At 38.4% G+C, this 1,082,219-nt stretch overlaps 4 protein-coding genes, 1 long non-coding RNA gene, 1 other non-coding gene and 4 pseudogenes across 15 annotated transcripts; 7 read left to right on the forward strand and 3 right to left on the reverse strand.

The window, feature by feature from the left end:
• Positions 1–31,970: 31,970 nt before the first annotated feature.
• Positions 31,971–840,744, reverse strand: SUGCT (succinyl-CoA:glutarate-CoA transferase). 7 transcript variants are annotated; one of them, XM_058296754.2, is made up of 16 exons: positions 840,567–840,744; positions 780,069–780,120; positions 779,358–779,431; positions 776,259–776,344; positions 775,701–775,751; positions 768,462–768,582; positions 693,570–693,661; positions 638,991–639,134; positions 587,882–587,977; positions 448,714–448,785; positions 436,986–437,083; positions 399,836–399,938; positions 131,224–131,287; positions 69,192–69,266; positions 68,227–68,834; positions 33,326–33,429 (listed from the first exon to the last, which is right to left on the reverse strand). In XM_058296754.2, exons 1-15 carry the CDS (start codon positions 840,655–840,657, stop codon positions 68,782–68,784), a joined length of 1,272 nt encoding a protein of 423 aa, XP_058152737.1. In that variant the 5' UTR covers positions 840,658–840,744; the 3' UTR covers positions 33,326–33,429; positions 68,227–68,781. The 7 variants fall into 7 exon arrangements, with proteins under 7 accessions (XP_004462618.3, XP_023445738.2, XP_058152738.1 ...); XM_004462561.4 differs by lacking the exons at positions 68,227–68,834; positions 69,192–69,266 and having other exon boundaries at positions 31,971–33,429; XM_004462562.5 differs by lacking the exons at positions 33,326–33,429; positions 68,227–68,834; positions 69,192–69,266 and adding an exon at positions 97,086–100,910.
• On the reverse strand, positions 207,183–207,715 carry LOC101437288 (large ribosomal subunit protein uL11-like). The gene has a single exon (XM_058296758.2). The coding sequence runs from the start codon at positions 207,713–207,715 to the stop codon at positions 207,218–207,220; it is 498 nt and encodes a 165-aa protein (XP_058152741.1). The 3' UTR covers positions 207,183–207,217.
• Positions 471,843–473,183, forward strand: LOC139438943 (latexin pseudogene; annotated as a pseudogene).
• Positions 577,444–577,515, forward strand: TRNAV-CAC (transfer RNA valine (anticodon CAC)). Its single transcript has one exon. It is a non-coding gene; the product is annotated as a tRNA-Val (tRNA).
• LOC105746521 (ras-related protein Rab-11A-like) lies at positions 631,335–632,316 on the forward strand (annotated as a pseudogene).
• Positions 834,123–835,136, forward strand: LOC139438944 (glucosamine-6-phosphate isomerase 1 pseudogene; annotated as a pseudogene).
• A 92-nt stretch (positions 840,745–840,836) lies between the features above and the next one.
• On the forward strand, positions 840,837–842,997 carry MPLKIP (M-phase specific PLK1 interacting protein). Its single transcript, XM_004462566.5, has 2 exons — positions 840,837–841,456; positions 842,490–842,997. Exons 1-2 carry the CDS (start codon positions 841,118–841,120, stop codon positions 842,688–842,690), a joined length of 540 nt encoding a protein of 179 aa, XP_004462623.1. The 5' UTR covers positions 840,837–841,117; the 3' UTR covers positions 842,691–842,997.
• A 28,279-nt stretch (positions 842,998–871,276) lies between these two features.
• On the reverse strand, positions 871,277–996,873 carry CDK13 (cyclin dependent kinase 13). Of its 4 annotated transcripts, none has more exons than XM_023589972.3 (15): positions 995,653–996,873; positions 952,784–953,443; positions 946,690–946,860; positions 945,036–945,175; positions 943,340–943,510; positions 924,392–924,547; positions 919,214–919,403; positions 918,114–918,170; positions 898,478–898,579; positions 898,304–898,381; positions 886,966–887,082; positions 886,298–886,429; positions 880,364–880,569; positions 876,983–877,243; positions 871,277–872,715 (listed from the first exon to the last, which is right to left on the reverse strand). In XM_023589972.3, exons 1-15 carry the CDS (start codon positions 996,864–996,866, stop codon positions 871,865–871,867), a joined length of 4,506 nt encoding a protein of 1,501 aa, XP_023445740.1. In that variant the 5' UTR covers positions 996,867–996,873; the 3' UTR covers positions 871,277–871,864. The 4 variants fall into 4 exon arrangements, with proteins under 4 accessions (XP_023445740.1, XP_023445739.1, XP_004462625.1 ...); XM_023589971.3 differs by having other exon boundaries at positions 876,983–877,423; XM_004462568.5 differs by lacking the exon at positions 924,392–924,547.
• LOC101438163 (caprin-1 pseudogene) lies at positions 964,462–971,072 on the forward strand (annotated as a pseudogene).
• A 44,032-nt stretch (positions 996,874–1,040,905) lies between the features above and the next one.
• Positions 1,040,906–1,066,348, forward strand: LOC139438919 (uncharacterized). The gene is made up of 3 exons (XR_011648748.1): positions 1,040,906–1,041,045; positions 1,064,403–1,064,701; positions 1,065,773–1,066,348. It is a non-coding gene; the product is annotated as an uncharacterized lncRNA (long non-coding RNA).
• Positions 1,066,349–1,082,219: the final 15,871 nt, after the last annotated feature.

A 1,082,219-nucleotide genomic window follows, 5' to 3' on the forward strand; every position in this document is an offset into this window, starting at 1 on the left:
ATTTAGCTAAAAAGTTTGGATTCCCCAATTTATTGGAAATCTCTACTCTTATCGAATGAAAAGTATCATAGTCCCTCGAAACTTAAGTTCTGAGGCACCACCACGTCTGTTCTCTGGTGCTCCCCTGCCCGGGAGGCTCTTTCCTCCTTCCTATCCTTGGAAATCCCTCAGGCTCAGCTGAAGTCCCCATCCTTCACCGAAAGTTCCCACTTGGTGCCTGGCAGTGTTCCCCAATGGGATCTCCCTGCTTCTGAGGGTGACCCATACGTCAGAGACACTGAGTGATTGCTCTAAATACAACTTTGAATTGGTTAAAGCCCTTCCTTGGCTTCCCTATCACCTAGGAGGTAAAGTCCAAATATATTTTAACACAGCACTCCGGGGTCTAGACACCCTGAGTCTTACTTGCCTCTCCACCTGCTTCCTGCTCCACCTGTTCTCCTTATCGTGCCCCATATTATAACCACTTGAGCCCTTTCTTTGCATTCTGACTCAATGATTATGTCTATGCCAAGGGTTCTGTCAATGCCAAGTGACAGACGCGAGTGGCTGCCCTCATGGAGTTTGCCTTCTAGAGGAGAAAAGGGGCAATTCAACACAAATAGAGAAATCATATGGTTGCCTGATAGTTTGCAGGAGAAAATGTGGGGAAAGGGATGGACCCCGCCTCTTGGGGAGGGTGGGACTATTTCAAATAGGGAATAGGCACAGGACTCTGGGCAGATGACCTTTAAACAGAGACCTGAAAGATGAGACGCCAAGATGGAATCTGAGGGGCTAGCATCCCAGGCAGTGCAGACAAGAGTAGGGGCAGAGAAGTGAGAGAGGCAGTCAGGGAAAGTGAGGGAGGGTCAGAGCCCCCTGGGGACCTGGGGTTTATTCCAATTGTCATGGGAAACTCTTGGAGGGTTTGAGCAAATGGAGGTGGTGACCCAACTTACATTTTTTAGAAGATCCTCCCAGCTGCTGTGTGGAGAATAGAATACAGAGGGTGTTGGAGGAGGGTCCCATATTCATTATTCTATGCATTTCCTAGAGGGAGAAGCAAGGAAGACTCCACTGTACTGTAGCCCCTTTCTCACTCCCGCCTTCTGGTGATTTCAGACAAGAGTTTGAGTTGTGGAAAGAGCAAGAAGTGAGGAAGAAGGGACAGCTCTTTCCAGGAGTAAATAGCATTATGACCCATGGACAATAATGTAGGTGAAAGGAGGCTTTCTAGTGGGGGAGAAGTTGATGATGGGGCATTCGTTATAAATACAAAGTACACCTCAGAATCCACAGTAGAGGATCTTAATCTATGGGGACAGGAAGCCACCTCCTGAAGGCCTGGCCATTTGCTCTTTAACTGACTCTGAAGATGGCGGAGGCCTATGGTCAGACAGTGGAAGAGTCCCTGGGAACCACTCTTGATGGGATTTTGGGTGTTTAGAGGTAAGTGTAAGCTTCCCAGGACCCTGTGCCTGGGCCCTCTCCTGTTGCTCTGAGACACCCCATCTCCCAATAAGAAGGTGGCTCCAGCGCTCAAACTTGGGAACTTGCGGTCCTCACAGAGAGAACCACAGGCCCCATGCTTCCAGATTGCCTTGCCCAGCTGGAAACTAAAAACTGATGTCCCATACTTCCCAGACATCCCCATGTGGCCACGGTGGCCAACTGACTGGCCTACCCCATCATCCAGGGATGCCGCTGGCTGGAATCTGCTGTCACCAGCCTGGCCTATCCCGCCTGAGGGCACAGCTCAACTCTTGGATCTCCCCCCCTTCTCCATCAGTCACAGTCAAGCTCCAGCGCGTCTGCATTTGCCTGCCTTCTTTGTGCCAAAATAAAATCAGTGAAATACAACACAATCAGGCAGCATCAGGCCACAGGCTGTTTGTCTCAGCCTAACTGGCTCTGACAGCTCTGGGAGGAGAGCAGAAGAGCAGCCCCAGCTGAACAGCAACCGCAGCTCCAGTTCCAGAAGCAGAAGTGGACACTGTGGCACCCCAGCTGCATCCAAGCTCCCCTCCAATCTGCACATCAGCAGTGGGTGACCTGTTCTCTATTACTCCCTCCCAGCTGGAGATACAGAGACCAGTGCCTGGTCTGTGGTCCCTGAGGTATGAGAACAGGGAGCAACACCAACCCATCACTGGGTTCCCTGCTTAGATGCTCAATGCTCCTTATTTCCATACCCAGTGTTCACCTTGCCTTGGATGTTCTGTGGTTTTCAAAATGCCACTGATCATGCTTTAATGCCCAAGGCTAAGAAGAACATCATTGTTTCCTAAGTAAATCAAACTTATTTGCAGTCTCTGTAAACACTGCTGGAAATCCAGTGTTGGGTGTATCTCTACTTTCTGAGGCTAAGTCTTCACGGAGAGTCATTTCCATATTTTCCGTGTCTTTCAAGTCAGGAGCAGGGTAGGAGAGGAAGGCTGCTGTGGACTTGACACCCCTGGTAGAATTTCTTAATATGGAAGTCTTGGTTCTCTCTGCAAAAGCAGTTTCCCTCCTCCTGTTTTCCATTTGAGTCATTAGCACCACCACTCTCCTCCTGTTTCTTGAGGCCCAGAACTTAACAGACTTTCTTGATTCTACCCTTTCTGCCATCACTACTCTTCTAATCCATTATTAAGCTCTGTGAGTCTATTTCTAAAACACACTTGGAAACCATTCTTGGCACCATCACCTTTGCCATTACCCTTTCAGGAATCTAGATCACCTCTACCCCTGGTCTGAACTAGTACGATAGATTCCTAACCCATTTTCCAGCTTCCAGGCCCACCCGCATCCACATTCTCCAAACAAGTGTGATCTTTCTACCTTGTTGGGAACGGAATCATGCACCCTGCAAAAGACACATACAAGTTTTAATCCATATTCCTGTGTTTGTGCACTCACTTGTAAACTGGATCTTTGAAGATGTTTTATCAGCTAAGGTGTGGACTCATTAGGATATTTAAAAATCCTATGCAGACGAGACCAAACTGAATGAGGTTGGGGTCTTAATCGATTATGCTTAAAGTCCTAATAAGCAAAGGAAATTGGACACAGAAGTACAAGATAGAAGTCGGAGAAGCCAGACAGAGATTGCAGAGGACTGCTGGTAAGCCAACCCCAGGATGCACCAGAATCTGGAGAAAGCCTCACCTTGCTAACACCTTGATTTTGGACTTCTAGCTTCTAAAACTACAAGCCAATTCATTCCTGTTGCTTAAGCCAACCAAGTGTGTTGTGTGTGTGTCACAGCAGCCCTGGCAAACTGAGATATAAGTCATTCAGTTGCTTAAATCCCCCTGGCAACTTCCCATTATACTTAGAATTAAATTCAAACTATTTTCCAGGTCTTAGAATGCTTCTTATCATCTCACCTCCATGTAGCTTTTGAAATTCATCTCTTGCCACTCTCCCAGGCAAGGTTATGCTCCAGTCATACTAGGCCTCTTTCTCACCTCAAGGTCCCTGCAGGTACTATTCCACGGGACTAGAACTTTCTCCCACTTCCTGCTTGCAGGACCTATATCCAACATAGGACTTAGGGGTAGGTCCCTGGGAGGTGCCTTGAAATCAGAATTGCCCCTACCATCTCAAGCTGAAGGCTTAATTCATGTCCCTGGGATGATTATTTTCCCAGGAAGCACCACATTTCTCATGTGAATGGACTCTGCTGTGCCAGTCTTTCCAATGGTCCAGACGTTAGTAGATATGAATCCCAATGGTAGAAATAAGCCTAGGCATATTCAGGGACACCCCTGTATCTTAGGTGGGTTTCTCTGAATTCTCTTGCCTCTTTAACAGTTCTGAGAGTTGGTTAGCCAGCAAGATTGGGAGAAGGGACCGCTATGGAGGCATCCCATTCTGGAGAAATTTTTGGTATGCTACTCATGCCTTCCAAAATTTTAGCCTAATTCATTTTTTTTTCACAATTTACCCTACATACTTTGCCTTCTGCTCCACTAAACCATTCACTGCTTGATGAATTTACCATTCACAGTTCTATGTTCATTCTCTATCCGTGATACACCTCCAGGCACTGCTGGAACCACACGCTCTTCTTTACGGCCCAGACCGAATGCCAGCTTATTAGTCCCCTGAATCCAGGTGTTCATTTCAATAGGTACTTAATTTTTCTCTCCTCAAGGCTCCAAGGCATGATGCTTATCTCTCATTAATTGTCCCTACCCCATCCTACCATGTGTTGAACACCAGCTCTGTACCAGGCATTGTGTTAAGTGCTTTACAAGTTTCATCTAACGTAGTATTTATGAAGAGGTGCCATCAATACTGTATTTCACCCATGAAAAAACTGAAGCTTAAGAAATGAGGCAGCCTGCTCAGTCACAATTCATACCCACTTCTTTCCAACTCTGTCACCCATTATCTTAGCTGTGGCACTCTTTTGCCCATTGAAAGGCATAACTTGTCTGTGTCTTCCATTTTGCTTGAGGCTAGAAACTGATCTTCATGTATCCTACACATCTACAGCATATGAAATACTGAGGCTTTTCAGCCCCGCACTGTTGATAGGGTGGTTTTCTATTCTGTTTCCATAAAAGTCCTTTTAAAAGGGGGGAAATAAGTGAAAGTCCCTTAATAACAGCATGAACATAATGTCATAATGAATGAAAGTCAGGAAATTGATATCTAAATATTTTCAATGCCAACATTAGCGTAAACTCTTATTCTTGTATCCACACCCTTTGCCAAGGAGGGCCACAGCAAGACAAGTCAGTCTGCCCTTTTGAGCCCACTCATTAGACAGGGGAAGTGTTCTCAGCTCAGAGATGATATAATGATTGTCTTTCCTCCCAGCAGGTCTCACCCCAGCTCAGGAAGATGTCAGGGCTCAGCACAAGGCCCTCTGGGTTGATGAGTCATTCTGGGAAAGTTCCAGTCACAGGATGGAGGTTGGCTCCAGGAGATCAGCAAAAGGAAAGGTACCTTTCCTCTGAGGACTGAAGTTGAATCTGACCTCAGTCTGATGCCATGGAAATCCAGTGTGCCCTGTCTGCACAGCTGGCCTGTCTGAACAGGGGTCCAGAGAAGGGAATGGGGTTCCCCAAAGAGGAAGACTCAAAGGTCAGTGTGTAAGCTGGGTTTTTAGGAAATCTTCACTGCCAGTTCTCTGGGGAGTTCAGGTGAGGCAGGTGTCAAGAATAAGGGTCCTTTAGACTTTCATGTTTCCATTTATAAGTCTGGTTCCATTAAAAGCAGACAGAAGTGGTGGAAAATATATTTCAGGAGAGGCAGTAGAGGGTGAGGCCAACAAGCTTTGGTTTCTCAACAAGCTAGCACATCTGCTGTGGCACACTTGGAGGACCGTGGAATCATATGTTGAAAAAAATTAGAGTCTACATGTATTACAGCGAGTTCTTCCAATTGTAATACCACCATTCCCACCACCTCTAGAACCATATCACCACAATACCAACCACTACCAGTAACACCATCTCTACCACTGTCATCATCACCATCCATAATTCAATACCATCAACAATTCTTCTACCATCTGCTCCACCACCACCACTACCACCAACATCATTTCTACTAGCATCACCATCATCATCACCACCACTACTCTTACCATTACTGCTTCTACCACATAATTATCATGACCAATACTACCTCTACCAACATACCATCATCTCAACACCATGTCTACCACCATCACCACTATCTCCTCTTCCACTTCCTTTTTTTTTTTTTTTTTGACTTAAGCACAAAAGGGAATTTATTTGTTCACATAACTATAAAGTCCGGGGAATATACTCGCTTCAGGCATGGTTGGATCCAGGGGCACAAATGATATCAACAGGAACTCAAGTCTCTCCATCTTTTGGCTCTTTCTTTTGCACTGGCTTATTCTCTGACTGGCTCATGTGGTGGGCCCTGTTGGTTCCAGCTTTTCAACCTACAGAGCTTAGCAACCTCAGCAAAGAGAGCTTCTCCTCCTTCAGTAAAATTCGTAATGACCCTTCAGAGTCATTGATTTATTTGACAGTTGCCACACTAAATGCTTTATGTTCACTTCTCATTTACTTTCCATAACAGGAGCCATTTTCTTTAATAATGGACAATTCAAGCAACCTGATCAAGGTCTACCTTTGTAAGTGATAGAGCTAGAGTTCTCACCCACGTGTGCCTAACACTAAGGCTGCACTTTTATCTACTCTGCCAGATAGAAGACTTCCTTTAGAGCAGAAAAGAACAGTTCAGGTTAATAAACAGACAAGCCAAATTGCAAAGACCAGTCCCATTCCATGTCTCACTTATCCCCAACTACTCCTGTACTTCTGCTTACTCATACATTCATTAATTCCATAGCACTCTTTAGAATAACCAGCCCCCCTCCCTCTTCCTTGGGGGTATTATTCCCTTGCCCATTTCTACCAAGCAAGAGGCAGTTGTTATGTTTTTTTCTATTCTAAATTGCTACAGCCATTTCTTGCAATCTCAATAGGTCACTGTGACCTCTGTTTGAAAAAAAGTGCAGGAAAAAATAATATCTTTCAAAAAGCCCCCCATGTTAGCCAACATCTGCACTGCAGGAGAGGTGGACTAAATCTTAACATGTGAGGACTGAACCAAGTCAAAGGGCATCTGTCGGTTTTATTATAATGGCATCCAGAGAGACTACAGGAGTCCACTGAATTTGGGAAAGCACAGCCATAAGGGAAGAAACTATTCCTCCAGGGATTCAAGAGCATTTGTCCCCTCACCAGAAGACAGAAGGTCTTGGGACTTGGCATAAAGAGATGCTTAGAGACATGGGCAAAGGAGACACAGATGAGTCTGGAAGCCTAGCCTATAAGAAATAATGCCAATGCAGACCCAGGCAGAAACATAAACAGTTTATCAAAGGTTCCTAAAGCCTTTTCTCTGCCTATGCCAACAAGAAAGGAGAGGATCAGCTCAGTAACGCTCTACTGTTGCTGGCTTGGAATACTTTCCAATGGGCTCTTCAAACATAAGTCATCTCGGAATGAGACTGATCCTGTGAGAGCACCAAGTGTCAGAAAAACTGAGCATAAATCTTTCCTAGGGAAAGGTTTTTGAGAGTCAGATCTTTCTTCTATTTTCACCAGAATTATAAGAGAGGAAATGTGAAAGGGAAGCTCAGCTTGGTTTCATGAGCCATAGTCATAGTATTCCTCTTTCTGGAATAAACATGTCTTCATAGAACCTTTCTGTTATTTAAGCTTCTGGAAACTGAGTTTACTGGAACCTCTGTCTCTGGCTGTGAATCCTGCCCCCACAGTTGTGTGCCAGCTCAGTGGGACACTCCTTGAAGAAGGTAGATAAGTTTGCCTGTTCTTTCAGGGATAGAATAGAGCTACATCAGTTGCTTATACTTTTTTATTTAATTTCTTTTTTTATAATTTACTTTTTTAAAAAAATCATAGCCGTTGCGTTTTGTAGTACTGTTATTTTTTATTCTTCCCCTCCCCCTTCTCCACTCTGCTGTTTTTGCTGTGTGTGTCCATTCGCTGTGTGATCTTCTGTATGTATTTCTCTTTTTGTCTTCTCTTCTTGTCTTTCTCCTCTAGGACTCATCTGCATTCAATCCTGGGGACCTCTGATATGGAGAGAGGTTCCCTGTCAGTTGCATCACCTCAGTTCCTGGTCTCTGCTGCACTTCACCTTGATTCTTCCCTTTCTCTCTCTTTTGTCACACCATCATCTTGCTGTGTGACTCACTTGTGGTGACACCAGCTCACCACATGGGCACTTGACTTGCTTTGTGGGCACTCCGCTTGCCACGTGGGCCCTGGCTTGCCGCATGGGCACTGGCTCACCACGCGGGCACTCAGTTCACCGTGCAGGCTCTTGGCTCACCACATGGGCACTTGGCTCACCGTGGGGGCACTCAGCTTGCCATGTGGGCACTGGCTTGCCACATTGTCTTCTTTTTCTTTTTCACCAGGAAGCCCCAGGAATTGAACCCAGGTCTTCCCATATGGTAGGTGGAGGCCTTATCACTTGAGCCGCATTCACTTCCCTGCTTATACTTTTGTAGTAAAATATATGGCAAGCTAAATCATAATTCATGTTATAAAATTCATTCAAATCATGTGCATTTTGAAGCATTGAAAGAGATCAAGTACATCCCAGATACCCCACCCTTACCTAATAACAGAATAATTTAATGTTACTTGTAACAATTATAGCAGCTTTTTTGGTGTTGTTGCTATGTTTCTTTTGTTTGCTTTTTTTTTTCTATTGAAGAAGTGTGACTTTATAGAAAAATCATGCGTAAAATACAAGGTTCCCATATATCACCCTATTATTAACACCTTGCATTGTGGTACTTTTGTAACAATTGATGAAAGCACATTTTTAAATTGTACTATTAACTATAGTCCATGTTTTAACTTAGGGTTCACTGCTTGTGTTGTGCAGTTGCATGGATTTTTAAAAATTATTATCCTAGTATCATACATACAAACTAAAATTTCGTCTTTGAACCATATTCAAATACCTAATTCAGTGCAGTTAATTACGTTCACGGTGTTGTGTTACCATCAGCACCATCTACCATCAAAACTTTTCCATCATCTAAAACAGAAATTCTGTATATTTTAAGCCTTAACTCTGTATTCCCTACCCCCACCCCATCCCTCTGTAACGTATATTCTAGATCCTGACTTTTAACAAGGCCCTACTCCGTACTAAGCATTTTACACACATTACCTCACTTAAGAATCCTATGATATCAATAGACTTATATTCTCTATTTTAAGGATGAAACAGACATGGAGACATTCAAACTCATTTCTACATTCACAAAGAGTATGTGTCAGAGCAAATATCCAAGCTTGGGCTCTTAGACTCCAGAGCTCATGCATTAACTCCCATGTAATGCTCCCCATAAAACAAAGAAAGAAAACTCAGTGTCCCATTTGAATTTCTGTGCCCCGCCCCCTCCTCCCCCAGCCCTTAACGCCCTCAAAGTCACACATGGAAGTTGACAGTAGGAATAAATATCAACTGAGTCACAGGGCCAAACTCCTCCACAACATTCTAAATACACATGGGAAAGGTCTTCGCCTCTTGCAGCTCATGCACTGGACTGATACCTAATTAACAAACTCGTATGGTTAAAAGAGGTCTTGGTGAGACCTGGGGTTCTGACCGAACAAACCTATGCCAGAGCGCCAAGTTCTGATTTCCTTGGCATAATTTCTTGCTTCAGTTAGGCAGGACAACAGAAACATAAGGGAGAGAATGGAAGACTGAATTGTGAAGACAATTCTGTGAAACACTGGGCTTTATGTTGTCAGAACCAAGAGGCTTGCCCTGAGCTGGGGCACGAAAAGAGCTCCATGAAGAAGGAAAGGAAAGCTGATTGTTGCATGTATACCAGGAGCGTGGAAAGGTTTTCAAGAATACAAAAGGGGACAGATGAATGTGCCTGCTATATTTCAAGCCCCTGAATCTGCAGAAAATCATTCTAAGGAGCAACCAAGAAGTTGCTGCTTCTAGAACAAAACATGATATGAATCTGATGTTATCTGATAAAACACCAATTCTGATCGCCCGTCTTTCTTTACTTTAAAATTGGACCAGGAAATATATGACCAAATTATTGTTCTCTTTCTAATAAACTAAATGTATAACCATTTCAAAAAGCCAGTGTTCACCTGTAACATCTTTATTATTTGTAATTCAACTCTGGCCTGAAAGCATTACTCTAAGAGCCTTGTGTGTTCTAAGAGTGAGAGCGTCTGTTCTTTTGCTCTATAATAATGGTGGGGATCTTGCGTGCTACTTTAGTCCAACTCAGACACACAGACACAGACATATATGTGCATGCACATGCACGTCCCCCTGATTCTTAAGAGTGGTGCTAAAATAGTGTAAATTCTAAGTAGAATCATTGGATATCACCTTCCAGGGTGGAAAAGAGGGTAATGTTTACAGGACGAAGTGGCTAGGACAGCCTACTCTATAACTGATTCTTTTAGTTTACCCGTGGCTAAAAAAAAATACCATACAATGGTACTTTCATGGGAAAAAATCATTTATACTTCACTGTCTAACTTGGTTTTACCTCCATGAGAGGCCAAATGAATGTTCAGGTTGGCTTAAACCATTTATTGGCTCACAGCTTTGAAGCTAGGAGAAGTCCAAAATCAAGAGGTCAGCAAGGCGGTGCTTTCTTCCTGCAGACTGTGGCGTCCTGGCCTGGCCGCCGGCTATCCTGGGCTTTTCCACCTCATGGCAGTGCACATGGCAACCTCTCCTGCCTCTCTCTGTCCAACTTTCACTCTACCTCTAAAGGACTCCAGTTTAAAGATGAAAGCCAAACCTCATTCAATGGGGCCCCACCCAGAAGTATGAGGACCATGATCAAGAACATGTCCAAACTGGGGTACACAATTCAATCCACCACACTGACCATCAAGAAATCCCATCGGTTGGTGATAGATATCAGGACTGATGAGGACAACCGAGTCATTTAGAAGGACACAGAATTAGGGTGGGCAGTTATGGATTGAGACTGAACCTTCTCATCACCACACTTTACCTTTCCATTTGCAGGGAGGTTAGGGAGCATGTTCAAAGATCTGCCTTATGGCATGAATTACCAGAGGGCAGGACAAGAGAACGAGATAAGGCATGGATAAGTCAGGGTCCTGGCAGGGAAGAGACGGCATGCTCAAATAGGATAAATGAAGGGACTGTTTTACAAGGATGGTCAGGGTAAGGAAAATCAGCAGTGAATGGTGACGCATTCCCAGCTAGCAACAGCCTGGAGACTTTACCACTCCTAGACTTGAAGAGAGGGAGTGGTGACTGGAACCCAGAGGAACTGTAGGGGAACCTAGCATGGACTGTAGTTTTTATAGACAGACACATACAACCTGTAGCAGGGAGCGAGTCTGGAGAATCAATATCACAACCTCACTCTCCTCCTGGTGTTACTTCCAGGTAACTTCTGGTGTTACCTCCTATTGACTCAACTCAACCTGAAGCCAGAAAGCAAATTCATTAATGTATTCCAAAAAGGTCAGTCTCTTGGGGCACAGAATAGGATAGAGAAGAGTGGAGAGTTGATCTTGAGGATCAAATTTAAAATGTCTATCATATTCAAAGAATAGAGCAGCCTTGTGCTTCTGTCTTGGCCCAGACATGCTGATAACTGGACATACCCAGAGTGGTCCCTGCCATGGACTTAGCTTTTATAAGTTATGTGGCACTTTAGCACCTTGGGCAGGTCTCGTAAGTGGAGGTAGATAACGTCATGATCTTTTTCGAAACCTCCCAAATTCCCTTTGGAAACTCAAAATAGGATCTCTGAGAGCTAACAAAGGGTCAATTGTACTTACCAGGGTCCCCTGGGAATAGTCACAGGTACTTTAGAAGAAGGTGAATGTTCCATAGTGGGAAGGTGACAAAGAAGGGTAGATTCATGTTTTGTTATGCATTGTAATCTCAGTTCTATGCCCTACATTTGTACAAGATACACCTAACTGTACAACTTGGTATAATAATTATTCTTCATGACTTCTAAGGATTGAAAGTTGGAGAGTCATTAGCCCTCCACCCTACAAAAAATTTTGTCCAGGGGAATCTTCCATGACTTCATCATAGTTCCATATCCTCTACGCCAGAGGGAGAGTCTAGCTGGCTATCTTTTTACACTCATAACACAACTTCTCTTTTCTCTTTATCAGTTGTACTTCTTTTTCTTGTCATGAAACATTTTTCAGCACAGATCACTGGATCATAAACCATTAGAATTGGAAGGGACCCAAGAGATCATTTGTTCTAAACTGTTTTAATACTTGCAAAAAATACTTTTTTAATACTTTTAAAATATAAAAAAATATAAAATATAGTAATTCTAATTCAATATGGAGGTTGAGCAAAATTTTTTGTTACTGCTGCCTAATAAATAAAGATGGATTGATAGAATTATCAACATCACCATTTTGCAATACTTAATAAAACAATGGATCTAGCCAATGATCAAAAAATGGATGCTTAAATTATAAGGTGAAAGGTTGATGGGGAACTTTATAATGGAGGGATCAAGCTGATATTAGCTGAACTCACTGATTAGACTTAGCATAATGAAAAGGGCTAATCAGCTCTATTGTGCCTCCAGATGTAAGAAGAAGTTCATAGCATGACCTATAAACTACTCTGGCCTAAAAAAAAACTGGAATCCAAATCCAATCAATCCTTTAGATCTAAATATCAGTTTCCAGGAAATATGGGGCTTAAAAGATTAAATAATGCCATGAGGAAGCAATTGGCCAAATTCAGAATGTGGGACAGTCTACAAAATGACCCAGTTTTTCTAATCAATCAAAGGCATGTGTGGTGAATTGTATTATTGCCTTACTTATTCACTCCTCTTTCCTGTAAGAGCATTATACATTCTTGCCTACTGCCTTTCCACTGGCCATTCTCGTCATGGGACAGTATTCATCCCTGACCCACTGATGTTGGGCGGAGCTTATGACTTGCTTTGACAAATGCCACATCCAAGCAAAGTTTTATGAGCCACTGAATGCTATCACCAGCTTTCCTGCCATTTTCCTTCTACCACAAGGATGTCTTGACACAAATAGGGTTAACATCTTCAGCCATGGTCCCAGAAAAGGAAGTCACATGAGGCGAAACTGAGCCACTGCCAAACTGCAGACAACATGTGATGTGAGTCAGAAATAAAACTTTTCATTTTTTCTTGTAGCCATTGAGAGTTGGAGGCCATTTGTTGCAATAGAAAACCTGGCAAACTTAATACAAAAAAATTTAATACGAAAAGAGAATAAAAGAGATTTAAGAAATGTAACCATTGAAGACATGTTGTGGACCATGACTGGATCTCAACCCAAACAATTCAAACTATAAAAATGTCACTTTTGAAACAACTGAGAAAATGTGAATATTGTTTGTATATTATGTGATATTAAGGAGTTGTTAAATATTTTAGGTGTGAGAATGGTTATATATGTATTTATTTCTCAGTTACAGGTGCATATTGAGGTATTTATGGATTAAATAGCATGATTTCTGGATTTATTTTTACTAGTCCAAGAAAAATATAAAGGGATTGATAAAATATTCATAATAACTGATAATTGTTGAAGTTGGGTGATAAGTTCCTGGAGAGTAATTATACTATTATCTCTAACTTTAAGTATGCTCTAAAATTCTCTCTAATATATGATTTTAATACAATAATAAATTAATTAAAAGTCATTAACACACAATGACAGAAAAGAATGATGGGAGTCATCAGAAGACAAAAAATTCAGGAATTTCTTAAAGCTGTAATATGGTTGAATTAGTACTAATTTAGAATAAGGTAGAGAAAGCCTCACTTTCAAGTATGCAAGGGTATAGAGGATGTTTACCAGCTCTATAGAATAAAGGAAATGACTGAGATTAAGAAACACCAGGCCCAACAAACAGATGGCAGAACACAGGCTGAGAGCAAGTGACTTCACTGAAGCTCTACATAAGTAACAGTTGCCTTTACCTCATCTACCCATCCACACACTCTTCCACACAGAATGACCACTAACAAAGTGTTTAAATTCTTTGTGAAAAATGGAATGCTTCTCCACTCTTTAAACAAAATGAAAAAGAAATTGCCTGGGAAAGACTAGGGCAGCTAATGTGGTCTCTGGTGTCCAAGAGCAAAGCACTCCAAAATCTAACATTTGGGGACTTCCAGCATAATGTTCACCTCCCCACATGTTCCTTCTTAAATTACCATACAAGGGGAGAAAATATGCCACAGCATGATAGAGATAAACAAAATACAAAACTGACCCCAGAAAAAAAGGAAATAATTAGGAAACAGAGGGTAATATTTTTAAAATTCAAAACTTCAGAGAAATTTGAAGCAAGAGGGTGTCCAAAAGACAAGAATAAGATCATATTTTTTAAAAAGGGAAGAAATAGAATTAATGGAAGGACTATTGAAAATTGAGATTTAATACAAACCCTCATCCTGCCCCACCCCAAAAAGTCTCAGAACAAAAAAGAAAGAAAGTCTCAGAAGAAGAGAGAAGAAATGATGTAGATGTCGCCATCAGAGAAGGAGGAGAAATAAGACACTTTCTATCACAGGCAAGGAAAAGGTAGTGGTAGGGGACACAAAGAAGAAGGAAAATAACTAAGCTGATAGCAAGAGGGTAGACTAGCCATTTGTCTGAAAGAACAGTGGAACACCAGGGCTCCATTCAGACCTTGAGTGCTTTTATCATGTCTGGTTTTGTCACCATGTATTTTCAGAATACATGAAACACACACATGTGCAGAAACAATTTAATGTGATGAGCATATTTTAGAAATGTAAAATCAAAGAAAATCTAGCATTATAGGAAATAAATCCTTAAGTATTTAATAACACATCCAGGTTTTCATTTCTAAAACTGAAAAATCTCAAAGTCAAATCTCTATACTAACTAACAGCACTTGTTTTGTAAAGGGTAAGATTTTTTTTTTTTTTAATCTAAGCTTCTCTCACAGTGAAGTAAATTCCCTAGAGAAGCTCTGATCATTTTGGTTTCCATATATTGAAAGATTGGGCTATGCAGTTTTTAAATGAGAGCTGTGTTTGAATCTTTTGTAAAAATAAAAGGTTTACATGTTGAGAAGAACTTTCCTCATCGCCACTCACTGAATACAACATCATTACTGCCCTTAAATACATTATTGAAAATCCAGAAAATAAGTCACAGTTTCTCTCACACAGGCTACATCTGAAAAATGCTTATCGAAGTGTTTAGAACACATTTGGTAATGATTTAGGGGGAAAATATCCAATGATGAACCTTGAAATCACATGTAATTTCCAGTAAACACCCAGACATAGACACATTTGGGTATAATATGAAAGATATTTTTAGGAAGCTCTTGCTAAATTGTTCATTATGTTTTATCTAAAGATCATTTAAAGTTTTTATTACAAGCTATATTTCAAGGGAAACTTTCTTGATCTGACCACATCTTTGGTTAAGGGGGCTTCAGTAAGGTGAAAGTGATGAATACAAAAAAGGAAGATTTTCCTTCAAGAAAACATAACTAGATTTCAACTTTTAAGTGTTTTGAACTTCATCCAGACTTTGAGAATAAAGAAATAAAAATTCATATACTTATGAAAAGAAAAGGTTTTAGGAATTCTGGGGGGAGGATACTGTCAGAAAGCAAGAAGGAAAGGAAGGAAGGAGGGAGGGAGGAAGGGAGGAAGGGAGGGAGGAAAGAAGTAAAAGAAATGGCCAATTTCAGGGGAAATTAGGATGATGATGTGAAACTCTGAAAAGGTTCCAGGCTACATAGCCCCCTCTAGGAGCAGCAGTTGCACAGACAGTGACTGTTCAAAGTGGGAACTGTGGCAGTGAGAAACATTTGTCAAGTGTAGCAGTCTTTGGAGGGAAGCACACACTCAGATTCACTTAGCCTGGTGATTAGCTAATGCACCCCAAAATGTTCTCCAAAGTGTTTTACCATCCCCATATACCAGTACTACCTTCCACAGGCCCCAGAAAAACTATGTTGAGTTTGGAGAGAAACCTTTGATTCCTTATGGTAAAGCTTTCCTTCTTTATATAATAGAGCCCCAGCCTGTTAGAAGGAAAGAGGCCAAATTAAACACTCTTCATACATAGGTTTCTAAGTCATGGGTGGCATTAGACTCTTGGTTCATGAGTCAAAATTGGTATAGACACATAATCCCCTTTCCTTTTATGTTAAATTAAGTGTTGAAAACACTTCTAAGAAACTTCAACATGCCCAGTATATACAATGCTTAGCTCTAGTCCTTCTAGTCTTTCCATGGAATAAATTGACAGACAGGTTCACTGTAGCATAATATTTAAGCATGTGGATTCTGCAGTCAGACTTCCTGAGTACAAGTGACTGCTCCAGCACATATGCACTCTTAGGAGTTACCTGAGTAGTCTAGTTCTTAGTTTCATCACCTAAGAAATGGGAATGAAGACAGTGTCAACCTTACAGGGTTACTATGAGGATTAATGGAGATACTCTCCTTAAAGTTAGGATATTTTTCTACCAAAGTTAAGTTTTGTAGCTAAAAGCACAAAAAAACAGTAACTCAAACTGGCTTGGAACCCAGAAGAGTAGACTTGCAGGAGAAAAGGACTAGGTCATCATTTCTCTCTGCCATATCCTATTCTTGGCATTGACTTCACCCAAAATCTCCTTCCTCTCCTGGTCACAAAATGCCTTCACATGGCAACTGAGATCACATTATTTCTTGTTCATGTTCACTATGAAATGGCAACACAAACTTTCCCTGAAGCTCTCCAGTAGACTCCTATGCTCATCCCATTGGCCAGGATTGGATTACATGTCCATTCTAAAATTACTTCTGCAAGAACATTAGACTCACCATGATTGGTATAGACTTACCTTTGAAGAAGAAATGGATGTAGGGGAAGGTCATTTTAGTACCCAGTAAAAGTTAGCTTTTATTAACATTGTTGTCTACGTTAGGTTTCCACTAGACTCTTACAGGAAGTTTTTCCGAAGATGCAACTGGCCATTGCCTCAAAGGTCTTAAACTAACAAATGGATTTTATTTTTTGTGTCAGCCCAGATTCATTTCTAGCGGCTACCTAAACTGCTGCTTAGGAAGAATTCTGAAGCCTCACCTTTGCAGGGAAGGGGAAAAGAAAATGATCAATTATAAGACTTGACCAAGAGTACAAGATATGGTTTCATTAACACCACGGGTGGCATTGAACAACCAGGTTCTGTTCCCTTCACATCCTTTCTTTCTGCCCACTTTTCCAAACCTATAACATTTCCTCAAGTCTTTCATGCTAATCTTTACCACCGAAGAATGAGTTTAACTAATATCTGGTCTTTCAAATTTCTGAGAGAATATGCTTTCTCAACAGCCCAACTCAACAACTATTTATTGAGCACTAATTCATTTTCCTGTTCTGTGCCTGGTGCTAAGCTTAATACAAAAGAAGTGTAAGATACAAAGTCCACAGTAAGGAAATTCTGATCTATCTGGGGAAATAAAATATGTGAATAGTTACATATTAAGTAGTAGAACAAGGTGATACAGAATTCAGGGCCCAAAGAAATAGCTACGACATTGTATTTGGTCACGACTAAACTGATGAGGGAGAATCTCGTTATTAACTACACCCCTGTTTGGCTGATGGGCATATGGGCTCAGCCTAATAGGGACTGGTAGTTTCCATGGAGCAGGCAGAGAAATGGCTTGAGTTTTTCAGACTGTGTCAATTTCTCCTCCCACATGCTAACTGTAACAACTACCATGACCTTATCTGCTTCCAGAGAAGAATGAATCTTGAAGCTTGATGAGGTTGTAAGATTCTAGAGCTCTAAAACTATGGTTGTGGATTCTTGGGTTCCTCTCCATCTTCCAACATAACCCTTAGGACTCACACGTCTAGCATGATTGATCTGACCTCAGTGACTCTGTATCCTTGGCCCTAGAGAGCATATTGTATAGAGAGTATATTGTATATCACAAATTCTTACATAATTATCTGTACAATATTGTGTGCTTCAGTCCATTTGGAGCAGCTAAACCTGATAAAAATTTACAGAGCAATAATAACTCTAACTTTTATTTAGACTTGAGCACCCTATAGGGTAGAGGGGGGAATACTACAAAAACAAAGGGGTGGGGGAATTGCTCTGGCTTGCTTACAAGGCTTTTATAATCTGGTTAGGCTAATTCCAAATCAGATACATGGAACAAATGTGTAAAGCAACATAGACATCTACTGACTTTGGTCTAGACTCTTACTGTCCCACAGCCAGATCCTGACTGCTAGTGGTCCCATTGACTTCAGTCCTTTTTGATTCCAGTGTTCTAAACATAACTACCAGGGTCATCATCCCCAAAGTACAGCCTTGGGCATGTCATTTCCTTTTTGGAAAACTATAATACAGTAACATCCCCATGCCTACAGAACAATTAACATCCTCTGTACTCTTCAACGCCCTCATCTACCCTCTAAAATCTGTCCCTCCCTGGTTTTCCAATTTACTGTCAATATAGTGCCCCTCTTCCACTATTTGAATGCTATCTTTAGCTATGGTGGTTCACTCAAGAGCTCCATTTCCAAATATGCCAATGGCTCTCCTGTCTCCTAATGGCACCCCTCTCCGTGCCATGTTCTTCCTGCTTTTACTTATATAAGTCTCATTCTTTCTTGAAGACAAAGGCTCATCTTCAAATAACTGTTTTCCTAAACACAATAGATTACAGGGAACGCTCACTCCTCTGAACCCCAAAAGTACTAGAATTTCTTATGTAGTAATCAAGTGTATATAAATGCCTTGCTTCACCAACTTGGTCTCAAGTCACATGACATTGAACAACTTGCTCCAATCCTCTCTGTGTGCACAGAGAGTAACAAACACAAGGTCTTCAGCAATGCTATTGATGGTAAAATAAAATCAGGCATCAGTATTGAGCATAGTAAAGCATAATCAGTTATAATCAAAAGGGAATAGAATGGATTTTAAATGATTTTTTTAAGCGCTTACTAGACATGTGACTTCTTAAACTGGGTTTGGAAGAAGGGAAAGGAATGACCGAATGGTAAGAAGGAGAGGAAGCAAGAAGGGCATGAGTTAAAATGGTGGATGAGGACATGGAAAGGAATGGGTGGGCCCAGGAGGCCAGCCATGTCCTGATAGTTGAATAAAATCAACAAACGAGGGCAGAAGTCTGGTTGCCAGTTGACCTTCCCATTGCATATCTTCTAGGTGTAACTTGCTAGGTCTATAGAGTTGACAATTGTGGCCAAGAAAAAGTCATCATCAAACTTAAATTCCATCTTATGACCTTTAAATGTTCTTCTTCCATTCAATTCTTTGAAACATCATTTCCTTTGGCAATGTAATTTTTTCCAGGAGGAAGTTTGTTATTGAGATTTTTGGTCCTCATTTGAACCTTGTCAGAGTATTTGGACAGAAGGAAAAGAATCAATGTTTTGTAAATGTATTTATCTTCCTTTTCATGCCCTCAGGTCGCTCTCAAAAAGCTCTATCTGATAGAGAAGGCCAGGATTTTCTCAGAGGCCCTATGACTTCTGGATCTGAAGGTTTTCTGGGTCATGAAGAATAGTACTGACGCCTATTCACAGGTCAGCTGGGTCCTGCTGAAGCTACAACTAGCCCAAACCCAAGACCCACTCTCAGGCTCAACATTTCAACTTCAGCTTCAATCACACCTCAGCTCTCCTCCAGAACACACATCTGCAGAGCATATACATCAAAGAGATAGGGAGATGTGCCAAAGAATGCATGGATTATTCCACTTAATATGTGTTAACTCTTTAAGCACCCTCTAGTTCTGGATCATGAGAAACCCCAAAGGGACACTGCTAATTTATCATTTAATCAGTGTCTTTCTCCTTTAAACAGCATTGTTCAAAATTGTCCATCAGTTTTGTCTATATTTATGCCATTTTCTGTACAATGACAGCATGAAAGAACTAAAGAATGTAAAAGCTAAAAGTAAGTATCTCAGAAAGTATTTAGTCCAAGCCCTTTACTCTACAGAGAAGAAAACTGCGACCCAGAAGAGATGTGGCTGGGCCACTGTCACCAGGGCGGTTACAGTTCTCTGATTATATTAAGTCTTCGGAACTTTCCTTTGTGACTGTGAAGACAACCACTGAGGACCCTTCATCAACTACAGTGTTCTTCTCCCTCTAGTTTAGATACATGATCACTGCAAAAAGTCAGAACAAGCATTTCATATTTACATCAAAAAAAATTTGCACTTTATTTGGGGATCACAAAAGCAGTAAACCCAAGTTTCTCACCTTTCTCATATAGATTATTAAACAGAGGATGTAAGCTGGCCAGTCAGGTACTTCTCTTCCCCCTCAGGGATCAACTTCCTCTAGAATAGGGTTTCTCAGCAGCAACACCTTTGACTTCATTTTGGGCTAAATAATTATTTGCCATGGGGACTGCCCTGTTTATTGCTGGATGTTTGCTATCATCCTTGGGCTCCACCTATGAGATGACAGTAGTTCTCCTCCTCCAGTTGTTACAAATAAACATTGCCGAATAACCCCCGTGGGACAAAGTACAAACCTCTGCCCCCTCTCCCCAGTTGCGAACCACTGGCTTAGAGCACACTGGAAACATGGTTGTTATTCTGAGGAGGCTTTCAGAAGTTGTTCCTCAATGTTTTGTATTCCACAACCCCCTTCTCTCAACTCCATCATTGTCTTTACTCCCTGGGCCCACATAGAGCAGGCAATACCACCACATCCCCTTATTTTACATGACCCCTCCATACAAAACTGTATAGGTATGCCAGACAAAGCCTGGAGATAACTGAGGGCAATTACAACACTGGAGGTCAAAGCTCAAAGTTAAAAATGACTTTTTGCCGTAATCTAATAGAGAAGTGTATTCATTATTTACTGCTGTGTAACAAAGTGTCCCTACAATAAAGCTAAATTAAACCAAACTAAACTAAAACTAAAGCTAAAACAGCAAACATTATTTCCACGCATCTTCTGGGGGTCAGAAATCTGGAAGTTGCTTAGCTGAACTGCAGTGAGATTGCAATAAAGCTGTCAACTTTGTCTGCAATCATCTTGAGGCCGACCTGGGGCTGGAGAATTGCTTCCAAGCTCACTCATGTGGCTATTGACAGCCTTCAGTTCCTCCCTGGCTATTGACCAGTTCTTTCTCGTAGGGCCTCTCCATAGGGTTGCTCACAACATGGCAGCTGGTTTCCCCCAAAACAAGGGACGGGGCAGGGTAGATAGAGAGAGGGTCTGAAACACAGAACAGAATCTGGGTTTTTCATAACCTAATCTCAGAAGTGGCATACCTTCTACTTCTGCTACATGCTTTTGGTTACACAGACCAATTCTGGTACATTGCGGGAAGGGACCACACACAGGTGTGCCCATGGAGGTCAGGGTTTATTGGGTGATGTCTTGGAGGCTGTCTGCTATAGGAACCACACAGTAAGTTAAACCCTTCCTAAGTTAATACACGTTCCACATCAAACATAATTTCTGATGATAAGTGACCTCAGTTACCTTTGGAGATGGGAAGGAACTTACATTTGGTCAAAATTATGACCCTGAGGCAACTCATTATCAAAAGAATTCAACAGACTCCATTTCTTGGTGGCAACAGTAAGTCAATCCATTTTAGAAGGACTCTCAACAAGTGCAGGTTTTTAGTTGCCTCTTGGTAATCAGTAAACTATGGCAGATTATACTCTATTTTAGTCAGTCAAGATTCCATGGAAACCATTCATCAAACTACATTTATCATGTATTAATTGAGATGCTTCTCTGAGTTAGGCATTGTTTTAGTTTGTTAAAGCTGCTGGGAGCTAAATACTAGAAATGGGTTGGTTTTTATACAGGGAATTTATTAGGGTAAAAGCTTACTGTTCTGAGGCTATGAAAATATCCATTTCAAGGCATCATCAGAGATGCTTCCTCACCAAAGATTAGCTTCTTTATATTCTGGACTCCTGCCACATGGCAAAGGAAAATGGAAGCCTATCAATGCTTTCTCTTCCAGGCTCACTTTCTCTCTAAGTTTAACTATGAGTGGTCAGGCATATGGTTCATCTCTTCCTGGGCCTTGTCTCTTTAGCTTTGGGCTGCTCTGCTGATTCCAGACTCTGGCCTCCCTCTCAGTCTTTTGGGATTTATCTGTCTTTATGCAGCTGTAAGTGATCCTGAGGTCCTTTCTCACATGGCAAGATAAAAATAGCAGTTTTCTTTCTGGGTATGTTTCTGCTTTCAGTTCTCAGTTTATATAAGACTCCAGCGAGAGGATTTGGACCCACTCTGGGCCCCACAATCTAATCAAAGGCCTTAACTAAAGTGATCTAATCAAAAGTTTCCTTAATTAAATTGAACCCAAAGGTCTTAAGTATTATAGGCTTACATGTACAAGAGTGAGTTAGCTTAATATAATTTTCTGGGGTCCACAAAAGACTCAGACCAGGACAGGTATTTATTTATATATTGCTATATATCAAACCATCTTAAATTTAGTGTTTGTAAAAATAGAAAAATAAATTTTTAAAAAAGAGAGAGAAAAAGATTTAAGAAGGTCAGAAATGTGGGCAAGTTTCAGTTGGACGGTTCTGTTCTAAGTGGTATTGGAAGGGGTCAATAATACAAATGTGTTCACATGGTTTCTTTGGTTGGATGAAGATCTAAGAAATCTTTGTTCTAATGTCCGGAATCTTGGTGCTCCTCCAAGTGGTCTTTCCCTCTGTACATGGCTGGCTTGGGCTTCCTCAGAGCATGATGGTCAGGGTAGTCAGACTTCTGTATGATAGCTGGTTTCTAAGAGCAAAAGGGGAAGATGCCAGATCTCTTAAAAGTTTGGCCTAGAATCAGCACAGTATCATTTCCACTATATTCTGTTGATTAAAGCAAGTTTCATCACTTCTTTTAATATGCCCTTTTATATAGTTCTGAAATTCAGAACCACAGTGATGTTTTATAAAATATCTAGCAGATAAGTAGAAAGATGATAGCTAGACAGATATAGGGATATGAATGGATAGATCAAATCAACTAGGATGTGGGAGAACCCAAAATGGAATGCAAACAATAACAAATGAATAACCACAGTGAAGAGAATGAGAAAGAAAATGACTATGGAACTTTGGAAAATAATATTTTCACTATGAAATATAAGGCTAAACACAAAAATGATCTGTATACAAACACTGTACTGTAATTTGTAAATTTGATTTCACAAGGGTATGGGTTACCAATTATGCAACTGTTTTATAGAGGAGAGGAAAATGTAAAGTATTGTGGATAATGAGAGCTAGGTTTCTCGCTGTCAGAGAAAGGAGTTACAAATAAGGAAAGGAGGAAGGCATTTTTGATACCTTCATTTTGGTTCATTGACACAGATTTTGGACTTTTGGCCCCCGTGACAGTTTGAAGTTCTTTTGTGAATTCCAAGAAAAGGTTGTGTTTTTTAACTAGTCCATTCACATGGGTTTGTGACCCTTTACATTAGATTTGGTTAAGGGACCTTGATTAGATCACTTGATCAGATCACTTCTGTTTGGACTATGTCAGTGAGATGTGACTCCAGTTGTGTCTCTACCCTCTTACAAGTGCCTTATGTAAACAGAGACACACAGAGAAAGAAGACACACAGAAAAGGGAGCTCTGTCATTTTGACCTGGCCATGTGAGAGAGAGGACTCAAGGATCACTAGCAGTTGAAGCTGAGACATGAATCCCCCCAAAAGCTGGGGGAACTGTTTAAGGCTTAGGAGATGAGCCATATGCCTGATCGCCCAGAGCTGAGCTACTGGAGACAGTGAGTCTTGAGGGGAAGGCAAGGGCCTTGGCAGAGATCAGCTGCCATCTTGCCTCATCATGTGACAGGACGCCAAGATCACCAGTAGCTGACTTTGGCGAGAAAGCATCTATGATGATACGTTGACTTGGACATTTTTGCAGACTTGTAACTGTAAGCTTTTATCTGTAATAAATTTCCCACTATAAAAGCCAACCCATTTCTGGTATTTTCCATTGGCAGCCTTTGGCAAACTAAGACAGCTTCATAGAGAAGGAAGAGAATAATTTATGTTGTTTTAGACCACCACATTTGTGGGAATTTTTTAATAGCAGCCATGGGAAACTAAGTCTCAAACTATCTCCCTATACTTATGAATTATGAAGGGAAAAGAGCAACTTCACAATGGAGGAAACTGGAAGGCACAATCCTAACCAAACAATCAAAGTTAACATCACTAGTAATACGACATATTAACATCATATACCTCCTGAGGTGATATACTGAGAAGATATCTTTTCTGAAGTTTCTTACCAAAAATGCATAACCTCGATCTAATAATGAGAGGACTTCATTCAAAGCTGAATTGAGGAACAGCCTACAAAACAATTTTTCAACACTCAAGTGCGTTAAGTCATAAAACAAAGGAAGATTGAGGAACTGACCAGATTGGACAAGACTAAGGAATCATGACAACTAAATGCAGTGTGGAATCCTGAATTGGATCTTGGACCAAAAAAGAGGACATTAGTGGGTGTATTTGTTTTGTACTCCAAAATTAGCAGCTTAAAGTAATAGCCATTTATTACCCCATTGTTCTGTAGATCCAAAGTCCAGCACCATATGGTTGGGTTTTCCACTCGGGGTATAGCGAGACTGAAACAAGAGATATTGGCTAGGCTGAGTTCTTGTCTGGAGACTCAGGAAATGAATCTACTTTCAAGCTCATTGAGGCTAGCATAATTCAGTTCCATGCAGTTGCGCAAGTGAGGTCACTGTTTTCTTGTTGGCTGTCAGCTGGGGTCTCCATAGCTCCTAGAAGCAGCCTGCATTTCTTCCCAGGTAACTCTCTCCAGCAATGGAGAAATTTTTGCCTTTCCGATTCTCTACCTCCTTTAAATCTTTGGCTTAGTGTGTCTGACCTATAGACTCAATTTAAAGGACTCATGTGATTAGGTAAGGCCCACCTAGATAAGCTCCCTGTCTTAAGGCCAACAGACTTGGGACCTTAATTATATCTGCAAAATCCATAGCAGCCCTAAGATTAGTTTTTGAATAACTGGGAAAAAGTGTGTATACACCAGGGCCCAGGAATCTTAGAAGAAAATCTTAGATTTCTGTCCACCAAAGTGAGACAATTGGTAAAATTTTAATAATGTTTGTGGATTGAATAAGGTTTATAGAACATTATTGGGGTAATTAACATTTTAAATGCTAATTTTCTGGCTTATATCATTGTAATTCGGTTATATAAGACGACAAGATTAGTAGAAATTGGATGAATAACATATGGGAATTCTATGTACTATTTTCGAAATTCAGAAAATTTTTTAATTAGTTAAAATAAAAAGATTAATTTAAAAAGTCACAAGGCCATCCCAGATTCAGAGGAAGGGGAAATAAAGTCCATCTCTTGATAGAGTACGCATGTGCATACAAGGAGGGGGGAAATGGTGGTGGCCATCTTTGAAGACTATGCACCTCGGGCATTATAGTGATAGTAATACAAAAATGAATATGACTGGTTCCTCTCTCATAGAAGCTGTAATCTGGTAGGTGAAAGAATGTCTATTCGATATATATTTATGGTGTATATATAAATATATATTGCCTATAGTGTGGGCACCATGATAACCACTGGAGATAAGATGATGACAAAGTTACCCATAAGAAAATTATCACTTAATGGGGAGAACAGCTAATGAACAGTTAATTAAAAGTCAATTTATGGGGAGCAGATGTTCCTCAGTGGTTGAGGGCTTGCTTCCCATGTACAAGGTCCTAGGTTCAATCCCCAGTACCTCCTAAAAAGAAATAGAAAAAAAAAAGTCAATGTATGATAACTATCACGTTCAAATCAGTATAGGCAGCTAAAATAGCACACAAAATGAAGCGATCACTTACAATTGTGGAGGTCAGATAAAGGTTCATCATGGGTAAGAGACAAACAAACAAACAAACATTTTCCTTTCCCTTCTGCTCCACTAGTTTGAAAGGCTCCAAGCAAACCAAAGAATTTATCCATCTGATTCACTGCTGAGTGTTCTTAGTTCAAGGGGCGGGGGGGGGGGGGGGGGGGGTTACAATTTTCATTTAATTTATTTATAGGGTAGATTTTTAAATGAGTATTTCTCTTCTAATACAATCTTTTACATGACTGTTAAAATTATATGTATGGTATATATATTTTTTTCAGTTGTCCAAAAAGTATCTCAAATTTAATTAAGAATCAGTGCCACTCATTTTCCAACATTTCTCAGTATCTGATATGCCTTAGCTGTGTTACTGTGGTTGGTCCTTCCCAATCCCCTTTGGGTTTCACCTTGGTCTCTCATCCCAAATTATGCCACCCTAAGTGGCTAAATCCAGGTTGAATCTGTACATGTACACACTGAAAAATCTTTTGGGGGGAACACTTTCAAGTCTTCTTTGGTAGAAATATATATTCCTAGGACTTTTGAAAGATGAAAACTGTAGTACCAGCCTGAGATGCAGTATCTGCGCAGGACATCTGAGCTAAGCTGATTTTCTTGCAAATCCCATTATTTCTGGTGCATGTGCAGAAGTTGCAATGACTGGCTCAGGGCCTTTATGCCTCTGATTTGACTTTCCCTTCCAAGGACCTGTGGGTTTTACAGACACAGCCTGAGGATAGGCGGTTATGGTCATATTGGAGGACTGCACTTAGCCACCCTGAGCACGGGGGACCAGGGGACACGTAAGAGGGGCCATGGGACTCGAGGCACCCCTCAGGCAGGCCCTGCACCAGGCCCTCCCAGGAGATTTCCAGACTTCACACCCACAAATCACTCAGTGCCCTGCACATAAGAATTTAATAAATGTGTCTTGACATTATATTATTATTATTGTTATTTACATCAAACCTAACACCAATCACAGAATTTACCTGCAAGCATTGCTGGTTTTTTTTCCATTTTTCCCTAAGGCAAAGCAAAAGAATGGAATAGGAGTTCTTATTTCACGGGGATGAGAAGATGAAATCTACTTCCATTCTGAGTAGGAAAATAAAAGTAATGACTCTGACTACTCCCCCAATCGGGCCTATTCTAGGGCTGAGCATTCTCTCCACTGAGTTCATGAATCTTCCCCCAGAAATGCACCCACACGAGACCCACCGAGGTACTCACTTTACCTCGTGTCACCTGAATCATTTAAGAGTAGCTGCACGAAGCGTTGGGTTTTCATTGTTGTTTTCTCTTCATGCTTTGTCAGGGAGTTCAGCTAACTGACTCACTTGGCAAGCCCAAGCACCAGCTCCAGCCCTCGTGCTGGGCCTCTGTCCTTTCACTTAGGTTTTCCCAGACTCCAGAGGAACCGAGGCAAGTCGTTTGGGATTCAGAGAATGGGAAGCACGGGTGAGAGGTGGAAGGCGAAGTGACTGGAGTTTCCATCTCTGTTGTGTTTTGACAATGGCAGCCTTCGGTCTGCGGCTGCGCCAGACCTTCCCATTGCCAGGTTCAGCAAAGCAGACTGAGCTGAGCCTCCGGGTGGTGAGTCACTGGGCAGTTCTTCCAGAGGCAAGCCTGTGGGTCCCTGCAGTTTCTGTTGGGTCCTCCTGTATCTGTCTCAATGCCATTCCAAGCATATTTGGTTCCATTTAGGGGAACTCCTGTCTAGCAGGGAAGTACGGTTTATTCCTCTACCTCCAGAAACAATGAACTTTTACTAACCCTCTCTTCCACCCCACAAATGGAGAGCTACAATTTTCTTGAACCTCTCCAAGGAAAGTATCACAATAATGTCCACTCACCATGCATTTCAAAGCTTCCATTGGGAACAGCCGGGAAGTTCTATGTAAAATTTGAACGCCTGAGTTCAAGGCTGTCAGGGCCAATCTGTGTTACACATGTGGCCACGTTTCATACCAAGAGATGCTACAGCAATCCAGATCTGTCTTTAGGGTTCACAGAGAGGTAAAGGGGAGGAAAGAAAGATCTTTTCCCATGGCAGTTTACAATAACGTCTTTCCCCTCAGCAACCTGGGTATGTGTTCTGAAGCTGAAGTGTGAGCTTCCTCGTGAGCATTTGTGCTAAAGTTCTGGTCAAAAGGAAAGGGTGCGGGTGACAGGGGGCGGAGCAGGAAAACACTGTTTCTCCAATCTGTGTGGTCCAGGGCCAAAGAAACCAACTTAAGTTGGACAGACTGTCACGTGGGTGTTTTTCAAAGAAAAGAGAAAGGAGAGAGGGAAAAGGAGGGATGTGTCAAAGTGTTTTTCATCCTGCTGAGAGAGGAAAGCAGGCAAGGGGAGCCATGAGGATCCAATCACCCTGTTCAGCAGATGGCAAAGCCAAGGTGAGGGAGAAGGCAGCATCCTTCTGGAGGCCATTTGACTAAAATGGCCAGGGACAAACTATTAATCACCCCATGAAGGCTGAGGAGACCTTTCTTCTGGGAGGCAGCACAAAAAAACAAAGTCCCAGGCAAGGCTTAGTGCCAGAGCAAAACTGTCAGTGCTCATGCCCCTCCCTCAACCTTTATGAAATAAAACCTAAGTAACCACCACAGCAAGACCCCAGCTGGCTGGCTCCAGGTATCTGGTTGGGGCAAAGCTTCTGACCCCTGCTCTGTAATTCATTCATTCATTCATTATTCTCCTTACATCTTGGGGCATGTGGCAGACAAGCAAACTTGAGGACTCTGGCAGCCCAGAGTGCATTTGAAACACTCCTTGTCTCCTTCCCTGTGAATGTGGCAACCAGCGATAAAAGAAATACCACACCCAGAGTTTAAGTCAAGATTGCTTGTGGAGGTGAAGCCATGGCCAGAAGTACCACTAGTTATCTTCCAAATTACTGAGCAAGTCCTGTTTTCTCAAGGTCAGTCACAGGTTCTGGTATCCACACTTGCATAACGCAGATGTGTAATTCTGTTTGCATTTGTATGTGTGTGTATATCTGAATATCTGTGTGTGGAGAGAGAAGAGAGAAAAAGAAGGGCAAGGAAGAAGAGAAGGAGAAAGACGTAGAGGAAGGGGGAAGATAAAAAAGGGAAAAGATTGCTACCAAAAAGAGAGAAAAGAAGGAGAGAAAGGGTTAAAAAATATATATTAAAAAAATTAGGAAGGGAAGTAGGAAGAAAAGCGAAAGAAAGAAGAGAAAATGAATTGTGAGGAGGTGACAGTTGGTAGCTTTGCAAAGTAGAGTTGCCTGTCACTTTAGATTTTCAAGCAGAGGAGGTACATTTTTTCTACTGGCCTCCTTTGTCAGCTGGGAATCCACGGTGCGAAGTTGGAAGAAGAGGCTGAAGATATGGACAGTCTGTCCAGCACTGGGCCTGCATTCTTTCTCAGACCCTTTTGACCCATTTATTTGAGAATGAGTTCTATGGATGAAGGCAGCATTGAATCATGTGGTAAAGTGGCAAGCAAGACTCACATCTACAAAACCTTTAAAACACACAATATGCCAATGCCATAAGATAGAAGAGTCAGTGACAACATATCAAATTCAGCTGAATAATGAGTTGGTGTGAATTTTCCTGAAAGGCTGGAAGCAGCGATTGTAAAGTGTTCATGCAAATGCCCCATCTTGTGGTACCAACCAGGTTTAGTAGCCTAAAGACCTTGTATGTAAAAGTCTATGTGGGGAGCAGATTTGGCTCAATGGAGAGAGCATCTGCCTACCACATGGGAGGTCCAGGGTTCAAATTCAAACCCAGGGCCTGCCGACCTGTGTGATGAGCTGGCCCACGTGCAATGCTGATGCATGCAAGGAGTGCCGTGCCACGCAGGGGTGTCCCCTGTATAGAGGGGCCCTACGCACAAGAAGTGCACCCCTCAAGGAGAGCCGCCCCATGTGAAAAAAGTTCAGTCTGCCCAGGAGTGGTGCCACACACACGGACAGCTGATATAGCAAGCTGACGCAACAAAAAGAGACACAGATTCCCGGTACTATTGACAAGAATACAAGTGGACACAGAAGAACACACAACAAATGGTCACAGAGAGCAGACATCTGGGGGTGGGGGGGTGGGAAGGAGAGAGAAATAAATTTTTAAAAATCTTTTAAAAAAGCCTATGTAAGGCCTTCTTTGTTTTTTAAATTATTATTGTGCTTCTAACCTGTAGTAAATAATCAAGGACAAGATAATGCCACTTAACTGGGGTAGCTGCACAAAGTAGGTTAATGTTAATTTCTCTTCTGCTTAGGGAAACATTCAGCATATCAGACTATATGCTGGAAAATATTATGCTTGATTGACCAGAAAATCATGGAAGCAAAAAGTTAAGAAAACAAAATCAAGGGAAGGAAGCCCAGTTGCTTATGGACACACCCTTATTTCCACAATGATTAACTCACTAAGTTTTAAGGAGTTTTTTGGTCTCACCTCAGAATGGGAGATAATATTTGGAAACTACATATCTGACAGGGATTGATGTCCAGAATGTATAAAGAAATCCTGCAGTTCAACAACAAAAAGACAAACAGCCCAATTTTAAAAATGGGCATTTCTCCAAGGAAGATAATGCAATTGGTCAATAAGCACATGAAAAGATTTTCACCATGGCTAATGAGCCATTAGGAAAATACAAATAAAAACTACAAGACACCATTTCATGCCCACTAGAAAGACTACTGTTAAAAGAAAATAACAAGCGTTGGAGAGGATGTGGAGAAAAAGGAACACCCATTCATTCATGGTGGGAAAGTACAGCGGTGTATCCTGTGGAAGACAGTTTAGCAGTTTCTCAGAAAGTTAAGTACAGAATTACCATATGGCCCAGCAACCCCACTTCGAGGTATCTAACCAAAAGAATTGAAAACAGGAAACCAAACAGATATTTGCCCACTGAAGTCTATAGTGGTGGAATTAGTCACAATTGCCAAAAGATGGAAGCAACCCAAGTGTCCACGAACAGATAAAAAAACAAACTGTGGTATATATACATATGCAATTGAGTATTACTCAGCCATAAGAAGGAAAGAAGTTCCATGTGACAATATAGATGAAACTTGAAGATACCATGTTGAGTGAAATAAACTAGACACGAAAGGACAAATGTTGTATTATCTCACTGATGTGAAATTATTAGAATAAGCAAATTCATGGTGTCAGAAACTAGAACTCAGGTTCCCAGGGGCCAGAGTGGGAGTAGGGAATGGGAGTTAATGCATAATGGGTGCAGAGTTTCTATTTGAGGTGATGGGAAATGGACAGTGGTGAGTACAACATTGTGAATGTAATTAACACCATTGAATTATATATTGAATGGGGTAAAGGGGAAATTTTAGGTTTTTGCGTAAGTTACTAGGATAAAAATTTAAAAACAACAACGTAGGACTGTACAACACCAACAGTGAACTCTAATGTAAACTACGGACTATAGTCAGTGTAATTATAATATTCTTTCATCAACTGTAACAAAGGCACCACGTTAATGCAAAGAGTTAATAATAGGAAAAACTGCCAGTTTGAGGAGGTTATGGGGACTCTGTATTTTCTGCATGATATTTCTGTAAACCTACAACTTCCCTAAAATCAAGCAATCTAGGGGAGGAAACCCAGTTGTTTATGGACACACTCTTAATTCCACAATCATTAATCCACTCAATTTCAAGGAATTTTCTGGGCTACCCTTAGACACAAACCTGCCAGAAGGCAGGCCTTGACACAAACTGAATTTGAGCATATGGTGCCTTTATAGTATGTTCAGTTTGGGGAATGTGTAAGATAATAGGCCCTGATGATTAAAACAGCACATTTGTTTATAAGTATAACTTGATCTGAGGCATATTGCTAGAAAATTTAGCAAGCAACAATGTCTCTCTCAGGACAAATTATCGATCAGAACTTGAAATCTATTCTGAATTCTTTCTTTCACTAAATCAGAAGAGTAAATACTCTCTGTTGGGCAACGGGTTCAAAGTTCTCCTGGATCGTTTTGAGTTGCGCAGGTAGAAGTCTGGGTAGTTGTATGTATGGTTACCCTTCATAACCTTTGTTTCAACAATGATCTTGCTATTTATGAAGCCTGTGTTCTATGATGAGATGAAGGGTTTATGTGGATGATAAGTATCCTCCTATATACAGCTACTCAGATATTTTGCGTTACTGTTCAGTGTCCAAGCAATTCATAGTTCAAGGTATCTAACGGGGTCAGAATTTTGTATTTACTAAGAAAAACGGTGGAGGCAATTTTAAAAGTACATGGTTCTGCTGTATGTCATCCATTCTTTTCATCGTTTTCCATACTAACTGTATACACATGGAAGAATTTCATTTAGAAACCTGGCCTGCAGTGACTACCTCCAAATATATATCCATAAACTAGCTGGTGGCAGAAAATTACCATGGGAGACATCAAATTACCCTTGTATGATGAATGTCTACTACTGGCATAACAGCAGGAGTTCTTCAGAATAAGAGGGCCACAAAGAGCAAAGAGGAGGGACAATACCTATTTCAGAAATTAGTTGGCATTCTTCTAAAAAGTCCCAGGAGGCTTTGTAAGAAGACAAATTTTCTCTTTATTTGGAATCCTTGACTCTAGAAACATATTGGGCCTACAGCACAGTTCTATGGCTTAGATCATTCTAATAAAAAAGAACACAAATAGAAAACTAGCTCTAAATCACAGTTTGAAAGATGAGCATCTCTACTTGAGCTTTCGATTCCCATTGGGTATGTAATAGCATTGCTTTAAACTATCAGCCTTTGGTGGAAGTTATATCAGGATACTAATGGTTGGGCCATTTTCTTCCCTGGTCTGTACCAGGGCTTGAATGCCTGGCAGTGTCCGTGAGAGACAATTTATCCTGAAACATATCTACTCATCAGTTCTCACCATTTGGACCCAAAGGCATTTTTTTAATACTTTGAATTCCCTGACAAATTAAAATACTTCATACTAATGCATGATTATTTTTCTACAGTGGAAGCACAGACGAAAATGTTTTTTCTTTCTCTCTTTTTGTCATTAACTATACACTCTTTACTATCTCATAGCCATAGTCATTTGACACTCATTGGAAACCGTGTTGCATTTGTACTTAATATATTAAGTGCAAAATAAGACTCAAAATTATAAGGTCCTGATTGAAGAACCATTCCTCCTCTCAAAAAAACAGATATCCACACCCCAGAATGCAGTGATGGAAACTGATTTTCTGCCACATATCATGAAATCACCAGAGAAGTACAATACAAAGAAGTTGGAGGGAGAAAGGGAGCTCCATTTTACAATAGATATCAGCAAAGTCCATGGTTTAAATTACAGATTAACAAAGTGTTCGTGAGCTCAAAATTAAGTTATTCTGTTTAAAATCAATCACAGAGACTGCCATTCTGCTTATTGCTTTGACTTCCTAGCAAAGGTTTAAATGAGAACTTTATGTACAAGCTGAGAATGTCAAGAGATCTGCTCTATTTCAGGCCTGAGTGGGGTGGAGGGGCAAATATTTAGGCTATTAAAGTAATTAGAATGAAGAGTGCATTTTTTCCAGAAAAAAATTAAATCATTAACTGTAACAACAACAACAAAACCCTCACAAATCTACAATTCAACCATTATCTGGGGGAAAAAAGACACGGTAATACAAAAGGTGGAGTACATTTAAATAGCACTAGATTCATTAATACCAGAGCCATTCTAGAGATGTCAGACAAGACATCTGGAATTACTCTAACTTTTTTTTTTCAGTGGCACCATAATTAAGGAGAAGGGTCCGGAAAGAACACTGCCTTGGCCAGCACAGTGCATTCGGATTGCGGTTTTGAGGGAGAGGGCTTTTTTCCTTTGTCACTGGGCTTCGTGTTGGGTCACCACTCCGGCCCTGAGCAGCTCCCCGATGGTGCTGTCATCGTATGCGAGGGTTTCCTTCAGGACATGCACCGTGTGCTCTCCAAGCAGGGGAGGCGGCCTGGACGCTGACATGGTGAACTTACTGTATCTCACAGCCGGGCCTGTCAAAGAAGGAGAAAGCAGGAAGCCTGTTAAAAGACTAACTCTAGGAAATTAGTTACCCAAACAGCCTGGGGTGTTTCCAAGGCATGCCAGGAATATCCCGGCCAGTTACACCCATGCAGATGCACCGTTCTTTTGGGGAAGGAACACGGCGTTTTCGAACATGGCTTGCCTTGACTCACTGTTTAATCAGCCGGTGCAGCGGTCATCTGACATGGCCACACCACAAGGCTTGGAGCGGGCCAGGCCTGTGAGAGACGTTGAGTCCTGTCACGAAGACTCTCAGGGATAGAGACTGGACTGAGAGGACTTTCTGGGTCCAGAAGAAAGATGACTACAGATCCAGAGTGACTCTTAAGCTGGAGATCAGATCCCAGGCGGAAGTAACTGAGAAATTTATTATTCAGTGTGAACCTTATAATTCCAAGATTTAGTTCAACACTCTGTACCAACTAAAGCTTCAGCCAGGCCATGGTAGAAGAGGTTATGTGTAAGAGTTTCATTGTCAGAGAGCCTTGGGTTTGGATTTCAGCTCTTGAAACTTTCTGGCAAAGCAATAGAAGACCAATTACTTAACTTCTCTGAACCTCCTGTCCTACAACTGTAAACTGCCTATACTAATGTTACCACATAGAACCATTGTGAGAATTTCAATGAGATAATAGACCAAAAGTGTTAAGTAAGGCACTCTTTAACTCACAATAATGCACAGAGAGGCTCGCAACTATGATTACAAAGCCTTGTTATACCTTTCACAGCCTCTCGCTTGAAGCTTTCAGATTAAGGAAAAAGGGCTTGCATTACCTGCCATGTGCTGAGCCTCAAGCAACACTTTCAACAACCTTTGAAAATTAATTTTATCATCCCCATTCTGTACACACAAACAGCAAAGCACACAAAAAAGCTAAGCTTTTGCTCAAGGCCACATGTCTAATAATTAATAGGGCCAGGATGCAAGTTCTCATCCACTGGAACTGTCTCATATTAAGGACCATTCACTTTCCATAACATTAGTTGCCTCTTCTTGCTACTCTACAGACAAGCTGAACATTGAGAAACATGTTGTTTCAACAAATTTTACCCTCATTGCCTCATTCAGTAAATGGTATTTATGTTGGCTGTCCTTTACATCTCATTTGATTTGGCTTCAGGGGAACAAATTAGATAGTGGTTGCAATAAGATCTTACAAAAAAGTACATTTCCATCTAAAAAAATTTTTTTTCCATTCTACTTTTGATTTGGGTAGCCCATTGGAAGAACAAATAAAACCAAAGCATATATGGGTAACAAAATATCCGTCAGTAAAGAGGGAAACGTGCCTCCAGCTCTTTGGAGAATTCCATTCATTTAAAGTATTGTAGTGCATGCCATTGTGGATAGAGAGAGAGGACAGATCTCCTAAAACCTTTGTCTGTTACATACCATTCACTATAGATAAACTACTGTTTCCAACTGATGTCTGAAGGTTATTTCCCTTCCCTGAAGATCAGGGCTATTTTTTGTCTTTCTTCATTTCCTTTTAAATGCCCCAGCACATGACTCTTTTTAAGGGTTGGTCCCTATTAAGGTATATGAAGGAACAGAAAAGAATGGCACACACGGGGAGGCAAGGCCCACTACTCTCCTCAGAATGCTGATAATCTGATGTTTTCGGGATCTGATCCTTCCTCATTGTTCTTCCAGACTCTCCTCTATTTTCACATGAATTAAAAGATTTTTAATTTAAAACTTGTCTTTAAAAAGGAAGACTCTGTTGAGGGGATATGGGTCTCCTGAAGTCAATGTCATGTGACTTTTTCCTAACTTAGCCAGCTGAAGAAAGACTATCCACTGGAAAACAGGTACTTGAATACAAGAATCTGGGTTGCAATACAGCTGCTACGGCAGCTGCTTCGCCTTCTTCCCTCTCCTCCTTCTCCTCCCCCTCCTCCTTATTCTCCTCCTCCTTTTCCTCCTTCTCCTCTCCTCCTCCTTTTTTCCCCTCTTATACTTTTACTATTACTACTATTCGAGGCTACAGCTTATAACATGCCCCCCACGGCACCAAGGACTTTAGGTACATTATTTCATATAATCCTTATAATAATCCTTCCTGGTAAGTAGACTATGTTTCCAAATAAGGATATCAAAGGTGAAGGATGTTTAAAGTGAAAGAGTTAGAAAATTAAGGTTAGGAAATTAAAATAACTGCAAAGCTATGATAACAGAGCCAGTATCCATCCCAGTTAAGTTCAAGAACATGGACTTTTAACTTCCATGCACAAATTGTATGAGGGAACACTTCAGGTCCAGCTCACACTAAAGGGCAGTTTAGCTTGTGTCACTCTGGATATATATTATACTCTGCTGGCAGCTTCCAGATCTACACTGAAGACTACACTACCAGCTTAAAACAAATGCACCCCCTCCCGGCAGGCCCCAGCCTGCGTGCCCATCAACTGCCGGTAGGGCCACCCTCCCAGGCCGCGGTGGGTCTTGGCATGGAGCTGCGGTGCAGGACCTGGCAAATTTCACTAATTTTAAGCAGTGGAGTCCTTTCTCCAAGTGAAACTACAACATTTGAAAAAGATACCAGTTTAAAACAAATGGAATTTTATCTATTGCAGAAAACATCTGAATGAATTTAGGTTGGTAGAATGGTATTACTCAGGAATATTTTAGCCTTTCTAAGATAAATATATAAATAGATAATAAAGAGAATGAGAGAGAGAGAGAGATTGCAATGGGAAAATAAAATGCCATCTAGATCTTACGGAAAGCTAAGTTCCCAGGAACCATTTGAAATCGCCTATTCTTGCAACTCTGTGTAATCCCAAGTAGCAAGGACATCTCCCCAAGTCTAGGATTTGTACAAATGGGAAAAATGGTTCAGAAACTATATTTTTTATAGAAGTAGAAAATATTTGTCTTAATTTTTACGTCTATGGTCCAAAAAGATTGAATGACTAATCTAATCTTCCATAATAAAGATAGGTTTAATTGGGCAGGTAAATCTTAAATATTTGTTGATAAAGTATCATCTATATTCTCAAACACTTTCAAACACTTGCAAGCTATGTGACCATGAAAATTCTTAAGATCCCTGAGCCTCCGTCTATATATATATATTTATTTTTTTAGAGAATTATTTTTATGTATTTTTCTCCCCTCCCCCCACCACCTGTTATCTGCTCTCTGTGTCCATTCACTGTGTGTTCTTCTGTGTCTGCTCGCATTCTTGTCAGTGGCACCGGGAATCTGTGTCTCTTTTTGTTTCATCATTTTGCTTCGTCAGCTCTCCTTGTCAGTGGCACCAGGAATCTATGTCTCTTTTTGTTGCATCATCTTGCTGCATCAGCTCTCCATGTATGTGGCACCACTCCTGGGCAGGCTGCACTTTGTTCATGCAGGGTGGCTCTCCTTGCAGGGCACACTCCTTGCACTTGGGGCTTCCCTATTCAGGGGACACCCCTTCGTGGAATGGCACTCCTTGCACGCATCAGCACTGAGCAAGGGCAAGCTCACCACGTGGGCCAGGAGGCCCTGGGTTCGAACTCTAGACCTCCCATATGGTAGGCAGATGCTCTGTCAGTTGAGCCAAATCCACTTCCCACAGTCTATACATTTTTAAAATGAGGTTGACATACCTATGGAGGATAAGTATGAGCATTGCATAATATAATTTGGGTGTATATTCAATATCAGTAATAATCAAAGAAACATGTGAAAATAATAAGATACAATGGCATTTTTGTGTATTTTTTAAGAGGTTAATGACATGTTACTAGTAGAAATGAAATCGGCGCAATTCTTCTGTAATTTGAAAATTAAGCATCAAAAGTTTTGAAAGTGTTCACACATTGGATGGAAAACTTCTGGTTTAAAATTTTCTTCCTATGGAAATAATCAAGAAAGATTTTTTTGATTTTCATATGAATGAAAAAAAACAGCAGTGGTTATCACTAGTGAACGATTGACTTCAACAAATTTAAGAATGACCTGGATGGGATCATGTTGGTGAAAGAAAGAAGTAAAAAAGAATGAAGACCAGAATATCCTTGACAAGGAGATTTAGGGGTGTTGGATGTCAAATGACCCATTTTATCTCTCAAGAGTCAAGAGTCTCTGAGATTAATATTAGTGGTTATGGGAGAGCTAGGCCTGAGAATGGAAGGAGGATTAAAGAAGATTTGAATGTCTGAATGTAAAATAACTGATCTAGTTTGGATACCCCCATAAGCTTTGCATAATCTTTGTCAAAGGCAAGAACAAAGAGCCAATGTTTAATCGCAAGCGAAACAAACATCGACTGTCTCTTTTTTAAAAAAAGTTCAGAAGTGCTGTCCAGGGAAAGTTTTGGTGTGGCTCTCAGGCCTAACCTCCTCATTCTTGCACTAAGGGTCTCTAGCCAGTCTTTGGTTCCCTGTCATGCTACAGCCACTCCACCTACAGTGAATCCTGTCAGTCAGACTGTCTTGACCTACCCATCCAAGAATTTCTACTAAGGGTAGAACTCAAAAGGATAGTAAATATCCTCAACATTAGAGAAAATCAGTGTCAGCCACCCAGTCCTTTTGTTCTGTGTAAGAATGATTAGTCAAGGATCACATTATGAAAACTCCATAAAAGAGGGGGAAATGGAAAAAATAAAGCTAGAACAAAAGAGAACAGAAAGAGAATGTTATACAAAAGAGATAATCAAAACAAGATTTAGCACTTAAAAATTTTAAATGCTAAGAAAATTAAGAATGTAATACAAAAACTGGAAAATAAAGTAAAAGATACCCCCTGAATGTAGGGCAAGAGATATAAAGAGTGAGAAAAAAAAAAAAAACAGTTAGAAAGACACTTAGCATCCTCACAAAATAAACAGGAATCCCAGAAAGAGGGAAGCAAAAATGTAGAAGAAGCTAGTATTTTCAGACAAATCATATGAGGAACAAAGAATAAAGTACATTTTCAGATTGATAGAGTAAACTGAGAATCCAATTAAAATGAATGAAAAAAAATTACATCTAGATATTTTTACATTAAATTGCAGAATATCAAAGAGAAAGAGGTTTGAAAAATTCCCTGGGACTAGAGAAGAGGTGAACAAGTCAGGGAGCAAATAATGGGGCAGAAAGGTAGAAACAAGTCACTTACAAAAGAATAAAGGTAAGGCTATACCAGAATCCTCAATAATACCAAAAGTAAAAAAGTAGTTCTCACTTTCACATTGGCAAAGAGAATTGATGTTAAATCTAGAATTGTGTATTCAAATTATTAGTCAAATGTGAAGACATTTTCAAACCTTCAAAAGACTAAGTTTACTGAGTAAGTTACTTGAGGATGAACTCCAGTAAAACATGGGAATAAATGAAAAACAAAGAAAATTTTGGTAAATATTAAGGACCAATCCAGCGGGGCAGGGAAGGAAGGTACCAGCGTGACAGTTTGGACCTGGGGAACCAATAAAGCACATAGGAAGAGGAGGAGGAAAGAGGCCTCAGAAGGGAAGTCAAAGAAGGGGGAAAGGACGATCATGCTTAACTGGTATAACCGAAAGGGTGAAAACATACTAATGAGAAAGCTATATTATATAAGAAAAAGGAATTAGACACTCTAGAAAAAAACAAAATTTGCATAAAACAATTCAGATACAAATATGAAGCAAGTTACGATGTCACAAAATGTTTAAGTAATTGCTAGAAGAATATAGACAAAGAAAATCCAATTGACCTTGATGCCAAGAACATTCAAGTAACACATATAATTGTGAACCCGTATAATAGCATTAATCACAGTGTAGTAAAATTATTTATTTAGTTGTCTATATTCCCATTTCAATAGATCTTGCTATTTTGAAGGTAATAATGACAAACAACCTTTCTTAAACACCATGATTTTAAACTATGGTTTTTATTTGTATTATTTCATCGGATTTTTCAATGTAACTATATCAAGACTATTATCACTCCCATTTTACAAGTAAGAAAACTGAGGTGTATAGGGTTAATTAATTTGTCTAAGGTTAACTAGCTAATAAGTGACAGAACAGGAAAATGTCTATACTATTAAGTACTTTAATGTTCAATGTGAACTTGTTGAACTGATTGCTAATAACAAAGTACCTTTTAATAAATAGTCTTATATCATCTTAACTAAGTCATTTATCCAGTAATTTATTCTACATATAATTGCTGAGTGTCTATTCTTGTGCCAAGTTCTGCATTATGTGATCTAGAAATATATTAGCAAACAAAACATACCCAGACCTTACTCTTACGGAACTTACATTCTGTTAGATTTGAGAGACAGGCAATAAACAAACAAATAAACAAAATAGTGGGAGCAGATGATAAGGGTTCTTTTTAGAATGCTAAATTTGAGGTATCTATGAGACAGCTGGGGGAAGATGTCAGTGGGCCTTTAGTATGCAAGTCTGAAATTCAGGGAAGAGTTTTGGCCAGTGTTTTAGTCTCCTAGGCTGTTTAAAACAGGTACCATGAAATTGATTAGTTAGACAGTGGGAATTAATTAGCTTATAGTGTGAGGCCGAGAAAATGTCCAAATTGAGGCATCATCAAGGTAATGCTTTCATCCTGAAGACAGGCTGTTGGTGATTCTCTGCCACATGGCAAGACATGTGGTGGCATCTGCCGGTCGCTTCCTTCTCTTCTGTGTTTCATTGCTTGCAGTTTCTCTCTCTCTCTCTCTCTCTCTCTCCCCCCCCCCCCCCATTCCATTCCATTCCATCTATAAAGGACTCCAGTAATAGGATTGATACCCATCCTCAGTGAGGTGGGTCATACTTTAACTGAAGTAGCCTCAACAAAAGGTCCTACTTATAATGGGTTTATCTCCACAGGAATGGATTCAATTCAAGAACATTCCTAGGGTACATACAGCTTTAAACTATCACAACTAGGATATACAAATTTCATTTACCATCTAAATGTCCTCATTCCAAAATAACATATCCAAGTCAAGTGAATTTCCAACACCCCTGAAACTGAATTTTAAAAGAAATTATCTATGCAGCCTTTTCTCTACTATCTAAGCTCTGTTTCAAAATCTCTTGCATCAAAAATGTTTTGGGTCCACAGGAAGCAAATTAAGTGAATGGACAAAAATGATCTCTAAAGCTCATAATTTCGGTGATAAATACATTTCTTTAAAACAGATTCCACATTCTGGGCCTTAAACAAGCAAATCTTCATTGACTTGTGTTGAAATTAGGGCACTTTTATTTTGAAATAGTGGTAGGTTTTGTGCTCTTCCTGAAAGAGGCAGAGAAAGCAACTCAGAGGCTTGTGTGTTGAACCATAGACATGTAGGGATAAACTAAGGTGGATATTTTCCTTGTGCCTTAATAAAGGTAACCAAAGTGAAAAACACTGACATAAATGAACACCACAGTAATCTCAGCACATAGCCTGTTACCAAAACTGAACCCCAGAGTGCTGTCTTGGGAGGGGCCCACTTGTCTAAAGATTATTTTTGAGCAGTCTCATAGCAAGGTATTTAAGAGTGTGGGCTCTGGAATCAGAGTTTTTAGGTTCAAATCCTGCCTCTGTCATTTATTGACTGTATCTCCTTGGGTCATTTTCATTACCACCCAATGCCTCACTACCCATATGTGTTAAATGGGAATGATAATACTACCCAACTTTAAACAATGGCTGCTTACCAATCTCTTGGAAGAGTGCCAGGCACACAGTAAGCACTCAATAAATGTCAGTGCTACTGTTGTTATTATCCTTCTTTCTCTGTTACAGTGCCTATAGAGTTGTATTAGCAAACCCTACATTTTTGTAATGACATGTTAGAGAGCCCAGGCCAGCTGCTAATTTCAGACCCAGATTTTATAGGGCATTGACAAATTAGCTGCATTTCACATTTTTGAAAGCCAATTGGGGAGAAAACGAACTTTTTAAAAAAGTGTTCACTTTTAAAAATCTGTAACAGACAAGAATGGTGCTGTCTACACTGAAGGGGAAAGGGATGAAAGAATGAACCATTTCTTATGCACCTATTACATAACAAGAACATTCAACTATTTATTTTTATTCATTATTACAACCTTGAGAAAGGTATTTTTTCCTGTCCTACAGAAAATGAAAGGAAGGCTAAGGGAAGTTAATCACCTGATTAACCAAGTCACATGTCTCTAAAGTACTATATTCAAGATCTCCAACATCAGAACATATATCAGAGATCAATTTGATACTTTCCTGAATTTTAACTATTAATAGTTATATTAGAAGACACTTTAGAAACACGGGACTTATTTTTATTTACTTAGCAAACACTATGCACCAGGCACTCTTACATGTGCTTAATACATTTGCTTCATTCAGTCCTTAGGTACCTGACCAGAAAGTAGTTATCATGATCATTCACATTTTACAAATAGGGAAACTGAGAGACATCAAGGTGAAGTCAACTTGTTCAGAGTCGTATAACTATTAATAGTAAGGGGCAGAACCAGGATTCACATCCACACAGTCTGGCTCTAGAGTCCTGATACTTAGCCTTTAGTCCAGGCCATGCTGTTTCTCAGTGTAAGGGAGAGAGCAAAACAAGGAGAGAATTCTCTAAGTAGGAAAGTGCACTCAGGGTCCCGGAGAAGAATGTGCCAAGGACAGCTTCAGCTTGCACCTCTGACCAGTCCATTCTCTCTGCCTATCTAGATCACAGCTCTACCACATTTCTTACTCAGTACGTCCTCATTACCACCTCATCTCTTCAGATTAATTTGTCATCTGCCACGTATTTCCTTATAGGAAGTTCTGGGGTCACAGTACCATCGATACTTCCCATTTCTCATGTTTCAGAGTCAGGTAATGCTGTACAGCCTTCCTCTCTATCCACCCAAAAGAAATTAAGACTCTACTGTGCTTTCTGTGGAAAATTATCTGGTTCCAGGCATAAGGAGGGCCCAGTGCCTGTTGTGCCAGAGAATTCCTCAGACTAGCCCTGTAGTGTTTTCCATCTGTGGTTTGAGGCCCTTCGGTAACAAGACCCTGACTACTTTGTCTCACCTCCTTTTAGAAACCTTCCGTGATTCTCTTAGGCTGAAAAAGGAATCTACCCAATCTATGCAAACATCCCAAGCTACTCTATATCTAGAGCTCAAGCTACATTTCTATAAGCCAAACCAACTTAATAATGTAAACAGTTGCAGGAAACAGAGGTAGCCAAAAACATGTGGGAAACCATAATGAATATTCAAGTAATGGGAACATAATATCAAATCATCACTAGGGAAGGGACTTAAACACTCCTTTTTTCCAGAACTCCATGCACCTCCAGTCTTGATGATGCATTTCCAAAGCTATGAAACAACCTATTGCTCAACTTCACAGCTCACTGGGGGGTCAGCACTAAGGGTTAAATTAACACAGCTGGCCAGCCAGATCACAAAGGAAGCAAGAAAGGATAAAGTTAAAGCTAATTAGTGCGTGTGGTTATTCACTCTCTATTTTTTTTTTTTTTAATTTCTGATATGGGTGGCAACCTTTTAAAAATCAAGAATACTTAAAATCCAACATCTGTTTCATGATATATGAAATGCTATAACAAACGTTTTTATTTTGACTTCTTTGGCCCATTGCTAAGATACGTGCTGTAGATACCATTTAATCTTCAAGGCTTACTAGTGTAATAAGAAGCCAAATTTCATTTTGCTGAAAATAATGATAGCTCCAGTACCAAGTGATTTCACAATTTCCCCTCCAGTGCTTGAACTCATCATCATAACAATAACAATATTTTTTAAATGGCGCCTCTCAGCCATAGCATCCAAGGCGCCAAATGGAGCAATGCAGTTAGAACACATTAAACCCATTAGATGTGAGATAAAAACAGATAAAGTCATTGAAACTAGCATGGACATGGTGAAAAAAAGACCATAGAGAATAAATATGGCCTTGGATATCTTTAACAGAAGAACTCAATCTATGGCACTGTTTATGTGGTCAGGCATCCCAGAAATGCAAAGCAACATGTGGTAGGTACAACCATCTTGGATCCATCACCCAGAGTTCAGCAGCACCATATATCACTTCTGCTGTAATGAATTTTAACTCATTTTTTTCCGAACTCAGTAAAGAGTGCCTCAGTGCCTATAAGGTAAGAGTATATTTTTAACCATGTCTATGGCCCTGTGGTTGTCATCAGTGTGGTTCACCAAATTTCTAGTTTCCACCGTCTGGGAACATGGTAGTATTACATGCCCTGGCCCCTTTGTGGTTGGGTGAGGCCATATGAGTAACCAATGAATTGTGAATAGTAAGGATGTGCATGTCACCTCCGTGCCAGCACACTCAATTGCTGGTTTAAGACCCTCGAGGTCTCTCCTTCTCTCTGGCAATGTGTGAGAGTGAGTACTCCACCAGCTTGGGGTCCTGTCAACCCACGATGCACATGTAGTGTGAGAAATACATTTTGGTTGTTTTAAGTCACTGACGGGAAGCCCAGTGTTTTAAGCCACAAGGGATTGCTTGTTAGTGCAGCATAAACTAGCCTATCAAGATTGATCATATGTCTCCATTTTAATATAAAGCCCTATCTGTCTAGACCAGAGGAGGGACTCATTAACCCAGTCCCTCATCACTCCTTTTAAAAGCATTCAGTCCAGAAGTTTCAAACACTTCGAAATTGCTCATTTTGTGTGCAATTTTGGCCAGTGGAATGACGATAACAGCTATTTTTTATTGAGTACTTACATGTGTCAGGCACTTGGCTGAATGCTTTCCATATATTACCTTATTTGATGAGCTAAACAACTTTAACAGGTAGGATTATTATTATACCATTTCTTCAGTGAGGCAAGTGAGGTCCAGTGAGGTTAAGTAATGTTATCAAAATTACACAGCTAGTAGATTAAAGAATTCCGTTAGAATTTAGGCTGGGTAAATACAAAGTGAATGCTCGTTAACACTAGGCTGTACTTCCCCTGCATAATGTGGAAGAAAATCTGTTCTCATATCAGTGGCTGAATAAATACCACTCTTTGGCAGATGGTGTTATAAAGCAGTACTGTATTATAAATACTTATATATTTCATGATTGCTAATCCATTAAGACATTTATCTTTCATTTGAAAAAGAAACAGGGCAACTTGTATTTGATTTATCTATCATATTCCAACCCATTGAAATGTCATAATAGATTACCCTCCATTTCCTCCTGGAAAAATACATGGTCCACAAGGAAATGCTATTCATATTCATTAGCAAACAAGCTGTCTCCCCTCAAAGTTTGCTACCCAAACCTTTGGCTGAGATCTCTGAAAAATGTTGGTCTGGAAGAAGCTCTCTTCTGAACGTTTCCTTCCAACACTTGCGTTTGCTTCTCATTATTTTCAACACTTATGAAAATTCTAGAAAGGGTGAAGAAATACCTTGCTGACAATTGTGCTTGCTCTTTGCCAAAGTAATCAATTCTTCCTCTTCTTTCACTTCTAAAATTCAAATCTTCAATGCAAGCTCTTTGGGCACATTCCCAAGATATTGTTTGGTTAGATTTCACCATGGAAAACAAAATTGGTTCAGCTCAAGCCTGTAGCCAGAACATTTTAAGCTTCATAGACCTTCAAAGTAGTGACCTTCTCCTCACCTCCTCTGCCTCTGTGCTCCATTAAGGAAAGTACCGGAAGAAGTTTCCAGTCAGAGAGGCCAGATTGTATTTTGATTCAATTTTGAGAGGAGGAACTGAATGGAGCTGGAGCAGGTGGTTATTTGTGGTTCTTACTTCAAATAATTTTTGGGAGGTTCTTCTGTAAACCTTTGAAGTTCTTTTGTAATTTAGTAAAAATTTGGGGGACTTTTCAACCTCTGTCTTGAATGAATCAGCCTTATATCCACCATCTTCTTTTTTTCTTTCCCGAGAGTCACACAAATCACAATAACAGTCCCAGTCAATAGAGGATCAAGGAAATTAGGCCCCCAAACATGTTGTTGAGAAAGTGGAGATGTGCTAATTATACATCTTTATAGCAAGAATTAATTTTAGTTTTCCCCTTTCACTTTGCCTGTTCAATTCAGATGAAAAGCTTTTTGGAAATGTCCCTTTCTCTCTATTCCCTTATTTCAGTTTTTGGCATGACCATCCTCTGAACAACTGCTCTTTACTTCTCAGCCTTATCTTTGACACCTGGCTGGCCTAGCAGTCCTATCTCTGAAATGTCTCTCAAACATCCCACCCTTCTGATAATTTCTGCCACCTCTGTGGTTCAAAGAACTCTGCAATATGAGGATAGTTTTCCAGTCTTATTTCTCCCAGATATTCCTCTCCAGTCAAACTGAACTCAGTCCTCCCTGAATCTGATACTGAGCCTGAACATGTGCCATCCTGGAATGTCATCTCTGACAGGTGAGCTTTAAGGCAACATTATTCTCAAAGCTCTGTTCAAGTCTAAGTTGACATTGAGCTTTCTCCTTTCTTCCACAGTCCAAAGGAACATCACTCTCTATTGAAACCCCATTCCTTTGAGTGTGAACCCATTTGTAAACAGTATCTTTAAATATGTTAAGATGACTCAGGGTGTGGCTCATTTGTGCATAGGATCTTGGAAGATCATATTTAGATGAGGTCAAATTGAATCAGAGTGGGCCTTAATCCATGTTACTGGAGTTCCTATAAGCAAAGGAAATTGGACATGGAGGTAGAAGCCAGAAGTCAGTGGAAATGAGAGGAACAGACACAAAAAGAGGCAGTTTGCCAAGTGATGGGGGCAGAAATACAAGCCAAGGAACCCCAAGGATTGCGACAAGCCAATACCAGAATGCTAAAGACTCCAGGAGAAAGCATGGCCTATTGAGACCTTGATTTTGGACTTCTACCCTACAAAACTGTGAGTCAATAAATTGCTGTTGCTTAAGTTAACCAGTATTTGCTATTGGTCTAAGCATCCCTGACAAACGAAGATGCTTACCTTGCATCCTCCAAAGCACCTACTGCGTGTTACATGTTCAATATGTAATTGCTAAATGGATGAGAAAAAAGGGCCACTAGATTCTTAGATTAGGAAATAGGCCACTAGAAATATGTGAGCGATAGAAGTAAAGGAAGATCAAGGCTTTCAGATTATATTTTGCACCAGATTTTACAATGGAGTCATCCTTGCCTCTTTCTCTCATATCCCACATCCAATCCATCAGCAAATCCCATTGGCTCTACCTTCAAAATAGACATTGAATCCAGACACTTCATACAACCAGCCTGGTCCTAGCCTCTATCATCTCTTGCTGGATTACTTTGATAGCCTCCTACCACATCTCCTACCTACATCCTCCCTTGCTGTCTATTTTCAACATGGCAGCCAGAGTCGCCCTTTAAAATCTAAGTCAATCATGTTGCTCCTTTGTTCAAAATTCTGCAAAGGTTTCCCATTTTCACTCTTGACAATGGGCTATAATTTTTAATAACAGTTCCCCTTCCCACTAAGCCTCCCCTTTGATCTCCTCTACAGCTTTCACCCCTCCTAATCCTATGCTCCAGCCACACTGGCCTTGCTGTTCACAGGCAAATTCCTGCCTTGGGTTTTTGCTCCAGTTGTTCCTTTGGGTTGGAACACTCTCCCTGCTGAGAACATGAGAGCTACTTGGACCATTCCCTCAAGTCCTTCCAGTTTTGCTCAAAGGTCACCTTCTCAATGAGGCCTTCCTTAACTAACTACCATGTTCAGCTTTTCACCTTGCCACTTAGAAATCCCCTTACACTGCTCTACTTTTTCTTTTTTCCATAATTCTTTTCACTTATGCCTACTATTCTTTATCTATCTCCCCTTGCTAGAATGTTAGCTTCACGGGGCAGAGACCTGTGCCTGTTTTACTCAATAAGTATTTGCTGAATGTGAATGAATGACAGGTTTATGTCAACTAAGCTCTGAATTCCAATTTCCAGTTTTTGAAAACCATGAAATACAAAGTGTGCACTACCACAGATCTCAAGATTCTAGCAAAAGAAATCCTGTCAAACAAGCTAAAAGCAAGGTGAAGCACTTTTATTGACTTTGAACCAAAATAGATTCAGGCAAAGAAAAACTGTTAAATGCAATATGTTTGTAATCATAGCATCTGATCTACCTTAATGGGCAATTTGCACTTTTGCTACCCATGATGATAGACACTCTGCAGTGTTCCAAGGATGAGATGCTCTAGCCGCTGTATGGAAATTTGGGTATAGAGATTTGTTTTATAAGTTAGGTAAAAACAGGTGTTCAGGAGAAGGTCTCGGCACCCCAGGGACAGAAACCATACCTGTTTTGTTTGCAGAATATGCCCAGATGCTAGTCATTTGGAATGAGCTATAAATATTTCTTAAAAGAATGCATGAATGAAGGGAAATGGTCTCTTTTACCTTAATTTACCTTATTAAGAAGTTTATTTTCTATTATAGCAATAATATGAAAGATTCTTTGAACCATGTAAAAGAAGTCAGGAAAACACTGTCAGATATTTTTTAATGTTTATTATTTCTTCTTGAAAGGACTTAAGTTCTTTTACATTTTTAATGACTGTTTTATTTGAAAAAATATGTTTTATATAAGGCTATTCTTTTTACAATTTCCATTAATTTGACTTTATTTCCCATGTGTTTCTTTACTACAGTGTTGCAAATTTTACATAATAATAATAATAATGCATGTCTGTCCTGATATACCAACATTTTCTTTTATTGTTTCTTTCCTTTTTCCATTTTCTACTTATTAACTATTTAGGTTGTTGCTTATAGAATGCTCTCTAACACATTAATTCTGTGATTATTCTTTCCCAGATATCTTTTGAATTATTTAAAAGCATTTGCCACACAAAGTGAAAAGGGTTAATTGCTACTGAAAATCTAAAGGGCTGTTTCATTTTCACAGTTTCATTGTAAATTTGAAGATGGTCATTTATTTTTTTATGTATTAATTAAATTCATGAGTTATATTCTGTCTCCCCAAGGAGCGCTTTGCACATTTTCCAAAAACATAAACTCGTTTCTCTTCTTCCTCTACGGGTAGAGTTGGTCCTTGCCTATGAAATGTGTTAGGATATCTTCAGTTCATGCTCAGTGGAAAGACATTATTTTCATATTGGGACTTCATTAGTTTTTCCTGGGTAACAATCCATTTTAAGAAAATGAAAACTATGAAACACAATGTTTCTTACAAACAAATGAAACTAGGGCCAGGAATATCTTGTAAATCCTTAATAAGTTTTCTACTTTAATAAAAGATACCAGTGGGCTATAATTAGTGAATCAATTCTTTGACTACAAAGAGTGCTTGTTCTGTTTGAATGTGATTATTCTTAGGAGTAGTTTAAACATTTCCTTTGTAATCATAATTAAGCCAATAATTTTCTCAGGCTTTTTTTTTTAAACAGAGATAGCACAATGATAAACCTCAAATTAGCTGTTCCTCATCTAAATGATCATGTATTCCAAAGCAAGGAGAACCAAATTTAAAATGTAATTGTTATTAGGTCTCTAAGCCCACAAAGTTCAGAAAATCAGAAGACATGGTCCCAGTTAATGATTTGTAGATTATCACAGAAAGTTCTTGATGAGCAAAGATACAGGGATAAGTTGTCATCTGTATCCTTAACAAAACTGCATAGATAAATGAATGAGAAATAGTCAGATTAGAAGACTTTCATGTGACATTTTTAATACCATGAAAGAAAAAGTCTAAATATTAAAACAATAATGAATTTTAAGTTTCAATCTCCATGGAATATACTCTCTCTGAAAGTTTTTGCATGTTAAAAATTACATGAAGAAGTATAAAATAGTTTATGTGAAAAAAGTGACTATTTTTGTACACTGCAAAAGAATCTAGTAGTTGGTATGCTATAAAAAGAGCTGTTATGCTATTATAATGCTAGAAACATCCAAATACATGATATATATTTTCAGGACAACCACAAGTTTGTTCCCTATAAAACCAAAAATTCAAGAAACATCCAAGTAGCCACTCTGGAATGAGCCCTAGTTGCCCAGCCCAGTGGTGTGGCTGTGACCATGAAATAAACCCCACTGATCATGTTAAAGAACCACCCAGCAGGGGAGGGGAATCCTCAATTGCCTGTTTCTCTTAAAAAGAAGAGGTTTCCTTGGTTTTCTCCATCGCTTAGTGGTGGAGCTGGCTTATCGAGGAGAAGATAGTTGCCTCAGTGCTGTGTTTGTCCAAGTGTGAATAAAGTGCTTCTTACCACAGACTTTCCCAGCTTGTCCAGCTGAGAAAGTATATTGCTGGGGCAGACCTTATGCCTGCTAAACCAGAATCTTTTGGTGTAGGGCTTGTTATCTGAATTTGAATAATCACTTCAGAAGTATTTTTAAATTCGTAAGTTGGAAAAGCCATGCCACTCTGTAGGTATGTGAATTTCAGCATTAAGCCTCATCTTTCACATGTGGGTGATAATAGTACCTAGTTTATTAGTTTTTAGGATATTTAAATGAAAGAATGACTGCCAATTACTTAACCAGGGTCGGGCATATGTTACCTCTTAAAGATTGTTAGTTTTTCTGATTTTTCTTATTATAATTAAGGCTGTAATGTCTGAAGGGCAGGTACAATGGCAACTGAGTTTCTTCCTCAGGGTAGAGCAGTGATTTGAACTCATGTTTAGGATTTCATCTGAAATCTGTTCAGAGAGAACTCTTCTTGAAGGGCTGCTGTTCATTTTACCATGAGCAAATAGAAGATGAAATTTTTAAAAAGCTTTATATAAAAAACAATACCTTGAACTTCTCATTATGGAAAAAGTGGAATAGACCCATTCCTTCCAGGCCCATCCTCTTATAAACACATGGGATATAAGACAACAAACATGCATAAGAAGATTTGATTGGTGGAAAGAAGGTAGACTTCCAAGAAATCTCAGGACTTGAGGAATGACACATTCAGTGAGATCCTTGAGTTTTCTTGTTTTCCATATATCCTGGAAGGGCTCTGCAGGAGTCTCCAACCCAAAACCACCAACAAGCACAGATGAAAAAGTTACCCAAACAGAAACAAAAAACTTTTTGGCAATATCTGTCCTACTCTAAAAACACCAGTGGAAACCCCCTCCCCCAACAACCTGTGGTTTCAATGGGGCCAAGTAGAAAGCTGATCTTCCACCCCACTCCACCCCCTGCAGAAGCTGGCATTGCTCCTGATTCCCCCACCTGAACGTGATCACAGGATGAAGGGGAGAGATGATCTTTCATTCTCCCATCCAACTGAACCAAACACTGCTCTGCTCTTATTCCCTGCTAAGGGAGTGTCATGGAAGCCCAGCAGTGAGCTGACATTTCATCCTCACTCAGCAGCAATGAGACTGAATGGGTTAGGGTAAGGTGGAGTTATGCACTACTATGCTTCACCCTTCCTTTCCTATTTCCTTTCCCCATTGTTAGCAGGTCCCAGCAGGGAGCAAAGCCAACACCCTAACTCTACAGCAAAAAAAGTGAATCTGCCCTCTGATTCTTCCCTCCCTGATGTCAGTGGAGCCCAGTGGAGAGCTGAGTTTATATCCTGCTGTGGTTCAGAACTGCATGTACCCCAGATAATCATGTTCTTAAAGCTAATGCATTTCTATGGGTGTAAACCTATTGTAAGTAGAACATTTGGATGAGGTTATCTCAGTTAAAGCGTGAATGGTGTGGACTTTAATCCTCTTACCAGAGTCCTTTATAAGAGAATGAAATTAGACATAGAGAGAAAGCCATGGAAGCAAGAAGCTGAATGCAGTGAAACTCAGAAGAGAAGGGAGAGACTAGCAGATGTCACTCTGTGCCTTGCCATGCAATAGAGGGACCAAGGATCACAGGCAGCTGGTCTTCAAGAAAAGCACAGCCTTGTTGATGCCTTGACTTGGACTTTTTCTTGGCCTCAAACTGTAAGGTAGTAAATTCTCATTGTAAAAGCTAACTATTTCATGGTATCTGCTTTGAGCAGCCTAGGAAACTAAAATACACCCCAGTTTCAGGCAACAACCATTTTTGTTGGGGATATGTCAGCAGGGAAAAGGGGGAAGCTGAACGTTCACTTCACCCATCTGCAATGAGGCAATGTGAGAGAGGGCTCCACTTTTTCTGTGATGGTTTTGGGAAGCTCAGCAGAAAGCTGATCATACACACTTACCTGGCATTTATGCCATACTCCAAAGGGGGATTGCCTGCTAATAAAAAGAAGATTGAATAGGATCCACAGTCTCTTAACATAATGTTCAAAATGTCCTGGATACCATAAAAATAACTCATCATACCAGTAACCAGGAAAATCACAACTTGATTGAGTAAAGACCATCAGCATATGCCAATATCAAGATGAATCAGATGTTGAATTATCTAACATGGATTTTAAAGCAGACAACATTAAAATGCTTCAATAAACAATTTTTGAAACAAATGAAAAAAAGGAAAATCTCAATAAAAACATAGAGATTATTAAAAAGAACCAAATGAAAATTGTAGAATGGAAAGTACAATAACAAATTTTTTAAAAAAAGAAAGAAACTTACTGATGGGCTCACCAGTAGAATAGAGATAACAGAGGATAGGATCAGTGAAGTTGAGGACAGATCAATAGACTTTACTCACCTAACAACAGAGAGAAATTAGAGTAAAAGAAAAATTAAGAGCTTTTCAGAGTCTTATAGGACAATAACAAAAAAGATTTCATGTCATTGGAATCTCAGAAAGATAAGAAAGAGAAAGTGGGTTCAAAATGTTTTGAATAAATAATGGCTTCAAACTTTCCAAATGTGATGAAAGACAAATACACTGATGTAAAAGCTGAAATAAACCTCAAATAGGAAAAAATCAAAGAAATCCCTGTCAAGACAAATCATAATTGTTATGTTGAAGTTCATGGGTCAACTTGATCAGGTTATGGTGTCCAGTTGTTTAGTCAAGCAAGCACTGGCTTGATTGTTACTGTGAGGATGTTTTGTGAATTTAAGTCATTAGTAAACTGATTGTATCTTTGGCTGATTATATCTACAATCAACTGAGGAGATGGCCTTTGACAAAGAGAGAAGACTCATCTAATCAGTTGAAGACTTTTAAAGGTGAAGTGATGATTTCAGTAGACAGAAGGGAGAATTTCTACCCCTACTTCAACCAGCCAGTTTCTCCTGGGGAGTTCACAGAAAACCTTCAACAGTGTTACCAGCTTGCACCTATCCCTACAGAATTTGGATTTGCCCATTCCCACAGTTGCATGAGATGATTCCTATTAAAAAAACTCATACTATCTACATTATATATATATACACACACACACATTTATTACATGCACATATGCATACATATATATGCATATATATACATATATACATATATACATACACATACATATCTTGCCAGTTATGTTTCTCTAGAGAACTTGACTAATACAATAATTAAATTTCTAAAATCTAAAGACAAAAAATCTTGAAAGCAGTCAGGTAAAAATGGTACCTTGCCTATAGAAGTAAAACAATTGGAAAGACAGATTTCTCATCAGAAACCATGAAGACTAGAAGGAAGTGACACATTTTTCAAACACTGAAAGACAAGAGTTGTCAACCATGAATGACAACCATGAATGATATTCCTGGAAAATATATCCTTCAGGAATGAAGGGGAAATCAAGATATTCTCAGAAAAAGGAAAACTAAAAGAACATATTGATAGTAAACCAACTGTTAAAAAATGGCTAAGGAAATTCTCTAAATAGAAAGGAAACTATAACAGAAGAAGGTTTTAAAATTGAAACAGGAGATAAGAATATTAAAATGGATAAAACATGGGAAACGGACTTTTGCCCAGTGGTTAGGGCGTCCGTCTACCATATGGGAGATCCGCGGTTCAAACCCCGGGCCTCCTTGACCCGTGTGGAGCTGGCCATGCGCAGTGCTGATGCGCGCAAGGAGTGCCGTGCCACGCAAGGGTGTCCCCCGCGTGGGGCAGCCCCACGCGCAAGGAGTGCGCCCGTGAGGAAAGCCGCCCAGCGTGAAAAGAAAGAGCAGCCTGCCCAGGAATGGCGCCGCCCACACTTCCCGTGCCGCTGACGACAACAGAAGCGGACAAATAAACAAGACAACAAGACGCAGCAAACAGACACCAAGAACAGACAACCAGGGGAGGGGGGGAATTAAATTAAAAAAAAAAAAAAAAAAGAAAAATAGACACAGAGAGCAGACAACTGGGGGGGAGGGGAGAGAAAAAAATAAAAATAAATCTTTAAAAAAAAATGGATAAAACACGTTATTTAATATGCCATTTTTATTGCCATAGATTTTAAAAATTATATTTGATAATTGAAGCAAAAATTATAATGTTGCCTGATATGGTGCTTGTAGCACTTTAATATTATTGATGAATTCCAAAAAGAAATATTGGATTATGCTTGTAATCTGATCTGTATCTGGGCATGACTGAGTTATGATTAGGCGTTAAGATAAAAGGCATGGCAAAGAACAGAGTTGAGGGTTTCTGCTATTGACCATCAATTTTTATGTATGTATGATGTAACACACAGAGTAACCACTAAGGGAAATCTATACAAAGAGTTATACTCAGAAACACTACACATAAATCAAAATGGAATTCTAAAACTATGTTCATGAAAAGACAAGAAAAGAGAAGCAGAAGGATGAGAATCAGAGGAAAGAAACAGAAAATAAATAATAAAATGATATTCTTCATCTGTAACATATCCTTAATTATTTAAATGTAAATTATCTAAATACACCAATTAAAAGAATGAGATTAGCAGAAAAAAGTTAATTAATACACATGACCCAACAATATGCTATCTAAAAGAAACTCATTTCAAATACAATGAAATAGGTAGGTTGAAACTAAAGGTTGTAAAAAGACATACCATGAAAACATTAATGAAAACAGGAGCAGCTATATTAATATCAGATCAAGCAGACTTCAGAGCAAAGAGAATTACTAGAGACACAAGAGAAATTAAATAATGGTGAAATGATTAATCCATCAGAAAGGCAAACTAACTGTAAATGTGTACACACCAAGCAACATAGCCCCAAATTACATGAAACAAAAACTATAACACTGAAAGGAGAAACAGACAAATATAAGCTATTAATATAATTGGAGACTTTAACAATCTACTCTCTGCAACTGATAGAATTACTAGACAGAAAATCAGCAAGGATATAGAAGATCTGAACAGTACAATCAACTGACAGTACCTCTAGTGAAATACATATTCTACCCATCAAGAACAGAATACACTTTTTTCTTTCAAATACCCATACAATATTCCCCTATGTGGAACTATTCTAGGCCATAAATCAAACCTTAACAAATTTAAAAGAATTGAAATCTGTAATAAACTGTCCGACTCCATTGTTGACGTTTTACTCCTGACCTCTTTAAGCCTCATTCCTCCTCCTTTCCCCACTTCCCCACATCTGGACAAGCTAATAACACAGCTGGAGTGCCCCTCCTTTGGTGCCAGTGAGACAGTCCAACCACACAAGCCCCAGCCCTCACGCATATACAAGAAACTTTGCTCCAGCCCTACCTCTGAACCACCACGAAAAACCCAAACAAATCCCCTTCTCTTATTTCTCAAGCCATTTTCTGATCTCCCCAGAAAGACTCAGTATGTAACAAACTTTTTCATACCCTATGGTGTATGCTTGTTATCCTCATTCCCAATATCTGAATCAAATTTTGGGTGGACCTCAATCCTGTTGGGTAGCCACAACAAAATCTTACTATGTTCTCTGATCCTAATGAAATTAAACTAGAAATAAATAATACAAAGATAGATGAAAAATCTCCAAACACTCAGAAATTAAATGAGGTACTTTTAAATAATTCATGGGCCAGAGGAATTTTTAAAGGAAATTTTAAAAATTGCATGTAACTAAATGAAAATAAAAATACAACCTATCAAAATATGTGGGACACCCTTACAGCAGTGCTATGAGAAGAAATTTATAGTACTATGTGCTTATAGTAGAAAGGAGTAAAGATCTCAAATCAATAATCTAAGTTTTTACTGTAAGAAACTAAAAAAGAAAAAGAAACCCAAGAAAGCAGAAGCAAAGGAATAATAAATATAAGAGTAGATATTGGTAAAATTGAAAATCAGAAAATCAAGTAAACAGAAAAATGGATCTTTGAAAAAGATGAATAATATTGATAAATCTGTAACAAAACTGACAAAAATTAAAAGAGAGAAGATATAAATCACCAATATAAAAAATGAGACAAGGGATATCACTACAGATCCTGTAACCACTAAAAGGATAATATGAAAATTTAGTCTTATAAATTCAACAATTTAAGAAATGAACCAATTGCTTAGAAACCACAGGCAACCAAAACTCAAAAAAGATGAAATAGGCAATACGAATAGTGCTATAATCATTAAAAACATTGAATTCCTAAGTTCAAATCTTCCAAAAAGGAACTTTCTAGGGACAGATGTTTTCACTGAAGAATTCTACCCAACATTTAAAGAAGAATTAATATGAATTTTCCACTATATCTTCTAAAAAATATAAGAGGAGGGACACTTCCCAACTCATTTTATGAGAACATTATTATCCTGATTGCAACACTAGACAAAGACAACACAAAAAATAGAAAACTAGAAATCAACAGCTCTCATGGACTTAGATGCAAAAGTTGTCACAACACATTAGCAAACAAAATCTAGCAATGTATAAAAAGATGTATATAGCAGAGCCAAGTAGGATTTACTCCAGTTATGCAAGATTGGTTTGACATTCAAAAATCAATCAATGCAATCCATCATAATCAATAAGTTAAAGAAGAAAAATCATGATCGCATAAATTGAGGTAGAAAAGGCATTTGACAAAATCTAACACCGAATTGTAAGAAAAATCGAGAAGGGCTTCCTCACCTTGATAAAGAGTATTTACAGAATTCAACAGTTACCATCAGAGTCAATGATAAAAGACTTCCCTCTAAGATTAGGAACAAGGCAAGGATATCTGCACTCACCACTCTTATTCAACAAAGAAGTATAAGTTCAAGTCATTACATTAAGGCAAGGGGGGAAAAGGCATATAGGTTGGAAAGGAAGAAATAAAACTGTTCGTATTTGCAGATGGAATCATTTTCTCTATGCAAAAAATCACAAGTAATCTACGTAAACTCCTTGAACTAATAAGCCCATTGATTGAAGTCAAAGGATATGAAATAAACTCAGGGGAAAAAAACTATCACATTTCTATGTACTAACAACAACAACAAAAAAGTGTAAACAGAAATTTTTAAAAAGACAATGCTATTTACAACTGCCCCAAAGGAAATTTAATTGTTATGTATAAATTTAACAAAACATCTACAGAATCAGTGTGCTTAAAATTACAAAATGTTAATACAAGAAATCAATGAAGACCTAGATAAACAGAGGAACTATGTCAGGAGATCGTAAAGATGTCCATTTTCTTGATGGCACATGCAATTACTAGCAAAGTCCCAGCAAGTTTTCATTGTAGACATAGACAAACTTACTCTAGATTTTATGTGGAAAAGCATGGTGTCTAGAATAGTGAAGACAATTTTGAAAAAGAAGAATAAAGTGGGAGAAATCACTCCACCCAATGTTAAATCTTACTCTAGAGGTCCAGTAATCAAGAAAGCATGGTATTCATAGAGGAATAGAAAATTCAATCAATGGAACATAAGAGCAAACCAAGAAATAGACTTACACTAATATGTCCAACTGATTTTTTAAAAAGATGCAAAAACAATTCAATGGAGAAAAGATAAACTGTAAAAACAACAACAAAAAGCCATAACCTATGTCTCACACCATATAAAAAAATTAGTTCAAATGGGATAACAAAATTAAATGTAAAATGTAAAACTACAAAACTTTTAGAAAAAACATAGAAAGTATCTGGGTTCTAGGGCCAGTGAAGAGTTCTTACTCTTGTACAACCCATAAAAGGAAAAACTGATAAACTGAATCAAAATTTAAAATATTTATACTGTGGAAGACCATGTTAAGAGGATGAAAAGACAAGCTACAGACTGAGAGAAAATATTTGGAAACCATATATCCAACAAAGGGCTAATGTCTGGAATATATTTTTTAAAAAAACAACTCTCGAAACTCAACAGTAAATATCAAACAAGCCAATTAGAAAACAGGCAAAAGATGCAGACATTCACTGAAGAGAATATACAGATGGCTAATAAGCATGAGAAGAGATGTTCAACATAATTAGCCATTAGAGAGATGCAAATTTTAAAACCACAATGAGATACTACTAAACTCATCTCAGAATGCCTAAACTAAGGAATAATGATGATACCAATTGCTGTATCACTCATACATTGCTGGTGGGAATGTAAAATGTTACAGTGGCTCTGGAAAAGAGAACGGTAGTTTCTTTCAAAATTATACATGTGTTTACCATATGACACAGCAATTGCACTCCAGGACATTTATCCCAGAGAAATGAAATGAAATCGTATGGTCATCCAAAAACCTTGTCATGGATGCTCATAAGTAGCTTTAGTTATAATAACAAAAACTGGAAACAACCAAATGTCCTTCAAGAGGTGAATAAGTTCAATTTTATTATATCCATAGCATGGAATACTATTCAGCCATAAAAAGGAATGAAGTATTGATACACACAATCCTGGGATGGATCTTAAGGAAATTATGTTGAGTGACAAATCATAAAGCAAAAGGTTACACACTGTATGATTCCATTAATATAACATTCTTGAACGAAAAAATTGTAGAGATGGAGAACCATTAGTGTTTGACAAGGAAACTAATATGGACAGGGGAAAGGAGTGAAGTGATCATGCTTATAAAAGATGGACCTATTCTGTATATTGACTGCAGTGGTGGGCACACGAATCAACACATGACAAAATATCATAGAACTAAAGACACAAGCCCACACAGAAATGAGTGCATGTAAAACAGGTGAAACCTGAATAAGGTCTGTGCATTGTATCACTGTTAATTTCCTGTCTGTGATATTATACTACAGTTATGCAAGATGTTATCATTGAAGGAAATGGATGAAAGGATGTTTTTTTTACAACTGCATGTGAAATCTACAATTATCTCAGAATAAAATGTTTTTAAAAGGTTATAAGAAGACAAAAGAATCGCATAAATTTATATTTGATTAATGCCTTTGATCTTTTACTCCATATCTTTCCTACCTAAAATCTCATCTCAATAATATGGGTTTCCCCAAATGAAAGACACTGAATATTTCTCTAACCAAACTGAATGGATCTTGAAATTGGAACACAGAGAAGTTATAAATGAATTGCCTGGGCCAGAGGGCTTAATAATGGTATAATAAATACTATAATGACTATTTACATCATGTAATTTGAATATTTACTTCAAATCACAGAAGAGGTTAATATTTTTTAAAGTTTGAAACCAAATAAGAATATACAGTACAACCACTAAGTAAATTCCTTTGTCAAGGTGTTGCACGAATATTAAATGTCATGTTCCAGGTGCTCAAATAGACAAGGCTTATCTCTTCCCTTATTCTGGACGTTATAACTCTATTTTTATAGACTAAAATCACAAACTGATTTTCAGTCACCACACAGATCTGTTCACTTGCTCTGAGTTTTTAGTCAAACAAAACCCTGCAATCTGGTTAATGTGGCCCACTGCTCCAGCTAATTAGAAACATTTTGCATCCAAATTCTAATAATATCCCCGTGAAGTTGGCCATCAGCCTAGTTTTGAATACTCTGGTGGCAAAGTCATCAACCCTCATGGTTTCATGTCAGATGCAAATGTGAAATCTCCCACATAAACTTTCTCCAGGTGACTGATAAAAATGTGGAAAATGCGGATCAAGGATCTGACCTGGGAAAACCCTCACCCCCCCCACCCCCAGCCCACTAGTCATCACGGCTGGGGTTTAATCACTCACAAATCAGCCCAAGAACTGGTATCCAGTCACTGCTTCTCTGTTTTACCCACAAAGACGTATATGGTAATCGAGATTTTATTGAATTTCCAACAATACACTTTGTCTTTCCCAGGAAGTTAAAAGCAGATGCTGGAATTTTTGAGTTTAAGATTTCTAGGGCGGCTTCTACAACACAGAAGACAACTCACCAACCCCAGAGAACTGACAGATGCACTTATAGTCTTGGCACTCACAGTGGGTGACTCTATGCATTTCATATTCAAACAATACTGAAAACGTTTTTTAATGATTCCATTGATTTTCAAACAATAACAAAGGGTGGGGTCCTGCTTAAATGAATTCTAATGAGTCTGGTATTTGCCACAGTCCTCCACCAAATGCACCTCTTATGCAAAACTATTTGAACTGACTGTGGGAGAGAACTCAGTGTTCTAAATACTTCTTTCACCACTGTCCAGCTGGGATGCTTTAGAACTAAATCTCCTCCTGACTCATTCAGTCTAAAGGCAAATACAGGAAAATTTGCCACACCTGATCCCAAAGCAGGTGTGTGCCATGATCCTAAAGAAAGGCTCCTGAGAAATATTGCAGGAACTAATTATTTTTAATGTCCCTTAGAACTTGAAAATGGTTCATGCTCCATGACATCAATTTTCAAAAGATATAATGAAGTATGGAGCTTTCAAACAGAGAATCTGGCCAACTAACTAGTGTCTGAACACAGGTTGAGATGGCAAATTACAAAATAGGTTGCCTTTTCCAATGGACTTGGTCCAGTGGATAGGGCGTCCATCTACCATATGGGAGGTCCATGGTTCAAACCCCAGGCCTCCTTGATCCGTGTGCAGCTGGCCCACATGCAGTGATGATGCACGCAAGGAGTGCCGTGCCACGCAGGGGTGCCATGCCCACCTAGGGGAGCCCCACGCGCAAGGAGCGCGCCCTGTATAAGGAAAGGCGCCCAGCACGAAAGAATGTACAGCCTGCCCAAGAATGGTGCCACACACACGGAGAACTGACACAGCAAGATGACGCAACAAAAAGAAACACAGATTCCTGTGCCACTGACAACAACAGAAGCGGATAAAGAAGAACACGCAGCAAATAGGCACAGAGAGCAGACAACCGGGGTCAGGGAGAAGGGGAGGAAATAAATAAATAAATCTTAAAAAAAAAAAAGGAGCCGGTCAAGTCCATGTTGACTTTCGACATAGGGAACTTTACATCACAGACTGAGGTGAAACAATTCAGCAGTAGGAGGCAAAATGATTTCCAAATAGGGGAGTCCTCTGGTTGTCAATGTTTCCTGTAATATGCAGGGTCTCAGAACTGCAACCTATCTGAGCTCAATGTTCCTACACTCAGAGGTTAATGTTTTCCCCTCCTTTCATGAATCTGAAACAATAATGCAATCCATCTGATTATTATTATGGGGTGAAAAATTAATGATAATTTACTGGGTTCTACTCCAGTGGGACAAAAGAAAGCACAGGCTGCTGGAAGGTACATTTTGATAGAGGGAGGGAGTATTCAGCTAACATGCAAATTGTCTGGGGCTGAAGGGCCCAAGCAAAGAGCTCAGTTGAGCAATGGAGAGGCTGAAGTGGGACGGGAGAGAAACAAAGAGGGCCTGGGACAGGGGGCTCTGGGCTGAAACCTTTCTCTTTAGATCTCCATTGCTGGGAATGTGAAACAATGCAGTTGATAGATAAAAGACTGTAGCTGTTCCTCTTAGTTGTTCTGTCCTAAAGTACCTGAAATATTAATTTTTGGAGAACAGACAGACCAGTATACATGAGTCATATACCTTGCTGAGTATAATATTAATATAGCATTGAATAGGATACAGAATTGTCCCATTTTCACAATCTTCTAACATTCGATGCTCACAACAATCCTGTGATGTGGAGGGTAATTATTATTATTCCCATTTTACATAAGAAGACAATAAGGCTCTGAGAGGCTGTGTGTTACTTAGAGTTACCCACCAAGTAAGGGGGTAAAGCGAGGGTCTAATTCCTGTTGGGGACACTTTTCATGACTCTGCACTGCCACTGGCTTCATCAGTAGTCTCAGAAGCTATCAGGAAACTCCCTGGACAGCCTGGCCCCTTCTGCATCGTGACTGCCGCCCTACCATCTGGACACATCCTTCTCCCATTATTGTGCCTGCTCCTGTTACTGGACCACATCCCCCAAGTCCCCCACCACGGGCTCCCCTCCTGAAACTGGAGCCACATGGTCACCAGGCCCGTGGTCTAAGAACAAGCTATTGCTCTCCCTGAGAACCCCTCCACAGAGAGGCCCTGGAGCCCCCTGGAGCCTCTCAACCAGAGTCAGAGCAATTTTACTTCTCTTCTGTAAAATGCCCAGCGCACTCCACTTCCCTTGATGCCTACAAGCAGCCCTGGTGAATTCATGCTGAGGATGGGAGGGGTGGTGATAAGGAGAATCCCACACAGAATTAGGAGCTTGAGGAGGTAATGTGAGCAGATGTGTTCTTGGTGTCCCCAGTTGGAACTCAAAATTGCATTTTCCCAGAGAATGCTTGTGACTGATGCTGACTTTCTAATGAGGTTCAATAATTCCATGAGTATCTAGTAGTATCTTGGCTGGACATTTACATTATACAGAGTTTCATGAATGACCCCAAGACCCTATCCATCATTGATCATATTGTTTCTATGGGGAAATGTGTTTCAAGTTTCACATGACAGCCCTTCAAAGAAGTTCTAGCAAACAAACCCATTTGCAAGTTGGGCACTGTCTGTCTTCCAGCACTGGCTGTCCTCCCACTCGCTCTCTTTGACCTAACCTGTTTTCCTCTGTCCAACTTCTGGGTGGCCCACGAAAGCTATTGCTCCTCTGAGACCACAGCAGGCATAAGCGATGAGTAGAAGGTGAAAGTTCTGGAGAAAGGTCCCTGCACCAGAGGGAGGGAGGGAGAAGAGGGAAGAAGACAAAGCTGGAATCACACAGAAGACAGCAAACATTGGGTAAGCCTATGCTGGTGACAGGGTAGAAGGCCTTTTAGGGAAATCTAAAAGGCAAGTTTTCGGCAGGCAGGGTGGATGTAACTCAGAAAGTGCAGGCAGGCCAGGGGTTCATTCTCTCACTTTAAGAAATGGTGATTTTTAAGCTAAATCTTCACCTCTTATAAGGTGCAGGGTTCTCTTTGCTAATATGGAGAAAATGTTTATGACTCACACTATTTTTGAAAATCAAGGTAACTGTGTAAATGTGACTAGCTCCATCTCTGGCAACATATAGTAGATAGGTAAAAGTTGCTTTCTTGCTCTCTTCCTTTGAGGGATACAGTGTGGTATAGGGGAAAGATTAAACAGAAATGGATTCACATTTCAGTTTCAGAATCTATACCATGAGGGCCTGTGTAAGCTCTCTAAGCCTCGGTCATTTGTGCTGTTACAATATTACTCCCTCAGAGGACTGTTCTGGGTGCAAATGAATCAATGTGTGAAACCTGGAAGCAGCTGGTTCTCAAAAACAGTATTAATCCACTAATTCAAGAAAGGTGTGTTGAATGCCCACTATGTGCCAGCCATGGTTCTAGAAAAATGAATCTGGGCAAGGGGTGAGAAAGCCACAGGGCTGTTAGATAGGGTGACATTTTGAATAGGTGACATTTGAGCATAGATCTGAATGAGGAGATGGGAGAGAAATGTAGAAATTTCGGGTAAGAGGCTCTGGGCAGAGGGAACAGGCATGCTCAGCCTGGCTGAGGAAAAGCAAGAGGCCATCACAACTGCTGTGGAGAGAGCAGGGAGAGGACAGGCACTGAGGGCACCAGGGGCCCATTTGGGCATACTCTGCAGACCCCTCACAGAACTTTCTACTTGGTTCTAGGGAAGCCCTTGGAGCATTGTGAGCAGAGCAGTTGAGGGTCTCATGAAGCCAGGTGGAAAAAAGACTGAGGTGGCACAGGGTGACAGCAGGGCTCGCATGAGGCGGTAGTGGCAGCAGTACAGGTTGGAGATGATGGTACTGGGACAATGGTAGCAAAAACCAGCGGAGCTGCATTTCGATTTGCTATATATTTTGAATTTGGAGCCAAGAGGATTTGCCGGTGGATTGGCTGTGGAGTGTGAGAGAAAGGACGAAGCGGAGGAAGAAACTACTGTGGCGGTCTCTGGTCGAAAGGTGATGCTCTTTACTGTGATGAGGAACACTGTGGAGACACCGACACTGGGGTGAAATCAGTGTTCTCCTCTGAGCAGGGTGCATCTGAGATAGCCGTCGGGTGACTGTGGAGATGGAAGCCATGCCCCTGCAGCGCAGGGACTGGCCTCCGCAGAGGGCCAGGCTGAGGGCCAGGCTCCGGGCATGTGGGGAGTGGGCATAGAGAAGAGGGAGAGCACTGCACCAGGGGCCCTGCAACATTTAAAGGTCTGCGGGGGCCATGCTCCCTCAACAGGGATTGAGACAGCACGTGCTTTGTGTGCATCTGAGGGGGATTCCAGAGAAATTCTTCATGCAGCTTCTTTCGGTTATTGTTTTCTTTCTTTTTGCTTTTTTAATTAAAAAAAATTAATTATGAACTATTTCAAACATACTCACTACCCCAAATAAAATAACTGACACCCATGTACCCTCCACCCAAATTTTTAACTTGTGGGTATTTGTTTCAAATACAATTAAAGTCATGCTCCTTCTACCCCAAAACTCTTGCCTCTCCCAGGGTTTTGGTGAGTTAATAAGAACAGTTCCTGGCAGCTGGAAAGTTCCCCATACAGTTTAGGTACTGTGGTTGTGGTGGCCATTACCATTATTGTATTAATACATATACTTCCCATGCATATTTTAATTTTTTAAAAAATTTTCCCAAACAAATACCTCCCTTATTTCCTCTCCCCCCATTCTCTGGTAACCTCTAATCTGCTTTTTAGTCCTGCAAATTCTCTATTTCTACTCATCTCTTCTAAGTGACATCATACAATATTTATCATTGTGCGTCTTGCTTATTTCTCTGAGTGTAATATTTTCAAGGTTCTTCCACGCTGCACCATGTCTCAGAACTTCATTCTGTCTTATGACTATTATATCACCACAGTTTGCCCCTTCACTTGGTAATAGACACTGGGGTTATTTTAAGCTTTTGGCCACTGTGAAGAATGCTGCTGTACACCCTGATGTACAGTATCTGTTTGTGCTCCTGTTTTCTCTCCCTTTGGGCATATACCTAGCAGTGGGACTGCCAGGTCATATGGCAACCCATGAAAAATTTTAAACTTTTATTATTATGCATGGTGCTGTTTTGTAGGTATCCTTTTGCATCTGGCTTTTTGCCCTCAACAGGGTGTTCTCAAGATTGCCATTGTTATCTAATGTCAGACACAGCTTAGAAAACAAGAATAAAAGGAGGAGGAGACAAAACTGAGGGCGCTTTGGAAATCCTGACATACCAGCTCTTTGGGAATCCTTTCTTCATCCCTTCCTTCCTTTCATTCTTCTGCTTCTGTTCAGGTATAGGAGAGAAAAGGCAGGAACGTTCCATGCTCTAGCTTTATTAGATGTTGGCATCGAAAATGCTCCGGCCAGGAAGGAACCCCAAAGTACCCCCCGACTCCATCCACTGCTCGATCCCCAACAAGGGCCTTTAAAGGGGGCGCTGGAGTCCTCACCCTGAGGAGTTTCTGGAGCCTGGGGCAGCCTCACTTTCCAGGAGACCCATCCAGCTTCCTGAGATTGGAAAGTATTCATGAACTGCCAAGCACATCCACTTCTCCTGCAAAGTAAAACTGTACACTCGAGCTATTCTTGCTGGGTCCTTTTATTTCCCTGCTCCCTCATTCCCCAACTATCTGCTTTATTTTTATTTCATGTTCTTCACAGCACAGGCAACGTGTGGATTGAAAGCTCCACCGAGATGAGAGTCGTCAGAGGGCGCATTCCCAGTGAGGAGCCAGGCAGGACTCCTGAAGCCACGACCTGACCAGTCTCAGCGGGGACCTTAACGTGAAAGGACGGGATTGGGTTTTAAGAGCCTGCTGCCAGCCTGGCTTAGAGCAGGCAAGGTCCGTGCTGCCGGCAGCGTCCAGGCCACGTGCATCCCCCAGGGGACGAGCGAGGCCCTCTGTGGCTGGATGGTTTTCAGGGCGTGGGGAAGTTTTGCTACTGCTGTGGTGAGGGTTAAGTCCCGGCGGCTCTTTTTCCTCTCGCCAGCCTTGCTGAGGACGGATGGAGAGCCGGATGGCTAAAACTGCCCCTGGCCCTGAGGGTGGGCACCCCAGGAGCAGATCCAGGGTCCCCACCACAGAGACGAGGAGAGGATCAGGACCCAGACTTCAGGCCTGGACATGCCCTTGAGGAGAAACGATCCTGGCGGTTAGCAACAGATCCAGGCTTCCGTTGCCTGATTTCCCTGGAAATAGGAGCTTTGCACATTGCAGCACAGAACGCCCTGGAGCGCTAAACCAGTGTCACCCCGAGGCTGTGCGCAGAGAAACAGCACTTTGGTGGTGTAGGTGGGCAGCTCCGTTTGCCTCTTGTCTGTGACCCGAGTCAGCCTCTTCGCTCACTGCCTCCCTCCTCCCGGAGCTACGGAAGGCTGCTCCCTTCTTTTTCTGAGGCTCCAATCTTAAAGCAGCAGGTGCCTGATGGTGATGGAATTTCCCCATGGCGGGATGTCTCCCAGCGCCTCCCACCCACAGGCCCCATCACCTCTGATCCTTTGCCATTTGCACTTGTGGGTTTTCACTTGACCCGCTCTTCTGAGTTTGCTCCAGAATCTGTGTTTTTGTGTTTTTATTCGCTAGGCTTTTTCCCCTTCCCCACCCTGCTTTTTATGGTGGCCCACGCTGACTGAGCTTCTTCCTTTGTTTGTATGAAGAGTCTTTTTAATTCAACTCTTGTTTCGTTGTTGTTGTTTTGTTTTTAAACTACGCATGACATAAAGATTTGAAACAAAAAGTGCAAGAAGAAAACTAAGATAGGAAAATCAAGAGTATTTGGGGTGAGAGAACACAAATGTGCCTCCCAGTTGTCCAAACCTCAAACACATTTATTTTCTTGGCCAAATTCTCAGTTACTCACCATATTGCTCATATTTTGTGCCTTGAGGGTAGGCGAAGGCTCTTTCCTTCTCAGCACTTACTAAATACTTCAGAGAAATACTCTTTCTTTCTCTTCCTGTGCACTTGTTGCTAAAAGGCAGGGCACTCAGAAGCTAAACTCTCTGGGAATATGGGGCCATTTCTTGGGAATTCTGATGTCTCGTGGGTGATTCGAAAACAACCCCGGAGTCAGAATTACAGCATTCTCCAAATACTGCTTAAATGGTAATTCTTTATCTTGAGCTCTGTGCTTTCTGAAAACCATTTCTCCAGCCTGAAGCAAGCCTGATTTTAGTTGTGAGGCCCAGAGGTCTAGCTTCTTCACTCAATGCTTGCAAAATATTTACAGCAAACTCAAATACCTTCCACAGATCACTCCAAGCCTCCATCTGATTTTTCCCCCAGCTGTTCTCTTCCTGATTCATTGTGCAGATTTCTTTCTAATGTAGTGTATATTCCCTAGTTACCTACCATAATGCTAGGTCTTACAGGTGTGTAGCATGCTTGTAATGCTTGTTCATACATTCCCAGGGAAAAAAATCATAAAACACAATCTTATGTGTAATTTTTCTGAATACTAAATGCTTTGCCCTAAACTTTAAGATACTGTATCAGTTGAAGGATTCCAGGAATTACTTCACCTCATGTATATGTACCTCCTATAGAGTATATCAAATTAATTTCAAAGCCAGCTGTTACTTGCGCTAAAAGTAATCCTTGATGGTGTCCTTTCCCCAACTATCATTTAAAACTTAGAGACAACTGGCTGTGCAATGAGGATTCAAAAATATACAGTGTTTGGATTACTTATTATGATTTTATATTTTGAGCATAAGTTTCCTTCTTACTAATATTCTCTACAGGCACTTAAAAAATGAACTTTTGGGGAAAAATACATAATGCTGAAACTTTTGGATGGCCTAATTTTCCTTATTTTTTTCGCATATAGTTATTTGGTTATCTCTGTAGCAATGCTAACATTTAAAAGCAGGTTCCCACACCTTGGAGGCTTGATGGAGGTTCTAGCTGGGAGGGCAAGTACCTAAGTAATCTTGATCTAAGTAAGAACAGGCTTCCTTTAATGGGGAAGATTAAATGTGTTCACTTTCAGATAGCTTGGATAAGGATAAACATGTGAGGGACCTGCCAAGGCTGTTTACCGACCAGACAATCTACAAAGTGAACCTATATTAGACTCTGTCCCTGGCTCATGTGGAAAGTTAGTATACCTAGCTTTTTTTTCTCATATAATTGGCACAGTGAGGAGATCTAACATGAACAAGAAAAAAAGAGGGATCTCTCTAACCCATGCCATACCCTTCAAATTAGGTTTCCTCAGAAAATTAGAAACCCTAGATATGTTCTTTACTCAAGCAATAAAATGATACAAATACTAAGTGTACGGATTAAAACTCTTATCAATGAATGCTAAATCAAGGCAGCCAGTATTCCAACAAGTGCCAGACCTTACCTGTATGTTGTTTAGGACTCTTATCACTGTCAAACTTGATAAAAGTACTACCAGGTCAGAAACAAGGCCATGTGTTCACCAAATACATTTTTTTTTTCCTTCTAGGCATACAGGAAGACTACGTTTACGAGTTTCCTTTGCAATTAGTTTTGCACCATTAGTCTGAATTCTATAAAACTGAGCGTAAGAGGCTCACATGCCACTTCGAGGCCTGGCAACAACCCCTCTCTTCTTCCAAATTTTGTTGTGTCTCTCTTCCTCTTCCATACTTGCCATTTTCACCATATTCCACATTCACCTTCCATATTCAATTGAAGATGGTGGTATTATAAGACATAAAGACTGGCTAAGAAGATGTCCTCATACATAATGCTGCGCACCCTTTTTTTCAGCTTTGAAGTGGGAAACAGACTCCTTGGATTTTCTTGGTTTGTTTTTTTCTCTTTAGGTACGGGGGCCAGGAATTGAACCAGGGATCTCCCAACCACTTGAGCCACATCTGCTCCCTCCTTGGGTTTTAAGAACATCAGTCAGCTTTATAGCCGTGAGCAAAGTTCTTTGCTTCGGAAACATTTGCTTGGAGACAGAAAATGTTTTGCTTTCTCTAGACAGAGGAAAGTTAAAGATATAGTTAGCTACTTGTAATGAGCCTGAATGTGAGGGTGGGAGAAAACTTTTTATCCACTTCTCATTTCTCTCTTTAAAAACTTCCACATCCCATGAATAGTTGCATTAATCCTGCAAAGACCCAATCATCACCATTATAGTATAAGCTCTTTTAGGGAATGGACTAATGCTTATTCATTTTTTATCCCCAGTACTTGGCAGCCAGTAGGTGCTCAGTAAATGTTGGTTATCATTTAGTAACTAGATAATAAACCAGGAAACAAATTGGCTTTAACTCTGTCAAGAGGCCTTAGAGTAATGTCATGGGACTAGAAAAGCTGTCTGGCTCTTCTCTTATTCCACAGTGATTTGAATCCCAGATCTGAAATGTAAAGGAAACGAAATGTTAAATATAAATACCACCTTTTTACAGATAATGTCTCTTTCCCTTTCCCTTCTCTGTTTCACAAAAACAAATAAATAAATATATAAATAAATAAAATAAAAAGAGTAACAAGAAAGGAGGGAAGGAAAGAGGAGGGGAAAGTAGGGAAGAAAATTTATTAAGAGCCCCATTTTCTTCTCAAAACTGAAACTGAAGGTCTCAAATGCTTACAAAATCTGTCCCTTCCAACTCATATTTAAGCAGTATCGTATAGTAGAGTTGGGTGGAGGAAAAAGAAATCATGTGAGGAGAAATTTCATTTGCTGAGTACAAATATAAAATTACAGTTTCTACCTTCATTCTCCAGCACTCGATTTTGAAATCCCCACAGTAGGAAATCCACTTGAAATATGTTTGCCTGTGGAAACACTATCAAATGAAAAGATCTCAGTGGTCCTGGTATATATGTATATAGGACTTTAAGAGAAGAACCTGGTGATAATTTGTCAGTGTCAGAACCCAGCACAAGAAGAGAAACCAGTGAAATTTTTAACAAAGGTTCTATTTTTAAGACCTAATTGATTTATCCAGTGGGATTATTTCTGGTACTAAAGTTTTTAAAAGGGGGTTGTTCCAAGAAATTCAGACAGGATGTATGGTAAAAATCATCACTAGTGTGATACAACAGCAGAAAATATTTATTGATGCAAAATAAGAAGGTCTAGAAAATCTGGGGGCTTGCCTGTTATGGTAGTGACTTATGAGAAACTTCAAATCAAGGCCTGCTTTTGGCTTTCTCCTTGCAGCCAAAGAAATAAACATAACCCTTAGAGCCATCAGAGCCTCCGAGAAGACTCATAATCTGTCCCTCAGGATCATTTGGTCATATTCCTCCTACCGATTCTTCACTTTCTCTGACCTTTCTCCTACTCTTCCTCTTTTCTTATTCCCATTTGTCTTCTAGTTGCCTACTCCCACTATATTTCTCAGTTTCTTTAACACTCTCACTTCTATTTTAGTCTTTTTTCCATTTCATATCTCTTTCAAATTTTCTCCACATCCAATAAGATCAGGCTGGGCTGCTTCACAAAGGTGGGTCCACGGATAAGTGGAAATACAGATAAGGTGACTAGTGTTGGTTTCCAAGGCTTCCTTCCAGCTGCTTAGGCAACCCAGTCTATAAATCATTTTCTCCCCTACATGTAAATTCTTCCTTTCTCTCTACTCTCTCTCCTAAATCTGTGTAAATATGCTAAAGTATATTACATCTTTAAGAATGATCTAGTCTAGGCAGCATATGTCCTGCACTGTCTCTCTTACCTTCCTTTCCACAAAGACTTGTCTCTATTCCCTGTTTCCACCAGCTCACTTCCCATTTGCTTCTCAGTCTGGCTTTCACCTCTACCATTACATTGAAACTATTTTCCCGAGTACACCAATACTTCCACATTGACAATGTCCATGGTACCTAAGAAATGGCTTTAAAACAGGAAATACCTTCCATGCCAACAGCCCCTTGTTGAGGAAAGCAGTTCTCAGTAGTTCTTTATGTTCTGGGTACTATATTAAGTTGCTTGCCTGACTACAGCTGACTGGACCCCAGGTGGTGGTAGTGGAGTGGGGGCACTATGGTAATAGTGCCAAAGTATACAGACCCCCTTATCAGTTAGTCAAGGGGTGCTGATGCAAAATACCAGAAATTGGCTGGTTTTTATAAAGGGTATTTATTTGGGATAGGAGATTACAGATACCAGGCCATAAAGCATAAGTTACTTCCCTCACCAAAGTCTATTTCACGTGTTGGAGCAAGATGGCTGTTGATGTCTGCAAGGGTTCAGGCTTTCTGGGTTCCTCCTTTCCAGGATCTTACTTCTCTCTGGGTTCAAAGTTCTTCTCTTCCCAGGGCTTGCTTCTTCCTGGGCTCAGTGTTCTTCTCTTCCTAGGGCTGGCTTCTCTTTTCTCTGTGAGCTAACTTTCCAGGGCTCCAGCATAAGGCTTCAGCATCAAACTCCAACATCAAAACTCCAACATCAAAAACCCCCAACTCTGTCCTTTGCCATGCCTTTTATTTGTGAATCCCCACCCACCATGCCCTAATGATGTGGCCCAATCAAAGCCCTAATCATAACTTAATCACACCCAGGTACAACCAGATAACAAACATAATCCAATATCTATTTTTGGAATTCATAATTATATCAAACTGCTACACCCCCATAGAGAAACTAAGAGTAAGGATGATAGTAGGCTACCTGAAGAGAGATCAGGGAGTACCTCCTATTGAGGCAACAAGATATCCTGTTTGCAAGAGCTGTGCTGTGTTCTGAATGAACTTCTAATTTCTGAACTGTGTCCCATTATCTGTGAAGCTTTCTTTTCTAAGACTCCCAAGAACTAGCTACATAAATAAAGTTCCTGTCTACTCCTTTTAATGAGTGTGTACTTATTATAAAGCCACTATTACTTAAGGAAACTTGAATGAACACGTTCATTGGTAGCAAAATCTCACCAAATTAACAGAAACATCTAGCAATCACTATTTTTCATCTGTGATATTTGACCTTGTTGATCATTTCTTTCTTCTAGAAATTTCTCTGTCTTTGTTGATATGATACAACTCCTCTTGGTATTCCTTCTACTTACATGGCTATTCCTCTCTCTTCTTTATCATATCTATTTCTTCATCTCATCCTTTAAAAATGGGTGTTCTCAGGCATCCATCCTTCCTGATCTACTTTTCTTCATGCTATATGACCTCTGAATAAGTGCAGCTATTCTCATGGCTTCAACTTTCATTTAAATGCTAATGATAATTGTTCAATGGACATCATATTTTCTTTTGGTTGGCCCAGAAGATCTTCAAATTCTAAATGGTTAAACCAAACTCATCATTTTGCACAAAACAGCTCTTTGTCTTGTATCCCTTACATCAATGGATGATACCATTGTCATCATAGTTGTCCCAGCCACAAATCTGATTCTAAATCCAATCTCTTTATTTTTACTTACTCTTTACTTTAGTTTCTCTTCAATATGTCTCCACTACTCCATACCCCTATTGCTACCTTGTTCAGATACTCTTCACTTCTTACCTGGCTGACAACAGTCTCATGTTACCTGGCTTCTAGTCTGACTCCTACAATCATTATTTGTCCTATTGCTAAAATCAATCGTTTGCAACTACAAATTTAATCATATAATTGCCATCCTTTAAATTCTGCAGCATCTCTACATAGTTTTTCGGATGAAGTTCAAAGCCTTAAGTTTAGCCAAATAAGTCATTCTTGAACTAATCTGTACCTTCCTCCAACTTCATCCCCTGCCACTCCCTCACTCATTCCACCACTCCTTTCATTCCAGTCATGTGGTGGGCCTTGGCACTTTTAGGATTGGGGTGAGCAGCTTCTTGTATAAGAAGCTTACTCTGCTTAGAATGCCTTTCTCCTGTTGTTTATTTTGTTGTTGTCGTTTAGTTAGCTCCTACTTGCCCTTCTTAATTGATTACAGTTCCACTTCTTTCAGGAAACTTTCCCTGATTCTCCAGTGATTTAGGTGTTCCTCTTTTTTCACAGCACCAACCCACTATATTGTGAGCATTTATTTTCTCATTTGTCTTCTCCAAGAATATAAGTTCCTTTTGGGTAGAAGTCCAGTTTTAGTCATATTTGTACTTCTACCACCAGCACAATACTGGCAAACTGCAGGTACATATTAATGTTTGTTGAGTAGATAATAAGTAAATGAATAAATAAATGTAAAGTCAGACTCACTTGCGCTTTACATAAAAAACAAAGAACCTAATTACATCAAAATCCACTCAACTAAGAATGGGAAATGTAATATTGGACAACAGAGGTGTTGGTTTATGATCCTTAAACCTCTCCTCTCAAAATAACCAGCTGGACACTAAAGAGAAATACTTCTTCCTCATTCTACTCCCATCCACTTCTCAGACTCCTTCTTTACCACATCCTCATGCAGCCTTATTTGACTTCTCATTTGTGTACTCCTACAAAACCAGGACCTGGCTCTAGGGTTAGTGACCCTAGATAAAACTGCAGGGTTGTGGTGTCCTCATATATCAAGATTCTGTACCTTCCATATGTAGAGAGGACCTCTATACATGTACATTGTGGGGTTGTTAAAGAATGGCTGTGGCAAACTCCTTCGCTGGAAAAACTAACCTGCTGTCTAAATGACCTATTGATCCAAGGGAAGGATTTTTGAAAATGTTTGAGGAATAAAATGCTGGTATGATATTTCTCCAACTAAGTCAATCCTAGATTCCAATGACAATGGGAGATCATCACTTTGGGTATGTGTGTGTGTGTATGTGTGTGTATGTACACACACACATTTGTATATATGGAATAAAGTATAAAGAGTTTTACCTTTGCCCATTTTTATTTTCCCACACTGATCAAAAGATCATAGGCTTATGTAAATTTATTCCTGGAAGGAAAATTACAGATGGAAAAAATAAAGCTAACATTTATTTAGCATTTACTTATGTAGACACTATGAAGCACTTTATAAACATTATATTCTGTAGATCTCACATAACCTTGTTTATAGAAAAGAAAACTGAGGCTCTGTTTCAATGAAGTCATCTTTGCAAAGTAACAGAACAGGAAATTAAAATCAGGAATGTTCATCTTCAAATCTATGCTTTTAACAGCAATAACAAACTGGCTGTCAAATTTACCCATTATGTCTAACTTGCCAATTTTCCAGATAAGAAAACTGAGGCTCAAAGATGTGAAATGGCTTTTTTCAAGGTCATACAGTTGATTAGAGACAGAGTTGGTGTTAGATATGAGTTACCTGGGGGCATCTTGCCTTGCCATTGAAATATGTGACTCCCAAGAGATAGACATCCAACCAGTAAGAAATACTGGGCTGGGAGGTGAGCATGATAAAGTCATATGCTTTCCGCCTCTGCCTGACTTTGGAATGGTCTGCATTCTGTTTCTTATAAAATCTCCAAGAGACAACAATTACATTCATGGGAAGGAAAACAATCCGTTTTAATGACACACACAAGAGATATTTTTGCATGAAAGCAGAGAATTGGGCTACTTATAACCTCTTAAAGATCAAAAGGCCCTTGGAGGAATGTTCTTCCTCACCACCAGCTCCTTATCCCAACCCACAGCAGACTGACTTCCTTATTAGGCTTAGACAGTGGAAGGGCAAAGAATTTAAACCAACTGGGCTTTGTGAAACTGCAAAAGAGTAAGGCTTGGGGAATGGAGGCAATGTCCCTAGGGAGCATGGCTGGAAGTAGATCAGTTGGGCAGTTAAGGAGGAGACAGTGCCCAAGCACATGGATGCCTCTGAGTAGATAATCCAGAGTTGGCTGAATATAGTTCTTACAAATCTAAGGCTTCTGAGTTTTCCCAAAGCCATTCCCACTTGTTCAGCCTGTTCAGGCTTCTGCAGCTTGATGTTCTTGATGCTTGATGTTCTCCATCTGCAGGTGAAGCCAGGGGCCAGTTTCAAGAGAAGAGCCCTCCAGATGAAAAACTGGAATTAAGCAACTCTCTCAGGCCTGGAATTTATTGCTGAATTCCTGGGTTGCTTCTCACCCATTCTAGTACTTCCCTTGCTGGCAAACAGGGTGAAGGATGGGGTGACCTAGGGACACATCCAGTGTAGCCAGATGACCCTTCCATTATAACTCAAATTATCCCCAAGTTAGCCTCATACACATTGCTGAGCTGCTGACTGGCCATCCAGCTGCTTCCTGTAGACTCTTGCTCAAGAGCCATAGTCCTTTCCTGAATCTCAGCTCATTGATTAAGCTTTTATTGTTTGGCCTAGCTCTTGGGCAGTTTGCACCATCCTCCTCAGAGGTTGTGGTGATTTCTCCCAAATTCTACCTGCCTTGGTGACCTGGTCGCCATGGATTTCCCCCTCTTCACTGACCTTGGAATGTTGAAGCTACATCATAGGACGCCTCCCACTACATAACATGAGATATCAAATTACATCATTTTTGTGGAAAAATATGAATAGAATTGACATATGACTTGTCGATGACTCTCTTCAACTTGTGAGACTATAAGGAAACAGAGAAATTACTATGGCTATTCCTACCAGTACCACAATGAATCAGCATCTTTTGAATGATGGGCATTGTACAAAATGCTTTATGTATAGATACTCAACCTTTACAACTTTAAGAGGAAAGCAATAGACATTTTTCTTACTTCCATTTTAAAGATCAAGAACCTATTATACAGTGTGGAACAGGAGTTTTCCAGCTGTTGTTCCATGGCACTGTGCAGAGCGAAAGTCATGAGCCTTCTGAGAGCTGGAGTTCCTGACCCAGCAGGGTAGCTGGAGAGAGGCTGGGGCTCTTCCTCAAACAGCCTCATTTAGTTATGCCAGTTTTACCCCAGTATTTGCATAAATATTAGCATTTTAAAATTTATTGCATAACATTAAAAATGTTGGGAAAACTAAAGACAAAGAAAAAATTTTTTAATGTTGGGAAGCACTGGTTTAAGCAACTTAGGTGATTGAGCCACTCTGAATACAGTTCTGTTGAAGTGAAAATCTGATCTGAAGATAAACGTTCATAATGATGTTTTTCCTAACAAAACAACAAAAAAGGGGGTGACAAAATTCCTCAAGAATGGGTATGAGACCAAAATTAGTCAGAACCACAGTCGAACACTCTGCCTAATTTGAGCAGCACATTTTATAAAAATTAGAATAAAGATTAATAGAGACAAGCAAAGAGAGGAAAGTCATATTGAAGAGAGACAGAGGTTACAAAGTCAGTGGCTGAGAAGAGAAGACTAAACCTGTCTTGGTAGAATCTCACTTTTCAAAGAATTCCAAGAAGAACATGATGCTCAATATTCTTAGAAAGATGAGCAGGATAAAACAGATTTAAAGCAGGGTGGTTTTTGGATTGAGCATCTGCAAATCTTGACCATAAGTCTGATAAAACCCTGAAATGCCTACTTAGCACCACCATGGGAGTCTGAATCTAGGGAACCTTCAGGTTCAAAACCCCATCCATCCTGAGGGGCTCAGTCATCCCCCTTCTTAAAAGTAGGAATTTGGTCCCAAATATCTTGCCCTAAAGATAAATTGAAATTTGTTAATTTGTTTTCTTTCACAGACAAAAGAGCTCATTAAATTTAATGGTTTTTACTTGGATGCTTGATGTTTGCAGAGATGGAAGTGTATCTATCCATTATCTCAGGAGATTCTCCAAGTGACTTTCCCAGATGCATGTTCTATTTCGCGGAACCTTTTCTTCTCACTGCTCTACATTTCTGGTCTTTGTCTCTGAAGCATCTTAGATGACATTTCACCCAAAAATGTTTTAAATCAAACCAGAGAACATCCTCATTCTGTGCAACTACAATAGGTAGATAACACATGGAACCACTGAAAACGTTCAAGAGCAAAGCACTAGCATTTTTATATTAGAAAGTATACCATAGGAACATGTATTCTTTTCACAAGGACATATAACAAATGCCAACTACCATTAAGGTCAACTATATAGAAGAACTATTGATTCCTGATAGTAGAAGAATTAACAGTGTGTTAGGCTGGTGTCTTAGCTGGTTAACACCAAAGTGCTTCCTCACCAAATGGTTTAGAGTAACTTGAACTTTGGAGAAAAGCTTCAAGAAGGCTTTGTCACACCTTCAAGGGCTCCACTGCTTGCACATATACCTTTCTATACAAAAGAAAGGCAGCTTATTTTAAGGTATTATCAGTTTGCGAGTTATCAGCTTCGGTTGGAATGGAGAGCCTCAAAAGTATTTTGACTTCCAGACAATGACCAGGCAAACAATTTGCTTTTTAAACCCAAGGAACAAAAATTTCCATGTCTATTTTGATGAATGAGTTATTCAGAAGCAATGAGTTCATCTATTTTGGCATCCGAAAATTGGTGAAGACCCATATAAATAGTAAACAATGCTTTTTTTGGCTCCATGCCCCAACCCAAACATATGTTACATGCAGCCAGCCAGAGTCTGGTTTTGGACACACCCAGATGACTACCACTGCAGTCAATAAAAGTTGCATAAGAATTTCTGGGGAGCAGGATTTGGCTTGGGGGGCTATATGTGAGGCTCTGAGGGTAGAGCTTTTGGCTTAAAGCCTATCTCACTGGGTTGAATTCCTGCACCTTTAAAAGCAATGCCTTTTTTTCTTTGCAGTATATTAACTAGCATGCTTTAGTGGGCATGGGAAAACTGAACCAGGAGCCAGTGAACCCTAAAACTATCCAACTGTCTGAAGTCATACTGTAAAAAGACAGAGTTATTTTACTTCTGAAGTGTACTTTCGTGTAGACATATCTAAGCTGACCACAAATAAAAGTGAAAACAGATCCAGAATAAGTCCAGCAAACAATGGGAAACAAATGGATCCTGGAGTTCAGATGAAAGAAGCCTGGTTTTGCATGTCCCTATATTTTGCTCCCCACCCCCCAAAAAAATTTCTTAATATTTCTAGCGTTATTAATAAAATTAAATTATTCCACATGGGTACAGATTCAGTCCCATGGTGCCAACATTTGTTTTCTACACTCAAGCTGGGAGAAACGCAGGGTGCTTCTATGAGAATGACATTGATGTTTTATTATAGCGACTGAGGGCTCAGTATTTACCCATGGGAACGTAGGCATCATTCAGAACATCGAAATGACAAGCACTTTGCCCTTTGAGTACCTGATCATTTTCTAGCAGATGCTTTCCCTTAAGATATTCAGTCTTTGAATCACCCACATAAAATGCTGACTACACTTAAAACGTGTTTTTTATCTGAGAAAGACAATGGCCTGGAAAATGATATTCTTAAAAAGAGGAAGTTGGACAATCCCACTCCTTCCACTTATAGATATAGAAATAGATGCAGGGAGAAGTATGGTATCCTCTTAATTATGTCCCTTAAAGGTTACATTAAGAAGCATTTCTTAAGCACCTACAATATATATTTCAGGTTCTTTGCTAGACAATTAATTTTTCTTAGAAAATCTACGTATCTGCCTTTATGGAGTTTGTATCCTAGTTGGGTAGGAGAAAATAAACAAACACATAAATACCTTATTGCTCAGTTAAGCATTGGCTTACGCTTTTTGTAAGCATCCCTTTTACAGTTTTATGCCGAATATTATATTTTTGCATAAGATGTACAATGCAGCAGAAATGTGTGAACCTTTGGAAAGCAGGAAGAGGTCGACACCTTTTTGGGGCACTTGTTATTTTTCAGATGACTGTGATCAGATCTTAGAAACAACAACAACAAAATACTATTGTCTCCAAATTCCATGTTCCATTTAGTGAGCAACTATAGTGGACTGATTTTCGTTTCATTTTTTTCAGTGGAAAATGAATATAGTTGGGTTATGAAGTTCATCTTTCTAAATGACAAGGTTAAAAAATATCAACCCCTCTTCTCCTCCTCTTCCAAAAGCAACTTCAATCAATGCACCACCCTTTCCACTATGTATTATAAGAATATACATTATACTTTTGAGTAAAATTAGTATTTGAAAGCAACAAATGTCATAGCACCAATGTCCTGGAAATGGTTTTCAATTTACTATGCAATATTGTTTAGAAGCATTGCCTGATTTCTTCAGATTGCCCAAATAATTTGTTCCTTTTTTCCTGATCATATTATTTTGTGACAAGTTTAATAATTAGGAAAATTAATAATTGTGTCTACCAGTTTTAGGAGGTACTAGGGATTGAACCCAGGACCTCATACACGTGAAGCAGACTTTCAATCACTAAGCTAAACTTGCTCCACTGTGTCTACCATTTTTAACGATCCAAAGATATTTTTTTGAAGGTGGACTTTTTTGTTTCTTTCATGGGGATGGAATACAAAGATGCAATAGGAGTGAAGAGAAAGGCACAAGGAAATAGTTCAAAGCATGTGGAAGTATAATTTCATCCCTATATCTTATTGTAGCTACTAACACAAAATTAGAACACAACAATAAAACAGAAACACCAAAACACACCAGAAAAAATTCTGGAGAATAGCAAAGAAGGGAAGTGGTCATACTTAATTCCCGCTCCAAATGAGTAAGAAGTTAGCTTTTCAATATTGTGATTTTTAGCAGCTGTAGATGAAAAGTGTTATTCCAGGGGCGGGAAGAATGCTCAGTACTTTTCTTACTGGGTATTTTAAAAGAACCTGATGAAATGCACAGCTTCTGTCTATCTTCATTTGATCAGAATTAAATTGTCCTCTTGGTTCTCCAGGGAGTCCCAGAAAGGGAGCACTCCTCTTCACTACTTGCTATCAGTAGGACTCACTGGGGAAGTTGTTTACAAGGCTTTAAAGATGACGCGGAGGAAACTGTAAGGATTTTATTGCCTTAACAGAAAACCATGTCCATAATGAAAGAAAGGGGGGATCGAACAGACAGTGAGTTTAGACCAAGCCACAGAAAGAAGCTTTGGGAGTCTTAAAATGTTATTTTGGCGATGATCAAATTAAAATGTCAGGAGACAATTTGGAATAAGTGACTCTGTGTGTGTGTGTGCGTAAGAGCTGACAACATGGAGGAAATTTCCATAGGGGATAGAAAAAAAAAGCTTTCATCCATTCTCTACAACCCGCTTCTCACAACATATCTTCAACTCATTTGTCTGGTCTAGTTTGAAGTGACTAAGAGATGGGGCCTCTAAAATGTTCCCAGTGAGACTATTCCACAGTCTACAAAATTTCACTGTTTCCTCTTATTTAGCTTAATTTTCCTCCACTTCAATTCACTGTGCTATTTAAGAAGAAAAATAAAAAAGTAAACCTGTACTTTAAATTCATGTCTTAGAAAACAGTTTCTGTTTCCTTTTCACTTTAATTCTTGGACTTCTCTGTGGCTGTGCCTAACATTTGTTAAAAGGGATGCAAGACTCTGTGTAGATTATTTGCCTTTTCATAAGAGCTCTATTGCCTGTTCTGGGGGTCAAAACCTTGCCCAACACAATTCTGAGTTGTGTAAATTTATTTTTGTGTAAATTTATTTTTTACCTATCTTGGCCTACAGAAGTCAGAAGCACATCTCATAAACCATATATTACATAACATTTTTAGCATTATTATTTTCTGTTTTCCCCCCATTGCTATGTCCAAGTTATGTAAAAAAAAAAAAAAAAAAAAAATCTTTCAAAAGGCCAGGCCTGGTTACCCCCAAGTTCAAGGTTCAGCTCAACTTACTCAACTTGAAATGTCCCGTGAGCTTTTATTTCTAAACCTACTTCCTAAGAGGAGTACACTGCCATCTGCTGTACATTGCAGAAGAAGGGGTGGCCTCCCCAGAAACAAAAAAGCAAGTAAGGTCTTCAGATAGGCTTACTATTACCAACTTCTCCAAACTCCTGCTTCATTGCCCAAAGTGAGAACTCCCCATAGAGATGAATTTTAGTGCCAGTAAATTTCTTACCTCATAGATATCCACCAGATCTTAGATGGATGCTTTTGTTTCCCAGCAGATAAACAAATACCATACAGTGGATTGGCTGAAGCAACAGGAATTTACTGGCTCATAGTTTTGAGGTTAGGTGAAGTCTGAAAGCCAGACATCAGCAAGGCAATGCTTTCTCCCGAAGGCTCTCTTCTGGGTCTGGGTGCTGGCGATCCCTGAAGCCTTGACATTCCCATCACATAGCATTGTCTTCTCTTCTCTCTTCTGGTTCCGTTGACTTCCAGCTTCTGATTGCTCCTCATGCCTTCTCCTTCTGTGTCCAATGTCCAATTTCCTTTGCTTATAAAGACTTCAGTCATATTGAATTAAGGCCCACCCACATTCAATTGAGGCTCATCTTAACTAATAAGGTATTCAAAGATCTTATTTACAAATGGGTTCACACTAAAGGACCAGGGTTGGGATCTGAACACGCCTTTTGTGGGAGACATGATTCTACCCATAATCATGGGGAAGATGCTTAATACAAAATTTTAGTTTCTTTCTTTCTTCCCTGAAGTAACCCTAAGTCTATGGTCCGAGGCACACATCTCTAGTGAGATGTTTCTGACAGCCACAGATGCTCTGAATTGTTTGGGAATGCTTACATAAATGTACACAGGGAACCCCACCAAGATTTGCTGAACCAGAAATTTCTGCAGATGGGGGCAAAATTAATAAATTTGTCAGGGGGCAAATCATATGCCTGTTAATGGAGGAATACTTAAAGTTATAATCCTTTCTAAATTTATTCAGGGGAGTGCTCATCAACATTTAACATCCATCCACTTCCTCACATATGTCTTCTTTTTACCTATTTGCATTCACAACTGAACCATATCTCCATGTGGACAAGCTGATCTGGTTCTTAATGTTAAGCACATTGTCTGCTGCCATCACATGACTACTAGAGACAAATGCTGGGAGGTGGTTAGGAACATAAACCCTGGAGCCAGGCTGCCACTTACTGCTTTGTGACTTTGGCCAAGCTGCTTAACTGTTTCTGTCTTAGTTTTCTCATCCCTAACATTGTAGTAGCAATAGCACCTACCTCACAGGGCTGTTACAAGGAGTATGATTAAATTAGCATTTGTAAAACTCTTAAGATACTATCTAAAACATTGCCAGCTCTCATGAATTATTATTATATTTAGGGCACTAAAGCTTCAACTTTTATAGACAGTATGTATAGAGCCCTCTGTATACCTTCCTAGGAGGAATCCAAAGAGAGAAATTTGGGTCGAGGGTGAGGGGAGACAGAAAATAATAGAAACCTAGGTTTCTATGGAATTCAGAATGAGCGGCAACAACCTTAAAAGGCTATGAGTGTGGCTCACGGCCCAAAGCCTTACTACCCCAGGGGACATCCACCCTCAGATAAGGCCACTGTCGCTGTCCAGGGCAGAGAAGATGGAGAAGGGACCCCAGAGAGACACAGCACACATCACTAAGCAGGGAGAGAGCAACAGGTCCTGGTTTTTGACTGGAGGGGGCAAGAATGAATCTTTGGACATTTAAGACAATGGCTCTCAAATATCAGAAATGAAAACTAACGCCCACCTGAAGCACAGTGTCATTTTCCAGTCCCAACTCCCAGGTGACTAGAGTCTCCAGCATTTGTGCTAAGAAAGAATTTTCCTTTATGCAAAGGAAAATTTTCAGAAGGAGAGCCCTCCTGAAAATTGTTACCTGGCTTCGTTTAGGTCCAGGTTTGCTATGGTAATGACTTTTTCTCGGCAGGTATTCAGCATTCTGCTTGTTTCACAAACTTCCTTCCCTGTGTTTTCCAGGCTAGTGCCAAGGATAAGGCTTCTCCATGCCAAGTTTTCTGAAAAACTGAATAAATCTCCTGCCATAATCCTTACTGCCTCAACTGACAAATTTAATAAACGGCAGGATGCAAAGCCCAGGTTTCCTAATGGGATTGCTTTCTTTTCTTTCTCTTTTGACAAGTTTTACAGAGTAGCACTTCTGAGACATGGTCAAGTGCCATAAACCTAATCCTTAGCAATTTCCTCCTTAGCTCAAATAACCTAAATATTTTATGAATGGTAAAGGGTTTCACATGTCTACTGTCAACCTACCCTTGTCTATCCCTTTACTCTGTCTTACTTTTCTTCTAGTTGTTTAGGTAATTTTCTTTAAGAAAACATAACTTCTGTCAGTTTTTCAAACAAAATGCAGAGGATATGTTTAATATGCTTTCTGTAGAAGCTTTCAAAAGGAGAGTGCTAGTCTTAAGCAAAAGAGCGTGCATGAAAGCTATCAACTTTTTCCAATAACTTTGATTGTTGGTTAAATGAAACCAATTCTAGTGTAAGTGTTTGGCTATAGAAGAGAACTGACTCTAGAAATTCCAACAGGCCCAAAGCACTCCAAGATGAGGGGTTGGATCCTCCCTCTCTTCATTGGAGAAGCAGCTCTAGGAGCATTTTGGAGCTTTTTAAATGTTGTGGGAGATGACATTAGGTCCAGAGTCCTCTCTGCCACTCCAGAGTCCCTTTGCCCAAAGTGACTATGACCTTCCCCAGTCCACAGTGTTGGTCTCCAGCAGAGAAAAGCTATTCTTCCATTGACTCCACCACACTCACCCAAAAGCAAAGATCTGTAGGGATGTAGAATGGCCCTAGGATAGAGGCAGTTTAGGTTGTAATCAGGAATGACAGGTTATGTATTGTTAAGTTTGTGAACTTAACACTTCGGGGTAGAGTACATCCAATAAAAATGTGCTCACAGAGGTTAAGTAGCATGCACAAGGCATGAAGGAACGGAGAACATAATGGTGGTATTTAGACCTCACAGCAAAAAAAGCAATATATTTTTATCTAACACTTGAAGCACCTATATTATTTCAATATTACTGACTAGCATTAGGATGTATTACTTACTAATATGGAATTAAATTTACTTATTTCACATAAAGCTATGCCAGCAAGCAATGAATTCTAACTATCATTTTCTATTGTTAACAAAAAATTTCTTTATTTTCTCAATATTTTGATGTTGTAACTTGACAATCCTAAACACATGTTCTTTAAAAAATATTGATTCATCTATTTGGGTCTCCAAGCATCTCAAAAAAAGGATTGTACCATAGAAAACAATAGGATTTATACCAAAGGGACCAGACTCACACTTTCGTCACAATCAGCTAATCTTTTCATATTCATTCATTCATTCATTCAACACATATATTGGTTGTTCCAGGTTTTATGCTAGGGGCTAAGGGTAAGAAACAAATAAAATACAGGTCTACACTCAAGCAGGTCATTGTGGAGGAGAAAAAAGAACGTAAGAAGGAGAGAGACAGCAAATTGTTAGAATACAGTTTGAATAAATGATGTAAGTGTATCTGCAGAGGTGTAAGGCAGCTTGGGAGAAAGTGTGTGGCTGGGGATTCCATCAGAGCTGCTGATGCTTGAACTCTGAAAGAGGGATAGCACTTTCCTGGTGGATAAAATGCTGAGGGTACCACTTCAAGCAAAGAACATGACGGGAAGCTGTGCAGCTGCATAAAGTTGCAACTACGTCTGAGGGACTATGTATTAAGCATAAGTTTGGAAGTGGGGTAAGACAGGCAGGAGAGGTGAGTAGGGTCCAAGTACAAAGTCCTTGTATTTCAGGCTTTGGAATTTGGATTCCTACCTGTATGCATAGGCCATTCAAGGTATGACTCTAATATGGAGAGGCCTCAAATCCTAAAAGAACCTACATCATCAACATCAACCTACAACTTGCATCATCCTTTTCAATGTAGTCTCTTGCCAATACTTTTGGGATCCATGGTTTTGATCATGTGATCCCATAACCTTGCTCCACAATAAACTGAGCTGAGAATTGGTGAGTGACCCAAAGGTTGGATGTGAGAAAGACCACTGGCCTACAAAGTTCTAGGATGGTGAGTTTAGAAAGGGAGAGGAATGGATACATTTGAGAAGCATTTGCAACATGAAGTTGCCGGTTCCCTTGACCAGATGAACACGGGAGATGAGGAAGAAGCAGCAGCCTAGGATGACTACAAATTTTCTAGCAACATTGATCAATGGGCAAAATCGTCCAGAGAGTAAATACAAGAAGAGGAAGAAATTTTAAAGGACAGATAATAATATTTACTTTGAGAAATCTTGAACTAAGAAACTGAAATAACTGAGATTTGTATTATAAGCAGAGTGGTCATATTTTCCAAATTAAAAAAAAAAAAAGGTTAATGAAGACTGCCCACAGTGCAGCTTTCTGTGAGACAACAAGGCAAGTTTCAACGTGGGGTTATTACTGTAACTATGAAATGAACGGTGTGTACTAAGTTAAAATGTTGGTATCAAAGGTCAGTTTCATAGTTTAAAAATAAGTTTAAGTGGTGTTATTACATAATTACTAATCTCATATGATTGAAATTAACTTCTTCTCTCTGTCTTAATAGACATATGGAAATTTATCACCAGGCTTAAACGAGCACTTTCAGTGTGCCCTATAGGCTTTTGATGTGAGGAAACTTGGTTATGGCCACCAGAAAACGTTTTTCTTCAGAGATGCCCTGATCCACTTAACACTTTGTACCCATATCCCGCTCAGTCCTGGCTCTACCTTGCCTTGCTCTTGAACTTTCAGCTTCCCAGCCACTCCTGGCTTATCTCCAGGTCCTGCCACAGGTTTATCTATTGCTGGTCACCAGTTATCCCTTTATCATCTCTGTTCCCTTGCCTCATGCCCAAATCTCTGGGGTCCTCACCTGGCTCCAGACTTCTACTGCTCTGAATTACTGCACAAAAGCAGCTTCTTTCTCCAAAATGTCAAAAATATTAAAAAAAGATACAACCTGTTGCCACATTTGCTATAGGAGGTAATATAGATAAAGGATTAAGGCCTGGGCATGGTGTCAGAAAAAAATCCATGGTCTGTCATTTACAATGTATGACCCTGGGCAAGTTATTTCAGTTCTCTAAGCCTTGTTTGTAAAACAGGAGTGATGGTAGAAACCATATGATAGTTTGAAGCTTTTTGGGACCTTAAGAAATTATGATCTTAAAATAATCCGTTCCTGTGCATATAAATCTATTGCAGGTGGGATAGGACCTTTTGATTGAATTACTTCAGTTAAGGACCTTTGATTAGATTACTTTTGTAAGGCATGGCCCAGAGTGGGTCTTAATCTTCTTGCTGGTGTCTTCATAAATGGAAGACTAAGAGCTTTGGACACAGGAAAAAAGCTGTAGACACAGAGAGGAAACCAGGAGCTGAGAGGGAGAAGGAGCCAGAAGCTGAAATCAACAGAACACAGAAGCTGAGAGGAGGCCACTTTAGCCAGAAGCTAAAAGCAATGAAGCCCAGAGGAGACGAGAGAGATGAGTGAATACCACCCTGTACCTGATGACCTGAGCTTCAGCTTGGGAAGAAAGGATCTGCTGATGATGCTTGATTTGGACACTTTCACTGCTTCAGAACTGTAAGTTTTTAACCTAATAAATCCCTACTGTAAAAGTCAACCCATTTTTGGTATATTGCTCCCAGTAGCTTTTAGCAAACTAAAACAAGTTGCCAAATAACCTTTGAGGAATACATGTAATTCATACAATAATATGTGTGTAATGTTTAACCCTGTATCAGACAGAGAGTAAACATTCAATATTTCTTCTTCTTTTCTTCTTCCTTTTTCTCATTATTATTCATTCCCCATAATATACTTCTTGTTAGTGTAAAGTCTACAAGGTACCTCCTCAGAAATGCTCAGGTCACTCCATGGCCTTCAATTGGAAGTTCTCACCTTTCAATATCTATAATGTTCTCATCCCCTTTGAATACCTTTGTGTATATCCATGAGTTTGTATGGATTGATGACAAAATAGGACACCAGCACTTGGATTCCAAACCCAATACTCACCCCAGCTGTCCTATTTCAATGCTATTTGCTATTATTTACTATTTAGTGAGTTAAAGGCACTGTCTTTTCCCTAGAAAGTATTTGTTGTACATCTACAAACTGAGAAAAGGAAATACTGAAAGAAAAGAATTTAGATGTTTAGAATCCAAAGGGGTTATTATAAACAACAGAGTGTTTTTTAAAAAAGGAACATTTAAGAGAGGTTAAGAAAATACCTGAACAGCACCCTTTTCATATATATTGTTTCAAGTACAAGATCACATGTTCAAAATGTTCCCATTAATTTTCAAATGCTGCACTCACTCAGCATGTTTGACTATTTTACTTCACAATGTTTTGGCACAAAAACATAAATAACATTGCACTTTGCCTTCCCAGGTTCCCACAGTCCATTTTCTGGGTAATAGCTAGAAGAATACACCAGCAGTCAGAAACTGTGCACATTCTGCTGGTTGAAATCCAAAAGTAGCTTTAAAAAAAAAGTTTTCTGTCACAACTTGTTCTTGGGAGTTTATTCCCTGCCAACTAAACGCTATGATTTCAGGAGTGCACAAACCCTCTTAAAAATCAGGCAAGATTACTCTATCTCTGTGTTGATTTGGGTTGAAGTCCTATGAAAACATTGATTTTCTACCTTAGGTCAAGATCTGAAACAGTGCCTTTCTACCTCAGATTTTATTTTCCTTGAAGAACTTCTGGAGCCTTCCTATTTAGCTATTTTCAGGAGAGAAGCCAACTTCCCTTTCATTTAATGAAGGAAAAACGGGCTCTAAATTCCTTCCAATTTGAGGATGGGGTACTACTGGAAATAGTTTCCACACGTTGATAGTTTAAAATTTTTCATTGTAATAATGAAAAGGAAGGAAGAGTTTGGAGAACTGTATTCTAGTCTTGGCTCTCTATTAACTGCCTTTATGATATCAAGGGAATCATGTTCATCTATATGCCAGCTTTCCTCAAGTGCCCCATAGGGAAGATGAGTCCTATGGGTTACCCTCTCTTGGAGATGTACAAGCACCCTGGCACATAATTTCTTCAATAAGGAAATCTGTTACTTTGTTTAATCTATTGTTTCCCAAATTAGAGTTGAATGGAACTCACTTTGGAAAGTGTTACTCTAGGTATATTTTTACTCATCAGAAAAAAAAAGAGGGTATTGGAAAAGATGTATATAAAGATTACTGTAAACTCTCTTTGTACTGTTTGATTGCTCAACATGTCAGTAGTGTGAAATGAGAATTGGAGAGTGAATTTTTTCTTAATTAAAATAAAAAATAACACGGAACATCTGTTTATAGAAACCCTGAAAACTTATCTTGCCTCAAGACATTTAAAATGTTAAGTTATAAAATATTTCATGTATTTAATATAAATATACATATTTTAATATTTACATACCCTAAATATTTTAAATATATGGTTAAGTTAATAGAAAAGTAAAACAAATCCTGAGGGGAGGGGACCCTACAGATGAAGCAAATCAAAAAAGTTAATTAAATGCTGAATCCAGAAGCTGCCACAAGAGTATCTGCCAGTGCTTACTGACCTACAGCTATGGTATAATAACCCACAAAGAACAGAAGACATGGTCTAAGGGCTGTACATGGTGAGAAAACATATTTGAGCCCCCCATAAGGCTGACACCCCCAAAATTGTTATAAGCACAGTGAAATGGTAAAGTTGAAATAAAATTTACCTCACATCATACAATGGCAAGGAACATTCTATGTCTCATTTTGATTCTGGATGGAGGGGGATAAAAAATGTCCACAAATCAGTCCTTGTTCAGTATAGGTCAGGAGATTGAAGTCACACCACTTGGACTGTCACAAGATCTTTGAAGTGCTATGTAGTTTAAAGAGACCCTAAATTGGAAATGCTACAGGTGTCTAGCAGAAAGAAACACAAAGAAATGTGCTCTCAATCTGTGACTTAAAGAACTCTGACAAAGTTCCAATTAACATAATACACTAAATATACCTAGGAAAAAATCACCACGAGCTAGAAAAAGTAAAATAACCAAAAGAAGAATCAGATCCTCAAATATTTTGGATACTAGATGACCAGATTCTATGTGTAAATATATTTAAAGAAATAAAAGGTTGAGTCAAACTAATTAGAAAACAAAATCTACACGAATAATTAAGAATATGTGAATAAATAACTTCTAAATGTAAAAAATGAAATCATAGAATTAAAAACTCTGTGGAAAGGTTAAACATTAGATTAGACACAGTTGAAGAGTGATTTTAGTGAACCGCCAAACAAAATTGAAGATCCTATTCAGAATGCAACAAAAGGAACGAGGAGTTGAAAAATATGAGAGACTTCAGAAGATATGAAGGGTAAAGTGAGAAGATTTAATATACATCTAACTGGAGTTCCAGGAGAAAATAGAAAGTCAACATTTGAAGAATTTTCCAGATTGATCAAAGGTTTGATTTCTCAGTTTCAGGAAGCCCGACAAATTCTAAATATGAGAGTAAAAAATATCAATAAATCCACACCCAGACACCTCTCAAGAAAACTTAAAGAAAACACAATCCAAGATAAAGTTTAAAATTAACATTAGAAAGAGGGTAAAGATCACCAACAAAGGAACAGCATTTAGATAGTTGACTTCTCAACAGCAAAAAATGAACCCAGAAGCATGGATGGTACTAGTCAGGGCATGTGACCTTGTAAGATAGTCTATCATTTTGAAAGCAAAGTAAAAAGGATCATAAACTGATCAACTCTCTTCTTAGAGAAAGGACATCATTAAAGTTAAAGTCATCACTAATCATTTCTGAACTGAAGTCTCTAGGAAAGGAAGAAATTAGCTGGGCTGCCTATTTAGCATGTCAAAGAGGCCATTGACACTTCCCATTTTTGTTACCATTTATCCCCTACCTCTTCCACAAACACAGAGATGTATATTATGGTTAATTAACCAGAAATTCCATCTGGCCTCAGGTGGAATACAATAGGATAATGCATCCAAATAGAGCAACTCACAAATCCAATTATGATTAAATAAAACAAAACCACTTGAAGGTACATCTGAATGTAGTATGGGGGTGGAGTCTAAGGCAGTGCTTCCTAAACAAGGCTATGCATTAGAACAATCTGAAGAGTGTTTTCAAAAATATGAATAGCTGGGCCCTACCTGACCTATCAAATCACAATCCTCACCCTGATAGATTTTGGGGAACTACTTGCCTCAGGGAATTCCAGCTAGATCTGTCCTTGTACCCAGAACCTGGGTCTTGCAAGCAATCAGTCCCACGAAAGCTGACACACTCATTAAGACTGATAGAGACACTGGAATGTCACCCCTTGCCTATTCGCCATCTATAGTTCAAAGTATGTGGAAGTATAATTATAACAAGAATGTACTTCACTGATTTTCATCAGAAATAATTGCCACACGGACCAGATTATTCCACAAAGTCCAGCATATACCATCAGCATATGTTTTCCTCATAGGTCTCCCTACATAGGAATTAATAGATTGCTGATGAATGTAGAATCAGTACAAGGGAGTTAGATAAATTGAAGATCCTTTGAAATATTCATCTCACCAAAGGTAGGTTTTCAACATGATATAGACTATGCAAGTCTAATGACAACAACCAGCCAAATGGACAAGGTAATCTACTTTAGCAGCCCCCCTTGATGCTACTGAGAATACATGGATGAGATTGGGATGTGAAAAACAGCATTCCTCTGCAAATCTCCGTTATGTATGAATCTTTAGTCAACTACCCTACCTCTGTTTCAGGTTAAAATATTTGTAAATATATGCTACTCCTTTCCATTCTACATCTTCATCTTAAGAAAGAAGAGTAGATTTAAGATGATGATTCTTATTAAATCAATAAGCTCCAGCCACTAGATAGGAATTTTTTCTCTTCATTAAAATTGCAAAATTTCCATGGCAATGCCTCCTGTTTACCTATCTTAGCTCATGTCTTGGACCAATCAACCATGATCAGAGAGGAGGTAATTTACAAAATGGTTGCTTATAATATCCATGGGTATGGGAGAGGGTTCCCCAGGAAAAAAAGTCTAGGCAGACAAATGAGGGGAATAGATGTGTATAAGCCAAATAGTTGCTATATTTGTAGTATTCTTGATTAATTCCTAAGGGAGTTTCTGTCGGAAACAAACCAATTCAAGTAACCTGTTTACAAGAACAGGGTGGTAGCCCAGGTGAGATCTTAAATGTATTTTTGGATTGTGTTAACAGTAAGAATTTTGACTGAGGTAAGACAAAATGTAAATGCAGGAATAATATTTCCATTTTTTAATTCCTTCCTGCCTTTATTAAACATTGGCCTTGATTGCAAAAACTTGCCAACATTCTACTGTTTGTTTACATGGGACCTATGGAAACAGCATTAAGCAATTTATTCCTTCAAAATTTGAGGGCAAACATCTTGCCCTCAAATTCTGCAATGCAACATTATGGTTATTCTTTCAAGCAAACCAAGCTGACCTAGTTAGCCAGACTTACAAACCTCTGATAGTTAAAGTAAAACCCACTGACTCAGAATTTATGGAATAAAATATCCAGTATTATGGCAGTCCCTGGAAACTAACTAGAAACCTGGTTAAGTAATATGATGAATAAAACAGTCTATGCCTTTTAATTCTTTTGCTTCAAGTTTTAAGCAAAATTATTTGTCTATACTATATAGAAAGAGTTACAAAGATAGAATTTACAGTAATCGTTCTTTGATGAAGACAAACTTATATTACACTAAATTTTAATCCAGTGGTTTTACCTTATCATAAAAATTTTATTTTTAATTGAAAAAGAAAAAAAGAGATATATTTTATGTAAACAACAAATGCATTTTCTGTCAAATATAATTAATATCTGATAAAGTATAGGAACTTTGAAATTTTTTGTTTGGTTTATGAATAATCTTTGCAAAATAGCTTTCTCTGCTCTTTTGACATCTGTTAGCTCCTCCATATCCTGGAAGCATTAACTGTATTATGCTTTCAGCTGGAAGCAAATAAGAACAAATCTCAGCCACCTCATTTTATAAATCCTTTCAATCATTTGTAATATTCTTTGACTAGTAAAATAAAAGAACTGCATCAAAAAAGCAATTTAACTCATTGCTTGCAGATGGAAATAATGAACATGAGTCATTGTCTAAGGACAGGCTACAACACTACATCCAAAACAGATCACACTCAAGTATTTATTCATCACTCCGTAAGTAAAAAGATGATTCTAAAAAAATCATCTGTAATTCATCAAATTTCTATTCTTACAAGGTAAAGTGATCAGAATATAAATGTTTATGTGCACATAAGTAAACAAGTGGGAGCATGATAGTATTGAATTATTTCACTATTACACTGAAATTAGTTTTATTTGACTGCAAATAATTTCTTCAGCCCATCCCGTTATTATCCTATTACCCATTGAAAATCTGAGTTAGGACTTCAGAGAAAAGACATTTAAATATAACATTCTTCTTTGTATGTTGGCTCACTGCTCAGTATTGTATTTTTCATATTAAGATGTATCTAAAAGTTGTATTACCACTAGTGAAAATTCTGTGATGGAGGAATTATATGCGTGGCCCTTTTTATCTTCCTCACATATGTACAGATAAATCTCATTTTGAAGGCAGCCTTGGGAGCCAGTCATTTCTGGCCTAGAATTTTACTCTGGCATTTACTACACAAGGGAACTTGAACATGTTCCTTGACCTTTCCAAGCTTCCTTCTTTACTCATTCGTTAAATGTGGAAATCACACTCAACATATTGGGGGTTTCGTGAGATCTAGATGAGTTGATATGTACAAAATCTGGTATGGTGCTTTGAAAATAATAGGTATACAATAAACATAATTCCATTCTATAATTTAATCCAGATAATTATAAAAGAGGCTTTTTTTTTTTTCCTCTTCATAATTCTCTATTACCCTTGGCTTTTTCAGAAGCAAGCAACAAAACCTAACTGAAAATGACTTATGCAAGAAAATCAGGTGGATCCAGGTAATCAAACCAGGTCACCAGGACCCTAACTCTTTATATCTACTTCCCTGCCTCATGGCTCACCTCAAGCAGGCTCCAACAAGGGGTGGTGGATCTGACAACCAGGAGCTGGGCTCACATGCCTACAGTTGAGCAAATCAACTGAAAAAGAATATCCCTCCTAATAATTACTGCAAGAATCCCTGAATTTACTTTGATTACCTTGCTCTGGTTATGTTTTTAGGCCCGAACTAAACTTGTTGGCCAGGAGAATGCAACAGATTCATGTTTCCTCATTGAGAGGCAGTGGAAGCTCTACTTGAACCATCATGAGGAGAAGGAGACATGAGAGGGTCAAGCAGAAAGTTAAGGCTGTAGCAGACTTGAGAACTGCCTAACTTGGGATGCATTCTTCCACCCACACAGAGATTCATCTGAAAAGAATAGAAATCTTATAGGCTCAAGGTGTTCTAAAATTTTCATTTGCTGCTTCTTTATAGCTCCTGTTTCTTTGCAGAGAACTTCCATTTCTTTGCTAAGACTTTCTATTTATTCCTTTGTTTCAAGTGTGTTAATAATTAACTGGTTGAATCATTTTTATGATGGCCATTTTAAAAATCTTTCTCAGATAATTCCAACATCAGTGCATTCTAAGTGTTGGCATCTGTTGATATTCTTTTCTCATTCAGGTTGAGATTGTCCTGGTTCTTGGTATGATGAGTGATTTTTTTTATTGTATCCTAGACATTTTAAATATTATGTTATGAGACTCTGGACCTTATTTAGGTCTTCTGTTGTATCAGTCCTCCACTGACTCCCTGCTAGCAGAGGACAGGAGTGCCATCTCATTATTGTGAAGCTAGAGGTAGAATTCCAGGTTCCCTTGGCTGGCAAGGGTGGAACTCCCTAAGCATCTCACTGTGTTTTAGGGGGGGGGGGTTGGGGTGTCACAGATTTTTCTGTGCTGTTTGGCTAGAGTAGAGTAGTTGTAATCTCAAAGATTTGTTTTACTAGGCTGCCACTTTCTTGGCTAGATATAGCAAGCATTTCTTGAGCTTTTTTTTTTTTTTGTATCTCCACACACTGGACTTTCTGAGTTTCTAGGTTCTCCAGCCTTCCATTTGGGATATATGAGGCAAAAAGAAAACCCAGGGAACTCACTGTCACATTGTTCCTTAGAGACCAAGCTCCCTAGCTGGTCTGCCTTCTTCTCTCAAATTTTCAGGGACTATTTTTTGTTTGATGTATACATAATGCCCAGGGATTTTAGCTGTATATAATGGGAAGAATAGGGAGAAGTACCCTTACTCTGGTTGTGCTCAGAACCAGAATCTACCTGCACTTCTGCTGGGTACAGAAGTCTAGGTGGCAGTTACTTTCTTTCAGCACTTTAAATATCACTCATATTTCTTAGAAAATAGGATGTCTAACTCTATTATAAATTTTTAAAAATGCTTTTAATATTTTCTCTTTTTATTCTTTTAATACTTCCTGTTTTCAGCAGGTTAGTTTTGCTATTTTTTTTTAAGGTAACTTAGATGTGGTTTTCTGCACATTTTTCTTCCTTTGGGCTTGAAAGATTCTTGAATTTGTGGTTTGATGCCTTGCATCAGTTTTGTGAAATTTTCAGCCATTATCTTTTCAAAAATTGCTTCTGCCCAATTATTTTATTTCTTCTGGATCTCCAGTTGGATATAAACTGGAACTTTTTACCATATGCCATATGCCTCATGTTTTTTTTTTTTCTGTATCTCCCACCTGCTCTTAATTTTTTAATATTTCTAATTATCAAACTTAGAGTCCACTAATCCTCTTCTCTGTATGTGTCTAAATTTGCTGTTGAACCTACCTATTGAATTCCTAATTTGTTACTTATTTTTCATTTCTGGAATTTCCAACGGATTTATTTTAATAAATTTCATATTCTTTTGGTGTAAGTCCCTCTCTCTTCTACCTTCCTACTCACTTTAATCACAGTTGTTCTGTGTCCACCTACCAAGGATGCACCTCTTTGGATAGCCCTGAACTCCAACTTTTATCTGCCCAGTGCCAAGGGTGCCGAAATCTTTGCTTAGCTTTTTAGCTTATTAGCAGCTATCTCTGTCTCTAGTATCATATATACAAACCTTAATGGTTGGAAAATGCCTTGGAATTGGAAATTACATGTGGCAAGTCAGGCTCACTTCTCTGTGATTCACCTTTTTCAAAGATCCTGGCCTCTAAAATCCTGGCTACCTTAAGTATTCCTGAACCCAAGAGCTCACTTCAGTGTGTTTCCTTGCTCCTTGGGATCTTGGTTCCTGAAGTCCAACTTTCTTGGTAGTTCTTCAATGTTTTCAAACAGATTTCTTTTATCCATTTTTCCTCATTGTTCTTGGTGGGAAGTTTGAGGTGCTACAAGCTAGTCTGTCCATGACCAGAAATGGAACTTTCAAATATGTCCTAAAGGCTTTTATAAGCATTGTATCTGGTGTCCCCTTTTCTTACACCTGTCACGGAATCGGGACAGAGCCCATTTGTACAGTTTAATGAGAATAAGTCAAATGGCTATTAACTGATTATTAGATATTTCCCAGGGCTGATATTCAGATTCTATGCACTGTTTTGCTGCTTCAGTGTCACTGTTTCAATGCCATGGCCAGCGTCCTATAATTTTTTGCAAGGGCCCATACTTAGCAGTTGTTAAGTATTTTGAATACCACTTCTGTATACAGCTGGACCATGTATATCCCAATTGTCTTTTCTTTCATTATAAGAATTAATTACATTTTCCTCTTGGTTATTACCATAGAGAATTGTTTACCATGGGTCTTTCATTTATCTGAATACCATGCACTGATATAATGAGGAAAAATATTCAGAATTGTTTCTACTACTGCATCCTATATTAATTTCTAGCCACGTGAATACTTCTACCTTTCATTAAAATAATTAAAATCAGACGTAATTGCCAGGTTAAGCCAAAGAACTTTGGATAAGGCCAGCCTCACAGCTGAAGTAATAATTTTCTCCTGTTAATTGAGAGTATCTTGTTAAATACATAGACTTAAGAACACTCTATAGGAAATGCCTTACAGAAAATAATCTAGCAAATTCATCAGCAATGACCACCTTTATTCTATTCTTTGTGGCATTATTTACTTTTTGAACTGAAGCCTCCTTATGTTTTTCAAAGTAAATGTGTTCAAATTTCACCTGAACTCAGAAAGTGGGTGTTTTGTGATTCCTATCAGCCTTAATCATATTTCATTTATTGACCTTCAGTAGGGAGAGTCAAGGCATTGTATATGCAAAAATTATTTTAAGCTTAATTAATGATTTTGTTAAAATGTAAAGACAATGGCAAAATCTCTGCTCTCGCATTTTTTTATTCTGAAACCCATCAATTTGTACCACATGCAATTTTTTTATACTTTAATTTTTGTAGGCCTCCTTTTCAACGTTTGAAAATGGTGCTGTGTACATATGCAAGGAAAAGCAAAAGCACTAATGAACTACTATTCCCCAGCTGCTGTGGCCAAGCCTGAAAGGCTTTTCCTTGGTCTTCCTTAAGTTGCTGGTTACCACTTTGGTGGGAAGTAATTTCAGTACCAAATTTATACTCTCTAACCAGGACTAAGCTTCTTTTAAGGGGATTTACAAGACTAAACTATCTCTGAAGATACTCTAAGGATGAAATTACTGGACGTAGAAAGACTGCCAAATTGTCAGAATGTGTTCGTTGAGCCCACTTAGTCACGGTTCCTACCCATAAAGAGTTATTTAAAAAAGGTAGATCAGAGTCAGTCTGAAAATAACCCTCCAGGAACTGGACAACCTAGCAGTTTATACTTCCTAATAGGACAAAGAGTTATCAATTTGTTACATTTTCTGGTTCACTTTGGGAGGCAGTTTTCAGTTGATAAAATTTGAGTAGAAAATGCAAAATGTATAAATGTTGGAGGCAGGTAGGAGAGAATGGTGGCAGGAATTGCCTAGGTTTTCCCAAACTATCTAGCTACTGGCTGTGCTTAGGAGTGTGACTGATCCTTATAATTAGATTCCACAAGAATATTTTGCTATGGAGAGATTATATGAAATATTACTTTGTGTTTATGGGGTCCTATTGATAGTTATATATTATGACTTGTTTTTGACACCTAAATAACATTTTTTTTGTTGTTTTATTTTGTTTTTTATTCAGAGTGAGGAAATGGAGGCTCAACATTAGACTGAGTGACTCCTTTCAGGTAACAAAAGGCACAAGTGGAAAATGCAGGATTCTAACTCATATTTCCACACCCTTTCCACTCCCCATAGTCTGAGTAATACCCGCATATATTCTCATCATGTCTAATAATGCTGTTGAAACTATTCTCAAGGAATTTTCAAGTCATTTTAGGATTGCACCCATAATTGTTTTAAATTTCTTTTCTTTCTCAGTCCCTTGTACAAAAAAAAGAACTAGAGAGGTCAAGGAAGGGGCATTCTCCAGCCTAAGGGATCAGGAATTTACAATGTATTAAGAAGGGATTAGCCTAGCAGCATTCTCCCAGAGGCAAGTGAATCTAGTCCTCTGAATGTAATCCCCCGTAATGTAGAATTTTAATGATATAAAAGTGTTAGAAATAGTTATGAGAAGAGGATGACCTAAGCAGTTCTGAAAGGTCTACTTGAAACACTGAAAATGAGAATGAAAATAATGCTGTTAGCCCTGCCCAAAGGAGACACTACCAGAAGAACTTAAGTCTCAGATAACAACAGAGATAGACTGATGAGGGGAATACATTTTCACAATGTTCTGAAATTTCCCCCCTCCAGCCCTCCTCCAAACCACCTGCTTCTATTTGCTCTGAAACCCAACTCAAACCATCTTGTGAATACACACTTATTACACCAGGCTTTTAGATTAAGAGTAAGGCATTATAGGCAAGGATAGAAATATCCAGAATATGAATTTAAAACCTTCATTTATTTTTTGTTTCATATGCTATTTTGCAAAGGGTGCTGTGTGCTGCAAGTAAAAGGAAAAGTGCTAATATTCATTCAACAAACGTTTATTGAGTATCAAAACTATATACCAAACACCCATGCTCAGCACTGAGGAATCAAAAATGATAAAGATACCCTTAAGAGTTCAAAGTCAAATTGGTTTTTGGTGCAGACTTGTTTTATGTGAGCTTAAAGGGGAGGAATCAATTTTACCAGGGCCTAAAACTTCCTTGGTGGGTAACTCAGGAGACCCAGGTCCTATGTCTGAGAAATCTCTGAGAAGTTTAGAGGCAAGAACAAATCTAGGGACCCAGCATAAATACACCTGCATTCAGTCATGTGGACATGGTTACATTTTCTCAGTAATTCACCAACAAAGATTTCCTTTAATAAAACATAATCAGAGATCTTCAGAGTTCAGCACTGGAAACAGAGTTTAAAACTGGAAAGGAGTGTCTGAGCAAACAGCCCCAGGCTTTTCTTCCGCAACTGCTTCTCCTTTTGGTGCTCACTGGATTCTCAGGCCCCTCCAGCCGGCCCCTCCCTGCCCCTTCCTTTATAAAACGAAATAAACAGGAACACAATGAGATCTTCTTCATTGGTCTCAGCTGACATGTTCAGAACATTTCTTTACTAAATATTAAAGTGGAACAAAAGGGAAATAGAGAGGTTTTACCCACAGACACAGGAATTAAGAAAAACTTTCCGACCCTTTCCAAGTTAACTTTCCCGTGGAGCTTGAAAGTTCTCTCTCATTCTACATAGGCTTCGAAAAGAGGTACGTACTGTGCAGCACTCAAGGACTAAACTTACTTCAGCAAGGTGGCCCCATGTCCTTCTTCCTAATATTAGCAGGCCTCCATGTGGCAAATTTCAGAATGCTGTCCTCATCTAGAGTTTTAACGAAAGATACAGATTCCATTTCCAATGTCTAGCCCACTTATCATTGTGCCAGGGGGAAGTCCATGCACAAGATAAACTTGAGCCAACACAGAATCAACACATACCAATATCTTACCACAATATCACAACCACAGCCTTCGCACAGGCAGAATTACGCATGGGAAGTTAACCCCGCACGCCTGCCCCTTGCCTCTGATTCCTCCTTATGTTTGGAAAGGTTTAGGAGCTCTGTGGTTAGGCAGTTTAAAGCAGCACAGTGAAATTTCCTGAATTTGTTGGACACTCCAAGCTACTATGATGAAAAAGACTTTGTCATGGGATACCTATCTTCTTTTATTCTCATGTTACTTTTGTGTGAGGAGCCCTGCAAAGCAGGGTCCCCGGAAGCCTGCAAAGCAGACTCCAAGGTTCACAAGAAAATTGTAGATAAGTAGCAGGTGCCCCCGGGGCAAGGTTATGTGCCCAACAAAATATGCTGAGTATGGATAAGAATTCTAAGAAAACTGTGTTATCAGAGGGCTAATGAAAACAAATAGTAACTTTTGTATTGGTAGTAACCTAGAAACAAGAACTTCCCGTGAGAAGGCTGAATGCCGCTGTTTGTACTTGCGGTGTAAAATGAAGTGCATGATCAAGCTGGGTACCCGAGGTAGCTGCAAGCTCCTCCTGGTGCACCTGGCCCTAGCTATTTTGTGTCTTTCATTTCTTCAGCCTCGTGCCCCCCGCCCCCCTCCTCGGGACCTGTTCAGCTGAGCGGGCCTCGGCACTTTTGCTAAACCAAAACCTGAGAATTTCATGAGCTGGATTAAATCTGAAAAAGGGAAAGGAATGAGACCAATGGCTCAACCTTCATCCTCAACATGAATGAATTATTTTCTAGATTTGCTTGTTATTGTCAAGTTCAGTAAATTTGTGTGCCACTCCAAATCACGCTGTCCCCAAATGTTTATGGGTAGCTCTTCTGCTTGGAATTAAAGGCAATGGTCTAAGTTTGGTAGCTGCAGAAAGTTAGGCTAAAGACTTTGTTTGAGACTTTTAGTTAGGACAAGGAGGAAACTCATAAAGCCCATGCATTTGCTACCTTACACTGTTTATATCAAAAAGCACAGATAATAGTCTAAATAAACTAGTGACAATATTTAAAATTTTTGCAAATGCTTATCTTAATAGATGATTTGAAACTGAAAATAATGGCAATAAAGCAAAACTATTTATTTTGACAATAAAAGTATTAGAAAGCTAGAGAATTAGAAGTTACCAATAAATCTGTCAGACACATTTAAAAATTAAGGATATATAATAAATGTAAGGATGGAGAAAATATGATTGAAAAAAGCCTTGATTCTCATTATATATGGAGAAAGAAATAATGCATTCAATTTATTTACTATTGTTCCTCTAAAATGCTTTTTTGGGGGAGGTATATTTCTCTAAATATTAAAAATATTATAAAATGTTATAAAAAATAAAAAATGTAAAAATTATCCATAATCTTGCCACCCTGAAAGAATTATTATCCTTAATATTGTAATATTATTAACATTTTGATGTTTTTCCTTCCAGACTTTTTTCTGGAGACAAGAAACTTATATTGATTACATAAAAGCTTGAATATTATAAAACAAAATAGAACTTGAGTTTTAGATAAATAATAAGCTCTAAGGTCATGATAGGAAAGAAGATGAAAACATAAAGATTACCATTAGAGGTTGAAATGTCAGCTAGAGAAGTTGCCACATGGGAGAAGCTCAAAGTTGCTAATTCAATGGTCGGGAAACATCTACTACTTCATCAATGCAACTTTGACTTAGCTCACATCACCCTTTTTAGCTTGATTCTTCCATCAATGGACTCCTGAATGTTTTAAGAATTTCATTCATTTTCTAAAAACAACAATTATTCTTTCCATTTTGGTCTGAAGTCACATAACCTTCTGGAATGCCTGACTCTAGGTACGTGCTGTACTTAAGCTGCTTCATTATTAAAATATATGTGTGGGGAAGCAGCTGTGTCTCAATCAGTTGGGCTCCTGTCTACCATCCGCGAGGCTGTGGGTTCGTGTCCCGAGCCCTCCTTGTGAAGGCAGGCTCGCCTGCAAGCGCAGTAGAGCACCGACTCAGCCAGGTGACACAACAAAGAAGGGACACACGCAAAAGAACACAGAAGAGCACATAGCAAATGGACACCGAGAGCAGACAATAAGCAAGCCACAAGGGGGTGGGGGTGGGGGTGAGGAAAGAAATAAAAAATAAAATACAGATACAGAAGAATGCACAGCAAATGGACACAGAGAGCAGACAGCAAGCAAAAAACTGCAAGCGGGGAATATATGTGTGTGCGCATGTGTGTATTATATGTATTTGCATATATACATGTACATGCACTATTATATCACATCATATCACACCACATCATATCATATTACGTAATTATACATGACCTGCTCTGGAGCATTTTGTCAGAGTGTGGCTGTTAGGCTTTCCTCATCACCAGTGCTCATGAGTTTTTTCCTGAGCACAAAAACTCAATTGTTACTTGCATTTTATTATAATTTACTCAGTTGTCATTTTATTAGGGAGCCGGGGAAGGTTATCAGTCCTGGTAATGTTTTTTTAATTTCAAGGGAAAGCAAGATGGAAATTTGTTGTCAAAGGCCCAAGGCTACCAATACGGAGATAATAAGAAAGCCTTGAAAATAACTATCTTGGGTATATATAAACAACGCTGACATAATACGTGGATAACTAAAGAGAAACAGCTAGCTGACACAGACTTCAAGGAGATTATAACTGCACATGAGGAAGAAAAAGGGAGGTGAGCCAGCTTCCAAAGCCCATGTGATACCAAAACTTGGTAACGTCATCAACACAAGGAGCCCAGGGCCTGAAAGGAATGCAGAAAGATAAAATCAGTGACACTGTATTTTTTCCTTTGGTGAACTTCATTGTAGGAAATTTTTCCTTTCGTCCATTTTGAAGATTTATCACACAGTTCTTTATGCTTTAATGATCTTCAAACTGGCCCCTGATAAATGTTTCCTCAAAATGTTTAACCTTTTCAATGTTGGTCTTTTTAAATTTTTTTAAAGGAAAGAAAATTAAAAAAAAAAAAAAACAAAACAAAAAACATACACACACACACACTAGGAACTCCAAGTCCTGCCAATTTTTTCCTCCTGCCAAGTCCTATTAGTATAAATGAACGGTTTATTTTAAGAAATGCCTGATAAATTACTCTACACAATCAGTAATGAGGGTACTGTCAGCAAAGGAGAATCATTTCCAAAATTTACTTGGCATTAAGGAGCTAGAGCCTTGTAAACTCAAACTGGGTTATGTGGCCCTAGCTCCCGCTGATTCCATAAATCTCCTTCTCAGAGCACAGAGGAATCAGCCGGTATGTATAACTGCTGAGGTTTTTCCATGTCAGCTTATGATTTTTGTAGACTGAAAGAAAACATGGTCACTTTCAAACTTTCCTTGTCAACGGTCTCTATCGCTTTCTACTTTGCTTTGGGTCTTTACTCCAGAGGAGTATATTAAAGACCTCAGGTTATTATAGTACAAGAGAGGAAAAAGAAAAAAACACAGGCCCCAGCAACACAGAATAACAGCCTGAGTTAAAAGGGAAAGGTTAAAGAGCTTCAAATTTCTTTTAGGACATAAACATTCACCCAGGGCCTGATTCACCGCCAATGTGCCTCTGGAGAGAAGCACTCATAGAGATGCAGAGGCTGCACGTCACGAACTCAGACACAAATGCAAAGGTGAGCAACAAATTACCACTTCTTCCAGAATAAAGGAAATATGAAAAACCCCTAATCTGAAGACTCTGTGGTTAAAAGAAAACAATTAGAGTTGCAATTAAACAAGGTAGGGTGGTAATCATTTTGTGGGCTTCCACATAGCTCCCATCTGGCATTGGGCTCCCACCCTTCATAGCCATCCCATGAAATAAGCTGTGGTTGTACTAATGATCTGAGAGCTCAGAACAAGAGGCATGTGATGGTATCCTCTATTCCCAAACCACTCGTGGGAAAGTACCTCATCCTGAAGCTTTATTCCTCGCAAGGGAGAAATAGGTAGATGTTCTTAGAGCAGGGAAACCTCAGCAAAGCTGTTGTGGGAATGAAGAGTTTAAAATTTGGAGTCTGTTATCTGTAAAGCCTTTCTGTGCTCTTTACAGGGATAGTATTATAAAAGTTAATGTGCACATAGAATAAACAAAGGCCTGGCGTCCTTGCCCACCCATTGCTAGTGCAGGCAGTTTCCCCTGAGTTCTCTTTGGTCTACTTATAAATCCCCCAGTGATGGGCTTCTCCTACTTTTGCTGCAAGACTGCTCTCCATCCACTGTCTAAAAGACTTCCACTTACTCTTAGCAGAGTCTGTATAATGTTGGCAGTGACCCTGCATCAAAATCTTGTTAGGCCTCCAAGTAGGAGACAAACGTGTTTCATACAATTTATACTACTCATATTTTGTATTTAATATGTTTAAACACTAGGATCAGAGTTCAGCGTTTAATGCAATGCAGTATGTACACAAGCTGACTAAATTACAGATGAACAGAAGAGATGCCGCATACTTCTTCCAGTCTTATAGCACGAGGAAAGATACCAGCTCTTCTTATGAAATATTTATAAGTTCCAAGCATTCTTAGCAGCATTAATAAGCAAACTTCACAATGGCCTTTAGAGGTCATTGAGGGTAATTAATTCCCACTTTGCAGATGAAGAAACTGAGACCTGGAAAGAGGTTGGGCCAAGTTTTCCAGGGCAGGGATATAAATGGAGCCTGAACAAGCATCACCCAGCAAGGCTTGCAGGGCCCAGAGCTATCCCACCTGCCATATCTGTTTCCCCAAGGCCTCAGCTCAGAATGCTACCTACCTCCTTCTCACTTGGTAGGGATGTTTTTGGTCAATGTCCTTGCTAACATTCCTGAGGTGTCTGGAAGGAAGCCGAAGGGGCTGGAGAAAGGTACTCTATTTTGGCTTGATTCGTACTTGGTACAAGCCACACAGAAAATAACAATTAAGTGGGAAATCTCCTTATCCAAAAGACCATCGGCCTCATCTTACCTTTCACAGAAATAGGCTCTCAGGTCTGATCCCAGGTCAGTACTTTCACCCTGTTTCATTCATTGTAAAAGTCAGGGTAAAAAGAGCATAAGCTTTATGACAAGCAGGCGCACAATACCAACCCAGCTTCCTCAGCCTCTAAGCTACTCTAACTATATTTGGATCATTTACAGAGCACAGAGCAGAATATAAAGGATCCTTTCTTTGTAGCCTCGCCTTACCTTGTGTGTGACAAAGACAATTCAGAGATCATTACATTTTGAAATAAGCTAATGGCAATATTACAGGGGAAAAAAATGTAACATTTTCTCAACCAGAAATGTAGAGATAAATGTAAATTTCACGAGGGTTAAAGGTTGTAATTAAGTGTCTAACCTTAACTTTCAACCTATAGTCAACTCTCTGGAGACAGCTTTGGAAGTGGCTACTGCACTATCACAATATTCCTCAGGTTAAGTCAAGTTGATTCTTAAAATTCTACCTCCCAGTTCGGTCATTCTATTCTCATACCTCCAGGGGGGCTGAAGACACAGGTATACAGAAGAGGCTGTAGAAGGAGGCTCTGGTTAGTCCATTCCTGATTCTGCAACCTCTGGCTATAGCTAATTAAACCAATAAGATTAAACTCAAGGGCAGCTAATCCTTGGATTTCCATCTCTGAGCCATTATGATCAATGACCTGGCCTGGAAAGATAAGCCTCGCTCAATTCCTCCCCGTGGAATTGTGAATTAGGAGGCTAAGCCCCTGCGTCAGTTAGCTGGGGCCATTACAGCTAACAGGTAATGGTGAGGAGAAGCAGGGTGGCCGTTTGGGCCAAGTGGATGCTGGATTTATGAGGGAGTGACTGCAACACAGAGGAAACCAGTTAGCAAAGAGAGAGGAGAGTGAGGCGAGGCACTGTGATTCAGGGAGACAGAGATGCGAGGGCGGGGGGCTCAGCTCCTGTCCTTGCTCAGGGTGGTTGTTCAGTTTCTTCCGTGCACAAACCCAATAAATCCTCTTTCACGTGAGGCAGCTTAAGTGCATGTCTGTTTCTTGTAACCAAAAGCGCCTTAAGAAGAACAAAGGCCCCCAAGAAAATGATTAAAGAGCTTCTGGGGCAGTCCAACCATTGCATTGTCCAGCCCCACGCAGGCAGGCCCAGCGCTCCCCAAACTAACAGCCAGGCCAGGATTCCTGCAAGAGGGTGCCCCCTAGCCCCTCCCCTCATGCCAGGATTCCTCAGAGGGGGTTAGAGCACTCCAGGCAGGTCTGTCATTCTTCCTCCAAAATTAATATGCAGTATCACTTGGATCTAATATAATTCACATTTAGATAAAAAAATGACAGGAGCAAGGTGAACTGGTAAACATAACATAAACAGCAACAGGGCCATTCAGTTTGGATCTGATGTCATTTTACTCCAAAACTGAAGTTATTAGGAAGGAGTTACCTATCACTAGTTCATCCTGATGATCACGAAAAAGGTCACACCCTATCAGATGCATAACTCTAGAATGTGACTTTCTGTTAAATCTATGGAGAGAAAAGTAAGAACTATCCTTAGAGGCAAAAAAAAGACTATATCTGGGTCCAGACACAAGTCTCTGAGTTCTTTCAGAGTTTGATGAATATGAACCTGAGCGCTAGCCACAGATAGAGGGTAAGAAGCAGCTGTTTACAGAGGAGAAGCAAATTCTCCCCCATCCCTGCCTCTGGCAGTTTTGCATTCAGAACCTCATTTCTTTACAGCATATATTCATGTGTGAGATCCCCGTTATGTTAGTAATGACCTTATAAGAATATTAGAAAAAAAAAAAAGAATATTAGGGCCTTCACCATCATTTACCAGTACAGTGCAAATTATGTTTCCATTAACATTCAAAGTGCTCCTTGAGGAGAAAACTCTGTGTTTGTCTTGGTTCTTATTACATGGAGCATTGTCCCATGGAAGGCAAATCAGTTTCATTCTGCACACGAAATCCAGATTATTGTTAGAGCCCTCTACCAATGCAGACTTTCTGAAGCCAAATGTCCTCCGAGCTTGGTGGGAAGAGCCCATGATTATTGATTTGCAACGTCTGCACAAACATGAGAGGAAAATGTGTAAGCATTCTTAGTATTGGTCAACTTAGTTGACACCTTAAATAGGTGCTTACATTTAAAACTAAAATAATATATAGAGAATAACAGCAATATGAAACTAGTTCCATTATGGTTTTGAAAAAAAGTAACAGCAACTAATTAATAACTGTGAAACCTCCAAAAGAATATGAAAACTCAAATCCCAGAAGATGGATTTTTCTCTTAAAGTGAAATAACTATAATAATGACAAAAAAGAGTGATGTAATCGACTTGGGTTTAAGTCATTAAAAACTCAGTCTAAATGAGGCTGGAGTCTCCCTTTAGAACACATGTGCTTGGCCCCCGAAAGTGGAAGGCCTCAGGACATCTGGCAGGATGAAGTCAACCACTGCTCACCTCACCACAAACTGCAGTATGTCCCAGTCATCCATCAGCAGATTGGCAAGGGGGCAAGAAGGAGGCAAGCATGATGGGTAGGGCTCAGGTGAGTAACCAGAGGATTATGTGACATTAAAAGACAATATAGGGAAGTGGATATGGCTCAACCACTTGAGCACCGGCCTACCACATGGGAGGTCCCAGGTTTGGGTCCTGGTGTCTCCTAAAGAAGACAAGCAGATGCTGCCTCCCACGACAAAGCTGCCTCTGCAGCAACGAGCTAGAAAGCCACCTCTGCTGCAAGGAGTTAGACTCTGCCCCTGCAGCAGTGAGCTAGACTCTGCCCCGGCTACAATAAGCAGAGGTCACAAGCCAGCTGACGAAGCATCTAGCAGGGAGCAGATGTGACTCGGTCTGTTGGACACTCACCTCCCATGTGGGAGATCCCGGATTCAGTTCCTAGTGCCTCCTGGAGAAGGTAAGCAAATAATGAGCAGACAGATGAGAGAACCATCTGGGGGAAGGGGGGATAAATAAAAATAAAAATAAAAAGTAAATGAAATGAATAAATAAAGACAATATATCTCAATTGAATAGATCTTTAGAAGAGAAAAACTTGGAAACAGGAAAAGAAATGAGGTAACAATGCCAGAAGTTTAACCACTCTTGTTTTAATGTCCTAGATTGCTGAAAGCAAATCCCATGAATTGGTTCTGTTTAAATTGATTAGTTAGAATTTCGAATCCATAAAAATGGCCAAATCAAGGCATCATTGAGGTGATGCTTTCTTTTTGAAGACTGTCTGCTGGCGAGGCTTGGCTCCTCTGTCACATGACAAGGTACATGGTGTCATCTCCCGGTCTCTTCCTTCTCTTCTGTGTTCCATTTCAACTTCTTGCTGTCTATGACTTTCTCTCTGTGTATTCACTGCATCTATAAAGGACTCCAGAATAAGATTAAGACCTATCCTTACCCCTAGCTAACATCTTACTTACTGGTAGAACACTAAAAACTTTCCTCTAAGACCAGGAACAAGACAAGGATCTCCACTGACACCATCGCTTTTCAACATCACACTGAAAGTTCTTACCAGAGCAGTCAAGCAAGAAAAAGAAATAAAAGACATCCAAACTGGAAAGAAAGAAGTAAAACTTTCCCTATGTGCAGAAGACACAATCCTATATAGAAAAAATGTGGAAAAATCCACAGCAAAGCTCCTAGAATTAATAAATGGATTCAACAAAGTGGCAAGGTATAAGATCAACACTCCAAAATCCATAGTATTTATATGCACAAGCAATGAACAATCAGAAGAAGAAATTTTGAAAAATAATCCATTCACAATAACAACTAAAAGAAATAAATATCTAGGAATAAATCTAGCCAAGGATGTGAAGGATTTGCATATAAAAAATGACAAAACATGGCTAAAAGAAAACAATGAAGACCTAAATTAAAGGCAGGACATTCTATGTTCATGAATTAGAAGACTAAATACCATTAAGATGTCAGTTCTTTCCAAAGTAATTTAAAAATTCATTTCAATCCCAATAAAAATTCCAACAACCTTTTGTGCAGAAATGGAAAAGGCAATCATAAAATTTATTATGAATGGTAAGGGACCCTGAATATCTAAAGCCATCTTGAAAAAGAAGAATAAGTTGAAGGACTCATATTTCCTGATTTTAAAACTTATTACAAAGCCACAGTAATCAAAAGAGCATAGTATGGGGAAACGGACTTTGGCCCAGTGGTTAGGGCGTCCGTCTACCATATGGGAGGTCTGCGGTTCAAACCCCGGGCCTCCTTGACCCGTGTGGAGCTGGCCATGCGCAGTGCTGATGTGCGCAAGGAGTGCCGTGCCACGCAAGGGTGTCCCCCGCGTGGGGGAGCCCCACGCGCAAGGAGTGCGCCTGTGAGGAAAGCCGCCCAGCCTGAAAAGAAAGAGCAGCCTGCCCAGGAATGGTGCCGCCCACACTTCCCGAGCCGCTGACGACAACAGAAGCGGACAAAGAAACAAGACGCAGCAAATAGACACCAAGAACAGACAACCAGGGGAGGGGGGGGGAATTAAATAAATAAAAATAAATCTTTAAAAAAAAAAAAAAAGAGCATAGTATGGACACACGGACAGATAAATAGCCCAATGGAATGGAATTGAGAGCACAGAAATCAACCCTCACATTGATAGCCAACTGATTATTGACAAGGGAACAAAGACCACTCTATTGGGTAAGAATAGTCTCTTCAACAAATGAAGCTGGGAAAATTGGATCTTCATTTGAAAAAAAAAAAAAAAAAAGGAAGACACCTACCTCATACTTTATATAAAAATCAACTCAAAATGGAAAAATGGATCCAAGATCTAAATATTAGAACCAGAACTAGCAAACTCCAAGTAGAAAACATAGCGGAGCATCTTCAGGACTTTGTGTTAAGCAGTGCTTTCTTAAATTTTATGTCCAAATCCACAAGGAGCAACAAGAAAAATATCAATAAATGGGACCTCATCTAAATTAAAGACTTTCGCATCTCGAAGGACTTTACCATGAAAGGAAAATGACAACCTAACAATGGGAGAAAATATTTGGAAAAAATAAAGGTTTAATACCCAGAATATATAAAGAAATTCTTCAACTTAACGACAAAAAGACAAACAACCCAATTACAAAATGGGCAAAAGATCCAAATAGACAATTCTCCAAAGAAGATATAAAAATGGCCAGAAAACATATAAAAAGATGTTCAATATCATTAGCTTTCAGGGAAATTTGCAAAAACACAATGAGATACCATTTCATACCCATTAGAATGGATGCTATTAAAAAAAACAAAAACAGAAAATAACAAGCGTTGGACAGATGTGGCAAAATAGGAACATTCCTTCATTGCTGGTGACAATGTACAATGGTGCAGGTACTGTGGAAGACAGTTTGGCAGTTCCTCAGAAAGCTAAATGTAGAACTAGTATATGACCTGGTAATTCCACAACTAGGTATATATACCCGAAAGAACTGAAGGCAGGGACTCGAAAAGATATTGTCACATCAATGTTCATAGCAGCACTATTCGCAATTGCCAAATGATGGAAGCAACCCAAGTGTCCATCAGCTGATGAAGAGAAAAATAAAATGTGGTATATACATACAATGGGATATTTTTCAGCCATAAGAAGGGATGAATTCCTGATACAGCAGACAACATGGATGAACCCTGAAGACGACATGTTCAGTGAAATAAGCCAGATACAAAATTACAAATATGTATCAGCTCATGGATTTGAAATAATTAGAATAGGCAAACACATAGAGTCAGAATCTAGAATAAATGTTTCCAGGGGATAGTGTGGGGATATGGAATGGGAAGCTAAGGTTCAAAATATACAGGGTTCCTATTTGGAATGATAGAAGTTTTGATAATGGATGGTGGTGATGGTAGCACAACATTGTGAGCATATTTAACAGAACTGAAATTTATATCTGAATGTGATGAAAAAGGTCAATGTTAGATTGTATATATGGTAACAGAATAAATATTTTTTAAAAATCCATTGGAGTACATTATATGGTGTACCCTAGGTTAAACCATGGTCTATAATTAATAGTACAACTATAAAAATGTGCTATCATCAATTGTAACAAATGTTCTACATTAATAACAGGGTGGTATATGGTATATGGGAATTCTGTATTTTATGCATGATTGTTATGTAAACCTACACTTTCCCTAATAAAGTGAAAAAATAATAATAAATGACCCATCCTGAATGAAGTGTATCACATCTTAACTGAAGTATCTTCATCAAAAAGTCCTGTTTACAATGGGTTTACATGTACAGGAATGGGTTAAATTTACAAACATGTTATTCTGGGGTACATTCAGCTTCAGACCACCACAATTCTGAAAGACTGATCTGTGTTCAAAATATGTTTCAAGGGACTACATCTCACCTTAAATGGTGTCTTGATTGTTATGTTGCTTTTTCTTTAAAGGAATTTGGAAGACTGTACCTATTTATGCTTCCATGAAAAGAGATAAAGTGCAGAAATAATTTACTCACTTTACACTTAAGCCAGGGACAGTTTAATATCTTGCGTCTGCCCTATAAAAGGCATAAAATACAGTCATCTAAAATCAGGTCAGATCCTCTCTCCTGGGGAAGCAAAGCTAAAGAGTGATTCAGTGAACTGGTTTTAGAGTCAGACTCATTTCAATTGAACAGTAGCCCTACCTCTCACCAGCTGTGTAGCCTTAAGCATGTCCCTAATCTATAGGAGCCTTAGTTTTCTAATCTGTAAAACAGAGAAAATAATGGTAAGATTGATGAATATTTTTAAATAGTGTAGATAAATCAACTCATACAGTGTCTGACAGAGAGTAAGCACTCAATACACATTAATTATTAGTTAATTCATATCATTCTTAGTATTATTAACTGAGAATCCTTGTGGATGTTTGCTTTTCCAGTAGAGAAACTGGGACTCCAGGTCCTTACGTAAAAATCAGTGGCCAAGGTCAGAAATAAAATGCATCTAGTTCTAAGTCAGGGTAGGTTTACTGGACCAAGGATATTGTCTTTTTATGAACTAAACTCATTACCCCACACTGGTCTTTAAGACCACATTGTTTTGGGCAAGCTACATTTATGGTAACAGATGATAAAGCAGATTTATCTTTCAAAATCTTCAGATTTGTCTCGGCAACTTTTATGGCTCATATAAATAAGTTTGTTTGTTTTTTTCAATTCCTTCTGTGCAGAAACAAACCCCAATAATACCACAGTTGAAGAGGCACGGTATGGTAAGCAGTCACCAGAAATAAGTATTAAATCCTACCGTGAAATGGACATTTCCCAATAACAAGCATTTAGAGGTTTTTGTTTTTGTTATTTTACAATTATAAGGATGTGAATCATTTTATTTAACTTTTCCCCCTTTTTATTGCCAACTAAATATTACTAGTGGGAGAGCACTAGTGGCCATAAAAACTCAAGATCCATTATATCTTGATGTTTTGACGAATTTGGTTTTTTTTTGCCAAAATGCCTTAGTCAGTATATTTCACAGTGGCAATGTTTGGGGTAGACTGAAAATACAAAACTTGGGGGAGAAAATTAACATATAATCAAAACCTGTAAGTCTTTTAAAAAGCTTTATAAACTGTACACAGATGTCATCAGCACCAGAAATAACTGTGTTAGGAAATATAATTGCATTCCTGAAAGGGACAGTGTCTTTGGCCTAGCAGGTACTAAGTGAGCATCTGAAAAACAAAATGTAGCAAAAATTGCACAATGGGTAATGAGAAAATGATAGATTAAATTCCCGGGACACTGACGTCTGGAATCTTTTTGGGGTTCATTTTAACATCTATCGCTAAAGGGAAAACAAGAGATATGAATGTATTCTGGTACTTACTGAGATCTCTTTTATGTTAATCAGAGAAAATATTTCAGTTTTAGTTTGCCTGCTGTTTTTAAAGGCAATAGCAACTTTTGGTTTTCTCTAGGACAGATAAATATTCTTCATAGAATCACATGTCTTTCCTCTGACCTCGCTGAGAAATTGTTTTCTATCCTTGATAAAAGGGAGGGAAGATTGATCTCCACAACTCTGAAATAATCACAAGCTTTTTACACATTTTGTTGAGACTTAAATTAAGGAAAGAAAGAAAGGTAACAAAAGGAAGATTTAGTTTCCCAAACGAATTCAGCAGTATTGTGGAATCCTAAAATCTGATGTGGTGCATTTGCCCTCACTAAGAGTTGTTCAACACATTTCTGTACAGAACAGATTTACAGCGTCCATTTTCACTCTGGTTTCCTGTTACTCTGTCCACTCACGAAGCAAGTGTTTGGAAGGCTGAAATGGCTATGTGGAGAGTTTTAAGAGCTGACCTAGGAAGCGCGCACCCCTCTGGGAGCCATTTGATTGGTTAACACTAGTTCTGAGCCCGGTATGTGAATCTTTATGACTGCACAGCTTCAGGAATGAATTACTTGACCTTCGCTTTCTCCATGGGGGTGCACACCCTAATTTTCCACATGAATTTTCAGATGGAATTACAAAACTCTTTATTTATCTAGAGGTAAACTCTTCTGCAAACTTAACTATGTGGAACACAGGCCAAAAGCAAACCAAAAAAAAGGATCGGCAGCCAAAAGCGACGTCATTGAATCTCATATCTTTTCCTCATAGACTTTCTAATCATTTAGAACCTTAATTTTATTCACCATTCTGATCACTAGAGCGATGTCATTTTTTAGCCCACAGAAGATTGTAAGATCAAGTCATAAGTGGCAACACACTGAGAACAATATGATACAATAACTAAAACTAAAAAGAAAAAAGACACTAACTCAAAAATAATAGTGTAAGTTCAAACAACCCCATATATCTCCATAGTCCATGAAGACATCACTTATTATAAAACAAAACACTTAAACTTCCCTAATGAGTACAAAATAAAAAAGTTTTCATTGTATTCAATCCACATTAATTAAGAAAGTGAGGGAAGTATTTAAGTCATTTAATAAAGCCTTCCATCAAACAAGGACAACATTTCAAAAATTGGTGCTTAGAAGGATAAGCTCTGGTAATCGATTATTATCTATCAATCGATCCATCTATCAATCATATGTGCCTATTATCTATTTATCTATCATCTATCTATCTCCCAATCTCATTCTACCTATCTATCTGATCGATCTATGTATCCATGCAACAGGAACAACACATTCCTTCAGAAGAAAGCATTTTTGAGACACCAAACATAAATTAATTACAGCAGAACAAACTATTTAACTTGAGAAAGCATATAGACCTTGTGCTGAATCCCAGAGTAATTTAAAAAGTGCTGCTGAGCTCAAACATGGGAATCTGTCTTTTTTTTCTTTCTTTCTTTCAGCTAGACCCATGTTCTCATCCAAAGAAGAAACCGCAGGCACTTGAATCAATCTTCAAGACTTGTGTATGGGCTGAAATTCAGCAGGTAATAACGGGGATATAGGAACTGAAGCCAGAAACTGAGTTTTGAGGAGAATAAACTACCCTTCTTCCCACTCTCACATGCATTTGGTGTAGAAAGTGAAGGAGAAAGGAGGAGCAAGGGAAAACACATACTACTAAGGCTGGCCGTTTAATTATCTCGACTGGGGTACTTCAGGGGAAGGAAGAGGGGCACTATTAATAATTATGCTGGGGCAACCAACATAATTCTGATCTGTATCAGAAAAACTGGAACATAGATGGTCACCCTGATATTAAGGAGGAAGGTGAAAAATTCTATACTGATTAATAGTTCTTAAACAATTCTTGAGGTTGAGGATGGTGGGAAAATATGAAATGATATTCACAAAACTATTCTATAGTATACCCTGAAGAAATGATCTTCCCAATTCTTATGGCCATTCATTCATTCAGTTAACCTCAATTATTATAATAGCAACTTTAACACATTACAATTTTTAATGTAATTTCTCTTCCCTACTAGATTATAAGTGTCTCAGCAGAGACACTTATATTATTGTATTATATTATTGTATTTCAAGTCTCATTTGTTTTATTTCAGGAGACACTCAAAAAAAACTGTTATGTAATTATCAAGAGTAACCTTTAGAAAAATGGAAGACCAACACATTGAAAATAATATGAATAACAACTATGCTTTTATTCCCCATCTAATCTTAAATTAATCTTATTAGAGTAAAACTAATAGCTTGAATTTAAAGAGTGCTATAAAATTCTGGATTTCTCTGAACCACAATACTTAATTCCAGTATTGATAGCCTCATGGCACTGTTAAAATACATTACAGAAAAGATATATAAGAAATAAAATTGCTAGAAAAGAAATTATGTATTTTATTACTCAATAGATTTTTAATATTTAATTTGACTATTAGTCAACCTGATAACTTTATAGTTATCTCTGTAATGTGTTTGCATAGATAATGATTGTGGGCTACATGCAATCTGCTGCATTTTACTTGATTAAATTTACATACACTGCCTCAAATCCATTTTTTTCTAAACAAACTTTATAGAGAAAGGTGAGGATGAGAGTATAGGGGGGGATTCTGAATGTGTCTTGCTATATGCAGAATTAGAACTTTCTTCGCCATACGATACATACACTCACAATGCTACAGTTGCTATTTATTTGGCTATACACTATTCATTTCCTAGGTATTTCCAAAAAACTCTTCTAAGCATTCAAAACACAGTACACATGAAATTAAAATAGTTGCTCAAATATAAATATTAACATATATATAATATAAAATATCTAATTTAGTATTAATTAATTTTAATAGCTATCGTACTGGGCAATGCAGTAATCCTCCCCTTCTTTGGGGTGCAAATAAAATTCCAGGCAGAGTTTGGAGACAGGCAGGTACATCGGGGTCCTCTAGTTTGCTGTAAAATATTACCACAAACTCAGTGGCTTAATACAACACAAATTTAACTCTGGTAGTTCCAGAGGTTCAAAAGCCTGAAATTTCACAGGGCTAAGCTCAGAAATTTTACAGGGCTACAGTCAGTTGTTGGCAGGTCTAGTTTCTTAGGGAGGTTCTGAGGGGAGAATCCATTGCCTCACCTTTTTCAGCCTCTCATAGCTACCAGCATTCCTGGACTTGTGGCCCCTTCCTCCATCTCCAAAGTGCATCACTCCAATCTCTGCTTCTATCATCACTTCTCCTTTTCCCTTGACCCTCCTTGTGTTCCTCTTATTAGGGCCATTATGATTAGTGCATTAGGCCTACTTGGTTAATCCTGGATGACCCCCCTATCTCAAAATCCTTAACCACATCTGACAAGTCCATTTAGCCCTATGAGGTGACATTCACAGGTTCTGGGAATTAGGGCATAGATATTTTGTGGGACCATTATTAAGCCAATCACAGCAGGGAATCAGGTAACACCCCAGATTAGGAAATGGGAAATTTCAATTTTGATTGTAACTCAGCTCCTAACTTTAGAAGCATTTAGGTCAATTCTCTGCTCTACACTTAAATATAATATCCCTGTTAAGTTCTCACCCACTCTAAACTTTGGTTGAACTCTATTGGTTCTGTGACGTTCACCATTTCACCAGGAAGATCAATGTCCCCTTTGCACCTTATTTTTCTTTATAGTTCCACATACAAAAAAATCTGTCCTTATATTAAGGCCCAATTCCCTTTACTATAACATCTAAATAATGGTCTCAGGTCTGTCCTCTGAAGGCATATTCCTCACTACATTGACCACTGCATCCAAGTCTTCTATTAATCATGCCCATGTAGGACATGCTTTAAAGACTCTTCACTCTGCTGGTTACTCTCTCCTTAAATAACAATCTGTCATACATATACATCCCTTCATCAAAGGATGAACGTATCTGAAGGCAATAGTCTGATAATCAGGGCACTGATATTTGTACTGAATACCTGATTATGTGTTTACACAGTAAAAGAAAGGGTATAAACATATTAGATGTGCATGCCAAGCAGAATCAGTCATAACATGAAGGCACTTGGGTTGCAATATGGCAGACTCAACACTCAATTTTTAAGCATCCAGCATGATTGTTAAAGCAAATATTCTTTATAAATTTTTCTTATTTTTAAGAAGCTTTAGATTACATAAATGTTATATTAAAAACATAGGGGATTTCCACATGCCCTATCCCTTCCCCTCCCACACTTTCCCAAGTCAACATTTTTCATTACTGTGGGGTCCATTTGTTACAAATGATGAACACATATTGAAGACTATAGTTTGCATTATAGTTAATACTTTGCCCTGCACAATTTTAAAGGTTATAACAAGATGTAAAATGTATAATGGCCTGTATCTGTCATTTCAATGTCCTGAAAATGCCCCATGTTACACCTATTCTTCCCTCTCCCTCCCCTCAGAACCTCTGGTGGCCACTGCCTTTATATCAATGATAAAAGCAGTCTTGGTCTTGGTCATGTTGAACATACCTTATTCCTAGAAACAATGATAGAAAGATGGGATACATCTGTGGGCAGTTGTTTAAAGTATATATATGATTGCCACCTAGTTATCCAAATAAAATAAGCAGGTTCCTGGGTTGCTTTGACCCCAAAAGGTGACTTCCACAGGTCGCCTGGAGAAGTTGAAACATCACCCTATTGCCCATCACAGAGATGAAGTGTCTATGGTGCCATAGAGGCCTCCAAGAAACTCCTGAGAAGTTCTCCAAGAGAAAAGGAAATATTCTAGATTTCCTACACATTGGCTGTTCAGATTCTTCCAGGACCAGTTACTGCCTCTTCCACTAAAGATGTGGAAAGTTCTGAGAAATAAGCAGTGTGAAGTCACTACTTATGGAATCTCATCTGTTGAACAGAGAGAGAAAGATGCCCCAACACTTGAGTTGAAAACCTCAGGGTAATATTCTGCTTGATTTTCTGCTCCTTGTTACTCTGCCCCTGCTTCTCAGAGCTAAGTCTTTGCAGCCCACATGTGCAGTGCCTGGAATGCCATGGGAGTGTGAGGAGCTTGACCAAAGCTCGGATGTCTCAGGGCAGGTAGGTCCAATCCTTACCATGTACCTGAGGACAACCATGCTAGGCCTTGTTCTGACACTAATTCCAACCCTTTGATCAAGTTTTGGAAAGTAGGTTCTATCTTTTTCCCTTGGGCCCAGTCTGGTAGCCTTGTCCTTCCAGGATAGGGGGAAATAATGGTTCTATCTTATTCTTGCCTCTTTCTTTCTTCTTCCAGAAATCAAGTTCTGCTAAGGCCTTGTCATGTGGAAGGATTTACCTCAAGTCCACAGCATACCTATTTGCTAAGGTTCTGTGGTTTGCCATTTGTCTCTCATTCCTCCCACCCATGACTGATCAAAATTCTATCCATTGGCCACAGGTAATGGATCCGTCATCCTCTGATTTACCAGTGGGTACGTCCAGTTCTAAGTTCTCACATCCATGGTCTGATCCATCCTGCTAGGGTAACTAACCCTACCATTCTCCTCTGTGGCTTGAGACGAAACCTGGTGCTCCCATGAGAGATCCTTTCACCCAATTACATTTTACAAAAAGCCCCACTAAGGTAGTTTTCCTCATACTCAGGTTTAGGCATGTTTTCTTCTACATCATGTAACTTATGTCTTATACCTTCTGGGTACAGAAGTCTATAAGGAGACTTTTTTCAAGTACTGGATTTAACATTATAACATTTTTAAGAAAATTCTGTGAAAAGACCACCTATGTTTAGAAAAAATCAGGAGGCCAATTTCTACTAGACTGTTTGTTTTTAGCGTTGTGGCTTAAGTAAACTTTTCTTTACAAAAGATAAGCTTAAAGTTCTTAACTCATGGGAACATTTCCAAAAGCACCTAATAAATAAATAAGCCAGACAATACACAGCCAAACATTTCTTAGGCTAAATGTAGAGCTACGGCTGTCATATAATCATCATCATCAAAATAAGATCTCCTTAACTGTGTACTCCAGTTTTCATGCCTAGTGATCTAAAATCACTAAATTTTTCATTTCCATTTTACATCTCACATTTGTAGCATACTTCAAATATTTGCCATGACATTTTATTTATTTATTTATTTTTATCAGAGAAGTTACGGATGTACAGAAAAATCATGCATAATACAGGGTTCCCATGTACCACCCTATTATTAGCACCATGCATTGGTGCGGTACATACAAATCACATAAACACACATACATCTAAAATTGCATATATAGGCCAGGATGATAGGATTGGGTTGCTTATACTAAAGATATGTGTATATCCTAAAGTCTAAAATTACCTAATTTTCAAATTATCCAGCAATTCTCTATATTTAGCCTAATGAAGTGTTGTCGGAGAAAAAAATTTTTCTCAAAGGCTTAATTCTCACTAACTGATATTTGATTTACACTGCAAATTTGCTTTGGGATTTGCAGGAATTTAGGTATGAATAAACCTGAATATACTTATTTATAAAGATAGAAGTTTAACTTTTGATATAATACGAATACTGACACCAAGATTTGTGTATGGATTATATATATAGCTTTTTCTACCCTTTTTAGGGGATGATGGTTTCGACTATATTATACTGGAATGTAAAAATAAAAAATTGGGAAGCAGACATGGCCCAGTGGATAGGGCGTCCGCCTACCACATGGGAGGTCCATGGTTCAAACCCCAGGCCTCCTTGACCAGTGTGGAGCTGGCCCATGTGCAGTGCTGATGCGCGCAAGGAGTGCCGTGCCACACAGGGGTGCCCCTGCGTAGGGGAGCCCCATGTGCACCATGCAGGGGTCCCACGTAGGGGAGCCCCATGCCCAAGGAGTGCACCCCGTAAGGAGAGCTGCCCAGCGTGAGAGAAAGTGCAGCCTGCCCAAGAATGGTGCCGCACTCACGGAGAGCTGACACAACAAGATGACGTAACAAAAAGAAACACAGATTCCCCTGCTGCTGACAACAACAGAAGCGGACAAAGAAGAACACACAGCCAATAGACACAAAGAACAGACAACTGGGTAGGGGGGAGGAGAGAGAAACAAATAAAAATAAATAAATCTTTAAAAAATAAAAATAAAAAATTATAACAGAGTTCCATTGTGTTTAAATAAATGAGCACCAAAACGAATCTTTTCCTTCTCCCACTTCACATGACAGGTTAAATGCTGACATTTCCTTTCACATACATGAAGTATTTAATAAGGGTAAAGAAGAACAGTCCAAGGAAAATACATGACTGAAAATTTAGAGGGTGATGTTTGATATTCAAGAAAAGTACAGGAAGAGGCCTTGTTGTCAGAGGATTTCCCTGGGTTTAAGAGAAGGTGTGCTGATTGCACTGGAGGGAAAGATTCAGACCATTTCAGATACCTCCCCAATGTGAACACTTGTATTTTTTTCCACTCTCGATCTCCAATTTTTTCTCCTTTATGTACCCTTTTACTAAATACTAAAATCCACTTCCTCTCATCATTTAGTCCTCTTCCTTATCTCCTATACTCCTTAAGTAAGGACCAAGGTAATTTCATTGATAAAGAAGTTTCAAATTTCTCTTTTTGCTCTATGAATCCTTAAGTTCTTGAAGTCAAGTAAATGACTTGAAGGCATAAAAGTAACTTGATTATTTTTTATTTCAGGAGAAATACAGTGTTTTTTTTCTTTTTAAAACTGCATTTCCTTGAAAACATTTATATTAAGCTATGTGAGTCCCAGGACAGGGAGATTGGAGGATGATTGAATGCAAATAGCCCAAGAATCATCCTCAAGGAAAGCTGTATTTGTTTTGTTTTGTTTTAATGAAAAGAATCCAGGTTCACAGAAAATATCTTGGTATTTCAACCCGAATAGCACCCTCTGATTGGGAGCTTTTATAGTATTAATCTGATTCAAGGACAAGTGTGTTTAAATGGCAGTTCTTTTTATTTGTCTGACTGGAAAATTTCCACAATTAAAGATTTAGAAAAAACAGATCAGAAAGAAAATTGTAATTCACTACAAACGAAGGGAAATCAACTAAATAAAAGCTGTTACAGGATCTAAAAAACCAAATATGGAGTGGACTGTCATACTTTCTGTGGACTTTGGGACCCTCCCTCCCTCTATACATGGGCAAAAGAGATTTACAAACACTATGGTCCACGTCCGATTACAATTTGGGCTACCATAAACACGAATAATCTCTAAAATTAGAATAATAGAGAAAGATGAGCCTCCAACACCACGAGAGAGAAGCTCTTTCCTCAGAGAGCACACTGCTCTAACCTGAGGCCTACTTTGGACAGCCCGGTATGAGTCCCAGCTGTAATCTCGCTCCCGTCCAGGAAATTGTCAGCTCACCTTGGATACCAGGAGGCAAAGGGAGGAAATAGGATTGGGGTTATTGTTGTTCAGAGTGTTGTCAGAGAAGATGCCTTAACCAGCGCAATACAGTAAAACAGCTCAAATTAAGCTACACTCAAAAATACAATCATCAGGATGCTGAGGAGAAAGGGGTTTTGTTTCTGCGTCTACTCCACCCTATTCTCTTGAAAGATTCCAGAAGAGTTGTTTAAGTAACTGATTTTTTTTTTTAACCTTCCTGTCAGATCTGGTTTTTCCATCAGTACTAATATACCATTTATATATTTTTTAAAGAAAAGAAGAAAGTATTATAAAGATAGCCAAGCAAGATGACATATATCATCTCGGCTAGCGTCCTGCTATGGAACTGAATTCCTCAGATTTGAGATGCGTCCCATGAATGTAAAAGACATAAGCAGCCAGTCCTGATGGCTAAAAAAGGCGAATGAGGTAACGGTAACACTGATGGGCTGTTTGTCTCAAATGTCCCATAAATAGGAATGTGAAATTAATTTTTTTCAATCTACGTTCCCTAGCTCCAACGAAACCACTCCTCCTTATTAAGCTGAGGTAAAGCATTGAATGGAGAATGGTTGGAATTTGAATTGTCACTTTCATATCTGTAATTTGGGACTTCTTAATGAAACAAAAAGTTTACCAACATACAAAATCCCTAAATTTCCTGTAAAACTCCTCAGTGCAGACAATACTTTTTTGGGAAATATTTTTCCCATCTACTAATCAGGCCTCCTGGAACGATCTCCCCCTGCTGTACGGACGCTGCAGGACAGTTGGGAAGAGAGGGCTTCACCCTAGGCCTGCTGTTGTAACAGCTGGTGGCTTTGGCATTTTCATTTAAAATGCAAGCCAAAGAGGAATTTCTCCTTTATAATTGGCCCCATTTCCCCCTTCCTGGGACATTCTGCAATGCCACCAACAATGAATTGTTCAGAAGGAGGAATCATTTCTGTTTATGGGAAAATAGATCTCAACTCCAGGAGGCAAGGGAAGAAATAACAGAAAGCTTCAAAGGCCACAAAGAGAAGTTATAATCAAATCTGGATGCTGTTTTTGAGATCTGGCAGTGTTCCTCCATATACCAGCTATAAATGCTTGGGACATGGAGCCAAACGCCCTCTCTTTTAGCTTTGCCTGCTTCATTCCCTGCGCAACCTTGGGCAAGCTGTTTGCTTAAGCTGTGCCAGAGTAATATCTGGGTTAAGTGTGTGACCACCCACTCTCAGACACAAGCAAATCATTGCACTGTCAGAAGGACTATCGTATACACTAAGCCATTGGCCTGAACTTTATAAAAGTGATGATCAAAAATGCCTTCAGGAGGCAGCATAGCATCGCAGTACAAGGGCATGGACTGCTGAATAACTCAGGACTGAAGGCAAATCCTGGCTCTGCAAGTTATTGGTTGTGTGCGCTTGTGCTGGTAATTTAATTTTTCTGAGGCTCAGTTTGCTCATCTGTAAAACAGGGATAATCATATATCCCTCAGAGTGCTGATATGATGATTTGGTACTATATAGGTAAAGCAACTAATGCATAGTCATGCTAAGTGTTAGTCTTACCAAATGTTCCTACAGTAACTGTCCTTATAGTTTAAGCTCTAAGCTGGGGCTCCATATACATTGTAACACAGTGCATAGATTTTTTATGATTCTTACCACCTGTAATTCAGCTTAAGGGAAAAATGTATCCAAGCTTTGTCTGCAGTTCACAATACTCTGTATTTTCTCTATTCTTCCATTTATACTCCTAAAAACACAAAAAACTATGCATTCTTTTTTAAACTGTCTGTTGACATCAGGATATTATAAGGAAGAAAAGTATCATCCTGAATTTTTATTCCAATAACTCAACTGATTTCCTATATGATGGCAGTCAAATCACCCTTACTGTCAAATACTGTTTCCCTAATATACTTCAATTTGAGTTTCTCTTTTGGTGGTTAAAGCCTGTTTCTTTTCATTTGCCAGGTTAAGCAATTAATTGGGTATTTATAGGCAGCTATCATATACCCCCATTGTCATGGTGCCTCAGTCATACATTTTCAATTCTCCACATCTTGCTACTTAAATCTTACCCTTTAATCACCTCATCATCATTGTCACATTTTTTAACTTCCTTTCCATTTAATCAACTCCATTTTCTAAGCTACAGTATGAAATATTGCATGGAATTCTCCCAGTGCAGCTTTCCTGAGGCTCAATGAAGAGAAAGTGTTTCCTTCTTAAGTGATTTCTTTAGATCCCAGGATAGTTTTGCTTCTAGTGCAAGAGCATCACCGTGTGAGCTATTTCTGATTTGCACCTCAGTGTTGCCCTCAATCCATTTCCTTTATTAATGCCTTTCAATGTCAAATGAGGCTCTCACTGGTGAGCGGCCGGCTGGCCCCTTCCCTCCCCTCCCCACGGCCTCTCAGCCACCCAGGCACCGATTCTGATCAACCCTCTCCTGCCTAGTGCACAAGGGTGCTCAACCCTCTGCAGAGAAAGCCCCCTTCTGATATTCCTCAGGACTGTGGACCCCTAAGCTGAAAAAAAAATAAAGACAGAAAAATCCTAACTCTGAAAGGGCAGTCAGTTTTCCCACTTGTTTTCCCCTAACTTTTGTCAGTGTACATCAACCAAATTCTCCAATAAATGACTATTTGCAACTTGTCCAAGGGATACATAATCTCCACCGGGGTGTCCCACAAAATGCTTTTCCATGAGATGCTAATGAACTCTGGAGAGAAAGTTGTCCCCCTGGCAAATAGGAAATATGTCCCTATTTCCCTCTTAGCGACTTAATAGCCAAGGTTCTGAGAAATGCTGAGGTCATGAAAATTCACTGAACATCTTTGAATGCAGTTTCCCCAAATTAGTTTGACAACAGGATCATTTCTTAGTGGGGCAACTATTTGTATTTCAAGAAACCAGAGGGTTCCACAGAGTACTTTTTGGAAATGCTGCACTGCCTGGTGGTCCTTCTCTAAATTCCCTGCATGAGCCGTTACACTGTCATCTGTGGTATCTGAATTATTATTTTCACCTGCATGATTTGTCAGAGAATAATCATTTTTCTTTTTTTGGAGGGTGCTTTCACACTGCATGGTATCCACCAGCTTTAAGCACAGCATATTTATTTAAGAGATCCTAGTTGGAAAACAGGTAAAGGGGTTGATTTGGCCTAAGATACACACCTGAAGAGCAGTCCCAGCCTTGCCCTGTCTCTACTGCATTTCCTTTGGTTGGTCATTGGGACTGACCCCTTTAGACTGACCTCCTAGTTAGTTGTATTTGTCACAGAGTAGGTACTAGACAAACAATCGTTAAACAAAAGAATGATTTGTTTCGGTGTTTCCCTTAGAGAAACATATACAAGTAATGTAAGTTTTTAATGTCTGAAAAATAACTATAATGTGGCTAGCTTTATTTTTCTCCAAGAGGCTTTGCTACTGTAGATGCTGTTAGGAGTTTTGAACTTTCCACAATGTACTTCCACTAACTTCTTCTATGTGATGGGCACTTGATATATATTGTCATTTAATTATTATAATTTGCTTGGAGGTAAGTATTTGATCTCCATATCACAGATAAGGATGATGCCACCAGATTAGGAAGATTGTCTATTAACTCCAGCTATAAATGACAGAGTAGGGTATTGAGCTCAGGTCTCTCTGACGAGCTTACTTGCTCATCGCACATACCGCATGTATACATGAAGACAACACAGGAGTTAGCTAATTGCTTTGTAAACTCTTGCTCTGGCCATAACATCAGCCACGCATTTGAGAAACAAAAAACATCATCTTAACTTTCTTATACCAGCACAGTATTGTTTGCAGTTTAATCATCATTGCTAGAGGAAAATCGGGCTCTAAATTTAAAATAAGCCAGTCCCAAGTGAGCTGGAGGAAATTTTCCTACATAGCACTAGAGACATGGAAGAAGTGACAAATCAAACCTGGGCAGATAACTGCCAAGATGAGAAACCGGGGTAAATCAGGTGGCAGCTCAATCTCTTAGAACTTTTTAATGATTGAAAGCTATGTACATATCTCTAATATTTCTCTTTTTTCCCCTTCCAAACTGCTTTTCTGTTAATGTGTGAAAACAGTATGACTTGCAGGAAATGTAATCCACATGTTTTGGTGCATTTACACTTATATGCTCTTGAGAATATCAAAATGGCTTAAGAATACATTTCTGGTGGCTTTTTTTTTTTTTTTTCTCCATAGAAACACAATTATAGACTTTGTAAAAAATATAAACTTAATTCTTAAAGGAGGTAGGCTCAATCTTAGATTCAAATCCTTGAAATTTAAGCATTCTTTAAATTTCCAAAATGATCTTCAAATAAAAGTTAAAATAAATTAAGCAGCAGACTAAAATTGTAAGGTTAAAAACTCAAAAGCAGGCTCAACTTTACTTTCTAGGCTCAACCTTGGGAGACAATAATAAATAGAGCAAAGAGGACACATTTTAGAGGTTCCCAAACACTTGGTTGGTGCCCAAACACTCAATATGCCTCAGTTTCCTCATCTGCAAAATGGGCATAATAATGTATGGCCTACCGAATTGTCCTGGAGATTAAACAAATCATGTATATAAAGTGCTCATATATATACTATAAATAGAAGTTCTCAACAGATGTTCGTGTACATTCTGCCGTTTCAAATTTGAATGATGCCATTAATATCTATTCACAAAATCTATTTATAGTCATCAGAGAATTGAATTTTTCTAGTAAAGCCAAAGAATGAAAACACTGATCCCATTAGAATGGGAAGACAAGGCACTAAACATGTGAGTAAGTTATTTAAGGTCACACACCAACTCAGAAACCCAGCGACAAAGAAAAAGCAGTTTCAGTGTTTGAGGAGTTTATGGGAAATCACTGTGCTAAGGATATTCTTTAAATCTATGTTGGGTAGTTCTCCAGTTTTTTGGGGCTACATGTATCTCCTTGGTACCGTTAATTTCTTTTTTTCGTTAAGATTTATTTTTTTTTAAGATTTATTTTTTATTTATTTTTTTCCCCTTCCCCCCCTCCCAGCCCCAATTGTCTGTTCTCTGTGTCCATTTGCTGCATGTTCTTTTTGTCCGCTTCTGTTGTTGTGAGCAGTACGGAATCTGTGTTTCTTTTTGTTGCATCATCTTGCTGTATCAGCTCTCCGTGTGTGCAGCACCATTCCTGGGCAGGCTGCAATTTCTTTCGCACTGGTCGGCTCTACTTATGGGGCACATTCCTTGCGCATGGGGCTCCCCTATGCGGGGACACCCCTGTGTGGCACGGCACTCCTTGCACGCATCAGCACTGCGCGAGGGCCATCTCCACACGGGTCAAGGAGGCCTGGGGTTTGAACCGTGGACCTCCCATGTGGTAGGCGGACACCCTATCCACTGGGCTAAGTCCGCTTCCCCATAAAGATTTATTTTTTATTTACGTCTCTTTCCTTCCCCTCTCCCCGCCCCCCCCCAGGTGGTCTGCTCTCTGTGTCCATTCGCTGTGTGTTCTTCTGTGACCGCTTCTATCCTTATCAGCGGCACCGGGAATCTGTGTTTCTTCTTTTCCTTGCATCATCTTGTTGTGTCAGCTCGCCGTGTGGGCGGCGCCATTCCTGGGCAGGCTGCACTTTCTTTCGCGCTGGGCAGCTCTCCTTATGGGGCGCACTCCTTGCATGTGGGGCTCCCCTACGTGGGGACACCCCTGCGTGGCACAGCACTCCTTGCGTGCATCAGCACTGCGCATGGGCCAGCTCCACACTGGTAAAGGAGGCTCGAGGTTTGAACCGCGGACCTCCCATGTGGTAGGCAAACGCCCAATCCATTGGGCCAAGTCCACTTCCTGGTATTTTAATTTCACCACACACTCTCCTCAAATCCCCAAATTGTCTTGGGCTAACTTTTTTTTTTCATTTTTAAATTAACAAAAAATAATCTTTGACTTAATCTTTTGAAAGCGTATGGCTTGTTGAAATAGTCAAGGGTATAGAGTTCATGGGAACACTTCAACGGTCTCAGGGATTCTGGGTAGGGTAGACTACAGGTTGTTGGCTCTGAGCCATGTGGTCCTCTGTGGCTTGAGAAATGTTCAGATAAAGGACAGGCAAAGCATTTCAGGGCCTCTCCTCCCAACCCTTTATGTTGTATCCTAGTTTTACTCAAAGGATGAACCCACAGATGCAGTGACTGCTAAATACCCAGATAAAGATATGAGGACATGGTGGTATGGTTTCATAGGAGCTGATACAGAGAAGACAGATTGTGCTCCAGCTTAGAAGGACATAAACACCAACTCAGTGCCAAAGAAACCCTGAGAGGTACGTGATCAATGGAACATTGCACATGATGCACTGGTTTTGTTAGATATCTGGAGGTTTTTAATTCAACTACATACTACCATTTCTTCACTGCGACCAAAACCTCCTATTAATATTAACCAAATATGGTATATCTACTCAAAATTAGACCATGATCCTTTTAAATAAGAAGATGGCTTGCACCACTGATATTTTCTCTTACTATGTCTTCTCAACAAGAACGTAGCTTGGCATCTTAAGAATCCATATTTAAAGAAGAAAAATTCCCTGTGCCCAAGTCTCCTCCTTCCCTGCACCAGAGACTGCCTCTGAGGTAAAGCTAGAGAGGCAGAGCCACTCCTCTTTCAGTAAGGACTAAAGTAACCTCCTCTCCAGCCATGAGTAAACCCAGCATCGAAGTCAGTCAACCTCATTCTAGGCTGACACTGCTTAGAGACAGAGATGATGTCACTTCTTGATTAACCAAGCTAACTCTGTAATAAGGGTCTCTGAAACTGGAAGATAATCTTGAAACCTGTGCATTTAACTATTACATAGTTCCTACTTTTGCATATCCAGTCAGTTTACTTTCCTAATTATATTTAATTATTTTTATTTATTCCTTAATAACATATCACAAAGTCAGCACTTAAATTTGATCCAGGAAAGAACTCAGCTGGGCACCTGAAGTTGACCTGTTGCGAATACAGCAGAGAGTCAAGAATAAATTCCATAAAATTTCTGGTCCACTCTCTAATCCGTATCTAAAACTGTTTTACCATCATTGAGCTCTTCTAGTGTTTTGTTTTCTAGGTTTGGTTTGACATTCAGGGGTCTACTCAGATTATTTCAGACATACCTCTAACATCAAGGATCATTCTTTATGATGATACTTTAAAAAACATACCAAGAAATTTATAAATCCTATAAAATATTCAACTTATAAAATTCTTTAGCATAAATATCACTTTTTCACATTGAAAACTTACTGTGTGTTGCAGAAATTAGTTGATAGCTTGGGGCTGATTTTCAGCAAGAGTTTCTTATTATTAGATAGATTCACTTATCAGGAAACCTGCTTAGGGTCTTAGCTGATGAGGACATGTTGAAGAGAAACAAATGAGTTCTTGGCCACCTTTCTACTGCCAACTAACAGAAGCATGACTTTCCTTAGCATGAAAGCTGGGTCTCATGAAAGATTTCTTCTTGCTGGCACCGATAAACATAGTTGGTAGAGAGGTCTAAGTCATACCAGTGATGGTAACTTGGCTCTTAGAGCTTCTCAGGTTCCTGATGGAAAGATATACCTAGGGATCCATGCCTTCTGTTTCCTCCCTGCTCTCCCGGGAAGGGAAGTCATTGTGATGTTGTTTCTCATGGAACAGAAACAAAGTCCAGGATCCTGCATCATTGTAGGGACTTCCAGGGAAGAATGCAGGTATTCAATATCAAATCATCTGAGAATACATTGATTTATTTCACTTTCAGTGCATTGTCTTGGGTAGAGGTTTAATAAAATTAAAAATAATTGAAGACTTTGGGAAGTATCCTGGCTAGTCGACTTGAAAATTCCCTTCCCTGCCAGCTTTCTCTTGTTCTGTTGACAGAATATAGAACTCTACTTTCATCTCTTCTCTCTTTTTGCAGCTTAACCTGGTCCCTGAAGGAGTATGCTCTTTCTAGAAGATAGATTATACACTACACACAACATGAAAACTTTACACACTCTTCCTGTTGTCATCTGAAAGGCTTTTCTACCTTGAAGATATAACTTATCCCACCTTTTTCACTCAGATTGGTTTTACTTAGAATTCCTTATGAAGATGAACATATTTAAACTCTGTGATGGGATATAAGCTGAAACTCTGGTTCCTCTTAATTTTTCTTTTTCCCCAGTGAGATTCATGACAGCTTTCCCCATCGCTGTTATCCATTATGGAAATTTAACTACGCTTTGAGGATATGTGATTTCAGAAACACCATCTAATTTTCCATGGAAAGGGAAGAGAAAAACTGAAAGTAACAGGGCAGGGTAAAAGTTTGAGTCACATAGAAGAGGAAGATTTGTAAACCACGGGAGAGATTAAGTGGTCACTCCAGTCATTCCATCTAATGTATATGCTTCAAACTGAAAATAAACAAATTAGTAAATCTTCCTCAGATATAATTCATAAGTAGCAAGTCTATTCATTCAAAAGGCAACTCAAGATTTTGAAATGGATACTGTTTAAATTTGTCACAAATTATCTCTTTAATTATTTTTCATCTCATGTTGTTGTTTTTTTTTCTAGTCATTATCCTGAAACTTTTTTTTAGGTGCTTAGATGATCTAAAGGATGCTGTTTAGATTTAAATGATAGCAGATTTGTCCTCCAGGAGCTTACAAAAGCATACTGTGCTGAACCCCAGAAAGGTGTTTTAGATAATCATTATTAAAATGTCTTACAAAACATTCAGAAATGTAGTATGTCAGGTAATTAAATAAAGAAGCGCATTCGACTTTTAAAAATTCACGAGAAAGTCTAAACAGTAATATTCCAATAAATCGGTTTGTGCTGCATTAATCCATAGTAGTGAGTGCTCTTCCTACAGCCAACACCCACGAGCTAAAGACTGGTACAGGTTCCAAACGTGAATATTAAAATACTATGGGGAAAAGACTCAAGAAACTTTCTATATAAAAGACCTTGGAGCTGCTTTCCAAAAAGCACAGATCAGTGGACCAGAAGCAAGGGTAACTCAATTGAAAATCATTTTGCATGCATAGAAGACTGCTTCCCTTTCACAGCCCGGACACACACACCACTAAAACACGCTCCAGAAGTGCTGCTGGAATCCAATAACCACAACCCACATTTATGGGGAAGTATCTGGAAAAGGTTATGGCAAGGAACTTGAGAGTTGCATTTCAAACTCTATTTCAGTGACATCCTTGGAAGTTTGGAACTCAGCAGCAAGGATATTTTGGCACCTACAAAGTACATGGAAGGACAGCGTGTTCCACTCTGGCTGAAAGTATTAGAAGAAGAGGCAAATGGTGACTGGATCAGTGGAATCTGGCAGCCCTTTGGAATGTGATAACTAATGCACAATCTTCCACTAAAATCACAAAGGAGGGGGTTATATAAGGCCAGCCTCTTGTTGGGGAAATATTATGGGATGAATGTTAATGTGCCTTTTCATCTTGTTTTCCCATAAGTAACAAATTGCAAATTTTATCAATGTCAAAGCCTAAACTTCAGGATACCGTGTGTTACAAAAAACCGCCAACCAACCTAGAAGTTCTTTAGAAATTACCCCTAATCAATCAGTGAGAACATCTGCTAAACCAGCTTCTAGATTCCTACTAAAGCTCCACTTCCAAGTCCCACCTTCACCACTCAGATAGAAGAAATCTTAGAAGCCTCAGCGTAGATCTCCTTTCAATATTTGATTTGTTTTTTAATTTGATCATTAGCTCATTGTTTTAGGTCTTCTTCATCTGGCCTCTGCCTACCTCTCTAGGTTAGCTAAGAGACTGCCCTCCCCTTTCTATTTCTCCATCTGATCCCTCTCTCTGCCCTTCAGAGCACATATGCTCCTTCCTCCTTGAGGCCTCACCACCTCCTCTTCATCCCACAGCTACTTAATCTTTTGGGAACCTGCTTACTTTTTCCCTCCAAGGGAAACCTTTCCTGATCCACACACTACATGAATCCCCCTTGTGTTATCCCACAGGAACCTCTGGTTTTCCACAGAAATGCTCAACCTTCTTCTCCATAATTGTTCACAGCAGCTTTCCCTGGCAAACTGTGCCTGCCCTGCGAACAGCTCCATTCCCAGAGCTTCACTCAGCATTTGGGGCTTAGTACATTTAGTTAGATTAGGTGTGTGCATGGAGAGGGTTGCACTCCATCAGCTCCATCAGCTTAAATTTAATATTGGGCACACTGTACTGGTATTCTATCACTAAATTAAAGGTGAGATAAACCTAATGACTACTCCCTTCACTGGGGACTCTTAGGACATCAGACTATTTAAGCCTAGCAAAGAGAGACATGATAGGTTTTCTCAATTTGTCTCCCCATCAATAGCTAATTTTTTGTAATCTCCTACCACCTTTAATATCTGTGTGATATGCTCTAAAGCGCAAATGAGAGAGTAGTTTAATGAGCAGTGTATAAGTAAGGAATAATATTAGCATAACTGCCTGCAACTTATATTTAGAGATAATTTATGAGCATTGACTGACTAGGTTGTATGATTTAAATATGTCTTTTTTATATACACAAATAAAAGCCCTTATTGTTTATTATGGATTGGAGGTGGTGGGAATTGATATGAAAATGTGGTATATCACAATAGACATAAATTAATACAGCGATTGTTTAAGGCATACAACTTGCTGTATTTTACTATTGATCTTGATTACAAATACTGAAACAATTAAGTGGTTAAATAGCTATTTTTTAAATTTTTAAGTGGCCAAAAGAAATTTCCCCTCCCTGTTCAAAGTATATTGAATATTGGTCTACTGAAAATCTTTATAGGTATTAATAAATTAGCGGTCTCCTATACCAGAACTCTAATTTGAGAGAATGCTGCATGGATTTATGTATCTGTGAAGAAGGTATTATAAATACTGCATAAGAAATAATTATTTCTATTCTTCAGGAGAAAAATTTCCAGTAATGATTAAGATAAAAACTGCTTCAGGCAAATTAACACAACACATAGAAAATTCACAAGTCATAAGAAGTTCATTAATAATAAAGGAAATATAAGTACATAGAATTTAATAATGGGAACAAGGATTTTTGCTGTAAATACGGAGATGCAGGTACATTTGTGCTAATCTGCAGAACCACATTGGGTGAATTCTAACTTGTGTCTTCACTGGTCAACCAGAAAACAGGGTAGTATGAATTCACTTTTTAACTCGACGCTGCATTTCCTATTTGGGCAGACTCGCCTCACCGAGGCACTGCGACAGAACCTGGGTTCTAGCCACAGCATTAGTCCTGAAGACCGTATGCCATACAAAGTAAAGCAGAAATATCACAGGCAGGTAAAATCAACGGCGGCAACCCAATGAAAAAAAGGTTACTTAATTGGTGCTATATCCCCTTCACATTTAACATCTCTTGTCCTGTCAGAGGGGTCTCTTGCTGGAATACCCCAAAATAGGAGATACAATGGCAACTTTTTATCTGATTTCTAGAAGCAGAGTTGTCATTCACCATGGTTCCCCTTTGACGAGGAGTCTATCTGTGCTGCCCTCAAGAGACACTCAGACACTAATTTCAAAAATAACGTGGACATACCCATTTCATCTCAAATCCGAGACCTCCTGTATTGATCATCTTCTAGAAAGATTATAGGGAAAGTCAATTCCATAGCCTCAGCACACATCCTTGTGAGTAAGGGCTGAGGGTTCCTTTCTGATCTAAAATGAATACAAGTACCCGTGTCTTGACCAGCCCTTTGGGGATTCATCAGCTCCCTGCAGCAATCACTACATGGCAGAATTAACAAAGGAAGATATTAAGAGAAATAGCAAAAATTTGCAAACCTGGGACTGATATCTTCCCCACGGTAGGATGCTTCATCTCCATAATGAGGCCATTGTGTAATACCTTAAAATATAAACAGAGAAAAATAATTCACAAAATAATAGTACCTTCAATCTCAAAGTAGACTGAGAGCCACTTATTCAGTCTGTAGTGATGAAAAAATATTGCAAAACATGTTTAAAACTTTAATTTCCAAATATTTGAGATAAATAATGTTCCATCTTAAAATATACCAAGAGAAGCCAGAGGAGAGTAGAAGACACAAGGACTAACAAACTTCATTTCTGTTAAGTCTTCCCACACTTAAAAATAAAATTTGCTTCTAAACATGGGCTCTATTTCTCCCTTTCATCTAGGTATACACCTCTAAATATTAAAAGTCAGCCTCTTCTTGCATTACCTCATGGCAGGACTGGGAAATGGAAACATCACCTGCAGAAGGACAGGGTGGGAGGGCGGAAGGGGGACCTGGAACAGAAGAGCCTGCTGGCAATTTAATGCAAGACATGGAGAGTCAGTCCAATTCAACAGGTGAATCAGAGTACCTAGAAAGCCCAGAGACTGTAGATGGATTCAAGGTTGCTTGTGGCAGGCAAGCAAGCAGAGCTGGCTAGACAGAGAACTCAGAGAAGGAAAGCTTAGAGACCTGAGCAGTTGGTTGATACCAAGAATGTTTCAGCAACCTATTTCAACAATTAAAATATCATAGGGGGAAGCAGATGTGACTCAAGTGATTGAGCTCCTGCCTACCACACGGGAGGTCCCAGGTTCAGTGCCCGGTGTCTCCTAAAGAAGACAAGCATGACAACAAGCTGGTGGTGAGCGGACACAACAAGAGACACAAGGAAAACATGAGAGACACAGCAAAGCAGGGAGCAGAGGTGGCTCAGGCAATTAGGCACCTCCCTCCTACATCGGAGCTTCCAGGTTTGGTTTCCAGTGCCTCCTGAAAAGGAAACCAGCACACAGCAAGCAGACACAGCAAACGCAAATAACAATGGGATGAGGAGAAATAAGTAAACAAGTTTTTAAAATCTTTTTTAAAAAAGTAGCACAGGGTGAAGTTTCGGAACTAGGAGTAGGAAGATAAAACAGCTGAGAAAAAGTCAGAGACCTCATCCAAGAGGGCTGATGAAGATGAAGATGGTAGTCAATATTCCATCAAGAATTAGAAGGTAGAGACATGGTTTCAGGATTGAGATCCCAGGCCGGTTATGTGACTTGATGATAATCCCTTGACTTGAAACAGAGCTACTTAAATCGTTGGCAAATAGAGACTAGAACTTTTCCTGAGGTGTGGGCAGGAAAACAAAGTCTGTCAAGGACTAAGTACCCTCCAATTGTAGGTAAAGGATGGGGTAAGAGCATGGAACCTGGTTCTAGAACATGGAAGTTGAATTACTGGGGATAAAATGTTCTGTGATACATGCATGAAAAACGCTACAAAGGTTTTTTGGTTTTTTTTTTTTTTTTTTACAACTGGGGGCTACCTGGGTATACTGTCTCAAAAAACCCAACATCTATTTCGGATCTGCAGTAAGATAAATATGAAAAACCCATGCAAAACCTGTGTTTCACCTGAGCTATCTACCAAATGGACAGCTGCTCTCTTCCTGTCCTGCAAGTGCATCTAAAACACAGACGTATTTTAGTGGCACAATAAACTAAAAAGCACACATTCATGATAACATCCCAAAGCTTGGCATTGGTAATGATTCTATAGCAATCTGATCTTCAGGTAAAAGCAAGGTTTGCACATTCAAATTCTTATCACAATCTATTCACAGAACAAAAGAGCACAGAAAAGAGAAGCTAGAAACTAATAATGTTTCATTTTTTCACTTGAAAAACTCAGAGAAAGAGGTCAAATTTCTTGGATTCCATCCATTTCTAGTGAGTGCTTTGTTCACATTACAGGGCAAACCATCAGTAGGACAAGCTCGTGGGTGACTTTTTGAGGTTAGAATAACTCTGTTCTGGCTGAACACCCTGGCTTCCACTGTGCTCTTTGGAAATGGTCACCAATTTTGGGTGATGCCCTTTAAACAGCCTTGTCACCCACCCTCATTGAGGGTGATGCCCTCGATCTTTTCTAGGAAAGCCTTGCCTCTCTGTTGGGATCCCCAGGTTTGCACCCTCAAGCGGGCCAGAGAAAATTCTTGCCGCATTGGAACTGTGCTGTAATTCCATTCTGGAGTGGCTCGTTCTCCACACCCGCCCAGCACAGCCTCCTCCTATGTGGGGGTGGGGGCTAAATGCCAACGGGAGGTGCTAAATCTCAGTTCTATTAAGGACAGGAACAAAAATACCGAGCTAAATTTCACTCGGAACAATTATCTGCACACTGAATCATTCTCTGCTCGTATCTCTGTTGCCCTCCTGACTACCTCTTTGTAATAGCACTGCAGTGCTACTCACAAAAGACAAAAGTGAGTGTTCTTAGCTAAATATAACTCAACTGATGGTGCTGAAATCAATTAACACTGAATTTTAATCATGTAGCAAACGTTAAGTGTCAAACGTGAAAGGGTAGTTGCTAAAGGTCAAGGGACATACGTCAAGGTTTTGTGGAGCAGAAGCTAGCAGTTGACTGAAATTTTTCACAGAAGTAGCTTAAGGAGCATGCTTCCTTCACCCTTACCTGCAGTGCTGTCCACATATGATATTTCCAAGAGGAAAGTTTCTTGCCTGAACTTTTTCAGGTTTTGCATTGAAAATAGTCCATTTCTAAGCAGAAATATAATTTTTTCTAATGTGTGGCAAAGGAAGCTAACTGCAATTTCTCATTTACTGTCATGTTTGTACAATTGTAAGGCAAATGGGCTGGTCTTAAGAAACAACTTATTTCCTTGCTTGGTTGCCATCCACCTTTTCATGGAAACTCTGAAGTGGATAAGATTCCATAGGCTTTCTTCGTAATCAGGTCAGATTGTCAGATTATCCCGGAGAACAATTGGGGCTATGGCAGTGCTGTCCCTGGAAACCCTGCCTAATGACTTGGAATCTTGGAAAACTCTCTTGCCTTCTTTGTGGGGCAAGTCCTGCTCTGCTTAGTAACATATTCGAGGATCTCAGAACCAAGAAAGTCTGTCTGAATTCTAACATAAATCTCTCCTGTTGTATCTGAGGCGTATTGTCTCATCCTAACTTCATTGGAAATGGAAGTGCTACTGCTTACCACCATTTATATAACATTTCTTTGGGAATGATTACTAAATCTTCCTTTTTCCACTTCTCATCCAGACTCACCACCCTAACCTCTATTACCTAAACAGAGAAATTCAAAATAAAACTGTTTAATTTTCTGGCCACTAACTAAGGCCAAGGACCTGATTTTCAGGATCCATCAACCACTATTTTCTCCTAAGGAGAATTTCATGCCTTGAACCTTGAGTCTTGTCATTCAGGGCATTCTTTGTTATATATTTAACAATTCTAAAATAAGGCAAAAAACTTGCCTAGAACTTTATGATGGTTTTTGTCTATTGGTGATGTCTTTGGGTTTTACTGTTTTCTCCCTCCTTCATGCATTTTATCTTCCCTAGATCTTTCATGGGTTGATAGCTCTTCTTAATTTCATTTCTTCTCCTTGAAATTTCAAAAGAATATTCCTGACAAGAATAGAATTGTAAATACTCACAAACCTCTAGCAAAAATATATGGACTACTTAAAATAAGTTCTTTCTTCCTCAAGAATTTTGCAGAATGACAGCCTAATGCCAGAGTCAAATGGTGCTGTATTAATGATTTGGGGAGGGGCAAAATGTATACCTTAAAGTGATGTGGAAAATAAAAGTTTAAGTGAAAGCAAGAAAGTCTTTTTAAAAAGTCCAATGGCAGGAATGACAGAAAAAGCAGCCTGTAACGTAACACTAGCAAGACATAAAAAAAAATGCAGAAAACAAAAATTCGTACCCTCTATATAGGCAGTGAAAAAGCCTCACAGGAAACAAGAGATATAAGTCACGAGCAGAAGTCATATCCATGAAAAGAGATTGAAACAGTGGAATTCACCTGAGTTGTCTTTGTAATATAATGCCATCAACAGCATTAGCATTGTTGTACAAAACGATGTATACTGTGTATAACAATGTACAAAAGAGCGTTGACCCATCCATTCAATATGCCTAGGGATATGACCTAGTCATTCAATTTAATGAACACCGTAGAGCACATATGTGCTAGTCAAATGGTGGTGACTTGTGGTAAATAGATGAATGAACTTGCATTCAAGGTGCTTATAATTAGAAAAGAGGAAAGTGAATCAGAAACCTGAGCCAATTTTTAAAACACACCATAAGTTCCATAAGAAAGAAGCAATGTACAATTGAAGGTGCAAGCACATAACTGCTCCTATCTTGGAGGGAAGCTAAAGGAAGCTAAAGGGTCAAGGAAGTCAATAAAAATCATAGCAAAAGATGATATTGAAACTGAATGTTAAGGCTAACAATAATTATGATAAATTTAATAACAACAGCTACTGCTCAGCAAAGCTCCTTAAGTGTCAGATATTGTGTGAGGAGTCAATGCCTAACTAAATGCATTATCTCATTTAATCCCCTCATTAACCAGACTAAGGTAGGAACTATTATTATCTGCATTTCTACTGTTAAGGATACAGCAACCTAAATAGGTTAAGAACTTGCTCAAGGTTATACAATTCATAAATGACTAACCTTGGATCAAAACTGAGGTGTGTCTGACTTTAAACTTGTAGCCAGGTTCCTGGCAGACAGAGACTTAGTGGAAGAAAAACTAAACCAGGTTAATTTGATTTGCCATTAAAATAACTAGATGATGTGGTCAATTCTGTAAAACAGGTTAGTCAATTCAGGTAGGGAAAGAAAATCAGCCAACCTGATTGTTTGGCACAATGTGGCCCCAATAGTTGATAATCTGAACTGCCCTTGTAGGCAACCAAGGGTATTCTGGCATCACAGATAGAAAGGCTGCAAAAAGCGAAAGGGTTCGGTACTGGTCTAGCAAAGTAGTTCCCAATTCAGGTTTTTTAGTGGTAAGGCCCAGTGGGTTACCTTATGGCACTGAGGTCCTTTGAACCTCAGAATCCTCATCGGTAAAAGGGGAAAATATCTCTTTCTGAACTGTTTGTAAGAATTACATGAGATGATGCACGCCAAGCACTGAGGACAGAGCCTCGGCCTCAAAACAAATCACAAATGTTTGCATCATTTTCATTGATGGGCTAGGTTCCACCAAGCCCTAGCTGTGTAGCTTTCTGGGCAATTCATTCAGGCAACAAACACGGTAAGTGTATTAGTGGTAATAATCACTAAGCAATAATAAGTAGGACATACCTATTAATGAGTAGCATTGTTAAGTGCTGAGGAAAAACTGAGGTACAGAAGAAAAATCCTTGCCCTTAAGAAACTTCCAGTACTGAAAGGAGACTTTCCAATTGAATGGTAGCTCTCGGTCTGAACGTTATTGTTACAAAATAATATCTGTTTTGTTCTCTGCTTTATCTCCAGTGCCTCTAATATTTTCTGGCACTATCTGGTAGATGCACAATAAATATTTACTGGATTTTTAAAAAATTATATTGAATTAACTGAATAAATTTGCAGGTAGTTTGGTTTGTTTCCTAGGTGTTTTAACTCCTTTCGGTTTCATCATTTTACAAGGGTTGGGGAAGTAGGGTGGGGATGGTTACTCTTTGCTTTCAGCTTTTAATAAATTCCTAGAGTTCTCTAGAAACAAAACTGTTTTCTTGCATTTCCCCAAATACATTCACTTTTAGTAATTTAGTTATCATTTTCCAATGTTGCTTTGCAATTCCCTTGGTCCTCTAGAGCAGTTTCCAGCTGACCTTGAATCTGTCATTGACACTGCACATATCTGAAGACATTCCAGAGGGCATGCTGTGAAGTTCTGCAAGGACTATGGCCATTAACATCTAAGAAAAGTCAAAAGGTGCCTATGAACCCAACAGAAACAGTGGCGAACATATTGTACATGTCAATGAAACTACCAACCCTGAGGAAAATAGTCACAGCATTCTTCTTTATTAGGAAAAATCAGGAAACCATTTCCAAAATATGCAATAATAATTTACAAAGCAAAAAGAGTTGGAGTAGTGTCATATAGCATTTTGTTCATTTTATCAATTTATTCATTCCTTTAGCATAATAGGAAAACACTTTTGAATAACATTTCAAAAGTTACATAACTAAAGGCATAATTTACAAATAATATATTAAAAGCTAACTGAACTTTCTAAAAACTATGACCAACAGCAGAAAATAACATATACTCACATATAAAAACTTAACATATAAGTCCCTGATTTTTCTTAGATAATGGAGATCAAATTAAATGTTCACCTTTGTGGGTTTCTTATTCCTTTGAGAACAATCACTGTAACTAAATTTTCTTCTGGGGCAAATGCACATGGTAGGCTTTTACCTTCTTTAGTCTAAATTTTAAAATAAGCTATGGATATTAGGCATACAAGAGGTATTATAACATATATGCATATTTTAAAGTGTACTAATAAAATGAAGACCCATGCACCCAACACCCAGTTAGAAATAAAACATAATCTTAATGTTTAAAGTATGCCCTAATCCCTCCATCTTTCAACCCCAAATAAGCACTCTCCTAAATTTTGTTATTCATTACTGTGCATTGTCTTCATACTTGTACACTTGTGCATTTCTAACAATTTAGAGCTTGCTTTCACCCAATTATAACATCTATGTAAATGAAATCATGCTGTATGTGTGCTTCTCTGACACTTTTTTTGAAATTCATCCATTTTGAAGCATGTGACCATGGACATTTCATGGCCATTAAAGTAAAGTATATCCATATTTAAATATACCTTAATCTACTCTGCTCTTATGTTGTTTGCAGGAATTTTACTGACGAGTAATGCTGCTATGGACCCATCTCTCCATGCATCTATTTCTCTTGGGTATATACATAAGGGTAGAATTGCTAAGACACAGGATATATGTATCTTCAACTTGTTAGGTAATGGAAAATTATTTTCCTAAATGATTTACCAACCATCCCCAACAGTAGGGAGTACTATTTTCAGTTGTTTCACATCCTCCACAAAATGATATTATCAGAGTTTTAGGATTTGCCAATCTGATCACTGTGAAAGAATATCTTAATGTATTCCCTTTATTACCAATGAGGTTGAGTATACTTTCCCTTCTTTATTAATAGCCATTTATGCTTCTTCTGCAAGGAAATTCTTATTCAAGTCATTTGCATGTTTTTATTGCCTTAATTATCTTTATTTTATTATGCATAAGGTTTCTTAACATATTCCGGATATGAATTCTACATTGGAACATGAAATGAAAATATTGTGACTTGACTCTTCACTTGCCACAATATAGTATGGCTTGATTTTTCACTTGCTTTATGGTATTTTGATGAACAAAAATTCTTAATTTTGGAATTCTCAAATTTGTTGAATTTTTCCTTTGTGTTCTGTAACTTTTGTGATACATATAAAAATTCATCCCTAACGATTTTCTCCTAAATTTTCATGTAAAAATTTGAAACTTCAGCCCATACATAATAAAAAGCAAGTCAGGAATTAAGGGAAATTGCCTCAACTTGATAAAGAGATCTACAATAACCTAAAACTAACATTATGCTTAATGGTGAAAGACTGAATGCTTTCACTCTAAGATCAGAAACAAGGCAAGGATGTTCACTCTCATCATTCTTATTCAACAAATTACTAGAAGTTCTAGCCACTGCAATCAATCAAGAAAAAGAAAAATGTTTAAAAGGCATACAGATTGGAAATCTGACATGTTATACAAAAATTAACTCAAAATGGATCATGGACTTGAATGTAAAATATAACCTATAAAACTTTTTTCAGCTGATGCTTAATGTTATAAGATTTATTGTAAAGGTGTGGAAATGAATAGAGTTGATGTTAGCACATTATAGTGAGTAAAACTAACAATGATGTATAAATGAGATTGTGGCTGAAAGGGGAAATCTGTGGACGTAAATGTCATTTGAAAAGAGCTAGAGGATAATGTAGAGACTATAACAGTGGTTTCGGTGGTGGACAAAGATTATAGTTAATCATACGTAATGTAACTTTTAATTTGGATGATAACAGTAACATTGTAATATTTTTGCAGCAATGACAAAGAAGACGTTAATATCAATTCTAAAGGACAACGATAGGGAAGTAAAAGGTGTAAGGGGTTTTTCCTTTTGGTATAATGAAAACATTCTAAAATTGATGGAGATGATGACAGCACAACTCTGTGATGACAATGAGAGCCACTGAGTGTACATGTTGAATGGATTGTACAAGGCATGGGACTGTACAACACAGTGAATCCTGTGGTGGGAGATGGAGTGTGGCTAACAGAACAGATATGAGAATGTTCTCTAATGAACTACAACAAATATATAATAATAATTCGGGGTGTTAATAATCAGGCGGGTTGGGAGAAAAATACACCAAATGTAAGATACAGGCTAAAGTCATTAGTAATATTTTGATGATGTGCTCCATAGTTTGTAACAAATGTTTCACAACAATGCAAGGAGTTGGTAGTAGGGTAATGTATCAGAGCTCTATCTGATGATATGCATGTTTGTTCTGTAAGTTAACAACTTTTACTATATAATTATTGTTTATGCATGTTCATGCATGAAGGATATACCTCAATAAATTTTTAATGAAAACAAAAACAAGAAAAATCTATGGAATCTAGTGCTAGGCAAAGAACTCTTAGACTTTATACCAGAATCACAATTCATAAAGAAAAATTGATAAATTGGACTTCATTAAAATTAAAAACTTTTGCTCTGTGAAAGATCATGTTAAGAGGGAGAAAATATTTGCCAACAACAAATTAATACTTAGAATTCATACAGAATTCTCACAACTCAGTTTTAAAAAACCACAACAATCCAATCAGAAAATGAGCAAAAGAGATGAATGGCTAAAATAAAAAATAGCAACACCATTAAATTCTAGGAAGAGTACAGAGAAATTAGATCACTCATACATTTCTGGTGGAAATGTAAAATGGTACACTTACTCTAGAAAACAGTTTGGCAGTTTCTTAAATAACTAAACATGCAACCACCTTGTGATCCAACAATTGTATTCTTGAGCATTTAGCCCAGATAAATGGATAGTTATGTACATGCAAAAACCCAAGGTGAATGTTCATTGCAACTTTATTTGTAATAGCCCCAAATTGGAAACAACACAAATGTCCTTCAATAGGTGAATCATGGCGCATACTGTGGTACATCCACACCACAGAATATAACTCAGCAATAAAAAGAAAAAAACTATTGATGCATGCAACAACTTGGAGAAATCTTGAGCAAAAAAAAAACGAACAAAAAATCCAATTCTAAAAGGTTATATCCTGTATAATTCCATTTACATAGCATTCTTGAAATGACAAAATCCTAAGAATGGAGAACAGATTAGTGATTTCTAGGGTTAGAGAAGGGATTGGAGGTTAAAGGGAGAGAGACGGGTGTGGCTTTAAAAGGGCAACAGGAGAGAATTTCCTGGTAGCAGCAAAGTCCTGTAGCTTGACTGTATCAATGCCAATAATCTGTTTATTATACTGCACTAACTGTACTATAGTTTCTCAAGATGGTATCACTGGGGAAACTGAGCAAAGACTGCATGGAATCTCTCCGTACTATTGATTACAACTGCATGTGAATCTACAATCTACAATTAATTTGATATGTTTAAAAAAAAATGGAATTAACTTTTGTGTCTTATGTGAAAGGAGATTCAATTTCATTTTTCTCCCCACAGAACATTTTTGAACAGTCCCTCCTTTTCTCATGGATCTGCAATACCAGCTATGCTGTATATCATTTCTATACAAACACGTGATGGTTTCTGGGCTCTTTGTTCTGTTTCATGGGTCTGTTTTTCTACCCTGTTGCCAATACCACACCAACTAAATCACTGTAGCTTTATAATAAGTATTGGTATTTCATTTGGCAAGATCCACTCCTGCCTTGTTCTTAGTCTCCAAAGTTGTTGGCCTTTTACTTCTCTGTAAATTTTAAAGTCAGCTTGTCAAGATCCATGAAACCATGTTGGGCAGAATTAATATCCTTTCCATATTATCTTCCTTCCTATTAAACATTTATTTTAATAATTTCCATTTATTTCCTTCATTTTTGTATTTTTTCTATAAAGTTTTATTACTTTTCTCATTAAACCTTTGTACATTTTTCATTAGATTTATTCCCAAGTACCTTACATTTCAGCTGCTAAGATTAAATGGATCTTCTTTTTCAAAACTTTGTTTATTTCTGGCATACAGAAATACACTTGACTTTTACATTGTGATCTTATATCTGGTACTCCTATTAAATGAATAATTCTGTAGATTCTGTTGTTTTTTCCATGAAATGAACTATATCATCTCTGAGTAATTATAGTTTTATTTTCCATTCCAATTTCTACACCTTTTATTATGTTTTCTTATAATAGGACCACCATGCATTGGTAAATGGAAGTGCTAATGGACACTATTTTATCTTGTTCCTAAGTTTAAAGAAAATGCACTTAAAGTTTCATCATAGCATATGCTTGTTCCATGATACTGCACATATACTTCATCAAGTTAAGATATCTATTCCTAGTTTGATGAGAACTTTTTATCAATATAATGTTGACTTTTATCAAATACTTTTTATCCATCTATTGAGAGGATCATAGAATTTTTCTCCACTAATTTGTTAATATGAGTAATTAATAAATTTTCTAATGTTGAATCTACCTTGAATTTTAAGAACAAACTCATCTTTCATATCCTGTTATTTTTTTCCTATTAGAGAAGTTGTGGGCTTACAGAATAATCATGCAAAAAATACATGATTATATATCCCACCTTATTTTTTTAATATACTTTTTACTGAAGTGTATCATTCATACATGAACATACATAAACAATAAGTGTATTGTAAAAGTTGTGAACTTACAAAATAAACATGCATAACATTGCACAGGGGTTCCATACATCACCCCTCCACAAACACCTTGGATTGTTGTGATACATTTGCTATAAACTATGCAAGATTATCATCAAAATACTACTACTAACTATAGTCCATATCTTACGTTCGGTGTATTTTTCTCCCAACCCACCCAATTTTTTTTAAAAAATCAATTTTATTGAGACATATTAATAAAGCATACAGTTTATCAAAGTGTACAATCAATGGTATTTGGCATAATCACACAGCTGTGCATTCATCATTTCAATCATTATTAAAACATTTTCATTTTTTCAGGAATAATAACAATAAACAAAAAACAAACAGACAAGGAAATTCCTCCCTTAGAAACCCTGCTGCACATAGCTGCCATTTCCGGCCATTCCTACACAATTATTTATTTGTTTGTTAAGCAGTTTTATTGAGATACACTCACATACCATATGATCTATACGAAGTGTATAATCAGTGACATTTTTTCAGCCCCTAAAAAGACCTTTAGGGAAGCGGACTTGGCCCAGTGGTTAGGGCGTCCGTCTACCACATGGGAGGTCCGCGGTTCAAACCCCAGGCCTCCTTGACCTGTGTGGAGCTGGCCCATGTGCAGTGCTGATGCGTGCAAGGAGTGCCGTGCCACGCAGGGGTGTCCCCCACATAGGGGAGCCCCACGCGCAGGGAGTGTGCCCCGTAAGGAGAGCCGCCCAGTGCCAAAGAAAGTGCAGCCTGCCCAGGAATGGCGCCCCACACATGGAGAGCTGACACAACAAGATGATGCAACAAAAAGAAACACAGATTTCCGTGCTGCTGACAACAAGAGAAGTGGACAAAGAACACGCAGCAAATAGACACAGAGAACAGAAAACTGGGGCGAGGGGTGGGGAAGGGGAAATAAATAAATACATAAAATCCTTAAAAAAAAAGACCTTTATTGTAAAATTGTAAAATAAAATAGAAAAATAGATTGAAAGAAATTACAGGGAAACAGACTTTGGCCCAGTGGTTAGGGCGTCCGTCTACCATATGGGAGGTCCACGGTTCAAACCCCGGGCCTCCTTGACCCGTGTGGAGCTGGCCATGCACAGCGCTGATGCGCGCAAGGAGTGCCGTGCCACGCAAGGGTGTCCCCCGCGTGGGGGAGCCCCACGAGCAAGGAGTGCGCCCGTGAGGAAAGCCGCCCAGCGTGAAAAGAACGAGCAGCCTGCCCAGGAATGGCGCCGCCCACACTTCCCGTGCCGCTGACGACAACAGAAGTGGACAAAGAAACAAGACGCAGCAAATAGACACCAAGAACAGACAACCAGGGGAGGGGGGGAAATTAAATAAAATAAATAAATCTTAAAAAAAAAAAAAAAAAAAGAAAGAAATTACAAATTCTAAAAGAGAGTGTAAGGTCAGGTTAGATTTAATATAATCAATTATAAGAGATAGTATAGCAACAAACATTTATAAATGTAAATAATAATTCTAATATAGGAATTAATTATAACATAATTCTATTTTTTATCTTACAGCTCTAACTATTGGACATAATAATCTCTAAGAATGAAATAAATTATTGGTTTAGTTATATAATTTCCATTTAGGCCATAATTGTTTCTGAATAATCAAATTACTATTTGGAAATTCTTCACATCTTATTGGAATGAACTACTGCAGATAACAATATGCCAACTCATAATTTTATGAGACAGAAAAACTCAAAATCTTCTTCAACAGTAGTCTTGCTGAATCATTATTGATCCAGATGGAATATTTGAATTAATGAGTATACATTAGAAAGGGTTAAAGAAAAATGAAGTATCCAAAAACCTATCTCTTCTTCTATCCTCCTCAGTTAAAAGCATTTTACAGAATACTGATCACAGGAACAATTTGTCAGTTGGACTGAATAATTATTGTTCATATACTATATTGTTGTTATTTTACATTTATCTGGTCTACTCCAGCTCTGTTTTGGTTACAGTTTGCATGGAATAACTTTTACCAACCTTTAATTTAAAAAAAATTTTTTTTTAATTCATTTTTTAAAAATATTACATTCAAAAAATATGAGGTCCCCATTCACCCCCCACCACCCCCACCCCACCACTCCCCCTATAGCAACACTCTCCCCCATCATCATGGCACATCCATTGCATTTGGTGAATACATCTCTGGGCATCGCTGCACCTCATGGTCAATGGTCCACACCATAGCCCACACTCTCCCACGATCCATCCAGTGGGCCATGGGAGGATCTACAATGTCTGGTAATTGTCCCTGCAGCACCACCCAGGACAACTCCAAGTCCCGAAAAGGCCGCCACATCTCATCTCTTCCTCCCATTCCCCACACCCAGCAGCCACCATGGCCACTTTTTCCACACCAATGCCACATTTTCTCGATTACTAACCACAATAGTTCATGAATAGAATATCAGTGAGTCCACTCTAATCCATACTGTATTACTCCATCCTGTGGACCTTGGCTTGGTTGTGTCCATTCCACATCTATGTCTAAAGGGGGCTTAGATTCCACATGGATACTGGATGCAATCCTCCTGCTTTCAGTTGTAGGCACTCTAGGCTCCATGGTGTGGTGGTTGACATTCTTCAACTCCATGTTAGCTGAGTGGGGAAAGTTCAATAAATCAGAGTGCAGGAGCTGAAGTCTGTTGAAGCTCAGGGCCTGGCTATAATATTGTCGGTCCAGAGATTCAGATCCCCTATATATATCTTAAATCCCAGCACCAACTACAATTCTGGTAAAGTAGCAGGAAAGGCTTGTGAAAAGAGATCACATCTGAGTCCAGCTCCATCATGCAGAAACACCAACTCCAAAGAAGGGCCAACTGACATGGCAGTGAACTCCATCTGCCATGACCATAAAACCTGTGGGTCTCTTTAGCCCTCAGAGAACCAATATCTGGGGTTGTATGTACTTTATCTGTCTCTGGGACTCTGCTCAGGTGTGCATAAGGGCAATCCTTCTGATAACCTCCAGACTCTTTTTTAGAGACTCATAGCCATATAAACTCATTTGTCTTTTCTATTTCCCCCTTGATTTAGGTCAAAAAGCTTTTTTAACCCCTGTTATTATATGTAGACAGGGATATTCTGCTTGTCCGAGTTGAACCTTTAATTCAAGGACATTTTCTAATTACGTCATCAGCTGGTACTTGGTAGTGATCCCTCGGTGCCAGGGAGGCTCATCCCCAGGTGTCATGTCCCACACTGGGGGAAAGGCAGTGCATTTACATGCAGAGTTTGGCTTCGAGACTGGCCACATTTGAGTAACACGGAGGCTGTCAGGAGGGAACTCTTAGGCACAGTGCTGCTCTAGGCCTTGTTCTTATTTCAGGTGTATAGGCTCACAAGCATAGTCATTAGTATCAGGGGCTCACTGTTGGACCCTCATTCCTTCCTGGTCCTTGCCCTTGCACCGGGGGATTGCCGCTGCTCCCCTAGGGACCACGAAAGGACCCCTCGGCCAGGAACTCAGCACCCGCCCCCAGCTGTTGTTTTTAATTGTTTCCATTGTGAATATATCCAAACATTTCCATGCACCCTGGACACATGCCCTGTATAACTCCCTGTCAACCATATGTCCCCTGTCAATAACATCCCATAACAGTATTCCTCCGCTGCCATTGTTGAACCACTCTGTGATCCAAAACTTCCTGAAAAGTGAAGCCCAATATAATGCCAGGTTCCCTTAATAGTAAAATGGAATACAGTGATAAGTTTAAAGGTTAGATATAGAATACATATTGATTTGGAAAAATTCTACATCCTATCTTTTTCTTTTCCTTTTTCCTAATTATTAAGCTTCTCTTCACAAGAGTTATAGATCACAGTAATTCATATGTACAATATACAGTACTCCCACATATCCAATATAAAACCTTTTCCCTTCCACAGCGATAATCTTTTAACATATTCATATCATATTTACTGAAACTGATGTACAGATATTGAGACAATAGCTTTCAAACAAGGTAACATTTGTGTTACATTGTGGTTTATACTTTAGGCTATACAATTTTCTAAATTTTTAGTTATCCTATGTTTTACATTATGATTTACATTATTAGTCTGTCGCCCCTATATGTTTTTGGTGTAATATTACATGTTTTATATCCATCCTTGTGTACTCTTGTGAAATACTTCTATTGCCCTCACAGTTACATTGGTTCCATCTATTCAATATCTATTTCCCCCTCCCCTTGGGGCCCACAGTGACAGTCAGTCTTCATTTCTTGAGGAGCCATGTTCAGAGATACTTACAACAGTGTTGAGGGCTTGACATGCTCAACTGTCCTAATGCCCTGGGAGCCACTATTTCTCTTGAGAGATACAGTTCCCTCTATTTGATGGTATTAGTCCTCCCGAGGTTGTGGGTATACCTTCAATCTCATTACATGCGTCTCTACCCAATGATATAACCCACTCTGGCAAAATGAGCATTCAGATATTCCCTACAAGTCTGTCCTACATCAGATTATCCCCTTTAAGTATCTTAAACAGGTAACTTTCCTAATTATATTTTGAAACGGTTTTCTCAGCATTATACTCTCAACCAACCCCTGACAATCTCCTATGTTCATATGTTGCCCCACCCTCCCCCCAATTTCTTGGGCAATATTACACATCCGCCCATCCCTAGCCCCCCTCAAGCCTGCAAAGCCCCACCCAAAGGTAACCCTATGCCCCCATTTTATCCCTTCCTTGTACACATACTTTACTTCCTCCAGCTTATCATAGATTTCACCCATGTAGATGTCAGCTTACATCCTTCCTCTACCCCCCAATTTCCTGTAAGCCTATCATCCAGTCTCTAGGTCTCTGAGGCAGCTTGCCATCCTTTAATTTTTAACCTGGTTATGTCCTTATGTAGGAGGTGGGTCTCTTGTAGACAACATATAGGCAGCTAGTATTTTTTTTTCCAGTCTATCAGTCTATGTCTTTTTATTGGGGAGTTCAATCCATTAACATTCAGTGTTATTACATAAAGGCATTACTTACTTCATCCATTTTATCCTTCAGTTCTCTGTTGTCATAAGTTTCTATTGTCTGTCTTCTTATCCTTTAATTTACTCTTCCTAATAATCTTCATTTCTAAACTCTTCTCCAAATTTCTCACCCTTGTTTTTTCCTTTCAGGCTGCAGCACCCCCTTTAGCATCTCTTGTAAATCCAGTCTTTTGGTAACATATTCTATCAGTTTTTGATTGTCTGTGAAGACTTTGAGCTCACCCTCATTTTTGAAGGACAGTTTTGCCACATACAGAATTCTTGGCTGACAGTTTTTCTCTTTCAGTACCTTAAATACATCACATCACTTTCTTCTCTCCTCCAGAGTTTCTGACAAGACGTCTGCACTTTATCACACTTCCCTTGTATGTGAGGCTTTGCTTTTCTATTGCTGCTTTCAGAATCCTCTCTTTATCTGTGATATTTGTTATTCTGAATAGTAGATGTCTCAGGGTAGGTCTATTCAGATTTATTCTGTTTGGGGTGCACTGTCCTTCTTGGATATTGATATTGGTATCTCTCATAAGGGTGGAGAAGTTTTCAGTCATTACTTCCTCAAATATTCTTTCTGCCCCTTTTCCATTCTCTTCTCCTTCTGGGGCACCAATAATGTGAATGTTTGTGTGTTTCATGTTGTCATTCAATTCCCTGGGACTCCATTCCATTTTTTCCATTCTCTTCTCCTTCTGTTTTCTGATGTCTGCCTTCAAAGTCACTAATTCTGTCTTCAAGCAATTCAAATCTGCTCCTATGTGCCTCTGATGTATTTTAAATCTCATCCATCATGTCTTTCTTTCCCATAAGTTCTGTTACATTTCTTTGAAGGCTTTCAAATTGTTCTTTATGCTCTTCCTGTGCCTTCTTAATGTACTTTATTTCTTTGGTCATTTTTTTAAAAATTCTTTGAGAAGTGATTTAGGAGAGTTGTGTGATTACCACTGACTAATTTTCTTAAATCCTGTATCTCTTCAGTATATTTGGTTTGTTCTTTTGGCTGGGCCATCTCTTCCTGTTTCCCATTATAGATTGTAAATTTTTGCTGATGTCTAGGCTTCTGAATATGTTAGTGAATTTATTTTGATGGCCAATTTATTCTCTTGTCTATTTTTTTCCCCCAGTTTTCCTGTGATATTTGGTTCAATTTATTCTGTCTTTAAAATTGGCCAGCTTAAGTTTCCAAAGTTAGACCAGAGACTCACTAGTTGGGTGCAGATGTTCTTGTAGGGATTGGGTACAGAGAGCGCCAACAGTGTTTGCCCGTGCAATTTCCAGACTGGCCAGAAAATGGCATTAATCAGCACACCTCTCCACTGAGGTGTTTCAGTCTTAGCTTTCCTGCGTTTCTGCGTTGAATCTCCAGTTCAGAGATTCAAAGCTGGCTCTGCTGACCAAATTCACTGAAGAAAAGCACCCTGACCTCATCTCCCTTTTCCCTTGATATAGCTGACAGGGAAGAAGATGTCTGTTCCCCTCTAGCTACAGTGAGCCAGGGGTTTTACCCCATCTTAATACCTTGGGATATGGGGAGCGGAGCCCTTCCTGGCTGCCATGAGGACTTGGTAAATTATGTTTGTCATTTCAGCTTTTCCGTCTTTCTGTCCCACACTCCTACTAGTTGTGTAGCACTATCCTGTCTTCTGACCCCAAAAGCAGGTCTCTCAGACAGCTTTTGGTTCTTTTTCCATTGTTTTTGTGAGAGCATTCTGCTCTGCCTGTCTATCGCCACCTTCCCACAATTCTCCCCACCCTATTATTAACTCTTTCCACTGGTATGTGTATTAGTCAACCAAAGCAGAGCCGATGCAAACTACCAGAAATTGGTTGGTTTTTATAAAGGGTATCTATTTGGGGTAGGAGCTTACAGATACCAGGCCATAAAGCCTAAGTTACTTCCCTCACCAAAGTCTATTTTCACATGTTAGAGCAAGATGGCTGCCAATGGCTGTGAGGGTTCAGGCTTCCTGGGTTCTTCTCTTCCTGGGGCTTGCTTCTCTTTCCTTACAACCAAGCTCCTCTCCGTGCTTACTTCCAGAGTTCCAGCTCAAGACTCCAACCTTCCTTCTCTGTGGTGCAGTTTTTCCGTGAGTCCCTGCCCACTAAGGGGGTGGGGACTGAACATCCTACTAACATGCCTACCAAAAGCCTTAATCATTATTTAATCAAATAAAAGTAAAATCCCTGAATCCAATACACTCTAGTATGCCCAGAGGAAAAGACCAGTTTACCAACATAATCTATTATTTCTTCTTGGAATTCATCAATAATATTAAACTGCTATAGTGTGAAACATTTGTTACAATTAACAAATTCGTTTCTAAGTTCTGTTTGCTGCATGTTTTATTAAAATTTTTATTGCACCTATTTTCATGAGTGAAATTGGCCTACACTTTTCCTTTCTCATGGTTCCCTTGTTTGATTTAAATATCAAGAGCAACTTCATTTCACAAAATGAGTTAGCATACTCCCTCTTTTTCTATTTTTTGTGTTTAAGATTAGAGTTAGAGAACAGATGTGGCCCAGGGAGTTGGGTGCCTGCTTCCCACATGGGAGGTCCCAGGTTCAGTTCCCAGTGCCTCCTAAAGAAGACAAACAAACAAGCAGACAACAAGTAGACATCAAGAAAAACAAAATAAGCAGACAAGAAAAGACAACAAGCAGACAACAAGCAAAATCAATGAGCAAGACAACAAGCAATGAGCAGACAGCAAGCAAAATTAAAACAAACAAATGAAAAAAAAAAAAAAAAAACCCAAAGGATCAGGGAGCAGATGTGGCTCAAGCCGTTGGGGGCCCTCCTCCCACATGGGAGGTCCCAGATTTGGTTCCTGATGCCTCCTAAAGAAGCAACAAATAAACATCAAGCAGACAATGAGCAAAAAACCCAATGAACAAACAGATGAGGGAGCCATCTTGGGGAGGAGAAACTTAAAAAAAAAAAGACTAGAATCATATGAACCTCCCATATTTGGTGGAAAATCTCCAGAGTTCCACCTTCCTTATCTGGTGGAAAGAGCCCTATCAGGGACTGATGTTTTATTAATGAGAAACTTTTAACTTATTAACTAATTCATTTAATGGATATTGGAAATTAGGAATTTCTCTTTTCTCTTGAGTAAGTTTCAAAAACCCATATTTTCTAGGAATTTTATCATTTTGCAAAGTTATCAAATTTTTTTGGCTTTTATTTTAAACTTCATTTTAAAAGAAGTTTTAAATTAGAGAAAAGTTACATCAAAAACATAGGGGATGAGTGAGTGCACCTTAGTCTCTCCTGCAAAGAAGCGGTTGGGCAGCATTAGAAATTCTTTAGGACCAGGCTGTTTCAGGATATTGCTGGGCAGGAGGTGTCTGGACATTGATTTGGTGGGAAGGTAACAGAGAAGGTTCATGTAAAAGATAAAATTGAGGCTCTCTTACACGGAGTTAGGGGCTGCGCACAGGACGCTCCCCGCGGGGTGGGCGGCACCGTGGCACCGGCACCACGGCGGCAATTCCTGGAGGCTCTGTGGTGCTGGGGAATTCATAAGCGCTCAGCGGGCTATTCAGGGGCTCGCAGGGCAGGAGGCCTTCAGAAACCGATTTGGTGAGACAGACGGAGTTTTTTTGTGAGGCGGGAAATTTTTGATTTCTGACATGAATAATAGTGCTTCTGGCTAGAGCCCCGCCCCCTAGGCCTGGCTGCCCATCTGCAGCGTCCTTAAATCGCTCGCAATAAAGAGGCGTCACCAAGAGGCAGTTTCGGGGGCTTGCAGGGTGGTAGGCGTCTGGAAGCCGATTAGGTAAATCTTTTGAGAGGCGTGGGATTTTCGGTTTCTGACACTGATATCAGCGCTTCCAGCTAAAGCCCCGCCCCCTAGGCCTGGCTGCTGATCTGCAGCATCCTTAAAATGGCTGCAATATAGAGGCACCCCCAACTGGCTGTTTTGGGGGCTTGCAGGGCGGGAGGTGTCCTGAAGTCAAATTGGAGATACAGCGACAGAAGAGACCCTAGTGAGAGGAAGAATTGTAGGTTTCTGACACATAGGTCAGAGTTTGCAGATGTGATCCCCCATAGGGCTGGCACCCAGCCGTGGGGGTCCCTGAAGGCTGTATTGCACTGTGGTGCTTCCAGGCTCCCTGTTAACCAAATTTGAGGTTGCCAGGTCTGTGTCCCCTAAACCGTGGTGCCCACACCCCAGAGACTCACACCTCTTGAGTCTGCAATATCACAGACTTCCCATCCCTGAATCCACCATGCCCTGAAGTCCATCTGAGGTCCTTGATTGTCCTAGCCCTCAACATTTGCGTTTTTTTTTTCTCTTTCCTTTATCTTTTTCTTATTTTATTTTTTATTTTATTTTTTTATTTTTTATTGTCCTGGTTGCTAATATTGCATTATCTCCTAGTCTTTTCTCCCATTGTATCCCCCAAGGTCTTTTTTATTCATTTATTCAGGGTTTTTGTTGTTGTTCCTGTTGTTGTTCTTCTCTATCTTCTTTTCTTTTCCTTACTTGTCCCCCTCCCTTTTCTTTACCCCCCCTTTCTTTCTTTCTTTCTTCTCTTTTTTTTTCTCTTGTCCCTCATTTTCTTCTTATTTTATTTTATCTTAATTATACAATAGGTGCTGCAGGGAACACCTCACATTTGCTGGGTTTCCTCATCTTCCATCGCCTCATTTCTGTGTGAATTGATTTTGGCTGCCTACACTATCCACTTTCCCCCACATCTTGATTTCCTCCATCATCTACTGTCTCTCCTATATTCCACCTCCCTTTCTTTGATCCCCAAATTGTCTAACTTTTAATTCCTAATACCTTTGTTTTGTTTTCTGTCTTTTATCCACTCTTGAAACTATTGCCTTTCTTTTCTCTTTCCCTCTCTCACAAAAACACTAGCTTTTTAATTCATACCATATTCCTCCCATATTCAGTCGACTACCTCATTATAGGTACTCTGCTTACTGCTATAACTCTACACAACTTACATGAATCTAATATCCATCCTCCCAGATCTCATATTGTTGCTCTGTTAACATTTATTACCAATACTACTTTACACATTTTCCTTTCTTACACAATTGCCTTTCCCTGGCCCTAATACTTTCCTTCAAAGTGAACTCAGCCAGCAATAAGAAATTAGAATAAGAAGAACAAAGTGACAAAGAGAAGATATAACACTTACGCAAAAACAACAGCTAATTAATCCCCAAGACTAGACAAAGAAGCTAAGGAACTGATTAAACCCGTCAAGATAAAATGATGACCAGACAGCAACAAAAAACTGCAAACCAAAGCAGTAATCAGGAAAACATGGCTGAATTCAATGAACAAACTACGAACCAGGAAGGGGAGTAGAACTTCGCACAAGTAATTAAAGATCTCAGAGCATATATCAGAGATAAACCTAATGAAGTAAAGGAAGAGTTTAACAATATGAAGAAAACAATTGGAGAGGAAATTGCAGACATACACAAAAAGATAACGGATATGATGGGAATGAACACAGTTCAAGAAATCAAAAATACACTTGCAGCAAATAGCAGCAGATTAGAAGAGGCAGAGGAGAGAATTAGTGATATGGAAGACAGTACATCGGAAATCAAACAGATAGTAGAATTGATCGATAAAAAGATAGAAAAAATCCAGCTAGGATTTAGGGACCTGAATGACAATGCAAAACGCACAAACATGTTTTATAGGCATCCCAGAAGGAGAAGAGAAGGGAAAGGGGTCAGAAGGAGTGTTGCAGGAAATAATGGCTGAAAACTTCCCAAATCTACTGAAAAAGACAGATGTACATATCCAAGAAGCACAATGCACCCCAAACATCATAAACCCCAACAGGCCCACCCCAAGACATATACTTGTCAAATTATCCAATGGTCAAGACAAAGAGAAAATTCTAAAAGCAGCAAGAGAAAAGAAAACCATCACATACAAGGGAAGCTCCATAAGATTAAGTGCTGATTTCTCATCTGAAACCATGGAGGCAAGAAGGCAGTGGTATGATATAGTCAAGGTACTAAAAGAAAAAAATTTCCAACCAAGAATACTCTATCCAGCTAAACTAGCATTCAAAAATGATGGAGAGTTCAAAATATTCACAGATAAACAAAAATTGAAAGAGTATGCCAACAAGAAACCTCCCCTTCAAGAAATTCTAAAGGGAGTTCTGCAGGAAGAAAGGGAAAAACAGGACAGGCAGAGTTGGAGGAGAGTGTAAGAGCAACAAAAAAGATAAAAAGAGAAGAAAACAAACAAACAAACAAAATATGACAAACACAAGTCCAATCAAAATATGGCTAACATAAATAATTCCTTGAAAGTAATAACACTGAATGTCAATGGATTAAACTCACCTATCAAAAGATTCAAGACTGGGACATTGATAAGGAAATATGACCCATCAATATGCTGTCTACAAGAGACACATCTTAGACCCAGAGACTCATGGAGGCTGAAAGAGAATGGTTAGAAAACAATCTTACAATCAAACAATAACCAAAAAAAGGCAGGAGTAGCTATATTAATATCAGACAAAATAGACTTTAAATGCAAAACAACTGTGAGAGACAAAGAAGGATACTACATATTAGTGAAAGGGACACTCTCTCAAGAAGAACGAACAATCATAAATACTTATGCTCCTAACAAGGGCACCTCTAAATACGTGAGGCAAATGTTGGAAAAACTAAGTGAAAGAATAGATGCATCTACAATTATAGTGGGAGATTTTAATATACCACTATCAACTCTGGACAGAACATCTCAAAAGAGAATCACTAAAGAAACAAAATATTTGAACAGTATATTAGAGGAGCTGGATCTAATAGACATATACAGATCATTACACCCAAGCACAGCAGGATATACATTTTTCTCAAGTGCACATGGATCATTCTCCAAGATAGACCATATGCTAGGCCACAAAGAAAGGCTTAATGAATTCAGAAAGATCAAAATCATACAAAAATAATATCTCTGACCACAGTGGAGTGAAGCTAGAAATCTGCAAGGGCCAGAGGCCCAGATTTCACACCAAGATATGGAAATTAAACAGCACACTCTTAGAAAAACAGTGGGCCAAAGAGGAAGTCTCAAAAGAAATCAATAACTACCCTGAAACAAATGATAATGATAACACAACATACCAAAATTTATGAGATGCAGCAAAAGCAGTACTGAGAAGGAAATTTAAACCATAAATTCATACATCAAAAAAGAAGATCAAAAATTGAAGAACTAACGGCACATTTGGAGGAATTAGTAAAAAAACAACAAAGTAATCCCACAGGAAGAAGAAAGAAAGAAAGAACAAAGATAAGAGCAGAACTAAATGAAATAGAAAATAAGAAAGCACTTGAAAAGATAAACAAGACCAAGAGCTGGTTTTTTGAGAAGATCAATAAAATTGACAAACCTTTAGCAAGACTAAGAAAAAAAGAGAGAAGATGCAAATACACAAAATAAAAAATGAGAAAAGATTTATCACCACTGACCCCACAGAAATAAAGACTATCATAAGAGGATACTTTGAAAAACTATATTCCAACAAAAATGACAATTCAGAGGAAATGGACAAATTCCTAGAAGTAAATAAGCAGCCTATATTGACGAAAGAAGAAATTGATGATCTCAACAAACCAATCACAAGTAAAGAAATAGAATCAGTCATTAAAAATCTCCCAACTAAGAAGAGTCCAGGGCCAGAAGGCTTCACAGGTGAATTCTACAAAACATTCCGGAAAGAACTAACACCAGCCCTGCTGAAACTCTTCCAAAAAATCGAAACAGAAGGAACATTGCCTAACTCCTTCTATGATGCCAACATTACCCTAGTACCAAAGCCAAACAAAGACACCACAAGAAAGGAAAATTACAGACCAATTTCTCTAATGAACCTAGATGCAAAAATACTTAACAAAATACTTGCTAATCGTATTCAACAACACATTAAACGAATTATACACCACGACCAAGTGGGATTCATTCCAGGTATGCAAGGATGGTTCAACATAAGAAAATCAATCAATGTAATACACCATATAAACAGACTGAAGGGAAAAAATCACATGATTATATCTATAGATGCAGAAAAAGCATTTGACAAAATACAGCACCCTTTCTTGATAAAAACACTCCAAAAGATCGGAATACAAAGAAATTTTTTGAACATGATAAAGAGTATATATGAAAAACCCACAGCCAACATCATTTACAATGGAGAAATCCTAAAATCCTTCCCTCTAAAGTCAGGAACAAGACAAGGATGCCCACTGTCTCCCCTTCTATTTAACATTGTCTTAGAAGTACTTGCTCGAGCACTGAGGCAAGAACCAGATATAAAAGGCATTCAAATTGGAAAGGAAGAAGTCAAAATTTCATTATTTGCAGATGACATGATCCTATACATAGAAAACCCTGAGAGGTCTACAACAAAGCTTCTAGAACTCATAAATGAGTTTACTAAAGTCACAGGTTATAAGATCAGTGCGCAAAAATCGGTAGCATTTCTGTACACCAATAATGAGCAAGATCAGGAGGAAATCAAGAAACAAATGCCACTCACAATAGTAAATTAAAAAATCAAATATTTAGTAATAAATTAACTAAAGATGTAAAAAACTTATACACCGAGAACTATACAAGACTGTTCAAGGAAATCAAAGAAGACCTAAATAAACGGAAGAATATTCCCTGTTCATGGATAGGAAGACTAAATATTATTAAGATGTCTATCCTACTAAAACTGATCTACACATTCAATGCAATCCCAATAAAAATCAACACAGCCTTCTTTAAGGAACTAGAAAAACTATCTATGAAATTTATTTGGAAAGGAAAGAGGCCCCGGATAGCCAAAGACATATTGAAAAAGAAAAATGAAATTGGAGGAATCACACTACCTGACTTCAAAACATACTACAAAGCTACAGTAGTGAAAACAGCATGGTATTGGCATAAGGAGAGACACACAGACCAATGGAAACAAATTGAAAGTTCTGATATAGAACCTCACATATATAGCCATATAATATTCGATAAAGCCACCAAACCCTCTCAACTGGGAGAGAATGGCCTATTCAACAAATGGTGCCTGGAGAACTGGATAGCCATATGTAGAAGAATGAAAGAGGATTACCATCTAACACCTTATACAAAGATCAACTCAAGATGGATCAAAGACCTAAATATAAGAGCCAAGACCATAAAGACCTTGGAAAGCAGTGTACGGAAACATCTATAAGACCTTGTAATAGGAAATGGCTTCATGAACATCATACCAAAAGCACGAGCAGTAAAAGAACAAATAGATAAATGGGACTTCCTCAAAATTAAAGCCTTCTGCACCTCAAAGGAAGTTTGTCAAGAAAGTAAAAGGGAGCCTACACAATGGGAGAAAATATTTGGCAACCATATATCCGATAAGAGACTTATAACTTGCATATATAAAGAACTCCTATATCTGAAAATAAAAAGATAAACAACCATTTAAAAAATGGGAAAAAGATTTAAACAGACATTTCTCCAAAGAAGAAATACAAGAAGAAAAGCACATGAAAAAATGCTCCAAATCTTTAGCTATCAGAGAAATGCAAATCAAAACTACAATGATATACCATCTTACTCCCATAAGATTGGCAGCTATGAAAAAAACAGAAGAATACAAATGCTGGAGAGGATGTGAAGAAATGGGAACACTCATCCACTGCTGGTGGGAATACAGAAGGATCCAACCATTCTGGAAGACAGTTTGGCAGTTTCTCAAAAAACTAACCATAGATTTGCCATATGACCCAGCAATTCCACTGCTGGGTATATACCCAGCAGAACTGAAAACAAGGACACAAACTGATATATGCACACCAATGTTCATAGCAGCATTGTTCACTATCGCCAAAAGTTGGAATCAACCCAAATGCCCATCAACAGATGAGTGGATCAATAAAATGTGGTATATATATACAATGGAATACTACTCGGCTTTAAGAAAAAATACACTACAAACACACGTGATAACATGGATGAATCTTGAGAACCTTCTGTTGAGTGAAGCAACCCAGGCATTGAAGGACAAATACTACATGACCTCAATGATATGAAATAAGCAAGTTGCCTCAGAGAGCTAGAGACTGGAAGATAGGCTACAGGAAATCGGGGGGTAGAGGAAGGATGTAAGCTGATATCTACATGGGTGAAATCTATGATAAGCTGGAGGTAAGTATTTGTACAAGGAAGGGATAAAATGGGGGCATAGGGTTACCTTTGGGTGGGGCTTTGTTGGCTTGAGGGGGGCTAGGGATGGGTGAATGGGTAATATTGCCCAAGAAATTGGGGGGAGGGTGGGGCAACATACGAACATAGGAGATTGTCAGGGGTTGGTTGAGAGTATAATGCTGAGAAAACCTTTTCAAAATATAATTAGGAAAGTTACCTGTTTAAGATACTTAAAGGGGATAATCTGATGTAGGACAGACTTGTAGGGAATATCTGAACACTCATTTTGCCAGAGTGGGTTATATCATTGGGTAGAGACCCATATAATGAGATTGAAGGTATACCCACAACCTCGGGAGGACTAATGCCATCAAATAGAGGGAACTGTATCTCTCAAGAGAAATAGTGGCTCCCAGGGCATTAGGACAGTTGAGCATGTCAAGCCCTCAACACTGTTGCAAGTATCTCTGAACATGGCTCCTCAAGAAATGAAGATTGACTGTCACTGTGGGCCCCAAGGGGAGGGGGAAATAGATATTGAATAGATGGAACCAATGTAACTGTGAGGGCAATAGAAGTGTTTCACAAGAGTACACAAGGATGGATATAAAACATGTAATATTACATCAAAAACATATAGGGGACGACAGACTAATAATGTAAACCATAATATAAAACATAAGATAACTAAAAATTTAGAAAAGTGTATAGCCTAAAGTATGAACCACAAAGTAAACACAAATGTTACCTTGTTTGAAAGCTATTGTCTCAATATCTGTACATCAGTTTCAGTAAATATGATATGAATAAGTTAAAAGATTATCGCTGTGGAAGGGAAAAGGTTTTATATTGGATATGTGGGAGTACTGTATATTGTATATATGAATTACTGTGATCTATGGCTCTTGTGAAGAGAAGCTCAATAATTAGGAAAAAAGAAAAGAAAAAGATAGGATGTAGATTTTTCCCAAATCAATATATATTCTATATCTAACCTTTAAACGCATAGCTATATTCCATTTTACTATTAAGGGAACCTGGCGTTATATTGGGCTTCGCTTTTCAAGAAGTTTTGGATCACAGAGTGGTTCAAAAATGGCAGTGGAGGAATACTGGTATGGGATGTTATTGAAAGGGGACATATGGTAGACAGGGAGTTATACAGGGCATGTGTCCAGGTGCATGGAAATGTTTGGATATACTCATAGTGGAAACAATTAAAAACAACAGCTGGGGGGGTACTGGGTTCCTGGCCTGGGGGGGAGGGGCTCTGTTGTGGTCCCTAGGGGAGCAGCGGCAGTCCCCCGGGCGCAAGGGCAAGGACCAGGAAGGAATGAGGGTCCAACAGTAAGCCCCTGATACTAATGACTATGCTTGTGAGCCTATACACCTGAAATAAGAACAAGGCCTAGAGCAGCACTGTGCCTAAGAGTTCCCTCCTGACAGCCTCCGTGTTACTCAAATGTGGCCAGTCTCGAAGCCAAACTCTGCATGTAAATGCACTGCCTTCCCCCCAGAGTGGGACATGACACCTGGGGATGAGCCTCCTTGGCACCGAGGGATCACTACCAAGTACCAGCTGATGACGTAACTAGAAAATGACCTTGAATTAAAGGTTCAACTCGGACAAGCAGAATATTCCTGTCTACATATAATAACAGGAGTTAAAAATGCTGTTTGACCTAAATTAAGGGGGAAATAGAAAGGACAAATGAGTTTATATGGCTATGAGTCTCTAAAAAAGAGTCTGGAGTTTGTCAGAAGGATTGCCCTTATGCACACCTGAGCAGAGTCTCAGAGACAGATAAAGTAGATACAACCCCAGGTATTGGTTCTTCTGAGGGGTAAAGAGACCCACAGGTTTTATGGTCATGGCAGAGGGAGTTCACTGCCATGTCAGTTGGCCCTTCTTTGGAGTTGGTGTTTCTGCATGATGGAGCTGGACTCAGATGTGATCTCTTTTCACAAGCCTTTCCTGCTACTTTACCAGAATTGTAGTTGGTGCTGGGATTTAAGATATATATAGGGGATCTGAATCTCTGGACCGACAATATTATAGCCAGGCCCTGAGCTTCAACAGACTTCAGCTCCTGCACTCTGATTTATTGAACTTTCCCCACTCAGCTAACATGGAGTTGAAGAATGTCAACCACCACACCATGGAGCCTAGAGTGCCTACAACTGAAAGCAGGAGGATTGCATCCAGTATCCATGTGGAATCTAAGCCCCCCTCTTGACATAGATGTGGAATGGACACAACCAAGCCAAGGTCCACAGGAAGGAGGAATACAGTAAGAATTAGAGTGGACTTAATGATATTCTATTCATGAACTATTGTGGTTAGTAATCGAGAAAATGTGGCATTGGTGTGGAAAAAGTGGCCATGATGGCTGATGGGTGCAGGGAATGGGAGGAGGAGATGAGATGTGGAGGCCTTTTCGGGACTTGGAGTTGTCCTGGGTGGTGCTGCAGGGACCATTACCAGACATTGTATGTCCTCCCATGGCCCACTGGATGGAATGTGGGAGAGTGTGCGCTATGGTGTGAACCATTGGCCATGGGGTGCAGCGATACCCAGAGATGTACTCACCAAATGCAATGGATGTGTCATGATGATGGGGGAGAGTGTTACTGTGGGGGGAGTGGTGGGGTGGGGGCGGTGGGTGTGAATGGGGACCTCATATTTTTTTAATGTAATATTTTTTAAAAAATGAATAAATAAAATAAAAAAACAAAAAAAGGCAAAAATGGGATATTTTGTATTATATATGTTACCATAGTGAATGTTTTAAAATGAAATAAAAATCAATGTAATCACAATATTAAAAAAAAAAAACAACAACATAGGGGATTCCCATATGCCCCACCCCCTCAAGGTTATCAAATTTATTGCTTTAAAATTGTTCAGTGTTTATCATATACTTTTAGAATTATTATATCTTTCTGGTGAATTAAAATCTGTCTTGTTATGTGGTGACTAGTTAGATATAATGCATTTTGTCTGTAATAGTGTATAATACTTCTAAAGGTACACCAGCTTACTTTCAGTTTGTATTTTCTTCATTTATCATTTTGTGGCTGGATAGTTAATCTTTATAAGTTCTTAAGTTTTATATGCATCTCTTAAAAGTAGAAAATCACAGGATTTTTCCTGATATATCTTTGCTTTTTAACTGGAGATTTAGTGCATTTACATGTATTGGGATTAGTGAAATGTTTGCATTCATTTCCAGCATCTTATTCTCTTCCTCCTACTTTTACAAGATTCTCCTCATGGCTTCTTTGGGACTGACTGAGATTGTAGTTCCAAATTTGAGTTTTCCCACTTTTACTGGTTTGGAAGTTACAACTTCTATTTCTATTTTATTATTATTATTTGCCTCTAGAAATTTCACACTGCATATTTAAGTTAACATAATCAAAATTTGTGTTGTTACCTATGGAGTTAGCCCCCGCCAATGACAGATGTTCCCAAACTTTATCAGTTGGTGGCATTCTAACAGTCTCGGATATTTTTCTTTGCCTACAAGCACTGTGAAAAATTCTAAGTTTCACATTTTAAGTAATTAAGTCCAAACAACTTAATAAATATTATGTCTAGTAACTTATTAGTTATTTGGAAAAAATACTAGATGCAAATTCATATAAAATACTATTTTTTATTTCATTCTTAAATAGCCACAATTACTTCCTTATAACATACATGTACCTGTCCAGCATGGCACAGCTCAAATCTTGGGATGAAATTAGGTCCCTGTACTCTTATTTTCTGTTTCACTTTGATTTTCTTATGGTACTTGCTTTATTTCACAGCAATGTCTGAAAATGTTATAAGATATGATATCATCAAAAAGAATATAGCAATATTCTCTGTAGTTCAAACTGTGAACAATCTTGAGCTACAAATTTATGCTGTATCCGACAGATGTCACAATGTTCCCCTTGAAATTTAAAACTTCTGTGGTGCTCATGTGAATTCACTGGGGTCTATGGGCACCTCAGTATATGGATGGGAAGTGTAGTTATATGCTATTGCTGTTTGGTATTTTGGTTCTATCTTTTTTAATTCAAAAGTTAGTATCAATAATATGTTTTAATGTCATATTTTATGCCCACCATTTATTTTAGATTTTCCTTCAGTAGTTATTCTCCATATTCCTTCACTACTTATTTACATGTTCTTTAGAGTTTCCTTAGTGATATGTTCATAGTAAATCCCATTGATTTTTGTCTTTCTGGAAAGTACTTTATTTCCCCCCATTCTTAAAGATAGATATAATTCTGGCTATACAAGTATTTTCTCTTGGCACACTGATGATACTATTCCACAGATTTTTGATTCTCACTGTTGCTTTCAAAAAGATAGTTATAAGTTGAATTGTCATTCCTTTAAAGTTAATCTGTTTTTTGTTTTTTTTTAACTTTTGGCTAATTTTAATATTTCTCAATTGTTTTTTGTTTCCTAAAGTTCAACCATCTTCAGTTTAAGCTTTGATTGCTGTTTATTTAATCTATTTGAGTTTTTTTGGACTCAATGAATCTGAGGAATTATGCCTTCAAAAGTTCTTGAAAATTCTCAGCCATGTTCAAATATGGCTAAGAACTTCAATTAGATATACATTAGACCCATATTAGCTGTATATTTGACTTGATCACTCTGTTTTTTTATCTTTCTTATAATGGTTCTCTCTGTCTCTCTAGGATGAATTCTAACAATCTCTTCAGATCCATGTACCAGATCATGCATTTCATTTTCAGATGTTTCTAATCTATTAGACTGTCTGTTGTGCTTCTAATTTGAATGACTAGGATTTTTACATCTAAAATTTTTTTCTGCTCTTTTTTCTCCCTATGTCCTATAGATAAATGAAAGACAACTTTTTATTTATTTCAACATACTAATTTTATATTGTGAATCCGATCATTCCAAGTCTACAATATTTGTAGATTTTTTTAAAAGTCCATTGTAATCCTAGGAACTTTATTCATGGAAAAACTTTTAAGTCTTGCTCTAAAGTATGTTCTTCCAGAGATGTTCTGCATTAACTTCTTCCAAGTGCTCAAGGGCAAACATCAAAATGGGAACACAAACTAAATTTGCTATTCTGTCTCTTATGGGCCCCCAAGTGGAATTAATTCCTTCCTTCCCTAATATGCAAGATAATAGTGGGTTTGTGTCTGGGACATCTCACGGGAGATTTCCTCTTTTTCTCTTCCCTGCAAAAGCAAGGCTAATACAGGTCAGAACCCCTACTATCTCCCTCCCTCTTCAGTCCTCAGGCTAGGTTTCGTTTGTTTTTGTTTTTTGTTTTGTTTGTTTTCCTTAGGTTTTGTATTTTGTTTGATTTTTTTGCCTGGGTTACCCACTGAGAATTTTAACTTCAGAGGACCAAGTTTTATTCTGGGGTCTCTATGTGACCTCTTGTCTTCTGTGGGCCTGAAAATTTTTATTCTGCATCTAGTATTTATGGGCTATAAAGTCCAAGCTCTAAATGAACAGGCATTGGCAAATTATGATTTTGGTGCATACTTGTCTGCATGCATGTTAACTAACCAATATTGTACCAAAAGGATTTTCTCAGTCATCCGCTCCTCTTTATTGCAAGAAACACAGGTCCCCCAAATATCATAGTGTCCTATTTAGGCTACATTTTTGAGGCATAATTTGGTGCTTGAAACTTTCTCAAGATTAATTAGCTAAGAAAATAAGAAAAATCATAACTATTACATGAAAGGGGTAATATAATAGAATCCAGTGAAATATAAAGTTGATTTATGAACTTTAAAGTCAGAATATTAGAAGTCCAGAGTCAAAATCTTTAACTCAATCCTCCTTAAAGGCAGTGGGGCCTTTAAGTAAATTATCCCAGAACCAGTTGCTACAAACTTCGGTGAAAGTTGAGAACGCATTCTTTTCCCTCCAGCACAGGGGCCTGCAAAGAACTGAGAAAGGAACTGTTCCAAGATGTGGTCAGCAGGGTGACTGTGTGTGCTGTCTTCACTTAGTGAGAATAAAATTATTCCTTGGGTCCAGAAATTTTCCAAATTCCCAGTGGTAAAGGTGTGAGTTTTGGTTAGCTCTAAAAACTGGTCAGGATGCTGTAAATATATGTTCTTTCTGACTGGATTTAGGCCTCATCTATCACAGAGACTCTGAAGATGCTAAGAAAGTATTGTATAGTTCAGTTGGAGAAGCAAAACCTGATCTACTTTCTTTGATGAATAGTTCCTGATATTATTCAGAAACCATTCAAGTAAAAAATGTTCTTTATAATATCTATTTGTTGATCAAGAAATGCACACTTAGATATGAATCACTGTAGTCTACAGATTCAATGAAGTCCCTATCAAAATTTCAGCAGCCATGTTTTTTATTGTTGTTGTTGTTGTTTTGGGGTTTTTCTTTTTTTGCAGAAATGGAAGTTGATTCTCGCACTCATATGGAATTTCAAGGGCCTCGCATATCCAAAACAATTTTGAAGAACAGAGTTGGAGAACTCATACTGTCCAATTTCAAAATCTGCTAGAAAGCTACAGTAATCAAAACAGCATGGTACTGGCATGAGGATAGACAGATGGAAAAATGAAGTAGAGCTGATAGTGCAGAAACAGACCCATGCATCTGTAGTCAATTGATTTTCAATAGAAGTGCCAAGTATATCACAGTAGGGAAAGAATAGTCATCTCAGCAAATGGGTTGAGAAAACTGAATATTCACATGCCAAAGAATGAAGTTGGACCCCTACCCTATACCAAATAAAAAATAAAAAATGGATGAACAACCAAAAGTTAAAAGCTAAAACCATAAAACTCTCAGAAAATAATATAGGTACAAGTTTTTTTTGTGACCTTGGACTCAGCAACGGATTCTTTGATTTGATACCAAAAGCACATGCAACAAAAGAAACAATAGATAAATTCAACTTCATCAAAATTAAAAACTTTTGTACATCAAAGGACATTATCCAGGAAGTAAAAAAATGACCTGTAGAATGTGAGAAAATAGTTATAAATCTTATATCTGATAAGGGCTTAACATCCAGAATATATAAAGAAAATCCTCCAACTCAACAACAAAAAAACAAAAATCCAATTAAAAAACCTGGGCAAAGGACTTGAATAGACATTTTTTCAAAGAGGATATACAAATGACCAACAAGCACATGAAATGATGTTCAGTACCACTAGCCATCAGGGAAATGCAAATCAAAAACACAAAGAGATACCACTTCACGCCCACAAAGATGGCTATTATTAAATAAATGGAAAATAACAGGTGTTACAGAGGATTCAAAGTAATTGGAACCCTCATGCATTGTCGGTGGGAATGTAAAGTGGTGCAGCCAAGTGCAAAGTAATATGGCATTTCATATCCTCAAAGAGTTAAATGTAGAATTACCATATGATCTTACAATTCTATTCCTAGGTATGTATGAGTATGTGTGTGTGTGTATATATATATATATATATTTTTTCAAATATTATATCCTCAAAGAGTTAAATGTAGAATTACCATATGATCTAACAATTCTATTCCTAGGTATGTATGTGTATGTGTGTGTGTGTGTGTATATATATATATTTTTTTTCAAATACATTTATCTGAAATATATAAATTGAAAACAAGGACTCAAATATTTGTACCCTGATGTTCTTAGCACATTATTTTACAATAGCTGAAAGGTGGAAACAACCCAAGTGTCCATTGACAGGTGAATGGATGAACTAAACATGGTACATGTACAGGATGGAATATTCTTTCTCCATAAGGACAATGAAGTTCTTCCAATACATGCTACAGCATGGATGAACCTTGAAAATGTTATGCTGAGTGAAATAAGCAAGGCACATAAAGGACAAATACTGTATGATTTCACTTATATGAAATATCTGGAAATAGCAAATTTGTAGAGACAGAAAATAGGTAAGTTATCAGGGGATGGGATGAGGGAGGAATGGGGAAAATGTTGCTTGGTGGGTATAAAGTATAAATTTTGGAAATTTTTAATAAATAAACAAATAAATAAATGGGAATGCCAGTCATATTACACTTGCAGGGACCTAAGTAACATAAGAGTATGAAAGCAAAATGGATGGATAAAATTACAGTACGGCAAAAAAAATATTGAGGACTCTGAGTGGGTAGTTTTCTAAGCAACATGTTAGACTCTAACCATCTTGAACGTAAAGAAAGGGCTAAGATGAATGTGAGAGAAATAATCTTACAGGATATTTGCCTACCATGTACTGGGCAATTTGCATGTCCTGGCTCCTTTGCCCATACCAAGACCCAGTGAAAGAGATATTATTTCCTTTTATAGATGCAGAAACTGACTGGGAAGATTAAATGCCTAATATAAATAGAGGGGGAAAGTGGCATATTCATGTCTATCTGACTGCAAAACCACAATCTTTCTATCACACTACAGTGTCTCAAATTATTTAGTATCACTTTCCACTCCAATAAGACTCTAGAGCTCCTGACATGGCTGCAACTATGACACAAGGATAATCACTGGGGACATTGACTATTTCAAATGATTGCCATTAGCAATTTGCCATTTCTTCTGGTGATGCAAGTGCTGCCTAAGAAGTTTGTATAGTAAGATGCATTATATTTAGGGCTTGCTCTCCAGCTCCTTAATGGTAGTGTGTTGTAAACTCTACTGAAATTAATTCTCCTTTGGGATTCAATTAGAGTAAGGCATCTCCTTATTTGACATGGTAAAGCTTTCCATTGGTCCGTGAGAATATGAAAGACAGCAGGATGTAACAAAGCTTCGACATCTGCTTCCTTAACAATTTCTTCTTTTTAATAAAGTCATGCATATCAAATGTGCTTAAGACGCATTATCACTTTTGATGCATTCTAATATAAGTCTAACTAGGGAAGATTTTCAGCATTAGGAAACCACAGAGGAAATGATGCCCTGGCACATACCATATCCAAACAGCCACAAACCAGAACACCAGTTGATAAATGTGATGATTACTGGGTCCTCAAACATAAGGAAGCAATATCATTTGTTTATTTTATGTCAGCTATTCTAGAGAACCAGAACCACCCAAGAGGCAATCAAGCAACAGTGCTGTGCCTACAGAAAGATCAGGGACACTGCAAACTACTTCCTCCTTGCACCTGACTCATTATGCAAATATAGATATACATATATGGATACACTCATAAAAAGCCAGAACCATTGTAGTAATGCTTCTAAGACTTAAAAGCACTAGGGTAGTGATTTCAGAATTCAATAAATGCAGTTTAGGTTTTGGTTTGCTTTTCACGGGAATTTGTGGGAAATTCTCTGCTTGTGGCAGGCAGATGTATGTTTTTTCTAGGGCAAGCCATAAGGAGATCTATATTAGGGGGAGAAGCTGAATGACCAGGGATGGGGGAGATAATATTAATAAGTATGAGCGGGGTCACTGATAACTTTGTGGGCAAATGACCCTTTGGATATGACAAGGGATTTTACCAGTGAGAAAGGGCTGGGTCATATACGTATTTGAATTAGTTGGAGTGGAGGGTGGAGGGGTGGAAAAGGTAATACATGGAAACTAAACTTGAGAGACATGACCCAGTCAAGAGTTAGGCCTGAGTCTCTCCTAGACATGTTAGTTTTCCCAGCTGGCTTTTTGCATCCAGTGATTCATCATTTTAACCATGCCTTATCAACCAGCCTTCAGCCAGGATATTCACGGCACAATCACATGTCAATGGGGGAGCCAGAGAGGTGGTTTCTGCCTCTGTTTGCTTTAATTTTAGTATCATGGGAGACTTTGGTTTCTGAATTCTAACTGCATCATTTATCTTCCTATTTGCAGCTGAGCCTTATCTTGTGGACCTGACACTGCAAACTACCACTCTGGTTTAGACATTTTGCTTGTGTTCACAAGGAAGACTTTCCTTGCAGAAGGACCCTTGAGTCAAATGCACATATTATTTGGCCTAGTCTTTGTATCAAACCTTAAGCTGTAGCAGCAGTGCTCAGAGTTGTATTCACCAAGTGCAATGACTGTCTCGTGATGATGGAGGAGGTTGTTGTTATGGGGGAGGAGTGAGGTGAGGGGGGTGGGGGAGTATATGGGGACCTCATATTTTTTAAATGTAACATTAAAAAAATAAAGACAAAAAAACACAAAACCTTAGGCTGTATGTTGTAGGTTGAATACTGGCCACCCAAGGAGATCAAGTCCTAATCCCTGGGAGGGATTTATAAATGTTACTTTATTTGGAAAAGGTGTCTTTGCAGATGTTATTATGTTAAGGATTTCGAGGTGAGAAGATTGCCCTGGATTACTTGGGGGGGCCTTAAATGCCATCATAAGTGTCCTTATAAGAGAGAAGTAGAGGGAGATAATACAGACACACAGAAGAGGAGGTCAAATGACCAAGGAGGAAGAAGTTGGAGTCCTGTGGCCTCCCAGACAAAGAACATCTGGGACCACCTCCCTGGAAGAAGCAGGGAACCAATTCTCTCCCAGAATCCTCAGAGGGAGCGTGGATTTGCCAACACCTTGGCTTTGGACCTCTGGGCTCCAGGCATGTGAGAAAATTAATTCCTGTTGTTTGGAGCCACCGGGTTTGTGGTACTTTGTTACAGCAGCCCTAAGATATACTGTATCCCATCTCTTGAGCTACATCCAGTAGATCATCAGAGGCTAGATTTATCATTTAAATTCATGCACCCCTATCTCAACAGACACATCTCCCATCTACCCAGGGGAAAACAAAGCAAAACAAACCCTGCCTAATTCCTGTAAACCCAAATGAGACTCAGAGTTTCTATATGCATAATAGAGTAGGACTATTTTAAGGAACATACAATCATGCTTAAATCAACCAAAAAGTATTTTATTGTAATTTTCTTGGTGAAGGAATATTATTTTTTAAAATCCTATTTTTATACCTTTTTGGAACTAGCTTTGCCACTTTCAATAAACTGGTAGAAACTTGAAACCATTTTCACATCAAATTTACCTTTCTTCCACTTTGATGATTTGTTATGCAAATCATCTGAGCTCAGGCCCAGGTTGAGGCTGCAAGGGGAAAGCACACCAAGTAAATTAAGATGCCCAACATCCTCACAACTTTGGCTCATCTGTAAGACCGAATTACTTGCTGGCAACTAATGAATACTGACCTCAAGGTTTTGTTTTGGTTTTTGCTTAGTATGAAAGCATGGTTTGTGAATGTCATGTATTTTCCTATAACATACTCAGGACCTAAAATAAAGAGATGAGGAACATTTGACAGGTATTTCAGAAGACCCTGGTTTTATCAGAAGTCAGCGTTGACCAATAGAAGGAACACTCACCAATTTTGCTTCTGCCACTAACCAGATGAGAAGGCTTGGGCAGAACTCTTTAACCTCTCTGGACTTCAGTTTCTGTACTGTCAAAAATTCATCTGCTATGATCTCCTCATAGTATTGTTCAAAGCATTAAAAGAATTAAATTGGTCTCTACTTGGAGACCCTGAGAGAACCTCAAACTCAAAAGTGCCCCTAAAACTGTCATCCTACCCCAGACTTGCTCCTCTGGGACTCCGCACCATTTAGTGACACTCCATTTACTTGGTCAGGCAAGTCTCATCACTGGAAGTCTCCTTGACTTTTCCCAATTTCTCTTGACTTCTACCTACGATAGTTAGCCTCCAGTCAACTTGGCCAGATGCCCAGTTGTTTAGTTAAGCAAAATGGGCCTGATTTTTACTGTGAGAATATTTTGTGGACTTAAATCATCAGTAAGTTGGTTGTATCTATGACCAATTACTTCTGCAATCAACTGAGGAGATGGCCTTGAGCAATGAGGGAAGCCTCATCCAATTAGTTGAAGGCCTTAGAGGGAGAAGTGATGATTTCAGCAGTCAGAAGGGAGAATTTTCATCTCTGCTTCAGCCAGTCAGCTTCTCCTGGAGAATTCATGGAAAACCTTCATGGGAGTTCCCAATTTGCAGCCTGACCTACGGAATTTGGACTCACGCATCCCTACATTCATGAGAGACAATTCCTATTAAAAAAAACTCATAATATTTACAGATACATCTTGTCGGTTCTGTTTTCCTGATAGAACCCTCCCCCCAGCCAAGTCCAATACCCAGTCAAGTCCTATCGCTTCTCAAATATGCCATTTCACTCCCCTCTCATGACTACCACCACAAGTCAAGACCTCAGAACCATTTCTTGGACGACTGATAAGCAGCCTCTTAACTGGTCTCATACCATTGCCTCATCCATCATCAGGAACACCATCTGAACTGACTCTCTCAACTTCAAGTCTGACCACATCACTCCCCTGCTTTATCATCCTTCCATGGCCCCGTTGTGTTAGCAGAGGGTACATCCTGGTACTCCAAGGGCACTATTTATGCTTTCTTTGGCCTACACGGTATTTTTTATCATCATTTTCAATAGTTTCCAAGATTTAAAAATTTGGAAATTCACATATATATCTGGGTTAACTAATATTCCTTAAAGAAAAAAATCAAAAAACTGTAAGATCTAAAAACCCTGGATCCAGACTAAGTAAGCTGAGAGTTAGCTGTTCTCTTTAGCTGGGGCATGTGTTCTCCTGTTTTCCATAGTCCCCAACATTCCCTCCTGATTTCCCAGTCTGTCACCCATTAACTCTCTCTGCCTGGTACCTATAGGAATTTGAGCTTGTGACTACTGGTCTACAGGATAAATCAAAACTCTCCAGCATGGACAAAAATGTCCTCATACTCTTACCCTTGAACTATCTTTCTAGTCTCATTTTGCTCAAATGCACCATCAAACACTTGTAAATTGCTGAATATCACAGTCTTTTGAACCTCTTTGTCTTTAATATGCTTCAACTACCTGCCCCCCTCCCCAAAATGCACAATGTTACCTTCATTGCAAACCCATATCTTTCGTGATTCTATTCAAACAGCACTGCCTTTGCAAAGTCTTACCTGCCCAGAACAACTTAGGTGATTTTTATTCTAATCTTATGCCTATTAAAGCTTGCAACACATTCGTTCCTAATTATACGTGAACATATAAAGCATGAGAAAAGGGACCATGCTTACTTACCTTTATATCTCTAATTTCTAGCACAGTACTTGGTATTCTTAAGCATTAATAAATATTAGCTAAAAAATTATTACGTTGAAGTGATTATCCATTGTTTAACACATAATAAGCACACAGTAAGTTTGATTTGATTTCAACTGAAGTAAGTAGTATTAGGTACCAGACAATACAGGTTAATATGAATGAAATTGACACTGACTCCATCAAAAGAGAAAGTAATAGTATTTAGTGTAGTGGCTAAGAGTGTGGGCACCAGAGTCAGGCTTTCTGGATGAAAATTTCAGCTACACTACTTGGTAGCTGCTTAATGTTTGGCAAGTATCTTAATCTTTCCCTGATTTGAATACTGAATATTCTATAAATGGTCATTATAAGAGTACCTGCTTCAAAGATTGTCAAGAGGATTATATAAGATATGGATAAAGCCATGAACAGTTTTAAAGCATAGTAAGCATTAAAGAAATTTAGTTGTGATTATTATTATTTTGGTGTATGACTTTCCTCATCAGAAGTCTGCCATGTAGGCCAACCTTACAACCCTACAAGGGCTTGTAGAACATGGTTCTAGTGAGATGACTCTATTCTGAGGTCTCAGATTTTATTCACAGAGGGTAAAAATATATATTCAGAGAAGCTATAAGCCCTCTTTTCCCATAGATGTTGTCCTTCAGGAAAATCCTCTTCTCTTTAAACCCCCATTTAATCCTAAATAAATATATTTAATTAAAGTAAAGCTACTGAAAACAATATCAAGTAATAAAATACTATATGCCTACAACAATAATGAATTGCCATCTTTTACTTACAACATTTGAAAATATGTATATAGCTTTCAAGGGAGAATGGAGACACACAAAATTTTACCCTGAAGAAAAGGCATAAATTTATAAATCAATTTTAAGAGGGGTTAGTTAATATATATTAAGAACTTTAAAAATATGCCTTTTGAACAAGTAGGTCTTATTCTGATTCCATTCTAAAGAAATAGTTCCAAAAGAAAAAAGGCTTATATACACACACATATACCATTCTCAGCTCACCCATATTTGTAGTATTATCAAATTGGTAATAACATAAATGTCCAAAAATAGAATGATAAATAAGTAATAATATAGTTAGTTATATGGCAGAACAGTAAGGAGCTATTAAAAATTATGCTCACAAAATTGTTTAACAACATAGGAACGTTGTTCACTAAAAATTCAGGGTACAAATGTGTATGAATAATATAATCCCAAATATAAAAGGAGAAAAGGATGAAAAGAAATACACCTCACCTAAAGGCATCTAGAACTACAACATTCCTAGGGGTAGGAAAAATTTTCTCTCTGCTTCTAGTAACTAAATATGTCACCCTTATGACCCATGCATTCAGAACTAGACCAAAAGAGTTTATATTAAATTGATAGCTACTTATTTGTCAAGGATCAAAGTTTGAAAAAGTCAGCTTGAATGGGGTAGCTGAATTTGGAAGAAATCATGCCTACATGAGAAGATATGGAGGTATCTTATTGAGTCTCAGTCCAGATATCAGATATGAGGGTCACAATTGAATGTTTTAAGTGGAATAGTCTTCATTTTTCAATAAATAAGTGTACATGATAGAAAAGAATTATAAAGGCCCTTTGGACTTATCAAAATGGAAAATGCTTATAAGAGAAGAGAATGGGCCAGTGAGTTACAATTCATTGCCAAAGATGAAGACGGGTGCTTGGCAAACAGTTTCTAAAATGCTAAGGCTGTATATCACCTGAGACTAGTGAACCAACAATTGTGACTTGGAAATACAAAAGTGAATTTATATTTCTTGGATAAGCTAAAGAATAACTTCCAAGGGATATCAATAATAGATTTCCTACTGTAGAAATCCTGACATCTTTGTGTATTGCATGGAAAAGTATACTTGGGGAAACCAAAAAAGGAACCTCAAAAGTCAAAAAGCCTTGTAGAGAGAAAAAGTTACTGCCTTGGCTAACAGTAAGCACAGGAATCATTCACAACACAATACCATCCCTACTAATATATCACTCAGTGTTTGACAGTCCGTGGGGGCCTCACCTGTTTCTCCAAACACAATATACGTAGTCACTGTAGCCTTTTCAATCACACACACTACTCTGTCCCGAGAGCCTTGTTTAAGTACCTCATTCATCTTTCACCTGCCATGCAAGTGGTGCGCCTTGTTTATAGGTCATTCTTTGTTTCTTAGTGCACAATCCTTTGGTTCTAATGCTAATCCCTCCCCTGATGATCCAACCTGTTCCACTACATGGAAGTGCCCCCCCACCCAAGTGGTACCTGTGTGGTCTGTCACAGTGTATATCCGCGTGATGGCGGTGAGCTAACCCATTACCAATGCCTTCCAGAATAAAAACCTGGCCACGGGACTCAGCTTGTCTCTCACCCCAGCCCCAAATGTAATCTATCTCCATGAGTTATTATATTGGAATAAAAGAGGTTGCCTTTTATAGACCTCTAAGGAAGTGTTAAGTACCTGGGATAAACAGATTAGTACTCATTAAATAATGATTGCCAATATTTTTAATGAGTGCTTACAATGTGTCATGCATTTTATATGGGTTATTTCCTTTCATTCTCTATTAGCCCCAATTTATAGAGAAAGAAACTGAGGCACATAGAGGCTATGCAATTTGCCAAGGTCACCTAGCCAGTTAAGGGGCAGAGCTGGGGTTTGAACTGGGATAGGTTGGTGCCATGACCAAAACTTTCATTCTATACAGTCTTCTCATTACTGTCTGCCTGATTATTAAGTTTTCTATTACTTTCCTAGTCACTGACTGCTGCCACTCTCTACTAAGTCCCAATGGCTAGTCTTTGTCTAAAAAAAAAAAAATGTATCCTTACAAATAAAGCCTGTAAGTGGGTTTGAGGCTGTAGAAATAGGAAAAATCCAATTTCTCTACAGAGAGGATCTGAGACCTTCATAAAAAGCACCGTGATTCTGGGAACTAGAGACTTTTGAGTTAAGCCTGCTGAGAAACAAAATTTCAAGGTCAGTATAAACAATTAATTGTAGTGATTCAAGAGATTTCCACTAGGAGGAAGCATATGAGCCAAGTGTAGGGACAGAACATTCTGATGAATTCCAAGAGCTGAGAGAGAGAAGAGAAAATGGGGGTGGGGGCGGGAAGAAGGCTTGAAAAAGCTGCGAGAAGGGAAAGTGGAGGTTCCTACTGCCTAACCTCTTTCTAAATTCTTAATGAGTCATGTTGGCCACATATATAATAGGTTGGCTTTTGTCTAGAAGAAAAAAGTACAAAGAAAAGTGAACAAGCAGAAAGTTAAAAGGTTAAACACAAGTGAGATTTCTACACCATCTTCTTTCTACCAGGACAGAAGATACATTGTATCATTTGGATATTAGGTTTCCAAGAAGATAGTTTCAAAAAATACAAGTATGGAGCTCTTATTTTTCAGTCACTCATTCACTTTTCATTTACTCACTCATTCACTGAAAATATAACATCTTCTATGTCAGCGCTTATCAAACTCTAGCACACATAAGAATTCCCGGTAGAGCTGGTTTAGGAGTTTTGCAATTTCTGAGATTTTGCATTTCTAACAAGATCTTCAGGTGATGCTTATGCTGCCAGAATATACTTTGAGTGGCAAAACTCTACATAACATAATGCCTGAGAAGACGATCAGATGCAGAAATCCTGGGAAGGGAAAGCAATAAGAATTTCCAGAGATTCTCTCTGAGAGAAGACTGCTCTGATTCAACATTTCCATTCTCAACTATTCTGAGTACTTCTAGAGTTTTACATGGTTATAAAACTGGGCTACTGGAAAATGCAGTCAAAGGACCCTTTTATAGCGGCATAATAGATGTTTAAAAGTGTATTTAACTTTTTTTTATTTTTCAAACATAAAATAGAAATGTGTGTTAGCATTTTATTTATTTCTAAGTTGATTTTCTTTAAATAAAAGTATATAGAGTTGGTTTCCATCCCAATTCAGATTTCACTAATATGAACTATATCCATCTATATTTATATCTACCATCTCTCTAAGTATATAATCAAATTGCACTGCAACTGACATTAAAGGAGAAATCAGTGATCAGTACACAGCTTGATATGCTTGGACCCCAGACCATCTTAATGGGACAGAAGGCTGACCAAGAAAGCCAGATGGGCACTAATAGGGCTGGATGTGGTAGCAGCCATCAGCAATGTCCTCCCACCTGCTAAAGGGCCCATGTGAGGAAGTCCCTCTTATATGGTTTACTTTTTCAGATTAAGAGAACAATATAATCAATTATGTTTTTGTTTCACATGTGCTGTGTTATAAACTGCCTTTAATTATTTTCGGAAATAGGAGAAATAGGCAGGAAATGTATAAATATTGATCCATTCATTGATTCAACCAATAGTTGGTAAGTGTCTGTTAGGTGGCAGGCACTGGGGATCGAGGTGAGCAAGGTTCCCATCATGAAGATTCAAATGGTAAATAGACCACTGCAGTGTGCAGTAGCTAAGGACTGCGTATCCTCACTATCCTCGATATCTGTCTGAATTAATGGGATGTAGTAGTAAATTAAGCAGCTCTAGTGTTTCCTGGAAAACCACAGTACGTTTTTTCACCAAAAAGTCAACCTCCAAAACCAATGTAGTCAGATATTCCCTCTGGTTTTATGATTTAATGGAAAGAAAGTAATAATCAGAATCAGAAGTCTATTACCTGGAAGGAGTATCAGAAACTATTCCTGTTCAACCAAAAGAAAGCCTCATTTTCTTTCAAAGAACTGTAAGTTCAATGAGATAGGACAATCCAATGGTCTCCTGCACAATGATCAGTTGAGGAACCTGCACATTTTGTACCTTTCTGCAAAATGAAAAGCAGCAGCAGCAGACCCTATGCCTGCTGGGAAGGGGAGAAGGGAAAGAAAGTAGCACTGCTAAGCCCCACGAAGGTCAGGCTCTGTGCCAGGAACTCCACAGAAAACATCAACTCTCAGACCCACGTCAACTGCTAAGGGCACTAGAGCCCAGAGAAGTTAAGTCGGTTCAAAAGTTACAAAGGAAGTAATGGAGCCAGCATTTCTTGTATTCGCTGACCCTTTTAGTGCCTAAGGTTGGCCTCACGGAAACGCACCTGGTGAATTCCATGACGTGGTCCAAACCCAATCTTCACAAAGTGTTTCACAAGCACTCAACTTTTTTAGTTATCTGCAAGTTTCAATAGTCCCATTAAAACTTCATAGAAAACTCTGCCAGTTTGCTTGCTGTATTTGGACCCCAAGCCAGCTGATCTGGAAACAATTCACTTCCACAGCACTACTGCTAGGTGCATTTCAGATGGCAAACATTACTTGAGAGTGAAAATGTTGTTTATGATTTATACAGTTTATAAATAACTTTATCAGATTAAAGGATATCACCTTAATGTGTCACACTATCTCATTGACCACCACCACCAACAACAACAAAAGGGAATATTCACCTCAGACACGTTGAAAATGTGAATAGAAAAAGTGAGGTAGGAGCACGGTAATTCAGATAGGGAAGAAATATCTATGTATTGAACATTATATGAAAATGTATTATGAAACCCTTTACTCTGTCATCCACTCAAGAGTTATTTACTATGACTGTTACTATGTTCAAACTGAGGAAAAATCCCTTTCACAGAAGCATAATGTTTAATAATGTATCAGTCAGACATCTATTTTGGAGATGTCCCTCAAGGAGCTTTGCTAATCCATATTTCTGGCAATGTGTTTCTAAACCTACTGATTTATTTATTTACACCCAATTTCCTTCTATTATAATAAGTCTAATATCTTAAGAATAAAAATTATAAAAGATAATCATTGACTACCCCTCTTTGACAAACTGCATTTGGGCAAGATTTATGTTATACTAGAATTTAGTGGGGATTCTTCATGTATTTCCTGTAACCTTCTTAATTTCAGACTTCTACTCCAGGGACTCAGGAGATGAGAATTTTGCTAAACATTATTTTCAATATAAGTAAAGCAGGGTACTATATAATTTTTCTGAGTGGGTACAACTAAATAAACGCAGACTCCCAAATGTGAGTTTTGTGAAACTAGAAGCCAAGCATCTTCTGGGCATACTTTCTTCTTTGTTTCTTCTTTGGCGTGATAGCTTAAGTATTAGCAACAGTTTTGTAAAGTGTACAGAACTATCAATATGCATATTATTATGATTCTTAGAATTTCTTTCCTCTCTATGCCAATAAACTTTAAAATGTTGACTTAGGAGGATTAAATTACCCATTGTGATAATTTCCCCATGGATAGATGTAAAGCAGAAGTTATAAAGAATTTGTGATTTGTTTTTAGGTTGTCTTGAGGATTTCTGGTTGTTTTATTTCACTTTGTGTTTTGAACCCCAACCTAACCTCTGCTGGTTGAAGCAAGCCTAACACCAAAAACCCTCAGAAAGAGAGACTAGCTGCTGAAATGCTGACATCTTCACTTACCTGCCAGGAGCTTACTTATTTTATTCGGACTTGTACTCTGATACACTGTTCCCAAGCCCATGGTTTCTAGTAGGCTGGACCCTTTTTTTTACTTTTCAGATTTCTATTTATCTTATTCATTTGGTGAAGGAATCAATGAATTTGGTAAAGGAATCAATGAACTGAGTCTCACATCCATTCACTGCAGGAAAAGGCACTTCTAAGCGGTTAGTCACCAAGGCTGACATATTGAACATAATTGTCTCTTCAACCACCACTTGCCAAAATGGAGACACCAACAAGGTTTATGCGCAAAATAAAGTGCTGACCCCTGAATCTGACTTAATTTCCTCAGGAGGTCAATTCCTTGTAAAGAGAAACTCTTGCCTTGGCAGGAAGACTGCACATAGCCTGTGTTCCAGACTCCTCAGCTGCACAGGAGTGAAAACTCTGTGAACAGGGTGATGGAGAACAGCACACTTTCTGACTCTGTGCCTCTGCGCCCCACAGATCTTCCCAGCATCTGCACTACAACTAATTAGTCAGAGAGTACCTCCTCAGAGCTAGCCTTCTAGAAGGTCCTCTTTAGAGGACCACAAGCATCTGAAAGAAATGCAGATTCTTCAGAGATCTTTGAAGGCCGTGATACTGTGGTTATAGAATGCTCCTTGCATTGTCTATGTTCCTGTGATTCCAAAGCGATCAGTTGAGATGTGAAAAAACTCATTTTCATGCAACTGGTTTGACTGCTTTTCAGAATTGACTGTATTTGGTCTAAAACAGACTGTTTTTGCATTGAATGAGTCCACATTCCCAAGTAGTATTTAACGGAGTTACAGAGTCACAGCATAGGTACGGCTGAGCATAGCACCAAGGTCTCTTTCACTTAATTACATGTATTTATTATGTAAAAAATTGAACAAAAATATGGTTCTGCCAAGAGACTCTTCTATATTATAGTATGAGCTAGGATTTCTTTAAATTGAATAGCTGCATGCTTTGTTTTGTTTATACAGCTGTCAGTCTTTTTTGTTTAATTTTTTTTCCAATTGGTTATTATTCATCATGCTTATTATTTAGGGGAATTTACTGGTAGCACAATGTGCTTGTTGGTAACCCCAAAAGAGGAAGTCCTCTACTCTGTCAATTTGTGATGGATGGAATCATTTAGATAAAATAAAAACTGACTGGGAAAATGGCCCAAAACACAGACCAGCTTTCCTTATATCTAAGTAGATAGGTTTTCTTCTCTTGGTCATAGACTTCTATGAGATTTGCTTTCATCTTACACCAGAATATATGTACAGTACTAAAATCCTGCATGAAAGGACATTCTTGAATTGCCTCCAACTCTAGAAATCTCATTGGGAATCATATTTTCTGCTTCTACTTCAAGCTATCTAAAATAAAGTTTCAAAACCTACTGTCCCGTCACAGACTGTGCACTAATGCAGGAAGAGGGATAGAAAGAACTTTATCCCAATTGCAGCAACTTCAAACCAGAGGACATATTCCCCAGAGGCAAAGAGCATCCAGATTATAGGAATGGAATGAAATCGCTTAAGAAAATGGTCAGTTATGGAATGTTCTGTGCATAAGTATGTCCATTAATTAAGAAATGAACCACAATTACTAACGGACTTCGTAATGGCCCCCAACAAGCTGCCAGTTGGCTGCAGCTTGGTGACAGATGGCAGTGACTGATCTGGACTAGATTTGACCTAGAGATAGCCCATCATTTATTAAATTGCAGCCCCAAATAAAATTCCATGCATTGCAGTATTTCACCATTATGTCTCACAGTGAGATGCACTGATAGCATTCCTTATCTGTCGCTCCTGTTGCAGACAGCCAACTATTCAAGGAGTGTAAATAAAACTCTCAGGAAAAAAAGTCCATACTAGCACTCAGGAGAGGAAAACTGCGATTTGAATGAGTATGACTAAGGACTAGTATAAAATCGGAGCTCCACTGTGTGCGAATGTGGATTGTTCCCTCCCAGCATTGAGATGTAGCCCCACTCCTTTTTTTTTTTTTTTTTTTTTTAATAAAGGGAGTCACATTTACACAGCAATTTACAGCTAGTGGCTGTTGGGGTTTTGCCTTATTCCATCAACACATCCTTAGAGTGAAGAGAGCCATTACAGACTGGCTCCAGAGCCAGCCTCCTTGAAGCTCTTGCATAAACAAGTCACTGGAGTGAACACATCAAAAGCCCCAATTACTGTCACCAGCCTCTGTTTCCTATTGTTTGAGTATGAGGAAAGATTAACCCCTCAGCCACGCTTTTCGACCATAAAGTTCATAAAGAACAATAACTAAAAAAGAAAATCCCACCAGTTATAAATTCAGGTTGAATTTAGAAAGACATGGAGAAAATAGAGGTCAGTGTTTTAAAATCTTATATGCCACATGCTGCAGAGAGTCCTTTGTGTTGTCAAAATACCATGTAGCTCTCGTCCCACTTCAAAGATTAAATATAAGAGATACACTTTAGCACAAGATATATACCTTCAAGAAGCAAAAACATGACACAGGGAAGTGGCATTCGGTCATATTAAGATTATTATTTATTTCAAAGAGGCAGAATACTAATATTAGTAAAGTTCATATTTAACACATTAGACTAGTCTTTTTTGCATAGAACTCATTATCTGAATAAATTTCAGTGTCATTATTGGAGAGATATGTTTTTACACGACATTAGCTGAAAGGAGCCTGAGTGATTCTGTGGGTACAGCTCCTCATGCATACCCATGAGAGACCCCAAAGAGAGAGGGGAATGAGCAGAGATTCCTCAGAGATTTGGGGAAAGAACATAAAGAGGCCTGACCATAGATAAAATTTCTTTGTATTCTCATATTTTATCCTAGCACATTCATTTTTCTTTGCATTAAAAACATGTTTTAAAATTATTCATCATGTAAAACCAATGCTCCAGAAAGATGTGACATTTTTTATCCTATAACTTTCACAATCCCCATCACAATCCCTTGTGTCTCTGGATATTTGTCAACACAATTCGACACATGTAAATCTAACCCAAATTCCTCAGTCAGTGGTTAAAAATACTCAGACCCAGAGAATTTGTGACTTGGCCAAGGTCATGCATGAATCCAAGTTTTTGATTGCCACACTGAAATCATATGTGTTTTGTGTAATTGAATGCTGTCTAGACATTTCATCAGAGCTTGCCATGTACTTACACTAGTGTTCCAGGCCTTTCTATTTCACCCAACTTGATTGCCCCTTGCCTCATATTGCCCATTACATTCTCACATTCACTCCCTGAGTTGACCCAATTCTCAACCTTGTTCTGCTCTTGAGTTCTCTGTTGCGGGCTTCAGTAATCCAGTATGACATCTGCCCATCAGCATTGCTGTTCTAGAGTTGGTGGCTTGTTGAGATTCCACCTGATTCTATAGACACATTTTGAGGCCCCAGGGCACATGGCTCTCCAGGGCTTGCTGTAGCTTGGTATATTGCCAACCGAATCCAAGTGGAAAGAACAACTTGAAGCAAAAGTCCCTGAAAGACAGCAGAGTCAGGAGTTAGAGAACCTGACCACTGCAAAAAGTAGACAGCTAGAGCAGCAGTAGAGTAACTAAATAACCAAGAGATGAAGCAAAGAGCCTCAAAGAGAACAGGAAATTGACTGGAGTGTAGAGGTGGGAGGGCTGGAGAACAGGGAGGGGAAACGAAGGCCAGTTTCAGAAAGAACAGCATTCCAAAGGTCAATAAGCCAAGAGCAGGGGACGCCCAATACTCTAAAAGACGTGGGGCCTGGCCCAAGGGAGAAGAGGATGGGGGTGGTAGAGAGAGCAGAGCTTGGGGAGGTTGGCAGGTACCAGGTCACATATGGCTTTGTAAGCTATGTCAGGGGCTTGGACTTTATCCTAGGGACACTAAGTGAAGAGACACTACTAAAAGGTTTAAACAAGCAGTACCATGATGAAATATGCATGTTAGGAATGCTTGCATAGGAAATCTCCAAATTGATCATAATAGCTGAAGGAACTAAATTCAATTATGTCAATCGCCTTTTCAAAGTGGTCTACTTTCACATCTGTGGTTTTTATTTTACATTATATAGTCTTTGGGAAGAAAGACTATAAATAAATATTTTTATAGCCTCTGATAGTTGAAGAACTTGTTCCCAGAGTTTGTGTCAATAGCATAGTCACTGGCTCTGATACAAGTATATGGGATCCATTTCAATAAGTATTGTTTAAAATGCTCAAAGTTTTTCTCATTGGGAAAAAAAAATGCCACTGCAGAATCACTTAAAATGTTTATGTATATACCTAAATCTCTAAACTGCTGATAGCAATTTTAAATGGAAGGCCAAAAGCTGTTTCCCTCCCTTTTTATTAGACTATTATTAACCAGTCAGAAAGCCTAGCAGTTCATTTATCAGAGGAAAAAAAAAAGTACGAATGCTTGACAGATGAAGGCAATAGCCAAAATGTTATGACTTGATTTGAATTATATTATATAGACAAAGCATGCCAATCCATCAGCTTCAAGTTACTGCCCTGTTACCTATGGTAACCGTAAGATATTTTCCTCATTCCTTAATAATGCCAAATCTCAAATAAGTATCACAACATGAAAAACAGATGTTAAAATGGGACACTCAAGGTCAGGTTACACTGCATACTTGTTAATTTTTAAGTGCCTCAAAATGGTTTCTGAAAATTTTCATAGAATTTTGTTTGCAGGGCATTAGACACAAGTTTAGAAATAGGAACCTGATTGTTACACATCAAAGGAGCAACAAAATGAGAGAAACGAGTTTGTAATACTAGAATGCTTATTACTATACATGAAGTATGATTTTATACCAAAACGACCAAAATTAAGGGCCTTGTTTATATTTTTATTTCAATCATTTCCATTTATATACCCCCTTTAATGTGTCAAATAATCTTTTAAACCTATTAAAGGCAAATATTTCATTCTAAATAAAAAATAACTTTTTATTAGTATGCTATTACAGATTAATTTTTTAAAAGCTAAAATACATAAATAAAAAATAAGAAAATCTTTATCATTATGGCACCACCCTTAGTAACCACCTCTAATATTAATTCAGTTTCAGATTGATTTTTCTCCTTATATATTAATATGCCTATATCGATGACTAGAATAATAGATTTTTTAAGAAAAATGACATCAAAATATACACTGAATATCCTTCATGCTAATTACATTTCATACAGGATCATTTTTAATAACTGAAGATGATGCCCTGATACAGATATGCCATAGTTTATTTAACTAATCACTGATATCTAAACATTTAAAGTTTTCCCTATGTTTTGGTTTTATAAATATTATGGCAATAAACAAATATGTATCTTAATCTTTCTGCATATTCTTGATTATTTCCTCAGCATAAATTCCAAGAAGTGGAATGTCTGGGTCAAAAGGATGCATGCTTTAAATTTTTTGGTACATGCTGCTAAATTGCATTCAGAAAGATTATACCAAATTACATTCTCAGGAGAGATGAGTAGATGATATTTTTGTCTTATTTTTTCTAGTTTGCCACTATACTTCCTCCATCCTAAGAGGCACATTCATTTTTTCCCACATTTCAGCATCTTTAAAATCAACTTATATCTTATCATCAATGGGACATCATAGTGCATTTATCCTGTCTTAGTGATACTAGTGATTATATATGGCATTATACAATCAAGGGTATCTTAAATTCCATAAAGTATGGTATTTCCCTTTATACACTGTTGCATTTTATAGACACAGAAGTTTTTGGTTTTTATGTAGTCAAATGATCTCTTCATTGACTGTCTTCATCAGCATTTCTCTAATTTCACTTAACAAATACCTATGTTTTCTATTATTTTATATTTTATATTTAAATTTTTAATAAACTTGACAATTACTTTTCACAAATTATTAGCCAACTACCCTAATGATAGTTATTGAATAATTTGTTTGCTCACAGATCACATTTAAAGCTTATTGTGTTTAAACAGAAATACTCATCATTACATCAATGTTTCACAGCAAGCATTTAAGATTTCCATTGATTAATTGCATTTGTAGGAAAAAAGTGTAGACTTTGCCATGAGTTATGGTTTTGAAGTCATAATTTAGGGCTTGAAGCTCAGTTTAGGGATGAAATGCAAATCAGTGTTTCATTCACACTACACATTACAAGACTCAGCAAACTAAAAACTAGTGTCCCGGTGTTCCAAGTTGCTAGCAACCACTCCTTGGGATGACAGGGAGAAGGGATGACTGCACAGAGCTACAAAGTTTCTCTGCTCTGGGGCGCAACTCAATTCCACAGGAATTTATTGAGAGTCCACCAGGGCAAGTAACATGCCAAAATCAGGGACCCATCCCCCACCCAGGTCATCCACTGAATTCACAAGTTTATCTTCTATAATGCCCAAGTCCAGTCATTTCACTCAACTAGCCCTTGACACGCAGCTCTTCTGTGGCCAGCACCAATGCCAGGCAGATGGGTGGGTAGGACAGTGTTTCCACCCTCAGAGAACCAGTCAGTGGGTAGAAAGGTAAGTCAACAACAAGCGCTATCAAGTCCAGTCCTTAGTTTAGAGCTGAATCCTGGAGAGGCAAGCAGTGAACAAAGAGGAAAAACAGAGGTCTGAGAGGAAGGGGCAGGCTAGAGAAACAACACAGAGCAGGGATCTGGCAGAGGAAGGATGTGGGGACAGGGGCACAGCCCAGCAAGCATATGGGAGTGTGGAAAACAGCCTGTTTGGTTGGGGAAACGGAAAGCAGATCCGTCCGTGCACTCCAGCACTGGGATGCAGTGGGGGTGTCAGAAGACATTTGGAGAAAGAGAAAAGGAGAAGACAGTGAGGAGACAGGGCAGATTGACTCAGGAGGTGGAATTTTGCATAGCAGGAGGCAGGACAGGAAGCGGTCAGGGCTGCCTCTCCATCTTGTCGCTGGATGGACCCTTGTGCCATCAATTGTGACAGAAGGCACAGGGGGAGGGGCAGAGATCGACTCAATGTTAGGTTATGCTGAGCATCCTGGTGGCTAAGACCAAAGCATAGCTGGATACAGACAGATCAGAGGAGCGCCAATCCCATCCGATCGTAAATTGCTCCAGTTAATTTGCTTCCCCAGTGAGAGCTTCCTTGCTGGGACTTGGGAGTTGAACTTGTTTGTTTGTGGAAAACAGGGAGAGTTTATTTAAGGAGCATGTTGTAGAGTGACGATTTTTCACCCTCCAGTCAAAGCCTGCAGGGTGGGAAGGGCAATGCTGGGAAATGGGAACACTGGCTTCGAGAAGGGGTAAAGTCTGGTGAGATGTTCTTTACAATTGTGCAGACTAGGTCAGAGCGCAAAACTCCCTCCACAAGCCTACATCAACCATTCTGTTGGTCAGAAACTGCTCATGCTTTGCTCTGCAATTTGAGAATGACCGACCTGTGCTAGGCGTGTCTACTTTAAAAGTGAAGGAGAGCTTCTGTTTATTTATTTATTTTGAATACTGTGTATATTTTTAAATGTGATTTCCATAATCTAGGTCACACCCCTGTAATTCTTTTCCAAACTATCTTTAATTCCTGGCAAGTGGAAGGCAGATAACACCTTCACAATTCACTCATTGTACAGCCCTGTGATTTGCATCCTGACTTCTGGAATGTGATATAACTTCAGTGGGAAGCAGCTTTTTCTACCATTAAATCAGGGTTAGGCGTAACACTACCCGACAGGGGAGTTTAGGCTGATAAATTGCCTTCGTGAAAGGAGGAGAGGGTGGAAAGGAGTTGCTCAAGTATTAATTTTTTCATATACATATTCTTTGTATGTGTTGTCCCGTATAGTTTGACTTGTAAAAATTCAAAGAGTTGCTGGCTTCCTCCCGGCTGTTACGATCGGCTTTAAACACGTCCAGAGTTAAATTTGCTTCTGAGCACAAGTGCTTGTGCTAATGTGACTTAATTGATAACAGCCAATGTGAACAGTATTATTTAAGACCTATGCATTACTAAATAGTTTCATTAAATAATGGAGGAGAACTTTCCAAAGAAAAACAAAGAAAACCCACACAAGCACATGGTTTTCATTTTGGCAGTAGGGGCTGGAGAGGGGCCTCTGAGGTCGACTTCATGGCTTCAGGCAAAAGTGGGAGATTAAACAGAAACTTCAGCAGAACCATAGCTCTCCGTTTGTAGAGACACTTAACTCAGTGTATAAGAAATCCCAGGGAATCTTTCAGGGTCTTTTGAGGGGGGGAGGGGAGGGCACAAATTGAGTAGTTGTGCTCCTTTTGTTTTCCTTTTCTGTTTTGTTTTGCTTTCAATAATTAACCTTGATTAAATAATTACACCACAGAAAGTGACGCAAAGTTTAAAATATTTCTAAATATAATAACTTTTGGATAGCTTTAAATACTGCAAAAGGGAGAAGCTAGATGCCAAATGATGTTCCTAATGTGGTCAAAATGATTTTTTTTCCCCCAAAGAGAGAAGATCATATGAAGAAAAGTGTAGAACATGTTGAGGTACAGGTGGAAAGAAGAAAGAGGAAGACTATTACAAAAAATCCTATATTCGATTGATATTTCCCAGACAAATACTCACATGGACCACTGCTGGATGCCTAAATCCAGAGCCGAGTTTGCATGTACTACTGGATATTAAAATAGAATAACTTCTGCCTCTATTTTGATTAAGGCTCAAAGGTTAAAAGCAAAATAACATGTGGCTGTGGTTCTAGATCTCCTTTGTAGGGCTTGCAAGGAGGTGGTGAAAATTGCTTTTGTAACTTTTAACTCCACACCCACCTCTTGGATATGAAAGGATTGAGGTTGAAGATGCAGGAAAGATTTCTGATGGAGAAAGTTACTGGAGTACTGTGCCATTTATTATAACTACACCCCTGGCTTTGGGGTGGGCATGAGAGTACAGGGGGAGGCAAGTGCTTCCTCCTGCCCTCAGGGTTAGTAAGAGAAGCTTGAAGAAGACAACTCAGAAAAGATTGGAGGTCTAGCATGTCAATAGGACTCAGAGGAGCTGTCACCAGCCCAGGTGCAGGAAAGTCAGGGTCAGAGCCAAAGGAATCTGCTGTCAGATTTTCTGAGTGGGAGAATCTCAGAGTAATTCATCCGAGTGCACCGTAAGAGGGTCAACCTTGAGTAGCCTCCAAGCCCAGTAAGGGTCTATACCAGACCACCCCCACACCAGTCAAGTGAGACTTTTCCTGCCCCTTATTTCTACTCTCCTTGGGATGAGGGGTGGGGGGTGAGAAAGACATGACAGGTAAGGAAATGGAACAGAAGCAAACCATCCTTCAATGTACTTTCTGAAGCAGGCCAGGGCTGGGGAAAAAGAGGAGATTTCACTGTAAAAGAAGTTGTGAGGTTTTATTATTCCATTGCAATTGACAGATGAATTACAGTTTAGACAAGGTTTATTTCCCCAGGATACAGTATATAACTGATAGTTCCAACAAATAGGAGAAAAGAAACAAATATACTTCTAATTAACATGGCCGATATTCCTTTACAAGTAGGAATTGCATACTCAAACCAGTTTTATATGATTCGAAACTCTCTTTTCCTCTACAGAGGCAACTGGTAGTTTTCCTTCCATCAATACTGCATTATGATTTGGGAGGTTCCTACAATACCCTACAACCAGTTATGGGGAGGGGCAGGGATCAGCTGAACACATGTAATATACAGTATGGCTTTATACTGCTTCCCAAAACTACCTGATGAAACAAAATATGCTTTATTTGGCTGGAAAAATACTGCTGAATCTATCCTGATTAATTTAGATGTGGGCTAAAAGGAGGTAGGCTGTATTTTTTTATCAGACCTTGCCCACCAGTTTTTCTGTTAGTATTCCCCCTCTAACAAATAGCACTACATAAGAGCTACCATCTAGTTGGAGATATGCAGAGAAATAGTAACAATGATTTGAAAGTTAAAAGTAAAAGCAGCATTTGCAAAATCGTATAAAGTCAAATGAGTAGTTCAAAGAGAAGTGGGTGTGGGAGTGTTTCATACAGACAGGAGCATGCTAGTGGCTCAATTTTTGAGAGTCACAGTAGAGTTAAGATTTCCAGGTTCCCTTTCAAAGAGGGAACAATCCACGGGCTGAGTTCCAGTGGTCCCCTTGGAGAGAAAGTGTGCCCTCTCTAGGTCCCCATGGAAGTATGCTAACCTCTTTGGCCTTAGCTTCTTGATGTTCCCTGCCTGGCCCTGGTAATAAGCATTTGTGATTCTACCCCCAGGTTAGAAGTTTCACTGACCTTATTTATTAGCTGTCTGAACCTAAATGAACATCAACCTACTCAGGCAACCACAGATTAAATTAAAATTCTATTTTAAATTTTTTTTTAGCTTATTCCACTGGCAATAACTTATTTTCTAACACCCCAAGAGCTGCATTCCACTTGACCATAGAAAAATGACAGGCAAATCTTGAGTGTATTGCAGACGGCAACTTTCAAATTCAAACTCCTAACAGGAGATTTTCTTAAATTAAAATCCCAGGGGAAAAAGAAAAGAAACAATATGACCCTTGGGAGTTGGGACTGATCTTTCAACAAATCGATGATTCTTTGCTAGGCTTCTCTGCTTAAATAAAATCATCAGTTTAGCATTTCCCTCTCCCTACCCCCCCCCCCCACCTCCAAGAATAGTTCTTAATTTTTCTTATCTCACTTTTCTTAGGCATGATCTTAGAAATCCTCTCTCTCTCTCATGGACCTCACCCTAAAACTACCCCTTTTATCAAGACCTAGAGGAATGAGAATGGAGGGAGGAGAGAGGGGGTAGAAGAAAAACTCCAAGGGTCAGGTCTCTGTGGTAAAGCATTAAATGCCTCACATCTTTGGTGCCTCATCTATAAAATTAGGATGGGGACCCTCATCTGTATTATTTCCATAAGCTTTTAGATGGACCACAAATAATTTGTTCCTATTAGTTGTAGATTTAAAGATTTGCAAATGGTTTGTTTTCTCTGTAAATTAAAGCAAACTCAAGATTATGATGTTAGTCTTGCATTCTACATTTTCTGGAATGGAAGGGAAAGAAGTAGCCCACCTTATAGCTAACATCAAGAGAATACTACAAAACCAGGGAAGAGATGTGTAGTTTTAGCAAAGAGTGAAACTATCCAGAGAGGACAATGTCTAAAAATTATTAGTATACATTACACATATTAGTAGTATACATTACACCCTGGCCCACTCCTAAGGGAACAAAATTAAATAGGGATCTATATTACTTTCAAAATTTTGGGGAGTAAGATGTGTGTTTCCTTTGTCCACAAGGAATTCTGAGAGTCCCTGGTTAGCATCAGCACCATCTGAGAATTTGATAGAACAAATCCTTGAGCTTCATCCCTGACCTACTGTATCAGAATGTCAGGCTTGGGGCTAAGCAATATGTGTTTTAGGGGTCTTTCAGATAATTCCCATGCATGCTAAAGTTTGAGGACCACTGCTATAATCTATAGTGTGAAGCATTACTGAGCCACTGTCTATGGTAGATGCTGTTGGTCTACCAGATCCCCTTGACTGGCCCTGCACCCACCCTCTGCTGTGAACACTACAGGCTTATACCTGTAATTTTCTCCAGTGATTTTCCCTTGGCTATCAGAACCACTGGAAAGTCACTCACCACCACCCTGACATGGGGTACATCAACCTGGACATATTGCAGGCAAGGCAGCCCTTTGAGTCCTGTGGACCAGGTCAAAACTAGACTTACCCTAAGACTGCATTTTTGTGGGCACTCCTCTGTCCTCATCTTGCTCTCCTCATTCTCTTACAGGTTTTTCATTAACTCATGTGCACCCAAATCCCTTTCCCAGTTTCTTCTTCTAGAGAACCAGGCTAAGGGACTAGTAATAGTTGTAAGGATTACAAACGATTGTGATGCTTTATTAAAGCAATGATGGTTGGTGGTAGTAATTGTTTGGTAGGGGAATGGGTTCCCCAAAATGGGGATACCCATGGGAATCTTCTCAAAAATGTGCATCAGACCATACTGTGTGTTTCAGCACCAAACAATTAAAGGTTGAAAACCTTTAATTGGCCCTTCAAGTTCTAAAATGTGTATGTGTAAGACTCATGCCCCACAATTCCTGAGTGGAGAAATTCATTGTACAATTTCATGTGTGTTCAACTGTATGAAGAGCCCCAAAGAGGGGCTGGTAATCATGTTCATGAATATAAGATAATTCATCCAATGGATATTTATTGAGCACCTATGTCCCAGGCACTGGGGCTTCAATAGTAATCTCTACAGGCACAGCCGCTGTCCTCAGGAACCTTCCATTCTGATGACATAGACAAGCAATCCATAGCCGCATACATGGAATAGGATGCCATGGAGTGGAAATACCAGGAGGTGAGGTAGCAGAGAGTGATAACTGGAGGAAGGCAGGACCTCCTGAGGAGGTGCTATTTCAGCAGACCCAGCGGAGGCAGCAAAGCAAGTCATGGGACTAGCTAGAGTGTCCTAGCCAGAAGCAGCAGCAAGTGTAAAGACCCCAGAGTGGGGGTTTGCTTTGCCAGCTTAGAACAGCCATGAAGCCTCTGTGCCTGGTGTCTGTGGGCAAGGAAGTGGGGGAGGAGACACATTCGGGAGGCAGCCAGGGCCCTGATCATGAGGTGCTTGTAGATCATACTGAGGACCTAATGTGATGGGAAGCTCTCAGGAGTGTTTGGGCAGGCGCGGCATGATTCCACTTAAGTTTTCAAAGTCTATTCACATAGTGAACAGACTGTAGGTGGGGCCAGAGAATCGGGGACCACAGTTAGGAGGCTATTGCAGTAGGCCAGGAAAGAACGACATAAAGACTTTTAGGACCCCCATTTAAGTCTTTAGTTCCATGAGAGCTCTGAGAGGCCTTGCCAAATGCAACTCTCATTCCATGTTTGCTTTACCTCTAACCCAGAATGGAGAGGAGGGATTTAGGTTGAGTCGCAGATACTCAGACTGAGGTTAGCACAGAGTGTCCAGAAAATGCTCCAATCCCCCAGCGTGACCCACATTGACACTAGTACTATTACATTTCATGACCCAGCTCCCCACTTCCATTGGTTTCACATGGTAGTGGGGAAGGCTGGAAAGTTTCACTGAGACTCAGTTCTGTTCTCCAAAGCCATAGTGGAAGGAATAATTTATGTCCATTTCATTCTATTCAAAGTGTACAAATATGTTATTAAACATTACCATAAAGGAAGAGATTTTATATCAACTCTGCTAACAACTAAAAATCTTTACTTCATATTTTCTCCCCAGTAAAATATTCTTTCATTGCTAAAATTTTATTATCTGTCTGGCTTTAAATGCATGGAAAAAAGGTTTCAATGACAATTTATAACTTAAGCAAGTTTTAACATAGGAAGTTAATTCTTTTGAAAGGAACAAAAACCCACCACTGCTTATAAAGCAATATCTAAGGCTTAAATCTTTGGAGATTTCTAATACTCCTTTCCTAAGTAGAATTCAATTTTCCCATTTGTAAGTTTCCTGATGGTGTGGTTGTGATGTATTTGCCTGTGGTAAAAGGGGTTTAGGGAAAATGGGATATGGGAAAAAGGAAGGTGCTGGAATTAAAATTAAACCTGAATCTTTCATATGCCTGAAGGATCATTTCCCAAAAAGAAATTGCCTTCATTGGGACCAAAGGTACTATCTCACCACTCAAATGCAAAAAGCCAGAAGATTATTTATACTCTCTCCCCTGATTTCTTTCCCAGATTTAGCTTTCTACAAAGCACTTCCTTCAGGAAAACGCTCTCTTTTCCTCTCTTGCATGGCCATTTCCTGTAGGAGCACCTCTTCAGGAAATGACAGTCACAGTGTTAGTTTGTGTTTTATGGTGACAACTTAGAAACGAAACATGACCATATACACATAGAAAACACCCCCCAAAACAAAACGACGATGAACAGAGAAAGGAGAGTAAAGCATTCTCCTTCTCCCACTCTGCTCCTTCTAGTTGCAATAATGGCTCTTGCAGGATTTTCATAGCTAATGTTGGAAATGCAAATCTATCCCCCCTCATTTAAATTAAGTCAGATCCTTCTTTTAGTGTTAGGTTTAGATTCGTGTAATTTGAGTCACTATCAAGAGTTCGACCACGGACACAGTAACAGAGAGGTGCTTTCGTATTCCGAGAGTGACGGTAGACGATGACAGTGAGAAGCTCTGCAGTTATCAGAGCTGGGTCGTGACCATCATCTCATAATGACCCCCTTACGGAGTAGAACTAAGTGAAGGTCTGTTGGGCTGTGCCCCCAAAAGGGAGAAAATGGGGGTAGCAGGGTTATATGGCTTTGCTTCCTGAACACAAAGCTAGCACACGAAGCTGTCTTGAAAACCCTCGGCAGTGCTGTGGGTTCCTCTAGATTAAGATGCAGCAAAGTCCCTGGGGACAGCTGCCCACTGGAGGTGGTGCTGGGAGCAGTGCCCACATGTCAGGGTAGAATGTTCCTGTCTAGAATGTTCCTGTCAGGAGAAGCTGCCCCCATGAGAACCACCAGTCAAGGGCGGAGACAGGACGTATCCACTTATTGATCAGCAACTCTGTGCATGGAATCTTGCAATGACTACATTTCCTCAATTCTAAGACTCCATCACCACGGCTTTTTTAGGAGGGAATAAAAAAATGCCATCATAGTTGAAGACACATACTGATAAAACTACTTAAAAGTATATTAGTTTTAGAACACAGACAATATTATATTATCAGAAATGATAATGATCATAAAATCCTGGACAATGTCTTGTCCTTCCTAGGTTATACATTTATATTATTTCACTTAACCCTCATAAAAATCACAACCCTATGAGATAGAAACAGTTTTTCTCATTTTACAGACTTTAAAACTGAGGCTGAAGAAAGTCAGGAAACAAAAAGTGATGAAACCTGGAGTTGGATGACTCTGACCTCTTGTTCTTTGTACTACTGCACCAGCCCCCTCTGAGACCTGCCACTAGAGGCTGCAGCAGATGGCACCACGTGGGTAAAAACCCAACTTCGAAATCTCCAGTTCTCCAGTGAGAGCTAGAGATGAGTTTCAAGGCGATTGTCTAAAAATATAAACCTTATTAAGGACAAAGAGAATAATTTCATACCAGTAGCACAAAGTGGTCCAAGATCCTGGTCAAAGCTCTGTTGTTTCTGATGGCATAAAGTCAAATCCCATTGCTGTCATGACCCAGATTTTAGGAGGCAATGTAGTGAATCAGAAATCAGACAGAGCATCGACCCTGGGGTGTATGAGATTCAAGTTCTTAATAGTATAGTGCCATTATCTGGGATCCACTTGCAATAGTTAGGACAGTAGTCTGATAGATGGCCCATGTTTCTGTCTGAGAATATCCTGTGTCTATGAATGCCCCACCTTTGACCACCTGGAATTATGACTATGGAAACCTGAGTATCATTTATCCTGGTACCAAGGAGGAGAAAGAGGGTTTAATTTGTTGCTAGATCTTGGAGCTAAGAATGGAATTCTCTTAAAGTCACTCTTCAGGATGACCTTGAGCAAGTGAATAAACTCTACTGGATATTCTTGCATGCTTGTAAAAGAATTTCTCATTTTTTTAGGAATTCTACTCCAAAAGATTTCATCTCCAGTCCTTCCAATTGCCTAAGAAATTTGAGTATGTATAGAGAAGTGAAGGGAAGAGGAGGAAAGGGCTCGTAGGGGTCTGGGCTAGAAAAAAACACATTCTGAGGGGATGCAATGGAGCTCCACCTGTGCTGAGGTATCCACAGCAAGACTGTCCCATGGCCAGTGGACCCGCAACAATCACCACACACAGAGAAGTCTGGCAGACACACATATACGTTTCTCTCTCTCTTTCTCTCTCTCTCTCACACACACATACATTACACATTTCTCCTGTTATAATACTCAACGCGGATATCATTAGGTGCTTTTCCTTGGACTAGCAAAAGGGGGGGAGGGGTACAGGGCAGAATGGCCCTATTGCCCATACAGAACAGAACCACTGCTAATCAAACTCTTCTTGCACGCCCCCAGGGCTGATTTAAGAGTAACTTTGTTTTTGACCATGAGTTTCATGTTCACCTCTGGTTTATAGGTGAGGGTTTGGCAGAATAAGAAACTGACGGACGAAATGCATTTCAAGGATCTTTTATTGAGGTGGAAATCCCACCCTGGTGCTTGCAAGGCATTAACAAAAACACCTTGTTACATGTTTCTCTCAACCCAGAAAGCATGCAGGAGACTCAAGTTGATGGATCAGTATGAAACCGAAAGTAGCTTTACAGGAGGTTGACCCCTAAAGCAGAAAGGTTTAAAGTGAGGTGGACTCAGTGCCTTTAAAACAGACATAAATCTAATGTACCAATACCATCTGCTCAAGACGTCATGGGCGAGCACACAGGGGAGGAAACGGCAGACAGATGCCCGCCGTCTAGGAAGCCAAGAAGGTAATCTGTGGCTCTCAGAGGTCATGGGTAACGATTTAACTTGGTTTTCGTGACTTTCATGTTTTTACAAAAATAGTCATGTGAAAATGTGTACTTTCCACTGTATTATTTCCCTCATCTGAAATAGTGCCAAGTTTCTTTCACATTAGGAGAAGTATCTCCACTGAGTGGAAGGTTACAAACTGGATTTTAAATCTCTTCTAAGTTTGTTCCACAGCCTGCCTGCCTGTCCAGGACAGGGGTTAGGTGCGCTGAGTCTGACTTTTGATAATTACCTCTTGCCCCACCTAGACAATCTGAGGAAGACCCGGCTGTCTTCACATGGCCGTGCCTCAGGCACAACCTCCCACAGCTAGCCTGGGGCCTCCTGTGGCAATGGGTGTTATTTTGGGAAGCTGGTCCTTGGCTGGGTTACAGAAAGGGCTGATGACAAAGTGAGAGTTGCATCCTGGGATGATGTAACCCAGGTAGATCTCACACTAAGCTGTGGAAAACAACAAGAGTTTCTTAAGCATTGCTTCACCTTGGCACACGTGTGTCAGAGAAAGGTCATAACCGTGGCCCCGGGGAAGCCAGGGACTCCAAACCCGAGGCTCAGGGTTTAGAGCTCGGCTCACATTCACTCCCTGTCAGGCTCCAGGCTACCCACACACACACACAAACGCTTCTACAACTCGGTTTCCTCAGTTAAAAGGTAAGGGAGAAAGCCCCACCTACTTCACAGAGCTTTCTGTGGAATTGCGGCACATGAGGATTGCAGAACCTGTTTTATAATTTTAGATTTGCTCTAGAGATCCCCAGTAATGAAAACATATTAGCTACCAAAGGCAGTGAATGAGAAGAAATTTGACAGAAAAGAGATCTGGAAATTCACCTTGTCTCTCAATACAGACGGCTGTGGACTTTGAACAATTCCTTTAATCATTATGTATTTCTCTTTCTCCTCAAATTATTTCTGCTCATTGCAGATGATGATCTGGCAAGTACTGTGCATACGCCCAGCATGCAATCACTGTTTGTCAGGACACCTGTCTTCTAAAAGGCAGGTAGCGGTGACCTTCGAAAACCAGTGTTGGGTTTAGGAGCAGCCGTGGGGCATTTGGCTGAGGCCGCACTGGGCCCTGAGGCCACCCAGCGCAGTACACAAGGGCGCCAGCGCCCACAGGGCTTCTGAACCCCAGAGCCACGGATGCGCTCCGCTTTCCTGAGGGGCTGGGGTGGCTGAGAGCGCCTGCCACACTCACTTCCTAGAGGACAAGTTCAGCCAAAGCCACATGAAAAGATGGCTGCTCGGTGCTGGCAGGACTTTTCAGGAGGCACGGAACAAGGGTGCGTCGTGGGATGACGAAGCCGAACAAATGTTTTATGTCTCCACAGTTAAAATCTCTGGTGGGGGTGGAAGCCAGCCTCAGAGGCCTGGGGCTCTCCTAAAGAAACTACGGAAAGGAAAGGATGATAAAGAGAGCCGGGTTTCGTCAGGACCCCTACCAACCAAAATAAGGAGGGGGAAGAGAAGGTCCACTCTCAACCCCCATCCTTGCTTATAATTTTCAGACTGTGGCTTGCTACAGGAAGCTATTCGGGAGAGACACGAAATTTGGTTTTGTTTCTGCGGTGGCTCTCTTCTCGGTGAGTGATTGTGGGTTGTATCTAGTCTTCTCATACTCCCACTACATATATATTTAAGAAGTCAAACAAAACTCAGTAGCTTCTTTTTGCACCGCACACCTCCTAGTGGCCTCTAACAAAACATACTACCTGCTCAGGAAGTATCCTTGCCAATGCACATTCCTGCTGGCTGAAGTTAGGAAAAGAAGAGATTCGAACAGCAGTCAATACTTACATACAACACCATCTTCAGAATCAATAAATGTGCTTCTTTTGTTTGATTTCCAGGGCTGTCGGAAAATCATGGCTCATTCGCTCTGACATTTGTCAATTTTCAATCAGGATAAAAAAATAAAAACTATTGATTTAAAAGTAGGACAAAGGGAAAATTGTCCAAAGTACCGAAACACCATTATTGGACTGTTTCCTTCAGCTTTCCGTGTTACTCCAACAAGAGTGTATCTGGGAAGTTTCCCATTATAGATTCCTTGAATAGATTCAATGCTTTGGTCTCTCATTTCATGCTCATTTAAATCCTACAATGTACGATTCCCCTCAAGCAAGGCCTGAACAGATCCACCTCTCCTCCCGAATGCTTTAAGGCTCTCGAGTTCCTCAGATGAGACTGCAGCTGTGAGAGTGGGCCCATTTAGCTAATATATGCTACATTCTGCAATTTAAAACACAGCATGTAAGATACTCTTTCAAAGAGGTTCCAAGAATCTTCAAAGTCCCAGGAATTGTATTTGACTCATAAAATTTAGAATGCCTCCCCCCACACTTATCAATGTCATCTTCTTCCTCCTTGTCCTTGTTCAATCCTCCTCTGTAAATCAAGAGCACATGCAGTTGCCTACAGCAACCACCAAGATTTCTTCAATAAAGTAAATTCCAATGAAAAGGGGAAAAAAAAGTTTCAGAAAGTCTCACAGACTTTAGGGGTTCAGGAGCTATATCAAACAGCCTGGGTTCCAATTTTAATACTGCTACCTGCTAGCAGTGTGACCTTGGATAAGTTACTTAGCTTCTCTGTGCCTCGGTTTCCTCAGTTGTAAAGTGGAGGTGATGAGGATAGCATCTACCTCACCAGCACTTGATGTAACGATTAAATGAGAGGATGTGTGAAAAATGTTAAGATAGTAGCCGACACATAATAAACCCTCAAAATTGGTAGTTGTAAAATAAAGACAATTATTTTTAAAACAAAATAAAATAAATAAAGAAGGGGAAAAAAAGGAATTATTATCCTTTAGGCCCTGTGCATGATTACATTTAGGCTGTTGGCTGGTCATAAGAAAGACTTTAGTGCTGACAATGAAGCACACTTTACATATTATATCTCAAGTTCTCTAACATTAATTAATACAGTCTACCTTCAGAGCCCCTAAGGGAGAAGCCCTATCTCATAGATGAGCAAGCCGACTCCTATGGCTGCAGAACTAGGCAAAGGCTACTTTTCTATAATGGCAGTACCACTGTCGTACACAACCTTCTCACTCAGTGTTCATGGCACTGCCATGTGGCTGAGCTCCCTTCTCACTTCCTCTTCTATCCTCCCCACATCCCCACCCCCACCTTTTTCTTCTCTCCGTGCTCCTTGGCGACTTGGCTTATCTTGCTGCAAGTTGTCATTATCATTATTTGTATATTGATCTTAGAGGTCCTAATGGCTAGGAACCTAGTGGAAGTAGAGGGGCACGTCGAGCCCCATCTTCACTGGCACAAGGACACATCATTGCCTCTTGTAGGCAGGAGGTGCTCCATAAATATTGGGTAAACTGAATCAAACTAAACCTGACAGCAAATTGCAAACCAGGTGACTTTTGTGCCTCCCCCACCCTGCAACCTCTAGTTCTCAACCCCAACTCCCACCTATCTAAACCTACACCCAGATCTTTCAAACATGTAATAGACTGTGATTGATAGATGCTTAAAATGTTAGTCATCCCGGCAGGTAATAAAACATGAATCCAAATGGATGTGGCTCTCACAAACTTCAGGCATCAGCCTGAAGGTCTTCCATAACTTGTGAGGGGCAGGGCCAGCCCAGCAGGCCAGAAACCACATTTAGAAATCAGCGGCACTTCAGCCTGCACCCAAATCACAGGCATCCACAGTCACCCACCTTGGTTTTTCTCATCTATGACTTGAAAAGTATGAGTCATAAACTGTTGGAAGTATTTTTAACTCGCCAATTATTTGGATAGTAAAATGCAATGTTTCAACCCTAACCGAATGCTAGTCCCAATCTTAGCAACCAGTTAGACAAAACTGACTTTGAAATCAAAGTAAAAGTCCAAGAGCAAAAGAGCAGATATTTAAAAAGATTGCAGCTAATGTCTTGAAATGTGTAACTCAAAGCCTTTGTGAATGCTTCAGTGCGAAAGGAGGTGGAGTGGAATCGCTTCTTCCTCAGTGATGCTGACCACTTGTGGAGTCCTAATCCTAAAGAGAAGGGCATCCTCAGCTCCTGCAGCCCCAAGTTTGCACTCCAGTTACAAACGGACCCATGCTAGGGCATCTACAGCCCACCCTTGAAGACTTCTGCCACGCAAATCAAAGGTGAGGATCCCAAGTCTCAGCTTCTAGGTTTATGCTTTGAGCCACTGAATCCTTTCCATCCTACCTCCACCTACCCTTTAACAGTCTTGGTTCAGACTGCCTGTGATACTCACCTGCATTACTGCAACAGCTTCCTGTCCTGTCCCCTCCATTTCTTTCTGTGTATAGTAGATTAAATGGACATTGCCTTTACCTCTCCAAGGCACCCTTGGCCACTGTGACCCCATGCCCCAGCCATGCCAACAACTCACAGGTTTCCATCTCACCGAGCTCTCTTTCTAGCTCCAGGACTTACTCATGCTGGTAGCTCTAAGTATGCCTGGTAGCTGTACCTGGAATGTCCACCTGAGTATTTCCCACATATCAAAACTCAGCTCAAGGGAAGTGGATTTGGCTCAATGGATAGAGCATCCACCTACCACATGGGAGGTCTGAGATTCAAACCCAGGGCCTCCTGACCTGGGTGGTGAAGCTGGCCCATGCACAGTGCTGATGTGCACAAGGAGTGTCATGCCATGCAGGTGTGTTCCCGGTGTAGGGGAGCTCCATGCACAAGGAGTGTGCCCTGTAAGGAGAGCCACCCTACACAAAAAAAATGCAGCCTGCCCAGGAATGGCGCCGCACACACAGAGGGCTGATGCAGCAAGATGATGCAACAAAAAGAGAACAGACTCCTGGTGCCACTGACAGGATGCAAGTGGACACACAAGAATACACAATGAATGGAAAGGGGAGGGAGAGAAATAGATTAAAAAAAACACACATAAAATAAACTCAGCTCACATAACCTGGGAAATCTACTGATCTCTAACTAGGGTGAGTTAGAATCCCTTCTTCTCCGTTTTCCAGAAATCTCTGGTGTTTACCAAGCAGAACATTTACAACATCAGTGACTGATTTCTGTTAATGTCTCTGCCTTGTGTCCTCAGAGGTCCAGCAAACATCTGGTACCTTGTAAGCACTGAAAACACAAGCTTGTTGACTGATGAACTGAATGAATGGAACAAGTGATATTCATCATCTCAGATCACTGGGAAGAAAGGGCTGCAATTCCTACAAGATGCTCCCGTTCCTCAATATCTGACACATTGCCTGGTACACATTACCAGTTAGTTAAATGAAATTGAACCACACGACTCTTATCTTGGCCAATCGTTCATTCAGCCATCGTTTAATGACCATCCTCTACATCCACACTCGGCACTATGGAAACAAATTCAGGTAAGTCAAAATTCCTTTTTCTAGAGTCAACAGGGGCAGTAGAGTTACAAACAGATGGGAGTCTTTGAGGTCTCTTCCAAGGGTAGGTAGAGAAGATTTAACCCCAGAGATGAACTAGATCTTAAATGATGAATACATGAATATATACATTTCCGTTTTTCATTTTTGAGCCTTTTAGCTATTTGTGTGTTTTCTGGCTACCTGCTACAATAGGCAAAGTACTCTGATGTGAATATTTATGCAAACGTTAATTACACACTAATTACTATAATCTAAAACTCCCCTCGGTTGTTTTCTGCCAACACAGTGCCCTTTTGCATGGCTGTAACATTTTAGTTTGTCTTCAGATGACAGTTATTTTAACATTCCACAGACCCTGGTTTGCCGTCCCTGAACTGCTTACTCTCCTGAGTCCGGTTAATCTCTTATGTTTATTATCATTTTTTCAGCTGCAGTCATCGTGAACAGTAGTGTGCTCCCTCCCCTACAGCAATAAATATTCATGTATTTACGAAGTACTGAAGAAAATGTTGTTGAGCATGAAAGAGACGGTGTCAACAGTCAGGAGACACTGAAACACAACATTGGAACCTATTAACATTCTCGCACCTCCCTAGGGGCTCAGTTGCTTCAGATGGAAGAGGCTGGAACTTGGAGTTTTGAGATTTGGATAATGACCACAGGATGAGAAGGGAAACGATACAATTGGCTACTCATGGGTCTGGGTGTGATTTCTATTTCAAAACACCACATGGGTGAGAAGCACTTTTGAGTGTTTTCACATTATTTATTTATCCCTTGGAGGCTGGGATCATCTCCTTATCCCAAATATAAGATACAGCCTGGGTGGTGGTAACTGGAGTTGCAGACTGCTCAGTCCGCGAGGACGTGAGGGGTCTCCTGCAATGGAGATTCCTACTCTGAGCTCATGCTGGTACTCCTGACCTCCGACCGCCACCCCAATACTCCTGCTGGCTCAGACGCAGCTGCTGTAATGACTCAGGGGTCAGTTTCCTTTTCCCAATTCCTATCGATGGGTGTCTGAGGATTAATCCATATTTAGTTTGAGTGCTTTGGTATCTTAACAGATATTGGCTGCCATGGGTGCATGAAGTGAGCACACAGCTGTTAAACAAATGTGCACTCTACATATGCTGGGAGACACAACAAGGAAAAGAAGAAAGAGGACAGTTGGGTGGCATAGTAGTAGGGGGTAGTAGAAAGGGCTTTGCAGTCAGACAAGCTTTGCAGATCCAGCTATGCCACTTACCAGCTCCTCAACCTCTCTAGGCTCTAGTTCCTGATCTAGTTAATGCAGTGGTAGTGGTTCTTAACTGGGGTGGAAGAAGCAGTTTTGCCCACCAGAGAACATTTAGCAATGCCTGGAGACATTCTTGATTGTCAAGAATGGAGAAGTCCTACTGGCATCTAGTGGGTAGAGGGCAGGGATGCTGATACACATCCATCAATGCACAGGACAGCCCCACAACAAATCACCATCCCTGGCCCAAAATGTTAATAGTACTATGGTTGAGAAATCCTGCCTTAACAGGACAGTAATAATAATACCTACCATAACGCTCTTGGAGGATTAAAGGTGATGACTCAATTAAAGTATGTGACTCTCAATAATGTTTGCCGTTGGTACTATTATGATTGTCATGCAAACCTATTGTCACTTCCTGAGAAGCTAACGGAACTTTTTGCCCTACTAATGATGGGAAAGGAAACTAACACTTATTAAGAGCTGATTATGTGTCAGGGACTTTGCTAACTTATCACATGTAAACAACACAATAACTCTGTAGCCATCATCTCCAACTTACAGCTGAAGAGGCTAATCCAAGACTTCTCTTTATCAAAATGAGCCTATACCAATATCTTTAAGCAAAAGAAGAAAACTATCATGAATGAGGAGAATGGCATAAAATGTTGAAAAGTGACTCTTAGCAAGGCTGTGAATCAGGTGAAGTTTTTCTTTTCAAACTCTCTCAGCATTTCCCTCCCTCCTAATCACTTAAGAAATCCTGTTCATGTCAAGCTGAGTGCTACCATCTTCCCCACATCCCCTCAAAACCTAGGACCCATTCTTTCTTCTGCCTCCCCTAAGATCCTCTTTTTGACAGTATGATGGAATCCACTCCAAAATTCCAATGTATCCCTATAGGATAACATGCTAATTTTGCCAAGAAGCATGTCTGTATTTTAATAAGTGTCTGGGAGATAATATTAATCAAATAAATGATTAAAATGGTCAAAATATAAGGCTCCTCCAGGCAATTCAGTACATAGGCTATTTGGGAGCAGGTGGCAGTTTCAGCCCCTCTTAGCAATGCCCGATAAGTACTCATCCTACGTGCAGTGCTGATATGATCATTCCTGAAACTGAGACTCACATCATAAAATGCAGGAGCAGTCAGTACAAATGTTCTACTCTTTAAGCCGAGAGAACTAAAATTGACCACGTGACCAAGAGGCATAGGGCTAGTCAATCCTCCCACCCCCCTCCCCAAATGCCTCTCTCTATGAGTTTGATCCAGATTCATCCCATTAATTCTTGAGGCAGTGTGATAATTTTATCTGCAAAAGTACAGATCCATTTCCTAGGCAGTAATACCTTACAAAATGAGAGATCTGGCCGCTGATGGCAAGAATCGTTTTATGGCTTCTTTGGTTGGTTGGTTTAGCCAGACAGAAAGAGGAGCAAATCACATCTTTCCCACTGACTTAACCAAGGCCAAGGTTCTATTTAGAGACCAGAAAGAAGAATAAAGAAATTGTTCACTAACACTGTGAATCATTTTCAGACAACCTTCAGAAAATTCTGGGGTAAGTTGGGTGGAAAAGCAATAGATGACAGTATGCAGAAGAGCTTACTTATGATTGCTAATAACATTTCTATTGCAAAGGAAATACAAAAGACAAAACCGAAAATTCCTACATGAAGAATGAAGCTTATTCCAGGCCTGACTCTGTATTTTTTTTTAAAGATAGATTACACAAAATGTTACACAAAAATATATAAGGGATTCCCATATGCCCCACTCCCCACACCTCCCACCCTTCCCCACATTAAAACTTCTTTCATTAGTGTGGTACATTCATTGCAATTGATGAACACATTTGGAGCATTGCCACTAAGCATGGATCATAGTTTATGTCATAGTTTACCCTCTCTCCCACTCAATTCTGTAGGTTATGGCAGGATATATAATGGCCTGTTTCTGTCATTGCAATGTCATTCAGGACAATTCCAAGTCCTGAAAACGGAGCCCTATTACACCTCTTTTGCCCTCTCCTGCCCTCAACAACTCCAGTGGCCACTGTCTCCACATCAATGATGTAATTACTTCCATTGTTAGAATCACAGTAAGTCTGTAATAGAATACCAGTAAAATATGGATTTACTGTAATCCATATTTTATTCCCCAATCCTGAGGATTCTGGGATGGTGATGCCCACTCCACCTCTAATTGAGAGGGAGAGACCAAGTTTGAGAAAGGGATGACAGGCCAGAGCGACACCTTGAGAACCTCCCTTCCTCAGGGTTTGGCTAAGAGATGGGTCACATACTTTGCAAATCATGTGGATACCTTACACGTAGACCTCACACCCTTGCTGAACCTTCTACACATCAGCTTTGTGCAGGATGGAAACAAGTTGATAGGTTTGGACTAAAGACTATCCTCCTTATTCATATTTTGGGGCCTTTGGCAGGAACTTTCAAAATGGACAATGGAAATGGCAGCCAGTCAAATCAAGATTTTAAGATTTGGGGAGCGGGTGTAGCTCAATGGTTGAGTGCTTGTTCCTATGCACAAGGTCCTGGGTTTAATCCTGTACCTCCTAAAAAATTTTAAAAGAAGATTTTAAGTTTTAAAATATCTGAACTATCTGGAGATCCTTTTGAGGACAATAGCTGATAAAACCAGAATGAACTTGAACTTATGTGAAAATGCATCCCAAGAAATGTACAGATGCATGTTGATTATACAATGGATACTGATAGCTTTGACTTGTTAGAGCTGTGGGAATGCTTTCAGAAAGTATGGTGAGAACATGGGGCAGGGCAAAGTTTTTGTGAGAGCTTGGTGAGCTACTTTCCATTTCCATAGGTTGGAATTAAATTGTTTTGAAACAGTAGTTGAAAGAAGTGCCTGTTCTTATATCTTTCTAGGCCATGGAAATAGTAAATATTTTAACTGCAAACATGTCACTGGATTTCTGAAGAAATGAAGGCCATTTACTTTGTCATCAAGATAAGATAAGGGTGCCAAATCCTAAGGCCAAGGAATATATACTGAATATAAGGCTCAAATAAAAAGCCAGGCTTTCTTTAGTTGGCTAATATTTATTCCACAATTACATCTGTTGGGAAATGTACCCACATGCTTCCCATGGCTTGAGAGGCGTACAGCAAAAGAGCCAAAGAGTGTCACCTCTGAATCCCAAAGGTCTGGGTTTAAATTCCAGCTTTGATACTTGCGTGATTTGGAGAAACTTACTTAAGCTCTCTGGCAACTTCCTCATGTGTTAAATGGGGATAATAATTTGGTACCTGCCTTTTAAGGTAATTGTTTTAAGAAATAAATGAATGAATACATGTGAAGCACTTTTTAAAAAGTGCCAGGTAGACATAAATGTTCCATCAATTACAGCTCTTATTATCTAATTTCATCTTCATAGAGCTCCTGTGAGGTAAGTGCCTTTGCCATTTTTCTCATCTCACAGATGAAGAAAGTAAAGCTCCAAAGAGTAAATTAATTTGCCCAAGGTCAGACAGCTCATATGTAGTGGAACCAACACTTGAAACCACTTCAATCTCAGGCCAAAGCTCAAGCTCATAACCATTCACTTTATAATGTATTGGGGGAAATGGCAGGGAAGAGGAGGAGTCAGTCTTTCCTGCTAAAGGAAATAAACCTGCTAGGGTAGGAATTAGGAACTTTTTAGTCTTGGCCTGTATCTTGATGACCCTCAGGAAGCATCTACAATTCCTTTCCCCTCTCCAAAGCCTGTATAAAAGGGGTCATATGCTATGATCTCAAACATGATCCCTGCTACCCCAATTAATTCTTTTTCCCCAGTGTAATCAGGTCTCTTTCCTGACACTTGGCACAAAGCTTTTCCCTTACCCTTACCCAGTAAAAGTTTCAAGAATATGTGCCCCTCAACTTTACAGAGTTTTTAATTGATGGAATTTTACTGACTGTGAGCCTATTTCAGCAGGCTGTGGGGTGAGGGCAGGGGGAGCTGGTGGGTCCTAGCAGAATTTTAAAATGAAGTTTACTGTGGCCAAGCCTTTTGTATACCTATTTTTATTATGGAATTAATTCTCTCTTCTCTACCACCATCCCTATTCCACAGAAATCATGGCTCTATGTGTTATTTTTGGGTTAGTGAAAGTCTCCATCTTCACCCCCCATCAACAAAATGTATAGTCCATTTTTCCATCCAGCTTCCTGTCAATGAAGACCTCCATTCTCTTAGGAGAGATAAAAAATGACCCTTTCTGGGAGCAGACTGGCTCAAGTGATTGAGTGCCTGCTTGCCACTTGGGAGGTCCTGGGTTCAGTTCCTGGTGCCTCCTAAAAAAACAAGCAAACAAATGAAAAAACTAACTCAGGGAAACTGAGCTCAGTGGTTGAGTACTGATTCCCACATACAAGGTCCAGAGTTCAGTCCCTGGCCCTGGTACCTAAAAATAAAAAAGCAACCCTTTGTATTTTCAGTAACTATACTGTAGAAGTCCATAAAATTAGAATTTCGAACTTCCCAGTTTTCTTTCTGCTGTTCTGTTACTTCCTAGATCTGAAATGCCTTCTTTTTCCTGTTTCATCCCTCTACACTTTAACTCTTGAGGTGGATTACAGCTGTATGTACCCAGAAAAGCTTAAATTTAATCCATTCCTGTGAGTATGAACCCATTGTAAGTAGCAACCTTTGATAAGGCTACTTCAGTTAGGGTGTAGCCCACCTCAGTCTAGATGGGTCTTAATGCTATCACTGGAGTCCTTTACTGGAATTCAGATAAAGAGACAGAAAGTCCATGGAAGCAAGAAGCTGAAATCAAGGAAACTGGAAAAAGAAGGGAGAGACCAGCAGATGCCACCAGTGCTTTGCCATGTGGCAGAGGACCCAAGGACTGCCAGCAGCAGGTCTTCAGAAAGAAAACATCCCCTTGAAGATGCCTTGACTTGAACTTATTTCTTATTCCTGGCCTCAAAACCATGAACAAATAAATTCCCATTGTTTACCTGACCCATTTCATGTTATTTGCCTTGAACAGTCAAGGAAACTAAGACACTCTCTTGACCTGGCATACCTCTACCCCTACTCTGAGGGGAAGATCCAAATGCCATGCCCTCACTGTAGTTTCCTCAGACCACATGTACATCTCTTTCCCTTGCAAGGGAGAGTTGTTACTATGTTTGCATTTGCCAATTTTTCATAGCCTTCTTTACTACCATTACAGCATTTCAGCACCTAGCATTCTTAGGACATTATAGACACTCAGTAGGGTTTATTGAAACATTCAAAGGTGAGACAAAGATGGTATAGTTAGAAAGCACATAGTTTTTTATATCAAAGAGATGTACATTCTAATTCTGTCTCTACCACATCCTAGCTATGTGACCATGGGCAAAGCATCTATGAATCTCTACTTTTTCATCTAAGAAATAGATGGAATTGTTATAAGAATTAAAAGGGAAAGGGAGAAGTGGATGTGGCTCAAGTGATTAGGTTTCTGTCTACCATATGGGGAGTCAGAGTTCTATTCCTGGGGCCTCCTGGGAAGGCAAGCTGACCCCACAGCGAGCTCACCTGAGTGGAGAGCTGGCCCATATGGAGTGCTGGCCCATGTGGCAAGCTGGCCGGAGAGGAGTGCTGGCCCACACAGGAATGCTGGCCCGGGTGGAGAGCTGGCACAGCAAGATGATGCAATAAAAAGAGACACAGAGGAGAGACAATAAGAGACAAAGTAGACAAGGGAGCTGAGGTGGAACAAGAGATTGAGCACCTCTATCCACTCTGGAAAGTCCCAGGATCAGTTCCTGGTGCTGCCTAAAGAGAAGACAAGCTGAAACAGAAGAATGCACAGTGAATGGTCATAGAGAGCAGACAATGGGGTGGGGAATAAATAAAATAAAAAAGTAAATCTTGAAAAAAAAAAGAAAGGGATATAAACATTTTGCTATATGGCACACACTTAAATGTTTGTGTTTCTCTTGAATTTTGAGCATATTGTCTTCTCTCTCTATTCCTTCCCCTCCCCACCCTCTTTTATACTTCTTAGAGCCAAGGTAGTTGTTGAAAGTTTGGAAAATGCCCAGTTACAATGACAAGCTTTAGGAGAGTCTATCTAAGCACAGTTTAAGAGATGGAGACATCCATTTGAATTAAATACTATAAACCTGAGGTCAATTATGGCTCTAGTAGAGAGATGAATAGATGACTCTTAAGCCTACAGAATTTAATAATTTCTGGTCCTGCTGATAAAGTCATTACCACCAAGGAGTGGATAACACAGGCCATCTTGGTTTCACTCCATTAAGCATTTGATATTTCGAGTATGGTTATTCTGATTCCACACTCGCCAAACAGCTAGACCTGCCTTCTGGGGAGATTTATCCATCATGTTGATTTTGACTCTTTCCAGACCCTATTGCTGCGACATCTCATGAACAGGAAACAGCATGACTTCTTATTACGACCTCACTTTAAGTGTTATTTCTGGTCTTATTTCAGTCCCAGAGACAAGAAAGTCCCTCAATATAGATTAATCAATTAGTTTTCTAGAGTCTACCACAGTCTCATATACATTTCAGCCTAGCATGAGACAATACTGATTTACCTTGAGCACAAAAGCAATCTCTTGCATCTTCGAGTAGAGAGACAGATCACTCCAGAAAGTCATCCAGCTTCATTTGCTTTCTTGTTTCTATCGAAAAATACATCTGCATTTTTCAAGATTTTCAGTTTCTAACAGTAGGGATCCTTAACCTCAGTTTTTCTTAGATTCCCCTCTCTCTCTCCCAGAGGAAAAATCAGAGAATCCGGCTCATGTTTATTTGGTCTTGATGGGCTTTTGCCTTTTCCAATGGAGGAGACACAGACCTTGTCATGCCCTTCCGTGGCTTTCACAATCTTTAGGTCCATCTCAAGATTCACGCTTAAGAGCAGTGCTCCTGTGGCTCAAACTTTCTCTTGCTCTCCCACTAGTCCATTAATGTTATTTACAGCAAGACTTATGAAAATGTAGCTTTTCAGCAATGAAGATATAACAGTTGGGTATGTGGAAGAAAGCAGTGTTTAGGAAAGATTTGCTTTGCTTTATAGAGCAACATCTAAAGGTGACTTGATAGGAAGTCTATTCAAAGTTCTAAAATTTTTTGTTGTTGTTGTTGTCAAATGATAGTTTATTGAAATATATTCCTTTGTAGTTCTTAACTAGCTGGGCATTCCACTGCACCACTGTTGATGTCATCTATGATGTCATGAGGGGGGCGGCCATCCACATTGCAGCTCACAGAGTGGGCAGTCCCCAGAATCTCTTTAATGGTTCCAGAGAGTTCTCTGGCCAAAGATTGGTGACATGTCTGTTGGGCAATGCTAACAATCTCATCAAAAGTGATATTTCCACTGTGCTTAATGTTTTTCTGCTTCTTCCCGTCTCTGGGTGGTTCCTCAAGGGCTTCGATGGTCAGGGCAGAGGCAGAAGGGACCACCTCGATCTGGGCCTGTCGGTTCTGGATGGTCAGGTTCACTGTAATCCTTAGGCCTCTCCAGTCATCAGTTGCCTTGGCAATGTCATCACCAACCTTTTTTGGAGACAGACCAAGGGGCCCGATGTTGGGGGCCAGAGCAGATGTGGCACTGACTTCCCCACCAGTGCACCTCAGGAACATGACTTTGATCTCGTTGGGTTCCAACTTGGGCGGCATGGTGGCCACAGCTGGTGTTGGATGAACCCAGATGAAGAAAGTTGCACCCTGGCCTCCTCCAAGCCGAAAGATATTTTCTTTTTTAAACTCTCTTTTGAACAGAAGTCAACTTACGTCACAAAAATGTTCCTGTTCATACATATAATAATACTGCATATACAAGTTTAAAAAAGAGCTTTAAACACTCACAGACAACGAAATTGTAAACCATTGTGTTTACCATCTTGGCTCATGGCCCAAGTTCCCCATGTTTTTGGTATTTTTTAAAAACTCAACAATAGGGCCCAAGTATGAAGATTCCTTTTTGTTGCTATTCTAATGGCATAAGAGAAAAAATCCATTTATCTAAATATGAATTTGGAACTCTTTGTAATATGGTGACCATATGCATCCATCCTCACTCAGAAAGTAAAAGCAAAATATTCCTTTCCCTTTCTTTCTGTTGGAGCACTTTAGTTTTCTGACATGAGGAACTGATCCTATTAAGTGGTAATTTATAGTGGCTACTTATTGCTTAAATGTGGAAAATCCACAGGGGTAGACCATGGGAATTAAGAAAAAGTGTCCTGAGTAAATAATATGCACAGCTAATCCTCCTCATTCATTCTATACCTTTTCCTCCTAGTCCCCACTTTTTAAGCCTTTGGACTCAATTAAATGAGAAATTCCTGGCAGAGTTTGACTACTACAAGAATTTGACTTGCAGCAAATAGACTTGTTCTGGGGGAGGGGAGGTATTAGCAATGAGCCTTTTGCTATGGTTTCGTATCCTGCATACCAGCATTCCAACATAAGAATCCCTGTCTTTGCTATATGATGCCCTTCACACCGTATGAAGGAAGGAGTTGTAGGTGAGGGAAGAATTTTGTTTTTATGGAAGGTCAACAGGCCAGTAGCAGAAAAGTTCCATCTGAAACTGGAGCTATTCTGTTAAGGTTGCTAAATACTCTCATTGGGAAATTACTCATGGTAATCTTCCTATTCCTTTGAGAGTCACAATCTCAGCAAATATACTCCTCTCACTTTGCTTGGGAATCTATGATTTTGTTCAATTTAGACATAAAAGAGATATGAAAAACTGCCTTTTTAGTTTTATATTCCCTAGAGTTTGGCAGGGGGGCTCATTGCTTGCCATCAAATCTAAACCTTCTCTAAAACAACAAGACCTCTGCTAAGTGAAGTCTGCTTTTTCAATTTCTTGGTAGGCTTAAAATGAGTAAATACGAAGGGGAAAATGCAGAGGAGTGTGGACTGAAACATGCGTTAGTCTGTGGCTTTCTGAGCATCTCTTATTTATGATGTTTTAAAAGAAATTTGAAGTGGGGTTTATGCCTCATGGAATTAAGTAAGTTTCTTTCTTTCCTTCTATCATTGTCAAAACTATACCAGGAAGAGCCAATGGATAAAACTCCCACTCCAGTCCCATCATGCCTCCAGTTGGCCCTTAAATAAATCAACTCTATGTCAGAATTCAGTAGGTTTTGGAATGCTTACACCACCAAAGTTTCTTAAAAATATTAATAAAATTTAAATATAATTTTTTCCACAAATAAACCAGTTTTAATGTAATTTACACTTATTTCTATATTGTGCCACTAGAAATTAATTTTTCTAACTCAAAAATAAAAAGTTCATTTGGGAAATTTGGAATATGAAGAAATATTTTTAAAAGAATGGAAAAAGTTACCCATGGTGCCATTCCCAAATACAAACAGTATTGACATTTGAGTATATTTTCTTCCAGACTTTTGTTTTGCATGTTACTTGAATATAATTGTGATCAGAGTTTAGAAACGTTATATCTTGATATCTCCTATTTAAATTCTATAGAAAATTCAATGGTTTGATGATAATCTGTAATTAATATACAACTGCTCTGGATTTTGAGTTGTTTTTTTATTTTTTTAATACAAGCTATGATGAGAAATGGTATCTTGGGGACAAACATAATTTCAAGACAAAATTGCCATAGCAACTATTCCCGTGATTGGTAACAAGCCCAGGGCTGTGATTTCCTGGGAAAATCTGAACTCAGAAATACAATGGCTAGTAGAATATGAAGCATCTCACTTTAAATGTCTAACAAGAGATACCCTACTCTTAATCCTGCAGATCCAGCCAGAATTTAGGTAAGAGAGGGAGATTGGTGCTCTAATGACATCCATTGCAACATGGATATAAGCAAAAAAAGGCTTGGCCTGTTGGGCCAGGATTCACTGTGCCATGGGGATCCAAAGATTGCTGCTCATCATAACACCAGATCTTGCCATTCCATTAAGAACACAACCAAGATTTCACATTTCTATAACACTTTCCAGATTGAGACATGTTTCAAACCAGTTATTACACTCCTTGAATGTTTAATAAGCTTTACTGAAGGATGAATGGCCCCATACTACTCAATTATTTCATGATCAATAAGTTGATGGATAAAAGAGCATTTTGGGCTTGTAATTCTCAAATATACCTAAAAGAAATGGACAAGAATAATTTATCTCCATCATTTCCAAATATAGCTAACTCTCCTCTGCTTGTTGTTTGCTAATTTAGATAACCTAGATGTCCCTCAGGGGTTGTCATCAGAGGAAACTTGGGAGAAAGTTCCTAATGGGATTGACTTAAGTCTTGTGAGGTATATGTGAGTGGGGGTAGAAAGAATTGAAAAAAGAGGCTACTGCTTGCTTCTCACCTACAAATTTCTGAAGGGGGTAGCTCTGTTGGAGTAACACATACCAACAGGGCTGAGTATAATATAATATTTGTGGAAAGTAAAACAAGTGGTCACCCCCATCCAGTTCTCCATGTTCCTCCAAGGGTGTGGAAGAGCAATCCAGTGGTTCTTGAGCTCGTCAAGGAGGAACACAAACAACAGCCCCAGAGAGGAAGTATGGGAGCCTTGGGGATGCCAGGTGGTCCACAGAACTAGCTAAAAAACACTGCAGTTAGGAAAAGGATTGGAGCATGAGCTACTGATGCAGCTGAAGGGAAATTGACCACCACACCGACAGAGTTCTATGAGTATTAGATAAAATGAGACTGAATCTGAAAAAGGAACGTGCTATCACAACCAACAATTGTCCATTGATGTCTGCATCTTCATTCCTGCACAGATGCCAATGAATTGAGGATTTATTTGGAGAGGGACAATTAGACATGGTATGTTGAACACAAGTGCTTATTATTACTCCCACCTAATTATTCACAAACTGACAGTAAAGCAAAAAAAAAATTTTTTTTAATAGGATAGCTCTAGAGCAAAGAAGAGGAGCAGAAACAATGGAAGATAAGATATGGTAATATGTTGTAAGATGAAAATGCAGGGGATGAGTGGTAACTGATTTGAAGATGAGAAAGCTGAAATTGTGGCTTGAGAAGAGAATATTAAGCCAGTTCACACTGAATAATCCTGAAACTGGAGTCACCAGTAACCTCAGAAAAGTAGGGGTACAGGGTAATGCTGAAAACAGGAGCAGTGACTCAAAGTTTGTAAATTTTACTGCCTCTCCACCATGCTTTCTGAGGCATATAAAGAATAAGTAACTTGCCCTAGGTTAAAAGATACTAAGTCATATGGTTCATTTCAGAAAACTTTCAATTCAGATGAAAAGACAATGCTTTTAACCTCTATATTACACTGCCTCGAACACGAAAGTAGAGAGTAAATTAAGTAAAAAGGAAAACAAGGGAAACAAATTTAATACATTTACTCAAAGAAGATATTGCATCCATGAAAAGTTTAAAAAAAAAGGAATGCTATAAAAAGGAAAATTCAGAGAAAAAGAGAAAATGGGAGCAGAAATAGAAAATTCTAATGAAGAGTTATAAAATAGAAATGTAGAACTAGGGTAAAACTAAAGACAAAGAGATAGAAACTAGGAAAGAGAAAAGATGATCCATCTAAAAGTAAAAACAGATTAAATGGTAATTTTGAAATTATCAAGGAAATAATACAAGAAAATTTCCTTACTGAAAGAACCCTGGGTACGTAAATAGCACAAAAAATAATAAAAGATTCATGATTCAAACTAACATACGTCACTAAGAAATACTCAGTCACCAGATACAAAAAGATGATTCTAAACATTTCTAGCAAGGAAAAAAAATCACAATCAGAAGATTAAGAATTAGAATGGCATTAGGCACCTCAACAATAACTCTGGAAGGTAGAAAACAATGTGTGGCCAAATATCAATCAAAGATAAGAGCAAAATAAAGAGATTTTCCAATATGCAGTCTCAATAAAATTATGTCTGGACAGAGACCTAGAAAATTTCCCCACATTGATGGTGAAGGGAAGCTTCACAAAGATAGCCAAACAACTGAACTAGAAAGAATTAATCCAAGTGGAAGAAATAAGATAGAGGGTTCCAGGAGTGATGTCTTCAGGTAAAAACACCAACTCACAGATTACCCAATCTGTTTGATCTTATAGTGGAGTATTACAGCTCCTATGGAGAATTTAGGTATTAATTCCTAATATAAATATAAAAACTAAGGAGCATAAAAGCAATGCTAATTTAAAATAACATAATGGCAGTAAAATTAAAATAAAACAACATATACTCATAAAAACTATGTCTCAACTGTTATAAGTATACTCATAGTAATACTCATAGTAATAAACTATTACTTTAATAAAAAATGGTGATATACCCAATTACATTGGAAAGGGAGGAGAGAGAAGGTTATAAGTTGTATAGGAGATAATGGAACAGAGCTAAATCCTTGTTGCCCACAGGACAGAATAAATACATCTATTTTTTAAAAGTTAGGAGATAGCAGTATTAATTATACAGTTTAGAAATATGAAGGTAATGGGCAGAACAAAGAATTTTAAGAGTTTTCAGGAGACAAGAACCTGGAGAGGAGATAGATGAGAAAAGAGGATGCTGCTTTTCTTTATCAACCAATGAGTAGTACTTGTTTCTTCAAATCATATATATGCATGTACTTTGATTAGAAAGGTTTTTAAAAACTATAAGAAAAGATACAGAAAGTGAGGTGCAGGGTCTCAACATTGGATACCATTCTTAACCTCTCCACTAAGAAGTCAAGATCATAGAGCATGCCTACTTGGGAGGCCAAAACAGTGTATCTGTAAGCCAAATCTTGCCCATCCACTGTGATTACTTTTATATCACTCAGTCAGTGGTATGCAATATGATCTGCATATGTATATTTCTGTCAATTTAACTCGACACAAAGAATTTTGACAACCTCAGCAAAGATTCCCAAACAATAAGGACTGCAGCTTCAGCTGTTGTGCTCAATTAGAGAAGTTTGGAAAGCATGACTTAGAGAAATTAAAAGAGAAAGACAGTCTTTCCTATACACTTGACGTGTTTTACCATTGCCACACATTTGAGCTCTGGATTGCTCATTTGTTCTTAAGTTCCTCTCCTGGGTCTGGCCTTTCTGATGTGTACCAACTACCAGAAGAATACTTCCTAAGACTAATTATATCATCATGAAACTTTAAAAACCAAAACGGGAAGTTTCTTCATGCACCACATGAGTTTCTCCAGGTAGAGGTAAAACTAATAGAGACTACCAACTCCTAAGCCAACTCATGAAGTTACAATACCTGGGAGAATCTTAAACAACAAAGTCTATGAAAAAATATGGATGCTCAATAGGCTCAATAAATACAAAAACATAAAGTTCACCAGCAAAATTATCTCATCTTCTCAATACAAGTGAGAATACAATACAATTGACCTGAGTCTACTGAAACTCAAGCAATGGGGAATCCATCTACTCATCACACACTAATCAATAATTCTGAGCACAACCAAGAATTCTGATGAAACACAGTGGGAAAGGGAACTTCAAACAACCAAATTCCTTCCACATTCTTCTATTAGCTCCATTGCTCAAATGCACCCAAGCCAGTGAGTTGTGTTTATGATGGAATATAAATACTCGTAAGCACTGGGATAAAAGCACAGGCTCTGACTTCACGCAGAGTAAGCCCTGCAAAAGGAAGGAGTTGGTCTTGAGCACAGGTGAGAGTATGGAAAAACTGACCTGCTCTAACAGCTTTCTCAGCAGTAACACGAACAGCAGTTTCACGGTTATATATGATTTAACCAATGCTCTAAGCTGCCCTTTACTTCAACCTGACAGCCAGCAAGCGAGAAAAACCACCCTGACCTGGCCTTAACTGGAACATTGATGCCTTTTGGAATTTATACAGAATAATTTATACAGAAATTGCTTTGCTTAAAATTTCTATTCACAGAAAAAGCCTAGGTTCCTTCAAGCAGAAAAGTAATCTAAAGTAAAATTTAATGGATACATTATTGCTAGAAAGGAAGGAAAGCAAATTGATAAACCACAGAATGTAAAAGAATCCTATTCCAACTACTGATGTGATACAAAACCCAAAATTTGTTTAAAAAAGAATATTAATAGAAATGGAATTGACCTTTTCAATTTTCTATGCTGCACACTGACTCTTTGGTCTCAGATCCTTTCCTGTTGGAGAAACCAAAAATTAAAATAGAGTGAGATGAATATAACTTAGGTCCACATTAGCAAAGCAAAACAAACAATAAAGACTTTTCAAGCTATGTAAAACAAACACAATATTAACTTCTCCTCCTGCTTCCCAGGAAATGTAGGGAGAGTTTTCGTGTGCTTTTCTTTTTTATGTTGTTTGTCTCAGTATTCTGTGTAACCTTCTCAAAGTCCCCAGTGTCTGAGGTGTGTTCACAGAGGAGGGTCAGGATTTATTTTTGTTTTTGTTTTTTTATTAGCTAAGTTGCAAGTTTACAGATCCTGCACAAAATATAGGATTCCCATACATCATCAAACCGGGCATTGGTGTGGAACATTTATTACAATTGATGACAGTACATTTTTATAATTATACTATTAACTATAGTCCATGGTTTAACTCAGGGTTCACAATGCTTTGCATTACCACCATCCAGTACCAATGTTCTGAGGTTGATATCCCACAGGGAGAGGGGTATCTTCCCTGCTGAAGAGTTGTCCGTCAGTGAGTGGAACTTGCTCACACTTAGTTTTGTTCAAGTTTAAAGAAAGTGTGTGAACTTTCCTAATGTAAATGTGGATGGTACTCAATATTGAATGGGTCATATCAATATATTGGACAGGGGACGTTATCCTATTACTGCCTCTGGAACCTCAACTACTTGACTAACTTTTTGGATTGCCAGCCCCAGCTAGAATGGTTATGACTGTGCTAGCTACACATCCCAGATTTGGACTGGGAAACCATGGTCATAGTAACTAAAGGGAGCACAGAAAATGTAGGATGGAATATGTGCAATTCCTGATTACAAACAATGTGAAAATTCCTTCCAGGGGAGCAGGGTAGCTCAGTGGTTGAGCACCTGCTTCCCATGTATGAGATCCTAGATTCAATCCCTGGTGCCTTCTAAAAATAATGATAATAATTCCTCCAGATGAGGACTTCAACAATGTGAAATATACTGTACTTTTTTTCCTTATAACTCCATGAAAGGAGAAGCAATTTTATCCCTGGTGGGAGTGGAGGAATATACCTTTTGACAATAGAGTGCACCCCGGGACTTCCAAGGCAAAGCTATGAAGCCTTTCCGTTTTCTTTTAATTCTTTGGTGGGTTTGCAATCCTTTCTTAACATTTGGTCTACATATGGGTAGACCTGTGATTTTAAATGGTCTAATGAGCCTTAGACAGACTTCTAAGTAACACCCGTGAATAAGCCAAAGAGACTCTCAGATGCTAACATTTACTGTACGAAGAATGTTTTTTTTTCCTTGCTTGCTGATTTTTTTCTTTAAAAGTTAACACTTATTGAACATAATATATTCTGAATCTTTTGCAGGTGTTAAACAGCTGACTTTAATTTTTTAAAGAACCAAATCCATCAATTACCAACATCATTTCCCACCACCCCCCCCCACCCAAAAGAGATCTATTTATTTAGGTTATTTGACAGTAAATCCTTCCTCTCTATTCTGTCCTAGGAAAAGGATTGCGTTTCTCTGTAAAAATAAACTTTCTGTGAAGATTAAGATGTGACCTCATCTGGGCTTACTCCTTAAAAAGCTGAAGGGTCCAAACTGTGACACTACATTTTCTTTCTTATAACCCTTTAATTTAGGATGTAGGGACATATATTAGCAAAAATGAAATAGTATATCTTCCTATAATGACAAAGAATGCTTTGGAATGGTAAGTGGCTTTATATTAAGGCATTGTCTAGACTGGATATGAAATTCCCATCGTGGGAGAACACTGGAGTAAGACGGTATCAATCACAGGATAACAAATGCGATTTTAAAAAGGGAGGGGGAAATTTAACAAAGAAATCCACTAAATTTTAATTCATTAGGGGTTTTGCCTTGGACTCAGGACTCTACCCGAACATCTGGGCTTTTTTACCATGTTTTCCAATGATGAGTTATCACTACTGTATCAATTAGGTACCTTCTGTCTATCACATCAGCCAAAATAGGAGCCAAACCATCAAAACTGGAGCAGAGGGAAAAAATTGCCTAGAGTACTAATCATTGTTGATAAATACCTGGACTTTGTGGACAAGACAAAGTATGAAAAGCACAGCTGTGTGTAGCAGAATACAAGCTTGCCCAGCTCTCCAGTGAGTGGTGGTTGTGGAGGCATTCTTCAAAAGACTCCAGGGTGCATTAGTTTTAGTCCACACCCTTGGGCTTATCATCTGCACTAATCAGGACTATGCCCACGAAGGGTGTGAGCTAGTATGGGAAAAATCTCAATCAATAGGCCAGCTCCAGGTACAATTAACATGTGATAGGCCTCAGCTATCTTCAAATCTGATAAACATCAGGGGCTTTTGGTCACAACTACCATTGATACTAGAAATGCTCTTTCATCAATGAAATTAGTGGCAAGATATGTGAACTGGATAGAAATATTGTAGAGACATTCCTGCTGTTGCATAAATGAGGCGTATGGTGCGTCAAATAGCCTGCACCCTTCTAAGCAGTGCCCTGACTTTCTGAAGTAGTCATGTATCTGGTCTCTGTTTTGAAGAATTCTCGGTCAGAACAGCCTTATAAGGTTAGCTGACTTCCACCTTTAGAATATTGTCAAATTTGTCCTAAGGGTATCATTCATACGAAGTGTAGTAAAGGCACTTGAAAAGACAGAGAATGGGTCTTCATAAAGCAGGTAGAATGTGTTATATGACTGTTTGGGGTCTGCCTGCTAAGAGATGTTAATATATGTGGCAAAATCCATCTATCTCTTGCTTTCATAGTACTCTAGTAGTGAGACTGTGGTTTAGGAGTCTTATAGCCCCTCCCTATCTGGAACCATAGGAGGCTACCAAAGTCAACCAGAAAGAACCAAAAAATCATGAAGAGCCATATGAGATAAACAACGGGCAGGTAAACTAAATTGATTATAGTGTGGTATTTACTGGATCAAATTATCTGTATTTCCTACAGCCAAAATTTGTATTCAAAATGCCACAGTTACATATCCCTGTTTCTCATACAAATGTACTATATCAGCAGATCACAACTGGAAAGCCAATTCACACCACCTACCCCATGTTACTATAGTAGAATTTTTGTGTGTGTGAATTTGTTGAAAATCATGCAGCTGATGTTCTGGCTTTTATCCAGGAAATTTGCTTAGGAAGGGAAAGTGGGAGTTACCATGTGTGCCCTATTTGTGGATCATTTTCTTTCTTTTGGTTGGTAGTTGAGAGAGCTTTTTCTGGGGAGGTTGGGGAGATAAGGTAATTATTTCTTGAGAGCTAAATATAACTTTAGATGAAGTCTTTTTATCACACATTCACTATGCTTCTGGATAGAAAGCATAGAAATCTTTTAAAATGTCACCATGGCCACCAACAAAATGACAATGTGTGAGGTAACAGATAAAAAATAGGAGCAGTACCTTAGATAGTTGTTGCTATGGTAGCCAGCCTCCAAGATGGCGACCAATGCTCCTTGCTTCCTGGTATTCGTGTCCTTGAGTGGTCTCCTACCACATGGAATGGGGATGATCATTACAAAAGTAATGGTGTGTGACTTCTGAGACTAGGTCATAAAAAGCATTGCTGCTTCTGCTTTGGTCTCTTGTGTCATTTGCTCTGGGAGAAGCCAGTTGCCTGAAGCCTCCTGCCAGGAAGCATCAACTAGACTGCCCGGTCAGTGAGCCAACCACCTTAGAAGCAGTTCCTGCAGTGTCAGTCTAGCCTTCTGCTGGCTGCAGCCCGGGATGACATGTGACGGTGACCTCAGGAGAGACCCCCAACCAGAATCATGCAGCTAAGCTGCTCCTGAGTTCCTGACCCACAGAAACTGTGAATGATAATAAACTTTTATTTTGTTGAAACCCACTATTTTGGAGTAATTTGTTATGTAGCAATAGATAATACAGCTGCTAACCCAACAGTCACTTCTAATCCCATTCTCTTTTGACTACCTCCTATTGTAGAGGTTTTAAAAAACCAAAATACTGATATTCTCAGGCTCCCTTACAGCTAGAGGTGACTATGGAACTTACAACCAATGGAACATAACAGGAAATCTACTAAAGGCTAAAGGGGCTTTCTTATTAAAAGAATAAGTAAAATTTTTTTAAAAAAGAGTTCACTCACACAATTCCCCCCATAGTTCTGTTTTGAACATAATGATGCCTGAAGCTGAGACAGCTGCCTTACAACCGGGAAGTATAATAGTAATCAGGAGGATAACAAGCTAACAACAAAGAACTGTGGAATGAACAGAAAGAAAGAGGCTAGGTTTCTGATAATACTGTTGGGCAGGTGAACCAGTGCTGACAACCTTCTACCATCAGATACCTTAGTAAGTGATTAAAATAAATTCTATTTTTAAAAACCCCTATTAGCTGGGTTTCCTATTACTTGTAACTGAAAGCAATCCTAATTGATGCATTTTTGGGACCAAAAGCAGTGCTTTAAATAAGAGTCAGGAAAGATAGAATTGGCTGAGTGGAAGAGATGAAGCATTAGGTTGTGGGGTTCTTACTATTTCTGTGTGGAAGAAGGAAAAACTTTGTTCAGAAGTAGTGAAGCATTTGTTTAACTGTTGCCTGATGAGTTGCAAACTGCATACTGAACAGAGCTGTAGTACATGGGGGAAATGTAGTTATTTATGATAGCTTATTTTCCATAATCCCTGTCTTTGTATGTTTCAGAATATTTAGAAAACTCTTGTGGGGAGGCAAATCTCTTATCTGGATACTTTAGCACATAACATTTCAAAGAGTGGGAACTTATTTACATCTGGTAGTTTAATACACACACATACACCACACACATACATTGAATAGTCATTCTGAAGATTATGAGATGGTATGTTTGGTTTCCTATAACAAGTTTTGCATGAAACTTAACAGGCAACCTCATAACGTGGGATTTTTGCCATTTTGATTTTCCTCTACTTTGATAAATCTCAAACAAGTAAACTTTTTGTATATTCTCATATACACTTTTCCAATTTAGTCCACAAACGGGAAATAAAAATTGGCTTTGCAGAATATCTAGGCAAAGAATCTCACAAACATTTTCACGTTTGGTCCGGCCAATAATTTGATTAGAAAAGTAACAGCAACCATATTTTATTCCCACACTCAGTTTTCAAGCACATCACATACATTATTTTATCTAATCTTCACAGCAACCCTACCTTACTGGATGAAACAACTGAGCATGCTCCAAAGCAGCTTTCCTGCAGTCACATGCCTAGAGCTGGTCCTGGTCAGTATCCAGCATTGTTCGACTTCAGAGCTTTCATTCATATCATATGTCATCAGGGCTCCTAATGTTTTTGCCCCCCCCACACACACACACACACATTTCCCCATCCCCACCACTAATCGATTATCAATCAATTATGTTTTTTATTTTTTTTTCTGAGGTGGTCTTCTTCCTGGAACTAGTGCCTCACCTCATCCCTCGTCTCCCTCAGTCCCTCCATTTTAGTCACCTTCCAGTCTGACTATAGCCACGACATCTTTCTCAAGTCCCTCAGAAAAGACAAGTGTTCATGGTTCTCCACTTTTGTTTAAAGAATGATGTCAAAACTCCTTGACACTTCTGAGGTTTGCTTCACTTGCTGCCCAGACTCCTCTGCCAGCCCTTTGACACTGCTCTGTCTCCTACCTCTCAAGACCCCAATGATGCCTAGCCATGCCCTAACCATGCTCTAACCATGTCGAACTTCTCCCCGTTCCTTATGACTTTTCAGTAGAGACTTTTAGAGCTAATGTGCCCTCTTCCTGGAGCATTTATCAGACTCTTTGTACATGGCTAACTCCCACACGTCCTTTATCTCAGGGATCACTTCTGACTCCCAACTCCAGCTTAGGTAGCCCTGAGATGTGTTCACAAACCACCTTGTGCTTCTATAAATTCAGACCTCACCATTTTGTATTTGGTCATCTCTTAGTTTTGACTTTGTAAATATTTTTCACCATTGCATCCCCAGAGTTCAAAGTATGCTCAATTAACTCATTATTTTTTAAATGTTGGCCTGCTCGTTTAACTAGAAATTGATTCAAGACACAACCCATTGGAAAGTGAGAACAATTTTTAAGGAAACAAAAGTGCAACTGTTCTATATTACAGTAGCACCATATTACAAAAGTAATAATTTGTTGGTAATCTACATGCTACCGACACGCATATAACTACAGACAACATTCTGCTAGTTCCACACACATTAAAAAGAGTCCAGGTATCTATTCTAACTCAACCTGTTCTTTTAACTATTCATTCTCCTCCCTAAACACATTACATTTTCTGCATATGTGAACATACATGTAAATAGGCAATGTATGCTTTATACATATATTGTATATTATATGTAATTAAACATTAGAAGATTATATATACGTGTGTATATATATGCATATTTATATGTATTTACAATTAAGTATTTTTATCTAACAGAATAGATTCTTTCCCAACTTTCAAGCCAAAGTAGCCTAATTCATATCTTCCATCACTTTTCTTGACCCACTAAGTAGACCAGATTCAATAAAAAATTCTTTATCATAAAAAAAGTCCTTCTCTAATATTTAGCATCTCCCTCCTACCTTCTGTACTCCTGTTACCTTTGAGTCGTGCTTCTTGTTTTGCTGTTCTAATGCTAGCTTCTCATGGTCTTTCACAATTTAGTTTCTTCTTCTTAGATGCTATTCCATCTCTTTGCTAACACTCCCCTGAACCATTGAGTCACTTCCTCTATTTAAATCTTGCCTCAAAGCCCTCTTTTCCTTTTTTATTTATGAATGAAACTCTCTGTGAGGAGTTTTGTGATTCTATTTAAGGGCACTGTGTAAAGCTGAAGAGTATTTTATAACCACCCATAAAATGTCTGTGACTGAAGTGCAACATATAAATGGAGGATATACAATTCATAAACCTCCTTTACAGTCACCTATCACTTAATAAATATCTAAGGAATTAACTGCAGTACATTTCTTCATGCACAAAAACCAAATTTTTAAGACAAAATTACCTATGCTTTGGAGCCCATTTTATGTTTCATGACCCAAAATTGTGTGCATTGCGAATTTATTTATCCTGTTGGAGACAAATAATTCCTCTCTCAATTTTACAAGGGTTTTTTCACTACCTTAAAATATGTTACAGAGACTAGAAACTCCTTCTGCTCCCCAACCTCATTACCTGACAAAGTCTCTTAAAACAACAACAACAATAACAATAATAAAAACAACTCGCTGATTTTACACATTCAAAAGATCTACTAAAATTAGGTGGGGAGAAAGGGAAGCTAAAAATTGAACTAGATTATTAAGGAAAGAACTGTAAAAGGCTTAAAATGTGAGATTGTTCTTTCTTTTGTCAAAAGAGCAGTTTTGTTTTTATTCAAGTACCAAAAGCAATTTCTTCTTGGAAAGAATGAATTTTCTACAAGGAGTGACTGGATAAAATGGAGACTTACCTCAGGATATAGTCTGTGGAAATTTCATTTAAACTTGTAGTGCACACTCCCTATTGCAGCCTATTGCCTAATTTGACACTTCATTTCCAAGAACACAGCTGGCTAGTGCCACTTAAGGCAGAAGGAGAAGTCCTTCAAAGGAAAGGCAGTGCTTGCTTGTTCAAAAGATCACCAGAGTCACATTTCATGATACGCTCTTTCCTAAGTCTCTATTAAAATACTCCTGAAGACATAGAAAAAGGAAAAACAATTCTGAAAAACAAAATAGTGAGCCATTTGAGAGTCACAGAGGAATTCCCACCAACCACAAAAGGAATGAAGCGGGATGGAGATCCAAAACTGTGACCTTGGCATGCAAGTTTCTACCTCTGAAAAATAACTTAGTTCAATGGGAAATAAAAAATGAAAGGAGTGGATTTGTAACAAATGACAATAGTTAAAATGACTACAGTTTAAAAATAGATCAGAAGAGAGCCAGGAAGGTTGACTTTTTTAAAAAGTGGGAATAGGGGCACTTGGTATACAGGGATATAGTGTTCCAGCACTACTTAAGAATATAGTAGTGTTAGAATCTATTCTGGTGAACAGAAAGAACACACCACTCTACAGAACATCAAATCAGTAATTTAGGTGAGACGTTCTCTCATTAAATAGAGGAAAGAAACAAAAGAAATGAAAACCAATGTGAGAGAAAAGACAATACATACGGAGGACAGAGATTCAAGTTTTAATCTAAAACGAAAGAGGGTTTTTAAAAGAAAAAAAAAAAAAAACAACTGGGCAAATGGAGCCAAAGCAGTTTGTCAGTAATTGTAGAAATTCCTGCTGCTCTGACTAGAGCTCTGAATATGAAGTTTAAAAGCAATTGCAGAAATTTCAATTTACAGTGACAGCGAGCAGGTCAGTGGTTGCCAAGGGCTGCGGTGGGAAATGCACAAAGGGGAATGACAGAACTTTTGGTAGTGATGAAAATACTCTACATCTTGATTGTGATGGTGATTACATGGTATATGCATTTGTCAAAACTCATCCAAGTTTACAAATAAAATGAGTAAATTTTACTGAACATAAATTAGGTCTCATAAAGTTTATTTTTATTAAAATTTTATTTTGAGATCATTGTAGATTTACATGCCTTTGTAGGAATTAATATTTAGAGATACCATGTACATTTCAGCCAATATTCCCAATGGTAATATCTTGTAAAATGATAGTACTATATCTTAACCAAGATATTACATAGTTTGAGGTTTATTTTTATGCCTATGGATATCCAGTTGCTCTATCATTTGTTGAAAAAGTATTTTTCTTCCCATGAATTACTTTGGCATCTCTGTCATACATCAGTTAGGCATATTCGTGTGGGTTGTGGTTTTATTTCTGGATTTTCTACTCTGTTCTATTGATATATGTGTCTACCCATCCACAATTCCATGTAGTCTTGAGTACTACAGCTATATAATAAGTCTTAAAATTGAGTAGACAGATTCCTCCCACTTTATCCTTTTTTTTTCAGAATTAATTTAGCTATTCTACATTCTGTGCCTTTCCATATAAAATTTAGAAAAAGCTTGTACATGTCTTTAAAAAGTCTCACTAGGATTTTGATAGGAATTGTGTTAAACCTATATATCATCTGGGGAGAACTGACATATTTACCGAGATCTCCACTTATTTAGATCTTGACTTCCTTCATAAGCATTTTGTAGTTTTTAGCAGACAAATCCTGTATATGTATTGTTAGATTAACACCTAAGTATTTCATAGTTATTTTTTAAGGGATTATAAGTGGTTATTGTATTTTTAATTTTGGTGCTGCTATACAGAAATACAATTGATTCTTGTATTTTTATACATAACCCACTACTTTGCTGTTTTCATTAATTGGTTCTAGGACCTTTTTTGCAGATTCTTCGGCATCTTCTGGGTAGTCAATCATGTTTTCTGTAAAAGGCAGTTTTATTTCTTCCTTTACAGTTTGTATGTCTTTTATTTCCCCTGAGAACCTTACTGCATTGGCCAGAACTTCAAGCACTTTGTAGACGCTCTTTATCATGCTGAAAAAATTTTCCCTCTGTTCCTATTTTTTTGAAAAAATGTTTAAAAATCATGAACGGATGTTTAATTTTGTCAAATGTTTTTTCCTCGTCAATGATACAATCAAGTGATTTTTCTTCTTTAGCCTATTAATACAGTAGGTTGCATTGATTGATTTTTTAATATTGAACCAAGCTGGTTTATCCCTGAAACAAAATCCATTTGGTGATGGTATATAATTTTATATAATGTTTATGTGTATAGTACTCATAGTCTTCCTTATTATTGCCTGGGTGCCTGCAGATCTGTGGTGATATGATAGCCTCTGCTTCATTTCTGAAATTGGTAATCTCCGTTTTTGTTCTTTTTTCTTTTGTCAATCTTGCTAGCAATATGTCAATTTTATTGATCTTAAAAAAAAAGAAAAAACAGCTGCTTGTTTCATTTATTTTCTCTATTGTTTCTCTGTTTTCAATTTCACTGATTTCTGCTCTTCAGTCAGCTTTCTTCTGGTTACTTTTGCTCTTCTTTTCTAGGTTAATAAGGAGGGAGTTTAGTTGTTTTGATTTTTCTTCCAATTTTTTAAACTTTTTATTTTAAAATAATTTCCAACTTACAGGACAGTGCAAAAATTAACACAAAAATCATACCCCTGCACCCAGATACCTAGATTGACCAACTTTAAACAGTTTGCCACATATGCTGTGTGCCGATCTCTCTTTCTCTCTAATCTGTTGATTTATATATTTATCTATTGTCTAAACATTTGAGAGCAAGTTGTTTATGTCATGCTTCTTGATAATAATTCCATGTGCATTTCCTTACAAGGATATTCACTTATACAAGCTCCTTAAACATAGTTACCAAGAAATTTAGCATTGATTTAAAGCTTACAATCTATATACCAATTTTTTTATATGTCCTAATAATGTCCTTTTGAGATTTTTCTTCCTCTACTATTAGATCCATTCAAGGACCTTATATTCCATATAATTGTTATTGTCTCTTTAGTCAACTTCTTGTTTTTAATTACAGAAACATATATATCATGGAATTAATCACATTTGAAATATTGTGCTACTCAAACCACCATCCACTACCAGAACTTTCCCATCATGCCAAACAGAAACCCTGCAGGTATTATACATTAATTCTCCAGCCACTCCCCAGGTAAACTGTGCTCTACTTTCTCTCTCTATGAATTTGCATATTCTAGTTATTTCACATAAGTGAAATCATACATATTTGTCCCTTTCTGTCAAAATTATTTCACTCAGTATCATGTCTTCATGGTTCATCCAAGTAGAAGCACCTATTAGAATTTAATTCCTTTTCAAAGCTGAATAATAGCCCATTGTATGAGTGGACCTCATTTTATTTATCCACTCGTGCGCTGATAGACATTCTGGTTGCGTCTACTTTCTTGGCTATTGTGAATAATGCTTCTAGGAAACATTGGTATATACATATCTGTCCCAGTCTCTGCTTTCAATCCTTTGGTATAAATACCTAGATTTGGGATTGCTGGGTCTTACAGTAGTTCTAAGTACAAGAGACCACCCCACTCGCAGAGAGCTCCCAAGAGGGACATGGAGAAGGAGGAATAAACCCTTAGGTAACCAAACACACATTTATACCACAGAGTGTATATGTTGACAAGAAAAGACAAAGAGCCAGAGATGCCGACTGACAGGAGAAAGAAGAATTGTACCAAAACATTAGAGATCATTTTCTCTAGGTGACTTTCAAAGTGCATATTACTTTTTTTTAATTGATCACTCATATATTTCTTTTTTTCTTCCCCTCCCCCCACCATCCCCGCCCTGCTCTTTTTTCTGTGTCCATTCGCTGTATGATCTTCTGTATCTATTTCTCTTTTTGTCTTCTCTTCTAGTCTCTCTCCTCTAGGGTTCACTGGGATTCATTCCTGGGGACCTCTGATGTGGAGAAAGGTTTCCTGTCAATTGCGGCACCTCAGTTCCTAGTCTCTGCTGTGCTCCATCTTGACTCTCCCCTTTGTCTCTCTTTTGTTGGGTCATCATCTTGCTGTGTGACTCACTTGTGCAGACAGTGGCTCACCATGCAGGCACCCACTTGCTGCGCAGGCACTCGCTTGCCATGTGGGCACTTGGCTCACCACATGGGCACTCGGCTCACCGCACAGGCACTTGGCTCACCATGTGGGCACTGGCTTGCCATGTAGGCACACTTTCTCTTCTTTTTCACCAGGAGGCCCTGGGAATCGAACCCTGGTCCTCCCATATGGTAGGCAGAGGCCCTATCACTTGAGCCACATCTGCTTCCCAATATTACTTTTACATCGTTTTCTTCTGACCCTAAATTTTCCAAATTTTCTGAAATAAGTAGGTATTATATTAATAAGCAGAAAAAAAAAGTTATTTTAAAAGAATTACCATTAACTTAAACAAACAGAAGCAATAACATTACCAGTTTTATCTATCTTCATGAAAGAGGCCAATAATTCATAACTGCCGTATGGACACTATAAATATATATATATATATATATATATATATATATATATAAAATACTAACATGTTGCCATTAGTTGCACAACATGCTAAAGGTTTTATTATCATGTAAAGTACTAACTCTTCCTTGTTTTATACACAGAAGCCAATATCCCTGCTATAATAATATTGTTCCACTGAATTATGATTATAACTGGAATGCCAGAAATTGTGAGTTATTCAATCCACAAATATTTATAAGCATCCAATATATGCGAAGCTCTCTTCTAGGCACTAGCAATACTGCAAAAAAACACAAAAATGAGGACTTATTCTCAAGTAGTTTAAATATTAGGGCATGAATGCAATTGATTAATAGTAAGTTTATAGCCTGAGAAACTGGGCCTTTGATAGGACCATTTACTGATACAGGAAAGGCCTGCTTTATGATGGAGAGTAGAGATTTTGGAAAAATGTATAGTTCTGTTTTGTTATTTTAGTTTTGTAGTTTTGGGATGCCTATCCAATATCCAAATGGAGATGTCACTTAAGCAGTTGGAGTTAAAGGTCTGAACCTTGGGAGCAGACTGAGCTGAAGATTCATATTTGGAGTCATCTGTGCATAAATGGTAGTGAAAGATGCAAACTGGATGAGATCACGGAGAGAGTGCTGAAGCACTGATATTTAAAGCCATGGTAGAGATAAAAAAGCAAGCAAAGAGACTGAGGAGGAGGAAATCCAAAAGGATGCTGTTTAACAGAAATCCAGAGAAGGCAATGTTCAAGGAGCAGTTCAACCACAGGGGCTTCTGAGAGACAGAGTATGAAAAGACAATTTACCATTGGCCTTGACAAGACATAGATCATCAGTGATATTATAAAAAGTATTTTATTGGAGTTTTGAGGTCAGAGCCAAATTTCAGTAGACTGAGAAAAAATGAGAAGAGATAGTGTAAGAAGCTTCTCTGTGAAAAACAGCCAAGAAATGAGGTAGTATTTGAAACAAAGTAGATTTTGGTTTTGTTTTAAGATGATTTGCCAGTGAGGATGACCTTGTAGAGAGGGGAAAATTATGATGCATTAGAAAAGGAATAATCGTAGCAACAAAATCCTTGAAAAGATACATAGAGATGGAATCCGAGGCAAGAGTGAAGAGGTTGATGAGAAGGAACCATTTTCCACTATAAGATAATGAATGGTGGGAAGTCAGTTCTTTTTTTTTTGGTAAAGATTTATTTATTTATTTATGTCTCTCCCCTTCCGCCCCAACCTCCGCCCCGGTTGTCTCTGTGTCTATTTGCTGCATTGTCTTCTTTGTCCGCTTCTGTTGTTGTCAGCGGCACAGGAATCTGTGTCTCTTTTGGTTGTGTCAGCTCTCCATGTGGGCAGCACCATTCCTGGGCAGGCTGCACTTTCTTTCATGCTGGGCGGCTTTCCTTATGGGGTGCACTCCTTGCACATGGGGCTCCTCTACGCGGAGGACACCCCCACATGGCATGGCACTCCTTGCGCGCATCAGCACTGCACATGGGTCAGCTCCACACGGGTCAAGGAGGCCCAGGGTTTGAACCCTGGACCTCCCATGTGGTAGATGGACGCCCTAACCACTGGGCCAAGTCCGCTTCCCTGGAATTAGTTCTTGATGGATTTCATCATGATGGAAGAAGGTGTGAAATGAATGTCTTTGACAATGAGAAAGTGAATTTTCTGGGGCATTTTAATGGGATTATCTGGTAGTGTGGAGTGCCCCTTTGAGATTTTTAGTCATGAAACTGAAGTGAGTTAAGTCAGTAAAGTTTTATGCTTTTTCACTAGCAGTGTTGACCTGCATAGACACAGGTATGGCATAAGTAGGCAACTGGTTTTTACCAGTCAAGTAAAATGAAAGGAGAGATGAACAAGGAACATGAGATGGTAAGAAATGCTTATAACTGTGACCAGTGGAATCCAGGCCAGTCAGCAGGTAAGTGAGGACACAAGAAGACTGATAAACAGTTGAAAAGAAGTACGGTTAAAGATCAGAGGGACAGTTCTTGAAAGGTAGAAACAGAGTAAGTGAGCAAGAAATAAAGGAGGTGATGGTCAGAGACTTGGTCTTACAAAATCAAGTTTTCTGAGGTGGCACAATAAAGGGTGATTATAACTTTTAAGATATTACTATCTGAGTGAGGTGACAATGTGTGAGAGTACAGAACAAAAATAATGAAGCCAAAGAGGTCGGAGAATCAAGGAGTCCAGGTATTGTTTGAATTATCTGCTTGGATGTGGAAGTTGCCAAAAGGTGATATGAAAATTGGTCAAGAGGTTAAAAAATGATCCAAATTCTAAAGTCTTCAGTAAATGAGAGAGACCAGAAGGTCAACAGATGACAACAGAGATGGCTAAAGGTAATAAATCCATGTCAAATATGGAAGAAGGAAGGACAATTTGGAATTTAAAAATAGAGAAAAATGATATGTAGCTGGTCTACTAGCCCTGAGATATATGGAATCTGGAAGAAAACTCAGCTATTAGTTGAGAGGACTGTGGGAACAACAGTGTTCTCATGAGAGATCCAGGTTTCAGACAGAGAAAGAAAGTGAATGGAACTACCCAAGAAACTGTTGAGGTTGAAGGGAAGTTGACTGATGACAAAAGGTTATGGAGAGCTTTGGAAAGTGAAGGACTGCAAGTGGAAACTGGGAAAAGATGAAGGTGGTTACTAAGCAGCAGAGGAAGCAGAAGGCAGGGAGCTCTGACTGTCCCTGAGGATGTCAAGAATGATGTCTGAGTACTCAGTGACTGTATCTCAGAAGTTGATGCGGCTCCTAGGCATTAAAGACCACAGTATGATTCCCGCAGGGGGAGCTCACTCTCATCGCACTTGGGTATGCTCTTCTCACATGAGTCATGCATGCTTCATATGCATGGCATGTTACATATGTGAATGTCACACTATGGCTTCGATGGCTAGTTGCCTACCAAAGATTTGGCAAGCTGCAGCCCAAACTATATTTCCACGCCATTGCCTCCTATATCCAACAGAATGGGAATAAGAGTCATGAATGCCACTTTAAGCCTGGTCCATAAACACTCCTTATGCAATCTCCCATGCTCTTTACCCCTTTCACTGGCTGGATGTCAAGGTCAGGGTGACATTGGGAACTTCATGTTGAAAATGACAGAACTTCTGTCAACCTGAATGCCTAAACTGAGCAACTTGACCATGCTCCCAGGATACTTTATGTGAGAAAAATAGAAATTTACATTGAATTAAGCCACGAAAATTTCTAGTTTATTGGGTTTGGCAGCTAGAGTTAGTTTAACAAATACACATTTATCATGTGTCTCATAAATTGGAGCTCAAGACCTCTTCAAAAAATTACTAAGAAGCAGGGAGTGTGTTATGAACCAATCATTACCTCATACTTTCTCCATAGACTAAATAAGGAGAGGACTAAGAAGAAAAGAGAGGTGAGTTTTTGACTTCATAAGTAGAACAGTGCACCTGAGGAGGAGGGGAGAGTGGTGGTGTCTCCTGCTCAAAGCCAAGTGAGTTGGTGGGCTCCAAATGAGTCACTGGTAGAAACTGGGATATAATGCAAGAGGGTAGACTTCTGTAGCTGCTGATCCTTTCCTCCTCCTCCCTTTCCTCCTCCTTCTCCTTTTACTCTTCTCCAAGGTTCAGAAACCCGAGACCCACTGTGCAAACCAGGTTCTAACATGGCCCTGACAATCCTCACCTCCTACTATTCACATCTTTTTGTAGTCCATTTTCACTTTCAATTAAGGCTGGTCTGTGTGACTAAGAGAATATGATGGAAGTGACACTATGTGACTTTTTTTTTAAAGATTTATTTTATTTCTCTCCCCCCCCCCATTGTCTGCTCTCTTGTGTCCATTTACTATGCATTCTTCGGTGTCCGCTTGCATTCTCAGTGGCTCCAGGAATCTGTGTCTTTTTTGTTGAATCATCTTGCTGCGTAATCTCTCTATGTGTGCGGTGTCACTCCTGAGCAGGGTGCACTTTTCTCACACAGGGTGGCTCTCCTTGTGGGGCACGCTCCTTGTGCGTGGGGCTCCCCTACGCGGAGGACACCCCTGTGTGGCACGGCACTCCTTGTGCATAGCAGCACTGCACGTGGGCCAGCTCACCACATGGGCCAAGAGGCCGTGGGTTTGAACCTGGACCTCCTATATAGTAAGCAGATGCTCTATCATTTGAGCCACATCTGCTTCCCAGTATGTGACTTCTGATCTGAGATCATAAAAGTCCTTGCAGCTTTTGACCTGGCATCTTGGATCACTTATTCTGGGGGAAGGCAACATCATGCCATGAGAATCTAGAAGCCCTGTGGAAAAGCCTACTTCAAGAGAAACTTAGACCTCTGTACAGCCAATACCAGTTGAGCTGACTTGTAAGTGAGCTACTTTGGAAGCAGATCCTCCAGCCCCAGAGAAGCCTTCAGATGACTGCAGTGCTGACACTGACCCTCCAACCAGAACCACCCAGCAAAACTCCCAACCCAGGGAAACTGTGAGATGATAAATTATTTATTGTTGGTCTGGCCACTAAGTGTTGGGGTGATTCATTATACAGCATTAGATAACTAAAACTTCAGAACAGAGCATGGTAAGAGTTTTCTGTAGAAAGTCTAATGTGTCTCCTGAAAGTGTAGGTGGATTCATAAACAGAGGCTCGTGACCATTCCTTTACTAGAGACTTCTGGATGTAAGAGCCTCTCTGGAGCAGCCGGGCCAATGGAACTTGAAGGGACACATGTAGTTGTATTCCTAGGAAAAACATGGGGCTCAACCTCTGCACCACACCAGTTTCCCGGAGTCCCCAATGAACACAAAAGAAAATCTGCAAATTTCTTCACTTTTGTGATAGTGAATGGAAGTGAAAGTTCGGACAAAAGCAATAGAGATATCCAGGGGCCACCAAGTCAAGAAAGGGAGCATCTCAGTGAGTGAAGGGTATGGCCTTTTATGGCTAGAAGTGCCAACAGGGGCATGCAAATCAGAGTAGGCTAGAATAACTTGAAAATTTCCCCCCTAGAGTTAATCACCTAAAATACATTCATAAGCTTCAGACAGAACTTGACTAAATCAGAAGACAGACAGGGGCCTCTCCACACAGTGACATGCAACCAGAGTAACATAAGAAAATATCTGCCTCTGCTATTTCTCTTCTCTGCCCTCAGCAGAGGAGGATGTAGGCTTGAAGCGGACTGGGAAAAGGTAACTCACAAGCAGGCCACACAGCCCTCCACTCTGAGATACTCCAACCTTTAATGAGACAAAGAGAGGAGTTTGAATAGAGTGTGGGGATTGCTAACGAAATATAAAAAGACCTAATTAAGTATATTATATAGAATATGCTCTCCTGAAAGATAGCTAAAGCCAAATCTGACAACTATAACGTTTTAAGGTTGGGGTAGGCTACCTTTTATACTGACCTTATCATCAATGTCAAGTATAGCATAGAAATGGCACTAAAATACTCCTATTAATATATATGTCAAATTGTTCCTGGGCTTACAACAACAAAGAACATTATTTCCTCAAAAAGACTCAGCAAACATACATAAAATATGCAATAGGTATATACATGTGTGTGTGTGTACGCACACATACTCATGTATATATATAACTGTTTTCATGGAAATTTAATTTAAAGCTTTAAAGAAATAACCTCAAAACCCTGTAACCCCTAATGTATCCTTTCCCTTAAGCCATAAACACACCTCTAGTTATTCCATCCAACAAAAATATACCACAGCAGGTGGAGTCACACAAAAAAGTAAATGATTTCAATCTTTTCATTCATTTCAGTCTATTCCCTCAACAAAAACTTCAAACTGCAGGTGCATGAAGCATACTTCTGCTATGACAAGAGCAGTGCGTCTTTGTAACCGGGGCTTCACCTAATGATGTGTGAACTAAATGTTAACTGCAGCAAAATGACTCGGAGCCAAGAAAGCCCCAGCTGAGGGTCTTGCCTGGAAGAGGGGCTAAGCCACAGGAACACACCAAAGAGCAGGGTTGGCTCTTTGGTCCTTGGGAGATCATCATTCCTTCCTTCTCTTCAACTTCTAATGTTTCAAAAACAGTGTGTAAATTAAATTGGAATTTTCAGTTTGCCAACATTCCTCATTTTAGGGCCCAAATTTGATTTCAGTCTGGAAACCAGCATCTAAATGAGCTTGAGAGAGGAGCAGGTTTTAAGAAAGGTCAAGCCAGTCAAAGTAAAACACTAACCAATTATTGTAGGGAAGCAGATTCACATCTGGAATTGGTTACATGTGGAACAGAAGGAAGAGTTTTCTTAGGACAGTTGGTTTAATTACATTTTTAAAACAGAAAAGAGCAACCTAGGAATGCCAGCTGATCTGAAATGCAAACGGGCTGCCTCTAGCTAGTGAATATATTTGCTTCTTATTTCCACCAGAATCGTTAATACTATATCCATAACTAGTTTCCTTCCTTACTCGTCAAATAAGGCAAACCTTCAAATGTCTCTTTCAGGTGGCCATTCTGCCTGGGAGTTCCTGTTTGCTAGGTATTCAGACATCTTATCTCTATAAACATGATGCTTTAAGAATGAGCATGGCTTTTGGCATCAAGTCTGACCTACATTTTCATTTACTAGCTGTGTGATTTTGGAAATGTTACGTAATCTTTCTTTTCCTTTTCTGGGAAATGGGAATGATTCTTATATTGAAGAGCTCTTTGTTCTGATAATTAAGTTAAACTATACAGCATATGTCAAACACTTATGTGACTGGTTATAGCAGGTACTCAATAAATGTTAACCCTCTTACCCCTCCCTTTCTCTCTTCCTCTCTATTTTTAGCAATTCATTTTCCTAAAAGCAATATACTTCAGGTAAAGAAAATGAAACAGGAAGCTGTACATGCCCTACATGCTAAAATGTCAGTAGTACAGTATGATGGTTGATTTCATGTGTCAACCTGGCAAGGTAATGGTGTCCAGCTGTTCAGTCACACACAGGCCTGCTTCCTACTGTGAGGGTATTTAGAGATAGGATTTGAAGCTACAATCAGTTGATTACATCTACAACCAACACAAGAAATTGCACTCAGCAATTGTGGGGGTTCTTCTTATCCAATCAGTTGGTGGTCTTAAAAGCCAGAACTGAAGATTTTAGAAATTAGAAGAATTAGGACTCAACTTCAGTATTGGTTCTTGCTGGAATTTCCAGCCAGCTTCCCCTGGGGAATTTGAACTATAGATTTTGGAATTACCTTTATTGCAGTTTCTAACTTGTGGCCTGCCCTATGGAGTTGGGATTTGCCCATCCCCATAGTTGTGTGGGTCAATTCCTTGTAAAAACCTCTTTTTATATACATACCTCCCATTGATTCTGTTTCTCTGGAGAAACACTAATATACACAGCAGAGAGAATACAATAAATTAAACATATACATGGATTTCAAAGTAATCTCCATTGAATATCTCAGATATGTTACAAGGATAGTATTATAGTTAAAAGTATTTCATGAAATGTATCCTGACAGGCAGTTTTATGATTTGAACCTTTACGATTCCACGTCCCACCCTTCAGAAAAAAAAAAAAAAAGTCTGCCATAATTTATTTTTATTATCTTGCACCACCATAATCAGGATAATTGAAAACCCTGGAGTTGGAGTACATCCTGGATCATTTGTAACAGATCCCTTTCTAACATGCAGGGTTGTCGATGGACAGCTTTGCAAACTAGTACTTTGCCCAGAGTGGAGGAGAGAATTCTGCTTTACAATGAAGAAGTTTAATGTAGCTAGGAATGATGCTGAAAGCAACATTTTACTCCCGAGGAGCAGGTTATGACCTTCCAAGTGAAACTCAGCCAGAACATTTATATCACATTAACACCAGTGAATGGGAAAGAGAGAGAGAGAGGATATAGTCATTTGCAAAAGTACTGTGAGATTGGTTGGTTTAATTGTCTGCTCCATAAGCTTTTCTGAGGTGTATAATATATTTCATGAAATTAATAATAATATTGAGTCCCTCTTTACTTAACTGTCTAATTTCTTCCACCATGAGCCCAGGTGAGGGTATAAATCTGTGAGAATGGATTAAGAGATGGAGAGAATGGAAGAGTGCTGATACTAGAGCTCTACAATGCGATCAGGGTGACATCTAAAGATGATTTCAAAAACACCAGATGCTGCAGTTCCAAAGTGGTAGAACAATGTATCATATGTATCAAAAGAAAAGAGAGTTGTTTGTGCACATTTTTAAACCCCCTAGGGACTCTTTTCAGGCACTTAGTTTGGGTCTTTTTGTGTATGAAGCACATGATGCACTGGAAGACAAGGGAGCGGCTTGATGTGGTTGAGCATTTGCTCTCCTTACACTCCGTTCTGTTTATAAACATTCCAGCTATGTGAATAATAAAAAGCCAAGCACAAGCCTTTTGTCTTTTCTGCATGCTCTTTCTGGTACTGGAGGGGTTTGGGAGGAGGTGTTGAGATTTTGTGTGCTAAAGCTTGTCAAGGGCACATCAAAATGGAAAAACGAAATCAACCACCAGACAGATTGGATGGCAGATTTTGGCAGCTAACAAGGAGCTTTCTTGTTATAGGATGTGCAAGCTTGTGGGCTGAACTGCAATTAGAAATATATATATATTTTTTGCCTGAGTTCTTCTTATACTTTTCATTCTCATAAGTGACAACACCAAAAGACTATTTCTCACTCCCTAATGTACTCTATCCATCTCCCTGTTGCTAAAGTAACTAGTATCTTAATTTAACATCAATTACCAAAAAAAATCGGATCAACGCTCTTCAGTGTTTGAGATATTGATACCTCATGGGAAAGTGAGTGATTTATTACTTAGAACTAATTCTCTTGAATTCTCTCTGTGTTTGCAAAATAATCCTTTTCGGTGCTTTTTTTTTTAAAAAAAATTGTTGTTGTTGTGGTTTTAACCATATGTCTCCAGTAGGAAAGCAAGATCTTTGTTTCTTAACAGCTGATGTGTACTTGCTACTGTGTCACAGAGGAGTCCATAATACTGTTAGTAAATCATTTCCACAGAAACTAAAATTAGCATCCAGGAGGGGAAAAATAACACTACTTTTCTGTTACTCAACATGTTGATTTCATATCTAACAACCCAGTGACCTGGGCCAACCTGATTCTCAGAGGTTAAAGGTGAAACACCCAAGGGGAAATGGCTGCAGCCTGTCAGGGCAGGATTAGAACTCCATGCAGCTGACCAGGCAACTCCCAGATTATTTTGGTTGTTGAAACCATAAACAGTTATGGAAGGGAGTGGCCTGGGAGCTGGAAGGGAGGAAAATAGAGCTGAGTGATTAAATTCTGCTTTTTAAAATACAGCCAGGGAATGTTTCATTCAAGAGTAAGCTGCCCTGTCTAAGCCATGGCTCCCAATAGGATGATATATGTACCCAACTTTCAGAGTAGAGGTAATGGACAATAAAATAACAATGCAGTCTGTGATTTTTTATAGGTTAAGAGGTTTTTATTGGGCAAAAATAATAAGCTCAAGAACTTGGTTATAAGTACTTAAGAGGGGAAAAAAAAGGAACTAAAGACAGAAACTAGTGCCCCATATTCACGGTTCTTTTTATTTTACTAAGAAGAAAAAGGCAATGCACTTGTAAATCCAAGTACTCCTTGAATCAGCAAACTTTTTTTAATGATTTAATATGTGCCAGGCACTGTGTCAGGCTCTGAGGATACCAAGGTAAACCAGAAACCTCCTCTGCTCAGGCATGAGCAAATCAAAGTAATAAGGAGGTAGAGGTGCTGAGATTGATTTATGCATAGGACATAACAGAGACACAAACATGGAATTATCAAACCTCCCCTTTCTGTAAACAAAGCTGGAGTGACTCTTGAAAGCCCAGGAGGCTTTTGCAAAACAAATTGGGAATACAGGATTTAGTAGGCAGAGGGAATATCACCAGCCATTTAGGTTTTGGTTTTTCATGATTTACATCAATTTTTCAAACCAGAGAAACAAGAAGTCAGAGCAGAGAAATAAGAAGTCAGGACAGGAGCAAGTTGTTCCTTCAGTAGCAGAGAGGCATGCTATCATTTAAGCCCGTTAGAAAATGAAAACTCCAAGAGCACATCTAAGAAAGTAATTCAACGTCAGGGTGTATAAAGGACATTCTAGGCACCTGGTCTATTGAAAAATACCTTGTTTGAAGAGGAGTAAAAGAAAAACCAACATGGAGAAAAATATGACAATAAAGGGAAGAAGCAGCAGCATCCATAAGATAAAGAGGAATAGCACATTTAATAACATTATGTAGTTCAGGACCCAGAAGAAATTTCAAGAAAATGTTTGGCCTTCTACATTAAAGAGAGAAGATTGTGAAGAAAAGATGAAAGGATGAAATAAAAAGAGTGAGGATACAATTAAAAAAAAAAAAAGAATTGCAGGACACTAAATCACATTATTAGAATTAAAATCTACATTAAAGGTAGGGCAGAATCAATGGTGAAAGCACATCAGTCAGTGATGTGGTGGTGGGTATAGAACTTTTCTTAGAATACAAAGAGAAAAATTAAGCAGGAAGATGGAAATAAGAGCCACAGAGGATCAAAATCACAAAACCAAGATGATGCTGAATGGCATTCCTGAAGGAGAGAATGGAATGAAAGAAAAGTCGCAACAATCAGAGATATAATAGAAAAAAGTTTCCTTGAGATGAGGAAAAGCCTGTGTAAGCATATTGCAATGGTTTATAGCTTCACAGTTCACAGGGAATGGTTCACAGGAAAACCAATGAAAAAAAAAATGCATGATAATATTTTTAAAGCACAAAAGGGGAAAACATCTCCAAGTTCAGGAATACAAAGCAACAAATTTTGATCACTCTTAACATCTCTTCTGCAACATTAAAACCAAATGACAACTAAGGAACATCTAATTTGGCTGAAATTGCTGAAATTTGGCTAAAACATGTCACATATGGTCACTGCCAACCATTTCTGCCGGAGACAGATTAAAAACGGAAGTAGAACACTCCTCCCCAGAACTAGATGCCCACTGGCAGGCCAAACCCTCTGTGTCAGGCTCCTCTAAAATATCTCAGAAGTAGGATTAGGGAAAAAAAAAAAATTTACAAGCAGAGAGCAAAAACCACCATGTGGTGGGCAGCTTCTAAGATGGCCCTCAATGATCCCCACCTGCTGGTAGTCATGCTCCTGTAATGCCTCTCCTAGAGTGTACACTGGATTTAGTTACCCACTTCTAGCCAATAGAATGTGGCAGAAGTGAAAGAATATCAAATCCAAGATTAGGTTACAAAAAGACTGTGGAATCTTTCTTGGGCGCTCTCACGCCCTCTCTGCCATGGACTCCACTGCCATGCTGTGACCTGACCAACTGAGAGGCCCACATGGCAAGGAACCAAGGGAGGTCCCCAGTCAAGGGGCCTTCAACCATTTGTGAGAAACCAAATGCTGCCAATAAATTCCCCCAGCCAAGCGTTTGGAGGAGAACACAGTCCCAGCCAGCATGATGACTGCAGCCTTGTGAGTATCTTCAGCCAGAGGCACCCAACTAAGCGACACTCAGATGCTTGAGACAAAAACTATGAGATAATAATTACTTTGTTGTTTTAAGCCATAGAGTGATTGGATGATTTGTTATGCAGTGATAAACTACCAATATACAATGTGCTAATACTAAAGAAAGTAAAGAATAAAAGGATAGCAGATAACACTTTGACTGGTCCCTGAGTCTCTTGGTGTTCAGGAATTTCTACCATATGGCCTATTTTTAAGAAAATTAGTTTTGGCTTGGAGATGGGAGTTACCCCTTGTTTTAGTTTCCTGGCTGCTAAAACAAATACCATGTAGTGGGTTGGTTTAAACAATGGGAATTTATTCACTCATGGTTTTGAGGCTAGGAGAGATCCAAAATGAAGGCATCATCAAGGTGATTCTTTCTCCCAGAAGACTGCACCATTCCAGGGTTGGCTGCCAACAATCCTTGGCCCTTTCCTTTTCTCTCACATGGCAATGTATATGGTGGCCTCTCCTGGCTTCTTCATTCTCTTCCAGGTTGCTTCTGGCTGCTCTGTGTGGCCTTCTTCTCTCTCTCTCTCTTTCTTTCTCTTCTCTCTGTATATATATATATCTTTCCCTCTGAACTTCCCTATAGGACTTGCAATAATAGGATTAAGACCCACTCTGGGGATGTGGCTCAACTGATAGAGCATCTGCCTGTCAGATGGGAGTGTCCAGGGTTTAATACCCAGGGCCTCCTGACCCGTGTTGAGCTGGCCTACGCACAAAGCTGCCGCATGCAAGGAGTGCTGTGCCCCATGTGCATGGACTAAGCCCTGCAAGGAGAGCTGCCCCACGTGAAAAAAGTGCAGCCTGCCTAGGAGTGGCACCGCACACTCAGAGAGCTGACACAGCAAGCTGATGCAACAAAAAAGAGACAATTTCCTGGTGCCACTAAGGATGCAAGCAGACATAGAAGAACACACAGCAACTAGACATAGAGAGCAGACAACAGGGGGCAGGAGGAAGGGAAGAGAAATATATAAAATAAATCTTAAAAAAAAAAAGACCCACTCTGATTCAGTTGGGCCACACATCATCCAAAATTCTATTTAAAAGGGTTCACACTCAGGAATGGATTAAATTTAAGGACATATTTTTCTGGGGTACAGAGTGCCAAGCCACCACATCTCTGATTTGAGCAAGCACTTAGTAAAAGTACTAAACACCATCAAGTCTCTGGTCATGGAATACACAGACTTAGAAATCAGCTAAGCCATCAAATAATCCATCAATTATTCCATCTTTAATACTAAAATAAGATTTTTAAAAAACACTTTCAAATAGAAGATATATGTAATGTAGAACATCATGATTAGATCTAAATCACCAGAATTTATTTGGAAGACTTGGTGGTGCATTGGTAGGGAATATAGACTCTAGGAGTCAAAGACTGCGGTTTCAGTCCCAGCTCCACAGGGTTACCTGGTAACCTTTGGCAAACTACTTCATCTCTCAATGCTTTGATCTCCTCACCTGTAAAGTGGAGATAAAAGCAGCACCTCTCTTACTGGGTTTATTGGGAACATATGAGCTATGACATGTAAAGTCACTGGTTTGGTGACTTTCTATCAGTTCAGTAAATGTAAAGTTTTATCACTATTAGTATATATTTTAAAGAACTACAAGTGGGAAAGAGAGCTCTGAGCCCAAGATGAAAAATGGAAGTTGGCCGTGTAAATGGACAGACCCTGTGACCTGGCTCCCACTGAGACTAGAGCTAAGGCCTGGACTCTGGTTCGGTTGCCTGAGGGGCCAGTCTGCTACCTGTTCCTCCTCGCTGAGGCTGGACCTTGCAGCAGCCTGAGGTCAACCCCGGGAAGCTCCTGAGTCTTACCTGATGGACATCTAAACTGCAGTGAACTAGAGATGTCCCTGCCGGGCTTCTGTACCCTGGATCTGCCTCCCCCCACCTGAATTCAGTCCGTACTGGGACACGTGTCTGTGCATTGCCATGTGCTTGACTTTTAAACAGCTATTAGTGGAGATGCGGTATCTCTCCATGGAAGATAAAACCACAGAGCTGCAAGGACAATGGGATGGAAGAAATGGGATGGATAGGAGGCCTTCTTTGAGTTCAACTTAATAGGTATTTGCTTATGGGGTATGGCTTGAAGGGGAGACAAGCTCTGATAACATTTCTTTTGTGCATACTTTGTCCCTGGCCCTTGGTACATGCTGGCCCTCCCATACCACACACCAGTCCAGGAGAGAGAAGAGAGAGCAGCCAATTGCAACAGGCTCTGATATTCTCCTAGGACTGTCCTCTCACTCTCTAGATCTATGATTCTCTGGTCTCATCTTCCATTTACTAATTTCTCCACACGATCTTTCAATATTTGCTTCTGGTCCTTCTTCCCAGCTTCCCGCCCATGCTGAATCTCTCTCTTAACTAATAATATCTTCCACCACCTTCCCCCATCACCACCCACACTTTAGACTCTGGGTTCTGCACCCTCCCTTAATTAAAAGAGTCAGCTCATGTGGCTCTGTGGGTTCTAGGCTTCCAACTCTAGAAAGCACTATTCGTATTTCTAGTATTTGCAGATTTCTGTATTTTTTATTAAAGAAACTCTTCAGGAGATGGTAGTAAAATATTTTGAGGAAGGGGTGCCTTTTAATTTCTACCAAGGTGCCACATGGGCTAGGCAGGCCTGCTGTGACTTCTATATAATTTGGGGGCTTCAGCTCAAACTCATCTAGGCCCAGCCTAACCACAGCCTAACTATCTACCCAGGAGCACAGTGACTTCTACTTAGTGGCAAATTCATTCATTTAACAGGCACATATTAAGTGTTCTGTGTGTCAAGCACTGCGATGGGCTGTGGAGGCAAAAAGTGACTAAAACTTACTTCCTGTCCTTGAGAAGGTTATCATCTGTGGGGAGGCAGACAGAACTATCGAGCGCGAGCGCCGTGGTGAGCGCCTAGAGGTTATGGGAACAGCTAACAGAATCCCCTTACTACCTAACCCCCTTGGGGTGGGGACGGGCTAGTGAAGCTTCGTGGGGAAAGAGATACCAGATGCCCTAGGAGACAGTAGGATTTAGACAAAGGAAGGGAGTGGAGGGCATTTTAGGCAGAACAGCCAATGGGAGCTCAGGCAGAGAGGAGAGTGCAGGGTGTGTAGGAGCTTCCGGCAGAAATTCAGCATCTCTCTCCCCTAAGGGTACCGACCACTAGATGAAAAGAAGCAGGGCATAGCGTAAGACAGCAAGGGACAAAGTACCTTCTTTTCAGAACAATGTCGACACAAAGCTGCTCCAAGACATAACTCTGCCCCTATGACTTGGCTGCAGTAAATTCCACATGCCAATGGGAATAGAAAACTAACCAGGGGCAGGAAGAGGAGAAGGCTGGAGAATATTTTGAATTCCATCATGCACTGGAGAAAAGTTGGGAGAGAAACCCAGTGGAAGTGCAGCGGAGGAAAGGCTGCAGAGCTGCCTTCCACAGGGACCCCAGTGTGGAGATGAGGCCTGGACTTCCCCGGGGACCCTCGGGGACTCTGTGAATCAGCCAGAGGAAGGCAAGTTGCTGTGAAGGCAAGCACCACAGGGAGCCTGCCCCACAGGGAAATCAAGAGATGACGGGTTGACAAGGGCTTCCCCTGCACCCAGAATTCCAGGAGCTGCCAAATCCCATGGCAGGCAGCACGGTTCCCTGGCAGCTTGGAGCTGGCAGCCCCATCTGATGGGGACGGAACAGAAGGGGGACACTGAGATTAAAGGCCTCAGCACAGAACACTTGTGGTTTATCTAAGCACTCTTGTTAACCTGGGCTGATTTCTGAATTCCCTGAATGGTTTCATGGGATCAGCAAATGCAGCTATAGGAAGCTAAAAAAATTAAAAATTAAAGATAAAAGGATAGCTTTCTTGCAAAAACCTGATCCACCTATGGTAGCTCCCGTTTTGCAAAGTAAAGTGAACTGCAGAGGCAATGTGAGGACAAAAGAGGCTCACTGACCCAAAGAACAATCTTGTGCCCACAACGAGCATGGCTAGATCTGGGAAACAGCCCAGGAGAGAAGAGACATACGAGAGGACGGTTTCTTAGTCTGGGACACAGAAGACACTGTCATATGCATGAACAGAGCAGAAGAGGGGTCTCCTTTACATTGGGGGAATCACTAATTAACTGCTGAGGAATAAGAATTTCGTTTGTTGGCGGTTCTTGGAGGACACTTTCTCCATCTCGCCCCTACAGCTTCAGAACTCATTGAGAAATTGACTCAGTTGTTACCGGTGAAGCTGGATTAGAGAGTGTGGCTTTTACCTGAGAACCCAGTCAGACTTCCTACTTCTCACGCCCACCCCAAACTGCAGGTTTCCCCCAAAGCAGGGGCCCAAACTACTCTGTAAGATTCCCACAAGGGGAAAAGAACATGTCCTGCCTGCAGGCAAACTGGGCTGACAAAGAAAACCCAGAAAGGGCTTAGCCACAGAAAGGCAGTTGCTTTTCCCCCAATTAGGCAATCAGATAAGAACCCCTTTTCCTTTGGGAGGGGGCTGGAAGGAAGGGTGAAAGTTTCCTCCCTTCCGAGTATTTCCAGAAGGACAGATGTTTCTATTTTATGGGCCTCAGTAGGGATGTCTGGAAAGGAAGAAAATTATTCTCTTTGCATTGTACTGGCATCTACTGCCAGATTGTACATTTCGATATTCAGAGACGAAAAATTCTATTTTCTCAAAAAAACTAGAAGACCTCAGGGTCCTTTGGTCCAGTTGCTTCCAAACTTTTTTCTTTTAGCAATAGATGTCTTCCTTCAAATATGAAACACAAAAGACAGAGCTGCCCGGTTGACAGAAACAAAAGGTGAGTGGTGTGGAAAGCCCAGGCTCAGCCATGAGGCTTCCGGATTCTTCCCCCCTCCCCAATTCAAGAGGGACCCTAGGGCTTTACACTATAGTTTTGAAAACCTCTGATTCAGTCCTACGTCCTGGAAAAATGCTAGCCAGGTAAGTTACGTGGCTGCCCAGCCTGCATAGCTAAAGTCGGTAATGGAGATGGGGTCGCAAGAATCAGGACACATCATCTTGAAAAGGGCTTGAAATCAACACAGAGAGGTGATTCAACTCTCTGTGGGAGGGACTTCTATTAATATTGGTCTTAGTTACTTTTTCAACTTCCACACACTCCATCTAATAATTTCCACGGGTCTCATTGGAGACTATCCCTACCTGGGGATTGACACAGAAAAGCATCACCGAGAAGAGTTGGAATACCCTTTCTTGCCCTTGATGCTGGTACAAAACTTTAGAAAGAGGCGGGCGACTAGTCATCAGGGTGGTTCAATTGGAGGAAAAGGGATGGACTAGAGGGGCTTCAAAGGGTACCTCCAGCGCTGTGATCTGAAGAAGCATCTCTTTTTTCTCTCCCTTCCAGAAGAGAGCAGTCAACAAGTCGGCTGAGGATTGTCACAATAGGCAGCCTGTGGCCCTCACTCTAACTCAGGCCTTCCACGAGAAAGGAGGTGGTGAGAAGGGGGTTTCAAATCAGAAGAGTAAAGCCACTTTGGCTAGCGAACATAGAATTAGTCGAATCGGATGAAATTGCCGTTTTTGTAGGCATTAATGGCCAAGTATTGGCACTTTTATGTTTCAGCCTGTGACACACTGGCCTGGTCCCAACAGACCCAGACCTTCCAGGTAACAGGCTGCGGTGGCTGTTCACCCCTAACCTTTATCTCAGGTTACCGAGGGTCTGCCGTGGATCAGTGGGCATGTTCCCGGAGTCAGTTGTGTGGTTCGTACTGCTGCTGTTATTTCTATTAGCTCCTAACGCACACCTAGCCCTCCCTAGCACCAGCTGCTGTCCATTCCCCTTCTTTCCCCTGCCCTCACTCCCACAGCATAGAGCCTGGGCTCAGACGCTCAACCGATTCCATCCTGATTGCTTACACTACGGACCAATTTTCATTAACTGTCAGAGCGCACAGGAGGCCAGGAACCAGGCCCTGGTATCTCTGCATTTGATCACTTATCCTTCCCAAGGGCATTATCAAAAGTATGTAAGAACATACTTATTTCTCTTATCCCTCTCATAACTATATCCATATTATAATCCCTGCAGAGCAGAAGCACGGTTTAAAAGCCACTCGGTGAATGTCAGGGGAACTCATAGCATCAGACATCGGCAAGTTAGAATATCACTATTACTAAACTCACTTTACAAACAAAGTCGGGGTGAAAAACAAGAGAAGGGAAATTCTAACATCAAACAGGATTGATGGGCTTATCGTCATCACACTGCATTACAGGGTGACCTCTGCAGAAGGGAAATTGGGTTACATCAACAAACCTTCCACTTTAAAGGGTGAGATGAAAGAGTGCCTCCCCAAACGTTTTGCAGTATTACTGGCTCAGGTTTAAAGAAAGTATGCAGCCAGGTATCCCTATCACGTTTCAATCTGTGATATTGACATGGATGTGAAAACCCAAGCCTTTGAAACTGAGCCTTTCATATGTCGAACAAAAACCTGAAACGCACTCTGCTGCGAAGACCTGAAGGAGAGAGAAGGTAAGATGATAAAGGGGAAACCTTTGCACATGGAACACTGCTGAATTTTCCTGCCATGGGCTGTAACTCAAATCTGCTAAAGCAGAGCTTAGTTCAGGTAATTGACATCGTTTTGTTTGGCTTTCCTCGATATCAAGGCTTACCTGTCTTGTAAAGATTCCACAAAGTCAGTGATGTGTTGCCAAAGTAAGGAAAATTATTTAACAGAACCAGAGTCCTTTAAGTTCTTTTCAATTATAGTCCCTCAACCCCACCCTACACAATCCCACTCTCTTGTCATTTATTTATTTGGCTAAACTGATTTCTCTTTTGGCTCAGCAAACTCCCAAGTAAGCAGTGAAGAGCTGAAATATTAAATGGAAGCTTTGTATAATCCAGTACAAATGGTCTTCAGACTTTTTTTTTTTTTACTTAATGTTCCAAAAGGAAAATGTCTTTTCCCTGTACTGTAAATTTCCAGTCTTATATTTTCAACCTAGAGATTAATAGATACTAAGCCAAACAGCACATTCTCTGGCTTAATCAATAGGTATGTATATAAGAAATGGAAGGACTGCAGACAGAAGGGTTTCTCAGCTTCCCAGGAGGAGTTTTAAACACGGTCCTCAAATTCTGCTCAGCTGTGACCTTCAGGGTAAGCTATAGAAGAGTAAGAGTTGCATCACAAAAGGCATTTGAACTGCTTGTAATGAGGGATAAAAGGCTATTTGCTAATATCTGATCATGCAAAACCAAGTCCCTAATAAAATGAAAAAAAAAGCCCTATTATTTTTTAAAGCCTTGCAAATATCTCCAGAGCCAGGTCTTTTCTTGGCATTGTGCCAGTCCTGGACCCCTTTACCAGGAAAAGGACCCCAGCATGTATCATGCTTCCTACTTCTTCATAGTCTGTTTCATTTGGCAAAGGACCTAAACCTAACCACAACAGTTAAAAAGACAGGCTTACATTCTACTCTAAAATATACAAATCATGAAATGTATACAACTAACAAAAACAATTTCAGTACTACTTGATGAGAGGAATTTTGTGTGTGCCTGTGCGTTGTTGTGTTTTTTTTTTAATTCAGCATTCCAGTAATGTGAAACCACTGTTTAAGGTAGAAAATCATTTTTCAATCTCAGGAAACATCGTTACTAGCTGCCAAAAGTCGATCCATATAATAAGAACTATTTGCTAATGCTGAACACCTGCACTTTTATAGATAGCCTCTCAGGACAGCTGGAGCTGAGTCTTCAAGTCTACTGATACAGCAGCCAAGCAAAATCCAAATTTTTCGATAAGAATCCCTGTTGAATTTGCCATGCATGTATCTACACTAAGTCTGGTATATTTATTGGTGGTCTCTGATCGTCATTAGGTACAATAAAGCACAATACAAAATATGTTCAGGATAAAGTTCCCAGCTGCTAGAAGCTTATATCTCGAGGTGGTAGGATACACAAATCAAAACATACTAAAGGTATAAACATATATCATGCTTATGGAAGCCATGTGTAAATATTTATTTCACTTCCCAGGGTTAGTTTTGGCTTTTTTTAATTTAATTTTTTTATTTTCTGACTTGCTCGATTTCATAGAAAAAGGCAGCCACCAAAAGTTTGAGGGAAGGATTCATTAAGAAGATTCAAGCATTGCTTTTACAGCCTTCTGAGTTGAAGAATTTCTAGCAAGTCTCTTATGGATAGTTTACATTCTTAAACAGTCATGGTGAATCTTCACACATTTCTTGCTGCAATGGACTCCTCTAACCAAGCAAGAACCAGAGGAAGATGCCTTTAAACCTTGTTACTATTAATAAGAAGCCTTTACTGAGCACCTACTGGAGCCAGAAGCTGAATGAAATCCTTCACATGTGTTTTCTTTATTCCTACCAACAAAAAGCACCTATTAGTACCATTTTCCAAAGAAACTGAAAATCAGAGTAATTAATGGGACTGGCCCAAGTTAGATAACAGTAAGTAAGTGGGAGAACTAGAAACCATACCTCAGTTCATCAGGTTTGAGTGGCTCTGGTCTTTCCTTATAATGTGCTGTCTCTTTTGCCAACATTTAGTTATTGCAGACTTTTCCCCCTTCACTGTACTGGGAATTAAGTGGTTAATGAGGCAGATGTGGTCCTGTCTTCATAAAGTTTACAATCTCGCCAGGAAAATAGACATAGAAGGGGTAGTACAAAGTGAAATATGGGCTTTTATAGCCTCATCTGGGCACACGAGTAGGACCTGGCTAAATGGTATAAATTTTGCATCCTGTACAAGAAAATACCTACAAGAAAATGCCTACTTAATTATTACTTTCATCCCTATAACTTCAAGCCATTCTACTGTTTAGTCGATTCAGTCTTGAGATCTTGATATTTCTATTTAAATAGAATATCATCCAATGAAATTTCCTTGGTTGACTGTGATTTCAGCAGGCCCAGATAGAAGAATAGGAAAAAATTCCTGGGATGTTCTTAAAAGCAAAGCAAAGAAAAATTGACTTGTTTTTTCTTGGTTTTCAAATTTTTATAGTACTGTTATCTATTACAAAAAAAAAAGGCAGGACTTTCTGCCATCAAAACAAATTCTTATAACTCGTCCCTCCCCAGCACATACCCTATCTATGTAGTCTCTGCAATAATCCTTTACTCTAGAAGCTGATCATGACCCTTTTCTCTCCATCACACCTTCCCAAGGTTCTCTCAGGTCATAGACAAGGCGTCCCTACTACATTTTCCTAATATACACACCTCCCCGGTCCTCCCTTACTGACCTCTGCAGCACCTTTGCATGCTAGGAATGAACCACTTCCCAAAGGCAGAAGGGAGAAGTTTACTTCATTCTGAGATAGTAAGTTCTCTCCTCACTCTGAGCAAAGAGTCTAATTTTTCTGGAAGCAGTCTAATCCAGACTTTACCTGCACATTGGAACATGTGCTCAGCCACCTTTGTCCTGAGATTTTTCAAAAGCACATGCCAGCAAAGTGCTAAGATGAGCACATTGGATCCAGGTAGAGAGACAAACATCCGAAAGGTGAATGGCAGACAAAAAATGGGCAGTAAGGCTAAAGGAGCCCATCCATGTATAGGTTTCCCTCTGTCAAGAGTGAATTAACATTTTCGTCATTTTATACTTTATGCCAGAACCCCTCAATATGCACAGGAGGGATGGCATTTACTTGCTGGATATTCTCACATGGGAGTGATCCAGTCACTTCCTTCCACCCAGAAAACATTTCAGAGTGCAAGTGAGAGTGATATTGTTAAAGGCTAAACCTTGAATCTGCTCTAAGTTTTTAAAAATAAATTATTCAAAGGTTTACTCTTAACTAGTAATAATTATCTATGCTTTACAACACACCTCACAACCAAGGCATCATGGTTATACACCCATCACCAAACATAATTTCAAGATGTTTGAAGTCAATGCTTTCTAAAGGCAACTCACCTTCACTGTTAAGGTCAATTGTTGATCGGTAAAGGTAAGCTACAATAATAAGATCCTTTTGACATGATTTCTTATGGCAAAGTATCTGAAGTTATGAGTAGTTATGATCAAATTTACCACTTATGCTCAAATATTTCCACTGAGCATTTTCTGAAAACTTCAAGCAGTATTAGGATAAGTAACAAGAATACTGTCAAATACTTCCAAATGCCCCCAAAAGTCATAACGAGCAACACTATAACACTTAGACCAAAGCTTTCCTTCCATATTGGCGTGTGTTGAAATTTTATGCCTATTAAATCTTCCATTTTAAAGAACCTTCCAAATACCATATCACATTCTCAAAGGGTTGCATTTCACACTTTCAGCATAATAACCAATTAGTTAGCACATGGATATTTTCACTGTTATAAAACTAAGAGAAGTAAATATATTAGAATGTTTGTCAGGTCATCAATTAGTGGCAAAACATGGAGAAACCAATCTCTGGTTTTCCAAATGAAGGACCCCATTGAAATTGGGGTAGTTAACTTTCTAAGACTAGAAAGCCATGTGCTATGGTAATTTGTTAACTAAGGCCTGATGTTAAAGAAAAAAATATATATACCAGAAAAACATTTCTATTCATGGGACTCGCCTAGTGCTTGGTGCTATACCAAACTATCCCAGGCCAAGTGCCCCCATTCAATATTAAACACTTCTAACTTTCAGAAATGCTAATTCCTATTTCTCATACTCACTTCTCTTTGATACCAGAAATTGAATCCAAGTGTTTTCATAGAGGTTGCCATGTTTAACAAGACTACATGGGTTCTGGGCCTGCTGTTGACTAAGTGGGCAATCTTAACCCTCTTCTCACTAAGAAGTGCCCCAGTGTGGCACTGGGAACCATTGAGCATATTAGATTTTTCCAGCCATTGATGAGTAGAAACAGAAAGCTGGATTTAGAATGGATTTAGTAGATATTTTTAGTGAGTTTCCCCTGGAGTGAAATAAAATTACAAGTTTGTCAAACAAAAATTTAAAATGTGAACTTCATCAGGCATTCCCGCATATTAAAGATAGCTCCCCTGTTGGGTTGCTTATCAAATAAAATTGGAAAAACTTTATTCCCAATCTTTCCTAGATCTTACAGACCCACCAGCACATAGCTAACAAAAGTTACCATTCCTTTCATAGCAATATTTACCTCTGTTTTATGAAATTCTTTCCATTAGAGGAAAAAGTTAACAGTCCATATAATTCCTGGAATATCTATATATCCAGAAGGAATATTCAAAATACTTTAAGACCAAAATAGGCACTTATTAATCAGGATGGACAGTAACTATAGTAGTTTCTTTTTTTTTTTTTAATTTTATTTTATTTATTTCTCTCCCTTTCCCTGCCAGTGTGTACTCTCTGTATCCATTCGCTGTGTGTTTCTCTGCATCCACTTGCATTATCCAGTGGCACTGGGAAACTGCATCTCTTTTTTGGTTGCATCATCTTGCTGTGTCAGCTCTCCATGTGTGCGGTTCCACTCCTGGGCAGGCTGAGCTTTTTTCACGCGGGGTGGCTCTCCTTGCAGGCGCAATCCTTATGCATGGGGCACCCCTATGCAGGGAAGGCCCTGTGTGGCACAGCACTCCTTGCATGCGGCAGCACTGCATGTGGGCCAGCTTACCACACAGGTCAGGAGGCCCTGGGGATCGAACTCTGGACCCTCCATATGGTCGACGAATGCGCTATCAGTTGAGCCACATCCACTTCCCTATAGTAGTTTTAATGTCTGTAAATTTTGACATTCCTTTCTATCAAAAGGCGGAGTCTAATTTTTCTCCCCTTGAATATGGACCTGCCTCCTAATTAATAGGAGGAGGTAAAAGTGGCACTGGAGGACTTCTGAGTTTAGGTCAAAGATGATACAGCTTGCACCTGGTTTTTTTTCTTTCTCTCACCTTGGGAGCCCAGTGACCATGCTTTCAGGAAGTCAAGCAGCCACATGGAAAGGTCCATTGTAGGTTTTCTGGCCACAGTCCCAGCTGGGGACCCAGCCAACAGGCAGCATCAACCACCAGACATATGAGTGAGCAGGGCTTTAGATATTTCCAGTCCCCAGGTGTGAGCTGCTTCAGTTGGTACCAAGTGAAGCTGACAAGCTGTCTCTATTGACCCATGCCCAAATTCATAAGCAATTCATGTTGTCATCATTTTAAGTGACTAAGTTTTGGGGCATTTGTTATGCAGCAAGACATACTTGGAATACCAATCAATCAGAGTATATGCTAGCCAGTACATCACACAGATATATATCAGCTGAATATCAGCCCTCTGAGACCAAGCATAGAGGTCAGAAACCCACTCCAAGGAATTCTGGAAATAAGATAGCTTTGGAACATTCAATTAAATTAGTCTTAGTAACTTAGACCAAAGTTAAGGCAGAAGGGAATCAACCATCTTGAATTAACCAGTGATACCTGAATATTAGCACAACACCGATTAATAGTCATACACAGAGAGAAAATTAGAAAATACTATACTGGGTATTGATATATTAATATTACTGATAGATATAAAATAAGTTATGAGAAAACATTTCTAATTCAGGGGCAACACTAAAATGTGCTTCTCCTTGACAAGAAAATAAAATTCAGGTTTTGACCATTTTATACACTTGTCTCTTCACTTAATAAATATTGGTGATTAAGAATAGATTGATAGAAGATGAGTGGCAGAAAGAGAGACAATAATGCAGACATTATGCCCTGACAATAATAGGGCTGAAAGAAAAAAATGTTTTTTCAAAATATCCTGATTTGAAGTTTCAACAAAAATGTGTTTGTAAACAGATTTTTGCTGTTCTTTTCTGTTAATTTAACTTGCTTAGCTCTACATGCTTATTCTGGCTGAGAACTCATAGCTTTCTTCAGTTCTGGAAAATTCTTAGCAATCATCTGTTATATACTGTCTTTCCTTCATTCGCTCCTTCTGGAACGCCTATTAGACATATTGTGGTGTCTCAATTCATTCTTTGACTCTTTCATATTTGCCATTTCTTTCTCTCTTTCTGCAATGTTCTGTATAATTTACTCAATTCCATTTCCAGTTCACTAACTGTCACTCTGTGTTGAATCTTCTATTTATCATCTTTATTAGACTTTCTTTTCAATTTTTAATATATTAGGTTGGTGCAAAAGTAATTGCAGTTTTGCATTGTTGAAATTTGCTGTTTGATATTGGAATATATACCTAAATAAATGTGCACATTATTTTAATGTGCATTTCTTGCTTTACTTTTTTCCTAACGACTTATTACTTGCTATATATTTTATATTTATTTTAGACTATGGAAATGATGTTAGACAAAAAGCAAATTCCAACAATTTTCTTATTTGAGTTGAACATGCTTCATAAAGCAGCAGAGACAACTCGCAACATCAACAATGCATTTGACCCAGAAACTGTTAATGAACATACAGTGCAGTGATGGTTCAAGAAGATTTGCAAAGGAGACAATAGCCTTGAAGATGAGGAGCATAGTGGCTGGCCAGCAGAAGTTGACAGTGATCAACCGAAAACAATCATCAAAGCTGATCCTCTTACAACTACATGAGAAGTTGCCAAAGAACTCAGAGTCGACCATTCTAAGGTCATTCAGCATTTGAAGCAAATTGGAAAGGTGAGAAAGCCTGATAAGTGGGTGCCTTATGAGCTGACCGAAAATAAAAAATTCATCGTTTTGAAGTGTCATCTTCTCTTATTCTACGTAACAACAACAAACCGTTTCTCGATTGGATTGTGACATGTGACGAAAAGTGGATTTTATATGACAACTGGCAACTACCAATTCAGTGGATGTCCTGAAACGAAACTTCTCAAAGCCAAACTTGCACCAGAAAAGGTCGTGGTCACTGCTCAGTGGTCTGCTGCCGGTCTGATCCACTACAGCTTTCTGAATCCCAGCGAAACCACTACATCTGAGAAGTAAGCTCAGCAAATTGATGAGATGCACCAAAAACTGCAATGCCCGCAGTTGGCATTGGTCAACAGAAAGGGTCCAGTTCTCCACAACACCCGACTGCACATCGCACAAATAATGCTTCAAAAGTTGAACGAATTGGGCTATGAAGTTTTGCCTCATCTCCATATTCACCTCCCTTCTCACCAACCGACTACCACTTCTTCAAACATCCCAACAACTTTTTGCAGGGAAAACGCTTCCACAACCACCAGAATGCAGAAAATGCTTTCCAAGAGTTCATCGAATTCCAAAGCATGGATTTTTAAACTACAGGAATAAACAAACTTATTCCTCATTTGTCAAAATGTGTTCATTATAATCGTTCCTATTTTGATTAATAAAGATGTGTTGAGCCTAGTTACGATTTAAAACTCATGGTCCAAAACCACAATTCCTTTTGCACAACCTAGTATACAGCAAACTCTCCTCCAGGGTTTCTAATTGGTTCTCTGTCATATTTATCCATTCTAAGTGCAAAAGTTTTTATTTTGGTTCACAATCTCATGTTATTGTTTAATTTGGATAATAGGCCCTTTTGGGATCTTTCTGAAAATGAATAAAATAATATTTTCAATTGATTTGATGGATGCACAGATGTTTCTAATTCCTCAGGTGCAATTCCTCCCATTTGTTGGGTGTGTGTTTCCATGTGTGCCTTTAAATTTGGGCTTGTGAGCTCTCCTGCCTAGGAAATTTTGCTCGTTGTTGTCTCTTTCTAAGCTCACTGCCTCAGCCTGAAACTCCAGAGTCCACAGCTCAAAACAAAGTCTTATACTAGAAGTGAGGGAACCTCGCTCGGTGAGGAAATCACAGTTTCAATCTCCATGGGAGCAAATGGAGGTGTTATTGGAAAAAAAGCAGGAATGAAAAAGTAGCTCTATTCCTCCCCTTCCCAGTTATTCTGAGGCTAAATCTGGCCCAAATTTTGACGATTCAGTGGAACTTCTTCTAACTCAGCTCCAGATAGGGCAGGGGGCATTTGGTGTCTCTTGGACTTCAAGGCCTGTCCCCATCTCAGAGCCTTGGGTACTTCATCTCCTGCTCACCACATGCATTTCCATTCTGTTTCTATTCAGCAGAGATTTTTATTTTCAATACTGTTTTATCAGTAAAATTCTAAATTTTCAAATATTTTTTAAAATTTTTAATCTTCTCAGTCCTAAATGGATGAGGAGGGAAGCGGAATTGGTCCAGCAGATAGGGCATCCACCTACCATATGGGAGGTCCATGGTTCAAACCCCAGGCCTCCTTGACCCGTGTGGAGCTGGCCCACGTGCAGTGCTGATGCGCTCAAGGAGTGCCATGCCACGCAGGGGTGTCCCCCTCATAAGGGAGCCCCACGTGCAAGGAGTGCGCCCCATAAGGAGAGCTGCCCAGCGGGAAAGAAAGTGCAGCCTGCCTGGGAATGGTGCTGCATACATGGAGAGCTGACACAACAAGATGATGCAACAAAAAGAAGCACAGATTCCCGTGCCGCTGACAACAACAGAAGCAGACAAAGAAGAACATGTAGCAAATGGACACAGAGAACAGACAACTGGTCGGGGGGAGGGGGGTGGCGAGGGGAAGGGGGGAAAGGGGAGAGAAATAAAATAAATCTTTAAAAATAAATAAATAAATAAATGGATGAGGAGGTACTCCCTACCTTGTACCCCATATACATTCACTCTGCCATCTTGACCACATGAAAATAATTGGAATAAAAGTAATTCATTTCTTTTCTTCTATTTTGCATGAAAATACCCGAGATTTTCATAGTTAAAATGTTAATATTTCTCATGATAAAGAGAATGTATAGTACATCTACCATTACATGAAAGTGAAATATTTGCTCTAATGAAGAATAAAGACATATTGAAAATAATACTGTGAAGTGAAGATACTGACTCAGTGCTATTCAGAGGAATAAAATTTTCTTATATAGGCTTTTGTGAACATTTATGCAAAAACAAATAATATGCAGAAAATCACACATTACATTCTTCACAAAGGAAATGAACCATTTGTAGATCTCCACAAATCTGTTTAGGAGACTTCAAATCCTTTTGATTTGCTGGATTTTGCTTTAGATTCATACCATAAACAAGTAAGAACTGGCTCTTTAGCTCTTCTAATTTTCAAAGACAAGTTCTGATTACCTGATTTTGTACCAAGCACCTGCTAAAAGGTATCATTTTCCTGGCTGAAAGTGCAGGTGCCTTGACATTTGCACTGCCAATAGACTTCATATAAACATTTATCTACATGTCAGTTCATGATGAGCAAATTTTAATATGTTCAAAAAACTTGAGCCAAGTCAGCCTATTCCAATGTAGGCATGTCTTTCAGCAAAGAGGTCAGTTACTGCATTTGGAATGTAACATTGATAAAGAGTTTATTTTAAAAAAAGAAAGAGAATTGCTCTTTCAATATTTAAGATTAAGTATTCAACAGACTAAAAAGAAAAGAATGCAGACACTTTTGGTTTCTGATTTTATGTTTTTTAAAACCCTATACAGGAACTCAGAAAGGTACAAAGTACCTCTTCTGGGTGATACAAAGAATGAGCAAGGAACAATTCCTCTTTTAGCACATTTCATAATATAGTAGTTTTATGATACGCAATGAGCTCTCCATAAATCATTCTCTCCCTCCCCTCCCCTACTCCTTCTTCCCTCCCTCTGTCTCTCCTTCCTCCTCCTTTCCTCCTTCCTTCCTTTTCTTTCTCTCTTTCTTTTTTACAGGTATCCTCCTAAGGATCCCTTTTTTTTTTTTAATTACCTGAGGAAAATTTTCTTGATAATGCCATCTGCATCCAGACTTATGAAATGTACAGGTTACTAAAGGTAACCTAAGCAGCATTTAGAAATACTGCCATGCTCAAATTTCAAGGGAATTTGGCTATTACTTAATATTTCTAAATGGAAAAAGGAAAGAGTTCACTTTTTTAAAGATTCAGTGAAAAATCAATCATATTTTTTAAAAGTTCTGAGAGACATATGGTTAACATTCATTTGTTGAATGAAGGAATATGACTTTCACAATATCTGTGTGGAAACAGATATATAACTTTTCTTCTTTCTCAGGCATAGAAGGGCAAGAAAGAAGAAAGGAACTAGTGAAGAGCCTCCTTATTTCTTTTTCATGTCTGTCCAGTCTGTCTTCCTGATGATTGAGGGTGACTCAGAAATGGAGAGTGAAGTGCAGAGGGACAGATGGCTGAACAGCAATACCCATCGCAACCACAGACCACTTAAGAGGAGATTTAGAGGCAGCAGATTCAGGATAGAAGGTTTGGACTTACCTGGAATTTACTAGTCATACTCGACATGCCAGGCCCAGTATAAAAGGCCATAATTCTCATCTTCCAGCAAAAGGCCAGCCCAGGAAATTATCAAAGCTTCACTAAGATGCTGACATGGGACCAAGAATGGAATTGGACTCCACTGGGCCAGAACACCCCAGAGGAAGACAACCTCAGGCCAGGGGGGCCACCCTGAGTATACAGTCTCCTACACATACACACCTGTTAATCATTTCTCAATCTGTAAACTCAGAATCTCGTATATACTTTATTAGTGTACATATTATGAAACTTTTAGTATTTGTTAGCATTTACCTCTTTTACTAAATCAAGAGCCCTTCAGAAACAGATACATATCTTTTTGTCATGAAGATTCAGAAAGTTCTTGGCATAGAGCAAGAACTTGAAAAAAAATTCTTTCTTTTTAATTTTGTTTTTCTAATATTTACTATGTCATGTCACAAAGCCCTCTTTTCCACTTATTAAGATAGAAAATGAGGACAAATGAAAGATAGTGTATTGGTTCCAATCTGACAATTTTGCATGTACAAAATCTTTTTACCACAAATGGTAGTGCAGTAAGAGACTCTACTATTTCTAGGTTTTGCTTATCCTTCTGTGATGACGCTTTCCTAAGAAATAGTATCTTGTGTCTCAGATTTTGGAGCCAGCAGCTGTGAGCAGAGAGCAGGTATTTTCTAGTGTGAACTGAAGAAGCAGTGGATAAACAGGGTAAAGATCTACTTCCCCACTTCCAGAGAGCCAGTGTGGAGCAGGACAGGAGGCTTCCTTCTCTGGTGTGACTTGATATGTAACTGGTACTAGAGGAATGAAGGTTGGGGCTAAGGAACGGCCACTGAAGGAACAATAGAGGCATCGCAGATGAAGTGAGGAAGAAGGGGTTTCCCTACAGCACGTAGGGAGGAAGCAAAAGCAGTGTAGGCAGAGCTGGAGTGTAAGCCTGAGTTGGCTAATTGAGGAGGGTGTTTTATGCCTAAGCATACGTGTAGAATCAAGAAGCAGTAAGTCTGAAATCAGGGGGAATATAGACAGGCAAACCCCATCCCTCCTACAGGGATGGGTCTTTCTTTCTCCCACTAAAATTGCCCTCAAGAATTAGAAATGTTTCCTCTCAAATTCTGTTGCTGCTCATTCTAATTCTTCAGCTCTCAAAATGGAGCTCCTCTTCTGGACTGACAGGTCTTTTAAAGGATCATGAACATTTTTCTCCTTTGATATTTCATGTAAAATATCAACATGACATTTGGATAAAATGTATAATACATTTTCATTGAATATATGTTCTATAATACATAATCTGATAGCACAGTCTTAGCTGTCATCAGTAATTCTGAGTAATAATTTTCCCCGGATCATTCTCAAATAAAATAACTTGATTCTCAACTCACTTTCTAACAGACTATGTGATTTGGGGCAAGACACTCTTCCTCTACAAGGTCTTTCCAATTGAACCCCTTCTTGTGCCACACTCTATCCCTAATCCAGCCATATCAGATTACTCAAGATTCACAAACACCTTTTTTTAAAGATTTATTTATTTATGTATCCTCTCTCCCCTGCCCCGTTGTCTGCTTTCTGTGTCCATTCATTGTGCATTCTTCTGTGTCTGCCTGCCTTCTCCTTAGGCAGCACCTGGAACAGATCCTGGGGCCTTCTGGAGTGGGAGAGAGGCACTCATTCTCTTGTGCCACCTCAGCTCCCTGGTCTGCTGCATCTCTTACTCTCTTTCCTCTGGCTCTCTTTTTGTTGCATCATCTTGCTGCATCAGCTCTTGGCTTGGGCCAGCTTGCCGCACAGGCAGCAGTCCTGCACAGGCCAGCACTCCACTCAGGCAGCTCCCTGCTGAGTCCAGCTCACTGCACGGGCTAGCTTGCCTTCACCAGGAGGCCCCAGGAATCAAACCCTGGTCCTCATATGGTAAATGGGAGCCCAATCACTTGAGCCACATCTGCTTCCCCACAAACATCATTTTTATAGCTTTGGCTCGAAAGTTTCCCTGCCTCTTGTCTGTCTAGAAAACAGTTTTTTTTTTTTCTAAGACTATCTCCAAAGGTCTTCCTCTGTGTGGCTCTTCCTGAGCCCACCCTCTTACCACCTGCAGGGAGAGAAAGCTTCTTGTCACTGCCTTTGGTTTATGACTTATCATCTGTATGAGAGATTACCTGATTTCATATAATTGGCTAAATTGTTTAGATATTAACAATGGGTGGCACACAGATTCTTTCTTTCCATATAAATATAGCATTCATTTATTTAAACTATATAAATTATGCTTAGTAAGAGTTGGTTTGGCTGGAGTTACACAGAGATAAAAATGATCTAGTTGCTGATCTTAAAGAGATCACAAATTAGTAAACAAAAAAACGAGTCAACAGAGAATTATATATGATGAGGTAAGTGTGATGATGGAAACAGAAGGTTCTATGAGATGATACAGAAGAAACAAGTGCCCAAGCAGAGGAGCCAAGAAGAAAGAAGGAAAAGACTCCCCAGCAGCATCTTAAAAGTGAAGACACTCGGGTTCCAGGAGCAGCTGGCTGGCAATCCCTGAGAAATGATGGCTAGAGTGCATTCTGGAACACAGATGCAGTTCAGGGTGAAGCCAGCACTGACGGCTAGAGGAAAGAGCAGGAGGCATGGCTGGAGAGGACAGGGATGACCACAATGGAGCAAAATAAGAGATGTGTTTTTTTGTTCTAAAAGATTGGAAGCAGGCAAGTGACTCAATCCCACATATACCTGGAGGTAGAAAAGGGGTCCCTGGAAGTGGGGAGACCTCTTAGGATGCTGCTGTTACAAATCATGTGAGAAATGATGAAGGCCTAAAGTAAAGCAGTGATGGTTAGTGTGAAGGAAAGGAGACATGTTCAAGGAAGCTATTTTTACATTTCTCTCTGTAATTTAACAGTAGATGGAATGTGGGGCTAAGAAAGCCAGTTTCTGACTTGAGTGGTTGTTACCACTTGAGGCAGAGGAGAAGCAGATTCAGGGGGGTGGAAGAAGGGACATTAATGAGTTTGGTTTGAAACAGTAGAGTTGGAGATACTGTGGGGTTTCCAAGTAGGAATTTCCCAAAGACAGAAGACATCAGCCTGGCACACACTAGAGAAAATTGAACTGAAGACAGGAATTTGGGAGTATATATGTATTACATACAGCATATATGTAGTAGCTGAGTTCTATTTAGAAACAGAAGAGGCAAATGTAGAATGAGAAACAGGTCTTATAAGCTGTAACTATGATAGAAATCTATTAAGAGATATTATACAAAAGCCAAAATCTCTGGTAAACTCTGCCTTGCCATAGTCTTTCCCAAGCTCTACCCTTTATCACAAAATCCCCATTATAAATTTCCCCAAAGAAATACAGTCTTACGGGAATGGGTATAGATCAGCGGTTAAGCACCTACTACCCATGCATAAGGTCCTGAGTTCAATCACTGGTACCTCATTTAAAAAGAAAAAAAAAAGGTAGAATTTTATGCTTAGAGGTCAAGAACTAGAACCAGGTCAAAGTACATACTTTACTACTGTTACCCTTCACCACTGAACTTCACCACCACAGAAGTCCGTTGGAGATCCAGAATGAATCAGCCATGCTCCATGCACCATTTTCTAGTACCAGAGGCAGATCTAAAGAATCTACAACACTTCAAGTCAGTTGAGCGGGTTTCTTTCTCCCTTTGCCCTAAACCCAAACGCAGGGCTCAGCCCTCTATATCTTACCACTCTGGTGTCAAGGAAAACTGTGTTGAAGGAGAAGCAAATTGAGGACATTAAGAGGACAAAGTGAGGGTTTTTCCATATGGTCTAAAGCAGAGACTGTCTAATCCAAGAACCAAGGTATCTTAGGATGAGATGATTCCCTGGCAGTAATGGCCCCAAACCCATATTACTCCCAGTCTTATGGAGGAAAGAGAGGAGAGGTATAAGGGTAATAATAAACAGAGAGAGAGATTCCCTGCACCTGGATCTAATAAATGTCACTGTCCTTGATTCCACTTAATCATTTTTCTTCCTTAGGGGATGAAGTTAAGAGTTGGAGGTTACTAAGTATTGCCAAGAACTCCCCATGGAACCCAAAAGGCTAAAGACAGGACCCTGATAAATGTCTAAATTTTATGTGCTTGCCAAACAAGAGGAACTTTAAGAAGGTGCCTGAAAAGGAAGACTAAAAAGGAAGAAGGAAAACAAAGAGAGCATGGGCATTTTTCTAGAAGTCATGGGAGAACTGAATTTAGAAAGGGCAGGTAGTCAAGAGTGCAAAACACTATTGGATAGCACAACCAGAAAAGTCGTAAGTGGCCTCAGTCAAGACAGTTTGCAGTGGAGATCTGAGGGTAGGGACCCAGGAATTTCTAATGTAAGCTAAGATTCGCATGGGTTAGAGAACTGAGATTCTACAGTTAACATGATAGCAGTCTGACGACCAAGTTGTAATAGAATTCACAGCTAAGAAGAAGGTACCCCAATAATATGGCATTTGCTTAGTTGGTACCTGAATGGCTCATTTGAATTCCTGACCACCAGATGGTGAAGAATTACAATAATGTTCTAGTTTTTGTTGAACTTTGAATCTACACAATCTCCTATCTTGTTTACCATTTGGACAAATGTGGGGAAGTGTTTCTTTTTTAGCCATATATAAATAATCAATGTAACATAACCTTTACTCAAAACAAAGAGGGAAAGAAAGATAAGGGGTTGACCCATAGGACCTCAAACCCAACATGTCCAAACTGAACTTACACCCACACATGCACCAACAAATATCTAACACTAAAGGTAAACTAATATTAATTTTTTGGATGATTTGAGTCCTGAATTCAAATCTTGATTATGTCACTTACCTACTAAGCTACACAGTATACTCTATGGCATGATATAAAGAATGATCCTTCTTAGAGCAGATTTTATAACATAGTTTTATGACATATGATGAAACTCATTAATCTCTCTTAAATTCAGATTCCTTTTTGGTAAAATGGGATGATAATGATACCTAGTTCATAGAATTGTAAGAATTAAATATGAGAGCACATATAAAGAACTCAATATGATTCCTGGCCCAAAGTAAGGGCTCAATAAATGTTTTCTATCATAATCATTATGTCACTTCAGAATCTGTCAGGGCCTCCAATTGGTCATTATGAACTTCAATAATAATTATGGTATATGTACTATTTCAGAATCATTTGTGTTGCTAGTATACTTATATACACCTACACATAAGCATATATGTAACAAGACAGTGTCTCCAAAAGGGGAGATTGAGAAATGATTAACAGGTGTGTATGTGTAGGAGACAAGACAGTGTCTCCAAAAGGGGAGTTTCCATATTACAAAGAGCTTCAATCTAAAATTATAATGATAAAGTGTTGTTTGATCTTGGAAACATATCTAAAATTATAATGATAAAGTGTTGTTTGATCTTGGAAACATATCTCCTCACAAAAACAATTACTATAATAAAGTATCACAGAAGTCTAGGTCCCAAATTGATGATGCTTCTGAAAATGCCCTAAAATGAGGTGAAAACACTCGAGCTGTAAGAAAATTAGTGGATGCTGAGAACTTATGGGCCCAATTTGTATTCCAGCTCTCTTCTAGTTAGCAAGAGATTAGAGAGTTAAAGAATTAGAATGATATTCGAAGACACTCTTGTAGTAGGGTTTCAGGGAAGATTTAGTTTCCAACAGTCAGAGGAATTGGCAGGAAATTTTAATTTAGAATGGAGGGTCACATGGAGAGAGAAGTAGAGGGTGGAGCATCCCACTTTTTGCCAGAGATCTTGTGGTTCCTAAACTGGGTTCTCTGTGATGAAGCAGCCACTGCTGAATTCCTGAAGGCAGCAGAGGAAGCAGAGCTCTGCTGTCAATGTTATCAAAGGAGAAAGCAGTAGCTTCCTTATCATCAGCTTCCTACAGAGGTGATGGTAGCTTTCCTGACCACTGCAGAGACAGAAAGACTCTGTGGGCTCGTTGACTCTGTGAGGTCAGCCTTCTATTCCACTTGTTCCAGCAATTTTGAAGTACTTAACTCCCTGTAGTAAACCTCTGTCTACTTAAACTAGATTTAATCGATTCTTAAGTCTGCAATGGAACCCTGAACAATACAGAGAAGTAGAGTAAATATGGCTTTGGACAAAGGTCCAAGTCACTGCTCAGACAAATAAGTTTAACTTGAGATCCCTGCATATCTATGCATATCCCTGCATTATCTATGTTAATTGTCATTGTCTGACCTTCTTATTCCACTTCAGAACTCATAGAAATTAAAGGATTTTACAAAATAACATTCTATGAAGAAATAGCACTAGGCTATTTGTGTTTGGGGTTGGAGTGGGTGTAGTAGTTTGAGGCTTCTGTAGACCCCAGGAAAGACCATGTCCTTAGAGCTAGTCCATTCTTGTGAATGTGAACCCATTGTAGGTGGGAACGGGACCATTGATTAAATTACTTCAGCTAAGGACCTCTGGTTAGATTACTTCAGTAAGGTTGACCCAGGGTAGGTCTTAATCCTCTTACTGGAGTGCTTTATAAATGGATGAAAATGGAAAGAGTAGAACTTCAGAGTCAGAGAGAAACCCCCAGAAACTGAGAGAAAGTCCTGGAAGCCAGAAGCTGAAACAATGAGACCTGGAAGAGAGAAGGGAGAGAAAGGAGACATCGATTTGGTGCCCTGCCATGTGACAGGAGTCCAGGATCACTGAGAGAGAGCTTCGCCTGAAGCCTTGATTTGGACATTTTTCTCAGCCTCAGAACTGTAAGCTTGTAAGTTAAGAAATCCCTATTGTAAAAGGCAACCCATTTCTGGTATATTGCCTTGGCAGCCTTTAGCAAACCAAAACAGCGGAGAAAGAACAAAAGGTGGAAGAATAGATATTTCAGAGGTAACGAAGGAGCAGAAGCAGCTATTTTATGTATTGGTTGTCTGAAATGTGGCTATCCAGAAAGACACTATTTGTAGAGAAATACTCAAGAAGGAGTTTTTGAAAAATCAAGAGTCCTTGATTCCATCCCAGGTTAATTCAATCAGAATCTGTAAGGGCTAGGACTTAGAAATTTGGTAATTGTTATGGGTAGGAGGTTTGGAAACCAATGGTGTATGCTTAAATAGACAGTAAATTTCAAAACTTTTACCACTATTCACTTTCAGAAATAATTTAACACCTGAAAGGAGAAAGATCACTTTATCATGGACACACATTTACTTTGAGTGTGCAGTTACTGATGTTAAGAAGAAAGAAGGACACAGCATCAGGGGAAATCTCTCCATTGAAGATGACAGGAATCTTTGAGGCTGCTCTCAGTCCTAGTCATCTGGTAAGAACCATTAATCTAAGGAGAACTTAAATGGCCTGCTCTCATGATTGAATCACACACACAATGAAGCATTTACAATAAATTTGGATATGAAATCACTCTATATAATAAATGTTGATGAAATAAAAATCCAAAGTCTGAAAGTACTATACTGCTATATTTAAGTCAATACAAGCCACATGTTTCAATTTGAGGGTGTAAAAAAAAAAAAATACTCACTTTAAGCCTTGACTCCTTTAAACATTTTTGTAAGGGATGGTAGTAATGGTACCACAACATTGTGAATATAATTAACAGCACTGAATTATCTATTTGAATGTGGCTAAACGGAGAAATTTTAGGCTACATATATGTTACTAGAATAAAAGTTTTTTAAAATAATCCATAGAGCTTTACAAGACAAACAGTGAATCCTAAGGCAAAGCATGGACTAAGGCTAATTATACAATTATAAAAATGTGCTTTCATCAATTGTAACAAATGTACCACAACAATGTAAGGTGTTAATAATAGGGTAGTATATGGGAATCCTGTAATTTATACATGTTTGTTCTGCAAACCCACAACTTCTCTAAATAGAAGGGGAAAAAAGCCAAAAAACATATTCAATTCCTGCCAGCCATACTGGGAGAGCCAACTCAATACTCAGCCCTCTGGTAGAGGACTTTTTCTTGTAGGTCTTGACTCCACCTCTGCTTCTCTTTGAAGCCTTCTAATCTTCACTGAAAGTAGGAGCTGGATAGCAGGTCTCTTTTGGTTGCATTGTGAAAGACCTTTATTTCGACTTCTTAATAAGAAAATAAGTGTATGAGAAAGGGAAAATAGGAAAAATAGAACATTTTCATTTTATCACCTTCCTCCAAACTCCAGTGTTGAAATCACTTGATATTTTAAGTAAATATTGAGTAAGTATGCTGACATGAGAATTTCAACTAGAAACATAAGGGGAAAAAAAGCTAATATTTAGTGGATATTTACTATGTACCACACACTGCTCCAGGGAGGTGGAGGTTATTGTGCATGTTCTACATAAATGGAGCCTCAAAGAGGATCAGCAACTTGCCACAAGGTCCCACAGTAAGATATGGATCCAGGATTTATGTCCAGTTCTGCCTGACCATAAGGTTCAAGGCCTTTTTCCCCACAAGCTCTCTCATCATTAAAAAAAAACAAAGGTGGTGGGGAACGGGTATAGCTCAGTGGTAGTTGAGTGCCTGTTTCCCAGGTACAAGGTCCTGGGTTCAATCTCCAGTACTTCCTCAAAAAAAAAAGTGGATGTTTCTTAGCTCATTTCATTTAGAAGTACAGAAGCCTGACTATAAGGTAAACACGATTTGCCAATTGAACTCAGATCTTTCCTGTAAACCAGGAAAAGCACATTCTCAGAGGAGAGCTAGAAAGAGTCGCATCCCTCAGACTCTACCAGAGTCTGTCAGGATGTAGGAGAATGACATGGAATCTGGGGACCTTCCTGAGGGCAACAAGGGGTGCCAGAAGAACAGCTGGAACGTTTAGGAGGAGAAATATCCTTTGGGCCGCAAAGAGATTGACCAGCATAGTAGAGAGTTATGAGCATGAAATGTGGAGGAAGGTGATTTCGTGGTCCTGTCGCAAGTTGTGACTTTAGTCAAGTAGCTTAACCGCTCTCATTAGTAAAAAGAAAATACAAACATGCACTTCACAGAGTTATGAAATTCCAGTTAAATGAAGGATGTGGAGTGCTTAGCACAGTGCCTGACACTGAGTACCTGCTCAATACATGGTGTCTATCACTCTTAATACGAAGTGTTCTAGCCTTAAGGAAATAGACAAATTGTTGACCTACCCTTCACACAGGCTTCTTGATTGTGCTCCAGCAAGGGTTTCAGGTGCCTCTGGGGAGGGTTTGATAATTAACCTGGTCATATCCCTCCAATAGGCAATACTCTTGGGGTGGAGGGAGGTTGGGGTGGGCAGAGATGGAGGGGGGTAGGTGGGGAGTTTCTTAAAGAGAAAACTGTTTTAGAAAAACACTGGGAGACATCGTTTAGCCTAGCTAAAGAAGCTCATAGGAATTTAGAACTGCGCAGAGGGAAAGGGGAGGAGGAGTGAAATAGGAGAAGGGAGAAGGAGGAGGAGGAGGGGAAGAAGAGGAGGAGAAGGAGAAGGAGGAGAAGCAGCAGCAGCAGAACAAGTAAGAGAGTGAGGGGTGAGAGGGCCTGGACCTGGTGTTGTGGAGGAAGGTTATAGTAAGAAATTCCTGATGGCAAAGTGGCTTAAGAATTGTTAGAACAAGGATGCCTAATTAAAGAAATCTAAAAAAATAAAACAGAACAAAACAAAAAACCACTTGCTGTGATACGAACTGTCTCCTGTTGCCTGCAGGTCTTCATTAAGGAACAGTTCCCTGTGGGAGTGAATTGGGGGTGTAGGATGAGGGGGGGAGTGGGGTGCAAATCAAGGAAAAAGGATTGCATTCCACATCGAGGTCAGCATGGAACACAGAGAACAAGGCAGCTGTGGGAGGTAAGAAGCAGCCGGGTCAAGAGTTCAAAGGAAGAAGCCCTGTTCATGAGAAGAGATCCGAGAATGTGCAGAAATCTGGAGGATGACATTGGAACCTTCCAGGAGATATGAAATGGGAGGTTGAGGCGATTTTTATGTAAATCTCAAAGGACAAGGTGACCTCAAAGACATGGGTGACCTCAGCTAACATCTGAGTTACATTAGCGTTTCCAGAACAGGAGGGGGGGGGGGGGGCGGAGATAAGAATGCACTGAGATAAGTGGGATTGTAGAAGGCAGTCATTTTCAAAGCTTGTTTGCTTTTAACAGACAAACTCTTTCTTCAAATGAAACCTGACTTGGAAGTCCAGTGTGAAAATAGATGAAAGAGTATCTGCTCAGTCTGGTGTATGTGCCTCTAAGAAAGAGAGAGGAGGAGGAGGAGGAAGCAGAGCCCCACCTACTGGCTCCTCCCCACCCCACCTTCCCATTGAGCAGTCCTACCTGTGGCAGGGGTCTAAGTATCCGTTTTAAAACCACGTACAAAAGCACATCTGGCTCTTTTTCAAAGATGGATCACATTAGTTAAGCATGCAAGGTCTCAAATTGGCATGCCTTTGCTCACTGCACGAGTCTAGGCAAACTAACACTTTTGTTCTTCCATCTATAAACTGGGTACATAAAAGCAAAAAAAAAAATTGCTCAGTTATGATGATGATTACTTCCAAATTTCATGTAAAGCATTAAAAAGTGTTAGCAGAGAGTAAACAATAAATGTTAACTTTTATTGCTACTTTCATATAATTTTCTTTGGAGAGGAATCATTTGCAGATATTGGATTATCAAACCACTTCCAGCTGAGCAATTACCTAAAAGACATCTTGGTGGAGAGAGGAGAGGATGGTGCAGAGCAAAAGGAGGCTGCTTGAGGAGACAGGTCTGGCTTTTGGGCAGCCCAAGACAGATTGAGAGCTCTCGGGAGAAGAGAATGATGCCGGAGCCAAGGAAAAGGAAATTCTCCACTCAATTATGGATGATACTGCCATCAGCCAAGCAGAATAAAAGAGTAACCATTGACAGTTCTCCAAATCAGGGGGGTGTGAATTATAACACACAATAGAAATTACTCCATTAACTGTAAAGAACCATCAGTTCATTTGATTGACTTACTTGAACCACATGCTGCCCTTTCCTCCTATCTTGGCCCAATGACCCTTAATTATTATTGACAGAAATAAAGTGACTAATATATCAAAATCCAATGTCACAGGTTGACATGGTATCCTGAGGCAGAAGGTGGAAGAAATACTCACAACTCTGATTCATCAACCTTATCCTAAAACCAGGAACAAGTAATTATTAGAAATCTTAAAAACTCCAGAGAAAACCTAATTTTCTCTATGCCACCCCACAACACACTTGATTACACACTTGGATATGTGTGTTTTGTGTGTGTGTGTGTATGTGTTCCCATAACTTAGAAGGCAAGTATTATCTGAGTACATGATCTTCTAACAAAGTCCAAAAGCTGAAATAGAGCATATTTTCCACACCAAAAAATTTCTTGGAATTGTATTGCTTTTAATAAAATTTATTAACTTAATTATTTTCTATAAAAGGAGATGTTAGAAAGTAGAGGGAATATAAAAATGATTTGTGGAGGCTTGTAAAACAATAAATTGTTCTTGGAGAAGGTGGAAAGATGAGAGAGAAATGTAGCTCTCTTCTATTTACAGTAGCCATGTGAAAGGAGGGACAGAGTTCCTTTCTGCACAAATCACACTATTCCAAAGCAGCCTGAGTTATTTGGTAAGGTGGGGTAAGTATTTGGGTACAAAGTTGGAGTCTTGGAGAGGGAGGGAACAGAATGGCATCACTGATGCATTTTTGGAAAGAAAAGTAAGAAAGTTGTTTCTAAGACTTTGCACAACAGCCAGAGTAAGACTCTGGAGTCCCTACCATGGAGTGATGGCAAATGGAGGAAGAGATTTAAAAGCCTGAGAATAATGCAGTGTATCCTTCCCTTCTGGAATCAAGGAGTGGTTCCATATGCCTTTACTGGCAGGAAAATTTCTAGAAAATCCTGTTATCAAGCATCAGAGAGTTTGGACAGAGATCAAATGAATTGCCCAAGGTCACACATTGTGTCAGGGCAGACCCAGAGTTAGAACTCATAGCCCCGAAGTTTCCAATCTAGTGCTTGGCTCCCTAAACCACAAATGCTTGTCAACGAAAAAGTCTCCCTAGAGCTGAGGCAACACAGCTGGAGAATATTAACCCCAAGGTTTAAAAACAGACGGGATTTCCCTGGGTTGCAAATCCAGAACCTGTTTCTGGTGAATTCACGGGGAAAATAGAGGGATGGCTGAAGAAGCAGAGGAGCTTAATTAGGAGGTGATCAGAAGATCTTCCCACCAACCCAACAACCCACCACCCACCACCCTCTAAACACACACAAACATCTTATTTTAAAAATTGTAACTAAATGTCATTAACTGACAAAATTGAAAATACTTTTCTGAGTCATTGGTTTAGAAAATGTCATTGGTGTGTTAAAAGTGAGGCTAAAAGTGAATGACCTTCAATGACCTCTAGATGATCTCCTTTTATTTCTGAACTTTAAGACTTGGGTCTGTAACATTTCTTGGCCATTCACTCCATCGAGAAAATGATGAAAACTATGGTCCTCTCCCAGCGAATTGCTTATGGACCCATATTCACCAATTTAATATTAAAATTTCAGGAGTCAAGAGATGGCCATAGGCCAAAGGATCCCAGGATGAGAAGTGGTTTAAAGAGGCTTTTGCAATGCCTCTGAAGAAGATATTAATGGCATTGATTGGTCCACTTGTTTCCAAGGGCCTGTCCATGAGCCAGCTGCCTTGTGATGACATGGAACACTTGTTAAAAAATAGAGATATCTGAATATCCTCTGATAATGACTCTAATGAATCTGAACTTTTGAGGAGAGCAGGACAGGACAGATGCCACAGAAATCAATATTTTGGCAACTGTCCCAAATGATTCTGATATATAATCAAGTTTGGAAACCACTGCTTTGAACAGCTGTCTGATAATGCTGTTAATTACTTGGAAACATTTATAGGTTTTCCTCAAAAGCATGTGATAAAGGTTAACAAGAAGGTGGGGCAGGGATGCAGATCTGAGAATAGTGATCATATTTTCCTACCTAATTTGGAACCAGAGGTCTTACAATGGCAAAATATTTGAAATCTGGCCCATCCACAAAATCTGGGACATATGGCCACTGTAGATACAAGATGAAAAATGTCTCAGAAATCACTGCTTTAAAGATAAGATGGCCAGATGGTCGACATTAAGCTGGAAAGTTCCATCATTTGATTCCACATTCTGCATCCCTGATTTTCCCTGCCTGTTACCTTTGTCTCAAGCTTTCAAAACACCCTCTTCCTTTTATCACCAGATTTCCCAAAATGCTCCATATGTCAGGAAACCTACCCAGGCCCCTTCTTCTGTCAGCCATGGGTCTGATTCTCAGGCCCAGACCAGTCTCCCCTTTTCTTCTTTGCTTTATTGTCCAGTAATTTAGTCTAGTTCCTTCTTATTTTCTGTAGCTACTTCTACCCATTCCACCTGCATGATTCTCTCCTTTCAAGCCTCAAGCCAGGGAGCAAATTTCAGCTTGGCATCTCCAGCTGGCTTATTACAGGGAGAAAACCAGGGAAATCTCAAAGAACAAACATCAGAAAGCTCCCCAGTTCTCAGCTTTCTTACAGATGTGTTCTCTGGGCTGCAATTGCTGACTTCCTCTTTTATCTTCAATTTCTCATTCTACGTTTATTTCTCAATCTGCTACAAAAATAAATATAATAATAACTATAACTGGGATTATCAATAAAAAATGTCTTAGAAGATAGGATGACTAAAAATAAGTGCAATAAATTGTTGGTGCTTACTTCTATACTGTCTAATTGTTTTCTGCACTGGTTTACAAGCTGCATGAGGAAACAGGTTGCAAAACACACTCCTCACTATGTTTAGCATAGCGATTTACCATGTGATTCATACTGAATGAATAGATGCTGAATTAAACCAAAAAAGTTAAAAGACTGATAAAGGGAAAAGCTCACCAAGACTGTCTGCTTAAAAATAGAACAAGTTTCCTCCAATGGTTTCCAAATTTGTTCCTCTTGTTATTAACTAACAATGAATAAAGCAGTCTAAAAGTAATACTAATAATTTAAGTGCTTGATGTAGTTATTTTATCACTATCATTATTATTACTATTTACTAAATATTAAATGCCAGCTCTGTAAGTAATCTATGTTATCTCATTTAATTTTTTCCAAAAACTTTGTGAAGTAGGTATCAATATTGCCTATTTTACAAAGATGGAAAATAAGGTTCAGAGTTAAATATCTTGAGTAAAGTCATACAAATTAAGTGTGCTTGAACCAGGGGTGTACTGGTAAATGTTTAACAAACACCAGCTGTCTGGGGTGGGGTCGGGAGGAGCCCTGATTTGCAGCTTTTGCTGATTTTCATGGTGTAAATACTCCCACCGAGGGATTTCAAGCTACCAAGCTGAGTCACTGCACATGGAGTTGGAAAGAAATGTGCACAATCACATCTTGTCAGGTTGGGCACTGGCTCCAGCATGCCACTGGGTTGACTCTAGGTTGGCCTTATTGTAATGCTATATGTTTATCATTATCATGATTTTGAGTATAGATATTGGGCATAGACTGTGTTTCTTTCTCGTAGAAGAACCAAACAATTTGTAGAAATCAGCTTCTTTTTTCAAACTCATTGAAAAAGTAAAATATACAGATAGTTACCAAATTATCCTATTGTTACTGTGTAGTCAGAGTGAAAAGTGAAAATTCTTTGTGGACAATTTTGAAAGCTGCATAGGAAGTAATATAGCAAGGAAACATCATATAAAGTATGATAAGTCTACTAATGGAAAACATCAGCACTCTTTCAACTTGGGACCTAGCTTTTTTCTTCTTAAGATGTTTTCTTTCAAAACCAAATGTTACAATCTAATCAAAAACCATACTACCCAAACCCCAACCGTAACACCCAGGGTTTTTTTCTTTCTTTCTTTTTCTCATATGTTCACCACATTGTGCTAAACTCATTCAAATATTCCTGACAATCCACTTTCCAAAATTCCATAAGATTCAACTTCTGGGGACAAAAGCTATCAGTCAAGCCAGTGTCTACAATACCTATTTTAACTTGTGACTGCTATTGAAAGGAGGAGGAGAAAAGTGTAACTACATTTTGAAAGGTGCTAAGTTATCCATAAGCATCTTTCCCCAAAAAGATGATCGATAGGTGAAAAGGCAAGGCTCCAACATTTACTTTAAATCCAATCAGAAGCTAGGTGAAACATTACAAATAAATATGAGGGAAGGGAATTTTAAAGCGGCTTTTCTTAGTTGAAAAAACTTGTGATATAGAAGAAAAGAATTGCTTTATGTATGATGATAAAACTAAAATAAATTTTACTCCATATCAGATTAAAAAAAAAACTCTATCATGAAAATCTGTTCTCATATGTCAAAATTGTGAAACCGATGGAAAGTCAATTCATTATAAATGTATACAAATTGGCAAACATAAAAACAGTAAATCACGAACTTGTCAGAAATGGTTTGGTTCAACTAGATTTTAATATAAAATGTTTAAGTACTTACTCTGGATGAAGAAATAAACAAGAAAAATTAATAGATGAGTATCACTTAGCAACATGAAATAATGTATTTTCCAACTACTTGTCAGGAAATATCCTTAGCTTCCATTTAAATATACTGGCCCACTAAAGGGTGGGAGAAAAGAATGCAAATAATAAATAGTATAGGATGAACAGACAAGGTGGAACTAGTGATGACTAAAAATTTTGCAGTTTTAATACTTAAACAGAAAGTAACTCTATTAAAATGAGAATACAAAGGATCCTGCAGTATCTCTGATGCTCTGGCTCTTATATAATAACAGAATCTCATCTCTCGAAAGGAATATGGAAGGAATCTTGAAGCCTTTCCCATCCACTGTGGGATCCCCATGGCATCCTTGCAAGGTGGTGGAGATGACCTGGCAAGATCCACTGTCTCTACCTGAACATCATCACTGACAGAAAATATGCCCTCTCTGTGCACAGCCTAACATCAAATAGCTCTAATTGTGAGAAAGTCCATATTTGTTCAGCAGGAATCCTGTCTAAATGTTCATACCAATGGTCCTAATTATGTATGTCTCTTAGAGGACAGAAGAAAAGTGACTGATAGAAAGAGTAAGAGATTTATAAACAGAAAAATCAGGTTTAAATTCCAATGTCGGGAAACGGACTTTGGCCCAGTGGTTAGGGCGTCCGTCTACCATATGGGAGGTCCGCGGTTCAAACCCCGGGCCTCCTTGACCCGTGTGGAGCTGGCCATGCGCAGCGCTGATGCGCGCAAGGAGTGCCGTGCCACGCAAGGGTGTCCCCCGCGTGGGGGAGCCCCACGCGCAAGGAGTGCGCCCGTGAGGAAAGCCGCCCAGCGTGAAAAGAAAGAGCAGCCTGCCCAGGAATGGCGCCGCCCACACTTCCCGTGCCGCTGACGACAACAGAAGCGACAAAGAAACAAGACGCAGCAAATAGACACCAAGAACAGACAACCAGGGGAGTGACAGACAACCAGGGGAGTGGGGGAAATTAAATAAATAAATCTTTAAAAAAAATAAAAAATAAAAAAATAAATTCCAATGTCACCAATAACCAGGTTTGGCCAAATCATTTATATTCTGAGCCTCACTTTTTCATCAAAACAGTGATGAAAGTAGCTACCTCAAAAGATTATGAAGCCCAAACAAGGTAATTATGTGAAAGTGCTTTTATAAGCTCTAAAGTGTTATAAAAATAATAGACAATATGAACTCTGAAAGATGTTTCTTACCATTTCCATCTACTTGACAGTCTCTAAAATATATGAAAATAACAACCAAATACCATCAAGGCTGTTTGAGGGGGAAATTTTCATGTTCAAAATAGAACTTATCAAGACACACTACTATCCTCACTGCCCTCTCCTAAATGGCTCCAGTTTGGTAATGATAGCTGAGTTATTTGGTCATGTGCAATTCTGAGACAATAGTATGGCTACCACTTCCATGGGGCACATTTTATAAGCATAGGCACTGACTACCTTTGTCTGGAATATCTTTTCAAGGATATTTTATAATAAACAAAGCCTTAGAAGATAGGGATGGTGTCTCCCTCTGAAGCAAAGTGAACCTATGCATCTTGCTCTTATAAAAGATTTGGATTCCCTAAGCTCAGAGGTTCACCCTGATAATACAAAAAACTTGACCTACTACCACCCACTGTACATGCTGATCCTTTTGATTTTATCTTTGAGAAATGGCATGGAAAGGGCTCATACTTTGGCTACTATTATGGTTATAAATAATAAAGACCTTTTATCTCTTACTCAAGAGTTCCATGTATCCTGCTAGGATCCATGAAACTGTGGCAGTCTGAATTGTTAATTTACAAGTAGGGTAAGATCTCAAATCCTTCATAGTTTTTGACAAATATTATGAGCACCTCCATGCCAACATATTAGATGACTTAGATGAAATGGGAAGATTCTTAGAAACTCAAATTTTACCAGAATTGGGAAGTGGATTTGGCCCAACAGATAGGTTGTCCACCTACCACATGGGAGGTCCAAGGTTCAAAATCAGGGCCTCCTGACCCATGTAATGAGCCGACCCACACGCAGTGCTCATGCACGCAAGAAGTGCCATGCCATGCAGTGGTGTCCCCTGCATAAGGGAGCCCCATGAGCAAGGAGCATGCCCCATAAGGAGAGCCACCCAGCACAAAAAAAGTGCAGCCTGCCCCGGAATGGTGCCCCACACACAGAGAGCTGATGCAGCAAGATGATGCAACAAAATGAGACACAGATTCTGGGTGCTGCTGACACAAGTGGACACAAAAGAATACACAGCAAATGGACACAGAGAGCAGACAACTGGGGGGGCAGGGGAGGGGAGAGAAATAAATAAATAATAAATCTTAAAAAAAAAAAAAGAAAAAAGAGAAGGATAGAGCAGCTAGTCCTGTGATGTTTAAAAAAAAATTACCAGAATTGACTTGAGAATTTTTAAAAATCTGAATAGATGAATAGACCTATGCCAAGTAAAGAAATCAAATTACTAATTTAAAAGTCTTTCCACATTGAAAAGCATAGGCCCAGATGACTTCACTGATGGATTGAATCAAATACCTAAGGAAGAAATAATGCCAATCCTACACAAATTAGGAAAATAGAAGAGATGGGGAGACTTCCCGACTCATTCTATAAGGCCAATATTACCCTGATACCAAAGCCCAACAAAGACATCACAATAAAACTACAGATCAATATCCCACATGAACACAGATTCAAAAATGTATTCACCAAATGCAGTGAATGTTCCATGATGATGAAAGAGGTTGTTGATATGGGAGGAGTGGGGTGAGGGGGTGGGAGGTATATGGGGACCTCATATTTTTTTAATGTAACATTAAAAAAAAATAATAAAGACAAAAAAAAAAATCCAAACAAAATACTAGCAAACTAAACCCAGGAACATATAAAAAAAGATTCTATATCTAGTGGGATTTATTTTAGGAATGCAAAGTTGGTTTAGTATCTAAAATCAATTAATGTATTAATGTATTAGACCATATTAACAAAGTAAAGGTCCACCATAAAATAAAATTTAAAAACATATAATCACCATAATAAACAGAAAAATGAATCACTGATGAAATAAAATATCAATTCATGGTAAATAAAAAACTAGGCATTGAAAGGCACTTTCTCCACACACTAACAGGCCTCTATTAAAAAAACAAGATAATTCATTCTTAATGATTAAAGATTGAATGGTTTCCATGTAGGCCTAGGAACAAGGCACAGATATCTTCTCTCATCACATCTGTTAAACATTATATTGTAGGTTCTAGCCAGTGCAGGCATGAAAAAGAAATTTCAGTCATACATATTGGAATAGAAAAAGTAAAGTCATCTTCATTTAAACACATTACAAGAATTCATGTAGAAAATTCTAAGCAATCTTGAAAAAATTATTAAGGAATATTGAAAATAGGGATTGCATTGAATATGCCAATCAGTTTTGGGCATAGTGCCATCTTAACAATGTTAAGTCTTCTGATCCTGTACATAAAATATTTTTCATTTATTTAGATATTTATTTCTTTCAACAATTGTTTTGAAGTTTTCAGACTATAAGATTTGCACTTCAATTATTAATTTTCCCCTAAGTATTTTACTACTTTTGATACTATTGTGAAAGGAATTGCTTTCTTTTTTAAAAAAAGATTTATTTTTTATTTATTTCTCTCCCCTTCCCCCACCCCCATTGTCTGCTCTGTGTCCATTCACTGTGCATTCTTCTGTGTCCGCTTGCACCCTTGTCAGTGGTACCAGGAATGTGTGTCTCTTTTTATTGCATCATCTTGCTGTGTCAGCTCTCTGTGTGTATGGTGCCACTCCTGGGCAGGTTGCACTTTTTTCATGTGGGGCAGCTCTCCTTTGTGGGGTGCACTCCTTATGCATGGGGCTCCCCTATGTGGGGGACACCTCTGCATGGCATGGTGCTCCTTGTGCACATCAGCACTGTGCATGGGCCAGCTCACCACATGGGTCAGGAGGCCCTGGGTTTGAACCCTGGGCTTCCCATATGGTAGGTGGACACTCTATCAGTTGAGCCAAATCCACTTCCCAGGAATTGCTTTCCTCATTTCAATTTTGAACTGTTCATTGAATGCGTTTTGAAAAAAAATGAGTTTTGTATATTGAGCTTGTATCCTAAAATCTTGCTGAACTCCTTTGTTAATTCTAATAGTTTTTAGTGCTTTCTTTCAGATTTTCTATATACAAGATGATGCCATCTGCAAATAGAGATAGTGTTACTTCTTTCTTTCAAATCTGGATGCCTCATTTTTCTTTTGGCCTCATTTCCCTGGATATAAACATAGTTATACTGTTGAAAAGAAGAGGTGAAAGTAGATGGTCTTGTCTTGTCCCTGATCTTAGGGGGGTAGCATTTGATTTTTCACCATTAAGTATGATGTTAGCTGTGGATTTCTCACAGATGTCCTTTATCAGGTTGAGAACGTCTCCTTTCATACCTAGTAAAAACCTGAGTATTTTTGTCATGAAGGGGTTTTAGGTTTTGCCAAATGCTTTTATGCATCTATTAAGATGATCATGTGATTTTTGTTCTTTATTCTAATGACATGATGTATTGAATAAATTGAATTTCAGATATTAAACCAAACTTGTATGCCTAGGATAAATTCTAGTTTGTCGTGGTGTATAATCCCTTTTGTGGGTTGCTGGATTCAGTTTGCTAGAATTTTGTTGAGGATTTTTGCATCCTGCATCCATATTCATTAGAGATATTGGTCTTTAGTTTTCTCTTCTTCTGATGCCTTTTTCTGGTTTTGGTATCAGAGTCATATTGGCATCATGGAAAAGTTGGGAAATGTTCTCTCCTTTTCTATTTTTGGGAAGAGTTTGTGAAGAAATGGTATTCATTCTTCTTTGAATTCAGGATAAAATCATCTGCGCCTAGACTTTTATTTGTAAATAGTTTTTGATTATTGATTCAGTTTCTTCACTTTTATAGGTCCAATCAAAAGGTCTACATTTCTTTGAATCAGGTTAGGTAGCTTGTGTCTTCTAAGAACTTATCTATTTTAATTAAGTTTTCTAATTTGTTGGTGTACAATTATTCAGAGCATTTGTTTACAATCCTTTTTATTTCTGTAAGGCAGTAGTATTGTCCCTGTTTCATTTCTGAGTTTTGAAATTCGAATCTTCTCTTTTTTCCTTGATTAAACTAGCTAAAATTTTGTCAGTTTTATTGAATTTCTCAAAGAACCAGCTTTTGGTTTCATCAATTTTCTCCACTGTTTTTCCTACTTTCTATTTTATTAATTTCCACTCTAATCTTTATTATTTCTTTCTTTGTGCTTGCTAGAAGTTTAGTTTTCTTCATTTGTCAATGTCATGAGATGGAATGTTAGGTTATTAACTTGAGACCTTTCTTCTTTTTTTTTAAATACAGGTGTTTTCACCTATAAATTTCCTTCGAACAGCTGCATTAGTTCCATCCCATAAGTGTTGATATTTTGTGTCTTCATTTTCCTTAATATTAATGAGTTTTCTGATTTTCTTTATCTTCTTTGACTCTGGCCATTTAGAATAGTTTTGTTTAATCCATGATATTGTGAATTTCCCAAATATGTTTCTGTTATTGATTTCTAATTTCATTCCATTGTGGTGAGAAAACATAGTTTGTATTATTTCTACTCTTTTATATTTATTGAAGTTTGTTCTATGGCCTAGCACAGAGAATTTTGCATATGCAGTTAAATAGAATATATATTCTCTCAGTGGATGGAGTGTTCAATAGATGTCTGTTAGGTGTAGCTGGATTATAGTGTTTTTCAAATCTTTCATTTCTTTGTTCTGGAGAGTGTCATATTGAAGTCCACAGCTATTTTTGTTAAATTGTCTATTTCTCCCTTAGTTTCATCAGTTTTTGCTTTATGTATTTGGTATATTACATGCATATATGTTATAGCTTCATGATGGATTGACACTATTTTCATTATAAAATATTGTTCTTTACCTCTAATAACACTTTTTTTAAATAGACTTTGATTTTAGTACAGTCACTTCAGCTTTCCTGTGGTTGCTGTTTGCTTAATATCTTTTTCCTTACTTTTACTTTCAATCTATTTGTATCTTTGAATCTAAAGTATGTCTCCTGTAGACAAAACATAGTAGGATCACATTTTTTTAATCCAATCTGATGATCTTGGCCTTTTGAATGGATTTTTAAACCATTCATATTTAATGTTATTATTAAGTTGCATTTACTTCTGTCATCTTTTTCCCCCCATATGCCTCAAGTCTTTTTTTTCCTCTTCTTTTTCTGAGATACCAGGGGCCAGGTATTAAACCCAGCACCTGGTATGTGGGAAGCAAGTGCTCAACAACTGAGCCACATTGGCTCCCCTGAGTTGGCTTTTTGTTTGGTTTTTGTTTTGCTTGTAATTTGCTCTGTGTGTGTGTGTGTGTGTGTGTGTGTGTGTGTGTGTGTGTGGTTAGGAGGCCTGGGAACTGAACCTGGGACATCCCATGTGGGAAGCAAGAGCTCAAGTACTTGAGCCACATCTACTCGCCTTCATATCTTCTTGTTCCTCTATTGTCCTTTAAGTAATTCTTTGTATGAAGTGATTATTTTCTAATGTACCATTTTAATTTTACTAATGATTTTTTCACTGTACTTTTTCTCTTTTCTTTGTGTGTGTGTGTGGTTGTTCTGAGGTTTACCATATACATCTTATCTGAATCAGCTTCAGGTTTATACTAACTTAACTCCAGTAATATATAGAAGTAAAACTCCTATATGACTCTTTTTTCCCCCTTTTGTGGTATTTTTATATGTATTACATCTATTGATGTTACAAACCCAATAATACATTGTTATAATTGTTATTTTATTATCTATCATAATTTCCTTAGTCCATTAAAGTTTGCTCCCACCCACCTCCATTATTATGGCAAATATATTACACATATATTACATTTATAAATGTTATAGGCCCAACAATATACTATATTCATATTATTTTATTAAAAAGCCTTTAATAGTTAATAGAATTATTAACTATAGTTAATAGAAGGGAAAATATACAATGGTATCTATTATAATTACATAATTAGCTTTACCAGTGCTCTTTTGTTATTTATATGGGATTTGAATAACCATCTGCTTCACTTGTTTTCATCCTGAAGAATGTTTTTTAGTATTTCTTATAAGGTGGTTTTGTATATCTGGAAGTTTTTATTTTGTCTTTATTGTTGAACAATAACTTTGCTGAATACAGGATTTTTGGTTGGTAATTTTTTTTTGAGCATTTTAAATATGTTATCCTACTGCCTTCTTGCCTCCATTATTTCTATGAGAAGCATGCTGTTAACCTTATTATGGTTCTCTTGTAAGTGATGCATTGTTTTTCTTTTGCTTCTGTCAAGATTTTCTCCCTGTCTTTGACTTACAACACTTTTACTATTATGTAAAAAAGCACTATGATGTGTCTGTCTATGGGTCTCTTTGAATTTATTTTACTTGGAAATCTTTGAGCTTCCTGGATGTGTAGGTTATTGTTTTTCAATAAATTTGGGAAATTTTCAGCTATTATTTCTTCAAATATTTTTCTTCACCTTTCTTTCTCTCATCTATGTCTGGAATACATATTTCACATATGTTGGTGCTTAATGGTACCTGTTTTAATTTGCTAAAGGCTGCCAATGCAATATACCAGAAATGTGTTGACTCTTTCCATGGAGATTTATTAAGTTCAAAGCCTATAGTTCTGAGGCTGTGAAAATGTCCAAATCATGACATCATCAGAGATGCTGTCTCAACAAAGTCAGCTGCTGGTGATCCTGGACTCCTGCCACATAGCAAGGCACAATGGTGGCTATGCCATTCTCTGCCTTCTCCTTCAGGCTCAACTTCTCCTGGAGCTCAGCTGTGGGCAATCAGGCACACAGCAGTGTCCACTCATCTCTCAGCTTTTTCCTTTCCTCTGGGCCTCATTGCAAGTTCTGCATTGGGCTGCTCCATCTGTGGCTTTTCTCTCTTTTAGACTCATTGACTCTTGGAGTCTTCTTTCTGTCACTGTGACTTTTGTCCTCTGTGTATGGCTCTATTCCTCCATTTATAAAGGACTTCAGAGGATTAAGACCCACCCTGGGAAATGCCCCACTAGAGCAATCTAATCCAGGGGTTCTTAACCAGGGGTCTACAGACACCCACCCCCAAGGAGTCCATGAAAGATTTCAGGGGATCCATGAGCTTGAATTAAAAATTAAAAAAAAAAAATTATTCTTGCGGAGACATGTTGATGCAGGTATGAGGTATGATACATTTATTAAATAATACACACTATAGTGTGTACTTACTATGATTTTTATTTTGACGTAGCATGTTGTGAGTGTAGTAGATAACTGCCTGCTAAAAAGGTTGGGAAAGACAGTGGAGATGGTTTTATGATGCTATGGGAAAACTAGAATTTCTAATATCTGTCAAAAATGACCATTTGAACAGATGTTGAATCATGTTAAGTTATCAGGTATTGAAATTTTGAGAAAGTTATAAAATGTAATTTTGAATAATCCTAAAGTTAATTAAAGGACATGCCGATGTTGAGAGTCATAAAACTATCTGCTGCTACATTCTGAGAAGAGGTCAGTAGTTTTTACCTGACTGGTAAAGGGGTCCATGGAACAAAAAAGGTTAAGAACCCCTGATCTAATCAAATGGCTCTTAACTGATCTGATCCAATCAAAGGTGTACAATAGATTCAATTTAAGAACATAATTTTCTGGGGTCCACATAAAAGACTCAAACCAACACAGTGGCCCATATTTCTCTGACACTCTCTTCCATTTTTCTTCATATGTTTTTCTCTCTGTTATTTTGGTCACATGATCTCTATCAGTTTATCTTCAAGTTCACTAATTCCTTCTACTTTTCCATATCTACCCTTGAGCGGCTCTAGTAAATTTTTTGTTAATTTTCCATTGAGTTCTTTTCAAAAATTTCTATCTCTATATTGATATATTCATCTGTATTTGATGAAACATTGTCATCATACCTTCCTTTACTTCTTTAATCAAGATTTCCTTTAGTTCTATAAATACATTTATAATGACTACTTTGAAATTTTTTTCTATTAAGTCTAACATCTTGTCTTCCTCACAGGCAGTTTCCGTTGTCTACTTTATTCTCAGTGTATGGGCAATATTTTTCTGTTTCTTTGCATGCCTCCCAGTATTTTGTTGAAACTGGACATTTAAAATAATATATGGGGAAGCGGCTGTGGCTCAATCAGTTGGACTCCCATCAACCATATGGGAGGTCCTGGGTTCGCATCCTGGGGCCTCCTTGTGAAGACAAGTTGGCCCGTGAGTTGTGGAGAGCTGACAGCCCATGCACCACAGCAAGATGATGCAACAAAATGACGCAACAAAGGAAGACAAGGAGACACAGGGAAAAAATATATATAGAATATATTATAGCAATTAAGGTTATTGTCTCCCAGGGCCTTCCTATTGTTATTTGTCTATTTATTTGTCTACTGACCAGCTGGATTCTTTTAGTGAAGTTTTATTTCTCCTGCAAAGTGTTGAGTCTCTCATGTTGTCCCTAGAGGCACAGCCTTGGGTATATCAAGTCATCTTGCTTGATAGCAGCACTAAGGCTCCACTCTTTCTCTGACCACACCCAGCTATTAGCTCCATTAATTGCTGGTATACTGCACTACTGTTTTTTCAATAATGCCTTGGGACATAAATTCTTCTACAAACTAATCTAATTAACCTGTGGCTTCCTGGGAGTAGTTTCTGAGGTCAGTGTTTGATATTTGTTTTGACCCCCGGAGGGCTTTTCTCAGATATCTCATGCCCTGGTTCTCTTCTGAAAACAGTTGACTAGTCTAGGCTGTGTCTTCATTCAATCCCTGGCTTTCCTTCCTATTCCTTCCAATTCCCTTCCTCGCAACCTCCACTGTTTTGGAGAGTACTCGTAGGTTTAAACTTCTCATTACTATGTTGCATATGAAGTCAATTCCTTGAGAAGAGATTAGGAGCTATCTGTTTTATGGACTGCTTTTCTCCTAGGTAAAACCTCTGAGCCAGGAGCTAAGGAGACAAAATAAGCTTCTCTCTGAGTCATATCTCATGTCTCAGTATTCTGAGTGTCTCTCAGCCTCCCTTTCCTGGCACAGAACCAATGATACCTCACAAGCCAAGGCTTTGGGGGCCCCAGTTTTCTCAGAGGTCCATATTCAAGGTAGAGTCTCTATTCTGCAAGTAAGGGATGGACAGAAGAAAGGAACTCCATCTCTTGATCATACTCTCTGGGGAACTGGCCTCAGCAGTAAATAGCTGGGGACACTGCAGATGGGTTCTCCCTGGAAGAAAGCCCTTAAGCTGGAAGCTGGGGAGAGAAGGAGCCGCCTGTTCTTGGCCATAGCAGTCGGAACTGGAGACTCTGCCTCGCTGAGCTGGGAGAAAGTGAGGAGGGAAGCAGTCTCGGTTCAAACAGTCGTGGTTCAAATACTACAGACTCACCTTTCTTTTCAAATTTCCATAGATTTTCTTGAATTGATGTTTCTTCATTTGCTGTTTGCCCTTAAAAACATTCCCAGGAGCTTTAACTGGTTGTGTTTATACACACACACACTCACACAAATATATTTCACAGATTCACTGAGAAATTTGTTTGTGGAGCTCCTCATGCTGCCATGCTGGAAATCAATCTTCCTCATTTTTTAAAGGTGTAATTCCAGTCTTGAAGAACAACCTCAAAACAGTGAGAAATGGAAGGAAATGTCTTTGGTGTATTTTTCAAATATTAAGTTAAAAAAGAGATTAAAAACAAAGTATATGTTAGAAAAGAGAAAGAGGAGGAGGAGGAAGAGGAGGAAGAAGACATAATATTTGCCTTTAGCATGGCATGAAAAAAGTCAAAACTCTTCCTGACCTTTAACCCACTCTAATTCACTAAAGATATCATTTTAATATCTGAAGTAGAAATATTTATTGAATATCTGGGTTTATTTATTTGCAGGTAGAAAAATCTAGGCTTTGCCATAGCAGCAACTTTAATCAAGCACAAATATCCTGCTGAACGTGTGTCCCCAACCCCACACCATTCAGAATGGAGCACCACTGGAGGCTTTCGGCTCTCCTCAGAGTGAAGGGAGTTGAAGAACCTGCCCCTTTGCCTGAGGAAGGGATGGCATGGGCCCTTGACACAAAGCTACCTTCAAATCTTTTCTCTTCTTATTAATTCCACAGTTACACTAACCACTACACACTTGAAATGGACTGCTTATTTCTCAAAAAAATGTTTTTCCTTGAGGAAAAAAAAGTCAGTATTTCTATTTCATCATTTCCTAGCTATTGGATCTTGGGCAAGTCACTTGAACTTTAGCCTTAATTTTCTTACATATAAAGCTAATTTAGTGTACCTGTTTCTTTAAAAAAATATAGCAGATGAAAATATATTTCACAGTATTAGCCACTTAATAATTATTAAACTGCAACCTCCAGTCATATATTTATTATATTTTTCTACTTTAGATAACAATGTTGGCATCAAAACTTCACAGGGACCTTTGAAGTGATAGAAACTGCTCATGTTTTTAAGAATTAATTAAGGCTGTTAATTAACTCCTAAAAAGATTAAACTTATTAAATAGTGAGAGTGACTTTCAAAATTAAGGGCAGGGAAACAGATTTGACTCAACTGATAGAGTGTCCACCTACCACATGGGAGGTCCAGGGTTCAGACCCAGGGCCTCCTTGACCCGTGCGGAGCTGGCCCACACGCAGTGCTGATGCGCGCAAGGAAGGCCCTGTCACGCAGTGGTGTCCCCCACATAAGGGAGGCCCACGCGCAAGGAGTGCACCCTGCAAGGAGAACCACCCCATGTGAAAACAGTGCAGCCTGCCCAGGCACCGCACACACAGAGAGTTGACATGGTAAGATGTCACGACAAAAAGAGACATAGATTCCCGGTGCCGCTGACAAGAATCCAAGCGGACAGAGAAGAACATACATAGCAAATGGACACAGAGAGCAGATGGGGGAGGGGGGGAGAAATAAATAAAAAATAAATCTTTAAAAAAAAAAAATTAAGGGCAGACTCTTCTATATCCCTAGCAATGCTAACTCACTCTATTTTCTGTACAGAGAAAGGGCTCACTCTATATTTGCTCATACGCAATACAGAGCAAAAAGGATAAAGCCGAAGTGGGGAGGAGGGCCCAGTTTTTAAAATTACAGGTTATAACTGAAAATTGTACTTTTTCCCAGATGAGCCTCATGTGTTCTTTAAAAATCAATAAACTACAAAGTACTATGGAATTCACTATTCTATGTCCTAAATTCTATGTGGTTCATGTACTCCACCCAAAGTCTTCCTTGAAAAGATGAGCAATTAAAGCAGAGGCAGATGAAGTTCATTCCACAACCCTGTTGGGCACGTTTTCTACTAGACACTCCAACTGAGGTCTAACTTTCACAAGTCACCAGAGCCTTCTGTTCTTCTGCTCAATGTCCTTCAAGGTTCTCTGTATCTTGATAGCATAATTAAATGTTTCCCCACTTGAGAATGAAAGGGCATGTACTAACAATTTTAAAAAATGAAAAAAATAAAAATAAAAAAGGCCATGTATTAAAATACCACCATAATAAATCACACATTTACTTTATTGGGATTGGGAAATTCTGATTAAACGGTTTTCTGAATAGCTGAGAGTTGTACAGAAAACATTTTAATTTTAATCCCTATTCTAAAAGTTAGTAATTTATTAATCTATATTATACTGTCTTGCATTCATAAAAGAACAACAGCTTTGACAGTCAAGGAACTTGTAATGCCTATGGCTGACTATCAGTAATCTGATTAGAGAGAGAGAAAAAAAATATATATATATACACACACACACTATTAGATTAAATCTTTGGTGGATTTAGGATTCAGTATAGAATAAGAAGGGTGTTTTTAAACAAAGGCTTTTTCTTTTCTTTTCATTTTTGGCCTTTCCCTCTTTTTCTTAAGTTTGAGGCAGGAAAAAAATAAATACTATTAAGTTCTGAAAGACAGTTATGTTAGTAAAGGATGTTTGTGTTTATTTTAATAAGCTGTGGCACCTTTCCTTGTTTCCATTTACAAAATGCCATCTGTAACAATGACTACCATATAAACTAAAATTTCCCAAAGCATGACCCTCAGGCACTAACTCTGTGAGATGTTGCAAGGAATTAAGATGCCATAGTCAAATAAATGCAGCAGAAGATGGTCTCCTCCTGGAGACTACTGTGTACTTTTTTTTTTTTTTAAAGATTCATTTTTATTTATTTAATTCCCCTCCCCTCCCCCGGTTGTCTGTTTTCTGTGTCTTTTTGCTGCGTCTTGTTTCTTTGTCCGCTTCTGTTGTCGTCAGCAGCACGGGAAGTGTGGGCAGCGCCATTCCAAGGCAGGCTGCTCCCTCCTTCGCGCTGGGCGGCTCTCCTTATGGGTACACTCCTTGCGAGTGGGGCTCCCCTACGCGGGGGACACCCCTGCGTAGCAGGGCACTCCTTGCGCGCATCAGCACTGCGCATGGGCCAGCTCCACACGGGTCAAGGAGGCCCGGGGCTTGAACCGGGGACCTCCCATGTGGTAGACGGACACCCTAACCACTGGGCCAAAGCCCGTTTCCCACTACTGTGTACTTTAATCTCATAAAGGCTCTGCAAAGTCCAGCAGAAAGGAAGCTTGTTTACATTGTATAAGCTGGTGTTTATACACCTTTGGAGGAGAGCATCTATTAACATCCACTGAAGAGCCATTGTACGGAAGAGACTGGGAAATGCTGCTCTAGCCACTTAGGTATGTGTCATTTACTTGAATGAAGAACTCAACAAAATTAAGGGAAAGGAAGAAAAACGAATAACATCCCTCAAAGCCAACCAGATAAGGGAGTAGGTTTTGAAACAATCACAGCCCTTGGTTTGTTCAAGATTGTTTATATATCTTTTCTTTTTCCCCTCCACAGGATTATTCCTTGAATGAAACTATGGGCTTTCATACAATAGAGAGTGTAAAACTCATAGGCATATATGAATTAGCAAGTACAAGGCATTCAAGACCTAAGAGAAACCACTGAAAAACTTATAAAATTAAGACAATAATCCCTAGCATACAATACTGTGCAATTTTGAAATACTGGGCATCTGATAAGGCTGGAAGGAGCCAAAAAATATGCATGCTGGCTATTGCAAAAAGGCTATACCACCTGAACTCATCTTTCAATAATCAAACCAGCAAAGATGAGTAAGATAGAATGTCAAGAAGTCATTGTTTTTGCTCTTTGTCTTTTTCCTTTCTCCAACTACCCCAGGTATGGAAAACAAATCCATGATAGAGACAAGTGAATTCTGACTCCCCAAATAGCCAGAGTTAAAAACTGACTAAAGGCAGTTTCTAAAAGCCCAAAATAATGTGGTGGTGTGATTCACTCTGCCATTATTTACCAATGCTCCACTGGCTACTCCAGCCATGTGAGCAGCCTCAGCACCATACCCCTAAAGCTCTACTTTGATGCCCACACCCTGATTTTCAATGTAAGATTGTTCACAAAAAGAATCTCAGAGGCATTGTGGTATGGTTTATAAGAGTATTCACTGAATTTGGTTCCCCATTTCTAGTCCATGACTTTAAAATTCAAAATACACTTGTAAAATACAAATATAATTTTATTTCTAGTAACCATAACAATGATAGCTAATCTTATTTGCATGCTACACTATGCCAGGCACTGTATTAAGAGAGTTAGATGGAATTTGTCTTATTTAATCCTCCCAGCAATGTTGTGAGATAGAAACTATAATTATCCCTAACGTATAGATGAAGGTACTAAGGCACCGAGAGTTTAAGTAAATTTCCTAAATTCATGGAGATATCAGGGATGGAGATGACATTGCAATCCAGACAGGCTGACTCAAAATACTGTCCTCTTCATCCTAATACCATGCTGTTTCTCAGAAGCAAAACAGAAGTTCTTAGTTCTCTTTGTTAATCAAACTAAAAGTAAAAGTATAAATCTTGCTTGTGTGCTGTTTAGGAGTGGAGCTCTGGAATATGACTGTCCAGATTCAAGGCCTGGCTCTATCTCTAAACAGCTAAATGCCTATGACCTCTTTCTCCTTGTAATTCAGGGATAATAATAATGGGGCATTTATTGAACACTAATTACATGCCAGGCATCCCAAAGTACTTTGCATATATTAACATATTGAACCCTCAAAACAACCTATGAGAGAAGTACTGTTATTATCTCCAAAGACATGTAAATAGTAGTAGAGGTAAATTTTTTAATGCTTCTAAGCATTTTGAACAATGTCTGATGTACCTTAAGTATTCAATAAATGTTAGCTATCATACATACGAACACACAAACTTTATAATACATTATCATAATCATTATCGTGATTTAGTGATGCTGTGACAGTGGCACATTATTTTTAAAAAGGGAATCAAGGTTTCTAGCAGTATTTTAATACCTACAAATTTATAAAATATTGACAATAAAAAATGACTTGGAAGGCAGCTCTGCCTACAGTCTGCTCAGATCAAAAATCCAGTTTTACTACTTAAAAACTATGTGACCTTGGACAAGTTCTTTACCCTGTCTCATGCTTCAGTTCCCTTACCTGAAAACAAAGATAACAAAAATGCCTGCCAAATATAGGGCTTCATTTTTTAAGAAGTTTTGGATCACAGAGAGGCTCGACAATGGCAGGGGAGGAATACTGGTGTGGGATGTTATTGATGGGGGGACACGTGGTTGGCAGGGAGTTCTCCGGGGCATATATCCAAGGTACATAAAAATGTTTGGCTATTTTCAAATATCCAATTTGGTTACAATTAAAAACAACAACTGAGGGAGTACTGAGCTCCTAGCCAGGGGAGCTCTATCACATTCCCTAAAGGAACAGCAATAATCCCCCAAGTGCAATGGCAAAGACCAAAAAAGAAGGAAGGTTCAACAATGAGCCCTTGATACTAATGACTATGCTTGTGAGCCTGTGCACCTGAAATAAGAACAAGGCCTAGACCTGCAGGGTGCCTAAGAGTTATCTGCTGAGAGCCTCTGTGTTGCTCAAATGTGGCCAGTCTCGAAGCCAAACTCAGCATGTAAATGCATTGCCTTCCGCCTCAGTGTGGGACATGACTCCTGCGGATTAGCCTCCCTGGCACCAAGGGATTACTACCAAGTACGAGCTGATGATGTAACTAGAAAATTACCTTGAATAAAAGGGTCAACTCAGACCAGCAGAATATCTCAGATTACATATAATACATAGAGTTAAAAATGCTTTTTGACCTGAATAAAAGGGGGAAATGGAAAGGACAAATGAGTTTATATGGTTATAAGTCTCCAAAAAGAGCTGGGAGGTTATCAGAGGGGTTGCCTTTACGCACACCTCAGCAGAGTCCCAGAGACAGTTAAAGTAGATATAACCTCAGGTATTGGTTCTTCTGAGGGCTGCAGAGATCCACAGGTTTTTATGGTCATAGCAGATGGAATTCAGTGCCATGTCAGTTGGCCCTACTTTGGAGTTTGGGTTTTTGGGTGATGGAGTTGGACTCAGATGTGATCTTTGTTCACACGCCTCTCCTGTTACTTTTTCCAGATCTGTAGTTGGCGCTGGGGTTTAGTGTATATCCAGGGGACCTGAATCTCTGGACTGACCATGTGATAGCCAGGTCCTGGGCCTCAACGGACTTGCAACTCCTACACTCTGGTTTATTGAACTTACCCCACTCAACTAACATGGAGGTAAAGAGGGTCAACCACCACACTGGCGAGTCAAGAGTGCCTACAACTGAAAGCAGGAGAATTGTATCCAACATCCATGTGGAATCTAAGCCCCCTCTTGATATAGATGTGGAGTGGACACAACCATTCCAGGGTCCACAGGATGGAAGAATAGAGTATGGATTAGTCTGACTTACTGATATTCTATTCATGAACTATTGTGATTAGCAATCAAAGAAAATGTAACATTGGTGTGGAGAAAGTGGCGATGGTGGCTGCTGGGGGTAGGGAGTGGGAGGAAGAGATGTGATGTGGGGGTGTTTTCGGGACTTGGAGTTGTCCTGGGTGGTGCTACGGGGACAGTTACCAGACATTGTATGCCCTCCCATGACCCACAGGGTGGACTGTGGAAGAGTGTGGGCTATGGTGTGGACTAATGACCATGAGGTGCAGCGATGCTCAGAGATATATTCACCAAGTGCAATGAATGTCTCATGATGATGGAGGAGGTTGTTGTTATGGGGGGAGGAGTGGGATGAGGGAGGTGGGGGGTATATGGGGACCTCATATTTTTTTAATGTAACATTAAAAACATAAAGATAAAAACAAAACAAAACAGAATGCCTGCCTAACAGTTTTGTAAAATGGAAATAATAATGCTTGCCTTATAAGATAATGCAGTTTAAATGAGATAATATATGCAATGTTCTTAGAAAACATAGTAGTATGTTCTTAGAAAAAAGCTTGGCAGATACTCAAAAACCAGTTAGCTATCATTAGTAGTATTGTTACTACCCCTACAACAACCAGTGCTACTGGGCAATTCCACAACTTAATTCAGATATTCTGTAGTTTTGTCTTCACAGAATTATTGTCCCATGAAAAGTAATGGGGTACATGTGATGTAGGTAAAACATTTTATTTAAAGTAAAATCAACACTACTCACTAAGTTCCAATAACTATATTTCCTAAAGTTTGTATAAGGGCATCCAGTATGTTTTGCTCCCCTTTTGGTCATGTCCTCCACTGTTGACATAAAATGGAAAACTTCCAAGGGTTCTATTCCTACTGAGTCATTACTAACCTTTATGATACAGCATGAGGATATAAATGGCACTTTGAAAGAAAATTGAATTTGCTGATAAATTATGCTAACTTGTTTTACTTTGAACAAGGGAATGACTGATTGTTTACAGATTTACAGCCTAATAGCCTTTTCATTTCCAATGTTGGAAAATGAATTATACCTCAAAGCATATGGTCATTCTGGAGTTTTATTACTAAATCTGATGTACCCTGACTATAAAAATGTACCAGAGAGCCAGGAAATCTGCAGCAAATGGACAAGAGGTGCCTCCCCATGCTGTTAACAGTGGGCAGTCCAGGCCTCGTGCTGGCACCAAGTGTGCTCAGGGAAATGTCTAAAGTGCGTGTCCTTTCCCAAAGTCCACTTCCTGCCCCAGCGTTCTGGTTCAGAGGGGGAGTGTGGCTTCCGATGGAAATGCTGACACACAATCTGTTGCCTTGAGAATCACCACAATTAATCTTAAACTGACATGGGGCAACATGGAGGCTCATGATGGAATCTGAAGTTATGAGCACGAATAAATGGAGCCACACATAACAAGCTGTAAAAAATTAGGATTATAGTTCAAACCAGCACCTGGACCCCAAGGGCAGTCCACAATCACTAGGATTTGCTGATTCCTCCTCAGAATACCCCACTTCCTAACACTCAGGGTGGGGGTTGCCAAAACAAATGCAGTTTTCAAGGGGGGCAGCAGATGAGGTGTAAGAAGTTGACCCCTGTTTTTCTTACCCATTACAAGTCAAATGTCTGGGTTATTTGGAAACCAGATCACTTTGAACACAAAGTTTTTCTAGGTTTGCCCCCTTTTTATTTATGTGTTTGCTTGTTTATTTATTATATTAATACTCCACCTCATTCAACCAAGTTTTTTAGATTGGTAACAGACAATAAAATACAATATAAAGAGCAAAATGAAGGCCAAGAAAAATAAGATCTAAGCCCCATGCTAAAGTACCATAAGGTTAATAAGACTGGTCCACATAAGCCATTTTAGTCTTCCTGATGATCAATGCAAAAAGAGAAAAGGTCCCCATTAATTAAGTTAAAGGGATTACAGATATTTAAATAAGTATTCCAAAATTACATGCAAGAACATTTCAATAAACGTGTATTTAGTTAAGACTCATGGATCGGGAAGCGGATGTGGCTCAAGTGATACAGCTTCTGCCTACCATATGGGAGGAACCGGGTTTGATCCCTGGAGCCTCCTGGTGAAAAAGAAGAAGAAAAAATGTGCCTGCGTGGTGAGCCAGTGCCTGCGTGGTGAGCTGAGTGCCCACACGGTGAGCTGAGTGCCCACCTGGCAAGAGTACCTGCGTGGTGAGCCAGTCCCCACGCAAGTGAGTCATGCAGCAAGATGATAATGCAACAAAAGAGAGACAAAGGGGAGAGTCAAGGTGAAGCACAGCAGAAACCAGGAACTGAAGTGATGCATTGACAGGGAACCTCTCTCCACATCAGAGGTCCCCAGGATGGAATCCTGGTGAATCCTAGAGGAGAAAAAATGAGAAGAGAAGACCAAAAAGAGAAATAGATACAGAAGATCACAGAGCAAATGGATACAGAAAGCAAAAACAGCAGGCTGGGGGAGGGGGAGGGGGAGGGGAAGGGGAGAAACAAAATTAATAAATCTTTAAAAAAAGAAAATAAAGTTTTTCTCATTTAAAAAAGAAAAAAATGACTCATGGATTGATGATGCGTAAATTTGTTTCCTTCACATATGTCTTGCTCAAGGAAACATTCTGTTGCCCTTTTCCCCAAGGCCTCTAGACTCTACGAAGGAAGGTCCCTACAGACAATATTTCTGTTTTAAAGATATGGCCAATGTTTCCATTTAAAACCAAGAGAAATGGATTGCTGCCAAGTAATGGATCTTATATTGCTTATAATGCATTCTTACTTTTCTAAAAAAATCCCCCAAAAAACTATTTTGAAACATGGGCTCAACATGAATTCAGAATTAAGGAATAGGGAGTTAAGGCATAAAATGTAGACTTTCTATTTGGAACAATGGAGACGTTTTGGTAGCGGATGGTGGTGATGGTAGCACAACATTGTGAATGTAATTAACACCACTGAAATATATATATCTGAACGTGGCAAAGAAAGGGAGGGAGATAATAGATTTTATTTATGGTACTAGATTAAAATAAGTTTTTAAAAATCCATGGAACTACATAACACATGGACCTTAAATTAGACCATGGACTACAGTTAATAGTACAATTATAAAAATGTGCCTCCTCAATTGTAATAAATGTATTATACTGATGCTGAAGGGTGTTAATAATAGGGTGGCATACAGGAATTCTGTATTTTATGCAGGATTGCTCTGTAAACCTACAGCTTGAAGAAGGAGAAAGAGGGGGAGGAGGAGGAAAAAAAGCACCTTGTTGAAAGCAAGGAGGTATCCATCCAAAGAGAGAAATGGGAAAATGACTGCTGCTTCAAGGATTTGCCTAGGAAAATGATTATAGAAAAATCCCCAGGGAGACAGATGGCATTTTTTCAAGATGGCACAGCCTGACTTTCCATTCCACATAGTCTTCTTACAATGTGACCTTGACACCTCTCCCAGTGACGGGTGAGTCTAGGTCCCCTCCCCTTAAATCTGAGCAGGCCTGAGTCTACGGTGGAAGTGACATTATGTGACTTCCAAGATTAGGTCATAAAAGGTGATACAACTTCTTCCGGCTCCTCCTGAAACTCTGACACTTGGAACCAGGCTGTGAGGAGGCCAAGGAGCTACAGGCAGGTGCTACATGTAGGTGTTCCCGCCAACAGCCCCAGCTGAGGCCCCAGCCCACAGGAATGAGGAAGCCTTCGAGACGCCTCCAGCCCCAGCCACCATTTGACTTTAATCACATGACAGACCCCAACTGAGACCCACCTGGATGATCCCAGTTTACCCTCGGAACCATGAAAGATAATAATAGGATTGCTATTGTCCTATTCAGGCGGAGCTCATTTCTCATTAGTCAGTGCAATGTATTATACACAGCAAGAGCTCAGTAAATGGTTGGTGGGTGAAATTATGCCCAGTTTCTTTAGGTATCAGATATATATTCACAAACCAGATTTGTTGTTTTTGTATTATTTAATAAGGGTTTTAAGTACTGATTTGAAAGTATTCACACATAAGTAAAATAAAGATAAGAAATGGTATGTGAAAAAATAAAGTGATGATAATATTTATATTATAAGGAAGAAGGGAAAAACCTTAACATGCTGTGAGATACTACATGGTATCAGATCCTGATCTCTGGTACTTATACACATTAGCTAATTTATCCTCACAATAATCCTATCACATAGACACTATCATTGTCATTGTTTTATGGATGAGAAAAGTAAGGCTTCAAAGAGATCAAATAATGTGTTCAAGATCACAGAGCCAGCAAGTGAACATGACTCCATAGATATGTAATTGCAAAGATCATGTTATCCAAACATTCCCCCAAAGAACTTTCATATACAGGACACATGATACTAGGCCCATTTTCTAAGTGAGGGAACTAAAAAAGCAGAAAGCAAAACTGGCTTTCTGGTGTACCCTAGAGCCATAACCAGAAGTTAGAGTTTTTTCCTACTACACCATGGTTAGTATAATTGAAAGAGTATAATTTGCAATATTAGATACACTGATAGAAAATTTGTGACATTCTACAGACAAAGCTTATGGTAATAAGTAACAAAAAGTTCTTTTCCTTTTTTTACCCTTTTTGGCTTGTCAGAAAACTGGACTGTAAGTTTATTTGTGAATTCAACTATTGTACTAAAAGAACAAAGGGATATAATTGAGATAAACTAAAAACATAATAAATGGACTAAAAATACACCATTTTCACAAGGGAAACCACAATTTTCTAGGCTTCATTCCCTAGAGCTAGAGAATATATTTCTAATGAGCTTTGAGTAATCACATAAATTGAAAACCTAACCTTGTAATGCCTGATAGTGATCTAAACTACTTAGCTATGTTTTGTATTATACCACAAAACAGTGGTTTGTTCATGAAATGTAACAAAATATCATGTGTTACTCATACTTTGGCCTTAGGCTTACATGTGTTGAAACTGTAATCCCCAATATATTTCAGAGTATGTTTAGACAACCAAAGTTACCCTATGAAAATGACCCAAAAGGAAAATGCTACTCCATTAAAAACATAATTTTCTAAGAGTTAAATATTTAAGTATGGCCTAGAGTGTATAAAGAAGATTTAAAATATAGTGCTCATTTTTCCCACTTAAATAATGAAAAAAGGAACATTCAGGAATCATACAGGAAAGTTGTAAATTAGCTATATCCTGATCCACTTCATATATGTTACATTATGTAATGTGGAAGAAACGAGATATCACATCTCAACAAAGGGATGCTTGATTCTAAGAGCTGCAGGCTTAGAGGAAATGGGGGCTGCCCTGGGTGAGAGGAAAAGGGGGCCGCTCTGGTTGCTAGATGGCTAGATGGGGAAGACTTTTCAGATTTGTGTTCAGGCATCAACGTAAGAAATCCCAGCTTGGAAATCTTTAAGTCAAAATATCTGGGGCCCATCTTGGGGATACTGATGAATATTTTTTGGACTGTGAATTCTTCAAGAACAGTGCTGGATTAGTTAAGAAGGTGGGCAGTGGGATCAGAGGGAAACTCCACTTGAATCCTCCGCAATTCACTAGGTCCCTGACTTGAAGAATACCACTTCACATCTGTGAGCCTTCATTTCCTTATCTCTAAAATCGGAAATAGTACTTCCCTCACAGGATTGCATAGGATTAAATAGATGATTTGTGTGAAAGGTTTAGCAATGCTCTTGGCACCTATTATGCACAAAACAAGTTTTAGTTATTATTATTCTAATTAAATGATTAATATTTTTTGCACATTGTACCTAATACAGTGCCTATAAATACCAGGGTCTCAGTAAACGTTTGCTAACAGAACTAAGCATGGCAGCTAACAGCTTGAAATCTTACACTGTACCATTTAATTGTAAAGGAAACTTTTAAAGTACCATTACTCAGATTCTGGGAAATACTGGCTTGGTCATCAAATAAGACTGGGAACTCCTAGGTTAAACGAAATCAGTATTTTCTTTCCCACAGAACTTCTTGAAGCCTTTAATGTGACAGTGTGAATTATGGCTCTCCAGAAGAGGGGAAGGATACAATCTGTAGTGTTTCTCAAATTTATTGTGCAGTTTCCTCATCTGTAAAACATATGATTACTATGTAATCTTTAAATTCTTTCCTCCTTTTTAAGAGGTTAGAATTCTAGACATTTTTCAAAACTAGTTATGCATATGAATGCAGATAAAAATGAAAGTTAATTCTCCCTTGAGATCAGAACAAATTAGATCTTTCTCACTTTTCCATTCCAAAGTCCACCCAAACAGAATGCAATATTTGATGCATTATCATGCATACAACTTAAACTTGGCTTTCATTTGAATGCAACAATAAATTCATTTAGAGTTTATTTTTTAAGTCATTCCTGGTTTAACAAGCCTTTTTGGAAACACATTGTCATGAAATTCAGGATACTAAAGAAAATAGACTCTATGGTGAGGACTTGATCGTGTAGAGTAAAATTGTTTTAAACTTACTTTTGGATAGGTTTCTCATTAAGATAAAATGTAGCCCAAATCCACATTCTCATAAACATTGAATACTTGAAAAGCAAGTAATGAAACGGTCTTTCCCTACTAAGAAAACGAGAAGCATGAGATGCTCCATCTTTGACTCTCCTTCTCTTGCCACACAGAGACTTTTTAGATGCCCTCATTTATTCCAGACTCAAAGCTGGTGAATCCTAAATCTCCCCCACTAGCCATTTCCTCTTTCTGAGCTCATAATTCCATCTATGTAATGGGTACCCTTATACACAGATGCCTCAAATTCAACATGCCCAAAACCTTTTCCTGTTCATCCTGGTGTCCTCACCATCCACCTGTCAAGCTTCCCTTGATGTTTCCATCTTCCTCATCATTCACATCCAATCAGTTTCCACTTCTTAAGGAGCTTTCTAACTAATCCTCTTTCCAGGATCTCCACTGTCATTGCCAATCTTTAGCACTTCTACATCATTTGTCTTGCCTATTCCAACAGCTTCCTAAAAAACCTTCAGTCTCTAATGTTGGCATTCCTCCACCCTCTATCCATCTGTATTAGTCAGCCAAAGGGTGCTGATGCAAAATACAAGAAATTGGTTGGTTTTTATAAAGGGTATTTATTTGGGGTAGAAGCTTACAGATACCAGACCATAAAGCATAAGTTACTTCCTTCACCAAAGGCTATTTTCACATGTTAGAGCAAGACGGCTGCTAACATCTGCGAGGTTTCAGGCTTCCTGCGTTCCTCTGGACTGGGCTCCTCTGTTTTCGCCACTAGGTCAGCTGTAGACTCTCAGGTGAATGGGTCTGTCTCTCTCCCTGGGGTTTCTGCCATGTCTAAGGAGCTGTCTCTATTGCTCTGTGTTCTTCTCCTGGCTCAGGTCCTCTTGTCCCGGAGCTTGCTTCTCTTTCCTCTGTGTGCTGACTTCCTGGGGCTCCAGCTTAAGACTTCAGTATCAAACTCCAACATCAAAACTCTAACATCAGAAAACCCCCAAGTCTGTCCTTTGCCTTGCCTTTTATCTGTGAGTCCCCACCTAACAAGGGGTTGGGACTCAATGCCCTAATGAAATAGCCCAGTCAAAGCCCTGATCATAACTCAATCATGCCCATGTATAGACCAGATTACAAACATAATCCAGTATCTATTTTTGGAATTCATAACCATACCAAACTGCTACATCATGCATCCTCTAACTTATAGAGAGGTATTTCTAAAATGAAGAGCAGTCATCATGCTCTCTTGGTTACAATCCTTTGATGACTTCCCATCTCCAATTGGGTAAAATCCAAACTTCTTAGTATGCTATAGAAGGTCCTTCACAGTCCAACTCAAACTACTCCTTTAGCCTTACCTTTCACTACTTTCCACTTCCTGGATTACAACATTTCAAAAGACCCTGCCTTTCTTGAGACACATACATAACCATTCTCCTATCTACCTGTACCATCTGTCATGTCCCATCTTGTCTAACTGGCAGCACACAAACGTCTTTCAGTACTTAACTCTCACCATCCTGTGAGGCAACTAACTTCTACCCCTTCGAGGTGGTGTTATTCCCACTTCTACATTTCCTCAACAATTTTTCCCTTCCTTTATTACTTCCTTTTGATGTGGTGTCTCAAAGTGCTCTTCAAGGCCAAGCAGTTTAGGGTATCATATTTTCTCCTCGATCTCCTAGTGTTCCACTCAACCCTATACAATGCTTGTTATATGGTGGGTGCCCATTAATATTGGTTGAATAAAGAAGTAAATGAATGCCTGAAATTAAAATCAATTTTAAGCCCTGAAATTATAATCCTAGTGTTGGAAAGGTCTACATTAAACCTAAAGAAAAGCAGCATTCAAATAGGCCAAATCCTCCACTCCCAGAAGAATGTGGAACATACATATTTATGTTAAATGGAAACTGTGAGCTACTAGGTGATTCTTTTTGTGCCTCCATTTACTCTGAACATAAAGACATAACAATTTGGGTTATTGTGCCATTGAGTTGAATGCCATGAGAACAAGATTAAAACCACATTCCACACTCAGAGGAAATGCGTGACTATTAAATGGAGTGGGGGAAGAAAATAAAATGAGTTCTTGTTTGCTTGCTCAGACAGAACTTAAAATTGCCACAGACAATGTAAGCCTGTTTTCAGGACCATCATCTTACACCGGCAGAGCATCGGTAAATATTTCAGCACCCCAGAGAGGAAACCTGCACCTCCTGCGTGAGGATGTTTGGAGTTCACTAGGCTAGGTGCTCTGCGGCAGCCGCAGGCGTTGCTCTGGCCAGCAGAGGACGCACAGCCCCAAACCCTGCAAGACAGGTCAACAAAACTGCAGGAGTTGGGTAAAATTGTTTCACACACTGAAGCCTGTGAATGCAGGTCAATTTTCGGTCTGCTCCCTCGCACTGAGGTGTTAGTGAACCTCCAGATCTCACGCCTACCAGTTATAGAGCAAGCAGGGAGAAAGCAAAGGGGAAGCTGTTCACTTAGGAGTGTGATAATTTCCTGGAAAGGGACACTTTAGCTCACTCAAACTTAGCATTACGGCTACAGAGAAATATCCTGAACTAGACGTATCATATATTCTGCTTCCTTCCTCCTAAGAGTGAATAAGGAAATATAGAAGTGGAGGCTTTCAAAATGCTGCCCCTCTCCCAACCCGAATGAAAATTATTTTCCATGTTAATTGATTCCTTTTAGATATTTTAGGTATCAGAAGTGCAACATCAAGGTCATCAGGCTATTAAAAGTCTCAGCAGGGGCAAATTCCTTCACCTAAATACATTATAGTTTATAAGGCTTAACTATTAGAAGAGAAAAAATATGACATCCTCTCACATACTAAAGACAGATGATTCTATTGCCCAGTTCAAGAAAGATTGAGAGGCAGCAGACTTGGCCCAGTGGTTAGGGTGTCCGTCTACCACATGGGAAGTCTGTGGTTCAAACCCCGGGCCTCCTTGACCCGTGTGCAGCTGGCCCATGTGCAGTGTTGATGCACGCAAGGAGTGCCCTGCCACTCAGGGGTGTCCCCCGCGTAGGGGAGCCCCACGTGCAAGGAGTGTGCCCTGTAAGGAGAGCCACCCAGCGCAAAAGAAAGTGCAGCCTGCCCAGGAATAGTGCCGCACACACAGAGAGCTGACACAACAAGATGGCGTAACAAAAAGAGACACAGATTCCCGTGCTGCTGACAACAACAGAAGCAGACAAAGAAGACGCAGCAAATAGACACAGAGAACAGACAACCGGGGTATGGGGGGAAGGAGAGAGAAATAAATAAATCTTAAAAAAAAAAAAAAAAAAGAAAGACTGAAAGGGAACTGAGGTGGCACAAGAAATCGAGCACCTTTCTCCACTCCGAAAGGTCCCAGGATCGGTTCCCAGTGCTGCCTAAAGAGAAGATAAGCAGACACAGAAGAACACACAGTGAATGGACACAAAGAGAAGACAACGGGGTGGGAGTGGGGGGAGCAAGGAGAAATACATAAATTTTTTAAAAAATAAAATGAGGGCCATTGATCTAGAAAGGCAAAATTGAAAAAAAAATTTTTTTTACCTTTTTTGGTTTGCTTTTGCTTTGTTTTTTTAAGCTTTTTTTGAGGGGAGCTAAAGAACATCATAGTTTGTAAGAATACAAGGAGATTGTCTGCACACTCTGTTAACTACAAAACCTGTCATGAGGGGAGAGAAAGCAAGGAAAAAGTCAGGAAATATCATCTTTTCCCTTCAAAATACACCCCAGGCAACATCTCAAAGACCTTGTGGTAGATGGTGGTTTCTGGGACCTTATCTCCAAAGCACGCGCAACAACAATAAAAAAAACAAATAAATGGGACCTCCTCAAAATTAAACACTCTTGCACCTCACATGACTTTATCAAAAGGGTAAAAAGGCAACCGACTCAATGGGAGAAAATATTTGGAAATCACATGTCCAATAAGGGTTTAATATCCATGATATATAAAGAGATATTACAACTCAACAATAAAAAGACAAACAACTCATTTAAAAAATGGGCAAAAGACTTGAATAGGTATTTGTCCAAAGAAGAAATACTAATGACAATAAAACACGCGAAAAAATGTTCAACATCATTAGTGATTAGGGAAATACAAATCAAAACTACAATGAGATATCACTTCACACCCATCAGAATGGCCACTATTAAAAAGACAGAGAACTACAAATGTTGCAGAGGATGTGGAGAGACGGGAATGCTTATTCACTGTTGGTGGGAATGCAGAATGGTACAGCCACTGGGAAGGAGTGTTCGGCAGTTCCTAAAGAATTTGAATATAGATTTGTCATGAGACCCTGCATTACCACTACTGGATATGTACCCAGAACAGAGAGCAGTGACACAAATAGACATCTGCACACCCATGTTCACAGTGGCATTATTTATGATTTCCAAAAGTTGAAAACAACCCAGGTGTCCATCAACTAATGAACAGGTTAAAAAAAGCCGTGGTGTATTCACTTGATGGAATATTATGCAGCTGTAAGAAAAAATGAAGTTGTGAAGCATGTGACAACATGTATGAACCTGGAGGACATTATGTTGAGTGAAGCCAGACACAAAAGGACAAATACTGTATTATTGCATTACTATGATCCAAATATATTGTGTAACATATTGTATGAGTCTATTTATATAAAATGGGAATATAAATCAATTTATAGAGAGAAAAGAAAAAAGTAATTGTACAAGAATAGCCAGAAATGAGAGCTGTGGACAGCAGTGAATACATACAGAGATCAAAAGGTGATGGAGTTTTTAATTTGTTTCTTTGGTTTTTGTTTATTATTATTATTGAAATAATGAAAATGCTCTAATGATGAGTGAAGGGATAAATGCACAACTATGTGATTCTGCCAAATACCACTGATTGTGCACTTTGGGTGAATTGTATGCTTTGTTGATATGTATCAATAAAATTGATCTGTTAAAAAAAAAAAAAGAAAATATACCCCAGGCAGAGAAATGATAAGTCAGCATGGAATTTTACCCTAACATTGAGGAACATCCTCTTCCCTTCTGTGCAAGGGTCTAGAAGCAGAATGGAGAATGATTACCGGAAGACTATTGGTACTTTAGAATGGCACAAGAACAAAGTAGGGGCTTGGGGAGTTTGTGAAAGATGAAACTTGTGTAACTCTTTGTCAATCATGCAACAACCATGAGGGGCTACTGAAGAAGTTAAACAGGGGAGTGACATGAGCAGACCTGCACCCTGGGGAGATTGCTGTAGGCATAGAAGATATGGAACAAGCTTATGCATATCAAATGTCAAACTTAAGGTTATGCTTACTAATTAAGATAAGGCCTAGCAAAACCACGCATTTACATACAAAATAAGAAGGGAATGTCTCTCCCATTTCTCCTCCATTTAGCTCACCCTCCACACAGGACCCCATGCACAACCCCAAGGGACACCATTCACACAGAACACCAGGCCTGGAGCCATCTATATCCAGAATAAAACCTCAAGTGATCTGATTTACAATCCTCCTTTCCAATCATAAAATTATTATTTATTACTCAGAAACTTAGTTTCATTTCAAAAATACTTACGGAGCAGCTATTATGTTTAAACCATTGTACAGACCTCTGTTGGGAACTCCAAGATAAATAAAATGCAATCTCTTTGGGAAACTCAGAAACGATTGCAAATCAAGTAGTGAGGAAAGAATTAGGGTCACCTTGGGCAAATATAAATAAATACCAGTGAAAGAACTTTTTGTTAAAATTATTTATTTGTAATATAAATTAATATGTATGTAAGCCTTTTCAATCTCTAACACCCAATTCTCCAACCAAAAACATATAGTTTTGATTTAGGAAAATCAAATTTAATTCAACATTTTTCATAGCCTTTAACATTGTTTCTATTATCTTGTGTTGTACTTCACCTAAAAATAAAAATTGAATTTCTTAAAAACACACCAGCACTAGGAAGCAGATGTGGCTCAAGCAACTGAGCTCCCACCTACCATTCTATTTCACTCTATTTCACCACAGTTCCTTTCTCAACTGCACAGCAAAGTTGCACTTGGATGGTTTAAAGTGGCTGCCATATTTAATATCCTAAGTATTGTTACATGTAGAGGGCTTTGAAATAATGACAATAATTTACATTTTAGTTTGAGTACAAAATTGAAATAGTATGTCTGTAAAAGGCCAAGTGAATTATTCCTAACTGGAAATGTTAGATGCTTTAAAAGTGAAAACTTTCAGGCAAAGGACAATTCTGGATTTTAAAATACACTTTGAATGTGGTCATTTGGACATTTAGAACTTATCTGGTGTCATAATTTAGAAGTTTTGGCTTTCCACTACAGAGATTCTGTCATCAAATACTGGAAGGGAGAAGAGTGAGGTTACTGAGATATTCCACATTATGGAATTTCGTGTTAATTAACCACAACATGAAGCCAAGGTTCATCTAATTATTTCAGAAAATGACTTAAAACAAAGCACAAAACCTTCAGAAAATGCTTCTAAGCAGTATTATTTTATCACTCAGAAACCCATTTCAATAGCACCTCATGGATTTGTGGCAAGGATGTATGTGTGTAATGGTTACAGTCCACATGAGAACCTGGCGTGTGCAGGCCCAAAATCTTTCCCTTTGGTTCTTGATCAAAAGAGCTAGGAACTTCAGGTCTCAAAACAAGTCATAGTCTAAACTAGAATAAAAGGGGATTTTTAATGTGTATCTCTAAATGTCACACACTACATATGTGCACCCTATTCAAGTATTACCCTTGAAACTATCAGCTAAGAGCATTACGTAAAGTACTCTAGGCATGGCTTGGATGTATTAGTTTCCCCACTACCATGAATGGTTTTGAATTTCATGTGAATATATGACCACAAAAAACCCATAGCCCCTTTCTCCTCTTTCTTTCCAGAATTGACATCATTTCCAGAAATGATTCATAGAGTTTCATTTATGTTGCTATATGAGAATGCCAGTGCTTTGGATCATGTTTCAATTCCAAAATAGTGGAACAGAGTATGAAACAGAGGTGTCTAAAAAAGTACCAGAAACTCATCCATTTCAAAGTAAAATGGCTGAAAAACCAAACACAAAAGAAAATAGTCTCTAATTACAGAATTCTGGACACCATTCTCACTTCAAGGACATAGAAATTTCCTTTATACACAAGGAATGCTTGTTCAATTGATCAGAATCCATAGTGTTTTTGAAAGAAAACAACTCTATTTTCACTCTTTACAAATCCTGAAATTATATGTTCCCTTGACCAAGAAAAGAAAAATGATTTACACTGATTTTAATGAATTCCCACTTCTTCCCAAAGGTATTCAAGGCTTGCTTTTTCGCATCACATAGGAAGTCAAGTACTAAGTCTCCTCTGTTTCCCACCAAAGAAAAATGAACATTTTTCTTTATCCCCGCAAATGATGTGAAATCCCTGGAGACTAAGCAAATGCACAAAGGTTTCTCATAAAACTTGTGACATTTACAAAATTAAGACCTCAGATGACATTCGGCAAATGATGTGGTAACAGTCAGCCTTGATAACCATTCATCCAGCAACAATGATGTGTGGGATTCAGGTGGAGGGATTTTCAGCACATCCTCTTCAGTTTGTTAAAATAAAAAAAAAGACTTGCATGAAGTAACTTTTCTTAGTATGCAGGGATCCTAAATTCGGAATCACATAAGCCTGATGAGCAGGTAGATACAAGCTTAGGCTTTTATGCTTTCATTGTTGCATTTTTTTCCTTGTTTTTATTAGTTTATTTTGGAGGATTATTAGTTTATTTGTAAAAGAATAATAAAATGGTTCTGCCTACACATTCAGGCAGAGACTAACAGGAAGAATAGTCTGTTGCCCATTGCAGGTATGGATATCAATACCTGTCTCGAAGAAAGAATAGTTGTAGGTGAAGCTGCTGGAGTGTGTCCCAAGATGAGCACAAGGACTGTTGCTTCAGGGCCTAGTACACAAAGTATAGCTGCAAAAAGGAAGAGAGTTGTCTCCTTATCTGTGTGGAACCTTCCCCACGATGAGAAACTCAGTACTGTGTGGGTGCCTTGAAGAAGCTTGAAGAGTACTTGACACTAGCTTTTTTGAAACAGACATCAGTATTCATATACTGGGCCCTGGCATCCAAAGCTGAGATAAGACAATGTTGCTAATTGATTTCCTGGGATTTGGACCCTAACAAGGGGAGCTAGAGTAGTGAAAAGAAGAGAGAAATAAGAGAGGACCACTTAAGAGGGGGGCTAGAGGCCCAATATTACACTACTGAGTAGAGATATTGTAACTACATATTATGCAATGTCCACAAGCTGTTAAGCTTAGGGAAACTTGGTTTAGAGGTCAAAAGCAGTTTAGTTTCAAGCTTGTTTCTAGAAGGAATGAAAGAGAGCTTAGAGAAGAAAATCAGATGGACAATTTGGGGAATGAGAAAGAAGACTTGCAATCAATAATATTACACATTACTCAGAACCACACCATCCAGGAAAACTTATAAAACTAACCCAGCCTAGGAAGTGGACTTGGCCCAATGGATAGGACTTCCACCTACCACATGGAGGTCCGTGGTTCAAACCCTGGACCTCCTTGATCCATGTGGAGCTGGCCCATGAGCAATGCTGATGCACGCAAGGAGTGCCGTGTCACACAGGGGTGTCTCCCACGTAGGGGAGTCCCAAACGCAAGAAGTGTGCCCCGTAAGGAGAGTCACCCAGCATGAAAAAAAGTGCAACCTGCCCAAGAATAGCGCTGCACACACGGATAGCTGGCACAGCAAGATGACACAACAAAAAGAAACACAGATTCCCAGTGCCACTGATAAGGATAGAAGTGGTCACAAAAGAACACACAGCGAATGGACACAGAGAGCGGACAAGTGGGGTGGAAGGAAGGAGAAATAAATAAATAAATAAATCTTAAAAAAAAAAAACAACTAACCCATCCTTATGAAAGACTGAACAGCCTTCCAATGGCACAGCTTTGGTACTCAAGTTAATGTGATTCCCAAAGCAAAAGAAAGTAAACCACCACAATTTGGTGCAAAGAGCATGGCTATCATCTACCCACCCACACTTCATTTCCTTGACTTTAAATAAAGACATTCTTCACCCTCCAATTTATAGCCAACAATCTAATTACCTAATTAATGAGAATTCACAAGCTACCCACAAACTTCTCAGAAAAACTCCCCTAATCCTGTGATACCCTGTGGTGAGGATAACAAATAGTGAGCAAATCTTAAGCACCAGCTTCTGAGGCTTCCCAGAAACAGTTGGTTTCAACATCCCCCTCCTTGGTCTGACCACATAACAGAGCTTCTTCCTATGGCATCTGAAATGGGCAGAAGGAATAAGAGATAGCATTTTATTCTGAAGGAAGAGAAGAGTGAGGTGAGTCCTGTTTAGCTTACCCTCACTATTCAACTCCAGGACCACCATCCTGATTAGAAATATGAATGGAAAAGGAGATGATCTTGGAGATTATAGAGCTGATCTCTTTTGGAATCATTATAATCCCATTATTTTTTTGGTCACTATTTTGAAAGTTCAATATGCTCCTTTCCTTCAACTCAGTTTAGAGAGAACCTTTTCAATTCTAAGAATCTTGTATCACAGATGTGAGGTTTGAAAGTAGTCACTCCTTACACAAAGATGCTGTGTTTGGGATGGTGGCTGTCATTCAATGGTCAAAGTTATGACCTTATATTCTCTCTTTTACCACCTTATTTTACTAAATAATATCTTATAATTATTTCATACTTCCTATATATCCCAGCAAATTTCCTTTCCAGATCTATGTTCCATTACACACGCATTAGCTCCAACCATTATGGAGTCACTATTTCCTTAACACCCTTGTGCCTATGGGATCAGTCCATCTTCCTGTGTGCCTTTCTCCAGTCTTCACTAGAAAAATAAAAAACATTTCCCTCGAGGTCCAAATCAAATATCACCTCTATGAAGCCTCCCTTCATGTACATTTCAGAAGAGCTTCTGCCTCTGTTATATTAATATGGAAGGCTAACATATTAAAAATTAATTGTATATGTGTCTATCTGTCTCCCTCAGCAAGTATCAAGCCATTGATTTCTTTGCTTTTGATGGTCAAGGCTATTAGAATCTTTCTGATAAATAGTGATTCTAATTATGATCCACCAACAGGATAGGGCATTGAGTACCCAGAGAGGGACCCACCATGCTGCAATACTTAGGAAAGGGGTATTGTTCCAGTATGGTGAGTGCTAAGGTACAGTTACACTTTTCCACTGCTGCACTTTGGGCAATGGCTAAGGACATAAGTGTGAATTTAAATGGCTGTCACCTGGGCAGGGGGCGCTTCCTAGACCTATGTGGAGATGTGGGCCAGCAAGCACATTATCATTCCTACTGGACAAGAAAACCCTTGTCTATGGGAAGTCACCCACATCACGCAGCAGAAATGGAGAAAAGACAGTAGTGGCCCTTTCAGTCTTCTGAGCATTTTAGATAAAATAAAACCCTGGATACATTTTTGAACAAAGTGATGGGAGAGAGAAGAGGATAATCTTGGGGGGTACCAAAGATTAGCTGGAATAATAAGAGAAATATGACCTGTATAAGTCAATATAAACTAGAATATGCTACAGTAATAATAACCCAAATCTCGGGGGCTTCACATGTCAAAAGATCATTGCTCATCGATGCTATATGTCACCTGGGGGTAACAGTGGACTCTGCTTCTTTTAGTCATTCAGGGACCCAGGCTGACAGAGAAGTCACTATCTCAAGTATTTGCCAGTCCACAATGCCAAAGAGGCTCTGTAGGGCCTTAGACTGGATATTAAATGGCCTGGAAATGGCATACACCCTCTGTGCACAGCACTTTGGCCAGAACTAGTCACATAGTCCCATCCCACCATAAGAAAGCCAGGAAGTGCAATCCTACTGTGTTGCCAGAAGGCAGAAAGCTGAAAATATTTGGTAAACAGCACTGATGACTACCACATGACCTTATTCGTACCCCAAGCTTATAAAGTAGATCACACTTGTTACAATAAATTTAATTGTAGTTTACTGTAGCAGGTTTTCCTGTTGATTTAGCTTAAATGAATAAAATTTACATTGTTAATAGATGCTGGGAGAGTCTCTTATCCAATCTGAAAGATTCTAGAAAACCTTATCTGAACCTGAGTTGGCACAATGAATTGCACAATTATATCTAAAAGAGCCTTTGCTAAAAGAAATCAGAACAGTATCAGTTCCTTGTTTGATAAATATACTGGGAAAAGTTAACACAACTATTAACAATCAGATTATGATAAGGTAAGGATTTTCTTTTGAAGAAAACAGTCTGATGGAAAACAAAGGTTAATTAGAATAACAAAAAGATCTAGTTCCTAATCTGCCTACCTGCGGCATAATTTTGAAGAATCTCTCAACCTCATATGCGTCAAGTTTTCTATCTAGAAATGTATAACACTATTTCATTCAATTATCAAGTATTCATTTAGCATCTATTGGATGCAGGCAATTGGCTGTATTGATAATACAGAGGCTAACAAAAAACAAAACAAACAAACAAAAACATGATCCTATGCCTCATGAATCTTATAATCTATTTACCACTAGTAATCTAAATAACTTGTTCTAAATAATAAAATGCAGTGAAAAAAAAAAAGGTATGGATGTTAACCCTTAAAGGGCTAATAAAATAGCCGAAAAGAAGCTCTTTCTCTATCTCTATTTACTGGACCCCCAGCTTGCAATGAAACATGTCCAAATATTAAAAGACAAACCATCAAACAGTATGTAGCCTATTCATAGAGATGAAGAATTTTATGTTTTCATGGCTAGCTTGTAGGGTCTTGAGGCATTCTCCTTTGAGTTCCCAAGTATTCAATTTAGAATAATTTGTACATATCTAAGAAATTCAGTTTCTTAACTATGATGAAAACTTACATTGCAGCAGCTATATGCAACACTACCTAAATGCCTTCTATGCATTCACATTTCAAAAATGGTCATAGTCCTTTGTGCCTCTCTGGTCCTTTCAATACCAGTAGCACCAATGTGACTTCCAAGGATATAGTGAACTCCCAATGCCTACTGTAGTTTGATTTTTCAGCTATTTTTATTGGAAGGAATGAGTAAACTCTTAAAATACAAAGGATCCTTTTAAGGCTACAAAGGAAATGTACAAAAAGCAATGAAAAGAATAAGAAATGACTTCTAAATTGAACTGTTTGTTTTATTATTAACAATAACAATAAAGTCAGTCAGTCAGCTCTTAAGTCCTCCCAGATGAGACATCTGTGGGATTCTCTGGTCTGCAAAGAGATTTAGCTTATAAACATGTCAGCCGTGTTCCGAATAAAAGAAAGATTTCGCACTACATGGGAATGTGACTATTTGTTCTTCCACATATCCAAGGTTGAAGTGGTGTTATTTTAAGATGCTTTTTCTTACAATTAAATGGGACATTTTTTCCCCCAGTAACTTGAGGGAGGGAATAAAAGGGCACCAGTAACTGCTTTTGATAAATATAAATTGCTTAAGCTATTGTGTTGAAGATCATAAGTTATCAACCACTGGCACAAACTCTAAATCCTGCCCAGTTCACAGGAGTGATTTAGTTGATGTCGTGTTTTTCTCTTTGTTAGCGAAGCCCATCACCATAGACTTGTTACCATGTTTGACCTTCTAATGAGTTGGGATAGCTCAGGGATTTTGACGAAGGGTGTGGTGGTGTAGCTGTGGCTATTTCCCAGCCTTAGACCCAGAACTTATTGTATCGTACTTTTCATGTTCGCACAAAAAAGGAAGGGGTGTTGTTATCGACTAGCCCATGGAGATACACAATATCCAGGGAATTGGGCGAAGTTTCTGAAGTGTCTCATTTTCCATCCTCCTGTCCAAGAAGCGAAGTGAGGGCTTGTCCTCTGTCGCTGAAAAGTGGCCAACCTTATCAACTTCAACTTGCCAGTTACCACTCCCAGATTTCTATGAAATGCTTTTCAAGGTTCCCTGGCTCTCCTCTCCTCTCCTCTCTGATCACAACAATAATGGATCAGAATAATGTATTACAGGAGAAATTAAAGAAGCACATTCCATTTCCTGAAGGCTCCACAGATGGCAGGGAGGGAATGGAAAGAACGTAGTCATTAGCGTCATACAGATCCATCAGTTACAGCTTGATGAACTGAGCCAAATAACTTCACCTCTTAGGGACCCATTTTCATCAACTATAACTGAGTTGCGGCAGATATTACATAAGGTAATGTATTTGAGAGCACCTGGCATGTTGAAAACTTTAAATTTTTGTGTCTTTCTTTTCCTTCTTTGACTATTAAGTATATGGAGAACATTTTTTTTCTGGTATCTGAATTTTTTTTTAATTACTTCTTTTTTCATTGTCAATGTCAGTGGCTACTCTCAAGTGAAAATGTAATTCAATGATGCCCTGATCAGTAATCTATCTTAGGAGAAACAATGTTTTAAGGAAGTGATGTTTATTCTAAGCTTAACAGCAGGGTCTAAAGCATTGCCAAGGTAGATTGGGAGCCTCAAGGAGATGGGATTTGGGGCTTCCCACCCTATGTCAACACAAAGCTGCACCTCAGTCTCTTTCATAATGACTGTGTATAAGTCTAGGATTTGGGAACTATCTCAACAATGGCCTGCATTATGATTTTCTTTTTGGTGCCACATAAACCTGACTACATTCCTGTGGTGAGAGGAAGGATTTCTCCAGAAGGGGACAGCTGTTCTCACTGCGAATAATCCTGGAAGAGTTCCAGAGTAGGGCAGGAAATGAGGACTGTGGGGTGAGGGCCTTAGAAGGTGAATGTGGAACCAGGGCTTGGCCCAGACTTCCAGCCCGGAGGCCTGAGCAGTTTTGGTGGTGGAGAATGAACTACCCATGCCATATGCGAGGCTGAGAGAGGATAGCAGCTGACTTAGAAAGAGTCTGGTCTGGATCTAGACTTGTGCTACAGTTGTGAGTCATCCTCTGTGTCGTATTCTCTCTGTATTGTCCCATGATCTTATATAAGTCTCAGACTAAGTGAAAGACTCTGCATGGTGATTTAGTTAAGGGCCTATGTCCACTTTGGAGAAAAGTAGTTCACTGTCCTTCCCTAAAGGCCAAAATGGGCAGTGATGGTCAGTGGGGAAGACAGCTCTGCCCGGCATGCTCTCCTGAGGTAGCTATATGGTGGTTTGAGGAGTCTGAGCTAGAAAAACCAGGAATGGGGGAGAAAGAGTACATATTCCTGAGCATGTTTGAGGCAAAAGCAGGAAAAATAATAATTAACAGTTGTACAATACTTAATATGTGCCAAGCACTTTGGATTTCATAAGTATTTACTCATTTAAGACTCATCACAGCTCTACCAGGCAGGTATTATGATGCACATTATACAGAGGAGGAAACTGAAGCATGAGGAGGTTAAATTACTCCTGTCAGTGGGATAATTAAATAGTTCTAGAATTTTTGAGATGAGCCAATTCCCAACAATTTGGCTATTGGAAACCCTGCAGAACAATTAGGTATTAAAAGGAAGTGTAGCAATATTTTATAATTGCAGGTTGATAGAGGTGGCAATATATTGGGACTTATTTTATTTAAAAAACAGTTCTGAGATTAAAAAACAACAACAAAAACCTCAAAAATCTCTTTAAGACTGCTTACCTCTGTTTTAAAATAGTGTTCTCAAACTTTCCTACCCATGAGTTGCTTAGACAAGCCCAACTCTTAGGGTAACAGCTCTGCTCTGCCCATTCCCCTTTATCAATGTCCGTTTTTTAGTCACTGTCAAAAATGTATCCCCTGGTCCTGAAATCAGTCATATCCAGGAATAACATGCTCTGACCATTCCTGCCCCTCTGATGCCAAGCTAGGCCTGTGGAAGGGAGGATGCAGGTTGGGGGAGGAAAAGAGAGGAGAATAGCTAAACCAAGAAAGAAGGGAGGTGGGTGCCAGGCAGGATCCCATTAGCCCTAGGCCTGACACAGGGCTGCTGCAGAGCTTTTCTGTTCGTATTCCAAGGCCACTTCAGCCTCTATAGATCTGAATTGCTGGCAGGCTCATGGCCTTCTGCCTTCTGACCTGGCCATGTCCTTCACAGTCTTTGTCCTCTTCTCCTTTCTGTCCTGCAAGCTGCCCATAGCCCTGCCCAGAGCTCGGCTTTTCTCAGAGGCTCTGATCACTTAGTTCTTGTAACCCTAGTCCCAGGTAAGGTATCTGACTTGGATCCGTAGGGGAGATTTTGGATGCAAATGTATCAAAATATAAAAATCACTGTTTGTTCCTAAGAACTATGTGCTTCAGTCACCATTCCTGAGACTTAGACATGAGGAACAGTGATGGGTTGAAGTCCTCGAACACTTGGTAAGTGGAGAAAAAAATGACGGAATAACTCTTACCTTGCTTTTTTGGTACACATTAAAATATCTCCATCAAAACAACCATATTCTAGGGAAGCAGATGTGGCTCAAGGGATTGAGCTTCCACCTACACAGGTTCAGTTCCCAGTTCTTCCTGGAGAAGATGAGCAAGACAGCAAGCTGGCATGACAGGAAGGCATGGCAAACTGATGCAACAAGATGACACAACAAGGAGACACAAAGAGGAAAGACAATGAGAGACAAAGCAAAGCAAGGAGCTGAGGTGGCTCACGTGATTGAGCACTTCTCTCCCATGTGGGAGGTCCCAGGTTTGGTTCCCAGTGCCTCCTAAAGAGAAGATGAGCAGACACAGAGAGCCAACAGCAAGCACAAACAATGAGGGGTAGAGGGGAATAAATAAATAAAATAAATCTTTAAAAAAAAAACAAAAACTACCATGTTCTAAAACATTGCCTTTTGCTCCTCCTCCCCAGTTCTGACTCAGGGTAAGTGGCTCATGCATAATGCTTGGGAAAACCCAATACTGAATATAAAAACAAATCAGAAAGCACTTGACACTACTTTTCTTCTAAGTCTACCACACTTTAGCTAAATATAGCAAAATCCCCCATCCCATATCCATCTCTTCCTAGATGAGCAGCCTTGCATTTTTAGAACACAAAGGCCTCCACCTCCTTCTTTACTTTTTAAAATATTTTTTTTATTTATTGTTAAAAGATACTTAGATTACATCAAATGTTACATAAAAAAATATAAGGAATTCCCATATGCCCCACTCCCCACAACCACCACAGCAAGGAACCAAGACAGCCTACAACTGCAAGCAAGAGAGTCCCATCCGTCAGCATTATGGGGTGGAGTGAGCATCACCATCCCAGAATCCTCAGGATTGGGGAATAAAATATGGACTAGAGAGGACTTACTGGTATTCTACTATAGGCTTATTGTGACTCTAGCAATGGAAGAAATTATATCACTGATGTGGAGACAGTGGCCACTGGAGTTGCTGAAGGCAGGGAGAAGGAAAAAGATGTGATGTGGGGGCATTTTCAGGACTTGGGATTGTCCTGAATGACATTGCAATGACAGATACAGGCCATTATATGTTCTACCATAACCTACAGAACTGAGTGGGAGAGAGTGTAAACTACAACGTAGACTATAATCCATGCTGTGCAGCAGTGCTTCTTTCCCTTTTTATTCCTTTCCCCTCCACCTCGTGCTCTTTGTCCACTATCCCTCTTTCCAGGGCTTGCAGACCCAGACAGTCAACGTGTGACTCTCTCCTCTCCTGGGCAGCTGTAATGCTCAGTCTTCTTTTGAAGCCTGCAAATCCAGGAGCAGCAGTCTTCCTTATTTTACTTAAGACTCTGCCACAAAGGAATGAAAAGAGACAAAGGGACCAGATCCAATCTTATGGCTCATCAGTTTCCATAGTTAAGGTGATCTAGTCCATTGTTAGCAAGGTGCGGGTGTGAAAGTGACCTCAATAAAATATAATCCAACTTTTCAACAAATGTTTAAACTTGTTCTTTAATATTAACAAATAGCTGGCTTCCAACAAAAGCTTGAAATCTCCTTCTGTACTGTTAAAAAATTCCGCCCTTTTGTAAAGTTTCCTGTATTTTAGAAATAATTAGAAATGAATAAAAAGCAAAGGAATATGCTTTAAATCTATTGAAAGATTTTTAAAAAGTCATAAAGTTGATGAATTTACCATTTCATTCTTTGGTTTGAAGTTTTCCCTGAGTGTCAAAAGAAATACATTTATGGGGATATTAGCATTACCGTAACATGATTACGTATTAGTCTGTTCTCTGATGCTCTTTCAAATTAATATCTCTGTCTACACTTACATTTATTTATATTTTTTTAAGATTTATTTATTTATTTCTCTCCCCTTTCCCCCCACCCCCGCCCTGGTTGTCTGTTCTCTATTTGCTGCGTCTTTCTTCTTTGTCCGCTTCTGTCGTTGTCAGCGGCATGGGAATCTGTGTTTCTTTTTGTTGTGTCATCTTGTTGCTTCAGCTCTCCATGTGTGCAGCACCATTCCTGGACAAGCTGCACTTTTTTTCACACTGGGCAGCTCTCCTTACTGGGCGCACTTGCATGGGGCTCCCCTACGCGGGGGACACCCCTGCGTGGCAGGGCAGTCCTTGCACTCATCGGGACTGCGCATAAGCCAGCTCCACACGGGTCAAGGAGGCCCGGGGCTTGAACCACAGACCTCCCATGTGGTAGACGGACACCCTAACCACTGGGCCAAGTCCGACTCCTCTCCACTTACATTTAAAGGGGAATTACATGAAGAAAATATGGAGGGTAAATACAGAAATGCTGCCAAGCATTATAGACTTAAAAGCACACAGATATATAAGTATGAATATGTGTATGTATGCATTTAATTAATTCTATGAAATCACTAAACAAGTCATAATGATACCAATTTCTGGTTTTATATCATTTCAAAAAAGCAAGTTCATTTAATATATTACAAGTGGGTCACTCTTTGAAAATATGTTATATGTGTATGTTTAATTACATATTTATTTGTACCAAAACAACTATTTCTTAACTAACAAATATATCAGTTTTCTCTTCAAATGCATGCTTTACACTATACTTAGGATTCTGGGGAAAAAATAGTGGGCAAGTGGCTGAAAAATTAAGTCAAGGGAAAAAAAAAAACCAAAACATTTGTTTAGTGGTTTGTTTGTTTGTTTTGCTTCCAAAGTGTTTTCAGTGTCATTACCTCCAAATTCTACACTAGTAATTGCAATCCTTTAAAAAAAAATCCTGTAATTTATAGTTTTCCTTATGAGACTACCTTCTGATTAATGAGGATTACTGAAGTATTATATGATATTAATAGTTTGAACCTGAAGAAATGCTTAAAGCAGAGAACCAAGTGAAATGCTTTAGTCACAATCATTAATTACTTTTGTTTACAGTTCTATATTAAGATTAATCACTTTCTAAGCATAAAAATCTTAACATTAGAAATGTGGCCATAGGCAAGTTATTTAATTACTCTGGAAGCCCCCTCTTCAATTATAAAACAAAGATAACCCCTTACAAGCTCTAGACTGGGCCAGATAATTTTTTATTTGCCTAAATATTGTATGAATCTATGGTTTTATGAACCCACAGCCAAATTAGTGAAGGCAAAGCCATGTAAGACTATTAGATAATTAATTCTATATGAGCATTTTCTTGGGAAAAAAGGAGGAAATCAATATATGTTGAAAGATATCCATTGTATTATTGTCTCATCTAAGTGGTTTATTATAAAAAGAAGAATTTCATTATGTATTGGGAAATTTTGAAGCAAGCTTTCAAAGGGGCTTTGACTTCATATGGTAGTTATTTTTCATTTAAACAAACTAAAAAGAAAATGGGATCAGTCATATGACAACTTACCATTCAGGTTTAATTAAAATATCTCTTCCTCTTCTACTCCCACTCTCTTTCCCATGCCAATGGCAAATAAACACCAAGCTGAATAAACATTTACTATGTCAACTCATGTTAAATACAAATAGCTCCACACACATACATACACACATCTCTTTTAAGAGTCTTAAATTCCTACATCATATTTCTGTTACATGTATATAGAGAGAGCATAAATATGAGGATATGTTTGGACACAGACAATTTAGAATTATTTATTTTTCAAAATAGTCTAAGTTAGAATAACTAACCATATTCCCACCTGCCTTTGTGAAAATAAACTTGAATCTACTCATTAAGTCTTTCTTTTTCACTCAAGTTTACCAACGTGTACTTTACATAGAGTAAAATTCACCCTTTTAATGCATTGTTCTATGAATTTTGACGAATGCATAGTCATGTAAGCACCACCAAATTTAAGATATAGAATATTTCCATCACTGTTTTAGTTTCCTGGCTGCTAAAGCAAATGCTATGCAATGGGTTGGTGCAAAAAAATGGGAATGTATTGTCTCATGGTTTTGAGGCAAGGAGAAGTCCAAAACCAAGGAAAGAATCAAGGAGATGCTGTCTTGCAGAAGACTGGCATTCTGGGGCTGGCTGCCAGCGATCCCTGATCCTTGACCTTTCTGTCACATGGCAATGCACATGGCAGTGTCTTCTTTCTCTTCTAGTTCCATTGGCTTCCAGCTTCTGGCTGCTCCCCCTTGTGGCCTTCTCTCTCTGTAGCCTTCCCTCTAAAACCTTCAGTAATAGGACTAAGATCCATCCTGCTTCAATTGGGTCAAATCTTAACTGAAATAACCTCCTCAACAGGGCCTACTTACAATGGGTTCACACCCACAGGAATGGATGAAGTTCAAGAACATATTTTCCTGGGGTACATAACTCCAAACCACCACAATCGCCCAGAATATTCTCTTGTGCTTCTCAGTAATTAATACCTGCCCTTCACCCTGGCTGCTGTCAACCACTGATCTGTTTTCTGTCCCTATAATTTTGCCTTTTCCAAAATGTTGATAAATATATTCATGAAGCCTTTTTTAATCTGGCTCTTTTCACTTAGCACAAAGCACTTGAGCTGTGTTGTTACATGTGTCTGTAGTTCTGTTCCTTTTCATTGCTAAGTAGTATTCCAGTGGTTGTGTGCATACCATTGTTAGTTTATCCATTTTAGCCATTTAAAGGATATTTGGTCTATTTTGTACTTGTAAGTTGTTCTTAACATGACAGAGCAGGAAACAGCATATTATGGTGGTTAAAGTTTGGGATTTTGAGCCAGAGAGAAGTTAGTTTGAAGCCCAGCTCTGTCACATATTAACTTTTACTCTAGAGCAAGTTACTTGTATTCTCCGAGTAAAAGTATTGTTGTGAAGATTAAATTACAATGTGGTTTGTGACTGTGACTGCTGTTATTGTTACCATTATTTCTAGGTCTCAAACTCTGCTCTACTTTCAGGTCTTCAAACTGATCCCAAATACATCACCAACTACCTGAGGGTTTCTGCTATATTCCTTACTTAAAATATCCCACTCCTTCTCTCTGCCTCCTCTTCTCAAGATCCAAGTTCTTCTCCCTCCATTGGGCCTTCCCTGACTCATAGTCAACATTTATCTTTCCATTTTCCACATTCTTATAGATGCATTATTCAATCTGGTAGCCACTATCCACTTGTGGCTTTTTAAATTTAAACTAATTATAAATAAATAAAATTTATAATCTAGTTCCCCAATCACATTAACCACATTTCAAGTGCTCACTAGCCAAATGTGACTAATGGCTACAATATTGGGCAATACAGATATGGAACATTTCCATCATTAAGGAAAGTTTTATTGGACAGCAATATATATATATCCAAAAAAGAGTCGGGAGGTCATCAGAGGGGCTGCCCTTACACACACCTCAGCAGAGTCCTAAAGACAGATAAAAGTAGATGCAACCCCAGGTATTGGTGGTATTGGTTCTTCTGAGGGCTGCAGAGACCCACAGGTTCCATGGTCATGGCAGATGGAGTTCAGTGCCATGTCAGTAGGCCCTACTTTGGAGTTTGTGTTCCTGAGTGTGATAGAGTTGGACTCAGATGTGATCTTTGTTCACAAGCCTCTCCTGTTAGTTTTACGGGACCTGTGGTTGGCGCTGGGGTTTGGTGTATGCTCAGGGGACCTGAATCTCTGGACTGTCCATGTGATAGCCAGGCCCTGGGCCTCAACAGACCTGCAACTCTTACCCTCTGGTTTATTGGACTTACCCCAGCCAGCTAACATGGAGGTGAAGAAGGTCAACCACCACACCAGGGAGTCAAGATTCCCTACAACTGAAAGCAGGAGAATTGCATCCATCATCCATGTGGAATCTAAGCCCCCTCTCAATAAAGATGTGGAGTGGACATAACCATTCCAGGGTCCACAGGATGGAGGAATAGAGTATGGATTAAAGTGGACTTACTGATATTCTATTCTGTAACTATTGTGATTAGTAATTGAAGAAAATATAGCATTGACGTGGAGAAAGTGGCCATGGTAGCTGCTGAGGGTAGGGAGTGGGAGGAAGAGCTGTGATGTGGGGGCATTTTCAGGACTTGGAGTTGTCCTGGGTGGTGCTGCAGGGACAGGTACTGGACATTGTATGTCCTCCCACGGCCCACTGGGTGGACTTGGGGAGAGTGTAAACTATAATGTGGACCATTGACCATGTGGTGCAGCAGTACTCAGAGATGTATTCACCAAGTGCAATGAATGTCCCATGATGATGGAGAAGGTTGTTGTTATGGGAAGAGTGGGGTGAGGGGGGTGGGAAGTATATGGGGACCTCGTATTTTTTGAATGTAACATTAAAAAAAATAAAGACAAAAAAAATAAAACTATATAATTCCATTTAGAACTGAGTTCTATGCTAAGGACTTATTCTCAGTTTTCCTATGCACATATTATGTTCCATACAAAACGAATACTTAGCAGACATTTACTGACCATCTATTTTGTGCAAGACACTCTCCCAGGGACTAAGAATATGAAGAACTGCCTCCCAAGAACTTATAGCACAGAACATAAGCAATGACACAGTATCTCCTGGGTGATCCTGAGACACCTGGACAATAAGTGGAAAATGAACTTTTAAAAGCAATTTTATTGAGCTATATTCACATAACATAAAATCCATCAAAAATGTACAGAGTGGTACAGAGTTGTGCATTCATCACCACAATCAGTCTTAGAACATTCTCATTACTCCAAAAAGAAAAACCCCATACCTCTTATCAGTCACCTCTCAATCCCTCTATCTTTCCCCAGCCCGACAAAACCACTTCTCTATTTCTATCTCTATAGATTTATTTATATTTGCATGTCATATAAATGGAAGCATACAATATGTAGTACTTTCTGTCTGCTTTTTTTCACTTAGTATAATGTTTTTAATTGTTATTCTTTTAATTAGAGAAGTTGTAGGTTTATAGAAAAAGTCATATAAATAATACAATGTCCCCATACTCTCCTCTAATGTTGACACTGTGCATTAGTTTTGTACCTTTGTTACAATTTGACGAAAGAATACTAAAATATTACTATTAACTATAGCCCATAGTTGTCATTAGGTATATTTTCCCACTTACCACCTTATTATTAACACCTTGTAAATGCATTGTACATTTGTTAGAATCCATGAAAGAACATTCTTTTGTACTATTAACCCCAACAGTCCACAACAGATTCCACTTCATTACACAGTCCCACATGAAAAATTAATTTTAAAGAAGAAATTATTACAAAGGGCTGAATGGTAAAAATGTGGCTCACTAAAAGTTTAAAACATATCTGAGGAATATTCCAGGTAAGTAGAAAAGTTAGCAGATTCTCACCTTACACTTCTTTCTATTCCTTCCAGTGCATGGTGCCAGGCACAAAGGATCATAACTAAAACCCTGGGACAGGGAAGAACCAAATTATCAGGAGCAGGAATCAAACCAGTCATGTGACAGAGGGTGACATGCGATGACAATGATGTTTTGAGATTTCAAATATAGATGTCCAAAACAGATCCAGCTGAGATTGGACTGGCAAAGGTAGGTGCACAAAAAATTCAGGGGTGGGGGCCAAGGAGCAAAAGCAAATCAAGATGGGGGGGGGAGAAATAGATAAACAGGAACCAGGCACTCGAAGTGATACTTAAGCCAGCTAGTAAGATAGGGAATCAATCATATTGATAGGCACTCAATAGATGGATCTGGAACCTGCCGAAGAGTCCACGTGGACATAAATATCCCCAAGATGGCTGCTGGAAGACCCCACAAGATTCTGCCATTGAGAACAAGATTCCTCCAGAAGCCAGGAGAAGCCCAGGATATTCTCCAAGGACTTTATAATTGGGCCCTCCTGGGGGATTGATGAGTGGGGTAATCAGTCAAAACAGCAAACAGCTGGAACTCTCCGGGCCATTAGCAAAGGAGCAGAATAATTAATAGGTTAAAAAGCAAGCTCCAACTCTCTTGCTCTCTTGCCTTTGCCCTGTCCTGGTGCCAGTTCCAGTACTGGTCCTGCCCTGCTCCTGCCTTCTTTGCCCTGCTCTCACCAAATCCACCATATGGATCAACACGCAAGTAAAACCTGGGCATTTATAATCTATAATGGCGAATTGTAGTCTGTAAATCAGCCCTCTTTATCACTTTTCAGCCCCTGTCTCTCTACCTGGGACCCATGATCTCTTATTTTCTCCAATTTCTCTTCTCTCCCTACCTGAATAAATGACTGGCCTAACTTACCCAACATGCTCTTGAAATTCATTTCTGCAGCATAGTCAAGAACCTAGACAAAATCCGGTTACAATCCCGAGATAAACACAGACTCCAGGAGAAAGGCAGGGTCTGAAGATGAAGACAATGCAGCCAAAAATAACTCATCACCAGAGAGACTGAAGGACCAGAGAACGAGCAAGTGCCCTCACAGGAGGCCAAACTGGGGAATGCAGCCAGTTCAGGGAATGTCATTCCAGCTATCTTTTATCCTTGATAGTTCCACATGGGATTGTTTGTCTTCCTGTCTCAAATGCTCCCAGACATCTCCCAACACATGGAAGTCAAATAAATCTTTATGATAAGCTGTGTTTATTGGCTAAATGCAAGGACGCTGAAGTTTTCTATTTTTCAATTACATATAAAGGAAAAAAATCTGCAAAAGTTATACTGAAATATAAGGTAAAAAGTAATATCCTTAAGTTCATTGGCTTTCTGTGGGGCCTCAGCTGCCCTCAGGGTGACCCTCCACTTCTCCACTGTCTCACTGAGGCAGGGCAAGAGTGACCTGCTCAAGAATTTGGTTGCAGAGACGTGGTTTCAATTGCTAATTCTTGGGTTGACCCACATGAGCTTTGCCAAAAGATCAACACAGGAACAAAACATTGTTCTTCCCAACTTTGTCAAAGAAAATGTAAACTAAAAAAAAGTCCGAACCTTGGATGAGAAATCAAGGGTGTTTTCAGAGGGAAAGAAAAAAGAAAAAAAAATGAAAGCAGTAGCACATTTCTTCCGAATGAGCTGCCTTAAGGGGCCACTCTATGTCTCAAGAGAAACTAGAATACAAGATATAGGTTATCAGGGGTCAAGGTCGGGGGTAGGGAATGGGAGTTAATGCTTTAGTTGTACAGTTTCTGTTTGGGTTGATGGAAAAGTTTGGGTAATGCAAGGTGGTGATGGCAGCTCGACATTGTGAACATTAACAAACAGCACTGAAGTATATATGTGACTGGTTAAAAGGGGAAATTTTAGGTGGTATAAATTTTACTAGAAAAAAAAAAACATAGGACAGTACAATGCAAACAGTGAACTCTATTGTAGACAATGAACTCTAGTTAATAGTACAACTATTAAAATGTTATGTCATGAATTATAATAACTGCACCACACTAATGCCAGGTGTTAATAACGGGGTGGTATATGGGAACTCTGTATTTAATGCATTATTTTCTGTAAACCTACAATTTCTGAAAAAAAAATTTAATGATAAAACAAAAAAAAAGAACCAATCCTGACACTGCATGACCCAGTCCTCTGGCCCAAGGCCCATCTCACTGTCTGAAATCCCAAAACTCATATAATCCTCAGAGCTTCTAGGATAACCACACTTGCTCAGTGTCAGCAACAGTAAAGAAGCTCATTAAGAATTCCCCATTTTCCCTGGTATAATCTCTTACACCAGAAAGCTGCCCACAAAGCTGCCCACATGCCAGGAGCTAATGCCCTCATCATTACAATAGCATCTTCTCAAGGAGGGTTCTAGGAAGCACTGGAGGTAAACTATTAAAGTCATTTGAAGGTTGTGAAAGCATTAATTCTGCTTTAGGTCATGAAATTGTCATTTGCAAAGCACTTGCATTCAAAGACCTTGATTTTCTCACTTGCCCTTTCCACCCAAATGTCAGGAGTTCCTCCTGAGGAAAAGCAGAATGCCAGAGTATACTGGAAAGCCAGAGAGATTTCTATTATCCCAGAAAGAGAGAGGGAAGTAATGGCTGGAGAGATGTCAAATGGTTTGTCAAAGTGAAGACTCGGGGAACTGTAAATAGAGCGCTGGATTTAGAACAAAATCTATATATGAACCCTACCTCTTCCACTCTCTTTCTGGATGACCTTGGTTTAATCCCTTAATTTATCCTGTCATCAGTTTACTCATCCTTAAAATGGGATAACACATTCCTTAACTACTTTAGTGGGGTGTTGTGAGAATCACTGAGATAATGCTGGTGAAAACACTTTGAATCTGTAAATACTATGCACATGGGAACTATTAATCTGGTTTTCCCTAAAACACTGGCCCTGGAGCTCACTTAGGCAGGGGTTTTCCAACTGCACTTCTAAAAGTACATTTTTGGAACCACTCAACTGAAGACTTACACAAAATATGAGTATCTGTTTTCTGCTTCTTTTCCTCTGATCCAAGGAACTTGCTTCCTTTCACAGATTTAGCTCTTTATGTCATTAACTAAATTTAAATCATGCCTAAAGACTTACTTGTTTGGCAGCACAGTTTCATATCCTGTTTGGTTTAATTTTTAAAATTCTTTTGTAAAGCACTCCAAGATGTTTGCATGAAGATCACTGAACAAATGGAAGCTTCTCTTGAATACACATACAAGTACACATCCACATCAATGGGGTAAAGCATACTACAGACTTTTGCTAACATGGTAAAACAAGTTCACACAAAACAGCTCCTAAAATTACAGCCAATGCCACACTCTAGGGTCACTTATTGGTTGAGAGTCTTAACTCTGTGAAAACCAGCTTGGAAGGCTAATGTGATCTTCTAGAACCCAAGGCAAGAGAAGATTTCAATGTACAGCACAACATAGGCACGGCATTTTCTATGAAGCAGGCATCTTGGCAAGAGAAAGTTCCCCAGTGTTTTAGCATTTATCAAGAGACTAACCATCAGATCCTGAACTGTGTTACATAAGCACAATACTCTTATTGTTAGCAGCTGTTCATTGTTCAGCATTGCACAACTGACCAGGTGCGTGGCAGGAGGGAGTTTTGTCTTTATCCAAAGACTCAGGGTAGATGGGCATAGGACTTACTCCCTGGTAGTCCTACCCTGGTCCCAGGCCATCGGGATTCTGATAGCCCATAAGGTATTTTGCCAGCATGTGCATATGTGGTAGAAACGAGAGCAAGCTGTAGATACCAAAAGGAGCCATTGGCTTTATTTGGAAACAATCTTTTTGGTTTTGTATGTTTAAGAATGGATTTTAAATTTAATTGTCTATGGGCAGAGTTCATTAAGATTGCCAGGCTCTTCCAGGGAAGAGAGGTTTCGATGATTAATGGCAAGGATGTTTGATTTTCAAAGACTATTTTAAGAAAAGTATATCATGCCAAACTGTATTGATGTATTAGAAGAACCAAGGAAAGAGCTATCCAAACAGGACAAAAGAATTTCTAGAGTTCCCCCCAGAAAAGCAAAACAGAAATTATCTTTACCTTCTTCTACAGAGAAAACATTTCTTTCACTAGAAATTAACTCTTATAGTTCAGACATTTATATTGCCTTATGGCAGGAATTCAAGATTATTTTCTCACCTCTATTCTGAAATCTTTAAAGCATATCTTCTTTCACTGATATAATGCAATGAATTTTTTTTTTCTTTTTCCAGGAAAAGCTTCAGATTACTAGTTGCTATTGTTGTCATTTAGTTGTTGTTTTAGGGTATTACATCATTATGTAAGGATATTATATTATAAAGCAAGTATAGAGCTTCTGGCTTTTGTGTACAAATAAATCTGTGTTTTCACAGTGTGTTCAATATTTCTTTTGTTATTATGTCATTTAGTTTTAAAGGAAGGTATACCTATATATTTTTTTATCTTTTATTATCTTTTTTTTAAGACACATAGATCACACAAAATATACGTATATTTAATATAGACTTAACCCAAGGTTCACTGTGCACATAAATGACAATTTCTAGGAAATATTAATAGTATCAGCATCATTATTATCATTGTAGAAGATTCTATATATTGACATTATAAACCCATTCACTTCGCTAACTTTTCTGGATACATAGCTAATATCCACTAAGCCTGTGCTCTGTTACCAGCAGTGGCTAAGGTCCCACCCAATAAGGGAATTACTTTTAGTTCCTCTAGTGCAGGGGTTCTTACCCTTCTTTGTTCCATGGACCCCTTTGCCAGTCAGGTGAAAACCATGGACTATACTGTGTATTATTTAATAAATATATCATACCCGCAACTCATCTCCACAAGAATAACGTTTTTTTGAATTTCAACTCAAGCTCTCACAGACTCCTTGTTAAGAACCCCTGCCCTAAAGTATAGTTGAGGAAATTGAGGCAAAATGGTTAGAGAAACCTGGAGTCATCTGGTTCCAGAGCACTTGCCCTTAATCGGAAACCTGATGACTCTTTGCAGCAGTACTAGGCAGAGGAGGGCTTTCAGTAAAAGCCCTTTATTACAGCAGCATAAAAGGACACTGTCAAAGTTTGGACCACAAGCCCAACCTTCAGAAGTAAGACTAAATGTTCACAAAAAAATATTCAAGCCACGAATTATGCTGACAACCCTTATTAATGAACACTACACTTAAGAACCTATGCCTTGATGATAATTGTTTAGTGGTAAAATCTGGACTGAACGGTAGTTTTAGTTGCGAAACGTCATAATGGAATTCAAATACATCATTGTTGACAGGCACTAATTACATTATACAATTTGGTAAGAGGTCCTCAATGAGGAAATAACAGATAGATTCTACCAGTAAAGTGTACACTTCAACTGGCAAGTGGCACCAGTCTTTACAAAGAAGGAGGTGACTTGGGGACCGTTTAAGATTCTATCTGCTTACTTTCCAGGTGGCCTTTCCTGTCCCATGCTGTCAATGGTAGGCTGAATGGGACCTCCCTAAACTAGGTCCTATTTGTATTATATCTTGCAGAAATTATTCAAAATTTCATGCCTGTGGGTGTTCCTAGTCCTTATTTCCTGTGCAAAATATAGTCTTTTACCCAATATGGATCAGGAAAGAGATTACACACATACAAACACCCATGATTCATTTGGGAGGTGAGGTATTAAATGTGTGGGATAAAATAAATCATCTTCTTGAAATAAAAATAAAGTGGTCTCTTGTTAGGCTTCCCCCACAATTACCACAAACTTGGAAAAGCAAATAATTTGCACGAGTTAGTATTTCCTCTCTTTTACTCATTTTTAAAAATAAAATATATTTGTCAACTTTGAACATTTTCTGGAAACCCTAAAATTAAAGAGCTCTTTGGGTGTCTAACTCCTTGTAGGCCTAAATGTCATTTAACTGCCCCATCCACCATCTAAATTATGTTCCTCTCATTTGTGCCTCTCATAGCACCATTTTCATTCAAGTAGAACCCAATCTGTAAAATAGACTTTTTAACGCCATGTCTCTCCCACTTAATTGTAAAAACTGGTTTGTTGGTTTTTCAAATAAGTTTAACCAATATATACCCAGTGCCTTTTATAGTGCCTGGCACATAATAAACACTCAATTTATATGTTTTGAATTAATGATTAAATAGTAAAACAGACAATATGGTTTTTTGTTTTGTTTTGTTTTGTTTTTTAAGGTACAAGGGGCCAGGGATTGAATCTGTGACTCAACCACTGAGCCACATCAGCTCCTCTGTGTTGTTGGTCTTTGTTTGTTTTTGTTTTTTCAGGAGGCACTGGGAACCGAAACTGGGACCTCCCATGTGCAAAGCAGGCACTCAAATGCTTGAGCCACATTTTACTCCCCAAAAATATGTTTTTTAATGAATTGCTTTTAATGGAAACAAAGAGCTAAAGTACACCATTATATCATAAAGTAATTGCACTACCTTGTGCTATGCAAATAGATTTTCATGCAAACATGCAATTAAAAATGAGTCAAGAAATGTCATATGCCTTCCCTCTGAACTACCCCACTTGAATGCCTCAGCTTCAAACTCCTTGGAGTCATCATGGGCTGATTTTCTTACTTATTCTCTAAAGAAAATGCAGGACAGTGCTAGAGACAATGCCTGGAACATTCTGGGGTTCTAGTTTGGCTGACAGGGTGATTTGGATATTTGGCCCACATAGCCATTTAAATGACATTGCAGCGACAGATACAGGCCATGGTATATTTTGCCATAACTTATAAAATTGTGCGGGACAAAGTATAAACTATAATGTAAGCCGTAGTCCATGGTTAGCAGCAATGCTTCAATATGGGTTCATCAATTGGAACAAATGTACCACACTAATGAAGGATGTTCCTAATGTAGGAACATGTGGGAGGGAGAGGGGCATATGGGAATCCCTTATACTTTTTATGTAACATTTATGTAAGCTAAAGCTTCTTTAAAAATTAAAAAAAAAATTATTAAAGACAATGTAACCAGGTAGACAGTATGCTGGGACATGCTACAAGTCTTCTAGCACTGTGTTGTTTTCTTTTATTATTTATTTTTGTCTGTTTGTTTTCTTTTTATTGTTTTGTTTGTTTTTAAATTGTTGTCTTTTAAAGAACCCTTCACAGTATGGAGAAAAGGGCAAGCTATCAGCAAATTGTTAACCTTCTCCCTCCTTCTGGTACTTCTCCAAAACTCCTCACTGTGCAGGTTCTGGAAATATGTCATGCCACCTATGTGAAATCTTTCTATCTGCTCCGGTCCGTAGTCTGTGTTCTCCCATTCTGTCATTCAGTCTTTCCTATGCTTATGCCTTATTAACCCCAAATTACTTTCAATGTCTGGAAAGTAGAGCCTCAGCCCCATCTCATGGTTGATGTTCTCCATGTTTCCTGGCACATCTCTAGGATGGAGAGCAGTCACAAGTGAGGAGTCGTCTTGTGCCTCACAAGGCTCTAAACCACGGATACTTTGTCTTCTTATTCATAAGATAGTGAAAAATTTTGTATTGTCTATCATAAAGAGGCATTTTGAAAAGATGAAGGAATAAGATATATGAAGAATTTCTAAGTCCTTTAAGAAGAAATTTAACATATCAAGACTTCTTCTTTCAAGACTATAGCAATAAAATGGCAATCACTTCGTTTACTGCCAGGCAATGCTTTTATACATATTACACCATTTATTGTCAAAACAAACCTTGGTAGCATGAATGATACAGGCGAGGAAACTGTACAGATGATTAAACTGAGGTGTACACAGGTAGCTAACTCATAAGACATCAAACAAGTAATAACATACATGTGAATCAAGGACTATTTACCTCCAAAGCAGAGAAGAGGATGGGGTTTCTAGAGAAGGAAAGATATTTTATATTTGGTTAATACTCTCAGCAATACATGTATGTTCATTAAATATATTCTAGAAACATCCATGTCTAAAATTAGGGAGAGGAGATATCGGTGGAAAATCAGGTCTCTTCGAAGAATTGTAAATGGCACAGGTAGAACTAGTAGGGACTTTCTGCCTTCCATGTAGCATCTACTTTCCACACCCACATTGCTATCATAATTGCAAATCTGATGTCGGAAGCAAATCAAATTTTGGAGATCTAACATAGGCCTGGGTCTAAATTTTCAAGTCATTTATCACGAAAACACTATCCTTTAGCCCATTATTATTTATTTTATGATCATTATATTTGTTTTAGTTTGCTAAATGCTGCCAAAGCAATATACCAGAAATGAGTTGGCTTTTATAATGGGGATTTATTAACTTATGAACTTACAATTTTCTGGTCATGAAAGTGCCCAAATCAAGGCAACATCAGTGATGGTTTTTCTCCAGCTACAGCTGTGGATGTTCAGGTACATGATGGCATCATCAGAAGATGTGCAGCTCTGGGCCATCAGGCATGTGGTTCATCTCTCCCCTCTCCATGGACCTTGCTTTCAGCTTCTGGCTAACATGGCTTCCTCTCAGCTTCTGTGTTCCATTGATTACAGCCTCTGGTTCCCAGGACTTCTCTCTCAGCTTCTGGGTTCCTCTCTGTCTCTGCTGCTTTATTCTCTGTCTTTGGCTTTTTATTTCTCCGTTTATAAAGGACTCCAATAAAATGATTAAGAACCACCTTGGGGCACAGAATCTAATCAAAGATCAGTAACTTGAGTAATTTAATCAAAATGTCACACCTACAAAAGGTTTACATGCACTGGGATGGATTAGCCTTAAGAACAGGATTTTCTGGGGACCACAAAAGCTTCAAACTACTACAATAGCTGAAACAAAATTATATTCTGAATCCAAATCCCTATCCAATAAGGATGGTAGATAATTCCAGTTTTAGCCAACCTAGGAACCCCATCCTCTCCCTCTATGCTAGGGTGGTCTCTAGAAAAAGGAAATAAAATCTCATTCTTTTCCATTTAGGCTTAATAATAACTAAACCTTTTCATTTTTAGACGTTAATAATGGCCCCTCATATCCAGCAGCTCTCTGCTGGGCTTCCAGAAAACTGGGAATCAAGGAAGAATCCCAGGGCCTACGACCTGGCTTCCTGCTACGGTCTAGACTCCACCTCAGGGTGCTGACCCACAGAGGTTTGTCTGCCGTGCGAGCTGGCTGGGAAACCCAAACAACACTGTCTCTTCTTTCAATCCATGAGCAAGAAACTCTTACAAAAATGTTATTCTATCTGTATTTTCTATGGCAACATCCTCATCTTTTTGTCCCTTTTCCATATCTTGCTCCAGTTCCAAGTGTCTTTCCAGAAATTTCTCATTTCTGACCTGCTACAAATCTTTTCTGAGGCAGGGGGACACAGAGCCTGCTAAAAGCTTGACTGGGGAAGTAAGAAGAAAAAGATAAGTAAACACTTTAAGAAAACCATAGGTTAAAATCTTCAAACATTTTTTACCATGCATTGCCCAAGACAGAGACTCCTATTCCATACAAAATAAATACAATTCTTTGACAAGGACACAGATGGCAAATAGGTGGCCTGCAGGTCAACTGTGAACTACAGAAAAGCTTTGTTTAATCTGCAATGTTTTAAAACAATAGTGAACCAGGTTAAAATATTTTTAAAATGTGATATAGCCCTGTTTTTTTAACCTTTCTTCACTAAAAATATAAATAATTCAAATGCTAATGGGACATATTTTAAACCTATTTTTAAGTAGACTGGTCACTGCCTTTCAGCAAACCAAGAGTTTTCATCTCATTTTATATACATATATTTGTATAAATATATATATAAAATGTAAAATAAATAGAATATGTACATACTATATATACTGTTGAAGGAAAAATATAATATATTGGTAATGCTCATGTTTCAATCAACTAATGGATTTCTTTCCATAACTTTTCATTGCAAAAACAATTCTTCTAGGGAAGCGAATTTGGCTCAGCTGATAGAGCATCCGCCTACCACATGGGAGGTCCACGGTTCAAACCCAGGGCCTCCTAAGCCATGAGGTGAGCTGGCCCACATGCAGAACTGATGCACGTAAGGGGTGCCGTGCCATGTGGGGGTGTCCCCCACATAGAGGAGCCCCACGCTTAAGGAGTGCACCCTGTAAGGAGAGACTCCCCATGCGAAAAAAGTACAGCCTGGCCAAGAGTGGCGCCGCACACAGGGAGAGCTGATGCAACAAGGTGACACAACAAAAAGAGACACATATTCCCAGTGCTGCTGACAAGAATACAAGCGGACACAGAAGAGCACACAGCGAATGGACAGAAAGAGCAAACAACAGGGGGGAGGGAGGGCAGGGAAGGGGAGAGAAATAAATATAAAATAAATCTTTAAAAAAAAACCACAAAGCTCTGGATTAAGCATTTCTAGTGGCTTAATCATTAAGCACATTAATCTAGATAATGTGGTCAAAGTTGAGGATTGTTTCCCTAAAGTGTTTACACTGGCTATGCAGATTGTTCCAAATGGCTGGATAACTTACTTCACCATTATCCCTTCAGTCCTGTAGCAAACCTGACCAGAGTGGTACGTTATCACAAAAGGAAAGATACCATGAAGAAAACTATCTCTACCAAATGCCTAAAATGTCCTGCTCCAGCCCAGGCCCGCCTGAGAGCAGTAAAGAGGGACTCCTGCTTGGTCCTCCCACAAGGTCATTAGCTAAAATTTCCTGGACTTTTCACAGGTCATTCCCCTGACGTAGGATGTCCTAGTCCACCTACCACCGAGTTCCCCTTCGTTTGGATTTCTGCTGCTGAAATGTACTTCCTGCCTCCTGACTAAACCCTTTGGACTCTAGACATTCCGTTGGCTACAGCACCCCCACACCATGTAGGTCTGTTTCCGTAAAAATGGATGAGTGTACTCTTGTTTACGTGTTTTCTCTGTGTGTGTTCCTGGGCTCTTTCATGTGTCTGTCCTGCTGAACTGAGGGACTGCAGAGCACTTCCTGCAGCCCAACCACAGCAGGAAGCCTCAGCTCTGCTCCTGGACCACCAGGAGGGTCCCACCATGGACCTGGAGTGTGGGGGTGGGCACTGCACTATCTCAGAGCTTCTCAGCAGCACTGAGCTGCAAGGGAAGGCAAAAGAAATTCACAGTGCCCGCACCATGGCTTGGTTTGTTGTATGTCCACAACATCATTTCAGTGCTCTAAAGCACCAAAGTCCATTTTCCACATAAATGTGTCACTGTTCTCTCTATAATGAAAAGACTAGATGCCAGTGACAGTCTTTAGGTTGGTAAAATGTTGCCCCTCTCTTTGTTAAAACATCTAACAGAAGAATGTAAATATAAATGTTTTCAATTTTTTTAAAGAAGTAATCCAAAAGAATGTGAGCTTTACGAAGGCAGAGATCCCTACTTATTTTTTGTTCCTGTTGTTGTTATTAATGTTTTCTGTTTACTATAGAATTGGCCCTGGAGCGTAACGTAGTGACTGGTACATTTGCAGGCATGAATTAACATTTATTGAATACATACATGTTCTAGGTACTCTCTAGAGGAAAATATGAGACTGATAAAGGCTTTTAGAAACTGTGAGCGCAAGGGCCAGGGATAATTTAAATTGAATATACTGGATGAGTCCTATTCACTGAATGACTAGCCAGTCCTGAGGTCAAATATTTGGCTGCCATAAGAATTACCTGGGGAGTTAGAGAATATCAATACTTAGGCCACACCCTCAGACATTCTAATTTAACTGGGCTTGGGTGAGTGGAGCCTGGGCACTTGCAGAGTTTAAAAGTTCCCCCAGCTGATCCTTTCTTTTTTTTAATAAAACTTTTAAAATTAAAGTTAATAGATTACATAGAACATTACATTAAAAAAACATGAGGTTCCCACATAACGCACACCCCACTCCCCCACCCCCAGCATTTTTGTAAATTGTATTTTTTTGAAGATACATACACATATAAAAAAGGTTACATTATAAAAACATAAAAGGTTCCCGTATACCCCCACCCCCCCACCCCACTCCTCCCACACCAACAACCTTCCCCATCATTGCGGCACACTCATCGCACCCGGCAAACACATTTTAGAGCACTGCTGCATCACATGGACAACAGTTTACTCTGTAGCTCACACTCTCCCCCGGTACATTCAGTGGGTTATGACAGGATATATAATATCCAGCATCTGACCCTGCAGTATCATTTAGGACAACTCCAAAGTCCCAAAAATGCCCCCTCATCTCATCTCTTCTTCCCACTCCCTGCCCTCAAAAACTACTGCGGCCACTTTCTCCCCGCCAATGATACAATTTCTTTCATTAGCAGTCACCAAAGTTTTATAGTAGAATATCAGTAAGTTCGCTCTAATCCATATTTTATTCCTCCATTCTGTGGGTCCTGGGATGGTGATGTCCACTCCACCTCTATATTGAGAGGGGGCTTCCACATGGATGACGGATGCAATTCTCCTGCTTGCAGTTGTAGGCACTCTCCATCCCCTGGTGTGGTGATTGACCATTTTCACCTCCCTGTTAGCTGACCTTCACAAGTCCAATGAACCAGAGAGTAGGAATTACAACTCTGCTGAGGCTCAGGGCCCAGCTGGCACATGGACAGTCCAGAGATTCAAGTCTCCTTAGTATCCACCAATGCTAGCACCAACCACAGGTTCAGTAAAAGTGACAGAAGAGGCATGTGTAGAAAGGTCACATCTGAGTCCAACTCTATCACACTCAGGGACACAAATTCCAAAGTAGGGCCAAATGGCATGTTACTGAACTCCAGAGCCATCTGCCATGACCGTATCCCTGTGGGTCTTTGTAGCCCTCAGGGGAACCAGTACCTGGGGTTGTATCCACTTCGGCTGTTTCTGGGGTCTTCCTGAGAAGTGCTTAAGGTTGACCCCTCCGATGACCTCCTGATTCTTTTTTTGAAGACTCTTAGCCACCAGCTGATTCTAATCGACAGCCAGACTTGAGAACCACTGAAGAGGAAGAGTATTCCCAGTGAAGGAAGAGCATAGGGAGGCCTTCATATGGGAATGAGGCCTGTGATTAGAGCAACAGTTAATAAATGTCTGAAGAAAATCACCTAGAATGCACTTAAACATCCAGATGCTGGTTCCACACTCCCAACCTACTAAATAAGACTCTGTGGGTTGGGTCCAACCATCAGTAGTTTTTAACACTTCTAAGGAAGTTCCAATGTACAGCCAAGAGAGTTACTTAGGGTGACCACCGTCCTGGTAACCCTAGCCTGGGAGCAACCCGCGGAGGTGGGACAGTCAGTGCAAAAACTGGGCAAACCGTCCAGGTAGGTTATCCGAGTTTAACCAGGTGTTTCTCAAATCATGGTCCCTGGACCAGCAGCCTCAGCAGCACTTGGAAATTTATTAGAATTATAAATTTTGGGGCTCCACCCGAAGCCTAACAAAGCAGAAACTCTGGAATTGGACCCAGAAATCTGTGGCTAAATAAGCCCTCCAGTTGTTTGGATATAAACTAAAGTTTGAGGATCACTGTGTTACAGCAACAGAGAACTCTGTGCTGTAGATAAGGATAGGGAAGTAGACTCTGGTAAGAAGAGAGAATAAGTGAATAAACAACCTGATGAGTGAATGAATGGATGAGACCATCAGGAAACATCTTCACATCTTTTGATAATGCCTTCACAGTGAGATGAGTATAAAAGTCTCATGAGTTTGGGAACCAGGGGAAAGGCATATTTTGCTCACGCAGTAATATAGTTTTTAAACAATCAGATGCAAAACAACACAAAAAAGTCAGTATAAAACTCAAATGACTGTGAAATTCCTAAGAATGGTTTTGAGAGTACCTTTATTATTTCTTTTTATTTTTATGTTCTTTATATTATGCTATTAGAAATAGGGTTTCCAAATATTTTCTTTCATTTGGTAGGTTTTCTTTTTACTTTAGTGAAAAAGTAGTAGAGTAGTAAAATATTTAAGTAGAGGTCAAGGGTCAAGATTCGGAATTAGGTTCTTTTTCTGGATTAGGACTTGGCTTTAAGGTCAGAGCCACCTTCTTACTCTGTGGTCCCCGTGAGCTTGCCTAAGAAGGTCAAGGGTGTGAGAGGAGCGGAAAATGAATGGGTTGGCTGGGCTGTTGGGGAAGAGCACAGTTGCGGGCTTCGCCATGTCCTGTTATGGGGAGAGCCTGGATGCCTTGCTCAGGTGGGAGTGCTCCCACATAGTGCTCCCACACAGTGCTTTTAATCAGAGAGCTTTTCCCCTCCTGCGAACACTGGACCCTTTTCACGGAAGGTCTGGCCTTTTGTGAAGTTCTATATGACTGATATCGCTTCAGCTGGCAATCAGCAAATGGGGCTCCAGGAATCGTCAGTCATATTTCTAAAGTACTAAACTACTCACAGTCAAAAAAACACATGTACTTTCTACATGTCCCAGAAAAATTAAAATCTGGCAATTTCTCTTGTCCTACTATAGAGTTGCCTCAGTGCTGGAAACAGGGTGGCTTAGCACATCTCTCTTTCCCTCCATTCCCAACTCCATTCCAACCCGAATACATTTCTTGGGCAAAATAGGTGCTGAGGTCAGTAAGCAGTCAGGCAGAAGCTGGGGGATTGTCACGCTATAGATCTATCATCCCCATTGCTCCCCTTTGAACCTTCTCGCTAACTGGACTGGCCCAGGAGAGTCTCAAGACTTGATTCTAAGAAGCTGAGCCTACTGGTATCCCTGGGGCCCAAGATTCTGATGAGGACTGAACAGGTGGGCCAAGTCCTCTCCTGCTAGGCTGGGAGATGGTGTGGAAGCCAGGGAACTGACTTTCTCGCGTCTGGACTTGGAAATCATCACCTAATGGCCATTGCGCTGAGATCAGAGACAATCTGCCCTCGACCATTCCCATGACAATAACCACTTAGAGTACCATGACCAGAAGAATGAAGAAACAAAAAACAAATAAACTACCACCATAAGCTTTAAAAAGTTTGTGGAGGAAGTGAAAGAGAGCCTGGTCTCAACTAAGAGTAAAATTAATGGCCTAGAAAATCAAACTAGGGAAGCGGCTGTTGCTCAGTCAGTTGGGCTCCCATCTACCATATGAGAGGCCCTGGGTTCATGTCCTGGGACCTTCTTGTGAAGGCAGGCTCACCTGCTCCCAGGGAGAGCTGACGGCCCCTGTGCTGTGCAGAGCTGGCGCAGTAAGATGATGCAACAAAGGGAGACAAGCAGATATGAAAAAAATGTACAGTGAATGGATACGGAGAAGAGACAGCAAAGAATGGAACAAGCCACAAGGAGGGGATAAATAAATAAACAAATAAATCTTTAAAAAAAAATCAAACTAAAGAGAAAACATGAAGAAAGGACATATGAGAAAGATATGTTGGCTTAGGATAAATCCAGGGGTCCTAAAATCTGAACAATGGGAATCCTGGAGAAGGAGGAAGAGGAGGGAAAAATAGAGGAAATATTATTAAACATGAAATACAAGGAAATTCCTCAAAAAATAAAGAACACTTAAGCTGCAGGTTGAAAGTGCTCACTGTCTTTTAGGTGGAATTGGTGATAAAATACACACATTTAGGCATGTATGACAAAGTTCTTGAAATCCAAGCATTTTAAAACAAAACTTTCCAGGACTCCAGACTGCAAGAACAACTTTCTAGAAAAAGCAAACAAACAAACCTGATACATATCAGACTCTCATTGGCAAACTTAGAAGTCAGAAGACAGTAAAAGAATATTTATATATTACTTAAAGGAAAGGATTGCAGGCAGAAAACATCCAGCAAAATAGCTTTCAGGGTCAAAAAAAAAGTATTTTTAGGAGTGCAAATTTTCAGAATATAAACCACCCATATACCTACTTAAAGAAAACATTAAAAAATATAACCAATCTATTCAAAAGTATATAAGAAAGGAAGCCTCAAAAGAGGAGATTAAGGGAATAAAGAGTAATAAGAAATAAAAGTAAAGAAAGAAATATAAAGAAAGAATAAAAACAAAATAAATACCTGTGCATATATATTTTATACATATAATTAAATCTAAATGGATAGTAAGTTACTGTCTAGGAATGTATACGACACCTGCTAAGTAAGGAGTTCTAAGAAAAGAAACATTCCATGAAAGGAATTCAAATAAAATCACAGAACTAAAATATTCTTAGTACAGTCCAGAAGTTTGGGGAAAGGCTGTGGGGAGAAAGAAACAAATAGTAAAAGTTTTCTATAGGCTTCATTCATCTTCCTGGAAGAATAGGATAAGCTGGTAGAAGAAATTTTGGGATATGGATTTTATGTGATGTGCAGAAATACATGTAAGATTATGAGCTCTGGAGAGCAAATATAAACCCTAATGGAATAGAAAACTAATTTACCAAGGAGAATAAGGTAAATAAATGACAACTTCAGGAGATTAACACAATTTTTTTTAAAAAAGGGAAAGGAAGAAATTAATATTAAATGTAATAGAAAACAGAAATAAAAGTACATATACAGCATATACACATATATGCTATATATGTATCAGCGGTCAAACAGTACCAGTGGCCATGAGTCTCCCATTTAAAAAAAGACATTAACAGATCCTAATTTTAAAGAACTAAAACAAAGTAATAAAGATTGAATATAAATAAATGAAAAAATGACAGGCAAATGCAAATAAAAGGAAGGCAAGAGTGGCAATATTAATATTAAAAATAAGGAACAATTTGAGACCAGTGCACTGAATAGGTAAAGAGGGATGTTATATAGCAATAAAGGCATAACTTACTAAAGATATATATAAATACCAATCATGGAATTGAATATACCAAACAATAACACAACTAAGTATTTAAAGCGAAAAAAAAAAAAAACTCCACACACACACACACAGTTAGACTGATGAGAAAGGGGTAAAACTCCCATAGAAAATTTACACTAACCAGCCTGAAGAAGCAGAGGACAGAATTCAAGACAACTATAACTGTTGGAAAGTGAGAGAGAAATCTCAGAAAGGAGAGAGCCAGTAAATGGTAGCCCTATATAGTATCTATAAACTCTTCTCCAACTCTAACTGATCCCAGAAATACACATGTAGCACTGACAGCTAAGGCTAACAAGAAATAAAGTAAGAGGAAGTGCCAACCTGTGCAGGGGAGAGAGTTTGCGTTTGAGTCCAGTGACATTAAATACCTACTTAAAACAAAACAAAACACTTTTCGGGGAGTATGTAAAAACATAGAGTCTCTCCATTCACGATGTCCAGAAAACAAACAAACAAAAATTACTTAACATGCCTTTCCTCACTCCACTCCACCCCCCCATAAAAAAAAAACAGGAAAATATGACATATTTGTAAGGAAAAAGACACACAATGGAGATGGACCACATGATGCCCTACATTTTGAAATTAGTAGACAAGGAGTTTAAAGCAGTGATCGCAATTATGCCCGAAGATATGAAAGAAATTATGCTCAAAATGTACTATAAGACGGGAAATGTCAGAAGAGAAATAGAAATGATATTTTTATTAAAAAGAACTAAATGAAGGTGAAACAGTCATAGGGGGCTTGATAAGGTTTCTACAGATCTTGTGTGTACCTAATGCTATAAGCATGCAGTACAGATTATAGATTTGGCCCAGGCTACCCACACCTCCCAGGCTGATGGAGCCTGTACACATGCAGAGAAGAAATGCAAGAGGACTCACACAAGGGCAATCTCTAGAATATAAGGCTTAAAAATAAAACAGAAAGAAATAAAACAGTTGAGCAAAGATATCACTTGTTGTATATCACAGGGGAGAAAGAATTCACAAATTTAATCCAGGAAGCTTACTAAACAAACAAACAAACAAACAAACAAACAACTACCAGGGTAAAAAAATCAGAATCCAGTTATCATATATTATCTAAAATTTCCAGTATTAGACATGCACAAAAATTATGACATGTGAAGAAATAAGAAAGTGTTACCCATTTCCAGAAAAAAAAGGATTCAATAGTAACTGTCTCTGAGTATCCCCAGATGTTGGATTTAGCAGACAAAGACTTTAAAGCAGCTATTTCAAATATGTTCAAAGAACTAAAGAAACCACGTTTCAAGAATTAGAAGAAAGGATAGCAATAATGATTCAATGAGTTGAGAATCTCAGCAAAGAGAAATTTTAAATAGAACCAAATTGATATTCTTTCAATATAATAACTAAAGTGAAAAAAATCACTAGAGGGGCTTAAAAGCAGATTTGAGATGGCAGAAGAAAGGATCAGTGAACTTCAAGAAAGATCAATAGAAATTATGCAATCTAAAGGACAGAGAGAAAAATGACTGAAGATAAATGAGCCTCAGAAACCAGTGGAACAACACAAAGTGTACCAATATAGGTGTAAAGATAGATTCAATAGTAAAAGAGAGAAAAGGGCAGAAAAAAATATTTGAAGAAATAATAACCAAACATTTCCAAATTTTATAAAAAGCATTGATCTATACTTCCAAGCAGCTCACCAAATCCCAATTAGGATAAACACAAAGGGATCCATGGCTAGATACAGCATAGTCAAACTGTTGAAAGACAAAGGCAAAGTAACAATCTTGAAAGAAGCAAGAAAAAATAACATACCATGCATAGGGGACTGTTATGATTAACAACTGACTATTCATCAGAAACAACGGAGGTCAGAAGGCAGTGGGAATACATTATAGAAGTACTGAGAGGAAAAAACAGTCAAGCAAGAATTCTATTTCCAGAAAACTCTCCTTCAGAAATGAAGGTAAAAGTAAGGCATTCCTACATAAACAAAGACTGAAAGAAGTTTTTAAATCATTTTTTTCTTTTTTCTTTTAAAGATACATAGATCACACAAAATGTTGTGTTAAAAAATATGAGGTTCCCATAGACACCATTCTCCACACCCCCACTCCTCCCACATCAACAACTTCTTTCATTAGTGTGGTATGAAAGAATTTATTACTAGAAGATCTGCCTTACAAGAAATACTAAGGAAGTGTCACTAGGTAGTATCTCAAATCCATATGAAAAAATAACAGAGAACTCAAGAAATGGTAAATATGCAGGTAAATATACACATAAATATATGGCCTATAATTTCTCCTATTATTTTCTTTAGAAGACATAAGATTATATAAAGCAATAATTTTAATGCTGTTTATTGGATATAAAGCATACATAGATAATTTAATATACATGACAACAATAGCACAAAGAAATGGAGAGAAAAGAGATACACTGGAGCAAAGGTTCTATATTTTATTGGAGTTAAGTTAGTATAAGTCTTACGTATATTGTGATAAATTAAAATGCATATTATAATCCCTATAGCAACCTCTAAAAATATAATTTAAAAAAACGAACCTTGATATCCTGCCTCACAAAGTATACAAAACTTAACTCCTAAACATGAATGCTAAAAGCATAACTCTTTTAAAAGGAACCTAGGAGAATTTATTTATAACTCAGGACAGATAATAATAGATCACAAAAAACAATAGCGATAAATGAAAAAATATATAAATTAGATTTCATCAAATTAAAAACTTCTGCTCATCAAAACATATCATTAAGGAACTGAATAAACGAGCCACAGTCTAAGAGATAAAAGAAATGATTTAAAAATTCTACAGCTCAATAGCAAACAGGTGGGGGGAGGAGTGGGGGGAGGGGGGTGGGGGATATATGGGGACCTCATATTTTTTTAATGTAACATTGAAAAAATAAAGACAAAAAAAATAGCAAACTATCTATTACAAATTGGGCAAAACAACCAAACAGATACTTCACAGAAAAGGATATAAAAATGGCTAAAGAAAAAGTGCTTAACATTTTTAGTCATCGAAGAAATATACAGTAACATGTCAGTGGGTCCTACTTTGGAATTTGTGTCCCTGAGTGTGATGGAGTTGGACTCAGATGTAACACATCTACACATGCCTCTTCCGTCACTTTCAATGAGGCTTTGGTTGGTGCTAGCGTTGGTGTATACTCAGGAGACTTGAATCTCTGGACTCCCCATGTACCAGCTGGGCCCTGAGCCTCAGCAGAGTTGCAACTCTTACTCTCTGGTTCGTTGGACTTATGCAGATCAGCTAACAGGGAGGTGAAGAAGGTCAATCACCATACCAGGGGACTGAGAGTGCCTACAACTGCAAGCAGGAGAATTGCATCCATCAGCCATGTGGAATCTAAGCTCCCTCTCAATAGAGAGGTGGAGTGGACATCACCATCCCAGGTCCACAGAATGGAGGAATAAAATATGGATTAGAGTGGGAAAAAAAACATTTTACGGTAGTTCGGATTTTTTAAATGCATATTTATACATATGCAGATTTATAAAATTGAATTTTACTATATATTATAATCTAATTGTTTTAATAACTATATTGTTGAACATAATTTCCTGTTTATATTTCTGTCATATTTTTAACTGGCTATCAAATGTATGCATGTTTACTTAAGATATGATTTATTTTGAACACTAAGGTTGTTTTCAATTTTTTCACATTTTTAAACATTTTTACTACAAATGTTCTTGTAGCTAAAAATTGCATTCATTTTTAGTTGATTTCTTACGTTTAATTCCTAAAAGTTAAATTTGTTTCTCAGACAATTTTAATGTTTATTATCACCCCTATTTTATTTTTCTTCTTTGGACCTATCTTCCCATTTTTATTAAAGTTTGAAGGTTAAACTCAAAAAAAAAAAAAAAAGAAATACAAATTAAAAGAAGAGATATCACTAAATACCCACACAAATGTCTAAAATTAAAAAAGACTGTTAACACCAGATTTTGGCGAGAAATAGAACAATTAGAACAGTCATATCTTTGATAGGATTATAAAATGGGGCAAAAAGTCAGAAAAAGTTCTGGCGGCTTCTTATAAAACCAAAATACAACCACCCTCTGACTCAGCTATTCCATTCTTCAGTATTTACCAAAGAAAAATGAAAACATAGCCATAAAAGATTTAAATGCAAAAGTTCACAGCAACTTTATTCATAATAGCTCAGAATTAAAAATAGTCCAGATGTCCATAAATAATGAATGAATAAACAAAATATGGTAAGAAGGAACAAAGAAGTGATGCAAGCAACAACATGGATGAATCTCAAAAATATGCTGTAATCAAGAAGTTTTACGCAAAAGAGCACTTACTGTATGATTCCATTAAAATGGTATTTTGGAGCAGAGAAAATTAATTTATAGTTGAAAAAAATCAGAGCTGTGGTTGTCTCTGAGAGGAAGGGTACAAGAATTGACTGGGAAAGGACATGAGGAATGTTCTGGGATTACAGTGAATATATATATATATATGCATTTTTTTTTTTTAGGGGTGTAGGTCACACAGGTACATGTATGGCAATTTACTCAGCAAATGTACATTTGCATGTGCATTTCATTGTAACTTTTACTTCCAGGGAAAAAGGAAGCTGTAAAGCTAATATTGAACTCTATTTAATTATACATACTGAAAGAGCACGAGGAAATGTTTTGATGATTGCAATTTACTTTGAAATGGATCAAAAAATAAGATGGATTAAAGGGTAAATAGATGGATAGATAAGTGATAAATCACAAATAGTAAAATGTTAATAGCAGACTTTAGGTGGTGGGTTTTCACTACAATATTCTTTCAACTTTCTTGTATGTTTGAAATGTTTCATAATAAAATGATGAGGAAAAAAAAACCTCAGTGCTCTCAGCTATGTAAAAATATATAATGCAAGTGTGATATCATTTAGCTACCAATCTGTCAAGAGTGGAGATTGAAAAAAATTATACCAAGTGGCAAAAATATATATATATAGTTACTCTTGGTCCAAATTTTGTGAAATAATTAGATGGGTCATCTTCTATTGGCCATCATCTTTCTGGAAATACACTGGTCATAGCCTGTGATTCTGTGTTTACTTAAATACATGCATTCTGATATTTTGCTGTTGCTATTTCACAAGTTACTTTAAAAATTTTTTTTTAGCTATCTCATATTGCATTTGCACATTTGTATATTGAGTACCACTACCAGGGACAAGATTTCTTCTACAAATTTGTAAACAAGTGATACAAAATGACTCCACTTTTTCTCTATTGCACATTTCCCAGTATGCACAGAATACATCTGTTGTTTAGTTCCTCTACTAATCCTGAGGTTTGCTAGCCGGTGTACACTATGGAGCATAAAGATGTATTGTTTGTCCTTTGTCATGTCTCTTCTAAAGGCAAGTATTAGATCTTCTCCTCTTCTAATGCAGAAGTTTCAAACACTCAGTCCAAAGAGTAGATCTTTTCCATGATGAACTTTTCATCAGTCTATTATAGAATGTAAAAGACAATATCAACACCAACAATATAGTGAATTTTTAACAAAGTAAATGCATTCAATTTAAAACATATTCTAATGCCAATTTTTGTCATTACTCGTCTTTCTGTTTTGAAAATCACCTAGCAGTCTTTCTTTGGTGAGTGAGGGCATTAATATGGCCTATCCTTCCTCAGCAAAATAATAAGTTGACAAAGTTATGCTGGTTCTACAATTTTTATTTTTATTTGTGTGTATGTTGTCCTTTCTTAAGGCTAGTTTGATGGCCATAAGAATATAAGTTATAGATCTACTACAGCAGGGGTTCTTAACCAGAGGCCCATGGAAAGATTTCAGGGAGTTCGTGAGCTTGCACTGAAAAAAATCAATCCAGTATCTTTATTTTCTCTGATCTCCAAGTGAAATCTAGCATTTCCTTCACTTATGAATGTATGCAATAAATTATAGTGGTATTCATCTCATATCGCATTACAGTTGTTGCATGTCTTGAAAAATTGTTTATGCTCATCCATCCGGTAGTTGTTAGACCCAATGCTAGTTGAATGTCATAAAACTATCTGCCATCACGTTCTGAGAAGGGGTCCGTGGTATTCAGCTGACTGGCACAGGGGTCCAAGGAACAAAAAAGGTTAAGAACCCCCATACTACAGGGACCAGAATTGACCAGGGTCCCAGCTACTGTACTCTGAAATTGCCGTTTGCACCACTGCCACTCTCCCGATGGCTACTCCCAGCCAATGGATGAAGGTGGCCACAGGAGACAGCTCCACTGCAGACTTTGGCTTAGGGCCTCCCCAATAGCCTCCTTGCCAAGCTTTCCTTAGAATGCTCAGCAGGCTGGAATGCTTCCACCCAACCTTCCTTCTTTGTCTCCTTTACTCAGCGCAAACTTGCGCTGAGCTCTCCTAGCTCTCCCAAAGTTAACCAGCTTCCTCCCCACTTCCTCTCACAGGAGTTTCTTCTAGCAGAATCTTTGGCATCTGCTTTTCTGAGTGTGCAGCTATACACCTGGCCCAAGACACCTAAAAGGTCCAACCAGTGTGTCCAACCGTTGAGAAATAGTTCTCAAACTCTACCAGGAGGTCTAACTGGGCCTGACCCAAGAAGAGTTTCATTATGAATTTGAATTTCCATGTCGAAGAAGTTCCCAGGTGATTCTGAAGCCACTGATCTGGGCCATGCTTTGAGAACCCTTAGTCTCAGTTTCCAACTGCTTGGCCTCAGGAAACAGGAAGAAAAGAGATCTCATGAATCGCATTTCACAGACCTCTAAACATATGGTTTCCAAACTGTGTCCTGGGGAAAACTGACATGTGAGGGTCTGCTACAGGAGGAAACGTGAAGTTTAGAAGGTAAGGGTCCAGCCCTCCACTTCATCTAGAGCAACTCTGCAATTATCACTTTTATAGATTGACGTGTCACTTGATAAAAGAGCTCTAATGATGAGAAAAATACTCAAAAACAATTGTTTTAACAGACTACGGGCAAGCCTCTGCCTATAAGATCAACAACAGTGCTGGCGACAAATTCTGGCCTGCCTGGCCACCTAGATCACACCGACCAGTAGCTATAATTTCAACACCTTGCCCTCTGGCATCCTTCTAACTTTCATACAAGTAGGTCTGCAGTAACACTCAGGTATCTAGAAGCCTTCTCATTTCCCTGACTCCCATGTGTTCTGCTTTCAGCACACTGGAGGGACTTTTTATCCTTTTGCTGAGATGAAATAGCTTCTAACCAAACTATATCTAAAAAGCCTTCCCTCTGGGAAGGGCAGCCCTGTTTCTCCCTCTTCTTCCTCTATTGCCTTTTCGAAACTTGCCCCCCTCCTTTGACAGCTGCAAGGCAAAAGACAAAATAGGCAGAGTTAATAACCCAAAGCTGCAAAGCTGCAAAGCTGCAACTAACATTCAACCTTCAGGCTGTTGCTGTACCAGCTGATAAACACTTTTCATCACTTTCAATTCTTTTAAACACATTCCTGCGTTGCCACTAAGAGCTGGGTTGTTCAAAAAGCTAAGTAAATAAAAGTGAAATAAATTCAGCACCTCTTTTCCTTTTTATTTAAACACAAGGGTATTTATCAATACTAATCGATAAATGCCAATCACAGGTAACAGTGAATTATAAATGACTGATTAGTCATGGTTCAGTAATACTGTTTAGTTCTCAAAACATGAGAGAAGTGTTATACATGACGTAACTATTTAAGTGTAGGTAATTCAATTTGAGGATAACCTACGTTTTTTATTTCTCTTCCTCTTTTACCTTTCTATATATGGCGACTTCATGAAGCAATAAGACTTCTCCGAAGAAAAGATGCAAAAAGAATTGTTGACATTTATTTCTGCTATTTATTAGAAGTTCTAAAAAGCAATTTAGTGGGAGGAAGCAACTAGACAACTTCCATGTTTCAAATTCACTAATAATTGATGTCATCCTCTTTTCTCCATTCTCCTTAGATAATCAAGAACTAGACTACTGAACTAATTCCTTGTAAAATAAATATAGGTGGTAAGATATTAAATCAGACAAGTTATAAACAGAAATAAAAACAACAATAACATAGAGGATTGAGGTAGCCTTCGTCTTCTTTTAAAAAAAGAACAATGTAAACTTCTTTCATTATTGGTAGTAGTAATGTTTGGATGAGTATATACGAGGTAGGTAATCCAAAGAATTTACCTTGAAACTTACAAAATTTCTTCCAACACTGCCTCCGACCCCACTTAGATCTTGTTGAAGTATATTGTAGAACGTGCTTAATGAGATAAGAATGGACGGGACGGAGAAAATATGTTGAATTGTGATTCACATGGTTGAGTTTGAATCTCAGATGCAGCACTCCGTGGAGCTTTGGGCAAGTTTCTGGATCTGGACATCAGATAGGGAAATTTAATTCCTCAGGATGGTCGTGAGGATTTAATGGGACAATGTCTGCAGGGGTAACTCCTATGGTTCTCTGCAATCCTAGGTGCTCAGTTTACAGCAGTTAATTGAACGTAGAGAGCTGACTGGGGAACAATCTGTCAGAAGCTTGAACTAAGAGAATCCTTTCAGGAGGACACACCAGTGTGGAAACAAAATCAAAAATAAAGATTAAAAGAGTTTTGAGTTATTTAAAGTTTTGTTCTATGAAGAATCTCATTTGGTATACAGAAAAAGAAAGAGGGAGGGAGGAAGAGAAAAAGAAAGAAGGGAGGAAGAGAGATGAAGGAAGAAAGGAAGGGAGGAAGGGGGAAGGAGGGTAGAGGGAAGGAAGGAGGGAAAGAAGGAAAGCAGAAACAATGTAAAAAGCGCTCACAGTTGTATACACAAAAGGTTGCTACAGTGCACAGAAAGGACAAACTGCCAGGGGTGAGGGGGAGGTGATTATAGATTATCTGGGGAAGGTTTTCTTTGCGCAGAGACTCACAGAGGATTTGAGCCTTGAGTATAAGTGGGAGCTCATCAGGCAGATGTGGTGTTGGGGGGAATGAAGCGGTGAAAATACCAGACAGAAAATATCAGACATGTGCAAAGGATACATACTTTCATAAATCCACCATAAACAACAAGACAAAGAAACACTGTAGGTGAACAAAACTAGCCCACTTACAACAATTTCAACTGGAGAAAAATGGGGGAAAGCAACCAATACCTACAAAGCTCTCAGATCAGGTGCTCACAGCAATTCAATGGGAGTCCAATGCTCTGGTTCAACTCTGGCGCTCCCAGAGACTACCCCTGTGGCCTTGGGTAGATCTCTTCAAGGCTCTGAGCCTCAGTTTTCTCAACTCTAAAAACTGGGAGTTAGCTCAGCAGATGATTAGAATTTTCCTCATCTCTAAAATCTCTAGGACACAATGAAAAGCAAAGCTCCATCTTTACCTGCCTATTTATTAATAATCAGATCAGTAAAGCATCCTGCTCATAGTAAAAATTTTATGTGTGTACATTTATGCATATCCACATATATATTTTACAGCTTATTACTTTAGGGAAAAATAGACTGGATTAAGTCACACCTGGGTAAGGTGGAAGGGGAGGGAGAGAGGGAAAGGAAAAGGAATTTGAAATGTCTGCAGAGCTCATTAATGCCCTGATACCAAATGATTCAAGGATATCTTTGGCTTTAATTCAAACAGTTGTTCTGTTCTGAGGAACATGACGACAATCTAAAGATCCACAGCTGGACTCTGGAAAGTCTTGTCTGAGTCTTCTGTTATAAAAGTAACAAATTTGCTGTATAGGTTGTACGACACAGGACTATTTCAGAATGAATCCTGTCAAAGCCAGGGGCCCAGAGGAACTGCTTTATGCAGTTTTAGTAGATGTTGTGATTTGTTTTCAAGTTCCTCTGGTATTAGAAAAGGCTGAGCAAGCAGTATGGAGAGATCATGGCTGAAGCTGAAACAAAAAGTGAGCATTTGTGCTCACACATTGTGATGGGATGTGTTTTGGGTACTCCAGCCTCGCTCCTCACCCACAGGGCTTCTTGGCCCACTCTTGAGAGAGTGCAAAGGATGAATATTTTCATCAAGGTGAATCATTTACACACATTGCTTAAATCCTCTGTTCCCTCATTCCATCTAATTCTGATGCCATGGTGAAAGCTACCAATGACACCATTTAATTTGGAAATATGTAGACATGCAAGGTCTTTCTCAGACACACCCTTTTTCTTCATTAATTTCCACAGGATGGAAACCTAAAGCTAGTAGGCACCTCTCACGTCATCAGTTTAACTGCTTATTCTTAAGGAATATGACAAGATTAAAATTAAAAATTTCTTCTAGGGGCATTAAGGGTTTCCCCCAGATGCCCTTTCCTTTCCCACTGCTCTTTAAACTAAAGATAATCCCCAACAAGAGGCAAAGATTAATTCAATAAATGATTTCTACTACTTCCTCCAGATCTTCAGTGATTATTGTATCTGAATGGTACCTGCCATCCTCACAAGGCCTCTACCCCAGCTCTTCATCTTTCCTTCCTTGACCCCTACAGAGCTCTCTGGAATCATCTGATCACATGGAATGGGCCCTGAGCCATCTGAGAACCTGTGAACATCAAATATTTCTCAGTATGAATTTATGGTTTTTCAAATATTGACTATAAGCCCTGAGGATTTTTTTTCTTTGGAGAGGCAACATAAATATTTTGTCAGGTGGCAAACCAATAAATTTTCTTTTTTTTCCCCCCTCTTGGATTTTCACAGGCAATTTTCTAAACTAAAATTTGCATGCAAGGTGTAAATTTTCAGGAACTTTCCTCCTAGAAAGCCAATTTCTCATACACCTTCCAACAAACCCTGACCACATCCTGACCAAAGCTAAGCACTGTGTAATGCTAAGCAGACCTGGGGCTACAGGAAACAAGGTGACACTTTCAGGGCTGCTTTCAACACTCACCTGGCACCTGGCCTTCCATTTGTACCTCCCCTGCAATTAGCCAGGAGTGAGGTTTGGAGGTAGGTGGGCAGCTTCTGACCCCCAAAGTAAAGAAGAGAAGTCACTTTATTGCTAGTTTGTGTATACTTTGCCAAGATTGTCCTCTGTCTGGAACTATTTCATTCCTCCATAAGTGTTGCTTATATAACCCTTTTCTCCTGAGACACTTGAACACCATTTTACACATGCCTATATAATTCCAGATAATTCTAGAATACCACATATTCTCACTTTACTTTTAAGAAACTTGTACCAGACAAATCATTTCTGAAGATAGAAAAATAGCTGGGTGATACCTCTTGATACATTTAGCAAAGCTTTAAGCCAGATGCAAGCCAGCAGATTTTATTCATTAAATAAATGTTTTCTTGAGCATCTATTTTTTTTTCAATATGGTTGGAAATACAGTGCTTGACATGAAGATAGAAGAGACGCTTGTCCCTTCAAAGTTGACAGTTGCGCATCTATGCTCTCCCGCATACAGAAAGTTTAAAATCTAGTATTTCAGAATAGGAAAATAATTGCATGCATTTCCAAAGTGTAGAAAATATTAAAGATGGGATCCAAAACAATAGTTTTAACAATGCAAGGCATTGTTTGTGGGTTGAGGTGCAGGAGTCCTATGCGATGTTGTATATGCTTGCTTTGTAAGTTCTCAACCACTACAATACACTTATTGTTTATGTATGTTTATGTACGAGTGATACCTCAATAAATTCTTTTAAAAATGAAAAAAAAACTATAGTTTTCACTTGAGTTCATATTTTCTCAAAATTTTCTCATAATACCTTTTGTAGTCAGATGGAGAAAAATTAATAAGATAGATGATTTATAATTAAATATTGATCCTCATTTAGACAGTGATTTTCAATACTTCAATTTTTTTATTCTTACTTAGTCAATATGGGGGTGTTATTCTTTAAAGAAGCAGTTAACACCTCCAGATAATTAAAAATGTGACAAGCTTAACTATGCAAAATGCAAACAAAATGCAATCAATTTTAAAGACCTTTTTACAAAACCATTGTAGATCAAATTACAGACTAAATGGATACTCACAAAATGTTCGAGCATTAACCTGCTTTTATAGATGAGGACACTGTAGCCCAAAAGGAGAGTGATGCATACATAAAAGCTTTTGCATTTTGCTTCCTCCTGGCTTGTTTACTCAGACTAATTGAGGCATAATTCTAATGAGTTTGGCTATCTGATTCTCCAACCCAAAGGAGATCAGAGAAAGCAAATCCACAGTAATAACAGCTGCAAAGTCAAAGAATTAACAGCGAGGGAAGAAACTGGGGCAAACAACATTAAAACATCGCGAAATAAATACATCACCCACATCACCAAATGTACAGCAGTCTTGTGACATTTAGTGTAAGGTCAGTAACTCTATACCCACTAGCAGTCAATCAAGGTTTACCTGCATTTCAGTCTTCCATGCTCCATTCCCCTCCTCCCTTACTAAGCTCTAACCACAAGGTTCTATCAGTTCTGAGTACTTGCACAGTTCTTTCCCACTTCAAAGCTCTGCTCATGCTGTTATCCCACTTGGAGCTCTTTTCTCCCCATTCTTCACTTGGTAAAGTCCTCTTTAGTTAAGACAGTCCCTACCCTAACTGGCACTGGATGGACACTCAGCCAATATTTTTCATAAATGAATGAGGAAATAGCCATAATGATGACCCTGCATCCTTCAGTAAAGGTTATCTTTAGTATATTCTAACAAAAAAGCAAAATATGCATAAGTTGCCCACCAGAAATGTATAAAATGAGTCTGCTTTGAGAATAAAAACAGTCACAATTTAAGGTAAAAATTCTTATTTTCTGGAATGTAATACAATCACCACTGAGCTACTTCCCTAACACAGTAATCTCTTGAAACCCACATTTCCCTTACCCTGCAAGCAAGGTTTGATAACAATGTGTCTGCACAACTTTCATATCTGTGGAGGCAAAACACAAAATACCAACTCTGGATACCACACTTCCTATTTTGACTGGTGAATAACTGGCATGAATTTGTGCCTATTGTCTTTTCCAATTTATTGAATTGAAAAATAGTAGAAACCTTCTCATCCAGGTCAGAACTGGAGCTCTAATAAGATTAATAGCTTCTGATGTTTGGGATAGACCACAGATCAAAGGGACAGGTGCTGTTATTGTTTGGTATAATGTAACTCTCAACAATCAATGACTTAATTCCAAGTTCACTTTTTATGCTCCTTTGACACTCAAATATTTGAGGTTTTATAGTGGAAATTCAAGCCCACGTTTGCATCTTCTCAATAATTTGTCAATCCAAGTTGCTCAGTTCACAAGTCTAAAGACGATTCCTCTCTGCCCAGCTGTGTCAATCCAACCTGGAATGGGAAACATCGAGTTCTGACACCCTGAAGAGCTACCAAGATTTTATGATGGAAGTGAAGCTGACAGTTCTGTCAAGGATGTGAGAAGCAGAATCAGATCCAGCTCATTGCTGCAGAGAAGTGCTGGCTCTACAAAGCTGAAGAAAATAAAAGCAAGTTTTGTTGGTAAAATGAGCAGATATAACTCAAAGACACATGGGAAGAGACATGGAGTCAGAGAAGATGACATTTCACGCATCACTGATGGGGTGAATGATGCTTTTGCCAAAGGTTCGGTAACCACTGGAGGAGAAGAGGCTAAGTGTCTCCTTCAGAATCTGCAGCTCCTTACAATCTAAAACGCCCTCCCACCACTTAAATCTCTTCTCCCTTATTTGGTATTTTAGATAATAGAGTTACATTCCTTGGTCCAGCATATGTCCTGCAAAAAGGTTTGTAATGCTCCACAGTTTCATTCCTCACATAAATTATTTGATTGTTTTATGTCATAGTAGGACAAGACATATGTTACCTATAACCTTTAAAACAACCCCAGGTAGGTATTATCTCTGTTTCACAGACGAGAAAACCGAGGCTCAAAGCCAAAAATAAACTTGCCCAAGGTCACACAGCTAGTTAAATGGCAGGAACCAGGATTCAATCCCACATCCTTCAGATGGAGACTACTTTCTTACCCTCTACTATCATGGATAGAATCCCCTCCACCCCCATTCTCACTGAAGAAGCCATTAAGTGTTTTTTGATTAAAGGAAGATACTTCCCTTTCATATAATGTAAATTAAATAAAATCTTTACAAATTTATGTCAAATACTTCCATAATCTTGACTTCAGTGAGTATTAACTTTGCATGAGAATATGTCCTGGGTTCCCCAAGAGCCGTAACATCTCTACCACACCATTTCCAAGCCTGACGTCTGGGCAAATCAATTGTATTTACACTCTGCAAAAGAGACACAGCCAGTAATAGCTGCTTCCTGGGCCTATGTGGGTTTGAAAGCTGTGTCCCAGTGAGGCAGTAAATCTCTGGGAGCTGAGGAGCGAGTTCTCTTTAAAGCTGTTTTTATGGCAATCACTGAAAGAGATTTTCATTTTCTGTAAGTTTTGCTCAAGAAAGATGAAGGAAGGAGAGAATCTCTAAAAGAACTTTAAGAGTCTCATATTTTTGCTTATGTATTTGCTTTTGTCTCCTGTCTTTGAGGTATAAGGTATATATCCGATAAGCAGATAAAGATTCCAGTTGGTTTTATAGGTTATGCTTACTGTGCATGTGAGTAGTGAATATAAAAGTAAAGAAATGCCATCCAACAACAAAAACTATCCACTTGAGTAACTTTCCACTGAATCAAATGTTTGTTTGCCCACTATATCCACAGAGACATAGTCTTTCCGCCTTGTAAAATTAAAGAAATGTAGAATTTAGATTCTTGCCTCTGCCACTTACTCTTTCTAGGAGACTATGCTGTCATTTGCAAAGTGGAGATAAAGCACCTCTTTCAGAAAGTTGTACTGAGGATGACAAAGTCTTTTCATATCATCAAAAGAGAGTTCATTCAACAGCAACTGTCTCTGTAGCTTAAAAAAAAATTGGTGTTGCTGACCTTGACATTTCTTTTGTTACTTTAAATTCAGATCATGTCTTTTTTCCCCAGGAGTTAGCTAGATTGAGATCTAATTTGGAAAAGGCTGTTGGCAGTTTTGGTGGCCCCCGTGCTCCTGCACCAGGTGAGAAACAGACCTTGGGGTATGACAGAATGCTGGCCGAGAATGAAGCCCATGTGAGAACTGCTTTAAAAGCAGAGCAAACCGACACGGGATTAACATCTCCTGAGTCCCTTCCTTGAAGGCCCTCACTGTAAGGTCAGCTGGACAAAAGGCCCGAGGACAGAGAGGAGGAAGTATGATGCCCTCAGTGCAGGAGGAAAACCCTATTCATGTTGCATTAGCATTCTCAGTAACTTTTCCAGATGCTATCTAGGCATATAATGATTACAGTGTGGTAAGGAAATGAGCAGTAATGAACAGTGTTGAATCATTTCATCTTCTAAGAAAAAAAAAATCAAGAACAAAGTCTAATGATTATCCCTAGCAAGTAAAATATTGCAGACCACAAAATGGTTTGCCATTCTAATCCATTTCAAGCATAAACAAACACATACTTGCACACACACACACACACACCTACACGGAAATCACAGTCAAAACCTGAAAGAGTTAATTTAGTCCTTGGAGAAACCCCGCTTTAAGCAGTGGTTCAAACGCCCTTAAACAGCAGAAAAATCAATACACTTTTATCAGACTTCAGTGTTTATAGAAGCAATACAAAACAGGATTTTGTTAAATGTATATATTACGCCAGATCAAACTGTAAGTTAAAACATCTGTGTCCAAGTTAATCTCAGATACACCATGGAGATTATTTGAATTGTGTGTTTCCTTTTGTGACCTTTTTAGATGTGGCTTTGTGGGGGACAGGAGGGGGGATAATTTTCTTAAGCTTTTAGTTGCCTGCAACAGTGCCAACAGTTGAACATAGCAGCAATATATTTTTTTAAGTTACCCAGATGAATAACACAAAAAAAAGAAAGACAAACCCCTTTAGTAATTTCAAAATAGTGCTGCATAGGGAATCTTAAAAAATAAATTATAGACACATAAATATAAGTATATGGATCTAAGATTGCTATAGGCGATCCATGACATAAAATTTCTAATTAAAACCACTTTTATGAGCAATAATCACATTCCGAAAAAGCATACACAACTTGCTAGTGGATTATACCACTTCCCTGATGAAACAAACCTTAAAATATAAGTGAATATAATGTCTTTAGTTTACCATGCACTGATATTTTTAACACAACAAAGGTTTTAAAAGTCTCACACAAAGTCCTTGGTTCTTATTTGCAGGAGACAAGAAAACAAGAACTGAAATTGATGGAAGCTTTCTTTTTTTAGATCTGTTTTTAAGGGATCAGACATCTGTAAATCAAATCCATTTTGATTGAAACAATAAATTTGATTCAATTCTGAAATTTCATTTCAAAAGTGTAAGAGAGAAATTCATAGGACCCCTCAAAGTAAATGACAAGCCTGGTCTCTGAAATATGTCAGAAACACATTAACACCATGTAAAAATAACAGCAGAGCCAAACCAAAGTTATAACGGCCAAATGTCCTGAAAACAGGGCTCTAGAAAAGAACTTATGGATCTAATAATAGTTGTATCTTTGATAAGTAACTGGGACTTCTTCTGATTGAATCCCCTTAACAAATAATATAGCAATGCTAGCCTCTCTCTTTTTTAGTTGTTGAGGTGCTGGGCAAGAGATACGAACACAGCAATGCTCCAAATGGGGAAGTGGGAAGCTAACGGTGAATTCTGCCTATTTTTCATTTGTCCAAAGACCCGCCTTGATGGCGACACTTGCCCACATCTATGGCATATTTCCAGGGCCAACCGACTTCTTCAGAACCCAGTTTTTTCATGTTGAAGGGCTTGGCTATCAGCCCTGGGATTATCATCATTCCCTAGGTATAGGAATCAGCACTACGCATGGGCCAGCTGCACACGGGTCAAGGAGGCCCAGGGTTTGAACCGCGGACTTTCCATGTGGTAGACGGACGCCCTAACCACTGGGCCAAGTCCGCTTCCCTGGTTCTACTTATGAGAGAGCATAGTTAACAAATGCTTTTTTACCTAGACCAGAGTAATGGGCCATCTGTAGGTTGAGAAATTATCATCACTCTAAATATACAAAATCAGCGCTCTGAAGTAATAAACACGTCTCTTGGAGTACTCAGTTCACTAGCAGAAAGGAAAATTGGCCATTAGGAGGATCCAGCTCCTTCTATCCTTGGGTACAGAAAGTTAGACCGAGCCCCTCTCAGGAGAGGGCATATTAACAAGTACCATTGACCTAGGCTTAGTAATATTAAGCCCTTTTAAGTTATGCAATACCTTCATTCTCAGGGTAACAGGCAGCCATCTAAATGGATGGCCATATCTCCAGCAGGAAAAGAATGTAAAGTCCTGATTCATGGCTTAAGGCAAGTAAACAGAATAAAGTAAAATGAATTCTCATACAAAACAATTTCAAGTACATTCCTAAAGCTTTCTTCCCTTTCCCCTACCATGCATGTAGAGATGCTTTTATTTTGAAATAATTTTTGTCTGATTATAAAATTTATACAAGGTCTGTTGTTTGAGACTGTGTATATTTTTTTCTGTGTATATTTTTAATGAGAAAATTACCTACAATTTGACAACCCAAAGATAAGAAATATTAACATTTGTGTACATTTCCTTTGAGTTGTTTTCTTCTCTGTACATACATACAGTGGACATTTGTTAATACTTTTAAATGCCATTCATAGCATAGAGTGGGATCCATATCTCACAGACAAAACTTCTGATTGATGACATCACAATGGGCCTGGGTTCAAAGAATTTCTTTGTAAAAGTCTGTGGTATAGATTACCATATGGCCAAAATGGACATTTAGCATGCCTTCTGTATCAATTTACTAACTTAACCCTGGGATCAAATTCACCTGCCGCTGGTTTTTGTAAATAAAAATGTATTAGAACACAGCCACACCCATTTGTTTTTGTGTTTCCTGTGGCTGCTTTCACACTCCAAGGGCAGAGCTCAGTGGTTGCAACAGGCTTTGTATGGCCCACAAAACCTAAAACACTTGCTATAGGACTGGCCCTCTCCAGAAAATGTTTGCTGAACTGCACTTTAACTCAGAAGAAATATACCAGGTATTTCCCAAATAATCTCCCCTCCCTTATCTTGGCTTGGTTAGGTTTCTAATTGTCATATTACAACTTTCCAAAGTAACATGTCCTTATTAAATTTTTAGAGCTCTGGGGGCACGCAGTTTTGTTTCACTTTGCATTTTGCTTTATTTATCCTCAGTTGTCCAGTGATATCTTCGTGGGTGCTGTGGGATAAGTACAAGTAGCTTAATGGATACCGTCCTGATTTGAGCAATAAGCTAGAAGAGCTCGCAAGTGTATCAGAGTCCTGCTGTGAATTCTCCAGGACTGACACCCGCCATGTTTGCCTCCCGGGCATCCCTGTGGGACCACCTTTTATTGGCTCTACCTGCCAGCAGCTGTCCACAATCAACCTTTTTTGGATCATGTTCTAAAGTAACTGCCAGTTCTTTAATGATCAAAACTGATTCTATAGAAGAAGTTCTGCTTCTGCTTAGAACGTAGAAAGCAAGAGGCTCCCACCCTAACAATGAGAAAAAGTCAAATAAAATCATCAAAAGAATGACATTTCTGGAGCACATCACAGAACTGGTGTAGCACAGCAACAAGGTGAACCCAATTCCAAAGATCGACAAGCCCCATTGAGGAGACAGGACCCCGGAAATATTACCCCTTTGGAAGAGGCATTGGCCATAAAAGGTGGCAAAGAGAAAACATTTAAAATTTTAACAGCTCTTGGAGTCCAGGATGGGGAGCACGATAATTCAGAATAAGTGGAAGCGAGGACCCGGGGGGAGTCTGCACTCACTCGCCAACTCCTCTCCCTGGGCTCGTGAGAAAGTAAGCTCCAGGAGAGGAGACAGAGACATACATGCAGTGGTGATCTGTCACGCCAGATACGCGTGCAGTGGTGATCTGTCTGGGGACAGGCCTTCTCCTCTCCCTTCCTGCGCTCCTCACAGGAAAAGAAAAGCCAGAAGCCACTGGGAGAGGCACAGGAAACCCTCCAGCTATGCCGGCCCAGGCAAAGAGCCACACATCCCAGGCCAAGACGCCCAGGGGGACCGCAACATGCCCCAACCAGAACTCATTTTCTTCCTCTCCAAATCTCTCCTGCATTCCCCAACTCAGCTTCATTCCCTATACCCAGGCAGGTAGCACACCACCAACTTCTGAGTTTAATGAGAGACTCTCTCTGACCCCTCCTTCTTTACATGCATTGGTTCTCCTTCCTATAGATAAGGGCCTAAAGGGAAAGACTTTAAATTCCCACTGCCACTGTTCAGTTCAGGGCCTCACAGCCTTTCTGAGACTATTAAAATTGCTTTCTGATTAATACTTCCCCTCAGGTCACATTGATCAAATTCTGCCCCTTCCTAAAATTCTTCAGGCTCTTCAGATCCTAAAGGATGAGGTAAAAACCCCTCAGATGGCAGGAAGCACCCCTACCCCTACCTTTCAAACACATTCCCCACCTCTGCCATTGTGAATGAATGACCACACTGAAGGAATTCCCACCCTGCAAACACCCTGCACCCTTTCAAACTTCTCAGTGCCTTCGAGGGCCACGCGTTCATCCTGGAAAACTTTTCCACCTGGTAAACTTTAAGACTCAGCTTAACCATTTTGTCTGTGAAACCTTCCCTGAGCCCTGCTGTGCCCCCCACCCCCCTCCACACACCCACATACCCGTATTCATGCCTCTATCATGGAACATTTTGTTTAGAAGCTTATCTCCTCTGCTAGGCTATGTTGGTCCCTAAGCAAGACTATTGAAGCTGCTGTGCCTTCTTCCTGTTGGTAACTTCAACCCCCAGCATAAGTCTGGCATGGAAGAGATGGTCAGTATGTTTACTGACTAAATGAAGACATAGACATGATGACTTCTTTTCCACATCTTAGTTTCAATCAGTAGTAAAATGATGAGCACGACCAAAGAGACACAATCCAGTTCTCCAATATGAGGTGGAGCATCTTGCTCCATTTCGACTTACGAATTTTGGTGGAATTTTTAAGAAAAGTGAGCTGAATTTTCTCATTCCATTTAGAGAAGGGAACAACCTCATGAAAGTTTTTATAGGTGGGTTTTGCCACCCCAGCCTTTAGTGAAGTGGTTGCATTTCATCATGGCATAGCCAGAATTCCATAGCAAGCTGCTTTTACTTTCTAAGATAAAAAGCCTTGTTTCTAGGCCTGACCCAATTGTGAGTAATTTCCAAAGAGTATGTGTACAGTGGTCGCATTCCTACTCAGTTCAAACACAGGCAATGCTTTAAGGAAAGAACAATGTGGTGATAATCACCATTTATTTTCAAGTGTTGCATATTTGTTTCAACAAATTTCAAAACATTTCCCAAGGGATTTTAAAGAAAGTCACCAAGTATGTTTAACAAAACAACATATGGAATGCTAATTTTGTTGTGATGCTATACTCTAATACAGCAAGAAACAGATTTTTCAAAAAATCAGCAGATTTGCAAACACTAATTAAGAAATGCTGAAAACTATCAAGGTCAATTTAAAAATCCATTTGAAAACAAATATTTCTAGTCTTGTTAGTTCTAGTAATTTCCCACCAGGGATTCACTGCACATCAACAAACTTCTACCATGCACATTTTGCAATGAAGGTAAATAAATAAAGGTATACTTTGACTTTTCAATACAAAGCCAAACAGTGAAGTTTGGAGGGTTTGGCAGAAATAACCAATTTGTCTCTATCAGTATAATCTCTATTCAGGATCTAAGATCCCTGGGGTATAGGATTTCCACTTTGCTTAAGATATATCTCCCCTAACAGACTTTCCAGGAATTTTGTGCTTGCCATAAGAGAGTTTGCTCTGATACTAACTCTGTGTGAGAATGGTTCTCTGCATTGTGTGGAAAGAGCAAGTAACCCTAAGAAACCAGTTTTATAGCTTATGGCTCAGTGACACCCTATGCCCCTTGATCATTCCGTTTGTTTCTCTAACCATTGACCATGTCATTGTCTGCAAGATCCTCCACCCAAAAAACTAGGGGAATTGTGTGTGTTTGTGTGTGTGTGTGTGTGTGACTTTCCAACCACTGGATACTGACTAAGCACTCACATGGTCAACCTAGTTATATGCTCAGAGTGACTCATCTCTCAAGACATAGCTACTCCACGCGCAGAGGATGGGGAGATGTGTTATATTTACACTGTCCAAAAACAGATCCACCCAGTAACATCAAGATGCTTTAAACAGGACAGCTCATACCAAACCCTCCTTTCACCTAAGGACTCAGGCCAGCGACAGATGAACTGAATCCAAATAACAAAGGTTAAAATACACCGTTTCATATCCAAAGACCAAAACTTGTTGTGTTAAATCATTTGACATATTCTTGATTTGTCTCTTTATACCTTGGCTTGCTCCAGAAAGGACTTAAGTGTTTCTGTTTGAAATAACAGGGAGACTGGTTAAAGTTTGGAAATTAGTTAAATGGAACTTGACCTTTTGTTGCAATTCTATTATTTTGGATAAAATTTGATGTAAACAACATATATTTGAATGGGTCAGTCCTTAGTCTCACAGACCCACAATACTGGGCTACCCAGATGAATACTAAAAAGTCTTGAAGATAATGATGTAGACTCACAGAAAACAAAGATGCACGAATAGGTCTGAGTAAATGTTCGTGAGATTGGTCAAATTTGTCACCTGATTCCTTGAGGGACGCTATCTCATAAACAAATACACCTTCTCTCCTCCTTCCTCCTTTCATTTTATCTCACTATTTATGATTTTTAAAAATGAGGAAAATCTGAGGTTATGGAGTGGGAAGGATAATCTTAACAAATGAATGTATCTGTCAGATTTAATTTACTTGCACTTCTAGGGCTTTTGCCTATAGATACAAATGGAAAGTACAGCAACTAAGACACAAAACATTGGAAGTTTTAAAACATTATTTATTGCTAAGTCTAAAACACTCAAATGCTACAGCTCAATGATTGCCAAATCGAAATTAGAGTTTTGTGGGGGTTTTTAAAGTTCCTCTTCAGAGGATCATTTCAGCTCTATGGAGAGGTGTGATACATAAGAAGATGGAGCATTTGGCTAGAGACCAATATGCCTGTGAGCCCAAACCAAGTGGACCCATATGGATAGCTTTCATAAAATCATAAATGGTTAGCTGAAGAAAACTCTAGACTCAGACTGCTTTTTGGCAACAATAATTAAACTGAACTCACTGCACTCATGGGATTACTGCAAATTCAGACTAACCCTAAAGAGTCTTCAAATAATCTGATTATCCATAATGTTTTTTGTTTCTCTGCTTTTAATTGGATGTTTTTAAAAAATCACAATTATTTATCCACTTTGTTTAAAGGTCCACTGATAACTCACATATAGTTACCTTCTGAAAGAGGAAGAAACATTGGTGAGACAGATATCAAAGTCCAACAGGCAAACTATGAATAGCAAAATGCAAGGCTAGAATTAATGCAATTATTTTTAATTTTGTGTACAGACACTTAGCTAGCACCGATACTATGCCAGGAACTGTTCTAACTGCTTTACAAATAATAATTTATTTAATCCTCATAAACATGTGAATTACTATTTTAATTCCATTTTATGGGTAAAGAGGCTAAAGCACAAAACGGTTAACTATCTTGCCCAAGATCACATAGCTGGCAAGTGGTATAAGTGGGATTTCAACCCAGCCAGCCTGGCTCCAGAGTCTATGACCCTAACCACTAGGCCACGCTGCTGTGTGAGTATTCACTGTGTTAGGGATTGAATCATGTCCTTCGACAAAGACATGTCCAAGTCTCGATTCACATTCCTGTGGATGTGAATCCATTTGTAAATAGGACTTTGGAAGATATTATTATTCCAGGTTTAAAGTCATTTGTAATTAGGCTCTTCGACCATCCTTCATAGATGAAGCCAAAGTGAATCAGGGTAGGCTTAATGCATGTGTCTGGAGACCTTATAAGGAGAGGAAATCTAGACAAGACACAGACAACTGAACAGGAGAACAAGGAGACCACCATGTCATGGAGGAAGAGGAAACCCAAGGGACTCCAAGGATCATGGCAAGTCAGCACAAGAAAACTGCAGACGCCAGGAGAAAGCCAGGCCAGCTGAGACCTTGCTTTTGGATTTTGTGCCTCCAAAGCTACAAGCCAATAAATGTGTGTTGTTTAAGCCAACGCGTTTGTGGTATTTGTCCTAGAAGATTTAGTAAGAAAAGGCCTCCAGGAGAAAACAGTTAAGGAAGTAAGGAAAACAGGCTAGAAAAGGGAAAAAGCCAAGCAAGGGCTTGATTTCAGGTGTGCACCGACCTCAGCGTACCCTGCAGAGACTTGTGGCATGCACAGTATACCACTGCATATGTCCCGTCTCCAGGCACAGAGCAGTGGCATGCCCTGTCATTGGCTGCAGGTCACCCTGCTGAAGATGTCAACTTCCAGATACTCCCAGCTCTCCTTATGCCTTAGTGAAGTGGTTCCAGTAGTTCAAGGTCAGTCCTCTGAAGATGGTTGCAAGTTCAGGTGGGAAGGGGTAGAGGGTACAGAAGCTTGGAATGGTCACACAGTGGGGTGAAGTGGACCCAAGGGATCTGAACAGAGCACTGGCAGCATCTACTGTGTGTATGGCATATAATCAGGCACTTCAAGATGATAAAATTAGGTCAATAAATCTGCCTTCACAGAGTTTATATGGTGGTAGCAAAGCTAAGGCTCACTCACTTGGGTAGGTGGCGAAATATACAATGAGAGGGGCAAATAAATTGCAAAGAAAACAGAGAGAAGAGAACATATAACAATAGAAAGGTCACTGAAGAGGTAGCATTTGATCTCTGGGTTACAAACGGCAAGATGAGGGGAGAGCCTTCATGATCAATCAAACCACATGAGCAACCACACAGCTAGAAGGCACAGAGCACACTCAGAATGAGATAACTGCTCAGCAATGTCCTACTTCCACATATGATGAGTCTCAGAAAATGTGTTAGGCATGCGAAATCTCAGGCCCTAGCCCTTACCTACTGAATCTGAAACGCAGGGAAGGGATGGAAGAGTCAGTGATTCCCCGAGCACTGCGGGTGACTCCGACGCACTGCTCTTCCCCAAAGTTGACTGCAGCTGGGCAGGAGCTCACCAAGTTCCAGGTGCACAAGGCCACCTCTGACCCCTGCCACCTGCCCTGAGCCTTGCTCTCCCATTCTCTCACGCCAAGTGGGTTTAGACTGCAGAGCATCCTAAGGTGAACAGCAAGCTACAGATCCAGAGGACCCAGAGTTCCACAAAGCCCAATCCATAAGAAAAAAAATGACAGAAAGGAATGATTTCATTGATCAGAGGGTGGGGCTGGGCACCCATGAGCCAGCCATCCGCTGCCATCCATCCTCTGGAAGTTTAGGAAATTCCATGGGCACTGGGTCAGCTCCAGAAGCTCACAAAGAGCCACACTGCATCAGAAAATGACTGGCTGGCTATCTCTGCATATGGGGGATGAGGGACACACCAGCATAGCCTGAAATCATATGCCAAATACCGTATGGAAGACCAGATCTTTTCTACAGAAAAACAGTTTAGGAGCGACCATAAATATATAATAAATGAAAGTATACTTTGTGAAAGAATAGTGTACTTCAGCGAGACAAGATGTGCACAAGAGTCGGGGATATATGTTAATTTGGGGACAGGAATCCTGAGTGAGGAGGAGCCTGAGAGTGAAACGGACAGAAGCTGAGCTTTTGGTAAATAAGTCTGGTAAGGTGTGCAACATGGATTGGAGAGGAGAGATCCTGGAAGAGGAGAAATCTGTTAGGAGGCACCAAAGTAGAACTGGGGAAAGGGGGTGGGGAATACCTGAGAAATCTGGAGATAAAATTGACAAACACTTGGCTAAGGAAAGACAAGGGAATATTTTTCTGCACGCTTCAGACATCCAATAATGCAAGACACATCTCCTGCAAAACTCTGCTTTTTAGCTGAAACATCAAATTCATTTTTACACTCAAAACAATGTTTATTAAAATTACCCACACAATAAAGCATAGTACATAGAATTTGCAACCATATGAATGCTGTTTAACTCTTACTTTTACCATAGAAGAGTTCTGAAATACGGACAAGCTGAATGATTCCATGTGTCTTTAAGACAAATGCATGCAATCACACTTTTGGCCTAAACCTACAAATATGTTCATTCTCTCAAAAAGTTGGCAGACTATGAATCAACAAAATGCTAATCTACATGCCATGAAAATCCTTGAAATCGGTTGTTTGAATAGGTTCAGAGAAACCATCCACCCTGAGAGTTAGGCATTTTCTAATTATCGGCTCACCATAAAAAAGCTGGCACCTGCATAGTGTTTTGCAATTTAAGAATGATAGCAAATCTTTACTGAGTGCTTACTATGTGCCAGGCCCTACACTCTTCACATGCTTCATATCATTTAATACAGATACTCAGAGAGTTGAATGAGTTGCCCAAGATTACATAGCTTTTACGTAGCAAAGCCAGACTCAAATCCAGATTTGCCTGTCTCTGGAGCCACAGTTCAAAGCACTAAGCAATTTCCCTTCACACATTATCTCTTTTAATTTAATCACCAGGTTACAGGTGAGGAAACTTAAACCGAGGGACATTGTCAGATCAACAAGAGCCCACCAGGAAAATCTAACCTAAGCTGCCTGAGTTCCCAGGTAATGCTGCTCCACTACCTTGTCTAGGAGTTATTCTAATTGGAGGCATCTTCACTATTTCCAAAACACACAAATATTTTCTGGGAAAGGAAACAGAACATTTGAAATACAGCTTGGCTTAAAGCACTGAAGAAGCAAGCACGTATGAAATGTGGCAGCTTTGTAAAGGTGGCAGTGAAGTGGGAAGTGTCTACACTTTAGCTAACAGTTAATGATATATCAGTTTGTGTGTGTGCATACATGTGTATATACATACATATACATAAACACACTTGTATGTATACAGACACACAGAAACACACACATGCATATATGTGGGTTTTGTGTTTTTTTTTTTTTCAAAAAAGGATGGGAGTAATCACGTGGACTAGCTGTGATTTCTGGAACTCCATGGGGGAATTATCATCTGTTATTATAAAATGTAATCATTTGGACAAAGAAAACACTTATCATTTACTATGGCATTAAACAAGGGTAACATCTTTGTACCTCAATTTTCTAGATCTTTTCTATATGATGCAACATCTCAGTGACAACATGAATCTACAGAACAATCGTATAAGTTTTGCTTTCCATATAAAGACCTTTTGTGTTATCTGAATGTTATTTTTCCAAAAGAAGTATTCCTCTTAGTATGCTACTTTTCCTCACTTGCTGCCATACCCCCAAATTATCTCTCCCTTTCTTTAAGGCATCAATATTCATTTTGAAAGGAGGAAGTATAACATGACAAATGTCAATTGAAAAAACAGCAAAGTATTTTTTTTTAATCTGGAACACAAGCCCAAAGGTAATTATTACCTGTCCGATTACTTGCGTAACTATAGATGCCATAATGAACACTTTTTGTCAATATTGTTTGAAATGAGATGCATCTTGGAAGTAAATTATCTTCTGCTCAGGATGACAAGCAGAGATAATTCATCTCCACTCTTCAGGAGGCCAGCCAGAACCCTCTCAAATTATGAATATGGAATGACAGATGTGAGCTCCACCAGGTACAAAGTTTGCAATCACAGCCACAACTTCATATAAACAGAAATCAGGATCTCCCAAATCCTGTGATTAGGTCAGGAAATCTCAAATCCCTGAACCAACTGATTAACACAACTATGATGGTTCAGGAAACACAGCAACGGGGGTGGAGGGAAGGGGCTGTGTGAGAAAGACTAAACTTAAACGTAATTTGCCGTCTTCCTTCCATGCCTTTGGGGAAAGTGTGATGGAAGATGTTGCCCAGAGAGTAGTCTCTTTGTTGGGGCAAAGTTCTAGGTTATCATTTCTGTATCCCTCTTGCACTTTGATTTCAGGCATGAAGACAAAGAAACTGAGTGGAGCAACCCAGGCAAACCCCACAAGGCAGGGCAGGGGCGACCAATGAACTTGGCGTTGAACAGTTCCATCTGGCCTTGCTGGCCATCACCGGCCCTGTGTGATCTATTAGCAGCGTGAGGCCAGGTGCGGGACGCTGCTCCAGGCTCCCAAGTGCAGCCCCGGCCATTAACTGATTTAAGTAACTTATGAAAAAAGCATGCAACGTGAACGTCAGTCGGGAAATGGTTACAAATTAGAAAAAGAAAGAGCAATCGAGGGCAGAGGGGCCTTTTATGCCACAGTAATAAAAGCAACTTCCTCTTCTCCCTAATTTCAGAACCACAGAGTAGAATTCTCTCCATATGAAATTCCTTAACAGTCACAGGGTGCATTAAGCCACTGCCTGTCCCTTTCAATGTATTCACAGTATAGTCACATAGAACCAGATGTTCCTGCTTTGCTGTCATGCTGTTAAAGGAAAGTGTCAGTGTGACATGTGAAACGGCAACCTGTGACCCCTCGAGAACGATTCTCAAGTACCTCGTAGATACTTTTGTTCTCCAGACAATCTGGATCCTAAAGTTTGACAGCACTCACCAAGACCGTGGAGCTCAAGTTTAACGACTCTGATGTACTATGTAATTGAGCTGAAAGTGTCCTCTCACTGCTTTCAAGCCATGTGTGATGCTGACCTGTGAAGGTTCATTTATTTCATTCCTTCCTCTTTCCCAGGCTGGCCAACTGAGCATCACCATCTGGGAGCAGTGCCCTGTGCCCTGGGTCAGAATTATTCACTCCTTCTCTGTGTTCCCAAGATGATTTTCACATGTCTGTATTATGGCACGCATCCTACCATGTTGTAATCATCCTCACACATTGTAATCATCCATATTAATGTTCGTCTCTCCAACTAGACTGTTACTTCTGGTGGACAGGAAGTCTGTCTTCTCTAGCTTTACATTCACAGGACCTGGCACAGATGGTGTGCCATTGGGGCATGCTGAGTGAATGAAGCAACATACTTCAGTCTGAACTGTCAATGTTTATTATGACCTAGAATGATACATATTTCTCTTTCTGTCTGTTTTAGATTGTATACTTCTTCGTGATATAACTAAACCACTCCTCTGTTTACAAACCTCGTTAGAGATAACTTAAATATATTTTACAGTCATAGATGTGAGTTTTGAGTGAGTATGTTTATCGAGGTGATAGTATGCCTGGTAGCCTTTAGCCTAGAAGCCAATTCTTTCCCTCCAAAGAGAGGGTGTCCCAAGGGAAAATAAAAAGAACTTTATATTCAACAGAAACTTATAGGGTAAGCCTCCTATACCAGAAAGAAACCTTTTAATGCAAAGGCCAAAACCCTCATGAAGGACTTAACCAAATGGGGAATAAAACAGGAGAGGATGAAAGCTGTAATCTATAAAAACAGAAGTGGCTGAAGAGGACACTCAGGAGGAGTTCTTGGGAGAACCTAGTTAGCCAACGAGCATGTCCAGTTGAAGGCAACATCCCAGAGCAGAACCCCAGGGAGCAGATCCTGGAGCAAAACCAGGCTGGCATCACAGGGCCAGGAGGGTCTCAGTGGGGGTAACAGTCATTGCAGAGTCTTGGGACATTGCAGTCTAATGAAAGACCCAGAGGAGGCAGCCAGAGGACGAAGAAACCACAGAAGAGCAAGAGAAGAAAGCAAGCAAAATGAACAAACGGGACAACTGCGAGAAGGAAGAGTGTTGGAACAAGACTTTGTAGACAGATGAGCAGAGGACTCGTAATAGAGTCAATGGGACCTGAGGAAGTAAAGGTGGAATGTCTGAGAACCTTGCAAAACATCTAGAGCAGCTTGAAAGATGGCAGAGGAGAGAAGGAGAGCTCATAGGGAGAGAGAAAGAAACCATGTTATACTGTCCAGGTGTGGCAGTTTGAGATTATTTTATGAATCCCCAATACAGAAGGCTTATGTTTTTAAACTCATCTATTTCTGTGGGTGTGATGCCCCCTTTGATCGTATTAAATTCGGTTGAGAGGCCTTTGACTGAATTACTTGATAAGATTGCTTTTTGACAAATTGATAGCCAAAGGGAAGTATATTTGCATTTCTTTGCAATGGTCCATTAGTTATTTAGTAAATGTAGTTAATGTTTTCCCCAGAAGGTGTGATTACATGGCTATCAAGAAAACTTTTTTGGTTATAAGTCCCTGGATAAGAACTCGTAAGGATATTTTTTCTATAACAAATGCCACAATAGGAGGGCATATGGGTTGCTCTACTAGGCTGCAATAGGAGTAAATAGTTCTTAATCCGATATGCCTCTGGTCCTGCCTCCTCACAGAGAAGAAAAGAAAGAGGTGGATGGAACAGAAGCTGTCCCAGATAGCAAGTGTGACCTCATGAAAGACAAAATATTCAAGAAAACAGGACATCTAAATGTTAGAGAGCAAGAATACTTAGTAGCCAAAGAGAAAATCTAGAAAAATAAAATCATCCACTCCCTAGAAGAGATAAACCCTATAGCAGGGGAGAAGCTATAGGGCATCAATATCTCACAAAGGTACTAGAAGAATGAGAGTCACAGACAAAATGCAAGAGGGTTTAAATTTCAGTTAAAGTGTGCCTCTAACAAATGATAAAACCTCTCTTATGAATAACAATTTATGATTGTGGATGGTCATCCTGAATTATTGTTTGTAAAAATTCCCAACTGATTTCACAGCCATTACCATCTGGCCCTGTAATCCACCTTTTTGGGACAAAGTCAAGTTAAGTTTCCTAAGAAATAAGCCCAATCATGTCATCTTCTGCTTAAAATCCTCTCCTAGCTGCTCTCCAGTGCCTGTAAAATGCATTGATCTGTTTAGCAAGGTATTTAATATTCCTCAGATTCTCACCCAAGCCTACTTTTCCAGTTTTATCTTCTACTACTTTGCCCCCCCTCATCCTTTTCAACTGTTGCACTAGACTCTTTCAGTGTTCCAGGAACAGGTTTGTACATTTAGATGTCTATACTGCCTTTTTTTTTTTTTTAAAGATTTATTTATTTATTTAATTTCCCCTCCTCCCCTGCCCTGGTTGTCTGTTCTTGGTGTCTATTTGCTGCGTCTTGTTTCTTTGTCCGCTTCTGTTGTCATCAGCGGCATGGGAAGTGTGGGTGGCGCCATTCCTGGGCAGGCTGCTCTTTCCTTTCACAGTGGGCGGCTTTCCTCACGGGCGCACTCCTTGCGAGTGGGGCTCCCCCACGCGGGGGACACCCTTGCGTGGCACAGCACTCCTTGCGCGCATCAGCACTGCGCATGGCCAGCTCCACACGGGTCAAGGAGGCCCAGGGTTTGAACCGCGGACCTCCCATATGGTAGACGGACGCCCTAACCACTGGGCCAAAGTCCGTTTCCCTATACTGCCTTTTTATTCATGCTTTCCACACACTTAGAACTCTCTTTTCTCAACTCACAGTCCAAAATTATACTTATCCTTCAAGGCTCTATTCAAATGTCTTTTTCTCAATGAATCTTTGCTTCTCCTCTTGGTCATAACAATCATTTTTGCTGTATATTCCAATAGTATGCTATTAATGCTTGATTGCATCACTACTGGAAACTAACATACTAGTGAGTTGAATGTTTACAAATCTTCATCTAGATTTTAAACTCCTTATGCCTCCTAGAGGAGTTTAAGTCACATGCTTGCATTTCTTTAATGTTTGTGCTAATTTTATACTCAATTTAAATTTAATGATTGCTCTAAGACTAACTAGCGTTTATTCTTAGTTAATACAAAAAAGAGTTCTATTCTTAAAAGACAATAATATTTTCTATCCGTGATTCATTAATCAAGTCTATAGGAAGGCTAGACCATCCAACCAAATATCAAGTAAAAGTCCAAACAATAAAGTGGAGTAAACGTCATCTTCACAAATGGTAGCATCCACATCCTTAATTCAGTGGAGCAATCGCATCACAGACTCTCATATGGGATCAAGCACAGGAGTGCCCCCAAATAATTTGGGATGTATCATGTATGACCTGTATTGTTAGTTATACATTTACATGTAGAAACAGTGGCTCCTGTGCCACTTTCCAACATGGCCACTGCAATAATCTACACCAAGTTCTATGTGTGGATGGATGGAAAGAATAGAAACTTACCATTTACATACAAAGTGATCAAGTTTTCAAAGCTAATCAAAACTATCAGAGACAATTTCTTTAGGTTTTAAAATGTGAAATGGAAATAGCCTAACGACTTGCAACAAGTTTGACTAACAGCTCAAATTAATTACTTCACAATTATTTACACAAAAACATAAAATAGGATCTTTCCCTTTTAGGAACTTATTTGAGGGACTAAATTAGTGCACGTGAAAAAGTATACAAGGCAGTATAAAACTGAGGTCACTAAATTAGAAGACCTGCGTTAGAAAGTTGTAGACAATATAGTTAAGAACAGAAGGTGAAAATGAAGCATGTGACAAGGAATAGTTTTTCATCTCCATCTCTAAGTCTTCCAGAAACATGCATGTATCTCAAATAAAAAGTCCACTTGTAAGAGGTTTTCTAAAAGAATATTCAGACATGCAGAAAGCTACCTACACAAAGCTACCTCATGGCATAAAATTGATATAATCTTGATATCCAGTACTGGATTAGTTAAATAAATTATGGAAGCTCCAAAAGGTAAATACTATGAAATGATTTTTTTAAAAAAGAATGTTTTCATAGGTATATGTGTGTGTGAATAGAGAGCACAATGTATCAGTATATAGATTATGTATATTTTATGAAACTAATTACACACACATAAAAGTCTAAAAAGCCATAAAGAGAATAACTCTGAATAAGGGGTTAAGGAAACTGTTTATTATCTTCTTTTGTTTATCTCTATTATCTTCATTTTTATGATAAGCATGTACTTCTTTTATAATAAGGAAAATAAACACTAAAAGATTTTCTTAGTACCTCAGAGCAATCTGGCACTCAAACTCAGTACTCCCTCCTCTTCTTGTTGTATCCAAAGAAGATCTAATAAGATTAAGTCCATGAAAGAAAACCGAAATGAATAAAATGCTCTATGCAAGAAGATAAAGCCATTATAACTTCCTAACGAAGGGTTTCTTAAAAATATGGAGTTGGGGAAGGCCAGAGGTTAAGAACCCAACCAAAAAGATGCTTCAGAAAGTGGGTGAAAAGGATGAGGGGATGGACTGGGATGGAGCCAGAGGGAAAGGGCAGATTATGGTGGAGGGATTCAACCACAGGACTGAGTTCTAGTTCCAGCTGGGCTACTATGTCCTGGAGTAAATAAACTACCTCCTCTCTCTATGTCTGTGATTCCTCGTCTATAAACTAAGTGTTTAGACCAGAAATCTTCAAGAGTCTAAGAGTATGTTATCAGCAGGAAACAATACTTAGATGCTTTTATTCAAACAGTGAATATATTGGTTTAATATTCATGGAATATTCCACAGTGCTCCATAAATAATACATTAAGCAAGCTCTTTTAGAAATCATGGTCTAATTGTGAGGCCTGAAAATGCCCTGCCTGTGGCAAGCTCTTCACAATATCAATTACTCTATCAACTTTTCATACATATTAAGGTAAAAAAATGGCACATTACTTTGAAACAGGTCCATTTTAATCTAGTTTGCTTTCTTAATTGTGGGAAAGCCAATTTATGAGAATAACACATTTCATATCATATAATTTATAATCAAACATTGAGCAACTTCACCACTTGATGTTATTTGAAGATACTGCTTATATACAAGGGCTAATCTAAGATTCTAGTGGGCCAGATAACCATGCCAGGTTGCTCCATGTTCTTTCCTTTCCCATAGTTCTGCTATGCCTAACAGTTAACTATACCTGAGTTTGAGCTAGCCTATGAGGAAAGAGCCTTATTACATTTATTCCAAGTAGAAATCTCATGTCAAAGTTGAAGGACACTCAAATACTCTGCTTAAAGTTGAACTTCTTAGATGTGATAAGTCAGTCATGTGATCTACATTATATATAATTCTGGTTCGATATATACCCATGGCCAAGCCAATCTTATCAAATTAAGACAATCGCTAGGCACAGAAGATGGAATTAGCCCACCGAGAGTGCATTGCCTCATCCACATTCCCCAATGCCATCTTTATCCTAATCTTACATTTCTTTGGGTATTTCCTGAGTCAGAGTTAAAAGAACACCCCATGACTCTTCTGTGGATAGCATACTTAGTTATTCTCTTTATGCCTGTAAAAATCAAATAGGAAAAAAAAAAAAAGAAGAGAAAGAATAAAGAACAGCATGCTAAATCTCTTTCCAGCCTGTTGTCTGATCTCTTAGAACCTAGATACATGGACGAGCTCTTACTTTCATAAAAGTCTTTTCCTTCCTTTGTCTTGGGTTCCTTTTACAACTAAACCTGGATCTAACAGCATTTAATGTCCTGAAGTGTTCAGGTCAGGTCATATTTTACATCATATTTTATTCCTGGTCTTGGCAATAAACTTGGCATTAGCCATTAAGTCAGGATTTCTCATCTAGTCAACTTCAGGATAAAGTACAACAGAGAAAGGCAGAAAGAGCCAGAGACCTGGACCAACAGGAACTATATTAAGCCCAAAGAAAAAGATCCCACTTATGCTCCAATAGGAAAGAAAAGAGAAAGGATCAACACTTTTCATCGTTGAGTGAGGACTTCTTCCAGTAGAGGAGCTCCGTGGAAAAACATTTCACTGACCTTCATCCAAGAAAACATAATAAGTCACGACTCTGTATAAATCTACTACCTCCTCCTAATTCTAGGCTATGAATTGAGGTTTATGAAATCCATCCTATTATTTCTAAGAGGGAGGAAAAAGAAGAACTTGTTCCGAAAATATCTCGTACTCCATCCTCACCGCCCTCCATTTATAAAACAAGCCGCCTAAATCTCCCAGGCTATTTTTCCACAGGCTTGTTTATAGTGTGGTAATGATTATGCTAATACCAGCTGGGAATACTTCTATGTGGACATGTTGTGTGAGTGTGGGAGGTGGGGAACACAGGGTCTGTATAAGTGCATTAGGAGAACGAGTCAATAAAATGATAATACATATATAGCCCTCTTTCCGTATTTACTAGTTTATTGTAAGCTCTTTCTCGAATGGGAAATAGACCATGTTTCCTTTGCAGAGAGATGGTTATTGAATAACGAAGACCATGTGTTTTGCTCTTATTCGTCCGAGGACTCAGCAGCTATTGTCTAAACCAAATTAATAACAGTGTGCTAAACTTATTTCCCCAGTGGAAACTTCTGGCTACTAACAGTGTCCGTCTATGCCCCTCACTGTCCCCAAGAGCACAGGTAATCACTGTGTAACCGGAGTCCACAAGGGCATCCGAGTGAGGAGAAGGCAGCCTTCGCAGTGTGCAAGGGAAAACTGACACCGTCTAATTAAATGATATTGTTTAAACAAGCAACAGAGTATGACATCACTTTCCCTACCAAGAGAAGAAAATGGGAAATTTCAGAAAAGACAGATAGCTATTTAATGTGTAACTTGTCACCATGGTCAGCTTCAGCATAATAAAATGCACATGGAAAATCCCTTGCAGCAAGACTGCTGCAGAGCAGATTCCTCTGGCGTCTGGGTCAGAGGGTGTGGATGTCTCTGAAGGAAATGCTCTCTCCTTCTCTCACACACCCACTGGCTGCACAGTGAGCTTCAAATAGCAGTTCTGGGATGTGTCTACGGATGCTGGGGCGCACAGGCAAGAGGCTGGCCACAAGTTTCCTGGGTGGTTGAGGGAAAAGCAAGTGTCTTCTTCCTAAGAGTCAATGACAAGCATTCACATGACAGCAACACAGGCGACTTGGGTGTGTGTACAAATTGAAATTCTAGGAACAAGCTGATTTGAAAAGGGATCTCTAATTTGTCTGCTACTGTATTCCTTATGAGGTATGATTTTTGCCACATTAGTATAAAGGGATTTTTCTGCACCCACACCTGGAAGCAAATGTGTCCTGGTCTCGCGATAAAACTTTTAATGAATTTTGGCAGTGAGAGAGGTTTTGTAAGACTTTTATATTTTAAATATGGCACTTTTTGTTCCAAATCCAGTATGTAGACATAGATGCCCATTATTTAAATGTACTCTGTAAATTTTTATTGGGGGGGATTTTTGATTCATTTAGGTGTCACAACTAAAATACTCTATTTAGTCCACAGCATGTTCATTCTCTCCAAAGAAAGTCTCTCTGGTGTTTACCGATATAAAGTTTAAAAGTTCATTATCATCCACACATAAAAATATCTTTTTAATAGCTAGAGTCAGAAGTAGCAAGAGTTAACAATCCAGTCCAGTAGATAAACTTTTGCAGGTTTCCATCTGAAAGTCATAACATAACCTTTTATTCTGTGTGTCATTGGTAGGGAAGGTTTTTCAAGGCAGAGTTCTTAAAACTGCAAGATGTTAGACAGATGTACTGTAGAGTCTTCCAGGTTTAAACTACGAAGAGCCCGTTTTCAGTTTGTGTGTCGTATCCCTCCTTTTCTATTCTTTTATCAAGATCTTCATGCTTGAAAATGTCTTTTGTCAAAACTGTTTTGTTGCCATTGTTTTCAAAGCCGCATATTTGTTTAGAAGTACCAGATTTTAAAACGTGTTCTTTTTGAACTAAAGGAATATTAACTTAAATCTTGCCATCTAAAAACATATTTTCAGCAGGAAAACCTCTGCTTCCTATAGCAGGTGCTGGAAGTCAATCCCAGATGTTTTGATGTGTAAATAGCAAGGGAAGGATTTGAGAAATGGGTAGAGATGCAAGAAAGGGGAAGGTATAAATAAAAAACAGACTTGTTGAAATTTCATTTCCCATAAGTCTATCACTAAAAGTCCTTTCTAAAACATTTTGGCTTTTGTTTTCCATTGGTGGGCTTGTATACTGAACTGCTCTTTGTGTTGCAAATGTCACTTATCAAAATGTGGAAACAGCCAGAGTGATTGGCCAAATTGTTCACCTGGCTATTGATAGCCAAAGAAATGAATTCTATTCTTATATTGACCAAAACGATGTGTCCTATATTCTTGTTCCATATGCTGGCACTCTGAACCCTACTGAATAGGTGCGGCCATTCTCCCCCCATCTTTAACGGCATGGAAAGCTTGGAGTTCAGCTGGGTCAAGTCCACATGATAGACCAGACCAGGAGCTCGAAAGCATCCAAAGTCTCTGCTCTGCTTTAGCCTCAGTCTTTGTAGTTGGAAGGGCAGTTTTACCCATTTTGTTCTTACCCATTTGTTACTTGAAGGGATTTCAGGATGCATAGCTCTAATAGGGTTAACGGTGCTTACAAATGTTTTCTCCTTATTTAGCAGGACGTTGGCAGAGCCCCGCCATCATGTCAATGAGAGACACATGAGCAGAGAGGCAGTGGGTCTGGGCCTTTACAATATGGGCAGCTTCCTTCTCGAATATCCTTTTGCTATCAAACTAATCAGTAGTAGGGGGTAATTAAAGCCATACATAGCGTGGAGCTGAGATTTAACTGCTTTAACTACTTCACTACCAGGCCCTTCTGCGTCTACACTGACAGATATCTTCCTATATTTATCCATTCTGTAGGTTCCATTTTTCTGGATAACCCTGACTAATAAACTATCCTTCAAGATACAGTTCAAATGTCACCTCCTCCATGAAGTATTTCAAGTTGTGACCTCCCACCTCTTTGAATGGTCATGTTTTTTGTTTTCATTTTGGTTTTTGTTTGCATTCCCTGATACAGAGGGTGGAATTAAATATACTCATTTCGTAGCACATTATAATCATTGCTTGAAGTAAAATCCCTCTGTTATAGTTATCTTTCCTTTTTAATTCCCATCCCATTCTCATTTCTCTCTTTGCATTAGAAATTATTCCAATATTTTTCATAGGTTTTTTTATTAATGAGTGTCCTTGCAAAAAATACATACTGCTTTCGAGCATGGTTTTTTTCTTTCAAAATAAATCTAAACAGCCCAAATAAGTAATGAATGTACAATTTTAAAATATATTGAATATCTGAATGAAAATTCCAATGGACTGGTTCTGAATGACAACGAATATATTCAAATGGGTTCTAAGGGGAAGCGGGTGTGGCTCAACTGATAGCCTACCATATGGAGGGTCCAGGGTTCTATAACCAGGGCCTCCTGACCCGTGTGGTGAGCTGGCCCACGCGTAGTGCTACCATACGCAAGGAGTGCTGTGCCATGCAGGGGTGTCCCCCACATGCGCAAGGAGTGCACCCCACAAAGAGAGCTGCCCCACATGAAAAAAAAGCACAGCCCTCCCAGGAGTGGCGCCACACACATGGAGAGCTGACGCAGCAAGATGACGCAACAAAAAAAGAGATGCAGTTTCCTAGGGCTGCCTGATAATACAAGCGGACACAGAAAAACACACAGTGAATGGACACAGAGCAGACAACAGGGGGGCGGGGCCGGGGGGGAAGAGAAGAGAAATAAATAAAATAAATTTTTAAAAAATGGATTGTTATCATTACAACTGTAATAACACTCAGAGGTCAGAGACCACTTAGTTTTAATTTAAAAACTACTGTTACTACTAGGTAGAGAGTCAATTCTTATTTCAGTATACTTTAATGACTTCATAATCTGGAAGGTATTCGGTTCTTCTATCAGGGAGAACTGTAACAATATTGGATAGAGAATGTTTCTGTATAGATTTTCTTATCTACACAAATCAAAGTGACCATGATAGAATATTGCTATACCTGAATGAAGGGTGGGTACTTATTTCTATTGTCTATTTAACAGCATACTACTTTGGGGCTCCTGACACTGATGCTGTGTGAGTTAATGCCAGAGAGTTCCTAGTGAGTCAAGTATAAAATACATTAAAAATGCACCTGCTTGAGGCTTGTAAAATAATTACAATGGGTGATAACAGGAGAGGAGAAAAATTCTCATACTTACTTAAAAATGTATTAGCTCCTACATCAGCACCCTTTAGTTCAGTAATTCCCAATTTTTTTTTCAAGGCAGGCCCATGTTAAAAAAAAAAGAAGGGGGGAAGCAGGTAATATTAGGGCAGTATTTGAAGGGCACACTGAGGTAAACCTCCAAGGCCATTTCCAATCATCAAGAGTTGTCCAGGGGCTATATCTGCTCTACTTCCCACTGTCTCATCCCCCAAGGATGAAGTTATAAGTTATCGTGGCATACCTATTACCCATTCAGGTCCTAGAGTGTACCAAGTCCCAACACTTGGGAAACTGGTGTCATCCACTACTAAGCCAATTTGACCTCTCTCTAGTATAATATTTTAGAATGGCTTAAGATAGTTTAAAATCTGACAGTGATTGGACATTTTTTGTCTGATAGGAGATATACCTATTTTCTTTTAACCAGAATATGCATACTTGTTTTGTTTTTTCTTATCTGCTTAGATAAGTTTGAATTAGTCTTTGTTCATTTTACTAGAGCTTTACATAATTAAAAATGCAGTGTAGACAGTGAAAAGAACATGATATTTGGAATCAGATATACCTAAGTCTGGGAATTCCAATCCCAAATCTGCCACTTACTATGTGATCTTTGGCAAGTTTCTTAACTTCTCTGATCCTCAGTTGTCTAATGGGTAAAACTGGGATAAGCAAACCTTCTTTCAGAGTTGTGATGAGAATTAGAGATATTATACATGCACTGCCTAGGACAATGCCTATGATGTATAAGATGCTCAGTGAATGACAGCTTCAATATTATTTAAAATTTAAACCTAAGATTGTGCTTTAATCTCTAAAACACTGTCAACATTTAATATTATCATTATTTCAAGTAAGCATTTTATTTCAAGTAAAATTAGAGTATTTTCTTCCTAGTGCAAACCTAAGAAACCAGAGTTTACTATCTCACATGTGTAAATTTCTTCAATGACATTGATTTGTCTGAAAGAATGTAATTCAAAGTTAATGCACTAAAAATCTGTGTCTTGTGTGCATACATTTTTATGAATGTGAATGGATTCTCTTATATAGATCTCATTCTGCTTGTTTTTTGTTCCCCACTATTTTAAAGAACCTTCTGTGTTGTTAAGAGTACTTGTAACACTGCATAATACTCTACGAAGCATACTACCCACAATTTACCTACACTTGTGGCAAAGAGTTGTTCACACGAATATCTTCATAACTGACCCTAACCAATGTGTTTGAAAATTTTACTGAGATACATACCAAAGAGCAGAATTTCTGAGTCACAGCAATAGGTCAACTTACTGACTAAGTAATGTCAAATTGTCTGTCTGCACCAGTGCCTATGCTCACCAGCAATGCACGACAGTTCCTATATCCTCACTTCTCTGCCAATACATAATCCAGCCTTCTTGTTCTTGCCATTGCACTGAGTAGAAAGTGACATCTCATATACTGTTGTCATTTGCATCATCATTTGTCTTTAAACTTCATTAATCTATTTTTCTGGAGCATTTAGCATATATAGCCTGGAGGTTTTTAGTTAAAATACTCATCTTTCCCCTTAGCTCCCTACAAGTTTGTAAGCCCCTTGAGGTAGGGGCTATGTATTTGCACTGGCTGCAACGCCAACCATGGCACCTGAGGAAACATAAAACATGTACACAACAATAAATGAAGGCATAGGAATTATCTGTGCATGAGAAGAGCTTCAGAAAAATGAGTGCTTTGAATCCTAAAATGACAAGCTAGATATGGTTCACCTTCTTTCTAAAACATGCATTTCCTTGGTCAGCTGGACAGAAAATGGCAACTCCCATTCACTATCTCAAATATTATGGCATGATATGAAGAGAGAACTAATGTGCTATATACAATCAGTCCCCCTTGGTCAGATGTGCACATACTTTCTCTTTACTATTCACTTTTTTGGGGTCATTTTTTTTTTCCAACTTTTAAAAATTGAAGTTCATCATTCATACATGCACATAGATAAGCAATAAGTATATTGTGAAAATGTTGAACTTACAAAGCAAACATGCGTTCATCATACAGGGGGTACCCCACCGCCAACACCTTGCATTGTTGTGAAACAATTGTTACAAACTATGAAAGATTATCCTCAAAACATTACTGCTAACTATAGCCTGTATCTTACATTTGGTGTATTTTCCCCCAACCCATCCAGTTAGTAACACCCTGTATTAGTATTATATACTTGCTATAGTTCATGAGAGAATGTTCTCATGTTGTTCTGTTAACCACAGTACATCTTCTACCACAGGAACTCCTGTGTTATACAGCCCCATGCCTGGTACAATCCATTCAAAGAGTACACTCAGTGGCTCTCATCTTCATCAGAGTGGTGCTGTCATCATCTCAGTCAATTTTAGAACGTTTTCATTATTCCCAAAGGAAAAATCCCATACTCCATTATACTCCTCTATTGTACTTCTTTAGAATTGATATAATATCTCCTTTGCCATTACTGCAAAAATATTACAATATTGCTGTTAACTATCATTGATAAGTTACATTAGTTATAATTTTCCCTTGTATCACCATATTCTTAACACTTTGTAAAACAACATTCTTGTACTATTAACCAGAATCTTCTACCACCACTGAAATCACTGTTACACAGTCCCAAGATAATTCTCTAGCTTCCTTTCAGTTGAAATAATATATCCACAGACAGCCCCTTTCAGCCACAATCACACTGTTATATTCACTATAATGTATTACCAGTGTTAGTTATTCTCACTATAATATATTACCATCAACCCTATTCATTTCCACACATTCATAAGAAACCTTATTAAAATTTTACATACAGCAGAGTGGGTGTAGCTTAGTGGTTAAGCATCTGCTTCACATGTACGGGGTCCCAAGTTCAATCCCTGGTACCTCCTAAAAAAAATTCTACTCACATTAAGCATTAGCTCCCATTCTCAGCCTACATTCTATTTCCTAGTAACCTATACTGTAGAGTTTACCACCATCAGTTTACTCATCATATTTAGTTCACATTAGTGAGAACATGTAATATTTGTCCTTTTGTGTCTGACATTTCACTCAACATAATGTCCTCAAGGTTCATCCATCTTGTCATATGCATACCGATTTCATTTCTTCTTACAGCTGAGTAGTATTGCATTGCATGTATATACCACATTTTGTTTATCCACTCACTGGTTGATGGACACTATTCACTGTTAGGAAACTAATGGAAATCAAGCTGAAAGCTTCCCCTTAGCAATTCCAAAAGCCCTGTTATTAAATACGGGTAGAAATACTGGTGTAAGAAAACTGCTCTGTTTGCCCAGATTAGTATGCCTTAGAGAAAAAGTAGCCTTATCCCCCACAGTCAATACAGCAAGCTGTACTTTCTATAAATTTCCAGTAAGGGCAGAGCAGCAGTGGTCTCATACTTAATAGATTCTTCCATTATGAGCACTCACTTTCTGTGTATCATGAAAGTTGACATACCACACGGTCATTAGGAACCAGGGTTTTGGAGCCAGATCTGGTTAGAGTCTTGGCTCCACTGCATACCTACTTCTTTCCTAGTCTGTTTCTTCTGACATCAGTTTCATCTGCAAAATGTGGACAGTGATGCTTACTGCGCATAGAGCAATTGCAATGACTAAATGAAATAACGTTATAGTACTTAGCACAGTGCTTTACACGAAGTACATGATAAATGGGAGCTATTTTATTAAGCCCATCATTCCCGAGCCTATTCCACAGGAGCATCAAGATTAAAGTGATAGATAAAAAGCGTGCTGCTACTCTATGAAATACACCTGGAAAAGAAATACTTATACTTAAGATAAATAATTAAGTGGGAGGTCTTCCTTGCAAAATTGAATTGTGTTTGCTATTGTGAGAAAAACTATTTTAAGAAAGATATTTGGTTCTAGTTGGAGTTCCAGCTATGCCATTTCCTTGCTGTGAGTTCAAGCAAATCCTTGACCTCAAACCCTGGGCAGACCATTGTAAAGTGGGAGAATAATATTTACCCTACTTTCTGCAAAGATTTTGTGTGATAATAAATGTGAAAGCACTTTGCAACCTGCAAAATAGCATGCGACATGTTAAATATCATTGATTTCTACGGTTTGGTAGCATCTTGGTGATAACTAGCATTTAGTCAGTATGTAAAACTACACTTCTTTCCATGATCCAAAATGTCAGGAGCATTTTTCTAGGGATGAAATAATGTTGGCGGGAAGAAAAAATTATTCTTTGCCTTACTGTTGAGAGATTTCAAAATTTTTATTTAGCGTTCTGGAAAATCAGAAGATTCTGCATAATATTTGAGTCAAAGACAGAGGAACCACCATTTCCCTCTCTCCTTAAGAACTAACAGGAGGCATTTCTCGAGTCAGTGCCAGTGAGGAGTTTGGCTTCTCTAGAACAACATTTATTTTTATTTTAGGACAGTGGTGATGCTTGTAACTGATCTCATTTCCTTCTTTTTGCTGGCTGCCAGAAATCTCAGAACCCAATTCGAGGTCACCTCTGAAGGCACTAGACAACACGGCATAAATTTTGTGTTCCCACCTAAACCACAGACACATTTTAGGATTCCGACTTAAATTTTTCTTTGCCCAGATAGTTCTACTTGTTCTTTTATCTCCTTGAGTAAAGAAGGAAAAAGAGAAAGAGAGAGAAAAAAAAAGAACAAAGGGAAAAACAGAACATTCTCAATGACTAGTTAGGGAGGAGTGAGTTTGGGGCTTCCCTTCTGAGCCTCTTAGTCCAGCCATCTCTCACCTGTGGACATGTTCCTGCTGGCTAGGACAATGCCCAGGAATCTCATTCATTCTTTCTTTATCGCATACCCACCGAGAAGCCAGGGCCTTTAGGTGTTCAGTCTTTACTCAAGGGTAAAGGGAGTATGTCTCTGGTGAACTTTTAATGCTTGATTTTTATCACTCCTTTGCGTTGTAAGGATCAATTCTGAATCTTTAGTTGTTTTTTAGAATCACTTCTTGAAAACACGGCCCCAGATTCCTAGCTAAGATACACTCATCTTTAATATTCTGAACATGTCCATACCCAGCGCCTAAGCAAAATTGGTACTTCTTTTGTTTCACATAGTTTCAATCTCTGACCAAAAACTCTGAGGGCAGAATGCCCTGCTCTAAGAGAAAGGTTGGTGACCATAAATGTAACATTATCTAGTTAAGCCTATTTTTAGGAAGGAGGGAAGAGGTTATTTTGACTGTGAAGATAAAGTCAGCAGCCTTCATATTCTGACTATGGCTGTGCAGAAACTTTAAATCAAACCTTTTACATTGTCCCATGTCTTCCACACAAGGCACTTACTTGGTAATAAGCAGCAATCCTGACCTTAGCAGCCTTCGTACCACTCATAAACATAGTTTCAAAATCCAAGGATTAAAAATTGTTAATGCCAAATGGATGGATATGTTCACTACTTTGATTGTGGTCATGGCCTCCTCTGTCAAGAAATGATTAATGCTAAATGGTACAAAAATAATAATAGTTATTATTACTAAATGAGAGTAATAAAATTGGACTATCATACCAAAAGTATTATGACATGCTTCATCCTCAACCTACTTCCTTGCCTGATTCCTTATAGAAAATCATCAGAAATAATGTTCAAATGTTCACTCATAGATGAACCAATAAGGAAAAAAATATGCTTTGTAGCTATCTTTGGTCATTATTCTTTTATTCTTTTATTTTTTTAGGAGATACCAGAGATGGAACCCAGGACGTTGTACATGGGAAGCAGTTGCTCAACCACTTGAGCTGTATCTACTCCGCAATGAGAATTGATTTTTCAGTCTTTTGTTTTGTTTTGTTTTCAGGAGGTACTGGGGATTGAACATGGGACCTGATAGGTGGGAAGCAGGTTCTCAACCACTTGAGCTACATTCACTTACTGGTCATTATTCTTTCTAAGAAGAACAGTAAAAAAAAGTAGAAATTCAAACATATGCAATAGGGCATATTAAAAAGACTTCTCAAAATTAAGTATAAAAAACCCACATTATTTTCTAAACTTCCCCAAAGAGCAATTCCCTTGCTCTCAACGTAAGTTAAATAGTCTAAAATTAGTCTCATTCTACTGTGTTTTGACTCTTTTTTTTCCAAATGTCACATTAGGAAAGGTAACTTTTTATATCTGATAGCTTCCTGTCTGTATCAAACAGTATTAAGAAAAGTGTTTAGTAGTCATTTGGATTACAGTAAATTCAAAATCAAGATCTCTGCTAATAGGCCTGTACATTTAAATGTTAAGGGAGACCTTGCAATGAAGGTTTTATAATACTTTATCTATTCAGAGCTGTATAACCACAAAAATTCTTTCTCAAACAAGTACATGTGACTTAGTGGAGTGGCTCCATCTGAGATCCTAATGTATATTTCTGTTTTGTACTGTTTAAATTACTCACTCTAAACACCAGGGTTGCACATGGTAGATATTCAGAAGTACATTGAAGTAATTAGTGACTACTTTCTTAATAAAGATGAAACTTTTAGAATTAGTGAATAAAGAAAGCCTGAAAAATACTCAACTAATCCATAAAAAGAACTCACAATAAGCCTTAACTGTAGATCTGGTAGTTTTATCACAAGTTTTAATAAAAATATAAATAATAGCACTTATTTGGTTACTGTAACAGTAAGGCAACATTTCCCCATCAGATTGGTTTCCAGATTTGGTATGGAATGCTGCTTTCCTGCACCCAGGGCTTGAGTGTCTGCCATACTGCTTTAGCAAAAATTGAAATGTTATTCCCCAAAGGCAGTACAACACAGACTTCAAGGTACTCTGGCATGAAACTACTGGAGCAGAGTAAAAGTGTCTTTTCTCAAAAAATATAAAAAGAGTAAGACCTGACGACATTATCGAGCCCCTAGATGCAGCCATTCCTTAAACCAAAATTAACTCCTAGACTTTTTCAGCTCTGTGAATCAACAGCTCCTTCTTTTTTCCCTTTAATCTGCTTTGGGTAGGAATTTGGTCATGGACAACCAAAAGAGCCTGACTAAAATATTGGTAGTTATTTCTTTAGGTTTTGTGATTTATTTACTATTGTTCCTATGTCATTTAGTGTATAACTGAGATCTTTAGAATTTTCTGCTGCTAGTTTGCTTGAAAACCAGATAATCTTGTTTAAAATGTGTTTAAGTAAAGGTAACTAGGTACAGAAAAAAGGGTCTAAGAAGATCTCCTTTGAGGAAAAGGTTTCAATTTCCTCTTCTCCTCAGCTCCCATAGCCGTGGCGCCAATACGGCAATTGATTTACATGTCTATAAATTCCTTGAGGACCAGGACCAGGTGTTTCATCTTGGTATCCTCAGAGCCTAAGTGCCTACCATGTAGCCAGTGTTCAGGAAAGGCTTGTTAAATCAATAGGTCTCAGCCCCTCACAGCTAACTTGTGCCTGGCCCTGGCGGCTATCTCACCTCCATTGCTGAGAAGAGCCCTTCCAAAACATTCCAATCTTGAACCCCTCACACTTGACTTATCCTCCTACCATGATTGCATCATTCTGCCTCCTGCTTAAATGAGAAAACAAATAAGGCATGAATGAACTCCCTCTACTTCTTGTTCCTCCACCTCCAAACATGCACGATTGTACTCCGTTCTTCCTACCAGTCTCACAGGAGAAGGGGCTCTTTCTCCAGGTTTGAATCTATCCCTTCCCATTTCCTGCAGGGCCAAGATTTTAAGCCCTTCGCTACATCCCTTCTTTCTGTAGAAAACGCCACTTCTGCCTATCTGCTGTTAGTGTCTTCTCTGAAGTCTGCGAGCCTTTCCGATGCTTGATCCAACATCCCTAATTATCCCCTGACCCTTCCTTTCACACTCAAGCTTCTACAAGTATCAGTCCTCAGATTTCCTCACTCCCAAAAAAACAAAACTTATTCTACTAGAGTGTCTGCCACTCTTCCACAGAAGCCTCTCTGCACAAACACAAAAACGGCTCAGCACTTGCATGACTCTGCAAATTGATCTCCAATAATTCAATGTTTGGTCAATGATTTGGATTTCTCTCTCATTGACCCTTTTTACTTGACAATAATGTCAAAAATAAAAGCCTGCATAAAAATGTTACATAAAAAATGGGAATTCAGGCCATAGTACTAATGGTAAACAACTGAGTAGATCTGGAACCCACGTGTTCATAGAGAATGGTGCTGTGTTACACCTAGATTTGGCATATGATGAGGAATTCTTGAAAATAAGTAATAGTGTCCTAAAATTTATCTCCAAATCATAAAAATTTTACACAATGTTTTCAAGAATCTTAATATTTAAATAAGTAATTATCGAGATAGCATATTTAAATGATGCCAAATTATTCTGTCACCAAAAATTTAATCTGTAGAGGAGGGTCACTCACAAAACACCCAAAATATTTGTAGCACATGCAAATAAATACATTTAAAATTTTTTCAAATTTGAAGTGAATCCCTTTGTGATTAACTGCCACCAATAAATTATTAAAATATATTAAGGAAAACAGAGTAGGAAACATTTATAGTAAAAAGCACCCTATTTAAAAACATGTTTACTATTGAGATGGTATAAATTTTCAGCTGTGACTTTTTAGATTTTGGAAATTATTGGCAATTGGAATGAAATACATAGAAAAATATTTTAACTTATGAATTAATGATTCAATTCTTACAAATATGCCCATATTCAATATGAAAACATTGGAATAATAAAGAGCAAATTCTTATATAATATAGAACACTGTTAACGAGATCAGCGTCCTCTAGTTTATTCAACATTGCCTGTAGCAACAAGTAGTGCACCACAAAAACAGAATCTGTTTATGTAAGATATGTTCAGTAGACCTTAGTAGCCTAGTTAAAGAGAGGTTCTTGGGTTTCATTACTCTTATGAGAATAGAGGGATCATCTGACATAGATTTTTCAAAATTGATTTTTTTTTAATGTAACACCAGGCCGAAGGCATTGCTAATGTACATGCAAACATTTTGCTTGTGTTGCTGCAAACTTAAGGTTAAAATACCAAAATTTTGTATATACCCTGTTTTACATGTTTGCTTCTTTTGTTTGGATTTAGCAGTGGTAAAGTTGTCAAAGGAAATAGAGGTTAAGAACTATAAACTACCCCCAAATGCCATCAATTTTTTGTAGGCATCTGCAAAAGAACTAGCCATTCTCAACAAATGAGTCCAATAATATATAAGAGGTTACATAGTTTTTAAAAATAAGTTGGAATTGCATCATTGTGCTTTATTAAGTGTGACTGAAATATCTCACAGATGATTAAAACATTGGTTGTTGTACAAAATGATTTTTCAGTCAAACAAATGGAAGGCTGGTAATTCCAACACGTTTTTCATATCTGAATTTATCTTTTCTAAAAAATTTATTTATCATATGCTAAGTTATAAGAATTATTTTTAAAGAGGTTAAACAGAATTATGGATATTTTCATTGTCTTCACACGTAAAAGTAATTCTTCAGCTAAATTTCAAATATGTTTGCAAGAGTGGGAATTATATCTAAAAATATTCTCCAAAATCATAAAAATCAACTAAACCTTCTCCTCAGAGATGAAGAAAACATAAAACAAGATTTTTAAATTTTTCTTATTTCCTCATATTGATCATAAAATAATATTTAATTAATATTTAAATATGTACTTTTACATTGAATTCACCATTACTAAACTTAAATTTACATTTTGAGGCCAATAATATGAACACAATGATAAAAATTTCAGAGCTATTCTTTAAAGAAGCACACTTTTAAAAGAAACAATTTGAGGATACGCAACATTTTAAAGATATCACAGAAATGATTTCCACATTTTAATTTTATTGATTAATGCAAAATTTAATTTTATGGCTGCATCACCCTAACACTCTCTGGGCTCTTTATTTCTTTAACCCAAACTTCATAATAATGCTCCTTGCATTTCATGTCTATTTCATATTAGATTACTTTAGCTTGTGCTTGTTACTGCAGCAATTCATGTTCAATTCTGCATTATGGGAAACATTTTGGGGGTGAAAGGGAGAGTTTATAGAAAGATTTAGTAGCCTGGCACAAATAGTTATAAAAGCAGAAACTGTTAACCACAACTCAGTTGAACATAAAACCCTCAGTTGTATTTACTCACATGAGCCCAGAGATTGATGGTTAATAATTTAATTTCATTGTACTTGAAATAATATATTTCTAATTCACATATCAAACAATAATTTATACTTCCTAAAGCTTCATATTTTTAGAACATGTTGTTGGATGACATCATGAATTCAGTATGTTCCCTTATGAAAATCCTCACTTAATATTAAAAATAAAAACTTCTTTTATCATATGATAACCTGAAATGTATCCTAAAACTTCTTGCTTGCTTATGTAAAATTAACTTTGGAGAACCCAACACTACAAATTAAAAGTAATCTGAGCACACACATACATTCCCACACACCTGTGCTCAGTTGGTGCCACACAAGAAGTGTTTCTTAATCTTTCATGAATCGTTAGGGCCTTTTCAGAATGTGAAAGCTCCTATAGAGTCCATCCCTTCCAGAAAAATGAAATATACACACACTCCTGGCTAAAGCCTAAGCTGGGTCTTCCCTAGGAAAGATGGGTACCAGGAAAATAAGCTTTCCTCAAAAGAATGATCATTTCCATCTGGCAGACCCCCAAAGAGCCTAAATTTTATCTCACTTGGCTTTAAGGGTTCTCAAATGAAATACTTTAAGGTTTCTGCTATTCTAAGTTTCTCTAAGACATCAAACCAATCAATAGTATTGGATTCTCATTTTTGAAGAAGACATAACACAATGATTTTGCCCAACTTCATATAAAGATCCACAAGAGACCACCTTCTAGTCTGCCCCATCTCTTAGGCCTGTCCCCCCAGCTACTTGATCTCATCTCCCAGGCTTATAGAGCAGTGGATATTCAAAAGGCCTGAATTGAGACTGCCCCACACATTTGGTAGTAACATATATTAAAATTTTTCTTTTGTTCAATACACACTATAAGCATATGGCTGTGGAGATGGGTTGGAACTTCTTCCCTGTTTCGATAACAAGAGCAAGATTTACTATTATTACTACCTTTTGTGTAGTTTAATTTATATGGCATTGTTCTCAACCATTAAGCAATTCTAATTCAATACTTCCTCACATTTTATGGCCACATTGTTCAAACCCAAAAGGGCCAAAGAAGAGACTAAAATATCCAACAATCTCCTGTTACTTGTGATAGTGAGATGAGCCCCAGATTTGGGGTCAGAACACACTACTCAGCTACTTACTACATGAACATAAGCAAGTTTTTTAAGCTCCCAGGTCTGTTTCCTCATCTGTAAAATAGGAATAGCCACACTTACCTCATAGAGTTTTTGTGAGGTTTAAATCCGATAGTTCAGAGAAGCAGATATGGCTCAACAGATAGAGCATCCACCTACTACATAGGAGGTCCAAGGGTTTGATACCCAGGGCCTCCTGGCTTGTGTGGTGAGCTGGCCCACATGCAGCGCTGCTGTGGGCAGGGAGTGCCCACCCACTCAGTGATGCCCCATGTAAGGTTGTCCCCTATGCAAGGAATGGCCCCTGTGCAAGGATTGCTGCCTGGCGAAACCGCAGCCCACCCAGGAGTGATGCCACACATGGAGAGCTGACGCAGCAAGATAGCGCAACAGAAAGAGATACAGATCCCCAGCGCTGCCTGATGAGAATACAAGCAGACAGAGAAGAACACACTGAGAATACCACAGAGAGCAGATGAGGGAGGGGTAGGCGGAGGGGAGAATTAAATAAATAAATCTTTAAAAAATAATAATAAATTCGATAGTTCATGTCCTGATTTTGGTCTATGTTTCCACTTTCACAGGTAGCCACTTCTCAACATGCATCTTATGTTCTGGCCATGCCAAACCCCTTGACACCAAACATGTCACCTTTATTCTTCCCCTTTGCTTTGAACGTCTTCTTGCCCTGTTTACTTGGCTAATGTGCACTAATTCATCCTAGGAGTCAAGGAGCCTCTCCCTGAACTCCTCCACCCTGAAACAGTCCATCCTCTGACCTCCAAGATCATCAGCCTGTACAAAACTTTACCCTAATATTGATCTGTTTATTTTTCCAACAACTGACCACACTCTAAATTCCTTAAATCCCTAAGCTATGCTTTCCATCTCTTCCAATTTATCATATGTACCTAGCACATGCCTAACCTCTTGTAGGAAAAAAACAAGGTGAATGAGGTTAAATGAATGAATGGCATATGCAAATGCATTGGGCATGGCTGTTTGTGATATAGTAGGGGTTCTGTTTAGGTTACCTAAATCTGAAATTTAAACCCCTGAGATGATGTATCCAATTTTCACCATGATATGGCTTCATTTATGTGTTAAACTTCCGATCAATAACTGCTAGTACACCTGAGATATGTTTTCTAAAGAATAAGAAAAACATCATCAACTGAATCCCACATATGGTTAGCACACTTCTGTTAAGATTATTTTATCTTGTTTGTATTAAGAAAGCATCGGGAAACGGACCTTGGCCCAGTGGTTAGGGCGTCCGTCTACCACATGGGAGGTCCCCGGTTCAAGCCCCGGGCCTCCTTGACCCGTGTGGAGCTGGCCCATGCGCAGTGCTGATGCGCGCAAGGAGTGCCGTGCCACACAGGGGTGTCCCCCGCGTAGGGGAGGCCCACGCGCAAGGAGTGCACCCATAAGGAGAGCCGCCCAGCGCGAAGGAGGGAGCAGCCTGCCCAGGAATGGCGCCGCCCACACTTCCCGTGCCACTGACAACAGAAGCGGACAAAGAAACAAGACGCAGCAAAAGACACAGAAAACAGACAACTGGGGGAGGGGAGGGGAATTAAATAAATAAAAATAAATCTTAAAAAAAAAAAAAAGAAAGCATCAAGGTCTTTTCAGCTTACAAATCCCATGAAATAAGCAAACTGACATACAAGTCTTCGATATACCACAAAGTTAAATTGTAAGCATGCTTTTCTCAGGTTTCAGCTTGGTGGTTGAATTCAATTGCTTAGTACTAGTATTTGGCGGGTACATAGACTTCCTGTTGTTAGCTTGATTTTTTAATTAAAACAATGATATTTTCATGACCAAAAAGTATACATATAATGTGTACGATAAATAATAAAAGCATAGAAAGAAGCTGATTCCAAGAGTCATTTTCTGTAGCTAAAAATTACAGAACAACTATTCCCAACTTAACATAAATTATAATTAGAACTGTTCAAAAGAAACAAAAAATAGCAGAAAAGCAGAAACAAATAAACCTTAAGAGCAAATCACAGCACTCCTAGTTCTAAACGAATACATCATTGAGGTTCTTGAATTAGGAAACTACTTGACAAAAGAGGTGGGCTGCAGACAGATGGGCTACACTGCGCATGACAGAATTTAAAGGAGATAAATCGAAGTCAGGTGAGCAGTTAGGTTAAAAATCTCCAGACACTGGGACTCTGGGGTGTGTGGTCCACACTGGGGTTAAATATCCTCTGTTCATACTGTCATATTTCCAGACCTAGGCAAACTCAAACTTTTATGTACTTTTAAAAATTGTGATAACATATATACACCATAAAACGTCCCCTTTTAACCACATTCAAATACATAATTCATTATTGTTAAATGCACTCACAATACTGTGCTACCATCACCACCATCCATCACCCCAAACAGAAACTCTCTATCCATTAAGCAATAACTCCCCATTTCATTTCCACCAAACCCTTGGCAATCTCTAATTTATTTCCTTAGGAAGTTGCTTATCCTAGATATTTCATGTAAATGGAACCATACAATATTTGTCTGTTTGATCTGACTTATTTCACCTAGCTTAATAGTTTCAAAGTTTATCCAAATTGTAGTATGTATTGGAACTTCATTCCTTTTTATGGCTCAATAAAATTTCATCGTACGTATATATCATATTTTGTTTATCCATTCATCTGTCGACTGCTTTGGCCATAGTATATAATGTTATACGAGCATCGACATTTAAGCGTCAGGATCCCTATTTCCAACACTTTTGGGTATATAACTAACAATTGTTGGATCATATGGTCATTCTATGTTTAACAATTTTGGGTAATTGCCACAGTTTTTTCCACAGTAATGGACTTTTGAACATAGAATGAGTAGCTTAACTAATATGTTCTGTAGAATGGTGAAATTTATTTTCTACAACACTTTATTTTCTATCATTGAAACCATTTTGATACTGTTTTCCTCTCAGGTCCTATCTTACCTTTGGCAAAACAAGCCAGCAAAAATCCTTTGATTTGGCACTTAAAAGGTCCTATTGCCTGGGGGAACAGGAGCATCTTGTACCCCCATGCTCTGGGTTCCTGCTGACTTCCACTCAGATGTCTTGCCATTCGCCAAGTCCACTGGGAGTTCTCTGCTGGTGACACCGATTTGGCTGGTCTGCTTTTTATGCTATCAGGCTGGCACCCACTGCTGAAGACCATGGAGCCTGCCACTGTGCCTGGAGGTGAGATCCCATACTCTGCATCCTTCAGTACCAAGCTCTCTGTGTCACTGGTCCTCTCAAAGTGGAGGTAGGGGCAAAGGTGTGGGAGAGGTGAGCACTCAGCTGATTTATCTGCTACACTCTACAGTATGCAGGACTCTGTACCAGTATCCTGATTCTCCTAAGGGTACCAGTTCCTTTAGCCACTGGTCCTCTGCCATGCTTAAGTCGTGTTGGACATTTTTGCCATGGCAAATGGTCTACAATCTCCCAAGACTCCTCCCAAGTAAGTCAAAGTATCAGGTTTCAACGTTCTCAAATCCTAAAATTTTACTTCTCCCCTCCCAGTTTCAAGATCCCAATTTAAGGTGGGGAGCGGGTGGAGAAATGGAAATATTCCATCTGATTTTTTTTATCTTCTTCCCTTTCAGTAATTCTCTCCAGTACTTCAGATATTTGCTCCTTCCTGCATGGTAGGAAATTCCCATATGTTCCGACCTGTGAATCTCTGTGCTCTGTTCTGCCTCATGGTCTCCACTCCAAGTTTCGGTTTATAAGAAAAGCATGACATACAGATCTCCTTTTTTCTTTCTCAACAAAGCATGGTTTTTGCAAACACATGATGCGTGTTATGGATGCTACAAACTCTATTTGAAAGTTCAAAGCCAAATAGTGACACTTTTATTCTCAGCTGGGTCATTCCTCCATAAGAAAAAATTGAATGATAATGATTTAATGAGTTGGAGGAGTCAAGGAATCAAATCAAGTAGGATTTGGTATTACCAGGAATCTAGATACATTATTTCAATATTGCAAAAATATTATCCTCAATGTGCCTTTCAAGTTCAGCTACACAGTTCAGAAAAATGCACTTCCGTGAAGTTCTTTTTCACTTGAGAAATTCTTAACGGTTTTAATACAATTAACAAATTACCCTTTTTGATACGACTTTTTCATTGCTTCACAGAAACCAGAATAGAAATAAAGATCATACAGCCTTTTTCACTATGCAAAAAAAATCCCAAATCTACTAGCCTAAAAGAGAATTTTCCATTCTTGATGTAAGGGAAATTATTGCAATAGAGCACTGTTTCTAACATGTAGAAATATGTCCATCTTTAAAACCATAACCAAAATATCACATTACTTCAATTTTTATAAAGATGAAAGTCTGAATTTTGTAATATTTTAGCAATTTTTAGTCTAAAGCATTCTCAAATGATAATCTAAATAGGAATTTATATTAAGGCTGTCATGATCTTCCTTTGGGGGAAATATATCAAACTAGGAAATCCAGTCAAAGCAAATAATAAAAACTATCCTTTATTGAGCATCTATTATATGCCAGAAACTGTTCTATCAGCATTACATGTATTGCCTCTTTGATCTTCTCTGAAATCTTTGGAAGTAAATATACTTACTATCCTCATTTTACAAATTAGGAAACCGAAGCACAAAAAGGCTAAATAACTTTCCCAACATCACTCAGTGAATAAGTGATTCAGCTAGCATTTGAACCCAGGCCAATTCACCCCAGAATCCTAACATCTAACCATCACACTGTGTGCACTCATAGGTAAAGGAAATGTGGAGACACTAAGTTGAAGGCCTAAAAAGAAAAGAACTAGGCATAAAAGACTCTGCCATCTTTATAAGGACAAAGGAAGGGACTGAGATTCCATATTTAGAGTTGGCACGCATAATAATCCCCAGAACCATATGTTTCTAATGACCCGATCATTGGGGCTTTCATTTCTGATCACTTGACATTTTTAAGTATGAATCATCTAATGAAAAAATTACAGGGCTTTCTTTTGAACACATTGTTTATTTGTCACCAAGAGATCTCAGATATACTTTAAACAAATTCCTTCTATAAAGGAAAGGCTACATACCCTCATGAATGGCATAATCCAAAAATAGAAATTATTTAAAACAGCTCTAACACCTTTTCTAAATTTCCTACATTGTGAAATGACAGCAGTGTCTCCCTTTCAACACTGCCTTCTAGTCAATGTAAAAAGAAATAAACCATCCCCACATGCTCATATTTGGTGTTTACTTTTCCATCAGTCATCTAAAATGGGACGCAGGAAAAGGGATGTGTCTGTCTCTGTTAGGGAGAGAAGAAAAGTGAGGGAAAGAAAATCTAATGCTGCAAGAGAGTTGCCAGATTTGGAATTGATTGAAAGAGTTTTGTGTCCCCAAACATTTTTCAAAGACCTATCAATCTGCAACTCTTTTTATAAACCAACCTGTAATGAGTGGTGTTTCCACACATTTTCTTCACACAGTTGCTTCTGAGTTTGGCAGTGCCTTTGATTTGAAAAAGAATTTCAAACTTTAGATGATCACACAGAACCTTTTTGGCATCATGGAAAAGAATATTTAGATCATAAAGACTCAAAGGAATGCAAGCTAGAATTTCAAGTCGTTTAAACTTTCAATACAGAGAAGCCGAAAGCCACATTGCAGTGCTTACAAAAATATGCTTACAAGTGATGCCTTTTGAAACTCTGATTAAATGAGCACGGAAAAGAATGTGAGAAAGAAAAACGTGGATTAAAAAATTAATAGTACGTGAAAAATACAAATTCTACAGGATATCACATATCAGGATAGACCCAAATATCATGATACCGTTCCTATTCATATCTTCTGGCATCAAGGGGAAAACCACCTTGAAAAAAACATAAAAAATCCTTAAACTAACAGAAAAGCGCCAGCACTAACAGTGGTATACTTAGTACTCCCTGGGAAAATTCAAAGAAAGTAGAGTAATGAAATTTGTCACCTGCTGATTGGTTTCTGCTGCTTCAGAAAATAAAGAGCATAGTAGGTGAGGGTTCAGAACGTACAGCCAGCAGAGACAAGTCCTAACTGTAAAGTAACTGACTTGATTCGAAACACTAATCTCATTTCCGACCCCCTCTAAATCACTGGTTCTCAAAGTTTGGACTCCAACTAGCAGCATCACAATGATGTGGGAATTTGTTCGAGATGCTAATACTCAGGCCCCACCCAAGGCTGACAGAATCAGAAATTCTGGGGTTAGAGTCCAGAGACCTGGGCCCTAATCAGTCCTGAAGGTGATATTGATGAATCCTGAAATTTAAGACACATGGCCTTAACCATGTATCACAAGTTCAGTAAAATGTAGATAAGCCCTTCTTCAGCCTATGAATCCTGATAGTAATAATAGCTAATCGCTGTGGAGGGTTTATATGAGCAAAGTGCTCTTCATTGCATATGACTTACATTAGCTCATTTAATCCTTTGGATGATCTTATAACTATAATTCCCATGCAACGCATTAGCTAGACAGGACACAGTGAAACTTATTTTCTAAGGAGACAATGCTATTACGTGAAGAGTTTCCTGAATATCCATCTTGCAAGAGCAATAGAGTCACAAATCCTAGGAAGCCTTAAAAGAGGATTCTCAAGTATATTAAAAGCAACTTTTACTGGTAAAAATCTATAGAATATTTATAAATTTCTCTTGACAGACTAACAGGCCAAGGTTTAGTTTTTTGTGTGAGTCTTCTTCTTGAATTGGTTCCATTCTGGTATCCAGAATGGGAGCTGGACTCAGCCCAGTTAGCCAGACGCACTGAACACTGGTGACAAGTAGGATGACAGATATTGCAGCCAGACTGTCCCCAAACCCAACCAGTATAAAGCTCGAACACCATCTTTCCCACCCCTAGCTCCCATCCCCACAGCCTATGTAATCAACGGATACCAGTGGACACACAGTACTACAGAATTCAAGATGCAAAATACGATTTGTGTCTGAGTGTTTTAATAACAGCCAAACTGGGAAATAAATAGCCTCTTTATGAGTCCTTTATTTAGTTCTTTATTTGGCCCAGTAACCCAGGCTGGAAATCACAATGCCTTCTTGAGCATCTCTCTCTCCTCACTCCGCCAACCAGGAAATCACGAAGCCCTAAAATTGTCTTGTTCAGAATCTTGTATGTCATTTTCTTTCCATTCAAACTTCATCCCCTTCATCTCAGGTCTTTATCATCTCATCCTAGATTACTGCAAGGTCTCTTAATCTCCCCCCCTTAAATTTCTCATGGTCACCATCATCAAACAAAGTCACTTTTACCACAATGCTTCCATGCTGGAAAGCTTTCAACAGTACTCCCTTCCTGACAGGTTAACCAACATCTTCAAAGCTTGGCTCCTCCTAGAGTGATTACAACTGAAAATGGGAGGATTGCATCCAGCATCCAGGTGGAATCTGACCCTCCTCTTGACATAGAGGTGCAATGGACACAACCAATCCAATGTCCACATAGAAGAGGTGGCATTGGATTGGGAAAAGTGGACATAATGGACAAAGGGTGTGGGGAAAGGCAGGAAGAGATGAGAGGTGGAGGCGTCTTCGGGACGTGGAGCTGCCCTGGATGGTGCTTCAGAGGTAATCACCGGACATTGTAAATCCTCACAGGGCCCACTTGATGGAATAGAGGAGAGTATGGGCCATGATGTGAACCAATGTATATGAGGTGCAGAGGTGCCCAGAGATGTACTTACCGAGTCCAGTGGATGTGTCATGATGATGGGAACGAGTGTTGTTGGGGGGGGGGGGAGAGGGGGGGTGGGGGGGTGGGGTTGAATGGGACCTCACATATATATTTTTAATGTAATATTATTACAAAGGCAATAAAAAATAAAAAAATTAAAAAAAAAAAAAAAAAAAAAAGCTTGGCTCCAGCTTTATCTCCAAGTGTTTCCTTATATGAATCCTAGACTCCAACCACAGTTCTACAGTCACTATCTCTAAAACATGCCATGAATATTCCCGCAGCCCTTCCTCCCTCTCCAAGACTTCAGACAAAAGGTGACTGATAACAAAATGCTTAAGTAAGAATAAGCATTAAAGAAGAGAACAAATAAAAGCCTCTTTACTATCCAGGTTTTAATGATAAATTAGTGCTTCCCGTTTCATCAACCTGCATTGCATTGACAGCCTTGAAATCATTTCACCAACATGTCTGTTGTTAGACATTTAGCTTTTTTCAACTTTTGTCTACTATAATCAGAATGTGCAATTTTATATGAAAAGCTTTTGCTGTACTTAGGTTTAGTTCCATAGGAATCCAAGAACAAGAATATTACTGGGTCACAGGATGTGAATGGATTAATGTACTTGATGCACAACATCAAATGGTTTTCCATAAAGTTTATAACCAGCAATGTATAAATGCTCACCTGTCCTCTACTATTCTAACTTTGAGATGTCTATATACATATGTGCATGTGCACACATATGCACATATGTGTGACACATATATATTTTTCAGTTTTTTGCAAGGGAAAATTAATCTTGGCATTCAAATTGAATTTCTACTTATTAGTGAGGAAGTTTTTTTTTTTTTTTTAATTTTCTCATTCATAATTTTTTTTTAATTTTTTTTTATTGACTTTGTAATAATATTACATTAAAAATATATATGTGAGGTCCCATTCAACCCCACCCCCCCACCCCCCCTCTCCCCCCCCCCAACAACACTCGTTCCCATCATCATGACACATCCATTGGATTTGGTAAGTACATCTTTGGGCACCTCTGCACCTCATATACATTGGTTCACATCATGGCCCATACTCTCCTCTATTCCATCAAGTGGGCCCTGTGAGGATTTACAATGTCCGGTGATTACCTCTGAAGCACCATCCAGGGCCGCTCCATGTCCCGAAGACGCCTCCACCTCTCATCTCTTCCTGCCTTTCCCCATACCCTTGGTCCATTATGTCCACTTTTCCCAATCCAATGCCACCTCTTCTATGTGGACATTGGATTGGTTGTGTCCATTGCACCTCTATGTCAAGAGGAGGCTCAGATTCCACCTGGATGCTGGATGCAATCCTCCCATTTTCAGTTGTAATCACTCTAGGCTCCATGGTGTGGTGGTTGTCCTTCTTCAACTCCATCTTAGCTGAGTGTGGTAAGTCCAATAAATCAGATTGTAGGTGCTGGAGTCTGTTGAGGCTCAGGATCTGGCTATCACATTGTCAGTCCAGAGATTCAAATCCCCTAAATATATCTTAAACCCCAACATTAACTGCACCTCCAGCACATTAGCATGAAAGTCTTATGAAGGGAGATCCCATCTGAGTCCAGATTCATCACACATAAACACCATTTCCAAAGAGGGGCCATCTGCCCTGGTAGTTAACCCCATCGGCCATGACCATAACTCCCATGGGTCTCTTTAGCCCTCAAAGGAACCAATATCTGGGGGTTGTATCTGCTTTATCTGTCTCTCTGACTCTGCTCAGTTGTGCATGAGGGCAAACCTTCTGCCAGCCTCCAGACTCTTTTTTAGAAACTCGTAGCCATATAAACTCATTTCTCCTTTCCATTTCCCCCTTACTTTAGGTCAAACAGCATTTTAAAGTCATGGTATTTTATGTAGACATGGATATTCATTAGTGAGGAAGTTGAACCCATTTTGTGTGTTTACTGGTCATTTGGATTTCTTGGGTTTTTTAAAGTGTCTTCTTGTGTCTTTTCTCCATTTTCTTTGTGAGATATTAGTGTTTTCCATTGTTTATAAAAGCTCTTAAAGTATCAGATAACTTGTCATTCAATTGTTACAGGAACTGTATATTGCTCTGTAAATTGACTGATTTTTATCATAATGATTTATATTATACAAGATTTCAATTTTGCTAGCCAAATCCATCAAATTCTTTTCTTTGTAATATCTTTTTTTTGCTTTAAAAGCTTTTACTTTTCTTAAAATCTGACTGATTTTCAGTAACATTTCTTTTAGTTAAAATAATACTTTCATTGTCTACAATAAACTATAAAACATCTACAATTTATCTGGGTATAAGGTATGAATATAATTTTAAATGAAATACAGTTAATTTCCCCTGTGTCAGATAGTAATTCTACCTGTGCCCTCTTTGTCATGCTAGTTTTATCATACACCAGATATACATGCATATTTCTGAAATATGCAATTTTTATATTCTCTTGATCAAGCATTCTATTCTGCACACTTTTTAATTATTGTGGCTTCAAAATACATTTTATCAGATAGAGATATGATAATGTACGCTTCCCTTTCATTACAATTATTCTCAATATACATAATATTCTCTATTCTTGTCCACATATTCTTAAAGAAAACATTGCAAAATGATTTTCTAAAATACTTAAGAAAAATATCTGCGGGATGTTTTGATTGGGATTCCTTAGGGCTATAAATAATCTAGGAATAATTGATATCTGAACAATATTCAGACTTCCCAGCATGACCAACTATATTTCTTCACTTACTCAAGGCTTTTTATGTCTCTCGAGTTTTACTGTTTTCTCTATGTAGGTCTTGCATCTTTCTTTTCATCTCCCTCAAAACTGGCAAGTCTGAAAGTCCTAAAATCTGATAATATTTTTATCAGAAAAGATAGTTGATAATTTAGCATATGTTTTTATGTTACTATAGAAATCATTTGTTTGAATAGAAGCTTTTTACTTCTAAGCTATAAAAAGTTGAAGTGCACATAGAAATCAACACTAATTTAAGTGACTGCAAAAATGGGCAATAGAATACATTGTCATTATGTAATCAAAACAGGACTTTAAAAAGATGAAATTCTTAAGACTTCAAATCAGGTACTGTGAAGATGTTAAGGTTTTTACTTTAGTTGTTGGGTGAATAATAAGAATTAAAATTATTAAAAAGTGGGCAAACCTGGAGAAAAAAGCAAAGAACAAATTCCCAAATATTTTTATAATTGGTTAGACCCATGCTGTCTAACACACATTGATCAAATGCAACTACTGAACGCTTAAAGTGTGGTTAGTCCAAACTGAGATGCTCTGTAAGTGTAAAATACACCTGGATTTCAAAGACAGACTACAGAAATGTAAAATATCTCTAATATTCTTTCAAATATTAATTATATAAATTATATTTTGATAAACTGGGCTAAATAAAATGTTATTAAAATTAGTTAATTTCACTATTTCTTTTTCCTTTTTTTAATTTGGACACTAGAAAATTTAAAATTACAGACATGGCTTGCCTTATATTTTTATTGGACAGAACTGGGCTAAACTGTTTCTAAAATTATCTGGTATGAATGAAGTTGAATGAATGAAGTTTTCAAACTTCATTTGAAGTTTAAAAGAGCCCCTGAGAGATATTAATTAGGCTTTTTAAATTTTATTTTTTGCACTATTGAAAAAAATAAATTATGCCTTTGGCTTGAAAGTTCAAGACTGGGTAAAAACCAATGATTATGCTCTGTATCTCCTACTCTGAAATATTTTGGGAATTTTGGAAAATAAAAGGTATACATGTGGAGCTTGATGAGAGGTTGAAGGAGTAAATGATTTTCTTTCACCTTTTTTTTTAAAAAGATACTTAAATTACATAAATGTCACAGAGGATATATAGGGGATTCCCATAAGTAAATTACTTGAAGGAACCTTTGGATGTTTCGGATCATGATTTCAAAATCACTAAATAACAAAAGCTGAAACCCTCTATTAACAACTTCTTAACCACTGGGAAGGAATTTAGTAATCTGACAAACATCACAAAAGGTATTTAAAAGGATAAAGACTTCTTTCCTAAGGTTCATGATAAGACATTTTGCAGCTTAGATTTTACATTTTTGTTAATTCATTAAATATGAAGATTTCATGATGCTTTATACACACAATTTCTTGCTACTATAAATATCCAGGGCTTTTAGTTGTAACTCCTTTGTGACACTGAATACTTCTTACCTTAAACTAGATTGTATAGCCTCCTTGAAAGTTTGATAAAATACATCCAAATTTCTTAGGTATAGAAAAACAAAAGGAAAAATGTCAATAATGTTATACTAAGTCCTTAATTTTTATTTTACATTTCAATGCATTTCCTCTTAAATAACATATGAGGTATTCTTAGTATTCGTCTCATTCAACAAAATAAAATAGGATATTATCACCTTATATTTTAATACAAATTTGAAGACTTAAACTCTCAATTTTTATTTTATTTTGTCCCCACGTCTTGAATACATCATTTCCTCCAAAATAATAGAAAATATACCCAGGTATCATAAAACAAATATACACGTAATATATCTGAATTTGTGTATCATCTAAAGTATACCATGATATTCAGAGATACACATAAAATTTATTTTTTCTCTCATTTGTCTACTGGGAATTATTAAATGTTTTACCTTAGATATTCATCAACTGTTTTCCAGTTATAGGTATTTTCCAGCAGTATTAGAGACAAGGATATAATTTGGCTTGACTTATATTACCCTCAGAGGGCAATGAAACTTCATTTCAACAAGTATTAACTAAAGTCCTTCAAAAGGTGACCTTTAAAATACATCAATAGTTTGTGTGTATGTTATTTTGTGTGTGTGTGTGTGTTATTAAAGGGCTTGAAAAACTCTGTATTTTGGGGTGCTTCTGATGCAAACTATATAAATAACTGAAGGGTTTTTTTCCAGATGCTCAAATATTTTGCCAGAATGTGCTAAATTAAAATCACTTAGAGACTATGAGTTAGCCTAGAGATTAATAAAACCTCAGAATTCACAGGCTTCCACAAATGAGATGAAAACAACAGACAATTTCCAGCCATCAAATATTTCAATACTTCACTCTACTTGTTTCTATGACATATTTATCCCATACGAAAGATTTGCTAAAGGAGTTGTAATGGCCTTCTGGGACAGGAGAAAGAAGGTTTCTGTAAAAATTGTTAAATTAATTTTGATGGTGATGCAAAGTTAAGGAAGGTTGTTAAGGGATGGCTTGCTGCCACAGGGTGGGGTTTTGTTTTGGTATCCTTTTAGAGCCTGCAGGTGTTTGGCACCAGTTAAAATCAGGGCCAGCTGTGATATTTCAGTTCTGATAGTTCCTTCCCAATAGTTCTCAGAAGTGATGCTTTAGGGTGATGTCTTACACCTGATGTATTCAACTTGTGTGGTACAAATGTGAGTACTCTGTTAAATAACAACAGTTTTGTGACACCCTTTGCCCTCTCTTCCACATTCTAGGTCAATGGCATCAAGGTCAAAGAAAAATACTAATCAGAGGCCCCATCAGTCATATAGATATACTGATGTTCATATATATATAACTTAGCAGTTCATTTAATGATGTTGAAATACTAGGATCTCCAAATACATAATCTTAAGCAAAATGCTAAAAGCAGGATAATGCATTCTCTCTTGATTCTCGTGGTGCTTTTATACCCCCTCTGTGGTGAGATCTATACCTATTTTTGCAGGAATTTGAATAGTTTCTATTAAAAGCTGCATTTTCTTTCAAGTTTGTTTGAGTTGGAAAACCTCAAACCACAATATATTTCATGCACATGTTCCCAAGGGTATGTTAAACAGGACCATACTGAGGTCATCTAGTAAGTTTTCAAAACTTTTTAAGAATTCCTTTAATGTACTGCACAATCTTGGCCTGATTAAAAAAACATATGTATGTTAAGAAACCTCTTGGAAAAATGACTGGCTATTAACATCTATATGCAGATAATCTATATTATATCTCTATAATACACAGAGTTTTCCACAGACACTTTGTAATTGAGGGACAAAAACAATAAAACTACACTTTAAGAGTTTTGGATCAAAACTTCTCAGAACTATCGGTACACACAGACCAAACCGCCCCCGCCCCCCTCTTATTGTTGATTGAATTAACAGTGGATGCCTACAGTATGATCTTAACTTTGCAAAGGTCTGTAGCATATAGTCAGAGGATAAAAGGTAGACAACTTTCCATCCATCCAAGAAAAAAAAATCATCTGTTGCTTGAGCTGAGCAAAAACTCAAGTTTTCTCCAAATTTGAGATTATGATTGCAATTTGTTAGGTGAGAGATGGTTTCTACCATCAAGCCAATTTACGTTGCCTACTAAATTCAAACCACTAATGAAATGTAAATGGTCCACTGATAAGTAAGCCCACAGAATATTCTCTCCTGCTCTTTGATGCTTCTACTCTTTCGTGTGTGGCGGAAGGGGTTTGTGTGTGAATCCGTTTCACTTCATCAAGGTCCCACTTCCTGCGCCATGTTCCAGGCCTTGTACTTCACCCAAAGCAATTTTCCGCAGAACTAGCAGCTGTGCTGGCCCAGCGATGAAGCGCTGGCCATGGGTGCCAGCGGCGCATTCCCACATCTGAACTTTCTAAGTAGCCAGTTCCATGTACCCAGGGCCAAAACACTCTGCAGCTCGTCAGGGGGAAAACAAGGGAGGACACCTTCAACAGAAATCGCACTTAGAAAAAACTTTTACAGAAGATGGGAAGTAAAAGAGTTTTCAGCCATCAGAAAGGATGAAGGGTTGAGAACTTCTTGGCACACAGTTTGCAGATGCTTGAAAGGATATTAATTAGAGCTTTATTTTAAGTTAACAATCCCCATAGCTGCTACTTCATGGGGTTTGGATTCTGAACAAGCCTTTGCCTCTATGGCCAAAACAAAGATGAGTGAAAGAAGATGCTTGCTAATGATAACAGAACCGTCATAATCACCATGGCTACCACTGTGCATTGAACACTTACCATCTGGTAGTCCCTGTCCTGTGCCCTTGATACACATTATCTCATTTAGCTCAACAATATAGAGAGACAAGGTCCTATTTCACCACTTTACAGGTAAGGAAAATGAAGCCTACAAAAGGTATAGAACTGCCCAAGAATTTTTACTTTATAGTCATATCCATTACGTTAGGCCTAGTCCCTTGAGATCACTCATGGCTTTGCGTAGGAGTCCTACTTAAAATTGCCACGGTCATCTTTGCTTATTTTTAACATGTAATAGTACTACATTGCTCTCTAGTCTTTCTAGAAATCTAGATAAATTTTATACATGCATTTTGATATCTAAATTTCAAAGAAGAATGAAATTACATATGAAAGAATTGCTCTCCTGCTTTTAGAGTAAAATTGTCAGTAATTACCACCGTATGATGAAGCATTTCTAATGTTAGAACTGTAACAGTTAGAATCCACTTTTCTGGTGGGAAGAGTGCACTTTACAGAGAATTTGGGGATTGTAGGAAAAGCTGGTATCATGGCTTAGGCAATATCAATCTCTGCACTTGAAAAGTGGGCTGAAGGGAGCAGGTATAGCTCCAGTGGTTGAGCTCCTGCTTCCCATGTACAAGGTCCCAGGTTCAATCCCCAGGACCTCCTTTAAAAAACAAAACTCGGCTAAGTAAAAATATTTCATAGAAACTTCTTGTTAGTTCCAAATATAGAGTATGCAAAGAGTAATTAAACTGAACTACAAGGGAAAAGTGGGTATGAAAATCCTAATTATCCTATATTCACTTTGAACCTGTCAATACACTGAACAGTTTTAAAGTGCTTCGTGGGATCTTAGATCCTTGTATTATTATTATTCTAAAAGATAAGTAACATTAGAATAATATACCGAATGACTTTTAAAATAATGCTCTTTGCTTTGGTGCCTTTATCCCTGATGAAATACAGGTGGAACAAAGAAATACTGATGGAAGAGCTCTCAGGAAACACCTCCAGAGGAATGTGCCCTCAAATTGAGTTAAACGTGAAGTCCTACACACCTGTGGATCACTTTCTAGCATAGAAATCTGATGAGAGGGAAGTAATAGTAAAACCCACCTATTCTCCCAGAATATCTTAAAACCGAAGTTTGGTCTCACTCCAAGTTATGAAATGAGAAAATCAGCGTGGCTGGCCTATGTACAGAGTGTGCACATTACAGGAATACCCAGGCACTAATCCACTGATGGATTTCTGTCCACATCAAATGGGTACCCTTACCTCTAATACTTACTGACACTGTTTTATTATGGACGAAGCCTTGACATACTCACAGTCTTGGCGGAAAGTAACACAAAGCAGAATTCCTGAATTCATTCATTTTTTTTCCCCTCCAATAAATATTGCAACCATTGAGTTAAATATATTTAAATTCTCTTTTAAACACATATTCATGTAACATAAAAGAACCAAAGTTAGATAGATCATTTTTCAACAAACTTCTCTTCCCTCAAAAAAAGTGTATCTCACTTTGAACAACTCATTTCAGAGAAAAATCTGCCAATATGTAGATGAAAAGAACACAAAAAAACTAGAATTTTGAAAGATCGGAAACTGACAAGATACATGAATAAGGATAGTGAACACTTCACAGAAGAAAAGTTCTACCTTTTAGGATTAATAAGGTTGATATGTGAATCCAAGAAATAGTATTACTTGTGGTGATCTTGACTGAAGTAATAAAATCAAAATAGTATTGTGGCATCATCCAAAAATTATCATATGAACAGTGCTATTACACAAGGAATATTTTTTCAGATGACCATTCTTCCTAGATCCCAAGAAGGAACCTGTTAAGCAATGGTTAGCATGAATCGTGTTCAAGTATAATTTATTTTCATAAATAATGTACATTAATCCAAAAATATAGAAATCTCTTCATTTGAAGAATTAACTATAAATTGCTTTCTACATTATAAAATAGTCATATGATCAGATGTTGACTATAACTGAAGTTTCTCATATTTCTTTCCACAAAAAATCACCCCTGAACACCTCACCACAAATTCTCAATTGTCAATAATTTTGTTTATCAGGTAAAACACAGGCCCTAGGCTCTGAAACTTCAAAGGGAGCTGAAGGAAAGAGGTTAGATCTAACAGATGTAACAGATGCAAAAACTGATTGTACACAGCCAATTCTAAATTCTGATTCTCTTTTTCAGGTCGATAAACAGCATTTACTTAACAGTGAAAAAAAAAAACCATGTTATGTGACTTATGCTTAAGGTCAGTGGCTAATGCACATTTATACAAATCAATTCAGATAGGAAAAAAAGGTATATTCTTGTTTTGTTAGTCGCAATGTAAAACACCTCAAAAAACAAACCTGGGGTTCTGCAAATACATTCTTCATGCTGTTGATTGGACCATATGGGACCCCACTGCCTTCAAAGAGACACAACCACTTGGTGGTCCTTTCTTCTGCAAACCTAGGAACAGACAAAAAGGATGCATATTTAACACTCTCAGGACTGTACCACAACCTCTTTCCCCATGTGGCTCTCTTCCTAAGCAACTGATAATGACACAGGTATACTTCTTAGGCTTTCTTTATTCCCAGTCTTGACAGAATGTTTTCTGTATGAAATGACTTGAGTGTCACTATAGTGGACAGAGTAGTCACTCAGATCCCATTGTTTAAAACTCCAGATGAGAGAGATAATTCCTTCTATTTCTACTCCTATGTACTCTTTTGCAGTGAGTCTTTTGGAGAAGAGAGATTGTATGGAAAATGGTATTGACTTTCAAATGTGGTATTGAGTACGTTACAAATATAATAATAATAACAAAATCTGCGATTTTGAGTCATTGTGCAGAGTGATTATTAGGTCTCAGGTATAGACAAAATATCAAGTTAGGGTAGCAAGTGATATATTAAACTATTCCTCAAAACTAAACAAAAAGTAAACAAACTTAATGCAGCTTTTTTAAAGAACACTGGGTTTTATCTCCATTATATTTAGAGCACATTAGAATGAAAAGCCACAAACATTGGCCTAAAAACAACCTTAACTACTCATGTATGTGCTCTGTGATTTTCAAATAAGAACAACTCTTGACACACAAAGACTGATATCTCAGATTAGTTAACAAAACTAAAATCCATCCAAGTTCTTTACCTCTTTAAAAAAAAAACTTGTAATTTAAAACTGGGTTTCACAGACTTGAAACTTTTGTTTCCTCTATTTTCTTTAAAAGATATTAAGGAAAGGGGAATTAATTTATTAGTGAGATTCTCTATTTTATCTTTCTACTCTGTTAACACAGAGTAGAACACTGGGAACACAGAAGCAAAATCCTGGATGTTCAGAGACAACTCAACAATCATAGTTTCTAATGTATGAATAATTTAAGAATTGTCAACAGCAAACTATTATTTTTAGCTAATTAATAATCTAGGGGATCAAAGCAATTTTTTTAAAGCATTCACTAAAACAGATTATTTACAGCAGGTGAAATGCTTCACTAATATGGAAGGACTAGTGGAAATACATATGAATATTCAGTGTTCATGAACTTTTCTCATCAGTTCTTCCATGTATTAGGTAAAATTTGTCCCTGATCTGCAGAATCTATAAGGAAATTATATTAGAGAAATGCAACTCTTTCAGTATTTTCAAAAAAAAAAAAGTATAAAAACAATATCAGTACTTTGAGGATAACTCTTGGATTACCATCTATCAGGTAAAAATAAAATAAAGAAAAAGGAGAAGAGATTTGAACTGATGTATTCTCTAAAAGATAGCCTGCTCTATGAACAATGATGTTCAATACAATTTTTTTAGGAAGGATCTGATAATATTTTTTAATGAAAGTTATATTTCTCTAGGAATGTAATTAAGTCTATTCATTCATCTATTTATTCTATAATCATTTTAGTTAGTGACTACTATATACCAGGCACTGATTCTCATCTTCCCTTTTATCTCCAATGTGACTGACACGGCTTTTTCATTATGCATTTTTAATTATAGTCCAATAATGTTAGCTATCCCTATTTAGTAAATGAATAAATACTTCACTCCTAAATATGTAAAACAATTTTTCATGGGAACATCAGAAGGCAAGGTTAGATGTCTTGCTTCTAATCAATTCTACACATTGACATTTTCTTTTCAATGACTGTTAAAGTCACCTCCTGGCCAAGATTTGCTACAGTTTATATAGACATATATCACCAAAAGGATATACACTCAAAAAACAAGAGATACTTTGAACCTGGAGCCTTCTCAGCCATAAACAGAGGATTTTAATGGTGAGTCAGTGAATTTATCACCACTGGACTCACCCAACTGGCCCAGAAGATCTGCAGAGAGAAAATGCTTATCAATATCCAAACAAATCCATTGGCTGCTTGCAGAAAACTCGGGAGAAGAGTTGAAGTTTTAGTATTTATATAAGCTCTTCACCACTGGGCAAAAGAGGGATTTATTAAATGTTATGGAAAACAATGGATGCACTTTGGAATTAGACAGGACTTGGAAATTAGACAGGAGGTGTGGGGGGAGAGGCAGCGCCTGCAGCTACAATGTGACCACTCTTGGTGGATTTGTGTGGGTGTGGGTGTGGAAAGTGTTCAGAAATGCCATAAACGCAATCAGAGACGGAACATCTCTGCATTCCGCCACTCCCAGAGGACACATCCATCATTTTCTTCTGAAAAATCTATCTCTTGATCTAAATCTGATGTGGAATCCTTTCCTTTATCTGTGTGAAAAAACTGTAAGCACATGTTTTCATTAACCACAAAAATTCTGCTAAAAAAAAATTGAAAGGGCTGATCTAAACCCTCAGGGCAATAGAATCCTGAAGATAAGACAAGAAGGGTGTGCTTAGATCCAATTTAGGGAGGCTCAGAATTAGAGCCTCTGCTGGGAAGTTATTTGGAGACTCAAACAATTCAGACTTACTTGTGAACTTGTAAATCCAATCACATATTTAATTCTAGATTTTGTTGAATTCACTTGATGCCCAGAATGGGTATTGTTCATGAGATAGCCTCATTTATGTAGATAAAGTACCACTGCCTGAAGATGGACTTGAGGTTAAATTTCCTAACATCAATATTGAACTTAAAAGAGATTCTGGCCAAGGAGGTGGGAGTTGGAAATCCTATGATGTTGGTAATAAATAAATGCAGGGCATTAAATCAAGTGTTTAGTCTATGTTTGTCAATTTTATCCTCACGACCACACTATAAGGTAAGTATATCTTCATTTACCAATAGGAAATTCAGTAAAGAAAGTAAATAACTTGCTCAAACCCATATAGTTTTTAAGGCCATAGCTGAGCCTGACTGCTTCACTCCAAAGCCACTGTCTAACCCATGACAACTGCAACATACATTCAGAACGTATGGTCTCACATATTGTGAGCATTATATATGGGTCAAAGGTAGCTAAAAAGGAGGGTGTGTGTGAAACTATGCATCTTTTGAACTAATATGCTTCTTCCCTTCCATCCTATAGACCTCAATATATTTTGCTATACATTTATATTCACTTATTCATTCCTTTTTTTTTTAATCTGGTTGCATCATTGTCTTTTTGGTGCATGGCTTCACTGCATGGGGGCCTATGCCCCTCTGCTCCATGCAAGTCTGGGACACCTTTTTTCTTTTATTACCAGGAGGCCCCGGGGATCAAATCCCAATCCTCCATGTGGTAAATGAGAGCTCACTTGCTTGAGCCACAGCCGTTCTCTATTCACTCTTTCATCAAGAGTTTGTTTTGTGCCAGTCATGGAGAGTGCAACTATAAATAAGATGCAGTCCCTGCTTTGAGAGATATAGCTCAAATGGAGAGCACAGCCATGGAAACAGATGAATTACAATTCATATCATTCAGAGATATGAATGAACAGCTAACAGTTGCAGCACCAAAGAGGCAGACCTGCATGGGGTGTCAGGAGACATTTGAGTCACGTGTTGAAGGAGTAAGAATTTTCCACATGAAAGATGGGAGAAAGGCTCTTCCAGGGAAAGAGAGCAATGTGTGCGAAGGTCTGACCTTGAAAGACTCTTCCCTGCCACAGCTGAAAGGAGATGAAACCAGAGAGTTAGGTTAGACCCAGAATGCCAAGCACCTTGTCTGCTATGCTAAAGAGATATGATTTCTACTGGCCACAGGAAACCGAGAGAGAACATTGAGGAGGGGGCTGACAATCATATCTTGTCTAAAAGATAGCTCTGGCAGCGATATAAAAAACAGAATAATGTGGACACTACAGATAAAGAAACTAGACAGGAACAAATTCTCTCTCTTTCTCTCTCTCTGTGATGCTTTGCATCTGCCATACTGTTAGTCAATTATAAACGAGTTCACATTTGAAAAAATAGTTACCATCCCTTTTAGTTACCATTCTAGTTATCTGTTTCCACTCCATTGATACTGCTTGAGTATGTGGCATCTGGCTTCATGATCAATCCCTTTTCTTGTCAGATCTCCAAGAGCCTCCAGTGACCAGTTGTCAAACGCAATATTCTTTTCCTAGACCTCATCCTACCTTCTCTCTTAGCAGAATTTGATGCTGTTGCCAGCATACTTTCTTGTCCTTCTTAATACCTGTTTGGCCGCTTCTGTTTCTTTTATTAATTTTTTGGCCTTTATCTTCCTGTCCCAAGATTCTTTATTCTTCGCTTTTACTTGCGCATGTGAGGTGATACCCAAATCCGTATTTCCAGCCCCGTGCTTTCACCAGTTTGCATTTTCTAATTGCCATCGCTTTTTCCACTCAGATATCCTATCATCATCATCAACAGAACATGCCTGCAGGTGATTTTATGCCTGCTAATCCCCCATAACGCTGGTATTCTTCCCTTGCCTCGACTCATGCCCTTGGCTGTGGCTGGACACCTTCCTTTTCATCATTGTTCTATAGAATTATTATTCATAATTGAATAATTGAAAAGAATCGACTTTTCAAAGGTAAGGCATTTTCATTTTCCTCTTCCATTCTCCCTGTTACTCTCACAGTTTAGGATCTTGACTTTTCATACTTGGACTATGGCAATGACCAATACAAAATTTCTTACCTCCAATCTAACAGTGGATCACCAATTTTAGATATGCCTCAAATCTGTCTAGTTATCTCCCTCTGCAGGATTGCTATCTTCACTCACACTAGTGAAATGGCTTTTTCCTTGGCTCTTATGTCCCCAGAACTGGGAACGTAGCTGGACTGAATTAACATTTGCTGAATGAATGAATACATGATTATTTGGGAAGAATAAGAGTGTATCAGTCGCATTAGCTTGAATAAGTTCAGTGAATTATTTTCTCCTAAAATCTCACTGGGACTAATTTTGATTAGATACTGAGGCTGGAAGACAATTTTTAGCCCATGGGGAGGCTAGCGAGGTTTAAATGTAAAATCACAACACCTTCTTTTCTTCCTTCTTCTTCATTGGTCCCTAAATTGTACGTCTTGGGGAAAATTAATTTCAAGTTCCCAGCAACTAACACAAAAAAATGCTGAAAGCATGATATCTCAATTTTTACAATGCCTATGCTATCCACAGAATCTTAAGATCACAGGAATTCAAAGAACCTTAAAAATCATGTATTGTTTTCTATGATCCCTGCAAAATGGTCATCTTATGTATATTGAAATTATTTCTAGTAGGATTTGGGAACTCCTACAACTATTCAGACAAACACAGGGAGTGTGCTACAGTAGAAAAGGCATGAGCTTTGGATAGATTTGAGTTTGGGTCACAGTATGAACTTAATAAAAGTATCAATAACATTGACAAATTTTTAAACAAAGCAACCATTTATTAAGCACTTACCAAATTCAAGATGCTATGCTAAGGATTTTGTATGCATTATTTCATTTAATCCACACAATCATCCTATGAGTTAGGTACCATTGTCAGGCCCATTCTAAATATGAGTAAACTAAGGCTTAGAGAGTTTAAGTAACCTGTTTTTTTTTTAAAGATTTTTGGAAACCACAGCAGGGGGGGTACTGGGTTCCTGGCCAGTGGTGCTCTGTCGTGGTCCCTAGGGGAGCAGCGACAGTCTCCCAGGTACAGCGGCGGGGACCGGGAGGGAGTGAGGATTCAACGGTGAGCCCCTGATGCTAATGACTATGCTTGTGAGCTGATAAACCTAAAATAAGAACAAGGCCTAGAGCAACATTGTGCCTGGGAATTTCCTCCTGTCAGCCTTCATGTTACTCAAATGTGGCCAGTCTCGAAGCCAAACTCAGCATGTAAATGCAATGCCTTCCCTCCAGCGTGGGACATGACACCCGGGGATGAGCCTCCCTGGCAACGAGGGACCACTATCAAATACCAACTGATGATGCAACTGGAAAAGGACTTTATACGGAAGGTTCAATGCGGATCAGCAGAATATCCATGTCTACATAAAATACCATGACTTTAAAATGCTGTTTGACCTAAAGTAAGGAGGAAATGGAAAGGAGAAATGAGTTTATATGGCTACGAGTTTCTAAAAAAGAGTCTGGAGGCTGGCAGAAGGATTGCCCTCATGCACAACTGAGCAGAGTCAGAGAGACAGATAAAGCAGATACAACCCCCAGATAATGGTTCCTTTGAAGGCTAAAGAGACCCATGAGAGTTATGGTCATGGCCGATGGGGTTAACTATCAGGGCAGATGGCCCCTCTTTGGAAATGGTGTGTATGTGTGATGAATCTGGACTCAGATGGGATCTCCCTTCATAAGTCTTTCATGCTAATGTGCCGGAGGTGCAGTTAACGTTGGGGTTTAAGATATATTTAGGGGATTTGAATCTCTGGACCGACAATGTGATAGCCAGGTCCTGAGCCTCAACAGACTCCAGCACCTACAATCTGATTTATTGGACTTACCACACTCAGCTAAGATGGAGTTGAAGAAGGACAATCACCACACCGTGGAGCCTAGAGTGATTACAACTGAAAATGGGAGGACTGCATCCAGCATCCATGTGGAATCTGAGCCTCCTCTTGACATAGAGGTGCAATGGACACAACCAATCCAATGTCCACATAGAAGAGGTGGCATGGAATTGGGAAAAGTGGACATGGTGGACGATGGGTATGGGGAAGGGCAGGAGGAGATGAGAGATGGAGGCGTCTTTGGGACATGGAGCTGCCCTGGATGGTGCCTCAGAGGTAATCACCGGACATTGTAAATCCTCATAGGGCCCACTGGATGGAATGGAGGAGAGTGGGGGCCATGATGTGGACCATTGTCTATAAGGTGCAGAGGTGCCCAAAGATGTACTTACCAAATCCAATGGATGTGTCATGATGATGGAAACGAGTGTTGTTGGGGGGGGAGAGGGGGGGTGGGGATGAATGGGACCTCACATATATATTTTTAATGTAACATTATTACAAAGTCAATAAAAAAAAATTAATTTAAAAAAAATAAATTAATTAATTAATTAATTAAAAAAAAAAAGATTTTTTTAAAAATTTCTCTTCCCCATCCCACCCCCATTGTCTGCTTTCTGTGTCCGTTTGCTGTGTTCTTCTGTGTCTGCTTGCATTTCTTGTCAGCAACACCAGGAATCTGTGTCTCTCTTTTTTTTTTTTTTTTTAACAGTTTTCACAAAACATATCTGTTTTATTAATGCATATTAATAAAGCATAAATCCAAAGTGTACAATCAATATTATTATTCACTGTAATCACAGACTTGTGTGCATGCATCACTTCAGGCCTTCACGGAGCACTCTCATTTTTCCAATAATAATAATAAACCAAAAATAAACAAACAGAATTCCTCTCCTCTCAATCTCTCTATTCTTCCAGTGCCCTACATAGCTGCAATTCTGTTTCCTTCTCTCTCTGTGTCTCTTTTTGTTGCATCGTCTTGCTACGTCAGCTCTGTGTGTGTGTGTGGTGCCACTCCTGGGCAGGCTGCACTTTTTTTGCTCAGGGTGGCTCTCCTTGCGGGGCATACTCCTTGAGTGTGAAGTTCACCTGTACCCATGCATGGCACAGCACTCCTTGAGCGCATCGGCACTGTGCATGGGCCAGCTCACCACACAGGTCAGGAGGCCCTGGGTTTTGAACCCTGGACCTCCTTTATGGTAGGAGGACACTCTATCAGTTGAGCCAAATCCACTTCCCTAAGTAACCTTTTTAATTCACGTAAACATTATGTAGCAAAGCTGAAATTCTACCCTGGGTCCAAAGCCATCTGTTCACCACCACTTTCTACTGCTTGTCTCTGGGAAGGAAAGTCTGGGAGCAAACCAGACCAAGCTCTGTGAGCTCTGAGGACTAGCCCCAGAGAGGGTTTAAAGAAGCTGTACTCAGAGCCCAGTATCTTGGTGCTTCTGTTAATGAAGGGACATTAATGTACCAGGCACCATGAGAAACTTCACATATGTGATTTCTAATCCAATGAGGTGAGTTTTATGATCCTCATAATTGAGGTAACTAAGGCATAAAGAGTAGGGAAGTATATGGATCAGAGGGCTCAAATCTATTAGCTGGTCCTGGGTTCACTGTGTTGTACACTCCTGTGCATGTCTTGTTGTTTTTTTTTAAGTTTTATTCTAGTAACAAATATACAACTTAATATTTCCCCTTTTAACCACATTCAAATATACAATTCACAAGTGTTAGTTACATTCACAATATTGTGCTACCATCACCACCATCCATTACCCAAATTATTCCATCATCCCAAAGGGAAACTGTACCAATGAAGCATTAACTCCCCAGTCCCTATATTCTAGTTTCAGACTCAATGAATTTTCTTATTTTAATAATTTCATATAATATTTGCCTTTTTGTGTCTTGTTTATTTCACTCAATATGATGTTTTCAGAGTTCATCCATGTTGCTGCATGTATCAATACTTCATTCCTTTTTATAGCTGAATAAAATTGCATTGTATGTATATACCACATTTTGTTCATTCATCTGTTGATTCCCTCTTTTAGCAATTGTGAATAATGCCTCTGTGAACATCAGTGTGCAAATATTTGTTTGAGTCCCTGCTTTCAAATCTTTTGGTATATACGTAGAAGCAATATTGCTGGGTCATCAGTAATGCTGTATATGTTTTTCCAGGGAATCACCAAATTGTTTTCAACAGGTGCACCATTTTACATTACCACCAGCAATAAATGAGTGTTCCTTTTTCTCCACATCTTTTCCAACACTTATGTGAAATGGTACCTCCTTGTATGCTTTCTTTGTATTTCCATAATGGCTCATGTTGTTAAGTATCTTTTCTTGTGCTTTTGGAAATTCAAGTCTTTTCCCCATTCTTTAATTGGGTTGTCTGTTTTTCATTGTTGAGTTGTAGGATTTCTTTATATATTCTGAATACTAAACCTTTATAGCATATATAGTTTCCAAATATTTTCTCCTATACTCTAAGCTGTCTTTTTACTTTCATGATGAAGTCCTTCAATGCAAAGTTGTTTTGGTTTTTTTTGGTATGTCTGTTTTTTCTTTGATTGTTCATAAATTTGGTATAAAATCTAAGAAATGATTGCCTAAGAAAGGTCCTGAAAATGCTTCCCCATGTTTTTGTCTAGGAGTTTTATAGTTCTGGTTCTTATATTTAAGTTTTTGATCCATTTTGAGATAATTTTTGTATATGGTGTGGAGTAGAGGTCCACCTTCATTCTTTTGCATATAGATATCCAGTTTTCCCAGCATTATTTATTAAGAGACTATTATTTCCCAATTGAGTCGACTTGGCACTTGTCAAAAATCAATTAGCCATGGGTGTGAAGATTTTTTCTAAATTCTCAATTTGATTCCATTACTCTATATGTCTGTCCTTGTGCCAGTACCATGCTTTTTTGCTTACTCTTGTTTTGTAATTAGTTTCCAAATGGGAAGCACAAATCCCCTGGCTCCATTCTTTTTCAAGTTGGCTTTAGCTGTAGGGGACCCCTTACCCTTCTGAATACATTTTATGATTGTCTTTTCCATTTCTTCAAAGAAGACCATTGGAATTTTGATTGGTATTGTGCTGAATCTGTAATCACTTTCAGTAGAATAGACATCTTAATATTCTAATTCATGTTGTGTGTATCATATGGTGTGTTCCTAAACTTTACACTGTAATTTTTTTTAAGGAAGAGAAGAAGAAAAATTCCTATAATTAAAACGTGATTGCAATCACGTTTATTGAAAAAAATCAATAAAAATGTAGGGGAACAATGAGAAGCCTCCCAAGAATAAAGCAAAGAGATAAAGAAGAGACAAACAGATTAAAAAAATAAAAATCTAAAGGACTAAATTTAAAGGACACCTAAATGACAGGGTTTCAGAGAAAAAACATGGAAAACTAAGGAGAAGGACTCATCAATGAAATAACAGAAGAATATTTCCCAGAACTGAAAAATGTAAGTGTGGTGGTTTGAAGCTAAATATATTCCAGAAAAGTATGTTCTGAAATTGAGTCCATTCCTGTGGGTGTAAACCAACTGTAGGTAGGATCTTTTGATGAGGCTACTCCAGGTTAGGTGTGACCCACCTCATTCAGGATGGGTTTTATAATCCTCTTACTGGAGTCCTTTATAAGAGAATGAAATTCAAAGAGAAAGCCACAGAAGAAAAAGCTGAAAACAACAAAACCCGGAAGAGAAGGAGAGACCTGCAGAAGCTACCATGTGCCTAGCCATGTGCCAGTGGAGTCAAAGATCAACAGCATTTAGTCTTGAGGAAGAAAGCACCACCTTGATGATCCATTTTTCAGCTTCAACTGTGGGCAAATAAATTCCCATTTTTTTAACCTGATCTATTTCCTGGTATTTGCTTTAAACAGTCAGGAAACTAAAATAATGAGTTTTGAGGATGAATTATATGTCCAATCCAATGGATGAAAAGAGACCCATACCAAGGCACATCACTGTAAAATTTAAAACACTGGAGATAGAGATGATTCCAAAAGTTTCCAGAGAGAAAAAAAAACAGATCATAAATGATCAAGAATCATAATGTCTTCAGACTTCAAAAACAATGCTAGAAGCATGAATTACTATCTTCAAAATTCTGAAAGAACATTATTTCTAACCTAGAGATCTATTTCCTGTCACACTATCAAGCAAGTATAAGGGTAATACAAAGACATTTTCAGACACAGAAGTGCTCAAAAATTCTTCCCATATGCCCTTTCTTAAGAAACTGCTGGAGAACGTGTACCGTTAAAACAAGAAACTAACCCAAGGAAGAAGAGAAAGATCTAATCCAGGAGAGAGGCAATGGGAATCCCCAGAATGCTAGCATTATATCAGATACAGAGGGCAATCAGTCCAGATTGAAAAGTAACTCAAGAGATAGCCAGACTGGGGACTGTCATCACCAAGTTTCCCACTGCCCCCACACCATCTTGCAACTTTCTTTTCTTATTCAACATTTTTACTTCAAAAACTATGCATATTCATATATGCAGATTTGGATCATTCATTTTATCTGCTAGGTAATTCCTGTGTGAATGTTCCACAATTTATTTCTTCTCCTTCTAATTATCCATTGGTTTCACTTTCTCACTATCATACACAATGCTTCAGTGGAATTTTATCAAGCCTCTGTTTGTTCATATGGGATTCATATTCTTGGATAAATAGAGAGAAGTGGAATTGCTGAGTTCTAAACAGGCACATCTTAGGCTTTATTAGTTGTTGCCAAATTGCCCTCCAAATTGGTTTGTGCCAATTTCTTCTTCTCCCATATTCTCATCAACTGCTGTTTTTGTCAGACTTTGTCTGTCAATCTGATAGAGGTGGATGATATCTCATGGTTATTTTACATTGAGTTGTATTTCCCAAAAAGGAGAAATTAAGCATCTTTTCATAATGTAAAGGCCATTAGCTTTTATTTTTTCTTTCTTCTGTGTCTTTCATCTTCACATCCTTTGCTCATTTTTCAGTTGGACTATTCATCTCCTTATTGACTTGTAGGAATCTTTGCAGAGTCCAAATACAACTCCTTTATCAATTATATACATTTCAAATTTTGTCTCCTAGACTATGGCTTGTCTTTGAAGTTTATTTACTTTTTCATACAGAAGTTATTAATTTTAATGTGAACCAATCATCATTCTTGTCCTTTAAGGCTTTTGCTTTTCATGCTGGTTTAAGAAATATCACTTAGGTTAGGTGTTTAGAACAGTGCATGATTAAAGTAAGTGCTATATAAGTGTTCGTTAAATAAATAAGACAACACTAATATTTGTCAGGAGGGGAGGCAAACTGTTGGCAGGGAAGGAGGAGTGACAGGAATAGAAGTTTTAGAAGCAAAAATTTGGTACAGGGCTTATTGCATAAATGTATTGCCTATAGGAAATGTCCCTTTGGACAAATCTGAGTAATCCCAAACCAAACCAATGAAATTCCTTAAGCTCAGGGCTGGAGTCTACAATTCAGTAACTATAAACAGGCCTGTGACACTTCTGTAACCCACAGAGAAACAGCTGGAATTTGTTGGTCGATGTTTCTACCGTAAACAGAATCACAGATTTAATATTTCCTGTAATTTCCTCAGAACTTATTTCCTCTTAGGAATTTATCTCTACATATTACTGATAAATTATGGTTAAAGTTATCTTCTCCCCCTCCCCCTAGTATTCACTAGCTCTCTCCTTTGTCAATTTACAGGCCACACAAAAGACGGAGTAAGAGTCCAGCCAGGGAATGCAGTCTCTGCCTTCTATCTCACGGTCACTGGGGACTTTCCATACATGTTCTCTCAAGCACTTTGAGACACTCGGCTGAGTAGCCAATGTGTCTTATGGCTCACACCAATTATCAGCACACTATCAACCCTGGTCCATCCAATTACGATTCACAGCTCAGGTATAAATGTTTATTACAGAAGTTAAATGACATGCAGGTCACATATTATAATGGTTTGGCCTGACGAAAATTGTTTGGCTGTCCATTAAGCAGCATCACAGCAAATGTCATATGGGACTATTGCCCCCATTGCCACAATTCAGAGATACTTCACACCAGGGACGGCTCATATGAAAAGTCTCAATCAGCCTCTCAAATCCAGATTTCTGAGTGAAGAACTACTTATAAAGCAATACATAATTACTGCAGATAAAATACTTACACATCAACAGGCATAAAAGACAAAAGAAAATCACCTGTAAGCTTACCACATAGAAATATTTCAGTTTATGTTCATCCTACAGCCTTTTTGTATGAAAGCATATTTAAAAACACTTAAATGGGATCTAACAGTTTTACAACTAGCATTTTAAATTTAGCAATCATATGTACATGTCAAGAAATAAGCATCTATTATGTCATTTTATGGTTAGAAAATATTCATTATAAGGATTTATCATGAATTACTTAAGCAGTTTCCTATTGTTGGATGTTTTATTTTCCTAAAGTTTGTGAATACTATTTCAATAAACATTCTTGAAGCTAAATCTCTGTTCTTATTTCCCTATGATTCATACCTAGAAATGGAAATCCTTTAAACACATATAATTTTAAACATATTTATATTCATTTATTCAATAAGTATTTTATTGAGCTTCTTCTAAATGTTTAAGAGCTTAGGTAGCTCTTAAGTTTTTATATTGCCAGCTCCTCAAGCCCAGTGGTGTCAGGTTCAGTAAATATTCTTTGTACAAATATTGAGTGAATAAGATTTTTTCCCTCTACCAATAGGATTAATTATTATAATAGATGTTCAATATTGTTTCCTGGGATAAATGAATTTATTCCTTTGAAATTTATATAAATATCATTTATACACATAGTTCTTGTATCTATATTCATAAGTATGATTGGTGTAAAATTTTGCTTTTGGCTGTTTTATTGTATATTTTGACAGTGTATGTCAATTTTTCAAAAATCATTTGAGGAAATTTCCATCTACAAAAGAGATAGATGAGGCAAAGCTTCCTATACCTAACACCCTTTTTTGGGAGGATCTATCTTTGATAGATTTTTCAGTTGCTCTTTATCATAGTAGACTTTTCTCTACAATGTGATTGACATTTTCAACCAAAAACCCATTTAAAATATATTATACTTTATTCTTTAAAACTTGTTTCATCCTCTGAACATATCAGTAGATTCATTTCATCACTCCTAAAGAGTTTTCCTACTGCCTCTCTATGCTCTTGATTAGATTTGTCAGAAGTTTATTTTATTAGGCTTTTGAAAGCTCATACTTGGATTTATTAGACTTACTGTTTTCCAATCATTGATTCTTGCTTTTAACTTAGATCCTCAGTCTATTTATTTTCCTAACGAGTTAAATTTCTATTTCATTTACTTTTACTCTTTTTGCCTAAGGATGAAACATAGAAAGCAATAAATTTACCTCCAAATCCAACTTTGGTGCATAATATATATACTAATATGTATTGCCACTGTTATTTTCTACTTTTGATTTCTTATATATACATCAGGAAAGTGATTAATACACACAACTCTCAATCTAATTCCTAATTTTTAGTGACCTTTTACCAACTTCTATTCTCCTGAAGTAGTTAACTCTACTGAGTCTTTCCGCTTGATTCGTTGGTATTCTTAAAAAGGTAGCTGGTGTCTTGGAATGCCATGAGCCTCAGGAGAATCTGACATCAGATCGTGTGTCAATCTTAGATTTGTTGATGTCTTAAGTTTAATTTTTTTTCTCATGTCTTCATAGGCATTGTAAAGATTTTAAGTTATATTATTAACTTTTATTAATTTATTATAGTAAGATATTACAAGGTGAATGCTCTTGGTCTTGACACCCAAGTTAATATCCCAGTCCCTTCGTGTATCTCATCCAATCACAGCCCTACCCCTTCCTCCAAAAGTAATAAGTGCTTATTCTGACTTTCATGGTAATAATTTTTCTTCTATTTATTTTTTTGGTTGATCCCATAAGTATGATCCCATAAGTATTTTTTTTTGGTTGATCCTATAAGTATGATCCTTAGATAATATAGTTGGCTCTTGCCCACTTAAAATATGTGTGTGTGTGTGTGTGTACATATATATATATATACACACACACACACACTATAGGCCAAATGGTCCAGGTTCTTCAACAGATAAGTTGTAAAGAAAGTAAAAAGATGGATGGGGAAATTAGATTTTAAAAAGCCATATGTGTGTGTGTGTGTACACATATATATATATATATATATATATATATATATATATATGTATATACATATATATGTATATATATGTATATATATACATATATGTGTGTATGTATATATATGTATATATACATATATGTGTGTATACATATATATGTATATACATGTATATGTATATATATACACACATATATATACACATATATATATATATGTATACGCACACACACACACACATATATGGCTTTTTAAAATCTAATTTCCCCATCCATCTTTTTACTTTCTTTACATATATGTATACACACACACACACATATATGGCTTTTTAAAATCTAATTTCCCCATCCATCTTTTTACTTTCTTTACAACTTATCTGTTGAAGAACCTGGACCATTTGGCCTATAGAGTTTCCATGGTGGAATTTGCTGATTGCTTACTCACTGCAGTTTAATATGTTCCTCTATCCCCTGTATTTCTTGCAAATGGGCAGCAGAATCTATAGGCTCTATCAGACTCAGGTTTGATCCATTTAGAAATGCTAAAGGCGGGTTTTGTTCTTTCATCAGGAAGCACATAATATCTGCTTCTCTCTCTTTCTGTAAGTGTGATGTTAGCTGTTTCCCATCAATTCATGGGGCCTGAAAAATGATGACATTTTAATTCTATCATTTTTAACTCACTCATTAGCTAGAATAATTTTTAAAGAGACACTTCTCTTTACTATTCGGTTACATTGAGATATAATTCATATTGGAAAGAGTAAATGCTTGCGGCTTTCCCTTTGTTTATTTACCCATTTTCACAATAGCAAATGGACTCCGTACCATACTTTCAAGGTTTCCAATTAGTAGATAGATAGATGATAGATAGATAGATAGATAGATAGATAGATAGATAGATAGATAGATAGATAGATAGACAGACAGATAGATAGGCAGACACAGATATACATAACTGTGGACATTACAAACTCATAAATTCAAATATACTTAATAGGTTTCAAACCACTGCATTTATCATTTCAATTTGCCCATCTTTAACCAACTTCTGCTGGGCTCCTGAATCCTGTTGTCATGATTCTTAGTAGTAGTCTCTGAATCGCCTCCTTGCTATTTGGTATAACAGGATGTTTCAGGCTCATCTTACATATTTCACGCACCAGGTCCAGAATTAGCCATTTCTCCAGGAACCTCTGGTTTCTTTTAGTGGGAAATGGTAATTAAAGACCACAATCTGCCTGAAGGAAACTAATTGCTATCTTGTAGGTCAATGTTTCTAGAACTCTTCAGTGAACAGAAGAAATGACACAGAGCTAGAGCCAGAGATAGAGTTAAATTACCTCATGAGTTCACACAGATATTTCTAAATTAACTCAGGATGAAAGTGTTTTTAAATAATCTTTTCCATATTACTGTGCATCTCCTTTCTTCCACCCTGAGCATTCCGGCTCTCAAGGACACAGAGATGACATAATTAGAATATTCCATAAATTACTCATTTGCTTTATCCTATATCACATGTACAACAATCTCAGACTAACTTAAGCTTACCACAGCCAATTATGGCATATATATAAAGTGCTCCCCAATTCTTCCCTCATGTTTAATAGTCTTACGATACAGCATATGTATTTGCATAGTAAAACATATGGTCTATAGCATTTTACACTTTTTCTTTGACTTTTCATTTGGTTGCCACCAATCTTTGTGTCACTATCTCTTGAGTGAGCTCAAAGGACACTAATTTCTGATTGTCTTAACTCTTTTTTCCTGGCCAAATTCAACCTCTTATCCCCTGACCAGTAAGAATTTTTTCATTATTTGTTTTCAGCATTGAGCTGGATTATAACATACTACCCAGGTGATTTTTATGGCCCCCCTCTTCCAGTCCCACATTTCCCTGCATACGTCTAACTTCTGCCCACTTTCCACAGGGCTCAGCCTCACGGTGGTAAAGAGCCACAGCTGTTTAGCTTGCCCAGCTAGCGCTTGGTGTCCTACCTGACAAGCTACAGGATCTTAGAAGATTTTTCTTAAACTCTTTAAGCCTTATTCCCCTCATAAATAAAAGGGAAATAATAATAATTCCTACCTCACAAGATTTTTGTGAAGATTAAATATAATTAAATGAAATGGAGCTCTTATTTCAGTGCCTGGCACACTGTAATAAGTACTAAATAAAAATTAGCTGTTATTATTGTTGGGATGTCATTCTTAGGCTTCTCACACAATAACCTCTTTGTCCTTTATTGACATACTTCTTGAGAGGTTAATAATTAAAATAAAGGCCCTTTAACTACCCACTCAAACCATCAGCATTATATCAACCAAAATCTAAATTTGAGTATATGATAACGGGAAAAAGCAGCACACCATGAAACACAAGTCTGTAAATTTTCTTTAATATTCTTGTATCAAAATCCTGTTTGTATTACGTCTCTATTGAATTGAATTTGAACTCATAAAACAAATCAAATTTCTAATGAAAGTATGAAAATCTAAAGCTTCACAAATTTATCCATTTTATCTTCTAATGCCTTCCATAAATGAATAGTTTCAGGAAAAGGAACATTATTTTGTTTTTATATACATCACAGTAACATGAAGATGGTAAAAAGGAAAAATTGTAACATAGAAAATGCTATTTATGATTCATAAGATCCGAGAGATGGAGTAAATTTTACTGTTAATCTCTTCCAAAACTTGAACCCAAGGGAGTGGTCATTTACCTCTTTTGCATGAATATAGTACAGGAAGTGCTCTGGTAGGAAAAACGATTTTCAGAAGCAGCCCACCACACTTTGGAGAATCTCAAAATAAGCTCTCCAGCCTCCCCATCTTTTTGCCCTTTCTTTACCTTCACCAAACCCACCCACATTACTCTCCTTTTCCTGATGGGGATTCAAAAACTTCTTCCAGGTGAGAACTACTGCTGTCAATGTTAGAACACAAACGTCCGCATACATCCACAGTCTGCCCCTGGAAGCTTCCTCCCATCAGTTCTTGTTCAGAATAGAGGAGACTCGTGTGGGGTTCTTGCCCACGACAGTCCTTGAATATTTATAAATGCCCTTCCACCAAATCCTGCCTCCTCTAAGCTAAACACCCCCACATCCTTCACCTATTCCTCAGTAAGTCACGCGTAAAGAATTTAAACAATCCGTAGCCTATTCATCTATGGAGATAAATATTTTATTCAAAGGAAAAGTTGAAAATAAATCATCACAAGGAAACAAACTCATCCTTACTTGCAATTTAAGAAATGCAAATTAAAGAATTTTAACGCATCATTATATACTGTAAGAAGTGGAAAAATGAATGGTTACACATCGCTGAGGTGCTACAAATTAATTCAAATTTTCTTGAAAACAATCTGTTAAGATGTAAGAAGAACAATAAATCTGTTAATTCAACTTGACTGAATGATTCCATTGAACATTGATATTTAAATCAAGGCTTCTAAACGCAGCGGAAAAGTAAAAATAACCTAAATGCCTAGCAACAGCAAAATACCTGAGTATACTACAGAATAGTTACACAATGAGTTAGTATGGATATGTACATACAATTATAGTGTTTTATATATATATATAGCAACCAAACCTCAAAAACAATATGGAAGGCTATAAATAGAATTAAATATTTATGATATTCTTTTTTTTCTTCAAAACTATTCCTCAGGTCCTTAAAAATAGGAGATGATTAAATCTGTCTCACTATTTAATAGGGAACATTGGGCCCCCATTAACTGTAAACACTACAGGGCAGGATATTTGTCTGTCTTGCTCCCTGTTATAGCCTCACACCAGGAGAGAATCTGACAGTTGAGAGCTGACATTATACAGTATATAATGCATGTCAGCCATTGTTCTAAGCACTTTTATATAGAGTATACATTTAAATCTCACAACAAGACTATCATTGATACTATTATCATCTCCAGTTTACATATAAAGAGCCTGAAGTACAGAGATGTTTAAGTAACTTACTCAAGGTCACAAAGTTAGTAAGAGGTAGAGCCAGAATGAGAACTCGGATAGTTTGAGCTCCAGAACCCATGCCCTTCAACCCATGCTATTCCACCGCAACGTATGAAGAGGTGAACAGTAAAAAATGGTTGAATGTATGCATGTATATAGAGCTATATGGACGGGTGGAGATATCAATGAATTACTTGGGTTCGCTCTTCCTGGAACCTAATGGAACCTACGAAAGGCAACTGCTATCCTCTGGCCCTGTGCTAGTGGCTTTCAAACATTATCTCACTAAATCATAGGAACATGTGAGAAAGCATTATTATCACCCATTTTTGAAGATGAGGAAACTGCTTTATTAATTTGATGTCGATCTTGGAAACAGTAATACTGGCACTCCAAACAATGCTTGGCATAGTGGGATCTCAATATATATATTTGTTGAATGAAGAACTTTAACAAATGAAGTACCTTTTTAATACTTGGAAGGATAAGTAAGAAATACTTATTTTTTAGCTTATAAAAAACTTACAATTACTTATAAGAATAAGTAAAACACCAGCCAATGTGGTTTTCTTAAGGCCAAATAACAACAAAACAATCTCATTTTCTTTTTTGATTGGATTCTAATGTGAGGTTTGTGAGAGAAAGACTATGGGCAGAGCATGCCTGGATTTCACCCAAGGTACTGACAAAATCATTCAAAATATCCTTGTGGATAAGATGGAGAAATACAGTTTGCATCATGACACAAATGTTGAATTTTAAGCCAGTCAAAGTCTACACCCAGAGTTGGGTTTCAGTCTGGGGTGGTGAGGATGGTATCAGTTGGTGACCCTAAATGAGAACTTGGGATGATGGCACGTTGGTCAAACTTGTAAGTACCGAGAACTGGTAGAGATAACAATCAGGTTGGAAGACAGAGGCAATTTTTTTAAAAAACAGAACTAAGATAGAAATGTATTTAAGTAAAAAAAAATAGTGAAACAAGGTTTAGTAACAGGCTTTAAAATAGGAAGGTGGTTGTTCTGTGGTTAGTATTTTATACTAGTTAATTTGCCACCATTTTGCCAAAGAGTGAAAACTCATACTTCATTAACAGAACTGTTACACAAAACAAATTAACTACCACCCAGCTGCTGCCCAGTCACACCCCTACAATACACACTACTTACCAAGTGCTTGCTGGAAAGCAGAAGAAGTCACAGAATTTACCTAGCATCTTACACCTAACAGGACAGGTCAGGTATCCTAGCTGAGCAGTCTCATTGAAGCTTCAGCTTTTATCAACCACTATTCCTTTCAGCCTTCCTTACTCTCTGCCACCAACAGTCCCAGAGGCTGCAGATGCCCCATCCCACATCCCCTTAACCAACCCACATTCCATAGAAAGTTCAGACCTGCTGACCATTTCCCATTTTATGTCTGAGACTGCTTTGCATGTAACCTTGCTCTAACGGCAGGGAATTTGCCCCTGGAGGTGCAGCCCTGAACTGTTGGGGGATAAATGCTCCAGCATCCCCCTTGCTCGGGGAGATGATTCTGACGTGTATTTCATAGTTTCTCAGGGGGGTCCCAGCACCATAGAGTCTGAGTTGTCCAGAGTGGAAAACCTGCTCACTGGTACACGCCTCTGCTCATTTAGTTTCCTGGAATCGTATCTCAAACAAACTACCTGACTCAAGTCCCTGGTTCAAGGTCTGCTTTGGGGAAAGCGCACATTAAGATACCACCCAAAGCTGGTTTTGAATTATTCTTCAATCTTCTGCTAACATTAAGTAATTAAGTAATTACTTAATTTAATTACTTAAAGAATTTAAGTAATTTATCTTTTTATGTATATCCTAGATAGCTCTGGCATTAATTATACATTCTTTGTTTTATGTTATGAGGTTAACTAGAGCTTGGCTTGTGGGGGAAAAGGAGCTGGCAAGATTCTTTTGCATTTAAACACCATTACCGGAGTAAAATTTAGATCTTTGCCTACCCCACCACCCATCCCTGGATCCCCAGCACCAAATTATAAAATTGGCTTACTTTATTTGTCACTTCTTACTCAAGTCAGAAACCAAAAAGCATAAAGAATATTTTCTGAGAGGGGTGAGTTCCTAAATTCATTTTCTTTTTGGATATATCCAAAGGGACTTTTTTTGGCATTTATATAAATCAAAATGGGCTGGCAAACTGGAAAGTAATTTCTTTTCCTTGGTTAAATTATGCCACCATTTGTTTTATTCCTGTTACTGCATTTTTAGCTCACAGTCATTCTCTTCGAACTTTAGGAGCACTTTGAGTGGTTAAAAAAAGTTATTGATTTGAGTAATACTACGGTCATGCTATCTTTTAAATTAACAATTCAGACTTAGAAACACCTTGAGAGTAGGAAAAATAACACTTAAGAAAATGCCTTAAATATATCTTACTTTCAGTTATTTTATTATACTGAAAAATAATGTTTTAAATAATCAAATGTCACATTCAATTGTTATCCTAGTATGGATAAAGTTATATATTTAACTTAAAAAGTAACCAACTATCATAAAGTTATTTACATTTCTCAAATATACAGCTTTTGTGTGTACATGTTGCTTTAAGATGCTTCATCTGGTTACTGTTAAAATAAGTGTGTAAGTTTTATTGAACAATACAGTAAACAACCACAAAGAGCATGCATAAATTGTTAGTGGATTCTGCTACTTATGGAAGAAGTCATTGGTGGACTGTGTTTCATCAAAACATTCTCTCCCACTGAAAAATGAATAGCTTTGCAGCACACAAACAAAAGACATGATTTTCCCCTCTTATCAGGTTACCCTTTCCCTCTCATAAGAAGTCAAAGCAAGGAAAACATAAAGGACACACTTTCTCAATGAATCTATGAAGGAAAAAACTCCAACTGAGAACAAGTAAAATGTATAGGCAATATCAAAATTTAGCCTTTTATCCAAAGAGGGTTTGGATAAGAGTTGGAAAATAAAGATACCTTTGATTTTGATATTCATGTCAAGCAAAAGTTAAAAACATGCACCAAATGGCAGGAGGTGCTTCCTTAAGAAGCATTAACTTATCACCTTACTTTGATCTGTATGTCTTGGGTTACTTCTGGCCCTCAATGACCAAAGTTTCAGAATAACATTGTCAGGGAGGCTTACCAATAAGGTTGGAGCACAGAATTTTGTTTGTTTTATATTATGTTGTTTTATATTATGATATGCATACCCACTGGATGCATATCATAACATCATGTTAGTTTTATCAATTTATTATTAAGATGTTCATATCAGAAAATACAAAAAGAAAAGAGAAATAAAAGGATATGTAAACAAATATCACCCATAATTCCACTACCCAGAGACAAGCACAGTTAATATTTTGCCTTACTTCCTTTTGGTGCTTTTCACTGTTTTGTTGTTGTTGTTGTTGTTAACAGAGTTTATGAATCAGCCTTTTAAAATTAGTTTTATATAATAAGCATTTCCCTATGAAAACTTTTCAGTAAACAATTTTCAGTTAATACAAAATACTCCAAAGCAAGTACCTAATGATTTCCCTAATGCTGGATGTTTATGTGCTTGCTTCGAGGCATGTCACTATGGTGACAACTCTGTAATTGTGCACATATCATTGTCTTTATCTTGATTCCTGTTAGGAGATTTATTAGGACTGTCAAGAAGGAATATCTTGAAACAGAATTATTGGGTCACTAATAATGAATACTTTAAGGCTCTGTGTGCCTATTGTCCAATTGATTTCCTCGCAGCAGAGTATCAATATATATGCATTATAACTATTTGAACAATTGAAAATAGAAAAAACATGTGCCAGCCATTTTTATTTTCATATCTTTTATTTCAAGTAAAGTTGAGTAATTTTTTCATACATTAATTTGACATTAGAATTTATTCAGCTTTTGTGAATTATTTTTTCAAGTTAATCTACTGAGGTTGTTGTGATTTTTTTCCGATCTATTTGAATGTTCTTTTTGTAAAATAATTACTGTTATCTGAAATTATGGTTGTACATATATTCCTCATTTGTTATTTTTCCATTTTATTTATGGTGTTGTAACAGAATATGTTCTAATACGCAGTAGGGATTGTCATCTCCAGTACTTTTTAAAACTTCATATAGTCTTTTGATTTTTGAAAATTATCTTTATAATTTGTTAAATCCCAAAAATCTGTCAAAACGATGCTTGGAATTTTGTTCAAGTATTAATATGAAAAAAGTGGACACTATTTCATTTTCCTTGCCAAGATAGTTTTATAGTTTTCTTCATGTAAGTCCCATACATATCTTATTACCATTATTCTGAGGTATTTTCATATTTGCTGTTGATGCTGTTAACCCATGCATGGAATCTCTCTTCCACTACATTTTTAAATTACACAGGAAAGTACTATTCTCTGTACAATGATTCTATATTTGAGCACATGCTTGACTTGATTAGTTCTAAAGTTTTATATTAAGTATTATTTTAGTATTATATTTTAGAACCTTTCTTCTAAGAAAGTCAAAAACTTATAGCTGTGCATTCAGACACCAACTATATTTTTTCTCTTATATTCCAACCTACTCTTCGGATTTAGTATTTCCCAAACTTTGGATAAGCTCTTGGGGCGATCCTATGGCCATTCCAATCTACCTTAGATCATCAATGCATAGCCCTCTTGTTCTGGCATTAAAATATACCAGTTCACTTTAAGCACTATTTAACTCTACTCTAGTCCAGTACAACAGTAAAAACTCATAATTCTTATGTAAGTTCAATTTCCTAGATTTACTATAACTTTAATATCTGAGATGAGCTCTGTTTATTCTTTTATATATCACTATATTGTATCTGAGGTTATTTTAGTTTCTGTATTATGAAATGATATATTCCTGATCTCCCAAATTGTGTTCTAGCATCCCTTGATACATTAATAGGAGTTGGGGTTAGTGGGATAGGAAAGAGAAGAGAATGTTCCTCCAGTCACAATGTTTGGAAAACATTTTTTGCTACAATTCTTCATAGAGATTCATAGTACACATTAACATATTAAAGTTTACATAAAATCTCTAAATAAATAAACCATTTGTCTTAAGATTGAATCAGGGCTGGCCTCATGACTTGTTTTGACATTAAAATGTGATGGAAATGACCTTGTGCAAATTGTGGAGTCCAGGCCTCAAGAGGCCTTGTAGCTTCTGCCTTTGCCCCTTCAACAAGTGCTTGAAGCCCGCCTTGTAAGAAAAGAGCTCTAGCCTACTCAAGGCTGAGAAGACATGAGAAGAGCCAAGCCACTCGAGGTAGCCTGCATCAACCAGACGTATGAGTGAGGCCACCTTGCACCATCCAGTCTAGCTAACCACCCAGCTGAGACCACAACAACTCCAAGAGACCCACCCAGCCAATGACCACAATCATCAGAAATAATAAACCATCATGGTTGCAAAACAGAGGTTAGCGAACGATGGCCCACAGGCCATATCTAGCTCACCACCTTTATTGTATGGCCCTCGAGTGAAAGAATGAATTTTACATTTTTATATGCTTGGAAAAAAAATCAAAAGAAGACTTATTTCAATGACCCATAGAAATTATTATTCTATAAATTCAACAGGCAGAGGCCATAAATTATTGGGACACAGTCACACTCGTATATTGTCTAAGTTTGCTTTTCCACTACTAATAGAGTTGAGTAGCTATGATATAGGCCTAAAATATTTACTATCAGTAATTTACAGAAAAAAATTGCTGACCCCTGTTTTAAAGCAAGAAATTTTAGGATGGCTTGTTACTGTTGTTAACTAATAGGTGCTATTCAGCAAGGTGTTTTATAGTTTTATGCATGTTTTATTTAACTTTGTTATTAATTTCTAGAATATTTCATTGCAGTGAGTTTTCCTTTTTTTTGAAGCTTACTAAGGTTTTCTTTATAGACCAGTCTTTGGTCAATGTTTGCAAATGTTTCATAATCATGAGAAAAGAGTATATGCCCTCTGTTAATAAGGTAAAAGTGTGACATGTATCTACTACTTCAACCTCATTAATTATACGAAATAAATCTTCACAATTTTCTTCATCTATCTTAGATAGTATGTTAAATTATTACATAATAATAATGTCCCTCACAGTTTCTCCCTGACTTTCTAATAGTTCCAAGTGTCTATATTTCAGAAAGACGCCTTGATGTGTTTAAAGATATCTTGGAACCATTAGCCCCTCTTATTTTCCAAATAGGGTATATAGCAGTGGCCACCCAAAACGGCCAATCCCAGAGTCACCAAGATCCAGGCCAGCATTTTGGTTTTCCTTCCTCATTTCCCTTCATTAAATTGAACAGAGTACTCAGACTTAAATAAACTCAGACATTCCAATGTCTGGATTTTTCTTTTTTCCAAAGTTAGCAAATGAGAAAAGAAAAACAATTCACAATAGAGGAAAGAAAAATCATTAAGGGAAATATAAATTGATAAATTGGAAGATTAAAAGTTATATATATCAATGTGCATGTATGTGTGTGGCAGGGGTATGTGTACACATGGGAGAAAGAGAGAAAGGGAGGGCAAATATTCACTTATTTTCTTTTCCTACCTAGGATTACTCTAAACATAAAAATTTTAGTTAAAGAAAATGGGAATAAATAATTGTTCCATCTGTGAGTGCTGCGATAATCAGGGGATTCCAATTTGAGCCTCACTAGGGAGTTGCATGATATGGGGGAAAACAGGTGAAACTTGAACTAAGGTAAGTAGAGTCTGGCAATGGAAGCAAGGAGCAGCTTGCCAAAACTACTGTGGATTGCTCAGGTGAGGATGGCCAGGAGCAGCTGGTCACTACAGAATGTTCCAGGATGCTGGACAGCTGGTGGAAATCAAGACTCAGCAGGGATGTCAGCTGTCAGCACTGTTAGAGAGATGGAGTCAATTCTTACTAGAAACATCAGTGGATGCGAGATCAAAGTCCCAAGCAAGACCTATGCTGGAGAGCCAAAGCTAAGAGGAGATAAGAATAAGACCCAAGTGGGGACAAAGTAGATGGAGAATAAACTCCAGTTTGGCCGAAAGCAGGCAGGAAATTGGACAGGGCAGGAGTGAGTCTGAGAGTCTGAAGAGCAAACCAGAGTGTCAGGAGATCAAGTCAAACTCCAGATTCTCTATCCAATTCAAAAGTCAAGAGCGAAACAAGGTCAGCCAGAAAAGTCTGGAGAGCTGCACCTACACCTTCCCCAAAAGAAGGCATTTATAGTTGGCTTTGTGGAGTCTCCCACCAGATTTAAAGGGATTCTTTGGCCCATGATGCTGTTAAATTCAAAGTTCTCATACTTAGGAAGGGGTTAACTTCGATGATATCCAAAGCTCTAGCCAGTTCCCCAAGTGCTTAGGACTCTAACATTCTATAAATCTAAAAATATGCATTAAGTTACCATGGAGAAACAAAGGGATTAAATGTTTTATCCAGGGAAACAGAGTTTACTGGATTCCCTCCCACCACCTTCACCCCCTCCCCAACCCTGCTCTCTGTACACACATATAAATATCCTACCACTACCACCTAATTCTTTCTACTAAAAGGCAGTGTGGAATGGTTTATAGCCCTTCTGGAAAAAAGGAAAAAGAAAATGAAAAAACAGGAGGGGGAGGCAGGAGGGAGGATGACATTCCATTCTATCCTGACTCACTTAAGGACATCATTTGATTCTCAGTCACAAAGAATTCTCTTAACTGGGTGGAAAGAGCCCTGGTCACGAGGAGCTTGTTTGGAGTACAGTGGTTCCCTTTGCATTCTGTAAGCCAAAGGGATGAATTCCAGGGCTTTGTTTCTTTCTTTCTTTTTCCCTCCAGGCTGATTTTATAGTAACAAAACCTAGCCACTTAAATCTATCTCTAAATAACCGACATTCAGAAAATGTCCCACATAATATATGAACGTTTTACAAGGGATCATCTATTAGCTGATAATGGCAGAAATGCCACAGGATACATAAGAAAACAAATGTGACCCTCACCAAATGTCAGATCCATTTATCCCAATCAAGCCTTCTGCAGTGGATGCCAGATAAACCTACAATGATGTGGTTCAAAGCCTAAGGGGGTGAGGGAAGATGAGCAGAGTTTTCTATAAACTAAATATGCAGGATGAGGATATATATAAATCACATGCAATGCAACCTCAGAAGATGCTAATAGAAGTCAGATAAAAGTCTGGTAGAAAAGATTTCAAAACGTGATGGTAGGGAAGAGGAGAGTACTAGAACAACAACAAAACTGTTGAAGAGGAAGGAAACAAGAAAGTTTTCTACGTATACTGAAAACATGTAGACATGGGTGAGTCAGCGGTTGCCAGCTTTAGAGAGGGGAAGAATTAGTCAAAGAGTTGAGAGACTCCTATAGCCCAGCCCTGAGCAAAAGTGTGGGGAAGGGGAACTTAATTTCTAGGGCTCCTAAAGCTCCCAGCCTTTCTTTCTGTTCCTATTCAACCCCTAAGGCATCAACTGCTTTCAGGATTTCTCTACTTTTTCCCCCATTAAAATCCCATCTAAGGAAAAGGGCTTGTAAAACTCATTTATATAAGGAATAAGAGTTTATGCTTTAAAAAAAAAAAAAAAAAGAGTTCATGCGTTAGCACTCCCTGTGCAGTTTGAAACCTTGGAGTGGACCAATTTCTTAGCCAAAAACATAAATCTATAATGCAAAATTTCTGACTATATGTAAGGAAGAGACATTTTCCATGGAACAGAATTTCCATCTACCCCTTCTAAATAACACCAGGAGGGGGCCACTGATATTAAATAAAATACTCCCTATTCTCTAAGCAAACTATGTCTTCAATGAAATCTTCATGAATATAAGTGAAATCCAACTAAGAAGGTCCTATATAAGGGCAGCGGACTTGGCCCAGTGGTTAGGGCGTTCATCTACCACATGGGAGGTCCGCGGTTCAAACCCCGGGCCTCCTTGACCCATGTGGAGCTGGCCCATGCGCAGTGCTGATGCGCGCAAGGAGTGCCCTGCCATGCAGGGGTGTCCCCGGTGTAGGGGAGCCTCACGTACAAGGAGAGCCGCCCAGCACGAAAGAGAGTGCAGCCTGCCCAGGAATTGTGCCGCCCACACGGAGAGCTGACTCAGTAAGATGACGCAACAAAAAAAAGAAACACGGATTCCTGTGCCTCTGATAACAGAAGCGGACAAAGAATTTGCAGCAAATAGATGCAGAGAACAGACAACCGGGGAGGGGAGGAGAGAGAAATAAATAAATAAATCTTTAAAAAAAAAAAAAAAAGACGGTCCTATATAATATCCATTGGCTGTTTAATTTTAAAACAATTCAAATCGTAAAAAGAATAGGATAGGAGCAGGAAGATGGAGGTATAGGGGCAGAGGCAATAAAATGGAGATTTAGGAAAGGGGAAATGGGGAAGGGACAAGAGTTAGAAATTAAATGAAGATACCTTTATTTTCTGCTAAAAATAAAAGTTAAGGAAATTATTGATATTCTTTAACCGAGAAGTAAAATCAAAAATGTTCAGGAAAAAAAAAGAAAAAAATTTTAAAAAAGAAAAAAAGTTCAGGGAAAAAAAGATACACATTGAAGGAAAACTTTGAAAAATTTTACCAAGATAACTCAGGAGAACCCATGGATGCATTTTACTTAAGAGTTCAAAGGCCTGGATACAGCTTTTCAGAGAGGCTATTAGTGCAGCAGAGCAACTAAGAAATGCACAGAAGTGTTTCATTCTTTCTTTTCTCTCTCTTTTTATAAGTGTTTCATTCTTGATGAAAGTACAGCCACAACTGCAGGGAATAAATAACTTAGTAGAGTGTTCATAGTTCTAAGTTCATCGCCCACACTGGGAACAAGTATCTCTCAAAAGGGAACAAAATATGAATTAGTTAGGTCCATTTTGGTTAAAAAAGCACAAAAACAAAAGCTGAGCACTATTAATAGCTTTAATTAGGAAAACATCACAAAGTTCTAGGCCTTTGAGCTATTTTTAATTTTTCAAAAAATTGAGCAGCAATCATTTATTTATCTGCAACAAGGCCCTCTAGGCTAACTGGAATTTTTGCTAGAGTTCAACTCAGTTGGTGCAATGATGCTAGTGATACCGTCCTAGTCAGGATTTCTGGTTGGCAGTTAGATAGAATTTGTGGACTTTAATCAATATATTATCCATACCTAGCAGAGAAAACTAGCTTGAAAAGATGAGCTTATGAATAAAAAATGACATAAAATCTTTGTTGCTTAAAAAAAAAATTGGGAACTGCAATTTATGATTCTCGAAAATGGAGATTCTCCTAAACTATATTAAGTACTGTGCTGCTGCTTTCCTGCCTGTTCTGTTTTCGGTTTTGGGTTTTTAATTCTTACTGTGACATAGGTATTGGTATGCTCATTTTATAATATGAGAACTGGATGCACAGAGCAATCAGGTGAGTTGCTCAAGCTCACAAAACTGGTCAGGGGAAGGTTCGGGGGTCAAATGCAGGTCTGCTGATGTTCTATCATATTACAGCCCTCGTTGGTGAGTTAAGACTAAGTCCTCTTTTCTGACCGCCTCCACTCGCGCTCCTTGGTTTTGCAGGACTTGACATCAGGGCTGTTTCCTCTTTTCCCGGTGGCCAATTCTGCCAAAACTGGTAGCTCTGCCCTTCACTGGTTCATGCGCTCACTCACTGCAAGAACATTTACTGAGTGTCAGATACCCAAACAGGCACTAGAAATGAAAACTCAAAAAAGACACAGTTTCTGCCTTAAGAAACTACAATCTTGTCAAGGAGAAAAAGGTAAAGGACAGTTGAGTGCAATAGATGCATTCATGCAGAAGCATTGGAGTGAGCAATTACAGTAGACGAGTAAGGCAGGAAAGCTCTGGAAGCATGAACACACTTACAGGACTAGAAGGTGCAGAGAGATGAAAACAAGCAATGTTGGAAGACACACAAGATTATAAGAGCATGATGCATGGAGCAGCAAGTGGTTCTGTGTAGCTGGAGCAAAGAGAGCACAAAGAGGCCACAGATATGATTACATGTGCTAAGGTAAATGATTTAAACTTGACCCTTAAAGCTGTGTAGAGTCCCTGAAAAACCTAGGCATGATGGAATGTGCCTGATAGTATCAAGATGTGTTTTTTAAAAATTAGCATTAAATGTGGCACCTTTGAAGTTGCAGTCCCTCACTTCCATCAATAGCCATGAAGCATGAAGCACACTGTCACTCCAATATTCCACACAAGTCCACTAAAAATAATTTGACACCAAATTTTGAAAATGATCAGAATAGACTAAGTTCTTCAATAAACTTGATTCAAAAAACAAATATCTGTTTAGCACCTCTGTCTACAAGACATTTAATTTCAGTGTTTTCATGTACTAAATTCTGCAAATAAGGGAGTATTCAACTATGCCTCAGAACCTAATTTTTAAAAATCAGATCACTCAAAACCAAAAAGAATTATTTACTAACGAAATTGCTACTGTACTTTAAAAAGGTGAGCTCGTTTACTTAAGTTAGTATTATTTATGAAGACTTGGTGTAACCAACTTTTTAGGAATGCCTTCAGTAGGACCATATGGATACCCATTTGCTTTATATTTGTAGCATTTTTCAAAAAGCAAATTAAAAATTATCAGTTTCTCTCCGAAACTCTCTCCTTCTCCCTTGTTTATTTTTTTTCTTGCCAAAAAATTACACTCCGTTAAGTATTTCCTTCTTAGAACTCTATTTTTTTTTCTCTTTCCACCTGCCTAATTCTACCTATCCTTCAAGACTCCTCCCACATGGCATTGTTCCAGGAAGCCCTCCCTTACTCACCAGGTTTGAAGTAGATGCCTGTCCTGTGCATACAGTGTGCTTACTGCAGCACTCTGCACACACTGTTTAAATCATCAGTTTACTTGTTTGCTTTCCAAATTATACCATGAGCCTCTCCACAGTCCATGCTTCATCTTTCATCTCTGTATCTGCAGGGCCAGTATATACAGTCAGTGGCCAATAAGTATTGGTTAAGGGAGGAAGAGAGGGGAATAGAATGCATTTTACTTCTCTTCTTTCCATCATTTCTATTTTCCTTCATCCTTCATCATTATTTCTTTTCTTCCCATCATTCCTCCCCAACCACTAATACATCATTTTTATCCTTTTCTTAGTTTCAATACGCATCACAACTCTCTCACTCTCTTGAGGTCCTAACTATTGCAAAAATGCTGATCAAGTATGTGAGCTGCACAGGTTTGAGAGTTTGTTGCTCCTTAGCATTGCAAAGAAGTTCATTTTCACAGGCCCTGGATTAGTCTCTTTTCTATCCCCTGTTCTGTGTGTTAGCTGGGGACTTTTAATATGCTTCAGCTTTGCCTAGTTTTCAGGGTTAGCAGCTGGGTAAACAGACTTTGTGCAACACCCTGAATAAAATGGCAAGCTCAAGAGGAGAGTCTTTCACCTTTAAATTAAAAAAAGGAAAAAGGCTTGCTCACAGCCATTGTTAGGGAATAGTAACACCTGAGAGCCCTTCAGGGGACTTGTGTGTGTGCTGGCTGTGGAAAACCCAGCTGATGACAAAAACATGGAGCTGTCAACCTGAATGAGGCCAACTGCTCTCGGAGAGAAGCATCAAACTGGAGAGAAGCATCAAACTGTACGTAGCAAGAATAACAGAGAAGTGATGCAGGTGATGGCCATGCCTGGTGGCGCTTTCAAAAGAGTCTGTGATTTCATAGGAGAATGCAAAGGAAATCACCTGATTCTAAAATAGTTGAATGAAGGCTTACAATGGGCAAGGAGGTATGCAAAAAATTATTCAGGAAAAATACTTTGAAAGGACTATTTGAAACATAAGAGCAAATGCACATGTATATTTAGGAAACCAGAATTTGTAAAACTGCATAAATGCTTTTGTTATCATTTCTGAATATCAAATTGGTATACGGTGTGGGGGTTTTTTCAAATAAACTCAGTGAGTTCATCATTACTAAATTTAAAATGCAGCATGTGTTTTTAAGTTGTCTGTAGTGCAAATTCACTGTCACAAATCCCTCTAAAATTTTACATAGTTTAGTGGTTTAAAAAAATCAATATATAGGTTGAAGAGAGTGTCTATGAATATTAAAGGAAAGCACTTCGGATGAGATGTGTAATAGCAAAAAACAGGTATAGACAAAGTATGTTCATATGGTAATGTAGCTATTGTTACTGAAAATATGCTTTTTTTATAGAAATGAGTGGCAAACTGGGTAAAAAAATTTGCAAAGGGTCTCAAACAGATAATTGTTATTAATGCATTATTCATGATAGCCAAACAACCTAAGTGTCCATCAACGAATGGAAAAACAAAATGTGCTACATATGCACAATAAAATATTTGGCCATAAGAAAGAATGAAGTCATGAGACAGGCTGCAAAATGGGTAACAAGGGACAAGGGAGTATTTGTTTGTAAAAAATATATATATTTGATTAATTATTATAAAAGTGAAATTAAAATGTAGCATTTGTATCAACATGCTCAGAAAAAGGCCAATATTAACAAGGCAGTCTGCAGACAAGGGGGGGGAAAGTTATGTGAAACATGAAAAACTTCTTAAGGTCATCAAAACAAAAGTTTCCATGGGAGGGTTCTGAAAACAAAAAACAAGATGTATTTTAGAAAGTCTACTAGGGTTCCTCTAATGAAAGTACCAGGAGAACAGGGAAGGAGTTTTGTGTTTTTTAATGCTGTATTCCTAGTGCTTGGAAAGTGCCTTTCACATACTACGTGTTTAATAAATATTTGCTGAAGAAATGAGTGAGAGACTAATAAATGAATGAATGAATGAATGAATGGATGAATGAATGAATGAATGAATTTAGTCTCTTCGGGCAAGAATGGGGGCCTTGTTGATGCCAAGTGAATGGAATAATTGGAACTCTCTACCGGGTAAAACAGTCCCTTCAAGATATCTCTTCAGGTTAGACTAAAAATGAAAGTTGCTGATAAGCAAACCCATTTTCTGATCCCCTACCAAATTTCTTTACTTCACATATGCTATCATAAAGTTTATCCTGATTTTTACAACATAATCCCCCTGCAGCTATGCTTATGAGCCTGTGTGCCTGAAATATGAACTAGACCTAGAGCTGCAGGGTGCCTAAGAGTTACCTCCTGAGAGCCTCCATGTTGCTCAAATGTGGCCATTCTCTAAGCCAAACTCAGAATGTAAATGCATTACCTCCCCCACAGCATGGGACATGACTCCCAGGGATGAGCCTCCCCGGAGTGGAGGGATTACTACCAATCACTAACTGGTGATGTAATTAGAAAGAGACCTTAAATAAAAGGGTCAACTCAGACCAGCAGAATATCTCAGCCTACATGTAGGATCATGTGTTAAAAACTGCTTTCTGACCTTGAATAAAAGGGGGAAATGGCAAAGACAAATGGGTTGATATGGCTAAGTGTCTTCAAAAAAGAGTCAGGAGATCATCAGAGGGGTTATGCTTATGCATGACTCAGCAGGATCTCAGAGACACCCAAAGTAGATATAACCCCAGGTACAGGTGCTCCTGAGGGCTATGGAGATACACAGGTTCTATGGTCATGGCAGATGGCTCTGGAGTTCAGTGCCATGTCAGTGAGCCTGACGTTGGAATTTGTGTCCCTGGGTGTGATGGAGTTGGACTCAGATGTGACCTTTCTACACATGCCTCTTCTGTTACTTTTACTGAACCTGTGGTTGGTGCTAGGGTTGGTATATACTCAGGAGACTTGAATCTCTGGACTGTTCATGTATCAGCTGGGCCCTGAGCCTCAGCAGAGTTGCAACTCCTACTCTCTGGTTCATTGGACTTACCCAGGCCAGCTAATGGGGAGGTGGAGATGGTCAACCACCATACCAGGGAACCAAGAGTGCCTACAACTACAAGCAGGAGAATTGCATCTATCATCCATGTAGGATCTAAGCCCCTTCTCAATATAGAGGTGGAGTGGACATCCCCCCACTTTATGAACCAACCTACAGCCACTCTCCCCCCTTGCTCACTGTGCTCCAGCATCACTATCCTTTTTGTTACTTCTTAAACTTCCCAGCCATGCCCTCAGCCTACGATGCTTCTCCCCAGATATCTGTCTGCCTCCCTCTCTCATTTCCCACAGAACTCTGCTCAAATATAACTTTATCAGAAAGGCCCTCCCTGACATCAGCCTAAATAAATGCAATAGCCACCCTCACATCCAACTTTTGGCACTCTTCATTTCCCTTCCCTGCATGTTTTCCACCAACTTATTTTGCTTCATTCACTTCTCTATTCCCAACTACATATAAGTGCTCAATAAATATTTACTGAAGCAACAAACAAACAAAGGCACAGTAGCATTTCATGCACTACTTCAAAGAGGCAATAAGATAAGGTAGAAAAGGCATAGTCTTTTTTTTTTTTAAAGACTTATTTATTTATTTAATTCCCGCCCTCCCCTGGTTGTCTGTTCTCTGTGTCTGTTTGCTGCGTCTTGTTTCTTTTGTCCACTTCTGTTGTTGTCAGTGGCACGGGAAGTGTGTGCGGCGCCACTCTCCTTCACGCTGGGCGGCTCTCCTTATGGGCACACTCCTTGCGCGTGGGGCTCCCCTACGTGGGGGACACCCCTGTATGGCAGGGCACTCCTTGCGTGCATCAGCACTGCGCATGGGCCAGCTCCACACGGGTCAGGGAGGCCCGGGGTTTGAACCGCGGACCTCCCATGTGGTAGACGGACGCCCTAACCACTGGGCCAAGTCCGTTTCCCAAGGCATAGTCTTTTGAATCCCATTTCTAATGATTCACTATGTGTCTGACTTCAAGACTAACTTTCTTATACTTCAGGTTTTTCATCTGTAAAATTGGAATAATACTTATCTGGGATGTATTAGACATCTATTAAATGCTAGTTCCTTTTCCCTGCCTCCTTTATGTGTATGGGGGCCAATGTGGCTATAATGTTAGAAAATACACATAAATTGATTCAGGAGTTAGCCGTGAAATGAAAGAAACAAAGTGTCAAGCAAGACTAGAGTGTTGAGCAGACCCCCTCACAGCATCATTTCCACCAACCACTAATGTGGATTGTGTTTGTGTTTTATAACTGATAGACTGGGTACAAGGGACAAACGGGAGACCTTCTTTCCTGAAGGTGCTGTCATATCTGAGTGGGAAACCAGACATAGATATTTGAGGATGGTTTCATGGCAACATAGAACTGTCCTTTAAGTATGATGACAGAATAATAGCCTAGGAAGTATTCCAGAAAAAGGAAAAGAAGAAACCAAATGAGAGTGTGACTAGAGCAGGAGCTTTATGTTGAAACATAACAGGAGAAACGGTGGAAAGGAAAGTGAAGTCCAACTGTGGAAGGTCATGGATGTGAGGCTGAAAGGCTAGATTTAATCCTATAATTAATAGGGAGCCGCTAAAGTTGTTGAGTGCTGAAAACTAGAGAATCATACAATGAAAATGACAAATTTTAAACATTCATAAAGGCTTCTGAATTCAGAATACAGTGACATTCGTTCAGAGAAACAAGTGACAAGATTATAAATGGAAATGAGGCAATATCCTAATCTTCCCTGATCATCAACTGATGCACCATGGAGAAGAGACTCGAGCTGGAAGAGACGTAAGCATTGCAAACCACAAGAGAGCACCAAGAAATGTTAACACTCCAGCACAAGAGATCACCAAATCTGGCCTCCAAGCAGTTAAGGGCTATGTCTGCAGTCCATTTTAACAGCAGAACCTACAGTGACGCAATCTCCCATACCAAATGTTCTCTCTTAAGACTATCCCCTGCTGGTCTCTTCCTTGTGGGTTGGTTTCTTATTCTTTATTAATTCTGTAGAAAATCAGAAAAACCTAATGAGTTCCAAAAGGCTAAAACCCTTACTTCTGTGTGCATGAGAGTGGAAAGGAGGAGGTGACAGATTGTTCAATTCACCCCAAAGAGGGAAAGAAGAAATTAATCTGTTACAGATGATGCTAAAAGTCTTTTTGCAGCAAAATTCTATAACAGAATTTAGCACGAAATGAAAGTTTTGGGACATAGAAACCAATGGCTTAACTTTGTAGTTCCTGAAGTTATAAAAGGACTGGCAACGAAATAACAAGATGACACTTGTATGCCTAGATTTTGTGTTTTTCTTGGGATCTACTCTTCTCACAGCATGGATATGATTTATTTATACTCTCAAAGAGCTTTTGATAAGGTTTCTCACAAGTGGCTATTATTGAAACTTGGTAACCATGGTGTGAAAGGAAAAAAATCATATCAATGAATTAAATGAATTAAAACTGCTTGAGAGACAGAGGGGCAAAAGCTGAAATAAATGGCCAATTCTCATGTGAAGAAAGGTTAATAATTGAGGGCTCTGTGGCTTCGTGGTAGAATCAGAGTTACATTTAACTAATAACTGGGAAAGGCGAACCCAGTTCTCATTTGCCTCCAATCTCTGCATACCAACTCCATGCACACAGAGCCACCATTGATTTCACAGGCATTTGGCACCTGGAGGAGAGATAAGCAGTGTGAAGAAGTAGTGCTTAAAATCCAGGAAAGAGCAAAGAGGTAAATGGTTATTGACTCAGAAATTCATATTGATATCCCCAAATGAAAAGGTAACAAACAAAAATAAATTAGCAGAATTTTATTTCTACAAAAAACACATGGGGCTTTTCAAAAGACAAGATAGGCTATTTGAAAAAAAAAAAAAAACGCATTTATTGGCAGAATGAGAGCAAATATTCCTTACTGAAGAACAGTTCATGTGGCTATTTTGATCTGCAGAAACCACCAAGCTTTGTTCTATAAATTGAGAGGTCTAGCAGCAAACAAAATTGAAATTGATAGGAAAGAGTAAGAATTACCACTTTTGTTGAGATGAACTTGAAAAATTAGTAAACTTGACATCAATGGAATAATTTAGAAATAAAATATCCTAATCAATTAATGTTTATCCTTTATGATCTGTAATTCAACTCACATTTTCAATGACCCAGAATCATCATTATGACAAACATTCACAAGAGGGGCTTAGAAAAGCCAACAAATTTTGGTATGACTTGAGTTCTGTAAAAGGGATAATAGTACTTACCTCACAGGGCATAAGGTTAAATGTGATAATGTGTGTAGAGCATTTAATAAGTGTACAAAAATAATGTTAAATACTGATAATTTTTATTATTAGCATTTATGCTAAATCCAGTTACATGCCACAAATAAGCGACCTAATTCAAATCTTCCTAACTTTCTTAGTTGCCATCTCAACTATGACTCAGTACCAAATAAAACATATAAAATGCCTTCAAACAAAGTAAAAACATAGCTTTAAAATATCTTTTCACTAACCAATTTTGTGCAATGAGATAGAATTATAAGTTGATCGAAATGAGCCAAAAAGAACACAACAAAACACCAGATAAATGCTTACCACATGTGTAAATGTACAAGCAGTAGATTCGAGCTTACCGTGTAGAGAGTATTTTAACAAGCTCTTTTCTATTCTGTACCCGCAGATGGTTAGTCTTATACTTGGAATCATCAATCAGTTCAGGCAAATTCAGGATCTAAAAGGGAAAAGTAATTTAAAGTTTAATTCACAGCTCTTTCGTGTACTTACCTAAGGTGGTAATGTTTAGAGCCCACTACTCACATCCACAGCGACGCTTTGCCTGTCTTTACTCAACTCAACAACAGGATATAGAGGTTAGGATCACATAACTAGGATGGATCAAGTTAGTGACTGGTTTTGTCATTTGCAGGAGATTGTTACTTCATTTCAGCACGTACCCACATACAGGAGCCCAGAAAATGTTATTAGAACCCCATAAGCCTTGTGCCCACATATGAAAATGTAGGTAAAGCATTATCAGACCCCTATAGTAAGTCTTGTCTAGAAGAAATCAGAAGAGAGACACAAAATTGGGTCAAACTGACTTAATTCTGACAACCAAGAGCCTAAGTGCCCATATGCCCTGAAATAAAGCACTCAATGAGCATACATCTTCCATTCACTTATTTGTTCCACATGTAAATAAAATAACATTATCTGCCCCAGTAGTCCTATCCAGGATGTTTGGACAAGGTGCTAAAATAAAGGGAAAGCATATATATTTACCCCAAATGCTCACCATTAAAACAATGCCAAATTAAAAGATATTCTTCCTATAGAAGTGTCACTATTTTTCTTTAATATGTTTCCCTGAAGGAATAGTGAAGAGAAATGTTTTTATATACTTCCTCTTTTGCTCTTCCTCAATAAAGAGAAAATACATCTTGCAATTCCCTTCAGACATCTTGCAATTTTAACAAGAGCATAATGAAAGTACCAAGTGGATTTGGAAGGGAAAAGAAGTTTGAAAAAGGATGTGTTGAGGCAGGGTTCTGCAGTTGTGTTGGAAAGTCAGAAGGAGCGTTTACGGGCTGCGGGTAGGCCATGTGGCTTGCAGAAAGCTTCACTACCTCCATTAATTATTTGCTTTAAATATAAACATTTAATGGTTTCATTTGTTTCCCACAGTTTAAATAAAGTCAAGTCATTAATCATCTTGTAAAGGAGAGAGAAGTGAAGAAGTTTCCATAGAGTAAAGACACCATCTCAGTGGTGTGATTTCTCTTTCCCATATTATAATTATTTGTGCCCTTTAGGAGCAATAAAGACAGCGTTCCTCTCCCAGATTTTAAGGAGTGACACCACATACAGTGCCCTTTCTAAAACACTCTACATCTCCACACCTGATCCCAGAAGTGGCCTCAAGGCTTGTCCAGAAATCAGGACCCCTGCCTCTCTAACAGCGAATAAGTCATCTTAAGGAAAACCAGGTACTTTCACTAAATCAGAGGTTAAGATTACAGATCTTGCTTCACCAAGAATATACTATGAACTATGTAAAAACAACAACAACCAAAAAGTAACCATTGAGCAATTGCACTCAAGGGTAACTGGGAAGCTCTTATTGCCCTTCTCCATATCTGACTTACTTGACCTCCCTTCTCTTTGAAAATTGGTGTGAAACAGTAGGTCAAAGAAGTTGTCCTCTCATCAGCTATACCAGTCCTGAAAACGTTTCTAGAGAGACTGATCACAAGCCTTCCTTGATGCTTAAAAACGCATGCTGCCTTGGATAAAATTAAATAATGTTAATGTTCTTAAAATGTTAAGCACTAACCAAATGTGAAGTATTCTGACTAGGTTCTATTTCCCTCAAAAGAAATAATAAAGCACACTCTTGTTTAAAAAGAAAGGAAAGGAGGAAAGAATGCAGGGAGGGAGGAAGGGAGGAAGAGGGGAAAGGAAGTTTCTATGAAAAATGAAGAGACATGATAACAGAAACTGCGAAGTGTTTTAATAGTCTTGTCATCTAATGGCTCCAGTCTCCTTTAAAGCAAAAGCCAAACTCTTGTTACCTCCCTGACATCCTCTGCCACTTTTCTCCTTTGCTCTTTTGCTGCAGCCACACTAAATTCTCTTTGCTCCAAGAACATATCTATCACACTTCTGCCTCAGAACTTTTGCACCATCTATTCCTGCTGCCTGGGATATCTTTCAGGGGGCATCCTGGTGGCTAACTCCTCCTCCTCTCCTTTTAGTCTGCTCAAATGTCAACTTCTTAAAGGGGCTACCTGATCACGTCTTAAAGGGGCTACCTGATCACACCCTACCCCCTGGACTCCTCCTTCCCCTACTCTAATTTTTCCACATACCCTGTCATCTTCTAACATACTTATCATGTTTATTATTTCTTCCCCCACTAGAGTGTATGCTACAAAAGGTCAGGGTAGTTTTTGTCCACTGGTGTATCCCAAGTGCTGAGAATACATTTTGACTGATTAGCCCACAGATAAAGAATGTGAACACTTTGAGATAAATGACCTTCTAGCCATTATTCTAGGCATAGGCCTTATTCCGTATATTCTACAAACATTTTTTAAATACAGATACTTCTTTTTTTTTTTTTTAAAGATTTATTTTTATTTATTTAATTTCCCTCCCTTCCCCCGGTTGTCTGTTTTCTGTGTCTTTTTGCTGCGTCTTGTTTCTTTGTCCGTGTCCGCTTCTGTTGTCGTCAGCGGCACGGGAAGTGTGGGCGGCACCATTCCTCAGCAGGCTGCTCCCTCCTTCGCGCTGGGCGGCTCTCCTTTCGGGGTGCACTCCTTGCGCGTGGGGCTCCCCTACGCGGGGGACACCCCTGTGTAGCACAGCACTCCTTGCGCACATCAGCACTGCACATCAGCACTGCGCATGGGCCAGCTCCACACGGGTCAAGGAGGCCCGGGGTTTGAACCGCGGACCTCCCATGTGGTAGACGGACGCCCTAACCACTGGGCCAAAGTCCGTTTCCCTAAATACAGATACTTCTTATGACCTATGGCCTCTTGAAAGATCTGTTTGCCAGCAAGGATGGTACGGGCCATCGCTGTTTATACTGTTGTCACTTCAATTTATTTATGTACATTAATTATAGAACACATTTTAAGTTCAATTGTTATTTAAAATGTCATCTAGACCCACAGGTTCTATGGTCATGGCAGATGGAGTTCAATGCCAAGTCAGTTGGCCCTACTTTGGAGTTTGTGTTCCTGAGTGTGATGGAGTTGGACTCAGATGTGATCTTTGTTTACAAGCCTCTCCTGTTACTTTTACCGAATCTGTGGTTGGCACTGGGGTTTAGTGTATACCAGGGGACCTGAATCTCTGGACTGACCATGTGATAGCCAGGCTCTGAGCCTCAACGGAATTGTAACTCCTACACTCAGCTAACACGGAGGTGAAGAAGGTCAACCATCACACCAGGGAGCCAAGAGTGCCTGCAACTGAAAGCAGGAGGATTGCATCCAGCATCCATGTGGAATCTAAGTACCCTCTTGATATAGATGTGAGTGGACCCAACCATTGCAGGGTCCACAGGATGGAGGAATAGAGTATGGATTAGAGTGGGCTTACTGATATTCTATTCACAAACTATTGTGATTAGTAATCGAAGAAAATGTGGCATTGGTGTGGAGAAAGTGGCCATGGTGGCTGCTGGGGGTAGGGAGTGGGAGGAAGAGATGTGATATGGGGGTGTTTTCGGGACTTGGAGTTGTCCTAAGTGGTGCTCCAGGGACAGTTACCGGACATCGTATGTCCTCCCATGGCTCACTGAGAGGACTGTGGGAGAGTGTGAGCTATGGTGTGGACCATTGACCATGAGGTACAGCGGTGCTCAGAGATGTATTCACCAAGTGCAATGAATGTCTCATGATGATGGAGGAGGTTGTTGTTATGGGGGAAGGAGTGGGATGAGGGTGGTAGGGGTATTTGGGGATCTCATATTTTTTGACTGTAACAAAAAAATAAAGACAAAATAAAAAAATAAAATAAAATGTCATCTAGGGGAGTGCATGTGGCTCAAGAGGTTGAGCTCCCACCTCTCATACGGGAGGTCCTGGGCTCAGTTCCTGGTGCTTCCTGGGAAAAAAACAAAAATGAACAAGCAAAACAAAACAAAAAATAAAAACAACTCAGGGATGTGGCTCATTGCTTGAGTGCTGGCTTTCCACATACAAGGTCCTGGGTTCAGTTCCCAATATCTTAAAAAAAAAAAATTAAAATGTCAAAAATTATAAAACATAACAGATTATACTATCACTGGCTGGTGATGATGGTAGCATAACATTGGGAACATAATTAACAGCACTGATTCGCACATTTAAATGTGTTTAAATGGAAAATTTTTAGGTTGTACATATATTACTAGAATAAAATAATTTTTTTAAAAAACTATAGGACTGTACAGTACAAACAGTGACCCCTAATGTAAACCATGGACTTTAGTAAATAGTACAATGAAAATAATATTTATCCATTTTAACAAATGTGCCACATTAATCAAGGTTAATAGTAGAGGTATATGGCAGCTCTGTATTTGCTGCATGACTTTTCTGTAAACTTACAATTTCTCTAATTTAAAAAAATGGATATAATTCCATCCTGAAGGCAGTATCCCTCTTTGTACAACTGTTGGGAGAGGTGCCACAAGAATATGAAATATGCCTTCTGGAATTGTGCAACTCTGTGACCCTCCTGAAGGGGATGTCTGAGCTGTTAGGATCTCACACGTGCCCAAAGAGATTGTTCCTTTGGCACAGTTCTTAGTGTTGCAGTTCTCCCTGATGAAGAAGCTACCCTTACCTGTTTATAATACTCAGTTCAGTCCAATAACATGTGTGGGGTATACCTAAATATTCATCTAATACGTAACACTATAATTCAGTACTGAAATGAAAGGATATTGTGTATGCAGAAAGCAAAGCAACAGGAAAATGAGTTCTGCTATAAGATGTAGCACTATTGGGATTTACTTTTTAAATATAGGATTAGTGAAGTTCCTTTGTGAAAAACAAAATTGGAGGTTTCCCAATTTTTCAGACTACCTCTGCCAGTGCAAATGATTAAGTCCTTCGATAAGGATTTGTTGCAAATAAGTTGATGAAAATTTGTCTATTATTCATATTGCCACTTCAGCTTTCCTTTGACTAGAGTTTACATGGTATATCTTTTCTATTCCTTTTTTTTTTCTCTCTCCCTCCCTTCCTCCCTCCCCCCCCCCCCAGTTGTCTGCTCTCTGTGTCCATTTGCTGTGTGTTCTTCTGTGACCACTTTTATCCTTATCAGCGGCACCAGGAATCTGTGTCTCTTTTTGTTGCGTCATCTTGTTGTGTCAGCTCTCCGTTTGTGCGGCACCATTCCTGTGCAGGCTGCACTTTCTTTAGCACTGGGCGGCTCTCCTTACCAGGCGCACTCCTTGCACGTGGCGCTGCCCTATGTGGGGGACACCCCTGCGTGGCAGGGCACTCCCTGCGCACATCAGCATATTCTTTTACTTGTAACTTAACTTCTATCATTACATTTGAAGCAAATTTCTAATAGACAGCATAGAATTGGATCATGTTTTTGTTTGTTTAGTATTACATTTTATCTATTTTGATTTTGACTACATCTCTTTGAATAGTTTTTAGTGACTGCTCTAGGTATGATAGTGCAGATGTGTACTTTTTCTAACTCTACTTACAATCAGTGTTTTACCACTTCAAATGTAATATGAAAATCTTACCTTCATATAGGTCCCTATACCCTCCCCCATTTTGAATTATATTTATCTAATATATCTACATACATTGACAACTCAATGAAATGATGTTATACTCTTTTCTTTCAACCATAAACTATGTGTTAAAGACCTCAAGAGGAGAGCATTTGCTATTTCTGCTGCTCTTCCTTTATTCCTCATGTTCGCAGTTTCCTTCTGGCATCATTTCTCTTCCTTATGAAGAACTTCCTTTCACAATTCTTTTAGAGCAGGTCAGCTGGCTACAAATTCTTTTAGTTTTTCTCCATCTGAGAATATCTTTATTAACCTTCATTTTTAAGGATATTCCCACTGGATATTGAATTCTAGGTTTACAATTCTTTTCTCTCAGCCCATTAAACCTGCTGTGCCCCTTCATTCTGGCCTCTGGAGTTTCTGGCAAGAAATCTGGAGTCCACTGAATTATTACTCCTGTTTAGGTAACATGTTATTCTTCTCTGGATGTTTCTAAGAATTTTCCTTGGTCTTTGGTTTTTCGCAGTTTGATTTTGATATGTTTGGGCATGGATTTCTTGGGCTTTACCCTGTGAAGGGTCCACTGTAGGTTTACGTCTTTCACCAAATCTGGAACACTTCCAGCCATATCTCTTCAAATCATTTTTCAGCACTGTGCTCTTTCTCTTCTCCTTCTGGGACTATGATGACACAAATTTCATACTTCTTGTTATTGTCACAGAGGTCCCTAAGGAGCTGTTCTTTTGGGGGACGGGGGCAGGGGTGCAATCTTTTTTTTTATTCTCTGTTGTCGAGATTGAATAATTTCTATTGATTATCTTCAAATACCTATTCCTCTGTCATCTACACTGTCCTATTGAGCCTTTCCAGTAAGATTTTTTTTTTCAGTTATAAAATTTTCATTTGGTTCTTCTACTGAATCTTTCTACTTTTCCATGTATTTCAAGAGTGTCCGCAATTGCTTGTTGGAGCATTTATATAATAGTCAGCTGAAGACTCTGTCAGATAATTCCAACATCTTTGTCATCTCAGCTCTGGCACTTTGATAGTCTTTTCCTATCTAAATTCTGGTTTTTCATATGCCAAGCAATTTTGATTGTATATTTTGAATATTATATTATGATCCTCTTAGTCTTGTTCAAATGACACTGAGAACTGCTGTTGTTGTCTATACCAGACAATAAACCTGGTTAGGTTTAGACCACAAGTCCCAGTCCATCTTCTGTGGGCTTTGGTTCTAATGTTGGGTCAATTTTCAAAGCTTTTGCAGTTCTATTTAGATCTGCCCCACCTAATTGTTGGAATATTATGACCTGGGCAGTTGTCTACTGGTTAAATCAATTCTCAACATCTTTAGTGTGCTGATTAGGATCAGATCCACACATGTGCAGTTGAGGGATGAGCTCAGGAGTTCAAAAACAACTGTAGGGGTCTCTTTCACAAGCTCTTCCCTCTGCACTTTCTCCAATACTTTCTACTTCCCCTGTAGCTCCCTTTTTAATTCCTCTAGATAGAGAACTGGAGCTTTAGTTTCCAATTCCCACCTCCAGGTCAAGAAGCAGGAGGAAAAAAGCAACCGAGGTTTAAGTTTCTCTTTTGGGATCACAAAGCAGGGATGGAGGAAGACGCCCCTCTCTCAGAGTTTTGGCTCCTGCTAGCTCCCTTTACAACATAGTTTCTTAGTTTCGCTGCAGACAAGATGGGATTGGTGGGGGCAGTGGTGAGGGAAAAAGGAGGGAAGGGAGAAAAACCCTGAGGATTTCCATGCACTCTAAGAACACCAGGAGTTCCCTCCAAAGGGTGTCTTCTGGAGCTCTCTCTGATCCCAGGATCTATTTCCTCTATCCTGTTGCTGACTTGAATTCAAAGCAGGGACTAACTGGAGCCAGGAAAGTGGTAAACTCACTGCAGATTTCAAGGTACTTCAGACTCTGTTGTTCTTCCCCAATCCACCTTCTACTATTAACTTTTCAGAGTATTCAAATAGATGCTCCATGTATTCTGCCCAGTTTTTATCACTGTGTTCAGTAGAAGAGACAGGGGGAAGTATGCTTATTTCATCTTACCCAGAACAAGAATCTCCACACTTAACATTTATAGATATCATTCATTAAGCTCACAGGGGGAGCCAGGAATATACTAAGTGTCTTACTTATCTAATCTAACCTAACTCTTAAAGTAACCCCAAAAGTTATATATTAAGAGAGTTACTTATTATAATCTTCATATTATGTACAAAGAAACAGATTCTTAGAGATAATTAAGTGCCTTATCAGAGGTCACCTGACCAATGACAAATCTCATTGTTTATCTTAAGATTTATACTATAATGTCTTCAGACGACCTGTTATAAAATCAGGGCATGGCCATGCGCAGTGCTGATGCGCGCAAGGAGTGCTGCGCCATGCAGGGGTGTCCCCCGCGTAGGGGAGCCTCACGCGCAAGGAGTGCACCCTATAAGGAGAGCCGCCCAGGGCAAAAGAAAGTGCAGCCTGCCCAGGAATGGCACTGCCCACACTTCCCGTGCCGCTGATGACAACAGAAGCAGACAAAGAAACAAGACGCAGCAAATAGACACAGAGAACGGACAACCGGGGGAAGGGGGTGGAATTAAATAAATAAATAAATCTTTAAAAAAAAAAAAATCAGGGCATGGATGTGGTTCAAGTGACTGAGCACCTGCCTCCCACATGGGAGGTCCTGGGTTTGATCCCCAGTGCCTCCTTAAAACAAACAAACAGCAAGCAAACGAACAAAAAAACCAACCCAGGAAAGCCAATGTGGCTCAATGGTTGAGCACCGTCTTCCTATATACAAGGTCCCAGGTTCAATCTCCAGCCCCAGTACCTCAAAAACAAACAGACAACTAAAATACTTATTAAAATTGCAGTTTCCTGAATCCCACTCCAGACCCATTAAATCAAAATATTTGAGAGGAGTGAGTATAATTCAAGGGGGCTGAGCACCTGCTTCCCACAGATGAGGTCCTGGGTTTGATCCCTGGTACCTCCTAAAAAAAAAAAATCTTTGAGAATGGGACTCAAGGAGATTCTTCTGCATATTGAATTTAAGAACCAATGCATATTACCTCCAATAAAAGAAATCTTCAGTCTAAATGACTTTTAAAAGATGTCAATGTTCTTCAAATAGGACTATTCATTAGCACTGGCATCGATCAGCCTAAAATAGCTTACATATGTTCAAGTTCCCTACCCTTCTGTATCATGTTAAGGGATATAAAATAGGATTTGTTATAAGCCAAGGTTCATATTATATTCAGGAATATTTTCTGAACCCTAAGCCTTAAACTTAACAGTCTCTCCCATTCCAATCCCTGCCAATGAAAGCTCCCTGACAGACTCCCTCTTAAGAAGTATTAGTTAACTAGGACCTTAAATTCTATTTTAAAGGAGACTAGGCATTAAAAATTCCAAGTGTTCATTGCAGACAACACTGACACATTTTAACTGAGGACAGAACTGCCTCTCTTTACATGATGGACCTTACATTAGCTAAAATTCAATTTTTTTCATTTTTTAATTGTATTTTTTTTGAAGATGCATAGATCACAAATAATATTACATGCAAAAAATACAAGAGGTCCCCATATACCCTCCACCTCCTCACCCCACTCCTCCCACAACAACCTCTTTCATCATTGTGGCACATTCATTGCATTTGGTGAATACACTTTGGAGCACTGCTGCACCGCATGGATTATAGTTCACATTGTAGTTCACACTCTCCTCCAGTACATTCAGTGGCTTATGGCAGGATTTATAATGTCCAGCATCTGTCCCTGCAATATCATTTAGGACAATTCCAAGTCCTGAAAATACCCCCACATCCATATCTTTTCTTCCCTCTCCCTGCCCTCAGCAACTAGTGTGGCCACTTTCTCCAGATCAATTCTGCAGTTTCTTCCATTACTAATCGCAATAGTTCTATAGTAGAATATCAGTAAGTCCACTCTAATCCATATTTTATTCCTCCATCCTGTGGAACCTGGGATGGTGATGTCCACTCCACCTCTATGTCTAGATGGGGCTTAGATCCCACATGGTTGATGGATGCGATTCTCCTGCTTGGAGTTGTAAGCACTCTGGGTTCCCTGTTGTGGTGGTTGATGAGCTCACTGCAAAAACTGGTGACCTCACCTTCCGTAAAGTCAGTTTGAATATGATCCCCTCTGTAATAGATAAATCTCAATTTAAAAACTCTTGTTCATTATATAGGCCTAGGGAAAAAAACACAAACTTTCGTAGCAACATTTGGAAATGGATGATTTTTCTTAGGTGAATAGGTTTTTGGGTATGTTAATACCTAAGGATAAAATTACAAAGGTTGAAAGTATATCGGATTGCAACATTCACCCAAATGCCTAATAAATGATGTAAATAACACTAAAATTCTTGACAAATAAAACTTGTCTTCTGAGGATCACTAACAGTCTTAGAGATATACCCTCAACGGCTCATAACAGGGATTGTCATTCCTAACTCACATACGGGAAAAAGGTCAAGTGTGCCACTGTCCAATGTCTTCTAATAGTCTCCTTTTACAAAAATGTGTAATAGCACACCCTTACAATAGGTCTTATTTTAATACTAAAACTTATGCCAAATATTCTGCTTTGAAAACACAAATCATTTTTTCCAAAAAATTGTTCTTATGGATATTTATGAGAACATTCCAACGTTTCAAACTGATCAGCAGTAATGAATCAAAAATAAAAAGAATTCAGTACAGTGATTTTCAACAACAGTGAAGAATATGTCAACCCGTAATTTTCTCTTTTCTTGTTTTTTTTTTCTTTCCTTTCTGCAGAGAGCAAACTCTAAAACATATGGCCCAGGAAGAAAATCTGTACTCATTTATAGCAGTAAACTGGCTTTTACATCTCTGCAGCTAGAGTACGCAAATGACTTCACAAGCAACAGCTTCCGTATGTTTCATATTTTTAACATTGACCGTTCATAATAAAGATTCTTTGATCCCAGATCAAATGTTTGAATCAATTTTCTGTGTGCTTACTCAGAGTCACCATTATAAATACCCCCTCCTACCCACCTTAGATGTTGCAGCCCTTCGTGTGATGGGAATTATCTCCATTTGTCACCTTCTCTGCAGGACTTCACACCCCTTTGCTGTGGTTTTAGCCCTGCTCATTAACTTCACATGCAGTAATAAATAATTTTTGTACATAATAAATTGACTACAATAAGTGAGCTTCCCCTAAGGAATTCACAGGCATCTTTAACAAAACTCAAAGCTCCTGGCAATGTGGTTAGTACACAAACTGAACCTCTTCTAATCAGAATAAAATCCTCAACAGGTAAAGCCCTTGCCGACATGTAAGAAAAATAAAAACAAAATCATAAATATAATTTTTTAAAGTAGAAGAAATATGTTATATTCCTGGGATTACAACTGGAAAAAGTGAACCGAAACTCTAAGCCCATAAATAAAAACATAAGAGCAAAAGTTTAGGTAAAGAGTGGAAATATCAAATCAAAAAATGTCCAGGCAATGCTAAAAATGTAGAATATCTGCAACATAATATTATTTTAAATGATTCCAAGGCATTTTTAAGGTCTTGTTGAGAAGCTACGTTTTGATATAACCTAAACTGCTAAAACATAAAGACATGAATTTTGGTAAAATGTACTCATTTTAAAAGGCTACTTTGAAAGTGTTCTTTTTGTTTCATTTTCTGGTGCTAAATAAAATAAATTTGGTAGTAGATTAACTATATGTGGGGCTAATTTGCCCTTGTATGGTAAAAACAAAAACAAAAGGCCAAAAGGCCAGGGTTAAAGACCCTTTAAAATTGAATTTTACTTTCCCTTTTTGTTTGGACTCCTCAGGAGGTCAAATTTTAGGATAATCTAAGCTACTATGATCCTTCATTTTCAGCCAAAGTACTCATTCAGACCCAACCCTTATCATTTATAAATCTGAAGGTGGTATAATTTTAGGGGACAACACAAGGGTCTTCAGCTGGTTATGGATTTAGCAACATTGTTCTGTGCAAAATTGAACTTTCCCGGCTTTGCACAAAATGAGTTGTGGCATATATCCTCTAAACCATTCCAATGATTATAGATTACCTTGCACACAGTAGCAAATTGTTGATTATTTCCTGCTCCAACTACCAGGTAACCATCCTTGGTTTTAAAAGCCTAAAATAAATAAATACAAACACAAATATGTAAGTGTATACATTGAAACTACCGCAAAAGTTGATTTTAATTTCTAAAAGTTCTGTATAGAAAGGTTGTTCTAAAGCAATGTTATTAATGAATTCAATACAAACTAATATCTTTTCCTCTTATACTTTCATGTTCTCATTGGGGATTTTGAAAGCACTTCCCAGCTCTTCCAGTGACATTATACCATCAAAGGAGAAAGAACAACTTAGTAAAATAAGGGAAAGTCTGGAGGTTTTTAACTCATAATATTGAATTCTGTATTCAGTATAGTATGTATAAATGCTGCATTTTCTTTGTAGGGCAAAGAACAATATATTACACTATTTTCTATAAAGTATAAAAAGAATAGGAGGAAGGAAGGAAGGAAAGAAGGAAGAAAGGAAAGGAAAGGAGGGAAGGAGGGAGGGAATTTATTCCTTCTACTATGCCTAATATGATATCTAAAGAACATTAGGCTATTAATAATAGTTGTAAAATGTTCATGTATCAATCAAATTTTTGCATCCATGTAAGAAAATCTTGACAAAAATGGATTTCAAACATAATATGAGAACAAAGTTTAATTCTGCTTACATTTTTGCTTCATTTGGTAAGGAATGTTCTTAAGAAAATATCACATGAACTATTTTAAACATTATTTCCCTTCTCCACAAGGGCAAAAGCAAAGTGAGTATTAATAGATAAGGTGTGAGCATTTCTCAAACTAAGGAAAGGACATCTGCAACAGAGATGTGAGTGACGGACAAAGGACATTTCTAACTGTGAAGTTACACAGGTCCTTTTCTTTTTTCCTTGCTTTGTGTGTGCATGGTAGGGGGAAGAGTAAGGAGGGAGTGGGTAGGTAAATGTGAAGCAATAACAGGGTGCCAAGTATAGTGTATAGAAATGTTTGCAAAAGTTGGATCTATATTATGTTCCACAAGTTTTTGTTTATTGGGAGGTCCATTTCTTTTTAATAAATTAAGAATTGTTCCTGTTTTTTCCTTAAGCTTCTGCTATAGCCATGAAATGTATCTGTACCAATATAAAATTTAATATTTTAAAGCAGAGATAACTAGTAAAGGATTACAGGAAAGTGAAAACTGAATAGCTGCCTAGTCATAAGAATATTGGCAGACTAAAGATTACCAAAAAGTAGGTATGTAAGGATTATGGTAACATTCTGAGGTTTTTATAATAAATAATTATTTATTCCTGTCATTGTTTCTATAATGTTTATTTCACAAATACATTTTAAATACATTTTCAAATAAATAATACATTGTCACTATAGAAAACTGGGCAAGTACAGAAAAATACAGTAGGAGCAGAGAAAAAAAGTTATCCATAATATCATCACCCAGAAGATACAACATTTAATAAAGAGGAACATGTCTTTCAAGATTTTTGGATTTGTTTTTTTCACATAATATACATAATCTTACTCTACATAAATTTCTATTCTGCTCTTTTGCATTTTATCTTATCACAAGCATATCTGAATATAATTATTTTAATGCTCCAATTTCAAAATTTGCTTAGCCATTCCTAGTTCAATGAAACTGGAGGGTATGTTTGTTTAATTTTGTTTTGTTTTCAATTCAAGCCCTAAATTATTCTGTTAATATCACAAATAAAAACTTATTTAATTTCATAGTGAAATTCTGAAACCAAATGTCTGCTTTAATTAGGATCCTTTAGAAACCATTCTCGCCACCAATAAGACAAACAAGATACAGCAGTAAAATTAATCCCAGCTGTACCATTCAATTAATCTGTGAAACATCAGGCAAATTACAAAATTTCAGAGCCTCAGTTTCTACTTCTGTAAAGTAGGAATGATCAATTCTTACTTTTAAAATTATTATAATGACTAAGATTCACAAAAGTGCCTTTGTTCATGTAGTCAGCAAAAATTTCTTGGCATAATTTACCATGTGCCAGACTGTGGCATACACAAATAGGTAGAAAAAGGCAAGCAAAATAGCTTTGGTCCTTCCCCATGTGCGACTTACATTCTAATAAAGTAGGCTGACTAATCAAATAATTGTACAAGTAATTACAATCAGGGACAAGTACTAGAAAGGAAAAGTACAGGCCACAAGGCAATTGTATAACAAGTAGACTTAATGTCATCTTGACTGGGGGCTGTGAAGCCAGAAAAGCTTCCCTAGAAGGTGGTCTCTGAGCTGAGAAAAGTAGGTAGAGAGTTGGGGGAGAAGTGTCATTGTCAGCAGAGGGTACTGAATGTGCAAAGCACCTTAGGTAACAAGGAACAATAATCCATGAGCCACCGTGAGGAAGTACAGCACAATTGAGACTAAGAAGTAGGTAAGAGTGCAGCCCTTCTAGCAGGAGCCAGATAAAACCAAAGGCCATAGGAATGTGATAATTATCATAAACGAATGAGAATTCACTAAAACAATGGCTTGAATGATCCAGTTAGCATTTGTAAACTATTCTAAAGAAGCTTTAGATTCATAAATGTTACATCAAAAATATAGGGGATTCCCATATATCCCACCCCTCCTCCTCCCCCACTGTTCCCCATTAACAGCATCTTTCATTAGTGTGGTACATTTGTTACAATTGATGAACACATACTGAAGTATTGCTACTAACCATGGTCTACAGTTTACATTATGGTTTACACTTTGCACTGCATATTTTTAGAGACCTTGACAAAATGTATAATGGCCTGTATCCATCATTGCAGTGTCATTCAGAACAATTCCAATGTTCCCAAAATGTACCATGTTACACCTATTCTTCACTCTCCCTTCCCCCAGAACCTCTGGAGACCACTGCCTTTATATCAAAGAAGATATTCCATTGCTCAAATAATGATGTCTACTTTAGCCCATAGCTGCATTCCCCTCTTATGTTCATTCTTCAATCTTGAAGATTTTAGGATGGTGATGCCCTCCCTCTTTCTGATTGAGAGGGAGCTTAGATACAATGGGGCTGATGGATGGAACTGTCTTGCTTGCAGTTGTAGATAGTCTCCATTTTGGGGGATGGGCGTTGTCCATCATCATCCTTTTATTAGTTGTTCTGAGTCTGATGAACTGAAGAGTAGATGTTGCAACACTGCTGAGATTCAGGACTCGGTCAGCACATGAACAGACCAAAGATTTAAGTCTCTTTTACATATATTTAATGATTATAGTGATAATTATAGGTTCAAATAAAAGGGACAGAAGAGCCATATATAGGGAAATTATATGAACCTAACTTGGTTATATTGGGGAACATATATTACAAAGTAAGGCCCATTGACAGGGTACTGAATCCCTGAGATTATCTGCCCTGCCTATAGTGTGTAGATGTCTCTAAAGCTCTCAGAAGCAGTCCTTCTTGGGACACTGTTTACTGTGGCAGTCAATGAGATCCTGCTGCGACATGCATAAGTGTAACCTCTGGAATTACCTTCCAATTCACTTTAAATCCCTTAGCCATAAAAACTCATTGTATTTCATATTTCCCCCTTTTGGTCAAGGTCTTTTTCCAAACACATCTCTAATTGGTCCTTGGTAATAATCCCATGGTGCCAGGGAGGCTCATCCGCAGGAGTCATAGCCCACACAGCAGGGAAGGTAGTGTGTTTATATGCTGAGTTTGGCTTAGAGAGAGGCTACATTTGAGCAAGAAGGAGGGTTTCAGGAGGTAATTCTTATGCAATATATAATACTAAGCTAAGTTTCAATTTCACAAGAATAAGGTTCATAAGTACAGCCATCAATATTAAGGGCATGGCAATATGGGTTTGTCCTCCTTCTCTAGGCCCTGCCTGTACTTTATAGATTCTTGCCACTCTATTAGCGAATGTAGCAGGACTTCTCAGGATAGGAATTCAATATTCTTTCAGTTATTGTTATTATATGGGTCTCCACCCACTGAAACAACACCCCATGACCACTTGAACGCATTCATATTTCATAGAGGCATGCCCCAGGTACAATGCCAGGGAGAACCCCACGCATACCCTTATCACTGGCACCCCAACCAGTGATCTTCTCCTGCCAGTTGTGACCCTTCTGCAATCCAAAACCTCCCCAAAAACAAAGCCAAAAAATAAATTAATTTTAAAAAGTTTAAAATTAATAATACTTTAAAAAACAAAATACAATAGATAAGTAATTTAATAATTTTAGTGTCTTTCATTACCATAAGATACATTATCTTTTATGTATATACTCTAGTTTAAATGTGAAGGACTGACTGAAAGATAAGATTGGAAATGGGAAGTCAATTAGGCAGCTGCTATGATGATCATGGCAAGAGATAATGATGAATTAGATTAGAGTCCTGACAGTGAAGATGGAAAGAAATTAAATCAAGAAATATTTAGGTGGTAAAATCTACTGGAGTTGCTAATAGATTGAATATGATGGTTGCGAGTTCATGATTGAGAGTTGATGGGGAAAGAGGTGTCATGGATGTTCTCAAATATTCCAGTGGATATGTCAAATGGGTAGGAATTACAGACCAGATGGAAGTCTGAGCTGCAGATAAAAACTTGGGAGTCATTTGCTTATAATCTAAGCATCTACATAAATCCTTTATGTAGATGAAATCATTTAGGAAGAGAGTTCAGACTACAGAGCTGGAAGGGAAAATGAGCCAAAGACTGATCTTAAGCTATCCACATTTGAGGTCTAGACAGAGGGAAGTAGCCAGAAGTAAGGTGGGGACTGAAGAATGCCTACAACATGGGCTTTCATTACCTCAGCAAGAGTTGTCCTAGTGTCATCATGAGCACAGAATGTGCTTGGAGTGGATCAAGGAAGAAGTAAGAGTTGAGGAAATGGAGGGAACTCAAGCAAGCATCTGTTTCAGAAGTATAGCTGTCAAGGAGAGAAATAAAGGAAAGGACTGGAGAAAGAAATAGGGACCAAGAGAAAGTTTTAGTATAGGAGAAATCTAAGGATATTTAAATAGTGGTAGGCAGAAACCAGTAGAGAGGAAGAAGTTGAAAATAAGAAAGGGAGGATGGGACCCAGAGCACTGACATACAGAAGGAAGACTAGCCTTAGGAAGAGGGACCCCTCCAGGGCTTTAAAATGAGAGAACTAACACAGGATAAGTCTAAAGATAGAGCCAAGGAACTTGAATCAGTTTTGGGGTAGGAAGCTGAGAAAGTTCCCACTGGATGCTTCTAATTTCTTATGAAATATCAGAAGAGGTCATCAACTGAGAATCAAGTTAGGGAGGTAAGAGACTGGAGGATTAAAAAGAGTGGAGATGTTTTGACATATTTTAAAGATGGGGAGAGTGAAAGAGTAGGGTGGCCCGATAAACAATATTGGATAGCTGAAGTATTGAGTGATTTTCTCCAACATCTCTCAGTTACCTAGACATAGAATAAATGGATATTTGCATTCAATTGGTTTAGAGTCCCATGGATGAGCCAAGAAGACACTGGTAGAGGAAAGTTAGAAAACTAGCCAGAATGTTACCAAGTAATGAGCCATGAACTTTCTGAATAGGAAAGAAGGTGATGACATTGGAGGAAGTTATGGGCAGGGGAAAGGGAAAGTTTTCAATAGATAAGCCCTGATGAAGTCAAAGAACAGTCATAATGGGAGTAGTTGAACAAGCAAGGTGGAAGAAGAGGAGACTATGGCCAGAGTGTAAAATGCTTGACTCAATGACTATAATAATAAAGCAGTTTTAGTTTATGACCTAGACAGTCACAGAAAGAAATGCCCTAAAATAGTTGCTGATATGAGGTAGAGATCCAATAAATACCATCATTATACTTAAATCATTACTAATGTACTGTGTGCCACATGAAAGGAATGCCCTGGTGCATTCTAATTCTTAGACTCTAAATCCCAGGCCTTCATCCACTATACAATCCAAACTCATTCTCTCCTCCTCACTCCCTTTATTTTTTTATTTTTTATAAGATTTATTTATTTATTTAATTCCCCCCGCCTCCCCCAGTTGTCTCTTCTCTGTGTCTATTTGCTGCATCTTGTTTCTTTGTCCGCTTCTGTTGTTGTCAGGGGCACGGGAAGTGTGGGCAGCGCTATTTCTGGGCAGGCTGCTCTTTCTTTCGCACTGGGTGGCTCTCCTTATGGGGCGCACTCCTTGCGCGTGGGGCTCCCCTACGCGGGGGACACCCCTGCGTGGCAGGGCACTCCTTGCGTGCATCAGCACTGCGCATGGGCCAGCTCCACACGGGTCAAGGAGGCCCGGGGTTGAACCGCGGACCTCCCATGTGGTAGATGGACGCCCTAACCACGGGGCCAAGTCCGTTTCCCTCCTCACTCCCTTTAATACCTTACTCTCCATACCAGACAATATGGTACATGTTTCCATCACAAGGAGAATTGAAACAAAAAGAATAGAATTGGCAGCAAATGTTCATGATGAGGGTATTTCTCTTGTAAACAATTCAGGCCTCCAGAGGAAAGAAACACTTGCAGGCACAAACAGTGATGGAATGGGAAGAGGAAGTAGCATGGGCAAGTGTCTATAGTTTTAGAAGGACAAGGACAAAAACAATGCTTTTCTCATAGGAGACCAGATTTTATTATTAATGAGGAAAGAAATGCTTCTCACTGTAAATTGTGCTTATTGAAGGTTGATACCTTCCACTGGTTGGGAGACCAAACAGAAATTTCAAGACTTCTTCAGACATTATCATGGTAAACTTCCTCTCCTGGAGAAGAAGTTGTTTTGCAGACTAAAAGAATACTGACAGGTCAAGGGATTAGATGCTCCAATGAAACCTAAGAACTTCATGAGCAAATTGGGAGACGTATAAAGACAAGAGGATATGGGTGTTCAGAGTTTGCATTCCTCTAGTTTCAGAAGTAAAATATGACCACATCTGAGGGACTGAGCAATGAAGATGTACATAGAGGAGTAGAGAATATTGAGCAGATATAAAGGTAAAAATTAAAAGTCAGTCTGGAATTTCCATTGGTCTTGGAAATTTCTAGTGCTTCCCAGAGACTCTTCTTTCTGAGCTTCCAGGCATATTGGCCAAGTTTGAAAATGTCCTAATTATTGAACAATTATTAAAGATGAAAAAAAAAAAGATTTCTAGAAGTTCCACATCAATATATTAGGTAATCGAATAGAAAAAGGGGGTAAGTAAAATTGAAATATCCTATAGTGTATCACCTTCTTAAGCTACCACATCAATTCATCTAGAATTTTCTCTGGTCTAAATAAAGTACATACAATTGGAAGTATGTCTACTTAAAAAACAAGAGCAGGAACTTCAAGCCTTCCTAGGCCTACTTAATTTTTAACAAGATTTTCTTCCACAAAAGGTAACCGTTGCTAAATGACTTCATCACCCAGTGAAAAAAAGACATTCCATGTACTTTAACTCACTGCCATGAGAATGTTTTCTGGAATGCCAAGCACTTACTGACTTCTGGGTCTGTGCTAGTACATCGTGACAAATATAGAGCACTATTTCCTACCACTAGCAGTTCAGTTCACCTTATGGTGCTGGAGCTGGGCTGAGCCAGATGGCAAAGAGGCACAAACTGCTTACAACTCAAGAACTGTGTCATCTATGGAATGGAACTTTGCAATAAATGATAAATGAACCCAGAAGTCTCCAATTTCACTTATTACCTATTAGGCTTTGTACATTTCTCGCAAGTAATAACCCATTTTGAGGACTCATTTCTAAATTCAAGCCCTTGTTTTGAATCACTTTCTACTAGAATAATCTTGATAGCAATATTATAGACTGATTTCCTGACACCACAAATTCAAGCCAGTATTTGCCAATTTCATAGGAAATCTGAATGTCCAAAGATATTCTTGAGGTTCTTCAAACCAATAAAATCTTACTTCAAATGAAACAAATCTAGGATTTTAGGTCACCCAGTTTCTGATATTGTGTGTGGAGGCAATGGCAAGAAGGGAAACTGGAAACTACCTGAATTTTTTTATATTCTTCACAAATTGTCAATGGATGTTATTTTACTAATTTAAAAAGACTTTTGTTATTCAAGAAAACAGTCATCATGTGTCTTGGACACAATGTATAATAGCAAATGGAATTTTTCTTCCTGGAATGTATGGGCTAGAAGCTGTTAGAGATGGTTCCGAACTGATTCTATTGTAAAGAATCTTAAACCAGATTATTTGGAACAAGTTGCCAGAGGAACCTATTATTTAATAGAAGATAACCCAAGAATTCTGGACAAGAGTGCATATTGATTTTTCAAGAACACTCCAAGGAAAGAATTCTGTAACTGCATTAAGCACTTTTTAAGTGCTCTTTGTTTTATCCCAAACATGTTACAACAATCACAGTTCCTTATCAGTTATGCAGCATTCATGGCAATATAATTTCTGACAAAGAGCATACATGTACCTCAGACTAATTAAAGGCACTCATAGACCATAACTTTATTCAAGCTGTCACCACTATATTGACTTCCTTCAAGCAAAGAATCTGGCTAGAAAAGGATACTCACTATAGTTATAGTAGGACAATTCAAAGTGAACTATAGAGTGGATTTGCCAATAAGGTTTTCCAGATATATTTTAATCCCATCATATCTCAACATTTATGAGAAAGAAAACATACAACATACACAGTAGCCACAGAGTAGGGGAAGCCCCTGACATCAAATTTGCTCACTAAACCTGAACAAGCACTAGGGTAAGAGCCAGATGACAGTAGAGTTTGAGCCCAAAACGTGGAAAGTTTGAAAAACTATGGTTAAGGAAAGCAGTCGGCAAGAAAAAATATGGAGGATAAAGGAGACTTCCAGGGAAGATGGTGGAGAAGGGAGTTCAAGGACTCAATCCTTCTACCAAAACAACTATTACATAGAGGAATGGTCTGAAACAACTATTTTGAAACTCCAGAGGCCAGAACAACACTGCACAGCATCCAGAGAAAAGCAGGAGAAAGAGGCTGATAAATATACTACAGAACTGTAAATTGCTCTCTCTGCATAGCAGCTACTGACACCCATCCCGTACTGTCACATCAGGCTGCCACAGGATCCAGTCCCTGGCTACCTACTGCTGACATAAAGGAATCTAGAAATCCTCTTCCCCAAGATCAGCGGAGAGCACAGCTGATCACTGATCGTGGCTTATGATTAGCAAATTTGGGCACTTAGGAGCCAGTCTGCACCCCCAGATGTAGGTCCCTCACTCTGTTTTTGGTTAGGAAAGACCAAATTGGGAAAGTCCCTTCTGGGGTGACTCTCCTCCAAGAATTTGCCCTCCAGGCCAAAGCAGCATAAGACAATAAAAGGAGTGTGAAAAATGATAGAGGCAGACAGTCTGGAGCAAAAAGCCTGCTAGCTCCAGATACCCACGAGTGGGAGGTTTGTCCCTTGGAAAGCAGAGGGGACAACCAAATTCCTGTAAACAGGGGAACTCCAAAAAACTAACAATCAAAAGCCCAGCACAAGACAGAGGCCCAGTAAGACAGGAAAAACCCTACACAGTGCATTTGTTTTAAGCAGACCTTCCTGATGGAGGGCTGAAGCTCAGAAAATACCTCTGTCTTATGACCAGTTGGTTTCAAGACCAACTCCCAGAGTTAACATTTTAAATATTTAAAATATTAAAATATATAGTATGCAGCAAAAAAAAAAGTACAAGACAAACAGGAAATGATGGCCCATCCAAAGGAAGAGGATAAAAATACAAACACCACCAATGAAGAAAATGACAATGTGTGCATGCCAAACAAAACCTTTTTAAAAAATGATTTTAAAAATGCTGAAGGAGATGAAGTAAAGTACAGAGAAAGAACTACAGGATATCAGGGAAACAATGAATTAATAATATGAGCATCTAAGTAAGAGCAAGAAATTGTGAAAAGGAACCAAACAGAATTACTGGAATTGAAAGTCACAATAACTGAAATGAAAAAATGTCCAGCAGGGTGTCAAGAGCAGAATGGAGCTGGCAGTAGAAATAATCAGTGAACTTGAAAACAAGATACTTAAAATGTGTCAGTCTGAGGAATAGAAAGAAAGAAGAGATATTAAAAGTGAAAATTCTTAAGACGGCTATGGGACACCATCAAGTGCACCAATATACATATTATGGGAGTCCCAGAAGGAGAAGGAGAGAAAGTGGCAGAAGGACTAGTCAAAGAAATAATGACTGAGCACTTGCCAAACTTAGCAAAAGACATGAATATGCACAACCAAGAAACTCAGAGAACACAAAACAGGATAAATATAAAGAAAAATATACCTTGTCACATCAAATGCAAAGGGCAAGGAGAGAGTTCTAAAAGTTGCAAGAGTTACATACATGGAGTCCCAATAAAATTGAGTACTGATTTCTCATCAAAAACTATGGAGGCAAGAAGGCAGTGGGTTGAAATACTTTAAGTGCTGGAGGAAAACAACTGCCAGCCAAGAATTTTATATCCAGCGAGACTCTCTTTCAAAAATGAGGGAGAAATTAAGACATTCTCAGATAAACAAAAGATGATGAATGTCTATATACATCACCAGTAGACCTGTCCTACAAGCAATGCTAAAGGGAGTTCTGCAGACTGAAATGAAAAGACACTAGACAGTGGTTCAAAGCAGCATAAAGAAAGACTTGAGGTAAAGGTAACCATTTGGGCAATTATAAAAGTTGGTATTTTTGTATTTTTATTGTACTGTTTGGTATGTAACCCCACTTCTTACTTCCTACAGATGCTAAATGCAAATGCCTAAAATGTAATGATAGATCTAGGTTTTTGGACATATAATTTACAAAGATACAAGTGGAAACAAGTACAAAAAAATGGTGGGGGGACAAAGAAATATAGGAAAGGTATATGTCCATGCTATTGATCTTAAGTTAGTGTTAAACCACATGTAATTGTTATATACTTAGGATGTTCAATTTTAACCCTATGGTAACCACAAGGCAAACAGATGAAAAATATATCCAGATCAAAATGACAAGGTCCTCCATATGGTACACCACAAGAAAGCAAATAAATATAAAAGTAAACTATAATGAAAATGAAAGACAAAAAAGGTATAAGACTTACAAAGACTAAATAGCAAAATAACAGAACAAAGACCTGTATTATCAGTAGTGGCTATAAATGTAAATGGATTAACCACTCCAGTCAAAAGGCAGAGATTGACAAAACAGATGAAAAAGCATGACCCAACTATATGCTGTCTGCAAGAGACACTCCTTAAAGTCAAAGGTACAAGTAAGGTGATGGTAAAAGGATGGATAAAAATACACCATGAAAGTAATAACTAAAAGAGAGCTGGGGTGGCTATACTAATATCAGATAAAATAGACAAAATAAAAATAGTTATGACAAAGGGGAACAATTCAATAAGAAGATGTAACAGTTATAAATATATATGCATCTAATAGCAGAGTCCCAAATATATAAAGCAAATACTGACAGATTTGAAGGGGAAATTGACAGGTCTACATTAATATTAGAAGACTTTAATACATCATTCCCAGTAATTGACAGATCATCTAGTCAGAAGAGCAATAAGTACAGTGTGTGAATGATACAGTAGATAACATATATATATAGAACACTACACCAATGAAAACAGAATACACATTTTTCTCAAGTGCACAAGGAACATTTTACAGGATAGACCATATGTTGGGTCACAAAACAATCTCAATAAATTAAAAAATATTGAAATGATACAAAATATATCCTCTGACCACATGGAATGAAGCTAGAAATCAATAACAGAGGAAGAAAGGGAAAATTCACAAATATGTGGAAATTAAACATACTCTTAAACAACCAGTGGTTTTTGGTCTCTTCCAAATCAGAATTGACATTAAGAAATATCTTGAGGGGAATGAATATGAACATGCAACATACCAAAACTTAAGGGATGCAGCAAACGCAATACTAAGAGGTAAATTTACAATTTTAAATGCTTACATTAGAAAAGAAGACTTCAAATCAGAGACCTAACATCAAATCTGGGAGAACTAGAAAAAGAAAAAGAAACTAAACCCAAAGTGAGCAGAAGGAAGGAAATAACAAATATTAAAGCAGAGATAAGTGCAATAGAAAACAACACAACAATGGAGAGAATCAAAAAAAACCAAAAGTTAGTTCTTTGAAAAGATCAACAAAATAGACAAACCTTTAGCTAGGCTGCAAAGAAATAAAGACATGATACAAATAATGAAAATCAGAAATTAAAGGGCGGCGGACTTGGCCCAGTGGTTAGGGTGTTTGTCTACCACATGGGAGGTCCGTGGTTCAAACCCCAGGCCTCCTTGACCCACGTGGAGCTGGGCCATGCACAGTGCTGATGCACGCAAGGAGTGCCCTGCCACACAGGGGTGTCCCCCGCATAGGGGGTGCTCCCCATAAGGAGAGCCGCCCAGCGCAAAAGAAAGTGCAGCCTGCCCAGAAATGGCGCCGCACACACGGAGAGCTGACACAACAGGATGACGCAACGATGCAACGAAAAGAAAACACAGACCAGTTCCAAAGAGGGGCCATCTGACCTGGTAGTTAACCCCATCGGTTGTTTATGTGTGATGAATCTGGACTCAGATGGGATCTTCCTTCATAAGACTTTCATGCTAATGTGCTGGAGGTGCAGTTAGTGTCAGGGTTTAAGATATATTTAGGGGATTTGAATCTCTGGACTGACAATGTGATAGCCAGGTCCTGAGCCTCAACAGACTCCAGCACCTACAATCTGACTTATTGGGCTCACCACACTCAGCTAAGATGGAGTTGAAGAAGGACAACCACCACACCATGGAGCCTAGAGTGATTACAACTGAAAGTGGGAGGATTGCATCCAGCATCCATGTGGAATCTGAGCCTCCTCTTGACATAGAGGTGCAATGGACACAACCAATCCAATGTCCACATAGAAAAGGTGGCATTGGATTGAGAAAAGTGGACATGATGGCTGATGGATATGGGGAAAGGCAGGAAGAGATGAGAGGTGGAGGCGTCTTTGGGACATGGAGCTGCCCTGGATGGTGCTTCAGGGGCAATCACTGGACATTGTAAATCCTCACAGGGCCCACTGGATGGAATGGGGGAGAGTATGGGCCATGATGTGGACCATTGACCATGAGGTGCAGAGGTGCCCAAAGATGTACCTGCCAAATGCAATGGATATGTCATGATGATGGGAAGGAGTGTTGCTGGGGGGGGGCGGGGAGAGGTGGGGTGGGGGTGGTAGGGTTCAAAGGGACCTCATATATATTTTTTTTTAATGTAATATTATTACAAAATCAATAAAAAATAAAATAAAATAAAAGAAAAATAAAAAAAAAAAAAGAAAACACAGATTCCCGTGCCACTGACGACAACAGAAGCGGACAAAGAAGGTGCAGCAAATAGACACAGAGAACAGACAACCAGGGTGGGGGCAGGAGGGGAGAGAAATAAATAAATAATTAAAAAATTAAAAATTAAAAAAAAAGAAATTAAAAAGGGAGCATTATTACTGACACTGCTAAAATAAAAAAGAATGTAAGTGGATACTATGGAAAACTGTATGCTAATAAATTAGATAACGTAGATGAAATGGACAAATTCTTAGAAACACACAAACTATCTACATTGACTCAAAAAGAAATAGATGTCAAGAAACCAATTACTAGTAAAGAGATTGAATCAGTCACCAAAAACCACCCAACAACAACAAAAAAAAAGTCAAGGACCAGATGGTTTCACAGGGGAATTCTACAAAACATTCCAAGAAGACTTAACTCCAATTCTGCTCAAACTCTTCCAAAAAAATTGAAGAGGAAGGAACACTCCCTAACTCATTCTATGAGGCCAACTTCACCCTCATAGCAAACACAGATAAAGATACCTTAAGAAAAGAAAACTACAGACCAATATCTCTTATGAATATATATGCAAAAATCCTCAACAAAATACAAATAAATTGAAATCTAACAGCATATTAAAAGAATTATACATCATGATCAAGTAGGATTTATCCCTGGTATGCAAGGTTGGTTCAACATAAGAAAATCAATTAATGTAATACACCATATTTAACTGAATAAAGGAAAAAAACACATGATCATCTCAATCGATGCAGAAAAGGCATTTGACGAAATACAGCACCCTTTCTTGATAAAAACACTTAGAACACTAGGAAGAGAAAGAAAGTTCTGAAACATTATAAAAGACATAGATAAAAAGATGACAGCTAATAGCCTACTTAAGGGTAAATGAATGAAAGCTGTCCCCTCCAGGATCGGGAACAAGAAAAGGATGCCTACTGTCAACAAAATTTAAAAATGGACAAAAAACTTGGACAGAAATCTCTACAAAGAAGATATACAAATGGTCAGAAAGCACACAAAAATGTGCTCAACATCATTAGCTATCAGGAAATGCAAATCAAAACCACAATGCAGCACCATTTCACACAATAATTAGAATGACTGCTATTTAAAAAACAGAAAACAACAAGTTGGAGAGGATGAGAAGAAATAGGAACACTCATTCATTGCTGGTGGCAATGTAAAATGGTGCAGCCCCAGTGGAAGACAGTTTGGTAGTTCCTCAGAAAGTTAACTATAGAACTACATATGACCTGGCAATCCCATTAGTAGGTACATAACCCAAAGAATTGAAAGCAGGGCCTTCAACAGATATATACACAGCAATGTTTATAGCAGCATTATTCACAATTGTCCAAGACGGAAGCAACCCAGGTGTCCATCGACTGATAAAAGGGTAAAAAAAAAAGGATATATACAAATAATGGAATATTATTCAGTCTTAAAAAGGAATGAAAGCCTCAACACATGCGACAACATATCCATGTGAAGATACCATGTGAAATAAGGCAGACACAAAAAGACAAATATTTTATGACCTAAATGATTTGATTCAAGTAGAATAAGCAAACTCAAAGAGTCAGAACCTAGAATATAGGTTACCAGGGGACAGGATGGGGATAGGGAATGGGAAGTTAAGGCTTAAAATGTATAGGGTTCCTATTTGGAATGATGGAAATGTTTTAGTAATGCATGATGGTGATGGCAGCACAACATTGTGAACACAATTAACAGCTCTGAAATATATATCTGAATATGATTAAAAGGGGAAATATTAGGTTATATATATAGGAACAGAATAAAATTTTTTTAAAAAGTACTTGGAACTACACTACATAGTTGACCCTAAGTTAAACCATGGACTTTAATTAATAGTACAATATAAAAATTGCTATCACCAGTTGTAACAAATGTTGCACACCAATGCAAGGTGTTGGGAGTGGGGTGGTATATGGCAATCCTGTATTTTATGCACATTCTGTAAACACACAACTTTTCCAATAATGGGAAAATATAATATATGGGAGGATGGAGTGTGAAAAGTATCACAGTATTTAGGTAGAATAATTCTTGCGAGTCTCAGAGAAAGAAATTGGCCCCTTAGATGTATACCCAGAGATGACATAGTCCCAACTGTGGGGATGAGACTCGGAGACCTGACCGCAAATTCTCACATGAAAAATTGTGAAAGCAAGGCAAAGGGATGGAGGGAAAGGAGCCAGAAAGTTAACCAGGTGAGAAACTCAGAGAACTTGGTCAACAGCAGAAGGCCACACCTTTGAATAAAGGCATACGGAGCAATGAGAATGAATTCTGGTGCAAGTAGAGCCTGGATAGCACATAAAAGCAACCTGGAGCCAAACATGCTAGCCTACTAAATTTATTCCTAGCACCTAGGGCAAATATCTGGCACATGATAGGAGCTTATTCACAAAGTAAAAACAAGATTCAATCTAAATATTATTCTGTGCATGGGAGTGTTATACAAGGTTCTTTTACATCAAAATGTTTACCAACTAGGAAGTTGTCCTTTCCAAAGTAACTTAGCAACAGAGCCATTTAAAAACATTCTTCCAAAAGAAACTGAAATGAGTTTTTGGTAAGTCCTTCCAGGAGATCAGAAGGTGAAGAAAGCAATAGTTCTTTTCTGGTCTCCATAACCACTTAAGAGAAGAGATTTGGTGTTTCTATGCCTCCTAGCATTAACAGATGAAACTAATTAGAGGAACGAGGGTAGCAGGAAGAGCCCGTTTTTCTGTAGAGCTTATTTATCTGCTTGAGTAATTGTTATATTTTAGTTCCTCTGGGATTCCTGCTCTGTAAATAACTAGTTAAGAATTTTTATGCATAATAACAGAATGTACTAGAAATAATTTATCATTGCTTGTCTCACCAACACTACCATTCTTCATCCCAATTACATTAGATATGTTTCATTTCTACTCCACCCAAATCCCTTGAAGAAGTAGCTCTATTTACACATCATGCAACCAACCATTCCTCACTTCTGGTGGACACCATTCCCAAGCCAGCCAATAGAAAATTCTCTGGCCAGCAATCAATTTCTTCGGCCTGGGAATTTAATAAGTCATTAGGAGGTAGGGCTGGTATGTCCATATTAGGCCTTGCACAATCACCTCTGCAATGGAAGCCTGAGAACAAGTAAGTTGAGACACCAACCAGACACAAGACAAACTGAGACACAGACTAACCATTGCCTCATTCTTTTTGGTATCCTGGTTCTTCTGAAGCCCAACTACACTTAATTTCTGTCCCAAAGCTCTCTGGTCTTATAAGAACTTCCCCCTACTTTCCCTCTCCCCACCAAGCCCTATTTAATTAAGTTAGTTTGATTCTTTTCTGTTTGTTGGAATCAAAAGAGACTCACTTGGACTCCTCAAACTGCTATACGATATAAAGTTAGGGTCACCGTAATTCAGGAGTTCTCTTACATAGTGGAATTTATAGGCAGCAGCAAACAAGAAGGCTGCATCTAAAGCTTATCGTTCTTAGATTATGTCCCTTGCATGGGACTAAGCACATAGGAGGACCTCATATTTATTTGAAAACAGTTCTGTATTAGACATTTCCCAAACTAGTGTCACTAAACACTGCTCCATAAAGTGTTCATTAGGATCTTCCCTCTCTATCTCTTTGTCTCTTCCTCCACCCCACAAACCATTTTTCTTCTTCACCAAAATGCATTTGAGACATGCTGGGTAAACATAAAAGTTCAGCAGATGTCTTTTTTCAAACCCCTTAATGTGCTAGTGAATTTATGATTCTCCAGAAGAGGCATAGATTTTTTTTCATAAAAAGAGGGAGTTTCCAAAATTAATTTGATCATAAAACACCCTCTTTGAAAGCATACCAATGAATTTTCCTCCAGAAGAGTGTCCCACAGAACAGTTGGAGAAATGCTGGCAAACCTTTCAGACCTATATAGAAGCAATGACCATGGTGACAGCTTTCATTTTCTACAGGGTGTGAGCTTTCATTTTCTCTAAAGTCAGTTTCACATTATATGACTTATTCAAAGTTTGATTTAATATTATTCCCTTCAAGAGAATAAACCATGTTTGCAATTTAATACAAATCCCTAAATAAAGACTTTGGCTAAGTGCCAAAAGAAAAATGCTGTGACTTTTTTATCTGAATACATATTTTCCCTCCAGTAAGCTCAGTTTTTAAAAATATGATAGCTAATTATTTAAATGGAGTCATTTAAATAAATGACCATGAAATCTTGTTACTCAGGTGTTCTGAGCAGAGAATGACATTTGCAAGGACCAAGTAATTTAAGTTCTTTAGGAAGTTCTCGCCACAGGTTGATAAAAGGAAACTTCAGTTCTTAACTCTCTGATTAAATATAATAAATTCTTTAACTTCTTAGATGACAGTCCCTCTCTGCTGCCATTTCCTTGCCATTCATTCATTCATGCCTTACCCCCTTGTACTATGGCTTCTATCCCAGCACTCCACCAAACGACTCTCAAATGACATATCTTTTTTTTAAGATTTATTTATTTATTTATTTCTCTTCCTTCCCCCACCCCGCCCGCCCCGGTTGTCTGTTCTCTGTGTCTATTTGCTGCGTCGTCTTCTTTGTCCGCTTCTGTTGTTGTCAGCGGCACGGGAATCTGTGTTTATTTTTGTTGCGTCATCTTGCTGTGTCAGCTCTCCGTGTGTGCGGTGCCATGCCTGGGCAGGTTGCACTTTCTTTCATGCTGGGCGGCTCTCCTTACAGGGTGCACTCCTTGCGCATGGGGCTCCCCTACACGGGGACACCCCTGCGTGGCAGGGCACTCCTTGCGTGTATCAGCACGGCATGTGGGCCAGCTCCACATGGGTCAAGGAGGCCCGGGGTTTGAACTGTGACCTTCCATGCGGTAGATGGATGCCCTAACCACTGGGCCGAGTCCACTTCCCTCAAACGACATCTTAATCACAGTATTTTCTTTTCAAAGTCCTCACCTTCTTGATCTCCTTGCTCCCAATCACTACCCTCTCCTTTTTAACCTTTGGAAGAAATTATACAATCTTGCTTCCATCTAATTCTGATTTCATTCTTCTCTGTGGGGTTTCTCCATACCCTTGGGCTCTGTGACTCACTCACTCTAGAGATTCAACTATGACTCTGTATGAATGATTCCTAATTCTCTCTGTAACACTGATCCACCTTCAAGCTGTTGTACTATAGTCTTCAAAGTCAGTAATCAAAACTGAAACTCATTAACTGACATCTGAACCAGGACCCGAACAAAGTGGGAAATTGCACCTGAGGAATACGCTCCTAACGCTGGGAAACATAAGGGGCTATTCCATGAGTGAAAGTTCAAATGAGAAAAATCAACTTATGAGAAATGGTGAGAAAAAAAAAAGACTCCCCTGATGATCTTAACCATGGCCTCTCATTAAAGAGGCTGAGGTTTAAATTTATCATTATGGTCTGGAATATGCCTAGCCAAAAAAGTTAAGAAAAAAAAAGGTTCCTATTTTGTACTGCTTTAGAGTGCCATGGAAGAGTAAAAAGCAAATACTATTGAAGAATATGCCCATAAGCCAAATATTGCATTTATGAACACACAATACATTATAAAATATACAAGGAAATAAACTACCATGAGAAAGAGTTAGCCAAAGCAATAAATAAAAGCAATAAATAGCAAAATTAGAATCACATGATCTGTAGTTAATACTGTTTTCAGATATAGCATATAAAATAAGAATGGCTAAAATGTATAAAGAAATGAGAGATAAATTTTAAAACATCAAAAAAATAAGTTACTAAAAACATTTAAAAATAACCAGATACAAAGATAAAAAATAAAAATATAATTGAATTTTAAAACTCAATTGAGAGGTTAAAGACCATATTAGATAGCTGAAAGCAGAACTGCTGCATGGATGATAGAGCTAATAAAAATTAACCAGAATTCAACAAGGAGAAAAAGAGATTTAAATATAAAAGTGAGATTAAGAGACAAGGAAGAAAATAATTAAAATATCCAACTGGAGTTCCAGATGAGAGAGTACAGAAAATAGTGGTGTAGCAGTTTGGTATTATTTATGAATTCTAAAAAAAAGAGTGATTATGTTTGTAAACTGGTCCATTCCTCTGGGTGTGACACCCTTCGCTTGTATTAAATTAAAGGGTTTAAGCTTATTTGATTAAATCAAGAAAAGGGTTTTGATCTGACCACATCAGTAGGCTATAACTCAGTTTAAGTCCCCATACCCGCTACCTGCTATATAAATAAACAGACACTCACTGAAGAAGATACAGAAGAAGAGAGAACTTTGTCAGTTTTGATCCTGGAGCCCTGGGGAGAGATGAACCATCTGCCTGATAGTTTACAGCTGACCTCATGAAGAGACCAGAGCAGCTGAGAAGCCCTGAGAGACAAGGCCTATGCCAGCCTACAGCTGGGATCTGAAGAAGCTGGGCCCACAGAACCTTAAGAGGAAAGACAAGGCAGAGGTCACCCGCCATCTTGCATCAACACATGGCAACAGACTTTGGTGAGGAAGTAACCTTGATTTGGACTCTTTAGGGCCTTGTAACTATAAGCTTCTATTTCAAATAAATATCCTTTATAAAAACCAACAGATTTCTGGTACTTTGCCTCAGTCCAGTACTGACTAATAAAGAGAGTAAATGCAATATATGAAAAAATTATGCCTGAAAAATGCACCAAATTGATGGATTATGTGAACTCAAAGAATCACAAGAGGGAAGAATGAAAAGAAATGGACATTAGACAAACTGTTGCAAAACTAAAAACCACCAAAGATGAAGAGAAGCTATTAAAATAAGCCAAAGAGAAAGGACAGATGATACGTAAAAAATTTTAATTGGACAGGCAATAGAAGTTTCAATTGTGATTATAAAATTCAGTTTATAATGTTGAGATAAAATAACTGTTCAACATACAGCTTTATATCTAAATAAAATATTCTTAAAGAATGACCCTAAAATGAAGCAATTTACCAACTCATAAAATATGAGAGTTTATCACCACCCGACCTCTCACCAAAACAATTTAAAAAGACTATACTTTAAAAAGAAGGAAATCAAATCTGGAGGAACTGAGATGCAAAGGGGAATGGTGAGTAAATGAAATGATAAACTTATGTGTAAGTCTAAGTAAACACTGAGGTAAATGAAAACAAAAATACAATATAACAAAACTTTTGGGATGTATTGAAAGCATGTTCAAAGGAAAGCATGTATAGCTGTAAACACCTATGTTTAAAAAGAAGATGTCAAATCCATAACCTTAACTTTAAAATTTAAGAATTTAGAAAATGAGCAAACTAAACCCAAAAGTAAACCTTGCAAATTGCTGATGGGAATGTAAAATGCTATGGCTGCTAAGGAAAACAGTCTAGTAGTTCCTCAAAAGTTAAATATAGAGTGTCCGTATGATCCAGCAATTCTACTGCCAGGTACATACCCAAAATAATTGAAAACAGGTATTCAAACATACACTTGTACACAAATGTTCAAGTAGCAGCACTATTCACAATAGCCAAATGACAGAAACAACCTAAATATCCATCTGCTGATAAATGGATATAGGTAACATGGTATATCCATACAACAGAATATTAATTAGCAATAGAAAGGAATGAAGTACTGATAAATAGTACATTGTGGATGAACTCCCAAAATATTATGCTAAGTGAAAAGTGCCAGACACTGAAGGTCACGTACGATTCCATTTACATGAGACATCTGGAATAGGAAAATCCATAAAGACAGAAAGCAGACTAGTGTTTGCCATGGGCTGGGAGAGAGGGGACTATGGAGCGACTGCCTAATGGGTACGAGGTTTCCTTTTGAGATGACGAAAATGTCTTTGAACTAGATAGAGATGATTGTGAATACACTAAATACCACTGAATTGTTCACGTTAAAAGGGTTAATGCTTAATTTTAGGTTATATGAATTTTACCACAATGAGAGAGAGAGAGAGAGATCCTGATGAGAAGAGTGTCGCTGGCTGACAGCCTCAGGTACTGCACCACTGAGAGCCAGCAATCATTCTGTAGACCCCCAGAAGGAATCAGCACAGGGGGAACTAGAGCCAGACCATTACAGTCAACAGGACTCTTGTATGGACAGTCTCTGCTGAGGGACTCCCCTTTGGACTACCAAGATATTTCCAGAGCTGTGCTGTAGTCAGAGGCTCTTCCTCCATGTTTTCTTTCGTTCCCTCTCTCCTTTCACAGGTCTCACATCCTGCATTAGTCTGAAGGCTCTCCCTGCCATGCCCCCTCTCCACTTTATCCTTTATTCCTCCCAATAAGCCTTCCCTTGTTTAAATCAGCTTTGGAATTTTCTTCTCAGAGACAGTGAACTGCCACAATGACTAATTACGGGGTTAAAATAAGAAGGTAAATACTGGCCAACAATAATATGGAAACTGAGGGATGACTGGAGTTAGAGCATTACCATAGTTTGAGAGGAAGGTGGAGATATTGATTAACTTTAGACTTTAAGTTATGCATTCAGTTAAAAATTTTTAAAACAGCCACTGAAAGATAAAAGGTAGACACAAGGTATACAACATCCATACCAGTAAAGAGGAAAATGGCATTGACATTGAAATCAGACAGCTCTGAATTTGAATCTCAGTTCTAACATTATTTAGCTGTGTGACCATAGACAAAAAAACAAACAAACAAAAAAACAGAACTTCAGTTTTCTATTCTGTAAAATAAAAATAATACCCACATTCTTGAATATTGTGCAGACTATTCCAGTGGTACCATTATTATTTTTATCATGTGTTATCTATTAAACCTGAAATCCTCAATTAGGCACTTGGAAGTCCCCACAGTTTAATCCCAATCAGCCTGAATAACCTTATTATTCACAATTCCTATACATACATCCTATTTTTCAAACAAAATGCAAAATGTGCCATCCTCTGAAGAAAACGTGTACTTTCCTACTTCATACTTTCTACTCAGACTTTAGCACTCACTAATTCCATAAACATTCCTTGATTATACACCCAGAGATTGCAGTATTATAAAACCTTAAGGACCCAAGATCCAGTTCCAGTATTCCCACAAAGTGGTTGATTTTATCTGAGACAGTATCTTCCAAAGTAGTCAAGTCCTTCAATATATTCTTCTGTCCATTAAAAGACATACTTTACTTGCTCTCACTGCCGATAGTTTTTAATCATTTGAGGTCATGTAGAATTAGTCTAGTATATTTGTACATGAAAGTCCTTTAAATATCTATAGTACCCATATAGGTAAGGAAAGAGGCCAGGAGTTTATATTTTTAAAAATTATTCCTGGTCTTGCATAAATACTATAAACTTTGAGATGACTCTCACTTCTAATTTATTGTTTTCAATGAGGCTCCAGAACTGAATACGGTGAACAAATCACTTTAATTATATAATGCCAGGTTCTACGTTATTTGATCATTCTTTTATCCCTCTAAGAGATAAGCTCTTTGAGGTAAGAGATGATTTCTTATTAATCAGTATTAATCAGTCCACTTGCTCTTGCACTTGGCATAATTCCTTTACAAAATAATAATGAATTGTACATTAGTGGGATTTGGGTTTTCTAAAAATTATTATTTATTTTTTCTTTCAGCACTTTTAAAGGTTTCATTGCATTGTTTCCTGGCCTCCACATACTCTGTTAAAAATCAATTTTTGAGCAACCCGGGCAAATGGATGCTTGGCTCACCGGTACCAGTCCTGCTAAACCCGAGATGCCCCACAGTCTCCCCAATGTTGCGCACCAAGAATGGAAATCCCACTCACTCACTCCCAGCCTCCAGGGCAGCCTTGAGGGTGGTGAAATGCATGAACTGCCAGCAGGGGAACCCCAACTAGGTGTTTCTAGTGCAGCCTGTCAAACAAGCCAGCATGGAGGATGTGGCAGCTTGATATTAGTCATGAATTCCAAAAAGAGAGATTATGCATGTAAGCTGGCCTTTTCCTCTGGGCGTGATAACCCTTTGATTGTATTTGATTCAGCTGAAACATCTGATTAAATTATGTTAAGGTTAGGGCTTTGATTCAACCTCATCATTAGAATGCGACTGAGCATTGAGTCCTGCTCCCTCGGTGGGCTGATAAGACAAACTTTCATATGGAGTAGACACACACGGAAGATCCACAGAGGATCCTGCAGCCCCAGAAAGAGAGATGAGCCTGATAGTTTACAGCTGACCATGTGAAGAGACCAGAGCAGCAGAGCCTGGAAAGAAATCAGCTCCGTGAAGAGGGATGAGCCTAATGCCAAACTACAGCTGAGATCAAAAGAAACTGGACCCACAGAGCTTTAAGAGGAAGTGGAAGCCTGAACCCTCACAGACGTCACCAGCCATCTTGCTTCAAAACGTGGCAACCGACATTGGGTAGGGAAGAACCTCTTAGGTTACCTTGAGTTGGACTCTTTAGGGCCTTGTGACTGTAAGCTTCTACCCCAAATAAAGACCCTTTATAAAAACCAGCAGTGTTCTGGTACTTTGCATCAGAACTCCTTTGGCTGTATAATACAGAGGATATTCCAGGAAGAAACATAAATAGCACCTTACATTTTCTATGGAAGAAATTGTTCAAAAACAAGTGAGAGAGATTTGCACAGCTGAAGTACTTTACCCTCCAGTGGAACAAGATAATGCACCAGAAGTCAGCTTCACATTTGAAGGAGAAATTGGAAAGAACCCAGATGAAGAAGATACTCCATATTATCAAAGACTCAGGTTCTTGAAGAAACCACTAAAAGCACAAAATAGTCCAGAAAATTTTGGAAACGTATCTCCAGAGATGAAGCCAATTTGACATTGAGACTGGGTTGCTTGTGGTTACATAGTATAGCAGAATTCTACTGAAAATAAGTGGTGTAACATGGTAAAAATTCAAACTGTCAAGCCAGTGCAAAGAAATGATGACTTTATTGAATTATACTACGCCATTCTACTTCATGGTTTTGCATCTCAGGAGATTATTCCTTGGCAGATGCAAGTTCTCTGGCATCCACAATATGGTACTAAAGTAAAACATTATAGCTATCTGCCAAAGGAAGCACTTCTGGAAGAAACCAGGACCCTAGCACTGGAATGAAGTGTGACATGGTTATTAATGAGTGTAGGCCAGTCTTCATTGGTATCTAGCTGAAGTGTCACTTTGTATAAAGTTCTTGAGTATAGTATGTACTGAACTATATAGATTCCATAATAAAAAGTATCACTGTGTAAAAATGTGTTAAAATGTATAGTCCTGTGTACATTCCGTAATAAAAAGTTTCAATTCTTAACTTTAAGAAAATCAATCATTATTTGTTTTGGTGATCCTTTGAGGCTAGTATGGCTTTCTCTTTGGCTTCATTTAATATTTTCTGGGGAGCAGGTGTAGCTCAGTGGTTGAGCACCAGCTACCCACATGCAAGGTCCCAGGTTCAATTCCCAGGCCCAGTACCTAAAAAAAAAAAAAAAACCCAATTTAAAGTAAGAAAATATTTTGCTTGTCTTTCGTTTTAGGAATTTGACTACGATGCACCAAGGTAGTGTATGTGTGTGTGTGTATATTGGTTTCTGAGCTTCTTGAAACATATGTGATACCTTGTGCAAGATTCACATGCATCCTCTACTCTTTTCTGCTAATTCTTTCTTCTGCTTTATCATGTATTTTTTTCTCTCTTGAAATTCAGGTTGTATCTATTTTTTATTTACTTGTCTTAAAATTCACTAATTCTTTCTTTGTTGTATATAATCTGTGTCTCAACTCATCCAATGAGTTCTAATTGCAGATATTATGTTTTGCAATTCTATCATGTCCATTTAACTCAATTTATAGAGTCTAATTCTGTTTAAATACCCTTTCTTTTCATTGTCATCATTTTGTATACCTCTTCCTCTATTATTGCACATATTAATCCTGATTATTTTTTACATCATTGCATACTAATTCCAAAATCTGGGTCAATTCTGTGTCTGTATTCACTGATTATTTTATCTCTTCTTAGCAGTTATTTTTCCAGGTATTCTAAATGTCTACTAACTTTCTATTATTGTATGTTAAACCTTGTAAAAGATACTTTATAAAGACTCTGGATTATGTTAACTTCCTACAAAATCCCCAGATGTTTTTGTTTGGTTTTCTTCTGGCAGGTAGTTTAATTACCTGGAAGATCACCTTGATCTCATCAAGGGTTAGTTTTATCCTTTCATAGAATTGGCCTATTTCAGTTTGTCCTTATTCTTAGACCTCATATTTACTGTGAAGATACAGCCTTTCCAGGTTTTCAAAGTAATAATACAAAGTAATAATATCACCTACTTTTTGCAGAGCATATTATAATTTATAAAGAATTCTCATACGTTTTATTTTATTTGATCAAGCATGCATGTTCTCTTACTAAGTGGATTAAAAGAGCGCATTCAGCACATAATAAAAAACAAATTTCTCCAGATTTAATAGGCTCTTGCCCGTCCCAGAAATTTTATTGAAGCCACAATAGTTAGACCTAGAAATACCTCACTGAAGAGCATTCATAATTTCATTCGCTCAATTCTTATTTGTTGAGTACCTACCCTATATCCTTCTGGGTATGATATTGCACACATGGAATGCAAATATGAAAAATATAATACCAAGGGGTCTAATAAAAAAGCTCATAGTCAGATGGCTAAAGCCAGATTAAAAGAAGAAATGAAAGGGCAATAAAAACAAGCTGTCTCCTCTTTCAACATTTTCTTTTATAATTGTATTTTGGTTTTATTTTTCAATGCTTATCTCTACATTCCAAGAGAACCTGGGGGGACCTGAAGTGAGAAGAAATGAATAAATGTCTATTATTTGTAGATTTGCCTATTTTGTTCGTCTTTAATGCAGTAGTGTGGTGTAAATCATTCCCACATATTTGCTGACTCAAGCTGCTTCAGGAGGTACAGATTTCCCATGAAATGTCCATCATCAAAACACAGAAGTGAAGCTACATAAGGAGCTAAGAAAAAAGCATATGTTTTGATATATCCCTGAATACAAGAGAAAATTGTACTGAGGACAAATTTTTGCTCAGTTTTTGTTTTTTTGTATTTTTTTGTTTTTGAGATTCAAATAGATTTTTATATGACCTTATTGAACCTAGACCAGTATTTAAAACCTAGACCTTAAAAACAACTAGTAGCCAGAAATCACAGCACTTAAAAACCTTATTTTGGATGTTTACTGGCTGTTTAAGTTTTAAGCCAATCATAATAGATATAAACCTGATGAAAAATCACCCTTTTAAGGGATTCCAGGAAGGGATACAATAGCGGTCTTTTACTCTAGTGGGGTGGGGGAGGAACATTTGTTTTAAACTCAGAACCTGTTGAGCCAAGGATAGATCCAGCTCACTTGTGTTTACTGCAAATAATAATACTCCAGGGCTGTACTCCCTAAGAATACCAAATAACCACCATGTACGCCAGCTCATGGAACAGGTTTCTGCCTCAGTTTCTCTACTAAGTATCTCTATTACCTGTTCACAATAGAATGTTATCTTAAATTTGTGGGTGACTTAGGTAGGACACTAAGAATCTAGTCAGTTCTCTCAGGACCGTCACAACAGATAGAATTTATCTCCCTGTAACAGATAACCTGTTTTGAATGGACTGATCAACTGGAATTATGAGACAGCTCTTGTTTATTAAGAGTTTACTATATATGCCAGACACTAAGCTAAAGTCATTCCATGAATTATATTGTTTGATTATCAGCACAACCATAAGATAAAGGTATTATTATAAATTAATTGTTAAGGAGATAGATAAAGAACTGTCGCAGGGCACACTGCTATAAATTATCAGAGCCTCTCTGGGCTTAAGGTGCTATTGCTTATCTAACTTTGAATCTATCTACTTGAATGCCTACCAGGTCTTTCAGATTCAACCTAACTTTCTTGTATACTTGTTAACTGAGGGTACCTGAGATCACAATATCCTTTCTAAGCTGTGACGGTCATTTCAAAAGTACCAACCTCTGCCACCAGGTGAGGATCCCCCGCACCAGGCTCACCTAATCTTCCCTTTCAGCTGCGTGTTGACAATGGCTTTGTAGGATCCCAATGCCAACTCCCCTAAGTTATAAAAGCTCCAATTTTATCTGGACTCAATTGTCATTTCTCCTCCAGAAATATTCTGGGTTTGGAGACAGGAGACCAGGATTCTGCCACTAACTTGCTATATGGCCTTAGGCAAATAACTTAAATTTATCAGGTCACAGTTTCCTCCTCTGTAAATTTAGGGTGTTGGACTAGTCCCTTCCAGCTATAAAATTCTGTGATTTTAAGATCAAACATGAAATCCTGATAGGAGGATTACAGTAAAGCAGTGAAAAAAGAAAAAAAAATGGTCTGGTCTAGAAGATCTTGCTTATTTTATTATGAGTGTTTGAGGCTATTTTAAACATGTTTACATGCTCTTAGAGACATTTAAAATGAGGACATTTTATAAGGTAAGAAACAAGAAAGCCCTCACACACACGATATTTAAAATCTGGCTCCACACTTCACAACACCCTCATCATGTAAATATAGAACATAGCATTTACAACCACTTAGTCTGTAATATATTTCTTTTGGCTGAGAGGTAATGTTCAACTACATGAGTTTCTAAGAACACTGATCTTTGTTCTTTATGTTGTTGAGTAAAGTAATGCTATTTTGTAAGGATATAGGGTCCTTAGGCATTCAATCTAATTATTACTTTGGTTTTTTGTAAATAATTATAATAGCTCCCATTCATTTTAACACCTACCCTGGGACTGACTCTGTGCTTAGCCATTTACATACATAATTTAATTCTTCCAGCAAGCCTGCAAAACATGTATTATTATCCCACTTTACTCATAAGAAAATCAGGCTGCAGAGAATATGGTTACATGGCTAAACAACTGACACAGGAGAAACCAGGATGTGCTCCCAAGTCTGTCCAATTATACTATGCCGTTTTGCCCCGAAGCCCCTTAAAATAAATCTGTTCACCTTTGAAATAACAACAGTGGTAAAATGTATTGAATGCCAAATAGGTGCTAACCCTTTTAGCCCTCCCAGCACCCTTATCAGGGAAGCACTATTATTAGCTCCATTCTACAGGTATAGAAACTGAGGCCTAGAGAAGTTAAGTAACATGTTTAGGGTCAAACAGTTCAAAAAGATCAATGCTATCAAACTGCTTCCTGCAAATCACCTAAAATCCGATAGAATCCTCAGGGCTAGAGGGAAAATACTCATTTCCACTGAAACTTCAAAAACTGATATCTAGGATGGCTGGACGGACAAGGCACTGATTATTATAGTTTCAAATAACTCATTTAATTCTTCCATCTCTACTCCTTCCACCCACCCACATGGATATCAAGTATGTGTGAAAAGAAATGACCTCCAGGTTACACAGATTCCACTGCTCCTGTTACCACGGCAGTAGCTCCATTTCCCCACACCTTGCTTCTTTTCTTTAGGAAACCCAATAGGCAAATTTCTCTCCCCGAATCAGGAAGGCCAAGAATAACAATGAAAGACAGTCTTTAAAAGTATTGTCTCAGACTCCACTGATTTTACTATTTGACACACTATCTACCATGGCAAAGATGTTTTCACAATTAAATTTCAAAAATCCTCTATGAGGGCAAGTGTGATAGACTGACCACTTGAGATCCTCACACTTACTTTCATCCCATTGAAAATTGAGGGTAAGTTGTCTGTCACCAGTCCAAAGAGAGACACATAATAGATACTTTGTCAAAGAATGAAGAAGAAGGAAAAAAAAACTTGAAAATGTGGAGCAGAAATAAAATATGGCCAGTTATAAAACATTTTAAATATCATAAAATTTATGATAAACCTTATTTCCAAATAAACTCCTTGATGTTGTAAACATACACTGTGTTGGAGTATTTAAAAATATATACACAGAATCAAATTCTCCATTGCAACATTAATTTTCCATTACCTTTTCAACAGTATCCTATGAAAACACATACATATAGAAGATGGATACTTTATGATAGCAACACATTGGAGCCAGTGTAATGAGAGTTTTGTCAGTGTTTCCACTTAAGCTACTTTTTTTCAGTAGGTTAATGGCTGTACCATAAAAATGCAATTAAGTGAAATCTGGCATGTGTGCTCTCAGTAACATTTTTAAAAAGGGAAAAGAAAATAAAGGCAATTGCTGCCCATTTGGAAGATTTTTTTAAATTATTTTGAGGAACAGGTACTGTAAAGGAAAATTAAGCCTAAGCTTCTGGCAACTAGATTTATAAATATATTTTGGCAGTTTGTTGCCAAGTAATTTAGTCATATCTTTTTCTATAAAACAATCTGTGATTTCAGATACTTTGACATGTACTTTTGTACTTCATGTGGCATGCATCTGCGTAATGTTAACATTTTTCTATGGTCACTAGCTACAGTACTTGGGAGTCCAAGTATTCCTAAAAGAATGGTTTGCCAAAAACTAACAGTGGGATTAAAATTGATACTAGACTCTATTTAAAATTATGCCTTGAATAAATGTTCACAGAAATGGGAATATGGACCAGCAGCAAAAAATACGTAAGTTAAGGTGTCAGCTCCACTGCTTGCTAGTTTGTGTGACAGAGGCAGACTATCTAACCACCCTGTGCCTCAGGCTTCCCACTTTTAAAGTGAAAATAATAATAGTACCTATCTCAAAGGGTCCACTCACTCAACAAATTGAACACCTACCAAAGCAGACAGCAATAAGCCAGTCTTCCTAGAGCTTGCTTTATTTAAGTACAATTAAGGTATCCTGAGATCAGGGAGTTTTCTCAAAATGAGATCTTAGTGATTTTTAGCGATTATATTACCTAAGTAGGACGTTCATTTTGAGAGCTGGTTAGCTCTTTTAGATGACATGATTGAAGAGAAGCAAACTCTCGAATCGCATTAAACACTTGGCTATTACTGAGCATCTACTTAGCTCAAAGGTGATAAATTACCCCAAGCGCCTGATGTTTAATTCAATAAATATTAACTGAGCACTATTCTGTTTAAGGAAGGAGTCAAAGATCACAGCCAATATGGGATTGACTGGGAGACTTCTGGAAGGAATAAGAAGTATAAAAATGTAGGACTTTGATGGGAGAGAAAAGAATGAGTTCAGGTAGAGGAAAAAATACATGGAAATACAGCAACGAAACACCCAGAAACATATTTAGTTGTAACAAAGGGTAAAAAGACAATGGAAAAGGAAGTTGGACAGGAAGGTAGAGGTCAAACTGTGAAAAGCCCAAAAAGTTTATACGTGGTTCAGTGGAGGACATGGTGATAGTTATTGCATAGCCCTGGGGACGGAGACTAACATTAGCCTTGAAATTCTGAAGGAAGTATTGCCTGACCTCTTTAGCCAGGTCCAACCTCCTTATGATAAGCTGTCATGACACCATATATTCTCATTTCTAGCAATCATACATTTATTAGGATGAATTTAAACTGGTCTTTTTCACTAGATGGTTAAGTTCCATGAAAGCAAGTTGCCATGCCTACTGTTTGACTCGCCATTATACTTCCATTCCCTGGTACACAGTAAGCAACTAAATATTAATTGAAGGAATAAATGGCAAAAGCAATCAAGAGACTCATGGAATTGAGGCCTATCACCCTTCCAGTCTGGAGGTCAGGAGGATGCTGAGCTCCGATTCTGTTAAAGCATCCAGGATCCTACTCAGGACGCAAGGGTGGAATGTCACTTGCCGTTGGGCATCTCATCACAAGTGCTGAGGAGAAAACAAAGCAAAACCCAGGCAATGGACCTCAGGAACTTGAAAGTGAACACTAGAAAATAAGACTAGAAAATTCAGGAGTTTTAAAGGGTAGCTTTAAAGTTGAATATCTTTGAAGGATGTCGAGGTTATAGACAGGACCTAACAGTTCTCTACCTATCTGGACAAGATACATTTGCAAAGGTGTGGGAAGGTAAAGAAGGTGATTCCATGTATAGAGAATTACATGAACAAAAGTCTACCAGTAAGGGTTCTCTAGGAAAAAAGAACTGAAAGGAGATACCTACAAATAATGTAAATACTGAGAGATTTATTCCAGGAATTGGCTCACACAACTGTGGGGATGGGCAAGTTCAAATTCCATAGGGCAGGCCACAATCTGGGAACTCCAATGAAGGCTTTTTATGAATTCTCCAGAAGCTGGCTGGCTGAAATAGAGATCGAATGTCCCTTTCTCTTCAGGGTTCCATTGATTTCAGCTTCTGGCTATTCCCTCTGTGGCTTTCTCATCTCCCGCCGGAATTTCATTCTCTTATAGAGGACTCTAGTCATAGGATTAAAATCCATCCTGATTGAATAGACTCACGCCTGTTGGGGGCGCGCCCGCCATTTTGCGGACCGCCCCACACCAGCAGAAAAAATGGCGGGCGGCATGATTCAGCACTGTTTCCCCCTGCTTCCTGCCCTCTCCCCGCCCCTTTTCCCCCCCGGAGCCCATTCCAAGCCATATAAGGTCTTGTTCCAGCCCTGACCAATCCCCTTGCAACACGAATGCTTAAGACGCTATATAAGCTTGCTCTGTACAAAAAGAAAAAACGGAAGAAGACGACACACCATGGTGCGGCTCTGAGTGGTTCTTCCCCACCATCTGCCCACTCCCTCTCTCGGCTACCCTGCTGTCCTCATGGTCTCTGTACACCCACTGGCGGGGCAGGAGAGCACACACACCTTTGCATAAGACTCATCCTGATTGAGTAGGGCCACTCCTTAAATGAAGTAACCTCATCAGAAAGTTCTATTTACAATGGATTCACACTCACAGGAACGGATTAACTTCAAGAACGTGTTTTTCTGGGGTACATAACTCCAAACTACCATAGTGTGTGTACCCATGTGTGTGGAATGGGGGTGGGGGGGCTGTCCAGTTCATGGAGGAGGTAGGCCGTCTGCACTGTGTTGGGAAGAGTGCTGACATCCCCATGCTTGAAGAGGGTGGGGCCAGGGCCCTAGGGTTCACAGGGAACCTGGCCACCACCCCATGTTAGGAGCGGGTGGAGCCTTCACCCCAGTGTTCAGGAAAAGCATGACCACTGCACAAGTGCTTGGAAGGGGTCAGACTGCTGCTTCATCAGACCAAGAAAACAAAATAACAATCCATAGAAGACAGACTGAAATCTAACAGGGTTTTCGCTAGAGGTTTCAGAATTGTTTAGGACCCATGTCTCCTGTTTTCCTTCCAATTTCTTCCTATGGGAGTGGGAATGTTTATCCTATAACAGTCCCTCCATTGTATACTGGAAGCAGATAATATTTTCTCAAGGATTCATAGGTCCACATACTGAGAGGAATTATGCCCTAGGACAGACCACCCCCATATCCTATTTTCATGAGACTTTGTACTTAACATTGTTTCTGAAATGACTTAAGCTTTTGAGAAGTTGTGATGTAATGAATGTATTTTGCACATGGGAAGAACATGTCTTTTGGAAGTCTAGAGAATGGGCTATGGTGGTTTGGAACTATGTATCCCAGAAAATCATGTTCTTAAACGTAGCAGCCAGCTCCAGAACGCTGCAGTCTTCTGGGAGAAAGCATCACCTTGACGATGCCTTGATTTGGACTTCTCCTAACCTCAAAATCATGAGCTAATAGATCCCACTGTTTAAACAAACACATTGCATGATATTTGCCTAAGCAGCCAAGGAAACTATAACAGGTGAGAACATGAACAAATGCATTTCATTAGAATATAGGTTAGGTGAAGGGAAATTTGGAAATATAGTTGAAAGAATGGATTGGAGCCTTAAAATAGCTTTCATATTAAGGAAATTGAACTTTAATCAATAAACCATAGGGAGCCTCTGCAATTTTGTGAGCAGAGGAGAGACAAGGCCAAAGCTCTATCTCCAGGTTCTGTTCAAGAGAGTATATAAATTTGAAGGAAGAGAGGAGAGGGTAAGGACCTGTACAGTATTACAGGCAAGAGAAAATGAAATCCTACGGTATGATTATATCCATGGCTATGGAGATACAAATCATAGCTTCACAAAGAACCAGTGAAAGTCTTCCCCAAAACACTCAGAAACTTATGATGAAGTATGTATACATACTCTTTATAAAAAGAGACCTACATAATATGATCTGACTCCTGCCCACTGCTGCACCTTCATTTGCCAACACCGCTCTGAAGAAATTTTCACCACAGCTAGTAGTAGCCATACACCCCATGTAGCTACCTACCCACATGCCTTCCCAAAATGCTATTCCCCTCCACCAGAATGGCCTTTCCCAAATTCTTCATTTAACAATGCCTTCTTACACCTTGAAACTCACCTCAGCATTTTCTTTTCCCAAAATTCTTCCCTGTTCTTCAGTCCATATACTCTCATAGCAGCCGTCCATATCTCCGGCACAGCATTTACCACACTCTAATTCACATGCTGATTCAGATTTTCTGTTCCCCATTTCAAAACTATAGCCGGTAACATGAAAAGGAAGTCAAAGGCAATGGTAGCTAGAAAAGGTTCCTGTCTCCACAGCTTACCAGCTACCAAACATCTATGGGTCTTTACCCTCCTCTGCAAAATGGATACAACACCTACCTCTCAAGAGTCAGAATTGTATGAGACAATAAACACAAAGTGCTTAGCACTGTGCCTGGTATACCAGAGAACGGAAGGATACAGCTTTTTTATTAACCACTCTTGGGATGTTGCAGATAAATAAAGCAGAGGTCAGGCTCCATGGTCAGGAACTAGTACCAGGCTTCCCACTAAGATGTGCAGCCCCTCAACTCTTCCATTCAGAGGATGCCTTTTGGCAGTGGATCTCCTAAACTTTGGACCTGGGCTCTAAACACACAGAGATGCCCAAATGCTTGAGCCACATCCTACTTTCCTCCCAGAGATACGAGACAAGAAGAAATGTAAAGAGCAAGCTACCCAAAATAAAACTGAACTTTGTATTTCCTGTGACTAGAGAAGAATTGGGAAAAATAATTTTTTACTATTAATTATTAAATCTCCTTCATTTCCTTCTAATTCAAGCTAAACTTTTTATTATAATTATTATTATTTTTACTTTTCAGAAACAAATCAAGTGATTCACAAGTATGTTGGTGATTCTGACTAAACTTAAAATTGGCTAGCAACATATAAAAGCGGATATGGTTAATTAAGGAAAAGAAAAGAAATTGAAATCCCAATAGCAGATCTCTCTCTGCACTGGTTTTTGGTACCTTTGTCATCAGTCAAATAAATTCAATCAATGGATAGAAGAACTATCCATTTACAATATGTAAATAAGAACTTTTGTCTTTTGTTCCATAGAACAGGAATTCACTACCCTATAAATGAACGCATTCTTTGTCTTTTTGCTGCATCTCATTACACCAAAAAACTTCCTTAGCATACTTTACAGTGGCATTCCTCTTTATAGTTACATCTCATGCCATAATAATTTCCAAATATATTTACAGCACTCTACTGTAGGCAGAACATAAGGGAAAGAAGAAAGCATCATTTCAAGATGCTGAAGAATATTAAACTTCTGGTTAGAAATGTATTCTACTTTATGGATTCTGTTGCTTAATAAAGCATTTTTGTTTCTTTCACTATCTTAGAATTAAGTTGCCCAACAATCAGAAGGCATAGGAAAATGAGAAAACTAAAGAGATGATACTCTTCATTTAAAGAACCTCATGGTAGCTGATGGATTATACAAGAGAGGTGGTCACTACCTGTCCAGCCCACACCTCACTTACTGTAATCCACCTGCCTATAACCCCTGCATTTTGTCCTCCATCATGGGACTTCCTTCCTGCTGTAGTTGGTACGAGTTACATAAAGGCCCATGACAAACCAATGGCCTATGCCTGACCAAAAACTTGAGCTGATCCAATCTCATTATGCTCTCAAACACTTGCTATTGGGAAAAGGAAAGACTGAGGCATCTAATTATGAACCTGTTTATTTTAAAATGTGCTGTGAAGGTGAGTCAGGTATGTAGTAAAGCAATGATACATGCAACCCAAAATAAAGAAGGGGCAAAAATAACAAGTAGCTGGTGAGGAAGCCAGCCAGTGGAAATAACAGCATTTATCCAAGGAGAAGCAGAGAGGGCATGAGAGACCAGTCTCCAGAGTATCTAAGTTCCTGAGAAACAGTCTGTGAATTCTTATAATAAACCTCCTTTTACTGAGTGACTTGCTCCTTCTTGCAGAGGATTGGGACAGAGTATCTTTTGGACAATTAGTACAGCTGCTTCAGAATTAAGAAAGGAAATGCTATTTCACAGAAATGTAAAATTCAAAAATCTAATATGAAGAGGATTTCTCCTATTTAGGCATTAAAAGAGGTATAAAATTTTACATTCACAAAAAGATACACATTTTGTCTTGAACCCCTTGACATCACATGAAGATTGACATGCATATGAAATACATAATGTTTATCAGATGTATTGATTTTTTTATGCTGCATAATAAAATTAGCACAAATTTAATACCCACCTTTTAATCTCACAATCTCTGTAGGTCAGAGGTCTGGACACAGTTTAACTGTGTTCTCTGCTCAGCATCTCCCAAGACTGAAATTAGGCTTTTGGCTGGACTGTGTTCTCATCCAGAGGCCTGACTAGGCAAGGATGCACATCCAGGCTCCCTTAGTTTGTTGACAGAATTCATTTCTTTCTGGTTGTAAAACTGAGGCCCTCAGCTGCTATAGGCCACCTCTCTCCAAAACAAGTTCACAAAACAACTGTTTGCTTCTTCAAGGCCAGCATAACACAAGGATTCGTGTAATGTATTATAATTTACAAAGTGAGTATCCCATCATTTTCCAACTTCTCTTGGTTAGAAGCAAGTTATAAATTTTTCCTGCACTCAAGGGGAGGGGATTATACAACAGCATGGTTCATTGGGTATCACCTCATCATTCTGCCTACCACGTTACACAATTAACATCTTTGAGTCATCTTCTGTCCTCTTTCCTGTTCATAGAACAAGCTAATCAAAATTCTATTTCTTTGGAAATCTCCTCAAAAACTGTACAGAAATATTAGTTCAAAGTACAAAGGTACACACACCATCACTTGCCAAAATTAATATATATTACCAAACTGCAAAAATATGCTTATGGAATCAACATTTATAAAAGAAATAAGTATGAGTTTAAAGGGGAAAATCCCTAAGGCAAATGGATTTACATTTTCTCTAATCTCATTCACTCATCATCCATGTAGGTAGGTAGGTAGGCAATAGACGGATGGATGATAGATGCATTTATATATATTTTACAATGGTTGTCACAGCATAGAATTCTCTAGAAGGGTTTAACAGCAGATTGGAGCTGGCAGAAGAAAGAATGAAGAAAAGGAAACAGAACCTGGGGAACCTATAGAACATCAACAAGTGTACCTATATATGCATTGTTTGAGTCCCAGGAGAAGAAAGAGAAAAAGGGGAAAGGGGCAGAGAGAATATTCAAAGAAATAATGCTAAAAAGTTCTAAATTTAAGGAAAGACATGCATACATATACCTAAGCTGCGCAATATACTCCAAACAGAATAAACCCATATAGATGCCCACCACAACATATTATAATCAAACTGTTGAATGCCAAAGACAAAGAGGATTCTGAAAACTGCAAGAGAGAAGCAACATGTGACATGCAAGGGAGACTCAATAAGATTTAGTGCCAATTTCTCACTAGAAACCAGGGAAGCAGGAAGGCAGGGAGATGGCATATTTAAAATGCCAACAGAGAATTCCATCTCTAAAAAAACTTTCTTTCAAAAATAAGGGAAACATCGGTGGACTTTACTTTGGAATATATGATAAGCTATCTCCCAAATGTATCAGAATTAGACTCATTTATAATTTTCCTACACATGATTCTTCTGCTCCTTTTATTTGAACCTATAATTGGCACTATACCCATTAAATATATGTCCCAGAGACTTAAATCTTTGCGTTGTTCATATGCTGGTTGAGCCCTGAATCTCAGAAGAGTTGCAGCCAACACTTACTCACCAGTTTATTAGACCCAACCAGGACGACTAACAAAAGGATGATGATGGACAATACCCATCCCCAAAAAAAAAAAAAAAAACAGAAAATATCTAAAACTCTAAAACTGCAAATAAGACAGTTCTATCCATCTGCCAAATGGGATCTAAGTCCCATCTCAGTCAGAAGCAGAGTGGGTATCACCATCGCAAAATTCTCAAGACTAAGGAATGAATAAACCTTAAGGGGGGTATTATAACTGTGGACTAAAGTAGACTTATTATTATTCTACCAGTGGAAGAACTTGTAACACTGATTTTTAAAAAGCAGTGTTCACCAGAGTTTCTGAGGGGAGGGAGAGTAAAGAATAGATATAGTATGGGGGCATTTGGGGGACATTGGAATTGTTCTGCATGATACTGCAATGACAGATAAAGACAATTATACATTTTGCCAAAACCTATAAAATTGTGTGGTGCAAAGGGTAAACCATAATGTAAACTATAGAATATTGTTAGTAGCAATGCTTCAATATTTGTTCATGAATTGTAACAAATCACCACACTCATGAAAGATGTTGATAATGGGAGGAAATGTGGGAGGGGAGAGGGTGAGGTTTATGGGAATCTCCTATATTTTTGATGTAACATTTATGTAATCTAAAGCTTCTTTAAAAATAAAGGGAAAAAAGAGAAAACAAAAACAAGGGAGAGATTAAGACATTCAGAGATAAACAAAAGCTGAGGGACATCATCACTAGAGGACCTCCCCTACCAGAGATGCTAAAAAGAGCTCTGCAGGGTAAAAGGAAAGGAGAATAGACAATAGATTGATGTCAGATGAAGAAATAAAGATCTCTGGTGAGGTAACAACATGGGAAATTATAAACTCCAGTAGTATTGTATTTTTGGTTCATAACTCCACTTTTCACTTCCTACAGAATCTAAATGGTAAATGTATAAAATGTAGTTATAAATTAGTGGTTTGGGAATCATAAGGAGTAAATATGTAATATATGACATGAACTAAATAAAGGTGGTTGACAGAAGGGTATAGGAACCTAGTTTGTGTGTACCTTTGAAATGAAATTGGCATCAAAGCATACAAGACAGAAGCAGACTTGGCCCAGTGGTTAGGGCGTCCGTCTACCACATGGGAGGTCAGCGGTTCAAGCCCCGGGCCTCCTTGACCCGTGTGCAGCTGGCCCATGTGCAGTGCTGATGCGCGCAAGGAGTGCCCTGCCACGCAGGGGTGTCCCCTGCGTCGGGGAGCCCCACACGCAAGGAGTGCGCCCCATAAGGAGAGCTGCCCAGCGCGAAAGGAAGTGCAGCCTGCCCAGGAATGGCGCCGCCCACACTTCCCGTGCCGCTGACGACAACAGAAGCGGACAAAGAAACAAGACGCAGCAAATAGACACAGAGAACAGACAACCGGGGCGGGGGGGAGGGGAGAGAAAGAAATAAATAAATCTTAAAAAAAAAAAAGGCACGCAAGAGTGCTATAGATTTAGGGAATTAAAATTAATCCCCATGGTAACTACAAAGAAAACATCAGAGCATATGCAAGCTCAAAGGACAGAAATTAGAATACAGTTTGCCAGGAGCAGGGGACAAGAGGAATGGGGTATTAGTGCAGAATGGGCAAAGGGGAGACGGGAAAGTTTTAGTAATAGAAGGTGGTGAGCATATCGCAATATCATAAATGCAATTAATCTCATTGATGGTATGCTTGGGAGTGGTTAAGATAGGAAAGTTTATGTTGTATATATATTTCCACAATTTAAAAAGATAGAAAAAAATGTGCAACTAAATACACAATGACAATTAAATGCATTACAGGATCCAGGATGGGATCCAGCAAGGGAGGAGAAAAAGCTCAAAGGGACATTATTGGGACACATGAAAAAGTTGGATTACAGACAGTTTTATATCAATGTTATACTTCTTGGAAATGATAACTGCACATAAGGTGGTTACATAAATGAATATCCTTGGCCTTAGGAAATGTTCATGGCACTATTAAGTGGTCAAAGAACATGATGTCTACAATATACACTAAAATGTTCAGAAAATGGATTCATAAATAGCAACAGAAAGAAAGATAGAAAGAATGACAAAATGATATGGAAAATAAGGCAAAATGTTAAAATTGGTGGATCTGGGTGTGTTGGAGTTCTCTGTATGAGTATTATAGAAATGACAAAATTATATAAATGGTGAATAGGGTACGGGTTATCAAGGGCCAGGGCCAAGGGCCAGGGGAGAGAGGTAAGTGTGACCTTAAAGGAGGAAATAGATCACCTTGGAGGAGTCAATTGTAGATAATGACTTGTTCTGATATAATACCAGAGAAATATGTTTACTTATAGGTATACTATTACTAGAGAAATGGAAAACCACAGATCTCCCAAATTAACAAATGAAAAAAGGAGAAGGGGAGTGAATAGTAATTTCATTCATTAAACCAACAAAAATAAGAAAAAGAAACTAAGGAAACAAAGTATATCATAAATAAAAAGGAATGAATGAAATCAAATTAGTTGTTGCTATACCAGGTGAATGACTGGCTACTTCCATTAAGACGGATACAATACAAGTATATGTTGTTTATGAAAAGTATAATTTAAAAAGTGATACTAAAAGAAAAAATAAAATTAAAAGGACAAACAAAAACCTACCAATGGACAAATAAAAAGAAATCAGGAATGAAAATATTAATTTTCAACAAGGGTAAAATATCTGACAAGGATATCCAGCAAGATTAAAAGTGTTAAGTATGTCAAAGAAAGACATCATGCAACACAAGAACATATAACTTAGAAGCTAAATAATGTAGGAGTTAAATGAATAAAGCAAAATTACTTATAAATTAAATAAAGCAAAAGCTAATATAAATGCAAGGAGAAATTTAGAAACAACACAATCACAAAGAGAGAATTTAATATATATCGTTCAAAATACTATAGTGCTAATAGGTAAAAAATATGTATGTATATAGAAAAATAGAATAATATAATCAACAAGCAAGATTTATATAAACACATGAAAGATAAATAAACATACTACAGTTAAAGGACAAAAATTTTATTTTTATGCCGACAGAAAATTTTAAAAATAAATCATATAATCAAACACAAAAATATCCTTAACAAATTCAAAATCTAAAGATTATATGAATCACATCCTCTGACTATAAATCAATATATTAGAAATATATATATAGTTAAAAGCTTACAATATTAAACCTAACTCTTTGAAAATTGATATTTTCCTAACTATTCTTTAATAAGGAAATAAATGGAAACTGCAATTAATACTAACCTACAAGTTTGATGAAAAGGAATCTACTAAATTAAGAAAAACCCTAGGGATACAAATAAAGTCTTACTTGTATTAATAGAAAAATGTTTAGTCTCAAATAATTTTAAAAGACTGAAAATAATGGAACCAAGTACTCATTTTAAGACATTAGAAAAGAAGTCTCAAAGTAAACCAGAAGAAAAGAGAATGTAGAAATTACCAATAAATGAGAGAAATAAATGAGAGAGAACAATTTTTTAATTGGCTCTGACAGGATGAATAAAATAAATTCTCAGAAGTCTGATAAAGAAAAGAGAAAAAGCTAAAACAGGCAAGAAGAATTGAATAGAGACATAAAGGGTACAGAGAAAGTTGAGGGAAAGTATGAGAATATTATATTCAATTCTATGACAACATATTTGAAAGTTTAGCATAAATGGATAATTGACTAGAAAAATATAAATTACGAAAATGGATGAAAGAAAAGAAAAAATGAGCATAAAAACCACAAATGAGATTATAAAGGCAATTTAATATTTCTCCATTTTTTAAAGGCACCAGGCCCAGATTTACAACTGAACACTTGCCAACTTTGAAAGGATAATTTCATTGTCATTTAAATTATTCAATTGCGATAAAAGATAGAAAGTTTCCAAACTCAATTTTCAAAGTTTAAAATTGCAAAATCTAAAAGAGATCAAAAACTTGAAAATCATAGGCTGATTTCCCTTGTGAATACATGTGCAGATGTCAATAAAATATCACTAAACAAACAAAACAAACGAAAAGCAGTCGGAAATTAAATTCCTATTCACAATGGTGAAAAATATCTATGGGAGTTATAAACTGTTAGATACAAGACAAGATTAGAACAAGTGGGTAGGTAAACTATGTCCTTGGAAGGAACAATTCCATGCCAAAGAATTATAAATCTAAATCCTCCAAAAAGTATTTATTTTTAAAGCATTCTAGTTGAATCACAATCATTTTGAATTAGGTAAAAATGAGCCTAAATGTTCAAATAGAAAAATTAATGCCTAAAAAGAGGGGGGAAAAAGTAAGTTGAGGACTTGCCTAACTATCTATTAAAATTCACTTACTACAACAGGATCTTACTCAAAACAGAAATAAATAAATAATTCAGAGGAATGGAATAGAGAGTGCAGTGGTAGGTTCTAATATATACAAGAATGTAATATATGACAAAGATAACATTTTATTTTAGAAAGAGAAAAAGTCTTTATTCAAAATACCATTAACTTAACTATCCATCTGTAAATAAAGTGTACACTACTTCACATCATATAAAGAAATACATTCCGAATGGAATAAATATACACATGTAAAAATAAAACACAAAAATAGAATAAAACTTTGAATAACATATATTGAGGAGATCCTTTAATCAAGACTTTTTAATCAAGGTACAAAATCCAAAAGTTCTAATAGAAAAATCAGGAATTTTTATTAAACAAAAAATAAAAGCACAATCAAAAGATGAATAAGGGCTTGGGAGAATATAACTAATGTATATATAGTTTTTACATATTGATAAGAAAAATACAAACAATCAAAAATATGTGACTAGGAAATGCACTTGTCCAATAAACATAAAAAACATTTAGTTTACAGATTATTTAGTTTAATAAGAGTAAGAGGACTTAATTTTTAAAATAGTATTGCTATTCAATTTCTTACTCCTTAGCAATGGCAAAAGAATTGAAAGGATGATAATACACAGTGTTGGAGAAAAATTACAGGTAGAATAAGGGAACCTTCATATACTATTGGTAAAAATGTGAATTACTCCTGTCTTTTGGAAATAAGTCTAGCAACTACTTCCTTCTTTCCCTTATTTATAGCAATCCCACTCAGAATTTTCAACATAATATCCTTAGTTTACCCGTTTCTAAAAGAATGTTTATTGCGGCATTATAGTGGCAAAAAATGGAACTATATTAATATTCCATCAACAGGGGAAGGAATCAAAGAAGTATTAGGCAACTCTTGTGAAGAAAGAAGTCTTAGAAAGACTGTACTGCATACGTATAATTATTTTTTTGTTTTACATTTACCAATATAATAAGGAAAACCATAACTCACTACTCTGATTTGCAATTATTTGATTACTAATGAGATTGAAAGTTCTCTTCATGTTCTTACTGGCCTTTTGAATTTCTCCTATATGAGTCAACTCTTAATGCTGCTCATTTTTCTTTTAGGATTTTCATAGTTTTCTTATTGACTTGGCCATCAAATAATGTTAAAAATATTCTTATTTCCCATACACTAGTGTATATAAAGTGAGTTTTTCGCACACAGACATTTCACATTTTTCAAATACTTAAATCTATCAGTAACTTAATTTGCCTTCATATTGGACTTAAAATGTACATTCCCACCCAAAGAGTGTATAAATGTTTTGCCATATTTTCTTCAAGAACGTCCAAAGTTTTATTTTTTTGCATGTAAATCTTTAATCCATCTGGAGTTTATTTAGGTGGCTGAAGTGAGCTGGGATCTTACTTTCCCCAGTGAAGTATGGTTCTTGCTTGAAACAGCAGGCAGGAGCTCCAGGAAGAAGGCCAGACATAGCCAAACAGTATTCTAGTGGGGAAGCCAGAAGGAAAGGAAACTTAGCTACGGAAAGCTGGCCCAGCAACTGCAGTTTCCCCATGTTCAGAGAATAAACTAAGCAGAAAGAAAATTTCTCTACTTGGATGCCCCATATCTCCAACTTCTCAACTGGGTCACTAACCTACTGCATCCAACCATTTTGCTTATAGGAAAGGAGCCTAACATCATACAAGAAAATGAGGGCAGGACCCAAAGACAATCTATTCTGGCTATTTATTGGCAAATACAAGGTTAGAATAAATCTTTTTCATTTTAGGATGAATAACTATAAAAGATGGAATGATACCCATGAAAATATTATGCCCAGCAAACAGAAACAAACACACCATGTAAGGGGCAAAGAGCATATTTTTAAAAGCATATATGAAAGAAAACATAAGTGAATTTTAGAAAGCATTTATTTATGCTCTCAATAAATTAAAGGAAAAACAGACCCTCTAAAGACGAATTAAAGAAAAAAACACATGAGAAAGAAATTGACAGACTCACTGAAAGAATCTAAGAGGGAAAGGGAAAAAAACCTTAATAGAATTTAAAATTGCACTGAAACTTGCAAAGGTTAGAACCTATATGGCTGAAAATTTAACATCATATGGAGGACAACTTATAAGGCTAGCAAAACTTGAAAAGGAAATGGATGGAAATATTAACTAGCCAAAGAAATGATAAAAATTACGGAAGATTTAAAATAGAATTTCTGCATATACATAATGTTGTTAGTAAAGAAGAAATCTACACAAATGAGACAGAAACAACATCTAATGTTGAGTGAGAAACTTCCTTTCAAAATTAAAGCTGTTTTTCATTTTATCTTGGAAGGATGAAGAAAAGAGAAGAATCATGAGCTAATTTTACAAACTATAATTACTCTGTGTAGTAATATGAATTTTGTCTTGGTCAGCACATTTTGGCCACTAAAAATTTTAGTTCCTAGTTAAGCTTTGTCCAAGTAAAGGCACCAACAAAAATTAAGCACTCTATTGGTGAGTCAGTCTTCGGGGGAAGGAACATAATGAGAAGAGAGTTGCTTCTGATGTCATAGTCCTGAGGATTCTGGATAATTAGCAGAGTCTGCTCTAATGGAGAAGATTTCATGGGTTGGAAACATTATAGGAGGAATGGTGGGATATGACACACTGACATCCCCTTTGACTTCCACTTTTGAACCAAGAGGCTTTTACATCATTTTTGCCACCAGCCATGTCCAAGCAGAGGAAGAACATTTGCCTACTTGATCAGTGTTAGGGAAAGTGGATGGGACTGGGGTGAAGGGGGGTGGGAAGAATGTCCTGGCACTTTTTTTATCCACCACATTAAATAAATTGACATCTTTTTTCCAAATACCTGATCGATTTTTTGTGTGGCAGTGCATTAGGGAGGGGTGAGCTGAGCCATCATTGCCTGATCTAAATTCTTTTATCTTAATCAGAGCTTTTCAATAACAAAAAAAATTATTTAGCTGAATAAAAATTTAAATCTCCTGACTATATACAGAGCAAAATTAAGTAAACCTAGTCAAATCCTGATGAACATTTTTCAAACATATAACAATGGTCCTAAAAGAGTCAGTGCAAAGAAAAGGGGGGTGGAGACCCTGAAGGCAGGTTGACCTAGCTCACTTTCTCACATTATTACATATTGAATAAAATATGCAAAGTTTTAATGGGGAAAGATTGCATCTGAAGAATCCTATTCCAGACAAATTGTCATTTATTGTAAAGGCAATAGAAAGATATTATCAGGTTTGTGAGAGCCTTTAAAGGTACCACGCAGGTATCCTGGAGGAAAAGTACAAATGCTTACAGGCCTATTCCAGCAAGGAAGAGGTTAGGCAAACCTAAAAGCTCATGAATATGCAAATTATGGTATGAAAGACATGGAAATGAATATTCCCACCACCTAATCTCAGAATAACATCTAAATAGCTGCTAAAATATAAATATAAAATAGAATTTAAAATGCATATAATTAGTGGAAAATATATACACAAAAAATAATTTAAGTAGCAAATTTATACACACACGCGCACACATATATGCCAACAGAACTCTGGAGGCTGTAGAGGGAAGAAAGTAAAAGTGTGCAAAACCTTTGACTTACATCAAGGGAGAAAATCAAGATAGTTTGATTCAATATGAATAATTACAAAAATACATTTGCAAGTATTTTTTACAGAAAAATAACCTGTAGTGAAAGTTAAAACAGGTGCACACCCTCCGAATTACTAGAAGGAACACAAAAGGCAGTACAGCACAGTTTCAAAAGACACACATACACACACACATGAGGCAGGCTAGTAAAACAGGGAATCAATAGACAGATCTGGAACCTGGCAAGAAGCTCACGGGAACGTCAGTATCCCCAAGATGGCTGCTGGAAATGTTGTGGAAGTTGAGAGATTCAATGATTGCATAAGGAAGGCCAGGATTCAGTAATAATTTTGGAAAGGAAGAAAAAGAATTTATTTATGACCAGCCGGGCTTGGGAACTTCTCTGTCCAAAAACCCGAGCCAGGTTCTTTTTATACAGAGGAAGAGCCAAATGGTCCTTTGTTGGAGTCCGATAAGCTTGAGTTAACACGTATTTCCCACATTCCAGGTAAGCTTGAATGAACATATTTAGTTTGCATCCTCCCTGAATATTCAAAGTCTATAGAGCTTACATTGTTAATTGCTTCCCTGGACTGGAGTGGTTGGTGTGGTATGAAAGGTGGAGCTGCAGCCTTTCATTGTCTGATGCACACAGCCCAGGTTATTTACGAAGAGACACACAGCCCCCACCTGTAGCCCCCACCCATAGCTCCTATCAGAAGACCCTTTCGAGAAATCCCATTCAGAACTCGATTTCCTCTGAAAGCCAGGAGAAACCCTGGATTTTCTCCAGGGACCTTATCATTGGGCCCTCCCAGGAGACTGGTGAGTGGCATAATCAGTCAAGACAGCAAACAGCTGGGACGCCTCCCCTGTCATTAGCAAAGGGGCAGGATAATTAACGATTTAAAGAGCAAGCGGAAATCAAAGTGGCTCCTGTTCTTGCCTTCTTCATTCGCTGTCCTGGCCTTCTTCCCCCGCACCCCCCACCTGGATTAACCAGCAAGTAAACCTGGTGATTTATAGTCTGTAATGGGGAATTGTAGTCTGTAAATCGGCCCCCTTTATCACTTTTCAGCCCCTTCCTCTCTACTCAGGACCCATGTGATCTGTTATTTTCTCCCATTTCCCTTCCCTCCCTTTCTTAATAAATTACTGGCCTAAGTAACCTGGCTTGCTCTTGAAATTCATTTCTTGTAGTTTAGTCAAGAACCTAGAGAAAATCTGGCAACACATGCTCACACACAAAAGAACAGCAGAAAAGATTTTCAAAAATTAAAATCTCATTTGTCAGAAATAACCAAATGTAACAGTTTTGTACAAATAAGTATTCAAAGAAAAAATGACATGCTTATAAAAGACATAGTTTCATCAAATTGATTCACTGAAGTTTCAAATTAAATAAAATAATTATAATAGAAAAAACATAGATTGTGATGGTTAGGCTATGTGTCAACTCGGCCAGGTAATTGTGCCCAGTAGTTTGTCCAAGCAAGCACTGGGCTAATTCTAATACAAGGGCATTTATGGACTTTAGTCACCAGTGACTTTATTGCATACATGGCTGATTACATCTACCTCAATCAGGGAGATTGCTGTGAGCGATGAGTGACACTTGATCCAATCATTTGAATGCCTTAAAAGGGGAAGTGATTTCAGCATTCAGAGAGAATTTCCCAGCTCATCTTTGGTCAGCCATTATCTCCTGGAAACTCATCAAGGATCTTCACTGGACTTTCATCAGAGCCCTGGTTTGCAGCCTGCCTGCGGAACCTGGACTTGTGCATCCCCACGGCCATGTGACCCACTCATAAAATCGCATACTATTGACATTCTGTTTCCCTAGAGAACCCTAAATAATACATAAATGTTAATACACTCTAGGCACTACACGGGCATTTCACATAACTCATTTAAATTCTCAAAACACCCTCATTTTACAGATGAAGATGCTGAGATATAACAAACTTAACCTACCCACAATAATACCCAAAACATGTAAAATATCTAGGAATGGGTTTAACAAGAAAAATGGGTGACCTCTACAAAGAAACGTACAAAACTTAGCTTAGTGGCAGACTATAAGAGTTGACTTAACATATGTTCTTGGATGGGAAGACTCAATTATGGTAAATAGGTCAACTCTTCCCAAATTTTTTTTTATATTTAAAGCTATTCTAATCAAAAACATAAAAGATTTTTAACCTGACATTTTGACCCAAAAGTTTCTCTGAAAGTGTATACAAATAATAACAGGCAAGAAAATACTGAAAAAGGGTAGAAGGCTTAAGTTGAGCTGAGGCAATAGTAGACAATGGAACAGAACATAAAGTCCAGAACCAGGTAAGCCTATGTGTATGTGTCATTTATAAAATAAATTCAAATCACTGAGGTTATATACATGTTAATACAAACTGTTTATCCAGAACTGGATAACACAAACAATGAACCTTAAGTTAAACCATGGACTAAAGTTAATAGCATAATTATAAAAATTTGCTTTCATCAATTGTAACAAATGTACCATACCAATACAATGTATCAATAATAGAACGGTAAATGGGAATCCTGTATTTTATACATGGTTGTTCTATAAACCCACAACTTCTCTAAATTAAAAATTTTAAAAACACAACTAAATAAATGGAATGGAAACCAAAAAATATCAGAGGCACTATTAATAAGTGTTAATGAAATACAATTTTGAAGGACAAAATATGAACTGTACTTACCTTTGGGCAGTGAAATTACAAATGATTTTTATTTTCCTTTGTTTTAGTTTGTTTTGTTTTTCCTAGTGTTTTGGTATTTTCCTGTGTTCTCCAAATTTCCAACACGGAGAATGTTTTTGTGTAATTAGAAAAAAAAACTCCTGAATGTTATTTTAATGGTGTGGACTCAATTCAAGTTGCAATAAGATAAGAAGAAGGTGTTGTTTTGATTTTAATGAATCTGAGATTCCTTCTACAGTGGCAACCAACTGAGGGAAAAACACTGCTTTGGTAACAAGCTATAATCCAGGTAAACTATGAAAGAAAAAAGAGTGAATAAATATGCTTAAAGAATTGGGTATTACCTTGGGGAAGAAAACCTGCTGAGAGGCTGCGTTGGGGAATAAGAAAAAATGCTCCATGAAGGCACAGTCTGCAGGTAGGAAGGGGGAGGCATCCCAAGAGGGATGGGAATAATCAAAGAAAGTCAATCCTTTTCAGTTTGCATGAACCTAACATGGTCTCTGAGACAAAGAAGTTCAAATGGAAGTGACTAGTTTTCCTAAATGATTACTAATATAAGGGAGCATCTCTCAAAAAAACAATAAAGAAGAATATGTTCTCAAAGGTAGCTCCCAAATATATGTAATAAATGGGATGTGTAACCACGCATATGTATGATATTACACATTACTAACCAGAAGCATCTGTGTCATTTAAAAGAAAGAAAAGAGATAACCGTCAAGAAAGTTGCTTTTGAGTTTAAAGAATGTACGGTGAGTATTGTACTGTCTTTTCAAAACAAAAGGCATCTCCTCTTTATTTACCTTCTAAATTTTTTACATAATAACCACAAAAAGATTACCAAAAAAAGTACATTTGTTCTGAATGAATTGGAAAAGCTTCTGGCATCAAAATTAGCAAACTATTAGCAGCCTTTAAGGGAAATAGGTAAAACAGGACTAAAAACATCTGAACTCAGGGTAAATTAGTGAGTTTATGGTAATAGAAAACTATTCCATCCTCAGCAGGGAATTAATTGGATGGCTCCTATTTCAGGGAATTTCTCCTAACAGTCTCTTTTAGAAGAAATATCAATAAAAAGTCTCTTCCAGTCTATGTTGCCAATTCTTTTATGTACACTGAGAAATAAATTAGGGGAATATAAAAAAAGGACACTCCTATATTTCAAAAATAGCTTTCTGAAAGTCAAACCCGCCAAATCCCTTTGCCAAGGGAAATTGCCAAAATCCAATGAAGGAAAGGGAACAAATGTAACTCAAGTGGTTGAGCACCTGCTTCCCATGTATGAGGTCCTGGATTCCATCCCTGGTACCTCTAAAAACAAACAAATGAAAAAGCCAACTCTCAGTGGGTAGCTCAGTGGTTGAGCACCTGCTTCCCATGCACCTGGGTTCAATCCCTGGTACCTCCAAAAAAGTAAAAATAAAAACATTGAATGAGGGAAGATCAAAAGCAAAGAACCATCAATGGTATTTGCCTATCAATGCTTATAAACTGAACCCATCATAACTTTTTAATTCTTATTTTTGGTGTGATCTTCTTAAGTCTTGAAGCTTACTATTTGTATCCTCTTAAGATTTAAACAGGGGCACTTTAAAATATATATCAAAGCAAAACAAAACAAAATAACAACTATATATATATGCATATATCAGACCATAAGTAATGACATCTTCATTTTATTTTTAATTTTGTCACTGTTTCAGTGCACATAAAATTTCATATTTTCATCAACTTAAAAAATATAGAATTAAATGAATGTTTACTGTAATTTCACATAATTTTCTGACAAATGCTTTCTGACTTTTAATTACTTATTTATTGGTTGTCAGAAGATCTTCTACTTAAATAGTTCCCCTTGTAGTTCTTAACTGACTGGGCATCCTATTGTGTCACTGTTGATGAAATGTATAACATGCAGCCATCAACACTGTAGCCCACAGGCTGGGCAGCCCACCAGAATCTCTTTAATGGCTCCAGAGAGTTCTCCGGCTAGAGATGAGTGACCTATCTTAACTACCATTGTTGACAATATCATCAAAAGTGATATTTCCACTGTACTTAATGTCTTTCTGCTTCTTTCTGTCTCTGGTGGTACCCTGGAGGCTTTGATGCTCAGGAAAGGAAAAAGGCACCACCTCAATCTGGGCAGGTCTACTCTGAATGGTCAGTTTTCCTGTAATCCTTAGACCTTCCAGCCATGTCACAGGTTGCCTTGGTCGTGTCCTTGCCACATTTTTTTGGGTACCGACCCAGAGAGCTGATCTTGGGGGCCAGGGCAAATATGGTACCAACTTCCCCACCCAGGCACCTCTGGTATTTTGCGCTCATTAGGGTTGAATCTGATGGAATGGGGGAGACGGTGGTGCCAGATGAGCCCATATGTGGGACAACCAAAGAAAGCTGCCCTTGGCCTTCTCCAAGCAGAAAGCCTAAAGCTGACTTTTATTGTCATAATAAGACAAAATATCTGGAATTCTTCCTAAACTTTAAAAGCCATTTCATGCAGCTTTTGGAATATCACAAAGCTAAATTTATTATAGCTATTCATAGAGCTAAGTCAGAAAAAAAAATTGCCCTGAATGAACAAAAAGAAGTCAAAAACAAAATTTTATCTGTTGACAAGAGTAAAATGCAAGGAATTTTCATTTTCTTTAATATTTTTTATTTATTTGTAGCAGCCTTTTTAAAAAGGCCTTAAAGCTCCTTGTTCTTTTTTTCTAAAAAAGTGTATTTGAGTTTTTATTTTTGAAAAATAAACTTTATTTCTATATTTTTTAAATGTTATATTATTTTTCATTTATTTATTTTTATTTTATTTTATTTATCCCCCCGCCCCTCCTTGCCCCTTGCTCACTGTCAGCTCTCTGTGTCCATTCACTGCGCATTCTTCTGTGTCTGCTTGTCTCCCTTTGTTGGGTCATCTTGCCACACCAGCTTTCTGCACTCCCTGGGCATAGGCCATCAGCTCTCCACAGGCACGGACAGCTTGCCTTCACAAGGAGGCCCCGGGACGTGCACCCAGGGCCTCCCATATGGTAGACAGGAGCCCAATCAATTGAGCCACATCTGCTCCCTCTACATTTTTTTTAAGGTACTGGGGCAAGGGATTAAACCCCAGAATTTGTATATGGGAAGCTGGCGCTTAACCACTGACCCACATCAGCTCCCCTGAGTTGGTTTTTTCATTTGTTCACTTGTTTTTTTGTTTTTTGATTTTAGGAAGCACCAGGAAGTGAACCCGGAACCTCCCACATGGGAAGCAGGCACTCAATCAATTGAGTCACATCTGCTCCCTCTACATTTGTTTTAAACCAAGCACCTAGGCTATCATTATACTTTCCAGTTTTCTACCCATATGTATAATTTAAAACTCAGTGAAAATAGCAAATAAAAAAAAGAAAGATACTTTGTTTCTACTCCCAAGTCAAATGATCATTTTAAAAATTCAGAATTCTCTAAGCTGTCATTGAATAGGAATGAGCACCCAAAAAAATAGTACACTTTGCAATATTATTTACTCTTTTTAAAACTTCTCAAAGGACAAGGGCATATTTCTGGCATATTTATTCCCTAAGCTATACTTTTATGGCTAAGTTACAACTTTTAGAATAAAAGAGGTTCATATAAAGTAACTAAAAAGAACTGAAAAACCCTAATCAGATTAGCTTTCCATTCAACCTAAATAAACCACTTTACTTTCCTAATGGCACCACAATTAAAATGTGCTGCAATAGCATTATAGGATTTCATAAACTGAAAGGGCCATTTCCTGATAGTTAAAATGTTACTTTTGTCAAAAATTTCCATAACAAGCAACATTGATATTAAAAGGGGCAAAGTAAATGTTCTTTGTCATAATTAAAACATTACATATTCAAATGCTAAATTCTAAGCAGGAAACATATTATCTAAATGATAATAGAATAGGGAAAGACATCCTCCTTAGAGATGGGGAAACTGAGGTCCTTATTCACATAACATATATTATTACATAAGCATTAGAACGCCTCTCTTTAAAATCACCATAAAATACTGAATGGGCTGTGGACCTGTATACACATGACTGGGACTTGCTTACTTCTTCCAGCCATGTCATAGATGTCCGTAAGCTGACAGCATCACCTTCCATGAAACAGCCCAGGAGAAGGCCTGGCCATTTAAAACTGCTGCTCTGGGGAAGCAGCCAAGGTGTCCTCCTCTATTCCATCTCCTACACAGCTTGCAGGAAGGTGCTGAAGTTTGGGTTTGGGTTTGGTTTTAGGTAATGAAGAGCCCTGGAAATTAAACCACATACCTAGCTCAGCCTACCAGACAGCTTTACTTTGGAGTTTCAGGCTCAAGCCCAGAAAATTCTATACATTTAACAGCATTAGGAAACTGCTAGGCATATTTCTCTGAAAGTAGTATGGACCTGGCAGAGCATGGGATCATACAGAAGAGGCTCTGTTGGCCCTGAAAAGTATTGTTTCCTACAATTGTCAACGTGTCTACCATAATCTCCAAAGACACAGGAGCACACGTAGAGACTTCTCTAAAGAAATGTCTCCCTGCGATCAAGGAAGCCAGGTAAGACAATAAAGGGCACTGCCACGGCACACAGTCTTGCCCAAGGTATCAGGAGTGTGACAAGTAAGACCAGCGTCACCTTCCTTCTTTGCTTAGAATTATGAAACAATAATTCCTTAAGGAACCTCAAATCCATCTAAGTGTTCATCTCTGTCATGAGGACATTCAGTCCTCAGTGAAATCTGGTAATTTGCCCAGGGCTGTGCCTCCTCCACTGGGCAGGGCTGTACTCATGTGTCTGATGCAATTCCTAAGTGGCCTTTACCTGTCCACTTTGGGTTTTGTTTTTTTTTTAAGATTTATTTTATTTATTTCTCCCCCCTCCCCGCCCCGTTGTCTGTTCTCTGTGTCCATTCACTGTGTGCTCCTCTGCGTCCACATGCATTAACCAGTGGAACTGGGAAACTGCGTCTCTTTTTTGTTGTATCATCTTGCTGCGTCAGCTCTCTGTGTGTGTGGCACCACTCCGAGGTGGGCTGTGCTTTTTTTTGGGCGGGGCAGCTCTCCTTATGGGGCACACTCCTTGAGTATGGGGCTCCCCTATGTGGGACGCTCCTGTGTGGCACAGCACTCCTTGCACACAGCAGCACTGCACGTGGGCCAGCTTACCACATGGGTCAGGAGGCCCTGGGATCCAACCCTAGACCCTCTACATGGTAGACAGACATTCTATCAGTTGAGCCATGCCCGCTTCCCATACCTGTCCACTTTGAATTCCATCCCTGACTGAAGCCAGGACCGTTCCTTTTCCTAAACCTGGCTTTATTTCCCTTTCTTATGTTGCTCAAACCTGGGAAGGAAAATCCACAAAAGAAGTAAAAAGTGGTCATGAATGGAATGCATAGTTCCATCTAGATTAATTGCCTTCATCAGCCACCAAGCCAGGCAAAAAGAATCCCCAGGGACAGATGCTCCTTCCAAAACTCATCTTCAAAGAGGTTAAAAGGGAATGTTAACGCTGTAAACTCAACATGCTTGCCATACAGACAAACCATGCTTGCCATCAATCTGCATCAAATTTGTTCAATTCTTCAATGGCAAAAATGAGTAAAAAGAAGTCATGGATCATCTAAGCACAACAAAACCAGGTACAAGAGAAGCTTCAATAGAATGACAACTTCTGGCTACTCTGTGCTGCTTTCATATCACTGCGACCTGTCTGGGTTATGCAAATGATTCCTCCTGAATTTAAAACGATGCCTCCATTCTTATGTCGGTGGTAACTTTTCTCCTTTTGCCCAACATACTGACAGTTAAAAATACAGTTATTCTTCCTTCTTTGTAAATGCTATTGCCCTGCCCCTTTAGGCTTGCAATACCTGTAGCAAAAGCTAGTGTTCCTGAAAATGTTATCAGTGTCTTTAATACAGTGAGATAAACAAATTGAATCATATTCAATTGAATGGTGGAAAACACACTACCCAGCTTCATTCTGCATGACCAGTCTTAAACTTTTTATTAGTGAACAAAACTCACATTTCTTTACAGAAAGATTTTAATACTGCTTGGCTTATCTACTTCCTTTTTTTGGTGCCAGGTCATCAGCTAAAGGACTTGCAGTTTTGTATGAAACCTAATAAAACTATGGAGAGTGACGGCAAAGAGAAAATTATTGTACTTAACATATAGTTTATAGTCGGCCACTGCCCAAAGGGAAAAGAGGGAAAATGGAAAAATAGATGTAAGAATGAACATAGAACATGAGGAATAAGGTTATAGTTAGAACGCAATAAGTAACACAGATATAGAGATGAGATAAAGCCTCTGTGTACACCATCTTGTCTTGGGCTGCCTCTAACCGACTGGAAATTAACTGAAGTGCAACTTGAGGTTTATAGTAATAAGTCTCTGGTGTTCTCACCTAAATCCATGGAAGTCAGTAGTCCTCATCACTAAAACCACACATAAATCAGAATGTTGGCAGTCGTTGCTCTGGAGAGTCCAAAATTTAAGCTGTTTGGAGACTGAACTTCCTCTCACCCTAAAGAGGGTGGGTCCTCCCCTGTTAGGATGAAGCACTGAGAGGACTCTTTGAAAGCAGGGAGAGAGAAAGACAGAAAGGAAGCTATTTCATTTCCAAAACCATTTACTGTAGCTCTTGATAAACTGTATATATGGATTCCTTCCCAACGCACCTAAGCCAAAAAGAGAAAAGTTAGATATATTTTCAAAAGGGGACTTTTAAGGAAGAACAGAAAGAAAGCAGGTGCAAATAATATCTGGAAAAAAAAAATGAAAGCCATAAATTTCACTGCCTTTGTGTGGGTATATTTTTATTGGATTTTATTTTTCTATCTAATCATCGATTTTAGTCCATGGAGGTTTAGAGAAAGAAAAAGAAAATGCTTGCTTCTAACAACACAAGTTACCTTTCTTACTTGAAGTAGTGGATTTCCAAACCATAGGAAGTCGTGAAGCACATAAGAGCTGGCAGCTGTTTTCTGTGTAAGTCATAAACTGAGCCCCATAACTTCTCTCTTCACTCATTTTAAAAACGAAAACAGATTATACCAAATCATCTCTAACTGCTCATCCAACAGCAGAGAAAGACAGAGGCAGAATCACAGAGTGGTCCGTAGCACGAGTTCTGAAACCCCCTTCCTAGCTACATGACCTTGAGTAAGATATTTAACTTCCACATGTCTCAGTTTCCTCATCTGAAAAAAAAGGGATAATAATACCAATTTTATAGAGTGGTTGTGAGAGGTAAATGAGATAATCCACATAAATCATTTAGAACAGTATCTGGCACATAGTAAGTATTCAATAAATATTCATTATTATTGTCATGAAGTCTCACTAAAAATGAATTGCCCAAACAATTTGGAATGCTTGGTGCACACACAACAAGTTGCTGCAACAAGAAGTATAACCGGGAGAAACTTGGAACATTTTTGAAAGGCCAAAGAAAAGAACAGGATCACGTTTAAGGGTAGGGAAGCCCTCACCAGCCAACAGAAGTCCCCAAGTCATTTGGATGGACTGTTCCTTAGGGGAACCTCTTTGTTCAAATACTATACATTCACCAAGTTGCTTTCTGGTCTTGATTTATAGCTCTCGTTATTTCTGGTCTTATGTAAACTTCCCTTTTAGGAAGGGGTATTTCCTATTTTAGGTTATTAAACTAGTTTCTAGCTAAAATCAAAATTTGGTCATTGTGAGTCCATTTTCCCTGGAGCTTAATCACCGCTTAGATTAACTGAATGTCCAACTCCCAGACTGCAAAATTAGAAGTTCTAACTCCATAGAATACAGAGTCTTTAACCTACCTCTTTCTTGAACCTACACAAGTCTAACTGATTATTCGTTGCTCAGGCCCTAATGGTCTCCTGCCTCTGTTCCAAATCCACATTTTCTGGTTCTATCCCCAGACCTCAGCACTTCCACTTGCAAGATTGTAGGGGCCCTGAAGGGCACAGCTCTTGTTCAAATCATCTTAAATTCTATCCCTGCTGCTCCCTGCTGCATATCAGACCCTTAAAAAGTTTAAGTGAATTGTGCAAGGTACCACTGTATTCTATACAGTTACACAATGATTTTTTAGGTTTGGCTTACTGAAAGCCCAAATAAATTTTGTATCAGGGAAATTTCTCCTCTAAGACCAGACACTGCATTTTTAATACAGCCGAGGCTTTCAGAGATGCAGGCTATTCCAGAAGGAAAAAGAATTAAACTAGTTCTCTCTCCTCAATCTCAGAAGTTAAGAAGAATAATCCATGATTGACAGGGAAGGAGAAAATCACAGAAAAGATTAACATTAAGATGAAAAGAAGGGTGGGTAACAAACGCATTTGACCAACTTCAAAGAGTTGAATTGGCTGCTTTCTTGAGGATTACCTGTCTTGGAGAGCTCCATCTGGCTCTGCTCAAGCCCATCCGAGGACAGGCACAGGGAGCTTTTGCCCTTACCACAGGCCCCACCTCCTCCGAGATCCAGGTTCATCCCCTTTCTCTCTGGAGATTGATGTGGGATGGGGTATGAACATCCAAGAACACTGAAAACTGGGTTGTCCACTTATAGTAAGTAAGCACACCAGCTAAAAGTCAACAGAAGGCATGCTGGCTGGTGGTTACGTCCTCACTGAATGCCAATGCAAAGAACTGGGTAAGTATTTGCCACGGGAGCCACGTGCTGCCTGCTCAGGTGGAGGCTGAGGTTGACTCTCAAGAGGTTCTCATGAGAGTAAGCGCTGGGAAGCCTTTTGACACTAACTCTAGTTCATCACCCCTCGTTCCGAGCCCCAGGCCTTCGTTCCACCTCCCTGCATCTCTCCTGCCCCACCAACCCAGGGAGTCTTGGTGATGGGAAGCCTTATTCTGCCTCATTGCACGTCATGGCCATTTGTTGTGTTTGCAATTCAGCTTCCACTCTTCCTTCTTGTGGCAACAGTACCTCACATTTTTCAGGGAAAAGTGCCTACTCTCAGGCACTTGAGTAAAACCGACTCTACCTATCCCTTGAAAATCAGGGCAAGATCATGAATTAAAATAAATAAATCTTCTATACAAACTCTTTCAGGAAATAGAAGAACATGGAACACTTTCCAAATACTTTTATGAGGCCAGCATTACCCTGATACCAATACCAGATAAAAAATATTACAAGAAAGTAATATCACAAACCACATGTGCAGGGGTGTGTGTGTAAACAAAAGGAAAAAGGAAAATACATCATGACCTTGTAGGGTTTATCCCAGGAATTAAGGTTGAACTCATTAAATAAAATTCACCACACTGATAGAATAAAGGAGAAAATCCAAAATCATCTCTATTGAAGCAGAAAAAGCATTTATTAATAATAAAATTCAACACCAATTCATACTTTTAAAACTCAGCAAACTAGGGGTAGAAGAGGACTTCCACAATCTGATAGAGGGCAAATTAAAACACCCACAACCAATATCATACTCAATGATGAAACATTAAACCCTTTCCCCCTAATGTCAGGAGTAAAGCAAGGATACTCTCACCAATTTTATTCAACATTATACTAGAGGTCCTAGCCAGTGCAACAAAACAATAAAAGGAAATTAATGATATACCACTTGGAAAGTAAAAAATGACATAAATTAATATGCTTAATTCATTATCCCAGGCTCTGTTTGGAAATGGGCACATGACCCAAATCAGATCAATGAGAAACAATTCTGGAATTTCTGTATTTTCCTATCTTTTCTGCTATCTGTGCTATCATTTATTATAGTGAAGAAGCCTTCAAGTTTCTGGGGACCACTGAGGCTGTGACTGGAACTTCCTCATTAGAAGAAAGGCCTAAAAATTATCCTAGTGACTAAGTCCTGAATCAGGCTTGTTTGAGTGTAGCTCTCTACCTGGACTTCAGAGTTATGTAAAATAATAAATTTCCTTTTTTGGCTTAAACCAATTTGGGTTAGGTCTTCTATCACTCATCTCTTAAAGGTCCTAATTTTTTCTCATATCTTCTTTTATATCTTAAATTGCCACACTCCAGGGATTAGGATTTTGTACTCTTTTACTGTTTTTTTTCCCTTCCATGATGGTTGACTCAATATCTAGCTTGAATAGGTAAAATAAAAATGTGTAATTATATATAAATATTATACTGTTATACATGTGAGAAATAAATGTAAAATGATAAAGAAAAATTAATTCCTAAACAGTGAATCAAATCAGTCCTCTGATACTCTCTTAACTAACAGGATGACAATGTATATTCACCTATCATGCTACTTCTAGAATCACTTTCCACATTGTAGTAGCACCAGTCAAGGCAGATGAGGCTGAAGAGAGGCACAAAACATTTATTTTATTTAAACTGGCTATGACCAAAGTCATCAGGTAATATAATAAATATGCAGTACATGATAGATTTTCAAGTGTGCAGACTCAGTACAATCACTTTTATCTACAACCCAAGATTATCCTGTTATTTCCATTTTTTATTCATTGTACAAATCCCTCCCAGATCCCTCCTAAAATCGTTTTCCAAAATGATGCTAACTAAGCCACATTTCGCCCATTCTTATTACTCTACAGTTCTCTTACCTGTGGCTGTTCTCATTATAACATCATTCGTAGGAAAGCTTGGTCTTATAATTCAGGTAATTTATTCTTTGCTAAAACCCTAGCTCTACTTGGTCAGAATATCTTCCAATGGGCCAATACCGCCCCACCCCACCCCCCCAAAAAAAACACCCTATTTATTACATGATCTTGAGAAGCACAGGTGAGGGAGAAAAGAAAGTGAGATGGTGAATGAAAAAAAATGAAAGAAGTATGTGTTAATGATCAGATCTCTGCTGGGGACCACTGCAACTCAGCTCCGCTGTGAACCTTCTGACTCTTCAGAATTGTCTCAAAAAGGAAGAGAGAAGGTGAATATTTAACCACTGGTTCCCATCCCTCATTGTTTGAGGGTTTCCCCCAAGGGCATGACATCCTGGCATTTCTGAGCTGCCCTGCATGGGTTAAGCAAGCACCTGGGACAAAGAAGAAAGCTAGCAGGCAGAGACTGACAGAGGCACAGAGGTGTGGGTGGGCAGCTGTCTGTGAGTACAGGAATTACCGGCCACAGTCACAGGTGAACGCAGAAAAAGATGGAAGGGACACAGGGAGGGCGTCAGCAGCACCTGTTACAGTCCAACTGCGCTTTCAACTCACCCCGTCTTTGTGATCACAAAAATACCTACACTTCTGTCTCCTCATTAGCTCCTTGATCTCTCTGCAGTCACACACTCCTCTTCATTCACCTACTCACATTATATTGCTACTTCTAACACAGATGCAATTCCTTTATTCAATATGATATAGTCCCCTTCGATCAAAATGATCCAAAGGACAAAAGAAATGTATGCTTGAAATAATGTCACTTTTTGGACCAGTCTACCCTTACTCTCTTCAAGAATATTCTTCTGAAGGCAAGAAGAGTGTCAACTTTCAAGAGTTTCAAGAATAAAGAAGACATAGTCCCTGCTCTCCAGCTGCCTAAGAGAGGAAAGGAGTCAAAGTCACAAATAACTAAAATATAAGGCAGACTGAGCTAAGTGCCATAAGAGAGGTACATACAAAGTGCTTTGAGGGCTCAGAGGAGATAAATATCACATCCAGTTGGCAGGATCAGGAAGGATATGTGTATGAGGAGGCTTGAGAGCTGAGCCTTGAAGGATGGATGGGATTTTGTCAGTAAAGGGTGGCTAGAGGGCTTTCTAAATATAGAGATTCTTATAAGCAAAGCTTCAACCACAGAAAAATGCATGCTCCTTTGAGAAACAGTCTGGTTTGGCTGGAGCATAATGTACACATCATAAAGGTGTACTGGGAGTTATGGATGGAAAGGACCATTTTGCGTGCATTTTTAACCATTTTAGTAATCTCTCTTCAGAGCTTTCAACTCTTAAAGGTGGCATAACATTGTGCCTCTGGTGGTAAGGTCTATCAACTGCAATATTATTTTTAATAACTGGTTAGCAATCACATTTTTAAACTTCTGTATGATCAAGCTTGTTGAGAGAGAACGTAGATGTCAGAAAGGGGTCATTCCCCAGTGGTCATGTAACGATAGCATGAAAGTTTAAGAGTCTACAATGTACAAAGTTTTGTTGAATCAATTACCACTTAAAGAAGTGGTAGTTCGTATTTTACAAAAAAAAGGAGGAATGAGGTAATTAAAAAAAAGAGATGAATGAACAAAACAAGTCAGCATTTAATGCTCTCTTCAACAGGTGCCTGAATCCACACATACATGTGAGTTTAAAAGGAATTAGCCAAAATAAATAACGTGGGAAATCAGTGTTAAACACATTTGTATGCATGTGGTTTTCTTCGCATCCTGGGGGAATTAACATTTTAGTTTTGCTGCAGTCCCATTATTAATCTTATTCTTACCAAAGTCAAATGGGAAGTAAATCTGCTTAAGTGTAATAACTGAAACTAAAGGAAAATTGTTTCTTTCTTACAGAATAAATACTGCAGTTCAGCTTAAGGACTTTTTGAGAGCAGCCTAATAATTGTTTTGTCATCGCACAAATCCACAGTCTTAGTACAGCTTTTAAAGACACAATAAGATGGCTTAATTTACATCTGAATATCCATTAGCACTTTTTAGAGCACATTCCCATACAGTTAATTTTAGAATAATTCTGGGAAGAACATTGGTTCAAAAACATTATTCACATTTCACAGATTTTTAAAAAATCAAGGTTCTAAAAAAGTTAATTGACCTCCCAATGGTCACACAGACTATGTCAGAATTGTAGCATGATAATTTTGAGCCCCACTTCAATATTCTTTACAATTTACCTGGACTAGGTCTTAGGAGTAAGTAATGATTATTTGCTGAAAAATTTCACTCTTTGAATCTGTCTACTGAAAAAGAAAAAGTTGGGGCTACTTTTTCTAGTGACAACCTTTAGGTTGTGTAGTATTTAATTTCACTGCAAGTAAATATGACAGATTTTAAACATTTACTATTCTTCCATGATTTGCATGGTTTTCCTCTCAAAACACAAGCCTAAAATAATCTCTTGCATGCTCTGGGCTGTAGTTCTCTGGATATCAAAAAAGACATTGTAGAGACTGTTGAATAATTCAAGGTGCTTATTTTATTTATTTATTTTTGTGTGTGGTCTGTGGGCTGTCAATTTCAGCATCTGGGATCTGGTTAGAACTTCAAATCCTAGGGCTCCACCCTAGACACACTGATTCTGATTCTCTGGATGTCTGGAGGTGGAGCCCAGCAATCTGTGTTTTAAGAAGCCCTCTGGGGAAGTGGACTTGGCCCAGTGGTTAGGGCGTCTGACTACCACATGGGAGGTCCGCGGTTCAAACCCCGGGCCTCCCTGACCCGTGTGGAGCTGGCCCATGCACAGTGCTGATGCACGCAAGGAGTGCCCTGCCATGCAGGGGTGTCCCCACATAGGGGAGCCCCATGCTCAAGGAGTGCACCCCATAAGGAGAGCCGCCCAGCGTGAAAGAAAGTGCAGCCTGCCCAGGAATGGTGCTGCCCACACAGAGAGCTGACACAACAAGATGACACAACAAAAAGAAACACAGGTTCCCATGCTGCTGACAACAACAGAAGAGGACAAAGAAGAACACACAGCAGATAGACACAGAGACAGGCAACTGGGGCGGGGTGGGGAGAGAAAAGAAAGAGAGAGAGAGAGAGAGAGAGAGAGAGAGAGAGAGAGAGAGAAAGAAAGAAAGAAAGAAATCTTAAAAAAATAACAGTCCTCTGAGTGATTCTACATGCTAAAGGTTTTTGTTTTGTTTTGTTCTGGTGTTTTGTTTGTTTGTTTTTTAAAGAGAAGTTGTGGGTTGACAGGAAATTCATGCATAAAATACAGGGTTCCCATATACCACCCTATTATTAACACCCTACATTGGTGTGGTATATTTGTTGCAATTGATTTAAACATAGTTTTATAATTGTACTATTAACTACAGTCCATGGTTTAATTTAGGGTTCACTGTTTGTATTGTGCAGTTCCATGGATTTCAAGGTGTTTCTTGAAGAAAAGTTTGGCCCTGTTTCCAAGAATCCCAGTATTCCTTTTCTGTACAAAGACAGACCTCTTTATGTGCAAGAATATAAGTAAAGTCTTCATTTTCATAACAGTATGTCAACGTTACACTTGCATTTCTAGAACCCTAAAGCCAGAATAACTTACTTCAGTTAAACAGTTCTGAATATCTGGATGACAGGCAATTAATTAATTGTTATCTAGCTTTTGTTAAAAGGTCACTGAGGGGGGAAGTGGCTGTGGCTCAATCACTTGGGTTCCCATCTACCATACGGGAGGTCCTGGGTTTGCGTCCCAGGGCCTCTTTGTTAAGGCAAATTGACCCATGTACTGCAGAGAGGTGATGATGGCCTGTGCCCACACCGCAACTCCTATGGGCAGTGAGGTGTACAAACTACTGACATAAAGGAAATATCCTCTTCCTACACAGGTCTCAGACCCTATAGGCAAGTCCAGATCTTCAGCTGTTCACAACTCATTCCTATACAACCATCTGCATTGGTGCACTCAGTAAACTAAGACTCAATCTCTTGGCAAGAGCATTGGCTTCTTTTACTTTTTTGCTCTTAACTCCAGCACTTCAAAAACTAGCATATACATTCACTGTTTTCTTTGTCTCCCACCACATCTATTTTCAAGCAGCATCTGTATTAGTCAACCAAAGAGGTGCTGATCCAAAATACCAGAAATTGGTTGGTTTTTATAAAGGGTATTTACTTAGGTAGGAGCTTACAGATATCAGGCCATAAAGCATAAGTTACTTCCCTCACCAAAGTCTATTTTCACATATTGGAGCAAGATGGCTGCCAAAGCATGTGAGGAGGGTTTTCAGGTTTCCTGGGTTCCTCTCTTCCTGAGGCTTGCTTCTCTTTCCTCTGTGTGCTTACTTCCTGGGGCTCCAGCTTAAGGCTTCAGCATCAAACTTCACCATCAAAAACCCTGAACTCTGTCCTTTGCCATGCCTTTTATCTGTGAGTCCCCAACCACCAAAGGGTGGGGCCTCAACGCCCTACTGGCACAAGAGGCTTACATGATTACTTAATCAAGTAAACCAATGAATCCAATATAATCTAATATGCCCAGAGGCAAAGATCAGTTTACAAACATAATCCAATATTTCTTTTTGGAATTCACCAATAATATCAAACTGCTACAGCATCACTGCTTCCTTCCCCCTCCAAATGGCTGAAACTAGCAGCTGGGTTATCCCTGACTGTCTAACACACATGACTATATGGAATCTGTAAGTTCATCCATCTTTATGGAAAGGTATGTCCCTGTAGACCTGTATAAGGTCTATCCTCTACCCGTCCCTTTACTCCAGCCTGAGGGCCTTGCCTGGGACCTTCCACATAGGTCAGATCCTCTCCTGTAGCTTCAACCTATTCCTCTCAGCTGCCTACTTTTCCACAACCTAGAAATCTGTTAAATTCCACTCCCTCTCCGCCCCCAAAAGCCACTTCTAGCTACTATTCAATCTTCCTCTTTTATCCAAAAGAAGGAATATTCCTTATTTGCTGCCTCAATTCCCCACCCATCATTTACATAGAAACCCAATGTGTCATGGTTTCTGTCCACATCATTCTATCATATTTCTTCTCCAAAGACTCACCAGCTATTTCCTAGCTGCCTAAGTGGCTACTTTTCAACCCTTAACTCATAACACCTCCTGCAACATTGTATTCTGTTTATCACCTTCCTGAAGGTCTACCTGTTGTTTCTTTGACACCACACACTGTTAGTTCTCATCATTCCTCTCATCTTTCCTGTTCTGTCTCTTTTGTGGGTTACCCTTACTTTGCCCAACCCAGGTACCTCAGTGTCCATCCATAGCCCACTATTCTCACTTGTACAACGGTCACAGTCATTTTAATAACTATACCTATCTTAGCTGTTGCTGATTTCAAACCCGAACCCAGTCCAATTCTCTACCTCAAATATCACTCATATAGTTACCTTTATGTTGAATAACAAATGTGGCACTCCCCAACTCGACACACCCCAAATTAAACTCATTTTATGCTCTACCTCTCTTTCTGTACTTCTGTCTTAATTGGTGACTCTACAATCCATCCAATTATTCAAGACAGAAGCCTGGGATTTATTGTTTACCCCTTTATGTACCTCATTACCAAAAACTAAGCATCATTAGGGCCTGAAAATTTATCTCTTAATTACATATTCACCTACTATCACTAATCTAATTCAAATCTTCATCATCTTTCACCTAATAATAAAACTGTTCTCTCTACCTTCAGTTTTCTGCCCTAAAATCCATCCCCCTACACAATCCAGAATCAGTTATATGCCTGAAACCTACAAGTGTCTTTCTTTTTTTTCATCAGTAATAGTTGTTTTTTTTTAACGTTACATTCAAAAATTATCAGAGGTTCCCATATACCCCCTACCTCACCCCCCTCACATAAGCTACTATTCAAACTCTTCAATACAAATTCCCCCAAATCTGGGCCTTAGTTCTCTGTCAGCATCTTCTTGATTCATGTAATACTCTTAAAATACACTGCCAATAACAGCAATAGGTCCCTATTACCATCACTTACAGGACTCTACCTGGAGTTCCTTTCTGTTCCCCCACCACTATTCCACCCCACCCCTCAGATTCAACTTGAGCTAATACACAAACATATATTTTAAGCTTGAGAAGATCTTCCAGGAAGATGGCATCAGAATAGGTATGCAAGGCTCAACTGTCTCACAAAAAACAATGGAGGAAGGGCAAAAAGCTATTCAAGGGAGTGGCTTTGGGGATCTGCAGACCAGGAGACTGCTGTGCATCATCCAGGAGGGAGAGGGACAGAGAGAAAAGAGGCCAAATGAAAACTGTGAGTTACTCACACATGTGGCTGGGAATGGCACATATACCCTACCCTAAAGGCAAATATCCTCGGTAAAACCTCTGGCTTACTGCAGCCAACTGAGTGGGGAGAGAAAGTCCTCCTCCCTGGGAGGAGGAGGACGGGTTGGTGGAGGGCAAAGAGTGGTTTCTTTTCAGTGAGTTTGGTCAGCTGAGCCCCCTTTAAATCCCAAAAAAGACCCCAGCCAGCACTGAAGCGGCCGAGGAAGGGGGGGGAAGGAGGCCCTGATTAGGCAGGCTGTCACCCCCAAACACCCTGGGAGAGAGGAACTGGGAGAGAAGGAAGACAGGAGAGAGAGCCAGCAAACTGTTAGATGCCCAAAAGAGTGCAGGGAGAGCCAGGCAAGCTTTCAGAGGCCCACCTAACCTGTGGAGTAGGTGTGGCTCAATGAAGGAATGCTGGCCTCACATATAAAAGGTCCCTGGCTCAATTCCTGGTACCCCTAGGGGAAGGGATCCAGAGAGATCCAGTGGGTTGCCAGGCATCCAGCCAGCACCCTGTGACAGGGAACTTATAGACTGAGATTGTTTTGTTTCATGTTCATTGATCTATTATTTTATTTATTTATTTATTTTAATTCTTTATTTTATTCTCTTAAACTGGGTACCTTACCTGTGGAAGGCACACTACAGGGTGACTGATAAGCACCGGCAACCTGAGATGTTTCCTAGGGGCCTGTGAGGGAAACCTATTTTTCCTCAGTTGTTTTTTGCTTTTCTCTTTCTTTGTCTCCTTGTTTTCTTTTCCTTATTTTTCTCTGTCTGTGTGTTTTTTAAAGTACTGTTAGTCTTTCTTTTATTTTAACTTTTTAAAATAAATTTATTTTTTTGAAGACACATAGATCACAAATTATGTTACATTAAAAAAATATAAGAGGTTCCCATATACCCCACACCCCACCCCACCCACTCCTCCCACATCAACGACTTTTTTCATCATTGGGGCACATTCATTGCATTTGGTGACTACATTTTGGAGCACTGCTGCACCGCATGGATTGTAGTTCACATTGTAGTTTATACTCTCCCCCAGTACATTCAGTGGGTTATGGCAGGATATTTAATGTCCAGCATCTGTCCCTGCAATATCATTTAGTACAACTCCAAGTCCCAAAACTGCCCCCACATCACATCTCTTCTTCCCTCTCCCTGCCCTCAGCAACTACCGTTGCCACTTTCTCCACATCAAGGCTACAGTTTCTTCCAATCCAAGTCACAATAGTTTTATAGTAGAATACCAGTAAGTCCCATTCTAATCCATATTTTATTCCTCCATCCTGTGGACCCTGGGATGGTGATGTTCACTCCACCTCTATATGAAAAGGGGGCTTAGATCCCACATGGTTGATGGGTGCTATTCTCCTGCTTGGAGTTGCAGGCGCTCTTGGCAACCCAGTGCAATGGTTGACCATCTACACCTTCCTGCCAGCTGACCTGGGTACTGGTGTGGGCTGTTATTGATAGAGGACACATGGTTGGGAGGAAGTTCTCCAGGGCATGCACATAGGGTATATAAAAATGTTCATATATTTGTTGGGTATTTTCATAGTAATTACAGTTACAAACAACTGAGGAAGTGTTGAGTTCCTAGCCAGGAGAGCTCTGTCACATTTCCCAATGGAACAGCAACAATTCCCCAAGTGCAAGGGCAAAGACCAGTGAAGGAGGATGGTCCAATGATGAGCCCTTGATACTGATGACTATGCTTATGAGTCTGTGTGCTTGAAATTTCAACTAGGCCTAGAGCTTCAGGGTGCCTAAGAGTTATCTCCTGAGAGCCTCCATGTTGCTCAAATATGGCCACTCTGTAAGCCAAACTCAGCATATAAATGCATTACCTTTCCCCCAGCATGGGACATGACTCCCAGGGATGAGCCTTCCTGGTACCGAGAGATTACTACCAATTACTAACTGGTGATGCAACTAGAAAAAGACCTTGAATAAAAGGAAGAAAGATAAAGAGAAATGGGTTTATGGCTAAGAGTCTTCAAAAACGAGTCGGGAGGTCATCAGAGGGGTTGAACTTATGCACACCTCAGCAGGATCCCAGAGACACCCAAAGTAGATTCAACCCCAGGTGCTAGTGCTCCTGAGGACTACAGAGACACACAGTTTCTATGGTCATGGCAGGTGGCTCTGGAGTTCAGTGTCTTGTCAGTGGGCCCTGGTTTGCTGTTCCTGAGTGTAATGGAGTTGGACTTAGATGTGAGCTTTCTACATATGCCTCTTCTGTCACTTTTGCTGAAACTGTAGTTAGCACTGGGGTTGGTGTATACTCAGGAGACTTGAATCTCTGGACTGTCCATGTGCCAGTTGAGCCCTGAGTCTCAGCAGAGTTGTAACTCTTACTCTCTGGTTTGTTGGACTTACCCAGGTCTATTGTTTATCTTTCTTTCTTTTTTCCCCTATTTTGTTGCTTTTCATGCATTCTAATTTCTCTTGTTTGATCATCATTTTTTCTTTTTTTCTTTTACTCTTCTCATCTTTCCAGTCTTTAGTTTATTCCACTTTTTTCTTGCTTCAATTATTTTTATTCCACTTTTTAAAATTACCTATTCCTTTGTATTTTTATGATTTTTCACTCTTACTACTTATTTTTATTTCTGGCTCTTTTATGGTTCCTTTTCTACCTTTTTTATTATTACTATTAATTATTTTTCTCTTCTCTCTTTCCTTTTCTCTGTTATTAATATTTTTTTCAAGGAAACACAAAAACAACAAGGATATAGAATAAGTGGAACCAAGTGTCAGAAAGGAATCTTAACACAAAGCAAAACCTTAGAGTAGAAAGAGAAACATCAAGTTAAACAGATTCTTTAGAAACCAAGAAAAGATTACAAGCCATACTAAGAAACAGGAAGACATGGCTCCAGTCTAGTGAACAAAATAATAAACAGAAAGAGAGGCAGAATGTGGAACAACTAATCAAGGATGATCACACAAATATCATGAATCAACTTAGTGAAGTGAGGGAAGAGATAAAGGATATTAAGAAGACACTGGAGGAACATAGTTTAAAAATCATAAAAAAATAATAACAGATCTGATGGTGATGAATGGAACAATGCAAGAAATAAAAAATATTCTGAAAGCACATAACAGCGGGTGTGAACAGGTAGAGGAATGAATTAGTGACATCAAAGATAGTACATCTGAAATCAGACAGATAGTAGAACATATAGATAAAAAGATAGAAAAAAGTCAGCAGGGATTCAGGGAATTGAATGACAACGCAAAATTCACAAACATAAGCATTGTAGGCATCCTAGAGGGAGGAAAGAAGGGAAAGGGGGCAGAAGGAGTGTTGGAGGAAATAATGGCTGAAAATTTCCCAACACTTTTGAGGGATGACATGGATGTACATGTCCAGGAAGTGCAGTGCACTCCAAGCAATATAAATCTTATGAGCTCTACCCCAAGACATATACTTATCAAACTGTCAAATGCTCAAGACAAAGAGAGAAAGCAGCAAGAAAAAAGATATCCATCAAATACAAGGGAAGCTCGAGAAGATTAAATGCTGATTTCTCATCTGAAACCATGGAGGCAAGAAGGCATTGGTATGATATAGTTAAGGGACTAAAAGAAAAAAAACTGTCAGTCAAGAATCCTGTATCTAGCAAAGCTGGCTTTCAAAAATGAGAGAGTTCAAAACATTCACAGATAAACAGAAATTAGGAGAGTCTTTCAACAAGAAACATGCCCTTCAGGAAACACTAAAAGGAGTTCTGCAGGTTGCAAGGAAAAAACATGAGAGGTTGGAGGAGAATGTAGAAAGGAAGAGTATTAATAAGAATAGACAAAAAGATAAAAAGAGAAATAACAACAAAATATGACATATATAAAACTAAAGAAAAAATGGCTAATGTAAGTACTCCCTGCAGAGTAATAACATTGAATGTTAATGGAATAAACTCTCCACTTAAAAGACAAAAATTGGCAGAATGGATAAGGTAACATGACCCATCTATATGTTGTCTACAAACAACTCACCTTACACCCACTGACACAAGGAAGTTGTAAGTAAATGATTGGAAAATGATTTACATTTCAGCAAACAATAACCAAAAAAGGGCAGGAGCAGCTATACTAATATTGGCCAAAATAGACTAAAAGCAAAACTGTTGTAAGACACAAAGAATGACACTATATATTAATGAAAGGGAAATTTATCAAGAAGAATGAACAATCACAAACATTTCTGCACTTAACCAGGGTTGTCAAAATACATGAGGCAAACATTGGAAAAACTAAGTGGAGAAACACTATTATGGTTGGGGAATTTAGTACACCATTATCACCATTAGAAAGAACATTTTGACAGAGGGTCAATAAAGAAACACAGAGAGGCGGTATGGCTCAATGGATAGAGCTTCCACCTACCATATAGGAGGTCCAGGGTTCGATACCCAAGACCTCCTGGCCCATGTGGTGAGCTGGCCCATGTGGAGTGTAGCCCCACACAGGGGTGACCCCCACGCAAGGAGTAGCCCTTGAGCAAGGAATGCAGCCCTGCGCAGGAGGGCAGACTGCCCAGGAGTAGAGCCACCCACACAGAGAGCTGACACAGCAAGATGACACAACAAAAAAGAGACACAGAGAAGAGACAATATGAGACACAGCAAACTAGGGAGCTGAGGTAGAGCAAGAGAATGATCACCTCTCTCCCACTCTGGAAGGTGCCAGGATGGGTTCCTGGAGCTACCTAATGAGAATATAACAGACACAAAAGAACACACAGAGAATGGACACAGATAGCAGACAGTGCGGGGGGGGGGGGGGGGGAGGAGATATAAGGGAAAAAAAAAAAGAAACACAGACCTTAAATAATACATTAGCGAATCTAGACCTAATAGACATATACAGAACATTACACCCAAAAGCAGCAGAATATACATTCTTCCCGAGAGCACATGGATCATTCTCCAGGATAGACCACATGATAGGTCACAGATCAACTCTTAACAAATTCAGAAAGATTGAAATTATGCAAAGTAATATCTATGACCATAATGGAATGAAGCTGGAAATTAATAAGGGGACAGAAAACCAGAATAGGCACAAAAACATGAACATTAAACACCACACTTAGACAATCAGTGCAGTGCGTCAAGGAGGAAATTGCAAAAAAAATCAGTAACTACCTTGAAATAAATGAAAATGAGAACACAACATACCAAAACCTATGGGATGCAGCAAAAGCAATGCTGAAAGAGAATTTATAGCCATACATGCCTTTATTAGGGAAGAAGAAAGTGCTAAAATCAAAGACCTAACAGCATGCCTGGAGGAACTAGAAGAAAAAAAAAAACTAATTTCAAAGCAAGCAGAAATATGGAAATAACAAAGATTACAGCAGAGCTAAATGAAATTGATAATTTTAGTAAAACAAAAAAAATTAACAAAACAAAACCTGGTTCTTTGAGAAGATTATTAAAACTGACAAACCCTTCACTAGACTAACAAATAAAAAAAGAGAGAAGAGGCAAATACATAAAATAAAAAAAGTAGAGTATATCCCCACTGACTCCACAGAAATAAAGAACATCGTAAGAGATATTTTGAAAAGTTGTTTATCAAAAAGATGGATAACAGATGAAACAGACAAATTTCTAGAAACACACAAGCAGCCTACATTGATGAAAGAAGAAATGATGAATTCAACAGAACAATCACAAGTAACGAGATTGTATTAGTCATCAAAAAGCCTCCCAACTAAGAAGAACTCAGGACCAGATGGCTTCACAGGTGAATTCTACCAATCATTCTGGAAAGAACTAATACCAATCCTGCTTAAACTCTTCCAAAAATAGAAGTGGACGGAACATTGCCTAACTCATTCTGTGATGCCAGCATTACCCTAATACTAAAGCCACATAAAGACACCATGAGAAAAGAAAACTACAGACCAATCTCTCTAATGAAACTGGATGCTAAAATCCTCAGCAAAATACTTCTTAATTGTGTTCAACATATCAAACAAATTATATACCACGATCAAGTGGGTTTCATTCCTGATAAGCAAGAATGGTTCAACATAAAATCAATTGAAGTAATATACCATATTAACAGATTGAAATTTTAAAAATCACATGATCATCTGTATTGATGCATAAAAAGCATTACACAAAATATAATATCCTTTCTTGACAAAAACACTTCAAATGATAGCAATAGAAGGAAACTTCCTCAACATGATAAAGAGTGTTATGAAAAACCCACAGCTAAAAGCTCTGCCTCTGAAATCTGGAACAAGACAAGGATGCCCACTATTACTGCTCTTATTCAACATTGTGTTAAAAGCACTTGCTCAAGACTTAGACAAAAAAACCAAAATGATATAAAAGTCATCCAAATTGGAAAGTAAAAATTTCACTATTTGCAGATGACATGATCCTTTACATAGAAAGTCCTGAAAAATCTACAGCAAAGCTTCTAGAATTGATAAATGAGTTCGGTAAAGTGGCAGGAGATAAAATAAACACACAAAAATCAGTAGCATTCCTGTACACTAATAATGAGCAATCTGAGTAGGAAAGCAAGAAAAAAATTCCATTAACAATAGCAACTAAAAAATCAAATAACTAGAAATAAACTTAACTAAAGATGTAAAAGACTTCTACACAGAAAACTACACAACAGTGTAAAAAGAAATCAAAGAATTTAAATGAATGGAAGAATATTCCATGTCCATGGAATGGAAAACTAAACACCATTAAGATGTCTGCCCTACCCAAATTGAATTACACATTTAATGCAATCCCATTAAAAATTGCACACAGCATTTTTTACTGAATAACAAAAAACATATTGAAAGAGAAAAACAAAATTAGAGCAAACACACTATCTGACTTTAAAGCATACTGCAAAGCTACAGTAGTAGTATTTGCACAAGGATTTGCACACTGATAGTTCCAATATAGATCATCACATATTTGGTCACCTGATATTGGACAAGTCCATCAAGCCTCCTCAAGGGGGACAGAATGGCCTCTTCAACAAATGGTGCTGGGAGAACTGGATATCTATATCCAAAAGATTGAGAAAGGATCAACAGCTAATGCCCTATACAAAAATTAACTCAAGATGGATAGAAGATCTAAATATAAGATTCAAGACCATAAAGCTCTTAGAGGATAATGTAGAGAAGCACCTATGAGATCTTGTAGTAAGAAATGGTTTCATAAACATTATACCCAAAGCACAAGCAACGAAAGAAAAAAATGGATAAGTGGGTCCTCTTCAAAATTAAGAACTTTTGTACTTCAAAAGAGTTTGCCATGAAAGTGAGAAGGCAACCTTCTCAATGGGATAAAATATTTCGTAATCATTTATTCGATAATGGGCTAATATCCAGCATATATCTTGAAAATAAAAAGAAAAACAACCCACTTAAAAATGGGCAAGAGATTTGAATAAATACCTTTCCAAAGAGGAAATACAAATGGCTAAAAAAACACATAAAAACACATGAGAACATCACCAGCTATTAGGGAAATGCCTTGTAGCTATTAAAAAACAGAGAACTTCAAGTGTTGGAGAGGATGTGGAGGAAAGGGAACCCTCATCTACTGTTGGTGGGAATGTAGAATGGGGCAACCATTGTGGAGAGAGTTTTGTGGTTCCTTGGGAAGCTAACTATGGAACTGCCATATGATCCAGCAATCCCACAGCTGGATATACACCCAGAATAATTGATAGCAAGGACATGAACAGATATATGTGCTCCAATGGGAATCAACCCAAGTGTCCATCAACCAATGAATGGATAGACAAATTATGGTATTTACGTGCAATGGAATATTACTTGGCTGTAAGAAGGAATGCAGTATTAACACATGCAACAATATGGATGAATCTTGAAGGTCTTATGTTGAGTGAAGCAAGCCAGTCACTAAAGGACAAATATTTCATGATCTCACTGATATGACCTAAGCAAACTGAGCAGACTCAAAAAGCTAGAGTCTGGAAGATAGGTTATCAGGAGACAGAAATGGCGTAGAGTGTGCTGAGCTGATACTTGATTGGGCAAAACCTATGATAATGTGGAAGGGGGTAGCTTAGCAGTGGATGGGGATGATAAGTGGTGGCAGAGATGTGAGAGAGATCAACGGTGCTGGAATGTGAAGGTGAGCTGGGTGGGGGGGTTGGATTGGACTAGCCATGGAACTGAGGGGACTTGTACGTCTGTGGTTAAAACTACTGTGGTGGGAATGTTCTTTTAGCAAATACAGCAAGGGACGGTTATTGGTGCAGAGCATCAGGGGCGGAGGGATATGTGGGAAAGGGTGCATCTGGGGCATGCCTCTATGGAATGTGAAAACGTTTATCTTGTCTTAGCATACTATCTCAATTGGTGGAGACCCATACAACAAACAAGAAAATATTAAATTCCCATCCTGGGGAATCCTGCTAAGTTCTCAAATAGAGGGCTAAAATAAAACATCTCTCAGGAACATAGGCAGTGCCTAACAAAAGAAGATCTCAGTAGTAATGCCTGTAATTGTGAACCTTATTCTTCAAAAATTGCAACCTAGTGGTTACCCAAGGGGAGGGGGAGGGAAGCATGGATGGAGCATGGGGCATTGGAATTGTTATGCATGATCTTGCAATGATGGATACATGCCATTATGCATTTTGTTAGAACTTATGAAAATGTATAGTACAGAATGTGAACCATGGTTAGTGGCAATGCTTCAATATTTTTTCATCAATTGCAACAAATATACCATACTCATGTAAGATATTATTAACAGGTATAAATGTGAGGGATTGGGAATCCCCTTTATTTTCTATGTGGCTTTCCATTACCTAAAGCTTCTTTGAAAATAAAGTGAAAAAAAAATACTGGGGAACATATAGAAGAAATTGTCACTGTACATAAAAAATAACAAATCTTACAGGAATGAAAGATACAATGCAAAAATTTCTTTTAACTTTTTACATTTTTATATAATATTTTCATTTTATTTTTTACTATTTTTACTTTTTTTTGCTTTGTTTTGGGGAAGGTTTTGGATTGCAGAAGAGTTACAACTATGGCAGAGGAGGATCACTGGTGTGCAAGGTGGCAGTGGTTGGGGTTGTGTGGGGAGGCATACATTTGGTCCATACCTCTATGAATATGAATGTGTTCAAGTTGTCATGGGGTGCTGTCTCAGTGGATGGGGGACCACACAATAACCAGAAGAATCCTCCATCTTAGGAGAAGCTCACTGACTGCCACAGTCAACAGTGCCTCAAGAAGAGGGGCTCCTGAGGGCTCTAGAGACATGTGGACACTCTAGGCAGGGCAGACAAGCCCAGAAATTTGGCACCCTGTCAATGGGCCTTACTTGGAATATTTGATAACCTATCCCCCCAGGGTACCTGAGTTGGACTCATTTATAATTTTCCTACACATGGTTTGTAGGCCCCTTTTATTTGAACCTATAATTACTGCTATACCATTAAATATGTGTCCCAGAGACAAATCTTCCAGCTGTTCATATGCCAGTTGAGCCCTAAGTCTCAGCAGAGTTGCAGCCAATACCTACCCTCCAATTCATCAGACTGAACCAGGACAACTACCAAAAAGTTGATGACTGACAACACCCATCCCAAAAAACAAAGTATCTACGACTCCAAGCAAGCCAGTTTCCACCCATCTGCCCCATGGGATCTAAGCCTCCTCTCAGCTGGAAGTAGAGTGGGCATCACCATCCCCAAATCCTCAAGACTGAGGAATGAACTAACATAAAGGAGGAATGCAACTATGAACTAAAGTAGAGTTGTTATTTTGGTAATTGAAGAACTTATAATACTAATATAAAGGCAGTGGTCACCAGAGGTTCTGAGAGGAGGGAGAGGAAGAATAGGTGTAACATGGGGCATTTTGGAGACACTGGAATTGTTCCACACAACATTGCAAAGACAGAAACAGGCCATTATACATTTTGTCAAAATCTAAAAAATTGTGCAGTGCAAAGTATGAACCATAATGTAAACTGCAAACCATAGTTAGTAGCAATTCTTCAGTCTGTATTCATCAATTGTAACAACTCATCACACTAATGAAAGATGTTAATGGGGAAAATGTGGAAGGCTGAGGGGGTAGAGTATATGGGAATCCCCTCTATTTTTTATGTAACATTTATATAATCTAAAGCTTCTTAAAAATCATAATTTTAAAAAAAGAAAAATGGAAAAAAATGAAATCTAATCCTAACTGAAAAAAAAAGACTCAAATCTCCCAGAATTGACAAAATATCTTCCCCTGTGTCCATAATATCCTGTGCATTTATTAATTATTCATATCAAAATGAAGTAGTAAGAGAACTGGTTATTCAATAATGCTTGGATTCAAATCACTGTTCCAATGTTTATTAAGTCTCTTACCTGGACAAATCATGTAATCTCTTTAATTCCTCAGTCCTTTCATGTATAAAGTGGGGATAATAATCATTTTATTGTTTTGTCATTAGGAATTAAAAATATTTATTATAAAATATTTAAAGTATTAAATAGTCACCCAGAAATATATGTGATTATACTTTAAAGTCAGGTATTGACTGTGTCTTATACTTTTAATTGCCAGTCTGCACCCAACACAAGGTTGTGTCAAACTAAAAATAATATGTATTTTTTTGTACATGTACCAAAATTTAACAATAAAAATATTACCTTAAGATGCAGCTTAATTGTTATCAAACAACAGGAATTAGTATGTAGCTTATGAGCAATCACATAAAAATGAAGAATTAATTGTAGAAGCCAGAGTAGAAACAGATGCCATTTATAACATCTTCAACTAGTTGAAAAGCAAAATGTTCAACCAACAAATGGGTTAGTTGGTTAGGTTAAATATTTTGATAATTTATATAATTAATTTAGTCTTTTGTTGCTTAAAAAAGTTTTTTCCTTACCAAAAGAAATCATTTTGATATACAGAAAACAATAACAAGAAGAATGGTCTGTTCATGACTTGCCAGTGAAAAGACAAGAGGAGCAGTAGTTTTCATCTCAATAAATGAACATCTTAAACATATTTTTAAAATTTGTTAATTGGTAATAATATGAGGATAAAAACCATGGATGACTTTCTCTGAGGAAAAAAAATCCTTTAACCAAATCATTATGAATTATCCACAACTAAAATAATAGGAGATCCTGCTTTTCTTTATTTTACTTCAGAGCATAATGATGTGAAAACATAAAATGTGAAGTTTTACAAGTACATCTGCTAATTTTTAAAATGTTATTATAAAATGCTCTGAATTGTGCTTTTTCCAATGATTTCTATTAAAATTAAGTTCATTTCCAAAACCAAAATTCTTTCATTGTATTATGTCTGCTCATTACCCTAGGGAAAATAAAATGCAACCCATTGCAAAAGTGCCCATTAGCCTGCTTCATCAAATGCCTATAATTACAGCAAATTTTTCACCCATTTATAAGGGGACTAAACACAATCCAGGTGTCAGCACTGTACTGAACAGACTTAACAAAAGATTCATTTATTCGGGCTTAATATTTCTACAATTTTGTTAGATTTCTACTTCATTTTTCTGATTTCAATCAAAGGTGGTATACAGGTATGAAGGAGACAAAACTCAGTATAATGCCCACCGAGGCTTTTACAATTACGTGAAGCCAAGCCTCTCTCTATGGTGTCACTTGCTTATCTCTCTGTATCTTTCTCTGCATCTTTTATCCGAGCTCTCAAGGAACAGAGCTCATCACTTGGTACAAAACTCAATAAAGTGAATAAATTTTATTATTGGGGTTTGCAGTATAGATATTGTTCTCATAAATTGTTGGCAGAAACTAATCCTAATAGGCAGAATTCACTGTGTCCCTCTTCAGTGTAATCAGTGGCAGAGGTTGTAAGGGAGCCAAAACCCTAAACACTTTTCACCAGAGAGCTGAGAAACTAGCTTGGCCTACCCTCTGTCCGGACAGTCTGCAGTTGACATCCAGGAGGATGTCATAGGGATTTGTGAAGAGGACACTTCCTTCTGTACTCACAACCAAGTCCAACTCATCCACTGCAACCTTCATATTTCCCGCCTGTAAAATTGAGGATAATATATCTCTCACAAGGGTTTAGGGGAGCATTAAATGGGAATGCACAAAGATGTAAAGTACTTAACATAAGGGCCTGGATACAATAACATTATTTCCTTACATAGCACCTAATGAATGCCAGGCAGTGTGCTAAGCACTTTACGTATGCACTGAGTAAACAAACGGACAATGACCAAACATATATAAAAGTAGAACTCTGACCCACTATCGGCAGCAACCAATCCAGGAAGCTGCATCACTATCTACAGCAACCGGCCCCGGAAGCTAAACCACAAGTCCTGGCTAGGACTTGGTCAGTAACTCACAGCTTCCTTAATTTTCCCCCTTGCTTCCAACTTAGGACTAACTGGAGAAAGCCAAATAAACTCCCCTAAACAATCACCCAGGACGCTCTACTTCTAGCAGCCCATCTCCAGCTGCTCTATATCAGCTGCCTCCAATCAGGGCATACCTGATATCGTCCTCTTTTTTCTGCTACAATGCTTTCCCATTCCTCTAGGCCTGCCTTGAGTCTCTTCCAAACACAAGTGATGGTGGCTAGCTCCCTTGCGATAGCAAGTTCTGAATAAATAGCCTTTGCTTGCTCTCATTTGGGTGATCTCCATGTATTTGCACACATACATTAACTCACTTAAACCTTTAACAGCTCTATGTAGTAGGTACTATTTTATTCTCCTTTAACAGATGAGAAGGCAACTGTAAATTCTGTCTTGCAAGACACTAGGAACAGATAAACAAAGATTAGCACAAACCACTCTAAGGGGTTCAGCAACTGAAATAAACCCAAATACTACAAGGCATCCATTGTATGCAGTGACTTAACTTCTCTCCTATTAAACTATTATGTGCCATCCTCCGGAAAACTAAGGAAAAAACACTCAAAGAGTTGCCTGTGTTCTGTGTTCTGTTTTCAGTTGAGGAATCACAACTGAAGAAGTTAAGTACCACCCTGAAATTATTCCTTGCCTTTGCCACAATGTTGTTCTCTGGTCCTGTGTCCTAATTATCCAAATTATGGAGTTCTGATTTGCCATAGTAAAGAAATCAGAACATAAAAGTAAGGCAGGAAAATTCATTTTGAAAGGAACTGGGAAGAAATATCTATGTGTGGATATGTGGTCGGGTAATTTGTTGAGATATCAATTTGTTTTCTTGTTTCTGCTGCTGTTTAATAACCCAAAAAGTTGAAACCATATTTAATACTGCATATCTCCGTTTTGTTCCTATACCCCACTCCCACCTTCTAAGAAGGTAGACAGGCCTTCTGTCCTCTTTTGCCAGGGTAGGCTGAGGGCTTTGGCAGAAGTGGCCTGAAGAGAAACTCCCTTCCTTGCTATAGTTTCCCAAAAGTCTTGTGCTATGACAACAAAGACAAGCAATTGTATTTGGTGTAGGAGTGGGGGATAAAAGTTGGGACAGGTGTGGCATAAGCAGGTACAGGAAGAAAAAGACCGCCTCAAGATTAGAGAAGGGTTGGAGATCTGTGGGACCCAGAAGTCAAGGGAACTACAGTCTCCCCCCCGCAGCCTCCAGAGGAAATGACAGCAGAGTGGGCCATGCAAGGCTCCCTCCTGAGCACCTGAGCCCCTCCATTCCCACACCTTGGCTGACACAAAAAACCCATCACCGTGGGATTCCAAGGGATTGACTGGGGGAGAAAGGAGTAGGTATCAACCAGGAACTCAGTTAGGGGGCTTTGGAAAGGTGGTGAAGGCTTCTTTGGGATGCTGAAAACAACTTACAACATACAGGACAGTCCTGCACCACAAGAACTGTCCCACCCAAAACACCGTGTACCTCCATTGAAAAAAAATTAATGGACAAGGGGGACCATAGAGGAAACTAGTGGGAATAAAAGGCCAAAAGTCGCCCTTCTACACTTCATCTACGCACCACCCCGGGAACTTTGCCCCACAACATTGTAAGTGAGAGAAGGAATCCCTTTGTGATTGAAATTGAATTCCCTTCATGTTGGTGTAATGCGGGCTCAGAGTTAAACTTAGTATGCTTTAAGAGAAGTAAAGTGGCATTACTCGCACACTGGAACTTATGAAGACTGATTTGCCCTATAGGTACTTGATTTTAATAATATAGTATAACTGGCTTTCTGAGCATAAAGTATCACCACCTCTCTTCCTGTCTCCTGCACACTTCTAAGGATACACTGGCATTTTGTATCGTAATAGTTCTGAAGATGGCTTTCCAGATTATATCTGTGGCCTAGTGCAATGAAGAAGATATCAAGCCATCCTTCTGTTCCCAAAAATAAACCACATGTTTCTTTACTCCTACTTTTTCATGAAAATGGCAGCAGTGATTACATTTTTAAAGTTTTATTTTTAAGCTGTTTTATTTATAATCGATAAAATCTGCTAAAGCATCTGTATGTGCATCCATTCCACCTAATTGTTACATGTCACAAGATTGGCAAGAAAGGATTTTGCAAAGCTTTATAAAGTGACACAAGCTATTGCATATTTTCATCTTTGTGTCCCCATCATATAATAGAGAACCTACACCTTCAAACTTTATCCTCTACTCTATGTACTTAGCCTGGACCTACAGCTACTATTAATTACCCTTTTTACAATAAATCTGGTATTTATCCACAATCAAGCCCCAACTCATATTGCGAATTTATTTTCCAATATTCTTCTCTTCACACATCTTAGTATCATCTAAAGAGAACTACTCCTGATGCCCTAACAGCCTCACGCAGTTCACTCTGCATCAAATGCCTTGGTTTTCACAAGCTTGGGCCCAGTTCAAATATTAGTTCCTCCAAGAAGGTCATTCCCAATGGAGATAATCCTTTCCTCATCTGAATTCCCATGTTTTATTTATATTTTTCTGATGCATTTATCACTTAATAATTTCAGGTACATACTTCTTGCCTACTAGATGGTAAGCTCCATGAGGCCAAAAGCCACATATCATTCACCTCTGTATCCTTCACATCAGTTGGCACAGGACTTTCTACACTGTAGGTACTTTCAGAACTATAAATTGAGTGAAAAATTCAATGAATAAATGGTCATGTGCATTTTTGTCTTTCTGTTCTTATGTCCTGAGTCTGGCCTAATGAAAATAACATTAATAATAAAACTTGAGGAACCAAGGTGGCAGTACAGCTAACAGGGAAACTCTCTCCACATCACAGGTCCCCAGGATCAAATCTCAGTGAATCCTAGAGGAGAAAAGATGAGAAGACCAAAAAGAGAAATAGATACAGAAGATCACAAAGTGAATGGATAGTGACAGCAAAAACAGCAGGGCGGGGGGAGGGGGAGCGAAAGGGGAGGTAATAAAATAAATAAATAAATCTTTTTTAAAAATAATAATAAAATTTGATTCCTAGTACAATTTTTCTCACAATTTAGCCATGAAACTTGGGCAAGTTACTTAACCTCTATGGATTCTAGTTTCCTCATCTGAAAAGGGAGATGAACCAGAGTTGGTCTCTCAGGCCAAGGCTAATATACGGATATATAATACATGGTAAAATATGCAGACATTCCCAAGCAGAACTAATAACTCTTAGACTTTCTTCTGAGCTCATCTAACCATTCCCTTCAACAGGGAAACTTCCCTGATGAACAAGTCTATACCAAATCCCTTCACATAAAGCTTTTTCAGCACTATAGATCTCCACTTTGCAGGACTTACAATAGTTTTCCTTTTTATATATGCCTGTGATTATTTAATTAATGCCAATCTCTATTTCTCTCATGTATATTCAATAAAAATGAGTAAGTATAATCTTAGAATATGAGATTTATAAAGCATTTTTCCAGTAGTCTTTGTAATATATGAGCACATATTTCAGCATTTAAATATTTTCCAAAGACGATGAACACAATGTGATCACAACTTCAGAGTTAATGTAGTTTTCAAAGCATCTAACTTGTAATTTTATTGAATTTATATTTTTGATGAATATGAGCTCTGATAGGCTTATTCATAAGTATGCAACTTAAATTTAACTTCCCCTTTTATTTTAACTCATTGCTACTTTTAATTGTACTCTCACTATTTTTAAAAATTTAGCTGTACAACAACTCTTCACACACATCTGTATACTTGTTAAATAAAAATACTAATTTAGAGCTTCTTTTTATGATGTAGAAAGTAAGCTCCCTAGACTGAGCATGCAGACAAAAAACAGTAATGTTCCTTTCTAAATAGCCACAACTTAATGTTTGATTTTGTAAATCAACAAATAGAAATTAAACAGATTTAATTTAATAATTTATTAAATGAAATATCACTGAAACCACCCTTTATAATTTCAAATATTTTAGAATAAGGAAATACTACAACTTGTATTAATGAGACAGCTGATCAAAGCAGTAGAAAATAATATTTGAAATGCCTAATTAATATTTAAAATGTTGTTTATATTCTCATTGGCTTATTTTTCTCACAAATACCTTTTTTTTTTTTGGTCTTTATTTTTTTTTTTAATGCTACACTAAAAAAATACGAGGTCCCCACATACCCCCCACCCCTTACCCCACTCCTCCCATATCAAAACCTTCTTTCATCATCATGGGGCATTCATGGCATTTGGTGAATACATTTTTGAGCACTGCTGTACCATATGGATAATGGTTTACATTATAGTTTACACTTTCCCCCAGTCCACCCAGTGGGCCATGGCAGGACATACAATGTTCAGCAACTGTCCCTGCAGTACCACCCAGGACAACTCCAAGTCCTGAAAATGCCCCCACATCATATCTCTTCTTCCCTCTCCCTACCCTCCACAGCTACCGTGGCCACTTTCTTCAAATCAATGCTACATTTTCTTCCATTACTAATCAAAACAATTCCAGAATAGAATATCAGTAAGTCCACTCTAATCCATACTCTATTCCTCCATCCCACGGACCTTGGGAAGGTTATGTCCACTCCACCTAACACAACTACATTTAATTTAATAAACTGTTCCATTTTATTCCTTCTAAGTCTTTCCTAACACTTACATCACTATATTTACCACTGAAATTATGAGATAAAATATAAAGCTTAGACCACAGAGTTTAACCTTATGTCTTCTTTCATGTGTTCCTTTCCATACACTTAGTGAGTCTTCCCTTCAATAGAAAAGAGAAACTGACTAAGACTACTGACTCATAATCTCTTCCTCTTCAATAGAGTGGGCTGCAAGTGCCAAATCCTTGAGACCAATGCTCTCTCAAGGGGACCACATAAGACAAGCCAAACTCACTTCCACTTTAAAAAAGCACTTAACATTTTTAGTCAGATGTATATAAGGCTGTGAAGAGTAAACCTACCAGCAATAAAAGTCTATTCCTAACAATATATTTCTGAGATTATGCAAGATTCTAAAAAACTTATGCAGGCTATCATAAGAGTCACATGCCTATAAAGCTCTTAAAATAGAAGAACAGTACCTATATTTTCAAACCTTATAGATTAAAAAAAAACAGCAATGTTAAATAAGAGCCCAAATATCTTAATGACCACACTCAAGAAATTTCTAGAGTTATACATACACACGTACACACACACCCCTCCCTTGATGGGAGGAACCACATTTCTTCCAGTGTTGTGTCAGAAGCACTCAGCATAGTGTGTTAAATGAATAAACAAAATTCAGCAACTCCTTATAAAATGATTGCCCAGAGAAAAATAAATCAAAATAAATACAAATACAAAATGAATGACACAGAAAAAGGCTGCTCAACATTTGGTCAATTATCTAACAAAATAAATTAAAAAGGAAAAATATTCAAAATGTACCAACAGTAATAAAACTAAGGAAGATAATAACCTATAGGACAAATTTTGACAGGTACCATCCAGAGACAACAGACAGGAGATCTGTGATATCATCTTGCACACTTAATCATGATTATTAAGAAGGAATCGTTTTCTATTTTGGGAGGAACTGAATCCACGAGTTATGAAAATTCTTACTAACAGCCCACCTTTAGGAGGGAAATAGAATCTGAGAGAAAGAAAAGGGAAATTATGCTGATCCAAAGCAGAGCACCTTGCTTTTTTCACAGGCAAATCATAAAGAGTAAACAATGAATCCTTGGATTTGGCATTTGGCTGTTTCCTGATTAGGAGGCAGGCTGTACAGTGCTATCAAGTCCAACAATAAACAGGGATCTATGTAAAATGGAAGGAAAATTGAAAAAGAAATAAGGCAAAAATATATAAAAATAGAGTGAGACTATCAGGCAAAGAAATAAAACAACCTCTTATGAAGTTCTTTCCCCTTCATCTGTTGATAGCTTATGCAAAAGGCATATTTTGAAATGATATCAGCAGGAGCAAGGACTCTGAAAATGCTCTCCTTTATAAAACAGTGCAAACACTAGGCAAAAAGAAAAGTCAAAATCAACTCTTTCAGAGCTCTTCAAATTCGCCAAATACTTGTAACAATCCAGGGAGCATTTATTTGACCAAAAACAAAAACAAAAAACAGGCTGAACTCTGTAAGAACAGAGCTTAGTGGCTCTATAACTTCCCCCATTACCATTCCTCTGTCTCCAACTCCACAGTAACTTGAAAGACCAAAAGCCTAAATCACAGTCAAAGCAAGCAGTCTGGCTGCCATTGGAGGGGAAAACCCATGCATGGAGAATTCTCTATTCACAAAAAATTGTCATTATTTGACCTAACTAGAAGATCCCACTTGCAAGGCTTGTCTTTATTTGACCTGAGTCAGAGCTTCCCAGAATAAACAGCCTTTTCCACAGGAGCATTTGTTGATTGTGTAACATCATACCTGCCTGAGATGGTGTATAACATTTGAGCAAGCAATAGACTCATTCAAAAGTTTAAAAAGGAAAAGCTGGGGAATAAGTAGTTCATAAGAGTCTCTGAAAGCTCTGATCTATTCCTGGGAATCTAGCAGACCAAAGGCATGTGTATGGCTGTTCACAAGCCCAGGGCTGTGTATATACTCATGAAGGTTCTGAGAAGGCCCTATGCTGTCCTCCCTGACTGAATGTGAACCTCTGTGTAAACTGGAAGTGAATATTAAGGCAGAGTTTTCAACTACCGGCTGCGTATTCAAGCTGCACCACAAGACACAGGGAGAGCCTCAAAGCAAAGACAGAAGATTTCTTGGTTCTAGGTATTTAAGGAAATCTCTGTCCAATCATTAGCTGACCACTAAGCTTACTAAACAGACATGTTAACAGCCACACATGATAAAGACTACAAACTTGTTGGTGTACAGTCGTGCATAGTATTCTCTTATAATCCTTTTTATATCTATAAGGTCAGTAGTAATGCTTCACTTTCATTTCCAATTTTAGTTATTTGCATCTTCTTTTTCTCTTTTTGTCAGTCTAGCAAAAAATTGTCAAACTTATTGACCTTTACAAAGAACCAACTTTTGGTCTTGTTGATTTTTTTTCTGTTGCTTTTCTATTTTCTACTGCATTTATCTCCACTCTAATTTTTACTATTTCCTTCCTTCTGCTAGTTGTGGATTTACATGCTATTCTTTTTTTAGCTTACAATTGGTGTATTTTTTTCTTAAACTACCCTATTATAACACCATGCATTACTATTGCACATTTGTTATAGTTCATGAGAGAACAGTTTCATATTTGCACAGTTAACCACAGTTCATTATCCACTACAGAGTTCACTGTGTTAATATAGTCACATGCCTTGTACAATCCAGCCAAAGTGTACACTCACTGACTTTCAGTTTCATCACAGAGCTGTGCTGTCATCACCTCAGTCATTTTTCAAACATTTCATTACTCCAAAAGGAAAACCCATCCTCTTATACTCCCCTACTGTTGACCCTTAGCATTGATATAGTACCTGCTTCTCTAGTGATGCAAGAATATTACAATATTACTGTTAACTATAGACCATAGGTTACATTAGTTGTATTTTTTCAAGGTATCACCAAATTCTTGACACCTTGTAATAGTGATGTACATTTATTCTAGTTCATAGAAGAACATTTTTTATTTATACTATTAACCACAATCCTCATGTACCACTGAGTTCATTATGTTATACAGTCCCTAGTTTATTCTCTAGCTTTCTTTCAATTGACATTTCTATCCCTAGACTACCCTTTTCAGCCACATCACATTTACAGATCAGCAGTGTTAGTTATACTCACTTGAATGTATTACTATCAACTCTATCCATTTCCACACATTTACAATCAACCTTACTAAAAATTCTACATACATTAAGTATCAGCTTCCCCGTCTCAACCCTCATCATATCTCCTAGTAACCTACAGTCTAGATTTAACTCTATGAGTTTGCTCATTGTATTCAGTTCATATTAGTGAGACCATACAATATTTGTTCTTTTGTGCCTGGCTTATTTCAAGCAAACTAATGTCCTCAAGTATCATCCATAGTATAATATGCATCCTGATTTCATTTCTTCTTACCATTCAAAAGTATTACATTGTATGTATATACCACATTTTGTTTATTCACTCATCAGTTGATGGACACTTCGGTTGTTTCCATCTTTTAGCAATTGTGAATAATGCTGCTATGAATATCAGTGCACAAAGGTCAGTTTGTATCCTTGTTTTCAGTTCTTCTGAATATATTCCTAGCAATAGAATTGCTACATTTAGCTTCCTGAGGAATCACCAAACTGTCTTCCACAGAGATATTCTATGTTCCTACCAACAGTGAAGGAGTGTTCCTATTTCTCCACATCCTCTCTAGCACTTGTAGTTTTCTGTCATTTTTAAAAAATAATAATAATAATAGCCATTCTTTAAGAAGTGAAACGATATCACACTGTAGTTTTGATCTGCATTTATTTCCCTAATGTACAGGGTTTCTATTTGGAATGATGGAAATGATTTGGTAATGAATGGTAGTGATGGTAGCACAACATAGTGAACACAATTAATAACAATGAAAAGTATACCTGGATGTGATTAAAAAGGGAAATGTTGAATTATATATATGGTAACAGAATATATCTTCTTAAATCCATTGACATAAACTATACATACAATGCTAAGTTAAACCGTGGGCTTTAATTAATAGTACAACTATAAAATTGTTCCAGCATCAATTGTAACCAAGATTCCACACCATTGCAAGGTGTTAATGATAGGATGGTATATGGGAATTCTGTATTTTATGCATGGCTATTTTGTAAATGCACAACTTCTCTAGTAAAGAAAAAGGAAAGAATTAAATATTTGAATGGTGTTTTCCAGATGAGAAACAAATCCATATCCTTCATGAATATTAGGAAAATCAGAACAAGATATGATGACATATCTCCCTACATAAATAGCAAATAAGATTTAAAGAGCTCAAATGAAAATAAGTGCTTTACTAACTGCCATGGCATAGTTCAAAACCGAAAGTTAGATTCATGCATTGGTGTGCAAACAAGGAGAAAAAAAATACAAAAAGAGTTTACCATTTAGAATATTTCAACAGCCACTTTCACTCATCAATTTCAGAGGGCTTTTCAAACATTAATTAATAAAAGATGTAGGATCTGAGCTGCAGTACATTTTGTAATGGCCTCAAACAGCCTTCAAATTTCCAGATGACTAATAAGAAAGAGACAAACACCTGACACATGACATCACAAAGGCCGTCTCAATATGAATGTCAGCTCTTCAAAGTTTTTTCCATTATAGGACTTGGAAGAAAACAGGAAGAGAACCAGAAAAATAAAATCCAAAACAAAACTTTTTTAAAAAACCTCAAACCAATAAGACCATGGCAAAAATACACCCATAACCCTGGGCTCATTTGAAGCATGTGTTTCATAATGATGATTTTTTTTAATACATTGTACTCCTCAAACAATACTATTTTTAACACACATGTATACACACACCCAAACAAATATTACTTTTCCTGTCTATATATAGGAATTATTAATGATTTCCTGTAACCATGATTTTTAAATTAGAAGAAAATCAAGAGATTCTCTTTTTCCTAAACCTCACTAAAGAAACAATATAAAAAGTCTCTAATAACAGAAAATATCTTCTAAAAATGCTATATTTAATGAATTTCTGGTGCATGGCTGAGATTTCTTTGTAATATTTTTAAACAATGTACAATAATTTGGCAAGTTACCAATTCTTCTCAGTTAGCATTGGCAGAGAAAACAAAATACAATGAACTTGTTTCTTCTATTTCTTTATTACTATTTAGGAACCTGAACTGCACAGTAAATCACGCCTTGCATTAACCCGACTCTACAGCTACATTCCTAAAGGATGATTTTCTCTTACACAGAATCAATCTTTCCAACTCTTCCCTTACCTAGTATTACCACTTACTGTCTATGTGCTCACCAGCTGTAGAGGAAAAAAATCAAACAAACAAACGCTGAATGCAAAACATAAAAAAGAAAGTTTCTGGTTCATCCTGTACTGTATTTAACTTCTGTAGTCACTGAAAGTAACCAATCAACATTTACCGAGCAGTTACAATGTACAACAATAAACCAATTTCAAGTAATAAAAAGGGAGCAAACGGGATAAGTCACAGGTGGAAAACTGGTCCAAATGGAATCTTCTTTCCTGGAATTTGTGCTCATGTTCATAACAGTGAAATAAATTAACATAAAAGAAATTTGCATAGTCTTTGGAATCAGTGCTAACTACACGCCATTTGTTACATGTGTCTCTGAGCAAGTAATGTAACTACTGTGAGCTTCAGTTTGTCCACCTATAAAATGATAACAGATATCTTGCCCACTGTTAGTGAGTGCTAAGATGAAGTGCTTAGCTCACCACAGGTGCTCATTCTAAACCTTAAAACCAAGAGATAAACACAATTTAAAAACTTAGCCTTCTCTCCCTTTCCCTCTCTCCTCTCATCTCTTTTACCCCCTAAACCCATCCATAGCATAGAGAAAAGGACCCATGAAAATGAGGAGCTTTACATAAAGCTTTACATGAAGTTTCCATAAGGTTCTCCACAATCCCTGAGGCATCTGAGAAAACTGGGTGGTAGCACTCTTCCTGCCAATGAGGTGGAAAGACTGCCCTCTCCAAGTGTGAGGGCATAGTCACAATTTTCACATGCATAGGTGGGCATGCTCTCTTGGCCTGAGAAGATGTCTTATGTCCAGACCTCAGTCTCCATGGTTCAGGGCTTAAAATGATTTTTCTTTCAATTTGTCCCATTTCTGTCCCTTTTAGTCCAGGTTAGCAGTGGGTGCATTCATACAGATCTCACAAAACACTTGTTGGTTTTGCATGTAGCACACAGTAGTCCAAATCATGAGACAAAAGAACTTCCCACATATCCTCTTGGATAACTGCTTTTCCAATCCTGACTTGCACTGAAATGGCTGACGGGATTCATGTTCAGTTAAATGCTCACATAGAGCATCATTCTCTGGGAACTCACTTTTCAGAAACTCAGAATTTTCAAACCATCAATTTCTGATTTCTCTGTGCCTAGGAGTTCAGTGCTCAGTTTATCTCTTTCTCTTACATTTTACTATAAGCTTCAAGGAGAAAACAAGCTGCACTTTCCACATTTAGCTTGGAAAGCTTCTCAGCTAAATATCCAAGTTCATTGCTTTCAAATTCTGCCTTCCATTCTGATATCAGACCTCAATTTCTCCATGTTCTCTGCCACTAAAGACAAGGGTCACCTTCTGTCCAGTTTCCAAAAACACATGCATTTTTTTTTTCAAAAAACTCATCAGAAGTACCTTTAGCGTCCATTTTTCTTTGAATAGTCTCTTGAAATGAATCTAGGCCTTTTCTATCAAGCACTTCACAATTCTTCCAGCCTCTATCCCAATTCCAAAGCTGTTTCCACATTTTTTATATTTGCAATAACAGCACCCCATTCCTGGTAACAAAGTCTGTTTCTCTTCTCTAGGCAGCTCAAAACAAATAACATTAAATTGTTTGGCTTAAGCAAAGGGAATTTATTAGTTTATGGTTTTGAGGTGAGAAAGTGTCCAAATCAAGGCATTTTCAAGGCAATGCTTTCTTCCTAAACACCACCTACCTGTGATCCTTGTCTCCTCTGCCACATGGCAAGGCATATGGTAGTATCTGCTGTTCTCTTCTTGCTTCCATGGCACAAAATCAATCTCTCTCTCTCTCTCTCTCTCTTTCTCTCCCTCCCTCCCTCCATTCCATTTATATAAAGGATTAAGTCCCATCCTGAATGAGGTAGTTCACTCCTTAACTGAAGTGTCTCATCCAAAGGTCATATGTACAATAGATTTAAACTCACAGGAATAGATTAAAGAAATGTTTTTCTAGGGTACATAATACAGCTTCAAATCAACACAGCTACCAACTTCACACAGAAAGGCTGTGATTATTGTTCTTGAGAGAGAAATCACTTCTGATGCTCCCTCCAGGTTCAGCAGAGTTAAGAGAATATGTATTTAGGGAAGAGCAGCTAGAACTCAGGGTCCCCAAATCTCCCCTGAAGACTCATTCTCACTCAGGGATCACTCACTAATGAATCATCACCACCATGCCTTATAGACCCCAGGTCCATCACTCTACATGATTTTGGAACCTGCTTTATTTTTTCCATGTTGATGTAATTTTAAAAATTAGTATTGAAATACAGGGAGAATAAGTATGAATTTACCTAGAATAAAAAGAAAGTAAGGTAGGTCTTCAAAACAAAAGAAATATTATCACCAAAAGCAGAGCAGCCTGTAAGAGGATGGCATTTTCAGGAAATGAAGTTTGTCCCATACAGCTATAGCATAAGCACTCTGCCAAGGAGAGGGGAGCACAGGAGAAGAGAAACATACAGGGGAGGCCAGGGACTGATAGTAAGGGAGTTTGTCTGCCATATAGCCTAATAGCTAAAGGCATGGAATTTGGTGTCAAGCTGTCCTGATTTCTAGTTCTGGGTCACTTGACTTTGGAAAAATTACTTAACTTCTCTAAGCTGCAGTTTTCTCAGTTGTAAAACAGGGATAATATCAGCATGCATGTAAGTATTAATTGAGTCACTAGTAACACTAAGAAGTAATAAATATGTATAAGTAAGAGGGCTTCACCAAATTCTTTTGACAGACATGGTAATACAGAGATTTTCAGTATAGAAAGAAAACTTCAGAGCACTGGAGCAAGGAGAGCACTCAGGCAAGGAGAACAGTTAAGCGGAGAAGAAAAGAGTCAGATTTAGAGGCATTAAGGGAGTAAAATAAGTAGGGGAGGTGGAAGAAGCAATTCAAGATGGACCACAAGGTTTCTAATTTGGCCAATTTAGTAACCAAAGTAAGGAATTTTTTTTTAAGTAAGAGAAGACAGGAATCTGGTTCTTCCTTAAAACCAATCCCTCCCTGACTTTTGCAGAGGTTATTCTTGTTCCCCATCTTCTTTTCTGTCTACCACTTCTCTGTGTGCTTTATGAACTAAACTAAGGGGAGAAGGAGGTAGATGTGCTGAGACAGCTTTCTACTATTTAGCTAAGAGATGCTGGTGAGAACCAACCTTGGCAGTAGATCAGACACCCCATTCCAAGCAGTGGATAGAGTTGTATATTTACACACTGTTGTAAGTCCAGGACCCAACGTGCCCAGGGTGTCTCCCCTTGCCCCTACCCCCTCACATCAGGTATGCCAACTTAGCTACAACACCATGTGTTACATGAAACATGTATCCCTGAACTGAATTTCTGTCCCCTGTTCAGTATTATAGTATAAGTCCCTCACTGGGGCTATAGCCTGGCCAGGGACCGTACTTCATCCAGCTACAGTTCTGAAATGCTGCTAAATGTCACCAGTTTCTTTCCTCCTTTCCACCATCTCTCCTGCCTCCAAAACAAATACTCATACAATTCATAGGACCCTAGGTTCTATTGGAACTGAATAAGCTTTCCTTGAGACCATAATTCTGAGATCCAGCTGATTCCCTGTCACCTTCATCCAGTAATTCTACTGCCATTTCCTGCCCATGATAACTGGAATCTCAGATACTAATACTAAACCTTAATTGATTTAACTCTACTATCTTTCTTACATAGTATGATTTGGGACTGATGCCTGGCTCATCCCCTTACTGGGGACCAGAACTGCTGAAGAGTGATCCCTTGGTGTGGTCCTCCCTCATCTCATCTTCCTTCCTTCTTTCAATGGCCTACTGTAACATTCCATGAATGGACAGACACAAATGCATATAAAATTGTTAAAAGTTATACAGCAAGCAGCTGCAGTAGTAATCATGGAGAGCCAGGATAGAATAGAATATTTGATAGAATGATGGAAAGGAATGATAGAGAAATTATTACAGGTATAACTGGCAGTTCATTTTGTAAGGAATAACTCAAATTAGAAGGTGTTTTCTTCCCAGAAAACCCAAAGAAATCTATAATAATACCCAACACCCCATCCTCTGTATCACTTCCATAACAAATAGAGAAGACAGTTATAACAAGCATTTTCCAGGGTTTATCAGAGTATTGGTTCCCAAATGTCATTCAGCAGTCCAGAGCTAATTGGGCTGCATGCCAAATTGCCTGGAGTGTTTGTTAAAAATACAGACACACAGAGTGATATCACCAAGGTGGCAGAGTAAAACAGTCCCAGGCTCTAGCCCCCTACAGCAAAACTGACAAAATTCTTTCTTAGAGTTCCAGAAAACAAGTAATGGGTTGAAGTATCTGAGCAAGTATGAATCAAGATTAAAGCAACTTAAAAATGATAACAATAATTTTTTTAAAACCTCATGGTGTTGCTGCTGTGTCTTCCCCCAAACCCTTCCTCCCAGCTCAGTGTGGAACTGGTCTGCACCCTCAGTACAGATCCTTGGTCCCAGTTGTAGAAGGAGCAGAGGAACCCTTATGTGCATACTGGGATGGTGGTTTATGTATACCAGTATGTCTGGTAGCACCCTGAAAGACTGAACCAGGACATTTGCCACTGAATTACTGTCCCTGAGCTGCCACATGCATAGATGCAGCCCATGGGCAGCTGAATTCATGTAAGAAACAACCAAATAGAAATGGTCTGGTGTAAAGATTACAGCTTAAGAGTGCTGGTAATAGAGTGCCTAGGACTGGGAGGAAAGCCTATTTCTTAGTAGGAAGAGAAGGCATACAGATCCATGTAATTGGGGGAATTCCTAAAGCCATGACTGCATGCCCAGGACAAGAAACAGACCAGAGAGGACCCTATGCTTTCACCTTGCTCTGTTCTTTAGGTTCATTGAAAGCACAGCTAATCTCTGAAGGAGACTGCCAGCTAACATAGAGCCAATCTGAGAAAATAGTGAAAGGTAGTGTTTTCTTTGTATTTTTAAATTTGATTTTGTCTTCTCGTAGCTCCTGATTTTCAAGGAAATCACCATTATAACTCTAGCTGGATACAAGCTTAAGGAACAGATATCTTAGGGACTAATTCCAGAGTTAACACATTAAAACATTAAAATGTTCAGTACACAACAAAAGATTACAAGGCATGGAAAGAAACAGGAAATGGTGGTCTCTCTAAAGGAACAAGAGAAAATATTAAAAAATCAATGAATAAGACCAGATTTTGGAGATACCAGACAAAGACTTAAGAAATGGTATTGAGTATAATAAAAAAAAGCTAAAGGAAAACATGGACAAAGAACTAAAAGGTATCAGGAAAATAACATAAGTACAAAATAAGAATTTCAATAAAGAGATAAAAATCATAAAAAAGAACCAAACTAAAATACTGGAGATGAACATCACAATAATAGAAATAAAAAAGGATCTGGACCCAAAGTACTTCAAAGGCAGATTGGAGCTAACAAAAGAATCTGTGAACTTGAAAAGACAATTGAAATATTCAGTCTGAGAAGCAGTAAGAACATAAACACAGCCTCAGAAACATGTGGGACACCATCAACAGCACCAATATCCACATTATGGAAGGCCCAAAAGGAGAAGAAAGGGGAAGAAATATGGAGTATTTGAAGAAATAATGGCTGACAACTTCTCAAATTTAACAAAAGACATGGAAATATACAACCAAGAAGCTTAACACTCCAAACAGGATAAACCCAAAGATATCAAAATGCAAACACGGTATAATCTAATTGTCAAATGCCAAAGACAAAATAGAAAATCTTGAAAGCAGTGAGAGAAACAATGTGTCATGTACAAGGTAGCCTCAATAAGGTTGTGTCACTTCTTATCAGAAAGAATAGCAGCAAGAAGGTAGTGGGATGAAATATGTAAAGTGCTGAAAGAAAAAAACTGCCAGCTAAAAATTCTATATCCAGCAAAACTATCTTTCAAAAAATGAGGGAGAGGGGAGTAGATCTAGCTCAGTGGTTGAGCTCCTGCTTTGAATGCACGAGGTCCCAGCTTCAATCCTCAGCATGGCCTAAGGAAAAAAAACTGAAAGAGATATAAAGATATTCCAAGATAAACAAAAGCTGAGGAAGTTCATCACCACTATCCCTGCCCTCCAAGAAGTGCTAAAGGGAGTTCTTCAGACTAAAGGAAAGGACACTACACAGTGAATCAAAACAGCATAAAGAAATAAAGAACTCCAGTAAAGGTAATCATATGGGTGATTATAAATGCCAGTACTATAGTATTACATTTCTTGATATATAACACCACTTTTTCCTTCTTACAGGTTCTAAAATACAAATGCATAAAAAAGCAATGATAGGAAAGTGGATGTGGCTCAAGTGATTGGGCTCTCAGCGACCATATGGGAGGCTTCAGGTTCAATTCCCAGAATCTCCTAGTGAAGGCAAGCTGGTCTGCACTGCAGAGAGCTGACGACCCATGCCATGTAGAGCTGAGGGCCCATGCCACAGAGAGCTGATAACCGGAGCTTCAGAGAGCTGATGGCCCACATCATGGAAAGCTGATGCAGCAAGATGATGCAACAAAGGGAAACGCAGAGGAGAGACAGTGAAAGATGCAGCAGACCAGGGAGTTGAGGTGGCTTAAGTGACTGAGTGCCTCTTTCCCACATAGGAAGTCCCAGGATCAGTTCCCAATGCCACCTAAATAGAAGACAAGAAGAGAAGACAAGCACATACAGAAGAAAGTGCACAGAATGGTCACAGAATAGACAGCAAGTACAGGCAGAAAGGGGGAGATAAATAAAATAAAATAAATCTTTTTGGAAAAGACTAATGATGAATCTATGGTTTTGAACACACAAGATATAAGGGTGTAATCTGTGACAAGAACAACATAAAGGTAGGGGGACTGAAAGGTATCAAACACAGTTTGTGTATGCTATCAAAGTTGGTATCAAATAAAATGAGATTGTTATTGATTTATGGTATTAAATTTAAGCCCCATGGTAAAGATTTCACTACAAAATATTAACAAAATACAAAACCAGCTATAATGGAACAGTTGAGGGACCAAAAGGAATAAGACTTGCAAAAAAAAAAAAAAAAACAGAAGAAGAAAAGAAAAGAAGAGCAAAATGGCAGAAGTCAGTCCTGCATCATCAGTAGTTACTTTAAATGTAACTGGGTTAAACTGTCCAGTCAAAAGCAGAGATTGGAAGAATAGATTTTAAAAACTATGGCCCAGGTTTTACAAGAGACTATAAGAGGTTGAAAGTGAAAGAATGGAAAAAATACTCCATGCAATTACTACTAAAAGAGGGGGTGTAGCTATACTAATATCAGAAAAAATAGACTTTAAGTCAAAAGCTATTAAAAGGGAAAACTAAGAACAGTAAATATTGATTTAAAAAATCAATTTATCAAGAAGATACAGTAATGATAAACATATGTGCACTTAACAACAAAGTCTCAAAATATACTAAGCAAATATTGACAGAATTTAAGAAAGAAATAGATGGTTCGACATTAACAGGAAGAATATACATCACTTTAAATAATGGATAGAACATCTGGACAAAAGATCATTAAGAAAATAGAAGACTTGAAGATGATGGACAGACATATATAGAATACTTTACCCAACTGCAGCAGAATACACATTCTTCTCTAGTGCACATTGGTCATTCTCCAAGATAAACTATATGTTAGGTCACAAAACAAGAGTCATAAATTTCAAAATATTGAAATCATATACTACACATTATCTCTCACCACAATGGAATGAAACTAGAAATCAGCAACAGAGGAAGAACTGGAAAATTTGCATATGTAAAAATTAAACAATATACTCTTAAACAATGGGACAAAGAAAAAAATCACATGGAAAATTAGGAAATATCTAAAGACAAATGAATATGAAAATACAACATTCCAAAACTTATAGGATGAAGGAAAAGCAGTTCTCAAAGGGAAATTTATAGCTGTGGAGGTTTACATTAAAAAAAGAAAGTTCTCAAATAAGTAACCTAACCCCATACCTGGAGGAACTAGAAAAAAAAAAGCAAACTAAAACCAAATTGAACAAACAAAAGGAAGTAATAAAGATTATAGCACAGATAAATTTAAATAGGGAACAGAAAAGCAATAGAGATGGTCAACAAAACTAAAATTTGGTTCTTTGAAGTGAACAATAAAATTAAGAAACTTTAGCTAGACTGACAAAGGAAAAAAGAGAGAAGACACAAATTTAAAATCATCAGAAATAAAAGGGAGACATTACTACCAACTTTACAGAAATATAAAGGATTTTAAGAGGATACTATGAATAATTGTATGCCAACAAAGTAAATCACCTAGATGAAATGGACAAATTCCATCTATAAACACATAAATCATGTACACTAACTCAAGTAGAAACAGAAGATCTCACCAGACCAATAACAAGTAAAGAAATTGAATCAGTATTCAAAAACCTCCTAAAAAAAAAACAAAAGTCTGGGACCAGATGACTCACTGGCGAATTTTACCAAACCCTCAAAAAATAATTAACAATAATCCTTCTCAAACTCTCCAAAAACTAGAAAACAAGAGAAAACTTCTTAAACTCACTTAACTGCAATACATGATCTGATCTTGGACTGGATCTAATAATGTTGGAGAAAATGACCAAAAGGGTTTGTTTTAGTTTGCTAAAGGCTGCCAAGGTAATATACTGGAAATGGGCTGGTTTTTACAATGGGGTTTTATTAACTTATAAACTTATATTCCTGAGGCTAAGAAAAATGTCCAATTCAAGGCATCAGGGAAGCTCTCTCTCTAAAGACATGGCTGATGGCAATCCTGGACTCCTGGCACATGGCAGGGCACAATGGTGGCATTAGCTCCACTGCTTTCAGCTTCTGGCTGCTCCTTCTTTGGCTTTCTTTCTCCCAGATTCCATTTATTTCAGCTTCTCTCTCAGCTTTTGTGGGTTCCTCTTGGAGCTCCTGGCTCTTTTCTCTCTGCTCTGTCTCCCCATATCCATCCAACTTATAAAGGACTCCAGTAAGATGATTAAGACCCACCCTGAGCCACACCTCATTGAAGTAATCTAATCAAAATTCCCTTAACTGAAGTAATTTAATCAAAAGGCTCCAACTACAATAGGTCCACACCCACAGGAATGGATTAGCTATAAAGACATGATCTTCTGGGGTCCACCCAGCTTCAAACTTTCACAGTTCTCTATTGCAACAAATGAAAATATTGGAATGTAGATTATGTTTTATATCAATGTTAAGTTTTTTAATTTGACAACTGTATTTACTGTGGCTACATGAGTGAAAATGCTTGTTCTTAGGAAATATACATGAAGGTATTAATGTTAAAGTAGAATGGTATATGCAAATATATGTAAATTTTCAGAAAATGGTTATATAGTATTTTTGTTTCCTAGGCTGCTCAAAGCAAACACCATGACATGGTTTGGCTTAAACAATGGGAATTTATTTACTCACAGTTTTGAAACCAGGGAAATGTCCAAATCAAGGCATCATCAAGGCAATGCTTTCGACCTAAGGACTGTGGCATAGTGAGTTGGCTGCCAAAAATCCTTAGTTCCTTTGTCACATGTCAAGGTACATGGTTCATCTTCTGGTTTCTTCCTTTTCTTCCAGATTCCATTTCAGCTTCTTGCTTCTTATGGCTTTCTCTCTCTTCTCTGACTTCATTCCATTTATAAGACCCATCTTGCTGGAGTGCGGCACAGCCTACCTGAAGCATTCTCATCAATAGGCCCTATTTATAATGATTCTCACACACAGGAATGAATTAGATTTAAGAACATATTTTTCTGGGATATATACAGCTTCAAACCATGATAGATAGATAGATAGATAGATAGATAGATAGATAGATAGATAGATAGATAGATAGATAGATATCTACATAAACTTAGATAGTAGATATAAATATGATAGATTGATGGATCTGTGGATGAAACAAGGATTTAATAAATGTGGCAAAATGTTAAAAGTTGGTACATCCGAGTTCTAGTTACAGACAATAATGGAGTTCTATGTATTGTTTTTATATTATTTTTGCTACTTTCCTTAAGTTTGGAATTATTTCAAAATTAAAAGTTTTATAAAATTACAGACAGCCAGGCTGCACCATAAAGCTCTAATTCAATCACACTAAAACCCAGGAATTTGCATGTTTTAAAGGTCTCCAGATGATTTTGAAAATCAGCCAAATTTGGGAATTAGTACATTATAGGAAATTTCATGATTCTTATTTCTGAGTATTGTTAAATTAGAATGAATACCAGCTTCAGGTATAGATATGTAACTAATGAAGATAGTGGTACTTAAGGTTTGGACTTGAGGCAATTGTATACAAAGGATGAGAACTCTATGCAATAATCCTATCAGTCTCAGTAGAGGATAAGCATTTCAGTTAGAATAGGACAAGGCAGAGTATGGAAAACAGACTAGGACAAAGGGCAACAGATCCATTGATTTACTCGGTTATTCTTTTTTTTTTTTTAATTGCAAAAATATGTACTGAGAAACTACTATGTGCCTGGCAATGTCCTAGATTCTGGGCATGTGATAAGCAAAACAGGCCCAGACCCTGCTCTGATAGAATTTATGATATATTGGGACATATAATTAACAATAAACAATCATAAAAATACATGACTATAGACTGAAAATTTCTAATGGGGATCTGACTCAGTATGGAAGAAAGGCAATCATGGGAAAGTGATCAAGTAGGACTTTCTAAGGAGGCGGCATCTGAAAAGAAATATGAAGGATGAATAGGAGTTTACTATGTGAAGGGGGAGTAGAGAAGTGTTACAGGGAGATGACAAAAATAGCAGAGTAATTTATTTGAGAAATTAGTGCAGCAAAGGGGGAAGAAAATGGTGGGAAATGAAAATGGTGGCTGGCGGGTATGAGGAACAGATCATGGAGGGCCAGGTAGGCCAAGTTAAAAATTTGGATCTTTATCCCTAGATCAAAGGGGTGACATGAGGCATGGAAGGCAAGAGTGGAAGCAGGGAGACAGGAATGAGGATCTGCAGCACTCTAAGAGAAAGATGATGGACAGAGTGATGACAGCAGTGATACAGATCAGTAGAGTTAAGGGGACAGATTTCAGAGATATTGAGGACAGATACGTTTACCTTCATTAAATCTTACATTATTGATTTCCATTATTTTTATTTTTACCTTCATTTATGGCAAGTGACACTAGATTTTCTTTCATGGAAGTAAAATAACATTTCTTTTTAAAAATAAAATTAAGGGGATTGGGTGTGTGTGTTGTTCAGTGAGCTGATATATTTTAAAGTGAATATCTCAGTGCCAGCAGTTTATTACATGAGCTTGTTCTTTGTATTTTTACTTTGTAATGTCTAAAACTGGAAAACTCCTTCCATATATTATTAGATTCAATTATACTTTACAAATGGAATGACTAAAACAAATTCTTATCCTACCATATAATTCAAAACTACATTTTTTCTGAAATTAGATCGAAAATAGTGATGATTACATAACCTTGGAAATATACAAAAAACCACTGATTTGTACACTTTAAGGGGTGAAGTTTATAATATCTAAATTATATCTCAGTTGTTTAAAATAATACATTATTGCTTTCAGACTTAAGCTTCCTCTTCCAACTTCCTTCCTTGTATTGGATGTTATCATAGTTAATACTTACAGCTATATGGTATTATAATAGAGAAAGATAACTTCAAGCACATGCACTATATATATATAGTATATATTGACTGAAGCCAGATACATATATGAATTATTTTCCCAAGCCCTTTTCTATGCCATGCAGACACCAGAATCTTTAATTATCACAATCATTTTCATCTTTACATACCCAGAAATGATAATTTAGTTGATGATAGTGATGGAGGCTTTGGGAGATTAGGTTGGTTGGTTGCTCACTTGCTTAATTGTTTGGTTGGTTTTTTGAATTTCTTAGCTGTCTGAATCAAACATGTATGATACAGCTATACCTGAAGCTCCTGAAGAGTTTGCTTTCCTTGAAGTCCTTGGCAGTTCACCTGCCTTACCCTCCTCTCTGGCCTGCCCTTTAAATGTTGTAACCCTATATTCTTTCCTAGAGTTCCTCTCACCCTAGGCCAGTGTTTTTTGCAAAATTCGGTCCAGGCAATGCCCTAGACCAGGGATTCTTAACAAGGAGTCCATGAGCTTGAATGAATATTAAAAAACAAAAACAAAAAAACACACATTATTCTTTTAGGGACACGTTGGTGTGGGTGTGATATATTTATTAAATAACACACAGTATAGTATGGACTTAGTAAGGGGTCCGTGGAACAAAAAAGGCTAAGAACCCCTACCCTAGACCAATTAAATCAGAATCTGTGGACAAAGGTCTCAGGCAAAGGAGGTTTTAAAAGCTCCCCAGGTGATTCTAACATACATTCAAGTAATAAAACCACTGTTCTCCGTGACCTCCTTCAAGGATCTTATCCCCTCAGTCACATCAATTGCCATCTTTATGTCAAAGAGTTCCAAATCTTTATCTCTACTTCCCACCACTTTTGTCATTCAAAATTAAAACAATACTAACCCACAAAACAAAACTTCACTTGACACAAAATTAACACAATACTTAAAAGTTCAAATTTAAGTTACTTTTTTCTAGATTGGTCTAATTTTCAGTCTCTCTTTTGCAGGGTGAGGTACCTATGCTTTGTTGGAATCTTAGAGAAATGATGACGCTGCCTACTGGGAAAGCCAACACATGCTTCCCTAAACTGCAGGCACTTAGGGGCTCTCCATTTCAAGGTCCCATAAGCACTAAAAGAATCAACATGTTTAAAAGTGAATTCATCACTTTCCCCCACAAAGCTTTCTTTCTTTTCCTCTCATATTTCCTATCTCAGTCAATAGCACTAACATCCAACCAGACGTAGAAGTCACTACTTTAAAAATCATGAGTTAGTCCTCCACCTTACACATCTTTCCACTCAATTATTGACCAAGTAATATCAATGCTAACTCCTTAGCAGATCTGTTTCTTTTCTTTCCATCCCCATAGCCAACATTTCCTCTCACCTGGAGTACTACAACAGCCTCTTAAGGGGTCTCCTTGTCCATAATCTTTTCTCGTTCTGTACTACTAGCAAAATTATATTTCTAAACCCAAGTGTTTTTATATACTTAATAAAGCCTTTCAGAGGCTCCCTCCTGCCCTTAGGATAGTGTTTTTATTTCATAACATGATCTGCAAGGCCCTTAAAAACCCTCCAGATGCTTTCACTAAACCCTCTGGTGCTAGTCAAATCTTCTTGCTGTTTTATCAGGCCTCAGCTGAGATTTTACTGCTTCTGGGAAACCTGTAGCCTCCCAAAACTTAGGTTAGGTACCCCTTCCTTGCATGCCTATATGACCATGTACTTTGGGTTTTGTTGTTGTTGTTGTTTGTTTGTTTTAATATATATTTTATATTTTTAAACCATGTACTTTGTTATACCATCAATTACTAACTTAAATGTCTCCCCAGCTACCAGTGAACTACGTGGGAGCAGATACAACACCACGTTCTTCAGTGGCGTTCCAGGGCTTGGCACATGGTTGGCTTTCAATAAGTATTTGCTAGAAAAAGAATGAATGGATAAATGAATGAATGAATAATAGTCCTTCATATTCTTTCCTACAAATCTCATGAACGAGATTTGCATTTAACTTCTTCAAGTAAATTTAGTATATAAGAGAAATAGTAGTTTAAAAAAAGTCTGGCAAACACATGCACAGCAGACCTAATATATTCATGGCAACTATCCTGTAGTTATTAAAAGGCTGTGGTTCACTCATCCAGCATTTGTAAGTAGTTACAGTTAACTCCGTCAAAAACGAGCCTTTATTATGCACTGTCAACCATCACCTAGTCATCTTAAATTAAGAAATACTAAAGCATGAAATCTATCAGTTAATATAAATAACATCTACCATTACCATTCTCCAAGCATTGTACTAAGCAAATGACAATCCCTTGATCCCCACAATCAAGCTCAGCAGCAGGTCATATTGTAACTTTTCAGAGGTAGAAACTGAAGTTCAGGGAGGGTAAGCACTGTGCCTTATAGTGCCAATAACAAACTATGCCAATAACAAATTTAAGATACGGCAAGACCAGGATGGCATCTCTTCTCTCATGTACGCTTTGTTTTAGGTCTATACTTCTTTGTACCATAGCAGAAAAATAAACTGAGCATGAACCTACTACCTACATTACTAAGTAAGGTCCAATCTTGCTCTAGAAAAAGCAAAACCAAAAAGATAAGGCTGCCAGAGAGGAAAATGCCCCTGAGTTGATAAAATAGTGCACATGCATGGAACACAGCCCCAAACCAAAGGTGATGCTTGAAAGCTTACAGAGTTCATTTGCTTGTGACCCATATGTTTGAAAATGTAGTGTAAAAAGTATCTTTGGCTGCCAGCTACATGTCCTACAATTACCCCAATCCTAGAGATAAACCATATGCTTGAAAGCCCACATTAGTTGGGGGAACTTTATTTAAATAGGTTAACAACATATTTTTAATTGTTAAAATACCCTAAAGCAGAGTTTACCCTCCTAGAAGATACCATCAGCAAACTAGCATCTTGGGCTTTAAATTGTCTCCTTGTGAAAGATCTTTTCATTTTCTTTGCATAACTTTTTTTTTTCAAAGAATTCAGTTGTAAAATACAATAGTAAAGAACCTTACAGAAATAGACTACAGATTGCTGTGTTTGTCTGATATACCACTCTAGCTCCTAAGTTACTCGAATTACTATGGTTTCTAGTTATTATTAACTTAAAATAGTAACCTGGCCAGAATTATTCTCAGCTACTATATACTTCTTCATGTTTTCCAGGGCTAGCTTTTCCTATTTTTAAACTCTCCAAAAGTAAACATTTTAATCTCACTATATTAGGTTCCTATATGGTGTGTAAAGAATGTAGTAAATCAGTCAATCACTCATTTATTCATTCATCCACAGACTTTTATGGGTATAGCATGCACCAGTAACCATCTACAATTTACTTATTTAAAAAACACTTACTGAGCATCTATGAGCTGGCAAGCAAGATAGCCAGGGTTTTCTACCTTTATATGCCAAATCTCAAAGCAAGACCTAGAAGTCTATATGTTTCCATGTCTCTGAGGTACCACTAATTATCACAGATCAGTGATTCTCAGTAGCGGAGTCGAAAAACCATGGTCCACAGGCCAAGTCCAGCACACTGCCTGATTTTATACAACCAACAAGCTAACAATGGTTTTTATATTTTTAATGGTTGAAAAAAGAAAAAGAATATTGCATGACACGTGGAAATTACATGTAATTCAAAATTCCAGTGTCCATAAATTAAGTTTTATTAGAATGCATCCATACTCAGGTGTTTACATCTATGATTGTTTTTTACCTAAAATGGCAGAGATGAGTAGTTGTGACAGAGACCATGTGTGGCACTTCCCTCTCACTGCTTTGCAAACCTGCTCAAGGCACTACAGATCAAAGGAACTCAGTTACAACTCAAAAGCACATCAAGTGCCCCATGTAATGCTGTACCATAATTTGATGTGGGTTTTTTGTTGTTGTTTGTTTTTAAATTACCAGTGTACACCATGTCAAGACAAGAAAAGAAAGTGGACGTCAAAGGCAACACACTGTTTTTGAATTTGATGGGAAAGCATTTTGACACTATGCCTATGCTAAAAGAATACAATATATGCCAGGCTAGGCAGTGCAATGTAATGACATGTAAAGGGAAAATATCAAAAGAAAATCCTACGTGGGGCATTTTCAGGACTTGGAGTTGTCCTAGATGGTACTGCAGAGATAGATGCTAGACATTGTATGTCCTGCCATGGCTCTCTGGGTGGACTGGGGGAGAGTGTAAACTATAATGTAAACCATTATCCATGTGGTGCAGCAGTGCTCCAAAATGTATTCACCAAATGCAATGAATGTCCCATGATAATGAAAGAGGTTGTTGAAGTGGGAGGAGTGGGGTGAGGGGGATGGGGGGTATATGGGGATCTCATATTTTTTTTAATGTAACATTTTTTTAAAAATAAAGGAAAAAAGAAAGAAAGAAAGAAAATCCTAATAGATTCTATAAGTGCATTCCAAGCTAAGAATATGCTCAATGAAAATCATAGTTTTGTGGATTGATATCACTATTAGAATTACTTTCTATTGGAATAGATATTTTCCAAGATGAATACATAAACTCATATTACAGATGAGCATTAACAGATACACATTTCAGGTAGATTCTGATGATAGAGAATATTAACTTTGCACCCCAATTAAAGCAAACTGATATCTCCCCAAAAAGGATACCATTCTTCTCACTATTAAGCCTGTATTACAAAAGAAAAACTGCACTCAACTGTTATTATTATATTTTTAATCAATTAAAAATTTGTGACTTTTTTTCTTACTGTATAAGCACACAAATAATATCCCTGATTTTGCCTCAGCCTACCACGCCTAAATCATTTACTCTCTGGGCCTTACCAAAAACATTTGTCAAGCCTTGCTCAAAAGTACTGGTAGTAAGATGCAGTATCTCAGCGTCTTTAAGAAACATGAACGTTTTGTTTCCCAAAAGTATAATAGGTTGCAGAAAAGAAAAAAAACCTCACAGACTATTATTAATATAAATGAGAGAGTCTAATTATAACCTTGTCTGAAAGAGGGACATAGTACAACGTACTTCCTAAGAGTCTTACTAAAAGATTCTGCCAAATAGCTCATGACATTAGGATTGAAGAGAGAACCTCTAAGCCAGACCCACCACTGGGGTTCAGAGCTTCCAAAAAGACTCCAGTGTCCCAGCCAGCCATTGGCTCAAAAACACAAGGATTTCAAGTGATTGCCATTAGTAACAGTAGCAATTTGATATTATTTATGAATTCCGAAAAGAAATATAGATTATGTTTATAAACTGGTCTGTTCTCTGGCTTGAGAACCCTTTGACTATATTAGATTCAGCTGAGACGACTGATTAAATTATGTTAAGATTAGAGGTCTGATCCAACCACGTCATTAAGAACAAATCACATCAAGTCTCAGCCCCCTTGGGGATAAAACAGATGCTCACACAGAAGTAAACCCATAGAAGCAGATAGGCAGGAAGAGAGAGTGCTCCATAGACATGGCCTGGGAAGAGATGAGCCTGATAGTCTACAGCTGACCTTGTGAAGAGACCAGGGCAGCTGAGCCTGAAAGAAATGAGCCCTGGAGAGAGTGATGAGCCTTAAGCCAGACAACAACTGAGATCGGAAGAACCTGGGACCACGAGCTGTAAGAGGAAGGAGGAAGGCTGAACCCTCACAGACATCTTGCATCAACATGTGGCAACAGACTTTGGGTGAGAAAGTACCTCTTACTGTACTCTGAGTTGGGCTCTTTAGAGCTTGGAACTGTAAGTTTCTATCCCAAATAAATACCCTTTAAAAAAGCCAAGAGAGTTCTGGTACTTTGCATCAGCACCCCTTTGACTAATATAGTAACAAAGGAAACAGAATCTAGCGTCTTGACAATTAGAGCCCCTCCCTAGTTTCTGGGCACCAAAATCTCTTGGAATTTTATGCAACCCTATGGAGAAGACATGAGCCGAAACAGTGATCAAGATCCAATTTCCCAAGATGTTATGGGGTAGAGGTTCAGATCCAAATCTGAGTCAAAGTAAAAAAAGAATATGGCATGTACATTTGTGGACAAGAGTCATAATTGGTATATGATAGTGGCTACCTCATAACCATTTGAGGATTGAGTGGAATAAATTACGTAAAGTGTTTGGCTGAGTGACTGGCACCAAAAGTATTAGCTATCATTATGAATTATCCAGCCTCACCTCCTGCTACTACTCTCCCTTCACATTCCCTGCCTCATATGCACCCTGTTACTCCCCAGAGCTGCCAATCCTTTGCATTTCTAGAGTAGAATGTTCCTTCCCCCTTTAAATTGCCATTTCTCTCTCATCTTTTGGTTATTTGACTTGAACTCCCCCCATCTCCCATCTGTTCTCAGCATTCTTTGCCCTGTTCAGTGTTCTAGACATTGGCCCTGCAGACTGCTGCATCAGCATCATTACCAACCAGCTTTTCATCAGGTTTAGCCAAAGGAAGGTGCCCCTGGGAAAAGAGAGAGATCAAGGAATTTCTTCCCAGCATCCTTCCAGCTTAGGCAGTGTATCTCTGGCAGTAACCAGGTCCCTCCACATCTATAGCTTCAAGCTGGTGGCCCACCTCCATAGTTCCAGCTCTTACTGGGCTCCAGGAACTCTATTTTCTTCTTGTCCCTCAAGCCTTAAGGAGGGATAATAGTTTTCTCCTTTTCCTGCCTCTCTATTCCTTCTTTGTTGAAGACAGTACCTCCATGTGAACTATCAGGGCTAAATTCTATTTTCTGCCAGACCCTTGACTGATAAATCTGCCTTTCAAAATTCCTCTTCAACCTTCTAGACTCAGCTCAAATGGCCTAATTGATAACACTTCTCCCCAGGATGAATCAGGTAGTCTCTCTCATTCTCTCCACACTTTCTTAGACGTCATATTGTGATTGTTTTTACATATTTCCAATAGACCGTCAGTTCCTTCAGAACTAGAACCATTTGTTGATTTATCTGTTGCCTAATTTAGTAGGGAAGGAAGAGATGGAGGGAGGAAGAAAAAACAGTAAATATCCTCATTTATTCTTTGGCGGGGATGGAGACAGGAGAGTTAGAAAATGGGAAATGGCCCAAAATAAGGACGCTGTCTACCTATCAATAGGACTACCCCGTCATCTTCTTTTCCTCAATGTAGCGCTTTTTCATCAAAATCTTTCTCAAAAGAGAAAAGAAAACATAAAAATTAATGCTGATAATCAGCAAAAGAGCTGCAGAAATAACTGAATGAAATAAAAAAGAGATGAGAAAGAAGGGTTCAGGCTTGATGTTCATGAAACTGATGATAGTTGACACACTTACTAAATTTAATATATTGTTTACTGTTAAGACTAATACAAAACATCAATTCTTACATGTTATCTGTTTAAAAAAAGTCCTATCAAAGTACAAAATCACAGCATGATGAATCCTGAAATAACTAATTTAAAATTAGGAAATTGAAAATGGCTATTAGTTTTGCTTAAAAATTGAAATTAACTACACTACTCTACCTAAGACAAATCTGTACACATAAATTCTAAATCCAGTTTCAGAAAACTGACTTCTTTTTGTTTTTTGCTTTTTTACCCATTAATGGAGTGGCCTTCAACTGCAATGTACATTCTTTTTTTTTTTTATTGATTTTGTAATAATATTACATTAAAAAAAATGCAATGTACATTCAACTCACCTGTAGATCTCGTCAAACTGAAGATCCTAAAGGATTAGGTAAGGGGTGGGGCCTGAGATTCTGCATATCTATAAACTCCCAGGCAAGACCTATGTTGCTCCTCTCTAACCACACTGAAAGTTAGATTAATCCTCAAGAAAACAACTGTCTGCTCCTGTTCTTCTAGTTTCATTTTAAAAAGTGGTTCTCAAACTTTGGCTGTATCAAAGGCACCTGGAGGGCTTGTTAAAACACAGATTATTGTTGAAGTTAGTTGTATCTTGTCTGTGGTAGTTGTCATACCATCTATGCATGAGACAAAATTGCAAAGCTCTAACTTCACACACACACTCATACATACAAATGAATGCACGTAAAACTGGTGAAAGTAGATGTCTCTGTATTATTTCTTAAAATTGCATGGGAATCTAAATTATCTCAAAAATTAATTTTAGAAAACAGATTGCTGGTCCGATATTTAGATTTTCTTACAGAAAATAGATCTTGGTTGTGGCTCAATAATTTACATTTCTAAAACATTCCCAAGTGATGCAGCAAGTCTAAGCATCACACTCTGAGAACCGCTTTGTGAAACAATAGTTCTCTACCCTGGCTGCTTATTAGGATTACTTGGGAGCTTTATAAAACTTTTAATGCCCAGCCCCAACACAGACCAATTAAATGAAGATTTCAGCAGGTGAAACTTGAGCATTAATATTTTTTTAAAAGCTTCTCAGGTGGTTCTAATCTGTAGCCAGGGTTAAGAACCACTAACCTAAAATTACAAACTATTTCTTCTATAAAAATCCATTCTATAACATTTAAGATAGATGTACAGAAAAGCAAATTTCCCAAATGATTTTAAAATGTTGATAGAAAACAAAAGATGAATTGGCAAAGCTGCCATTTAACAAAACTACATTTTTATCCCAAACTCTAAATATGATGTCAGCTGGTCATTAAGAACTGCTTACAAATGTTTTGTTAACAAAATTAAGACTTATTTAGTCTAGAGATACCTAAAAACAGCATGTGGAACTCTGATCACAGTTATTACCTAACTCACAAGGGTACTGTGTGAATTAATAAGATAAAGGCTTTGAGATTCTTAGAAGAGTAGTGAAAAAAGCACAATCATACTATTATTAGTACATTATGCTTAATCCCAAAATAAATCTAATCATTCTTTCAAGGAAACAGGTGCATAATTTGTGTATTAAAAAGGGAGAAAGTAGAAATATAAAAAATATTTTAAGGTGAAACAATAAAAATATGACCAAAAGAGTAAATTGTCAGATTTCAGGATGGAAAATACTTTTTAAAGCATAAACGCAATAAAAGTGGTCTTAAAAGTTACTAAATGGGATACTTAAACGTAAAAATTTTATATATTAAAAACATAAATAAAATTAAAAGACATACTGGGAAAGAGTATTTACAACTAAAAAGGGGCTGAATATTATATATCTCTAAAGCACTCATACAAAGACACATCACAATGGACAAAGAACACAGATAATTTTTAGAAAGACAATTATTTAAGAAATAGGAGAAAAAATTCAAACTCATTAATAATCTAAAAAATGAAAATAAAATAATGAATATAATTCATTGATCAAATAGGCAAAGATTTTTCAATCAATGTGTAAATTATAAATAAGAAGTTGACATGAAAAATACTGTCTTTATCTCTTCCTGGACATCCACTGAAATAAATATATATATTAGAAAATTTATTATAAAGAATAATATTACTAGAAAATAAATTACGTTGCATCAGAAATGTTGAAGATTTTCTGTTAGGTATATTCTAAATGAACCAAAATAACTGAAGTCACCATGGATCCACTGAAAACTCACACAGCTAAAAACAATATTGACAAAAATTTTTTAAAAATTGTTAGAGGAATAAGTTGATTATACAATAGGTGGGGAGCAAGGAGCAAGTTCTCCATTTTACAACTGAGAATAAACAGTGTTTGCAAGCAGGGCTCTGGAAGGAGGCTCCAGAATCTGTGCACTGGCCATACCAAGAGAAAGGAAATCGATAAGGGCTAGACTCAAATGTTTCAGCAGAGAGTCCAGTTTTTATGTGAAAAAAAAAAAGACTATGAGTTGCAGAAAGTCATTCCCTACAGCAATAGCTAAATCAATGTACTGAGAGAGAGAGAGAGAGAGAGAGAAAGGCAAAAAGGGAAGGAAGGTAGGAAGGAAGAAGGAAGGAAGGTCTGTGAGACTGCCCTCTCCAGCTATGTCTTCTGAATCTAAATATATGTCAGATGTATCAGTGAGTATTTCACATTAAGGTCTGAAAGAAGCACTTTTAACTGTAGAAAGTGATGACTACTGAAGACATACTGAAGAGAAGTGAAGCCACTAACCTTTTGCCAGCAAACACCTGGCAATATAGAGAAGAATTCACTCAGTGGTGATTATACAGGAGAAGGATGGAGAGGACCTATAAAAATATTCTACAACAAAAAGAAAGAAATGCATGAATAGACAAGAAATTCAAAAACATTTGTGGAGGGAAAAGAAGGAAATTACACTGACAATCTGCTTTATCTGCTAAAAATATTCAAGGATATATAGTCTCTCTGAAATAAGAGATAAAGCTTAAGATTATGAGACAACAGCGTGAATTTACAGGTTAGAGATTAAAATAGAGGTAGATAAGAATACTGTGAACTATTATACATGAATGTTTCAGTATAAAAGCAGAAACAGCAAAATTCAACACTGCAGAAAGTGGAGTCATTTATATGGAAAATAAATCTGAAAAGTTCTTCCAGAAAGAAGTAGAAAAGGAACAAGAAAATGAAACTGGTAGGACATAATAAATATAGAGAGCAGATGAAGACCGAAATTAAAGATAGCCTGGAATTTCTAAAGATGAGATAAGAAGATAATAGAAGTACATCTTCCCAATTTGAAAAAAAGACCTGATTTCTTTCACTGTGTTTTATTTGATTATCGGCCCTCTTGATCTTACTTGAAGTAATTAAAGTTTAAAGGATCTGAAAAGTGTCAAAAATTACAAAATGAAGACCAACATAAAAATATCCTGTTGCAATTTTTAAATTTCAAGAAAAAGAAGCCACCATTTTGGTAAAGCAGAGAAGTGAATTAGTGATAGAGGTAATTAAGAAAAATATAAGAAAATATTATGTAAGTGCAATGCTTATAAATTAAAATCAATAACTGAGCAGACAAATAAGTACTGTGAACTAAAAATTACCTCCAAGAAAAAGCACTGGAACTAGACAATTTTTAAAAAATTTCTTTTCAAATATTCAAAAAAAAAAAGTTACTTCTGTTACATAAAGAATTTCAGAGCTAAAATGGAAAACTGACTAATGTGATTCTCAAATCCAGCATTATCCTCATCCTACAACCTAAAACACAATAAAGAAAGTTACTGTCCCATCACATTTAGGAGGATAGATGCAAAAATTCTAAATAACACACTACCAAATTAGATCCAGCAGTATATAAAAAGAATAATAAAGTTTGGTTGAAGACAATTTGTCCAAGAAGTATGAAAATAATTCAACGTTAAGAAATCTATTCTATTAATGCACTAATTAGTAAGTGAATGGGGAAAATCTGGAAAGTTCTTGCCAAAAATCTTATAAATTTAGTGTAACTCCTAATACAATTTCAAAGGGAATTTTTAGCTTGAAAATGATACACTTATTTTAAAAGAAATCACAACCAAAAATATCTAAGGAAAGATGAAAAAGAAAAACAGGGTTGATGTTTACCACAGCATTTTAGAGCATATTTTAGAATCATAGCATGAGGTACATGCTATGAGACACAGGCACAAAAGAAGACAGATTAATAGAATAAACAGAATAGAGGGGTCAGAAAAAGACCAAAATAGGTAAATTTAATATATGACTAAATTAATACTTTAGTATTAATTGAGAAATTAATTGATTGTTGAGAAAGAATTGATTGTTTAATTAAACATTCTGAGATAAATTGGTGGGATGAAAATAATTGTTAAGACTTACCTATTATTACATACCAAATAAACTACAGATGAATTTAAAATTTGAAAAATAGAAAAAATAGAAAAACAAAATTATAAAAGTAACAGGAAAAAATAGACAAATCCAAAAATTTATATCTTAAAACAAATGATTGATGGATTTGAATATATCAAATAATCAAAAGGGAATACATAAATAAAACTACTGCACATAAAATTCACAGGCAAATAACATAATAAGAAAAATATTTGCAACTATATGTCAAAGGATTAATATCTTCAGCATACTAAAAGGTTTAATAATATTCTCTCCTTAATAAAGAGAGAAACTCCATAAATGGCTACCTGAACAAAAAATACAGATAAAGTCACCAGCCAATAACAAAGAGAAAATGGAATTATAGACAGAGGAAGTGGAATAAGTAAACCTCTAGAGCTGAGCTAGAACATAGCACAATCACAGAACAGTAAGTCCTGGAAATGGCCGGATAGACCATGGCAGGATAAAAAGAATTCAAACAGGAAAGATAAGTAGAAGACAATCCCTGGTATGACATACTAAAGAATTTAAACTTAAATTAGAGGGAAAAAGAGGAGCCACTGATGCTTTGTAATGAGAGAAATAACAACAATCAAATACAAAAATTAAATGCAAACAGACTTTTGGAAAACCAATTTCCATCTTTTTCTTTAAAAAATTTTTAAATTTAGATTTTATCACATCAGATTTCATAACAGCATCATTTTTGAAGGTTTATTTTTCATTTTAACCATTTTCAAGTGTGCAATTCTGTGACATTAAGTACAATGCTGTTTGACCTAATGTAAGGGGGAAATGGAAAGGAGAAATGAGTTTATATGGCTACGAGTCTCTAAAAAAGAGTCTGGAGTTTGTCAGAAGGATTGCCCTTATGCACAACTGAGCAGAGTCTAAGAGACAGATAAAGTAGATACAACCCCCAGGTATTGGTTCCTTTGAGGGCTAAAGAGACCCATGGGTGCTATGGTCACGGCAGATGGGGTTCACTGCCATGTCAGATGGCCCTTCTTTGGAGCTGGTGTTTATGCATGATGAATCTGGACTCAGATGGGATCTCTCTTCATAAGACCTTCATGCTACTGTGCTGGAGTTGTAGTTGGTGTTGGGGTTTAAGATATATTTAGGGGATCTGAATCTCTGGACTGACAATGTAATAGCCAGGCCCTGAGCCTCAACAGACTCCAGCACCTACAATCTGATTTATTGGACTCACCTCACTCAGCTAAGATGGAGTTGAAGAAGGACAACCACCACATCATGGAGCCTAGAGTGCCTACAACTGAAAGCGGGAGGATTGCATCCAGTATCCATGTGGAATCTGAGCCTCCTCTTGACATAGAGGTGCAATGGACACAACCAATCCAATGTCCACAGAGAAAAGGTGGCATAGGAGTGGGAAAAGTGGACATGGTGGCTAATGGGTATGGGGAATGGCAGGAAGAGACGAGATGTGGAGGCGTCTTTGGGACTTGGAGCTGCCCTGGATGGTGCTTCAGGGGCAATCACCGGACATTGTAAATCCTCACAGGGCCCACTGGATGGCATGGAGGAGAGTATGGGCCATGATGTGGACCATTGACCATGAGGTGCAGAGGTGCCCAGAGATGTACTTACCAAATGTAATGGATGTGTCATGATGATGGGAATGAGTGTTGCTGGGGGGGGGAGTGGTGGGGTGGGGGTGGTGGGGTTGAATGGGTCCTCATGTATTTTTTTTTTATGTAATATTTTTACAAAATCAATTAAAAAAAAAATTAAGTACATTGATAATGTTGTGTTATTTTCACCACTATCTAATTGCAGAAAATTTTCATCATCACAAAGAAAAACTCATAACCATTAAACAATAACTCCTCATTTTCACAGCACCATTTGTTACCCATAAGATATTAAAAATCATGTTTCTGAATGATATGTAATGATATGGGGGTGTCCAAAATAAAGAAAAATTGATGATATACATAAGTATGTCTATACAGCTCTACATATATCATTCATATACATTTATAGCCAAATCTAGGATTACAAATAAACACACAAATATACATATACACATAAACAAACACACACAGTGGTTAAAAAAAAAAAAAGAAGAGGAAGAAGTGATGAGAAGAAAATGCACAAGAGTTTTAGTAGTAGCTATATTAAATCTGGATGGTGGAGTACAGCTAATTTTTTTCTTCATTATACACATGTAACTTTTACTATCTATAAAAATTTAATGTTATGCTATTAAAAGGTCTACAACAAATAATCAAAAATTATTCTGGCTATCCCAATATTTAGTGCGCCATTCATGCAACTCAAATCAATATATTTATAAATCAGCACACAATATTATTTATTTCCATACATTTCATTTACACCTAATCAATTTCAATTGTTAATATTATAAAATATCATTATATTTCTGATTATTTTCAATTGCTTCCTCATCAACTTTGTAATCTTCTGAACACTTCTTTCTTGGGAAAAAAAATGGTATCTCATGCATAAATTTGACAGCATTCAACCCAATATCAGAGGATACTCAGTAATCAAAGCCACACAGGGTCAGGGGAAGACAGAAATTCAGCTGTAAGCAGGGTAACCTGATATCTCGCAACACTACTTAGAAAATGAGAAATGACATACTAAGCAAACCAGGAGTTCATCCAATCCATTTTTTTCTATGTATAACAGTATCACTACTGTATTTAAAGTCCCTTTACTGATTTGAGTTTTTTAAGACATCATTCATAAGGATGATTACTTCCCCATATGTATTATGCCTACAGGCTCTAAAACAATCACTCTATAGGCAAGGCTAACAGAGAAATTGCATATCTTAATAGACACTCTTTTATATAAAATAAAATGCTTCTCTAAAATAGCTAAGCAAAAACATCATATAATTATTACTAATCCTGGTGGACAGCCTGCCCTGGGTTCTTAGGCAAAATCAGTGTATCTTGGTCATCACTGTATGCTTCACTGGGGTATGTGGACCAAGGCAGAGATGATGAGATAGCTCTAAGCACAGAGGATGTGAGTCACAGTTAGAATTATGACACCTAAACCAGCTAAGGATGCAGAAGTCAGATGTCAAGACAGGCAAGAAAAGCCACAGCCAAAATCACAAGTGACACTTCAAAAAGTCCAGGGCATTTACGATATTTCACAGATCAATTAGAAAAAGATGGACAGCTCGGTAGTAAAACTGCCCAATGTTCTGAACAAGCAAATTACAAAAGAAGAATGAAAATATGGTTTTTAAAAAACTCACGGCTTGAACTCAAATAGATGCAAATTAACATAAGAACACAATACCATTTTTCAGCTATAAAACTGAAAAAGATATCTAGGATTGCTGAGAAAAAGAACACACTTTCATAAAGTACCGATGGTATGTTAAAATGGCATGAACTTTCTGGAAAACAATTTGGCAAAACTGTTTTGAACGAGCAAGTTCTAATTTTGAACGAGCAAGTTCTAATTTAAGCCTTTATCCTGACCTGCTCTCAGTTGATGAGTTGAGGTGTTTTTATTTGCTTGTTGGTCTTCAGCTTCTATTAGAAAAAAATATGCAGTCTCTAGTCTTCTGCTGACAGTACCTCACCTTATGTAATGCTATCTCACCATAGAGGGAAGTACATCTTTTATTCATTCTTTTAACAAATATTAAGTGCTAGACTCTGTTCAAGGTTCTGCGGATACGACAGCAGACAAAATAGAGAAAATTCTCTGCTTTCATTGAATTGAATTTCTAGTTGGCCGTGACAAAGAGGTAAAAGATGGAGGGAGGAGATAACAATCAAATAAATATACTACATAGAATGTTGGATGGTGACAGAGCAGGAGGAAAGAGGATGGAAACATTTACTACCGTTTTCAATACGGTGGTCAGGAAGTTCCATAATACCTCTGCTTATATCTAGTGTCTAGAACTCGGTTCCGTGGCCTTAGCAGCAGCAAAAGGAATGGTAAAAGTAATTTTCTGCAGGAAAAATTTCCCAGGAATGTTATTAAGGCAAAAGGTGAGACTAGATACTGGAAGTCAATCATCAACCTCTGCCATAGTGGTTAAAATAAAATTAAATTATATTAAGAAATTTTAATGTGGCACTAAACTATTGGGAACATATGAGAGGGTAGTTTAAGAGGCTAAATACCTCTGTTATTTGGGTGGAACATAGAGATAGTGATTACATTTAGATTATGTTAAATATGCATATTAAAATTTTAAGGTAGTCCAATAAATAATTGGTATATTCTTTCCAAACAATGGAAGACATAAGGGGATTGTCAAGTGGAGAATAAAACTTTTTAAAACCTAAACAAGCTTAAAGAAAGTAGGGAAGTGGAATTTTTAAAAAGAAGCTTTGAAAGCAGTATAGAAGGTAGTAAATAAGATAGTGCAATAAAATCAAATATATCAGTCATCAAAATAAATCACAGGGAATGGATGTGGTTCAAGCAGTTGAGCTCCTGCTTCCCACATGGGAGGTCCTGGGTTCGGTTCCCAGTGCCTCCTAAAAAAACAAACAAAAAAATCACAAAGATTAAATTCCACATTTAAATTCAATGTTTATCAAATTAGATTGAAAACATGAAATCTGCCTATATTCCGATTCCATGGGACAAACCTAAAACAAAAGAATAGACAAAAGTTGAAAGTAAAAGAAGTGAATAATACATCAGATAAAATACCTAAAAGAGAACACAGAGCAAACATGTAGCTACCATAATAGTAAGCAAAATACACTGTAAGCCCCTTCCCCCGAAAAAAAGCAGATAAATAAGGAAGGTCTATATAAAAACAATCAGCCAGAAATATATAACAATTCTAAACTTCCAAACTTTATATAAAGCAAAACTTTATACAATTAAAAGGTGAAAATTATAAACCCATATTCATTATGGAAGACTTCATACACCTATGTCTAGAACAATAAGAAAATACTAGTGAAAATGTAAAAGATTTGAACAAAATACTCTTCATCTAACGAGACATATATAGAATGGCATGTGTATTGATAAAAAATGTACTATAGTAGACCATATAAGTAAGTCCAAATAAACTTTAAAGATGTTTGAAGTTTGAGGTTAGACCACATTCTCTAACCTCATTGCAATTAAATAAGAATCAATTTTTCAAATAATCTATACATTTGAAAATGTTTTTAAGACATCTAAATAATTCCTGAACAATAGGAAATAACCAAAATGGAAAATTTTAAATAGAAATGAATGATAAAAATAGATCACAGCAAAAATTTTTAATCCAGTTTAAGTGGATATATGGAGAAAATTAATAATTTGGAGTACTTAGAAAAAAGAGAAACTTGAAATTAAAGAGATAAACATCTAATTTAAGAAGTGAAAAGTTGAGCAGCATCATAAATACAAAGTAAAACAAAGGAAATAATAAGGATAAGAGCAAAAATTAGTGAAGCAGAAAACAAAGACAATAGAAAAGATCAACAATGTGAAAAGTTGGTTCTTTAAAGATAATAAAATTAACATCTGGAAAAACTAATCAATGAAAGAGAAAGTAGATAAATAAACAGCATTAGGAATGAAAAGAACACGAAAATGGGTACAACAGAGTTGTTCTTTTCTAAATTATATGTGAATACTCAACTTTATTACAATAAATCCGAATACTTAGAATAAACAGAGAAATTTCTAGAAATCTGTAACTCAATAAAATTGATTTAAATAGAAATAGGAAGACTGAATTTTTTTAAAAACTAAATATGTAACTGAAAATCTATCGACCCCAAAACCACCAGGCCCAGAGATGGTTTAGCAAATAGATTCTAACAAAAATTTAATGAACAAATAATTACAATCTTGTAGAGAACAGAAAAGAAGTGGATATTCCCCATCGCATTTTATGGAACTAACAAAATAATAATCTCAAACCCAAACCCAAACAAGGACAATATGAGAAAAGAAAGTTCTGGGCATGCTTACTTATGAAAATAGATGTAAAAGTCCTAAATAAAACTCTAGAAAAACAAATCTATAAATGTGTAAAAATAACACATTCTTACCAATGGATTATCCCTAGGAATGCAAGGGTCATGTAATATTAGAAAAGCTGTTTTATAATTTACTCTGTAGCAATATCAGGCAAAGACCCAGCAATTCAACTCTCCAGTATAGACTCCAGAGAATTTAAGACATATGAGCAAAAAAACATGTATAATAATTTTCATCACAACATGGTTAAAAGTGAAAAAACAAAAAACAAACGGGATGCAATCCAAACCTCTTTCAACAGGAATGGTAAACAAATTGTGCCGTAATCAAGGAATGGAATTGTATAGGCACTAAACATGAAGGTGTTAGAATCACATCTCTTACCATAGACAAAACTCATAAAAATGAGATGAAGAGATAAAAGGGCAATTTTCATAACGATCTATCAAAGATACTCTTTACATAAAATTTTTTAAAAATGTAAAACAGTACTCTGTATTGTTTAAAGATACAAGTGTAATACAAGAATAAAAATTAGTCTTGATCTTGATGACACCAGATTTAGGGTAGTATTTACTGCTCCGTGGGAGAAGACAGGGAAATGAGAGGCCACCTGGAATCATCCTTCCACTGCTGCCTTACACACACATAGGTCTGGAATGCTCAAGGCCTCTTTTGCCCATTCTCCCTTCTTCACCTAGCAACTTCTACTCAGCCTTCAAGATTTAGGTCAAATTTCATTTCCTATGTGAAGCCCTTTTTGACTCCTCTATTTCCTTCCTCTTCTTGGCTCCCACAGTTCTCTGTTCAAGGCACAATTATAGTAATAATTATGTAATTTATCTGTGTATTATAATCCTGTCTTCCCCATTGTGGCTCCTTATATGAATTCTGGACAGCCCACTTAGTAATCCAATTAATTCAGTGAATACCTAGGGAGAGCCAAGTACTAATGCCCTACCAAGCCTTAGCGGAGTGCTAAATTGCTAAGCACATCACATGATTCCTGTCTTCAGAAAGAGTTATTTACCTGAAAGAAATAAAATTTAATAGACAAAACTCTCAGAGAACTATGCAACCAATCAAATACTATTAAGTGTTACAAGGAAAGAATTTTTGAAGAATTCATGAAGGAAGTAGACTCCAAGCTGGAACCCTGAGAGGAAAATGTCCAAGGGGAAATACAGAGTGATACTTATTGGGTCTTTGGAGACACTCTAAAGCAGGGGTTGGAAAGCTTTTTCTGAAAGGGGCACATGGTAAATATTTTTGGCTTGACAGGCCATATAGTCTGTCGTAACTACTCAACTCCGCCCTTGTAACACAAAAGCAGCCAAAGACAACATGTAAACAAGTAAGTTGGCTGTGACTCAATACGCTGTTATCTATGGACACTGAAATTTGAATTTTATGTAATTTTCATGTGTCATGAAACATTATTTTTCATTTGATTTTTTTCAACCATTTAAAAATGTAAAAACTATTTTTCAGATCATGGTCCATATGGCCAGAATTTGTCCATGGACTATATTTGCCAAACCCTGTCAGATGCAATGTAAAATATGAAATAAATCAGCCTGAAGGTAATACTAAAAGCTAGTAATGAACGCTAAACAAAGGTAGGGCAAAAAGGGTCTGGACATTAGGGGCTTTATAAGTATCAAGATAAAATAAACATACTATAAATAATGCAAATAAAAATATCAATGAGGCAACATTTTATAAGCTCAGGACTGAGGGTCAAGTGGAAACAGATCCTAAACCAGCAATTTAAATTTCTAATTTCTCAAGTCTAGAAAGAAAAAGAATAAGATGCCATCACTGAAGCAGACTGTATCTCAAGGGTTCAACACAGTTGCTAGGAGTTAACACATGCATAGTGAGTACCCACTAGTCAATCTCTTGCTGACCAGGAAAGCAGGGCGGAAAGGAAATGTTTATAGACTAAGAAGGAGGGTAAGACAAGGGGGAAAAATAAGTATTTGCAAGTTTGAGGATCAGCCAAAAAGATTCTGCTCTTCTGCTCTTGATGGAATTCTGTTGAAATGCCATCATCCGTACAAACATCGATGGTTCTTTTCCTTTGTTTATTTCTAAAAATGTCCATGGCTGAAACATCAGATACAGTTTCAAAGGGGTTTCTTATTCCTCAGGTTTGGAAAGACCTGGATTCCAGTCCTAAGTCTGTCACTAATTTGCTCTGTAATCCTGGGCAGCCCATTCTGTGAGATAATATGCTGTTGACTATTACATATGACTATCATGAATTATCAGTACAATTAATTTACATTATGCTAGTAATGATTATAAGAGCTGTGAGTGAATGAGCTAATGATACTTTCCAATAGCTATAACAATAATAACTTTAGGAATGAACAGATCCATTTGGATACACTTTTGAAATACACCTGGGAGTGAATGGCTGCTGTGAATGTGCAGGTTTGGGTATGAATAGGGAACTCACTCCATAGCTTTGCCTTCCCAGCTAGCTTTAAGAAAAAGCTTAAGCAAAGTTGTTTGCCAACAGTCATTGCTTCACATAGAAAGACACTTCCTTAAAGCATCAAGATATTCCAGGCTAAGGAAGAGCAACTTTTAAGATATCAGGATCTTCTATTAACTGCTCATTTGCCACAATTAGAAAGTGTGAATATAAATAGCAGGTCTCCCAAAAGTCTTATAAAAGATTCTGGAAAACGGTTACACTTTCCACAGAGCCCACCACTCTGATTTACTCAACATCTAGTAACTGTGAACTAAATAGGGGTGTGCTTTATTATTAATTGCTCTGTTTAAAAAAAAACAGAGTATGCAAATTAGCAATTTGTATTTCATTTTCATTCCCACGATTTTATTTCATCTATAAATTCCCCATTGTCGTCTTTCATAAAGTCAGAAGTTTTGTCTGAGTGATCTCTCAGATTTCCTTTATTCTCTGTTATTCTGTTGATTTATGAATTACAGAAAGGCAGTTTTCAACTAAGTATGAAGTCCTTAGTGGCAATTAGAGCTGCTCAAAAATTAAGAAGTCTCCCTTGAGAGAAGCGAGTTCCTTTGAAATGAATTGGAGCGGAAGTGGGATCTTCGGCATGTTCTTTCTCAGGGATTTCCTGTACCAGGTGAGAGACGGAATAATTTCTTCTAACCAGGGCATCTACAGTAAATAGTAAAGCACAAGTAGTTCTTCCATGTGCTCTACTTTTCCTTCTTAAACCAGTTTTCCATATTTCTTGCACTCTAGTATCAAGTAAAACTGTCCATGTTCACTCTACCCACAAATCTGTTAAATTTCATTACATCCCCTCTGAGGCTGCATTCAATGCTGGCCATGAGCCAGGGTAGCAGGCACTCACATGTGATCTTTGTGAAGGTTAGGTTCATTTGTCATCTTGGCTAGGTTATGATGAAGGTTACATTCATGTTTGGCTAGATTATGGTGCCCAGTTGTTTGGTCAAGTAAACACTGGCCTGATTGTTACTGTGAGGGTAATGTATAGATGGGTTTACATGGATAATCATTTGATTGCTTCGACAGCTGATCACATCTACAATCAACAAAGGAGACTGCCCCTCAGAAATGTGTGAGTCTCCTCATCCAATCAGTTGGAGGCTTTAAAAGCCAGAACTGAGATTTCAGAAGTCAGAGAATTTCCACCTCTACTTTAGTCATCCAGCCTCTCCTGGGAATTCAACTTCATCTTCTCTGGAGTTTTCAGCTTGTTGCCTGCCCTACAAAATTTGGATTTATCAACCCCTACAATTGCATGAGCCAATTCCTATAATAAATGTGTGTGTGTGTGTGTGTGTGTGTGTGTGTCCTATTGGTTCTCTGGCTCCAGAGAACCCTAATACAATCTTCATAGTAACCCTTGAGCACCAACTCAGGATTTTAATACAGGTCTTTCTTACACCCCATTCTTCTCCTTCTGCTTATATGATAGTCAAAACAAAACAAAACAAAACAAAAAGAGCACAGGCACAATGGTTTTGCTTCAAGTGTACCTTTGTTTCCAGAACCTTTCAACATTCCACTGGCCTATTCAGAGGGATGAATCTACATTGAGTCCAAATTCCTTGCCTGGTTCCTAAATGAAACCAGGTTTCAGATAATACAGAGCCCACAATTTTACAAATTTAGTCTGGCTTATTTTTCCTTAAACAACTAGCACTGCTCACAGTAGTAGGGCCTCCCTGACATTTTCTTATACACTTCCAAGATATTTCAAAAGCTCTTTCTTGTTGATTTATAATTTCACTAGCCAAAAGAGCTTAGTCCTGCACCCTTAGAAATTTCATTGTGTACTTGCTCTTCCAGATTATCTATAAACATGTTTACTAAAGAGGTCCAGCAGAAATCCCTGGAGGGACCTCACTGATTACATGTCTCCATCAACAGCAGGCTCACACATCCTACTTTTTGTTTCCTCTATTAATACCTACATGTGACAAAATGTTCCCTCTAACACCATGGTAACACAACTGGAATAACCTTTGTTGTGAAGCTTTGTAACAGACTACTTGAAAGTCCAAGTACATTACTTTTGTTGTTTTTTCCTGTTGCTTATTTGCTCCTTCAAACAACTAGAGCATATTGTAGAAAAGAGGATACTTTTACCCAACCATCATACTAAGTGGTCAATGATCCTACAACTTTTGGAGTCTACCCATATGAATAAGATTCACCAGTCAATAAACTGTGGGGTCTCCTTAGAAGATTTCCTTAGAATGAAGAACAATGGAATTCACTAGTCCTCTGTCAAGGTGAATATTGAGTACAATAATTTATTTCCCATCTTGGTACATTTATTCTGTTCCATTTCTTCAGACCCTTGTAAGAGATGCCATAAAGTTTCAGCAGTTTACTTATATTCATATGCCAGTAAGGTGGAACATCCTGTTCTCTTACCTCTGTTTGATCTAATACTGCATGTCTCCCCTCTTTGCTTAAAAAGACATTATGACAGTGGGAATTTCTATGTTTCAACAAAGACCAAAGCAAAGAATTCATTGAGTCTCTAGATCTCCTTTTTTCCCCCTATGAGCACATCTTTTGCACCCTGATCATCAAGCTGTCCCACAGATTCTCCAGTTGACCTTTTGTCTTTCATGCCTTAAAAAAAAGCTTTTGTTCCTGGATTGCAGTCCTTTTATGCTGTTTCTTGACTTCCTTTATAGCCTGACTGGCTTCTTACTTACACCTGATCTGTCACACTTTGAGGCTATCCCTGGTCTCAGTTCAGCAACCTTTTGCCTACCCACACCACCCTCTCATTTTTGCTTCTTTTACTTTATGAGAGGGAAGCAAAAGTTTTTATATAAGCTGCGTATCTTTGTTATGTGACATATTTTCCCGTCCCTCCATTCATGTTTTTAAAGCATTTCCAGGTTTTCTACCAGTTACTGACTTTTTAATATGTTATTTTCAGTTGTAACTTAATGCACACATTGATTTGGTCACAGTTTCATTCTCTAAAACTAATAATGTGATGGGATTTAGAATTGGTTTTGTTGTTGTTGTTGTTGCTGCTGTTGTTTTTGTGTGACTTTCCCTCCCCTTCAGAAGGTTGAATATAATTGAGCTGTGAGCGCCATTACAATAGCTCCAGATCATTTCTTGTACTAGTCCCTTTCTAGTCTCAGAACCAAGTTTGACATTATTCATTTCTTCCTTAATTCTAAAGTTTCTTGTCCTATAATACAAGCATTTCTATGAACTCTTCTTTCAATCTCTGGGTGTCATTTCCCTCATAACTACTACTTGGCCTTATTTCCCAGTGTTCTCAATATAATTTCAAAAATGTCTACCCTATTCAGTTGGTCTTTGGCAGCGGTTCTTAACTTAGGATCCAGGGATGGATTCCAGGAGATCTGAAATTAAATCATAAGCAAAATCATGTGTATGTGTGTGGGTATACATATGATTTTCTTAGAAAAGATTTCATCGCTTCCATCAATTTCTCAGAGATCAGTGAGCCAAAAAATGAAAAAAATTGCCCAGAGAATTTATATTTGTCCAGAATTCTTTTGTACATTTTTGCCAACTGTTTCTATTATACTTATTCTGATATCACTAATGTTATAAAATGTTATCATCCCATGAGTTCATCTGTCCTTAAAATTCCTATAGATTTTCTAAGTACCATTTATCCTGTTACCCCTAGTTTCTCTTTTTATCAATGCTCTGAAAGGAAAAGTGTATCTGGATCCTTTCTTGCTACCAATAATTCTATCCATTCATTTTTCTTTATGCTTCTAGCGTTTGGAAATGCAATATGCATTTAAACATCTGGGGTTTTGCTTTTCTACAAAACTATTGATTGTCTGTTTAGATGGATGGATTGTTTTGCCCATCCTCATCTCCTCCCCACATACCCAGAATCCTCTTCTAGCTCTCCTCTTTCTGTACCCCACCACCATTACCCTAGCAGGGTCTCTATCAGTTTGAGTTTCATGCTTCCTCTGCACTTATCAACTTTCTCCCAATTTTTAGGTTAAACGCTAAACTTCCACTTAACAGATTCACTACACACAGAGCTCATTTTCTGGCCCCCCACATAAACACAACACCTCAATGCACCATTATATTTGCTGAACAAACCTCAGATTCTTTTGCAATCTACACAGTAAGACCATTATAAGTTTGATTCCCTACCCCCCAACTCCTTTGAACTAGGGGTGAACTTACTGATTTGACTTCTTGCAATAGAAACAAGAATGACATCGTAGGGAAAATAACATCCGAATGCTTTTTAAGGTTTCTTATAAATGTTTCTTAAACAATTACTAAAAAGTATATATTAAAATTGATTATGTAAAAACAAAAAGATCCAATGCAGATACCAAATATCTAGTAAGAAAAATGAGTTTATCTTAAAGATACATAGCACTTATAAATCTTTAATATTTTAGGCCCTCTTGAATTTTGAGGCAACACACTAATGCAGTTGCTGTTATGTGAAAGTTTCCATCATTCTTCATCAGCAGAGTATTTTCAAATGAAACCACAGGGCTACTTATGATGGAACTATAAAGATAACTACTAGATGTTCTCAGGATGAAAGATCCCTGCAGATTTCCTGGCAGTAGCTTTCTGATGCCGCTGCTAACCAGGTAAAGTTACAGTAACCCCCAAAGTATAATTACAGCTATTCAAAGCCTAGAGTTCCTCTCTGAGCCAAAAAGATCATGCCATGGCAATAAAGATAATAAAGAACGGGCAATGTGGAACTTTGGTGATTTGGCAGTTTGCATTTCAGATTTTGTTTCTCTTTAGAAATCCTACTTAAATCAGTGATTAAGATCCTGAGCCAGCCTGTGATACCGAGGTCCCGGGAGATAGGAACAGAGTTAACAAATGTGTTGCAGTCCATCACCATTTTGAACACGGAGGGGAATTTTCATTGGGAATTCCTATGTGGGTTGTAAGGAGAACTTCTCCCCCTGTTGCAGTCCTAGGACCAATGTCCTCTCTCCTATTCTCCTTACCTACCCATGCTGCCCTCACTGGCACGTCCGAACCATGTAGGCATTTGCCAGGCTGAGGACAAGGAAGACTCCTCCATGAGTCGGAGCTCACCTCTGGCAGAGAAAGACCATAGGAACAGAGGCCGCTACCTCAGTTGGTGGATTGGGTTTTAATGGCTGAGAGATAGAACTATCAGCAACAGGCCTGGGATCTCTGGGATGGGCACAGAAAGGGCGATAACAGCGATACAATACGCGCCACACTCTGTGCCACATGATTTTTGTACAGTGTCTCCCTGAATCATCACCACAACTCCTGAGGCAGGTAGCGTAGCCGCCTCTATACAAACTGGGGCTCGGTAAGATGGAGCAATTTGCCCAAGATGTGGCTGACTTCATCAGGATGTATGTTGCTGTCTCTGGCAGCGTCTAGAATCTCAGAAGCAACAAGTTCAAGGAAAGGAGGGAGGGAAATTCAATAGCAAAGGGGATGGTGGGGTAAGATCCTACAGCTGCCAATAGGATATTTAGACCATGGCTGAGAATGAGACTGAGCATTCTAGGCTTGCTTTCCATAATTTAGACACTGCTTTAAGAAATGAAATTAATTTTTAATAAAACTCCTTAAAGTTAAAATTCTGCAAAGTATAATTCTGCTCCTGGTTATCAGGAGTCCCATCATAATAAATTCTCTGTAAACCTACAACTGCTCTTGTAAAAAGAATACATAAAAAACTATTAAGACTTAGAAGTAAGTACTATGGTCATATGGTGACCTTATTTCAAACAAAATAAAATGACATTTAAGCTAAAGTCATATTGTTTTCACATCAATATGAATATTTACTTGGCTAAAACTAATCAAATTAAATATTTTCCATCCATTTAATAATATTATAGATTAAATGCCCTTCCCCTTCACCTAGGATAAGGAATACACATATCACAGAACAGTACTTTATGACTTGTTTTCTACCCTTGTTAACTGAAACAGATGAAAAACCACATCAGACTCAGGAAGGAGGGAGGAGAGTTTGGCAAGGGGTTGATTTATTTCAAGAACTTATCTTCAAGCTGGGCATCCAGCAAAAAATAGGATCTTCTGAACCATAGTCCTTAACCTTTTCAACCCTCTTTTCCTAACATGCAGAACTAACTAGTTGTCAGCAGGCCCTTTCCTAGGAGCCTCATACATCTCTGAAAGCGTATCAACTCCCTCTGGATGTTACTTCAGTAAATGTCCCTATATTTATTACCTTCATGGCAAAACTAACTCCCTACCAGAACACTCTTGGGAAATTTCTTTCTACATGGACGTTGGCTTCATCTTTATAAAATCACCCTTGAGACACCCCAAGAATTCAAAAAGGTCCAACTTTCTTCAACAATCACATAGAGACTGATGCTAATTTCAGGATATAGTCTTGTTTCCTTTCTGTTCTCAATAATTTCTGCAGAGATCAAACCCGTGCTCCTTTTCTGTGTTGCTGTGCTGAGCAGCCCAGGAGGATATTCACTCAGTAAGCCAGGGAGAGCTTCTGCAATGGATTCTGTGTTAAGGTTATATAATGACAGACTAACCCATGCAGCAGGGGCTTGAAGAAGGGGAGGGGCAAGGTAGGAGTTCCGATTCAACAAATTGAAACTCTTTCCCAGGAATCTCTCTCTAGGACTTGGAGTCCTAGAGAAAGGTGGTTTTACTTTAAATAACCAACGTGTATATCAGTAGCTCTAAGGCTGGGGAGGAAATCACCTAATAATGTGATCCTATTCACAGGTTCTTCCAAGTCCCCATTGAAAAAATGCCATCCCATTCCCAGGTTACAATACTGACATCTAGTGGATCCATGGTGCAATGACAAAAAGGATTTTACATGTACTCTTAAGCAGAGCTTAAAATGGGAAATTTTAGGTTTTATATGTTATCAGAATAAAACTCTTAAAAACCATGAAACTACACAACACAAAAGGTGAACCGTAAGGTAAGTTATAGGCTATAGGTAATAGAAATATAATATTATTTTATCGATTGTAACAAAAGTACAACATAATGCAAACTAAGTGAACCTATAACTACTCTGGTTAAAAAAAAAAAAAGAAAAAGAAAAATTTAATGTGCAAACGATCACCTGGGAGCCTTATTAAAATGCAGATTAGGGTTCCGTAGGATGGAATTGAATCTACATTTCTAACAAGCTTCCAGGTGAGGAAGGTGATGCTATTCCACAGAAGGCAACTTTGAGTGACAGGATCCTGAATATTTTGCACCTGCTTTTACCCTCAGGGGAGGGCTACTATAAAACAATTTCCAGGTTAAAGTGAGGTCAAATGAATTATTAATGTGATTTCCAAGAAAAAAAAATTTTTAAGTTCCTAACTCAGCTAGCCCACTCACCACACTTAGTCTCATGCCTAAGTATCCCTGCACCAGTGCTCCTTTTTCTAAATGCCAGAATCAAATCTAAGAAGGAAAAGAAGATACATCATAGCCATATTTATATACAGACATGGTATGTTCAAGTCTCCAAATACAGGTTCACCTCAGCACTTAACGTCGTACAAGTTTTCTTTCATTATTACTTCATTTGCCCAACAGTGAATCATATTACAATAGTAATGTGTGCCGTATCAGAACATAGTTCTTGTTCCCCCAGGTAATCTGCACCTGAGCTGGGAGCCATCGGGGTATTGTATAAGTGCTAAGCACACCTACTCAGAATTTCAACAAGATTTGCCCCAGACACCTCTAAGAACAGAACAGGATGTGGAACTACATCCAAATCCAACAGTTTCAAGAATCCAGCCCTAGGTGATTTAGCCAAGCCAGAGTTTTGACCTCCAGGCAGCCGCCAGGCCAGACTCTTAGCTGTGAAGTACCATGAGGGCTCCTCCCAGAGGTGTTCTCCAGCGCCCCACACAAACCCCTCTTGCCATTGCCTCCACCACAGCTGGATGAGATCCCTTTCTTTGGTCCACAGTTCTAAGAGATATCAACACTGAAGAAAATCAAGCCATCTTTTTCAAAGTGTGCACGCACACACACATGCACAAAACCTGCTTTCTAGTCCAGTAGAGTCCTTCATTAATAGTTGATTGATCCCAATGGATGTGTCATGATGATGGGAACGAGTGTTGTTGGGGGGGGGGGAGAGGGGGGGGTGGGGGGGTGGGGTTGAATGGGACCTCACATATATATTTTTAATGTAATATTATTTCAAAGTCAATAAAAAATAAAAAAATTAAAAAAAAAATAGTTGATTGATCTAGGACACTTTTCTTCAAATTATTTTTAAGCAGTAGACTCTCTTAAAAAGAAAAAAAAGTGGAGCTATTCTGGTTGTAATGGGGTTGGAATACTGGGAGATCGGCCTCTGGCTTTCACCCCAAACTGTCTCCAAACCCGTGTTCCTGAAGGCCCTTCACCATGCCCCAAAAACTACTCCTTCCCACCCCCTGCCACCACTCCCCCAGTTCAACATCACAGAAATACAGTTTGAAAACCAGAGACCATAAGTCTCACAATAGCCAAAACCACCCCAGCTCCTACATTGCTGAAAGATAATATTGTTCTCATTAACTAGATGGGGCTCGAGATAGCTGTTCCACTATAACTTGAGTTAATTATGATTCTAATACAATTTTAGCATATGCAATCAGAAGATTTATTCAAAAGATGTACACCCTGATTTCCTGAAGGAAATTTGCTTTTAAGTCATAATTAAGAATCCTTGTGATGAGTAAACAACAGAATTGTTTATACCTAGTCAATTGCTCTTGGCAGTCCTAAAGGAGAAATTATGTAGAGGAAAATTCACATAATTCTTCCTCAAAAGTGGGATGAAGATAAAAAAACAAAATTATACATGCTTGTGTAATTAAGTAGCATTGTATCATCAACCTATACAGCATCATGGGCTGAGTCCCCCTGCCTACGTTAGAATCCCAGTTTCACCACTTACATGTGACCTTGGGCAAGTTACTTTATTTCTCTAGCCTCAGTTTCCTCATCTGTAAAGTGGGGATAATAGCAACACCTATTCCACAGGATTGTTGTGAGGATTGAATCAATTTATGTAAATTACTTAAATGGCACAGAGTAAGCATTCAATACATTTTATCTCTGATGATGAATATAATAATATGAGTAATGACTTATTCTCATTTAACTGAATATTCAAAATGGCATCTGACTCTTTGGGATAATTGTAGCCAACTTTGATAGGCATAGAAAACATGCAATCCCATCAATTCTGCAATATGAAAGATAAAAGAGAAGCTAATAAAATACTAAAGAATTGCAAATTTATTCCTTAAGACACATTGCTTTTCCTTGTCCCTCCTTCTATTTCACCTACTAGTGAAATGCACTAAAAAGGCCAAATTTGTCAATACTGGACAATTCTGATTTTTAAAAATCTCTACAGGTCTTAAACAGCCATAAGTATATTTATTCTTTGTGCAAGGTGCATTCTAATTTCATTTAAAATTAGGAATTTTGTTTTAAATTTAAAAAGCAGAATCCATGGAGCAGATGGGTATAGCTCAGTGGTTAAGCATGTGCTTCACATGCACGAGGTCCCAGGTTCAATCCCTGGTACTTACTAAGAAAAAAAAAAAAAGATTAAAAAAGCAGAATCCTTTCTAATGAGAAGCCCAGAGAGTGGCAACTATGATAGCAGTGGCTGGCACCTCTACTCTAATTGCATCTGCCTCTTGTTCTGCCCAATGACCTTTAGTCTTAAATTATTGCAAAATCCTGGCCAATTGGTTCCAAAGAAACAATTTTCAGACAAAAGGTTTGGTTTTGTTCTTGTTTGGAAAAAAAAAAAAAACAAATTCATAAAGATCAAGGCACAGGCAAGAAGACGTAAAGCAAATGTTCAAAAGCTACCTACCCAAGATCTAAAATGGAATGGGGGTGGAGAGAAACTCAGACAATTTCTGTATTAATTTACCCCAAAAATCAACTTTTGACTATGCCAACTTGTCCGTGCTAAGTAATTCAAGTTTGCCAAAAATCGCTAAGGTGGAATATAATGTATTTAACTATGAACTGCTCTTCTTTAGCCCAACAAATCTCTGGATATCTTTGTTTTGTTTTGCTTTGTTTTTATTAGAGAAGTTGTAGGTTTACAGAAGAATCATGCATAAAATACAGAGTTCCCAAATACCACTTGTATTATTAACTTCTTGCATTGTGTGGTACATTTGTTACAACTGACGAAAGAACATTTTTACAACTATACTATTAACTATAGTCCATGGTTTACATTAAGATTCATTGCTTGTTTTGTACAGTCCTATGGGTTTGTTCATTTGTTTTTCTGGATTTTTTAATGGATAAACATTATCAAAGTTTATTAAAATCTTGAGTTTATGAAAACAGGTATTGAAAATATTCTTAATTTTTCTCATTTTTTAAAACTGAGGGGGAAATTGCCACAACTTTTGGCTAGCAAAATGGCAAGTATGTATACTTTTCATGGAGAAATTTTCCCATCTTGTGGACTTTTTAGAGATTACTTCTGAAAATCATTTTTGCCATGTTTCATTTTGTTAAATATGAATTTGTACTAAATCTGAATGAAGTAGACAGTTCAGTAAACTGGAGTCCCTATTTCCTTTGATAATTGAGTTGTGCTGCTATCTATGTTTCTTCTCAAACCGTATTTCCTTCAGTAATGCTATATTTGACAATGCTTCAATATCACGATTTTTGAAAATTGATGTTTTTAAAAAGAAAAATATTACAATATGTTGTACTCTTTTTTTATCTTAATAAAAAAAAACTGAAGTAGAAATTCCACTAAAGATAAGAAAGAAATTCAGCTATGTATCTTTATTTACTCTGCCCCTAAGTATACTATCTTACCATAACTACCATCTTATCAAACTATTTTATCCATAAACTATCTCTAGGGGTAGTTTTCATAGTGATTTGTAAACTATTATAATTCTTTACAAAGTTAAAATTATTGGTTCAACTGCAACAAAAATAATAGGAACCACTATCAATTGAGTGTTTACTAGAGTTAGGTACTGCACAGAGCACTGAGCATACTCTATCTCATTTAATTCCTTCAACATGAGAAACAAATATCACTCTCTTCATTGTGTAGGAAGAAGGCAACACTTGTCCATGATCTCACAGGTAGTAAGTGACAAAGCCAAATTATAAGCCCAGGTCTGTCTGGACTCTCCCCACTGTGCCTTCTCAATTGCCTCTGAGTTCCTTGCAATCAGGGCTTCCCTATCTGGAAGACTTCAGGATCTATCACAGTGTCCTCTGCATGAGGAGGCTCAAGAAATTGTTGCTTAATCGACTTATCAAGAGTCATTGGAAAGTAGTGAATTGAAACCATAGTGGAAGGAATCCTCCAGTTGCCCCATAGTTCAGAATTCAGACACTTCTGTAACAAGGTCACTCAACATGTTTGATATCTTCTAGAATCATAAGAAATAGACCATCTGTCAAAGAAATGATGGTAAAAGGCTAGAAGACCCATCTGCCAAAGAGACCAGAAGATAGGCATCCACAATGAATCAATCACCGAAAGTTTGGATAGAGGGTGAAAGGAAACAAGCTTTGAAATCTTAAAACCTGAGGTCCAATCTTGGGTCTTTGATTTTCTAGCTATGGCCGTAAGATATTGCTCAACCACCCTAGATTCACTTTCATCATATAAAGCAAAGACAAAAATATTAACTGCTAACAGAGCCATTGTCAAGGTGAGGGACTTTTACAACAATGTGTGTGTGTTAGTAGTGTATGTCCAATGATAGCAGCATGATTATTACTGTTGTTAACAATCTTTCAATTAAATTAACTGTATACAATTGCCCACCTGTTTTACATGTTTTAATAGAACTGTACTTTCAAACTTTAGTTAATGCCTTAGCATGACTGTGGTAAAAAAAAAAAAAAGTCACAAGGAAAGATATATATTGTTTAGATTTTGGCTTTTAAAAAATCCTTAACATGAGTTTTAAAAAAGATTCCCAAGGTTACCTAATCTTCCATGATTTAACAGCATTTTGACATTTCTTACAGAATGATAGCAAAGTGCTGTATCTCTTCAAACTTGGAATTTACTGCCTGTCTGAGTCTCTGCCTGTGCCAAATTAAATATGCAGTACAATGTCCTTATCAGAAATAATACAGCACAGTTTCCTGCTCTACTTTTTGGTTTAATATGCCCAAACTGAAACAAAGAAGGCATGATTTTATTTAATCATTAAGTAACTGTATTCTCCAATCTCTTGAATTAGAAGCTCCTCTAGAAAAAAATCACCTTATAAATTATCAGGCCACTTAAAGGGAAAATTTACTGTAAAGGCTCTGCATTTGAAGGACTTAAGGAAGAACATAAAAGAAATATTGTTATGGGTGAATTGCTCAGAAAGTCAACTCCTCCTAGCTATGTGCCAAGAGCCCAAACTCCTGGGGACTCAGGGTGCTGTGAAAGCCCTTCACCTGTCTGGCCTAGACGGGACTGTACAATAGATGAGGGAGTGCTTTTGAGGAGTTTGGTGATATAAGAGCACAGAGAAACAGGATGATAGGTAGCAAGAGGCATGGCCTGAGGGTCCAAGAAGATTGTCAGATTTTTTAAGGCGAAACATATGCTCCTATGTTTATCCACTGATAGATAATACAATCATAGAGGAGTAATATTTGTAAGAAGGCAAAGGTGGAAAGGGACAAGTTATCCATTGTGACAGGAGGGAACACAGTGAACTGGATTTGAGTACAACATGTAGGAATTTGGAAGATGCAGTAGGAAAAAGACAAAGTAGTTCTCTCCTGATTGTGTCAGGTTTTGGTGAAATAAGAGGCATAGTATTCAGATAAGGGTGAAGAGGGATAGGGAAGATCTGTGGAAAGAGGAGATGTTATGAAATATCCTCTTAGAGAATAAATTATGTAGGCCAATGTGGTAAGAAAGCTGAGTAAAGCTGAGGGACCACTGGAGATTGCTCCAAGTTGGGAGGGAGACCGTCAACATGGCAGTAGATTTGTTCCTAGTTACATCCACTGTCTGGGTATAGCCATGGAATATAGGGAGTAGTAAGTCTAATCCACAGTGTGATTGTGCCAGATGAGTAAAAGAAGGTAGTGCAGTAATTGATAATAATATAGTTCTAGAACTTTATTATTCCTAGTGCAGCATCAGTATCACCTGGAATCAGAATTTGCATTTTAACAAGATCTCCAAATAGTTCATACATACATTATTTGAGAAATACCTGAGTGGGAGTCAAGTGAGAAGAGGAAAAGACCACTAAGACAGAGAGGAGGGTGAAGAAATAAGGGGCCAGAATGTTGCTGGGTCCTCTATGTGGATTTTAGGGTCACTAAGGTTGATGACGGAAGAGATGACTGGGTCAGAGGAAGAGACATATGGGAACAAGTGTCCAGATGAAGACAGGTGACTTGAAAGGCTTAAGGTTCTGATGGTGATCAAGGAGAAGGAGTGGAAGAAATGTGGGGATAGTTCTGGAACTCTTCCAGGAGAAGTGGATAATCAGTTCTGGGTGTAGTCTCAATCTCTATGTCTCTTGGTCAGTTTATGGTGGTCAGGAAGCAACATTATAGCTGGATGGGATGTGGTTTTACTAGGGGCAGGTGTAACTCTGAGGGCTCCCTAAGTCCTCAGGGAGTGTAGAGTGGGAGATGGATAGTCTTATCAGGAACACAGAGAGCTTAGAAGATGTCTTCTAAATCCACACACCAGCACACTCCTTAGCATTGGATTCCCCTCATGTGAAAAGCATACCATTAAGCACTTGGGGTAAAGGTAGGCACCCAAAGATCTGTGCCTCCCAAGGGCACATAATTACTCTGTAGGAAACCAAAAGGATTTTTTGCTCTTGAAAAGGAAGAAAGAGAGTGTTAAGGGACCTCAGAAGCCAGAAAAGAGAAGGAAGAAGGAGGACCAGAAAAATGGAGATTTTATACTATTGAGCCAGCAAACTCCTTGGTAACAGCAAAAGGATATTTTAAGAAATGTGATGCCTCCTGTTCTCAGGTTGTGTTTTGTCTATTAAAAAAGTTCCTCCACTATTCTTCAAAATATTCAGTAAAGACGCTTATCTTCATGACCTTATTTGTGAGTGGCTCTTCTATAGAACTGAAGAAAGGATGGATGTCAGTGTGGGTGACAGTGGGACAGCACATCCTCATACCCGTAGGAGTCCAGAAAACAGAGGAGGACCTGAGAATATAAGCAATTAGGAAGTTGAAGAAATTTGGGAGAGAGTTTTAGATATAAACAGGCTACAAATTTAGGGATATATCTAAGGGGATGAGGCCCCCACTGATATCTAGCCCCCACCGATATATAATAAAATATATTATTTTTGAGGACTGGCTATCTGCTATTTAGAAACACTCCTCTCCTGCCCCTAAAACTTTTCAACTTTTATAAATGCAATTTTTTAAAGGGGAGGAGCATTGAACTGATACCAATGTATTGAAGGGGGCATTGTGTAATTATTAATCCCTTAGGCTAGGTGCTTCTAGGGTACAAGGTTCAATGGTAATGGAAACTGACGCATTGAAACTCAAATTTTATTTTTAAAAATATGAATTCTCGGCAAAGAATCCACCAAAGTGTTCAGTAAGTAGCAAAATGATGATCTCATTTCTTCTACTTTTGTTTAGTTAACTAATTCTCAAAAAGTTGGCAGTGAGGAGCAGATGTGGCTCAAACAGTTGGGTGCAGACAATGAGCAAAAACTGAACAGACTAATGAGCAAAGACAACAAGCAAGACAATGAGCAAACAATGAGAAAAAAATAACACGAGCAGGGAACGGATTGTGGCTCAAGCAGTTGGGTGCTTGAGCCAAATGGGAGGTCCCAGGTTTGGTTCTGGTGCCTCCTAAAGGAAAAAAAAAAAAAACACAGAAATAAGCAGACAAGAAAAAAAAATTAGCAAAAAAAAAAAACCAAAACAACAAGCAATGAGCAAAAACAATGCACAAAAACAATGAGCAAATAGATGAAGGAGCCATCTTGGGGGTGGGGAGGATGGAAAAAAAAAAAGTTGGCCACCAAAGGCTAGGAAGGAAAAGAGAACAAGTGGATAGTCAGCCTGGAAGGTAAGACTTGGGCATTTATTTATTTATTTATTTTAATTATTTATTTATTTATTTTTTAATTTACATTAAAAAAAATATGAGGTCCCATTCAACCCCACTGCCCCGGCTCCCCACTCCCCCCACAGCAACACTCTCCCATCATCATGACACATCCATTGCACCTGGTAAGTTCATCTCTGAGCATCACTGCACCCCATAGTCAATGGCCCACATCATAGCCCAGACTCTCTCACGTTCCATCCAGTGGGCCCTGGGGGGATCTACAGTGTCCCATAATTGTCCGTGAAGCACTATCCAGGACAACTCCACGTCCCGAAAACGCCTCCACATCTCATCTCTTCCTCCCGTTCCCCACACCCAGCAGCCCCCATGGCTACTGTTCCCACACCCATTCCACATTTTCTCTGTGAACATTGGATTGGTTGTGTCCATTGCACACCTATGTCAAGTGAGGGCTTAGATTCCACATGGATACTGGATGCACTCCTCCCGCTTCTAGTTGTAGACACTCTAGGCTCCATGTTGTGGTGGTTGACCTTCTTCAACTCCATGTTAGCTGAGTGGAGTAAGTCCAATAAATCAAAGTGTAGGAGCTGAAGTCTGTTGAGGCTCTGGGCCTGGGTGTCATATTATCAGTCCAGAGATTCAAATCCCCTACATATATTTTAAACCCAGCACCAACTACAATTCCAATAAAGTAGCATGCAAGTCTTGTGAAAAGAGATCCCCTCTGAGTCCAATTCCATCACGCAGAAACACCAGCTCCAAAGAAGGGCCATCTGTCATGGCAGTGAACCCCTTCTGCCATGACCATAGAACCCGTGGGTCTCTTTATCCCTCAAAAGAACCAATACCTGGGGTTGTATCTACCTTATCTGTCTCTTAGACTCTGTTCAGTTATACATAGGGGTATTCCTTGTGACAACCTCCAGACTCTTTTTTAGAGACTCACAGCCTTATAATCTCATTTCTCCTTTCCATTTCCCCCTTACATTAGGTCAAACTGCTTCCCGAAGTCATGTTATTATATGTAGACAGGTATATTCTGCTGTTCCGCATTGAATCTTTAATTCAAGGTCATTTTCTAGTTGCTTCTTCAGCTGGTATGTGGTAGTGATCCCTCGGTGCCAGGGAGGCTCATCCCCGGGTGTCGTGTCCCACGCTGGGGGGAATGCATCACATCTACACGCTGAGTTTGGCTGTGAGAGTGGCCACATTTGAGTAACATGAAGGCTGTCAGGAGGAAACCCCCAGGCACAATGCTACTCTAGGCCTTGTTCTTATTGCAGGTGTATAGGCTCAAAAGTGTAGCCATTAGTATCAAGAGCCCACTGTTGGGCCCTCCTTCCTTCCTGGTTCTTGCCGTTGCACCTGGAGGATTGCCGCTGCTCTCCCAGGGCCCACAACACTGACCCCCGGCCAGGAGCCCAGTACCCCCCCAGCTGTTGTTTTTAATTGTTTCCGCTATGAGTATATATAGACATTACCATATACCCTGGGCATATGCCCTGTATAACTCCCTGTCAACCATATATATCTTGTCAATAACATCCCATATCAGTATTCCTCCGCTGCCATTGTTGAACCACTCTGTGATCCAAAACTTCCCGTAAAGTGAATCCCAACATAATGTCAGCTTCATAAGAGTCTTAGATCACCGAAATTCATATATACAATATACGGTATTTCCCCAGATCCACCATAAAACCTTTTCCCTTCCACAGCAATAATATTTTAACTTATTCATATCATATTTCCTGAAACTGATGTACAGATTCCGAAACTATAGTTTTCAAACAAGGTAACATTTGTGCTTACTATGTGGTCCATACTTTAGGTTGTACAGTTTTCTAAATTTTTTAGTTATCCTATGTTTTGTCTTATGGATTTCATTATTAGTCTGTCATCCCCTATATGTTTTTGGTGTAATATTAGCTGTTTTATATTCATCCTCGTGTACTCTCACATAACTCCTCTTTTGCCCCCTTATTTACCTTTGTTCCATCCATTGCACATCCATTTTCCCCTCCCCTTAGGGCCCACAACGCCTGCCAATCTAATGCCCTGGGAGCCGTCCTTTCTCACGAGAGATACAGTTCTCTCTATTCGACGGCATTAGACTTGGGCATTTATATAACAACACAAATCAGGGATCACTATTTTTAAAAATTTACATTCAAGGTCTATGATCTTTCAGATAGGGTTTAACAAGAATTGAAGAGAGGGCTGAGCACCTTATCTAATTCCTAGGACCATAAGGGTCTTCCATTATAGACTTTCAGTTCAAAACTCAGACAACTCAAATTATATGCAAAGCCATAATTATTATAGAAAACTGAATTATAATTATCCTGGCACTCACCCATAAAAAATATTCCTCAAGTCTATTTTTAAAATTGAAAACAGACTACGTTCTATAAGCATATCTAGGACCCATCTTGGTATGCAAGTTTCATTCAAGCTAAATTTGCATTTATTCCTTAATAACAGTGCTGAACCAGTTCTCTACTGAAAGGAAACAAATTCTGGGCTCCTAAGGAAAGACCCCAACAGATCCTGTCTCATTTGGTACAGATAATAAACCTACAATCAACTAAGATTAAATAAACACAGAATCCATTTTATGTGACTGGGATAATTCAACCAGGAAAAGCTGATTTTTGTTTTTGAAGAATAGAAACGCACACACACACAAAGTCTTCTGTGCCTTTTACCTTCCAAAATAAAAGTCAAAGATTTTGAATTTCTTTCACAGTGAAATAATTGAGAGCATACACAGGATACCGGGGTTCCAGGTGCAAACAGGTAATGCCCATACTCAGGATGGATAAAACTGAGGTCCACACAAAGCTTTTTAAAAAGACATTATACTTAAAAAAGCAAAACTTATTGTTGAATATATGCAGTAACCTATGTGATGAGATTTGGAATTACACTTTAAGCCCACTTACTGAGATAGGCTTTCCCTATACCCATCAAAAAATGAAGACTGAACTTCCATTATTTCAGTTAAATTCCCGTGTTTTCCAACATTGTCATTTGTTAAAGTACCATTAAGAGGGGATTCCATGATGAGATCCCTTAGCTGGGAGCAAGATTGATGGAAAGGATATAGATGTGAAGTAGAAGGGAAATGAAACTTAACATCACAGGCCTGTCCTGTCAAAGGCAGCAGAACAGTGTATCTGAAAGAACATTCTGCAAGAAGGTAAGAGATCAGAGTTGGAATCCATATGCCTGATCTAGGCATCAAATTTCTCAACTAAAATATAAGAAGACTGAAGTGGGTGATCTCTACCAGTTCACTTTTTGTGAAGTGAGATACATCTGGCTATAAGTCCAGATTTAACCATGAAGAACTAAGCAGTGAGGAAGCAAAATGTCACCAATGATGGTCTCATAAAACCACTAGTGGAAAAAAGAACAGAGCCACCAAAGAAAATGGCTCCTCAATTATAATTCCACCAAACAATTAAGTACACGTGCTAAAAGAAATTCTCTAGTTAAATCCTAGTATCACCTTAGGCTTAATGGGACCATAAGTTGAAACAAGAGGAGTATCCTGATCTTCATCAAATCACTGCTTTCCTCAAATTTTTGAATTAACAAAAAAGGAAAAATAAACAAGTTTCCTTAAGGAAATACTGCTCTTGAAACTAAAATATGATTAACGGTATTGATGGATTTCATGGCAAATGCAAAATGCTGACTTTATTTTTTCTCAAGAACACTAGCATTGAAATGACTGCATTAAAATCTGCTCTTCCATTCAATGTATATATATTTTTTAAAGATTTATTTATTTATTTATCATACCACCACACCATCCCCCTTTGTTGTCTGCTCTCTGTGTCCTTTTGCTGTGCATTCTTCTGTTTCTGTTTGTCTTCTTTTTAGGTGGCACTGGGAACTCATCCTGGGACCTTCTGGAGCAGGAGAGAGGTGATCGGTATCTTGCACCACCTCAGCTCCCTGGTCTGCTGCATCTCTCTGTCTCTTTCTGTTGCATCATCTTTCTGTACCAGCATTCCACTTGGGCCAGCTTGCCACACAGGCCAGCTTGCCTTTACCAGAAGGCCCTGGGAATTGAACCATGGACTTCCCATGTGGTAGATGGGAGCCCAGTTACTTGAACCACATCCCTCAATGCATATTTATATCGTGCCTAGTAAGTCCTTCTATTGGATGATGGAAAGAACACAATGGTAAAAGAGACACCTCTACTCTTAATCTTACAAGAGAACACAGTAGAGATGACCAATATATTGATAACTACAATGTGATAAGATGCAACTGACCTAGGTAAAAAGTTAAGAATTTGGAAGAAGAGTTAATGTTTTTGTTTTTGAAACATTTAGACTAGCCAAAGTCAAGAATTGCTAAGGACAAGTTTAGACACTTAATAAAGAACAGCAGCTCCCAAACCATCTGCTTTGCTCCAAAATGACGATCCATCACATGCAAATTTCCTTTTACTCCAACCCTGTGAAAAGATTATTGTCAGCTGGGGTAGGTAACATTTGGTTTATAACTGGCATTGTGAACAAATCATGCTTTATAAAATGGCTACAGTCAGTGTCTCTTTGGGGAGAAAAGAAAATCATAACCATCATATGAACCCAAAGTCATTCACTTTCAGCAAGTCCTTTTGATCCATTTTAGTGTCCTGTTACTAATCTTTTTCTGATGAAGAAGTATGCAGAACACAGAATTTAAAGGGAACAACAGAACTTTGTTATAGCCAGACAAAGATACATTACAGAATACCCTGAAGGTTTTCTTAAAACAGAGGAAATCATTAACCAAACTCATATCGCACAAAACCACAGATTATTATAGCCCATCCCAGGATTGCTATTATCTTACCTGGTAAGGAACAATACTGCCATGAGCTGTGCCCCAACGTTCTGCTTCCTTTTGGCCAATAAGGTAATTAGCAGCTACATGAGTCAAACATGCCACCTACCGGAAGCAAAAAACGCCAATTTATCTGATTTAATAAACAGAATGTAGAAAGTTCTCATTTCATGTCCTTGTGAGGGGAAAAAACAGTCCAAACAGATTAGAAAATATACAAGCATTCATACTATCAACATACAAATAAAGGAAGAGCAGTATTACATTACTTTATGAGGTGAAGTAATGGACAACCAAGGAATATAAATACATAAACATTCCTTTTCTGGAAAGATCGTCTGAAGGCAGAGGCTGACCCTGCAGAAGGAATCTTTGTCCAGCTGTAAGCATCAAAGTCATGACAAAAATATATCTACAACTAGTACCCTCTTTCCCTTTCACCTGTATCTGTTGACTTTCCATCCAGATGGCACAAAAAGGAGCTCATTTCGCTGATGGCATCATTGAGCAGGTTAGCCAAAGCCAGAAGCCACATTCTTCTAAACTGCTTGTTACTTGGAAAAAATAAATCTCTATTTTGTTTAGGTCAATTTAGTCAGGTTTTCTGTTACTTGCTATCCAGAGCCTTCTAGCTAACATAAAGGATCAGGATTATTAGCACTTTTCAAAAATATATTAGTGAATCATCCTCAATTAAACAAAATTTACTGTACCTCCCCTACCTTGATCCTAGCTCCACAACCATCATTATTTCATCGTCATTCTCATTTCTGTTTTCATGAGACATAGATCTAAAAAGGGTCATCCAAAACCTTAGGGTCAACTTCTAAGTCTTGCAGTGTGTTTCATGGACAGATTTGAAAACCTCCAAAAACTCAACTCCACATAAAGATAAAAGTAATGACTCCTAGTGATCTGCCTCAATGCCCAAAATTTACCCTAGATCTATTTTTCTTTTTAAAGATTTAACCAAATTTTCAAATACATCAGTGTTATTTTACTTCTGCCTTTTACAAAATGTGTTCCTGGGAACAGCATCCCCACTGGATATGCTTGGGACAAAAAGATTCTAAGGTCAAAAAGTTCAAAATACTGCAATCTGTCTCTTGGCAAACACAATACACATTTAACATTTTTAAAGGGTCTGAGACATGTAAACATACTGAAATGAACTTCTATATGCTTGACTCCAATATCTTGCCAATTAATTCTATTCTCAGATGACCCCTATTTCCATGTCCCATGGAACTAGCTTTCTGAGGTACACACTTGAAAAAAGCTTGTTTGCATAAACTAATGTTATTATTTTTTTAAAATTCCAATTTCCACAAAATCTACATCAAAGTATAGGGATGATGGACTAGTTAGACTCAAGAAACAACTACTCTGTGTATCTTGCATTAAGCACTGGGGATATAAAGATGAATGAAACCCAATCCATTCCCCTAAGGAGCTTAAGTTGTCATAAAAATCTATGCCTCTAGGGCCCCAGACTGAGGCAGTTGAAACAAAGGTAATGAAACTACTACTCTCAGTTGTTTCTGGGTGGGGCAGAGGGGGGGAACTCTCTGACCTCATGATATAATCATATAGCATGGTATAATCATGATATACCATGGGCTTGTTCTTCCCATTCTAGATCATCAGATGTGATTTGGAAGCTATCTATTAGACCGGCAATTCAAACATGTCCCAAACTGAGATTGGCTCCTCAAATGACTAAAGGGTTAATTTTTCAAGACTTGGTGCTGTACCCTATTTTGGCTTCTACCTGGCAGAGCAGCTATACTTCCTATAAGGTATATCAATAGGGCCCCACCTGGATGAACCTCCTTGTAGCAGTAGCAATCCTCCCTTACTTTGTTCTTGGAATTTCTACTGACTTTTATGTTCATTTACTGCTCTGTCGAAATTGGAACTGCCTTGTGGCAGCTGGTTTGGCTGTACTGCCCAGGTGGCAAAACTAATAAACTTTGAGTCATCCACTTCTGGACCTCCATCTGGTCTTGGGCATTTGAACCACGGAGCATTCCAGGCTGCCTGGGGCTGCCTAATGCTAATCACCATTTCACAGAGCATTTCTGTGTAGTTCAAAATGGAAAATCAAATCAACATTTTGTAGTAAAAAGGCCCTGGATGAGAAGTCCAGATTCACGGTTTCTAATTTCTGTCAACCTCAATGTAGTTGTAGGACTATTGTTATCTAATTAACTTCTTTTTCCTTCAGATATAGGCACTATAAAATCTTCTAAACCAATAGTTTTCAAACATTTTTTTTTAAAAAAAGCAGAACTCTTTAATCAAACCAAATAATACATGAAATGCTAACATGAAAGCAGATAATATCCCAAGTGCTCTAGTTGAAACAGAGGCAAGACTGCAACCTTGCCCCAAGCAGCAACCCCATTCTGCAGAATGCAATTTGCAAGCTACTGAAGGGTCATAAGTTCCCTTCCAAGGTCTACACTTCTGAGTCTATTATTCTAAAGGTCTGCCAGGTCAAAAGACACAAAGGGACGCAATACAAGTTATTTTCCCATGAAGCCTTTCCCTGAAATTGAGGAAATTTTCTCCAGTCTGAAGGCCATTTCTATAAGAGAGGTGCTTCTTTGACCTAGCTATGTTGTGGTTGTTGTTTGTTTGTTTTTTTCTCTCCAGCAAATCCTGGTGAAATGCACTCCCTAAAGATTCTTGGTGCTACTGGAAGCCAAGAATGCAAATTTAAAAAGGTAATTCTTGGCAAGCAATTAAGTATAAGGGGCTTGATATTTCCACTTCTCTAATTTCAAAGTGAATTGATAGTCAGTAAACCAACATCTACAAAAAGGCATGAGGTAGAGGACTGCCTGAATGATTAGAAACTAACTTGTAAAACCTAGATTGATCTGGAGAGACTGCCAGTGATAGGCAAAGGCTGGATTCCAGGATGGAGATGAGCATGGCTGCCTCATTTCTTGCCCACTACCACATTTCTTCTTCTCAATTTTTGACTTCTGTGTTTCTGACCCTGTCTTGATAAGATGGGTCAACAATTTAATAAAAGCAGCACCATTTAGAGTGTGTTTGAATGAGGGGTCATATTTCATCTTTTAGGCTGTTTCTAAATAGAATATCATTACTACTGTTTCCTCCAGTTATAACTCATAAAAACAAAAAACATTTTAGAACTACCAGGCTCCCACTGGGAAGTAGGATTAAATAAGATTTTAAGTTAGTTGCTGTCCAAAAACAAATTCTGATTTGTCAGATTTTCTCAGAGGCAAAGTTGGGGAAAAAAAGAATTCTATTACAAAAAAAAAAAAAAGAGAGCAACAGGGCTAAACTTAGCAACTCAGTGCTTAAAGGGGGCATTAAAAATCTGAAAGTAATCTACTATTTACAAGGATGTATTTTAAGGCAAGAGAATGGGAAGAAAGTCAACAGCTATGACGTGATTATGTATGAAAAATCAGAGGTTTTCCTGGCAATTAATGACAAATTTTGCACAAATTAAAAGAATGCAGGATGTGACTTTTGGGTTAATAACTACATACTGTATATTCATTCTAAATATTGCATTAGATCATTATTTTCATCCCCTAAACTCAGGCTCATTATTTCATCAAGTGGACGCTATATAATTTACTCAGAATGTTGCTTTTACATGGTTTCCTCTAAACAAAAAAGCCAACTTTGGTTTAATAATAATCATTCTGACAGCAAAACTATTATGTTAGATATCATAGTGGGTCCTGATATTCTCTGTGCATAACCAGAAAACCAATGGGGTAGCCAAAGTGGATTTCAAAGGGCACAGTCCCAAAAGGTTGAGAAAGAATATACCTAATTATTTCCCCGAAGAAGTCCTATGGTGGTCTGCTACCATATGTTCCACTTCCACTAAGTGAGGCTCAAGTTCCAACTGTAGAATCTTTCATCTCCAAAAGAACAACAAAGTATGACAGGTAAAATAGAGAAAATAAGGCTAGAACTATGGTCCATTGCATCAAAACAGGAGATTATTTTTTTTCCTGCTCCTTTGCATATATTCTCACCTTCTACTAATTTAGGCTAACCTTCATTCATGCCTCATTTCTGCACCTATTCTCTCCATCCTTTCTTCAAAGTCCATTACAACATCACTATTTCCATGAAGTACTCCTCCTCATCACCCAAGCAAGAAAATATTTTCCCTGACTCTGAACAAATACGCCACCTTAATTTTCCTGATTCCTGACGCACTTTCACCATCTGCCTTGTATTACAATTAGAATTATTGGATATCAAACCAAGAAGAACCTAGAGCAGTAGTTCCTAACACTGGCAGTTCATGGGAATGCCTGAACCCCACTCCAGACCTACTGATTCAAACTCTCTAGGGATAGAGACAAGGAAACAATGATTTAACCACTGTACTGTTAATTGCATACCATGCTTGAGAATCAAAGCCTTAGGAAAGTCTAGTAAAACCCCTTACTTTTACAGATGGGTAAATAAAGAAACAGAGAAGAAGAAATAACTTATATGAAGACAGAACTTTGTTCACCTCAATCTACAGAATCTCCCTTCATGCTTCAATATTATTCATATCTTATCCTAACCTTCCTTTTAAATTGGGAACCATTTCAGAGCAAGAACTATATCTTATAAAATATTTGGATGTTCTCATAGTACTTAACTTGGAGCCTGCACACTACTTTCTAAAGAATGAATAAAAATAGTAATTGCTATTTATTTATTCAACAAATACTGAGTGCTGCTATACTAACCACTGGTATACATAAGTAAATGAAAAAGATATAAACCTTCCCTCTTTGGACTAAAAAATAATGTAGAAAATAACTAAGCAACAATTATAGGAACCTGTCATGATGAGAGGAGATGGAGGGGAAGTGACTAGCAGGTGTGAAAACCCTAAGACAGGAAAAAGCTTGATGTATAAGGAAAAAAACTAAAGGAAGACCAGTGTAACTGAAGCATGGTAAGAAAGAGACAAGAAATGAAACTGGAGAGGCTAACAGAGGCCAGATCATGTCTGGCCTTGCAGGTCATGGTAAGAAGTCACCCTTTGCACATCTTTCAGAAGGATCATTTTAAAATCACAAATCAAGAAAAGACAAAAAAAGAAATCATGAAGCTTATCATGTCATCCATTTACTCAGAACTATATTTGGAGTTAAATACCAAAAGGGAACCAAACAACAGCAAGAGAGAAAGGAGACCAGTTACGGCTACTGCAAAAGTTCAGGCATATGATGATGACAGCTCAGACTAGTTTGGTTGGTGGCAGTGAAAATGGAGAAAGTAGTGGATTTCAGAAATATTTTAGGGACGGAACAGACAGAACATGGGAAAGACTACATGAAAGAGGAGTAAGAGACAGAATGCTGAGGGAGAGAAAGGGACCAACCATGATTTCCAGATTTTCCACTGAACATCATGGTCAAGTATGGAGGTATTTACAGAAATAAGGAAGTCTGAGAGAGAAAGAAGCTGAAGAGGGGAGGGGAGAAATAAGAGTTCAGCTTTGAATATGATGAATTTAAGATACCTGTAAGACAACCAATTAGACTGGAGTCATCAGCAACTAGAACGTATTTAAAATCATCACCCAAGGGGAAATATAGAAAAGATAGAATAAGAGATCAGAAATAATATAAAACAAAAGAAGATACATTCATGTGTTAAAAACAGCCCTTCCTGTAATCAAAGGTATAATCAAAGATATAAGTACAAACTACTAGAGTCAATTTAAATGCACAACAATAGGCTGTAGGTTAAATAAGCTATGATATCCACATATAGTGCAAGTAGGCACTTAAAATTATGTAACAGAATATATCATCATGTGGAAAAATATTCACAACTTTTGAAAATAAACTTTTATTTTAGAAGTCTTAGATTTACAGAAAAATGATGAAGATAGTACAAAGGGCCCCCATATACCACACATCCAGTTTCCCTATATTAACATCTTACATTAGTATAGGTGGCCTGTTACAATTAATGAGCCAATACATTATTATTAACTAAAGTCCATACTTTATTCAGCTTTCCTTAGATTTTACTTAATGTCCCTTTTCTGTTCCAGAATCGCACCCAAGACACCACACTTCATTTAGTCAGTATGTCTCCTTATGCTCTTCTTGGCTGTGACAATTTCTCAGACCTTCCATGTTTTGATGACCTTGACTTTTTAAGGAGTACTCCTCTGGTACTTTGTAGAATGTCTCTCAACTGGGATCTGTCTGATCATATTTAAATAATTAGATTGGGTTTATGGGTTTGGGAACTACAGAGGTAAAGTGACATTTACAAAACATCATATGAATGGTATATACTAGCAACATAACTATTGATGTTGACCTTGATTACCTGGTGTTTGTCAGTTTTTTCCAAAAAAAGTAACTTTTTTATCCCTCCTTCCATGCTGTACCCTTGGAAAGGAAGTCACTACGCCTAACCCACAGTTTTAAAGTGGGGAGTTATGCTCTACCTCTTTGAGGGTGAAGTATCTTATGTATGTATCTTTAATTAATAATATAAATAATTACTTGGAATTCTTTAGAACAAGATATTAATCTCTTCACCCCAATTTATTTATTTACTCAGTCATTTAATTTATAGCAGTATTGACCCTTCAGTATTTATTTTATACTTTGGGTTGTTTTCCAATACCACTTAATTGGTTTTGTTGTTCAAATTTTTCCAGCTTTAGCATTAGGAGCTCTTTCTTTGACTTCTGTGTCCCATGAACACACCCCCATTAATGTGTTGTTGTTTTTTTAACATATCCTGACTTTCGGGGACTACAAGATGCTCCAGGTTCAGCTTTCTATTTCCTGCACAAGTCCTAGAATCAGCCATTTCATCTAGGATCCCTGGTTCCTTTGGCTGGAGAATGGTATTGGAAACCAAGATCTGGACACTAGACATGATCATTGTTACTGGACTGTTATTCACGACATTTTGTAAGGGGAAAAAAGATGTCAAAGTAGCATTAAAATCCCATTATTGTAGCAAAAAATTATTAATTTATGCCTTTAAAAAAGACTAAAGAAATAGAATAAAAAATCTAACAAGATATGATAGATGATGGCAATAAGAGTATGATTTATGTGTACATTATGAATTTTCTAAAATGAAAATTTGTTCTTCATATGAGAAAACATAAATAGTTTTCTTTATAATTAACACTTCTTAATAGCAATCATACTTAACACTTACTCCAAATGTTAAATTTAAGCCCTGGTTTGAAGCTTAGAAAAAGAGTAATATTTAATTACTTCCACTATATTTGTCTGTGAGCCACATTCATACACATTATATCTTTATAAAGGGCACATATTTTGCCTAAATCACTCTAAATTAGAAAAGGGCAATTTTATATTTTATTATTACTATCTTTATAAGAACACGAAATACACTCCTGCCAAAAAAGACCCTATAACCTTTCCCTACCTACTATACTATTAACAACCCTAAACACATATAGAGAAGACTTCCTAAGAAAAGCTATTATGAACAGCCTACTTAGCTCTCCATTCCCTAATACCTCCTTCAATTAATAATTGCACTGGAAGGCTCAGCCCCACTTCATTTTCAGGAACCAATCCTGCCTTTGCACAAGTTGATTTCCTCCTTGGAATAACCTAAAATTCCTGCTCTTACTTTGGGCCATGGTTCCAGTTTAAAAGTTTCTTCCTTATTCCTTTAAAGATGATCTCTTTTATACTACCCTCCCAGTTACTGAGTCCTTGTTATTTTTCCCTGAGCCTATGTACCGAATGTCTTTCAAGCTTGAGATTTCTCATTCTTGCAGCTTCTGAGGAACTATATTAAGGGTTTTAACCTAGAAGAGTGGGCTACAGGCTTTAGGAGATCCCTTGAATATGTATACAAAATATTACAAAATGTGTGGATATGCATCTTTTTTTTCTGGGGAATGTTTCCATAACTTCATCATACTCTAAAAGAGATTCAAGATCCATAGAAGTCAAAACCATTGGCTGAACACTAAATGCCAACCCAGGATCTAAAGCCTAAAATCTGCTGAGAAACTTCCCTGAAGGCAAGTATATGCTGGTTTTTAAAGAGAAGGACTCTGATCAATCTTCAAAAAATTTAAAAGATATTATACCCCATTGCTTCAGATCATAGTTATATATGAATAAAATGTGCCCTGGGTTATGAGCTGTTGGTCTCTTTGACCTGGACCCCCACACCGGCTCTCATTCTCTGAATATCGGTTGTCCAGAAAAAAATGGTCACTTAAAATTACCACTTAGAGTAGTTAGAATCTTTTGTGGGCCTCAGAAAATTATATTCTTTTTTTTTTTTTTAAAGATTTATTTATTTATTTAATTTCCCCCCCTCCCCTGGCTGTCTGTTCTCTGTGTCTATTTGCTGCGTCTTGTTTCTTTGTCCGCTTCTGTTGTCGTCAGCCGCATGGGAAGTGTGGGCGGTGCCATTCCTGGGCAGGCTGCTCTTTCTTTTCACGCTGGGTGGCTTTCTTCACGGGCGCACTCCTTGCGCGTGGGGCTCTCACGCGGGGGACACCCTTGCATGGCACGGCACTCCTTGCGCGCATCAGCGCTGCGCATGGCCAGCTCCACACGGGTCAAGGAGGCCGGGGGTTTGAACCGCGGACCTCCCATATGGTAGATGGACGCCCTAACCACTGGGCCAAAGTCCGTTTCCCAGAAAATTATATTCTTAAATTGGTCCATTCCTGTGGGTGTGAACGTATTGTGAACCTTTGATTAGATTAGATTCAGTTAAGAGCCATTTCATTAGTTTACTCCAGGAAGGCATAGCCCAGGGTGAGTTCTCAATCATCTTACCAGAATAAGGTCACAGACACATAGAAAAACTCTCAGAAGCTGAAAGAGGAAGCCCTGGAAGCCAGAAGCTGAAATCAGTGGAACCCAGGAGAGAGAAAGCCTTAGAATCAGAGAGAAAGCCAGAAGCCACCAGAAGCTGAAAGGAACAGAGCCTGAAGAAAAGGCAGAGGCTGTCAGATGCTGCCATTGTGCCCTGCCATGTGGCTGATCACCGACAGGTGTAGCTTCGGGAGAAAACATCTCCTGATGAAGTTTTGATTTGTACATTTTTCTCAGCCTCTAATTATAAGCTTTTAAACTAATAAGCCAGCCCATTTCTGGTATATTCCCTTGACAGCCTTTAGCAAACTAAAATAACAGTCAATATTAACTACATATGCTCCAGGATATTGGAACTAAATATTTTTAAATTATAACCAGACTAGATTAAGACATTAGGACATAGATAGTTGGGAGTCCAACAGCAGGGATGATAAAACTAGAAATGCTGTTATCTGAAATTAGCCTAACTCTCACTTTCTCCCTCTCCTGTTTATTCCCCTGCATCCCATCTTCTTCCTTAGAAATTTCATATACTACAATTCAAGTTAACCCCAACCTCCAAATGCTCACAGGAGAGCACAGAAAGGAGTCACAGCATCAAGAAAAGGATCTAACATTTACTTATGTATCAACCAGCACCTCATTTATTCATTCATTTATTCAAAAATATTAATTGTGTCAGAAACTGTTCTAGGAGTGGTCAAGACATACACAGTCATGCTTTCATGAAGATTACATTCTATAGAAAGCAACATTCAGACAAAACTAATAACATGAAAATATAAGGAAATGATAAATATTCTAAAGAAGGAAATAGAACCACAGAAGGGGATCCTCTAGATTGACTGGTTAATAAAAGCTTTTTAGAAGACATTCCATTCCATTTGGGACCTAGAGAAGGCAGGTGAAGATCTAGGGGAATTATTTCTCAACAAAGAGATCAACCAGTTAAAAGACTTAAATGTAGTTGCTTTAGTTTCCTTGACTGCTCAAAGCAAATACCATGAAATGGGTTGGCTTAAACAATAGGAACTTATTAGCTTACAGTTTTTGAGGCTAAGAAAATATTCAAATGAAGCCATCATCCAGGCAATGCTTTCTTCCTGAAACACAGCTGCTGGCAATACTTGGCTTCCTTGCCACATGGCAAGGAACATGGCAGTGTCTGCTAGTCTCTCATTTCCCTTCCAGGTTTTGTTGCATTTAGCTTCTTGCTTCTGTGGCTTCTCCATTTGTATTCATTCCATTTATAAGGGACTCCAATAAGAGGATTAATTCCCACCCTGACTGATGAGAGCCACACCTTAACTGAAGTAGCTCTTCATAAGGTACTACTCCTAATGGGTTCAGACCCACAGTAATGAATTAGATTTAATAACATGTTTTTCTGGGGTCCATTCAGCTTCAAACCACCACAGTGGTAAAAGACTTACCATACTTAAGGAACAGAAAGAAAGCCAGTGTTGCTGGAATGGAATAAGTGAAAAGAGGCAATACTACAAGATGAGGTCAGGGAGGTAGGCAAGGGCCAGATCATATAGATCCTTGTAGATTTAGGTAAGGATCTGGGATATAATTGTAAGTGTCATGAGAAGTAAATGATTAGGTCACCTGGCTGTTATATGGAGTATAAAGGGGGCAATGAATGAAGTAAAATTATCTCACACGAGAAAAGTATTACAAACTTCATTTCACCAATGAGAAAACTGAAGCCATAGGAGATTAAGTATCTCATCTAGATCAGAGAGTTGGTAAATGACAAAACCATGCCTCATACTCAGGTCACTCTACTCTCCAAGCCATCCCCACACAATGACCTCCTCTCTGTTCAACCTCTTTGCTCCCAGCCACTCTCATCCTCGTATACTGCTTGGCTTCAAGTTGACATCCTTGGTTATACCCTTGGCTTCAAGTTCTATATTCCCCCAAGTCACTGAAGTGAACTAGAATCCCTCTAGAATAACCAGCTGTCCTCTGTACTTGCTTAGAAAGCATATCATAAACTGAATCAACAAATTCTCCCCACATTCTTCTCTTCAATCTCATTCATTCACTATCTATGAAATATTGGGTGGGGGGGAGAATCTGTTAAGAGAGAAATGAGAGACTACCATTAAGAGAGAATATACCATTCAAGAAGGGAAATTTGATCTCACATCAGAAACAGCTTCTGAGATCCTGGCATCTTTTTTTTTTTTTTTTCATCTCATTACCATTACTTTGCATGTCAAACTCCCTGGGCATTTTATCTGCTTCAGTTTGTCCCTCACACCATCAGGTAAACAGATTCCTTCGAACCCTTAGGGTCTAGAAGGAAAAACATTCAGGAGTAGAGAAGGTATTTTGGCATCCTATGTTGAAAGGAGAATAAGAGTTCTCTCTATCAATACATGTTTGCCATTTTGAGATTCAAGTATTTATTAATACTAATGTTAAAATAAACAATAATTAGGTACTTATTGTGCACTGTTCTAAGCATTTTACATTGATTACCACATTTAACCCTCATGACAACTCTGAGATAGGTAATCATGATCTCATTTTACAGATGAGAAAACAGAGGTACAGAGCAGTTTAGTCGTCGGCCCAAGTTTGTATACCAAGTAAGTAGAAGGGAAGGAAGGGCCACAGGATCTGACCTCAGCTAGTCTAGATTCTGACATTCTATACTAAACTACATATAGCATCAGACTCCAGAAAATTTCTGAGTGGCCCTGGTCCAGGAAAAATTTAGTTGGACCACACTCCATACTCCTTGGTAAAGAAAAATAGCGATTGAGCATCCTTTCCAATTAGGTGACCCTCTACAGATAAGTTTGACCTTAATCATTACATAACATTTAGTGTAGCAATTGTTCAGAGTTTTCAGCTTTGCTGCAGATGTGCCTTGGCCTCTGTTCCAATGTAATCAGGAATAATCTCCAACCCATAAACATTTTATCTATAACCACTGAAAAACCGATCGAGTTTAAACTCTTTCAAAGTTTAAATTTTGCATGCTGCAGTAAATATTTTGTTCTCCACGGATCTTCATTTACTATATTTGAGCTTAATTGTTATATGGTAATAGAGCCTACATTCAAAAGACATGTGGATTTGCATTTATTATGAAGAAAATCTGCTTTTGTGCACAACAAAACTTAATTTGTATTAAGATATTGAAAACTGGACAACTCAGGATCTAAACCATATATTCATTTATGAAAGTCACAGAAAATTATTATATTAATTTTCCCCATATTATCACCTGTGAGTAAAGATTATTTTTAGAAATCTAGCCAAGAAATACCATATTATCAAATTCTTCTCTTCATAACAATTTTTAACTTAATGATGAGAACACATACATTTCAGATTCCTCTAAATTATCACTAACGATGGTCATATCATATTGATGTTTATCTTACATACTAAACTCAAAAGAAAAACAGATTTACATTATTCTCAGAATAATTTGTCCAATCCTTTTGAATCAAAATCAGACATATGAGGAAACTGGATACCAAATGCCAGAAGGTAAGACCAGACAGCAAAGAGAGACAGAATTTCAAAATCCTGTTTAGGGTAATACATCAAACATATTTCTTGCTATGAACCACTGACCCAGTCAATCACTTGGCTTAAAAACTGGTCATGAATAACTAAAAAAAAAATGTGATTAATAAGTAGAAATGTGGAAAAGCAACATTTAATGACATGATTTACTTATTTATTCCTGTGATGGTGTGTCTTTCCATTTCACACATCTTCTTCAAAGATGATTTCCCATTTTAGATAACTTAATTCTTCAAAAATATTTGTTTGTGGAATAAAATAATATATTGTTCTGAAATATTAGTTTTAGAAAGGAGTTCTAAGAATGAAGTGTAAGTTACTTGCGTTTATTGCTCCTTCATGCACTTAGCAGATATTTAATATGCACTTACTGTTTGCAAGGCATTCTGTCAAGTGTGGTGGGAGATCCCAAACTAATAAAACAGAATTTCAACCTCTCAAGAAAGTTAAAATCTATAATTCAAAATAAAAATTATCAGTGCCACAAGAGAATTTAAAAAAAAATCAGTGGAAATAAAAAGTGGCTTTTGAACTGAGTTTAAAAAAGGGATTTTAGTCAAACAAAAACAAAGAAGGGGGTCTTCCATGTAAAAGAACTCTATGGGTAAAGTCACAGGGATGGAAAAGCCTAAATGAATGAATGAGAATAAAAACTGAGACAAGATATTAGATTTGATGACCAGGAGATCATGGATGATCATTACAATGCAGTATCAATAAAGCAGTATGGGTAAAAACCAGATTAAAGATGGCTATGAATTAATGAAGAGAACGTGGAAGCTGCAAGAAGACAGTAAAGCAAGAAGAACAAAGGTTTTGGGGAGCAGATATAGCTCAAGGGGTTGAGCACCTGCTTCCCATGTATAAGGTTCTGGGTTTAATCTCCAGTACCTCCTTAAAAAAAAAAGAAGAAAAGTTTTATTTTTTAAGACAAAAACATACACACACACACACACACAACAAACTGAAGCTCATTTAAATATACAAGAAAAGAGACTAAGTGAAGGTGTGGAGTCCTAAGCAAGTGAAGGGGTTAAGCTTTAAAATGTCATCTCTCTGTGAAGTTTTCCCTAACTCCCCCAGAAGAGTCATTTCCTCTTCTCTATCTCCGACCATTAGAACGTAAGGTTCAGGGAAGTGGACTTGGCCCAGTGGATAGGGCATCTGTCTACCACATGGGAGGTCCAAGGTTCAAACCCCAGGCCTCCTTGACCCTTGTGGAGCTGGCCCACGTGCAGTGTTGATGTGCGCAAGGAGTGCCCTGCCATGTACGGATGTCCCCCGCATTGGGATGCCCCCCAGGCAAGGAGTGCACCCCGTAAGGAGAGCCGCTCAGCACGAAAGAAAGTGCAGCCTGCCAAGGAATGGCGCCGCACACAGAGAGCTGACACAACAAGATGACGCAATGAAAAGAAATACAGATTCCCATGCTACTGACAACAACAGAAGCGAACAAAAACTAGAACATGCAGCAAATGGACACAGAGAACAGACAACTGGGGGGGAAGGGGAGAGAAATAAATAAAATAACTCTTTACTGTTGGCACACAATAATTATTAGTTAAATGAATGAATAGTACAGTTTTCCTCTAATTTGGGAGGAAAGTCTCAATGAACAGGAGAAAACATTTCAAGTGAAAAGGGGGAAAGTTGGGTGCAATCCCCACAGATGGCTCTCTCAGAAAATATAGAATAGCAGAAGACAACTTCATAGAAGGAGAGGAACATATTAAAAATTGTCTCTCTTCCTCTTAAACCCTGGCTGTGCCCACTGATGTCACAAAGAACAGCTCTAATCCTTCTTTTACCATATAGCAGCTGGCTAAACGTAGAGGCTGAGTAAGAGAGCAAGGTCACGAGCTGAAGTCCTATATCCAGTGTGAGAAAAGCAGCAGAGGTGACTCAGAGAATCACAAGGGAATCTGCAGGGGTCAACTACTCATTCGGCTAAAAATGAATAGATGATGATGCTAAAAATTCATGGAAAGATAGAGGGAGGAAGTAACTTCCCACTTCCCTTAAGTCAAAACTCAACTAGGAATGCAGATGAGCTGAGTTCTGCAACTGGGGCAACCAATGGGCTCTCTGAAGAATAACTAGGCAGTTCAGAGACTAAGAAGTTGGAAAAGACTGACCTCATTGAGCCCCATAGATCTCCTTCATGATTTCATGAGGCCCAAGATGTTGTTTTTTCTAAAGAAAGTTCATATTCATGGTGGGAAGAGCTTCCTATACTTTGTTTAGTAATATTAGTTCAGGGTATTGTCTCAAATGCTCTTTTGTCCTGGTGACTTTTTGTTACTATTTCTTCAACATATTCAATAATATGTGATCTACTGCAAAAGGTGGGGGTCGTGGGGCAACAATACTATGCAGTTATAGAATGTAGAGCCCAGGACGAATTCCTCAGACTCTTCAGATTCCTTTCTCCTTGCATAGGTCCTTCTAAGATGTGGAAAGTATGAAAAGAGAGAAGAAATTGTAAAATTGAGAAGCATTTGAAGGAAGGGATCACAAGACCCAAGAACAGAGCGTAGGGAAGAGAAAAGAAGTAAGGTACAAAGAGGTTCCCATGTGTTTTAGCTTGTTAAAAGCTACTGGGAGCAATATACCAGACATGGGTTGACTTTTATAAAGGGAATTTAATAGGTTAAAAGTTTGTGATTCTGAGGCTGTGAAAATGTCCAAATCAAGACATCATCAGAGATGCTGTCTTACCGAAGGTCAGCTGTCTTACCGAAGGTCAGCGCTAGATCCTGGACTCCTGCCACATGGCAAGACACAATGGTGGCATCTGATGCTTTTATGGGTCACATTGCCTCAGCTTCTGTCTCTCGGTCTGTGTCTTCTTCTCTCCCAGGTTCCTCTCTGAGCTCCTGGGTTCCTTCTCTCTATATCTGAGGTTTTTCCTCTGTGACTCTGCTTTCAGTCCTCTCTTTATAAAGGGTTCCAGCAAGAGGACCAACACTCACTCTGGGTCATATGCCACTGGAGTAACCCAATCAAATTTCCCCAACTGAGTTCAATCCAATCAAAGGGTGCCACACCCACAGAAATGGATTAGCTCCAACAACATGATCTTTTCTGGGATCCACAATCTTCAAACTGTCACAATAGGTTTTTAGGCTGAACCTGTTAATTCACTTTAAAAAATTACTTTCTTGGTGAAGAAGTATGTTAAGTTCACTCTTTAGATATGTTGATTTAAAAGTACCGTTGGGATATCCAAATGGAAATACCCATGGGTGGCTGCAAATATGGCCTGTGGAGTCCTGGACAATGTTAAAATACATCCTTGGAGATTTGGTGACCACAAAGAGGTTTGTGTTGGGCAGGACTCAAAAATGGTTACAAGAGTCCTTCCCTGGAGTATACACTGTACGTAATCCCTTCCCTTTTAATCAGTTAACTACAAGTTAATGAAAAGGGAGATTATCCTGAATAGGCCTTATCTAATCAGAGGAGCCTTAAAAGAAAGGAAACATCCGAGATACATGGCCTGTTGGCCTTGAAGACACAGCCTGCATGAGTTCTGCAGACACAAGGAACTGAACTCTACCAACAACCTGAATGAGCTTGGAAGAGGACTCCAAGCCCCTGAAGATAACTGAAGTCCAGCAGACACTTTCACTGCAACTCTCTAAGATCTGACACCTAAGCCATTCCTGGACTCCTGGTCCATGGATATTATGAGATAATAAATTTATGCTGTCTTAAGCTGCTACATTTGTGGGAGTTTTGTTATGTAGCAATATAAAACAATACAAGGCTGAAGCTACTGAAGTAGATGACTTGGCCAGGTAATTTAGAAGGAAAGCAGAGGGCAAGAGCAGGACATTGGCATCAACTAAACAGGAGGCAAAAAAGAATAGGTTGTCAGACTTATTATTATTCTAGCAATGGAAGAACTCTTATCATTGATATAAAGGCAGTGACCACCAGAGGTTCTGAGGGAGAGGGAGAGGGAAGAATAGGTGTAATATGGGGGCATTTTCAGGACATTGGAGTTGTTCTGCATGACACTGCAGTGATGGATACAGGCCATTGTATTTTGTCATAATCTACAAAATTGTGCAGGACAGAGTATAAAGCATAATGTAAATTTTAATCCACGGTTAATAGCAATGCTTCAATATGTGTGCATCATTGAAACAAATGCACCACACTAATGAGGTATGTTGTTGATGTGGGAAAGTGTGGGAGTGGGAGGAAGTGGGGCAAATGGGAAGCCCTTATATTTTTTATGAAACATTTATGTAATCTAAAGCTTCTTTTAAAATAAAATAATAATAATAAATAGTGTGTAAAGTAGGAAAATAACAGAAATATGGGGTGTTTGGAGACCAAAGAAGAGTGTTAGAAGAAATCGGTGTTGAATCTGTGTTAAATGGCCAAGTGAGATAAAAGAGAATGAGAATAAGAATCCTGTATTTAACAAAAGGAAATTAGCTTTTAAAGGCATTATCAGTAGCAGTATTTGAGAGGGCATCATAATGAAAGGGGTTAAGAAAGTAATTGGTAGAAAGGAAGTAGAAACCTCAAATACAAATAATATATTAAGTTTGGCAAAAAAGAAATATAATAACAGGACTCAAAGCTAACCACCAAAAAAAAAAAGTGAAAATTGTACATGATGTTACCCTTTCCAGGGTACATACTTTAACAGAAAATTAACTAAGACTCAAAGCCTTACAGCTAAAGGAACAAATATCTCTTAGTGGAATTTCAGGCATTTTCACAAATTAATGGGAGAAAGATTTTGTAATGGAGACATTTTCCTAGAACTTTTAAGTCATAGAACTATATAAAACAAGATGCTTATAACAAGGGCTTATAAAGCAAGCCCTGGCAGTAGTGTAAAATCAATTAAGTTACACACTCTGCCAACATCTGATCATTTTGATTAACTGAATCTAAGAATTCAAAAGGGAAAAGGATGCTGGTTTTCATAATCCATCTCACAGTTGGTACAGCCCTTGTCAGGCCACAGCACATTGCGCTGCTCTCCTGAGTGTCTAAGGAAAAGTTCCCAGATTATCAGAGAAGACTCTTATTAGAATACAATGCCTTATTAAATTCTTTAGTGATGACTCGTATAAAAGTGACCTCGGGCGACTTCAGAGAAAAGGTGCAAAGCCAGGTGTGGATTAGGACAAGAAATCACCATGTCAGTGAGCACGTGATTCAGCAGGTAAAATATGTGTTATGTCATTACATTTCAAGCAAAAATTCATGTAATGAAGACACGTACCTAATGCCAAGGATTGCCATCTTAATTTGTAAAAGCCAGTTCAGACAGTGATGAAAAAACTAAGAATAGCATGAAAGAGAAAAGATGTTCTACAGTCCTAGATACTAACTCTGTTTCACTGAAAGTTTAGAAAATCTTGTTTTTACCCTTTGTTTTTTCATTCAGCAAGCATTTATTGAGTGACTACTTTGTTCAGGCACTGTGGTAGGTGCTGGAAAGATAAGTGTTAAAAAGAGATGGATTCTCTGCCTTCGTGGGCTGAAGAGTCTAGGAAGGAAGACACTCATTAAATACTCCAAAGCTCATGAGAAGAGGGGTTTAGAGGCAGCAATCTGAGTGTAAGCAGACCTAGAGGACTTATCTCAAAGTTGAATGTACATGGCAGCACATTCTTTCACACACACACACAACCACACACACAAGTGCTTTTGGCAAGTATAACTGCCATTTTCTGATCATCTTCACTAATTTAGGAATCACTTCACAAGAACAGAAACAATGAGAATATTCCACTACATATGCAAACATCTGGCTAATCTCTTTTGTTCTTACTAATACATCTCACCAGAGAATAAAATCAAAAAGACTGATTCAGAAACTCACTACTTTACTTCACCATCAACTCAGAAACAAAAGGCCCCATGGCAAAGGCTGAATGGCTTAAAGATCTAAGCTGCAAACTGTAGACATGTTTGGGCTTTTCGGCCTCTTCTCCAAAAGACCTCAAGGGTGCAGCAATATAATCAGCCTTTGATGATTTACTATATCATATGTCTGTATTCTATGTCCCTAATTGAGCACATTTGCATATGATCTGCATTCTGACATACCTGCAGATATGTCAGATGCTAGAAGCCTGTAATATGATAGAACCCCTAAGGAGCTACTCTGCTTTGTTGTGTCAATTCTCATACTCGTCAGACAAAGATCATTCTTTTAGCCATATCCTCCACCTACTCCCTAACCACAATTGGAGGGCTAGACAGTTCTAAAGAGGGCACAGTCTTTGAATCTTTTGACATCCTCAGCAGTTCAGTGGAAAGAAATCTGGACTCTGAGTCAACAGGGCTGGATTCCAGGCTTAGGATACAAATCCCTGTATCCTGTATCAAGACTGCAAAATAGCACTAACCCCTTCTCTTTTAGAATAACTTGTAAAAAAAAAAAAAAGTGCTTTGAAAATACTCAAAAGAAAGAATAATGAAAAATTATCTTAAAAGAAAACAAATATTATCCAAACTAATATAGACCAAATAGCTAGCTCAGATTTGCAATATCTAACAATATTTTCTATCTTTCCCTGGTACAAACAATCCATCTAGGAAAACGGCTCTGACAGATGGCTAACAGGTTAGTTGGTCAACTTTAGATATTCCAAAAATATTGATTATTTTGATTAATCAAAGAATTTCTGAACTGCTATTTTTTTTTTTGCCTTTTACAAACATACTTTTAAACATACTTTAAAACACTGTTGATTTCTAAAAATACTGTTTGTTAAACACCTGCAGTTTGACTATAAAGTAACAATATTAATTTCTAATAAGATTTCCATGGCAAATATTATTAGTTTACCCCCAGAGGTTATACGTTGGCACCTCTTGAGCATATCTGCTTTGCTTAGTCAACACAGTGTTTCAAAAGTGTTCAAAGATTTCATGTAAAATATCAGATTTCTTGCCTCAAAAATAGCAAATCTGGCTACTCTTAATCTCAGAGTGATGTGCTGGAGTTAACTTGTACTGGCTCAAAAGAGCCAATTATTAATATCTCTTCCAAACATGCTCAGTGACAATGACACTAGAGGCTTGAAATTAGTCATAAGGGAATATTTATACCAAGAGAATAAGCAACCACTACAAATTAGAAGTTTTTCTTAAAGAAAGCCAGTTGTTAAGCATTCACCAGCTCACCACTGCACAGGTCCAACAATCTCCTGTAGCAGCATTGGCTGGAACGAGTAGGGACCACCTCCTCAGACACGAAGTGGACTCTGTAACCCACAATCTCTCACTTTTCCCATTGTTTCTCATCCGGCTTAGTTCCTTTATTTTAATTCCCTTCCTGGAATATTGATTTTGCAACCCTTGCTTCATTGTCACACTCCATTCAAAATAAACTGAGATGATGTTTAACGTAGGGAAAAAAAATTAAGCCACTGTGCTTACTTGAAAATTTAAAACAAACAAATAAAGGCCAGAGTTAAATTCAACACTGCTGGACAAACTTAAAAAACATCTTTTGATTTCCTTTTCGCCCTTTTCTAGCCATTGTGTTGTTATTTAAGCTCAGCAGAACACTGTAATTTCAAGCCATGAAGTAAGTAGTTAACAAAAATGGCTATTTTTTAAGGATAAGAAAATTATTTAGTTACATACTCTTAAGTAACAAAAAAATATGAAAAACTGGAAATTTTTATTTCTCATGAAAAAAATCATCATTCCCAAAACTATGAAGGAGTTTTGGTTTGTCTGTAAACCTTATATGGATATTTGATGGAAACCTTGAAAACCTGAGCTGAAAAATTCCTACACAAGACAAACCTCTGATTAAATGACTCCATCAATAAGAATGTCTGAACATGTAACCAGATATGATAGTGGTCAGGAAAATTTCCTTTCATGTCACATTAAGTGGGTTCACATACAGATGACTGTTGCTTAGCCTGCCCTAACACATAGGTCTGTGCTTCCAAAGACAATAATGCTTTCATTTATCACTCCCTGACCTTGGGGCATGAGTATTACAGCCCTACGCACTTAAAGAGCAGCATTTTCCAGAAACCACTTCCAAGGTCCCAAGAACAAAGACAGAGGACAAAATCTGGGAAAGACACAGACCAATGCGAGTTCATAAAACAGCTCCCATCCACAGTTTCTGTATTTCTGGATGCTATGCTAGCAACAATCACCACCATCGAAACAAAAGGGAAAGACAAACATTTGTCAGAGGTCTTGACCCCAACGTACCACTTTTAAAACTCTTTCTCCGCTCCTTTACCTCCCACTACATTTGTTTTCAGTCTCAGGCTTACTTTAGCATGGTAACTGAACTTTTCTCTTTTCAAGATGCTCAACAATAACAAGTATTTGCAATTTTATCATAGCCCAAACAGTATAATAAGGTCAATTTTTTCAGAGCAAGGAAACAAAAAGATTAAAGAAACAAGAAGGAAGGAAATCAGGGAAGGATAGAGGGAGAGAGGGAAAAGAGGGAAGAACATAAAACATGTCTTAGGGTACATGAGAGAAAAGGGACGAAAGCAACTGTCATGTGTCCTTTTAGATTGCCCTCACTGTAAATTTTGGACAGAAGTAGAATGCAAATACTGTTATTACTGATCATCTGGAAAAAATTTTTACCTGTGTTTTGTTTGTTTAACATGCTCCCATGAGCATCTGTTGCTTGAGTATAAATGTGAAAGCTCAGGAAATGATCCAGCTAAAGCTAGTATCAAAAACAAACAAAAAACAGAGTTCTACCTATATTTAGTAATATGCACTAGCTGTAGCAATTTATGTCTGGCTTTGTTTCAGTGTATTGATTTCCACAGAAATAGTGCTAAAAGCTGGGCCTCCGTTACCCTTAAGATTTCTTTTAGTAAAAGAAGAGGCAGGCTGCTGAAATATTATTACTCAAAATTCTCAGATTCGTTCTGCAGCTGACTAGAGAAGACATCCTTTGTGGACTTAGAAGTTATGTCAGTTCTCTGCCTGGTCCCAGCAGCATCAAGAATCCATGAGTTTCACGTGGACATTTACAATAAGCATTAAGGCATCGGTATTTTCAATTTAATATTGTCCGAGGCATTCTAGTATACACATACCCTTGACTGAAAAAGAAAAAAAAAGAAGGTAGTAGGAAAGTAAGACTCATAGTTTAGGTTTATGTTCTAAATAATTGTAAGACTTTACCAAAATTGTAGGTTTGGGGTAAAAATTGGCCTCTGCTGTAGCCATTAGGCTCTTATGGCAGGAAATGCAGGGTTAAGAAGTGAAATAAGGTAAGAATGTGAGAGAGATGGGTGGAAGGAAAGGAAACAAAGGAAAAATCAAAAGTGGAGACAGTAGTAATAATAATATAATAATAAAAGCTAATACATATTTGGTGTTTACTAGGTACTGAGCACTGCCCTGATCACTCTACATATATTAGCTCATTTTGGTTCGCATAGCAATCCTAGGAGACACATGCTATTGTTATTCCCATTTAATGACTGAGGAAACTAAGATCTAAAGCTGTTTCATGACCTGCACAAGTGGCATGGCTCCTTGGTGGCATAGTGAGGATTTACACCCAGAGAGCCTGGTTGGAATGCCAATGCTCCTAAATGCTTGCCTGGACTGCCTCAACAGGTAGGTTACCAAATGCAAAAGTTAATTCACTGGTGAGCTGAAATTAACTTCAGAAAAACAAAACACCTATGTTTTATCTTATAAGGGAAGAAACAATTCTGCATTCAGATTAATAGGCTCTCCTACCTAATAATTAAATACGTACTTGGCAGCAGGTAACAAGTATAATTACAGACACTAGAAATGAACAAAAAAGCCTCCTTCAGAAACATAGCAGCACAGTATTTTAACCACCAAAGAAATTCTATTTCCAGTGCAGCTCATGGGCCCGCAGTGCCACCCAGTGATAACTGAGGTGAATCACGTGTGCCTCCTCATCTATAAGAAAAGAGAATGTTATTCTTTACCTCTACTATAACCAATCCAGAACTTTCACATAAAAAATGGAAAACTGCATTAGTAATAACCTCTTCTTTATTTTACTGTACCTTTTTGCCAAATTACCCTTCCATGTAAATGTTTCCCTGCTATTTCTTAATTAAATATGTGATTTATGACCAGACTAAGGCAAACTATTGACTCGAGGGGTAAGAAGGGTTGATGATAATTTAGTCGAGGGCTTCATTTTCCTCAGGATGCCATTCAAGCAATTTACCAAGACCATCTCAGCCACCAAGGAGGGCATAAAGGTGCAATGGACACAACCAATCCAGTGTCCACATAGAAGAGGTGGCATTGGATTGGGAAAAGTGGACATAATGGACAAAGGGTATGGGGAAAGGCAGGAAGAGATGAGAGGTGGAGGCGTCTTCGGGACATGGAGCTGCCCTGGATGGTGCTTCAGAGGTAATCACCGGACATTGTAAATCCTCACAGGGCCTACATGATGGAATAGAGGAGAGTATGGGCCATGATGTGAACCAATGTATATGAGGTGCAGAGGTGCCCAAAGATGTACTTACCAAATCCAATGGATGTGTCATGATGATGGGAACGAGTGTTGTTGGGGGGGCGGAGAGGGGGGGTGGGGGGGTGGGGTTGAATGGGACCTCACATATATATTTTTAATGTAATATTATTACAAAGTCAATAAAAAATAAAAAAATTAAAAAAAAAAAAAAAAAAAGGAGGGCATATTGTCACCATACATGGTCCTTCAGAGGACGTCAGAGCATAAACTTTCACTTAGTGGATATGGAGGTTTGAAGTTGTATGTACCCCAGAAAAACATGTCCTTATATCTAATCCATTCCTGTGTGTGAACCCATTGTAAGTAGGACCTTTTGCTGAAGTCATTTCAGTTAAGGTGCGGCCCATCTCCGTCGGGATATATCCTATTACTGGAGAATAAAATTCAGAAAGAGTACGGGACAGGAAGCAAGAAGCTGAAACGAAACCCAGAGGAGAAGGAAGAGCTCAAGATTCGTGACCGTGTGCCTTTGCACGTGATGGAGGCACCAAGGAGCTCCGGCAGCCGGCCCGAGAACTCCACAGCCCTCAAGGAGAAAGCATCGTCTTGATGATGCCTTGATTTGGACATTTTCCACACTCAAAACCGTGAGTGAATGAATTGCCATTGTTTTACCTGCCCCAATTCATGGTTGTTAGCTTGAGCAGCTTCAGGAAACTAACACAGTGGATTATGGAGAGGTCAGAAGCAGAGAGTGATGAGAATTGAAAGCACCCGCTCCAAGCAGCAAAGTAAATGGCGGGCAGCTTCCACCACAGCAGTACCTGCACTATGGAACCCCCAAAGGCAAAGAGGTACAGCAATAAAGCACCTGTTAGGGGAGAGACATGAGGGAGTAGGGGGGCCAGCTGGCTGAGCAGCAAACAAGCAAAATCTAGCTACAGACCTAAATAAACAGTTAATTACTTTTTTAAAAATTCTCCAACAGGGAACTTTTACATTAGGACCTCATTGAATTCTCAAGTTATATGTCATCTAAAACCATAATAATATAGCTGATTCTGCCACTAAAAGAAAATATTTGGTGTGCCTAGAAGGAATTCTAGAAAGACTCAATAGTGTGTTCTTTTAATGAGAATTTTTTTCTAAGCTCTGCATCAAGCTTTTTTTTTTTTTAAAGATTTATTTTATTTCTTTCTTTCCCCTTCACACACACACACATACCGCATTGTCTGCTCTCTGTGTCCATTCACTGTGTGTTCTTCTGTGCCCGCTTGCATTCTTGTCATGTGGCACTGGGAAACTGTGTCGCTTTTTTGTTGCGTCATCTTGCTGCATCAGCTCTCCGTGTGTGCGGCGCCACTCCTGGGCAGGCTGCGCTTTTTTCACATGGGGCAGCTCTCCTTGCTGGGTGCACTCTTTGCACATGGGGCTCCCCTACGCAGGGGACACCCCTGCGTGGCATGGCACTCCTTGCGCGTGACAGCACTGCGTGTGGGCCAGCTCACCACACAGGCCAGGAGGCCCTAGGTTTGAATCCTGAACCTCCTATATGGTAGGTGGATGCTCTATCAGTTGAGCCACATCCACTTCCCTTCACCAAGCTTTTAATAGTACTTATCACTAAGGAATGGAATTTGAAAAACTTTTACTTTCCAAGCCACGCACTTGTATATTTTTGCCATTTTTTCCAAACACATATTTCTTTTGTTAATGGTAAGGAAAAGTACTGTACTCTACCCTAATACAGTCATTTGGAAGAAATACCAAAGGATGGGGCATTTAACTCTATTTTCTATACACTGCTAAATATTTCAATTGGTTTTGTGGTAGATATTTTCACGTGCAGTAATAAAACACAGCTTTTTATTTATTTTATTTTTTCAAAGATTTATTTATGTATTTCTCTCCCCTCCCCCCCCACCCCACCCCAGTTGTCTGTTCTCTGTGTCTACTTGCTGCGTGTTCTTCTTTGTCCGCTTCTGTTGTTGTCAGTGGCATGAGAATCTGTGTTTCTTTCTATTTTATCATCTTGTTGTGTCAGCTCTCCGTGTGTATGGTGCCATTCCTGGGCAGGCTGAACTTTCTTTCGCTCTGGGCGGCTCTCCTTACGGGCACACTCCTCGCGCGTAGGGCTCCCCTACGTGGGAGACACCCCTGCATGGCAGGGCACTCCTTGTGCGCATCAGCACTGCGCATGGGCCAGCTCCACACGGGTCAAGGAGGCCCGGGGTTTGAACCATGGACCTCCCATGTGATAGACACCCTAACCACTGGGCCAAGTCAGCTTCCCAAACACAGCTTTTTACACAAATTAACAAATGCATTTACCATAAAACTATTTAAGAATCCATCCTTTTGCAAAGCGTAATTCCCAATTAACAGCTATGCCATATTTTAAATTCTTTCCTTTTTAATAATTTAATGCCACAATTGATAAAATATCTGTGTGAGTCAATGTGACTGAAGAGACCAGTATGTGAATTCTGGCCACCATCTGTGGAGTCTGACTTGTTTTTCTCTGTCTATGGCTCATCCTCATGTGGCCTGTTGCTCTCGGCAGCTGTTTCTAAGTCCCAGGATCAGGATGAAGAGTTCTCGTAGTCCTCAGGGCTGCAAATCATACTGACCTGTAAGCTGCCGGTTTTCAGTTAATCCATCTCCTCATTGCCAAAAGTCATGTCCAATGTCTCACTCCATCGTAAAGCCTTAGGATTCTTCTTAAACCGCCCTAGGCTTTTTAGTCCCCCATCCTGCTAAAGATCCCATGATAACTGATAGAGCACAAACCTGAAGTACTGTGAGGTCCATAACTAAATCCACAGGCAAGCCACAAAAGTATGCTACAAGTATGACTTCAGCCTGGATTAAAAATTACTTGGGAGAGTTTCAATGCCATTTAAGGTCTTTTCCTTGAACTTTTCATTCTGAAATAATTTAAAACTTACAGAACAGTTGCAAAAATAACACAAACCCCATGCAGAGAACTCCAAAATACCCCTCTACCCCAAAGATAAGTAGAACCACCAATTTTAACATTCTACTGCATTTGCAATATCATTATATCTATCCCTCCATCTTCCTATCTATCCTGTATCCTTCCATCTACCCATCTGTCTAGTTATCTATTTTTTAAACATTTGAGAGTAGGCTATAAATATCATGCTTCTTGAACACTTAATACTGCCATGTACCTTTCCTAAGAACAAGGTGATTCACTTATGTAACCACCTTAAGTATAATTATCAAGTTTAAGAAATTTAACATTGACCAAAAGCTGACAGTCTATAGTTCAATTTTTTCATATTTCCTAATAATGTCCTTTTGAGTCTTTTCTATTATTAGATTCAGTTCAGGATTAAGTATTACATTTGTCATGGTCTCTAGCTGCTCTTTTTTTAAAATTTGGAAACATATAAAACATAAACTTTCCCATCTCAATCACTCCCAAGCACACCATTCAGTGGGCATAATCACATTTAAAATGTTGTGGTACCCACATCGTCACCATCCAGCACCAAAACTTTCCCATCATCTCAAACAGAAAACCTACACCCAGCATGTATTCACACCCCATTCTCCCTCCAGCCCACCTCTGGTAACCTGTACTCCACTTTCTGCCTCTGTAAGTTTGCATATTCTAGCTATTTCACATATGTGGACAATATCTGACCCTTTGTATTGGACATTTCACTCAACAGGTCTTCAAGATTCATCCACTTGTGGCAGGTACCAGGACTTCTTTCTTTTTAAGGCTGAGTAATATTCCATTGCATGTATACACCACAATTTGCCTATCCATTCATCTGCTGATCTAAATTTGTGTTGCTTCTACTTTTTGGCTATTGTGAATAATACTTCTATGAACACTGTTATACAGACATCTGTCTGAGTCCCTGTTTCAATTCTTTTGGGCATATACCTATAAGTGGAATTGCCAGTTAATGCCATTTAATTTTAAAAGTACCAAGATGACACCACTGAAACTATCTAAGAAACCTCTATGGGGAAGATATATGCCTTGTAGTTTAACTATAGGACATACTTTTTTTTTTTTTAATTGGTCCATAGTCTACTGCATCAAACTCACCTAGGGTGTTTTTTGCTTGAAAATGCAGATTTCTGAGTCTTGTCCCAGACCCAGGGAGTTTAAATGCTCGAATATGAAGCCCAGGAATCTGTTTTTGAAAACAGCTCCCTGATGAATTTTATACATCATAGGATTGGGAGACCTTTTGTACAGGAGTTCTTATGTTTTGCTGTACATTAGAATCATTTGGTGAGCATTTAAAACTCTCAATGTCCAGGCCATACTCCATACCAATTAAGATAGAATCTCTTGGAGTAGGATTCTGGCATCAGGAGTTTTTTTAAGTTTCCAGGTGATTACAGTGTGTATCCAAGTTTGAGAACTGGCTCAAGGTGCTGCTTAGAGACCAAGTTCATTTTCCATGGTGGTGAAGGCATACTCAACTGAGATTTTAACAATAATAAAACTAAAATTTTAAATAAATTTTGAATAATATTTTAATAACAAGCTAATCATGATGGCAACAAATAAGACCTAACAAGTGGCCATAAATTTTTTTCAGTTTTGTTTAAACATGGGAAAACTCTAATTACCAAATATGGCTACACAAAAAAAAAGTTTAAAAAAATTCAAAAGGTTACTTAAATCAAACAAAAAAAGAATGCTTATTAAGTCTAGATTCCATGGAAAGAAATATTTATACTTTGAATATCACAAATCAGTTTTATTACATCATATGATGGGATTGTGTATTATTTTCATGTAGTTACAAATCAATTGGCTACAGTTTGTAGATATTTAGATGGTGAAGCAGAATATGTATCAAAATAAATTAAATTTTCAATGAGGTACCAATTTCAGAGAAACAAAGAGATTCGATGAGTTGCTCCTGTAGTTAAAGATTGGTAAATCCACTTAGTTTCCCTTAGTATCTTACAAGATAGTACATTATTATCAAAGTCGAGACAATATATCTAAATACACTGAGCCTGAAATTACAGTCAGAGAATTTAAAAACCATGCCTTTACTCAATGAAGTACAAATTTCAGTCTCAAACTGGCTCTGTTGATAGAGCAGAAGGAAAATGTATTCATTTTACTATTGTGGTCTGGCCTGAGTTGAATAAAATCAAAGTTATAAAATAATTACAGAACTATTTGGTGGGGAAGGAAGTCATCATTTCAGAAGAGACTCAGTGATTTTCATGATTTCAAATCATGGTTTAAGTTTCTGCAACTTCCTTTGGAGAAAACCTCAGAATGTACAATATCTGAATTATCATTTATCTATCCTATATAAGTGTTTCCGTTTCAGGAAGAATTGATTGAACTAAAAACAAACAAATTATCCTAACCAAGAAGACACAATGTTCCAGGAACTTCAGAGATACACAGACTAATTCTAGCACTACCCTGAACTTTCTACCTATGTGCCAACATTCTGTCAATGTTTTAGTCCTCTGACCCTATGAAAATCCATTTTAAAAATAAAATTGCTGAAATCAAAAATAAGTGCTTCAGTGATATAATGCTTGAATTGGAATTGATATAGACCCTCATTTGTATAGAACAAGAGTTCTATACAAGAGTTTTGTATTGTTATACAAAAGCAAAAATGACTATAATCCCTTTTGCCTGTGAAGGTGTTATATTGTTTTCCTAATTCTGTCAAAAATTACAGCAAACTCAGTGGTTTAAAATGATATAAATTTACTGTCTTATAGTCTTGGAGATCACAAGTTCAAAATAAGTCTCACTCCACTAAAGTCAAGGTGTTACCCCCTTCCATCACCATCCCAGGGTCCACAGGATGGAGGAATAAAATATGGATTAGAGTGGACTTACTGGTGTTCTACTATAGAATTATTGTGACTAGTAATGGAAGAAACTGTAGCCTTGATGTGGAGAAAGTGGCCACACTAGTTGCTGAGGGCAGGGAATGGGAAGAAGAGATGTGATGTGGGGGCATTTTCGGGGCTTGGAGTTGTCCTAAATGATATTGCAGGGACAGATGCTGGACATTATATATCCTGCCATAACCCACGAAATGTACTGGGGGAGAGTGTAAACTACAATGTAAAATACTATCCATGCAGTGCAGCAGTGCTCCAAAATGTATTCACCAAATGCAATGAATATGGCACAATGATGAAAGATGTTGATGTGGGAGGACTGGGGTGTGGGGTATATGGGAACCTCTTATATTTTTTAATGTAACATTTTCTGTGATCTATGTATCTTCAAAAAAATACAATTAAAAGTAAATAAACAAAAAAATAAAGTCAAGGTGTCAGCTGGGCTGTGTTCCTTCTGGAGACACAGGGGAATACCCATGTCCATGCCTCTTAACAGCTTCTAGAGGCCACCTGCATTCCTGGGCTAATGACCCCTTTCCTCACATAATTCCAACCTTTTGCTTTGTCATCACATCTTCTACCACTGACCTGATATTCCTGCCTCCCTCTTAAAGGTCCCTTGAGATTACATTGGGCCCACCCAGATTATCCAGAGCAATCTCCCTACCTCAAGACCCTTAAATTAATCACATTACAAATTTCCAACCATGTAAGATAACAGATACATGAACATTTTGGGAGTCATTATTCAGCCTACCACAAGTGGTAATAGGAAAGGGGGAGAAAGTGGATACCATAGTGGTTAAATTACTTTTCACTTTCAACACTAGTGGGAAAAGAAGAAAGGACAGATTAGATTTTGAAAGGAAAATATTTTGGGTGTATTAAGCTAAATGAAGTATTAAAATTAATTTATCTGTTCCTTTTTAATATGGCTATTAGAACATATTAAATTACATCTGTAGGGAGGAAGCACGTCTGAAATGTCGGCATAAGGACCTCTGCCATCACAGCAGTGAGGACACTGGCAAAGTCATCAAAATCATTTTTTAAGAACTTTGGATATCAACCAAAGTCTTTCAAAAATAAAAGAGTGTTTATTCAAAATAATTGCTGAACCTCTGTAAGAACAGAAAGGTTTCTGGCATTTAAATTTCTATATTACCATCCACCTCTATACAGCCCCACAGTAGCCTTAAAACCAACACCCTACAACTATGGTATCTATGAAAAACAGAAGCCCAGCAGCCACAGAGAAAGTAGAATGAGTTTGAATCTCCAGAAAAAGTCCCATCCCACTATTGTAATGATTTAACTTGTCTGGAAGCACCCTGGGGGAAAATACTGTTATTATGTCTTTTTTTGACTGGACTCAGAGTTCACTCAGTGCAAAGAGTTCTGTCCTTAGAATGTTTATTGAAAACAATCAGCAGTAACTGGTTAATGACATAGCTAACTGAGGAGGCATATCAATTCCAGAAAAAAAGGGACTGACCAAAACTTTGTAAAGGAAACACTGGGAAACAAGATGTCTACAGAGAGCACTGTAAAGTGTCAACATATTTCTGGGAATCTAGAAGGCCAAAGACATTTGTGGGACAATGCAACTATACAGGAAAAATCTGAGAGGACCCAGTCTCTCACTTCCAGCTGGCCTTGACCTTCTATACAAACGTGAAGTGAAGGCTAAGATAGAATTGTAAACTATGTCAAAACACATTCACAGAGAACCTCAGCAAATGCTGGGATATGTATTGCTTCAAGGTACTTAAGGAATTCACAGTCCAATCATTAGATGGCCACTAAGCTAACCAAGCAAAGACGTCAGTGGCAACAAAAATAAAGATTAGTGATTTCAGAGAATTTGTTCAGGAAATTCACTAAACAAACAGACAGAAACAACAACAAAAAATAACAACTGACAACAAAAATAAACCTTTAGGATGGAGAGAAATCATAATTCCAGAATTGCTACACTATATTATTTTAAATGTCCAGTTTTCAGCAAAAAAATCTCATGACATATAAAGAAACAGGAAAATCATGGCCCATGCAGAGGGGAAAAAAGCAATCAATAGAAACAGTCTCTGAAGAAGCACAGATGCTGCAATAAAGAGATAAAGATTATAAATCAGTTTTTATAAATCAGTTTTTATAAATATGTATGAAAAAGTACAAGAAACCATGTATAAAAATGAAAGTTATGAGAATAATGTCACACAAAATATAAAATAATAATAAATAGAAATTGTGTAAAAGAAGAAACAAGAAATTGTGGTTTGAAAAGAACAGTAACTGAAATGAAAAATTCATTAGAGGGGGGTTCAGTCTATTAAGAAGGAGGAATAAGACTCTCAGGGTGCCATTCTCTCATAGAATCTTTAAAAAACTAACAAAAACTGACAGAGTCATCTTCCCCAGAACTCTAGACAACAGTTAAAGGGTTGTAAATGAGTGAGTGCTGAATTAAGAAAAAGAAGCTTTATATTGCCTAACAGTTACCTCTTGACAGCTTCCTTGTTGCACAGATGTGGCCTCTCTCTAAGCCAAATTCAGAATATAAATGCACTACCTTACCCCCAGGGTGGGAAATGACTCCCAGAGATAAGCCTCCCTGGCACCAAGAGATTATTACCAAGCACTGACTAGCAATGAATCTGGAAAAGTCCTTGACCAAAAGGGGGAACTATTAAACACAAATGAGTTTTATGGCTAAGAGATACCAAAGTGAGTCAGGAGGTTATTCTAGAGGTTACACTTTTATGTATCTCAGCAGGATTTCTTTGACTGCCACAGTACACTGTGCCTCAAATAGAGAGCTCCTGAAGCCTCTAGAGACATCTAGACACTATAGGCAAAGCAAACAATCTCAGGAATTTGGCACCCTGTCAATCAGTGGGCCTTACTTTGGAATATTTCCTTCCCAAAGTAACAGAGTTAGACTCATTTATAATTTCCCTACACATGGCTCTTCTGATTATTTTACTTGGACTTATAATTAGCACTATATTTGTTAAATATATGTCCCAAAGACTTAAGTCTTTGTTCTGCTCATATACCAGTTGAGCTCTGAATCTCAGCAGAGTTGCAACACCTACTCACCAGTTGATTAAATTCATCCCAGGAACACTAACAAAAGGATGATGATGGAAAACACCCATCCCAGGAAGCAGAAAGTGTCTGCAACTGCAAGCAATACAGTTCCATCCATCTGCCCCATGGGATCTTAGCCCCCTCTCAGTGTGGGCATTACCATCCCAAAATCCTCAAGATTGAGGAATGAACAAACATAAGGGGGAGATGCAACTATGGACTAAAGTAGACTTATTGTTCTAGTAATGGAAAAACTTTTACCATTGAAATAAAGGTAGCAGCCACCAGAGGTTATGAGGGGAGGAAGAGGGAATAATAAGTACAACATGGGGGCATTTTAGGGACATTGGAATTGTCCTGTATGACATTGCAATGACGGATGGAGATCATTAGGTGTTTTGTTAAAACCTATAAAATTGTGCAAGGCAAAGTGTAAACTATTAATATAATGTAAACTATATTCCTTGGTTAGTACAATGCTTCAATATGTGTTCATCAATTTAACAAATGTACCTCACTAATGAAAGAAGTGGGAGAGTGTAGGAGGGGGAGGGAATGGGGTATATGGGAATCCCCTAATTTTTGCTGTAACATTTATGTAATCTAAAGCTTCATTAAAAATAAAAAAACTTTTAAAGAAAACTGTAGAAGGAGCTCATGGCATCTTTGCTAGACTCCGTCCCACCCCTCTCCAGCATAGTGTATAGACAGCCAGTGCTACAGCCAGTGCTAACTTGGACCCTTGCTACAATTTAAAAAAAACAAACAGACAATTACAAGTGTTGGAGAGGATGCAGAGATATAGGAACACACATTCATTGCTGGTGGCAATGTAAAATGGTACAGTCACTATGGAAGACAGTTCAGCTGACTCGGAGAACTCATCCAGAAAGTTAGGTATAGAACTATGATGTGACCCTATGACCCCACTTCTAAGTATATACCCAAAAGAATTGAAAATAGGAACTCAGATATTTACACACTGATGTTCATAGCAGCATTACTCACAATTACCAAAAGATGGAGCAACCCAAGTCTCCATCAAGCAATGAATAAACAAAATGGGGTTTATAAATACCATGAAATATTATTCAGCCCTAAAAAGGAATGAAGTCCTGATACATGCAACAATATGAATGAACCCTGAAGACATCATGTTGAGTGAAACAGATCAGACACAAAAGAGATATTGTATGATCTCACTGATATGAAATAATTAGAATAAGCAAATTCATATAGTCAGAATCTAAAATATACTTTACAAAGGGACAGGGTCGGAATAGGGAATAGGGAGTTAAGGCTTAAAATGTACAGTGTTCCTATTTGGAAAGACGGAAATATTTTGGTGATGTATGATGATGATAGTAGCACAAAATTGTGAATGTAATTAACAGCACTGAAATATATATCTGGATGTGGTTAAAAGGGGAAATGATAGGTTGTATATTTGGTGATACAGTAAAAAAAAAAATGATAAACCCATGAAACTGCACTATGCAAACAGTGAACCCTAAATTAAACCATAGATTATAGTTAATAATACAATTACGAAAATGTGCTTTTGTCAATTGTAACAAATATACCACACCAATGCAAGGTATTAATAATAGTGTGGCATGTGAGAATTCTATACTTTTTGCATGATTATTCTGTAAACACACAACTTCTCTAATAAAGAGAAAAATTAATTCAGGTTAAGGAATGTGGAATATAGAGTTAAAAAAAAAACAATTATATATACAAAGAGGAAGGGAAATATGATCCATAACCAGGGGAAATGTACAGCAGAAACTGACAGAGAAATGACAGAGAGAATAGAAATAGCAAACAAAAAATTTCAAACATCTAAAAGAATATATGCAAGAGTTTTTAAAAATATCTTAAGGAATCTAAGAAGATACTACTAGTAAATGTAATGTAGCACCTTAGATGGGATCCTAGAACAGAAAAAAACATTAGGTAAAAACTGAGGACATATAAAATAAAGTATGGACTTCAATAAATAATAAAGTATCAGTATTGATTAATTAGTTGTAACAAAGATGTCAACAATAAGAGAAATTGGGTGTGGTGTATATGGCAATTCCCTGTACTATCTTTGCAATTTTTTGGTAAATCAAAATTAATAGCGCTATTATACACTAATAATGAGCATAATGAAAAATCTGAAAAGGAAATCAATAAAACAATTCCATTTACAATAGCAGCTAAAAGAATCAAATATCTAGGAATAATAAATTTAAGCAAGGATGTAAAGCACTCTTGCACAGAAAAATACAAAACATTACTAAAAGAAATCAAAGAAGACCTAAACGAATGAAGGATATGCCATGTAATGGGTTGGAAGAGTAAATATTGATATGATGTCAAACAGTCCGAAGTGATTTACAGGTTCAGTGTTCTCCCAATCAAAATTCCAAAAACCTTTTGTACAAAAATGGAAAAGCCAAACAATCAAATTTATATGGAAAGATAAGGTGCCTTGAATAGCCAAGGCCATCTTGAAAAAGAAAAATGAAGTTGGTGTACTCATTTTTTTTTATTTTAAAACTCATAAGAAAGCTACAGTAATCAGTACAAGGACAGACATATAGACCAAAGGATGACATATAGACCAATTTCTGGGGTTCAGAAATAAAGCCTTATATCTTTGGCCAATTGATTTTTGACAAGGGTGCCAACCCACTCAATAGAGAAAGAACAGTCTCTTTAAAAAATGGAGCTGGGAAAAGTGGATATACATATGCAAAAGAATGAAAGTGGACTCATGTCTCATACCAAATACAAAAAATTAACCAAAAATCAATCAAAGACCTAAATATAAGAACCAACACTGTAACACTTCTAGAAGAAAACATAGAGTAACATCTTCAGGATCTTATGTTAGGCTACAGTCTTTTAGACTTTACACCCAAAGCACAAAGCACAAGCATCAAAAGAGAAAAATAGATAAATGGGACCTCATCAAAATTAAAAATCTTCATCATGAAATAAAACAATACAACCTGGAAAAAGCGAGGAAATACTTGGAAATTGCAGAACCAATAAGGGTTTAATATCTAGAGTATATAAATAAATCCTACAACTGGGCAAAAGACTTGAATACATACTTCTCTAAAAAAGATATACAGCTGGCCAATAAGCACATGAAAAGATGCCTAACCTGTACAGACATTAAGGAAATGCAAATGAAAACACAATGGGATACCATTTCACACTCACTAAAATGGCACTGTTTATAAAAAATGGAAAATAAGTGTTGAGAATGTTGCAGAGAAATAAAAACACTCATTCATTGCTGGAGGCAATATAAAATGGTGCAGCTACTGTAGAAAACAGTTTGGCAGTTACTCAGAATGCTAAGTACAGAGTTAGCATATGACCCAGCAATCCTGCTTTTAGGTTTATACCAAAAAAAAATTGAAAGCAGTGGCCTAAACAGATATTTGCATACCAATAGTGACATTATTCACAATTTCCAAAAAATAAAAACAATCAAAGTGTCCAGTATCAATCAACAAATGAATGGATACACAAATGGATACATGTGGTGTGTATGTGTGTATGCGTGTGCATATAATATAAGAGTATTATTCAAACATAAAAAAAAAATGAAGCTCTGATATATAATGGGATGACATGGGTGAAACTTGGTGACATCAAGTTGAGTGAAATAAGGAATAAATACACACACACACATACAAAAACAAATATTGGATGATCTCACTGATATGAAATAATTATTTAAGCAAATCATCAATTCAGAAACCAGAATACAGGTTACCAGGTATTGGGGTGTGGTTCAGTAACAGGGAGTTAATCCTTAATTGGTACAGTTTCTGTGTGAGATGATGGAAAAGTTTTGGCAATGGATGGTAGTGAGAGTAGCATAACATTGTGAATGCAATTAACACTACTGAATTATATATTTGCAAATGGTTAAAAGGGGAAACTTTAGAATTTATATATGTTACCAGAATAAAAATTTTAAAAACATTTATGTACAACTCAGTAACCTTAATGTAAATTATAAATATAATACTATTGGTTCATCAGTTGTAACAAAGGTAGCACATAAATGCAAAGAATTAATATTGTGAGTATGTCAACAGTGCTGGAACGTGAGGGTGAAAGGGTGTGTGAGGGGGTTGGACTATCCATAGAAATGGGGGGAGGGCTGGAGGGAAGAACAGGTCAACTCTGCAGATTTGTAGGTCTGTGATTAAAATTACAATGCTGAGAATGTTCTTTGGAAAATATGGCAGAGGAGGGTTACTCATGCAGGGCATTGGGGATGGGGGGGATATGTGGGATAGGGTGCACCTAGGGCATGATTTTATGGAATATGTAAGCGTTCATCTTGTCACAGAGTGTTATTTCAGGGGGTGAAGACCCACACAGTAAATAAGAAAATATTAAATTCCCATCCTGGGGAGTCCTGGATGGCAGTGCCTAATAAAAGAGAGATGAATATATCAAGCCCTCAATATTAATGCATGTAACTATGAACCCTAATCTTCAAAAACTGCAACCTAATGATTACCATGGATTCTGAAGGGGAGAGGAGAGAAGAATGGATGGAGCATGGGGCATTTTTAGGACATTGAAATTGTTCTGCGTGATCTTGCAATGACAGATACAGGCCATTATACATTTTCTCAAAATGTATAAAAGTGTATGCTACAAGGTATAAAACATAATGTAAACCCCTGACCATGGTTAGTAGCGATGCTTCAATATATGTTCATCAATTGTAAAAAATGTACCACACTCATTTGTTAATATTAATAAAATGTTATTAATAGGGGAAAAGTGAGAGGGGAAGAGGTTGGGATATATAGGAATGATCTATATCTTCTACGTGACTTTTCTGTAACCTAAAGCTTCTTTGAAAATAAAGTGAAAAAATAAGACACAGGGGAAACATACAGAAGAAATTGTCATGTACGAAAGACAACAGTTCTTGGCAGCAGATGTGGCTCAAACAGTTGCGTGCCATCTTCCCACATATGAGGTTCCAGGCTCATTCCCCAGCCCTGGTACCTCAAAACAAACAAACAAACAAAAAAACACAACTATTTCTCTCATTTCTCATCCTCCTCATTCTCACTTTCTGATAAAGAAGTATCTGAAAATGAAGGGTCTGTTGAACACATCTTTTTTAAAAAGGATAACATCTTATGGTAATGAAAGACAAAATTTTGGGAAACGGACTTTGGCCCAGTGGTTAGGGCGTCCGTCTACCATATGGGAGGTCCGCGGTTCAAACCCCGGACCTCCTTGACCCGTGTGGAGCTGGCCATGCGCAGTGCTGATGCGCGCAAGGAGTGCCGTGCCACGCAAGGGTGACCCCCGCGTGGGGGAGCCCCACACGCAAGGAGTGCGCCCGGTAAGGAGAGCCGCCCAGCGTGAAAAGAAAGAGCAGCCTGCCCAGGAATGGCGCCGCCCACACTTCCCATGCCGCTGACAACAACAGAAGCGGACAAAGAAACAAGACACAGCAAATAGACACCAAGAACAGACAACCAGGGGAGGGGGTGGAATTAAATAAATAAATAAATCTTTAAAAAAAAAAAAAAGAAAGAAAGAAAATTTTTAAAATGTTGTCTTGTTTTTGCAAATAATTATTTATTTATTTATTTTACTTTGTTTTGGGGAAGTTTTTGGATTGCATAAGGGTCAACACTGTGGCAGGGGAGGATCACTGGTACAGGTGTTGGTGGTAAGGGTATGTGTGGGGAGGGGTGCACCTGGGTCATGCCACTGGAATATAAATGTGTTCAAGTGGTCTTGGGGTGTTGTCTTGGTGGGTGGAGGCCCACACAATAACCAAAGAATATTGAATTCTCATCCTAGGGAGTCCTGCTACATTCTCTAACAGAGTGGCAAGAATCCCTAGAGTACATGGGCAGTGCCTAGTGAAGGAGGAGAGACCAATATGCCAGGCCTTTGATATTGATGCTTGTATTTATGAACCTCATTCTTATAAAAACTGAAACTTAGCCTAGTTATTGCTCAGATGTGGCCTCTCTCTCTAAGCCAAACTCAGCATATAAACTTACTACCTTCCCCCCAGCATGGGACATGACCTCTAGGAATGAGCCTCCCTGGCATTGAGGGATTATTACCAAGTGCCAACTAACAATGCAATTGGAAAAAGAGCTAAACTAAAAGGGGGAAATATTAAACACAAATGAGTTTTTACGGCTAAGAGATTTCCAAGTGAGTTGGAAGGTCATTCCAGAAGTTATGCTTATGCACATCTCAAGAGGATATCACTGACTGTCACAGTAAACAGTACCTCAAGGAGGGGTGTTCCTGAGGGCTCTAGAGACATCTAGACAATATAGCCAGGGCAGACAATCCCAGGAATTCAGCACTCTGCCTGTGGGTGTTACCTTAGAATATACAATAACTTATCCCTCCAAAGTCAAAATTAGACTCATTTATAATTCTCTTACACATGCTCTTATGTCTCTTTCATTTGAACCTATAATTAGCACTATATCCATTAAATATGCATCCCAGAGACTTAAATCTTCTAGCTGTTCATATGTCAGTTGAGCCCTGAATCTCAGCAGAGTTGCAGCCAACACCTACTCGCCAGTTCATTGGACTCACCCAGGATGCCTAACAAAAGGATGATGATGGACAATGCTTATCCCAAAAAACAAAGTATCTACAACTGCAAGCAAGATAGTTTCCACCCATCTGCTCCATGGGATCTAAGCTTCCTCTCAATCAGAAACAGAGTGGGCATCACCATCCCAAAATCCCAAAATCCTCAAGATTGAGGAATGAACTAATATAAGGGGGGAGTGCAAATATGGACTAAAGTAGACTTATTATTCTAGTAATGGTAGAATTTGTAACATTGATATAAAGGTAGCAATCACTAGGGATTTTGAGGGAAGAAAGAGGAAAAAATAGGTGTAACATGGGGCATTTTTGGGACATTGGAATTGTTCTGCATGACAATGCAAAGACAGATACAGGCTATTAAACATTTTGTCAAAATCTATAAAATTGTGTGGTACAAAGTATAAACCATAATGTAAACTATAGACCATGGTTAGTAGCAATACTTCAATATGTGTTTATCAATTGTAACAAATGTACCACACTAATGAAAGATGTTAATTGGGAAAAGTGTGTGTATGGGGGGGTGGTATATAGGAATCCCATATATTTGCAATGTAACATTTAAGTTACTTAAAACTTCTTTAAAAAAAATAATAACAATAGCAAAAACTGTGGTGTGAGGGGGTATATGGGAAGTCAATGACTTCTGCATGATATTTATGTAAACCTAACAATTTCTCTAATTTATAAATAATAATAAATTTAAAATAAAGGTAAAATTAAGACACTCCTAGATAATCAAAATAAGAAAGAATTCATTGCTAGTACACCTGCCCTACCAGAAATACCAAACAGTATCCTTCAGACTGAAATGAAAGGGTACTAGATAGCAACTTAAATCCACAGGAAGAAATGAAGAACTCCAGTAAAGGTAATGACATAGTAAGCATAAAAACAGCATAAATGTATTTTGTTTATAAATATTTTCTTCATCTGATTTAAAAGACAGCGAAATAGAACTATAATTATAATTACATGTTGATGGGAAGACAATATATAAAAGTGTAATTTGTATGACAATTACAGCACAGATAAGAGGGGAGGGGACAGAGCTATATGGAGCAAAGTTTTGCATACAATTGAAATTAATTTGGCATTAATCAAAATTATATTGATTTAGGTTAAGATCATAATTTTTATTTCCAAAGCAACAACTTGGAAAAAAAATTTTTAAATACAGTAAAAAAAGGAATCAAAATGTTACAATGTAAAATATCTATTTAAGAAAAAAAATTAAGTAGTAATATAGAAACAGAGGGACAAACAAACAAAAAGACCTGAAACATATAGGAAAAAATAGAAAATGGAAAACATAAATCTTACCTTATCAGGAATAACATTAACTGTAAATGAAAAAATCTCCAATATTGATGAATACATATTGAAGCATTGTTACTAACCATGGTCTATAAAGTGAAGGTTGGCAAAATGGATTAAAAGAAAACATGATCTAAGATATCCAGGAAGATGGCATTGGAGTAGGTAGGCAGAGCTCAAGTATTTCTTAAAAACAATGAAGGAAGGGCAAAATACTGTCCAAGGGATTGGCTTTGTGGATTTGCAGACCAAGAGAAGGCTGTGCATATTCCAGGAGGGTGAGAGACAGAGACAAAGAAGTTGAACCAAAAATCAGGAGTTATTCGTCCCCATGACTGGGAACAGCACTCATCCCTCACCCTCAAGGCAAACAGCCTGGATAAAACCCATGGCAAACTGCAGCCATCTGAAAGAGGAACAGACATCTTCCTCACTGAGGAGAAGAAAAAGGGTATAATGGAGGGCAGAGAGTTGTTTCTCTTTAGTGAGCTGGTGAGAAGAACCCATTCTGTCTCTCAACTCTGGCCAGACCAGAATTATGGCAAACTGGAGGATGAAAGAGACACCTCCATGGAAAGATTCACAGGCAAATACCTTATGCTGGTCAGCAAGGACACTGCAAGGAGAAAAATTCTTTTTGGAGTCTCTCATCCCAAACCTCTTGGATAGGGTCTGTGCCCCATTAATGAGGCCCTGGTCCTATTTTGATAACTTAAGCTGGGTACTGTTAAAGAATTAGAGTAAGATTAACCAAAAATCAAAGGAAAGCTGTGAAACAAAAACACTAGGCAAGAGAGAGAAATAGATCATCTGAGTAAATTCACCAACATATTCAGATACCTAGACATAAAAAAAAATTTTTTTTAATTAAAAGCCATACTAAGAAACAGAAAGAGATGGCCCTGCCAAAGAAGCAAACCAAAAATCCTAATGGGACACAAGATTTAAGACAACAAATCAATGATAATCACACATGTCTCCTAAATCAATTCAAGGAGTTGAAGGAAGATAGAACTAAAGAGATAAAGGATATTAAGAAGGAACTGAGTAGGCATAAAGAACAATTTGAAAGCCTGCAAAGAAAAGAAACAGAGCTTATGGGAATGACACAATGGATGAGATTAAAAATACATTAAAGTCATATAACAACAGATTTGAATTAATGGAGGAGAGACTTAGTGAATTGGAGGACCAAGCATCAGAACTTAAAAAGACAAGAGAACAGTAAAAGAAAATAATGGAAAACATGGAACAGGGTCTTAGGGAATTGAATGACAAAGCAAAATGCACAAACATATGCATTATCAGTGTCCCAGAAGAAGAAGAGAATGGAAAAAGGGCAGAAAGAATGTTTAAGAAAATAATGAATTAAAACTTCCCAACCCTTATGAAAGACATAAATATCAATATACAAGAAGAACAATACACCCCAAACAGAATAAATCCAAATAGACCTGCTCTGAGATACCTACTATTCTGAATGACAAAAACTAGAGATAAAGAGAGAATTCTGAAAGCAGCAAGGGAAAAGCAATGCATCACATACAAGGGAACTTCAAAAAGACTGCTGGGGAAACTCTCATCAGAAACCATGAAGGTAAGAAAAAAGTGATACGATATATTTTCAGGAACTGAAAGAGAAAATCTGCCAGGTAAGAATTCTTTATTCAGCAAAATTGTCCTTCAAAAATGAGGGTGAGGGAAGTTGATGTGGCTAAAGTGGTTGATCTCCTGCCTACCACATGGGAGATCCTGGTTTGGTTCCCATTGCCTCTTAAAGAAGACGAGCAGGACAGCAAGTGGATGCAATAGGCTGGTGCAGTGAGCTGACATAACAAGATGATGCAAAAAAAAAAAAGAGACACATGGATGCTGGATGCAATTCTCCTGCTTTCAGTTGTAGGTACTCTTGGCTCCCTGGTGTGGTGGTTGACCTTCTTCACTTCCATGTTAGACAAATCTAAGCCCCCTTCTTGATATAGATGTGGAGTGGACACAACCATTCTAAGGTCCACAGGATGGAGGAATCGAGTATGGATTAGAGTGGACTTACTGATATTCTATTCATGAACTATTGTGATTAGTAATTGAAGAAAATATGGCATTGGTGTGGAGAAAGTGCCCATGGTGGCTGCTGGGGGTAGGGAGTGGGAGGAAGAGATGTGATGTGGGGGCATTTTGGGGGGTTGGAGTTGTCCTGCAGGGACAGTTACCAGACATTGTATGTCCTCCCATGGCCCACTGGGTGGACTGTGGGAGAGTGTGGGCTATGATGTGGACCATTGACCATGAAGTGCAGTGGTGCTCAGAGATGTATTCACCAAATGCAATGAATGTCTCATGATGATTGAGGAGGTTGTTGTTATGGGGGAGGAGTGGGGCGAGGGGGATGGGGGGTATATGGGGACCTCATATTTTTTTAATGTAACATTAAAAAAATAAAGACCCAAAATAAAAAGAGAGAGAGAGAGACAAGGAGGAAAACACAATGAGAGACATAACAAAGCAGGGAGCAGAGGTGGTGCAAATGATTAGGCTCCTCCCTCCCACATGGGAGGTCCCCGGTTTGGTACCAGTGCCTCTCCCCCCAAAAAAAGAAGATGAGCACACAATGAACAGACACACAAGCACAAACAATAAGGCAGGGAGAGATAAAAATAATTAACTTAAAATAAGATTTTTAAAGAAATGAGGTTGAGTTTAAAGTCTTGACAGACAAACTGAAACTGAGAAAGTATGTTATGTTTTCCAAAGACTGGATTTACAAGAAATACTAAAGGGAGTGCTACAACCTGAAAGGAAAAGGCAAGTATGAGAGACTTGGAAAGAGTGTAGAAATTATTATTACTTAGATAACTTAAAGGGTAAAAAGGCAGACAATAGTAAGATATGACAATGGAAAGTCAAAGGATAAACCAGATGAAGTAAGTACTGCCTTTACAGTAAGAACAGTGAATGTTAATGGATTGAACTCCCCAAACAAAAGACATAGACTGGGAAGCAGATATGGCTCAAGTGATTGGGCTCCCATCTACCATATCAGAGGTCCAGGGTTCAATTTCTGGGGCTCCTGGTAAAGGCAAGCTGATCTATGCAACTAGCTGGCCCAATCAGAGAACTGGCCCAGATGGAGTGCTGGCCCACACAGCAACCTGGACTGAGTGGAGAGCTGATGCAGCAAGAGGACACAACAAAAAGAGACACAAAGGAGAGACAATAAGAGATGCAGCAGAGCAGGGAGCTGAGGTGGTGCAAGAGATTGAGCACCTCTCTCTCACTCCAGAAGGTCCCAGGATTGGTTCCTGGTGCCTCCTAAAGAGAAGATAAGCAGATACAGAAGAATGCACAATGAATGGATACAGAGAGCAGACAACGGGAGGTGGGGGGAGAATAAATAAATGTTTAAAAAAAACGACATAGACTGACAGAATAGAAAAAAATATATAAGCCCTCTATATACTGTCTACAAGAGACTCACCTTAGGTGCAAGGACAGAATGGAAAAAGATATTCCATGCAAATAGTAATCCAAAAGGATCTGGAGTCTCTTTACCCAGTCCAGAGCTCAGAGCTTGGGTTACCCCAGCAGTGAGGCCCCATGGTCCCACCGATATCACCGCTGCTCCCATCACTTCATCCTCTGCCATGCAATGGGCACCTGTAACAATGAGTATGACTACTTCTTCAAAGTTGTCCTTATTGGAATTTCTGTTGTTGGAAAGAGTAATCTCCTGTCTCAATTCATGCGAAATGAGTTTAATCTGAAAAGTAAGAGCATCATTGGCATAGAATTTGCAACAAGAAGCATCCAGGTTGATGGGAAAACAATGAAGACACAGATAAAGGACACAGCAGGTAAGAGCAATACCAATCTATAACATCAGCATACTATCATGGAGCTGTAGGTGCCTTATTGGTTTATGATATTGCTAAACATCTCACATATGAAAATGGGGAGTGATGGCTGAAAGAACTAAGAGATCATGCTGATAATTACATTGTTACTATGCTTGTGGACAATAAGAGTGAATTGCATGGGAAGCGGCTGTTGCTCAATTATTGGGCTCCTGTCTACCATATGGGAGGCTCTGAGTTTGCATCCCAGGGCCTCCTTGTGAAGGCAAAGCTGGCCCATGCACCACTGAGGGCTGACGGCCCATGTGCAGCGGAGAGCTGACAGCCCGTGCACTGCGGAGAGCTGGCACAGCAAAATGACCCAACAAAAGGGAGACAAACAGATACAGAAAAAACACACAGCAAATGGACACAGAAAAGGGACAGCAAAAGAAAAGGAACAAGCCACAAGGGGGTGGGGGGAATAAATAAATACATAAATCAATCTTTTTTAAGAAAAGAGTGATTTATGTCATCTCAGGACAGTCCCTACAGATGAAGCAAGAGCTTTCACAGAAAAGAATGGTTTGTCATTCATTGAGACATCTGCCCTAGACTCTACAAATATAGAAGCTGCTTTTCAGACAATCTTGACAGAGATCTACCATTTTGTTTCTCAGAAGCAAATGTCAGACAGACATGAAAATGACATGTCTCCAAGCAATCAATGTGGTTCCTATTCATGTTGCACCAACCACTGAAAACAAGCCAAATGTGCAGTGTTGTCAGAACGTGTAAGACGTTTCTCTTCTCCCCTAGAAGGCTGTGTATAGTCCATTTCCCATGTCTGAGATTTAAATAAATTTGTAATTTTTGTGGTCATCTTTGTGTTTTATTATTTCCTCACACTTGCAAATTTCTCCATGTCTTAAGTCTTTTGATTTCAGCTTTATAAAAGCATCCACTTGTCCCAAATGACTGTAGCTTTCTTTCATGCTATGGCCTCACTAGCCTTAGCTTAATAAACTGAATGCTTGGATTCCTCAATTATTGTTTACGTTTCATCATGATAGCCTTGTCACTATGGGACATAGTAGAATTTGATCACTTGAAGCTCAGACCAATTGGTCTTGATCAAATCAAAATAAGGAGACCTTAGAAATCAGCTGTTATTTTGCCACAGAGCATCTTATAAGTAATATGCCCTTATCTTAGCACAGTATATATTTCCACAATCTCAAGAATTGCCCTATAAACATACTAGGATTTTGAGAGCTTGAAAATTTTCCATTATTTTGGAAGTCAGGTTCTTAAATGCCTTAATAGGTTTGTGTAGTTTAGCAAATTTTTGTTTTTCAATTTTTGTAAGCATCAAAGTTGATTAGAGAGAGGAGCACTTTTTTCCTGGGCAAGAATTATCAAAATTCTTATTATTGAATTTTATTGAAATTAAGAAATTATTGAAATTATCTTAAACACAAAAGAGTGTTACAGTTTTGGTAGCAGTATGGTTATGAGGCCATATGTTAATAAGCAAGTCTGCCTGGCAGGGTGGAACTGGAGGAATTCTATCTGTGGTACCTCTTTTGTTATCAAGCAGCATAAGTCATTTAACTGAACGAATTTCCCAGCTGCAGATTATGCAGCATTTTATTGCCCAGGCAATGCTGATTTAATGCTGGTAATATCTAAATTTGAAGTAAGTGAAATGAAGCCTAGTTTTATCACCAAAACCATCAGCAGGCATGGGTAATTCTTTTGACAATACTGATGAGTTTTGTAGTATGTTATTGAATATAGTCCAGTTAAGTCTTTAGTTTTAGTATCTCTAAAAAATACAGTGAGAGGTTAATTTCTGCTCAAGCAGTACCACTTAAAAGCATGTATTCTCTTAGTAAGTAAGGTGAAATACTACCTTGAGTTCAAATAGAATGTATTTAGGCATTGCACAAACTTAAAATAGTTTTCTTCCACTACATTACTGGCATTAATGAAACAACTAGTTTCTCATTCAGAAATGTGTGCACTAATATTTGGTCTTACTTCTGTGTGGATAATATTAAGCACTTACTCTGCAGTGTTCCGAAAGTTTTGTCAACTGCAGTGATGCTATCAGGATGATGGGATGTCCCAAAAAATGTTTATATGTGGGCTTGCTTAGGTTTTTTGTGTTTCAGAGTTAATCTTCTGTCTTTTGCAGTGCTCGTGATGTGTGGGGTGCACAGAAGGCACTGCTGTCATCAGTCATTTTGGTTTTCTTCTGTAGACATTTTATTATTTTCATGTATTGGTTATGAAGATACTATTATCTATTTGTCAATTGCTACTTTGTATTTTATGCATGCTCTGTAACTTGATTTTTTGTTTTTGTTTTCAATTTGGAATATATTCACAATCTAATAAACAGTTATAGGGGGACTATTCAAAAAAAGGAGCTGGAGTAGTGATACTAATATCAAATAAAAGAGATTTTAAATGCAAAGCTGTTCTAAGAGATGAAGAAGGTCATTATATATTAATAAAAGGGGTGATTCACCAAGACGAAATTACTGAAATAAATATTTATACACCTAACCTGGGCACCCAAGATACATGAAGCACACACTGGCAAAACTGAAGGGAGAAATAGATATCTCTAGAGTAATAGTTGGAGACTTCAATGCACTGCTCTCAGCATCAGACAGAAACTTGGACAGAGGATAGTTAAGGAAATAGAGAGCTTGAAAATATGATAAATTATTAATAACTAGACCTAGCACACACTAGTAAGGCATTTTACCCTGAAATAGTAGAATATATGTTTCAAGTGCTCAAGGATCCTTCTCCAGGATAGACCATCACAAGACAGGTGTTGATAAATTTTAAAAGATCGAAATTATGCTTTCTTTGATCATAACAGAAAAACCTGAAATCAGTAACAGATGGAAAAATGGAAATTTACAAATACATGGAGATTCAACAATACATTCTTAAATAATCAGTGGGTTAAAGAAGAAACTACAAGAGAAATGAGTAAATATCTTGAGATGAATGAAAACGAGAACACAACATGTCAAATCCTATGGGATACAGCAAAAGTAGTGCTGACAGGGAAATTTATAGCCCTCAATGCTTACATTTAAAAAGATGAAAGAGTTAAAATCAAAAACCTAACTGCACGCCTGGAGGAACTGAAAAAAAACATCAAACAAATCCCAAACCAGCCAATAAGAGCAGAAATAAATGAAATTGAGAACAAAAAAAAAAAAACAATAGAGAGAATCAACAAAATCAAAAGTTGATTCCTTGAGACGATCAACATAATCAACAAACCCTTAGCTAGACTGATGGAGTAAAAAATAGAGAAAATCCAAATAAATAAAATCATAAATGAGAGGGGGGACATTACTACTGACCCTGCCAAAATCAGATCACCCAACTTCTCTCTGCTACAAAAGTGACATGCAAAAATCAGTAGTATTTCTATACACTGCTGATGAGCAATCTGAGAAGAAAGTCAGAAAAAAAACTCCATTTATAAGAGCGACTAAAAAAATCAAATATTTAGGAATAAACCTAACCAGAGACATTAAGGACTTGTATTCAGAAAACTAAAAAATGGATTTGAAGACTAAATATCACTAAGATGTCTATTCTACCCAAACTGATTTATAGATTCAACACAATCCCAAAAGCTTTTTTTTTTTTCGTAGACAAGAAAAAGCCAACTGTCAAATTTATCTGGAAGAGTAACGGTTCCCAAATAGCCAAAAATGTCCTTAAAAAAGAAGAATGAAGTTGGAGGACTCTCACTTGCTGACTTTAAAGCATATTATTTAGCTACAGTGGCAAAAAACAGCATGGTACTGGCATCAAGATAGACATATTATCCAACCAATAGCATAAAATAACATAAAATAGTATATATCTAAAATGCTTTGTAGTTTTCCTTAGAATTCATCTGAATTTTTGTGTGTCTTTACCTTCCTAATCACTTATCTTAATATTAGATAGATGTAAATATCCATTTGTATCCCCTGAATTTAAACCAACAGAGCAATGGAAGGCCTTAGAGAGTATACTGATTTAATGAATGAAAATTGGACTAGGATTAAAAGTTGGTCACAGCTAACTAAAGGTTATCAGGCTATCAAGGGCCCCCGCAAGGACTGGACTCCTCCAAAACAGAGAGGTTCAACAAAAACTGTGTTCCCTGATTTTCTGAACTTTCTGATAGAACTACTTTTTTCTCTCTCTTTTACTCTATTCTCTCAAATTCCTAGGCTATAGTCTTTGCCACCTCTCTACCTTTCCATTCACCATACACCCTTCAGCACAATCTCAGCTTTCAGTCTTCACTTCCTTCCTGGATACACACTTGTCTTTCTTCACAGATTTAGCATATTTATAAACTATTCATAAGGTAATTCTTCCAGGGCTGACATCAGTTAGGCACAGTAGACATAGTGCCTAAAGCACACTATACTCTTAGAGTCCACAACATGTTTTAATTTAATTGGTTTTAAAATTAGAAGAAAACTAATGTAAAAATAATGTATATGTAGTGATGAATCCAACCTGGATTATATTCATCCTTATACCAAGATGGTCATAAAATATAATTTTTAATAAATTTTTATGGAGGAAAAGACCACAAAGGGAAAAATACCTAAGGCCTACAAAAGTCATAAGGCAGCCCTGAATCTTGTAGTGGGTCAGCCCAGCCCTAAAGTCTTCCCCAATCAAAACTGATTCATTCGGCCTCATGGATAAGATCCAGACCATAAATGACAGTAAGAGTATTCATTTCAAAACCTGATTTACAGTGATGATTGCACAGCTGAGTAAATGTACTAAAAATCACTAAATTCTACCCTTGAAACAGGGTGAATTTGTAATATGTAAAATATACCTCAAGCAAATTATAAAAAGCAAGCAAAAGATATACAGCAAAAAAAGAACAGCACAAACACAGGTGTTCTAAAGAAACAAAAAGGGGTGGGGGCGGGGGGGACCTCATATTTTTTTAATGTAAAATTTTTTAAAAATGAATTAAAAAAATAAAATAATTTAAAAAAGAAACAAAAATGTGAGTTTCACACTACTGTAATTGTTTGAGATTCAAAAGTTTATCCATAGTAATATGCTACAATAATGAAATTAATATTTACCTAGCTTAAAGATGAGTAATATATGAAATACAGAGACAAGTTAGGGATCTCAAAATGGCAAAATATTCTATATATGAAAATAATTATGGAAATTTGGTGCTGAAGAAATTTACTCATCACAGTAACCATTTGGGCACTTCCAGGTTGGCACATGAAATTAATCAACATAGTATGTAAGATCTGGAACCAGAACAGCTGCAACTTTAGCTCCAAATAATTAAGGATGGAGGGAAAGGGGAGAGAAAAATAAAGGAAGAGATAAGAGGAGTGAAAACAGGAGAACAAAGAAAGACAAATGAGAAAAGGGCAGACAAGAAAGAGATGCCCAGGCTGAAGAAGCACGTGTGAGGAGAAAAGAGAGCCAAGAGATAAAGTATGGGGCAGAGGCAAAGAGTCCATGGAAAACAGAGCTTGGGCTGCAGTGAACTCTGAAGTAAACATCCCTGAAAATGAAAATGTTCTCAATACCACTGCCTTATTTCTGTAAACTTCAGCCTCAGTTATCTGTTACCACAGCCCTCTGAAACTCTCTAAATACTGTTCACAACCCAAAGGCTATATTTTGAAAGAGACAACTGTATTGAGAGTCCAAAACACAAATTATTTGGTTGAAAACACTATCCCCTGACAGGATTTATAGATACAGAAATGCAGGCCTTGAGAAATTATTATTAAAATCCAGAATCCTAAGCATGGTAGCATGTAAGACCCTTAAACAAATTTGGCCCAAGTGAACTCTCCAACCCCTCACTCCCTGCTCATGTTCTGAGCTCCAGCTTTTTCATAGCCCTTAGCATTTGCCCTTATCTGGACTGCACTTTTCTCTCCCATCCCCAGCTTGGTGAGCTCCTACCCATCCTTCAAGACTCTGTTCACATATTTCCTCTGCCACATACAACTTTGCGGCCTCTACTGCTATATTTAGTGAACTGCATTGAGGCATATCATTGCTCTTTCTGATTCCCCAGCTAAACCTTGAACAGATGTAATGCCTCCAGCTATAAAATTAGGGAATGAGGGGACTTTCAGCTCCTTCTCAAACCTGTCGTCTGTGGCTTTCTTTTAAAGAACTAGATCATTCATTTGGAGAGAGGTCATTTACCCTTTTTTGCAAGCATTCAAATTCTGACTGTGACTCAAAGCTACTGTTAAAAGCTCATATGTAATAGTCACCTTCACCTTCAACTATATTGATTTTTTTTTACCTCTATATACACATCCTTCATTTTGTGCAAGAGAAAAAACTCCAAAGCAGTGTTCCAAGTTGACATTTTCCCATGTATGCCATTTAAATCTGAAATTCCCAACAGAGACCTCTACATTTATAAAGTAATTTTTCCCACAGTAAAATGTCTTCTCACACAAATTAAATATGTTCTTGTTTCTATCCCCTGAAAAATTATCTATTCAGAATTAGCATCCATATTTGGTACAGCATCAGAGCCTGATCCAAGTTCTTAATCTAGGGTCCATGATCAAAATTCTGGGAACTCCTAAATTTGAATGAAAGAAATATCTTTATTTTCCTGAACTAAAATTTAGTATTTTCTCTCATTATGGAAAGAAATATCTTTATTTTCCTTAACTAAAATTTACATTTTCTTTCTTTATGAATGGAGGCAGCAACCCACAGTGGTATTAGCAATATTTATGTCTTGATCACCAATAAAAATACAGATATTTTTATACCTGTAGTTGTTGCAGATAACTTGAAATATCATTCATTATCAACACTGCTTCAAACCTACAATAATTATTGGACCCACTGCTTATTGTTTAATGGCTTAATAAAGAATCATATATTAATATAACACAAAACTCATTTCTTACATTTAAATTACCATATTTCAATATAATTGGCTTCCTTTGTAAACCTAAATATTTCATTTCATAAATTTAAAAGCATGATTTTGAGAAAGGATCCAAAGAATTCACCAGACTACAAAAAGATCCCATGGCACACACAAAAATGATGAAGAAATCCTAGTTAAAAGAAGTTAAAGATCTCTTGTGACAATAAAATAGAAGCAACTGTACTCTTATCTTACAAGTAATAATAGACTAATTCTAGTAAACAGAGTCTTTAAAATTCAAGTTCAACAACATCAATATTACAACAAAATAATTGTACAATTATTTTAACATGACAACAACTAAGTCCATCAAAACAGAGCAGCATTTGTTGTTCTTGTTTGTTTTTTCCTGCTATTTTGGGGGTTTTTTCATTGTTTTTGCATGTGTGGTCACAGTATTTGACCTGAAAAAGTATAATCCAGACATGTGTTTTTATACCATTATTTAAAATGTTATTTAGATTCGTACCTGAGATGACAGTAGGTTACAATCAATGAACAGTCCTTTCCCAGTTTTATATCTTTGTATCAATCCAGCCATAATGGCCCCATAAGTATATAGTCCAGTGGCAAGATCAGTCATGGCCACTCCAGGGCGAACTGGATCTCCACCCTAATTAGAGGATTGGTTTGAGAAAAACAGAAAATTGAAAATTAAAACCATCATATGATTTCTCAAATAAAATGAGGAAAAAAACTGTATATAAAGCATGCTGTCATATATGCACAAACATACATGTATATGCAAATATATACCTATAATTCATATCCATCTGATTTAACAATCTAATTATTTGCCTATATATAAAGGTTTTATAACAGTGCTTGGCAAACAGTGATATATATATATAAGAAAGAAATATATCAAATTGCAATTGTGGCTATCTGTTGGTAGTGGTTCTATATTTTTATTTTGTTATATTTACTGTATTTCTCACCCCACCCCAACCAAATAGAAGATTTATAAAAAATGTATCTAGGGCTATAGTGATAAAACAAACAAACAAACAAAACAAAAAAAACCAGCATGGTACTGGCATAAAGATAGACACATTGACCAATGGAACCAAATCGAGAGCTCAGAAATAGACCCTCACATCTACAGTCAAGTGATTTTTGACAAGGCAGTTCAAGCCCTCCCAGACAGGCCAGAACAGTCTATTCAACAAATGGTGCTGGGAGAACTGGATATACATATCCAAAAGAAAGAAAGAAGATCCCTAGCTCATACCTTATACAAAAATTAACTCAAAACGAATCAATGACCTAAATATAATAGCAAAAACCAGAAAACTCCTAGAAGAAAATGTAGGAAAATACCTTCAAGATCTTGTGGTAGGCAGCAGTTCCTTAAACCTTACACCCAAAGCATGAGCAACAATATAAAAAATAGACGAATGGGACCTCCTCAAAGTTGAACACTTTTGAAAATATTTGGCAATCACATATACAACAAGGGCTTAATATCCATGATATACAAAAAGATCATACAACTCAACAATAAAAAGTCAAACTACCCAATTAAAGAACAGGCAAAAGACTTGAAAAGACTATTGTCCAAAGAAGAAATACAAATGGTGAAAAAGCATGTGAAAAAAGTGTTCAACATCACTAGCAATTATTAGAGAAATGCAAATCAAAACTACAGTGAGATATCATTTCACACCTATTAGAATGGCCAATATTAAAAAATATGAAAACTCTAAATGTTGGAGAGGATGTGGGGAGATAGGATGTTTATTCTCTATTGGTGGGAATGTAAAATGGTACAGCCACTGTGGAGGACTGTTTGGCAGTTTCTAAGGAAGTTGAATATAGACTTGCCATGTGACTGGGCAATACCACTACTAGGTATAAACCCAGAAGAACTGAGAGCAGATTTACAAACAGAAATCTCCACACTGACGTCCACAGCAGCATTATTCATGATTGCCAAAAGTTGGAAACAACCCAGGTGTCCATCAACTGATAAATGGATAAACAAATTGTAGTGTATACACACAATGGATTATTATGCAGCAGGAAAAAGAAATAAAATCGTGAAGCATGTGACAACATGGATGAACCTGGAGGACATTATGTTGAGTGAAGCAAGCCAGACATAAAAGGACAAATACTGTATGATTGTGCTATTATGAACTAAATATATTGTGTAAACTCATGGAGTTAATAATTAGAATATATGTCACCAGAAAATAGCAGAAGGGTAAAGAATGGAAAGCTGAGGGTTAATCTGTGCAGAACTAGTAAAAAGATTGCTTGTAAATCTTTGGAAATGAATAGAAATAGTGCAGGTATATGGTAGTGTTGGTAACTAGCAGAGTTATTATATAGGTATGACAGTGGTCAAAAGGAAAAGTTGAAGTTCTTGTATATTACTAGACGGGAAGCTAAAAACTGGAACATAGGATTGTATAAGATAGTAAAACTTCATGTAAAATACAAATATGGGTGATATTGTACATATAAAACTGTTTTTACAAAAAAATGTATATACTAGAGAGAATGAAAAAGAATAGCAGTTATGTATGGCAGGGGAAGCATAGAGAGCTTGAGAAGTGATAAATTTTGTTTCTTTTTTGTTGTTTATTATTATTACTGGAATAATTAAAGTGCTCTAAGAATGAAGTCATAAATGCACAAATATGTAATTACACCAAATACCACTGATTTTATACTTTGTATGGATTTATGTTTTATTAATATATATCACTAAAATTGATTTGTTTGAAAAAAAACATATCTATGGAATGGGTGGTGGTTGGGTGTCTGCTTCCTGGGTATGAGGTTCCAGGTTCAATCCTGGGTACCTTCTTTAAAAAAAAATGTCTGAAGTTTCTTCAGAATATATTTACCTTGTTTATACTAATACTTGAATTTGAATTTACATGAGTTAATCTGTTGAGAAGGAAGGGGTTAATGCAACTTTTTTTTTTCTCCTGTTGGGTAAAAGGCTCTTCCAGGAAAAAAAAAAAAAAAAGAAGAAGACAGGAGAGTTAATCTGTTCTACTTTAAAAAAATGGTGATAGCTGGCAAATACAATAATGCATTTTCTAGGAGAAAAGTATTTATCCATAGATTACTTTTAACTTTTGTCACTAGTTTAGGATTAACTATGATAATACAGCTAGAATATGTAGATTATGGGGCATAGGAAATGAGCTTTAAAACTATTTGGGTTTAAATGGAGATGTTTCACAGCCTATAAAGCTTTGTGGTGTGTGAGGTAACCTATGTACACCATTAGGGATCTTATCCATTGCTCTGGATCTGATATTATTAGTCTAGTGTGGGAATAAGGGATCTGGAGGGGAATTCCCTCAATATCTAGGACATCTTTCTGCTTCTTCTATGCTTCCTGATTACGTGCATCCTAGAAATTATTACTGAAGATGATAGTGAGAAACATCTACAATTCATGTCAGTGTAATTTGACAATCCAATTCTCTGCCCATGCGTAAAGGCTTTAGAACAGTAACTGGCACACAAGAAGTACTCTGTAAAAGTTAGCTATCAAGATTTTCATCAGCAGCATCACCAGCCATTGTTAAATCAAGCAGAGTCTACTTTTCAAAACCTGGAATTATGCTAGCCTTTTAATTTCATGGAATACCACATTTTACATTTCATTTGATTGACACATTCATTCATTTACTTCCTTATTTATTAAGTCTAGCTGCTACTCAGTCATTTTCAGAAGCTGAATTTTTGTTTTCCACAGCCCATATATAAGCAATGTTTAATCATCCTTCAAAAATTATAAATAATATTAAAAACAAGTAATTGCAGGCTATAGAGGAGGAATATTTTTTTCTGCTTTTGACACAATTTCTTCAAGGAAGATGTTGCCATCAAAATTAGGAGGTCTTGGCAGCTTTCTAACTTTTATTAGAGCAGAAATTTTCTTGTGGTGGCTTGAAGAAATAAATTTAAAATTAAACTTATCATGGGATTCAAGATTACCTAAAGCATTAAAACCAGAGAAAAGTTCTAATTTAAGTTTAAAAGCATCTGTTTTTTCATTATAAAATGAATATAATCAGATCTTATCCCCTATACATCTCAGACCAAAATAAGATAATACATCCTTTATATTGTATTTTAAACTTCCTCAAAAGGGGACACTTTACCTGATTAATATTCTAAAACCATCATTATATTAATCAGAGCAATAACATGAGATGTATGAACACTAAACATTAAGTCATCCATGTATTAGAGAAAAAATAGTCACTGATAAAAATGATCTTTTGTGCTAATTAATTTTAGTTAAACTATAGTGGAAAAGAGGTCTGCTAGCACACATTAGATTCAAAGATACAAATAGGTTGAAAAATAAAATGATGGAAAAAATATATCATGGAAACAACAATAATAAGAAAGTCCTAATTGCTATAGTAATATCAGACACAAAAGGCTTTACAAAAAAATATGTTAATGGAGTGGGTAATGTGAAATATCATAGAATGATAAAAGAGGCAAAACATAAGGAATATATAGCAACTATAAACATATATGCACCTAACAACATAGCCCCCCCTCCCAAAACATAACACAAAATCTGACAGACTTAAAGGCAGAAATAACAATTCAATGATAATAGCTGGACACTTCAACATCCCACTTTCAATAATTTATAGAACAACTAGATAAAAGATAAACAAGGAAATAGAAAATTTGAACACTATAAACAACATACACCTAATATATCTATAGAGAAATTCATCCAACAACAGAATATACATTCTACTAAAGTGCACATGGAACATTCTCCAGGATATACAAATGTGCTGGACATTTAAAACAAGCTTCAGTAAATTTTTAACAATGAAAATATGCAAAACATTGCTCTCCAATCACAAGGGAGTGAAATAGAAATTAACTGAGAAAAAAATTTAGGATATTCACAAATGTGTGGTCATTTCATGCATACTTTAAAATAACCAATGGGCCAGCAGACTTGGCCCAGTGGTTAGGGCGTCCATCTACCACATGGGAGGTCCATGGTTCAAACCCCGGGCCTCCTTGACCCGTGTGGAGCTGGCCCATGTGCAGTGCTGATGCACACAAGGAGTGCCATGCCATGCAGGGGTGTCCCCCGCATAGGGGAGCCCCACGCGCAAGGAGTGTGCCCCGTAAGGAGAGCCGCCAGTGCGAAAGAAAGTGCAGCCTGCCCAGGAATGGTGCCACACACACAGGGAGCTGACACAACAAGATGACACAACAACAACAAAAAGAAACACAGATTCCCGTGCTGCTGACAACAACAGAAGCGGACAAAGAAGAAGACACAGCAAATAGACACAGAGAACAGACAACTGGGGTGTGGGGGGGAAGGGGAGAGAAATAAATAAATAAATCTTTTAAAAAATAATAAAATTTAAAAAAATAACCAATGGATAAATGAAAAACACAAGGGAAATTTAAAATACTTTGAGATGAAGAATAATGAGATACACACACCTAAATTTTTGCAGCTGATGCAGTGCTTTAAGGGAAAGTTAGAGCTACAAGCAATTACTTTAAAAGAAGAGAGATCTCAAATAAGTAAACTAACTACCCACCTTCAGAAACTGGAAAAAGAAGAGCAAACTGAACCTGAAGTAACAAAAGGAAGGAATTATAGAGATTAGAGTAGTAATTAGTGAAGTGGAAAATATAAAACAATAGAAAAAACCAACAAAACCAAAGTTGGTGTTTTAGTTTGCTAAATACCACCAATGAAATACATCAGAAATGAGTTAGCTTTACAATGGGATTTATTAGGTGAAAAGTTTACAATTCTAAGAATGTGAACATATCCAAATCAAGGCATCATCAGACATGCTGTCTCACTGCGCTGCAGCTGTAGGCAATTAGGCACACCACAGGGCACAACAGCAGCATGTGATGGTCTCTGCCTTCTCCTCCAGGGTCACTTTCTCCCCAGGCTGCTGCTGTGGACAATCAGGTGTATGGCAGAATTCAACCTTTTCTCTCCTCTCTTCTCCTCTCCTCTTGGCCTCATTGCCTTCAGCTTCAAACTGCTCCATCTGTGGCCTTTTTCTCTCCCAGGTTTGTTGATTTCAACTTCCAGAGGCTTCTCTCTGCCTCTCAAGGCTTCATTCTGTATCTGCAGCTTTTTATTCCTCCATTTATAAAGGACTCCAGTAAGAGAATCAACACCCACCCTAGGTCACACAATCGAATCAAAGGCCCTTAACCGAAGTAATTTAATCGAAAGGTCCCATCTACAATAGGTTTACATGCACATGAATGGATTAGCTCTAAGGACATGATCTTCTGGGATCCACCCAGCTTCAAACTGTCACATTCCACCCTCTGGACCCCAGACAGACATGTTCTTTCCATATACAAATACATTCGTTCCATCACAATATTTCAAAAGCCTTCAATCATGTCAGTAACAATATTAAGTACAAATCCGTATAGGCATCAGTCTGTCCTGGAGAAAAATTTCCCCTCTGACTGTGGACCTGTGAAACTTAAAACAACTTATCTGCTTTCAATATACAAAGAAGGGATAGCCATAGATTAAACATTCCCATTACCATGGGAGAAATTTGAGGGAAAACAGGGATCATAAGTCCCAAACAGTTCCAAAAACCTGCAGGAGATACTCTATTAGATTTCTTTTTTTTTTTTTTAAAGACTTATTTTATTATTTATTTCTCTCCCCTCCCCCCACACCTCAGTTGTCTGTTCTCTATGTCCATTTGCTGTGTGTTCTTCTTTGTCCACTTCTGTTGTTGTAAGCAGCAAGGGAATCTGTGTCTCTTTTTGTTGTGTCATCTTGCTGCATCAGCTCTCCCTGTGTGCAGTGCCATTCCTGGGTGGGTTGCACTTTCTTTTATGCTGGGTGGCTCTCCTTACAGGGCGCACTCCTTGCACATGAGGCTCCCCTACACGGGGGACACCCCTGTGTGGCACGGCACTCCTTGCGCGCATCAGCACTGCACATGGGCCAGCTCCACATGGGTCAAAGAGGCCCAGGGTTTGAACCACAGACCTCCCATGTAATAGGCGGATGCCCTAACCACTGGGCCAAGTCTGCTTCCCTCTATTAGATTTCAATGTCTGAGAGCCATCTATTATAGATCAGGGGACTCTTCTCAGGGTCTCATTAATGGAAGGTAATCCCCCTACTCCCAAATGCTTGCCACGTGGCCATGATTTCAGTTTCACCTTCATCAAGCATCTGGGTGGCATGTTAAATCTAGGTTCCACCTTCTAAGAACACTGGGGTGACAGTAACACCCTCCCAAACTCCAGGGTACAGTTTCAAACCCCTTAACACAATGGGGTGGCAGCCAAACTCTTCCTCCTCAGAACAGTGATGTGGCTACCAAACTCTCCGCAACCCCCTTGAACAATGGGGCAGAAGGCCAGTCCTCTTCAAGCTCGGGAGCAAACTTACTCTTTCCACACACACTCTTGGCATGAGAAGATGTTTTTAGTCTAGACCACTGCTTCCATGGTTCTGGCCTTGAAATCATATTTCCTTCAATCTCTTCCTTTTCTGTCCCTTTTAGTCCAGTCTGGCAGTTGTTCCATTCATACAGATCTTGCAAAAAAAACCCTGTAGGTTTTGCATACATGAAGCAGGGGTTCAAGCCTTCGGACAACAAGACTTTCCACTGGCTGGTTCTATGTTCAGTTAAACCCTCACATAGAGTACTATTCTCTGGGGACTTGTTTTCTGGAAGCTCAGAATTTCCCAAACAATCAGTTTCTGCCCTCTTTGTGCCTAAGAGTTAGTTCTCAGATTACCCCTTTCCTCTTGTACTTTACTATGCTGCAAGGAGAAGTAAGGCTGCACTTCCACATTTAGTTTGGAAATCTCCTCAGCTAAATATCCAAGATCATCACTTTCAAATTCTATCATCCACCTGATATCAGGAGTTAATTTTGCCAAGTTCTTTGCCACATTAAAGCAAGGACTGCCTTCCTTCCAGTTCGCAGTGACACGATAATCATTTCTGTCGAAGGCCTCATCAGAAGTATCTTTTTCCTTTAAAGATTTATTTTTATTTATTTCTCTCCACTCACCCCCCTGTTGTCTACTCTCTGTGTCCATTCACTACGTATTCTTCTGTGTCCTCTTGCTTTCTTGTCAGGTGGCACTGGGAAACTGTATCTTTTTTTGTTGTGTCATCTTGCTGCATCAGCTCTCCATGTGTGCAGCACCACTCGTGGGCAGGCTGTGCTTTTTTCATGTGGGGCAGCACTCCTTGCAGGGTACACTCCTTGTGCATGGGGCACCCCTACTGGCACAGTGTGGCACAGCACTCCTTACTTGTGGCAGCACTGTGCTTGGGCCAGCTCACCACAGAGGCCAGAAGGCCCTGGGTACCAAACCCTGGACCTCCTATATGGTAGGTGGACACTCTATCAGTTGAGACACATCTGCTTCCCCAGAAGTATCTTTAGCATCCATATTTTTACCAAAAGTCTCTTCAAAGCAATCTATCCCTTTTCTATCAAGCATCTCACAATTCCTCCAGAATCGACCCCTTATCCATTTATAAAACCATTCCAACATTTTTGTTATTTGCATAGCACCATACATCCCATTCTTCCAGTACCATTTCTGGAAGTTTTAGTGTGCTAAATACTGCCAATGGACTATACCAAAAATGAGTTGGCACTTACAATGGGATTTATTAGGTTAAAAGCTTTTAGTTCTTAGGCGGTGAATGAGTTTAAATCAAGGCTTCATCAGAGATGCTTTCTTGCTGAGCTGCAGTTGTGGGTGATCAAGTACATGGCAGGATCTGCTAATCTCTCCCCTCTCCCCTCTCCTCTGGACCTCGTTGTCTTCACCTTCAAGGTGTTCCATCTATGGCTTTTCTCTCTCCCAAGTTCATTATATCAACTTCTGGAGGTTTCTTTTTATGTCTGTGGCCTTTCTGTGCCTGCAGCTTTTTATTCCTCCATTTATAAAGGACTCCAGTAAAAGGATTAAGACCTACCCTGGGTCACACAATGTAATCAAAGGTCCTTAAGTGAAAGAATTTAATCAAAAGTTCCCACCTATAATAGGTTTACATACGCAGGCATGCATTAGCTCAAGGGACATGATCTTCTGGGTTACACCCAGCTTCAGACTGTCATAGCTGGATCTTTGAAAAGATCAACTAGTTGGCAAACCATTAGCTAAGAAACAGTGAGAGAAGACTCCAATTACTCAACTTAAGTAAAAGTTTCAAATTATGAAAATAAATCACATTATTAAATCCAGGAATGAAAAAGGGTTCATTGCTCCCTATAGAAATAAAAAGGATTATAAGGGAAATCAATGAACAACCGTATGCAACACATTAGATAATCTCTATAAAATAGGCAAATACCCAGAAAAACACAAACTGTTATACCAAAACTGACCAAAGAATAAATAGAAAACCTGAATAGACAAATAATGAGACTGAATTAATAATCACAGAACCATCCACAACAAAGTCCCAATCCCAATGACTTCACTAGTAAATACTACCAAACATTTAAAGAAGAATTAATACTAATTCTTCACAAACACTTCCAAAAATAGAGGAGGAAAGAACATTCCTCATTTCATTCAATGAAGTCAGTACTATCCTAATATGAAAACAAGACAAAGGCATCATAAGAAAACAAAATTACCACCAATTTCTCTTATGAATACAAAAATACTTAACAGGAGACCAGCAACCCAAATCCAGCAAATTATCAGCAGGATTATGAACCATGAACCAAGCAGGATATTTACCAGGAATGCAAAGCTGGTTTAAGACATGAAGATCAGTCAATGTGATATATCATACGATTATGATAAAGAACGAAAAATACATTTCAACAGATGCAGAAAAGGCACTTGACAAATTTCAATAGACTTCGTGATAAAAACCCTCAACAAACTAGGAATAGAAGGGAACTTCCTCAACCTGATAAATGGTATCTACAAAAAAAGGAAGAAAAACACATATACATTTACATACAGCTAACATCATACTTAATGTTTGTAAAAGATTGAATACATTTACCTACGATCAGAAACAAGACAAGGCTGTCTGTTCTTATCACTTTGATTCAACGTTCTGAAGATGCTAGAGAGCACAAGATGAGAAAATGAAATTAAAGGCATCCAGAATGGAAAGGAAGAAGTAAAACTATTTTCTTTTCACAGATGACATGATCTTGTATAAGGAAAATAATGAACCCACTAAAAATATTCTTAGAACTAATAAATATGTTCTCCAGCAAGGTTGTAATATACAAGTTCACTATATAAAAATCAATGGTATTTCCACAGAGTTATCAATGAACAAACAAATGATATTAAAAAAACAATTCCATTTATAATAGCATCCAAAAATAAAATTCTTTGGAATAAATTTAACCAAAAAAAGTGTAAAGAAACCCTGAACTACAAAATATTGTTAAAAGAAATTAAAGACTTAAATAAATGGAAAGCCATCTGAAGTTCATTGATTGCCAAAAATATTGTTAAGAAGGCAATACTCCCCAAGCTGATCTACAGATACAATGCAAACTCTTTCACAATCCCAACTTGCTTTTTTTTCAAGCTAATTCTAAAATTTGTACGAAAATATAAGGGACCCAGAATAGTCAAAACTATCTGGAAAAACAAGAAAAAAGTTGGACTCACACTTCCCTATTTCAAAGGGTACTACAAAGCTATAACAATCAAGGCAGTATGGTACCCGCATAAAGATAGACATATAGATTGATGGAATAGGATTGAGATTCCAGAACTAAGACCTCAGACCTAAGATTAATAGTTTTTGACCAGATAGTCATAATAACTAAGTGGAGAAAAAACAGTCTTTTCAACAACTGGTGAAAGAATGAAATTGCACCCCCTCTCCATACCATGTAAAAAATCAACTCAAAACAGATCAAAAACTAAAATGGAAGAGCTATAAATATTAAAAAGAAGAAAACATAAGAGTAAATCTTTATGATCTTGGATTTGGCAATGGTTTCTTAGATAGGACACCAAAAGCACAAGCAACAAATGAAAAAATATAAATGGGACATTGTCAAAATTTAAGACAGATACTTCAAAAGACACCACCAAGAGAATGAAAAGACAACCCATGGAAGGGGAGAAAATTTTAATAAATCACATATCTGATAAGGGACTTGTAACAGGAATATAAAAAGAACTCTTACAATTCAATAATAAAAAAAAGCAACTGAAAAATGGGCAAAGGATTTGACTAGACATATCACCAAACGAAATATACAAATGACCATTTAAGCACATAAAAAGAGGTTCAGCATCCTTAGCTATCAGGGAAATGCAAATCGAAATGAAATTGAGCTTACAATCCCATAATAAAAAGACAAATAGTACAATCTAAAATATGGGCAAAGAATCAAAATAGACATTTCTCCAAAGAAGATGTACAAATGTCCAAAAATGCATGTAAAAATAATCAACATTATTAATCATTAGGGAAATGCAAATCCAAGTCACTCTGAGACACTACTTCATATCCACTAGAATGGCTATAAACAAATAGAGAGCTAAAAACAAGTATTGTTAAGGATATGCAGAAATTAGAACCCTCATACTTTGTTGATGAGAACGTAAAATGGTGCAGACATTGTGGAAAAGGTTGGCAGTTCCTCCAAAGTTTAAACGTAGGAATTCCATATGACCCAGCAATTCCACTCCTACGTACACACCCAAGAGAAATGAAAAACATATATTTACAAAAGAACTTGTATGCAAATGTTCCAAGTAGTTTTATTCATAATAACCAAAAAAAAAAAAGGAAACAACTTAGTTGCCTATAAAATAATGAATGTATAAATAAAATGTGGTATATCCATACAATGGAGTACTATTCGGCATTAAGAAGAAATGAAGTACTGAAACATACTATGAAATAGATGAACCTTGAAAATGTTATGCTAAGTGAGAGAAGCCAGCCACAAAAAACTGCATATTGTATGACTCATTTATATGAAATATACATAATAGGCAAATCCATAAATACAGAAAGGAGATTATTGTTTGCCAAGTGTGAGGGGAAGGTGGGAATGGGACTGAATGCTAGGGTTACAGGGTTTCTTTTTGGGGTGAGAAATATGTTCTAAGTTTTTTTTTTTTAAGATTTATTTTTATTTATGTTTCTCCCCCCGCCCCCCCCTTCCCCCAGTTATCTGTTCTCTGCGTCCATTTGCTATGTGTTCTTTTTTGTCCACTTCTGTTGTTGTCAGCAGCACAGGAATCTGTGCCTCTTTTTGTTGTGTCAGCTCTCTGTGTGTGCAGCACCATTCCTGAGCAGGCTGCACTTTCGTTCATGCTGGATGGCTCTCCTTACGGGGTGCACTCCCTGTGCTTGGGGCTCCCCTACACGGGGGACACCCCTGCGTGGCACGGCACTCCTTGCGCGAATCAGCACTGTGCATGGGCCAGCTCCACACGGGTCAAGGAAGCCCGGGGTTTGAACCGCGGACCTCCCATGTGGTAGACGGACGCCCTAACCACTGGGCCAAGTCCGCCCCCATGTTCTAAAATTGACTGTGATGATGGTTGCACTACTCTGGACATACTAAAATCGACTGAAATGTACATTCTAAATGGATGAATTGTATGATATATGAATTATATCTCCATAAAGTTATTTTATAAAACAAGAATACCATTACAATGCTGGTAATTAAACAATTAAATGGAACAGAAAAATAAAAACTAAAAATATGTGTTTGGTGGAAACTCTAGAAATTGCATTCCTTTCAAGATTATTTGGTAACATGAAATACAGAAATATGCCTTTCATTCTATACTGTAGTTCAGAGATAGCTGTGTTCGTACTTTGGAAATCCTTCATAATCATATTCCTCTCATTGAAGAATTATCAGCATGCCAGAGGAAGTGAAAACAAATTACCATTTAGTGAGTAGGAAACCTATGGAGAATTGCATTATACTCACATTGCTGTGAAGTGACGAAATATTCCCAGGTGCAATGAGAAGAATCAGAGAAGGGGCTGTGTACATGTGAGATGTGAAACTCCCTCCCCTTCCACACTTGTCCCTCCAGCTGAGCCTGCTTCCAGGACAATACATATGTCTCTTGGCCTTAAATTTAAGACAAATAGGATGGTGCCATCTCTTTATGCCAGTGGGTATAGGGGTTCATCACTCAAAACTCCTTAATAAAAACACGTTTGAGGAATAATGGGTAAGTACCTTAACTTGTTAAGCAATATGCCCTAGAATCCCATGAATTTTTAGAAAGAGGATTTGAACCCATATGTAGACTTTCAGAAATCATGTAACATTTTTAATTAAGTAATGTGTTTATTTTACTAAATTATAACTCTAGAAATTGAGAGGAGAATATTTTCTCCTTTTTTTTTAAAGATTTATTTATTTATTTATTTCTCTCCCCTTCCCCCCACCCCCACCCCCTGCCACTGCCCCAGTGTCTGTTCTCTGTGTCTATTTGCTCATCTTCTTCTTTGTCCGCTTCTGTTGTTGTCAGCGGCACGGGAATCTGTGTTTCTTATTGTTGCATCATCTTGCTGCTGTCAGCTCTCTGTGTGGGCGGTGCCATTCTTGGGCAGGCTGCACTTTCTTTTGCGCTGGATGGCTCTCCTTACGGGGCGCACTCCTTGTATGTGGGGCTCCCCTATGCAGGGGACACCCCTGTGTGGCACGGCACTCCTTGTGCACATCAGCGCTGCGCATGGGCCAGCTCCACACAGGTCAAGGAGGCCTGGGGTTTGAACTGCCGACCTCCCATGTGGTAGGCGGACACCCTAACCACTGGGCCAAGTCTGCTTTCCGAGAATGTTTTCTTTTTTGTGACCACTTAGAAACTATTTTAAATGTATTTATCTCTTTTAAAACATCAACATAACACTTTTATAATAAAGATTTGTGATAGTTTTCCTGTAAAATTTAATTTTAAATTTGTGCCTCTTATCAACAAAGGCACAAGAAAAGGAAGATTTAGTTAAGACTGAAGACATACAGTTATAGTGGAAGGACAAAGTTTAAAATAAAAGCACAAGACTCTTCTCAATTGCTCACTTTTCATATTCGTGTATTTATCCACTCTCACTGTTCTCAGTCTTATTTTCTTATACTTTCTCATCCAGCATTTATCATGCATTCAAATACTCTTTAAAACTAAAACCTGCATACTCTGGAGAAGATGACAGAAGAGGGAGATCCAGGACTCATTCCCTCCCCCAAAACAATTAGAATAAGCAAACTCATAGAGTCAGTATACAGAATATAGATTACCTGGTGATTGGTGGTGGATAGGGAATGAAAAGTCTTAAAATGTACGGGATTCCTATATGGAATGATGGAAATGTTCTGGTAATGGATGGTAGTGATGGTAGAACAACATTGTGAATGCAATTACCAGCACTGAAACATATATGTGAATATGATTAAAAGGGGAAATGTTAGATTGCATTTATAGTAACAGCATAAAATTTGTTTAAAATCCATGGAAATACACTACACAGTGAACCCTAAGTTAAAGCATGGACTTTAATTAATGGTACAATTTTTAAAATACGTTCTATGTCATATTTTTATTTCATATTGGGTCATTCATTATAGTAATGTAATTTACAGACAATTTTGTTTTTATATGGGGCACATGAATTTTTTTAAGGATCTATATTCTGAAATATGAAGTCTTCTGCCATTTACTAACTGCCTAACTTTTCGAAAGTTCTTAGCCTTTCTTAGTGTCTTCTCAATTGGAAAATATGGGTAATAATAACACCTATCTCATAAGTGGTATGAAAATTAAATGAGAAAAAGTATAGAAAAGCAAATGTGTATTTTTATAAGATTCTTCACTTGGTGCTGGGACACCATTCAGAAGACTTTGGTTCAGGAGAGAAAGAGGCAGGATGAAAACCTCAGTCAAGGACAGAGAAAAGGGGATGGGTTCCAGAGATACTTGGAAACTTGAATTCATAGGCTTGGGCACTGGTTATGGGGAGGGATGAAAACAAATAAATCTGGGGAAATAATCAACAGGAAATTAAATATTTTGATTGTAAAAACCATGACAAACATGACTTGCAATTCAAATCAGCAGGAAAAAATGTATCTTCAGTAGAAGTTACAAGGTGTAGCATGGAGAGACAATTACTAGTATTTTCAGATCAAACAAAGGTTTGGGTATGAACAGAAGACAGTCACTAATCACTGGCTTTACACTTCATGGCAACAGACTCTGGAGCTGCACAGTAAAGGAGCCTTCTGCCCAAATGCACAATCTGCTCGAACCACTAATCGATGCTAGAGAGATGCTTATAGGGACCTTCACATATGAATTTCCACAAAGTAACATTTTCCCTACCTAGAGGAAACTTAAAGGCTGAAATACTGGATTTGGAGCTGAAAGTATCTACTCCTAGGTGCCTTCACTTTCTCAGCCATAAAAAGGCATAACAAAATCTATCACCTATAAACATCAGTGACACAATGGAGTCCTCTGACCTAAACCACATCTTTTTAGAACTTAAAAGGATTCTTTAGCTCAGTCCCTTCATAAGTGAAGGCAGAGAAGGACAGTGTAGTGGTTGTTAAGAGATCAGTTTCTACTACTTATTGGCCAGCAGATCCCCTGGTAAGACAAGAAAAGAGCAATAACAGGATAATGCACTAAATTTAGGCTATAAGCGATAGATAATATCAACAAAAGTCTAGACCGGAAAGCTTATTTTTCTTCATCACATCCTTTAACAATCCTGAAAGAAATGAAGCTCCACCCTATTCATCACCCACACATTTCCCACTTGACCTTAACAGAGCACAAGCCGGAGCCAAAAACATCACAAATTGGGACCCTGGAAGAAGGGAAGAAATATTAAAAGACTGTTAGACCTAGGGAGATAAGAGAAGACTAGAGAGGAAAGACTCTCTCATCTTTATCCTAGGTAGACTTGCCACATGAGATAGGCTGGCTGTTCAAGGGAAAACTTAAACTGATTTGTGATATACTCTGGAGCCCATGCAAATGTTTAATTGCCTAAAATCATAAATTTCTTTCTAATAATAAACTAAAACATTCTGACGTTCAGAAAATTAAAGGTATAACGTAGAGGTGCTACCCCTATAAAATGTTTTAAATTCTATAGTACACTTTTTAAAGTAGTATCTAACTTAACCTTTACACAATCCTTAAAAGTAAACAATCAGATATTATATCTTTGTTACAAATAAGGAAACTGGGGAACAGCTAGGTTAAGTAATTACTCTCAGAATTTACAAACATTTAGTACCAAAGTCAAGATGAGAATTCAAATCACATAACCCTGAACCCACTGTCTGTATCACAAGGCTGGAATCAAATGTCTTTTGTAAGTCTTCATGATCAGTTTTGGATTCTTATCTATTTTGTATTTAGTAAGCCAAAAGAAGTTATCTTCAGATCCTCTACATATTCTCCAATGTTGTGCTCTTCAAAGTGCTTTAACATAAGTGGCAGTTTGAAATTATTTTATGAATCCCAAAAAAGAGAAATATTCTTTGTAAACTAATCTATTCCTCTAGGTGTGAAACCATTTGATTGCATTAAATTCAGATGAGTTCCCTTTGATTAGATTACTTGATAAGATCAACTTAAAGTTTTTGACTGAAGCATGACACCGTTTAATCTCTGCCCCCTTGCTGGGTCTGATATAAACAGAAACACAAAGAGAGACTCACTCGACACCGGAAAAGGAAGCCACCATGTATGATCCTGCCATGTAAGAGAGAGGATTGTTTAAGCATGAAACCTCAAGAGGCTAGGCCCATAGAGCAGCTCAAGAGGAGGCGGTGGGAAGCGGACTTGGCCCAATGGATAGGACATCTGCCTACACCATGGGAGGTCCACAGTTCAAACCCCCAGCCTCCTTGACCCATGTGGAGCTGGCCCATGTGCAGTGCTGATGCGCACAAGGAGTGCTGTGCCATGTAGGGGTGCTCCCCGCATAGGGGAGCCCCACACGCAAGGAGTGCACCTTGTAAGGAGAGCCGCCCAGTGTGAAAGAAAGTGCAGCCTGCCCAAGAATGGTACCACACACACAGAGAACTGACACAGCAAGATGACGCAACAAAAAGAAACACAGATTCCTGGTGCCACTGATAAGGATAGAAGCAGTCACAGAAGAATACACAGCGAATGGACACAGAGAGCAGACAACTGGGGGGGGGGGGGGGGAGAGAAATAAATAAAAAATAAGTCTTTAAAAAAAAAAGAGGAGGTGGTGAGCCTGGAGGGGAAGGCTGAAACTTGGACTTTTCATGGTCTTGAAACTGTAAGCTTTTACCCCAAATAAATCCCCTTTACAACAGTGGTCCCATTTCTAGTACATTGCAGCCCTCTGTCAAACTAAAATAATATATGCTGTTGCAATTAATTCTCAACAATAATTCTGTAAGTATCATTAGTAGCTCTCTAACAGATCATGAAAGAAACCTTCTGATGAAAAATCAACTTGCCAAAGATCAGAGAGAGTGAACAGTACAAATGGAACTAGGACCCAGGAATTCTGGCTCAAAATCTTCTGGCTCAAAATCTTTTGTTCTTTTTGCTACCACTTTGCCTCCATATACTATTTTATTATATTCTCAATATTCATCATCTTTTCCCTAAAAAGGGTGAGTTGATCTGTCATTTCTACAACTGCAGTGAAGAAATGCTTATGCCTATTGTGGGACAGTTTGTACAATCTAATTCAACTGAATTGTAAACAGTCTAAGGCTGTTTCAAAAAATGATTGGAAGAATATATTCATTGAGAGCCCACTAACTTCAAAAGCATGCAAAACTACAAATTTTCAAAAATACCTTAATGCACCAATTATGCTATTTTCTCCTCTAGTGATTAAATACCATCTAAATCATTTGGAGTTAGTTCTCACAGTGAGATGCCAAAAATATCATCTAGCTTAGCTGTCCTCATGAATTTAAAAAGGTCGGAATGGAAGAAAATGAAATGGATGGTTGGGGAATTGTGATATTTTAAGGGATGGCTTAAGAAATAATTTAAAAAGTTATTTTGCCCCTTTACTTCAAAATAAAGTTATAGTTACACATCCATTCTCTGTACAAAGGATTAGAAAGAAGCAAAAACATATCTAAAAGTCAAAGTCTGAAACAAAATAACATTCATATCCACTAAGATCTGCATATATGGAAACTTGTATTTAACAGATCTCCTCTGAATCAGTCTTATATTTTCTAGGAAGGGGCTGCCGACTTTAACTCAAGAATATAATCAGGAGTTGTCTCTATCTGGTTTAAGTAGATTTAAGTAGAGCCCTACCTAGAAACAATGAACCAGAAGAAATCTTGAGGACTTTCCAATCATATAATTTTACCAATTTCATTTCATCTTCATTTCCCATCAAAAAATATGTCTCACAGACCTATACTTTGAATTTCTTATGCAATTAGTTTTATTTTTTAACTTTATTTTGTACATTTAATAATTGAAAATATAAACAATAATTTAATAATAAAGAGAAAACACTATTAAATAAAAACATACATTTCTCAATTAAATGTACTGGATACATATAAACAAATTTTTTTAAAGCATACAATATGTTACACCATATATTTGATTCATAGTAATGCAATCATGTAGTATTTGCCCTTTTGTGTATGGCTTGCTTCACTCAACATAATGTCCTCCAGGTTCATCCATGTTGTCATATGCTTAAAGACTTCATTTCTTCTTACAGCTGCATAATATTCAATCATGTGAACACACCACAGTTTATCCATTCACCAGTTGTTGGACACATAGGTTGTTTCCAACTTTTGGCAATTGTGAATAATGCCACTATGAACATCAGTGTGCAGATATCTGTTCGTGTCACTCCTCTCAGTTCTTCTAGGTATATACCCAGTAGTGGTATTGCAGGGTCACATGGCAAGTCTATACCAACTTCTTTAAGAAATGCTAGACAGTCCTCCACAGTGTCTGTACCATTCTGCATCCCCACCAGCAGTGTATAAGTATTCCTGTCTCTCCACATCCTCTCCAACACTTGTAGTTCTCTATCTTTTTAATAGTAGCCATTCTGATAGGTATGAAATGATATCTCATTATAGTTTTGATTTAAATTTCCCTAATCATTAGTGATGTTGAGCATTTTTTCAAGTGTTTTTTTTTTTTTTCACTTGTATTTATTCTTTGGACCAATGTCTATTCAGGTCTTTTGCTCATTATTTAATTGGGTCATTTGTCTTTTTATTCTTGTGTTGTAACACCTCTTTATATATCCTAGATAGTAAACCCTTATCAGACATGTGATTTCCAAATATTTTCTCATATTAAGTCATCTGTCTCTCACCGTTTTAACAAAGTCCTTTGAGGTGCAAAAGTGTTTAATTTTGAGGAGGTCCCTTTCGTCTATTTTTTTTGTTGTACATGCTTTGGGTGTAAAGTCCAAGAACCCACCACCTACCACAAGGTCTTTGAGATGTTTCTCTAAATTTTCTTCTTTTCTTTTTTTTTAAGATTTATTTTTTATTTATTTCTCTCCCCTCCTCCGCCCCCCCCCCCCAGTTGTCTGCTCTCTGTGTTTTCTTCTGTGACCATTTCTATCCTTCTCAGTGGCACTGGGAATCTGTGTTTCTTTTTGTTGCATCATCTTGTTGTATCAGCTCTCCATGTGTGCGGCACCATTCTCGGGCAGGCTGCACTTTCTTTCATGCTGGGTGGCTTTCTTTACAGGGCGCACTCCTTGTATGTGGGGCTCCCCTACACGGGGAACACCCCTATGTGTCACGGTACTCCTTACATGCATCAGCACTGTGCATGGACCAGCTCCACACAGGTCAAGGAGGCTCAGGGTTTGAACCACGGACCTCCCATGTGGTAGACAGATGCCCTATCCATGGGGCCAAGTCTGCTTCCCTCTAAATTTTCTTCTAGTACTTTTATAGTCCTGGCTTTTATATTTAGGCCTGTGATCCATTTTGAGTTGATTCTTGTACACGGAGTGAGATAGGGCTCCTCTTTCATTCTTTTGCTGGTAGATATCCAGTTCTCTTAGCATTATTGTTGAAGAGACTGTTTTGTACCATTAATATTAACTTGGTAGGTTTGTCAAAAACCAGTTGACTGTGTAGGTGAGGGTTTATTTCTGGATTCTCAATTCTATTCCACTGATTGATACCTCTATATTTATGCCAGTACCATGCTAGGTTTTTTGTTTGTTTATTTACTTCTCTCTCCTTTCCCCGCCCCGCCCCCAGTTGTCTGCTCTCTGTGTCCATTCACTGTGTATTCTTCTGTGTCCACTTGTATTCTCATCAGGCAGCAATAGGGATTTGTGTCTCTTCTTGTTTCATCATCTTGCTGCGTCATCTCTCCATGTGTGCAGCACCACTCCTGGTGCACTTTTGTCACATGGAGTAGCTCTCCTTACAGGGCACACTCCTTGCACGTGGGGCTCCCCTATGTGGGGGACACCCCTGTGTGGCATGGCACTCCTTACGCACATCAGCACTGCTTATGGGCCAGCTCATCACACAGGTCAGGAGGCCCTGGGTTGAACTTTGGACCTCCCATGTGGTAGGCAGACACTCTATCAGTTGAGCCAAATCTGCATCCCAGTACCATGCTGTTTTGACCACTGTTGCTTTGTAATAAGTTTCAAGGTCAGGCAGTAAAATTTCTCCCACATCATTCTTCTTTTTTAGAATGCTTTTGTCTATTCATGTGCACTTTCCCTTCCAAATGAATTTGGTCATTTCTTTTTCTAATTCTGCAAAGTGGACTGTTGGAATTTTGATTGGTATTGCATTGAATCTATAAATCAGTTTGGGTAAGATTGACATCTTCATAATATTTATTCTTCCAATCCATGGACATGGAATGTTTTTCCATTTTTTTTAGGTCTTTATGAATTCTTTTAGCATTGTTTTGTAGTTTTCTGCATATAGGTCCTGTACTTTGGTTAAATTAATTCCTAGATATTTGATTTTTTGTTGTTGCTATTGTAAATGGAATTTTCCCCCTATTTCCTCCTCAGATTGTTCAGTACTAGTTTATAAACATTACTGATTTTTGCATGTTGATCTTGTATTCTTCCACTTTGCTAAACTCATTTATTAGCTCAAGTAGTTTTGTTTTGGGTACTTCAGAATTTTCAAAATACAGGATCATGTCATCCACAAACAGTGAAAGTTTTACTTCCTCTTTTCCTATTTGGATGCCTTTAATTTTTTTTTTTCTTGTCTAATTGCACTGGCCAGAACTTCTAGGACAATATTGAATAACAACGGTAACAGTGGGCATCTTTGTTTTGTTCCTGATCTTAGAGGGAAAGCTTTCAACCTTTCCCAATTGAGTACAATGTTGGCTGTGTGTTTTTCATATATGCTTTTTATCAGATTGAGGAATTTCCTTCTATTCCTATCTTTAGATGTGTTTGTATCCAAAAAGGATGCTGGATTTTGTCATATGCCTTTTCTGCAGTGATTGGGATGATCATGTCATTTTTTCTTCAATTTGTTTGTAGCAATTTGATATAGTTATGTATTTCAAAAATAGATATTGGATTATGTTTGTAAACTGGTCTGTACCTGGGCATGATTAAATTATGATTAGGGCTTTGTTTGGGCCATGTCAGTAGGATTTTGAATCCCCACTCCTTGGTGGGTTGGGAATCACAGATAAAAGACATTGGCAAAGGACAGAGTTGGAGTTTTTTGATGCTGGAGTTTTGATGCTGAAGTCTTGAGCTGGAGCCCTGGGAAGTAAGCACACAGAGGAGCTTGGTTGTGAGGAAAGAGAAGCAAAGTCCTGGAAAGAGAAGAACCTGAGCCAAGAGAGAAGCAAGCCTTGGGAAGAGTAGAACCCAGGAAGTTTGAACCCAGGCAGACGTCAGCAGCCATCTTGCTCCAACATGTGGCAAAAGACTTTGGTGAGGGAAGTAACTTAAGCTTTATGGTCTGGTAACTGTAAGCTTCTACCCAAAACAATACCCTTTATAAAAACCAACCAATTCCTGGTATTTTGCATCAGCACCTCTTTGGCTGACTAAACCACTGTTAATGTATTGATTGATTGATTGATTGATTGATTTTTTATGTTGAACCAGACTTGGATACCAGAAATAAATCCCACTTGGTCGTGATGTGTAAGTCTTTTGATATGCTGTTGGATTTGATTTGCAAGTATTTTTTTGAGAATTTTTGCATCTATGTTCTTTGGAGAAATTATTCTATAATTTTCTTTTCTTATACTATCTTTATCTGGCTTTGGTACTAGGGTGATGTTGGCGTCATAAAACGTGTTGGGTAATTTTACCTCCTCTTCAATTTTTTGGAAGAGTTTAAAAAGGATTGGTGTTAATTCTTTTTGAAATGCTTGGTAGAATTCACCTGTGAAGCCATCTGGTCCTGGACTTTTCTTTGCTGGGAGATTTTTTATGACAGATTCAATCTGTTTAAATGTGACTTGTTTGTTAAGTTCTTGTATTTCTTGTAGCATCACTGTAGTCTGTTTGTATATTTCTAGGAATTTGTCCATCTAGGTTTACCAGTTTGTTGGCACACAGTTTCTCATAATATCCTCTTAGGATCCTTTTTATTTCTGTGGGGTCATTTGTAGCTTCCCCCTTTCATTTCTGATTGTATTTATTTGCATCTTCTCTCTTTTTTCCTTTGTTAGTCCAGCTAGGGGTTTGTCAATTTTATCAACCTGCTCAAAGAATGAACTTCTGGTTTGGATGATTTTCTTTATTGTTTTTGTTGTTGTTGTTGTTGTTGTTTTGTCCTCAATTTCATTTATTTCAGCTCTAATCTTTATTATTTCTATCCCTCTTCTTGCTTTAGGATTGGTTTGCTGTTCTTTTTCTAGTTTCTCTAATTGTTCAGTTAAATCTTAGAGTTTAGCTCGTTCTTCTTTTTTAATATAGGCATTTAGGGCAATAAATTTCCTTCTCAAGACTGCCTTCACTGTATCCCATAAGTTTTGATAAGTTGTGTTCTCATTTTCATTTGTCTCATTTTAGTTACTGGTTTCACTTGCAATTTCTTCTTTGACTCACTGATTATTTAGGAGTTTGTTGTTCAGCCCACACACATTTGCAAATTTACCTCCTTCCTGTCTATTATTGATTTCCAGTATTATTCCATTTTGATCTTAGAAGGTGCTTTTTATAATTTCAATCTTTTTATATTTATTGAGAGCTGCATTGTGCCCTAATATGTGGTCTATCCTGGAGAAAGATCCATGGGCATTTGAGAAGAATGTATAACACCCTGTGTTTGGATGCAGCACTCCGTATACGTTTGTAAGGTCTAACTCATTTATCATACTGTTCACAGTCTGTTTCCTTGTTGATCTTCTGTCTAGTTTTTCTATCTAATGATATGAGTGGGGTGTTGAAGCTGCCAATAATTATTGTAGAGACATCTATTTCTCCCTTCAGTTTTCCCAGAGTTTGTCTCATGTATTTTGAGGCGTCCTGGTTAGGTACATAGATATTTATGACTGTTATATCTTCCTGGTGGATTGTTCCTTTTATTAATATACAATAGCCTGTATCTCATAACTTTTTGCATTTAAAGTCTGCTTTATCTGACATTAGTATAGCTACCCCTGCTCTTTTTTTATTACAATTTGTGTGGTGTATCTTTTTCCAACTTTCACTGTCAGTTGGTTTGTATCTTTAGGTCTAAGGTGAGTTTCTTGTAAGCAGCATATGGATGGCTCATTTTTTTTAATCCATTCTGTCAGGCTGTATCTTTTGATTGGGGAGTTTAATCCATTCACTTCCAATGATATTACTCTAAATGCACTATTTACTTCCACCATTTTATTCTTTGGTTTTCTTATGTCGTATCATATTTCTTTCTGTCTTTTTACTATTTTGGTTATCCTTTATTCTTTTCTATACTCTCTTCCAGGCCTCTCCTTTTTATTTCAGATTCTAAGTCTTCCTTTAATAACCACAGCAAAGGTGGATTCTTTTTTGCAAACTTCCTTAGTTTCTGTTCGTTTGTGAATATTTTATACTCACCTTCATATCTGAAGGACAATTTTACTGAATAAAGAATTCTCAGCTGGAATTTTTTCTCTTTAAGTACCCTAATTGTATCATACCACTGTCTCCTCCCCTTCATGGTTTCTGAAGAGAAATCTGCATGAAGTTTTACTGGATGTCCCTTGTACATGATGGTTTGCTTCTTCCTTGCTGCTCTGAGAATTTTCTCTTTATCTTTGACATTTGATATTCTGAGTAGTATCTGTATTGGAATAGGTCTATTTGGGTTTATTCTGATTAGGGTATGGGGCACTTCTTGGACATGTAAATACATTTCTTTTGTCAAAGTTGGGAAATTTTCAGCTATGATTTCCTCAAATACTCTTTCTGCCCCTTTTCCCTTCTGTTCTCCTTCTGGAACTCCCACAGCATGTATGTTGTTGTGTTTCATTTGTCATCCAACTCTCTGATCAATTTTTTGCATTCTTTTCTCTCTTCAATTTTAGCTGTTCTGTCTTTGATATCACTTATTCTTTCTTCTGTCATTTCGAGTCTGCTGTTGTATGCCTCTAATGTGTTTTAATCTCACCTATTGTGTCCTTCATTCCCATGAGTTCTGTTACTTTTCTGTTCAGGATTTCAAATTCTTCTTTATGCTCACTATTGTCTTCTTGATGTCATTTATATCTTTAGTCATATTGTCTTTCAACTCATTAATTTGATTTTGGAAATCTGTGTGCACCTCACTAGTTCTCTTAAATCCTGTGTCTCCTCTGGGGCTTTGATATATTCCTTTTCTTGGGCCATGTCTTCCATTTTCTTAGTATGGCTCATAAGTTTTTTGCTGATGTCTAGGCATCTGATTAAGATGTAGTTTACTCAGATGCTCAATTTCTTTCTCTTTTGTAGGGATTTAGTGGCGGGAGACTGTGTGTTACCACTGCTTTTGATTCTTGGCTTAACCTGAATTGTTAGGATTGTCCCTGCTAGTTGCCAAAACAGGGCTCTGGACCCAATAACTGGTTGCAGATTGGCTTTCTAGGGCTTGGGGAGGGAAGCTATAAAGCCTGGAAAAAACCTCTTATTTTTAATTTTCTCACATGTGCTTCCTTGGTCTTCCAGCAGATGGTGCTGTTTGGCAGCCCTCTCAGATCAATGCCTGCTCGGAGTGTATCTGTTGCAACACAGATGAGATCGATGGGACAGAGTTTCCTGCCCTGAGGCTAAGAGCCTTATAATTTCAGTGACAATTCTTCAGCCTTCTTTGCCAGCCCCCTCCCTTTTCCCAGGTCAGAAATATTTCCACTCCCCTCTGAGTCCTCAACAATCAGTCCTGGTTAGTAGAGAAAGAAATTGGGAGGGTCGTATATCTTTAGGCCCTTTCTGGTTCCCAAGGCAAACAATGCTGCAGACTGGAAGGGCTGGTGGGACACAGCAGACCAAATTTTTTGAGTCAAAAGTTGAGTCAGCCTTAGGCTGTGTCCCTCTCTCTCACTTTTCCTGGGGTGGTAGGTCCCTGGATCCTCCTCTGCCTGTAGCAGCAGGCCCAGATGCCAAGAATTCTAAAGTGTCTTCAATGTGGGGAAGGGTGCCAGCGGCAGTAGTCGCTGGTTTCATCTCAGTTCTGTCATCGCAATTCCCCTCCTTTGTCCCTTCCTCCTCTGGGCAGTGTCTAGGCGTCACCTGGTTTTCTAAACCCTAGAAGATATTATTCCAGACTGTTTCAGCCTATCCTCTAGCTATTTTTCTGGAGGAGAAGAGAGCCCCATGTCTTTCTAGTCTGCTATCTTCCCAGAAGTCAGTATGCAGTTAGTTTTAACAGAAAAGTCTTTTAAAGCCAGATTTACAAGTTACCCAATACAATTCTTCCTGAACCTTCCAAGATAAACTATATAGAAACAGACTCTAGATAACTGGGTTTAGCACCTGCACAAAGTTGTTAGAGCAAGCAAAACGAAAACTTGAAATACTCTAGTAAAAAAAATATTATTTTAGAATTATTTAGTTATAACAAAAAATTACATAGAACCAGTGGCCTATTAAGGACAATCATAGTGCATGATTATAAACCATCAGCACATAGGAAAACTTCTTTTCCTTTCTGCCCTCTATGGCAGAGCGTTCATTTATTCCAAATGTATTATAAGTCATTAAGATACAACATTTAAAAGGTAGATAGTAAATGGTGAAGACATATTTTATCTACTCAAAATTGCTTTCTTTTTTTTTTAAGATTTGTTTTTTTTTTATCTCTTCCCTTTCCCGTGCCACCCCCCGCCCCCCACCAGTTGTCTGCTCTCTGTGTCCATTCGCTGTGTGTTCTGTGGCCGCTTGTATTCTTGTTAGCTGCACCCAGAATCCGTGTCTCTTTTTGTTGCATGGTCTTGCAGTATCAGCTCTCCATGTGTGCAGCAGCATTCCTGGGCAGGCTGCATTTTTTTTTGTGCTGGGCGGCTCTCCTTATGGGGTACACTCCTTGTGCATGGGGCTCCCCTACACAGGGGACACCCCTGCATGGCATGGCACTCCTTGCGTGCATCAGCACTGCGTGTGGGCCAGCTCATCACACGAGTCAGGACGCCCTGGGTTTGAACCTTGGACCTCCCATGTGGTAGGCGGATGCCCTATCGATCGGGCCAAATCCGCTTCCCTCAAAATTGCTTTCTAATGTGTCACGAGATATCTGTTCTGGACTTCCAGGGAAGATGGCCAAGAATGGAGCTCCAGGTCTCAGTCCTTCCACCACAGCAACAATTAAACACAGAAACTGTCTGAAAAAACAGTTTTGAAACTCCAGAGACCGGAAGAAAAGTATACAGCATCCAGGGTGAGCAGGAAGAGGAGGCTGATAAGTTATGATAAAGATCAGTAAAATGTTCTCTCCATGTAGCTGCTTACTGACACCCATCCCCCACTCTCATAGCAGGTCACGATGGGGCCCAGTCCCAACCTAGTGGCTGGTGTCAGAAAGGACATAAAAATGCTCTTCCCCAAGTACAGGGATGACCACCAGTATTCACTGATCACAGCTTTTGATTAGCGAGTTCAGACAGCTAGGAGGGAAGCTATTGTTTCAACCCACAGCCCTAAGGCACTGTCAGCCATTGTTTCAACCTCACTCTGAACCAAGGGAGCAGCAGAGTTTTCAACCCTCTCCAGAAAGGAGCAGAAGCAGTGGAGATTTAAAGATGTAGTGCTTTCTCAGGGCTGCGGGGGAAAGTCAACTGTAGGGCTGTATTTGCTGGGCAGGCCCAGAAAGCTCAGCTTTGGGAAGCCATCAGAGAAGCTTGGGCACTCTCCCTGACCCACTCCACAGGTTACTCTGGATTTGATCTGTGCCTTCTTCATGGGTCCCTGGTCCTGTTTTGACTGGGAAAAATAAAATTGGGAAAGTCCTCCTTCCTGATGACTCTCCTCCCAGAATTTGCCCTCCAGGAAAAAGTGAATAAGTCAAAGAAAGGGGTAGAATAAACTATACAGGCAGGAAACTGGGACAAAGGTCAGGTAGCTTCAAATACCTGGGAAACAGAGGGGATAACCAAACTCCTATAAACAGAGGAACTCCAAAACCACTGACAAGCAAAAGCCCAGGACAAGACAGAGGTGCATAAGAGAGGGGAAACTCTACATAGCACATTCACCTTGGGCAGACCTTCCTGAGAGGAGGGATGAAGCTCAAGAAAATCTCTATCTTATCACTAGCTGGTTACAAAATCAGGAAAAAGCCAAACTAAGGAATCAACCCCAGAGTACACATTTTAAGATATTAAAATGCACAGTGTGCAACAAAAGAATACAAGATAAACAAAGGAACAGGAAATGAGGGTCCATCAAAAGGAGGAGGATAAAATACAGAAAATACTAAGAAGATGAGAATGTAGACATACTAAACAGAGCCTTTTTAAAAAATCGTCTTTAAAATGCTTAAAGAGATGAAGTAAAGTGGAAGTAAAGTAAAATGGAAAACTGCAGGATATCAGGAAAGCAATGAATACAATACAAGTGTCTAAATAAAGAGAGAAATTTAAAAAGGAATGAAACAGGGGAGCAGATGTAGCACAAGCGGTTGAGTGCCTACTTTCCATGTATGAGGTCCTGGGTTTGATCACTGGTATCTCTTACAATCAAAACCAACAAACAAATGAAAAAGAAAGAAACCAACTCTCACTGGGGAGCAGCTGTAGTTCAAGTGGTTGAGCATCTGCTTCCCATGTACCAGGTCCTGGGTTCAAGTCCCAGAACCTCAAAAAAACAAAGGAACCAAACAGAACATCCTAGATGCTCAGAGAACACAAAACAGGATAAACATGAAGAAAAATATACCCTGTTGTATTAGTCAGGGTTCTCTAGGGAAATAAAATCAACTAGGGATATCTGTGGATAGTGAGAGATTTATCAGAGTCTCTCACACAGCCATGAGGATGCACAAGTCCAGGTTCTGCAGGCAGGCTGAAACCAGGAGCTCCAATGAAAGTCCAGTGAAGATTCTTGACGAGTTCTGGGAGATGTTGGTGTCCAAAGATGAGCTGGGAAGTTCTCTCTCAATGCTGGAATCACTTCCCCTTTTAAGGGATTCAGCTGATTGGGTTAAGTATCACTCACTGCTGATGGTAATCTCCCTGACTGATGTAATTATAACCACCTATCTATGATTAACCTCTGCAGTAAAGTCAATGGTGACCAAAGTCCATAAATGCCCTTGTATTACAGTTAGCCCAGGGCTTGCTTGACCAAACAACTGGGCATAATTACCTGGCTGAGTTGGCACAATAGCCTAACCATCACAGTCCACCCTTTTTCAACTTGGCAACTATACACATTAACTTAAACCAAACTTAGTCTCTAAGTAAAAACAATAAGAGACATGCATATATATATAAATGAAGTTCATAGTTATCACTACCTTCTTCCACTACCCATTCCATGTTTCCATTACCCTCAGCAAGTACTTCAGCTGGCCATGGTTCTTTGCCTGGTGGGGTGACCCAAACTTTCATTTCTGAAGATTCTGGGCCATTATTAGTCCTGCATGGATTGGGTTGTTGCAATTTTCCATTGAATTTAATCATAGGACATGGAGTACTAGAAGATACCCTAGAGGATCTCCTGTATTCCAGGCAAACTCTTCTTTACCCCCTATTATGTAGATGTAGTCCTATTTCCCCTTGATAGTCAGGATCAATCACCCCAGCCAGTACAGTAATTCCTTTCTTTGACTTGATTCAGAGGTAAGAGGAGCCCAAAGTAGCCAGGTAGCAGTTTTAACTTCCAGTTCAATGGAATCATTGTTGTGTTCCCTGGTGACAGTTCTCCTCCTTTTGGGACTAAAACCTGTAGACCAGCAGAGTTTGAGGTTACAGGGACAGGAAGCAAAAATTTTCCTAATGGGTCACTAGGGGTAATAGTGAGTGGTGCTACTCCCATTTCCACCCCTTGATTCCTGGATGCATGGATCCTGGTTATGGGAGAAACAGCACCATAAAGTGGATGCTGATTTAAAGCATACACAGCCTCCTGATGAACACTGCCCCAGCCCTGCAAGGTATTGCCACCTAGATGGCACCATAATTGAGGTCTTTAAAAGGTCATTCCACGTTCTATCAATCCAACTGCTTCAGGGTGATGGGGAACATGGTAAGACCAGTGAATTCCATAGGTATGTGCCCATTCCCGCACATCATTTGCTGTGAAATAGGTTCCTTGATTGGAAGCAATGCTGTGTGGAATGCCATGGAGGTAGATAAGTCATTTAGTAAGTCCAAGGATGGTAGTTTTGGAAGAAGCATTGCTGCAGGAAATGCAAACCCATATCCAGAGTATGTGTCTATTCCAGTTAAAACAAATCACTGCCCCTTCTATGGTGGAAGTGGTCCAATGTAGTCAACCTGCCACCAGGTACCAGGCTGGTCACCTCAAGGAATGGTGCCATATCAGGGGCAGAGTGTGGGTCTCTGTTGTTAGCAGATTGGGCACCCAGCAGTGGCTGTAGCCAAGTCAGCCTTGGTAAGGGGAAGTCTGTGTTGCTGAGCAATGCATAACCTCCATCCCTACCTCCATGGTAACTTTGTTCAAGAGCCCATTGGGCAATAATAGGAGTGGCTGGAGAAAGAGTCTGAGCTTTAGCCACAGAGCAGGTCACCTTATCCACTTGATTATTATAATATTCCTCTGCTGAATTTACCCTCTGGTGAATATTCATGTGGGACACAAAAATTTTCATGTTTTTTCCCCACTCAAAAAGGTCAATTCATATACCTCTTCCCCAGACCTTCTTGTCACCAATTTTCCAATCATGTTCCTTCCAGTTCCCTGACCATCCAGCCAAATCATTGGCAACAGCCCATGAATCAGTGTACAAACACACCTCTGGCCATTTCTTCTTCCAAGCAAAATGAACAACCAGGTGCACTGCTCGGAGTTCTGCCCACTGGGGGGATTTGCCCTCACTACTGTCCTTCAGGGATGTCCCAAAAAGGGGCTGCAGTGCTGCAGCTGTCCACTTTTGGGTGGTACCTGCATATGGTGCAAAACCATCTGTAAACCAGGCCCACGTTTTCTCTTCCTCAGTCAACTGATTATAAGAGACTCCCCAAGAGGTCAAAGCTGTGGGCTGGGAAAGAGAAGGTAATATGGCAGGGGCTAGAAGGCAGTTTCCTCAGGACAGACTGGAGGTTTGGCAGTGCATGCTGGAGTTTGGCTGGTACATGCCTCAGGGATGGAAGGTGGTTCAGACTGCCTGGGGCAGGCCAGAGGTTGGGCATGGCAGGCTTCAGTTTGGCTGGTACCCACCTCAGGGCTGAAAGTTGTTTCAGACTGCCTGGGGCAGGCTGGAGGCTGGATGATACAAGGTTGACAAGGTGTGGCCTGGACAGGGCAGGCTATGGCAGGTTTATCTGGCAAAGTCTCAGCAGAATTCAGGGTTTCAATGTCTCCATCAATATCATCATCATCCCATATGTCTCCATCCCAATTCTCTGGATTCTACTCTTTTCAAATCATTGCCATCACTTTAACTGCAGAAACCCTGTGGGGTTGAGATTTTAGTTTCCTTTGTAACTCCACTACTTGAAAATGAGTGTCTGAGTTTGGTTCTGAGGTATTTCAAGCCTGTGGCTATAGGAGACAAGGTTTTCTTTCAGAGCACAACTAGAAACTTTTGCGTCATCTATTCAGTGTTTAAGTTTCAAAATTGAAAACTTTAACTCATCACTTTCTTGGGTAACAGTATCCAGAGTATCTAGGAGGAGCCATCCAACATCATTATACCGTTTGACTCCACAAAACTCTGTTAAGGTGTTGAAAACACTCTCACCCAGGTCCTTGCTTCTTACAAGTGTGGAAGTAAGGGAATCCAGTGATGCTATTTTGCAGATCTTGATTGCCAGCTCGTGCCATGGACTGTTAGCAGCCTCTTCATTATTGGAAAAGGAGTTGTCAGTATCCTTGAGTCCAATTAGAGTAGAAAGACAATTGCAAAACTTCCAGAACCACCTCAGACATCCCATGTTTAAAACTGTTCTCCAAGAACCACTCTCAGTGCCAAGCAGTATTAGGCAGGGTTCTCTAGGGAAACAGAATCATAGGGATATCTGTCGATAGAGATTTATCAGTCTCTCATGCAGCCATGGGGATGCACAAGTCCAGGTTCTGCAGGCAGGCTGAAACCAGGAGCTCTGATGAAAGTCCAATGAAGATTCTTGACCAGTTCTGGGAGATGTAGGCTGTCCAAAGATGAGCTGGGAAATTCTCTCTCAATGCTGGAATCACTTCCCCTTTTAAGGGATTCAGCTGATTGGGTTAAGCATCACTCACTGCTGATGGTAATCTCCCTGATTGATGTAATTATAACCACCTATCTATGATTTACCACTGCAGTAAAGTCAATGGTGACTAAAGTCCAAAATGCCCTTGTATTACAGTTAGCCCAGTGCTTGCTTGACCAAACAACTGGGCACAATTACCTGGCTGAGTTGACACAATAGCCTAACCATCACACCTGTCATATATTTATTACAATATCAAATGCAAAGGACAGAGAGAGTTCTGAAAGCTGCAAGACAAAAGACAAGGGAGTCTCAATAAAATTGAGTGTCAGTTTCTCTTCAGAAACCATGGAGGCAAGAAGAGAGTAGGTTGAAATAAAGTACTGAAGAAAAGCAACTGCTAACTAAGAATTTTATATCTGGCAAGACTCTGTTTCAAAAATGAGGGAGAGATTAAGATATTCCCAGATAAATAAAAGCTGAGGGAGTACATCACCACTAGAAATGCCCTACAAGCAATTCTAAAGGGAGTTCTTCAGGCTGAAAAAATAAGACACTAAATAAGTGATTCAAAGCACATAAAAAATAAAGATCTACAGTAAAGTTAACCATTTGGGTAATTACAAATGTCACTATAATTGTATTGTATTATTTTGTATGTAACTCTACATCTTACTTCATACAAGTGCTAAAATGCAAATGCCTAATGATAAATCTAGGTTTATGGACAATGTACAAAGATATAAGTGGGAACAAATACCAAAAAAATGGTGGGGAGAAAGGGGTATAGGAAAAATATATGTGCATGCTATTGAAGTTAAGTTGATAACAAACAAAATATAATTATCATATATTTAGGATATTAAATGTTTAACTCTATGGTAAAGACAAGGAAAACAGATGGAAGATATACTCAAATCAAAATGAGAAGGCACTCAATATGGTACAACACAGAAAGCAAATTAATATAAAAAGAGGGTGTAATGGAAGTCGGGGGCAAAAAAGGTATAAGACTTTAAAAAACTAAGTAGAAAAATGGCAGAAGAAAGATTTGCATTTTCTGTAGTGATTTTTTTTAAGAATTTTTTTCTCTCCCCTTCCCTGACCCTTGCTGCAATTGTCTGTTCTCTGTGTCCATTCACAGTGTGTTCTTCTGTGCCCGCTTGTATTCTTGTCAGCGGCACCAGGAATCTATGTCTCTTTTTTGTTGTGTCATCTTGCTGCATCAGCTTTCCATGTGTGCGGCACCATTCGTGGGCAGGCTGCACTTTTTTCGTGCTGAGCGGCTCTCCTTATGGGGCACACTCCTTGCACATGGGGCTCCTCTATGCAGGGGACACACCTGCATGGCATGGCACTCCTTGTGTGCATCAGCACCGTGAGTGGGTCAGCTCATCACATGGGTCAGGAGGCCCTGGGTTTGGACCTTGGACCTCCTATGTGGTAGGCAGATGCCCTATCTGTTGGGCCAAATCCACTTCCCTCTAGTGATTTTTAATGTAAATGAATTAAACTCTCCAGTAAAAAAAAGCAGAAATTGACAGAATGGATTAAAAGAAAGCATGACCCAACCAGATGCTGTCCTCAAGAGATTCACATTAACGTCAAAGATACAGTGATAGTGAAAGGATGGAAAAAATATACCTTTCAAGTAGTAACCAACAGAGAGCAGAGGTGGCTATACTAATATTGGATAATATAGACTTTAAATCAAAAACAGTAATGAGGAACAAATATGTTATTTACATGCTGACAAAGGGGACAATTAAACAGGAAGGTATAACAGTTATAAGTACATAGCAGAACCCCAAATATATGAAGCAAATCCTGAGAGACATGAAAGGAGAAATTGATGGTTCTACATTAATAGTAAAAGATTTGAACACACACTCTCAATAATGGATAGAACATCTATCAGAATATCAACAATGATATACAGGACTTGAATGATGCACTAAGCCAACTAGACCTATAAAGAACACTGAATCCAACAAAAATTCTTCTCATGTACACATGGATCGGGAAGCAGACTTGGCCCAGTGTTTAGGACATCCGTCTACCACATGGGAGGTCCACAGTTCAAACCCCAGGCCTCCTTGACCCGTGTGGAGCTAGCCCTCATGCAGTGCTGATGCGTGCAAGGAGTGCCCTGCCACGCAGGGGTGTCCCACACCTAGGGTAGCCCCATGTGCAAGGAGTGCACCCTGTAAGGAGAGCCACCCAGCACAAAAGAAAGTGCAGCCTGCTTAAGAATGGTGCCACCCACATGGAGAGCTGACACAACAAGATGAGGCAACTAAAAGAAACACAGATTCCTGTGCTGCTGACAACAACAGAAGTGGACAAAGAAGAAGATGTAGCAAATAGACACAGAGAACAGACAAAGGGGCAGGGCAGGGGGAGAAGGGGAGCGAAATAAATAAATAAATAAATCTTTAAAAAAAGTAAAATAAAAGTACACATGGATCATTCTCCAGAATAGACCATATGTTGGGTCACAGAACAAGACTAAGTAGATTCAAAAACACAGAAAGCATACAATGAATATTCTCTGACCACAACAGAATGAAGCTAGAAATCAATAACAGAGGGATTAAGGAAAAATTTACAAATATGTGGAAATTAAACAGCATATTCTTAAACCAATGTAATAAAGAGAAAATCAGAAGCAAAATTTAAAAATATCTTGGAATGCATGAAAATGAATATACAACATACCAGAATTCATGGGATGAAAAAAGGCAATGCTGAGAGGGAAATTTATAGTTCTAAATGTTTACATTCAAAAAGAAGAAAGACTTTAAAACAGAGACTGAACCTCAAAACTGGAAACACTAGAAAAAGACAACCAAACTAAACCCAAAGTAAGCAGAAGAGAGAGAATAAGAAAGATTAAAGCAGAGATAAATGAAACAGAAAAAAAGAATAAAAATAACAGAATCAGCAAAACCAAAAGTTGGTTCTTTGAAAAGATTAACAAAATCATCCTAACCTGAGCTAGACTGAAATAAAATAAGAGAGAGGATTCAAATAAGGAATATCAGAAATGAAAAGGGGGACATTACTAATGACCCTGCTGAAATAAGGACTATAAGTGAATACTATGAGCAACTGTATATCAATAAATTAGAAAACTACATGAAATGGACAAATTCTTAGAAACACACAAACTACCTATATTGACTCAAAAAGAAAGAGAAGATATCAACAAGCCAATTACTAGTAAAGAGATTGAATTAGTAATCAAAAACTTCCCAACAAAGAAAAACCCAGGCTCAGATGGCTTTACTGGGGAATTCCATCAAACATTCTAAGAAGATTTAACTGCAATTCTGGTCAAACTCTTTCAAAAATTTGAAGAGGAGGAAACATTCTCTAACTCATCCTATGAGGTCAACATAATCCTCATACTAAAGGTGGATAAAGATGCCAAAAGAAAAATACAGCCCAATATCTCTTACAAATATAAATGCAAAAATTCCTCCACAAAATATTAGCAAACCAAATCCAAGAGCATATTAAAAGAATTACATATCACGATCAAGTGGGATTTATTCCTGTAATGCAAGGATGGTTCAACATAAGCAAATCAATTAAGGAGTTCCAGGAAAATGGCACAAAAGTGGATAGGCAGAGTCTGACCCTCTCACACACAAAAAAAAAAAAAAAAGCAGAGAGAAAGCAGAGACCAACCTAAAGGAGTTGCTTTGGATATAAAGAGAACAGGAAGTTGCTCTGAGTCATCTAGGAGGGTACTGGAAAGATAGAGAAGCCAAAGGAAAACTGTGAGTTGCTCACCCCTGTAGCTGGAAAAGGCACATATACCCCACGCTCAGGGCAAATAGGCTAGCTAGGTAGATTCCCTGGCTCACAGCTGTGAATGAAGTGGGAGGGGGCATTCCCTGGGAGGAAGAGGGGTCTGGGAGGGTTAAGGGTGGTTTCTTTGTGGTGAGTTTGGCCAGCTTAGACCCCTTTGAACCTTGGAAAGGAATCCAATCCGAAGGGGAGAGGGAAGGGAAGATCTCCCCAGGCAGGCTGTCACACGCAGCCCCCCCAGGTAAAGAGAGGAATTAGATTAGAGAGGGGGCAGGGACAGACAGGCACCTAATCATCAGGGCTCTGACCAACTGCTAGGAATCTAACGAACCCAAGTGAAAGGAGATGGATAGCTTTCTGAAGGATAACGAACATAAGGAAATAGTTTAATTCAGTGGAGGGATTCCTGCCTTGCTCTTCTTAGAGAAGTGATCCACCAGGTTATAAGGCATCCAGCTGATATATTATGACAGGGGAAAATACAGACATTCTTTCGGTATTAGGTTTTCTTGGATCTCTTATTTTTTAAAAAAGGTTCTTTTTTTTTTTTCCATATTTTACTCACTAAAATCCAGCTCATCACCTGCAGAGGGCAGGCTGCAGAGTGCTAGATTGATGAACACTGGCAACCTGAGAAACTCCTTAGGGGCCTAAGAGAGAAAGTTGTTTTTCCTTATTTTTTGTTTTGTTTTGTTTCATAGTTGCTGCTGTATTGTCTTTTTTCTGTTGTTGTTCTTTTTTTTTTTAATTTCTCTCCCCCCCACCCCAGTTGTCTGTTCTCTGTGTCTATTTGCTGCATCTTCTTTGTCCGCTTCTGTTGTTGTCAGTGGCACGTGAATCTGTGTTTCTTTTTGTTGCGTCATCTTGTTGCGTCAGCTCTCCATGTGTGTGGTGCCATTCTTGGGCAGGCTACACTTTCTTTCGAGCAGGGCAGCTCCCCCTATGCAGGGGCCACCCCTGAATGGCAGAGCATTCCTTGCGCGCATCAGCACTATGCATGGGCCAGCTCCACACGGGTCAAGGAGGCCCAGGGTTTGAACCGCAGACCTCCCATGTGGTAGACGGATACCCTAACCACTGGGCCAAGTCTGCTTCCCTGTATTGTTTCTTGTTTACTGTATTTCCCCTTTCTTTGTTTCCCTTTTTTATTCTTTTACTGATTTTTTCCACATACATAATTCTTTTCTTTCCTTCATTTTTCTATCATCTGTTTGCTGTCGTTTTCTTTCATTTGACCTTTGTTTTTGGTCTTCAATTTTTCTTGTTTTTATTTCTCTATATATATTTTTTCTCAGTTTTATTTCTTTTTTCACTTTTCTTTCGATTTTTTCTTTTTCCTTTTCCTCACCTCTCATCATTCTGACCTTTTAAATCATTCTATAAATTTTTCTCTATTTGTTTCTTGTTTCATTGTTTCTATTCCATTTTTTTATTCCTATTCCTCTTTACTTCTTCCTCATGTTAATTATTTATTTCCCTAGGTCTTGCATGGTTCCTCTTCTACCTTTTATTACTATTATTACTATTTCTCTTTTTCTCTTATCTCTTTCCTTTCCTCTAGTTCTAATTTTTTTTCAAGGGAATGTAGACAACAGCAAGGAAATAGAATAAGAGGATGAGGTCTGGAGCTCCGACACCACCCAGATGCTTGAAGAGGGGGAACAAAGAAAATGGCTGTTGGGAAAGCCTGTGGAAAGGGTGGGTCCTCATGAGGCCCCAGGGAGAAGAAACCATCATCTTAAGAATGAGTCTCAGACTTTGAATTCTAATGAAGTATGCCCTGTAGGTTTACAGAAGTGTGGCGGACACATAACTCATGTTTCCTTCCCAGTTTCTCCTTATGCTAATGCAAATGTTTATCCTTTTTCTGTCCATTTGTGTACGGGAAGCAGATAAATGGTTTTTTAAGTTTCAGAGGTGTACAGCCAGATGGGACTTTGCCCTAAGACAAACTGTATTTCTTTAAATACAGGTTGTGATATGATTTTGTACTTAGCATCGTACTGATTTAAGGTGGTTTTTTTGGAATATTATAATATCTTTTTGGAATTCAGAGGGTGGAGTGTAGCAGTTTTATATTATTTATGAATTTAAAAAATAGACATTGAATTATGTTTGTAAACTGGTTGTTCCTCTAGGTGTATTACATTGTATTATATTCAGGGGTTTCACTTTTACTTGATTAAATAATGATTAAGGCTTTGATTGGGATACATCAGTAGGAAGTTGAGTCCCCACCCCCTTTGTGGGCAAGGACTCACAGAGAAAAGACATGGCAGAGAACAGAGTTTAGAGTTTTGATGCTGGAGCCCTGGGAAATAAACACACAGGAGAAGAACACAGAGGAATAGAGATGGTTCCATAGACACGGCAGAGGCCCCAAGGAGAGAGCCTGATGGTTTACAGCTGACCTTGTGGAGAGAACAGAGCAGCTGAGTCCAGTGAGGAACAAGCCCTGAGAGAGAGACAAAATTTATCCCAGCCTACAGCTGATATTGGAAGAGGCTGAGACGATGGAGCCCTAAGAGGACGAGGGAGGCTGAACCCTTGCAGACATTGGCAAACATCTTGCTCCAACACATGGCAAGAGACTTTGGTGAGGGAAGTAACTTACACTTTATGGCCTGGTAACTGTAAGCTTCTACCCCAAATAAATACCCTTTATAGAAGACAACCAACTTCTGGTATTTTGCATCAGTACCACTTTGTATGACTAATACATTGTGATATAAATTATATGAAAGACAAGCTGAAATAGGAAATGGGCCTCAAAAATAAATGTCAGCAGTGCTAAGGTCAGTCCCTGGGATTGAGTTGGTACATCCAATTCTAGTCAAACTTACTGAGCTAAATTAAACTGTCAATGCAGTTAACAAATCAATTAGAGATGGTAAAATATGTTTATTTTCTCTAAATTCATTTGTGATTTCACTAAAATAAATGAGGATCCAGTTGTAAATGTATTCCACATTCACTCAACAAATATCTGCATGTTCACTATGTACCAGGCATTGTTTTTGATTGTGAGGATACAGTAACAACCACGATAAAGTGCCTGCCCTCAAGGAGCTTACATTCTACAAGTGGCAACAGATAATAAACAAGGAAATTAATAAAAATTAAATGTACTTTCACACTTCAAGATGAGTCCTATAAAAATAAAGGAAGGTAAGGCACTGGAGAGTACGTGAGGGTGGAAGGACAGTTTAAAAGTAATATCTACCCTTTCAGGATTGAACCTCCATTTAATATGACATTAATTTGAGTATTCCATTTGTTGAGCAACTATAATGTATTTAGGAATTACAATAGGTCTGGTCTTCACAACCATGAGAAATTGGTATGTCACCTCCATCTTACTGACGAAGAAATGGAGGCTCCCAGTAGCTAATCTAAATAGTTTGTTTAAAGTTACATAGTAAATTGAAGAGCCTAGACTCAAACTCTGTAATTCAAAAGTCCACGCTCTTTGTTCTTTTATCATACAACTGCTCTAATAAAAATAAAAACCACCTCATTATTCCTAAACCTCAGTACATTACCTTAGTTATAAACTCTATTACTCATTAGCTTTAACAAGTTTCAATATAGAAAATCTTTATATACACTATATATCTAAGAGGTATTGGGAAATAAACAGAGATATGCTATTAATTTTTAAAATTTAATACTTTGGGGATTACTATTTATCTCTACTACAGTAATTACATTTGAAAAATCATAGTAAAATTTTCTGTTTCACAAAATACCTTACATTATTTGGAACATACCCCAAAATAGTTACCATAATAAAACTATAGTTTATCAACATATAATTTATCCATGGCATTTTAAAAATTATTTTGAAAGTTTCATGTCAGCTGTAGAATTATATACAATTTTAATAAGCAAATCCAATGTTACATCATTTAACTCAGGAAAATAAAAGTAAAATTGTAACATTTCCCAGTTTTCTGGTTGAGAACAGATAGATTATAGCACAATTCTACCAACCAATTTATGCTCATAAACATTTCTCCCTGTCTTTTTGTTTATGTAGTGTGGATTTTTTTTCATTTGTCCTGGGTCATTAATCCTATTAATACTCAAACAAGAAAGGGGGAACTTTGAAAGGCAGAGGTCAAAAATAGAAACTTAATATTGAGCTACCCAGGTGGTACAGCTCCTCACTTCTTCCTCTCCAAGACAGTACAGAGGGAAAAAGTTTCGCTGACCCAGTCCTGAGAATCTCCATTAAAAATCTCTAATAGGAGAGAAGTACACTGAAAGGATGAGTAAACAACACTAGGGGAAATCAACAAACATATTTTAAAGGAGAAAGTCTCAGGCCCTGGACTAAAGCAATACGTGCTGCCACAACTTGCCATCAACCTTGACCTGGAAGTGGGAAGCAACCTTGGCTGGGTGGAAGAGAGGTTCATAAGGCATTTGTTGGGATCTCATACTGAACCCCAGTAAGGACTGCTCTTAGGCTTCTTTCCTGGTTTGAGTCTTTTGTGGACTCCAGAAAATCCTCTTCTTAAAGCAAAGCCATTCCTGTGCCTGTTAACCTATTTTCTGTGTAATGTTTTGGTTAGATTCAGTTAAGTGACTTTTTTATTAGATCGCCTCAGTTAAAGGCTTTTGATTAGATTGTGTGACCCTTTAATTGGATTGGATTAAGTTGGGGGACTTTGATTGGAGTACTTCAATGAGGCATGACCCAGAGTGGGTCTTGGCCCTCTTGCTGGAGCCCTTTATAAATGGGAGAAGCTGCAGAAACACAGAGAAAGGAAGCTGCCATTTTTACCCTGCCACATGAGAGAGGACTCCTGGGTGGCCTACAGCTGCAGAATGACAGAAAGAAAAATCCCAAAGGCTGAAATAGAAACCAGAACCTGGAATCAGTGGAGCAGACGAAGCTGAAGAGATGAGGTCTGGGGAGAGATGTGTCAGTGCCTGATCACCCACAGCTGAGCTTGAGAGAAAGTGAGTCCTGGAGGAGAAGCAGAGGCAGGCTGCCATTTTGCCTTGCTACATGGCAGGAGTCCAGGATCACCAGCAGCCAACCTTTGGTGAGATAACATCTCTGATGATACCTTGATTTGGACATTCTCACCACCTTGAAACTACAAGTTTTTACTCTAATAAAATTCCATTTATAAAAGTCAATACATTTCTGGTATTTTGCATTCACAGCCTTGAGCAAACTACTGCACTTTCTCTTCAGCTTCATCCCACTTCTACATCTGTACCTCAGGATATTGCAAATTGGGAAAATTATGGTTGCAGCATAGAATTTAATGTTTTGAAATGTGACTAGGATTAGGGTGGGGTTAAGGTTAGAGTAAGGATTAGTTTAGGTTAAAATTAGAGTTAGGGTAAGGGTAAGTGAGTAAAAGCAAAAGCACTAAGTACTTACTAAGGAAAAGTAAAAGCAAGTAAAAGAATTTAAGTACTAAGGAAATTATTAAGTATAAGTACTAAGTTAAGCAAAATTAAATGCTAGGTAAAAGTAATAGTACTAAGTAAGCTGACTAAGTAAAAGTACTTAATCAGCTACAATTGGGAAGTGAGGAAAGGGAAGGTATGGAGAGGAAATGTAAGAATTCTAATCATCTCTCATAGAATGAAATCTATCCAAAATTTTTAAAATTGAACATGCAGGAAATTAAAGAAGCATAAATGATTCCAACATCTTAATGGTTTTCATAATCTCTTATAACAATCCTAAAAGTACCTTTAAGGAATGATTAATTTTGTAAAGAAGAGATATATTTCTAAAGTTGGGCAATGTCTTCCATTTCCTTTCAATTTATTGCTCTTTCATAGAATTCAAATAAATTTAATACTTGTTTGCTTTAAATTAAAAAGAATATTATGATCTCATTCTCATAAAATTATTTCTGTTCATCATGCCCTCTGAATATGTCCACATATAAGCATAAAATAAAAGTCTGGAATGATGCTCATCAAATATAATAATTTGAGTAGTGGGATTTAGAATAATTTGTTGCTTTCTTCTCCATTTTTTCCTGCATTATTTAACTTTTTATTAGGAATATGTATCATTTGTAACGGTAATGAAATAACTAAAATTTAAAATTAAATCAAAACAAAGTATAAATGAAACTGACAAATTAAATTATTCCATCATTAATTCTGGCAAATCAATAGTCAGCAATACTTAAGCAGTGTTATGAATTAAGGAAGAGCTGACTATTCAATATCGAGAATCTCTTTTTAGTAATATAATAGTATTTACAATAAAAATTAAGATTAAGATCAAGAAAAGATATTATCCTGATTTGAGTCATAAAAAAAGAAAATATACTTGATATGCTTAAGAAGTCATAATCACTGTAACATAAATAAGCAAGGAGTTCTTCACAAGGCACTAAACATATAAAACTAAATATGACACCTTTCCGAGAGGAGCATATATTTTAACCAATGATCAAATATAGTATAATAAAAAAAAAAGGAACATGTGTGTGTGTGACAGAACGGGGATAAAGGAAGAATCTACTTAATAAAAATAGAAACTATACTATTGGGAAAAAGGCAATAATAAGCTCATAATCAGAGTTTTAAGAGTCCTGCATGTCACAACTAAGAAAAAAAATGATAAAAGTAAAGAAACATTTAAAGAAAAGACCCAGCTTCTAGAATACACTACCACCGTATTTTTCTAACAAACTTAATCTCTTTAATAGTTATCAGGAAATGTTATTCCTTTAATGTAATTTATGTCCAATTAAGTGATGTTACATATTTATAAATCATATTCCACGGAGGCACATCTTATCTCTTAATTGTTTATTTACATAAATATTTCAAAATTAAAATAGGTTTTAAATTTATAAAATACATTGCTGGTAAGAGTGTAAATTGTTTCAGTCTTATGAAATATCAAGATCTATCAAATTACCTGAAATAGTATGGCTCCTGAGGGCTCTGGAGACATCCAAACACTGTAGTCAGGGCAAGGAGCTCAGAAGTTTGGTGCCTTGCCAGTAGGCCCTACTTTGGAATTTATGTTCCCTAGAGTGACAGAGCTGGACTCAGTTGTGGTTTCCCTACACATGGCTCTTCTCTCCTCCTTTGAACCTATAATTAGTAGTAGAGTTTGTAGGTGTACATCCAAGATACTTAAATCTTTGGGCTGTCCATGTGCCAGGTGAGCCCTGAATCTCAAAGGAGTTGCAATACCTACTCTCCAGTTCATTGGTCTCACCCAGAACAACTAACATGGAGGAGATGATGGATAACAACCATCCCAAGGAACCAAGAGAGTCTACAACTGCAAGCAAGAGAGTCCCATTCACTGGCCCTATGGGATATGTAGCAGTTTGATATGGTTATCAATTCCAAAAATAAATATTGGATTATGTTTGTAATCTGGTCTGTACATGGGCATGATTAAGTTATGATTAGGGCTTTGATTGAGCCATGTCATTAGGGTGTTAAGTCCCCACCCCTTGGTAGGTGGAGACTCACAGATAAAAGGCATGGCAAAGACAGAGGTGAAGGTTCTTGATGTTGGAGTTTGATGCTGAAGCCTTAAGCTGGAAATAAGCACAGAGAGAAAAGAGAAGCAAGCCCCAGGAAGGGAGGAACCCAGGAAGCCTGAACCCTCACAGATGTCAGCAGCCATTTTGCTCCAACATGTGAAAATAGACTTTGTGAGGGAAGTAACTTATGTTTTATGGCCTGGTATCTGTAAGCTCCTACCCCAAATAAATACCCTTTATAAAAACCAACCAATTTCTGGTATTTTGCATCAGCATCCCTTTGGTTGACTAATACAGAATTTGGTACTGAGGAATGGGGAAGTGCTTTTGCAATTATCAAAATGCTGGAACAGTTTTATAAATGGGTAAGGGGTATTTTTTGGAGGAATTGTGAGATGCTTGGAAAAAAAGGCCTACAGTGCTTTGAAGAGACTGTTGATAATGATACAGATGCTAAAGAAACTTTTTATGATGGCTTAGAAGTAAATGATGAAACTGTTACTGGAAACTGGAGGAAAGGTGATCCATGTTTTCAAGTTGCAGAGAACTTAGCAAGATTAACTCCTGGTGTTTTATGGAAGGCAGAATTTTAAAATGGCGAGTCTGGGCATTTAGCTGAAGAAATTTCCAAAGTGAATGGGGCTTGGCTTCTGCTTGCAGCTTATAGCAAAATGCTAGATGTGAGAGAGATGCTGAGGGCTGAACTGTCAGGTACAAAGAAAACAGAAACTGATTCTGGAAATTCCACTCTTCTAGAAATCAAGATCCCAGATGAAAGTGCCTCATTGGAGGACTTAACTAAACTCGGGGGAAGTGGACCTGGCTCAACTGACAGAGTGTCCACCTACCATATGGGAGGGTCCAGGGTTTGAGACCCAGGGCCTCTTGACCCATGTGGTGAGCTGGCCCACTCGCAGAGCTGCTGTGCACCAGGAGTGCAGTGCCCCACACGTAAGGAGTATGCCCTGCAAGGAGCGCCTCCCTGCTCAAAAAAAGTGCAGTCCACCCAGGAGTGGTGCCGCACACACGGAGAGCTAACACAGCAAGACGATGCAACAAAAAAGAGACGCAGTTTCCTGGTGCCACTGAGGGTGCAAAAGGACACAAAAGAACACACAGTGAATGGACAGAGAGCAGACAATGGCGGGGCGGGGGGAGGGGGGAATGGAAGGGGAGAGAAATAAATAAAAATATCTTTAAAAATAAATAAATAAATAAAAATTTAACTAACCTTAGAACTGGTAAATCAAGATGGAAGATACAATTATCTAGGAAAGATTTGTGGAAAGTCTTACTGTCTGATGGCTTGGACCCCTGCTTCCTGCATGCTAAACCATCAAGGTTTTTGAGAGAACTGTATGAACAAAACCACTGTCAGCCTGGAATAAAAAAGACATGGAAAGGAGAGATTGAAGGAGAAACAACTTTAAGAGGAAAACCATGGAAGCTAAGATCTGGAATTAAGACATCACCTTGGGCAAGAGAGGAGCCCCACCCATGTGTACAGAGAGGATGAGTTTGCACCAGCGTTTGAAGAGGGTGGATGTTCCTGTCCAATGTTCTGGGAGAGTTTTGCTGCCCCAGAGTACCGAGAGGGTGGAGCACATTCCCCAAGAATTAGGGCAGTTAAGGTCAGCACCCCACAGGTCTGAGAGGGGTGGACCTGTCCCCTAAAGGTTAGGGAAAGCCAGGTGGTCAACTCATTGCTCTGAGAGGGCTGAGCCTATATGCCAAAGGTTAGGAGGAATGTTGTCTTCACATCACTGTACTTGGGGGCTTACGACTCTAACCCAAAGATTGGGTAAAATGTGACAATCACCCCAACACTCTTGGAGGAAGAGGTCTGGAGTTTGGTCGACACCCAGATGCTTGATGAGGGTGGAACAAAGAAAATGGCCATTAGGCAAGCCAGTGGAAAGGCTGGGTCCCCATATGGCCCCAAGGGGAAGAAATAATCTTAAGAATGACTCCCAGACTTTGAAATCAAACAGAGCATCCCCTGCAGGTCTACTGAACTGTAGAGAAACTGTGAGTCATGTTTCCCTCCCAATTTCTCCTTATTGTAATGAAAATGTTTATCCTTTGTCTGTCCATTTGTGTATTGGAAGTAGATAAATTGTTTTGTAAGGTTCAGAGGTCTATAGCAGGCAGGAGTGTGCCCCAAGACAAACTGAATTTCTTTAAATTGATTGTGATATAATTTAGTATTTGCATTGTAACTGATTTAACATTTTTTTAAATATTGTAATGTCTTTTTCAAATTCAGATGGTGGAGTGTAGCAGTTTGATATTATAGATGAATTCCAAAAAGAAATATTGGATTATGTTTATAAACTGATCTTCTCCGGGCATATTAGATTATATTGGATTCTAAGAAATTATGTAAACCTCTTGTGCCAGTAGTGCCCTACTGGCACTAAAGGGTGGGAACTCACAGATAAAAGGCATGGCAAAGGACAGAGTTGAGGATTTTTTGATGTTGGAGTTTGATGCTGAAGTCTTAAGCTGGAGCCCTGGGAAGTAAGCTCACAGAGGAACCAGAAGCAACCCCCAGAAAAAAAAGAAGAACCCTGAACCCAGAGAGAAGCAAGACCCTGGAAGGGAGGAACCCAGAAAGCCTGAACCCTCACAGATGTCTGCAGCCATCTTGCTCCAACACATGAATATAGACTTTGGTGAGGCAAATAACTTATGCCTTATGGCCTGGTATCTGTAAGCTCCTATCCATATAAATACCCTTTATAAAAACCAACCAATTTCTGGTATTTTGCATCAGCACTCCTTTGGCTGACTAATACAGGATCACAGCCCCCTCTCATTTAAAGGTGGAGTGGCCATCACCATCCCAGAATCCTCAGGATTGGGGAATGAACTATGGACTAGAGTAGACATATTGGTACTCTACCATAGACTTATTGTGATTCTAGCAATGGAAGAAATTATATCTTTGATGTGGAGGCAGTGCCACTGGAGGTTCTGAGGAAGGGAGAGGGAAAGATACATGTAATACAAGGACATTTTTGGGACTTGGGAATTGTCCTGAATGACATTGCAATGCAAGATACAGGTCATAATAAATCTTGCCATAACCTACAAATTGGGTGGGAGAGAGTGTAAACTACAATGTAAACTTTAATCCACGCTTAGTGGCAATGCTCCAAAATGTGTTCATCAATTGCAATGAATGTACCTCACTAATGAAAGGATGTTTTCTGTTAATGTGGGAAAATGTGGGAGGTGTGGAAAGTGGGTCATATGAGAATCCCCTGTATTTTTTATGTGACATCTGTATAATCTAAGCACCTTTTAAAAATTAAAAAAAGAAAATAAAAAGAAAATAGCCCCCGCAAAAAAAAAAGATCTATCAAAAGTTACAAGGGAGTGGATGTGGCTCAACAGTTGAGCACCTGCTTCCCACTTGGGAGGTCCCAGGTTCAGTACCTGGTGACTCCTGAAAAAATTAAAAAAAAAAAAAAAAACAACTCAGGGTAGCTCAGTGGTTGAGTGCTGGCTTCCCATATACAAGTTCCTGGTTTCAATTCCTGGTACCCCAAGAGAAAAAGAAGGTACAAATGCACAGGGGAGCGGATACAGCTCATTGGTTGGATGCCTGCTTCCCCAGTCCTGGGTTCAATCTCCAGTATCTGCTTAAAAAAAAAAAAAGGTTATGCATACACAAACTTTTTATCCAGCATTTCTCTTGTAGAGATTTTTTCTATAAACAATTGCCCATGTGGAAAATTATATCGGTACAAGAATATTCTTTGCACTGTTAAGGTAATTGCAAAATAATGGAAAAAACTAAATGTCCATCAAGGAAGGCTGGTTAAAAAATGGTTGTATACCCACAGATAGAGAAAAAATAAGAGTGAGTGTGCTGATACAGAATAATCTCCAAGATATATGAAGTGAAATAAAATAAAACATTGAGTTTAGATAATGTTAAATGTAAAGCTAAAACTACAAAGCTTCTAGACAAAAACATAGGATAAAATCTTCATGACCTCAGTAAGCAAAGATTTCTTCAAAAGGAAACAAAAGAAATTAACCATAAAAGAAAAAAATTATTAATTTGACTGAAACAAAAAAGCTGCTCATCAAAGACCATTATGAATATGACAAGGCAAGTCACAGACTACCTGCAATACATATACATGACAAATACTTGTATCTAGAATAGAGTCACTCTAAGTCAATAGAAAATGACAAACTTTCCAATAAAGACTCAAAAATATAGTTCACAAAAGATGTCCAAACGGCCACTCAGCATATGAAGAAAAGTACATCATTATTACTTATCAGGGTAAAGTAACACTCAAATCATGCACACTCCACAAAATAGCCAAAATTAAAAAGAGAAATGAGTGTGGATGCCCAACAAAAGATATTCATGAGAATTTTTAATTTATTCATAATAGGTAAAAACTGGAACCAACCCAAATGTTCAATATCAGAACAATGGATAAATTGTGGTATATTCATACAATGGAATTCTATACCATAAGAAAAAACATACTACTGGTATACAAAACAACTGAATGAACCTCAAAAATATGATGTTGAGCAAAAAGAAGCCAGACATAAAGGCATATATACTGTATGGTTTCATTTATAGAAGCCCGAGAAGAGGAAAACTAATCTTAGATTATTAGAAATCAAAATAGTAAAATAGTGTTTACCTCTCGGAGGAGGCATTAATGCTCGGGAAGAGGCATGAAAGAACTTTCTGGGGTGATGGAAATGTTCTGTATCTTGATCTCAGAGGTGTTTACCCAGGTGTATACGTGTGTAAAAGTTCATTGAACCATATCCTTACTATTTTTCACCTTACGGTATGTAAATTATACCTCATTTTTTAAAAATTCAATTTAAAAAAACATGGAGTAAGTATGCTACCAACTGTGTTTTTAAAAATGTGGGATGGGACTATTTGGCTTATTGTTGAAGCAAATATCTCTGAAACAACAAAAAAAGAAAAGTGACAACACTGATTTCATCTGAGGAGGAAAGAAGGTGGGCAGGGACTGAGTAAGAAGATTTACCTCTTAGACTCTTAGATTTAGGGTGACAAAGACAAGCCAGGTTCATGTCCCAATGTTATTATTATTAATAGAGCCCTCTTTCACTCTTAAAAATGTCCTGGTTTGTATGTCAAGTTATATGATCAACCCACTTATATATCTTGAGGATTTAGTATTATGTGAATGCATTACTTCAAAAGTAAATACAATATAAATAAAAGACTGCCTTTTGAAAGCAATGTAAGAGCATTTTCTCTTTGTATAATTATTTGTTTCCTTAGTTTTCAAAGGGAAGACAAGTATCGAAAAAGTGATGCTCGTAAGCTTGATTTAATCTACCCTGTACATTTGTGCCAAACTAATCTTGTGAAGAATAGCTTTCATCTCACTCCTCTTCTGAAAAGCCACCTTGAGGAGTGGATGTGGCTCAAGCCATTGAGCACCTGCCTCCCACATGGAGGTCCCAGGTTTGGTTCCCAGTGCCTCCTAAAAAAAAAAAGGAAAACAAATGAAGAAACCAACTCAGGGAAGTCGATGTGGCTCAGTGGTTGAGCACCGTCTTCCCACATACCAGGTTGCAGGTTCAATCCCCAGCCCTGGTACCTCAAGAAAAATTAAAAATTAAAAAATTAAAAAGACCAAAAAAAAAAACACCCACCACCCTAACTTCTGCCAGGAGCAAGTAATGTCCTAACTTCTTTAGCTGACCTTGACAACTTTCCTAAGTGTGGCCTCAACCAACTTTCCCCCACTGCTCTGAAACCTTACCTCTCAGCTCTTCCCTAACAGACCTATTGCTTTTCCCCCAATATAGCTGTTTCTTCCAGCTTACCTGCCTTTCTTCACTCTGTCATCTCCACTAGAAATGACTCAATCCATCTGGATCCTCTCCACCCTTCAAGGCACCAAGCAACTCAAGTCCCATCACTTCCTTTTGGTCCTACCCTGAGCCACATTTATGTTTTACTTCTTCAAGTTATAATAACAAGTCATCTCAAACAAATTCGGTGTAAGTCAAAAATGGATTTTGAAGATTTTATTAAGCATGCAAGCAAGCAAACAAAAAACACTCAAGCACCTATTGTACTGGGCACTGCAACATGAAGTTGACTAAGGCTCTCCTACACTGAGAGACCTCACAGAAACAGCTGCCAACTACCCTCATACCAGATTTGTCCTTACCTATTTTCACTCTCAGCTGTTTGTAAAAAAAATGGCTTTGTTGTCAGTAGCCCACAGACACACACACCATTATGGACTGAACTGTGTCCCCCCAAAAAACATGTGCGAGTTTGAAACCCCAGTCCTGTGAATGTGACCCCACTTAGAAACAGGATCTTTGAAGATGTTATTAAATAAGATGAGGCAAAACTGGATTCGGGTTCTTATAAGGAGTATATGTTTGGGTACAGATAGCCACGTGATGGGGAGAGAAATTGAGTTTTGCCACAAGTCAAAGAGCACCATGGATTGCCATAGGCCACCACAGGACTCTACAGACTGCAGGGGAAGCACGGCCCTGCTGACACCTCGATTCAGACTTCGACCCTCCAGAGCAGTGAGACAAGACATTTCTGTTGTAAGGCACTCTGTTCATGGCACTTTGTACCAGCAGCCAAAGAAAACCATGACACACATACATGCACAAATACTCCCCCAAAGATCATAAAACGCATAGGCCTTCAAAAGTTGTTTATCAGCAAGAAAAGGCCTCTGTATCATGAATTACATAACATACATTTAATTTTATGCAATTTTCTATTGTTTTCTAATTTTTCCATGAATATGTGTCTGATCTAGTCAACTAAATTGTTACTTACAGAGTAATTTATTAATTCCTTATGTACCTAAAATACTATATTCATATGGTCAATACGTCTTTGTTCATTGATTTATGATATAATTCTTCTTGATGTTTAAGTGCTCCATAATTTATAGGTGATTGTTTTTTACACATATTAAATACATCTGTGTCATTTACTTTCCAGAGTCTCTTATACTCATTGATTTCATTCTTAATCCCCTCACTATATTCACAATGCACTAAAAAAAAATTACCCTTTTGAGTAATAACTGGTTAGGATAAAGCCATGAACATGAAAAGAATAAGGTGATATGATTTGATCTGAGTTACAAGATGATTTAAGCATAGTACATAGCCCTTAATAATTAATGAGCTTCCATCTGAGTCTGTGAAAGAATATCTGCTCGCTATTTCAAGTGAAATGAGGTTTGTAACAATAGCGCCTCCCCGAAGTGTTTCTAAATATGGTCCATCAGCAGCACTTAGGGCCGTCATCACACGTGCATATTTGTGGGCCCTACCCCAGGGTTACTGAACCAGTATCCAAGAGAGAAGAGTTCAAGAACCTGTGGTATACCAAGCAACCACAATTTTGTACTTTTATATTTTATAACAGACATTTGATTTGCAATTTATAATATCTTGCAGAGGAAGTGTGTGAGCATCACTTCTGAAGGAACTTTGCTGAAACACAGAGAATCTACAGGACACATATAAGATCACATAGAGGGAAGCGGATGTGGCTCAAGAGATTGGGCTCCCGCCTACCACATAGGAGGTCCCTGATTCCATTCCCGGTGCCTCCTGGTGAAGACAGCAAGCTGGCACAATGGGCTGGCGTGGTGAGCTGACCCAAGAAGATGCAACAAGAGATGAGGAAAACCTAATGAGAGACACAATACTCCCACATTAGAGATCCTGGGTTCAGTTCCCAGTTCCTACTAAGGAAATAAGGAAGATGAACAGACACAGCAAAGTGCAAACAAAAAGTGGGTGGGGAGAAATAAATAAAATAAACCTTAAAAAAAAAAATAAAGATCACATAGCACTGTGCCACATACTCATTTATTCATTCTCTCACTCAACATATATTTATTGAGTGCTCCCTACATGGGGCTCCTTTCTAGGCATAGGGATACAGCAGTGACCAAAGCAAAGACCAACCTCTTAAGAGGTTTATATTCTACTATGGCCCATTTCAGGCGATCAATAAATATTACACAAGGGTGAATTAGGAAAAGTTAGACCTCCAGACTCTTCGTAAAGTGCTTTCTCACTATAACCAATGGTCTGCTCACTATACCATGACCTATCATATTATGGATTTATTCTACAGGCAGCATGGAGAAAGAGCATAAGGAGTAAAGCAGACCTGGCTTCAAAATCTGGTTTTAGCACTTATATGCTTGGGGACTTGGGGCAAGTTCTTTGAGCCCCTAAACTGCAGTTACAGAGTTGGTCAATGCCTACCTGGAAAGATCAAGGTAAGGATGAAGAGATGACAGTATATGTACAACACCTAGCATGGTGTCTAGTACCCTGTAGGCACACAAAGTCCTTTCTCATTTCTTCTGTACTCAAATATGAATCTCAACTGACAGCATCACAGCATACCTAAAAGGCTAGATTTTAGATTTGGCAGAGGGCAACCATAACTAATTTGCCTTCAATCTTGTCATAAAAACTGTTTCCATAAATTTTATCCTATATTATTCATGTAGATGATAAGCTTTTTGGATATAAGTGGCATTTACTCCATTATTAAAGGAATATGCATTATGAACACATCATAATACCAGTCTATACCTTTGGAATATCTCTCAATTTCCAAGAAGAAATTTATTTAAGTCATCAATTTTAAAAAATTTATATGTAACTATTTGTCTTCTCTTCTCATCAAAGTATTAAGTAACAAGGCCACCAGCAATCATTTCAGCCACCACTTTCTAACTGTTCAACCTCTCCAACACCAACTTGACCAGCTCACAATGATCCAGCAGCACTGGCTTCCTTTTGGCTCCTCAAACCTGCCAGACTTTCCAGAATCTATACTTTCATGCATGCTATTGTCCTCTGTTCGCCAGGCTGGTGGTTAATCAGGTCCCACCTTAAATGTCTGCTCTGCAAAGAAGCCTTCCCTGACCATCCTGACAAGGTTAGGCTCCACTGCACAGAGTGATGTGGCGAGGCCTCCTAACCATCAAAGATGCCTGGGTCCCAGGCAGTCATCTAAAACCTGGAGTTCTGCTTCAACACAGTCACACAACTGTGCAGTTAAATAAAAGTTCATACACAGCATGGTATAATTGGCAATAGTGTGTGTGCACTGGATAATTAAAAATATTAGTCAGGGGAGAGCAGATGTGACTCCAGCAGTTGAGCACCCGCCTCCCACATAAAAGGTCCCAGCTTCAGTTCCCAGTGTGTCCTAAAGAAGACAAACAATGAGCAGAAATCGAGCAAATGGAAAGAGCAGACAACGAACAAAAACAGAGCAAGACACTGAGCATACAACAAGCAAAAAAACAAAACAAGCAGGGAGTGGTGGTGGCTCAAGCAGTTGAGCACCTGCCCCCCACATGGGAGATCCAGGGTTCAGTTCCCCCTAAAGAAAAAACAGACAACAAGGACAGATAACTGCAAACAAGCAAAAACAACAAGCAAATAGACAAGAGAGCCATCTCAGGACAGAGGGATGAAACATTAGCCAGGGCTTTCAGCACTGTTCCCTCCTGTACAATTGCTGCTGAGAGGTTTAGGGAACTGTAACTTTTGCTCATAAGATTCAGAGAAAACAACTCTCATAAAAATACTCCCCCAGTATTGCCCAATTCTCTTCAAAATGCTTGGATCTTCTGTGGCATATACACATGATGGAACATTGTGCAGCAGTTAATTGAAATGAGGTCGTAAACCACATGGCAACATGGTTCAACCTAAAGGACATTCTGTTGAGTGAAGCAAACCAGATACAAAAGGACAAAAACTGTATAAATGATCTACTTTGAACTAAATATATTGTGTGGTGGAGTTAATAACTTGAATATGGGTCACCAGAAAACAGAATGAGGTTAGAGAATAGAAAGTTGAATCATTTGTGCAGAATTGGTAAAAAAAAAAAAAAAAAAAAAGGATGTGTGTTAATGTTTGAAAAAGAATAGAAATGAATAGAAAAGGTGAAAGCACAACATAATGTTTGTGACTAGCAGTACTATTATAAGGGCACAGTAGTGGTTTAAAGGAAAAGTCTAAGATCATGTATATTACTAAAAGGAAAGCTAACAAATGTAATATGAGAATGAATAGCATAGGAATACTGGATGTGAAATATGAATATTAGTAAAATTGCATATATAAGACAGTTTTTCTTTGAAACTGAATTAATATATGTTAATACTACAAGATGTTAAAATCAGACAAAAAAAAAAAAAAACATTACACTAAGTGAAAGAAACCAGACACAAAGTACTACTTATTGCATACCTATTTAAATAAAATGTAAATATAAATCAATTTATAAAGATGAAATTAGATTAGCAGGTATGGAAGGCTGAGGAAGGATATAGGGATTGAGAAATAACTACTAAGGAGTGTGGGGTTTTTCTATTTCGGAGTAATGAAATTGTTCTAAAATCTTTTGTGGTGATAAATGTACAACATTGTGATTATACTAAAAGCCATTGATTATACACTTTGGATAGATCATATGGTATGAGAATATCTCTCGATAAAACTGCTTAAAAATAAATAAATTAATAAGAACAGCCAGAAATAACAGCTACATACAGCAGGGGAAGCACAGAGAGATTGAGAGATGAAGAATTTTCTTGTTTGTTTTTTGTTTATTATTTTTTTTACTAAAATAATGAAGATGCTCTAAAAATGATTCAAGTAATGAATTGCACTACCATGATTGGCCACCGTGGAAGTATGGTATGCTTTATTAATGGGTATCAATAAAATTGATTTGTTTTAAAAAATGCTTAGATCTTTTGCTGTCAAATAAACCACATTTTGTGGAAATCTTTGGAAGGATAGTGATGGTCCGAGGCACTCTTCTTCCGAGTCCTTTTTATCTGTATTTATGCTTGTTCTCTGTTCTATGCTTGCCTCCAGGAGGGCAAGGACTCTGCCATCCTGTTGACTGTGCAAGCTCCATTACCAGCCCTTAAAGGAAAGCACTCAAAGCAGTGTGTCGTGACCACATGAGAGAGCTTCAATGGGGTATTACAGTGAGAGATCTGTCCATGCTCCATTCTCTCAATCAATGGAAAGAAAATGGGTACCCTGGAATGTTTTAAGAAAAGCCACAAGCATTTTTTTCTATGACTTGTAAAATTCATCCAGAGAATGAAAGTACAAAAGACCTGGTCATTAAAACTCTAATAGCTGTTTTGAAATGTGTTGAAAGAATTAAAGACTGTAGAAGAAAAGACTTGAGGTCACTCTTTTCTTGGTCTACCCTAACGTGCAGCAATACATCCTGAAGAATTAACTAAATAAAGTGATTCATGGAAGAAGCACCTACTGGAACAAGATTTTAAGCCTACAAATCCAGTTTCTTTTGAAATAGAAGCCTTGAAATACTTTTACTTACTAAACTTATACACATGGTAGGTTGTGGGTTTTTTGCTATATTTGGAACTTCGCCACCTATCATCATTGGAGAGGGATAGCTATAAAAATATCAGAGTCTTGTTCTATCTGAATCCAATGCATATGACAAATCGGACACAAATACATCTGAGCTTTTGAGTAGCAAATTTTAAAATATATAACTACTGACAATATTCTAGAGGGGAAAAAACTTTCCACTATATACACTGACAAATGAAGGCACACTGGCTAGAAATGGACATCTGTAGTCTAGTCAGTCACTCTACTTCACAGAAGAATATTCCTAAATCACACAAAGGTGTCTATATTAAGCTTGATTAATGGAATAATAAATGTGTTTACCACTCTCTCTATTGCTTCTTGCTAAAAACATATTGCTGTTTATCCTCAAGTACATTTCAATGAGCACTTCCATTTCACTTTAATAAAATATGTCACTTTCCTGACTTCTTTCTAAAATTAACTCATTTAAACCTATGGGATAACCAAGAGGAAAATTCCTTTGGAATACACAAAGGACAACATTACGGATATCCTAAAGAAGACCTACCTCAGGCCCCGTGATGTGCATCAGGCCAGAAACAGCAGAAGCCACGGCATCATATCCAGCTCGCTGCGACATCGGACCTGTCTGGCCATACCCTGAAATGACAAAAAGAGCAGTCAGAGTCAGCACCTCACAGGGACAGCAGTAGTATAGCAGTGTGTTAAAACCATGTGCACTGGGACAGACATGGTATGATTCCGCTTATATGAAATAGCTAGGACATGCCAATCACAGAGACAAGAAGTAGAGTACAGGTTACCAGAGGCAGGGGGCAGGGAAAATGGCAGTTAATACATAATAGGTACAGGTACGGGGATTTTGTTTGGGGTGATGGCAAACTCTGGTAATGGATCATGTGACGGTGCTGCAACATTGTAAATGATGTGCTTGGTAGGGGTTGAGATGGGAAAGTGTATGTTGTACATCTGTTTCCAGATTTAACAAAAAAAAAGAGAGCAACTAAAGAGACAATGACATTCAGCACATGAGCCTGAACTAGATCTAATAATGGAGGGAAAAAGGACCAAAAATACATTATGGGGACATATGAAAAATAGGAATAAAAACTCTAAGCTTTATATCAATGTCAAGTTTCTTGAACTGGATAACTATACATAACTATACATAATGTGATTACATAAGTGACTATCATTATTCTTAGAAAGGTATATGGAAGTATTAAGTGGTCAAGTAAGGATTAAGTGATATTATTATCTACTCTCAAATGTTTAAAAAACACAATAGATGATAGATAGATAGATAGATAGATAGATAGATAGATAGATAGATAGATAGATAGGACAAACAGACAGACAGATATAGATAGGTAGGTAGAAACATAGAAAGATATGGCAAATGAGGCAAAATGTTAAAAGTTGGTGGATCTGGTGTCTGGCTGGGAGGAATGTTGGAGTTCTCTGTATGAGTTTATATTATTTTTGCAACTGTCCTATCAGTTTGAAATTATTTCAAACTAAAAAGCCTTTTTTAAAAATTGTATCCAGAAATCTTGCAGCATTTTGTTACTATTATAGCTATAGTATCCCTTTAAAAGAATCAGGAAGAATTAATTATGGTGTTCTCCCCAAAGGGTCCCAAACTAGCAACATGTAAGCCAAATTTCACTTTTATGAGTGTTTTGCTTGGCCTGCAGAGTGCTTTGAAATTCTTTTATTTAGATGTCAACATTCAAAAATCAGGAGATTTCACAAATTTCTGGTCTTTCTTGAAAAATCAGAAAATAAATTCAAACCTAGGTACACATTCTCACCTGACAACAGTCAATTAGAGTAGCAGCTGCCCTCCTTTAGACAGGACATGAATTCTCCAATTTGCCTCAGTCTCCATTCCTTACTTCTTTATGTCTAAGCCCGAGTCACTCACTTAACTTACCTCCCAGACCCCAATAAGTATTTGCTACCCTTGCTCTATACAAAACAACTTACAAAATAAAGCAAAACAATTGCTGAAATCCTTAGTTTCAATTTACATATTTTCTCAAGTAGCAAAGAAATCATAAGTGATAATAAAAAAATTTATACATAAATAAAACAATTACATTTTTAATAGAGCTTTTTGAGATTACATGCAGAGGATGTTGGGGAGTTTTTTGAACCAGGATAATACAAAAATATTTTCTCCTACTCAACTCAGTACTGTGCTTATCATTGAATAATTAATGTTTTATCAGGAGCAAATTGAATCTGTCTCCAAATCCCATGTACCCACCACAGAGTGCCCTGATGAAAAGCCTTCCTTATCCATCAGCTATATGCTGATATTCTCTATTTTCAGGGTTTCGAGTCCCAGATGAATGTGCTTTTGAAAGATCAGGAAAGGGTTGCCTCGGGATCTTTTTTTGCTGCCTTCTCCTGCCACCTGGAATGCTCTCCCTTCATCTTGTCATATATACACATGCCTCACTCCCTCACTTCCTTGAGGTCTCCACTCAAACATTTTATTCCCAGAGAGATTTTTGTGACCATATTTTTTAAGGAGGTACCAGGATTGAATCCAGCAACTGGTACACGAGAAGCAGATGCTCAACCACTTGTGCTACATCGGTTCTTTGACCCTGACCGCCTTTTTATGAAAGAGCATCCTTACTTCTCATTCTGAATCTCTTGCTCACCTTGTGTGGCAGTTGGAGATTATTTATGAATCCCAAAAGGGAAAGATTATGTTTTTAAACTAATCTATTCCTCTGGGTGTGATATCCTTCGATTGTATTAAATTCAAAGGTTTACTTGATAAAACCAATTTAGGGTTTTTGATTCAACCATGACTCAGCTTGAGTCCCTGCCAGCTTGGTGGGCTGATACAAATGGGCACCCACTCAAGAAGACACGAGAGAGAGAGAGCTCTGTCCTGTTTGATCCTGGGGTCCCAGGGAGAGATGAGCCATTCGTCTGATAGTTTGCAGCTAAAGAGAACAGAGCAGCTGAGCAGCTGAGAAGGCCCAGAAAGAAATGAGACCTATACCTGTCACCGATACAGGAAGCCCTGAGAGACAAGGCAGTGATCATCCGCCATCTTGCCTCAACAATGGCAGCTGATTTTGGTGAGAAAGTACCTCCTATGGTACCATGAGCTGGACTTCCAAGGACTTTAAGCTTTTACCCTCTAAATGAATACCCTTTATAAAGCCAACAGATTTCTGGTTCTTTGCCTCAGCACCACTTTGGCAGACTAAAACACCCTGTAAAATTGATCTTCATAGCCCTTACCACCAAAAGATACATAAATTAGCCATTTGTTTAGGAATGTGTTTTCTGTCTCCTCCCTACCAAAAAGAATGCTTCAGAGATTGTTTTCTAATTGGTTCACTGCTGTGTCCCCAGTATCTAGAATAGTACCTGGCATGGAGTAGGTGTTCAATACCATTTATTGATAAAATGAATGAATGAATACTTGATATATAAAAGTTTTTTTCAAAAATAAGTAAATAGGAGAACCAGCAAGATGGCAGCAGGGTAAGGAGCTCCTAGAGTCAGCTCCTGCTATAGGGCAGTTAGTAAACACCCAGAACCATCTGGAGCTAGCTGAAGCACCTGTTTGAGAGCTCCAGGGGACCAGAAGAGCATCCTGCAACGTCCTTGAAGAAGTGGAAGGAGGAGACTGCCCATCTGCAGAGAAGACTCATAAGCAGAGCGCTCCATGCCCCAGAGGCTGGTACCCATCCTCCACTGGAGGCACAAGCCACCTAGGGTGCTGTTCTGCAGCTGGAATTGAAAGCTCCACTTCCCCAAAATGAGGAAGGAAGAAACAGCTGGGCACCAATTTCAGCTACTGATGAGGAAATTCAGTGGACTACAGCATGATCCTGAGAACAGCTGAAGTTTGAGCCTATCCGAGTCAGAAAGGAGCTGGGAGCCACCATCTTAACTCTGCGCCTGGCACAAGGGGAAGCGGGGTGGACTGAGAATCCCAGTGCTGGTATGGTCCAGCTTCTTTCCATCCAGGTCATATGGCAGCTCTAGTCTAGGCCCCAGTGCCACCTCCAGCAGGGAGGAAGCTCCTGGGGCCTGCGCCAGCCTCTCTGGGAAATTACCAGCCAAGCCACAGAGGCCAGTGATTGTCCTACTCTGGTGGCATGAGCCACCCAGGAACTACTCTGTGGCTGGAATTGGAAGCTCCATTTCCCAGAAACAGGGAAGGAGGAGACGGTTGGCTGCCAACTTTGGCTACTGATTGGTAGACTCAGCTGGCTAAGAGACAACCCCAGGAACAGCTGGGGTGTGGACCAGCCCAAGTCAGAAAGAGGCCAGTAGCTGCCATTCTGACTCTGCCCCAACCTAAGGGGAAGCCGGGCTAACTGAAACTCTCAGTGTCAGCAGGAACCAGTCCTTTCACACAGATCAGCCTGCAGCCCGCCTAGGCCTCTGGCGGGGAGGAGGCTGAGGTGCCCTGTACCAGCCTATACGGGTAACTGCAGGTAACTTTGGCTGGCATAGACTGAAAATCAGAAGTCTACCAGGGCAACTGCGGTCATCTTGGACCTGCACTTCATAGACTGCTGCCCTCACCTGCAGCTCCACCCCCACCCCAGCCAGGGGAGAAAGGGATGTGAAGCTTCATCAGTCTTTCTGGGCAACTAACTACAGTCTAGGCCTGCACTTGGATTATTCCACACAGCTGTGACTCTGTCCCTACCCCTGGCAAAGGAGAAAGTTGGAAGAAGCTTCATTGATCCCTGGTGCAATGAGAGCAGCTTGAGAGCCCACACCTTACAGCACCAATTACATGCTTGATACTACTGCACAACCAGCAAGGGAGAACGCATAGGAAGTCCTAAACTAAAGATAAAAACTGCAGCCAGAAAAAAATACTCTAGTAAGCCAGATGCGAAGACACCAACAAAAAATTACAATCCACACCAAGGAACAGGATGCTATGGCCCAGTTAAAGGAACAAGATAAGCCTCCAGATGACATAAAGGAGTTGAGACAACTAATCATAGATGTTCAAACAAATCTCCTTAATAAATTCAATGAGATTAAGAATATATTCAAAGAGATTAAGGATATTAAGAAGACACTGGGTGAGCACAAGGAAGAATTTGAAAGCATGCATAGAAAAACAGCAGAGCTTATGGGAATGAAAGGCTCAGTAAATGAAATTTAAACAACATATCTTATAATAGATTTGAGGAGGCAGAAGAAAGGATTGGTGAACTTGAAAAAATGGCCTCTGAAAGTGAACATGCAAAAGAACAGATGAAGAAAAGAATAGAAAAAACTGAACAAGGTCTCAGGGAACTAAACAACAGCCAGAGATGTGCAAACATACGTGTCATAGGTGTCCCAGAAGAAGAGAAGAGAAAAGGGGCAGAAGGAATATTTCAAGAAATAATGGTAGAAAATTTCCCAACCCAATAGAAGGACATAGATATCCATGTCCAAGAAGCACAACTTACTCCCATCCAAAAAAATCCAAATAGACCAACTCTGAGAATCAGAGTGTCAAATGCCAAAGACAAAGAGAGAATTCTGAGAACAGCAAGAGAAAAGCTATGCATACACTATAAGGGATACCCAATAAGATTAAGTGCTGATTTCTTACCAGATAACATGGAGGCAAGAAGGCAATGGTCTGATATATTTAAGATACTGCAAGAGAAAATCTTCCAGCCAAGAATCTTATATCCAGCAAGACTGTCTTTCAAAAATGAGGGCAAGATTAGAATATTCACAGATAAACAGAAACAGAAAATTTCTAAGCAAGAGACCAGATTTTCAGGAAATATTAAAGGGTGCACTAGAGCCTGAAAAGAAAAGACAAAAGAAAGGGACCTAGAAGAAAGTCTAGAAATGAAGATTGTATCAATAGCAGTAACTAAATGTGTCAAAAGAGTGGTGAAAATAAAATATGACAGATAAACCTCAGATAATCAGGAATAAACTTAACCAATGATGTAAAGCACTTGTATTCAGAAAACTACAACCCAATGTTAAAAGAAATCAAAAAAGTCCTAAATTGGGAAACGGACTTTGGCCCAGTGGTTAGGGCGTCCGTCTACCATATGGGAGGTCCGCGGTTCAAACCCCGGGCCTCCTTGACCTGTGTGGAGCTGGCCATGCGCAGTGCTGATGCGCGCAAGGAGTGCCGCGCCACGCAAGGGTGTCCCCCGCGTGAGAGCCCGACGCGCAAGGAGTGCGCCGGTGAGGAGAGCCGCCCAGCGTGAAAAGAAAGAGCAGCCTGCCCAGGAATGGCGCCGCCCACACTTCCCGTGCTGCTGACGACAACAGAAGCGGACAAAGGAACAAGACGCAGCAAATAGACACCAAGAACAGACAACCAGGGAAGAGGGGGAAATTAAATAAATAAATCTTTAAAAAAAAAAAAAAAGTCCTAAATAACTGGAAGAACATTCCATACTCATGGATTGGAAGACTAAATATCATTAAGATATCAATTCTACCCAAATTGATATACAGATTTAATACAATCCCAATAAAAATTCCACCAGCATTAAAGAAAAAATTGAAAACATCATCATTAAACTTATTTAGAAGGGTAAGGAGTCCTGAATAGCCAGAAATATCATTAAAAGGAAAAGTGAACACTCATCTTCAGACTTTAAGTCATAATACCTACCTACAGTGGTAAAAACAGCATGATACTGGCCTAAAGACAGACACGATATACCAATGGAACCAAATTTATGGTTCAGGAACAGACCCTCACATGTATGGTCAAGTGATTGTTGTCTAGCCTATCAAACTCACATAGCTTGGGCAGAACAATCCATTCAACAAATGGTGCTGAAAGAATTGGATATCCATAGCTGAAAAAAGGAAAGAGGACCCCTATCTCACACCTTATCCAAAAATTAACTCAAAATGAATCAAAAAACTAAAAATAAAAGCAAGAACCATAAAACTTCTAGAAGAAATTATTGGAAAATATCTTCAAGACCTGGTGGTAGGTGGTGGATTCTTAAGAGATAAGAGTAGGACTGAGTGGACTACTGATGTTTAATGTATGTAGAAGTTTTAATTAGCTTTACTGCAAAAGTGTGGAAATATATAGAGTGGATGGTAACACACAGTGAGTAACAGCTAGTTTATAAATGGGGATGTGACTGAAAATGGTAGTCTAGTTATGTAAATGCCAACTGACAGAATGCTAGAGAATAATCTAGGAACTGGATAGCACAGTAAACCAAGAGGTGGATGAGAATTGTGGTTGATGGTACAGATGCAAGAGTGTCCTCTGTCAGCTAGAACAAATGTATATCACTGCTGCAGGGTGTTGGGAATGTGGAGAAGCATGGGGAAAATCCAGCTGGAGTCACCTATGGACTGTGGTTAGGAGTAATAATACAATATTCTTGTATCTATGCCAAAGATGTACTGTGTTGATACTGAGGCAGTGTGGAAAATGTGAGCCAAATGTACACTATGGACATGGTAATAATCAGATGATATTATTTTATCTGTAGCGAATGACACACCAGTTGTGGTATGTTGATGGAGGGGTGCTGTTTGGGAATTCTACACATGTGCATGATTGTTTTATAAGTTCACAACTTCTGTCATAAAAAATATATATTTAAAAAATAATAATAGGGTGGGTTGGGGGAAAAACACACCAAATGTAAGATAAGGACTATGATTAGTAGTACGATTTTGACAATATTCTTTCATAATTTTTAACACACTTCTCATGACAATGCAAGGTGTTGGTGAAGGGTTGATGTATGGGACCCCTCTAAGATGTTATGCATGTTTGCTTTGTAAGTTCAAAACTTTTACTATATACTTAATTGTTTATGTATGTTCATATCTAAATTATATAAAAATAATAATAATATTGGTTGGGGGAAAAATACTTTGGCTAGTAGTAATATTTTGACAATGCTCTTTAATCATTAGTTAAAAAGGTTTAACAACAATGCAAGTTATTGGTGGTAGGGTGTTATGAGAGTCCTATACGATGTTACATATGTTTGTTTTGTAAGTTCACAACTATTATTATACACTTAAAGTTTATGTATGTTTATGTATGAGTGATATACTTCAATAAATTTTTTTAAAAAGTAATCTATAAGAAGTAAATGATGAAAGTAACTAAAGAAGTGTGTGACTAGATGGGCTAATTACCAATTAGCCTATCTAGATGCATTCACCACCAAATAAGGTCTTAATCAGAAATATATGAAGCAAAACCTCCAGATATAGCTATCACTTTATTATTAATAAAGTAAGAGAGTTCAAGAATAAATGATATTTGTCATTATTAATGACAGAAAATTGTGTCACAACATGTCTGTCTTTTATGCTTTAATGTGGAAAATGTCAAGCATAAATAAAAATAGAATCATATAATAAACCCGTCAGCTAGCTTCAATAATTATTTATTCAAGTCCAGTCTTATTTCCTCTATACTTATTTTTCATTTAAAACTATTAAATGAACAAAAAATTAAAACCATGGAAAAACCCCCAAATGTCTTGGTTCAGGTAAAAGCCGAACGTCCTGGCCTCTGACATGTCTGTCTCCCTATTTCATAAACAAACCTTGCATATTCTGAACTTTCTTTTTAATCTTTAGGAAAACAAAAATGGGATAGTGAAGGAAGTATAAAGGAAAACAAAGGAAAATTCAGCATTCTGAATACAGAAATATAGAATATAGAACATAGAAATATAGAAATTAACACCCAGCTTTAGAGAAGGAATTTATATTCCAGAGTGGCTGGTTTGCACCTGTAAAAGGCACCCCAGCCCAGGCCTCCCCTTCTTCCACAGTGGTTTTAAGTCACAAGTTGTCCTTCAACATAAAAGGGACCTCCTGGAGCAGAGAGAAGCAGCTTCCATAAGGCAGGAACGCTGTGTGTCCACAAACCACCTGTTGTCTCAACAGGCAGTCAAGGAAAGGAATTAAGTTTCAGTCTGCTCTAGGTTAGGAAAATCAGGTGCAATGCTCTCAGGCTTCTGGCCAAGAGCCCAAATCCCTCAAATGGGACAAAGTAAGGCTCCACACCATCCACACAACTCTAAAAGAAATCTTCTAAATAAAGGCCTGCATTAAACTCGGCTCAGAAAAACAGTTTGCTAAATAAAAGCGTGCCATAATAGTTGCCTTGGGATAACAATTCTCTTTTTGTTCAGTTTATAACAGGGAGGCACAAATGTCCTAATTATTTCAATTACAACTTCCAAGTATTTCTGTTAAAGAGAAATAGAAGGAACTCTCTTTGAAGGCAGTATGGCATAGTAAATAGAGGACGAGTTTTAGGAATGAAAAAGTTTAATTTCAAATTACAGCTCTCCCAACTACTAAATCTTCAGGAAGTCATTTAATCTTTCTGAGCCTCAATGTCCTTACCTATAAAATGGCAATATTCATATTTACCTCATAGACTTCTTATAAGAATTTGAATTGATATGGTAGAATAAGCAAAGTGCATTTTATGTTGTAAGTTAAATAAACATAGTCAATAAATATACATTAATCAATGTGCTAGTAATGTAATAGCTTGTCACTTCCAGAAAAACAATGAGAATATCAAAAAGAAAATTGCTTTGAGGTAGGTTGAAATGATGAGATTAGACTCTTAAGCACTGTAGTTATGTTGTTTAACAACCCATAAAAAGATAGTTCTTTGTACTTAGAATCTTGCACTTGTTTGCTTTAGAAAAGAAGCTGGTGGTAATTTTTTTAAAAGACATATATTTCTGGGAGCAGATGTGGCTCAAGTAGTTGAGCCCCTGCCTCCTAAGAAAAACAAATAACAAGCAAAACAGAGGAACCAACTCAGGGAAGCCAATGTGTGTCAGTGTTTGAATGCTGGCTTCCCTCATACAAGGTCCCAGGTCCAATCCCTGGTCCCTAGTACCTAAAAAAAATAAATAAATAAATAAATAAATATAAATAAATATATAGAGAGAGAGAGAGTCAGAAATTATTCCACCTCTTTTACCTTACATATACCTCAACTATTTCAATACCAACTACCAGTACTGTCAGCAAGTAATCGTGAATCAATAAACAGAACATTTTAAAGCAGAGACCTGATATTATCAAAATGGCTCATTGCAAAGATTATTGTCAGCAATGTGCAGATTGGAGTTTTTTACTAATAATTCAATAAAGAGCTGAAAAAGTGGCAAGCATAGAATCCAGATAGTTCTTTTAATTAACTTTACAATTCCAAAACCTACGATCAAAAAACAAATTAAAGAGGAAAAATTTAAACGTTTCAGTTGTATTTTCTATTCCAATAAGGAGGGAAAGAAATTGAAGGAGGTCACGGAAAATCAAAGAATGCCCCCACACTCCACTCCCCCACACACAGTTCATTGCAAGGAGCAACCTCGCCACCTTGTGGCCTTTATGTATATTGACTACACTATAAAGTCAACCTCATTTCCAGACCTGTAAGAAAAAACCTAGGGACAGGAAGCTGCAGTAAAAAGGGCATTCTTATCATGCCTTGATATTTGTCCTGAATACCAGGTGATCTGACTACCCTACCCTAACCAGGTTTAGTTCATTTTACTTCTCTAACCGTGTCTAATTTTGTGTTTGTCTTCTCTCCTTGGCTTATGGGCTTTTAAAAAGCAGGAGATACCGCTGGTGCTTTTGTTCTCTGTACCTCCTGCAACACCTCCCACGGTGCTGAACACATTGTCTACCAAGGATTAACCTTTTGGAAGTCATACATCCCTTTGACAAACTGGTGAACAGCTATACACTCTCGCCAGGAGAAAGAAATTCAACACATGCTCAACACACAAAATGCTGCAGGTGTCAGTACCCCACTCATAAACCCCGAGATAAGGATGAGGTTAAGAACCATCAGCAGTGGTCAGAAATCAATGTTTATATCTGCTCCAGGTCTGGAGCATCTCACTTACTAGGACAACTCTCCTTATGTTCAAGAAAATCTTTGAGGCTTCCATGCAACCAGCAGCTTCAGGATGGGACTTTGGCCTGATAGTAAGAGGAAAAGAATGAACAAAATAAAGCCTCTCTCATCTAGACTATTTCATTAGCCTCCTGTTTCCCATCTGTAGCCTCTTGGGATGGCAGGGATATTTTTTAGTGGAAATCACAGTGTGCTGCTTACTTGCCTATAATTTTCCTGGTCACCTCAAATAAATGCAAACTCCTCAGCTGGCTTAGAGAGACCCACGTGGCTAGGCCCTGCCTGCCCTCTGGCCTGTCCCATCAATTTCCCCACTGTCTCTACCTTGAGCCCCGCTGGTCTTACTGTCTCTGAATGCACACCACCGCTTCCTCCCACCCTGCTGCCTTTGCCATGCTCGTCTTAACTGGCAGCTCGGTGAGGCTGTCCCTGACCAGCCAGTTTACTCCTAGGAACTCTATAGCAGTTTACCGTTTTCATTCCCTCTACAGCACTTATGGCTAACCAATATTTTTTCTTACTCATGTGTTTGATAGATACCTGTATCTGCACTAGAATGTAAGTGCCATGAGAGCTGTGACATAGACGTCTGTTGTTTGCTGTGTCTTCAGCACCTAACAGAAGTCTGCCAGTAGCTCAGCTCCTCAGTAAAAGCATGTTGAATAAATTAATAAATGTAAATGAATAGGTTTGGGAAATGAAAATAACTAGCTATAGGACTAAGACTAAATGTTACTTCCTCCAGTAATATCCGAAATAGCCTATTGGGGGTAAGGTACAGAGCAGGAGAGTCCAGACAACTAAATTCCCCAGGTTCACCTTGTCACATTCCCCATGTTCCATATGTGACAGCCCACTGCTCTTTCGGAGTGTCTTCCATAACGAACCCCATCCATACCCACGGCTCCAAACAAAATACGGGCAACTCCCACATCTAGAAAAATAATAATATTTACTGAGCTATTATGATATATTAGGCATCTGTTAGATTTTTGCCCATTAAATCATTTCATTCACACAACAACTCTATGAATTAGGTATCATTATCCTCTTTGACCAACTGAGGCTTAGAAACGCTAAGTCACTTGTCCAAGGTTATACAAATAGGAAGTAGCAGAGCTAGAATTTGAATCCAGGTTCTTGGTTCGAATCACAAAGACATGCTGCCTCCAGCTCGAAACTTTCCTAATCTCCACAAATGTGTGTTTGGGCACATATGGACATCTCCACCAAAAGTCCAAGGTATCACAAACTGAAGACACCCTGATCAGAATTCATTACCCTACCTCAGTCACACTCACATGCCACCACCCCAAATGCTTCCTTCTCCTACATTCATTGTTTAACTGAATAAAACATTACTCACATATCTGTATAATCCACAAAGCTAAGAGTCAGCCTGGACTCTTTTCTTTCACTTCCCACCTATATCCAATTGATCATTAATTCCTGCTGATTTGACCTCCCCAACACATCCCAAATCTATCTCCACTCTTACGCCATGTAATAGCTTATTTATTGGTCCTCCTGCCTCAGTTTATTCTCTGCACGGCTAACAGAGGCCTCTGAATATGTACTTCTGATCAAGTCACTCCCCTTATTAAAATTCTCATTAAATTGCCTACAGGATAAAAATAATTCCTTAGCATGACAAACTGTGTCCTTTGTGATCTGGCTCCTACCCACTCCTTACATTTTATCTGTTCTGCTCTTTCAAAACAATTCATTCTTAGGATAGCTGTTCTCTGAAAATGCATGGCACTTTTGCTCCTCTGGGCCCCCGCACATGCCACTGAATTGCGACCCTCACCTTCCCTGTATAACATAGTCTTCTTCAAGATTCAGACCTAGTCAGTGACGAGCGACTAGAGGCAAGAAAGAAGGAGGTTTCAAAAAGGGCTAGCACCTCTCCTGGTACAGAATCTTTTTAAAAATCAGGAATGTATTTAAAGTGAATACTATGAATGTTAGCTATAGAGCTAATACTACTATTCCAACAGCTATAGAAATTCCAACAACAGACTGTTTACTTGAAAAGAGAACAGGAGGCAATAAATGTTTCACAATAAATAATGTAACTCTTCAAAATCTGTATGACTATATGGACTTTGCTCATTTTCCTTCTCTGCTCATTTTCTGGTGTGTAGAACTAGAAGACAGGACAATCAGAATAATCAGAAGAACAGATAGAGAAAAGAATAGAAAAAATTGAGCAGTGTCTCAGGGATTTGAGTGATAGCATGAAGCGCACTAACATACATCTCATGGGCGTCCCAGAAGAAGAGAAGGGAAAAGGGACAGAAAGAATGCTTAAGGAAAAAATGGCTGAAAATTCCCCAACTTTTATAAAAAACACAAATGTACATGTCTAAGAAGCTCAACATACTGCAAATAGAATAAATTTGGAGAAACATACTAATCAGAAACCCAAAGATGAAGAGAAAATTCTCAAAGTGCTAAGAAAATAGCTACTATTAAAAAACAGAAAATTACAAGTATTGGAGAGAATGTGGAAAAATAGGGACACTCATTCATTGCTGGTGACAATGTAAAATGGTGCAGCCTCTGTAGAAGATGGTTTGGCAGTTCCTCAGGAAACTAAATTAGAATGAACACATCACCCAGCAATCCCGCGGCTAGGTCTATGCCAAGAAGAAGTGAAAGCAGGGGCTTGAACGGATATTTGCACATCAATGTTCATAGCAGCATTATTCACAATTGCCAAAAGATAGAAGCAGCCCAAGTATCCATCAAGCAATGAATGGAAAAACAAATGTGATATATACATATAATGGAATATTATTCAGCCATTAAAAAGGAATGAACCCCTCTCAATTTAGAGGTGGAGTGGGCATCACTATCCCAGGGTCCTCAGAATAAAGGATTAAAATATGGATTAGAGTGGACTTACTATAGAATTCTACTATAGAATTATTGTGACTCTAGCAATGGAAGAAATTATGTCATTGATATGGAGACAGTGGCCAAGAGGGTTGCTGAAGGCAGGGAGAGGGAAAAGCAAGTGTGCTGTGGGGGCATTTTCGGGACTTGGAGTTGTCCTGAATGATATTGCAGGGACAGGTGCAGGACATTACATATCCTGCCATAACCCACTGAATAGACTGGGAGGGAGTATAAACTACAATGTAAACTATAATCCATGCCGTATAGCAGTGCTCCAAAATGTATTCATCAAATGCAGTGAATGTACCACACTAATGGAAGAAGTTATTGATATGGGAGGAATGGGGGATGTGGGGGAGTGGGGTACCTCTTATGGGAACTTCTATGTTTTTTAATGTAACATTTTATGTGACCTATGTATCTTTTTAAAAAATAAAGATTAAAAAAGGAAAAAAGGAATGAAGTCCTTATGCATGTGACAACATGGATGAACCTTGAGTACATTATGCTGAGTGAAATAAGTAAGACACAAAAGGACAAATAGGGGAGTAGATGTAGCTCAGTGGTTGAGTGCCTGCTTCTGATGTACAAGGTCCTGGGTTCAATCTCTGGTACTTTGTAAAAAGAAAAAAGGACAAATATTGTATGATCTCACTGATTTAAGTACTTATAATAAGTAAACTCATAGAGTTAGAATCTAGAATATAGATTACTAGGGGATAGATTGGGGTAGAGAATGGGAAGCTGATGCTTAGTTTGCATAGAATTTCTATGCAAGGTTGATTGCAAGGTTTAGAAATGGATGATGGTGATGGAAGCACATTATTGTGAGTGTAATTAACAGCACTGAATTATGGATGTGAACGTGGTTGAAAGGGGAAGTTTTGGGTCATGTATGTAACAAGAATGAAATTTAGAAGATAAAACACAGGACTGTGTAACACAGTGAACCCTGTTATGGATGATGGGCTGGGGTTAATAGTACAAGAATGTACTTTCATTAATTACAACAAATGCATGACATTAATTCAAAGTATTAATAATAGGGTGGTGTACAGGAAAAAATATATCTAATATATAAACTATGAACTAAAATTAATAGTACTTCTCTGATATTTTTTCATCAATTATAACAAAGGTGCCACACTAATGAAAAGTGTCAACAATAGAGGGATATATGGGAACATTGGACTTTTACATTACTTTTCTGTAAACCTACAGCTTCTCTAATTAAATAATAATAAAAATAATTTTAAATATATATTACCATTATGTAATTCCTAAAGAATTAATAGATCTAGGCAATTATCACCCATGGCTGCCAACATCACAGAGAGATATCCAGACACTATGTACCTCCTAGTATACTTACACACCATGTTCTATGAAGAATTCTTGTCATAAAAAAAAACAAAAGAAAATGGAATTTAAGCAACCCTAAAGAGCTATCAATTTATGAAGACCAACAATAACAAAGTTGAACAAAATGGGGACGTAATGAGTAAATTCCAACTGCGAGCAACTCATGATAAATTAACAGGTTTTTAAAACAAATAATTGCAAGAAAAAAGAAATTGAGGAGGAATTTTTAATTAATGGAAACAAACATATCAATCAATTACAATGATTGGATTTTATTGGGATCCTAATTCAAATTTTTAAATTACAATTTTTAAATTATAAGTTAAATTATAAATTAGTTGCCATAACAAATACAATAGACTAGTTGGCTTAAACAACAGGAATTTATTGTTTCACAGTTTGGAGGTTGGAAATCCAAAGTCAAGAGGTTAGCAGGCTGTGCTTTCTCTGAAGTCTATAGCGTGAATTCTGGTGGTGGCTGGCTGCCAGTCCCTAACTCAATCCCTGCCTCTGTCACATGGCTGTCTCTCTCCCCAGCTGTCTCCTACTGACTGTGTCAAATTTCCTCTGCCTATAAGGACTCCAGTTGGATTGGTTTAAGACCCACCCTGATTGACTTTGGTCTCATTCTAACTAATGGGATCTTGCGTGATCCTATTTGCAAGTGAGTTCACATTCACAGGACTAGAGTTTAGGACTTGAAGGGGCCTTTTGGGGGAACATGATTTGATCCATAACTGTTGTTTATGCTTAAAAAACAATTCTTATATTTTTGATACATTCAGAAATATTTAGAGATGAAATGGTAAACATATGGGATGACAGATGAAATAAGATTGATTGTGAATTGATCTTTGTTGAGTTTTGTAAAATGTACACGTGGAGGTCCATTATATTTTCTTTCTACTTTTGTGCACCTTTAAAATTTTCCACAATAAAATGTCAAAAATAATAATATATTTTAAAACCATATATGAATTTCATTTTGTATGTCTAAAGCACATCAAGGAATAATACAGCTGGGATGGTTTAGGACAAAAACTCTTGCTTTACAGATGAGAAAAATCAGACCTATAGATGTTAAATAATTTGGCCAAAGGCATAAAGCCAATCAAGAGCAAACCTAGAATCAAAACTCAAGTTCCCTTCATCTGAACAGGATAGCTCTTATTTTATTCTGAAGATTCTTCACAGCCTCTTTCTACTTTACAGGATTAATTCAGACATAAATTCAAGAGCCAGTTCTTTAATAGTGTTTTGGAGTTTTTTTGTTGTTTGCTTGCTTTTTTTGTGCTTTGTTTTATGGACATTTCCCTTCTCATACCTCTTTTCTCCCCAAGAGAAGTAAATATATTCATCAAATGCACCTAAGTTTCACATTCTTATGTCTCTTCACTCAACTTTCTTGCATTATGAAAAGCCTTCCTATTACTTTGAAAGAAGTTTCCCAAAATTATGCAGTCAATTTAATAGTTTGTCTTTCTATCAAATACAAAACAACTTACATTCTCACAGTTTTACCTCATGTAGGCTTTCTTTACTCTTTCTCTCAGAGTACAGAAGTAGCATTTCTATTTTGCAAGATATCTACCTTTCTACGTGCAAGATTACAAAACTAACCTCCATAGCATTCCAATGTGATTTCTATAAATTTCAATACAGCAAGAAAGCTCCCTGCAAATCTGCTATCCAATATAAAGTACCACTTTCAAGGATACATAAGATCAACTAATAGTGGGAATTTAGGGTCATAGCAGTAGTAGTGGTGGTGGTGATGGTAGGAGGAGGAGGAGGAGGAGTGGTAGTGGGAGTGGTAGTGGTAGTGGTAGTGGTAGTGGTAGTGGTAGTGGTAGTGGTAGGAGTAATCATGTACAGAGTACTTGCTACATTCCAGTAACTGTGATGGTGCTTCGTATGTATCTCGTTTAGAATCACATGAGGAAATTTTTAATATCTTATTTTATTTACTATTGAAGAAAATTAAGCATTGAGAGTATAAATACTTTACCCAAGGTCACACATCTACGTACCCTGTTTCTATAAGTATTGAACTGTTAACACTCATTACCATATAATCATTTTTACAAAATATTTCCATGAGTATCATTGAATCATACAGTGTTCAAAGATCAAAAATGTGATTAATATGGCTTGCTACCTCAATAACCTTGAAATTGGACCCCTCAATTTCTATCATGAAGAGCTAGCAAAGTTGATTAATTGTTCAGTATCTGAAATATCTGAAATACATTACTAAGCTATGTCCCTGATCAGAAAAGGCAAACAAATTTATAAGTTAGGCAGTATTCTGAGATGTAGCAAAAACATACATAGCTAAAAATAATTACATTTGTAGCTTAAACTGATATCTATCTTAAGATTATCATTTTGTTTTATGATATCCAATTTGGAAGTGCTGATATATAAAATACTTTTTTGCCAATTGTTTCTCATGCATTAATTTCATTCCCCAACCAGACAGCATAACAACTAGGCAGAGAGCTGGAACTTAATAAATACTTTCACCTGGCTAGCCCATATTTTTATTATATACTTCCTCAAGCACACCATTGATATTCTTCACATAAAGTATTAAAAAAATTTTACATGTAAAATTGGGTATGAAGATATTGTCTTATCCATAACACACATTGTGTTTTTTATGGAAAAGAAATATTAATAAAAAGAGCCAGAAGTTTTCAAATTTATAATCTTCCAAAAAGCATCTACAAGGCTCTGATGATCCTGTCAATGCATCCTGCTAAAAGTGATTGCAACTATACACTAAATTGCATGCATAAACACACTTATAAACATATAAACACACATACAGATTATCCTAAATTCTAGGAGACTTATTCAAGTAGGGAAGAATAAAACTTATAAACCACACTGACTCAATGAAAATAAACTGAAGAATTAATAATCCTCAGATTAATAATTCAAATATATTTGCATGGAATCTATTCTTTAAAAAACTAAATCAACAGATCTATATCTTAAGAGTTAACATTTTCTACAAGACGAAATGCAGCTACATTCTGATAGATGCCCCATAAAATCATTAAGGAATGAAGAGAATTATCATTGTTAGATATTTTTCATTTTTAGAAGCAAAATCAAATTTTAAATGACAGAAATATAAAACATGCTCTATGGGTAGAAAAGAAAATAAAACCCAGCCAGACACTTAAATAAAACCAATTCCCTATAGCTGGAGTCCCACATTCCAAATAGCAGGACTACATCAACCTATGAAAAAACATTTTAAGCAAAGAACAGAAAAATGTTCACCACAGACTTCTTTACAGAGACTAAATATCATCTCAAATGGAATCCAGATAAATGGATAATCCAATTGAGTAACAAATTAACAAGAATTACCTTTAGCCTTAACCCATTGCCAAGAGAAAAATATTCAACTAAGTACAGTTCACATCTTTATTTAATAGAGATTAATGAAAAAAGAATAAAAGTAACCCAAGTTAGGAAGATATCTCATGTAAGCTAGTAATCTTTGAATTGCCCATAATTGGAAGGAATTTAAGACTTTCCAAAAGTGAAGACTTTGGGGCAAGCAATGCTTCCTAAATAATCAAATATATACCAATGTCAGATAACAGAGAAATAACTTAAACTCAGGAGAAACAGTATAACATGCAATGGTACTGGTAAAAATAATCATTTATAGAAATACTGATGGGAGGTTTAAGTAGTTTGCACTGATGACCATACCAAATATCCAGATCTTGTTTTTAAATGCCAGTCTCCACTAAATGGAACCAGGGGTCCTTGGAAAAAATGGTTGATCCCAGGGCTAGAACAGGGGGAAAAGAAGATAAACCTGGAATATCTTTTGCCAAAGTAAAGAAATGCTCAAATAATAATGAGGACAAATCACAAGGATACAGAAGCCATCTTGAAAGTGCTCCCACTGACCAAATCTGGGGCAATTTGAGCATCCAAATTAATGATAGTAAAGGATTTTAACCTATCAAATGACATATGTATACACGAGTCTACACTGATAAATAAGAGAGATGGGAAAGCTCTTCCTTGTAGTAGAAAGCCAACAAATAAATGCAGAAGGAAGGATAGAGTGAGAAAATCACTACCTACAAATATCATCATAATAGTAAATGCAGGCAAGAATCACAAATATATGCTGATATCAGTAGAGGAATGTTTGAGGAGTACCAGGATATTATCTCAAAGTATATCCCCACAAGATATCTTTTTAACAACAGAAGATAAAATAGCAACTTTACAGTGGAGAAATCTAGCCAAAACCATCTTAACCCAATGATCAAAGTTAACTGGCTAGTAATGGAACTAATCAACAGCAGGTGACTCCTGATTAGGTGCACCGAGAAGAACTCAGCATCACGTCTACAGCATCCCTGAGGAAACATCAGACAAACCCAAACTGAGGGATATTAAATAACTGACCTCCACCCTCAAAAACGTCAAAGCAATGGACACAAAGAAAGACCAAAGGACTACAAAGAAAGGCTCAGCTTAAAGGAGACTAAAGAGATATGACAATCATATGCAATGCAGATTTTGGATATTTCTTTTTCTGTAAAGGATGATATTGGGACAACTGACAAAATATTGATAAAGTCTGTAGATTAGACAATAGTATTGTTTCAATGTTAATTTCCTGATTTTTGTCAGGAAAATTCCTTGATTGGAATTTCCAATTGATTGTAGGGAATACAAAGCGAAGTATTTGGGGGTGAAAGGCTATCACACATCTGTAACTTATTCTCAAATATTTCATAAAAAGTATGAGAGAGGCAGAAAAAAGGATACAAGTGTATTTGTATACCGAAATACATGAAGTAATACACTATTCTATAAGTAATGAATTCTAATATGCATCTGAAAATCATTTAACTTGCCTCTGTGCTTTATGAAGATGGAGAAGGACAAGAAGAAAGAGAAGGAGGATGAGGAGGAGAAAGAGCTAACATTTCCTGAACACTTTTGGTGTCCAAGTGTTTCACATACATTAACTCATTTAATTCCTACAATACCCTTAAAATTTGCAGATGAGAAATTGGAACTTGGAGAGGTTAAATAATTTGCCTAAAGTTACATAAGTATTAAGTGGCAGAACCAGTATTTGAACCCAAGCCTATCTACATGGACATGGTAAAGAATTAATAGACCACCATCAAAGATGTGAAATCTGTCCTTTTGAAAGAAATCAGACCTCGTAAAGGAGTCACAGAGTCTATGCAGGCCTCCATTCAGTTAATTCCCTCTCATCTTGGGCTAAGGGTATCCAAGACTGGCACCTAGAACTGGCTCATTATCACGACACCAGAAGTTATTGCCAATATGGAGAATTGCCAAGTCTACTAAGCTCTAATAAAGCTAATAAAGGCTATTTCCACAGAGGGGTCCTGAAGGGCTAGAATAAGTCATTTTAACCACCACCTCCTCACACTCCCCCCTTCCCCTACCGAAAGACAAAGGAAAAAAGCTCATAAGAAAGAAGAATTCTCTAACTTAATGTTGTAGTTTGCTGGTAAGCATTGACATATTTAGTGAAGTGGAGAAAACCAAAACAACTTAGAAATTGGGTTAATGTACATATTTATTCTTATTTTAATATCCTGAGGCTATCTTGATTCAGTGTGGAAAAATATATCTATATTTTGAAAATGTCTTAAATTCTAAGTAAATATGCTTTTAAAATTATTCTGGTAAGTTCATATTTTGTAACTAGAAAGGTCAAATGGTATCTTTGAAAGAAACCAGGCTACAAGGGAGCTGCACAGTGTTTGTAAAGGGAAAAACAAAATCATTCCCACTCCTCATCCCAGACAGAAACTGCAGAGGAGGAGGCCCTTATCTTAGAAAAGGAAGACTTAGCACGTAGCAGTATGGCTGTTCCTGTCCGTCTAGACAGACCAAGGCAGTCCTCCGTTTGTGGGAAGTGGAGACGTAGTGGGTGTAGGCAGGATCTAACTGAACTGCTAAGAAGATAGTAACCAAATATTCTATTTAAGTCATAAATGAATATGTAATTTAAGTCATGCTAACCCCATACCCCTATCCCATATCCCTAGCCTTCATTAAAGCTGCTCCTCCCATAAAACCTTGAGTGGGTGGTTTGGGGGATTGGTTTTTAATGGATTTTTCTTTGTGGAAAACAGTTGAATCAGTATCCAAGTAGACATGTTCTACTACAGGCCAACTATTTTTGTAAAGACTCAAATAGGTCATACACCAGACAGTCTTTTCTCAACTACTCAGATCTACCCTTGTGCCACAAAAGCCGCTGTGGACAATACATAAACCAATGAACAGGGCTCTGTTCCAATAAAACTTTATAAAAACAGGTGGCAGGCCAGATTTAGCCCATGGCTATAGTTTGCAGAGCCCTGCTTTAAAACAAGGATAGTTTAAGTAAAGGATGGCAACACCATCCATAAACTAAAATAATCCACTCAAAGCTAGAGCTTGGGCCCATGGTTCTTTGTGAATTTGTAAGTCTCAGAGGAATTAACATCAATCTTGAAGCAGACTTTGGACTTTCTTCAAGCCTTAGATTGGTGGCTCAAGTCAAACATATTAAAATCTTAATGAGCAGGGTCCCCTAACTGACATCTGGGTTACATGTTTAAGAAAGAACTTAATTATCTGTGCACATACACAAAAAGAAAATATCCTCCACCTGTTAGCCAACAATAGAATTATTCCATTATTTTTAAAGAAAATTCTATTCAGAAATTTTCATCTGGAAATCACAGAGTATTCTTGGTGATTACATATATCTGTTTCAGCAAAAAGTTAAGGAAAGCTCCAAAAGGATCAGAAAGGATAGGAAACTTCTAACTTATCAGTAATACTCAGAAAACCTATAACGCAAATTATCTTAGTGGCCAAAATCACAAATGCCTACAAAATCCAGGCAGTTATTGGGTAAAGCTTCTTGATGCAAGAAAATTAAGGAATAGTAGTGATTGTATCAAAATGCAGAGCACATAACTTGTCCAAGTTGGGTAGCCAGTGGATTATTGGCACACAGAAATCCACTATGCAGATCTCTTTTCTCAATTTTTCAAGTGAAGCTGAAGCTATGAGATTTTATGTGAAATCTCCCAGTTTTTAAATTTGTTGGCTCAAATATTTCTAAAACACTGCAAAGCCAAATATGTCTTTACCAACCACTTTTTCACTTTTGAGCTAAAAAAAATCAAATGGATACGACTGACTAGAAGAAAATAAAATCAAAGACAAGAAAAGGAACTTATGAAGGCTGTTTTGAAGCCAAAAGATTCTAAAGTACACACGGAGTCCACCTCATGAGCCCATGCTGATTCTAAGTAAAAAATTTAAGGTGAAAAAATATTCAGAAATTTTCTCATTCTTGAGGAACTCTAAGATTAAGTTAAGCAGCAATTGAAAATACTTAAGGGGAAGCGGACTTGGCTCAAAGGTTAGAGCATCAGCCTACCATATAGGAGGTCCACGGTTCAAACCCAGGGCATCCTTGACCCATGTGGAGCTGGCCCACGCGCAGTGCTGATGCGCGCAAGGAGTGCTGTGCCATGCAGGGGTGTTCCCCATGTAGGGGAGCCCCACGTGCAAGAAGTGCACCCCATAAGGAGAGTCGCCCAGTGGGAAAGAAAGTTCAGCTTGCCCAGGAGTGGCACTGCATACACAGAGAGATGACACAGCAAGATGATGTAACAAAAAGTGACACAGATTCCCAGTGCCACTGACAAGAATAGAAGCGGACACAGAAGAAGGTACAGCGAATGGACACAGAGAACAGACAACTGGGATGGGGGGGGAGAGAAATTTTAAAAATAAATAATCTTTTTTTAAAAAAAGAAAATATTTAAGGATTAATGAGTAATAAGTTATATTCTTCCTATAGATTTGTAGAGTTAAATAACTCATTAATTAATTGTGTTACCTTAGATAATTTGGGCCTCGATTTTCTCATGTGAAAAATAAGGAGTTGAACTGGATGAAATTATAGAAAACTAAATCTGAAAGGCCTATTAGGAATTATTTAGTACAATTGGCTCATTTTATAGATAAATAAACTGAGGCCCAAGGTCACAATTTTGGGTAGTAGACAGGAATACATAGCCCAGGGATCCAGAGTCCTGCCCTTGGGCATTCCATTACAGAAGTCATTTTCTACATGTCCTGAGGAGTCCCAGGGGTCCTTAGGGGATTCTTGGACAACAGGGCACCCCTCCTCTCCTGACTCCACTTGAATATGTGTAGCCCTGCCTCTAACTATGTTAGGTTTCTGTGAGAGATGTCAGTTGAAGAAAAGCTCAAGGACTTTAAAAGCACCACATTACACTGTTCTGCCTGAATTTTTGCCTGAGGCTGCAATGATAGTGACACTTAGGAACACACAAGCTTTATTAGTCAGCCAAAGAGATGCTGATACAAAGTACCAGAAATCTGTTGGCTTTTATAAAGGATATTTATTTGGGGTAGAAGCTTACAGTCACAAGGCCATAAGTGTAAGTTACTTTCCTCACCAAAGTCTGTTGCCACATGTTGAAGCAAGATGGCTGCCAGTCTTTGTGAAGGTTCAGCCTTCCTCTTCCTCTTAGGCTCTGTGGTCCCAGCTCCTTCCGTTCTCAGCTCTAGCCCTGCATGAGGCTTGTCTCTCTCCCTGGGCTTTCAGGCTCAGCTGCTCTGCTCGCTTCACAAGGTCAGCTGTAGACTATCAGGCTCATCTCTCTTCCCAGAGCCTCTGCCGTGTCTAATGGAACCTTCTCTCTTTCCTCAAGTATCTGCTTCTCGATGTATTTACTTCTGTGTGAGCATCTGTTTTATCCCCAACAGGGCTGAGTTGCATGCTAATGACATGGTTGTATCAGAGCCCTAATCTTAGCATAATTTATTCAGACATCTCAGCTGAATCCAATACAATCAAAGGGTTATCATGACAGAGGAAACAACCAGTTTACAAACATAATCTATAATATCAAACTGCTACAAGACAAGGGCTGTAAAGAGGTCTGGGCCAAACTCTTGGAAACTACTCACCAAACTGATTCTCTAAAGTAATTTCATTGCTAATAAATGAGTCACAACATTTTATGCAACCTCTATGAATCAACAAGTATCTACTGAATATCTACTATGTGCAAATATGTATTTCAAAGAAAATCAGTAGCACTTGAGAAAAACAGTGTCCAGTAGTGACAGACTCCAACTCTATCTTTCTCCCCTACCCTGCTAAGCATAGTTTCTGACCCCTCCATGATTGGGAATAGGGAGCAGGGGTGAGAAGAAGACGTGTGGTCTTCAGGGAAGCCCTCACTTAACTGCACTATCACAGTGATCTCGTGTTAGTACTCCAAGGGCTTTGCAGAAGTTTAAAGTATACTAGTCTCCAGGGGCGTTTTAAGGGATTCCTCTAGGACCCCCTCCTTCCCCATCACTGAGGATCTCTCACCTGTAGGTCTCTTTAAGCTGGTGAATGTACCTTTCTTCGGGATGGTCACTTATTAGTTTGTCTTCAGCCATTGGGCATAATCAGTACATCTTCTTCCTTCCTCTCTGACAAGATCTAAATCAATCACACAGTGTTTCTCTTTCTCACCCTGTTTGACAGGAAATATTTAAGAATGCAGTGACTTCCCAAACCGCAGTCTTCCAGACATCCTCTGGCTCTCTAAATAACTCAGGCGTGAATCAAATATCAATCCACTTATCCACCAAGCTTCAGGGAACAAAAACGAATTCTCTCAGAGGTCCCACTGAAGTCCCTTCCTTTGGCTTGGGATTATAAGACATATAGAACTACTTCTTTTGAAACTATGAATATTTTGAAAAAACAATTTAATTTTAAAATGACTATGGGAATACACCAAAATCTTAAGTTGTTAATTAAGATGGCGGCACTGTAACTCAGAATGGCTTTCTTTATTAATACCAGTATTTTCAATAGACCTTGACCAAAAGGGGAAAGCATTAAATTACATTTTTTTAAAAAAGAGTCTTTATGGCTAAGAGATTTCAAAATGAGTTGGGAGGTCATTCTGGAGGTTATGCCTATACAAGTCTCAGGCAGATTTCACTAACTGCCATGGTAAACAAAACTTCAAATGAAATGGCTCCTGATGTCTCTAGGGACATCTGGACTATGGGCAAGGCACTCAGCCACAAATCAACACCACTTCAGCAAGCACTAATTAGGAATATATGATAATCTATTTCACCAGTATAATAGATATAGACTCATTTATAAATTCCCTACTCATGATACTTCTACCCCTTTTATTTGAGCCTATAATTATCACTATACTCATTAAATACTTATCTCAGAAACTTAAATCTTTGGTCTGCTCATATGCCAGTTGAGCCCTGAATCCCAGCAGAGTTGTGACCAAAACCTACATTCCAGTTCTTCAGACTTGCCCAGGACAACTAACAAAATGATGATGATGGACAGGCCCCTTCTCCAAAAATGGAGAATCTACAACTGCATGCAAAAGTTCCTTCCATCTACCCCACAATATCTAAGCCCCCTCTCAACTCAAAGCCGTCAGAGTGGACATCATCCTAAATTCCTCAAGACTAAATAATGAACAATGGGGAGGAGTGTAACTATGGACCAGTGTGGATTTATTGTTATTGTAGGTATTGTCGTGTGGTAATGGAAGAACTTGTAACAGGGATATAAAAATAGTGTTAAACCAAGCTCAGAGAGGCAGGGGAGGGATGAATGGATAGAACACAGGCCATTTTTAAGGTGTTGGAATTGTTCTTTAGGAAACTGCAATGTAGGACCATGACATTATACATTTGTCAAAACCTTTAAAACTGTACAGCACAAAGTGTAAACCATAAACTACAGACTGGGATTAGCACCAATGCTTCAATTTGGTTCTTCAATTGTAACAAATGAATTTCACTAACGTAAGATATGAATAATAGGGGAAAATGTGTATAGGGGGTTAAATGGGAATCACCGATATATTTTTTAAGAGATATAGGGAATTGAACCTGGGATCTGCTCTTTTGCTCCGCATGCTACACTTTTTTTTTTTAATATACTCTTATTTTTTGAAAGATACTTAGATTACATAAATGTTACATAAAAAATAAAAAATGTAGGAGATTCCCATATCCCCCACTTCCTACCCCTCCCACACTTTCCCACATTAACGACATCCTTCATTAGGGTGGTACATTTGTTATAAATGATGAACACTTATTGGAGCATTTCCACTAAGTGTGGTTTATAGTTTACATTATAGTTTAAACTCTCTCCCACACAATTTTGTAAGTTATGACAAGATATATAATGGCCTACATCTGTCATTGCAATGTCATTTACGACAATTCCAATGTCCCAAAAATGCCCCCATATTACACATATCTTTCCCTCAATCTCCCTTCAGAACCTCCAGTGGCCACTGCCTCCACATCAATGATAAAAGTTCTTCCATTGCTAGAATCACAAAGTCTATAGTAGAATAACAGTAAGTCTACTCTAGTCCATCATTTATTCCCCAATCTTGAGGATTCTGGGATGGTGATGCCCACTCCGCCTCCACTCCCACTCCACCCATGGGGCAGATGGATGGAACTATCTTGCTTGCAGTTGTCCTGCTATACTTTTGATGTAACTCTTCTGTAACTAAAACTTCTCTAAAAGTAAAGTTTATAATGAATTTAAAAGAAAAAGAAAAAAATACTCCTCTATTTTCAAAGTTTTCCAGGATGAGCATTTATTACTTTTATAATTAACAAAAAAGCAATAATAGCTTTTTCAATTAAAAATAATAATATCAACATACATTTTATTTTATAATTATATATCTGATAACTATAATTACATGTATATTTCTCAATATTGAATGAAAATACTTTTTTTTTTGCTAATTGTATAACAAATACCAAGAATAGATCTAACTACATTCATATTTTTGGTATCTCCAGTAATGGAGACAACACTGACTCAAAAAAACTAAAAGAAAAATTGTCGTGTTGGTGTATCTTCAATACAGAGAATGTGCTTTAATTCCAATAAATTTATATTCCTTACTGTTTGAGTTAAACTAATATTAAGATGAATCTACATATTCTTTCAACAATCCAAACAATGATAAGGGAAGATGATGTCAAAACATTTGAATAGACATTTCTCCAAAGAAGATATTCAAATGGCTAACAAGCACATAAAAAGATGTTCAACTTAATCGTTAAGCAGATGCAAATCAAAACTATGATGCAATACCACTTCACACCCATTAGGAGGGCTATATAAATTTTTTTAAAAAATGGAAAAGACAGTGTTGATGAGGATAAGGAGAAATGGGAACCCTCATACGTTGCCAGTTGGAATGGAAACTTGTGCAGCCATCGTGGAAAACAGTTTGGTGTTTCTTCAAACCATTAAACATATAATTACCATATGACCCAGCAATTCCACTCCTATGTGTATTTATATATATTTATACCCAAAAGATATGAAAACTTAAGTCCACATAGAAACTTGTATGCAAATGTTTATAGTAGCATTGCTCATAAGAGCCAAATGGTGGCAACAACACAAATGTCCATCAAGAGATGAATGAATAAACTGTGGTATATACGTACAGTGGTATATTATTTAGTCATAAAAAGGAATTAAGTACTGATACATGCTACAGCTTGGATGAAATAGAAAGCATCATGCTAGTGAAATAAGTCAGACACAAAAGGTCATACATTGTATGATTCCTTTTATACAAAATATCTGCACTAGATTAATCCAAAGTGACAGAAAGCAGATGAGTGCTTGTCAGGGGACAGGAGATGGAGAGTGATTACCTAAAGGGTACAGAGTATTCTTCTGGAGGGATGAAAAGTTTTGAAACTAGAGAGAGGTGGTTGCACAATGTTGTGAATGCACTAAATTGCACATTTTAAAATGGTTAATTGTATGATATATGAATTTCACCTCAATTTTGAAAATTGGAGTTTTTTTTGTCAGAGGTAATGAAATTGCTCTAAAATTTTTTGTGGTGATGAATGCACAATACTGTGATTATCCTAAAAACCAGGGACTGTACACTTTGGATGGACTGTATAGTATGTGAACATATCTCAATAAAATTGCATATATAGATAAATACAAATAAACTAAATACAAATGAACATGTACTAATAATGATTGAATTGATGAACACACAATCATGTGATTATACCAAATATCATTTATTGGACACTTTTGATGGATGGCATGCTCTATTATATGTACCAATAAAATTGATTTGTTTTTTTTTAAAATAAAATATTTGGGGGGAAAGGGGGACCAGCCCAGGTTCAAAATTTTTCTGTGACTTATCTTAAAATAAATAAAGAATTTTGTTTGCTAGAATAAGAAACCAAGCTGAAACTGACATTATTTCATAGAAAATGGATATTTCTATTTATTTGTATAATTGTGCCAAGAATGAAAAAAATCCCCACATTATGTGAGAAACTATTAGATAAAGAGCAGTTTCAGTTGTGCCCTAAATTAAATGAAATTGAGGTAATGATTAGAGACTTCCAGATTTTGTCATCTCCATATGTAACTTTGATTGTAGTGCACTTCTCCATCATCACTCAGAGAATAGCACTTGGCTGATATCCTAAAAATATTTGGTCACAGACTTACCACAAACCATGAACCAATACCAAATTTCCTCCAATATAGTCAAGTTGCACAGCTAAATTTATGCTTTAAATTAATTCTAACTTGGCACCAGATACAAATAAATGTCCGGAACATTTTGGGAATATCCATTAGAGTCAGATGGAATACCAGGGAATGTATCAAAAGTGGTTCTTCTCATTTCTGGGTTAACATAGTAGCAAAGAGCCGTGCCTGTATGCTTCCTCTCAACATCCCATGAAAAAACCTATGGAGCTACATGATAAAGATCCAAACTGGCACCAAAAACACACAAAAAAAGACAAAAAACCTTAAGCCAAAGGGAAGATAACATTACATGCCAAATGTAGTGGATTAAAAAACACATTCTTGGATTATAAATCCTATGGGCCCTGTTCAGAATCAAAATAATACAGGCTCCCTTCAAATGAGCTGAATAAAAGAAGTTTTTACTCATTCCACCACATGCATCCATCACATGCTCATATTCTAAGTAAAGTTAATCAGAGATTAGGATAGGCATCCTTATCTTTACCAGTACTAATTAATGGATACTTTTTATAAGAGAATTCTAAGGAAAAAATTGGGATCAAAGGGAATTTAACAAGGTCCCTTTTCCCTATTTTAAGGTATTATCTGCACAGTTTCTCAGTCTTTTGCTGATCTGTTGTTATTGTTTAATTTGTGTTTCACTGGGTCTGTGTGATATTTGTTTTAAGTATCCAAAAGGAGACTCACTCCCCTAATCGTCATCATAGGCACGTCTGGTGAAGAAGTTCATCCTTGGAAAATCTCTATGCCCAAGGCCTGGTCACGATCTCCCAAGGAGACAAAGTGACCTGACTTTTATAAACGAGATGACTAATTATGATGACATCCTATTACAATCCTTTTCTCCTTCTTCATTTGGAGCACTGGAAGCCAGGCTTCTTCTATTCTTTAATAGAAATATTGCTACTCCAAAGGAGTACATGAGCATATTTCCCCAAAGAGCAAAATAAAATAATTTTGCAGAGTATTTCTAACTCTCATTCCCTTTCTTTTAAATTGTATTGGTGATCCTCATGGAATGGAACTCACTATGTATGACCAACCTGGGGACACTAGTGACAGTTTTTTGAGCCCATCTTTTTCCAGGATTGTCCCCATGGAAAAGGGCCAACATCTCTACCTACAGATGCAAGATTTTGCAAGGGTATGCTGGACCACCCGTTAATTCTAGAATCCAGAAACTGCATGTAATAGGCAGGTTTCCAGAACCAAAATAAGGGTCCTCCATCAGCCCCAATCACTTTTGTATTTCTACTTCTAGAAACTACAACCCAACACACAACAAAGGAAACACTAAATGAAGATGAGCAGAGGGCACAGCATCCCAGATGCTTTGATATCTAAGGAAAAGCACTGTAAGCAGGGATGGAGACGGGGATAATTCTGGAAGCAATCATAGCAGGGGAGTTGGCAAGGGAAAAGGGAAAACTTCAAATGGCATCTGCAGTCCTGACTTAATCACAGTATTACACAGTCAAAGCAGGAGATTATAAAACCTCTGTGCAGCAAACCCCTACTAAATTCAGATGTAGTTTCTGCAAACAATCTGCCATTCAACCAAATATTTTCCAGTAGGAAATTCCTTATACGTGGCTTGAACCTTTTGACATTTGCCCAGTAATGATTTTTTTCCTTCTTACAAAAAGGGTACTAGTAAAGTATGACACTCTTCTTAAGCAAGTCAGCCAGCCATGACATTTCATGTTTTCTTGTAAGCTACCTGTATATATCTGCACTGAGACAAAATGAAAAGAAAAAGAAAATCCTCTTTTTGAAACTTTTGTTTCTCAAAACAAGTAAAGTGGGCTTTCCTTGTGGATGGAAGCTGTAAGCAAATTTCACTTTTGATCCATAATTTCAGTCCTACAAAAGGTAATTAACAGCCCATAAATTTCCAACCAGGCCTATATACCTTTCCTTACTAAAGTAAAAACATCAATTCTAGAATCCAAGGTCATTCATACTATTGACGTTCCTAATCCTAGGAAAGCTCTAAATATTATTTATATTTGATAGGAAATAAAAGACACGTGAAACTTTGATGAGTCACTATTTGCTTATGTCCTAAAAGTTCTAGATCATTGTGATTAAAAATATCAAAGCCCAGATAAAGGGAGACATCTTTAATTTTGATAGACCCTAAAATATCTGCCCTTGTTAGAATGGAAGCACAACTTCGTATATGTAATTAACACCACTTAATTTTATTTTCAAAAAGGGACCCAAAAAAAATGTTAGGTTGTGTATACCCTTCCAAGCACACATACCCATGGAACTATACAATACAAAGAATAAACCCTAATGTGAATGGTGAGCTAAAGTTAATAGCATAATCAAAATAATATTGTTTCATGAATTGTAAGAAAGATACTACACTAATGCAAAGTGTTAGTAATAGGGAAAACTGTGTGAGGGGATATATGGGAACTCTTGTACTTTCTGCATGATATTTCTATAAACGTACTCTAATAAAAGTGTCCTCTTAAAAAACACATTACAAAAAGTCTGTCCATGCTAGAAACTTCAGGAGGTCTTCTCCAGTCCTTTACTTCATTGCGCACATCATCAAGACATATCAGCTTTGCCTCTGAATTACTCACATATTCCTATTTTATATTAATTGACAAGATAGTAGTGGAAGTGGTGAGAAGTGGTCAGATTTCAGATATATTTGGAAGTTACAAATGACAGAATTTGTTGATGCCTGGGATGTGGAATGTGAGAGGAGAATCTAAGATGGCCTTAAGAGTTCTTGCCTGAGCAGCTGGAAGGATAGCATATTGGTTAAGGTAGGTAAACTTGCTCTAAAAAAAGCTCCAATGTCCATGGCTTTACAAAATAATGGTTCATTCTTTTTTATGTCACAGCTAGCATGAGTCAGAGGGGGCTCTGTGTTAATTATCAATTCAGAGACCTAGGCTCAACATCACTAGCTCTTAGGGAAATACAAATCAGAACTACAATGACATATCATCTTATACCTATTAGAATGGTTGCTATTAAAAAAACAGAAAACTACAAGTGTTGGAAAAGCTGTGGAGGAATAGGAATACTCATTCACTGCTGGTGGGAATGTAGAATGGGAGCAGCTGTGAAGGAACAGGACAAGATGTTGGGGGAGAGTAAAACTGGCAGGACATGACCTAGTCTGAAAGGGAAGAAAAAGCTCTCAATAATCCTCACAGCCCTCTGCTTAGAAACAGCCCCTGGATTTGGATACTATGTTGTGGGTTCTCTACTTGACCTTTCTCCTGTTCCCCATTAGAAAGAGAGGTGGTTGTGAGCTTTCTAGGATCTTACTCACCTATTCTTTCACTCCTTCATTCATCCACTCAAGAAGTATTGAGATTCTATAACTTCCAAATATATCTAGAATCTGACCACTTCTCACCACTTCCACTACTATCTTCCTGGTTCAAGCCACCAACAGCCTCTCACATGGAAGGATGAGATAGCCTCTTAGTTGGTTTCATTGCTTAACCCTTTTGAAATGTAAATCAGATTCCACCATTCCTCTGCTCAAAAATGTGTCCCCCTCCACCAGGGGCTTGCCATCTCACTCAGAGTAAAAACCGAAGTCCTTCCAACTGCCTAGAAGGTCCCATGGAAACTGGTCCCCAGCAATCTTCACTCACTCTACTCCACCTCTTATAAATCCTCTGTGTTCCCTAAACAACCCAAGGACACTTCTACCTAAGGGTCTTCGTAGTTATTAATGTCTTCTTAGAATGTTCTTTTCTGGATATTGCATGAGTCTAATGGACTCATTCTTTCACTTCCTTCAGGTCCTTGCTTAAATGCCTTCTCATCCATGGGGCTTTTCCTGATTCCCATGCCCCCACTGATGATTTTCAAAGAAGGCCGCTTGCCTTTTTCATTTTATCATACAAGGCTGGATATGTGGATGTCCGCATGGAGCAAGTCCCCAGTAGCCCACACTGGACTGTGAGATAATAAAGAAATAAACCTTTTTTGCATAAAGTCCCTGAGATTCTGGGGGTTTACTTATACCAGTTTTCTGTAATAAAGGTGAAGTAATTTACCATTGTTGCTAAGAAGTGAATCTTGGAACCAGACTTTGGACAAGACTTTAGGCCCCAGTTCTATCACAGAAAATGAGGGTAATTCATATGTACCACATAAATTCTTATGAAGATTAGATAATATGGCAGTTTGAGATTATTTTATGAATCCCAAAGAGAGAAAGATTATGTTAATAAACTAACCTATTCCTCTGGGTAGGATACCCTTTGCTTGCATTAGATTCAGCTGAGATGACTTCGATTAAATTATGTTAGGATTAGGGCTCTGATTCAACCTCATCAGTAAGGCATGACTCAGGTTGAGTCCCCACCCACTTGGTCTGATATAAATGGACACTCACTCAAGAAGAATGGGAAGAGAGAGAGCTATGTCGTTTTTGATCCTGAGGAGAGATGAGCTGTTTGCCTGATACCTTACAGCTGCCCTTAGGGAGAGATCAAGACTGATATAAGAAACCCTGAGAGACAAACCCTATGTCAGCCAAAGCTGAGATCAGGAAGAAGCTGGGCCCACAGAGCCTCAAAAGGAAGAGGAAGCACAGAGAGGAAGGTTGAAACTCAGCAGAGATCGCCTACCATCTTGCTTCAACACATGGCAGCTGATTTTGGTGAAAAAGTACCTATTATGGTACCTTGAGTTGGACTTTCCACAGCCTTGAGACGCTAAACTTTTACCCCAAGTAAATATCTTTTATAAAAACCAACAGATTTCTGGTACTTTGCATCAACACCCCTTTGGCAGACTAATACAGATAAGATAATGCAATTAAAGCTTTTATCACATAGTAAGACTCAATGAATGAAACCTATTATTAGTTAAGATAGAGGCTACTGAAATTGAGGAAATCCATGTAAATAGGCATTTGATAGCAAAGACATCTGCTAGAAAATATGGAATTGAAGAGAATCTGTGGGAATGTTACTTAAAGAGATAAGAGAAAATATGAAAAGCACTTTCCTTGAATTTGATGAGAACTTAATGAAGGATGAGAAAGGACTGATGAGTAACCTGAAGAATTCAACAACAAATGAAGAGCATAAACTTATAGGGCATCCAGTCGGCAAAGTTATTTGTCTTTCTATACTGCAAAGGAAAAGGCTGACTTATTTTTACCTTGTGTAGCAGTTTGATATTACTGATGAATTTCAGAAAGAAATATTGGATTATGTTTGAAAACTGGTCTTTTCTGCTGGGTTTATTAGACTGTACTGGATTCAGAGGTTTTACTTTTACTTGATTAAATAATGATTAAGGCTTTTATTGGGCCACCTCAGTAGGATAGAGAAACTGCACCACAGAGAAGAGAGATTGGAGTCTTGAGCTGGAGTCCCAGGAAGTAAGCACACAGAGGACCTTGGTTGTGAGGAAAGAGAGAAGGCCCCGGGAAGAGAAACAAGCCATTTACCTAATAGTCTACAGATGGTCTTGTGGCAATAAGAAAGGAGCTGAGCCAAGGGAGAGGCAAGCTCCAGGAAGAGAGGAACCCAGGAAGCCTGAACCCTTACAGACAGCATGCCATCTTGCTCCAACATGTGGCAATAAACTATGGTGAGGAAGGCAACTTGTGCTTTATGGCCTGGTAACTGTTAAGTTTCTACCCCAAATAAATACCCTTTATAAAAGCCAGCAAATTTCTGGTATTTTGCATCAGCACCCCTTTGGCTGACTAATGCACCTTGAATACAGTTTAATGCTGCACTAATCTTTCTCTAAAATTTTATATAATATTGATTCAATTTTTGCAATCCAGAAAACACACACATTATCAAAGCCTTCTCAACTCTTTCTTCTCTAGAAGCTGCTTTCATCTTTCCTTTAATATAAAAATTCATGAAGAATAGAATGCTCAATATATCATTTTATCACCTCCCACCCATTTCTAAACATTTTTATAATTTGGCTTCTTCCAACATTCCATTGAATTCTTTCAGGGCCAACAACCTCTTGATTGTCTAATTTAATGTGGGTTTTTTGTTTTTCATCCACATCCTATTCTATTCGGTTCAGTAATTAACTCAACAAACATTTGTTGAGTATCTACCATATCACAGGCATCATTCTAGGCATTGGGGACACAAACAAAAATAAGATATAGTCTGATAACAGACTCATAATTGAGGGAAGAGGAGAGTCAATTAAATAATTACATTACAATGTTTGACAGAGTAGATACATTACATATTTGCTAAAGAATAGATGGATGGGTGGATTGCATACATGCATGTTTAGATGGATGAATACAATCTAATAAGTGTTATATTCAAGATAGTATAAAAGGGGCTATGGGGGGAAGCAGATTTGGCCCAATGGATAGGACATCTGCCTACCACATGGGAGGTCCAGGGTTCAAACCCAGAGCCTCCTGACCCGTGTGATGAGCGGGCCCACGTGCAGTGCTGATGCACGCAAGGAGTCCCAGTGCCACACAGGGGTGTACCCCGTGTAGGAGAGCCCAAGTGCAAGGAGTGCACCCCATAAGGAGAGCCGCCCAGCATGCAAAAAGTGCAGCCTGCCCAGGATGGCACCGCACACGTGGAGAGCTGACACGGCAAGATGACGCAACAAAAAGAAACACAGATTCCCGGTGCCACAGATAAGGACAGAAGTGGTCACAGAAGAATACACAGCAACTGGACGCAGAGAGCAGACAACTGGGGGATGGGGGGAAGGGGAGAGAAATAAATTTTTTTAAAAAATAAATCTTCAAAAAAAAAGTAGCTAGAGGCAGGCAGGGACTGTCTGGAGGGCTGCTCTGTAGTTCAGGACACCACCCAGAAGAGAAAAGTGTGAAGGAAAGGTGTATCAGCTGGCTGGAAAAATCTTATGAGTAAAGCTGCAGCAGCAGCAGCGGGCGCCCAATCCTCCACACATGGAGCAAACAGCAATCTATGGACAGCAGCAGCTGTGGACTTCAGCAAACTTGATGTGCTAGACTGCAGAGGTTGCACACTTTCAGACTGGATGAAGCCATAACATTGTTTGCACTAAGAGCCAGCAGGGAATTAAAGAAAATTTGCCTTCTCAAACACCCTCCCTACTGCCATGGACTGATTGCTGAGGACACAGAGGGAGGGAGGGTGTGGCCAGCTAAGGGAGGAAAACAGCTTCTGAGAAAGTTCATTTGGGAGGCTTGGACTTCCCTGAGGACATTGCTTCTGCATAACCCACCCAGGTATGTTTACAGTAAATCCATTCCCTTCTCCTATCTGGGGTCTGAGCTAGAAGGTCTGCGAAAGAGTGCCATCTTCTGGCAGAGAAGAAAAATGTATGAAAAGAGAGAAAATGTAATAATAAAGAAATAAAGGAAGCAATCTGGTGCCTTTACTGCCCCCTCCCCCCGCCTTGCCAAGGCCCTTGGAAACTGGCCTGTACCCAGTCACTGAATTCTTACCCCTGGTTTGAACAAACATGGGAATCCTAAATATCTACAACAAGTTGAACTAAGAGTCAAAGAACAGTGGTAGCACACAACTACTTCATAGTAAATCCATAGGCAAGAAAGAGGAACTGAACATGAGAGTAAACTCAGAACCAGAATCAGATGCCTAGACACCCTTAAAAAATTACAAACCATGCTAAGAAAATGGAAGCTATAATGCAGGCAAAGGAACAAATAAAAGCTCAAGACAAGACACAGGATTTGAAACAGTTAATCAATGAGGTTCATATGAATCTCCTAAATCAAATCATGGAGATGAAAGACATTAGGGCTAAAGAAATAAAAGACATGAAGAAGACACTAAATGAGCACAAAGAAATTTTCGATATCTTGGATAGAAATATAATGGAACTTATAGGAATGAAAGACACAATAAGTGAGATTAAAAACGCAAAGAGGCAAACAAGAGCAGATTTGAAATCATGGAAGAAAGTAGCAGTGATATAGAAGAAAAAACAACTGAAGTTGAAAAAAAGAAGAACAGAGGGAGAAGAGAATGAAAAAAATTGAACAGGGACTCAGGGAGTTGAATGACAGCACAAAGTACACCAACATACATGTTTATGGGAGTTCCAGAAAGAGAAGAGAAGAGAAAAGAGGCAGGAAGAGTATTTAAGGAAATAATGGCTGGAAATTAACTAACTCTCCTGAAAGAAACAAATATATGTGTCCAGGATGCACAGCATACTCAAGTTAGAATAAATCTAAATTAAACTACCCCAAGACACATAATATTCAGAATGTCAAATGCCAAAAATAAAGAGAAAATTCTGAAAGTAGCAAGGAAAAAGAGAAACATCACATATAAGGAATGTACAAGAAGACTTAGAGCAGATTTCTTTTCAGAAACCATGGATGTGAGAAAGTAGCAGGATGATATAATTAGGTACTGTGAGAGAAAAACTACTAGCCAAGAATTCTTTATCTGGCAAACTGTCCTTCAAATATGAGGATGAGTTTAATATAGTCACAGATAAACAGAAACTAAGAGAGTTCATAAATAAGAACCAGATCTGCAGGAGATACTAAAGAGAGTTCTGCAGCCAGAAAAGAGAAGCAAAAGAGGCTTGGAGGAGACTGTAGAAGTGCAGATTACCAGAAAGGGTGACCACAAAGGTAAAAAGATGGACAAAAATAAAATATGACATATGAAAGCCAAAGGATAAAATGGTTGAAATAAGTAATGCCTTTACAGTGATAACATTAAATGTTAATGGATTAAACTCCTCAATCAAAAGACATAGGCTGGAACAGCAAAAAAAAAAAAAAAAAAATGGGGGAGTAAGGAGCTCCTAGAGTCAGCTCCTGCTACAGGGCAGTTAGCAAACACCCAGAGCTCTCTGAGGCTAGCTGAAATACCTGTTTGGGGGCTTCAAGAGGCCAGAAGGGCATCCTGCAACATCCTTGAAGGAATGGAAGAAGGAGGCTGCCCATCTGCAGAGAAGACTCATAAGTAGAGCACTCAAAGCCCTACAGGCCAGTGCCCATCCTCCACTAGAGGCACAAGCCACCTCAGGTGCTGTTCTGCAGCTGGAATTGAAAGCTCTATGTCCCAAAAACAGGGGAGGAAGAGACAGCTGGGCACCAAGTTCAGCTACTGATGAGTAAAATTCAGCAAGCTAAAGTATAATCCTGAGAACAGCTAAAGTTTGAGCCTGTCCAAATCAGAAAGAGGCCAGGAGCTGCCATATTAACTCCACAACTGATACAAGGGGATGGAGGGTGGACTGAAAATCCCAGTGCTGGTGGGGACCGGCTTCTTTCTATTCAGGTCAGATTGCAGGTCTAGTCTAAGACCCAATACCACCTCCAACAGGGAGGAAGCTGCAGGGACCTGCACCAGCCTCTCCAGGAAATTGCTGACCAAGCCATGGAGGCCAGTGATTGGCCTATGCTGGTGGTGCAAGCTGCCCGGGAGCTGTTCTGTGACCAGAATTGGAAGCTCCATTTCCCAAAAACAGGAGAGAAGGAGACAGTTGGCTGCTGATTTCAGCTACTGATTGGTAGGCTTGGATGGTTAAGGAATAACCCTAAGAACAGCTGGGTTGTGAATTTGTCCAAGTCAGAAAAAGGCTGGTGGCCACCATTTTGACTCCACCCCCAGCCTGAGGGGAAGCCAGCCTGACCAAATATCACAGTGCTGGTAGGAACCAGTTTCTTTCACCTGGATCAGCCTGCAGCCCTAGCCTAGGCTTCAGTCCCATATCTGGCAGGGAGGAGGCTGGCTAGCTCAGCACCAGTCTATCCAGGTAACTGAAGGTATCTTTGGCTGGCTCAAACTGAATAATTAAAAGTCTACTGGGGCAACTGTGGTCATCTTGGACCTGCACTGCATAGATTGCTGCCCACATCTACAGCTCCATCAATGCCCCAGGCAGGGGAGAAAGGGGCATGAAGCTTCATCCGTCTCTCTGGGCAACTAAAGTCTAGGCCTGTATGACTTGGATTATTCCACACAACTGTGACTCTGTCCCTACCTCTGGGAAAGGAGAAAGTTGGAAGAAGCTTCATCCATCCCTGGGGCAATGAGGGCAACTTGAGCCTCCACAGTTTATAGCATCAATTACATCCTTGGCTCCTACTTCACAATCAGCAAGGGAGAAAGGGCAGAAAGCCCTAAAGTAAAGAGAAAAACTGCACCCAGAATAAATACTCTAGTAAGCCAGATGCAAAGACACCAACAAAAAATGACAGTCCACCCCAAAGAACAGGAAGCTATGGACCAGTTAAAGGAACAAGACAAGCCTCCAGATGACATACAGGAGTTGAGACAACTAATCATAGATGTTCAAATAAATCTCCTTAATAAATTCAATGAGATGGCTAAAGAGATTAAGGATATTAAGAAGACACTAGATGAACACAAAGAAGAATTTGAAAGCATGCATAGAAAAATAGCAGATCTTATGGGAATGAAAGGCTCAATAAATGAAATTAAACAACACTGGAATCATATAATAGCAGAGTTGAGGAGGCAGAAGAAGGAATTGGTGAACTTGAAAAAATGGCCTCTGAAAGTGAACATAAAAAAGAACAGATGAAGAAAAGAACGGAAAAAACTGAACAAGGTCTCAGGGAACTAAACAACAGCCAGAGATGTGCAAATATATGTGTCATGGGTGTCCCAGAAGGAGAAGAGAAGGGAAAGGGGGCAGAAGGAATATTTCAAGAAATAATGGTAGAAAATTTCCCAACCCAATAGAAGGACATAGATATCCATGTCCAAGAACCACAATGTACTCCCATCTGAAAAAATCCAAATAGACCAACTCTGAGACATATACTAATCAGAATGTCAAATGCCAAAGACAAAGAGAGAATTCTGAAAGCAGCAAGAGAAAAGCAATGCATAATCTATAAGGGATACCCAATAAGATTAAGTGTTGATTTCTCACCAGAAACCATGGAGGCAAGAAGACAGTGGTGTGATATATTTAAGATATTACTAGAGATAAACTTCCAGCCAAGAATCTTATATCCAGCAAGACTGTCTTTCAAAAATGAGGGCAAGATTAGAAAATTCACAGATAAACAGAAACTGAGAGAATTTCTAAGCAAGAGACCAGATTTTCAGGCAATACTAAAGGGTGTGCTACAGCCTTAAAATAAAAGAAAGGAGAGAAGGGCTGGAAGAGAGGCTAGAAATGAAGATTTAATCAATAAAAGTAAAAGTGTCAAAAGAGTGGTGAAAATAAAATATGGCAGATAATACTCAAGTAGTCAAGAATTAACTTAAACAACGATATAAAGCACTTGTATTCAGGAAACTGCAACCCAATGTTAAAAGATCAAAAAAGTCCTAAATAAATGGAAGAACATTCCATACTCATGGATTGGAAGACTAAATATCATTAAGATGTCAGTTCTACTCAAATTGATATAGAGTCAATGCAACCCTGATAAGAATTCCACCAGCATTTTTTTAAAAATTGAAAACACAATTAGCAAATTTATTTGGAAGGATAAGGAGTACTGAATAGCCAGAAACACCATAAAAGGAAAATCAAACCCTCATCTCCAGACTTTAAATCATACTACCAAGCTATAGTGGTAAAAACAGCATGGTATTGTCATAAAGACAGATATGTAGACTAATGGAACCAAACTGATGGTTCAGAAACAGACCCTCACAGGTATGGTCAAGTGATTTTTGACTAGCCTGTTAAACCCACACAGTCCATTCAGCAAAATGATCCTGAATGAACTGGATAACTATAGCCAAAAGAAGGAAAGAAAACCCCCATCTCACACCTTATCCAAAAATTAACTCAAAATGGATCAGAAACCTAAAAATAAAAGCAGGAACCATAAAACTTCTAGAAGAAATTGTAGGAAAATATCTTTAAGACATGGTGGTAGGAGGTGGATTCTTAATGGAGATAAGAGAAGGACTGAGATGGACTACTGATGTTTAATGTATACAGAAGTTTTAATTAGCTTAATGTAAAAGTGTGGAAATGTATAGAATGGATGGTAAAAATAGTAATAGCTAGTTTATAAATAGGGATGTGGCTGAAAATGGTAGTATTGGGATGTAAACGCCAATTGACAGAATGCTAGAGAATAACCTAGGAACTGGATAGCACAGTAAACCACAAGGTGTATAAGAATTGGGGTTGATGGTACAGATGCAAGAGTGTCCTTTATGAACTAGAGCAAATGTATATCACTACTGCACAATGTTGGGAAAGCATGGAAAAAATACAACTGGAATGACTTATGGACTTTTGTTAGCAGTAATAATATAATATTCTTGCATCTATGTCAAAGATGTACTGTGTTGATAATGGGGCAGTATGGCAAATGTGAGGCAAATGATACCATGGACATTGTAACAATCAGATATTATCTTATATGTAACAAATGTTCCACCACAGTGTGGCCTGTTGATAGAGGGGTTTGCTTGGGAATTCTGCATATGTGCGTGATTGTTTTATAAGTTTATAACTTCTGTCTTAAAAAATATATTTAAAAAATAATAGTAACATGTGTTGGGGAAAAAACACACCAAATGTAATAAGGACTATAATTAGTATTAAGATTTTGACAATATTCTTTCATAATTTGTAACAAATGTCTCATGACAATGCATGGTGTTGGTGGAGGGTTAATGTTTGAGACCCCTGTATAATGTTATGCATGTTTGCTTTGTAAGTTCACAACTTTTACTTTACACTTAATTTTTTGTGTTGTTCATTTATAAATGACATAAAGATAATAATAATGGAGGAGTTGGGGGAAATTACTTTGGTTAGTATTAATACTTTGACAATGCTCTGTAATCATTAGTTAAAAAGGTTTAACAACAACGTAAGGTGTTGGTGGTAGGGTGAGTTACGAGAGTCCTGTACGATGTTATGTATGTTTGTTTTGTAAGTTCACAGCTATTATTATGCTTATTGTTTGTGTATGTTTGTGTGTGGGTGATATATTTCAATAAATTAATTTTTTATAGAAAGAGATAGGCTGACAGAATGAATAAGAGAACATGAGCCAACCATATGCTGTCAACAGGAGACTCACCCTAGAACCAAGGATGCAAATATACTGAAAGTGAAAGGTTGAAAAAAGATATTCACATAAATAGTAACCAAAAGAAAGCAGGGGTAGCTATTCTGGTGTCAGACAAGAGACTTTAAATGCAAAAAAGTGATAAGAGATGCAGGAGACCATCATATATTAATAAAAGGAACAGGTGATTGAAAGGAAGAGTCTAAGGGCATATATAGTAACAAAAGGAAAAATCCACGAGGAAAGAGTCACAGTCATATATATCTATGCAACTAACCAGAGTGCCCCAAAATACAGGAAGCAAACTCTGACAAAACTGAAGGGAGAAATAGAGGTCTCTACAATAATAGTTGGAGACTTCAACATGTCACTCACATCAATAGATAGACCAACTAGGTAGAAGATGAACAAGGAAACAGAGAACATAAACAATATGAAAACAAGCTACCTGACAGACATAAACAGAATATAGCACCCCAAATCAGCAGGTTATATATTTTTCTCAAGTGCTCATGGATCTTTCTACAGAATAGACCACATGTTGGGCCACAACATACATTGATCAATTCAAAAAGGCTGAAATTATACAAAACACCTTCTCTGATCATAAAGGAATAAAGATGGAAATAAATAATATGTGGGAAAGGGGAAATTTTGCAACTATATGGATGCTAAACAACACACTCCTAAACAATTAGTGGGTAATAGAAGAAAGTGCAAGATAAATTAGTAGATATCTCAGGACAAATAAAAATGAGAAGACAAATTATCAAAACTTATAGGATACAATGTAGGCTATGCTGAGAGGACATTTATAGCCCTAGATATCGATACTAAAAAAGAAAAAAGAGCTAAAATCAAAGTTCTAACTGAACAAATGGAGAAACTAGAAAAATAATAGCAAACTAAACCTGAAGGAAGCAGAAAAAAAGAAATAAATATTAGAGCAGAAAAAAGGAAAGTGAGAAGAAAAAAAAAACTATAGAGAGGACTTCCAGGAAGACAGCATAGAAAAGCTAGGCAGAGCTCAATGCTCTCACAAAAATAACAGAGGAAGGGCAAAAAGCTATCTGAAGGAGCTGTTTTGGGGATCTGCAGACCAGGAGAGTGCTGCACATCATCCAGGAGGGAGAGGAATAGAGAGACAAAGAAGCCACAGGAAACCCATGAGTTACTCACCCCTGTGGTTAGGAATGGCACATATACTCCACCCTCAAGGAGTATATGTAAAACCTCTGGATCGCTGCAACCGAGTGGGAAAAGAACATTCTCCTCCCTGGAAGGAAGAAGGGTCTGGCAGAGGATGGAGAGTGTTTTTATTCAGAAAGTGTGGCCAGCTGAACCCCGGAATCTCAAAAAAGATCCTGGAAAGCACTGAAGCAGCCTCAGGGAGAAGGGAAGGGGTATCCAATCAGCCAGGCTGTTTTACCCAACTGCCCTGGGGGGAAAAGGAACTAGATCAGTGAAGCGGTAGTCAGGCACAGGCTCCTCACAGCCGAGGAGATAAGGAAGTCAGGAGAAATAGCCTGCAAACTGTTAGAAGCATAACTCACCTGAGGGAAAAGAAGGTGGGTAGAGCAATATAAGCTTTCAGAAGCCTACCTAACCTGTGGAGTGGGTGTGAAGAAGTGCCTGCCTAACATATACTAGGGCCGTGGCTTGATTCCTGATACCTCCTAAGAGAAGGGATCCAGAGAGTGATTCAGGCACCTTAAGACAGGAAACTTATAGACTGAGTTTTTTTTTTTTGTTTTAGGCTTTTTTATCTGTTATTTTATATATATTTTTAATTCTTTATCTTATTTGCTAAAACTGGGTGTGTGGAGGGTAGGCTGCAGGGTGATTGACTGATAAGCACCATCAGTCTGAGATGGTTCCTAGAGGCCTAAGATGGAAATCTGTTTTTCCTGGGATTTGATTTTTTTGTTGTTTTTCTCTTTCTTTGTTTTCTCTTTTCTTCTCCTTATTTTTTCTCCTTAGTTTATTTCTTTTCTTTCTTTCATTTTTTCCCTCTTTTGTTGCTTTTCTTTCATTCCAACCTCTCTTGTTTGGTCTTCATTTTTTTTCCCATCTTCTCATCTTATTTTATTTTGTTTTTATTTTATTCTATTTTTTCTTGTTTCATTTTTTTTCCACTTTTTTATTCTTACGTCTTTGTACTTTTTATATTTTTCACTTCTATTATTTCTTTATTTTCCTGGCTCTTTAATGTTTCCCTTTCTATCTTTTTAAATTATTACTATTATCATTTTTCTCTTCTCTCTTTCCTTTTCTGTGGTCTTAATATTTTTTCAAGGGAACAAAGACAACTATAAAAATATAGAGTAAGTGGAACCAAGTAGTGAAGAGGAAACTTAACACAAAATAAAATAAAATAAAACCCAAGAAAAGAAAGAGAAGCTTACCATCTGAATAAGCCCATCAATATAAACAGATGCCTAGACACACAAAAAAAATTACAAGCCATACTAAGAAAGAGGAAGTCATGGACCAGTCTAATGAACAAACTGGAAAAAAAAAAAAAAAAAAAAAAAAAACAGACGGAGAAGCAGAACATGGAAAAACTAATCAAGGATGTCCAAAGAAAAATCACGAATCAACTTAATGAAGTGAAGGAAGAGATGAGGATATTAGGAAGATACTGGAGGAGCATACTGAAGAAATCAGGAAACATACATAAAAAGATAACAACTCTGGTGATAAATGACACAATGCAAGAAATAAAAAATATACTGGAAGTATATAACAGCAGAATTGAACAGGCAGAGGAAAGAATTAGTAATGTTGAGATAGTACATCTGAAATCAGATAGTAGAAGGGATAGATAGAAAGATATAAAAATCCAGCAGGGACTCAGGGAATTGAATGAAAATACCAAACACACAAACATACACATTCTAGGCTTCCCAGAGAGAAGGAAAAAGGGGCAAAAGGAGTGTTGGAGGAAATAGTAGCTGAAAATTTCCCAATGCTTTTGACAGACATGAATGTATATGTCCAGGAAGCACACTCCAAACAGTATGAATCCTAACAGGCCTACCCCAAAATATATACTTATCAAACTGTCAAATGATCAACACAAAGAGAGAATACTGAAAGCAGCAAGAGAAAAGAGATCCATTGCACACAAAGGAAGCTCAATAAGATTAAATGCTGATATCTCATCTGAAAGCATGGAGGCAAGAAGGCAGTGATATGACACAGTTAAGATACTATATTAGTCAGCTAATGGGGTGCTGATGCAAAATACCAAATATCAGTTGGCTTTTATAAAGGATATTTATTTGGGGTAGAAGCTTATAGTTACCAGGCCATACTTTCCCCACCAAAGTCTTTTGCCACAAGTTGGAGCAAGATGGCTGCTGACATCTGCCAGGGCTCAGGCTTCGTGGGTTCCTCTCTTCCCAGAGCTTGCTCCTCTTTCCTCACAATCAAGCTCCTTTCTGTGCTTACTTCCCAGGGCTCCAGCTCAAGACTCCAATCTCCCTTCTCTGTGGTGCAGTTTCTCATGAGTCCCCACCCACCAAGGGGTTGGGGATGCAACGTCCTACTGAGGTGGCCCAATCAAAGCCTTAATCATTATTTAATCAAGTAAAAGTAAAACCTCTGAATCCAATACACTCTAATATCCCCAAAGAAAAGACCAATTTACAAATATAATCCAATATTTCTTTTTGGAATTCATCAATAATATCAAACTGCTACACTCCATCCTCTGAATTCCTAAAAGACATTACAATATTCAAAGATACCATAATTCAGTAACAATTTTGTAACTAAGTACAAAATCATATCATAATCAATTTAAAGAAATACAGTTTGTCTTGGGATCAAGTCCCATCTGCTGTAGACCTCTGAAACTTACAAAACCATTTATCTGCTTCCAATACACAAATGGACAAAGGATAAACATTTTCATTGTCATAAGGAGAAACTGAGAGGAAAACATGAGTCATGGGTTCTCTACAGTTCAGTAAACCTGCAGGACATACTTCATTAGATGTCAAAGTCAGAGTCATTCTTAAGACAATGGTTTCTTCTCCGTGGGGTCACATGGGGACCCACCCTTTCCATAGGCTTGCCATACAAAACTCATTTGTATTTAATATTTCCCCCTTTTGGTCAAGGTCTTTTTCCAGATGCTTTGATAGTTGGTGCATGATAATAATCCCTCAGTGCCAGGGAGGCTCATCCCTGGGAGTCATGTCCCATACCAGGGGGAAGGTAGTGCATTTATATGGCTGAGTTTGGCTTACAGAGAGGCCACACATTTGCACTGTTTTTCTAACACACAATGTGGTATGCATCTCAATGCCACCAAAAGTGATTCCACTATATAAAATACTCTTTCCCTCCATTCTTTGACTGGAAATAAACTAATGATACATTAAAAGTCAGCATAAATATTACCTTCTTTGTTAGGACTTCCCTAGCACCCCCACCATCACTACTACACAGTCAGTCAACTCCTACTCTGTGCTTCAATAGCAGTTTTGCCCATTCCTTAAATTGATTTGTAAATATTTGATTCTATATGAATTTATTCCTTCCGCAGGACCTGTTGGCTGTCCACAAGTCCTGTTCATCTTTCTACTCCTGGTACTTATCAAAGTACATGAGAAAGTGTTGCTCAAGAGCAGTTTCCTCTCAGTTTTAATTATCACATATGTGGGAGCTGAGGGTATGTGCAATGAAAATACCTGGAAAATTGTGGGAAAGGAGAGTAAAAGAACTCAAGGTATGAAAATAAGACTGCGTGAACAAGATTTTACCACTTTTATAGATTGTATTTGCACTGTTAATTATCCCAGTAACATGTAGAAGGAGGCATCAGCAATAAAGCTTCCATTTTATAACCAACAAGCCAAGGTTAAGAAAGATCAAATAACTTGATCAAAAGTTATTCAACCAAAAAAAAAGAAAAAGAAAAAAAAAGAAAAACAATAAAAGGAAAAAAAAGTTATACAACCAATAATGGTGGAACTGGGACTTAAACCCAGGCCCTCTGACCTTTGCACTCCATTATGCAACCTCATGAAAAAGAGTTCCAGTCCTGACTAGTATTGTGCACAATACAAATTTACACAAAACTAATTAATGAGATATGTCTTTAATACCTATAGGATGGTTTACAGTTTTGAAAGAGCTTTTATGAATGAAAGCTCACATTCATAATGTGAGTGACTCCCAAGGTCACAAGCCTCAAAAATCCTAACAGAGCTTTCAATTATGCTGCATAATATTTTCTTAATTATTAAGCAACTAATATTGATATCAAAACTATGGGGTTTCTGATACATAACTTATGCCAATTATGTATTATTTTATGAGATAATGCATGTAGAAACCTGGCACAGTATCTAACACATAGTAAGCACTCAGTAAATATCATTTATTAAGTTATATAGCTAATCCAAATTCAATTTTTTTCCTGATTCCACTTCTTACCACTTCTGTAATCATTTTCATTGAGAAAAGTTATTTTCATTCTTGGGAATGTGGGCATCACACTCCTTCCAAGGCCTGGTTTTTACATCATAATGCATTTTCTGCCTTAAGTATCTTCAGGGCCTATACTTCTGAAGCTCTAAAGGGAACAAGAAATGACTATTTTTCTCTCTATTCTCTGGTGTCATCCCTGTCTTCAAGCCATGAATACCAAATGCTCTAGATCTGGGGCTGGTAAATTTTTTCTGTAAAGGGCAAGACAGTAAACATATTAGGCTTTGTGGGTATAGGGTTTCTGTTGTAACCATTCAGCTCTGCTGTTGTAACATAAAAGCAGCCACAGATAATGGATAAACAAATGGGCATGGCTGTGTCCTAATAAAACTTTATTTTCAAAGACAGCTTTGACTGGGCCCATGAACCCATACAGGCCCTTGCTCTAGATAACTGAATTGGGGATCAGCAAGGAATCCTAGGAAATGTTAGAGAAGTAGGGGAGTAAGAGAGATAAAGAAGAAAGCTATAGGGAAGAAGATGTGGCTCAAGGGATAGGGCTTCTGCCTACCATATGGGAGGACCCAGGTTAGAACCCCAGGGCCTCCTGGTGAAAAAGAAGAGAAAGCCTACCCGCGTGGTGAGCCAGTGCCATACGGCGAGCCAAGCGCCTGTGCAAGTGCCCACACGGTGATGTGTGCCCACACAGTGAGTTAAGGGCCTGCACAAGTGCCCACGGAGCGAGCCAAGCGCCTGTGCAATGAGCCATGTGCCCACAGAAGTGAGTCATGCAACAAGATGATGATGCAACAAAAGAAAGACAAAGGGGAGAGTCAAGGTGAAGCACAGCAAAAAACAGGAACCAAAGTGGCTCACCCTATAGGGAATCTCTCTCCACATCAGAGGTCCTCTGCATCAAATCCCAGTGAATCCTAGAAGAGAAGAAATAAGAAGAGAAGACCAAAAAGAGAAATAGATACATAAGATACACACAGCACATAGATGCAGACAGCAAAAACAGCAGGGGTGTTGAATAAAATCAACAACAAAAAAAGAAGAAAGCTATATATTTTAAAGTGCTGTTGCTACATACCTGTACAATCTGAAATTCCTCCTATGCCTTGTCCCTCTGTTTTCCCCACTGCCCTCACCTGAGAAGCACTTGGGCCACATCTTCCCTTTTTACTATGCTTTCCATCTTAGCTTTGATGGTTCCAAATATGATAGGTCTCAAGGAGGTCTAATGTTGAACCAAAAAGCTTATTCTGTAATTCCATTCTCACAACCTCCAAACATAATAAATAGTTCAAAACCAAATGACAGAGTAGATCTGAAATGGTGGAGGATTAGAAGGTAGGAGCATGTGGTATCCCACTTAAAGTAGTAAAAGACCCATAGAGGCATTGTTACTGTGGGTGGGGATTCACACTATAACTGAAAGAATACTGAATCCCAACCTGGGGAGCTCTGCCACATTCTTTAATGGAACAACAATCCCCCAAGTGCAGGGGCAATAATTAGTGAAGAAAGATGGTCCATTGATTGGCCCTTGATACCAACAACTATGCATATGAGCCTTTGCTCTTGAAATTGCAACTTACCCTAGTGCTGTAGGGTGCCTAAGAGTTACTTCCTGAGAGCTTCCATGTTGCTCAAATGTGGCCTTTCTCTAAGCCAAACTCAGCATGTAAATGCATTATTATCCCCAGGATGGGACATGACTCCAAGGGATAAGCCTCCTTGATACTGAGGGATTACTACCAAGCGCCAACTAGCAATGCAATTGGAAAAAGACTTTGAATAAAAGGGGGAAAAGGTAAAGACAAATGAGTTTATATGGCTAAGAGACTTCAAAGTGAGTCAGGAGATCATCCCTGTGGTAATGCTTATGCATGTCTCTGCAGGATCTCATAAACTGCCAAAGTGGATACTACACCAAATAGTGGGGCTCCTGAGGGCTCTGGAGACACTCAGGTCCTATGGCCATCACAGACAGCTCCAGAATTTGGTGTCTTGTTAGTGGGCCCTACTTTTTAGTTTGTGCTCCCAAGTGTGACAGAGATGGACTCAGCTGTGACTTCTCTACACATACCTCTTCTGTCCTTTCTATTTGAACCTATAGTTGATGCTAAAGTTGGTAGGTGTACGTCCAAGAGACTTGAATCTTTGGGCTGTCCATGTGCCAATTGGGCCCTGAGCCTCAGCAGAGTTGTAACATCTACTCTTCAGTTCATTGGATTCACTCAGGACAACGAACATGGAGGTGAGGATGGACAACCATCACACCAAGGAACCAAGTCTACAACTGCAAGCAAGAGTCTACAACTGCAAGCAAGAGAGTCTCATCCATCAGTCACATGGAATTGAACCACCCTCCCCCCCCATTAGAGGTGGACTGGGAATCACCACCCCAGAATCCTCAGGATTTGGAAATAAAATATGCACTAGAGTGGGCTTACTAGTTTTTTACTTTAGAATTATTGGTATTCTAGTAATGGAAGAAATTATATCATCAATGTGGAGACAGTGGCCACTGGAGGTGCTGAAGTCAGGGAAAGGGAAAAAGAGATGTAATATGGGGCATTTTCAGGACTTGGAATTGTCCAAAATGACACTGCAATGACAAATACAGGCCATTATGTATCCTGCCATAACCTACAGAATTGAGTGGGAGAGAGTACAAACTATAATCCATGCTAAGTGGCAATGCTCCAAATGTGTTCATCAATTGTAAAGAATGTATCACACTAATGAAAGAAGTTGTTAATGTGGGGAAGGGTGGGAGGTGTGGGGAGTGGGGCATATGGGAATCCCTTATTTTTGTATGTAACATTTTGTGTAATCTAAGTATCTTTAAAAAAATAAAAAATATATATTTTAAAAAGACCCATAGAAATACTGAGATTAAAGACTTCATTGTTAGTAATTGATCCTGTACATCTTCAACTACAACAACTGACAAGGCAAAGATCTAAATAAGGGTATTTTGTGGTGGGTGGCCACAAATATGTTCAATTTAGTGGAAGCATTGCATCCATATGCTGGTTTTGAAATGGGCCTGAGAGTGTGGGGGAGGCAAAGACCCACAATGTATTGTGAGGGAAGAAAAGCAGAAGATCAACGTATGAGAAGACATCAGCACTAGGATGATTCTGGGTGTACTAAATGAGGTCAAGTCTGCCCCTCACTACATTTTTTGGCTTTCCTTGGAGAGCTACAAAATAAAATGTCTGAAAAATCTAGATTGTCTAGGAAAAATGTCTATCTTACCTAAGGAAAATGTGGTCTCCTGGAAACATCTGGGACCATAAAATTTTCATTTCTCAGATTGAAACTTTAAAAATAGTTATAATAAAATCTATTTTTATTCTGAAGTAATAGCAGCAATTGTAACAGAACTCTCATGATTATAACTGTCCTAATAAGAAATTATTCTCTTCAGAAAATATAATTTTCTAATTATATATATGTATCTAAATTTAACTATTAAATAAATTTAATAATTTAAATTCCCTTTCTTCAATCCTTTGGTTATTTCCTAGACAATGTTAGGAAAGATAAGTTAGTATTGGCAGAATGATAAATATATGGTGAATATCAATAAAAAACCAAAAACATAAACTTACTGTATGGAATAGGATTTGACCAAAAAAATTATGAGATATTTTGTCAATCTTTAGTATTGAGTAAATGACAGCTATATTTCCTACAACTATACTACTTCTATAGGATTAAAAAAAATAAAAGACAAAATCTTTTTAATAAAGGGCTTTTAGTTTATACACATAAGAACCGATTTATTCTTGAACAAGGAAATGTTTTAGGTACCTGATACCTAGTTATCAAACATTTGTATCTGCAGGAAACTATCCAAAACATATTAAAACAACAAATCCTTGTGTTTGTGGCATAGTAACCTGAATGTCTTCCATATGTATACCTTGTAGCCTCTTAGTTTAGACTTTTTTTTTTTTTTTTTTTTTTTTTGAGTACTGGGGATGGGGATTGAACCCAGGACCTTGGATGTGTGAAGTTGGCACTCAACCACTGAGTCACATTGGCTCCCCTGAGGTTTTTTTTTCTCAGTTGCTTGAACTGAATGCAGGATCTCCCATATGGGAAGCAGGTGCTCAACCACTTGAGCCACATCCAGTCCCAGACTAGTCTTTCTTATGACCAAATGTTTGCCAGAATTTTTTGCTTTGTATTTTTCTTTTGTGGGTTTTAAGTTCTTACAAATTGGATTTAACTGCTTCTACAATATGGTTTTCTATCAATATCTCTGATCTTTCAGGGTGCAAGCCATCCAAAGAACAGAAATTTTACCTATTTATTTTTTGTCCTTTTAAGTATAAAATTTCTTCTCATCTAGCTTTGCTTCTTTAAATTTATGAATTTTCTCCTCAAGGTCCATTACCATAAGGGGAAACAATTCGGTTCTCATGACAGTTTTTGGACGATGGCTAAGTCTTGGCATGTTTCTCTGGCACAATCTATGAAGCATTCAATTTGTGATGGTTATGAAATAACTGCAGCTTTGACATTAACTAACATTGTCCTCTCTTTCCCTCTTGAAGGTTCCTGGTCCCCAAAAGTTTCTTTTCATTGAGAATCATTACCTCCATAAATCAGAAGTTAGAGGCCAAAGGTGAAACCAACCAATTCTGATGAGTCAAGATCTACACTAGATTTATACCACATTTTTTAGATCCTGGCTATATCTTTGCTTCTGGAATTTTAGAGCATGTGGAAATAGCTCATCCTCCTTTTCAAGTCCTGGATTTCTCTTTTATCAATCAATAGCATAAGAAAAATAAAAATATCTCAGAAATGGAGTGATCAAAACATGTATTTACATGCAAAATTGTGTCACAAAATGGCATTCACTTGCATATCTAATTACGCCCAAGAGAGGTTTTTTAAGAGCATTATGTCTCTTTTAACATAACGGGAAAGCATTTCCATGCATGTTTCAGTTAGTAGATTTTCTCAGTCCCAGAGTTTCATAAAGAGTTCACCAAAAGAACCTTCTCGATGTTTCTTATACCCAGTAACAACTCAGTGTTGTCTTTAAAGTGGCATTTCCTATTGAGAAAAGTTATTTATTTAGAAATTATATATACAGCAAATTAACCTTTTCACTTAAAGTGAGTATTAAACTCATTTGTAAACAGGACCTTTTGAAGATATTATGAGTTTAGGAATGCCCAAACTGAATGAGAGTGGTCCTTAATCCAATATGGCTTAAATCCTTCTAAGCAAAGGAAATTGGACATAGAAAGAGAAGCCACAGGGTACAGTCAGAAGCTGGAAGTCAATGGAACCTGGTAGAGAAAGGAGAAGATGCAGCCATGTGCATTGCCATGTGACAGAAAAACCCAGGACCAAAGATCACTGGCAGCCAGCCCCAGAATGCCATGGCCATCCAGAAGAAAGCATCACATTGCTGACACCTTTATTTTGAACTTCTCCTAGTCCCAAAACTGTGAGCAGCTAAATTCCCATTGTTTAAGCCAACCCGTTGTATAGCATTTATTTTAGCAGTCAGGAAACTAATGTAATACTTTTTTTAAAAAACATCTTTTCATACTCTTTGGACAGTAATCTCAGGTTTGTCCTACTTGATATTATTCTTTACTAACTGAAAGATATATTTCTTCAACAAAATGTGGGCTAATGAATGCTAAAATGGGACTCTCTTCCAGTTTTACCTGATGTTTCAAACTCAAAAGAATGCATACATGCCAGAATGCAGAAAGCAAGTCGAACCAAAAGATTGTGAAATCAATTGTGTTGCCCTTGGCTCATCATTCACTTGAGGGTATGAGAAAAGATAGAAAGATAAATAAGACCTTTAACAAGAATTTTTTTTTTTTTTTTAGAAAGAGTTGTCAGTGTACTATGCATTCTGCCCTGCTATAGGTAGGGGAAAGCTGCTTCCCCTTAACTCAAGCTACATGAAGAGGAGTTCAAACCAAGTATCCAAGATCTTGGCCGCCATATGTTCTGAAAATTTACAGTTACCTAAGAACCTGATACGTGCTTTAAAAAAACACCAAAGGCAAGAGGTTTGGTTACATATTGATGGTTGGGTGATGTATGGGAGCCCTGTATGATGATACGCATGTTTGTTTTGTCAGTTCATAACTTACTATACATTTATTGTTTATTCATGTTCATGAATGATACAGTTCAATAAACTTTTAAAAATTAAAAAAAAAAAAAAGAGGTTATGGTTACATTAGCCATAGGCATCAGAGCCAACCAAGTCGGGAGTAAACTGGACTCCCACCAATGGTGAGGCAGAGGAAGGGGGAGTTTTTCCCTTGGGCCAGGTAGAACATCAGCAGAACAGAACTAGTTCATCTTAAAAGGAATTCAGCCCATGAGTGACCCAAACAGATAGACTCTCTATACAGAGGACCTTGAAAAGCTAGATAAGAAGGGAAAAAAACACTCCTCACAAGACAAAGAGCCACCAACTGAACTTCAGGTACACAGAAGGTTCCAATGCAGGCTAAAAGTGCATCAGTCAAATAATAGTATTTCTGCCCTCATTTACTCACTTCCCTTCCCTAAAAAGGCTTGACTATGAAGGAAACACAAACAGCAGTCAGCAATGGAGGGAACTGATAGTCATGGAAGAGTAAAGAAATGTTCTAAAACACACACACATACACACACTCTTCAGGTTTCCAAGATAGCAGACCCAACCTGGGGAAGAGGAGAAGTCATAAATTGGACAAGAGTCTGAAGTTTTGATGTTAGCCTGGACTAGACTTTTCAATAGTTCAAAGGAAGTAGCCGGGGAAAAAATCAATGGGACTTGCCTGGGATTTTATCCACAAGCAAGGAAAATGTGTTAACAGTGCAGGTTTGCAAAGGCAGGGTGGGAATGAATAAAGTTTTCTGCTTACACTCCACTGAGTTCAAATAATATAACACATCTGTTATATTTGTATGGGTAAAAAGAAATCTTTAAACATAAAAAGGCTATGCCCTTGGGGGATAAAATGAAGGCATAAAATCACTTTCTGGAGTCAGTCCATGGCTACAGACAAAATACATTCTCAGTCCTTAGTTTTATGGGCTGTTTTGAAATCTTGTATTTATGTAGCACATTTTAATGTGCTAAATCTCTCTTTCCCTGCAGAGAGGGTATCCTTATTTGTTTAAATGGTGAGTTAAATATGAAATGATAAACAGTTTTGCCAGGGATCACTGACTAAAAAGTTAGACAGATGGTCCCAACATTCTGAAATTCTGAGGAAGGAAATATTTCCTGAGAGAAGAGGCTCCAACAGAGACACTCATAATTTAAACCAGTAGTTCCCAATGTTTTTGACTATGAGGACCTCTTTTAATGTCAAAATTGTCATAGATTCATACTGACTATTTATTTGATCTAGAAATGATGCATAATTCCATGTGAATGTCAACCAGGGGAACTAAGATGAACTATTGTTTTAAGAGGTTTAAAAAAAAAAACTTACCCATTGTATTATTCCATTCGAGTTAATTCTGATTCTTACTCTTCTTTCCTTTCTTCTCTCCTTCCCCCTCATTCCTTCCTTCCCTCCTTCTTTCTTTTACATTTCTTCCAGTTTTTCTTTATTTTCTACCCTTCAAAATTTCTTCGAATTTACAGAGCAGACAGACTTTTAATTATATTATCTTTTTTAAAAGATGTGGCTATGTGGTAAAAACATACAAAATAATGAGATATACACAGAAAAACTCACTCCATAAGACTCCAACTACAGCAGTGTTTCACTTTGTATTCTTGTTGCCATGATACAAATGTTGGATATAATTGCTAGATGATTTGCCATATCCATTTGGGCTCTCTATTGACTGCTATTGACTATAAAACACTTTGGGGGCCATTAATAATCTAAAAGAATTTTATATTAACAGCTACTCTCTGAAACATGAACCTCATTTCAATGTCCAATGATTATAATAAAGGTCTTAAGTGAGTCAACCAACCAATGTTAATTGAATGATATCTCGCAACTGCTCAAAACCCTTCCAGCATGCCATGGAACCTGCACTAATCTGCAGTGTCTTCTCAAGCATTCTGCTCCCAGTCTTTTGGTAATCCAAGAACAATGGCTTTCTCTTAGGCCCATGAAAGTAGGACTTTCTTACTTTGATGCCTTTGAATATGGTGCCCAGGTCACACCTCCCCCAGTTCTTTGCATCCTTTAAGTCTGTGAAAGGTCACCTCCCCAGAAAGGCCTTCTCTGACTCTCCCATTTACACTATGCACCCCTCCTTTATTAATCTCCCCTACTGTTTGATTTTTTCATAACAGCACAATTTGTTAATACCTGCCACATATACATACACTTTTCTACCTTGTTGATAGCCTGTCTCTGCCAAGACAAACTCGTTAAGACCAGGAACCATGTCTACTTTGTTTGCTCTGTATAACCAACACAGCCAGGATATACAAAAATATCCACTTCACTGGAAGGGGGGGGGGGGGGGGAAGGTGGGAAAGAGGAAGAGGATAAGGAAAGGAATTACATGAGCATTTCTGATGTTTTGTTATTTTTGAACATAAACAGGTATACAGGATTATATAACAAATATTCATGTACCAGTGGGTCAGCTTTTTTTTATAGTTCAAGTCCTGCATGTATCCTTTCTCTGTCCTATATCCCTCTTTCCCCACTCCCCAGGGGTAATTACTCTCTTGAATTTTGTATATTTCTTTACCATGTATGATTTGTATTTATATTTAACTACATATGAGTAAATTATTAAAAATACATAATTTTACATGATGTTAACTCTATATAAATAGTATCATTCTGTATATCTTGTTTCGTATCTTGCTTTTTTCACTGAATATTATGTTTGTAAGATTTATCCAAATTTTATGGTAGTCTTTGTTAACTCCTTCCATGGTGTTACACATTTATCAATTTTCCTATTGATAGATATTTAATATCATTTTTTCTCCATTTTGCTATTATAAACAATGTGTCTATGAGTCTATGAACATTGTTCTTCCTATCACCTGATATACAGGTTTGAGAGTTTTTATAGGTACGTACCTAGAGGTGAAACTGTAGATCATAGGGTAGACATGTCTACGCTTTACTAGGGCTTATCAAATTGTTCTTTAACGTGATTATACCAATTATAATTCTACCAGCAGTGTTCAAGACTTCCCTGTTTCTCCCACTTGGTATTGTCCGACTTCTTCCCCAATTTTTAAAATTTATTTTTAATTAGAAAATATATAGGCTTACAGAAAACCATGTAGAAAATACAAAGTTCCCATATACCTCTCCTCACATGAAGTTTCCCCTATGAACACCTTGCATCAGTGTGGTAACTTCGTTACAATTAGTGAAACAATACTATTATAATTACATTATTAACTATGTTCCATAGATTAGGGTTTCTGTTGTATGGGTCATATAAATTTTTCTAATTTTTATTCTAGTAACATATATACAATCTAAAATTTCCCTTTTTAATGATATTCAAATATACCATTCAATGGTGTTAATTATATTCACAATGTTGTGCTACCATCACCATCATCCATTACCAAAGTTTTCCCATCACAGCCAAACAGAAACTCTGTACAAATTAAGCCTTAACTCTCCATTCCTTTCCCCCTACCTTGTCCCTGGCAACCTATATTCTAGTTTCCAACTTTATCAATTTGCATATTTAAAGTATTTCATATCACTGAGATAATACAATATGTGTCCTTTCATGTCTGGCTTATTTCATTCACATGATTCTTCAGGGCTCACCATGTTGTCACATATATCAGAACATCATTCCTTTTCAGGGCTGAACAACATTCCATTGTACATAGATGCTGAATTTTATTTATTATCCACTCATCTGTTGATGGACACAGGTTAATTCCGTCTTTTGGCAACTGAATAATATCACTATGAACATCAATGTGCAAAGATCTGTTTGAGTTCATATTTTCAATTCTTTGGGGTTTATACCTAAAAATGGGATCACTGGCTCATATGGTAATTCTATACTTACATATTCTGAAGAACAGCCAAACTGTCTTCCACAGTGGCTACACCATTTTACATTCCCACCAACAATGAATAAGTATTCCTATTTCTCCGCACTCTCCAATACTTATTTTCCATTTTTTTAAAATAATGGCCATTCTACTGGATACAAAAAATGGCATTTTGTGAAATGCATTTCCCATATCATCGAGACAATCCATGTGGTTTTATTCCCCTTCATTCCATTAATGTGGTATATCACTTAATTGATTTTCTCATGTTCACCTACCCTTGCATATGTGGGGTAAATCTCACTTTATCATGGTGTCTTAGTTTCCCAGGCTGTTCATGCAAATACCATGAAATGGGTCAGGTCAAACAATGGGAATTTATTCACTCATGGTTTTGAGGCCCAGAAAATGTTCAAATCAAGGCACCATCAAGGTGACACTTTCTTCCCAAAGACCAGCTCCTCTGTCACATGGCAAGGCACATGGCAGCATCTGCTGGTCTCTCTCCTCTCTTCTGGACTTCATCAATTTCATTTCTCACTTCTATGGCTATTTCTCTCTCATCTGAGTTTCATTCTCTTATAAAGATTAGAGTAATAGAATTAAGACCAATCCTGACTGAGGTTGGTCACACCTTAACGGAAGTAGCCTCATCAAAAGGTGCTACTTACAATGGGTTCACACCCACAGGAATGGATTAACTTTAAGAACATGTTTTTCTGGAGTGCACACAGTTCCTAACCATCACACTACACCTTCTGGACCCCCAAAAATCATGTTCTTTCCACATACAAAATACATTAATTCCATCACAACATCCCAAAAGCCTTAAGTCATTTCAGCAACAATATTAAGTACAAAGGCTCAATTATCAGTGTGGTCTGTCCTGGGGCATAATTATTCCCCATCTGTGGATCTGTGAAACCTAGAGAACAAGTTATCTCCTTCTGATATACAATGAAGGGACAGGATAGGACAAATATTTCCATTCCCATAGGGAGAATTGGAAAGAAAACAGGCATCATGGGTCCCAAACAATTCCAAAACCCATCAGGGTATACTCCATTAGATATGAAAGTCTGAGAGTCATCTAAGGAATGACGCTTTTTCTTCCAGGTTTGATGAAGCAGCAGTACCACCACTTCCAAGTACTTGTCAAGAGGCCATGCTCTCCTCCAACACTGGAGCAAAAGTTCCATCCTCCCCAAGTATCAGGATGGTGGAGAGAATCTCTGCAATCTCCAGGGCACAGAGTCTATGCTCTCAAAATTGAGGGGTGGCAGCTTTCTTCCTGAACAATTGGGGCAGAAGGTCAGCCCTCTCTAAGTGCCAGGATAGACTCACTGTTTCTGTCCACATGGGTGGGCCCACTCCCTTGCCTGAGAAGATGTCTTCAGTCCAGATCTCAACCTCATGGCAATGCCCTTGAAGTGGTTTTCCCTTCAAACTATCCTTTTACTGTCCCTGTTAGTCAAGACTGGCAGTGGTTCCATTCATACAGATCTCATAAAAAACTTGTCAGTTTTGCATGTAGTACAAAGAAGTGCAAACCATCAGAAACTTTTCACAAATCCTCCCTTGAGGGAAGCAGACTTGGCCCAATGGATAGGGCATCACCTACCACTTGGGAGGTCCACGGTTCAAGCCCTGGGCCTCCTTGACCCATGTGGAGCTGGCCCATGCGCAGTGCTGATGCACGCAAGGAGTGCCCTGCCATGCAGGGGTGTCCCCCGCATAGAGGAGCCCCATGCGCAAGGAGTGTACCCCGTAAGGAGAGCCACCCAGAGCAAAAGAAAGTAAAGCCTGCCCAAGAATTGTGCCGCAAACATTGAGAGCTGACACAACAAGATAACGCAACAAAAAGAAACAGAGATTCCCGGAGCCGCTGATAAAGATAGAAGCAGTCATAGAAAAGCACATAGTGAATGGACACAGAGCACAGACAACTGGGCGGGGGGTGGAGGGGAGGATGGGGAGAGAAATAAATTTTTTAAAAATCTTAAAAAAAAATCCTTCTTTGATAACTGTATTTCCAATCCTGATTCTGATTTCCATGGAAATTGCTGACTGATTTAATGTTCAGTTAATTCTTACAAAGAGCACCATTCTCTGGGGATTCATTTTCCAGAAACTCAGAATTTTCCAAATTGGCAATTTTTGGTTTCTTTGTGCCCAGGAGTTCAGTTCTCAGCTTATCCCTTCCTCTCACATTTTACTATATGCTGGAAGGAGAAATCAGCCTGGAAATCTCCTAGCTAAATATCTGAATTCTGCCTTCAGTCCAACATCAGAACTCAATCTTGCCAAACTCTCTGCCACTACAAAACAAGGATTACCTTTCCTCCGGTTCCCAATAGCAAATTCATCATTTTCTTCTAAGCCCTAATCAGAAGTACCTTTAGCATCCCATTTCTATGAACAGTCTCTTCAAAGCAATCTAGGCCTTTTCTATCAAGCACTTCAAAGAAATCTAGGCCTTTTCTAACAAGCACTTCAAAGAAATCTAGGCCTTTTCTATCTAGTACCTTACAATTATTTCAGCCTCTACCTATCACCCAATTCGAAAGTCATTTCCACATTTTTGGTATTTTCAATAGCAGCACCCCACTCCCAGTACAAAAATCTGTTTTAGTTTTTTGGGCTGCTCAAAGCAAATACGTGAAATGGGTTGGGTCACAGTTTTGAGGCCAGGAAAATATCTAAGTCAAGGCATCATCAAGGCAATGCTTTCTTCCTGAAGACTGGCTGCTGGTGACCCTGGGCTCCTGTATCACATGGCAAGGCACATGGCAGTATCTGCTGGTCTCTTCCCTCCCTTCTGGGATTCATCAATTTCATCTTCTTCCTTCCAGGCTTTTTCTCTCTCTTTGTCTGAATTTCATTCTTTCATAAAACACTCCAGTAATAAGATTAAGTCCCACCACAATTAAGGTGGGTCATACCTTTAGTGAAGTAGCTTCATCAAAAGGTCATACTTACAAAGGGTTCACACCTACAGGAGTGGATTAATTTTAAGAACATGTATGCACATACAGTTCCAAACCATCACATCCGGTGTATAATTCTTTTAATGTGTTGTTGGAATCGGTTTGCTAGTATTTTGCTGAGGAATTTTACATCTATATTCATAAGTGTAATTTCTTTTCTTGTAGTATCTTTATCTGGCTTTGGTATTAAGGTGATGAGTTAGGGAGCATATCTTCCTCTTCAATTTTTTGGAAGAGCTTGAAGAAGATTGGTGTTAATTTGAATGTTTGATAAAACTCAACAGAGGAGCCATCTGGTCCTGTGGTTCTTTTGTGGAAGGTTTTTAATTACTAATATAATCTCTTTACTTGCTATTGTTCTGTTGAGATTTTCTACTTCTTGATTCAGTGTAGGTGGTTTGTGCCTTTCTAGGATTTTGTCCATTTCATCTGGGTTATCTAATTTGTTGGCATAGAGTTGTTCGCTGTATCCTGCTAAAATCCTTTTTAATTCAGTGGGATTGGTAGTAATGTCTGCCCTTCCATTTCTGATTTTAATTATTTGCATCCTTTCTCTTTTTTACCTTGTCAGTCTATATAAAGGTTAGGATCAAATTTATTAATCCTTACAAAGAATCAACTTTTGGTTTCATTGATTCTCTATATTGTTTTGTATTCTCTATTCCATTTATCTCTACTCTAATCTTTGTTATTATAATAATCTTCAGCTCTCTTGGGGTTTCATTTCCTCTTCTTTTTTTAATTGCAGGATCTTTCTTCTTTAATGTAAACATTTAAATCTATACATTTCTCCATTAACTGTCTTGGCTGCATCCCATAAATTTTAGAATTTTTTGATTCTGAAAAATTGATTAAGAGTGTGTTGTTTTGTTTCCACATATTTTCAAAGTTTCCATTTCTCCTTGCCATTGCTTTCTAGCATCATTCCATTGTCATTAGAGGAGATACATTGCATGATTTCAATACTTTTGAATTTATTGAAACTTATTTGGGAGCCTAACATATGGTCTATCCTAGAGAATGATCCATGTGAACTAGAGAAGAATATGTATTCTGCTACTGTTGTGTAATATGTTCTAAATATGTCTGTTAGCCCTATTGGGTTTACAGTATCAGTCTTCTCTTTCCATATTGATCTTCTGTCTAGATTTTCTGCCCTTTACTGAAAGTGGTATATTGAAGTATCCTACTATTAATGTAGAACCGTCCATTTCTCCCTTCAAATCTGTTCATATTAGCTTCATATACTTTGAGGCTCTGCCATTAGGTGCATGTATATTTATAATGGTTATGATTTCTGGTTGAATTAACCCTTTATCAGTATATAATCGACTTCTTTGTCCCTCATAATTTTTTTAAAGATTTATTTTTATTTATTTCTCCTCCCCCTTTCCCCCATTGTCTGCTCTCTGTGTCCATTTGCTGTGTATTCTTCTGTATCTGCTTGTATTCACATTAAGCAGCTCCGGGAACCGATCCTGGGAACTTCCAGAGTGGCAGAAAGGCGATTACCCTCTTGTGCTACTTCACCTCCCTGTTCTTCTATGTCTTCTTATATTTTCTCTCCTTAGTGTCTCTTGTTCCATTATCTTGCTGCACCAGCTCTCTGCATTAGCTGGCACTCCTGCATAGGGCAGCTTTTGCACATGGGGCAGCTTTCCCTCATAATGATTTTTGACTCAAAGTCTATTTTATCTATTGTTACCCCAGCTCTCTTCTATTTACTTAATACTATTTGCATGGTATATTTTTCCCATCCTTTCACTTTCGATATATTTGTGTCTTTGAACTTAAGGTGAGTTTCTTGTAGGCTGCATATACTTTTTTATCCAATCTTCATTCACTATCCCTAGTATTTGACTGAAATCCCCTAGCATTTGACTGAAAAAATTAATCCATTTACATTTACAGTAAGTACTAATAATGCAGGACTTTCTTTTGCCATTTTTCTATTCCGTCTTTGGAAGCTTTATACCTTCTTTGTTCCTCTCCTTCATTAATGCTTACTTTCATATTTATTTGATTTTTATTTTGCACTGTTTTAAGTTTCTTCTCATTTCCCTCTGCATATATTAATATGTTAAGTATTTTGTTTGTGGATAGTATGTGGCTTAAATTTAACACCCTAAATCTATAACAACCATATTTGTTTTGATACCAAAGTAATTTGCAATAGCATACACAATGTTCCTATACCCTTCCATCCCTCCACATTTTTGTTGTACTTGTTATAAGTTATGTGTTTTTTTAGTAGGTACCAGGGATTGAATCCAGGACCTCATACACGGGAAGCAGGTATTCAACCACTGAGCTACATCTGCTCCCCAATAAAAGTTTTTTGTTGTTGCTGTTTGTTTTGTTTTGTTTTAGGAGGAACTGAGGATTGAACCCAGGACTTCAACATGGGAAGCAGGTGCTCAACCACTTGAGCTATATCCGCTCCCCCAAAATTATGTCTTTATATTGTTATGTCCAAAATCATGGTTTTATCATTACTTTTTACACATTTGCATTTTAGAACCTGTAAGAAGTAAAAAACAGAGTTACATATCGATAAATACAATACAATAGTACTGGCATTTATAATTAACCATATGGTTACCTTTGCCAACAGTCTTTATTTCTTTATGTCACTTGATCCACTGTCTGGTTTCCTTTCATTTTAGTCTGAAGAACTTCCTTTAGCAATTCTTGTAGGACAGGTCGAGTCCTTCAGCTTCTGTTTATCTGGGAATGTTGCAACCTCTCCTTCATTTTTAAAAAACAGTATCAGGAAGCAGACTTGGCCCAATGGATAGGGCATCCGCCTACCACATGGGAGGTCCACGGTTCAAACCCCGGGCCTCCTTGACCCGTGTGGGGCTGGCCCATGTGCAGCACCGATGCTCACAAGGAGTGCCATGCCACACAGAGGTGTCCCCCGCGTAGGGAAGCCCCACGCGCAAGGAGTGCACCCCATAAGGGGAGCCGCCCAGGGCAAAAGAAAGTGCAGCCTGCCCAAGAATGGCGCCGCACACATGGAGAGCTGACACAAGATGACACAACAAAAAGAAACACAGATTCCCGGTGCCGCTGATAAGGATAGAAGCAGTCACAGAATAACACACAGCAAATAGACACAGAGAGCAGATAAGTGGGGGAGGAGGGGAAGGGGAGAAAAACAAATAAAAAATAAATCTTAAAAAAAAAAAGACACTTTTGCAGACCACGCTCCTTAATAAAAAAAAATAAGAAAATTTTATTAAAGGACATACATAATATTCCTACCACATAATTAGCCTAATCAATAATATCACATAATATTTATCCTTCCAGAAAGAGCGAACAATGGCATTAACAAAAAGAAGCAAAGAAACTATAAATTTTTTTTAAAAAAACATTTTAATAATTAAAAAATATATAAAGAAGCAAAGAAAAAATTTTAATGTGGTGAGAGATATCTTAGTGCTAAATTTTTATGGTTAATAACACAGTCAGAAGATACCAAGAAAAGAAAACAAAACTGAAACTTAAAGATACCATTTGCTTCTGAAAGTATAAAGAGCATTGACTACTCACTTTTACAAAAGAAAGAAAGGAAACCTTCTTTAAAAATATAAATATTCCCCTTCAGATATTTCTCTCTACTCAGTGGTTTACAAAGAACCCTGAAGTTTCTCAAAATGCAATTCCTAGTGAATTATAGCTTTTTAAACACTGCCCCCTAATGTTCACAATCAGCTTCATCTGAGATACTAAGATGACCATGCTAATAAAAATAATTGGGTCTTTCCTTCCTTATGATTATTCTAGCAATTTTGTCCTGCTGACTGGATTTCATAGATTGAGGCAATCTCAACCACACAACTGTCAGAATGCATTAAATTAAATCTTCCAACCACTCTAAGATTACTCTCATCAGCAATAAGGCCAACTTGTGAGTGAGAACAGACTGTTTGGGCTTGGACAGCACTGAGAAGACAGGAATACAACTGGGAAACATCAGGAAATTCTAGGATCCCAATCATAACATGTGCAACTTTACACCAATCTAATCAGTCTTATTAAAAAATAAGAATCAAACATTGATTACCAAGAATATCAGTCTTCTAAAAAGGAGATGGGCCCGGTTTTATATACACACAAACTTATGATTCATCAATGACCCCTGCTTCCCAAGGAATCTGTTGAAATTCAGACTCCCTAACTAGCAAGTTTGTTAATGAATTCTACCACAGCAAAGCCAATTAACAGGAAATGAAAGTGAATGGCAAAATATAATGTTCCCAAGAAAAGTTGCCCAGTGTCTTGTAATCACAAAGTCCACATTATCACTTAATAATGATATTTCTAAGTATGGAAAGCACAGAGGCACTGAAGATTGAGTCAGAAAGTCTGATTGTATTCCCACCAGTCATTAAATAGCTGTGTGACTTTATATAGATCCCTTAGCCATTCTGCATAAGGTTCCTTGTCAGGAAATAAAGAAGAAAGAACTGTACTGATGTTTTTTAATGAGTGTGAGAAGATGGGGATAAAAGGGAATATGGGAGGTACTTTTTCAGACTACACATGCCTTTCCCCACCATCCCGTCAACCTCACAATATTATCATGGGGAAGCACATGATACAACTGTTTTCCCCTTAGCTGATATTGGGGATCCCCCACGTCATGTTTGTGGGCATGTTCAGGTCCCAACCCCTGGTCCTGTGAGTGTGAACCCATTTGTAAATAGGACCTTGGAAGCTGTTATGAGTTAAGGTATAGCCCCAACTGAATGAGGGCAGGCTTTCATCCATTATGGCTTAAGACGTTATAAGCAAAGGAAATTGGACACAGAGAAGCCATGGGAAGCAGCCAGAAGCTGGAAGTCAACAGGACCTGGAAGAGATAGGAGAAGATTCAGCCATGTGCACTGCCATGTGATGGAAAAGCCGAGGACCAAGGACAGCTGGCGGCCAGCCTCAGAATGCCACGGTCTTCAGGATTAAAGCAGTGCCTTGCTGACCCCTTGATTTTGGACTTCCCCTAGGCTAACAACAGTGAGTCAATAATTCCCATTGTTTAAGCTAACCCACTGTGTGGTTTTAGGAAACTAAAACCTCTGAAAACTACTGAACTATACAATCTTTATTCAAGGCCCATTGTCGCACTGAAATGCTAATATAGGATCTAAGAACTGGAATGAAACTTAGAGATTCTCCTGAAAGTTTTCTGGAAAATGTTAACATAATATTTTGATGTGGGAAACAGACTTTGGCCCAGTGGTTAGGGCGTCCGTCTATCACATGGGAGGCCCGCGGTTCAAGCCCCGGGCCTCCTTGACCCGTGTGGAGCTGGCCCATGCGCAGTGCTGATGCGCGCAAGGAGTGCCGTGCCACGCAGGGTGTCCCCCGCGTAGGGGAACCCCACGCGCAAGGAGTGCACCCATAAAGAGAGCCGCCCAGCGCGAAGGAGGGAGCAGCCTGCCGAGGAATGGTGCCGCCCACACTTCCCGTGCCGCTGACGACAACAGAAGCGGACAAAGAAACAAGAAACAAGACGCAGCAAAAAGACACAGAAAACAGACAACCGGGGGAGGGGAGGGGAATTAAATAAATTTAAAAAAAAAAATTTAAAAAAAAAAAATATTTTGATGTGCCCTTTTCTCCAAATGTGGAATGCAGGGGGAAAAACATGGAAGCTCTTAAAAACTCTTGAGTCAAGTTCTGATGATTCATTCACTTATTCAAGACACTGCTGTTGAGGCCCTACCATGTGCCCGGTGCTATGGTTGGAGCTAAGAGGGCCTGCAGGCAAGTGGAGAAGACAGACAGGTAAACAGGTAAAAGAGATAGGACAATGCCCAACCCAGTCCTCCTGAATCAAGGAAGTCTGCCCAGAAGTAATGACTTCCAAGTTGAGACCTAAAGCACAACCAGAGAGTCACCAAGTATGGTAGGGGTAGAGTGTTCCAGGTAACAGCCACATTATGTGCAAAGACTCTGAAGTAAGAGAGGGCTTGGTGAATTTAGGAGATGCAAATAACTAATATTAGTTGGGGTTTTCCTAAAATAGTAAAGTAGTCCATATATGCTTTTTGCTTTTGCACTTAAATATACTATGAACGTAAGTACTTTCTCTGCTTAACTTCCGGGAGGTTCTCCTCCCACCCCATTGACACCTCCTTCTCAGTCTCCTTTGTTGTGTCCTCCTCAACTCCCAAACATCTAATCATTGGTGTGCCTCAGGCTTGGTCCCTCAGATTCCTGCTTTATCCATCTACACTCATGCTCCAGATGATCTCACCAAGGTTTTAAATACCACATATAAGCTCATGACTATAAAATTTCACATCTCCCCTCAACTTCTAACTCTTACATCCAAGCCCTTACTCTATGTCTTCATTTGGATATCTAATAGGAATCTCAAGCTAGACATCCAAAACAGAACTGTGGGCATTTTCCAAACAAAACTTCTTTCTAATCTTTCCTGTGTCAGTAAGCAACAATTCCAATTCTTCACATTGTTCAGGCCAAAACTTTAGAATCATCCTTACCCCAACTCTTTCTCTGATACTTAAATGTAATCTGCTTTACTTCAAATATAAATTCAGAATCAGTCTTGAACTACCTCTACCATTACCATCTTAATTCAAGCCTCCATCATCTCTAATCTGGAATATTTCAATAACTTCCTAATTGTTTTTCTGTTTTCCACCCTTGTCCTCTATTCTCAACATAGTAACTTGAGTGATTCTGTTAAAAATATGCCAGAACCTAGTGTGGCAGGATGCCTAAGAGTTACCTCTGAGAGCCTCCATGTTGTTCAAATGTAGCCACTCTCTAAGCCAAACTCAGCACAAAAATGCATTCTCTACTTTGGATCCTGAGTGTGATGGAGTTGGACTCAGAAGTGGCTGCTCTACACATGCTTCTTCTGTCCCTTACAATGAACCTGTGGTTGGCACTGGGATTGATGTATGCCCAGGAGACTTGAAACTCTGGGCTGTCCATGTGCCAGCTGGGCCTGAGCCTCAGCGGAGTTGCAACACCTACTCTCCAGTTCATTGGACTTACCCAGGTCAGCTGACAGGGAGGTGAGGATGGACAACCACCACACCAAGGAACCAAGAGAGCCTACAGCTGCTGGCACGAGAGTCCCATCCACCACCCAAGGGGGATCGAAGCCCCCTCTCAACTGAGAGGTTGAGTGGGCAATGCCACCCCAGGGTCCTCAGGATGGAGGAATAAAATATGGCTTAGAGTGGACTTACTGGTATTCTGCTGTAGAATTATTGTGACTCTAGAATTAATGGAAGAAATTATATCATTGATGTGGAGATAGTGGCCAAGGGAGTTGCTGAAGGCAGGGAGAGGGAAAGGGAGGTATGATGTGGGGGCATTTTCAGGACTTGGAGTTGTCCTGAATGATATTGCAGGGACAGATGCGGGATCTTATATATCCTGCCATAGCCCACTGAATGGACTGGGAGAGAGTGTAAACTACAAGACAAAATATAATCCATGCTGTGTAGCAGTGCTCCAAAATGTGTTCATCAATTGCAATGAGTGTACAACACTAATGAAAGAAGTTGTTGATGTAGGAAAAGTGGGGGGTGTGGGGAGTAGGGTATATGGGAAACTCCTATATTTTTTTTTAAAGATTTATTTTTTACTTATTTTTCTCCCTCTCTCCCCCACCCAGTTGTCTGCTCTCTGTGTCCATTTGCTGTGTGTTCTCCTGTGACCGCTTCTATCCTTATCAGCAGCACCAGGAATCTGTGTTTCTTTTTGTTGCATCATCTTGTTGTGTCAGCTCTCCGTGTGTGCGGCGCCATTCTTGGGCAGGCTGCACTTTCTTTTGCACTGGGTGGCTCTCCTTATGGGGCACACTCCTTGTGCGTGGGGCTCCCCTACATGGGGGACACCCCTGCATGGCACGGCACTCCTTGCGCGCATCAGCACTGCACATGGGCCAGCTCCACACGGGTCAAGGAGGCCCGGGGTTCAACCTGCAGACCCCCCATATGGTAGGCAGACGCCCTATCCATTGGGCCAAGTTCACTTCCCTCCTATATTTTTTAATGTAACATTTTGTGGGATCCAAGTATCTTTTAAAAATAAATAAAAAATATATTTTTAAAAATAGACTGTAGTGGTAGTTGAAGATAAGAGTAAAAGTCATCAAATTGTGCAATTTAAATTGGTAGATTTATGATATGTGAGTTTTATGTCAATAAAGCTGTTTAAAAATTAAAAAATTAAAAATATGCCAGAATATATCACTTCAAACACTCCATTGGCTTACTATCTTACTCAGAGTAAAAGCCAAGTTCCTTAGAAGCAAACCACAGGGCCTTCAAGATCTTGTGTACCAACACCTTATGATTTTCTCTCTCATTGCATACTCCCTCACTCACTCTACTTCGGTCAGCTGGCATCCCTGCTGAGCCACGGACATGCCCAGCATACCCCAGCCTCAGTTGCTTTGCTCTTGCTGTTCCTCCTGCCTGAAACACTCTTTTGTAAATCTATATGGCTTACTCTTTAACTTCCTTCAGGACTCTGCTCAAATGTAACCATATGAGTGAACCTTTTTCTCACTTCTCAATACATAATAACTCCTTCCTGACTCCATTCCACTTAGCCTGCTTTATATTTCTCTTTACCTCTTATGCCTATCTGACTCAATGACAAATGTACATGCTTATTGATTTACTGTCTGTCTCCCTAACCTAGAATGCAATCTCCATGGAGGCATAGACTTGTGTTGCTAACTGCTGTATTCTCAACACCTGAAATATTATTACCTGGCATTTCATAGACCTGTGATAAATATTTGGTGGGTAAATGAATAAAAACCGAAAATACTCTGAACATTTTTGACAAAATTCTTAATGCAACTTTCTATTTTAAAAGCCATTTTTCTTTCTTGCTTTTCTAGTTAATGGTTAAGTGCTGATAAAATATGCAAAACTGTTTAAGGGTACGACCTTTACCCCCATGGCCTAGACACACACATAAGAATTTCACTAGCAAGTGCTGAACAATCTGGAGACTTTATAGCACCCTTTTCCTTCACTTAGCACTTCAGTATATATTGAAGGAATATGTTGAGTTCCTGGTTTATCTAAAAGTCAATCAATATTTGATATGGTATTAATACGAATTAATAATAGTCTTTGTAAACATCCATTTCTGTAAGTCTTCATCCTTGGTAAATCAAAAAGAAAATGAGGGTTACAAAAGAAAATAAATGTTAACTTAGAGGCTCTGTTTGATACTTAAATTGAATAGTCTATAACACATCCATGTAGGAGTGTGGGTGGTATGGTAGCAGGACTGGAAACTTAAGAGAAGAGCATGTGTAAGAAACTGATTAATTTCCACTGTCTGCTTTATCAGTGGAGACAAGCTAAGAAACAGAACAAAAGGACACAAAGAAAAGACTTTGACTTATCCTATTTTATAAAACTAACTCAAATCCAAGATCAATACTCAACCAGAAAAATAGGCAGCCAGCCCCCAACCATACCAAAATTATCTAAGCAACCACAGACAAATCAGGACCCAGCCCACCCCACGCCTCCTGGGGCTCCCCCCCCGGCACCTTTCTTTCCACCTCCAATCAGGCACCACAGGTCCCAGTGCTCCCTGAAGCCCAATGTCGAGAAGGATGGGCAGATGTCTCAGCACACTAGGACGTGAACTGTGAGCAATAGTAGAGCCAGGGAAAGGAGTGGCATAAGACCTTGTAGAGAGGGTTGAAGAGAAGAAATGCAACGTGCATTACACTGTCTAGGTTGACTAAAGAAAAGAGAAAATGATCCAGACATGGTCCGGCAGAATCCTCACCACCTAAATGAATGAGTCATCAGCAGACCTCTGAGAGAGGGGAATGAAAATAGAGAGACCTACATATTCATCTTCAGCCCCATCTTTTGACAAATGAAAGCCTGGGGATAAATCAAATTAGTGACTTAAAAGACAAATGGTGGGAGTTCTTTTAAAATGGATCGAAAAGTGGATAGGGAGGGAAGCAGATGTGACTCAAGTGATAGAACTTCTGCCTACCATACGGGAGGCCCTGGGTTCGATCCCTGGGGCCTCCTGGTGAAAAAGAAGAAGAGAAAGTGTGCCTGCATGGTGAGCCAGTGCCCACGCGAGTGCCCACGTGGTGAGCGCAAGTGCCCACATGGAGAGCCAGTGCCCACACAAGTGAGTCACGCAGCAAGATGATGACACAACAAAAGAGAGACAAGGGGAGAGTCAAGGTGAAATGCAGCAGAAAGCAGGAACTGAGGTGGTTCAGTTGACAGGGAATCTCTCCCCACATCAGGAGTCTCAAGGATTAAATTCCAATGAATCCTAGAGGAGAGAAAATAAGAAGACAACACAGACAGCGAAAACAGCAGGGCAGGAGGAGGGGAAGGGGAAAATAAATAAATAAATCTTTTTAAAAGAAAATGGAAAAAGGAGTGGCTATAGCTCAAGTGGTTGAGCGCCTGCTTCCCATGTGTGAGGTCCCAGGTTCAATACCTGGTACCTCCTAAAAACAAACAAATGAAAAAACCAACTCTCACTGGGGAGCAGATGTAGCTCAGTGGCTGGGTACCTGCTTCCCATGTATGAGGTCCTGGGTTCAATCCCCAGTACCTCCTAAAAAAAAAAATGGATAAAGAAAAGCATGCTCTAACAGGGATGAACCTTGAAAACATTATGCTAAGTAAAAGAAGTCAGTCACAAAAGACCACGTAATACATGATTTCGTTTATATGAAATGTCCAGAATAGGCAAATCTATTCAGAGAGTATATTAGGGCTAGAGGGAGATGGTGAAGAAAAAATGGGGAATGACTGCAAATGAGTATAGAGTATCTTGATGGATTGATGAAAATGTTCTAAAATTGATTGTGGTGATAGCTGCCAAGCTCTGTGAATACACTAAAAAACCAAAGAATTGCAAACTTTAAATGGGTAAACTGTATGGCATGCAAATCATATTTCAATAAATATGTTATAAAAATATTAAGAGTTTCTAAATTTTTAAAATTGGATAAAGTGTTTATTAAATATATGGTCTTCCTGAGAAGTGTGTTCAAAAACATATAACAGTCAACCCAAATATGAATCCTACTTAAAATCATGATTGAAATCAATTGCCAATTTTAACATTGCAAAAAGAGAGACAACTAAATATTACATGCATTCTGATGTGATGCAATAGGAAGAATACAATACCGGTCATGAAATATTCTTGTCAAAAAAAAATTGAACGTCAATCTGACTGTGCCTCTAGATCTAGCACAGGTGATACATGGGGTAAGGAATACATTAAACTATTCCACAGAGCAGGAGCCAATCAGAAAAATCCACAATGAGGACAAAAACCCATAAAAAGTCAGAAGAGAAGGAGAGAGAGAAACAGAGTGACAAAGAGAGTAGAGATGAGGGTATGGGAGAGAGAATCCATAGATTAAAAGACCTAAGAGATATATCAACCAAATACAATGGCTACACTTTATTTATTTTTAATTTTTTTATTAAAGTTAATAGATCACAAGGAATGTTTCATTAAAAAACATAAAAAAACAAGAAACATAAGAGGTTCCCATATAACCCACTCCCCACTCCCCACCACAACATTTTTGTAAATTTTATTTTTTTGAAGGTATATATTTCACACACAAAAAAATGTTACACTAAAAAATATGAGAGGTTCCTGTATACCCCCCATCCTCCACCCCACTCCTCCCACACCAACAACCTCCCTCGTCATTGCGGCATACTTAGCGCACTCGGTGAACACATTTTAGGGCACTGCTGCACTACACAGATAATAGTTTACCCTGCGGTTTGCACTCTCCCCCAGTATATTCAGTGGGCTATGGCAGGATATATAAGGTCCAGCATCTGACCCTGCAATATCATTGAGGACAACTCAAAATCCCAAAAATTCCCCCACATCACATCTCTTCTACCCTCTCTCTGCCCTCAGCAACTACTATGGGCCGCTTTCTCCACCTCGATGCTAAAATTTCTTCTATTACTCATACCCCACATATATCCTAACATATTTATGTTCCCTATATACATGCCCTGGAGAACTCCTCCCACCCATGTGCCCCCCATCAATAACACCCCACACCAGAGCTCCTCCCCTGCCATAGTTGACCTCTCTATGGTCCAAAACTTTTTCCACAATGAATCCTGATACATTGCCAACTTCAATTAATAGGAAATTGAAATACAGGGATGGGTTTAAAGTTTAGAAATAGAATACATAATAATTTAGAAATACTAAAATAAAAATAAATTGGTGTATTAATAAAATGAAAAATATTATAAAGCTTCGTTCCTAGCATTTTGCCTTTCATCACTGTAATAGGTGTTGCCTTGTATGCACAGTGGCAAGGCACTTCCATTTCTTCCTCAGTGTCTACATCCTTTCTTTCTTTTTTTTTTTCTAATTTTTAATTTTGTCTTCAAAAAAGTTTTGGATCACAGTAATTCACATACACAATATAGGGGACTCCCAGATATCCAGCATCAAACCCTTTTTCCCTTTCCCCAGCAATGATCTCTACATGTTCATGTTATATTTGCTGCAGCTGGTATACAAATTTTGAAACATAGCTATCAAACATGGTTCCATTTTGGTTTACATTACTGTTTATATTTTAGACTGTACAAATTTCTAAACTTTTAGTTTCCTTGTGTTTTACATTATACTTTACATTTTAGTTTATGGACTTTTATACACTTTAGATGTAAGTTGACATGTCCATCATTGCATGATCTTGTGGAGCACTTCCACTGCCCCCCAGTTCCCTGCTTCCATCCATGCTATACCTCTCTCCACCTCCCCTCTGGGCACACCGTGACACTACTTGAGGAATCAGATTTACAGATACTGCAACAATGCTGAGAGCTTGACATACTAGTCTGCCCTAATTAATTGGGAGCTAGCAATCCTCTCGAGACACAATTCCTTTCTTTGAGAACATCAGGTCTCCCCAGGATGTGAGTACACCTCACACTTGTTGTATGGGTCTCCGCCCAATGATATAACACACTATGACAAAATGAGCACTCGCACACTCCCTAGAAGCTTGCCCCTGTACCAGATGACCCCCCTTAAGCAACTTAAACACGTGATCCTTCCTTATATTTTCTAAATAATTTTCTCAACAGTATAGTTTCAAACATATACCTGACATTCTCCCATATTCAACAGTTTCCCCCAGCCCTCCCCCCAATTCCTTGAGTCATCTGACCCATCCTCCCAACCCTAGCCCCCCTGAAGCCCACAAAGCCCCACCCAAAGGTATCCCTATGCCCCCATCTTATCCCTTCCCTGTACTTCATCCATATAGGCGTCAGCTCACAACCTTCCTCACCACCCCCCAGATCCCTTTAAGCCTATCTTCGGTCTTTAGCTCTCTGAGACAGCTCGGTTTGCTTGTTTCATATCAGAGAGGTCATGTGTCCTTCAAGGCCTGGCTTGCTTCACTCAGCATAAGATCCTCAAGATTCACCCATGTTCTCACATGTATTTGCACTGTATTCCTTCTTATAGCTGAGTAGTATTCCATTGTATGTATTTACCACATTTTATTTATCCACTCATCCATTGATGGGCATTTGGGTTGATTTCAACTTTTGGCAATAGGCTACACCTTATTTAAATCTTAATTCAAACAGGTATTTTTTTTAATTATGAGGACATTGGGGAAATTGGAATACTTACTGGATATTTGATGATATTAGAGAATTATTGCTTATTTTTTAGATGGTAATGTTATTGTGGCTATATATTTTTTAAGTTACATGCCAAAGCATTTTCAGATTAAATGACATGGTATCTTGGATTAGAGTTACAATAACTGGGGATAGACAAGGACCAGTAGGTGGAAAATAGATGAAAAATTGGCCATATGATAATGATTGAAGCTGGGTGATAGGTACATAGGAGTTCCTTATATTATTCTCTCTACTTTTTCATGTGTTTTTAAATTCCATAATTCAATTAAATAATAAATAATTAAGTTCTATAATAAAAAGTTTTAAAAATCATTCATGGGAAAAATTGGAGTGAACATTGAAAGCGAACAGATATATAGAATTAAACAAATAATTTATAAATGTGCTTATAAAACAAAATGTTAAAGGTTATAATACTGTTTTAAAATGAGATTTATATAGGATTAAATATACCTAACATATGAGTATACTTGAAGTTATATAAACAGAGATGGTAACATGGAAGAAGAAGAAAAGATTGGAAATATCTAAATCACCAAGAAAGATTTTCTGAGCCTTCACAAAAGCATCTAAAGTTAATCTAGAAATATAAACAGGCAAGAATAGTCATCTAAATGTTGAAAAAGAAGAGGAATAGGGAAAACATACCCTACCAGATAATTAAATATATTATAAGTTATAATTAGCATACCCACATGATATTAGCACAAGAAATGACACACAAATCTAATAGAAGAAAAAGGATAGTATAATAATATAGTGTAGTATATATAATAATTTAACATATTATGAAGGAAAATCAACAATGGATGAATTAGCCCACAAAGTATTCTTCTAAAATTGGCATACCATTCAAAAAAATCCTAAATGGATCAATGAGGAGAAAAAGACAATAAGACTGTTAAATATATAGACTATGTAAAATGTTTAATGATTTCTAGATTAGAAGAAGAATCTTCCAAACTTAAACACATTAGAAGAAAGCAAAGGAGAAAAGATAACTAAATTTACAACATAAAAATTTACATGTCCATGTGTTAAAAGATATCATAAACTCACAGAGTCCTTTCTAATGAACATGACTGACAAAGGGCCAAGCAATGTAATATATCAAGAGCCTAAGCAAAAAAATAAGAAAAATAATAAAATATCAACAGAAAATTGGCAAAAACTACAAGCAGACAATTCACAGAAGAAATATAAACAAATACATGAAAAAATGTTCTTTTAGGTAAATGTTCATTAATGGCTAATAAATGCTCAGTAACCTAGGATGGCTTGGAGGGAGGGGAAGCAGAATCTTTTAAAGAAAACCAACACCACCAAGAGGTTATGTTTATAAACAAAGAAACACAGAAATTGGAAAGCCTACTCACTGATGATGGTATGGATTTAAATACCTGTAATGGAACAGTAGATGATGTGAGGTGCAATCTTCTCTATATCTTCATATCCCAGACCCACTTCAGACAATTTGCCAGGAACATAGTTTTCCACAAATACATCACAAACAGCTGCGAGCTGAAGGAAGAGGTGAAGATGAGTCAGACTTCTCAGGGGACTTCCAAACTTTCAACAAATTCCCACATGATAGAATTTTTCTTTTTATTTCAGTAAATAAAGTTGATTCTCACTTTGTAATAGTCCAGAAAAAAAAATCACAGGACAGATGAGAATTAGATAAGCATAAAAGCCCTGGTCAATTACTTGAGGTATTACTGCCAGTAAAACCATGGCTATTAAATTTCTCAGCAAATACCTATGGTATTAAGTGGCTCCTGCTTACTTTAAATAGAGGAAATATATTCTCAGAAGTTTAGGTAGAAAAACAAGAATTTCAGTACACAAAATATATGAAAAACAACTTTTAAAATCGATACAAAAAAAAATACGTCTTTATGACTCTCCATCCTTGTTATATAGTATTCTCCATTACAGATATAAACACATAGGCCCTTAATACATGTGATCCTGATTCTGAAATGCTTTCATACTTTTCAGATGCTTTCTTTCCCAAGAGCTTTAAATATATTTACTGAACTATTGTTTTGTTTATTTTTTGTGAACTATAATCCATTGAATCAGTAACTGTCAGAAACGGGACCCAGATTTTGATTTCCAGACCACCGCTATAAACATTTGAGGACCCTGAACCACTCTTTTTTATTTTTTTATGTTTTTATTTTAATGTTACATTCAAAAAATATGAGGTCCCCATTTACCCCCCTACCCCCCTCACCACACTCCTCCCATAACAACAACCTCCTCCATCATCATGGGACATTCACTGCACTTAGTGAATACATCTGAATCACTCTTTATAAAACTCTAACCTTAGAATTTCCTTCAAAATTTCAATCATGACTACATACCTTTTAAAGCTTTTATAAAAGTCATCACAGAATTCTATCAGACCACTATGAAAGACTGAATTATGTACCCCAACAAAATACATATTCTTAACCTTAACCTGTGTTCCTGTGGGTACAAATCCACTTATATTTATGATCCTTTGAAGATGTATTATTAGTTAAGATGTTACCCAACAGAGTCAAGGTGGGATTTTACATATTACTGTAGACCTTAATAAGCAAATTCAGATGCAGCAAGTCAGAGAAGGCCGCCAGAAGAAGCCAGAAGTAGAGGAGACCAGAAAAGCAAGGAGGAGAGAGATCGCCATGTGATGGAGGCAGAGACGCAAGCCAAGGAATGCCAAGGACTGCAGCAAGCCAGGAGCAGAATATGACTTCTGGGAGAAAATATAGCCTTGACGACACATTAATTTTGGTGAGCCACTAGATTCCTGAAGGCTCAAGCCAATTCAATATGTGGTATTTGTCATAGCAGCCTGGAAAACTAAGACAGCCACCCAGAGAAAAGCATTACAGTAATTCTAGAACATATCCAACTGCCTAGTAATTATTAAATAAAAACTTTAAATTGCATGTTGACATAGATGTATATATATTCACACACACACAAACTAATGCAATAAAAAAGAGACTCTAGACCAGAGGTGGGCAAATTCTTTCAGTACAGCTCAGATAGGCTGTCATCCTCCAGAACACCTGGAACAGAGGTACAAAAGGCCCAGATAACCACCTGTCAGGAGAGGCCTGATAACCATAGTACATCCTAGGACAGAGATAAAAAGTCTTCAAGTATGCACACCATATCTCAAACCATATGGGCATACTTTCCAATTTTCAGGCAAAGCCAGTTGAGTTGCTTCGCACATGGGCAACTCTATGCAGCATGCTTCAGGGTGAGTCCCAGTAACAACGCATTTACTTCTTGTTCGTGATTCTACCCAGCAGTGCTTGAGGGGGGCACATGAGGGAGGAGGTGTCAGAATGCCAGTGTTTCAACAAAAATTTACAGCTTCACTTCAGTTTATTCCACATATTTTTCTGAGTATCTCTCTACTGCATACAAGGCACTCCTGCAGACCCAAAAGAAAACAAAGTACATCAAAGACATCTGGGCTTCTCCACGGGTCATCTCTCTGCTGAATGAATTCTACATGGTGTCAGTATAGCGCCTTATGCAAATGGCTTTCAATAATTTCTTTTTAAAACTAAAAACCCTGTGGGGTATTTATTTTTAGACTTCTATAAAATCATAAATCACATCTCAATCCACATAAAGTACTCAGATGGATCACAAATAAATTCACTGTTCCAATGAGCTAAGAAAAGAAATATAATGAAAAAGTTATGCTAGTAGAAAAGTATTCACGATATATTAAGTGACAAAAAAGAGGATTACCAAACAATATGCATGATATTATCTCAGTTTTGTGGGAAAAATGAGTATACACAGGCATAGGAAAACTTCGATATGATACACTAAAATATTTACTAATGTCTTGGGATGACGTGATAATAAATCACATCTTTTTGGCCATGAGCAGCTATTACTTGTGTAACAGGAAAAAAAACGTAAAAATCTAAAATGAGTTGTGCTCAGATTAGCATGTAGAGTCTGGCAGTACAATGCAATAAAAAATGGAAAAGTTGATTTTGGGCATTGAAGATTTCTACCGATAAAATGTCCAAAAGATTTTATGGTTACCAAATAACATGCATTATGATATTTATTGCCAAGACATCCCTGAAGAGGGGTATAGAGCAGAAATTACTCTTTTCTCCATTTCAAAAATATTTATTGTAAATAAATATGTACTAGCCATTCTGAACCTTAGTGAGTCTATTGCCCAACATATTTTGTCTTCCTCTAAGTGTCAGGATATTCACTCATTTAAAGATCAGGTATGCTCCCTATAGTGTCAGCTGAGTCATTCATAAAAATTAGAAACAGAATAGTACTGAAGTCAGAGTTATCAGAAAACTCCTTCCAAATGGATATATATCTAATAATTAGGCTGCAACTGCTCTAGCATCATCAATTCTCCACTATGTCACCTTCTACAGTACAAATATTTACTGCACTTCCTTGATACAAGATCTACTAGGAAATTAAGTGAGAGGGATAAAAGAAGACTTATTCCAAGTTTTACTAGAACAAATCACTCAACAATCTATCCTAGAATCTATCCCAGAATAAAAAATAAGTACAACTTTATGTAATTTAGAGAACTACCATCTTTTGCTTTTTGAAAGGAAGAAAGAAGAAAAACTTTATTCAAGTACAGAATAAATAAGAACTAAAATCGGCTTGAAATAATTACACACCTAATTCTGAGTTATTTTTACTAGTACAATTTAAGAATAGACTGGGTGAACAAGAGGGGAAGTAGAGGGAAGCGGACTTGGCCCAGTGGATAGAGCGTCCACCTACCACATGGAAGGTCCGCGGTTCAAATCCCGGGCCTCCTTGACCCGTGTGGAGCTGGCCCACACGCAGTGCCGATGTGCACAAGGAGTGCCCTGCCACACAGGGGTGTCCCCTGCTGTAGGGGAGCCCCACGCACAAGGAGTGCGCCCCATAAGGAGAGCCACCCAGCAGGAAAGAAAGTGCAGCCTGCCCAGGAATGGCGCCACACACACGGAGAGTTGACGCAGCAAGATGACGCAACAAAAAGAAACACAGATTCCCGTGCCGCTGACAACAACAGAAACAGACAAAAAAGAGAAGAACACACAGCAAATGGACACAGAGAAGAGACAACTGGGGCAGGGGTGGGGGTGGGGGTGGGGGATTGGGGGTGGGGGGGCAGGGGAGAGAAATAAATAAAAATACATCTTAAAAAAAAAAGAGGGGAAGTAGATGAAAAGTGATAATAATTTAACCATGTTTATGAGTTAAAAAAAATCATAAAATAACTTCAAAAAACATTATGTCAGAAAATGTCCTTATGAGTAAGAGATACATTCTGAAGGATTTTTAAAAATTTTTTTCTCTATTATTTTTTTTTAATGTTACATTCAAAAAATATAAGAGGTCCCCATATACACTCCACCCCCCTCACCCCACTCCTCCCACATCAACAACCTCTTTCATCATCATGGGACATTCACTGCATTTGGTGAAAACATTTTGTAGCACTGCTGCACCACATGGATAATGGTTTTCATTGTAGTTTACACTCTCCCCCAGTCCACCCAGTAGGCCATGGCAGGACATATAATGTCCAGCATCTGTCCCTGCAGCACTACCCAGGACAACTCCAAGTCCTGAAAATGCCCCTACATCATATCTCTTCTTCCCTCTCCCTATCCTCAGCAGCTACCGCACTGAAGGATTTTTTTAAGGAGGTACCAGGGATTGAACCCAGGACGTCATGCATGGGAAGGAGGCACTCAGCCACAGAGCTACGTTCGCTCCCCTTATTCTGAAGGATTTAAGAGCAAAGTTTCATGATATCTTCAACTATAACATACATATCCTACACACATATATATGTCAATAAACAAATACTGCAAAATGTTTAGATCATTGCATCTAGACAGGTTAGATGAGCTTGTTGTATTTTCTGTTTGAATTTTTCATAATAAATTTTAGGAGAAAAAAAAAAAAACTCATGAAATTGCTCTGTTGACCATAATACAGGCCCAGTTAGGCCAATAGGAATATTGTGATATTGATTAATTAACATAAAGAATTATTTGAAATATAGGATGACAAGGGTTAGAAAGTGATCAAATCATATTACCATGAAAATACCAGGCTACACATAGACTTTCTAAACAAAGCTTTGTTTTTCACGCAAACTGGTTTTGGTTAGTGTAGTTAACAAAGAAGTTATACAATCAGATTCTTTGGAGCTATCATGTATCAAGATGATTTCTTTGTACTAAATTCATTATATTAGCAATCATAGCCACCAATGTCTCATTGTAGAAGTTATTTCACTACTCTGAAACCCAAAAAAGAAATCCATACCAGAAAATATAAGAGATTAGACAAAAATATTTTCCTTTAGGTTGAAAGATACATAACTTATAATTGGAATAACTAGCTAAAAGCAATAAATATATTGCTTCCCATCTACTCAAACTTAATAGAAGGTGAACATGTCTTAATGTTATCAGTCGGACTTAAAGAGAAATCAAGCCCATTATGAAACAGTTTTACATTGTTATAATCTGGCAGAGGACACTGGAGGGAGCAAAGGAGAGTGGGAACAGAAGCCCCAAAACTTCATTTATTTTGGTTAGTATCATACATATAGACTTATAATATTTAAATGTACACTAATGTCTTAGTAACAATTATAAATTCCATCTAAAACTGCCTATTGAGAAGCCCTAATGAAAATGTAAAGTATTTGTTAAATCAAATCTGAAACCTTGACTATGCAGAATTAGATATCTAGAATGTTCTGAGATGGAAATAAACAGGCAGGTGAACACTGAAGATGAAACCAATAAACACAGAGTAAAAAGAGAAATTATTAAGAGAAGAATGACCTCCTAAAAAAAAAAAAATGTAACTACAAAGGAGAAGATAAAAAGTTCCTGAGAATGAAGACAATGGCAATTGAGGTCAAGGTGGGGGTTGCCACTATAGAAAAACAGAGCCAGCCAAAAATAATGGAGAACAATTTAGATGGAAGAAAGAAAACAAAAACAAACAAATTTAAGATATAGAGAAAGGGGCAATAAGATCGGGACCATTAAGTTTTTGGGTTCAAAATATATCCAGTAAGCAAAAATTATAAATTTGGGAAACGGACTTTGGCCCAGGGGTTAGGGCGTCCGTCTACCAAATGGGAGGTCGGCGGTTCAAGCCCCGGGCCTCCTTGACCCATGTGGGAGCTGGCCCATGCGCAGTGCTGATGCGCGCAAGGAGTGCCGTGCCACACAGGGGTGTCCCCCGCGTAGGGGAGCCCCACGCGCAAGGAGTGCACCCATAAGGAGAGCCGCCCAGCGCGAAGGAGGGAGCAGCCTGCCGAGAAATGGCGCCACCCACACTTCCCGTGCCGCTGACAACAACAGAAGCGGACAAAGAAACAAGACGCAGCAAAAAGACACAGAAAACAGACAACCGGGGGAGGGGAGGGGAATTAAATAAAAATAAAAATAAATCTTTAAAAAAAAAAAAAAATTATAAATTTGCTTAATTGACCCAGCAGTACTAAAAAGAGGATGGTTGCTGATTCTGACCTTAATAATGAAAAGAAGGAAGTGGATGTGACTCAAGCAATTGGGCTCCCATCTACTGTATAGGAGGTTCAGGGATCAATTCCTGGGGCCTCCTGGGGAAGGCAAGTTGGCCTGAGTGGCAGGCTAGCTAAGCGGAGAACAGGCACACATGGAGTGCTGGCCTGCACAGAGAGCTGGCACACCAAGATGACACAACAAAAAGAAAAACAGAGGAGAGACAATAAGAGATGCAGCAGACCAGGGAGCTGAGGTGGCACAATAAATTGAGGGCCTCTCTCCTGCTCTGGGAGGCTCCAGGAACGGTTCTTAAGTGCCACCTAAAGAGAAGACAAGCAGACACAGAAGAACACACAGTGAATGGACACAGAAAGCAGACAACAAATGCAAAAACAACAAGGTGGGGAAGAAATAAATAAATCTTTAAAAATAAATAAGTAAAAATAAGAAAAAGAAATTATCTTTCCATCACCCAGAAATTATCTTTCCATCTATAATGGAGAGATAGATAGATGATTGATAGATAAATGATTGATAGATAGATAGATAGATAGATATAGATAGATGATAGATAGATGATAGATAGATAGATAGATAGATAGATAGATAGATAGATAGATAGATAGATAAACAGAAGAAAGGAATGATATGACCTAGAGTTCAAATCTCAGCTTTTCCCCTTACTAGCTATGTGATCTTTTCCCTTCCTGCTATGAAAATGGGAATTCTAATACTTCATTTACAAAGCAAATACTGAGAATTAGAGGAGATAATGTAATAAAATGTAAATAAAGTCTCCAAGCCCAGGAACTTATGCATGGTAAACACTCAGTCAATAGTAGTTAGTCCCATAATTAATACTCTCACAGTACAGAAAAACATTATACACAATATATAAGAAATCACAAAGCACATTATACTTCCTATAAAAGGCAAGGTAAATTCTTAGATGGAATTTATAGCAAAATTATAGACTGTCAATGAAATAAAGCTTTAATACACTTTTTTACCCTGAAGTTCAAAAGCTTAATTACAACCTAGGTAGTAAGATGACTTCCATGAAGCATACTGTACCTCTTTGATGATTTTCACGCCTCTTGGATCCTTGATATTGACAGCTATACTCTGAAAATTTTAACATAATATATTAAAACTATCATAACAATAAAAAGAGAAAAAAGCAAACAAAAATAAAACACTCTCATAAAGGTTTTTTTTAATTGCTGACAGTTCTATTCAATTTTTTAAAAGCCATTTGTATCAGTCACTACTTAAAGTAAATTTATTTTCTACATGAAGAAACATTTAAATCATCTCTACTGATTTTATTTGCAATTAGGATATGTAAGGTTGATGACAAGATTATAGCAAATGTTTTTCAAATAATCAAATGATTGCTCTCTTTTATAAAATCATTATTTCCATTATAAATTCTCATTAGATGTTTTAAGGCACTTAGTAGACAAGGAAGACTAGTAAAAAGCTCTTTTGTTTCTATTTAATGAACAGTGACTGGATAAAATTTCATCTTATTTGAAATATTAATTATATCTACAAAAAAAGCAAGCCATGATTATATCAAAACTATTGTTTTAAGAGAAAATTACAGAAAAAAAAAGATGATTCTCTTACTTTTTTATTTCGATTAACACTGAGAAAATAAGTACTTTCTGTCCCCACAAAAGGTGGCCCCCAAGTTCGTGTATCATCACCAACTCCTGAAAAGGAGAGCATGAGCTAGTAATCTTTAATCTCTAAAACACTATGAAACATTTCAAACCAACAGGCTCACTCATCATATACCATTCACATTTAACTGAACAAAAGCAGCTCAACCCATTGGAATCAGTACCCTAGAGGAGGACAAACAAGGCTTGTTAGATGCCCCAGCTTTCTATCTGTTCATGTTAATCATTAAATCCTACCACTTCTGCTTTCACTTAGCTCCATCCTTGAGAACCAAAACCAGAAGGAAACATCTTACTGGCAGTCTTTAGATTTAATAAATAAGGGGGAAAATTACTCGGTTTTTGGCAAGCAAGTTGGGCAGCTCTGGCATTGACTACATAGAGAAAATGTTGAGTGTGCAAAAGATTTTTGCTAATATAATTTAAATCAGAATAACAGTGAATGAGTTGTTATGATAAAGTGGCACCTGGGGCTAGGTAGAGAACAATGACTTAAAAATCTGTTAAAAAATGTCTGCAGCAACAGCAAATCAGAAAAGACAAAGTGATTTACTGAATAGCAAATGTTCATCGTTTAAGCTATAGTTTGGAATAAAATTTTAGTCATTTAGGTCTTATTTCAAAGAAGAAGTATAAAACCAGAAAAACAGAGTGAGTATTTTATTCTGCAGAGACTATGTCAAATGATTCTGAAATGTATTCAGGTTTGATTCAAAAACAACACTACAGAATTACAAAAGAAAGTTTTCCTTGTACAAAAAGCAACTAATGAAGGATGTTGTTTATGTGGAGGTGTGTGGGAGGCATGGGGAGTGGGGCATATGGGAATCCCTGTATTTTCTTTTTAAAAATAAAAAACATATATATATATTTTTTTTTAAAGCAACTGGCAAACAACTTGGGTAGAACTCAGAAAATGAATCAACAATCAAATGGCACAAATAGTGTCACTTAAGAATTTTATAAGTTCTAATGAAATATTGATGTCAGAAAGAGATCACTATATAGGCAATTACAGTTAAAGAATTTATTGCTAGTCCCCAAAAAGAGAGAATTTGTGAATGTGGGTTATAGTTTTAAGCTGTAATTATTTAATGATACCATTTAATCAATCTAGAATTTACTCACTGAAACCAATTAAGGGCACTGGACATAGTCTTTTGAAAAAGAACAGAGGCCGAAGAATAGATTCATATAAATACATACATCCTTACCAATAAAAACCCACAAAAGAAAGGGAGAACACAGGACAGAGGAGACAAAAAGCAACAGGACTAACGGAGATGGAGAGGTGTCTGAGACAACACAAAGCAATAAATGGTTAAGTGCGCAGTGGAATGGCATGATCAAAATTTCTGGGTGGAAAAAGAAAATCCAAGAGCAGCAAAGGCACCCTCCCAGTAAACGAGTCAGAGTTTTCATGGGAAATGTGTGTGTGAATCTGGATCTTCAGGAACAGACAGGACCTCTCAGAGTCAGGAGACAGTCCAGACATTTCCAATTTTTTTGAAGCTCCCGGTACATTAAAGTTTAAAAAAAAAATGAAACAATGCCAGTGTAAGGCTGAAATTAGATGGTTTGTTTTCAATATTTACATTCATCTTTCAGGTGGCGATTATGTCGAAATCTAGATTGGAAGCCTCCTGATCTGGGGAAATACCTGGGATTTTAGAGAGGCAGGAGGGTCAGAGCCCATGGCACGATGACAGGAGGCCTAGGGTCGAAAGCTCCATACCGGGAGGGGTGGTGTGGGTGGGGTGGGGGTTATGTGGGGACCTCATATTTTTTTAATGTAACATTAAAAGAAAAGAAAGAAAGAAAGTCCCATACTGGCAGCAGGAGGCTGAATATTCCAGAGTATTCTAGTTTATAGGACTTATCGCTTATGATAAATGAATAAATTGATATAAGCATAAATTAGCCTCTTGTGAATCCTATAGATACAAACACACTATCCAGGGCTACAACATTCTCAGTTACGAGAATTCTGTTCCAGCCCCATAGAATCAGACCTAAACACATAAATAATAGTACTAATTTGTGAAACCTGCTAAAACAAGCTGTTTATAGGATGACATAGAGCACAAAGAGAACAAGTGCTTGTTGGAGAGAAAGGGCACACAATCAGTAATGACACTTTTCTGAGCAACTTTATCAATAAAAGCAGGAAGTGAACACCAAAACGCTAAGAAGGTACAAAATCAAAGTGAGAATTATACACACAGAAAAAGTTTTTTGGTGGAAAAAGGGGAAGAAAGAATGGAAAAGATGTCGAATGAAAGACATAAAAACAGAGAATTCACCTCAGCTTAGCTGTTCCCCACCCACCCACCCCTAAATCTTCAAAATGATAAAATGGGAAAATGTTTCTTGTATTAGAAATAGAAAGAAAGACTTAGGTTGGGGTGTCTGGGTTTCTTTTTGAAGGACATCGATTCATTTCCCTTCTCTCCTTTTGCCCTTTGTAATCCCTTTGTCTACTTTCCTTGTGTTCCCTTCATCCCACAGTGAGGGATTGTGGCCAGGCCCACTCTAATCTCAGTCTCAGGGTAAAACGTGTCTGGGGCTAAGGAGAGCCAGGATCAAAGCTGAGTGCCTAGACTTTCCTTATGAGCTCTGTGGCCACGGACAAATTAATTTACCTCTCTGTGCCTCTGTTTCCTCATTCATAAACTGGGAATAATAATAACATCAGCCCATAGGGTTGCTGTAAAGATTAAACAAATTAATCTAGGCAATTTTAGGCATGATTTATAGATGTTGCTATTATCATTATCATTATATGTCACATCTAAGCTTTCAATGAGAGACTTTCAGGTACATGTGAAGGATTTGGCTTAAACTTTAGCCCTTGGTACTTCTAAAGAGTGAAAAGAGAGCATTAGCATGGATTCAGAGAAAACAGGGAATAGAGAAAAGAATCATTTCATTTCATTTCTCTTCTCCTCTACATACAAAGTACACTAAACATGAATATTTAAAGAATCATTTAAAATATTTAATAGATTGTTTCTATTTTTTTTAAAGGGAGCAATAGCTTTACCTGGTCTTTCCACTTTTATAACTTCTGCCCCAAGATCTCCTAAATTCATAGTAGCAAAAGGTCCCGCCAACACTCTACAGTATTAACAACAATAAATAAATTACGATCTTGAAGAATTTTATATTAATATTTTTCTTAAAAACCTATCAACCTGGACCAACTCATATAATGCTAGTAAGAATTAAAATTTTTTTAACTATTCTAAAAAGTAATTTGGCTATATGTCGAGAGCTTAAAAAAGCATATCCCCTTTGACCCAGTAAATCTACATCTAGGACTCTATCCTGAGGAAATAATCAGAAACCAAGCAAAGATTTATGTATAATGATGTTCACTGAAGTCAAATTTATAACAGCGAAATACTGGAGTATGATTAAGTAATTGTTACATCTATAAAATAAAACATTTTATATTTTTGTTGAATTTTGAATGAGAAAGGAAAATATTTAAAATGTAGGCAAAACTATAATTTCAATATGGTTTCAATTTTTACTTTTTTAATGTACATAAACATAGAGATTGGTAAGAAATGCATAAATATTAGAGAGATTATCTTAGAATGATGAGATTACAGAATTTTTCTTTTCTTTTTTTTCCTTTCCAAAGACTCAATAAGTATATAAGTATCCTCTTATAATCTAAAAAATCAATAAATGCTTTTGAGAAAAGAGAATAATTCAATCACCAAAACATAGATAAACCAATACAAACCTCGTTAGATCGAGGATTTTCACACCCTCCAATGGCTTCATGTTGTCAGTATCTGGCAAAACACAGAAAATAATTAAAGAGTATTGATTAATTTTCAGAGAAGAGGGGACAGAATCGTCACATTCTATTTTAAGTAATCTCTATTACTAGCAAGTACAGCATTTTTTCCTTCACAATATTTCTGCATTATGTGTAACATATTAAATTAGACTGAATCCAATAAATGTCAGCCTGAATAAATCAAAGATACTAATACCAGATGATTCCCAACTAATAAAGCACAGCTACACTAAAGATACTTTGTCTAATGAAAAATTAAAAGTGAACTAGACAATGACATCCTAAGATGTGGGATACTGAGTAAAGTTCTCCACATGGTTGCTCCCTACTCTCAGAATGGTAGGAAAAATGGGGGGAATCATTAAACAATTTATAATCACTTGTGTATATCTTTTTTCTCTTCACCCATCAGCTATCAAAATCAGTAGATAGGTAAAAAATCAGATCAATAATTCCCCAAGTACATTTAACATCAACATTAAGCACAAAGTCAATTTAGCCATTGGCTTACAAAATACAGGTCATGATAACCGAACAAGCTCATATTTATGTCCACATGGGGAAAAATTATGAACTACCAGTTTGATATATTTAAAATTTTTTGCAGTGTAGGTCCATCACCAGTGGAGTCAAGTGAGAATTGCAGAATTCACTCATTTTCATATGCACATAGACCTGAGACTAACCACAATGGCTGTAATGATTCTTGGGTATAGGGTCCACAGACCACACAGTGCTGGTAAGTAAGACTGGAGGTCCATCTGGTGCTCGTTCTCTCCTTGAAATAAGTCAATTTATTATTTGACAATAAAAACTGTTGTCACAAAACAGGAAATATGTGAAGTCCAAGTGACTGGTGCATTATTTTCATGGAAGAAAGCATTTGGTTTCTTTGAAAACCAAATCAAATCAGAAGGTAATTTGAGCAGCCAGTCTTTTGCAGAGAAACAAGCCTTTTTCAGAGAAACAAAACTAACATAATAAATACTAATATATATAAATATTAAGAGATTTGTTATGTGAATTGGCTCATGCAACCATGGGAATTGGCAGTCTGAATTCTCTAGAGCAGGCCACAAATTGAAAACTTGAAGGTGACTTTGAATTCCCCAGGAGAAGCTGTAATTGGAAATTCCAATGAAGGTGATGATGAATTCCCTAGGAGAATTGGGCTGGCTTTTCTTTCTGACTGCTGAAATCCTCAGTTCTCCTTTAAGGTCTCCAACTTATTGGATGAGGAGACTCCTCTCATTGCTGAAAGCAATCTCCATTGTTGGTTGTAGACGTAATCAGTCATAGATACAATCAACTAACTGATGATTTAATTCCATCTACAAAATAGTATCACTGTAAATACTATCACTGCTTGACCTAACAACTGGACACCATAACCTTGCCAACTTGACACAAGAAATTTATAGCAGGGGATCAGAAAAAGGAAAGTAGCTGAAACAATGTTTAATATGTTAACATTAATGACCCCATACTTCCAAACGACCACACCCTTACATATTCCTCTCCCAGGTAGACTCTGGGCTTCGAGATTTGCCTTGCTTTAGGCAATGGGGCATTAGCCAACAAAGCAGGCAGAGGCTGGATAAGTACTTGCGTGTTGGGGCTGGACTTGCTGGAACACTTCTGCCTTCAAGTGAAGAAACACAAGATGGAAGAACTCATGGAGAGAGAGGCTCAACTGTCCCAATCATTCCAGCCACCGCAATGAGGCCCCAGACATGCAGGTGAAACCACCTTAGAGCTTTTGGGCCCAGCCAAGCCACTACTTATGTGCAGCCGTATGAGTGAGCCCAGAAGATCCGTCCAGCAACCCACAGAATTATTAGGAAATGTAAGTTACTATTGTTTTAAGACACTAAATTTTAGAAGGCTTGATTATGTAGCAAAAGATGAACCAATACAATGGCTTTTGGCAGAGATATTCCATTGTAGCAGCCAGTGATGTATACTGAATCACATTTCCTACAAAATACAATTTCTTTCTCACCTGGATATGCTTTTAATAGAGCTGTAAGCAAGTTAAACATAGAATTACCCCATGACCCAGCAACCCCATTTCTAAGTATATACACAAAAAATAGACTCAACAGATATTTGTACACCAGTATTCATATCAGAATTGTTCAAAACAGCCAAAGAAATGGAAGTAACTGTAGAGTCCATCAATGGCTCATTAATGAATAAACAAAATATAGTATATCCATAAAATGGTATGTGATTCAGCTGTAAGAAAGAATGAAGTTCTGACAATACAACAGTGACAAGAAGATTCAAATACCTAGGAATTAATTCAGAAAACTACAAAACAATGTTAAAAGAAATCAAAGACCTAAGCAAATGTTAAGACATTCAGTGTTCATGGATTGGAAGAATAAATATCTAGAAGATGTCAGTCCTACCCAAACAGATTCATAGATTCAATGCAATACCAATCAAAATTCCAACAGCCTGCTTCAACATGAGAAAATCAATCAACATAATACACCACATTAACAAATTGAAGGAAAAAAACACATGATCATCTTAATCAATACAGAAAAGGCATTCGACAAAATCCATTATCTTTCTTAATAAAAATATTTCAAACAATAGGAATAGAATGAAAATTCCTCAGTATGATAAAAGTCATATATGAAAAACCCACAGCCAACATCTTCTCAATGGGGAAAGATTGAAAGCTTTCCCTCTAAGATCAGAAACAAAACAAGAAAACCCACTGTCACCATTGTTATTGAACATTGTACTTGAAGTTCTAGTTAGAGCAATTGGACAAGAAAAAAAAAAAAATTAAAGACATCCAAACATGAAAAGAGGAAGTAAAACTGTTTGCAGATGACATGATCCTATTTTTGAAAATTCTGAAATGGCTACAAAAAAGCTATTTGAAGGAAGCAGACTTGGCCCAGTAGACAGAGCATCCATCTACCACATGGGAGGTCCACAGTTCAAACTCTGGGCCTCCTTGACCCTTGTGCAGCTGGCCCACATGCAATGCTGATGCACACAAGGAGTGCTGTGGTATGCAGAGGTGTCTCCCACATAGGGAAGCCCCATGCGCAAGGAGTGCGCCCCATAAGGAGAGCTGCCCAGTGTGAAAGAAAGTGCAGCCTGCCCAGGAATGGTGCCACATACATGGACAGCTGACGCAGCAAGATGACGCAACAAAAAGAAACACAGATTCCCATGCCGCTGACAACAACAAAAGCTGACAAAAAGAAGAACATGCAGCAAATGGACACAGAGAATAGACAACTGGGGTGGGGGAGAGAAATAAATAATAAAATAAATCTTTTTTTAAAAAAGCTATTTGAGCTAATAAATGAGTTCGGCAAAGTAGCAGGATACAAGATCAACATGCAAAAATCAGTAATGCTTTTGTACACTATTATTAAACAATCTGAGGAGGAAATCAGGAAGGAAGGGAAATTCCACTTACAATAGCAACAAAAAGACTCAAATACCTAGGAATCAATTTAACCAAAGAAATACAGGCTCTATATGCAGAAAACTACAAAACAATACTAAAAGAGGTCAATGAAGACTTAAACAAATGGAAAGACATTCAATGTTCATGAATTAGAAGACTAAATATTATAAAGATGTAAATTCTGCCAAAACTGATTTATATATTCAACACAATACCAATCAAAATTCCAACAGCCTACCTTACAGATATAGAAAAGGTAATCACCAAATTCATTTGGAAGAGAAAGTGCAATCAAATAGCTAAAAGTATTCTAAAAAAAGAAGAACAACATGGGAGAAATTTAACTGACCTTGAAACATATTACAAAGCAACAGTAGTCAAAAGAGCATGTTTCTGGAATAAAGATAGACATATTGATCACTGGAATGGAATTGAGAGTCCAGAAACAAACCCTCACCTCCATGGTCAACTGGTTTTTGACAAACCTACCAAGTACATGTTAATGGGACAAAACAGTCTCTTCAAAAAATGGTGCTCAGTGAACTGGATATTTATAAACAAAAGAATGAAAGAGGACCCCGACCTCATTCTGTATACAAGAACCAACTAAAAATGGATTAAAGAACTAAATATAAAAGCCAGAAACATGAAACTACTAGAAGAAAATGTAAGGAAACATCTTAAAGACCTTGTGGTAGGTGGTGGTTTCTTGGACCTTACACCCAAAGCACAAGCAACAAAAGAAAAAATAGATAAATAGGACCTCCTCAAAATTAAACACTTTCGCACCTCGCAGGAGTTTATCAAAGGGCCAAAAGGCAGCCAAATCAATGGGAGACAATATTTGGAAATCACATGTCCAGTAAAGGTTTAACATTCATGATATATAGAGATGTTACAACTCAACAATAAAAAGACAAATGACTCAATTTAAAAATGGGCAAAAGGCTTGAACAGGCTTCTGTCCAAAGAAGAAATACAAATGGAAAAAAAAAAAACATGAAAAATGTTCAACATCACTAGTGATTAGGGAAATGCAAATCAACACTACAATGAGATAACATTTCACTCCTATTCGAATGACCACTATTAAAAAGATAGAGAACTACACATGTTGGAGAGGATGTGGAGAGATAGGAGTGTTTATTCACTGTTGGTGGGAATGTAGGATGGTACAGCCACTGTGGAGGACTCTTTAGCATTTCCTAAGGAAGTTTAATATAGACTTGCCATGTGACCTGGAAATACCACTACTAGATATATACCAGAATAACTGAGAGCAGTAACTTGAGCAGATATCTGCACACCACTGTTCATAGCAGCATTATTCATGACTGCCAAAAGATGGAAACAGCTGAGGAGTCCATCAACTGATGAATGGATAAACAAACTGTGGTATATACACATAATGGAAAAATATGCAGCTGTAAGAAGAAATGACGTTATGAAGCATATGACAACATGGATGAACCTGGAGGACATTATGTTGAATGAAGCAAGCCAGACACAAAAGGACAAATATTGTATGATTGTGTATGAACTAAATATATTGTGTCATCATAGAGTTAAAAACTTGAATGTGAGTGTATAATCATGGAGTTAAAAACTTGAACATGAGTCACCAGAAAATAGAATGAGGTTAGAGAATGGAAAGTTGAGGGTTAACTTATCCTGAATTGGTATAAAGGATGTGTGTTAATTTTGGAAATTAATAGAAAAGGTGAAAGCACAACATAATGTTTGTAACTAGCAGTACTATTGTATGGGTTTGATAGTGGTTGAAAGGGCAAGTTTAAGATCATGTATATTACTAAAAAGAAACTTAAATGTAACATGGGACTGTACAGTATAGTAAAACCATATATTAAATATGAATATGGGAAAATTGCAAATACAAGACAGTTTTTCTTTGAAACTGAACAAATATATGTGAAAAGTACAAGATGTTAATATCAGACCAAAAAAAAATTATTATGCTAAGTGAAAGAAATGAGACAAAAAGTACTACATATTGTATGATTCCATTTATTTAAGATATAAATATAAATCAACTTATAAAGATGGAATTAGATTAGTGGTTATGTAGGGTTGGGGAAAGATTGAGGGACCGAGTGGTGACTGCTAAGAGATGTGGAGTTTTTATTTTTGGAGTAATGAAATTCTTCTAAAATTTTTTGTGGTGATGAATGCACAACATTGTGATTATACTAAAAGCCATTGATTATACACTTTGTTGGGGTTTTTTTTAAGATCTTTAAAAAATTTCTCTCCCCTCCTCCCCTACCCCAATTGTCTGCTCTCTGTGTCCATTTGCTGTGTGTTCTTCTGTGACCGCTTCTACCCTTAGCAGCAGCACCAGGAATCTGTGTTTCTTTTTGTTGCATCATCTTGTTGTGTCAGTTCTTCGTGTGTGTGGCGCCATTCTTGGGCAGGCTGGACTTTCTTTCACGCTAGGCAGCTCTCCTTATGGCGCACACTCCTTGCGTATGGGGCTCCCCTCACGGGGGACACCCCTATGTGGCACTGCACTCCTTAGGCACATCAGCACTGCACATGGGCCAGCTCCACCTGGGTCCAGGAGGCCCAGGGTTTGAACCGTGGACCTCCCATGTGGTAGGCGGACACCCTATCCATTGGGCCAAGTCTGCTTCTCTGATTATACACTTTGGATAGAGCATTTGGTATGTGAATTTATCTCAATAAAACCACTTAATAAATAAATATATAAATGTTCAAGAATAGCCAGAAATAGCAGCTATGTACAGCAGACAAAACAAAGAGAGATTGAGAGGTAAAGAATTTTCTTGTCTGTTTTTTACTATTGAAATAATGAAATTGCTCTAATAATGACTGAAGCAAAGAATGCACAACAATGTGATTATACCAAATACCATTTGTATTAGTCAGCCAAAGGGGTGCTAATGCAAAGTACCAGAAATCTGTTGGCTTTTATAAAGGGTATTTATTTGGGGTAGACGCTTACAGTCACAAGGCCATAAAGCATAAGTTACTTCCCTCACTAAAGTCTGTTGCCATGTGTTGGAGCAAGATGACTGTCAGTCTCTGCAAGTGTTCAGCCTTCCTCTTCCTCCTAAGACTCGGTGGTCCCAGCTCCTTCCATTCTCAGCTGTAGGTAAGAGGGCTAATCTCCCCAGCCTCCTTTCTCTCTAGGCTCAGCTACTCTGCTCTCTCCACAAGGCCAGCTGTTGACTTTCAAGCAAATGGCTCATCTCTTCCTGAGGCCTCTGCTGTGCCTAACAAGCCTTCTCTCTTTCCTCATGTATCTGCTTCTCTGAGTTCTTCCTCTCTGTGTATTTACCTCCTGGGGATCCAGCATCAAAACTCCAAATCTCCTCTGCTGTGTCGTTTTCTCTGTGAGTACCCACCCACCAAGTAGGCAGGGACTCGACATTCTACTGACCTGGCCAAATCAGAGCCTTAATCACAATTTAATCAAGTAAAAGTGAAACCTCTGAATCCAATACAATCTAAAGGAAACACACCCAGAGCAACAGTCCGGTTTACAGACATAATTCAGTGTCTATTTTTGGAATTCATAAGCAATATCAAATTGCTGCACTACTGATTGTATACTTCAGATGAATTGTATGCTTTATTAACATGTATCAATAAAATTGATTTTTTTTTTTAGAAGAGAGAAAATAAAAAAAGAAAAAACCTTATGGGTTGCAGTGAAAGCAGTAATGACAGGGAAATTTATAGCCTTTAATGATTACATTAAAAAAGAAGACATTCCTAAAATCAAAGACCTAACTGCATATCTGGAGGAACTAGAAAAGGAACAGCAACTAATCCCAAAGCAAGCAGAAGGAAAGATATAAAGATTAGAGTGGAAATCAATGAAATGGGGAGTAAAAAAACAATAGTGAGAATTAACAAAACCAAAAGTTGGGTCTTTGAAAAGATGAATAAAATTAGAAAAACCCTTAGCTACACTGACAAAAAAAAATCACAAATAAATAAAATCAGAAGTGAGAGGGAGGATATTACTACTGAACCCACAGAAATAATTATTATCATAAGAGAATACTATGAACAAGAGTATGCCAATAAATTAGAAAACCCAGATGAAATGAATAAATTCTTAGAAACATATGAACAACCTACATTGATTCTAAAAGAAATAGAAGACCGCAACAGACCATTTACAAGTAAAGATTCTGAATCAGTCATCAAAAACCTTCCAACAAAGAAAAGGGGCATACAATGGAACATTATTCAGCTGTTAAAAGAAATTAAGTCCTGAAACATGCAGCAGTATAGACAAACCTCAAGGACATTATGCTGTGTGAAATAAGCCAGACACAAAAGGACAAATGTTGTATGATCTCACTGATATGAACTATTTATAATAAGCAAACTCACAGAGTTAGAATCTAGAATAGAGGTTACTAGGGGATAGATTGGGAGTAGAGAATGGGGAGTTGATACTGAATTTGAACAGAATTTCTATGTAGGTTGACTGTAAAGTTTTGGAAATGAATGGTGGTAATGGTAACACATTACTGTGAGTGCAATTAACAGCACTGAATTATATATATGAATGTAGTTAAAAGGAGAAATTTAAGGTCATATATGTTACTAGAATTAAAACTAACGATTAAAGAGGGAAGCGGATGTGGCTCAGGCAACTGAGCTCCCACCTGCCACATGGGAGGTCCATGGTTCCATTCCTGGTGCCTCCTAAAGAAGACAGTGAGCTGGCATGATGGGCAGGCATGGTAAGCTGACACAACAAGATGATGTAACAAGAGACACAAGAAAAAAAAACAATGATAGACATAACAAAGCAGGGAACAGAGGTCGCTCAAGCAATTAGGCGCCTTCCTCCCACATCAGAGGTCCCAGGTTCAGTTCCTGGTTCTTCCTAAAGACACGGCACACAGCAAGCACAAACAATGAAGGGGTGGGGATAAATAAATAAATCTTTAAAAAAAGGAGAAAACATAGAACATAAAACATAGTGTACCCCTATTGTAGATGATGCACTATAGTTAATTATACAAGTGTGAAAATGTTCTTTCATGAATTACAACAAATGTACAACACTAATTCAAGTTGTTAATAATACGGTGATATATGGCAGGAAAAACACCTAATGTAAACTATGGACTATAGTTAGCAGTACTATTTTAATATTCATTCCTCAATTCTAACAAAGGTACCAAACTAATGCAAAGTGTCAACAATATGAGGGTATATGGGAATACTGTATTTTTACATGATTTTTCTGTAAACCTACAACTTCTCCAATTTAAAAATAATAAAAAACTAATAAAAAGATATATTTATTTTATACATGGGTGTTTTAAATGAGGAAATGCATGTAAAGTGCATCATGTAGTGCCTATAACATAGACGCTCTTGATAAGGGCTGGCTACTACGTTAACAAAAAAATAGTTTAGTTATAAAATAGTGCTATCATTAATTGTAACAAATGCTCCACACCAATGCAAGGTGTTGGTGGTGTGGTGATGTATGGGACTGCTATATTTTATGCACAGTTTTTCTGTAAATTCACAACTTCTCTTAATTAAAAAAAATAGAATCCCTGGAAAGATCTGGAAATGGATGGGAATGATGATAGCACAGCACTGTGAATGTGATTAATGCTACTGATCATGTGTTTGGGAGGGTTGAAATGGGAAATTTTATGTTGTAAATATTTTTTAAAATTTTAAGAATTAAAAAAAATAGAGACTAAAGAGACAATGACAATTGATACAATACACAATCCAACTGGAAGAGAAAATGCTAAAAGGATTTACTGGAATAACTGGAAGAAAATTGGAATATAAACTGTATGCTTTATATCATTAAATTTCTTGAACTTAATAGCTCTACTTGAGGGTTACATAAGCGTGTGTCCTTATTTCTAGAAAATGTTCCTGGAAGGGTTAGGTGTTAGAAGAGCATGACAGGGAAGAGGATTTGGCCCAGTGGTTAGGAGGTCCATCTACCACATGGGAGGTCCGCAGTTCAAACCCCGGGCCTCCTTGACCCGTGTGGAGCTGGCCCACTTGCAGTGCTGATGTGCGCAAGGAGTGCCATGCCATGCAGTGGTGTCGCCCACATAGGGGAGCCCCCACGCGCTTACGTAAGGAAAGCCACCCAGTGGGAAAAAAGTGCAGCCTGCCCAGGAGTGGCACCGCACACAGAGAGCTGACGCAGCAAGATGACGCAACAATAGGAGACACAGATTCCAGGTGCCACAGACAAGAATACAAGCGGACACAGAAGATCACACAGAGAATGGACACAGAAAACAGACAACTGGGGGGGGGGGGGGGGAGGGGATGGGGAGAGAAATAAATAAAAAATCTTAAAAAAAAAAAAAGAGCATGACGTACATAACCTACTCTCAGAAAATGTTTAGAGAAGGTGGGGCAAGATGACATCGGAGTAAGTACACCCACATCACCTCTCCCACAAAAAAATAGCCGAGTGGAGACAAAATCCTACCTGAGTGAGTTGTTTTGGGAACTCACAAAGCAAAAGGCTTCTGGACATCGATCTGGAGGGAGTGCAACAAGAAGAGAGATTGCTCAAGGTAAAACTGATGGTTTCTGGCACTTGTGGCTACAGTTCTGGGAAGGCTAAGCCCCTCCCTTACGGCAGGTAGCCCTGGTGTTCCCCAAACCCTGCTGGTCACTCGGCGGCACTCCCCAAACCCATAATCCCTGAACCCACATTCCTGAACCCTGGGTTCCCCAAACCTGTGTCCCCCAAACCCACATTCCCTGAACCCGGCATTCCCTGAACCCCAAATCCTGCATTCCCTGAACCCCACCAGTCTCGGAAAAATTCCGAGAGGGGGAGGGTTCTGGGGAAGGGTGCAGGGGTTTTCAATGAGTGCGGGTTCTATTGTCTGGACCCCCCTTTTTGAGCTTTGAAGAGCATACCAGCTGGCTTGAGAAGAAACTAGGAAGAGGTGAGAGGCGAATCTGCTGAGACAGCCTGATTTACCTAACCACCCTGGGATAGGGAAAAGGGAGAAGGTGGAGTCAGGCAGTTAACTAGTATTGTGCAACACACCTAAGGGAAGGGACAGTAGGAAGTGCTTGGTAGGCTTCCAAGAGCATATTTAGGGTTCCCAGCCAGGTATGGGTGCTCTCACAAAGAGACTGAGAGTCACTGTTTTCTGTGGTGAGTTGGTTCACCAGGCTCCCCTTTGAATCTCGGAGGGGAGCTAACACACAGGCTTCCTGCTGCCCTGGGAGAGAGGGTGGTGAGGAAGGGAGAAAGGGGGAAGGACAGACTCCTAGTCAGTTTATTCAATTGCAAAAAAGTCAATCCTGCCCTGGGAAGGGGACTCTTTTTGAGGAGCAGGTCAACCCAGAATGAGGGTTTGGCTCAGTGGAGGAGTTTCAGCCTTGAATGTGCAAGGTCTCTGGTTCAGTTCCCAGCTCCTCTTACAGTGACCTGCTGGGATATTACACATCTAGCTGATACTTTGAGACAGAGAAAACATAGACATTATCCTTGTGTTAGCTTCTCTTGGGTCTCTTATTTTTCCTAAGCAAAAAAAAAAAAAGATTACTTTTGTTACATAAGTTAACTTAGTTTACTCACTGAAACCCACTACAAATTCTGAAGCAAGAAAGCTGCAAGGTAATTGATTGATAAACATCAGCACCTGATAAGCCCCACAGGGGTGTAAAAGGGAAGTCTGGTTTTTCTTAATATTTGGTTAACTCCTTGCTTGAGAGCTTATCTGTTTTTTTGTTGTTTTCTTGTCTTTTCCTCTTTATCCTTCTACCCTTTTTTTCTTTTTTTCTATTTGGTGTTGCTTACCTTGTTTGTTTGCTGTGCTTCCTTGTCCTCAAGTCCCTCTTTTCTGTGTGTACTGATTTTGGCTACCAACACTCTCTCTCTTCTTTCCTACATCATTCTATCTTCCACCTTCTGTTATTGCTCTTACATTCCACCTTTGTTTAGCCCCCAATTTTTTTTCTGGCTTTTTATTTCTAACATTTCTATTCTGTTTTTTCTTTTTTATTAACTCTTTATGCTATTGTCCTTTCTTTTCTCTCTCCCTCTCTCCTGATCATGCTAGCCTTTTAATTCATACCATATTCTTCTCCATATTCAATTTCTTGATTCATTGTAGGTACCCCACTTTTTTATTCCTATAACTCTACACTGCTTACATGAGTTTAATATTCATTCTTCTAGGTCTTATATGGTACTTCCGCTAACATTTACTGGAAATAGGATAAGAAGAACAAAGTGTCAAAGAGAAAGCTTAACACACACACAAAAACAGCACCTAAATAAAACCTGAGAATGAATGGAGAAGCTAATCAACTGAACAAAATATTACAAACCATACCAATAACCAGAAGACATGGCCCAATCCAATGAACAAACTAAAAACCAGGAAGAGAAGCAGAACATTGAACAACTAATCAAAGCTCTCCAAACAAATACCGATATGACTATTATACTTTTTCTTTTCTTACCTCTTTTGCTTTCCCTGACTCTAATCTTTTTCCTTCAAGGGAACTTAGACAACAAAAAGGAAATAGAATAAGAACGAAGGGTCAAAGAAAAAACTTAACACATGCACAAAACAGAACCTAAATAAAACCCAAGACTGGATGGAGAAGCTAATCAACTGAATAAAAAATTACAAATCATATCAATAATCAGTTAAGACATGGCCCAGTCCAATGAACAAACTAAAAACCAGGAAGCAGGGCAGAACATTGAACAACTAATCAAAACTCTCCAAATAAATATCATGGACTAACTTAATGAAGATAAGGAAAAGATTAAGGATATTAAGAAAACACATGGAGAGCATACTGAAGAAATTGTAAACATACACAAAAATAAAATGGATATGATGGTGATGAATGGCACAATCCAAGAAATCAAAAATACACTCTCAGTAAATAAGAGCAGATTTGAAGAGGTAGAGGAAAGAATTAGTGATGTGGAAGACAGTACATCTGAAATCAAACAGATAGTAAAATTTATAGATAAAAAGATAGAGAAAAATTCAGCAGGGACTTAGGGATTTGAATAACAACACAAAATGCACAAACATATGCTTTATAGGCATCCCAGAAGGAGAAGAGAAGCAACAGGGGACAAAAAGGGTGTTGGAGGAAATAATGGCTAAAAACTTCTCAAACTTTTTGAGGGAGATGGATGTCCAAGAAGCACAACGCACCCCAAACAGTATAAATCCCAACAGGCCTACCCCAAGACATATACTTGTCAAATTATCCAATGCTCAAGACAAAGCGAAAATACTGAAGGCAGCAAGAGAACCATCACATACAAGGGAAGCTCCATAAGATTAAGTGCTGATTTCTCATCTGAAACCAAGGAAGTAAGAAGGCAGTGGTATGATACAATCAAGATACTAAAAGAAAAAAAATTCCAACCAAGAATCCTCTATCCAGCAAAGCTGGCATTCAAAAATGATAGAGAGTTCAAAATATTCACAGATAAACAGAAACTAAGAGAGTATGCCAATAAGAAACCTGCCCTTCAAGAAATACTAAAGGGAGTTCTGCAGGAGGAGAGAAAAAAACATGGGAGACAGAGTTGGAGGAGTGTTGCTGCCTCCCTTCACCCCTCCTCCTTGCTTTTGTTATCTCCCTTTTCCAGCCGTTGCTATCCTTCCCGCCAGTCCCGTCCACTTAGCCAACTCATAATCTGCCCCCTTTCTTAATCACCGCCTACTTCATAGCTGCCTGCACAGTTCCGCCTATCCACTACCGCCCCGTAGTTTACCCGCCCCAATTCCTACCCCTCCCTTGACCCGACCTTATATAATCAAGTGTATTTCCGCAATAAATTAGACTAGCTCATTCTCACAGGCTGTCTCCGTGGTTTTTACCGCGCATCCCCCACGCCTGGAGAACCTAGGCCTACGCGTTGGCCTAGGGGCTCACCGCCGAGCCGTGGAAGCCCGCCCGGTCCTCGTAGGCTGCTAACTTAGAATAGCAGCCCACAGCAGGGGTTGCTAACTTAGAATAGCAGCCCACAGCAGGGGTTGCTAACTTGGAATAGCAGCTCACAGAGGAGAGTGTAAGAATAACTAAAAAAACAAAAAGAGAAATTAAAAACAACATATGACATGTAAATATTCAAAGAAAATATGGCTAATGTAAATAATTCCTTGAGAGGAATAACACTGAATATTAATGGATTAAACTCACCTGTCAAGAGACACAGATTGGCAGAATGGATAAGGAAACATGACCAATCTATATGCTATCTACAAGAAACCCACCTTAGACCCAGGGATTCAAGGAGGTTGAAAGTAAACAGCTGGAGAACAATCCTACAAGCAAACAATAACAAAAAAGGGCAGGAGTAGATATTCTCATATCAGACAAAATAGACTATAAATGCAAAACTATTGTGAGAGACAAAAATGGACACTACATATTAGTAAAAGGGGTAATCTTTCAAGAAGAAAGAACAAGCATAAACATTTATGCACCTAACCAGGGCACCTCAAAATACATGAAGCAAACACTGGAAAAACTACAATTATAGGAGGGACTTGAATTCACTGTCCCCTGCTCCCACCCTGCCTTTCGCTTCCTTACACTTTGCCCGCCTGTTCCTCGTAACCTCCCTGTATTATGGCCCTTCTCAGCAGCAGTTTGTGCTGCTGCCTCCCTCCGCCCCTCCTCCCAGCCACTGTTATCTTCCCCCTCCCAGCCGATCGCTGTTCTCCCCGCCTCATTTCAACCGCCCTCATCCCGTATCCGCCCCGGCACAACCTCGGAAACAACCCCCTCTGCCATCAATGGCTTACGTCATAAACCGCAGGTCCGCCCTTGCCTCTGCAGCCAATCCTCAGCTGCCCCGCGGACATGCCCCTCCCACAACCTCCCCGCCTCCATGACACTATAAAACCCCATGTACTTCCCGAATAAAATCAGACCTGCGCATAGACCTCGTCTCCGTGGTTCTTCTTCCATCGAACCGCGCGTCCCCCAAGCCTTGAGCCGCCCGCTGCCACCCCAGTCCGGCCGTGGCGTAGGCCCGATCCCCAGCAGCGACTCACCTGCAGTGACCCGCCTGCAGTGCCGCAGCGGAGGCCAACAATTCACCACTATCACCATTAGAACATCTCAACATAAAATCAATAAAGAAACAAAGACTTTGAATAATATATTAGAGGATCTGGACCTAATAGACATATACAGAACACTACACTAGAATATTATGATAACAAGGTGGGACTCTGATGAATGATGTGAGTGGGACATTACAGCTAAACCTAGGGGTGGTGTGTAACTCCCAAGAATTTTAGCTTGGCAGACAGGCAGAACAAAATTCAAATTTTTGTTGCCATTTTCTAATCATGTAAGTTTGTTATATTAATGAACTTTTCCGAACCTCCTGAGTACATTATTTATTTAATTTATAAATAAACCATAAGCAGGATTATTATGAATATGAAATAAGTGTATATAAAGCTTCAAGAAGAAACTCACATTTATTACAGATTTTTTCTAGACCACAGGTACACGTGAATAAATTAATCCTGCTTCTGTTAATGACACATTAACATCAATTGTTGATGAAATGCATTTAATTAGTTTTTTTTATTTATGTGATTTTTGTTATATTTGAGGAATAAAGACAGGGAAGAGGTAAGGGAAAAGAAGAAGAAAAAAGTATCTTTTAAGTTATTGAGCTAATGAGGAAAGTGCTAAAATAAGAAAGTTCAATAAAAAGCATCACATCATCATCACCCCAGAGGTTTGGGGAATGAATGATGGACTAGAGTAAACTTACTGTTATTCTACTATATAGACTTATTGTGATTCCAGCAATGGAAGAACTTTTTATCACTGATATGGAGGAAGTGGCCACTGAAGGTTCTTAGAGAAAGGAGAGGGAAATGTAATTTGGGGGCATTTTTGGGACTTGGGAGTTGTCCTGAATGACAGTACAATGACAGATATAGGCCATTATATATCTTGTCATAACTTACAAAAATGTGTGGGAGAGAGTGTAAACTACAATGTAAACTATAATCCATGCTTAGTGGCTGCCCCGGCCCGCGGGACGGCAACGAGGGCTCAAAACCTGCCGAGAAAGAATGGTGGGACAAGAGACACGAAAAACGACAGCAAGACAGTGTTCTGATCAAGCTGCGAATTTTATTGAGGGAACAAAGCATATATACTCTTGGGAAGGGGAAGGGCGGTGGGTGGAGGTGGAAGCTAGGGATTGGCTACTTTTGTTGCTGAGGTAGAAGGCGGACTTCAGTTTCACCGTCTTGCGCCTGCGCACTATCTTATCAGTCTGGGCAGTGGCGGGAAACGGAGAACGAAGGAGCAGGGAGGGAGAAGAACAAGGAAGTGACAGGGCAGATTTGAGTTCTGCCATGATGTGGGACCCGCCATGTTGTGGTGAACTAATTATAGTTTACTCAAATGAGAAAGTTGGCTCCTCTCTGGCAGCCATGCTGCTGGCTCTGCTGAGTTCGGCGTGTACTTTATTTTGACTGCTCCCAACAAGTGGCTGTATTAGTCAGCCAAAGGGGTGCTAATGCAAAATACCAGAAACTGGTTGCTTTTTATAAAGGGTATTTATTTGGAGTAGGAGCTTACAGATACTAGGCCATAAGGCATAAGTTACTTCCCTCACCAAAGTCTATTTGGAGCAAGATGGCTGCCAGCGTCTGCAAGGGTTCAGGCTTCCTGGGTTCCTATGTTCCTGGGGCTTGCTTTTCTCTGGATTCAAGGTTCCTTTCTTCCTGGGGCTGGCTTCTCTTTCCTCTGCATGCTGACTTCCTGGGGTTCCAGCTTAAGTCTTCACTATCAAACTCCAACATCAAAATCCAACATCAGAAACCCCCTACTGAGTTCTTTGCCATGCCTTTTATCTGTGAGTCCCCACCCCTGGTGGGTATGTCCTAATGACATGGTCCATTCAAAACCCTAATCATAACTTAATCACACCAAGGTACAGACCAGATTACAAACATAATCCAATATCTATTTTTAGAATTCATAACCATATCAAACTGCTATAGTGGCAATGCTCCCAAATGTGTTTATCAATTGTAACAAATGTATCACACAAATGAAAGATGCTGTTAATGTGGGAAAATGTGGGAGGGGTAGGGAATGTGGATTATGGGAATCCCCTATACTTTTTTATTTAACAGTTATGTAGTATAGGTAACTTTAAAAAAATAAAGAAGTACATATTTTTAAAATATATATACATATGTCTAGAAAACCGATAGATTAACAGAATGATATAATAAATGTGACAAAATGCTAATACTAAGTTTCGTTATCTGGGTGGGAGGTTATGTTGGATTTTTTTTTTTTAAGATTTATTTATTTCTCTCCCCTTCCCTCCTGTTGTCTGCTCTTTTGTGTCCATTCGCTGTGTGTTCTTCTGTGTCTGCTTGTATTCTTGTCATGTGGGACCGGAAAATTGTGTTACTTTTTTGTTGTGTCACCTTGCTGTGTCAGCTCTCCATGTGTGCGCTGCCACTCATGGATGTGCTGCACTTTATTCGCACGGGGCAGCTTTCCTAGTGGAGTGCACTCCTTGTGCATGGGACTCCCCTATGCAGGGGACACCCCCGCATGGCATGGCACTCCTTGCACATAGCAGCACTGTGCATGGGCCAGCTCACCACACGGGTCAGGGCCCTCGATATTGAACCCTAGACCCTCCATATGGCAGGCAGACACTCTTATCAGTTGAGCCACAACTGCTTCCCGATGTTGGACTTTTTTTTTTTTTGCATTATTTTTGCAAATTACCTGTAAGATTGAAATTATTTTGAAATAAATGGTTTAAAAAAAGAAAAGGAATTGTGCAAGAATTTTTTAAAAAGCCATTGATTATAGTTTGGATAGATTGTACAGTATGGGACTATCTCTTAATAAAACTGCTTATAAATAAATAGATAGATAGAATGATAGATAGATAGACAGATAGATGTAAAAGAATAGGCAGAAATGGCAGCTATGTACTGCAGGGAAAGCAAAGAGAGACTGAGAAATGATTAATTTTTTTGTTTGCTTATTCTTATTATTGAAATAATGAAAATGCTCTAATAATGACTGAAGTGACAAATGCACAACTATGTAATTATACCAAATACCACTGATTGCACACTTTTGTAGGACTGTATGCCTTATTAATATGTATCAATAAAATTGATTTGTTTTTAAAAAAAGGAAAGGGGAAAAAAAAGGATACATGCCTTATGTCAAATTACTACCCTGTTATTTACTAACTTGCAACTTTATTCTACCTTGATTTCCACATATGTAAAATAGGGATAATAATGGTATCTATTTCGTAGGGTTGTTTAAAAAAATTAACAAGCACTTAGCCATAATACTCAATAGATACTTTAATCAGTATTATTTTTATCTTCTCCCAAAATCTGCCCAGAGTTCTTTAACTATTGATAAACCTCCATACCCCGTCCTTCCCTAGTTCCCTTGCCACATAACCTCATCTCGCCTTTTACTTTTACAAAATTTAGGTAGAAATGAACCTTTTCATGTTCTTTCGACTGCACCTGAGACCATCTTAATGGCATCAGCACATAATACCGTAACCCTAAATTTTTTTTTACAATACCTCCTCCAAGAAGACTTTTCAGAGATCTTATAAATTATGAATATACTCATTTAGACTCCATACCAATCTAAAATAAAAGACTTGAGGGAGCTGATTTCCCAGCTGAAAATGCATTCAAGATATCATCTGATAATCCTAACAACTACATTTGTCTCTCCATAATGGGCACTATACTTTACTGCACTGCATCCACAATTACTCCTTTTCTCTCCAGTATCTTCTAAAGCTCCCTCTCCTGTGCCTCCTTTCTATCTGCTTTCAAACTCAAATAAGTCTTCCCTCCATTTGAATCACCTCTTCCTTTCAGCAACCATTTTTACCCATTTGCTCAGTTCAAAGCCTGACATTTCAAGTGAAAAACATCCACTCCATGTAACTATCCATCCCCATCTCATTCCCCTAAATCAACACTGCACTGTAGTACCCTCTCATAAGTCACTGGTGGTTGCCTCAGCACCTAACCAGGCTCCTGGACAGCGCATCACACCATTTTGACTTCTTTCTTTTAATTTGTTCCTTAGGTCACTTAAGAACACTACTTGACCTTGACTGTCCAGCTACTTCTCTGTCCTCTCCTTTTTAACTCTGCTGCTGATTCCTATTTCCAACTGTAGCTGTCCCCACCAGCTATGTCTCGAGTTTCCAGGTTTCTTCCTCTATATCCTCCTCCTCTGAGGATCTTATTTGTCATGATAATGTTGATCATCATTGTATCCATGCAAATGGCTCCCTTATTTAAATCTACATCTCTCCCCAAATTCTAGACCCTCATTTCCACCTGTATAAGCCTCCACAATCTCAAACTTGCTTTGAATACTGCAAAGATTTTCATGAACTTCCCCCAGAATCAGTTTCTTCACATTTTTAAAACTGCTTTCATGTTATTCACCCATGATAAGATTCAGTACCTGAATCATTTTTGTCTCCCTTCCCCTTACACTAAATCCTCAATCAGTCTTCAAGTCTTACTAATTCTCCGCAGTAGTTACTGTGAGTTTCTAGAAGGAAGGAACAATTTATATCCATCTGTACATTCCCAGTACTTGACCCTATGTACTTATCCTAGGTGGAACTCTCCACAGTGCCTAAAAGCATGTCATTTTGACTGCAATATATGAAGAAAATCTAGCCTCACACAGTTATGTAGCTGAAAAATGAGGGAGTATTATAATAGCCTTTTCAATATAATCATGCATTTCCTTCTTTAAGAGAAAAAAGTTGACAAAACTTAACAAGTACTAGTTTCTTAAGGGTTAATTGCACTGTGTAATCTAAAATCATATCAATGAATTTTTCAAATCCTGTTCACTAGGGAGAGAAGAAGTGAAGAAGGAAAATAGAATTTTAGTGTTATTATGAAAATATTTTTGACTTCCCATATACGCTAAAAAGGTCTCAGGAAATTCCAGGAGCACTCAGATCATACTTTGAGAATCACTAACATAGAATTTCCAAAGCATGTTTTAAAACTGAGCAGGAAGACTTACATTATTTGACTTCAAGGCTCATTATAAATACAGTAACTAAGAGAGTGTACAGATAACAAACAGATAAGGGGACTAGAACAAAAAGTTCAGAAAGATATCCACATTTATAGAGTCCTTTAATTTTTTACAAAGACAACATAGCAATCCAATGTGGAAATGAGACTTTTTTTAACAATTGGTACAGGAATAACTGTGGGGGGAGAAAAATGGACCTTATCCCCTGACTTACACTACACTGGAAAAAAAAAAATTCTTCCAGAGGGTTATTAAACTAGAATGCTTTAAAAAAAAAAAAAAGAAGATATGAAGGAATATTTTCATGACTTGGGGGCAGACAAAGGATTTTTAGGCAGGACACAGAAAAGTATAACCATAAAAGAAAAGTGGATGAATTTGACCTTATTGACATTAACAACAGCTCCCCATCAAAAGACACTTTAAAGAAAATGAATTAGGCAAGCCACAAATTGGAAAAAAAATATTAGCAAAACACATATGTAACAAAAGACTAATTTTCAGGATATATAAAGAACTCCAAATCAATTAGAAAAGGATTTTAAAACTATAAAATGGGCAAAAGATATGAACAAATGTTTCCCAATAAAAAGATACACAAATGGCCAATAAGCAACATGAAAAAGTGTTCAATATCATTAATCAGGCAAATAAAATTCAAACCACAGTGAGTGTGGCAGCTATGCTCCAAGATGGCTCCAGTGATCCCTGCCTCCTGACATTCACACCAGTGGGTACCTCCCACATTGCCCCAGAGTGGGTCTTTGTGGTTAATAGCATATGATACAAATCATGGTGTGTCACTTCTGAAATCAGGTTATAAAAGACACGAACATCCACCTTGAGCACCACATGAAGGGAGGTTACATACTCTAAAACCCAAACAGTAGACTTCACGGTAAAGATGACAGAATGAAAACACCCATGTGGTGGTGTGAAATTGTACAAACCACAGAAAATCATGTCAAGAGGGAACTGGCTTTCACTACAGAACCTCTAAAAAACTCAGGAATTGGAAGTACCAGTTACTTCTGAAGTAGGTGTAAAGATGGGATGGAAAATGGGAAGCGTCCTTGGAAATCTGTTAGAGAAGCATTTAGAACTCCTTAAACTTTTCCAATGGTTTGAAATTTCTCAAAAGAAAAAGCTGAGGGGAAAAAAGGAAACAGATGACCCCTGGTTCCTAACTCCACCCTGTGCAGCCACCCAACTGCCACCCCCAACCTCAGCAGATCACCGAAGGTGTATTTTCTGGAGAAGTTAAACCAGGAAGATCTAGTTTGGGAAATGGCAACACAGATGACGATCGGTGTACCCTACAAAACAAGAGAATTAACACAAAATCTTCACATCAAACTGTGATACTCCCACAGCCTCCCACAGCCTCCTGCCTTTCCTCAGTTCCTAGGAAAATGGCAGCCAAGCTTAAATCCATCAAGTGTAAGATTGGAAAATTCTTCTCTTGGGAAGAAGTCCATCAATTCAGGAGAAAACAATTAAAGCTAATGGCAGTCGGGAGTCAACTAGCAATAGAGCCTCAGCCATATCACCATATATTGAAACTACCAGTCAAGAAATCCTACCCACTTACACATTTCCATTCAGTTTTTTTTTTTTAATATTTATTTATTTTTTTAAATTACATTAAAAAAAATATATGAGGTCCCATTCAACCCCACCGCCCCCGCCCCCCACTCCCCCCACAGCAACACTCTCTCCCATCATCATGATACATCCATTGCACCTGGTAAGTTCATCTCTGAGCATCACTGCACCCCATAGTCAATGGTCCACATCATAGCCCAGACTCTCTCACGTTCCATCCAGTGGGCCCTGGGGGGATCTACAGTGTCCCGTAATTGTCCGTGAAGCACTATCCAGGACAACTCCACGTCCCGAAAACGCCTCCACATCTCATCTCTTCCTCCCGTTCCCCACACCCAGCAGCCCCCATGGCTACCGTTCCCACACCCATTCCACATTTTCTCTGTGGACATTGGATTGGTTGTGTCCATTGCACACCTATGTCAAGTGAGGGCTTAGATTGCACATGGGTACTGGATGCACTCTTCCCGCTTCTAGTTGTAGACACTCTAGGCTCCATGTTGTGGTGGTTGACCTTCTTCAACTCCATGTTAGCTGAGTGGAGTAAGTCCAATAAGTCAAAGTGTAGGAGCTGAAGTCTGTTGAGGCTCTGGGCCTGGGTGTCATATTATCAGTCCAGAGATTCAAATCCCCTACATATATCTTAAACCCAGCACCAACTACAATTCCAATAAAGTAGCATGCAAGTCTTGTGAAAAGAGATCCCCTCTGAGTCCATTTCCATCACGCAGAAACACCAGCTCCAAAGAAGGGCCATCTGTCATGGCAGTGAACCCCTTCTGCCATGACCATAGAACCCGTGGGTCTCTTTATCCCTCAAAAGAACCAATAACTGGGGTTGTATCTACCTTATCTGTCTCTTAGACTCTGTTCAGTTGTACATAGGGGTATTCCTTCTGACAACCTCCAGACTCTTTTTTAGAGACTCACAGCCTTATAATCTCATTTCTCCTTTCCATTTCCCCCTTACATTAGGTCAAACCGCTTCCCGAAGTCATGTTATTATATGTAGACAGGTATATTCTGCTGTTCCGCATTGAATCTTTAATTCAAGGTCATTTTCTAGTTGCTTCTTCAGCTGGTATGTGGTAGTGATCCCTCGGTGCCAGGGAGGCTCATCCCCGGGTGTCGTGTCCCACGCTGGGGGGAATGCATCACATCTACACGCTGAGTTTGGCTGTGAGAGTGGCCACATTTGAGTAACATGAAGGCTGTCAGGAGGAAACCCCCAGGCACAATGCTACTCTAGGCCTTGTTCTTATTGCAGGTGAATAGGCTCAAAAGTGTAGCCATTAGTATCAAGAGCCCACTGTTGGGCCCTCCTTCCTTCCTGGTTCTTGCCGTTGCACCTGGAGGATTGCCGCTGCTCTCCCAGGGCCCACAACAGTGACCCCCCGGCCAGGAGCCCAGTACCCCCCCAGCTGTTGTTTTTAATTGTTTCCACTATGAGTATATATAGACATTACCATATACCCTGGGCATATGCCCTGTATAACTCCCTGTCAACCATATATATCCTGTCAATAACATCCCATATCAGTATTCCTCTGCTGCCATTGTTGAACCACTCTGTGATCCAAAACTTCCCGTAAAGTGAATCCCAACATAATGTCAGCTTCAGAAGAGTCCCATTCAGTTTTTTAATGCTCATCTCTTGCCTTGGGAGAGAACAGCCAAGAATCACCAAAATATGAGGAAAGCCTCCATCACTAAACATGAAGAAAGAACACAGAGAAAAAATTGATGTCAGGCAAAATAACATTTTTTTAAAAACTATTAATATTCCATTTATATTTTGGAAAAGGTAGAATGATGGGGATAGAAAATACAGTAGAGGTTGACAGTGGCTGGGGATGGGGTGAGAGTGGAAGTAAGATTTGAGGGATGATGAAACTATTCTGTATCTTGAATATAGTGGTGGTTACACGACTGTTTGTCAAAATTCATAAAACTGTACCCCTCAAAGTGAGAGTTTTACTTGTTGCAAACAGTATCTCAATAAAAAAATTACACTGAGATCCAAAAAATAGTCATTGGTATACTCAGAAATGAGAGGATTTTTCATACATAAAACAGAAAAAGATACTTTTAAAAAAGAATATTCAGAAAATAAAGATATACAAATTTTTAAAATATGATAAAAGAATAAGAATGCAATAGAAGGGCAGAACAATCAAGATAAGAAGTACTCTTAAAAAGAGCAAAAAGACAAAAATGGAGAATGGAGAAAAGGTAACAAAAACAAAGGATCAGTCCAGGAGTTCCAATAACTGAATAATAGGGGTTCCTAAAGAGTGAAGAGTAAAAAAAGAGAGAACATTATCAAAGAAATAATTCAGAAAAATTTCCCAGAACTTGAAAGGCATGACTTTTCAGACTGAAAGACCTTCTCCATGCACTCAGTACACTGGATTAAAAAAAAAAAAAAATACATTATTAATGTTTATCAATAAAATTGATTTGTTAGGGAAAAAATATTCAGTATACCATGTTGTGTGTGTATTTGTGTGTGTGTGTGTGTGTGTGTGTGTGTGTATATATATGAAACATATACCAAGACCACAAGACATATAACTGTAAAAATCTGGAACACTGATATTCTTTCTCTGACAAATGATCTTAAAAATTCTAGAGAGGAAAAGAAAGTGCATCTTATATAAAGAATTCAGTATCAGAATGGAATTGGACTTCTTAACAATACTGAAATCTACAATAAAATGTAGCAAAGATCTTAACAATTTTAGGGGAAATTATTTCTTCCTTAAGTTCTAAACCCAGCCAAACCATGAGTCATGTGTGAGAGTAGAAAAAGAATGTTTTCAATCATGCAAGTTTTTAAAAACTTCACCTCCAAAGCATCCTTTCTCAGGATTGGAGAATATGGTCCACTAAAAAGATGAACAAGAAGAAAGAAGATATGGAATCCCAAAAACAAGGGATCCAAAAAAGGAACGAGGTGAAGGAAATCCTCAGTATGACAGTAAAGAAAATATCAACAGGACAGTTGAGAAATGTACACTTGTGGTGGAGTCAAGGATGAATTAGGGATAAATAATGAGAAAGCAAATAAAGAAACAAAACAATTATTAACACGAGAAAACAAAAAGGTGTATAAGAACAGCAATGTAATCAGAACAGGAATAATAATTACATAATCATAACAATCAAATACTGAATACAAACCTAACAAAAATTATACTATTAGAAGGATAGGAGGGAAGCAGATTTGGCTCAACTGATAGAGCATCCGCCTACCACATGGGAGGTCCAGGGTTCAAACCCAAGGCTTCCTGATCTGTGTGGTGAGTTGGCCCATGCTCAGTGCTGATGCGTTCAAGGAGTGCCATACCACACAGGTGTCCCCCACATACGGAAGCCCCATGTGCAAGGAGTACACCCTTCAAGAAGAGCCACCACACGTGAAAAAAGCACAGCCTGCCCAGGAGTGGCGCCGCACACACAGAGAGCTGACACAGCAAGATGATGCAACAAAAAGAGACACAGATTCCCGGTGCCACTGACAAGAATTCATGTGGACAAAGAACACACAGCAAATGGACACAAAGAGCGACAATGAGGTGGGAGTGGGGAAGGGGAAATAAATAAAAAATAAATCGTGAAAAAAAAAAAAGGATAGGGAAAAGACTAGTTTTTATCTTCTACAGTATGAAGCAAATAGACAATGTCTAAATTTTTTTAAGTTAATAAGTAGCACTATAATCATGTTATTTAGAGATTTGGAGGTAAATAACAAAAGACACAACTAAAACAATTGAAATTTATTGCCTCTGGAAAAATACACAGGGCAAAGAGGAAGAAGGGATTGCTGTTTCTCATAATAAACCCTGTAGAACTTTTCTGAAGGTTTTAAACAGAGTATGTAAAACTTTATTTTTAAAAATTCAAAATTATATTAATGAAAACTCCTGAGCAACAGGGTCAAGTATCATTCTAAATGTCTCCTGCTGTACAGCTCCTTACAGTGTTTTGAGAAATATTGCTATTCTGAAATTTTTCCTGGTTCATCCTTTGCGCACATGGCACCAGCATCAAAGAGGAATGATTAAGGAGGCTAGATAAAGACCAGCCCAGGCTCACCAGGAAGTCCCTAACCAGCCTTGGGAAGCCTTCAAATAAAATCCAAGGCCATTACCATCAAAATGCAATTGTGAGATTTCGGGAAGATGGCAGACTAGAAAGACACTCTCTTCTCTGCCAGAAAAATAGGTAAAGGACAGGCTGAAAAGGCCTGGGAAAAAATCTTCTAGGGTTTAGGACACTAGGCAAAGGAGGGACACCGCCCAGAAAAGAAAGGGACAAACAAAAAGAATTGGGATGGCAACACTTGGTTAAAAGCCATGGCTACTGCTGCCAGCACCCTCCCCCATACTGAAGACACTCTAGAATTCTCAGAACTCTGGGCTGGCTACAGACAAAGCGGGCTCCAGGGAACCACTGCCCCAGGAGAGGGACACAGCCTAAGGCTGACTTAGCTTTCGACCCACAAATTTGGTCTGCTGTGTCCCAAGCATGCACCAACCATTCCAGGCTGCGTGGGGCTGTGCCACTGTTTGCTTGTGAGTCAGTTCAGTACTAAAGAGATCTGGGACTAGAGAGACCTGACCCTCCCAATCTTCCTTTCTATTAACCAGGACTGATTGTTGAGGACACAGAGAAGAGGAGAATTATTTCCTACCTGGGAAAAGGAAGGGGGGCTGAAAACGAAGGCTGGCCCTAAGAAAGTTTGGATTACAAGCTCCAGGCAGGAACCTCTATCACATTGATCCAATCCATGTTGCAGCAAACATACTCCAACCTGGCATTGAACTGAGAAGTTTGCAAAGAGCGCCATCTACCTGTGGACCAAGGAAGTGCACATAAGAAAATTTAAAAGTAAGAGGCTTTTTCCAGGCTTATAGCCTCCCTTGCCAAGGCCCTAGGAAGCAAGTCTGCAACACATTACTGGGTCCAGAGCCCAGTTTTGAGCACCTAACAAGGACAATCCTAATGATCCAGGATGAACCAAGAATCAAAGAACAGCAGTAACACACAAGCTCATACCACTAAATCCCTATGAAAGAGAAAAAATGGGCACCTGAGTAAACAACCACCCTAATCAGATGCCTAGACAGCAGCAAAAAATTATGAGTCATACTAAGAAAATGAAGACATAGCCCAAGAAAAGAAATATATAATACCAAAGCCCCAGAAGAGATGCAGGATTTGAGACAAATAATTAATGAGATGCACATAAATTTCCAAAATCAAATTAATGAGTTGAAAGACAATATGGCTAAAGGGATAAATGACATCAATAAGACTGAGCAAGCACAAAGAAGAATTTGAAATCCTGAACAGAAAAGTAGCAGAGCTCATGGGAAAGAAAGATGAAATAGGTGAGATCAAAACCACATTATAAGCATACAACAGCAGACTAGAAATGAAAGAAGAATAAGTGAAACAGAAGAAAGAACAGCTGAAATTGAAGAAAGAAAAGAACAGAGAGAGGAAAGAATGGGAAAAAACTGAGCAGGGGCTCAGGGAGTTGTATGACAACATGAACTGTAATGACATATGTTTCATGGGAGTTCCCGAAGGAGAAGAAAAGGAGAAGGGGGCAGAAAGGGTATTTGAGGAAATAATGCTGAAAATTTCCCAACTCTCACAAAAGAAAAGAACCCCTATGTCCAAGAAGTGCACCACACCCCAATCAGTATAAATCCAAATAGATATTCCATACACATACTACTAGTAGTACATATACTACTCAGAATGTCAAATGTCAAACATAAAAAAATCTGAGAGCAGCAAGGGAGAAGCAAAGCATCACATCCAAGGGATGCATAGTAAGACTTAGTGACGATTTCTCATCAGAAACCATGGAGGCAGGAAGACAATGGCTTGATTCAATTAGGATACTGCATTAGTCAGCCAAAGGGGTGCTAATACAAAGTACCAGAAGTCTGTTGGCTTTCATAAAGGGTATTTATTTAGGGGAGAAACTTACAGTCATAAGGCCATAAAGCTTTCCTCAATAAAGTCTGTTGCCACATGTTGGAGCAAGATGGCTGCCAGTCTCTGCAAGGGTTCAGCCTTCCTCTTCCTTCTACATCTCCATGGTCCCAGCTCCCTTCTGGTCTCAGCTAGAGGCTGGCATAAGGATTTGTCTCTCTCCCTGGGGCTCAATTCTTTCCAGGCTCAGCTGCTCTGTTCTCGCCACAGAACAGCTATAGACTATCAGGCTTTCTCTCTTCCCAGGGCCACTGCCATGTCTATGGAGCCATCTCATTTCCTCTGTGTTCTTCTCCTGTGTGTTTAATTCCCAGAGCTCCAGCATAAAAACTCCAACTCTCTCCTCTGCTGTGGTCTACCACCAAGAAGATGGGACTCAACTTCCAATTGACAAGGTCAAATCAAAGACCTGATCATAATTTATTCAAGTAAAAGTGAAACCTCTGAATCTAATACAATCTAATATGCACAGAGGAACAGACCAGTTTACAAACATAATCCAATATCTATTTTTGGAATTCATAAACAATATCAAACTGCTAGAGACACTGAAAGAGAAAACTACCTGCCAAGAATTCTTTAGCCAGCAAAATTATCCTTCAAATATGAAGTTGAGTATGAAATATTCACAAACAGAAAATAAGAGAGTTCATAAAAAAGAATCCAAATTGCAGGAAATATTAAAGGAAGCCTTAGAGCCTGAAAGAAAAAGACAGAATAGAGGCTTGGAGTTGAGTATAGAAGAAAGAATAACAGAAAGGATAACCAAAAGAGTAAAACACAGACAAAAATAGGATATGACATATGAAAACGAAAGAATAAAATGATGGAAGTAAGTAATGCATTTATAGATGTCATTGAATGTGAATGGATAAAACTCCTTAATAAAAGATATAGGCTGACAGAATGGATAAAAAAACATAAGCCATCCATATGCTGCATGCAAGGAACTAACATAGCCCTAGGGATACAAAGTGGCTGAAAGTGAAAGATTGGAAAAAGAGACTCCATGCAAATAGTAACCAAAAAAGAGCATGGGTAGCTATATTAATATCAGACAAACTTTAAATGCAAAAAAGTTACAATACAGAAGGACATTATATATTAATAAAAGGGAAAATCCACAAGAAGATATAACAGTCATAAAAATCTGTACACCTAACCAATCATAAAAATCTATGCCCCTAAATATATGAGACAAACTGGCAAAACTAAAGGGAGAAATAGACGTCTCTAAAATAATTGTTGTAGACTTCAACATACCACTCATATCATTAGATAGAATTAGACAGAAGATCAACAAGGAAACAGAGAACTTGAACAATATGATAAACAAGTTAGACTTAACAGATATATAAAGAACATTGCATCCAAATGCAGGAGGATACATTAATTCATTCTTTTCAAGAGCCAATGGATCTTTCTCCAGGATAGACCACATGTTAGGGCACAATGGAGCTTGCAATATAAAAAGACTGAAATTATACAAAGTACCTTCTCAGATCATAATGGAATGAATCTGGAAATCAATAATAGACAGGAAAGAGGGAAATTTGAAAATGTGTGAACAACAAACTCCTAAATAATCAGTAGGCAAAAAAAGAAATAAGTAACTATATTGAGACAAATGAAAATGAGAGCACATCTTATCAAAACTTATGGGATACAGTAAAGGCAGTCTTGAGAGGGAAATTTATAGCCCTAAATGCCTATATTAAAAAAGAAGAGCTAAACTCAAAGATTTAACTGAACAATTAGAGGAACTAGGAAAAGAACAGCAAATCATCCCAAAGCAAGCAGAAGGAAAGAAATAATAAGATTAGAGTAGAAAAAAATGAAATTCAGAACAACAACAAAAATAGAGAAAATCAGCAAAACCAAAAGCTGGATCTTTGAGCAGATCAATAAAATTGACAAACTCCTAGCTAGACTAACAAGGAAAAAAGAGAGATGAAAATAAATACAATCAGAAATGAAAGTGGAGAAGTTACGACTAACCCCACAGAAATAAACAGGACCATAAGAGGATATTATGAGAAACTGTATGCCAACAAACTAGACAACCTAGATGAAATGGACAAATTCCTAGAAAAGCACAAAAAAGTACACTGATGCTACAAGAAATACAAAAACTTAACAAACCAATCACTTTCTCCCAACAAAGAAAAGTCCAGGACCAGATTCTACCAAGCACTTTTAAAAGAATTAATGAGAATCCTGTTTAAACTCTTCCAAAAAAATTGAAGAGGAGGTAAAATTACCCAACACATTTTATGAAGCCAACATCACCCTGATACCAAGGCCAGATAAAGATGCTACAAGAAAAGAAAATTACAGACCTATCTCTAATGAATGTAGATGCAAAAATGCTCAACAAAATATTTGCAAATCAAATCCAACATATTCAGCATATCAAAAGACTCATTAAAAAAAAAAAAGACATATACATCACAACCAAGTGGGATTTATTACTGATATGCAAGGATGGTTCAACAAATTAAATAATCAATGTAATATATTAAATTAACAAACTGAAGGAAAAAAACACATGATCATCTCAATCAATGCAGAAAAGGCATTGGACAAAATCCAGCATCCTTTCTTGATAAAACAATTCAAGAAAAAATTCTTTCAAGAAAGATAGGAATTGAAGGAAAATTACTCAATAATGATAAATGGAATATGAAAAACCCATAGCCAACATTGTATTCAATGGGAAAAGGTTGAAAGCTTTCCCTCTGAGATCAGGAACAAGACAACCGTCACCACTTTTATTCAACGTTGCTAGAGCAATTAGACAAGAAAAAAATAATAAAAAGCTTCCAAATAGGAAAAGAGTAAGTAAAACTATATTTGTAGATGACATGATCTGTTATTGAGAAAATTCTGAAATGGCTACCACAAAGCTACTTGAGCTAATGAGTTCAGCAAAGTGGCATGATACAAATCAACATAAAAAAAATCAGTAATGTTTTTGTACACTATTATTGAACAATCTGAGGAGGAAATAGGGGGGAAATTCCATTTACAACAGAGACAAAAAGAGTCAAATACCTAGGAATCAATTTAACCAGAGAAGTACAGGTCCTATATGCAGAAAACTACAAAACAATGTTTAAAGAAATCAATGAAGACCTAAACAAATGGAAAGACATTCTGTGTTTATGGACTGGAAGACTAACTATCATGAAGATGTCAGTCCTACCCAAAGTGATTTATAAATTCAATGCAATACCAATCAAAATTCCAACTGCCTATTTTACAGAAAAAGAAAAGTCAATTACCAAATTCATTTGGAAGGAAAGTGCCCCCAAATAGCCAAAAAGCATTCTAAAAAAGAAGTGCAAAATGAAAGGAATTTCACTGCTTGACCTTGAAGCATATGACAAAGCTACAGTGGTCGAAAAGCATGGTACTGGCCTAAAGCTAGACACAGCAATCAGTGGAATAGAATTCAAAGTCCAGAAATAAATCCTCACCTCTATGGCCAACTGGTTTTTGACAAACCTACCAAGTCCATGTTGATGTGACAAAACAGTTTCTTCAACAAATGGTGCTGAAAGAACTTGATATCTATAAGCAAAAGAATGAAAGAGGAGCCCTATCTCACTCCCTATACAAGAATCAACTCAAAATGGATCAAAGACTTAAACATAAATTCCAAGATCATGAAACTACTAGGTGAAAATATAAGGAAACATCTTCAAGACCTTGTAGTAGGTGGTGGTTTCTTGGACCTTATATCCAAAGCACGGGCACCAAAAGATAAAAATAATAAATGGGACCTCTGCAAAATTAAGCACTTTTGCACCTCACAGGACTCTGTCAAACGGGTGAAAAGGCAGCTGGGCACAATGGGAGAAAATATTTGGAAATCACATGTCCAGTAAGGGTTTAATATTCATGATATATAAAGAGATGCTAAAACTCAACAATAAAAAGTCGAATTACCAGATTAAAAAATGGGCAAAAGGGACGCAGATATGGTTCAGGCAATTGGGCCACTGTCTACCATATAGGAGGTCCAGGGTTTGATGCCCAGGTACTCCTGGTAAAGGCGAGCTGGCCCATGTGGCGAGCTGGCCCAGAGATGTGCCAGCCTGCACAGAGAGTTGGTGCGGCCAGATGACACAACAGAAAGAGACACAGAGGAGAGATAATAAGAGACACAGCAGATCAGGGAGCTGAGGTGGCACAAGAGAATGAAAGCCTCTCTCCCACTCTGGAAGGTCCCAAGATCAGTTCCCAGAGCCGCCTAATGAGAATACAAGCAGACACAGAACACACAGTGAATGGACACAGAGAGCAGACAATGGGGGTGGGGAAAATATTCATTACTAATGATTAGGAAATGCAAATCAAAAGTACAATGAGATATCATTTCACACCTATCAGAATGGCAGATAGAGAACTACAAATGTTGAAGAGGATGTGGAGAGATAGGAATGCTTATTCATGTGGGAATGCAGAATGGTACAACCACTGTGGAGGACTGTTTATCAGTTCTAAAAGAAGTTGAATATAGATTTGCTACATGACCCAGCAATACCACTACTGGGTATATACCCAGCAGAATTGAGAGTGGTGACATGAATAGACATGTTCCTATCTTCGTAGTGGCATTATTCACAATTGCCAAAAGTTATAACAGCCCAGGTGTCCAAAAACTGATGAATGGATAAACAAACTGTGGTGTATTCATACGATGGAATATTAAGCAGTTGTAAGAAGAAATTATTTCATAAAGCATATGACAACATTGAACCTGAAGGACATTATGTTGAGTGAAGCAAGCCAGACACAAAAGGACAAATACTGTATGATTGTGCTACTATGAACTAAATATATTGTGTAACATATTGTATGATTTCATTTATATAAAATTTAAATAAAGATCAACTTACAAAGATGAATTTTAATAGTGGTTTTGTAGGGCTAGAGAAGGCATACTAAATGGTGTTGAGTTTTTCTTTTTGGAAATAATTCTAAAAATTTTTTATGATGATGAATGCACAACATTGTGATTATAGTAAAAGCTATTGATTATACACTTTGTATAGATTGTGTGATATGTGATTATATCTCAATAAAACTGCTTAATAAATAATTGTGCAAGAATAGCCATAAACAGCAGCTGTGTACACAGCAGAGGAAACACAGAGAGATTGAGAGGTAAAGAATTTTCTTGTTTGTCTGGTTTTTATTATTATTATTGAAATAATGAAAATGTGCTAATAATGATTGAAGTGATGAATGCACACTTGAATGGATGAATTATATGCTTTATTAATATGTATCAATAAAATTGATTTGTTTAAAAAATGGAATTGTGGAGTCGGGGAGAGGAATTGGAGGGGTGAAGAAGAAATGGGAATGGAGTAAAGGGAGAGAAAGCTTGACAAATTGATCCTAAAATTCACCATGCTGAGTAAATGCTCAAGAACAGCCAAGAAAGCTATAGGAAGAGGCTACTTAACCTAGGAGCTAAAAAAACATACAGTAATTAAAAGTGATATTAACATAAGAACACAATGGTAAAGAAACAGCCATATAAAGAAATGAAAAAATTAGTATATAATTAAGAAGAAATCTCAAATGAGTGAGGAAATGATGGATTATTTAGGAAACAGTATTGGAAAAAACAATTATCCACATGGTAAAATAGGAAGTATGATAGCTACCTGATCTAGGTGGATTCTAGATCTAAATTAAATTCTAGGTGGATTAAAGATCTAAATATGAATAAAATTTAAATCAAAGTGCTAGAAAAATTCAAAAAAATACATTTTATAATTTTGGTTGAGGAAAGTCCATCTCTATGGAAAAAAAATTATTTTAAACACCATAAATGAAAAAGTTGATACTTTTGATGATATAAAAATTTAAACTCAGTACAATGAAAGATACTATAAATAAAGTTAAAAGGTCAATGAAATGATGAAAGGATAAAAGCATTTGCAAGGAAGCAGTTGTGGCTCAACTGATAGAGCATCCACCTACCATATGGAGGGTCCAGGGTTCGATACCCAGGGCCTCCTGACCTGTGTGGTGAGCTGGCCCATGCACAGTGCTGCCTGGGCGCAAGGAGTGTCATGCCATGCAGGGGTGTCCCCCACGTAGGGGTTCCCCATGTGCAAGGAGTGCACCCTGCAAGGAGAGCCGCCCCACATGAAAAAAGCGCAGCCTGCTCAGGAGTGACATTGCACACATGGAGAACTGATGCAGCAAGATGATGCAACAATAAAAAAAGCAAGTTTCCTGGAGCCACATGACAAGGATGCAAGTGGACACAGAAGAACACACAACGAATGGACAAAGAGAGCAGACAATGTGGAGGAGGGGAGAAAAATAAATAAAATAAACCTTTAAAAAAAAAAGCATTTGCATGATAAATAATAGACAAATGATGTCTACAATTGTTGCCAGAGCTGGTTGTTCCAGGTTCTTGGTTACGTCATAAGAAAGAATTGAGAGACACACCACAGTTATAATAAAGTTAGAAAAGAGTTTAATGAGGAGAAAGTACACACTCAGGCATGAGTGTGGGCATGCTCAAGGAAGAGACACATGCTCCCTCTCTAGGGTTTTCTGGTTTTATTGGTTATCATATGGGGTTAGGGTCCACACTGACTGGTGTATTACAACAAAGCAGGGAAACTCATTGAGTGGTTTGGTTTCTAGGGATTGTTTGGTGACAGTTGGCTTCTGATTGCTGTCCACAACCCTGCAGGGTGTGTTGACCATTGGTGATTGGCCTCTGGTCACTGTCTATGAGCCCTCCTGTGTGTTTACTGGGTGAGAGATTTATGAAAGTAGGTGGGTGGGGGGTGCTTCTTGTGTTTCCTTCTTTCTGCTGTGCAAAAATATTGCAATTTGCATTCTGATAAGGATGTTTGTGCTTTGTGAATTTGCACTTGGGGTTTTCTGCCCCTCCTCCTCAGGTCCCTATTCTATCCTGCCTCAATCCCCCCATACACCTGCCTGAGTGAGTTGTACACCCTTAATGTTAAGGGGAGCTTTTAAGAGTGGTTTTCTGTATCTGCTTCGGATTAGTGATTGTAGTCCCTGCCTGACAGAGTGTAAAACTTTCTAGCTATGCTACTGGAGTGAGGAGGAAAAGTGTTCATTTCAAGTCAGAACTAGGTGAAATCCATACATGATCAGAAGTTTCTTTTGGAATGCATCGACCCTGGAAGAGATAAACTATGTTAAGTAAGTTTTATTTCAACAGAAAAGAACAGTCCCTCCTCAGGTTTAAGAGTGACTATGAATGAGACGGAGGCAAGATGACCACAGACGGAGGTTATACAACCTTTGTTCCCTGATACACTGCAGGTGCTATGCCTGCCATTGGGGTTGGGGCCAATAATCAAATTTTAGACAGGGCCATTTGGGCTGTGGTGATGGGGGAGAATGGAGGTGTTGCAGTCCTAATATTTTCATGAAATAAAACACCTGGGAGTTTATCAGGTTGCCAGATTAGATTGCCAAAGGGACCAGTTAAGCTAAAGAGGACCTTGCATCATTGAGCTTGTTGAGTTGCAGTTTTTAAAAAGAATTTAGGGGGAGCAGGTGTAGCTCAGTGATTTGAGTGCCTGCTTCCCATGTTCAAGGTCCCAGGTTCAACCCTTGGGACCACCTAAAAAAAATGCAGGGTTAGACCTATCTTTGCAAAACTGGGCATCACTTATGGCATGGTACCCAATATGGGACTTATTTTTAAAACTTGGCTTTGGCTTCATCTATGATGGCTTCTAAAAAGAAGTTAAAGTTTCAACTCTGGGTTGGATTCCTCTCCCCCCACCTTGGGTTTCCTTGTGCCTTCCTTTTGTCGACGACGATGCCAGTGCTGGACACTCCTGGGCTCCAGAAACGACCATCTGGGGTAAGATGGATTACAGATTGACAGAGTTGTGCAGGGAGTTTTCCAAGGGGAGGACCACAGGTCTGGCTGGACAACATGCAGATCAGAAAAGTATAATTAGGGAATGGTGACGGGGGTATGGACAGCTTCTATAATCCAAGGTGAAGTGGGCTGGTGGATTTTTAGTTTTTCTAAAATAAAGGGCAAGGATCCTGGGAAACTGGTTAGGGGGCCCCAGGAGTAATGATACCAGGGTTTGTTGATGATCGGGAGTTGGTGTGAGAAAAAGGTTAGCAGTGCCCCAGTAGAAGGGTTAGCAGGCCGTGCTACAGTGGTGAAATACCAACTGGTACAAATCTAGCAGTTAAACTAATTCCATTTCTGATTTTTTTTATAAAACAAATTCAATTGCAAGATAGTATTGAAATTTAAAGACTCATTTTTAGGTTACTTTTCTCTGATATCCAACTTTTACTTTGGCCCGGCAACACTGCAATAGAAAATTATTTTCTTCAAGATGAGCATACAGCAAGCAAAATAAATGCAGTACTTCAGAAAGCCATTCTTTTATCTTGCAGGCAAGTTCATTAACTACTTAGAAAACTAATGAAGGTTTCCAAGACTTTTAACATGTTCAATACCCTTTTGCATATGATCCAGATACTATCTCCTCTATAGAAGAGTTTCTCTTTGAGCTGCAGTTAATATACCTAACCCAGGTTTGCAATACTATGCATATTGTCTCTTTATGAGAGCAGGCCTTAACGCCAACTGTATTTGTTTAAGTTCCACGTACATTACTCTGGCAATTATTGCTCCACTTGATATATCCTTCACACAGCCAGCATGGAGCAGAGGCTCCAGTGTTGCACAAACTTGGTGCATAGCACCCTCGAGCACTATGAAACAGAGCTAGTCTGGAGGCAATGTTGAGCCATCCCCGGCTGGCACAGCCACCAGAGTCTGAAGCAACATAGTTCCATCTACTTCAGGAGTGTGACCAGATGTGGCAAATACTTTTATTGTTTGTGCAGTTGTAGTGACTGATCTAGCTACTAACTCAAATGTAGAGGCAACATACACGGTGTTGGGGGCCTGATTTAAATGCACAAGAGAGTCTGACAACTCTGAGGTACATCTCTTAATTTTTATATACTTTTTAAACACATTTCATTCAACTTATATCAAATGAACTTAACTATTGTTAGAACTTTACTTTTTTTCACAAACTATCTTTTGCAATAGTTTGAAATAAAAAGATAATTTCCAGGATTTGGCTTTGAGAAAGCAAAATGTTAAAAGTTGCTAGGTTTGAACATTATGTTCTCTAAGAGTGAGAGACTTGTTTTGTTTTGTTTTTTAACCACTTAGAAAACAGTAGGTTTAATACAAGAAGCTATTTTGATAAAACAGACTCTCTGCTTTACATACTTATTATTCAGAAAACTCTTTGTAACCTTTTACTACAACTGACTAATGCTTTCAGAAACTCTGTTACATTAATAGAGAGAACGAAATTTTAGTTTTGCATTAGTCTACTACTTGATACTAAGGTTTTTAAAACTTTATGGATAGACTTATCAAATCTTACCCAACTTTGACCACAAAAATTCCTTTTCTGTGCACTTTCTGTATTCATTCAGGTTTTATCCCACACTTTCCTCTTACTTAATAACTAATTTTCTTAGGACAAAACTACTTTCTTTTCCCTTAATAAAAAAATATACAAATAAATAAAATAACCCGTGTGGAGCTGGCCCATGCACAGTGCTGATGTGCGCAAGGAGGGCCATGTCACACAGGGGTGTCCCCTGCATAGAGGAGCCCCACGCACAAGGAGTGTGCGCCATAAGGAGAGCTGCCCAGTGCAAAAGAAAGTGCAGCCTGCCCAAGAATGGCACTGCACACACACAGAGCTGACACAAGATGATGCAACAACAAAAAAGAAAAAGAGAAACACAGATTCCCAGTGCCACTGATAAGGATAGAAGCAGTCACAGAAGAACACACAGCAAATGGACACAGAGAGCAGACAACTAGGAGGGGGGGAGGGGAGGGGAGAGAAATTTAAAAAAATTTTTTTTAATGTTAAAAAAAAAAAACAACATTCTATGTACCTTACATACTTAAGTTACCAAAACGTTTTTGGAAACTGTGTCTAAGCAAAGCTATTACAACATACAATTACCATAAAACCTAAACAAACTTGTCAGAGTAATGACCCATTTGGTTATATGCAAACATAACTTTTTAAAATATCTAGCATGAAATACTAAAACATTGATAGCTTATAGGGAATGTTTTTCAGAAATACATGCTTTCTTTAGGTTACTCTTTTATCAGTATTTCAGTGAGGTATGAAACATTAACGAGGACACATTTCTGAAACAGTTTTCTGGAGGCAAGATGGCAAGGAATGCTAGTTGCTATTAGGGCTAAGCCATGATTGAACAGCAGGCTTACAAAACGGCCAGCATTTTTAAATTTTATTTTTTCTCTTTTACTTTCAGAGTGAGGGCTGTTCTCCTGCCAGGTTTTGACTTTAGGTAAAGGCAATTCATAACTGAGGCTAGACAGGATTTTGTTCCCAAGCTCCTGGATGATTTGTTGAGTTTTTAACCCTTGTGGCAACACAGTCCATGTAAGCTGGACAGGAGGTTTAAAGTTGGACTCCTGTCATTCAAAAGCAAAAAGGAACTAGGAGTCCAGGTGAAGCGGGATACAAAAAAAAGCATCTTTTAAGTCTTAAACAGCTTGCACAGTATAGCTTGAACAGTATAGCTTGAAAGCTATACTTTCCAGCACTTGATTTAGTAGGATATAAGAAATTAGGCACTACTGGATGGATGGGAATTACAAAGTTGTTAATTGCTCTTCAGTCCTGAAATAACCTATAGGTGCCATTTGGCTTCTTTACTGGGAGTATAGGGGAATTATGGGGAGACTGGCAAGGAATTAGGAAGCCAGTTTCTAAAGCTTTTTTATCCTGGGCTTGAGCCCATTCATTGCTTCTTTCTTTAGGGGATATTGCTTTCGGTGGGATATGGTAATTGGGCATTATAGGAGATGGAAACTGGAGGAACTTGGAGAGCTTGCCCAAGTATCCTGGTTTCCCAGACTATAGGATTTACTTTACTACTTATTTCCTGGAGTATAGCTGTTGACATAGCATCTAGTTCCTCAGTTAGAATCATGGCTAAGCACAAGGCTCCACATTATTCTTTTGAGCACTGGGCCACAGGCATTTTAGAGGTTTTATTATTCCTACTATTTGGATGCTTGCCCCCAGGTTTCTAACTAAGTCTGTCCCAGTAAGGGGGTAGGGCATTCAGGGACAATTGAAAATTAGTGGCTTACCATTAGATCTCCTATTTGACAGAGGAAAGGCTCAGTAAAGGATCTAATTTTGGATTTACCATCAACTCCTACCACCAGACAGATTCAGGAAGAGGGAGGCTTGGAGTTACAGGTCAGAACTGAATAGGTGGCTCCCATATCAATTAAAAAATCAATATTCTTACCTCAAAGGTCACCCAAGGCTCCTCCAGGTTGATGTTCCAGAATTGTCCAAGGAGCCACTGTTTGCTCCAAGTCCCGTCAGTCTGTCCCCGGCCCCCCCACCTCTTCCCCCCACACACCTGCCAAGGGCCCCAGTCACGCTCCACTCCCCCACACCCCCAGCCCTCGGGGTTTCATGCACTCCCGAGATCAACGGCCTGTTTTCCCATGTCAGGGACAGGGACCAGGGGTTCCCTGCAGGGCTGCAGTGGTCTAGGGCAGTCTGTCTTCCAGAGGCCAAGCTCTCCACAATTGAAGCAGGATCTCGATGCTTTGGAGCCTGAGCCAGGGTGGCCTCGAGGCAGCAGGCCACTTCTAATAGCGACTGCTATAAGGCAAGCCTTCTGCCTGTCCCTCCTTACCTTGTCCTCCTCAGATGCCCTATAGTAGTTGTTAAAGATGGAAAAGCTGATTCTAAAAGAGAATTCAGGAGCAGGTGTAGCTCAGTGGTTGAGCATTTACTTTGTGTGAACAAGGTCCCAGGTGCCATCCCCAGTACCTCCTAAAAATAAAAAAGAATTCATTGAGGTTTGGGCCCTTGTGCTTGCTTTTGAAGTTCCGCTCTAATATCTGGGGCTGACTGGCCAATAGAATAGGGTTTTAGCATAATCTGTCCTTCAGGTGAGTCTGGATTAATCTGGATATACTTTTTCATAGCTTCCACTAATCTTCCTTGGAACAGGGCAGGGTTCTCCTTTTCTTCCTGGGTTATTTCTTTAAACTTGTAAATAGTTAATGGGCTTAGTAACACATTTTCTCATTCCCTCTAATTTTAAAGGATGCCACCATGGGTGCCTTTTCCTTAGGCCTGCCTGGCTCCCTGGGTAGTCCCAGGTAGGGTTAGCCTCTGGCACTGCCATGGCTCCTGACATGTTGCTGAGGCCGTTGGGCAGCCATTTTATCATCAAGTTCCTGGGCCTCTGTCCAAATGCGGCGTTTATCTTTGGGGGTGCAGCATGTGTTCAGGATAATATGCACATCCCCCCAGATTAGCTTAAAAGCTAGAGCTAGGTTTGGTAAACTTAACTGGGTCCTTCAAGAACCACCCCAGCTTTTTTTTCCCAGCTGTTTTTTACATAGAGCTAAGTCTGTCATGGAGAAGGGGACATGGACTCTAATTGTTCCTGCATCTCCCTTTGCTACTTCCCATATTGGGTAAAGGCTGTTCTTGGGCACCTTGGCAGGGTGAAAGGAGAGCCCACTCCTGGTGAAGTCCTGCCAGGTGAGCTCTGGGCACATAAGGCAGGGATGCGGAGGTCTTGGGTGGTGGTGGACCCAAGCGGGCTTCGAGTTCCAGAACTGGGTCTTAATGTGGGGGAGAACCGAGGAAGGGAACCCTCTTCTTTAGGTTCTTTCCTCTCAGGTTCCTTCTCTGGGGGCTTCCCTTCTTGAGTATAACACAACTTGCAAGACCCCTTCACCCCTGTGTTCTGATATAGAGCCATGAAGAGTTGCACATATGGAATTCCTGACTGCTTCCTTTCCTTTTTACACAGAAGATCTAACTGTAAAATAGGGTTATAGTTTAGGGTGCTATTGTCAGGCCACTCATTGTTGGCCGTCTTTGAGGCAATATTGTGGCTATGCAGAAGGAGATCAGTTTCTTTTTCTCTAATCCCTCATTGCACAAGTTTGTCCAGTTCTGGAGAATGCACCCCAGTGGGGAGTCTGCTGGTATGCTAGAGGCCACGCCCCTAAGTCTAGGGAGAAACAAAGAAATGTTCACCAGCCAAACTGGCATCTGAGCTCTTGGCCTGACTGAACCCTTAGCCTCCAAAGAGAAGCTCCCAAGTTGTTTAGGTCTTGGGAGACATTTGGTGCTACCTCTCTGGTTCCTGGCATTTACAAACCCAATTTAAGAGTTCATCATTTAGGCGACAGAAGGCACTGCCACAAGAGGGACAGGGACAGATGAACTGGCACTGCAACAATTATTTAAAGAGTCTTAGATGTACAGAAGGAAGAGATAATCAGAATTAGAGTGGAGATAAAGTGACATAGATGGAAAGTCAGAAAGTACTTGGGAAAGAAAACATGGCAGTAGCATTGAGGAGTTCTGCATCTCATTTGAGCAGAGGCAAAGGTGGAGGGCAGGAAAGTAGTTTGGGATGAGAAGGATCTCCTGGACTCCCATGCTCCCATTGGATTCATACATGGCTCAAAAAATGTTCCCAGTCAGGTTTCAAGGATGGTGTCACCCATCGCCCAGAGCCTCCTTGGAGCTGCATAGCATGGGGGCTGGCCCCTATCACTTCTGAAGAGGGAGCCAGAGAATCTCAGTAAACCAAGATTATGTCCTTTGGGAGCAGGACTGGGGACCCATCTGGAATGGCAAAGAAAGAGAGAGAGAAACATATATGCACTTTGGTTAGAAGTCAAAATCACACCAGTCCTGTCAGTTTGAAGGAGAGTGTACCAGAGACTATCTCCTGGCTGGCTTGCCAAAAGATTTGTTGCTGAAGCTGATTGTCCCAGGTTCTTGGTCACGTCATAAAAAAGAATTCAGAGACACATCTTAGTTATAATAAAGTTAGAAAAGAAGTTAATAAGGAGAAAGTACACTCTCAAGGACATGAGTGAAGGCATGCCAAAGGAAGAGATGTGTGCCCCCTCTCTAGGGTTTCCTGGTTTCACTGGCTATCGTAGGGGGTTAGGGTCTATGTTAATTGGTGTATTTAAGACAAAGCGGGGGAAACTCATTGGCTGGTTTGGTTTCTAGGGGTTGTTGTTTGGTGATGGTTGGCTTCTGGCTGCTGCCCACAAGCCCATGCAGGGCATGTTGACTGGCAGTGATTGGCCTCTGGCTACTGTCCACAAGCTCTACTGTGCATTTACTGCATGAGTTATTTATGAAAGTAGGTGGGTGGTAGGGGGCCATTCCAGCGTTTCCTTCTTCTGCTATGAAAATGTTGCAAGTTGCACTCCAATAAGGACGTTTATATCCTGAGAATTGGCACTTGGGGCTTTCTGCCCCTCCTCCTCAGTTCCCTATTCTATCCTGCCTCACAGTGTTAAATGCTCTTGGCCCAAGAGGGAGTCACTTGTGCTAAACCCCACATTAGCAAATGAAAATTTTACTTAGTTCCCATTTCTTGTGGAGCTCAGCTCCCTGAGAACCCAAAACTCAAGGCCAATCAATTGTAGTCCACAAGCTCCAGTTTAGCTTGTGAGTCCTGGCCCCTCTGATTTGGCACTAGCCAAATAAGGATAAAATATCTTGATGCAGCCAATAGAAGGGTTGATATTACTAGCCTCATGTTCAGGTTGTGAAAGCCTGTCTACTTAAAACCCTGCCCTTTCTACCTCATGGAGGAGCTCCTCTCTAATTCCTGGATGAGACTCTGCCTAATTCATAACAATCAGAAAGACAGCCAAAGGCGCCCTCAGAACCATTTGCGTTCTCTATCCTCCCTGGCATCTCCAACTGTGAATCCCTCTCAGATCTGAGCTCCATTTCTTTTTGTATCCAAGCTCTCTGATCTCACTAGCTTTCAGTCCAAAGGTTAGTGGGTCAAATTTATTCACAAGAAGGCTCAAATTCTGAGCCCAAGTCCCTAAATTTTTGGTTTAGCCCACAGTTTCTTTTTGATACTGCTGATTTCTTTGTCCTGTGCCTGAGGTAAGAAGTGATAAGACAAAGATGGGGTCCTCAAACTCTAAAAATTTTGATTCTCCACCCACTGGTACCCTGGCATATTACATGTTCAAAAATGACTGGACAAAGTGTTGCACCTATTTAACAAAAAGGCAAAATCTGACCAGACAACCTAGAGTTGCAGTAGCCATTGTGGAGAGCATTCCAATTAAACAAACTTACTCATTTCAGAGGTGCACTAGAGAAAACGATTTCTGAATTAAACAAGCTTAATGGGATGCCTATTTTTATTGTTACTCAGAGTCTAACAAAATTCAAGACTCTAAAACACAACTTCTTCTGCCTCTGCCACAATTCCTTCCTCTATCAGATTACTCCCAATCTGCTAATACTCTGACTGAATTACCTTTTTACTCTGAACATTTTACTAAACAAATACCCTTTACAGTAAAACCATCTGATACTGCTGGTAAACCACCATGCATAACTTTACCCCATGTCAAAAACAGAGTTGAGAGCCATAATCAAGGAGTTCCCCAAGCTTCAGGGAAGACAGTCAGAAATTGTATGAAGAATTTAAAATTCTCATTGGGTCCTATGACCCTGGGTTACTGGATGTCTAGTCATTGATCCATATGTTGGTGAGTCTAGGAGAAGCTCAAAAATGGATGTATGAGGCAGAATGGCCTAACTCAGGAGAAGATATTTAAAACCTCAGGATCTTTGGTCCACCTACAAACATAAGAAAGCCCAAAAGGTCATGCTAACCTCTTTAAAAATATCCCCAAGGTTTTTCCAGCTCGTACTGGATTGGTTTATAACTCAAATGTGCAAACAAAGAAAAGATGAGTCTGTGGCGAATTTTAAAACCATTTAGAAACTCTTTCACTGAGACATTCTGAGTTTCATACCATAATTGCTGATACTCAACCTGGCCTAATGGCCTTATTTGTAAATGGGTTGTTCCCTGAAATAGGGACTTATCAAAAAGACAAATAGGATGAGAAGCTTCAGATATAACTGAGCTTAAGACAATGGCAGAATATTTTGAGAGAGCATTAGAACAAACTCATAAACCAAAAACTGCTAAGATAATGTCCCTACAGTTGCAATAGTTACAAGGCCAAAATTTTAGGACAAACAACTAATAGATTTTTTCAACCTAATTGTTTCCACAGAACTGGAGGATCTCTGCAAAAGCAAAGGCCGAAAAATAGCCTGGCCATTGGAAAAAGGACTGCCCCAGAGAAAATTCCCAATGACTAATCAAATGGTCCTTCCTCTTACCTCCAACTGGAATTTTACAATTTTGACAGACCTCTGAAGAACTCAAGCTGTATTTTCCATGATAGGTAAAACTGAGTTTAAAATAAATGGGGAATCATGTAAATTTCTAGTAGATACTGGAGCTACTTTCTCTACGTTAAACTCCATTCTCCTGAAATAGCAAGCTTCCTGAAGTAAAAAAAACAAATATTTACAGTAGGATTCTCAAATAAGGTCCCAATCAATCCAAATGTCTCTTGGACCTTTACTCAAAATCATTTCATGTTGCTTTATGACTTGGTTCCAATAAATTAATTAGACAAAGATCTCTTATCCAAAATAGGGGGACTAATTTGATTTGCTTCTAATGGAGAACTTACTCTAGAATTCCTTGAACAAACTGAACCCAATCTTTTGTGCTCTCTGCAAACACATTAGATGTGGAAGAAGAAATCACCTATGATGACCCTGACCTTTCTGAAGTGCCTGAGTCCTTATAGGCCACTTCCAACGCCAATATCAGTAAGAGAATGAGTGCTGAGTCAATAAAGATATAAATAGGTGCATCTAAACCCTTTCCCAAACTTCCCCAATATATATTAAAACCTAAAGCAATTGTTGGTCTTATTCCTATGGTCAAGGACCTAATCTCTCAAGGTCTAATTATTCCATGCACTAGTCTAGTCAATATGCCAATCCTACCTGTTCAGAGACCCGATGGTAGGGGCTGGCATTTTATCCAAGATCTAAGAGCAATAAACAAAATTGGGACCCCTGCTGTGGCAGTTTAAGATTGATTTTGAATTCCAAAATAAAAGATATTTTGTTTGTAAACTGGTCTGTTCCTCTGGGCATGATACCCTTTGAATGTATTAATTTCAAAGGATTTACACTTGATTAAATCTAAATTAGAACTTTGATTCAAACGCATCATTAGGGCGACACAGGGTTGAGCCCCTGCCCTCCTGGTAGGCTATGTAAACACTCAATCAAGGAGACAGAAGCAGATATGTGAGAAAAGAGAGAGCTCCATAGACATGGAAGAAGACTTTGATTCTGCCGCCCAAAGGAGAGATGAGCCATTCGCCTGACCATTCGCAGTTGAAGAGAACAGAGCAGCTGAGCAGCTAAGGAAGGAGAGACCAGGTCCACCATCTTGCTTCAACATGTGACAACTGACTTTGGGTGAGAAATCAACCTTGAGTTGGACTCTTTAAAGGCCTGTGACTGTAAGCTTTTACCCCAAATAAATACCCTTTATAAAAACCAACAGATTTCTGGGACTTTGTTTCAGCACCCTTTGACTAATACACCTCCTTACCCAGTTTCTCCAAACCCAAACACCCTTCTATCTCGGGTTCCTCAGATTAACAATGGTTTACAATTATAGACTTATTATATTCTGCATTTTTTTAGCATCCCTGTGGACCTGGATAGCCAATATTTATTCATTTTCACTTGGAACAACTTGGACTGTAATGGCCCAAGGTTTTAGTGAGGCATTCTCTAATATCTCTTCAGTACTTTATCAAGATTTAAACATACTGCAGTTCCCTGAAGACAGAACCCTCTTGCAGTTTGTACATGATTTTCTGATATGCTCACCAGCCAAAGAGGCTATTATCTGCTGCAGTCGTTAGCCAAAAGAGGCATAAAGTTTCAAAAGAAAAATTGCAACTGTCCAAGGAAACCTTCATTACTTGAGTCATGACCTAAGTACTCAAGAATTCTTGGAAAATAAACAGTCTCCCTCCTGGCATTTGTTTAGTTTGATTTTTAGATTTCCAGTATTGGAATACATTCAGAATTATGGTGGAGCTTTTTTTTTTTATTTGAGAAATGTGGACACACGGTTCAACACCTTGTAATAAACTGCAATCTCAGTAGTCAGGAGCACTTGGTAGAGTATCTTCCACTGAGGTTCTAGAAATGTCTTTTCCAATAGACCCAATCTCCTGGTTCTAGGCTATGATTTATCAGGTGTTTATTGTGTGGATCAGGAAAAGCCTCCTTTACCTGTTGGAGATAATCTTTGGCATAATGCATTAAGAATTTGCAATACTGAGTCATGTCATGATGTGACAACAAAGGATCATTCATCAATTTCATTCCCAAAGACACAGGTCTACTGGTAAAAATTTTGTATGGGGGTGAGCTTATGTTTTCCAAAGGTAGTACTGCAAATGGTCATTTAGAGCCAAGGGTAAAACGTTGGGCCAAGGGAGTCCAGTGCCTTCAGCTAACTTAGACAATTTTAGTTTAAGTATACCATTTGTTCTACCTTGCTGGAAGACTAACGATGTTAGGGTCTATGATAATGTTAACTGGTTCATAATAACTTTTTCAGGGTTTTAACAATTTGTCCAATAAAATGAATGCCATAATCACTGGAAATAACAACAGGAATGCCCCAAGTTGGAAATATGTTTTCTAATAATTTCTTTGCCATTGTCAGAGCATCAGCCTTGCAGCAAGGAAGTGCCTTAATCTATCCAGAAAACAAGTATATAATGCCACCTCACGACTATAATAAATCAGCAGAATTTTAATGAAACAAATACTTTTAAACTGAATTCATTTAAAACCACATAATAGAACTTTATTTCTATGATCTGAGAAGACACCAGAAAGATAGACTTCTAGAGCACATTTAAGTAAAAAATTAATGAGTGATGTTTCACAACAATGCAAGGTATTTGTGATGGGGTGATGTATGAGAGCCGTGTATGATGTTATGCATGTTTGTTTTATAAGTTCATAACTTTTACTATATACTTGGTGTTTATGTGTATTCATGTCTGAATGATATACTTCAATAAATTGTTTGTAAAATTTTTAAAAATCAATGAATGAGCTTTAAAAAGCTAAGAGCCTAAGTTCTGTAGTCAGACTGCTAGATTCCATTCTCTCCTCCACTACTTACCATCTGAATGACCTTGGGCAGGTAAGTTGACTTCTCTGAGCCTGTCTCCTCATCTACAGCATCTATTTCAAAGGGTTTGCAAAAGTTAAATGAAATGCTGTTATATAAAGTGCTCAGTACACTTCCTGGCATATAGTAAATGCTCACTAAAAATTTGCTATTATGATTGTCATCATCATCATGCATTTATTTTACAGAAACACCTATTAAAACAGATTACTTAAAATCCAGGCTTAGGAAGGAGGATTTGGCTCAACTGACAAAGCATCCACCTACCACAGAGGACGTCCAGGGTTCAAATCCATGGCCTCCAGACCCATGTGATGAACTGGCCCATGTGCAGTGCTGATATGCAAGCAGTGCCGTGCCACAGGGGGTGCCCCCCACATAGGGGAGCCCCATGCGCAAGCAGTGCACCCTGAAGCAGAGCTGCCATGTAAAAAAAAAAGAAACGCAGCCTGCCCAGGAGTGGCACCTCGCACACACAGAGCTGATGCAGCAAGATGACGCAACAAAAAGAGACACAGATTCCTAGTGCCCCTGACAAAAATGCAAGTGGACACAGAAGAACACACAGTGAATGGAAATGGAGAGCAGACAACTGGGGGAGGAGAGGAACGGGAGAGAAATTTAAAAAAAAAAAAATCCAGGTTTGAAAACAAGAAAATAAAAATAAATGATTATTTTAAGGAACAGGAAAAATAATGTTCTCAATAATTCCATACTTAAAAAGAGTATCTAAAAACATATTTTGCCTCTTTGTTAAAGAACAGAATAGGCTGAGTAGGAGTGGGGGATTGCCACAAAAGAGAAACCAGTTGGAAAAAGGCATCAATTGTAATGCAATTTGTTGAGATATATTGAGCAGCTTGTCCATCTCTCTTCCTTATTTGGCCTCTAGGATGGAAAGCTATTATGATGATACAGCTAGGCAGCCATGCAAAGAAGTACAATTATCATGAAGCTGCCATCAATTCTCTGCTTGCCAGAGGTGCTTCGAGGCCTCCCTTGGTTCTTGGCCCTAAGGTTTCTAAGACTAAAATAAACTTGAGCAGCACCAGAGTGGAGATAATTGACAGATGTCCAAACAAGTGCCTCATCTATGTGACAGCCATTCTGGCATCCTTCCTCACCAGTGCCAATTACTGAGACAGAAAAAAAAAAAAGAAGGTAAGTCATAAAACAAACTGATTAAATAAAATCAAAGAGAATACGCCATATACACCAGAAGGATCTTTTTCATTTGCTATTTTACAGAGCACTTAACTACCAAAGTTTGAGACTGAGAAAATTGAAGATGGACATCTCTTCAAACTATGCTCTCTTAATTTGCTGATTACCTATATATCTATTTTATATAATACTTAGCATATTGTTTTCTTCCTAGCATGTGGTAGAAGTTATAAAAGAAGCTCTGTTGCTAATAACATAGTTTGGCAGATAATTTTAGGAGCTTGGAGTACCTGGAAAATTAATATCCACTAGAAGACATTTCCTGGAATGTCACTAATAAGTTTTTTTTTCATTTCTACAGTTGTGGGAAACAATAAAAGGTTGTAGATAAGGAGACTAAAGAATTTTCATGGACTCAAGGACTTTTCAGTGCTAGTCTTCACTGAAACCCATGAGTGTATATATTGACAGTAATTACTGATTGCTTATTTTCTTATCATCATACACTTTTATTCCTTGAAAAAAAACACATTGAGATAATATTTTTTAATTAGTTTTCTTTCTCTGAAACCTTTGGGGAAAATATACATCAAATGTTTATATATAGTGAAGAATAAAATAGGAATTCACCTTCCAATTTAATTAATATTAACTTCTGAAATACCTGACACATTATTAAGAAAAAAAAATGAAAGAGACAATGAATACAGGAAAAAAATCATTAACTTTGCACAATCAATTGTGATGTTTTCTCTTTACAAAAGCAATTCAGGGAACGGACTTTGGCCCAGTGGTTAGGGCGTCCATCTACCATATGGGAGGTCCGCGGTTCAAACCCCGGGCCTCCTTGACCCGTGTGGAGTTGGCCATGCACAGCGCTGATGCGCGCAAGGAGTGCCGTGCCACGCAAGGGTGTCCCCCGCGTGGGGGAGCCCCACGCGCAATGAGTGCGCCCGTGAGGAGAGCCGCCCAGCGTGAAAAGAAAGAGCAGCCTGCCCAGTAATGGCGCCGCCCACACTTCCCTTGCCGCTGACGACAACAGAAGCGGACAAAGAAACAAGACGCAGCAAATAGACACCAAGAACAGACAACCAGGGGAGGGGAGGAAATTAAATAAATAAATAAATCTTTTAAAAAAAAAAAAAAAAAAAGCAATTCAATGCAAAAAATTAAGAAAATGCAGATAAAGAAAGAAACAAAATTAAAATCAGTTGTTATTGGGTCAAAGCTAATAATTGCATTTTTGGTGTAAATCCTTTCAGAGATTAGATAGAGAGATAGCTGGATAGATGTATGCATGCATGCATGTTTGTATGTTTGTACATATTTAACTTTTTTTTGTTCAAAAATCTATATAATCTGTGATTATATGCTACAAATCATAACCTGATTTTATCCCTTAATATTTTGGGATATACCAACCAGGGTTTTAGATCTAAGATGAGATACCTACCTGCCCCTCAGAAAACATTGGTTCCCTAGAACTGAGCCAAAAAGCTCTTCCACCAAGAATGATAATCTATTGGAATCTCATTGCAAAGAAAAGCAAATTGACCATACATGAACTATTGTGGTTCTTGGGATCCTACTGCAAAATCAAAAAGGTAGTACGGAAGTAATGCTAAAGTTGTAAGACAATTATACCACTCAGGGACAACTGAAGAACCAGTTAACTAAATAATAATTTATAATTCACCCTCCGTTGACACCCAATTTCTTAAGAACTAAAAGAACTTGGCAATTACTATGGGATTTGCAACCAAACAGATTTTGGAATGTTGGAAGTAACTATTTGCAATGAAAACTTGAGAAATTTACAGGAAATATGGTGCAAAAAGACCAGAGAAAGAGCTTGAGTCACTGTTAAAGCATGCCACAACCAAAGTTCAAGTCAGTGCTCATCCCAAACTCTTCTCTGATCCTCTATTTCCCAGGCTTCCTTGTCATTAGGTTGGGCCAAATGACTGGATTCCAGCCAGTGAAACATAGGCAGAAATAAAAGCCAATTTCACACCTGACCCTTAAGAACACCCCGTGAAATCCTCCAGTTCTCTAGTCATCTGCTGCAGTGATCCTGGAAGCTACAAGTTTCAAATAGTACAGCTACATGTACAAGAAAGATGTTTTTCAAAACAATTCTTTCCATCTGCCCCAGAATTTCTAAGTCCCCTCTCAGCCTAAAGCAGTCAGAGCAAACATTGTCCCAAATCCCTCAAGATTAAGGAATGAACAAACATAAGAGGGGAGTGTAATCACAAATCAAAGCAGACTTATTGTTATTGTAGATTTTATTTTGTGTTAACAGAAGAACCTGTAACATTGATATAAAGACAGTAGTTGCCAGAAGGGAGGGAGAGGGATGAATGCATGGAACACACGGCATTTTTAGGGTGGTGAAATTATTCGGTATGATACTGCAATGACAGACACATGACATAATACTTTTGTCAAAGCCTACAGAACTGTACAGCGCAATCTGTAAATGTAAACTGTAGACTTTGGTTAGTAGCAATACTTCAATCCTGTTCCATCAATTGTAACATAGGTACCACACTAACATAAGATGTTATTATAGAGGAAACTATATGTGTAGGTAATTCTTTGTGTAAATCTAAAAGTTCTCTAAAAATAACTTTTATTATTACCAAAACCACATTTTCATTTTAATAAATTAAATTTAGAAGTCTTTTCTCAAAAAAAAAAAAAAACTGGATCAAAGACCTTAATGTAAGAGATAGAACTATCAAACTCCTAGAGGAAAATGTAGGAAAGAATCTTTATGACTTGTGTTAGGCAATCGTTTCTTAGACCTTATGCCCAAAGCACAAGCAAAAAAATAATAATAATAAATGGGACCTCATCAAAGTAAAAAAATTTTGTTCTTCAAAGGACCTTATTATGAAAGTAAAATGTCAACCTACACAATGGGAGAAAACATTTGGAAACCACATATCTGACAAAGAATTAATATCCATAATATATAAAATAAACCTTCATTTTAACAATAAAAAGACAAACAACCCCACTAAAAAACAGGCTAAAGACTTGAACAGACATCTCTCTAAAGAAAATACATAAATGGCCAGAAAGCACAAGAAAAGATACTCAACATCATTAGCCACCAGGGAAATGCAAATCAAAACCACAATGAGATACCATTTCACACTCACTAGAATGGCTGCTATTAAAAAAACAAAACAAAACAGAAAATAACAAGTGTGGGAGAGGATTCGAGGAACACTCATTCATTGCTGGTGGCAATATAAAATGGTACAGCTGCTGTGGAAGACAGTTTGGTGTTTCCTCAGAAAGCTAAGTATAACGAGCACATGACTCAGCCATCCCACTACTAGGTATACACCTGAAGGAACTGAAAGCAGGAGCTCAAACAGATACTTGTACACCAATGTCTATAGTGGCATTATTCACAACTGCCAAAAAATGGAAGCAGCACAAGTGTCCATCAACCAATGAATGGATGAATAAAATGTGGTATACACATTCAATGGAGTATTATTCAGCTATTAAAAGGAATCAAGTCTTGATACATAAGACAACATAAATGAACCTTGAAGATTTCATGCTGAGTGAAATAAGTCAGACACAAAAGGATAAATACTTTATGATCTCATTGATTTGAAACTATTAGAATAAGCAAACTCATACAATTAGAATCTAGAATAGGGAGGCGGACTTGGCCCAGTGGTTAGGGCATCCTTCTACCACATGGGAGGTCCGCGGGTCAAACCCCGGGCCTCCTTGACCCGTGTGGAGCTGGCCCACGTGCAGTGCCAATGTGCGCAAGGAGTGCCCTGCCATGCAGGGGCATCCCCGATAGGGGAGCCCCACGCGCAAGGAGTGCGCCCCATAAGGAGAGCTGCCCAGCGCGAAAGAAAGTGCAGCCTGCCCAGGAATGGTGCCGCACACACGGAGAGTTGACACAAGATGACACAACAAAAAGAAACACAGATTCCCATGCCACTGACAACAACAGAAGCGGACAAAGAAGACGACGCGGCAAATAGACACAGAGAACAGACAACTGGCGGGGTGGGGGAGCGGGGAAGGGGAGAGAAAAAAATGTATCTTAAAAAAGAAAAAGAATCTAGAATATAGGTTTCCAAGGGATGGGCTGAGGATAAGGAATGGGAAATTGAGGCTTAAAATGACAGGGTTTCCATTTGGATTGATGGAAACATTTTGGGAATAGATGGTACTGATAGTAGCACAACATTGTGAACGCAATTAACAGCACTGAAATGTATATCTGAATATTATTAAAATGGAAAATGTTAGACTGTATATCTGGTAACATAAAAATAACAAAATTTTTTAAACCCATGGAACTACACTATGTAAAGTGAACCGTAAGTTAAACTATGGACTTTAATAGTACAATTATAAACACGTGCTATTATAACATACGTTTCACACCAATGCAAGATGTTGGTGGTGAGGTGGTATATGGGAATCCTGTATTTTCTGCATGACTGTTCTATAAACCCACAACTTCTCTAATAAAGAAAAAAGTCAGAAAGAAGGAAGGAAGGAGGGAGGGAGGGAGGGAAAGAAAGATGCTTTTATTATATTAAGCCACTGAGATCATAGACTAATTTGAACCACAGCACAACCTAGCTTATCCTGACTAATAAAGATGCCAAGCATTGAAGAAATAGTGGCCTATAAGTGAGTCCAGAGAATCAAAACCAACAACTACAAGTTCATTTCAGGGGTAGATTGTTTTATTGTCATATTAGCAGCAGTCTTCAAACTCGACTGTGTGAAGACTTCCCTAAGGGATGCATGCATCATTTTAAGAACATTAGTTTCTAGGTTTTCAACTTCCATATGTACAAATAACTCTGTTTTCACAATACACCTTCTCCTAGAAGGCAAAAGGAAAGCATATTCCTCACATAACCCAGACCTTATTACACTGCACTAGTCTAGAGCATAAAAACCTCTGGTGTACCAAAAGGATAACCAAAATACTGGTTTCTGGAAAGCTCCCCTAATGAGTGATCAAGTCACCCTAAAGCCATGAAGTTTCCTGTCTTTCTTTGTCTTACAAATACTTCAATTAAAAGAGGAGGTTAGCATCAAAACCGAATATTGTGGCCTGTGTTGGGAAAGTTCTGATTATAGAACTGCTGAAGAAATACAGATTACTGACACTGATTCCTTAAATATAACTGGAATGTTTGGCAGAACTCTCAAGTTTTTCAAGAAAATTGGATAAACATAGGGATAAATTCATTTCTTAATATTTGCTCTACTTTTAAAATCAAATATCAAAATATTTATAGCATATATAGTTGATCCTTGTCCTAGTTTATATTATAAAATTTACTTAAATGATGAAAATGCTAAATATCACATTAAAATATGCAAGAGATAATTTTGCTTTTCAAAAGTCATTTAGGAGGTAGATCGCTAGTAGAGAATCATATGTAAAAGGATGGTAAATTATCACTGAATTCATAACCACAAGTCAATCAGGCAAAGGGAAGACTTCTCCTTAGTTGTTCACGCTTTTTCAGGGGGAAAGTCTGGAGTTAGCTACTCAGAATATCAGAAGTGACTGAACCAGGAAATGGGGGAGCAAACTATAGCTAAGAATTACTGAACATAAGAGTGTTCTCAAAACCAAGGAGCCCCTTGAACTTCTCAATGTTGATGATGTTAATCAAAAAACCCTAGGCTGCCCTTTGGGAGACTATGCAAATAAGAAAAAGGCATCCCCTCACGGGGACAATTGGCAAAACACTTCCCCCTGAAGATTGATGAATAAGGAAAAAAGACTACATAGGCACTGGGAGAGGAATGAGAATCATTACAGAAGAGAAAATGAACTTGTGTATTGGAGGGTACAGGGAGAGACTATCATATTAGACTGTGAATGTGATGAGCCCCTTTTAACACACAAAAAAGATATTAAGTCCTATTTTACAGGACACTACAGATATTTAACTAGGAGAAGGAACGGGAAGGGGGGCAATGGAGAGGGGAGCCTGGAAGAAAGGCGTGGGATGGGTACATACGAAAGAGATAATATGCTTGATGACTTGTTTTTCAGAGCTTGCAGTGGGTAACTTTGAATAATTGGAGAGATGGCTAAAGAGAAATTTAGCATGCCTTGTGAGTGAATTCTGTGTATTCTGATGGACTATTCCCCAAGAACTTCTCTAAAACTAAGACAAAAATTACTAAAGTTTTTAGAGTTCTGGGAGATGAAGAAGGGGGAACAATAAGCATGTTTCCAAGGACAGAGCCAGGCCTTAAGATGAATCACCCATGTTCATATTACACACTTTTAAAAAAAATCAATTTTATTGATGCATATTAATAAAGCATACAATATATCCAAAGTGTACAATCAATGGTATTTGATATAATCACACAGTTGTGCATTCATCACTTCAATCATCGCTCCAATGCATTTTTATTATTTCAATAATAACGGGGCGGGGCGCCTGCGCCGTCGCTGCAGCCAGCGCTGGAGGGTCCTCGACACAATAAGGCTTATCATCCTCCACCACTATTCTCAGGCCAATGAGTGGCAGCCAAGTACACCAGGAACCGCATCATCCAGTTTAACCTAGGGCCAGAGAAGTACTTCACTCTGGGGCTTCCCACTGGGAGCACCCCACTTGGCTGCTACAAGAAGTTGATTGAATACTGTAAGAACGGGGACTTGTCCTTCAAATACATAAAGACCTTCAACATGGACGACGTATGTGGGCCTTCCTCGAGACCACCCAGGGAGTTACCACTCCTTCAAGTGGAACAACTTCTTCAAGCACATTGACTTCCATCCAGAAAACACCCATATCCTGGATGGGAATGCAGCTGACTTGCAGGCTGAGGGTGATGATGCCTTTGAAGAGAAGATCACAGCTGCAGGTGGGATTGAGCTGTTTGTTGGAGGCATTGGCCCCGACCGACACATCGCCTTCAACGAGCCGGGCTCCAGTCTGGGGTCCAGGACCCGTGTGAAGACACTGGCCATGGACACCATCCTGGCCAACGCCAGGTTCTTCAATGGGGAGCTCACCAAGGTGCCCGCCATGGCCCTGACGGTGGGCGTGGGCACCATCACGGATGCTCGGGAGGTGACGATCCTCATCACGGGGGCGCACGAGGCGTTTGCTCTGTACAAGGCCATCGAGGAGGGAGTGAGCCACATGTGGACTGGGTCTGCCTTCCAGCAGCATCCCCGCACAGTGTTCGTGTGTGACGAGGATGCCACCCTAGAGCTCAAAGTGAAGACTGTCAAGTATTTCAAAGGTTTAATGCTTGTTCATGACAAGTTGGTGGACCCCTTGTACAGTATCAAAGAGAAGGAAACAGAGAAAAGCCAATCTTCCAAGACACCATACAGCGATTAGCCTGTGCTAAACCTAATATCAAGTACCTCATAGGAATGGGCAGGCTCTTCTGGAAATTGTCATTAGGAGAACAGTTTGTATTTCTTTAATTCAGTCGTATTGTTATTCCAGATAAGTGGATGAATCTGTTGTTCTTGGCTCTGAGGCTTGAAACCTTGTCCTGAGGTTCAGCTTCAGGGAGAATGACTTGCTTATAACCTACAGATTCAGAAAAAATATCTGGAAAATGTGTTCCATCATTTTGGTATCTGCCACACCTGGGTTAGGAGTTTTAACTTTTTGTTCTGCCTCTGACACTGTTCTCCTGTACAACACACTCCCTTTAGGATCCTCTTACATGCCAGGTCTCAAGTGAGAGGGAATTAGGGGCTTGTGTATATTGCACAGAACCTCTTCGGAGAGTCTTGAGAGCCCCTCTTGTGCAGGCCTGCCACCTTATTTGAGAATCACTGTCCTAGATTAATGTCTAAAGTAAATATAAGGAAACAATCCCTCTGGTCAGTAATAAGTGCCATGGAAAGAAAACACTCATTCACTCACTTCCTCCCAGAATTATTTCCCCCTGCTCCCAGAGCTGACCTTTTATGAACTAGGAGGACTCCTGGGAGAGGATTTAAATGGGGGCAGGGGACTAAACAAAAGACTTCTGCTGATGAACCCAGAGCCGCAGGAGGCCCATCCACGTCAAACTCCTCTCCCGTAGTAACCCTCTGACACCAGGAGGAGGAAGGTGGAAACCCTTTTCCCACTAGGGCCCTGTGTTTTTATTCAGAGGTCTCACTGGGTCTCTTCAATTGTACACTCATTAAAAGGTCAGAGGTCCACTGGGACCACAGATGCTGCCAGTTTCAATGTTGGTGTTCAGTCAAGGTGATGGGAGCCAGGACAAGCAGCCCAGGTGTGAGTTTAGATACAAAATGTAAGACATGCTCTCGTGTACCCATAAAAGCCAAGCGTCAAGACAAAATACCACATTATTCTAAAGCTGCCTCATTATTTTCCCCACCGACAATACTCTGCCCTTCTAAGAACCTCTCACATTCATGTGATCTAAGGTTTCTAGCGTATCAGCAAGTACAACCTCTCTATTTGTCCTTCACCCTTTGTTCATGAGTTTATCGCTCTGCCTTCTTTTTAAGCCTTCATGGAGTGGATACTGCCTTCTCCTGCCTGTCTTTGTGCCTTTCTGTTACTGCTGCTGCCTCTATTTCTGAGAAATACTCTTCAGAGCTTGGCTTAGGCCTCTCTTTCACATGCTGTTTGGTACCAGTATTTTGTCTTAAGCTTTTATATATCATTGTGTTGTTATTCTGTTTTAAGCTAATGGATCAAAGGACTTGTTTACAATGTGACTATTTTCTATTAAATCCAGTATTTTCAAAAATAATGATAATAATAACAAATAAAAAACAGATAAATAAACAGGAAAAATTCTTCACCTCTCAATCTCTTTATGCTTCCCCTGCCATACATAGCTGCTATTTCTGGCTATTCTTGCACATTTATTTATATATTAAGCTGTTTTATTGAGATATATTCCCATACCATACAATCTATCCAGTGTCATATTATACACTCATTAAAGTTTTTAGTATATATTGTCAAACTGTCAAACAGAAAGGCAGTGTTCATACACACTGACAAAGAGCAATGTATGAAAGTGGCACTTTCTACCATTTTCCTTAACTCTGAATATAACTTTCTTGGTATTGTTTCGGTTGGTTGGTTGGTTGGTTTTGCCAATTTGACAGTCAAAAATTTGCATGGCACTGTCATTTTAATTTGTGATTATTTAATGACTTGTGAAACTGAACCTTTTTTTTTTCTCATTTCAGCTGGTACGATACATCTTCTTTTAGAAATAACTTATTCTGGTTGTTTGCCTATATGTTAACAGGCACATGTATCTTTTTCTTATTGATTTCATGGATTTTTTAAATGTAGCAAATATACTTTTTATCAGTCATATTTATTGAAAGTAATGTTTTCCTATTTGTTATTTGCTCTTTAAAATTGTTAGGATTTTCTTTTTTTTTTTTTAAATCATTTCTTTCGTGGTTTCTGCCTTTGGTATCTTTTAGGGGTCCCCAAGACCACCCACATGTTCAGTCTATATAAATCTGGTCTATATAAATCACAGTTTATATAGGAGAGAGCTGCCACCTTCCCCTCCAGAGAATAAATTCTCCACTGGAAGAGAAGGGGATTGATTGTCCTGGACTCTTGTTCATTGGAATGTAGGTAAATATCTCCAAGGAGAAAAGATAAGACAAGCTTCACTTAGTTAATCTCTGTGAAATATAAACAGACACCTCTAAGGAGGTTAACTCTCTCTCTCCAGAGTTCTCTATTCAGTCATCTTTTAACCTCGGGAGGTTTGTCCTTTAACCCAGGTTCTAGTTTTACTGCTTATAAATCCTTAACCATGCAGAAAAATGAAAATATTCACTTCTCGACAACACATAAAAAAACTAGCCAAAGTATTTCTTTTCAGTTAATTCGAGACACCTACCAAAAAGTAGTTGATCTCAAACACTTGCAAAAATGCAGAACCCTAGGAATTCCTCCGTGGTGCCCCAGGAGCCCCTTTGTAGGGGAGAGCACAGAAAGGGAAACAAAGGGAACAAGCCTCTGGGACCCCAATATCTGTTTCAAATACAGCCTGTCTACTCTTATATTTGGGGTTTCCAAGTGAGTTTTGTTTTAAGATAAGACTCTACAAATGAAAATAACTTTGAGAGCCAGAAATGCCAAAAAATTTTGGAGGACTAACTAAGTAAAGGTTCTCAGCACTGTCATACCAGACAAGGTCTAGTTTACATTTATATTTAAATTTCATTGGTTTGGTACCCTTACCTGCATTAACGAAGAACTTCTAAGAAACACATCACTACAAAGTTAATTCAATTATTTCTGGGATTCCCCAAGCAGCTCACAGGAACTCAGAAAGTTCTATGATATTGTTTGCTGCAGTCCTATGCCTTTAATGCCATTCAAAGACAGCATCCAGCCACTTCCAGTGCTGCTTCTCCCTAAATACTGCTGCAAATCTCTTTTTGCAGGAATCATACTTACGTTGCTTATCAAAATAAGAAATGTCCCTCTCTCCCCAGAGGGCTTAGACTTAAGTTCATGAAGCAGCTGCCATACCCATCCCAGTTCTTTACTTTTCTACCTCTCAGTACCCCAACATAAATCTTCCTTCCCTTTCCCTCATCTCTCTCCCATGAATTCACCACCATACAAATAATTAAAATACATATAGCTGCCTGGGGACCTCAGGATCATGAGTTCAGAGATAACCAATCAGCAATTCCTAGGCTCAAGCCTACATTTCATAAAAATTCAATGATGAATTTTTATACTAATACTAATCTCTAAATCTAAAATCATTACACAGAAGTACTTTCAAAATTTTGCATGTTTATTTAGATATTGCATTTTTCAAAAAACTGATTGCCAGTTCCAACTTCTTTTCTGGGAAAAAAAAATTAGGATTCAGGAAACTTGAGTTCTGGTCTTAGCTTTGCTTGCTATGTGAACTTAAACAAGTAACTTAACCTCTCTTGGCTAATTTCTCATTCTATAGTGAACTATTCTAACTAATGGGGCAAGTAGTCTCAGTGGAATCTGGGTTTTCATATAATTTTTAAGTATTTGCTCTTCTTCAATTCTGATTTATGCCTGCAACTGTAAGGAGAGGTAAATGCATAATCTGTCAATAACTTTCCACTGATTTTCTTCCCTGGGGTGGTCAAGTTGGCCAAATAGTGGTACCCAGTTGTTTGGTCAAGCAAGCACTGGGGTAACAGTATTGTGAGGACACTTCATGAACTTAAATCATCAGTGAGCTAATTGTACCTATGGCTGATCACATCTACAATCAACTGAGGAGACTGGGTTCACACAATCAGTTGAAGGCCTTAAAAGAGCTTTCAGCAGTCAGACCTCTCCTGGGGGACTCATCTGGAACTTCACTGGAGTTCCTGGCTTGAAGCCTCCATGGTTATGTGAGACAATTTTATAAAATCTCATACTATTTATAGATATCTCCTGTCCGTTCTGTTTCCCTAGACAAAGCTGACTAATTCACTCCTCTACCCCATTTCTAAGGCAAGTTCAGAGGTGTAGAAGATAGCAAGATACTACCACAGAGAAGAGCAATTCTGCACATCATTTGTATAAAAAGATTAATAAAAGTAATTTTGGCCTCCACTATCATCCCTTTTTTGCCCCTCCCCTACGCCCGACAAAAAAAGAAAGTATGTTGATGATAAAAAAGTTATGTCACATTGAGAATCACTAACCAATATGATGTATGTAACCAATTCGTTCATTTAATAAATACTTGAGAGCCCAATCACCAGTCATTAGGCCAGGAACTGATGACAATATCCAGAAAGGTGAATTTTTGGCCAAGGCAGAAGTATATTTAAAAAATGGTTAACAACTAATCTGGAGTCCTCAGGTCTTAACTGCATCACTAAGCCTTGATGCCATTATCTTGCCTCAACTGATCTTACTCTCAGGGTCGTGTCACTTGCTGGGCAGACGGCTACAGGGAAAAAAGAAGTTGATGAACCGAGTTTCCTGGAATAAACAACAAAAACTGTGTTTGTGTCTTTATTCCTCCAGGAGGATGGAAGCTGAGAAGACATCACACTCTTATGGTAGGCGTGCTAAAGAACATGTTAGGGGCGGAGGGAGAGGCAGTTGCAAGGACACAACACAGTGCAGATCCTAAACTCTTCACTGGGCTATGATTTAATAAGGCCTAAAGTTCTTTAAGATTCTGTATCCTACAAAGGGATTTCTAGACTCATACTGAATCGCCATTCCCCAATTCTGAAGGGATTAAGAAAGTTCTGTAATACAGTAGCATATTTAAATTTCATCCTGTAAAAGAAATTCTGGGATAGGTATCTGATACGAAGGCGTGTTTCATTATATATTTGTCATTCCTGAACTATCATATATTTCTTTATAACTAAAATTTTGTGACGCAATCAAGATTTTCAGAGCTTTGGCCAAATGTCGCTCTTTCTGAAAAGCTCTCTCTCTGCTTCGTAACTATCACCCTGCTTCCATTTAACAAGAACTGAAAGGCAGTAAAGTTCGATAACTGGTTAGCACAGGCTCACCCTCCCGTTATCTAAGCTGCAGCCTGCAATCCTTCCTGAAATAGGGCTAGGAGTACATTCGAAAAGTTATTTCAACTTTGGGGACGAGCGAGTAGAAGGAAAGGAAGAGAGGCAGGGCGTGCCTGACCCCGTGGGGCAGTGGACCCGCAGCGGCGCGCGCTCGGACCCGGCCTGGGGCGCGGGCGCCGGGCAGCGGAGCTCGGCGCGGCCGGGAGCGCGGGGCGAGGGCGCCGCGAGGCGAGAAGGGCAAAGGGCGGACCGCCGGGCAGCAGCTACTCCACGAAAAGCGCGGCGCTCTCCCCGGGGCGCTTCCTGAGGCGGAGGCTAGGGACTGAGCCCCAGAGTGTACCTGACTGCGAGCGGCCAGTCCACAGCCTCCTCCCGCCGCCCGGGCCGCAGAGGAGGCCGATTCTCAGGAGACCCGCTACCCTCGCCAGCATTGCGCGCGGCTCAAATCCTGTGACACCGCGTGAGGCGAGAGCCCTGTTCGCGCGCTCCCCGCAGCCACCAGGGGCGCTCGCGGACACTCCTGCGTGGCCGGGGCGGGGTGGGGGCAACGCTTTCACGGTTGCCTCAGCGGCTGGGCGGCCGCCTAAATCCCTACGTCTGACCAACAGTTGCCAGATTCCAAAAGCAGTCTTTGAAGTCTTTGTTAGTGTTCGGGTGTTAAGTCTTCCTTTCATCCTTTTCTTACCCCTTCCTTCCCTACGTAGCCCATTCAGTAACTTACCCATCCCGCCATACCTTTCGGAACCTTTGTGATACCGGAACCTTTTGCTGTACTGCGCTAGCGCCCGGAGGACGGCTTTGGTGAAGAACTATGAGCTCTCTGCGGAGGTTTCGTCGACTCAGTTCCGGCGGGAGAACGCGGCAGTGAGGTCTCCGTCTTCGGCTCCAGATATGCACCGACAGAATTTTCGACCCCCTACCCCTCCTTACCCCGGCCCCGGTGTAGGAGGTTGGGGTAGCGGGAGCACCTTCCGGGGTACCCCGGGCGGGGGCGGACCGCGGCCGCCCTCCCCTCGGGACGGGTACGGGAGTCCGCATCACACGCCGCCGTACGGGCCCCGGGCTAGGCCCTACGGGAGCAGCCACTCTCCGCGCCACGGCGGCAGCTTCCCGGGGGGCCGGTTCGGGTCCCCGTCCCCTGGCGGCTACCCTGGCTCCTACTCCAGGTCCCCCGCGGGGTCCCAGCAGCAATTCGGCTACTCCCCAGGGCAGCAGCAGACCCACCCCCAGGTAATAATAGCCAACGTTTGCCGAGCTCGTACCGTATAGCAGGCACGGTAGTAATAATCCCTTTACATGGATTATTTTGTTGAATCTTCTGTAAGGTGAGGGACTGTTTTAGCCCCACTCTGCAAATGAGTAAATTGAGGCTTGGAGAAGTTAAATAACTTAAGGTTACCCTACCGTTGTGAGAGAGCCAGGTTTTAACCCGTACTTTCTTACTCCAGAGTCCTCAAGCTTTTAAACCAGTGCACTGCTACTCACTCCGTTTCTTCTCCTTTGCTAGTTAGGTCTCAGTAAATTATTCTGAGTAACACCCCTGCCCCCCGTACTGAGGGGGTAGGGAACATGAATGAATTCCCAGGCCTGCACTCTCGTAGGTAAAAGTCAAGTGCCATATTCTTACTGCTGTTACTTTATTTATCTTCTTTTCGAATTATATTGGTTTCTGCTCTCCAAGACCTCTTGGGAAAATCGGTAATGGAAAGTAGTCCTGTTTCTCTTAGAGTGGATACTGGAGACAAGAGTATTTGTGTTGTGTCTAGGTAGTCATTCCTGTGGTTTACTACTTGAGTGTACTAATGGTTTTCCAACTTTGTGTATGCTAAACCAATCCCAATTCTCTAACCCCGGAACTAGGTGAAAAGAAAAAAAATGAGATGGAAAGTTCTAGAAATTTTGAAGCGCTTGGGTTTAAAAACAAAAAGGTGTCTCTTCATTTTCCATCAGAAAAACAAATGGAGATTTTGAGAGAAAATTGAAACAGTTTCTCATTTCATCACCACTTGGTAGATCTGTGAAATTATTACATTAGAAACTCAAAATTATTTGACATGACTGTGGGTGTGGAATTAATCAGCGTACCAAACAACCCTAAATTTAAGGAACCGCGGTCTTTGCAATAGAACATACTTGAGTGCAAGTCACAGCTTTTAACTAGCAACATGATCCTCTTGAGCCTTTAGCTTTTAAGGAAAAAGTACCAAGTATCTACTAAATGTTTTTTGGTTTTTTTTTTAACCGATTGGTTTTTTTTCTAAAGGGTTCTCCAAGGACATCTACACCATTTGGATCAGGGCGTGGTAGAGAAAAAAGAATGTCTAATGAGGTGGAAAGTTATTTCAAGCCTTCAATGCTTGAAGACCCTTGGGCTGACCTAGAACCAGTTTCTGTAGTGGATATAAGCCAACAGTACAACAGTGCTCAAACTTTCACAGGCAAAAAAGGAAGATATTTTTGTTAACATTTCTGAAATTCAACTGGAAGCTTCATGTGTCAGGAACAACTTGGACAAACTTTTACTTGTATAATTAAGTTGAACCCTTAGAGGATTACTTTGAATAATTAGTATTTTTCGTTATTCAACCGTTGGTATTAGAGAAGACATGGTAGGGTAATTTGCATTATTTAGCTCTCTGGAAGTGCCTACTACATTTTGGAAGATTTACTGATTCCATATATTTAACTCTCCTGGATATATAATGGACATTCGTTTTGGGTTTTTTTTAATGTTTTTCTAACATTTTAAAATAAAACATTTTGTCTTTCTAGCTATATTGTGGTTTGTTATATGCTAAATAGTTACTAGAATAGTACTCTAAGTATTTAGTTAGAATTCATAGGTAACTATGAAACTGCTTTTGAAATAAAATAGATGAACCATTCTTTGAGCAGTAAACAGCTCTGTATTTGTTCATAGGGAGAGAGGGTAAATGAAGAAAACTTTGGAAAAGTCTATCCCAACATTCATATTTATTATAACAGTTCTACATGCATATTTTATTCAGTGCTTTCGTAAAAATGCATTGAAACTGGATTGGAAGTGACAGAAACATACTTTGTGAAAAAGAGTAATTATATATGCATTTAACTGGAAAGTACAGTGATAGACCTATGTCCGGGTATAGCTAGATTAAGGTATTCTGAGTTAGAATTTTTCTGTTCTATATTTCTCAGTATCATGAAGTCATTTTCTCCCAAGACCAAGGAAAATAACAGCAATCTCAAATTCACATCCATTGCAAAGAGAACATATCCCTACTCAGTTAATCTCAGGGAAGACAGATTGGCTGTGCTGGGATCATGTTTCTATATCCCTGAACCAATACTGACCAAGGGAGTGAGGCCTAATTAGCTTGAATCATAGACCCACTCCTGTGATGAGATAGGCCATGTGGTTTTCAGCCCTAGTAGGCCTACCCAGAGTGAATAATTGGTTTTCCAAAGGAAGGAATGCTCTGTATATGTATCTACATAAATGGAGAGAAAAATACTAAGGAATGTTTTTCCACCAACATTTTAAACAAAATCAAGTCTTAAGAGGTTTTGAGTCTTCATATGATGAAGGTAGAACTAGCTAAGTTTTTGTTTTAACATTCCCATTATCTAAAAATGAAGTGGTCAGACAACCCCTATTTGAACCACACCAAGTTCTATGTATCCATTAGTCTTGTACAGAAGAAAATAAGGGGGAAGAATTTTAAAAGAACTAAGGTCCTGTGAGAGCCAAGACTTCAGAAATTCTGTTTATATCTATTAGCTGGATGAGTTATTTAACTTCTCTGTGCCTCAGTTTTCTCATTGTAAATTGAGGAAATTAATAGTACCCATGCCATAGAAGGATTGTGTTTTGAGTACTAAATGGGTTTATATATGTGAAACTCTTAGACCAGGACCTGGCATATAGTAAGCTCTCAATAAATGGCAGCAGTTACTTTCTGTTTCATTCATCCCTTTATCCTTAGCTCTACCTCTTAGAATACTGTGTCTGGAAAATAGTAGATGCTAAATAAATATTTGATTATAAATGCAGAAATTTTGATTTTAATTACTACATTGCTTTGTATACTCGTCTGTACATAGAGACACTAGTAATTTTTTTCCTAGTAATTTAATGTAAATCTATCCTTATTCCCTAACATCTAGTCTCTGCATGTTTTCAGGCACAATGTATGATCAGAATTACAGCAAGTTGATTATTTTTGTAAATACCTTTTATTGAACTTCGTAAGAAATGTCTTTAGGAAATAGGAATTATTATTAAACTGTCTCTTAAACACCATTGCGGGGAATGGATGTGGCTCAAGTGGTTGAGTGCCTGCTTCCCACTTGGGAGGTCCCAGTTTCAGTTCCCTATGTCTCCTAAAAGCAAACAAAAGAAAAAAAAAAGAAAAACTCAACTCGGGGAGCCAATGTGGTTCAGTGATTGATCGCCAGCTTCCCACATCCCACAAATGAGGTCCAAGGTTCAATCCCCAGCCCTGCTACCACCTCAAAAAAAAAAAAAAAAATTGCGTTATTGGCAAAGATAAGAAAGGATTTTGTGCCAATATGTTCAGATTTGGAAGACAAATTGTAACCTAATGGCTTATGTGCATTTTATCTCATTGTACTTTATAATGTTAAAAAAAAACAAATATAAAATTTCTTTATTGCTGAGTTACCAGCATCTACCTCCAGAGATTGAGCCTTTACTTTTTATTTTTTACTTTTTTTATATATGTATTTTTTTAAATTTATGTATTTCCCCTTCCATACCTTCCCCCCCACCCCCAGTTGTGTGCTCTCTGTGTCCATTCACTGTGTGTTCTTCTGTGTCCACTTGTATTCTTGTCAGCGGCACCAGGAATCTGTGTTTCTTTCTGTTGTGTCATCTTGCTGTGTCAGCTCTCCGTGTGTGCAGCACCATTCCTGGGCAGGCTGCACTTTCTTCGCGCAGGGCAGCTCTCCTTACAGGGCGCACTCCTTGCGCGTGGGCTCCCCTACATGGGGAACACCCCTGCCTGGCACGGCACTCCTTGCGTGTGTCAGCACTGCGCATGGGCCAACTCATCACCCGGGTCAGGAGGCCCTGGGTTTGAACCTTGGACCTCCCAGGTGGTAGGCAGACACCCTATCCGTTTGGGCCAAGTCCACTTGCCCTTTACTAACTTTTTAAAGAGAAAACAGGAAAAGTTCCTTACTATCATGCTTTAATTGTTCTTGTATTCAGTTATCAGTGCTTTTGTTACTTGGATATTTTGGTTTCCAGTATTTACCTATTTTTGTTTAGGTATGAAGGTAACTGGAGAAAAGAATTGATCATTCCTTAAAATGGAATGTGATGTTTTTTGGTATTCCAGAATACCCATTTTACCTCAATAGGAAGGTTGAATAACTTTTGGAAAAATTTGTAGTTAAGTATGCAACTTAAAAAGTCAGATAATTAAAGAAAAGATCTTCTAATAATAGTATGCTGTTATTAGATAGCATTCAACTTACCAAGGGGTAGGATAACTTTAGGCAAATCCAGATCCAGATCCTTATTTGCACTCTTTGTAAAGTCACTCTACCTTAGAACTTTTTATGATCAAGGAATCCCATGGCAGTTCCCCTTTTCCCTTCTTTCATAATCATCCTTCTAATTTGCAGAAGCAACCTATGACAGATGGTATTTTCCAGAAATAACTGCAACAGTATTTCAGTTCCCACTTATTCCAGAACCTTGCCACTATGCTCATCAAGATGTGGAGTTGTGTCCCTGTGTGGACCTTTCTGACTCATCTAAGGGAACGTGGAGGAAATTAATGTATTTCTGCTATGGGTGAAGTATGGTGTTAGAAATCCGTTATATTGGCCCATATGGAGATGTACAGAATTCACATGTGTTGTCAAGTGAGGAGTTAGAGTGATGACAGTTTTTGATTAATAACCTTGCCTTTTTTATTTCCTGACTATTTCCAAAAAACAATGTTTTCTGAGGGTGAGTCCTATGAAAGCAAAGGAAACATGAGCATAACATGAAGGGAAATACACTTTACTTTTCAGCAACAAACACATGGTAAGGCTCCTAGCCTCACTTATCTTAGAATTAAAATATCCAAGATTGATATAAAAGCATGATGGGAATTGGTGAAAAAGCATGATGGCAGTTGGTGACTCTGTTGCGAAGCAAAGTTAGTATTTCCACCGTTCTCAATGATGAAGAACCTGATGTCTCAATTCCTATCTCAGTAGTATATATATGATTTAAAAGAGGAAGATTTAAAAGTCCAGTGTTTATTTCTGACATGCTAACATTACATTCAAGTTAAAAGAACATATTTCAAAGGTAAGTTCACAGTTTTATTTTTCTCGAGCATTTTTTAGATTCTTAACATCTTCATTAAACTTTGGCAGTACATTACTAAATTCTATAAATTTCACCTTTTTACTTAAGTCTAAGTCAGCTGCTTATTGTCACAACTAATTCTCTACTCTTCATTCTTAACCATGCACTGAAATATATTGTGAACTTGACTAAATAATGTTACCAGTTTGCCTTGTATAAACCATAAACTACTAGTAACTCAATAGCTTCTCCTTTTTGCTTGTAATTTCCAGTTTTATCTAATGTGCTATTATAAAATTCACCATTTTATATACCACCTAAAAAAATGCTGCCAATTAAACTATGATATACCCTCAATTATAAGATACATCCCAATTTCAGAGATGTTAAAATAGACATCTTAGTTTGATGAACTTCCGTAAACAATAGCCTTAAAAGCAGAACATACATTTACGTACAGATATACAAGTACTTGATGTCAAAATGTAGCTTAGGATATAGTGTAGCTTTTTACTTAATGAGGATTAATTCTGCTCATATATTATTTATACATATATTTCTATTCTAATTCTTTAAAGAACATTGCTTTTCAATCATGAGATACAATTTCCAATTAGTGTATAACTAACTTCAAGAAATTTATGCAATTTTCAATTTTTTTCACAAATCAGTTTTATTGATACATATTAATAAAGCATACAGTTCATCCAAAGTGTATAATCAGTGGTATTTGGTATAATCACATTCATCACTTCAATTATTATTAGAGCATTTTCATTATTTCAGTAATAATAAACTGACAAAATTCTTCACCTCTCAGTGGTATTTTTACTTTATTTTATCCTATTTTGCTCCTTAAAAATGTTGCCTCTAAGTGAAAGGATGACAGATAAGTCTTCGTAAAGCCTTTTGGTTAATTTCCCAAGGAACTGAGAATGACTTGATCAAGTAGGTTTTTTAAATTCAGCTAGTATTCAGTTCTTTTCTTTCAGGAAAATTGGAAAGTGGTTTAATTAAATTGATAGCTAAGATGATTAAAGATAATTTGATAATACATCAGTGATTTTTGGCACATCACTTGGAAGGAGTCTAAGAATTGAGTCACAATGCTGTAAAAAAATTATACCTTTCTATTTATATATATGAGAAAAAATAATAAAAATGTCTCATTCTAGCAATTAGCAATATTTATCCATGAATATAGAAAAACATGGCACCTTCCATCTCATTAAAAGAGACATTTCCAATAAAAGTTTTAATTTGTGTTTTTAATAATTATTTGTTAAAATTAGTATATGTTGTTTTTTCCTAAACTCTTGGAGACTTAAATTCAATAGAAATGCTTTTTTAATTGACAGAAATTTTTCTTTCAATTAAATAACTTTATAATAAGTTTTGAAAAACAGTTGTGTGATAGGGTATCAGTAAAAGACTTTCCAGCATTAAAATATATTACATGGGGAAGTATAATAGAAACATGAGTTGGGAATAAAAGAAATAGTAACATTTCCCACTATTTAAAAAGATCTTGTTCAAATATCAAGGTATGATGTTGGATAACAAATTGCAGTGGTATTTATCTTTCTTCCCTAATTAAAAATAATAAACCGTTTTATCTTAAAATATTAGTATTTACAACTTTCTGGAAAGTTTGCAGTCTTTAAAACTTAAAAGATGTTTTTTATCAACTTAAAAATGTGTAAAACAGTACATCAACTTTAAGAATTATTTTAGGGAATTTGTGACCAATTTTAAAGATTAAAAGCAAACAGAGCAAGGAGAAAGGCATATAGTAAGCTATGAATCCAAAACAGGTCAAGAAAGGAAGAAAAAAGTAAAGATAAAAATTGCAGCATAATTCCAAATATTTCAATAATCACAAGAAAGTGAAACTTCCTTTTAAAAGTCATTATCAGATCACATTAGAAAAATGAAATCTATTTGCTTACTTCCAAAAGACACTTCTAAAATAAAAATAAAGAGCTATGAAAAGATTCAAACTCACCATTACAGTAGGGATTTTAGTACATTTCTATCAAACAGATACATGAAGCAGACAATATAAGGATAGAGAGGATGCGTACACAAAATAGAGAAAATTTATTTTAAAAGAATATATGTGTTTTTTTATAATTAGAGGTTTACAGAAAATTTTTCTTTCAGGTACACAGTATAATTTTTTTTTTTTTCTTTTCCCTTCCCCCCCACCCCCAGTTGTTTGTTCTCTGTGTTTATTTGCTGTGTATTCTTCTTTGTCCACTTCTGTTGTTGTCAGCGGCAGGGGAATCTGTTTCTTTTTGTTGCATCATTTTGTGTCAGCTCTCTCTTGTGTGCAGCGCCATTTCTGGGCAGGCTGAATTTTCTTTCGCACTGAGTGCCTCTCCTTACAGGGTGCACTTCTTGCATGTGGGGCTCCCCTACACGGGGATACCCCTGTGTGGCATGGCACTCTTTGCACACATCAGCAGCAGGTGCAGCAAGATAATGCAACAAAAAGAGACATAGCAGACCAGGGAGCTGAGGTGGTGCAAGAGATTGAGGACCTCTCTCCCACTCTAGAAGGTCCTAGGTCCCAGGATCAGTTCCTGGTGCCACCTAAACATAAGACAAGCAGACATAGAGGAACGCACAGCAAATGGACACAGACAATGGGGACACAGACGGGGGCGAGGGCGGTAAATTTTTTGTTTTTTGAAAAAAAAAGAATGTAATGGGTGGAATAACCAACCAAGTTTTAGAATGATGCAGTGGTGAAATAAGTTATCGCTGTTGCATCACCCTTCAGTTTTCTTATGTTGCACCAACTACTGCATCATCATTCAAGAAGATATGAAAGAAATCTGATATGATCTTTGTCATTGATTTTTAAGCTTTCATTGGACACAGAATTCAGCATTTTTCATTTGCCGTTCATAATGTCAAAGAGGAAATTGACATGTTTCATGATTATTAGATGAATCAGGAGATGAATGTAAGAAAAAGATAGCTTTTCACATGACAATATCCTGGAATCTTCTCAAACTCAAGAATCAGTGTACGAAAGTATATGTGGCTTAACTGATAGCGCATCCGGCTACCAATATAGACCATCCAGGGTTCAATACCCAGAGCCTCCTGACCTGTGTGGTGAGCTGGCCCACATGCACTGCTGCTTTGTGGAAAGAGTGCTGTGCCACACGGGCACACGCAAGGAGTGTCCTGCAAGGAGAGCCGCCCCATGTGAAAAAAGCGCACCCTGCCCAGGAGTGGCACTGCACACATGAAGAGCTGATGCAGCAAGATGATGCAACAAAACAGAGACGCAGTTTCCCAGTGCTGCCTGATAATGCAAGCGGACGCAGAAGAACACAAAGAAAGCAGACAATGGGGGGGGGGGGGGCGGGGAATAAATAAAATATTTTTTTAAAAATCAGTATATAGTATTTTTCTGTGGACAAAAAGGAAATATAGTATTTTCATCAGTCATCCAAAAGGAAGGACTTCATCATACTTTGTGACAAGAACATCTTTTATAATGTCTTACATCAGAATTTACTTGAGTCCTTGTAAGCAAACAGGTGATAAAGCAGGTGTTTTAGTTTGCTATGCGGCCAATGCAAAATACCAGAAATGGGTTGGCTTTTATAAAGGGAATTTATTAGGGTAAAAGCTTACAGTTTTCCAAAGCTGGGAAAATGTCCAAATCAAGGCATCATCAGAGATGCTTTCTCACCAAAGTAGGCTGCTGGCAGATGTTGGATTCTTCCACATGGCAATGCAAAGCAGCATTTTTCCATCTGGGTCTATGCCTTCTCCAGGCTTACTTTCTCCCTGAGCTCAACTGTGGGTGATCAAGCACATGCTGGGCTCTTCTCTTCAGCCTTGAGCTGCTCCATGGACCTAGCCTCTTGGAGACCTCTTTCCATTCCTCTGTGCTCCATTGATTCCAGTCTCCAGGCTACCTCTCAACCTCTCAGAGTTTCTCTCAGTCTTTCAGGGTTTATCTGTCTTCCTGCAGCCCTCTTTCACATGGCAGAGTCAAAATGGCAGCTGCCTTTCTCTGTGTGTTTCTGCTTATATATAAGACCCCAATAAGAAGGTGGAGACGCAACCTTGGCCAGGTCTCCCTAATGTATTCCAGTCAAAGGCCCCAAAGTGATCTAACCAGAAGGTCCCTTAACAGAATCATGCAATCTAAGGGCCCCACACCCACAGGAATGGATTAATTTCAAGAACTTGATCTTTTCTGGGATTCACAAAACTTAAAACTGTCACAGCAGGTTGTGTATTCAAAGGAAACATAAAGATACATGATTCGAGGTGAAAAAATTGCATTGATCATTCTGTTTATAAATCTAAAAGTGGAGATGTTTTGCAATTAAACACAGAAGCTATCCATCCTTTAACAAAAATATATCATCAATTACTTTTTAAAAGTATTATATTTGATGATGCAAGTGCAAGAAAAGCCAGAAGTAATGATAAACTAGTAACTATTAGAAATATATTTGAAACCTGGAAGCAAGATTTACAAGATAGATATATTCTAGATTCATGATAGTCAAAGAGTATCTAGTTCCATTCAAGGGATATTATCTATCTCAGATATATACCTTCAAAACCAGGAAAATATAGAATAAAAATTTGTTTGCTATGTTTACATTCTTATTAAAATTTCTAATAAATTTTATAACAAAAACTAGATAAAATGGACTTCATCAAAATTTGAAACTTCTGTACATCAAATGACACTATGAAGAAAATGAAAAGAAAACCTACAGAATGGGAGAAAATAATTGCTAACTGATGAGGATTTAATATCTAGAACATATGAGGAACTGCTACAACTCAACAACAAAAAGTCCAATTGAAAATTGGCAAAGGCCTTCAATAGATACTTCTCAGAAAAATTAAGTAATGAAAAGGAGCTCAACATCATTGGGATCAGGGAAATGCAAATCAAATCTATAGTGATACCACATAACACCCATTAGGATTGCTATTTAAAAAAGAAGGGAAAATATAAGAGTTGGATAGGATGGGGAGAAATAGGAATCTTATATGTTGTTAGTGGCATTATAAAATGATGCCGCTGCTGTAGAAATCAATTTGGTTGTTCCTATAGCAGCATTATGTACAATAGCTAAAAGGTGGAAGTAACCCAAGTATCCATTGAGAGATAAGTGGATAAACAAAACATGATATTTATAGCCATTCTAATTCAGCCATAAAAGGAATGAAGTTCTGATTATGCTACAAGATGGATGAACCTTGAAGATCTCATTATTGAGTGAAATAAGCCATACACCAAAAGATAAATATTGTATTAGCTCACTTGAATGAAATACCTAGGAGCAGCAAATTTCATAGAAACAGATAATAAATTATAGATTACCAAGGGACAGGAAATGGGAAGAGGGGAGTTATTGCCTAATGAGTGCAGAGTTTCTGTTTGAGGTCAAGTTGGGGTATTGGATATTGGTGATGGTAGCACAATATTGTGAATGTAATATTACTGAATTTTACACTTGAAAGTGATTAAAATGGGAAATTTTGGGTTGTATATATGTTGCTACAGAAAGAATGTTTTTAAAAAACAGTAGATAAAAATACCCCACCCTCAATAGCTAGCAGTAATCTGTAATAAAACTTTTATTTTAAATGTAATATTGCTGGGCACAGGTATAGCTCAAGGGGTTGAGCGCCAGCTTCCCATGTACAAAGTCCTGGGTTCACTCCTGGTACCTCCTGAAAACAAAACAAACAGAGAGAAAACCAACTCTCATTGGGGAGCAGATGTAGCTCAGTGGTTGAGAACCTGCTTCCCATGTCTGAGATCCTGGGTTCAATCCCCAGTATCTCCTAAAAAAATAATATTGCTGTAGGGAAAATTGGAAAGCATTTTTGAAGGACATTTTAAAATATGATTAAATGGGAAAATAGATATGTTCATATATATTTAAAGATAAAATATTATAAATGTGTTATTCTCACTAAATCTGTAAATTCAATCCAATTGCAGTTAAAATCTTGAGATAATTTTTGTGGACCTTGCAAACTGATTCTAGTATTTATATGAAAGAGGAAAGAGGCCAAGGTTAGTCATTAAAAATGTTGAAGAGCAATGTAAGCAGACTTTCTCTACTAGATAAGACAAGTTGTAAAACTAATGACTGGTGATTGGTACAGAAATAGACAAGTAGACCCACGAGACGAAAATAGAGCTCTCCGAAACAGGCTGACATAGATATAGAAACTTTATAGATAGTTAAGATAGCACTTCAAAGCAGTGGGAAAAGGAAGGACTGTTCTATAGGTGGTACTGCTCAACCGTATTTACATACTGAAAAAAACGGGACCCCACCTCACATCATTCAAAAAAGAATTCCAAGTAGAATAAAGGCCAAATCTGAAAATCAAAACTTAAATTTTTAGAGGAAAATATAGTTAACATTTAAAAACTTTATGAGACTAGTTGTAGGTTTTCAGAATAAAGGCAGCCTTTTTTATGACTTTGTAATAGGTAAGGATTTTTTAAATGATGCAAAATGCATAAAATACTGACAGATTTGACTGTTGAAAAGTTTCATGGGAAATGGTTGTGGCTCCAATGATAGAGGGTCTGCCTACCATATGGAGGGTCCAGGGTTCGATACCCAGGGCCTCCTGACCCATGTGGTGAGCTGGCCCATGCGCAGTGCTGCCACACACAGGGAGTGCCATGCCATGCAGGGGTGTCCCCCCGTAAGGGTGCCCCATGCACAAGGAGTGTGCTTCACAGGGAGAGCTGCCCTACATGAAAAAAGCACAGCCCGCCCAGGAGTGGCGCCTCACACACGGAGAGCTAATGCAGCAAGATGAAGCAACAACAAAAAAGCGACAGTTTCCCAGTGCCACGTGGCACGTTTTTTTAGTCCTGCTCTTACCTTGTGTTAAATAACTCTACGCCAATGCCTTGAACTGAATTGTGTCAGTAACACTCTATTGCCTCTGTATACTTTCAAATATACATTCATAAAAATCATTCAACACATATATTGCAAATTTTTAAAGAATATGAAGATATTTAGATTGTTCTCAAGTTCCCTTTCACTTTCTTTTTATTAAGAAAGGTTAGAAAACTGGTCAGAAGAAAAACTTCTCTGACTCCCTTGCACCGTAGGGTTGTGAAAATAAATTCAGTTTTCCTAATTCAATACACCTGCCCAAGATTTTGGATGCATATGTGAGGGAGTGGCCATCTTCAAAGTGGCTTCTGGTGTCACCACTGGTTAGGAAGATTGCGGTTTTCCTGAGAAGACTTCCATTTTCATTTACCAGCTCCCTGGTTGTCTCCGGCTTCTTGAAAATTCCCCAGTTCCCTGGATTCAGCTTCAGATGTCCTTGTCCATCTTCCTTCTGCCTAAATGTTACAGCTGGTGGTTGTGTCTCCAGATCTAGCTGGCCTCTGGGGCAGTAGCCTCTCTTGTGGACCACTTTTATATTGTTGTGAGAGCATTCCACAGGGCCCAGCCTCGAACCTAAATGTCTGTATTAAATCCCTTTCCACTTAATACGTAGGATAAATTTTGTTTCCTACCGTGGGTCCTAATTGATTAAATATATCATACAACCCATAGTAAAAGTTAACTGTTATCTGGAAATCCCTCTTGATTAGTTTATTGTAATGGAAAATGAGAGTTGGTTAGAGGAAAACAGGGATGTCCTGAGAAACGGAAATTGTTAAATATAGACAACAACTTTTTTTTTTTTTTAGATTTATTTTTATTTATTTAATTCCCCTCCCCTCCCCCGGTTTTCTGTTTTCTGTTTTCTGTGTCTTTTTGCTGCGTCTTGTTTCTTTGTCCGCTTCTGTTGTCGTCAGCGGCACAGGAAGTGTGGGCGGCGCCATTCCTGGGCAGGCTGCTCCCTCCTTCGCGCTGGGCGGCTTTCCTTATGGGTGCACTCCTTGCGCGTGGGGCTCCCCTACGCGGGGGACACCCCTGCGTGGCAGGGCACTCCTTGCGCGCATCAGCACTGCGCATGGGCCAGCTCCACACGGGTCAAGGAGGCCCGGGGCTTGAACCGCGGACCTCCCATATGGTAGACGGACGCCCTAACCACTGGGCCAAGTCCGTTTCCCTAGACAACTTCTTATTACATCGGCACACATCTTCAATGAAAGTCTGGACTACATAGATAATATAAATCCTGATAGGTTACTTGATTTTTGATACTTGAGTCTCCTTAAAGAAAAAGCATCAAAATCCAATACTTATCAGGCCAATATTTTAGGAAGGAGTCAAAGGAAACTGTCAGTTCTTTGATACATATATTTGGGTTTATGAATCCAGAACTCAAATCTCATTCCTCCATATTTACTTTGTCTCCATTTAGGGTACACTTTCACCATGGAAGTATCAGCATGGTTTTGTTTCTTTTATCAAATGGCCCTTAACCCTATTAGATCTGTAATTTGATGACACGAAAAGAAAAACATTTATATTACATTTCTCTTTGATCTTTTAAGTTGTTACTAAAGTCAGAATCCCTAATGCTTCCTGTAGAGCATGTTATCAAAGTGTTTCCAGCTTCAGCTACCAGAGAAGAAAGAGAGGAATTTCTCTTGCCATCTTTTTCTAGTTGCTTTTACATGTAAAAGAAGCTGAAAATTTAGTCACTTTTTAAGTTTGTACTAACATAAAGCTTTGTACTAAGCAAAAGCTTAGCATTGCTAGATTTTCCATTTTTCAACAGACTCCCAGAAATCTGGACTTTTTAATTCATACTCTCCCAGTTTTAAAGTAATTTTTAAAATGTTTAAGCACTGTGAGTCAAACCAAAATACCTATAAGCTAAACTCCAACTCCGGGTCACCAGTTTACAACCTCTGTTCTGAGTAATTGGTAAAGAACTGCAAATATGTTGTCCCACAATTAATTTTTTTTTCTTAATCAACTTGATGGGCCAGGGATCTTTGTGGAAACAAGTGGATTTTTAACTTAGGGGAGGGTAGGAACAGGACCTATTCAGTAACCTTCTTATATTTCTCATAATAGATATAAAGGAATTCTCATTGTTAGTTGACATTCTACATGTTAGGACTGATTGTGTAGATCAACAAAGTTATTGGGAATGGATGATCATGATGATTTTTTCTTAAATGTAATTAACATCACTGCGTGAGCCCAGAAAATACATTTTGAGACTCCTGCTGAAGGACAATATTGTATTATGAATTATGAATTTAAGACAATGACACATTTCATCACAAATGTTGGTATTATGCTGTAATAATTTCAAATTCATAAGCCTAGAAATTGAGTTGGACCAGAAATTCAAAACTCTAGGGAAAAGATGCTAGAATAAAAATAGTTTGTACATTGCTGGATTTTTAAAAATCAAGAGCCACATATTTTCATGACTTTTAGTCTTTCATGAAAAATTCTGTATACTGTCATAGGTTAATCACCACTTTCAGCTATTTGATGTTAACTTAAAAAGAAAAACTTTAGGATTTCAGTTTATAACTTGAACCGATAAAGGCAACTTACAAGAAAAATTGAAAATAACTTTCAATTGTTTTTGGTTTATCATTTTTTTCTTTATCATAGACAGTCCTTAAGACAGCAGCAATTCTGGTGGTTTTTTGTTGTTGTTGTTGTTTTGTTTTTTTTTTTTGCTTTTTCCAAAGATATAAATGTGGAGAGCAGAAGTGAAGACCTCTTGTAATTCTAATCCAGCTAACAGATTTGTCTACATCTTTCTAAAGATTTTATATGTGTAAACATATAAAATTATTGTTTAAATGGTATCATCCTAGATATACCATTTTGTATTACCTACTACAGTTAGCAATTTTTGTACTAGCCAAGATTCAGAAGACCCATCCAATTCGAATCGATTCATACCATACTTTATTGAAAAATTCCAGGGCCTGACAGAATATAGGACCTTAAAAAATGCCATCAGGTCTTGTTTTGCTTTTTTTTTTTTTTTCAATTCTTGTTTATTGTGCTGCCTTGGTTCCATTTTCCAGCAGACACTTGCCTCATTATGACAATAAAATTGATACAACTCTTAGTAAACACAGTGGGAAGGAGAAATTCTGGCTTCTTAACAATTTCACAGAACCTTGGAATTCAGTCTTGCTGACTCTGATTATATCATATGGCCATCCCTGAATCTGTAATTGTGACTAGGAAGGTGCAGCAGTGATCATTGGGTCAAGATTGGGTCACTTGCTATCCATAGAGGCAGAGTGGAATTACTGCCACTCAGAATCCCAAAGACTGAGAAGTGGGGGAGAGGAGTGCATAGTTTACCCATAAAAAGCAGGATGTTGACAGAGGTGAAATGAATGCTAGGTAAGAAAAGACATTCTACCTCCTTGTAACCCAGCTTCCAGGTACAGATCTCTGTACATATACTGTTTTTTTTGTGGGTTTTTGTTTTTCAGTTTTTACTTTTTATTTTGAATAATTTTAGATTACAGAAAAGTTGAAGATGTTCCAGAGTTCCCATATAGCCTACACACAACTTTTCCTATTGAAAACGTTTTAAATAACCACAGTACATTTGTCAAAACCAAGAACACCAACAAAAACTAAACTAAAACTAAAATAAAAATTTTATTCAGATTTCATCAGTTTTCCAATCATCATTTTTTATGTTATAGGATCCAATTCTGGATTCCACAGTGATCTAGCATGTATGTTCTTTTAAAAATAGTCACACCTGATTCAATGTAACTATCTAACATAGGACAAAACACACCTTCCCAGAGGGAAACAACCCTAGGTTTCATTGTCTTATTCATTCAGATTGAAATCTAAAAAGCTCTGGATGATCGTGTTTTTCTTTTCAGATCGAGCTATAACTCTTCATAGCAAACTATGGCTACATTACACACACAACCTATTCTACCCTACTCAATAAGCAGTGGTAGAAAGAAAACAGGATAACTACAATTGAAAAAAAAGAAAGAAGCTCTTATTAGAATGGGAGAGAAATGAAAATATACAGTGGTCACTGGTTGAAACTGTATATGTATTCCATACCCCACTTGATAGGAATATCAAAGATTCCTTATGTTGGCAGAAAAGTGAGTTTTCCGTTCTGCCAATCTTGCAGCTTCTGGCTCTACTCGTGAGGAGCTCTCCTTTGTTGTCTCATATGGCCATATCTGAGATAGGCACTGGAGAGGCTTTTACCTTCAGGTGGCTGCCCCTCTTTAGCAACCTGATTATTGCTCTTATGAAATGTTTTGTCTTTATGGGACTGATTGACTTAACTTTGTTCCATTTTACTCTCACTTTAGGTGCTGTTATACTTCTATTTCTGGTGATAACTTTCCTAATACTCCCTTCACATTTTAACATAACACACATACATATATATACTCAGTATTTCTTCATTAAATAGTGAGTCTGGTCGATATGTCAGGAATAGTTCTAGATGCTGGAAGGAGAGAACAACAAAAACACCTCTAGGGCCTCATGGAGCTTAAGTGGGAAAACGAAAAACAAAAAAAAACTCATGATGCAGGAGAGAGAGGGGAGCTGGAGGGATCACCTTGCTTGGTGAGAGGGGATTTGCTAGAAGTCCAATTTATCCATAGTAGTAGGGTAAGGCAGTTGTATTAATCAGGCAAAGGGGTGCTGATGCAAAATACCAGAAATCGGCTGGCTTTTATAAAGGATATTTATTTGGGGTAGGAGCTTACAGATACCAGGCCATAAGCATGTTACTTCCCTCACCAAAGTCTACTTTCACATGTTGGAGTGAGATGGTTGCCAACGTCTTCGAGAGTTCAGGCTTCCTGGGTTCCTCTCTTCCAGGGTCTTGCTTCACTCTGGGTTCAGGGTTCCTCTCTTCCTGGGGCTCCAGCTTAAGACTTCAGCTTCAAACTCCAACATCAAAAACCCTCTACTCTGTCCTTTGCCATGCCTTTTATCTGTGAATCCCCACCCCTTGGTGGGTGGGACTCAATGCCCTAATCATAGTTTAATCATGCCCAGGTACAGATCAGATTACAAACATAATCCAATATATATTTTTAGAGTTCATAACCATATCAAACTGCTACAGTAGTGAAATGGGTATGGTTGCAGAAAGCAGAGGTCATGTCGTGGGATTTCTTCTTTATTTCTATCTCAGGGAAATAGAAAGCAAGTTCATCAACTGAAAGTGAAGATGGGGGAGGAAGTATTGGAGGTCTAAGGAGAAGGTATTTTAGGTACCACTAAGAAAACAAAAACTGACAAAACTATAACATGCTGTAGTGCCATTTCAGAGACATTAAGTATAAAAAAACTTATGTTTAGAATTAGTGGAATATGGTAGGATAAATGCTGGGCAGCCTTAAGGGTCCACATGAGGTTAGTGATGACAAAGTTAAACTGAAACCAAACAGCAGGGTTGAGTGTTTTTCCAGCAATCCTCTGCTGCATGTTATAGAGTTTGGGGAGTTTGGGTCTAAAAAAGTTTTAGTTTTGTCAAGTGAGTACAGAAAAGGGAGAAAGCAGCAAAAACAGTTGAAGATGCATAAAAAGAAGGGAGTGATTTTGATGAGAAGGGTAGCTGGAGTCAAAGCATTAAGGGAAATGAGCTGAAAACAAAGGAAGGGGTTTTCAGAGAGTAGCATGCTTGATATTGAGTTGGGGGTGGGGAGGCTGGATTTATGTGGTTGGTGTTGATAAGGTCCAGGTTATGAGTAACAGAAATGAGATGGAAGGTAAGATTACTGGAGAAGTGGTCAAGGAACTAAGAACTCAAGCTTTTAAGGATCATCTACATGGATGTTGAAATCAAGACAGAAATAGGAGTGATAGTGAGGCAGAAATTAAATCTTCAAAGAATGGCCTTCTGGGGAAAGGGTTAGAGGAGGACAGGTAGGAAGGGTTGATAGCAGTAAATGACTGCTACAAAGGAGTGAGTGATATAGTCTGATGACATGAGATTCATGAGCTTTTTTTTTTTTTTTTGGAAGGGAACAAGAATGATCTGCAAATGAAAATGGGGATCAAGCAGGGCACCTAACAAAACTTAAAGCCTAGTGGAAGAAGGGAGAGAAAATAGCCACCACCTGAGAAGTCTCAGGGAAAATCCAGGTTTTCAGTGAAAGCAAGGTCAAGGTAACATTTAAAAAGTGTCTGTATAATTCTCCCAAATGAAAGTATACCTGAACACCCTGATTAAAGTATTCTGAGTTCAAAATTATTTTCCCTTAGGCTTTGCAAACACTTTTCGCATGCAGTGTTAACGGTAAGGAGTGTGATTTTCCTTTGTAGACCATCTGATTTTGTTATTTATTCAATATAAATAAAGCTAAAGCTCCAGTTAAATTAAAAATTCTAAAATGTTTATGAATCTTTTAACATATATCTTGCTTAGCATTCCATGGACCACTTCAATTAGATGATGCATATGTCTTTCATTGTTGGGAAATTTTCTAATATTTCCTCACATCCATCTATTTTCTGTTCTCTCCTTTTGGAATTCCTAGTAGATGGATAGTGAGATATGTAAGTCTAATCTCCATTTCTCAATTTTCCTCCTATGCTTTTCTTTTAAATCTTCAGTGATGAATTTCAGGAAGGTTATCCCTAGAATGTCTTAGCATGAAATTCAGGCTCACTAATTTGATCTGTTTTTCAGCCCATCCACTTTTTTCATTTGTTTGCAGTCATGTCTTTAACATTCAAGAACTCTGATTTTTATTTATGAGACTTTAAAAAAAAAAGTACTGTAATAATAATTATTGGTGACTCTCCAACATTCCTTCAACCCTGGTCAAAGTTAGTCATGGTAATTCCATTTCTTGTTTCAATATTGACTTGCCAACATGTATGTGGTTACATTCTGGTTAACAAGATATTCTTAAGAGGCAATCCTTGCTCTTGCCAGTTTTGTTAGAATGTGATATTTTTAACTGCTACAACAATCTTGCTATTATGCTGAAGATGAAACCATTACACAGAGAAGGGAAAAACCAAGAGAACTGCAAATAAGTAGGCCTGGATATACCATTTCTGAAGCCCAATCTTTTCTAACTTTATGAGAAAATAAATTGCCCTATTGCTTATGAAAGTTTGAGCCAGGTTTTCTGTTATTTGCAGTCAAAGCAAATAGCCTACTACAGAACTTAATTAAAAGAATTGGGGTACTTCAAATAGCAAATTCTATAATGTGGAAAAAAATCTATTGTCTTCTACAAGCTTTACCATAAGTTCTTTTCTAATCTGCTGAGAATTTCCATCATAAATAGCTATTAAATTTTATAAATATTTTCTGCATTTATTGAGATGATCATGTTTTTCCCCTTTGTGAATGTAGTAAATCACATAGATTTCTGAATGTTAACCCAAACTTGCATTTCTGGAATAAACGCCACTTGGTCATAATGCTCACTTTTTTTTTTTTCCAATCTCTAGATTTGCTATTATTTTGTTAAGAATGTTAGTGAAATTGTGAGAGATACTGATTTGTGCTTTTCTTGTAAAGTCCATGCAGGTTTGGTGTCAGGTTTTGTTGAACTCATAAAATGGGTTGGAATGTGTTCCTTCTTTAATTTCTAAGTTTTTGTAAAATTACTTTTTCCTTAAGTATTTGGAAGAATTTATCAGCACAGCCTTCTGAGCCTGAAGTTTTGTGTGTTTTGGTTTTTGTGGGAAGATTTTAAATTATTTTCTTTAAAAGATCTAAGACTATTCATTTTATGTCAATTTTAAATTGTACTAATCTAATCCATCCAATTTATTTTATTGTTACAAAGTTGTTCATAAGCATCTGTACCATTTGATTCTATTGATAAGAACAGGCAAAAGTAATCAAAGGTGACAGAAGTCTAGAATAGTGGTTCCTTCTGGGAATAATGATTGGGAAGAAGCATGAGAGAACCTTCTGGGATGCTGAAGATGTTCTACATTTTGATCTAGGTGGTGGCTACATGGGTGGAAACACATATGAAAATATTAAGTACATTTACTATTACTTAAATGTATATGTTACAAAAGATTAAAAAATAAATTAAAAATCAAGCCTAACACATGTTTCTGATGCCAGGGCTGAAAATTCTGAGTTCAAAAGTGGCTTGAGAGAGCTGATTTGAACACCGGATGGAGATTAAATTTTCAATTTGAATAGTTCCAATGCTAGCAAATTTATACTATCTCCTTACAGCAAGCAAAATAGGTTTACATTATCTTTCCAATGGGATACAGATAAATCATGTGAAATTAAACTCTACTTAGTGTTAAAATTAAGAGACTAGATGAACTACATATGCTGTAGACAGTTCTCTATTAATCAAATATTTAAGACAGAACTAAACAGAAAACAGTTCAAATTTTTACATTTTACAAACAGCCTCAAGGACAAATATTGTGTCTTGTTGGCTGAAGGTGATACTTTCAACTTAAAAATTATTTTATTACAAAAATAGTTATTTTAATTGAAATAAAAAAATAGCATCAAGAACAAATTCCCCTTCACCACTCCCACCCAATCTCTCTCAGTAACAACAGCAAACATTCATGAAGAACTTAAGTACTAAGTACTAGTAAATACTTAATCCCCAAATCAAACCTTTAGGTATGTCTTCATTTCACAAATGGGAAAAAAAAACAACTGAGAGAGGTACTGAAATTTGTCTAAGGTCAGAAAGATTAATAAATGATAAAGCCAGGTTTTGATTCTGCTTCATAGTCCTGCTTTGTAAACCACTATGCTATAAAATAACCCATAACCACTGTTTCAAAAACTTTTTCTATACACTGTACCATAGACTTATTTCTTTAATCTAATGCAGGCATTTGATTCAATGACTTTTATATTTCAACTTGCTTTTTCTTCTCAATAATATACTGTGGACATCTTCCAATGTCAGTAGAAACATACAGATATTCTATAATATTTACCTATTCTATAGATGAATATTCAAGGTATTTACATTTTTTCTTTAAAAATAATGACACATATATTTATATGGGTTTATATCTGAACAGTTTCCAAGAAGTGGGCCAAAGTACATTCCTCCTCAGTATTTTCAGTTTTGCCATTCAGACCTATAAAAATTTATAACCTTTTAAAAATTTGCCTTTACTTGAATTTTGTTTTTGCCTTGTGTTATCCATAAGGAATCTTTTTTTAAGAGTCATTCAAAAGGATGAGACAAAGGTAGCTGTCTCATAGAAAATATATCTTAGATATTTTTTAGTGAGAAAAATGATTCCATTTCTTTACAACAAAAAAATCTTATGTTTATATTCACAGGAATTACTGTTGTTACATGTACACATACATAGTACCTATCATCTGTAAGTCTATCTATATATGTAACAAGTTAGAAAAAGTTGGGAGGATATCTACTAGGATGTCACAAGTGATAATTTATTATGAGGGGGAAAGGGTGTTGCTGAAAGAGGAAAATAATTTTTTACTTTATTACACTATTACATGAAGATATTTAGTAATGATGATAAATACTTTTGTAACCAAATCACAGATCAAGAGAAAGAACTTTGCCAGCTACCTCAGAAACCTCCTATACATTCCCAGTCCCAAACACAATCCCTTCACAAGGAATTTTAACATCTGTAGAAAAAGTCCAAATTCTTCTTTTTCAATATTATCTTATTCTTGGTCCTGTCTTCTTACATATAAATGTTTCTAGCCACTTGCTCAAAACTATTAATTCTAATAATTTTACTTTAGACTCTCTTGGGTATTTTACAAAGACACTTACACAGCCTGCCATTAATAAGAAAATTTTCTAAGTTTCCATACCTTATATTTTTCATTCCTCATCCTTCCTTCCTCCTTCTCCCCCTCTATTTTAAACTATGAAGCGAAGACCTGCCACATAATGTTAAATACCAAGCAGTAACATAATGGGCATCCTTGTCCATTACCAATTTTAAAAAGACTGTGTCTAACATTCCACCCCAAGTATGTTTGGGGAATTAAGTTTTGGAAATAATTAAAATAGTTACATAACAAAACTGAAACATCATTATTTCTTACATGGGTCTAAAATGAATTGTACCACAAAAAGGTGGGGGGGGGGGAGAAGAAGGGTTAGAAGAAAGAAAAAGTATGCAAGTTTCATTTTATATAGGAGATAAGCTATAGCAACTTTTATTCTTTGTTATTAATTCAAGAAATATACTGAAAGTCTTTGACATTTTTAAAGCTTAATTGAAAATATACACTTTACAAATCAATAGAAAGCCCCAAAATACTAATGAAAGAAAGAAAAAATCACTTCAGCAAAAAATTAAAAACAAAAAAACAAGGTAGCATTAAAACAAAAACCAAGCAAGCAGAGAGCATAAAGCATAAGCATTTGTCTTAGTTTTCTAAGGCAAAAAGGATTACACATGTAAGGAAGAATACATTATAGCAAAAGACCTTATTTTACATTTCTCGCTCATTGAGAAATAAATTAGGATATAGAGAATCTCACCAGTTTTAAATTAATAATAATATTGACTTAATGGGTATATGAGAAATTATACCAAAGAACATATCCTTCCTATCACCTAGGAAATATTTATTAAATTTTACTTATCAGGCTAAAAAGGAATCCTTAATAAATTCCCCAAAACAGAAATATTAAAGCCCTCATATGCTGACCATAATAGAACTAGAAATTAACAAAAACTACACCAAAAAATAAAATATATCCAACCACCTGATAATTGAATAACCCTTGTATTAAGGAAGCAATCCTTGCAACTACCAAATATTTAGAAAACAATAATGAAAACAACAGTTTTAACCTATGGGATGGAGCCAAAGAAACAATCAGAGGAAAAATCCTAATATTAAGAAAAATAACTGAACCAGTTATTCAACTCAAGGGGTCAGGAATAAACAAGGGAAGAGAGGGAATCAGTGAAACATGCTGGGAAGCAGATGTGGCTCAACTGATAAGAGCATTCACCTATCATATAGGAAGTTCAGGGTTCGAACCCAGGGCCCCCTGGCCAGTGTTGTGAGCTGCCGCACTTAAGGAGTGCCATGCCACGCAGGGGTGTCCCCCGCGTAGAGGAGTCCCATGCGCAAGGAGTGCGCCCCGCAAGGAGAGGCGCCCTGCGTGGCGAAAAAAAAAAAAGCACACCCCGCCCAGGAGTGACGCCACACACACAGAGCTGACACAGTAAGATGACACAACAAAAAGACACAGATTCCCGGTTTCGCCAAGAATGCAAGTGGACATAGAAAAACACACAGTGAATGGACACAAGAGAGCAGACAATGGGGGGAGGGGGGAAGGGGAGAGAGATAAATAAAATAAATCTTTAAATTAGAAACCAAATAATAAGTTTATTATTCCTTGGTAGGGAGAGAGAGAAAGAACTGAGGTCAAACCCTGGCTGGTTTAATAAAGAAAAAGAGAAAAGATGCAAAAGTGTATTTAATAATAGATGACTTAGGCATTTAAAGTATGAAGATTATTATGTATGCTGTATGCTAAAACACTTTTAAAATGGTAGAACAGATGAAGAATTTCTAGAAAAAAAATTAAAATGAAAATGTACTCAAGAAACAAGAATCTAGACCAGACCAAGAACACATGAGGAAACAAAACAGTTGTTAAGGAATTACCTTCAAGGAAAAAGCCAGGTGTACCTGGTTATGAATAAAAGTTTCAATGTCAATAAACAGGTAGTTCTCAGTCTATCTAAACTATTCTACATCAAGCAAAATATTAGACAGTTTTCCAGTTCATTCTGCAAGGCTATTATATAACCTGTTAATCAAAACCACAGACTAATCTCACTTACAAATGAACACAGAAGCAAAATCCTAAATACAGGGCTAGTTAATAGAATGCAGCTGCATTTTAAATGAATAGTTTAATACTTGATTCTATTAATGTAACTGCTATCTAGCATCAACAGAAAATCCAGATAAATGTACTGGCAGACCCTGAAAAGGCATTTGAACAGCATCTAATCTAATACATGTACTTCATGAATAATATTCTTAAACTTAATATTCTATTTCTAATGTAGTCTAAAAATTAGATATTCCATAAAATTGGAAACAAGAATAGCCATTATCACACTCAACTGACTGAAAAACTACCAGAAATGATCATAGAGGAGTTAAGTGATATGGCTACTTTTTAAAAATTAATGACAGCTTTGCTATATAAGCTATGTGTTGATTAGTTAAAATATTAAAATAATAATAATATGAAGAGCCCATTTCTAAAGGCAACAAAAATATTTTTGGGAAATTTTAAAAAACTAATGTACCTAATATAGTATAAAAAAATTTTTGGAACTTTGATGAACATGCCACCCCAAAAATAAAAATCCAACTATACTCTTAAGGAAATTTAAACATTTACTATGTTTCCAATTAAAATCCTGACAGGGTAGTTGGGGATAGTAATCAAAATGATTCTGAAAGTCACATGGAAAAATAAACATGATTTTAAAAAAATAACCTTGTAAAAAGGGAGAATTAGATAATGAAAGTCCTCTCCTATGACAAATGTTTATTGTCTGACATGCTAGACACTACTCTAGGAATTGAAAATACAATAATTAAGAAGAAAGAATTACAATTGCAAACGTGTGGTTTATAGTTAAACTATAATAGTTGTATCCAAAGGAGAAAGATCAGGGGTGGAATATACCAGAAATTCCAAAAATAGACCCAAGTAGCTATGGCTGGCATTTTAAAACTAGTGGAGACAAGATAAACCATTTAACAAATGGTATTGGCATAATTAGTATAGCCATTCAGAAAAGTATGAAGTTGAATTCTTGCCCCATATCATCAAACAAAATAAATTCTGGAATGGTTTAGAATTAAATGTAAAAGCAGAAGCCAGAAAATAACTAAAATATAATGTGTGAATATTTTAATAACTTAAGAAGAAAAAAGCGTTTCTCAACAGAAACCATAAAGAAAAGATTAACAGACGACTACATAAAAATTTTCGATTTTCCTATACCAAAACACCATTGATGCTTAATTTATATATAGCTTACAAAAGGCTACCTTCCTTATATAAAGATCTTTTCAAAGCAATAAATACCTAATAAGTAAACATATGAAAGTTAAAAGACACAAGGCTAACTAACATAACATGTAAGATACTGAATTTCACTAAGTAATCAAAGAAGTACAAATTAAAACAAGATGGTTTATCATCTTTCAAAGCAGCAAAGGTTTAAAAATTTTAAATATTCAACATAGCTAAATGAAGAGAGAAAATAGTAAGAATGTAAAACTAGTAAACTTTTCCTAAGGGTAATCTGGATATAGTTCAAATTTTAAACAAATGTATACTCTTTAAATCCACCAATTCCAAGGAAATTATCTATGTAGGTAGGTATGTTTTAGTGTGGATTTTCATCACATTATTTTTAACAGAAACATTAAAGGTATTGTATATCCAGCAGTAAGGAATTGTTAAATTATAGTTCATCTTATAAAGGAATAATTTACAAGCATTAAGAGGGGAGAATTTAACTAGTTGACACTTTTATAAAGACATTCACAAAATATTAAATGAAAAACATTTTTTACAAAGCCATGAGTAAAACCCGTTTTAAGAAGAAAGTTAAATATGCATTTTTTTTTTTTTAAGGAGGCACTGAGGATTGAACCCAGAACCTCATAAATGGGAAGCAGACACTCAATCACCTGAGCTACATCTGCTTCCAATATGCATTTATTTCCGTCCATCAAAAGCTAATTATTTATGGTGCTTATCTCTGGGTATTCTTTTCTGTGTTCCTACATTTAAAGTACAAATATAAAAGGAAAACAAGGGTTTGAAGTCTTAACCTTGGTGAATAAAACATGGCACAGTCAATTACAAGTGGTCTTCTCTTCTGGCTATTAAGCAAAAAGAAAACAAGGCTAAAAATGGCCTGGAATTCTTATGGCAGTTTATTTAGACTATGAAATACAGCCTTAAAACAAAAAAGCTACACACAAGTGGCTTACATTAACATATGAGATTTAACAGTTCCAAGACTTTACTAAAAGTTCTTGCAAAAAAAGTACTAACGCCTCTATAACAAACTAACTTTCTCATGAAAAACATTTGTAGGGTGGGTAATTCTCTATTCACTATGGATCCTCTTTCTGAATGTAATTAGAACTGGAAAATTTAACGAGACATCTGACATGGTGAAAGGAGTAAACCCCACAGATGGGAAAAAAATTTTTCCCCATCTCTAACTGGATCTCATGACATAAGCTATCAATAAGAGCTTTTATTTGTAAAAAAAACTAGCAACAATGTAAAATTATCTGGAGGTCTTTAGTAAATGGCAAATCATCGTTCCCCTTATAAAACCTCTTGAAATTATAAAACCTCAGAAGAGATTAAAAGCAGATTCTGTCTAAATGCCTGCTGATACCAATCCTTCTCCTACAAATAGAAAATATATTTTCATGAGTCAGTCTCTCATAATCTAATTAAATATTTAAATAATTGTCTTTTAACAGTCTCTAAAGATTATTAAATTCATTTTCTAAAATCTTTAGTTTTATTTTTGCTAAATTACAAGCAAAATTTTTAATTTGTGTCAAAAAATTAAGTTTCTACTATTATATTCTATATATAATTATTTACTATAATACTACTCAGGGATTTTAACAGGCAATTTTATTTAAAAAGTTAAGGATTTACTGCAGAAATCAGATATGGCTTAGCAAAACAGAAACTGGCTTGGGTTTTGCAAGAGAACCAGTTCCAGCAATCCATCTCTCTAAGCCTTATTTTTTCTTAGCTGTCAACTGAAGGGACTGACCGGATGTTTTAGGATTTGGGCTTTGTGTTCAGACTATTTAAAAAAAAAAAAAAAAAAAAAAAAAAAAAAGCAGAGTCTGAGAGAGGCCAGAGGTTGGAATCAGCAAAAAAAAGAAAAAAGAAAAAAAAAAACAGTAACCAAAGGAATCAAGTCTTCATTCAAAGAAAAAGAAAAAAAGATGATGATGATGATCCTAGGGTGGCAAATCATCCAACATTGGATTAAACTCACAGCAAATGGAGCAAAATCTTAATTTAGAAGTACTAGTCAGATTAGCTTGGAAGTATTTAAAACATTCACTTTTCATTTTCTCAAGAAATCTTGTTATTTCCTATAAATTTGACCTACTGCAAATTGACCAGATGCAGCTTAAAATTTGTTTTCATTACTGAGTTTCCAGGTATTCTATTTCTTCCCAGAATCTTATTTCTGCAATTTCACTTTAAAATTTTACAAAGATAATAAAATTTTCATTTATTTCACTCAAGTGCAATATATATACAGCTGAGAGTAGCAAATATATATACAGTGAGAGTAGCTTCTCCAAACATTTTTAAAAATCTTCTTACTCTCAGGTCTTGAAAAGTATGACTTAAACACCCTTTCATGTTTACTGACATATCCCAACTATAAATTAGTACCTAGCACAGGACAGGCACTGAATGTATTCACTGACAGAATGAAGCTCTGAACCACAGCATAAGTATTACCTTAATTCACATTCCACAAACTATTTTAATCAATACACTCCCTTAAAATGGGTCTCTTAAAAATTTCACAGGTTACTGCAACTGTGGATTGAAGACTTGGGGAACAATGAGTTGCATGCAGAAAAACTTGTGTCAGGAAATACACTCTTCAAAATGGAATTTGACATGAGAGAAGATAAAATATTTTTGGTGGATAGGTCAATCTTTTCCATACTCATCTTCCTATTTATAGTATGACTTACCTGTTTCCTTCCAAAAAACCAGCAATGTTTTGTATTTCTTAGATTTCACTCCAGAATATTGTTACTACACAATAATTATGATTTACAGAATTTCCCAACCCTGCTCTAAAGTATATTAAATGCTATGGAAGGATGCATTAAGATTTACTACAATATTTCATGCATTATAAAATGATTACTGTAATATCGTAAGATACGTTCTTTCATATAATAACCTCTAAAATTGGAATGTATCTTGCAATTGGTGGCTTCTTCACAATGTTTTATAGTTTAATTGGCAACATTTTTTCTAAGCGGTACATAAAATATTGATGTCTCTCAAAATCAATGCCGTCTTAGGATAATATTGGAAACCCTAATTCAGATTTTCAATTTCAAGCGACAATTTTTCCTGTCGTCCCCGTCACTCTCCCAATATTTATCTGAAATGTTTAGTTAGAAAAACTATTCAAACACAGTTCAATTTTATATAAAATATTTAATTTTTAAAACACAGTCTATTCATGTCACATAAATATCTTCATTTTTAGGTTAGCTGTTATAGTCAGCAGAATTTTCTAGTATTACTATTAAGAATAACTTAGATACTGTCACTTATAGGAAAGTCTAAAGCTCTAAGACTCACCATATTAAAATTTCAGATACTTGAATACTGTAGCTATTTGCTAAGTTTCAAAATATTCTTCACTTCCTGCAATGTAGTAATCAATTATAAGTTGTTAGTACTCCATGTTCAAATAAAAGCAAAATAATTTTCTCTCCCATTTCTTTCTTTCTCCCCAACAACAAAAATTCCATCAAAAAATAAAATGGTCAACTGACATCAACTCATTTTAGTGGTAAAATGGTAAATTATCCACTTTCAAATAATATCACTCACCAAACTATAATGCTTCCCATATACTGTTTTGAAATGGACATTCACAAGTCAGATAGAGGGCACAGATTACAAAACTGACTTGAGAACTAGAGCAATTTCCATTCTATAATAGTTGTTTCAATTAAATACTCCAACCAAAAAATAAGTTACCAGGAAGACAGTTAAAACAAAATGGTTGGTTGGCACAATTCTCATTTCCAGCGTCTATTTTTCCATTCAATGTTAATAGAAACACTGGTTATTTGCCTTTGGTTCCGTTCTATGATTATTATAATTTTTCACGTGTGTGAATGTGCATGCAAAGTTTGTTAGATTTGACATCATAACAGTTTAAATAAGGGATAATCCATCATTCTTTGTTGCTTTTAATAAAAGAAAAGTGTTAAAATGACCTAAAATTGCTCTAAAAGTCTGGCAGAACTCAGTAACCTCACAGAGGACTAGGAGAGGAGATAAGAGCCTCTCTCACAACTTTTTTGTTTTGCTTCAATAAACTCAATCTAGGTAATGTTTCTAGTTAACAAAGTGAGCAGAGTTGACGTTTCCTTAAAATGGCAATTATATAACTTAAAACTTGGTGTTTGCCACCCATCTCCCATGAACTTTAAAAGTAGTATGCAAATACTGTTATTAACCCTTGCTTCTATAGTACTGCCTTCCAATTATCCATGACAAACAGAAACAGGGCCAGTAAGGCAGTTCGAAAGCAAACAGTACACTAAACTGCTCACTTAGCTATCACTTTCAACCACTTCAATGAAAAACTTTCTAGAACTTCCCGGAAGTAACAAAAGGTACTAGTTGGAATTCTACTCCCTTTGTTTGCTCTTACTCCCCTATCAAGAAAATGTGGTAGTAAAAGGTAACACAGCCCAAAGACAGAAAGAAAAGGAGGAAATATGAAGGCAGAGGAAATGGACCTAACAGGAACTGTACAGACAGCCCTAAAAACTTGAAGGCTTCATGTTTCTTCAACATAATGCATTGATTCCCTTTAAAAGACAGATGGGTGTAAAGGTTAATTACGTCTTCAGACCTTAAGCTTACCTGTTAAGGCACTTACTTGCCCTCCCCACCCCACCCATGTTTTTTATATAAAACCCACTATTTCATGTGAACGTATTTTGCTTGGCTGAGATAATTTGGAAAAACAAAACAAAAATAACGTTGACCATTTTTTTTTATAAAAACTGTTGCATCAAGAGAAAGGTTGTGTTTTATTTTCTGAAATGAGCACAAAGTACACCTTTCACAATAACACTGAAAGCAGGTGCAAAGACTGACAGTGACCTTTGACTAAAGGTAGCTTTGTAAAAAGAAAAATACCAAATAAATCAGTGCCCTTTCTGATTGTTGTAAAACTGGATGGGGAGAGGGGTTGTTTGCTTGTTACATAAAAGTTGGTCCAAACTTACAAAAAAAGCACAAATGTGCATAGTTCAGAAGATCTGCAAGAGGGTCATAAAAGGCTTATGTCCCTAAGATTAGCATCCACTTAAAACTGCAAGAATACAAAATAAAACTGTTAACTAGAATTTGTGATGATGTACAATCAATAGATTTAGTTTTAGAACAGCATGAATTTAAGCAAAGGTTTTTTTTTTTTTAACTATTGTATGCAAGACCCTTTTCCACATAAAAATAAAGCTGTTGTTGAATTAATATTATTCAAGTCTCTTGGATTGCTGCTTTAAACTGCAGCTAGGAAAGTCTTTCCAGATAAAAATGATGTGCCTGAGGAAAAAGATACTCAGTATGGTAACCCTCTGCCTCGCCCTCTGCCAGTTGATGTGCTAATGTGTCCCCTGTAGCCTTGTGAATATCCAGGTCCTTGGGCAGGCGAAGTCCAGGTCTGTCCATGCATGAGGCCAGGGCCACTGGGGTTTTCCTGTAAGTTACCACCATAGTTATAGTTGTGCATCTTTGCTGGCAAAGGATGAGTACTCTCTGGCCCTGTGGATGGGTCATTGTTGTTTGCCAGGACTGCAATAGGGCCATGGCTATATTCAAATCTATGGTCCTTGTCTCCACTAAACAACATGGGACCAGTATTGAGGTAAATGTCTCCATATCCAGGTACTGAGCTGGGAAATGATTCTGAAAAGGCAGAAGGCTGAGGTGGACCACCAGAATGAGATGAAGCAGTACTGTAGTTATCCAAAGACTGAATATCTGAGTTTCCAATGAAACTACATCGTTCCAGTGGTGGAGCAGCACTACCTCCTAGACAATCATTACTAACATAAGGAGCAGAAGAGAAAGAAGAGGATCCAAAATTGTCCTTGTAGTCTGAAGCAGGTACATAAGTGTCTCCTGCTTGATAATCGATACCAACTTCTCTTTTGGGATCATCCTGGGGCTGATGCTGCGCAAGTAGCTGTAACAGGGCTGCTTTCACTCCGGCATGAGGGTCAGTTAATGAAGAACTAGTGGTAGGTACATGCTGGTTTTCTGTCCGATAATCTAGATCTTCTTCAGTGACTGGTGGTGGTTCAGGTGGCTCAGGAGGTCGTTGATCAGGAGGCAGGATTCGAGGCCGGTCTGGTTCTGGTGTCAACTCCAGTCTCCTCACATCTTGGTGAGATATGAGGTCATCTTGCCCTAAATCAAACAATGCAAAAAAAGAGTCAAGAGTTATGTAAAACTATATAGTCAGAAAACTTCCAGGAAGAAGGCAGATTATAAAGATATGGGACTCTCTTTCCTTCCATAAAAATCGTTAAAGGGCAATCAGAAATGGCCTGGGAAAAAACTGTTCTAGATTTTAGGACGACAGGGGAAAGCTGGACATCACCCAGAAGAGAAAAAGGCACAGAGAAAAAACCTTGATGGAAAGACCATGAGTAGAAAGTGCAGCTGAAGCTGCTGGTGCCCTTCCCCCACCCTAAGAACAGACAATTTTGAGTTCTCCAGCCTTGGGTAGGTGGCTACAGACAGAGACTCAGGGATCCACCTCCCCAGGAAACGGGAAGGAGAGAGATGCAGCATAAGGTTGATTCAGTTTTTGGCTAACAAATCCAGTGTGCTGTGTCCCAAGAGCCCTTCCAGCTGCAACATTGTTTGCCTTGAGAGCTGGCAAGGGACTAAAGAGATCTGACCCTCTTAATCTGAGAAAAGGGAGGAAAATGCCAGCAAAGGTTAGAAAACTGCCTCTCAAGTTTGAATTGGGAGGCTCTGAATAGCCTGCAGGCAGGATCCTCTGTGACACAGCAGAGGGATCTGTGTTGCAATGAACACACTTGGATCAGGCTTTGAACCAAGAGGGCTGCTGAAGTGCTCCATATGTGGCAGGACTAAGAAAGTGCTTATGAGGAAATTAAAGGTAAATAAGAGAGGTTTTTTCAGGCCTTTACAGCCTCCCTCCCCAAGGCCCTTGGAAGCAGATCTGCAACCCATTACTAGATCCATGGCCCAGATTTGAGCAACTAACAGGGACAATGCTAAAGACCTAGAACACATTGAACCAAGAATCAAAGAACAGAATGGCAGTAACACAACCTCCCAAGAGAAACTGAGTATCAGAGTAAACTCACCATCATAATCAGATACCTAGGCATCAGCAAAATAATTACAAGCCTTACTAAGAAAATGGGAGAAATTACCCAAGCAAAGGAATATATCAAAACCCCAGATGAGACAGAGAAAATTACAGACCAGTCTCTGCAATGAACATAAATGCAAAAATTCTCAACAAAATACTAAACAAATAGAATCCAACAGCATATCAAAGTAGTTATACACCATGACCAAGTGGGATTCACTCATGGTATGCAAGGGTGGTTCAACATAAGAAAATTAATGTAATGCACCACATTAACAAACTGAAGGGAAAAAAATACATGATCATCTCAATCGATGCAGAAAAGGCATTTGACAAAAGCCAGCATCCTTTCTTGAAAAAAAAAAAACACTTTGAAATACAAGAATAAAAGGAAAACTCCTCAATATGATAAAGGGCATATATGAAAAACCCATGGCCAACAATGAAATCAATGGGGAAAGGCTGAAAACTTTCCCTCGAAGAACGGGACAAGACAAGGATGCCCACTGTCACCACTGTTATTCAACATTGTGCTAGAAGTTATAGCTAGAGCAAATTAGACAAGAAAAAAAAAAGAATTAAAGGCATCTAAATAGTAAAAGAGGAAGTGAAACTCTCACTATTCACAGAAGACATGACCCTACATTTAGAAAATTCTGAAACGACTATGACAAAGTTACTTAAGCCACTAAACGAGTTCAGCAAAGTGGTAGGATACAAGATTAACATGCAAAAATAAGTAATATTTCTGTACACCAATACTGAACAATCTGAGGAGGAAATCAGGAAAGAAATTCCATTTCCAATAGGAACAAAAAGACTCAAATACCTAGGAATCCATTTAACCAAAGATGTACAGGACCCATATAAAGAAAACTACAAAAGAATGCCAACAGAAATCAAAGACTACCTAAACAAATGGAAAGACATTCTGTGTTCATGGACTGGAAGACTAAATATCATGAAGATGTCAGTCCTACCTGAATTGATTTATAGGTTCATTGCAATACCAACAAAAATTCCAACAGCCTACTTTACAAAAATAGAAAAGGCTATTACCAAATTCATTTGGAAGGGAAAGTGCATCTGAATAGCCAAAAGCATTATAAAAAAAAGAAGAGCAACATGGGAGGAATTTCACTGCCTCACCTTGAAACATATTACAAATGGTCAAAATAGCATGTACTGGCAAAAAGATAGACACATCAATCAGTGGAACAGAATTAAAAGTCCAGAAATAAACTTTCACCTCTATGGCCCACTGATTTTTGACAAACTTACCAAGTCCACATTTCAGGGAAAAAAAACTGTCTCTACAACAAATGGTGCTAGGAGAACTGGATATCCATAACCCAAAAGAATAAAAGAGGAATCCTACGTTATTCCCTATACAAGAATCAACTCAAAATGGATCAAAGACCTAAATACAAAAGGCCCATAAAACTACTGAAGAAAATGTAGGGAAACATCTTAAAGACTTTGGGTAGTGGTGATTTCTTGGGTCTTACACCCAAAGCATGATCAACAAAAGAAAAAGTAGATAAATAGGACCTCCTCAAAATAAAACACTTTTGTACCTCAAAGGACTTTGTCAAGTATGTGAGAAGGCAGCATACTCAATGGGAGAAAATATTTGGCAATCACATATCTGATAAGGGTTTACTATCCATAATATAAAGAGATGCTACAACTCAACAATAAAAAGACAAATGACCCAATTAAAAAATGGGCAAAATACTTGAATTGACATTGTCCAAAGAAGAAATACAAGTGGCAAAAAAACACATAATAAAATGTTCAACATCACTGACAGCAGTGACATAGACATCTGCACACCGATGTTCACAGCAGCGTTATTCACAATTGCCAAAAATGGAAACAGCCGAGGTGTCCATCACGATGAATGGATAAATAAACTGTGGTATATACACACAAAGGAAAATTATGCAGCTGTAAGAAGAAATGCAGTTGTGAAGCATACAACCAACATGGATAAATCTGGAGCACAGTATGTTAAATGAAGCAAGCCAGACACAAAAGGACAAATACTGTATAACTGTGCTATTATAAACTAAATATATTGTATATATTGTATAAATTCATGGAGTTAATATTAAACTATGGGTCACCAGAAAATAGAATGAGGTTAAAAAATGGAAAGCTAAGGGTTAATTCTGAGGGTGCAGAATTGGTAATAAGATTGTTAAATTGGAAATGAAAAGAGAAAGTGAAAGCATATCATAGTGTTTGTAACTAGCAGTGCTATTATATGGGTATGACAGTGGTTGAAAGGGCAAGTCTAAGATCAATATATTACTAGAAGGAAAGCTAAAAATTTTAACATGGGACTATGTAACATAGTAAAACCTCATGTGAAATATGAATATGGGTATTAGTGCATATATAAGACTTTTTTTTTAAACTGAACAAATGTATGTTAATGTTACAAGATGTTAATATCAGGAAAAAAAAAACAAACCTAACATTATGCTAAGTGAAAGAAACCAGACACAAAGTACTACTTACTATATGATTCCATTTATATAAAATGTAAATATAAATCAATTTATAAAGATGGAATTAGATTAGTGGTTATGTAGAGCTTGGGAAGGATAGGGTAACTGCAAAGGGGTGTTGAGTTTTGCTTTTTGGAGTATTGAAATTGTTCTAAAATTTTTTGTGGAGATAAATATAAAACACTCTGATTATACCAGAAGTCATTAGATTGTATACTTTGGATAGATTGTATGGTATGTGACTATATCTCAATAAAACTTAAAAAAAAAAAAACAACTAAATAGTTAGAATAGTCTATGGATAGTCCCAAAAATCAGAAGTTCCATCTCTAGCACAACATTAAATGAAAAGGAAAAAAGATTTTAAGTGAGCATGTTGCCTGCTACTATTAGTGTATGGGTGACTGAAAAACACTGTATTTGGTTTTCCAACATATCTCACACTTACCTATTTACTGTTTGAGGAACAAGAGCTATTGTATATATAAAATATTTTCCTTGGTTAATCATTCTTTAGAATCTGGAGTAAAAGATTATTTCTTAACCACAGGAGTACCTGGGAAAAATTAAAGCATCCATTGCTAGATAACTATAACACTCATAAGGAATTATATCATCCATGTATAATTTGTTACAGAATCAATTCCTGGAAGTAAACAGACTAGGAAACCAACCTGTAACAGTGATAAGAATTTTCAGGACATCTCCTAGCAATGCCCCTGGACAATATGCATTGTAGATAATCAACAACAGCAAGAACACGATGTGATTACAGCCATTATAGTGGTTGGTCTAGTATCTGCACACTCACCCGATACCGGAGTGCTAGGTTCTGGAGGTGGCCTAAGTTGTAATGATGCTTCGTGCCCCGATCCATTTTCCCTCTCTTCTAGTAGCATATCTTTTTGCTTTGACTGCTGAGCCTTTATTAACTGAGTCAACAGAACTGCAAATGCACTCTGCACAGCCGCCTGGGCAGCATCAGTCTCCACTTTAGGCTGAGAAGGCTGAATTCCTCCCAACGGTTTCAAAGATTCCTGTTGTGGTGTTGATGGATCTGTCTGTTTTTCACCTGTTTCCAAAATTCCAGCAGGAAGGTTTATTTTATTTAGCTGCTGTTGAGTCTCAGAGTTTACCTTAATGTTCAATACTTGGACAAAATCAGCCATATTAACACTTGTTTTAGATTGTAGTAGGTTTAGTAGAATGGCCAATTCATTGTGATTTAACTGCTGTCCAGGGCCTGTTTTTACTAAAGACAAAATGTGTATTAATTAGAATCACCATACTTCACAGCCCATGCCTCCCCCCACCCCCGGACCCATTCTCTGTATTACTATATTAAAATGTGCTTTTGAGGGAGGGTATTTAAGAAATACTGTGAAAGGAGACTCTCAGTCCAGTTAAATTTCATGTACATTTAATATATACCTGCACATAAATTTTTAAAAAAAGGAAAAGAACATTTCTTTTGAAAAATCTATATTTCGGAGTGAATATCAAAAGGAAAATTATAATTTCCACTAGAACGCCATACTACAGATCTAACCTAGAACTCATCGGTGAATAAGTCATCATTAATAATGATAATAATAACAATAATAATAGCTAAAACAGTGTTAGGTATTTCCTAAGCATTTATATGCTTTATTCCTCATAGCAGGGCAAGCTCTATTATTAGCCTCATTTTAATGAAGAAACTGACACCCAGAGAAACTACATATCTTGCCAAAGATCACAGACTCTGTAAGTAACAGAGATGAAATGTAAACCCCATTATCCTGATTCCAGAGTTTGAGCCCTTTACTGTTATACTGCGTCTCTAAAACAAAGTTCATTAGAGAACCTATCCTTAGCACTAAATTCACTAGGCTGTTTCAGACTCTTTTATCAAGCATCTGTTTTTATAGAAGTTAACTATATTTTTTAAGTTAAAAAAAAAATGGGCAGGTTAGGAACTCCTACAGAATCATGCTTATAATTTACATACTGCATATATGAAAATATTAACTCATCAGTAGTAAAACTGATTCAATTGTTTTTCTTTTCCAACATTCAGTTTAGATTTCTGATGGTTTACACAGATTTTCCTGTAAGAGTTTATCTAAATCAGACATAACAAAGGTTAAAAAACATACAATAGTACATATATTAAATGGTCAAACACACACTGATAATTCTCATAAACCCCATGGATGACAGACAAAAAGAAGAGAAACTCCAAGGAAAGCATTAACGCTATCTTTTTAATTCTTTCTTCAGGTACTTTGAGATATTTTTTATTACTTGGTTATAATTTTTTTGGTTAATTCAAAACAAATTTCTGCAATGTTCTTTGATCCACAGGCATTAATAAGCAATCATGCTTGCCTGCTACACACAGCCATTTTGCCTCATTTTCCTTTTTTATTTCTCTATTAGCAGAGGAAGTCTTTTTGTGAGCACAGGAAAGTACTCTTTCACTAAGGGATCTTCTGAAAAAGGGGCATTTTCTAATTTTAAAAAACTTACTGATGATAGAAAAGAAAATGCAATGGAAAGTATATTTCTTTTTTTCAAAAAGCCAGAATTCTCACTTTTGAATAGTGATATTTTAAAAGGGGTGAAATTGAAAAAACAAACAAAAAAACCACCATTTAGAGTGTTGTGATCTAAGTTAACAATAACAAATGAGTCCGGAAAGGGTAATTCATTTTTTTCACCAGTGAAAACTACTCTCTAGGTTTACTAGTGGAATAAGAACTTCAGTTCCATGAAAAGGAGCACAAATAATAAAATAGGATTAAGGAATCTGACAACTGTCCTCTGGGTAAAGCTCACACATACTAAAACTGACAACCATCCAAATTTCCTATTGCTGCTATCACAAATCCTTTTTTTAGTAGATATTATATATAAAACATATACTGTAAATACAAATTAAGAAAACTTCCCACTGATTCTCTTTTTGTCTTTCTCTAAATTTTATATATTTTGAAGATGAGGAAAAATAGATAACTACATAGATAGCTCTCATTCTGTGTAACATATGGGTTCTCCAAAGTTAAGAGTATATCAAATATCTTCAGGAACAAAGAAAATTCATTATTTCAAGAATTACTGAAGAATACTTTTGAGCAACAAATAACAACTGCTTTTTTGTTTTTTAAAGTAAAATGTATCAGTACTTTAAATATGATGTCTATGATGTCAAGAATAAGCCTGTATATGACATGGTAATCTTTCTCAAGTGTCCACAGCTCATCTACCCTATATTTATACTCAACCACGGAAAGTTCAATCTGATCTGCAGATCCGTTTTAATCAATTAACCAGTCAACAGTTACTTATTGTTAACGAAGAGCTAAGCTACTTTCCATGTTTAATAAACCAACCCTCTCCCCTCCCACCCTCAAACAACTACATTTATTTAGACTTCAGTAACAGTTTCTGCCTTCATTAAAATTTTTTAAACTAAAGCAGAATGATTTCTGGATTTCTGAGGAAAAATGAAGGAGTGAATTCCATTTTAAAAATTAGTTGTTAACTAAATAAGATGATGAATTTAACAACACTCTGACAGCATTTAGAAGACTGGCTTCTCAGTCTCATGAAGAAGCTTAATCTTATAAAAAATTGAGCCATAGGAATAAATTTAAGATTCCAAAAAATAACAGAATATATCCTTCCTTATCATATTTCAAGTCATCTTTAGCACAAATATCAATTTCCAATCTTTGAGATATTTTAACAGGGGAAATATATAGCAGTAAGAGTGGTCTAAGGACATTATAAATTATACAAAAGAGCTCCCACTATGATTTTTGGCCATCTCTCCTATAATTTTCTTTCCATACCTATAATCCCCTTAACTGTCCAGATAATGAATGCTGAGCCTCACTTAAGAGTAGTGTTAGTGAAAGTCCAAATAACTCCTGCACTAGGAGGAAAAAGAAAATAGAGAAATCTGACCAGTCGTACCTCTTCTGACGACCACTTTATAACTCAATTTTACCTTGAGATTGCTTAAAGTTTGGTGCCAGCAGCAATAAAACACCTACACTGGCACAAAAAAATAATCAGGAAATGTCAAGTTTGGCGAATATATCAATTTTCATCTTTTAACTACAAGATGTTTTAACACTAGAGCAACATAATCAACAGTAGTCACAAAACAGTGTGAAGAAAACAAATCCATGGAAGCATTACTGACCTGGTGCTACATTCAAGTTGCCCTGTGATTTAAGTTGTGAAGATGGTGGCACACCCTGGGGTGTGTTGGTTCTACTGTCATCTAAGCCCAGAGATAAGTCCTTTCTGGGGGCTTTAATTGTAGAAACATCATCTGTCATGCCCATTTGCTTCTGTCTTCTTCGCTTTTTACTCCATAACTCATGACAATCTTGCCATAAAGGAAGGCTAAAGGAAAAAATATATATAAGTATTAAATTGTTTATGAGTGACATGTCAAAACAGATTAAATGCTAGTATTTACTATGTAGCACAAAAAAGCCGGAAAAGGTCATTTTTGAAGACTTCATATGCCGGCTTTGAAAACTCCTCCAAAAAAGCTCTCATCCTTGATGCCCTAGCCCTCTCTGTCCAGGGCTTCATTTTTATTTATAGAAGTACTAAATTTTTTGGCTTCTGAATAATCAATAAATAATCCATTATTAAAACTATGAATGAAATACATATATATATATATATATATATATATATCTGTAAAAATAAGTTACTGTGTTCCTTGGTGGAACCTTTTAAAGTCATTCTTATCACAGTACATCATACATGGAACAATATGTGAAAAAAGGCAGAAAAAATATGCCATTTGCAGAAACTAGATATAGGATAAAAAAGTAGTAAAGGCTAGAAAATAACATTTGTAAAAAGCTTTTTACTTTTTAAAAATACTTGTTTGCATCTATTATACAAATGCTCTACAATAAACTAATGCTACAGATTAGTTTTTAAAAAAATAGGTAATCCAGGCATAGAGAGGCTCATCACTCATCAATGAAGAGTTCTAAATATCTGGCAACTATCAGAATTACCCACAGTTTCGAAACAATTCTATACTAATGTCATTTGATAACACTGACAACACTTGACAATAACTTTTGCATAACGAGATAAATGTTTGATCTCTAAATGTTTCTTTGTACCCTAGTGAAAAAACCCAAGAGAAAAGTTACTATTCTATGTATTTGAAAGATGAGAAAATTGAGGCTTGGAAAGGTTAATAAACTTGCCCAGAATATCTACAAATTCCCTTAAGCAGCCCCAACCTGTTGAGATATATATATATCTGCAGTCTTCAAACTGGGATATGTTTACCTCTAGGGGTATATGAAGACTTTCCAAAGGGGTACGTCTGGCAGGAATTGTTTTAAAAGAATTTTCACATCAATATGTCCTCTTTTTCTAAACTGATCTTTGAGAACAGCCTGCACATTCAAAGCAGGTTCTTCTTCCACACTCCCCTTTCACAATTACTCTTCTCATTTAATAAAATAAAGGCATATGCAACAATATGGTTGACTCTTAGCAATATATTATTAATAAAGGCAATTTGCAAAAGATTACAAACAGCATATCCTTTTATAAAATTAAAAACAACTAAAATAAAAATATAACTTCTTATGAGTACATATAGATGGCAACAAAAATGTATATATACACATATAGATGGCAACAAAAGTATATACAGAAGAAAACAAGGGATGATGGTTACCTCAGGTGGAAGAAGGCAAGGGGATGGGTTGTGGGCAGTGGTTATGATATGATTAAAGTAGGTTATCTTCAAGGTTCTAGCTTTTGTTTGGGTGGTAGCTTCATGGCTGCTTATTAACATTATTAAAAATAACTAAGTAAAATAAATAAAATAGAGCCATGCATGGACCAATGATGAGTGAAACAAGGATTATGATTAAATCAAGTCTATGCACCTGAGGTCCAGAAACAAAACAAAGGCATACCTCTCAGCCATCTTACTATGGTGCATTGCCTCAGCGTGTAAAAACCTCCTGGAGTAACAAACAAAGGGACAATTTGAAATATTGATACCGGGAAGCCGCCTGAAAGCATCATAAACCTGCCAAAGCTTTTCCTTTCTCTAGTGTGTGTGTGCATCTATGAAAATATCTATGTAAATTATGACATGTGGCTTTAGCCTTTGTTGGAATGTTGCATTCAGATATACTGCAGTACTGCAAAGTGGGGTAACCAGAATGATTCCACCTCTTCCATCCTGATTGTCAGCTGCGGATGTACTACATTTCTCTCAAGGGCAAGTCTGAGTCCCCTTAGAGCATAACAAAGAAATCCACTAAAAAGGGCTTTTGTTCCTTTTTACTATTTAAAGCTAAGAGATGCTTTATGTATGTCCTCAACACTGTTTCTCCAGCAAAGAAAAACACTACACAACAAATAGCTAAAATAGTACAGGTTAGTGATGCTCACTCTTTTAGATGTACAGGGAATTTTTTCCAGGAATACCAAACTTTTATGTGCTTTCCTTGAAAAGTTCAAATGCTGGCTCAGCCACTTATTTGCTATATCTCACTAAGCAAGTAATTTCCTTCAGTTTCCTTATCTTTAAAAATGAGAATGGCAATGGTATCTGCCTCATGGGGAAGACAATATATGTTTAACATATAAGATAAAGTACTTTTTGCCTGTGTCACAGAGTAGACACTGTATTCATTTCTCATATTATTTATCATTCAATGAAATAGTTTAAAACCATTTTATCAGGCTATGTTTATTCCAATTTCAGTCATATTTCACCTTATAAATTATTTTCACTTGCTGTTAATAAAAAATAAAACTATGGGGTAGCTGCCCGTCTAATTAGTATTTTAGCAAAACATAAATTTTTTTCAGAAAGTATATCAGAAAAGTTAGAGAGGACATCTAATACAATTAAAATAATCACTCTCTTTGATTATTTTTAAGAATTGATCATGACAGTGTGATACATACACATATTTTCCAAAGAAATACCACGCCTTACTTCATAGTAACTTATAATTTTAACTACTCATTATATATTACAAAATAATCAGAAATACTGTATTATGTGGTTTATATAACTTTTATTAAAAAGACATTGGATTGAAATATTATCATCTTGACCTGGCTACTCTAGTAATCTACCTTTACAAGATACATTCCATAATTTGTTACTAATTTATAGTGTTCCTCAAAATGTTTATTAACTTGTTTCTTTTTTTTGGAAAAATGCAGTCAAGTTTCATTTACATGATCTGATTAACAATATAGACAGAATTTACATTAAGTTATATGGAGACATTTCCCATTAAATTGAATGGAATAAAATCTACAGTTCCAAGGTTTTGACAAAAAATATATATATTTAAAATATGTAATAAGAAACACAGTTTAAAAATATATATATATTTAAAGTATGTAATAAGAAACAGTTTAAAAAATGGATTAGGCAAAGCAGCACTGAAATTAATATGCTGACACCTTAACTTTACATTAGATTAAACAAGTTATGCTAAAAGAAAAAGTAACAAGTATAATAAGAAGTCATTTAATACATAAAGGTTTTTTGGTTTATTTTCTCAAAACGTGAAAATGTACGTGATCAATAAACTAGAAAACAAATCTTTTTACAAGTCATATGGTTTCCAATTCTTTACTGGCGAGAATATTGAAGGAGAGTCTTAGAATGACATCGGAAATAGCACTAAAATAACTTTTGATATATTACTATACGACTTTTGGCATATAAACACAAATGGAGTTCAAAGAACTCAGTGATGTAGCTGTAAAAAAACTTCCATTTGCAAATACTTACAGTGGTTCTAAATGTGTACCACTATTATTTGCAATGACAATTAAATCAAGAGGAAAAAGAGCTTAATAGTCTGCAAATTTTTAAAAATTAAATTTCTGTTAATATACATGTGTTTCTGTTAAAGTAGTACAATACAGTGATCAATAAAATACTTTCAAACAAAAATATAAATTATGTTAGAATAAAAAAATCTGTAGGAGCAGTATGTACATAAAGTCAAGATGAAAAAGGAGTAACATCCAGTTGTTAAAGAAGGGCTTTTATACATTTTTCAAGTGAAAGTTGGTAGATTAAAAAGTGCCAAGATATTTAGATTTCACTGGATGCATTTACAAGAGTGATGTAACTGCTCCATTTAAAAATGTCAGTATTTACAATTCACTGAAAATTACATCTGCAACTATTCAAATTCTTGATTAAAAAAAGTTTAGACATCAACTGAAAATGTGGTATGTACATAGTTTTACCAGAATTCCTTCAGGCGAACCACCTGAACGAAGTGATTTAACTTAGCACTACTAATAATGGGTAAACTGACACACTCCCCTCTTGATGTGACATAGCAGGAAGCACACATCACCACTCAGGTACTATTCTTGCCAAAAAAAAAAAAGTTAACCTAATTCTGATTACAAGAAAGCAATTAAATCCAGAAAGTGTAATGTTTTATGACAGTAAGCACAGACTCATTAAAAATGTCAATATCATAAAGGCCATCCCCAAGAAGGGATTAAAATTGAAGATGCATGTCAACTACATGCAACGTGAACACTGGTTTAATTCTTTAGCCAAAAGGAAAAAAAGCCCATAAAGGAAATTATTGGGCCAACTGGGCAAATGTGAACATTGACTGATATTAGATAATCTTATGTTAAATTTCTTGTGCTTTGTAATGGTACTGCAAATATACAGAAGAAAGCCCTAGTTCTTGAAGATACATGATGGAATATTTATGAGTGAAGTGTTGGCACTTTTGCAATTTATTCTAAGAGTTCAGGAAAAAAAAATTATAGAGAGTTGAGAAAGCAAATGTGTACAAATATTAACAACTGTTGGATCTAGGTGAATTATATATGAATGCTCTCTCTTTCTGTATGATTGAAATTTTTCAAAACTAAAAGCTTAAAAAATTATTTGAGGAGGTACTACAGCCTAGGTTTCAAGACTGCTGATATATACTGATAAGCAAACATGAAACAATTAATTGAAGAGTTAAGGAATCAGGTCCATAAGCATGTCAGGGAGATCTTTTTTGCCTCTCAAATTATCCCACAAAAGTCATCTAAACATACAGTTCAATAAAAACTCAATGAAGCTGAATATGAGCGACTTGTAAACATACAGCCCAATCTGATAAGTGGGAGAGCCAGGATTTAAACTCCAAAGCCCATGCTTTATTCCTTTATAAAGTGATAATTTTACCACAGGGAAACATTTTATTATATAGGGATAGGCATGCTTTTAATGATGCTCATCATCATGTAAGACATTACTGAGAAAATACCTACAAAGTTTCTAGATCCTGTCATGGAGAAAGAGATGGTTGCTGTTTCCTTCCACCACCCTTCCTTCCCCAAATCAATTCTAGAGAAAGTACAGGAGCCAGAAGGAGTGAAGGTTCAAGAACCCTGCTAATTTGAACCTGAACTCTAGCACTGCCCCTTCCCCATCAGACAATAAATTCACTCCATGCAAGATTCTGATACTAATCTTCTTTTCAATGAAGAAAAGGATTTTCAGTTACACAGTATGCCAAGGAGTAGTTCAGGAATTCTTTCTTATTAGACTAACAAATTTCAGAGCTGGCTCTACATTCACTGCACTTGTATTCCTGGGCAAGTTTCTTAACCTCTCTGAGCCTGCTTCCTCTACTGTAAAATGGTGATGATGATAATAATAATAATACCTACCTGCTAGAATTATAAAGATTAATATAAATACATGAAAAATGCTTAGCACAACACTCAAAATTTTAGCTATAGAAGCACTATAGTAGTATAAACACTAGTATTGGTAGGAAGAGTACTAGAAATAATAGCAGCAGTATTTTCTCAGAGTTGAAATATATTATATTAATAAAAACTTGAGATTAATTAACCCTAAAATGAGCCAGAAGAGGGCTGCTTTTGCTAATCCTATGGTTAGCTGAACATTAAGCAAGCATCTGGATTCTAGATGTGCAAATCATGTGTATTACTGCTATTCTTTTTTTTTTTTAACTTAAATGAGCATGGAAATCTTCTGATTATTATATATAGATGTTATTAAAACTGTCAAGATTCTACCTATGTGGAATCTAATACAATAAAAGTCACTTACTCTGGCGGAGGCATTTTTGAGGGTTCCACATCTCGCAGGAACTCACACTGAAGAGCCTGTTCAGCAGTGCAGCGTTTACTAGGATCCAAGGCGAGCATGTAATCAAATAAATCTAGTGCAGCTGCAGGAATACTATCATGAAAGGATTACAAAAGGTAAATATGTTCTTTAGACATAAGTTCAGTATTTCTTGATGAGCATATTTTAAATACTGGTATTTACAATATGTTTACTAAATTTTATTCCAATAAATTTCAAATTTTCCTTTGAATAAATATATCATTTGAAAATAAATGTATAACTATTATTTGAAATAATTTAAAATTTGGCAAAGGACAATATATTTTATTGTTTTAGGAGCAATCTGCTGTTGTAACATAAATTTAGAAAAAGACAAGATAGTTTCCTAAAATGAAATAAAAGCCTGACCTCAAGCAGCTTGAAATTGTTTCATTAAAGTTCTTTCAAAACAAACACACGACCTCAAATCACTGATTCTATGATGATAAAATAATTTGCATTTAGCAAGGAAAAACTCAAAATTAAAAACTAAAAGATCTGTGCTAGATTGACCTTGGGCCAATAAACAGAATGACATTTAGGATTCACTAAAACAACTTTAAAAAAAAATTCAATTCAATACGGATGTTTAAGCATCCCTTTCTTACAAAACAAATTCTTCTCTTAACTTTCGACGATACTGCTTCTTTGGTTTCATGGTGTTGAAATATGGTAGTTTGATTACATCAGGCCACACTGCAGGACATGGACTCCCACATATACGGCTAAACAACACACAAAAAGAAGTACATCACCATAAGCTACATAGAAAAAAATAATACATACAATTGCTATACAAAACATCAACTTATTTTAAATACACAAAAATTAAAAGCCCTGATAAAAAGTATAAGAAATTTCATTAATATAGTCATCCCAGTTTAATTACAGTTTTAGGAAATCAATTTATTTTCAGCATTAAAACTACTAAAAAAGAGGGCTTTTATTTGCAAAATGAAATCTTAAAATAACAAAGATAATGCTCAAAATATGTAGCCTGTGTCTTAAAACTAATATAAAGAATTTCCTGCCAATAAATTAAGAAACTATAGGGAGCCAATTTGGCTCAGTGGTTGAGCACCAGCTTCTCACATATGAGGTCCTGGGTTCAATCCCCAGCCCTGTTCTCTCAGAAAAAAAAGAAAAGAAAAAAAAAACTATAATTTAGTATGTCTTTCTCTTGTTTTTTAGATATGGGTTACTAACTCTTCCCACGAATATAAGGCCTGCAATAAATAGCTGAAACAGGCTTCCTACACTACTTCAGGAAGGTAACTGTGCTGCAAAGGCTAAGTGATGCTATCCAAGAGAAGGACTCTTAAAGTAAAACTCTTGAAACATAACAGTTTTTCAAGTTAAGTAGTGCCACTGATTTTAACTGTTTTATTCTCTGCTTATGTACATATTGAAAGCCTTCTCTCTTTGGGGTATTAATCAGTAAGTTCTCATTATGCTAGTTTGTATAAGAAGTGTTATAAACAACCAAGTTAACTTCAGTCAGTGAACACCTAAAAACTACCTGATTTAGTAATGAAAAATTGGTTAAATATGCTTAGTATACTTGAGAATTCTTATTCTCAAGAATAAAAGTATATAGTCTAGAAATGTCAGTGCATCACTATGAATAAAAATATTCTACATATACATAATTACATATATATGCATAGAAAATGTATATAAGCAAGGATAACTAAAGTTGCCAGACACTCTTTAGTTCAGCTTTTAGATTGCTACCTCAGAAACACATATATTTATATATGGGACAAATTCTCATGTTTTTAAAGCCACACATCATTTAAATGTGCATTTTGTGACTCAATGTAGTTTATGAATTTTGTAAACCCAAGCTCTTAAAAGATATTAAGATTGTGTTCTTTGTACACTTTTCTTCTCCCTTAAAAGCAGATTCTCACAACCTCCTCAAAATATATCATGCTCCCCCTTAAGAAAGGAGGCCACCTCCACAGAAAGGATCTTTCTATGCTCTGGTCCCAAACTCCCTTTTCTATTCTTATCTTTCAGTGCATCTCTTCCTACAGACCACTCTTCCATGTCCATATTTATACTGCTTCTCCTCCAGATTCTACCTACCTGAATACTTTTCACTTCTCAAGTTTCAGTTCAGAATCAATCTATTCAATGAAGTCTCCTCTATCTCCAATGCTATCTATCCAAAACTGTGATTGTTTACATGTCTATTCTTACTAAATTTTAGTTCAGGAACCATATCCCTCATTTTTTTAAATACTTCCCCCAAGAGACTACATAATACAAAATAATCTTAGACAGACTGATTTGTATTATAATAAAAGTGTAAAGTATATAAGGATACAGGAAATAAAGGATATTTTCAACTGCAGGAATACAGAAAATTTACTAGAGAGTGCAGAATTCTGGCAGAACTCTAAGGATAAGTAAACCAGAGGCAGGCGAGGAAGGGAGTAGGAGAAATAAATCAAAGGCTGAGAAGAACATAGGCAAAGGCAAAGAAGTAGCAAAGTATAGACATTCTGGGAAAGACTCAATAAATCAGTGTTGGTGGAATATAGTGGTTGAGGAGGTTTAGCTGGAAAGTAGGCTTACACAATACAGTTTTGAGGGCAGTTTGCTTAACTAAAATGAAGACGGATTTGGGAAACAAACACTATATTTGAATCCTGTCTGTGTGATATTGGTCAAATGGCACTTCTTAAAAATCTATTTCTGGAAGTGGAGGTGGTGCAAGCCATTGGCGCCTTCCTCCCACACAGGAGGTCCTGGGTTCAGTTCCCAGTGACTCCTAAAAAAGAAGATGAGCGCACAACAGACAGAGAGAGCATATAGAGGGTGCAAATAATATGGTGGGGAAGGGGGGTAATAAATAAATAAAATAAATTTTTTAAAAATCTGTTTCTTTTCTAAAATGGAGATTAATTTTACCTCAGAGCTGAGAAATTAAATTAGCAAGTATCTAGCATATTATTAACCTTTTATTAACTATCTGTCCCATCACCTCTTAGCTAAAGAAAAGCTGATAGGACAAATCCCTCGATCCACCCCTCCCTTCCAATTACTCTTAGAATTTCCTTACAGATAAAATACAGAATCAACATCGTTATATTCCAAAAGTAAGACAATCTGTCAGAATTCAACTGCTGCTCTAAATATATAGATTAATTTCTATCCCAGAAACATTCTTCTATTTCTTTCAGTTATATATTTTTTTCAATTAGATCTTTAATATTCCTATGAGTCTAATTTATCTTTTTTCTTTTATGAATGTTTTTACTCCATTTTCTAAGGAGTTAATAAGAAATGCTATGTTTATAGGGACAATTAAAAATTTGGCATACAAAATTTGAACAGTTCTGTACCAGGTTTACTAGGTTGATGCAAAAGGAATTGCAATTTTTGACCTGAATTTTAAATCATTATAACTAGGCTCAAACACATCTTTATTAATCAAAATAGGAATCATTACAATCAACACATTTTTGTCAATGAGAAATAAGTTTGTTTATTCCTACAGTGTAAAAAATCTGTGCTTCGGGATTCAGTGAATTCTTGGAAAGCATTTTCTGCATCCTGCTCGTTGTGGAAGTGTTTTCCCTGCAAAAAGTTGTTGAGATGCTTGAAGAAGTGGTGGTTGGTGAGATCAGGTGAATATGGCAGATGAGGCAAAACCTCGTAGCCCAATTTCTTCAACTTTTGAAGTATTGGTTGTGTGATGTGCAGTCAGGCATTGTCGTGGAGAAGAATCGGGCCCTTCCTGTTAAACAAAGCTGGCTGCAGGCGGTGCACTTTTCGGTGCATCTCATCAATTTGCTTAGCACACCTCTCAGATGTAATGCTTTCTTCAGGTTTCAGAAAGCTGTAGTGTATCACACCAGCAGCAGACCACCGAACAGTGACTATGACCATTTTTGGGTGCAAGTTTGGCTTTAGGAAGTGCTTTGGAGCTTCTTCTTAGTCCAACCACTGAGCTGGCTGGTCATTGCCGGCTGCTGTATAAAATCCAGTTTTGGTCGCATGTAACAATCTGATCAAGGAATTGTCATTGCGTAGAATAAGAGAAGGCGACACTTCAAAATGATGATTTTTTGATTTTTGGTCAGCTCACGAGGCACCCACTTACCGAGTTTTCACACCTTTCCTATTTGCTTCAAATGCCAAACAAGCATAAAATGGTCAACACTGAATTCTTCAGCAACTTCTCCTGTAGTTGTAAAGCGATCAGCTTTGATGATTGCTTTCAAATGGTCATTGTCAACTTCCAATGGCTGGCCACTACGGTCCACATCTTAGAAGACTCTCATCTCCTTTGCAAAACATCTTGAACCACTACTGCACTGTAGATTTGTTAGCAGTTCCTGGCCAAATGCATTGTTGATGTTGCAAGTTGTCTCTGCTGCTTTATGACCTATTTGGACTCAAACGAGAAAATCTCTCGAATTTGCTTTTTGTCTAACATCATTTCCATAGTCTAAAATAAATATAAACAGCAAGTAATAAGTCATTAGCAAAAAAAACAGAGCAAGAAACGCACATTAAAATGATGTATAACATAACCACATTTATTTAAGAATGTATTCCAATTCCCAACAGCAAATTTCAACAATACAAAACTGCAATTATTTTTGCACCAGCCTAATACAGTATCATCTATAATCATAGTTCATGTACATTTTTCAAATATACCTCTTTATCATTCTGGTATGTCACATTATATAGCAAATCACAATGTTAAAATGATAGTTACATTCACAATATTGGGCAAATGTTTTCTTCCTGATTTTATGCAAGCACTTCCAATGTTTACCATTAAGGACGATGACTTTTGGTTTGAGAAACACACAGTACATAATAAAGATATTCACAGATATACACATAAACACAAATTCACACATATTTCTTATTAGGGAAGTATCTACCCTTTTTAGCATGTGTTTTTATTTTTGTGATTTTAAATTTTAAAAGGATGCTTTAGTTTCATCAGTTTGATTTTTAGAAACTATAATAATTGTCTACATTTTCTCCCCTGGGCTACTAACACTGTATTACAAGATTTCCTAATATCGAACTATCCTTATACTCAAAGGAGCAATACTACCTGGGTCTAATCACAGTACTATTCTAGTGTAATGCTGTATTCTACTTGTTCATTTAGATGTTTTGTATCAGTATTCATATGTGACATTGACGTGTAACAACAGTTCTCAAAAGTGGAGTCCAAAGATTCTTGCAGGTCTGAGGCCTGCCAGGTCTAAAGATATTACATTATTTGCCTTTTTCAATATGTTTGACTCTGTACTAATGATACAAAACCAATGGTGAGTAAAACTGCTAGTGCATTAAGTTTAATTCAAGGCAGTGGCACCAAACTATACTAGTCGTGTCTTGTTTTCTTCACTACCCTGTAATCTCAAAGTTTCATTTAAGTATGCACTTGATGAAAAAGTAAAATTTGTTAATTTTATGAATACCAAATCTTTATATACATATATATAAATCTTTATATATTTTGGTATTTATAAAATATATATATATAAGTCTTTATATATATATAAATATATATATATTTATATATATATTTATATATATATTTATAAATACCAAATCTTTTTACATATATATGTATATATATATATGTATACATATATATGTATATATGTGTATATATATATGTATATATATAAAAAGATTTGGTATTTATAAAATTAACAAATTTTACTTTTTCATCAAGTGCATACTTAAGTATGTGTGTATATATATATCTATATATATATATCTCCTCTGTGATGAAATGAGATATATTCATAAAGCACTTCTATTCTGTGGCACAACAAACTACTATGTTATCTTGAAGAGAAGGACTTGTATAGTTGGGTTCCAAGCTGAAGTAGCTGTTTTTTTCATGGAAAACTATTTTAGCTACAAATATAACTAACAAACTATGGTTTTTCAAACTTGGGTATATGTCAGACATTTTCTCAAATATGAACGAAGTCACTTCAAGGAAAGCAACTGTTAATGATATAATTAGAGCTTTCAAGAGTAAATAACAATACTGGAAAACTTATAACCAATGCCATGAGCTTGACAGCTTCACAGCACAAAGGCTTTTTTCTGATGAGATCAGTGGTGATGAAAAATATATAATGAAGATGTTACATATAAAAGATTAATTCAGTGAACCCCTAATTTTCCAAATGACCAAATGTATAATCATGGGTAAAAGATCAACTGAAAGTAAAGATAGATAATGGTTTTCAATTCATTTGAATAAAAAATGTTCCTTAGTATGGTTTCAGATTGTACACTACAACTAACCTGTAAAAAACTAACACATACTGAGTTTTTTTTGCATTTTACAGAAGAATGTCCACAATTATCACAAAAAGACTATTAAAGTACTCCTCCCTTTTCCAATCCCCATCTAGATTTTTCTTCATATATCTCAACCAAAAGAGTATATCACTACATGAAAAGTGTATCACAGATTAGAGAATCTGTGTAACACAGGTAACACTTATTAAGCCAGACATCAAAAAGATTTGTAAAAATATAGGACAGTGCTACTCATCTCACTAAATTTTCTTTTGTTTTGGAAAATACACTTTTAAAAATTAAAAATGTAATTTCAACAGAGTTTTAAAATGAAGTAAATATTTTTGTACCTCTCAGGTTTTTTTCTAATATGGTAAAAATCAATAGCTATAACCAACATTTAAAAATATGCTCTTTAGGATCTTCAATAACTTTTAAGAGTGTAAAGAAGTTCTGACACAAAAAAGATTGAGAAAGACCTATCTACAGAATTTGTTACTGATTTATGAAGGTACTCATGCTTCTTTTAAAAAAGAAGAAAAGGGGAGTTTTCCTTCTTTTCCCATATTCTAGAATAACTGAAGTCTATTTCTCTAAAGTTCATAAAATTTCACCTGTGTAACCATCTGGGCCTGAGGCTGTGTGTGTGTTGTGCTGGGGTGGGGAGAGAATGGAATGGACAGAGGGCAGCTGGATTCTTTTAATCTTTTAATTTCTTTGATGATTACAGGTCTTTTACATATTGTAAGTAATGTGCACTGGGTGATATTAAGGCTTTTTATTTTTAGCTTTGTTCCTAGAAATTTTAGTCCAAAGTGTGACCCACCTGTAATATACATCCATGTTCATAGAGTGTATTTTTGCTTTCTTTCACCTCATTTTGTCCCCACCTTTGTTTTAATTTCTTTTTTCATCACTTTAACACATGCTACTTCCTATCACAAAACCTTTATAATCTGCCTACAATATTTTCTGGAATAAGGCAAAATATAAAGAACTTGACATCTTTAGTAAAAAGCTCTTTAAGAAAGATTCTGATTAGTGTCCCAACTCTTGATCCATTTTTCATACACTGTAAATGCAGACCATAAGCATTCCTAATAAGGCTTTTAGATTCACATTACTGTGAATAAGATGAGGAAGAGAAGTATGTGACAAGAAATGTACTTATATAAGTTATTTATTTAATGCAAACAACCCTAAACATATTATTAGTATATTGTTTTACATGTGAAGAAACAAACTAAGATCATTACGAAACTCATCCTAGGTTAGAGACGCAGGAAACAACTAAATGGGCATTAAAACCCAGGAATGTAAGGTTCCAAAGCCCACCCGTTTCAATACATTTTTTTGCCTCCTTGCCCTCAAGGAAACTGATCTCATTATCAAATACTTCCTTTTTTTAATGTTTAAAAAAATGTATTAATGCTATAGAAATAAAAGTGAAGCTTTTTTATATTATTATAGTTATTTGATACTTAAGTAACAAAGCAAAATGAAAGAAAAACAATGAAATATGTGAACCTGAAAGTAAAACTGTTCCCTTCCTTACCCTCTCACAGTCCATGTTCAGATGAGCAATTTCCAAACTCTTCTGACATATACAATGTGGTTTTACCTATATGGGGTCACATCAAACATTGTCTTCTGGAAAACTTTTTTTTTTTTCATGCAAGTATTTGATGCTTTTCCATGTCAGTATCTTCAGATCTACCATTTCCTCTTTAATAACGATATAGTATACTACTATGTGGGTAAATTCAGCTTTTTATTCCCCCATATGGTTTACTGTCTCAACACATTCATGAAATGACCCAAGTCCACCCATGCCTCAGGGTCTTTACTGCTCTTTTTTCACTTCTTTCAGATCTCTACTCAGCTGTCACCTTGTTGGAGTCATCTTTCCAAACCCTATATATAGTACCACCTACCATCATTTTATATCCCCTTATACTTGTCACCACCTGATGCATATTGCTGATTTGTTTTGTGTCTTCTGTAACTAAAATGCAAAAAACAAGGGTTTTTTTCCCTTCTTGTATCCTTACTGCCTGGCACACAGCCAAGAATCAATTACTATTGTTGAATTAATTTATCTGACTTGAAATGTCTTCTCTATTATGCACTAATGTCCATATAAACATATTTTATTTCCGTATTTCTCATAAAATTTCATTGGTTTTATATATAAATTATGGCAATACCACCTTATTAGTTCACCTGTCTAACAATACTAGTTAACTGGTTTGTATTTCTAGAACACCGTCAAATAATACTAGAAGACAACCTTTTCTCCTTCTTGCTTTAATGGTTCTAACATTTCACCACTAAGTATTATTCTGGCTGCTAGTATGATATACATTTTTATCATGTAAAAAAATGTCATTCCATACTTATTTAGTTAATAATTTACTTTTCCAGGAAATATCTATTCATCACTACCTATCAAGATAAACATTTTATTTTACTTCTACTAAATTGATGAATTATAATAACAGATTTCCTATTACTCAAACACCCTACACAGGGTTGTTATGAAGCTTAACAGATAATGCAGGTGAAACTTTTAAAAAACGTTGGCATCCTATAAAAACTAAATAACTCTTTATAGTCATTTGTGTAAGCCCTAGTATCTAGCACAATCAGTATCTAATCAGTTATCTAATATCTAGTACAATGGTTGGTTAACTGAAAAAAAATGGCCTAATGGGGAATCATTTTTAAAAGATACACAGATACATAATTAAACATTTTATTTTTTGTATCTAACTTTTACAGTCTCATCATTTGCCCATCCCTAATTGAGTGCAACTTTTTAAGAATCTTTGCAAAGTACTGCATTAACTACATATTTACAATAATAAAAAGCTTGCATAAAAAACTTTGGAAACAAAATTTTTGGTCATCATACTTTTCAACTGGTGGGATAAATATGTCTAAGGAGTGGTAGCTTTCTAGCTTCAAGTATTCAGTGTACCATGTCATCAAGTCGGTATTTACAGAGGGAAGGGAGAACATCAATTAATTCAGTAAGTCTGTTCAAGGCAAGGTTGGATAAGAAATCTTCTACAGCATTACTCTTATGTTTTGGGATAGTTTAAAGAACATTACAATTATCGATTTCTGAAAGATTTGCAAGAATTTATAAAAACATTGGGGCCAGATTCTTTTTTTTTTCCCCATAAAATTTTATTGAAGTTTATCATTCATACATGAACATACATAAACAGTAAGTGTATAGTAAAAGTTGTGCACTAACAAAACAAACATGTACATCATCATATGGGGAGTGGGGGAGGCCTGTTTTCTTTTGAAAAATGCTTTGACAGCATTATTTCCTCCATTTGGGTTTTCTAAAGAGTTTTAGGATCAATTTTGGAAAATCAAGAGGCCTCATAATTATTTTGATTTTCTTTATATCTGTGGTCAAACCCCCTCATATACTCTCCATTTAACTGATTTAAATTCTCTTATTAAGTTAAACTAGTGGATTAATTTTTCTTGTGCATGTGTGTGAATGAGCCCTAGAACAGCTCTTACATTTATTCATAAGTTCAGTATTTTTCTGTATTGTAACTCATTTAATTGCTTTTATTCCCTGGGCTTATTTTGGTGTGTTTTTTTTCCTAGCTCATAAGTTGAATAACTAATTGATTTACTTTCATATTCTTATTCAGTAAAGTATTTAAAGTTATGGATGCTCTCCAAAACACAGGTTACAGGTTAGCCCATGGACTTTAATATGAAATATTTAACATCCTTATTTTTTAATCTAGATGTTCTAAAGTTTGATTCCTGTTTAATCCAATAATTATTTTTTAACATTTTTTACCTTTTTGGACAGTTGAGGCTTTGTTTCCATTTTAAATTAATTTCTACTTTTACTCTATTTTTGTTTGACAATATAGTCTGTACTATTTCAATATTACAGAGTTTACTCATTTTCTTTTTCTATTAATATATAGTCAACTTTTGTAAATGTCTATTTAGCACTGAAAGATATATTTCTTGCTTTCAGAAGTATCCATTAGCTCCTCCATATCCCTGTCTACTTGTCTGTCACAAAATAAAAAGGTAAAAGTTTCTTTTATCATTATGTTTCTGATGAACTCCCTCCTCTTTATAATTTCATTAGAAGCTCAGTTCAAGGGAAGGCTGGATCCTCTCTGCATTGTATGGAACATAACTGGTTCTACGTTTCCATTTTAGGGTGAGGCTACTCGCTGATCTGGAGTCAAAGCATCAATAGTCTCTGGCTTGGACATTTCTGAATTTAGAGAAGTGGGCTCAAATTGGGTCACTCATCTTTCCCTGTAGCACCCAATCCCCTAAGTACCCCAAAGGGTTTTTGGGAATTTTGCCCACCCTCTGGCTGTGTTCTCACGAAAAAAAAAGGAAATATTTTCAATTCCTGTAAAGTTTTATTTTAGCTTAATTACAGCCACTGAACTGTGGGTGATAATTTTCATAACTTGTAATAGGCAGTTGGGCTCCTTCTCTGGTAATGACTTATTGCTTTATGTTCTTTTTGTTAATTTGGGAAAGTAAAATTCTGTAAATCTGTGCCTCATACCAACATCTTTCCTACGAATCCTCTTCTATACTTTGAAACTTTCATGGAATACTTTCAAGTTGCAAACTTAAATTATTATATATGAAAAACAAAATCTTTTGTTTAAAAGAACTTTATTGATAAACATGGGATTAAGAAAAAGGTGACTAACACATATGAGTAGATCCTTATGAGCCAGGCCCTACCATAGATTCCGAAATAATGAAAACCTATTATATAGCTGGTAGATGCATATATTTTGGTGTGTATACACACATACACACACGTATTTAAACATATAAACATATATGTTAAATATATAAAAAGAGATAATTTACAATATCCCCAAACATTAATTCTTCCTTTCTGCCATACTTAAAAAAAATTTTTTTCCTACTATTCATTCTATCTTCTCTTTGTATTTATTCTTCCTTTCCCCCCTTTTGGGTCTCAACTCCTTTGATTTAATCACACACACACACACACAAAATCACACATACTTAAACAGTATCCAAGTGCCTACTTCTAGTTTTTCCTCCCTTTAACAATTGTTAGCCTTCAAGAGAATCGTGCTGGCGGCGGACTTGGCCCAGTGGATAGGGCGTTCGCCGACCACACGGGAGGTCCGCGGTTCAAACCCCAGGCCTTCTCGACCTGTGTGGAGCTGGGCCATGCGCAGTGCTGATGCGCGCAAGGAGTGCCCTGCCACGCAGGGGTGTCCCCGCGTAGGGGAGCCCCATGCGCAAGGAGTGCGCCCCCTAAGGAGAGCCGCCCAGCATGAAAGAAAGTGCAGCCTGCCCAAGAATGGCGCCGCCCACATGGAGAGCTGATGCAGCGAGATGACACAACAAAAAGAAACACAGATTGCCATGCCGCTGACAACAACAGAAGCGGGCAAAAAGAACAAGCAGCAGAGAACAGACAACTGGGGTGGGTTGGGTGGAGGGGAAAGAAAGAAATAAAATAAATCTTTAAAAAAAAAAAAAAAAGAATCATGCTTTTCTTCTGAAAAGACAAGCTTGAAAGTTTTAAATCCTATGGAGTATGACCTCCCTCCACACCCAGTGTTACAATCATGGGCTTACCTTATTAATTCTAGTTGTGCAAGTTCCTGGTTTGCTTGAAATATAGGCTTTTTAGTGAAGAGTTCTCCAAGAATACATCTAATGGAAAAATAATCATCATTACCAAATGACATGATTTTTACTTCATTACCAAAAGTTTCAAGTAAAATAAACCACTCAATAAGCCTATCTTACCCACAGCTCCATACATCAATAGCCGGTGTATATCGCTCTTCACCCAACAGCAGTTCAGGAGGCCGGTACCATAAAGTGATGACCTTGTTAGTATATGGCCGACTAAAAAACAAGGAAAGCACTCTTTAGAGATAGTATTTGTTATAATAAGAGAGATTTTCTTAGAAAATATTATTTTGACTGATCAAAGCAGTCCTACAATCCTAACTAAAAGTACTTTCATCTGTCCACTAATACAGACATGCTAGGCCATCTAATATATAGTAATAAAATGCACCAGAGAACAACCGGAACTGAAAATGTCCCTTAAATATAAAGCAGATGGCTAGTTTAACTATAATTTGATCAAAGAAAGATATTTACTATCAATTCAACTATTTAGTATTATCATTCCTTTCCATAATAACTTTAAAAGAGATTGACTGATTTTAAAAGGAGTTGATTGATTTTGGCCAAATCTGGCAAATTATTAGTAGATGACAACATAGTTTAAATAGGAAGACCCTAATAAAAGCTTCAAGAGGGTCATCTCTTTGGCAAATTTAATTGATTTCAACCCATTCTGGTATGTTTGGAGAAGAAAAGGAGCAAATGATTATATAAAGCCATTCCCTCCACATATTCACCTTGCCAACTATAGATCTGAAGTTTCAGGCAGCATAAGAACCTCATCAACCTGACCTACTCTGCCTCACCAGGCCAAATTTCTCCAAATAATTTAACCATTGTACTATAAGCCACCATTCTGGTCAACAGAGCATTCCTACAGAAGGACTATTTTAAGAGTGTTCCAAAGCCAGGAAAGGGTTAAGTAGTCTCAGTATAAATTGTGAAAATAAAGAGAATAGTCTAAGATGTATACTTTCCATAGTAAATTGGGATTTGATTTTTAAAAACATTAATGTTCATTTTTTGGTGATTTTTGTGTTTAACTGGTAATCACTTATCTTCACATAATGAGGAAGTCTTTAACTACTAATTAAGGTAGATGTAATCATTCCTTAAAAATGCTCACCTCTTTATGCTTTAACTCCTTTTTAAAACTGGAATTCCTTTTCTCTCATTCAAATCCTGTGCCTCCTTCAAGATTTAATTAAAGACCCACCTCCATAAAGTCTAATCTATATAACAATAGATATATTTTCACATTCTTAAATTCATATCATACTTACCACTGTCTTGAACTCTCTTCTATTTTGTTTATGTTTTAATTCTTCCCAGAGTCAAAAGACCCAGATAATTCTTTATCATGATCCCCCACACAAAGCCTAGCACAGTGCTCGGCACAGGCAGGCACCTTAATATGTGTGGCCCTGAAACTTTAGGTGGTATGAATGAATACGCTGGGTAGGGGAACAAAGTTTGTGAAACTTACAATGACTAGCCTTTCTAAAACATTTCAGGGCTTATAACCATTTGAAAGCTGTGGTCATGTCACCAAAGTGCAACTATAGATCTATAATCTCAAGAAAATATTTAAATTAATATATATATATATTTATATATATATAATATATATAAATATATATATATATATAGCTCTAATTCAAAAAATATTATCTGCAAATAGAAATAAACATTTTTTAAAAAGGATGTTGAATTATGTGAAGAAATCACAAACTCAGGTTATAAATTTTACTGAAAAAGTAATATTTAAGGAAGATATTGCTATTTTAGGCAACATTCAGATATAATTATCTTTATCAGTTAAAGCTAAACTAGTTTAATTTTTTATTAACTACCTTATCAATTCAGAAATTAATATCTTTAGGGCATTTTCAAAAACAAACACAAAACTAGATCGAATATCCTTCTTAGCATACAGGAAATGCATGTAATGTATACTAATTAATAGTTTTTCCAAATATTTCCAAATGTTTATTTTCTAGCAGAAGAAAAAGAACTTAGGTAAAGATGGAGAAAAAAAATTCAACCATAAAATTTGACTCAGAAAATTTGATTTTAAAACACTTATATAATCTCAAAATAGTTGAAATTCTTTTAAAAAATTGATTTGTGAAGGGAATAAACATTCAGACCAATATAAACTTTTTATGAAGCAAAAGACCACGCAGGCCTTTTTCTTTATATGCAATGAAGTATCAATGGCGTAGAGATCAAAGACTGTTCGGTGACAAATTGCAATGCTTGGCCCCTAGACAATCCCAGGAATCCAGAATGGAGATATCAGAGGAAATGAGATATAGTTGGATCCTTCCCTACCTTAGGGCCTGACAAGTACCACTGGATCCCCAATAAACCAAGCAACTGCCATAAGGTTGTGTCTCAGGCTGGTAAGCAGCTCAGCCTCCCATCTAGATCTTTAAAAGGCAAAGAAGATACCCAGAACCAGATCCGTCAAGTACTTGGAGGTTTTGAAAAATCCCAATTAAAATTTCTAAGTCAGAGTTGCTGCCTTGTTAAAGATCATTCTAAGAAACGAAAAAAGATTCCTATAAAAGAATGTACTTAACCCTAAAATATGTTTTTTCGACAATATAAAAGGTTTGCATTTAATATTTCTTTTAAACTGTAACATACTATTTCAGAGAAAAATATTGTTAATTTATAAACATCAAGAAGTTATAGTGGCGGCAGATTTGGCCCAGTGGTTAGGGCATCCATCTACCACATGGGAGGTCTGCGGTTCAAACCCCCAGCTTCCTTGACCCGTGTGGAGCTGGCCCACGCGCAGTGTTAATATACGCAAGGAGTGCCCTGCCACGCAGGGGTGTCCCTTGTGCAAGGGTGTCCCCCGCGTAAGGGAGCCCCACGCACAGGGAGTGCGCCCCGTAAGGAGAGCCGCCCAGCGCGGAAGAAAGTGCAGCCTGCCCAGGAATGGTGCCGCACACACGGAGAGCTGACACAACAAGATGACACAACAAAAAGAAACACAGATTCCCAGTGCCGCTGATAAGGATAGACGCGGACAAAGACGATGCAGCAAATAGACACAGAGAAGATACAACTGGGGTGGGGTGGGAGAGGGGAGAGAAATAAATAAATAAATCTTTAAAAAAAAAAAAAAAGAAGTTATAGTTATCAAACAGAAACCTTTTTTATTTCCTTTACCAAATTTTAATTGAATGCCTACTATAGCTAGGGCTTCAAAGCAAGGCACTGCAGATATATGAAGAAATAGTATTTAAAAATTAAATTCTTAAATTTAATTCTGATTATATGCTCCTTAGTAAATCAAAAGGTTAAAACCACGGTGAGCCCTCAGTTAGCTCAACTCATAATATGCACAAAAATGTCCTGTTACCTTCAGAATACAATGCAGAAACAGCTACCAAACCTACAAAAGAAACCTGGAACCTGTTTTCAACACCTAATCTAGCTTTTGAGGTAAAAAATCCAGGAGTCAGAAGTCATACTTGATACCTTTTTCCTTCACATTTCATCTCTAAGTTATCAACAACTTCTGTGAGCTCTATATCCAAAACACATCTTTTCTCCATTTCAGCAGCTACAACCCTAGTCTCAACTGCTATGATCTTTACACTGATATTACTACAACAATTTCCTAACTGGTTTCCTTGACTGGATCCCTAATCCTCCCTCCTCTACTTCTTTACAGAGTTTTCTTTTTCTTTTTTTTTTTTTTTTTAACGTATATCACCAGATTATATCACTTACTTGTCTAAATCTGTCCAGTGACCTCCCACTACAACCAAATAAAATTTATACTCCTTACTTTGGCCAATAAAACCCTAGCCCCAGAGACTCAATTCCTATTACACTGGGCAACTTTTTGACCTTTTGACCTTCCAAGTCTATTCCCAAGGCTTTGTACTTGCTGAGTTCCTTCTTTTTAGAATGTTCTTCTAGGTTTTCATGAGGTTCTGTTTCCCATCACTCAGGATCCCACAGTCACAATAATCTACTTTAATTAACTTGCAGCACTTACTAATTTTTTTTTAAGATTTATTTATTTCTCTCCCCTTCTCCCCCCACTATGATGAAGGAAGTTAAGCAATGAACCTGTGGGTGGGGGAAGAAATTAAAATACTAAGGGCTGGCGGCGGACTTGGCCCAGTGGTTAGGGCGTTCGTCTACCACATGGGAGGTCCGCGATTCAAACCCTGGGCCTCCTTGACCCGTGTGGAGCTGGCCCATGTGCAGTGTCTATGGTGTAAGGAGTGCCCTGCCACGCAGGGGTGCCCCCGCATAGGGGAGCCCCATGTGCAAGGAGTGCGCACCATAAGGAGAGCCACCCAGCACGAAAGAAGTGCAGCCTGCCCAGGAGTGGCACCGCACACACGGAGAGTTGATGCAGCAAGATGACACAACAAAAAAAGAGACACAGATTCCTGTGCCACTGACAAGAACAGAAGTGGACACAGAAGAACACACAGTGAATGGGGAGAGAGAGCAGACAACTGGGGGGGGGGAGGGGAGAGAAATAAAACCTTAAAAAAAAAAAAAAAGAAGAGTACATAGGATTAGTGCCTTTTTTTAAGGCCTCGTTCATAATACTTCTCCCTTTTCTTTCTCACTTATTTGACAGAGATGGCAAAAACACTGGATGGCATGTCTTCCAGCATGGTTCCCTGAATGACTGTATGAAGCAGTAACCACTTGAATTGGTGATTTTATTAAATATTCTTAATTTTGCACCAAATCAAGCAAACATCACTCCAGATTACTGAGAACTATATATACACTTCTTTAAGTCACCAATTTTTGAGGTTCTTGTTATGATAATAGTTGAGCCTATCTTAACTAATAAACTATTTAACCAGTTCCTTAAGCAGAAACCTTACAGGGGGAGCAGAGATGTGTCTCACAACACATATTCAACCATTACGTTCTAATGATTCCACATCCTCTAATATCTGTAATCCATCTCCATCTTTTCAACACCTATGTCCATTCCAGCTTTCTGACTGTCATTGCTTCTAGACTTAAAAGGCCAAGCCATTTTTGAAAATTTAGTGAGTGATACAAACGAGAATGTGTTACACCCTTAATACATATTACTGCCTTCCAGAGAATATCTACACAATGCCAAATAAGATCCTTTATGATTTGGCTCTTGCTTCAAACTCACTGAACCTTCAATTCCTTGAGAGGGCCAAGTAAATTCTGTCTTCTTTGCTAGTATCATAGAAATTATGCATTTCAGTTACATATTTTCTACTGATTTTTCAGAATGTGGTTTAAATATTATTTCTTCCAGGAAGCCTTCCCTGACCACTCTTGCCCTCTATTAGATACCCCACAGCATTTTGTCTCACACTAATTTCAGTAAACAACATAACACATCACATTAAAGTTTCTGTTTACCTATTATTTCCTAGGAGGCTGTATAATCTTGGTAGACAGATATTGTCTTTTTCCCCCACAATCTTTAATACTCAGTTACTAGTGCAACGCCTAACACGTAGCATCAAATTGTTAACTGCTGAATATTAAGTGACCCATATTCAATATATTATCTGTAACAGGACAGAGTTATACTCTAGGACTAAGCAGTCAAAATCAGGATATATGGTTTGATTAGATCTTAACAGTGAGCCAAGGTAAGCAATAATGACTATGTAGTTGAAAAACAGACAACAGGGAAAAAAAGGAGATAATCAAAATTTGAATACCATATCTGTTATTAGAAAGGTATAGAAATATTTACTATGGTATGTCTACTAGAAACAGCACATATTATTAAGAGTTCAAAGATTTCAATGGTTGCTATTACTGGAAGAGATGGAAGTATACCAATGGAAAAGAATATAGCAGGAGATAAGGTGGCAATAATAAGAAAGACCAGAGGCAGAAAATCCATTAAAATTCCATTTACAATGGTCTACATAAGACATATTTGTATGTGAGAGTGGCTGGATACCTTTAAAATAGGGAATAAAGGAAAAGGGAAATTTTCTTTTTTTTTTCCAGGAAAGGGGATGGAAAGTTTTTGTAACATGTATTTAAGACACCAAGATTACCTAAGTGGAAATGTTCAGTAAACAAACAAGTTTGGAGATAAGAAGAAAGATTGAAATTTAGATTTGTTAAATCTTAAGTGTTTAGGACATGAAGGTGATTCCCCTCACAGGTAGAGAGGAAGACACTGTAGCTTAAGAATTAAACTGACTTCCAGGAAGATGGTGGACCAGAAAGACATGGACTTTCTTCTCTCACAGAAAAAATAGCTAGAAGACAGGCAGAAATGACCTGGAAAACAAAATCTTCCATAGTTTAGGACAACAAGGGAAGGCTGACCACTGCCCAGAGAAGAGAGGGGCAAAGGAAAAGAATTGCTACAGCAAAACTGTGAGTTAAAAGCCACAGCTGCAAACGCTGGCATCCTTACCTGCACTATAGACACTTTTGAATTCTCAGGCCTCAGGGGTGGCAGCGATAAAGGGGGCCCCAGGGATTCACCTCCCCAGGAAAAGGGAGAGAGAATGACACAGCCTAAAGCTGATTCATCTCTTGGCCCACAAATTTGGTCCAATCATTTGCCTTGGGAGCAGACAAGGAACTAAAGAGATCCTAACTTCTCAATCTCTTCCTTTACTGACCTGGACTGGTTGTTGACGACACAATTACTTCCTACCCAGGAAGAGGGAGGGAGGCTGCCAGCAAAGGTTGGAGAACTAACTCTGAGAAAGTCTTAATTACTAGGCTCTAAGCCTCCAGGCAAGAACCTCAGTCACATTGATCCCGTCTCTGTGGCAGCAAATATACTCTGACCAGGTATTGAACTGAGAGGGTTGTCAAAGAGCACCATCTGCTAGCAGACCAAAGAAGAGCAGGGAGGAAATTAAAGTAAGAGAAGCTTTATCTGGCCTTTACAACCAGCCTCCCTCCCCAACGCCCTAGAAGTGGGTCTGTATCCCATTACTAGGTCCTGGGCCCAGCTCTGAGCAACTAACAGGGATTATCCTAAAGACCCAGAACAGGGTAAACCAAGAATCAAAGAACAGGAGTAATACACAGTCTTCTGCCACTGAAACCCTACAAAAGAGAAAGAAATCGAGCATTTGAGTAAACTCACCACCCTAATCAGATGCCTAGAATTCAGCAAAAAATTATGAGCCATACTAAGAAAATGGAAGAAATGGCCCAAGGAAAGAAATATATCAAAGCCAGAAGAGACACAGGTTTTGAGACAACTCATCAATGAGATGAAAACAAATTTCCAAATCATATTAATAAGTTGAAAGGCAATATGGGGAAATGGATGTGTCTCAACCAACCAAGCTCCCATCTACCATATAGGAGGTCCAGGGTTCAATGCCCAGGGGTCTCCTGGTCAGGGCAAGCTGGCCGACGTGGCAAGCTGGCTCACGCAGAGTGCCGGCCCAAGTAAGAATGTGGCCCCACACAGGAGAGCTGCCCTGAGTGGGAATGTCACCTCACGCAGGAAAAGTGGCCACACACAGGTGTGCCAGCTGACACGGGGAGCTGGCACATCTAGATGACACGGGAAAGAAAATAAGAAATAGCAGAACAGGGAAATGAGGTGGCACAATAGAGTCATCACCTCTTTCCCACTCCATAAGGTCCCAGGATAGGTTCCCAAAGCTGCCTAATGAGAATACAAGCAGACACAGAAGAACATACAGGAAATGGACACAGAGAGCAGACAATGGGGGCAAGGGGAGGAATAAATAAAAATAAATCTTTAAATTAAAAAAAAAAAGGCAATATGGCTAAAGATATTAAGGACATCGAGAACAAGCTGAACGAGCACAAAGAATTTAAAAACCTGAATAAAAAAGTAACAGATCTCATGGGAATGAGACACACAAGAGGTGAGATCTAAAACACATTAGAGGCAAACAGCAGACCGATCTCTCTAATGAACATAGATAAAAAAAATTCTCAGCAAAATACTTACAAATAGAATCCAAGAAATGAAATCATTTTAAAATTTTTTGTGATGATGGATGCACAACACTTTGATTATATTAAAAGCCACTGATTATACACTTTAGATAGATAAATTGTATGGTATGTGACTATATCTCAATAAAATTGCTTAATAAATAAATAAATGTGCAAGAATAACCAGAAACAGCAGCTGAGAGGTAAAGAATTTTATTCTTTGTCTGGTTATTGTTTATTATTATTAAATAATGAAAATGTTCTAATAATGACTGAAGTGATGAATGCACAACTATATGGTTATACCAAATGCCACTGACTGTCCACTTTGGATAACGGTATGCTTTATTAACATGTATCAATAAAACTTATTCGTTTTAAAAAAACCTATTAGAGGTATACAATAGACTAAAATGAGAGAAGAAAGAAGAAGAGATACAGAAGACAGAACAGCTGAAATTGAAGAGAAAAAAAGAACAAAGAGAAAAGAATGGAAAAAACAGAGCAAGTGCTCAAGGAGTTGAATGATAACATGAAACACAACAACATTTGTATCATAAAAGTTCCCAAAGAAGAAGGGGAAAAGCAGAAAGAGTATTTGAGGAAATAAGAGAGGAAAATTTCCCAACTCTTACGAAAGAAATGAACTTACACATCCAACAAGTGCAGCATACCCCAATCAGAATAAATACTAACTTACCTACTCCAAGACACATACTACTCACAATGCCAAATGTCAAACATATAGAGATAATTCTGAGAGCAGCAAGGGAGAAGTGAACCATCGCATGAGGGATGCCCAGTAAAACTCAGAGTGGATTTCACATTAGATACCATGGAGGCATGAAGACAATGGTATGATACAATTAGGATACTCAAAAAGAAAAAACAGGCAGCTGAGAATTCTTTATCCAGAAAAACTGTCCTTCAAATATGAAAGTGAGTTCAAAACATTCACAAATAAACAGAAACTAAGGGTTTGTAAAAACAGAATCCACCTGTGCAGAAAATATTAAAGGAAACCTTAGAGCAGGGGTTCGTGAGCTTGAACTAAAATTTTAAAAAAACATCATTCTTGTGGTGATCAGTTGGTGCGGGTGTGATACATTTATCAAATAATACACAGTACAGTGGGCTTAGTAAGGGGTCTGTTGTTTTCAAATGATTGGCAAAGGCATCTGTGGAACAAGAAAGAGTAAGAACCCCTGCCTTACAGCCTGAAAAAAAAGGAGAGAGGCCTGGAGGAGAGTATGGAAGAAAGAATAGCAGAAAAGGTAACCAAAAGAGTAAAAAGACAGATGAAAATAAGGGATGACATATGAAAACCAAAGAATAAAATGGTGGAAGTAAATAACACATTGACAGTAATATCACTGAATATGAACATATTAAACTCCCCAAACAAAAGATATAAGCTGAACCGAAACTCAGGAGATTATACATTCTTCTCAACTGTTCATGGATCTTTCTCAAGGGTAGATCATGTTAGGCCACCATGTAGCTCTCAATAAATATAAAAAGACTGAAATTATACAAAGCACCTTCTCAGATCATAATGTAATGAAACTGGAAATCAGTAATAGACAGCAAAGAGGTAAATTTGCCAATGTGTGAGGACTGAACAACAAACACCTAAATAATCAGTGGGTCGAAAGAGAAATTGAACATGACATATATATTGAGACTAAAGTAAACAAAAACAGTACTTAAGGGATACAGGGAAAGCGGTCTTGAGAGGGAAATCTGTAGCCCTAAACTCCAAGATTAAAAAGAGCTAAAATCAAAGATCTAACTGAACAACTGGAGAAATTAGAAAAAGAACAGCAAACCATGCCCAAAGCAAGCAGAAGGAAAGAAATAATAAAGATTAGAGCAGAAATAAATGACACTGAGAACAAAAAATAAATAAATAAATAAATCAGAGAAAATCAACAAAACCAAAACCTGGTTCTTGAAGCAGATCAATAAAATTGGCAAACCCCTAGCTAGACTAATTAAATAAATAAATAAAAATAAAAAAAAGAGAGAAAATGCAAAGAAATTAAATCAGAGATAAAAGAGGTAAAGTTACAACTGACCTCACAGAAATAAAAAGGATCATAAGAGGACATTATGGAAAGCAGATGTGGCTCAATTGATAGAGCATCCGCTTACCATATGGAAAGTCCAGGGTTCAATACCCAAGGCCTCCTGGCCCATGTGGTGAGCTGGCCCATGTGCAGTGCTGCCGCACACAAGGAATGTCATGCCACACAGGGATTCCCCCTACATAGGGGTCCCCTAAGCACAAGGAGTGTGTCCTGCAAGGAGGGCTGCCCTGCGCAAGAAAAGTGCAGCCCGCCCATGAGTGGTGCCGCACACACAGAGAACTGACGCAGCCAGATGACGCAACAAAAAGAGACACAGATTCCCAGTACCACCTGACAAGAATGCAAGCGGACACAGAAGAACACACAACAAATGGACACAGAGAGCAGACAAGAGGGAGAAGGGGAGAGAAATAAATAAATCTTAAAAAAAAAAAAAAGATATTATGAGAAACTGTATGCCACCAAACAACAACCTAGATGAAATGGAAAATTCTTAGAAATGTACAACCAATGTACACTGATGATACAATAAATACAAGAACTTAACAAACCAATCACACTTAAAAAGATTGAATCCGTCATCAAAAATCTCCCAAAAAAGAAAAACCCAGGACCAGATGGCTTCACAGGTGAATTCTACCAAGCATTTTGAGTAGAATTAATACCAATCCTGTTCAAATGCTTCCAAAAAATTGAAGAGGAGGTAAAATTACCCAAACATTTTATAAAGCCAACATTACCCTAATACCAAAAGCCAGATAAAGACACTAGAAGATAAGAAAATTACAGACCAATCTCTCCAATGAACACAGATGCAAAAATTCTCAACAAAATACTTGCAAACAGACTCCAACAGCATATCAAAAGACTTACACATCATGACCAAGTAGGATTTATTCCTGGCATGCAAGGGTGGTTCAACAAAAGAAAATCAATCATGTAACACACCACATTAACCTTGAAGGGAAAAAAAAACCCCCTATTCATCTCAATAGATGCAGAAAAGGCATCTGAAAAAATCCAGTGTCCTTTCTTGAGGACTTCAAAAGATAGGAATAGAGGGAAATTCCTCAATATGATAACAAAGCATATGTGAAAAGTCCACAACCAACATCATACTCAATGGGGAAAGGTTGAAAGCTTCCCCTGTAAATTGGGAACAAGACAAGGATGCCCACTGTCATGACTGTTATTCAAAATTGCACTAAGTTCTAGCTAGAGCAATCAGACAAGAAAAAAAATACATATATATATAAAGCATCCAAATACGAAAGGAAAGTAAATCTCTCACTATTTACAAATGACATGATACTGTATTTAGAAAATCATGAAATATCTATGACAAAGCTACTTGAGCTAATAAACGAATTACCAAAGTGGCAGGATACAAGATCAACACACAAAATTCAGCAATGTTTCAGTACACTAGGGTTGAACAATCTGAGGAGGAAATCGGGGGAAATTTTCCATTTACAATAGCAACAAAAAGACTCAAATACCTAGGAATCAATTTAACCAATGATGTACAGGACCTATATACAGAAAACTACAGAACAATGCTAAAAGAAATCAAAGAAGACCTATACATATGGAAAAACATTTTGCATTCAAAGATTGGAAGACTAAATATCATTTAGATGTCAATCCTACCGAACTGATTTATTGATTCAAAGCATTATCAATCAAAATTCCAAGAGCCTACTTTACAGTAAAGGCAATTAACAAATTCATTTGGAAGGAAAAGTGCACCTGAATAGTAAAAACCATTCTAAAAAAGAGGAATGACATGGGAGGAATTTCACTGCCTGACCTTGAAACATATCACAAAGCTACAATTGTCAAAACAGCATGGTATTAGCATAAAGACAGACCCATCGAATGGTATAATAGAACTGAGATTCCAGAAACAAACCCTCACCTCTATAGTCAACAGGTTTTTGACAAACCTACCAAGTCCATATTGACGTGACAAAACAGTCTCTTCAACAAATGATGCCGGGAGAACTGGATATCTGTAAGCAAAATGAAAGAGGAACCCTATCTCACTCCCTTTGTAAGAATCGACACAAAATGGATCAAAGACCTAAATATAAAAGCCAGGACAATGAAAACTACTAGAAGAAAATTCAGGGAAGCATCTTAAATACCTTGTGGTAGGTGGTGGTTTTTGGACCTTACAACCAAAGCACGTGCAATGAAAGAAATACATAAATGGGACCGTCTCAAAATTAAACACTTCTGCACCTCCAAGAACTTTCTCAAAAGGGTGAAAAGGCGGCCTACTCCGCAGAAGAAAATATTTGGAATCACATGTCTGGTAAGGGTTTAACATCCATGATATATAAAGAGATGCTAGAACTCAACAATAAAAAGACAAATGACCTAATTAAAAAATGTGCAAAACACCTGAAAAGATGAATGTCCAAGGAAGAAATACAAATGACAAAGAAACAGATGAAAAAATGTTCAACATCACTAGTGATTAGGGAAATGCAAACCAAAACTACGAGATATTTCACACCTATCAGAATGGCGACTACAGGGAACTACAAGTGTGAGAGAGGATATGGAGAGATAGAAACACTCACTCTTGGTGGGGATGTAGAATGGTATAGCCACTACGGAGGACTGTTTGGCAGTTCCTAAAGAAGTTGAATACAAATTTGCATATGACCTGACAATAATGCTACAGACTATATACCCAGAAGAACTGAGAACAGTGACATGAACAGACACCTGCACAACAGTGTTCATGCAGCATTATTCATGATTGCCAAAAGCTGGAAACGACCCAGGTGTCCATCAACCAAAGAACAGATAAACTGTGGTGTATTCACATGATGGAATATTATGCAGCTGTAGGAAGAAGTTAAGTCATGAAGCATATGACAACATGGTTGAACACAGAGGACATTATGCTGAGTGAAGCAAGCGAGACACAAAAGGACAAATACTGTATGACTGTGCTACTACGACCTAAATATATTGTGTAATCTCATGGAGTTACTAACTTGAATATGGGTCACCAAAAACTAAAATGAGTTTAGAGAATGGAAAACTGATGGTTAACTTGTGAAGAACTGGTAAAAAGGATGTGTGTTAATCTTTGGAAATGAAAAGATGAAAGCCCAATATAATGTTTGTTATTAGCAGTACTATTATGTGAGTATGAAATGGTTTAATGGTTAAGTCTAGTGTTATGCACATTACTAAAAGGAAAGCTAAAAAATGTAAACTTGAATTGTATAGCATAGTAAAACCACAGTTGAAATATGAATATGGGTAAAATTGCAAATACAAGACCATTTTTCTTTGAAGCTGAGCAAATGTATGTTAATACTACAAAATGTTAATATCAGACAAAAAAAAACGCAAGTAAAAGAAACCAGACACAAAGGACTATATATTGTATGATTCCATTTACATAAAATGTAAACATAAATCAATTTATGAAGATGAAATTAGATTTGTGGTTATTTAGGGCTGGGGAAGGAATGCTAACAGGCATGGAGCTTTTCTTTTTGGAGTAATGAAATTGTTCTGAAATTTTTTGTGGTGATGAATGCACAACATTGTGATTATACTGAAAGCCACTGATTATATACTTTGGATAGATCCTACAGTATGTGAATATATCCCAGTAAACTGGTTAATAAATAATTGTGCAAGAACAAACAGAAATAGTAGCTATGTACAGCAGGGGAAGCATAGAGAGATTCTAAGAGGTAAAGAATTTTCTTGTCTGTTTTTTTATTATTAAAAATAATGGGAATGCTCTAATAATGACTAAAGTAATAAATGCACAACTATATGATTATACCAAAATACTGTCCACTTTGGATGAACTGTATGCTTTATTAATTTGTATCCATAAAATTGTTTTGTTTTAGAAAAAACTGTCTGCCTTTAAGAAGAAATGGTCAGAAGTGCATTTGTACAGTGATTCAGGTTGCCAATGGTTTGCACTGGATGGTCAAGGACTTGGAAGTAATATGATTGGAAAATTGGTGACAAAGAAGTCTGGGGAAGAGGTATATGGATAGACTTTTTTGAACAGGCAAAAAACTTGAAAATATTTGTGTCCCATGTGAATGCTCACCAGAGGGTGACTTCAGCAGAGGAAGATTTTAATAAATGGATAAGATAACCCACTCTGTAACTAATACTCAGCCTCTTTTCCCAGCCACTCCAGTCATTGCCCAATGGGCTCATGAACAAAGTGGCCATGGAGGTAGGCTGGAGGTTATGCATGGGCTCAGCAACATGGACTTACCCTCACCAAGGCTGACTTGGCTACAGCCACTGGGTGAGTGCCCAATCTGCCAGGAATAGAAACCCACACTCAGCCCCCAATGGCACCATTCTTCAAGGTGACCAGCCTGCTACCTGGTGGCAGGTTGACTACATTGGACTACTTCCCCCATGAAAGGGGTAGCAATTTGTTTTAACTTGAATAGACACATAGTCCAGATATGGATGTGCATTTCCTGCACGTAATGCTTCTTACAAAACTACCATCGTGGACTTATCAAATATGTCTTATCTACCGCCATGGCATTCTACATAGCATTGCTTTTGATCAAGGAAACCATTTCACAGCAAATGATGTGTGGAAATGGGCACATAACCATGGAATTCACTGTCTTAACATTCCCCATCACCCTGAAGCAGCTAGGTGAACAAAATGGTGGTATGGCTTTTTGAAGACTCAATTACAGTGTCAACTAGGTGGCAGGGCTGGGGCAATGTATCCCAGGAGGCTGTGGATGCTTTAAATCAGCATCCACTCCACAGTGCTATTTCTCCCATAACCAGGATCCATGGTCCATGAATCAAGGGGTGGAAATGGGAGTGGCACCACTCACTATTACCCCTAGTGACCCACTAGGGAAATTTTTGCTTCCTGTCCTTGCAACCTCAAACTCTGCTGGTCTACAGGTTTTAGTCCCAAAAGGAAGGAGTGCTGTCACCAGGGAACACAACAAAGATTCCACTGAACTGGAAGTTAAGTCTCCCACCTGGCCACTCTGGGCCAAATCAATAGGAAAAGAAGGGAATTACCACCCTGGCTTGGGTGATTAATCCTGACTATCAAGGGGAAATAGGACTGCATCTACACAATGGGGGTAAAGAAGACTTTGCCTAGAATACAAGAAATCCTCTAGGGCGTCTTCTACTACTGCCATGCCCTGTGATTAAAGTCAATAGGAAATTGCAACAACCCAATCCAAGTAGGACTAACAATGGCCCAGAATCCTCAAGAATAAATGTTTGGGTCACCCTAACACACAAAGAACCATGGCCAGCTGAAGTGCTTGCTGAGGGTAATGGGAATATGGAATGGGTAGTGGAAGAAAGTAGCAATAAATATGAACTTCAACCACGTGACTGGTTTCAGAAATAAGTACTGTATTAGTCATGAATCCTTCTTCCTTGTTTTGAGTATGACTATATGTACACACAAAAGTTTGTTTTCTTCCTCAACCTTTTCATATGACATGTTGTATTAGTTTCATGTCATAATAGTTAAGGATGCCAAGTTTAAGAGTGACTATTATCCAAGAACTTGCACCTATTCTGCAGGGAATCGAGTTTCCAGTTGTACGTGGGAAAGATGAACTTTGTTAGGTGGAAATGTATAGATATATGCATGTCTGTTATTGTTTTTACCTAGAGACTAAGTATGGTTTAAGGTAATGTGGATGGTTATCGAGTTGACAAGTAGGTGGACTGTGGGTTAGGTTAGTGTGTCAACTTAGCCAGGTAATGTGCCCAGTTGTTTGGTCAAGCAAGCACTGGGCTGTTTGTTTCTTACAAGATTTTATTTTTTATTTCTACCCCCTCTACCCCATTTTCTGCTCTCGTGTCCATTCGCTGTGTGTTCTTCTGAGTCCACTTGCATCTGGGAATCTGTGTCTCTTTTTGTTACATCATCTTGGTGGTCAGCAATCTGTGCGTGCAGTGCCACTCCTGGGCAGGCTGAGCTTCGTGCAGAGCAGCTCTGCTTATGGGGTGCACTCCTTGCGCGTGGGGCTCCCCTACACGGGGGACACCCCTGCATGGCACAGAACTCCTTGCATGCATCAGCACTGTGTGGGGCCAGCTCACCACACGGGCCAGGAGGCCCTGGGTTTGAGCCGCAGACCTCCCATGTGGTAGGCGAACACTCTATCCATTGAGCCACGTCCGCTCCCTGGGCTAATTGTAATACAAAGACATTTATGGACTTGAGTCACCAGTGACTTTACTACATAGATGATTTATATCTTCATCATTCAGGTAGACTCCGTCAGCAATGAGTGATGGTTTATGAAATCAGATGAATGCCTTAAACAGGGAAGTGATTTCAGTATTCAGAGAGAATTTCCTAGCTCATCTTTTGACAGTCATTGTCTCCCAGAAACTCATCAAGAACCTTTAATGGACTTTCATCAAAGCCTGCCTGCAGAACCTGGAATTGTGCATCCCCATTGTCATGTGAGAGACTCCTATAAAACTGCATACTATTGACAGATATCTCCTGTTGATTCTGTTTCCCTAGGGAACCCTAGCTAATATAGTGCTAATCAATTAAGGCTGAAAGAAGTACAATTTAATCTTGATTAAGTCTGTGATCTAAACAATATTTCTATTCTTAAAGTTTACTCTCCTTAAGATTAGGATGGCCTTCTCCCAGATCAGAATCAATCAAGCATTTACTGTGAATGTATCCAATATTTTAGAGCAAATAAAACACAAAAATATAAAATACGGTCCCTGTCTTTAAAGTGCTAATAATCTAGCAAGAGTGACAAGGAGTCAAGTAATAATGACCAGAGTTAAGGAGGCAATTTCAGTCCTGAATGTAACTGCATCTATCCCTTGGGTAAGTAGTCAAATTTAATACTCTCTTGGTCTCCCATTAAAAATTTTAGGAAAAAATTTGGTTTTGCTTGTAATGGCAATTTTCTGACAAGCCACTAGATGGCAAAATTGCTTTCGGAAAAGTGTGTGTTTTGGGAGGATAGTGTAGGTGAAACAGTTACAGTTTATCTTGTTCTTCTTCAACATTTTTTTTTAACCTCTAACTCCTTTCACTTTTTTTCCTTAAAGATTTATTTATTTATTTCTCTCCCCGCGCCCACCCCCACCCCCAGTTGTCTACTCTCTGGGTCCATTTGCTGTGTGCTCTTTTGTGACCGTTTCTATCCTTATCAGCAGCACTGGGAATCTATGTTTCTTTTTCTTGTGTCATCTTGTTGTGTCAGCTCTCCGAGTGTGCGGCACCATTCTTGGGCAGGCTGCACTTTCTTCCCCGTTGGGCAGCTCTCCTTTCGGGGCGCACTCCATGCATGTGGGGCTCCCCTACACAGGACACCCCTGCGTGGCAGGACACTCCTTGCGCGCATCAGCATTGCGCATGGGCCAGCTCCACACGGGTCAAGGAGTCCCAGGGTTTGAACCGCGGATCTCCCATGTGGTAGATGGATTCCCTAACCAGTGGGCCAAGTCCGCTTCCCTCCTTTCACTCTTAATTGTGATGGTAACACAGAAATGAACTGGGCTTCTGGTTTGTGTTTACAAAACTTTTATTTAGAGCACAACAATTTTTAGAATAATAACCAATTTGGTTTTCTACACTGTATAAGGATTTGAGATCATTTACTATAAATCCCTCATTTAAAATTGAAAATAATAAGGCCCAGAGAGATTAAGGGACTTGTTCAAAATTCCACAAGTGGTTAAAGGCAATGCCAGGACATGAGCCAAAGTTTTCTGATTTAGGTTTGTAGATTTTCTTATAGTCTCTTCTCTAGAAGATGAAATTATTTTCAATGTACGTAGAAAGCACACTGAAAAAATATGGGACAGTCACACAAAGAGAAAAAGATATTCCATCCTTTGGAAAAGAACTGGAGCAATGACTTAGTATAATAAAAACTCAGAAGAAGGAAATATCATTGTAGTGGAAAATCTCAGGAAAAGCTGAACTTGAAACAGATAATGAAAGATTAACGGGTAATCAAGAAATGGGGCAAAAACTTGTCCTCAAGTTCTACAGTTCCCAAACCTGATCAGGGATAAAGTACGAATACTGATGTTAAAAATGAGAAAAATTATTTCCCCCTTATTTTTAACACAGTAGTTCTCTTTCTTTCTACTGCAGCACACGACAGAAGAGGGGATCCATATTGGTCACACGCCCCCAAGGTACAATTCCTATTTGCTAACTGTAACTCAACCCAGTTTTCCTCAAATTCAAAAAGGCATATCCAAAATCAAACGAGAGATGTTGTGGTTAATGTTATTATAGTGATAACCTTTTATATACTCTATTTGGAAATAAACAGAAAAATATTAACTTACACTACGTATAGTAACAAATTTACTTCTACCTAATGGATACAGTAAGGCAAAATCTTACCTTTCTTTCTGCTTATGGTAACAAACTGGGACTACAAATAAAAAATCATTTGCTGTATGTTTATACTGCAAGAACTCTCTAGGAAACCTGGGACAGTAAGGATATCTTCCAAAGGCAGATTTCTTTTAAAATCAGTATGTTACACTAAAATTTACTGGAACAATATATATGTATTTTAAAGGCATTCCATTAAATTAAGCCTACTTCTCCAATGGATTTTAAAGAAACTCCTCTGGAACCGAACATTCCACTTTAAAAAAGAAATCAATGGAAAAATGAAGTTTGTTTCCAGAATTTTGTTTAACAGTCAGGTTTTCTGGAACATACCTATTCCAAATGTGAATGAATATCTGCATAAAAAGAATCTATTAGCTGGAAAATGGTAATTAGCGGTTTTTCATCCCCACTATTAGTCATTCAAAAAATATACTTCAAGTGAAGTTTTCGGTTAAGTACACATTCAGACCAATTTTCCAAAATTTCTACCAAGAGGCACTGTGGCATACGATGAAAAGAATAAAGGATTCAGAATCGAAAACCCTATGCCTTCGCCTCTGCCAACAAATATTATTTGACCTTAAAATCCATTCAACCCTCTCTGGGTTTCAGTTACCTCTGTTATATAAAAATATTAGAAGTATAACATGTAAAATAAATAGCTCTCATTAATAAAAAGAATTGGGAATAGGGCAAATCCACAGATGTAGAAAGTAGAATACAGGTTACAAGGGGCCAGGGTAGGAGTAGAATGGGGAGTTAATGCTTAATTGGTACAGAGTTTCTGTCTGGGGTCATGGAAAAAAGTTCTGGTAATGGTAGCACAACACTATGAATGTAATAAACACCACTGAATTATGTATTTGAATGTGATTAAAAGGGAGAAAATTTAGGTTGTATACATGTTACTAGAAAAAAATTTTAAAAACATGAGGACTATATAATGCCAACAGTGAACCCTAATGATTTTACATATGGACTACACATATAATAATATTGTTAGTTCAACTGTGACAAGGGTACCACAGTAATGCAAAGTGATACTAAGAGGAGAGATTGTGTGTGTGGGGGCGGGGAGGGGAGTAATATAGGAACTCTAATTTCCTGCATGATTTTTCTGTAAACTTATAATTTCTCTAAAAAATGTAAATTGAAAAAAAAGTCAATACAGTATAAAACCATTATTTCACATAAACTACGAAAAGTAAATTTCCCTTTTAAAAACACAGCCACACTATTAATATGGTGTTCTTAGTATAGCTTTTAAAACTGGACTCTAATGTCTAAAATATTCATTTGAAATTATTCTTACCTTTCTTCTGAGCTATACAATCGAGCAAGTCCAAAATCTGCAAGTTTTATCTGCCCTCTGGTAAAAGTAAGATAAAATGCGCAAAAAATTTTAGTCTACTCTGAAATAATCATACACATTCATTTTCTATTCCTACAAATATAAACTTTAACTCTGATCACATTGCAGTACCACCAAGTTCCTACTTAACAGGGAAAGGCAGTAAAAGTTAAATTCACAAAAAGATAAAGTAAAATATTAGTATTTTGCTTTGGATAGTTTCAGTTACTATTCATACTATTTGAATAGTGCTATTATACTAGTACTTTTATAACTACTATTATGACAATAGTACCAATGTAACAGTATATCAAGACTATTCAGTTACCATTTAAAAACTACACAGATGAAAATACGAGTTAATTTCTACTAATACTTACCGATAAGACAAGTTACTTAATTCAAACAAGCAATGCTCAAGAACCAGATCATTTTAAATTTATGTTTAATTTTCCATTACTTGTAGAGCTAAGTACTAGAACACTTTCTATTTATTAAAATCAGGACTAGGTAGATCTCAATAAAACAAACAAATAGTACCAATTACAATAGAAGTATCAGAGTTTAAGTTAGTGAAATATTTAACATGAACTTTAAATATCATGGATAAACATAAGTCAAAAAAAGTTTACTTTAAAACTATTTTGGGGAAATGGATGTAACTCAAGCAGTTGAGTGCCTGCTTCCCAAGAACGAGGTCCCAGGTTCGAACCCCAGTACCTCCTAAAAAAAACAAACAAAAAACCTGTTTTGAAAAACAAAAATTTTAAATATTCTCTTAACCTAAAGATGAAATCGTTAATAGAAGACCCATTCATCTGAAAAAAAAAATTAAACTGAAAAGTCAACTAAATATTATTTTATGAAGATTACAAATTATTATTAGAACCTAATTTAATTAAACAACATTTAACATAAACTTAGAGGTACCTCAAGCCATAACACTGGTTATGTTAAAATAGAAGCAATAAAGTAAGCTAAATTTTATAGCCTTTAACAGAATCAAGCTATGCATTATACAACACACATGTTAAACATACATATCAAGCTCATATCCATACCTATTATTTAGAAGAATATTTGAACATTTAATATCTCTGTGCAAAAAGTTCTTCTTATGACAATAATCCAGACCTTCCATGAGCTGTCTCATAAATGACTTTATGTGGTTTTCATTAAAATGAACTAAGCCTGATTCCAGTAGTCCCATCAGATCATGGTCCATATATTCAAACACCAGATAAAATGCACCTAAAGAATGAAAATAATTAATACATTAAGATATTCATCCTTGCAACTTTTCTACAGGCCCTAAATTTTTAAAATTAAAATGCTGGTGGCAAAGTGAATCCTGGAAAAGAAGTGCTACTTTTTCACTTTAGTGATAGTCATCTTTCTTTCTGAATTTAGTATCAACATCTAACCCAATTTTCTTCTGCTAAAACTACTATGATATAAAATCAACCCTGCTGATTTCCACCTCTATATGTCTAAGATATAATAGTATTTTGACTAATTTCCTAGAGGGGTATGTTCTAAGAACAAAAAGAACCACTAAGGAACCTTAAATTGCACTTAGTAGTTTTCTTAGACAGAAAAATAATTTCTTAATAACCTGTGTGGGGAAAACCTTCCAGAATGGGAGTCAATGCCCAGAAGCAATAAGGTGAAAAGATGGATAAGGGGGACTATGTAAAAGTAAAAATATTTTGCATGCCAAAAGTAACTATGAAACCAAAAGAATATAGCAAACAGGAAAAATCCAACTTATATTTAGACACATAATTTACATGATAAAGAGTCTCTCTCAAATGAAAAGAAAAAGATTAACCTTATAGAAAAGTAGCCAAAAAAGTTCACCAAAAAAATCAGTGCAAACTATCCTAAACCCAATGAAAAGTTGTCCAAACTTGCTCATAATAAGATTTTTTTTCATATTAAAACTTTACCAAGGTACCAAACTGACAAAAACCCAAAAAATATGACAACATACTCTAATGGCAAATCTGTGAATAACACTCTCATACACTGCTAGTGAGAATACAAATCCTGTGGAAGGAAATTTGGCAATATCTAGCTAAATTACATATAGCATTTCTCTTTGTCCTAACAATTCCATTTCTATGAGCCTGTTCCAAAAATTCACTGTCAAAAAAAAAAAAATGATGCATACATAAAGCTATTCAGTGCAGAACTTTTTCTAATAGCAAGACTGGAAACTAGAAACAATACAAATGACTTAATAGCAGGAGACTGGTTGAATAAACTACGGTACATGTGCATGGTAGAGTACTACGTAGTTATAAAAAGAAGTCATGATCTCTATACATGGATATGGAATGCTCTTCAGAACATATGATTAAGTGAAAAGAACAAAACACAGTACAGCACTTTTAATATGCTTCCATTTATATTCAAAGGTCAGGGGGTCCATATATACAAAATAAAAACTAGACAGATGGATCAAGCACTAAAAAAACAGTTACCCATGGATGGAGAACAAGGTGAAGAAAAGAAATGAAAATGGGACTATTCTGAATGCATCCTATTGAGTCATTTTGATTTTGGAAACCTTTAATTACATTTTACATATTAAAACATATCATTAGCCTAAAGAAGGTAAAAAAGCAATCCAAAATTGTCTACCAAATTGGTTGTATAAAGGACAGAAAACAATTATTTCAAACGTGTCTAAGATATAGTATTTTGACTGTAATTCACTCTAAAAACAAAAAGAGCCACTAAGAAACCTTAAACTATACTTAGTTTCTTAGTAATTAATATTAGTATTGTTATTTTGAAATTATTTTATGTACAATGTAGGGTAAAATGAACTGTGTTAATGTCTTAGGACACAAGATTTTCAGTATAAAAGACAAGTGTAAAATGAAATAAGAAAAAAATGACAATCAACTGTGGTAGCCAGACTCCACGATGGTCCCCAGTAATCCTCATCTGAGGGTCCATGCCCTCCCATATTGAATCAGGGCTGGGCTGTGTGACCAACAGAATATGGCAGAAGTGACAGTATGTTACTTCGAAGGGTAGGTCATAAAGATACTGCAGCTTCCACCTTAGTTTGTTGGATCATTTGCTTTGGCCAGACATGAAGTTGTCAGGATACCCAAGTGGAGAGGCTAATACGAAGAGGAACTGAGACCTCCCACCAACCAGGGAACCACAACTTGACAGTCATGAGAGTAAGCAACCTTGCAAGTGGATTCTCCCATCTCAGACAAGCATTCTGTTGACTGCAGCCCTCAGCCAACACTTCACTGCAATCTCATGAGAAAACCCAAGCCAAAACTGTCCAGGCAAGATTCCTGACCCACAGGTAAACCATAAGAGATAATATGATTATTATTGTTTTATGCCGCTAAGTCATGGAATAATTTGTTTCACAGCATTATAGTGCGCTCATAATGTATTTTCCCTTTCTAAAAAAGAAAAAAAAAAAAAATTCCAGTTCAGTCCATTAAAAACCCTAAAAGCAAATAACCCAGCAGTAATGAGAACCCCCAGCACTCAGATTGTGCTCTCCAAATTTCCATCAAAAAAATAACCAGAGCTCTTTGGAAAAATGCCTATGCCCAGACTATAAACAGGAAATGTATAATTTGATCCTGGGACACACTGTGCCAGAAAGCAAGGAAGTGAGAAAGGCTTCTAGGTTGTGTCAAAGGACACAGGAGCCAACTTAAAGGTGCTCTTTACTATCCAAAGCAAGAAGTAATTTGAGCATCAAAAAGAATGACTGCAATAGATTATCAAAACACATTAATTAAAATCCATGGACTCCACAATGACATTAAAAACAAACAAACCGAAAAAAAAAAAAATCTGGTCAAAGTTGGAGGCTTCTAGGATACCTACTCATTCTCAAAATTCATGCACAAAAATAAAGAAACCAAGTTTTTATCTTACCTGTCTTGCACAAAATACTTCAGGGCAAAGAGTTAAGGAAAAGTTCTTTATGGAAATGCACAAGAAATGACAAGACTCAGAAAATCACTGCTTTTCAAAACTTAATGAAATTATGAATCTAGGCAACTATCATCAAATGTTTGCTAAAACCATAAGATGAAAAATAAATGGGTAAATCAGGATGGCAATAACTCAAGTCATGGATCAACTTCAACATCATAAGTGGGACAATCAAACATTTGGTGACTCATCATGAGGTACAATAGGAACATCCCTACATCACCTTTTAAGTATATTTGCCAAAAGAGTTGAACCTACACTTCCAAATCTAATTACCATTTATACGAAATAAGAAGAAAAGATAAACACCAAAGGGAAGCATTCAGCCAAATTCCAAAAAGTGATCTATTGTGAATGAAATAAATGGAATGAAATTTTTTAAATAAGAGAAAAAAATCAAGGCTTAAGATACTAATTAATAATTATATATGGACATTGTTTGCATCCATATTAATTTTTGAGACAAATGGATAAATGTAAATGTGGACTGTTAGGTGATATCATAAAATTATTACCATGTTTGTAAGATATACTATTTTTTCTTTTCTTTTTTAAAATAACCACAACATTGTTATCTACTTAGAGATAATCAATTATTCATGGTTAAAACATGACCTGAGATTCGCTTAAAAATAATTTAGCAAAAGAAAAAAAAGTGGAGAGAGATGAAACAAGATTGGCAAAATGCTGGTAACTGCTAAAGCTGAAGGATGGAAATACTAGAGTTTGTTTTACTATTTTTTCTATTTTTATGTTTGACTATTTCTTCTATTAAATGTCTGAAAAAAAACTAAATAAAGTAAAATTTTAGAAGGTTTTGAAATTATCTTGAATTAAGGAATAAGTTTTATGTAACCTGTTTTAAATTTGGCTTTTATTTTTATCAAGATTATATGAGTTTAAGGCAATGTTTTTCAAACTGTGGGTCATGAAATCAATTTCTTCATAACCTCCATTTTGAAAAGTTTTTTGTATTGCTTATTTTTCTATATTGTATTTAAACATGAATAAAATATTCAATATTTTAAAAATATAACATACTAAGTAAAATTTTATTTTGGTAGGAAATTATATACATACATATGCTTAGAAAAATGTCGAATATCAAAATTCTAAGAGCGGTTTATCTCTGCATGAGTAGTTAGGTGATTTTATTTTCTTCTTTTTGCTGCCATTTTCTGACTTTTCTATAATGAATACAAATAATAATTTTTAAAAAATATTAACAATTGTGCCTAATATACAAATTGAGGTCATAGAGGATACGGAAATGGTAAAAGAGCATGAAAAAGATGCTCCATACCTCACCAGTAAACAGGAAAGTACAAATCAAACCAAGAGTGAGATAGCATTTTCCCCCCTCAAACATAATATTCAGTCATGACCAAGATGCAGGGAAATTCATATACTGCTACAATCTTTTGGGAAAGTAATCTAACGATATGTATTAATTAAAAATTCAAGGGGAATAGATGTGGCTCAAGTAGCTGAGCACATGCTTCCCACATGGGAGGTCCTGCGCTTGGTTCCCAGTGCCTCCTAAAAAAAAAAAAAAAAACATGAAGCAAAACAAAAAAACCAACTCAGGGAAGCCGACGTGGCTCAGTGGTTTAGAGCCAGCTTCCCACATATGAGGTCCTGGGTTCAATCCCCAAACCCTGGTACCTTAAAAACTTTTTTTAAAAAATACCCTTTGATTTAGCAATCTCACCTTGGGGAGTATACCTAATGAGATAATGGCACCAATACAGAAGTACATATATGCAAGGATGCTTGTAGCAGTGTTGTTTGTAATGGAAAAATGCTTATTAATAGAGAAATAGTTGAATAAATCTGTTCTTTCCATCCTGTAGCATATATTCAGCTACTTAAAAGAAAGGTTTTCACCTGGAGGTATTTTTTATTATATAATAAAAGTAAAATACAGAGTAAAAAGTACTTAGCAACAACAAAGCCTATTATGTGTGTGTGTCTGTCTGTCAGAGACATTCTGGGCCTGTCTTTCTGCCAGACTCTCAGTGTGTGTCTGTCCTCTGTTTATGATTATACTGAATTACTTTGATTTTATAATTCTTAGAGAGGAACTTTATTTTGCAAAGGAAATTTTTAAATAATTTTTAGTTAAAAGTCTTTAAAATATAACACCCTTTAATCAATAAAAGCTGATCACAACAAGCTTTGCACTTACAAGCAAAGCAAGTAATAAGAACCAATGAGAAAACAACCCCAGGCGAACAAATAATTATGTTACTTGCATTTCTGATCTCCTTTATTCAGTAGACAATGTGGCAATTTTTCACTGTATTTGGAAAGAGCCTTTAAATTTAAATGTCTGGGGGAGCGGATGTAGCTCAAGTGGTTGAGCGTCTGCTTCCCATGTACAAGGTCCCAGTTTCGATCTCCGGTACCTCCTAAAAACAAAACAAACAAACAAAAAAAAACCAACTCTCACTGGGGAGCGGATGTAGCTCAGTGGCTGAGCACCTGCTTCCCATGTACAAGGTCCTGGGTTCAATCCCTGGTACCTCCTAAAAAATAAAAAAATAATTTAAAAAAACATCTGCCTTACCTATAGATTTGGGGGGAAAACAGTAAGAGGTCAACACAAGCATTTGAGGTCCTTAGAGTAATAATGAACATGACTTTCAATTGGTGAAAACTCCTCACCAACCCCAGAACAACCCTGACCCACTGGGACATTCTAAGACCTTAATGTCATTTTAAACTGGACCTCCCTAGTCCACACCTCTTGTTTCATTAGAACTACTTCTGCTGACTTGATGGAAAACCCAATGTGCACTGGCTTCAACAAAAATGGTAGTTTACAATTTTCTAAACTTTCTACTTTGTTTGGGTATGGTGTGAAACACAACTTCAAAATCCTATGGCAACAGCCCAGGTTTCTTCTCTCCATTTCTCAGTGCTGGCTCTAACCTCAGAAACCACAATGTCTCAAGATGGTTACTTGCAGCAAGCAATAGCCCCTTCTTGTTCTCAGGCTCACATCTCACAGGTAAGAGATAAAAGGACCTCACTCTATACATTAAATCTCAGCAGAAAGTCTCAACCCCATGGACAGAAATGTTAGACTGTGACTAGCATGCCCCTTGAGCTGGTAGCAGAGTTGGTTTCACAACTACATGGACCAAGAATGGATGAAAAGTGGATCCTCAAATAAACAAACCCAAGGTTGTTACAGGAAATAGGGTAAATAGGTGCTGCGTTGTTCCCAAACATATCCAATATAATACCTACCTCAAAGTAGGGCCAGTAACAAACTATATTCTAGAACTATGTTGTACATTCAAGAGGCACTAGTAACAAGTGGCTCTTGAGTATCAGAAATGTGACTAGGCCCAAAGGAGATGAGACAATACAGTCATAACCCAAAAAATGCAAAAATCTCATTAACTTTTTAATATTTTAAAATTAATTACATGTTAATATTCTGGATATATTACATAAGCTTAAATAAAATAAATTATTAAAAATAACTTCTGCCATGTAACAGAAAAGCTGAAGAACCCCAAGTATCACCAGCAGCCAGCCCAAGAATATTGCACAGTCTTCAGAGAGAAAGCATCACCTTGATGACATCTCGATTTTGTATTTCTCATAGCTTCAAAACTATGAGCTAATAAATTTCTGTTGTTTAAGAAAAAAAAAATTCACCTCCTTCTAATTTTCAAAATAGAATTTCCACAAAATTTTTTCTTTTATCTACATGGTTAGCATTATATGTCTACTGAACACCACTGTTATAGAGACAAAGACATGGAATCACTTGCCTGACCAGTCAATGGCTTGGAGAGAATGCAGATAATTCATATATAACTTGAAAAGGTCTGTTTCTTAAAAAGTTAACAAAACGAAACAATATCTTCAAGAAAATAATTCAACTACCACTTTATCTAAGCATCACAGTTTTATATTTACTCCCAATTATACTCTTGCTATTTCCATTTTAAAAAGAAAGCTGGGAAGGTGATTGTGACAAGCTCAGAAATATAAAACAATCACAATAAAGGTCTATAAAATCTAGTTAACCCACCCTTTGCCCTTTCAAGAGCATGTTTTGACTATCTCAAGTTAAAAAGAAATAACTGAAATAAAGGTTCTAGTAGGCAAAGTGAAGGAGTTTTATATCATTTATGAGATCATTCACATCAGGAGGGAAGAAAAGAAACGATTTCCAATTTTTAAAAATGGTACTTTTACAAAGAATTTTTTTACCTTTCAATTTGTGGTGAAGTACATTTGTTCTCTGGTAGCTATTTCCACTTTTGCTACCAAAATAATGTCCCCATACAGTTAGCAGTTAAGAGAGATGCTATCAGTGTTTTCATGACTGCTAACCATAGGTGAGAAAGAATCAGAGCAAAAATAAGAGGAAACAATGAAAGACACCAAGAAGTGGCCCTTGAAGAGCGCTCTTCTCCACTACTACTGGCATTAAGAATCTAATCCTTAGCTTACTTTGGCAACAACAAAAATTGCTTCATATAGAAAAATACCTGTTAGCTGAACTCTTACCTCATACTACATTCAAACATTAACTCAACCTAAATATAAGAGCTAAACCATAATACTTTCAGAAGAATACATGGGGAAAAATCTTCATGATCCGGGATTTGGCAATGAATTCTTAGATATGACATCAAATATAACACTAACACCACCAACAAAAATGATCTGGATGTATTCAAACTTTAAAAATTTTGTGCATCAAAGGATATTATCAAGAAAGTGAAAATACAACCTAAGGAATGACAACAAATATTTGCAAATCATATCTGATAAAGACTTGGTATCCAGAATAAATAAAAAGCTCTTAGAACTGAACAACAAAAACAACAAGCAACCCAATTAAAAATATGGGCAGGACCTTGAATGGACATTTGAGTGGACATTTCTGCAGAGAAGATACATAAAATAACCCACAGGTAAATGAAGATCTTCAACATCATTAGTCATTAGGGAAATGTACAGCGAAAAGCACAATGAGGGACCATTCACACTACTATGATGGCTCTTTAAAAAAAAACAAATACAATGCACTGGTAAAGATGTGGAGAAATAGGAACCTTGTATATGACTTGTGATAATGTAAAATGGCTTGCTGCTGCGGGAAACAGTTTGGTGGTTCCTCAAGAAGTTAAAAATAGAATTATCCTATGACCCAGCAATTCCACTACTAGGCATATACTCCAAAGAACTGAAAACAGGTATTCAAACATATACCTGGTATGTGAATGTTCACAGCAGCACTATTAACAAAAGTCAAAACGTAGAAACAAGCCAAATATCCATCAAATGATGAGTGGATAAACAAAATGTGGTATATCCATACAGTGGAATACATGTCACCACATGGGTGAACCTTGATCAGGTGTTGCAACAAAAAGCCACAAATTCTAAGATTCCATTTAAATAAAATACCCAGAATAATAAGTCCAGAGAGAAAAACTGTGCATTGGCAGTCGCTAGAGCTGGATGAAAGACAAAGCAGGAAGAAAATGATTAATGGGTATGGGGTTTTAATTTGAAGTGATAAAAATGTTTGAAACTAGACAGAGTAGAAGGCTGCACGACACTATGGATGTACTAAATGACACAGAATTGTTCACTTTACCTTGGTGAACTTTGTGTTACATGAATTTTTTAAGAAAAAACCTGTTAGCAGAACTAGTTTTAAAACAAGAGAAAATAAATAATTTTTCTTGATTTTCTTTTCAAAGTGTTTATATATAGCAAGAAGGAAGAAACTATACCAAGAAAACAAGCACAATAAATTCAATGCCACACTGATTTAAGTTAAATGAAACTAAACTATCCACTCATTATTTCACCATGGTCCAAACATGAAAAACAAGTTGAAATCACAGCCAGCACAATTTATAAAAATGTATTTGAGTATTCTTTATAGTAAGATTATTTCTGAAGGGAGGGAGGACGGACCTTCAGGAAAAGAAGATGAAAAACTGATTGACTCTCAAATATCTACTCTAGAAATTGTCTGTATTAACCTAGATCCTACTTTTTCAAGGTTAATAAATCAGCAAAGGCTGGAAAAAGACATGATGAATAGGGATGGTGAATGAAGAACAAAAAAGGACAACTTTCCATTTATAATGCATAATTTAAGTGATTTTTCTGATTATATATTTTATATAAAGTCTCTATACTATATGAATTATTTTAGAATTTTACCTTGTGAGACTTTACTTAACACAAATCAACAAAACTTTATTGTTTACAAGTACAAAAGTGAATAACAGTCACTGATACCAGGAACCTCATAATACAGCACTGTAGAAAGATATAAATAGAAGTGTAGGATATAATGCTTTAAAACTGATAAGATTTTAAAATGCAGGAGTATTCCAGAAGATGAAACTTCACTGGAAAATCAGAATGAGATATTTTAACTAGATATAAAGCAGGCCTAAGAGGCAAGCAGGCTGATAAGCATGGAGGGGAGAGAGAGCATGCTGAGTCTGAAGTACCTATTATGAAATATGAACATGGACATATCTAGTAAACATTATAGCTATCTGGAGCTTAGGTCCAGAAATATTTTTATAAGGATGATGATGACATGAACCACAGAGCTATGAGAGGATCTGGGAAAAGGGGTGAAGAGCACTAAGAACATAACCCTGAAGAGCACTAACATTTAAGAGCAAGACAAAGAGGAGGCCAGTGAGGAAGGCAATGAAGCAACAGCCCTAAAGGCAGAAAGCAAACCTAAATAGAACTCTTTCACAAAAGCTGACTCTTTCAACTCTTTCAAGAAGAATTTCAAAATGCATGGCAACAAAATAAATGCTGCCCATGTCAAATAAAAAACTGAGAAATGACTACTAGTTTTGAAAAGAGATCATTAGTGATCTATCTTTTCGTAATGGGAAAAGTGGGATCAATGCATGAATGAAAACATGAGGAAGTACAGACAGCAAGTGTTGATTACCCTTTTACAAAGTTTGGCAACAAAGAAGAGATTTGAGTAGGTTCAGAACTAGAGATCAGTGGAGAGGAGTTGAAACATAAGAAATAATACACAACCCAGTTCCCAGAACTTGAGGGAAATTAGTTTCAAGTAGGAAAGAAATAACGCTACTCCCTCTGAGACAAAAGAGAAAAATGGGTACACAGTTCAGTGTACAGAAGGCTAGAAGTTGAGAGAGTAAGTTACCTGGTAGTGTGAATTTCTGTGTAAAGAATGAAGTAATGTTTTCTATTAAGAGAATGAACAGATGCTCAACAAGGCATCTTTTGTAGAATGGAAGAGGGTGCTAAGGACAAAATGACTGTCTAGTACCCCTGAGGTCCCAGTTTTATAGACTATAAATCTGAAGGGAAAACAATCCACATGGTTCTATGATTCTTCTCCAGCAGGATTAGTATGGAAAAAATGTGATTCCCTCCACGGTTGAAAGGTTAGGGAAGGTGACAGGAGGATAAACTATTAAGAGGGATAATTATACTGGTGAGAGTCTTTGAAACTCTTTAATAACAAACCCCAAACATTTTTACCTTACAAAAATGTATAATCAAAAGTAAGTATATTAGAACTCTGCCTTCTCAAATGTAACATCAGAAATAAGGAAGAGAATTTAAGGGACACTCTAATGGTTCTACTGTAAAACTGAGAGCTAAAAATATTACATTGTTCTTTAATTGAGAAAGTAAAAGTCAGATTTTGCAAATATTTGTGCTATATACATTTTTTAAACATTTTATATGAAATTCAAAATAATTTCTGCCTGAAATCTACAAAGAAATAAATAACATTTCTTCTTGTAGCTCTTTTCTCAGGGGTTGTTTGACAATTAAAAGACCATCTGTAATGGCTAGAAAACATTTTTAGTTTTAACAGTAGTTAAGAAGTGACTTATTAACCTAACATTAGAGTCCCAAATCATACAGCATCACCAGACATTTTTCCAGTCTCATTTAACTATGTTCTATTCAAGCTGGGGCAGAGAAGAAGGAAGACAATATATTCCCTACTCAAAAAAACCCCAGCCCAGCACCAATCCTCCACAAGTAGGATGGAATTATCTAAGACAGAATCTTACTCACTAAAATATAAGTGTTATATGGGTAAGAGCCTTCTGTATCTAGTTTTCTTTCTGCCTATTCCCAACACCTGGAACAATGTCTGGCATATATAATCGGTGCTCAACAAATATTTGTTAAATAATTTCTTCTAAAAGTATTCATGTATTTATTTCAGATTTTTAAAAAATTAATACCCAGAAGTCCCATCTTTTCCAACTCTATCTTTCCTACAGTCTGAGAGATAGAAAAAAGAATTGGGGGATAAAGTATGGGATGTGGGAACTATCCTCATCTTTTTTTCATTAGTATTACTGTACAAAACCTAAAAAGGGATACATGCACACAACAAAAAGTTGTGGCTAAGAGTGTTAATAGCAATTAAAAGAGAAAAAGACCAATTCCTGAAAAGGCAGAAGAGAAAGGTTTGATAATTGTGCCAGCCTGAAACTAAATGACTTTGTATGTTTATATTGAAGGGGAGCAGATGTAGCTCTAGTGGTTGAGCACCTGCTTCGCATGTACAAGGTCCTGGGTTTAATCTTTGGTACCTCCTTAAAAACAACCAACCGAAAGAAAAAACCTGAAGAAACCCCCGGCCCTTCAAGCTTCAAACTCTCAGAACTTAAAAAGTTCCTAGTTTTTCACCTCAGGGCCTTCATTCCTATTTTCAGGCCTCCGAGGGTGCCACCTGTGATAGTGGCTGGGTAAGTAAATATGCTCCCATTACCTGAAAGGTCGGAAGAAAGGGAAGAGCAGAAATTAATTTAATGCCGCCACAACTCGTAGTGGGAACATGTACACATCTGGCCTCGAAATTTGAATTGCAAATGCATTTTTCCATAAACAGTAATAACATCAAGGTTAGATTCCCCATATCCTATTATTAAAAACAAATGGAAATGACTATCTGTTTGAAAAAGAACACTTCTAGTCAATATTTTTCACATAAGGTATTTTGGGTAGCATGAAGTGTGTTTTATTTTTCCTGTACCTTATCTCCTCCTCTAAACTACTTACTTCACAGATTTGAGGATTAAATGAGTTGAAAACAGCATCTGGCCCATAGGACACATTACATTTTTAAGTAAACATTAATCTATTTTTCAGATTTGTTAAGTTTTTCGAATTAATTTTCAAAGACATGTTGGCTCTACTTTTTCAGTGATGTTTCCATCTTTTTCATTCCTTTTCTTTTTTCTTTCTTGGTCTTCCTCTAAGAGAACTGTCTATTGGCTAAATGATCAAAATTACTACTTCTACATTCTAGTTCATGCACTTTTATTTGGGAACTTCACATTAATTTGCTTTACAAGTTTATCATTTATAACTTTTCAACATTTTTAAAGGAGTCTTATCTTTCAAAGTTAGCTTGCTTCTTAAAAACTTCACCTACAACCAATTTCACCCATAGCCAAACTGTCATCACTTTAAAAACATAGGTTACATTAAGCAAGTTTTATTTAGCTTAATCGGGAAGGTTCTGCTAAATGGCCATCATTTAATATAGCTTCTGCTGTAAGAATTAAAGTGAAATTATTGTGCAAAGTATGTTCAACCTCAGTTACATTCTGGATAAATGTAATTACCAGGTTTTCTTACATCAGAATTAACTGAGGAGTAGAGAGAGACACTTTAAAAACAAGTAATTAAGTACGTAGAAATATCAATAGAGGGAATCCTGGCTGGTAGGGTAGCTGCTGCAGAAGTAATACAGGATGATAAAAGAATCTAAACTCATGGAAGTTAAGTTTATCAACTATCTTACATCTAGAACATAATGTAGAATTCCAACTCACTTCAAGAAAATTCATTTATAGCCTGAGACATATAACAAAAAGATTTTTTCGAAGTACAAAAACCAATTCCTGTTAAATATATAAATCCTATGAGTTTATAATCCCATTATGCACTACAATGATCACAAAATCCTCACATTGAAAATGAGATGCCTGAAAACCCAAGGGAGAAATGAATTTATAGTGTGATGGAAGATCGGGCAGGAAATAATTATTACATTCACTGAAAATACAACAGTGAAGTCAGAACACTTAATAAAAAGGATATCAATGGAAATCTGCACACCTTAAATTTAGAATGGTCATCCAACCATTATTTTATTACCTTTATAACTCAGCATGTTTGGCTGCCAACTCCCACCTGTCCTAGAGACATGGACTAACTTGAAATGGGAAAAGTTTACATAACCTTAACATCACAGTAGAGTAGGTATTTCTCAATCCTTTCACAATACCCTAGGCAAAGCCAATGGATTAGCCTCTGTTCAACTCAGCTACTGCCGGTCCTCCCTCCCTCCCTCATAATAAGCTCCTGAATTCTGAAAGTGCTAATTTTTTACTTTTCTCATTTTCCCCCTTCTTTATCATGCTTTAAAACTGGTTTCATTGATGTTTAGACATATGCTGATTCAGGCCTATGAGGCATGAAGAAAGCTCCTGGGAGTGAAACCTTCTTTATAAGAGAGAGCTGTAGAAGCCAAGCTCTCTCTACCAGATATGAACAACTACCCCTTAAAGCCATCCTACAATGAGAAAGAAGCAGATGCTGTGGAGGACAAACCTTGAGTCTTTAATGACATACTTAAGCCACTGAACGAACAACGAACACTAAAACCTTCTGATGTTAACTAATAGATTCCCATACCACTTTAAACTATTTCAGTTTAATTTTCTGCAATGTTCTCCTTCAAATTATCTGTACACCATTAAGACATTCTCAGATTACTAAAAACAATAGATACTAATAAGTTATAGCTACAATTTACAAAAATTTTACAAAATACTATGGAAGCACAAACTAGTATTTAGAATACACAAATGAAAATTCTACCACCTGATTTAATCAGTATTACATTTGAAGGACAGACTCACAGTCTAGTTTTTCTCATGCAGATTTTTGGGGGAAGAGAGGTAGCTTTAAAAAAAAGTCTGCTTCTTAAAGTAAATAAACCAATAGTTTTCCTTAAGTTTATTACATATTAACATGAAAAAATGTGGGCAAGCATGTGTTTGGTAAAGCACAGTAGATAGAAGCTAAAAACGAGTAATCTAAGCCTAACTTCTGGAATGACCTCCTAATATCTCAGGTGGATCTCACCTACTGCCACAGTAAACAAAGCCTAAACGGGTGCTCCAGAGAACTCCAGAGACATCTGGACACCACAGGCAAGAACACAATCCCGTAAGATCAGCACCCCGTCGGTGGGCCTTCCCTTGGAACACATAACAGAGGCATTCATTTATAACTTCCTTACACATGATTCATCTAAGAACCCTTTTATTTGAACCTATAATTAATTAAATATATGTCCCAGAGACTTAAATCTCAGTCTGTTTATATGCTGGTTGAGCTCTGAATCTTAGCAGAGTAGTGTCCAACACCTACTTTCCAGTTCATTGGAATTGCCCAGGACAGCTAACAAAATGATGATAATGATGATGATGATGATAGACAAACCTACCCCAAAAAACAATGAATATTTATAATTGCAAGCAAAACTGTTCCTTCCATCTGCCCCATAAAATCTAAGCCCTTCCCATTCTGAAGCAACAATGGGCATCACTATGCCAAAATCCTCAAGATTAAGGAATGAACACACATAAAGGGGGAGTGCAACTATGGACCAACTATGGAAGAACAGGAGGAACATAGAATATTTTCAGTTGGTATTGTTCTGCATGATAATTGCAATGACCAATAAAGGGCATTATACATTTCTCAAAACCTATAAAATTGTAGGGTACAAACTGTGAACTATAATGTAAACTGACGATCTTGGTTAGAAGCAATGTTCATCAAGTGTTAACAACTGTACCACACTAATGTAAGATGCTATTAAAAGGAGAAAGGGTGAGAGGGGTCAGGGGTGAGGTATAAGTGAATCCCCTATTAACTTTTCTGTAATCTAAAACTTCTTTTAAACTAAAGTTTATCATATGGAGGAAAAAAAAACAGTAAAAAATATTCATCTACAGAGAAAAGTCTACTCAAGTAAAATACATCCAAATATATCTAGAACACTATTTTTGTCCTATTTTTTTAATGGCTGCATAACGACAGAGATGTCTATTTTGCAGAACACTGCACAGTATGTCCTCAATACTGTAAAGATTACTGAGTAAATTATTTATATAGATGTACTGTACATAAAAATGTCTTGAAAAAAACTGAAGAAGGGGGAGATGCTGGTTTCTCTTCATTGTTGACTATAGTATTTGCAAATGTCAGAGGATCTGCCGCTTACTTCCCTTCTACTCCTTTATGCTCTTTATTTCTAGCATTTGAACAAAACGTTATTCTTATAGTTCTAGAAAATAAATCAAGAGAAAAGTTTTTAAAACCACCAATTTTTGATGGAAAAAAACACAATAGCTCATCTCAATTACATTTCTTTTATTATAGTGAGAATGAATTATTTTTGTTCACTGAAGAATATTTATTTCATATTACCTGTTTATGACCTTTTCTAATTAATTATGAGGTATAAAGGAGAGTTATGCCTATGTGCTTAAAAGAACAGTTATGCCAGTTTATATTTCTCTTCACTTCAGATGATATACTTCTAAAGATAAGACACCTAGCATAATATTATCCAAGCTCTAACGTGACTTTCGACAAAATTCTAAACACGACTAAATCTCTGGTGGCCACTGCCTTTATATCAATGATAAAAGTTCTTCCATTGCTAGAATAATAACTCTTTGGTAAAATAATAATAAGTGTACTTTAGACCATTGATCATTCCCCAATCTTGAGGATTTGGGGATGGTGATGCCCACTCTGCTTCTAACTGACAGGAGGCTTAGATCCCCCATGGGGCAGATGGATGGAACTATCTTGTTTGCAGTTGCAGACACTCTCTATTCCTTGGGATGGGCAATGTACACCATTGTCACCTTGTTAGTTGTCCTGGGGGAGTCCAATGAACCAGAGAGTAGGTTTTGCAATGCTACAGAAATTCAGGGCTCAACTGGCATATGGACAGACCAAAGATTTAAGTCTCCGGGACATATAATTATCAAGTATAGTGCTAATTATGGGTTCAAATAAAGGGGACAGAAGAGACATACGTAAAGAACCTGTAAATGAGTCTAACTCAGTTACACTGGGAAGCATAAATTCCAAGGCAAGGCCCAGTGACAAGGTGCCAAATTCCTGAGTGTGTTTGCCATGCTTATGGTTTCTGGCTATCTCTATAGCCCTCAGGAACCATGCTGTTTGAGACACTGTTTATAGTGGCAATCAATGAGATCCTGCTGAGATGTGCATAAGCATAACTTCTGGAAGGACCTCCCAACTCACTTTGAAATCTCTTAGCCATAAACTCATTTGTATTTAACATTTCCCCCTTTTGGTCAAGGTCTTTTTCCAGATGCATTGCTAGTTGTTGCTGCTTGGTAATAATCCCTCAGTGCCAGGGAGGCTCATCCCCAGGAGTCATGTCCCACATGGGGGTGGAGGGGGTGGGGAGGGGAGGGAGGAGGCAAGGTAGTATGTAGTGTGTTTATATGCTGAGTTAGGTGCAGAGAGAGGACACAGTTGAGCAACAAGGAGGCTTTCAGATAGTAACTCTAAACACTATATAATAAGGCAGTGGCCACCAGAGGTTCTAAGGGATGGGAGAGGGATGAATTGGTATAATATGAGGGCATTTTCAGGACACTGGATTTGTCCTGTGCATGACACTGCAGTGATTGCTACAGTCCATTGTATATTTTGTCATAATTTACAAAACTGTACAGCACAAAGTATAAACTATGATGTAAACTGTAGTCCATGGTTGGCAGCAATGTTTCAATATGGGTTCATCAACTGTAACAAATGTACCACACTAATGAAGGATGTTGTTAATATAGGAAAGTGTGGGAGAGAGAGGGAGGGGGACATATGGGAATCCCTTATATTTTTTATGTAACATTTATGTAATCTAAAGCTTCTTTAAAAATAAAAATAATTTAAAAAATAAAATTAACACAACTAAAACATGATAATATCATATGGTAATTGCATGATGGATCAACTATTATATAAACTATCTTCTGCGACATGTCATATTAAAATCTCCTAGTATATAGGTTGACTAATGGTAAACAGAAAGAAAGAATGGTGAAAATACTTCACATTATCTCATTTAAGTCTCTCAATTACAAAAAAAATATTATCCCTTTGTAACATTCAAGGCTCAGAATTACTGAACAATTTGCCCACAATCACACTGCAACTAAGTACCCCAGTTTGACTGTTCCATCCCTCTTTTCTCTATGAAGAAGCAAGGATTAATTATTAGCTTCCTCAGAGAGGGATCCCATATAGCAATATAACAGCTGTCTTTGGTTCACATGACCTAAACAGTGACAATGTCCTAAACAGCATTCTGCCACTTTTACTTTTTTTTTAAAAAAAAGATTTTATTTATTCTCTTTTTATTTATTTACTCTTCTCGTTGTTTGCACTTGCTGTCTGCTCTTTGTCCACTGGCTGTGTGCTCTCTGTGTCTGCTCATCTTCTCTTTAGGAGGTACTAGAACTGAACCTGGGACCTTCCATGTGGTAAGCGGGAGCTCAATCGCTTGAGCCACAACTGCTTCCCCACTTGCACTCTTCACTATCCCTATTTACCCACTGCAGAATTTTAACTCCAGTGTCTCTTCATTGTGACCATAGTATTCTCAATGTGCTGCTCCTTCTTTATCCCTTCCACTCTCCATCTCTAATCCACACCACTGTTTCTGCTAATTTGCCTCTACTACTCAGTTCCATTCTTCTACCCTACCACTTTTCTCCTGCCTATGTGGGTTTAACCCTAACTAATCTAGAAGCTCACTTTTTTCCTTTTGGTAACTTGTTCAATCAATCACAGCTAGTCAGAGGCAAGTGAAGATTTTTGCTCTTATTGGCAATTTTTAATGTTTAGAGATGGCTTCAAAGCATTCAGAAAAAGTTTCTTTTTCTTTCTTTTAATTTTTTAAACTTCTGAGCCAGCAGCATTCCTGATATCTGATCTCCACATAATGAAATTTCACTGAAGGACTAAAACTAAAAGATACATTTCTACTATCACTCCATTTTCTCTACCTAATTAGAAATAATTATTCTACTACTGGTCTATTTCTATCCCCACGACCAAGCTACCATCAAGCTCTAATAACAGTCCATTTTACTGGGTGCTTACTATGTGTAATATTCTAAGCTAAGTGGTTCACATACATTATCTTATTAAATATAACAAACCTATGAGTTAGGTATTATTACCCATTTTGCAGATGAGGAAAACAGAATATGCAATGATGGAAAAAAGCATTCGAACTCATGCTCTTAACCATTACACATATTGCCCATATATTACCTTATAAAATCTGCTCCCAAAGAACATTATTACTTGATAATTTATCAGTCAGGAAGCACTGACTTGAAAGAAGGCAACCCTTTCTTTTCCTACCCAATCTCTCCTTCCCCTATTTTCCCACCGATTTCTTTTCCCTTAATGTCTGACAATCCTTTTGCTAAGAACCATTTCCTGGTGGACACCTATGCATTCTGATCTGTCTAGGTTCTTTAAACTCTAAACTACAACAAATGAAGGTAACTCTTCGCTTCCCTGTGACCCAGAGACACATAAAGACATTCCTAAGAGTTTAATTTTTCCTCTTTAAAATTATTATGTGATATAGCTTATTTAATATTATTAAATCACCTTTCTGCATTGTCTACTAATTATGCAAAATTCAAAATCATTAAAGGTTTATTTGGTTGTTCTGGGACAGACCCACTCTGTTTTATAAACATTTTTCTTCTCAATTCAACTCAACAAACATTTACTGAGCATTTAGCTAAGAAACACATGGAGAGGAAGAAAAACAGATGGCTGAATAGTACTTATGCAATTAAAAAATAAACATTCTTACTATATTAAAAAAATAGTCAATTAAGAAAAATATTAATAACCAAACAGAAAAAATAGGCAAAGGGGATAATCAGGTAATTAATGGATAAAGAAATATAAATGGCCTCTAAGTATAAAAAAACTATTTAATCTCTATGCAATTAAGGTCTAAATTTACTTAGAGTTAATTTTTGTGTATGGTGTGAGGAAGCGGTCCAACTTCATTCTTTAGCATATGAATATACAGTTATCCCAGGACCATTTGTTGATAAGACTATTCTTTCCCATTGAATTGTCTCAGCACCCTTGTCAAAAATCAATTACTGTAGAGAAGTGGATGTGGCTCAACCGATTGGGCTTCTGTCTACCATACGGGAGGGCCAGGGTTCGCTTCCCAGGGCCTCCTTGTGAAGGAAAGCTGGCCACGCCCGTGAAGATCTAAGCTGATGGCTTGTGCCCGCAGAGAGCTGGTGCAGCAAGATAATGTAACGATGGAAACAAGCAGACACAGAAGAACACGCAGCAAATGGACACAGAGAGCAGAGAGCAAGCAAGCAGCAAGAGCGGGGATAAATAAAATAAATCTTAAAAAAAAAAATCAATTATTTACTTCTTGATTCTCAATTCTATTCCATTGATCTATTTGTCTCTTAAGACAGTACCACATAGTCTTGATTACTCTAGCTCTGTAGTTAGTTTTGAAACTGGGAAGTGAGTTCTCTAACTTAGTTCTTTTTCAAGATTGTTTGGCTATTCTGGGTCCCTTGAATTTCCATATGAATTTCTGGACCATCCTGCCAATTTCTGCAAAAAAAAAAAAAGGCTGGAATTCTGTTAGGTTTTGTACTAAATTCAAAGATCAATTTGTGAAGTACTGCCGTCTTAACAGGATTAATTCTGATTCATGAACACTAAACGTCCCTTCATACTGAGATTTCCTTTAATTTCTTTCAATAATGTTTTGTAGTTTTCAGGGTACAAGTCTTGTACTTTTTTTTTTTTTAAAGATACACTTTATTCCCTCTAATGTGCCCCCTTCATTGTGTGTTTGTCTTCTTTGCTTCTTTAAGAGACACCAGAAAATGAACTTGGGATCTCCGATGTGGGAGGGAGGTTCCTAGTCACTTAAGCTACCTCCACTCCTGCTTTATTGTTTTTCCTCTTGTGCATCTTGTTGCATCATCTTGTCATGTCAGCTCGCTGTGCCTGCCTTTGCACCAGCTCACAGTCCTGCTTCTCCTCTTTTTTAGGAGGCACCAGGAACCTCTGCTCCCTGCTTTGTTGTATCTCTCACAATGTCTTTCTTCTTGTGTCTCTTGCTGTGTCATCTTGTTGTGTCAGCTTGCTTCGCCTGCCTGTTGAACCAGCTCGCTGTCTTTTTTAGGAGGCACCAGGAACCAAACCACGGACCTCCCATGTGGTAGGCAGGAGTCCAATAGCTCGAGCCACATCCACATCCCCTCTGGTACTTCTTTCACTAACCTTACTCTTGGGTATTTATTCTTTCTAAGCTAATATAAATGGAACTGATTAATTAATTTCACTTTAGATTGTTGACTTTTAGAGTACAGAACCACAAATGGTTTCTGTATACTGATCTTGAATCTTGTCACCCTGCTGAACTCATTTATTCTGAAAGTTTTTTACTGGATTCCTTAAGATCCTCTGTATTTCCTACATATACGAAATATAAATACACATACCAGCTAGAGACAGTTTTACTTTTTTTTTTTAATAGCCCTTTAATTCCTTTTATTTTTTCCTCAAACTGCTCTGACTAGAATCTCTGGTACAATGTTGAATATAAGTGGAGAAAGCAGATATCCTTGCCCAATTCTTGATCCTAAGGGCAAAGCACTCAGTCTTTCACAATTAAGTATGATGTTAACTGTAACTTCTTCATAGATACTCTCTATCAGGTTGAAGAAGTTCCCCTCTATTCCTAGTACGTTGAATGTACTGTCCGATTTTTCAAAGTATAAATTGGCACAGCCTTTCTGGAAAACAACTTGGTATTGTGTGTCAAATTTTGGAGTTCAAATCCTTTGGCCTAGTAATTCTATTTCTATAAATTTACTTAAGGCAATAATCAAGAGAAAAGTAAAAAAAGTTTTATGTAAGAAGACATTCAGTTATAAAGGATTTCTGTGAACTCACTGACTGCTAGGACTGATGGGATATCTGCTAATTATACAAGACCTTGATCCCTCACTACTTCATTTCTAACCAAAACTATGTCAATGGACCCACATGACTGCTAGGATTGATGGAATCTCTGCTAATTATACAAGACCTTTATCCCTCACTACTTCATTTCTAACCAAAACTAATCAAATCATAACATTCATACAAAAAGATTATGTTTTATATGTTATACCCCCTTCACACATAACCTAATATATTTAACTAATACCTGGTATATAAGACTTCTGATATAATCAAATAAATATATATCTGGATATAATTAAAAGGAGAAATGATAAGACTGTATATATGGTAATAGAATAAGAAAATTTTTTTAAATCCACGTAACTACACTATACAGAGAACCCTAAATTAAACCATGAAGTTCAGTTAATAATAAATTATAAAAATGTGGTATCATACATTGTATAACAAATATTCCACACCAATGGAATATTTGTCCACTTAACCTCCTGCTTTTTTTAAGGAAAACAATTCTTTAAAGACCAATATTTCATTTTCAATTTTTGTGATTACTTTTTCTTCCTTTTTAAGTAGGGCTAAACACTTAAAAACACTTTAATGGTGTTAATCTTATAAAATGTTTTCTGTTATGATATAAAAGCTTATAAGTTTACGTTTTCACTTGATGTTTTACAATTTATAATTTTCACATTTAAACTGTTTTAAGTATTTAGTTTGACTTTTTTGCATCTTATGAATTCGAATACATTATACTAACCTACAATATTAAATCAAAATACCACTACTTTCTTTCTGCTCCAGTATGGCAATCACTATTAGTAAAATGTCACACAGCTAGTGTGTCAGCATTAGAACTCAGGATTCCAAATCTAGTTTCCTTTTCATCAACTCATGCTGCCCCATCATGGTTTTCATCAAAATCATAATATTCATAAAATATGTTATATGCCCTCATACACACCCTAAAACATTTTAACTAAAATCTGGTACTTTCTAACTGATCATGACTCATACAAAAACAAACAGGATTATGGTAGGGAGAAAGAAGATGAAAGGTGCAAATACATGAAAATCTAGTGCTAGGTACTGTGGAGGAATTTAAAAAAAAACACAAAGGCTTCAGAGAATTTATAATTTGATAAGGAAAATTAATTATGAACATAAATATAATACATAGAAGACTATGAATCTTTTGCCTATTCAGGTGGTAGTCTTTCTAAAAAACTGTATTAAAGTCCAGATCAGATCAGAATAAGTGAAACATTTATTCATTCAGCACCTTCTATGTCCAGTCACTGAGCCAGATATGAGTACAACAGTGAACAAAACAGGTATATATAGTTTTGTGGAGAAACAAATAAGAAACCAACATAATCATTATTACTTATTTGAAAAGATTATGAAGAAAAATAGGGTTTTTTAATTGATGTGTCTATTTATATGCAGAGCAAAGTGGGAAGACTTGTCAGGGAAGACATGATTAATGAATCAAGCAACATTCAGGTTGAGACGTAGAGGATGAGAAGTCAGTCTTTTCAATTGTGCACATGGGGGTAGAGATGTGGGGTGCTGGGGTAGGGCACAGAGAAGTTTGAGCCCTGGGAAGCAGCATGGGTAGGAACTTTAAGGCAGGAAAGTGTTTTAGCATATCTAAGACCTGACTTGCCAATATGACTGAAGCCTGGTGAACAAGCATAGATGGCGTTTGGAGAGGTAGTTAGGGACCAGATTCCACAAATCAAAGCAGAAGGGCCAGGGTACGTTTAGGGAAAAACAAATACACCAGTTTTTCTGGACAAATAGGTTAATGCAAAACAAAACAAAAAACATTTGCATACCACCATCACACATAAGGTCTCATCTCAATTTAATTATTACAACATGAGAAAAGAAATAATGTTTCCCTTTTGTGAATGAAGGGATAAGAGGCCCAGAAAGACTAAAGACCTTGCTAATAATAAGGTCACACTGCTAATAAGCTAAGTCTCAAATTCAAACATTACAACCCAAGTCAAACCTGTACCCTTTCTACTATACAATATGAAAGTAATGAAAAATAAGGTTAAAAAAGCAAACTGGGGTTCTTAAATGTCAGGACTTAAGGAATACAGGATTACTGATGAAAAATGATACAAGTACTATCAATCAAAAAGATGATTCTGATTATCTATTTTAAATAATTACTATATATTGTTATCAATCATTTTTAAACTATGTTCCCAAGAAGAGTACAACTGTATATGAGAAAGAGGGGGGAAATGCAAATGAGGTTATTTGTCTGTGTGAGGTTGATGGGGACAGGAGGATAAGTACTATCTTCAATCAGAACATACCTACTTTAATCAATTCTATATTAGATTTAGTTTAAGAATTTTTGTTATTAAAAACCACAAATTATAAAGTAAGAACACTCACTCTGGTTCCAAAATCTTACATGAAATATCTCAAAAACACACTGGCAGTAGAATTTTTCTTTCACCCATTTATGTGCCAATTTATATGCCCTATGATAACTACTTTAATAAGCAGGCTAATTTCTTTTCACTTTTCAGCTAAAAGTCAATTACATACCAAAATAGTTTATTAAAGGTAAGTAATTTCAAGTAGTATTTTTGCTTCCATACTGTTTAAGTTTTAGAGAAAAAATATATACCTGCTATAAAGTTTTCTTACATATGAAAACATAACATAAAAATACAGAGTAAATACACTCTAATGGTACTATAAACTGCTTTTCAATCACTAAAAAATTGAAGCTAAAATTATAAACTCATGGTCATAAAATATATTACTATTGAATACTTTAAATGTGATACTGGTAAACATGCTTTTATTTTTTTCTTTTCCTTGTTCTTGATAAATTTGCTTTGATGTTTAACTTCTTAGCGGACTTGAAAACGACTAAAGTAAATAAAATGATGGTCAACTCCACTAAATTTAAAAAGAGAGTTTAACATGAGGACAACAGAGTTTTATGCAACTCATAATTACCCAAATGGTAAGTATCTGTAATAAAATTTGCATTAACATTATTAATACAGGGAATTGGTTATGTAAATATGTATACATACCTTTGTCCTTCTTAAAATCCAAAGCATCTTCTTTATCTGTCACTATTTCCTTCATATTGATAATACTCTGATGAGTAAGCTGCCGGAGAATTTTAATTTCTCTAATTGCTGTAATTGGAAAGCCTTCCTTTTCATTATCTAGACGTACTTTCTTTAAGGCTACCATTTCTCCTATTAGAAAATTAAATAAAATCAGGTTACCAGCTGACCAAACCATAAGATATTTTCTTAATTTTAAATTTATTTTTAATTCATAATTTATGTTCCTACTTCTTGAAATTAAAACCCAGAAAATTTATTTTGGTTTCCAACAAGCCAAATGATAATATTTGGAGTTCAAAAAGTTAACTCTCTGGTTAAATAATGTATGGATATTTATTCAAAACATGGAATATTGCACAAATGTAAAGAAGAATGAAGTAGTTTTATATGTATTGTTATTGTATGCTCTCCAAATGTTGAAAAGTGGGTTTATTACACTACCAACAGTATTTTTTAAAAAAGGGGGAGGTAAAGGTAAATATGCCCCTATGTGCAAATATGCATAAAATCTCCCTGAACAGATGAGAAAACACTGTACATTGTGAAGATTAGAAAATATGCTCAGACATAAATAAGTTGGCCAAAGCTGCCCTATTACCTAGTAGTAAAACTGGGATTCAGAACCTGGTTTAGCTATCTCAAAAGTATGGGCTCTTACAACTATGCTGAAACTACCTCATCATTCAGTTAAGAGAGTCAAAATCTAAAAATCCTGTTATAAGAAAGCAAAGAGTTCATTATAATAGGTTCGTTCATTCTACTTCTTTGGAGAAAAGAATTCTGTACTTACAACTTTTCTAAAAGAAGGAAGTTTATACTTATAATCATTAAAATTTATTTTACTCATTCTTATAGAAGTTCTTTCTATAATGTAGTATGATTCCATGTTTCATTTAAACAGTTTGAAAAGTTATAATCTCTTTTTGATAATATAGAATCACCATTATAAATATAAATTATTACTCTTTGCTATTATACTTCCCAGGAGTTTCTAAGCATCAAGTCATCCCTTCTATATTAAACGGCATTGGTTAGTGGTGCTATTTTAATCTATTGGTTTATTTCAAAAAGGAATTATGAAGAAAGATTAAAGACTGGTTCCATGCATTATCTATTGAAGTACAGAACCATTGTAAACAGCCTTTGACAATTACTTTCCACTGCTGCAAGCATTTTAAACTTTATTCCAGGTTCCTGATTATATTCTGAAAGAATAAATTGCTAAATCTCATCTCCTTACAGTAAAAGAAAATTTCTACCCCCAAAATTTTTTTAGCCAAATCAAACATGTTATATAAAGTTTATTACAACAAAATTTACTGAGTATAATTCAGGTCAAAATATTTCTTTCCCCTGATTACTAGCAAGCTAAAAATTACCCGCCATTAAAAAAAAAAAAATCTAAATCCCATTAATACATCACAAATACTAAAGGAACACATTAAAATATATATATGTATATATATATACACTTACGTGTATTATATATTAAGTAGATACATGAAATAAAATTTAAAAAAAGATTAAACCAAACACGACAGAATTCTCTCTAAATTAACTTTTAAAAAAATTCCTAAAGCTATCCATTAGTAATAAAAACCCAAATTACGTATATTCCATCTATCCAAATATTCAGTGCCCTTGGCATTCTTACCAGTGTCTTTATCCCTGGCCTTGTAAACTTGTCCATAGGTACCTTCTCCAATAATTCCGATGATATCAAATTTATCCACGCAGCGTTTTCCCCAGTCAATATCTTTTTCTTTGATTTCACCATAGCGAGGCCCACATATTCTATCAAATATAGTTCTGAAGTTTTTATATACAATCAAGCAAATTGGATAAACTGTTTAATAACTCAATATCTACCATTCCCCCAATTTTATATCCTTTATTTTCCCCCACCATTGTATATTCATGATCATGTATCCAAAACAAATATCATTGTGATCTGGGTATTTTAAGTTATCATAAAAAACATGGTATCATTTCTCCTGACTCTTGTTCTGTAGCCTAGAGCTTAAACTGTGAAAGAGAAGTAGTAGAGCTTGTACAACAGGCTTTCAGAAATAAATGAAAATTTTCAAAGAGTGGATAAAACCAATCCTAACAGAAAAAGTCGAAGTTCTTTAATCAATCTTGAAAAAGTGTTTTCATTCACTGACTATGTATGTATGTAGGTGTGTACACATACACACATATCTCTTTCAAAAGACAAATGTTTGATAATGAACATTAATAAAAACCTAATTACAAAGCTTACTGACAAATTAAGACATGGCTAGATGAAATGACCCTAAAAATGGAAACATCAGAAAGTAGATTTTCAGTCTGGGAGAGTACAAAAGAAATTACTACAATCAACTCTCAGGAATCCACACTTAAGCAACATATATGTAAATCTCTAAATATAAGGATAAATCTTCACATCTTCAAAATATATGAAATGGTGCAGTAGTAAATATTCTGGTAGTTCATAGTGATTTTAAGTAACAGAGTATCAAAATATATGAAATGGTGCAGTCGTAAATATTCTAGTAGTTCATAGTGATTTTAAGTAACAGAGTAAAATAACAATATCCAAAAAGAGACTATTTTTAAGGAGTTTTCTAGCTTTCTACTCCGTACCAGAAAATGACCTCTCTTTTATTCATATACTAGGTAGGCACTACCTGAACAGCAATTCTAAGACCAGGTCTAACTCAAAGTCTAACTCACGCTTTCTACCACATAAGCAGAAGTGAAAAAACAAACAAACAAACAAACAGGAATCAGTGTTTCCCTCCTAATCTGATGAAAAGATTTCAGAGGAAAGTGTTATCTCTAAGCACTTACTTGAAACTAATTTAGGATATAAATTTCAAACCTTCTTGCAGTCCACATCTTGAAAAATGAAGAATGCAGTTAGCTACAGAGGCAAATGGAGCTAAAAGCAAAGGAAAACATAGAAGCTTGCCCATTATTAATTTTGTTTGGGCTCACTAAATGCTGACTTTCACCTTATCCAAATTCAGTGTTTGTGGTTTTTAAATATCTTAACTACAGAATTCTTTAACACATACACTACCCCAAGAAATTAATACATTACAAGCTGTGAGAGAAAGTTAAACTGGTTTTATTAGATAATGTGAATAAGTACGCAAGAAATTATGAAAATTTTCAAAACACTAAAAGAATTTATTCAAATATTTAAGTTGGTGGAATAAATACACTTTTTAATTTTAAATCTTAATTGTGTTTTATAATTTTTATGATGATCCAGAATCATTTCTGGTAAATTTAAAAGCAGGTAGAAAGCAAGCACATACTTAGGCCTCCTTTTACTATGTAACTGTGGTGCTGTTTTCTTTTCCTCTGGACTCTTTGAGAGATCATCTCCTCCTGGCAGCTCAGGGGGCAGTGGTAAATCAGCAAGTAAACATCGCAGTTTCTTCTCTACTTCTTTTTTAACTGCTTTTACTGAAATATTTCCTCGTAAGCTAAAAAGAAAGTCAGACAAAAAAGCAAAACACAAAAATGTATTTGTTTGAAAAATAAAATGTGGCCATGTCTTATATTTAAGTGGTCCACAATGGCAATGAATACTCTATACAATTTCACATTGCAAAACACTAACCTGAGTTTCTTTATTCTCCAGCTAAAATAGTACACTACATTCAAATGGAAAAGACATATTTCAGGGATAAAAATGATATAGAATTAGGTAAAAACTAAGGAAATCTGAACAAAGTCTGGACTTTGTTTAATAATAATATATCAATATTGGTTCATCAATTGCAACAAACGTACCATACTAATGTATGACGCTAGTAATGTGGAAAGTGGAGGCAGGGAACTTAAGATAATCTCTGTAGTATCTTCAAAATCCTTCTTTACATAGAAATTTTTTTAAAATCTAAAGCTTATTTTTAAAAATAATACAGGATTATTGCAAAACTATAAATTAAAACTGGAATTAAAAATGGAATACTTTGCAGGAAAATTCATTAGTTTTATAATAGCATTTGGTTGATTCTGGTGGAAAAACAAAAGCTCTCTTGTTATAAGAAAGAAATAAAACCACATGCTATTATTTATACCATTTAAATAGCCACAAACAAAAATTAATTCAGCTTCACCTCCTTTCAGGGATAACTTGTTTTTCCCAAATGGATATATTCTTTTAAATTTTTTATAAAGCTTTGGCTTACTAGAATTAAGAGATAAAAATGTAAGCAGGTTTATACTTAAGAATCCATAAAGAGCTCTAATTTTTAAAATATAACCTGATAATTATCTTAAACTTCCCTGATAATATTACGAAATGTTATGTGTAATGACACATTGTAAGAGAATCTTACATTGAGAAAAAAGAACTTCACATACTTTCACAGCTGTTATGAGCCCCATACTGAAAAATTCATTGACACATTACTGCTGTGGTCTGAAATTACTAAAGATGTTGCCAAGGTATATTATTTAAAACTATCACTAATCATAATAAAACGGTGGCTTTTCTTCATTACCCCATGTTACTCACTAGAAGATTCTTTACCAGGGAAAATGTTCAAAAAGAAATTGGTTTATAGTTTTATTTGTGAAAGTTATGGTATCATGTAGGTAACTGCTCAATTTTACTGTCCCTCCATTCAAAAAATACTGATTGTGTGCTTCTTTGTTCTAGGCATTATGCCCAGCACTAGAGATTTAACAACGAAAAAAACCATCACAAACACATTAAGAAATAGTTACTGCCAGAAAGGAGCTTTCAGTCTTTTGGAAAATACAGACAATTAAAGCAACAAGGTGGTACATAGGGATGAAGTACTATACAAATGGATTCCCAGAATAATGGAGAAACATAGAAGGGTAGCAAATAAGATGTGGAAGGTAATAAAGGCTTTTTTCTGGAAAAGGTAGCTCTTTAATACTGTGTGAAAATGAGTCTATTTTAAATTATTTAGAAAACTATAGTCTCTAATTTACAATTAAGCTTTAGTCAAAGACTAAAAGACCTCCCTACCACATGGGAGGTCCAGGGTTCAAACCCCAGGCCTCCTGATGGGTGTGCTGAACTGGCCCATGTGCAGTGCTGATGCGCGCAAGGAGTGCCGTGCCACACAGGGGTGTCCCCGCATAGGGGATCCCCATTCGCAAGGAGCGCACCCTGTAAAGAAAGCCACCCCGTGCGAAAAAAGCACAGCCTGCCTAGGAGTGGCACCACACACACGGAGAGCTGACACAGCAAGATGACGCAACAAAGAGACAGAGATTCCAGTGCAGCTGACAAGAATACAAGTGGACACAGAAGAACACACAGCGAATGGACAGAGAGCGGAAAACTGGGGGGTGGAGAGGGGAAGGGAGAGAAATAAAAATATAAATCATTAAAAAAAAAATCAAAAGCTATAGGGGAACGGATGTGGCTCAAGTGGTTGAGCGCCCACTTCCCACATGGCAGGTCCTGAGTTCAGTCCCCAGTACCTCCTAAAAAAAAAGCTACATCAATTTTATACATCAATACTCAAGCCGAGGCTTCAAAAAAGCAAAAGTGACTGTTTTGTGTATTAACTGATAGTAACAAAGAATAAAAACTCACAAATGGGGAGAGGAATATTATTTTTTTAAAAGTCAGCTAATGTTAGGAAGAATGAAAGAATTAGAAAATCACCATTTACAACCACCAGTATAATAATTAATCTAGATAAACATCATCAGTTGATACAAGTCATTAAGTAATAACAGGTTGTTGGGGAGTTGGGGAAATGTATATTCAAACACTGACAAAGTATTAGCCCAGTGCTTACTTTTAATTGCAAAGGAAAAAATGCATCTTTATATTTCAGAGAGAGAACTTAAGGATGGTTATCACCTTAACCAAGTGACCACATCCCTACTACTATTAAGACAATATGACATTTTGTTCCTCCTGGGGTGACAGTATGAAGTACATAAAATCACCTATTAAGTATCCTGGCCCCAAACAACTTATTCTAAATGAGGGATATTTAATTTACAGTTTAGGAGAAATGGAAAGGTTAAAGAGGAACAAATTAAATGTCACCAATGAGAAACAGTCGGACAAATCTGGAAGATGCAACATACTATAAAACAACGAGTCTGAATTCTTCAAAAAGTCAAAGGGGGAAATTTGAAAGTATGCAGATTAGAAAGTTGATGATATTATGTAACTACTGTTAATTTCCTAAGGTACAATAATGATACTGTGATTAAATAAGAGACTGATATTCTTAGGAGATGTTATTGCTAAAGTATTTAAGAATAGTGTCAGAATGTCTACAACAAAAATAAGAGTGCATGCGTGTATGTGTGTAGACACACACATACAAACCCTATTAGTTCTGTTTTTATTTTTTGTTTGCTTGTTGTTGTTTTTTTATTTTGTTTTTAGGAGGCAGCAGGAACCTAACCTGGGACTTCCCATGTGGAAAGCAGGCGCTCACTGCTTGGGCCACATCAGCTTCCTCCCACTCTTTTAAAGATTTATTTACTTTATTTTTCTTTATTTATCCCCTCCTCCCCCAGATGGTTCTCTGAGATGTCTGTCTGCTTACTGTTTGCTCACCTTCTCAGGAGGCACCAGGAATCAAACCTGGGACCTCGTACATGGGAGGAGAGTGCCCAACACCCTGAGTCACATTCATGCCCTTAATTGCCTTAAAAAGCTAAAGAGAGAGCATGAGCATATAGGGCAAAATGCTGTCTATAGACAGAAGTATACAGATATTGGATTTATTCTTCTTTCAAAATAAAAATGCATGAGAGAGGGAGGAGAAGTTACTTGGACAATAAAATGATAAAAGCTAGAATAAAGACGTGCAAAATCAACACAACACTGTGAATGTGATTAATGCCACTGAATTACATATCTTTAAATGGCAAATCATATGTTAAATATATTTTAACACAAATTTTTTTTTAAATACCTTTCCTTAGATAATCTTAAAATATGACTAACAGGATTATACAAACTATTACTCTCCTTTAAAACAATTTTTAAATTTACAGTGAGTAACAGATAAAGATACCATCTGTATTCAGGTTCCCTAAAGCATATTAAAGATTGTTTGCTTCTTTACATCAAGAGGAATGGTTTACAAACAATTTTTAGTTATTAGCTGTGTAACACAATATAAAACGTCTATCACAGTGACTAAAAAGAAGCCTTTAAATATGAAACTACCATGGCCATTACTTTTAAGAACATGGAAAAAAAAGTGGGGGAAGGGTATTTTCTATGATTATAAAAGGGGAACTAACCCACGAACAGTTGCTGCTTTATAAACACTGAACCTTTTTTGGACAAAGCACTTTATTAACTATGTTATACAATATAAAAACCATATCTAGACATTTTTTACTTTGTCTTTTGCTAGGAATAACATCATCACTAATCTAACGTGCTTTGGTAACACCTACAGTCCAAATATATAACTAATAATAATATCTGAGATGCACAGTACTTTAGAGTTTTCAAAATTCTGCTCACCATCTCATTTAATCCTCATAACTAATCTGTGAGATTAAACAGGGTAAATATTATCACTCTTGGACAGAACTAAACAGAATATGGCACAGAAAGATTATGTGAGAAGATAGTTAAGAGGTACAATTATAGCCCACAATATATTTTTTATTGCATTTCTCTCCTAATGGCACTAAGAATATTTAATGTAAAGTAAGTTTTCTGACCTACCCATATCCTCAATTTCTAATCTATTTCCAAAAGTAACACTTTTAACCATTTCTCTTTTTCAAATACATTTTTAATCATTTTTTAAAAATTTTAAATAAAAAGGAATTTAGTAAATATCTTTCCCCACACATTTAAATTTTGGTAGTTTTTAAATTATTGTCATTAAAATAAATAGTTTTACTGGTATTCAATCCACCTTTGGGCACACACACACACATAATTAGTTGTAATATTTAGGAATCTTAAGAAACTTCTATATTCATGAAACATTCAAAGAAAGAAAAGAGAGGAGAGACATAATAAAGAGAAAAGTAGAAGAGACAGAAAAGATGAATAAAAAAATGTAATGACAAAAAATGAAATGTGTTGCTAGTGCATTAAAATTAGATGCACTTCCTAAGCATTCAAATGGGTATGTCCTGAGTTCTTGCAAAAGTACCCAGTAAAAATTTACCCCATAAGACATAGATGAAAAATAAGGTAGAAAACAACCGGTCTCACTAAGACCTGGATGCTCAGAAACTAGTCAAACTCTCATTAATGAAGTAGTTCAAGCTTCTCTGTGCTGGAGAGCCAGTTCCAGGACTCAAAGACATTAGAAATCACTGTTGTGGATCTTCTGTGTTCCTGGAAATAGTCAAACCTGCAGATACCATAATTTGAGTAATTGGGTACCGGATTAGATTGGATTGGATACCCTGGAAACATTCTGACTGTAGAAAAAGGTATCTCGAAGGTCATGAATCAAAAAAAAAAGAGTCATGAATCACAGGAATATGATTTAGCTTTTGTTTTGAAGGATAAAATTTTCATAATGTTAGCCAAACTAAGCACTTGAAAAGCCTACCAACATATCATTTTTATCCACCTGTTTTCAAATTCTATGGAGAAAATCAACTAGGCTGCCCATATAGTTGCATTTTAATTGAAAGTGTGTGGCAGAGGAGGAACCAGCTGTAATTTCTTAAAAATAAAAATGAAAAATATTAAGGTAGTACAATAGGCAGATAAATTCCACAAGCGCATAATGCTCTTACACTAGAATATATATAAGAAACGCCTTAGCTGTGTTTACTTTAGTTACTCTTACCTCTTAAGAATAAAATACTGCAAAAGAAAAAAACAAGCAATACTCACGATATTCAGAGTAGAAATATTTCAACATATGAAAGAACAGCATAACTATATTACCAGTTTTCTGTAATAGAGTGTAATTAATCCCTAGTTGCAGGACAAGCTTAAAAATTTTTTTAAATAGTTAAGAAAAGACTAAATTAGAAAGTGAAAAGTTCACCAGGCCACCAAAAGTGATAAATTCCTAGAAATCTAGAAATAACCAATATACATGATCAAGATTTGTATCACCCAAGGCACACCCTCCCATAAAATAGTCTGTCTCTGACAGACTGAATAATACTAAGCCAAAGAGAATACTGGCATTTCTAAAATACTTGACCAAACATCCTGAAATACACATTGTATCACAAAGCAACTGCAGAATTTTCTGGATTTCTTAACATAAATTATAATTTTGTCATCCTATAAGCAATGTGCTTCAGTTTAAGACGTAGATAATAAAATTAATTCACTCATAGTCTTTTTTACGTTTTTTGGGGGGGGGGAGGGTAGTTCAAATAATTTCTCACTTCAACCTGAAAACACATTTTTCTCTTTAGACAATTATTGGCAAAACTTTTTGCACTTACTTATCAGCATCCTTATCTTCAGGCAGCATGGGCGGCAAAGGTAACGGTGGTAAAGTAGAGGTCACTAATGCCACGTGCTGCTCCTTCTCCTTGGTTCCTATGCTTGGCGTAAGTGGTTTGGTTTTCTCTTTAAGAGATACTGGTTCCTCTTTTGTAGCAGCAGATTTACTCTCCTTCCCAACTACAACTGCTTTCTTGGCAGCTTTATCTACAATCAAATTATTGTCCACCTTTGTTACCTGAAGAGGTGGCTTTGTTTTTGCCTTGTCATTTTTTAAAGTCGCACCACTTGAGGGAGAAGGTGCATGCTCGATTTTAAGTTTCTTCACATCCTTCACATGGTTTGTTTGTGAAGCACTGGCACCAGTTTCTGTGTTCCCCTTTGTAGGTGTAGAAGTACTTGAGGCTTTTGCAGTTTTCGCAGCAGCCTCGGCAGCTTTGGCTGCTTCTGCAGCTTTAGCTGCCTCTGCAGCTCTTGCTGCCTCTGCAGCTCGTGCTTTTTTATTCTTGTTCAATTCAGCTGCCAGGCTACTCTTCAAAGTTAGTGTACTAGGAGAAATGCTAGAATGACGACTCCTGGATCTAGACAGTCTGTGCCTGCTACGAGATCTTGAATGCCTAGATGAATATGGGCTTCTGCTTCGGGATTTGGCAGACCGTCTGGGGGAAAATAATTAAGATTTGGTCAGTAATTCAGAAAGGTTCAGTTTGAAATCTACAAAAACAGTAGGAACACCTCAGTCTTTGAATGAAATAGAAAAGTCAACAATTTCATAACCTAATGATTTTGTTTAGAATATTTTTTTAAAGTGCTTTAAAGTAAAATATTATCTGATGGCTACGTTATTCTTGAAAATAGATCGTCTTGATCTATTTTCTACAAATGTTCCAAGGTGTACGTAGATGAAAGCAGACCTTTGTGAAAAAGAAACAGCATAAGCATTATGAGGAAAAAGTGACACAAGCATCAGAAAATAGAAGCAGGTAATAAGGATACACCACTGGTAGCAGTAGAAGGGTGAAGCCTGGCCAATCTTTTGCTAGGGAGACATTTTCTACATCTCAAAAGCATCTACACCCATAAGTACAGAAGTGAGCAGTATTCTAACTATAGCAAACACGAAAAAGCAAAACTTGTCATTAGCAATAAATAAAAACAGACTTGAGGATTCACTTTAGAAAGGTAGTTAAAAAAACACTAAACTTACATTCATACACGTTGACTTAAATGCTAAATAAGCACTTAATCACCTAACTCACATAAACACATCTATAGAAGATAGTCTTATGATCTATATAATCTCATAAAGAAAATAAAATAAACCCCACACGACCATTCTCAATCTAAAGCTCTATTGATAAAACTTTTCAAAATGAACTTTAAAAACAAATTTCCATACTACTTAATTCCTTAAAGTGAATTTACATATCATTTAACTCTTCAAAGGGCTTGACAGCCAATACTTAGAAAGCAAAACTCCCATAAAGAGTTGTAAATAAATAATAGTATATTCTGAACTATAACTTAGATTTTTAGGCCCCGGGCTCTGTAAAATTATATATAAAAGTTCTGAAAAACTAAATCTTAGAACATAATAATGACTTTTAAAAATTGGGGGAAAAAAAGACTAACATAAAGTATGGTGGCAACCAAAGTTCTTACAAAGCAAATGTAGTACAGCACCAAGTGAAATGAAACTAAGCTTTTCAAATCCACACCTAATTAAAACTTAAAGACAAAGAACACTGCAACAGTACCATTACATTTTCTCATTTAATGTTCACATCAACCCATTAAAGTATCTACAGTTAAAAGTAAGAAACTGAGTCTCAGAGATATTACCTTACTTGAAAGCAGTCCCACAGTCATCAGTAGTTGCACTGGTTATTACCTTTTTGCCACTACCCTATGCCCCATAAATTCTTCTGCCCTCCTCTGTGCCCAAGGAGGATAACCCCCACAGAACACTGGGTTCAAGTGCTGTCTGTCACTGGCAGATCAGAAGGCCAGGGAAAGGTTGGATTATTTCTTCCCATCTCCTCTCTTCTTGGCCACATTTTCTGACAGAAGCTTTGTCCCTCTACAGCCATGGTTCCCATCAGGCAACCCCTTTTCCACAGTGCCCTCTCACTAGGCCCCCCAAAAACACTGTATTTCCCTTGCCTTTTCAGGCCGCCTTCTGTTTCTAGTGCTAACATCCCCTCTTATGCATTCCTTAATCCATCCTTACCTCTGCAGTCCCTTAGTAAAGTCTCTTCGACTATCTAAGTTAGATTCCTTTTCCTTCTAGAACCTTGAGTGATCTAGTTGTGTGCCAGGTCTAAAACTCAGACCTTCTGACTCTAAGGTAGGTAGGGGCCCTTAGCATACTGCAAAGGTGATAGCTCTTAATGAAATTTTGTGTAAGTTATGGAAAGAGCAAAGAAACTCACCTCATAACTCAAAATTAAAATCAGTAGAGAGAAAAGGAAAACCTGGAAACTTTTATTTATACCCGACATTTAATATAGTGTGAAGGCAAGTATTTGGAAATATTTTAAAATTCTAGTATGAAAACAAAATGACAGTTGCGTTTAGCATAAATTCAAATTCAACTTCTCCATCATTCTTTCAATTAGCATTCAGCACTAAGCTACATGTTTCACACAAACCACCCAGAATGTACATAAGGTATGCAAGTTGGATTACTTTAGACAAGGGGGCATCAGCTTAGAAAACATTCTATTCTAATACCTGCTTTACATTAAATATTCTTAAACACCAACCATTAAAATCACTACTGAGCCTTCATTTATTTATGGAAATGAGAGGAAACAAGTGTTTGGCTTCATAGTAATTTTAATATAGGAGCCAAAGTGTCATAATATGAAACAATAGCTGCATTTGGGGGGGGGGGGGGAAGGGCCCACATTTTTAATTCCCTCTTGCCCCAGACCCTGTCAACGTGCAAAACAAGCCTGTAGAAGATTTATTTCTATTCCCTAACCAGACAGGTATTTTGGAAATGGCATTTTATGGTATTTGATCTCTATACCAACTGAAATCTTCCAGACACATCCTTCATTCATCTCCAATTCCCCTCTTTCTCTAAAAAAATTCTTAAAATTTTTATTTTATGTCCTAGTAAAGTTGCATTCTCTTGGATACTGTATATTTGCTAATAATTCAACTAATATATTGCTGTTTATAATACACATAGTTTGAAAACCAAAAATTAAAGAAAAATACAAAACACAAGTTTAGGACATTTTTACTAAGGATCTAACACTTCAGTCATACAAAGTTAAGAGAGTAAGAGAGAACTGGATTTCTAAGACAACATGAAGAATTATACCATGATATCTTACTAAAAGATAAAGAATAAAAATGGATGGTAGATAGCAAGTCCAACCTCCTTGTTTTAGGAAAAAGATTTTTTAAATGTATTTTCTAATATTTCTACACTGTCGAATTTATATTAGCTGCTTTTATTTTGTTTTTCATGTTTTTTAAGAGGTTACAGGACCTCTTAAAGAAGCTGAGAACTTTTATGTTCCTATGACATTTCCCCAAATTCATATAATGCAAAGCAAAACCAAGATTAAAATCCAGTATCCTGAAACCCAAAGTGTTAAATGCTCGTTGTTAAATTAAATTAGGTTAGTCAGTATCGCTTGGACAGACAGCATGACATACTGCTCATTCCACTCTATCACACAGTCTCTCCAATCGTCAGGTCTTTTGAAAATTGTTCCTAATTAGCAAATGTTGCTTCCTAAACATTTTACTATAATACTGTCCAATCCATTATTATACAAAAAACAGTGCCATGGAATAGAACGTCCTGTGATAAAAGAAATGTTCTACACTTTGCTGTACAATATAGTAGCCACTAGCCATAACTCTTTAAAACCCAGTTTTTCCACCCTACTTATTTCACATGCTAATAGCAACGGTTTCCATGTCAAATACTTGTTGCTAACTACCCTCCTCCAGGTATAAAAATGTCTCCCACACTGAATATAAAGTAGTATTACTTTTTCAAAAACTGGTCTCTCATAGCCTTCCCATTACCACTTTTTCAGTCAAAACACTAAATAGCCTATGTACTTTACCATGTGATGGTATTATAACAGCTCTATTAACTATAACAACACAAAGTCATCTCCTTGTTTCGAGGCTTCCTCTATCCTATTTAATCTATCCGATGAGACTCAAAATACTGTTCCCATCATGTCCACGAAGAATGAAATTAAGGTGTGCAAAGTAAATGCACTCTCTGTAACACATGCTCCTTGTCATATTTTAATTTCACTACTCTCCACCCATATATCCAAGCTAGAAATCGTCCCAGTTTCCTGATGCACACTCCATATTCCATTAATTGCCACAAGTTATTAATTCTAAATTTATTAATTCCACATGTGTTGCCTTATATCCACATCCTCCATATTGGCTTCCTATTGCTACTATAACAAACAATCACAAACTGAGTGGCTTAAAATTATACAAATACATTATTTTAAAATTACAGAAGTCATAAATCCAAAATCATTAATTTGACCACATCTGCAAAGTCTCTCTTGCAATGTAAGGCAACATATTCACAGGTTATGAAGATTGGGACATAGACATTCTTGGGAGAGGGCATTATTCAGCCTATCACACCGTTCTCTTCCAGTCTCACTATCACTGTTCTATTTCAGACCATGTGTGCTCTCCCCTAGACCAGAATAATCTTAAAAATAACCCATCTCTTTATATCTAGTCTCTCCCTGTTTCAATTATCACTACAGATGCCATGACCAAACTAACCTCACCATTCAATGATTTTTACACGTCCTAAAGTCACTCATTTTCCTACTCTTAGTTACTATTCCAAACCTTCAAAATTCCTTCAAACGCACAACCCATCCTCAAAGTCTCCTCTTAAAGTAACTTTACTGCTTATTTTACAGAGAAAACCAAGATTAACAGGCATAGCTCGTCTACAAACTTAATCTGCATCTCCATCCTACCTCCCCTCACATTCAACCGCACCTCAAGAGAGGCTAACTCCTCTATGATGCTATTGATCCCATACTCTATAGATCCTTACTTCACAAAATGTGGTCCACAGACCAGCAGAATCAGGATCAACTGGGAGCTTGCCTCAAGTCCCAACCTAGTCCTCCTGAATCAGAATCTGCATTTTAACAAGAGCCCCCATTAAAGTCTGAGACACCCTATGCTAGTCCTTTCTAAGGCTACTGCTGGTTTACCCCATAATCTGTGACCTCAACCTTTTGGTCCATTTGCTCTTTCCCCTCAAGAAATAAATAGCAAATCTCTAGGCTTTTTAAAAATAGAAAATACTTAAAAAAAAAAAAAAGTAATTGATGGTACCTTAATTCTCTCCTTCCAATTACAGTCAAATTCTCATCCCCACATATACTCTTTTTCTTTTTTCTTTTTTTGAGGTACCAGGGCTGGGCATTGAACCTGGGACCTTACATGTGGGAAGCTGGCACTCAACCACTGAGCCACATCAGCTTCCCTCCCACATGTACTCTTCAAACCACTACAATCTGGCCTATGTCCTCAATGAAATTACTGAGATGACCAATCACCTACCATTCAAAAAAAGAAACAAACATATCAACGTCTGTGAGGACAATGTTGACCACACCCTAAAACATTTCCTAACAACTTGTACTACCTTTCATTTTCCTGATTATTTTCTTATTTCTATGGTTATTTCTCAGTGCCCTTTATGGTTCTGTTTCCTCACTATACTCATTCTCCCACAACAATTTAATTTATACTTACGTGCAGCTTAAACTGTTACTTAAATATTGATATCTCCTGATCCCCTGCCAAAACACCCCTCCTTTCTACTGATTATTCTACATGTAACTTGAACACATCATAGCCAAGACTATTAAATTTCCTTTCCAATCCATCACCTTTCTCCTTAAACATACATCATTCTCAGTCAATGGCACTTACCAAAATAGTAGAAGCCACGAAGTCATTCTTTATTCTACAGGGTTCCTTTTCTTCCCTTCTGCCACATCTAACTGCTCCTCCAAGTCCTGCCAATACTACATCATAAACATGGCTCCAATTTCCCAAGTTCTTTATGCCCATAGCTACTATTTACATTACGTCCTACATCATCTCTCACTTTATCCTGTGCAAGAATCTCCTTACCAGGTTCCCTACCTCAAGTCTCCACCCCTTCCAATTCACTCTCCATGCTGCCACCTGAATAATCTTTCAGTTACCCCTCACCAAAAATTTTCAGCCTTGCACTGCATACAAAAGGCCTTGCCCAGTCAACCCAAAACACGCCATGCCTAGAATGTTTCTTTCACATTCCTCTGTTCCTCTCTTTTATCTGCCAAGCAAAGGGATCTTTCAATATCTCAACACAATGTCTACCGCTTCTATAAAGACTTCCCTTATAAAGTCTGGCAGCTAGAGATGTTTTTCGTCCTATGATCCCACTACTTTGTTCATATCTCATTAGAATAATAATAATTAGATAATAACCTGTTTCCTCCAACTAAACTGAGATTACTTCATCTTCATATCCCTGATTTCTAACACAATGCCTGGCATTGGCAGATACTCAAAAATATTTGCAAAATTAAGTACACTGCTGAAAACTCCATAGAATTTATCTTCCTTAGGCTGGTATAAAAGTGCTCCATGATCTACCTGGTCCTAGCCTATCCTTCCTTATCCGGTCCTGAATTTGCACAAAACCTTTATACTCACAGATTCACCTACTGAGAATATCTTCCTGCCCTCCATCATCTACAGAAGTCCTAGCCATTCTTCAAGGCCTAGTTGAAGAGCTTTTCCTTCTTCAAAAAGCCTTAACATAAACTCTAAGCAAGAAGCTCTCCTTTCTCTAAATCTCTACAGCACTTTATCTGGAAACTTTCTTATGATCTGTATCATTCTTAACATTTTATTTTAGATATTTATCACATCTCCTACAAGATCATATCCTCTTTGAGAAGAAGGACTGAAGTCTAATTTGTTTTTGTATCCCTTCACAGCCCTTACCACAGTTCCACTCTGATGGCAGTCTTTCATTGAATAAACAAATACACCACAGTGAGCCTCATAGACTGCACCATACTACCTACTTTCCGTCCATTCTATTTCATTTTTATCTATCTCTTACTGGTCAAGCTCAAGTCCCATCTCCTCTGCAAGCTCGCCATTTGCTGAAATCACACAGCACTTGTCACATATTGCCTTGTACTTTACATCTTTATCTTTTAAAAACAGAGTGGATCGTGCCCTTGCCTAAAACTCTCACTGCATTTAAAATAAAAACCAGACTCTTTACTGTAACCCACAAGACCCAAAATGACCATTCCATCTTTACTACACTCGCCTGCAGTCACTAGGCTCCAGCCACACTGGCCTCTTTTCTGATTCTCCAAAAGGACAAGCCTCTTCCTGACTTGGCACCTTAGTCCAGATTGTCCTCTTTTCCTGGAATGAATAGATCCTTCTTGTCATTCAGGTCTCCATTTATTATCAACTCTACAGTGAGACCTCCCCTTGCCAAATATGCTCCTCCATCACTGTCTTACCACTACATATCCTCAGTGCCTAAAACTGTGTCTGGCATATAATAGGGGATTAAAAGATATTTATTGAATTGATGAAAAGACAAAGGACATGTTATCTACTTCTCTAAAAATCACAAATGCTAGCAAGTGTTTTGCACATAGCTGACACCCAGTTGGCTAACTAACTGGTATGGATCCACGATAGAATCTACTGAACCTGAAAAGATTCAGGAAGCAGAATAGTTAACTGGCTTCTTCATATTAACACTGAGTTGAATTTATTACTTTTAATAACCAAACATTTACATCTAATTTACTGAGCAAAACTAATTTTTCTAAATTAATATATTTGTTTCTTACTTTAATAACAAGAGGACGTTCCTGACTAGAAAAATAATAGTCACAGAAGAAATACATATGGCCAATAAAGAAATTAAAATGCTCCCTCTCTATGGCAATCAAGAAAAGGCTAAATAAAATGATAGTGATAAGTTTGCATCCATCAGACTGGCAAAAACAGAAAATTTTTAAATGTCAAGTATTGACAATAATGTAGAGAAATGGTCTCTCACAAACTATAAGACATGTATAAAACTGCAAAGCTTTTTAGAAGGCAATTTGGAAGTATCTATCAAATGAGTATATTTTAGACCTTGCAACTTCACTTATAAGAATACAAGTTACAAAAATATTTCTTCATGTGTCAAAAAGTGATTACATAGATAGCTTTTAAAGAATTGTTTTTAATATAGAAAAAAAAACAGCATAGTGTCTATCAACTGATGGTTAAAATATAATAAATTTTATTATGCAATTCTATATAGCCATTTTTAAAGACTAAGATAAAATTCTATGTACTCCCATGGAAAAAGCTTCACAATGTAGTGTTAAACAAAAAAGGCTTATAAAAACAATTCTTACGAAATTATCACATTTTTAATGTTCATGCATACAAGCATAGCAAAACTATTAGAGCGAATAAACAAATTCAGCAAAGTGGTGGGGTACAAGCTCACCATGCAAAAATCAGTGATGTTTCTATACAATAATGAACAATCTGAAAAGGAAATCAAGAAAAAAATTCCATTTCCAATATAAACAAAAATCAAACATCTAGGAAATAAATTAAACCAAGGCTGTAAAGGAGTTGTATACAAAAAAACTACAAAACACTGCTTAAAGAAAATCATGGAAGACCTAAATAAATGGAAGGACATTCTGTATTCATAGATTGGAAAACTACATACTAAGATGTCAATCCTACCCAAAACAATTTATAGTTTCAATGTAATCCCAATCAAATTTCTGACAGCCTTATTTGCAAAAATGCAATCAAATTTATACAGAAGAGTGAGGGACCCCTTAGAGCTGAAAACATCTTGAAAAATAACAAAATTGGAGGACTCACACTTCCTAATTACAAAACCTATTACAAAGCTACAGTAATCAAAATACTCATACCTTCTGGTTCATTGGACCTACCCTGGTCAGCTAACAGGGAGGTGAAGAAGGTCAACCACCACACCAGGGAGCCGAGAATGCCTACCACTACAAGCAAGAGAATTGCATCCAGCATCCATGTGGAATCTAAGCCCCCTCTTGAGATAGAGGTGGAGTGGACATAACCATTCCAGGGTCCACAGGACAGAGGAAAAGAGTATGGATTAGAGTGGACTGATACTCTACTATGGAACTATTGTGATTAGTAATGGAAGAAATTGTAGCATTGCTGTGGAGAAAGTGGCCAAGGCAGCTGCTGAGGATAGGGAGAAGGAAGAAGAGATATGATGTGGGGGCATTTTCAGGACTTGGGAGTTGTCCTGGGTGGTATGGCAGGGACAGATGCTGAACATTGTATGCCCTGCCATGGCCCACTGGGTGGACTGGGGGAGAGTGTAAGCTACAATGTAAATCATTATCCATGTGGTGCAGCAGTGTTCCAAAATGTATTCACCAAATGCAGTGAAATGTGCCACGATGATGAAAGAGGTTGTTGATGTGGGAGGAGTAGGATGAGGGGGGTAGGGGATATATGGGGACCTCTTATATTCTTTGAATTAAACTTTAAGAAAAAAATAAAGAGAGAAAAACAAATACTATGATAATGGCATAAGAAAAGACACACAGACCGATGGAACTGAATTGAGAATTCAGAAATAAACTCTCAAATCTATGGCCAACTGATTTTTGACAAGGGTACCAGTCCACTCCATGGGAAATAATAGTCAAGACAAATGACACTAGTAAAACTGGATACCCACATACAAAAGAATGAAAATGGACCTCTACATAACACCATAAACAATGATTAACTCAAAAGAGAACAACAACCTAAATATAAAGAGTTAAAACTATAAAACCATTAGAAAAAAACATGGGAGAACACCTTTTGAACCCTGTATTTGGCAATGTATTCTTCGATTTTACATCGAAAGAACAAGCAAACAAAAGAAAAAGGTAAATTGGACTCCATCAAAATTAAATACTTTTGTGCATAAAAGACATCGAGAAAATAAAAAGACAACCCACACAATGGGAGAAAATATTTGGAAATGACTTATCCAATAAAGGTTTAAATCCAGAATTTATAAAAAAAATCCTTCAACTTAAAAATGAGTAAAAGCCTTGACAATTTTCCAGTGAAGATATACAAACAGCCAAAATGCACATGAAAAGATGCTCAACATCATTAATCATCAGGGAAATGCAAATCAAAATCATAAGGTACCATGTCACACCCACTAGAATGGCTAGTATTAAAAACAGAAAATTACAAGTGTTGGAAAGGATGTGGAGGAAAAGGAACACTCATTCACTGCTTTTGAGAATGGAAAATGGTGAAACCACTGTGGAAAACAGTTTGGTAGTACTCAGAAAATTAAGTATAGAACTACCATATGACTCAGCAATCCCACTTCTAGGTATAAACCCAAAAGAACTGAAAGCAGGGACTTGAACAGACATTTGCACACTGATGTTCACAGCAGCATTATTCACAATTGCAAAAAGATGGAAGCAACCCAAGTGGCCATCAACAAATGAATATAGAAAATGTGGTATAATATTGGAGGTCCAAGGTTCAATTCCTGGGGCCTGAAAGGCACACTAACCCATGTGGCAAGCTGGCCCACAGGGAGTGCTGGCCCATGCAGGAGAACTGGTCCACACAGGACTGCTGGCCCGCGTGGAGAGCTGGTGCAGCAAGATGACACAACCAAAACAGACACAGAGGAGAAACAATAAGAGATGCAGTAGACCAGGGAGCTGAGGTGATGCAAAAGATTGAGCACCTCTGTCCCACTCCAGAAGATCCCAGGATCAGTTCCTGGAGCCACCTAATGAGAAGACAAGCAGACAGAACACACAGAGAGCAACTGCAAGCCCAAAACAATGTGGGGGGTGGGGGGGAGTAAATAAAAAAATCTTGCATCTCTTATTGTCTCTCCTCTGTGTCTCTTTTGGCTGTGTCATCTTGCTGTGCCAGCTCTCCAGATGGGCCAGCAGTCCTGCACGGGGCACCATTCCTAAGCAGGCCAGCACTCCACGTGGGCCAGCTCACCACACGGTCAGCTTACCTTCACCAGGAGGCCCTCAGTATCAAACCCTGGACCTCCTATATGGTAGACAGGAGTCCAGTTGCTTGAGCCACATCCTCTTCCCTAAAATAAATCTTAGCAACAAAAATAAAATAAAACAAATTGTGGTATATACACACAATTAAATATTCAGCTTGAGCTGTAAAAAGGAATGAGGTTCTAATACATGTATCAAGACAACATGGATGAACTTTGAAGACTGCACAAGTGCCCGCATGGTGAGCCAGTGCCCCTCACAAGTGAATCACGCAACAAGATGATGACACATCAAGAGAGAGACAAGGGGACAGTCAAAATGAAGCAAAGAAGAAACCAGGAACTGAAGTGGCACAATTGACAGGGAACCTCTCTCCCCATCAGAGGTCTCCAGGATCAAATCCCAGTGAATCCTAGAGGAGAGAGAATGAGAAGAGAAGACAACAGAGAGAGCAAAAAACAGTAGGGTGGGGAGGGGGAAATGAATAAATAAATCTTTAAAAAAGGGGGGGGAATGTTAGGTTGTGCACATTGTACTAGAATAAATTTTTTTTTTCAAGTTTTGGAATGGCATGACACAAACAGTGAATCCTAAGTCAAACTATGGACTATAGTTAACAGTATAATTATAAAAATGTGCTTTCCTCAATTGTAACAAATGTACTGCACCAATGTAAGGTGTTAATAATTGGGTGGTATATGGGAATTCTATACTGTACACATGATTGTTCTGTAAACCCACAACATCTCTAGTTTTTTTTTTTCAAAAAAAGCAATACTGATACACCTCTTCATACCCACTAGAATGGCTATTTTAAAAAACAACAACAGGGAAACGGACTTTGGCCCAGTGGTTAGGGCGTCCGTCTACCACATGGGAGGTCCGCGGTTCAAGCCCCGGGCCTCCTTGACCCGTGTGGAGCTGGCCCATGCGCAGTGCTGATGCGCGCAAGGAGTGCACCCATAAGGAGAGCCGCCCAGCGCGAAGGAGGGAGCAGCCTGCCGAGGAATGGTGCCGCCCACACTTCCCGTGCCGCTGACGACAACAGAAGCGGACAAAGAAACAAGACGCAGCAAAAAGACACAGAAAACAGACAACTGGGGGAGGGGAGGGGAATTAAATAAATAAAAATAAATCTTTAAAAAAAAAAAAAACAACAGAAAATAAGTGTTGGTAAGTATGCAGAGAAATAGGAACCATAGTGCATTGTTGGTGGGAATGTAAAATGATGTTAGTCCTATAGAAAACAATTTGGCAGTTCTCAGAAAGTACAGAATTTCCTACCATATGGCTTGGCTCAACAATCCTCTTCTAGGTATATACATCAAACAACTGAAAGGAGGGACAGATTTGCATAGCAACATAATTCACAACTGTCAAAAGGTGGAAGCAATCCAAGTGTCCATCAACAGGTGAAGGGATAAACAAAATGTGGTATGCAGAATATTACAGTCACATAAAGGAAAGAGATTCTGATAGATGTTACGACATAGATGAACCTTGAAGATATCCTGTTGCATGAAATAAGCCAGATACAACAAATACTGTATGATTTCTCTTGTATGAGTTAATTAGAATATGCAAATCCAGAGTCAGAAATTAGAATACTGGTTATCAGGGACAAGGTAGGAGTGGAGAATAGGGAGTTATTGCTAAATTGGTCTGTTTGTAGTTATGGAATTAGTCCATTTGTAGTTATAGAAAAGTTTTGATAATGTATGGTGTGACAGTTTGAGATTATTTTATGAATCCCAAAAAGAGAAAGATTATGACTGTAAACTAATCTATACTTCTGGGTGTGGAGCCTATTTGATGATACTGGATTCAGCTGAAGGGTCTCTGATTAAGTTTATTTGATAAAATCAATTTAGGGCTTCTGATTGGGTTATGTTCGAAAGGCATTAACTCAGGTTGAGTCCCTGCGCCCTTGGTGGGCTGATATAAATGGACCCTCACTCAAGATGACACAGAGGAAGAGGAGAGATCTTTTTACTTTGACCCTGCCTTGTGACAGAAAGGAGAAGATTCAAACAGCTAAGGTCCCAGGGAGAGATGATCTACTTGCCTGGTGGCTTACAGCTGGACTTAGAAATAGAGCTGACACACATACAGAAGACTTGGAAAGAAATGAGCCCTAAGCCGGGAGAAAAAGTAGGCCCTAAGAGACAAGCCCTATACCAGTCTACAGGCGAGAGAAAGGAAGCCCAGAGGGGAAGGTTGAACCCTTGCAGAGATCAGAGACCATCTTGCTTCAACATGTGGCAGCTGACTTCGGTGAGAAAGCAACCTTGAGAGGTACTCTTTAGGGCCTTGTAACTCTAAGTTTTCATCCCAAATAAACACCCTTTATAAAAGTCAACAGAATTTTGGTACTTTGCATCGGCACCCCTTTGGCAGGCTAATATAGATAGTGTATTGGTAGCACAACATTGTGAATGTAATTACCACCACTGAAATGTATATTTGAGAAAGTGGTTAAAATGAAAAATGTTATATTGTATGTAGGCTGCCACAATAACATTTTTAAAACAAAGAGTGACCACCTAATGGAAACTATAGACTTTAGCTAATAATATAATTATAGTAATAATGGTTCTTCAATTTTAACAAATGTAGCACCCTAATGCAAAATATGGATAATAGTAAATTGGAGCTGGGGGGTGGGGTATTTGAGAATGGCACTTTCTGCATCATTTTTCTGTAAACCTACAACTGTTCTTTTAATAAAAAGCCATGAGGGGCGTAGATGTGCCTCAAGAAGATGTGTGCCCACCTCCCACATGAGAGGTCCCAGGTTTGGTTCCCGGTGCCTCTAAAGAAGACAAACAAACAACAAGCAGACATTGAGCAAACACAAGGAGCAAGACAATGAGAAGACAACAAACAAAAACAAATGAGCAGGGAAGGATGTGGTCAAGCAGTTAAGCATGCACCTCCCACATGGGAGGTCCCGAGTTCAGTTCCCAGTGCCTCCTAAGGAAAAAACAAGGAGACAACAAGCAGGCAACCAGCAAAAACAAGAAGAAACAGTGAGCAAACATACAAGGGAGCCATCAGGGGAAGGAGAGGAGGGAAAGACCCCAGAGCTCTCTCTCTCTCAAAAAAAAAAAAAAAAAAAAGCTACGAGTACGTAAGTGACACTAGATAAGAATATTCTATCAGTGTTGATTCATATGTTTTTCATAATATATTTTACAAGTGTTTTTTCAGACACAGTGCATGAGAAAACTAATGTGGCCAATCATTATATGCACACTACAATACAGGAAAAGAATTCTTTTCTTAGCCCCTGGGAGAACTAATGTAGTTACACAGCCTCATGGATAGGGCCAACCAAGACATCTGAGAATTTATAAGAATACAAAAAATTAGACTGTGAGAGACAAAATTCAAATTTAATCCATAGCTAATATAATTTTAGTGAAAAAAGACCAAAGGCTTTCTCTCTATGATGAGGAACAAGATAAGGATATCCATGCTCCACGTTCATATTCAATATTGTACTGTACTATAATGGTGCAAATATTCTTTTGGCAATTATGGTAGGGGAGGGTCACAGTGCAGGGCACTGGTAGTGAGGGATATGGGAAAGGTTGCACCTGGGGCATGCTTCCATGGAATATGAATGTGTTCATCTGGTCACAAGGTGTTATCTCAGTGGGTGGAGACACACAATAAATATGAAAATATTAAACTCCCATCCTGAGGAGGCCTGCTAAGATCTTAAACAGAAGAACAAGAATCTCTCGAGTACACAGGCAGTGCCTAATAAAAGAAAACAGAGTACATATGAACCTTTACTCTAGAAATTAAAACTTAGCCTAGTATTATAGGGTGCCTAAGAGTTGCCTCCTGGGAGCCTCTTGTTGCTCAAATATGGCCTCTCTCTAAGCCAAACATAGCATATAAATATATTACCTCACCCACAGTGTGGGACATAAATCCCAGGGATGAGCTTCTCTGGCACCAAGGGATTACTTCCAAGCACCAACTAGCAACACAACTGAAAAAAAGACGTTGACCAGAAGGGGGTAAAGGTAAAGACGAATGAGTTTATTTGGCTAAGAGACTTGAAAGTGAGTTGGGAGGTCATTCCAGAGGTTATGTTTATGCATATCTCAGCAGGATCTCACTGACTGCCAAAGTAGATACTACCCCCAGATAGTGGAGCTCCTGAGGGCTCTGAAGACATTCTGACATTATAGTCAGAGCAGAAAGCTCTTACAGTGATAAAAGGCACAATGCAAAAAAAAATTTAGTATTTTATTTTCATTGTTTTGGCTTTGTTTGGGGGAGGTTTTAGATTGCAGAAGGAGTGCAACTGTAAGGAAGGATCACTAGAGTGAGGTGTCAGAGGAGGAGGATGTGTGGCGAGGGGTGTACCTGGAGCATGCCTCTATGAAATATGAAGGTGTTCAAATTCATTATGTGTTGTCTAGCTGGGTAGAGACTCTCATAATAACCAACAGAATATTGAATTCCCATCCTTGGGAGTTCTGCTACATTCTCTAAGAGTGGCAAGAGTCTCTAGAATACATGGGTAGTATCTAGCAAAGGAAAGACCAATATCCCAGGCACTAGATATTGATAGTTGTACTTATGAACCTTGTTCTTGTGAAACTGAAACTGAGCATAGTATTACATATTGCCAAGAGTGACCTCCTAAAAGCCATCTTGTTGCTCAAATGTGGCCTCTCTCTGAGCCAAACAAGCACATAAACTCACTACCTTCTCCCGGGTATGCAACGTGACTCCCAGAGCTGAGCCTCCCTGGCACCAAGGGATTATTATCAAGAGTCAATTAGCGCTGACTCGCCGCGCTCGTCTTTCCTCCCGCTTTTTCTTCTCTCCCCTCACGGTCTAAAGATGCCCTCGGCCACCAGCCACAGCGGCAGCGGCAGCGGCAGCAAGTCCTCCAGACCGCCACCCCCGTCGGGCTCCTCCGGGAGCGAGGCCGGGGCCGGGGCTGCTGCGCCGGCTTCTCAGCACCCGGCAACCGGCACCGGCGCTGTCCAGACCGAGGCCATTAAGCAGATTCTCGGGGTGATCAACAAGAAACTTCGGAATCTGGAGAAGAAAAAGGGCAAGCTTGATGATTACCAGGAATGAATGAACAAGGGGGAAAGGCTTAATCAAGATCAGCTGGATGCGGTATCTAAATACCAGGAAGTCACAAATAACCTGGAGTTCGCAAAAGAATTACAGAGGAGTTTCATGGCATTAAGTCAAGATATTCAGAAAACAATAAAGAAGACAGCACGCCGGGAGCAGCTTATGCGAGAAGAAGCTGAACAGAAACGTTTAAAAACCGTGCTTGAGCTACAGTATATTTTGGACAAATTGGGAGATGATGAGGTGCGAACTGACCTGAAACAAGGTTTGAATGGAGTGCCAATACTGTCTGAAGAGGAATTGTCACTGTTGGATGAATTCTATAAGTTGGTGGACCCTGAACGTGATATGAGTTTGAGGTTGAATGAGCAGTATGAACATGCCTCCATTCACTTGTGGGACTTGCTGGAAGGGAAGGAAAAATCTGTATGTGGAACAACCTATAAAGCTCTGAAGGAAATTGTTGAGCGTGTTTTCCAGTCCAACTACTTTGACAGTACCCACAACCACCAGAATGGGCTGTGTGAGGAAGAGGAGGCAGCCCCAGCACCTACAGTTGAAGACCAGGTAGCTGAAACTGAACCTGAGCCAGCAGAAGAATACACTGAACAAAGTGAAGTTGAATCAACAGAGTATGTAAATAGACAATTTATGGCAGAAACACAGTTCAGCAGTGGTGAAAAGGAGCAGGTGGACGAGTGGACAGTTGAAACAGTTGAGGTGGTAAATTCACTCCAGCAGCAACCACAGGCTGCATCTCCTTCAGTACCAGAGCCCCACTCTTTGACTCCAGTGGCTCAGGCAGATCCCCTTGTGAGAAGACAGCGAGTACAGGACCTTATGGCACAAATGCAGGGGCCCTATAATTTCATACAGGATTCAATGCTAGATTTTGAAAACCAGACACTTGATCCTGCCATTGTATCTGCACAACCCATGAATCCAACACAAAACATGGACATGCCCCAGCTAGTTTGCCCTCCAGTTCATTCTGAATCTAGACTTGCTCAACCTAATCAAGTTCCTGTACAACCGGAAGCTACACAGGTTCCTTTGGTTTCATCCACAAGTGAAGGGTACACAGCATCTCAGCCTTTGTATCAGCCTTCTCATGCTACTGAGCAACGACCACAAAAAGAGCCACTTGACCAGATTCAGGCAACAATCTCTTTAAATACAGACCAGACTACAGCATCATCATCCCTTCCTGCAGCTTCTCAGCCTCAGGTGTTCCAGGCTGGGACAAGCAAACCTTTACATAGCAGTGGAATCAATGTAAATGCAGCTCCATTCCAATCCATGCAAACGGTGTTCAATATGAATGCCCCAGTTCCTCCTGTTAATGAACCAGAAACTTTAAAGCAGCAAAATCAGTACCAGGCTAGTTATAACCAGAGCTTTTCCAGTCAGCCTCACCAAGTAGAACAAACAGAACTTCAGCAAGAACAGCTTCAAACAGTGGTTGGCACTTATCATGGTTCCCAGGACCAGCCCCATCAAGTGACTGGTAACCATCAGCAACCTCCCCAGCAGAACACTGGATTTCCACGTAGCAGTCAACCCTATTACAAGAGCCGTGGTGTGTCTCGTGGAGGCTCCCGTGGTGCTAGAGGCTTGATGAATGGATACCGGGGCCCTGCCAATGGATTCAGAGGAGGATATGATGGTTACCGCCCTTCATTCTCTAACACTCCAAACAGTGGTTATACACAGTCTCAGTTCAGTGCTGCCCGGGACTACTCTGGCTATCAGCGGGATGGATATCAGCAGAATTTCAAGCGAGGCTCTGGGCAGAGTGGACCACGGGGAGCCCCACGAGGTCGTGGAGGGCCCCCAAGACCCAACAGAGGGATGCCGCAAATGAACACTCAGCAAGTGAATTAATCTGATTCACAGGATTATGTTTAATCGCCAAAAACACACTGGCCAGTGTACCATAATATGTTACCAGAAGAGTTATTATCTATTTGTTCTCCCTTACAGGAAAATTATTGTAAAGGGACTGTTTTCATCCCATAAAGACAGGACTACAATTGTCAGCTTTATATTACCTGGATATGGAAGGAAACTATTTTTATTCTGCATGTTCTGTCCTAAGCGTCATCTTGAGCCTTGCACACGATACTCAAATTCCTCACCCTTGCTTAGGAGTAAAACATATTTTATAGGGTGATAATATCTCCATAGTTATTTGAAGTGGTTTGAAAAAAGCAAGATTGACTTTTCTGACATTGGATAAAATCTACAAATCAGCCCTAGAGTTGTTCGATGGTGATTGACAAAACTAAAATATTTTCGGTATAGCCTTCCCATGAAAGGAAGATGAAAGGAGTGGAGTATGGTTTGGCAGATCAACTGCATTTCACAGCTTTTCCAGTTAAATTTGAGCACTGAACGTTTAGATGCATACCAAATTATGCATGGCCCCTTGATCACACATTTAAGGCTGGCTACCAGCTTTGATAGCACTGTTCATCATCTGGCCAAACTACTGTGGTTTAAAACATATGTAAAATTGCTTTTTAACAGCTGATACTGTATAAGACGAAGCCAAAATGCAAAATTAGGCTTTGATTGGCACTTTTTGAAAAATATGCAACAAATATGGGATGTAATCTGGATGACCACTTCTGTATTTAATGTGAACTATTTAGATACCTTTTGAACACTTAATAGATTCTTTGACAATGACTTTTATAAGGATTGGTACTATACATCATTCCTTATGACATGTACATTGTCTGTCACTAATTCTTGGACCTTTGCTGTATTGTTACCTAAATTGGTACAGGTACTGATGAAAATCTGAAATGGATAATCATAACACTTTTGGTCACATGTCTTTCCTGCAGCCTGAAGGTTTTTAAGAGAAAAAGATATCAAATGCCTGCTGCAACCACCCTTTTAAATTGCTCTCTTTTGAAAAGCACCAGTATGTGTTTTAGATTGATTTTCCTATTTAGGGAAATGACAGACAGTAGTTTCAGTTCTGATGGTATAAGCAAAACAAATAAAAAATGTTTGTAAAAAAAAAAAAAAAAAAAGAGTCAATTAGCGGTACATCTGGAAAATACCTTGACCAAAAGGAGGAAATATTAAATACAAGTGAGTTTTTATGGCTGAGAGATTTCAAAGTGAGTTGAGGGGTCATTCCAGAGGTTACACTTATGCGCATCTCAGAAGGATCTCACTCACTGAAACAGTAAACAGTGCCTCAAGCAGAGGTGCTCCTGAGGGCTCTAGAGATATCTAGAAACTATAGGCAGGGCACACAACCCCAGGAAATTGGCACATCATCTGTGGGTCTTAACTTGGAATATATGTTATCTTATTTCCCCAATGTATCAGAGTTAGACTCATCTATAATTTTCCCACACAGTTCTTCTGTCCCTTTTATTTGAACCTATAATTAGCCCTACGCCCATCAAATATATGTCCCAGAGACTTAAATCTTCTGTCTGTTCATATGCTGGTTGAGCCCTGAATCTCAGCAGAGTTACAGTCAACACCTACTCTTCCAGGACAACAAACAAAAGGATGATGATGAACAACACCCACCCCCCAAAAAACCAGAAAGTATCTACAACTGCAAGCAAGACAATTCTATCCATCTGCCCCATGGGAGCTAAGCCCCCTTTCAATCAGAAGCAGAGTGGGCATTACCATCCCAAAATCCTCAAGATTGAGGAATGAACAAACATAAGGAGGGAATGCAACTATGGACTAAAATAAGACTCATTATTATCCTAGTACTGGAAGATCTTTTAACTCTGATATAAAGTCAGGGGTCACCAGGAGTTCTGAGGAGAAGAAGAGGGAAGAATAGTTGTAATATGGGGTATCTGGGGAATGCTAGAATTCTTCCGCATGATATTGCATTGACAGATACAAGTCATTACATATTTTGTCAAAACCTGTGAAAGTCTACCATGCAAAATGTAAACCATAATGTAAACTATAGATCATGGTTGGTAGCAGTGCTTCAATATGCATTCATCAATTGCACCAAATGTACCACACTAATGAAAGAAGTTGTTAATGGGGGAAAGTAATAAATGAGTTCAGCAAGGTGGCCAGATGCAAAATTCATTATAGAAAAATCAATTGTAGTTCTACACACAATGAAAAATCACTTCATACACCAGGATGGCTATAATAAAGACAAGTTTTGATAAGGAAGTGAAGAAACTGAGATCATCTACATTCCTATCAATAATGTAAAAATAATGCAACTGCTTTGGAGAACAGTTTATCAATTCCTGAAAATGTTAAACAAAGGATTACCATTAAGACCCAATAATCCTACTTCCAGGCATATATCCATGAGACAGGAAAACCTATTTCCTCACAAAAACTTCTAAGCAAAAATTTATAGTAGCATTATTCACAATTATCATTAAGTGGAAACAACTCAAATGTCACCCAACTGATGAATGGATAAATAAAATATGGCATTAACTTCACATTTTACTGAACCATGGCCTGACATGTTTTTGAAGAGGAAAAAAAAATGTATGTGAGAAGAGTAAGTAGAGGGATGAGTACTTGATTTGGACAAAAACTCATACTTTGATTTTGTCTCTTACTAGTCATTAAGAATTTATTCAAGATTTCTGAGAAGATGGTGTCAGAGTAGATAGGCAGGGCTCAACTCTCTTACAGAAACAATGGAGGAAGGGCAAAAAGCTGTCTGAGGGAACTGCTTTGGGGATCTGCAGATCAGAAGAGTGATGCATATTCATTCAGAAGGGCGAGGAAGAGAGAGACATGGAATCCAAAACAGAAACCATGAGTTACTACCCCCCCCTCCCCCCCACACCAATAACAGCACACCTGCCAGCCACCTCAAGGCAAAGAGCCTAAGTAACACCTGTGACTCACTTTAGCCAAGTAAGAATGGACCAGACGTCTTCTTCCATGGGAAGAGGGAGAATGCAGTGAAGAGCGGAGAGTGGTTTATCTACAGTGAGATTGGCCAGCAGAGCCAACTTTGAATCTTGGCTCTGAACAGACCAGAATCACCGGCAAGTGGAGGTTGAAAGGGGCACATGGAGGAAAGATTAACCAGAGAGCGCTATCTGCTGTCAAGTTGGTAAACTGCGAGAAGAAAAGCTATTTTGGAGTCCCTGGTATCCTAAATCCTTTGAATTGGATCTGTAACCCATTAGTGGGTCCCTGGCCCTCTTTTGATAATATAAGCTGGGCAATTTTAAAGACAAAATAAGTTGAACCAAAACTGAAAGAAGAGGTGTGAAACAAAACCACCAGGCAAGAGAGAAACTGACCATCAAAGAAAATCCACCAGTATAATCACATGCCTAGACATCAGCAAAAAATTACAGGTGATGCTAATAAAGAGGAAGAAATGGCCCAGCCAAAGAAACAAACCAAAATTCCTGACTAGACAAAAGATTTAAGATAACTAATCAATGATAATCACACAAATCTCTTAATTCATGTAGCTGAAGGAAAAGATGACTAAAGAGCAACAGGATATTAAAAAGACATAGGGTGAGCATAAAAAACAATTAGAAAGCTTGCAAAGGAAAATAAAGGAGCTTTTGGAACTGAAAGAGGTTAAAAATCACAGAGACTTCTGGGAGGATGGAGAATTAGGAAGGTGGAGGGATCACTTCTCCTCCAGAAAAAAATAGCTAGAAAACAGAGGTAGACTATTTGGGTGGCTGCTCTGGGGCTCAGGACACCAGGGGAAGGCAAGACGCAACCCAGAAGAGAGGGGGGCAAGGAGAAGGAGTATCAGCTGGCTGAAAAATCCCATGAGTAGAGCTGCAAAGCAGCAGTGAGCGACTGTCGTCCCCGCCTCCCCACCTAGAGAGTAAAGAGTAGTCTGAAGGCTGCAGTGGCTGAGAATTGTAGGAGCTGTAGGGGTCTTCTTTCCCAAAGAAAGGGGAGAGAGGAAGATACACAGCCTACAGCAAATTCAGATTTTGGCCAAGGAATAAGGTCTGCTGTATTAGAGGCCTAACACACTTCCAGGTGGGTGGGTCTGCTACATGTTTTGCCCAGAGAGTCAGCAGGGAGCTAGAGAAAACTTATCTTCTCAAACATCCTCTACCTCCCTACTGCCCCAGGCTGGTTGCTGAAAAGGCAAAGGAAGTGAAGGTGTGTCCAGCCTAAGGAGGAGAAAAGCCTGAGAAAGTTTCTTTGTGAAGTTTCGCCTACCCTGAGGACATTTTTTCTACAGTGCCCACCTGCCAGAAGAGTTACACTAAATGCATCCCCCCCAACACCCCCCAGCACCTAGGGTCTGAGCCGAAAGGGCTGCCAAAGAGCATCATCTGCTGGCCAGACCAGAAAAGTGCATGAAAAAGAAAAATAATAACAACTAAATAAAAGAGGCAAGTAGGTGCCTTTACTGTCACCCAGGTTTGAGCAGTTAAACAGTAGCAATCCTAAATATCTAGAACAAGTTGAACCAAGAGTCAAAAGAACCATGGTAGCAGCACACAGCCACCTAACAGTAAATACCTAAGCAAGAAAGAGAAACTGAACATCAGAGTAAACTCAGGATCAGAATGAGATACCTAGAAATCAGCAATAAGTTAGAAGCCATACTAAGAAAAAGAAAGATATGACCCAGGCAAAAGAAGAAATCAAAGCTCCAGATGAGACACAGGATGTGAAACAGCTAACAATGAGGTTCATAGAAATCTAATTACATCATGGAATTGAAGGCAGTAAGGTGAAAGAGAAGACATTAAGAAGACACAGGGTGCACACAAAGAAAAATTTGAAATCTTGGATAGAAAAATAACAGAACTTAGGGTGAATGAAAGACACAATAAGTGAGATTAAAAAAATAAAAGATAAATCTGAAAAAGAAAAGAAAAACACAAAATACAACAGAGACACACAGCAACAGATTTGAAATCATGGAAGAGTCAGTGACATAGAGGAAAGAACAACTGAAATTGGAGGGAAAGAAGAACAGAGGTAGAAAAGAATGGAAAAATTATAATAGGAGCTCAGGGAGTTGAATGATAACATGAAGCAAACTAACATACATGTTATAGTAGTTCCTTCCACAAGGAGATGAGAAGGGAAAAGGGGAGGAAAGAGTATCTGAAGAAATAATGGCCCAAAATTTCACAACTCCAAATTGGAAAAGAGGAAGTAAAACTCTCACTATTCACAGATGACATGATCACATATTTAGAAAAATCCCCTAAATATCTACAACAAGGCTACTCGAGCTAATAAATACGTTCAATAAACTGGCAGGATACAAGATAAACAGGCAAAAACCATTAGTGATTCTACACACTAGTAAAATGCAAGCTAAGGAATAAATCACAAAATAAATTCCATTTAAAATAGCGACAAAAAGACTCAAATATCCAGGAATTAATTTAACAGGAATGTAAAGGACCTGTACTCAGAAAACTAGAAAACACTGCTAAAAGGAATCAAACACCTAAACAAATGGAAGAGCATTCCATGTTCATGGACTGGAAGACTAAACATCATGGTATGTCAATTCTATCCAAATTTTTATAGATTCAATGCAATAACAATCAAAATTCCAATGGCCTACTTTATAGAAATAGAAAAGTCAATTACCAAATTTGTTTGGAAGGGAAAGGGGTCTGAATAGCCAAAAACATCCTAAAAAAGAAGAATGCAGTCGGACGACTCACATTTCCTGACCTTGAAGTGTATTATAAAACAACAGTGGTCAATACAGGATAGTATTTGCATACAGTTACACATATTGATAAATTCAATTGAATTGAGAGTTCAGAAACAGATTCTCACTTCTGTGGGCAACTGATTTTTGATAAGCCTACCAAGTCCACTTTTCTGGGACAGAACAGTCTCTCAATAAATGGTGCTAGGAGAATTGGTTATCTATGACCAAGAGAGAAAGAGAGGACCCCTATCTCACTCCATATTCAGGAATCAACTCAAAATGGATCAAAGACTTAAGCATAAAAGCCAGGACCAAAAAACTCCTGGAAGATAAGGTACAGAAACACCCACAAGATCTTGTACTAGGTGGAGTCTCTTAAACCTTACACCCACAGCACAAGCAACAAAAGAAAAAATATGAAAATGGGACCTTCTCAAAATTAAACACTTCTGTACCTCAAAAGACTTTGTGAAGAGGGTAAAAAGCAGCCTACCAATGGGAGAAAATATTTGGAAATCACACACCTGACAAGGATCTAATATCCATGATATATAAAGAAATCCTACAAATCCTACAAGAATAAAAAGACAAATGACCCAATTAAAAAATGGACAAAAGACGTCCACAGATGGGAAACGGACTTTGGCCCAGTGGTTAGGGCGTCGGTCTACCACATGGGAGGTCCGCGGTTCAAGCCCCGGGCCTCCTTGACCCGTGTGGGGCTAGCCCGTGTGCAGCACTGATGCGCGCAAAGAGTGCCGTGCTACACAGGGGTGTCCCCCGCGTAGGGGAGCCCCACGCGCAAGGAGTGCACCTGTAAGGAGAGCCGCCCAGGGCGAAGGAGGGAGCAGCCTGCCCAGGAATGGCGCCGCCCACACTTTCCGTGCCGCTGACGACAACAGAAGCGGACAAAGAAACAAGACGCAGCAAAAAGACACAGAAAACAGACAACCGGGGGAGGGGAGGGGAATTAAATAAATAAAAATAAATCTTAAAAAAAAAAAAAAAAAAAAAGACGTCCACAGACATTTTTCTAAAGAAGAAATACAAATGACAACAAAGCACATGAAAAAATACTCAGCTTCACTGGTTATTAGGGAAATACAAATCAAAGGTACAATGAGATAGTTTCACACCTACTAGAAGGGCCACTGTTAACAAAACAGAAAACACAAGTATTGGAGAGGATGTGGAGAGAGAGGAACACTTCTTCTGTTGGTGGGAATGGAGAATGGTATAGCGACTGTGGAATTCTGTTTGGAGGCTCCTAAGGAAGTTAGATATAGTTCTACCATGTAACCTGACAATACTGCTACTAGGTATATACCCAGAACTGACAGCAGTGACATAAAAGGACATCTGCACACCAATGTTCACAGCGACATTATTCACAATTGCCAAAAGATGGAAACAAACCCAGGTGCCCATCAGCTGACGGTCAGATAAACAAACTGCAGTATATATACACAATGGAATATTATTCAGCTTTAAGAAGAAATGAAGTCATGAAGCACAGGGTAATATGAATGAATCTGGAAGACATTATGTTAAGCAGTAAAGAAAGCCAGGCACAAAAGGACAAATATTGCATGACTTCACTATTATGAACTAAATATAATGAGTAAACTCATGGAATTAATAGCTAGAATGTAAGTCCCAGAGAAAAGAATGTAGTTAAGAGAATGGAAAGCTGAGGTTTAATATGTGCAGAATTGGTAAAAAGTGGTTTGGAAATGAATAGAAATGGTGAAAGCATACCATAGGATTTGTAATTAGTAGCACTCACATATAGGTATGATGGTGGTTTGTTGTTACTTTTTTTTTTTTGAGTAATGAAAATGTCTAATAATGATCAAAGCGAAGAATGCACAACTCAGTGATTATACCAAATGCCAATGATTATATAATTTAGATAAATTATATGGTTTACGCCCAAAAAAATAACAGGGTGGGTTGGGGGAAAAATACACCAAAATGTAAGATACAGACTATACTTAGTAGTAATACTTTGATAATGCTCTCTCATAGTTACAAATAATTCACAACATTGCAAACTGTTTGTGGTGGGGTGATGTATGGGAACTCCGTGTGATGTTATGTATGTTTGTTTCATAAGTTCACTACTTTACTATACACTTATTGTTTATGTATGTTCATGTCTAAATGATATACTTCAATAAATTATCTTTTAAATGGGGGAAAAATAATTTAATGGAGCCAGCATCCTGGATTCTGTGTGTTTTAGTTTGCTAAGTATGTATACTAGTTAGCCAAAGGGATGCTGATTCAAAGTACCAGAAATCTGTTGGTTTTTATAAAGGTGTTTATTTGGGGTAAGAGCTTATGGTTACCAGGCCAAAATCATGTTACTTCTCTCACCAAAGGCTTTTGCCTGTGTTGGAGCAAGATGGCTGCCAACATCTGCCAGGGTTCAGGCTTCATGGGTTCCTCTCTTCCCAGGGCTTGCCTCTTTCCAGGCTCAGTTGCTCTGTTATCTCCACAAAGTCAGCTGTACGCTATGAGGTTCTCTAGGTTTTGCCTCTCCACAAGGCCAGCTGTAGACTTTCAGGCAAATGACTCTGTCTCTCTCTCGGGTTTCTGCCATGTCACAAAGCTGTCTCTATTCCTCTGGGTTCTTCTCCTGTGTGTTCACTTCCTGGGCTCCAGCATCAAAACTCCAACAGTAAAAAACAACATCGAAAGCTCCAATATAAAAATCTCCAACTCTGTCCTTTGCCATGTCTTTTATCTGTGAGTCCCTACCCATCAAGGGATGGGGACTCAATAACCTACTGATGGGGCCCAATCAAAGATTTAATCATAATTTAATCATGCCCAGGTACAGACCAGTTTACAAACATAATCCAATATCTATTTTTGGAACTCAAAACTATATCAAAGTGCTACAGTATGCCAAACCAAATTCCCAGAAATGGGTTGGCTTTTATAACAAAATTTATTAGGGGTAAAAGGCCATGAAATGGCCATGGCCATGAAAATGTCCAAAGCAAGTCATCATTAGAAATGCTTTCTGACTAAAGGTTGGCAGTTGGCAGATCCTAGCGTTCTGCCACATGCCAAGGCAATATGGTGGCTCTCAGTCTAGGTCTCTGCCTTCTCCTCAAGATTGCTTTCTCTCCGAGTTCAGCTCTGGGTAAGCAATTATATGGCAGGGCTCTTCGGTCTTGAGCTGCTCCATGACCTAACATCTGGGAGACCTCTGGGAGGCCTCTTTTTGTGCCTCTGTACACTGCTGATTTAGAATACACATAGCCTCTGGTCGATAGGACAACTCTCAGCTATTCGGAGCTTCTTTGCCTTTCTGTAGTACTCTCCTGCAATTGGCAGGGTCAAAATGGCAGCTGGCTTTCTCTCTGTGTGTGTCTGCTTTCAGTTCTCAGTTTATACAAGATCCACCAAGAGAGGTAAGACCCACCCTGGGGTCATGCCTCACTGAGGTAATCCAATCAAAACCCCAAAGCAGTCTAATTGAGTAAACTAATCAAAAGTTCCCTTAACTCAATCTGATCCAATCAAAGGGTCCCACACCAATGGGAATGGATTAGTTTAAGAACTTGATCTTTTCTGGGATTGACAAAAAATCTTCAAACAGCCCACACCCTGATATTTGAGTTGTTCTGTTTTGGATGATTATGAATAAAGTGGGACAAACATGAAGGAAAAAAAAAGAAAACAAAACCAAACACTCAAAACATATAACAGCAGATTTGAAGTGCCAAAAGAACAAGTGAAAGGATGCCAACATCTGAACTTGAAGAGACAGGAGAACAGACAGAAAAAAAGAATGGGGGGAAGCGGTTGTGGCTCAGTCAGTTGGGCTCCCGTCTACCATATGGGAAGGCCCTGGGTTTGTGTCCCAGGGCCTCCTTGTGAAGGCAGGCTCACACGCATGCTGCAGGTGCCACCCGGCCCGCATGTGCCATGGAGTGCTGCCCAGCCCACAAGTGCCACGGAGAGCCACCCGGCCCACCAAGCACTGTGGAGAGCTGACTCAGCAAGGTGATGCCACAAAAGAGAGACAAGCAAAAAATGCAGAAGAGTACAGTGATGGACACAGAGCAGGCAGCAAGCAAGCCATGGGGGGGGGGGGGTGGAGGAGGGGAATAAATAAAATAAGTACAGACTAAGATGAATGCGCACACACACAAAAAGAATGGGAAGAGCAGGTATGGCTCATGGGGTTGAGCTCTTGCCTCCCACACTGGAGGTCCTGGGTTCAGTTTCTGGTGACTCCTGGAAAAAAACAAAAGTAAACAACAAGCAAACAAACCAAAAAACTAACTTAGGGAAACTGATGTGGCTTAGCTGCTGAGCGCTGGCTTCCCAAATACGAACTCCCGAGTTCAACCCCCAGGTCCCAGTATCTCTTTTTAAAAAAAAAGGGGGGGGGGGGACTGAATAGGGTCTCAGGGAATTGAATGACAACATGAAATGCACAAACACACATTACAGGTGTCCCAGAAGGAAATGAGAATGGAAAAGCAGCTGAAAGAATATTTGAGAAAATAATGACTGAAAATTTTCCAACCCTTATTAAAGACATAAATATCAATATCCAAGGAGCAACGAAATTGTTCTAAAAATTTTTTTAGTCATGAGTGCACATTGTGATTATACTAAGAGCCACAGATTATACATTTTGAACAGACGATATAATATATTAATATATCTCAATAAAACTACTTAATAAATAATTGTGCAGGAATAGCTAGAAATAGCAGCTATGTATAGTCAGGGGAAACAGAGATTGAGAGGTGCTGAACATCTGTCTTTTTTTTGTTATTTTATTATTATTATTATTGAAATAATGAAAATGCTGATAATGATTGAACAACTATGTGATTATATCAAATACCATTGATTGTATACTTTGGATGGACTGTATGCTTTATTAATCAATAAAATTAATATGCTGAAAAAAATACATCCAGGAGGACAACACACCCCAAACAGAATAAATCCAGATAAACCAAATCTGAAACACCTACCATTCAGAATGACAAATCCAAGATATAAAGAGAGGATTCTGAAACCAGCAAGAGAAAAGCAAAGTATCACATACAAGGGAACCTCAGTAAGACTACCATTCGTGCATCAGAAACCAGAAAGGTGAAAAGGGAGTGGTATGATGTATTTAAGGTACTGAAAGTGAAAACTGCCAGTCTCTTTATCCAACAAATCTGTCCCTCAAAAATGAGGGTGTTGGAATGAATGTGGCTCAAGCAACTGGGCACCCACCTCCCACATGGAAGGTCCCAGGTTCTGTTCCCAGTGCCTCCTAAAGAAGATGAGCAGACACCACAGTGAGGAGCAAACACCACAAACAGCAGATGCTGCAACCAGCAGATGCCGCAACCAGCTGGGAGCAGAAGTGACCCAAGTTGTCAGGCACTTGCCTCTCACATGGGAGGTCCCGGGTTTGGTTAATGATGCCTCCTAAAGTAGACAGGTTGACAATGAGCAGACAGACCAGGAAGCCATCTTGGGGGGGAAGGGGCATAAAGAAATGATGGTGTTTCAAGTCTTCAAACAAACAAAAACTGAAAGAGTATACTACACCAAAAGAACAGATTTATAAGAGATACTAAAGGGAGGGCTTCAGACTGAAAGGAAAAAAAACAAGGCCTAAGACTTGGAGAAGAGTATAGAAATGAAAAGTATTAAGAAGGTTAAATTAAAAGGTAAAAAGACTGAAAAGAGTAAGACAAAGGATAAAACGGATGAAGTAAGTAATGCCTTTACAGTAATGACATTGAACTTTAATGGACTGACCTCCCAAATCCAAAGAGACAGACTGACAGAATGGATAAAAAATATATGATCCAGCTATATGCTATCCACAAGAGACTCACCCCAGACATAAGGACAAAACCAGGTTGAAAAGGAAGAGCTGGAAAAAGACATTCCACACAAATAGTTACCCAAAAAGATCAAGAGTAGTGATATTAATATCAAATGTAATAGATTTTAATGCAAAATTGTTAGAGAGAGATGAGGAAGTATATTATGTGTTAATAAAAGAGGTAATTCATCATTATATTATAGTTATTTTTCTATAATAACTATTTCTTCTAAAATAACTATAATAAATATTTATGCACCTAACCTAGGTGCCCCAAGATACACAAGGCACACACTGGCAAAACCGAAGGGAGAAACAGACTACAATAACTGGACGCCTCAATACAACACTCTCAGCATTGGACAGAACATGTGGACAAAGGTTATATAAGGAAACAGAGTTTGATTATGATAAATGAACTAAACCTAACAGACATTTATAGAGTATTAATCCCAAAACAGGGGGATACACATTCTTTTCAAGTGCTCATGGATCCTTCTCCAGGATAAACCAGAGGTTTGGTCCAAGTCAGGTCTCATTAAACTTAAAGAGACATAAATCATATAAAGCACTTTTTCTGATTATAATGGAATGAAGATGGAAATCAGTAACAGACAGAAAAAGAGAAAAGTCACAAATATATGGAGATTAAATAACACATTCAAATAATTGGTGGGTCAGAAGAAATTCCAAGAGAAATTAGTAAATATCTCGAGACAAAGGAACACAACATATCCAAACCTATGGGATTTGCTAAGGCAATGCTGAGACTGAAATTTATAGCTCTCAATGCTTAAGGAAGAAAGAGCTAAAATTGAAAGAGCTAAATGCACACCAGTAGGAACTAGAAAAAGAACAGCAAACCAATCCCAAATCAAGCCAAAGGAAAGAAAGAAAAACATCAGAGAAGAAATAAATAAAATTGAGAACAAAAAAAAAACAGAATCAACAAAACCAAAAGTTGGTTCTTCAAGAAGAGCAATAAAATTGTCAAACCCCTAGCTGGACTGACAAAGAAGAGAGAAGATGCAAATAAATAAAATCAGAAATGAAAGGAGGACATTACACTGACCCTGCAGAAATAAAAGAGATCATAAGAGAATACTGTGACCATCTGTATGCCAACAAATTAAGACAAAATAGATGAAATGGGCACATTCCTAGAAATACATAACCTACACTGACCCTCGAAGAAACAGAAGATCTAAACAAATCAATCACAAGAGATTGAAACAGTCATCAAACACCTCCCAAAAATGAAAAACCCAGGACCAAAAGTTTCACAGGTGAATTCCATCAATCATTTGAAGATGATCTAATACCAATCTTGCTCAAGCTCTTCCAAAATACTGAAGAAGGAACACTACCAAACTCATTCTAAGAAGTTAACATCATCCTAATACCAAAGCCAAATAAATATACTAGAATGAAAATAACAGACCAATTACTCTAATGAATACAGATGCAAAAACCTTAACAAAAGACTTGCAAACCAAATTCAGAAGCACATTTAAAAAATTATAACCACAATCAAGTTGATTTTATCCCCAGTATGCAAAGGTGGTTCAATACAAGACTCAACTAGTGTCATACACCAACTTAATAAATTGAAGAATAAAAATCACATGATCATCTCGACCTAAAGAGAAAGCATCTGACAAAATACAGCATCCTTTCTTAATAAAAACACTATGAAAGACAGGAATAAAAGGAAACTCTCTCAACATGGTAAAACACATATATGAAAAACCTACAGCTGACATTGTACTCAATGGTGAAAGACTGAAAGCTTTTCCACTGAGACTAGGAACAAGACACTATTACTCAATATTGTGCTAGAAGTCCTAGCTAGAACAATTAGGCAAGATAAAGAAATAAAAGGCATCCAAATAGGAAAGGAAGAAGTAAAACTTTCGCTATTCACTGATGATATGATCCTATACCTAGAAAAAAAGAAATTCACAACAAAGCTCCTAGAATTGATAGATGAGTTCAGCAATGTAGCAGGATACAAGATTAATGGGCAAAAATCAGTATGACATCCCATGTCCACGAAATGGAAGACTAAATATCATTAAGATGTCAATGCTACCTAAAGTGATTTTGCACAGATTCGACGCAATCCAATAAAAAAAAAATCCAACAGCCTTTTTAAAAGAAATTTAAAAACTAATTATCAAATATATTTTGAAGGGTAATAAGTCCCAAATAGCTAAAAATGTCCTTAAAATAAAGAATGAAATTGGAGGACTCTCACTTTCTGACTTTAATGCATATTACTTAACACTGTAGTGATTAAAACACCATGGCACTGGCATAAAGACAGATATAGTGACCAAAGGAACTTAATCAAGAACTCAGAAATATACCCTCACATCTACAGTCAAGTGATTTTTGAAAAGACCCACCCAGATGGCCCAGAACAGTCTATTCAACAAATGGTACTGGGAGAACTGGATATCCATACTGAAGAAAAAGAGGACCCTTACCTCAGATCTTACACAAAAATTAACCCTAAATGAATCAAGGACCTAAATACAAAAGCTACAGCCATAAAACTCCTAGAAGAAAACGTAGGGAAACATCTTCAAGATCTTGTAGTATAGGCAGTAATTTCTTAAACCCAAAGCAAGAGCAACAACAAAAAAAAAATAGATAAATGGGGCCTCTCAGAATTAAACACTTTTTTCCTCCAAAAGACTTTGTCAAGAAAGTAAAAAGGCAGCCTGCTCAATGGGAGAAAATATCTGGAACCACATATCCGATAAGGATTTGATTTCCATATTATATAAAGAGATCATACAACTCAACAATAAAAAGATAACCCAACCAAAAATCGACAAAAGACTTGAACATTTTTCCAAAGAAGAAATACAAATGGCCAAAAAGCACATGAAAATATGTTCAACATCACTACCCATTAGAGAAATACAGATCGAAACTACAATGAGTTATCGTTTCACATCTTATAAAACAGTCATTATTAAAAACAAAAACAAACAAACAAAAAAAACCCAGAAAGCTACAAGTGCTGGAAAGGATGTGGAGATACAGGTACACTCCTTCATTGTTAATGGAAATGTAAAATGGTGAAGCCTCTGTGCAAGACAGTTTGGTGGTACCTCAAGAAGCTGAATATAGAACCGCCTATGATCCAGCAATCCCTTTTCTAGGAATATATTCAGAAAAACTGAAAGCAAGGATGCGAACTGACATTTGTGCACTGATGTTCACAGAATCATTATTCATAATTCTAAAATATTGAAACAACCCAAGTGTCTATCAACATTGCTGGTGGGAAGGTATAATGGTATAGCTGATATGGAAAACACTTTGACAGTTTCTCAGAAAGTTAAACCCAGCATTACCATATCACCTGGTATTCCCATTTCTAGGTATATTCCCCAAAGAAATGAAAGCAGGGCCTTGACGGAAAAACAAAACGTGGTATTTACATACAATGGAATACTATTCAGCTGTAACAAGAAATGAATTCGGGATGCATATGACACCACGGATGAACCTTAAGGACATTGTGTCGAGTGAAATAAGTCAGACATAAAGAGACAAATATTGTATAGTCTCACTAATAAGAACTAAATACAATGAGTAAACTATTGGAGATTACCAGGAGATAGAAGGTAGATTGAGAATGGGAATTGATGTTTAATGTATGTAGAATTTTTAACCAAGTTTACTTTAAGAGTGGAAATGAACAGAGTTGATGGTAACACATTATAGTGAGTATAACTAACACTGCTGACTTACAAATGTGACTGTGGCTGAAGGAGTGGTCTAGGGATGTAAATGTCAATTGAAAGGAAGCTAGAGGATAATCTAGGGACTATAAAATAGTGATTATGGTGGTGGATGAAGATTGTGGATAACAGTATAAATATATAAGAATGTTCTTCTTTTATAAAATGTTAAGAATATGGTGATACATGGGAAAATTAAACTAATGTAACTGATGGACGATAATCAAGAGTAATACTGTGATATTTTTTAGCAATGGCAAAGAAGAAATTACATCAATTCTAAGGGACAACAATGGGGGTATAAGAGGGATAGGATCTTTCCTTTTGGAGTAATGAAAACATTCTAAAATTGACTGAGGTAATGACAGCAAAACTCTGTGATGAAAACGAGTCACTGAGTGTACACTCTGAATGGACTGTACAAAGCATGGGACTATAGAGCAGTTAATCCTGTAGTTGAAGATGAACTGTGGTTAATAGACCAAATATGAGAACATTCTCTCATGAATTATAATAAATATACACTACTAATACAGGGTGTTAGTAACCGGATGGGGTGGGGCAGAAATATACCAAATATAAGATTCGGACTATATTAGTAATAATTTGATGATGCTTTTTCATAGTTTATAACAAATGTTTCAAAATATTGCAAGTTGTTGATGGCAAGGTGATGCCTGGAAGCACTGTGTAATGATACATTTGTTTTGTAAGTGCACGTTTACTATACATTTACTGTTTGTTTTTATGTTTATGTATGAATAACAGACTTTGATAAAACCTTTTAAATGAAAAAAAAAGAATTTATTCATAGGTCAATATTAGACACTGTCGATATCAGCTGGGGTTTTTTTTTAACCCTATGGTGAACATTTTCTTATCCAAATCTATTTTATATCATATACTGAGTCCTTATTACCATATGTTATGCTAGGTGCTAAAGGTTCATTAAGATGAAAGAACCTCATGGGACTAACAATGCAGTGGCTGACACAAAACAAAATGTTATGGGACTTTTCATCCAACTACACAAGTCAAAAGACAGTGGAGGAAGTGGACGTGGTTCAGGGGACTGGGCTCCTGCCTACCACATGGGAGGTTGCTGGTTCAGAGCCCAGTGCCTCCTAAAAAAGATAGCAAGCTGGTGTGACAGGCAGGTGCAGCAAGCTGACACAACAAGAGACACACAGAGGTCCTGAGTTCAGCTCCCGGTGCCTCCTAAAGAAGCAAGGAAGACAGACACAACAAGGGGGTGGGGAGAAATAAGTAAATAAAATAAATCTTAAAAAAAAAAACAAAAAAAACTGTGCAGTATGGGGGGGAGAAGGGGGGCTGTTGATTTAAACTCCATACCCAGCACAATTAGCTTCCAAATGGAGACTTTTCCAGACAAAACAGCAGGCCTGTATTATAAAAAAAAATGTTCAAAAATATTCCTCTGGCCAGAAGAAAAATGATACTTCATAGGAAATAATATCTGTTCAAGGAAATGAAAAGCATTTGGAATGGTAAATATGTACATAAATATAAATGACTTTACCCATTTTTAATTTTGTAAAATATAATGTGTCAAACATATGCAGAAATAAAACATGACAAAATAGTATCAGAAAAAGATGAGAAGAAAAAATGCAAGTATGCTGTTGTAAGATTAATTAGTACAGGAACTATGATAAGTTAAAGATATATATTGTAAAATCAAGGAGAAAATCTTTGTGACCATGGGTTAAGCAAAAATTTGGGGGAAGGAGGCAGGGATAGGGGTGGAAGGGAGTGGTGAGGATACAAAAAGCACAATCATAAGAATGAATTGGGGAAGCAGACTTGGCCCAGTGGTTAGGGCGTCCGCCTACCACATGGGAGGTCCGCGCTTCAAACCCCGGGCCTCCTTGACCCATGTGGAGCTGGCCCACGTGCAGTGCTGATGCGCACAAGGAGTGCCCTGCCATGCAGGGGTGTCCCCCGCGTAGGGAAGCCCCCACACGCAAGGAGTGCGCCCGTAAGGAGAGCCACCCAGTGTGAAATAAAGCGCAGCCTGCCCAGGAATGGCACCACCGACACGGAGAGCTGACACACAAGATGACGCAACAAAAAGAAACACGGATTCCCGGTGCCACTGATAAGGATAGAAGCAGTCACAGAAGAACACAGAGCGAATGGACACAGAGAGCAGACAACTAGGGGGAAGGGGAGAGAAATAAATAAAAAATAAATCTTAAAAAAATAAATAAAAAATTAATCAAGAAATAAGAATATACAATAAATACATGAAAATACATTCAGCCTTACAAGATATCAAAGAAATGCAAGTACAAACAAAAATGCACTATCTGACAACTCCAAGTGGTGTTGAGTCTGGGCAGATGGGTACCCCCATACCATTTGGCAGTGTAAAATTAGAACAAGCCTTCTGAAGGGGAATTTGACGTGTATCAAAATTATAAATGTGTATACTATCTTTGACTCAACAATTTTACTCCAGGGAAATATGATCTAGAAGAGATAAGGGGACAAAAATGCACAAAAAATACATCTGCTATAAAATATGCACACACATACGTATAACAAACAAACAAAAAAACACAAAGAGTCTATGAAAATGAACTTGGCTAAACAAGTTATGGGTCACCCATACAATAGAAGACGAGAAGCTGCTAAAAAGAAAATACTATGTCCCTGTGCATACATGTATAGATGAGTCTGGAAGCAATGTTCATCAAAATATTAAGAGTGAGGAAGAGATGAGATATGGGGGCGTTTTTGGGACTTGGAGTTGTCCTGGGTGGTGCTGCAGGGACAGTTACCAGACATTCTATGTCCTCCTATGGCCCACTGGGTGGAATGTGGGAGAGTGGGGGCAATGATGTGGACCACTGACCATGAGGTGCAGCAGTGCTCAGAGATGTATTCACCAAATGCAATGAATGTCTCATGATTATGGAGGAGATTGTTGTTATGAGGGGAGGAGTGGGGTGAGGGGGGTGGGGGGTATATGGGGACCTCATATTTTTTTAATGTAATATTAAAAAAATAAAGACAAAAAAAGTAAGAGTGAGATTTAGGGGGACTTTTAAAATCTTACACTTTTATGTACTGCTTGAAAATTACTAAAAGCCTGTATCATCTCTGTAAAGGGGGGAACAGTGAAAGTGGCCCTATGCAACTGAAAAATGCAAAAACAGAAAACTGAGGAGGTTTGCAGCTCATTTACCACTTTCAGTTTTCAGTTCCTCTCATAACCCTTTTCATTTCCACTTTATTTCCATTTTAACCTGTATTTTATTCTCTAATTTGTAAGGATTTTATTTTCCAAAACTATTAAAAACACTAGATTCTCCCAGAATTTATAGATACGTAGAAATTCTCTGCAAATAGTAATGCTCCTAATTCTAGCTTGATTGATACTTTTGTTTCCAACACACTTCAAAACCAATAAAGTTCTATGTATGAAACAAAGTCAGTGAACAATTTTTTAAAAGTTGATATATTTCTAGAAAAAGTTCTGAATAAGGCAAAAGATTAAAATTATCTTAAATATGAGTATTAAGCAACATTTACTTTTAACTCATCTTTCAGAAATAGCTACAATTGTCAGAGGTAGAAAACAAAAATTGACGTACAGGAGTTAAAAACTAGAATATGGGTCACCAGAAAATAGAATAAGGCTAAAGAATGGAAAGCTGAGGGTTAACTTGTACAGAATTGGTAAAAAGGTTGTGTGTTAATCTTTGGAAATGAAGAGAAAAGGTGAAAGCACATCATAGTGTTGGTAACCAGCAGTGCTATTATATGAGTATGACAGTGGTTGAAAAGGAAAGTCTAAGGTCAAGTAAATTACTAAAAGGAAAGTTAAAAAATGTAACATGGGACTATATAGCATAGTACAACCTCATGTGAAATATGAATATGGGTAGTACTGCATATGTAAGATTTTTTTCTTTGAAACTAAGTGAATGTATGTTAATGTTACAAGATGTATCAGGCCAAAAAAAAAACAACAAACATTATGCTAAATGAAAGAAACCAGACAAAAAGTACTATATATTGTATGATTCCATTTATATAAAATGTAAATATAAATCAATTTATAAAGATAGAATTAGATTAGGGCTTATGCAGGGCTAGAGAAGGACAGAGAAATTGAGAGATGACTGCTAAGGGGTGTGGAGTTGTTCTTTGTGGAGTATGAAATTGTTCTAAAAATTTCTGTGGTGATGAATGCACAACACTGTGATTATATTAAAAGCCACTGATTATACACTTTGAATAGACTGTATGTGAATTTACCTAAACTGCTTTTTTTAAAAAAAGTTGACACACAGTCTATTCAGAAATTTTCCCCTAAAAATTAATTAAAAAAAAAAAGAAAAACATTTATTTTGATCAGTGCAACAATAAACACTGGATCAGAATTTATTCTATTCACATTAAAAAGACTCCCAGCATCCTCAACTCATTCCAGTAAACATTCCCTCCTTATAAGTCAAACCAATTACTTCACTCATCCTAAAGGTGATGTGACCCAAAATAGCAACCAAGTTAGAGATAACTGGAATCTGTGCAAAGGTTGGGTTATATTAATCTGTGAAGAAAAATGCTATTTAAATTAATTCAACCAATAATAAACATGATTTGGAATTTGTTCTCTGGGAGCTTACAATCCAGTAGGAAACAAACGAAGTGGAATATTAGCCAACTTAGTAGCTAGCCAACAAAGTGGAATATTAAATAGAACCTTTAAAAGTTCTATAACAAAGATGAAGCAACGTGCTGTGGGAACACAGGAAAAGGAATCAACTTTTTCTAGACGAATGGTGAAAGGTTTCAAAACTGTGAGATTTGAGCTGATTTTTAAATTCAAAACTGGATTTGGGTGAGTGGGGGAGAGCATTTCTAGCTAAGAAAACATGTAAGAGTAAAATTATAGAGAAATAAAAATGCCTCAGAAAATAGGATTCTGAAAGAAGTGAATTAATCATAAAAGGCATTAAGTAATAATGCATTAGAAAGTTTAGACTTAATTTTACAAAAAGGGAGTGGGCAAGGTTTTAAGAAAACTGTCCTGTGATAATGTAAAGAATAAACTGGAAAGAAAAGAATGGTAACAGCAACCGAGATTAAAAATGTAGGCCTCAACTAGGATACTAGAAATGGAGAGAGAAATGTTCGAGCAAAGAAATGGCATAAGGGCCGAATAGACATGAATGGCAGGTAAGGTTTGATCAGAGACAGAGCAAAATATAATGCCAATTTCTAAAAATGAAAGGAGTGATTACAGGTTTGGAGACTTGAGACAGGTCATCTAAATTTATGAGAATAATTCCATTATTACTAGAATGTTACTGCATTTATTCTAGTATCCTATAATTTTGAGACCTTTTTTAAAAATTATTTTAATCTGTTCATCTAAGGACACTCATGACATTTCTATTAAATACAAATCAAGTCAGCAACATTTTATAAATGATAGAAGTACTATTTAAAATTCTGGGATGTCTTCATTTTGTCTATTTTTGAACACTCATTTTCAAGACAAAACACTAAATAATCCACAATAGAGATATATCTATCATAGGCAAGTGAATACTAATAATTTCACTTATTTACATCTGGGGTCCACCCATCTTCAGATTCTCAGAATTCCAGTATTAGTCCATAATGGGGCTTCAGCTGTTTCTTGGTGGAATGGAACCAATTACATATAACAATTTATTGTATTGATTGTAACTGATCTGACTTTATTCAGTATCCTCATATCAAGACAGCCCATTCCATAACAACCATCAAGACTAAATGTCTTGAAGGAATACTTTTAGTCTATTTTGTAAAGACAAAATGAAGATATTAACAAGTTTAACCTCTCCCACCATTTATAAAAGCTACAAATTAATAAAATGAGCTAAAAAAATCTTTAGAATAATTGGTTTTTAAAATCCTCAAAATGCCGAAAAGATGGTCAGGGAAAAGAAACGAAATATATATCCAAATAGGGGTTGAATTTTCGCAAAACATTATGTGAGGCAGGCAGGAACCTTGAATGACAGCTAAGATTGAATACTGCATAACATCAAGAGTACATACTTTATAATCAGTAAGGAGTTGGAATCCAAGTTGAACTTGGAGGAAATCACTCAACTTTTTAAAGCTTGGGTTTCCCAATCTATAAATAGGAATTTCACATGGGTTTGAGAGTAGATACATGTTAAGGGTTTATCAATGCCTGACTAAAAGTAAATCAAAATATCAGTACTATACCAACCTCTTTTAACATACCCTCAAGGTTTACAGAAAGGCCAGTCAGCAAGATATGTGACCTCCCACAGTCCAGCAGTCAAGTAGTACAAGAATCAGGTTATATAGGGGGTAAAGTAAAGAAAAAAGAGACTGACGAAAAGCATGAACGGAAGACTGGAGATTCAGATGAAGGCAGAGTAGGCTGTGAAGAAGACATTCAAATGGTGGTGATTTACTCTAGGAATACACAGAAAAATATTCATACCATGGTTTTGATACAATTTTCAATGGGTACACACAGCTTGGAAAAAACCTACCTTGACAATTCATTATATGGAAGTTCCATATGGGCTGGGAAAAGAAACACTGCTATTTCTTACAGCATAACCCATGAGTTATAGTAACTACTTACCTAAATTCCATATATAATCTAGGCTCACCAAAATATTTTGCTTATTTCATATGTTCTGGTTAACTCCATCTGTTCTTCATTTACCCATTCAACATTTATTTATTACGAGTCTACTATGTCCAATACTGGGCTTTCACCAGGAATACCATGGTGGGTAAAACAGGCAGGCTAGTTGCCTTCAGGGAGCTCACAATCCATTGGTCTATCATTAAAGAACTTGGTCACCTACAACAATCACTAAATACTAAAAGTAAACAAAACTTTTGGCACTAAGCCCCCTAAGTGAATTCAATTAGTAATCTATAAACTGTAATAATACATTTGCAATATTTAAAAATCTTAAGTTATTCAATCATTTTAGCTGTTACTTCCAAGCACCACATTTTAAACAGGACATCTGACAAACTAACAGAACACTGTGAAAAATCTAGGATTTATACTGTTAAAAAAAAATGTTTTGGGGGGGTTTTGGTTTTGGTTTTAGTTTTTGTTTTGTTTTGTTTTGTTTTGTTTTGTTTTGGCCTAGAGAAGAAAAAATATCTGACAACTGTCCTTACATTTTAAAGAGTTAGCACAGAGGCTTGCTCTTTATCATTCCAAACGGTAAAAATTTGGATCAATGGATAGAAGTTACCTGGAGGCAGACTACTGTTTCAAAATGAAGAATTCTAACAACTCAAGCTATTCAAACAATAATTCAATCACCTTGCCTTTCTACAATTATATATACTTTACAAAACACAAATTTTCATTTAATCCTGGAAAAAACCTCCCAAACAAGTATTTCTCTGTTACAAGTTTAGGAAACTAAGTTTCCAAGGGGCAAAGTAACATGGCAAACCAAGAGGAGAATTGAAGTCCTAAATCTAATAATGGAACAAGCTGCTTCAAAGTAACTGTTTTCCACCTCTAGATGTAGTCAAGAAAGTACCAAATGTCCATCTGCAAGCAATGTTGGCCAAGATATTCTAAAGCTTCTTTAATGGTCAATCCTTCAGGAGTCCTGATGGCCAATCTAAACACCGTGAAAAGATTCAGTAATGAATGACCCTCTGGAATGAAAGCTGCATGAAGGCAAGGACCTTGTCTGTCTTCTGCACCCCTACATTCCAGTGCCTAGAACAGTATCTGGCATTTAATAGGGTATTCAATAAATAAGTGCTAAATATAGCACTATTCTATAATAAAGGACCTTGCTAAAGTACCCAGCAACTAATAAGCCTGATAAACACAATATACATTCTTAAAATTGCATCACACACTGACATTTTCCATCTTAAACTAATTACAGGGGAAAAAAAGCAAAGCTTCAGGCAAATCTAAAATCTTATAATTAAAAATATAACGTCTTACCCAATATAAAGGCTAAATTTGGTGAAATGCCAGTATTCTTTGCTTAAGCCATCAACTAAACATTTTAAGTGTGCTTAATTAAACACTGTAAAAATGAAGACGTTTATGCAGCTGTTATGGTTTAAAGACAACTCCATCCAGATTTCTATTCAAATCACATTTTTTTACAAACACGTAATATGCTGGCACTTTAACACTTTAAAAAGATCTGCTAATTTTACAGGTACATATCTTGTATTGAGAATTCAACATGACCCATACATAGAGGTACTCAGCATCCACTTGGCATTATTGAAAACTAAGACCAATAGGAAAAGATCAAGTGATCCAAATGTCATTTTGTGATCCCCTAAATTGTGGCCCAGAATTTTCAGACAAGAAATATTAAAACCTGCAAAATACTCAAAAGTTATTTTTAATTTATTTTGCTTAATGGATAAGTACATGCACACACATTTTTGGAAACCCAGGTTGTATAACAAGCAAGGGGTAACAACTTCATAAAAATTTTACTTCAATTTCACAGGATTAAATTATACCTTTAAAAGATTTCTAAGCAAAGACCTGGTATTTTAAAAGAAAAACTTAGTTAACTGTAAATCAAGCAGTTACAGATTGTTTATAAGAATATATGAATTTACTAAAGCCATTCACTTGGTTACACCAACTAATTTTATAGCATATTAGCAATGGGACATTATCACAAACCAGAGAGAAACCAAAGTCGTGAGATTTTGAAAGATTACGTAAACTATCCCACACAAGAATATCACCAACGAATATCTTCCTCAGCTTCAGAATTTAGAACGATAACGTCTCACATAAGCTGTTTTCATATATTAGAATCAACTTTACAAACCGGCTGCTTTTCCCAACGCTGCAGTAATCATATGGAACACTTTCTAACTCTGACATCAACCCGTGAGTCTGATTCTCCATTACAGTGTTAGTCCCTACGCGGCAGCCCACTCCTCAGTCTCCAACAACGAAACCTCTTTTATTTCAAAATTCAGACAAACTAAACAACTTCTACGCTGACCCCAACCAATCATGTAGGACAAGCAAAGAGAAGGAGAGAGAAAGCTGTTACTATACGAATGCAACAAGTTTAAAACTTTTAACTCTTCCCCAGAATTCTTCCCTCCCAGGGCTGGGAGAAGCTTTGTAGGACCTGTTGCTTTGTCCCTCTAACCCCCTAAAAGGTGTCACTGGCGCGCGAAAACGCCTCTCCCTCCATGAAGCCCGCTGCGAGGTTCTTTTCTCCAGCCTCGGCTGCTGGAGTCTAAGCTCGACTTTTCCTGCCTCCCGGGGCCCGCCCCAGCTCAGCCCCCGACACCCGGACCGGCCGGCGGGACTCACCTGATCACAGGGCTGTAGGGGCTCCGGGAGCGGCGCCAGCTGCTGCTGCTGTAGGGGCTGGGGGACACGTCGCCGCCCCGCTCGTAGGAGCTGTGACGGCTGTAGCTGGGGGAGCGGCGGCGGCTGTAGGGGCTCGGGGAGCGCGGCGGCCGCCGAGAATAGGGGCTGCTGCCACCTCCTGCCGGGCTGGGGGACTTGCGGCTCCTCAGGCTCTGCGAGGCCCTGTGGGAGAGCGGGCTGCCGTCCCGGCTTCCCAGCGGGCTCAGGGACCGCTGCCGCCGCCTGTAGGCCTTGGGCTCCGCCTTGTCCTCCCGGTAGGCCTTGGGCGGCTCCTTGTAGGCCGAGGGCGGCTCCTTGGACGACTTAGTCCGGCTCCGATGGGCCTTCAGGTCTCGGTCCTTGCGGCTGCTGCTGCTGCTGGACGTGGCCGAGGCGCTCTTCCGGCGGCCGCCGCTGCTGCTGCTGCTGCCGCTCTTGGCGGCCTCGGCCCGCTCCTCGCCGCTGCGGCTGTGGCGGCTGCGGGACTTGGAGGCCTCGCTGCCGCCGCGCTGCCCGTCCCGCCGGCGGTGCTCGCGGTGGCGCTCCTTGCTGCGGCCGCTGCTGCTGCGGCGGTCCCGGCGGGGCCGGCGCTCCGAGCCCTCCCCGCGCCGCTGGGTGCCGGAGGAGGAGGCCGGACTCCCGCCGCTGCCTCCCGTTCCCCCGGCAGCCGTCGCCGCCGTTGCCGCGCTGGCCCCCCCCAGCAGCAGCCCCTGCTCGGACTGGGAGCTCACATCCTCGTATTCCACCAGCGGGGTCACACCCCCGCCGCTACTGGCACCGCCACCGCCGTCCTGCTGCGGCTGGGGCAGCGAGAAGACCCGACGCTTCTCCGCCTCCTGCCCGGCGCGGGGCCCGCGGCGCCGCTTCTGCCGCCCTCCTGCGCGCCTCTTGCCTCTCGCCAGCCGCTTGACCTCCAGAGGGGGGCCCGGGCTGAAGCAAGAGGAGGAGGCCGCGGCGGCGGCGGCTGCGGCGGCGGCCGTGCCGGGAGCAGCCAGGAAGAGCAGAGGCGGCGGGGGCGGCGGCGGTTGCAGGAGCTGCGGCTGCAGGAGCGGCAACAGCAGCGGCGGCTGCTGAGGGGACAGGAATCGCCTCCGCTTGCGGCGTTCCTCCAACTTCTTCTCCGCCCAGCTCAGGCCCCCGCCTCCCCCCAGCGCCGTGTCCGAGCTGCTCGGCATCGCCTAGAGCCCGCCGCAGAGCGCGGCGCGGGTGCGGCCTCCTCCCGGGTCAGATCCTGGCCATCTCCCCCGCCGGAAACGGGAACAGCGGCGGCGGAGGGACACCGAGCACCGGGGCCGGCCGGGAGACGCGCCACGATAATCCGGGTCGGGACAAGGGTCCCCGGGTTCCAGGTCACAGTGGGGGAACGCAGCGGCCTCCGGGCCTGAGGAAAGCAGGAATCCGGGAGGCAGAGCGCCCGGTCGGGGTTTCGTCGTCCTATCCTCGGCAGCAAAAACACCAGATGCGCCGGGCGCTGACCTGCGGGGGGAGTCCGGAGTCCTCCAAGTGCCCCCGGGGGTGGGGAGCGGCCTCGGCCGCGCTCTCGGCTCCGGCGGGCAGGGCGGGCAGGGCAACGCGGAAGTACCACCTTCGCCGCCGCTTCACTCCATCGCGCCCTGACGTTGGGTGCGAGTTCAAGGGAGGGGAGTGGGCAAGACAACAACACGCCTCCGCCGCCTCCTCCTCCGCGTCGACGTCGTCCTCCTGTGGTGGCGGCGGCGACACACCGCGGGCGCCTCGGAAGTGGCCTGGGCCTGACAACAACTCCCGGCCTAGAGCCTCGCGCACTCGGCGGCCCGCGGGGACGGGCGGCGGGGCGGGGCGAGGCGGGGGCGACCAGGCTGCGGCTCACGGTTGGGGCAGCGAGTGTGCGGGGCTGGGCGGGGGGCTGTTTCCGGGGAGATGGGGGCGGGGGCGTTTCTGAGTCTGTGGCGGTGGGTGCGGGCTCTGACTTTCTTCCTTCGCAGCGGCCGCGAAGAGAGGTGGCGAAGCTGCCCCCCTTCCTCCACTCCCCCCCCCTCCACGAGGAGGCTCCTGGTGTGCGCGGCCGGCCCCGGCTCGCTCCTCCCCTTCCCTCTCCGCTCCGCGTCAGGAGGAGGGAGGGAGGACAACGGAACTCGCTGGTTGGGCCCTAACCTCCACAACCCCTCCTTCCCGTATCGCTCTTTCGGCCTTTCCCCTCGGCCCCGACGCAAGGCCGGGGGCGCGTACGCACGTCACGCTCCGAGAAAGCCGAAGGTGACTGGTGGCGGCGACTAGGAGGCGGGAACGAAGGAGCCGCGTACTAGCGTGCTCGCTCCCGCCAGCGTTCCGGGCCGTCCGCACCGGAAATGGCGTAAGTAGAACACTTACGCTTCCGGTGAGGGTGGGACTGTCTGAAGAAGGGTTAAAGAAAGGCGAGGGGTTTTGCGCCGCCCACTGCTGTAGCTTGAGACTTTGGGATTGCTGGCACCCGGGTCGACCCTGTTGCTAGCGTCCGGCGCGCTATCCCGGCCCAGGCTCACTGCAGGCGCCGCATTGCCTTGCCTGTTGAGTGAAAGGTCACGGCTGAAGCAAGAATCCCCGGAGAACTCCGAGAGGAGTAATGCTGCTCGTGGCCTTCTGGGCCGGGCAGTTTCCTGGCGGCTGCCCTCAGCCAAGCCTCGGGAATGGAACAGCTGCGGGAGGAAGAGGAAGGACACCCCACAAAAGAGAGTGGAGGTGGCGTTAGTTTAACTTCTCATGTACATCCGAGTTCGTGGCTTCATCTTACTCTAAAAGCACAGTTGGAAATCACGGTCTCGAGATTTGATTATACTGAACTTTACTCTTTTAAAGCCTTAAATTTGTACGGGAAGTAAATGAAACGTCTAGAGGGACTCCCGAAGATCCCAGAATTATTGCCAGGGGCTCTGTTAAGGCCGCAAGCTCGAAAGAGGGCTGTCTTTTTGGCACTTCACCTGCGCTCACTTTAGTATCCAAAGCTTGTAGGGCTGCCAAACAACCGTTCTGCGACCTCACATCTCATTTCTTGCCTTGTCAGGATTGCCTTTCACTTACAGACTGGGCACTCGGGATAATTAGATTAAGATCTCAACGGTGCACTGGGTTTAAATATGGTTGAAAAGAAAAACTAAGCAATCCGATCAATGCCTACACCCATCACCCTTTTGCAAGTTTTTTTTTTAATTTGTTCAGATTATTAGTCATTAAACACTTGGTTTTTATCCATCATTCACCCCTTAATGTAAATAATTTTAATCGGCTTGACTTCCACTAGCGCCTATCTCAGATTAAACTGCTGTAACCTAAAATTAGACTGCGGTTAAAGTATACAAAGGGTGTTTATTTACTGAAGGAAAAAGAAAGCAAAGGAACAGGTATTTTGTTGAAGTCAGCATTATCCAAGAGGGCATACGTGGTTGGGCCACACAGTGAGACCTGTGGAGCCAGAAAGAAGTGGCAATGGCAGTAAGAAACAGAAATTTAATAGTAAAGTAGGGGTCAGGATCCCTGAAATAAATTTCTTCTTGTCGTCATTTCTGAGTGACCATCCTAGAGCTAGTTAACAAGTGGCTTAAAAAATATATAGCATCTACCTGCACCACCCTGCTTAGAAAAACCTGGAGTAGCAGAACAAGTTCTCTTTAAACAGTAAGTTGCACGTGAAAATTAGTCGCACATGAAAGTCTGTCATCTTCTTATACTAGCAAATAAAGTTTGATCCATAGTAAGTGGATAAGTCCCAATTCAGCCCTCAAACAGAAAACATGTACTGAAATATTTTTAGTGGACTTCCTCCACCCACATATTTCCTCAAAGATTCTTGGTGAGGGGTGGAGAGGGAGGAAAGAAGCATTTTGAGTTCCCAAAGACAGTAATTAATTAACAATCCACACTTTATTGTACAGCCAACTGCCCACACTCTTTGAAATACAAACAATAAGTTTCAAACTCCAAAAACTGGGAATGCCCCTTCAATTAGAATCCATCTATTTATATAAGCCTGTCTTATACTTTATATAGCCTGCATATAAAGAGATTTAAAATTTATATTTGGGACTAAGAGTATTTGGTTGCTTGTGTATTATAATTTATTTCCCACTGTTTAAAAAAAAAAAAGTGAAGAGCTAAGTTCTTTGCTTTCTTTGTTTAACAGGTTATATATTAACTGTCTCAAAGTGTAGCCTGGGAACTAAGACCCTTTCAATGAGCCTGCAGTCAAAACTATTTTCATAAAAAGACGTACATTGTCTTTTTCACTCTCTTTCTCTCAAGAATGTATAGTGGAGTTTTCCAGAAGCAGCATAATGTGATGACATCATCATTTGACTGCTAATGGAATGTGTGCTTCTGTGTTCATATATTTTCTAGAATCTTCTAAGGTAGTGAGTTTCTGAAATGTGTAAACATTTGGAATATCTGCATAGTTCTTGAACCAACATTTTCCAAATGACCAATACATGATGGTACAAAATCATGTGTGAAAGATTCATTTAAAGTACAAAACAGACTGAGGGTTTTAATATAACAGAATACAAGTTCATTGATGTGATTTCATATTCCACTTTGCAGCTAACCGTTAAGAAACTACCATGGAGTTTTGGTGTAGAAACAAAGAATAACCATAATTATCCGGAAAGATTATTAAAATACTTTCCCCTTCTCCAACTTATCTTCTTCATATACTTCCACCAAAAACATAATTGCATGGTGGTGGAGTGGTACATGGGAATCCTGTATTTTATACATGGTTGTTTTGTAAACTCACAACTTCTATAATAAAAAATAAAAACATTGCAACAAATTGCAAAGAAGGCAGATATGAAAATCCAGTTCAATTCTCTTAAAACAGACAATAAAGGATTTTCAAAAAAGTAAAACAATAGCACTCTAAATTTTTTTTGTTTTGTAACTATAGTTGCTTTTCATTAAATATGTATTATTTATGTTATGATAGGTTTATTGAGATTTCAAATAGTTAAGATTTTTTAATTTTCTCAGTTTTTATTTCTAATATGGTAAATAGCTATAACTCAAAGTTCTTTGTGCGCCTCAATGATTTTTAAGAGCGTAAAGGGATCCTTAGACCAAAACATTGAAGAACTACTATGATAATTCATAAAATTTCCAATTCTCCCCTTCATACTTCTAATGGTACAAACAGGTCACAAGAGTAAGAGCCAATAGGTCATGCACTATCATTCCAGAATCTTCCTTATAACTAGAAACCTTTGCAGTATCTGTTGACACTGAGACCAATGAGATAGGTTGTTTGACTTACAATTAGGTTCCTCCCAATATTGTAAAAAATCAAACTGGCCTTATTTCTGCCCATTCTTCTCCATCATATGAAAGAACATCAGGGGAAGCAGAAGTGGCTCAAGCAATTGAGCTCCTGCCTACCTCATGAGAGGTCCCAGGTTTGGTTCCTGGTGCCTCCTAAAAAGAAAAGCAGCACACAACAAACAGACACAGCAAATGCAAACAATGAGGGCGTGGGGAGAAATAAATAAAAATAAATCTTTGAAAGAAAGGAGAAGGGAGGGAGGGAGAGAGGAAAGGACATCAGGCATGTGATTGTTAAAAGCAAACCCAAATATGCTCAAGCTAAGACGATGGAATTTATCGATTCAATGATAAATAGTGGCCAGTATCTACTGAGCACTTACTGTATGCCAGGCTGTGAGCTCAGTGCTTAATTTTCTTATATAATCCTCTCAATAGTGCCTGTTAGGATGGAGACCACAGTCCTGGCTTTTCCTGGAGTGGTCATGGTTCATAACATTTGTTCAAGCAATTATTAATATTTGTTTAATCACAGATTTCCCAGTTTGGGCATCCATTTTCTGATTACCTGTGGAAAAAGAGTTTTTCCCACTGTTTGTAAATGAGGCATAGAGAGATTGACTGTCTTGCCCAAATTACACTTTTAGTAAATGTGGATCTGGGATCCTTACCCAGTTCTTGATGATTTTGAAGCCCATGCTTTCAAGAATTTCAAGATGATTCACAGTATTATCAACACTCTTGAGATTTATGTTAAGCCCAATTATAGTAACATGCTCCAAAAGTAAAGTGTGAGGCAAAATTTATGATAAAATTTATGACAGATATGCCCTTCCCTGACTCATTTTTTGCACACTTTAGGGGCACACACCTGCTATCAACCCTTTGCAGGAGAGCAATGCTATATTTATGTGTTTGGGGATGGGTTTCTTGCTGGCTGGGTAAGGCTGAAGGATACCCATTTACAGAACAGGAATGGTGGTGAAAACTGCTAATGGCCTTCCCAATATCAACTCCCACCCTGATAGAACCCCGATTCCCTTGGGGATATAAATGTTCCTAGCTTAAAACTGCATCTCCCAGCTTTACTTACAGATGAGGGAATGTGACCATATTGTGTGGTTCTGGCTAATGAAATATAAGTGGAAGTTGTTGGATAAGGCTTCTGGGAAAGTTTCTTAAAATGGAATGCTGATTTCTCTGGTTTCTACCTTTTTCCCTTTAGACTTACTTATCTTTATATCTGGAACTCAAATGCAGTATTGTAGTTTGAACAACATCTTGTGACTAAAAAGGACAAGCACATGCTAAGGATAGCTGGGTGACAGGAAGAAAGAAGGGGCTGAGTCCCTAAGGACATTGTGGATCTGTCAAATCAAGTCTGGACTTAAAAAGGAATATATAATTGCTAGTTTGTTTAAGCTGCTACTTTTAAATTCCTAAAAAATACAAAGTGATACATGCCCCCATCCCATTTCCATGGACTGGGATATCATTAATTAATCACAGCCCTACTTCCTTCTCATTCTAAATATACTCTCAGTATCCATCTCAGTACTATGCTAGAAGCATCCATTACCAATAGATTGGAGATGGTACCAGTGTTGAAATTATTTTTCATGCCTGTTTGGGTATAACTAATTATTTGGGGGAATTTGGTTGGTCCAAAAACGTAGGAATTATGACTTAGCTCAAAACTATGTACATTAAGTTATGTTGTACTAGTTATGCCTTAGTTATAAAGAATATGTTGAATTATATCAGAATTTACAGGGGACATTTGGAAAATACACATTTCATTAATCTTTAATTTCACAAGAATATGTTCTTTTAGGGGATACATCTTCAGGAATATTTGGAAATTCAGTCACAGAATATGAATACTAATTATCAATTAACAGATTAGATTGAGAAAGCATATACAGACATGAACAGTTCATCTATGTTTTGTTAAAACTTCTTATAAGTAGGGTCAGTAATATCCTGTACTATTGTTGATACAGGTCAAAGGAAATGATTTCTACCACAACTTTTCAATTGACAATGTGAATGTTGTTTATAGAATATACAATGAAAGCATTAGAATCAGCACTTAAAAATTGACCATCCTTATATTTATGGTCCGTTGATTTTTGAAAAGGGTGTTAAGACAATTCAATGGGGAACAAATAGTCATTTCAACAAATGGTGTTGGAACAAGTAGATATCCAAATGAAAAAGAATGGAGTTGAATCCCTTCTTTCATACCATATGCAAAAATTAATTCAAAATAGGTCAGAGATCTAAATATAAGAACTAAAACATAAAACCCTTAGAAGTCAACATAGGAATAAAGCTTTGTGATCTTGGGTTAAACAAAACTCTTGTAGATCCATATCAAAAGCTTAAGCAACAAAAGAAAAATAAATTGGACTTCATCAAAATTTAAAACTTTGTGCTTTAAATGACACCATCAAGAAAGTGAAAAAACAACAAAATGGTAGCAAATATCTGCAAATCACATACCCAATAACAGACATGCATCCAGAATATATATCGAACTCTTCCATCTTAATAATGAAAAGATAATCAAATTTAAAAATAGGCAAAGACAGGGAAATGGATATGGCTCAATTGATTGGGCTCCCGTCTGCCATATGGGAGGTCCCGGGTTTTTGTCCCAGGGCCTCCTTGTGAAGGCAAGCTGGCCCATGCCCATGGAGAGTTGGCACAGCAAGATGACGCAACAAAGCAAGACAAGCAAACACAGAAGAACGCTCATCGAATGGACATAGAGAGCAGACAGCAAACAAGCGGCAAGGGAGGGGATAAATTTTTTTTAAAACTGTAAAAAAAAATAGTCAAAGACATATGTACCCTATGGACCATAGTTAGTGGTAAGAGTCTGATGAAATTATCTCATAATCTGTAACAAATTTTCCACAACAGTGTGGCATGTTGGTGAAGAGGTGTTGTACGGGAATCCTACACATGTGCATGATTGTTTCATAAGTTCACAGTCGTAATAACATTTTTTTTAATCTAAAAAAATATATAGGCAAAGAACCTTAATAGACATTTCTCCAAAGACAATATAGAAATGGCCAGTAAGCACATGAAAAGATGCTCAACATGATTAGCAATCAGGGAAATGCAAATCAAAACCACAGTGAGATACCACTTTATGCTTACTAGGATGATTAGAATAAAAAAGATAGTAGCAATAAGTGTTGGTGAGAATGTAGAGAAATTGAAACTTTCATACATTGCTGGTGGAGATGTCAAATGGTGCAGTTGCTTTAGAAAACATTTGACAGTTCCTCAAAATATTAAATGTAGAATTACCATGTGGCCCAGCAATTCCACTCTTAGGTATATACCAAGAAGAAATAAAGATGATTGTACACCTTGGGTGGATTGTATGGAGTGTGACTATATCACAGTAAAACTGCTTATTAAAAACAACAACAACAACAACAACAATCCAGCAGCATTATTTATAATAGCCAAAAGGTGGAAACACCCAAATGCCCATAAGTGTAAATGGATAAGCAAAATGTGACATATCCCTGTAATGGAATATTAGCTGCCAACAAAAAGGAGTGAAAGTACTGACACATGCTACAATATGGATGTATGTTGAAAACAATATACTAAAAGTTAAAGAAGTCATGATTTCTCTCTTTTCTCCCCAGACGTACAAGGTAGGTAGTATCATTCCCATTTAACAGTGGGGGAAACTAAAGCTGAAAGAGACTGAGTTACCTACTACCACATAAATCATAATGTGAAACAGATTTCAACCCAAAAACATATCCTAAACACAAATGGAAATACTTTTTTCAAAGTACTTCTTGGCCTGTGTATACATAAACCCTTCCTTTTCCTTTGTAGTGTCCTCTGGGACCACACATATGCTATCCATGTTTCTTTCTCCCTTTCTATCTTTGTTCTTGACCCTTTTCTCAGTGTCCTGGACAAAGCTAAAAATTTCCAGTGGAAATTGAGGAATTTCAGAGCTTGGAAAGAGCTTTAAAACTTAGCCCAGTCCTAGAATACAAATCAAATCACAATGAGACATCATCTCACATTGGTGGGGATATAAAATAGTACAGCCACATGGAAAACAGTATGGCAGTTAAGTATGGAATATGACCTAGCAATCCCAATTCTCAAAAGAATTAAAAGCAGGGACTCAAGTAGACATTTTCATTCTGATGTTCAAAGCAGTATTCACAAAAGCTAAATGATGGAAGCAATCCAAGTACCCATCAACAGATGAATGGATAAACAAAACATGGTATATACATAAAATGGAATATTATTTTGCAATAAATAGGAATAAAGTTCTGATGCTACAACATGGATGAACCTGAAAACATCATGTTGAGTGAAATAAGCCAGACACACAAAGACAAATACTTTTATGATCTCACATATATGACATGAACAGAATAAGTATATTCATGAAGTCAGAAACTAGTATACCAGGGGCCAAGTGGGGGATGTGAAAGGGGAGTTAATGTTTGACTGGTACCAAGTTTCTGTTTGGGATAATGGAAAAGTTTTGGCACTAGATGATAGGGAAGGAGGCACAACGTTGTGTATGTAATTAACACTACTGAATTGCATGTTTGAAAAGGGAAATTTTAGGTTGTATACTGTTAAAGTTACCACATAAACAAAAAAAACCCATAGAACTGTTTAACACAATGTAAACAGTGTGCTAAAGTTAATAGCATAATTATAATCATATTGTTTCATAAATTATAAAAAAGGTACTACACTAATGCAAATTAATAGAGAAAACTGTGTGTGGGGGGGTATATTGGAACTTTGTACTTTCTGCATAATGTCTCTGTAAACCTGCAACTGCTCTAATAAAAAATTTAAAATAAAAATAAAAAAGTATCCCAATCCCTCCACTCTTACTTTATTGTTGCAAACTGAAATTTACACAAATTAAATGTTTTGCCCAGTGTCCTATGGCTGTTTTGTGAAGGAAGACCCATTTGTTTTGTCAGTCATCTAGTGCTCTTTATACCAAACTCATGGCTTCAAACTGAGATCTTAAACCAAGTTCCTGCCTCTAGTGGTAAGGTTGCAAGTGAAAGTTTTAAGCGGAACACTTTTCAGATCCTCAACTTCCATACTCTAAAATTTGATCTGCCTGAGAAAGTATACTTGTAGTCAAGTGTCTTGCTAGTTATTTTTCTTCCCTTTTACAAAAGAAAGAAACAGCTGCCATTCATTCTCTAAGCTTAATGATGGATGCATTGTCTGAAGGTATAAGAACAAAGCCAAAGTCACAATTTAAAATATTGGTGTGCGTAGCCTCTTAAGACACTCTGCCTTATTGTAACAGTAAGTAATATTCTTCTTTGGACACGTGAATTAAAGGGGGTAAGGGGAAGCCTGCCCTATCCAGCTTATTAAAAGATGCACTGCCAGTAAATTCTTTTTATATTTAAAAATTTTGTCAAACTCTGAAACATATTTCCTATTTTTATCACTTATATATTACCAATAATTGAATGTTATGATTCAATCCAAAAGAAAAAGTTTAATATTCATAAATTATAATTTATATATGTATTTTATAGCAGGATGGATGATAGGGTAACCTATAAAAGACTTAAAAACATAAAAATATTACATTAGGATAAAGTTAGGTTAAGGAAATGAATGAAAATCCAAATTCAAGGGAAAAAGGAACAATGTAAAATTCTGCCGAGTCAAGCAGGTTGCTGTATTTTTCTAGAGGAATGATAGTAGATGTCAAATTGTTACGGTTTGAGTCTTTTAGATAGATCTGCAAGAGTGATATAATTGTTTTATTTTTTAAATGCTAATTTATAATAAAACAGAAAATCGCATCCTTTTCAACTTTTTAAGCTTGCAGTGACCAAAAAAAAAAAAAAAAGGTCAACTTAAAAATAAGCAGGATATAGAGATTTTCACATTATTTTAGGAAGTACAAGCAAAAACAACTTGAAGACCACTGTCATAGGCAATGCTTTCTGTGGATTATTGACAGCTCACAATAAATCCACTGCCATTATCCAAGTATCAACAAACCTGTCTGCTGTTTTTTAACTCAATATTATTTCCACGCATAAAGGAAAGCACATAATCATTGTTCTTAAAAGATCACTGTTCTTTAAACAAAACAAAACAAATAAAAAAACAATGATTTTGAAGTCATGAAATGTCAGATATTTTTACTCCTAACCCTGAATGTTTCTACCTTTTGTAACACAATTTACCCAGGCACCCAGCCACCCGGGCACTAGGCTGCTGAATGCGCAATACTCTTCCATTTCTCCTGATTGCTTATAGGAGAAAGTCAAAACCTCTTTATGACTCACATAACTCTGCATAATCTGAGTCTCACGAATCCCTCAAGGCATCTTTTAGTCTCTGCTTACTCTTCACGTTTCAATGACACAGCACTTCTTTTCAGGTTTTCGTAAAGTACTGTACCTACTTTCTACGCTGGGCTTTCGTATGGGCTGTGCCCTCTATTTAGAATAGCCACCCCACTTCCTACCTCCCAGCTAGTTCTAATTCTCACATACTTTTAAGTTTAAATTTAGCTATCACTTGAGGCATTCTCTGACACACAGGCTCCAACCACTACCACCTCTGAGGTTGGATTAAATGCCCCTTCCTTGTGTTTCTGTTGAGTGGTGTTCTTCCCTCTCATGGATGTACCTTAAGAATCTATTTATTTATATTCTCCAGTAAGCTGTAAATTCCAAGACAGTAGCTAGGAATAAGGCCTGCCCTATTCACCATGATATTCTGAAACCCTAGCACAACTGTTTGGTACCTGGTAGGTGCCTAATTGGTAGGGACTTAATGAACACTGGAGAATTAATGAATGGATTGATGTATTGATTTTTGCTGATTCATCAATTAAAATACTTTTTATTGAAAGTAACATCTACTCTAACAATCTTAGGTGGAAAAAGAATAGATTGGAAATGTGTCAAAGGTTTGAGAATTGACAGGAAGCTCTAATACCAGGTTTTAAAAATAGAGACCAGGTGACTCTCATCCCAGGTGGCTTCCAAGAAGAAGGAAGATTTTAGTAGGCATAGCCTGGGCAGGAAACAGCCTCCTTCACTGCAGGGCACTGCTGCCACCTCTTTGGAATTCCACTTTGAAGCCCTTGGAGTTAATCTCCCCACTGCTGTGAATTAAGTGTCATCACCTCTTTGTTTTTGTGTCACTTGGTCAAGAGTCAACGTTCTGGGAAAATGATCATTGACTAAATCTAGATCATAGGTCCATGGCCAGGCTACTAGGGGTGGAGAACATCAGGATGCTTCTCATGCTTCTAGTTTGGGAAGGAGGACATGCCTTTCACCAAGACAGCCAGGAATTCCCTCAAGTAGGGGAAAGTTAAGTAACTAAAGCTGTCAGTTACAGCTGTCTAGCAATAAAGCAAAATAAGAGTTCCCATACAGAACATTTTGTTTTGGTACCATATGTGAATTTAGGGCTTCCCACATGTCTCCAAAAGTAATAAAAATGCATGAATTGAGTGTGATGTTTTTGGAGATGCTCTTCAGGAAGAGTAATTTTTATTCTGTAGACTAATAAAATACTCAGTAATTCAGATATGGTTATGATAGTTTTTCTTAGTGAAATGCTTGGTTAAGGAAAGAACTTACACAATAGATATCTAAAACTTCAAATGAAAAGAACTTAAATTTTACTGTTCGTTACATGTGAAAAATTATTTAGCACTCCAATCTCAATTATAAAAAACAATTCTTTCTATGGAAATGACCAAGAGTCCAGAAATAAAGGGTCTTTGAAAATCTCTCAACAAAATTTTAAATGTGTATATGAATTTTAAGAAAACTTTGTGGTAATTAATACTTAATGAGAACCTAATAATAATTCAAGCTTTTAAAAGCAAGATGGAAGAAAGGAACCATCTAAGAAAAAGATGAGCGTAAACCTGAAGAACCAGGAATGAAAAAGAAGTATGTACAAATGTAATTTTTAAAAAACTTTCCCCCCCCTGAGATTGCACTCTCATTTGTCTGCTTGTTGCCTGATCACAGTCTCTGCTCGTTGTGTCTGCTCATTGTGTCAGCTCATCTTCTTTAGGAGGCACTGGGAACTGAACCTGGGACCTCCCATATGGGAGGCAGGCACCCAACTGCCTGAGCCACAAATATAATTTTAAAATACTATAAATTCATCATATGTTTATTCATAGTAGCACACAAATAAAAATGAATCAGTGTTTTCCTCACAAGTAGCAGATGAAAGACTTGCTAGGGAATAAAAATGGACATAGACAAGTACTTACTGCCTGTCAACCTCCAAAATGGCCCCCAATCATCCTCATCTCCTTTTTATTGATTTTAGGGCTCTAAACTTTTTTCAGTATTTGTTATGCATGAGATAACTAATACCCTGCCCTTGAACTAGGATTAAAATCCTAAGAACAGATGAACAAATTTGGATTTGCTGAATTTAGGAGAGGTTCTGGGCTTGGATTCTGGAGGTATTACAGAAGGAAGGAGGGGGAAGTGGGGTGAAAACAGCATGTTCTGAAGGTGTGTGGGGACAGACCCACTCTCATCTCTAGCCTAAGACAGAAAATAGTTGGCAGCCAGATGAATACACTGGATGGGTAGTGGTGGAGTTGGAGAGGGCAAGAGCTGCTTAGAGAGAACTAGGAGTGCTGGAGAAGAGTTAATCCAGGAAAGAAAACCTCCCCATTTTAGAGTTTGGAAGGCTTCCAGCATAAAAGCCAGCCCTTGACATGTACTCTCAAGGGAAGCCACTCAATTGCAAATCTCCTCCTTGGTACTCAAAGCCAGTCAGTTTTGCTGTTGTCTTCTTTTTAAATAAATCAACTTTATTGATATATAATTTATATGTAATAAAGCATGTAATCACCACCACAATCAAGGTAAAGAACATTTCATTCACAAAAGGAGTTTCCTCTTGCTTCGCTGCCACCACTACCACCACCACCATCACCTTGCCCCCGGCAACTAACTACAGATTAGTTTTCATGTTCTAGAATTTCTTATGAATGGAATCATAGAGTATGTGGTTCTGGCTTCTTTTGCTCAGCGTGATGTTTTCAGTGCTTTCTCTGCATCTATTGATAGGAAGTTGTGCTTTTATGCTATATTTCACTGGCATGATGAATTACATCCAGATGATCATTTATCTTTTCTCTTTTAGTCTGCTAACATAGGAAGTCACAATAATTGCTTTTCAAATTGTAACCAAGCATTCCTGCTTGGTCAGGATATATTATCATTTTTGCATTTTACTAATTTTCATTTTGTTAATATTTTGTTAGGTTTTCTTATATAATGTAAATGAAGGACATTCATCTAAATGTTTCTCTTTTTTTGTGAGGTCTTCACACATCTTGGTATCATGGTTACTCTGACCTCTTAAAATAAATTGGGAAATATCCCCATTCTTTCTATTTTCTGAAAGTGTTTGTATGTGACTGGTATTATTTATTCCTCAAATGTTTGAGAGACTTGACCTGTGAAGCCACCTGGATCTAGAGCTTTCCTTATGAGAAAATTTTTATCATTTAAAAGTTCAATTTCTTTAATAATTATTGCTTCTATGTCAGTGTTGGTTATTTGGGACCTTCAAGGAATTTGTGGAATTTATTGGCATAAAGTTCTTCACATTCTTCTTTTATTATCTTTTCAATGTCAATAGCAATTTTAACCCTGATATCAATTGTCTGCTCTCCATGTCCATTCACTGTGTGTTCTTCTGTGTCTGCTTGCATTATCAGGCGGCACTGGGAATCTGTGTCTCTTTTTTGTTGCATCATCTTGCTGCGTCAGCTCTCCTGTGTGTGGTGCCACTGCTGGGCGGGCTGCACTCTTTTCATGCAGGGCGGCTCTCCTTGCAGGGTGCACGCCTTGCGCTTGGGGTGTCCCTATGCAGGGGCGCCTCTGCATGGCACAGCACTCCTTGAGCATGGCAGCACTGCATGGGGGCCAACTCACCACACGGGTCAGGAGGCCCTGGGTTTGAACCCTGGACCCTCCGTATGGTAGGCGGATGCTCTATCAGTTGAGTGATGTCCGCTTCCCAACCCTGATATATTTTTAATAATTTTTTACCAGAGAAATTTTAAGTTTACAGAAAAATCATGCAGAACATACACAGTTGCCATAAACCTCCCCTCATACTCACAGTTTTCCCTATTAATAGTTTGCATTAGTGTGGTACTTTCGCTACAATTGATGAAACAATATTATTTTATTTATACTTATTAACCATTGTCCACAGTTTATATTAGGATTCACTGTGTTGTACAGTTCTTCAACCCTAATATCTATAATTTGTGTTTTCTCTCAACTTTTTGATCTAGCTAGTAGCTTATCTTTTTTATTGATCTTTTCAAAGAACTTACTTTGTTATTCATTTTTCCCTTTGTCTATTTTCTATTCATTTACTTCCAATCTTATCTTTACTATTTCCTCCCTTTACATACTTTAGGTTAAATTTATTCTTCTTTTTCTAGCTTCTTAAGGAGGAAGCTCAGATTATTGATTTTAGGCCTTATTTTTAAAATAAAAGCACTTAAAGCCACACATTTCCCTTTAAGCTCTGCTCTAGCTGTATTCCATAAATTTTGATACATTGTGTTTTTATTATCAATAAGTTCAAAATATTTTCTAATATCTTCTGTGATTTCTTTTTTGACCCACAGGTTATTAATAGGTGTGTATATTATCCAAATAATTTGACACTTTCCATTGATCTTTTGACTACTGGTTTCTAATTTAATACTTTTTTGGCCAGGAAATGTACTCATGATTTCAATCCTTCTAATTTATTGAGACTTGTTTTATGGCCCAGTATATGGTCATTTTAGTGAATAGTCTATGTTCTGTTGTAAAGAATGTGTATTCTTCTCTTGTTTGATGTAGTGATCTCTAATGAGAAAAAAAGTTGTTCTATAAATGCAGGTCTTCTATATTCTTCCAGACTTGCTATTTACTTAATCTATCAATTACTGAGCTACGTATTGAAATCTCCAGCTAGAATTTTCCTATTTCTCTTTCAATTGTATCGAGTTTTTTTGCTTATCTTCTTTTCTATCAAGTTTTGTTTCATGCATTTTGAAACCCTGTTATTAAGTAGCAAGTACATATGCACTTAGAGTTATTAGTTATTAGATCTTCCAGATAAATTAATTCCCTTTTTTGGCAGTAATGAACTGTCCCTTTTGATGTATAGTGATTTTCTTTGTCTTGAAGTTTACTTAGTCTCTTCTTAATATAATCATTCTAGTTTTTTTTTTATGATTATTGTTCACTTGGCATATCTTTTTCATTCTTTTAACCTGCTTGTGCCTTTATATTTAAAGTGAGTTTCTTATATACAGCATATATTTGTGTCTTGCTTTTTTAACCAGTTTGACAATCTCTACCTTTTTTAAAAATCATGCATAAAATACAGGATTCCCATACACCACTTATTATCATTGCCTTGCATTTGTTACAATTGATAAAAGAACACTCTCTACCTTTTTTGGTAAAAATAAATTTTACTTTTAAAGAAGTTTTGGATTTACAGAAAAATTACACTGAAGGTATAGGAAATGCCGAAATAACCACCCCCACCCACACACACATAGTTTCCCCTGTAATTAACATGTTACGTAAGTGTGGTACATTTGTTACGATTGATGAACCCATATTGAAGCACTGCTGCTAGCCAAAGTCTACAGTTTTCATTATGGTTTATAATGTCATGTGTCCATCATTGCAGTACCATACAAAACAATTTCACTACCCTAAAAATGCCCTGTGTTCCACCTATTCCTCCTCCCCTTCAACATATTTATAGTGCAGGTCTACTAGCAACAAATTCACTCTACGTTGTCTGAAAAAGTCTTTATTTTCCTTTAATTTTGAGAGTTTTTTGTTGTTGTTGTTTGTTTTTTGTTAGATATAGAATTCTATACTGAGGGTCTTTTTAAAATTTCATCACTTTTAAAGACATTGTTCTGGGAGGGGACATGGCTTAACTAGTTGAGCAACTGCTTCACACATGGGAGGTCCTGGGTTCAGTCTCCGGTGCCTCCTAAAAAACAAAAACCAACTCAGTGGAGCCGATCTGACTCAGTGGTTGAACACCCACTTCCCAGATACAAGGTCCTGGGCTCATTCCCTGGTCCCAGTACCATAAGGGAAAATAAAAAATAGACATTGTTTTGTCTTTTGGCTTACATAGTTTCTGGTGAAAAGTCATGATAATTCTTTTTTTCCTAGCTACTCCTAAAGTGTTCTCTTTATTACTGGTCTTAACAATTTAATTATTATATGCCTTGCAATTGTTTTCTTTGTGTTTTCCTGCTTGATTTTCATTTATCTTCTTGAAATATTTTTCTGCATCTTCCTTTTTCTTCCCACCTTCTGGGACCTCAATTACACATATATTTGACCACTTGAAATTGTCTCACAGGTCACTGAGTCTCCATTAATCATTTTTGGGTTATTTGCCTCTATTTTTTTTCAATTTGGATGATATCTGTTGTCTTCAGTATAATTGATCTTTTCATCTGCAGTGTTATTAGGTTCATCCAGTGAATGTTTCATTTCAGATATTGTTTTGTTTCGTTTTTTACTTCTAGAAGTCTGATTTGGTTCCTTTTTATAGCTTTCATTTATTAATTTTTATGTCTTTTGTTAGCCCTTTGAACATACTTTAAAAAGCTATATTAAAGTTCTTGTCTGGAAATTCCATCATGTCTGTCATTTCTGGTTCTGTCTGTTTTATTAGCTTTTTTTTTTTTCCTGACTTGGGATTATATCTTCATCTCCTTTGCTTGTCTAGTAATTTTTGACTTGATGTTGAACATTATGGATGTAATGATGTTGAATATTGGGATTTTGTTGTCTTAACTAAATGAATGTTTGTTTGGCAGACAATTTAGCTGTATGGTGATCAGCTCGATCATTTCAAGGCCTACTTTAAAGCTTTGTTAAGATATAAAGTTGCTTTTTTCTAAGGTATATTTAGACATGACCATTCATGGTTCTTTATTGAACCCCCAGGTTTTCAGTAAGTGCTCTATGACTCTAGTTACAGGAGACCAAATGTCTTCTAGCCCTGTATATACTCTAGGACTTGTTTAGTTTATAGCTCCCAAGTCATGTAGTTTCATCATTCATGGGTTCAGATTAGTGTTCAGCCAAATAATCAAGGGAATATCTATGATGATTTTTGTCTCTCTCCCTCCACTTTAGTATTTTGCCCCCAAAATTTCAGTCGTTTCAGCTTCCCTGGGCCCTTATCTGTCTCATCAACTCAATGAGATCTCCCAGCACTTTTTGCATTTTCCCTTCTCATACCATGGTACAGAAATTGCCTCAGGCAATCAAAGACATCTTATTAGAAAGTGGATGTGGCTCAGGTGACTGGGCTCCCACCTACCACATGGGAGGTCACTGGTTTGGATCCCAGTGCCTCCTAAAGAAGACAACAAACTGGTGTGATGGGCAGGTGTGGCAAGCTTACACAACAAGAGACACAAGAAGAAAAAACATACTCAGAGACACAGTAAAGCAGGGAGCAGAGGTTCCCAGTGCCTCCTAAGGAAGACAGCAAGTTCTCGCAATGGGCAGGTGCAGCAAGCTGAAACAACAAGAGATGCAGGGAGGAAAAACATAATGAGAGACACAACAAAGTAAGGAGTGGAGGTCACTGAAGTGATTAGGCACCTCCCTCCCACATTAGAGGTTCTGGGTTCAACTCCTGGTGCCTCCTAAAGAAACAAGGAAGATGAATAGACATAGCAAGTGAAAAACAACAAGGGGGTAGGGAGAAATAAAATAAATTTTAAGAAAAGACATATCTTAGTGGTTTCTTTTCTTTCAAGGCTAAAAAGGAATGGCTTTAAAAAGTTATGTCATATCTTTTGTACAGTTTTCTAGTTATTTATGGCAGGATGACAAACCCTATACAGGTTACTCAGTCATGACTGGAAGGAGAAGGCTGTTACCTCATTCTTAAAAATAAATGGATAACTGAGGATCAGCAGACATTTGAGGAGAACAGAAGATATGATTTACTTAAAATTTCAGAACAAAATATTCTTTGATTTTAAAAGGTAGGTAGGTATTATTGCTAGGTTTGTCAAGAAGTTACTCTAGAAATGTGCATAACTAAACTTTTCTGTCAGCAACAGTAGCAGAGGGTAGTAGGTGGAAACGTTTGGAGGAATAGCAAAAGGCTGTCCCTCTCTCTTGAGAAAAGTAGATCTTAGCTCCTTTAAAAGAACAGAGAGAATATAAGTGTTTCCACACTTCTATGTTTTCCAGAAATATGAAAGTCATGAGAGTCCTAAATCCTGAAAATGCTTTAAAATATGATAGTAAAACTACGATAGTAAAACTACTGAACCATATATACTGTTATGTTTTGCAATATTGAGAAACTTAGAAAATAAGAATAAATTTTGGTAATTTCATTTTAAAATCACATATAGAGACCCTTGATGTGATTGTACTGAGAGCCATTGTTTGTACATTTTGAATAGATTATGTGATGTGTGACTAAAACTGTTTAAAAAGAAAAAAAACTTGAAAGCTCCATCTGTGTTTTGTGGAGGTATTTGTGCTCTTCAAAAGGGAAGTATAGTACATGGCAGTGTTAAATGTTCAAGAGCATATATTCCTGTACATTACAACCTACATTCAAGTGTTCAGAAAACGAATAGATAGATAGATAGATAGATAGATAGATAGATAGATAGATAGATAGATAGATAGATAGACAGACAGACAGACAGATAGATAGGTAGGTAGGTAGATAGGTAGATAGGTAGATAGGTAGATAATGATACAGCAAATGTGGCACACTTTTAAAATAGGTGAATCTGGGAATCTGGAATGGGAGAGTAGGGGCATGTTGGAGTCCTTTGTATTGGGTTTGTATTATTTTTGTAACTGTCATAATTTGAAAGTGTTTCAAAATAAAACTTTTTTTTTTAAAAGGGAATATAGATCCTTAATTATACAATTGTTGATGGTATGTGACATAACTAATGCTCTCAAATGGCAAAGTCAAAGGAATCGACCATAGAGATTGCACAAGGGAAGAATCATCTCTTAGAACAATACCTGGATTTTCTTGAAATTCTTATTTCTATAAAAAGCTACCAATACATTAGTGTAGTATATTTGAAATATATATATATGAAGTTTGCAAGTTGAATTTATGTATTTAGGCAGTTGCTCAAGATCTCCAGGATAATTCTAGAAATAATAAGAAATTAAAATTAGGTCAAACTTGAGAAACAGGTTTGTTTTACGTCATTTTCTTCCTTCTAGTCTACTTAGGGAAACCTTGGCCAATATCTAAACTATCTCCCTCAATTTTCTCTCCACACTAAGGCTGAGGGAACTTACTCAAAGGCAAAGCTGCCCAGGTCCTTCTCCCAATCTAAATCCTTTAATGCAACTCCATCGCCATCAGGATAAAGTTGAGATCTTTCTTCGTCTGATCTCTGCTCACCCTTCTAGCCATACCTTCCAGCTTTCCAGTCAATCCAAACAGCGCTGGCGGTTCTTTGGACGAGCTCCTGGGCGTGGAGTTCTTCCTTCCTGTTTCCCAGTCCTTTTTCCCATGACTAACTCCTACTACTCTAGGAAAGCTCAGCTTAGGTCTGCCCCTCCTCCAGGGAGGGACTTTCTTGATCCCTCCAAGACTGGATTGTATACTATCTTGCGTATTTCAGCAGCATCTTATTGGGTAACTCTATAAAGCTTGGTTTCTTCATTATCTTCTGACTCTAATCTCACTTGTGGACTTGTAACCTTATACCTATAATTATAATTTGGTCCTCTTGAGAAAGTTTGTTCTTTTATTTGTGAATGATTGCCTTTAAGTTCTCAACTTATTTATAAAATGGATATATACCAAGCCTGGTGAATAATCAAGCCTCTGGCTGCTCTGACTAATACCACCCTCCCCCACCCCCAGATCCCTTTCTACAATTAAATTGCTCTTTCTCCCCACTCCCCGGGGGAAGTGTCTCAGACTTTAATAAGAGAATTACACAAAATCAACCAAAGAAAAATAATAGAAAAAATTTCTACCAAAAAAAAGAGGGTTTTTTTCTCATAGAATAATCCACTTGTAATCAAGTTTCCTGACTTACCTTTTGAATGACTTGAATGTTAGTTTCCTGAAATCTTGAATAATATTCCCATTGCTGGCATACTCATAAAAAAGTAGGCATTCACTAAAAATTTATTCATGATGATTTATTAAAAAAATGTTAATTCCCATTCATTCTAGACATATCAGCAACATAGGTTGTATATATGTTACTACAATAAAAATTAAAAAACAAAAACAAAAAACAGTTGGGGAGCATTGTGGCTTAAGCAGTTGGGTGTCCACCTCCCACATTGGAGGTCCTAGGTTCAGTTTCCAGTGCCTTCTAAAGAAGAAAAGCAGACACAATGAGCTTACGCAACAAGCAGGGAGCAGATGTGACTCAAGCAGTTGGGCACATGCCTCCCACATGGGAGGTCCTGGGTTTGGGTTCCAGTGCCTCCTAAAAAGAAAAAGGAAGATAAGCAGACAATGAGCAGACACAATGAGCAGGACAATGAGCAGACACAACAAGCAGACAACAAGCAGGCACAGTGAGCAGATAATGAGCAGACAGATGAAGGAGCCATCTTGGGGGGAACAAGGAAAAAAAAGAAAAAAAAACATAGAACTGTACAACACTGTGAACCCTATTGTAAACAATGGACTGTCATTAAAGTACAATTATAAAAATGTTCTTTCATGAATTGTCACAAATTTGTCACACTAATGCAAGGTGTTAATAATAGGGGGTATATGGGAATTCTATATTGTACATGATTTTTTTGTAAACTTACAACTTCTCTAATTTAAAAAAGGTTGGGGGGGGGAGGAATGATTCAAACTGACCATGTTTCAGAAAAAGTAGAATTGGCCTAAATCTAAGAAAAAACTTTAGGTCACATGTCATTGGCTTTCTTTAAAAGTACTTTCCAAAACACGGACTATTTCTTGATCCTTTCCCTTTTACTTTGGATATCCACATCAAGTTCAAAAAGATGAATTTTTAATATCATCAGTAAAATTTAACTGTCATTTTGCATGTTTTCTTATTAATAATCCTATGAATTGATACAGTATACTAAGTGTCCTGTTGAGGATATTCACAGAGATAAACTCATTTGCTTTTAAAAAAAAAAAACCAGTTTATTCTGAAATACTTTCAATCTTACAGGATAGTTATAATACAAATTCCATATAGAGAACTCCAACATAACCCTATTCCACGGATACCCAGATCCACCTATTTTAACATTTTGCCACATTTGCTATATCATCCTATCCTTCTATTGATTTATCAATCCATTTCCTGAGCACTTGAGTGTAAGTTGTATACATCATATTCCTTGAACACTTAATACTGCCATTTACATTTCCTAAAAACAAGGACATTCAATTATGTAACCACCTTAAGTACACTTATCAAGTTCTAGCAATTTAATATTAATATAAAGCTTACAACCTATTTATTATTAATTATTTCATATGTCTCAATAATGTCCCTTTGAGCCTTCTCTCCTCCCTTGCTAAAAGATCATGTATTGCATTTAATTCACATTTTCCCTTTATTTGCTTTTTTAAAATAAATTATGAGATTATATATACAACATAAAATTTCCCATCTCAATTACTCCCAAGCATATCATTAATAGGAGTTATCACATTCATATTATTGCAATACCCTTGCCACCTTTTATTACTAAAATTTTCCCATCTCCCCTAAGAGACACACTATATCCATTATACACTAACTCCCTATTTCCCTTGTCTGCTGCCCTCCCAGCCACCTGTACTCAAACTTATGTCTCTATGTGCTTGCATGTTCTCTATTTCTTTATAGTTACCATGGGGCTAAAATGTAACATTCTAAATCTGTAACACTCTTGTTTGCAGAGATATCAACCTAACCTCAATAGTATACACAAACAATGTTCCTATACCTTTATGTCCCTACACCTTTATGTATTTCTTGTCACAAAATACATGGTTAGGTATTAAGAGTCCCAAACCACTGACTTATCATTACTTTTATGCATTTGACTTTTAGATCTTGTAGGAAGTAACAAGTGAAGCTACAAACCAAAAATACAATAGCACTGACATTTATATGTCCTCATATCATTACCCTTACTGGCCATCTTTATTTCTTCCTGTGGCTTCAATGTATTGTCTATTGTCCTTTACTTTCAACCTGCATAATTCTCTTTAGCAAGTCTTGTAGGGCTGGTTTAGTGGTGACAACCTCCCTCGGCTTTTGTTTATCTGGAAATGTCTTAATCTGTCCCTCATTTTTGAAAGACAGTTTTGCTAGATATAGAATTCTTCATTGGTAATTTTTTGCTTTCAGGACTTTAAACATGTCAACTCTCTTGCTTCTTGCCTTTATGATTTTTAGCGAGAAATTAGCATTTAATGTTGCTTGGGCTCTCTTGTATGTAACATGTTGCTTCTCTCATTGGTGGCTTTCCGAATTCTCTCTTTACCTTTGGCATACAGTTTGCTTTAATATGCTGCAACATGGGTCTATTTCAGTTTATTTTGTTTTCAGTTTGTTGAGTGTCTTGGATATATATATTCATGTCTTTCATTAAATTTGGGAAGTTTTCAGCTATTATTTCTTTGAATATTCTATCTGCCTATGACTCATCTGTTTCTTAAGGTTTTATCTCACTGATGTTATAACAGTGCTTCCTTTGAATGCCAGGACCTAACTGTGACAGTTTGCCTTTGATGAATCCCTGAAAGGAAAAAAGATGATGTTTTCAAACTAATTCATTTCTGTGGGTATGGGGCCCTTTCGATTGGACTACATCAGTGAGGTGTGAAACAGGTTGGGTTTCTGCCCTCTTTCTAGGCCTTATATAAACAGAGACACAGAGGAAGAGATACACAGGGGAAGGGAGTTGTCATTTTGACCCAGCCATGTGCTAGAGAGGACTCCAGGTTTTCCTACAGCTGCAGAAAGGCAGAGAAGCCCCAAGAGGCTGAGAGAGGTCCCAGAGCCTGGAATCAGCAGAGCACAGAGGGAGGGAAAGAGGCCCCTGAGGGGCTGGACCCACGGAGCAGCTCAAGGCTGAGGAGACGAGCCCAGCCATGTGCCTGATCCCCGCGGGGCAGGACGCCAGGATGACCAGGAGCTGACTTTAGTGAGAAAGCATCTCTGATGGTGCCTTGATTTGGAGATTTCATGGTTTTGGAACTGGAAGCTCTTACCCCAAATAAAATTCTCTTTATAAAAGCCAACCCATTTCCCAGTCTTTGTAGATTGACCTGTACAAGGGCTCTCCTTCAGGGCTTATCCATACAAGAAGTTTAGAGAATAGCTGCAGACCAAAGGATAAGGACTTCTCTGATTGAGTCTACATATGTGTCTTGTCTTGGGCAGGTGTGGTTCAGGAATTCCTCCATTTCCATGATTCCAAATCATGGTTCCCCTCTTCCCTAGGAAACAGTTTCCTCATGGTGGGGCACTGTGCTGTCAGCCCTAATGCTAGCAATCTCTTGTCCCAGGCAGCCCAGACTGCGTTCCCAGAATCTATGGGAGAGCTCTGTGAGCTGCCTTCTATATGCAGGGCAAGGTCTGGGGTGGCAAGTCCCTCCGGCTAAAACCAGATAGGTTGGGCTGGACATACCTGCTCCCAAAATGTGCACAAGGGTTACTCTGCTCCCTCTGGAAGAGGGACCAGGGATCTGCACTGGGAGTGCAGGCCAGCTGTGCAAACAAGGTGCTGAGGGGTGGGGAAGGGGCCAGCTGGGGAAGCAATGGGACCCTACCACTTTTAAGTAGCCTTTTCCTGGAACTTAGAGAAAGACGTTTCTGCCCGTTCTAGCTGGTTGTTCAAAGCTTCTGTTGGGGGACAGAACCCTGAAGCCACTCATTTACTCATTTACTTTTTTTTTTTTTTTTGACTATTCATAGGAGCTTTATTCTCAGCCAGAAACCGGAAACACCCTACATGTCCCTTAAGGAGTGCTTGGTTAAACAAACTGAGCCGTTGATTTATTTTTCAAAACACCCCTGTGAGGCTGGTATGCTTATTATTATCACCCCTCTTTCACAGATGTGGAAATGCAAGATCAAAGACGTTCTATCATGTTCTCAACAGCACACAAGTAGCAAGAAGCAGCGTCTTAGGTGGCATTGGTCGGTGTTGGAGGAAGGAGAGGAGAGGAGCTGGGAAGAGTCTAAGGAAGACCCGGTGGTTTAGGGCTGGAGCGTAAGTTTAGAGAGGCAGTGCTCCCATTTGTCTCTCATGACCAGGAGGCCCTGGGTTCTCAGGACACCTGGCTCAGCCTAACATTTGGATGACCTTCTCATCCCTTCCAGCATTAGCTTCTCAGGGTGTTACTGACTAACAGCTGCCAGTTTCTGTTTCCGTGGACTCGTGAAGTTCAAGTGTACAGGAAAGCTCTTCAGATATGAGCGGGCTCATCTCTGCTGTGGGTGTGTAGGAACCGACAGCCTTCTCTGAGGGCCTTGCTCACCGCCGTTACATTACCGTCCCTGTCCGATCGCCTTCTCCATGGAGTTCGAAGGAGCCTTGATTTCTCTCTGTATTTACGTCACAAACAAAAAACGTAACAGTTCACAGGCAATATTAATTATTGAGTTCCATTCATAGCATTATGGAGGGTCCTTGCTTAACTAATCCCTCCATCTCATTTTATTTTTCTTAGAACTCAGACCTACAAGAAGTTTGCTGTCCGCGGGAGGCTCTAGCAAGCAGGAGGAGAGGCAGCTGGATCCAAGGGATTAGAAGTCATGATAGCTGAGCCTGTTACTTGGCAGGAGGAAAACACAGAGGTAGGTCTTGACAAGTCAGAGCATGTGTGATCTCAACGATAGCAGCTTTCCTGCTGCGCTCAACTGGCAAACACGATGGGTTCCCATGAAAATTGTTTGGGAGAATGGATCCTATATATGCTTCAACAGATTGCTGGGATTCAACAGGAAAAATTTAATTCCACACAAAGACATTTTGAGCACTTAAAAAAAAAAGATTCATTTTATTTATTTCTCCCCACCACCTTGTTGTTTTTCACTTGCTGTGTCTGTTCGTTTTTCCTGGTTTCTTTAGAAGGCTCCGGGAGCCGAACCCTGGATCTCTGATGTGGGAGGGAGGTGCCTAATCATCCCTGCTTGCTTGAACCACCTCTGCTACCTGCTTTGTTGTATCTTTCATTCTGTTTTTCCTCTCCACATCTCCTGTTGCACCATCTTTTTGCATCTACTCACCGCACCTGTCGTGTCAGCTTGCTGTCTTCTTTAGGAGCCACCGGGAACCTCTGCTCCCTGCTTTGTTGTGTCTCTCATTATGTTTTTTCTTCTTGTGTCCCTTGTTGTGTCAGCTTGCCATGCCTGCCTGTCACACTAGCTTGCTGTTTTCTTTAGGAGGCGTCTGGATCTGAACCACTGACTTTCCGTGTGGTAGGCAGGAGCCCAGTCACCTGAGCCACATCCACTTCCTACAAGCAACTTTTATTATTAAAAGATTTATTTTTTTAATATATTTCTTTCCCCTTCCCCCATTGTCTGTTTTCTGTGTCCATTCGCTCTGTGTTCTGTGTCTGCTTGCATTCTTGTCAGCAGCACAGGGAATCTGTGTCTCTTTTTGTTGTGTCATTTTGCTTTGTCAGCTCTCTGTGAGTACAGCGCCACTCCTGGGCAGGCTGCACTTTTTTTGCATGGGGTGGCTCTCCTTGCGGGGCGCACTTCTTGTGCACGGGGTTCTCCTATGCAGCGGACACCCCTGCATGGCACGGCACTCCTTGCACGCATCAGCTCTGTGCATGGGCCAGCTCCACAGGGGTCCATATAGTAGGAGGACGCTCTATCAGTTGAGCCAAATCTGTTTCCCTCTTCAAACACTTTTAAAACTAGACTTGTAAACTGCTTTCCAAGCATCATTTTGCTTTATGAAATTAAGAAAGTTTACAGTTGCTTGTTGTTGGGTACACATTTTACCCTGTATCATATCTGACCCCTTGTATAACTTTTAAATCCCTGCTATGCTTGGAATTTTCTCTCCCTTGGAGTTTTTAAATTCAGCCCTCAGATGAAACCTCAAGGGAAAATGTGGTATGGTGAAAAGAGTAGCTAAGAGTCAGATGAACTGAGTTCTCGTTCTGGCTCTGCCATTTATGAGTCATATTCACTTAATCTCTCTTAGCTGCAATTTCCATATCTATGAAATGGTAAGAATGAGAGCTGCCTCATCTATTATTACAAAGTTGCGATATTATTGGGGTGTTATATATGAATAATATGAGCCAGCATATAAGGTAGGTACTATTACCAAATTTGAAGTACCTTCATGACTTGCTCAAGTCACTCACAATACGCCCAATCGATTAATGCACCATCCCAGCCTTACTTGGTTCCACCTGAGCCTTGGCTTCTTGCTCAAAGTCTCTTCTCCTCCTCACAGAACTGTTCACTCAGCCTTCATGGGGCGGGGGCGGCGAGGGCACTGTGAGAGATGAGCAGCCACACCGGCCTCAAACAAACGTCTTGTCTCCTACAAGGCAGCCTTCTTTCAGGACACTGTTTGCCTTCAGGAGGGGAAACATGTTCAATGACCCTTGCTCTTTCTGGTCCAGGGGTCCTGCACTGTCCTCTGCAGTCTCCCCACACCCTGCCCAAACCTGTTAAATAGTTTCTTTATTAAGTTCACCTAAATTATCCCAAGAGGAATGTGCCACTCAGTGTCTGGAAAGGTTCCAACTCTGACTGGACTCTCCATGACGATACCCAGTAAACTGTGGCTGAAGAAGAACACACAACCATGGACGCTATCTCAAGCTGACCCTTGACATTGCCCCACAATCCTCCCAGTCCCTGGTCGGCTCACTTTCCTACTTTCAGTCAAGGAGTTCAGACCTCCTTCCTCTGCTCCACTCTCACTGGTGCACTTGACTCAATTCATGGGGAATGGACATTAGCTACCATATCTTTCCACCAACAAATCTATTAGTCTTCCTGCCTCTTACAGAGCTCCTTCCCACCCGAGGGTCTTGATTCCTGCTGTTCCCTCTGCCTGGAATTCTTTTCCCCCAATGCTTTTCACAGAACACTTCGCTCAGATTCCACTTCCTTTGAGAGGCTTTCCGATCGCTCTCTATAAAGTAGTTCCACCGCCCCCACTCAACCACCATATTCTTTCCCCTTACCTGCTTTATTTTTTATTCTTCTGCATAGCACCTATTGCCATTATTCATTTGTTTTGTCTTTACCCCTAGAATTAAATAAGCTTCGTGAAGGTAGAGAGCTTGTCTATCTGGTTTACTACTCTATCCAGGATCTGGCACCTGGGCATTGCCTGTTTCTTTTGAATGAATGATGGTGTGCATTTCTTCTCAACTCTGCATTCAGCAACTTCGTGTTTGTAGCTTCAAATAGGTCGTAGGGGAGTTCTTACATCATGGAAATCAGCACATGCTACACATCGGGGGTACTGCTCTTCTGGAGACCCAGGTGTTCAATATTTACCAGCACACCACTGAGTTTAACCTTCATGCCACAATTATTTTAGTAGTCCATGAGGGAAGAGAGGGTGAAATCACAGAGGGTCCCTCCTCTCAAAACCAACTGAGACATAGATGCAAGCATGAGGAAGATGGGGAACAAAATAACAGCTTCATTGGTGTTGAGGTTGAACTGGAAAGTGCGACTTGATCAATAGTCAAAGATGAACTCTTGAAATGTCCTTCCTTCCAGGGAAGCGGACTTGGCCCAGTGGTTAGGGCATCTGTCTACCACATGGGAGGTCCGCGGTTCAAACCCCGGGCCTCCTTGACCCGTGTGGAGCTGGTCCATGCACAGCGCTGATGTGTGCAAGGAGTGCCCTGCCATGCAGGGGTGCCCCCACGTAGGGAAGCCTCACGCGCAAGCAGTGAGCCCTGTGAGGAGAGCCGCCCAGCGCGAAAGAAAGTGCAGCCTGCCCAGGAATGGTGCCGCACACATGGAGAGCTGACACAACAAGATGACGCAACAAAAAAGAAACACAGATTCCCGTGCCACTGACAACAACAGAAGTGGACAAAGAAGATGCAGCAAATAGACACAGAAAACAGACAACTGGGGTGGGGGTGGGGGGAATAAATAAATAAATCTTAAAAAAAAAGTCCTTCCAGAATTGAATGTAAATGCAAGTCTACAGACCCCCTCCCTTTCAGAGATAATTCTCATTCCAGGATGTTTGCCACAAGGATAGTTTGATTGTGAATACTGAGCAGAGTTACATATGCCCATTTTCCTAATCTCCTCCCCAAAATTGGTCACTGCTCTTCTTATAAGAAGTAGTGAGTGAGGGAAAAGAGACAGAAGAGTTCTTCTAACGTCAGAGATTTTAGGTTTTGGTGACACTTAAATAAGTAATCTAATTACTCCGCACCCATTGTGTCTCTCATCGGGTTTTCCTTGTGTCGCTTCGTTGCGTCATTTTTCTGTCTTCCTTGTCTTCTTTAGGAGGCACTGAACACTGAATCTGGGACCTTTCAGTCCCAGGTAGATGGTAGGTGAGTGCCCAATTGCTTGAACCATGTCTGCTTCCCAATAGTGGTCTTTGTAGCATTTTTTCCCTCCAGTACGATTCCAGACTAGACTCATGTGTTTTTATTTAGTTATCAAATCTCTTTAAACTCCTTTATCCTCGAGTAATTCATCAGAAGCCTTTTTTTTTTCTTTTTTGATATTGATATTTTTGGAGAATACGGTTCTTTTTTCTTTTCTTAAAGATTTATTTTATTTACTTATCCCCCGCCTCCTTTGTTGCTTGCTGTCACTGTCTGCTCTCTATGTCCATTTACTGTCTGCTCTCTCTATCTGCTGTTCTTTTCTTTAGGAGGCACTGGGAACCAAAACCGGGACCTCCCATGTGGAAGAGGCGCTCGGTCACCTGAGCCACCTTAACTCCCTGGTTTTGTTGTGTCTCTCATTATCTTTCCTCTTTGTGTCTCTTGTTGCACCAGCTTGCCTTCTCCAGGAGGCACCAGAAACCGAACCCAGGACCTCCCATGTGGTAGATGGAAGTTCAATTGTTTTAGCCACATCTGCTTCCCAGTTCCTTTTTTTAAAAAAGCATGCTATTTTAGTGTGAAACAACAACAGTATTGAATTCCTATTTCTGTCTTTAAAAAGTATGAAATAAAGGCAATTTTTTTTTGAGGTAGTGGGGGCCAGGGATTGAATCCAGGACCTTGTATGTGGGAAGCCGGCACTCAGCCGCTGAGCCACATCAGCTTACCTGAGATGGATTTTACATTTGTTTTGTTTGTTTGTTTTTGTGTTTTAGAGGAAGCAGGTGCTCAACTGCTTGAGCCACATCCACTCCCAAGGCAATTTTTATAATAAATGTTACTTCTCAGAGCAGAGAAGTTCACTTTAACAAATAGATTACTAAGAAGGTTTCCGTATAACAGTGTTATTTCCTTAAGTTACACATGGCACAGAATAGCAATGTTTTGCTGACCTGATTACACAGAAATCTATATAATAATTTTTTATAACAAGTACTTTCCCAGGTTCCTCTTCCCACAGTAGTCACTTTTTTTTTTAAAGATTCACTTCATTTATTTATCTCTCCCCACCCCCTTGCTGCCTGTACCTGCCATGTCCATTCGTCCTCTCTTGTTTCCTTAGGAGGCAGAAGGAACTGGACATGGAAACTCTGATGTGGGAGGGAGGTGCCCAATCGCTTAAGCCACCTCCGTTCCCTGCTTTGTTATGGCTCTTGCCATGTTCCTCCTCTTGGGTCTCCTGTTGCGTCATCCCGCTGCACCAGCTCGCCGCGCCTGCCCGTCGCACCAGCCTGCCGTCCTGCTCAATCTCTTTAGGAGGCACTGGGAACCTCTGCTCCCCGCTCTGCCATGTCTCCCACCATGCCCCTCTTGCCGTGTCTCTTGCTGCATCATCTTGCTGTGTCAGTCTGCCCCACTGCCCGCCGCACCAGCTTGCCGTCCTCTCCAGGAGGCACCGGGAACGGAACCATGGACCTCCCACATGGCAGGCAGGAGCCCAATCACGTGAGCCACATCTGCTTCCCAGTAGTGATTCTTTGATTTAAAAAAAATTTTTTTATATTATGGTAGAGACTAAAAGGGCTGTTTTAATTTCATCATTGCTGAAGCAAATACTGTGCAATGGGTTGGCTGAAACAATGAGAATTTATCAGCCCACGATTTCGAGGCACCATGAAAGTGATGCCTTCATCCCGAAGGCTGGAGTCAGGGCTGGCTGCTGGTCCTTGGCCTGAGCCTCCTCTGGGACATGGCAATGCACGTGGCAGCCTCTCCTGGCCTCTCTGTTCTCTTCTGGGTTCTGCTGACTTTCTGCTTCCGGCTGCTCGCTCTGTGTCTTTTTTCTTTCTCTGTGACCTTCCCTATAAGGCCTTCAGTCATACAATTAAGACCCGCCCTGAGCGGCACCTTATCTGAAGTAACCTCATCAAAAGTCCTGTTTACAAGGGCTCACGCCTCCAGGAATGCATTAAGCTTAAGAACATGTCTTTCTGGGGTGCATAATTTCACATAGTTCTGCTACAAGGGCTTTTCCACATCTGGTTCTCCTCTCCTTCGTAGGCATGAGAGGAGACCACACTTCTTAGCCCGGTTGCCATTTGGTAAGACATGTGTCTAGTTCTAGCTAATGAAGTGGTAAGGTAAGCAATGTATTTCACTTCTGATGGAGGTGTTTAAGAGTTAGTGTGTTAGCTCCATTTGTTCTGTTCCCTGCCATGGTGACCTTGAAAGTCACATATTGAGAGGGCAGCATTTCTAGATAGAAGAAGACTGGATCCGTGAGTCACCAGGTAGAGGACAGCCTTTGCCCATCTGCATCAAATTTTGGGGTGGTGAGCAAGAAACTTTTTTTTTTTAATGTACGGTAAGCCACTGAAATTTGGAGATTTGTTACTGTTAAGCCATATCCTATCTTGACAAATACAATTTTGTACCATTTGATTTGCTTTGGAAAGGGAAACTGAACATTAGCTGATTCCTGAAATATTCTTTTCAGCTCGTATCATCCCCAGGCCAGACCCTAATGAAAAGTTGATCTTTACCCATTGTATTAGTCAGCCAAAGGGGTACCGATACAAAGTACCAGAAATCTGTTGGCTTTTATAATGGGTATTTATTTGGAGTAAAAGCTTAAAGGCCCTGAAGAGTCCAACTCAAGGTTACTTCCTTAACAAACTCTGTTGCCACATGTTGAAGCAAGGTGACAGGTGATGTGTGTGATGGTGAGGGTTCAGCCTTCCTCTACCTCTTAAGGCTCCTTGAACTCAGCTTCTTCATCTCAGCTGTAGGCTGGCACAGGGCTTGTCTCTCTTCCTGGGGCTCTTTCTTTCCAGGCTCAGCTGCTCTGGTCTCTTCACATAGTCACCTGTAAACAATGAGGTGAATGGTTCGTCTTTCTTCCCAGAGCCCCTGCCATGTCTACGGAGCTGTCTCTCCTCCTCTGTGTTCTTCTGTGTATCTACTTCTGTGTTAAGAGTCTGTTTTATTGGCTTCCCAAGGGGGTGGGCACTCAACCCTGCACACTCTAATGATGGGGTTTAATCAAAGGCCTAATCTGGAGGGGTTGGAGAGAAAAAAATTTTTCTTTTCTCTTTTAAAAGAAAAATCAGGGGAGCAGGTGTAGCTCAGTGGTTGAGCACCTGCTTCTCATATGTGAGGTCCAGGGTTCAATCCCCGGTATCTCAGAAGAAATCAGTCATTTCTCATGTGTTGCCTCCATCAGGAGGTCTTTAGAGGAGAGTATTCTGCAGGCTGGTCCGAGGCTTTAGTGTCTACGCTTCCCAGTTCAGGAGACACAGCGGTGGGCAAACTTGTCCATCGTGGGCACCCAGGAAACTCAGGATTTGAGTGTTTAGTATTCCATCTGGATTATTTATTTTATTTTATGAAAATAAAGGTAAGAAAATTTTTGAAAAAAAAGAAAGGAAAATAAACCACTGCTTAAGAAAGTGGATTCCTGTGATCATTACAAGGCGAAGGTAACAACTGACATCTGGTAAGAGGGTTAAAAAAAAAAGCCAGTAACGATGGGTTTAGTTGTGTCTCTCCAGAACATACACTGGAGTCCTAACCCCCAGTCCATTGAATGTGACCCTATTTGGAGGTCTTTGAAGATGGAATTAGTTCAGATGAGGCCAAACTGGATTAGGGTGGGCCCTAACCCAACATGACTGAGCCCTTATAAAAAGAGGGGAATCTGGAAACAGACAGAGAGACCCAGACGAGAAGATGGCCACGTGAAGATGGGGGCAGAGATTGGAGATACGCTGCCACAGCCAGGGAACCTCGGGGCCACCAGAAGCCCAGGGAGTGTCCTGGAGCAGATTCTTCCCTAGAGACGTCAGAGGGAGCTTGGCCCTGCCAACACCTTGATTTGGGACTTCCGGCCTCCAGAATGGTGAAAACATGAATTTATGTTGTTTTAGGCCACTTCGGTTTTGGCACTTTGTTATGGCAATCCTTGGAAACTAAGATACCAGTCTAGGATGTTCTTTTAAAAAGAAGAAGAAGAAAAAAGGGGGGGAAACAGGTAAAATATTTTATTGTTACGTGAAAATGCAAGATGTATTTTTTTTGCAGAAAATGCATAAAATATTCTGGAAGGACACACACACCCAAACACCTGGCAATGGAATTATATTTACTTTCCACCATCACAAGAAAGGGAGCTTGAAAATAAATCGTCAATTTGTAAATAAACTGAGAGAGCTAAAATGTCATACCACTAAAGCAAAGGAAAACAATAAATTACCATTTTAACCTGTAAGAACAATAAAGACTTTAAAAATTATAATGTTGTCCATGAAATGGAGAAAAGTGTCAAAAGCTTTAAAGATGGCACACATGGCTGCCAGCGCTGCTCTAGACGGGGATGTATGAGCCAGCAGAAGCACTAGTCATCTCTGTTGGTGAACTTGGAGGCTCTTTGGTGAGCCTTGCTTGGGGAGGAAGCACTGAGTCCTCAGATGGAAATTATGCTTGAAGATAGGTCCCAGGGCAGACAGCAGCAGAAGTCAGCCCCTGGAAAAGAGATTCCTGTCCTGGGGGAAGAGATGGACTTTATCATCTTTTCCAACACTGAGTCTCTGAATCCTACAATGGGTTTCCACCCCTTGACCTCACAGCTTCCATCTAACAGAAGGGCAGAAGCTCAGTTTCAAGAGATTCCTGTTAATCTCAAGTGCCCTACAAAGTGAGACAGAAAGGTGGACAGACAGACTCAGATAGAGACAAAAGGTGCCTCTGCTGGCAGAACTACCAAAATACCTCAAGAGACTGTTGTTTTGGGTAGGTAGCATTTATTCAGCCTAAGCAGAAATGATTAGCATATATCAGGCTACAATTGCATTTATGACCTTAGAAATTCAATTTCTTAATCCTTGACATTTTCATTTTAATGTGAGGGGTTTAACTTAAAGTTGCTCAGCAAAGAGGTGTGCTGTTCATTACGTTAAGTTCATTTGAGAGAAAAAGGGATCCAGGAGGAAGCTGGAAATTTACTCTCTTATTGCTTGTTTCCTGGGAAGGGAGCAAAGAGGTTCACACTTGTGCAGCCCAGCTGGTGGTGAGATCTAACAAAGTACAGTCCTGTGGGGTTAGGGTGGGCAAATGGCAGCTGAAATGCAGATACTTGCACCTGTTGTGCATTGTTATATGGGCAGAGGGTAGCATGATGATGAGTGAGAAAGCTATAAAGTAATTAAGTTTTGACTTGCCTAACAATCATCCATGGATCTTCCTAAAAATGCCAACCCTCATCTCTACCTTTCAAGATTCTAAATCAGCAAGTCCAGGGCTGGAGCCAAAGAGTTTGGACGTAACAAGCCTCCCAGGAGATTGGGCTGCAGATGGTCACTGGACCTCTCTTTGAGAAATTGTTATTTGTAGCAAGACTTCTGGGCACAAGGAACAGCATCTAGACCTCTCTCATGTAGGTTTTATGCTAATTAAGGCTCGGACAGATGTCAGGGTCCCAAGGTGATCCAGCCTGTGAGCAACTGGGAGGGCACACGTGAAATCCAGCTGGAAGCCGAGTCACACTGTCTGAGCCACAGGGATGGGAGGGAGAGGAAGTGGCAGGCGGTTGCTCCCTCCACCGGGAGCGACAACTGTCTCTGCAAATGCCTGTTGTTTTCCTATGAAATTAGAGACGCCACTGAAGACTTGCCAGTATTCGCCAAGTTAGTTTATTAGCACTTCCTCTGGGTGCTTGGAGTCCATATGCTCGATGTGGACTCCCATAACCTCTGCTTGGGGGAATCCTAGAATAGACTGGAAAAGTAATACCAATCCAGAGGGAGGGTACGCTACTACTCAAATAGCCACACCTGGTGTATTTGGTGTGAAAGGTTGAAACCGAGGCTTTTAAAGGCGAGTGATGCCTTACTCGGGGCTAGTCACACGAGGGCGCCAGAGCATCCTTCTCATAAAAGGTTTCCCTGTTGCCCGAAAGCCGTTAGGCTTCAATTCCATAAAATACGGCCCCGAAGCGGCAGTCTCCACCGAAATACCCCTAAAGGCAGCAGACGGTGGGCAAGGAGCCCCTGAAGAAGCCTCCTGAGGCACACAGTTCCGTTCACGCCATCCGTTTTTGAAAACGGCGTGCCTTTCCACGGACGCTCCTAACACCTGCTTGCTTGTTTGAATGATGTTGTGCAGTCCCCCGCCCGGGGAAGCAGGCTGTCCCCGCGCGCCCCGCGCCCCGCGGCGCCCCCTGCCCGCCCGGCGGCTCTCCCCGCCGCGGGAAGGCCGCGCGACCGCCGGGCGCCCCCTTCTCCAGGCCTCCCTGCCTCCAGGCCACTGGGAACGCGGGATCGGGACCGCCCTCGGTTCACCCAGGGGAAACTGAGGCTCAGAGGGCCACACGGAGCTGTTTAGGACCACGAGTCCGATTAGTGCTGTGGCCAAGGTGGACCCCAGCAGGAAACGGAGGGGCTCGGTCCCCTTCGCTGATTATCTAAAGTCTACGAGAGTTTAAGGAAGAGGAAACGGGGCTCAGCGGAAGCCGGTCAGCCCCAGAGCGCGTGGGCGAAAAGGCGAGGCTCGGAGCTCCACCCCCGCCAAATCCCCCGTGGTGCTGCCACCTGCTGGACACTTAGGAAATTAAACGAAACCTTACCTTAAAGCTCGCTTTGCGTTCTAGGGACATTTTGTCAAGGAACTGCTGGCACTTGTTCTCTTTCTATCGTGATCCTTTCCCCCCCTGATTCATTGGTATTTCTAAGCTCTGGGATCATCATTAGAGAAATAGGAAGGAACAAACATGAAGATACATGAAGATTTCACAACTAATTATTGAGAAATGGAATCAAAGATTTTAAATTTCTTCTTCTAGACCAGGGGTTCTTAACCTTTTTTTGTTCCACCGACCGCTTTGCCAGTCAGGTGAAATGAATACTACTGTAATTTATTTATTGCATACATTCCAAAGTGAAAGAAACGCTGGATTTCAGTTAAAGGTCAGAGAAAATAACGGTAATAAGTTGGGTTTTTTTTTCCAATTCAAGCTCACGGACCCCCTGAAATCTTTCCGTGGACCCCTGGTTAAGAACCCTTTTCTAGACTTGCCCTTTTCAAAACCACCTGGAAATTTAGACATGCAAATTCTTGGGCATCCCCCACTCATACACTCCCAGACCTTATGAGCCAGAAACTGGCGGTACTGAAACACCCTCCAGGTGATTCTGCCTCAACACGAAAGATTGGCAACCACCGGTCTATGCTGTACTACCTCCAATTGTAAGACTACTTTTCAAAAATAAATAACTATGGGCCTAGACCTACCCTGGAGATCAATAATAAAAGGTACGTAGATGTAATTATTTATTGTCATTCATTTTACTTCAGGTAATAATGGCTTACTCAAAAGAAATTGTCCAGGTCTTAAAGAAAAAGTATACTTTGGAACATACCGCCTTTATAATAAAGAGCCTAAATTTTTTTTTTTTAATTAAAAATAAAAAACACTGTGTTTCCCAAATTCATGGAAGGCTCTGGTCTCTGGTGACTGTCAGGGATTTTCTGTTCATCATAACTGTGTTTTGTTTTTGTCTTTTAAAAAAATATAGCTACTATTCTGTTTCTGTCTCTCCAGTTTGTTTTTATATTTTGTAAAAACAGTCTTACGTGGAATATCACCCATATTTGTATTTTACCTGCGCTTTCTCTGTACTATACAATCCTGTTATATTTTTAAGCTTTCCTTCTAGTAATATACATGACCTTATCCTTACCCTTTCAACCACTATCATGCTATGTAATAGCTCTGCTAGATACAAACACTATGATATGCTTTCACCATTTCTGTTCATTTCCAAAGATTTGTAAACAGCCTTTTTACCAAGTCTGCACAGATTAACCTTCAGCTTTTCATTCTCTACCCTCTTTCTATTTTCTGGTGGCCTATAGTTTAATCATTAACTCAGTGAGTTTATACAATAACTTTAGTTCATAGTAGTGCAATCATACAATATTTGTCCTTTTGTGTCTGACTTGCTTCACTCAACATAATGTCCTCCAGGTTCATCCATGTTGTCATTATGCTCACGACTTCATTTCTTCTTACAGCTGCATAATATTCCATCGTGTGTAAACGCCACAATTTGTTTATCCATTCATCAGTTGATGGATACCGGGTTGTTTCCAACTTTTGGCAATTGTGAATAATGCTGTTATGAACAAAGGTGAGCAGATGTCTATTCATATCACTGCTCTCACTTCTTCTGGGTGTATACCCAGTAATGGTATTGCCGGGTCACATGGCAGATCTATATTCAACTTCCTAAGTCCCCCATAGTGGTTGTACCATTCTACATTCCCACCAGTAGTGATTACGTGTTCCTCATCTCCACATCCTCTCCAACATCCTCTCCAACACTTACAATTTTCCATTTTTTTTTTTTACATGCACAAACCGGCCTTTATTGATTACAGCAGAATTAAAGAGAAGAGGGGATACAACCACTCCCGGTCCTGGGATGTAGTCCAGAAATCCGTCGCTGTCTGGGAAAAAGCGATTTCCAACTTTTTGCAGTGGCCATTCCAATGGGTGTGAAATGATATCTCACTGTAATTTTCTTTTAAAGATTTATTTCTTTATACCCCTCCCCTCGTTATTTGTGGTCACTCTCTGCTCTCTGTGTCCATTTGCTGTGTGTTCTCTGTGTCTGCTCGTCCTCTTGTTAGGAGGCACTGGAAACTGAACCTAGGACCTTCCACTTGGAAGAGAGGTGCTCAATCACTCGAGCTGCCTCAGCTCCCTGGTTTGTTGTGTCTCTCATTGCCTTTCCTCTTTGTCTCTTTGTCGTGTCATCTTGCTGTGCCGGCTCGCTGCACCTGCTCGCTGCACCTGCAGGCCACACCAGCTTGCCTTCTCCAGGAGGCACTGGGAACCAATCCCAGGACCTCCCATGTAGTAGGCGGGAACCCAGTCACTTGAGCCACATCTGCTTCCCTCCCATTGTAATTTTGATTTGCATTCCCCTAATCACTAGGGATGTTGAACTTGTTTCATGTTTGTTTATTTGTTTGTTTTTCCATTTGTATTTCTACTTTGGACAATTGTCTTTTCAAGTCTTTTGCCCATTTTTTAATCTGGTCATTTGTTTTTTCATTGCTGAGTTGTTGCATCTCTTTATATATCATGGATATTAAACCCTTATTGGATATGTGATTGCCAAATATTTTCTCCCTTTGAGTCAGCTGCCTTTTTACCTTTTTAACAAAGTCCTTTGAGGTTCAAAAGTGTTTAATTTTGAGGAGTTCCCATTTATCTATTTTTTCTTTTGTTGCTTGTACTTTGAGTGTAAGGTTTAAGAAACTACCACCTACCACAAGACCTTGAAGATGTTTTCCTACATTTTCTTCTAGGAGTTTTATGGTTATCACTTCTATATTTAGATCCTTAACCCATATTTAGTTATTTTTTATATAAGGTGTGAGATAGGGGGCCTCCTTCTTTCTTTTGGTTATGGCTATCCAGTTCTCCCAGTTCCTTTTGCTGAATAGATTGTTCTGGTCCAGCTAGGAGGACTTGACAGCCTTGTCAAAAATCACTTGACTGTAGATATGTATTTCTGAGTTCTCTGTTCAGTTCCATTGGTCAGTCTGTCTGTCTTTATGCCAGTACCATGCTGGTTTTTTTAAACCACTGTACCGAAGTAATATAACAAAGTCAGGAGTGAGAGTCATCCAACTTTGATATTCTTTTTAAAGACATTTTTGGCTATTTGGGGCCCCTTCCCTTCCAAATAAATTTGATAATTGGCTTTTCCATTTCTGCAAAAAAGGCTGTTGGGATTTTTATTGGAATTGCATTGAATCTGTAATTCTGTTTGGGTAGAATTGACAGTTTAACAATATTTAGTCTTCCAGTACATGAACACAGAATATCCTTCCATTTATTATTATTATTTTTTATTTTTTATTTATTTCTCTCCCCTTTCCCGCCCCACCAATTGTCTGCTCTCTGGGTCCATTTGCTATGTGTTCTTCTGTGATCGCTTCTATCATCAGCAGCACCGGGAATCTGTGTTTCTTTTTTTGTGTCATCTTGTCGTGTCAGTTCTCTGTGTGTGCGGCACCTTTCTTGGGCAGGCTGCACTTTCTTTTGCGGCTCTCCTTATGGGGCACACTCCTTGCGTGTGGGGCTCCCCTACGTGGGGGACACCCCTGCCTGGCAGGGCACTCCTTGAGCGCATCAGCACTGTGCATGGGCCAGCTCCACACGGGTCAAGGAGGCCGGGGTTTGAACCACGGACCTCCCATGTGGTAGGCGGACGCCCTATTCATTGGGCCAGGTCCGCTTCTCCCTTCCATTTATTTAAGTCTTCTTCATTTTTTTAAAGCAATGTTTTGTAGTTTTCTTAATACAGGTCCTTTATGTCTTTGGTTAAGTTTATTACTAACTATTTGAATCTTTTAGTCACTATTACAGTGAAATATTTTTTCTGATTTCCTCCTCAGATTGCACATTAGTAGTATATAGAAACACTATAGATTTCTGTGCATTAAACTTGCATCCTGCTGCTTTGCTGAACTTACCTATTAGTTTTAGTAGCTTTCTTGCAGATTTTTCAGGATTTTCTAGATATAGGATCATATCAGTGAATAGTGGAAGTTTTACTTCTTCCTTACCTATTTGGGTGCTTTTTATTTCTTTATCGAACCTAATCACTCTAGCTAGAACTTCTAGCACAATATAGAATAACAGTGGTGACAGTGGGCATCCTCGTCTTGTTCCTGATCTCAGCTGGAAAGCTTTCAGTCTTTAACTGTTGAGTACAATGCTAGCAGTAGGGTTTTCATATATGCACTTTACCATATCGAGAAAGCTTCCTTCTATCTCATTTGACAGGATCATGTGATTTTTCTTCTTCCATTTATCCACGTAGTTTATTGCACTAATTGGTTCTCTTGTGCTGAACCACCTTTGCATACCTGTGATAAAATCCACTTTATAAACCCAGGTGTATAATTCTTTTCATGTGCTCTTGGATTCAGTTTGCAAGTATTTTGTTGAGAAGTATTGCTTCTATATTCATTAGAGATATTGGTCTGTAATTTTTTTTTTAGTAATATCTTTACCTAGTTTTGGTAATAGGGTGATGATGGTTTCATAAAATTAGTTTGGTAACATTTTTTTCCTGTTCATATTTTTGGAAAAGAGTTTGAGCAAGATTGGTATTAGATCATCTTTGAATGATTGGTAGAATTTACCTTTGAAGCCATCTTGTCCTGGGCTCTTCATCTTTGGGAGGTGTTTGGTGACTGTTTCAATCCCTTCACTTGTGATTGGTTTGTTGAGGTCTTCTATTCTTCTAGGGTCAATGTAGGTTGTTCACGTATTTCTAGGAAGTTGTCCATCTCATCTACCTTGTCTAGGTTTTTTTGGCATACAGTTATTCATAGTATCCACTTATGAGCTCTCATATTTCTGTGGGGTCAGTGTTAATGTCTTCCCTCTCATTTCTGATTTTATTTATTTGCCTCTCCTCTCTCTTTTTCTTTGTCAGTCTAGCTAAGGGTTTGTCAATTTTGTTAATTTCTCAGAAACAAACCCCACAATTTTTGCTTTTGTTAGTTCTCTGCTGTTCTTTTCTCTATTTCATTTATTTCTACTCTAATCTTTCCTATTTCTTTTCTTCTGCATGGTTTGGGAATAGTTTGGTGTTCTTTTTCTAGTTCCTCCAGGTGTGCAGTTAAATCTTCAATTTTAGCTCTTTCTTCTTTTTTAATGTAAGCATTGAGGGCTATACATTTCCCTCTCAATAACGCTTTTGCAGTGTCCCATGTATTTTGAAATGTTGTGTTACTTCCATTTGTCTCAAAATACTTGCTGAATTCTCTTGCAATTTCTTCTTTGACCCAGTGATTATTTAAGAGTGTGTTGCTTAATCTGCATATATTTAAGAATTTTCCCTTTTTCCACCCATTACTGATTCCAGCTTCATTCCATTATGATCAGAAAAAGTGTTTTGTGCAATTTCAATCCTTTTAAATTTATTGAATCTTGTCTTGTGACCCAGCACTTGGTCTATCCTGGAGAAAGATCCATGAGTGCTTGAAAAGAAGGTATATACTGCTGTTCTGGTGTACAACGCTTATAGATATGTTAGTTCTGGTTCATTTATCATATTATTCAAGCTCTCTATTTCTCTATTTATCCTCTGTTCATAAGTTCTATCTAATGCTGAGAGTAGTGTATTGAAGTCTTCAACTATTATTGCAGAGACATCTATTTCTCCCTTCAGTTTTGCCAGTGTGTGTCTCATGGATCTTGGTGCACTTAGGTTAGATGCATAAATATTTAGTATAGTTATTTCTTTATGTTGAATTTCCCCTTTTATTAATATGTAATGACCTTCTTCATCCCTTATAACAGTTTTGCATTGAAAATCTGTTTTATCTGATATTAGTGTCATTATTCCAACTTTTTTGGAATGGTTGTGTCATGTTGTGTCATGTCTGAGGTGAGTCACTTGTAGACAGCATATAGATGGCTCTTTTTTTTTTTAATCCATTCTATCAGTCTATGTCTTTTGATTGGGGAGTTCAAGCCATTAATATTCAATGCTATTACTGTAAAGACATTACTTACTTCATCCATTTTGTTCTTTGGCTTTCTGTTGTCATATCTTACTATTGCTTGTCTTTTTACCCTTTAATTTACCTTTCTTAATAATATTCCTGTCTACACTCTTCTCTAACTCTCTTGCCCTTGTTATTTTTTTGTTTCAGGAAGCAGCACTCCCTTTAGCATCTCTTATGATTCTGGTCTTTTGGTAACATACTCTTATCAGTTTTTGTTTGTCTGTGAAGACTTTTTAATTCACCTTCATTTTTATTTTTTTAAATATTTATTTATTTATTTATTTCTCTCCCCTTCCCCTGTCCAGCCCCAGTTGTCTGTTCTCTGTGTCTATTTGCTGCGTGTTCTTTTTTCCGCTTTTGTTGTTGTCAGTGGCACGGGAATCTGTGTTTCTTTTTTGTTGCGTCATCTTGCCGCATCAGCTCTCCGTGTGTGCGGCACCATTCCTGGGAAGGCTGCACTTTGTTTCGCACTGGGCGGCTCTTCTTACGGGGGTGCACTCCTTGCACGTGGGGCTCCCCTACATGGGGGACACCCAGGGGGCACGGCACTCCTTGCGCGCATCAGCACTGCTCATGGGCCAGCTCCAAACGGGTCAAGGAGGCCCGGGATTTGAACCGTGGACCTCCCATGTGGTAGACGGACGCCCTAACCACTGGGCCAAGTCTGCTTCCCCACCTTCATTTTTAAAGGACAATTTCGTCAGTTTTGCCAGATACAGAGTTCTTGACTGATAATTTTTCTCTTTTAGTGTCTTAGATACATCATACTACTTTCTTCTCACCTCCACAGTTTCTGACAAGAGGTTGACACTTAATCTTATTGAGTTTCCCTTGTATGTGATGCTTTACTTTTCTCTTTATGCTTTCAGAATCCTCTATCTCTGATATCTGTCATTCTGAATAGTAGGTGTCTCAGAGTAGGTTATTTAGATTTATTCTGTTTGGGGTGCATTGTCCTTAAATATTGATATGTATGTCTTACATAAAGTTTGGGAAGTTTTTGGTCATTATTTCCCCAAATATTCTTCTGCTTTTCCATTCTCTTCTCCTTCTGGGTCACCAGTAAAACATATTTTTGTGTATTTTGATTTGCCATTCAATTCCCTGAGACACTGTTCCATTTTTCCATTCTCTTCTCTTTACCACTTTAGATGTTCTTTCTTCAAAATCACTAGTTCTGTCTTCAAGCAATTCAAATCTGTGCTTATGTGCCTCTAATGGATTTTCTTTCTCTCTTTTTTTCTTTCTTTCTTTTCTTTCTTTCTTTACCATGTATGAACTCAGGACCTCGTACATGGGAAGCAGGTGCTCAAACACTGAGCTCTACCCACTCCTCTAATGTATTTTTAATCTCATCCACTGTGTCTTTTATTCTCATAAGCTCTGTTACTTTTCTTTGCAGGCTTTCAAATTGTTCTTTATGCTCACCCCATGTCTTCTTAATATCCTTTATCTCTAGTCATATTTTCTTAAAAATCTTTGAATTGACTTCGGAAACCTGTGTGAGTATCTTAAATCCTGTATCTCTTCAGGATAGTTTTTTGTTTCTTTGGCTGGGCCATCGCTTCTTGTTTCCTAGTATGGCCTGTAAATTTTTGCTGATGTCTAGGCATCTGAATATGTTGCTGAATTTACTCTGATAGCCAATTTCTCCCTCTTGCCTATTTTTTTTCCACAGCTCTTTTTTGATTTTTGGTTCAACTTATTTCAAGTCTTTAAAATTGCCCAGCTTAGGTTATCAGTATCAGGGAAGGGACTCACTAATAGGGCACAGATTTTCTCCCAGGAGTCAGGTTAAGAGAGAGCTAAAGCAGTTTTTCTCAGTGGGATTTAGAGACTGGCCAGCAGATGGCGTTCTTTGATGCACTTTTCCATCGAGGTGTTTCTGTCTCCACTTTCCTGCGTTTTGGTCTGGCCAGAGTCAAGATTCAAAGCAGGCTCTGCTGGCTGAATTCACTGAAGAAAAGCCCCCTGACTCCCCACCCCCCCCCTTTTCCCTTGTAACAGCTGACAATCTGTTCCCCTCTCAGTTGGCTGCAGTGAGCCAGAGGTTTTATCTTGGCTTAATATCTTGGAGGTGGGGGGTGGGAGCCCTTCTTGGCCACAGGGGTGGGGGGGTGTTAATTTATGTTTGTTGTTTCAGGTTCTTCCTCTTTCTGTCCCTTGCCCCCTGGGAGTTGTGTAGCACTGTCTTGGTCTGCTGACCCCCAAAGAAGGTCCTTTGGAGAGCCTTTTGGCCCTTTCTCAGATTTTTGTGAGAGTTGATCCCTTTCTACCTACTCTGATGCCTTCTTCCCAGAACTCTCATTACTGTGTTTTGATTGGAATAATGACCCATCTCTGTGAAGAAATGGTCCAAGGACAGAGGGTAGGGGTGGTTGAAGAGAAGCAAAAGAGTCCATAACAGAGGGTGGCAGAGAGAAATAAAGTCACTTTTGTTCTGAAACAAAGCATAAAGCAAATGTTAAAAAGGGAAAATTCCCTGGGCAGGAAACTCATCAGTTTTTGACAGCCACAGAAAGAATAGAGAAGCATCTCCTGTAAGAGTAAAGTGTCTCCATCCCAGCAGTGTGGCTCTGCTTTGTTTCAATTTAGCTAGGCTGGAACTACATTTCCCAGAATTTCTTTCCCTGGATAGTTCCAAGGAAGCACGGACCACAAGCAACTTTTTGCACAGGACCTAGAAGGTAGAAGTGAATGGTTGCCATATTTCTTTTACTCCCTCTCGATGGGTGTAGGTTGTGAGGTACAGTCCCTGTTCATGCTCTTGTCATTGCTTATTTGCTGACTTACCTTGTTGGTGTGGGCAGCAGATGGACTCAGAGTCCCTCCAGATACCACAGGAGCCTCTCTCAGCTTCTCTGACTCCTGGGCCAGGTGAGTTCAGTTCCATGGTAAAGAGCTGTAGCTATTTCTACAGGGCATCCACTTCCTCAAGATTGAAGCCTTTTTGAAAGTCATATGTGAGTTCTGATCTCTCCATTGGGTCTAGCTTCATGCTCGTGGGCACCAATTTGCCCTTGTGCTCCCCCATTTCATATGCGTCTTTGCTTCCAGGGCAACTTCCCTGGGGACTTTGGGTGCCAGTACCAGTCTTATGTTTAGTTTTAGTGCCCATAATAAATCCCTCATTACATATCACTCCTAGTGGTTCTTCTTTTTTTTCAGTTAGTTCTTTTTTTTAAATTTCTCTCCCCATCCCCCCCCTCCCCCAATTGTCTACTCTCTGTGTCCACTTGCTGTGTGTTCTTCTGTGTCCACTTGTATTCTTGTTAGTGACATCCGGAATCTGTGTCTCATTTTGTTGAGTCATCTTGTGTGTCAGCTCTCTTTGTGTGCAGCACCATTCCTGGGCAGGCTGCACTTTCTTTTGCACTGGGCAGCTCTCCTTACAGGGTGCATTCCTTGCGCGTGGGGCTCCCCTATTGGGGGGACACCCCTGCGTGGCAGGGCACTCCTTGTGTGCATCAGTGCTGTGCATGGGCCAGCTCCACATGGGTCAGGAGGCCTGGGGTTTGAACCGCGGACCTCCCATGTGGTAGGCAGACGCCCTAACCACTGGGCCAAGTCCACTTCCCAAGGCTCTGGTCTCTTTAGCTGCAAACTATGAGGCAAACAGCTCAGCTCTCTCCCTGGGGCTCCAGCATCCAAAACTAAACTCTCTGTGTTCTCCTTCTCCATGTATGTACTTCCCTGTATTTGATTGAGCATACATTTGTATAGCCCACAAGGTGGGGTAGGGTGAGCACTCATTCTGAGTCGCCCTAATGGCACGGTCAAATAAAAGCCCTAATCTTGATTTAATAAAATAAAAGTGAAACCTCTGAATCTAAAACAATCTAATACACCCAGAGCAACAAACCAGTTTACAAACGTAATCCAATATCTGTTTTTGGAATTATAAACAATACCAAACTGCCACAGGGTGTGGTGAAAAAAAAAAGATGGAAATGACAGGGATGGGAAAAATGCCAGGAATCACTATCTAGTGGATATAAGAGCAAGGGAGATGCATGAGGGAAAATTACTCTAAGGTTTAGAGGGAGTGATTGGTGGAAATGGGACCCAGAGGAACTAATTTTGAGGAGAAGAAGATAAGAATAGTTTTGGACAAACTGGCTTGAAAAACTGGTGGAGAATGTTTAATAGGTTTTTTGGAATGTAGTACTGGAACTTAGAATTGAGGTTAGGATAGAGAGAAAAGACTTGAGCCAAAGTAAACCTGACAGGTGAAATCTGAGGCATCAATAAGAAATTTGGAGGGTTATTTCAGGGACAGGTAAATGTTCTTAGAACTTCTAGAATAACAGAGGGTACATGCCTAGTGAATCCTATAGTACAGTAAGCATATTTTATAATACTTTATATTTTTGTACCAAAGTTTCAGTGCCAAAAGACCTTTCTATTAACAGTTTTCCTGTCTTTCTGCTAAGTTTTCCACATAGGTCTTAGAGTTTTATAAGAAATTTTGTTTTTCCTCAGGATTTATAATTTTTCACCTCCTTTAGGTGATATATTTGTTTACTCTAGCTGTTTTTTGGCCAAACTATGTAAGTTGTCCTGTCTGCCCTATAGTAAGTTCTCTTTCCAGGTAATTCATGTCAGTTGTATTTCTCTGAGCAAGTTTTACCCATCTCTTCCTTACTCTAACTCCTTACATTTTGCCAGCAAAGTGTGTAGCTTCTTGAACTTGGTTGTATGGTTTACCACTTACCTAGGAATGAAAACTAACAACTGAAAAACAAAAGAATGAAAATACAAATAAAACAAACAAACAAAAAACAACATAGAAAATGAAAGAAAAGGAAATCTAGTAACTTACAACTGGATGTTAACGAACTATATATTAATATTTCACAAGGAAGTCTTTTTTTTTTAAGATTTATTTATTTATTTAATTCCCCCCCTCCCCCGGTTGTCTGTTCTCTGTGTCTATTTGCTGAGTCTTGTTTCTTTGTCCCCTTCTGTTGTCGGTCAGCGGCATGGGAAGTGTGGGCGGCACCATTCCTGGGCAGGCTGCTCTTTCTTTCGCACTGGGCGGCTCTCCTTACGGGGCGCACTCCTTGCGCATGGGGCTCCCCTACGCGGGGGACACCCCTGCGTGGCACGGCACTCCTCGCGCGCATCAGCACTGCACATGGGCCAGCTCCACACGGGTCAAGGAGGCCCGGGGTTAGAACTGCGGACCTCCCATGTGGTAGAGGGACGCCCTAACCACTGGGCCAAGTCCGCTTCCCACACAAGGAAGTCTTGTGAAAAGGAATTACTTGGCTCATCATATATGCTGAAAAGTATAAGGTCATAGCTGATTTAAAGTTTAATTCAGGGCTCAAACAAAGTCACCAGGTACATCTGTTGGCTGTGATTTCTATGGGCCTCTTCTATTCTGAGACAGCCTTTCCCAGTGTGGTTTTAAAATGGCTGCCAAAAGCAACTTTCTTTTTCTTCTTCCAATTCCTCTGTTCCCACTAATCCTTCTTTATCTTCTTCTCATTTTGACATAATTATAGATTTGCAAAAAAGTTGAAAGAACAGTATAAAGATCTCCTGTATATCCTTTACCAGGTGCCCCACTAACATTTTCTCCCACAGTAATGCTGGCTACTTCTCCAGAAAACCCCTTACTACTTGCAGTGTGTTTGTATGTATGTGTGATGTAACTTTTTTCAGAATGCTGGAAGAGTAAGTTGCAGACATGACAACACTTTATGCCCAGTGGGGGCATAAAATACACACATTTCAGTGTGTATTACCTAAAATCAAGAACAGTTACTCACAGCACAGTGATCACAACCAGGATATTAAAATTGATATGAAAAGATGAGCTGATCTACAGATATTTGAGTTTTACCGTTTGTCCCAATAATGTATTTTACAGGGAAAGAAAACCATAGATTATGTATTGTGATCTGTTGCCATGTCTCTTTAGATATTGCTGAATTGTTTCCATAAGGGTTGTAAATCTTTCATCCAAACTACTCTACTCCTATTTGCATCCAATTAGAAAGTATAGGTCCTTCACTAACAAACTAAAGTCTTCTCTTGGAATTTGGTCTTGCCTACCCTCATTGGTTTAATTTGGGTGCTGTGTTCTTCCTTGAACCAATTACTGTTGTCAGGAGAAATAGACTGTGCTGATGAGCTTGGCTGGGTCACATGCTACTTTCTTGGAGCATGGGGGGTAAATTCAGGTTCACCTGAAGCACTTGGGCTGGGGTGGGCGGTGGGCTTCCACAAAGCAAACTCAAGGCACTATTTGTACAGAACACAGCAGTGGATGCTGGTATTTTAAATGTGTCTGGATTTCTTTTTGGGGTAATGAATGATGGTGGTGATAGTACAACTTGTGACTATAATTAACACCACTGAATTGTGTATGTGAATGTGGTTGAAAGCGAAAATTTTAGGTCATGTAAAAGTTACTAGAGGAAAAGTTTAAAAAGTTAAAAAAAATCAAACCATAGGACTGTGCAACACAATGAACAATGTAAATTGTGGACTATAGTTAATGTTATTATAATAATATTGTTTAATCAATTGTAACAAAGGTACCATACTAATTCAAAGGGTTAGTAATGGGGAAAACTGTGAGTGTGAGAAGGGTTGTTTTCATTTCCTGGGATGCTCAAGAAAACACCATGCAATGGGTCAGCTAAAACAGTAAGAATTTATTAGCTTATGGTTTTGAGGCCAAGAGGAAACCCAAATCAAGGTGTCATCAAGACCATGCCTTCTTCCTGAAGACTTGTGTTCAGGTGCTGGCTGCTGGCAAGCCTCGTCCCTTAACTTGTCACATGGCAATGCACATGGCAGCACCTGCTGACCTCTCTGTTCTCATCTGGGTTCCATTGATTTCAGCTTCTGGCTTCTCCCACTGTGGCTTTCTCTCTCTGTATCTGACCTTCAAGCCCTTATAAAGGACTCCAGTAACAGTGTTAAGACCCACCTTGATTGAGGGAGTCCACATCTTAACTGAAGTAACCTCATCAAAAAGTCCTACTGAAAATGGGTTCTCACTCACAGGAATGGTTTAAGTTTAAGAACATGCTTTTTTTTCTGGGGTACATACAACTCCAAACCACCACATGGGGTATATGGGAACTCTATATTTTCTGCATGATTTTTCTGCCTATAACTTCTCAAAAAGGGGGTGGGGTATTACCTGAGGAGATTACCTGAGGCCAGGTATAGAACAAAATAGTCCTAGGCCCATCATAGGCTTTCCTATGTATGAATTCCCTTCTGCCCCAGCCTTGTTCTCTGCAACTATCCAGAAGCACTTCAAATTTCAAATTTGTAAACAGCTTTTCATGTGGTACTTATGCTTCCAGAATGTGTTTAAACAGTCACAGACATATTTTGCCATCAATAAACAAAACAAACAAATAATATCAGGTATTGCATAGCCCACCAAGCATCAGAAAATCCTAGGGTGTTGGAAAAAAGAGAGGCAAGGGAAATTAGAGACATTTCAGAATTAACACTAAGTGAGTTTGAGTATCTTTCTTACAGTAAAAGCCAAAGTTAAACTTAAATTGCCCAGCAGCTAAACATGTCATAATGAAGCTTCCTATTTACACGTACCATTGATTTTTTTGTCTCATCCATTCTTTCAGAGTGACATCTAGGCAGAACTAAGTAGTACATATTTCTTTGAACTCCTTCCCAGGCACCAAATTACCAATGAGTAGCAAAGAATCTGGAAGTTGGAAGAGCAATATGCTCCAAAAGAAATGTGGTGGGTTTTCTGTTCCTCCATGTTTCTCACTGCCTCTTTGATCTGGTCTTTATTTAAAAAAAAAAAAAAAAAAGCTGTCCAGAATAAGTTGACTTTTATGGCATAAACAAATAAAAGAAGCAGGCTTCTTTTTTCTATGGTACACGTCTTTGCTGCTGGCTTCTTTTTAGCTGCTTGTTTCTTGGAACTGCCTCCTCCTTTGCCTTCCTAACACCAACGGCCTTCTTCCTTCTTTCTTCTCCACCTCCTGCTTCTTGCTTAGAAATCCCTTCACATTTGCCTTGGCCTCTGGTGCTGCTGCTGCTTTGTCCACCCTGATGTGGTGGTTCTGGCCTGGCGAAGAATGGTGTTTCAACACATGGTCTTTACATATGGGTTTAGTTTCAAGGGCATAGTCAGATTTTTCAGTGGGTTCTTCTTCAGGACTCTTCCTGCCTGGTGCTTGGAGGGCTCTTTGGATCTCTGGGCTTTTCAAAATTCCATTAAGGTCTGTATTCATCTTGAGCATGTTGTAGTTACTCTTGAGGGAGGCAGCTGTACGCCGAGTGCCCTACAGATCATCTAACTTGCAAAAAGCACTTTCAGTCCAAATGCACAAATGTCCCACGTGCCCGCCAGAAACAAGCTTGAAAATGCTCAGCTTACATTAAACAGGGTAATTCCGGGGAATGTTTCTGAAGATCCTGATGATACGGTTGTCCTCGTTGTAAATGATGCAGGGTCTTCTACCCTGGATGCAACGACGGGCAGAAATTTTCCATTTTTAAAATGGAAAATACTACGAAGAAAAATTCTCTTTTGTACTCCAAAATGCAATGCAATGGTGAAGAGTGAGGTGAAACATAGTATTTTATATATTTGGTATAGCACTTCAAAAAAGAATACCATTCAAGCTGACATTGAACTAAAATCTAATTTAAAAGCATATGGATTCACCAAATGCAATGAATGTCCTATGATGATGAAAGAGGTTGTTGATGTGGGAGGAGTGGGGTGTTGGGGGTGGGGAGTGTATGGGGACTGCTTGTATTTTTTGAATGTAACATTTAAAAAAATAGAGAAAAAAAAGCCAAAATAAAATAAAATAAAATAAAAGCACATGAAGTCAAAACTCAAAGTTTGAATGACGAGAATAACCTTTGCTTACTGGGCTAGCTGCTGACTGGTCCCTTCTCAGGATCAGGCCCTGGCTGTCCACATATTCGGTAGCTCAAATGCTTAGGAGTTATACTATAAGACCCTGCTCCCCACTCCCACTCCCAGCCTCTGCTGACCCAAGGATGACCCATATCAAGCTGGCCAGCAGTCTATGATGTGGCCTGGCTTGAAATATTGAGCTAAGACAACCAGATTTCCCACTCAGGGACTGGCAATTAGTAAATGGAAGAAGAGTGGGTCAATTAGTTATGAGAGTTAAGTCAGGGCTCCCTGTAAGTCATGTCCAGGTGAAAGCGTATAGAAGACCAGTTTGTAAAGAGAGGAGGACAGAACAGACCAAATCACAAAAAAGAAGCAAAGCTCATTAGGCTGCTAAGGGAGAAAGGGGCAGACTTGATCTGTGTGTTTGCTAGTCTCAGTACCCATGTATCCTTACATTAAATTCCCTTTTCCTTCACATAACCCATGTGGGTTCCTTTCCTCAATATCAATAGGTACGCAAACAGCAAATCTTTCTCTAGTTACTCCAATTGTTTCTAGTTAGAAAAACAAAAATTATGTTATTTTTACACATTCAAACGTTTTACTGAAGTTGTGTCTCACCCTGTAGCATGCTCGCACCCATGTCCCAGGTATATACTTCCCTTTTTCTCATTTCTCAATAAACCCTTTTACTTGTGTCATTAAACTGGCACATCTCTGAATTCTTTCTTGCAATGTAGCCAAGAACCTGAAAACCCAGCCTTCAGCAACATTTTTGGCAAGCCAGCCAGGAGTGCAGGAGGCAAGTAACACTCCCCAACACAAAGATTGGTGTAGGCTCCAATTTACCTACTTCGGACAAGAACCCAGGGTGACCCCATGACCTTTGAGGAGATTGCTGCCCAGTGGAATCCTTTGGACATCTGCTCTTCCAGTCTGGTGGTCACCAGAGTCCTGTTATCTCCAAGGAATGGAGAATGGTGGGCTCCCATCCTGAACATCAAGGATCCTGAGAACAGCAGGCTATGAAAGAAACCAATTTTCCCTAAGACTTCAATGGCCTTGAATCAGTGCGTTCCAGAACAAAGTATTAATCATGCAGGGATTTCATCCAGATCCAACCATGGTGCTGGACCCACCTTCCCTCAGCCTCAATAGAATAGCCAGACAGTTTCACACCCCATCAAGGCAGGGACTACTGCTGCTAACCAGCAAGAAGCAGCTACAAATGAATGACCATTACCCTTCCGTTGTCCCTTAAGAATAAGGGTGTACTACTCTCCAGTTCATTGGACTCACCCAGGACAACTAACCAGGAGGTGATGATGGACAACACCCATTGGAGAGAGTCCGTACCTGTAAGCAAGATAGTCCTATCCATCTGTCCCATGGGATCTAAGCTCCCTCTCACTTAGAGGTGGTGTGGGTATCACCATCCCAGAATCCTCAGGATTGGGGAATGAATGATAGACTAGAGTAGACTTATTGTGGTATTCTGTTATGGACTTATTGTGATTTTAGCAATGGAGGAACTTTTAGCATTGATGTAGCATTGATGCAGCGGCCACTGGAAGTTCTGAGAGGAGGGAGAGGGAAAAACAGCTGTAATATGGGGGCATTCTCTTCAGCTGCAAAATATCAGGCAAATGGCTCAACTTTTCCTGGGGCTCCAGAATCAAACATGACAGAGCCCAGGGGGTGGGGACTAAACCTGAGTCATGTCCTGCTGACATGGTTGAATCAAAAGCCCTAAATTAATTTAATCAAGTAAACTTAAAACCTTTGAATTTAATACAATCAAAGGGTAGCATACCCAGACGAATAGATTAATAAGCTTTCTTTTTTGGGGGGTGTATTAGTCAGCCAAAGGGGTGCTGATGCAAAATACCAGAAATTGGTGGGTTTTTATAAAGGGCATTTTTGGGGGGTAGGAGCTTACAGATACCAGGCCATAAAGCATAAGTTACTTCCCTCACCAAAATTTATTTCCACATGTTGGAGCAAGATGGCTGCCGATGTCTGTGAGGATTCAGGCTTCCTGGGTTCCTTTGGGCTCAGTTCCTCTGGTTTCTCCACAAGGTCAGATGTAGACTATGAGGCTCTCTAGGCTTTGCCTCTCTCCACAAGGTCAACTATAGACTATCAGGTGAATGGCTCTGTCTCTCTCCCTGGGGTTTCTGTCGTGTCTAAGGAGCTGTCTCTACTCCTCTGTGTTCTTCTCCCAGCTCAGGTCCTCTCTTCCTGGGCTTTCTTCTCTTTCCTCTGTGTGATGACTTCCTGGGGCTCCAGCTTAAGACTTCAGTATCAAACTCCAACATCAGAAACCCCAACTCTGTCCTTTGCCAACTCTATCCTTTATCTGTGAGTCCCCACCCCACCCCAGTGCCCTAATTAATTGGCCCAATCAAAGCCCTAATAATAACTCAATCACACCCAGGTACAGACCAGATTACAAACATAATCCAATACTTGTTTTTGGAATTCATAACCATATCAAACTGCTACAAACCCTAACAGGTGCTCCCCCATAGATGTGGGTTTATAGAGGGGAGCAGATGTGCCATTTCACCTTTGGAGAAGAACATCTTTTCCTGGTCTTTCCTAAGTTAGTGCTAGATGGGTGACAAACCCATTCATATTCTTACAAAAGACCCTAGCTTATTTGAAGTAAACAGAAAAGAATGAATCCAAACGAAATTTAAAAAACCAGATGTGCAATTGAGTAAAGAAAGCATCTTCAAAGCTTCCATTTGAGGAAAGTCATTGTCACAAATTAGACTCCTTCTGGGACATCTCAGGGCCTTGCTGTTGTGTGTTCCCTGGGAAATGCCCTGTGACCACGGCCAGTAATTAAAGCTTTCACTTTAAGAAGGACAACTGTGTGAAAATCCAGAGCGTTTCCCTGCCATGAAGTGGTTTTATAGGAATAACCTGTTTTCTGACTCATGCCTCCAGCTCCAACTCCCTGGCTTCGCCAGAGCTGGACTCTGATTAGGGTGAGGCAGGAGAGGCGTTGAGGGCACAGCGTTTAAGGGGGGGCTCACCCTCAGAATCATGCAACTCCCTCTTTAAATGACACCCCAGGAGCCCCACTCTTACGCTAGCTCAGCCCTGCTCCACAGTGTGTTAAAAATACATATTTCAGAGCCCTCCCAAAGGACTCCCCTCCCCCCAGCATGAGAATTCCTGGGGGGATTTTGGAATCTGCATTTCATAAAACTTTGCAGGTGACTCTGATGTGGAACCAGGCAGGGGAGACTCAGCCAGGCCCAGAAACTCCGAGTAAAATAGCTTGTTTCTTGCCTTACACCTGCCACATTCACACCTGTTTAAAATGCAAATCCTCCAAGGAAAGATAACATAATGCCATGCTAGGCAGCAGGACAGCGTTGGGCATCTAGGGAGAGGAGAAGTTGAAAATAAGGAACAAAACAAAGACTGAAATATTAGGAAGGTACAAGGAAATAAAGACAACAGATTCACAATCTTTCCCAAGCCTGGCCCGGGCCCTGATTGGGACTCTGTCTAAACGATATTAGAGAATTCACTTAATTTATTAGGCTTTACAGAAATAAATCTGAGGAAATGATTTTTATTCCTTCTTTTTTTTTTATTCCTCCTCTCTGCAGCCGGGCTTCCTCCCCTCCACTAACAGGCAGCCCATGAAGGCCCTCAGGCAGTGCTCAGAGGGCCGAATCCACAGCCTTTCAGCTGAGTGGCTCTGCACTCACTGTCCAGGTCTCCCCTGGGAGAGCCCACCCCTGCGCCTGCCCTGTGTGATGTGCACTTTGCAAAGGACACCCAGCAGCAGCTGTGAGCAAGGCAGGGGTTCCTAATGGCCCAAGAGGGGGTGGGAGTGGGGATACCTGGCATTTCCAGTATTACAAGGGTATTAGTTCCCTTCCAAAAATGAAAAAGAAGGAGACTCTGCTCTCATACTGATGAGGGATCTGGATATTATGGCATGTGAGAAAGAGGTGAAAGAACTGAACGTGTGGATTTGAGTGGTGGAAGAGAGAGCATGCTTGCTCATCATCTTCAGAGGAAGAGAAAGTTCCAGGGACACGTGATCTGACCATCACAGAGCAGTGGTGAAAGGCTTGGGCTCCAGGGGTGGCAGGCAACTGATGGTATCTGTGTCTTGGTTTCCTCATTTGTAAAATGGGATTGATCGTGGTCCTTCCCACCAAGAATTTTTGTGAGCACGAAGTGATATTAAGCATGAATGGGGCTTAGTAGAGTGTCCAGCTCCACGAACGTTTAGCTAAAGAAAACATTTGAGGAATTCTAACCTGTCTAAACATGATATTGTTATGGCAGTCAAGAAGGTCTGGTGATCACAGTACTGAGGGCCAGGACGCGAGACTTTTCTGAGAAGGAAGGTTTATTAACAACTACTGGGCCCGGGAGACTTCTGTCCAAAAGCAATATTTCCAGATCCTTTTTATACAGAGGATTTAGGAGTGGGGGGTCAAGTGGTTCTTTGATGCAAAAAGGACTTTCTTTGTTAGTTTCCTAGAGTTTAGGGGTTTGTTTGGATACCAGGTAGGCTTGGATTAACATACCACCCACATACCAGGTAAGCTTGAATTAACATATCGCCCACATTCCGTCTGGATATAAGTTTAATACACATTCAGTCTACATCCTTCCTGAATATTCAAAGCCTATAAAGCCTATATCACTTAATCATCTTCCCAGAAACTAGGCCAGCTTGGGTACAGAATTCGATAAGTTTGAATTCATGCACAGGCCATATTAGTATTATTGTTTCCCACTGCCAGGAGTATGGCAGCTTGAGATTATTTATGAATTCCCCTGTAGCAGTTTGATATTATTGATGAATTCCAAGAAGAAATATTGGATTATGTTTGTAAACTGGTCTTTTCCTCTGGGCCTATTACATTATATTGGATTCACAGGTTTACTTGATTAAGTAAATATGTAAACCTCTTGTGCCAGTAGGGCGTTGAGTCCCCACCCTTTGGGGACTCACAGATAAAAGGCATGGCGAAGGACAGAGTTGGAGGGCTTTTAATGTTGGAGTTTTCATGTTGGAGTTTGATGCTGAAGCCTAAAGCTGGAGCCCTGGGAAGAGAGGAACCCAAAGCCTGGAAAGAAGCAAGCCCTGGGAAAGAGGAACCCAGGAAGCCTGAACCCTCGTAGATGTCAGCAGCCATCTTGCTCCTACATGTGAAAATAGACTTTGGTGAGGGAAGTAACTTAGGCTTTATGTCCTGGTATCTGTAAGCTCCTACCCCAGATAAATACCCTTTATAAAAACCAACCAATTTCTGGTATTTTGCATCAGCATCCCTTTGGCTGACTAATACACTACCCAGTAAAGAAAGCTTATTAATCTATTCCTCTGGGTGTGCTACCCTTTGATTGTATTAAATTCAAAGGTTTTAAGTTTACTTGATAAAATCAATTTAGGGCTTTTGATTCGATCATGTAAGCAGGGCATGACTTAAGTTTAGTCCCCACTCCCTGGATGGGCTCTTATAAATGGGCTCTGTCATGTTTGATTCTGGGACCCCGGAAAGAGCTGAGCCATTTGCCTGATAGCTTGCAGCCGAAGAGAACAGAGTAGCTGAGAAGGCCAGTAAAGAAATGAGGCCTATGTCAGAGACCGATACAGGAAGCCCTGGGAGACCAGGCAGAGGTCAGTGTCCACCCTGCTTCAACACGTGGCAACTGACTTAGGCGAGAAAGCAGCCTTGAGTGGGACTCTTTAGGGCCTTGTGACTGTAAGCTTCTGCCCCCAATAAATACCCTTTTAAAAAAGCCAACAGATTTCTGGTACTTGGCATCAGCACCCCTTTGACAGACTAATACAAGGCACATTTGAGCAGAGCCTGGAAGAGCACTTGTTAAGAAGGTCAACCTAAGAATCCATGGGGAGGCGGGGGTTATGGAATGATAAATGGGGATCCCATAGGATTGTTTTGTAAAATCACAACCTCTCTAATTAAAAAAAAAAAACATACAAAATAAAGAAAAAGACAATGGAAACTTTTATATATATATATATATATATATATATATATATATATAAGGAATCCATGTGGGCCCTTTAACCAGAAGACATCTATGACTTTGCTACGCAAACTGTGGTCCGTGGCCCAGCGTTGTTGGCAACATCGGCATCACATGGGAGCTCAGTACAGTCTTGGGTGCATCCCTGGCCTGGTGAGTCAGAATCTGCACTTTAACCAGAACCCCATGCGCTGGGGGAGCGCGTTACAGTTGGAGAAGAACAGCTCTACTACTTCCTCCAGCTCCAGGATTGTGTGAAGTGGGCCAGACAACTCAACAGAAGGCTCAGAGGAAGTCTCAGGTTGTTAATTAGGTCTCCTGAATCCATCAACACTTGCTCTGCCAGCCTCCAGAGATGAGGCACTTTTAAAGAAATGACTGGACTCTTTCGAAAGAAAAGATCCACCTAACCTGCATTTTGCTTTGCAAATGAAATGCCCAACCCTCCTTTTTTTTCCTGGATGGCTCATTCCAAAACACTGGAACAGTAAAGATCACAAGTAGTTGAGACATTTAAAGAGGCATTAAAACCTCTCAAACGCAAGCAAATCACATTTCCCTCTGACATTAGCAAGGTTCTTTTTCTGAACACTTCCAGCAGGCGTAGGAGGACCTGACTTCCCAGAGAAAAAATGACCAAAGTCATGTGGCCGGGAGGTGGCGCCCGGTGCGCAGCTGGGAGGCAGGCTCAAGACTCAGCCCAAAGTGAGGTGTCTGAGACACAGCCTTGGGGAGAAGTGGGGCTGCCGTGTGCAGAGAGCAGCAAGGAAACGACGCCTGCGGAAGATCCTAGAGGCACAACAGCAAACTAGAAAACTGCAGCGTGACTTTTTTTCATCCCCAGAGTTACACATTGAATCGTGTCCGTCCCAGTCCTAACCCTCCACCCCTTGAGGGTGACCGTGAGGATACGGTCTTTGAAGATCTGATTAGGTCAAATGGGGCCAAATGGGATTAGGGTGGATCCTAATCCAATACAACTGAGTCCTCATAAGAAAAGGGATATTTGGACATAGAGATGAACAGACCCAAGAGAGAAGGAGACAGAGATTGTAGCTGTGCTGCCACGAGCCAAAAAAAAAAAAAAGCCTGGAGCTCCCAGAAGCCAGGAGATGGCATAGTACAGATTCTCCCCTCCAGGTTTCAGAGGAAGCATGGCCCTCCTGACATCTTGATTTTAGACTTCTGGCCTCCAAAACTGTGAGAGAATAAGTTCTTGCTGTTTTAGGCCATACAGTTTGTTGCGGCAGCCATACAAAACCATGACACACCCTGTAACTTCTCAACATAGGCTCATGGTTCTCAAATTCCTTGGGGTTGACAATGTAAAGTTTTACCCAAGCCTGTGATCCTAGAAAGGATCAGAGGCTAAGAAATTCCCCCATCTTTTGTAGTCTGGAGAATGGCTCTCTGTGAAGAATCTCCCTTCCCCATATGACCTAGATAAGACTCACAGGTTGCCCCTGTGTTTGCCTGTCACAGGCCAGAAACACCCTCCAAATTCCCATTCTATATCCTCCAATTAGCTGAACTGCTTGTCCACCCTGACAAATCGGAACAAAATTGTTTTTAACCGAATTTTGGTTAAGCTTCTCTCTTTCCTCTACATCCCTGACCTTTAAGGGCACCTGCCAGAGAATAGGCTGCCAGCCTGTGATGGTTAAGTTCATGTGTTTTGGTGTCCTGTTATTTGGTCACAAGCACTGGCCTGATTGTTACCGTGAGGATATTTCATGGTGGATTTAAATAATCAATGAGTTGATTGCATCTATGACTGATTACATCTACAATCAACCAAGGAGATCGCTTTCAACAATGAGAGACGTCTCATCCAATCAGTTGAAGGCTTTAAAAGGAGAAGTGATGATTTCAGCAGTCGAAAGAGAGAATATCCATCTCTACTCCAGCCAGTCAACTTCCCTGGGGAAACTCATGAAACCTTCATCAGAGTTTCCAGCTGCAGCCTGCCTATGGAATTTGGAATTGACAATAATCCCCATGGTCCTGTGAGCCAATTTCTGTAGTAATTCTCATAGCATTTATCTATCTATTAGTCTATCTATCTATCACCTATCTATCCATCCATCCATCTAGTTCCAAAATGTTTTCATCATTCATCATTCCAAAAGAAATTAAGCAGTTACTTCCCGTTCCTCCCTCCTCTCCAGCAACCACTAATCTAATTTCTGTCTCGATAGATTTGCCTATTCTAGATATTTCATGTAAATGGAATCATACAGTACGTGACCTTTTGCACCTGGCTTCTTTCATTTAGCATGTTTTTGAGGTTCATCCAGGTTTTAAAGGGTATCTATACTTCATTCCTTTTTATGATTGATTCATTTTCCCTTGTGTGAATATCCAACATTGTGTTTATCAATTCACCTGTTGATTTACTTTTGGGTGGTTTCTACGTTTGGGCTATTGTGAATTATACGGCTATGAATATTCATGTGAAAATATTCATTTGTGTTCGTGCTTTGCATTCTTTGGGAGATACAGCTAGGAGTGAAATTGCTGGGACATATGCTAAAGCTATGCTTCACTTCTTGAGGAACTGCCTCCAGTTGATGATGAGGAACAGATGCTTGTGGCTCAACCTGGGTTACCTCGGCTAGAGCCTGATGCCTTCCTCAGGGTCCCGATCCTCCGCCCATGCTGCTGAGCTAGCCAGGTGGAGAATCATGGCGCGGGGGGCCTTTCCCTTAGGTTGAGCAGGAACCAGTGCCTTGGGGCCTAGTTTTCAAATGATTCTTCACACGACCACATCCTCGTCCATATTTCAGCCCAGGCAGTTTATCTGAGATCAAATCTACAAGTTTATATATATATATATAATTGTATCAGACCCAGTTTGTTCTCAGCCCCACCCCTTCCCTCCTGCAGACCATCTGGACAGAAGCACCAGCCCTACCCTGTGGGACCCAATCATCCCACCCTCAGTCTGGCTAGGGGCATCCTGCTTGGGTACCTATTCTGATCACTTACACGAGATGGCCAGACCCCATTCTCCTCTTCTTCGTCTGCCTGGCAGGAACCCTGCCGCTTGCTAATGTCCACTTCTAATTGTGGCTGGTTGGCTCTTGAAAGCGGAGACTTCCCTGCCTCCCACACAGAGATATCTAATGTCTTGTCTGCAGAGCCAGGCTCAGACAACTCCTCTGTGACCTCCTTTCCCGTACCCATCCCAATCCCCTTTCCAGGAAGAGGGAGCTGTTCATCCTCTGGGTGCCTGAGCCGACTTCACAGTGTTGACCTCACTCTCTTACAATTACTAGCTCCTCTGAATCCTTCTTGGAATCCCAGCATCTATGTCTGTTCCTGGCTTAAAGTAAGGCCTCGGTCAATGTTCATTAGACTGAGCAAAGGTTTGCTTTTTGCCAGTCTTAGGCTGAGATCAGTGGCCTGAGTTCTGGGTATCTGAATTCCTAATACCGGGGGCAGCGTGGGCTGAGGCTGAACAGGGAAGTGAAGCCAGCAGGTATCACGGCTTCCAGTGTCATTTCCATGTTAGGCTCCTCTGCCACCATTTAGGAACAAGTGCAGTGTCCCTGGCCCCTTGCTGTCCAAACCCAGGCTGCCAGGTCTTTCTAACAATTGAGATAACTGTGGAATGGACCTAAATCGGGTTCTGGAAAGGGGGACCATAGAATTTATCGTCCAAACCGGGTGCTTTGGAGAGCGAAGGGGGCTAGCATGAGTCATGACACTAGGACGGCAGGCACGAATGGGGACTGTCCAGGCACACTGGCAGGTGTGGCCACGCCAGCGCTAAGCCACGGGGCTGCCTGAGGGCCACCTGTATTCAGGAGCTGGGCTTGCTCAGGCTGGACCGGGAAAGGGGTTGCAGAGCCGAGTTTGGCAGCAGTTTCCCATGAGAACTAGCATCGAATCTTGAACGGTAGGCAGACCAGCTTGGGACAAAAATTAAATCTCAGAGGTCTTATTTAATCTCCTGCTGCTTCAGGAATCTCTTTTTGGCACTACCTCCACGTTCCCAAAGGGCTACGCCTCAGAGCCCCTTATCTCCAGTTTTCCCAGACGTCCAAGGGCCCCAGGAAGTCACCGACCTAATCATCATCCCGGGCTGTCCAGCACTTCGGATTAAAGGGCATTTTCACACACTTTATCTCTTCGGGGCACACAGTGGTTTCTGGGAAGAGAATGCCTGGAACGATCAGAAATGTCATAGAAATGTGTGAAAAAAGTGCATGGGAGGGGGGAGGTAGAAACAGGGTGGGTGTATTATGTGTCTGTGAACGTACCTTCTACCCCAGTGGGCAGTTTTTTACATGATTAAACAGAATGCTTACTATTGACTATTTTACTGCATCCAATTAAAGGGTGAAATTATTCCCATTACAAAAGGGTTCCTCACCTTATGAAAAGGTCCTTGTAAGAAGCAGCTTCTCATATGTATAGTTACAGATCCTTAAACGTTTAAGAGAGGGAGAAACTAAAAGCTGAAGAGTTCCAAGCCACTGCTTGTTAAACAGTCATTCAAAATTAAGATAAAGTTAATCTGAAATTATGATGCTAAAATATGTATTTTCATGTTTATCTTTAAATAGTCATTTTACCAGTTAACCCCCTCCACCCTACTCCCCCCATTTTACCAAGAAGGAAGTTAACATGCTTCATAATGGATCCAGGAAGAATGAGGGTCAGAGGAGCTAGGCAGGACCTGCCCCAACGCACCAACTAGAAAGAGGCAGATCTGGGACTCGAACTCAGTTTCCTGATGCAAAGCCCGGACTGGCTCCTCCAGGCCAGCCCCGCTCCTCTGGCAGGGCCGCCTGTGTGTGCTTGCAGGCCCCAGCTCCTTTATACTCATGGACGCGTCCCTGGGTCTCTTCCAGGGAGGAACATTGCTTTCCAAAAGCACCATAATCAGACTCTTGGATGGATGGTTCTCCAGCACTTTGTCCACAGGAGCCAGAATGGGGCTTCTGAATGGTCGAAGCCAGAACCAGAAGGTCATTGCCCCCGAGCTCTGCCTGCTTCAGTGACGCTTGACTTCAGACTCCGCTGTGGGCACTCACCATGCCCCAGCAACACGGACCTTTTTCCACTTCTCTGACTGTGCTAAGCTCCTTCCCACCTAGATTTAGTAGTACCTGGCACAAAGTAAGTGCCTGTGAAATGGCGGGGCCTTTAGCTGTTCTTCCCCGTCATGCTGTGTAGCACTGAGAATTCCCAGGCCTCCAGTTAGAGATATCTGACACCTTGTCTTCTTGAGGTGGAGAAGCTTCCGGCACCATCATGCAAATTTGAATTTCTCTAGAATTCTAGGTTATCTTTGTACTACCAGGAAACTAAAAGCCAAGGGGACACTAACATAATAAGCAACTATGAGCATTTTTGATAATTGTTTCCAAGTAAAGAGACTAGTTAAATTTCCAGAAGACTCTGAATTTTTTAAAAAAGGTATTTATTGATTTCTTTTGCAATGTGTCATTTAAAGACCTCCCTGAAGAAGATCCTATTCACAAAAGCAACCCAAATAATAAAATACCTAGAAGTATACTTCCAAATAAATGTATACAGAAATAAATAGATAGGACAGCCAGCAAGATGGCGGCGGAGTAAGGAGCTCCTAGAGTCAACTCCTGCTACAGGGCAGTTAGTAATCACCCAGAACCATCTGGAGCTAGCTGAAGTATCTGCTTGGGGGCTCCAGGAGATCAGAAGAGCATCCTGCAACATACTTGAAGGAATGGAAGGAGGAGACTGCCCATCTGCAGAGAAGATTCATCAGCCTGCAGCCCCAGCCTAGGTTTCAGCCCCACCTCTGGCAGGGAGGAGGCTGGGGGGCCCTGCACCAGCCTCTCCAGGTAACTGCAAGTACATTTGGCTGGCACAGACTGAATAATCAGAAGTCTATCGGGGCAACTGCAGTCACCTTGGACCCACACTGCATAGATTGTTGCCCACACCTGCAGGTCTATCTCCGGCCAAGGCAGGAAAGAAAGGGGCATGAAGCTTCATCAGTCTCTTCGGGCAACTAGAATCTAGGCCTGCATGACTTGGATTATTCCACACAGCTGTGACTCTGTCCCTACCCCTGGCAAAGGAGAAAGTTGGGAGAAGCTTCATCGGTCCTTGGGGTAATAAGGGCACCTTGAGCCTCCACAGATTATAGAACTGAATACATCCTTGGTTCCTACTGCACCACCAGCAAGAGAAAAGGGCAGGAACCCCTAAACTAAAGAGAAAAACTGCACCCAGAGTAAATACTCTAGCAAACCAGGTGCCAAGACACCAACAAAAAATTACAATCCACACCAAGAAACAGGAAGCTATGGCTCAGTTAAAGGAACAAAGTAAGCATCCAGACAACATGAAGGAGTTGAGACAACTAATCATAGATGTTCAAACAAATTTCCTTAATAAACTCAATGAGATGGCTAAAGAGATTAGGGATATTAAGATGATATTGGATGAGCACAAAGAAGAATTTGAAAGCATACATAGAAAAATAGCAGATCTTATGGGAATGAATGATGCAATAAATGAAATTTAAAAAACACTGGAATCATATAATAGCAGATTTGAAGAGGCAGAAGAAAGGATTGGTGAGCTTGAAGAAATGATCTCTGAAAGTGAACATACAAAAGAATGGATGAAGAAAAGAACGGAAAAAATTGAACAAGCTTTCAGGGAACTAAATGGCAGCAAAAGACATGCAAACATACATGTCATGGGTATCCCAGAAGAAGAGAAGGGAAAGGGGGCAGAAGGAATATTTGAAGAAATAACGGTAGAAAAATGTCCAACCTTATTTTTTTTTAAAGATTTATTTATTTATTTATTTATTTATTTATTTATTTATTTCTCTCCCCTCCCCCCCACCCCACCCCAGTTGTCTATTCTCTGTGTCTACTTGCTGTGTCATCTTTGTCCACTTCTGTTGTTGTCAGAGGCACGGGAATCTGTGTTTCTTTTTGTTGCGTCATCTTGTGTCAGCTCTCCGTGTGTGTGCTCCATTCCTGGGCAGGTTGCACTTTCTTTCGCGCTGGGCGACTCTCCTTACGGGGTGCACTCCTTGCGCGTGGGGCTCCCCTACGCGGGGACACCCCTGCGTGGCAGGGCACTCCTTGCATGCATCAGCACTGCCCGTGGGCCAGCTCCACACGGGTCAAGGAGGCCGGGGGTTTGAACCGCGTACCTCCCATGTGGCAGATGGACACCCTAATCACTGGGCCAAGTCTGCTACCTCTCAACCTATTGAAGGACATAGATATCCCTGTCCAAGAAGCGCAACATACTCCCATCTGAAAATATCTGAATATTCCAACTCCAAGACACATACTAATCAGAATGTCAAATGCCAAAGACAAAGAGAAATCTGAGAACAGCAAGAGAAAAGCAATGCATCATATATAAGGGATACCCAATAAGATTAAGTGTTGATTTCTCACCAGAAACCATGAACTCAAGAAGTCAGTGGTGTGGTATATTTAAGATCCTACAAGAGAAAAACTTCCAGTGCAGAATCTTATATCCAGCAAGACTGTCTTTCAAAAATGAGGGCGAGTTTAGAATATTCACAGATAAACAGAAACCAAGAGAATTTCTAAGGAGGAGACCATATTTTCAGGAAATTCTAAGGAGTGTGCTAGAGCCTGAAAAGAAAGGAGAGAGAGGCCTAGAAGAGAGTCTAGAAATGAAGATTATATCAATAAAAGTAACTAAAAGTGTCAAAAGAGTGGTGAAAATAAAATATGACAGATAAGACTCAAATAGTCAGGAATAAACTTAACCAATGAGATAAAGCATTTGTATTCAGAAAACTGCAACTCAATGTTAAAAGAAATTTAAAGAGGCCTAAATAACTGGCAGAACATTCCATACTCACAGAATTGGAAGACGAAATATCATTAAGATGTCAATTCTACTCAAATTGATATACAGATTCAATGTAATTCCAATAAAAAGTCCTTCAGCATTTTTTAAAAATTGAAAATACAATTATCAAATTTATTTGGAAGGGTAAGTGGTCCTGAATAGCCAGGAACATCTTAAAAAGGAAAAGTGAATTCTCCTCTCCAGACTTTAAATATATTACCTAGCTATAGTGGTAAAAACAGCATGGTACTGGCATAAAGACAGACACATAGGCCAATGGAACCAAATTGATGCTTCAGAAACATGACATGTACGGTGAAGTGATTTTTGACTAGCCTGTCAAACCCACACAGCTAGGACAGAACAGTCCATTCAACAAATGGTGCTGAAAGAATTGGATATCTATAGCCTTATCCAAAAATTAACTTATCCAAAAATTAACTCAAAATGGATAAAAAACCTAAAAATAAAAGCAAGAACCATAAAGCTTCTAGAAGAAATTGTAGGAAAATAGCTTTGAGACCTGGTGGTATGTGGTGAATTCTTAAATGGGTGTACTGAGATGGACTACTGATGTTTAAAGTATGTAGCAGTTTTAATTAGCTTTACTGTAAAAGTGTGGAAATATATAGAGTGGATGGTAACATAAAGTAATAGCTAGTTTATAAATGGGGATGTGGCTGAAAATGGTAGTCTAGTTATGTAAATGCCAATTAACAAAATGCTAGAGAATAATGTAGGAACAGAATAGTACAGTAAACCAAGAGGTGGATGAGAACTGTGGTTGATGGTACAGATGCAAGAGTGTCCTTTGTGAGCTAGAGCAAAGGTATATCACTACTGCAGGTGGTGGGAATGTGGAGAAGCATAGGAAAGATACAACTGGAATTACCTACGGACTGTGGTTAACAGTAATAATGTAATATTCTTGCATCTATGCCAAAGATGTACTGTGTTGAAAATGGGGCAGGGTTAACGGACTTGGCCCAGTGGTTAGGGCGTCCGTCTACCACATGGGAGGTCCGCGGTTCAAACCCCGGGCCTCCTTGACCCGTGTGGAGCTGGCCCATGAGCAGTGCTGATGCGTGCAAGGAGTGCCCTGCCACGCAGGGGTGTCCCCCGCGTGGCGCAAGGAGTGCACCTGTAAGGAGAGCCGCCCAGCGCGAAAGAAAAGTGCAGCCTGCCCAGGAATGGCGCCGCCCACACTTCCCGTGCTGCTGACGACAACAGAAGCGGACAAAGAAAATAGACACAGAGAACAGCCGGGAGGGGGGCGGCGGGAATTAAATAAATCTTAAAAAAAAAAAAAAAGAAAATGGGGCAGTATGGAAAATGTCTGCCAAATGTATATTATGGATGATGGATGTGATAACTATCAGATGATATTATATTATCCATAACAAATATTCCACCACAGTGTGGTGTATTATTAGAGGGGTGTTGTTTGGAAATTCTGCACATGTACATGATTGTTTTATAAGTTTACAACTTCTGTCATAAAAATATATATATTTAAAAAATAATAATAGAATGGGTTGGGGGAAAATACACCAAATATAATATAAGGACTATAATTAGTAAATTTTTGACATTATCCTTTCATAATTTCTAACAAATATCTCATGACAATGCAAGGTGTTGGTGGAGGGTTGATGTATGGGACCCCTGTATGATATTATGCATGTTTGCTTTGTAAGTTCACAACTTTTACTATGCACTTATTGTTAATGTATGTTTATGTATGAGTAATATATTTCAATATTTTTTTAAAAATGGGTAAAAAAAATAAATACACAGAAAAGAGAAAAAACTATAAAACTTTGCTAAAATATATAAAGATTTGAATAAAGTCCACTGAATGAAAATTCTTGAAATTGAAAAAATGAAATGAAACTATATATTTTTTACTATTCAAATCACAATGCTAACATTAATTTTTCTGAGACTTTTACCTGACCAAATGATACTACAGTACAGTTAGGTGCAAGAATAATGTGCAAAGATAGCCCAAATATTCTGAAAAAGAAAAGTAACGAAGGGCTTACTCCCCCTCCCAAACATTAAAATTCACATACAAGAATGTTTAAAATAGCATTATTGATGATCAAAAATTAGATAAAATCCAAATGCCCAACAACAGTATTATGGATAAATTTTTGTATATATTCATCTAATGATCTGTATGACAGTAAATAATGAACTCCCAAGAACATGGATGAATCTCACAGATGCAGTGCTGAGTGAAAAAAGCCAGTCATCAAAGAGTACATACTCACTCTGTTAATCTTTTACCTGACTGTGTTTCTGACTTTGCCTTACCAGCTAGGATGCTGACGTGCAGATTGCAGTGTTCCTCTCACACCCAAACCGATTGTAATTTGAATACATTTGATGAATTCTTCTTACTTTTGATTTCATTTTATTTTGCTTGCCTTCCCTTTCCTCTCATTCCATTGTCCACAGTTATAATAAAATAGTTTGTAAAATATTTAACAAGCAGGTTTTTGTAATCCACTTTAATTCTTTCTGTGTTTCTTAAAGTGTAAGCATAAAAATGAATAAAATAAAATATCTCTTCTATTGGAACCATAAAAGTAATCTAGAATATTTTTTATCTTTTTTTAAAAAGATACATAGATTGCATAAAATATATATTGGAAAATATAATAGGTTCTCATATACCCCACTCCCCACACCCCCCACTCCTCCCACATCAACAACTTCTTTCATGTGCGGGGTCATTCATTGCATTTGATGTATACATTTTGGAGCACTGCTACACAGCATGGATTATAATTTATGTCGTAGTTTACACTCTCTCCCAGTCCATTCAGTGGGTATATAATGATATATATAAGGCTATATAATGTCTTGCATCTGTCCCTGCAATATCATTGAGGACAACTCCAAGTCCCGAAAATGCCCCCATATCACACCCCTTTTCCCCTCTCCCTGCTTTCAGCAACTCCCATGGCCACTGTCTGTACATCAGTGATATAATTTCTTCCACCGCTAGAGTCACAATAATTGTATAGTACAATACCAGTAAGTCCACTCTAATCCATAGTAATCTAGAATATTGACATTGCTGTTAGACAAAGGAACAATGTAAGTAGAAAGAGGTTTCAGTTTTGTTTTCACCCACTTATGCAGGGTATGGCTTATAGCTTCTATTGGACCCAAGAAGAAAGACGGTGAGTGATCTGGCAAATGTGGCATTTCTATATACTGCAGGAATACATTTATTCTTCAGGTTTAAATAAAGATATTATCCTAAAAAGAAAAAAAAAGAGCACATACTATATGATTCTTGTATTAGTCAGCCAAAGAGGGTGTTGATGCAAAGTACTAGAGTTTTGTTGGCTTTTATTTTTTTATTTTTTAAAAGATTTTTTCCCCCCTTCCCCTCCTCCCGCCCTGCTGTTTTTGCTGTCTGTGTTGCTTACTCTTCTCATTTTCTGTCCTCTAGGATTCACCGAGATTCGATCCTGGAGACCCCTGATGTGGAGAGAGGTTCCCTGCCAATTGCACCACCTCAGTTCCTGGTTTCTGCTGCACTTCACCTTGACTGTCCCTTATCTCTCATTTGATGCATCATCATCTTGCGTGACTCACTTGCACAGGCACTGGCTCATCATGTGGGCACTTGTGCAGGAACTGGCTCACCACACGGGCACTTGCCTGAGCACTGGCCTGGGCACTGGCTTGCTGCACAGGCACTGGCTCGCCACACAGGCGTGCTTTCTCTTCTTCTTTTTCACCCATAGGGTAGGTAGAAGCTCTATCACTTGAGCCACATCTGCTTCCCTGTTGGCTTTTTTAATTTGGGGTAAAAGCTTACAGTTACAAGACCCTAAAGAGTCCAACTCAAGGTACTATAAGAGGTACTTCCTCACCCAACGTCTGTTGCCACATGTTGAAGCAAGATGGCGGGCAATGCCTACAAAGGTTCAGCCTTCCTCTCTCCTCGTAAGGCTCTTCAGGCCCAGCTTCTTCTGATTTCAGCTGTAGGCTGGAGGGCTCTTCTCTTCCCAGGGCTTGCTTTTTTCCAGGCTCAGCTGCTCTGATCGCTTCACAAGGTCAGCTGTAAACTATCAGGCAAATGGCTGATGTCTCTTCCCGGGGTCTGTGTCAGGTCTACGGAGCTGTCTCTCTTTCTCTGTGTTCTTCTCCGTGTATCTCCTGCCATGGTTTCCTTGAGTGACTGTCCATTTTTATCACCCACAAAGGGGGTGGGGACTCAAATTGAGTTGCCCTAATGATGTGGTCGAATCAAAGCCCTAATCTTGATTTAATAAAGTAAAAGTGAAGCCCCTGACTAGTTTACAAACATAATCAATATCTCTTTTCAGAATTCATAAATAATATCAAACCACCACAATTCCATTCAAAACAGGCAAATAAACCAAGGGTGATAAAAATCATGAGAGGTTTCCTTTGGGAGGAGGGAATGACAGGAGAAGGCAGAGGAAAGTCTTCTGGCATGATGTTTACAAGTGAGTGTTCATTTTATAGCCATGAATGTGAACAAACTACTGCTGTACTCAACAAGATGAATAAATATAAAAACATAATATTGACCGAGGCTGTCAGACACAAATGAGTTCACACTGATTCCATTCACATAAAGCTAAAAAAGTCAAAAGTAGTCTATATGTTAAAAGTCAGAAGAGTGGTTAGTCTGGAAAGGTGACAGCAGTAAAGATTGGGAAGTGAAGCATTCTGGGTGTTGGTATTCTTCTATTTCTTGATTTGGGCAGTATTTACACAGTATTACCATAGTTTGTGATATTTGAGGAAACTGTCCATTTATAATTTGTGCACTTTTTTTTTTTTTAGGTACCAGAGCTGGGGATTGAACCCAGGACCTCATATGTGGGAATTCACTGAGCCACACTGGCTTCCCTGAGTTGACCCCTTTGTTTGTTTTGCTTTTGTTTTTGTTTTTTCGGGAGGCATCAGGAACTGAACCCAGGACCTCCCGTGTGGGAGGCAGGCATTCAACAGCTTGAGAAACATCCTCTCCCTTTTTAAAAAATATGTGCATTCACCTTGACTTCCTTAGGATTTTTTCCTAAGGAAACAATTAAGGCACAAAGATGTGCAAAGATATGTAGTGAAGCATAGCTTATAATAACTAAATATTAGAAACAACTTGAATGTCTAATAGTAGGGGAATTAGATGACTAATTTTTGAGATATATATGCACTGAAATACTATCCAGACAACTATAGATAATATAGAGCTCCATTTACTGACCTAGAAAAAGGTTCACTACATATTGGCAAAAGACAAAAACAGGTAAATATGTTGATGTTTTCAAAGATAACACCAAAATGTTACTGTATGGATGACTTATGTACGGGATTATGTATGGCTGTTTTTTAATGTTTGCTTGTATATATTAATTTTTCTATAAAACCCATATCTTTTTTTAAAAACAACAGCATACCTTTAAAAGGACACTTGGTCATTTATTTGCATTGACAACCCAGATGAAGTGCCACCTAAGAACTTAGATTCTATAGACAGATCCAGAATGGTGGGCCAGTCTTGACCACTTATTAACCAAGCTACTTTATTTTCTAGACAAATAAAAATGAAGACAGTTATGTTTAGAATGATGATTCAACATACGTAAAGCATTTATCATTGAATGGCAGACAAGTAACCAAGAGTGTGACTGCCCTGCTTTTGATGGGCCTCGCACTTACTTTCAGTTGCATTTCAGATGCACCAGGTCATTTCAAAAGATGCCCAGTTTTCCAAGGGCTTAGAAAATAGTCTACAGTCTCCCTTGTTCTGTTACACTTGTGTCAGTTGCTGTAGCAGTTTGATATTATTGATGGATTCCAAAAAGAAATAGTGGATGTTTATAAACTGGTCTTTTCCACTGGGCATATTAGAGTGTATTGGATTCAGAGGTTTTACTTTTACTTGATTAAATAATGATTAAGGCTTTGAGCCATGTCAATAGAACGTTGCATCCCCTCCTCTTGGTGGGTGGGGACTCTGCATAGAGAAGGGAGGTTGGAGTTTGGAGCTGAAGCCCCGCGAGGCAAGCACACAGAGGAGTTTTGTGGTGAGGAAAGAGCAAAGGCCCTGGGAAGAGAAACAAGCCATTCACCCGATAGTCTACAGTTAGCCTTGTGGAGATAGCAGAGGAGCTGAGCCTGGAGAGAAGCAAGCCACGGGGAAGCGAGGAACCCAGGAGGCCCGAACCCTCACGGATGTCGGCAGCCATCTTGCTTCAACATGTGGCAATAAATAGACTTTGGTGAGGGAAGTAACTTATGCTTTATGGCCTGGTAACTGTAAGCTCCTACCTCAAATAAATACCCTTTATAAACACCAACCGATTTCTGGTATTTTGCATCAGCACCCCTTTGGCTGACTAATACAGTTGCTTTTAATCAAAATTGTTGACAATTTCTGGGCCTTTTTCTTCCAAAAGAAATGGGATTGCTGAGCTAGGGGAGAATAGTGCTCAACCCTGTCAGCAGGTGGCGTTTCCACTTGTACCTGTGCTAACAGGTTTGATTTATGAAGTGCTAACAGCTGAAGGGACCTAGAAGAAGCCAGTCTGTTTCTGTGGTTCCCACCCAGGCCCTTTAGGCTGTTGTAATGTACCAGACCTGATCCAGGATCCTGGAAAGCAGCATTCAGGACAGATAAACCAGTGACCTCAGACAGAACAGGGCGTGCCACACTGAACCCATCCCTGGCCCCAATACCTGCTCCAAGTGTCACAAGCCAAATCAGGAAATCGGGCCACAGGCATATTCAGAGCATTTGATTGGTAGAAAGAAAGCTGGGGGCCCCTGCCCAATTCCAACCCATTGAGAGGTACCCCCCCAACACAAGAAGTCCCAGTGCAAGTCCCAAGATCTTGCTGATGTTCCAAAGGAAGCATACGCAATTATCAGGAGCTTGCTAAAATATGAAGCTTGTTAGTCCATGAAAACTGTGTAACTTATGAAACAAGTTCATTTTACTGTGATGGTGTAAACGTTGCATTTTTTTCCCACTAAGATAGAAACTAAAAACAGATTTAAATTGTGAACACTGTCATATGAAGAGACCACACTGGTAGGGGAAAAATACTTTGTTATTTTACCCACTAGAACAGCTCCCCCGTTTCCTCATTCCTCCAAACAAGGGTAACAGTAGCTCACATTTATATACCACTTAGTAAAGCATTACATACACCAGCGCAGCTATTCCTCATAACTACTTAAGAGGCAGTAGGATTACTATCAACAATTGACAGATGAGGAAATTGAGGTTAAGTGTTCACCAGTCAGACCAGGGCGGCACAAGCCTTGCTCCTCCACTTTATCCTCAACCAGCTCTTCCAGTGGTTTTTGTGGTCTGGCTAAAGGCCAGTCCCTCCAGGCCAGGCCTCGGGGTGATGAGCTCAGTGCTGTCAGACCTGGAAACACCCCAGAGATGGCTTCCTGCCATCAGACGAGATTGGAGGCACTGGTTTCTCTGTGGTTATCTAGGGCTGCCATCGCTGAGATTGCGGGCATCACTGCCAGTCAGATTGCCATCCCCAGTGATGTGCCAGCCAAGCAGAGACCCACTCCACTGTCCCCTGAGGCTGCTCCCACCAGCCTCCTGTGAGGAACACTGATGATGCTCTGTGTTGGGGACTGAATTACACCCCCCACAAAAGACATGTTCAGTTCCTAATCTGTGTTCTTGGAGGTGTGAGCCCAATTGTAAAGAGGATCTTTGAAGATGTTATTAAGGTATGGCAAAACTGAATGAGGGCAGGCCTACATCCAATATGGCTGAAGTTCTTACAAGCAAAGGAAATTGGACATAGGAAAGTCAGAAGAGGAGAATCCAGAGAGATACTCATGTGATGGAGTATTGCCCTCACCAGAACACTGCAGACTTGGGAGGAATCACGGCTTTGCTGACACCTTGATTTTGAGCTTCTAGCCTTCAAAACTGTGAGCCAATAAATTCCTGTCATTTAAGCCAACCAGTGTGTGATTTTTGTCATAGCAGTCATGACATACTAAGATACTCCACTTCAGGCCTATCAGTGATTCTCAACTCTAGCTACAGCTGGGGAGCTTTTAAATATCCCATTGCCCAAGCCACACCCTGCATCAATTATAGTAGAATCTCAGGGGGTGAAGCCTACACATCAGTACTGTTAAAACTCTCAGGTGATTCTGATGTGAAGCCAAGGTTAAAAAGCCCTGCTAGCACTGGAAAAGGGGAGGCCAGACTCCCATGGAAACAGTCTTCAATAAGCAATGGTACACATACTGATTTCAAATTAGGAAGACCCGAATAGAAAGTAACTCTGTCCAATAGCCAGTCATTACCAAAAAGAAGGGTCAAGATCAACCTTATAGGGAAATGGACTTGGCCCCGTGGTTAGGGCGTCCGTCTACCACATGGGAGGTCCGCGGTTCAAACCCCGGGCCTCCTTGACCCGTGTGGAGCTGGCCCATGCGCAGTGCTGATGCGCGCAAGGAGTGCCACACTGCCACGCAGGGGTGTCCCCCGCGTAGGGGAGCCCCACGCGCAAGGAGTGCACCCATAAGGAGAGCCGCCCAGCGCGAAGGAGGGAGCAGCCTGTCGAGGAATGGCGCCGCCCACACTTCCCGTGCCGCTGACGACAACAGAGGCGGACAAAGAAACAAGACGCAGCAAAAAGACACAGAAAACAGACAACCGGGGGAGGGGAGGGGAATTAAATAAATAAAAATAGTAAATCTTAAAAAAAAAAAAAAAAAAACATTTGAAAGCATTTAAAAAAAAAAAAGGAGAAAGGAGAAAACAGTGTATCAAAAGACTTCTTTAGTTCACACACCAGGTATGCTCAAATGGAGTACCAACAACAAGCAAAGGAAACTGGAGACCCCTAATGCATGGAGAAGGAAACAGCGGCATTAGTTGTTACACCCCCCTTCACTCAGCTTCTATCTCAAAGCTGCTGTACTCCCAGGGTGGTCACATGCCTGGGCTGGAGAAGCATGTGAATCCCAGGATCTGTTTCAGATCAAGGGTTCGTTTTTCTGGTTGTCCAATTTCAGTTCTTCCCTAAGGCAGAGAACACAGAGTCCAGTTGGTCTCAAAGCATCATCTGAACAAGCAAAATGTTGATTTCAAGGAGCTTGATTTTCTCACGGGACATCCCCTCCCCAAATTCCTGCTTGCTGGCAGAGGTAGACTGGCTCCTGCCTGACCCCCCCCCACCCCCCAGGTTGTTAGATCAGAAATGGGAGCTTGTGCCACGGTTTATCCCTTCTGAGACCTACTCAAAGAAGTGGAGAAATCAGTGTTGTTAATGAAAGAAAATGGAGCACAATACACAGCTGAGTCCACAGGTCAGGAGACATCTCAGTGAACCATACCAATCTGGGAGCCCTCTGAGAGAAGCGGGTTTAGGCCAGTGCCCTGAGGGCCGCCACCATTTAAGTGCCTGGTACAGGAAGCACTTGACATTATTTCCCTAAACTTCACAATAGCTCCTGGTTTGCAGGACAGGGGACCTAGGAGATAGGATCCATTCTATGCAGGTTGAAGTACAGAACTCACAGAGTGGACAGGGCAGTGACCAGAAGGAGTGAGAAATAAGCTCAGTCCCTGAGAATTACAGAAGTGGGAAGCTGGTGGGATGCCTGCATGGAGGGGGTGCCTGGGGAGCAGTCTAGCAGAAGGGGAAACGAGTCAGAGGAGTAAGTATGGCCACCCAACATAGAGTTCAAGTTGGTAATAATTCATCTTCTTTTTAAAAACTAAAGAGGTGTTTAATTATAAGGTGCTAGCCGCGTGCTTGGTGCATTTTTCACATGGTCTCACCTAATTCTCACAAGGCCCCACTGAGGAAGGGCTCAAAGTCTCCAGCCTGCAAATGAGGAAACGGAGGCTCTGAAAGATCACCAGGTGTCCTACTGGTCAGAAGCTCTGAAAATGACCCATGTTCCACCCCAGCCACTTCCTAACCGCGGAACCTCGGGCCGGTCATTTCATCTTGAATTCCTCAAAGACCCCAGACTGGGAATGATAGGCCTGGGCGGGCTCTAATGCCCCTCCACCCCCACTTTCGCAACGGAAGTTCCAATATCCCTATTTTACAGATGGGGACACTGAGGCCAAAGGCAAGCCTCTTGAGCATCTAGGCTCTGGGGCTCCGGGTTAACCACCTCTGATTCTGAGACAGAAGCTTCTTGCAGATCATTGAAATTGCATCCCTTCTCCCTGGTCGAAATATGGAAAACCGATGCCCAGAGCGGGAAGGAGACTTGGTCCGAGGTCATAACGTGAAGACGGGTGCTAGAGGCCCCGGGACTTCGCCCCGGTGGAGGCTGGTGCCGTGTGCCCTCTCCGCCTGTCTGCGATGAGGCTGCTGAGCTCGCGGGGGGCCAGGGCGGGGCCAGGCTGCCGGCTTCCAGCTTAGCCGCCTCCGCCCTGGGGGATCCCTTCTTTTAGAGCACGCCCAGGAGGCCCACGTGCGTCCCTCGGGCGCAGCCGGCTTGCAGTCGCCTTGGAAATCGCCTCCCGGGTCTCTAGGGACCACAGAGCTCCCTGCTTCCCACGCAGGGAGAGAGGAAATACCCACCAATGAGATCGCGGGAATCCCGTGACGTCACGGTAGCCGGGCGGATTGGTAACGTTAGAGGTGTTGGCCCGGGGCTTGGCGGCGCACCTGGCAACCCTGGCCGGGGGCTGGGAAGAGACGTGTTGGATGAGCAGTAAAGGCTGGAGCAATACGGGCAGGGAGCCACCAGCTTCCTCTTCACCTGAGTGTCCCACAGGCACCTCCTATCGCGCTCAAAGCTCTTCTCTCCCCACCCCCAACCCGCTCCTCCTCCTGAATTTCAGTTTCAGTGCTGGCCGCATCATCTTTTCCAAGAGTGGTGGTTACTGGGTGGGGGAGGGTGGAAGAGGAGCGAGCACCTGTTGAAGGAATCCACTCCATGACTTCCTTTGGTTTGTTTGTTCTACTTAGAGAAGTTGTAGATTTACAGAAAAATCATGCATAAAAATATAGAGATCCCGTATAACACCTGATTATTAACACCTTGCATTACTGTGGCAGTGCCACGACTATTTTTTTAAGGTACCGGGGTGGGGGATTGAACCTGGGACTTCGTAAGTGGGAAGCCGTCCCTCAACCACTGAGCCATATCGGGTCCCCTGAGTTTCTTTGCTTGTTGTTTGTTTTTGCTTTTAGGAGGCATTGGAACTGAACCCAGGACCTCCCATGGAGGAAGCAGGCACTCAACCGCTTGAGCCACAGCCATTTCCTCCATGACTTTTGGTTTCTCCTGGAAAGCCTGAGTGAAATCCACCAAGCAGTTATGAGAGGGCTTTTCCTGACATGAGAGATAGGATAGGGGTAAAAATTAGAGAAGCCGGGTCATTATGGGCTTGGCTTTCCCACGGCTCTGCCTGCCTCTGCGTCCATACCAGATGCACAGAACTAACAACTTGTTTGCTTGTTCTCATCTGAGTATTCCTCATTTACATTCCAAGACTCTTCCTCCATCTTGCTGCGTCTTGAACCACCGTGGAGAGGCCACACACAGTGAAGCCACCAAGTAGGGAGCCTGGGTTCTTGAGAGTGTGAAGAACCATTCTAGACCTGGACTTTTACTTGAGAGAGAACTGTGCTTCCCTACCAGGACTCAGTCTAGGGGAGATGACTTGGTTCCCCTCTCAGGGACACTTACTGGTGCCTAAACTTGATCTCTTCTTCTGACTCTTCTTTCCTCTCCTCAGTTCAGAGGATCTTCATCACTTCTGGGGCAGGAAAAAAATATTATTTCTGCCATAAACTGTATGCCCTGAATACCTTGACTTATTTTTAAATTTTTATTGTGGATATATATTTTTTATTGTGGATATATATATATTCTCATTACAATTGGGGCCTTGGCTTTTGAGATTCAAAACCTTTCTCTCATTCTTTGGTCTCGAATATGTTTGAAATCAGAAGTCGAGATTGGATGTTTTTGTGCTGCTGTACCCCTTCCCCTGCCTGGCTCCTCCCCTCCCCATTCCCTGGGGCTGTGAGTCCAGAACACTGTAGTTGATGCCTGCCTTGGAGCTGAGTCAATATTATCCTGCTACATGAGCAGTCACTGAGATGTAGTGTCAGAAAAGGCCAGTTGTGAGAACAGTCTTTCAGGGCCTCCCCACAAGAGGAGTTCTGTGCTCAAATAAGTGTGAGAAACTCTGTTCTCTGGGCTCTTAATATGCTAACATGCACTTCAAGGTAAATAAAGTGCTATATTTCCTCAACTTGTTTTTTCTCCCCAGTACAATATACCAAGCATTTGAGGGTCGTGTGTTCTAAAGTGCATCTCTGTTTAAGTTCTTACGTGTGTGTCGAGAGATGGTCTCCTAGAGGAAACACAGGAAGCTGGCACCCTGGTGGTGGCCTCTGGGGAAGAAACTTCTGTGTTTGGCTTATGTTTACACCGCATGCATGTATTTAAAAATAAGATAAAATAAATCCGGGGGCGTTTAGATGAGCCCAAAGCTAGATATCCAGTTAATACCATATTTGACTGAACTTTCTTTAGGGGAGATAACTACCAGGTTCTACTGACGGTGGTTGTAAGAAATAACAGTCAGAAACTCATCACTGAGCCTGATGCAAGGATGACAGTGAGGGCACCAGAAAATAAGAAAGCTTTGGAAAAAAGATCATTTAACTGGTCTGAGCAACTGCATTTTTTAAAAACCGCCCAGATGATTCTACTGTGTGGCCAGGGTTGAGCGCTACCAGGGTTTAGGGCGCCCTATAAGAGGTCCTTCATTCCAAAGGCGAGGAGCCTGGCGCAGGAGATTGCAAAGGGAGTAAGACTCAGTCGTTGTCCTCAAGCGGCTCATGTAGCTGGGAGCATACAAGGTACGAAATTACAATTTATCTTTTCGTTTAGTATGTAACATTTCAAGAATGACTTGAAATCTGTGATAGGCAGAATCGTGGCTCCCCAGCGGCATCTGTGTTCTAATTCCTGAAACCTCTGAACATGTTAGGCTGCGTGGCAAGGGAGAGTTAAGGTGGCAGCTAGAATTAAGGTTGCTAGTCAGCTGACCTCAGGAGGTGAACTCGAGAATTTCAGGATTAATCCAGAAAACCATCTGAACATTAGGCGGCAGGTGCGGTAGCTCACAATGAGCTTCTTCTGGGTGGCACTTGGACAGAGGAAGTCCCTCTCCGAAGGAGCGCTACCAGAGGCAGGAGAACTCCCAGGGGAAAGAGGAACTGGAAAGGAAGCCTAGGTGTGCAGGCGGTGTTGCCCACAGCAGCACGGGGTCTCTGGGTCAGAAAGCTCCAAAGCACAGCAGTGGTTTATTTTTGGTTGTGTGTGTGGTTTTCATTTTTTATTTATTTTTGTTGTTGTTCGTTATCATTGTCTTAGCTCCAGGTCTGTCTTATCTATTGCTAACGGATGTTGAGCACACATTTGTGGGGTATGCAAAGCAGACAGACTCTAAATGGCTAAAAGTGTGCTTCCTTGCAGCAATATTTAAAGCAATTGGATTTGTAAGAATTTGCATTTGGTGCCAGTGGGCTTTGGGGCAAACCTTCCTAGCTGCTTTAACAGCCTGAAGTTCTTTTATGAATCCCAAAAAGAGAACTAATCCATTCCTGTGGGTGAAATACTCTTTGACTGGACTATGTCAGTGAGGCATGACTCAGCTTGGGTCTCCACATGCTTGAACGGAGACCCACAGAGAGACACACAGAAAAAGGGAACCTTGATATTTGATCCTGCAATGTAAGAGAAAGGACTCTCGTTTCACCCACAGCCGAGCTGCAAGGAGGGAAGCCCTTGAGATGCTCAAAGAGCTGAGGCCCAGGGAGAGAGGAGCCGTATGCCTGACAGCTTATAGCTGAACTCGGGAAGAGTGTGGAGCAGCCAAGACTGGTGGAGGAGGCTGGGAAAGAGCCAAGCCCTATGCCTGGGTGTCCTCAGCTGAGCTCTGGGAGATAGTTGCTTCCGAAGGGGGAGGCAGGGACCTCGGCAGAGATCGGTGGCCGTCTTGCTTCACTACATGGCAGCTGACTTTGGTGAGAAAGCATCTCTGTTGATGCCTTAATTTGGACATTCCACAGCCTTGGAACTGTAAGCTTTTACCCCAAATAAATCCCCATTATAAAAGCCAACACATTCTGATACTTTGCATCTGTAGCCCTTTGGCAAACTAAAACAGCTACCATGAAATAAACAACTTAAGGGCCAACACACAGAACCATCTTTGGTCCATTTATATGACACTTTAAAATAGGGAGATTATACTGAATTGTCTGGGTGGGCCCAATGTAATCACAAGGGCCCTTAAAAGTAGAAGTGAGAGCCAGAGGAACGTTGAGAAAATTAAGTACCTACTTCTCTTCAGAAACTACGGAGGTGAGGAGAAAGTGGTATGATGTATTTAAGTTATGGAAAGAGAAAAATTGCCAGCCAACAATTCTGTATCTGGGAACACTGTCCTTCAGAAAGGATCATGAGTTCAAAGGCTTAACAGACAAACAAAAATGGATACAATGTTACCAAAAGACTAGAATTACAAGTTAATAAAGGGAATGCTGCAACCTGAAAGGAAATAACAAGGGTAAGAGATTTGGACAAGAGTTTATTTTTCTTTATTTTTTTTAAAGATTTATTTTTTATTTATTTCTCTCCCCTTCACCCCCCACACCCAAATGTCTGCTCTCTATGTCCATTCACTGCGTGTTCCTCTGTGACCGCTTCTACCTTATCAGCAACACCGGGAATCTGTGTTTCTTTTTGTCAAGTCACCTTGCTATGTCAGCTCTCCGTGTGTGCGCTGCCATTCCTGGGCAGGCTGCACTTTCTTTTGTGCTGGGTGACTCTCCTTACAGGGCACACTCCTTGCGCGTGGGGCTCCCCTACGCGGGGGACACCCCTGCGTGGCATAGCACTCCTTGCATGCATCAGCACTGCACATGGGCCAGCTGCACAGAGGTCAAGGGGGCCCGGGGTTTGAAATGCAGACCTCCCATGTGGTAGGCGGACCCCCTATCCATTGGGCCAAGTCCGCTTCCCTGGACAAGAGTTTAGAAATGAAGATTATTAAGAAGGATAAACTAGTGGGTAAGAGGACAGACAATAGAATGATACAACAACAGAGAATTTTTTTAAAAGATTTATTTATTTATCCCCCTTCCCCCCGCCCCAGTTGTCTATTCTGTGTTTATTTGCTGCGTGTTCTTCTTTGTCTGCTTCTGTTGTTGTCAGTGGCACGGGAATCTGTGTTTTTTTTTGTTGCGTCATCTTGTTGTGTCAGCTCTTGGTGTGTGTGGCGCCATTCCTGGGCAGGCTGAACTTTCCTTCGCACTGGGCGGCTCTCCTTACGGGGTGCACTCCTTGTGCATGGGGCTCCCCTATGCGGGGACACCCCTGCGTGTCATGGCACTCCTTGCGTGCATCAGCACTGCTCATGGGCCAGCTCCACATGGGTCAAGGAGGCCTGGGCTTTGAACTGTGGACCTCCCATGTGGTAGAAGGACGCCCTAACCACTGGGCCAAGTCCGCTTCCCAACAACAGGGAATTGAAGACAAAATGGATGAGGTAAGTAATGCCTTTAAAGTAATTACATTGACTGAGTACATGTGGGTTGCTTCCAGTACTTTGCTATTACGAATAAAACTGCTTTGAATGTATGTGCATAGGATTTTGTGTGAATGTAAAGTTTTCATTTCTCAGGGATAAATGTCCAAGAGTGGGATTTCTGGGCCATGTATATTTAGTTTTGTGAGAGACTACCAAACTATATTCCTTAGTTGCTTTACCATTTTACATTCCCATCAGCCTTGTATTGAGAGATCCAACATATTTGCATATGTAATGGCATTTGATATTATCACTGTTATTAAAATTTTAGTTCTAATGGGTGTGTAGTAACATCACATTGTGGCTTTGTCTTTCCCTATTGGCTAATGATGTTAAACATCTTTTCATGTGCTTTCTTTCCATCTGATGGAATATCTATTTATGTCTTTTGTCTATTTTCTAATTGGAATTTTTAAAAATGTTAAGTTTTGAGAGTTCTTCATGTATTCTCTATATATGGTCTTTTTTTTGGATATATGGTAAGCACATGCTTCACTTATTATTTTTTAAGATTTATTTTATTTATCCCTGCCACCATTTGCATTTGCTGTCTGCTCTCTGTGTCCATTTGCTGCATGTTCTTCTGTGTCTGCTTGTCTTCTCTTCTCATGTTTTCTTTAGGAGTCACTAGGAAACAATCTCGGAACCTTCCAACGTGGGAGAGAAGTACTCAATTGTTTGAGCCACCTCAGCTCTGGTTTTTTGTGCCTCTAATTGTCTTTCCTCTTGCCTCTTTTGCTGCGCAGGCCAGCTCACCACACGGGCAGCTTACCTTCACCAGGAGGCCCAGTGAACCAAACCTGGGACCTCCCATGTGGTAGACAGAAGCCCAATTGCTTGAGCCACATCCATTTCCCTAAGCACATGCTTGAAGTGAAATTAAATTTAATTACATAAGTAGTATGTATATACCTTCTTCACTTGAAAATAGAAAGATAAGATAGTTAAAGGTTAAACCCTCAAATTCTTACCTTCTCCACCATCTTTCTAGTGGTAATCATTATTGTGTATTTTTACATATATAGATACATATATATATATCCAGATCCTTAAAAAAAACTTTCCCTAGAGATGCGAATGTGGCCCAAGTGATTGGGCTTCTGCCTACCATATAAGAGGACCCTGATTTGATACCTGCAGCCTCCTGGTAAAAAAAACAAAAAAAAAAAAGCATGCCCACATGGTAAGCCAGTACCTGTGTGGTGAGCCAAGTACCTGTGCAGTGAGCCAGTGCTGGTGCAAGTGAATCTTGCAGGAAGATGATGACACAACAAAAGAGAGACTAAGGGGAGAGTCAAGGCAAATTGCAACAGAAACCAGGAACTGAGATGGCATAAGTGACAGGAAACCTGTCTCCACATCAGAAGTCTCCAGGATCGAAAAATGAGAAGAAAAGAAAAAAAGAGAAATAGATACAAAAGATCACACAGCGAATGGACACAAGAGCAAAAACAGCAGTGTAGGGAAGGGGGTGGGGGTGGGGGGAAAATACCTTCCCCAAGATGTATATGAACCCATAAAGTGGATATAGTGCAGTTTTGTGTATGGGCTTCACATAAACGTTATCATGCTCTTTGTATCATTCTGCAACATTCATTTTTGGCTCAGTTGTGTTTTACAGATCTCTCCAAGCTGGTAAACATACCTAGTCCTTTCCTTTAAACTGTTGTATAATATTGCATTGTATGACTAGATTATACTTTGCTGGCATTCCTAGAGAGTTAAGTCATTTACAGTGTGTGTCTGTGTGAACATTGCTACAATGAGTCACTTTGTACATGACCATGGGTCACTTTGTACATGACCGTGGGCACACTATTTTTCTAGAGGAGATACTAAAAAATGGAATTTTGCCAATGTTAAGGTATGTGCTTTTTAAATTTACTAGATCCTGCCAGAATGTCCTCCAACACGTGTGTTTCCCCACATCTGGCCAAACAAACACAAATCTTTTGAATCTAATACCAGCTATTGTGTTGCCCAATCACCTACCAATGGCAACGGGGAGGAAGGGCCTGAGGTGGGCCTTGCCCAAGAGTGGAGGTGGGGAGGGGAGAGGCGGTGGAGCTCCCTTACTGACCGCCTTCCGTGCCCCAGGGCCTGTGCTATATGGCTTCAGTGGCTCCTCAATCCGTCTCCATTAGGGACTGTCACAGACTGGGAGATGAAGGACACATGATGATGAAATTCAGTGTGGTGTCCTGGATGGAGCCTGAAATAGAAAAAGGACATTAGTGGGAAAACTGAAATCTGAACAAACTCTGTAGCTCAACTCATTATGTTGTACCAGTGTCAATTTATTTGTTTTGGCCAAGTGTCCAACAGTTTTGTTAACATTAGAGGTAGCTAGGTGAAGCGTGTATGGCAACTTTCTGTACTGATTGCAACTTTTCTGTGAACCTAAAATTATTCCAAAATAAAAAGTTTAAAAAGAGAAGCCTTTGACATGTAATTAAATGCAGTGTGTGGACCAGATTCGGGTCCTGATTCAAACAAACCAACTCTAAAAAGACATTTTTTTTTTGAGTGGGTAAATATTAGAAATTTGAATATAGCCTGGATGTTAGATGAAGGAATTGCTAGTATAGTTTGGTGTGACAAGGATATGACAATTATGTGCAAAATCATCTTGACCTGTTAAAGATGCAGACTGAAATATTTACAGAAGAAATGATACAGCATCTGGGATTTGTTTTTTTCTAGGAGAGGAGATTTGTCTTAAAATATGCAAAAAGAAACCAAACAAATCTCAGAAGTATTTATGGGCAAAATTGTTTAATATCTGGGGATTACTTTAAAATACTCCAGAAACGAAAAAGTGTGGTTGCGGGGAAAAGATTGGCAAAATGTTGATACTTAATAAAATTGGGTGAAGGGACATGGGAGTTTGTTATACAACTCTCCCTACTCTTATGATGAATGATTTAAATTTTTCATAATAAAAAGTTAAGCCTCTAACACCTCTCCAAGAAAGTTAGTGACTTAGTGTCTCAGCTTTGCTTCTTACAGGGCTTTTCATACCTGGACAGCACGACCCACGTTGTTTTATTCCCTCTGGACTGAAGACTCCTTATGGCAGGACCTGTGTCCTGTTCACTCTTTTGTGTCTGCACCAGCCTAATTCACTTCAGTATATATTGGTTGAACATTAATATGCAACCAACTCTGCTGCACTGGGGTATGATGAGTAAAAGGAGACACGGTGGCTAACTTATTGAACTTACAGTCTTACTGGAGGACACAAATATTAATTAAATAATTGTGCCAAAAAATGTAAAGTTGCCACTAAGTGTTATGTAGGAGGGAGACATAGAGTTAACTCAGGACTCCGTTAGTCTGGGAGCTCAGGGAAGCTCTTCTTGAGAAAGTAATGAACTTTAATCTGAAGGATGAAGAAGGAATTAATGGAGTCAATCAGTTAGGATGCTTTTGGCTGCAAGTATCTGATGAATTGATGAATAAGTGAATGAATGAGCTCTCATGGAACATAGGCACTTCTTCTCACACTTAGGGTTTTCCATCTAGAAGCATTTCATGTTACCACCCTGCTAACTCATGCAGATACATCACAGGCTGTCTGTCCTTCCCAGGTCCACTTGATGTGAAGACTTCTCAGAAGGTTCTCTCCTGTGGAATGGTTATTGACCTCTTTGGCAATCAGGACAATGGCACAGTTGCAGCCTCCTCACAAAGCAGCTGCTGATTGTCTTGAACTGAATGTTGGTCCCTTGGGTTGCTCTAAAAAAATTCTTCAGGAATGAAAAGCTCAACGATGTGCTCCCTGCAAACCAAGGGTCCCTCAGTCAATGATTAAAACCATATTGATTATCTCCTTTAGGTTAACGCTTTCCTATCTGGGACCAGAAGAGGATATTCATCCTCACATCAGTGATCCCTTAAATTTGCTCCTCACTCTCCAGTGCTCCAGTCCTCCTGGGGCTGAAAGGGGAACCAGTAGATGTATCTCTGACCTGCCCTTCCTTCCAGAGTTCCCATGCATGACAGTTTAAGATTATATTATGATTCCCAAAAAGAGAAAGATGATGTTTATAAGCTAATCTATTCCTCTCAATATATGACCCTTTGATTGCATTAAATTCAGTTTATGGGCCTTTGATTAGATTGCTTGATAAGATTGATTTAGAGCTTTGACTTGACTACCTCAGTAGGGCATGACTCAGGTTGAGTCTCTGCTCCCTTGCTGGGTCTGATGTAAATGGACTCATACACAGGCCGACCCACAGGAAGAGAGCTCTGTAATTTTTGATCTTGCATTGTGACAGAATGGAGAAAGCTCAAGCAGCTGAGACTCCAGGGAGAGATGAGCCATTTGCCTGATAGCTTATAGCTGAATTTGGGAAGAGAGTGGAACAGCTGAGACTGATTTAGGAAGCCCTAAGAGACAAGACCTATGCCAGCTTGCAACTGAAATTGTGAAGGAAGTGGAGCAGCTGGGCCTGAGAGAGGAAGCCCAGAGGGGAAGGAGATCACCTGCCATCTTGCTTCAACACATGGCAGCTGACGTTGGTGAGAAAGCACCTCTTATGGTGCTTTGAGTTGGACTCTTCACAACCTTGAGACTGTGTTTTACCCAAATAAATTCTCTTTAAAAAGATCAACCCATTTTTGGGTACTTTGCTTCGGCAGCCCTTTTGCAGACAAATACGCCATGTCTTGTACTCCCTACCTCACTAGTAGAAATTCCTGATTTTGATAAAAGGTACTAGGGTGGGTGTGATAGTTTGAATTTGTACCCCAACAAACACATTCTCTTCATTTTAGTCCACAGTCCCGTGGGTGTGACCCCTTTGTAAATAGGACCTCTTGAAGACATTATTTTTAGATGAGGTGTGGTCTAATGAAGCAGGGTTGGCCTTCACCTGGATTATGGAGACCTTAAAGAGAGAAACTGGAGGTCACAGAAACTGGAAAGGAGAGGACCTAGCCATGTGATGGGAGGTAGAAATACAAGCTGGGGAACCATAAGGATGGCTGGCTGCCAGTTCCAGAATTTATAGACTCCAGGAGAAAGCAAGTCTTGCCAATATCTTGACTTCGGACTTCTTCTGGTTCAAAACCATGAACCAGTAAATTCCCTTTGTTTAAGCCAATCCACAGTGTGCTAACAGTCATAGCAGACTGGCACACTAAGACAGCTGGGGTAGAAAGAACATGAACTGGGACTCAGCCAGGAGTGCAGGGTGAAGTCCTGATCCTGCCTTTCCCAGATGTGCCCTTCCATAGGCCAAATGGGCACTGCACATTTCACTTCCCTCTACTCATGACTTGCCATCTGAGGATCCTTTCAGTGCTAAGATTCAGTGAGTAGAGAGGTGGGGAAACGCGAATCTCTGGCTCCTTCAACTAGAGTCCCCTAGTTCCTTCTTCCTCCTTATACCAATATAAACAATATGGACTTAGGGTGTATTTTCATGCTTTAATCAGTGCCAAGCAGAAGGTCACACAGAAATTGTTTTAATGAAGAAAAGGAGTGTATGTGTGTCGGTATAATAAAGAATTTAACTTTGCCCCAAGAGATCTGACCTTTGCCCTTGACTTCTGGGACGTAATCTCTAAGCTCTTAGAATGCTGTGCTTGATAGGGGTGTCTTTATTTGCCTGGGGACCTGGGACCAAATCAGATAGTAGCAATATGATTTAG

The sequence above is a fragment of the Dasypus novemcinctus genome, chromosome 5 (assembly GCF_030445035.2).
Source record: "Dasypus novemcinctus isolate mDasNov1 chromosome 5, mDasNov1.1.hap2, whole genome shotgun sequence".
NCBI lineage: Eukaryota > Metazoa > Chordata > Mammalia > Cingulata > Dasypodidae > Dasypus > Dasypus novemcinctus.

Excerpts from the sequence above, each read along its gene's own strand:
- CDK13 (XM_023589971.3), bottom strand. The coding sequence starts at position 996,866 with ATGCCGAGCAGCTCGGACACGGCGCTGGGGGGAGGCGGGGGCCTGAGC. Across the intron at positions 953,444-995,652 it reads CCCTACAGCCCTGTGATCAG|ACGGTCTGCCAAATCCCGAA; the intron begins GTGAGTCCCGCC and ends ATTTTCCCCCAG. Across the intron at positions 886,430-886,965 it reads TTAAGAGAAGAATTTGTTTT|TATTCCTGCAGCTGCACTAG; the intron begins GTAAGAAAGGGA and ends CTTTCATGATAG.
- SUGCT (XM_004462561.4), bottom strand. The coding sequence starts at position 840,657 with ATGCTGGCGAGGGTAGCGGGTCTCCTGAGAATCGGCCTCCTCTGCGGC. Across the intron at positions 779,432-780,068 it reads AAAATCCTCGATCTAACGAG|AGTGTTGGCGGGACCTTTTG; the intron begins GTTTGTATTGGT and ends TTAATACTGTAG. Across the intron at positions 33,430-131,223 it reads GGGGAAGATATCAGTCCCAG|GCCCGGCTGTGAGATACAGT; the intron begins GTTTGCAAATTT and ends CTTCTTTGACAG.
- LOC101437288 (XM_058296758.2), bottom strand. The coding sequence starts at position 207,715 with ATGCCGCCCAAGTTGGAACCCAACGAGATCAAAGTCATGTTCCTGAGG.
- MPLKIP (XM_004462566.5), top strand. The coding sequence starts at position 841,118 with ATGCACCGACAGAATTTTCGACCCCCTACCCCTCCTTACCCCGGCCCC. Across the intron at positions 841,457-842,489 it reads AGCAGCAGACCCACCCCCAG|GGTTCTCCAAGGACATCTAC; the intron begins GTAATAATAGCC and ends TTTTTTCTAAAG.